At 36.8% G+C, this 1,100,292-nt stretch overlaps 148 protein-coding genes, 14 long non-coding RNA genes and 5 other non-coding genes across 271 annotated transcripts in view; 82 read left to right on the top strand and 85 right to left on the bottom strand.

The window, feature by feature from the left end:
* Positions 1-8,381, bottom strand: part of LOC145732157 (uncharacterized) — a 32,601-nt gene extending 24,220 nt beyond the window's left edge. For all 3 annotated transcript variants that reach the window (XM_081984251.1, XM_081984253.1, XM_081984254.1), the window contains exon 1: positions 8,246-8,381. In XM_081984251.1, coding sequence (XP_081840377.1) covers positions 8,246-8,285 — 40 coding nt within the window. In that variant the 5' untranslated portion in view covers positions 8,286-8,381. The remainder of the gene's footprint in view (positions 1-8,245) is intronic.
* Positions 8,382-8,810: 429 nt separating this feature from the next.
* Positions 8,811-17,621, top strand: LOC145732193 (uncharacterized). The gene is made up of 3 exons (XR_014178953.1): positions 8,811-8,935; positions 14,092-14,213; positions 16,457-17,621. It is a non-coding gene; the product is annotated as an uncharacterized LOC145732193 (long non-coding RNA).
* On the top strand, positions 17,321-25,725 carry scny (ubiquitin specific peptidase 36). The gene is made up of 7 exons (XM_081984151.1): positions 17,321-17,461; positions 17,528-17,791; positions 18,071-18,315; positions 19,723-20,311; positions 22,515-23,285; positions 24,864-25,170; positions 25,232-25,725. The coding sequence occupies exons 2-7, from the start codon at positions 17,568-17,570 to the stop codon at positions 25,367-25,369; spliced, it is 2,274 nt and encodes a 757-aa protein (XP_081840277.1). The 5' UTR covers positions 17,321-17,461; positions 17,528-17,567; the 3' UTR covers positions 25,370-25,725.
* Positions 25,726-28,253: 2,528 nt separating this feature from the next.
* Positions 28,254-34,176, bottom strand: LOC145732195 (uncharacterized). The gene is made up of 5 exons (XR_014178957.1): positions 34,095-34,176; positions 33,905-33,986; positions 33,602-33,845; positions 32,968-33,105; positions 28,254-29,737 (listed from the first exon to the last, which is right to left on the bottom strand). It is a non-coding gene; the product is annotated as an uncharacterized LOC145732195 (long non-coding RNA).
* Positions 28,933-30,885, top strand: Aplip1 (JNK-interacting protein Aplip1). 2 transcript variants are annotated; one of them, XM_081984218.1, is made up of 9 exons: positions 28,933-29,074; positions 29,129-29,223; positions 29,278-29,391; positions 29,453-29,579; positions 29,645-29,874; positions 29,928-30,044; positions 30,094-30,260; positions 30,316-30,491; positions 30,546-30,885. In XM_081984218.1, exons 1-9 carry the CDS (start codon positions 28,995-28,997, stop codon positions 30,616-30,618), a joined length of 1,179 nt encoding a protein of 392 aa, XP_081840344.1. In that variant the 5' UTR covers positions 28,933-28,994; the 3' UTR covers positions 30,619-30,885. The 2 variants fall into 2 exon arrangements, with proteins under 2 accessions (XP_081840344.1, XP_081840343.1); XM_081984217.1 differs by having other exon boundaries at positions 29,630-29,874.
* Positions 31,030-31,867, top strand: LOC145732164 (enoyl-CoA delta isomerase 2-like). The gene is made up of 2 exons (XM_081984264.1): positions 31,030-31,333; positions 31,386-31,867. Exons 1-2 carry the CDS (start codon positions 31,042-31,044, stop codon positions 31,847-31,849), a joined length of 756 nt encoding a protein of 251 aa, XP_081840390.1. The 5' UTR covers positions 31,030-31,041; the 3' UTR covers positions 31,850-31,867.
* LOC145732167 (uncharacterized) lies at positions 31,874-34,722 on the top strand. Of its 2 annotated transcripts, none has more exons than XM_081984268.1 (5): positions 31,874-32,274; positions 32,342-32,462; positions 32,517-32,640; positions 32,690-32,865; positions 34,492-34,722. In XM_081984268.1, the coding sequence occupies exons 1-5, from the start codon at positions 32,178-32,180 to the stop codon at positions 34,670-34,672; spliced, it is 699 nt and encodes a 232-aa protein (XP_081840394.1). In that variant the 5' UTR covers positions 31,874-32,177; the 3' UTR covers positions 34,673-34,722. The 2 variants fall into 2 exon arrangements, with proteins under 2 accessions (XP_081840394.1, XP_081840393.1); XM_081984267.1 differs by having other exon boundaries at positions 31,883-32,274; positions 32,333-32,462.
* Positions 34,718-36,286, bottom strand: LOC145732179 (uncharacterized). Its single transcript, XM_081984287.1, has 3 exons — positions 36,119-36,286; positions 35,720-35,831; positions 34,718-35,296 (listed from the first exon to the last, which is right to left on the bottom strand). Exon 3 carries the CDS (start codon positions 35,286-35,288, stop codon positions 34,758-34,760), a length of 531 nt encoding a protein of 176 aa, XP_081840413.1. The 5' UTR covers positions 35,289-35,296; positions 35,720-35,831; positions 36,119-36,286; the 3' UTR covers positions 34,718-34,757.
* On the top strand, positions 35,931-36,677 carry LOC145732189 (uncharacterized). Its single transcript, XM_081984299.1, has 3 exons — positions 35,931-36,064; positions 36,137-36,276; positions 36,325-36,677. The coding sequence occupies exons 2-3, from the start codon at positions 36,262-36,264 to the stop codon at positions 36,616-36,618; spliced, it is 309 nt and encodes a 102-aa protein (XP_081840425.1). The 5' UTR covers positions 35,931-36,064; positions 36,137-36,261; the 3' UTR covers positions 36,619-36,677.
* A 173-nt stretch (positions 36,678-36,850) lies between these two features.
* Positions 36,851-37,413, top strand: LOC145732197 (uncharacterized). The gene is made up of 2 exons (XR_014178958.1): positions 36,851-37,078; positions 37,132-37,413. It is a non-coding gene; the product is annotated as an uncharacterized LOC145732197 (long non-coding RNA).
* A 762-nt stretch (positions 37,414-38,175) lies between these two features.
* On the bottom strand, positions 38,176-43,205 carry Tgs1 (Trimethylguanosine synthase 1). Its single transcript, XM_081984163.1, has 9 exons — positions 43,007-43,205; positions 40,430-40,499; positions 40,257-40,368; positions 39,528-40,203; positions 39,382-39,477; positions 38,955-39,331; positions 38,776-38,907; positions 38,429-38,727; positions 38,176-38,380 (listed from the first exon to the last, which is right to left on the bottom strand). Exons 1-9 carry the CDS (start codon positions 43,105-43,107, stop codon positions 38,273-38,275), a joined length of 1,971 nt encoding a protein of 656 aa, XP_081840289.1. The 5' UTR covers positions 43,108-43,205; the 3' UTR covers positions 38,176-38,272.
* On the bottom strand, positions 41,020-42,852 carry gwl (serine/threonine-protein kinase greatwall). Its single transcript, XM_081984179.1, has one exon. The coding sequence runs from the start codon at positions 42,758-42,760 to the stop codon at positions 41,096-41,098; it is 1,665 nt and encodes a 554-aa protein (XP_081840305.1). The 5' UTR covers positions 42,761-42,852; the 3' UTR covers positions 41,020-41,095.
* Positions 43,206-43,312: 107 nt separating the features above from the next.
* On the top strand, positions 43,313-44,621 carry LOC145732147 (retinol dehydrogenase 11-like). Its single transcript, XM_081984234.1, has 4 exons — positions 43,313-43,704; positions 43,755-44,145; positions 44,197-44,321; positions 44,375-44,621. The coding sequence occupies exons 1-4, from the start codon at positions 43,429-43,431 to the stop codon at positions 44,570-44,572; spliced, it is 990 nt and encodes a 329-aa protein (XP_081840360.1). The 5' UTR covers positions 43,313-43,428; the 3' UTR covers positions 44,573-44,621.
* A 137-nt stretch (positions 44,622-44,758) lies between these two features.
* Positions 44,759-50,115, top strand: LOC145732103 (phosphatidylinositol-binding clathrin assembly protein LAP-like). Of its 3 annotated transcripts, none has more exons than XM_081984167.1 (14): positions 44,759-45,201; positions 46,396-46,538; positions 46,907-46,982; positions 47,400-47,420; positions 47,491-47,593; positions 47,658-47,866; positions 47,928-48,034; positions 48,086-48,207; positions 48,265-48,442; positions 48,489-48,714; positions 48,770-48,850; positions 49,057-49,264; positions 49,318-49,513; positions 49,566-50,115. In XM_081984167.1, exons 1-14 carry the CDS (start codon positions 45,060-45,062, stop codon positions 49,626-49,628), a joined length of 1,875 nt encoding a protein of 624 aa, XP_081840293.1. In that variant the 5' UTR covers positions 44,759-45,059; the 3' UTR covers positions 49,629-50,115. The 3 variants fall into 3 exon arrangements, with proteins under 3 accessions (XP_081840293.1, XP_081840294.1, XP_081840295.1); XM_081984169.1 differs by lacking the exon at positions 44,759-45,201 and adding an exon at positions 45,985-46,207; XM_081984168.1 differs by lacking the exon at positions 47,400-47,420.
* A 270-nt stretch (positions 50,116-50,385) lies between these two features.
* LOC145732159 (splicing factor YJU2) lies at positions 50,386-51,471 on the top strand. Its single transcript, XM_081984258.1, has one exon. It carries the CDS (start codon positions 50,611-50,613, stop codon positions 51,442-51,444), a length of 834 nt encoding a protein of 277 aa, XP_081840384.1. The 5' UTR covers positions 50,386-50,610; the 3' UTR covers positions 51,445-51,471.
* GatB (glutamyl-tRNA(Gln) amidotransferase subunit B, mitochondrial) lies at positions 51,441-53,458 on the bottom strand. 2 transcript variants are annotated; one of them, XM_081984184.1, is made up of 7 exons: positions 53,299-53,458; positions 52,860-53,241; positions 52,612-52,807; positions 52,098-52,513; positions 51,912-52,045; positions 51,738-51,861; positions 51,441-51,689 (listed from the first exon to the last, which is right to left on the bottom strand). In XM_081984184.1, exons 1-7 carry the CDS (start codon positions 53,367-53,369, stop codon positions 51,459-51,461), a joined length of 1,554 nt encoding a protein of 517 aa, XP_081840310.1. In that variant the 5' UTR covers positions 53,370-53,458; the 3' UTR covers positions 51,441-51,458. The 2 variants fall into 2 exon arrangements, with proteins under 2 accessions (XP_081840310.1, XP_081840309.1); XM_081984183.1 differs by having other exon boundaries at positions 52,860-53,253; positions 53,299-53,445.
* Positions 53,459-53,738: 280 nt separating this feature from the next.
* UbcE2M (NEDD8-conjugating enzyme UbcE2M) lies at positions 53,739-54,601 on the top strand. Its single transcript, XM_081984286.1, has 3 exons — positions 53,739-53,976; positions 54,038-54,132; positions 54,192-54,601. Exons 1-3 carry the CDS (start codon positions 53,871-53,873, stop codon positions 54,537-54,539), a joined length of 549 nt encoding a protein of 182 aa, XP_081840412.1. The 5' UTR covers positions 53,739-53,870; the 3' UTR covers positions 54,540-54,601.
* A 71-nt stretch (positions 54,602-54,672) lies between these two features.
* Positions 54,673-55,437, bottom strand: mRpS6 (mitochondrial ribosomal protein S6). The gene is made up of 3 exons (XM_081984293.1): positions 55,277-55,437; positions 55,085-55,224; positions 54,673-55,035 (listed from the first exon to the last, which is right to left on the bottom strand). The coding sequence occupies exons 1-3, from the start codon at positions 55,319-55,321 to the stop codon at positions 54,777-54,779; spliced, it is 444 nt and encodes a 147-aa protein (XP_081840419.1). The 5' UTR covers positions 55,322-55,437; the 3' UTR covers positions 54,673-54,776.
* Positions 55,438-55,679: 242 nt separating this feature from the next.
* On the top strand, positions 55,680-58,418 carry LOC145732123 (TOM1-like protein 2). Of its 2 annotated transcripts, XM_081984195.1 has the most exons (10): positions 55,680-55,838; positions 56,089-56,336; positions 56,386-56,589; positions 56,637-56,849; positions 56,951-57,075; positions 57,132-57,298; positions 57,351-57,447; positions 57,498-57,576; positions 57,786-57,836; positions 57,914-58,418. In XM_081984195.1, exons 1-10 carry the CDS (start codon positions 55,772-55,774, stop codon positions 58,079-58,081), a joined length of 1,419 nt encoding a protein of 472 aa, XP_081840321.1. In that variant the 5' UTR covers positions 55,680-55,771; the 3' UTR covers positions 58,082-58,418. The 2 variants fall into 2 exon arrangements, with proteins under 2 accessions (XP_081840321.1, XP_081840322.1); XM_081984196.1 differs by lacking the exon at positions 57,786-57,836.
* A 369-nt stretch (positions 58,419-58,787) lies between these two features.
* Positions 58,788-60,712, bottom strand: LOC145732127 (dehydrogenase/reductase SDR family member 7). Of its 3 annotated transcripts, none has more exons than XM_081984203.1 (9): positions 60,468-60,712; positions 60,241-60,404; positions 59,924-60,073; positions 59,730-59,867; positions 59,466-59,680; positions 59,287-59,406; positions 59,061-59,227; positions 58,907-59,009; positions 58,788-58,855 (listed from the first exon to the last, which is right to left on the bottom strand). In XM_081984203.1, the coding sequence occupies exons 1-8, from the start codon at positions 60,695-60,697 to the stop codon at positions 58,925-58,927; spliced, it is 1,269 nt and encodes a 422-aa protein (XP_081840329.1). In that variant the 5' UTR covers positions 60,698-60,712; the 3' UTR covers positions 58,788-58,855; positions 58,907-58,924. The 3 variants fall into 3 exon arrangements, with proteins under 3 accessions (XP_081840329.1, XP_081840330.1, XP_081840328.1); XM_081984204.1 differs by having other exon boundaries at positions 58,940-59,009; XM_081984202.1 differs by having other exon boundaries at positions 58,788-59,009.
* On the top strand, positions 60,238-61,419 carry LOC145732181 (pre-rRNA-processing protein TSR2 homolog). 2 transcript variants are annotated; one of them, XM_081984290.1, is made up of 4 exons: positions 60,238-60,378; positions 60,820-60,941; positions 60,992-61,175; positions 61,223-61,419. In XM_081984290.1, exons 2-4 carry the CDS (start codon positions 60,840-60,842, stop codon positions 61,402-61,404), a joined length of 468 nt encoding a protein of 155 aa, XP_081840416.1. In that variant the 5' UTR covers positions 60,238-60,378; positions 60,820-60,839; the 3' UTR covers positions 61,405-61,419. The 2 variants fall into 2 exon arrangements, with proteins under 2 accessions (XP_081840416.1, XP_081840417.1); XM_081984291.1 differs by lacking the exon at positions 60,238-60,378 and adding an exon at positions 60,749-60,767.
* On the bottom strand, positions 61,408-62,917 carry HtrA2 (HTRA2-related serine protease). Its single transcript, XM_081984219.1, has 6 exons — positions 62,574-62,917; positions 62,401-62,527; positions 62,156-62,348; positions 61,935-62,099; positions 61,656-61,878; positions 61,408-61,601 (listed from the first exon to the last, which is right to left on the bottom strand). The coding sequence occupies exons 1-6, from the start codon at positions 62,855-62,857 to the stop codon at positions 61,430-61,432; spliced, it is 1,164 nt and encodes a 387-aa protein (XP_081840345.1). The 5' UTR covers positions 62,858-62,917; the 3' UTR covers positions 61,408-61,429.
* A 37-nt stretch (positions 62,918-62,954) lies between these two features.
* Xpd (general transcription and DNA repair factor IIH helicase subunit Xpd) lies at positions 62,955-65,771 on the top strand. Its single transcript, XM_081984150.1, has 9 exons — positions 62,955-63,055; positions 63,107-63,206; positions 63,254-63,963; positions 64,015-64,506; positions 64,556-64,727; positions 64,775-64,873; positions 64,923-65,102; positions 65,150-65,536; positions 65,588-65,771. Exons 1-9 carry the CDS (start codon positions 63,051-63,053, stop codon positions 65,726-65,728), a joined length of 2,286 nt encoding a protein of 761 aa, XP_081840276.1. The 5' UTR covers positions 62,955-63,050; the 3' UTR covers positions 65,729-65,771.
* A 415-nt stretch (positions 65,772-66,186) lies between these two features.
* Positions 66,187-69,423, bottom strand: LOC145732118 (motile sperm domain-containing protein 2-like). 2 transcript variants are annotated; one of them, XM_081984190.1, is made up of 10 exons: positions 69,174-69,423; positions 68,976-69,119; positions 68,740-68,917; positions 68,354-68,517; positions 68,093-68,295; positions 67,577-67,643; positions 67,408-67,529; positions 67,156-67,353; positions 66,854-67,100; positions 66,187-66,797 (listed from the first exon to the last, which is right to left on the bottom strand). In XM_081984190.1, the coding sequence occupies exons 1-10, from the start codon at positions 69,256-69,258 to the stop codon at positions 66,721-66,723; spliced, it is 1,485 nt and encodes a 494-aa protein (XP_081840316.1). In that variant the 5' UTR covers positions 69,259-69,423; the 3' UTR covers positions 66,187-66,720. The 2 variants fall into 2 exon arrangements, with proteins under 2 accessions (XP_081840316.1, XP_081840317.1); XM_081984191.1 differs by having other exon boundaries at positions 67,408-67,526; positions 69,174-69,421.
* Positions 69,424-69,461: 38 nt separating this feature from the next.
* Positions 69,462-78,111, top strand: Prp4k (Pre-mRNA processing factor 4 kinase). 3 transcript variants are annotated; one of them, XR_014178950.1, is made up of 12 exons: positions 69,462-69,614; positions 69,667-70,311; positions 71,003-71,444; positions 71,498-71,755; positions 71,804-71,892; positions 73,522-73,668; positions 73,723-73,991; positions 74,051-74,427; positions 76,635-76,846; positions 77,100-77,177; positions 77,345-77,410; positions 77,467-78,111. XR_014178950.1 is itself a non-coding variant. In XM_081984146.1 (9 exons), exons 1-9 carry the CDS (start codon positions 69,607-69,609, stop codon positions 76,836-76,838), a joined length of 2,439 nt encoding a protein of 812 aa, XP_081840272.1. In that variant the 5' UTR covers positions 69,462-69,606; the 3' UTR covers positions 76,839-77,029. The 3 variants fall into 3 exon arrangements, 1 of the variants encoding a protein (XP_081840272.1); XR_014178949.1 differs by having other exon boundaries at positions 77,345-78,111; XM_081984146.1 differs by lacking the exons at positions 77,100-77,177; positions 77,345-77,410; positions 77,467-78,111 and having other exon boundaries at positions 76,635-77,029.
* LOC145732160 (inositol monophosphatase 1) lies at positions 78,104-79,331 on the bottom strand. The gene is made up of 4 exons (XM_081984259.1): positions 79,163-79,331; positions 78,608-79,110; positions 78,395-78,554; positions 78,104-78,344 (listed from the first exon to the last, which is right to left on the bottom strand). The coding sequence occupies exons 1-4, from the start codon at positions 79,220-79,222 to the stop codon at positions 78,246-78,248; spliced, it is 822 nt and encodes a 273-aa protein (XP_081840385.1). The 5' UTR covers positions 79,223-79,331; the 3' UTR covers positions 78,104-78,245.
* Positions 79,332-79,478: 147 nt separating this feature from the next.
* On the top strand, positions 79,479-81,747 carry Tbce (Tubulin-binding cofactor E). Of its 2 annotated transcripts, none has more exons than XM_081984181.1 (7): positions 79,479-79,779; positions 79,834-80,056; positions 80,107-80,310; positions 80,363-80,542; positions 80,597-80,993; positions 81,047-81,350; positions 81,399-81,747. In XM_081984181.1, the coding sequence occupies exons 2-7, from the start codon at positions 79,857-79,859 to the stop codon at positions 81,698-81,700; spliced, it is 1,587 nt and encodes a 528-aa protein (XP_081840307.1). In that variant the 5' UTR covers positions 79,479-79,779; positions 79,834-79,856; the 3' UTR covers positions 81,701-81,747. The 2 variants fall into 2 exon arrangements, with proteins under 2 accessions (XP_081840307.1, XP_081840308.1); XM_081984182.1 differs by having other exon boundaries at positions 79,479-79,781; positions 79,824-80,056.
* A 27-nt stretch (positions 81,748-81,774) lies between these two features.
* TRNAI-AAU (transfer RNA isoleucine (anticodon AAU)) lies at positions 81,775-81,848 on the bottom strand. Its single transcript has one exon. It is a non-coding gene; the product is annotated as a tRNA-Ile (tRNA).
* A 269-nt stretch (positions 81,849-82,117) lies between these two features.
* LOC145732163 (uncharacterized) lies at positions 82,118-83,733 on the top strand. 2 transcript variants are annotated; one of them, XM_081984262.1, is made up of 5 exons: positions 82,122-82,402; positions 82,718-82,777; positions 82,833-83,051; positions 83,107-83,378; positions 83,456-83,733. In XM_081984262.1, the coding sequence occupies exons 1-5, from the start codon at positions 82,223-82,225 to the stop codon at positions 83,478-83,480; spliced, it is 756 nt and encodes a 251-aa protein (XP_081840388.1). In that variant the 5' UTR covers positions 82,122-82,222; the 3' UTR covers positions 83,481-83,733. The 2 variants fall into 2 exon arrangements, with proteins under 2 accessions (XP_081840389.1, XP_081840388.1); XM_081984263.1 differs by lacking the exon at positions 82,718-82,777 and having other exon boundaries at positions 82,118-82,402.
* A 215-nt stretch (positions 83,734-83,948) lies between these two features.
* Positions 83,949-96,593, top strand: LOC145732106 (replication protein A 70 kDa DNA-binding subunit-like). Its single transcript, XM_081984174.1, has 10 exons — positions 83,949-84,000; positions 94,187-94,291; positions 94,341-94,861; positions 94,914-95,076; positions 95,136-95,340; positions 95,397-95,509; positions 95,554-95,829; positions 95,878-96,090; positions 96,144-96,338; positions 96,391-96,593. Exons 2-10 carry the CDS (start codon positions 94,259-94,261, stop codon positions 96,499-96,501), a joined length of 1,830 nt encoding a protein of 609 aa, XP_081840300.1. The 5' UTR covers positions 83,949-84,000; positions 94,187-94,258; the 3' UTR covers positions 96,502-96,593.
* Positions 84,010-86,227, bottom strand: LOC145732104 (pentatricopeptide repeat-containing protein 1, mitochondrial). The gene is made up of 3 exons (XM_081984170.1): positions 84,761-86,227; positions 84,549-84,709; positions 84,010-84,497 (listed from the first exon to the last, which is right to left on the bottom strand). The coding sequence occupies exons 1-3, from the start codon at positions 86,066-86,068 to the stop codon at positions 84,095-84,097; spliced, it is 1,872 nt and encodes a 623-aa protein (XP_081840296.1). The 5' UTR covers positions 86,069-86,227; the 3' UTR covers positions 84,010-84,094.
* LOC145732166 (endoglucanase-like) lies at positions 86,256-87,231 on the bottom strand. The gene is made up of 3 exons (XM_081984266.1): positions 87,089-87,231; positions 86,738-87,037; positions 86,256-86,686 (listed from the first exon to the last, which is right to left on the bottom strand). The coding sequence occupies exons 1-3, from the start codon at positions 87,117-87,119 to the stop codon at positions 86,295-86,297; spliced, it is 723 nt and encodes a 240-aa protein (XP_081840392.1). The 5' UTR covers positions 87,120-87,231; the 3' UTR covers positions 86,256-86,294.
* LOC145732090 (A disintegrin and metalloproteinase with thrombospondin motifs 12-like) lies at positions 87,392-90,705 on the top strand. The gene is made up of 15 exons (XM_081984143.1): positions 87,392-87,586; positions 87,636-87,994; positions 88,050-88,260; positions 88,324-88,460; positions 88,512-88,723; positions 88,775-88,918; positions 88,969-89,118; positions 89,171-89,286; positions 89,337-89,488; positions 89,542-89,751; positions 89,814-89,922; positions 89,990-90,114; positions 90,170-90,290; positions 90,350-90,476; positions 90,531-90,705. Exons 1-15 carry the CDS (start codon positions 87,463-87,465, stop codon positions 90,703-90,705), a joined length of 2,472 nt encoding a protein of 823 aa, XP_081840269.1. The 5' UTR covers positions 87,392-87,462.
* Positions 90,756-91,887, top strand: LOC145732154 (uncharacterized). Its single transcript, XM_081984244.1, has 4 exons — positions 90,756-91,042; positions 91,097-91,356; positions 91,413-91,576; positions 91,630-91,887. Exons 1-4 carry the CDS (start codon positions 90,756-90,758, stop codon positions 91,819-91,821), a joined length of 903 nt encoding a protein of 300 aa, XP_081840370.1. The 3' UTR covers positions 91,822-91,887.
* Positions 92,006-92,666, bottom strand: LOC145732184 (uncharacterized). Its single transcript, XM_081984294.1, has 3 exons — positions 92,525-92,666; positions 92,322-92,473; positions 92,006-92,268 (listed from the first exon to the last, which is right to left on the bottom strand). The coding sequence occupies exons 1-3, from the start codon at positions 92,588-92,590 to the stop codon at positions 92,046-92,048; spliced, it is 441 nt and encodes a 146-aa protein (XP_081840420.1). The 5' UTR covers positions 92,591-92,666; the 3' UTR covers positions 92,006-92,045.
* LOC145732143 (transcription termination factor 3, mitochondrial-like) lies at positions 92,674-93,896 on the bottom strand. Its single transcript, XM_081984226.1, has 3 exons — positions 93,313-93,896; positions 93,045-93,259; positions 92,674-92,990 (listed from the first exon to the last, which is right to left on the bottom strand). Exons 1-3 carry the CDS (start codon positions 93,843-93,845, stop codon positions 92,713-92,715), a joined length of 1,026 nt encoding a protein of 341 aa, XP_081840352.1. The 5' UTR covers positions 93,846-93,896; the 3' UTR covers positions 92,674-92,712.
* Positions 96,594-98,029: 1,436 nt separating the features above from the next.
* On the top strand, positions 98,030-100,065 carry LOC145732119 (sialin-like). The gene is made up of 6 exons (XM_081984192.1): positions 98,030-98,313; positions 98,371-98,542; positions 98,592-99,258; positions 99,315-99,591; positions 99,643-99,769; positions 99,827-100,065. Exons 1-6 carry the CDS (start codon positions 98,282-98,284, stop codon positions 100,010-100,012), a joined length of 1,461 nt encoding a protein of 486 aa, XP_081840318.1. The 5' UTR covers positions 98,030-98,281; the 3' UTR covers positions 100,013-100,065.
* Positions 100,066-100,621: 556 nt separating this feature from the next.
* On the top strand, positions 100,622-103,122 carry capt (adenylyl cyclase-associated protein 1). Its single transcript, XM_081984206.1, has 3 exons — positions 100,622-101,307; positions 101,358-101,507; positions 102,130-103,122. Exons 1-3 carry the CDS (start codon positions 100,857-100,859, stop codon positions 102,786-102,788), a joined length of 1,260 nt encoding a protein of 419 aa, XP_081840332.1. The 5' UTR covers positions 100,622-100,856; the 3' UTR covers positions 102,789-103,122.
* A 74-nt stretch (positions 103,123-103,196) lies between these two features.
* Positions 103,197-104,381, bottom strand: ND-24 (NADH dehydrogenase ubiquinone). Its single transcript, XM_081984265.1, has 6 exons — positions 104,220-104,381; positions 104,020-104,148; positions 103,779-103,966; positions 103,522-103,729; positions 103,393-103,469; positions 103,197-103,344 (listed from the first exon to the last, which is right to left on the bottom strand). Exons 1-6 carry the CDS (start codon positions 104,253-104,255, stop codon positions 103,251-103,253), a joined length of 732 nt encoding a protein of 243 aa, XP_081840391.1. The 5' UTR covers positions 104,256-104,381; the 3' UTR covers positions 103,197-103,250.
* Positions 104,382-104,843: 462 nt separating this feature from the next.
* Positions 104,844-105,792, top strand: Cox11 (Cytochrome c oxidase copper chaperone COX11). Its single transcript, XM_081984269.1, has 3 exons — positions 104,844-105,322; positions 105,375-105,542; positions 105,596-105,792. The coding sequence occupies exons 1-3, from the start codon at positions 104,945-104,947 to the stop codon at positions 105,740-105,742; spliced, it is 693 nt and encodes a 230-aa protein (XP_081840395.1). The 5' UTR covers positions 104,844-104,944; the 3' UTR covers positions 105,743-105,792.
* On the bottom strand, positions 105,775-107,847 carry LOC145732117 (tektin-3-like). Its single transcript, XM_081984189.1, has 8 exons — positions 107,688-107,847; positions 107,480-107,634; positions 107,174-107,425; positions 106,635-107,126; positions 106,455-106,581; positions 106,309-106,404; positions 106,103-106,257; positions 105,775-106,051 (listed from the first exon to the last, which is right to left on the bottom strand). The coding sequence occupies exons 1-8, from the start codon at positions 107,715-107,717 to the stop codon at positions 105,841-105,843; spliced, it is 1,518 nt and encodes a 505-aa protein (XP_081840315.1). The 5' UTR covers positions 107,718-107,847; the 3' UTR covers positions 105,775-105,840.
* A 28-nt stretch (positions 107,848-107,875) lies between these two features.
* On the top strand, positions 107,876-109,376 carry Nubp1 (NUBP iron-sulfur cluster assembly factor 1). Of its 2 annotated transcripts, none has more exons than XM_081984236.1 (6): positions 107,876-108,038; positions 108,087-108,210; positions 108,263-108,377; positions 108,552-108,653; positions 108,709-109,252; positions 109,312-109,376. In XM_081984236.1, exons 1-6 carry the CDS (start codon positions 107,999-108,001, stop codon positions 109,332-109,334), a joined length of 948 nt encoding a protein of 315 aa, XP_081840362.1. In that variant the 5' UTR covers positions 107,876-107,998; the 3' UTR covers positions 109,335-109,376. The 2 variants fall into 2 exon arrangements, with proteins under 2 accessions (XP_081840362.1, XP_081840363.1); XM_081984237.1 differs by having other exon boundaries at positions 107,889-108,026.
* Positions 109,346-110,397, bottom strand: LOC145732162 (U6 snRNA phosphodiesterase 1). Its single transcript, XM_081984261.1, has 5 exons — positions 110,234-110,397; positions 110,043-110,176; positions 109,814-109,994; positions 109,603-109,762; positions 109,346-109,554 (listed from the first exon to the last, which is right to left on the bottom strand). Exons 1-5 carry the CDS (start codon positions 110,371-110,373, stop codon positions 109,363-109,365), a joined length of 807 nt encoding a protein of 268 aa, XP_081840387.1. The 5' UTR covers positions 110,374-110,397; the 3' UTR covers positions 109,346-109,362.
* A 40-nt stretch (positions 110,398-110,437) lies between these two features.
* Positions 110,438-111,887, bottom strand: LOC145732152 (2-oxoglutarate and iron-dependent oxygenase domain-containing protein 3-like). The gene is made up of 6 exons (XM_081984240.1): positions 111,641-111,887; positions 111,294-111,586; positions 111,090-111,240; positions 110,887-111,031; positions 110,662-110,838; positions 110,438-110,605 (listed from the first exon to the last, which is right to left on the bottom strand). The coding sequence occupies exons 1-6, from the start codon at positions 111,724-111,726 to the stop codon at positions 110,516-110,518; spliced, it is 942 nt and encodes a 313-aa protein (XP_081840366.1). The 5' UTR covers positions 111,727-111,887; the 3' UTR covers positions 110,438-110,515.
* An 88-nt stretch (positions 111,888-111,975) lies between these two features.
* On the top strand, positions 111,976-113,346 carry tex (THO complex 3 homolog tex). The gene is made up of 5 exons (XM_081984235.1): positions 111,976-112,303; positions 112,354-112,715; positions 112,764-112,925; positions 112,976-113,061; positions 113,111-113,346. The coding sequence occupies exons 1-5, from the start codon at positions 112,118-112,120 to the stop codon at positions 113,281-113,283; spliced, it is 969 nt and encodes a 322-aa protein (XP_081840361.1). The 5' UTR covers positions 111,976-112,117; the 3' UTR covers positions 113,284-113,346.
* A 103-nt stretch (positions 113,347-113,449) lies between these two features.
* On the top strand, positions 113,450-115,609 carry LOC145732110 (uncharacterized). Its single transcript, XM_081984178.1, is given in 8 exon segments — positions 113,450-114,176; positions 114,225-114,561; positions 114,614-114,741; positions 114,796-114,840; positions 114,842-114,955; positions 115,006-115,113; positions 115,169-115,408; positions 115,460-115,609. Coding segments are annotated over 8 exon segments (1,674 nt in total). The 5' UTR covers positions 113,450-113,588; the 3' UTR covers positions 115,574-115,609.
* Positions 115,610-115,799: 190 nt separating this feature from the next.
* LOC145732161 (ubiquitin-conjugating enzyme E2 J1-like) lies at positions 115,800-117,130 on the top strand. Its single transcript, XM_081984260.1, has 5 exons — positions 115,800-115,959; positions 116,027-116,232; positions 116,284-116,655; positions 116,705-116,829; positions 116,886-117,130. Exons 1-5 carry the CDS (start codon positions 115,923-115,925, stop codon positions 116,965-116,967), a joined length of 822 nt encoding a protein of 273 aa, XP_081840386.1. The 5' UTR covers positions 115,800-115,922; the 3' UTR covers positions 116,968-117,130.
* A 725-nt stretch (positions 117,131-117,855) lies between these two features.
* Positions 117,856-119,590, top strand: CSN3 (COP9 signalosome subunit 3). Of its 2 annotated transcripts, none has more exons than XM_081984201.1 (6): positions 117,856-118,010; positions 118,065-118,307; positions 118,363-118,799; positions 118,855-119,160; positions 119,208-119,378; positions 119,428-119,590. In XM_081984201.1, the coding sequence occupies exons 1-6, from the start codon at positions 117,956-117,958 to the stop codon at positions 119,503-119,505; spliced, it is 1,290 nt and encodes a 429-aa protein (XP_081840327.1). In that variant the 5' UTR covers positions 117,856-117,955; the 3' UTR covers positions 119,506-119,590. The 2 variants fall into 2 exon arrangements, with proteins under 2 accessions (XP_081840327.1, XP_081840326.1); XM_081984200.1 differs by having other exon boundaries at positions 118,849-119,160.
* Positions 119,591-120,821: 1,231 nt separating this feature from the next.
* Positions 120,822-125,906, bottom strand: Sugb (Sugar baby transporter). The gene is made up of 8 exons (XM_081984176.1): positions 125,591-125,906; positions 125,124-125,294; positions 124,885-125,066; positions 124,448-124,829; positions 124,205-124,392; positions 121,960-122,421; positions 121,733-121,901; positions 120,822-121,499 (listed from the first exon to the last, which is right to left on the bottom strand). The coding sequence occupies exons 1-8, from the start codon at positions 125,658-125,660 to the stop codon at positions 121,399-121,401; spliced, it is 1,725 nt and encodes a 574-aa protein (XP_081840302.1). The 5' UTR covers positions 125,661-125,906; the 3' UTR covers positions 120,822-121,398.
* A 298-nt stretch (positions 125,907-126,204) lies between these two features.
* LOC145732173 (nicotinamide riboside kinase 1) lies at positions 126,205-127,100 on the top strand. The gene has a single exon (XM_081984282.1). The coding sequence runs from the start codon at positions 126,418-126,420 to the stop codon at positions 127,045-127,047; it is 630 nt and encodes a 209-aa protein (XP_081840408.1). The 5' UTR covers positions 126,205-126,417; the 3' UTR covers positions 127,048-127,100.
* Positions 127,101-127,347: 247 nt separating this feature from the next.
* LOC145732139 (zinc finger CCCH domain-containing protein 15 homolog) lies at positions 127,348-128,977 on the top strand. The gene is made up of 5 exons (XM_081984220.1): positions 127,348-127,566; positions 127,625-127,823; positions 127,878-128,119; positions 128,175-128,672; positions 128,723-128,977. The coding sequence occupies exons 1-5, from the start codon at positions 127,489-127,491 to the stop codon at positions 128,864-128,866; spliced, it is 1,161 nt and encodes a 386-aa protein (XP_081840346.1). The 5' UTR covers positions 127,348-127,488; the 3' UTR covers positions 128,867-128,977.
* A 109-nt stretch (positions 128,978-129,086) lies between these two features.
* Positions 129,087-130,529, top strand: LOC145732130 (RNA-binding region-containing protein 3-like). Its single transcript, XM_081984205.1, has one exon. The coding sequence runs from the start codon at positions 129,196-129,198 to the stop codon at positions 130,462-130,464; it is 1,269 nt and encodes a 422-aa protein (XP_081840331.1). The 5' UTR covers positions 129,087-129,195; the 3' UTR covers positions 130,465-130,529.
* LOC145732153 (hatching enzyme 1.2-like) lies at positions 130,461-135,346 on the bottom strand. Of its 2 annotated transcripts, none has more exons than XM_081984243.1 (6): positions 135,137-135,346; positions 131,525-131,654; positions 131,279-131,470; positions 131,070-131,216; positions 130,838-131,017; positions 130,461-130,783 (listed from the first exon to the last, which is right to left on the bottom strand). In XM_081984243.1, exons 2-6 carry the CDS (start codon positions 131,640-131,642, stop codon positions 130,509-130,511), a joined length of 912 nt encoding a protein of 303 aa, XP_081840369.1. In that variant the 5' UTR covers positions 131,643-131,654; positions 135,137-135,346; the 3' UTR covers positions 130,461-130,508. The 2 variants fall into 2 exon arrangements, with proteins under 2 accessions (XP_081840369.1, XP_081840367.1); XM_081984241.1 differs by having other exon boundaries at positions 131,525-131,818; positions 135,137-135,345.
* A 504-nt stretch (positions 135,347-135,850) lies between these two features.
* LOC145731942 (uncharacterized) lies at positions 135,851-145,345 on the bottom strand. The gene is made up of 12 exons (XM_081983935.1): positions 145,083-145,345; positions 143,356-143,955; positions 143,184-143,301; positions 142,465-143,128; positions 142,150-142,308; positions 141,869-142,085; positions 140,374-141,147; positions 140,202-140,319; positions 139,881-140,141; positions 137,707-138,097; positions 137,167-137,653; positions 135,851-137,118 (listed from the first exon to the last, which is right to left on the bottom strand). Exons 1-12 carry the CDS (start codon positions 145,221-145,223, stop codon positions 136,945-136,947), a joined length of 4,104 nt encoding a protein of 1,367 aa, XP_081840061.1. The 5' UTR covers positions 145,224-145,345; the 3' UTR covers positions 135,851-136,944.
* A 43-nt stretch (positions 145,346-145,388) lies between these two features.
* LOC145732116 (uncharacterized) lies at positions 145,389-148,686 on the top strand. Of its 3 annotated transcripts, none has more exons than XM_081984188.1 (4): positions 145,389-145,800; positions 145,935-146,066; positions 146,672-146,857; positions 146,909-148,686. In XM_081984188.1, the coding sequence occupies exons 1-4, from the start codon at positions 145,545-145,547 to the stop codon at positions 147,796-147,798; spliced, it is 1,464 nt and encodes a 487-aa protein (XP_081840314.1). In that variant the 5' UTR covers positions 145,389-145,544; the 3' UTR covers positions 147,799-148,686. The 3 variants fall into 3 exon arrangements, with proteins under 3 accessions (XP_081840314.1, XP_081840313.1, XP_081840312.1); XM_081984187.1 differs by having other exon boundaries at positions 145,389-145,881; positions 146,672-146,851; XM_081984186.1 differs by having other exon boundaries at positions 145,389-145,881.
* Positions 146,421-146,493, bottom strand: TRNAT-UGU (transfer RNA threonine (anticodon UGU)). The gene has a single exon. It is a non-coding gene; the product is annotated as a tRNA-Thr (tRNA).
* Positions 148,687-148,902: 216 nt separating the features above from the next.
* On the top strand, positions 148,903-149,666 carry LOC145732175 (uncharacterized). The gene is made up of 3 exons (XM_081984284.1): positions 148,903-149,039; positions 149,096-149,217; positions 149,267-149,666. The coding sequence occupies exons 1-3, from the start codon at positions 148,908-148,910 to the stop codon at positions 149,586-149,588; spliced, it is 576 nt and encodes a 191-aa protein (XP_081840410.1). The 5' UTR covers positions 148,903-148,907; the 3' UTR covers positions 149,589-149,666.
* parvin (beta-parvin) lies at positions 149,572-151,124 on the bottom strand. Its single transcript, XM_081984224.1, has 5 exons — positions 150,945-151,124; positions 150,776-150,865; positions 150,151-150,725; positions 149,853-150,096; positions 149,572-149,794 (listed from the first exon to the last, which is right to left on the bottom strand). The coding sequence occupies exons 1-5, from the start codon at positions 151,054-151,056 to the stop codon at positions 149,718-149,720; spliced, it is 1,098 nt and encodes a 365-aa protein (XP_081840350.1). The 5' UTR covers positions 151,057-151,124; the 3' UTR covers positions 149,572-149,717.
* A 149-nt stretch (positions 151,125-151,273) lies between these two features.
* LOC145732155 (nitric oxide synthase-interacting protein homolog) lies at positions 151,274-152,585 on the top strand. The gene is made up of 3 exons (XM_081984245.1): positions 151,274-151,547; positions 151,600-152,115; positions 152,169-152,585. The coding sequence occupies exons 1-3, from the start codon at positions 151,372-151,374 to the stop codon at positions 152,347-152,349; spliced, it is 873 nt and encodes a 290-aa protein (XP_081840371.1). The 5' UTR covers positions 151,274-151,371; the 3' UTR covers positions 152,350-152,585.
* A 355-nt stretch (positions 152,586-152,940) lies between these two features.
* LOC145732132 (uncharacterized) lies at positions 152,941-155,681 on the bottom strand. Of its 4 annotated transcripts, none has more exons than XM_081984207.1 (9): positions 155,541-155,681; positions 154,855-154,936; positions 154,728-154,783; positions 154,428-154,675; positions 154,204-154,375; positions 153,976-154,148; positions 153,751-153,928; positions 153,300-153,688; positions 152,941-153,252 (listed from the first exon to the last, which is right to left on the bottom strand). In XM_081984207.1, the coding sequence occupies exons 4-9, from the start codon at positions 154,644-154,646 to the stop codon at positions 153,136-153,138; spliced, it is 1,248 nt and encodes a 415-aa protein (XP_081840333.1). In that variant the 5' UTR covers positions 154,647-154,675; positions 154,728-154,783; positions 154,855-154,936; positions 155,541-155,681; the 3' UTR covers positions 152,941-153,135. The 4 variants fall into 4 exon arrangements, with proteins under 4 accessions (XP_081840333.1, XP_081840337.1, XP_081840336.1 ...); XM_081984211.1 differs by having other exon boundaries at positions 152,941-153,246; XM_081984210.1 differs by lacking the exon at positions 154,855-154,936 and having other exon boundaries at positions 155,541-155,636.
* A 258-nt stretch (positions 155,682-155,939) lies between these two features.
* On the bottom strand, positions 155,940-158,740 carry LOC145732205 (uncharacterized). Its single transcript, XR_014178969.1, has 2 exons — positions 156,358-158,740; positions 155,940-156,241 (listed from the first exon to the last, which is right to left on the bottom strand). It is a non-coding gene; the product is annotated as an uncharacterized LOC145732205 (long non-coding RNA).
* Positions 158,741-160,107: 1,367 nt separating this feature from the next.
* Positions 160,108-194,519, top strand: LOC145732098 (uncharacterized). The gene is given in 13 exon segments (XM_081984160.1): positions 160,108-160,269; positions 160,737-160,912; positions 160,915-161,145; positions 161,148-161,415; positions 161,776-162,002; positions 163,529-163,618; positions 191,515-191,802; positions 191,856-191,969; positions 192,028-192,138; positions 192,186-192,287; positions 193,179-193,301; positions 193,350-193,448; positions 193,504-194,519. Coding segments are annotated over 12 exon segments (2,094 nt in total). The 5' UTR covers positions 160,108-160,269; positions 160,737-160,749; the 3' UTR covers positions 193,782-194,519.
* LOC145732203 (uncharacterized) lies at positions 176,454-177,095 on the bottom strand. Its single transcript, XR_014178968.1, has 2 exons — positions 176,653-177,095; positions 176,454-176,605 (listed from the first exon to the last, which is right to left on the bottom strand). It is a non-coding gene; the product is annotated as an uncharacterized LOC145732203 (long non-coding RNA).
* LOC145732190 (longitudinals lacking protein, isoforms A/B/D/L-like) lies at positions 186,230-186,974 on the top strand. 2 transcript variants are annotated; one of them, XM_081984301.1, is made up of 3 exons: positions 186,230-186,370; positions 186,424-186,555; positions 186,613-186,974. In XM_081984301.1, exons 2-3 carry the CDS (start codon positions 186,482-186,484, stop codon positions 186,836-186,838), a joined length of 300 nt encoding a protein of 99 aa, XP_081840427.1. In that variant the 5' UTR covers positions 186,230-186,370; positions 186,424-186,481; the 3' UTR covers positions 186,839-186,974. The 2 variants fall into 2 exon arrangements, with proteins under 2 accessions (XP_081840427.1, XP_081840428.1); XM_081984302.1 differs by having other exon boundaries at positions 186,237-186,370; positions 186,441-186,555.
* Positions 194,520-196,208: 1,689 nt separating the features above from the next.
* On the bottom strand, positions 196,209-196,705 carry LOC145732202 (uncharacterized). The gene is made up of 2 exons (XR_014178967.1): positions 196,566-196,705; positions 196,209-196,509 (listed from the first exon to the last, which is right to left on the bottom strand). It is a non-coding gene; the product is annotated as an uncharacterized LOC145732202 (long non-coding RNA).
* A 23,248-nt stretch (positions 196,706-219,953) lies between these two features.
* Positions 219,954-221,584, top strand: LOC145732185 (uncharacterized). The gene is made up of 3 exons (XM_081984295.1): positions 219,954-221,062; positions 221,121-221,363; positions 221,445-221,584. Exons 1-2 carry the CDS (start codon positions 220,867-220,869, stop codon positions 221,354-221,356), a joined length of 432 nt encoding a protein of 143 aa, XP_081840421.1. The 5' UTR covers positions 219,954-220,866; the 3' UTR covers positions 221,357-221,363; positions 221,445-221,584.
* Positions 221,585-262,317: 40,733 nt separating this feature from the next.
* On the top strand, positions 262,318-267,621 carry LOC145732192 (longitudinals lacking protein, isoforms A/B/D/L-like). The gene is made up of 5 exons (XM_081984303.1): positions 262,318-264,539; positions 264,590-264,892; positions 266,339-266,492; positions 266,545-266,718; positions 266,782-267,621. Exons 4-5 carry the CDS (start codon positions 266,558-266,560, stop codon positions 266,912-266,914), a joined length of 294 nt encoding a protein of 97 aa, XP_081840429.1. The 5' UTR covers positions 262,318-264,539; positions 264,590-264,892; positions 266,339-266,492; positions 266,545-266,557; the 3' UTR covers positions 266,915-267,621.
* Positions 267,622-268,749: 1,128 nt separating this feature from the next.
* On the top strand, positions 268,750-276,943 carry LOC145732200 (uncharacterized). Of its 3 annotated transcripts, XR_014178964.1 has the most exons (5): positions 268,750-270,173; positions 270,222-272,242; positions 272,378-273,066; positions 273,176-274,056; positions 274,139-276,943. It is a non-coding gene; the product is annotated as an uncharacterized LOC145732200 (long non-coding RNA). The 3 variants fall into 3 exon arrangements; XR_014178963.1 differs by lacking the exon at positions 268,750-270,173 and having other exon boundaries at positions 272,152-272,293; XR_014178962.1 differs by lacking the exons at positions 268,750-270,173; positions 270,222-272,242 and having other exon boundaries at positions 272,300-273,066.
* A 97-nt stretch (positions 276,944-277,040) lies between these two features.
* On the top strand, positions 277,041-284,368 carry LOC145732199 (uncharacterized). Its single transcript, XR_014178960.1, has 2 exons — positions 277,041-277,903; positions 281,273-284,368. It is a non-coding gene; the product is annotated as an uncharacterized LOC145732199 (long non-coding RNA).
* Positions 284,369-284,399: 31 nt separating this feature from the next.
* Positions 284,400-284,942, top strand: LOC145731941 (zinc finger and BTB domain-containing protein 41-like). Its single transcript, XM_081983934.1, has 2 exons — positions 284,400-284,643; positions 284,746-284,942. The coding sequence occupies exons 1-2, from the start codon at positions 284,400-284,402 to the stop codon at positions 284,940-284,942; spliced, it is 441 nt and encodes a 146-aa protein (XP_081840060.1).
* Positions 284,943-286,964: 2,022 nt separating this feature from the next.
* Positions 286,965-292,497, top strand: LOC145732135 (uncharacterized). Its single transcript, XM_081984216.1, has 8 exons — positions 286,965-289,397; positions 289,459-289,560; positions 289,922-290,167; positions 290,220-290,345; positions 290,396-290,503; positions 291,836-291,952; positions 292,006-292,122; positions 292,177-292,497. The coding sequence occupies exons 1-8, from the start codon at positions 289,166-289,168 to the stop codon at positions 292,326-292,328; spliced, it is 1,200 nt and encodes a 399-aa protein (XP_081840342.1). The 5' UTR covers positions 286,965-289,165; the 3' UTR covers positions 292,329-292,497.
* A 146-nt stretch (positions 292,498-292,643) lies between these two features.
* Positions 292,644-298,613, top strand: LOC145732186 (uncharacterized). Of its 2 annotated transcripts, none has more exons than XM_081984297.1 (2): positions 292,644-294,638; positions 294,701-298,613. In XM_081984297.1, the coding sequence occupies exons 1-2, from the start codon at positions 294,482-294,484 to the stop codon at positions 294,934-294,936; spliced, it is 393 nt and encodes a 130-aa protein (XP_081840423.1). In that variant the 5' UTR covers positions 292,644-294,481; the 3' UTR covers positions 294,937-298,613. The 2 variants fall into 2 exon arrangements, with proteins under 2 accessions (XP_081840423.1, XP_081840422.1); XM_081984296.1 differs by having other exon boundaries at positions 294,698-298,613.
* A 1,886-nt stretch (positions 298,614-300,499) lies between these two features.
* LOC145732198 (uncharacterized) lies at positions 300,500-307,783 on the top strand. The gene is made up of 4 exons (XR_014178959.1): positions 300,500-301,038; positions 301,879-302,106; positions 302,166-307,505; positions 307,584-307,783. It is a non-coding gene; the product is annotated as an uncharacterized LOC145732198 (long non-coding RNA).
* A 5,884-nt stretch (positions 307,784-313,667) lies between these two features.
* LOC145732194 (longitudinals lacking protein, isoforms A/B/D/L-like) lies at positions 313,668-332,269 on the top strand. 4 transcript variants are annotated; one of them, XR_014178955.1, is made up of 6 exons: positions 313,668-315,491; positions 315,580-317,758; positions 317,815-319,189; positions 320,774-324,206; positions 324,436-328,637; positions 328,697-332,269. XR_014178955.1 is itself a non-coding variant. In XM_081984304.1 (5 exons), exon 5 carries the CDS (start codon positions 328,699-328,701, stop codon positions 328,945-328,947), a length of 249 nt encoding a protein of 82 aa, XP_081840430.1. In that variant the 5' UTR covers positions 313,668-317,758; positions 317,815-319,189; positions 320,774-324,206; positions 324,436-328,637; positions 328,697-328,698; the 3' UTR covers positions 328,948-332,269. The 4 variants fall into 4 exon arrangements, 1 of the variants encoding a protein (XP_081840430.1); XR_014178956.1 differs by having other exon boundaries at positions 313,668-316,030; positions 316,153-317,758; XR_014178954.1 differs by having other exon boundaries at positions 313,668-317,749.
* A 2,802-nt stretch (positions 332,270-335,071) lies between these two features.
* On the top strand, positions 335,072-348,665 carry LOC145732201 (uncharacterized). 2 transcript variants are annotated; one of them, XR_014178966.1, is made up of 4 exons: positions 335,072-337,257; positions 337,317-337,363; positions 337,425-340,231; positions 340,289-348,665. It is a non-coding gene; the product is annotated as an uncharacterized LOC145732201 (long non-coding RNA). The 2 variants fall into 2 exon arrangements; XR_014178965.1 differs by having other exon boundaries at positions 335,079-337,257; positions 337,425-348,665.
* A 494-nt stretch (positions 348,666-349,159) lies between these two features.
* Positions 349,160-353,446, top strand: LOC145732191 (uncharacterized). The gene is made up of 3 exons (XR_014178952.1): positions 349,160-350,864; positions 352,786-352,914; positions 352,968-353,446. It is a non-coding gene; the product is annotated as an uncharacterized LOC145732191 (long non-coding RNA).
* On the bottom strand, positions 353,418-355,280 carry LOC145732125 (venom serine carboxypeptidase-like). The gene is made up of 5 exons (XM_081984199.1): positions 354,896-355,280; positions 354,691-354,842; positions 354,393-354,639; positions 354,201-354,344; positions 353,418-354,144 (listed from the first exon to the last, which is right to left on the bottom strand). The coding sequence occupies exons 1-5, from the start codon at positions 355,188-355,190 to the stop codon at positions 353,609-353,611; spliced, it is 1,374 nt and encodes a 457-aa protein (XP_081840325.1). The 5' UTR covers positions 355,191-355,280; the 3' UTR covers positions 353,418-353,608.
* A 403-nt stretch (positions 355,281-355,683) lies between these two features.
* Positions 355,684-356,689, bottom strand: ppl (glycine cleavage system H protein, mitochondrial). Its single transcript, XM_081984288.1, has 5 exons — positions 356,352-356,689; positions 356,218-356,297; positions 356,098-356,161; positions 355,908-356,039; positions 355,684-355,853 (listed from the first exon to the last, which is right to left on the bottom strand). Exons 1-5 carry the CDS (start codon positions 356,446-356,448, stop codon positions 355,753-355,755), a joined length of 474 nt encoding a protein of 157 aa, XP_081840414.1. The 5' UTR covers positions 356,449-356,689; the 3' UTR covers positions 355,684-355,752.
* Positions 356,690-356,901: 212 nt separating this feature from the next.
* On the top strand, positions 356,902-359,578 carry LOC145732133 (uncharacterized). Of its 2 annotated transcripts, none has more exons than XM_081984213.1 (5): positions 356,902-357,178; positions 357,493-357,744; positions 357,796-358,460; positions 358,514-358,720; positions 358,939-359,578. In XM_081984213.1, exons 2-5 carry the CDS (start codon positions 357,509-357,511, stop codon positions 359,049-359,051), a joined length of 1,221 nt encoding a protein of 406 aa, XP_081840339.1. In that variant the 5' UTR covers positions 356,902-357,178; positions 357,493-357,508; the 3' UTR covers positions 359,052-359,578. The 2 variants fall into 2 exon arrangements, with proteins under 2 accessions (XP_081840339.1, XP_081840338.1); XM_081984212.1 differs by having other exon boundaries at positions 356,908-357,178; positions 358,508-358,720.
* Positions 359,579-359,706: 128 nt separating this feature from the next.
* On the bottom strand, positions 359,707-362,015 carry LOC145732109 (glycosyltransferase 25 family member). Its single transcript, XM_081984177.1, has 8 exons — positions 361,695-362,015; positions 361,519-361,640; positions 361,083-361,458; positions 360,643-361,029; positions 360,465-360,591; positions 360,291-360,415; positions 360,084-360,240; positions 359,707-360,032 (listed from the first exon to the last, which is right to left on the bottom strand). Exons 1-8 carry the CDS (start codon positions 361,871-361,873, stop codon positions 359,823-359,825), a joined length of 1,683 nt encoding a protein of 560 aa, XP_081840303.1. The 5' UTR covers positions 361,874-362,015; the 3' UTR covers positions 359,707-359,822.
* A 133-nt stretch (positions 362,016-362,148) lies between these two features.
* Positions 362,149-364,604, bottom strand: mtDNA-helicase (mitochondrial DNA helicase). Of its 2 annotated transcripts, none has more exons than XM_081984171.1 (6): positions 364,265-364,604; positions 364,001-364,212; positions 363,376-363,948; positions 363,171-363,320; positions 362,659-363,035; positions 362,149-362,611 (listed from the first exon to the last, which is right to left on the bottom strand). In XM_081984171.1, exons 1-6 carry the CDS (start codon positions 364,509-364,511, stop codon positions 362,320-362,322), a joined length of 1,851 nt encoding a protein of 616 aa, XP_081840297.1. In that variant the 5' UTR covers positions 364,512-364,604; the 3' UTR covers positions 362,149-362,319. The 2 variants fall into 2 exon arrangements, with proteins under 2 accessions (XP_081840297.1, XP_081840298.1); XM_081984172.1 differs by having other exon boundaries at positions 362,463-362,606.
* A 417-nt stretch (positions 364,605-365,021) lies between these two features.
* On the top strand, positions 365,022-381,035 carry LOC145732144 (SIN3-HDAC complex-associated factor). Of its 4 annotated transcripts, XM_081984228.1 has the most exons (8): positions 376,044-376,142; positions 377,119-377,146; positions 377,886-377,994; positions 378,054-378,207; positions 379,964-380,076; positions 380,137-380,226; positions 380,285-380,443; positions 380,501-381,035. In XM_081984228.1, the coding sequence occupies exons 3-8, from the start codon at positions 377,921-377,923 to the stop codon at positions 380,901-380,903; spliced, it is 993 nt and encodes a 330-aa protein (XP_081840354.1). In that variant the 5' UTR covers positions 376,044-376,142; positions 377,119-377,146; positions 377,886-377,920; the 3' UTR covers positions 380,904-381,035. The 4 variants fall into 4 exon arrangements, with proteins under 4 accessions (XP_081840357.1, XP_081840353.1, XP_081840354.1 ...); XM_081984231.1 differs by lacking the exons at positions 376,044-376,142; positions 377,119-377,146 and adding an exon at positions 365,022-365,051; XM_081984227.1 differs by lacking the exon at positions 377,119-377,146 and having other exon boundaries at positions 375,987-376,142.
* Positions 366,045-368,109, bottom strand: LOC145732120 (cytosolic non-specific dipeptidase-like). Its single transcript, XM_081984193.1, has 7 exons — positions 367,845-368,109; positions 367,109-367,789; positions 366,810-367,057; positions 366,579-366,751; positions 366,469-366,532; positions 366,229-366,416; positions 366,045-366,174 (listed from the first exon to the last, which is right to left on the bottom strand). Exons 1-7 carry the CDS (start codon positions 367,877-367,879, stop codon positions 366,130-366,132), a joined length of 1,434 nt encoding a protein of 477 aa, XP_081840319.1. The 5' UTR covers positions 367,880-368,109; the 3' UTR covers positions 366,045-366,129.
* On the bottom strand, positions 367,910-370,212 carry LOC145732134 (odorant receptor 10-like). Of its 2 annotated transcripts, XM_081984215.1 has the most exons (8): positions 369,859-370,212; positions 369,441-369,800; positions 369,181-369,387; positions 368,920-369,128; positions 368,741-368,840; positions 368,586-368,690; positions 368,375-368,530; positions 367,910-368,309 (listed from the first exon to the last, which is right to left on the bottom strand). In XM_081984215.1, the coding sequence occupies exons 1-8, from the start codon at positions 369,862-369,864 to the stop codon at positions 368,259-368,261; spliced, it is 1,194 nt and encodes a 397-aa protein (XP_081840341.1). In that variant the 5' UTR covers positions 369,865-370,212; the 3' UTR covers positions 367,910-368,258. The 2 variants fall into 2 exon arrangements, with proteins under 2 accessions (XP_081840341.1, XP_081840340.1); XM_081984214.1 differs by having other exon boundaries at positions 367,910-368,530.
* Noc1 (Nucleolar complex protein 1) lies at positions 370,334-374,158 on the bottom strand. The gene is made up of 10 exons (XM_081984142.1): positions 373,890-374,158; positions 373,642-373,827; positions 373,293-373,576; positions 372,533-372,814; positions 372,282-372,478; positions 371,596-372,231; positions 371,371-371,541; positions 370,821-371,146; positions 370,566-370,769; positions 370,334-370,505 (listed from the first exon to the last, which is right to left on the bottom strand). The coding sequence occupies exons 1-10, from the start codon at positions 374,086-374,088 to the stop codon at positions 370,375-370,377; spliced, it is 2,616 nt and encodes an 871-aa protein (XP_081840268.1). The 5' UTR covers positions 374,089-374,158; the 3' UTR covers positions 370,334-370,374.
* Rab21 (RAS oncogene family member Rab21) lies at positions 374,241-375,449 on the bottom strand. Its single transcript, XM_081984281.1, has 4 exons — positions 375,179-375,449; positions 374,976-375,123; positions 374,764-374,902; positions 374,241-374,714 (listed from the first exon to the last, which is right to left on the bottom strand). Exons 1-4 carry the CDS (start codon positions 375,308-375,310, stop codon positions 374,480-374,482), a joined length of 654 nt encoding a protein of 217 aa, XP_081840407.1. The 5' UTR covers positions 375,311-375,449; the 3' UTR covers positions 374,241-374,479.
* Positions 381,036-387,692: 6,657 nt separating the features above from the next.
* Positions 387,693-404,114, bottom strand: CngA (Cyclic nucleotide-gated ion channel subunit A). Of its 4 annotated transcripts, none has more exons than XM_081984156.1 (12): positions 403,894-404,114; positions 399,706-399,993; positions 398,147-398,377; positions 395,442-395,604; positions 392,478-392,813; positions 390,851-391,051; positions 390,450-390,576; positions 388,890-389,076; positions 388,695-388,838; positions 388,514-388,645; positions 388,088-388,314; positions 387,693-388,038 (listed from the first exon to the last, which is right to left on the bottom strand). In XM_081984156.1, the coding sequence occupies exons 2-12, from the start codon at positions 399,961-399,963 to the stop codon at positions 387,906-387,908; spliced, it is 2,139 nt and encodes a 712-aa protein (XP_081840282.1). In that variant the 5' UTR covers positions 399,964-399,993; positions 403,894-404,114; the 3' UTR covers positions 387,693-387,905. The 4 variants fall into 4 exon arrangements, with proteins under 4 accessions (XP_081840282.1, XP_081840283.1, XP_081840284.1 ...); XM_081984157.1 differs by lacking the exon at positions 403,894-404,114 and adding an exon at positions 400,276-400,425; XM_081984158.1 differs by lacking the exon at positions 403,894-404,114 and adding an exon at positions 400,060-400,173.
* Positions 404,115-404,263: 149 nt separating this feature from the next.
* LOC145732169 (lipopolysaccharide-induced tumor necrosis factor-alpha factor-like) lies at positions 404,264-405,344 on the bottom strand. The gene is made up of 5 exons (XM_081984270.1): positions 405,209-405,344; positions 404,954-405,144; positions 404,846-404,906; positions 404,581-404,796; positions 404,264-404,525 (listed from the first exon to the last, which is right to left on the bottom strand). The coding sequence occupies exons 2-5, from the start codon at positions 405,122-405,124 to the stop codon at positions 404,287-404,289; spliced, it is 687 nt and encodes a 228-aa protein (XP_081840396.1). The 5' UTR covers positions 405,125-405,144; positions 405,209-405,344; the 3' UTR covers positions 404,264-404,286.
* Positions 405,345-405,480: 136 nt separating this feature from the next.
* Polr1F (RNA polymerase I subunit F) lies at positions 405,481-417,259 on the top strand. 4 transcript variants are annotated; one of them, XM_081984248.1, is made up of 7 exons: positions 405,481-405,777; positions 405,829-405,971; positions 406,026-406,221; positions 406,277-406,443; positions 416,261-416,326; positions 416,828-416,909; positions 416,962-417,259. In XM_081984248.1, the coding sequence occupies exons 1-6, from the start codon at positions 405,575-405,577 to the stop codon at positions 416,905-416,907; spliced, it is 855 nt and encodes a 284-aa protein (XP_081840374.1). In that variant the 5' UTR covers positions 405,481-405,574; the 3' UTR covers positions 416,908-416,909; positions 416,962-417,259. The 4 variants fall into 4 exon arrangements, 3 of the variants coding, with proteins under 3 accessions (XP_081840374.1, XP_081840376.1, XP_081840375.1); XR_014178951.1 differs by lacking the exons at positions 416,828-416,909; positions 416,962-417,259 and adding an exon at positions 413,091-413,270 and having other exon boundaries at positions 405,483-405,777; positions 416,261-416,311; XM_081984250.1 differs by lacking the exons at positions 416,261-416,326; positions 416,828-416,909; positions 416,962-417,259 and adding an exon at positions 406,852-407,367 and having other exon boundaries at positions 405,483-405,777.
* On the bottom strand, positions 407,470-438,751 carry Awh (LIM/homeobox protein arrowhead). The gene is made up of 15 exons (XM_081984232.1): positions 438,547-438,751; positions 418,132-418,313; positions 411,953-412,170; positions 411,659-411,898; positions 411,491-411,595; positions 409,995-411,032; positions 409,676-409,723; positions 409,478-409,498; positions 409,274-409,307; positions 409,016-409,096; positions 408,608-408,822; positions 408,383-408,425; positions 408,126-408,179; positions 407,902-407,947; positions 407,470-407,723 (listed from the first exon to the last, which is right to left on the bottom strand). The coding sequence occupies exons 1-6, from the start codon at positions 438,727-438,729 to the stop codon at positions 410,971-410,973; spliced, it is 990 nt and encodes a 329-aa protein (XP_081840358.1). The 5' UTR covers positions 438,730-438,751; the 3' UTR covers positions 407,470-407,723; positions 407,902-407,947; positions 408,126-408,179; positions 408,383-408,425; positions 408,608-408,822; positions 409,016-409,096; positions 409,274-409,307; positions 409,478-409,498; positions 409,676-409,723; positions 409,995-410,970.
* Positions 419,097-558,826, top strand: LOC145732170 (DNA-3-methyladenine glycosylase-like). 9 transcript variants are annotated; one of them, XM_081984276.1, is made up of 5 exons: positions 419,097-419,147; positions 419,207-419,297; positions 550,435-550,672; positions 554,911-555,083; positions 555,134-555,485. In XM_081984276.1, exons 3-5 carry the CDS (start codon positions 550,482-550,484, stop codon positions 555,436-555,438), a joined length of 669 nt encoding a protein of 222 aa, XP_081840402.1. In that variant the 5' UTR covers positions 419,097-419,147; positions 419,207-419,297; positions 550,435-550,481; the 3' UTR covers positions 555,439-555,485. The 9 variants fall into 9 exon arrangements, with proteins under 9 accessions (XP_081840402.1, XP_081840401.1, XP_081840399.1 ...); XM_081984275.1 differs by lacking the exons at positions 419,097-419,147; positions 419,207-419,297 and adding exons at positions 420,422-420,922; positions 420,982-421,029; XM_081984273.1 differs by lacking the exons at positions 419,097-419,147; positions 419,207-419,297 and adding exons at positions 421,633-421,785; positions 421,845-421,892.
* Positions 450,735-454,322, bottom strand: LOC145732066 (phosphatidylserine lipase ABHD16A). Its single transcript, XM_081984102.1, has 10 exons — positions 454,158-454,322; positions 454,047-454,100; positions 453,683-453,993; positions 453,487-453,629; positions 453,183-453,436; positions 452,541-452,705; positions 452,296-452,480; positions 452,110-452,243; positions 451,036-451,181; positions 450,735-450,976 (listed from the first exon to the last, which is right to left on the bottom strand). The coding sequence occupies exons 1-10, from the start codon at positions 454,230-454,232 to the stop codon at positions 450,866-450,868; spliced, it is 1,578 nt and encodes a 525-aa protein (XP_081840228.1). The 5' UTR covers positions 454,233-454,322; the 3' UTR covers positions 450,735-450,865.
* ckn (CRK like proto-oncogene, adaptor protein) lies at positions 454,454-501,139 on the bottom strand. 10 transcript variants are annotated; one of them, XM_081984093.1, is made up of 12 exons: positions 499,936-500,285; positions 462,464-462,860; positions 459,396-459,572; positions 458,388-458,575; positions 457,780-458,001; positions 457,516-457,728; positions 457,223-457,459; positions 456,605-456,769; positions 456,267-456,521; positions 455,779-456,207; positions 455,536-455,726; positions 454,454-455,293 (listed from the first exon to the last, which is right to left on the bottom strand). In XM_081984093.1, exons 2-12 carry the CDS (start codon positions 462,825-462,827, stop codon positions 455,194-455,196), a joined length of 2,541 nt encoding a protein of 846 aa, XP_081840219.1. In that variant the 5' UTR covers positions 462,828-462,860; positions 499,936-500,285; the 3' UTR covers positions 454,454-455,193. The 10 variants fall into 10 exon arrangements, with proteins under 10 accessions (XP_081840219.1, XP_081840218.1, XP_081840217.1 ...); XM_081984092.1 differs by lacking the exon at positions 499,936-500,285 and adding an exon at positions 465,970-466,115; XM_081984091.1 differs by lacking the exon at positions 499,936-500,285 and adding an exon at positions 465,958-466,101.
* LOC145731940 (uncharacterized) lies at positions 502,420-508,027 on the bottom strand. The gene is made up of 13 exons (XM_081983933.1): positions 507,802-508,027; positions 507,487-507,751; positions 507,134-507,434; positions 506,839-507,077; positions 506,487-506,788; positions 506,303-506,309; positions 506,160-506,198; positions 504,906-505,175; positions 504,638-504,846; positions 503,813-504,249; positions 503,476-503,750; positions 503,313-503,428; positions 502,420-503,144 (listed from the first exon to the last, which is right to left on the bottom strand). The coding sequence occupies exons 1-13, from the start codon at positions 508,005-508,007 to the stop codon at positions 502,952-502,954; spliced, it is 2,859 nt and encodes a 952-aa protein (XP_081840059.1). The 5' UTR covers positions 508,008-508,027; the 3' UTR covers positions 502,420-502,951.
* Ccn (cellular communication network factor protein Ccn) lies at positions 508,803-547,346 on the bottom strand. Of its 2 annotated transcripts, none has more exons than XM_081984104.1 (8): positions 547,185-547,346; positions 522,860-522,983; positions 514,643-514,823; positions 514,500-514,591; positions 511,170-511,296; positions 510,900-511,093; positions 510,407-510,581; positions 508,803-509,515 (listed from the first exon to the last, which is right to left on the bottom strand). In XM_081984104.1, exons 2-8 carry the CDS (start codon positions 522,968-522,970, stop codon positions 509,283-509,285), a joined length of 1,113 nt encoding a protein of 370 aa, XP_081840230.1. In that variant the 5' UTR covers positions 522,971-522,983; positions 547,185-547,346; the 3' UTR covers positions 508,803-509,282. The 2 variants fall into 2 exon arrangements, with proteins under 2 accessions (XP_081840230.1, XP_081840229.1); XM_081984103.1 differs by having other exon boundaries at positions 510,900-511,096; positions 547,185-547,345.
* On the top strand, positions 550,746-553,758 carry Sply (Sphingosine-1-phosphate lyase). The gene is made up of 5 exons (XM_081984180.1): positions 550,746-551,116; positions 551,173-551,493; positions 552,323-552,492; positions 552,549-552,723; positions 552,776-553,758. Exons 1-5 carry the CDS (start codon positions 550,942-550,944, stop codon positions 553,591-553,593), a joined length of 1,659 nt encoding a protein of 552 aa, XP_081840306.1. The 5' UTR covers positions 550,746-550,941; the 3' UTR covers positions 553,594-553,758.
* LOC145732146 (uncharacterized) lies at positions 555,435-556,652 on the bottom strand. Its single transcript, XM_081984233.1, has 4 exons — positions 556,511-556,652; positions 556,395-556,454; positions 556,096-556,337; positions 555,435-556,042 (listed from the first exon to the last, which is right to left on the bottom strand). The coding sequence occupies exons 1-4, from the start codon at positions 556,607-556,609 to the stop codon at positions 555,454-555,456; spliced, it is 990 nt and encodes a 329-aa protein (XP_081840359.1). The 5' UTR covers positions 556,610-556,652; the 3' UTR covers positions 555,435-555,453.
* RpL18 (ribosomal protein L18) lies at positions 556,889-558,164 on the bottom strand. The gene is made up of 4 exons (XM_081984285.1): positions 558,090-558,164; positions 557,873-557,959; positions 557,560-557,818; positions 556,889-557,166 (listed from the first exon to the last, which is right to left on the bottom strand). The coding sequence occupies exons 1-4, from the start codon at positions 558,090-558,092 to the stop codon at positions 556,949-556,951; spliced, it is 567 nt and encodes a 188-aa protein (XP_081840411.1). The 5' UTR covers positions 558,093-558,164; the 3' UTR covers positions 556,889-556,948.
* LOC145732091 (dynein regulatory complex subunit 11) lies at positions 558,707-564,789 on the top strand. 2 transcript variants are annotated; one of them, XM_081984144.1, is made up of 17 exons: positions 558,707-559,089; positions 559,141-559,329; positions 559,386-559,527; positions 559,705-559,839; positions 559,894-560,041; positions 560,108-560,238; positions 560,288-560,462; positions 560,514-560,676; positions 560,727-560,890; positions 560,946-561,054; positions 561,176-561,314; positions 561,478-561,699; positions 562,075-562,201; positions 562,261-562,358; positions 562,438-562,562; positions 562,709-562,863; positions 564,650-564,789. In XM_081984144.1, the coding sequence occupies exons 1-16, from the start codon at positions 558,844-558,846 to the stop codon at positions 562,835-562,837; spliced, it is 2,442 nt and encodes an 813-aa protein (XP_081840270.1). In that variant the 5' UTR covers positions 558,707-558,843; the 3' UTR covers positions 562,838-562,863; positions 564,650-564,789. The 2 variants fall into 2 exon arrangements, with proteins under 2 accessions (XP_081840270.1, XP_081840271.1); XM_081984145.1 differs by lacking the exons at positions 562,709-562,863; positions 564,650-564,789 and having other exon boundaries at positions 562,248-562,358.
* Positions 563,297-564,469, bottom strand: LOC145732182 (mitochondrial import receptor subunit TOM20 homolog). The gene is made up of 3 exons (XM_081984292.1): positions 564,263-564,469; positions 563,905-564,113; positions 563,297-563,850 (listed from the first exon to the last, which is right to left on the bottom strand). The coding sequence occupies exons 1-3, from the start codon at positions 564,387-564,389 to the stop codon at positions 563,725-563,727; spliced, it is 462 nt and encodes a 153-aa protein (XP_081840418.1). The 5' UTR covers positions 564,390-564,469; the 3' UTR covers positions 563,297-563,724.
* Uvrag (UV-resistance associated gene) lies at positions 564,535-570,734 on the top strand. Of its 2 annotated transcripts, none has more exons than XM_081984148.1 (11): positions 564,535-564,903; positions 565,783-566,404; positions 566,696-566,938; positions 566,997-567,233; positions 567,496-567,661; positions 567,715-567,924; positions 567,972-568,081; positions 568,264-568,440; positions 568,494-568,589; positions 569,980-570,237; positions 570,461-570,734. In XM_081984148.1, exons 1-11 carry the CDS (start codon positions 564,799-564,801, stop codon positions 570,619-570,621), a joined length of 2,385 nt encoding a protein of 794 aa, XP_081840274.1. In that variant the 5' UTR covers positions 564,535-564,798; the 3' UTR covers positions 570,622-570,734. The 2 variants fall into 2 exon arrangements, with proteins under 2 accessions (XP_081840274.1, XP_081840275.1); XM_081984149.1 differs by having other exon boundaries at positions 564,537-564,903; positions 567,736-567,924.
* Positions 570,735-570,996: 262 nt separating this feature from the next.
* LOC145732151 (tubulin polyglutamylase complex subunit 2) lies at positions 570,997-572,583 on the bottom strand. 2 transcript variants are annotated; one of them, XM_081984239.1, is made up of 4 exons: positions 572,442-572,583; positions 571,871-572,002; positions 571,542-571,818; positions 570,997-571,488 (listed from the first exon to the last, which is right to left on the bottom strand). In XM_081984239.1, the coding sequence occupies exons 2-4, from the start codon at positions 571,996-571,998 to the stop codon at positions 571,003-571,005; spliced, it is 891 nt and encodes a 296-aa protein (XP_081840365.1). In that variant the 5' UTR covers positions 571,999-572,002; positions 572,442-572,583; the 3' UTR covers positions 570,997-571,002. The 2 variants fall into 2 exon arrangements, with proteins under 2 accessions (XP_081840365.1, XP_081840364.1); XM_081984238.1 differs by lacking the exon at positions 572,442-572,583 and having other exon boundaries at positions 571,871-572,116.
* Positions 572,584-572,743: 160 nt separating this feature from the next.
* Spred (Sprouty-related protein with EVH-1 domain) lies at positions 572,744-596,032 on the top strand. Of its 2 annotated transcripts, none has more exons than XM_081984223.1 (8): positions 572,744-572,886; positions 583,291-583,483; positions 584,086-584,254; positions 584,697-584,767; positions 584,823-584,964; positions 589,041-589,249; positions 589,311-589,468; positions 591,320-596,032. In XM_081984223.1, the coding sequence occupies exons 1-8, from the start codon at positions 572,867-572,869 to the stop codon at positions 591,495-591,497; spliced, it is 1,140 nt and encodes a 379-aa protein (XP_081840349.1). In that variant the 5' UTR covers positions 572,744-572,866; the 3' UTR covers positions 591,498-596,032. The 2 variants fall into 2 exon arrangements, with proteins under 2 accessions (XP_081840349.1, XP_081840348.1); XM_081984222.1 differs by lacking the exon at positions 572,744-572,886 and adding an exon at positions 582,001-582,260.
* Positions 596,033-599,190: 3,158 nt separating this feature from the next.
* On the bottom strand, positions 599,191-604,265 carry Arp2 (Actin-related protein 2). 3 transcript variants are annotated; one of them, XM_081983109.1, is made up of 9 exons: positions 604,046-604,265; positions 603,636-603,746; positions 603,450-603,464; positions 603,013-603,033; positions 601,257-601,415; positions 600,601-600,729; positions 600,359-600,547; positions 599,952-600,176; positions 599,191-599,742 (listed from the first exon to the last, which is right to left on the bottom strand). In XM_081983109.1, the coding sequence occupies exons 1-9, from the start codon at positions 604,091-604,093 to the stop codon at positions 599,419-599,421; spliced, it is 1,221 nt and encodes a 406-aa protein (XP_081839235.1). In that variant the 5' UTR covers positions 604,094-604,265; the 3' UTR covers positions 599,191-599,418. The 3 variants fall into 3 exon arrangements, with proteins under 3 accessions (XP_081839235.1, XP_081839236.1, XP_081839237.1); XM_081983110.1 differs by lacking the exon at positions 603,013-603,033; XM_081983111.1 differs by lacking the exons at positions 603,013-603,033; positions 603,450-603,464 and having other exon boundaries at positions 604,046-604,264.
* A 318-nt stretch (positions 604,266-604,583) lies between these two features.
* On the top strand, positions 604,584-611,390 carry LOC145731366 (DDB1- and CUL4-associated factor 11). 3 transcript variants are annotated; one of them, XM_081983108.1, is made up of 13 exons: positions 604,585-604,793; positions 604,845-604,982; positions 606,062-606,266; positions 606,318-606,414; positions 606,473-606,574; positions 606,628-606,790; positions 606,845-606,991; positions 607,051-607,232; positions 609,790-609,940; positions 609,998-610,186; positions 610,246-610,398; positions 610,835-610,941; positions 610,989-611,390. In XM_081983108.1, the coding sequence occupies exons 3-13, from the start codon at positions 606,094-606,096 to the stop codon at positions 611,145-611,147; spliced, it is 1,623 nt and encodes a 540-aa protein (XP_081839234.1). In that variant the 5' UTR covers positions 604,585-604,793; positions 604,845-604,982; positions 606,062-606,093; the 3' UTR covers positions 611,148-611,390. The 3 variants fall into 3 exon arrangements, with proteins under 3 accessions (XP_081839232.1, XP_081839233.1, XP_081839234.1); XM_081983106.1 differs by having other exon boundaries at positions 604,584-604,793; positions 606,062-606,414; XM_081983107.1 differs by lacking the exon at positions 604,845-604,982 and having other exon boundaries at positions 604,584-604,793; positions 606,062-606,414.
* Positions 611,391-611,496: 106 nt separating this feature from the next.
* On the top strand, positions 611,497-622,635 carry LOC145731368 (retinaldehyde-binding protein 1-like). 3 transcript variants are annotated; one of them, XM_081983114.1, is made up of 7 exons: positions 611,497-611,638; positions 620,598-620,848; positions 621,040-621,199; positions 621,360-621,421; positions 621,537-621,730; positions 621,913-622,029; positions 622,117-622,635. In XM_081983114.1, the coding sequence occupies exons 2-7, from the start codon at positions 620,626-620,628 to the stop codon at positions 622,366-622,368; spliced, it is 1,008 nt and encodes a 335-aa protein (XP_081839240.1). In that variant the 5' UTR covers positions 611,497-611,638; positions 620,598-620,625; the 3' UTR covers positions 622,369-622,635. The 3 variants fall into 3 exon arrangements, with proteins under 3 accessions (XP_081839240.1, XP_081839239.1, XP_081839241.1); XM_081983113.1 differs by lacking the exon at positions 611,497-611,638 and adding an exon at positions 611,878-611,933; XM_081983115.1 differs by lacking the exon at positions 611,497-611,638 and adding an exon at positions 615,374-615,528.
* A 2,158-nt stretch (positions 622,636-624,793) lies between these two features.
* LOC145731843 (uncharacterized) lies at positions 624,794-627,415 on the top strand. The gene is made up of 4 exons (XM_081983830.1): positions 624,794-625,043; positions 625,100-625,303; positions 626,369-626,707; positions 626,760-627,415. Exons 1-4 carry the CDS (start codon positions 624,959-624,961, stop codon positions 626,960-626,962), a joined length of 831 nt encoding a protein of 276 aa, XP_081839956.1. The 5' UTR covers positions 624,794-624,958; the 3' UTR covers positions 626,963-627,415.
* Positions 627,416-627,960: 545 nt separating this feature from the next.
* Positions 627,961-671,423, top strand: LOC145732158 (uncharacterized). 2 transcript variants are annotated; one of them, XM_081984257.1, is made up of 9 exons: positions 627,961-628,117; positions 636,504-636,602; positions 660,757-660,868; positions 670,064-670,149; positions 670,202-670,297; positions 670,353-670,415; positions 670,472-670,555; positions 670,819-671,161; positions 671,215-671,423. In XM_081984257.1, exons 2-8 carry the CDS (start codon positions 636,522-636,524, stop codon positions 671,128-671,130), a joined length of 834 nt encoding a protein of 277 aa, XP_081840383.1. In that variant the 5' UTR covers positions 627,961-628,117; positions 636,504-636,521; the 3' UTR covers positions 671,131-671,161; positions 671,215-671,423. The 2 variants fall into 2 exon arrangements, with proteins under 2 accessions (XP_081840383.1, XP_081840382.1); XM_081984256.1 differs by having other exon boundaries at positions 627,962-628,117; positions 670,819-671,423.
* Positions 671,424-672,447: 1,024 nt separating this feature from the next.
* DUBAI (Deubiquitinating apoptotic inhibitor) lies at positions 672,448-679,859 on the bottom strand. Of its 2 annotated transcripts, none has more exons than XM_081984161.1 (6): positions 679,618-679,859; positions 677,638-677,786; positions 677,204-677,416; positions 676,279-677,151; positions 673,747-674,004; positions 672,448-673,223 (listed from the first exon to the last, which is right to left on the bottom strand). In XM_081984161.1, the coding sequence occupies exons 2-6, from the start codon at positions 677,777-677,779 to the stop codon at positions 672,694-672,696; spliced, it is 2,016 nt and encodes a 671-aa protein (XP_081840287.1). In that variant the 5' UTR covers positions 677,780-677,786; positions 679,618-679,859; the 3' UTR covers positions 672,448-672,693. The 2 variants fall into 2 exon arrangements, with proteins under 2 accessions (XP_081840287.1, XP_081840288.1); XM_081984162.1 differs by lacking the exon at positions 679,618-679,859 and adding an exon at positions 679,375-679,529.
* A 273-nt stretch (positions 679,860-680,132) lies between these two features.
* LOC145732188 (LITAF domain-containing protein) lies at positions 680,133-684,847 on the bottom strand. Its single transcript, XM_081984298.1, has 3 exons — positions 684,281-684,847; positions 681,898-682,057; positions 680,133-680,567 (listed from the first exon to the last, which is right to left on the bottom strand). Exons 1-3 carry the CDS (start codon positions 684,396-684,398, stop codon positions 680,462-680,464), a joined length of 384 nt encoding a protein of 127 aa, XP_081840424.1. The 5' UTR covers positions 684,399-684,847; the 3' UTR covers positions 680,133-680,461.
* Positions 684,848-686,756: 1,909 nt separating this feature from the next.
* LOC145732174 (SOSS complex subunit B homolog) lies at positions 686,757-695,970 on the bottom strand. Its single transcript, XM_081984283.1, has 2 exons — positions 695,814-695,970; positions 686,757-688,195 (listed from the first exon to the last, which is right to left on the bottom strand). The coding sequence occupies exon 2, from the start codon at positions 688,163-688,165 to the stop codon at positions 687,539-687,541; it is 627 nt and encodes a 208-aa protein (XP_081840409.1). The 5' UTR covers positions 688,166-688,195; positions 695,814-695,970; the 3' UTR covers positions 686,757-687,538.
* Positions 689,174-691,659, top strand: LOC145732124 (juvenile hormone epoxide hydrolase 1-like). Its single transcript, XM_081984198.1, has 7 exons — positions 689,174-689,813; positions 689,865-690,056; positions 690,110-690,254; positions 690,314-690,469; positions 690,521-690,769; positions 691,106-691,340; positions 691,398-691,659. The coding sequence occupies exons 1-7, from the start codon at positions 689,637-689,639 to the stop codon at positions 691,621-691,623; spliced, it is 1,380 nt and encodes a 459-aa protein (XP_081840324.1). The 5' UTR covers positions 689,174-689,636; the 3' UTR covers positions 691,624-691,659.
* Positions 695,971-696,135: 165 nt separating the features above from the next.
* Positions 696,136-706,094, top strand: LOC145731939 (uncharacterized). Its single transcript, XM_081983932.1, has 14 exons — positions 696,136-696,425; positions 698,163-698,475; positions 698,546-698,927; positions 698,983-699,164; positions 699,302-699,663; positions 699,791-700,051; positions 700,145-700,287; positions 700,964-701,069; positions 702,206-702,527; positions 702,586-702,958; positions 703,216-703,388; positions 703,672-704,039; positions 704,117-704,380; positions 705,595-706,094. The coding sequence occupies exons 1-14, from the start codon at positions 696,334-696,336 to the stop codon at positions 705,836-705,838; spliced, it is 3,585 nt and encodes a 1,194-aa protein (XP_081840058.1). The 5' UTR covers positions 696,136-696,333; the 3' UTR covers positions 705,839-706,094.
* A 104-nt stretch (positions 706,095-706,198) lies between these two features.
* On the bottom strand, positions 706,199-709,028 carry PIG-Z (phosphatidylinositol glycan anchor biosynthesis class Z). The gene is given in 4 exon segments (XM_081984165.1): positions 706,199-707,176; positions 707,730-708,076; positions 708,078-708,670; positions 708,727-709,028. Coding segments are annotated over 4 exon segments (1,953 nt in total). The 5' UTR covers positions 708,866-709,028; the 3' UTR covers positions 706,199-706,302.
* Positions 709,029-710,435: 1,407 nt separating this feature from the next.
* Positions 710,436-712,355, bottom strand: LOC145731610 (juvenile hormone epoxide hydrolase 2-like). Of its 2 annotated transcripts, XM_081983467.1 has the most exons (7): positions 712,031-712,355; positions 711,782-711,973; positions 711,543-711,687; positions 711,333-711,488; positions 711,029-711,277; positions 710,742-710,976; positions 710,436-710,690 (listed from the first exon to the last, which is right to left on the bottom strand). In XM_081983467.1, the coding sequence occupies exons 1-7, from the start codon at positions 712,214-712,216 to the stop codon at positions 710,468-710,470; spliced, it is 1,386 nt and encodes a 461-aa protein (XP_081839593.1). In that variant the 5' UTR covers positions 712,217-712,355; the 3' UTR covers positions 710,436-710,467. The 2 variants fall into 2 exon arrangements, with proteins under 2 accessions (XP_081839593.1, XP_081839592.1); XM_081983466.1 differs by having other exon boundaries at positions 711,333-711,687.
* Positions 712,356-712,486: 131 nt separating this feature from the next.
* Positions 712,487-714,565, bottom strand: LOC145731611 (juvenile hormone epoxide hydrolase 2-like). Its single transcript, XM_081983468.1, has 7 exons — positions 714,208-714,565; positions 713,957-714,148; positions 713,654-713,798; positions 713,440-713,595; positions 713,141-713,389; positions 712,856-713,090; positions 712,487-712,800 (listed from the first exon to the last, which is right to left on the bottom strand). The coding sequence occupies exons 1-7, from the start codon at positions 714,391-714,393 to the stop codon at positions 712,599-712,601; spliced, it is 1,365 nt and encodes a 454-aa protein (XP_081839594.1). The 5' UTR covers positions 714,394-714,565; the 3' UTR covers positions 712,487-712,598.
* A 1,047-nt stretch (positions 714,566-715,612) lies between these two features.
* Positions 715,613-785,938, bottom strand: Nmdar2 (glutamate ionotropic receptor NMDA type subunit 2). Of its 3 annotated transcripts, XM_081983381.1 has the most exons (19): positions 785,660-785,938; positions 783,283-783,712; positions 782,913-783,230; positions 755,732-755,993; positions 754,570-754,663; positions 753,589-753,829; positions 746,865-746,923; positions 745,620-745,883; positions 741,888-742,117; positions 729,434-729,680; positions 725,554-725,766; positions 723,781-724,000; positions 720,568-720,824; positions 720,352-720,513; positions 720,093-720,297; positions 719,876-720,044; positions 719,613-719,669; positions 717,776-717,859; positions 715,613-717,717 (listed from the first exon to the last, which is right to left on the bottom strand). In XM_081983381.1, exons 2-19 carry the CDS (start codon positions 783,392-783,394, stop codon positions 717,675-717,677), a joined length of 3,237 nt encoding a protein of 1,078 aa, XP_081839507.1. In that variant the 5' UTR covers positions 783,395-783,712; positions 785,660-785,938; the 3' UTR covers positions 715,613-717,674. The 3 variants fall into 3 exon arrangements, with proteins under 3 accessions (XP_081839507.1, XP_081839508.1, XP_081839509.1); XM_081983382.1 differs by lacking the exon at positions 719,613-719,669; XM_081983383.1 differs by lacking the exons at positions 782,913-783,230; positions 783,283-783,712; positions 785,660-785,938 and adding an exon at positions 764,508-765,385.
* Positions 778,777-781,000, top strand: LOC145732038 (uncharacterized). The gene is made up of 3 exons (XR_014178929.1): positions 778,777-779,049; positions 779,098-779,284; positions 780,711-781,000. It is a non-coding gene; the product is annotated as an uncharacterized LOC145732038 (long non-coding RNA).
* Positions 785,939-788,554: 2,616 nt separating the features above from the next.
* On the bottom strand, positions 788,555-793,789 carry Cpsf5 (cleavage and polyadenylation specificity factor subunit 5). Its single transcript, XM_081983531.1, has 6 exons — positions 793,438-793,789; positions 793,097-793,361; positions 790,821-790,986; positions 789,106-789,220; positions 788,980-789,050; positions 788,555-788,925 (listed from the first exon to the last, which is right to left on the bottom strand). Exons 1-5 carry the CDS (start codon positions 793,614-793,616, stop codon positions 789,029-789,031), a joined length of 747 nt encoding a protein of 248 aa, XP_081839657.1. The 5' UTR covers positions 793,617-793,789; the 3' UTR covers positions 788,555-788,925; positions 788,980-789,028.
* A 505-nt stretch (positions 793,790-794,294) lies between these two features.
* On the bottom strand, positions 794,295-795,093 carry Alr (Evr1_Alr domain-containing protein Alr). Its single transcript, XM_081983472.1, has 3 exons — positions 794,819-795,093; positions 794,551-794,762; positions 794,295-794,499 (listed from the first exon to the last, which is right to left on the bottom strand). The coding sequence occupies exons 1-3, from the start codon at positions 794,957-794,959 to the stop codon at positions 794,337-794,339; spliced, it is 516 nt and encodes a 171-aa protein (XP_081839598.1). The 5' UTR covers positions 794,960-795,093; the 3' UTR covers positions 794,295-794,336.
* Positions 795,094-795,362: 269 nt separating this feature from the next.
* On the top strand, positions 795,363-797,613 carry cactin (cactin, spliceosome C complex subunit). The gene has a single exon (XM_081983471.1). It carries the CDS (start codon positions 795,484-795,486, stop codon positions 797,551-797,553), a length of 2,070 nt encoding a protein of 689 aa, XP_081839597.1. The 5' UTR covers positions 795,363-795,483; the 3' UTR covers positions 797,554-797,613.
* Positions 797,614-798,479: 866 nt separating this feature from the next.
* Positions 798,480-802,322, bottom strand: LOC145731679 (BTB/POZ domain-containing protein 9). 2 transcript variants are annotated; one of them, XM_081983566.1, is made up of 8 exons: positions 801,811-802,322; positions 801,238-801,352; positions 801,016-801,181; positions 799,719-799,852; positions 799,511-799,670; positions 799,125-799,453; positions 798,867-799,045; positions 798,480-798,811 (listed from the first exon to the last, which is right to left on the bottom strand). In XM_081983566.1, the coding sequence occupies exons 1-8, from the start codon at positions 801,993-801,995 to the stop codon at positions 798,589-798,591; spliced, it is 1,491 nt and encodes a 496-aa protein (XP_081839692.1). In that variant the 5' UTR covers positions 801,996-802,322; the 3' UTR covers positions 798,480-798,588. The 2 variants fall into 2 exon arrangements, with proteins under 2 accessions (XP_081839692.1, XP_081839691.1); XM_081983565.1 differs by having other exon boundaries at positions 801,238-801,394; positions 801,811-802,314.
* SmE (Small ribonucleoprotein particle protein SmE) lies at positions 799,879-800,329 on the bottom strand. Its single transcript, XM_081983567.1, has one exon. It carries the CDS (start codon positions 800,236-800,238, stop codon positions 799,948-799,950), a length of 291 nt encoding a protein of 96 aa, XP_081839693.1. The 5' UTR covers positions 800,239-800,329; the 3' UTR covers positions 799,879-799,947.
* On the bottom strand, positions 800,726-800,797 carry TRNAG-UCC (transfer RNA glycine (anticodon UCC)). Its single transcript has one exon. It is a non-coding gene; the product is annotated as a tRNA-Gly (tRNA).
* A 188-nt stretch (positions 802,323-802,510) lies between the features above and the next one.
* Positions 802,511-802,582, top strand: TRNAH-GUG (transfer RNA histidin (anticodon GUG)). The gene has a single exon. It is a non-coding gene; the product is annotated as a tRNA-His (tRNA).
* A 312-nt stretch (positions 802,583-802,894) lies between these two features.
* On the top strand, positions 802,895-802,968 carry TRNAN-GUU (transfer RNA asparagine (anticodon GUU)). The gene has a single exon. It is a non-coding gene; the product is annotated as a tRNA-Asn (tRNA).
* Positions 802,969-804,428: 1,460 nt separating this feature from the next.
* LOC145731845 (uncharacterized) lies at positions 804,429-805,207 on the bottom strand. The gene is made up of 4 exons (XM_081983832.1): positions 805,116-805,207; positions 804,904-805,062; positions 804,702-804,854; positions 804,429-804,647 (listed from the first exon to the last, which is right to left on the bottom strand). Exons 1-4 carry the CDS (start codon positions 805,158-805,160, stop codon positions 804,492-804,494), a joined length of 513 nt encoding a protein of 170 aa, XP_081839958.1. The 5' UTR covers positions 805,161-805,207; the 3' UTR covers positions 804,429-804,491.
* A 2,677-nt stretch (positions 805,208-807,884) lies between these two features.
* Positions 807,885-808,742, bottom strand: LOC145731779 (uncharacterized). The gene is made up of 4 exons (XM_081983742.1): positions 808,605-808,742; positions 808,368-808,553; positions 808,147-808,311; positions 807,885-808,084 (listed from the first exon to the last, which is right to left on the bottom strand). The coding sequence occupies exons 1-4, from the start codon at positions 808,656-808,658 to the stop codon at positions 807,935-807,937; spliced, it is 555 nt and encodes a 184-aa protein (XP_081839868.1). The 5' UTR covers positions 808,659-808,742; the 3' UTR covers positions 807,885-807,934.
* A 16-nt stretch (positions 808,743-808,758) lies between these two features.
* On the top strand, positions 808,759-809,855 carry LOC145731778 (uncharacterized). The gene is made up of 4 exons (XM_081983741.1): positions 808,759-808,889; positions 809,156-809,308; positions 809,434-809,595; positions 809,647-809,855. The coding sequence occupies exons 1-4, from the start codon at positions 808,806-808,808 to the stop codon at positions 809,806-809,808; spliced, it is 561 nt and encodes a 186-aa protein (XP_081839867.1). The 5' UTR covers positions 808,759-808,805; the 3' UTR covers positions 809,809-809,855.
* Positions 809,856-812,263: 2,408 nt separating this feature from the next.
* Positions 812,264-895,355, top strand: fz2 (frizzled 2). 6 transcript variants are annotated; one of them, XM_081983660.1, is made up of 6 exons: positions 812,264-812,425; positions 828,827-828,945; positions 853,620-853,645; positions 885,926-885,999; positions 891,253-891,964; positions 892,277-895,355. In XM_081983660.1, the coding sequence occupies exons 5-6, from the start codon at positions 891,369-891,371 to the stop codon at positions 893,511-893,513; spliced, it is 1,833 nt and encodes a 610-aa protein (XP_081839786.1). In that variant the 5' UTR covers positions 812,264-812,425; positions 828,827-828,945; positions 853,620-853,645; positions 885,926-885,999; positions 891,253-891,368; the 3' UTR covers positions 893,514-895,355. The 6 variants fall into 6 exon arrangements, with proteins under 6 accessions (XP_081839786.1, XP_081839785.1, XP_081839788.1 ...); XM_081983659.1 differs by lacking the exon at positions 812,264-812,425 and adding an exon at positions 820,171-820,828; XM_081983662.1 differs by lacking the exons at positions 812,264-812,425; positions 885,926-885,999 and adding an exon at positions 820,171-820,828.
* LOC145731740 (uncharacterized) lies at positions 815,945-818,418 on the bottom strand. Its single transcript, XM_081983669.1, has 2 exons — positions 818,230-818,418; positions 815,945-817,219 (listed from the first exon to the last, which is right to left on the bottom strand). Exons 1-2 carry the CDS (start codon positions 818,389-818,391, stop codon positions 815,981-815,983), a joined length of 1,401 nt encoding a protein of 466 aa, XP_081839795.1. The 5' UTR covers positions 818,392-818,418; the 3' UTR covers positions 815,945-815,980.
* LOC145731938 (uncharacterized) lies at positions 878,728-882,294 on the bottom strand. Its single transcript, XM_081983931.1, has one exon. The coding sequence runs from the start codon at positions 882,292-882,294 to the stop codon at positions 878,728-878,730; it is 3,567 nt and encodes a 1,188-aa protein (XP_081840057.1).
* A 9,848-nt stretch (positions 895,356-905,203) lies between the features above and the next one.
* On the top strand, positions 905,204-909,087 carry LOC145731745 (oxysterol-binding protein-related protein 11). Of its 2 annotated transcripts, none has more exons than XM_081983675.1 (4): positions 905,204-905,304; positions 905,461-905,666; positions 905,726-905,855; positions 908,498-909,087. In XM_081983675.1, exons 1-4 carry the CDS (start codon positions 905,281-905,283, stop codon positions 908,780-908,782), a joined length of 645 nt encoding a protein of 214 aa, XP_081839801.1. In that variant the 5' UTR covers positions 905,204-905,280; the 3' UTR covers positions 908,783-909,087. The 2 variants fall into 2 exon arrangements, with proteins under 2 accessions (XP_081839801.1, XP_081839802.1); XM_081983676.1 differs by having other exon boundaries at positions 905,267-905,402.
* A 162-nt stretch (positions 909,088-909,249) lies between these two features.
* On the bottom strand, positions 909,250-910,316 carry snf (U1 small nuclear ribonucleoprotein A snf). The gene is made up of 5 exons (XM_081983677.1): positions 910,163-910,316; positions 909,864-910,100; positions 909,645-909,776; positions 909,480-909,589; positions 909,250-909,424 (listed from the first exon to the last, which is right to left on the bottom strand). The coding sequence occupies exons 2-5, from the start codon at positions 910,098-910,100 to the stop codon at positions 909,265-909,267; spliced, it is 639 nt and encodes a 212-aa protein (XP_081839803.1). The 5' UTR covers positions 910,163-910,316; the 3' UTR covers positions 909,250-909,264.
* Positions 910,317-910,421: 105 nt separating this feature from the next.
* LOC145731742 (splicing factor C9orf78) lies at positions 910,422-911,645 on the bottom strand. The gene is made up of 5 exons (XM_081983671.1): positions 911,418-911,645; positions 911,264-911,369; positions 910,907-911,208; positions 910,655-910,851; positions 910,422-910,598 (listed from the first exon to the last, which is right to left on the bottom strand). The coding sequence occupies exons 1-5, from the start codon at positions 911,537-911,539 to the stop codon at positions 910,465-910,467; spliced, it is 861 nt and encodes a 286-aa protein (XP_081839797.1). The 5' UTR covers positions 911,540-911,645; the 3' UTR covers positions 910,422-910,464.
* A 341-nt stretch (positions 911,646-911,986) lies between these two features.
* On the bottom strand, positions 911,987-919,917 carry LOC145731737 (uncharacterized). Its single transcript, XM_081983664.1, has 10 exons — positions 919,348-919,917; positions 919,184-919,292; positions 916,658-916,798; positions 916,522-916,596; positions 916,352-916,468; positions 916,180-916,293; positions 913,336-913,490; positions 913,144-913,286; positions 912,940-913,092; positions 911,987-912,887 (listed from the first exon to the last, which is right to left on the bottom strand). Exons 1-10 carry the CDS (start codon positions 919,686-919,688, stop codon positions 912,712-912,714), a joined length of 1,524 nt encoding a protein of 507 aa, XP_081839790.1. The 5' UTR covers positions 919,689-919,917; the 3' UTR covers positions 911,987-912,711.
* A 144-nt stretch (positions 919,918-920,061) lies between these two features.
* fab1 (1-phosphatidylinositol 3-phosphate 5-kinase fab1) lies at positions 920,062-928,770 on the top strand. Of its 2 annotated transcripts, none has more exons than XM_081983649.1 (21): positions 920,062-920,464; positions 920,519-920,708; positions 921,775-922,024; positions 922,077-922,283; positions 922,337-922,551; positions 922,601-922,819; positions 922,923-923,111; positions 923,205-923,440; positions 923,501-923,768; positions 923,826-924,517; positions 924,734-925,026; positions 925,079-925,227; positions 925,306-925,462; positions 925,514-925,856; positions 925,908-926,000; positions 926,128-926,323; positions 926,710-926,879; positions 926,935-927,230; positions 927,282-927,853; positions 927,906-928,067; positions 928,389-928,770. In XM_081983649.1, exons 1-21 carry the CDS (start codon positions 920,165-920,167, stop codon positions 928,592-928,594), a joined length of 5,403 nt encoding a protein of 1,800 aa, XP_081839775.1. In that variant the 5' UTR covers positions 920,062-920,164; the 3' UTR covers positions 928,595-928,770. The 2 variants fall into 2 exon arrangements, with proteins under 2 accessions (XP_081839775.1, XP_081839774.1); XM_081983648.1 differs by having other exon boundaries at positions 925,073-925,227.
* On the bottom strand, positions 928,704-933,393 carry LOC145731735 (solute carrier family 53 member 1). The gene is made up of 11 exons (XM_081983656.1): positions 932,943-933,393; positions 931,618-931,852; positions 931,399-931,556; positions 931,107-931,250; positions 930,939-931,056; positions 930,495-930,865; positions 930,125-930,272; positions 929,871-930,065; positions 929,472-929,641; positions 929,283-929,419; positions 928,704-929,231 (listed from the first exon to the last, which is right to left on the bottom strand). Exons 1-11 carry the CDS (start codon positions 933,009-933,011, stop codon positions 928,970-928,972), a joined length of 2,007 nt encoding a protein of 668 aa, XP_081839782.1. The 5' UTR covers positions 933,012-933,393; the 3' UTR covers positions 928,704-928,969.
* Positions 933,394-933,579: 186 nt separating this feature from the next.
* Positions 933,580-934,927, top strand: sun (ATP synthase subunit epsilon stunted). Of its 3 annotated transcripts, XM_081983678.1 has the most exons (4): positions 933,580-933,743; positions 933,866-933,996; positions 934,348-934,370; positions 934,781-934,927. In XM_081983678.1, the coding sequence occupies exons 1-3, from the start codon at positions 933,715-933,717 to the stop codon at positions 934,359-934,361; spliced, it is 174 nt and encodes a 57-aa protein (XP_081839804.1). In that variant the 5' UTR covers positions 933,580-933,714; the 3' UTR covers positions 934,362-934,370; positions 934,781-934,927. The 3 variants fall into 3 exon arrangements, with proteins under 3 accessions (XP_081839804.1, XP_081839805.1, XP_081839806.1); XM_081983679.1 differs by lacking the exon at positions 934,348-934,370; XM_081983680.1 differs by lacking the exons at positions 934,348-934,370; positions 934,781-934,927 and having other exon boundaries at positions 933,866-934,004.
* Positions 934,928-935,178: 251 nt separating this feature from the next.
* Positions 935,179-937,298, bottom strand: Mvd (mevalonate diphosphate decarboxylase). Its single transcript, XM_081983670.1, has 6 exons — positions 937,095-937,298; positions 936,962-937,032; positions 936,320-936,434; positions 935,636-936,249; positions 935,418-935,582; positions 935,179-935,360 (listed from the first exon to the last, which is right to left on the bottom strand). Exons 1-6 carry the CDS (start codon positions 937,150-937,152, stop codon positions 935,223-935,225), a joined length of 1,161 nt encoding a protein of 386 aa, XP_081839796.1. The 5' UTR covers positions 937,153-937,298; the 3' UTR covers positions 935,179-935,222.
* A 95-nt stretch (positions 937,299-937,393) lies between these two features.
* Positions 937,394-938,972, bottom strand: Snx16 (sorting nexin 16). Its single transcript, XM_081983672.1, has 6 exons — positions 938,579-938,972; positions 938,338-938,527; positions 938,150-938,289; positions 937,928-938,096; positions 937,739-937,875; positions 937,394-937,684 (listed from the first exon to the last, which is right to left on the bottom strand). Exons 1-6 carry the CDS (start codon positions 938,707-938,709, stop codon positions 937,636-937,638), a joined length of 816 nt encoding a protein of 271 aa, XP_081839798.1. The 5' UTR covers positions 938,710-938,972; the 3' UTR covers positions 937,394-937,635.
* A 1,158-nt stretch (positions 938,973-940,130) lies between these two features.
* On the bottom strand, positions 940,131-942,490 carry LOC145731739 (putative cytochrome P450 4aa1). Of its 2 annotated transcripts, none has more exons than XM_081983667.1 (8): positions 942,056-942,490; positions 941,598-941,792; positions 941,364-941,543; positions 941,131-941,309; positions 940,940-941,074; positions 940,624-940,858; positions 940,391-940,570; positions 940,131-940,340 (listed from the first exon to the last, which is right to left on the bottom strand). In XM_081983667.1, exons 1-8 carry the CDS (start codon positions 942,201-942,203, stop codon positions 940,165-940,167), a joined length of 1,428 nt encoding a protein of 475 aa, XP_081839793.1. In that variant the 5' UTR covers positions 942,204-942,490; the 3' UTR covers positions 940,131-940,164. The 2 variants fall into 2 exon arrangements, with proteins under 2 accessions (XP_081839793.1, XP_081839794.1); XM_081983668.1 differs by having other exon boundaries at positions 941,131-941,303.
* A 144-nt stretch (positions 942,491-942,634) lies between these two features.
* Positions 942,635-949,028, bottom strand: LOC145731733 (ZZ-type zinc finger-containing protein 3-like). 6 transcript variants are annotated; one of them, XM_081983655.1, is made up of 7 exons: positions 948,682-949,028; positions 947,338-947,454; positions 947,162-947,289; positions 946,887-947,103; positions 946,686-946,833; positions 946,476-946,633; positions 946,123-946,427 (listed from the first exon to the last, which is right to left on the bottom strand). In XM_081983655.1, the coding sequence occupies exons 1-7, from the start codon at positions 948,826-948,828 to the stop codon at positions 946,158-946,160; spliced, it is 1,185 nt and encodes a 394-aa protein (XP_081839781.1). In that variant the 5' UTR covers positions 948,829-949,028; the 3' UTR covers positions 946,123-946,157. The 6 variants fall into 6 exon arrangements, with proteins under 6 accessions (XP_081839780.1, XP_081839777.1, XP_081839778.1 ...); XM_081983654.1 differs by lacking the exons at positions 946,123-946,427; positions 946,476-946,633; positions 946,686-946,833; ... (2 more) ...; positions 947,338-947,454; positions 948,682-949,028 and adding exons at positions 942,635-942,947; positions 942,999-944,626; positions 944,681-944,951; positions 945,131-945,518; positions 945,573-945,874; XM_081983651.1 differs by lacking the exons at positions 946,123-946,427; positions 946,476-946,633; positions 946,686-946,833; ... (1 more) ...; positions 947,162-947,289; positions 947,338-947,454 and adding exons at positions 942,635-944,626; positions 944,681-944,951; positions 945,131-945,518 and having other exon boundaries at positions 948,682-948,822.
* A 154-nt stretch (positions 949,029-949,182) lies between these two features.
* On the bottom strand, positions 949,183-950,700 carry LOC145731744 (syntaxin-7-like). Its single transcript, XM_081983673.1, has 5 exons — positions 950,549-950,700; positions 950,352-950,492; positions 949,979-950,299; positions 949,794-949,921; positions 949,183-949,741 (listed from the first exon to the last, which is right to left on the bottom strand). The coding sequence occupies exons 2-5, from the start codon at positions 950,449-950,451 to the stop codon at positions 949,493-949,495; spliced, it is 798 nt and encodes a 265-aa protein (XP_081839799.1). The 5' UTR covers positions 950,452-950,492; positions 950,549-950,700; the 3' UTR covers positions 949,183-949,492.
* An 820-nt stretch (positions 950,701-951,520) lies between these two features.
* On the bottom strand, positions 951,521-955,690 carry LOC145731738 (myrosinase 1-like). Its single transcript, XM_081983665.1, has 9 exons — positions 955,672-955,690; positions 954,786-954,855; positions 954,401-954,734; positions 953,999-954,344; positions 953,851-953,945; positions 952,272-952,441; positions 951,948-952,218; positions 951,789-951,892; positions 951,521-951,734 (listed from the first exon to the last, which is right to left on the bottom strand). Exons 2-9 carry the CDS (start codon positions 954,833-954,835, stop codon positions 951,614-951,616), a joined length of 1,491 nt encoding a protein of 496 aa, XP_081839791.1. The 5' UTR covers positions 954,836-954,855; positions 955,672-955,690; the 3' UTR covers positions 951,521-951,613.
* A 1,855-nt stretch (positions 955,691-957,545) lies between these two features.
* Pka-R1 (protein kinase, cAMP-dependent, regulatory subunit type 1) lies at positions 957,546-985,991 on the bottom strand. 3 transcript variants are annotated; one of them, XM_081983640.1, is made up of 6 exons: positions 985,687-985,991; positions 961,849-962,004; positions 959,144-959,344; positions 958,953-959,086; positions 958,296-958,673; positions 957,546-958,237 (listed from the first exon to the last, which is right to left on the bottom strand). In XM_081983640.1, the coding sequence occupies exons 1-6, from the start codon at positions 985,849-985,851 to the stop codon at positions 958,153-958,155; spliced, it is 1,119 nt and encodes a 372-aa protein (XP_081839766.1). In that variant the 5' UTR covers positions 985,852-985,991; the 3' UTR covers positions 957,546-958,152. The 3 variants fall into 3 exon arrangements, with proteins under 3 accessions (XP_081839766.1, XP_081839768.1, XP_081839767.1); XM_081983642.1 differs by lacking the exon at positions 985,687-985,991 and adding an exon at positions 969,238-969,378; XM_081983641.1 differs by lacking the exon at positions 985,687-985,991 and adding an exon at positions 965,413-965,661.
* Positions 974,287-983,634, top strand: LOC145731729 (uncharacterized). The gene is made up of 6 exons (XM_081983645.1): positions 974,287-974,478; positions 979,941-980,165; positions 980,218-980,344; positions 980,396-980,560; positions 981,823-982,069; positions 982,121-983,634. Exons 1-6 carry the CDS (start codon positions 974,325-974,327, stop codon positions 982,274-982,276), a joined length of 1,074 nt encoding a protein of 357 aa, XP_081839771.1. The 5' UTR covers positions 974,287-974,324; the 3' UTR covers positions 982,277-983,634.
* A 735-nt stretch (positions 985,992-986,726) lies between the features above and the next one.
* On the top strand, positions 986,727-990,832 carry LOC145731937 (uncharacterized). Its single transcript, XM_081983930.1, has 13 exons — positions 986,727-987,147; positions 987,205-987,374; positions 987,429-987,570; positions 988,045-988,335; positions 988,392-988,476; positions 988,530-988,743; positions 988,787-988,810; positions 989,172-989,604; positions 989,657-989,826; positions 989,882-990,023; positions 990,114-990,404; positions 990,454-990,538; positions 990,590-990,832. Exons 1-13 carry the CDS (start codon positions 986,776-986,778, stop codon positions 990,793-990,795), a joined length of 2,625 nt encoding a protein of 874 aa, XP_081840056.1. The 5' UTR covers positions 986,727-986,775; the 3' UTR covers positions 990,796-990,832.
* A 78-nt stretch (positions 990,833-990,910) lies between these two features.
* LOC145731722 (uncharacterized) lies at positions 990,911-994,181 on the bottom strand. 3 transcript variants are annotated; one of them, XM_081983634.1, is made up of 11 exons: positions 994,022-994,181; positions 993,604-993,965; positions 993,361-993,538; positions 993,039-993,316; positions 992,852-992,984; positions 992,176-992,795; positions 991,878-992,112; positions 991,726-991,821; positions 991,533-991,673; positions 991,422-991,483; positions 990,911-991,168 (listed from the first exon to the last, which is right to left on the bottom strand). In XM_081983634.1, exons 2-11 carry the CDS (start codon positions 993,933-993,935, stop codon positions 991,153-991,155), a joined length of 2,091 nt encoding a protein of 696 aa, XP_081839760.1. In that variant the 5' UTR covers positions 993,936-993,965; positions 994,022-994,181; the 3' UTR covers positions 990,911-991,152. The 3 variants fall into 3 exon arrangements, with proteins under 3 accessions (XP_081839760.1, XP_081839758.1, XP_081839759.1); XM_081983632.1 differs by having other exon boundaries at positions 991,878-992,124; positions 994,022-994,177; XM_081983633.1 differs by having other exon boundaries at positions 991,878-992,124; positions 993,039-993,307; positions 994,022-994,177.
* A 901-nt stretch (positions 994,182-995,082) lies between these two features.
* On the top strand, positions 995,083-996,023 carry LOC145731731 (uncharacterized). Its single transcript, XM_081983647.1, has 2 exons — positions 995,083-995,818; positions 995,879-996,023. The coding sequence occupies exons 1-2, from the start codon at positions 995,120-995,122 to the stop codon at positions 995,975-995,977; spliced, it is 798 nt and encodes a 265-aa protein (XP_081839773.1). The 5' UTR covers positions 995,083-995,119; the 3' UTR covers positions 995,978-996,023.
* Positions 995,997-998,231, top strand: LOC145731725 (heparanase-like). The gene is made up of 10 exons (XM_081983639.1): positions 995,997-996,136; positions 996,186-996,339; positions 996,392-996,525; positions 996,579-996,752; positions 996,954-997,179; positions 997,230-997,363; positions 997,416-997,594; positions 997,649-997,784; positions 997,847-997,958; positions 998,013-998,231. Exons 1-10 carry the CDS (start codon positions 996,121-996,123, stop codon positions 998,179-998,181), a joined length of 1,434 nt encoding a protein of 477 aa, XP_081839765.1. The 5' UTR covers positions 995,997-996,120; the 3' UTR covers positions 998,182-998,231.
* A 336-nt stretch (positions 998,232-998,567) lies between these two features.
* Positions 998,568-1,001,214, top strand: LOC145731724 (heparanase-like). Of its 2 annotated transcripts, none has more exons than XM_081983638.1 (10): positions 998,568-998,723; positions 998,787-998,940; positions 998,993-999,126; positions 999,170-999,343; positions 999,888-1,000,113; positions 1,000,162-1,000,295; positions 1,000,352-1,000,530; positions 1,000,588-1,000,717; positions 1,000,779-1,000,890; positions 1,000,943-1,001,214. In XM_081983638.1, exons 1-10 carry the CDS (start codon positions 998,711-998,713, stop codon positions 1,001,103-1,001,105), a joined length of 1,419 nt encoding a protein of 472 aa, XP_081839764.1. In that variant the 5' UTR covers positions 998,568-998,710; the 3' UTR covers positions 1,001,106-1,001,214. The 2 variants fall into 2 exon arrangements, with proteins under 2 accessions (XP_081839764.1, XP_081839763.1); XM_081983637.1 differs by having other exon boundaries at positions 998,696-998,744.
* Positions 1,001,215-1,006,142: 4,928 nt separating this feature from the next.
* Positions 1,006,143-1,012,471, top strand: LOC145731719 (putative RNA helicase armi). Its single transcript, XM_081983630.1, has 11 exons — positions 1,006,143-1,006,450; positions 1,006,510-1,006,871; positions 1,007,809-1,008,380; positions 1,008,432-1,008,594; positions 1,008,645-1,008,816; positions 1,008,961-1,009,477; positions 1,009,530-1,009,753; positions 1,009,811-1,009,975; positions 1,011,287-1,011,726; positions 1,011,776-1,012,024; positions 1,012,078-1,012,471. Exons 1-11 carry the CDS (start codon positions 1,006,156-1,006,158, stop codon positions 1,012,399-1,012,401), a joined length of 3,483 nt encoding a protein of 1,160 aa, XP_081839756.1. The 5' UTR covers positions 1,006,143-1,006,155; the 3' UTR covers positions 1,012,402-1,012,471.
* A 300-nt stretch (positions 1,012,472-1,012,771) lies between these two features.
* Positions 1,012,772-1,014,700, bottom strand: AQP (aquaporin). Its single transcript, XM_081983646.1, has 5 exons — positions 1,014,558-1,014,700; positions 1,014,308-1,014,501; positions 1,013,349-1,013,541; positions 1,013,067-1,013,287; positions 1,012,772-1,013,003 (listed from the first exon to the last, which is right to left on the bottom strand). Exons 1-5 carry the CDS (start codon positions 1,014,629-1,014,631, stop codon positions 1,012,792-1,012,794), a joined length of 894 nt encoding a protein of 297 aa, XP_081839772.1. The 5' UTR covers positions 1,014,632-1,014,700; the 3' UTR covers positions 1,012,772-1,012,791.
* A 116-nt stretch (positions 1,014,701-1,014,816) lies between these two features.
* Positions 1,014,817-1,015,931, bottom strand: LOC145731728 (EARP-interacting protein homolog). The gene has a single exon (XM_081983643.1). It carries the CDS (start codon positions 1,015,929-1,015,931, stop codon positions 1,014,843-1,014,845), a length of 1,089 nt encoding a protein of 362 aa, XP_081839769.1. The 3' UTR covers positions 1,014,817-1,014,842.
* Positions 1,015,932-1,016,900: 969 nt separating this feature from the next.
* Positions 1,016,901-1,021,707, top strand: GramD1B (GRAM domain containing 1B). Its single transcript, XM_081983636.1, has 4 exons — positions 1,016,901-1,017,087; positions 1,017,144-1,017,936; positions 1,019,791-1,020,065; positions 1,020,142-1,021,707. Exons 2-4 carry the CDS (start codon positions 1,017,187-1,017,189, stop codon positions 1,021,190-1,021,192), a joined length of 2,076 nt encoding a protein of 691 aa, XP_081839762.1. The 5' UTR covers positions 1,016,901-1,017,087; positions 1,017,144-1,017,186; the 3' UTR covers positions 1,021,193-1,021,707.
* Positions 1,021,708-1,021,937: 230 nt separating this feature from the next.
* Positions 1,021,938-1,026,941, bottom strand: LOC145731721 (tetratricopeptide repeat protein 27). The gene is made up of 7 exons (XM_081983631.1): positions 1,026,554-1,026,941; positions 1,026,151-1,026,496; positions 1,024,887-1,025,084; positions 1,024,335-1,024,834; positions 1,022,941-1,023,320; positions 1,022,492-1,022,883; positions 1,021,938-1,022,434 (listed from the first exon to the last, which is right to left on the bottom strand). Exons 1-7 carry the CDS (start codon positions 1,026,782-1,026,784, stop codon positions 1,022,058-1,022,060), a joined length of 2,424 nt encoding a protein of 807 aa, XP_081839757.1. The 5' UTR covers positions 1,026,785-1,026,941; the 3' UTR covers positions 1,021,938-1,022,057.
* A 206-nt stretch (positions 1,026,942-1,027,147) lies between these two features.
* On the top strand, positions 1,027,148-1,028,568 carry LOC145732285 (uncharacterized). Its single transcript, XM_081984439.1, has 2 exons — positions 1,027,148-1,028,096; positions 1,028,239-1,028,568. Exons 1-2 carry the CDS (start codon positions 1,027,315-1,027,317, stop codon positions 1,028,438-1,028,440), a joined length of 984 nt encoding a protein of 327 aa, XP_081840565.1. The 5' UTR covers positions 1,027,148-1,027,314; the 3' UTR covers positions 1,028,441-1,028,568.
* A 393-nt stretch (positions 1,028,569-1,028,961) lies between these two features.
* On the bottom strand, positions 1,028,962-1,035,824 carry Tsc1 (tuberous sclerosis 1 protein hamartin). Of its 2 annotated transcripts, XM_081984434.1 has the most exons (18): positions 1,035,526-1,035,824; positions 1,035,283-1,035,469; positions 1,034,243-1,034,360; positions 1,034,034-1,034,187; positions 1,033,868-1,033,983; positions 1,033,631-1,033,814; positions 1,033,502-1,033,575; positions 1,033,242-1,033,423; positions 1,032,592-1,032,746; positions 1,032,445-1,032,537; positions 1,032,138-1,032,353; positions 1,031,829-1,032,030; positions 1,031,584-1,031,772; positions 1,030,593-1,031,167; positions 1,030,175-1,030,300; positions 1,029,784-1,030,123; positions 1,029,341-1,029,729; positions 1,028,962-1,029,206 (listed from the first exon to the last, which is right to left on the bottom strand). In XM_081984434.1, exons 2-18 carry the CDS (start codon positions 1,035,380-1,035,382, stop codon positions 1,029,126-1,029,128), a joined length of 3,294 nt encoding a protein of 1,097 aa, XP_081840560.1. In that variant the 5' UTR covers positions 1,035,383-1,035,469; positions 1,035,526-1,035,824; the 3' UTR covers positions 1,028,962-1,029,125. The 2 variants fall into 2 exon arrangements, with proteins under 2 accessions (XP_081840560.1, XP_081840561.1); XM_081984435.1 differs by lacking the exon at positions 1,032,138-1,032,353.
* A 2,709-nt stretch (positions 1,035,825-1,038,533) lies between these two features.
* wnd (Mitogen-activated protein kinase kinase kinase 13 wallenda) lies at positions 1,038,534-1,047,754 on the top strand. 3 transcript variants are annotated; one of them, XM_081984436.1, is made up of 9 exons: positions 1,038,534-1,038,728; positions 1,041,475-1,041,602; positions 1,042,418-1,042,635; positions 1,044,465-1,044,652; positions 1,044,706-1,044,896; positions 1,045,135-1,045,948; positions 1,046,187-1,046,812; positions 1,046,875-1,046,904; positions 1,046,963-1,047,754. In XM_081984436.1, exons 2-9 carry the CDS (start codon positions 1,041,487-1,041,489, stop codon positions 1,047,237-1,047,239), a joined length of 2,460 nt encoding a protein of 819 aa, XP_081840562.1. In that variant the 5' UTR covers positions 1,038,534-1,038,728; positions 1,041,475-1,041,486; the 3' UTR covers positions 1,047,240-1,047,754. The 3 variants fall into 3 exon arrangements, with proteins under 3 accessions (XP_081840562.1, XP_081840564.1, XP_081840563.1); XM_081984438.1 differs by lacking the exon at positions 1,046,875-1,046,904 and having other exon boundaries at positions 1,038,556-1,038,728; XM_081984437.1 differs by lacking the exons at positions 1,038,534-1,038,728; positions 1,041,475-1,041,602 and adding an exon at positions 1,041,870-1,042,110.
* A 2,120-nt stretch (positions 1,047,755-1,049,874) lies between these two features.
* Vha26 (V-type proton ATPase subunit Vha26) lies at positions 1,049,875-1,051,140 on the top strand. 2 transcript variants are annotated; one of them, XM_081983372.1, is made up of 4 exons: positions 1,049,875-1,050,037; positions 1,050,146-1,050,321; positions 1,050,384-1,050,552; positions 1,050,604-1,051,140. In XM_081983372.1, the coding sequence occupies exons 1-4, from the start codon at positions 1,050,005-1,050,007 to the stop codon at positions 1,050,904-1,050,906; spliced, it is 681 nt and encodes a 226-aa protein (XP_081839498.1). In that variant the 5' UTR covers positions 1,049,875-1,050,004; the 3' UTR covers positions 1,050,907-1,051,140. The 2 variants fall into 2 exon arrangements, with proteins under 2 accessions (XP_081839498.1, XP_081839497.1); XM_081983371.1 differs by having other exon boundaries at positions 1,050,384-1,051,140.
* A 110-nt stretch (positions 1,051,141-1,051,250) lies between these two features.
* On the bottom strand, positions 1,051,251-1,055,014 carry LOC145731542 (N-acetylgalactosamine kinase-like). Its single transcript, XM_081983370.1, has 9 exons — positions 1,054,828-1,055,014; positions 1,054,573-1,054,708; positions 1,054,350-1,054,517; positions 1,054,094-1,054,298; positions 1,053,927-1,054,035; positions 1,052,048-1,052,205; positions 1,051,740-1,051,995; positions 1,051,542-1,051,686; positions 1,051,251-1,051,485 (listed from the first exon to the last, which is right to left on the bottom strand). Exons 2-9 carry the CDS (start codon positions 1,054,683-1,054,685, stop codon positions 1,051,269-1,051,271), a joined length of 1,371 nt encoding a protein of 456 aa, XP_081839496.1. The 5' UTR covers positions 1,054,686-1,054,708; positions 1,054,828-1,055,014; the 3' UTR covers positions 1,051,251-1,051,268.
* Positions 1,055,015-1,055,466: 452 nt separating this feature from the next.
* LOC145731551 (protein tolkin-like) lies at positions 1,055,467-1,061,155 on the bottom strand. Of its 2 annotated transcripts, XM_081983385.1 has the most exons (15): positions 1,060,289-1,061,138; positions 1,059,555-1,060,230; positions 1,059,361-1,059,499; positions 1,059,070-1,059,309; positions 1,058,834-1,059,012; positions 1,058,403-1,058,636; positions 1,058,127-1,058,348; positions 1,057,759-1,057,912; positions 1,057,443-1,057,709; positions 1,057,221-1,057,384; positions 1,056,813-1,057,169; positions 1,056,432-1,056,760; positions 1,056,222-1,056,377; positions 1,055,915-1,056,169; positions 1,055,467-1,055,859 (listed from the first exon to the last, which is right to left on the bottom strand). In XM_081983385.1, exons 2-15 carry the CDS (start codon positions 1,059,739-1,059,741, stop codon positions 1,055,713-1,055,715), a joined length of 3,030 nt encoding a protein of 1,009 aa, XP_081839511.1. In that variant the 5' UTR covers positions 1,059,742-1,060,230; positions 1,060,289-1,061,138; the 3' UTR covers positions 1,055,467-1,055,712. The 2 variants fall into 2 exon arrangements, with proteins under 2 accessions (XP_081839511.1, XP_081839510.1); XM_081983384.1 differs by having other exon boundaries at positions 1,059,070-1,059,499; positions 1,060,289-1,061,155.
* A 1,758-nt stretch (positions 1,061,156-1,062,913) lies between these two features.
* On the top strand, positions 1,062,914-1,063,640 carry LOC145731555 (uncharacterized). The gene is made up of 2 exons (XR_014178827.1): positions 1,062,914-1,063,196; positions 1,063,255-1,063,640. It is a non-coding gene; the product is annotated as an uncharacterized LOC145731555 (long non-coding RNA).
* A 1,564-nt stretch (positions 1,063,641-1,065,204) lies between these two features.
* On the bottom strand, positions 1,065,205-1,071,145 carry LOC145731554 (tyrosine-protein kinase Src64B-like). The gene is made up of 9 exons (XM_081983388.1): positions 1,071,010-1,071,145; positions 1,069,983-1,070,065; positions 1,069,788-1,069,933; positions 1,069,470-1,069,738; positions 1,069,296-1,069,404; positions 1,069,092-1,069,239; positions 1,068,620-1,068,810; positions 1,067,020-1,067,303; positions 1,065,205-1,066,963 (listed from the first exon to the last, which is right to left on the bottom strand). Exons 1-9 carry the CDS (start codon positions 1,071,029-1,071,031, stop codon positions 1,066,785-1,066,787), a joined length of 1,431 nt encoding a protein of 476 aa, XP_081839514.1. The 5' UTR covers positions 1,071,032-1,071,145; the 3' UTR covers positions 1,065,205-1,066,784.
* An 85-nt stretch (positions 1,071,146-1,071,230) lies between these two features.
* LOC145731553 (tyrosine-protein kinase Src64B-like) lies at positions 1,071,231-1,076,420 on the top strand. 2 transcript variants are annotated; one of them, XM_081983386.1, is made up of 10 exons: positions 1,071,231-1,071,356; positions 1,071,417-1,071,491; positions 1,072,432-1,072,514; positions 1,072,564-1,072,709; positions 1,072,759-1,073,027; positions 1,073,093-1,073,201; positions 1,073,258-1,073,405; positions 1,073,687-1,073,877; positions 1,075,252-1,075,541; positions 1,075,598-1,076,420. In XM_081983386.1, exons 1-10 carry the CDS (start codon positions 1,071,332-1,071,334, stop codon positions 1,075,771-1,075,773), a joined length of 1,512 nt encoding a protein of 503 aa, XP_081839512.1. In that variant the 5' UTR covers positions 1,071,231-1,071,331; the 3' UTR covers positions 1,075,774-1,076,420. The 2 variants fall into 2 exon arrangements, with proteins under 2 accessions (XP_081839512.1, XP_081839513.1); XM_081983387.1 differs by lacking the exon at positions 1,071,231-1,071,356 and having other exon boundaries at positions 1,071,396-1,071,491.
* A 2,439-nt stretch (positions 1,076,421-1,078,859) lies between these two features.
* Positions 1,078,860-1,079,533, bottom strand: LOC145732206 (uncharacterized). The gene is made up of 3 exons (XR_014178970.1): positions 1,079,336-1,079,533; positions 1,079,133-1,079,272; positions 1,078,860-1,079,070 (listed from the first exon to the last, which is right to left on the bottom strand). It is a non-coding gene; the product is annotated as an uncharacterized LOC145732206 (long non-coding RNA).
* Positions 1,079,534-1,100,292: the final 20,759 nt, after the last annotated feature.

The following is a 1,100,292-nucleotide window of genomic DNA, read 5'->3' as shown; positions in this document are numbered from 1 at the left end:
TTCTCTCTCAATTCCAAAATGGCCGTCGTAATGGTTTTCACGGTTACGAACACAAAACGGATTTTTCTTGCAGAGTGTACCGAATCTTCTTGACGCGATGGTGAAGGAGCCTCGAATCACAATCGAACCTGAAAAATCGTAGTTTTTCGCGATTTTCTCGTAAACGAAGCGTCGTACCGGAAAAATTCACGACTAAAAAAAGACTTGTTAGATTACCAGCTACACGGTGACCAAGTTTGACTGCGATCGCTCCAGTACTTTTGGAGATATTCGAGAAAAACGACCAAGCAAACAGTAAAATCACTTACGGGCGCCGCGAAGAATGCGGATGTTGTTCTCTGTTTTACCGTTTCGTCATCGGAATGCTTACCTGCAACAGACAAAGAGAGAAACATTAATTATGCGAAAATTATGATTAGAGATAGTAATTCGAGAATTAACAGAAAAATTCAATTCTTCGAAAATTGTTGCCCAGTTTTTGTTAATCAACCTCGAACTATTGTTTCCAGTCGTTTTTAAAGTGATTGCAGTAAAATTATCTTTCTCGAATTTTCTCGAATTGCAATATTTGCCAGAAAAATGGAAATTTTTTAAAATAATTGCTCAGATTCTTTCTCACACTGTCGTTTCCAAAGTAATTACAGTAAAATGAAAAATTAACTTTCTCGAATTTTCTCGAATTGCTTTAAACAAGTTCAAGTATGATTTAAAAAAAACTACATTACTGAATCTATTAGACTATGATTTTTCACCAATTTTGTCTCAATTTTACAAAAAAATATCTTTCTCGAATTTTCTCGAATTGTAATATTTGCCAGAAAAATTTAAGTTTTTTAAAATAATTGCTCAGATTCTTTCTCAGACTGTCGTTTCCAAAGTAATTACAGTAAAATTATCTTTCTCGAATTTCTTTAAACAAGTTCAGGTAGGATCTTAAAAAAATTAAATTACTGAATCTATTATTAGAGTAGCATCGACTATGATTTCCTAAGATTTTTAGCTGAATTTAAGAAAAGTTATCTTTCTCGAATCGCTCAAATGTCAACTTTTAAGATTTATTCCAGTGAATTTATTAATGGAGTTCCCTAAAATTAGGGTTTTTTAGCATTTTTGCGTTAAGGTATCTTTCTCGAATTTCGTGTCGGTTACGGATCGGCACAGTAAATCCTCTTAAGCGGTTTCGTTGCTTCCTCTTGGATCGCCTTCGAAGGCGTTCGACCCTAAAACCGAGTTGAACGACCCGGAGCGAGCAGGTTTACATCGAAAGTAAACGTTCCATCGGCGACTTTGGCCTTTTCTTGTGCGTACGACCTTCAATCGCAAAGGGCGACCGTTTTTCCCCCCCCTTTTTGACGTCACTGGTCTCCCCTATTGGTTGCCGGGGCAACCTTACGCACGTGGCAACAGTGCGTGACTGATTGACCCTCCTTTCCCCTCAAACGAGATTCAGCCCTCCTTCCCCTCCACTTTATCGGGACGAGAAAAGTTTTAATTGGAAAACGTGAATGTTTTATGGCCGGTAGCGCGACTAATCGGCCTTAATCGATTAATTAACTCGGCCGAGTGATTTAACGGCCGATTCGTCGATAAAACCGAGTTTTTCCTTACTTTTTGCCATGAAAACGAATCCGAGCGAGGCGAGAGCTTTAAAACAAGTAGTCAAAAAACTTTTGAAACCGAGTGGAAATCATGGTGTAAACCCGTCCAATAACATTACCAAACTGTTTAACCAACTTTTTGCAATTTACAAGCTTTTTTAAGAAATTCGAGAAAATTCGAGAAAGATAATTTTACTGTAATTACTTTGGAAAGGACAGTCTGAGAAAGAATCTGAGCAATTATTTTAAAAAATTTCACTTTTTCTGGCAAATATTGCAATTCGAGAAAGATAATTTTACTCCAAACGCAACGAAAACGTGCAAAAATTTTAGCTTGAAGCTACCCAACAATAATAGCAAGAGTTTGAAAGGTTATTTCGAGAATTCGAGAAAATTCGAGAAAGATAATTTCAATAAGTCTCATCGAAAATGACCAGGAATTTTGGTGTGAATCGGTTCAACGACAATTCTAAAGTTTTTAGATACATTTTGGTATTTTCTCGAAATTTTGAGAAAGATATTTTGGGTTTGAATGCTCCAATTTTAGGGCTTATTCAGGACTTCGTTACTCGATTGGCACACTTTGAAATCTCATTTTTCTAATTCTCGAAATTTCAGTGACAAATGCGTAAAACTATCTTTCTCGAAAATTCTCGAATCGTCAAAACAAGTAGATTAACTGTCAAAATGTTGGTAAAAAGTATTGAACTGTCATTGGGTGAGTGTACTCTAAACTATCCACAACTTTTCAGGCTGATTGTACAAATTATAGCTTTCTCGAAAGTTCTCGAACCGTTAAAACAAGCAGATTAACTGTAGAAATTTTGGTAAAAAGTGTTGAACTGTCATTGGGTGAGTGTACTCTAAATTATCCACAACTTTTCAAGCTGATTGTACTAATTATAGCTTTCTCGAAAATTCTCGAACCGTTAAAATAAGCAGATTAACTGTGAAATTTTGGTAAAACGTATTGAAATGTTATTGGGTGAGTGTACTCTAAACTGTCCACAAGTTTTCAACCAGATTGTATGGAAAATAGCTTTCTCGAATCGTTAAAACAAGCAGATTAATTGTACAAATTTTGGTAAAAAGTGTGGAACGGTCATTGGGTGAGTGTACTCTAAACTATCCACAACTTTTCAGGCTGATTGTACGAATTATAGCTTTCTCGAAAACTCTCGAACCGTCAAAACAAGCAGATTAACTGTAAAAATTTTGATAAAACGCGTTGAACGGTCATTGGGTGAGTGTACTCTAAACTATCCACAACTTTTCAAGCAGATTGTACAAATTATAGCTTTCTCGAAAATTCTCGAATCGTTAAAACTTTTGCACAATTTAGGTTTTTCGTCAAAAATTGTGTTTTTTTTCGATGTTTTTGACCTTTTAACGGGTTCCGGAACCGTTGCTACCGCTCTCATTAGACGAATTGGCTTGTCTGTTTGTTTTTCCCATTAAAACCAACGAGATAAGGTGTATCTTTCGGTCAATCGCGCGCGTTCTCGAATTAACGAGACGAAACGGTTTTATAACCCTTCTTTTTTCCTTGTTTACAAAGTGAGAGACAAAAAAAAAACCGACACTGACTGGCCTTTGACCTGTCGCGACAGGACCGTACTCGAAACGGTTCTGATTCGTCGCATTTTCCTACGGTCGCTGAATGGTTTTTAGGGCCGTTCCGGTCCTGTTTCGTTCGCTAAAATTGGGATATTATCTTGTTAGACTTCAGCAGTCGGTCTCGAGTGAAGATATACGTTTTTATGGGTTTTTAATTGTCCATTTGTATGCAGACCGCGTACCAGATTGGGAATGTGCAACTCGCCACCGGTACGTGACTAAAAGTCAGTTTTTACGCATTTTCTCGAAAATTCGAGAAAGCTAATTTTTATCCATTTTTGAGGATTAAATGGTTTTTGAAACGTACGTCATGGTTGCACATTCAATTTTTAAATTATTCACTGTTTTTCCTGACTTCTCGAATAAATTCGAGAAGGGTAATTTGATCGCAATTTCTCTAATTTAACAAGTGCTTTGACACAGTTTTTTGCAAATATCTCCTTGATAAGGGCCTTTAGGGAAAAAGTGCCGTAATACAATCTTGTAGAGAATGAAATTCCCTACAACTTTCCTTATTTCCACTTTTTTGATATTCTTTCAAATAACCGAGTTACGCTTGTTTGACTGTGTTTAGGGTCTTCTAAAGCACTTTTTTGTGCGTTGACACAGTTTTAAGGGAATTATTCCCTAAGGAGGCCCTTTAGGGAAAAAGTACCTTAATACAATCTTGTAGAGAATAAAATTACCTACAATTTTCCTTATTCACACTTTTTTGATATTTTTTCAAATAACTGATTTATACACTCGTTTTATTTTTTAAAACAGTTTTCATTGAATATCTCCCTTAAATGACCTTTTAGAGCAAAAGTACTTTAATTCAATTTTGTAGAGAATGAAATTCCCTACAACTTTCCTTATTTCCACTTTTTCGATATTTTTTTCAAATAACCGAGTTATGCTTGTTTGACTGTGTTTAGGGTCTTCTAAAGCACTTTTTTGTGCTTTGACACAGTTTTAAGGGAATTATTCCCTAAGGAGGCCCTTTAGGGAAAAAGTACCGTAATACAATCTTGTAGAGAATAAAATTCCCTACAACTTTCCTTATTTACACTTTTTGGATATTTTTTCAAATAACTGATTTATACACTCGTTTCACTTTTTAAAACAGTTTTCAGGGAATATCTCCCTTAAATGATCTTTTAAAGCAAAAGTACCTTAACGCAATCTTGAAGAGAATGAAATTCCCTACAACTTTCCTTATTTACACTTTTTTGATATTTTTTCAAATAACCGAGTTATGCTTGTTTGACTGTATTTAGGGTGTTTTAAAGCACTTTTTTGTGCTTTGACACAGTTTATCCCAAATATCTCCTTAAAAAGGCCCTTTAGGGAAAAAGTACCTTAATACAATCTTGTAGAGAATAAAATTCCCTACAACTTTCTTTATTTACACTTTTTGGATATTTTTTCAAATAACTGATTTATACACTCGTTTCACTTTTTAAAACAGTTTTCAGGGAATATCTCCCTTAAATGATCTTTTAAAGCAAAAGTACCTTAACGCAATCTTGAAGAGAATGAAATTCCCTACAACTTTCCTTATTTACACTTTTTTGATATTTTTTCAAATAACCGAGTTATGCTTGTTTGACTGTGTTTAGGGTGTTTTAAAGCACTTTTTTGTGCTTTGACACAGTTTATCCCAAATATCTCCTTAAAAAGGCCTTTTAGGGAAAAAGTGCCGTAATACAATCTTGTAGAGAATGAAATTCCTTACAAATATCCTTATTTACACTTTTTTGATATTTTTTCAAATAACTGAGTTATGCTTGTTTGACTGTGTTTAGGGTCTTTTAAAGCACTTTTTTGTGCTTTTAACACAGTTTTTAGGGAATTATTCCTTAAGAAGGCCCTTTAGGAAAAAAGTACCGTAATACAATCTTGTAGAGAATGAAATTACCTACAATTTTCCTTATTCACACTTTTTTGATATTTTTTCAAATAACCAAGTTACGCTTGTTTGACTGTGTTTAGGGTCTTCTAAAGCACTTTTTTGTGCTTTGATACAGTTTTTCCCAAATATCTCCTTAAAAAGGCCCTGTAGGGAAAAAGTACTTTGATACAATTTTGTAGAGAATAAAATTCCCTACAACATTCCTTATTTACACTTTTTTGATATTTTTTCAAATAACCGAGTTACGCTTGTTTGACTGTGTTTAAGGTGTTCTAAAGCACTTTTTTGTGCTTTAACACAGCTTTAAGGCAATATCTCCTTAAGGAGGCCCTTTAGGGCAAAAGTACCGTAATACAATCTTGTAGAGAATAAAATTCCCTACAACTTTCCTTATTTACATTTTTTTCATATTTCCTCAAATAACCGAGTTATGCTTGATTGAACTGGTTTAGGGTCTTTTGAAGCACTTTCAGTCAAATCTTTCACCCACTTTGAGAAAATTCAAAATGGCGTCCCAGTTTCAGTCATTTTTGTACTGTAGACACCCCCCCCCCCCAATCTATTTTGATTTTCGCGCTCGCCATCAAGTCTAGCCTCGATATAATCTATCGGCGCGACGTTGCCGTCTCTTCCCGATTTTCGGTAGTTTTGCGGAATTGACAGTAGGCGTGGCACGTACGTAACGTCGATTATATCATCGTAGAAACGAGACGAACGACTTGGCAACCGATCGACGGTACAGCCCGAGTAATTCGTGTTTACCTTTTGGCATCATTACTGCATTACTAATAGTGCCGCAAATAGATTTTTCGCCGTCTAAATCCGAACCGTTTGATTTCTAATTATAATTATTATTCCGAAGGATTGTTTTTTTGATGGTGTAAACGTGGCGCGCCAAAACAAGCCTGAAAATAATTTGAAGCGGGCTGTAGCGACCTTTAAGTGGCCGTGATCCGAATGTGCAATACGTCAATCGAAACAGCTTGAAGTGAACTACAATTGACCCAAAAATGGTGACTGTAGCTCTACCGCTTGCCGAGATATCGACTAGACAAGATTTCAGTTGGAAATTACTAGTTTTTTCACTTTTAACCGTCCTGTAGTGACCTTAAAGTACCACCAATGTCAAATTGCAATACAGTACCTGAAAGGGTTGTTATTTAGCTGTATTTGACATGAATTTCAAGGCTGTAGCCTAAAACCACTAGGAGATACCTTAGTCAAACCATTAAGTGATAATTTCAACGTGTTTCACGTTAGTTTGAAATACCTCAAAGTAAAAACTTATAAATGGGCTGTTATCCCTTAAAAACTGGAGGCTGTAGCCCTACTTAGTCTTGAGATTTCATTAAAATATTGTAATTGTTAGACTTTTTGTGCATTTTCCAACTTTGACCGTCCTGTAGTGACCTTGAAACACTTTTAATGTAAATTTGCAATATAGTGCCTCAAAGGGTTGTTATTTAGCTCTACTTGAGGAAACTTTCAAGGCTGTAGCCCAAAACCACTAGGAGATATCTCAGTCAAACCATTAATTGGTAATTTTAACTTTTTTAACAAACCACGTTTTTCGTAATCTTTGACTGTCCTGTAGTGACCTAAAGGTTCTTTTCAGGTTAGGTTGCAGTATATCAACGAAAAGGGCGTTAAAAGGACTACATTTTGGCGCAAAAATCACGGCTGTAGCCCTACGCGTTTTGCAAACATTCCGGTTTTTTTCAGCCCTTTATATCAACGTTGACCTACATTCTCTCCCTTTCCCCCACTTGCGTCAATTGAATCCCCTTTTAGGGCCCGGTCCCGGTGCGTAATCTTCCGGCCCTTGCTAAAACAAAGGGCTCGTTTCAGTTGCAAAAGCGCCGTTGCCACATTTCCAGGCGTCGATCGGCTTAATTTTTAAGTTTGAGCGTCCTGTAGGCATATTAAAGACAAAGTGATGGTAGATTCCAGTACGTCATTCGATAGGGCGTTAAATAAACTGTAGTTGAGCAAACATTCAAGGCTGTAGCTGTAAGCGTTTTCGAGTTATTTCAAAAAAACTACAACTCGGTTATTTAAGAGTTTTCTTAGTTTTTGCTGTTTTTTCGACTTTTGATCGTCCTGTAGGCCCTTCAAACGCATTTTGATGCTAGATTGTGATACATCACTGGAAAGGGCATTAAATAAGGAGTAATTGGGTAAAAAAATCAAGGCTGTAACTGCAAGCATTTTCGAGTTATTTAAAAAAAACTACAACTTAGCTATTTAAGAGTTTTCTTAGTTTTTGGTGTTTTTTGACTTTTGATCGTCCTGTAGGCCCCTAAAACGCATTTTGATGCTAGATTGCAATACATCACTGGAAAGGGCATTAAATCAGGTGTAGTTTGGTAAAAAAAATCAAGACTGTAGCTGTAAGCGTTTTCGAGTTATTTCAAAAAAACTGCTACTTGGTTATTTAAGAGTTTTCATAGTTTTTGGGGTTTTTTGACTTTTGACCGCTCTGTAGGCTCGTAAAACGCATTTTGATGCTAGATTGTAATACATCACTGGAAAGGGCATTAAATAAGGAGTAATTGGGTAAAAAAATCAAGGCTGTAGCTGTAAGCGTTTTCGAGTTATTTCAAAAAAACTACAACTTGGTTATTTAAGAGTTTTCTTAGTTTTACGTGTTTTTGGGGGCGGCTACAGCCCTTCTCCTCCCTCCCTAAGAGTGGTGGGGGGACATTTTTATAGTCCCCCGCCACATATCGATCCTAAAACCGACAGAGACTCGTTAAAAGGGAGAAAAGTCGGAGAATGCCGCTAAAAACGGATGAACTAAACAAAGGGACGCCAGGGATTTCCCTCTCTCTCCTCCTTTCCCCTATTTTCCTGTAGGAGGGGAAGGGTAATCACTGGCAGACTGCAAGAATTGAATCTAAAAAAATTGTTTTTTTTTAATTAATTCAATTTTAAAATTTGCCAACCAGTTTGCGAGTTTTCTGAAAATGCCGCCATTTTGAATTTTCTTGGATCCAGTGACAGCTGGAGCAAAAATGACAGCAGAATTGAATTCCCTGACCCCAAATTAGTCGAAAATGAGGTGCAACAAGATGGGGGTTGATTGAAGAAATTTCTGGTGTTTTCAGGCTAAAAGTGAGGTTATACTGGGACTTACATGAATCAGTATCCTGCGCATGCGCCGATGGCATGGACATTAAAGGATCGCTGGTGGCGCCATCCGAGTGGTCCGTACTAGTGAAATTCACGACACTATCAATCACAACACTATCACCACTGGTGACGTCACTATAATTAGTGAAGTGAGTCGTTTCGGTGACGGTCCGATAGGGGTCGTCGTCGTCGTCTTGTCTGGCCGACGCCGCAATTAAGCTACTTATATCACTTTTCCTTAGAACTAAACTGGAAGAGGTCGCTGTTTTGGAATAGTGTTGAAAAGGGGGCGCTGCCGTGCCACGGCCTACCGCTGTCAGAACGACGGCGACGTACAGCAAAATGGCGGCCAGCGAACGATCCTGGGGGGCTGTGGTCGTTGGTCTGACCAGCAACCCGGCATACAACAGTCAGTCTTAGTTTAGTGGCGCGGCCGCGAGAGGGCGCTGCTCCGTCTCGGGTCCAAGCTGGATGCGCAATCGTTTCGAGAACGTTCCCACTGACATGGCGGCGCTGACGCAAGGCGCCGCGACGGCGTTACCATCGCTCGGACGTTCTGATTGGTCGAAATGGCGGTCAGTGCGTTTACTGCGCGTACGTCAACTCGATACTGGCTGGTCCACTGCACCTGCAAAATGATTAAGTGTCACTGCTTTGTCGTCCGCCATTTTGACGATTTTGACAACTTTGACAGGTGACTAAAGATTTTTTTTGTTACAAATTTTTTTTTCCAAATAACTCAAAAACGGTAAGAAATACAGAAAAACTATAAGAGAGCAAAATTAGCAGAAAAACCCTTTAAGATCCAATGGAGCAACAGTTGCAACTCTTCCTAACCCGTACAACTATATACAGGGTGGGCAAATTTACCAACCATTTTTTTTGATAGTTAGGGACCACCCTGTATATTTTTTGTCACACCGTAAAAAAGGTGGGTTCTAAAGGGTTGTTTTAAGGGGTTGTAGTTTCCGGTACCTCAAATAATAACCGCGATATTTGAGGTTAAAATTTGACTTTTCTGATTTCAGGCAAAAAAGCGCCTCTAAAGCACCAGTTGTGGTTTCGGTAAATTTACTGGGAAATGGTAAGAGATAGGAGAAATTAGTAAGGGAGCAAAAATGTTCAGGACACTCTGTGCTACCCGGATTTTGAGGTGAACGTGGCAACGTCGCCCCCCCTTTTCCTGGTTTGTTTGTCTCGCGGTATTTTTAACCGGCGGCGTTGCCAAAAAAACTTGAGACCGGAGATTATTATTGCAAAAAAATGTCGACCGTCTGGTTCGGGTCGTACGTAATTTAATTGATTTTATGCGGTTTTCGGGGACGGGCAATTTGAATATTTGGCGCCTCTGCAACGTGTCGGGTCAGTGCCGTACCGAAGTGACGCGGCGCCCAATTTGGCAACGTCGCATTACGTTGTAATTCGCCGCCAATTTGATAAGAAAAATCTTAATGCACTCAAATCCAAGATGGCTTGTCTGCCACTTCTTTTCAGATTTTCCATTAAGTTTCCTTTCAAATTTTAAATTTAGCAAATCCAAAATGGTTGCTATGTCAGCCATTTTGTTTTTTTTTTTCAGATTCTGTCTCGAATTACCTTTCAAATGATGTGCCGCAACCCACAATTTGGATGTAATTTAAAGGTAAAATCTCATATTTAGCAAATCCAAAATGTCAGACAAAATGGTGGTTTAGGTCAGCCATTTTGTTTTTTTTTTTTTTCAAATTCTGCGTTAAATTTTCTTTCAAAATTCAAGGAGGCAGTAATTTAATTACAAAAAATTAAATTAGGCAAATTCGAAATGACGGACAAAATAGCCGCCATTTTGTTTTTTTTTTAAAACGTGTTATGATGAACAAAATGGTGGTTTTAGTCCTCCATCTTGATTTATCACTTGCAGCACATCATTTCAGAGGGTTTTCTAAGCTGTCAAACAATATGGTGTTTTTAGTCCGCCATTTTGATTTTTTTTGCAACTGCGGCCGCCATTTTGTTTTTTTTATTTAATTAAAGTATCACTTGCAGTACATTATTTTACAGGGTTTTTCAATCTGTCAAAGAAAATGGCCGTTTTCAGTCCGCCATCTTCATTTTTTTTGCAACTGCGGCCGCCATTTTGTTTTTTGTTTTTAATTAAATTATTACTTGCAGCACATCATTTTACAGGGTTTTTTAAGCTGTCAAACAAAATGGCGGTTTTAGTCCGCCATCTTGATTTTGTTTGCAACTATAGCCGCCATTTTGTTTTTTTTTATTGAATTAAATTATCACTTGCAGCACATCATTTTACAGGGTTTTTTAAGCTGTCAAACAAAATGGCGGTTTTAGCACGCCATTTTGTTTTTTTTTTAAAACTTGTTTTTCACCCATTTTTGCGCAATGAATTGTGTGTTGTGGCACATTGTTTTAAAGGAAATTTCAGGGAGATTCTATTATGATGAACAAAATGGCGATTTTCGAGGTATTTGCGCCGTATTTCAGACCACTTAGACTGTTTTAAGATACGACGACTCTTGTAAAGATAAAAAGAAAAATCGCGAGAAATACAATAGGAACGAAATGCCGGGACTATAACGTACGCGTTTATTTTTATCGAACGTGTTTAGGTACGACTTTCCAGCAGCCTTGACACCGTACCATTCATGATGTCCGTTCACTCTCGTTTACAATATGGCGACTAGAAGTGACTGAGACAGAACGATGGTTAAAAACCATGTGTCCGACAAAGAGAAAAACAACCACTTTTCTAGACTCTTTTTTCAAAAAATTGGTCTTGACCCCGGAAATCGAATAAGCGTAAGTACTTTTCTCTCCCCCAAAGTGATGCAACTTTGACGAGTCGTAATTCGGTTAGTTTACGAGATAAAAAATTCGTTCGCCCACCAATCAAAAGCCTGAAAACTCCTCTTTAAATTCACTCCTTACAGGTTTTTTCGTAACTTTTACAGCAAACGAGTTATTTAAATTTAAAGCCGCTAATGCACAAAAAATTTGCTAGACAGTTGAGTTGACAAATTTTTTTGTTTAGGAAGCTGAAAATTGCCAGACAAGTACTTCTGGATATTTTGTATGTTTGTACCAAAGATCACTCAGATTGCTCTAACCGTTCCCGAGTTATTTACGTTATGATATTTCTCCCGCAAGCGGGAGAAATATCATAAGTTGAATAACTCCGTTATTTTTCAAGTTGGAAGGTTGAAATTTTCAGGGTGTGTACTACTAGGCAGTCACTATGTTTGTACGAAAACCAAATAGCACAAGCAGTTTCCGAGTTATTGGGGGTTAAAATAGTTTATATTTAACTGAGAGAATTTTAGGTTTAGGAGCACTGAAACTAGACAAATTCCGGTTTTCTGAAACAAGTCAAGGTCGGGCAGGAATCTGCAATTTTAAGATAGTTTTGGCGGTTTTTCTTGATTGACGAGGGGGGAGAAAGAGCGTAATTAGCGTGGAATCCGGCGCTACTAACTGCGAATATTCCGCAAATACTGGCTCAAAAATAACCCGGGCACAGATCGCGTCATGTCGGCGGCAACAAACACCAGGCACGTCGATTCTGTACATTTTTGAGGTTAGGACACCCCTTTTTCGGGTTGAAGGGTGGGGGGGAAGGGAGAGCGGTGGCGCCCTCCCCTCCCCAATCAAAATGATAAGGGATGTACGTACATTCTTATTTCGGAACAGTCTGCTGATTAGTGAGGATAACCGCACTTGAACCGCACCAAAACCACAAACAACAACAACATCAACAAAGAAATTGTGCCGCTTCCCTCCTCCTTGGAATGGAGGCACGACGCGGGTGGATTGTTTGGTCACGTGACTACCACCGGATCCACCGTTTCGGATCAGGGTCGCGTCATCATCATGGAACCTTTTTCCGTTTCACGACGTCGATTGGTCGGGGCGCGGTTCCGTGCGGTTCTGATGGCCGCCGCGAACTGATTCTGTCGCGGTTGGCCGGGACGCAAAATCCCAGACCGGGACCCGAATCGAACGTTCGGTTCCTCTCGGTAGAGGCGTCGCGACGCTGTTGCCGCGTCCCGGTCGATTAGTGGAAAATCGGCCAGCCATCACGTGGTTAATACAAAAATGGCATCCCGACGCCATTTTGGAACGGTCCAATCGATCGCAAACCGACCGAACTGCAACGGTATCCAAGATGGCTGCTTTAAGACGCAAAAAATGACGTATCGCACGATCGGTTTACGTTCAAATTGAATATTTTCAAGATGGCGTCCGTCAACCATTTTGAATTCTCAAAAACATCTCTCTCACTCTCTTCCACTTAAAATGCTCTTTAAAACGAGGTCTCATTAGATATTTTAGTGTTAAACTAAACTATTTCCAAAATGGCGTCCGTCCGCCATTTTGAATTCTTAAAAAAATTTGTCACTATTTTTTTCTTTAAAAATTTCATTAAAACGAAGTTTCACTCGATATTTTAGTGTTTTTACTTGAATATTTCCAAGATGGCGTTCGTCCGCCATTTTGAATTTTAAAACAACTTTGTCACTCTTTTTTTCTTCAAAAATGTCATTAACACGAGGTCTCACTTGATATTTTAGTGTTTTTACTTGAATATGTTCAAAATGGCGTCTTTCCGCCATTTTGAATCCTTAAGGTAGTTCTGTCGTTCTTTTCCGGTCAGAAACTCGTTAAAATGAACTCCCACTCGATAATTTATTGATAAATTTGAGGATTTCCAAGATGGCGTCCGTCCGCCATTTTAAATTCCTAAATAAACAGATAACGTTAGGTTAGAGTGGGTATTAAAGCTTGATTCAAAGAATTTCAAGATGGCTTCCAATACTACGTTTTTTCGTGTCACAACTGTCATTAAAATCGTCAAAAAGTCGTTTACGTGAGGAAAGTGCTTTCAAAATGGAGTTTGATCCGCCATTTTGTGATTTTTTTCAAGATGGCTGTTATCCGCCATTTTGCTCAAAAATTGATTCGTAAAGTGTCTTTTTACGATTTCAAAATGGCGTTCGTTCTCTGGCAATTTTTGTGGTGGGGGACGACGCCATTTTGTTTACCATTTTTTTCAATATGGCTGTCATCTGCCATTTTGCTCAAAAATTAATTCGTAAAGTGTCTTTTTACGATTTCAAAATGGCGTTCGTTCTCTTGCAATTTTTGTGGTGGAGGACGACGCCATTTTGTTTACCAAATTTTCAAGATGGCTGCCATCCGCCATTTTGCACAAAAATTAATTCGTAAAGTGTCTTTTTACGATTTCAAAATGGCGTTCGTTCTCTTGCAATTTTTGTGGTTGTGGACGACGCCATTTTGTTTACCAAATTTTCAAGATGGCTGCCATCCGCCATTTTGCACAAAAATTAATTTGTAAAGTGTCTTTTTACGATTTCAAAATGGCGTTCGTTCTCTGGCAATTTTTGTGGTGGGGGACGACGCCATTTTGTTTACCAAATTTTCAAGATGGCTGCCATCCGCCATTTTGCACAAAAATTAATTTGTAAAGTGTCTTTTTACGATTTCAAAATGGCGTTCGTTCTCTGGCAATTTTTGTGGTGGGGGACGACGCCATTTTGTTTACCAAATTTTCAAGATGGCTGCCATCCGCCATTTTGCACAAAAATTAATTCGTAAAGTGTCTTTTTGCGATTTCAAAATGGCGTTCGTTCTCTGGCAATTTTTGTGGTGGGGGACGACGCCATTTTGTTTACCAAATTTTCAAGATGGCTGTCATCCGCCATTTTGCACGAAAACTAATTCAAGGTGCGTGTTTACGATTTCAAAATGGCGTTACTTGTCATTATGTATGTGAAAACAAAATGGCGTCCGGTAACCATCTTGTTTTTGGTCGATTGTAAATTTTGATTTTTCTAGGAAAACGTCGTCAAACTGGCAACGTTGGAGTGGATGTCGACTGCAAAAATCCGGCGGCCATTTAAGCTCGCGTAAAGGTCGCAGTAGGCAATGCCCTTTGGAGGAAGTCGAGGAAAAGAACCGTAAGCAACATGCGAAAGGCGTCACCGAACCATTAAATTGCACTTTTTACTTCCGCGGCCATATTGCCGCAATCCACGATGCTCATTGATCAACTGGCAACGTTGCAGTTTTCTCAGCAAAAATTGCAGAAAAAATCGCTCAAATCCCTTTGACCATTCTCGAGTTATTGATTTTCTTCTCCACTTTTCAAGAAGAAATGTTTGATATTGTGTAGCTCGGTCGTTTGAAGAGTTAGAAGAGTGAAATTTTTGAGGTTAAGTACTTCTAGTCAACCACCACGTACGTGCAAAAAATCATTAAAATCACCCGAATCGTTTTCAAGTTATCAGCTTTATTGAATAACTCGGCTGTTTTGGCAGTTAGAAGGATGAAATTTTCAGAGCAGGTACATCCACCATTTTGTCATTTAAATCGTGTTTGGTAAAGGTGATGTGTGGTTATAAATCCGTCGGACAAAGCCTCCTTTATGTAACCGTCTGCTCGCCGATATTACAACCCATTTATTCTAACGTGACGGGCGGAAAATCCCTCCCACCCCCGCCCGTTGCGCTCTAAAGGGATGCAATTACATCCCCAAAACTACAGGGTGGTTTCGGCCCTCCAGTTCACCACCTGTACACTCTTCGAAGACGACTTTTCAAACAAACCTTTTGCATAATGGATGTGACAGTCTCGACAAATCCAGTCTGGCTTTTTATCCTTTTTCAAGGGATTTATGTGCATGTCGGCTGAAATCCTTTATTGAAATTCCATTAACCAAACCTACGCACCATTTGCAAAAAAAAAAATGTTGTTTTAGCGCCCTCTGGTGGTTGTTGTTTGCAGCCAAACACGTGATTAGATGCCTTAGGTTAATCGTAATGTGTGTATCAAAAATCAGCCCAATCGCTCTTACCGTTTCTGAGTTATGGCACTTATGATATTTCTCCCTTTCAAGGGAGAAATATCATAAGTGGAATAACTCCGTTAGTTTCCAACTTAGAAGGCTGAAACTTTCAGGGTAGGTTCCTGGGGATGTTATCCTACAACTGGACGTACATAAACAGTGTTTTGAATTCAGGAACACACTCTACCAGGACTTGTTTCAAAATCATCCTTCAAACAGAATTTAATCCCTAAAGTTCGTCGTTCCGTGATGGAAACTTCCAATCAAGTTACACGGCCCATAATCTGTTTTCTCCCTTAAAAAGGGAGAGGGGTGGAGAAATTTGACTGAAATCCTATTATAAAGCTCCCGCTAATCCATCCCCTGGTCTCGAATTAAAATTTATAGTTAGTCGCGTCCAAACAAGACGGAAATTTGATGTTTACCCGCCTCTCCAACCCCCTCCCCTTTCCCCACCTCCAGGGTGAAAGACAAACACAATCAGGGACGCGTTGTTGACACTGTCCGCCCCGGCTCGAGTGTTCCCGGTGATAAATTGCAGTAATGCATTCAATTCATCGGCGACGCGACGAGGTTTACAGGCGAAGGATGCAATTTCCGGCGATTATTCTCGTGAAAAGGGTTTTCTCCCTCCCCCCCAGTTTTTTTTGTACTCAACTACACTGTTATTTTCCCAGTTATCGGTCTGAAATTGTCAGTACACAACCACCTTACCACCATCTACCACTGTACCAAAAATCAGCAAAATCGCCCCAAGCGTTGTTAAGTTACAGGCTTTATGATATTTCTCCCACAAGTGGGAGAACTATCATAAGTTGAATAACTCTGTTGTTTTTGCAGTTATAAGGTTGAAATTTTGTAGCCAGTGAATTATTAGTATGTTGATACAGAAAATAACTGAGATTCTGAAGTTTTGCTTTGAAGTCTGAAAACTGAGTTAATTTATGATTTTGAGATCTGAAATTTTTAAAATGGAATCTTCTGGTTAATGCACTATTGCATACCAAATATCATCAAAATCGGCCCAAGCGTTCTTAAGTTACAGGCTTTATGATATTTCTCCCACCAGAGGGAGAACTATCATAAGTTGAATAACTCCGTTGTTTTTGCAGTTAGAGGGTTGAAATTTTCAGGACAGCTAGTTACAGTCAATATAAAGGGTATTCACTTAAAATTAAGACAGTTCGGCAAGTGCAACCACACTTTTCTACTCTAAAACAAAAAAACCAACTGAATCATTCAAATGGAACAAACTTAACCGACGGGAGAGTTTCGATCCGGGCAGTGACGTAGCGTCTAGACTGAACTATACCCCCTCCACCGCCCTTAAACTCCCCCTTTCCTCCCGTTTTGCAGGGTTCTTTGTCGGGTAGACGCCGCCCCTCCCCCCTGGAAAGCCGCCCACAGCGCCGTCGTCGTCGTGACGTCCGCCATTATGATTTACTCCGGAGATTCCGGGTTTTGCTTCGAAGAAGGGGGGGCAGGAGATGAATAGAGGCTCTTTGTCAAGACCGTTTTTCCGTCTTCCTCCCAAAAGGTGATCATTAAGGGTTTTATTCTAACTGTATCCGTGATTTTTGACTCCCTCGGGTTGCACGTATAATTTTATTATTTTCCCCTCTCTCCAGCACCTAGCACCCCAAAAATAACCTAAAAATTGAATTCCTTGGAAAATTTTAGCATAAAACGACATTTTACTCGACTAGTCTACCATAATTTTTTTTTAAATTTCGGTCAAGCAAAAAATGGTACCTCTAGTACCAAAACTGTTATTCCAACTTGGGTTTCTAATGTAATTTATCGGGAAAATTTTTATGTAAATGGCGTTAAGTTTAACGTACTTTTTTGTATTTAAAACTTAAAATTCGAGGATTTTAAAGTTTGCAACGTCAAACAAGAAAATTTCATGCTACGGCAACGTTGCACAAGTATTGGCAACATCCACTGTTAACCTGTCGCCTTAGACACTATTGACAGCTGTGAAGTGTGTCACAAGTGTTTCTCTCTCTCTCTCTCTGTTGCCCGGTAATCTCTAAGTCGGTGTGACAGAGATAGCAACTGATTGTAACTAACTCTTCGTCAAGCATCGGATCATTCGGATCGCTTGTTCCCGTAAGGTTTTTGGCCGTGTGCTGTCTGTGGTGTTTTTCCAGCTAAAAAAAACCGCAAAAATCCTCGTTTTAAGGTGTTTGTGTGGGGTGAGTGAGTGTTGGCGAAGCCCTAAAATGCGCCCGTCCTTCTAAACGGCCCGGACGAGTCGAATCGGAAGACCGCCGCAAAAACAAAACCCGGACGCTCCATTACACATAGCGGGGTCGGTCGCATACACACGATGTGGCAATAGCGCCGCATTAAACTTGCGTAAGTCGGGTTTTGAGGTTAACTGTGGAGGCTTACGGGCGACGTTGCCGCGTTTGGATCCGGTAGGTGCCCCCCAAAAATTGGTGTGATTTTCGGATTGCTCGCGATGAAAATGCCGGCGTCCACTATGGATTTGGTTGGGGCCGCTTTGAAATCCTCCTTGTCTAAGAATGAAGATGGCAGTTTGGACGCTCAATTGGCTGGGAGCACTAAAAAAGCCCTGCTGGGCACTGTAGAGTTTGAACCATCGGAAAACTATCAAATTTCAGTCCTGGATGGTTTAAAGTCTAAGTATATTGTGCTTAAGAGTCCGGAAAATACATCCACTAGGTATGAAACTGTTTAAATTGTCCTATTTTGTTGCAAAGCTTACACTACTAGTTTTGCTGTAGTAGTAGTTTTATGCAGTGCTTGCTTAAGTCACAACACACAGGAAAACCTAAATTCAAATCATTTTTGCAGTAATTTAAACTGGAAATTAAAATTAGGTTTTGTGTGTTCTTGTATCAAACATATGAGGACAAAGTAGCATTTTCATTGAAACATCCATGGTTGGTTGATATATCCCCCAGCTTTACACTACCGTAACTTAACCTAACCTTTTTCTAGTTCAAAAGTGTTGGAAGAACCGACAGGAGAGGATTCTCTCAAATTGGCCAAACAGGAACTGTACTCTTTGGACAAAATCCAACTGGGTTGGTCGCATACAAACGATTGGACGGTGGGCGCCGGCATGGTCAACATGGGCAACACTTGCTACCTCAACTCGACCCTTCAAGCCCTGTTTCATGTGCCTTCCTTGGTCAACTGGCTGGTCTCCGATAAGGAACACACTTCCGAATGTCTGGACACTGGTAAGTGACAGTTTGTGTTTTAATGTCAAATTAAACACAACTTTCAATGTAACTCCTCAAGTAAGCAACTATTTGCGATTTTCTAATTCAGGACAGTGGTAAATGGGTTTTGACAGTTAGCTGTCACGTGACCTAAGAAAAGTATAAAAGTGTTACTTAATGTCAGAAGTGGCAAATTTGGCTCCATGGTGCTGTAAACACAATTTACATTGCAATTTCTCAAAGAAACACATTTATTTGACATTTTATACTTTCAGGTCACTGGTGAGTGAGTTTTGACAGTTATGGCATTTGTCACGTGACACAAACAAAATATAAAAGTATTCTCTACCGTTCCAACTGTCAAATTTGGCTCAATTCAGCTGTACACACCACTTTCAGTGTACATCCTGAAATTAGCAACTATTTGAGATTTTATAACTCAGGACACTGGCAAACGCGTTTTGACAGTTAGGACATGTGTCACGTGACCTAAGAAGGGTACAAAAGTGTTACTTAATGTCAGAAATGTCAAATTAATGTCAGAAGTCGCAAATTTGGCTCCATGGAGCTGTAAACACAATTTACATTGCAATTTCTCAAAGATACACATTTATTTGACATTTTATACTTCTAGGTCACGGGTGAGTGAGTTTTGACAGTTATGACAGCTGTCACGTGACACAAACAAAGTATAAAAGTATTCTTTACTGTCCTAACTGTCAAATTTGGCTTAATTCAGCTGTAAACACAACTTTCAGAGTAATTCCTCAAATTAGCAACTATTTCTACTTTTATAGTTTCAGGTCACTTGGGACAGCTTTTCGACAATTATGACAGCTGTCACGTGACCTAAGAAAAGTATAAAAGTGTTACTTAGTGTCAGAAATGTCAAATTTGGCTTAATTCAGCTGTAAATACAACTTGTGTGTATTTACAGCTGTGTACATCCTGAAATTAGCAACTATTTGAGATTTTATAACTCAGGACACTGGCAAACGGGTTTTGACAGTTTCGACATCTGTCACGTGACCTAAGAAGGGTACAAAAGTGTTACTTAATGTCATAAATGTCAAATTAATGTCAGAAGTGGCAATTTTGGTTCCATGGAGCTGTAAACACAACTTGCAGTGCAATTCCTCAAAGAAGCACATTTATTTGTGATTTTATTCTTTCAGGTCACTGGTGAGTGAGTTTTGACAGTTGTGACAGCTGTCACGTGACGTATTAAAAGTGTTTTGTGAAAACTGTCAAATTTTGCTCCATGGAGCTGTCAAGACTACTTACAGTGTGACTTTTCCATGAAAACTTGTCATTTTGTAATTTCCAAATAGTCCTTTGATTTCTCCTAAAATTCTTTTGGTATTTTCTCTTGAAAAAAATGAATTTCTGTCCACTTTTCCTTGTTTAACCATGAATTTCCTTTAGGCATGTGTATCATCTGCGCAATGCGTAAAACGTTATTGGAGTCGCAACAACGAAACATCAGCTCGATCCGTCCAATCTTGATCTACAACAAACTACGACTGGTGTGTCGTAACTTGATTCCGGGACGACAAGAAGACGCGCACGAGTTTCTGCGCTACCTGGTGGAGGCGATGGAAAAGTCGTATTTGCAGCGGTACCGGAACCACTCCCAGTTCGATTCGAAAATGAAGGAAACGACGCCTCTAAACCAAATCCTGGGCGGGTACCTGCGATCGGCGGTGCGCTGTTTGAGGTGCGGTCACGTGAGCACCACTTTCCAGCACTTTCAGGATTTGTTGTTGGACATTCGCAAGGCGCAAACGCTGGAGGAGGCGCTGGAGTTGTATTTCAGTCGGGAGAAGTTGGACGACGAGAGTTATCACTGCGAGAGTTGTCAGAAAAAGGTGCAAGCGACTAAGCAATTTCAACTGGAAAGGGCTCCGATGGTGTTGTGCATTCAATTGAAACGGTTTTCGATCAGCAACAATAAAATCACTAAACACGTGGCGTTTAGGCAACGTTTGGATTTGACCAGGTATTCCAGGCAAAAGTAAGTATTCTCCCCCACGTGAGGCAATTAATGGTGACGTCAGATTCACTTATGTCTAAAGGCCTAACTAGCCAATTTCTTGTAAAAGTGATATTTTTAAACTCACGTGACCCTCTTTACTGTGCAAATGGCCACGTGACAATTTTCAATTATTTTAACGTCAAAACGACATCCTGAAGGTCACGTGACTGTTTTAGATGTCAAAATATAATTTGAAGAGTGACGTGACTCCTTATAATGTGCAAATGGTCACGTGACGATTTTCAATAATCAAATTTAATTTTTTAGTTCACGTGACTCTTTTTAACTTCAGAACGGATCTTAAAGGTCATGTGACTCTTTTAAAATTAAAAATGAATTTTATAATGTCACGTCACAGTTGTAAATGTCAAAATTAGTTATTAAAGGATCACGTCATAGTTTTTTAGTTTAAACTGATATTTTTAAAGACTCGCATTACTTTCTTTTTAGCGCAGATAGGCACGTGACCATTATCAATAATTTTCACGTAAAAACCGGTATCCTAAAGGTCACGTGATTGTTTTGGATTTCAAAAATATTATTTGAATAGTCACGTGACCGTTTTACAGTGAAAATTGTTATATGACGATTTTCTATAATCAAATATATTTTAAAAGGTCACGTGACTTTTTTTGATGCCTAAACGGAATCCGGCAGGTCACGTGATTGTAAATGGTAAAATACTGTTTAAAAGGTCACGTGACCGTTTTTCAGTTTGAACTGAGATTTTTTTAAATAACGTGACTTGTTTCAATGTGCAAATGGTCACGTGACGATTTTTAATAATCAAATTTAATTTTTTAGGTCACGTGAGTTTTAAGATTAAAAATGGAATTTATAATGTCACGTGACAGTTCTAAATGTCAAAATTAGTTATTGAAAAGATCACGTGATCGTTTTTCAGTCTAAACTGATCTTTCTAAAGACTCGCGTTATTTTCTTTTTAGCGCAAATAGCGGCACGTGACCATTTTCAATCGTTTTCACGTCAAAACCGGATTCTTAAAGGTCACGTGATTGTTTTAGGTGTCAAAATATTATTCGAATAGTCACGTGACTCTTTTAAGATTAAAAATGAAATTTATAATGTCACGTGACAGTTTTGAACGTCAAAATGTTATTTAAAGGATCACGTGCTCGTTTATTAGTTTAAACTGATATTTTTAAAGACACGTGACCCTCTTTACTGTACAAGTGACGATTTTCAATAATCAAATATATTTTATAAGGTCACGTGATTTTTTTTTTTAAGGTAAAAACAGAATCCGGACTGTCACGTGATTGTAAATGGTAAAATACTGTTTAAAATGTCACGTGACCGTTTTTTCAGTTTGAATTGAGATTTTTTAAATAACGTTACATTTTTCAATGTACAAATGGTCACGTGACTATTTTCAATAATCAAATTTAATTTTTTAGTTCACGTGACTCTTTTTAACTTCCAAACGGATCTTAAAGGTTACGTGACTCTTTTAAAATTAAAAATGGATTTTATCATGTCACGTGACAGTTTTAAATATCAAAATTAGTTATTTAAAGGATCACGTGACTGTTTTACAGTGATAACAGTCGCATGACGATTTCTAATAATCAAATTTAATTTTTATGTCACGTGACACTTTTTTATAACGTCAAAACGGATTCTAAAGGTCACGTGATTCTTTTAAATTTAAAAATGAAATTTATAATGTCACATGACAGTTTTGAACGTCAAAATGTTATTTAAAGGATCACGTGCTCGTTTTTTAGTTTAAACTGATATTTTTAAAGACACGTGACCCTCTTTACTGTGCAAGTGATGATTTTCAATAATCAAATATATTTTATAAGGTCACGTGATTTTTTTTTTTTAAGGTAAAAACAGAATCCGGACTGTCACGTGATTGTAAATGGTAAAATACTGTTTAAAGGGTCACGTGACCGTTTTTTCAGTTTGAGATTTTATTTTAAAAACGCGACTTTTAATGTGCAAATGGTCACGTGACGATTTTTAATCATTAAATTTAATTTTTAGTTCGCATGAATCTTTTTTTAACTTCAAAACAAATCCTGACGGTCACGTGATTGTTTTAATATTAAAATTGGATTTTCTAATGTCAAGTGACAGTTTTAAATGTCGAAATTAGTTTTTTAAAGGATCACGTGATCGTTTATAGCTTTAATAATGATGGTTTTTGTTACAGGCCTGGAATTCCTCTAGTTTACCGTCTGGTGGCGCTAGTGACGCACATGGGTCCGACCGTCGGTTGCGGTCATTACACGGCAGTGGCGCAAGCGCCCTCTGGCAACTTTTACCAATTCGACGACAGTATGGTGCGACCAATTTCCCATCAAACCGTCTTCAACACGAACGCTTACATTATGTTGTACGAGCTGGAAACAGCGCCCCCTAAACCGGCCACCGTCACTACTAAAAGTAAGGCGTCGAGCACCGTAACGGAAGCGGCGCCACTATCGCTGATGAAGCCAATGCCAAACGGTTTTCGAGGCAAAACCTCCTCCTTGGAACCAAAAGAGGTAGCGGCTCGAACACCGTTAGGATGCGGCTTTACGAGTGACAAAGTGTACGGCCCCGAGTTGCCACCAATCCGCGCCAACGCTACTTCAAGCCTGACCAATGGCAACAAAAGTCAAACGGTTAGTAGCACGTCGGTCAGAGCCGCCTTGACAGTTCCCGAACTGACCGATGACAGTAGTAGCAGCGAGTCGAGCGAAACGGAAGCGAAGAAAGCGCCCTCGCCAGAACCGGACAGCTCGACCAATGAACAGTTGGTGACGCCCACGAAAAAATCGCCGGAAGCCTCGCCCAGTTCGGCCGTGTCCAGTTTGTCCAGTCCCGAAGCGGACACCAGCAAAACGGCCACGTCACCATCCAAAAGTCTGGTACCGTACGAAACGGGAGATACTAGCGGCAGCGACGATTCGAATCATTCGGACCGGGACGGCCGTAATCGGTTAGTAGACGTTTTTTTTTCAAATTGTGGTTGTTTTAACTAAAAAAAAAAAGAGTCATGATTTTTAGGATATTATTTTGACGTTAAAATAGTTGAAAATTGTCACGTGGCCATTTACACAGTAAAGAGGGTCCACGTGTCTTTAAAAATATCAGTTTAAACTGAAAAACGAGCGTGATCCGTAAAATAACATTTTGACAGTCAAAACTGTCATGTGACATTATAAGTACCATTTTTAATTTTTTTTTTAAACAATCGGTCACGTGACCTTGTAAACAGTATTTTGTTATGTAGCCACGTCCGGATTCCGTATTGACATTAAAAAAGTCACGTGACCTCTTAAAATAGATTTTTGATTATTGAAAATCGTCACGTAACCATTTGCACATTATAAGAAGTCACGTGACTCTTCAAATAATATTTTCACATCTAAAACAATCACGTGACTTTAGGATTTCGTTTTGACGGTAAAATAATTAAAAATCGTCACGTGACCATTTGCACATTATAAGGAGTCACGTCACTCTTCAAATTATATTTTGACATCTAAAACAGTCACGTGACCTTCAGGATGTCGTTTTGACGGTAAAATAATTAAAAATCGTCACGTGGCCTTTTGCACAGTGTCTTTAAAAAGTATCAGTTTAAACTGGAAATCAAGCACGTGATTCTACAAATGACATTTAAAACTGTCATGTGACGTTATAAATTCCATTGTTAATCTTAAAAGTGTCGCGTGACCTTTAGGATTTTCAATTAAAACTGAAAAACGGTCACGTGACCCTTTAAACAATATTTCGCTATTTGTGACGTAACCTTCGGGATTCCGGTTTGGCATTAAAACAGAGTCAAGTGTATAAACTAATCACGTGACTATTCAAATAATATTTTTTACATTTAAAACAGTCACGTGACCATTAAGAATTCGTTTTAACGTTAAAATGACTGAAAATTGCCACGTGGCCATTTGCATTGTAAACAGTATCACGTGTCCTCTTAAAATATCTCAGTTTAAACTAAAAAACAAGCACGAGATCTTTTAAATAACATTTTGACAGTCAAAACTGTCACGTGACATTATATATTCCATTTTTAACCTTAAAATCTTCGGGATCCGTTTTGAAGTTAAAGAAGAGTCACTGGGACTAAAAATTACATTTGATTATTGAAAATAGTCACGTGACCATTTGCACAGTAAAGAGGGTCACGTGTCTTTGAAAATATCAGTTTAAACTGAAAAAGCAAACACGTGTCTCTTTAAATAACATTCTGACGTTTAAAACTGTCATGTCACAGTACAAATTCTATTTTTAATCTTAAAAAAGTCACGCAGTCTAAAAAATTAAATTTGATTATTGAAAATCGTCACGTGACCATTTGCCCACTAAAAAAAGTTATATAATTTTTAAAAAAATCTTAGTCAAACTGAAAAACAGTCACGTGACCCTTTAAAACAATATTTCGCCAATTACAGTCACGTGACCTTCAGGATTCTGTTTTGACGTTAAAAAAGAGTCACGTGACTGTTAACACGGTTGGCATACGTTATTTATTAATTTTTTGAATTTTTATTTTAAGGGAGGCGTTGTCCTCATCGACTGGTGGCGAATGGCAGGTATCGTCCACGACGGAATCGGTGTGGGAGGACAAGAAAACCAGTCACGTGGTGAACGAGTTGTTTAAAATGTCCACGTCGGGTTATACGGCGCCCGTGTCGACGTGGAACGGCACCAGGTCGCAACTGGACAAGGAAGTGCAACAAGAACGAAGAGAGGAGCGCAAGCGCCATCTGGCGGACAGTTCCGAGGACCAGGGCCGCGCCAAACACCCCAAAGTCACGTCCACTTTTAAGAGCAAGTCGAATCCCGGTTACAATCCGGTTCAGGTTAGATTAGCCGTCATTTTTTTTTTTATTTAAACTTTGTAACGTGTACGATCCACTTTAGGAGTACCACAACGGTGTGAACAAAAGCTGGAACAACGGCTATCACAACAATAAAGGAGGTTACTACCATGGCAACCGGCACAAACGCAATTTTCACTCGGCGAAAGGTTCACACAATAAAAACTACCGGTTTCGGTAAAAGTGGCCTTTGATTAGTGTAAATTGTCTGTAAATTGGAAATTTTAAGCGTCATTTTGGACGCTTTTTTCGGTCCGATTCAATTTTAAGGTCACCTTTTCTTCATAACCACCTTATTGTATATGTAAACATTTTAGTCTGCCTAATAATAAGTTTATTTCGTTCTTGTACAGAGTTCTGTTTTAGTTTTGGCGACGTTGCCGTTCCGTCTTATTTGGCAACGTCGTTTTAATGGTCTGTATATTAGCCAATTAAGTCCCGTTTTTATTTGCTCCAAACTGTTTAGATGTGCATGTGCGAATTTCATTTTTTATTGTAGTTTCTAAAACATCAAATACAGTTTTTTTTTTTCAATCACCGTGGTGTTTTATTTTTTTTATCCTGAAGAAAAAAATGGCTACTGAAATTGATCGCATTCGCCAATTGTCAAGAAATTTCCTTTACCTCATCTTTTCTTGACAATTGGTGAGTTAAGATTAACTGAAATTTACCTCATTGCGTTTCTGCTCTCCTGATTATATTCTCGATTTTCTGTAAAATTTGAATCTTGTATCAGGAGCACAGAAATAGCACAAGGTAAATTTAATATTTTTGGTGATTAACTAAAATTTACCTCATTGCGTTTCTGCTCTCCTGATCATATTACCCGATTTTCTGTAAAATTTGAATCTTGTATCAGGAACACAGAAATAGCACAAGGTAAATTTAATATTTTTGGTGATTAACTAAATTTTACCTCATTGCGTTTCTGCTCTCCTGATTATATTCTCGATTTTCTGTAAAATTTGAATCTTGTATCAGGAGCACAGAAATAGCACAAGGTAAATTTAATATTTTTGGTGATTAACTAAATTTTACCTCATTGCGTTTCTGCTCTCCTGATTATATTCTCGATTTTCTGTAAAATTTGAATCTTGTATCAGGAGCACAGAAATAGCACAAGGTAAATTTAATATTTTTGGTGATTAACTAAAATTTACCTCATTGCGTTTCTGCTCTCCTGATCATATTACCCGATTTTCTGTAAAATTTGAATCTTGTATCAGGAACACAGAAATAGCACAAGGTAAATTTAATATTTTTGGTGATTAACTAAATTTTACCTCATTGCGTTTCTGCTCTCCTGATTATATTCTCGATTTTCTGTAAAATTTGAATCTTGTATCAGGAGCACAGAAATAGCACAAGGTAAATTTAATATTTTTGGTGATTAACTAAATTTTACCTCATTGCGTTTCTGCTCTCCTGATTATATTCTCGATTTTCTGTAAAATTTGAATCTTGTATCAGGAGCACAGAAATAGCACAAGGTAAATTTAATATTTTTGGTGATTAACTAAATTTTACCTCATTGCGTTTCTGCTCTCCTGATTATATTCTCGATTTTCTGTAAAATTTGAATCTTGTATCAGGAGCACAGAAATAGCACAAGGTAAATTTAATATTTTTGGTGATTAACTAAATTTTACCTCATTGCGTTTCTGCTCTCCTGATTATATTCTCGATTTTCTGTAAAATTTGAATCTTGTATCAGGAGCACAGAAATAGCACAAGGTAAATTTAATATTTTTGGTGATTAACTAAATTTTACCTCATTGCGTTTCTGCTCTCCTGATTATATTCTCGATTTTCTGTAAAATTTGAATCTTGTATCAGGAGCACAGAAATAGCACAAGGTAAATTTAATATTTTTGGTGATTAACTAAATTTTACCTCATTGCGTTTCTGCTCTCCTGATTATATTCTCGATTTTCTGTAAAATTTGAATCTTGTATCAGGAGCACAGAAATAGCACAAGGTAAATTTAATATTTTTGGTGATTAACTAAATTTTACCTCATTGCGTTTCTGCTCTCCTGATTATATTCTCGATTTTCTGTAAAATTTGAATCTTGTATCAGGAGCACAGAAATAGCACAAGGTAAATTTAATATTTTTGGTGATTAACTAAATTTTACCTCATTGCGTTTCTGCTCTCCTGATTATATTCTCGATTTTCTGTAAAATTTGAATCTTGTATCAGGAGCACAGAAATAGCACAAGGTAAATTTAATATTTTTGGTGATTAACTAAATTTTACCTCATTGCGTTTCTGCTCTCCTGATTATATTCTCGATTTTCTGTAAAATTTGAATCTTGTATCAGGAGCACAGAAATAGCACAAGGTAAATTTAATATTTTTGGTGATTAACTAAAATTTACCTCATTGCGTTTCTGCTCTCCTGATCATATTACCCGATTTTCTGTAAAATTTGAATCTTGTATCAGGAACACAGAAATAGCACAAGGTAAATTTAATATTTTTGGTGATTAACTAAATTTTACCTCATTGCGTTTCTGCTCTCCTGATTATATTCTCGATTTTCTGTAAAATTTGAATCTTGTATCAGGAGCACAGAAATAGCACAAGGTAAATTTAATATTTTTGGTGATTAACTAAAATTTACCTCATTGCGTTTCTGCTCTCCTGATCATATTACCCGATTTTCTGTAAAATTTGAATCTTGTATCAGGAACACAGAAATAGCACAAGGTAAATTTAATATTTTTGGTGATTAACTAAATTTTACCTCATTGCGTTTCTGCTCTCCTGATTATATTCTCGATTTTCTGTAAAATTTGAATCTTGTATCAGGAGCACAGAAATAGCACAAGGTAAATTTAATATTTTTGGTGATTAACTAAATTTTACCTCATTGCGTTTCTGCTCTCCTGATTATATTCTCGATTTTCTGTAAAATTTGAATCTTGTATCAGGAACACAGAAATAGCACAAGGTAAATTTAATATTTTTGTTTATTGGTGATTAACTAAAATTTAACTCATCGTGTTTCTGCTCTCCTGATCATATTGTTACGATTTTCCCATGGGTTCACACAAAGTCAGTTTAACTCAACAATTAATAACTTTATTTACACCAAAATACTCCGTACAATAATTAACTCAGCTATTAAAAAAACACTACTATAATTCCACAACTCTTCCACTATTTAAACTTTACCGCGTTCCCAAATTCACTACTCCCGCGGTTGACACCGCGTCTTTTATATTCGCAAACCACGTTCTAGAATGACCGCGAAACGCTTCGCGGGTTGCCTTGAACATTAAAGAATCTTCCAGGTGATGCTTCCTAACTGTGGCCTACTTTAATACGGCGCATCGGTTTCATCCCGAAGCGAGCGCTCGTTAAGAAGTATCGAGTATAGTAGGCCCAAACCGTAACAATATTAACCGATTTTTCCCTTACTAGTGATGAGCACGATGTTCGGTTTTGGAACCTCCAAAACTCCCGCCCTAGCAGTCAGAAGCTGAATTCCAGGCAGGAAATGGAGTCCAGAGACTGGTGACAGTTTACCTAGAGCAGAAAACACCTGAAAAACTATCCAGAGGTATCAACAATCGCTAAAACTAGTCAATACAAGTTAATAACAGTTACACAAAAAATAATTTTAAAAGAAAAGTGAAATTAATCAATTAAGGACTTTGTCAGGAAAATTTGTAACCAACCCAAAGCGCACCCTTGCGGTGAAAAACATCACGGGGGTGGAAAGTATCGACCCAGTGGCGGAGCTGCGCTTCTGCATTTTGGGGCAAATCGATTGACGGAGGCCGAGGCAGGGCAAAAACATGGCGGACTTGGAGTTCGAACAGTTCGGCCATCAGAAATTCGGCAAAAATTACATCAACAACAGCTCGCCATTTTACTCGTAAGTGTCCGGTCAAACTGACAGCAAACCGAGTACAACCTTTTCATGTTTAAGACTGGTGCATCTCGATGAAGACTCGCCGCCGACGTCTCCCTCGCCTGAAAGCGAGCCCCACGACACTCCACCGCCCTTAACCAGGTCGCAAGCTGGTAATTTTTAATTTTTTACGTCACCCTGTATATTTTAACTGGTACTACCGGCAGCCAAGGACGAACCAAACGGTGTGGTGGAATGCTTTTCGAGGGGGGTGGTCGCGTCGCTGTGGAAGGGCGAACGACGACGAAGAAAATTACCAGAAATCCCCAAAAACAAAAAATGTTAGAATTTTGGTTTTGGTACCACCCTGTACATACTAAACTGGTGATTGTAATTTTTTAGCTTCCGTAGCTTGCGTGTACCAGCAGCAGACGCCCACCCTGGCGGATGAAATGGGTGGCAGCGCCCCCAGTTCTATTTTAGTGCTCAAGTGCGGTTATCTGTGGGATGACTCACCCGAATCAGACAGGTACTCAGAAGAGTAATTATTTAGTTTAACTTGATTGATGTTTAAATTAGATTTGACGCTGACAGTGGCCATTCCACTGCCCACTCCCCAACCGGAACAGACGGTCCTAAATCCATGTCTCCGCTAATGGGGAGTAGCCCCTCAATGGTGGGGGGCGCCTACAATGACGTAGAAATGTTAGAGGCCACTCACAGAGCTTTACACAAATTTCTACCCCGACATGAGGACGAAATCGATCTGGAAATCGGCGATCCTCTCTATGTACAAAAAGAGGCTGATGATTTGTGGTGCGAAGGTACTTTAACCTCAATTTAAATTAAAGGTAACTGTAAGGATGAGTGTGTTTAGGTGTCAATTTGAGGACTGGAAGAATGGGGATTTTCCCTTCAGCTTACGCTGTTGACAGTGATTTTAGCGATTGGGACTCCACCACCGAACACGGTAGACGAGAGAGGTACATTCTAGGTAAGTTGGTTGCCATTTTGTTTTGCAACGTTGCAAGCTTTTATTTTAGGTTACATGGGTTCAGTGGAAACTTTGGCGCACAAAGGCACATCAGTGGTGTGCCAGGCAGTTAGACGAGTAATCGGCAACGGTGCTTCCAGCGACCTTGAGGTGCAACCCTGCACCTTGGAGGTGTCCGATCAAGGTTTGAGGATGGTAGACCGACGGAAACGTGACGTAATAGAGTGAGTGCAACATTGCCAAACCGTTACGAATTACCGTTTTTCTACAGAAAAGCGAGCCTTGTATCGACTATTTTTACTCGCTGAAAAATGTGAGTTTTTGCGCTTTTCATCCACGTGATCATCGGTATTTGGGCTTTATCACCAAACACCCCACTTTACAAAGGTTCGCGTGTCACGTGTTTAGAGGACAGGATTCCACAAGGCCAGTGGCAGAGGCCGTAGGGTGGGTTTCCCCTAACCTTAAAAAAAAACAGTACAATTTTCATAACTCTTCTAGGAGGGCATTTCAACGTTTCTATCAAAAATTCATCGAGACTGCGTATCCGGTCGAGGATATTTACATAGAGTAATAACGTTATACTAATGCTTAAATAGATTTAAGGTTGCAATTTTGGTTTTCTGAAAAACTATCCAGTATTTGTAAAGTGCGAGCGGCGTAGAGAGTGCAATAAATTCGACGACAACTTATAAAAGTAGGGTTAGGAAATCGTTTCGATATTTTTGATACATACGCGACAGATCAGTTTGGAACTGTCCTCCGTTTATTTGTTTTCTCGTTTATTTGTACATAATTGACTCACTGCTGCAGGAAATACAAGCATTTCTCAATCTTCAAACGAGTTTTCTTTAAAAAACCCACTGCGTAACTCTACTCGTAATTGGTAAAGATACGTAAACGGTCGTGCAACCACTCCTACTTAACCTTAAAATGTCATTTTTGTGTGGGTCAGACACTTGGAATTTGACAGTTAAATAAATAATAGTAAATAAACATGGGTGTCAACAAAATGGCGGATGATTTTATTGTACTGACGTTGAGGGGGGGCGTCCGCAAAATTTTGCTTAACCGGCCCCAAAAAAGGAACGCTTTGAACACCCCGATGTACTTAAAACTGGCCGAAACCCTCAATAAGGATGCTCAAGACGATACGGTGGTAGTTACTATCATTACAGGGACTGGGGAGTTTTATTCGAGTGGCACTGACCTCACTGTGGAAGAATCTAACCGTGAGGCCCCTAAAAAGCTAGTGCAAGCATTGATTGATTACCCCAAACTGATTATAGGTTAGACCCAATTTTTTGCTATTAACTTGATGATTGAACTGTGCGATTGTAGCGGTTTTGAATGGACCTGCAATTGGGGTAGCTGCCACCACCTTAGCTTTGTGTGATATAGTTTACGCTTCAGAGAGGGCGTATATTTCCACCCCTTTTGTACGTTTAGGGCTGTGCGCTGAGGGCACGTCAAGCTACTTATTCCCCAGGTCGCTAGGTCGAAGTAAAGCCTCTGAATTGCTGTTTCTTAACAAACCAATGTCGGCTCAAGAAGCGCAACAAAGTGGCCTGATTGCTCGTGTTATCCCTCACCAGGACCTGGAGCAGTTCGTTGAGGGTCTGTACGTTTACGGCACTTTGCCGATTAACTCAGTGAAGGTCAGTAAAAAGTTGATTATGGACAACTTGAGGGATGTGTTGACTACAGTGAACAACCGGGAGTTTGAGGCTTTGGAGGAGTGTATAAATAGTGAAGAGTTTTTAGAGATTATTATGAAGTTTATGAGTAGTAAGAGCAAACTGTAATAAAAAAGTTTTAAGGAGGTTAAAGACATTTATTCCCCAACCCCCCCAACCTGTTGGAACTCAATAACACTCATCAAATAGTACAAGAGCGTGTAAAAAATTTAGTGTGAAATACCATGCAACAGTTGGTAGTTAGCTCCCGGACTAACCACCCATCAAATTTAATACCAACAGGGAATGGGGGGGTGAAAACCACCCTTTAAAAGCAAAAAGGTGACCGGCGGTCAGTCGGTAAGAAGGCGCGAGCGCGATTGCAACGTTAAAACAATCGATTCATTCGGAAATGTCACTTTAATAGTGAAAAGGCAGTGAAAATTTAGCAAAAAAAATGGGGTGCGCCAGTAGCGCTCCCTTGGTCGAACAGGGGAAACACCTGGTGGAAACAGTTAACGACACTGTGACAAAAAGTGAAAAAGCACTTCAAAGTAAGTTACATCTTGTTATACATACAATTTCCTGGCTACAGAGAATAACATAAAACAGATACTACAGAAACAGTCAAAGATGGCGTCCAAACTGTACTGAGTACAGCCGAAGAGTCTGTAGGCACTGTGGCCCATAAAATAGGGGAAACCTTTGCGTTTACCACAAAATCCACTGAGGACGTTCTGGAGTAAACTAAACAAACAACCAAATTTGCGTTGAAATTATTGAAAAACTGTTTCAGCGCCTCTAAGGAGGCCGTGTCTGAAGCCGAAACGGTGATCGTGTCCGAAACTGAACAAGCGCGGGAGGCGTTTCAGAGCGGAGCCGCGCCCTTTTTCGAAACCGTTCACTCTCTAGAGGAAGAGGTAAGTTTCAAAAACCCAAAAAATTGTCTGGAATAACAAGAAAATTAAGGTACAAACGGCTGTCGAAGACCCAGAAACCCCAATTAAGATGACTACAACTGGTGAGGTGCTGGAAGACTTGGAGGAGGACGGAAAAGATATGTTGGGGGAAACTGTGGAGGTTGCTCAGAGCAAAGTGGAGGAACTGGTGCAAGAAGAGGCGGAGGGGGTAGTCAAGGAGGAGGTGTAAGTGGGCTCTAGTAAGTTACTACACAGTTTAAGTTTAGCAGTGAGTTTAACGTTTAGGATGGTTTTTTTGGCATTTTTACTTAGTTAACTAAAACTTACCTTTTCACTGGTGTCACTTCCCTAAGTTAGTAGGTATTTTCTCGATTTTGAGGTAACTTTTCAAATCCCAGGGCGTTTCAATTATGCTGCTCAAACAGTTTAATCCATTTCTTCGACTAATTTGAAAGGATCACGCGTCTGTAAACTCCCAAATGTCCATTAAAACAAAAATACCAGGAAAACAATTTTAAACGTAAATAATTGATTTTGAGGTTAGGTTTAGGGACTGTCGGCTGTCATTATTTTACGGTTTGGCGACGATGCCAGTTTTAGCAATCTGACAAAGCACCGTTGTAGTAAGACAGAAACACATAGATGATAAGTAGGCCATGATTTTGCATCAGTGTTGTCAAACTGACTTATAATTATTTAGATAACTTTGTTATTAGAACATTCCATTTACTTTTATAACATATTTAGGAATAATCCAACAACAAAATTAGTTTTGTCCAGGGTATTGAATACTTACGGCGTTTGGCAACAGCGCGCTAAAAACATAGCCTACTTGATATTTTTTTCGTTTTCTGTCTTTCTCCCGCGCATGCAATTATCTACGTTTCTCTGTCCGTTACACGGTTTTCCTATGGTCGCTTTTGGATTTACCACACCTGTATACAATACAAAAATTCCCTACCTGTAACAGAATGGGCTGCATTAAGACTGTTTAAATGATTTTCAACACTGATTCCTCATTATTTCTCTCTTTCCCCACCTGAGTAGACCACAGGGACATTTGTACTCATTCTTGAAGTGTTTCTGACTCACTCACGAGCTCTTCAGTGTTTCTTCTAAGTCTTCTTCAGCTGGTTGAAGAGCACAGTCTTTGTGACCAACTAATGCACTACCTAAGCACGTTCTAGTGTTAAATAATACAAAAGCTGCAATGTTTTATAAACAACGAACAACTAACTTCTTTTGAGGTTATGTTGTCTACTACCGGCTTTTGGTTGTCGTCCGTCATTATTTTTTGGGGTTTCTGCGACGATGCCAGCGTTTGCACAAACAAATAGGCCCGGAAACTAAAATTGGAACAATTTAAACTCGTGTTAGTGTTAAATAATACAAAAGCTGCAATGTTTTATGAGCAACGAACAATTAACTTATTTTGAGGTTATGTTATCTACTACCGGCTTTTGGTTGTCGTCTGTCATTATTTTTGAGGTTTTTGCGACGTTGCCAGCGTTTGCACAAACAAAGCCTGGAAAATAAAATTGGAACAATTTAAACAAAAAAAAAGTGGATAATCGATAAAGAGTACAGGTTTGCGTGTGTGTGAAAGTTGATTTTGGAAGCTGATTACACATTTAACTAATAATGTGGTTTCGTGCCCCGAATTTTGCAGTTATATAAGTATTTGAATCAAGAGAACAAAACTTCCACAGTCTATTTCTAGATTCTTCATCGTCACGTCATAAATATTCATTGGATTGCCGCCTCCATTATGTGTACTGATTTGCATTTATGTTTTACCGCCCGGAGATCGTAGGGCTGCGATAAAAAGGGTCGTTTGTCATCATTTTGCAGGCGTACGACGTTGTGGGAGTCGGCCGCAGACGCCATTTTGCTTAAGAACGTCGTCAAGGTCGCCGAATCGCCGACGTCATCCAGACCGCGTTTTTTTTTCAAACCCCCTCCGGACCGACCCGACCTCGATCCCAGCGACAAAATGGAAAACGACATCGTTGTGGACAATATTGAATGCTAAAATAAGTGTGATTTATGTATATTATTTTCAAATAAAATTGTCACGTTATAGTAGTTTGTTTTATTTTACAATTTTATTAGTTAAATCAGTAAATCCGTCCGGTTACCACAGGTCTGCTTACTGAACTCTTTCTGAATAGCTTCTCAGTGTTATCGGCTTGAACCAGACCAACCCCTACAGAAGACCCCACCCCTTCACCCCCCACCAACGGTCGTTTAGACAAACTTTCCGACTCTTCCTTGTAAATGTGGAAACTCTCTTCTTCGGCGGGTAGACGCACCCCAGGCTGCGGTTGGTACCCAATAAGGGTGCGATCCACCACGGGGACGTAGTTCCTGCGTCTCGGTTGCACCTCGATCGGTCCCGTTGAAATCACCGTCGGCACGTGGTTCGAGCCCAAGTAGCCCAAAAAGTTGGGAAACGCTCCCCCGTAGTACGAGTGACCGCCCAGGGGCGGTTTGATCACGTTCACGTCTTTCTGGAAGGTTTTCTGGACGGTGGACGAGAATTCAGAGGCTGATTCCAGACCGTCACCCCTGAATCTGCCACCCCCGTAAGTAACGCCGCCCCGCACGGTGCTGACGGTCAGTAACGCGCAGACAAGGAAGAGCATCATGATCGATACTGAAGGCCGATAATGAAGAAGGATTTGTTTTTATTACTAATTTAGTTCCGGGTAATGTGTGTGCTTCCTAGTGGGTTAAACAAATAGTATACCAGGTGGATTTTTTTGGGTGCATCACCACAAAACCTCTACTAGTTTATTGCAAAAATCACCCTGTAACTTTGATATATAGGAAAGACCAAACGGTGAATTCCCCGACCGCCTTTAATCAATTAACCAGTTCGTCATTGTTTTTAGTTAATTAGTCACACGTGATCTGCTGCGATGCGTTTTTATTGTCATTATAATAATAATAATAATGAAATCATCAAAGTGATCCAATTTATGCAACTTTCCCACGGTCGCCGGCACCTTTGATCACAAAATCACACGCAAACAGCTGATAAATGAAAAAAAGGGTGGAGTATATGGTAAGGACGTACCTCAAATGGGCGGGGCCACTGCTCTAATTGGTGCCCGAGCGGTCAGGGCGTGGTTAATTGTACGACGAAGCGTAGGGGATCGAGTAGGCTGCGCTCAACACACCACAATTACCTGTAAATAAATTATGACATGTGACAGTTGAAGTGAAAGACTAAAAGTATGGAGCACTGGTGTGTGACGTTTTTGACAGCCATTTTAGGGCTGGTGCATGTAATATGTGTGTAAACCCAAATTATATCAATTCGATTTCATCAAACACACTTTCTTTTAAGTTCCATTCTGCATACAAATTATTGTGTTACACATTGTTTTGAGATTTTAGATCAAAATGCATTTAAACTTTCGTAAGTTAACTAACTATAACCTTGGTAGGTTGCAATCAAGCCTAAATTTCCTACCTGATTGGTTGATTTCAGGACCGTAATCCCAAATATAGGGACGACTTGAAAATCCAGTCACGTAATGATTTCACTTCTCTTTAGTATAAAAACTGTTTGGTACCACTAGGAACCATCAGTTTCTTCTTGCAGCACCTACAACAATGACTTTCCTAAAGGTAAATTGATTAACCATCTGTTCTGTGTATTAATGTGTGTGTGTGTAGATTGCAGCTGTGGTTGTCTTGGTTGCTCTGGCCAGGTACAGTAACGCCAGCGTGGGTATTCCGGTAGGACTAACGTACACCAGAGTGGCCCCGCCCAGCGTTCTGCCCTTTTCCGCCCAAGTGAGCACCTTTACCAAGAATTTGCACGTGTTTGACGCGCCCTACGCCGCCGGGGTGCTGCCAGGACCACCAGCCATCGTACAAAGGGCGGTTTTTCCCGCCCCTGTTGGACCTTTAGTACCCGCCCCCTTACTCCACTCCCATGGAGTTTTAGCACCCGCATTGTTAGGATAAGTTAGTTTGTGACTGATTTTTATGTAAATAATTTAATTATATACCTTGAAAATTACAAATAGTATAGTTACTCTCAGAATTAACCTTCCAGGTTTATCAAGCATGTATCGAGATCAATATTGGAATCAATTAGTAGTTTGAATGGCTAATTGTATAACTTTTAGCTGTTTATTATAATTAGCAGTGACGTGTGTTATACCCATTGAGTTAAATAATAGGGGGGCGCCACTGGAGCATTTTTTGCCCTTTCACACTGCGAAGGTGCCTGAAACAATAATTACTGCACTTAATTGGAAACAACCGAAAATTACGACTAATTAACTAATTTGAAAGTCCCTCATTAAGGGGTGGGAATTTAGTATAAAACGACACTGGTCAGCCCCAAACAGCATCAGTCATCTGCAAAACGTTTATCAATCAATAATCAACAAGTTTAATCAAAATGTTCAAACTCAGATTGGTAAGTATTGGATAGTGTGTGTGTATAGAGCAAATGTTATTTATTTTTGACAGTTTGTATTGGCTTTGGTGGTCGCCATGGTTGCTGTGAACGTCATGGAGGCGGACGCCTCCCCCGCCCCCAAGGAAAAGGCGGAATCCTACCAAAACGTCAACCTCAAAGCGGTTCACCCCACCAAAGTTGAGATCACCATCAAAAAGGAAGAGCCCAAGAAAAAGGAGGGTGGTAAATGAGTTTTTCCGCCTTCGCAGTTTTACACACGTCTACCAAGGATGAGCGACAGCCCAATGTTTTCTATTCTTTAATTATTTTTATTAAATTGAGTGTTTATTACATTTTTTTTTTTTTTGAAGTGTCAAGAAGAATTCTTGACAAAACTGATTTACTGTTGGGTCCAGTTTTCAACTTGCACTACCCCCAAAAAAAAATGACGGTTAGGTTAGAAATCAGCGTGAACTATACTGACGTAACATAGAAAATGTTTTGAGTATAACAAATTAAACGATTTGCACACAAGGGGAACATTCACCAAATGTCAAGAAAAAAACGCAAAATGTTCAACTATTTTTTGTCTTTCTTCACTTTCCCAGATTAACTGAAGTTGGTAAAACCATTTTTTATGACAGTTTTCAAGAAAAATTCAAATTAGCTTCAAACAAATTGCCTGCATAATGAAATTTGTCTTTAAAAAAAAAATGATATCATGTTTTATGGATTTCTGGTGGATTGAAGAAATGTCAGACAAAATGGCGTCCGTTAGGTTAGAAATCAGCGTGAACTATACTGATGTAACATAGAAAACGTTTTGAGTATGACAAATAAAACGATTTGCACGCAAGGGAACATTCACCAAATGTCAAGAAAAAAACTCAAAATGTTCAACTATTTTTTGTTTTTTTTAACTTTTCAAGATTAACTTTGGTTGGTAAAACCATTTTTCATGACAGTTCTCAAGAAAAACTAAAATTAGCTTCAAACAAATTGCCTGCATAATAAAATTTCTCTTTTTTTTTAATGGATTTCTGGAAATACGGAAATTTCTGGTGGATTAAAGAAATGTCAGACAAAATGGCGTCCATAACTGAATTGGGTCCTAATCGCATATCACAGCAGTGTATATTTGCTTTTACTTACGACCAACGTATTTTTAAGATTTTGACTTAAAAATAAGTTGCTATTACAATACTTTAAAAATTATTCCTTAATCAAACCGTTAAAATAGGCAGTAATGGATATTTGTCTCCCGTTGATAAAGTCCTGTTCGATTTCCACTTTTCCCCCCGGACCAGCCATTTCAACCAACTAAAAATCACCGTTATTATCAAAGATATTGCAACAAAGACAGCTTACCGTGGCAGTGTTGCTATTTTTAGGTAGAAAAGCGGCAACGTTGCCGGATATCCGCGAGGCGGCTGCAAACAGCGCGGAAAACCCGACCGGTTGCAACTGAGTTTCCAGATTGTACGTTTTCTGAGTGGCGTAGCTGACGCCCCCCCACGGCGGACTGAGAAACACCGCGTCCGCTTTTAGAGAGGGCGCCAGCTGCAGGAAATCGCCTAATATAAAGTCGATTTTCTCCGCCACCCCGTATACTTTGGCATTGTTTTTGGCCAGTTCGATTTTCTTCAAATCAATGTCGATTGCTATAACTGTTTAAATGGTTAAAAAAATAGAGTGGGGGGGTGTAAAAAACTTGCCTCTATCGCACACTAGAGCGAATTGAATTGTGTTGCCACCCGCACCGCAGAAAGCGTCCACAATAATTGAGCAGCGACATCTTTGGGCAGCGTGTTTAGCTATTATTTCTGGAGTGACAGAGTACCAACTCTCTGTAAAAGTAGGGTTAGAGTTGTTTGCTGTGATGTCATCATTTTACCTTCATCCAGTTGAATTCCCTCGTCAAACTTGCTAAACAGTGAAAACCTTCGCGACCAAAACTTTTTAATTCGATTGTTGGTCTCCATTTCCGGTGGGTAGGAAATCAATTTTTTTTTACGTTTCCGGCGTTTTTGAGGCTTCTCCTGTACAGGCTCTTTGTCTGTCCCACCTTCAGGTTCGACAGGATCACCTTCCTCGTCGAAACGAACGTGTTTAGGCTGCGTGCCAAATTTGAGCCGTTTGTTTTGACTGCCAATCTGACGCAGTTTGTACTCCACCTTGCCCCCCGTTAAAGTGTCCCCCGCATACTCCACTCCTATCAGATCCAGGGCGGCCTTGACCTGTTGTCTGATGGCGTTTGTGCCTCCGCGAGACCTACAAACCACTCGTAAAGACAGCTGTCAAATTGGGAATGAGTTACAAACTTTTTTTGCGCCGCCATTTTGGAGCCCGGACGTCTACCGAACGACGTAGGCAACCCCAAAGACGACATGACAGTCAAATCTCCCACATCAACTTCCCTGCAATATTTCCCTTTTTATGTTAAGTAGGGGGTGACTGTAACACTTACTTGTCAGACTCCATAGATAATCGTCGGAATTTCCCTTCCAAATCAGCACTAAAACACTCCCGTTCCTCCTCCTCACAATCTAAACTACTCTCCGACTTGGTGAGTCGTAGACCGGCCACCAAACCGTCTAAACTAGAACTAAACCCGCACTCTACAAGAGTTTCGGAACTGTCGGCTGTCACACCTAGAGCCGCGTCACTCACAAACTTATTGTACTGCTCCGAATACTCTTTTTCGTAGTTTTCCTTCCACAGCGAGTTCCAACCTTCTTGGTATTCCTCCTGACAGTCGGAACTTTCCGCGGTTCCCACCGAACTGACCGACGACAGGCTGTCGCTACTTTGGCTGCTGCTCAGCTCTAATGAACTGACTGTCATTCTAGTGACGTTGGTCATTGAATCGACGGTGCGCTTGGAACGGCCACTCGTGTACGAGCCACATCTCGAGTTGATTAGACGTTCAGCTTCGGTTTCGCAATCGACGCTAGGTGGCGACAGTTGGTTCCAGCCTTCCGAAATTTTCTCGTCACTAATCGACAAGAATCGTGACAGAATCGGTTTGGTGTTGTCCTCGTCAAAGGTGAATACCGGTTTGGAATCACTCTCTGCATTCAAATAGTCCGGATCGATGTATTCGCTGTATTTGTTTATCCACGATTCCCAAATGAGACGTTCACCTTTTAGGAAAGATTATTACTGGGTGGTGCCTTAGGAAACTGGGGAGTGTTACCGTTTTCTGCCCAGAATTTGCCCCATTTGTCCTCCAAGTCGTGCACCTGGTTATCTAAGCAGGCGGTGGCGCTGCTGTAGCTGCTTACGTCACTTTCCTCCTTGTCAACGTCCTAATATATAGACCAAACCGGAAACTGTCAAATATGTTTGAACTAGCGGTCTACTGCTTACCTCCTCCTCTTCAGTGCCACTGGATAAGTTAAGGTCACACTCTTCTACGTCTTTTTGACAGGGACGATTTCTGCAATTAACACATATTTGTAAATATTTAGAAACAGATGACTGCTATACATTATAATGCTTCAAAACATTAACCTTTCCATTACATTACTACGTCGCGTTAGTTTACTTTGATTTTTGCTATAACTACTGTAATGGCGTCCATTAAAAGAATACTCTAATAACGCCAAATGACATCTGTCAAAATTAATCAAAGCAGGGTTGCCAGATTAGGAGATTTCAGAAGAGAGTACACTAAAGGTTTGTATGTATCTTTAGAGTGCACAACAGTGTTCTAGGCTAGTTTTCTCAGTTCTAAGTGTGTTTTTCATAAAAACCTTGTCTTGACAAATAAAAGGAGGACTTTTGGGGTATGTTTTGCCATTGGAACGAACCTCCTAACTGTCACAGCAACTAGGTTAGAAGCTGTCAAATTGTAACATGTTTAAAAAGCTTGTCCATATGCCCTGCTCTAGTTCCAATCCCATATTTCGGTTATTTGTAATAACAGTGCTGTGAGATTCAGAAAAAAACAACAAAAATTTAGATAAACAACAACTTTATTGACGTTTCCTACACATTTACTGGTAGTATCACAGAAACTCCCCTCAGACAATGTTACAAGTCGAAACTGGACAAACTAAAGTTCAGTAACTCATTCCTGGCTTGAAAATAGGCGGTGTCAGTGAGATCGCAAGGTTCTGGCACAAAAGGGGGCGTAACATTCAATAAATTCGACCAATCAATGCCAGCAAAGGCTCCCATTTTTTTCAGTTCGCAGGCAGTGGGTCGCAATTCTGGATCGTGGGTGAGTAGTAGTTCTATAGCATCGACCACGCATTGAGATAGGGCTTCGTCCCCCGTGGGCCACTCAATATTACGGTCCAGAATGTTTTTGAACACTTGCTGGGGCGTTTCGTCGTTAAAGGGAGGAATCCCCGTTACAAACTCGTAGAAACACACGCCCAACGCCCACCAGTCCACTGCGTGGCTGTGTCCCTTCTGGAGTAACAGTTCGGGGGCCAAATAGTCTGGGGTGCCTAGAATACGTTGATCGGAACTCCAGTGGCCGCGTTTCACCGATTTCGGGGTGCGATAGGGAGTTATTGGGGTTTTGGGCGTAGCACCATCGTTCGATATAGGGCTAGAAGACTTGGCAGGGAGTTGAAATTTTAGTTTGTTCATTTTATCACTAGACACTGGAGTGGAAAAGGTGACCCCTTTTGGAGAAGTTTGATCCACTTTTAGAATCTCCATTTCGCCAGTTAGACCAGTGCGTAGATAGGCTTTTCTACTGCGATTAGGGCTGGGGCTGCGATATTTTCTTTTACGCTCCGTTTCCCGCCCTTTATAGTAGAGCCCCAGTCGACTTGGTATTTTACGACTTATCGGTGACGTATTGCAATTCTCTGCCATACTGTTACTCTCCGACACTTGCACACTTGATGTGCATGTGTAGTAGGAGGAGTTTTCCGAATTTTCACCGGGAGTGTAATTTTCTGCTGAAAGAAAGTGCACTCCAGACAAGCCAGTATGTGATTTACTCGAGTTAATAGTTTCTTTACCTAAAGTTGAAGTGCCACTGCTTTTAAGCATCGAAATCTCATCAGAATGTGACAAAGTCATGGAACTATTATTCAGGTTCAGACACTTGGAATTACCTGAACCAAAACTGAGGTGTGACGTCAAACTGAACAGCTGACCAGGGGTTCTGGTGCACAAATTCACGTTTGGAGTAAAATTTTCAAAATCGGTCATTTCCAAGTCCCGGTGAATGTGCACCTTTGACAAACCAAAATCAGTCAATTTTACATGTCCCTCTTTAGATAAAAGCATATTGTCTGGCTTAATGTCTCTGTGGATGATGTTGTGCTCGTGTAAATACTCCAAAGCCAGGGCTATCTCAGAGACGTAGAACGTAGCCATAGGCTCGTCAAAAAAGCCGTAAACGTTGAGCAGGGACTTTAAGTCTCCACCCACCATATACTCCATCACCAAATAAACAGACGAGGGTGTTTGCAGGGAATAGTAAAGTTGCACACAAAATGGGGACTTGGTGAGGGCTAAAGCGTTACGTTCGTTCACAACTTGGCACACCATGTTTTTGTTCACCATTTCCGTTTTTTTCATCACTTTAATCGCGTACACCGCGTCCATATTTGTCTTTTTAGCACCTAGAAACACTTTACCAAAAGCCCCTCTGCTTATCGGCTTTATAATGCAAAAATCTTCAATGTCAGGAGGCCTAACTCCTGTCACGTTTCCTTGCTGGCTGCTAGTCATCTTAGGGCTCTTTCACAACACAAACACTTTAAAAAAGCCCCATTTGTGACTTAAAAAAAAATAAAACAACCGTTTTTCTAATTCTAACCTAACCTAACCAAACTGACAGACGACAGTAATGGAAAAATCAATCACAACAAAGAGGGCACCACGAAACTACTAAAACCCAGTCACTCAGACTGTGACCTACATAGAGGATGGGCTGACCTACTAAAGTACAGTCTAACCTCTACTGTTAACACTTACTTTGCAAACGCCCTGCTGAAAATGCAAACGGTGTCCGCCGGATTGTTGGTATTCTGGAAATTGATGAGGGCGAGCACGTCCCGTTCAACGCTGGGCATCATCTAAACTGGGCGGTTTTAATTGATTTCGCCACCAAAACAAACTATAGACCGTCAGCCATGTTGTGTAGTCTACAGGGGGGGATTTTTGTTTGTGTAAGTTGGCTAAAGTGACTTATGTCACTGTCAGTGTAGTTACTGTCATCTGTCAAAACCCTGTTTAGTTGTTGTATATCCATCTCCCTTGAACAGCATGCATTAAACAGTGACAACTAACATCAATCAGAAGAGTGAGGTTATGATTGGGGTTTGATTTAAAAAAATCAATAACAATAAATCAAGGGGCAAAAAAACTGTATAGTCATATATTAATCAAGCTCCAGAATGATTTACCCTATTACCCTATACCTGGTGCCCACTTTACTGATTCTGGTGGCGGTTCGTAAATACCGCGAACGAAAATGGGGCCGGTGCACCAACAAAGTGAAACTGGACGGTAAAGTGGTGCTGATCACGGGGGCCAACTCCGGTATCGGCTTTGAAATTGCCAAAGAGTTGGCCTCGCGCAACGCTGTCGTTATTTTGGCTTGTCGCAGTCTGCAAAAAGCCTGCACCGCTGCTGAATTGATCAAAAAGAGTTTGATCAACAACCCCTCTTTGGTAGGTTTTTGATTGGTTTTAAGGTTTACGGTTCTAGGGGTCGTGTTTAGGTGCCAATGGAAGTGGATTTGGGGTGTTTAAAGTCTGTGAGTCAGTTTGCCCAGCTGGTTAGGAAGGAGTTTCGGAAAATTGATGTGTTGATTAACAATGCTGGAGTGGCCTACCCTAGGGCGCAGCGCCTTCAAACTGTTGACGGGTTTGAGATTCATTTTGGTGTAAACCACTTGGGACACTTTTATTTAACTGAGCTGTTACTGGATTTAGTGGAGCAGGCTAAAGGCCGCATTGTGGTGGTTGCCTCCTCTTTACATGAGAAAGGCAAAATAGATATGCAAGCTTTAAAGAACCTGGAATTTCCTGAGGGTGAAAACCTCTATGCAAATTCTAAACTTGCTAATGTTTACTTTGCTAGAGAGTTAGCTAAGCTCACTCAAAACCGAGGTACCATCACATTAAATTTAATTTAGTTTAAGTAAGAAAAAATGGTTGTAGGTATAAAAGTGTATGCAATTTGCCCTGGCTGGGTTTACACAGGCCTGTTCAGACACTCATTCAAATGGTACCACTTTATATTTATAGCACCAATTGCCTGGTTTTACATGCGCACACCCAAGCAGGTAGGTTACAATTGCTTAGCGAAAATTCAAACCTGAAAGTGTGATTGCCGTAGGGCTCAGAAACTGCAGTTTACTGCGCGACCGAACCAGCCCTGGAGAAGGAAACCGGACTGTTGTATCGCGACTGTAAGAAATACAAGAGCAGGACCGTGTTTTACGATAAGGTGGCCGTGGAGCTGTGGACGGAGTCCCGGGACATGATTTTAAACGTTGTTGGACCCGAAAACATGCCAGAATCTTTAATAGCTTAAATTAATAAATTGTTGTTTGTTTCAAATCAAAATACTGAATACTCCCTGGGATTATGACTGTTTCTTTTTAACGCATGTAGAGTAACAAGGATAGAAAGTAATTCATCTGACTTTGACAGTTACCATGTCATAGTTGTCATTCGAGTAGTTTGACGTTAAAAATGGGGCCCTTCTGAAAGGTTGTGGTTTATTTTAAACCTTTGCAATCAGTTCGTGGATCTAAACTTTTTTTTTATTGATATTTAAATTGTTTACTAATTAATTAACTGATCAAAGTGCTAGCAACCGACTCCCACCCTCATTCCCCCACTCCGACTTGAAAGTAAATTGCAAGGAGTTTTGACAGTGACAGTTACGTGTGCACCGCGGCTGTGGTGGGTAGTGCTTATTCGAACGCTTCGCGGTTCAGAAAAAAAGGGGCCGTTAAGCGGTGGCGAGCGTGTTAATTCGGCTTTTTTTGGGTTTGTGCTGTGAGGTTTAGTGGAAAATGGCAGGCAGACTGGCCGGACAGACTATAAACGATCGGTTGTTGGCCGCCAGGCACAGCATCGCCGGTCAAGGACTGGCCAAAGCCGTATGCAAAGCGACCACCGAAGAAATGATCGGACCGAAAAAGAAACATTTAGATTGTAAGTACCTCCGTACTGTTGTAAAGCGTTTGATATCGATACGGTTTGAGGGGCGGATTTTTTGCTTTTTGAGTGACGTTAAAAGTAACCGATAACAGAGATAATAAACAAATCATGCACACACATTGTTCTTGGTTTTTGTTTCTGGTTTTAAACCGGTTTGATTTGGGGCTGTCGTAAAAATAGGGCTTTAGAATGGTTTTGTATAAATAGGCGGCCCTGACACCGTTCCGGGTGACTTGGTACCGACCGACCTGACTGTCAAACACCTTGAGCCTTGGTGACAAGTCCCAGTAGATGGTGTGTAGGTACCATCAATTGGGTTCTTGAACTTTCAAGGTTGAATTCCGTTCATTCAGAGTGACACTTAAAGGAGAAGAATCGACACTTTCACCTTTTCCGTCTCAGATCGACGCAATTACAATAGGGCTGTCGTAACAGTCGACAACAAAACAACAAGGAAACGTGTATGCGTTATGTGGTTGCCATAACAGTGTCTTGCGTAATCCGGGGGGGGAAGCCTTTTTCAAACGAAATGGGAACGCGAGAGACGGGCCATGGGAAAATGCCGAGCGCCCAACCGACCGGAGAATGTCTGTAGCTGCCACGACCTTTCAATTTGTTTTAGGAAGTACTCCCAAATTCCCAGACACGGGTGATTCTTTACTGTGGGTCAAAGCATTTTATTCTGAACACGTAGATTTAGCCCATTCCTAGCAGGGTGGTTGATTCGTTTGACAGCTGTCAAAATGTCATTTGTCAAGTTTTATAGGAAAAAGTTTTTTTAGGGGTTAATTTCGAGTAGTTTTTTCAATAGTTTAGGGTGTGTGAACTGTGCAGGGTTTAATTTCAGTGTAAACAATATTCTGGTTTGGGTGGAAGTGATTTTTTCTGTGTTTTCTCCCTGCAAAAGAGATTTAACCTAACAAGATGGCCGCCGGTGTGGTTTCAAAGGTGTTTTTCACCCTTCTTGGATCAAGGACCTAAGACCACGCTAAACACTTTGGTAAGAGTGCATTTCACCCTTTTAGTAAGTCATTCGATACGATAGTAAAATTGTACTATCAGAACAGTCAAACAGGAAAATTACGCCCACTAAAGTATTGTTTACAAAGTGCTTTATCAAAACATTGTTTTAAATTAGCTTAATATTTTCTAGTTGGCTTTTTGCCATTAATTTTCGTGTAATTTCAGACTTGGTGCACTGCACGAACGAGCCGAACGTGTCCATCCCCCAGCTGGCCAATTTGCTGATCGAACGGTCGCAACACGGCAACTGGGTGGTGGTGTACAAAGCCCTGGTCACGTGCCACCACATGATGTGCTACGGCAACGAGGTGAGCGTTCAAAGTTCCATCAAACGAATGGCAGGTGGCTGCGACCGTGACCCCTTTCGGCGTGTTTGTAGAATTTTTTTTTTGGAACGCCCCCCAAACATCCGTTAAGTAAACCACACTTATCGGCTAGAACAGTAAACAAGTGTCTAGTTTGTTTATTGTAAAACGGTGTTTAACACAATTCCAAGTGAATACAGAAACACGAATGATTCAGCTTGGTTTTTCCTACTATGAAAAGTATCATTGGTTCCTCTAACACCTTAAAAAATGCTGTTTACTTAACATTTGGGTGCAATGTTGTCAGATCACAATTTTTAGGTTAAATCAAAATAAACCGCAACTAATGGGTTTTTTGCTTTTTTTTTTAGAGATTCACCCAGTTCCTAGCCTCCAACAATACAACCTTCCAATTGAGCAATTTCTCGGATAAAGGCGGCCTGCAAGGTGAGTCACCAAAATTGGGATATTTAACTTCTAACCTCGTTTCGCCTTACTACAGAGAGTCTCAAGCTATTTGAGCATTGAAATTGTACTAGGGAATGTCGCATCTATGTATGTGATGGTTGAGCATCAATGACTAGCCTACTATCGTTTTTCCTTAAAGCTGTCAACTGTCACTTATGCGTTTGAGCGTTTGACACTATTTAAATTTTTAGCTTCAGTGTAGGGTAGAAATCAAGCTTTTCTCCTATTTTCTCTCGTTATTTCCTTTAAGTGTCTAAAAAATGAGTAAGTTTCCAGCTTACCCATTTTTGACAAACCTGTAACCTCACTTTTAATGCTGTTAAATATGATTGTACTCTCTCTGTAAGGTGCTCTGTTATTTTCTGGTATCTAACAGTTGTGTATGTTTACGCTCAGGAATGTTAAACACCAAAACTGGTAAGTTTCTGTGTGTTTTGCTTGAGTGTGTAAGTTACTTTTTGTATATGTGACTAAATTCGTAATGCAGGCTATGAAATGTCACCGTTCATTCGGAAATACTCCAAGTACCTGAACGAGAAAGCGTTATCCTACCGATCTGTGGCGTTTGATTTTTGCAAAGTGAAACGAGGGTAAGTAAGACCAATCGTTGTTCGAAATGTTCAAAAATAAAACCCCGGTGATTGTGTCGAGTAGCAAAGAGGATGGGCTGTTGCGCACCATGAACGCCGAAAAACTCCTCAAAACCATCCCGGTGCTGCAGAATCAGCTGGGGGCGCTGTTGGAGTTTGATTGTTCCGCCAACGACCTCACCAACGGCATCATCAATATGTCTTTTATGCTGTTGTTCCGCGACTTGATTCGACTGTTTGCCTGTTACAACGACGCCATCATTAATTTATTAGGTAAAAGAGATGAGGATGATTTTAACGTGGTGGATACTGAACGATTGGTTTTTAAAACTAGAAAAGTACTTTGACATGAACAAGAAACAGTGCAAAGAGGCTCTGGACATTTACAAAAAGTTCCTGATCCGCATGGACAGTGTGGGGGAGTTTCTTAAAGTGGCAGAGGTGAGTTTGGTCTTCCAGTTTTTGGTTTTGTACAGTTTTCTTGCTTTCCAGAATGTGGGAATTGATAAGGGTGACATCCCAGATCTGACCAAAGCGCCTAGCAGTCTTTTGGAGGCTTTGGAACAGCACTACAATTATATGGAAGGTAAAAAGTCCACGTCTGGTTCTGCTAGGTAAGTGCTTACTTGTCAATGTTAGTAGCATTATTTCAACTATCTGACTGGTTTCAGTGCAAGTACCACCAATCAGAAAAACGTCAAATCGGCCGTGTCCGCCCTAAATTCTACTAGTAACGCGTTTGGCAACGTTGCATCAAGCGGTCGACTCGATTCAGTGGAGAACGGTATCGACGAGAGTCTAAAGCTGAAAGCTCTGGCCGAGGAAGAGGCGGCTATGAATCAGTTCAAGGTTAGACGGATTTGCCAGATTGACTTAATGTGACATTTAATGACAGTCGAAGGTTTCGTCCACCCCGTCGACAAACAATCCATTTTTGAGCGACACGCCCACTGAGACGCCGGTTGAACTGTTTGGGGCGCCGCAACCTGCGCGCGCTCCCGCCAAAGCTTCCGACGATTTGTTGCAGCTGGGCAATCCGTTCGTGGACGGTTTCGGGGGGCAAGTGCCCCCCGTTTTTACCGCGCAACAACAAACCAACGCTTGGGTGCTGAACGGAAACGGTAAGTCTGGTCAATAACGGGTATTTGAAGGTATAACCTCACTTTTTTCGAACAGGTTACGGCTCGACAGCGCCCCTTAATAGCTTCGTAACAGACAACAGCTTTGTGTCGGTGTTTGGCAACACTGTAGCTCCAGGTGAGTCTCTCCTTATACTAACTCATGTTGTCTTGTCTCTTTTTGTTGCACTAGAGGGTAATCCTAATTTCCTTAATCCTTTTATGTAATTTCGAGACCAGATTGACTACGTATCTACCGCGTTTCATTACACATCATTTTAGGCTAACCAGCTCATGTTTTAGTGTCTATTATCACTATTTCGAACTTATTTTCTCTGTATAAAGCATCATCGGGACCGTTCGATTCGTTGGGTGGCGTGCTACAGCCAATGAACAGCAACGGTGGCCTTGCGTCATCAAACACCACCACTAACAATAACCCGGTGAATGGCAACCAGCCAAACAACGGTAATTTGCTTACCGGCGATTTGGAGTCCAGTTTAGCGTCGCTGGCTGAGAATTTGACAATCAACGACAGGAAACAGACAATCAAGTATGTCTTGCTCAACTGTCTTAACGGTGGGTGTGTCTAAGTGGTGTTTTTAGAGGGGTGCAATGGAATTCACCTAAAAATAGCTCGAAACCAAGTTGGACGCCCCAACCAATGTCGGCCACGACAGGCGCCGGTTATAAACCAATGAACCAACAGGTGGGCGGGCCAGTACCGTTCAGTGCCAACTTTAATTTGAACGCCACGCCCACCGCCACGCCTCCCATGTTGTATCCGCAACTAATGCCCGCGGTAAGTTTGCAATGAGTACGTTTACTCCTGTTTACGTTGCGGCTAATTCCAGGCGGGGAAACCGATTCAACCGCAACCGAACAACATTAACAGTCAACACTTGTTGTTTAATTAGATACTTAGAAGAAGTGTACATATGTAAACGACTAAAAATACACCCCTACGGCTTATGGGATTTTGTGATATTTCCTGTTTTACCACCCTCCCTGCCTAGAAATTGAAAGGGAGGGTGACAAAAATATTTTTCTACCCGAGTGGATTTACACTTACATATCAATTTATACTTAAGCTTATCCTGGATGTTAACGACAATAATTAAGAAACACACGTAAACGCACACAATTTAGTGATCATTTTTGTTTGCCATATTACTGATTGGAAAAAAATCAGGTTAGAATCGAGACTGATGATAAAATGGCGTCTCCCTAAATCCAAAAGTAGTTTAAGAGTTTATTAAGTTCTATTTTATACACACTCACTCACCTTTTTTTAGGGTAGTATTTCAAGCATTTTTATTATTACTATTAGTGTTGCTTTTTTTTGTATAGTGGAAATTGTTATTTAAGTGTATATTTAATTAAATTTACTTAGTTTATTCAAAATTGTATTTTTTTTAGTACCCCTTGAAGCTCCCCCAGTACCCTTATAACATACCGAATTCCTTACATAGACCCTCCTTGACTGAGCAGAATTTCTTACATAACCCTTCATAATATATCTTTTCTTGTCTAACTTTACCTAAATCTGTAGTACAGAAAGAGAAAGCAATATACTTCAGCTTTTTTGACACTTCAGTTTTAGGTTATGATACTTTAAGGTTTTGCGGTGTTGACAGTTTTCTAAAACTCATTTACACGAACGCCCTACTCCAAGACAGACTTCTTAGGAGTTAAGAATTCCTTTGAGTTGGGACTGTGAGTAGGGGCAATGTCCTCTTAAAACGAATTAAGTCATGTGATCCAGAGAGCCAATTTAACAGCGAGTCAGGCGGCAACACTGTAACTCAAATGTCATAAAAGAAAAGTGAGGTTAACCTAAAGGGGAGAAAAAAACTAATAAAAACAAGGGCCCCAAAAAAGACAGTGTAAAGCCAAAACATGTCGGAACGTAAAGTATTAAACAAATATTACCCTCCGGATTTTGATCCGTCAAAGATTCCCCGCATGAAACTGCCCAAAAATCGTCAATACACTGTACGTCTAATGGCACCGTTTAATATGCGTTGCAAGACCTGCGGTGAGTACATTTACAAAGGAAAAAAGTTCAATGCGCGCAAAGAGGACGTGGAAAACGAAGATTACCTGGGTATTCGCATCTACCGTTTTTACATCAAGTGTACCAGGTGTCTGCAAGAGATTTCATTCAAAACGGACCCGAGGAATACGGACTATGAAATTGAGGCGGGGGCTACCAGGAATTTTATGGCGCTGAAACTGGCAGAAGAGCAAGCGCTCCGCGAAGAAGAAGAAGCGAAAGAGGAAGAGGCCAACAACCCTATGAAACTCTTGGAAAACCGCACAAAACAGTCTAAAAATGAAATCGAATTACTGGAGAGTCTGGAAGAGTTGAAAGACTTGAATAAACGGCAACAAGTTGTGGATTTCGACACTATGCTGTCAGCTTACGATTCTAATCTAACCCAGAGGGAACGTGAAGAAAGATTGAAGCAACTAGACGAGGAATATATTAAAACTGTTAAGTTTGGCGGTAAAAGAAAAATCGTGGTTGAAGAAGAAGTGGTAGGAGCAGATGAGGAGGTTAGTCAAGCTAGTGGTAGCACCAGCACAACCTGGAGTATCAGTGCAAACAAAAAACCTAAAACTTGCACCACAGTAGCCAAAAAACAGTTACAAGGACTGGTAAAAGTCAAGAGTGCTCCTGCATCCAGCTTATCCCTTTTAGGAGCTTATTCAGACAGTGACTCAAATTAGTTTTGATTAAAAATTTATTTCCTTAAACGTTGTGCTAACAATTCTTTTAAAATAACCTCACACTTTTTCATGTCGGCTCGCGTTTCTGACTTTTTGAACACAGCCCCCATGAATGCGGCAAACACTTTGGATTTCCCATCCAGGTACTGTTTCACCCCTTTTTCATTCTCGTCTAGCACTTGAGTGCAAAGTTCCCTTAGTTTTTGTTCATCAGTGATTTGTTGCCAGTTGTGGTCTTTCACTATCTGTTAAGTTTAGTTGATTTATGTTTTAAAATGGATGTTAGAACATACTTGGACAGGCGAGCGTTGCTCTCCTTGCAGAAAGAGTTTTAGCACTTGAGTGGCCACTCCTCTGTTGATACTTCCATTTTGCAGAAGCTCAATCAAGTCACCAATGTGACTAGGAGGGGTTGTTCTACAAATTTTTTTTTTATGTTTAAGTGAGTTTACTTTAGAGAGTCTTACATTTGCTCGGTATTCAGTTTTAATTCGTTGAGGAGTTTATTCAACTCATTTATTAGGAAATTGGCTAGAGTAGCTGGGTTGATGGTCCTGCCTAGCAAAGCACCTTCAAAGAGTTGCAGTGTGGTAAAATCATTCTACAAATACAGAGTATAGTAGACTTGGCAGCGTTGCATTTTCTTTACCCACCACTAAAATCACACATTGTTTATGAGACAGCCCGTGTTGTTCTCTAAGTCTAGTGCGGGTCTGTTCAGGCAACTCAGGAATTTTAACCTTAATCTCTTCCACACTAACTGAACCCCCAAAAACTGGACCAAGGGCCACATGCAAAGGGGGTAAATTAGGTTCAGGCATGTACCGATAGTCCTGTTGCACCTCTTTGTCTCTCATAGGCACTGTAGCTTTTTTCTCCTGGTTCCACGACCTGGTCTCATTCACCACAGTACCTTGACTCTCTTTAATTTCTATCTGCCTGGCTATTTCATACTTAATTGCCCCGGCCACCCCCCGAACTGAACCGATATTTTTAATTTCAGTTCTAGTGCCCAGGGCTTCACCCTCTCTGTGTATAGACACATTAGCGTCCACCCTCAAAGCCCCCTCTACAAAATGACATTTCCTGTCAATGTCAAAATTATCATGGTGAGTGAACAATCCAAACTGGACTGTTCAAATACAACCGAACTTGCGGTAAGTGTACCTTCCATTTTACATGAACATGTCCCAATTCGTTGCAGTATCGTTATGAGTTCTTTAATCAGGGCAGCAGCCTCCTCACCATCAACCAAATCAGGTTCAAACACTAATTCCATTAAAGGCACTCCGGCTCTGTTTAAATCCACCAAACTGCGGTCAGAGTCATGCAAACTCTTGCCACTGTCCTGCTCTAACTGGAGCTGAAAGCTCCCTAAACTCATCAAAATGAACACATTTGTAGAGCAATCTAACCTGTTTAATCCTCACTGAGCTTTTGTACGGCTCTTTATGCACCCCTGGGGTGTATGTGTAAAAGTCTAAACCCCCGTTTAGGGCTAAGGGGGCCCTCTGTTGGGTGATTTGGTATCCGGCCGGCATGTCGGCGTAAAAGTAATGCTTACGGTCAAAATAAGACACGGGACTGATCTGACAGTTTAACGATAGGGCTGTTAGGACCCCCGCCTCCACACAACCCCTATTTAGTACCGGTAAAGTGCCCGGGGTGGCTATGTCAAATAGGCTAGCGTTAGTGTTGATAGGGCTTGAAAATTTGGTGGAGGCACCCGAAAACAGTTTGCTTTCAGTGCTAATTTGCGCGTGCACCTCCAATCCTACCACACTTTTCCATTTTTTACTATTAAAAACCCTAAAATTTGTAAAATACTTTGCAAACAAAAAGTTGACAGTTTACCTGGATTCTTTCGAGTAGAACCGGCGCAAAATGTGGATGTGTTTGTTTATCAGTTGAGTTTTGAGGGGCATGGCCCCTTCTTTAAGATTTTTAAAGGTTTGAAACAAACTTAAATGAGAGGAATGTTTACTTAAAATAACTTTTGAGGTTATGTTACTGTTGGTGTCCTTGAAACTTACAAGGGAAATTACAATACAAGGTCACGTGACACTGATTAGGCGTATTGCAGAAAGAACACATGACAAGAATTTGAATTTGATAGAAAGCCATCTTAAATGTTGTGTTCATTTATTCCTCGCTTGACAATTGTAACATGACACTTCAATGTGTAGGATTAGCGCAATCACGTGATAACTGTCAGATTATGCTCCGATTAGAGAAAGGAGGAATAAAGGAACTTTAGCTAAAATCAAGGACGTCAAAATAGCCTCCAATCGATGATCTGTCAGTGCATTCCGTCACCCTATACCACAAAAGATTACCAAAAATAACAATTAAATAGGTATTTCCTATGGTTTCGCTCGATTTTTAGCGTATTTCGGCGCGTTTTTCCACCCCCTTCAGCTAATATAATGATTAAATTGTTCTCGTTGAAACAACAGAAAAAGGATGGAGAAGGGGCACATCGAGGCGCCAATCAGAAAAAAGCGTCCGCCGCCCAGCTGAGAATCACTAAAGGTGTTTTTTTTTTGTATCCGCCACTTTGGCCTGGGAACAAATTAACCGTGGGGATTTTTAGATATCAACGAGCTGAACCTGCCGAAAACTTGCAACACCGAATTCCCGGACCCCGACGATTTGTTGAACTTCAAACTGGTTATTTGCCCTGACGAGGTATTACTCTGAACCCCCTTTGATAGTCAACTGTCACTAACCAGTAAGTAATTTTTTAGGGTTTTTACAAAAGCGGTAGATTCGTGTTTAACTTCAAAGTGGGGCCTAACTATCCCCACGAGCCGCCCAAAGTCAAGTGCGAGACGCAAGTCTACCATCCAAACATTGATCAGCAAGGCAATGTGTGCCTGAACATTTTAAGGGAAGACTGGAAACCAGTTTTGACCATCAACAGCATCGTCTACGGTTTGCAGTATTTATTCTTGGAACCCAACGCTGAGGACCCATTAAACAAGGAGGCTGCCGAGGTTCTGACCAGCAACAGAAGGCTGTTTGAACAGAATGTACAGAAAGCTATCAGGGGGGGCTATGTGGGCAATGTCTACTTTGATAAATGTCTCAAGTGATGTTGCTGGATGGTTACTTATAATAATTCACAGCTTCTTATAAATAAATATAAGGACAAGTTTATCAGTACTTTTAATATTAGAAATAACAACTGCAATGCTCATGTGGAGGACTCTGACAAGTGATTAAAAATTTCCAGGCTCTATTATATTTTTAATTTAACTACTTACTTGTTACATATTCATATTGTTTGTATATCATAAGGTTAATTTTTTAAATAAACCTCTAAAACCACACTACTTCTGGAAAGGATAATAGTCCAGGTCTGCGTTGTATCTAAACTTGGGTTTCTCATGCCTTTTCGCCTTCGCCACCAGCTCCTGCACATCCTTTCTGTATGGTGGAGGGAGCAACTCCTCGTGCAGAGTGCACTCGACGTTTTTGGGCATATTTTTCTTGAAAATCCTTTTTCTCATCACGTCCACATCGCGACCGTACTCGTCCAGCAGTTGCTCAATACAGAGAGGGGGAGCGTTAAACTCAAACACAAAGTAACTAGAAGTTTCAAGCTCAACAGGGGCTACAGTGGTAAAAACTAATTTACCTGGCTTGGTGATGGACCGCATCGTGTGAACTAATTTTATAAGGCGTAGCACTAGTTCCTAGATTCTCTAGTTTCCTGATAAAACCCCCTCTTTGAAATATATGGTCGGAAACTCTGCGGAGCACCTCTTTGGTTTGGGGCTGCAATGTGGCCTTTTTAGCCCGTTTAGGGATTATTACTACCTGGACTTACCTTAGGCATAACTCGCAACAGCAACATTAATTCGTAAGTTATCATTTTGTTAGTTTTTTATGTAAAAATATTAGAGTTGGTTTAAGTTAGGTTAGGTTACTGACAACTTAAAGGTAGGTTATGTTGTGGTCTCTCTCTTAAGTTAGCGTGAAACGGTGTAGATAAAGATGAGTATAGTCCACAACTGAACCGCTGTGTTGCCATGTCACTAATTCGAAATAACTCAAATACCAAACACTAGAAAGCACTATGGATAACACTCACTACCCCAATACAAACTCCAAGCTGCACTAACCAAAATACAGTCACTTTAAGTCCTAGTTTTAGCTTAGTAAAACACTTTTAATTAAACACACTTGGCAACACGAACGCACGTGACCTATCAAAAATTTGACAGTTGTGACAGTAACGTCAAAACTATTTATTATTAATAACAAACAAAACACAATTTTTGCGTTTTAGTTTTTAAAGGAAAAATTGTGGTTTATTTCAAGAATGACTTCCTTCATACAGAACGCCCTGATAGGGAATCCCTTCTCCACCCTTGTAGGCGGTAAGATCGGTAAGTACCGCCCTTATTTAACCTGGCCAACGCCTTATTTAGGACTTCACAAACCGCCTACGTAAACGTATTTAAATTATTACACTAATTCCTTAAATAAACAATAAAGGCTTTGGACTGTTAAATGACAAAGGAGCACCCTTAAAAAAGCCCCAAAAGAAATTCATTAGAGCAACAAATTAGTCACACCACGCTCTACTAATTACTCGTATTGCATTTGAATACAAAACCTTGAACAAAACAATCACAGAACAGGCGACTGACCCCAGTTTGGCCTCGGAAAATTGGGCCCTAAACATGGAGATTTGCGACATTATCAACGAAACTGAGGAGGGCCCCAAAGACGCGATACGGGCGATCAAAAAGCGCCTGAGCCAGCACGCCGGCAAGAATTACACGGTAGTGATGTACACGCTGACCATTTTGGAAACTTGCGTGAAAAACTGCGGTAAACGCTTCCACCTGTTGGCGTGTAGCAAGGATTTTGTGCAGGAATTGGTAAGTCGGAAGAAATGTCCGTTAAAGTTTTGTAAATGTTGAGATTTAGGTTAAATTGTTGAGCCCTAAAAACGATCCTCCAACGGCAGTGCAAGAAAAAGTCCTCAGTTTGATTCAGAGCTGGGCTAGCGCGTTCCAAGCTGATCAGGACTTGCTAGGCGTCAATGTAGTCTACAAAGATCTGCTAGCAAAAGGGATTGAGTTTCCCGCAACTGACTTGGACACTTTAGCCCCTATACACACCCCCAGAAAGGTACTGTGAATAAAGTTGAAAAAACAAAAAGTTAAATGTGAGATTAGAGCGTGCACGCGTCTGAAGCTCCACAACCCTCGCCCTCAACCAGTCCGGTGCCGCCTTTGGAGTCCCCAACTGGGGGGGCGCTCACCCCTGAACAGAGGGCGAAGCTCCAATCGGAGCTGGATGTGGTGCAGAGCAACATGAACGTTTTGGGAGAGATGCTGAGTGAGGTTAAGCCCGGTCAGGAGGAGCGCGACGAATTGGAGCTATTACAGGTTTGAGGGGACACTCTGGCAACATTGCTTCATTTTGTCACTTTTTGACAAAGAAAGCAAGATTGCCAATTGGTCAGTAAACTCAACCACCACTTGTATAGGAGCTGCGCGGTGTATGTCAAAGCATGCAACACAGACTGGTGGAACTGATAAGTCGGATAACGAATGACGCACTAACTGAGGAACTTTTAAGGATTAACGACGATATGCATAACTTATTTTTAAGGTTAGTTACACCAACTCACTGGTAAAACACCAACCAGTAAAAACGACTCGAAACAGGTACAGTAGATGGGAAAAGAACAGGTTACCAAACGCCCCCTCAAGCGCTTCTGAGCTGGTAGCCAAAACCATTCCCCCCACTTCGGTGGTCAAACCTACATTGCGGAACGATGACAGTCTGATTGATTTGGATGACGATGACGTGGTTGACAGTATGAAAAAATTAGGTTAGGTGTTAACTCGGTTTGACGTTGACAGAAGTAATATGGAGGGTTGCAGGTTTAGGAGACGGGGTTTCGATCAACTCGAAAAAAAGTGATGAGTTTGATATGTTTGCGCAATCGCGCAACGCCACCTACGACAACACCAAAACAAGGTTGGAATCTTGTAATGGAGAATAATAATTGAATAATGGGAAACTTACAGGGGAAGCACCTACAAAGATAACTTGAACCCAGGCCAGGTGTCAGGAGGACTCAGTGCAGTGACGCAGCCAGCACCAGAGGTGAGTCCTGTCAGAATGACAGGTTGCTGCTTGATGCTTTATTTCTTTCAATTAAAGTCTACATGTGTTTGTGATTGGTCAAGCTGGACCAATTACACTCTCTCAATTAAAGTCATTGTTTTTAGCTTGATTATATATTGACTTGTTTAGTGATTTTTCCTGAGCTTTGTGTGTTTTATCTTTATGTGTCTTGTATGTATATGCTTTAGACTGAGGAAGACAGAGAACTGAAAGAAATGGCCAATTGGCTGGGCAGAACGGTAAGTTAGTAGTTCAGCTTTAGATGTGATGATTGAATTCTGAACACACTTGACAAGGAGAGAATGATATTTTACAGGGTGAAGTGGAGGAGTCTGTAACCTCAAGTGACTTTGAACGGTTCCTGGCTGAAAGGGCTGCAGCTGCTGACAGTTTACCCACAGTGACGGCCACTACAGGTTCGACCAATCCCAGCACATTAAAAAAAGACACCAAGAAGAAAGAGGAGGATTTGTTGGCTTTGTAAGACACCAAAGATTTTAGATAGTGGGGTGGGGGGCATTTTACCTGGATAAGTCCTAAAAAGTCATTCCTTTTTATATACTATATATATATATATAAAAATTCTAAAAGTGTATTATATTCAAGCTATTTTAACCTTATTTATTGACTGGCTAAATTATTATGTATAGACGTTATTTGAGTAAATAAGTGTTGGATAATTTTACTATAATGTACACATTTGGGGCCGTAAATTGTGAGGGGGGCTAGCGGAGCCCCGTGATATTGTTTTGTAACGTTGACATGTTAATTTAGTAACCCTGTCAGATTATTACACCATAAAAAATATCAAAAAAACCAAATTGCGTTTTTGTGATTAGACGCCAAACAAAATGGAAGTTAACTTACCTGAATCAACAAGGGAACCCCCGAAAGTATTCCATAACCAGTACAGCGACATTGGAGCCCCAAAAAGGCACCACACAACACTTTTAAGGTCAACTGAACGCGTTTTAAAATCATTTCCAATCCAACTGGAAACTGGAAATGCAAAGCAAAAAAAAAATGGAGAAAAGAACTGTCAAAATTCAAAATATTTTTCTCTCTCTCTAACAACGTGACATTGTTAGACAGAGAGGACAATTAAAATTCCAGTGACAGCTGTCACTTTTGGGCAAGGAGTGCGTTCCGTTTTAACACCGCACTAAGTGTAAATTACGCTCAAGCTCAAATTAATTAAAACAACGCTTTATTTAAATGGTTCCAACTCACAAACCAGTAGTGCAGTTCAGTTTTCCTTCTGAAATAAAATTCGGTTGTGCCTATATTACTTGAAAACGCAAACACGCACACAAAAAGACGAGCACATTCAAGCAACTCGTACCTCCTCGACTATCACCTCTTTGCTGTCCCTGAACTTGAACAATTTTTTCGGTCCGAGCATTTTAATTGCCCTGCAAAAGTTGGATTACCCTGTATAATCTGGGTAAAAGGGCTGTACTTACAGTTTTTGAATTAACGGAAAGTACACGCTAATATAAGTCATGGGAACCACTGGAAACAATCCAATCCATGCCTCCTCCACTTTATTAACAATGGCGACTGCGTTCAGGTGACCACACCGTTCAGCTGTCATTCTACGATCAGTTGGCTGAGTGCTTCCCTGGTATTTCTGTTAAAACAATTCACGTGAGTTACTTATTTATTATCAGGGAGGGTATTTAAATACACCTCTCCTGGTTTGTCGGTGAAAGCTTCCGCTAGGAAATTGGAGAAAACCGGGCCGGGGCACAACAGAGTCACGTGAATGTTCTGTTCCACTTTTTCGTTTCTTAAAGAGTTGAAGTAACCCTACAATTTTAAATGTCGAAAGTGTTAATTATTTGTTACACGTGACAAGCAACAAATACGTGAATTGCGTGCTTGGCTCCGGTGTAAGTGCCCGAGTAAGGTGCTCCAATCCTGCCAGCCAGGCTGGACACCACCACCACGTGACCCTCTCCCCTCTTGTTAAAGTGCTCCAAAGCCACCCTGGTCAAATTAACCACAGCAAACACGTCCAACTCGAACATTTGTCTGTCAACTGTTAAATCGATAGACTCCCACGTGGCACGCTGCGATCGCCCTATATACAATTTTGCAGGGTTGCCAGAATTAATAAACATCTAAACAACCTGCGTTGTTGACCAAAATATCCACGGTGCCAAAATGACGTACTGCGTGCTGAAAGTGGGTTTTATGCGACGTGACCTCCAAAACGTCCATTGGAATGACCAGCACGTCCTTGTCTTGCAATTGCCCGTTGGACAGTGCTGCGTACAAACGCTCCGGATTAACGGAGAGAAGATTTTAGACAAAAAGACCTAACCTATGCATTGCAGTTTGACTCGTTGTAGTTCCGCGTTTCGTCTGGCCGTTAGCACTAGCTTGGCACCGGCCTTGGCTAGGGCGTAGGCCGTGTGCTCCCCAATACCGCTTGAGGCCCCCGTTATAAACACCACTTTACCCTTCAACCGACCTGTGAAGTACAAATGCCGATGTCAAACAAAAAAGAAGAGAGCGAGTGATTCGCAGTATTGGCAACACCGCCCGATTTGACTGAATCTCATTTGTATTGTTTCCATACATTTACCGGTTCAAATGGTGGGTTATTTATAAGATAAGACAGTTATTAATACAACTTACGCGGTGACTTTCCAAATTTTTCTAGGAAGCCCATAAGCACGTCGCAATCAAACAGGGCGGTAGCCAGCAGGTAGAAACAGCTGTAGGCCAACATTCCGGCTCCCAGTAAAGCTAAAACCGGCATTTTGGCCCTCGGACGTAAGCTTTGAACCAATTCGACCTTCCTACACACAACGCAAAATTTAAGACTACCAATTCATTTACTTATGCGTTGTATTTGGGCTCACATTAATGATAAGGCTGGCTGTACAAAAAATAACTTTTGCTGATAAAAACAATGATCGTCAATATTAAGGCAGTGATTGCTATAGCACACAATGCAGTAGGGACGGGTTCGTTGGCCTATCTTACAAGTGGGGGACCAGGCAACGTTGCCAGACGTCCTCCATTTATAATATTTTTTAATAACCCTTGCAAATAGCAATAAAGACAGTAAATAATATTTGCTTGTGGCCATGTAAAAATACTAAAGCCAGTTAAAAAGTGACGTTACTGTCAAAACACTAAAAATGACATTTTAAGGTTATGTATGTTTTTTATTTAAAAATGCTTCACATTAATCACCTAAGGGTTGTTTAGAAGCAAAACACACCCGCAACATGGAAGAAGCGTTTACAAAAATCGTCTCACAAATCCTTAACAACTGGACCGCCTTAAAACTGGCCGTGGATCACTCAATGGGAGGCCCCCACAGTAAACAAGTGAGCCCAACTGTCTACACCCTGAACCATCCGCTTACAGCCCCTTTTAGGTCGCAATAGATTTCAAGGACTCTCTAGTGCAGTACTGCGTGTCCGAGCCCAATTTAGAGATCGAGGACATCCAAGATGAGATTGAAGACATGCTGGACCAGGATTTTAACACTGTCTGCGAGGATGGTTCTCCTAAGGAGATTTCACAGTTGCTGTACATGTTTCTAAAGCTGTTGAAAGAAGGTTGGTAGCATTCTGAGTGTTGAACTCGGTTTCAAATCGCTTTGCAGGTAAAACTGCAGAATGTGAAGTGGAATTTCTGAAATTGCCTTCAGTTAACTCAGACTGGTTAAGTGAGCAATCAAGACCTAACCAGATGGTGGATGAGAGTAGTTCTGATGAGTCTAGTGAAGATGAAGTTGCGATGGAGCAGGATGAGTGGACTGTGGTGAAAGGTCGGAGAAAAAAATAAAACTTTTTAAAACAACTTATAATTTTTAACCTAAATCCTCTGGGTGTATAGTTAATTCAAACGATTTCCCGTTTCTCTGCACCGACATGCGTAAGTTCTTTGATTTGGCCTGTCTTAACACCTCGTACACATCCTGAGCCCCTCTAATTGGTTTGCCATCTATATGAGTAACAATGTCTCCTCTTTGTATACCACCCCTTAAAAATGATTTTATCACAAAGTATGCTAGGAAATTTGGGTTACAAACTCACTGATGGGCTGGGGATCCTTCAATAACCTTCCACACTAAAACACCACCAGGAAAGTCTTGTGGAAGACCCTGTCTTTGAGTTAACCCCTCAATAATCTGTGGTGTTAAAGTAAACATTGTAATCCCCATGTAAAGTCTTTTAGGAGTATCTGAAGGTTTTTTAGGTCCTTTAGTTGTCTTCAAGAAAGCTTTCACATAGTCAATAGGGATGGCAAATGAAATTCCTACATTAATTTAGCTTACATTTTGCAGGACTTGCAGTTAGCAAATACTACAATACCTGGGGTTACCTTCATGCTGTTAACCCCTATAGCCTCCCCATCTAAATTAACCAAAGGCCCCCCTGAGTTACCAAAAGTGATAGCAGCATCAGTCTGTATGTATTCCATGTCTTTATCCCTAAGCCCTAACTCTTCAGAAGCCCTATGGGCTGAACTGACCACCCCTACAAGCTTGTTGTGGTATTAAAGCCCCAAATCACCTCGCAAGCTTTTAAACTACCTGTTGTTACAGTGTTACTCAATGCCAGTGGGCTTCCAATTGCAACAACAAACTCTCCAGGTTTTAGATCTGCTGAACTGCCCAAACGCATTATAGGCAAATTAGTGGCTGGAATTCTCACTGTAGCTAAGTCACTTTTTACATCAATATCCTCAACTACACCTTGAAACATACGACCATCCATAAGTTTTACCTGAGGGATGCTTTAAGTGTAGATGTGTTGTTAAAGAATGGTGAAAAGGTACCTCAACCCTTGCTGAAGGTTTGTTAGTGACCACATGCGCGTTTGTTACAATCAGACCATTCGATTCGATTATAAAGCCCGAACCGTTAGAAAGAGTTAAAGGCCGTCCTGTAAAGAAATCAACCCTCCTACCACCAATTTGGTTATTTCGGTTTTTACACCATAGAAACTCACCTTGAATCTTTAATCTCTATGTAAACCACCGCGGGAGCGGATTTCTCCACTACGTCCGCAATAAAGTTGAACTGTTCCCTGCGCCCCGCCAGGGGTTTAGTGTCTGAAATTGCATTTACCTGAGGCCACAACTGTAACCGGTCTTTAAGCATTTGGTAGGACAAGTAGGTGGAGGAAAACAACACTAAAGTCCTGAAAGCCGCAGATCGATTAGGGGACACAGTCCCCTTGAAATAAAACCTTGTCAGGGAGCTTTTCTGCAGTAATTTTCTTAACAGGGACATAATGTAATACCAAAGGGAGCTTGCCAATGCGAAGTAAGGTTATGTGTCAATTTAACCGTCAACCTCTATCTGTCTTTTTTTTAGTGAATGTCAGCTGTCAAATTTTCTTAAAAGTGAGGTTAAGGTTGTTGTTTTTGTTTACACCGGTGGTTTTTCTTAATTTTTAATGTAAAATAGCCCTTTCAGCAGCAAGATGCGGTTAGTTTAATTACTTTACTGGAAAACTAATAACTGTGGTGTTTTTTTTAGGTTAAGCGTGGATGGTTTGCTTGTATACTTTCCCTATGAGTACATCTACCCCGAGCAGTATGCCTACATGTGTGAGCTTAAAAAAGCCCTGGACGCTAAGGTAAACCCTTCCTAACTCAATTCACGTGGTTTACGTTAAAATTTTAGGGTCATTGCTTGCTGGAAATGCCCTCAGGCACTGGTAAAACAACCACTTTGCTCTCGCTGATTGTTGCTTACATGGTGGAACACCCCCATGATGTTCGCAAGCTTATTTACTGCTCCCGAACCGTTCCGGAGATTGAAAAGATCATGGAAGAGCTCAAGAAGCTTTTAGACTACTATGAGAAACAGGACGGTCAGTATCCAAGTCTTGTAGGTTTAGTGCTGAGCTCGCGCAAGAACATGTGTATCCACCCTCAAGTGAGTACAGAACGCGAGGGAAAAATCGTAGACGGGAAATGTCACAGTTTAACGGCATCCTACGTGCGCGAACGGCATAATATTGATGATACCACACCAGTGTGTCAGTATTATGAAGGCTTTGCCCTGGATGGAAAAGAGAGTAATTTACCTTATGGGGTTTATGGTTTGGATGAAATTAAGCAGTATGGTAGGGACAGAAATTGGTGTCCCTATTTTTTGGCGCGGTTTGCTATAATGCACGCAAATATTGTGGTGTACAGTTATCACTACTTGTTGGACCCCAAAATTGCTGATGTTGTGTCGAAAGAGTTGGCTAAGGAGAGTGTGGTAATTTTCGATGAGGCTCACAACATTGATAATGTTTGTATTGATTCAATGAGTGTTAAAATCCACCGGAGGACTATTGAGAGGGCCACAGCTAATATAGGCACTTTGGAGAAACATGTTTCAGAGTAAGTGTTTTTGTGTTTTTGAGTGAAGCATTAGTTAGGGTAATTTGTTAGAATGAGAGATGAGGACAGCAGAAAACTGAAAGAGGAATACCAAAGACTGGTTGAAGGATTGAGGGACGCAAGCGTGGCTCGCGATACCGATTTAATCCTATCAAATCCGGTCCTGCCCGATGAAATTTTACAGGAGGCTGTGCCCGGAAATATCCGAAATGCTGAACACTTTATCAGCTTCCTTAAACGGTTTGTGGAGTACCTAAAAACGCGGCTGAGAGTTCAACATGTGGTGCAAGAATCTCCCGTTGGTTTCCTGAAAGATGTGCAGCAAAAAGTGTGCATCGAAAGGAAACCGTTACGGTTCTGCGCGGAACGGCTGGCTTCGCTTTTGCGGACCTTGGAGATTACGGATATGACGGAATTTGGACCAATAACCTTGATAACCCACCTGGCTACATTGGTGTCCACCTACACCAAAGGGTTCACCATTATTGTGGAGCCTTTCGATGATAAAACCCCAACAGTGTCCAATCCAATACTGCATTTTAGGTTGTTTAAACTTTCTTACTTGACGGTTGAGTTAAGTGATTGGTTGTAGTTGTCTGGACTCTTCGATAGCGGTCAAACCGATTTTTGATCGGTTTCAAAGCGTCGTAATCACCTCGGGGACGTTGTCGCCTTTGGATATGTACCCCAAAATTTTGAATTTCCATCCTGTGGTGATGGCTTCGTTTACCATGACTTTAGCCCGGCCCTGTTTACTACCAATGGTGAGTGTGTGTGTGGTGTACGTGTTTGTTTTACCATCCTTGTCTAGATTGTATCTAAAGGCAACGATCAAGTGGCCATTTCCTCCAAGTTTGAGACGCGCGAGGACAACGCTGTTATACGTAATTACGGACAGCTTTTAGTGGAGGTAAGTCCTTCAGGTGTCTAGAAAAGTTTGATTTTTTGGCGTTACTTAGGTCGCTGCCAACGTCCCAGACGGTATTGTGTGCTTCTTCACCTCCTATTTGTACCTGGAATCCGTTGTTGCCGCTTGGTACGATCAGGGAGTAATCGACAGCTTGCAACGCTACAAGTTGCTGTTTATTGAGACACAAGACTCGGCCGAAACCAGTTTTGCCCTCATGTACTATATTAAGGTAGTACAGTGTAAACTTGACAACACTGTTTACATGAACGCCAACAGGCTTGCGAGTCAGGCAGGGGCGCCGTTCTACTGTCAGTGGCCCGTGGTAAAGTGTCGGAAGGCGTGGACTTTGACCATCATCTGGGCCGAGCCGTGTTGATGTTTGGCATTCCCTACGTGTACACTCAATCCAGGATACTGAAAGCGCGTCTCGACTATTTACGCGACCAATTCCAGATTAGAGAAAATGACTTTCTGACGTTTGACGCGATGAGGCACGCGGCGCAGTGCGTGGGCAGGGCCATACGCGGCAAAACCGACTACGGCATCATGATTTTCGCCGACAAACGATTTGCCAGGTCGGACAAACGGTCCAAGTTGCCTAAATGGATTCAGGCCCATTTGACCGACGGTTTGTGTAATTTGTCGACTGAGGAGGCCGTGCAGGTGGGTGTCGAGTCGATGGTGGGTGTGAGATCGATTTGTGCGGTGTTTCAGATTGCCAAAAGATGGTTGAGACAGATGGCGCAACCGTTCACTAGGGAGGACCAATTGGGCGTGTCTCTGCTCACTTTAGAGCAATTACAAGAAATGGAACGGAAAAAAACTCAGGAACAAGCCAACAAAGATGAAACATAGTTAGGTTTTTGTTTAAATGTTACAATATAGTATTTTTAACTTTTCTGATTTATGCAAACGCTACCCATGCAGACTAGAGCATTTAAAGTAAATATATGAGCCAAAAATCACTGAAAACTGCTACCAACTAGTCTAAAAGCAACTAAAACAATCTATCAACCAAAACACAAAGTAGAAACTTACCTTTTTCATGCTGGTTATACATTGCCAAGGCTGGAACATGATTCATTGTGCCCCAGTTAATTTTAACGCTACTTTACCGGATAATAACGTGATTTTCCACTGAAACCATATAAATACAACAATTTTTCAAGAAAAAACTGACGCGTACTAGCCCAGCCACCGCCATGATGAAAATTCCCACAAGTAAACAAAGTGACGTTTGACAGACGTCTGAGAATTGCAATGTTGCCAGCTCAGCAACTTTCCCAATAAAGACAGAGAAATGATACAACCTATAAACTCAACATTTCTGTATATCCTTACATTAAGTGTATTTTATACATTTTTAGTTTAATAGTAAACAACCGTGACATAACGGTCCGCGTACACACCACTCCACTTCCGTATAAAAAATACCCTAACCGAATTAGTATTGTTGATATAAATGCAACGTTGCTTAATTGGAATAGTTGGTTTTATTTTAAATTGCAGTGATTCAGAGGCGACGTTGCCACTTTACAACCTACAAGCTAATTAAACCCTGTACAGAATACAAAATAAAAAAATAGACTAGTACAAAATATAAAAGGTACAACAACAAAATGCCCAACTGAATGTATGTACAACTGATAGTTTTGTACAACCCCAATTTGTAGAAAAAATTGTGTACAAAATTAGTTGGGTTGTCATGAAAATATAAATTACTACTTATATACAAACTATCAGTTGTACTATCAGCGCAGCGCGTGCATAACAACATAAAAAATGCGATAAAGAGCGGCCAAAAACACGCGCTGCGCTTGCGTAGGCTCGGCCACGATTGGTTCAGGCTACGGCAGCGCCCCTTTCGGATCGCGACAGTAACCGTCACTGTCAATCTCGTTACGCGACCAAAAGTACAGCACACCTGCGATAATCGACAATGTTGCATTTTCAAATTTCCGTCATTTAGTACAAACTCACCTAATAACAGCAAAACCGCAAACTGGGCAATCTGAACTAGAAGTAGGGTGCGCAACGAACGGGTCAGCGCCACCTGGTTGTCGCGGATCTGCGCTACTGACGTTGTCAGTTTTGACAGCTGGTTGTCGCTGTCACTTTTGGTAGGCGAATGATAGGACGTGGCCAAGTTGCCGTTGCGCGTCATATCGCCACTTTGTACGCAACGTAACCGAGTTTGGTAGATTTTTCTATTGCCACCAGATGACGCCTATAATAATAATAATTAATTTGGAGAGAATGTTAGCAATATTGCAACCACTTACCTTCCATAGCTCGGATATATCAGAATTGGCCGTTTCACCCTCCTCCAGTACCAAACTCATGATAAGGAATTTGTCCTTGGACAGACCGCCCAATTGGAAACCCGGCAACAGTGTAACGGTCACCGTGTCCTTGGCGCCGGCTTTCAAACACCCCGTGCTCGGTTTGACCTTGAATTTTTCGGGGGAGGTTGTTTTCACCTTATTTTAAAAGAGGGTTCAATAAAGGAGTGGGGAGAATAGTGATAGATAAACCTTAAAAACCACCGAAGCTGTTGAATCGGTATTGTGCAGATCCACGGTACTAACCAGGTCCGTACCCTCCTTGAGGAAGGCGATGATGGCATTGGGGGTGACTTCCAGCGGGCCTCCATCTACTTTTGCGAATCAAAACAAGTTATTACTACAAGAACTATTAAATTACCTTCTTTGGAATTGGGGCTGACGATCGGCGATTTATCCGACATGGGCGATCCGTCTTGGAAATGGACCTGAAAAGAATGTGTGTATTTTGTATCGATTCGGAGATGCTGACATTTACGCGGATCTGCGCCCACGTGGACGCCGCAAAACGTTGCCAGCTCCTTCGTTTCGCCCAAAAAAACCCCCACGCTTAACGTTACAAACTGGGAATGAAGCTAAAATTAAGTTGACGTAGCAACGCCGCCTTACATTAGAAGCTACCAAAGTTTGTTTTGATAACCATCTGATAGGATATTTATAAATCCGGCAATGCTGTCTGTGTTGAGGTAAAATAGGACATATAAAAATTGAGTTTGTTTTACTTAAATTTAGTCCTAAACCCCATTTTGTGTTGTTTGTGTCAGTTTAGTTAATTGTGAGGCTATACTGAAAATCAAATAAAATTAACCCCCCAAAAAAGTTTAAAAAATAAACTTGGCAACAGTGCTCACTTTTGTGACATTCTAGAATAACTGACCTTTCGAACTGATGTGCCATTGCTTTCTGGTTCAGTTTTTTGTGGATTTTCGGAAACAAACCGGAATGCATAGTCGTTATCTCCACCCCAGCTTTTGAGGGCTTCATTTTTTGGCACGTAATTTAACACATCCTTCTTGGTGACCATTTTCAGTTTTTCAATGGCTTTTTCTGGTAGCCAGGTCTTGATTATTCGAAATGCGGCTGAAACCAATTTGTCATGCACAACCTGGCTGGATTCAATCAGTTTTAGCAAAATTACCACTCAAAACCCAAGCCATATCAAAAATTATAATATAATTCAAGAAATATGGATAATATTCCTTGAATAACCCAATCAGATATTTGATTAACTCCATATCCATATTACTAAGACTGCAACCTTCCATGTCAAAAAATAAACTGATTTGGTCACCTTTGGTCATTCTGTAAATTATTCAAAGTGAGGTTATGAGGAACTGTTAGCCTACTGTGCTTTTGGCCACAATCGTTTTCACCCTCCATGCAGGGAGCAGAGCTTTTTTGACGTCACAATGACGTAATTTGACAGTTGCTTAAATTACAGTTTTTCTAAATTACGTCATCGTGACGTCAAAAACGCTCTACTCGCTCCATGGAGCGTGAAAACGACTGCGGCATTAATCTAACCTTTCCATTCTTTCAAACCAGTAAATGACACATCTTTTCAACTCATCCATATCCACAGCACCTTTAGAGTGCATTTTACACTTGAAGACAAACAATGTTTTGCCATTAATATCTTTCCCATGGGGAAAAAAAGCCCCCTTAATTAACAACTCCATTTTTACGTTGTTTTCATTGATTTCTGCAAGCATCACACTACTAAGTTTCTACTGACTTTCGATAGTAAACCAAAATGTTACCATTGGCGCCCTGCTCTTTCCTCCACGTCAGGGCGGTCCACATCATGTTCAGAGTGGCTGTGACATCATTCTCACTGTGGGCGATAAAGCGTCTGAGCCAATGATCATCGGTTTTAAGGCGCGACAGGTCTTTAGGATGAATCGCTGTGAAAAACATCATGCAACCTGCAATCTAGGCGATAACAAGCAAAAACTTACAGTTGAGGCCCTTGTCCTCCACTTCCTTGAGGAAGGCCTCCCTAATTTCCTCCACTAAACCCTGAGGTACTGCCTCCACCGCCATCCTTACACAAACCTTGAGAAACACCTATTTCAACTGTAATTGGGTTTGGTTTAAGTGGTTTCAAAGTGCGAATAGGTAATTTATTATCTATATATGGGACCAGAAGGTTAAAAAGTGGATAAAAAAATCTTTTAAAATAAATATTAAAATATTTGTTGTATTATAACCTTAAATTTTGAATTTTGTTTTGACACTAGTGAGTAGTGACAAGACAACAGTCATTTGACATTGACACTTGACAGCGGCATTTTTCCTTTAGTAAAAAAAGTGAAAATAATTAAACCTTCCTGAAAATTGGAAAAAGAGCTATTATCGCGTTTTTCCAGGCAATTAAAATAGTGAAAAATCATGGAAAAGTAAGTTTCAACGTTTTATAGGATAAAGGCTGACCACCATTTTAAATTGCAGGGTGGAAAAACCAAAACGTAAACCCAGCAAGGATGAGGAAGTGGACCCCAAACCGAAGAAACACAAGAAAGAGCACAAACACAAACACGGCAAAAAGCACGGTGAGGAAAAAGTGGAAAAAACCAAAACAAAAAAACACAAAAAGCATAAGAAGCACAAACACAAAACCAAAGAGCCACTCAGCCCCGAACATTACACCCCCGAAAGGGTTGAACCGGAACAGCCAGTAGCAAACGGTAACAAGGTTGCGGACAAACCAAACAGCACTGAAATTGCCCAGGTGACTGAGTTTATCACCGAAGGCCTCACCCTGGCAAAACAAGCATCCTTGGAAGGGATTTCCTCAGAGGAAAACAGCGTGGACGTACCGGAATTGGATTGCGACTCTGACGCTATAGATATGAGCGTTATTGAGGCCGATATGGATTTGGAGGAGCTGATGAAGCAAAAAGAGCTGCTGCAAGCCAAATTGGCGGGGGTGCCGGACATGCATAAGGTAGTGGCTGAAAAAGTTGTCAGTAAAGTCAGTACTGTAGTGGCCCAGGAGATTATTAGTGTGCTAGATTCGGACGAAGAGCCTGAGAAGAAGAAAAGCAAGAAGGAGAGTGCTGCTGCTGCTAGAGAACGGATACGAGACAAAGACAGGTTAGTCAATGGTTTTTTTTCTGGTTTATTGAGAGTGCAGAAGGAATTTGAGGTGATCAAGTAAAATGTGGCCAGAATTGGGCTTTCAGACCTCATTTAGCAGTTGTTTACAATGCTTCCTTTCTTTAACACTCCATGGGCCCTGCTGAATGAATCTGAGGTCACAATGAGGTAATTTGGGAAAACCATTAGTTGACCAACTGTCAAATTACGTCATTGTGACGTCAAAACCGCTCTGCTTGCTCTATGGAGGTTGAAAACATATGCGGCACAAATGGCTTACTTATATAGAGCAATTTTTGGTTAATGCCCAACAATGATTTGGGGCTTTGTTGATTTTCAGACAAGGTGGGTTTTTTGTAGGTAAAATACATATATTTCTGTAATATTTGCAACACTGCTGATAGATAACAATTACAAATATGTTGTCATCTCTTTCTGCTTGAATAGTGATCTTTTTTCGATCCTTACGGATCAGTCCAAGGCATCCAATAACCCCAAATTATCAAATGTAAGAAACACCATAAATAATCGTTAATTCAATCCGCTTTGTTTGATCGCATTAACAGCCTAAGGTAGTCTGTGAAATTACATCATCTTGACGTCAAATCAATCTGCAGGCTTCATGGAGCTTCAAAAGAAACTGAACTATTGATGCCAAGTTGGGGTGTTTGAAGCTTTTTTTTTGTAGGAAAATTAAGGAGCTTTTAGAAAAAGACAGACAGCGTGAACGTGAACGCGAACGACAGAAACAGAAGGAAAGAGATAAGTTGAGGGAGAGTTCCAGGGAACGTAGAGTGTCGTCCTATGAGAGACTTCGCGATCGAGACGGGTACCATCGCGACTACCATCAAAAGTACGCTCGGGGTAGATTGGACGCGCGGGACCGTGACCGTAGACGCTCTTTGGGCGGCAAACAACAGTATCGAGACGGTCACAAACACCACGACAGACGACACCGAAAAGGCAAAGAGCAGGACAAGTACAAGGATTCGCTCAGTGAGGGCCAGATCAAAACCAAAGCGGAATCGTCGGATTCGGATGTGCAAATCGAATTGGACATCAACATTGAGGATGAAGATGAGGAGGCAATTATCGAGAAACGCAGGAAACAACGCGAGGAGTTACTCAAGGTTGGTTTAACTTATTTTCAAATTGAGAGTGTGGTAAAACTGTGTGGGCGCAGCGTTTGGGGGCTACTGAAGATTCCAACACCAATTCCTCACAACAGTCCAGCCCTCAAAACACTGACACTGTTGAAGTGCAGGAGGTTACCAATGGTAATAAAGTGCAAGAGAAGGAGGTGGTGGAGGATGAGTCTTTGACACCTCCTTTGCTCCCTAACATGCTCAAGCCCAAGGATAAGGGGGAGAAGGATAAAGTAAAGAATCAAACTGAGTGGGATATGTTTGCGGAACAGGATGTTTTTAAGGCCAGCACTAATGTAAGTGTGATTTCATGTTATTAAGGTGTAATAATATTTTTTTTTCAGTCTCCTAGTACTATAGTGAACACAAAAGGACGAGGAGCTGAAAATCCTTCACTCACTGATAATTGGGACGACGCTGAGGGTTACTACAGGTAAACTGGTACTTTTACTGTTCTCGCGGAGTGAGTTTACCCGTGCCTCACGAAGGCTACGTCATTTATACACCCACATATAATCATATGAATCAAATCAAGTTTTCGTCAACAAACCTGTTGTGTTCATATTATAGAAAAGGGCGTGTCTAAAGCTTCGTCACGTTTAAAATTTTGCCTATATTGTCAGTCAGAAAGTAGAGATCTTTGGCTGCAAATTTGCACTAAAACAACCTTATACCAAAGCAAATCAAAAATATCTTGACCGAAATAACATTTTTTATTTATGAGAAGTCTCCGTTTGGATCATAGAATTCCGTCTAAATTTGAAACCTAATTTATTTACCAAAATTCGCAGAGATGTATTACCAATATGTAGTATTTCTTTAACTTTAAGCTCTTGATTTAGGTTCTGGATGATTACATGTTTCTCTAAAATAAATACAACAAATTAAAACTTCAATAAGACATTCTGAGTGATGCTGTAGTATCTCATATCTCATTTTCAAGTTGCAATCCACTTATTTTATTTTAAATCCGCTGGAAAACATTTTAGACGCTTATTTTATTTTTTCTATGACTTTATTATTAATATGTTTGAAGACATTTTTATGAAAAATCTATAATGCAACCCAAAAATCTCAGTCTCTGGAAACAATGAAATGTTAATAGATGTTTCTTACAAAAGTAGATATATTTTACTATTATTAACATACTATCGTTGTACATATCATATAATGTATTTCGAACATCCATTTTAATGCTTTTTTAGATAAATCAGTGGTCTTGGCCCGTCGATAACGTCTCGATTTACGTTTTCTAGGTGAGGAAATCATAAGATTACTTGCTTGCTTTTTCCGAATCGAATAAACAGTTTTACGGGAAATTTTCAAAGCAGCTGCAACCTTCTAGTATCAAAAAAATACATCAGTAAGAAAATGTAAGGTCTTAAAATTTCTTATTTTCTTCCTGAACAGATGATAAAGCTTCTAAAGGTCCTCCATTGGTTTTTTCCAATTCAAAATATTCACAAAGGTTAAGAATTAACTGCTGGGCTTGTCTGTGGAGAATTTTTCCAGGCATTTTCTAAAAAAATACTGTAATAGTAAGTAATTCTGAATTTAGGAAAAACCAAATGGCTAAATAAAAACCATAATAGACACTCCCACTTTTTTTTCAAAACAGGTTAGTAATTGTGCCAATTTTGGTTAGATCGTGACAGCCGACATAAAAAAAAATAAAAATATTAATAATAATATTATGAAAGTACTTACAGAATGTTAAAAGCGTAGAAACAATAGCTCTTAAAAAAACTGTGGTGGTGTGGTAGATAGAAAACTTTATAAATGATTAGCAACACAAAGAAATGGAAAAAAATTAATAGTAAACAAATCAAATAAATTTTGATGGTTTTCAAACTGACAATGACTGAAATAGAAACGCTAATCAGTAAATGTTTTTTTTTGGAAGACATTCACTTTAAGATATTTACCCTTTCTGAAAGTGAACAATAGACAAGGATGAAGTCAATAATGCATGTCTACTTCTAAATCACAGGGAGATGACGCACGAGTAAACTTGTTCCGCGAGAACAGTAGTTGTGATTGGTTGTTAACTTTTGAAGTTTAGGGTGAGAGTGGGGGAGATCCTGGACACTCGATACATGGTGTACGGCTATACTGGCCAGGGCGTGTTCAGTAACGTGGTGAGGGCTAGAGACCAGGCACGCGGCAGCCAGGACGTAGCCGTTAAAATCATTAGAAACAATGAAATAATGTAGGTTTTCTATTAAAAAAAAAAAATCAAATTACTTGATTGAGTAAATTGCAGGCATAAAACTGGATTGAAGGAGCTGGACATTTTGAAAAAGCTCAACGACGCAGACCCGGACGATAAAATGCACTGTCTGCGACTCATCCGTCATTTTTTCCACAAACAGCACTTGTGCATGGTGTTTGAGCCGTTGGCCATGAATTTGCGAGAAGTGCTGAAAAAGTACGGCAAAAACGTCGGGCTGCACATCAAAGCGGTGCGCAGTTACACGCAACAGTTGTTGCTCGCCCTCAAACTGCTGAAGAAAACCGGAATCCTGCACGCCGGTACGTACTCTACCATTCTCTGTTTTTTGACTTGTTGTTTTGACATTTAATCTGCGCAGACATCAAACCGGACAACATTCTGGTGAACGAGACCAAGCTGGTGTTGAAGTTGTGCGATTTCGGATCGGCGTCGAAAATCAACGAGAACGAGATCACGCCCTATTTGGTGTCGCGATTTTATCGCGCCCCCGAAATCATTTTGGGGATACCCTACGACTACGCCATCGATATGTGGAGCGCCGCCTGCACCATCTACGAACTCTACGCCGGGCGTATTCTGTTTTCGGGCAAATCGAACAATCAAATGCTGAAATTCTTCATGGACCTGAAGGGAAAGTTTCCGAACAAGGTGATCAGACGGGGCGCGTTCAAGGAACAACACTTTGACGGCAACTGCAACTTTTTGTATCACGAGATCGACAAGGTCACCGAACGGGTGAGTTTACCTCCTTTCACGTTATGTTATTGTAGTGCTGACGTTTGTCAAAATGACGGTTTTCGCTTTGGCAAGCTTTACACCGGCCATTTGATTCAAATAAGTTTGAGGAACTTAAATTAAGGGAGGTTTAGACTGTGACTTTACAATACAACTGTATTCTACACAGTCTGAACCGCACTGGGGTTTAGACTGTGTAGAAGGTGTAGGGGGTTATTCATGAATCGACTTTAAGGTCAAATTGAACGAGGGTAAAGCTAAATTACACGTCAAATTTGTCATCAAATAATTTTACAGGGATGTACAATTTCCGGAAAATTAAATTTATGGAAATTTTTCTAGAAAATTCGAAAATATGAAAATTCTAAAATAATTCGTTTTTTACATTTTTAGGCAGTTGAGGTTAATTTTGAAAATAAAAAGTTTTCACTAGAAATTTCTTGACAATTTTAGTTTTTAATTTTTCAAGGGCAAATGGTACGTGCTACCAAAAAGAACCTGAAACGTTTCTGAGATATTGAGCAAAAACTGCAAAAGAACGAGAGTCAACTTTGACGTCCTCTAGCGACTAAACGGGACACTTTAGCCGTGCCCACTCAACGTCACGAAATAGCCCCGTTCATTAGCTTTCTTTTGTTATACGGTGGTTTTATACAGGGTGTTTCAAATAAGCGAGTTAACGTCGATTTTCTGGAAAAGTGCACGAAAATTTAATCTAAATTAGGGATTTTTTGGGCCTACTATATTAACGGCGACCATTTTGGATTTTCTTCAATCAAAGCGATTTTTTTAAACTTACTTGAACCTGGGGAATACAAATCTGACGTCCATTTTGCTCTAACTGGCACCTTTTCGGAAATCACGTTAAATTTATGTAAATTTTGACACTTTAGGGCGTGGCACCCTTGCAAAATTACATTTTGACAAATGACACTTTAAGTCATTTTTGTACTATTAACCTGAAGGTATTTAAGCAGTTGAGGTTAATTATGAAAATAAAAAATTTTCTGAAAAAAATCAGAAGGTCACCCTTGAAAATTCTTGACAATTCTAGTTTTTAATTTTTCAAGGTCAAACGATACGTGGTACCAAAGAAGTGTATAGAAGGTAAAAGTTACATACCCTCGAGGTGCATTTGTCACACACATTTCAGACATCTAACCTGAAACGATTCTGAGATATTGAGCAAAAACTGCATAAAGCGAGAGTCAACTTTGACGCTCTCTAGCGGCTAAACGGGACACTTTAGCCGTGCCCACTCAACGTCACGAGATAGCCCCGTTCTTTAGCTTTCTTTTGTTATACGGTGGTTTTATACAGTGTGTTTTAAATAAGTGCGTTATGGACGATTTTCTAGAAAAGCGCACCAAAATTTCGCTCAATTTGGGAATTTCTGCTTTCGAGGAGGGTGATCAAAGTAAGGCTGTTAGAGCAAAAACAATTGAATAACGTTACAAACATTTTACATCAAGTAAGCCTAGAATTTGACATGGATTTCAAAAGGAGTTGCAAGGATGTTAAAAATTCATTCGATCGCCCTATAAACTACTCCACTGTATTGACAGTAACTCGATTATTTTGACAATTATATAGGGTGGTTCAATATACCAATTTGTAGCCCTTGAAATTCTCTTTTGACCACCCTGTATAGCGTTTTTACCTAAAACGTCGAATAACTGAGTTATTTACTGTTTTCACTGAGTTGTTTGTTGTAACGTTTGATTTTGACAGTTTTCACTGTGACTGCCCATAACTTTGTTATTTTGACAGTTACAGGGTGGTTCGATATACCAATTTGTAGCCCTTGATATTGTCTTTTGATCACCCTGTATACCGCCATAATAACTGTTAAAATGTTTGACGGTCATATGACCAACCAGATATGAAAATACATTTGTTTTTGGAAACGTGCATAAAATTTCTTTAAATTTCATTTGAACGACTGTAAAAAGCTCAAAATGTTCGTCTTAAACTGCTCTGTCATCTCATTCTATCCACAACATGATTGGACATATACAGGGTGTTCACCCAGTTAAATTAAAATATTCCAAATCGGTGTAAGCCTGGTCCATTGGGTGCAGAAAGTCATTTTGCACATTTTATTTGTTATATTATGGTCAGCTTGTGATTGGTCAAAAAAAAAAACCAATCACAAACTACTACTTTTCAGAGATCACTCGACACATGTAGACTTTTTGGTCTTTCAGGAAAAAGTTGTGGTTATGTCGGTGGTGAAGGTAAACAGGGACCTGCAGACCGAACTGGTGGCCGGTCAGGCTTTGCCCGCCGACCAATTGAAGAAGGTGACCCAGCTGAAAGATCTGTTGGAGAAGGCTTTGTCCATCGATCCGGCCAAACGGATCAGTCTGAACAACGCGCTCACCCATCCCTTCATTCAAGACAAGATTTGATCCAGGAGGTAAAAAAAACCCAACACCCATCAGGATTTAGGTTTTTTTTCTTTTATTGAATTGGCAGTGGTCCCACCCTTTTTTTTATACAGGGTGGTTCATGTAAAATACGATAAGCGAAATTGAATGTTTTAAGTCGCAGACATCCTCTATATAAACTATATTGCAAATAAAAATTAGTGCAAAAAGGTCGCAAAGGTCAACTTATTTATCCCCGACACAGTGTAAGGTTGTGTTGATTAAATGTATTTTCTATTGCAGTTCACCAGGGCCGGTAAATAGAGGGCGTCGTCGGCGAAATGTCACTGTTGTCGCACGATTATGGGCTTTAATTTAAAGGTAGTTTAAAGGTGCTTGAAGCGCTTTTAAAGCTCCGTTTTTTAAAAAAAAAAGTAGCAACCGTAAAACACCCCCCACCACTCAATACAGTAAAGAGGGGGTGTTCTACGGCCTTTGTTTAAATCTAACCGGAGCCGCCATATTGATTTTGTGACTTTTTTTTTCAGAAAAATAGGGATTACATTGATACTAGAGGACGATGAGTGCGCTTTCTAAGGCGCGCTGGAGGCTAAGTATACAAAACCACCATCCTGTTGGGTTTTAACGTTTTGCTATTTTTCTATTTTAGGATGATGAGCTGTCAGTTCTGCGTATTTACGGTAAGTACGTTTCGAATACAAAATTACTGACGAATGTATAGTGTGTTAATATGGCCGACTGGGACGCCATTTTGTTTTATTTTAATATGAAAAAATCCAGTTATGCAAAATTATACCATCCCATGATATACAATGGGGACTGTGAAGCAGAGCTTTTTTGACGTCACGATGACGTAATTTGGAAAAACCATTAGTTGACCAACTGTCAATCTACGTCATTGTGACGTCAAAACCGCTCTGCTCTACGGAGGTTGCAAACGAATGCGGCACAAGTCGAAACGGATGTGACGTCATTTAGAAGTTGGTCAAATGACCACTTTTTCATAAAGGCAAAGTCAAATGACGTCATCACATTCATTTTGGCCCACAGTGTTTCTAGAATATAGGCTGCCCCTGTTAATCATATTGATTTTTACACATACAGCATAATGATTTATTGATTAAACGAGACCAGCCTGAATTTTTGACAGTTACCGTCGCCGCCATTTTCTTTTGTGCTTTAATCAAGTGCGCGTTTCCTTTAGTGTTTGTGCGTGTATTTGCTAAAATGAACTGAAAGTTTTGCAGTGTTTACACACAAAATGGTGATAAAATGAATAAAATTGGTGATCTTTTGACTTTCTTTTACTACACAACAACAGTAACAGCATTATATTATTAATCTTTCAAGTGACGTACACTTTCCTCATTGTTTCACACTAAACAAATACTGGTTAAATCCCAAGACAAGCATATTGGTAATTCCTCTCTAATCCCGTCCAGGATAGTGCTGAGTCAGTTCTCTGGACAGTTGTTCAGCTAACTGCTGGGTGCTGGCCCCCAACACTCTTTGTGACAGCCTGTCAACCTGGAATTGTACTTTGGAAAAGACTTCTAATATTCCTGGACAATCCTTACCTCACCCCCAGCAGGGTCAATAACCACTCCTCCTGCTTCCGTAATCAGTAACTCGCCAGCTGCAATGTCCCAAATGTGAATTCCAGTTTCAAAGTAGGCATCAGCAGCCCCACAGGCCACCATGGCCATATTTAGGGCGGCAGAACCCAACGCCCGAAGCCTATAAAATGGGATGATTAACCCAGATTTGTATTTACAGAAAAATAAGCTGACCCGTGAACTTGGGGCATCAACTTTTGCTGATTCTCCAGGATAATCCGGCGCCTTTCTGGATCGCGACTAGTGCCAAACTCCATCATAATTAAAGCGTCCCCCAGCTCGCTAGTCCCCGACACCGAAATTTTTTCCCCGTTCAAGTAGGCCCCCTTACCTTTCTGCGCCGTAAACAGCTGGTTCAGCATAGGGTTGTATACGATTCCAATCACTGGCAACTTGTCAATGAACAAAGCAATCGAAATACAAGAGTGAGGAAATGAGTGAACGAAATTCATGGTGCCATCAACAGGGTCGATAATCCATGTAGGGGCTTCGGTCAGTGTGCAACGGGCCCCACCCGCCACACTCTCCTCACCGATGAACTTATGGTCGGGGAAAGCTTTGGAGAGGCCCTCAATTAATAACCTTTCCACTTCCTGATCAGTTTCGGTAACGAAATCAATGGCCCCTGATTTAGTGTCGACTTTTTTGGTTCTGGAGGAGATGCGTCCTTTAATTAACTGCAAAAAGAGTGTAAATTGATTCAAGGGCTTAACAAAAGGGTTGGTTTACCTGGCCACAATTTTTGGTTAATTCCAGAACTACATTGTAGAATTCTTCAATGTTGGCCATTTTTTCGCTCACCCACTTCACTGTATTATAGTGGAATCCTACTAATTATTGCATGTTTTTGGAGTGTAATTAATATTGCTATTTGTCCTTGAGAGTGAGGTTATGGACTATTCCAAACTAATGTTCATCTAGAAGGCCATGGATTTTTTTTCTCTCTTTTTCCAATTCTGTTGTTCGGAGAGAGAGGGAACGAAAATTTCAAAGCTGTCTAGATGAATGTAGTTTTGTAATAGCCTATATGTATACAAAAAGGTGGTCCTTGTCGTTTCTTATAAGTGCGACAGAAACAGGACTAGTTTTCTTAGCTAAGTAGATGGTTTTAATTTGCTTTAAATAAACTGCAGTTACATAATTAATTAAATAATAAAAAAAGGCTAAACGTAAATTATTAGATATTTGTCGGGGCGCAACGTCAGACAAAGAAGGCGAAAGCTGTACGAGATAACCTAGAAAAAGACAGAAACAAACGTCAAAGTTACAATGACATTTTGAGCCAATTTCGAAAAACAACATCAAAGAAAAACTGTGATTTCCTATTTATTAATGTTCCAGCTAAGGTAAAAACCCTCAAAACTTGTGCTGTGGTGAGAAACTTTTTGGTTTCATTTCAGTTTAAGGTTCCTAACCTTATTGCATGAAAACCCCTAACATGGTGAGCAAAGACACCACAGAAGCTTTAGGGGGCCGCGTTGATTCAGGGGGGTACCGCGGTACAGTGCGTTACATTGGGTCCCTTCCAGGCTACCCAGGCAAGTGGTATGGAATTGAGTGGGACGACCCCAGCAGGGGCAAACACAATGGTAGTATTAATGGGGTGCAGTACTTTACCACCAAGTAAGTTTGCAGTGGAATTTTTTGAAACGTGATGCAGTAAGGGTTTGCAGACAGCCTACGGCGGGTTCTTTTGTACGGCGCGAGAAGCTTAACTTTGGTACCAGCTTGGTTGAGGCCATAACCAGCAAGTATGGCAAGAAAGAGAGTGAGGTTGAACGCAAGGTGCGACAGCAGGAGATTGACAACCTGCAGAAGAGCATTAAGGCACCGTTTATAGAGTTTGTTGGGTTTGACAAGGTTCAGACTAGACAAAGGTTGGGATTACTTTGCTTTGTTGTGTCAAGAGAGTTAATGGGGCAGTTTCAGTGACTTTCAGTCTCTTGAAGTGGTTAGTGTCCAATCAGGGCTTGTTAGCACTATTGGTGACCTAAGAAATTTGTTCCCTCAGTTGAGTCAGTTGGATTTGTCCAGGAATTTACTGACTTCATGGTCACAAATATTTGATATTTGCAGTCAGCTTGATAGCTTATATTGGCTGAATGTCAGGTGGGTTATTATTATTATTGAGACTAGATTCTATTTCAAGTTGCCTGGTTTCAGTGAGAATCAATTAGAATTTCCTGTGGAAGGTTTCAAGGGGACTTTCCCTAATGTGACAGTACTTGTGTGTGGTTTTATGCATTTAACTTGGAAGGACCTAAAGTGGCTTTCTCAGGTTTTTCCTAATATTAACGAATTAAGGGCTAATAACAATGACATAACTGATTTAACCACTGACACCCCAAATCACTTTAACAACCTTGAACTGTTGGACTTGGAAGGGAATATGATTGGCAGTTGGGAGGAAGTACTCAAATTGAGGCATATACCCACTTTACAAGAACTGTCCCTGGATAGTGTAGGTTTGGAAGTGGTAAACTTTCACACTGACGCCCCCAAAGTGGACTATTTCCACCATTTAACCAAGTTGTGCCTTAGTAATAATAATATCAAAGAGGTATTCAGGGAGGGTTGTAACCTGAAAGTGTTTATTGTGTGTTGGTTTTATAGTGGAGATCAGTTGGGGAACTAAACAGGCTTCCCAACTTGGAAGAATTGAGATTTATAAACAATCCAGTGCTAAACACCGAAGACCCGGACACAGCCATGGCTTTAGTAATAGCCAGAATTGCTTCATTAAAAAACTACAATGGTAGGCAACTTGTGGGGGAGTTTAGGGCTGGAGATGAGTTCAGAAGGGGGTGTGAGTACGATTATATGAAAAAATATGGCAGGCAGTGGCTCCAAGTCAAAAACACTCCCCAACAACTAGAATTTTTGCAAGAACACCACCGCTACCTGGATTTAATTAAATGTAACCTTTACATATAACTGATGCTTCTCCAGTAACATCTTGTTGTAGTGCATGGAGAACTGGAACCAGGGGAAGTCAAACTGAAGGGGAGCAACAAACTCCAAAACCACCTGATTACGTTAAATTTAAACCATAAAGACAGGACGGTTACCAAACGTGTAGGACCTGATATGATAGTGCAAAAGCTGCGCATTCTAGTTCGGCGCCTGTTTAAGCTCGACGGGGCCCCCGATCTGGTCTGTCGAACCGACGATGGTTTTGAGGTCCCACTAGATGATGACACTAAAGAGTTAGGCCACTTTAGTGTCAAAAATAACGACACCATATACGTTAAAAGTATTAATGCTTAGCTGATATTATTTAATATTTTTTACCTGCAATTGTTTTATTAATAAAAGTGCTTTAAAAAAAAAAAAAAAAGTAATGGCCCATGAGGGGATCGAACCCGCGACCTTCGCGTTATTAGCACGACGCTCTAACCAACTGAGCTAATGGGCCTCCTGGAGTACAGTGGCAAAAACTCTTTTACTTACCTCAACATGATTATGTTTTGAAAGCAGTGTTGCCACTACTAAAAATCTCTTGTGATTTAACAATTATCTGTTTCCACTAAAATTATGGTAATAAATTTGTGGGTCGTTTTAACTATACAAGATTTTGAAAAATTTTGTTTTTGGATAGTGGGTTTTTTTAGTTCACCAGAATAACAAATATACTGTATAAACTGGCAACGTTGTAAATTGGTACACAGTAAATGACAAGTGACGTGTAATATAGATAGCGTCCTTTCGCTTTGCATTTTGGAGTGAATTTAGCGTTTTTATCCGTGTTTGTGTTTTGTTTGCGATTTTTTCCTGAAAAAACTTGTGCAGATGAAACGGAAAAGGGGCCGTAGCTCGCAAAAAGCATCCGAAACCGAAAACGGTATCGTTCCGCAACAGAACGGTAATGCCGAGGATGAGGTTCTGAAAGAGTCCCCCAAGAAGAAACGTAAAAGTGGTGGGGCCAAAGGGAAGAAATCCAAGAAGAGTAACGAACTGGTGGAAACTGAGGTTAGTGGTTCAGTTTGTGTAACGGGGGGGCACTTTATTAAAGCCTCAAAGGTTGAGGCTTAGCTTTTCTGATTTTATAGTTCAAAAGGCTAGTTTCTTTAGTCAGGGTTGTCCATAATCTTTCCCAGAAAATCAGATATAAACAGCTAGTCATGTGACCAGGGTTTCATTCCTTTTGAGTGAATTTGACGTAATTTAACCAAAGGCTACTTTGGCCAACTGTCAAATTATGTCATTTTGAATTTCCCTGGAGCAAGATGGTGTCACATTTTCTGACAATTAGTCACATGACTTAGAACAAAATTAATTATTTAGGCGGGTACCTCAAAAGAAGATAGTGATCCACTAGCACAAGATGAGGATATGGAATATGAAGTAAGGCCAACCAATGGCAACCTTGCATGTTTTTTAACTGGTAATTTTTTTGTAGGTGGAGTCAATCCTGGAGGAGAAACGTATCAAAGGGGTGCGTCATTACCTGATCCGCTGGAAGGGCTACACGGAGGAAAGTGACACGTGGGAACCGGAAGACACATTGGACTGCGCCGACCTGATCAAGGAGTTCAAATCAAAAAACAAAAAGAAGAAAAAAGACCCCAAAGGGAAGAAGGGTGAGGGAGATGATTGGGATGAAAACCAGGAGTTTGTGGTTAGTTTCTTGGTTTAACCCACTTTCACATAGCTAGAGTTAGGATTACATTTAGGTGGACCGTATTCTGGACGTTTATTTTCACAAAAATGGAAAGCGGGACTTTCTGATTTCTTGGAAAGGATACCCGGCGTCGCAAAACTCTTGGGAACCCGAGGATAACATGGACTGTAAAGATCTGATTGCTAAATACATGGCCAAAGTGGAAAAAGCGAAACAGTACGACGATAAAGAGTTAAGGGCAAACCGGAAACGAGTTAATCGTTTAGATTTAGCTATGCATGTAAACGCCAGACGACTTAGCAAGAGACGAACAGGCAAAGAACGGTAAGTCAATTCTAGAGGAAAAACCAAACCAGATTAGCCTGATCTAGTATACTTCTCAACATTTTTTTGGATTTCAGGGTTCACTACTTTGATGATGAGTAAATAAGTACATTTATAAAACTGGACTGTACATGTGGTGTGTTAGTGACGTTTACACCTTCTTAAAGTATGTTGTTTTTCATTTTATACCCTGATTTGTCATGTTTTTATATTTGAATACTTTATTTGTATACAGAAAGAACTTATATTTTAGTTTATTACAATCACCCTTTCACTTGTAAGCATTAAACCTTTGAATGTATTATATTTATGTTGGTGAATATGTTTCTAAAGTAATAAATAGTACTTTTTTCTTTGATTTGGTTTAATTTGTGCCCATATCTCTGAACTTCAAAATGACTGCATCTGTTTGGTAACCTAACCACAAGCAGTGTGGCAACACCGCTCTTTCAACTTTCTGTCATCTGTCAGTTAAATTGCGGCGTCGGTTAGTGTTAACGTCAAACTTTTCGAAAAATCTTTTATTTTTAGTTAAATCCCATTGATTTTATTGATTTTTTTACAGAAATACCTTAGTTTCACCTCTTTACAGCCGCTAAATGGATTTTACTGCAAATAAATGGTAAGTTAATTCAAAGTTCTAATTGGGGCTTTCAGCCCCCCAACCTGTATTTTACATTTTATCACAGTCAAAACTTACAAACTAAAAGTCCATTTTAATGTTGTGAATATTTTTTGGATGTTTTCACTTTAAACCTAGACAATCTGCGCGGTTTGAACCGAGCCGACTCTTTAGCTTTGTAGTGTTCATTTTCACGATTTTCCTGTCTGAACTGTTGCCAAGGATGCGCTTGCTCCGACTCGTCAATTTGCACCTCAGTCAACCACGTCTTGTAACGCTCGTTGAACACTCTAAACTGTTCCACTTCTTTCTTACTCATTTCCTTGTTGTCGCGTTTCCAGCCGCATTTTTTCTTGAACGTTTTCAGTAGGTCCAGGAATTTCTGATCGACCGGCACTGCGTGTTCTAGGCACAGTTCCATAATATCGAACACGTACTTGAAGTTTGCCGTGAAGCAGGCTTGTTTTAGCATAGCCCCTAAAATTGCATTGTTCAACCTGGAATTATGTATTTTAAGGTTAAGTTTCCAGGGAATTGTAAGGTCTTACGTGTAGCCCACTGCGGTCATTTCTTTTAGTAGGGCCTGAGCTTGTTCTCCAGTTTGACAGCCGGTGGCCAGCACACCATAAGTCATCACGTTGGGACGCATTTTTAGTTGTTTCAGGGTTTTTAGCAATGCCTGGGCTCCTTCATAGTCACCTCTCCATGCCTTAAAAAAAAACCAGCTGAAAGCCTGTTTATTCTCAAATTTCTAACTTACTCGTTTTTTCATGAGAATATTGTAAAAATCCAAATCTGGCGTGACATTTAATTTGCGCAACCACACCAACACCTCTTTCTCAGCCGCCAAACTGTTTGGAATGCAGTCCAAAAGTAGGGTGAACGTTTTAATGTCTGGAGTACATTTGTACTGAGTCATTGTCTCCAAAAAGCCTTTACAACCTCCCAGCAGTATCAATCTATCTTCTGGGGCTTTTACCTCAGAAATTGCCATTACACTGCCTAGATGGGGCTTGACAGCCAGTAGGTTGGGTCTCTGATCCACATGGTGTGGTTCTAGTGCCACTTCTGAGTCTTCCAGCTTCAATGTGTCATTTTGATCAGGCTCTCCAAGCTGCAGTCTGTCACTACTCTCAATTAACTTCTTTATAACAGTTTCAGTGGCTTCTAAGTCTCCTAAACCACAATCCCTGACACATCTTAGTAACAAATTAAATGTGTACACATTGGGTTGGATGTGTTTTTGTACAAGCTTCCTCCATACAAGCAGGGAATGCCGAAAGCCTGCTTCTGTATCAGTGATGCAGCTTTGTAATAGAAAATTAACAGTATCATTGTTAACTGATAAACCGTTTTGCTGCATTTCATCCACCAAGGCAAAAGCCATTGATAGATCACCACACCGACCGAAAGCCTTAATCATTGCATTATAATTGGTATCATTAGGTTGATACCCTTTTTCGATCATTATATCATACAACTTTCTGGCACGTTCAAGCCCATCGGTGGTAGGCCAGGGGCTGTTTGAGCAAGCATTGAACAGAGCAGTGTAAGCTCCTGGATGCACTTTAATTCCGCGTTTTTTCATGTCATTATAAAGCATGAAAGCTTTTTTTGTGTATCCCACACGACCACAGGCCCCCAGCAGCAAGTTGTAAATGTAACCTTCTGGTTTCACTCTGTCTTGTTCCAGCATCCTCACCTCCAAAACATCAATAGCCTCTTTAATTCTACGTTGCTTTATAAAGCTTTTAATTATATCTGCATATTTCTGAGTGGATAAACGACTGCTAGGAGCTGGTTGCTCAGTAAAGTACCTTTCTTCCTCGATATCTCCTTCGTCGAGTTCCTCAGGCTCTGCAGTGGGGTCTCCGAATTGATCAGGGTTCAATTTAGCCCTGACTAGGAAGTCTTGTTCGCTTTCATTCGAAATGGGTTTGGGGTGGGTTTGAGGCTCCCGCCACTTTCTCTGTTGGTTGAATGTCCTGGTTAAGGTTAAGAAAGGGGCCGCCTGTGTCTGATTCAGGCATTTCCACGCCCAGTTTGTGCATAATTTCAATTTAAACATGTTTTTGGGGGTTTGTTTACAGTCTGAAGTAAAACATAACCTAAGTGCGCACGCTGACCAGTTAAATGGGAGTGGTTAATAGACCGGTTACGGTACTTTATCGTGTCAATAGTGATCCGTGTTTGTTTGTTTTTACAGTTTTTTCTGCTTTTTGACGTAATTTAGTTACTATAAGAGGAGGTAAAAATGATGTTGACAACTAATTTATTTAAACTTTTGTGTGCAATTATTCATCGTTACGCGTACATTTGGCGATGTTTTTCAGTTCGAGTGGACACTCGACCTGATAAAAAGTGACATTAGGATTGGCCACTCCCTCCATAAAGTCCCAACGCCATTCGCAACCCGTTTGGAGAGCGGTGGGGAGTTGGGAACACTCCTCCTTGGTGGACAGGCCCCCGTACTGTTCACCCCAACCGTGTTCGACGTCGGCGCCCCACTGTTTGTAGCATCCGTAGGGGTAGACTCCCACGCCCCCTCCGGGGATTTCAATGTCAAAGTGGTTCTCGCTCAAGGGATCCCCAGTGTTGGTGATCAACGCCACCAATGACTTTCCTTCTAGCTCGCCTTTGAAGTTCAGTATGAGACAGTGACAACACTGTGTCACGTCGTAACCACCTAGAATTATTGATTTTTAGTAGCCATACAGTGTGGACAGTGTCTCTTTACCGGAAAAGGAGGCGGCTACAAACCCGTAAGAGAGGGTGGAGTTAACGATCCAGGGTTGGTTGTTGTTGCAAGTGAAGGCGTCACCGCTACCGTCAGCGTCGCATCCTGATTGGACGGTGTCGTTAACGGGCGTGACTCCGTCAATGGCACAGGTTTGTACCGCTGTAGTTTGGTGGGTTTCGTAGCTCCATCCGCAGGAAGGTTTACAGCAATCCCAGTACCTGGTGGTGATACCATCACCGCTGATACCACCCTCCACCGGAATGATTTCGGGGGATTCTTCAGACCACACCGCTGCCACTGTTAATCCAAAATAAGCCACTTAAATTCAAACTAAAACCGTATACATACCAGTCAAGGCTAGTAAAATAACCAACTTCATTTTGAAACTAGTAAAAGCGACAAACAAAGTACTCGGAGCCTTAATTGTGGCATTTTATATATTAAGTGGACGGAAATCTTATCAAAGTAGCTGTTGAAGAGGTTCCTACTTCACTAAAGGATGTGGTTCCACTAAATTCAACCAAAAAAGACATTTGACAACTCAGCTTCTATCACAATTTAGTGGTAGAGCGTTTGTGCTTTTTCCTGACCAATGGTGATGCTTTTACACAATTTGGCAACCTCTTGAAGAGTTAAAACAAACAATGAGTACTTATTAACACTTTGTTTATACAGTCAGTTATCGGCTCTTGAAAGATTACGAAATTGCTCTAATTATACACATGATGGCTGGTAAATATTTTCATGTTAGTTACACACGTCACTGTCATTTGCAAATGTGGTCGTTTTCTGCAATTGTCTGGCTCATTTTTGGGGTGGTAGGTGCCCGAAAACACCCAGTTAACGGTAAGTCAGCCTGAAAAAACCTTCCAAATCCACGGGGGTGTTTTAAAAGGGCGTTACACGCGTCACATCGAGGATTACGAGTTGTCAGTACCTCACACGTTAACCCTGACCGGGGATTTTGTCTCCTTCACCCTCCCCACCTTCCACGAACCCCTATTTCACTCGCCGCGCACCAAAAGGTCCGTAAAAGACCCGGACGCTATTCATCTGGGGTTACACGCCAACAACAAGCATCTTCATGCCGTTTTGTGGCCCAACTATCCTCTGGTCTCCCCTGATGTCGTGATTGAAACGAAAAGAGACGGTGGGAGTGAGTTCCGTGAGGCTCCGGACCGGTTGTGTTACTACCGGGGGCGGATTAGGGGGGTGAGAGGTTCGAAGGTGGCTTTGAGCACTTGCGACGGTTTGGTAGGGGAATTTTAAAACCCTTTAGAGAGTTTATAATAAAAAAATCAAATAACAGGTGGGAGGGCTTACCTTAAAGGGCCGTCGATACTTCATAGAGCCCTTGGAGGATCACGAACCCAACGAGGAGGGACACCACCTGCACGTGGTCTACAGACGGGATACCCCCGAGGAGTTTGAGGATTTCGATTTTTTGTTTGCAGGCAAAGTGGCTGGGAGCGAGAAAAAGTGCCGCAACCCTAACAAAGCCCCTAGTGAGGAAGATGTTGGTATGGTGGTATTCCATCTCAGTTTTGTTTAACTAACTGAAAGGTTCGTCTAACTCCTATAAGGAGTTAGAGTGAAAAGGTTCACCAACGACTCCTACTCTGATCGTTACATTGAAACCATGGTGGTGTGTGATAAAAGGTTTCTGGAGTACCACCGTGATTTAAATCGGGAACGTTACATCTTGACAGTACTCAACATGGTGTGCACGTGTACTTTCTAGTCTAGCAACTGTCTGAGAGAAAGTTTGTAGGCCTCCGACTACGTCCACGACGCGTCCATTGGCCAGCAAATCGACCTGGTGCTAGTGCGTCTACTCTATTTGGAAAAGGAGGAGAAGGAGCTGGATTTAACAATCACCCACAACCCCAAAAAAACTTTGGAAAGTTTCTGCAAGTGGCAGGGCAAGTTCAATCCTTCAGAAGACAGTCTAGGACACGCCGATGTTTCTTTGTTGTTCACCAGGTCCTTTAGAGAGAGTAATTAAACCATTTACACACAAGGGTTTGTATTTAGGTTGGACATATGTCACGGTACTGACTGTGAGGTGGTAGGTCAAAGTTTTGTTGGTACACCCTGTAAGAAAGAGAGAAATTGCGGGTACTGTGAAGACAACGGTTTGGAGATGGGTCTAGTGGTCGCCCACCAAATTGGACACTTGCAAGTTTAAGACGAGTTTAGAACTCGTAGTAATTTGGACTTTATTGTAGGTTGGGGGCTCTGGACGATGACCCCAAGTTGTCTGGGTGTTTACCTGAAGACCCCACGGATGGTACACCCTATATTATGTCCCCCAACACCAACTTGTCCGCTGTGAGATGGTCGGAATGCAGCAAAAAGGCCGTAACTCAACTGTTTCAGTACGTACAACTGTTCTGCCGCTCTAAACAACTGAAGGGTGTGGTTTTACAGGCGTGGATTGGCTGAATGCTTAATGGACAGACCGGCCCCCACTCCTTATTCGTTTAAACCTGTCTTACCGGGCGTGGTCTACGATTGGAACTCCCAGTGCGAGTTTACAGTCCCCGGTTGGTCTCCCCTCTCCACTTGTCATATCTCTACTACTCTGATTGGTCAGGTTCAGAGCCTTGTCCCACTGAAGAGAGCAGGGCGAACGTGTGTCAAGAGCTGCGCTGCCTTAAACCACCCAAAGAGGGCGCGCAGGACAAGTTGGAGTGTTTTTCCTTAGGAAAACCACCGGCTGACGGCACCAAGTGTGATGAAAACATGGTAGAGTAAACACCAAAAAGGCAATATAACATGACATGTTAAATGAGTTGCAGTGGTGTTTCCAAGGGAAATGCGTGAAATCGGGACAGAGACCTGAAACGGTGGACGGTGATTGGGGCTCGTGGGGTCCGTGGTCACCGTGCACTAGATCTTGCGGGCGCGGAATCTCCTACGCCCTGAGGGAGTGCAACAATCCTTTGCCCGCCAATGGGGGACGCTACTGTGACGGCGATAAAATTCGTTACAAAATTTGCAATCCTGATGTAATAAACTTGGTCCACCCTGTAATTAGTAAAGCTCTAACCAAACTATAATAATCATATAGAACTGTCCGGACAACAGCACCTCATTCAGACAACAACAATGTGACAGCTACAACGACATCCTTGATGAAGAAGGCAAAAAACACCGATACAAGGCCTACTTAAATCCAGGTTTTTTAAAACAGAGAGGCGTGGCTTTGACGTATATTACAGGGACGTGGTTATTTACTTCTTGTAGACGCCGTTTGCGCGCTGTGGTGCACCAACGAGGAGGGTGAGAATACCCAGCTAAATCCGGTTGTTAGGGATGGGACCCGATGTAAACCCGGCCAGAAACATGTGTGTGTTAATGGGGAGTGTTGGGTAATCACCTTGTATAGTAATAGGTGAATAAGGTTTATGGTGAAAACGTTTGCAGAAAGTAGGTTGTGACAATATGCTCAACTCGGTGGCTGTTGAAGATGCCTGCGGAATTTGTAACGGAGATGGTACAGGGTGTAAGATTATCAAGGAGGTTTTTAGAGACCTGGGGGATAAAGGTTACTTTTATGAATTTTGAAGGTTATTTTGGTATTGATTTTTGGTTATAAACAAGCAGATTACACTGCAGTGACAGTGCTGCCCACTGGGGTGCGTAAAGTACAAATCGAAGAGCTGGCGCCCTCCCCCAACCTAATAGCAATCACAGACAAAACGGAGAAACACTTTTTCCTTAATGGAGATTAGTACAAGTGCAACTAGATCATTAATTTATGACAGTAATAACGGCAACATTGCAGCACTGAACAAAACGACGGAGTGTACGCATTCGGAAAGAAACTGGAAGGGGTGTACACCCACACTGCCCCCAACCAAGAAAAACTAACCATTAAAGGCCCCCTCAAAGAAGATTTAATTTTTAAAGTGCTCTTTTGGAGAAACGCAATCCTGGCTACCAGTACCAGTACGCGGTGATCGAAGACGACAACCCTGAGGAAGCCAAATTCCACTGGGAAGTTGGAGACATGGGCGGGTGTTCTGCGCGATGCGGGGGCGGCATCCAAACTGCCCGGCTGCACTGTTTTGAAGCTCGGGCGGGGAAAGTGAGCGACGGTTTCTGCGCCGAACTGCCCCGACCGGAAACGCCCTCGCAACACTGCAACGCCCACCCCTGCCCCACCAAATGGAGGGCGGGGAAATGGGGCGAATGCAACGCTTGCAAAGGCAAACCTGGTGTGAGGAAGCGTGGAGTGGAGTGCGTTGAAGAGAACCCCAACCCTGTAGGAGAGTTTATTCTTGTGGAGGATGATCGGTAGTTGCTCTCTATTACACTCCAATAGTGTGTGATATGAATTTTGGTTTGGAGGTGTCCAGACCCTCCTCCTGGTACCACAAAAGTGTGCACCTCGGAGAAACTGTGCAAAACCAAACGGTACATCCACTACATCCCTCACTCTCACCTGGGGGATGTGTGGGTTAAAATGCAGCCCAAACCAGCTCGACGAAGACACCCACGTCACAGCCGCAACACCACCGAGTCTGATGAAGCCACCACCACTGAAACCTCATCACCCATCACCTTACCGTTAGTCTGCAAAACTGACTCGCAAATGGCCAAAACTCACCGTAATACTCAGATCATATATAATATCTCCCTGACCACCACAAAAACCTTTGTGTAGGTACCACAACCTCCAAGTCCCACACCGACAAACTCAACAGCAATACCTCCTACGTTCTGGACCTGGAGCCAAACCAAACTCTGCTGGTTTACCCTTTGAAGAAAATTAAAAAAATTCCAGCCCCTTTAGAGGGGGACACAGATCCTGAAGATGTCCTGCTCAAGGTTTACACATAGTAAAATGGGTTAAACTGTTATTGTAGTTTGACTACTCACAGGACCTGGAGGAGGACAAAACTAAATCAAAGACGTACAAAGGAAAAGAGGCTGTCAAAGCCTTGAAAGAGCTAGTTAAAACCGGTAAGACCAGTGAAGAGAACCAGAAAAGCAAGAACATGGCTGCTACGGCTTTGTCCACTATTACCACCACCAACGTCACTACAACAACTGTCAAAAGTGACAAAACATAATTTGTTTGTCAATGTCAATTAATTTGAAGTTAATATAGCAGAGTGTTTGTGATTGGTCAAGAAAAAGTTTAGCTGTTACAGCACAAAAAGTGGCATCATTGCAATAGGTTTCAAATCTAACGGTCATTCCCTCTGTGCAAGATGGAAGAGAGTGGGAATATACCGCTTATCTCACTAAAAACAGTTATCACAGGAGACAGGTATATTAAACTAATCGCACAAACTTAAGGCTTGAAATTCTCCCGTCCGCTAACATTAACCGACGTATAATTGGCAATTTCAATAAAATACGTGGTGTAGATCAGGTCCCTGGATGACAAATCAGCGTCTCGATGTGTATCGGGCAGGTCGTAGCAGTTGGAGCATTTGAAATTGACCGCAGTCCCATCGGGGGTGAGTTGCACGTCGCAGCCCTGGCACTGAGCCAGCACGTGCGCTGGTGTGACCCTTTCAAAACCCTCGTTTGTACTAATTTCTGTACAGTTTCTACTGAAACTCACCCTTCGGGGATTTGAACTGGTCTTCCCGGTATTGGGGCGAATTCCGGACAAATCACGTATGGGTCGGACAGGCTCAAATCATCAGGATCTTCAGGGGGAAAAGGACAACGCCCGTATTCCGGTACTATATTGATAAAGTCCCGGCATACCACCTGGAGTTGATTCATTAAATATTTTCAATTTTCAACTTACACTCAAACCACCATGTTAGTATCATTGCTGGACATGTCAGTACTCATATCGTTTTCATCGCCGTAAGGAAATTTCATGTTGCATGGAGGCACATAGATTGGGCTACACTGAGGGCAGGCCTCAGTTAAAGTGAGCCCCAACAGCAGCAATAAAATTGACATTATACACACAACAAATTTAATGACATTTTAACCTAAATTTACAAAGTTTTCAGAAACAAATTATATTCATTTATGGTACTTTTTGCCACTTCAGTGGCAAAGTGAACATCGGAGCCTTTAACCAAATCCAGGAGACTAATGTAGTTTGGTTTAGTAGGGTCAAACTGGTCTCGTTTCAGTTTAACTAGAAACTGATGTCTTTGCTTCAGTTTCTTGTCTCGACACGTTAAAACCCCTAAATTTTTTAATATGCTTTCATGGGAAATTTTCATGACATTATGCACATAATCAAAGCTTTTTAGTATCCTGTCCTGAGCTGAAAAACAGCTTTTTACTTATAACTCACTCCAATCTAAACAGAAACCCATACTGTTCATGTATAATCCAGGTTTAACAAGTATAATCTCCTTTAAATCTTCTTGAGTAAAACCCATTTCTTCTTTCAGTACAAACATGCTGGTTTTAATGTGACTTTGACTGAAAGTAATCAGCTGGGGCTTTGCTAGAGCTACTTGACGGACTTGTTCTCCTGTTAGGTAAAATGTATACTGAAAATATCCTAATTTGGCATCAATATCCTGGGTGCTACAACACACTTTCAACCACACTCTAACACTACAAACTCACTATGTACTCACCTGTGAGTTAACCAGAAGGGATTTTTGCTTATAATCCTGGCCACCCCTTCATTATCAAATTTTTTAAACTTCAAATAGTTGATTCGCACCTCCAAGTCCTCCAAACTTTCTTTCAAAATGAGAGGATTTTTGGTAATAACTTGAGCCACATCCACCAGTTCTACCCCTAAATCGTTCAGAAACCTTATGTGATCTTTAATCAAGCCAAATTTGCACTGCAACAGAAATTTCATGGCTTCTGGCAATTTCTTTTCAATGTAGTGCAAATTGACCCCCAACTGAACCAGTTGCTGGATCAGCTCCGACTTGTTGGCGTAAGCGGCCACGTTGTACGTGGGCTTCAGGTAGGTTCCAACGTGCGAAATGTCTTCATCAAGGGGCTCAAGCACTGATTTTTGCGGTTTAGAGCCATCCACCACTTCTAAGCTGTTTGCTATGTTAGGCGTTGTGTCGTTTTGGTTCAGTGGGGCTACGTGAGACAGTCTCAGGTGTAGCAGTTTACTGAAAGACGTCTGCGGGACTCTTTTTAGCATATTGAAACAGAATTTTGTTTTGTTTTTAGTAGTGAAATGAAGAAAAACTAACCTCACTGTTTTGTTTTGAGGTTAAGGTGCGGCGTTGTCGCATTTTGGGGAGTTTTTTTACGGAAAGTCGGTATTTAAGAGAGTGAAAACTGAGATTTATTATCCTTAAAAGCTTTCAGTGCTTGAGGGTGTGCTATTTTGAAGTTGAAGGAGTGTTGGAAAGCATAAAAACCTCAAAAAAATGCTTTAAGCTTAGAACGTCACTTGGCAACATTGCATTTGACAGATATTATTAAGTTGAAAAGAGACAGCTAAATGAAACTAACCTCACTTTTTTGTTGTCTTGTCAGATCTGCCGCCAAAAATTGTGAGCCCCTTAAAAGGAATTTACAGAGTTGTGTCTTATCAAAATAGCGCTTAACATGTCTGTGGAACTGTCCAAAGGAGCCTTGGATGTAAGTTTGAGTGAATTGCATAGTTTTGAGGTTACACTTGTGATTCTAGGCTATAATGCGGGGCAACGACTATGTAGAGCCCATAATCCAAGTGATCACCACAAAAAAAATGAACACGGGCAGCGGTCAGCCGGATAAAGACCGGTACCGGATGTTCTTGTCGGATGGACAAACCAGCCTGTCTTTCGCCATGATGACGGCAGCCACTTACAACAAAGCAGGAGAAAGAGGCCTGCCCAGATTCAGCGTAATTAAAGTGCTTAAATACATTACAAGCGTTATCAACAACACTGAGGGCAAAGACAACCGAGTGCTGTTGATTGTGGACTTTGAACTGGTTAAAGATGGTGATGAGGTTGGTGAAAAACTGGGAGATCCAGTTCCCTTCTCTGAAGGCGCTCCTAAACCGGAACCGCCTAAACACAGAGAGCCAGAGGATAATAGAAGTGATGAACGTCCAAGTAAAATGCCCAGGTTGATAAACCAGGCAAATGTTAGCCAAAGTGTACAGCCAAGTTTTAGGGGTGAACTGACACATCCTATTAGCAGTTTAAGCCCCTATCAGAATAAGTAAGCAATTTGGGGGGGTTTGTGGATGTTTTTTGACTAAATTTTTGCTCAGGTGGGTGATTAAAGCTAGAGTTGTGAGCAAGGGGGATATACGCACTTGGAGTAATAGCAAAAGCTCTGGCCAGCTGTTTAGTATGGATTTGGCTGATGAGAGTGGGGAAATTCGGTGTACAGCTTTCGGGGAGATGGTGGACAAATATTATAATGTTATCCAGGTGATTTTGTGCAATTACAAACTATGCTGAGTATTCAAATTTCTGTTATTGGTTGTTAGGTTGATAAAGTGTACTACATCACTAAATGCATGCTAAAACCTGCAAACAAGAAATTTAACACCACAAACAATGATTATGAGATGACAATGACCAGCGAAACTGTTGTTGAGGAGTGTCTGGACGACAATATGCCTCAGCTTCAGACTCAATATAATTTTGTTCCAATCAGTAAGATTGCCCAGTTGGAACCAAATGAGTTCGTTGGTAGGTTTTTCGTTTATTTTTGTGGTTAGAAAGGAGTCTAACAGTTTGTTGTTTAGACATTATTGGAGTGGCAGTCTCAGTGAGTGAGGTACAGTCCCTAACAGCTAGAACAACGGGGCGCGAGCTTAAAAAACGGGAAATCCAACTTTTAGATCAATCCGGCGCCACTGTAAGTTTTGAAAACGTTTGAAAAGTTTAGTTGAGTGTTGTTAGGTGGCGTTGACTTTGTGGGGATCGCAAGCCGAGTCGTTTGATCGCACCGACAATCCCGTGATTGCCTTAAAAGGAGCAAGAGTGGGGGAGTTTGGTGGAGGGAAAAATTTGAGCACTATAGGACGCACCACAATGAAAATCGATCCGGACATGAAGGAGGCGCATCAATTGCAAGGTTGGTACGGTCAGGAGGGGGCTAACATCCAAACAACCGACTTGAGCGCTCGAACGGGTGGTGTGGGAGGGGGCAGCGCCCCCTGGATGTGCCTGAAAGAGGTGAGCGGATTAGTAGCTTGGCAATTGGGTACTCAAAAGCGTGGTTAGGTGGTTGATCGGAAGCTGGGCACTACAGACACGGTGAGAGGCGATTTCTTCCAATCCAAAGCAACGGTGTTGCTGTTTCGCACCGAGAACGCTCTGTACAAGGCTTGTCCTACTCCGGAATGCAACAAGAAGGTGATCGATCAAGATGGCACGTACCGATGCGAAAAATGCCAGAAAGACTTTGAGAACTTCAAGTATCGATTCATGTGCAGCGTACGTGTTTTAAGTGTTTTGACGTTTTTATTTGTCAAAATTTGCAAACACAGATGAACATAGGCGACTGGAGCGGCAACCAATGGGTGAGCATGTTCAACGATGAGGCGGAAAAAGTGTTGGGAATGACGGCGGACGAGGCAGGCCGATTGTCCGAACAGGACCAGGTCAGCTTTAGAGAAGCTTTACAAAACTGCCACTTTCAAGAGTATATTTTGAAATGTCGCGCCAAAATGGATAATTATCGGGTAAGTTTCGTTTTAGTTCGTTGTTTATGAGTGTAATTTTGTATGCGCGTAGGACGAGGAACGCCTTAAAATCGTGGCAGTACGCGCATCGCCCGTCAACCACGAGGAATACAACTCTTACTTGATTCGTAATATCAAACAGTTTGTCGTGAATGATAACTAAAAGTTTTTTCTATTCTTATTTCAATTTTTTTGAATGATTTATTTATTTTCTTTGTAGTTATTCCACATAAATTCTAAATGCTTTTTTTTAAACCTGATTTTGAATCACCTAATTAGACTAATTAAGTTGGTTGGCTTACAGTGTTTGACAGGATGTTTTTCTTGACAATGTTGACACTTCAGCTTGCTGCTTTTTTAACCAATCACAGAATCCTGTTATCGACGCAATTACTGCACAAAATGTGTCAAATAAGTATCACCCTGATTATTATAATGCGTTGTCAATGTTATAAAAAAACGAACCAAAATTGAAGAATATGATTTTACTTTCAAATCTAATGTCAGAACCACAGAAAACATTATAAATCTAGATTTCCATCTTAAATAGGAGGCCATGAAGACTTAAAATTTGGGGGAACCACTTCATTTTTTTCTAAAAATCACATGACCTCATGATTACAAAATTATACGCACGCCACGTGACCTTTGGATCATATCGTGTTTAGATCCGAAAGAAAACGACTAATTTCCTAGTTGTCACTGTGACATCTATTTTGAATTTAAAATTTGAATATCGTTCACTAAAGTGCTAAAAGGTATTAAATTAGAGTTCAAGTTTCATATTTGTGTTGTTCGTGAGTTTTGTGAGTGATTGAGGGTGTCAGATTATGAACCAAGAGCAGCAGCAAGTTTCCTAAGTTTCCTAGTCCCGAAAAAAACTCCAACTTATTTAAAGCTTATGAAAGTCTTGTTGGAAATGACTTATTGAATTACTCTTTTGTTGATAAATAACTTATTACCTATACAGTATAAAATAGCATCACAAACAGTATGTTGTAGTGTTATCTATAGTATTATTGAATTTGCGTTGGTAAAAGCATTATGGTACCACTTACTACTAATTTACTCTAGTACACACCTTTTTTTTTATCAAAACTTGATATTAATAATTAGAAAAACAATAAAACATTTTACATTTTATAGTGAAGAAACTTTGACGCCCTCTTGTGGCCAAACGGTGTGATCAATCAATTCACGTGGGGATATTTTTGGAAAGCTTGAAATCCGCTCTATCTTTTGTTTTCTATGACATTTTGACGTAACTTGTCAAATAAGGGAGTAAACTATTCTAGAGTTTTTATTGTTTTATGTAAACCAAAAATATAACCGGTCCCATGCAAAAGGCCCTCTCAAGAAATTATCATAATAGCCATGTCAAAACGTGACTTTAAACAGTTCCATTGACATGTAAATCTAGATTTATAATGTTTTGTATAGTCAGAACCGTGTTTGTTAACATTTAAATGGCATTTACAGCAAAGTCTGAGTGGTTTTTACTGTTTTAAGTACACTTTTGGGGTATTGGGAGTGAGGGAAGCTTAGTTTAAGCTTGTTTAGGAGACCCTAAGTTGAGGGTTTTATCTGATGTATTTTACTCGGCATTTGTGGATAAACTTTGTAAGTAATAATGGAGAATGGGGGCTTAGAAAATCCGAAAAACAGACGACAACATTGCGCACTATTGCCAACATATTTTAAGGATTTAAATTTCCGTATCTATGCAATGTTATTGTCTAACTAAAGTTATAATAATCAGGGTATACATTATTATGTATAATAAACTAAATCACGCATTTTATTAGACTGTATAACATAAATAGTTAAAGGTCATAAAGAAGCCGATTTATCACTCGATAAAAATTTAGATAACAGACACCCAGACAAATATACTTGCCATAAAATGATTTCTTTGCTTCGAATTAATTATTTAACTTACAAAAATGTCTTTAGACAGTGACGTTGCAGAAAAACCGTAAGCTTGTCTTTATTGTAGATTTTTTCAGTTAAATTCATTACAATTCGCTTGTAGAACACCTCCGTCCACATGGAAACTATGGACGCAACGACGTTACGTTCTAACATTTTTAGTTTTTTGCGGTTACTTCAATATTTACGCCCTTCGGGTTAATATGAGCATTGGAATTGTGGCCATGACGCAAAACCAAGTGGAAACCCTTGAAAACGGAACTGAAATTAGCTTAGTAAGTCACAGAGTAATTAATCTAGTGAAACCCACTTGATTTGCTTTAGGGGGCGGAGTTTACGTGGGACAACATCCGTCAGGGTTACATTCTAAGTTCGTTTTTCTACGGTTACCTGACCACCCAACTACTAGGGGGCGTGTTAGGTAAAAAGTGGGGTGGTAAACTGATTTTTGGCGGAGGCGTGGCTTCCACAGCTTTCATCACTCTGCTCAGTCCGTGGTTGGCCGAGTGGAACTACTATGCGCTTGTATTGGCGCGCGTGCTGATGGGCGTGTTCGAGGGCGTCACTTTTGCCAGTTTGTACACGATCTGGGCTAAATGGATCCCGCCCTCAGAACGGAGCAGAGTTACCACCCAAGCGAATTCGGGCAGTTATACTGGTGCGGTGTTTTCTATGGTGTTTTTTGCTTATTTGACCGAAACGGCTGGATGGCGCAGTATTTTTTGGTTTTCCGGGAGCTTGGGTTTGTTGTGGTTTGCTGCGTGGGCTTGGTGCGTCGCGGAAACGCCAGAACAAGACTCCAAAATCACTACCCACGAATTAGCATACATTAAAAGCTCGTTGAAGTCGGTTAGCGTGGTTAATCGTAAAGGGCCATCGCCTTGGCGAGGTCTTTTGACCTCCAAAGCCGTTTGGGCTTTAAATGTAGCGCTATTTTGTGAAACGTGGGGCTTCTACACCCTACTCACCTTACTTCCCAAGTACTTTAAAGGTTTGTATGACAACCAATGGCCTAACTTTCCTTAAGATGTGTGTTGCGTTGTATAGATGTGTTTGAGTTTGATATATCCAAGTCAGGGGTGCTGTCGGCGCTTCCTTATGTTGCCTTAGCCATTATGATGCAAATTAGCGGCCAATTAGCTGACCGTATAATCATGCGGGGCTGGTTGACAGTCACACAAACAAGAAAAACTTTTATGCTGCTTGGGTTTCTGTCTCAGGCTGGATTTATGATGGGGGCAGCCTTTTGGGGCGCAGCCGCTGGAACTGTATTCTGCTTAGTGATGGCTGTAGGCCTTGGCTCATTTGCTATAGCCACAATAAGGTACCCCACATTATTTCTGAGTGAACTATAGTAGGATTTGATTTGTAATAGTGTGAATGCTTTGGATGTGGCACCTTTACACTCAGGTTTGGTGTTTGGTATAGCCAATACATGGGGCACAGTGCCAGGGATTTTAAGCCCCATTATAGCTGGCTATGTTATATCCACTGACAATCCGGTAGGGAATGCTAATAACATTCAAGTGAACTGAGAGTAATATTGCAAAGTTTCTCAGACTGTTGAGCAATGGAGGATAGTGTTTTACATCACAGCAAGCCTGTACCTGTTTGGAGCTGTGTTTTACCTGGTTTTTGCCACTGGGTTGCGCCAGCCCTGGGACTACCCCCCTCAGGAGCCACAATTACAAACCATTAACACAAACAAAATGCACAAAGATGTAAAAAACCAGAGTGTTGATTAAAACTAAAGAAAATTATACTCAAAACTTAACAAACAACATTTAATACCCTTAAACTGACAATTTTTTTTATCTTACAAACTAAAATTATGTGGAACTTCAGTACATTTCAAGGGAGGGGCAGAATAATACATCTTTTAAAGAGCCTCAATGTAAGAACGTCTGCGAGCGTAGGCCCCCAGGCAGGCTAAAAGTCCCACGGCGGTTAGTGTGAGGATGATCAGCAATGCCATCGTGTCCCCAGAGTCAAACATGGTGGTTTTGCAAGGGTCCAGCAGCTCAAATTGTGGATTTTTCTTTGTTTTTATCCTAGATTGATAAAAACGCATGTATTGTAACCTCACTTATTTGTTTATTTTCCAGATGTCATTTTCCTGTCTAGATTTGACATATAGACGCGTTATGATCTAAACATCACATGATGGTCACGTGGCTTTTCACTCATAACGAATTTGGACCCCAAATCACAAACCCAAAGAAAACGGTTTATATGTAATTATTAATTTTTTTAAACTAAGCATTTTGTACAAACTAATTTTAAGCTGGGTGTGGGGTTTTTTTCTAATATTTTGATAATTGACATTAAGACATAACCTCAAATTTTTACTTGTTAAGCTGTCAGTGTCAAATCACAACACATCATTATCAAGCATCATCAAAATAATCCTCCCAAACCAAACAAGTTTTCCGCAATTAAAATCTGCAATCGGTGAAAAGTGACTCATCCAACAGTTATATCGGTTCATCGGCGCTTATCTCACCGTCTAGAACCCGGTTACAGTTACAGCCGGTTGTTCGTCATTTACAAGTGTTGGGCCGCTCCCTCTTAACAAATTTGAGTCCTACAATGAGCGTATTAGGATTTACGGATATAGTGCAGGGCCCCCTCGCCCAATACCTCAAAACCTCGCAGCTGATAGGCGGCGATGTGGCGGAGCATTCCAAACTGGTGCGGGCCGCCTTTGACGCCCAGTTGAAGTACATTCAACTGGCCTCTGACTGCTCCAAACCCACGGACACGGAAATTGTTAATCTGCTGAAACCGACCAGCGACCAGATCAGCGCCATCCAAAGCTACAGGGAGAAACACCGTTCTTCCTCTTTGTTCAATCATTTGTCGGCCGTGAGTGAGAGTATTGCCGCTCTGGGATGGGTCGCCATCAGTCCAGCCCCAGCTCCATATGTGAAGGAGATGAACGATGCAGGACAGTTTTACACTAACAGAGTGTTGAAAGAGTGGAAAGAGAAGGACAAAAACCATGTTGAGTGGGTCAAAGCTTGGGTACAGACCCTTACAGGTTTGATGTTGTACTTTAAGTTGGGCTAAGTAAAGTGGGTTTTTTTGTAGATTTGCAGGCCTTTGTTAAACAGTATCACACTACCGGATTGGTTTGGTCTGGTAAGGGGGCTGCAAAGGCTGCCGGTGTACCTCCACCACCACCACCTGGATGTCCTCCACCTCCTCCAGTAGTAGACTTTGATGCTGCAGGTGATGCAGGTATTTGGTTTTTTTTCTTGTTGTTGTTTTTTCCATGTAGGGTTTGTACAGTAGTGACTATTATTGTCACTAGTTAGTTGACAATCTAAATTCAGTCACCAAAAGTTCAAACAAGTATTAAAGCTTCCTTTGGTAGAAAAATTAAAGTAGGAAATAAATTTGTTTATTGGTTCTTCTATTTCTCTGATTTTAATGGTTAAAATACATACACAGGTGTGGAAAATCCAAAACTTTATAATAATAAAATAAATGATAATTTATGTCATATTAGCATAGCTAAGTAGGTAAAAGTCTATATTGGAGGAGTTTAGATAAGCTGGTGACAACATGACAATGCTGCGGCAAAATTCATGGCAAACTTAGTTTTTTGACTAACCTTCCATCTTTGTCTCCTACATTAATATTAACAATGTTTCTTTCACCTATATAATATGGAGGCCATAAAAAATAACAAAGGTGGTTATGGAGGAAATGTGACGTCACAATGACGTAATTTGGTAAAACCATAATTTAACAAATCATCAAATTACGTCATAGTGACGTCAAATTTGTTCTGTAGGCTTCATTTTGAAATTTTTCTAAAAATGACAGTAAAACCATCATGGACCTTGTATTATCTCAGGTTTGGATCGTTCCGCGCTTTTTGCCGAAATCAATCGAGGTGAGGACATCACCAAGAGCCTGAAACGTGTCACACCCGAAATGCAGACGCACAAGAACACGGCTCTAAGGGAAGGTCCGGCGCCCTTCAAGCCGCCAGTGGCAAAAAAACCGGTTTCGGCCGTCAAACCTCAATCCGTCGACAAACCGCCCGTGTTTAGTCACGAGGGGAAAAAATGGTTGATTGAATACCAGAAAAACCGCACCGACTTGGTGGTGGAGAATGCCGAAATGAACAACGTGGTGTACTTGTACAAGTGCGAGGGCACCACCGTACAGGTGAAGGGAAAAATCAACTCGATCACGATGGATTCCTGCAAGAAAACCTCGATCGTTTTCGAAAATTTGGTGTCGTGCATGGAGTTTATCAACTGTCAGTCGGTGCAAATGCAGGTGCTCGGGAAAGTCCCCACCATTTCCATTGACAAGACTGACGGATGTCAAGTGTACCTCAGCAAGGACTCCTTGGACGTGGAAATTATCAGCTCCAAGAGTTCGGAAATGAACGTGTTGGTGCCGAAAGGGGACGATTACGTGGAACACGCGGTGCCGGAACAATTCCGCACCAAAATCACCTCCAAACACACCCTCCACACTGAGATTGTCGAGAACAAAGGCTAAAATCACTAGGGACTAGGTCCCTTAGGTAAGGCAATATTTGGTGTTTTTTGATACTTGGCTAGGAGATTTTTCACTTTTAGACTGTTTTCGTAAAAAGTATTATACTCACAACGACATTCCTATAATGTTTTTGCATTTATATTGTGAAGTTTTTACAACACAACTATGATTTTATTTGGTTGACATAAAATTGTGCAGATGCAATTGGCGCATTAGTGAGGTAAACGCCATTTGCCTCTGATGCCCCTTTAAATGTGTGTAATCCTTAGTCTCTATATGATTATCATCATCATCATCCTAATTAAGAAATTTAATAAAAACATCTCTAAGCTTCCACTGGTCACATTTATTGATGTATTATTACCTTTGATGGATAATTTATTTGGACCAACTAAAAAAAAGTCTTAAAACTTTTGAACAAATTTTATTAAATTAACATAACTTTACAATCTGACTGAGATTTTACAAATCAGCCCTCACTCCAAATCCTGGGCCTGGTGGTTCGCCTTTTAGCGACGTAGGCTCTCCTAAAGGCTCTGCGGCAAACCTTCCACTTCTAAAACACACTTTAAATAGCTTTGAAACTTATTGATTTGACACTCACCTGGGTCCAGGTTTGGGCTTTTTCCCGGCCTTCAAATCATTCAAAATCTCTTCAGTGTCTTGAACTGTCAGGTCTTCCTATATAATTAAGCAGTTTAACCTACAAATTTACTTAACTAAGTTGACTTACATAGTAGTCATCATTGATTTGAATCATTGGGGCATTGACACAAGCCCCCAAACACTCCACTTCTGATATGGTAAACTGCATGTCTTTGCTAGTCTCCCCCACCCCAAGGTTGAGGTTCTTTTTAACCGCCTCCAGGACCTCATTTGAGCCCCTAAGCCAGCAAGGGGTGGTGGTGCAAACTTGGACATGATACTTACCAGTAGGTTTCCTTAAAACATTACTTATAGTTGTCATCTTTCAATAATTAACAAAGCAACCTCATAAACATGGTGTAAAAAGTGGCTACTTCATACACTCTCATTCGGGGCAAACTCAGAATTTCAGCCACATGATGCATAGCGGAAATAGGCAACCAACCGTGTTGTCTCTGGGCTAAGTCCAGTAAGGGGATCATGGCCGCCCTTTTGTGCCCCTCAGGGTATATAGCCAGGATGGCATCTGCCCTCTGGAGCGCCACAAACTTTATTAAAACAAACCTTCAACAGAGTGCCACCCTACCTTTTTGTTTTCTGCCGTAAACTCAAAGGGAAGGTCCGGGTTGTCTTCGGGGCTGTCCCGGTGCACGAACAGCGAGTCGTGCTGAGTGGCCGCGGTGGTCTGCAGGGTGCGCACCCCCAAAGAACGTCTCTAAAAATAAGAGACAAATAAAGTTACATAAGACTGTTTCTAACCTGAATTTTTGAGTTAATATACATTACCAGGCCATTGCCAATCGTTCTTAATGTGGGCAGCATGTTTATTGTGGAGCCCTTTTGGTGCTACGCCTTACTTTAAGGATGTTCTGTGGTTTGCAAAGATAATTGAAAAAAGTTAAAAACACAGCTGATTGTCAGATGTCATTTGTTTGACAATGACATTGCCATTATTATTTGCTCTCTTTGTCTGTCACGTTTGTACAAAAGAGACCGAAAAAACTAGTTGTTTGGATAACCGGTAGGTGCGCCCGTGTTTTCATTTTTTACCGTACTTTGTTTTAAATTAAAAGTGCGGTTTTATTTATTTATTGTGCTCTTTTCGGACTTAAATAGCTGTGCAATTTTGCGGAAGCCTCAAGGGTATAGTTTCCGGCTAGCAGCATTCAAGGTAGGTCAATTAAAGTTCACACTTTCTGGTTAGTTGGGTTTGTACGTTTTGCCTTAAATATTGGGGATTTTCAATCCCCTCAGCAACCAACAGATTGCATTGAGTGCCTAAATGCACTTAAAACTAGTAAAATGCGTTTTCTGTGTGAAAATTTACTGAAAAAACTAGTTTTGAGAAAATTCAAGTTTGTTAACATTCGCAGTGGGCGCTGATTTTCAACATTTGACATTTGATACAGTGTTGCCATATTTGACTCATAAACTACATAACCTCATTTTTACTTGCCTGCCTGGAAAAAACCAAAACAATGAAATTTAACTGAAAACCATCTCAAACGGGTATGTTCAAGTCGTTCCTAACCCTCCTGAGGCCTTTCAAACCCTCTCGGCTTCCACGGTCAGGCGACATTTGTAAAAAATGCGTCAGAGAGTACAGCAATCCAAGTCCTGGGGAAGCTCACAGAAAGCGAATACGGTCCACCCTCTACTATTTCACAGCGTTCGGTGTAGTAACAGTAGGGATGAGCTACGCGGCAGTGCCTCTTTACCGAATGTTCTGTCAGGCGTACAGTTATGGAGGCACCACAGCCCAGGGTCATGACAGTAGTAAAGTTGAGTCAATGAAACCCGAACAGAGCAGGCCTATAAAGGTTAGGTTTAACGCCGACAAGGCTGCTAACATGCGGTGGAGTTTTAAGCCCCAACAAAATGAAATCACTGTAAGTACTCCAAACTACTTGAAAAAGGGAGTTAAAATTAGTATGTTGAAAGGTGTACCCCGGTGAGACTGCACTGGCATTTTACACTGCAATGAACCCTACTGATCACAGTGTGATTGGTATTAGTACTTACAATGTGATTCCTTTTGAAGCTGGACAGTATTTTAATAAAATTCAGTGTTTTTGCTTTGAAGAGCAAATTTTAAACCCCCACGAACAGGTTAGTGCAACTCCCCACATCCAGACTGTTTAAGTAACACAAAACTCTTGTAGGTTGACATGCCTGTATTTTTCTATATTGACCCTGAATTTGCGGAGGATCCCTACCTGGAAAACTGCAAGGAAATCACTCTGTCCTATACATTTTTTGAGGCAAAACCAGGTTTTAAAGTGCCCATGCCCCAGTTTGCTAGCAGGTAGCCATTGTTGTTATTATTTAAAACAAAAAATAGTTAAAGTATCTAGAATGCTTTATTTCACTTGTAAATTTCATAATGGGTGCTACTACTAAAAGTTGTTTAGTATTTGATTGTGGCTGTAATAGGGAAGGAGCGACGCAGTCCCATGCATTTCTCCCTATCAATAAATAGGGAGTTGCATTTGCTGTGTAGGTCTTCTTCTAGGCTGGCCCTAGTTTTGAGTAGTTGCTGGTGTTGTGCTTCTGCCTCTTGCAGTTTTCTGTGCAAGAACTCAATGCTGTCCTGCAGATCTCTCACCTCGTTTACTAGCCTAAATAAATTGTGGTTTTAGTTTTTTCTTGACATTTTGAAGGAATACTACCGGTCCTGAGCGGTATCTCTGCATAGTTCAATGTCTTTCCGATGGGTGCGGGCCTCCAGTCTAGTTTGAGCCACTTTCATTGGGGCGCTCTTATCAATTATAGCCTTCTTCAGCAGTTCTATATTCTTCTCCAGGTCGAAAATCTCTTGTTGCACCTACAGAGTCGTTTAAAACTGTCACGTGTATAAAAGTGTGTTTTTGATTACTTTGTGCAGGTGATTCTGCAATTTGCTCTTGGTTTCCAGTTCCTCGGCCGCCCTACGAGCTAGGGAGTTGTTGGTGTTACTCCAGGCGTCCCAAACCTAAAACCTCACTGTTAAATACGGTAAATTGTCAAAGTGGTGCAAATGACCTCTTGGGCACAGGTGTTGATTAAATTTTCGATATCGGAGCGCATTTGGGCGGAGTGTCCTCGTTCCGACTGGGAACGTTGCACTATACGGTTGCTGTGCTCCGCCCAAGTTTGGGTGGTGCTCACCCTGTAAACACAACCTTGTACCTCCCTCACTTGTTTTAACCGTTAAAGCAATACGTTGGATCAAACTTTTCCACCCCTCCGTAGTAGTTGATGCCTTTGGAGAAGTTGTTGAGCTGGTGGCACACATTATCGATACCTAGAGCGCCTTCCTTGCTAGTGACGTCACTCTCCAGTTCGTGCTGCGCTGCTCGGTTGTTGCGCAGTTGATCCCCAACCTTAGAAGCTAGACACTTAAGCTTAGCTTGTGCGTTGCGATAAGTCTCTATTTCCCTGAGGAGGCTTTGTTCAGGACTGTCGTGCACCAGCTCAATTCCGGTGCGCTTCTCCCGGTGGTAGAGACACTCCTGGGCAATGTGTAGCGGGGCCTCAATGTCGTTCACGGCCTTATCGATGGCCCTTTTAGCGTCTTGGAGTAAACTGGTCTCGGTGAGAAGCCTCTCCAACTCGGTTCGGACCTCGTTGCGCCAAAACGTGGTGTCTGTAATGCGCTCCCCCAACCGTCTCCCCGACTCCCGTTGTCCTTGCGCAGTCTTCTCGTCTGTTTGCCTATACATTTCCATGTAACCTCTCTTAGTGCAACCTTTACTCAGTACCTCATAACTCTAATAAAATCCCCGCGGAGCCTCTCCGAGTAGTTACGGTTAGTGTCCGCCTCGTTAAAGTTCTTTAAATTGCTCTGAGTCCACTCCAACGGTGTGTAACGAGTGTATAGCGCAGCCCTAGCTGCGTGCGCAGGGTTTCGTTCAAACCCCGTGACCAGGTTAGGGAATTTCAATGGTTCGGTAGCCATCCCGTAGGGCGTGTAACACGGGTCGATCAGTGAGTTGGTAGCATGCTGATTGGGTCTAAACATCATCCCTCTAGTTAAAATCGAGGGGTTAAGGAGGGGTGGGGCTTACAAGGGTGTCACCTCCACAGTTTCGTAGCCCATAGTGGGGCGCCAGGGGTGCGGCCTGGGCGTTTGGTAGTACTGGCCGGTACGCGCGGGCATTGGAGGCCCCGCCACTTGTTCCATGCAGGGCGTGGCCGCAACCGTACTCCATGGCTGCAATTGCTGTAAAACATGATTAAATTTTGATTTAAAAAAATAATTTCGGTTGGTTTCACCGAGTAGAGGACCGTCTCCGTTTGGGGCATTCTTCAGCTTCATTCAATGCATGACAACCCGACACACTGACAAATTTATCCACAATACCTGTTATCGACAGATTTGTGATGTATCGATATCGATATTGTACGCACATTTGTAGTTGGTAGGTGAAATGTCAATTGACAGTAAAAAATGGTAATGGACGCCATTAAAAAAAAAAAACAAAATGGTCGATGACAAGTGACATGTTTATTGTTTACGTTTGCAAATTTAGTAAGAATAAAATACCGATTTCTGCAGTACAAAAAGTGTTTTTTAGTGCCTAAGCATGTCTAGTGATGTGGCAAAGCCCCAAGGTGCCCCCCAACGTAAGTTTTTAAGACTTCTGTTTCAATATGCTTGAGTGCACTATTTAGATTGTCCCGGCACTCAAAGTGAAGGTGCGGGCAAAGCCTCCGCGTGCGCTGGTTGCCCCAATCAGCAAATCTGCGCCACAGGGCCTAAAGGCCCTGACCCTGGCATAGCCTTAGTGAAAGAAAGGTTAGGTTTTTCAGCCCCACTAACAGAGGCCTTCAATTTTTGTGTTTTAAAGGCTTGAGAGTGTAAAGCACAAAATCCTAATCCTGTCTGGTAAAGGAGGAGTGGGTAAAAGCACAGTGACAGCTTTGCTCAGCAGGGCTTTGGCTGCCAGCGACAGTGAAAGAAATGTAAGTGACTCACCCTGTTGTAGCGGCTTCTTCGTTCTTTCTCATGCCCAAAAATCATCCTTCTTGTTCCCTGTACACTGCTTTGTGCCACTGATAATCTGAAACTGGTTCAAACCTACCAGTCTGTACCAGGCTGTGTAACCCAAATACTCTTTAGAAATCAATACTTTACAGGTGGCTGTGCTAGATATAGACATTTGTGGACCATCCCAGCCTAGAGTATTGGGGGTAGCTGATGAGCAAGTGCACCAATCAGGTTCTGGATGGTCCCCTGTTGTAAGTAAAAGACACTGATATTAAAAGCCCCTAATCCTAATGCTGTATAATATAGTATGTGGATGATAATTTGTCAGTAATGTCAATCGGTTTTCTGCTGGCATCACCGGATGATGCAATAATCTGGAGAGGCCCCAAAAAGAATGGAATGATCAGACAGTTTCTAAGTGAGGTGGATTGGGGCCAACTAGACTACTTGTTAATGGACACTCCTCCCGGCACGTCAGATGAACACCTGTCAGCTGTCACATACTTGTCCCAGGCAGGGCTGACGGGGGCTGTGGTGGTAACAACCCCTCAGGAAGTGGCCCTGCTTGATGTGCGTAAAGAAATTGATTTTTGCCGTAAAACCGGTATTGAGGTGCTGGGGGTGGTTGAAAACATGGCAGGATTTGTGTGTCCCGGCTGTCAAAAGTCGTCGCAAATTTTCAAAGCCACCACGGGGGGCGCTAGTAAAATGTGTGACCAATTGGGGGTTACATTTCTGGGTAGTTTACCTCTGGACCCTAAAGTAGCTAAATGTTGTGATGAAGGCAGGAATTTTTTTGATGAATTACCTGATTCCCCAGTGGTTAAGTCAGTACAGGAAGTTGTCCAAAGTAAGTTAGTTTCAACTAGTTTATGGGCTAGTGAGTTGAGTTAATTTTTGTTATTGCAGAGCTAGTGGAACGGTGTTCCTAAATAACACTTGGTGATAATAAAGGACTTTTTATTTTAAGCTAATATCAAACAGTTTAAATCCAACTTTACACCTAATCACTTCAGCTAAAATGTAAAAGTTTTCTTGTGAGTGTTGCTCCATGAGGAGCCTGAGTTTCTGGTTGAGCAGCTTCAAGTACCTTTCTAGCTCTTCCCTAGCATCTCCAAGGCACCAAGCAATACTCATGTGGAATGAGGGGTTCTGGAAAAGCACTCTATCTACCAGAACCAGTTTCAAAAACAAACTCACCTCATAAAAAGTTTCCAAGTCATACTCCTTTAAACACTGATCCAAGGCAGTAACCATAGACACCAAACTGTCCCTGCCAGTCCTTGTTTCAATCCCTATAAAGGTCCTGGTTCTCTCCTCATTACAATACACCTGAACACCATCAAAAAGCAGGAAAAACCTAAACAAACTACTTAGAAAACTTACTCCCATTAAGAGTTATTTTACCTACTTTCTGTAGGGTTTCAGCTTCCCTCTCACTTCCTCTACAAAGCTGTTGATCCAGTGGTACTTTAGAACTACAGTTTTGGTTAAACTTATATGCAAATCTTCCGTAATTTTAATTCCTAAAGTATCAGGTAGAATTTCCTGCATGTAAGCGTAAAGCTCACTTAGGGCTGGGGTGGCTTCAACTAAATAACTTTTGTAACTCCAGCGGATGAGTTTCAAAGGCTACTTACAAGGAATGTAGATAAATGAGGCCCAGTTGCCTCGTTCATGTGCAAAACTCCGTATTCGGCCCTCGTGCAATTCCGGGTTGGTAATTTCTTCTTCAGTTTGTTTGCTGGTTATGAACTGGTGGGGTAGTGGCAACCTGATTGTTTGTAGTAGTAATGTAAATTGTCAGGGGTGGTGTGTTTGTAGGGTTTACCTGGGTTCTTTAAGGCTAATTTTAGTGTCAGAGTCGTCTTTGAAACACCTTTTAGTGGACACGCGAGGACCGGGCACGTCATCGTCCGAGGATTCGCCCCCGTAATCGTTTAGTAGTTGCAGGGCACTGTTGGAAGACATTTTTATGTTTGTTTACGTTTTTCAGACTTTGTAACCTCAAAAGTTTGCTAATTGACAGACGACATTTGACAGATAATTACGGCGTCAGCCATTTTGGTTTTTTATTCACATTACAACCTATACACTACACATAAACATAATATTAGGAGTTTTTGCCGCTAGGATCTTTGATTTGCTTAGTCTGATCACATGTGAATGATATGGTTATGGCAAAGCGTTCTCCTTCAGTAACCTGATTAAATAAAAGACTCGTAATTGCACGTATTTACATAGCAAGTCCACACTGACCCTTTCAACAAAATGGGGGTTTTCAGCCCCTGAAGTAAACATGGACAGTCGCGCCTTACGGGGCTCTACCGTCACGTTACTGCGCTTGTCCACATAGACAAACCGGCCTCCTTGATAGTCCTTGGAGTAGTCATTGAGGTACAACAGTGAGGTGTAGTGGAATGACTCATAAGTATGCTACAATTTGAGTTAAACTTCAAGTGAATGCAAGGTGATTGGTCAAACCTTGTCAATGTGGACATGCCAGTACTCGTCATGTACAGTTTTAGGCTCTTTTGAGGTTAGTCTGGAGAAAAATGTTGGGTGAGTTAGGTAGAGTTTGCTTGAGTCTAGGCCAAAGGCTTCAGCAATGGCCGACTGGATTTTTTCTCTGTAAATTCAGTATTACAACCAAAAAATCTAAAAAAAAGTGAAAATCTCAGTCATACCTCACCCCTTTATAGACACTCAAATCAGTTGGGGTGATAAAATCACTTTTGCTAGTTTTATAGAAGTTTATAAAGTTTTCTCCATAAGACAAGGCACCAGAGTGTAAGTCCATAATTGTGGCACCCCCACTAGACCCAGCCAAGGACATTCCTTCAAACAATCACCATATAAAGTACCTCACAAACTTAAATTAGGCCCTGTACCCCTTTTTGCAAGCCACAACAACACATCAGCCTCATAATCAGTCACCACTCTGTCACTAACAAATCGGCCACATTTTTTTGGTACACAACCACTGTATTGCTTAATTTCATCCAAGTAAGTGTTGTCACAGTCCACTTGGTGCCCCCTAGCGTCATATGTCAAAGTGTACTTGGCCAGAGAGGTCTCTTTAGACCCTTTCGAAAAATACCACACATATATGAGCACACCTATGATGATTACCACCCTACTAAATATGCGCTGACCATTAAATTTGGGCAGAGGGCCATACTTTCTGTAAATTCTTTCAATGATTGACTGAATCAGTTTTAAGGTAATAAACACTTACAATGTTGGGGCCCCTTTTGAAGGGGAACCTTCGGAAGGTTCCTGTTTACGGTGCCCCGTTTTACGGGATCGCACCTCTTTACTCATTGTTATGCCCTCCCCCTAAAGGGCTAAAAAATCAATAGGATCCGCCCTAAACCTGTAGAGAGGCCGAAAGACACTGAAAGTAGTAGGAAAAAGTAAGGTAGCTCCGTAAGAACACAATTAGTAGGAAAAGGCCTTTAAAATGTGATTTTCAAGTGGAAAAACTAAAATTTTCATGAAAACAGATTGAGGTTATGGATTTTTAAAAATGGCAATTTTCAAGTAAGTCACGTGCTTTTCCATTCTTTGTCAACAATTCTACCACGTGATCACTGGGACAGCATAACATCTTTGTCTAACCTATAAGTGGATAGGGAAAGCGCCATAAAAAAGTGTGGTTAACTGTTAGAGCTCCAAAACAATTAGGTTCACACAAACAAGGGGCTGTTTAACTATGAAGGAGCACACTGACAAGATTGAGGAATTTCAGAAATACTTCAAAACCCACAACAAATCCAAAGAATACTTGGGTCACACCTCCAAAGTTCATTCGGTAGGATGGAGCTGCGACGGTAAGCGGCTAGCTTCTGGGTCTTTCGACAAGTGCGTCTGCATCTACACCCTGGATAGGGACAGACTGGTGGGTCCCATTGTTTTGGACTAATTTAAATTTACTTGCAACGTTCGTAGAACAAGGAAACAGTTTTCAAAGGGCACGGAGGCTCGGTGGACCAACTCTGCTGGCATCAGACTAACGCGGACCTACTCAGCACTGCCAGTGGCGACAAGTCGGTAAGACTGTGGGATGCTCGAGTGCAAAAGTGCGTGGCAACCATAAACACAAAAGGGGAGAACATAAATATTACTTGGTCACCCAATGGAAATGCTATTGCAGTAGGAAATAAAGAGGATTTGGTCACTTTTATTGATGCGCGTACACACAAAATTGAGGCTGAGGAACAGTTTCACTTTGAAGTGAATGAAATCAGTTGGAATAACACCAGTGACTTGTTCTTTTTAACTAATGGCCAGGGTTGCATTCATATATTAAGGTAAACAGTTTGTGACATTAGTTTAAGGGTTTCTAATTGTTAATTCAGTTACCCAGAACTAAAAAAGCAGCACATAATTAAGGCCCATCCTGGAACATGTATTTGTATTGAGTTTGACCCTACGGGGAAGTATTTTGCTACAGGCAGTGCTGATGCTTTGGTATCTTTGTGGGATATTAATGAGTTGGCTTGCCGCCGAGTGTTTACGCGGTAATTTTACCTCCTTTCACACTGACAAAAATTCAAATTCAAACTTTTAGGATGGATTGGCCAGTGAGGACCATTTCCTTCAGTCATGATGGGCAATTATTAGCCTCTGCCTCTGAGGACATGCTTATCGATATTGGTGAGGCTTTAGAGCTCAGTTCAACTGAGATTTTAAGTGCCGTTTCTAGGTTATGTGGAAACGGGGGATAAGATTGCTGATGTAAGTGTAGAGGCGGCGACTTTTACAGTGGCCTGGCACCCCTCACAGTACCTGTTAGCTTACGCCTGCGATGACAAGGACAGCTACGATAGAAAAAGGGACGCCGGTAGCCTTAAAGTGTGGGGATTTCCTTCAGACTGACTTTAAAAGTTTTCACTTTTGTATAATTTTTTAATAAAATTACAACCGCCATTTTGTATGGTAGTCACGTGTGTCAATAACGCATCTCAATAGAGCAGTCATGTGATACTTTCTGCTTGTCAAAACTGTCATTTCCGGGGTATGACACTTGACAGTACGATTGTTTTCTTTTTTGAATTCCACAATGTGTGTTGTTTGTTAATAAAGCCTTATTTTAAACTAACTGGAAAGACCAGACTGAATAACGTTTTATAATAAATTCGGGAAGGTTCTCACAATTTTTAAGGAATAAACCTAACCTCAAAATGGACCCAGAAGATGAACCCAACTCGTATTTGAAGTTTCTGAACGATACAGAAGCCCCCAACGCTTTTCTGCTGGAAAACAACGAAGTGGGACTGTTTTCAGTGGAGCCCATGTTCACTGAAATCGGCACAACCGACTGGCCGCAAGAGGGTTTTCCCCTGTTGCTCACCCAAGGTCTAATCACTGAGGGGGTTTTGGAGGAGCAGCCTGAACCTGGGGTGGTTGTACAAACACCCCTTGAAGTGACCGAGTTACCCGGGGAGCAGGAAAACACTCATTCAGTCCCTGAGACTGATACTCCTGTACAAGAAACACCTGCAGAACCAATAAATTTAATTGACCAACTGTTTTGCAGTGTAACTGCGCACAAATGCAAAGTGTGTTCGTATTTATGTGAAGAATTAACCGAAATTCAAGAACACTTAACAAGTAAGCATTCAGAGTACTTAATAAGTGACCCCCAGGAATCTGTCTTGTTGTCCAGGTGTAGTAAAGATGAACCCAATCAGGCTGTAGTGATTTACATTTGTAGTGAATGCAATGTGGTTTTCACCAATAAAAATGACTTGAAAACTCACATGATCCAAGTAAGTGGCCTCCTAAACTGTTTTTTAAATCTTAAAGTGGAATTTCAGACTCACAAACTTGAAACAGTCAGTCCAAGCCCTGAAACAACTAAGGAAGCCCAGATAGATGACAGCAATATAGGATTAGTGAAGAAACAAGAGAAAATACTCCAACAAGTCAAGTGTACAGTGAAGGGTTGTACTGCAGGTTTTCCCTCTGATGAGCTATGTGACAAGCACAAAAAACTTCACATAGCCAACACAAAAAGCATGTTCAAGTGTTCAGAATGTGATAAAACCTTCAAATTGTGGGACATAGCCAGAAGTCACATGCATAGCAATCACGGCATTGACTTTGGCATGATTGTGTGTCCCATGTGTAGCTTGTTTAAGAGTTATCGGGCGGGTGAGTGATTTTAGTGTTTCACCGGTAAATGGCTATAACTAACAGGGCGCAGTGCGCGTGATCAGACACATGATGACGCATTCGGATCAGAAGCCTTTTCTATGTCCCGATTGCGGTTTGGCGTTTAAACAGTTGGCGCAGCTCAAAAACCACGAAGTGGTTCATAAAATGCCTGATGATGTAAGTCATATTTGCACTCTTAGTTGTGTTATCATAACCTCAATTGGATTTAAGATGCCCTTGTGGGCTAAAGTCAAGAAATGTACGAAATGCGATCGTTTTTTTTGCTAACTCTAAAAGCCTCAAATCTCATGTGAAAACGGTTCACGAGAAAATCAGACCTTTTATATGCAATATTTGTGGTCATAAGAGTTCCCGCAAGGCGATGCTAGAGGTCAGCACTTTCTCTTCTAATCTCAAACACACTCCAACTGTCAATTTTAGCTGCACATGCGTCAACACACCGCCTCTAAGCCGCACAAGTGCGACCACTGTCCCTTCCGGACAGGCGATCCCAACAGTTTACGAAAGCACACAATGCGACATTTAGGGGTAACTTTCCATTATTTCAAAAAAAAAAGGGGTGACATTTGACACCTTATTTTAGGCAGTAAGCTACCAGTGTCCCTACTGCACATACTCCTGCATTCAATCCTCGTCCATTAAGAGCCATTTACGGAACAAGCACAAGGACAAAGAAGGCGTGTACCGGTGCAAGTTTTGCGCCTACACTACCATTAATGAGGCTTTTTTGGCAGCCCACCTGAAACTGCACCAGACCTCCAGTGACAGTGGTGGACGTGGCCAACAGGAGGGCGGAGCTTCTCAACAAGACCACCATCTTATGGTAAGTTTGTTTCTTGGGAAAATCATCAATTAAACAACTAAACACATTTAGACTGATGAGGAGACACAAAACTGCTTTTTAACCACCGAGCCGCAAATAGAAGAGACAGTGGACGAAGGGGGGATTACCATACCGGCTGGCTTGGAGATGCCATTAGTCACCTGACAAAATGCCCAATTAAAATAATTAACAGAATAATAATTGTGTGTTTAATTTAAATAATCCAAGAGTAGCAAACCAGATACAAATTTTCCCTCTAAAAGAAATCACCAAATTAAAATTCCCTATTTTTTAGAAAAAATCTCTTAATCTGGCAACCCTGTTTGTAGACTAACCAAAATGGCGTCAAAAAAGAAGACTGACAAAACAAAACCTAACTTCACGTTAGTTCGTAAACCTGACGTGTTGATGTTTACATCAGCCGTTCGGCTGTCAAAATTTCCGTGTTTTTTTGCGTTTAAAAGCCCCAAAACGTCAGAGACCCCCAGCCCTTACGGATTTCACTTCAAAAAACATGTCCCTTGAAAGCCAGTACAACCTTAGAAGTCCAGGTAAGCCCCCAATTCAATCACCACCACCACAACTTAGATAAGTTTGTTATCACCTTAAAAAAACTAGGTGTAAAGCGTTTAATGCGCGAAGCCCTGGAACTGGCCAAACCCACCGAGGAATACTACGCTAGTCCCTTGGATGATAACCTGTTTGAGTGGCATTTTACAGTCAAGGGCCCCTCAGACACTGAGTTTGAGGGTGGGTTCTACCATGGAAGGATTCTGTTACCTCCTCAATACCCTATGCAGCCCCCTAACATAATCCTCTTAACCGTAAGTGCGTTATCATCTCAGATAAAAAAAAAACAAACTTTATTGGTTTAGCCTAATGGACGGTTTGAAGTGAACAAAAAAATCTGTTTGTCAATATCGGGATACCATCCTGAAACTTGGCAACCCTCCTGGTCCATAAGAACGGCCCTTTTGGCCTTAATAGCCTTCATGCCTACTAAAGGTGTTGGTACCATAGGATCTTTGGATTACACTCCAGAGGAAAGGCAAATATTAGCAAGGAAGTCCAAAACATGGGAGTGCCCCACTTGCGGGCCCATTGCTGATAAATTACTGTCAGGACAGGGTGCTACTCCCAAATTAACCGAAGAAGAGTCCAGTATGCTGGAGAATATTGCCTTGAAAGCTGAAGAAGAGGTTGTGGAGAAAAAGGAGAATGCTGGAGAAGAGGGAGTTGCTTTAAAGGTAAAATGCTTAAAGTTAGTAAGTTGAGTGTTACTAACTGAATAGTAAGGGTGGAGCTGTGCCTTTTGATCCTAGTCAAATAGAACAGGATGGACTGAGGCAAAGGCCAGTGACACAAATACAGCAAGAGCTAACTGATGAAATTCTGGCGGCCAGCATTGAGAGGAGCAAAAGGTGAGTAATCCCTTTCAAAGCTTTTTCTATTTATTAATTAATTTTGTCCCCATTAGAGACAAATTCTGGACTACAGTTATTTACGTCATAGTCCTGCTGATTGTCCTTCTGATCATCCGACGAGTATTTTTCACTTAGTGCCCAGGATGTGTTATTGAAATGTATATAGTGTTCAGTATTTCAGAAAAAAATCAGAAATGAAGGCCTTATTGGGGCCTCAAGGTGCATATAAAATTGTGATTTGCCTTTGTTACTAATTTTATAATAAAAGTAATATATTTAATCATTATTTACAAACTTTCTTGGGACTTTTCTTATTGTTATAGAAAATTTTTAAAACTTGATTGCATCCGCCAGTTGTCAAGAAAATGTAAAATACTTCCTATCTTATTAGAAAATCCAACTCTTACAGAGAGGGTAGGTAACATTTTCATTCCTTCACTCCTGATAATATGCTCGATTTTCTGACAAAATTGTATTTTGTATTAAGAGCACAGAAGTAGCACCAGGAAAATTTAATATTCTTGACAATTGGTGAATTAAGTTTTACTAAAATGTATCTCATCCTGTTTCTGTTCTCCTTATTATTCTACTCAACCACGGTAACGTTATAGGAAAAAAAGGTTAAACCGTATTAAATAAGTCGGGGTTTCTTTGGGGATTAGGAAGGAAACTTACCCCTGCTAGAAGTTGCTCTTGGTTCACAATCTGGCACTGGGCCCGGCAAGCCGGGCGGTTTTCCTCATATAACTCACCAAACTCAGGAACAACACAAATATGCAACTTAAACATTACTTTTGATACTTTTTGTGGTAAATTCGGATAGCGCAAAATAACTCAAACAATTTTGAAATTTTAAATTCAAAATGGATGTCATAGTGACAACCAGTAATTAGTAGTTTTCTTTCGGACACAAAGGTCACGTGTCCTCTGTACAATTTTGTAATCATGGGCCACGTGATTTTTAGAAAGAAAGTAAAGTGGCTCCCTCCAGCGGCAGATTTTATCGAACTAGCTTCTGGTCAAATGTCAAATTTGACAGTTACCAGTAAAAAAGTAAACAACACCGCAAAAACTAAAAACCTCTGAAAACTCGAAGTATTCCGCTAAAACTGGGCCCCATACGATGGCGTCCGCCTTGGAACAGTTCGTAAACTCGGTTCGCAGCCAATCCAGTCACGGTAAGCCCCGCAAAATGACGAAAGTGAGGTTATGAAAAGCGTGCGCCCCCTCAGGTAGTTTTAGAGAGCTCTACGATGTGATAACCAAGTCTAGCGAAGCCCTGGTGAAAAACGTTCAGCACCTGGACAACGTGTTGGAGACGTTGGACGTGCAACAGCACTCTTTAGGGTGGCTGGCAGTGTTACTGGCCAAGTTCAGTAGCCCTAATGTGTCCCTGCCCGATAACCGGTTCATGCAAGCTCAGGAGTTTATACTGAACTGTAATGTGGAGCAAGTACGCAGCGCCCCTGATTTATGTGAGCCACAAAAAGGTTGTCACCTCATCAAATTTGGTTGAGTGAAGGGTTTTAGTTGCAGAGTTTAGTCATCTTTTTACCACCTATCTGGTTGAACAGAAAGCAGCCATTAAGGGTATAAGCCTGCTCAAACAGGCTATAATACGGCTGAAATATTTGTCTGAAAACCAGTTGACGTCGATTCATGCCGATTTGTGTCAGTTGTGTTTGGTGGCAAAGTGTTTCAAGCCTGCTTTGCAGATTCTGGATGTGGATATTGTCAGTATCAGTCAAGAGGTGACGGGGCCAGGGCTCAGCAACCCTCAATTTGACGCCAAATATTTCCTCCTCTACTACTACTACGGTGGCAAAATCTACTTGGCTTTGCGCAATCTGGACAGAGCCTTATACTTCTTTGAAGTGGCTCTAACCACTCCCGCTCATGCAGTGTCTCACATTATGCTGGAAGCATACAAAAAGTTCATCCTAGTCTCCTTACTGCTGCATGGCAAGGTATGAGTGTGTTTTGTAAAGGTAAAGTGTTACATAAAGTGTGGTTAAGGTACAGCAAATCCCTAAGTACTCCTCCAAAGTGGTTATACGTTTCATCAAGCCCCTGTCGCAACAGTACAACGATTTTGCCAACGCCTTCACCACTAACAACTCGAGCGAACTGAACACCATAATAACCAGACACCAGGAAGTGTTTACCAGAGACCACAACATGGGTTTGGTGAAACAAGTAGCCTCGGTGCTGTACAAGAAAAACATACAGAGACTGACAAAAACTTTTCTCACGCTCAGTTTGTCGGACGTGGCGAGCCGAGTGGGGTTGCCAGGGCCGGCGGACGCGGAAAAGCACATCCTAAACATGGTCAGTAACACAAAACTTGTAATTTTCTAGCTAACTTTGCTCGTTAGATCGAAAACGGTCAAATCTACGCCACCATCAACCAGAAAGACGGTATGGTGGTGTTCAGTGACGAGCCGGACAAGTACAGTGGACCGGGGGTGCTTAAGACGTTGGAAGAGGAACTGATGCTCACTATGGAGTTTAATAATAGAATTTTGGCGATGGATGAAGAAATTCAGGTTGGTTGGACATTAACAAGAGTTTTGAGTGACTTAGGGTAGTTTTCAGGTGAATCCGCAATTTGTGAAAAAGTCTGTAGGGATTCAGGAGGAGGAGCAGCCCTCAAAGAGCACTTACACCATGTAGAAGCGTTAAAGTGAGATTTTTTTCTTAGTGTTAAGTTCCGATTTGTATTTTTGATTTCTTTCTAATAAATTTTAATTTACAATAATTATTTTTCTAAAAATCTGCGAAAAGTCTCTAATTTTTTTACTTCTAAAGGAGTTTTCTGAAAAACGCCATTTGTTTTGGCTTTCTAGGTGCCTATTCTTGAAATGAGAGAAGGCAGTTATCAAGAGAAAAATGTCTAGAATGTGACAGAACAAACTGACAATGGCGGGTTTCTGTCACATTCTTCAGACATTTTTCTCTTGATAACTCACTTCCCTCGTTTCAAGAATACGCACCCTGCTTACTGCTTACCAGAATTAGGGCACCAGGGTGCGTATTCTTGAAATGAGAGAAAACAGTTATCAAGAGAAAAGTGTCCAGAATGTGACTGAAACCTGCTATTGTCAGCTTTTTCTGTTACATTCTATCAAAACTTCTCTAGCAAGTCCTGCTTCCTGCTTAAAGAATTAGGACACTAAAGTGCAAATTCTTGAAATGAGAGAAGGGAGTTATCAAAAGAAAAGTGTCCAGAATGTGACAGAAATCTGCCATAGTCAGCTTCTTCTGTCACATTCTATCAAAACAACACACACAGTCAAGAGAAATACATCGAAAATATGTGTGATTCCAGTGTTGCCACATCTACATGAAATCAGCGGTGACAACGGATTTTTGTTAGTAAATCCCAACATTTTTCGATTCTTCTAGTTGATCTGCTTAATTTTTGTTCTAAAAAGTCTCTAAGTTTTGTCGTTTTCGAGATATTTATCATAAAACATTGAAATTTTCAATATTTTGATACATTTACCTGCTACAGCTTTCCAAATTTTGAAAATTTCAATATTTAATGCTAAATATCTTGAAAAAATTCAGAGACAAACTTTCCAGAACGAAAATAGTCGAAATCAAGTAACAGAATCGAAATACGGTATCACTCACCCTCATTTGCGCCGTTGCTTCGTTCAGACTGTGACAATACAAGTGAAACAAAATCACAGTCTGAACACACATAAACTTAGACGGTGCAAATGGCGGTTAATACCATTTCCGAACAAAAATCCGTGGTTGTCACTGAATTAATGTAGATTTGGCAACACTGCACAAACATATTTTCGATGTGTTTCTTACAGCCCTTTTGGTGATACATTTTAGTTTCCCCAGGCAACAAGTACAGGGTGTCTCATTATAAACCCTCTTTAAGTTTTTTATGATTTTAGAAAAAAAAAAATGTTTATACAAAAGTTTGTTCTAGACACCCTCTACCAAACTTTAGGGACAAATAAATGCTAAGCGCAAATAAATAGTTATATTCGGATAAGACGATAAAAAAGGACGTTTTTACGTTGTTTTCCCTAAAAAAAAAAATTTCCTACCTACAACTACTAGTTAACTATCACAATAGTCAAAAAAACTACAACAGGAAGACTGACAACGCTGCGTCAGAACGTTCGAGAATGCATCAATCATGCTAGTAAATCTCCTAAATTTGCTGAGCCTGGATTATAAAGAAAACAATAACCCCAAAATCCCCCCTTAAAACCCAAAAACAATATAAAAATTTTACGACCGACAAATCTAACAATAAATTAATAAAAAGCGCGCAAATACTGGAACAATGATAAGATTATGTTAGCAGTAAAAAAACAACAGTAAGTGCTCATCAGACCATCGGAACAGACGTGGCAACAGTGTTTTTGTTGCTGCTAATTTTCTTACTTTAAAATCACAAAATTTGTCAATATAAACTGTTGAAGGTGTTGGTGTTTCATTTCCTGTCCACCATCACCCCCAAGCCTTTTACAGCCACATGTACTAAAGTGACAGTGACATGCGGTAGGGAAAGGTTAAAACTTGCCTTTTAGAGGTGCGCTACCTCGCTAAAAGTGGCAACAGCGTCGCCTCCTGCTTGTCATCCAGGTTCGTCTTTAGGGTGTGCTTTTTCTCCCCCACCACCACCGACGATTGAGGATCTGTTAACAATGAGGGTTAGAGGTTAGAATGATATCAAGTATTGAGTTAGTTTTGTATGGTATTTCACGTTTTTCATGACATTAAAGACAGATACATTTTGTTATCAAAAAACGTCAAAGTGCAATTTAAGTGTCAGTTTATTTAAAGTGATATGTTATAAAGGATTAAAATCAGCCCTCCTTAGTTAAAATGGCAGAAGATCCGGCCTTCTCAGGCACCTCCTCCTTATTACCTGCGGTTCCAAGTAGACACTGAATGATGACGTGTAGAACGCCAGCGCATAAGGCGGCAATTCCAAAATACCGGAAAGTCACCTGACCGCTGACGCGGTTCATGGCTTGACCGCCCAGTAAACTCCCCAAAGACACGCCCACTCCTTCAAAGATCGCCCCCACCATACCCTATACAAACCAATCACGATTGCTGAGGTGTCACTAACCAATTACAACCACCACTCACCTGCATGGTGGCTTCGGTGCCCGACGGGGCAATAATACTGGCGTAGGAGGCCATGCACGCGTAGCACACGCCATACGTCAAACCGTTGCTAAACTCGATCGGTATAAACCACCAGGGATCGTCAATGACCGAGTAGAGCAGGAAGCGCACGCCCAACGTGAACAGGACCAAAGTCATTGCGTTCACGTGACCGATCACCTTCAAAATTTTGCCGGACAAAAAGAAAAAGGGCAGCTCGCCGCCCAGACATTGCACGCCCATCAGGACGCCTTTGAGGGTTTGGATGCGGGCGTCGTTGCGCGCCTCCCCCAGGTCTTCCACCATCCAGAGGAAGAAGTTCCACATGAGACCGGTGCACATGCCTACCACGACGCACCACCCCAAGAAAATCAGGATGCGCACGTTCACCAGCAGTTTGCCCACATCTTTTACAATGTTGGTGGACACTTTGATTTGGTTGTACTGCACATAATTCCAAACAATTATTAGTACATTTGTAGTGATGGGTAATTTACTAGTAGAGTAAATATTTTACCAGGAAAATTTGACCGGTAAATTACGAATACTGTGTTTCTGGAAGTTCAAATTTTGACACCGCTTTTTTCCCTGACTGTACCAAATTTTGTAATGTTTTTTCAGGTTATTGGATAGGTAATTTAATGAGGATTCCGAAAATGTGCTTAAAACACTAATTTTCTCACTCCAAGTGGGTTTACAGGCGATTTTGTCCCTGACTGTCCTTTCACACTGTGTTTCTGGCAGTTCAAACTTTGACACCACTTTTCTCCCTGACTGTACCAAATTTTCTAATGTTTTTCACGTTATTGAATAGGAAACTTAATGAGGATTCCAAAAATGTTCTTAAAAACATGATTCGGTTACTCCAAGTGGGTTTTACAGGCGATTTTGTCCCTGGCTGTCCTTAACAGTATTCAAATTTCAGAGATTTCTAAATTTGTAGAACCAAACAGTTTTTCCTAAATAACTCAAAAACGGTGAAAGTTACAAAAATATTGCAAGAAATCAAAAATGTTTCTAATCAACTCCTTAACCCAACACTGTAAATTTACAAGACCGTTTTTACTTCCAGTATACAGGGTGTGCATGAAAAGTATGGTGATTGACTGTTCTTGGTCACCCTGCACGCAATTTTTCAGATAGAATATTTTGCTCAACACCACTGGAAAGAGGAGCTCAAGACGGTTAATTTGAGTGGTTCAACCTCCCTGATTTGTGACACCCGCTGCTTTGACCCTAAATTACTCATTTATTTGACAAGTTACGTCAAAATGTCATAGAAAACAAAAAATAGAGCGAATTTCAAGCTTTCTAAAAATATCCCCACACGAGTTGATTGATCACACCGTTTGGCCGCTAGAGAGCGTCAAATTTCCTTCACCAAAAAATCACAAATTTTTTGACACACGTTGATTTGACTTCAAATTACGCCCTTATTTGACAAGTTACGTCAAAATGTCATAGAAAACAAAAGATAGATCAGATTTCAAGCTTTCCAAAAATGTCCCCACATGAGTTGATTGATCAGACCGTTTGGCCGCTAGAGGGCGTTAAAGTTTCTTAACCAAAAAATCACATATTTTTTGACACACGTTGATTTGACTTCAAATTACGCCCTTATTTGACAAGTTACGTCAAAATGTCATAGAAAACAAAAGATAGATCAGATTTCAAGCCTTCCAAAAATGTCCCCACATGAGTTGATTGATCAGACCGTTTGGCCGCTAGAGGGCGTTAAAGTTTCTTCACCATAAAATCACATATTTTTTGACACCCACTGCTTTGACCGTAAATTACTCCCTTATTTGACAAGTTACGTCAAAATGTCATAGAAAACAAAAGATAGAGCAGATTTCAAGCTTTCCAAAAATATCATTTTTTTTTCTGATTCCAAAAATTTCCTCAAAATCACAGTTGTCATGAATAATCCAACTGACTAAACGTCACGATGGCATAATTTGACAGTTGGTTAATATATTGTTTTGTTAAACTACGTCATTGTGACGTCAAATTTGCTTTCAAATATCACAAATTACAATTCCATTATCTTCGAAACAGCTAAACTAAATGTCAACTTAATATACATTTTTGGAATCAGAAAAAAAAGCTCTATCAATTGACCATATTCCATTAAAAACTTCCACCTGCAAAAATAAAGTTGCTGAAAAAAATCTTAAAGCATAAATCTGCTGTCAAGAATCAATGACAGTTCAGCTCACAAACTCACCTTGAGTGTTGTGGAAACGCCAAAATCCAAAATAAAAAACGCAGCTGACAGGTAAAAACAAATGGCGTAGTCCACGTAAGGTTTTCCGACGCTGGCCACATCCACCACCACCCCAGACAAGAGAGTAAAAATACCCCATCCCAGAGCGCCCCAGCATCTTTGATGCCCGTAACGATTAGGCCGATCGCCTTTACCATAATGTCAGTGTAAAACTCAGTCAGAACAGAAAAAAAAACCACTTACCAAGCAATTCAAAACAAATGGCGTCCGCTATACTGACGTTGACGGCTTGCCCCACCCAACCCACTATCATCAACGCCAAAAACACCCAAAACTGGTAGGTAGTGTAGGCCTCTTCAGTGGTGACGCGATTGTCTTTAAGCAGCAAATTTACATCCTGATCGTCACAATCTAAGGTGCACGTTGACGTGACACTGCCACTAGTACACTGCGGAGCGAATTGACTATCCCCAATTTTGATTTGTTCCACCACAAAATTTGCTAAACCACCATAGAGAGTGGTTTGATTTAAGGGCACTAGGGCAGTAAAGTTGACAGGATTAGTGCAGTGGTGCCAATCTGTGCACAATACCTCCAAACTTTCATTGGACATAGAACATAAAAACTGAAATTTCACTGAATTAATTACTCCCCCCAACATGAAAGCAAATTAGAATCACCTGGCATTGGGTGACATCATCTTTAGCCTGTATAATCTCTAAGAAAGTTGATCTAATGGTCAAATCTGAAGGGTTACTGAAAACCACCTGACTGCCTGCACAACTAAAGTCAGCAGACACATACGAAGGCAGTTTAGGAGAGTAAAAAATGCTCAAAAAAGCTGCCGCTGTCAACAGTTGGGCTGCAATTACATCACCAGTTACCACTCCAGTTAAACAATTAACAGTTTTAAGCTTACTGAACAGAAAAATAAATTTTTGTAGGTGAAAACGATCAGCAATGGCACCAAAAAGGGGTTTTGCAATCATTCCACTCACAGGCAAAATAGTGTATATTTGGCCTACTACAGCACTATTAAACCCCAGTTGTCTTGCATAGGTTGACAGGTATGGGGTTACTGGGCCAGTTGCTGTAAAACATTAAAAAAACCATAGATAAACAACTATTGTAAAATCCTAGTCTATATAATAACTAATCAGACAATAAGCAATAAAAATACAGATTAAATTATTTCCTATTGATTGTCAATTTGTTTAGCCTTGAAGTGATTAAGATGCTGGATTTGTACGTTTAACTGCCAACTCTTCATAGGTAGTCCAAACACTTATCACCACACCATTAAACATTAAACTACATAATTAAGGTGATAGTGTAATCATAGCTTATGAAGTTTTACTACCACAAAAACAAGGTTTTAATACCTACCAGCATTCCATAAAAAATAATGGCCCTTCATAGGCACTAAAGCCTTGTTCACCTCAAGTTTCATCCTCATCGTAAAACGTTACCGGGCTGTTTTAAACAGGGGCTCTCCTAAACGCCGGCACTTAACCTCAAAATCGTTTTCAAAGGGCTCTAGTCCTTATGTAATTGTGCATAGCTCAATGGACGTGCTTAAGGAGGTCGGCGCGCACCTGGATGCCTGTCCGAATGCTTTGAAACACCAAACTAACACTAAATTTGTGATTACATTACTGATTGTGAAATGTTGATTTTAGGAGGTAATTGAATATTTCTGCCCTACTTCTGTCAATGTCAAGGTGACCGCCATGTTGGTTTTTTTTGCATTCTGAGATATGACAGAAAGTGTGGAAATGCGCTGTTGTCTAGTTGCTTACTCCAATTCCACATCACATTCCCCTCCAGCTGTTTCCACTTTAATAATTTTTTTAGCATTTTGCTTGAGAATTTTTGAATTACCAGTATACAAAGATTGGGATAGCTTTTTCTCGTAAAGTTATTAAAAAATGTCCAAATAATCCTTGAAATCACAGAAAAAAAAAGGGCAACACTGCATTTTCTGTGGTAGCGGCAAATTCAAAAAAACATAACCTCAACGCGTCCTTGGACGCGCCAGCTGATTATCCACTTACTTTACTACCATAATTCATTATTATCATTGCGTAAAATACACCAGAAAAAAATCTGCTCGTAATGTCGCGATAAGATCAAGTGGATAAACAAACCGTGAACTCAAGGTTCAACTGTAAAAGAGAATGTTTTCCTAAAAACGCTACAACGCTGCAGAGAACATGTCACGACAAGGGGGCACCGTGGTGGTGGGTATCAGTGGGGCGACGTGCAGCGGCAAAACCACCACAGCCCTACAATTGCACCGACTGTTGCCCCGAAGCCGGATATTCAGCCAGGACAACTATTTTCTGCCTGTGGATGATCCGAAGCATGTTTGGATACCAGAGCTCCAGCACATCAACTGGGACATTATCACCTCTTTGGATATGGACCGAATGACCAGGGACGTGCAACGTGAAGTGAATTGGCCTGAAATTCTACCAACTCTACAGTCTACAGTGGATGTGGAGGCCAAGTTCAAGGATGTTATATCAAGAATAGTGGAGAGTCAGTGTTCTATAGTGATTGTTGAGGGGTTTTGCATATTCAATTACAAGCCTCTGGCTGAATTGTGTCAGTTAAAGTACTACTTTACTTTGGACTATACTGAGTGCTTTAAAAGGCGCATTAGACGAGTGTATGAACCCCCTGATGTTCCAGGTTACTTTGAGAAGTGTGTATGGCCTGAACATTTAAAACAACTTGCTGAAGTTAAGCGTGAAGTCAGTGGAGTTAGGTTTTTTAATGAGAATAGCACCAGTGAGTTGGTGGCTATTTTAGGGGACATTGCTGAGGCAGTAGCCAAATAATGTGTACAGTTCTTGCCTTAATCTTTTGTACAAAATTAAAAAATTTAAGTTTATGAGTGTTTGCAGATTATGATACTTACCTTTACTACCCAGTAAAAGTAGAATTAGGCACAAAGTGCTAGGGGAGTGTTAGTCCTGTCTTAAAGGATTTCTACATAAAATACAAACTAGATTAGAGTAGATTAAAGTGTATTTGGACCTAATTGAAAAGGAGATAAGAGAATAACAATCTTCGTGTATTGTGGGTTGTGGTAGCTTCAGGGGTCAGAGCGTCTAGCCACAATCTGTCAAGAAGTGTCACTACTGTCAGTCTGTAATTACTGTCAGCAAAGCACAGTCCGTGTCGGCTTTTTCTACTAATTTCTAGTCTTTCCATGTGGAATATTTGGTGATTGTATCAACTAAAATTGAACTACTCGAATCGGAGCCCTAGTGACAAAAATGCCGCCCAAAAAAGCTGCGGGGGCCGCAGCCCCAAGCAAAAAAACTGAACAAAAAAAAAAAGAGAAAGTGATTGAGGTTGGAATCTTCCCCCCCAATATTTACAACCCCTTTTAGTGTACTAATCATCTTGTAGGACAAAACGTTCGGTTTGAAGAATAAAAAAGGTGCCAAACAGCAAAAATTCATTCAGCAGGTGGAAAAACAGGTAAAATCTGGGGGTGTGCATCCTTTGAAAGAGGTCACCAAGAAAACAGACAAGGAATTGAAACTGAAAGAGCAAAAGGAGCTGGCTTTGTTGTTTAAGCCTGTTCAATCCCAGAAGATTGAGAAAGGTGAGCTGACTTTAATTTAACTGCAAACCAGGTGAGAGTTATGTAAAAAAACAGGTGCGGACCCGAAGTCTATTGTGTGTGCCTTCTTCAAACAAGGACAGTGTGGCAAAGGGGATAGATGTAAGTTTTCTCATGATTTAACTATTGAACGTAAGGCGGAGAAGCGCTCTCTGTATGTGGATATGCGTGATGATGATGATGAGAATGACACCATGGAAAATTGGGATGAAGACAAACTTAAAGAAGTAATAGAGAAAAAACATGGAGCTGGAAGCAAAATGCCTACAACTGATATTGTACTCAAATCATTTATTTACCTTGAAACATGTCAGTACTATGGATTTGTTTTAGATTTGTAAACACTTTTTGGAGGCAGTGGAAAAATCTAAGTATGGCTGGTTCTGGCAGTGCCCCACTGGAGAAAGTTGTATTTACAGACACGCCCTACCACCGGGCTTTGTACTGAAGCGCGACAAAAAGGCTTTAGATAAAAAAGATGAAATCACTTTAGAAGAGTTGATTGAAAAAGAGAGAGCAGCTTTGGGCCCCACTCAAACTAAAGTGACTTTGGAAACTTTTTTGGCATGGAAAAAGCGGAAAATTCAGGAGAAAAAAGACGCCGCTAAAAAAGATGAGGACAAAAAACGCAGCGACTACAAAGCTGGAAGACAAGTGGGTCTATCCGGGAGGGAAATGTTCAGTTTCAACCCTGAAATGGCTGCCGAAAACGATCTTGAAGATGGTGATGAAGCCTTTGACTCCTCCCTATACCGCAACAATGATGAAGATGAAGACACAGTGGAGTATAAAGAGATTAATTTGGATATTTTGGGAAATGATGCCTCTGACGTGAGTATAGGAGTGAAAGTGATGGGTGGAGTTGGTTATTGGATTTTTAGGTGGATGGTACGGGCACAGTGGCTACAGAGGACAGGTTTCAAGCTTCAAGTAGCAATACAAACACTCAGGATGTCCCTATAAATGAAAATTTGTTCTTGGAAGAAGACCTGGATGCCTTGGAAGACTTGGAGCTAGATGATTAATTTTAACAGGTCTAGCACAGGCCAATCGGATAATTTATTTCCTTAATTATTATTAGATTGTTTTTAAGCTCCAACTTTATTTTTTAATTAGTGTAAATAAAAAATGTTATTTAGCTCTGTCTCATTTTAATTCATTCTGATAAAGGAAGATGGCGCAGTTTATCTCTGTCAAACTGTGATATGAGAGAAAGAGAGAAGGCAATATAAATAATTAGCTGTCAGCTGTGAAACTTTGACCTAACCTCAAACTTAACAAAAAGTAAACAACTAGTAAAGTAGTTTTAAAAAAGTGTGTTTTGTAGTGTTTTAAGACAGTTTCCGGGTCTAAAATGGTGTGTAAAGACACCCTAAGGATAAAGCACTTACCTAAAGAGCTGACAGACGCACAAAAAGAGGATTTTATCAAACATTTCGGCGCTTACAAAGTGAAAGTGATTACATCCAAAGCTAAAGCCAAATCGGTCGTGTACGCTAAGTTCGAGACCGAGGAAGTGGCTAAAAATGTAATGCTCAGACTGCACCAGATCGCTATTCTAAACTGCAGGCTGTGTGTCGAATACGCTGAGACTGATGTTCTGCAAGGCCAACCTGCCCCACAAAGAGCCGATGAGAAGACGGAAGGCCCTGACAAGCGTTTTTTCAAACATTTTATTAAAAGCGTCAACGCTTTTAATGAGAGCGTGGGGTTCTACCAACCACCTCCGCCCCACTTGAAATACAACTACCCTAAAGCAAACCGGGCTACAATCAACAATATTGCACACGCCCTGGCCACTGTACCGCGATTTTACACTCAAGTGTTGCATTTGATGAATAAAATGAATCTCCCGCCTCCGTTTGCAGTGCTCGAACCTGCACCTAGAGCTGTACAAGCTGTAACTCCAAAACCGGTAGAGAAACGCAAAAAATCGTCTTCAGAATCTGAGCTTGAAAGTGACGGGGAAAAACCACAGGAAGTTATACCCGAACGCAAAGTTTTGAAGAAAACTGCAGTAAAAAGACCAAAATTCCTACCAGTCAAACCGCAACCAGTAACATCGGTGCCAACTAGTAAACCTAGCAGTGAGGAGGTGTTTGAAAAAGTTGAAATGCAACAACCACCTAAAAAAATTGAAGTTAACGTGCAAACAGAAACTGTTCCACCACCTGTAGAAACTATTGCAGAACCAGTTATTGAGGCTGAACCACCTGAAAACCCACCCGAAACCCAACCACCACCCTCTCCAACCGAAGATGACTACCCGAAAATTTCATTGGAAGAACTACGCGCCAATCAGGTAACAGACCTAACAGTGATGCCAGTGTTCAAAAACTACAACTCTGGTGAACCTACCAACAAGTTGTACATTAAGAATTGCGCTAAAAGCGTTGTGGTGCACGATTTGGAGTATATATACAATCGGTACAGGGAAGATTTAGGGGGGAAACCCAGCGAGTTTAACATTAGGCTGATGCAAGAAGGACGAATGAAAGGACAGGCGTTTGTCACTTTGGACAGTGTGGAGCAGGCGCAAAAGGCTGTGAATGAAACTAACGGGTTTATATTAAAGGACAAACCTTTGGTGGTTGTGTTTGGTAAAGCTGGAAAGAAAAAGTGATTTTGTAGTCTTTATTGTGTAATATAATATATTTAAAATAAATACTACAGTCCTAGGAAATTGCAGATATTGTAGTACTTTCTTCTCATTTTAGGGTTGTCGAGACATTTGTACAGATCATTCAATTTGAGACAATCCCCTTTAGACATGGATTTGCGTTGTCCAATCTGCTTGTTTTGTACCATTTTAGGGGTAATGGTCGGTTTGCTTTTACTTTTACTGAAAAAATGTTTGCCATAGTGCATTATGGAATCGTAGTCGTATTCAAAGCTGTACGTGGTGTTCTCCAGGCTTTGTTTTTCAAAATTAGGCTTGAATTCTGCAAAAAAAAACTTTTAGGACAAATTCTTATAGTGGTCAGTACTAAACTCACGGGGAATAATGTTTTCCTCGTGGATTTTCACGAACTTATCCCGATCCCAACGGGATTGTTCGTGAAACACTCCCAGAGCGTGCATCAACTCGTGAATCGCCCTTCCTTCCACACCTAAACAGTTTGGTCCCGATTTGTCGGGTGGTTGCAGGCTCACTATTTGCGAACCTCCCAGTCTGCCTGAAATTGTTCCATTATATCTTCAGCCTGGCTAAAATGGTGCAAGACTTACCTACAAAAGACCAGCATCCTTTAGGGTACTGGATGGGCCAAATAAGCAGCCGATCCTTACTGTGACCGTCCCAGGGGACAAACCGGACGCACGTCATATAATTGATAGTCCTGATAGCCTTGACGATGGTTACGTGATCTGAAGGTTCTGGGAATCATCAAATTGTGTATTACCAATATTGCATTATTCCACTTAGTGTGTTTGGGTACCGTATAACGGACTAATAGTGTAGGGCACCAGTCTGTTTTCCCATAGTTTTTCCGGGAAAGCGTCCCACTTAATCCCCACTCTCCAGTAGTTGTAAAGGTCGTTGTTAAGGGCCATGTCTCCTTGGAATAATCCGGGCGTCATTTCTGGATCGGTTATGGTTGAATCCTCCTCAGTAACATTGTAGATTCGGACTTGAATTAACTTTTCTGGTTAGTAATTTTACGTGGGGTTCGGGTGGTACTTACAGTGATCGGGAAGGGGAGGGTTTATGACGTCCGGGACGAAGGGCATCACAAACCTGGGGGACCCAGTCGAAACCAAGACACTGAATACACTTAAAAGGAAGGACACTTTCGGTGGCATGCTTCTTGCGGCCTACTGACCAAAAGACTTTGATTTTCTTCTATGCGTGCATGGTGCTGGACCACCAGGTCCAACTGCATCCTCTTCAATTTTTTAGAAACATTCACAGGTACAATCCAGGTGGTAAATTTAGGTTTCAGTCACTTAGGAAACTTGCCAAACAAGGATGAAAAAACCTAGAATAGTGTGACCTACAAATTCTGATTGGTGCAGTTCATCTATACACTTGTAACAGTTTTGAATTATACTATACTTTCTCATTAAGGTTGTCACTGTGTTTTTTTTTATCTTTCAATAAATGCAAATATGTGAGATTTCTTATTTTTAGAGAGGAAATTACAGCTTATCTTTTCCACTAGGAGAAAATCACGTTTCTTTATGTCCACTTTGGAAAAAAATATTTTTAACAAATAGAAGTAAAATTTAAGGAGGATGTAGGGACACAATTAATAATGACTAGGATTTGGCCTAAAAAATCTTCTGGATTATTGTAAATCCAGTAAAAAAGGCGTGGCCAATCAAACCTCTTCCCATAACTGGCAGAGGACGTGATGTAACAATATAAATCTCGTTGTTATTGAAAGACCGGGACAAACTAAACAAACAGGAATCTGAAATTTGTAGGAAAAAACTCGAATTTCCCTTCAGCAGATATTTTCAAAATAAATAATTCGTGTATCCAGAGAGAGCGTTCTTGGACACGATCCAGGGCCGTTTTATAATATCCGATCTCGGAAAAGATGTGGATATACGAATTTAGCTGGCCAGAGATTCGGTTTCGACGTATTTATGTAATATATCGAGCATGGTGCGAGAGTGCGGGGGCGGGGAAATTCGCTTTTTGAAGATGTTTTCCTCCATGTGAAATACGGTCCCGAAATTAATTATCAACATGTCGTGCTAGTCCAGATGTTGCCGATAATTAGTGCCGCAGGTTGAGAAAAAATTACCGTGTTAACTAATTGGCCTTTCAACGGTTTTGTTTAATTAATGACTTTACTGTGGTAAAGTAATAGAGTATTCCGTCACCAACTGTCAAGAAATTAGTCATATTAATGCCATATAGAAAGTGTCCATTTTGGTCAAAAAAAAAGTTTTTTTGCCCAACCATAATATAATTCTTACAGGGACGGACTGGTACAACAGTCTGACAAAATTAACGCGTTAACTAATTGGCCTTTCAACGGTTTTGTTTAATTAATGACTTTACTGTGGTAAAGTAATAGGGTATTCCGTCACCAACTGTCAAGAAATTTTAGTCATATTAATGCCATATAGAAAGTGTCCATTTTGGTCAAAAAAAAGTTTTCTTGCCCAACCATAATATAATTCTTACAGGGACGGACTGGTAGAACAGTCTGAATACAGTAATAAAAGTTTAACTTACTTTCTTCACATTGACCGGTTTCGTTCTCAAAATCAATCATCAGGAGGATTAACACCCGTTTAACTAGCCTCTTTCTGTTTGCTGGCGTAAATCGAAAGTACCGGCAGCAAATTAGAAAAAGACAGGTCGACGAGGTCCTCGAAGAAGTCCTCCACGTGTGTGTGTGTGTGAAAAAGTAAAATATCCAACAAAAAAAGTGAATACCTACGTAAATAACTCGGGGGCGGCTATTTTTGATCCGATAGGCGGTATTTTTAGCTTGACTAACCCTAAATAAACTATGTCGTCCGAATTCTTTTGGGCGCTTTATTTTTAAGTCACTAAAATTCATTGATGGTGGAGGACTCTTTGATCCTAGGAGATTTGGACCGTTGCCATCGGCTTTTCCACGATTACTGTTGGTTTTCTGGAAAAGTAGCAGGTTTTCCCCTCTTTATTCCCTCCTACAGCGCCTTGAAAGCTACAACAGCTCTAAGAGCTTCATCTCTTTGGGGGTTCTCTGTAATGTAATTTTCTTGTTTCGTTTCAACCCCCACTGGTGAAGGCAAGTGCCCTCTGTAGTGAGAGTGTACACAGAGGGTGTTTTAGATAAAAAGTACTGAAAAACGCTGCAAATACAATACAGAAATTATTATATCCCATAATTAAGAATGTTCTAGATACACTTTATAGTAGAAAACATTGTGGCAAAATGGACGTGACGTCATTATTTGACAGTTTTAATATTTTACTCAGATTTTCCTGAATAATTCGTTTAGGCACACTTACTTACAAAGCTTAAGTCCATCTTTGTTTAAAGCATGGATGTGCATTAATAGTTCTTTCTTATTATATCATGTAAAATTTTGAAATTTCTAAATCTTGATTAGACATACACTGGCGCATTCACCATTAACTGCATTTGAACATTTCGCGCAGGTCGCATTAAAACACAGTAAACATCATTAAATTGGGTACTTTTTGGTACATTTTCTGTTTCGGTGATTTATAAATGGCCCGAACGTGTTTAACAACCGGACGAAACGCACGTTTTCGCGTCTACAATCGGCGGAAAAGTGGCTTTTCCATAACCGCCACACGGTATTGAAACGACCTCATTACGGTCGAGGTTTCGTTACGTTACGTCATCCTCAGCTTTCGTCACTTATACACATTACCAGGCTGTACGCACAATAATAATTATCGGATGATTCCTCTTGTTGCACCAGAGCGTGCAATGCATCAGACAAAGACAGCTTAATTTGTTATCGTTTTGCATTTTAGTTGCATATGTGTATTTTTAGGTGCGAAACATATATTTTATAATGTGACGCCATTTTGAATTTGCGATGATCTTAAATCATCGAGTATTGATTTTCTGGGTAAATGTGCAGGCTGTAAAGATAAAAGTTACGTAATCACTTTTAGCGATTACAGAGGCTGCTAATTGCCTGGTGTACATCAAGGTTTATCGATCCAAATGTATACACATCAGAGAGTGAAAATATTAATTTCTGCTTAAATTTCTTAGCTCAATGTCTTTTGGTAATATTTGAAAAAACTAAAAAAAGAAATGATGATGATTGCTTGGAAACGAAACTTTGAAACACTCTATGCATGCAATACCGAACAAATCCTGTTAAGATACTAAAAGCCCACAAAAAGTTGATAATGGAACAATATTATATAGGACGTCCAAAGTATGTTAGTATTCAGAATTGTTTACTTAAATGATTGCTCATTTACTGCCTTTTAGCAAATATTCAGCATCAAAAGTGTTGTTAATTTTTATTATTTGATAATATAATGCTTAATTGTACTTACAAATTGAAATTATGAATGCAACACTCTAGCTGTTGATGGCTTGTTTATCAAGGAAAATTTTGTTTAATTTTGCATACAAACGAACCAAATTACAGGTTGATAGTCTTTACCATGTTAATTTCCTGGACAACCAATCTATAGTGCTTATATCAGTAGTTTTAAACCGAAATACGTGCATTTCAAAAGTATTTACTTAATTTAGGCTGTAAATACAGAACTTTGATAATTATTAAATTTACAGAATAACTCTAAAATAATTATATATGTTTCCAAAAAATGGATAGAATTAAACTTGTTCACTCACCAAAATCAAATCAAACTTCTACTGGATACAAAACGAAACTCATCACCTAGAGGATATGGACCTCTAACACCAACTTGCTCAACTTTGGGCGTTCCGAAAGCAACTGACGCACGACGAGCTTCGACGCCGACAGGCCCCCACGTCGGCTTTTCCTAGAAAAAGTGGGGGACCTGGAGAACTTTTCACAACAGACTTGGTGGAGCTTTTCCAAGAGCGCGTTTCGATTGCGTGTCGTAGAACGAACTCGTTCGACTGCATACCGGTTGCGCTTTTGCAATAATCGAAAGGAAACTCGGACCGTGATTTTCCGTTTTCTACGCATACATTATTAATATGCAAATGGAAATTTGCGATATTTACGTAAATTAAGTCGGTAATACAGGAAACGTTTGGGGTTTTAGTGCTTAATTAGGCATACCCTTATCGCTGTTTAAAACCATTATTATTATTTATTCGAGGTGAATTTATTATCCATATCCTGGATATTAGTGTTAAAGCTGAATAATTTTTTTTCTACTCCTACACGGATATTGGTTAATATAACGCCGAATAGACTTTCCGCAACTGTGCGATATGAAAGAGACCAATCACAGCTAATCTTAAACGCAAACTTGTCATCATCACTGACAGTTGGCATCAAAACATTTTGGGTTTCAGTTAGTGTTCAATTAAAATATAACAGCATTAACTTTTGTGGGGTCAATAAAAAAATACTTCCCAAAAAGAAATAATATTTATTTGCAATCAACATAGAACTCTATCACAATAATTATTATATAGTCTAAAACCAGTAGTAAATGCACACCATCCTGTGTTATTAATAACAGTTTAGTTATTCCTCTTTTCGTCACATCAAGAGTGTAACATGACAAAAATGTCAAATTTAGGTCTGCCTGGTTTAGCGTGGAACGAATTTAAGCAAACCATAAACCGTTTAACACGTGACATAAACCTAAACCTACCAGCTTCTAGGATAACATATTAGTATTCTCTATCGCAGCCGAAGTGGCAGTGACGCAATAAGTGGTGACGTCAGATTGAAATTCACTACGTTCCGGTATAGAGCATTTTTGAAAAACTATTGTTTCCGCGGACATTTGGCAACATGGCATCAATGTGTTTTTAAGGTTAGCAAAGGACAGAAACATATTGATTGACAATTGACATTGACAGTGCCTCAGTTGTTTACCGATTTGACAAGACTCTTAAGTGCTAACTTCTTAATCAGACCTAAGAGGAGGAGCTTAAGCTCTGACGTGGCGTATGCCACCCTCGACCTAACCTAACTTGGCCTGGCTGAATACCCTAGTGGTGAAAGCCATAAAGTTAAAAAAAAAAAAAAAGACTCTTAAGCTTTTGATATTATTTTACTTGAATTGTGCAGGCTGGTGTTGGTAGTGATTGTGGACTGTGTAGACATTTTCGGTCACCGAAAATATGAAAAACACAGATACAACTCGCACAACATAATAACCTAATCGATAATAAGAAACTGTCAAAAAAACCGACATTATGAATTTTTAAATGCGGACAGCGCCAGCGCCGAATTTCCCCAATTGGCCTTTCAAGATAAGAGATACTCCCTCTGGTGATCAGTTGTGAAAACAGTTTCGGGCATTCCAGCTGTCATTTCTCCGTTTGTTTACATTGATTTTGCTTAGGAATCTGGCAGTGGTTTCATACATTTGAAGTGTCACTGTCACTAGCCCTGGGATAGATTTTATATATATTTTTGTTAATATTATCATATAATGCTAAACTGAAACCTAGTAATTCTAATATAAAAAAAATAACAAAATTAAGGAAAATTACTGAACTAGTTCGGCCACCACCCGATTAAGATCGTAGTTGTGACGGGCGAGAAGTGTGGCGTTCAAATCCCGATTCCAAAAGCCCATATCGGCCAAAGCCTGCAAATTCTGTTCCATCGGAGATATCGGATTGGTGCTCACCCAATGTCCGTTATCCCATCTGCCCGGCGACTGCGCAACAACCGGATTTAGCGCCGTTTGATTAGGGGAAACACTCACCTGTTGCGGCTTGATCATATTTATCACCGAACGGGCCGTGTTGATGGCGGACGAGGCTACGTTCACCGCTCCAGTCACCAAAGATTCGGGCAAAATGTGAACCTGTTCGGGGGACGCAGGCGTAGCGGCAGCGCGCTGTTCTTGTTGTACGAGCAACTCAGGCGACACGCGCTCCTCTGGTGGCGTTTGCTGGTAGTTAGCGACCGGTTCCATGAAGGGATTGGCGGGTTGTTCTTCGGACACCACCTCGTAGCCAGGATTGTCTTGAGGAAATACAAAGACACGATTCGGCCCGTTTACTTCCGAGAAACAAGATCCGGTAGCGGAACAGTGCGATATGTAGTTGCTGCTCGCCTCAAAATAGTGTTCTTCGGAAGTTTCGCGAGCGGCCGTGGTTAAATCCACTGCCTGTTGGGGTACTAACGGTTCCTGAAGAGTCTGAGTGACGGTGGAGGCCACAGAGGGCGTAGGCGATTCAGTGGTCTGACTACACAAATCCACTCAAATCAGAGTTGTCCCTGTATTAACAAAGAAACTTACTCGATAATGACGCCAATCGAATTGGCGGCGCTTGGAGACCGTTCCAATTCTTGGGCGGCCGTGACCACTTCCGACTTGAGGATATTCTTAGGAATGAGCACCTTCTGGCCATCCACGTGCACGTAAATGAACCCTTCCTTGACCTGATCGTCTTTGGGCACGGTGATTACCACGATATTGTCCAACTCCTCGTCCCGCAATTTGATTGAGTTACTCGACGTCTCCGCCACGCTGTTCTTGTCCTCGTTCCCATTACTGTCAGTGTCAATGTTGTCTTCTTTCTTTACCGCAGCACCCTCTGGAGTGTCTAGCATGAAACACTGCGGTACGGGAACGAGCACGTAATCGCCCTTCTCCTCGATTTTGGACCACGAATGGGTCTGCTCGGAGTCTGGACAAACCATACAAATTGCAAACACCGGTATAATAATTAATTAATTGGTATTTATACTTGATTCTAAGTTAATTCAGTCAAGATAAATAATTAGGAATTCAATTTAAAATTTAAATTTGCTAATATCCTGATTGGTTCACTTCGAAATCGACATGCCCAACCTCAGAGAGCAAATCAAATATAGCACAACCCGGCAACTACGCAAGAAGTTGACGCTTTAACATTCAACAAGTTTGTCATTAAAACATCCATTGACGTATAACACTTTACAAAAAATGATGTAAATAATCGTGTTATTCTTAAGATTGAACAAAAAGATGCACGAAAAAATTGGTGAAATTTAAAGCCCTCTAGCGGCCAAACCGTCCAATCCATCAATCCCAAAGAAAGATATTTTTAGAAAGCTCATTTTATTCGCTATCCATTGACGTATAAAACTCTACCAAAAATAGTGCAATTAAGCGAGTTTTTGAGGATTAAACTAAAGGAAACACAAACAAAAATTGGTCAATGTTGACACCCTGTAGTGGACAAACAGTACCCCTAAGACGTCAATGGAAAGCTCATTTCAATAGCTGTCCATCGACGTATAAAAGGTTACAAATAGGCGTGTTTTAAGGACTAATTTGACCCCGGAAAATTAGGAAAACACGATTACTTGACCTACTAGGTCTACCACGATGTAATGTAATTTTCGTAAGGGTCAAATTTGTGTGAAACACCGCCACTATCCTAATGGGTTTTGCGTTATATTGGCCACTTAGTGCAAGCGAAAATCGACCTTAATGATTTTACTTTTACAATTTTGCCAGGGCGCTACATTTAAGCAGGGTCGTACCTGCCCGATTCCAGAAAATTTTTTTAAAAGAAATAACAGTCAAGCCAAACGTTTAGAGCCCTCTGCCGGCCATATTTTTGGAAATGTTCATTTTATTTTCTATCCATATTATTTGACTATAAAGACAGTTTTGACTGATTTTGGCAGCTACTACTTTAACCTTAAATAATGAATTTTTGAAATAAGTAACTTAATACACAATCTCAAAGAATCAGACAAAGTAGTAAGAATAAAGAGGTTGTAACATTTGAAAAACTAGACATTCTTTCCTTTTTTAGAACTGATTTTTTGGGCCCATTGTTTGACCACCCTGTATCATATATTTTGGCACCCACTCTTAGAACAAATCTTTTGCAATCACCCTGCATATGGTCCACATTGGATCACGACATACACTGTGTCCGTAAAGTCACGCATAAATTCTATTAAAAATCATCAGAATTTGTTTTCTGGGACAACACTCGGACACGTCAATATTTATTTTTGATTACGATTTCTTTGATGATTAATGTATACAGGGTGAAGTTGACAGTTGTAACTTGTTTTTGGGTCACCCTGTGTACATGAATTTATTATCAAAAAAATCGCAATAAAAAATAAATATTGACGTGTCCGAGCGTTTTCCCAGAAATCCAATCCCTGATTTTTAATAAAATTACAGACACACTGTATAGTGTATAGTAGAAAATGAAATAACAAACTAGGAACGGTGATTTACCATAATTGGCTATTTAATTACCTAAGGCCCTTGATTTAAATAAACAAAATTAAAAAAGATGATTGACATTCGATTACAAACATTGAGTGCATCATGTGACCCTTAAAGTGTTTAGATCACGTGTTTTGAGTTGCAATTACACTGGGCTAGGCAATTTTAAATATTTTTAGTCTTCTCTAATAAAAAATGGAATAAAACATACAAGAGATTGAAATAATACTTACTCCAGCTACAATCAGAATCGTAATCAAACAAAAAGTTGCTCTGTTTGGGTGGTTTGGACTCGTTGTTGATTTGCTGTTTGTCCACGTTGCCGGATTGTTTGGATGTGTCATTTTCCCCTTCCGCCTCCGACTGAGTTTTGATAGAAGGTGAGGTTTCTTTAGAACTTAAACCGTCCACGGCCAGTTGCACTCCCAACCAATGTCCAAAACGACGTCCTTTATGCAGAAATTGCCAGTAGCATTCGTATTTTCCTACTTGCGCTGTAGAAAAAAATAATTTTTCAGTTTCTAGTGCATATATAAAGATGTGTAGGAACTTACTGGGAACTTGCAGACACACACTGATCACCCCTTGCTCTCCAGGCTTCAAATGAGGTACAGAAACGACTTTTTCGATCGGTACCAGTTTTTTAGAGCCCCAAGTGTATTGGAGTTGAGTCTAAACAAAATTACTATTAACTCCCTATATATTTGAGAAAAAACAATGACAAACCCAAGCATCCCAGGTCACCTGACCAGTATTCTTCACCTCCCATTGGTGGAGGTAAACTTCACCTCCGATCATATGAGGGCAGGAACCTGGCAAAGTAATCGGACGCGCGTCCATCTGAAGCTCTTCCTCCTTCATCTCTTTACCGGACTGTCCAGCTTCGCTGTCGCTCGATTTTGGTTCTGAATCGGACGTTTTGATTTTTTTTTGGATCTTGGGCAACGCCAAAAATTTCTCCCTACACTTGAGAGCTTTCTGTTCCAAAACCTCCAGTTTGCGCTCCAACTTATACGATCTGACTAAATCTTTAGGATTGACGGTAGAATCAGGTGTCAAGTGTTTACTGGTCAGTTTCTCCCGTTTGCAGCGTCCTTTAGATGAGGCAGCGGCCGCTTGAGGGGGCGCCTTGCTAAACTCAGCCATTACAACGTTCATAATCTCCTTCATTTGGTCGGCCACCTCCTTTTTGAGTTCGCTCTTCAATTGTACCACGGCCGTCTTAAACCATTCGGGTGGCTGATCAGAGAGGATCGCTTGCGATTTGAGGGCGCTGTCAATTTGCGTTTCGGCATCATTAGAATTCGAACGAGTTGCCTGATGATCAGGATGATCAAATAATTCCAAAAGCAGAGGAATTTCTTCTTTAGCACGGGCGTTACGCCTGAAAGTGTACAGCGCCACCTGGAACTCCACTTGCGAGTTAATTGAATAGTCTTTGCCGTTGTCCATAACCAGGGACAGGTTAAGAGGTTGTACTGGTAGGCCACAGTTCATTAGCTGCAAAAAATGGTACAAGTTATGTATGTATACAATTTTTTACTGAAAAATGGGGATTAAGATTTAAAGTGCCTATTTTCCCCCATAGTCTTTACTATTAGACACTCCAGCAAATCAGCAGTTTTCCCCATATGTCATTTTTCGAAGGGAAAACACAAGAAATGCTATCATTAGTCAAATACAGCTGATTGAATGTCTAGTTTGTAAAAAGGTAAAATTACCTTTTTGTAATATGGTACAAGTTAGTTTTTGAAGTTGATGTTGTGAAATTTTTCGGGCTGTCTAATTTAATTTTCTTATCATAAAATAAAACCTTCAAAGTTATTACTCTGTTGCTAATTACAACCCAACAAAAAGTGTGTTTTAATGGCCCTGTTTGCCCTTCCAAAAGTATCAATCAGCAGCTGTTTTTGACATTTTATTGGAGTGCCTAATTGTCGCTTGAAATCCTGAATTTACATTGTAAAGAAGTCAAATGTTGCACAACATTTCCTGATAAACAACACAAAGAAAAAACCCCCCAAAAACAATCAAGATTCAAGCACCGACGTGCCTTCCCACCGAACATCTGTACAATCGCACAAGGGCGGGGAAGCACGTAGGTCGATGCTTGACTCGGAAAATTGTTATGACAGGACTAGGAGCCCCTTTGGTGATTCTAATATGGCGTCCACAGTTTTTTTAATACGTTTTAATTGCGTTTTGAGGCAAAAAGACTCACCAATTCCTTCTTGAACACCTCTAAATCAACGGTGGTGTAGGGAGTGTCTTCCAAAATCACCAAACTGGGCAAGGGACGTTGGATTTTAGCACTCGATTTCCAGTACAGCCTGCACGCCATCTTCAAGTCTCTTTTCTTTAAACTCATGTTTAGGACTTCAGTAATACCGAAAATCACTTTAAACAAATTTAAAACGCGGACTGTGCAAACGTAATGTTTTTATTATGATTACCTGCTGGCTGTGTGAAAATTGTAAACGGAGCAGGCGCCGAATTTATTACGCAGTCAATGCAGAACTTTGCATTACTGCCCCATAGATGGCGCCACAATAACTTTCCGCGTTTGACGTTTTAAATAGAGGTATAAACATGTTCTGGATGACTGTAAGGAAAAAAGAAACGTCTAACACTATTTTATTCAACAAAATATTCCAGTTACAACTAAAATCGGTTATAAATGCATTTTATTCTATTCTTCTTGTGTTTATAGTACTTTACACTACTACATTTCCAAAGCAGAATTTACTAATTAGATTAATATTACATACATATTAGTAGCCTGCTAAGGAACCTATTAGTAAAACCTTACAATAAAGCTACCGAAGTAATTCCGCCACCGTTTGATTGATATCATTATTGTAACGGTCGAGTAAAGTGGAATTCAAATCGAAATTCCAAAAACCCATGGCGGCTAACGCTTGCAACTTTTGCTCCCTCAGAGACAACGTATTGGTAGTAATCCAGTTTTCATTACCGTTCCTGCCAGAAGACTGCACTCCAACCGGATTTATTGCTGTTTGTTCTTGTGGATTGTTGCTGTTTAACACATTTTCGCGCTCTTCTAACTGTTCTGTAAAAGGATTGGCCATCGTATTATTGTCGTGGAGCAATCCCAAATTCTGAGCGTCCATTTCTGACTGCACTTTGAAGTAAGGCGCATCGTGGTACTTCCTGAGGTCACGTGGGGATGTAGTTAAATCGACGGCCTGTTGAGGTATCAAACTTTGCTCTTCATCTCGCAACTTAATCGAGTTACTCCGTGAAGTTTTTTTAGGCTCAGTGGCATTGTTTCCAACGACTTTCGTTTCAGCAGCGCTCTCCGGAATGTCTTTTGTTTCGTAATCAATGATCATCTCAGAGTCGCTTTTGGGGGAACCATTCCATTCAAATCCGTCCACAATTACCTGCACCCCTAACGTCTGCCCGAAACGACGTCCTTTGTGCATAAACTGCCAGTAGCATAAGTATTGGCCGCGTTGTGCTATAAAGTATAGAAAATCCACATATACACTATTTGCATTGCAATCTTCACTTACTGGGTATTTTAAGGCACACGCTGACTACCCCTTCTTCGCCAGGTTTCAAAAACGGCACCGGAACCTTCATCTCCACCGGCAACAGTTTCTTCGAACCCCAAGAGTACTGCAGTTCAGTCTAAACAACACAATCAACCTTAATTACCCAATTAACCTATCCGAAGTGACAAACCGTAGAATCCCACGTGACTTGACCAGTGTTTTGCACCTCCCATTGATGCAAGTAGACCTCCCCACCCAGCATGTGAGGAAAAGACCTCTGTACATTGGTTGGTTGAGCGTCCATGTGATGCTCCTCCTTCGTGTTATTTCCTAGAGTTTCACTAGATTTGGTCTCCAAACTGCGTTCTTTCTGGCCTTCTTCTTTGTCTTGCAGCTCTATCGCCTCCAACTTGTGCGATTCCACAAAATGGCTGGCAATCGACTTCATTTCTGCCAAAATCTCGTTTTTTAGATCGACCTTCAATTCGTCAATGGCTGTTTTGAGCCACTCAGGTGGTGTTTCCGCGCTGTTGGAACAACTCGAGTGGGTATTGTTTTGAGGCGTGTCAAATTGGGTCTCCACATCGTTCGACTGGCGGACGGTCTTGAAATGGTAACGGTCAGAAACTCGTTCAAGAAGCAGCTCGATGACGTCTCCGGCACGTGCGCTGCGCCTAAATGTGTACAGCGCTATCTGGAAGTCCGCTTGAGAATGAATCGAGCACTCTTTGCCATTGTCTTTGATGTAGGATACGCGGATGTCTTCTCCAGGGTTGCCAGAATTTTTTAGCTGAAACAGTCAGTCAAGTCAAGAAGTCTCAGATATTAGGTCTGTTCGCAGAGACAATCCCTGACTCAGAAACAGTAAACACGAATTTTGGGGTCAGTGTTTACTAGAGTGAGAGTTTTCACACTCCATGGTGGGAGCAGAGCTTTTTTGACGTCACAATGACGCAATTTGACAATTGGTCAAAATATGGTTTTGCCAAATTACGTCAAAAACGCTCTGCTCGCTCCATGGAGTTTGAAAACGAATGCGGCCATTATAAATTCCATGTTTAATCTTAAAACAGTCACGTGACCATTTGTACCTTAAAATGAGTCACGTGACCCTTCAAATAATATTTTGTCATTTACAGTCACGTGATCTTCAGGATCCCTTTTGGCATTAAAAAAAAGAGTAAGTTTCTTCATTATTGAAAATCGTCACGTGACCTTTAGGATTTCGTTTTGACGTTAAAATAATTGAAAATTATTACGTGGCCAATTACGTGATACTTCAAATGACATTTAGAACTGTCATGTGACATTATAAATTCCATTTTTAATCTTACAAGAGTCACGTGACCTTCAGGATCTGTTCTGATGTTCAGTTTAGTCTATGGTTGAATGCTCACGTGACTATGACGTTTTCTGACTTGTGGCCACTGATTAGAAGATTCTCTCTGGGAACAGACCTATTAATTAGGAAAATTAATCAAATATAAGGCAAAACACAACTTGACAGGCGGATCATATGAATGACTTATGCCTGCTTCCAGAACACTTTCAAGATGATTTTAGCTACTTAAGCTATGTTGAGGTTTGAAGTTTGAATGTTACAGACCAGATGCAAAATAACACAGTCTAAACTAGACTTATATCTTAACTGTTCTTAAATGTTCATTCATTAGGGGAAAAACAGAACAAAAAGTCAGATTCAAGAACCGACGTAACTCGTCAAAGCTTATTTGTGCCTCCTCCACGCGATTGTAACGACGTACATCGGCACTTGATCCATCTCATTAATTAACATGGAATCCCTTTGTGATAAGACTGACAACCCTTAACAATATTATGGTTGGCCAGCCCTTAAAACAGGTGACATTTTCGTATAAAGTGAGCTAATTTAACGATTTAAAGCGAAAAGTCACTCACCAGGTAGTTTTTAAAAAGCTGGTAATGCATGGTAATGCCAGGAATGTCGTAGACGAAAACAAAAGATGAAGCCTCGCGTTTCGGATCGTGTTTCCAGCGTAGACTGTACATCATTTTCAGGTCGTTCTTGTCCAAGCTCATCTTGACCGGCTCGCTTCTACCTGATTACAAGAAAAATCACTTTAAACTCGATGAAAATATGGTGAAAAACACACTATAAAAATACGTAATGTTTTTATTTTGATCGGCAATGCCAAACAAACATCAGGTGGCGAGTTTCGACCAATGACAGCGTTGGAGCTGTTATATTACGGCTAGCGATTTATAGATGGCGCCACAATACAATCAATACAACTTGTAGAGGTATAAACATACACACGATGAACACAACAGGAACCACCATAGCATTTTTATAAAACTATCTTAAAAGTTATGTTATTAAATTAAAACTTGTGTGGTTGAATGCAAATGGGGTGGTTAGAAAGCTTGTACAGATCCATGAACAATTGGCGGGTCAATAACTGTGACAAGCAAGAGCGCATGCCAAAACCTGTTGAAAAAGATGCTGGCTGTAGCAGACAAGCAATGAGTGCTATGCAACGCGGAACCCTAATATCGGGGGGCTGGACCCGTGGAGGCACGTCCGAAGTGGTGCGTAGGGCTCATCCGGCCTCGGGGGCCCAATGGAACGTTCAAGTGGTGCGGGGCAAAGTGAATGGTAAATGTTTGTGGAACGCATGCAAAGCACTTAGTTTGGGGCTGTTGCTTATGGTGTTGGGGGCTGCCATGGCCACAATTGGTATTAACTTCCTCTTTCAGTCCAAATAGAGTCTAAAAAAATGACTTTTAAAGGGTATTACGCCGATCAGTTGTCTGTAGGCCAAGAGATTCGCGGCAATCACACGGTGGCTGTGAAAAACGAATCCAGGGGTTTCCATCTCAACAATTTGTCTTATGCCGGCCCTATTGTTATGGGCGTAGGTGGTAAGTCATTTATTTTTGCTTTACACCTCTATGGTTACAATATACAGAGTGTTACTGAATTATACTAGTAAAACACAGAAGAATTATTTCTAGTTTTCAAAATTTTGTGGTATAAACGCTGTATAGGCTGAATTTTAGTTAAAAACGTTAATATATACAAAAAATATCGTTATCGTTATATCGCTAAAAACCTGTAATAATATGATATAACAAACAGACCCTAAATCAGCGCTAACAAAATTGACTTTTATTTTTGTAACCACTCTGTATATAATAAAAACTCTTTTAAAGTAATAATACCAAAATGGAGAATTTTATAATTTTTCAAACCGGAAAAAAAAAAAAAAAAAGGATTGCCCCCAGTGAGAATTGAACTCACGACCCCTGGTTTACAAGACCAGTGCTCTAACCCCTGAGCTATGGAGGCTGCTGTATTGAACTGTCTATAAACCGGTATATATTTAGCGGTCCCTGAAATGTTATAAAAATTTTAAGAAAACTTGTTTGATAGAAAAATGTAGTGAATCAGGATCAAGACAGATATTGTCAAACTTATTGTTTTTCGTAGAAAGTTTCTTTAGGTTTAATAAATTGGATTTTGACAGGTTTTATAGTGGTGGCAGCATGCGTAATGACTTTCGAAGCCAGAGACTCGGCAGCCAAGGTAGTACCGGCCAGATTAAAGCTGAGTACCACAGGACCTCCACCCGGTATCTGCGGTCATAACCCCACCTTACGACCTGGAGGTCACGGATCTTTAAGAACTTCTGCTTCTCAAACTGCAAGTGTGTGTATGGCTTTAAAGTTTTTCTCTAGGTGCTTAACCTTAATATGCGGTTTAGCCAACCCAGGTGCAGCCACCCACCATCATCACCACGACCGACACAGCCTCACCCAGTCTTTTGTTCAGTTTTCCAGAGGACTGGCGTTGGAGTCAAAGACTTTTGGCCAGAAGAAGGGTCACCACGGGGCTTCGCCCAGCGGCACTCGAAGTAGCTCCTTGAAAGTTCCTCAAACTAGCATCAACCGAAGTCCTTCTGCTCCCGATCTGGTGAGGGACAAGCCACCAACTAAGGAACCATCACCAACCTCCATTTCCGCCAACTACGACATGATTCAAAAATCAACAGGTCACAATATTAAGTCTTCGAGGAGGACGTTTGCGACCTGCGCTCTGCTGAACCCCAGTCTACTACAGCGACACGCCCTCAGCGTGGACGAAACCCCAAACTATCGCAGCAACGACTCCCTACAACACGGTACCGGTTCTCAGGGTTCCATGGCGTTGGATCTGCACCTCGAGTCGGTCACTTTGAAAGTAAGGGACAAAAGGCGGAACCCCCTTAAACGCCAAAGAAAGATTGAGGAGGACGAGCATCACAAGCAAGACGGTTCGAGAAGAAACTCGCATTCGTGGTCCCCCAGATCGCCTAAATGTCACCACAAGCCTAGAAGAAGCTCCAACTCATCGGATTGTACTCATAGATCGTCGAGAAGCAGAAGAAGGGAGTCGCACAGCTGTCACCACGCCAGAGGGCATTTGGAACGCGCCATCAGCTCGGATTCAAGACTCACGGGGGCAATACCAAAGTGCTATCACTCGCACGAGCCATCGCGCAACAACTCCACCGAGCACGATCATCAACAGGAGGGTACCACCACGTCAGAAAGCGACATCAGGAGGCCGCACCAGGTTATGGTGCATTTTAGTCCTAATAACATGGAACGTTGATGATACTACCCACCCACAGTGGATAACGCAAGACATACACGAGACTGAGCTTTCTACTTATTTTCCTGTTAGAACACTGGTAAGCCAGTAGTTTCCTGCCAAAAAAATAGACGTTGCAACGCTGCTTGGAGGCAGCCTTATGAGTCTACAACTTCATTACAAGTTACATCACGTACTCATCATTCACGTATATTAGGCAGTGTTGCCACATATACTTGTCAATACAGCCGTCACGCACTGATAAACAAAACGACTGACCACTATATACAGGGACGCGCCAATATATGCTTATTTTGACGTCACTTAGGATTTTGTAAATAGATGGGATAAAATTTTGTAATAAAAATGAGAACAATAATTAATCTCATATGCCAGGAATGTGCCTGGAATATCGCTTCACATATCTGGCACATATCTGTCTGTGATATTTTTACTATAGAGGCAGTATAGTCCCCATTTTGAATAAAAAATTACAAATGAATGTATATAGGGCGGGTTCCTGCAAATATGTCTACCTTTTTCGACTTCTTTAATAATTAATTAATAGATAGGTCTATAAAAATGTATAACTAATATGATATATGTGTATAAGAGAATATTTAATGTCTCCCTCCCTCCCAACCACCACACCCATATATACTTTGTACAATACAATAATATATTTATAGAAATGAAATTTTACATGTTTTAGATGTGATGTTACTCGATATTAGATTAGGTTAAGTAATTTGAACAAATAATGCATCAATGATGTATATGGACAATATGTGTATATTCTTATTTGTCTGTTTTAATAACAGGATCACCATTATAATACAATATATTATACCCAAAACCCATATAAACAATTACAGTAACAAAATGGAATTTAAAACTGCATTTAAGGAACATCTATGTTATGTTATTTTAGTGTGCTATTTGAACTCCTATCAAATTCGCTAATACTACAAAATGAGCCAAAACTCGCCTCTCTAGCTCATCGCGTTACCGAGATATTGAATTTCAAAAAGTACATCTGCATACGTTTGGTGTATAAAACGTAAACACCGCCATTAAAAGTGACATTCTAGGCTTTCTAGTATAGAGGGCGGTGTGCATGGACAACTGACATGTATCATAAACCGCCATCTTATTTTGAATTATATATAACCTTAAAAACATTTTTTTGGCCCCAAATTATGATAATGGGGCCTACTTTGCAACTTTTAATCGGGCAAGACATGGACCGGATACTTCTTAAGGTATTTAAACCCCCCTACAAACTTTCAGTAACCTTATAAAGCCAAGGGTGCTTTAGATTGCGATTAACGCAGCCAGTCAAGGTCGTAGAGTATGGTTTTTGTCCTTACAACCCCTGGAAATGGTCCCCAAACAGATTGAGCCCCCGTGCAAGGATGTTTTGCAGCTAATTACTTTTATGTAAGTGTTCTGCATTCACTTTGCTGTTGTATTTTAAACTTTTTGGCAGTTATTTGAGGAGTTTCAAGGAATTAGTTAAGCAGCTTAACAATTGTCACACTTGGAGACTCCCACCCAATTTGCTGGTTGTCAAAGGTTTGGATGAGTATTGCCAAGGTTATGAACCCCCTGCAGGCTTAATGCAAGCTTCCACTGTAAGTGCTTTGCTGCAAAATTGTTTGCAAGTGTCAGGAACTGCCATAGTGACCACCAGCAGTGTGGGTGTCCCCCGTGTCCCCCAGTGTTTAAGAGATTTTTACGTTGATAGTGTTAAAATGGTTGATGAAACGGTACCAAAAGATGAAGAAATCATACTTTGTATACAAAACTAGTATATTTATTAGTTTGTAAATAAAACCTTAATAAACACTAAAAAAATATTACAAGTCACAAAGTTAGCACATTAAAAAGGCAATGTAAGTTACTACACAAGACACCACATAAAATCAGCACCTGGTTTCCTAAGGGATGGTTTTGTACCTCAAAAATAAATTGTAAAGCACCCTCAAAGTTGATTTCAAGTCCATATTGACTACATCTGCAAATTAATACAAATTGTACATTTAGAAAGTTATTGAATGCACAGAGTAACAGACCTTCAGGTCTAGCTTTGGGTTTTTTTAGTCCACACTCTTGCATCAGTTCAAAGGCAAAATTAACATTGTGCACTTTCTGTTCAAACTCTTGAGGAGTCAGATGAAAAGCATAGTGGGGCACAAAGAATCCTTCCAGCAGTCCCATGAGAATTACTAGATAAACCCCATCATGAAACTGGGTTTCCAGTTCAGTAACCTCAAAATTCATTTTGTTCAAGTGTTTATTCACAAAAGTGACCAAAGACTGAAAATTAACTAATTTAGCCAGAGTTTAGAATGGTTGCTACAATAGTGTTACCTTTTTGACAATCTGTAACTTATCAGGAGCATGATCAAATAAAGTGTCAAAAGCATCACGTTCACACCTCATTCCTACATCATCATACTCAGAGGTCAGTTTTTCCTTAACTCTTTGATGTACTAACTGGCCTTGTTTTTTCTTGACAACCACCACATCCACAAAAACATTTTCAGTTAAACGTACTGGAGGCCTAAAATGCCTGGCCAGAGCCACCAACAAATGTATAATGCAAACAATATTCTTGGTGTGGATAGCTTCAACACTCCATTTGTTATGCCTTTGTCTGCTCAGCCCTAAGACTTGATTAAAGTGTGCCAACACTACCCCCAATTTCTGTCTTTGGCCTTCTTCATTCTGAGTCACTTCTGGGACATCCAATTTGTCCCCTGTTAATTTTTCCAGTAACTTTTGCAACACCTGTCCATCATACAAATCCTCCATGAGGTTCTGCACAATGATTCTTTGGGAAGACAACTCATCATTGATCCATTCTATTAATAGCTCATTGAGTTCTTTAAACTTGGGGTCATTCAGTGAGTTTTTGTCTATTAAACTTCTTTCCTCATTTTCCTCTACAAACCCTCAGTTAAAAAGTTAAAAAGGTTTAGTGTGAAATTTTTACCCAAGTTGTAGTCTTCAGGAGCTCCAGAGAAGCTGGCAGGAAACCCAGGCGAATCAATAGCATATTTCCCTTCAGTTTGTACTTCTTGCACTAAAACAGAAAAAGTGGGTGGCACCACACCTTTTGGGGTAACAAACACCGCCTTATAAGGTGGTGACCCTGATTTTACCTTCTTTGGTGCGTTTCCTGCGCCCCAAAGTGCCCAACTTGTCCCAGATGGTTTCGTCTCGCGGTTTGGGCTCCACTATTGGTCTAGGGCTTATCGGCCTCAATGTCGACATTGCTTGATTTTGATAAAAACAACAATTTTTATCAGTCACCTACTTTATTGTTATTATTAGCTAATGTTTATTTTGGAGTGAATCATTAATCAATTATTTCTAACTGTCAATCTAGGGACTGGTTTTGTCTTTGTCTATTTAATTTGATTTGTATTGCAAGAGTGAGAGAGTAGGAAGATCAGTGTATGTCAACTGTCAACTTGTATTTTGACTTTTATTTAAGTGTCATCATCATAACCTCAATTTGATTTTTGATCAATTGTTAGTGTTTACAAACATATTTTTGCTTTTAAAACACAGTAATTTACATTAAATATGACAAGACACGCTCGTAATTGTACAGCAGGGGCCGTCTACACGTACCACGAAAAGAAAAAGGACGCCAAAGCCTCTGGATATGGCACCAACGCCCAAAGACTGGGCAAAGACTCTGTAAAAAACTTTGACTGTTGTTCCCTATCTCTACAGCCTTGTAATAATCCAGTGATCACGTAAGTTTCAATTTCACCTACGCACGACCCTCTGTTTAATAAAATTTTACAGAAAAGACGGCTATTTGTTTGACAAAGAAGTTATTTTGGAGTACATCATTGCTAAAAAGAATGAGTACAGCCGCAAGTTAAAACAGTATGAGAAACTTAAAAAGAAGGAGGAGGACGATTTGGCATTGGTTGCGGCTGGTGAAATGGAAACCAAAGTGAAAAACTTTCTCAAAAATGAGAATAACATAGTCAGCAAACCTTTAGATGGATTTAAATCTGAAGCTAGCACCTCCTCAATATCCAATATGGCTAATGGTAAAGACAAAGTGTTGCCAAGTTTCTGGTTACCAGGTCAAAGTCAACAAGCAGAAAAGTCAAAACTGGAGAAACCTGACCCTACCATATACTGCCCAGTTTCTGGCAAACCTTTAAAGGTGAAAGACTTGATTGATGTCAAATTCACCCCCATTAAGAGTGAAGGGGGCAAGTCAATTCACACTCAGGAGAATCGCTACATGTGTGCTGTTACTAGGGATGTTCTGAGTAACTCAGTACCCTGTGCCGTGTTGAAACCTACGTAAGTTTCACTTTTCCTCAGCTAAAACCAGTTTTGGTAAGTTGGTTTTTTAGGGGTGATGTGGTCACTTTGGAATGTGTCGAAAAGCTGATACGCAAGGACATGTTGCATCCATTAACTGGAAATCCTTTAAAGGAAAAGGATATAATTATTATGCAAAGAGGAGGGACTGGATATGCATTGACCAATCAGAGGCTAGAAGCTAAAAAGGAACGTCCAGCTTTACAAGCTTAATTTTTGTTTTAAGGTATTTATGAGTGGCCCCCATTTGTTTTCAAGCTCCATGGAGTTATTTGACGTCACTGGGAGGTGGACAAAACCATAATTTGTCAAATTACATCATTGTGACGTCAAAAAGGCTTCACTCTGCTTGAAAAGGAATGGGGCCAGTGTAAGCAAACAGCATAGGATGAATTTATGGTTTTATTTTACTTCTTAAAAAATAAATCGCCTTTGTTTTGTTCTGTCCAGTTTGTGTATGTTTATATTTTATAAAAAACGTTGGTATGGCAACAAGCCTTGAATACCTGGTTACCTGTTATCTAACCTAACTGTTACACTGTTAACAACAATAATAAAATTAAAAAAAATTCGAGCAAGACTAGAAATGCTACAAATCAGTATTTGTTGAGATAACTAAACATTTATTTGTAGCCCTTCCATGCCTTTGTAGAAATTATTCATTAGTTAACAAACAAACGAAAACAAAATAAACTAGCCTTGCCATTGTATACTTTTTGATATAAATACCTAATATAATTAATAATAATCATAACACAAATGGGAAGCCAGTGAATTTTGGCATCTAAAATCAATTTTGTCAAATTAAGCTACACTTTTTCTACTTTTATATTTAAATTAATAGTAACACAGCGCCACCACCTATATTTACGATTTGTTTGTGGTAAATATTGCACTTGTTTGATTTTTTGTTGTTGTCGAGGTGTGTCTGTGTGTATTGCCTGAATTTTTTGTAAAATGGGGTTAAAAACAGCCAAAGTCCATCATCGGGGCCGGATCTCAGCTATTTGGTTGGTTCTGGTACTGGATTGGTTGACCATTGCTATACTCCAGACCGGCGAATGGATGCACCTCCATGTGTTGTTGTTGCGGGTGTTGCTGGTTTTCCTGCTGGATCTGAATGTTTTGTTATTTTTTGTTTTGTTAATGCAACAAAAACTTACTTCAATATTGTCTGAGTCATATTTGATGCCTCGTTTAAATCGGCCGTATAGCGAGGAATAAGGCAAATTGTAATGGATGGCGGCTTGATTGATGGACATGTGACCCAGCCTTACGGCCTCCAAGGCCTCACCCATGGCGTCCTCGGACCATGGGGTCGGATTGGATCGGGACAGTTCGATACCTTCACGTTTGCATCGGCCGTAGAGCGTCCCGGTGGGGATGCCAAACTCCGTGGAGGCCTTCTGGACGGACGTTTGACCGGTTCGGATCGATTCCAAGGCTTTTTCAAGGTCTTCGGGCGTCCACGTGGTCGGTGCGGCGTTGAATGGTGCCGCCAGTCTTATTCCTTCTCGTCTCGCTATTTTGTATAAGGTGCTGCTGGGGATACCTGATTAAAAACACAACAAAGTCATGACTTGTAACCTTTTTGTGTAAAAATTGAGTTCTTACCGTACGCTTTGCTGGCTTTGTTTGCAGATATCGTACCGGTACGCAAAGCCTCTAAAGCGCTGTTCAGGTTTTCCTCGGTCCAGGACTTGGTGGGGCCTTCTTTTTTAGGGGTATCAATGCCTAGACGGTGCGCCCTTTGCCATAACGTTGTGGAGGGAATTCCATATGTGGCTGAGGCCTACAATTTACTAGTAAAATCCAGCTTTTCTGTAGTTAGGGTGGTACCTTGGTGAGGCTCATGTTGTGGTTCTTTAAAGCGTCTAGCGCCATGTCCATGTCCTCTTGCGTCCACGTTTTTGGTCCTCCCCCTGAATGACTTCGTCCACTTTGGTGCTCGTTGTGACCGTTCGTTTTACCCGCATTCGGGAGGTCACCACTGTCGTTGCTGTCATTCATGTCTACTCAACATAATTACTAAAAAGTGTAAGGTGTGTAGTTAGAGAGTACTCGTACCTAGTAATCGGTTATTAGGCAACAGTGGCGGCGTGTACTCGGAAGACATCAAACTAGTGTGATGGAGGTCTCTGACGTCCTCCAACGATCCCATGGAGTGATCACCGCTCATGTGAGACTCCATCTCCAACAAACTGTCCTGGTCGAAAGAGCGCAACGTTTCGAACTTAACCTAGAAACCATAATCAGACATTACACACCTTTAAGGTGTCACAGTTATTTACGTCAATTTGTTCCTTTTTGATTTCAACGCTCGTATATTTGGTGGTGGCGTCTGACAGGTCAGTACGGTGGATGGGAACGTTGGTTAGCATGGTGGCGCTGTGATCCATGTCCACGTGACCCACCGGTATGGCAGAGGGGGCGGGGGGTTCAGGCGGGAAATCGTCACTGTCAAAGTGGGAAAACATGGTCTGACCAGTCAATAGTCCATGGCTACTCATGTTTGTTAACGTTTTTGTGTAGTTTTAACCTACCAAACACTATAAGGTTAGAAAATAGTTGAGTGTTTTTTAGGTACCTACCTTAGTAAAGAGTTTAAAACTTCGAGACATCCATGCCAATTATTGTTTGTTTTAATCTAAAAACAGATAATAAGTTTAAGTACTCAGGAATGGGATGTTCAACAAAAACGCATTCACCACAACGTACCCTTTTATTAGTATCATCCAACAGGAGTTATTGTCTCAGGGGGTTGGAAGGGGAACGTGACTGAGGTAGTTAGATTCAAACACTGCAACAAGAAGAAAAATCATCCCTTAAAGGGCGCGCGTTACACCAGCAGTAATTTTAAGGGTTTGGGGGTGGGGGGGAGGCTTACGCAGCCGGGGCGATTCTGGAGGGAAAGTGAAGCTGGGCTGGACCAATCAATACGAGAGAAGGGGGGTTCAAGGACACCAGTCCCTTAGCGCTGTTGTCGTCCCGGTTTCCCCCCCAACACCGGTCGGCGTTTAAACGAAAGTTGAGGGGGTGCGGCAACGTTGCAATGGCAGGTGGTACTTATGGTGAACTTTCAAGGTTAACAGGGTACGGGTACCAGACAATAAAAGTTGCAGAGTGGTGTTGATAGTCAGGGAGCTTGAGTACTTTTGATGCGGAATGGTTTTCTGGTTGTGTGACCTTTCACCCAGTTTTCGGTCGTAAAAGTTTTTGGGTTTTTGTTTTGCTCCTCCATACATCCGATTCTCTTTCCTCCATTTATCCTTTAAAGAGTGTTCCGAGACCTTGCCCAGTTTACTTTTACTATCGCTTTTATGACTATACGTATAGCCCTTTCTCTGTCTCGCACTAACACTCCAATTTACTTTCAATGTGGTTTAACAAAAAGTGAAACTTACCCTTTGAACATGAACTGACTAAGGGTTTGGAAGTTTTTAAGGGCACACAAAACACTAATAAACAAATCACTCTATAATTTGGTGTACACGATGGAGTTATACACGAGTCCCCCAAAAACCGGCCTGGAGCCTACTGGGCGTGCGACGACCGGGGGGAGTAAATGAAAAGGGGGATAGAGAGATGCTGCGCTCCCCCCGAAAAGTGATAGATCGGTGGTCGAAGGGGGGCCGAAGAGGACGACGCGCACGCACTGTGAAAGCTACGACTTGCTTTTAATTGGGGCCTTTTTGCAGACGCCGAAGAGCCGTCCGCTCTTTTTCGATTGTCGACGTTGCCGATGTTAGGGTTTTGTTTTAGTGCCCGTATTGCCCAACCAGAGAGACTATACCACCTCAAAGTCTCAATAACTGATGATAGTCAACTTTATTCGTATAAATTTTAAGAACAAGTAAATACATAAGTTTATTATAAGGGAAAGTTTTCATTGAAGGGCTGAGGCAACTCAGCCAAGGCCCTTGAAGCGATAAAAATCAATTGCTGCCTCCAAACCGACTGTAGCAGTGTTGCCAATTGTACTACCACCAAAACACTCCAAAGTACCAAACGCTGTACATTTACAGCCCTTAGAACAATCATCGTAAGGCCTATATTTGCAGGATTGCTAGTAATTGTGTCCCTTTTCCTTCACTACTGGAACATGCTTGAACATGAAGGAAATACGTTGTAAGGTCTGGTTAACACAACCCTTCTGAGGATGACTCAAGTTTTGAAACGTTTTTTTTTATTGTGGACAAAGATTTCAAATTTTTTGCTTACCGGAAGTAGAGCGTATAGACGCCATTTTGAATGTGAACTATTACAAATTCAGGGTGTCCCACAGTGAATGGTGATCTGATGGATCGTTACCAAAAATCGATCGTTCTTAATAAGACTTTATGTCTATTTTACCGTTCCTGTATACAGGGTGTCTCGAAAAGTCTGTAGAAAATCGTATGACATATATTCCTGACATCAAAATAAGCAGATTTAAAGCAACTTACCTTATCCCGAATCCAAAAATTGCTCTGTTTTTGAGATACAGGGTGGTAAAGTTAAAAAATAAAAATCAATTTTTTTTTTTAAATGGTAATACGTTATTATTAATATTTAAAAAACTTTATCACCCTGTATCTGGAAAACGCTGCTTAAATCGGCTTATTTTGATGTCAGAATTTTGTACAGACCTTTTAGAGACACCCTGTATTATTATTGAAAATGCTATTAAAATTGCTTAAGCCTAAATTTTACAGAAATAAATACAAATAGTTCTGAAACTGGAAATTAAATAAAACAAAATTGCAGATTTCTATAATTTAACGAATTAGGCTTCTTGTGGTAAGATGGCAGCGCTAGCGTTACAGGAATCCGTCTGTCAAGGCAGTGGCATTGTTGCCAAGCGTTACGGACAGATGGTTGCCATAGTTCAAATTAGCTATCGCGTGCGTTGTACACCAGATGGCGCTACAAATTTTACTGTTAAATTTCCCACGACCTTGAACTTGATTCTTTAATTATGAATTAAACACTTTAAAGTTGCTTAAGTACGGAAAAATTGTTATGTAACCTCCTGGGCAAGGTTTAAACAAATTTGGGCTGAATTTTAAGTGGAATTCATAGTAAATAGCCTTTCTAAAACATTCTCGACATACAGTTATTCAAATTAGGACATTCTAAACTCGATTCTAGACAAGGACGGAATGCGAAGAAAGTAGGCAAAGAAACAGTACAACTTACGAAATTATCGACAGTACACGCAGCTGTTCTGTTTTACTCTCTTCCCCCCCCCTCATTTTCACAAATTTTAAGAAAACAGCTTGGAAAATGTTTAACCATTAAGACGACTGCGTTCTAGTATTTAACTAAACCAGCACTGGATTGGGAACGCAGTCAGAAGATTAATTCGTTTATTTAAAAATTTTTGAGGGCATTTTGGATCATTTCTGAAAAGCCATTTTTGATTATATCGAACTTCTATCCAAGTTACTATGGTAACGTTTGGGGGGGTACTGCCGCCCCTCGTGAGCTGAATCGATTTTGGCTGGCGGCCATGCGCCCATTTCAACTTCAACCCATTTATCAGCCCCCCTTTCGCCCACCCCCACACACTTTTTCACTAGGACATTATACACAAAATAGCTATTTTCTCTTCAAAACCCAACAAAAATGGTTAAAATGTGCAAGTAGCTTCTAAAGTATCCTCATTTTCAAACTTCTGGGAAAAGGCCTATAATAGACTCTTCCACGTCATAAATACCTCAAACTTTTACCTGCGAAAATGGGTTTGAAAACCTTTCTGTGACTTTCTGAGCGTTTTTAGTATTATAGTTCACATTTTACCAAATTTTTCTGGTACCAAACCGGAGTTTGAATTGAAAGTATGGCATACATCAAACTAGTACACAATGACGTAATCAAATGAAGTAGATTACTTTGATTTTTGCTATAGTTAGTCAAATAGAACGTTGACAGTATTATAGAGTCTCTGATGATTTTGTGTGTGATATTCCATTTTCAACATTTTTAGAAGTTGTCACCTTGGAACTAAATTAACACACATTTTTGATCTACTTAGTGATGGTTAAAATGTTAATTTTCCATTTTTGAAGCCACTGACCCTATCAGTAGCTTATTGGTTACAATTTTTCTAAACTAAGTCGTAAAAGCTTTGTTTTAAAAGTCAATAAACAAACAAAATTTGGAAAAAAAAAAACGGAAATTTGACTTATTGTCAATTTAAGTAAAAAAACTAGAAAATTGACCTGAGAAAATAATTTTGAGCTTAAAACTGACTTTTTAAGACAAACTTTTTAGCATTTTTTAAGTTAAGCAACGTTTTGCTAGGTTGTGTTTTCCAACCATCAGACCATCAGAAAATTGTTATTTGAAACTTCCAATACTGAACCAACGCCTCTCCCGCATAGAGCAAAAGGGTCCCCCCCTCACCCCCCTGCACTCTAAAAATAAACAAGGCGCAGCTGGCTCCCATCGGGGCCCCTTGACGATAAGAATTTCCCGGCCGGTTCTCAACCGACTTTAACGACCAACATTGAACCATCAAACCACCTAGAGTGGACTAAAAGCTGATGGTTTGTAGTCCGATCATTCAATGTCGAATCGTTGCTGCTCTAGAGGGTTACATATATGGTTGGTGCACCCTGCCAACCCTCAAATACCGCCCCTTAGTACCTGATGCGGTATTGATTTCTGGATTTGTCATACGATGAGTCATTACTGTGGGACTGCAAACCCTCCAGACTTGGATCTGTGTAACACAGATTTTGTTGAATGAGAAAAAAAATACCGTTACAATCACTATTAGTACGATTTAGAAAGTAGGTAAAGGCATAGAATATCTAGCTCGCCGACCCGGCTATACGAAATTACCATGATGAGTGAAAAGGCAAAACGGAAAAAAGCGGCCAGAAAAAGAAATCCGTTTCCAATATGCGGTGTGTGCCGGGGCACCGTTATTCTTTCGGGGTTTTTGACCGTTTTCCTCGGCTGTTTCCCATCATGCAAACGGCCCCGACCAGCAGCTAACTAGATAACGGGGAAATCTCGATAATTTGTCGTTATTCCCATTCGCATTGTTTGCCCAAACCAGAACTGGTCGGTTCCACTTTTATACCTTCATGGAAAACACACACTAGAGCTGTCACGTTTAATCATGCAAAATCAAAGATAGCGACCGATTGACAGTTGATGTTCTAAAACTGTAGAAATTTGAATATGACGGATCCAGGTGTTTGAGTGAGAAAGACAATGTCCGTCAAATTGACAGTTGACTAAAATTATAACAAAATTTCTATTATAGTATTTTTGAATGCAAAATTAGTGTAATTACTGTAATTTATCTGTTTCACGCTTGAAAACACCCATAGAGGTGTAAAAAAGATTGACACTGTCAAAATTGTTAATCTATCTCAACTTGACAATACATGTCAGATAGAGACAAACATACACCACAGTGCTGTCAAAAAGGCACGCAAGTTTTTTATTTAGTTTGACAGATTAGCGATATTTGACAGATTATTTTATAATAAATTATCCGAGTGCATAACAAAATTCTAGTGATAAACGAAGCCCCAAAGAAATGCTGATTGCATCGAAAATCGGAAGTTTGAGTGGCCGCGGACAAACAAAAACGAAGCGCAGAGCGAAAAAAAAAACCGGAGCAATCATGGAAAAAAAAGAGAGAAAAGATTTTTCACGGGAAACTCGACCTTACGTTTAGAACGTGAAGGCTCACCACACACAGAAATTCGTTGAGGATCAAATTCACGTCTTTCCTCTCGTCTCTCTCCCTCTATGCCCTCTCTTTTTCCCATTTTCACCGCTCCTCTCTCTTCATCTAGTTCTGGTGCCCGGCGGAGCCGGCGGTCGTTCCTTTGACGCGCCTGTTTTCTGAAGCTTGGCCGACTCGACAGTGAGCAGCGAAAGCTCGCGTTTTGATTGGCCAAACGACTGGCGTCGCTGCGCTGTTACACCGCGCGCAACGCCGTGACGTCACGCCAGTTCCGTGCAACACAACCGCCGGCTCCGTTTGGCACTAGAGCACGTCGGCCAGCCTCGTCGCTTTTAGTTCGAAGCCGCCTCATGAAGACTCAACACTAGAATTTAGTCATCTCTTTGAGAGTTGATACCTAAGTGAATTTATTGTGATATTTAGTGTTTAAGGTGCCAAATAAGGTAAATAATACACTTTAAACTTTAAATTCTAAACACAGGGATTGCAAATCAAGTGTGCTTTTACTGTGTTTTATCACTTGATTTTCTGGGCGGCGTGTTGATGTTTTTTTTATTTCGTTAGCCCAAAGCTTTTTTCTATTATCGGGAGAACCTTTCGGCTATCCGGATTTGGAAACACTTCATCCTGTTTTAATATTTTTAACATTGAAAAAGTGATTTTCCACGTTTTCCATAACTTTTCCGCCATCTTGTGGCGTTTCGGTCCGTGGTCCGATGACGTGTTTCCGCTTTGAGCCTGCGTCTCTCTTCACTCCTATTCACTTCAGTGAGTTAGAGAAAGAGAGTTGCTGTGAAACACCGCCCCCTTCCGGCAACTTCTCTTTACATTTACAAGCATCATGGCCGCCGTCTTATTAATTATCCTTCCTCGTTTGACTTTGTGTAATGTTTGGTGTTTTAATTTACAGTTATTAGAATAAAATGGACGACGATCAACAGTTCTGCCTCAGGTGGAATAACCACCAGTCCACTTTAGTAGCGGTATTCGACACATTACTCGAAAATGAAAAATTGGTGGACTGTACCCTGGCGGCGGAAGGAAAGTTTCTAAATGCACACAAAGTCGTCCTGTCCGCGTGTAGTCCTACTTTGAGGCGCTACTGTCTCGCCACTACGACAAACACCCGATCCTCATCCTAAAGGACGTGAAATTCCAAGAACTGAAAGCCATGATGGACTACATGTACCGGGGTGAGGTAAACATATCCCAAGATCAGCTGGGGGCCCTCCTCAAAGCGGCCGAGTCCCTACAAATCAAAGGTCTGAGCGACAACAAGAAGGAGGAGCCGGTAAAAAGGCCCGCACCAGCGGCCGTGCCCCCAAAAGCCCGCAAGGGGCGATACCAAAGGTCCAAGGTCTCACGATTGAACAAAGAAATCGGGACGAACGAGAAGGCTCAATGTCACCAGGTCCTCGAAAGAAGAAAAGGATGCGGCGTAAAAGCGAAGAGCTGGACAATCACCACGATGCCTCCAACTCCTCAGACGCCCAAAACATTCCCTCAGTAACTACACAACTACCTGTTAATATTAAGATTAACTCTGATGTGCCTGATACCATTGATACGAAACAGGAAATTATCACAAGGTAAGATTTTGAATTTTTTTGATTGTTTTATGGTGATTTAATCTTATTTGTTGTTTACAACCCAAATTGTACTTTTGTTTTATCAATTAGTGTCATGATATAGCCAAGTTAGGTCTTGAATCAATAGAACTCTTGTTCTTTTCTATTTTTAAATTTTATTTTACAAATGTGTACCATTTTTATCAAAATAGTGTATTCTAGAAGTGTCATTCTGTTGACCAATTTATTTATAACTTGAAAGAATATCTGAAAGAAAATACTTGTTCTACTAGTGTCGAAAGATTACATTTGAGAATGTTATAATTCTGACAACTTTGTCCTTGTCAAAACAAAACTAATCTGAGGTTATTCTTATAACAGGCATAAAGATGAAACCAGCAATCAACAGTCACAAGTTCCTATGGTAAAAGAAAAATTGGAAACACACACAGAACTGATGCTGGAACCGAAATCTGAATATGTTGATGAAATGAATGAGGACAGTATTGAGGACCTGACTTTGGATGATGACGACTTGAGCAATATGGAACAACAAATGGATGACGGAGCAGGACCCAGCCACGGTGGTGAAGGGACGTCGCAGCAAGGTAAGCACCCGTCAAAATCGTCTTTTAAAAACCAAGAAAAGTTTCTCTACTACAATGCCTGTTTGCGATTCTTGAAACACCCTCTCATGAAGCCAACTAAGTCCGAACCAAACCAAAGCTGATTTTTGGTTTTGTTCGCAGATTTGGATGGTTTCTACTACCGCGTCAGTGGTGGCGTTGATATCGCCAGTTTGGTCGCTAAATTACGAGGGAATTTCAGGAGTCGCAGACGGGGCTACTCTGACGAGGCCATTTATCACGCCCTGGATTCGATATTGAATTGCGGTGTGAGCGTTTCGCGAGCTTCGCAAAATTTTGGAATTAAACGTACCAGTTTACAGTTCTATCTGAAAAAGTTAAATATTAATATACGCGGCACTTGATAGGACAACACTTACTTTAGTTGCACATTGCACTGTTTAAATATAATTATATAAATGTATTTACAAGTTTATTTTTGTTAGACAAGTGACAAAACTGCTCTCAAAGCTTTTTAAAATCTAATGATAAAATCAAAGTAAACAGGGATGACTTATAATGTTTTGAAAGTGTCATTTGCTTTTTTGTCACATTCAAAACGTTTATCCCATTATACTTTGAGTTTTGTCATTGTGACAGACTTACTTGTAAGTGTCAAAGTTTTCCCAAAAAACAAAACACTTAAATCTACTTTGTTTTAACTGTTTTGTGTCTTTGGAAAACGTTAGTGACCTTCCAAGTTGGTTTTACATGGAACTGTCTCTATTTGTGTCAATCACAGCACTGTTAGTTTGTGATTGGTCAGGAATAAGCTGAAAACTGCTTTTTTTGACCAATCAGATCCACTGTGTTGTGATTCACACAAACATAATGCTTAGCAACATTTTACGTATACACCACCTGATTTTTTGTAATAATTTTGATGGAAAAATATCCTATTTCTGGTGAAATTAGAGTCAGGGTGATTTACAAAAAGTTTATATTTAAAAAAGAAAACATTTTTTTCCCAGAATCTAGGAAAACTTTGACACCTTTGACATTCACTTTTTGAGAAATTGTATATTTTATGAAAAAGTGTTTGCAAATTGTCCTAAAATGAGTATTCCCTCAGTATTTTTTAATGAACTTCTTGTATTAGTCTGTGTTATGACATTGACTTCTAATTCTTGTACAGGGTGTTAAATAATCAGAACAATCTGAATATTTAACACTCTGTCTAAGAATCTGTTAGCTGTGGTAATATGGTTTCTACCCTTAATCAAGTATTCATTGAAAAGTGTTGTGGTAATACACATTTTTCAAGATGTAAGCTGATTTTCTTGGTAAAGTGTATTTTCCCATAAAATGTAAACTTTCTTCAAAATTAGATGAATTTTCTTAGTTTCTTGAAAAGAATAAAATTTCTGACTGATCACAATCTAACAGTGTTGTGATTTACACAAATACTGCACTTCACTCACTTTGTCTGGCCTTAAACATTTGGAGAAACTTTTCTTAACCCTAAACTCAACCTCTCGGTTGCATAATAAATAAATAATCAATGATAGGATTCGGACATTGGCAAATGGGAAATCAATCACAAGACGAAGTATTTTTGGCGGCCCAAGAGGCAGTCGGCGCGCACAGGGACTCACAAGGTAAGATTTTTTTGTTTCAATTCTAATTCTGGTCCGACGCCGGTCTCGCAGAAGCCACCACGATTTTCTGAAAGTTTCTCTGTAATTTCCAAATTTATTGGACAGGCCCGTTGTTTCGGGGGAAACTCTTTTTTTCCCTCGGACCGGCGGTTGCGTTTTGTCCGGTAAACGTGACAACGAGGCCGATGCGAGACAGGTAACGGAACCGAAACGTTCGCACTATCGTAAGGCAGACCGTATCCGAGAATCCAGTCTCTGATTTTGATTTTCTTTTTTTATTAATTTACCTAGTTTGAACTTGTCCGCTTGTGTACAGTAACTTTGCTTTTATTTAACCTTGTTTGCTTGTAGTGTTGTTGGTAAAGGGTTATCCAAACTTATTGAGTATTTTACCCTCTTCTCCCTTAATAGTTATTGCCGCTGCTGTTACTTTCACCCCCCACTACTGTGGATTTTAAAAAATTTGTTAGGATTTGTAGTGGTTATGCAGTTAACCACACACTAGCCACAAAAGTTGTTATAACTGCTAACAACTTTATTTATACACTTTAGCGTCGTTATGCAGTTAACGACTTTTTGTTATTTAAAGTGAAGTAGCTGTGGGGGTGTGCATTTTGGTGATCATCCAAAAGGTAAGACAGGGAGAAAGGGAGAGGAAAATAGCCCAATTGCTTTAAACTATACCGAGTACTTAACCCCCCTCAAACTCTATTACTTTGTAGAGTGTTTGGGTTGGTTTTGTTAAAACATTAACTAAAATTGCGCAACAGGGCAATTTTTCTCAAAAACTATAACGATCGGAGATTGCCGACTCTCGGCGCGATTTGGATGTATTTTTTCTTTCTGTTATTGTTTTGCTGCCTCCTCATTATTTACGCGACAACATCCCGTGTCCCCATCGATTTGCCTTACGATTGCGATCGTCACTAGTTTGGGTTTTGTGTGTTTTTTTTTTTAATTTGACGAAGGATTTTTGGGAGGCTTAGCAAGCGATAGTGTATTGTTTCTGGTGTTGTTGTTCAGTCCCAGGTTTGAAGGGGCACAGTTATCGTTTGCCGGGTTTCTCCAAGCATCTGTTGGCCTTCTATCTCATTTTACTTTATTTTTGGTCTAACAACGTATCTATCATGTTGCATGCTTTTTACTGTGTACATTATTCTCCTGTCCTGTTTTGATTTTTTAAACTGTTTTGTACATTTTTTATACGGCGACATGGCTAGTGTTTAGTCTTGGCGCTTTTGGGTGTGGGAATGGGAACCTTGATTATACTTTTATAGTCAAGGCTTAATGTTAAATTAAACCATTGAGACATACAGTTTTGTGTGTCTCTCCAGAGTGAAGGAGGTGTAAGGCAAAGTTTTATTGCTTTACCCGCCAAATTGACATGTTTTACTCTACAGAGGAAGTTTGTAATTGCAAGGTTTCTCATTATTGCTTCAGTCAATACTTTCACTTACAAATTGGTTGAATCCACTTTTTTCTGCCATTTTGTGTTTGAATGTGTTGTCCACTATACCAAACGAATTGATTGACTGTAGATTTGATCTTTAATCTCACGTCAATTAATTCCAACTACTGGCAATGCATTAATTAATGTTTTGCCCACTCCAAGCGTCGAAACAAGGTGTAAGTAAGTAAGTAAACTTGGTAAATTTTTTCCTGGCATTTTAGTGGCAAACCGCCTGTAAAGCAAATGTTGTTGAGTGTGGCAAGTGAGTAGAGGGCCAACCTCTCCCTTTTCTCACTTCTAGTTTGGATGTCGTCACTGACATACTTCAGTCTTACTTGACTATCTTCCACTTTACTTACCAGTGTGAGGATTTTCCCTTAAGACTGACCAAATTGGAAGGGAATCGAGGAGTTGCAAAAAAAGGGCATTTGAGCAACTTTTGCTCAAATCTCTCAAAGGGGTGTGTGTGTGTAAGTTTGACTGAACTTGTTCTTGCAGAGGGTTTGCCATATAAGTGTCAACGGTGTGGTAGGGGCTACTCAGTCTCCTACACGTTAGAACGTCACTTGCGATACGAATGTGGCGTCAATCGCCAGTTTTCTTGCCATATTTGCTTTAAATTATTTACAAGAAAAGACATTATGAGAGTTCACATCAAAAAGAAACATGGGTAATCAGGGGAAGGGTGGGGGGGTGGTTGGGACATTAGGGGACCTTACCTGCACCAATTTCTTTCCTTGCCCCCTTTGGGTGTCCTTAATCTCCTACTCGCCCATGTCCTTTTGTGCCTGGAAGCCTTGGACGTCACCGAACCTGGATACTGCTGCCAGCCAACCACAGGAGGGACTGTACAGGACCTGATAACAATAGAAAGTGAGTTGATTTTATTTTTAAAAACTTTTACAAAAATACTTTCCAGCTACTTCCTGGAAAGTCAAATTTAATACACGGTCACCTCTTGCGTGACCAAAATTGCTTGTACAGAGTTGGACAAATTAATTTACACAACTTGCAGTCACATTGTACGTGATAACTTAATTTGGGACACTCTGAGGTGGAAAAAGCAAAAAAAATCTAATTCGATATTTTCTCTGGTTGTTACAGAAAGAAACCGTAGCGTTGCCAGTTTTCCAGTACCTGCCGCAACTAATTCAATCTTGAGTTGTGACCATTATACCAAAGAAAATAGAATTTAATAATTCTGACTTTTTTGTCGTTTCTGTTCTTTCACCTCTATTGTAAGTAAGGGGCGCTGCGCTAGCAAAACGTACTAGTGTATTAGAGTTTGTAATCTAGTGCTGTGCAGGGCCCTTTAAACGTCAAAAGTTGAAAAAAGCGAGACCGTGTACTAAAAAAAACAAACAAAACTATAACAACTGGTGCCCAGTACAGCAGAATCCTTTTTCCAGGCGAGGATGGCTCGTGGTACCTAAGAAAAATTGAGCAGGAGATTGGGTATCCATGCCAAAATTGCGGCAAGGTCTACAAGCACCGAGGAAACATGCGCAGACACGTGCAGTACGAGTGCGGTAAACCGGCCATGTTTCATGCTCCTATTGCGAACGAAAGTTTCATCAGCAGAGCAATTTAAAGCGGCATTTCGAAAATAGCACAAGTGTGACGGCACCAATGTCACTTTTCAAAATTCACCCTCGCCGCTCCCTACCACTCTACCCAAGTTCAGCAAAAGCATCACGGTTTACCGCACCAACAAACCACCCTCGTCAGTTATTTCCTACTAATTATTTTTTTCTCTTGGGAGGAAAGGTATTTGCATACAGAGTCGGGCAGTAGCTAATGACTAAGTAGTTAAGCTACTAACTTTGCTACAATTTGAGTAATTTGTAGTTACTTTTTCAATTAAGCTACATTTGAAGTAACTTCAGTTACTGAAGTTTGAATTACAATACAATAAAGTAGCTTCAGCTACAAGATTTTTTTCATATTCAAATATACTTGTATCCAATAAAGTAAATAAAACAAAACTATTTAAAAGATACACAGGGTGACTAATGAAATAGTTATGAACCAATTACGCCACCCCTAGGTCACCCTGTATTATGGACACTTAATAATAATTTGTTACGAAAAACTAGCTTCATTACTTTCGTAGCTTAACTACATTGTTCAGAAAGAAACTATCCAAGTTGCAGCTTCAAATGTAGCTAACTACTTTAGTTCAGTAGCTTGCCCATCTCTAATTGCATAGATGTTAAATCGTAGATAATAGTTCAAACCAAAGAAGAGTGCCATTTCACCCAAAAAATCTCTAAAAACCAAAGACTTTTTTAGTTACCAATCGAGTCAAAAAAACTAAAAATACATCTCCAAAACTCAACAAGTAGCAATTAAGTACTAAGTAGTGTTAAGTCTTGTGTATATACACTGGTGTGTAAAAAAAACTAATATAATCCCCATATGTACGGTCTCTGCTTTTTCTCTCACGTGGGTGGCTGTCCTTCGTCATCTGGTTAATAGCAAACTAAATTGGGTCACTCGGGTACCGACAGTTGCACAGGTTCCACAAGGGTTTAGGAGTGAGTACCACCCGAACCCTTTGAGAACCGTGTCACTGTTCTGGTGACTGTCTTTAATATACCTGTGGTTGAGAGAGTTCCAACGTGTAATCAGGTGGATTTAAAACAGCATCTCAGGTGCCCAAGTTGGTCTTAAGGTCACTCTGTATATTTTCACAATGAAAAAATATGCAGGAAGACCAATACGCAAAACAAAAAAGTAGTTCAACGTGTAATACCTCTCAACTTTACAAGGATTTTTTATTTGTTTTTTTTTTTTTAAAGCAATTTTTGGTTGATTTTTAGCTTCAAATGAGACAAAGGAGCACCACGTAACCTTTTTTTTCAAAAACATAACGTAAAGATGCCGGAATTAGACAGTTCTCATTAGAATATGCCGCAAGCTAAAGGATATAACGACACCCTGTATATGCGTGTAAAACAATAAAAGGGAACTTGATAAAAAAAGTGCTAAAATTCTAACCTCCACTACGACGTCGCAAGAGTTGCGACTTGCTAACCGCAGTTAACGAAAGACTGATGCTTGTTTATGAAAATTTTCACGTCAATTAATGGTACTGTGCTGAATTACATACAGTTTTGGATGTGCTGACCGCAGTTGAAGACGAATTCATTAAAAATATTGGTAAAAACCGATTGCAGTTAATTTTGTAAATTACAATGTGGCTTCATCAAACAGTGCATATACAAGGTGATTCTGTTATTATTTTTTCTAAATACAGGGTGTTTAAATTGTATTTTCTTATAATGATTTAACATAGCTATACAGGGGTGTCTCACGATGAAAAATATTAATTAATAACGGCTTGCTTATTTTAAATGGAACACTTTGTATATTGTATTTTTAATGCTTTTATCAGTGTCCTAGATCACACTTTACAATCCAAAAATGTCTTTTTTAAACGTCAATATAGGTGAGGATACATAAAAAATATTTTAAATAAGTTAAAAAATACAATAATATACAGTGTGTTTAATTTAAAATAAGTCATGAAATCGTATTAGTTGGATTAGGCATACTGATTTGAATGTATCATCAAATTTTCAAAACTTTTCTGTCGTAGGACACTGTATTATTGACACGCCTAGTTAGTGCTAAATTTTACGGTTTTTTTGGTTTTTATGATTTTTTTTCCTTTTAAACGTTGGGCGTAAATACGGTCCTAAAAATTGTCCTAAAACACCCTGTACAGATAACCGATAGAACCATCCAGGGTGCGTTTAAACGAGGGATGGGAGTCATCAAGGTTGGGGGCCTATTCTTGAAAGCAGGGAACGGAATTATCAAGTCAAGTGTTGATAGAATGTGACAGAAGAAGCTGACAATGGCGGGTTCCTGTCATATTCTACTTTTTCTTCTCTTCTGAATTTTGTCAGGGTCAATTTCTGAAGCCAGGTCAGTTGCTATTAAAGGGGAATAGGAACAACTAGTTGGGTTTACATTCAGGCTACGCTTTTCTAAGAGGCGTGATATTCTGATGATGAAAGATGATTTTCAATTCATTAAGGTCATTTCTATAGAAATTATCCTAAGAATTAACTTATCCGGAGGTGGAAGTACTGGTCATTCATCTCCTGTAAAGCATTTCGTTTAGGGCCGGTACTTTCACCTCCGAATAAATTTATTTTTAGGATAATTTCTATAGAAATGACGGAATTGGCCAATAACATCATCTGATTTCACGGTTTCCATAGATATTATCCTTAGAATGACGTTATTCTGAACTGAAAGTACTGGGCCTTAGTCGGATAGTTCATTTTAGTGATTTGTTACAATTGTGACTGTTTTTGCTCCAGCACAATTAATTTAATTATAATTAGATTACTTAATTCACTAAATATTGGATTTATTAAAAGTCTCTTCAAAAGTGCAATTTTTCGATCACAACAGGTAGAATAACGGTATCTGCCAACTAAATTTACGTAGTAAAATTGTTAAGTATGGTCTGGTTTTGGGATGCCCTAAACTTCTCGGGTACGGATAGTAATAAAACGAAATTGCACGTAAAAATACAAAGGCAGACAGAAAAACTACCCCGGGCCCGTTCTGGCGGCGTCTGCAACCTAGTAAATAAGGGGTGGCGGAGCGACCGTTTTAATCGATTTTCTACCTGAACACAATAGAGCCAGGGCGGCAGTCTGGCGGGATTTTCACTCCCCCCTTATTTGGTACTTTGACCCATGGTACGACAAAACGGAGGGTAAATTTCCACGGCAGTCCTGTTCTTAGTAACGTCGTTGGGTGCTTCTTGTGCGTGTTTGTGTTGTGAATTGTATCCTTTTTTCTGTCTGTATTTTGAGTAGTTTGCGAAAATTTAACCGTAGATTCGAGTAGCTTGCAAGTAGCATTTAGTGGATACTGAGTCGGGCATTCAACACATGGACATGTTTCAGCCGGAGAATCTGACGTGTTGGCACGAGGCCAGGAGAATCTTTTAGGCCCGCACGCTCTCCTGCAAAACTACTACAAATTTCTTAAGGTGAAAATGGAGGAGGGCATGACAAGTTTACGTCCTAATCCGTACGTGAATTACCTCAACGAACGCAAGACTGAGAATGTAATGACGCCGGCGCAACGTTACGAATGTAAAGTCTGCCAAAAAAGCTACAAAAACAAACGCCATCTATATCGGCACGAAAAGAAGAATGCGTAGGGGTGGAGCCTAAATTCAAATGTGACATATGCTTCAATATGTTCAGAAGGAAGTATCACTTGTCCAGGCATTTGTTTAATAGACACGGAGTGGATGTCAAGCTTGTCAAAAACGAACTAGACATTCATCCCCCTGCTACCGTTTAACTTGTACAATTTAGTGTGTTCAACCAGTGCCTTTGCAAAAACAACTTAATTACCATTGTTGCCAAAATGTATTTAGTAGGAGTAGTCAATAAAAATATTTTTGATACCAATCGCAGCACTTTGACACTCCTCCAAAAATTGGGCCGCGCCCACCTTTCCAGCTAATCCGCCTCGTTGTTTATAGATAGCGAAGCCGAAGACGTTATCAGACGATTGTTATTGCAAAAAGGCCCAATCAAAACCAAATCGTATCAGTGTACCAGGTGTTTGAAACACTACAAACACAAACACATCCTGAAAAGACACTTGGAGTTCGAATGTGGTCAGGAACCTCGGTTTCAGTGTTCCATCTGTAACCATCGTAGCAAAACGAAAGTACGACATGACCTTGCATATACGCACCAAACACATGCAAGAATAGCTTTTGTTAATACAGTTGCCCCGCCCATATTAGGCGGAGCTGGGGCGTGATTTACTTAAAATCACGCCACAAAGTTTGATTGAGGGTTATATTATTAAATTTGACTGAATTTTTGTTTTTTTTTGGCAAAAAATGATTGTTTCATTTAACCAAATTGAATATTCTAGAAATTTTGCATGTTTCATTAATAAAATAATTGTTTTTTTATTATTTAAATTGTTTTTTTTAAAAAAGCTGTCAGATGACTTATTAGTTGATTTGATTAGTGAAATTGACTGTTTTTTTTTTTAATAAAATTACCAAACTTGACTACTTTATTAACCAAAATTAACATTTTAGAATTTTTATTGTTAAAAATGATATTTTGTTATGTCAGATTTGACAGTTTGATTAATAAATTTGACTGCTTGCATTGACAAAATGAAACTGATCAAATTTTGACTATTCTGTTACTTAAATGTGCTGATCAAAACGGTACAGCCAGGTACATCAATAAAACACCATTTTTAGTTTCTACACCGAAGAGACTGACTAGTCGGCACTTTCCGAGTACAGTTTCTCAGAAAAAGGTCCGAAGATGCGTTGTTTGTAGTCAACAAAGGAAAAGACGACAATCCAGGTACATGTGCACAGAGTGCAACGTCGGACTGTGTATAAGCCCTTGTTTTGGAGTGTACCACACTGTAGAGCTGTATTGAGATTCGTGTTTACTGTAAGTATTTACCTTTAAGTACTAATAAAGCTGTACAGGGTACTGTTTAATCGAGTTTAAATGCAGAAATTGTGTATTTTCTTGGTCAAATCCAAATTTTGCTGAAATTCACGTTTTACTTGGTGAAATATTGATATTGAACATTATACTGACCAAACTATCTTAAACACAATTTAAATATTTTAAAACGAAACGTCGGTTTTATTTGCTAAAATTTTACTGACCAAAAGCTGGAATTATCAAGGTTTCAGTCAAATTTTTTGGTGAAACTTATTTAGAATATTATTTGTAATTTTTACCAATTAATTTTAGGTATTAAATCCCATTGAAATATGATAATTTAGTAACAAAACCAACAGATGTGAAGCTTAAATTTCATATTTCAAGTTGAAATTGTCGGTTTCATTCGTGAAATTGATTGAACTACTCATCTAAGTGACGAAATTTACTATTTTACTGGTAAAAACGATGAAATTGGTAGAAAATAACACTACGTAACCAAATTTGGGTAATGTTTGGTCCCATTGACAAAACGTGGAAACTGACCATTGAAAGCTCAGAAAATTGTGAGAAAATTGAGTGAGCAGACATTTCCGGTGTTTTTGTCAATGTGAGGTTCAAGGAACCTCAAAAGAAGCCAAATCACGAGTTTGGTTGGAATACCTAACCCATAATTGACTTAAATTAGGCCATTTTAAGCCAATTTTTACCCATTTGAAGGATTTTTTAGAATTTTTTTTAGGGACAAAGGAAGCTCCACATTAAATACAAAGGAATTGTTCGACACCAATGGGTTTGTCCAAAATATCAAAAATTTTGCTGAAAACATGGATTTTGACCGATTTTGGAATTTTTGCTATAATAAAGTTGCTTATTTTCAATAATTATTAGTTGACATCAAAAACAGGTGAAATAAGAAATAAAAATATTGCCAATTGTCTATTTTTTGACTTGAATCAAAAATTTGCAATTTTCTTGCAAATTTTACGTTTGCTGAGTAAAATGGGCAACATTACCATTTGTTATAACCAAAATCGTATGTGCATCTTTTTAGCTGAATTTAAGCCCAATGGTGTTGGGCAATTTTTTCTATTTACCATGGATTTTGTCCAGGCCCAGTCAAACAGTAAAAGTATTAAGTTATCTTAAAAAATACTCGAAAAAAACGATTACAACAGGTAAAAATTGGTCTAAAATTAGGACTGATTTAAGTAGATTATGGGTTAGGCAACCAAACAAACATTTTGAGTTGGCTTCTTCTTCCACACCGAAAATTTCTCATTCTCTCCGAAGAATTTTGGGCAAAAACTTAAAATGTGCCATTTTCCTATTTACCCTAGCTCCCAATGGCCGCTTCCCACTATTTGGAACCCAAGGCACCCTTTTAATCGATGGGACCAAACATCACCCAAGTTGAAATTAGAAAAGTACTGAATTTAACAATTTTTGCTTAAAAAACTTTGTTAATTAAATTATTTAGGTAATTAAATACTGAAATTTAGTCGTTTTAGTGTCTACAATCTTCAAAGTGCTACTGACTACTCAAAGATCGATATTTTTGGTGAAACTCCTTGAATTGGAAGGAGGAGGGGCGTGTACTGAACAAGGCCACGCCCACTTGGGGTTGGGTTTGATTAAGTCCACGCCCATTAAACACTGTATGCCTGTAATAACTAACTGTTTATTGTAGAAAATGGGACACATAGATAACAATTGACTAACACATTTAATTGGTCGAGTACTAACCTAATCTAACCTAAATGTGTGGTACGAAAAGTTTGGAATGAAAGTTGGGTGGTTTGCAGGAGAAAAGCGGTATCCCTGCTCAAATTGCCACAGGTCCTACACTCTAAAAAGGAATTTGAGGAGCCACCAAAAGGAAGAGTGTGGTGTGCCTCCTTCGTTTTACTGTTTGGTGTGTAATAGAGGATTTAAGAAGAAGCACCACCTGAACCGACACGTTTTGACTCACATGCCCAAAGATTCTAACCAGTCTTTTCCTCAAATTACTGAAGTATTTGGAGGTAGAGACTGCTTGTAACTATTAAAACGAATAATCAAACTAAAAATAGTGTTTTACTGTTCTGTTTAGCTTCTATAGTGCATCCGAAAGCTTTTTTTTAGTTGCGCGTGCATTTTTTGGCTTTTCATTTTTTTTTCTAGATCTAGCGAGAGTTTTTAGTAGATTTGCGGGTCCCCTTTGGTATTGTACGCCATCTGTGTTACAGGCATCGTGTTCTACGCCTCGGACTTCGAGGAGTACGGCACCCTTAAAGTCTTCAATCACGATCGGGTGCGTTACGGTTGTAGACGATGCAAAAAAACGTACCAGCAAAAAAAAACCTTGGGGCGCCATCTACGTTTCGATTGCGGCCAAAAACCCGCCTTCGTCTGTCAGATGTGCTCCAAGGCTTTCAAGCACGGTTACATACTGTTGAAGCACATGCGCAACACCCACGACATCTACATTCAGAAGTTGAGGCAGCGCCACGTTGTCTCGCCGGTGTTGCCAAAGAACGCCGAAATTCAGGTGGTCAAAACCGACAAGCGGAACGTGAGCTTCAAAATTGTCGAGTGCGCCACCGGGACGGAGTCGAAAAGCTCCGCCCCCGTCGAAACGGTCAAGAAGGAGGAGCCTGAGGGTGGGGACGCGGCCACGCCTCCCGTTCGCGTTCTTAACTTCGAACACGGTATATTTGGCAATGTCGACACAGAGTTACGATATTTCTGAGTACTTTGCATTCCAATTAATTTATTCCAAAGCATTTTTAACAGGTTAAGGTATTTATTCTAGCTTAGTCATGTACGGGGTGGCCCCAAAGAAAAAGTAGCGGTTGTACTTTTAAAGTCACTTTTGGAGACACCCTGTAGCGGGTGTCACTTTAATGCCGTCAAATATCTCTTAAACCGCATTTTGACAATATCCAAATAGTTCCTAATTCGTAAATTACAACAAAAGTGAGAATAGTTTGTGATCTGACGTTTTTCTTCTGTCACATCAAATTTAGCAGATTTAAGCGAATTTCTGGTGTAACTTATTTGGTTTTGTCGCGTAAGTGTCCTCTAGCGGTTAAAAAAAAAACAAATGACGGCCGTAAAGTGTGACACCCTGTATATATATTCTAGCCAGTTACCACACGTTAATACATTACCCGAATCTAGTCATTTGAACAGGATGTGAGTAAGTTTAAGTTTTTTTTTTTGAGGAATCTCGTAGAGGTACAAAGGGACCCAGTCCCCTCCCCCACTACCGCCCTTAAGGGTGTTAGTTAGCGCGTAAGTTGTTCTTTAAATACTCTTAATATTTAAGTCACTTAAAGCTTTTTCTAGCAAATCGTTTCTAAAGTTAGCATTTAAATGTCTGTATTTGCGTAAAGAATAAAAAATGTTGTGACATTTGGGAGGTTTCACTCTACGACCACCCCCCCTTAAGAAAACCGCTCTGACACCCATTCACTTTATGTTTTCAGCCAAAAAGTACTACTGTTTTTGCGGACGTTCTTACGGCACTAAAACCACATTGAACCGCCACAAAAAGTACGAGTGCGGTAAACCGCCCGAATTTCAATGTAACTTTTGCGAAGCAAGGATGAAACACCGATTTGACATTTTGAAACATATGCGAAAAGTGCATGGATTCTGGGCGGTCGTCTAACAGACCACGCCCACTTACACAAAACTATACTCATTTTTGTCAGCAAAATAAAAGACGCTTTTTTTGTACAAATTGTAGTTTTACTCGATCACTGTTAATTTGATAACACAAGATGCTCCTCCCACCTTCAGTCTAAATAGTGGGCGGAGCTATGTCCTGATTGGCTTCAGAGTGACACTCCCACTGCTAAACTGTAAATTTGTTAGTGAAACATTTTTTGGGAGTGGCTACTTAACGTCACTCCCAGTTTAGTGTAATTTTTATTTAGTTGTTTCTTCGACCAAACTAACCTAAGAAGTGTTTAACTTAATCTGAGAAAATGCTGCGTTAAGTTTGCTACACAAAGGGAGTATCCTATTTGAGACCACCGCAATATCGAGTTGTAGAGGGGCGGAGTTTCAAGTTACACCAAGTAAGAGTTATAACATGAATCTTGGAAGGTTGGAAAAATTGGCTAAAACTGGGAGAAAAACTTACACTTTCATGGACAAAGCAAAACTGGATGTTGCCTTTGTGTTAATGGCACTACACAAACAAGTTGTGGGCGTGTCTTACTTGGTCACGCCTACTAAATGGGGGCTGTCTTGAGTATCTTTGTGATAAGTGAATGTATCCTTGTAACAGTATTAATTAGTTGTATAGCAACAAAGAGTAGCGGTAGGCGTGTTTTACTTGGCCACGCCTACTAAGAAGAGTAATAAAAACCATTTTTTCAATATATTGTGTGTCATTTAATGTTCCTTTTTGTGTTTGCCGCTTAGTTGCTTGTTAATTTGACGTTTCGATTGCATTTTTTTGTTGTAGCCTTCGTTCGAGTTTTTTTGCGTGTTTTTTTTTTTTGGTTTGTGCATTTTGAGTGTGACGTAGGTATTCCGCCGCTTTCCCGCCCAGTTTCAAATCGCATTTTTAACTTAAAACGCGACACGATGTTGTAGTACGCGCCAAGGTGAGGGTGTCCCTGAGCAAGTCGCCCATCACCACGGTGTTCGCCTGTCCCAAGTGTGCGAAAATTTACCATCACAAGAAAACGCTGAGCCGCCATATTCGACAGGAATGCGGCATAGAGCCGGAACTTAAGTGCCCTCATTGTCCTTACAGGGCCCGAAGGGCTTACGTTCTCAACAACCACATTAAAGGGCACCAATATTTGTACAATTCCACTTGGGTCAAACAGGAAAAATCCACGGATAAAGTCTACGTGGAGGATAGCAGTAATAGTTTCAACAGTACTTATTAGAGGGACTTGTTATATTTTATTCACTCTAGTATAGTTAATCTGAAAGACTTAACCTGAAATCTGACTAGTCATTCTTGCCCAGTAACTTATTTATTTATTTATTTTAATTTATTTGTTTTTCTCTTTTTTATGTAGTGTTTTAGCCTATAAGGTCTCTCTCTCTTTTAAAGTGAAGCTTACCAGGGACGTCCCAAATTTTTTGGGTAAAAAAAAATTTGGGACACCCTTTATATCTAGAATATTATTTTGTTAATGTATATCACATAATATGTGTACACTAAAGATCTACTTAGAGACAAAAAACCACGTGTTGTTAAGGCTAGAGTTAAGGCAAAAAAAAAGTGTAAATAGGTGTGCTTTTTCAATTATTCAAATAAAGAACAACCCAGAAATTACTAGTTTTTAATTTTTACCACGCCCCTTGCTAAAACACGCCCTAAACTGACTCCCCCAAATTGTAGACCAAATCGATGTGCTATTCACCGACTTGGAAAACGACGCGGTGGCCGGTTGGACCATTCAAGTGATTTACCCGGACGAGACCAATCAGGACTTGGAGGAGGAGGCGCCTGTCGAAGAAGCCACGCCCACCAAACAGCCGGACCAATCGTACGCGTTTCGCTGTTCCAACTGTCTGAAAACGTACAACGCAAAGCGGAATTTGCAACGACACATGCGTACCGAGTGTGGAAAGGAACCACAGTTTGGTTGCACGTTTTGTGGGTATCGCAACTATCGCCGGAACGAACTTGTCAAACACGTCAAGAAACGTCACAGAATCGAAATGTTTAAAAGTCAAGACCCGGACTAGAGTTTCAGGGATTTTACTAAAAATATATTGATATTCAGTTGTTTTGTGTGGTTATTATGGTGACAGTTTTGTGCTAAAATTGTCAGAATTTACGAATATACTTAACGTCATATGTTTGCTTGTAGGTTGCTTCAACAATTGCTGAAGCAACATTTCCTTCTTTCTCCTTTACTTTGTGGTATTTTCATCCTTATTACACACATAACCTTCAACTATTTTTTTGCTTTTAGGTTATTATGGTGGCCACAACGACGTAACCTTCACTAGACGTCGTTACCCTTACGCCCAGCCCACTGACTACCAACGTAGGGCTTCTCCACCACCTCCAGTGGTCAAACGCCCTTCCATACTGAAACAGAGACGAGTCTCTGCCCCTCAAACCGTTGACCGAGCAAGCCAAGAGAGGCAAATGAAGACGGAACCTCCGAAACGCTCTTCCGGCTTGTTGACCGACAGTTTGTCTTGTATTTTCAGTCGTAGAAACGAACCACCCAAGAAGGTTGCTTATGAGGAGACCCAAGAGGTGACAGAACCTTTGGCAGACTGTCCAGAACCTCCCAGAATCTCCCAAGCCACTCCAGATATCCGAATGGAGGACTGGTTTGCTACCAAGCAGCGTATCCTAGGCAACGTGCAACCACCTGTAACAATACCAGTAGTGGAGGAGGCCAAGTGTCCCAGTCACACAGAGGTCGATCCTCACGGTTTCGACATTGAACCACCCTCAATTCTAACCTCCAACAAAAACGTCTCTCCTTACGTACCTTCGCACAGTCGCGAAAGAGACGAGTACGAAAAGTACAAATCTGAAAAACTGAAAAATGACACTCTGGCCCTACTCCACAAACGCCTCCAAACTGTCCAGGAAAATGACCCGCCCGAAGAAGAGGAGGTGGACTTGGAGAAGTACCACGTGGAACGCGAACAGTACCATCAGGGGTACAACTACTACCAAAACTATCCTCCCGAGTACTCGGAACCACCACCGCCAGAACCGGAACAATCAGCCCCTGAAGCGCCCGTAATAACTGGACAAGACACAGAACCACAATACTACCAACGAGAGTACGTCAAGTACGACAAAACCAACACGTTCAAGGAACCGGAACCGGTGTTGGGAGCGCAAAACATGTGCCACAAATGCTCTTTCCAGACCACCAATCCGAAAAAACTACGCGAACATTTAAAGTTTGTTCACGGCGAAACTGGCGCTGGGGAACTGTTCTCCCGCCGGGAACCACCCGAGGAACTCTTCACTCGCCGGAAGGTACCCGAGTTTAAACGCAGAAACACGACAGCAGGTCCCCAGGTGGTGAAGGTCATTTCCAGTGATGTGGTGGTACCGGCTAAGACTGTGGCGACCCAGGAGATGGGAGAGAGCGGTGTCATGGCCGCTTTGGAGTACTTTGAAACCAACAAGGACCAGCCCAAGAGGGTGAGGCCGTACCGGAGGAACCCAGACCAAATGGATAAGGAATGGGTTTAAAGGAGTTTTTGTACATTTAGGTGCTAATGTTAGGTTATAATGTGGTAGATCTGCAGTGTGTTCCATCATGTTGTCCAAATGGCGGTCCTTAACGTAGAACACACTGTAGTAATTTAGATATTAGAAGCTGTAAATGTAGCTGATTAAAAGTCTTTTTAAGGGTTGTAAAAGACATTTTCATCCCCCCCCTGTAAGGGAGAGTGAATTTTGAACAATCTTTCTGTAACCATGGTAATGTTTTAGGATCAAAAGGTAGAAACACCCGCAAACGCACTGGTGTGTTCGTATGTCCTCAGTGTGCGCGCACTTACAACCGCAACGACTCACTGCAGCGCCACCAACGATACGAATGCGGAAACTTACGACAGTTCCCCTGTCACTTTTGCTCGTGGATGAGCAAGCGCAGATCTCATCTATACGACCACATCCGCAACAACCATTCCAAATTAGCCGAAGGCTTCTTCAGGGACTTGGGCCTGAACAAACTGGCCGACAAATTACAATAAACTCCCTTTCCACACGACTTTCGTTTTCTTCCTTAAAACCTCACGTCATTTAGTTCAGTCAAACGGGAGGGGGTGTACAGTATAGTTTCACTTGGGTGACAATGGAAAGTAACCTTGAAAAATTTTAGCGCAAGACTTAAGAGTAGCCCGTCCTTGGGATCAGTGGCCCTCCAACTTAATGTTGCCCATGATGTTGATGCGGGAAAACCTGAAGAAGAGCATTTTTCAGAGCGTGGGCAGTTTAGATTTAACAAGCAAAACCCCCAGGTACCACTCACTAATTCAGTCACTCCCACTAGTGAATTTAGTACTTTCAGGCAACCGATTCCGCAACAAGAAAACGGTTCCGGGGGATTTGTGTGCGGCGACTGCGGTCGCACCTACAAACTGAAAAGCTCCCTCAGGAACCACCAGAAATGGGAGTGCGGCAAAGAACCGCAATTTCAATGTCCCTACTGTGTTTACAAAGCCAAACAGAAGATGCACATGGCTAGGCATATGGAGAGAATGCACCGGGACGTGGATTACTCAAATTTGATCAAGGGAGAACCAAAAACACCTCCTCTGGAGGGTACCAAGGACTATACAGTCAAGGACGCCGAATTGAAGGCGGACGAGGAAAATTCCTCATGATCGACCATATTTTTTGGTTGTTAAGTGCCTTTATGTGTATACGGTACAGTGAATGGTAGAACAACAGCAGAATTTCTGGAATGACCGTTGAAAATGACATATGACGTTTAGAGGAGATGTGGCAACGTTTTAACGTTTTTTGTCAGTCAAATTTCCGGAATTTTAAAGCGGCATACTTGATTTGATTAAACTCCTTTACCGTTTTCAAGATCTCCACACTTACATACAGTGTGTCCCAATTTAGAGAGTTTTGACAGGCAATTTTTGATGTCGTATTTCGATATCTTGTCAGTTTGCGGCGCCAGATGGCGTTTTTCAAATTTCGCCCATTTTGATAACTTCTTTGTCTATTATTAAAAAGTGAAACAAAAACATTTTTAAGGCACTTTTTTAATGTGATTCCAATGGCGTGCTTGCTTTTTTGCTAATTTCTTCCGTTTCCTAAAAAATGTATCTAACTTTATTATTTTATGACTACAATGCAAGTATGTCTATAGTTAATCTTAAAAATAACTGAGATATTATCCCCTTTTGTATTTGTTCAAGTTGGCTTTGACTCAGGTTTTGACGTCAGCTGTCAAAAATGACGTTTATTTATTTCTTGTTTTTCACTTGAATGCTTAAAATTACTTTATTTATTTATTTTCTACCGTTATTTTAAAAATTAGTACTTCAGTCGTTAGTTACTTAAATGTATCTAAATGGAAAAAATACCTGAAAAGTAATTTGTTATTTGGCCTATATCTGTTACTCTGTTATCTTCATATATTTCAGTTATTTGCACTTCGATATTTTTATAAACAAGTAAGTTGTGAAGAGTTTTCAAAATGGGCAAAAGCGCTCTCTAGCGCCGCAAACTGACAAGATATCGAAATACAGTTTTTGCCATTAATGTTTTGAAAAAATTGATCTTTAGACATATTTTAAATCTAATGGGGTTTTCCTGTCAAAACACACTAAATCAGGACACCCTGTACAAATTTGTTGCACCCTGTTTGGTCAAATCAAAACACAGTTTTAGTGTTTCCAGTCTGTGATTGGTCAAAACTATCACTCACTCTGACTGCGTTTACGTCGAGCAAATTGAATCCGCTTATTCAATCCGATCAAACCTCGATAGAAACAACGCTAAATATTAACAGGATTGAAACGCTGAATCTGATTAAAACGTCACTTTTTAAAATCTGACATTTGACAACTGACATTAACAAAGACAAGCGAATAAACCAAAACAACACCAATTTTTTGTTTTTCTTCTTTAGAAACGACTCATTTTAAATTTTAAAACGCTCAATTTATTCGTTTTGATTTGCTGTAGGGAAAACTGACAGCTGACTGCTGACATTTCTGCTGTGGTTCTACGTACCGTTCACTCTGTATATACAAAACAAGTTTACTCAATAAAAAACATTATGCCAACTTTAGGAAAAAATCCATATTTTTTGATACTTTATATACAATTTTTTACATAGTGAACCTACCGAAGATGTGATATTCAATATATTATATACATTTATGTTAGAGCCTTTAGTGCGGTCAAAGTTGGTGCTAGAGAGATTGATTTTTTTTTTTTTTTTTGACCATCCATTACGTATATAGCCGAGTTACCCGTGGCCTTATCTGTTAATTTCCTATTTTTTTTTTTAAGGTTAAGTTGTAAGTAAATATCCGGTAAAACGCTTTTGTGCGGTAGTTGTATACCGCCGCTTTGCCTTTCCTGCCCCCTTACCCCGCCAATGCTCAATTTTTTTTAGTTAGGTTAGGTTTGCAACAGAAAGTTGCATAGTTGCATGGGCTTGTCAGTGCAGTCCCAAAAACCACTAAAAACTGTCAAGTTTTTGAAGCAACGTAATTTGGCAAAACCATAATGTCAAAATACGTCATTGTGACGTCAAAAACGCTCAGTCCTCATTTGCAGTGTTGCCAAACATTTTCCAATTTCCTTCTGGTAAGCTAGTAATTTAAACAACAAAACTTGGGACAACCAGTATCTATGCAATTTTCTTGGCTTTTGTGTTAAAACGCGCTTCGTATAGTTAAGTTAAAAGCAAAAGGTGTAGGGTTGCTACTACCCCTTTCCCCCCCCCACCCGCCCGCTCCTACCTCACCCCCTCAAACTACAATAATACTCCAATTTTGTGATTTTTGTTTTTCTACCATGTCAAATTAGTGAGGTCTTGATATAGTTCCTGATAATATGAAATCAATACATAGTTACTATTTTAGTATATAATTATATATTTACATGGATGTATACAACCCCTCACTGGATTTGGGGGCGAAAACACTTCCATGTTTACGTTTAAGGAAAATTTAAGAAACGCGCTTTTAGTTGTTGACGAGTGTAATTCCATTTATTGTTCGGTTAGGGTAGTTTTTTTTTAATAATAAAATTGTTTGCTTATTAGGGGATGTTTTCTGTTTTCATCCTTTTTTCAAGCTCTATAACATAACCTAATTTTTTGGGGTTTTAGGTCGAAACAAATGCACCAAATGCGACCAGGAGAAAACTAGACAGTTCCACTGTCCTTTTTGCGAAAAAAGCTACTATCATCGCCAAAACCTGGACAGACACAAACGATACTACTGCAAAAGTATGGTTAGGGACCCCCCGGGACCATTCTAACCTCAAAATCCTTTCGCTTACGCTGTTTTGGGGGGCTTACGCTAACAGTTGTGTGTGTGTGTGCCTTTTTTATGGTTTTTAAGGTTAAGTTGTGACGTGATTTTAGGGCGCAAACGCAATTGGTGCGCCAAGTGCGGCAAAGCGTACGTGCACGCCAACAGTCTGTGGCGTCATCAAAAGTACGAGTGCCACAAGGAAAAATCGTTTTTCTGCGATTTTTGTCCTGCCGCTTTTTACCAAAAAACCCATCTGCAACGTCACGTGATCGGGCGCCATTTTTAACGACCACACTGTTGTCAATAAACAATCACAGTCATAGTACAGTAGTTTTATTCAAATTTTTTGTTATAACGAGCAGGACAATATTGACGGGCGTTATAGTAACGTCCGTTTATTTAAAAATTCAACTACTTTTTAATACTTAATTACTACTATATGTTAATTGGGACACCCTGTATATTATTACTCTATTTGAGTCTGCTAAGTTAGGTTTATTACTTTTTTTTGTTTCATTTAAACTTGAATATCTCGTTTATTTGACTTAACTTTGTATGTCAATGGATAGCCAGTGAAATGGGCTTTCCAATGATAACGCTTTATAGGTTGATAGTTTGAATTATTTGGCCACCAGAGGGCTTCAAAGTTGACCAATGTTTTCTGTTCAACTTTCATGCACTGTTTCATTTAAACCTGAATAACTCTCTTATTTGACTGACATGGTACAAACTTTTATATGTCAATGGAAAGCCAATGAAATGAGCTCTCAAAAAATATGGCTGCATGAGTTGACAGCTTGATTCGTTTGACCGCCAGAGGGCTCCAAAGTTGACTTTCATAAAACTCAACATGCATTGTTTGAACCTGAATAACTTTCTTATTTGACTGACATGGTATAAACTTTTATTTGCAAATGGATAGCTAGTGAAATGGTCTTTCCAAAAACATGGTTGCCAGCTTGAATCGTTTGGAATTCCAAGATGACGGCCAAAAATATAAAAAATCGAGTTTATACTTCTTTTCGACTAATTTGGGGTCGGGGAATCCATTACAAGTGTCAGTTTGACGTTAACTCAATTTTAAAATTTGTAATTTTAGATCAAAGAAGACATCCTTGCCCTTCGTGTAACAAAAGGTACAGCAGCAAAGCCAACATGAAACGACACGTAAATTATGAATGCGGCAAGGAAAGGAGCTTTTTCTGCGACTATTGCACGTACAGTTGCCATCAAAAGTGCACGCTAAAACGGCACATGTCGCACAAACACAACGCCCCAATGACCTATTAAAAACTGCGCACAAATCCGCTCTGTATGTGATTTTGTACAATCCAACACCGCCTGAAGGTGCCCAACTAATCGAAACGTTTCAATTGTAGCTAAACACGGCTACTCCTGTCCCAGGTGCGGCAAAGTATTCAAACACCAACCGAATCTTTGCCGACATCAACGGTTCGAATGCTACAAGGTGCGTTCGTTTAGTTGCCCCTATTGCGACTATGCAGCCTATCAGAAGAGCCATCTCAAGACCCACGTGATCAGACGTCATCAGGAGTTTTTCTACACGTTCGAGGCTCTGTTCGGCAATCACAAGGAGTTTTACTGAACATCAAACTGTCATTAATTGTTGCTGTGATAGTGATCGAGAAGTCCGAGAACTACAAATTTTGACAACCACGAGAAAAGTTTTTTTTTTCTTCCTGACTGTACCAAGTTTTGTAATGTTTTTTCATGTTATTGGATAGGAAATTTAATGAGGATTCCAAAAATGTGCTTAAAATAGTAATTTTCACACTCCAAGTGGGTTTTACAGGCGATTTTGTCCCTGACTGTCCTTTCAAACTGTCTTTCTGGCAGTTCAAAGTTTCACACCACTTTTCTCCCTGACTGTACCAAGTTTTGTAATGTTTTTTCATATTATTGGATAGGAAATTTAATGAGGATTCCAAAAATGTGCTTAAAATAGTAAATTTCTCACTCTAAGTGGATTTTACAGGCCATTTTGTTCCTGACTGTCCTTTCAAAGTGTCTTTCTGGCAGTTCAAAGTTTCACACCACTTTTCTCCCTGACTGTACCAAGTTTTGTAATGTTTTCCAGGTTATTGGATAGGAAATTTAATGAGGATTCCAAAAATGTGCTTAAAATAGTAATTTTCACACTCCAAGTGGGTTTTACAGGCGATTTTGTCCCTGACTGTCCTTTCAAACTGTCTTTCTGGCAGTTCAAACTTTGACACCACTTTTCTCTCTGACTGTACCAAGTTTTGTAATGTTTTTTCAGGTTATTGGATAGGAAATTTAATGAGGATTCCAAAAATGTGCTTAAAAACATGATTCGATTACTCCAAGTGGGTTTTACACGCGATTTTGTACCTGACTGTCCTTAACCGTATTCAAATTTCAATTTTACTGATTTGTAAATTTGTTGCACTAAACAGTTTTTCCTAAATAACTTAAAAACAGTGAAAGTTACCAAAAAATTGCAAGAGACCAAAAATGTTCTTATTCAACTCCTTAACCCAACACCGTAAATTTGAGGATCCGCCTTTGCTTCCAGTATACAGGGTGTGTATAAGAAGTATGGTGATTAACTATTTTTGGTCACCCTGTACGCAATTTTTTAGATAGATTTTTTTGCTCAACACCACTGGAAACAGGAGCTCAAGACGGTTAATTTGAGTGGTTCAACCTTCTTGAACTACTAAGAATAACAGAGTTACAGGGTGTTCAAATTTCAAACCACAATTTCAACTGATTTGATTGCATCAACCAGTTTTTGCTAAATATCTCAGAAACGGTGAAACTTACAAAAAAATTTAAAGAGACCCAAAATGTTCCTAATTATCTGCTCAACCCAACACCGTAAATTTCAAGAACCGTTTTTGCTTCCAGTATACAGGGTGTGCATGAAAAGTATGCTCATTGACTATTTTTGGTCACCCTATACGCAATTTTTCAGATAGATTATTTTGCTCAACCCCACTGAAAAGAGGAACTCAAGACGGTTAAATTGAGTGGTTCAACCTCCTTGAACTCCCAAAAATAACAGAGTTACAGAGTGTTCAAATTTCAAACCACAACTTCTACTGCTTTGAAAATGTGTTGCATTAAACTACTTTTTCCTAAATAACTCAGAAACGGTGAGAGCTACGAAAAATTTGAAAGAGAGGAAAAATGTTCGTAAAGAACTGCTAAACTAATCCCTGCAAGTTTCACAGTGCCGCTAGTATACAGGGGGTGCATGAAAAGTGCAGTAATTATTCGACAAGTTACAACATAAAAACAAAAGGGCGGACAAAGTTGAAACGCCAAAATGGCTAGTTACTATACTTTTTTTTTGATTTTTAGGGCCTAGAATCAAAATTCTCAAAGTCGAGGAGTTGAACGCCGACTTGGTGGCCAGTATCAAAAAAAAACTAGCCTCCACCCTCAAAACCTCTAAACCACCTGGAGGAAGCATTCTAATGGAACGTTTAAAGGCTACCAAAAAGGAACTAAACACTGTAAAAAGTCTTAAAAAATTGAGGTTGGAGTTAGGCATTTTCTTAAAACTCCTCCTCAAATTAGTGGTGTTTTAGAGTTAAACCCAAGGACCAATTGAGGTGCCCTTTATGTAAACTTCTTGTTGACAGCACCGTTTACGCCCTTCACGAGTTTACTTGTAAGGGCACAGGCAAAAAGTCCAAGTACGGTTGTATGAGCTGTAGTTTCACTCACTACAGCTTGGAGGAGCTACAAGTTCACGTGACCAAAGCGCACACCAAACAATAAACGTTCAATCACCGAAAAGTAGTTTTTCTGTACACTTAGATGGGGTAGGAAGTGTGTGAATATTAGATTATAGGAGACGGAGAGTAGACAGTGTAGATTCCAGAAAAATAGGTAAAAAATAGAGTAGCTGGCAACAACGTAGAGTAGACGTCAACTGACCATAGCCACTGACATGTTCCAGAAATTCTACGTTACTTGTACCTGCATCCGGGCAAAGAAAACATGACGACGAAAGAAAAGAAACGTCGCACTAAAATAGACAACCAGGAGAACACGGCGTTGTTCATTTGTCCCCGGTACACGTCACAACTCTTTTAGGTTAACGTTTGATGCTAATTCAATGCGAATTTTAGTTGCACCAAATCCTACCGACTGCGCCACTCGCTCACCCGTCACATTAAGTTCGAGTGCGGTCAAGAACCGCGCTACCCGTGCGATATGTGCTCCAGAAAGTTCAAGCACAAGTACGATCTTACCGTACACATGCGCGGTAAGCACAACCCTTTGAAGGAGGTGAACGGTAAAGCCAACCGCAGCGCCGACGATGCCGTCCTTATGATCGGCCATATTATGCCTTAATCACTATTTTTTTAGGTTAAATTTACTTTTTTTTCTATAACACTTTTTAGGTTAAGTTTTTTTTTACCAAGACTGCCTTGATTACCAAATAGACTTGCGTGTTACCACTTATAATAAAATTATTATTTGTCCAAAACCGCCATTTTGTTTGACGCCATTTTTTGTATCCTTATTTTTTCTAATCACTTTATGTCTGTCATTATAACAAAATGGCTGCTAATTCTGCCATTTTGTTAATATCTGGAGATTTCTTTATGTTTAACAAACAGGATTGTTTTAAACAATCTTAAATTACTATATTTTAACAATTTTTTTAGTAAAATGGTTGCATGAATGGTTTGGTTTATTTTACAGTGTTTGTCATAATTCAAGGTGGCTGTCTTTTCCGCCATTTTGATTTTGATTTTAAACATCCTTAAATTACAATTTTTTAACAATTTTTTTGTTAAAATGGTTGTACCAAAATGGTTTTATGACAGTTTTGTTCTTCTTAGGATTAACTACCTTAAATTGTCAGTTTTCAAAATATTTTTTTTGCAGGAAATATTGTCTTTTCCGCCATTTTGATTGTGCAACTCTTAAATTGCTGTTTTGACACATTTTTTGTTGAAAATCTTGCTTTGTTGGGGTTAACGTCATAATTCAAGATGGCTGTCTTTTTCGCCATTTTGATTTTTATTTTAAACTTCCTTAAATTACAATTTTTTAACAATATTTTGTTTGTTAAAATTGTTTTATGACAGTTTTGTTCTTCTTAGGATTAACTACCTTAAATTGTCAGTTTTCAAAATATTTTTTTTGCAGGAAATATTCCGCCATTTTGATTGTGCAACTCTTAAATTGCTGTTTTGACACATTTTCTGTTGAAAATGTTGCTTTGTGTATAAAATGTTCTTTGTTGGGGTTAACGTCATAATTCAAGATGGCTGTCTTTTCCGCCATTTTAATTTTTCCTTTGTTTAACTTCATAATTCAAGATGGCCGTTATTTTTCGCCATTTTGTGTGTATCAGCAGCAAAATTTGATAACCACTACACTTCAACGTTCATAACGATAATAATTCAAGATGGCGGTACATTATAATAGTACAAAATGGCGGTGAAGTTTTAAAATAACTGAAACATCAATTTTGATTTATACGAAGAATTTTTTGTCAAACCGCCATTTTGAATTTTACAGTACATCAACATGGGTAAAGTGTTAATTAAATTTTTTCCGTATTTTAGGTTCTCGAATCAAATGCATTGACTGCGGTCGTACCTACAAGAACCATGAAAGTCTACGGGTACACCGAAAACTTGATTGCACCAACAAAGTTCGTTACCAATGCCCACAATGCCATCACGTGTTCACCAGGAGCTACAACTTAAAGATGCACGTGATCGCCAAACACCACTCTATTAAACTGCCATTTTAAAGTATTTTATTTTTTGGGTTCCCTGGTACCCTGTTTTGTGTTTGTTTTTTTTTTGAATTTTCACCAATCAAGCTTCGAATGTATTGTAGATTTACTTCCAATCCGAGTGGGTTCCATTGTACCTAGAGACATTAGCACGCTGAAGAAGGCTTTGACCGGTACCGACAATTCCCTCAAAGTTTTTAAGGGGCCGAAACTGTACACCCCCAAATATCTTTGCGAGTGCGGCAAAGAGTTCAAAAGGAACCAATCGTTGAACAATCACCGGAACTTTGTGTGCGGCAAAGTCAAACAACGGTACTGTCCGATTTGTAAAAAATTCTTCTGGGCCCACCATCAACTCCTGGAGCACCAACGCGAGAACCACTCCTAAGAACCAATTTTGTTTTGTTGAATTAAATGGATTTTACTGTATATTTTCAATCACTCGAGGGTTGTTTCTTTGACCTGGCGTTGCTTGTACATAGTGTACGTATCACACCTTCTCCACACCCCCTGAAGTACTCTAATGGTACCAGTTTTGCTGCAGGTGTTCCTTTTTTGACTGCTACCAGGTTGCCCTACGTGTGCGACATCTGCGACACCAAGTTCTACACTAGAACTACCTTTATCAAGCACATGGAATACCATATCTTTATTCGGATCTATTCCAAGCTGAAAAAGGTGGGTGGTACCAGTTAGGTACCATTCTATTATACCTAAATGTGTACTTATGTTATTTAATACATCAATTATTATACCTATATATTTCATGTGAAATTGTTTACGCCATTTTGTGTATTTTTACTTCAATTCAACAAGATGGCGCTTAGGTGGTTGTTACCGCCATCTTGGATTCTACTACAGTGTTCTGGAATCAAAATGGCGATTTTTAGGACTGAAACTGTTTTTTGTTTTTTAGGGTTGCCTACTCTGTACTATTGCGCGTGCGGTAAAAGCTACAAACACAACCAATCACTGTACAAGCATAAAAAGTTTGAATGCGGTAAAACTGGAGCGTTTTGTTGTCGATTTTGCACCAGGAAATTCCATCACAAACACAGCTGTTTGAACCATGAAAGACTTAGACACCAGGTCACCTTTTAAATAAATGATATCCGCCATTTTGTGTGTGTGTGTGTTTTTTTTTTTTGATATACACAGGGTGTCTTCTTAATTAATAACCTAACCCGTTTAGCAAACTTACTAATGGACTTAGGTAGGTGGTGATGGGCTGCGTATTAATTGAACACCGCGTATAACTTGGGTTTTGCCTCGACTGTTCTAGACTTGGTACTGATGGGCGGCGATTACGTTTGTCAAGATGGCGTCTACAGTTGCGTGCGCTGCTCCAAACAGTACAAATTCAAAGGAAACATCCGGCGCCATCTTAAGTACGAATGCGGCAAAGCGGCCAACTTTTGCTGCCCTCTGTGCGACTTCAAGTGTAAACGTTTCGACTATTTGAAGTTCCATTTGAATTCGAAGAAACACGCCGACTGTAAAATACAACCGGTGCTGCTGTGAAGCGGCCAATAACCGAACTAAATTTTCAAAATAACGTGCATTCCATTAGTTTAACCTCGAATTTAGTATTATTTAAGTGGAAATTGTTGATCTGATGTTGTTATATACGAGGGTGAATGAAAAAATTGTCACAGTAAGTCTGATTTGATACTGCTTAGAGGTATCGTAACCACCAATTAAGCGCTTATAAGCAAAATGGTTGTAAGCACAATTGTAATTGGTCAAAAACAAAGCAGCGTTTAGTTTGTTACTTTTTTTGGCCAATCAACAACTAGTTATGCTAAAAATGTGTAATTGGTGTCTTTTTTGCATTCTTCCTCGGTATATGTGACGGATTCAGTACCTTTTGCGTTACTTATTTGTTATTGGAAATGTAGTTTGTAAGAGTAAACCAAGAGGAGAGTATCTTGTACCTTTCCGTCCATATTTGTTTAATCGTTTTCTTACTAATTTATGGTGAAAGGGTTTAGTTTTAAGGGTTTAATTTACGCTTTATATCATCAGCACATTCCAGCAGATTTTATTAGGTTTAAATAACCTATTTCTGTCGTTATCTCTCTTTGTTTTAAGTATAAATAGTATTATATTGTAGTTGTTTATTATTTGTTAAATCCGGGTATAATAAAGTTTGATACTATTTAGTGCTTATTAATTGCATCCTAACCTTAAAAATTTTATCCCTTTTAAAATTGAGTTTTTTTTTGCAGTTCCACCAGGATTTTCGTGCACTAAATGCGGTAAAATGTACAAAATCCGATACTATCTGCTCAGGCATATCAAGTACCGATGTGGCTTGTAAGTTGACTAAAAATTGCAACACTGTTTTGAACCAAAATGGCAACCCCGCTAGAATTCTAATAAAACTGTCGATTGTCTGAATATATATTTAAAAAAAAAAAAAAAAATCAAAATGGCGGCCATAAAAAAATTTACAAAATTATCATCCATATCTCTCTTTTCCGTTTTTCCCAATTTTCCGGAAAACTGAGAAATATAATTTAATTTGGAAACTGGAAATAAATTTCACATTTCTAACTCTATTTAACCGACTCTGTAGCTCTTACGGTTACCCAATACATGTAGAACCAATTTGGGACACACTGTATGTTTTTCAATCAAATATCCAGGGCCCTAAATCTTGAAAACAGAGAACAGAATTCTCAAGAATGTTGATAGAATGTGACAGAAGAAGCTGACAATTGCGGTTTCCTGTCACATTCTACAGACCTTTCTCTTCCCTCCTTTCACAGATTTTCACCGTTATTTTGAAACAAAATTACTTTAAAACACTTGTGTGATAACTCATTTGGGTCAACGAGTTAATAGAGAGAAATAATTGAGGAATCCAATGGGAATACCACTGGGTAGTACCGTAATGACGTTCAAATTGTTGTAGGTGAGTTGGGTTACAAGTGTCCTACGTGCGATCGATTTTACAAGCATCGTTCCTCGTTATACAACCATACAACGTACGAGTGCGGTAAAGACAAGAGCCTTCCATGCCCTGTGGAGGAGTGTCACTACATGACAAAGAGGAAGGGTAGCTTGAAGCACCACATGGAGACGGTGCACCAAGTGACCATGTTAGGAGGTCGTAGACGTTACAAATATTCCAAAATTATGTAAATTTGAATTGAAAATAAATTAGGTTATTGGGGTTTTGGTGTACTCAGTTGTTTCAGTTCAATGTTGGTGGCTTTTAGTGTTCTAGTTACTTCAAAGTGGTTTGAAACTGATTTTGAACTATTTTTAGACAAATTACCCTCAAGACCAAACTCAATTGAAGGGCAGTCAAGAAATGTTGACCCAGAGAAACTGTCCTATTTCAATGAGGGTTTGCAATTGACCTTAGTGGCTGACCATGATGATCTTGATGACGACATGATGGATATGAGCGAACTGGAACAGTCCATGGAGAGTTATGGGGACGCGGGAGCGTTGGATTCCGATATTTTTTGCGAAATTTGCAACACCGGGTTCCGTCACATGTCCTCGTTGCGGTACCACCGCAAACATCGCGTATGCCTCAAACCTAAACGCGGTAATACTAACCCAAATAAAACACACACAACCTCAAACTACTCACTTTCTTAGACGACACGGAACCCAAAGTGCACCAATGCGAAAAATGCGAAAAAGTCTTCGCCACAGGTAGCGGCTACAAGTACCACGTGAGACGAAGCGTGTGCGAACAGGAGTGCGAAAAAGGTTCCCCCCTTCCTACACACAAACACACTAATTTTAGTGTGTTTAACACTTTTTTCAGATGGTCCCAAAGTGTTTCAGTGTCCGTTGTGTATGAAAGTGTTCGCCACCAACACCGGCTTGACCTACCACGTCAAAAGGAAGGTGTGCGAACAGGTGCAAGAGGAAAAAGGTGAGTGTGGTACCAACTCGAGGTGGTACTGACCTAGAGTGTTGCAGAGGACGAGGTGATCCAGTGCGACATGTGCGAAACGGTGTTCAGGCATCGGACCTCGTTGCACTACCATCTCACTCACAATGTCTGCACCAAACCCAAAAAAGGTACCACTCAGTCTCACTCAGTACCTTTCTTAATTTGCCGAGTAACTCTATCGAGTACCACCTCTTTGTTTACCACCTTCTGTTATGTGGAAACTTAACCAAAAATTGTTTTTAAACCACTTTGATTAGTGTGGCAAAAATCAGTGTTATTGAGAAGGTAGTACCAGTGAAATTTTATTTTGAAAACCTTGAGGAGTACCACCTCATTTTCGACTAAATTTGAGTCCAAAAATTTTATGAAAACACGAAAAAAAAAATTCCCCACTCATTTAGTGAAAACAACATTGCTTCTTTAACGGTACTACCAAACAGAGGGTAGTACCTGTCTTAATTTGGCCAAACGTCAAGGAAACTCAAAATTTGAAAATTGTGTCAATTTTTTACCAGTACGGTAGTACCTCTGAGGAGTGACATATTTTGTTTTCAACTTCGTTAATTTATGATATTTCAAAGTGGTACCACCCGTTGTGAGTGGTTTTTGAAGAATTCTACAACCAGACTTTAGATCTGTCTCTCTTCGAGAGAGAATCAACGGTTTGGACTGTCATTGGGCTTGGTTTACTGGCTTTAGCTAAAAATTTCTTGCACGCGCATCTTTTCCACTCTGTATAGTACAGTGGCGGTGCATTTAAGTCAGATTTTTTCCTATCAACCAAAAGTCAATAAATTAAGCTCAATGACAGTTCAAACCGCATCAAAATCAGTCGTTTCGTTTAGAAATGGCAAGGTTTCAAAAATTACCCTAAAAAAGTTGAGGTGCAGTTTGGTTTTAAAAACCAAATTTTCAGGTTAGATTAGAAGCCATTTTTATCTAATTTAAGGTGAAAAAAAGGGTCAATTTGTAGAAATTTTGTGGCTGGAGTGGTACCACTGTAAACTAACCAATTTCAGAGGAAGTGGAGACGAAACCATTAAAATGCGACCAGTGCGACAAAATCTTTTCGACCACCACCGCTTTAGGGTACCACGTAAAGCACAACGTGTGCGCCCCTAAGGAACCCAAAGAACCCAAGGGTGAGTTGTGGGCAAACCCTTTTAAACAATACTTAAGGTAAACTTTAGAGGAAGTCAGGGAGTGCCATCTATGCCACGCCACTTTCAAACACTACAACTCGCTGCGGTACCACCTGGTGCATCAGGTGTGCCTCAGAGCGCAACAGGGTACGACCGCGTGATTTGTTTCATAAAATGACGGTAAAACTGACAAGGATTTTAGAGAAAGCGGAACCGAAAGTACTTCAATGCGAAAAGTGCGAGAGGGTGTTCACCAGCAACTCGTCCTTGGACTACCACATAAAACGGAAGGTGTGCGAACAGGTGAAACCGGTAATGGCCGGTCCACCCTACGTGTGCGACATCTGTAACACGTCGTTCGAACTGCGACAGACGTGGTACGCGCACGTGCAACGACAAGCGTGCAAAAAGTACCCGGAACGGTACATGAACCAAGACGCGGCCGACATGGAGGTTAGCGTCAAAATTGAGACCGACTAAAACTCCAAAAAAACTCAAAAGTGCAATACTAAGTTGCACGGGCATTTTTTTTTAAGTACCACATGGTACTTTGGGTGCGAGATAACGGAAAAACAACCTCAAATTTGAATTCCCTGACCGCGATTTAGTAGAAAACGATATCCTACAAGACCTAAATGACTCTAGAAGTACTGGGAAGATCTAGATGATCTACTGTCTACATTTTTTCAATCTGGTTCTTAGTTCCTAGATGGTTTTACAGTACAGTCCCCTAGATGATCATTAATTTGTTATAATGTTTTTTAGATGAACACCAACACAACCTGTACTCTTCTAGTTCTTGTTGGTCTTCTTCTGGATTTTTGTGTACCTGTACTAAAAACAGTGTCCCAGTTTCACAAAGTTCTATGACAATACAGATTATAAGTTTCTACAATCTTTTGCTTCTAATTCTAGAAACATTCTAGGTCTGCAAGGTTCTAGATTTAGATTCTCTAGATATATAGAAGATATGCAACTCGTTTTCGACTAAACCAGGTATCCGCAATTCATATCTGAGCTCAATTTTACGGTATCTCACACTCAAACCAACTTGGTACCATTGCCATATATTGTCTATACACCGATTGTTTATAAAATATTCATTTTATAGTTAGAGAGTTGATAAAGTAGTATATTTAAAATTGATAGATAGAAGGTGTTAGAATATACTATTACTATTATAAATCTAGTACATATACACGAATATATACACTAAAATAGTGTTTTTTACTTCTTGAAACCTTTTTTAATTTTTTTTAAAGTGTTTGTGCTAATTTTTTTTTTTTTTTTTTAGGTTAAGACTGAACTTGTGTGTTTTTGCTTGTGTGTTGTAGGTTTGAAGCATGGAGTGTATTTTTAGTGTTGTTTAAAGATTACAGTTCAAATGGGTTTTAGGGCGTCGCCCTAGATTGTCCCTATCCGTTTGCCATCAGTGCAGTAAAGTGTACAAGCACAAGCACACTTTAATGCGCCACTTACGCTACGAGTGCAATAAGAAACCGGCTTTCGCCTGCATTTACTGCACCTACGCGGCCAAACGAAAGTACATCCTGTTGGAACACGTCCGAGCGAGTCACAAGGAGGAATTTCCGAATTTTTCCAGTAACATCTACAAGTTTTTATATCCGGACGGCGACGTTGCCAAACCGTCCAACTAACTAAAATTTGTGTGTGTTTGAGTGTCAAAATATAGCAGCAGAAAAACCGCATTATTTTCGTTTGATTATTGTGGCTTCCAGTGTTGCCAAGTCAGAATATTTAATGGCGGTAGAACGATCAGTCAAAAAACGGTAGATTAAGACAAATTCATTTATTTTACTTTATTGTCTTTGTTTATTAATAATTGTTTTCTAAGTTTTGACATTAGTGACAAATATCACGTGGTTTTAAAGGATTATTTAGCTAGGCAGTCACGTGACCATTGTCAAAATCATAAATCTCTAAAACACTCTTTATATATCGAATACTGCAAGAAAACTTTTCTAAGCCCTGATTTTTGCAAATTTTGACAGTTTGACAGTTTTGACGTTAGTGGTAGTTGTAACGTGATTGTAGAACACTATTCACGTGACAATTGTCAAAAAAACTGTCACAAATTTCAAAAACACGTCTTATATCAAATACTGCAAGAAAACGTTTTTAATCCCTCATTTTTGCAACTTTAGTGCATAGTTTGACAGTTTTGACGTTAGTGACAGTGGTCACGTGATTGTAGAACACTATTTAGCACGACGGTCACGTGACAATTTTCAAAATAACTGTCATAAATCTCAAAAACACGTTTTATATCAAATACTGCACTAAAACGTTCGTAAACACTGATTTTTGCAACTTTAGAGCATAATTTGACAGTTTTGACGTTAGTGACAGTTGTCACGTGATTGTAGAACACTATTTAGCACGACGGTCACGTGACAATTTTCAAAATAACTGTCATAAATCTCAAAAACACGTTTTATATCAAATACTACAAGAAAACGTTTTTAAACCCTGATTTCTGCAACTTTAGAGCATAATTTGACAGTTTTGACGTTAGTGACAGTTGTCACGTGATTCTAGAACACTATTTAGCTATATGGTCACTGGACAATTGTCAAAATAACTGTCATAAATCTCAAAAACTCGTTTTATATCAAATACTACAAGAAAACTTTTTAAACCCTGATTTTTGCAACTTTAGAGCATAGTTTGACAGTTTTGACGTTAGTGACAGTGGTCACGTGATTGCAGAACACTATTTAGCTGGACGGTCACGTGACAATCGTCATAAATCTCAGAAAATCGTCTTTTGTTTCGAAAACTGTGTTAAAATGTAGTTCTTGCAAATTTTAGTCACAGACACTTTTGATATGTGAGTGACATACATCACGTGGTTTTAGAGGATAATTTGGAGTAAGAAAATGACTGTTTTAAGTGCATTTTTAGAATCCTCATTAAATTTCCTATTCAATAAACTGAAAAAGTAAACAAAAAGTTTCACAAACAACATAATAACAATGTAAAAACGGTAGATTATATATAAAAAACGGTAAAAGAAGCACAAAAACGGTAGACCTGGCAACATTGGTGGCTTCCTTTCTAACCCTTCCAACTAATTGATGCATCATTTTGTAGGTTACTACAGCTACCTGAACCTGTCCAAACTGAGGACGAGCAAATACAAAATGGACGATCGCGGGCGTTTTCCGTGCGGAAAGTGCGGCAACACCTACAAACAAAAAACCCACTTAATTCGGCACCTCAATTTTGAGTGCGGCATCGAACCGAAATTTGTCTGTTTTTGCGGAAAAAAATTCAAACAAAAGAGCAATTACAACACCCATTTTCGCACGGTACACCAGTATAACATGTTTGGTACCATCTAATCCTCTAAAATGATACAAAGCAAAGTTTATGGGTGGTACTACCTAGGTTTGTGTTACCACTACTGGTACTACGACAAATTGTCCCTAAATGACCGGGGTTGCCACACCTCATTAGTTTTAACGTTTTTTCTAACATCTACTGATTGAATAAAGTATTCGAAACTGTGATATTTTACGAATAAAGAGTGAACTGATTATGTGATTTTTGGGTCTTGTGGCATGCTTAACCGCCCTCCCTGACCGGATTTAGGCCCTATTGACATTGGGTTGAATTAGTTTTTAGGAACATGCACTTTGCTCAGGATCAGAATGGCCGTTTCATGTGTCCCAACTGCAATTCGTCGTACAAGCAAAAAGGACATTTGGTTCGTCATATTAAGTACGAATGTGGGGTGGAACCACAGTTTCAGTGTCAGGTGTGCTTCCGTAGGTTCCGACATAAGAGCAACCTTAAAGCCCACTATATTTTCCTGCATAAAGCCAGGACCTAAATGGGTTTACACCATTTATGGGGGTGTAAGTGCAAATTTGAAACTTCAGTGCCTTATTTCAGTTTAGATTCTAAGATTGTGTACTTTTTTGACTTATATACCGTATAATATAACAAATGATTTTGTATTTGAATAAAATTTAAACTTGTTAGTAAAAGTTTTTTCTGTGATTCTCAGGCGGGTAAGTATACTGTAGCTGTGTGTGTGTTTTGTGTTTTTGAGTGTGTCCTTTTAGGTTAATAAAACAAGTTTGCCCAGTTTTAGACGAGGAACTACGTCATCAGTGCCCCAACTGTCAAAGACGCTACAAATACTCCAAAGGCCTTCGAAGACATTTAAACGAGTGCGGAAGGGAAAAACAAATGAGTTGCCTGTTTTGTCCGCATCGCACGCATCGTAAAGAAAACCTGAGGATGCACGTTTTGATGAAACACGGCAACTATGAACACCGTTAAATCATCCACCAAAACGTCCTTAATATACACTTTTTTCGAAAACTTAGTTGTTTTGTGGTTAACTTGGGGGAAAAGGTGGGATATACAGGGTGTCCCACTGTACACTTATTTCAAGTCGTTCAAAATCGTGACAGTTTTCTGATTCATTTTTGCTTTTTTAAAATTTACAGTCTAATTCCTGCTTGTTTGAAGCCAATATGAATCACTATAATATTTGATTTTTTTGTCCACAACATTGCAATTTTTGAATGATTGTAACTTTTTTATTTGAACTTTTATTAATTTCTCTGAAATGCCATTAGAAAGAGGTTAAAAAATACTACAAAATGAGCCAAAATTGGACTCTCTAGCTCTTCATGTTACCGAGATATAGAATTTCAAAAAATAGTAAAAAAGGGTCCCAAAAAGTGCTGTTTTTGTAGGTATTTCACCTAATTTAAGGTACTTTGGTATAAATATGTTCTTTGCTGAGCATTGGAACCTTCCTGGAACAAAATAAAAAATTTGCCAAAATTGCACTTTTTACAAAAATGGCATTTTTTCAATTTTTGAATGATTGTAACTTTTTTATTTGAACTTTTATAAATTTCTCTAAAACGCCATTAGAAAGAGGATAAAAAATACTACAAAATGAGCCAAAATTGGCCTCTCTAGCTCTTCATGTTACCGAGATATAGAATTTCAAAAAGTAGTAAAAAAGGGTCCCAAAAAATGCTGTTTTTGTAGGTATTTCACCTAATTTAAGGTGCTTTGGTATAAATATGTCCTTTGCTGAGCATTGGAACCTTCCTGGAACAAAATAAAAAATTTGCCAAAATTGCACTTTTTACAAAAATGGCATTTTTTCAATTTTTGAATGATTGTAACTTTTTTATTTGAACTTTTATAAATTTCTCTAAAACGCCATTAGAAAGAGGATAAAAAATACTACAAAATGAGCCAAAATTGGCCTCTCTAGCTCTTCATGTTACCGAGATATAGAATTTCAAAAAGTAGTAAAAAAGGGTCCCAAAAAATGCTGTTTTTGTAGGTATTTCACCTAATTTAAGGTGCTTTGGTATAAATATGTCCTTTGCTGAGCATTGGAACCTTCCTGGAACAAAATAAAAAATTTGCCAAAATTGCACTTTTTACAAAAATGGCATTTTTTCATTTTTTGAATGATTGTAACTTTTTTATTTGAACTTTTATAAATTTCTCTAAAACGCCATTAGAAAGAGGATAAAAAATACGACAAAATGAGCCTAAACTGGACTCTCTAGCTCTTCATGTTACCGAGATATAGAATTTCAAAAAGTAGTAAAAAAAGGTCCCAATGCCAAAATTGCACTTTTTGCAAAAATGACATTTTTTCAAATTTTGAATGATTGTAACTTTTTTATTTGAACTTTTATAAATTTCTCTAAAACGCCATTAGAAAGAGGATAAAAAATACTACAAAATAAGCCAAAATTGACCTCTCTAGCTCTTCATGTTACCGAGATATAGAATTTCAAAAAGTAGTAAAAAAGGCTCCCAATGCCAAATTTGCACTTTTTGCAAAAATGACATTTTTTTTATTTTTGAATGATTGCAACTTTTTTGTTTCAACTCTTAGAGATAAGAGATACCTCAAACATCAGTGGAATAGACTATACTAATGATGCGTCACACGCAAACTGTTCTAAGAAATAAACTCTACAATTGGGGACTGTACTAGTGAAAACACAGCAAATAAAGTGTTAGTATTTTTTTGTTTTTTGTCGAGTTTTTCCGAAATATCTGCCTTTGGGAGGGTTTGACAGCTAAAACACCTTCTGACACGTTTGTAGAAAATCAAATTCTCTACAATTTAGTCCCTTTGGCATTTTTTCGAATTTTATCAAATAACCGGGATATACCGGATTGAAAGTGTCAAAGTCACACTACTATTTTATTGTTTTTTTACACTCATTCGGTGAGTCCTAGTAGACTTTGGGACACCCTGTAACCTGTACAGTACAATAGAAACTAATCCAAAACAAATGGTGGTGGACTTGTTCTTACAAAATGGCGGATTGACAATGAAGATGAGTTTTAGGCAGGAGAAGCCTCCAAGGACTGAATTGTCCGAAATGTGGCAACACCTTCACTCGAATCGACAATTTGAGGCGACACGTGAACTACATTTGCGGCATGAAACCTCAATTCAAGTGCAGCTACTGCGACTACGCCTCAAAACACAAATACGTCCTCGCTTTGCACATCAGAACCAAACATGGCAACGTCGAGATTCAACAGCATTTCCTCAGCCTGAATTGACCAATTGCAACTTTAAAAATATTTTTGTAATTTTTTTTATACTAGCCAATAAAGTAGTCAAAATCATTGGCGGCCATCTTGTTCAGGTGGAGGTGTAGTTGGCAACACTGCAACGCCGTCTGGGGGCTAAAACGTTGAAACTTTGTTGTAGAGCACGCATGCGTCAATTGCGGTCGAGTGTACCAGAACAAATCGTCACTGAAACGCCACCAGAGGCTCGAATGTGGGGTGGAACCCAGGTACCAGTGCCCCTGGTGCTTCCGAAGGTTCAAACACGAGCACCATTTAGAGCAGCACCGTAACGCTAAAATTAAGTGCACGGATATGAAGATGAAGACGCCATTTTTTAGCTGTTGATTTTTGAGGGTGAGACAAGAAAAATTTTTTGAGGTTCCTACAAAAAAGTGATTTTCCTTTAAAAGTAACAGTTTTTGAGTAAACTACCCTCAAAAAATAGTTTTTTCTCAAAAAAACCTCAAACCGACATTTTTAGTGTGATATTTTTTCAAGTTTTATCGTACTTAACTAGTTTTAGCCAATACTGTGACACACAGAATTTTTTTACTATCGAATATACATTTAAACCAAAATCCTCAATAAGCATGAAACCCTCCTCAAAAAAAAAAAAAATAATCCAACCCAAACTAACCTCAAACAATTTTTTTAGACTCGTACAAGCACACGTGCATTAAATGCCTGAAAACGTACAAGTACAAGTGGAATTTATTGAGGCACCTCAAATACGAATGCGGAGTGGCCCCTCAATTCACCTGCAAGCTGTGCAGTAAAGCTTTTACGCAAAAAAGCAGCCTCAAAAGTCACGTGGCTTACGTACACGGTTACCAATTGACGATCAAGTGATTCCAACCTCAAACGTGAAGGTTCTTAGTGCCATATTGTTGTTTTTTTAGTTTTTATTGTGTAATATGTAATCGAACAACCAAATATATAGGTATAGTAGGTGTCAAGGGTTGTAGTTTTTGTTTGAGGACTCTTAAAATTGTCGGCCATTTTATATATAAATTAACAAAATGGCCTACTAAACACACTGTCAGTTTGCAATTTTGTTAAATTAGGTTTCAAGGCGAAAAAAACGTAAATCAAGATGGCGGCTTATATACTAACCGCCATTTTGTTATTCTAGCGTGTTGAGCAGGTTTTGGCGTATTCAAAATGGCGTAATATTGTTCCGCCATTTTGGATTATTTTAAATCAGGCAAACTGTTGCTGGAAGTTTTACAAATGGAATTTTGTTCTGTTAGATAATTCCAGTTTTAAATAGACCGCCATTTTGGATAGTAGATAGAAAATACCACAAATTCAAAATGGCGGATTAATTAACGTGGTTTTGCAAATGGCGAAAAACCAAAATTTGGTGTAACTATCAAAATAATCGAGTAACTGTAGGTTGGAAATGGAATTGTGATCCGAACAGGCTTCAAGAGATACAAATTGACATATTACGTCACCATGTAACTGTCAAATACAAACCATTTTCACTTTTTTTTATTAAATAAATCAGTTATTTGGCATTTTCATTATGTAGGGTGATTAAAGTAGGAATTCAAAATCAGATCTAAAAATTGACATATTACATCACCTTGCAACAGTAGTAGTTGTAATTTGAAATTTGAACACCCTGTAACTCGGTTATTATTCTGAGTTCAAGGAGGTTAGAGAGACACCTCTTTTCAGTGGTGTTGAGCAAAATCTAAAAAATTGCGTACAGGGTGACCAAAAACTGTTAATCACCATACTTTTCATACACACACTGTATACTGGAAGCAAAAACGGGTTTTCAAATTTACGGTGTTGGGTTAGGGAGTTGATTAGGAACATTTTTGGTCTCTCGTATTTTTTTTTGTAATTCTCACTGTTTTTGAGTTATTTAAGAAAAACTGTTTTGTGTCACAAATTTACAAATCAGTTAAATTGTAATCGGAAGTTTGAATACGATTAAGGACAGTCACGGACAAAATAGCTTGTAAAACCCACTTGGAGTGACTGAATCATGTTTTTAAGCACATTTTTGGAATTCTCATTAAATTTCCTATCCAATGACATTAAGAAACTCTACAAAATCAGGTAAAATCAGGGAGAAAATTGGTGTCAAAGTATAAACTGTTTGAAAGAGGGTTTGAAAGTACAGTTAGGGACAAAATCGCGTGTAAAACCCACTTGGAGTGAGAAAATGACTGTTTTAAGCACATTTTTGGAATCCTCGTTAAATTTCCTATCCAATAACCAGAAAAAACGTAAAAAAATTTGGTACAGTCAGCGAGAAAAGCAGTGTCAAAGTTTAAACTGCCAGAAACACAGTTTGAAAGGACAGTCAGGGACAAAATTACTTGTAAAACCCACTTGGAATGAGAAAATGACTGTTTTAAGCACATTTTTGGAATCCTCGTTAAATTTCCTATCCAACGACATTAATAAACACTACAAAATAAGGTAAAATCAGGGAGAAAATTGGTGTCAAAGTATAAACTGTTTGAAAGAGGGTTTGAAAGTACAGTTAGGGACAAAATCGCGTGTAAAACCCACTTGGAGTGAGAAAATGACTGTGTTAAGCACATTTTTGGAATCCTCGTTAAATTTCCTATCCAATAACCAGAAAAAACGTAAAAAAATTTGGTACAGTCAGCGAGAAAAGCAGTGTCAAAGTTTAAACTGCCAAAAACACAGTTTGAAAGGACAGTCAGGGACAAAATCGTAAAACCCACTTGGAATGAGAGAATGACAGTTATAAGCACATTTTTGGAATCCTCGTTAAATTTCCTATCCAATAACCAGAAAAAACACTACAAAATTTGGTACATACACATTACGTCACCCTGTACGTCATACGTCACTCTGTAAAAGTCAAAGTAGTCGAGTTTTGAACTGTTAAAATGGAAACTGCTTTTTACTGTCAAATAACTCAGTTACTTGACATTTTTACTAAAAACGTTATATAATACCAAAATTTGGTGTATTCAACATTTTGACAGTTTTACTGTAGGTACTATAACTAAAACAAAATTCAAGATGGCCGAATCACATTTTCAGTGTAAATACAAATTGTCCGCCATTTTATAAATAAATTAACAAAATGGCCTACTAAACACACTGTCAATTTGCAATTGTGTTAAATTAGGTTTTAAGACGAAAAAAAGTAAATCAAGATGGCGGCTTAAATACTAACCGCCATTTTGTTATTTTAGACATTTCAGCAGGTTTTGGCGTATTTTCTAGTACAAGATGGCGTCCACTAGCTAAGCTTAAAAACTGCCGCAGTTTTGTCATTCAAAATGGCGTAATATTCTTCCGCCATTTTGGATTATTTTAAAATCAGTCAAACTGTGTTCTGTTAGATAATTCCAGTTTTATACCAGACCGCCATTTTGGATAGTAGATAGAAAATACCACAAATTCAAAATGGCGGATTAATTAACGTGGTTTTACTGTACTATGGCCGAATCACTTTTTCAGTGTAAATACAAACTGTACATAACCTTTTATAAGCAAGGTTGTGGTTCTAACGTGAATGTAGTGATTGGGAGCCTTAACGAATAAATTTCTGGGTGTTTTAGGGTACCTCAAGTCAATGGAACGGTACAGTTGCGCCTCCTGTCGGAAGGTTTATAAACATTTGACGTCGCTGAAGAAGCACATGAGATACGAGTGCAATCAAAAGGGCCAATTCAAGTGCGACATTTGTTTGCGATGTTTCACGCAAAAAAAGAGTTTGCAGTACCATTTGCTGGCCATACACAAGAATTTCTAACCTCACTTTAGTGTGTTAATTTAGGTGCTTGGATTATTTATTTATTTATTTTTGTACTCAACCGGGTTGGTTTATATTGTTTTTTAATATTATTTCAAAATTAGTTGGGTTTGTTTGTTGCCCTTTCTCACCTTTAAGCGTTTTTTTTTGAGAAAGTTACTAACCACGTGGTTTTTTTTAGGTTATCAGTGCGAAAAGTGTTTGCGCGTGCTCAAATTCAAGCACAACTTGTCCACGCACCAGAAAAACGACTGTCAGGCCAATAAGAAGAGTTTGACGTGCGAATTTTGCGGCCGGAAGTTTAATGGCGCCGGTTTTTTGCGACGTCACCAAGCCTCGCACTGTTGCGGCCTCTTTCGGGAGAATTCTTAAAGTTTGACAGTTTCCAATCCAAGTTTTCGATCCCCAAGTTACTCTAAATGTGCTGGCTCCATCTGGGAATGATATTACGTAACAATTTCTACAGGGTGGTCCTCCGGAAATTTTAAACAAAAAAAAATTTGTACCGAAAGTAGATACCAACTCGTTTATTTTAAATGAAACACCCCGTATATTATTTCTTTTTTCTACGACAATGTTTAGGTATACTTCATGTGTATAATGTCATTAAACTATCTGTCACCGTTTGTGAGATATTTTATCTGATATTTGACATTTTTTATTTCACAAACTCCATCAAGCGTGCTGGGTAACTTTGACGTTATTGATCAACTGTCAAATTTAGGTGTGTCCTACTTCCGTTATAACCCACCATTTTGAAATTATAAATATAATCGTTTGATTCCCGGAGGACAACCCTGTATAAGACACAACCACTCATTTTCCACTAAATCCAGTAGAGACAATCCGAATTTGCTTTTCTGTTGGTTCTCACTTATACAGGGTGGTTCGTTTTAATTTTTTAAAAACTTTGTGGCTTTTCACCATAATAAATTTAAAATTTTGTTAAAAAAAAACTAGTGCGTTTGATTCGTCCTAGAGGGCGCATGCTTCTGGGGTTCTCATTACCTTTCCTCGGCCGCCTCAAAAAAAACTCCTCAAAGTTCGTTCGGTTTTTAGGTGGGACCACTCTGATGCCGGACAAAAAGTTCAAATGCATGAAATGCGACAAATCGTACAAACACAAACCGAACTTGTACCGGCACTCAAAGTACGAATGCGACGGAGTACCGCGTTTCGTGTGCGAAATATGCGGAAAAGCGTACACTCAAAAAGTCACGTTGAAACAACACGTGGACTCGCTCCATTTGACCGCAGTGTTCAAGTTTGACAACATTTTTCGAGGTTACCGATCGAAAAGAGAGGATTACGACCCTTCCGGTGCCCTTTAAGGCCACCTTACCCCAGTGCCAGTTATAGTTACCCAGAGAATAGTACTTATGTTTTGTAAGGTTATGTGGTTGTTTATGGTATATTTTATTCGGTTTATTTAAGAGTTACCAAAGTTGTATTCGAGTTGCCTTAACCCTCTAACAATTATAATGTTTTAACTTATCCATGCAGTTTTACTTTACCAACAAGTGTGCTAATTTGACAGTTTGCAGTCTAACCTAACCTGTTTGATTTTGACAGCTACAAGGTATGTCAGACCACCCTATATAGTGTTTATGGTAAAAATGTCAAGTAACTGACTTTTTTCGTCAAAATGGTGTTCTTTGACACTCCAAAATTCGACTACTTTGACGGTTACATTAAAAACCTAACTAAACTTCACATGTTTCACTGTAATAGTTTAAAAAACGATTATTTTGACAGTTACTGGATGACTGAATATGCCAATTTGTAACCATTGAAATTCTCTTTTGACCACTCTATATAACGTTTTTAGTAAAAATGTCAAGTAACTCAGTTATTTGACAGTAAAAAGCAGTTTCCATTTTAACAGTTCAAAACTCGACTACTTTGACTTTTACAGAGTAACGTATGACGTACAGGGTGACGTAATATGTATGTACCAAATTTTGTATTGTTTTTTCAGGTTATTAGATAGGAAATTTAATGAGGATTCCAAAAATGTGCTTATAACTGTCATTCTCTCACTCCAAGTGGGTTTTACAAGCGATTTTGTCCCTGACTGTCCTTTCAAACTGTGTTTCTGGCAGTTTAAACTTTGACACTGCTTTTCTCGCTGACTGTACCAAATTTTTTAACGTTTTTTTCGGGTTATTCGTTAGGAAATTTAACGAGGATTCCAAAAATGTGATTGAAAACTGCCATTTTCTCACTCCAAGTGTGTTTTACACGCGATTTTGTCTCTGATTGTCCTTTCAAACTGTGTTTCTGGCAGTTTAAACTTTGACACTGCTTTTCTCGCTGACTGTACCAAATTTTTTAACGTTTTTTTTGGGTTATTGGTTAGGAAATTTAACAAGGATTCCAAAAATGTGCTTAAAACTGTCAATTTCTCACTCCAAGTGTATTTTACATGCGATTTTGTCCCTAACTGTACTTTCAAACCCTCTTTCAAACAGTTTATATTTTGACACCAATTTTCTCCCTGATTTTACCTTATTTTGTAGAGTTTCTTAATGTCATTGTATAGGCAATTTAATGAGGATTCCAAAAATGTGCTTAAAACAGTCATTTTCTCACTCCAAGTGGGTTTTACACGCGATTTTGTCCCTAACTGTACTTTCAAACCCTCTTTTCCAAAGAGACCAAAAATGTTCCTAATCAACTGCCTAACCCAACGCCGTAAATTTGAAAACCCGTTTTTGCTTCCAGTATACAGGGTTGAAATGAAAAGTATGGTGATTAACTGTTTTTGGTCACCCTTAACGCAATTTTTCAGATAGATTTTTTTGCTCACCACCACGGAAAAGAGCAGCTCAAGACGGTTAAATAAGAGGTTCAACCTCATTGAACTCCCACAAATAACCGAGTTACAGGGTGTTCAAACTACAACTACTACTGTTGCAGGGTGATGTAATATGTCAATTTTTAGTCCTGAATTTGAATTCCTACTTTAATCACCCTATATAATGAAAATGTCAAATAACTGAGTTATTTAATAAAAAAAAAGTGAAAATGGTTTGTATTTGACAGTTGGAACTGGGTTGCTTTGACAGTTACAGGGTGCTGCAATATATCAATTTGTAGCTCTGGAAATTCTATACAAAGCACCCTGTATCAATATTGTAAATTTCCAATAAACCATTTTGCGACATTTTAAAACAGCGTTGCCACATTGTACTCATAACCTCAAATTTTCAGACGGCGAGTGCGTGTACGCGTGCGTGAAATGCGACAAGGCCTTCAAAGTTTTGGGATCGTTGAAACGTCACGTGAAATACTATTGCGGCCGTAAACCGCCACCAATCACGGGCTACAACCGCATCGGCACCGATTTGTACCAGTGTTGCGCCTGCAAACGCATTTACAAGACGTTCAACACGCTGAAGCGCCATCTGGTGTACGAGTGCGGCAAACCTGCCACCATACAGTGTCCCGTGTTGAATTGCGGTTATAAAGCGAAAATTCGGGATCGAATGATGCAACATTGCCGGATGGTGCACAAAATGCACATTTAGTACTAACCCCCTGAAATTTGGGGTGGATTCGGTGCCTTTATGTACCCTCTGAGGGGGTTTGAGGGTGAATTTTATGATTTCACTGAAAAATTTTATGTAAACTGGGTGGCTGGGACGCCATTTTGAATTTCAACCTAAAAGTCAAAATGGCGTATAAAACGCCATTTTGAATTTTCAGTCAAAAAGTGCAAAACTTGTTATTTTGAAATCTCATAACTAAGTTTTGATTGCCATTTTGTCTAACTAAAATTCTTTGAAAAGTTGACGTTTTTTTGACAGTTGAGTGTCTGACAGTTGCGTTTGGCAACACTGTAATAATTGTATGAGTCATAGAACTCACCCTTTCTGTGTACATCAGTAGTTTAAGTGTGACGAATAAAAACCATTTTAGTACCTTGAGTAGGTCGTGTAGCGCATGTTTTCTTAGACTAACTGTCTGGTACCGCCTGGTAGAGTGGTACCACCTCGCCCACCCTTAACTAACCGTTTTTCTTAATTTTTAGACAATAAAGTACCACTGTCGCAGATCTTCAAACACATCAAATTCGTTGATAACGTGTGCACGGCGTGCGGCAAACAATTTAAACGGAAAGATCACGTGCAACGTCACTTTTTGGAACTGCACATGGCCAAAGAGAACCCAATCGGGTTCCCGTGCAGTAAATGCGAACGGAAGTTCAAACGAAAGTACCTGGTGGAGAACCACGAACGAATCTGTCTCGGTCAGGTCAATGGGATTCAGTGTTTCAAATGCGCCCAAACTTTCTATACCAAAGGCAAATGGGTGCAGCATATGAAACGCGCCCACAACTACGATATGGTGCCTGTTTAGTGCCTTTTTAATCGGTCCGGGTACCAGTTGAAATGTCATTTTCCCAAAAAAACTCAAAACGTGGCTTGAAATTCCCTTTAAAATGATATATCGGAACCTTGGAACACCACTCAAATTAACCAGAGTTACACGCTAAAACTTCAAAAAATCGCCAAGTATGACAACACTGTAAACTAATCAAGTTGCTTTAACATTTTTTTGAAACTAGTGATGGGTAAATTACAATTTCTGGAAGTTCAAACTTTGACACTGCTTTTCTCACTGACTGTACCAAATTTTGTAATGTTTTTTCAGGTTATTGGATAGGAAATTTAATGAGGATTCCAAAAATGTGCTTAAAACTGTAATTTTCTCACTCCAAGTGGGTTTTGCAGTCGATTTTGTCCCTGACTGTCCTGTCAAAATGTGTTTCTGGCAGTTCAAACTTTGACACTGCTTTTCTCGCTGACTGTACCAAATTTTTTAATGTTTTTCGGGTTATTGGATAGGAAATTTAATGAGGATTCCAAAAATGTGCTTAAAACTGTAATTTTCTCACTCCAAGTGTGTTTTACACGCGATTTTGTTCCTAACTGTACTTTCAAACCCTCTTTCAAACAGTTTATACTTTGACACCAATTTTCTTCCTGATTTTACCTTATTTTGTAGTGTTTATTAATGTCATTGGATAGGAAATTTAACGAGGATTCCAAAAATGTGCTTAAAACAGTCATTTTCTCACTCCAAGTGGGTTTTACAAGTGATTTTGTCCCTAACTGTACTTTCAAACCCTCTTTCAAACAGTTTATACTTTGACACCAATTTTCTCCCTGATTTTACCTTATTTTGTAGTGTTTATTAATGTCATTGGATAGGCAATTTAATGAGGATTCCAAAAATGTGCTTAAAACAGTCGTTTTCTCATTCCAAGTGGATTTTACAGGCGATTTTGTCCCTGACTGTCCTGTCAAAATGTGTTTCTGGCAGTTCAAATTTTGACACTGCTTTTCTCGCTGGCTGTACCAAATTTTTTAACGTTTTTTTGGGTTATTGGTTAGGAAATTTAACAAGGATTCCAAAAATGTGCTTAAAACTGTCATTTTTTCACTCCAAGTGTGTTTTACACGCGATTTTGTCCCTAACTGTACTTTCAAACCGACTCTCAAACAGTTTATACTTTTACACCAATTTTCTCCCTGATTTTACGTGATTTTGTAGTGTTTATTAATGCCATTGGATAGGAAATTTAATGAGGATTCCAAAAATTTGCTTAAAAACATGATTCAGTCACTCCAAGTGGGGTTTACAAGCTATTTTGTCCGTGACTATCCTTAATCGTATTCAAACTTCCGATTACAATTTAACTGATTTGTAAATTTGTGGCACAAAACAGTTTTTCTTACATAACTCAAAAACAGTAAAAGTTACAAAAAAATTTAAAGAGACCAAAAATGTTCCTAATGAACTCCCTAACCCAACACCGTAAATTTGAAAACCGGCTTTTTCTTCTAGTATACAGGGTGTGTATGAAAAGTATGGTGATTAACTGTTTTTGGTCACCCTATACGCAATTTTTCAGATACATTTTTTTGCTCCACACCACTGAAAAGAGGATCCCAAGACGGTTAAATTGAGTGGTTCAACCTCCTTGAACCCCCAAAAATAACCGAGTTACAGGGAGTTCAAAATGGCGGGTATTAATTCTGTTAAAGGACGTTAGTTATCATTTTAAAGGGAATTTCAAATGAAACTTATTAGTTTGGATTTTAAGAACGATTTGGAAATATTACGAACAAACTGATTTTAAAGACTTTTAGTGAAATGACATATTTCAACTTGTACTGTCAAAAGACCGGCCGCCTTTTTATATATACACTGTTTTTTACCTTTTAGACTATTTTTCTACTAATAAATACCTTTACATTTTTTTTGGGAGTTTCACTCGAATTTTCTAACCCCACCCTGATGGTGACGTCACTGTTTTGGTTACTATTTTCTACGAGTCACTGTTGCAGGGTTGCTGTTCGAGTTGCTCAAACCGCGCTTCATCTGCGCCATCTGTCGGAAGTCGTACAAACACAGCCGTCACTTGACCGCCCATTTAAAGTACGAGTGCGGTAAAGAGCCGGGATTTACGTGCGAATTCTGTGCGAAAAAGTTCCATTACAACTACACGTTAAACGCGCACAGGCGCAGCGTCCACCGAAACATGATTGGTGGGGAGTTTTAACTCAATTTTACCACTCAAGTGACGTAATTGGAAGTTACCACGCATACAGGGTGTTCTATTGTTTTTCGTATTAAGTAAAGTAGTGTTTGTTACCTGTAGTTTGTATTTTTTTGCTTTCCTAACTTTCTATTGGGTTCTTGCAGGTACCAATTGATTTTTTTTTGGTTTCAGATATATCAGTTTTTTGGCAGTACCAAGAAATTAAGATCGATCCGCTCAAGTACCAAGTGTTCATGTGACTTTTTCCGTTCAAATTGTTTGAAAAATTAATTAAATTTTAATTTTTTGCTGCGTTGCCAAATTGCTCTAGAACCCCCGCCATTTTGTTTTATTTTAAATTCGTCCCGGCTACTTGTACACTGAAATTAGGTGAAAATCCACCATTTTGAATTTTCTTAAAATTAATAAAATTGTTGAGTGAGATATTGTCCGCCATCTTAATTTTTTTACTGCTATACATTGCTTGGTTACTTGTCAAGATGGCAGTTGAAAACAAAACGATTTAATATTTTTCTCTGCACCACTGAAAAGAGGATCTCAAGACGGTTAAATTGAGTGGTCAAACCTCCTTGAACTCCCAAAAATAACCGAGTTACAGGGTGATCAAAATTCAAACCACAACTTCTACACTGATTTGTAAATTTGTTGCATTCAACTAGTTTTTCCTTAATAACTCAAAAACAGTGTAAGTTACAAAAAAATTGAAAGAGAGCAAAAATATTCCTAGCAAACTCCTTAACCCAGCACCGTAAATTTTAGGAACCGTTTTTGCTTCCAGTATACAGGGTGTGTATGAAAAGTATGGTGATTAACTATTTTTGGTCACCCTATACGCAATTTTTTACATAGATTTTTTTGCTCAACACCACTGAAAAGAGGATCTCAAGACGGTTAAATTGAGTGGTCAAACCTCCTTGAACTCCCAAAAATAACCGAATTACAGGGTGTTCAAATTTCAAACCACAACTACAATGATTTGTAAATTTGTTGCATTCAACTAGTTTTTCCTAAATAACTCAAAAACAGTGAAAGTTACAAAAAAATTTAAAGAGACCAAAAATATTCCTAATGAACTGCTTAACCCAACACCCTAAATTTTAGGAATCGTTTTTGCTTCCAGTATACAGGGTGCGTATGAAAAGTACGGTGATTAACCGTTTTTGGTCACCCTAACGCAATTTTCCTCCCGGCTACTTGTATACTAAATTAGGGAAAAATCGTTTTTTGTACATAACTTTACTAACCCTCCTCCGCGCCCTTAACCTAACTAATTTTAAATTTTTTTTAGGTAAAAGGTGTTTTATAACCGCTGACGAAGAGCTGACAAGACAAGTTATCGAATTGGTGGGCAGTGGTGTGTCGATAAGGAAAACGGCCACCATTATGCAAATATCGAAAAGTTCGGTGCACACCATTGTCAAGAAGTTTAGGGAGGCCTCTGGCGGCCATTTTCTGGTCAACGATCCGGTGCACAGATCGAAAAAACCGAAAAAACGAGGAACCAATCGATTTGGATCCCTTTTTTGAGCTGAAATACGATTATGTGCTCGACGAGACTTGCTAATCAACATCACGTGGTGCAATTGTTATTTTACTCTAATATTTTATAATATTTTAGGCCCCAAGTGGGTGTAGTTAATATCTATTTTTGTACTCGCAAATATACGATTCGTTTAAGCAATAAAGGGAATTCAGGATTTTTTTGGTTTCAACGTAAGGTCGAAATTTGTCTGAAACTTTTGTATTTAACGAACATTGCCGTTACAGACGCAAATAATGGTAAGCGATTTTGAACCTTACTTGCTGTTAAAATTGCATATTTTTTACCTACAAAAATCAACGAATATAAGGTCGAAATTAGCTTGAAACTTTCAGGCATTTTAATGGGGTATCTTGTTATAATCGAATTGAATGATAGGCAAATTTGGCTCTTATTTACATTTATACAATTTATATACAGTGCGTTTTTTTTAACGCGCAACATAGGATTTTACGTGTTAAATTTTTAAGCCCACGTTAGACCATGTTATTTTGGAACTACAAGTATAAAACTTGACGGGTGTGTCTTTAGTACCCTGAAGCTTAAGTAAGTCTACCAATTTGGTCTAAAAAGTGATTTAAAACTGGAAAAAATCATTTTTTTTCGAAAAGATTTTATCCTTTTATACTCCCTGTATGCATTGTTGTTTTTGATACTGGCAGGGCAGGTAGCAGGTAAAGTGACTTATTTTGACTGCATCACGACCCGACATCTTTTGAACGTCAAAAGGGAATTTTATGATTGTTTGGAATATACTGTTTGGCCTCAAACGGAGGTCAATTTGAACAATTCACTTAAAGTGATTGTTCAGTTAAAATACTTTTTTTGTTCTTAACTTTCTTGATATAAAGTTAATGATCACCCTGTTTTACTTTCTACGCCAAATTTTACCTGCTACCTGCCATGCCAGTATCAAAAACAACAAAGAACAACAATACATACAGGGAGTATGAAACGATAAAACCTTTTCGAAAAAAGATGATTTTTTGCAAGTTTTTTAACACTTTTTAGGCCGAATTGGTAAATTTACTTAAGCTTCAGGGTACGAAATAGCCACCCGTCAAGTTTTATACTTGTAGTTCCAAAATAACATGGTCTAACATGGGCTTAAAAATTTAACACGTGAAATCCTATGTTGCGCGTTAAAAAAAACGCACTGTATAGTTATTTTCCGTTGTATGTTTCTGTATTAAGTCAAATAAACAATTTTGAAATGTTTGACATAAAAGACAAATAAAGACCAAAATCGCTAATTAAGAATCATAATTATAACGGAAAATCTCATTAAAATAGTAAGAAATTTCATGCCAATTTCGACCTAAAATGTAATTTTCATTATTTTTTAAAGGAGTTTGCACTTGTTGGTGCTTCTGTGCGGTTTTTAGCAATTAGGCCTTAAAGGGGGCCATTAAGGAAAAAACTGCCCTCTACCACTTTTGTAGAGAATTAAATTTTCCACAATTTCCTTTCTAGTAAGTTTTGCGCTATCTTTACCCAGAAAGGAGATACGATCAGTTGAAACGTAGTTTTACAAGTTTCTATAAATTTACGGCACTAGTGAAGTAACTGTTGTAGGTTTACGGTACTTGTGCGTTTGCGGCCGCACTTACAGGCACAAGAGCGGCCTCTATCAGCACACGAAGCACGAGTGCGGCAAACACCCGGCTTACGCGTGCGCCCTCTGCGATTACAAGGCCTACTTCAAACACTGTCTAACCAAACACGTTAAAGTTAAGCATCCTGTCGAATAAAACGTGACCAATCGCAAGCCTTTACCCACCTTAACCTAACTGTGAATTTGTAGATTATCCGCACTACAGGTGCGCCGCCTGCGGCAACTTTTACAAACATCGCAGTTCGTTGACGAGCCACCAGAAGCACGAGTGCGGTAAAGCAAACAGTTTGGCGTGCGCGTATTGCGCGTACACGACGAAAACCAAATCGAATTTGGTGCGTCACGTGACCGTACGTCATCTTGGCAGGTGTCGCAAGATGGCGCAATAGTCGCTAGTCATTGTGTAAATAAAGGCGATTCCAAAAGCATTGGGGTTTTAGTATATTTTGATTTTTTTTTCAAAATTTTCATTAAGTTTCCTATCCAATGACATAAAAAACACCAGAAAATTGAGTACAGTAAGGGAGAAAAGTGGTGTCAAATTTAGAATTGCCAGAAAGACATTTTGTTAGGACAGTCAGGGACAAAATTGCTTGTAAAACCCACTTGGAGCGAGAAAATGACAGTTTTAAGCACATTTTTGGAATCCTCACTAAATTTCCTATCCAATGACATAAAAAAACATTAAAAAATCGAGTACAGTCAGGGATAAAAGCGGTGTCAAAATTTGAACTGTCAGAAACTCAATTTGAAAGGACAGTCAGGGACAAAATCGCTTGTAAACCCCACTTGGAGTGACCGAATCATGTTTCTAAGCACATTTTTGGAATCCTCACTAAATTTCCTATCCAATGACATAAAAAAACATTAAAAATCGAGTACAGTCAGGGATAAAAGCGGTGTCAAAGTTTGAACTGTCAGAAACTCAATTTGAAAGGACAGTCAGGGACAAAATCGCTTGTAAAACCCACTTGGAGTGGCCGAATCATGTTTCTAAGCACGTTTTTGGAATCCTCACTAAATTTCCTATCCAATGACATAAAAAAACATTAAAAATCGAGTACAGTCAGGGATAAAAGCGGTGTCAAAATTTGAACTGGCAGAAACTCAATTTGAAAGGACAGTCAGGGACAAAATCGCTTGTAAAACCCACTTGGAGTGACCGAATCATGTTTCTAAGCACATTTTTGGAATCCTCACTAAATTTCCTAACCAATGACATTAAAAAACCACCAGAAAATGGAGTACAGTTAGGGAGAAAAGCGGTGTCAAAGTTTGAACTGTCAGAAACTCAACTTGAAAGGACAGTCAGGGACAACATCGCCTGTCAAACCCACTTGGAGCGAGAAAATGACAGTTTTAAGCACATTTTTGGAATACTCACTAAATTTTCTGTCGAATGACATAACCTTACTTTTGTTTAAGGGCTGTAATGGCTAAAATAGCTGAAAATCAAAATATTTGAAAAATTCAAAATGGCGGACAGTTGACAATGACGCCATTTTGAACAAACAACCTAACAAAGTAGTCTTGTACAAATAAAAATTAAGATATTAGAACCAAATCCAACTTAACCTAACCTAAAAAAAAAAAATCAAAAAGTGGTTTTCAAATCTACAGGGTGCCCCACAACTAATCGAAGACTTTTTCCAGAACAATCGCTAACATTTTGTTGCTCCCAGTGTCCAAAACGTTACAAATACAAAATGAACCTAAACAAGCATTTACGCGACGAGTGCGGCGTGGAACCCAAGTACCAGTGCACCCAATGCGCGTACAGGGCGAAACAAAAGGGCACGCTCAAAAAACACCTCAAGCACAAACACGATCGCGTTTAGTTTTAATTTTGAGGTTGAAAACCAGCTGATTTGACCGTTTTTTTTTTACAGCACTAGTGTTTCTATTGACGGAGGAGGGACGGTACGCGTGCGTACGGTGCGGTTCGTCCTACAAAAACAAAAAACACTTAAAAAGTCACATTGCCTACGAATGCGGCGTGGAACGACGTTTCGTCTGTTTGGGCTGTCAGAAAAAGTTCAAACACCGCAAACACTTAAATCGACACTTGACAACCAGAGTGTGTCAACGGATTCCGTTGTTTTTGAAAAATGACAACCAATAAATAACCTCAAACAGTAAAATGTTTTTGATTCCTTTCAAAATACTTTGACAGCAACTTTAGTGTCAGTCAGTGTCAGTTTAGACATCTTGTGCACTTTATGTCCTACTTAGACAAACATTTTTTCCTCTTTGAATGATTGAACACTAAATAGACATTTTCAACACTGTATAGACATTGGAATTAACAAAGTTACACTGTCTAGACATTGAAGTGTCTAGAAAAGTACGCTGTCTAGTTCAAACACTTCTACATTATTTTGATATGATTGGAGATACTAATTAGACATTTTAAGTAAATCAACACTGGACATGTTTTACACAGAAAACTATTTATTCTTATGACTTTAGTTTCAGCATTAAAATTGACAGGAAATACTATTTGAACAATTAAGACATGCACTACAACACTAAATAGACATTTTCTACACTGTATAGACACTTGGAGCACTATCCAGACATGTATTCAAATTATGAAGTAAGGACATTTTGAACACTTTTGGATTAAATAAAGAGACACTGTGTAGACATTTATAAAAGTGTCTAGTTCAAACACTACTTTTGAATAACTAATTGAAATATTTTGCAGATTTCTTTTTAACCGACGATGGTAGGTTCGCGTGTAAAACATGCAAAGCCACCTACAAGAAGAAACAGTACCTGCGCAAACACCTCATCTACGACGAGTGCGGCAAACGTTTAATAAAACACTAGTGTAGTATATAGTAGGCTGTAGTGCATGCACCGTGTTGTCTGTCACATTTAGTTTTGAGGGTCAAAGTTTTAGGTTATCACGTGACCGAGGATGGGCGGTTTGCTTGCGGGCGTTGCCCCGCCACTTACAAGAGGAAACAGCATTTGAGGCGGCATTCGATGTACGAGTGCGGGGGCGGCAGACATTTTCAGTGTTTCAATTGTTTACAGTTTTTCAGACAAAAGGCCCACTTGGATAGGCATTTTGCCGCCCAAAAGTGTTTTAAGCACGTGATCAAACGCGATTGATGTTTATTGTTACTCTACCGTAATATAACCGTAAAAAGTAACTTTTTTGCGTCGTGCATTTCTAACCTCACTTTTTTTTGGGTTTTGACAGCCTATAACCTCACAATTTGTAGGTGTGGTTAGTCAGCTGTTTGGGTGTCCTCGATGTTTCCGCTACTACCGGCAAAAATACACTCTCAACCGTCATTTGAGGTACGAGTGCGGGGTGAAACCTCAATTCAAGTGTCAACTCTGTCACTACATGGGAAAACAGAAAATATCGGCCGTGATGCATATGATGACCGTCCACGGATTACCAAGAGAACAAATTCATTTGTAATAAACCCGAAAAAAATAAATTAAATTTTTTTTTGGGGGCGGCATTTTTTTTTTGGTGGTTTTTTTCAAATAATTGATTTATACACTCGTTTCATTTTATTTGGAAATGTAGAGAATTTCATTCTCTATATAAGTGGAAATAAGCATTTTTGCTCTACAGGGATGTTTAAGGGAGATACTAGCCAAAAACTGAAAATCTGCAATAATAAAGTTTGAAAACTCTTAACCCTCATCGCTCTAATTAACACAGTTCTTTTTCAACTTTAACTGCCTGTATCTTGGTTGTTTGTAAAGCTAGAAATAATCTAAAAAAAGCTTCTTATAGGAAATTGTACCCTCTACAAGATTGTATTTTACTTACAAGAAGCATTTTTAGTCTAAAACGACTTTTAAAGAAAATATTTGCCAAAAACCTCAAAAATGCAAGTACAAAGTTTGATAACTCGTAGCCCTCATCGCTTCCCATACCATAACGTTTCTCCAAACTTGACCCGCTCTATCTCCGTTGAGTGTAAAGCTACAAAAAATCTAAAAAAAGGTTCTTATTGGAAATTTTATTCTCTACAAGAACGCTAAGAAGCATTTTTGCTCTACAGGAACGTTTTAAAGAGATATTTGTCAAAAACCGAGAAACTGCATTTTTTAAATTCGTTTAACTCGATTATTTTGACAGGTATCGAGTTTTTGACAGATTGTAGCCCACAGTGTTCTATAAAACCTGTCAAATAACATGTTTTTGCGAAAAATTGCACAAAATTTGCTCGGATGTATTAGAACGTCACCATTTGTGCTACTCTCAATTTGACAGCCCATAACTCGGTTAATTTGACAGGTATCGAGATGATTTTTTTGACAGATTACAGCCCAGAGTGTCCTCTACCAACTGTCAAATGACATGTTTTTGCGAAAAGTGTCACCTAACTGAGTTATCGCACGAAATTTACTCGAATGCATTAGAACGTCACCATTTGTGCTACTCTCACTTTGACAGTCCATAACTCGGTTAATTTGACAGGTATCGAGTTGATTTTTTTGTCAGATTGTAGCGCACAGTATCCTCTAAAACCTGTAAAATAACATGTTTTTGCGAAAAGTGTTACCTGACTAAGATCATTGTGGCTTGAGATTGTAGCCCACAGCATCTTCTAGCAACTGTCAAATAAAATGTTTTTGGGGAATATTTCCCTTAAATGACCTTTTAGGGCAAAAGTGCCCTGATGCATTCTTGTAGAGAATATAATTCCCTACAACTTTGCTTTAATACACTTGAGTTTGAGATTTTTTTAAATAACCGAGTTATGCTCTCGTTTCTTTTTTTGAAACAGTTTTGAGGGTTGTTGCCTCAAAAGATGTGTCGTTTGTTTGTTTTTCGAAGACTGTTAACCTCAAAAATTAAAATAAGGACTTTTTTTGATGTTTTTGACCTTTTCCTCAAAACCTCCCATTACTAGTAGTAAATAGGAAACTTTGAATTTTACGATTGAGTTAAAATACCCTCAAATCATGTGTCGTACCTGGTTTACAAGTTACACCCTCAAAAAAACTGCACCTAAAAGAACTCCTCTTCGGAATGTAATTTTTTTGAGGTTTTGAGGGTTTTTCTATTTCCCGGGCGTTTTTCTAGGATAACTCGAAAACGGTTAGAGATACAAAGTTGGGAGTGGGGAGCAAAATTGCTTAACACACCTCAAAGATCACAAAGTGTGATAAAAGTGCTTTTGTCCAGTGGCGTCCCTAATGTTTAAACAATTAATGTGGAGTGTAATTTTTTTTTTGAGGAACTCATTTAACTCTCCTCGCAGAATGGTTGGAGTTTGACAAAATCGAGCTTCCTCCCTCTATGGCGCATCTCTACTTGAATCCATCTGGCAAACCTCAAAAATGGGAGGACTCCTCCAGGTCTGAAGGTTCCGGGGATGGTCAGTTCGCCTGCAGACATTGCGGCAAAAGGTCAGTCGTCGATGGCCTCATCCTCAAGGGGTACTCGAAGAAAGAGGGTTTCAGGTACCGTTGGAAGTCGACGATGCGACGTCACGAGCAAGTGGAGTGCGGAGGAAAAGAACCAACCTTTGGATGCCCTCAGTGCCCTTACAGGGCCAAACAGAAGGGCAACTTGGGGGTGCATATGCGCAAATACCACCAGAGGGCGGTTTTGACCAATAACAACTACAGCAGCATCAACCATAATTTGATTGGATGATTTTTTTGAGAAACAGTATTTTTTGAGTTTTTAGTCAGAATGTGATATTTTTTTTGTGTTATTCAAGTTTATTTTTATCAAGGATTGTTAAGTTTGGTTATGGTTTTATATAGAGTCTATCAGTTGGGTTAGGGTGACTTTTTTTTACCCATTTTGTGAAATTTTAACTAGAAAGGTTGAAAATAGCCTAGAAGTCAGTTAACTGGCCACACGTTTCGACTCATACTGGCCACTAATGTTACTCAGTGTGGGTTTTATTTAGTTTCGTAGTTCTGACTAAATGTTTGTAGTTTGTTTTACTATCCAGTAAGGTTGGATTTTATGGGTTTGTTTTGTAGCAGGCCGTGAGGGCTGTAAGTGCACGGGTTGTAAAACGATTTTACCAACCAAGTCACACTTGATAGTGCCGAAAGACGACACTTTCCGGTGCAAGCACGGCAATTGCGGTTTTGCCACTGATCGCAGGGAAGTGCTCATTATGCACATACTCAACCACGACGACCCTTCCTAAACCTTTTTCAACCCTCTCCGCAACTATTACAGGGTAGTACATATCCGACTGATTTTAATACCAAAATGACTGTCAAGATCTCAAAATAAAGCAACCAAACCAACTCGGAACTTTCACTCATCCTTTTGCGAATTTTCCTATTGGCCTTATACTGACACTCACTCATATTTTAGGGCGGATATTGGTGGATCAAGGCGACGAGTCGCGGCCATTTTCCTGCTCGCGTTGCGGCAAACCCTACAAATCCAAGAAGGCGATGAACACTCATTTGAGGTTCTCGTGCGAGAACAAAAGACAGTTTTTCTGCAGCGTATGTCCGGCTGCCTACTTTTACAGCCACCACCTCAAACGTCACATGCAACACCAACACTCCAAAGTGGTGGCCACTTATGGAGGTGCCACGCCCAAAAGGGCCGTCACCTAAAATTAATACTAAAATAACCAAAACAAATGTCTAGTCTATAAAAATAGTTTTTAACGTGTAATTCGTGTTTAGGAGTGCTTTTTCTCTCTCTCTCTCTCTCTAACGTCGTTTCTAGTCATTTGCGATGCCATATTTAGGTTAGGATTTTAGAGTGTAATATTACCGGAAAAAATGTATTTACTTCATATTAAAAGTGTGCAAAGAAAACGTGATGGTTTACTAATGGCCGTTGAGGTTACTCGCAATGGCCTTAAAGGCCACTCATCCATTGACCCTACTGACACACTCCAAGTTTCGATTTTATGTTTATTAGGACAAAATGAGCACAAACTCACACTGGCCAATAACTTTACTCATCAAAAATTGTTCAAAGGCAAGCAGTGACCTCCATTTCGACTGAGGGTAACTCTGTTATTTAAGGAGCTACAAAGAAGTGTAAAGAAAGAAAGTTGTAGGAAATTTAATCCTCTATAAGATTGTATTAAGGTGTTTTTGTTCTCAGGGGCCTCCTTAAGTAGTTTTAACAAGGCAAGAAGTGACAGGGTGCACCAAACTGCTTTTTTTAAACTAACTCCATTTCGACTGAGGGTAACTCCGTTATTTGAGGAGTTACAAAAAAAGTGTAAAGAAAGAAAGTTGTAGGAAATTTAATCCTCTACAAGATTGTATTAAGGTGTTTTTGTTCTCAGGGGCCTCCTTAAGCAGTTAACAAGGCTCCAGTCAAGTTTACTCACTAAAAAATTCGTTTTTTAATAATGAACCGTATTTAACCAACCATTCATATTAGCAAATTTGAAATTAACCCTTGAAATGTTTCAATGGCTACTAGTATCACTCATACTGGCCAGTAACTTTACTCAGTTACCTTAAACGTTGGTTAGAAACTTCCATTCATTTGTAAAGGTTACAATGAATGGGTGTTTTACTCTGATCTACATATTTGTACTCATAGTGGCCACAGACTTAACTCTGGCCGTTGATTTTACTCGTTCTGGCCATTACCGTTACTCACGGTCAAATATGCAGTTTGTTTTACTCTTGATTTTAGTTTTGCTGTTTGCTTTCGCATTGCATGATGATTTAGTTGCGCCAATTGCTCCTGCCGGTAAGTTTGCCGTAGCCGCCATCTAGCGGAAGGTTTATCCGGTTTGCGCGTGTTTCAGTCCATCGCTGCGATCGTTGCTCCAAATCGTACAAGAACAAATGCACCCTGTACAGACATAAGAAGCACGAATGCAACCAGAATCCGTATCAGTGTTTCTATTGCGGCAAGTACTACCGGCAAAAGTACGACCTCAAATTGCACGTGTACCGTGTACATCCCGAGAACGTACCCGAGTTCAATTTACTCTACAAGGACTTACATCACTTTAAAACCCCAGTTCCGATCAATATTTAATATACGAGTGAGTACAGAAAAATGAGTTTGCTTCCCTCCCCTCAGAAATTTGAGGGAAAACAACCCACTAAACTGCCTCAATCTTTAGGACCAAAACTGCAATGTCCAGGTTGTCCCAAAGTGTACTCATCCAAGTCAGCATTGGCATTCCATCAACGTATCGAGTGTCAGAAGGACAAAAAGTTTTGCTGTCTTTTTTGCAACTATCGAAGCAAACGAGGATACGACATTAAAATCCACAGTATGGCCAAACACCGCAACGAGTTGGCTCGAATCCACGGCCAAAAGTATTACTCACTCACTCACCTGTAACTCACCCAGTAAAGTTGTTTTTCACTCAATTACTTGAAAACACTCACAAACACCGAATAAAACCAAAGTTTTTTTTTTTGTAGATGTTATGATATCCGGTTACTCGTGTACCAAATGTGGCAAAATCTACTCGTACAAGAGTAGCCTGAAACGTCACCAGCGCTACGAATGCTACAAGGAGGGTAAAGAGATTTGCTACTTTTGTCACAAAGTCTTCAAGCATCGTCACAACAAAATGGCTCACATTGCCATCGTTCATTCGTAAATATTGCAATTTTTTTTTAACTAATAAAGCATTTTTAGTTATGTTCGCTTAGTGTCTTTTTTAATATACGCGAGTTGATCTACTGGCCAGTAGCAACAACTCACTCACCTGATTAGCGTAATGAAGGTTCAAACTGCATTCATTAGTGAGTTCTCTACTGGCCAATTTAGTTAGTGGCCATGTTTGTCACTCATACTGGCCAATACTCACTAAGTAAAACTGTTTTTTGGCAAGTTTGAACAATGTGTTTCCTCATTCATCATTAACTCATTTTATTCACTCACTCAGGCTTTGAAAATGAGTTTCTTTAGTGGCCACACTCAATACCATAATTTTCTCTCTACTAAAACTGACTTTTGTTAATTTGGGTAATGAGTGCTTTTAGTGGCCATACTCATTACTCATACTGGCCGATTTTTTAAGAAGTAAGAGGGTTTAAAAACTTTTTTGGACAATAACTCAAAAACTAGCAAAGATACAAAAAAATTACAAGAATCGAAAATTGTCCAGAATTCAATTTCTAATGTGACTACGTAAACCAAACGTTTCAACAAATTTGCGTATATACAGGGGGTACGCGAAATGTAAAGTGATTCAAGTTTTTGAGTCACCCTGTAGGTATTTTTTATGTAACAATTTTTCTGATTGGTCAACGTAAAAGAGGAGTTTGTGAGGGTTCTTTGGAGTGGTTTAAGCCCTCTGAAACTCAAAAAATAACCGAGATATTGAGGTTTAAAGTTTTAAGTTTTTCACTAGTAAGAATTGAAAAAAAAATGGCAGTAAAAACTATTTTCACTCATAACTCGAAAACTAGTAGAGATACAAAAAAATTACAAGAATCGAAAATTGTAGAGAATCAAATTTCCAATCTGCCTACGTAAACCGAACAGTTAAACAAATTCATGTATATACAGGGGGTAAGTAAAAACTAGAATGATTCAAGCTTTTGAGCCACCCTGTAGATATTTTTTATGTAACAATTTTTCTGATTGGACAGCGTTAAAGAGGAGTTTGTGGGGGTTCTTTTGAGTGGTTTAAGCCCTCTGAAACTCAGAAAATAACCGAGATATTGAGGTTTAAAGTTTTAAGTTTTTCACTAGCAAGAATTGAAAAAAAAAATGGCAGTAAAAACTATTTTGGTTTATAAGTCGAAAACCAGTAAAGATACAGAAAAAATACAAGAATCAAAAATTGTAGAGAATCAAATTTCCAATCTGCCCACGTAAACCAAAGAGTTAAACAAATTCATGTATATACAGGGGGTAAGTAAAAAGTAAAGTGGTTCAAATTTTTGCGTCACCCTGTATGTATTTTTTATGTAACAATTTTTCTGATTGGGCAGCGTTAAAGAGGAGTTGGGGGGGGTTCCTTTGAGTGGTTTAAGCCCTCTGAAACTCAAAAAATAACCGAGATATTGAGGTTTAAAGTTTTAAGTTTTTCACTAGCAAGAATTGAAAAAAAAATGGCAGTAAAAACTATTTTCACTCATAACTCGAAAACTAGTAGAGATACAGAAAAATTACAAGAATCGAAAATTGTAGAGAATCAAATTTCCAATCTGCCCAAGTAAACCAAACAGTGAAACAAATTCATATATATACAGGGGGTAAGTAAAAAGTAAAGTGGTTCAAGTTTTTGAGTCACGCTGTATGTATTTTTTATCCGATTAATTTTCTGATTGGACTACAGAATACAGAAAAGAGGAGGTTGCGGGGGTTCTTTTGAGTGGTTCAAACACCGTGAATCGCAAAAAATAACCGAGATATTGATATTTAAAATTTGACTATGAAGAAATTAGAAAAAAGAACAAGAAAAACTTTTTTGGCCCACAACTCAAAAAGTAGTAAAAATACAAAAAAAATTCAAGAATCAAAAATTGTGGAGAATCAAATTTCCAATCAACCTACATAAACGAAACAGTTCAACAAGTTTTGCGTATATACAGGGGGTAAGTAAAAAGTGAAGTGGTTCTAGTTTTTGAGTCACTCTGTATGTATTTTTTTAGCCATAATATTTCTGATTGGACGATTAAAAAGAGGAGTTTACGGGGGTTCTATTGAGTGGTGAACCGTCCTGAAATCCAAAAAATAACGGAGATATTAACGTTTGACTTTCTTGACTGTAAACAATTAAAGAATAGTCAAAGATGGTTTTAGCCAGCAACTGGAAAACAAGCAAAGATACAAAATTACCGGAAACAAAAATTGTTCAGAATTAAATTTACAATCGAAACAATTTCAAAACTCAGTCATATTACGTTACTAAAATTGCATTTTTTGATGTTTTTAAAGTGAAATTCGGTTGTAGATATGCAAAGATACCACTGCTATTCGTGTCAGCGTTCGTATAAAAACCGAAGCCATTTGTCCAGACATTTGAAGTTTGAATGCGGCAAAGAAAAGGGTTTTTCCTGTCCGTACTGTCAGTACAAAACTGCGCGCAAAGACACCCTTAAGGGTCACATAAACACCAGACACAGTGGACTGAGTTAAGGGTGGTTTTGATTAACTTCATTTTTTTTTTTTAGAATTGATGAAACGTGTTTTTATTAACAAACCGGAAGAGCAAACGTCCAAATGGTATTGCAGTCGTTGTAAGGTGAATTTTGACAAACGCGGTGGTCTGAGGACGCATAAACGACTCTATTGCATCGAAACTGTGTGTCCATTTTGTACTGTAAGGTTCAGGAACAAATTTTCATTTGATCGACATGTCAAAGAGGAACATCTCGGTTGATTTCAGTTTAATATACCTACTCTCTATTTGAATTGTTGTTTTACTTTGCATGCCTCACTTTCACACTTCATTTGGAAGGGTTTAACACAGTCTAACAAGGGACTCACTAAAACTTCCTTTTTCCCCCCCTTACCGCTTAATTTTTTGTTAAGTTTTTTCGGTCTTGAATAAAACCCCCGTCGTTTTTTTTTCCGTTTATTTTTAGTTGTACGCCCGTCCATTCCCGATTTTATCATGTACAAGTTCCAAGAGTTTATGTGCCGAAACTGTCACAAAACGTACGCGAAAAAGTCGACGATGGTGCGGCACATGAAGTACGAGTGCGGCAAACCGCCCCGATTCGGCTGCTCTCAATGCGGCTACCGTGGCTACCAGAAGACCCACGTGGAGCGCCATCTAGCCCGCAAACACGACATCCTGTACAAACCGGATATAAACAAAAATATCGTCTACTTTGACAGTTAAATGATTAAAACGGTTGTGAAGGCATGATTTCCGTTCAAAACCAAGTACTGGCCACAGATTTTACTCACAGTGTGCAGTCACACTCATTTTGGCCAATACAAACCACTCAGAAAGTAGTAAAAGCAAATCTTCATGTAGTAAAAGTATTTAATAACAGTTTTGCTTAGAGTGGCCTATTACTTGACTCAACCTTATTAAATCAGGTGGCCTTTGGTATTACTCAAGCAGGCCAAACAAGCCTTATTACTCATAGAGGCCTAACACTATACTCAACTACCAAAATTGGATATTACAATTATTTCAATGCAGAACTTCGTGGAGTTGTGTGTTTGAAAATCTTACTGGCCACATATTTAAAATGAAAGGTTTGGCCAATACAGTTTACTCAAAATGGCCCAACATTTTACTCAAAATTGTTACTTTACCCAAGTGTAAGTTTAAGTAAACAAGGTTCAAGTTTTTGAGTCACCATGTATGTATTTTTGAAGTAACAATTTTTCTGATTGGGCAGCGTAAAAGAGGAGTTTGCAAAGGTTCTTTTGAGGGGTTTAACTGCCTTGAAACTCAAAAAATAACCGAGATATTGACGTTTTTGACTGTGAAAAAATGAACACTCAAAACCCATTTATCTTACAACTCGAAAACTAGTAAAGATACAGAAAAAATGCAAAAATGTTGGATAATTCAATTTCCAATTTGCCTACGTAAACCAAATGGATCAACAAGTTTGTATATATACAGGGGGTACGCGAAAAGTAAAGTGGTTCAAACTTTTTAGTCACCCTGTATGTATTTGTTATCTGATTAATTTTCTAATTTGACTACAGAAAAGAGGAGGATGCGGGGGTTCTTTTGAGTGGTTTAACTCCCCTAAAACTAAAAAAATAACCGAGATATTGACGTTTAAAATTTGACGTTTTTGACTGTAAAAAAAATCAGAAAAAAGAACCCTCAAAACCTCATTTGCTTATAACTCAAAAACTAGTAAAGATACAGAAAAAATGCATGAATCGAAAATTTTGGGGAATCAAATTTCCAATCTGCCCACGGAAATCGAACAGGTCAATAAGTTCGCGTAAATACCGGGGGTACGCGAAAAGTAAAGTGGTTCAAACTTTTTAGTCACCCTGTATGTATTTTTTATCCGATTAATTTTCTGATTGGACTACAGAAAAGATGAGGTTGCGGGGGTTCTTTTGAGTGGTTTAACTCCCCTAAAACTAAAAAAATAACCGAGATATTGACGTTTAAAATTTGACGTTTTTAACTGTAAAAAAAATCAGAAAAAAGAACCCTCAAAACCTCATTTGCTTATAACTCAAAAACTAGTAAAGATACAGAAAAAATGCATGAATCGAAAATTTTGGAGAATTAAATTTCCAATGTCCCTACGTAAACCAAATGGTTCAACAAGTTTGTATATATACAGGGGGTACGCGAAAAGTAAAGTGGTTCAAGTTTTTTAGTCACCCAGTATGTATTTTTGAAGTAATACTTTTTCTGACTGCACAACGAAAAAGAAGAGTTTTTGGGTTTTTTTTTGAGTGGTTTAACCTTCCTCAAACCTAAAAAATAACCGAGATATTGATATTTAAAATTTGACGTTTTTGACTGCGAAGAAATTCTGATTTCTTCCGGAAAAACTTATTTGGCTTACTTATTTTAGTTACATTCAAAGTGTTTCTGAAGTGACCATAAGACTCTAAATAGCCAAACATTTAACTCACACTGGTCAATAGTATTTACTCAAAAAAATCAATTACTCAACATTGAAACTTTCCAAGTGGTCATATTTCTGACTTTCCAAAAAATGTCGAACATTTTACTCACAGCGGTTAAAAAAACGTTGTTAAATAATGATAAACCAGATTTGTTGTTTAATTATTTCACTCACACTGGCCTCAGCTACTGGTCAAATGATTTTACTCAGACTGGCCAAAACGAGTGTGACTGATTGGCCACTAATGGTTTTTAAAAGGAAATCGAAGCCAATTTTTCCGCTAGTGACCTTAAAAACTGTACAAGGATTTGTTGTTGTTTTTGTTTGTTTATTTAGAATATATATTTGATATATAGTATATTGTATATTGTTTATGGCGAGTGCGAGAGAGAGAGATGAGAGTTTTTTGTACTGTTAAAGACTGACGTTTTTTTCTGTTATTTCCAGGCCTTTTTATTTTATTTTTTTTTTGTTTAAATTACTACATAACCTTGTATATAATAGTGCATATTTGATATTTATTAATTTTAGTAGGACGTTAACATGGTGGGGTTAGGGTTGTATGTTAGTTGTTACACGCCTGAAAACTTTTTTTATTATCATTACTATTATTAATAATATAAATATTATTATTATTATTATTATTATTAAACCAGAAGGACGAGATTGTTATTATTTAAATAAATGAGTTTATTATTTACTACTTTTAGGGTTTTTTTTCCACCCCCTCCCCTCCTAAATAAAAACCAAAATGGCGGACTAATTGAGTGTTTTTTTTTTAGGTAATGGAAGGAACTTTTTCTGTCCTAATTGCTTTAAAGGTTACAGACATCAACAATCCTTGCACAGACACAGGAAATTCGAGTGTGGAAAGCAACCTCATTTTTACTGCACTTTTGAGGGATGCAATTTCAGGAGTAAAGTGAAATGTAACCTCAAACAACACATGTTCAGGCACCTCAAAGTGAAACACCTCCTCAATTAAAGCTTTTCCTATTCTTTCTTGTTTTTTTGTAGTTTTTAGGGTGCTTTCTGTAACTAACCTCCCAAACAGCAAAAACAACCCTTAACTAACCCCCCCCCACTTAATTTTAAGGTACCGTAGCCGACCACGATTACTGTAAACTGGACGAAATCTATGACGTCACCAATTTGGACCAATTAATGGACCTGGTCGGTACAACGCCCGCCAATAACAACAACGTGCCACCGAAAGAGTTCAACTGTCACTTTTGTCCGGAAAAGTATCGCAGCTTTGGCGCGTTGCAGCGCCATCTAAAGTTCGAATGTCACGTGGCTTTGACGTTTAAATGTCCGATCGAGTGTTGCCGGTACAAAGCGCGCATGGCCAGCGGCCTACTAAAGCACATCTCGGCCATGCATCCTTTCTATGACATTCAACAGTTTCAGCAGATTTTCTCTTAAATGTTCCTTTCAGCGTCCAAAGATAAAGTTTTCAGGGCATTATTTGGTATAAAATGGCGTCTAGACGCCATCTTGTCATTCTGACGCCTTGCAATTAGTTTTACTCACCCGATTACCTTTAAAACGATGTAAGACAATCCCTAGTTGCTGAAGACATTTGACTGTCATTTTTTTTTTCCAATATGGCGTCTCTCTCTGAAAGTCTGTTTTAAACTGTTCTAACCGCCATTTTGTTTTGAATCCATTTAAGCTCAAAATGGCTACTTGCCGCCATCTTGTCAATCTGGCTCTCTTCTATTACTTTTACTAACCTTCCTTCCGCCATCTTGTTTTTTCTTCAATATTGACTTTTTGTAACAATTACAGTTTTGGCCGCCATTTTGGCAAAACGACACTTGAAAAGTCAAAAATCTGAGTTACTACACTTTTTATGCACCCCCTGTAGCGGCACTGACAGTTCTTTCCGAATATTTATACTCTCTTTCAAATTTTTTAGTTTAACTAGTTTAATGCCACAAATTTTCAAATTAGTAGGAGTTTGAAATTTGAACACCCTGTAACTCGGTTATTTTTGAGAGTTTAACAAGGTTGAACCACTCAATTTAACCGTCTTGAGCTCCTCTTTCCAGTGGTGTTGAGCAAAAAAATCTATCTAAAAAATTGCGTATAGGGTGGCCAAAAACAGTTAATCACCATACTTTTCATACACACCCTGTATACTGGAAGCAAAAACGGTTCTTCAAATTTACGATGTTGGATTAAGCAGTTGATTAGGAACATTTTTGGTTTCTTTCAATTTTTTTGTAAGTTTTACTCTTTTTGAGTTATTTAAGAAAAACTGTTTGGTGCAACAAATTTACAAATCAGCTGAAATTTGAACATGGTTAAGGACACTCAGAGACAAAACCGCCTGTAAAACCCACTTGGAGTGACCAAATCATGTTTTTGAGCACATTTTTGGAATCCTCATGAAATTTCCTATCTAATGACATAAAAAAACATTACAAAATCAGGTAAAGTCTTGGACAAAAGTGGTGTTAAAATATAAACTGTCTGAAAGACGGTTTGAAAAGACAGTCAGGGACAAAATCGCCTGTAAAACCCACTTGGAGTGAAAAAATGACTGTTTTAGGCACATTTTTGGAATCCTCATTAAATTTCCTATCCATTAACCTGAAAAAACTCTACAAAAAAACTCTAAATTTCAATACAGCCTCATTTTTTCATGATTTGGTGACCAAATCATTGATAACCGTCCTGACCGCCATCTTGACAATATGGCGCTCTTACTTACTCAGTTTTTAGATTGGTGGCCATTTTGTAAATTCCTATATGGCGTCATTTAAACGATTTCATAATCAAAAAACCGGTTTTTAAGCTAAATAAGCCGTTAATTTAAAAAAAAATTGCTTTCCGTCATCATCATCATCATTCTCCATCTTGCCTTTTTCTCAATATGGCACAGTTGTCCGCCATTTTGTTTGGTGCTAATTTACGTCAATTTACACGGTTTCTACATAAAAAACAAAATGGCGTTAGGTTGCCCTCTTGGTTCATTTCAATCGCATCAACTATGACAGACAAGATGACCGTTTGTTTTTTACGTCCAGCAGGATTAAAACCTCATTTCACACAAAATGGCGATTCAAAGGGTCAATTTTTCGAAAAAACAAAATGGCGGCCCCAAAATGTTTACCAAAATGAGAGACGCATATTAGTTATCTTGTAAAATGGCGGAAAGACACAAAATGGCCACGGATGTGTTAATGACAAGCCTTACTAGGTAAAAGGCTCTGTTCTGCGAGCCTAGCAAATTCAATATGGCGGATTGAGACAAGATGGCGTCACAGACCACCATTTTGATTTAGGCTAGTGATACCTCGTTTTAAAAGTAATATCAGTTAGTATTAAGATTTGTTTCTCTATTCGTTGTTTTTCCAACCCCATGTTCGTTAGTTTTAGGGGTTGCTAGAGCAATCAAAGACTGTTAAGTCTGGTTAGGACCAAAGCGTTTTTACATTATACGACATATATTTTATTACCCATATTATATTTAGTACGTTGTTTAATCATATTTAACGTTGTTAATGACATTATATATTTGGAGTTGACATTAGTGGTGGTTTACCCCTCGTTCCCCTCCCAATCTTTGATAATTTGGTACTGATTGAGGTTATGTTTTAGCGGTACGTTACCAGTGTCAGGGTTGTAGCAAATCGTACACTCTGATCAAAAACCTGAGGAGGCACATGTCTGTCGAATGTCAAAAAGAGAAACGTTTCAAGTGCGACTTGTGTCAAAACAGTTACTACTACAGAACCGACTTGAGGAACCATTTGCATCGCGTCCATGACATCATACCGTTCAACTACACTCCCATTGGTCACTAGTTTCTTTTCCACCCTGTATATTTTTTAAGTAGTTTAACGAAATAAATGATATTTTAACTGGTTGTTTTTTGCTTTAAAAATGCTTAGTCGGGGGGGAATTGTAAGGGGGGGTAAAACCGCTAATTTAAAGGGTTTTTACCTCAATTTTAGGGTATTCCCGAAGGACTGCCCGAAAACTGTACAGTCGCAGACAGTTGGACTATTTGGAGGGACAATTTGAGGTTAGTGCGTACAAGACTTACGACGAAAGAGTGGAGATTGCCACCGTCCTGGGTTTGACCGAAAAACAAGTGCAAGTGTGGTTCAAAAACAGACGGAGCAGAGCCAAAAATGGCGGCAGTTGCGCCTACATGGGTGCCAAATAATCCCCTCAAAATTGTGAGGTTAACGTGCTAGTCAGCCCAGTGATGTCAAATATATTTTTTCTGTTAAAAATTTGTATTATTGTGTTTTACGTTGAAACAAGACCATAAAATGGCGGGTTGTGGCAGCAACAAAATGGCTGTCAGGTTAGTACAATCAGGGAGAAAAGCGGTGACAAAGTTTGAACTGCTAGAAACACAGTTTGAAAGGACAGTCAGGCACAAAATCGCCTGTAAAACCCACTTGCAGTAAAAAAATGACGGTTGTAAGCACATTTTTGAAATCCTCATTAAATTTCCTATCCAACAATCTGAATTAACACTATAAAATTTAGTACAGTCAGAGAGAAAAGCGGTGTCATCCACCAAAATCGCCTGTAAAACCCACTTGGAGTGAAAAAATTACTGTTCTCATTAAATTTCCTATCAAATGACCTGAAAAAAAAATTACAAATTTTGATAACACATAAAAAAAATGTTTTTTTACATATTGAAACACTTTTTTTTTTAAATAAACTACTACATAATGGCGGCCATCTTGAAATGTCAGTTGTCGGGTAATATTTTAAAGCAGATGTCACATATAGAGTCAAGAAAAAAAACAAAATGGCGTCCGTCAGCCATTTCGCTGACACTTCAAGCAAAATGGCTGACTCCCGCCATCTTGGATCTCTATTTAATACAGATATTAGAGTGAGTTAAAAAAATCAAAATGGCGAATTTCAGCCATCTTAGATTTGTGGTAAAATGGAATTTGTAGTTTTCGCGCTAAGCTGTAGATTCTTGTACTGAAACTGATGTATTATTTTAGATTTAGAACTGATTATACCAAAAATCGAGCTGGAGGTAAATCAACACAAATCGGTGCCTGTGACTAGTGGATTATTGCCCAAAAAATCGACAAAAAGGAAAAGAGGATCGTTTGAGTGCAGTAAATGCAGCAGGATTTACATCAGAAAGGATTCGTTGCAACGTCACCAAATGTACGAGTGCGACAAGGAACCACAATTCCCTTGTCCTTTTTGCCCTCAAAAGAGTAAACGACGCTCCCACCAGATTCGTCATATTACCCGACAACATCCCGAACAAGTAGGGATGTTACAGGAAAACAACCCTGAAACAAAACTCTTCTGATCTCAGTCTACTCGACAATACTCATGTGGCCTTAATAAAGCTTTTTCTAATACAAGTCACGTGTTTTAATCATCATTTTTTGGGGGCGCTTTGTACAGGTTACCTACGGAAGGTTAGGGTGGACGTGGCATGTTTTTTAGAGACACACCCCTCCCTGTATATATTAAACCGCCATTTTGACTGCATTTGTTTTAGTTCAAGACCTGCGCTTATTGAAACCGGTACCGCAATGGCCGCCCAATTTAATGTTACCCATGATGTTGTTAAGGGAAAATTTACAACAGAGCGTCTTCCAGAACCTCAATCCGGGACAAGGTCAGCCATTTTTCGATATGACGTCGGGAACGTTCGCCAAACCACCAAAAGGTACCAGTAGCAATTCAGGTACCGATCAGGACCACACACGTACAGTTTCAGGCAAAATCCCGGTCGATAACAATGGTAGTCACGTGTGCGCCGACTGTGGACGAATCTACAAGCTGCGCAGCTCGCTCAGAAATCATCAGAAATGGGAGTGCGGCAAAGAACCGCAATTCAAATGTCCGTTTTGCAGTTACAAAGCGAAACAAAAGATGCACATGTTGAGACACACTGAGCGCATGCACAAGGGCATGGATCTGTCCTGTATTAAGAGGGAGATGGGCGCGGAGGAGGAGGCGCCCCAAGTCGAAGAAGTCAAGGATTTGTCCTTGAAAGGGCAACAAAACGAGACGTCCAAGTGACCCACGTTGGTTTCACTTAGAGCCAGAGGGTTGTAAAGTGAAATCAAAGATGGCGGATCCACCATTTTGTTTTTGTTTTTTAACTCCCACCTCAAATTCCCTTTACAAGTATCGCAACCCGTGGTTGTTTAACTGAGAATAGAAAAAAATCTGAAATACAAAATGGCAGACTAGTGACGCCAATTTGTCTTTTCCTTCACAACAAGGTATTGCAATTAGTGGTTGATTTGCTGAAATTACCCAAAACCCATAATCTAAAATGGCAAACTGCTGCTGCCATTTTAGTTTTTCGTTTCTACGTCAAATTCACATCAAAATGAGAGAAAATAGCAAACAAATCTGAAATACAAAATGGCGGACAAGTGACGCCATTTTGTTTTTCAACTTTTACATCAAATTCTCTTGAAAAATGGCAAACTAGTTGGTTTACCGCAATTTACCGAAAATAGCAGGAAATTCTTAAATACAAAATGGCGGACTAGTTACGCCATTTTTTTTTTTATATTAATTTCCTTTAAAATAAATTGTACCGTAACTGGTAATTGAATCATTACAATGCCTCTAAACTACCACAAATTTTGTAAATTCAAAATGACGGTTTAATGTTGCCATTTTGTTTTTTTTTATTTTCTAAGTAATTCCTTTTTTTTTAGGTATTTTATAAGTTTTTTTTCCTTTTCAAAAGTTGGTTAATTCCAATTTGCTGAAACCAGAAAAAACGCACTGCGCAACGCCATTTTGTTTTCACCTAACCATTCGGGAATCCGCCATTTTGTTTTTTTTAACTGGTTTTATAACCCGATTTAGACGTCAATCGAAATGGCGTCTAGTCTACAGCCCGTCATCTTGAATTTCAAATAACTTCTTGTCATTAATTTGAAATAACATTTTTTGTATTTCTTTCAGTTCAATCAATCCGCCATTTTGGATTTTTATAAATATTGGAATATGGGTTTAAAAGAAGACATACAGCGTACAACGCACAAAATGAAACCACCCTCTTGCTGGTTTTAATACATCTAATATATTTCATAGTGAGTATGTATATCAGAAAAAGTACTCACTCAGGTTCAACAAAAAAAGGTGTGTAGTATTGATTTATCCTTATCTGTACCTGAACATATAAACATACTGTTGAAAAACAATATTTTGTTTTGTATATTTCTATACTCCCACTCAAAACAAAAATTCTAGTCTAATTAACTATCTATAGTTAAACCAGCTTTATAATTTTTAATCTGAGGAAAAATACAATGATCCAACATTTGTTGCTAAGAATTGGGGAAACCTCAGAAAAACCCAATTAGATCATAATAATACAGTTTTAACAATTCAAATCAACTGTTTAACTTAATTAATAATATAATTTTTTAACTTTAATAAACAAAACAAAAACTATAATCACAATGTGAACAAGCATAAATCAATCAGTTATATCAAAGTTTATCTTAAATTCATAATATTAAATTGAATTCATTTCTCAACTTTTGAAACTGTACTGCAGGAAGTGGCTTTGTAAATGGATCAGCTAGTTGTTTATCTGTAGAGATATATTTAAGCATTATTTCCTTTTGGGCTATTTTATCCCTAGAGAAATGATATTTTACATCAATATGTTTTGATCTTTTGTGATCTGTTGGATTATTTGCGATAGCAATGCATCCATTATTATCTTCAAAGATAATTATTGGATTTAAAATTTCCAACTTTATGCTGTTTAAAAGACTTTTCAACCAACAAGCTTCTTTAATTCCCTCATAAAGGGCCATATACTCAGCTTCAGTAGATGAAGTTGCTACTGAGTTTTGTCGCTTGGTATTCCAGCATATTGTATTTTGATCAAACAGTTTAAAGATATAGCCAGTGGTGCTTTTACGATCTAACTGATCATTTGCCCAATCAGCATCAACATATCCATATAAAATATTTTTAAAATCATTTCTTTTATATACTAGCTTTAAGTTTATTGATCCTTTAATATACCTTAATATTCGTTTAAGATTTTGCCACAGCTCTTTATTGTTTTTCGTTTGGTAACGACTTAAAATATTTACAGCCATACATAAATCTGGACGAGTACACAGCATTGCATACATCAAGCAACCTATAAGATTTTTACATGGTGCATCATAAAACTCATCTTTATTTAATGCTACATAATCTAACTTTGTTGGTAAAGGTGTATTTATTGGGTTACATTCAGTCATATTAAACTTACTTAAAACACCTTCAAGATAGTTAGTTTGATCTAAGGTAATTATGTTGTTTATTCTATTGACTCTTATCCCTAAAAACATTTTGATCTCTTCCAAGTCAGTCATTGAAAATTGCTTTTGTAAGTAATGTTTAAATTTGTTTAAAATATCAATTTTATAAGTCACAATTATGATATCGTCAACATAAAGCAATAGATAAATATTTTCAGAGATGTTTCCTTTATCTAAAATATATAAACATCTATCGACAGATGAACTTTCAAAACCAAGTTCTTTTATTAGAGTGTCAAAATGTTGGAACCAACAACGGGCTGCTTGCTTTAGTCCATAGAGCGCTTTATTTAATTTGCATACATGGTTTTCTTTTGCTTTAACACCTTCAGGTATCATCATATAAATTTCTTCATGGAGTTCGCCATTTAGAAAAGCGGTTTTTACGTCCATTTGGTGTATTAACAGGTTATACTGATTTGCAAAAGCCACAATTATTCTAAATGTTGTAATTCTAGCAACCGGTGCAAAAGTTTCAAAGTAGTCTAAATAATACTGTTGACTAAAACCTCTTGCTACCAGCCTTGCCTTATATCGTACAGAATTAGCATTTCGTTTTATTGCAAACACCCACTTACAACTGACAATATTTTTGTCATTTGGACGAGGTATTATTGTCCAAGTATTATTTTCAATTAGCGATTTATATTCATCATTTATCGCTTTCTCCCACTGATCTCTATCATCGCGGTTTTTTACTTCCGCATAGGATTGTGGTACATCGCCAATTACAGATTGAGCACTTATATAACAGTTGTTTAATATGCTGTCATTTTCATTATAAGAGACAATTGGTTTGCCTTTGAGTCGTGCACTTCTCCGTAAATTGGGTGTGTCCGGAAAAGAGTTCGTACTAATAGTTATGTCATCTGATTTTGAGACATCAAATTTATTAGCAACTTCTATTAAATCATTGCTTTCATCGACATTGATATGATTTTGTTTCTGTCTTTTGACAACTAAATCATTTAGATCAGAATCATTTTGTGAGGTAGGCCTTGAAGTTTTGAAATTTACTTCATCGACAATAATGTCACGAACTATAACAAAGTTGTTCGTTTCCACATTTAGTACCTTATAGCCACTAGGCGTATAGCCTACAAGAACACCTTTATATGACTTCTTGTCAAATTTATTCTTTCTGTTCTTGTCATGAACATAGACAGTAGACCCAAAAATTTTTAAATGGTCTAGCTTTGGCTTTTTATTGTGCCAAAGTTCAAAAGGAGTTTTATTTGAAGAAAGAGACTTAGTAGGTGTTAAATTCAGTAAATAAGCAGCAGTTAAAACTGCTTCACCCCATAACTCCTTACCTAATTCAGCTCCATGTATCATAGCACGGGCTTTCTCTGTTAAGGTTCGGTTCATGCGTTCAGCAACCGCATTTTGTTGAGGCGTATATGGTACGGTTAAGTGGTATTGAATGCCTTTTGTCCCACAAAATGATTTAAACTCGTTAGACAGATACTCTTTTCCATTGTCACAATATAAATATGCCAATTTTAAATTAAAGTGATTTTCACTCTTTGCCAAAAAATCTTGAAAGGTGTTAAATACTTCACTTTTGGTTTGAAGTAAATAAACAACAGTATAATGCGTAAACTCGTCAATAAATGTTACAAAATAATTTTTTTCATCAATGGTTGATGGTGTTATAGGGCCACATACATCAGTATGAACAATAAATAAAGGTCTTGTTACATGACTTCTATCTCGTGTTTTTGAAAAAGGCAATCGAAATTGTTTACCATAAATGCATGCTTCACAAAGTTTATCTGATGGGTTAATATGTTTAATTGGTTCCATATTTAAGAATAAATTATTTCTTTTTATTTCAAGAAATTTTAATTTATCAATATGACCCATTCTTGCATGCCATAACTGGTAAGTTGCATCTAATTCATTTTTGTCGTTAATAACTTGGTTACAGCTTATGTTATTTATAATGAAATCGACAACTATTAGATTTTGTTTTGACTTACCAGTAAGTAAAATAGCGCCATCCTTTCTTACTGTTACTTGTCCATTTTCACTAAACAGAATACTCATCCCGGCTTCCTGAATTCGTCGAACAGATAGTAAGTTGTACGGAATATCAGGTACATACAAAACATTTTCCAGTGTGCCAGAAACTCCCAGATTGGTAATGACGTTAATTGATCCTCGTTTCAAAGCACTAATGCTCTCATTTTTCTTTGCAATTGAAATCTTGAGAGGTACCGGCAAATCTACAACAGTGGAGAAGTAGTCTAAACTATTGACTAAGTGATCCGTTGCGCCGGAATCTAATAGAAATGTAACTTCCCTTGAATTAGTTCTGTTATTGAATTCAGAAAATGTAGTTGCAGCTCCAAAAACAAAGCTGCCACTAGTTCCGGCCGATAGGGTATTTTGAGCCACCCTTTGAGGACATTCATCCGGTACTTGTAACGTTTTCTTGTAGTAATAGCAATTTTTCTTCTCGTGGTTTCTTCTGCCACAATGATCACATTTCATGGATTTTGAATGGCCATCATATCCTCTTCTCTGATACTGAGTTTTAAAGGCTCTTGAAAATTTCTGCTGATGGGTTGATTTAAACTTCTTCCATTTTCCTTTGCTACCACCAGGTTTTTGATTTCTTTTTGTAGAGTCTGTACTTGATAGAAGCACTTTTCCACTGGTATCCATTTGTTCGTTATTAAGTTTTACTTCATAATCCAGCAAGCGAATTTTAACGAAACCTAGGCTTAAGTTTTCGTCCGACATTGTTTGAATTGCGGTGACCATCATTTCATTTAGCGAAGCTCCAGCTGCTTGTAGCTCAACTATCATTTCATCAAACAACATGAAGTGATTTGCTAAAGGGGTATCTCCACGATACTTGAAAGTTAGTAGCTTCTTTTCCATTGCTAGTTGTGTTGCTAAACTTTTCCGGTCATAGATAGAGTCCAATTTTTGAACTATTGCTTTTGCTGTTTCACTTTCAGTCGCAAAACTAAGCATTTGATCACTTAAATGTTCGATAATAATGCCTTTAGCAATACGCTCCGATTTCTTCCATTTTTCGGTAAGCACATCAGGTTCTTCATCGTCGAGAACATTTAATGCATTTTCTTCTGCTAGGAGGGCACGCACTCGAAATTTCCATACAGCATACTTTTCACCATTAAATGGTTTAATATTTCGCTTTGTCAACTTTTCACTCTCCATTTCAACTTCACAACACTAACTCACTACACCAGCGCGACTGGGCCCATAACCTATTGGAATATGGGTTTAAAAGAAGACATACAGCGTACAACGCACAAAATGAAACCACCCTCTTGCTGGTTTTAATACATCTAATATATTTCATAGTGAGTATGTATATCAGAAAAAGTACTCACTCAGGTTCAACAAAAAAAGGTGTGTAGTATTGATTTATCCTTATCTGTACCTGAACATATAAACATACTGTTGAAAAACAATATTTTGTTTTGTATATTTCTATAATAAACCTGACAAAAATCCTTGTAGCATATCATTTTAAAGAAAATTTTGCTCCGATTTTGGTAATGTCAAAATTACTTTTTTTGGCCACCATCTTGGATTTGAATTTACTGATCAACCCTTTCCTGGTTTCAACAAAGTATAGGGCTTGTGATACGTCATTTTGAAGGAAATTGTCTGCATTGTATGAAAAAAAAAAACAAAATGGTGCCTTCGACCCGCCATCTTGAATTTTACGACCTCAACAAAGTAAGGCTTGTGGCACATCATTTTAAAGGAAATTTTTGGTTCTTTACAACATGGCTTCACTTTACAACCCCCTCGTGCATTTTACATTGTTAACCTTTAGTTATTTAATTAGTATGGTATAGTAGTAGTCGTATTGCTCATTGGTGGTACTCGTGTACCAGTGCAGGTCGATAAGTACGATGTTCCTCAAACAATAATAATTCCAAGTGCCTTTTGGGAAAGAAGAAAACGAAATTTATTCGGGAAAAACGTGATATTTTTGGATTTGGATTTAATTATGGGCGAGAGAGAATTTTTTTGTTTATTTCCTCTAATAATATTATATTTGACTATTATTGTTTTGTATTTTATAATAATTTGTAATTTATAGGCGCTAGGTGTAGGGAAAGCTAGGTGTAAGCGGAAGTAATCCTATTTCCATCCCCCCTCCAAAGGAGGGGGATGGAACGACCTCATTCCATTGAAATACTCTTTAGATTTTAGTTAATTTTTTAGAGTTTACCATATTTTTATATAAATGTTGTGCATGGTTCCTAAGACGTGATTTTGAGAGCTATATTTTTCTATATTTGGATTGAAGGGAATGGGAGGGGAGTGTACTCCCCCCCTCCTTTTAGTTTTTACAGAGTAAGTTCTAATTTAAAGCGCTTTTTTACTATATTTACTGCCCTAATTTTTTTTTTGAGTATTACTCGCAGGATGACCTACCTCAAACAACCCTCCCCCAAACTCAAACACAACCCCCTCCGGACTTTATTTAATAACGCTTTTTTTATTTTATATAGGAAATATATTCGTTACTAATTAAATTTAACGTTTTTTCCTCTGGCTTCAACGTGTGTGTGTCTGAAAATCCAAGAAATATTCTGCCACTTTTTTTTAGGTTATGTCTGCGACGATTGTTCCATAACGTTTCAGCACAAACCAGGCACAAGAAGCATAATTTTCTCCCTGGCTGTACCAAATTTTGTAGTGTTTTTTTTAGGTTATAGGATAGGAAATTTAACGAGGATTCCAAAAATGTGCTTAAAACTGTAATTTTCCCACTCCAAGTAAGTTTTACAATCGATTTTGTCTTTGACTGTCCTGTCAAAATGTGTTTCTGGCAGTTCAAACTTTGACACCGCTTTTCTCCCTGACTGTTCCAAATTTTGAAGTGTTTTTTTAGGTTATAGGATAGGAAATTTAATGAGGATTCCAAAAATGTGCTTAAAGCTGTAATTGTCCCACTCCAAGTGAGTTTTACAATCGATTTTGTCTTTGACTGTCCTGTCAAAATGTGTTTCTGGCAGTTCAAACTTTGACACTGCTGTTCTCCCTCGCTGTACCAAATTTTGTAGTATTTTTTTGCGTTATTGAATAAGAAATTTAATGAGGATTCCAAAAATGTGCCTAAAGCAATCATTTTCTCACTCCAAGTGGGTTTTACAGGCGATTTTGTTTCGGACTGTGTTGTCAAAATGTGTTTCTGGCAGTTCAAACTTTGACATCACTTTTCTCCCTGACTGTACCAAATTTTGTAGAGTTATTTCATATCATTGGATAGGAAATTTAATGAGGATTTCAAAAATGTGGTTAAAACAGTCATTTTTTCACTCCAAGAGGGTTTTACAGGCGATTTTATCCCTGACTGTCAAGCTGTGTTCAAAAGTTGCAAAAATCAAGGTTAAGAAAAGTTTTCATGCAGTATTCGTTAACAAAACGTGTTTCTGAGATTTATGACAATTATTTTAACTGTGGTCACGTGACTACCTAGTTAAATTATCCTACAAAAACCACATGATATCTGTGACTAAAGTCAAAACTCTCAAAATTTACAAGATTTACAGTTTAACACCGTAACTCTGTTATTTTTGCGAGTTTGGGATGGTTGAACCACTCAAATTAACCGTCTTGAACCACTCTTTCCAGTGGTGTTGAGCGAAAAATTCTATTTGAACAATTGCGTACAGGGCGACCAAAAACATTCAGTTACCATACTTTTTATCTACACCCTGTATACTGGAAGCAAAAACGGTCCTGTAAATTTACGGTGTTGGGTTAAGTAGTTGATTAGGAACATTTTTGGTCCCTTGCAATTTTTTTGTAACTTTCATTGTTTTGGAGTTATTTAGGAAAAACTGGTTTCGTGCAACAAATTTACAAATCAGTGAAATTGTAACTTGAAATTTGAACCCGGTTAAAGACAGTCAGGGACAAAATCGCTTGTAAAACCCACTTGTAGTGACAGAATCATGTTTTTAAGAACATTTTTGGAATCCTCATTAAATTTACTATCCAATGACCTAAAAAAATACTACAAAATTTAGTACAGTCAGGGAGAAAAGTGGGGTCAAAATTTGAACTGCCAGAAAGACAGTTTGAAAGGACAGTCAGCGATAAAATCGCCTGTACAACCCACTTGGAGTGAAAAAATGAGTGTTTTAGGCACATTTTTTAAATCCTCATTAAATTTCCTATCCAATAACCAGAAAAAACACTACAAAGTTTGGTACAGTCAGGGAGAAAAGTGGTGTCAAAGTTTGAACTGCTAGAAAGACAGTTTGAAAGGACAGTCAGGGAGAAAATCGCTTGTAAAGCCCACTTGTAGTGACCAAATTATGTTTTTAAGCACATTTTTGTAATCCTCGTTAAATTTCCTATCCAACAATCTGAAAAAACACTACAAAATTTAGTACTGTCAGAAAGAAAAGTGGGATCAAAGTTTAAACTGCTAGAAAGACAGTTTGAAAGGACAGTCAGGCACAAAATCGCTTGTAAAACCCACTTGGAGTGAGAAAATTACAGTTTTAAGCATATTTTTGAAATCCTCATTAAATTTTCTATCTAATAACCAGAAAAAACACTACAAAATTTGGTATAGTCAAGGAGAAAAGTGGTGTCAAAGTTTGACCTACCAGAAAGACTTATTAAGAAGAAATATTTACTTTACTGGTAGTTTAATTACTACTTACAGGCAAAATGGCGTCCTATGTCGGCAAGATGGCGGATACCACTAAAAAAAATTGCAAAATACCAGTTATTGTGTCAAAATTCTTTGGCATGTCAATGTCCGCCATCTTGAATCCTCCCAAAGATACAAGATGGCTGATTCGTAACATCGTTGTCATTGTGGCAGTATTGTTAGAAAACTTGTGGATTAAACGTTAAATTTTCCCCTGACAACCCTTTAAAGTGATCGTGACTAAGTAATTTTCCCTTTTTTAGTGCCTTTGCGATGCCCTAACTGCTTTAAAGTGTACAAAAACGCAAAATGTTTAAGCGCTCACAAAGCACAGGATTGCGGCAAAGACAAAATGTTCGTGTGCTCTCATTGCAGGAAGGTATTCCGCAGAAAGGCTCACCTTAAGGCGCACATGCTCAGTCGTCATGGCGAGTTTACCTTTGAGGAAATCGTGTCCTTGAGAGACCAGATGAGGCTACCTCCAAAAGAAGAAATTCTACCGCCGCCATCTTGGCATCAACCCTCTGCTTCTTAGTTCAATTTGTTTATGTTTATTGAAGACTATTTTATTGTAGTGGTGTTTTAATATATTTGACAGACAAAATGGCGTCCTATGTTGGCAAGATGGCCGATAATGTCGGAGAAACGTATTTGCAAAATACTGGTTATTCTTTTAAATTTGTTTTCCCCGCCATCTTGAATCTTTGCAAGATTCAGTCGAATTTGTAAGCCGCCATTTTAAAAAAACAAAAATAACGGTTTTTACCGCCATTTTTTATTTTTTTTTGCAGTTTTCTCAAATAAACTAAAAATAGTACCCGTTTACTCAAATTGTTATTGTTGTAGTCAAACCTTTAGAGTGCAACACCTGTCACAAGAGGTACAAACTCAAAACCTCCCTCTACACTCATCAAAAATTTGAGTGCGGCAAAACCAAGTCTTTTAGCTGTTCACAGTGCGGCAAAGCATTTTGGCACAAACACAGCCTCAAACACCACCTCAACAAGCATTATTGACAACCTCAAAAAAATTGAGGTTCGGATGACCGAAGAGAAGCGTGTTAATAAACTTTTCCAGCTCAAAACCGTTTTTTGTATATTTTTTCCCTCACTCCCTTCCAACAACCTCAAAAAATTGACCAAAAAAATCCGTAGGTTTTGAACATCTCATTCTCCAAAAATTGACGAGCATTGAGGCTAAAGTCACGTGCCAGGAACGTTTGTTGAGGCGGTTGCACCATCTTTTGATGAAAACCACCCCCACCATGGAAGTTTCCCTTCCTGTGAGTGAATTTTACATGCTTCCTTTGAGGGGAGATCAGGATTTGGATGCGTTGGAGTATCTCCTCACTGATAAGACTCACTTTACTAATCTGGTAGGTATTTTAATGGTAAAATTACATTTAAAAGGAGTGAAACCTCAAAAATCAGAAAATTTTTAATTTTTTTTCTAACCGTTTCAAAAAAGTCTTAGAAATTTTATTAACTCTATTTTGACTGAGGATATCTTCGTTATTTAAGGAGCTACAATAAAGTGTAAATAAAGAAAGTTATAGGAAATTTCATCCTCTACAAGATTGTATTGAGGGGTTTTTGCTCTCAGGGGGTTACTTAAGCAGTTAACAAAGCAAGAAGTGACAGGGTGCACCAAACTGTTTTTTTTTAAACTAACTCTTCTTCTGCTCTTTTTTTAAATATTTTAGGCACTAATTTTTAGGCTATTGAACTGAGTCGTATAGGTGGCGACACCGCTCACGAACTAACCAAAAAAATTATGAATCGTCTCATGAGTGACGAGTTTGGACAGCTGTTCAGCTGGGAGGGGGGCAAGGGGAAACGAAGATTCGTAGATTTGACGCTCAGCAAACTGATTATCGGTAAGTTTCCCCTCCCTTCCCCTACATTTTTATTGATTGACAGTTTTGGTAGACGCTGTCAGACGTAACGGACGCACTCAAAACGCTTGCGAGGACGAAATCATCAAAAGAGTGAAAGCGTGGCTGGTCAAAGCCAAACACCGCGCTCTTAACCTCAAAAAAAAACTTGACACTCAATAAAAAAAAATTTTAAGGACCCTCTGACATTGCCCTCAAAATTTATTAAATCCATTTAATTGACATTTAATTGTATTTTTTTTTTCAACCTCAAAAATTTTTTTTTTGAGTGTCTCAAATTTAATTTTGGTTTTTTTTAGGGTTGGAGGGGTTTGCCTGCCCTACTTGTTCCAAAGTGTTCCAGAAGAAACGCTATTACGCCCGACACCAGTCCGAGTGCAACACGCAAGGCAAATTCCACTGCAAAATGTGCGATAAAAGGTTCAAGAGGCGGTACCGTTTCACCGGTCACGTGTGCAAGGTCCTACCGTGAAACTAACCTAAAAAATGCATTCCTGTACCCTAATTTAGTCGAAAATCAGGTACCACTCGCATTTTGAACCTCACTCAAAATTTTTTTTTTTTAGTTTGAGTGAAAAAAATTTTTGAGCTTCTCAAAAAATATTTCTGTTGCAATCATTGATTCTTGCTATAGAAACCGTACTTAAAAAATACAGATTTTTAATTTTTTCATTAATTCTTTTTTAAATTTTGACATTACTCACAGATATCACGTGGTTATAAAGGATAATATAGCTAGGCGGTCACGTGACCATTGTCAAAAATCATAAATCTCAAAACATTCTCACATATCGAATACTGCAGGAAAACGTTTCTAAATCCTGACTTTTGAGCATGGTTTGACAGTTTTGACGTTAGTGACAGTTGTCACGTGATTGTAGAACACTATTTAGCTAGAGGTCACGTGATAATTTTCAAAATAACTGTTATAAATGTCAAAAACACGTTTTACATCATATACTGGAAGAAAACGTTTCTAAACCCTGATTTTTGCAACTTTTGAGCATGGTGTGACAATTTTGACTTTAGTGACAGTTGTCACGTGCTTGTAGAACACTATTTAGCTAGACAGTCACGTGACAGTTGGCAAAATTAGTGGCATAATTCTCAGAAACACGTTTTATATCAAATACTGGAAGAAAACGTTTCTAAATCCTGATTTTTGCAACTTTTGAGCATGGTTTGACAATTTTGACATTAGTGACAGTTGTCACGTGATTTTAGAACACTATTTAGCTGGACAGTCACGTGACAGTTGGCAATATGACTATCATAATTCTCATAAACAGGTTTTACATCAAATACTGCAAGAAAACGTTTCTACACCCTGATTTTTGCAACTTTTGAGCGTGGTTTGACAATTTTGACATTAGTGACAGTTGTCACGTGATTGTAGAATACTGTTTAGCTAGACGGTCACGTGACAATTGTCAAAATAACTGTCATAATTCTCAGAAACATGTTTTGTTTCAAATACTGCAAGAAAACGTTTCTAAATCCTGATTTTTGCAACTTTTGAGCATGGTTTGACAGTTTTGACGTTAGTAACAGTTGTCACGTGATTGTAGAACATTATTTAGCTGGACAGTCACTTGACAGTTGGCAAAATTAGTGGCATAATTCTCAGAAACACGTTTTATATCAAATACTGGAAGAAAACGTCTCTAAACCCTGATTTTTGCAACTTTTGAGCATGGTTTGACAGATTTGACGTTAGTGACAGTTGTCACGTGATTGTAGAACACTATTTAGCTAGACGGTCACGTGATAATTGGCAACATAACTGTCATACATCTCAGAAACACGTTTTATATCAAATACTGCAAGAAAACGTTTCTACATCCTGATTTTTTCAACTTTTGAGCGTGGTTTGACAGTTTTGACGTTAATGACAGTTGTCACGTGATTGTAGAACACTATTTAGCTAGACAGTCACGTGACAGTTGGCAAAATAACTGTTAAATCTTAGAAAATCGTCTTGTTTCGAAAACTGTGTTAAAATGTAATTCTTGCAAATTCTAGTAAAATTTTGACAATAGTGACAGACATCACGTGGTTTTAGAGAATAATTCGGAGTAAAAAAATGAGTGTTTTAAGCGCATTTTTTAAACCCTTTTTAAATTTCCTATTCAACGGTACAACTGGCAACATTGCTTTCAAATTTTTGAGTGATACCTCACTTTCTACTAAATCTTTAAAGACTTTCCATTTACATGCTTGCTTGTTCAATATCTCCTGAAAACAGTGAAATACATTAAAAAAAAATTAAAAAGTGTCTTTATGTAGCCTCAAAAAAAAAACACAATTTTTGAGGGTGCTAAACTGCTTAACTATTTTTTTTTTAGCTAACACTCATCACTGCGAGACTTGCGGTAAGTCGTACAAGCATCGAACTCACTTAAGTCGCCATCGCAAATACGATTGCGGTAAAACAGCCAATTTCTTCTGTCCTTTTTGCACTTATCAGTGCAAGAGAAAGGATCACTTTAGACTTCACGTGATTCGCACCCATTCAGAAGAACATTATCGACAACTACCAGACAGTTCACTGTATCAGTCAATGCAATAAAAAAAAAACATAAAACTAGTTTTTAATTGAAATCACCTCAAATTTGAGGTTGGACTTTTACCTGATTTTGAGGTTTGTTTTAGATACGGACGGATTGAGATTTGCGTGCGACAAGTGTGGCAAAAGGTACAAACACTCTCCCTCCCTCTACAATCACAAACGGTTTGAGTGCGGAGTGGAACCTCAATTCAAGTGCGGCATCTGTCAGTACGTGGCCAAGAGGAAGCACGCCCTCAAAATGCATACACTCAAACACACCTTTTACCCCCATTAAACGTTCAGTGAAACAAAACGACTTTGAATACCTCCATTGGAATGCTATTTTGATTTAGTTCCACTTGTAACTCAAAAAAAAAAAAATGAATCAAACACTCAAAAATTTTTTTTTAGTGATTCCTACCGATGATGGACGATTCCTGTGCCGTAAGTGCGGCAAAAAGTACGTGGGCAAACAGCTGGTACTCAGTCACATACTTTTTGAGTGCGGCGTCCAACCGGTCATTCAGTGCCCTCTATGTCCCAGAAAGTGTAAGAGGAACGACGTCCTCCAAACTCACCTCAAAAACATCCACGGAATTCATTAAATGTGTAATAGTAGCGGTACTACACCCCCCTCTCCCTTTCTCAAGTCTGATTTATTTATTCTGCAATAAGGATTTTTTTTATTTATATTATTTAGTCCTGCTAGGGTTAAGTGCGTGTGAAACTAATCAATAAATGTGTAAATGTAGTTAGTTTGGTTCAGTACCACCCTTAACTTGGAATGGTGAGGTTTGGAGCGCAAAATCCACCTTTTTAATGAAATCCCCGACCTCAAATTAGTCGAAAATGACGTCCCACAAAAGATTTGAGGTAAATTTTTGAGACACTTCAATTAATTTAAGAGGTTAATTTTTGAAATACTCAAAAATTTTTGAAAGAATTTCTAAAGCAGGTTAAATTCAAATTAATTTTGACTGGGACTATTAAAACTGCCCTGGAATTTTATTTTTTTTTAGGTTGCATCTTTTTTTGAGGACAAAACAGACCATAAACTGTGCTTCTGGCAGTTCAAACTTTGACACCGCTTTTCTCCCTGACTGTACCAAATTTTGTAGTCTTTTTTTAGGTTATTGGATAGGAAATTTAATGGGGATTTCAAAAATGTGCTTAAAACTCTAATTTTCTCACTCCAAGTAGGTTCTACTGGCGATTTTGTCCCGGACTGTCTTGTCAAAATGTGTTTCTATCAGTTGAAACTTTTACATTTTTTTTCTCCCTGACTGTACCAAATTTTTTAGTGTTTTTTACGTTATTGGATGGGAAATTTAATGAGGATTCCAAAAATGTACTTAAAACTGTAATTTTCTCACTCCATGTGGGTTTTACAGACGATTTTGTCCCGGACTGTTTTGTCAAAATGTGTTTCTGGCAATTCAAACTTTGACGCCTCTTTTCTCCCTGACTGTACCAAATTTTGTAGTGTCTTTTCACGTTATTGGATGGGAAATTTAATGAGGATTCCAAAAATGTACTTAAAACTGTAATTTTCTCACTCCAAGTGGGTTTTACAGTCAATTTTGTCCCTGACTGTCTTGTCAAAATGTGTTTCTGGCAGTTTAAACTTTGACATATTTTTCTTCCTGACTGTAGCAAATTTTGTAGTGTCTTTTCACGTTATTGGATGGGAAATATAATAAGAATTCCAAAAATGTGCTTAAAACTATTATTTTCCCACTCCAAGTGGGTTTTACAGGCGATTTTGTCCTTGACTGTCCTGTCAAAATGTGTTCCTGGCAGTTCAAAGTTTGACATTGTTTTTATCCCTAATTATACCAAATTTTCTAATGTTTTTTCAGGTTATTGGATAGGAAATTTAATGAGGATTCCAAAAATGTGCTTAAAACAGTCGTTTTCCCACTCTAAGTGGATTTTACAGGCGATTTTTTCCTTGACTGTCCTTTCAAACTGTATTTCTGGCAATTCAAATTTTGACACCGTTTTTCCTCATGACTGTACCAAATTTTGTAGTGTCTTTTCACTTTATTGGATAGGAAATTTAATGAGGATTCCAAAAATGTGCTTAAAACTGTAATTTTTGCACTCCAAGTGAGTTTTACAGACGATTTTGTCTTTGACTGTTCTGTCAAAATGTGTTTCTGGCAATTCAAACTTTAACGCCTCTTTTCTCCCTGACTGCACCAAACTTTGTAGTGTTTTTTTAGGTTATCGGATAGGAAATTTAATGAGGATTCCAAAAATGTGCGTAGAACAGTAATTTTCTTCCTCCAAGTGGGTTTTACAGGCGATTTTGTCTCTGACTCTTCTTTCAAACTGTGTTTCTGTCAGTTCAAATTTTGACATTTTTTTTCTCCCTGACTGTACCAAATTTTGTAGTGTTTTTTAAAGTTATTAGATAGGAAATTTAATGAGGATTCCAAAAATGTGCTTTCCCACTCCAAGTGGGTTTTACAGACGATTTTATCCCGGACTGTCCTGTCAAAATGTGTTTCTGTCAATTAAAATTTTGACACCGTTTCTATCCCTGACTGTACCAAATTTTGTAGTACGTTTTTAGGTTACTGAATAGGAAATTTAATGAGGATTCCAAAAATGTGCTTAAAACAGTCATTTTCCCACTACAAGTGGGTTTTAGAGACAATTTTGTCCCGGACTGTCTTGTCAAAATGGGTTTCTGTCAATTAAAACTTTGACACCTCTTATCTAACTGACTGTACCAAATTTTGTAGTGTTTTTTAGGTTATTGGATAGGAAATTTTATGAAGATTCCAAAAATGGGCTTAAAACTGTAATTTTCTCACTCCAAGTGGGTTTTACAGTCAATTTTGTCCCTGACTGTCTTGTCAAAATGTGTTTCTGGCAGTTTAAACTTTGACATATTTTTCTTCCTGACTGTAGCAAATTTTGTAGTGTTTTTTCACGTTATTGGACGGGAAATATAATAAGAATTCCAAAAATGTGCTTAAAACTGTTATTTTCCCACTCCAAGTGGGTTTTACAGGCGATTTGGTCCTTGACTGTCCTGTCAAAATGTGTTCCTGGCAGTTCAAAGTTTGACATTGTTTTTATCCCTAATTATACCAAATTTTCTAATGTTTTTTCAGGTTATTGGATAGGAAATTTAATGAGGATTCCAAAAATGTGCTTAAAACAGTCGTTTTCCCACTCTAAGTGGATTTTACAGGCGATTTTTTCCTTGACTGTCCTTTCAAACTGTATTTCTGGCAATTCAAATTTTGACACCGTTTTTCCTCTTGACTGTACCAAATTTTGTAGTGTCTTTTCACTTTATTGGATAGGAAATTTAATGAGGATTCCAAAAATGTGCTTAAAACTGTAATTTTTGCACTCCAAGTGAGTTTTACAGACGATTTTGTCTTTGACTGTTCTGTCAAAATGTGTTTCTGGCAATTCAAACTTTAACGCCTCTTTTCTCCCTGACTGCACCAAACTTTGTAGTGTTTTTTTAGGTTATCGGATAGGAAATTTAATGAGGATTCCAAAAATGTGCGTAGAACAGTAATTTTCTTCCTCTAAGTGGGTTTTACAGGCGATTTTGTCTCTGACTCTTCTTTCAAACTGTGTTTCTGTCAGTTTAAATTTTGACATTTTTTTTCTCCCTGACTGTACCAAATTTTGTAGCGTTTTTTAAAGTTATTAGATAGAAAATTTAATGAGGATTCCAAAAATGTGCTTAAAACTGTAATTTTTGCACTCCAAGTGAGTTTTACAGACGATTTTGTCTTTGACTGTTCTGTCAAAATGTGTTTCTGGCAATTCAAACTTTAACGCCTCTTTTCTCCCTGACTGCACCAAACTTTGTAGTGTTTTTTTAGGTTATCGGGTAGGAAATTTAATGAGGATTCCAAAAATGTGCGTAGAACAGTAATTTACTTCCTCTAAGTGGGTTTTACAGGCGATTTTGTCTCTGACTCTTCTTTCAAACTGTGTTTCTGTCAGTTTAAATTTTGACATTTTTTTTCTCCCTGACTGTACCAAATTTTGTAGCGTTTTTTAAAGTTATTAGATAGAAAATTTAATGAGGATTCCAAAAATGTGCTTAAAACTGTAATTTTCCCACTCCAAGTGGGTTTTACAGACGATTTTATCCCGGACTGTCTTGTCAAAATGGGTTTCTGTCAATTAAAACTTTGACACCTCTTATCTAACTGACTGTACCAAATTTTGTAGTGTTTTTTAGGTTATTGGATAGGAAATTTTATGAAGATTCCAAAAATGGGCTTAAAACTGTAATTTTCTCACTCCAAGTGGGTTTTACAGGCGATTTTGTCCTGTCAAACTGTCTTTTTGGCATTTCAAACTTTGACACCATTTTTCCCCCTAACTGTACCAATTTTTGTAGTGTTTTTTCAGGTTATTGGATAGGAAATGTAATGAGGATTCCAAAAATATGTCCTGACCTCAAATTAGTCAAAAACTACATATTACAAGTGAAAACGTAGTTCTGGAGACCCTCAAAAATTTCTCAAAAAAATTGTTAAAGTCCCAGTCAAATTAATTTAAGATTTTTATTTTTTCTGACAAGTACTTTAAGGTTTCTTCTACACAAAGAAAAGAGTAACAATTTTTGAGGCACTCAATTTTTTTTTATTAATATAAGAGTTGTTGTACCTCGTTTTCGACTAAACTAACGAGGATTTCATTTTTGCTGTTATTTTTAAGTTACTTTGTTGTTTTAAGGAGAATTCTCAATTTTGAGGTGTTCCTCAATGTTGTTGAAGTTCGGGTTGATGTACCTCGTTTTCGACTAAACCGCGGACGGGGATTTCATTTCCGCCCACAATTTTACGCCACCTCAATTTTTTGAGGTGGTAACCTCAATTTTAACCTAAAACTAAGTACTTTTTTTGTAGCCAAATTCACGTGTCCGAAATGTTCCAAGGCCTACTCGCAAAAACGCAACCTGAAGCGCCATCTGGACTACGAGTGCGACAAGGCTCCTCGATTTTTCTGTCAGTACTGCGACTACGGTTGCTACCGATTGAACGTGTTCAATTTGCATTTGGCCCGTAAACACCAAGAATTGTTGATCCTGTAATGTGTTAGCGTTGTGCGCAGTTTACGCGCGTCCCTACAATAAATTTTGTCAACTCGACTGGTTGCTTAATTTTGTAGTTAAAAAAAAAAATAGTGTTTTTGAGTGAAATTTTGGTTTCAGATGGGTTTTACGTCACGGAAAACTGGTACTACTGCGCCCAGTGCCATAAACGGTGCTTGAACAGCAGCGCAGTCGGGTACCACATCAAGTACCGATGCACCAAACCCTAACCTTACAATTTGTTTGTTTTTAATAAAAGTAGTTTAATCCTGAATTTTTTCAGAATTTTTACTCTTGTAGTTTCTGAGATATTTACGCTAAAGCATATCTTGTAGTAAAAGGGAAAATTGATGAATCTACTAAATTTACATCTCACCTCAAAGTCACAATTTCCAAGCAATCTGGATGATTTTTTTGAGGGATTAAACCTTAATGTTTGTAGTTTATTCCTGAATTTTTTCAGAATTTTTGGCTCTTTCAGTTAGGGAGATATTGATCAAAATTGGTCTTGCTGCAAATAAGTTTAAAGTATGCTGCGCAATACACCCTTAATCAGTCCATCACGATTCACTTGTTTCTTGACACTTTCAACTGTCAAACGTCAATTTAATGACCGAATAAACGTCTTTTAAAGGTGTCGGATTGTTTTTTTATTCGTTACTCTCTGGACTGGTCCTTTTTTGCACTAACTGCACCGACTGCGCACGTTTGAACTGGTTTTCACGTGTGTTTTGTTTTTTTTTGTAGATGACGATTTTGCTTTAGCATTTCCGAGCTTCCCATTGGCCAATTACTATGTCAAGCACGACGATTGGTTCGTTTGCAAACAGTGCAACAAAAAGTACAAACATCGCACGTCAGTTTGGCGCCATATTAAGTGGGAGTGCAACAAAAAACCGCAATTTGCGTGCAACATTTGCGGCAAACGAGTGACGCAAAAAACCAGCCTGAAAGCGCACGTCGAAAACGTGCACGGACTGGTTTACGTCAGCGTCAACTACAAAATTTGACCGCTAGATGGCGCTGGCACTGTTTTAACGGTTTTTTTTTATTTTGAATTTTACTAGGTTTAAACGTGTATTAATGTTAAGTATTACTACTAATTTTACACCATAACTCCCTAGGGCATTAGAACACACTCTTTTTGATACCTATGCATATATACAGGGTGGTTTATATTTTCTAAACTGTGACAGATTTTTTAAAACACTAATCACACTACAAAACGACGCCATTTTGAACAATCGAGCCACGGTAAGGTCAATTACAAATCTTGATTACTGGACAATCAGCCGCCATTTTGTTTATTTTAGTGTTTTGTCAAGATTTCAATGATATTTTTGACGGCTGTCAATCTGACATTTGACAACCACTGTACCAAGTTTGACAGCTGTCCAGACCAAACAATTATTAATGTCCTTAATTAAGTAATTGCCAGTTTTTGCGTGCAGCTGAGTTAATTATTAATATCTCGGAAAGTACTGGATTAAGTAGGCTGAAATTTTTGACAAATGTCACTCTAACCTGTCACAGTAGCTGTGCGTCAAGTTTGACAGCTGTCACTTTTATACACTCTAAATTTTTCACGGTTTCCACTTTAACACCCTGTAACTCGGTTGTTTTGACAGTTACAGGGTGGTTCAATATATCAATTTGAAGCCCGTGAAACGCTCTTTTGACTAATTTTTGGTGGTGGAGGAGTTTTTAGTTCCTCGTTTGACAGGAACCCTTTAAAACTAAGATGGTGGGTGCAGTAATCCGCCAGAGAATTTGCGCAAAATGGCAGAATTTGTGTTAAATTGAAACTTTCTATAATTATTCCTGATTAGACAGCTACAAAATGACTGTACTAAAGTAACAAGATGGCGGGTGGTAACAAAATGGCGTCATACTGCGCCATCTTGCTTTAGGCTGCTGATACTTTTATGGTATAGCAATTCGGCCACCCTGTATATACATTTTATATTTTTTATATACTCTAACTCAATTTGTTACACACTTTTTACCACTCGAATATATTTTTTTACTCAATATGTTATTTCTCTCTCTATTTTCCCTCTACGAGTTGATTGATCATACCGTTTGGCCGCTAGAGGGCGTAAAATTTCCTCCACCACAAACTCGTTAACACTCGTTGGTTTGACCCTAATTTACTCCCTTATTTGAAAAGTTACGTCAAAATGTCATAAAAAACAATAGATAGTGCAGATTTCGAGCTTTCCAAAAATATCCCCCCATGAATTGATTGATCATGCCGTTTGGCCGCTAGAGGGCGTTAAAGTTGCTTCACCATAAAATGACGTAACTTTTTACACTTGCTGTTTTGACCCTAAATTACTCCCTTATTTGACAAGTTATGTCCAAATGTCATTGAAAACAAAAGATAGAGCAGATTTCAGGCTTTCCAAAAATATCCCCCCATGAATTGATTGATCATGCCGTTTGGCTGCTAAAGGGCGTCAAAGTTCCTTCACCACAAACTCGTTGACACTCATTGGTTTGACCCTAATTTACTCCCTTATTTGACAAGTTACGTCAAAATGTTATAGAAAACAAAAGATAGAGCAGATTTCAGGCTTTCCAAAAATATCCCCCCATGAGTTGATTGGTCATACCGTTTGGTCGCTAGAGGGCGTTAAAGTTGCTTCACACATAAACTTCTCGCGACAACCAACTGACATTCGCCATTTTGTAGGGTTAATGCCGGCGCCCTACCACAACTACCAACTGTTGATGAGCCCGTTCGAGTGTTCCACCTGCGGAAAATTCTACAAATACAAAACGAGCCTGAACAAGCACATCAAATACGAGTGCAACAAGGAACCGCTGTTTCTCTGTCCCATCTGTAAGAAACGGTTTTTCCAGAAAATCCACCTGAAAAAACACTTGCTGTCGTCGGTGCATCGTAAAAAACCCGCCGGAATGCCGCTAGATGGCGACAAATAACTTGTCAAAAATGACAGTTTTGACAGTCTCAGTCAGAAATTGACAAATCAAGCAATTCAATCCTTATCTTGTGATAGAAAAGACAATTTCAATGGATCGAATACCTTAAGTGCCAATAATGTTTTTTTTTCTATGTATTGCCTTTATATAAAGCTCTCTTTTATATGGTTAAATTTATATATATATAAATATACTATTTTTATACTATGTAGTTTAAGTTGGGTGACATATTATACAGAGTGCTTCAATTGCTGTAACTGTTGTAAGTTTCTCGAATTGGGTGCAAGTTACTGTCAAACTGACAGCTGACATGGATTCCTCGACCCCAAAACTCGTAACATTTACAAAACACATAGCAATTGGACCACTGTGTATACAGGGTGGTCTAGTTTTTAGTGTCAATCGGTTAGCCCATCAAGAAATAAGTTGACACGCATATTGTGTCATTTTTCTGAAAAACGTTTCATTTTTTTTTGTTTTTTTCACTGGATATTATTTAAAATTGTTCAAAAGGATTCAAATCTGGTCTGTCTCTGAAGCTAATTTAATAATGAAGAAGCTTGAAATGACATTTTTAAAACTATGGACAGTGTACAAACTGGCTTTCAGGCTTGACAAGTCAAAAAATTTGTGGAGACAGTCTTGAAACTGGTTTTCAGGTTAAAATAGCCTTAAAGCACTAAAAACAGTCCAGATTTTTAAAAAATGCTCTAATTTTTAACTTTGAAGTGTCTAGAAGTCAATTTAATAATGAAGAAGCTTAAAATGCCATTTTCAAGACTATGTACAGTGTACAAACTGGCTTTCAGGCCTGATAAGTCAAAAAAATTCTGAAGACAGTCTTGAAGCTTGATTTTTCAGGCTGAAAACAATTTTAATTCTAAAAATAGTCCAGAATTCTAAGAAAATGAAAAACAAAGTAAAAAAAAACTTGAAAAGTTAGTCTTCAAGTCAATTTTCATGAATCGAATGTCAATATTCTGTATTTAAGACTAAAATATCGAAATTTATCTTCAAATTATGAAAACCTACTTCAAATGCAAATTTTAAGCTTCTGAAGTCACTTTTCGTTGGTTTTTGGTGTCCAAGTCAATGTTCAAGGTTTAAATCTGTGAATTTGTAGTCAAAAATTAAAAAAAAAGTATTTTTTCATGTCTACAAGTCAGTTTATCTGAAAACTGGCTACAAAGACATTTTTCAAGCTTTATAAGTCAATTTTGTACCGTTTCCAAGAGAATTTTTAAGTTAGGTTAGTTATTTCAACTTGAACAAAGAAATTTAAAAAAAACTGTCATTTTTCAAAAATCTCCAGTGACGTACAAAATTTTAAAACGCCACTGGACTATTTTGACAAACGTCATTAACACAGTCACGTAATGAGTATTAATTTCATTTGACAGTTATGACACATGTCAACTTACTTTTTGACGGGCTATCGAATGGTGACATTTAAAACTGGACCACCCTGTAGAATTATTTTGATATTTTTAAAAAGTATATAAGCTTTAGTTACTACAAAAGTATATGTTTATTACATAAGTCACAGTTTTTTTTTTTGAATAACCTAACCTAACCTCGCTTATAGATTGATTTAAAAAAAATTTTTTTTTTTAGGGGCGGTACGACATAAGGGTAAGACACCCCCTTCAAGCCCTTTTAAGGGTTGTAATTACCAAGGATTGTAAGTTGCAGATTACTACATCGATCACGTGACAAAGTACTACGTGTGCGTCCAATGCGAGCGACGCTACAAATACAAAACCGGTTTCAACACGCACAAACGTTTCGAATGCGGCAAGCCTCCTCAGTTTTGTTGCCAGTACTGTCGTAAAACGTTTACCAGGAAGGGCAGCCTTAAGGTTCATTTATCGACCACCCATAACGTTGAATGGGAGTGATTTTTTTTGTCATTTCAATATACATTTTTAGGGGGTAGTTTTGTGGTTTACCTAACCTTCCTCCACTTTCTAATTTTAAGTCTAACATTTGACTGTTTCAGACTACACCAAAGTGGGCGATTTTTTCGTTTGTAAGGGTTGTAAAGCCCGTTTTCGCTACCAGAGGTCGTGGGCGCAACATTTCAAGCACGAGTGCGGTAAAAAACCCAAATTCATCTGTTACATCTGCAAACAACGGTTTACGCATCCAGGACATTTGCGGTACCATCTCAGTACCACTCATAACCTCAATTTTGATAAATCGATCGACTTGTCATTGTCGAAACATACACTTAATTTCGACTTGTTGTAACAGAATACACTCTACTCTAATAGTATGTTTGATTGTTTAAAGACAGTCAGGGACAAAATCGCCTGTAAAACCCACTTGTAGTGAGAAAATGACTGTTTTTGGAATCCTCATTAGATTTCCTATCCAATAATATTAAAAAATACTAAAAAATCAAATAAAGTCAGAGAGAAAAACGGTGTCAAATTTTGAACTGCCAGAAACTCAATTTGAATAGACAGTCAGCGACAAAATCGCTTTTAAAACCCACCTGGAATGAGAAAATGACTGTTTTAAGCACATTTTTGGAATCCTCGTTAAATTTCCTATCCAACAACCTGAAAAAACATTAAAAAATTTGGTAAAGTCAGCGAGAAAAGCAGTGTCAAAATTTGAACTGCCAAAAACACATTTTGACAGACAGTCAGGGACAAAATCGCCTGTAAAACCCACTTGTAGTGAGAAAATGACTGTTTTAAGCACATTTTTGGAATCCTCATTAAATTTCCTATCCAACAACCTGAAAAAACATTAAAAAATTTGGTAAAGTCAGCGAGAAATGCAGTGTCAAAATTTAAACTGCCAAAAACACATTTTGACAGACAGTCCGGGACAAAATCGCCTGTAAAACCCACTTGGAATGAGAAAATGACTGTTTTAAGCACATTTTTGGAATCCTCATTAAATTTCCTATCCAACAACCTGAAAAAACATTAAAAAATTTGGTAAAGTCAGCGAGAAAAGCAGTGTCAAAATTTGCACTGCTAGAAACACAGTTTGAAAAGACAGTCAACGACAAAATCGCCTGTAAAACCCACTTGTAGTGAGAAAATGACTGTTTTAAGCACATTTTTGGAATCCTCATTAAATTTCCTATCCAACAACCTGATAAACCTACACTTAAGTTCGACTTGTTGTAACAGAATACACTCTACTCTAATAGTATGTTTGATTGTTTAATTTTAACGGTACTACCACAATTTTTGGGGATTTTAAAATGGCATTAGAAAAAGGATAGAAAATACTACAAAATGAGCCAAAACTGGCCTTTCTAACTCTTCATGTTACCGAGATATTGAATTTTAAAAAATAGTAAAAAATACTGTTAATACCCCCCCATTCTTGAAATTTCATCATTCTTTGACTCTAGAAGCGAATTTGGTACTTTTGTTGGGTGGGGCCACACTCAGGCTTAACAGTGGTGCAAAACGATGTAGAACATTCGATTCTTTGATTCTAAATTAGTAGAAGGTAGGCAGGTAAAGGTAGTACCGTCAGGGTGGTACTACCTCGAATGTAAAGTGATTTTAAGGGTAGTTTTTAAGCTTTGATTGTTTTTAGGGAGGCATTACAGATGTGATAGGTGTCAAAAAGGTTACGACAAGTACCGTTCGTTTTACATGCACAAAAAGTACTACTGCGGCGAACGGAGGTTCAGTTGCACTTTCGAAGGGTGCGGGTACCGTAGTACCCTGAAAACGAACGTAAAACGTCATCACATCAAGTCGCACGGCTACGAAACGTTACATTTCTGGAAAGTGGCGCAATAAACTTGTTTTGTCCCGATTTTTGTGTCATTTCTCCCACTGCGTGCTACAGGGTGGCCCTAAAATAAGACTAACGCATATTCGTTCCGTAGGTAACCTGGTGTATCCGTGTTTTCAATGCGGACGCAGTTACAAAGCGAAACGATCGCTGTGGAGACATTTAAAGTACGAATGTCAGCGAAAACCAAAATTTCAATGTCCAATTTGCGACTACAGGGCGAAACAAAAATGCACGGTGGTCGCTCACGTGATGAGCCGTCATCCAAACGTCAAAACCAGCAAACCGGACATGTACCGCATGGTCAACGAAGTACTGCCCCATCCGTTGGAGAGCTTTCTAGAACTGTCCAGTTAAGGATGGTACCGGCAGTACCTAGTCAGTATTATTAGGTGTTAGTTGTGTCGATCGCAGTATTACAATGTAACGTGTTGTAGCCATTTTACAAACTAGTCATTATATATAATATTCTCCTGGTGTTTTTCTATCAATTTTCAGTGGTACCATCTGTTAGTTTAAGGAATTTTGAAAAACCAACCATACCATTGAACTGCTCGACTCTAAATTAGTCGAAAACGAGTGGTCACTCGCTGAGATGGTACCACCCGGTACTACCTATCCTTAAGGAGTTACAAGGCCAAAAAGTGACTGGAAGCACCAAACTAGTTTTTTTAAAAGTAACTCCATTTTGACTGAGCGTATTTTTGTTATTTAAGGAGCTACAAAAAAGTGTAAAGAATGAAAGTTGTAGAGAATTTCATTCTCTACAAGATTGTATTAAGTTATTTTTGCCCTTAAGGGCCTCCTTAAGGAGTTACAAGACCAAAAAGTGACTGGATGCACCAAACGGTTTCTTCTTAAATAACTGAGCGTAGCTGCGTTATTTAAGGAGCTACAAAAAAGTGTAAAGAACAAAAGTTGTAGGAAATTTCATCCTCTACAAGACTGTATTAAGGTTTTACCACTTGGTGGTACCAATTGGTAGTACCGTCACTCATTTCCGGCCAATTCTAGCGAAAAACTACAAATGTACAAACTGTGGCAAGGCGTACAAGGTGAAAACCTCTCTATGGAGACACGTAAACTGGGAATGTCAGAAACAGAGAAGGTTCCAGTGCCCTTATTGCAGCTACCAGGCGTACCAAACCACCCATTTGCAAAGCCACCTAAAAAGTCGGCACCACTTGGAACCAGTATCCTTCAAAGCGAAATTTTAACTGAAATAAACTACCCTAAAGCAACCCCTTTTAGGTTAAAATTTTAGTTTTAAGGGTTCGATTTACCCGAAACAGTTAACCGGCAGGGTTGTCCACAATTTTTTTAGGGGAGAAATTGTACGAGTGCAGCCAGTGTTCGAAAAAGTACAAACTGAAATCGTCCCTTTGGAGGCACACGAACTGGGAATGCCAAAAAGAACCCTTATTTGGGTGCGATTTTTGCCCTTACAGGGCCTACCAAAAAACCCACATTATTTCACATATCAAGCATCGACACAAAGTCACTTACGTTTAAGGGATGATTTCAATAAAATGGTTTTCAGGTTATGTTTTGTTGTGTTGTTACAGTTAAAACCACCCCAGTTGGTCAAAAGTCGAGTTTTTCACTAGTTTATTCTGGAATTTGGGAAAAGTAAAATTAAATGTTACCAGTAAGTTTACGGATCTAATTGGAATTTACTTGAAACTTCTAGATCTTAGTTTAGCAGTTCTTTACGAACATTCTTGCTTTCTTGCAATTTTTTTGTAACTTTCACCGTTTTCTAGTTATTCAGGAAAAACTTGTGGTTTGAAATTTGAACACCTTGTAACTCGGTTATTTTTGGGAGTTCAGGGTGGTTCAACCAGTTAAAAGAACCGTTTTGAGCTGCTCTTTCCAGTGGTGTTGAGCAAAAAATTCTATCTGAAAAATTGCGTACAGGGTGACCAAAAACAGTCAATCACCATACTTTTCATGCACACCCTGTATACTGGAAGCAAAATCGGCACTGCAAACTTACGGTGCTTAGTTAAGAAGTTGATTAGGAACATTTTTGGTCTCTTGTAAATTTTTCGTAACTTTTACCGTTTTCTAGTTATTTAGGAAAAAGTAGTTTGGTGAAATAAATTCACAAATTATTGAAATTGTGATCTAAAATTTGAACACAGTTTAAAGGACAGTCAGGGACAAAATCGCCTGTAAAACCCACTTGGTGTGAGAAAATGACTGTTTTAAGCACATTTTTGGAATCCTCATTAAATTTCCTATCCAATAACCTAAAAAAACATTAGAAAATTTGGTAAAGTCAGCGAGAAAAGCAGTATCAAAGTTTGAACTACCAGAAACACATTTTGACAGAACAGTCAAAGACAAAATCACCTGTAAAACCCACTTGTAGTGAGTAAATGACTGTTTTAAGCACATTTTTGGAATCCTTATTAGATTTCCTATCCAATAATATTAAAAAATACTAAAAAATCAAATAAAGTCAGAGAGAAAAACGGTGTCAAATTTTGAACTGCCAGAAACCCAATTTGAAAAGACAGTCAGGGACAAAATCGCTTGTAAAACCTACTTGGAATGAGAAAATGACTGTTTTAAGCACATTTTTGGAATCCTCATTAAATTTCCTAACCAATAACCTAAAAAAACATTAAAAAATTTGGTACAGTCAGCGAGAAAAGCAGTGTCAAAGTTTGAACTGCCAGAAACACATTTTGACAGGACAGATAGGGACAAAATCGCCAGTAAACCCCACTTGTAGTGAGAAAATTACAGTTTTAAGCACATTTTTGGAATCCTCATTAAATTTCCTATCCAATAACCTGAAAAAACATGAAAAAATTTGGTACAGTCAGCGCGAAAAGCAGTGTCAAAATGTACCGGTCAAATTTTCTTGTAAAGTAAAATATTTTCTTTACTAGTAATTTACTGTTGGGTTGTTCCACTATTTTTCCTCAAATTTAGACCAATCACAATTGAGGATATTGTCCGTTTTCAGCCAACTAGTACCATTGCCAGACGCGAAACGACACGAAAAATGGAAATGTCAGAAAGAACCACAATTCACCTGTCATCTGTGCGATCACAGAAATCGAACCTTTACAAAACACGTGATCAACAAACATCCCCCCACCACTCTAGCACTACTTTCTGTCATTTTTTTTTCTAGTCACCAACCATCGATGTATGCAGTGCCTGAAAGGATACAAGAACGTAGTCTCGCTCCATCGACATATCAAGTACGAATGCGAAAAGGAACCGCAATTTTGCTGTCCCCATTGTGACTACAAAGCCAAATTGAATTGTAATCTACTCAAACATTTGAGTCGACGTCACACTCTACATTAAAATAAAAAAAAAATAAAAATTGTCTGAAAATGTTTTACTTGACCGACAAATTGTTTGACCACCCTGTATAGTGTCAAGAAAAATGTTTAAAATGTCTAAAAACGTTGATAAGTTCTACAAATGTTGAAAACATCTAACTGAACTATTTAGTAGTAAAGTAGACACTTTCTACTGAAAAACACTCTATAACTCGATTATTTTGACAGTTACAGGGTGAGGCAATGTACCAATTTGTAGCCATTAAAAACAGGTTTTTTTAGTCACTTTTTTTGACTCACACTGTTTTTTTTTTTAGATTTGTCAGTGAGAATTGTGCAGGCGGGAAACGGCGACTACGTTTGTCCCGCGTGCTTTCGCACCTACAAGCACAAAACCTCCGTTTACACCCATTTGAGAAACGACTGCGGCAAACCGCCCAAATTCTACTGCGACATTTGCGACTTTTCCTGCAAATTTGAGCACGTGCTCGCCCGTCACAAGCTCACGCTGACTCACAAACGACGTCAACACCTGTCAAAAAACTAAACAGTTGTAATGTAGTTAGTAAATAAATTACAACCCTAAAACCTTATCAACTCTACTAATTTTCTCTTTCTCTCTCTCTCTTACTGGTGTGTACATAGGGAAATCATCTCTTTCTAACCGTTTTTTTAACTAAACCACCAAATTGTAGATGTTTTCCCATTGGAACAGCTCAAAGCAATGATGGGAACGCAGAATTTGTTTGCGTGTAAAACGTGCGGACGTGCTTACAAAAGGAAGAGTTCCCTCTACAATCACATGAGATGGGAGTGCGGTAAAGAGCCTCAATTCAAGTGCTCCTACTGCCCGTACAAAGGAAAGCAGAAAATTCACTTTATTATGCACGTAATGGCCAAACATAAGGAACACAAAGCGGATGTGCTCAACACTACTTGTACCAAGGAGGCCAAGTGATTTTCTTTTTTCACGCCATTTTGAAACTGTCTTGTCACCAGTGACAATTTACGGCAAAACGGACCGCGCCACTGGATTATGGTAGTCACTCCACAAAACATAACTGAGTTATTGAACCTAAAAGGGTAACTTGCATTTTGAGGTTTATTACACCCCCAAAAATCAAACTTGAATATTTCCGTTGTTTTTCAACCCTCAGGGAACTATCACCACTCAAAAAATTCATTTTGAACCCCTCTATTCAGTGGTGGTAACCAAAATGCGGTATATTAGACACATCATAGAGGGTGCTGCTTTCTACAACCTGGCAACCATGTTTAACCCTCTCAACTTTGACACACCCTTCGTAAAACTGTCAAATATTCAATTCAAGTTAGACCATGTTAAAAGGATCAATTTTGTGCTCTTGAGTTTTTGCGGAATTTTGCTCCATTTCAGAGATATTAACCTAAATAGTGTAGGGAGTTTTTTGAGGTAGTGAGTTTGACACACTTTAACCAGTCATTGTGAGTGTACTGTAAAAGCTAGACGGCTGAATTTTGCACCAAATTGTAGCTAGGAGTTTTCTCTTAATATGCCCTAATTACGTATTTTTTGCTAAAAATTCATTTAACCCAGATATTAAGCCTGAACTAAAACACTGTTTGCAAAGAGAGCTAATTTGGACACTTAAAAGTTGCCTTGCAGAACATTCAAACTTTGAATTGAAATATCTCGGTTATTTTTCAACTCTCAAGGAGCTACGACCACTCAAAAAACTCGTCTCGAGCCCCTCTATCCACAGGTGGTAACTAAAGTTCAGTATCTGAGACACATCATAGAGGGCGCTACTTTCTACGACCCGGTAACTATGTCCAGCAAAGTCACTTTTGAAACACCCCTCGTAGAAGCTTTAAACTTTCATCAAAGTTATACCATATAAAGGCGATTAGTTTTGTACTTTAGCGTTTTTGCGGAATTTTGTGTCATTTTGCAGATACTCCCATAATACTGTAGAGTGTTTTTTATGAAGTAAACATGCCAAATTTTGACAGATTATTGTGAGCTTGCGGTGAGAGCTAGACCGCTGAATTTTGCACCAAATTGTAGCTAGGGGTTTTCTCTTAATTTGGTCTAATTGCATATTTTTTGCTAAAAATTCACATAACCGAGATATTCAGCGTGAACCAAAGCACTGTTTGCAAAGAGGTCTAATTTGGACACTTAAAAGTTGCCTTGCAGAACATGCAAAATTTAAACTCTGATATTTAGGTTATTTTTCAACTCTCAGAGAGCTACGACCACTCAAAATAACCGGTTTTCACTTCTCTATCCAGCTATGCTGGTATAAAACAAATCCTAGAGGGCGCTGTCAAACACAATGGTGTGACTATTTCAAGGAGGTTGACTAAAGTAAGGTAAGAGGACACTGATTTGTCAATTGAATCAAAAGTGAGTGATTTTTGAGGTTAATTTCGATTAAATCGAGTGGTACGGTCCGTTTGTGTGTATCTACAAACCTGGTGGAGGTACCACCCCCTCCCAGGGGGGGTGGAAAAGTACTTGACTGATTCTTTTGTTAGTACAAACTTCGACTTTTTCTCTTATTTAGTTAAGGACGAGTATTTCGGTAGGGGTTTTAAGTTTAAGGGTGGGGTTATTATTTACAAGAGTATTGGCTTTAAGTCTGAGAAGCTTTATTTATTTTGTTATTTATTTACAATACTTATACATATACAACGCTTTAGAGGAGAATTTATTTTTATATAAACTTTTATATTTTATGTTATATTTTGATTATATACCTATATATTTATGTAAAAGTAGGCTGGTTTGTGCAATCTCCTCCCCCACTTTGAAAGGGCAATTTTTTTTAATTCCACTCGTTTGCAGGGTGGCCTAACTACCAGTGTCCCACCTGTCAAAAGGGTTACAAATTGAAAAGTTCCCTAAGGAACCATTTAGTGTTCGAGTGCGGTAAGAAACCGTGTCACGTGTGCCCTCAATGCTCTTACAAATCAAAAATTAAGTGTAACTTTGTCAGGCACATGCAACGTCACAAACATTGACCAATCACATTCTAAACTGTCAATAAATCCCCTCCCCTTCTTTTGGGGGGTGGAGGGGAAGTTTACTGCAGTTTTACTACTCTACCCCTCCATCCCCACCACTAACGCTTTACATTACATGTGTGTACATAAAACAACGAGGGCGGAGCTTTGTCACAACTTTGGTTAAGGGTAAATATGCTTAAATTAGGGGTATTTAAAAGGGTTTAGTTGTGTTTTAGTGTCAATTAGGCGCCCTAAAGGGCTTGGAACTGAACGGTGTGTATGCGGCAAGACCTACTACGAAAAAAAGAACCTACAACGTCATCAAAAGCTGCGTTGCGCCCTTTTGGGCTTAACCTCCTACAGTGACTATGACCTGGAAGATGGACCTCCCAATTTTGGTATTACCTTCATTGAAGGGGACTCCAAGTAGCTTTTAAGTAGAATGGGGGGGTGAATGGAGGGTTCAAGGGTTGTATCCAGTACCAAATAAATGATTTTGAAGCACTGACAACATTGTTGCCACTTCTCCCAATAAACCAGTAAGTGTCCTCCCAATAACCAAATAAGTACAGTCAAAGGGTTTTTCTGCAATAACTCGAATACCACTAAATTTACAAAAAAATGGTAAGAATAACTAATTGTTTAGAATTTGACATTTAATCAGAATACGTAAACTTCACATCTCACCAAGTTCGGAAATATACGGGGTCTGGGCAAAAAGTGTGTGGGTTAGAGTTTTTGCTTCACTCTGTACACATTTTATTAGTGAGAGTATTTTTAATTACACCACAAGAAAGAGGGGATTGAGAGAGTTGTTTTAAGTGGTTCAAACATTCTGAGACCCTAAAAATAACCGAGTTATTGACGTTTAAAATTTGACGTTTCTAAGTGAGACAAAAATCAACATAAGTCTAAATAAAGCGTCTTTAAAAAAAGTACCGTCAAAGCGTTTTTCGGCAATAACTCGAAAACCACTAAATTTACGAAAAAATGGTAAGAATAAAGAATTGTTTAGAATTTGACATTTAATCAGAATACGTAAACTTCACATCTCACCAAGGTGGGAAATATACGGGGGCTAAACAAAAAGTGTGTGGGTTGACACTTTTTGCCTCACTCTGTACACATTTTATTAGTGAGAGTATTTTTAAGTACACCACAAGAAAGAGGGGATTGAGAGGGTTATTTTGAGTGGTTCAAACATTCTGAGACCCTAAAAATAACCGAGTTATTGACGTTTAAAATTTGACGTTTCTAAGTGAGACAAAAATCAACATGTCTAAGTAAAGTGTCTTTAAAAAAAGTACCGTCAAAGCGTTTTTCGGCAATAACTCGAAAACCACTAAATTTACGAAAAAATGGTAAGAATAAAGAATTGTTTAGAATTAGACATTTAATCAGAATACGTAAACTTCACATCTCACAAAGTTCGGAAATATACGAGGGATGGACAAAAAGGGTGTGGGTTACAGTTTTTGCTTCACTCTGTACACATTTTATTAGTGAGCGTATTTTTAATTACACCACAAGAAAGGGGGTGTTGAGAGGGTTATTTTGAGTGGTTAAAACGTTCTGAGACCCTAAAAATAACCGAATTATTGACGTTTAAAATTTGACGTTTCTAAGTGAGACAAAAATCAACATAAGTCAGAGTAAAACGTTTTTCGGCAATAACTCCAAAACCACTAAATTTACGAAAAAAAGGTAAGAATAAAGAATTGTTTAGAATTAGACATTTAATCAGAATACGTAAACTTCACATCTCACAAAGTTCGGAAATATACGGGGGCTGGGCAAAAAGTGTGTGGGTTACAGTTTTTGCTTCACACTGTACACATTTTATTAGTGAGAGTATTTTTAATTACACCACAAGAAAGAGAGGATTGAGAGGGTTATTTTAAGTGGTTCAAACATTCTGAGACCCTAAAAATAACCGAGAAATTGACGTTTGAAAAAACCAAAATTAACCTCACAATTTTTTTTAGTCGAACCGTACAAATGTAAAAAATGCGGCAAACCGTACACCTACAAAAAACGTTTGTTGCACCATCAAAAGCACCAATGCGGCCAAAAGGCGGTATACCAATGCCCCGGCCCTAATTGCCCTTACGTCACAGAGCTACGCTCCACCCTTACCAGGTAACTTGGCCCCTAAGCAAGGCAAGTCACGCCCCCTTTTTTTGGGTTGCAGACACGTCAAACTGATGCACCTTCCCCTAGTGGGCGGTCTGTTGCAGAAACTGGGAAGTGGGCGGAGCGAATCCGGCCCCACTTATCCGTGCACCAATTGCTTGAAGGTATTCCTACACAAGGCGGCGCTTCAAGACCATCAAATGTACGAGTGTGGACAGGAGGCGCAGTACAGGTTGGAAGGGGGGAGGTGGAGTTTGTTTCGCTAAGGGGCGTGGCTTAATCTAGGGTGTTTTAGGTGCGGCAAAGAGGGTTGTTCCTACATCAGTCACTTTAAGGATAACGTGGCCAATCACATTAGACACAGCCATAAAGCTGACTATGACGAGGTTTATGCAAGATTTTTGCAACAAGTTAGGGACCTGATATGATTTTTTTATACAATAAACTGTTGCAGTTTTTTGAGTTTTTTTTGGCCTCGTGTACATATTAGGCTTAGGTGGTGGGGTGGTTTTGAAAAGTGGACAGTTACTAACCGGGGATTGTTTGTAGATTACCTGGACTTGCACTACATTGAAGTGCCAATACTGAGAAGGCCAAAAGGGCACGGAGATCATAAATGCGCCTGCGGCAAGACCTACTACGAAAAAAAGAACTTGGTGCGTCATCAGAGAGTCAATTGCGTCCTAAACACGGTACCTAGTAGGCGTCACCAGAAACAGAAATGACCCCGCCCCTTTTTACCCCCATATATTCTTTATGTACTATCTAACCAATGGAGTTCAATTATTATTTTTGTTATATCTTTAAAGTACTTATTTATGTTTATATTATTTACTATATTGTATAGTGGGAGTGGCGACAGGTTAACCACACCCACTTTACTTGCAGGGCGTGTCAATCTAACAACCACTCCCATTTAAAGGGTGTTTTGTTATTATTTATATATACACACATTTTAATAGGTGCATTAATTACTTTTAAATATTATGGTGAGAGCTGTAAGTACTTAAGTGGCCTTTAAACCAATCAAATTGCTCAAAACACCAGAACTATATTGTTTGTTACTATTTTCTAAATATTCTAACTATTATTACTGTTAGGTACTTAAAAATTAAATACATTTATATTTAAGGTTGTTGCTGTGGTATTTTTTTCAAAAATGTCAAATTTCAAACTGCAATATCTCTGTTGTTTTTGGGGACTCAGATTGGTTAAACCCCTCAAAAGAACCCTTGAAAATCCTTCTTTTACGCTATGCAAACAGCAGTTCAGTTGATCAAAAACTAGATATAGGGTGTCTGAAAAACTGAAACCACTTTACTTATTGCCTACCTCCTGTATGAACACGGTTTTCTTGAATTTTCAATTTTATGTGTGTCGATTAGAAATTTAATTTTGAACCATTTTTGACTCTTATTATTTTTTTGTAAATCCAATAGTTTTTGAGTTATTGACAAAAAACTTTTTGAATATACTTTTTCTTAATTTGTCAAAAACGTCAAATTTGAAACGTCAATAACTCGGTTATTTTTAGGATCTCAGAATGTTTGAATCACTCAAATTAACCCTCTCATTCCCCTCTTTCTTGTGATGTAATTAAAATCATAAAAAATAATAAAATGTGTACAGAGTGAAGCAAAAACTGCAACCCACACACTTTTTGTCCAGCCCCCGTATATTTCCCACTTTGGTGAGATGTGAAGTTTACGTATTCTGATTAAATGCCTAATTCTAAACAATTCTTTATTCTTACCTTTTTTTCGTAAATTTAGTGGTTTTCGAGTTATTGCCGAAAAACGCTTTAACGGTACTTTTTTTAAAGACGCTTTACTCAGACTTATGTTGATTTTTGTCTCACTTAGAAACGTCAAATTTCAAACGTCAATAACTCGGTTATTTTTAGGGTCTCAGAACGTTTGAACCACTTAAAATAACCCTCTCAATCCCCTCTTTCTTGTGGTGTAATTAAAAATACTCTCACTAATAAAATGTGTACGGAGTGAAGCAAAAACTGTAACCAACACTCTTTTTGCCCAGCTCCCGTATATTTCCGAACTTCGTTAGGTGTGAAGTTTACGTATTCTGATTAAATGTCTAATTCTAAACAATTCTTTATTCTTACCATTTTTTCGTAAATTTAGTGGTTTTCGAGTTATTGCCAAAAAACGCTTTTAGTGTACTTTTTTTAAAAACGCTTTACTCAGACTTATGTTGATTTTTGTCTCATTTAGAAACGTCAAATTTCAAACGTCAATAACTCGGTTATTTTTAGGGTCTCAGAACGTTTGAACCACTCAAAATAACCCTCTCAATCCCCTCTTTCTTGTGGTGTAATTAAAAATACTCTCACTAATAAAATGTGTACAGAGTGCAGCAAAAACTGTAACCAACACACTTTTTGCCCAGCTCCCGTATATTTCCGAACTTCGTTAGGTGTGAAGTTTGCGTATTCTGATTAAATGTCTAATTCTAAACAATTCTTTATTCTTACCATTTTTTCGTAAATTTAGTGGTTTTCGAGTTATTGCCAAAAAACGCTTTTAGTGTACTTTTTTTAAAAACGCTTTACTCAGATTTATGTTGATTTTTGTCTCATTTAGAAACGTCAAATTTCAAACGTCAATAACTCGGTTATTTTTAGGGTCTCAGAACGTTTGAACCACTCAAAATAACCCTCTCAATCCCCTCTTTCTTGTGGTGTAATTAAAAATACTCTCACTAATAAAATGTGTACAGAGTGAAGCAAAAACTGTAACCAACACACTTTTTGCCCAGCTCCCGTATATTTCCGAACTTCGTTAGGTGTGAAGTTTACGTATTCTGATTAAATGTCTAATTATAAACAATTCTTTATTCCTACAATTTTTTCGAAAACTTAGTGGTTTTCGAGTTATTTCCAAAAAACGCTTTTACGGTACTTTTTTGATTCGTGTACACTTAAAAATGTAAAAAATTTCAAACGTCAATAACTCAGTTATTTTTAGGGTCTCAGAACGTTTGAACCACTCAAAATAACCCTCTCAATCTCCTCTTTCTTGTGGTGTAATTAAAAATACTCTCAGTTGCAAAATGTGTACAGAGTGAGACAAAAACTGTGAGCACTTTTTGCCCACCCCTCGTACATTAACGACATTGTGTGAGTCATGAAATTTGCGTAGTTTAATTGAGAGTTTGAACAATTTTTGATTTGTGTGATTTTTTCGTATTTTTTGAGTTATTTATCAAAAAACTGTTTTCACTGCAAGTGAATCAAAATGGCGGTTGAAGACGCCATTTTGTTTGGACAAATTCAAGATCAGATCACAGTTAGGTGATTGTAGTGACTGAGTAATGTAAATTTATATAATTTTTGTCAAAATGGCGGTTGAACGCCATTTTGGATTTTTAAATACTTTTTCTTACATACAGGGGTAAGTGAATTAATATAGTTTGGTCTAATTGCAGATTTGCACCGGTGCACTAAGTGCAGTAGAACGTACAAGCACAAACGGAGTTTGAGGACACATTTGAGGGTGGAGTGCGGCAAACAGCCTCAATTTCAATGTCCACGGTGCGGCAAAACCAGCTACTACAAGCAGAGTCTTGCCAAACACATGTCAAAATGCTTCTCAGTTTGTTAACTAAATAAAATTTATTATTTTTGCTGTTAGAAGTGTAAAAATGTTGTTTTTGCACTGAAATTTTCAGGTTAGGTACTTAAAACCAATACGAACGTATACAGAAAGTTTGTTTTAGTGGTAATGTGCCCAAACAATTGCGGTCGAGGCTACAAAACCAAATATTCCCTCAAAGCCCATTTGAAAAGTCGTTGTGGAAAACTACCCTCGTTTCGCTGTCATTTATGTTCCCACGTGGCTTATCGAAAATATGACTTAAAGAAACACTTTACAAGTCAACATGAGTTTCAATAAAATTTCTTAAAAAAGTATTTAAACATTTTGTGATTTTTTTCCTTTTCCCACTTAAGCTACTAAAAGGTTGAGGGTTCTTTCGCACCTCTTCTGCATGATCTAACCTCAAATTTTGGGGGGGAGAAAGCTTCATCTGGGGGTTTGCCGCCATGTTTCAGAGCTGAGTCTGGACAATTTCTTCGTGCGCAACCAGGAGTGGTTCGTGTGCATCACGTGTCACAAAAAGTACAAGCATCGGACGTCGGTGTGGCGCCATATCAAGTTCGAGTGCAACAAAAAGCCGCAATTCAAGTGTCACGTGTGCGGCAAATGCGTCACCCAAAAAGCGACCTTGAAAACCCACTTGGAAAACGTCCACGGACTGCTTTATGTCAGCTCTAGGTGTCGCGTTTGATCCTCTTTTTACTTTATTACACTTTTTATTTTTAGAGAGAAAAAAGTATTTTTTTACTGGAATTTGTGGTTTTAATTTATGAACGCCCCTTGTTTTTTTTTAGAAATTACGTGTACTTAGAATTCAGGTGGGTTAAACCACTCGGATGATTTTACTTTTTGCCCACCCCCTGTATCCAGGTGATTTTTTTCAACTGTCAGGTTTAGTGAGGTCGATTGGAAATTTTATTTCTTAAATTTTTTGTCTTATTTAGTTTTTTTCTATCTTTGCAAGTTTTCAAGTTATAACCCCAAAACATTTAGTTTGTTGTTGATTTCATTTGTTCTCAGTCAAAAATGTCAAATTTCAAGCGTCAATATCTCGGTTATTTTTTGGGTTTCAGAAAGGCTAAACCACTTAAAAAAATCCTTGCCATCTCCTCTTTCTCGTCGTACAATCCAAAACTTGATTGCTTCAAAAATACATACAGGGTGACCTAAAAACTTGAACCACTTTACTTTCTGTTCACCCCCTGTATATACAGGAGCTTGTTGAACCGTTTGGTTTACGTGTGTGGATTGGAAATTTTATTCTAAACAATTTTTAATTCCTGTAATTTTTTTGTATCTTTGCTAGTTTTTGAGTTATGGTTTGTAAAAGTGTAGACTGTTCTTTTTTTAACTTGTTTTTAGTAAGTCAAATTGTAAACGTCAATATCTCGGTTATTTTTTGGGTTTCAGAGGGGTTTAACCACTCAAAAAAATCCCCGTAATCTCCTCTTTCCCTCCCTCTTTTGGATTGGAAATTTCATTCCAAACAATTTTTTATTTTTGTAATTTTTCTAGTTTCTTTGCTATTTTCTGAGTTATAAACGAAAAATTTTCTCTTTTTTTAATTTGCTCACAGTGGAAAAACGTCAATACCTCAATATCTCGGTTATTTTTTCGATTTTAAAGAAGTTAAAACCACTCAAAAAAATCCTCGAAAACTCCCCTTTCCCCTGATATAACTCAAACAACTCTCAGCGATAAAGCAAGTACAGGGTGAGGTAAAAACCGTGAGCTCGCGTACTTTTTGACTACCCCCCGTATGTTCGTGGCCTTGAAGAGCTGTCAAAGTTACCTAACTCCATACTGGCAACGATTTTAAACATTTTGTGTTTTATCAATTTTTTTCGTATTTCTTACCGTTTCCGAGTTATTAGCTAACAACTCGTTGTCATGCACGTTTGGTTGTTGGTGTAAATTTAGAAATGTCAAATTTGAAATGTCAATATTTCGGTTATTTTTTGAGTTTCGGGGATGTTGAACCAGTCGAAAGAACCCCCACAAACTCCCCTTTTCCCCGGTATAATCGAAAATATTCTCAAGGACAGAATAACATACAGGGTGAGGCAAAAACTGTGAGCTCTTATACATCATAACTGTGAAAACACACTCCATGAAGCTATAAAGCGTAAATGGTGGTTTACAGTGAGTATTAAAGCAACATTGAATTAGTGACAAACGTCAACGCTTCTTGAGGTAATTTTGACAGTTAATTTTGACAGAACACTGTTTGGTCATATTTTGTGTTTCCGAAATACTAAATAGACGTTGTTTTGTTAGCAGATTGGGCGGCCTGCCCTAACCAATGCGGTAAACGTTACAAATACAAACAAAACCTGGACAAACATGTTCGTTACGAGTGCGGTGTTGCTCCGCGATTTAAGTGCCACTGGTGTAGCTACGCGGGGAAACAAAAGAGCCATCTACAGTCACATTTGGCCAGAATCCATCGACAAACACTGGACTAACCTCAAATAAACACCGTTACGATTCTGCTGCTTGTTTCACTCCACCCACCCCTTTGTTGACTAAAAACCTGTACTGACAAGTGATTTTTAGGTTATGTGGTGACCTGTCCAAATTGCGGACACGGCTACAAACACAGAGCCTCCCTGTACAACCATTTGACCTACGAGTGTGGTGTCGAGGCCAGATTTCAGTGTATTTTGTGCGACAAGAGGTGCAAACGGAAAATGCACATTATCTACCATTTGGGGCGACGCCATCACGTGTCCAGGAAAAATATCGTTTTTGTGGACAAAACACGTTATAGAATCATCCCAGCCAATTTAGCTTAACCAGGGAGTGACACTTTGGGCCAGTACGGTCCTGTCAGTCAAGTGTCTGACAGATGACATCTCGCCAACAAGTTTTGGAATTACAAGTTTTTTGGATTTGGATTCAAGCGGATTTAGACCATAATGTCGTAATAAAACACCTTACTTTTTTCTATAGTAAATAAATAAATTGTAAGTCATTTGAGGTGGTTTTTTTCCTCCTCACGCTTCCATTATTTTTGTTGTAAAAACGAGTCAAAAACCACCCTCTAACGGGGGGTTAACGTCATTTTCCTTTCAGACATTGACGAAAAATGCGTTCTCAATTCGGACGGACGATATGCGTGCAAACGTTGCCATAACTCCTACACTCAAATGACGAATTTGAGGAGGCACCTCAAATACGAGTGCGGCATTCCACCTCAATTCGACTGTCCGATTTGCGGCAAAAAGTTTGTGTACAAATTCCGAATGAGGCAACACTTGATGATGTCCCATGGAGGTTTCAGTTCCCTCTAAAGAACCTCAATAAATTATTTAGTTGTTGAACGTAGTTTGATTTTGAGTTACGAAAAAAGTGTAGTTTTTGACTAATTTGGGGATGGTTAATCCAGTTGTCACTTTTACAGCAAGTTACTCAAACTGGGTGACAGTTACTGTTAATTTGACTTCAGAAATGGATTCCCCATCCTCATGTTAGTCGAAAAGGAGATACAACAACCTGTCAAAGTGACATTTTTCAGCAGTAAATTTGAACACAACCGAATGCCCTAAATGCCACAAGGAGTACAAAAATCCCAACACGATGAAGGCCCACTACTACCAGGATTGCGGCAAAAACTACAATTGTCCTCAATGCGACTACGTGTGCAAGAGGAAGTACTCACTGAAGAAACACCATTACTGGAAACACTCTCAGCCTTGAAACTAACCGGGTGTGGTTTTTTTTCCAGGTTTGGACTTTCGTTTTCAATGTCCCAACTGTCCGAAAAACTACAAACACCTGCACCACCTCAAAAGCCACCTCAAATATGAGTGCAACAAGAAACCTCAATTTGAGTGTCCAGTTTGTTCGAAACGGTTCCACTATCAGTTTATGCTCAATTCGCACGTGAAACAGACCAGCTGTCGCCTCAAATTGGGAGTGTTTTGTCAGACTTTTATGCCCCAATAAACTCGCTGGTAGAGTATCACGTGACTTTCACTCCCACAACCACCCTCACTCCCCCCTAGCCTCCGATTTACTAAAAGTCTTGGGTTGTAGGTAGTCTGGCCTACTTGAAAGTGCGCTCTCTCTACCAACCGAGTCAGGTTCGTTTCCTCGAAAAGGAGTACCTCCGGAACCAGTACATTAGTGTGGAACAGAGATCGAGCATTGCCAAAGTATTGGGACTGACAGAGAGGCAAGTGCAGGTTTGGTTCCAAAATCGACGCAGACGAGGCACACCAAAAGCTTGTACAAACGATGAAGGCTGAAATATACCATTGAAACTTGTTATTGCTTTTTGAACCAATGTTGCCAGGTTTACCGTTAGAACGGTATATCTACCGTTTTTGTTGCTCTTCTCCTGTTTGTTGAATATAATCTACCATTTCTACAATCACGTGACAACTGTCACTAACGTCAAAACTGTCAAACCATACTCAAAAGTTGCAAAAATCAAGGTTTAGGAACTTTTTCTTGCAGTATTTGATTTGAAACCTGTTTTTGAGATTTGTGACAGTTATTTTGCCAATTGTCACGTGACCGTTTAGCTAAATAGTGTTCTACAATCACGTGACAACTGCCACTAACGTCAAAACTGTCAAACCATGCTCAAAAGTTGCAAAAATCAGAGTTTAAAAACGTTTTCTTGAAGTATTTGATTTGGAACGGTTTTTGAGATTTATGACAGTTATTTTGACAATTATCACGTGACCGTCTAGCTAAATAGTCTTTTGAAACCACGTGACAACTGTCACTAACGTCAAAATTGTCAAACCATGCGCAAAAGTTGCAAAAATCAGGGTTTAGAAACGTTTTCTTGTAGTATTTGATTTGAAACGTGTTTCTGAGATTTATGACAGTTATTTTGCCAATTGTCACGTAACCGTCTAACTAAATAGTGTTCTACAATCACGTGACAACTGTCACTAACGTCAAAACTGTCAAACCATGCTCTAAAGTTGCAAAAATCAGGATTTAAAAACGTTTTCTTGCAGTATTTGATATAAAACATGTCTCCGAGAGTTATGGCAGTTATTTTAACAATTATCACGTGACCGTCTAACTAAATAGTGTTCTACAATCACGTGACACCTGTCATTAACGTCAAAACTGTCAAACCATACTCAAAAGCTACAAAAATCAGGGTTTAGGAACGTTTTCTTGCAGTATTTGGTATAAAACGTGTTTCTGAGATTTGTGACAGTATTTTTCCAAATGTCACGTGACCGTCTAGCTAAATAGTCTTCTACAATCACGTGACGACTGTCACTAACGTCAAAACTGTCAAACCATGCTCTAAAGTTACCAAAATCAGAGTTTAGAAACATTTTCTTACAGTATTTGATATGAAACGTGTTTCTGAGATTTATGATAGTGATTTTGTCAATTGTCACGTGACCGTCTAGCTAAATAGTCTTCTGAAATCACGTGACAACTGTCACTAACGTCAAAACTGTCGAACCATGCACAAAAGTTGCAAAAATCAGGATTTAAAAACGTTTTCTTGCAGTATTTGATATAAAACGTGTTCCTAACTTAACCTAACCTCAATCATCCACTTTACTCCTCAAAAAAAAAAAATTCTATCTCAACATTTTTTTTGTTTTGTAGAGACATTCAATTGTCATCAGTGCAGCAAAACCTACATCCGCCTCAATCATTTGAGGAGGCATTTGAGGTTCGAGTGTCACATGGAACCGCAATTTGCCTGCATTTTTTGCGGTCGAAAGTTCCATCAGCGTTGCAACTTGAAAGTGCACATCATGCGACGTCACCCCACCACTCCTCCCCGTTGTTTTTGAGGTGTTTTCTGTTTTTTGAGGGTGTCCGTTTGTTTTAGGAGTGAGATGCGAGTGCGGGCGCAACTTTAAAGACCTCAAAAACTGTAGAGTGCACCGGATGAAGGGGTGCGGCAACCCTCCCACTTTTTACTGTCCCTACGAAGAGTGCGGCTACAAGTTTACCGAATCGATGTTTTTGAGGATTCACCTTACTGGATTTCATTTAGCCACACAAATGTAGTCACCATTAAAAAAATTTTTTGAGTGATTTTTTTTTGTTTCTAAAATTTTGAGTGAAGTAGGAGTTTTTGAGTTATTGTACAAAGGTAAGTATTTTTTTAGTGTTATTGCCATGATTGCGGTGTAATGTTACATCCACAATTTTAAGGTCCCTCAAAAAAAAAAAACTCAAAAATTTTTTAGGTGGTTTACTGTACTGTCCTACATGCAACAGGGTGTTTCACTCAAAAGGAACGTTAGGCAGACACCAAAAATTAGAATGTCAAAAGGAAAAACTGCAACGTTGCCACGTCTGCCCTTATCGTTCCCATCAAAAATCTAACCTGCAACGTCACATCAGAACCGTTCACGGTTCCACTAAATACAATTTTAGCTAAAATTGCGTTTTTCTAATCGCAACTAAACCTCAAAAACCCCTCAAACCGCTAAAATTCCGTTACTTTTCAGGTTTCAAGCACAAGTGTGACCTGTGCGGCAAAAGCTACAAAAGTAAAAACACTCTAAGAACCCACAAGTACCAGGACTGTAAAAAGATGAAAATACGGTGTCAGTACTGCAACGTGGAGTTTGGGAGGAAATGGGATTTGAGGAAGCACATGAGATCGAAACACAACATTTCAGAAGTTTCCGATTGATTTAGTTTTAATTGCCTCAATTTGAATTTTTGAGTTGTCTCAAAAATTATTTCAGGCAGACTCTAAATTTTCACTTTTATTAACTTATTAAGTTTATTTTGCACTATTTTTTTTAAAAATAATTTAATTATTTTTTTAACCCTCACAAAATTTTTGAGTAGGTACTAATTGTAAGGAACATTAAGGTAATAAACGACTGGAATTTTTAAGGTTGCTAAACTTTTTGAGGTTGTAAGGTTTTGACTAGCAAATTTATTTCGTTAGAATTGTGAGTGCCTCAAAATTTTTTTTTTCTGAGTGTACTCAAAATAGTTGTACTGAGTGACTGAGTTGAGGTTCTTCCAGGTAAACCGTACGGGTGTGAGTGCGGTAGGAGATACAAAAATTCAGACGGTCTTAGTCGACATAGACGTGAGTGTGGGAAAGAGAAGAGACTAGTTTGTGCTGCGTGCAACTATCGCTGTCATCGGCGCGACAATATGCGCAGACACATGCTTTTGGTGCACAAATGGGATTTGGATTCATTGGAATTGATAAAAAATAAAATGATTGACTAGATTTTGAGTTTTTTTTTTGAGGATTTAAAAAAAATTTTGAGATACTTCAAGTTGATGATTTTTAGGTCGACGATACTATTGCGCTTGCGGAAAAAGCTACAAGAACCCAGAAAGTTTGTGCAGACATAAAAAAGAGTGCGGGAGCGAAAAGAGGCTACAATGCCCTTACTGTCCTCACAGGTCTCACAGGAGGGATAACCTCAAACGACACGTGCAATTACACTTTGACAAATAACAGACTGATTTTTTGAGTAGTAAAAATTTTTACTTTTACTCATGAGCTTTGTGTGCTTTCAAACCCTCAAACTCAAAAATTTTTATCCCAAACTTTCAACTTGTAGACAGCAACAATAACCCTCCAACGGGGCCACTCAATTTGGAGTTTACCCTCAAATCTTCCGACCAAAAAACGTACGAATGTAACGAGTGCGGTAAGAAATACATGAACCTGGTTTCCCTCACCAGACACAAAAAGTACGAGTGCCAGAAACCTCCCAGATTTGCTTGTCACATGTGCTCCTTCAGGACTCGCTATCAATTTACTTTGAGGGCGCATTTGGTTCGTTTACATAATGTTATCATCGAGAATAGTGCCATACAGTTTTGAGGGTGAGGGTCAAATAAAGTTGTTGTTAATTTTTCTAGTTTTATTTACCTCAAAAATTTTGAGTAACTTTTGTATTTATCAACTGAGACCCAATGAGTGGCACCTCATTTCAGGCTACTTTGTTCCAATTGATTTGTTTTTCTCAAAATCGACTAAACTCAAAATTTTAATTTCTCTCAAAAACCTCAAAAAATAAGCTTTCTGTGTGACATTTTTCAATATGGCGTTGATACTGGTTTATCCAGTAAAATCAGTATAAAAAGTACCAAACGTATTTTATAGTTTTATGAGTGGAATTTTGACAGAAATGACATTTTGTCAGTTACAGATCTGTCCTAAACTTGGAAACTGTCAAATCTAATCCTATGGAGGTACAAAACAACGAAACATACTTGAACAATAACAAAATCAGTTTGACTTTGGTTGTATGCATTTTATACCTTTATCAGTAAATTTTTGACATTTATGACATTTGGTTGAGTGTTTTTGATTTAATTTTAGTCTATTTTTAAATATGACAACCGTCAAAATCCTCTCCATAAAGCTGTAAAACCACGAAACAGTCTTGAAATCCATTAAAAACAGTACTAAACGTATTTTGTAGCTTTATGGGTGGAATTTTCTGCTGCTACGTTCCTGGATTGTCTTATACGGACCAGTCATTTTTTTCCTCTTAAAGTAACAATATTTTCCTACAAAACCTTTTTTGAAACGTGTCTCTATCTTGTCAAAATTTTGAGTTATAAATTTTCAAAGTTTGATTGTGCTTTCACTGAGTTTGGTGGTCATTAGACACAAAGTGACATTTTCTGCTGCTACGTCCCTGGATTAACCTGTACGCTACTGATTTTTTTTTTCTCTCAAAGCCACAATATTTTCCTACAAAACCTTTTTTGAAACGTGTCTCTATCTTGTCAAAATTTTGAGTTATAAATTTTCAAGATTTGATTGTGCTTTTACTGAGTTTGGTGGTCATTAGACACAAAGTGACATTTTCTGCTGCTACGTCCCTGGATTAACCTGTACGCTACTGATTTTTTTTTTCTCTCAAAGCCACAATATTTTCCTACAAAACCTTTATTGAAACTTATCTCTATCTTGTCAAAATTTTGAGTTATAAATTTTCAAAGTTTGATTGTCTTTTTACTGAGTTTGGTAGTCATCAGACACAAACTGACATTTTTTGTTGTTACGGTCCTGGATTGTCTTGTACGGACCAGTCATTTCTTTCCTCTTAAAGTAACAATATTTTCCTACAAAACCTTTTTTGAAACGTGTTTCTATCTTGTCACAATTTTGAGTTTTAAATTTTCAAAGTTACATTGTGCTGTCACTGTGTTTGGTGGTTTTCGGACACAAAGTGACATTTTCTGCTGCTACGTCCCTGGATTAACCTGTACGCTCCTGATATTTCTTTCCTCTTAAAGCAACAATATTTTCCTACAAAACCTTTTTTGAAACTTGTCTCTATCTTGTCAAAATTTTGAGTTATAAATTTTCAAAGTTTGATTGTGCTTTTACTGAGTTTGGTGGTCATTAGACACAAAGTGACATTTTCTGCTGCTACGTCCCTGGATTAACCTGTACGCTCCAGATATATTTTTTCTCTCAAAGCCACAATATTTTCCTACAAAACCTTTTTTGAAACGTGTCTCTATCTTGTCAAAATTTTGAGTTTTAAGTTTTCAAAGTTTGATTGTGCTTTTACTGAGTTTGATGGTCATTAGACACAAAGTGACATTTTCTGCTGCTACGTCCCTGGATTAACCTGTACGCTCCAGATTTTTTTTTTCTCTCAAAGCCACAATATTTTCCTACAGAACCTTTTTTGAAACTTGTCTCTATCTTGTCAAAATTTTGAGTTATAAATTTTCAAAGTTTGATTGTGCTTTTACTGAGTTTGGTGGTCATTAGACACAAAGTGACATTTTCTGCTGCTACGTCCCTGGATTAACCTGTACGCTCCAGATATTTTTTTTTTCTCTCAAAGCCACAATATTTTACTACAAAACCTTTTTTGAAACGTGTCTCTATCTTGTCAAAATTTTGAGTTTTAAGTTTTCAAAATTTGATTGTGCTTTTACTGAGTTTGATGGTCATTAGACACAAAGTGACATTTTCTGCTGCTACGTCCCTGGATTAACCTGTACGCTCCTGATATTTTTTTTCTCTCAAAGCCACAATATTTTCCTACAGAACCTTTTTTGAAACTTGTCTCTATCTTGTCAAAATTTTGAGTTATAAATTTTCAAAGTTTGATTGTGCTTTTACTGAGTTTGGTGGTCATTAGACACAAAGTGACATTTTCTGCTGCTACGTCCCTAGATTAACCTGTACGCTCCAGATATTTTTTTTTCTCTCAAAGCCACAATATTTTACTACAAAACCTTTTTTGAAACGTGTCTCTATCTTGTCAAAATTTTGAGTTATGAATTTTCAAAGTTACATTGTGCTGTCACTGTGTTTGGTGGTGATTGGACACAAAGTGACATTTTCTGCTGCTACTGTCCTGGAGTACCTTGTACTCACTAGTCATTTTTTTTCTCTCAAAGTCACTATAATTTCCTGCAAAACCTTTTTTGAAACGTGTCTCTATCTTGTCAAAATTTTGAGTTGTAATTTTTCAAAGTTTGATTGTGCTTTTACTGAGTTTGATGGTCATTGGACACAAACTGACATTCTCTGTTGCTACGTCCCTGGATTAACCTGTTCTGTCCTGATATATTTTTTCTCTTAAAGCCACAATATTTTCCTACAAAACCTTTTTTGAAACGTGTCTCTATCTTGTCAAAATTTTGAGTTATAAATTTTCAAAGTTAATATTAGTATTAGTTTGACTTTGGTTGAATGCATTTTATACCTTTATCAGTACATTTTTGACATTTATGACATTTGATTAAGTGTTTCTGATTAATTTTAGACAATTTTTATATAATGACAACCGTCAAAATCCTCTCCATAAAGTAAAACCAAAAAACAGTCTTGAAATCCAGTAAAATCAGTATAAACAGTACCAAACGTATTGTATAGCTTTACGAGTGGAATTTTGACAGATGACATTTAGTTGTCAATTGCAGCGTTGTCCAAAACCTTGAAACTGTCAAATTCGGGTTTGGATCAGGGGAGGTTTTGAGTTTAACTTAAGCTAACTTGTTAGTAAACATGTTTTACTGATTTATCGAGTAGGTTAGGTTAGGTTAGTGCAATTTTTTAGAAGACCTCAAAAATTTACTCAAGATAAAACAATGAAGCGGCACGTCATTTAAGGGTAGTTTTTCCCAAGGAATTCAGTGCCGCACACGGTTTTAAACTATTTCTACTTTTTTCCATTTTTCATTCATGTTTATACAGGGTGTGTTGTGGTATTTTAGACACTAACCGTCGACATCAGTGCGTCAAGTGCCTCAAAACGTACAGACACTACTCCTCCCTGTACAATCACGTGACTTTTGAATGCGGCAAGGAAAAGTCGTTTGCGTGTCACTTGTGCGCGTTCAAAACGCGCAGACGGGAAAACCTCAAAGCACATTTGAAAAATCGTCACCAAATTGTCACGAAATAAATATTTTTCTTATTATTAGTGGTTTTGCTGTATTGGGTTACCCCCTCCCTGCCCTTCCTTTAAAGTGTTTGTTGATTGGTTGATTTTTTTCTAGTGTTGCGCTGTTCTAAATGTTCTCGAAAATACCGCACCCATCACTCTCTAAAACGTCACTTAAAGTACGAGTGCGGGAGAGAGAAGGAGAATCAGTGCTGGTACTGTTCGTACAGTACAAAACAAAAGTATAACGTAATGTTGCACGTGCGCAAACTCCATCCGGAGTCAATGGAGGAGTACGCCAACTGGTACTATTCGCGCAAGACCAAACAACGACTCGTCCAATTTTTCGCCAAGACCTAAGACCTAGTGACTTGTGTGTGTAGTACCTTCCCCACTCCCGTAGTAATAGTGAAAGAAAATCCCTCAAAAATTTAACTCCAAACAATTCTAGATCGTTCTGGAACGTTCTATCAAGACTATCGAATCACAGAGAACGGACGTTACGGTTGTCGTAAGTGCATCTCCAGCTACAAAAACCTCAACAATTTGAGGAGGCACATGAGGTTTGAGTGCGACAAGGAGCCGGCGTTTGCGTGCAAAGTGTGCGACAAACGATTCACTTACAAGTACATTCTGGTTAGACATATGGCCACCCATTCTTTTTAGGTTAAGTTAGGTTAGGTTGAGTGCCATTGTATTGTCAATAAACAGTTCCTCCATGTTTTTTTCTTTTATTAAATTGACACGCCACTGGTTATTTTCATTAAAATACACTCAAACGTGTCTCTACCTTGTCAAAATTTTGAGTTATGAATTTTCAGTTACATAGTGCTGTCACTGTGTTTGGTGGTGATTGGACACAAAGTGACATTTTCTGCTGCTACGGTCCTGGATTATCTTGTACTCACTAGTATTTTTTTTCTTTCAAAGTCAATATAATTTCCTACAAAACCTTTTTTGAAACGTGTCTCTATCTTGTCAAAATTTTGAGTTTTAAATGTTCAAAGTTTGATTGTGCTATTACTGTGTTTGGTGGTTATCGGACACAAACTGACATTTTTTGCTGCTACGGTCCTGGATTGTCTTGTACGGACCAGTCATTTTTTTCCTCTTAAAGTCACAATATTTTCCTACAAAACCTTTTTTGAAACGTGTCTTTATCTTGTCAAAATTTTGAGTTATAAATTTTCAAAGTTTGATTGTGCTTTTACTGAGTTTGATGGTCATTAGACACAAACTGACATTTTTTGCTGCTACGGTCCTGGATTGTCTTGTACGGACCAGTCATTTTTTTCCTCTTAAAGTCACAATATTTTCCTACAAAACCTTTTTTGAAACGTGTCTTTATCTTGTCAAAATTTTGAGTTATAAATTTTCAAAGTTTGATTGTGCTTTTACTGAGTTTGATGGTCATTAGACACAAACTGACATTTTTTGCTGCTACGGTCCTGGATTGTCTTGTACGGACCAGTCATTTTTTTCCTCTTAAAGTCACAATATTTTCCTACAAAACCTTTTTTGAAACGTGTCTTTATCTTGTCAAAATTTTGAGTTATAAATTTTCAAAGTTTGATTGTGCTTTTACTGAGTTTGATGGTCATTAGACACAAAGTGACATTTTCTGGTGCTACGTCCCTGGATTAACCTATACGCTCCTGATATATTTCTTCTCTCAATGCCATAATATTTTCCTACAAAACCTTTTTTGAAGCGTGTCTCTATCTTGTCAAAATTTAGAGTTTTAAATTTGCAAAATTTGATTGTGCTTTTACTGAATTTGGTGGTCATCAGACACAAACTGACATTTTTTGTTGTTACGGTCCTGGATTGTCTTGTACGGACCAGTCATTTCTTTCCTCTTAAAGTCACAATATTTTCCTACAAAAGCTTTTTTGAAACGTGTCTCTATCTTGTCAAAATTTTGAGTTGTAAATTTTCAAAGTTTGATTGTGCTTTTAATGAGTTTGGTGGTCATCAGACACAAACTGACATTTTTTGTTGTTACGGTCCTGGATTGTCTTGTACGGACCAGTCATTTTTTTCCTCTTAAAGTCACAATATTTTCCTACAAAACCTTTTTTGAAACGTGTCTCTATCTTGTCAAAATTTTGAGTTATGAATTTTCAAAGTTACATTGTGCTGTCACTGTGTTTGGTGGTGATTGCACACAAAGTGACATTTTCTGCTGCTACGGTCCTGGATTATCTTGTACTCACTAGTATTTTTTTTTCTCTCAAAGTCACTATAATTTCCTACAAAACCTTTTTTGAAACGTGTCTCTATCTTGTCACAATTTTGAGTTTTAAATTTTCAAAGTTTGATTGTGCTTTTACTGAGTTTGATGGTCATTAGACACAAAGTGACATTTTTTGGTGCTACGTCCCTGGATTAACCTGTACGCTCCTGATATATTTCTTCTCTCAATGCCACAATATTTTCCTACAAAACCTTTTTTGAAACGTGTCTCTACCTTGTCAAAATTTTGAGTTATGAATTTTCAAAATTTGACTGACTAACCTGTACGCCCCTGATTTTTTTTTTCTTCTTTTTTTGAAATTTTTTGTCAAATCTTGTCAAATTTTTTAGTTATATTAAAGATTTTGTCGTCATTAAACACTAAAAATAACCACTAATTTTTTTTTAGTTTTTAGAATTTTTCTGTAATTGTCAATTTTTTTAATTTTTGAATTTTTGTTAGGTTGGCTGTCCTGCACTTCCTGCCCCAAGTCGTACAGCAGTACCGCTTCACTAAAGTACCACCAAAGGTACGAGTGCGGTCGAAAAGCCAATTTTCAGTGCTTACAGTGTGGCTACATCTCCAAACGAAGGTACCACATGAAAACCCACTTGATGAAGAAGCATCACGTGATCAACGATGCAATTTACTTCAAGGAACTGTGAATTCATTAAACTGATATTTTGACCAGTTTTTTTTTTTTTTTTTGGGTTGGGATTTGATGACGCCCGAAACGTCGAAACGTGTGTCATCGGGTGTGGTTGTTTTAGTACCGTCCACGGTGAGGTACCAATGTCCCAGCTGTCATAAATCCTACACGCTAATCAAGAATCTGAAACGTCACATGTCAATCGAATGTCAAAAAGAGAAACGGTTCCGGTGCGGGTACTGCCTGAACAGTTACTACTACCGAACCGATTTGAGGAACCACATGCATCGAGTCCATGACGTCATCATTGACGTCAGCAATTTCCCCTACAAATAAACTGAACAATCTGTCAATTTTGTTTTTTTTTTACAATCCTCCTCCAAACCTCAAAAACAATGTTCTAACCTCAAAATTTTAGGTAAACACGTATGTCCCAAGTGTGGCAAAAAGTACGTGCAATTCTCGTCCATGGAGCGCCATCTACGACGCACTTGCGGCAAAGTCAGGTGGTACTCGTGCATGTTCGAGTACTGCCCGTACAAAAGCAACAGGAAGGAAAACACCAAAAGACATATGGCGGCCATACACGGGGTGACCAATGCCGTCATAGAGTAACATTAAATCGGTCTGGGGTAGTTTTTGCTGTTTTTGTTTTCTGTTCTCCTAAAAACCCTCATAACTCGGTCAGTTTTGCAAATACACCAAATCCAACTGCTCCAATGAGTTCCCTGGAAAAAACTACTCCTAAATGATGTGTCGCTTGAGGTGGTTTTTTCAAAAAATAACCAAGTTACCTCAATTTTGAGGTTGTGTATTTGTCACCGTAGAGCGGACGTCTTACCGTCATTTTATGCTGAAATTTTCCGGGGAACACGCTAATGTGATCGGTTTTTTGATATCTCTCAAACTAGCTGAGTGACACCCTTAATTTAGTCGAAAAAGAAAAAAAACACCAAAAACTCAAAAACGGTAAGAGAGATCTCAAAAAATCAGATTAATCTGACTAAAAACATGGCAGTGGTAGTCCAAATAGTCAAACTTTGCCATAACGCACATTCTAAACCACATAGAATAGTGATTTCTTCAGGAAAAACAGTTTAGAATGTAAGATACATGTACAAAACAAATCAACTTAATCAGACCTCAAATAGTCCTGTAATAACACTAATTATCCAACAATTTTTTGAATAAGACCAATAACTGTCCGCAAAGGCCAAAAATGCCATAACTCACATTCTAAACCACTTAGACTGGTGATTTTTGCAGGAAAAGTTGGTTAGAATGTAATGAATGTGTCCAGAAAAAAAAAATCATAAATCGGACGTAAAACAGGGCCGTAATAGCACCAAAGACACAACTGTTGTTCAGATTAGAATATTATTGTCCGCGTACGGCAAAATTGTAACAACTCACATTCTAAACTACTTACAGGGGTGATTTTTGTAAGGGTAGGTAGGTAAGAATGTAATGTATGTGTCCAGAAAAAAAAATCGAAAAATCGGACGTAAAACAGGGCCGTAATAGCACCAAAGACACAACTGTTGTTTAGATTAGAATATTATTGTCCGCGTACGACAAAATTGAAATAACTCACATTCTAAACTACTTACAGAGGTGATTGTTGTAAGGGTAGGTAGGTGAGAATGTAATGTATGTGTCCAGAAAAAAAAAAACATAAATCGGACGTAAAACAGGGCTGTAATAGCACCAAAGACACAACTGTTGTTCAGATTAGAATATTATTGTCCGCGTACCGCAAAATTGAAATAACTCACATTCTAAACTACTTACAGGGGTGATTTTTGTAAGGGTAGGTAGGTAAGAATGTAATGTATGTGTCCAGAAAAAAAAAAACCATAAATCGGACGTAAAACAGGGCTGTAATAGCACCAAAGACACAACTGTTGTTCAGATTAGAATATTATTGTCCGCGTACCGCAAAATTGAAATAACTCACATTCTAAACTACTTACAGGGGTGATTTTTGTAAGGGTAGGTAGGTAAGAATGTAATGTATGTGGCCAGAAAAAAAAATCATAAATCGGACGTAAAACAGGGCCGTAATAGCACCAAAGACGACACAACTATTGTTCAGATTAGAATATTATTGTCCGCGTACGGCAAAATTGTAATAACTCACATTCTAAACTACTTACAGAGGTGATTGTTGTAAGGGTAGGTAGGTGAGAATGTAATGTATGTGTCCAGAAAAAAAAAACCATAAATCGGACGTAAAACAGGGCTGTAATAGCACCAAAGACACAACTGTTGTTCAGATTAGAATATTATTGTCCGCGTACCGCAAAATTGAAATAACTCACATTCTAAACTACTTACAGGGGTGATTTTTGTAAGGGTAGGTAGGTAAGAATGTAATGTATGTGTCCAGAAAAAAAAATCATAAATCGGACGTAAAACAGGGCCGTAATAACACCAAAGACACCACTGTTGTTCAGATTAGAATATTATTGTCCGCGTACGGCAAAATTGAAATAACTCACATTCTAAACTACTTACAGAGGTGATTTTTGTAAGGGTAGGTAGGTAAGAATGTAATGTATGTGTCCAGAAAAAAAAATCATAAATCGGACGTAAAACAGGGCCGTAATAGCACCAAAGACGACACAACTATTGTTCAGATTAGAATATTATTGTCCGCGTACGGCAAAATTGTAATAACTCACATTCTAAACTACTTACAGAGGTGATTGTTGTAAGGGTAGGTAGGTGAGAATGTAATGTATGTGTCCAGAAAAAAAAAACCATAAATCGGACGTAAAACAGGGCTGTAATAGCACCAAAGACACAACTGTTGTTCAGATTAGAATATTATTGTCCGCGTACCGCAAAATTGAAATAACTCACATTCTAAACTACTTACAGGGGTGATTTTTGTAAGGGTAGGTAGGTAAGAATGTAATGTATGTGTCCAGAAAAAAAAATCATAAATCGGACGTAAAACAGGGCCGTAATAACACCAAAGACACCACTGTTGTTCAGATTAGAATATTATTGTCCGCGTACGGCAAAATTGAAATAACTCACATTCTAAACTACTTACAGAGGTGATTTTTGTAAGGGTAGGTAGGTGAGAATGTCAGGTTCGTATAGACAAAAAAATCAAGTTGATCGGACAGCAACCAAGGTTGTAGTGGCACGAAACGTCCAATCAAGGTTTGATTAAGCTAGAAAGTCGGCGGCATACGTCAAAATTGAAATAACTCACATTCTAAACTACTGAAAAACGGTATTTTTCTAGGGAAGATAGCTAGGAATGTAAGGTTAATCTACGAAAAATGTTTTGGGCTAACAGTGAAGAGAACCCAAGTGATTTGGAACCCTCATCTATCTTGGAACATTCTGAACAAACTTGATCACTTTACAGGTCGATGGTTTTGCTTCAAGTGCAACAGATCGTACAAACACAAATACAATCTGAAACGTCACGCCGAATTTGAATGTGACGTGGAACCACAGTACCATTGCACCCAATGCGGTGCCCAGTTTCGTCACAAGCACAGCCTACGTCGACATGTGTACAATGCCAATCATCAACCGTGATTGACTAATAAAAAATTGAAAACTATTCGTTTCTCTGTCTAACGCCAAATTATTTGATTGTGCCTCTCTCTCTCTGTGTCGTTGTGACTGAAAGGTAATTTGTGACAGTTATTGTAGGGCATCGGCAACCCTGCGAACGTTGCGGCAAAACGTACAAGAACCGCAACAGTTTATGGTTCCATATGCAGTACGATTGCAACAAGGACAGAAGATATCAATGTTGCTTCTGTAGCATCACCTACAAGAGAAGCTACGATGCCAAACTTCACGTACGCGCCAAACACCCTGAACATTTCAATCCAATGGAACGTCAATACCAATTGATTCAATAAATGTTCAACTCCTAACCCTAGTTTTTTTCTAACTGTCAAATTACAGCTCAACTGTCAAAATTTTGACTCGCACTCACTAAATATGTTTAAGTGAGCTTTGACGCCCTCTAGAGGCCCAACCATTCAACCTATCAAACTATGTTGTAATATTTTTGGAAAGCCCGTTTCATCGGCTATCCATTGACGTATAAAAGTTAATACGAAAAGTTGGAAATAAGGTCGAAAATTGCTTCCGATCAATCAACTAATTAATACAATTTGCCATAAGAATTTTATTTTGGTTGCAAAGGAATATGATTTAATGCAGCATTTTCAATTTTTTTTTTGATAAACTCACTTTTTAGAACCGTTTCACAGATGCTCTAGATGTCCTAGAACCTACAAAAACAAATGCACTTTAAGCAGACATTTACGGTACGAGTGCGGTAAAGTGCCGCAGTTTAAATGTCACGTGTGCGGTAAACGGTTCCATCAAAAATCCAATCTGACCATCCACCTAAAGGGGTGCACCAACAGGGTGTCCAGAAAAAGCGGTTTTATAGCAAATACACTGTTTAATCACTAACTGGCAGTTTGGATGTTTGAACTCCTCCAGGACCGGCTTTGAGGCGCTTTCTTAAACGGTACCGTTTTGTAGGGTTCCCGTGTATGGGGTGCGGTAAAAGTTACCGTTACCGCAGTACTTTAAGAACGCACCAGAAGCTTGAATGCGGTAAAGAACCTCAAAACGCTTGTCATTTATGCAATTACCGTTGCTACCAGCCTGGCAACCTCAAACGCCACCTGTTACTCAAACACGAATTCCTCACACTCCAATAAAGCACTTTTCAACGATTTTGGGTGTTTTTTCTGCTAACCTAACCTAACCTGAAAAAAAGTGACGTCACAAAACTAACACCCCTCCCCCCACTCTTTTTTCTAGGTCATCAGAAGGTTGTCAACCCTATGGCATTCAGAAAACCACCTGGTACAGACCAGTACTACTCTGATGACGACATCTATCCGAATTTGAGTGAAATGCTCGATTTGACGGTGGTGGAGGATGTGCCTTCTTCGACCAATTTTAGCTTCGGAGATGCTTTGTCGTTCTTTTGCTCCAGGTGCAATAAGGGATTCAAGAACCTCGAGACGTTAAGGTACCACGAGAAGAACGAAAAGTGCACGAAAACACGAAAAGGTACTTTTAGTTAGAATATGACTTATCAGAGTTCCGTTTTTGAGATATTGTAATGTTACAGAACCAACCAGGCACTACAAGTGCAACAAGTGCAATAAAGCTTTCAACACTGTCACCGGGTACCAGTACCACATGAGGAACCTGGTCTGTCAGCACACTCGAGGTTAGTTATCGCAAATTAGAAGAAAACGGTCAATTTACACCAACTCCTTTAACCTCAAATAACTTTTTCACTCAACATATTTTGTACTTAGTTTTATACGTCCATGGATAGCTGATGAAATGAGCTTTCCATAGACGTGCACAAGTTAGTAGGTTAGTGTTACTGTTTGGTTGCTAGAGGGCGTCAAAGTTGCACTACAAACTTTTTGTGTACCAACTCATTTAAACTCTGTTATCTGCAATACTTTGATACGTCTTTGGATAGCCAATGAAATAAGCTTTCCATTGAGGTATAAATACAATAACCGCCATTTTGTTTTCTGTCAAAATTACATTATAAACTATTTTTTTGGTCCAAACAGAGGAAGGTAAAATCCACAAGTGTCCCCAGTGTCATAAAATCTTCTCCACCGTCACTGGGTTGAACTACCATCAAAAGAAGCAGGTTTGCACCCAGGTGGCCGCCGCCCACGAGTTCCACCCATCGTTAACCGCCAAAATGGGGGAAGGCGAGAAGCTAGAGTGCACCACGTGCAAAGCCACCTTCAAACAACGCGCCTCCATGTTGTACCATCTCAGCCATAACGTGTGCACGAAACCGAAAAAAGGTAAGTCGGCGCCGCCATCTTGCAGCTGTCAAAATGACGCGCATTTTCGCAGAGGCCACGCCTTCAAAAGACGTGCGATGTCCGATTTGCGATAAAGCTTTCTCCGCCATGATTTCATTGACGTACCATTTGAAGAACAACGTGTGCACCAGAGAGCCCAAACCCAAGGAACCCAAAGGTGAGGTACCACTGTTACATCACGGTCATTTGTTTAAATGTTATTTTCAGACCCTTTAGAACAAACCAACGAGTGTCATCTGTGCAATACTAGTTTTAAAACGGTACACTCGTTGAAGTATCATTTGGATCATGCAGTTTGTCTCAAACCTAAAACGGGTAAGTGGCGCCATCTTAAAAAAAAAAAACGCCATTTTGAATTTATATAAATCAGCAGTGTTGCCAAGTCAAAATATTTAATAGCAGTAGATTAATCGGTCAAAAAACAAACAAACAATTTACATAAGAAAAACTAGCTTTACCTATTTTACATTTGACAGATATCACGTGGCTTTAGAAGATAATTTAGCTAGGCAGTCACGTGACAATAATAGTCAAAATATCTGTTATAAATCTCAGAAACACGTTTTATATCAAATACTACAAGAAAACTTTTCTAAATCCTGATTTTTCCACCTTTTAGCACAGTTTGACGTTAGTGACAATTAACACGTGGTTTTAGTACACTATTTAGATAAACGGTCACGTGATAATTGTTAAAATAACTGTCATAAATCTAAGAAACACGTCTCGTTTCGTTAATTGTGTTAAACTCTATTTCTTGCAGATTCTAGACAAATTTGGTTTTAGAGGATAATTTAGGCAGTCACGTGACCCACAGAGAATGACAATTTGTTTTAAGCACATTTTTGGAATCCTCGTTAGATTTCCTATTCAATAACCTGAAAAAACACTACAAAATTTGGTACAGTCAGGTAGAAAAACGGTGTCAAAGTCTGAACTGTCAAATTTTGACTTCAAACACGGTTTGAAAAGACAGTCAGGGACAAAATCACTTGTAAAACCCAGTTGGAGTGAGAAAATGACAGTTCTAAGCACATTTTCGGAATTCTTATTAAATTTCCTATTCAATAACATAAAAAAAACTATGAAATTTTGGTACAGTAAGGGAGAAAAGCGGTGTCAAAGTTTGAACTGACAAAAACACAGTTTGAAGGGACAGTCAAGGACAAAATTGCCTGTAAAACCCACTTGGGGTGAGAAAATGACAGTTTTAAGCACATTTTCGGAATCCTTATTAAATTTCCTATCCAATAACATAAAAAAAAACTACGAGATTGGGTACAGTCAGGGAGAAAAGCGGTGTCAAAGTTTGAACTGACATAAACACAGTTTCAAAAGACAGTCAATGACAAAATCGCTGCTAAAACCCACTTGAAATAAGAAAAAAACTGTTTTAAGCACATTTTCGGAATCCTTATTAAATTTCCTATTCAATAACATAAAAAAAACTACGAAATTTTGTACAGTCAGGGAGAAAAGCGGTGTCAAAGTTTGAACTGAAAACAGTAGATTGAATAACAAAATAAAAACAGGAAAACGCTAGAAAAACCACAAAAACAATAGACCTGGCAACATTGTAAATTAGTACTTTGTTACACCCCAGTTTAAAGTAGAATCCAACTTCTAATTGGTTTTTATGCGTTTTAGTTAAACCAGAACCGAAAATCTTGCAATGTAACAAGTGCAACAAAGTATTTACCGGACCGACCGGCTTGGAATACCACGTTAAAAAAAAGGTGTGCGAGCAGATCAAACCACCATCTGGTAAACACCCTTTACCACCCACTCGACCGCTTAACCACACTTTTTGATTACAGAACTAAAATCGGAGGTATCCCTAAAATGCGACAAGTGCAATAAAGTTTTTCGCGGTATCACCGGCTTGGAATACCACCAGAAACGTAGGGTGTGCGAACAACAAGCCAGGCAACCGGGTAAGTACCGGACAAGACCACAAGATGGTGTTTAAACGATGTTTTGGTCGTTAGGTACGCCATTTTGTTGTGACGTATGCAATTCCACGTTTAGTTCGAAGCAATCGTGGCACGAGCACGTCACAACTTGCCATTTTCCTGACAAGTACCTGGTGGAGGAGGTGGATTTGGTGGAATTGGTGAAAATTGAGGTGGACTCCAACTAAGTTTGTGTTTTTCGTCTACAGAGGCGCTATTATGTTTTGACTCAGTATACCCAGCAGCATTTATTCCTATATTAGTTCTACACCCTTTTTATGATAATATTTGTTTGTGTATTATACAGACACATGTTGTGTATGTGTGCCACTAATATTAAATTTTACTTGAAAATTGTTTCAGAGTGTTGTAAACCAACTCATAATACACATTTTTCTATCGTGACTAATTAAAAACAAACTTTTCTTTTAGGGCCTTACAAGTGTCCTACTTGCGGACAAGGTTACAAATATGTGACGTCATTGAGGAACCATCGGAGGTACGAGTGTGGGCAGGCACCCAGATTTACTTGCGACTATTGTGGCTACGCCTGCAAGTTGAAGGGCAACCTCAAAAAACATATGCAACGTTGCCACATCAGGCAAATGAAATGAGTGTGCTTTCTTAGGCTCACCCTGTACAGTAATAATCCAAATTCAAATGTTTGGCTTGTACGGTGAAATAGAAACGAAAATTGGGGATTTCTCGAGTGGTTTCAGATTTCTGAGGCTTGAAAAGTCACGGAGATATTCAAGTCTAAAGTTTCAACTGAACAATATGGATTTTTTTGAGGGATGTAAAATTTTCGGAAAATTAAAGTCAACTTTGACGCCCTCTAGCGGCTAAACGGGGCAACATAGCCGGGCCCGCTCAACGTCACGTGATAGCCCCATTCATTAGCTTTCTTTTGTTATACGGTGTGTTTATACAGGGTGTTTCAAATAAGCGAGTTATGGACAATTTTCTGGAAAAGTGCACGAAAATGTAATCTAAATTAGGGATTTTTTGGACCTACTATACTAACGCCCACAATTTTGGATTTTCCTTAATCAAAGTGATTTTTTTAACTAAATTGAACCTGGGGAACACAAATCTGACGTCCATTTTGCTCTAACTGGCACCTTTTCGGAGATGACCGAAATTATGTCAATTTTGACACTTTAGGGCGTGGCACCCTTGCAAAATGACATTTTGACAAATGACACTTTACGTCATTTTTTGTACTATTAATCTGAAGGTATTTAAGCAGTTGAGATCAATTTTGAAAAAAAAAAAATTTTTTCAAAATCAGAAGGTATCAATCACCCTTGAAAATTCTTGACAATTCTAGTTTTTAATTTTTCAAGGTCAAACGGTGCATGGTACCAAAAAAGTGTATAGAAGCTAAAAGTTGCATCCCGTCAAGGTGCATTTTTCATAAAAATTTCAGATCTCTAACCTGAAACGTTTCTGAGATTTTGAGCAAAAACTGCAAATAACGATAATCAACTTTGACGCTCTCTAGCGGCTAAACGGGGCAACATAGCCGTGCCCGCTCAACGTCACGTGATAGCCCCATTCATTAGCTTTCTTTTGTTATACGGTGTGTTTATACAGGGTGTTTCAAATAAGCGAGTTATGGACAGTTTTCTGGAAAACTGCACGAACATTTAATCTAAATTAGGGATTTTTTGGGCTACTACATATGTATACTAACGGCGACCATTTTGGATTTTACTCAATCAAAGTGATTTTTTTAACTAACTTGGGGAACATAAATCTGACTTTTGGTGGAATTTTTTAAAACTTGAATATCTCCGTAACTTGTTGAGATACGGAAAAATCCAACCCATCTAGTTAGGACTGTATTGCTAGCTTGAAATAAACGTATTTAACCTGTTTTAAGTGTGTTTTGAGTGTTGGACACTTTTTGGTTCACTTGCTAATCAGTTTGGTGTTAATTTTAGATCAAAAACAGTCCAAATTCCCTTGTCCCACTTGCGCAAGGGTGTACTGTAAGAAGAATTCGTTAACCAGACATTTAAAGTACGAGTGTTTTAAAGAACCGCAATTTCGTTGCGAATTGTGTTCTTACGCGTCCAAGTTGAGGTCCCCTTTGAAAAAACACTACATGACTAAGCATAAAGTGGTGAAAAACACTGAAGAGTTCCAGTAGTTTCAAATAAAATTTTTAGTGTTTTAAGTGTTTGTTTTCAACCAGTTTCCTTAAAACATACTAACCTGCTCACTCTAGTTTGGTTTACTTGCACTTGTATAACGAAAACACTTTCCAGGTGTCTCAATTCAGTGCACGTTGTGTGGTGCAGTGTTTAAGCACGTGGTGTCTTTGAGGTACCACATAATGAACCAGGTGTGCACCAGGCCACGTCGAAGCGAAGGCAAGGAACTTAAGTGTCTGAAGTGCGGCAAAGAGTTCAAAGGAATCACCGCAAGAGACTATCACATTAAAAGGAAAGTGTGCGAACAAGCTTCCCCTAGGAGACGCTCCAAGGCAGTGGGTAAGGCCCTTAAGGGACTGAAAATAAGTGGTTAGTTGACCAATTCCAATGTTTTTCAGCAGGACCTCCTTATTCGTGCAAATGGTGCAATACTTTGTTCAATGTCAAACAAACTTGTTACGTACACATGGCCAGGAAGGCCTGCATTCGTTTCCCTGACAAGTACGCTCTTAAAAATAAGGGCAACCACTCTATTTTAGGTAACTTGGAGGTCACTCTGTATGAGGGTGATAGTGGTACGGTAAAACTACCCTCCGATGAGGGGGTGAACGAGGAGGAACAACCCCAATCGGAGTAATTACCGCAAGGGTTTAGTGTAATAGTTTAATAGGTTTTAATATAGTAATTTGGTGGTTGGTTTGACAGCGCCCTCTAGGATTTGTTTTACACAAACCGTTGTTTTAACTAACATGACTGTATAGAGGAGTGAAAATCGGTTATTTTGAGTGGTCGTAGTTTCCTGAGGGTTGAAAAGTAACCGAGATATTTCAATTCAAACTTTGAATGTTCTGCATGGCAATTTTTAAGTGTCCAAATTAGCACCCTGTTGCAAACAGTGCTTTGGTTCAGGCTTAATATCTGGGTTATATGAATTTTTAGAAAAAAATAGGTTATTAAAGCAAATTAAGAGAAAACCCCTAGCTACAATTTGGTGCAAAATTGACCGGTCTAACTCTCACGGCAAGCTCACAATGAACTGTCAAAACTTGACATGTTTACTTCCTAAAAAACACCCTACAGTAGGATACGGCATATCGACAAAATAACGCAAAATTCCGCAAAAACGCAAGAGTACAAAACTAATCGTCTTAGTATGGTATAACTTTGCTGAAAGTTTGAAACATCTACGAGGGGTGTGTCGAAAGTGAGGGCGTTGATCATGGTTGCCGGGTAGTACAAAGTAGCGCCCTCTATGATGTGTCTCAGATACTAAACTTTAGTTACCACCTGTGGATAGAGGGGCTCGAGACGAGTTTTGTGAGTGGTCGTAGTTTCCTGAGGGTTGAAAAGTAACCGAGATATTTCAATTCAAACTTTGAATGTTCTGCATGGCAATTTTTAAGTGTCCAAATTAGCACCTGTTGCAAACAGTGCTTTGGTTCAGGCTGAATATCTGGGTTATATGAATTTTTAGCAAAAAGTGTGTTATTAGAACAAATTAAGAGAAAACCCCTAGGCACAATTTGGTGCAAAATTCAGTAGTCTAGCTTTCACAGTAAACTCACAATGACTGGTCAAAGTATGGCAAGCTCACTTCCTCAAAAAACTCCCTACACTATTTTGGTTAAGATCTTTAAAACGCAGCAATAGTTCCGCAAAAACTCAAACGTACAAAATTGTTCCTCTTAACACGGTCTAACTTTACCTAAAGTTTGGCACTTGTACGAGGGGTGTGTCAAAGTTGAGGGGGTTGAAAATGGTTACCAGATTGTAGAAAGCAGAACGTTTTATGATGTGTGTCTAATATAACAATGCAAGTTGCCCTTCCAGGCTTTGTTATTTCAAATTTCTACCACAAACCCATAATTTTGTACACAAACTGGCTGTCAGATTTGACATTTAAAAAAAAAACAAACCAACCACCATTTAATTGAAATACCAAGACTGCGATTGCAGCATTTAGTTTAAGCGTGTAGTGTTCAAGCCAGTATATTGTGTGGCATGTTTAAGGGTTGTTTCAGCCCGTTTAAGTTAACCTGTGGTTAGTGCCTTAATTGTACGTGTAGTATATAACGTGCCTTTTTTTAGTGTTTTAGAGTTTAGTAGGCGTGTACTTAAGGAACAAAGTTTTTCACTAGTAATTTTGTGTTTTTTTCTTAATTATTGTTTTTTTTTATGGTTTAGCTGCGTATGTATACTGATAATATTTTTCTTTTAGGTAACTACTAGATTTGTTTTCAATACTTTTGACTTCAAAAAGACATTTTTTAGCACAACAAATGTTGTTCACTTGCAAGTGTGGTAAACGTTACAAGCACCGACAGTCGTTGTATCGACATCGTAGATTAGAATGCAGTACCAATGCCACAAAAATTTTTAGGTACCCTCAATGGCACCCCAAGTAATAACCAATAAAAACTTTTTTTTTGCTTTTTTGTTATTTTTTTTTGTATATAATCAGTATTAAGTAGTGACTTAACCTTTAGGAGTAGCCTCTTCGAAATCTTTTTCTAACCAGGTATGTGGTGACGGGCACCCCCCAAAAAAACCGACTCCTTCACAGAGTTTTAGTTGTATTTCTAGACGGCGACCTCCTGGGGGACTACGTGTGTCAAGATGGCGTCTACAGCTGCGTGCGTTGCTCCAAACAGTACAAATTCAAAGGGAACATTCGGCGCCATCTTAAGTACGAGTGCGGCAAAACGGCCAACTTTTGCTGTCCCCTGTGCGACTTCAAGTGTAAACGTTTCGATTACTTGAAATTCCATTTAAATTCAAAGAAACACGCCGATTTCAAGCTACAACCGGTGCTGATGTAGTCTTGAATTGAAAAAGCATTTTTTATCCGTCCTAATGTTAATAAGTTAGAGTTAAAACGGTGTTGGGGTTTGTTTTTGGGTTTGTATAATAAAGTATTATATAGAAGTTAGTGTTTTGTGAAAATAAAAAATTACAAAATATGTAGACGGTTTTCAAGTGTCAAAATTTTCTAAGTTTGACAGCTCCTAACTTAGTTATTATGACAGTTAGAAGGTTCATTCAAACACTCAAATGTACCTACAAGTATTTTCTTCATTTTACCTACTTAAGAATTTTTAGCTAAAATCACAAATAAGTGAGATATTCGGTCTGGAAGGGACTAGTGCACTCATACATGCCGTAAAGTCCATACTTAACTGAAACAGCAGTGACCTAAAAATTCAAACTTGAATATCTCCGTTATTTTTGGACGTACAGGGGCCGTAAACCTCTTAAAAGAACCGGGTTGATCTCCTCTTTTTAGCCATATCAACCAAATTTAAGACATTCTCTAGTAATATACAGGGTGTCACTTTATATGGTGGTCAAAAATAATTTTTCACTCCCTTAATTTTTTTAAAACCATCTCTGACTTTTTGGCCCTTCCTCAATTACTTACACTCCTTGGGGGTGATTTTGGTCCCTTTCAGTTTTAGTCGATTTCTATACCGTGTCCGAGTTATTCCACAAAATGTAACTAGGTTAATTTATGTAAGAAAAAATGTCTTGACTTTGACAGCTCCTAACTCAGTTATTATGACAGTTAGGAGGTTCGTTCAAACACTCAAATATAGCTGGAGATATTTTCTTTGTTTTACCTACTTATGAATTTTTAGCTAAAATCACAAATAAGTGCGATATTCGGTCTGGAAGACACAAGTGCACTCACACATGCCGTAAAGACCATACTTAGCTGAAACAGCAAAGTGACCTAAAAATTCAAACTTGATTATCTCCGTTATTTTTCGTCCTACAGGGACCGTAAACCTCTTAAAAGAACCGGCTTGAACCCCTCTTTCAAACCGTATTATATATATACCGTATTGAATTACATACAGGGTGCTCAAATTTTGCAGGTTACTTTTTCTTGTCCGTACTGTACTTACCTTTGCAAACGAAAGGACAACCTGAAAAAGCACGTTACTTTAATACACAAACTGAAAATATAAATACGGAAAATGACGTTTTAGTTGAGTTCAAACAGCCTTTAAGGCTCCCAAACTGACTTTAACATTTTTTAGATGCAAAAGGCTATTCTTGCCCGACCTGCGGGCGATTTTACAAACATCGTTCCTCCCTGTACAATCACACGACGTACGAGTGTGGCAAAGCGAAAAAATTTGCCTGCAACTTTGACAGTTGCCCGTATCGTACCCACAGGAAAGGGAGTCTTAAGCATCACATGATCACGGTGCACCAGGTGGTACTGCCGCCAGAAAGACGTCGTTACAAGTACTCGAAGATTATGTAAAAGTTATTTTAATCAAGTGCTTATTAAATATATTATGATTTTTAGTTTGAGAGTTTTTTTGTCACTAATAAACTGAAAAAGAAAATTCTTATTACGACTCTGTCTATTAATGACCGTTAATTCAAACTGGAAATAGTTCAGTCATTTGCCGTTTAAAACTAAACAATGTTTTGTCAATCAATTTGTCTACAATTGCACAAAGCAGTGAGTACTAATTTGTGATTGGTCAAAATTTGTTTGACCAAGATTTTTGGTATATACAGAGTGTTTCCATGCACTAAATCAACTGTATGAATCGTCAACACCCTGTATATAGAATATTTTAAACTGACTAACTAACCGTCACTTTTAGATTTTGAGTACGTTTGCAACTTGTGCGGACGCGTCTACAAGAACAAATACTCGTTATCGAGACACAAAAGGTTGGAATGCGGGGTGGAACCCAAGTACCAGTGCCCTTGGTGCTTCAGAAAATTCAAGCACGAGCACCATTTGGAGCAGCACCGTAACGCTAAAGTTAGTTGCATGGGGGCGCCACGCAACCAAACGTCCTAAACCACTCAGTATTTATGATTTTAATGTGATTTTTAATAAAACGTGAATTGTTGAATTAGTCAGTAAAACTTCTTTTGGGAGAGTATGCAAAGGGTCATGACAGACAGATGACAGTTTTTGGTCGATTTCTAAACTGTTTCCGAGTTATTCCACACAATGTAACTAGGTTAATTTATGTAAGAAAAAATGTCTTGACTTTGACAGCTCCTAACTGAGTTATTATGACAGTTAGGAGACTCGTTCAAGCACTGAAATATAGCTGCAAACATTTTCTTTATTTTGCCTGCTTACGAATTTTTAGCTAAAATCACAAATAAGTGAGATATTCGGTCTGGAAAGTACTAGTGGACTCGTACATGCGGTAAAGTCCATACTTAGCTGAAACAGCAAAGTGACCTAAAATTTCAAACTTGAATATCTCCGTTATTTTTTGACGTACAGGGGCCGTAAACCTCTTAAAAGAACCGGGTTGAACTTCTCTTTTTAGTCATATCAACCAAATTTAGGACATTTTCGAGTGATATACAGGGCGCCACTTTATATGGTGGTCAAAAGCAATTTTTCACTCTCTTAATTTTTTTTTTTTAAATTTGTGACTTTTTGACCTCTTTACCATTACACACATCCCTTGGGTGTAATTTTAGTGCCTTTCAGTTTTAGTCGATTTCTAAACTGTTTCCGAGTTATTCCACACAATGTAACTAGGTTAATTTAGGTAAGGAAAAATGTCTAACTTTGACAGCTCCTAACTTAGTTATTATGACAGTTAGTAGACTCGTTCAAGCACTGAAATATAGCTGCAAACATTTTCTTTATTTCACCTGCTTACGAATTTTTAGCTAAAATCGCAAATAAGTGAGATATTCGGTCTGGAAGGTACTAGTGGACTCGTACATGCGGTAAAGTCCATACTTAGCTGAAACAGCAAAGTGACCTAAAAATTCAAACTTGAATATCTCCGTTATTTTTGGACGTACAGGGGCCGTAAACCTCTTAAAAAAACCGACTTAAACCCCTCTTTCAAACCGTATAAACAAAAAACTTTCAAATTACATACAGGGTGCTCTAATTTACGATTTTCCGAAATTAACCTAATTGTATACACAAAGTTTAACTTATTAACTTACAATCCTCTAGGTAAAATGGTTTTTAAATGTGGCAGCTGCAAAAGACCCTACAAAACCCTTGCGACCCTACGCAAACATTTGAGGATGGAGTGCACTAAAAGGGCCTTGCACCCTTGCGATTTTTGCGACAAGGGCTATCCGGAAAAACGCCTTTTGGAGTTGCACTACTTTGAAATACACAGTGACGTTATGCAAACCCTTTAAAACTTTTAATAAAGATTTTTGTTTGTTTTTTTTTTTGGTGTGACCTTGTTACAAAAGTGAGGTTAAATAGGAATAACGTGAGGGTGGTTTTAGATGCGGATTTCCATATGGACGGTCAGATATTCATTTGTAACGATTGCGACAAACGTTTCGTGTACAAGAGGAACTTTAGACAGCACAAACGGTACCGTTGCCGTATGCCGCCCCAATTTACGTGCCGCCAATGTGACCGCCGTTTCACCAGCAACGCCTACTTGAAGTATCACATTTTTAGCAAACACAAAGGACCAGAAAACCTAACCTCAAACTAGCTGACAATAAACTGTTTTTGTATAACTTGGAATTTGTTTTTGCCGCCTCCTCCGCCGCCATTTTGAACCCGCCACTGACTTAGTGGAGTTTTCCAGGTTCGGACTACTACGTGGACGACAATGGTTACTACAATTGTTTGAAATGCGACCAACAGAGGCGCTACAAGCGCAAAGGGGGTTTGTTGCAACATCAACGTTACGAGTGCGGTAAACTACCCCAATTCAAGTGTCCCTACTGTTCCAAGACGTGTTCGCAGAAAAATAATTTGGTGGTACACATGCGTATTCATAACCGAAGCAATTTTGTCCTGGTCTAAGATCAATAATGCACGAATAAACTGTCAGATTTGGTGTAGTTTAACTTTAGGTTTCAAAATCTCGAAACTGGTTAGAGTCACGACATTTTTACAAGAGCTAGAAAGGAAAAACTGAAACCACCCCCTTAAAATTCAACCCCCTGACGTTAATAATTTAGATATTGTAAAATGACTCCGTCCATAACAAAGAGGAGCTAATTCCCGATTTATCAAGGGGCTTACGCCCCCTGAGGATGGAAAACTAAGGGAGTTATTCTGTAATTAAAGTTTCACCCTTTCAAAATTAGTAAGTTAATCACATTAGTGGAAATAACTTTTAACGGACTGAATTTACGAAATTTTTTCACGAGAACATTTTTGTTCCTTACAAATTTCTGGTTCTACGCTGAAAATTTCACCCCTTTAACTCATCATCCCTTAGGAGTTAGGAGGGAAAAACTGAAACCACCCCCTTAAAATTCAACCCCCTGACATTAATAATTTAGGTATTGTAAAATGACTACGTTTGTTAGAAAAAGGAGCTAATTCCCGATTTATCAAGGGGTTTAACCTTCCTGAGAGTTAAAAACTAGGGGAGTTAATCAAATTTAAAGTTTTCACCTTGTCAAAACTTCCAAAGTACTTTTTAGGTATGTAGTTCAGTTTTTTTTAAATAACTCTAAAACGGTTAGAGTTGTGAAGTTTTTGCAAAAGAGCAAAATTAAAGCCACTCTGTTTAGTACAATGTCAAAATTTGACAATCGTAACTTATTTACAAGGTTTACAAAGACTAGTTTTTAATTTATTTAATTTTAGTTGGGGATGGAGAATTCACGTGCGAGTTATGCAACAAGAAATACACGAAAAAAAGCTCTTTCTACATCCACACAAGGTACGATTGCGGTCAAAAGGCTACGTTGACTTGCACATTCCAGGAATGCAGGAAACTGTTAAACCGACGTAGCAGCATGAAGCGCCATCTGTTGAACACGCACCACGTATCGAGCACCCAATGGGAGTCCTACGTTTTGGAGTATTCTTAGAGTGATTTAGCTGAAGGGAGATTGGTAGATTAAAAAAAATCTGAAAAAATGGCTTTTTAGGACCACCTCACGTCTGCACCAAGTGTGGTAAACAGTACCTGAAACGAAACTCTCTACTCAGTCACGTGAAGAGGTTTTGCGGAGTGGAACCGCGCTATTCGTGCCCTTACTGCCCTTTGAAGTCACCCTTGAAGGGCAACATCACGAGGCACATAAAGTTAAAGCATCGATTTTTTTAGAGTTACAGTTAAATAAAATGTTTTTTATAATTCTTTCGGTTTTTGATGCAGCCTTTGTGTGATACTAAAAGGGTGAAATGTTAGGGGGCTGCAACCCTTAAAATTTCATTCCCTAACAACATTTTGGTTACTACCACTGAAAAGCCTAGTTCAAGCCGGTTAATTTGAGTGGTTGTAGCTCACTGAGACTTGAAAAATAACAAAGTTACAGCAGTTTGAAATTTTGTGTGTTTTGTTGTGGGTTTTAAAGTGCTGGATTTGGCAGGGTTTTTTTTGCATTGAGTGCTTCTAACCTAAATAACTCACTTATTTGTTCTTTGACCGGAAAATGTGCGGTTAGACAAAGTGAAGTACACACTCTGAGCTATCAAACGCTCTAGAGAAAACTGTGATAGCTGTACAGATGGAGTTATACAGGGCGGTCAAACTTGAACAGTTTTCGCTTGTTTAAATGACAACTTTCTGTTTTTGTTAATAGGGCCCCAACTAGACCAGATAGCAAAAAGTTACAGGAGGGCAAACTTTAATGGTCTGCCAATCTGAACACATTCAGACAATGTTAGTAGTGAGGGGTGAATTTTACAAGGGGTTGCAACCCTTAAACTTTCATCCCTTTTTCAAACAACATTTTGGTTACCAATGTTGAAAAGCCTAGTTCAATCCAGTTAATTTAAGTGGTTATAGCTCACTGAAACTTGAAAAATAACAAAGTTACAGAAGTTTGAAATTTTGTGTGTTTTGTTGTGGGTTTTAAAGTGCTGGATTTGGCAGGGTTTTGTGCATTGAGTGCTTCTAACCTAAATAACTCACTTAATTGTTATCTGATCTGAAAATGTGCGGAGAGAAAACTGTGATAGCTGTACAGATGGCGTTATACAGGGCGGTCAAAGTTGAATAATTTTCTCTTGCTTAAATGACCAGAGGGCTTAATCTGAACATATTGAGAAAATGTTAGTAGTGTGGAGTGAATTTTACAAGGGGTTGCAACCCTTAAAATTTCAATCCCTTTTATAGAGAGTTATTTTTTTGCAGCAGGGTGTAGTTTTACGTGTTTGCGCTGCTCGAAAGTGTACAAGTGGAAACAAGCTTTGAATCGACATCAAAAATATGAATGCGGAAAAAATCCTCAATTTCACTGTCTGCAATGCTCGTACACGACTAAAGTGAAAGGAAACCTGAAGAGGCACGTCCTGAACATACATTCGAAACTTTGAGACTCAATAAATACGTCACCACCTTTTATGAGTTTGTTTACACCCGTTTCGTTCTACCAGCGTTTTTGTAGTCAATTCCGTCATATCAAGCAAGATTTTTCACAATTTAATTTGTTCTAGATGGGCTCTTTGTTTGCCCTAAATGCTACAGGTACTACAGGCAAAAATGCACCCTTAATCGCCATCTTAAGTACGAATGCGGGGTGGCACCGCAATTTAAATGTCTCGTGTGCAACTACGTGGGAAAACAAAAAGCGACAGCCATCAGTCACATGGTCAACGTGCACGGACTGCGCAGAAACCAAATACGTTTATAATGTGTGTGTTTGAATAAACGTGTTGTGTAGTGTCAGTTTAATTTTACTCTGTAACAACGAGTAGTGTTTAGAGCAGTCCAAGACGGTTAAAATGAGTGGTTGTAGCTCCCGGAGCGATGAAAAATAAGGAAGTTATTGCAGTTTGAAGTTTTACTTCAGTTTGGTGGCGTTTTAAAGTACGGTTTTCCGACCACCGTTACGGACATCAATGACTTTAAACTAAAATTCCTGCTTTAGCAGCGATTATAGCAAAAAATGTGTAATATGGTTATTTAAAGGGCACTTTCTGGCCTTTCGAATGGTGTAAAAAGAGTTCAGCCAACTGTCATAACAACAGAGTAAACAGCTGTCAAAGTTTACTAATTTTGGCTTGTGTATAAGTCACTAGAAGTTTAAATTGAATTGAGCCTAAAATAGGCAAAAAACGGGAAAATCACAAGAGAGCAATTTGGTTCAGTTGTTTGAGCGGAATTCAGTTGGTTATTCAGATGGTCAAGGGATGGTTTTAAGGGGGTGAAAGGGGGTTGCATCCCCCTAAAACAACCCCCCCAAAATTTTTTATTTCAGAACTGAAAAGGCCAGTTTACGACGATTAATTTGAGTGGTCGTGGATCTCTGAACGTTAAAAAATTACGGAGATATTGTAGTTTGAAATTTAGAGCGTTTTTGAACTAGTCAAATTCGGTTACTTTGAAGTGAACGGTGAGCTTTCAACCTGAATATCTCCGTTATTTGCAGATTTAGCGTAAAATGCGAAATAAAGACAAATAAAGCAAACATTCCAAGCTTTCTAGTGACCTATTAAAAGTTTGAGTTAACTGTCACAACAACTGAGTAAATAGCTGTCAAAGTTAAAAACATTTGGTCTCTAGCATTTCATTAAAATTTTCCAATTAAATCACGGCTTTACTAAGCAAAATTTTGGAAAATCTTTAGGGATAACATTTGTTTAGTTTTTTGAGTGGAATTCAGCCTGGTGACTCGGGTGGCCGAGAGTGGTTGTGGGGGTGGTAGGGGGTTACACCTCCCTACTAATACTACCCTCACCCTTTTTAGTGTGTAGGTAATTAAATTTTTGATGTCATGGCAGTAAAGTGCAGTTTCCTGCGGTTAATTTGAGTGGTTGTAGCTCCCTGAGGGATGAAAAATAATGGAGTTATGAGAGTTTTAAATTTGAAGGTGTTTTAGTGGCAAATCAAACTTTTTAAATTTGACTACTTTCAGGTGCATCACCAGCTTTCAGCCTGAGTAACTCCGTTATACGTAATTTGAACGTAGAATATGTCAGAAAACAGTGTGTAGTGCACATTTCAAGCTTTCGCATGATGTATTAAAAGTTTAGGTAGCTGTCATAATAATGGAGTAAACAACTGTCAGAAAGTTAAAACTTTTTTGGCATTTTTATCAGCAGTTTGAGTTATTAAATTGTGAGCAAACTAAGCAAAATCTCGCAAAATCACAAGAGACCAAAACTGTTCAGTTTGCTTAGTGGAATTGAACGTGCTACTCTAACAGGTTAAAGGGTGGTTTTTGGGGGTTGCAACCCCTCTGTTGTTAAAGTTTGAATTTTCAAGTTTGGGAAATTATTGCTTTTTTTACAAAAAAATGTTTAACGAAGTAAACATTTTGGACTATCCGATGGTATAGCAAATTAACTTAACTGTCACACAGCTGTCAAAAAATTGACATTTAATTTTTTTTTAGGGTTGTTTCCTTGTCACAACTGTAGTAAAACGTACCGGCATCGAGAGTCGCGCAGCAAACATATGCGTTTCGAGTGCGGCGTGGAAAAACAATTCAAATGCACCCGTTGTCCGTATACGGGACGTCAAAAGGCCCACCTGATCAGTCACATGATGCGTATCCACGATTTGTTGCCGGAAAACGTCACACCCCTAAAACTCCACCGTCTCCTTTAAAATCATTTTGTGCGTTTACAACGACAAAAGTTTTCCAGATTGGTATTGCGTGACTCAGTCCGGTATGGGTGTAAACGTTGCTACTTGATTCTGAACAATTTGAGGCTACATTTACACTACAAATTCAACCAAACAGATGATGACTCGCTGCAGCCCATTTTACTAGTTTAAATTTGAGAATATTATATAAAGAGTACAAGAGAAAATAAGTTTTTTTCCTCAAAAAAAAAAAACCTCAATTTTCTCGGTAGATTGAGGAGTTAACTACCCTGATATGATGTGACAAACTACAAAGTTGAGGATTTACTCCTTTACACCTCAAAGGAGCTAATTTTAATTTTGAAATTGTAGACACAGTGGAGTGCTTGACTTGTAGCAGATCGTACAAAAACAAAAACAGTTTGTACTACCATCAAAAGTACGAATGCAACAAACCCAACACCCTCAAATGTACATTCTGCGACTATACCAGCAAGAGGAAGAGCAACATGAAGACTCACTGTAGAGCAAAACACTCAAACTTAATGCTGGAGTCCTCCCAGTACTACGTCAAACTGATTGAACCTGCGGACTTTTTCTATCCTTAACCAAAAATAAACTTCAAAAAATTTTTCAGTGGTTTTTTTGCTTTGTTCGCTCCTAAAATCCCTCAAACCACTCCAGTAGTACCATTTACGGTTTTTTAGATATGGAACGGGTACCGCACGCGTACTGTGACCAGTGCGGCAAACAGTTTAAAAACAGCAACACTTTGAGGGCTCACACGTCGCTAGACTGCCTCAAAGCGACTCTGTTTCACTGTAACCAGTGCGATTTCAAGACGAAACGAAAATTCAACCTGAAGATGCACTACGCGTCGAAACACGGTGTTATTTTACCGGCAACATCCAAGTAGCCGGAGTACAATCGAGTGCCTTACGAATGTGACTTATTTTCTAGTGACAATAAAGTTTACCCTCAAATTTGAGTGACTTTGTTACAACAGACAGTTTTAGCTTCAAAAAGTGGATTAGAACCTCAAAATTGAGTGTGGAGACTGTGTGTTACACCGTTTTTCTCCATGACTGTACCAAATTTTATAGTGTTTTTTTAGGTTATTTGGATAGGAAATTTAATGAGGATTCCAAAAATGTGCTTAAAACAGTCATTTTCTCACTCCAGCTGGGTTTTACAAGGGATTTTGTCCCTGACTGTCTTTTCAAACTATGTTTCTGGCACTTCAAATTTTGACACCGCATTTCTCCCTGACTGTGCCAAATTTTCTAGTGTTTTTTAGGTTATTGGATAAGAAATTTAATGAGGATTCCAAAAATGTGCTTAAAGCTACGTTTTCCTCCACGGTCGCCAGTCGTCAGCGACCGCGACTCGGTAGCGACGATTGATTCGTTCACGATTTTCGCTCCGGCTTCTGTTTTCCTCTAGATTTAATTCGCTGGCGAATTTTGCTTCGTGTTGTAATTCTCATCGGAGTTGAAACGTTAAACGGAGTTAAAATGAACCTGTCTAAAACAAGGTCTTTACTTTTATTGTTGGACAGTTATCAGGATGATGATATATTAGTACTGTCCTTAGTGCATGATCGGGAAAGAAGAGAACAAGTTTTACCAATGTTTAAGAAGCGAAAAGAAGAAGGATTTCATTCTTTATTCTGGGATCATATAATTCTGGGTTATTACTGATCAGATGAACAAGCTGTTCATCCTTTTCAATGGTAAATCCATCCATTTCTGGATAAAACTTTATGAAACTAAATTTAAATTCGCGGCGACTAACGACTGTACTGCTCTAGGGCGAGACAAGCGACTGGCGACCAACGACTAGCGACGATTCGCTGGTAGCAGCGACCCGCGAATTTGTAGGAAAACAGTTGTACTTAAATTACATTAATCCAGGTCTAGCGAATTGGTAGCAGCTACCGTGTCGCGGTCGCTGACGACTGGCGACCGTGGAGGAAAACGTAGCTTAAAACAGTCATTTTCTCACTACAACTGGGTTTTACAAGCGATTTTGTTCCTGACTGTCTTTTCGAACTGTGTTTCTAGCAGTTCAAATTTTGACACCGCATTTCTTCTTGACTTTACCAGATTTTGTAGTGTTTTTTATGTCATTAGATAGGAAATTTAATAAGGATTTCAAAAATGTGCTTAAAACAGTCAATTTCTCACTCCAACTGGGTTTTACAAGCGATTTTGTCCCTGAATGTCTTTTCAAACTATGTTTCTGGCAGTTCAAATTTTGACACCGCATTTCTTCTTGACTTTACCAGATTTTGTAGTGTTTTTTATGTCATTAGATAGGAAATTTAATAAGGATTTCAAAAATGTGCTTAAAACAGTCAATTTCTCACTCCAACTGGGTTTTACAAGCGATTTTGTCCCTGAATGTCTTTTCAAACTATGTTTCTGGCAGTTCAAATTTTGACACCGCATTTCTTCTTGACTTTACCAGATTTTGTAGTGTTTTTTATGTCATTAGATAGGAAATTTAAAGAGGATTTCAAAAATGTGCTTAAAACAGTCAATTTCTCACTCCAACTGGGTTTTACAAGCGATTTTGTCCCTGACTGTCTTTTCAAACTATGTTTCTGGCAGTTCAAATTTTGACACCGCATTTCTCCCTAACTGTACCAAATTTTGTAGTGTTTTTTAGGTTATTGGATAGGAAATTTAATGAGGATTCCAAAAATGCGCTTAAAACAGTCATTTTCTCATTCCAACTGGTTTTTACAAGCGATTTTTTCCCTGACTGTCTTTTCAAACTATGTTTCTGGCAGTTCAAATTTTGACACCGCATTTCTTCTGGACTTTAACAGATTTTGTAGTGTTTTTTATGTCATTAGATAGGAAATTTAAAGAGGATTTCAAAAATGTGCTTAAAACAGTCAATTTCTCACTCCAACTGGGTTTTACAAGCGATTTTGTCCCTGACTGTCTTTTCAAACTATGTTTCTGGCAGTTCAAATTTTGACACCGCATTTCTCCCTAACTGTACCAAATTTTGTAGTGTTTTTTAGGTTATTGGATAGGAAATTTAATGAGGATTCCAAAAATATGCTTGTTTTTTGTAAAGTTAACTTCATTAAACGACACATCGTTTGAGGTTAGAATTTTCCAAAAAACTCGAATCTGTCGTTAGTTTTCAAATATCTTGGAAACTGAGCGTGTTACTTTTACGGTGTTGCCACACTCATCAAGCGTTTTTATTTTTAGATTTCTATTTCAACTGTAAGGTTTGCAACCGTCATTTACGCTACGAGTGCGGTAAACCGTCTCAATTTCACTGCGTGGTGTGCTGTAAACGTATATCCATGAAATGGAACCTAAAAATGCATTCATCCGCATCTCACTACTAACCCAGCCTAACTGCTTGTTAACGTTAATTTATTAACACTAATTTGAGTGTGATAATTGGAGATTTTTTTAGGTAGTACAGGGGCGTGCTGTCCCAATTGCAAAAAATGGTACAAAAACTCAAAAACAATGACCGCCCATTTGTATCAGGATTGCGGCAAAGAGAAGAAGTACTCGTGTTCGTTTTGTTCGATGAGTTTCAAGAGAAGGCACAATTTGAAAACGCACATTTTTCGACGACATTTTGATCCTTCCTCAAAACCTCAAAAATTATCCGAATCAATGTAGCATCGAAATAAATACGTTACAAAACGTTTTTGAGTGTCTCTGTTCTACTCACTGAGGAGTTTGATACTGTTACATAATTTGAGGTACCACCGCATGTTTTAGGGGTGTCTTGTGAGGGATGTTGGAGGGTGTTCAAGAACCGTAACTCACTTTCCGTCCATTTATCAAGGGATTGCGGAAAGGGCAAATGGTTTGAGTGTCGAGTGTGTTCTAGGCCTTTTAGACGGAAAGAACATTTGAAGAACCACACCCTTAGGGTGCACAAAGATTGATATTGTAACGTTGCTAATAAAAAAAAGTTGCCTAGTAACCTCACGAAACACGTGACCAAATTTCACGTTGGTATCTTTAACCGTTTTTGAGTTATAAGAGTGAACACACCAACACCAAAAAACAAAACTGTCTGAATTTTTTTCTTCAAAACGGTAGGTTTTAGAAAAAAATTTGTTTTTTTATAAAAGTTGCCTATTGGTTTAAAGAATCACGTGACCAATTTTTGTTTTTGTGGCTTTAACCGTTTTTGAGTTATGGGCGTGAACACATATCTGCAAACTATCCTTGCCCACCTACCCAAGAAACAAAACTGTCTGAATTTTTTTCTTGAAAACGGTAGGTTTTAGAAAAAAATTTGTTTATTTATAAAAGTTGCCTATTGGTTTAAGGAATCACGTGACCGATTTTTGTTTTTGTGGCTTTAACCGTTTTTGAGTTATAGGTGCTAACATACCTACAAGCTATTAATTCCTACATGACCAAGAAACCAAATTTCCTCAATATTTTTCTCAAAAACGGTGCGTTTTATAAAAAAAATTGTTTCTTCATAAAAGTTGCCTATTGGTCTAAGCAACCATGTGGCAAAGTTTGTTTTGTGTATCTCTCTCTCTCACACTCAAACGTGAGGTAGTGGATGCCTGGCACTTCACTTACGCAGATGCAGTAGTTTTTGTAAATTTTCTCAGAAACGGTGGGTCCGATCAAAAAACTTGTTTCTTCATAAAACGTGCCTACTGATCCCAGCTGTCACGTGACGTGAATTTCATTCCTCTATCTGTAACCGTTCCGGAGATATGACTAAATTAATTCCGTGTGTTTCAGATGAGTCCAGAATTTATTATTGCAATTGTGGCAAAAGCTACAAATGCAAAGCTTCGTACAAACGTCACTACCAGTACGAGTGCGGTAAACGCAAATACTATAACTGCGACTACTGCGACGCCAAGTTTACGCAGAAACAAAGCGTCAAACGGCATCAGCTCAACGTACACAGTTTGACGGCGGAAAAGTAACGACACGCCCATTTCAGGGCGGGGCTTGCGGGGGAGGATCTTCTCGGCGCAAGCCTATTGGTCGGAACTATCACGTGACTTTGTTTTATTCCAAACAACAGGATCTAAGTGGTGTGTCAAAAACGAGAAATAAATAATCAATTTAACTCTTGTCTTCTTAAAAAATTCTAAATGGTGGACATACACTGGGTGTTGTATTTAAGATTTATAGTTTTAAACCATTCAAAATGGCGCTGACGGAGGCTGATCAGAAAATTCAGTTGTTGTTGGTGTGAACTGTCACGTGACCAAATATCACTCCTCTTTACTAGTTGGTTTATGTTAATGTGACGTTTTTTTTTGTGGTTAGTTAAGCGCCATTTTGGCCATAAATATGTAAAGTAATTTTTTTTTCTAGGTGGAGGGGTACGTGGAGAATCAGTATTGAAACATTTCCGGGGTGAAAATGGCTGTTTGAAATTTGTCAAGGAGAAACGATTTAAATGTCCCGAACAGGGTTGTCTCTACGTGGGCAAAAAACCCGAACACCTAAAATTGCACATTAGCAACGGACATCACAAGAACTGGGCCGACTACTTTATTCCTGACGTTTTCCATTAATTTATTATTTGTACTTAATTAATATAACCTCACATTCCTTTAGTACTATAGTTTACTTGTCCTCCAGCAGAGTTTCAATGACGTCAGTTGAGTGGTTTGTTTTTTAGGTTATGTTCACGCTTGCGTCACGTGCAAGAAACGTTTCAAGCATCGCGGTACGTTGCGCAGACATGTCAAGTACTATTGTGGTAGACGTCCCCCCCGCGTGACCGGCTACAACCAATCAGAGGGTGGCTACGAGTGTCAGCGGTGCGGTAAAACGTACCGCAAGTTCTGCACGATGCGACGTCATTTAGTGCACGAGTGCGGTAAAGAACCGTCCATTGAATGTCCGGTGTTTGAGTGCAATTACAAAGCCAAGTTCAACAGTCGTATAACGCAACATTGCCGGATGGTGCATAAAATTGAAATTTGATTAAATGTTTTCCTAGTGCGTTTTGTTTTTGTGGTGGTGGTGGCAACACTGTAACAAATCCTGCTGTACAGTTCTAATAACAACCCGACCAAACCATTTTAGTTTTTTTAAATCATTTTAGAGTATCTCGGGCTGCAGTATATTGAAGTGCCGGTCCTGAGGAGGCCCAAAGGCCTGGGGGAGCATCGTTGTCCTTGCGGCAAAACGTACTACCAAAAAAAGAACCTAATCAGACACCAGAGACTTAATTGCGTACTTAATGGGGGCTCCAAGGAGGTCAACAACAAGTAACTACCTCAAGAAACGGCAACACTGCCTTATTGCCAAAATCACCTAGTAGGCGGAATTTAGAGTTGGCCACGCCCTCAATGAGAAACTTTTATGGTTTGTTCAGGGTGTAACCAACCTCTAAACACTTCAACGAGACCATAGGTGTGGCTTTTATAGTTGACTCCACCCTCTTTTGTGGCCACGCCTCTTCAATTCCGCCTACTAAGTTTTATATTGTTTTATAGTACTTAAGGGTGAAACGAATAGTGCAATTTTTGTTATTTATACATGAAGGGTGTTTCAAGTAATTTTTAAGAACGGTTGGGAGTTTATTTTATTTTTTTGTTATATACTGTAAGTACATATAATTATATACAGGCTGATTCCAAAGTTGGGGCTTTCCTTTCACCTGCGAATAGGGCTTCAAAAAATAAGGTTCAAGGTTAAATAAATTTTTTTCGAAATGTGAACAATAACGAAGATACAGGGTGTCAAAGTTTTACTAAAAAAACGAAAATGAAAAATAACTTTAACTTAATTTTAACTAACTGACAGGTTATTTCCTATCAACACACATTAACAAATTTTTTTTTTAATTTTCTAACTTTTTTCATTTTTTAGATATTTCAATTCGAAAATTGTGTCACTTTTTGTGAGTTTGCAGCGTTGTTGCCAGGTTTGAAGCCTTGTGAAGCTGTAATTTGCACTCCAATCTAGATTTTTTATATATCATTAGAAAGAGGATGAAAAATGTTACAAAATGTTGGTTGAGCGAATTTTCTAGCTTCTTCAGTTTTTGAGAAATTTCAATTCGAAAATTGTGTCACTTTCTGTGAGTTTGCAGCGTTGTTGCCAGGTTTGAAGCCTTGTGACGCTGTAGTTTGTTGTTCTCCAATCTAGATTTTCTATATATCGTTGAAAAGATGCTATAAAATATCGATAGTATACACTCTGTATCTTCGTTATTGTTCATATTTCAAAAAAGCTTCAAACGAAAAAAAAACCTATTTTTTGAAGCCCTATTCGCAGGTGAACGGAAAGCCCCAACTTTGGAATCACCCTGTATATAACATTGTTAACGTGGTGACAGAACAGGGTTGATATAATTACACATTAATTCCAAAGCAAATTTATATTCTTATTAAACTGATTAAAAGAGGAATATATAGTTTATTTGACTTTAATTTGAGTTTTGTTTGGTTGAATATTTCAGTAACCGGAAGAGCTATCCACGTCATTTTCGATGTGAATTATTAGTAATTTAGTGCTAAATGGCACACCCAAAGTGCACTTTGTCTACTTTGGTTTTTCTCTCTGAAAAATTTAAAAAATAACTAAATTTTCATGATTTTCAGGACGTTTACGTTACATTTGCACCGCCTGTGGTAAAAGTTACACCATCAAAAACAACTTGAGAAGACATCAAAGAGTTGAATGCGGCAAGGAAAAAACTATGGTGTGCTACATATGTGAGCATCGATTTTACTACAAACAGGAACTGGACGCCCATACCAGGACAAAACACAACATTCTCTATAAATCTAGTTGGTTTTGAAGAAAAAAGAGTGTCAAAAAAAATTAATAAAAACCTACTTTGACTGCAGAATTGTTAAGTCACGCCTACAAATCTAAAAAAACTAAACTTAACCCAATTTTTTTTTTAGGAGTGTCCCACGTACTGCAAGATTTGGGCCAGAAAGTCCATAGGCGTTGTACAGAATGTTACAAAATGCTCAGCAAGGAAATGGGAAGGGCTTTTGCCCAAGCCAGATGTCCGAAAACGCGATTTCAGTGCACCGGTTGCGTGCGAAGCTACTGTCCGCCATGTTTTGTTAAATGTCACTGAAACTTGTTACTATTTTAGTAGAACGCACCAAATATATTGTTTACACAGTTTTTTGTTTGATTTTAAGTGTTAAGACACGCCTTCTAGGTGTTCCTAGTTTGTGATTGGTCCCATTTTGATGTTAGCGCAAGAGGATTTATGTAAGCCACGCCTTTGTACGCCAACCCACTGCTTAAGGGGCGTGCTTTTTTATCACCCCTCCTACTGACTGATTTTAGTGTGTAACTATAAGGAAATACGATCCTGTAGTTTGATGGACAAAAAAAACTACAGGGTGGACTTAGCCAAATTTTGTCCCATCTTTGACTAATAATATCGTGTTTTTTTTGCAGTTAACCCTTTCCAATGTCCCCAGTGCGAGAAACGCTACAAGTACAAAATAGCGTTAAACGCGCATTTACGCTACGAGTGCGGTAAAGAGCCGCAATTTGAGTGCAACATTTGCGGCGTGAAGTTCAAACTGAAAGGAAACATGAAGAAGCATTACGCTCGCGTACATCGTCAATGCCTACCCTAACCTTACTTTAACGATTTCCTACCATTTTAAGGTTAAGTTGCTAAGTGTTTTTCTGGTTTCTTTTAGAAACTGGGGTAAAGTGTCCAAACTGCCACAAAGTGTACAGAAACGAGCTGACCATGAAAAGTCATTTGTACCAGGAGTGCGGCAAACAGTACTTTTGTCATTTGTGCAACTATATCTGTCGCAGACGCTATTGTTTTAAACGTCACTACCTGCTAAAACATCAGTGCGCCATGCCTCAGTAAAGTTTCAGTTAGTTTAATGGTGTTTTATTTTATCAAGCTCCACCCACTGAACTGTAACCCCGCCCTGGAGGCGTGACTTAATGTTACGCGACTTAATGTTATACGACTTAATGTCACGCCTCCAGGGCCTGATGATGGTTTTTTTCAGGTTTACAATGTCCCAAATGTGGTAAACGCTACGAGAAACGCAGTTCCTTACTATTTCACGCCACAAGAGATTGCGGCGCTAAACGACTGTACTGTGACGTCACAGATTGCAACTACTCAACCACCAGATCGCACAATTTAAAACGTCATCGAATGTCAATTCATAAATTGTTTAATTAACATTTTTCAAGTTTTTGTGTGTTTGTTGTATGTTTGTGAACAACCTAACGTCAATTTGTATTAAATTGCAGGTGCGTACAAGTGCGATCGGTGCTTTAAAGTGTACAAACGACCGGACAGTGTGCGCAGACACCAGAAGATTGAGTGCGGCCAGTTGCCTAAATTTCCATGCTCACAATGTGAGCGCAAGTTCAAGTACAAATACGCTCTAGAATCTCATTTAAAATGTCACAGAGATAACAAATAGATTTGTTTGTTAAACCACGCTTTGTTTTTTAACACGCCCATGATGAGCTGTTATTGGCCGTGCCTCCACCAATCATCATTTTTAGGGCTGACTTGCGGCAAATCCTACAGGAAACTCATTGAGGGTGCACAAAAACAAACCAAAGGCGTGGTTCTGTGACGTGTGCACCGCCTCAAGCGCCATCCAGCGGTGTATCAATAAACTCCATTTAATACAGTTTGTTTTAGAATCAGTTTTTTTGTTTGACTCCTTTGTTTTATGACAGAAATACTCCCCCAAATATTGCTCCGCCCACAAGCAAATGTAGGGGGCGTGTACTTGACCAAGCATACTGCAACCTGATTGGGTACGTTTGAGCCACTAAAATCTACTTGATGCTTTTTTGCACAAGTTTTAAAACCTGATTGGTGCTAAAATGAATAGAAACCTGTAGGGGGCGTGACTAATGTGGTCCTCCTTCTCTTGAATCCTTTAGCTCCTCCTTTGAGTTTGCAAGGGGTGTGGTCAACCTTTCTGTCAACTGATTGGTCAGCTGTTAAGTCCATAATGTTCTCTAAAGTGAAACCAGTGATACTTGGGACAGCTTTTTGGCATTTTCTTATCTGAACCAAATGAGGAGTTGCATGGCCAGTGTGATTGCTCCGCCTACCGGTCTTGTTGACCATCAATCAAAATTATTTTTACAAAATTCATTTTCAGGATTGTTCTACGAGTGTAACACGTGCCATCGAACCTACAAAAGCAAAAAGAGTTTAAGCAGACACGCAAAATACGAATGCGGTCAAAATCCGCAGTTTAACTGCGCCATCTGTGGACGAAAGTTTCATCAAAAAGCCAACATGGTCAGCCATTACGGACGTTGTAGAACTGCCTCGTACTAACCACGCCCCCTTTTCAAAGCTTACTACTAAAACCCCGCCCATTTTGTGGGCGTTTTTAAGTAAACCACGCCCAATTGTTTCAGATACGTTCGCTTGTCATCAGTGCGGCAAAACGTATGCCAAGTACAACACTTTGTACTGTCATTTGAGGCGGTACTGCATGAAGGAACCCACTTTTCACTGTCAATACGCCGAGTGTACGTACAAGGCGCACACTGAGTACAATTTGAGGAGGCACAACGCAATCAAACACTGTTGGAATAGTAGTTAATGAGATAATAAAACTTTTGACAGGTTTTTGTGTTTTATTTGTAGCATCTTCAGGAAAATTCGCCCGAAACTTTCGAGTAATTTTTCATTTTTGTAGGGGTGGACGAGAATTGTTTGTGGAGCCCGGACGGGAGGTTCGCGTGCAAAAAGTGCCAAAACTCGTACACGAAAATCACAAACTTGCGACGCCATCTGAAGTACGAATGCGGCATTCCACCGCAGTTCGTATGTCCGATCTGTCAAAAAACGTTTGTGTACAAATTCAGGATGAAACAGCACTGTTCCTTGGTGCACGGCAAAACTGTTTTGTAAATGAAAAATATAGTCATTGTTGTGATTTTTTTTGTTGATTAAGATTCAACACCCCAAGGTGGTTAATTTTGCTTTTATACATTTTTGTCATATTTGGTTCCGTTCTGGAATTATTCAACTCAACGTAAAGTGGACGTTTGGAAGAGCGGAAAATATCTCATTTTGACTGCTTGTTACTCAGTTGCTGTGGCAGCTACCTCAATTTTCTCTAGACGTTTGGATAGCCCAGAAAGTGCACTTTATTTCTTTATATAACGTTTTTTAGCCTAGAACAGCAAGTAAAGCCGTTATTTCAGCTAAAAGCAAAAGCTGCACCTAAACACCCTTAAATCCAGCACTTTGACTGCTTTCCAAAGATGCTTAAACTTTAAGTTTAAATATTTCGGTTAAAATTTAACTCTCAGAGTGCTACAACCACTCAAATTAACCGTTAGAAACCCGTCTTTTTACCGGTTGGGAGGAAAATGTGCTTAAACTACCCCTAAAAAAAACCGTGGGGGGGTATTTTTAACTTCCGTTTAGAAGAGTTAAAAGTTTTCAACTTTGACACTACGTAACTCGGTTATTATAACAGCTATGTTACTTAAAAAAAAACCAGATGGTAGGGCAGACTGTTTTCTATGTTTTGTTATTCAACCTAGTTTGGTGTAGGTTTAATGGTTAAGCTGGAATTTGACTAGTGCACTGGCTAGACGCCCTAATCCCGGACTTAGCAAGGCGCGCCAGAGGCTCTAAACTTGAAACTTTAATATCTCTGTTATTTTTTGACTCTCAGAGAGCTACGACCACTCAAATTAATCGTCGTAAATTCCTCTTTACAATGATCATAACGAAAATTTGGTTTGCTGTGGCTAAATTCAAAAATTCTGGTTTTAGGATTATTGCCCCGCGACTCTCTCGACTACAAGACAACCATCGAGTATCTGGAAGAAATCTACCAAAAGAACCGTTACCTCACCAACATCCAGAAGAAAACCATTTCAGTGGAGGTGGGAATGAGTCCGAAACAAATCCAGTACTGGTTCCAAAACAGGCGTAAACGTGGCAAACCCAAGATACTCACTTTACAATGAACGCACACCAATTGTCTTTTTATTTGTTGTGTCTGTGTGTTTTCGGCGCCATCTGGTGATCGTTGATGATAATTTTGACGTTTGTTTTAGCCAAACACGTGTGTCCGCAATGCGCCAAAGCGTACAAGAGACTGGACAGTCTGAGGCGCCATCTGCGGGTGGAATGCTACAAAACGGGACGGTATTCGTGCACCAAATGCGGTAAAATCTTCAAACACCGGTTCAATCTCAACAACCACGCCCGAATTTGTTTCTAGAATATATTTTGACAGTTGACAGTTTGGTTTCAATGCTCCCCTAAAACCCCGATTATCGAAAACTGTTTTGGTTTTACTGTTCAAAAAAAACGACTTTTGCAGCTTACCCCCACGTGTGCTCTGGATGCTCTAAAGTCTACAAACACAGAGCATCATTGAGGAATCATATGTTGTATGAGTGTGGAAAAGAGAAGGCGTTTCGGTGTCCTCAATGCAGCTGCGCATTTCATCGTAAGGATAGCATGAGGCGCCATCTGGCGACAATTCATGATATCCACGTGAGCAATAAGGATATTACAACGTAATTTTGTATTTAATAAAGTTATTTTGGTGGAATTTGCTTTTTGCTTATTTGGGCGACACTCACGAGTTTAGGCGACATAGTTACTCATAAAGGAGTAAAGAGGTTTTAAACTATATTTTACAATGAGTATTATTTTCAAGCATAATTTACAGTTTACTTAGTACTCTTCTGAGCGAAACTCGTGAGTTAAATTGGTCGACAAACTGCCTGAGATGCTTTAATGTTAGTCATTATTTACAGCAAGAGGCAGTGATGTTTATTAAAACTTTACGAGATAATACTCATGTGGGCGATACTCATTTACTGTAATTTCCCTCGTTTGAGCGTTACTCGTGAGTAAGCAAACTGCGGGTTGTGACACCTCATTTTAGACTAAATCGAGGTGGCAAAACTCAAAAAAATTACTTTCTGTTGATTTTCATTTTTTTTTTTTCAGTGACTGAAAAAGGTCTGTCACAGTGTCCTTCTTGCTCCAGAGTGTACCAAACCCCAACCACTCTAAAACGTCACCAAAAATACGAATGCGGCAAAGAGAAGAATAATAAATGCTGGTACTGTTCGTACCGTGCCAAGCAAAAGTACAACGTGGTACTGCACGTGAAAAAAGTCCATCCCGGGTACTACCAAGAGTATACCGCGTGGTACTTTAAGCGCAAAAATTAATCTTTTTTGTAAATGTTTTTTTGTCACAGTCTAAACGGTTTCCAGGAAAATACGAGTGCCTAAAATGCGGAAAATCGTACCGGCAACGGTACAATCTGACGCAGCACTGTCGCTATGAATGTGACGTGGAGCCGCAGTTTCAGTGTCACTTGTGCCTGTACAAAGGTCGACGCAGGACACATTTGAAAGCTCACATTCTAAGGAAACACGCCAATAAACTGTGAAGAAAACTTGAATGACTGTGAGTTTTCTTTCAAGACCATTCTAGGCAAAAACGCACGTTCTAAACTACATTAAACAGTGATTTTTCCTTGAATGGTAGTTATGACTGTAATACTCTTGCACAAAAAAATTTCAAAGAAGAAACAGAGCTGAAGTAGCTCAAAATTCTCATAATAAACTATGAAATATGCAACTTTTCATTAACACTTGAAGAAAATTGTTCTGAACTGAGATTCCTCTTCAAGGCCAAGTGTGACAGTTTTGACGTTAATGACAGTTGTCACGTGCTCCTAGACTATCATTTATTTTGCCAGACAAGTGACCATTATCAAAAAAAATCATCGTGGAGCTGTGTCGTTTCAACTAATGCAAGAGAACTGTTCAAAGCTGTGGTTCGTACCGCTTGTGAGTAAGGTTTGACAGTTTTGACGTTAATGACAGTTGACACGTGATTCTAGAAGACTATTTATGGAGACAGTCACGTGACAATTGTCATGAGGCACAAGAACATTCCTTATTTTGATTATTGCAAGAAAGGTGTCTTCATCCATGATTTGTCTCGCTTTTGGGTAAGGTTTGACAGTTTTGACGTTAATTACAGTTGTCACGTGCTCCTAGATCGTCATTGGTTTTATCAGACACGTGACCACTGTCAAAAAAAAGTCATTGTGGAGCTAAACACCTGTTTCGTTTCAACTAATGCAAAACAACTCTTCAAAGCTGTGATTCGTTCCGCTTATGAATAAGGTTTGACAGTTTTGACGTGAATGACAGTTGACACGTGATTCTAGAACACTATTTACTGAGACAGTCACGTGACAACTGTCTTGATAACTGTCATAAGGCGCAAGAACATTCCATATTTTGATTATTGCAATAAAGGTGTCTTCATCCATGATTTGTCTAGCTTTTGGGTAAAGTTTGACAGTTTTGACGTTAATTACAGTTGTCACGTGCTCCTAGATCGTCATTGATTTTACCAGACACGTGACCACTGTCAAAAAAATCAAAGTGGAGCTAAACGCTTGTATCGTTTCCACTCATGCAATAAAACTCTTCAAAGCTGTGATTCGTACCGCTTGTGAATAAGGTTTGACAGTTTTGACGTTAATGACAGTTGACACTTGATTCTAGAAGACTATTTACTGAGACAGTCACGTGACAACTGTCATGAGGCGCAAGAACATTCCTTATTTTGATTATTGCAATAAAGGTGTCTTCATCCATGATTTGTCTAGCTTTTGGGTAAGGTTTGACAGTTTTGACGTTAATGACAGTTGGCATGTGATTCTAGCACTTTATTTACTTCGATAGTCACGTGCCAACTGTCAGAATAACTGTCAAGAAGAGCAAAATTATTCCTTATTTCGATTATTGTGAAGAAAATCGTGTTTTTTTCCTTTGGTAGGTAAAATTTGACAATTTTGACGTTAAAGGCAGTTCTTTTTGATGTTTGCAGGGATGGTAGTTAATAATGTAATATACTTGAATATAAAAAAAATCAACCTGATTGAATGCAGGGGCGTACTGAGCTCCAAAACCTCCACTACAACTTTTAAACTTTTTTGTAAAAAAACAAATTACATTCTAAACGATTTTTCAGGAATGCACATGTGCTATAAGTGCGGCAAACGTTACAGACAAAGGTACAACCTAAACCAGCATTGTCGCTATGAATGTGACGTGGAACCGCAATTCAAGTGCCAACTGTGCGTTTACAAGACTAGACGTAAGAACAACTTGAAAGCGCACATTCTAAGGAAACACCACAATAAAGAGTAACAAGAAATGCTGGAATCTGATTGGCTATCCCCACTCTTTCCCTAACTGTCACAAAAAATGGCTGCGTTTACACCTGATTTGCTTTTGCAGCGTTATTCAAGTGTCCCAAATGTGCTAAACCGTACAAACACCCTAAATCAGTGAAAAACCATTTGAGAAACGAATGTGGAGTGGAACCAAGGTTCCAGTGTCTCTTATGCCTGAGGAAATTCACTCAAAAAAAGTCACTAATTCATCATCAGGCTCACATTCACCAACAATAAAGAGACCTAAAAAACCAAGAGTTTTCTTCCTTCCACCTTGTAATGTAGTGTTTGGTTAAGTACTGCCTGATTGGTTGGAATAAGCAAAAATTGTCTACTTTTAGATCTGCCCGGGTACCGTCTGACGGAGAACGGACGTTTCGGCTGCCACAAGTGCATCTCCAGCTACAAGAACCTCAACAATTTGAGGAGACACATGAAGTTTGAGTGCAACAAGGAGCCGGCTTTTGAGTGTAAACTGTGCCGGAAACGGTTCACTTACAAGTACATGCTGGTCAAACATTTGGCCACCCATCATGGGGTGCAGGTGGTCACGTGCAACTAGCCACCATTATTACCATTATTGTAGTTAGTTTAGCCGCTTTCGTTGCCATATTACCTTGTAGAATAAAATTGAATGTTTTTTGTGTGAGTTTGGTTGTTTTGGCGAAAATTTGACCTAAATCCGGTCCTGATAAAGTTACAGGGTGGAAAGGTGTACGTGTAGAAAAAATCACGTGGATCGGATTTCATACAGGACCGTAACTGCCTCAAATGTCCATTGAAAACAAACGTTGTCATTTGACAGGTGAACGATGTTTTTCAAACAGGGCCGTAATAGGCAAAATTGTGAAAAAAATCATTTAAATTTCTTTGACTGCGTTTACACTCTAATAAAGTCTAACCTTTTTAGGTCGTCGTAAGTCGCGTCGTTTCATCTGTCCGGACTGTCAAAGTGCTTTCACTCGCATGGACAATCTGCGCCGCCACTGGAAATCGATTTGCGGTAAAGCGCAGCGCACCGTTGCCTACTTGTGCAGCGTGTGTCAGACGCGTTTCATGCAAATGCAACAGCTCAAACGTCACGTGATGGACGTGCATCTCAAAATGGCGGTCGGTGACGTCACCGTGGTAGATGTCAATTAAAGTTCCAATCGTTTTGTACCAAATAAAAATCAATGGTTTGTCGCTTGTGTTTTGGCTGGTTTCAATTTCGTTTAACAAATTTTCAACTAAAACATGGATATCTCAGGAACGTTATTTTTAGTGTGAATTGCACACAATTCAGTGTAGAATATAATCCCCAAATTGCATTAACCTCACTTTACTCCTTTCTGGTTTTCACAGGGTTTAAAGTGACAAATGTATATTTTTGACATCAAGCATGTTTTTGCTCAAAATGAGATATCTCAACAACCAGAAGAGGTAAAAACGCCATTTTCAGTGTGAATTGCACACAATTCAGTGTAAAATATAATCCCCAAATTTCATTAACCTCACTTTACTCCTTACCGGTTTTCACAGGGTTTAAAGTGGCAAACTGCATATTTTTAGTAATAAGCATATTTTTACTCAAAATAAGATATCTCAACAACCAGAAGAGGTAGGAACGCCATTTTTAGTGTAAATTGATGACAATTCAGTGTAGAATGTAATCCCCAAATTTAATTAACCTCACTTTACTCTTTACCGGTTTTGACAGGGTTTAAAGTGACAAAGGTATATTTTTGACATCAAGCATGTTTTTGCTCAAAATAAGATATCTCAACAACCAGAAGAGTTAGGAACGCCATTTTTAGTGTGAATTGCACACAATTCAGTGTAAAATATAATCCCCAAATTGCATTAACCTCACTTTACTCCTTTCTGGTTTTCACAGGGTTTAAAGTGTCAAATTGTATATTTTCAGCATCAAGCATGTTTCTGCTCAAAATGGGATATCTCAGCAACCGCTAAAAGTATCAACGTTGTTTTTGTAGTGAAATATTAAAGATTAAAGGTAGAATGTTCTACCAAAATTCCATAATATTCCAATAAACATTCACTGGTTTTTCATAGGGTCGAAATTTACTTTTGACAATTTACAAACGTTTTCACTAAAAGTTAAATATCTCCACAACCAGAAGAGTTAGGGACGTCATTTTAAATGTGAATTATTCAGAAATTAGTGCTGAATGATCTGCTCAAAGTTGACTTAGCTGACTCACAGACTTCATATGTTTTCATAGGCGCAAACTTTTTTAGATTACAGTTTTGAGTGCACTCAATGTGGCAAACGTTACAAACACAAAACCTCCCTCACCAAGCACATTAAGTACGACTGCGGGGTGGAAAAGCAATTTCGATGTCCTCACTGCGTTTACGCGGGAAAACGCAAGTCGCACCTCAACAGCCATTTGAAGAACGTTCATTAGTTTCTAGACTTTTTGAGGTTTCTGGAGGTGTTCAGGGAGGATAACAAAGTGATTATTTGTTGTAGACTTGAACAAAAAGCACGTGTGCCATCACTGCGGTCGCCGTTACCTCTACAAAGGCAGTTTAATGAAACACCTCCAGGTGGAGGAGAAGAAGGTGGAATTCAAGTGCACCAGGTGTGGCAGATGTTTCACCCAGAAGAAAAGCCTCAAATATCACTTGGACAATTCAGTGTGTTTTATCAACGTCAATAAAGACACAATATGACTTCCTTTAGTTTTGTCACAGCATGTCACAATCTCTCTCTGGTCATAACTTTTCTCGTGATTTTGAGTTTTTTTTAGGGCTGATCTGCGTGTGCGCCCGCCATTTTGAGTGTCCAGAAGCGTTGCGTGACCACAAAAGAACGTGTCCGGAGATTTTGAGTATTTTCAAATGTCTCAGACCGTCCAAACAGACTAGATGTCCGCAATTTGTTTAACGTGCCATTAGAAAACATCTTAAACCAGTAGAAGACTTATTAGTTTAGGACGTTCTTCGTTAGTGCCTGAAAGTAGCATGCTTAATAAAGTTGTAAAATAGGAAATTGATTGTTTAAAACCCTTGTGAAAACCCACAAAAACTGAAGTGATTTAAATGATTTTTAGGTATGTTATTCAGCACTACATTCTGAACAATTCACATCAAAAATCACCTTGATAGCACTTTTGGTTTTGGAAATATTCAAACTTTTGTAAATAACACAGTTTGAGCAATTCTAAACTTTGTTCTTTATGAAAACCCACAAAACTTAGCAGTGATTTAAATGATTTTCAGGTATGTTATTCAGCACTACATTCTGAACAATTCACATCAAAAATCACCTTCATAGCTCCTCTAGTTATTGAGATATTCAAACTTTAGTAGAAAGTAACGTTTCCTTAAAAGATAACAAACTTTAAATAAAAATTCTTGTGAAAAAATGTTGTTTGACATAACAAATTCACAAACAAAATGGCGACCCAACAAAAATCAAAATAATCACTTGCCTTAACCTTACTTTTAGTGCCACCGTTGATGTGTCCGGATTGCGGCAAAGCGTACAGGACGGCCAATTCTCTCTACGTGCATCGGTCACGTGACTGCACCAATCGCAAAGTTTTTATGTGTGTCACGTGCCGGAAAAAGCTGAAACGCAAAGAGTACCTGAAACGTCACCTGATGACGAGCAGGATCTGCGCAGTAGACGCCATCTTGGAAAATTGTTTCGAACAAATATCCGGTTGATGTTGTTTTCTGTTTTAATTAAAGTGTTTTTGTTGTGATTTTGAAGTTTGTGTGTGTGTTTTTTTTAAGTGGAATATCTCAGCAACCAGAAGAGATATCGGCGCCATTTTTAGTGTGAATTGTTAAGAATTCAGTCTAGAATAACATATCTTAAAATCACGTGACTCACTCTAGCCTTTACTGGGGTTTCATAGGCTCAAAGTAAGACAATGCATAATTTTTACTAAAAAACACGGTTTTACTTAAATTGGAATATCTCAGCAACCAAAAAAGATATCGACGCCATTTTTAGTGTGAATTGTTAAGAATTTACTCTAGAAGAACATATCTAAAAAATCACGTGACTCACTCTAGCCTTTACTGGGTTTTCATAGGCTCAAAGTAAGACAATGCATAATTTTTCCTAAAAAACACTGTTTTACTTAAATTGGAATATCTCAGCAACCAAAAAAGATATCGACGCCATTTTTAGTGTGAATTATTAAGAATTTAGTCTAGATTAACATATCTAAAAAATCACGTGACTCACTCTAGCCTTTACTGGGTTTTCATAGGCTCAAACTAAGACAATGCATAATTTTTCCTAAAAAACGTTGTTTTACTTAAATTGGAATATCTCAGCAACCAAAAAAGATATCGACGCCATTTTTAGTGTGAATTATTAAGAATTTAATCTAGAATAACATATCTAAAAAATCACGTGACTCAATCTAGCCTTTACTGGGTTTTCATAGGCTCAAAGTAAAACCATGCATAATTTTTACTAAAAAACACGGTTTTACTTAAATTGGAATATCTCAGCAACTAAAAAAGATATCGACGCCATTTTTAGTGTGAATTGTTAAGAATTTAGTATAGAATAAAATATCTAAAAAATCACGTGACTCGCTCTAGCCTTTACTGGGTTTTCATAGGCTCAAAGTAACATAAACTGTTAATTTTGATTGGAAATTAAATTTTTACAAACATTCGCATATCTGAGCAACCAGAAACGCTATCGACGCCATTTTTTGACTGTTTCACTTGAAATTGAATCAGTAGGAATCTGTTTTAGGTTTCGACCACTATATGGCGCTGTTGGAAGGGCGCAGTCGCAGACGTTGCGCCAATTGCTACAACAAACTGAGCGCGCAATCTGGACGGAGTTATGCGCAGAAAAAATGCCCCAACACGCGGTTCAAGTGTCCAGGCTGTGCCAGGCACTTGTGTCAGCCATGTTTTTTTGAGTTGCACTGCGGCATTCAGCCTGGAAACTTAACTAGTACCGGTCAAGAATGAATGAAGAAATGTGATTTTTTTTAGTTTGATGTGGTGTTTTTGATTGTAAAATTTGATTTTTTTTTTAGATCTGAACAAGGCGTTTGGCTGTCAGGGATGTAGTAAACGGTTTACTTACAAGGGTAATTTGACCTATCATTTCAAGTATAAATGCAATAAACCACCACAGTTTTGCTGTTACGTGTGCGACAAACGATTTACCACAAATTCGTATTTGAGAACCCATTTAAGTCGTTCTCATAATGTTTCTTCATAAATAAAAAATTGAAATTTGACAGAAAATTTTGTTTTTCTTTTTTTAATTTTTTAAACAACACCGAGAAAGATATTGACTCCATTTTTAGTGTGAATTATCCACAATTTAGTGGTAAACCACCTATCCAAATTTCATTAAGCTCACTTTACTACAAAAAGTCGTACAAAACAATGAAAAGTTTGTTTCTTTGTAGGATTCTACGAAGATTCCGAGGGATACTTTGTATGTAAAAAATGCACAAAAAAGTACAAATACAAGAAGAATTTGAGGGCTCATCAAAAGTACGAATGCGGCATGCCCAATCAGTTTGTTTGCAACTTGTGCGGCAAATCGTTTCGGCAAAATTGGACTTTAAAGGATCATCTGATGTCCGCTCACAATTTTCTACCAGCTACCAAGAAGGTTACCGTGTTTCTTCCCATATCGCAATAAATACAATTCGTGTTTGTGTTGGTTGTGCACAGCCTTTTGTATTAAAGTGAGGTTAATGACGTTTGGATGTTATTTCCTGAGATATTGAACAAAAAATGAGTGTCAAGTTTGACTCCCTCTAGCGGCTTAACGGGGCAACTTAGCCGTGCCCGCTCAATGTCACGTGATAGCCCCATTAATTAGCTTTCTTTTGTTATACGGTGGTTTTATACAGGGCGTTTCAAATAAGCGAGTTATGAACGATTTCCTGGAAAAGTGCCCAGAAATTTAGTTTAAATTGGAGATTTTTTGCGCCTACTATACTAACGGCGACCATTTTGGATTTTGCACAATCAAAGTGACTTTTTTAACTAATTTCAACCTGGGGAACACAAATCTGACCTCCATTTTGCTCTAACTGGCACCGTTTCGGAGATGACCTTGAAATTATGTCAATTTTAACACTTTTTAGGGCGTGGCTCCCTTGCAAAATGACGGATTTTGACAAATGACACTTTACGTCATTTTTGTACTATTAATCTGAAGGTATTTAGGCAGTTGACGTTAATTTTGAAAATAAAAAATTTTCTAAAAAAAAATCAGAAGATATCACCCTTGAAATTTCTTGACAATTCTAGTTTTTAAATTTTCAAGGCCAAACGGTGCGTGGTACCAAAAAAGTGTATAGAAGGTAAAAGTTGCATCCCGTCAAGATGCATTTTTCATAAAAATTTCAGACCTCTAACCTGAAACGTTTCTGAGATTTTGAGCAAAAACTGTAAAAAACGAGTGTCAACTTTGACTGCCTCTAGCGGCTTAACGGGGTAACTTAGCCGTGCCCGCTCAACGTCACGTGATAGCCCCATTAATTAGCTTTCTTTTGTTATACGGTGGTTTTATACAGGGCGTTCAAATAAACGAGTTATGGACGATTTTCTGGAAAAGTGCACCAAAATTTCGCTTAAATTGGGAATTCCTGCTTTCGAGAAGGGTGGTCAAAGTAAGGCTGCTAGAGCAAAAACAATTAATATCGATACAAACATTTTACATCAAATAGACCTAGAATTTGACGTAGATTCCAAAAATCGAATAAAAAAATGGTCATCTCATTTGAAAAATTTTAACTTTGGTTTGTTGCTCAAATTTGGGACACCCTGTATACTGATGGATTATTTAGGAATAAAGTAGACGCAAATATCTACAAGATTCATATTTGGAAATTTTTTGATAAAATGAAAATTAAACAAGTTACAAGAAGATGTTAAAAATTCAATCAATCACCCTGTAAACTACTCATACATTGTATTGTCAATAACTCGGTTGTTTTGACAATTACAGGGTGATTCAATATACCAATTTGTAGCCCTTGAAATTCACTTTTGACCACCCTGTATAGTGTTTTTTCCTAAAATGTCGAATAACTGAGTTATTTACTGTTAAAACTGAGTTGAGCACCAATCACGATTGGAATGCAAGAATTTTTCACTACTGTGAAGTGAATAATACTTTGCACAGCCCTTTATAGAAAAGTGAGGTTAATGATTTTTGGATATATTTTACCTTAATAAATTCTCGTTAATTCACAGCAAAAATAACGTTAACAACTCATTTAGTTTCTGAGATATCAACATGTTTTGATGTAGCTGCTTCTAGCCAATTTATACTAGTTTTCGTTGTAGCTTTCACCTGTCATTGCGGTAAAAGCTATCGTTACGTCGGTGGTTTGAAGGAACACCAAAAATGGTCTTGCGGTCAGGACAAAAAAACGTGGAAATGTCCAGTTTGTCCATATTCCTGCCGATGGAAATCGAATTTAAACTCGCACATGAAACGGAAACATTCTGAAGAAAAATGAAGGTGTGGGCGACCGTTTTATTTAAAAGGGCGACCGTCTTAAAATCATGTCAAGACAGGACTGGTTGTTTTCGTAAACGGGCGACCGTTTTATTTAGTCGAGAAGACTTCATTGTAAATATTTGTACATATCCGGTGGTTGAGGCTTTACTAAATCTTCCAGGCTCCGGTACTAACTTGAGGTACTTAAAAAATTGAGGGAATTAGTGGAAAATTCACTCAAAAAACGTGTTTTTGCTAGAAATGTTCACGATGGACCAGATCAACGCGATGATGGGACAGCAAAGTATGTTCGCGTGTAAAGAGTGCGGACGCTCGTACAAAAGGAAGAGTTCCCTCTACAATCACATGAGATGGGAGTGCGGTAAAGAGCCTCAATTCAAATGCTCTTACTGTCCGTACAAAGGAAAACAGAAGATTCACTTTATTATGCACGTAATGGCCAGGCACAAGGAACACAAAGCTGAAGTTTTGAGTGGTGCCTACAAATGATTGATCATCAATTTCATCAATAATTTATTCACTGCCTATAATTTATTTCTATTATTGTTTAATCAGTGTTTATTGTACCTGACTGTTAAGGGGTTTCGGGGAGTTACTACACAAAGAAAAAGGGCGACCGTTTTATTTTTTGCAGTAACAGCTTTGTAATTGACTGCAAAGCCACTTCCCCATACTTTACAATAATTTTAAAGCTTTTATGATTGTTTTTTTGGCAAAGGGCGACCGTTTTATTTGGAGGGCGACTGTCTTAAAATCAACCGAAAATACTTCTAGGCTAGAAAATTAATTTTATAACTTTTCCAAAAAAACTATGAATGTCCTAAAAGTGACATAAAATACTTCTGCAGTATCAAAGGAAACTAAAAAAATCATTTTTTAATTGGTGTATAATTTTGCAAACAGGGTGACACTTTTACCTAAAGAGCGACTGTCTTATTATTATCCAAAAAAAATCTTTTTTATGAAACGACAACCCTGAAATTGACTGTTGATACTTCTACGCCCTCTCACTTAAAAAGGGCGACTCTTTTATTTTAAAGGCAACTGTCTTATTGAAAGGTCTTAAAATTGACTGAAAATACTAATGGGACATATGATTTAATGACAAATTTTGTTTTAATGTTTTGTGGTTGTTTTTGTAAAAAGGGCGACCGTTTTATGCATAGAACGATAGCGTTGAAATTAACTGAAAATTATTTTAAAGTTTAAAACAAAATGAGCCTGACTCTTTTTACTGACTGACTTGGGGGGGAAAATACTCCTATGGTAACTTTGACTCTCTTTAGCGTCTAAACGGGACAACCTAGTCGTGCCCGCTCAACGTCACGTGATAGCCCCATTCATTAGCTTTCTTTTGTTATACGGTGGTTTTATACAGGGTGTTTCAAATAAGGGAGTTATGTACCATTTTGTGGAAGAGTGCACGGAAATTTAGTCTAAATTGGGGATTTTTTGCGCCTACTATACTAACGGCCACCATTTTGGATTTTGCTTAATCCAAGTGACTTTTTTAACTAACTTCAACCTGGGGAACACAAATTTGACGTCCATTTTGCTCTAACTGGCACCGTTCCGGAAATGACCTTAAAATTATGTCAATTTTAACACTTTTTAGGGCGTGGTACCCTTGCAAAACGACATTTTGAGAAATGACACTTAACGCCATTTTTGTAATATTAATCTGAAGGTATTTAGGTGGTTGAAGTTTATTTTGAAAATAAAAAATTTTCTGAAAAAAATCCAATGTCCACCCTTGAAATTTCTTGACAATTCTAGTTTATAATTTTTCAAGATCAAACGGTGCATGGTACCAAAAAAATGTATAGAAGGTAAAAGTTACATCCCGTCAAGGTGCATGTTTCATAAAAATTTCAGACCTCTAACCTGAAACGTTTCTGAGATTTTGAGGAAAAACTGCAAATAACGAGAGTCAACTTTGACGCCCTTTAGCGGCTAAACGGGGCAACTTAGCCGTGTCCACTCAAAGTCACGTGATAGCCCCATTAATTAGTTTCCTTTTGTTATACGGTGGTTTTATACATGGTGTTTCAAATAAGCGAGTTATAGACGATTTTCTGGAAAAGTGCACCAAAATGTCAAAGTAGTGTCACAGGGTGGTCAATGTAAGGCTGCTAGAGCAAAAACAATTAATATCGATACAAACATTTTACATCAAATAGGCCTACAATTTGACGTAGATGCCAAAAATCAGATAAAAAATTGGTCATCCCATTTGAAAAATTATAAGTATGGTTTGTTGCTGAAATTTGGGACACCTTGTATACTGATTTGGTCATTTTTTGATAAAATGAAAATTAAACAAGTTCAAAAAAATTCAAAGAATCACCCTGTAAACTACTCGTACATTGTATTGTCAATAACTCGGTTATTTTGACAATTACAGGGTGGTTCAATATACTAATTTGTAGCCCTTGAAATTCTCTTTTGACCACCCTGTGTTGTACTCCTAATTAACCAAAAAAAAATGTTGTTGTTTTTGCAAAAAGGGCGACCGTTTTATTTTGGGACAACAGCCTTGTTTTTTGAAAATTGGGCGACCATTTTACTTCAAAAACTGATTTTTAGTTATAGAACATTTTAACAATTTATAAAATTAACTGAGACAACTGTATTTTTCTCTTTTGAGTATAAAAAATTGATTAGGTTGTTTTGGTTGGTTTAAGGGCGACCTGTTTATTTTATTGACCTTTTGTTCTTTGACCCTTTTGTACGGTTTTAATAAAACTAAAAATTAATTTACTATCAAAGTTTGTATACAACAGTTACGTGACTGTAAAATTTTAATGTTGCCGCCCTTTTTCTTATTGTACAAACGAAACACCCATTTTTCATTAAATTATTTTTTTAGGTTATGTTTTTGGTTAGGATGTTGTTTTGGTTGCGGTTATATTTTTTTATACTTTTTGGTAACGATTAATTAAAAATACAAATTACACTGGGTGGTTTTTGTTTTTAGTAAAAAAATACTTGAAAAGTGGGAGTGGCACTGTGTTAACCTAACTTTTTCCAGAACGCTTCAAGTGCGAACAATGCCACAAAGCGTACAAGAACGTCAACACATTGAGAGCGCATTTGACGTTCGATTGCGGCGTTGCCAAGTTGCACAACTGTCACTTGTGCCCGTTCAGTTGCAAGAGGAAATTCAGTCTCAGGCGACACCTGAAAGGACTGCACAATTTCAATTAGTTTCGGTACTAACTAAGGGCAATTTTAGCCTCAGTACGGCCCTGGATCTGTCCAAAGTGCGGTAAAAGTTACGGCCTGAAATCGACTCTGTACAATCATCAAAACGAGTGCGGTAAAGAGCCACAGTACGCGTGCTCAGTCACTTTGTGCCCGTACAAAACGAAGAGGAAGGGGAATTTGGAGAGACACATGAAGGACAGGCACGGACTCGATTACAATTTACACAAAAAAATGTTTAAACTTATGTAATATAATTTTGACTGGATTAAGGGTGGTTTTGATTGTTTTCAGCTTTTATTTCCCACCCCCCCTAGTAGTACTACTAACTAATTTAAACAACAGTTTCAGGGCCGAACAAACGGTTCGTTTGTGAAGTTTGCAGTCGTAGCTACAAGTACAAGTACCATTTGAACAGCCACCAAAGGTACGAATGCAACAAGGAACCCAGTTTTGAGTGTCCGGTCTGTTTGAAAAAGTTTTACTTTCAATTCCTGCTCAATACGCATGTCAAGCAAACGTTGTGTCGAAAATGGCTGACGACACTTAATAGCTCAATACCACATTAAATTATGTCTTAAACCAATAAAGTAACCTTAAAAACTTGGTTGTGAGTGTTTAAACCAGCCCAAACATGTTGGAAATTTGTTTGGAACATTCCAGACATTTTCCTTAAGTCAAACAATATTGCTATAAAGGTAAAGTGCCAAATAAATCCTCAAGATGGCTTTTTCCATTATTCTGAATCTGGCACATTCCAGGCATGTTGCAGACATATTCATTTTAATCACTGTAATGCTAAAAATGTAAAGCTTGCATAACAAATCCTCATGAATGCTACTTTTCAGTCTTCTGAATGTTTCTGGTACATTCTAGATACATTCAAGGCATATATCAACATCTCAGTGGCCGGAATGTACAGGAAAACTGCCAGACATACAGTGTGTCCATAAAGTATGGAATAAATTCGATTAAAATTCAGCGAATTAATTAGTTGAAAAATATAACATGTTTTATTGAAAATAGTGTTCGATAATAATAAAAAAACTAGTAAAAACGGGAATTAAAAAATTAAATTAAAAAAAAAATCCTAATTTGAGCAAAATTTTTGTGCACTTTTTCCAATTTTTTTTTATAACTTTTGACAGTTGACGACCAAAAGTCAATCACTGTGAAAAGATAGCTCAGATCGTAGGCTTTCCAAAAATATGCTCATTTAAGTTAATCGGTTGCACCGTTTGGCCGCTAGAGAGCGTCAAAGTCAAGCTTCACAAACCTTCAAAGTAATTTAACCACTTTTGCTTTAACCTAAAATAACTCAGTTATTTTAACAGTTACGACAAAAGGTCACTGAAGCTAAAATACAGTCCAGACTAAAGGCTTTTCAACGGTGTGTTTAAAAAAGGTCATTGGCGTGATAGTTTGACCGCTAGATGGCGTCAAAGTCAAGCTTTTTGACAATTTTTGCTTTTTACACAGTTTTTCAGATATTTCCGGGAAACTAAAAATTGTTTTTTAACTTTTTTGGGACACCCTGTATTCAGCCGCTAATCTGAGACACCCTGACATCCATTTTGCCCTAACTGCGACAGTTTTGGGGATGACTTGAAAATTACCTCAATTTTAACACTTTTTAGGGCGTGGCACTCTTGCAAAATGACTTTTTGACAAATGACACCTTACGTTAATTTTGTACTATTAACCTGAAGGTATTTAGGCAGTTGACGTTAATTTTGAAAATAAAAAATTTTCTGAAAGAATCAGGAGGTTGATATTTAGGAGGACCCTTAATATTTCTTGACAATTCTAGTTTTTAATTTTTCAAGGTCAAACGGTGCATGGTACCAAAAAAGCGCATAGAAGATAAAAGTTGCATCCCTTCGAGATGCTATTGTGATAAAATTTTCAGACCTCTTACTTGAAGCGTTCCTGAGATATGGAGCAAAAACTGCAAAACACGGGAGTCATTTTTGACGCCCTCTAACGCCTAAACGGAGCAACTTAGCCGTGCCCGCTCAACGTCACGTGATAGCCCCATTTATTAGTTTTCTTTTCTTATACGGTGGTTTTATACAGGGCGTTTCAAATAAGCGAGTTATGGACGATTTTCTGGAAAAGTGCACGGAAATTTAGTCTAAATAGGGGATTTTTTGCGCCTACTATACTAACGGCGACCATTTTGGATTTTGCTCAATCAAAATGACTTTTTTAACTAATTTCAATCTGGGGAACACAAATCTGACATCCATTTTGCTCTAACTGCGACGGTTTTGGGGATGACCTGGAAATTATGTCAATTTTAACTTTTTTTAGGGCGTGGCACTCTTGCAAAATGACTTTTTGACAAATGACACCTTACGTCAATTTTGTACTATTAACCTGAAGGTATTTAGGCAGTTGACGTTAATTTTAAAAATTAAAAAAAAATTTCTAAACAAATTCAACGGTTACCACCCTTTACATTTTTTGACAATTTCAGTTTTTAATTTTTGAAGGACAAACGGTACCTGGTACTAAAAAAGCGCATAGAAGATTAAAGTTGCATCCCCTCGAGGTGCGTTTGTGATAAAATTTTCAGACCTCTTACTTAAAGCGTTCCTGAGATATTTAGTAAAAACTACAAAAAACGAAAGTCAACTTTGACGCCCTCTAGCGACCAAACCGCGAAACTTAGCCGTGTTCGCTCAACGTCACGTGAGACCACCGTTTATTATCTTTCTTTTGTTATATGGCTCATATATACAGGATGGTTCAAATAAGCGAGTTATGGACAATTTTCTGTAAAAGTGTACGAAAATTTCGCACAAATTAGGAATTTCTGTTAGTATCGATACAGACATTTTACATCAAGTAGGCTTAGAATTTGACTATTAGATTCCAAAAATCAAAATAAAATTGGTCATCTCATTTAAAAAATTATAACTTCGGTTTGTTACTCAAATTTGAGACACCCTGTATATCTAATTTTTTTCTCAAAAAATGCGTAATAATAACATCCGAGCATTTTTCTGAAAGATAATTCCCTGAATTTTAATCGAATTTATGGACACACTGTATAAAATTGTGTGTGGAATGTTTGTGGAATATTCCTGGCACATTCCGGGTACATTCAAAGTCTTCCAACTGTGGCTAACTGTGTTTGTTGTAGTAAAAACATTACTGGGATATGTGCAAATCATATGTTAGGAATGTTTTTTGAACTTTGGTTGTTTCAGCGTGGGCTGCGCAAAAGTACCAGTGCAAAAATTGTCTAAAATGGTACGCGAACAAGGGAAATTTGTCCAGGCATTTGAAGTATGAGTGTGGAAAACCAAAATGTTTCTCTTGTGACTACTGCAACTTTAAGGCTCACAGACGTGAAACTCTCAAAGTTCACTTGTTAAAAAAGCATCAATAAAAAATTTTACTTAAACTGGTTTGTTTTGTTTCTTCCATGTGCGTGGCATATTCCTGGAATATGCTTTAGAGAACATTCCATAAATATTAATAGAATATTATTCTACAGGGGTTCTATACAGGGTGTTTCAAATAAGTGAGTTATGAATGATTTTCTGGAAAAGTGCACAAAAATTTAATCTAAATTAGAGATTTCTTGGTCTATTGACAGTTACAGGATGGTTCAATATACCAATTTGTAACCTTTGAAATTGTCTTTTGAACACCCTGTATACCATATATACTGGAAATGTCACGCTACCGACTTCATGTGCAAAACAGTGCATAATCGTCCAAAGAATGTTAGTAGGTGTTTGGTATGAACACTCGTTCACTGAGTGGTAATAATGAATTTTGTGACGTTTCATTAAACTGACATTCGCTATTTTTTCCAGGTTACTACGTGTGCGGTACGTGCGCAAAATCGTACAAGGTTGCCAGATCGTTGTGGCGCCACCAAAAGTACGAGTGCCAGCAGGAACCCAAATTTTACTGTTCCCATTGTCCGTACAAGGCAAAACACAAATCGAGCGTGATGAAGCACACGTGGGCGGTACACGGCAACGTTGTACGACTCTAACACGTGACCATTGTTGTAGGTGGGTACCAGTGCGTCACGTGCCACAAACGGTACAAGTTGGGCAGATCGTTGTGGCGTCACCAGAAATACGAATGTCAACAGGAACCTCAGTTTCATTGCTTGCTGTGCAGCTACAGGGCGAAACAAAAATCCAGTTTGGTCAAACATACAATGACAGTGCATGGTACTCGAACCTAAAAACCGGTACCATCTGATTCTAGCTACTTTGTAACCGCTTTTTTTTTAGGTATAATTAAATTAATGTGTGTAAAGTGACGTTTCGTTCCCCCTCCCATTTTGGTGGTGGTACCCCCTCTGGTGTTGCTTAAATCTAACACAGTTTTAGGTCCGTACATGTGTCACGCGTGTCACAAATCGTACAAACAATCGCAATCGTTGTGGCGTCACAAAAAGTACGAATGTCAACAGGAACCCACATTTCGATGCACCCAATGCCACTACGTGGGCAAACAAAAGTGTAATCTGCTCCGCCATTTACGCACCCATAAAGAGCCTTCAACAATTTAGGTGTTGGTGTTTTAATAAGACCCGCTGCGGATTTTCATCTGTCAAACCTGCACTTTGACAGCTATCGCTACAATTTTTTCAGCAAATTAAATGTGGGGCTTGCAGTTTGTCCCTGATTTTTTCACAATTTTTACTCCTCCAGTTTTGGAGATATTTCAACCTATAAACAACCCTCTTGGCAAAATCGCACAACTCACATTCTAAACCATTTGATACCTTCGTTTTTAGTGTGAAGGTAGTTAAGACTGTACAGAACTTGTAGCAAAAAAAATCCAACCTAAGTAGCAGACTAAAAATGCAGAAAGTTACAAATAGTGGTTGAGAAAGGCAAATTCAAATACAAACATTCTAAACGCTCTAAATTTATGATTTTAAGTGTGAGGGTAGTTAGGACTGTAAATATATGGTACCCAAAAAAAATCAGGTCCGTAAAATTTACTGCAGAACCGTATTAAAAAAATTTAGACACATGAACTTAGAAAAATGCGAATAGCGTTGGAAACAGTGTCCAGGAACGACAAAACTTACATAACTCACATTCTAAACGATTTAGAAACTTGATTTTTTGTGTGAAGGCTGTTTAGAGTGTACAGTAAATTAAATCAACTTGATACAGGACCGTAGCAGACCTAAAAATGCAAAAAGTTACAAATAGTGGTTGAGAAAGGCAAATTCATCTTTACTCACATTCTAAACGCTCTAAATTTATAATTTTTGCTTTGAGGGTTGTTAATACTGTGCAGAACTTGTATGTAAGTCAGGGTCGTCGCACTAAGTACAGAACCGTAGCAGGACGAGAATGGTTAATGTTTTACGAGAATTTTCTTTTTGAGACAAAGAGTTTTTGTTGTAGACGAACGACAGTTTGAGTGTCCCAAGTGTCAAAAAAAGTACAAAAGAAAGTTTCATTTGACCGAGCATCAGCGGTACCAATGCGGCATCAAACCACAGTTTGAATGCCACTTGTGTTTGAAATGGTTCAGCAGAAAGTCCAATTTGAAGTATCATCAGCTGAGAATCCATAATTTACGTCAGTAGTAAAGTGATTTTCAGTCAGTTTTGTTGTTTTTGTTCCATTTTTTGTTTGTTAATTTTTTTTTTTTTTTTTTAGGTTGTCCTCTCTATGATTTTTTTGAGTTTCCTCCTCATCCCTCTCAAGTGAGTATTTGTTGTTTTTGTTTTTATTAAAAATAAATCAACTTAACCCTATTTTTTGAAGGTCACGTGATTTTCTACGCTAACGATTTCGACCACTACCGATCACTGAAAGTGTTCAACCACGAACGGGTGCGCTACGGTTGCGTCAAATGTCAAAAAACCTACCGGCAGAAAAAAACGTTGGGGCGCCATCTACGTTTCGATTGCGGCCAAAAACCGTCATTCACCTGTCAAATGTGCGCCAAACAGTTCAAACACGGTTACATACTGTTGAAGCACATGCGCAACACGCACGCCATCTACATCCAGAAACTGCGACAACGCGCTTCTAGAACATTTTAAAAATTTTACCACAAAAATTTTTTCAGTCAAGTTCCGGTGCTAGTGCGGTAAGGGGTATCAGACCAACGGTGCCCTAACCAGGCACAAAAAGTACGAGTGCGGTAAAATCTATATAAATCTAAATCTTTAATTAGTTCACAAATGTTATTACATACAAAATTAAGGGAATATTATAGAAACAATTTTGACACCGCTTTTTTCTCTGACTGTACCAAATTTTGTAGTGTTTTTTTAGGTTATTGGATAGGAATTTTAATGAGGATTCCAAAAATGTGGTTAAAACAGTCATTTTCTCACTCCAACTGTGTTTTACAAGGGATTTTGTCCCTGACTGTCTTTTCAAACTATGTTTCTGGCAGTTCAAATTTTGACACCGCATTTCTCCCTGACTGTACCAAATTATGTAGTGTTTTTTAGGTTATTGGATAAGAAATTTAATGAGGATTTCAAAAATGTGCTTAAAACAGTAATTTTCTCACTCCAAGTGGGTTTTAGATATGATTTTGTCCCTGACTGTCTTTTCAAACTATGTTTCTGACAGTTCAAATTTTGACACCGCTTTTTTCCCTGACTGTACCAAATTTTGTAGTGTTTTTTTAGGTTATTGGATAAGAAATTTAATGAGGATTCCAAAAATGTGCTTAAAACAGTAATTTTCTCACTCCAAGTGGGTTTTAGATATGATTTTGTCCCTGACTGTCTTTTCAAACTGTGTTTCTGGCAGTTCAAATTTTGACACCGCTTTTTTCCCTGACTGTACCAAATTTTGTAGTGTTTTTTTAGGTTATTGGATAGGAAATTTAATGAGTATTCCAAAAATGTGCTTAAAAAAGTCATTTTCTCACTCCAACTGGGTTTTACAAGCGATTTTGTCCCTGACTGTCTTTTCAAACTATGATTCTGGCAGTTCATATTTTGACACCACTTTACTTCCTAACTGTACCAAATTTTGTAGTGTTTTTTATGTCATTCTTTGCACATGCCTGGAATATTCCCTGAATAATTATGCTGTTAAATTATTAGGTAAATTTGAATTGAAATATCTCAGAAACTGTACATTTTTTGTTTTGCAATATTTAAGTCACTGTGTAGCTTTTGACAAGCGGAATCGACTGAAATAATAATATACACGGTGTCCTATTTAAAGTAATTGAGTTTGGTGTGATAGCAATTTTAGTGGCATTTTTTCTGGACGTTAACACCCTAAATGTCTCAGAAACTGTATTGCATTATTTAGGTTACTGTGTAAGCTCTTGACAACGAGAATCGATTGGTCTAATAATATACAACGTGTCCTATTTAAAATTTTTTTGGTTTTTAGATAAGCAGTACAAATGCGAACAGTGCGGTAAAGGATACAAAAACCGAGCCCATTTGGGCAGACACCAAAAGTACGAGTGCGGTAAACTGCCTGGTTTCTTCTGCTCCATGTGCCCCTACAAGTCAAAAAGGAAAGATAACCTCAAAACTCATTTTTACTACGTCCACTCAAAACAATACACAAATACCACTTAAAGGATGTTTTTTTGATAGGGCTGCAACCAGTCATACAAAATGTCTGTTATTAAGTGTGTTTTCTACCCTAACAACCCTCAATTTAACCCTTCCAAAACTTGGATTTTGATTTTTTTTTTAATTGTAGGTTTAAAGAAGATTTTCCAATGTCCAAACTGTTGCAACTTTTTCACCAGACAGGACAACTTACAAAGACACATGAAACTGATTTGCGGCAACACGACCCGTCCGTACTCGTGTGACGTGTGCCTCAAAACTTTTAAACTCAAGCACCACCTAAAAAATCACATTTTAGGGGTGCACCATTTGAATTTGGTCGAAAAATAAATTTTTCCACCTTCCCCCTTTGTTTTGTCAATTCCCGGTTGCATGCCCACTCAAAAAAAGAAAATCTCTCCAAATCCACTTTACAGTGAAATTGTTTTTAGCTCACCATCGATTTCTCTGTCCCAACTGCATGAAAGTGTACTCGTACAAGTACAACCTGAACCGCCATCTCAAGTACGAGTGCGGCAACATGAAACCGTTCAGATGTTCGATATGCGAGAAACGGTTTACTCAAAAAAGTACTTTGGTCAATCACACCTGGAACGTACACCATATCAACGCCAAACTAAACCAGAAATTTTGAGTTTTTTTGCTGATTTTTTGAATAAAGTTAGTTTTTTAAACTTTTGATTTGGAAATTGCCCTCAAAAGGCGATAATTCTGTAGTTTTTGGTGCTTTTTTCAGGGTTGAAACTTCTATAATTTCGAACATTTTAGGCAACTTTTTCTGTCCGAACTGCAACAAACCGTACGTGAAATTACAGTCGCTGCAAAAGCACATTAAAGTGGATTGCGGCAAATCGAAACGGTTTACGTGCGCTTTTGAGTTTTGCGCTTACCGTAGCAACCGTAAGGAGAACACTAAACGACACATGGCACTAGTGCACGGAGTGTTGGAGAAAAACACTACCAAAACGTAAATGAGACAAAAATAAATGTTATCCGAAGCGTAGTTGTTTTGAGGTGTTTGAGGGGATTGAGTTGGTTTTTAGGAGGATCTACTAATTTAACGATTTGTAGGTGGAAAACTGAAATGTCCAAAGTGTCAGAAGGAGTTCAATACCGCTTCGGCCAAATCGCAGCACATTAAGTACAAGTGTGGCATGTTGCCTACTTTTGAGTGTCGATTGTGTTTTATTAAGTTTTTCTACAAGTCAAACATGCACAAACACTTTAAGAAGTTCCACACTAAATTAAACGATTAGACGATTCAAACTTGCTTCTTTTTAAGTCGAATAATTTGATTGTTTTTAGGTACAAAACTCAAAAAGGCTCTCAGATAATGAACCTCAATATATTGAGGCTTGAGAACTTGATGTTTAACTGTTTTAGTGTAAAATAGTAACTTTCTCAGAGACTTCAATAAGATTGTTGAGTTAAATCAACCTCAAAAGGGTGACCGTTATCTTGAAGTCAATCTAACTCGGTTATTTTCTTAAGCTAGGAATTTTTCGGATTTGTAGCTTCTGACCTTTATTGATTTTTAGATTATCCTCACCACGAAAAAGAGTATCCCGGATATCGGCTAACTGCTAACGGACGTTACGGCTGTCACAAGTGCATCTCCAGTTACAAAAACCTCAACAATTTGAGGCGTCATCTACGGTTTGAGTGCGACAAAGAGCCGGCGTTTGTGTGCGAGGTGTGCGACCGACGTTTCACTTATAAGTACATCCTTGTCAGGCACATGACCACCCATAATGTGTAGGAGAGAGAAAACGAGACAGAAGTCAGTCTAGTCTAGTATGTGTGTAGTTTAGTTAGCTCTTTCTGGAGGGCAGTATTAGGAAACTAGTGCCATATTATCACCTTAATGTGTGTGTGTAGAAATTTTAGTGCAATAAAGCTTTCTGACTGTGTTTTTTTATCTTATTTAAGTAAAGTGTAATAATTTCGTTTTTTTTAATGTTTAAGATATTAAAAAAATCCAAAACTCACTAGAATTAGTACAGTCAATTCAAAGTTATTAAGCTTTCTTTACTAGGTTTGGTGTGTCATTTTAAAGAGGATTGACACGTGCATAGCCACCCTTGATTTTTTTGTAAACTGTGGAAATGGATCAGTTTAGGCCAACTGAACATTTTTGCTCCTTTGCGATTTATTGATATTTGCCACCGTTGTGGAGTTATTGCAGTAAACTGTATAAGCTTGTCAAGAGAAGAAAATTGTCCCACTTTGACAGCTCCATACCGCGACACTATGACAGCTACAAAGGTGATTTTTTTACCAAAATATACCTCAGAGAGTCTGGTTTATTTTTTATTATTTACACTTTTCTGGTAAAATCACAGGTAAACGAGTTAGAACAGTTGGAAGGTGGGAGTACACAAAACAAAGTCCTTATTTGGGTATTTACAAAAGTGTCACCCACTTCCAAAATTTCAAACTGCATTATCTCCGGTAATTTTGAACTCTCAGAGAGCTACAACCACTCAAATTAACTGTATCACGGCACTCTATATGACCCTACCACACTCAAACGTATAACCTAAGAGTCTTATACAGGGTGGTCAAATTTCTAATACGAGCTGTTTACGGTTTGGTTTGTAAAAATGAAACTCTGAAGACAGACACTTAAAACTCGTTAAATTGACAATTTTATGTATTTCTCCCGAAACCGGAATGGCGTTTAAACAAATTTTATGCAGGGTGTGTCAGAGGTTAAAGGGTGTTGAAGAACATGCATAGCCACCTTTGATTTTTGTGTAAACTGTGGAAATGGGTCAATTTGGGCAAACTGAACATTTTTGCTCCTTTGTGTTTTATTGATATTTGCCACCGTTGTAAAGTTATTGCAATAAACTGAATAGGCTTGTCAAGGGAAGAAAAATGTCCCACTTTGACAGCTCCGTACCACGACACTATGACAGCTACAAAGGTGAGTTTTTTACCAAAATATACCTTAGAGAGTCTAGGTTATTTTTTCCTATTTACACTTTTCTGCTAAAATCACAGGTAAACGAGTTAGAACAGTTAGAAAGTGAGAGTGCACAAAACAAAGCCTTATTTGGGTATTTACAAAAGTGTCACCCACCTCCAAAATTTCAAACTGCAATATCTCCGGTAATTTTTAACTCTCAGAAGGCTACGACCACTCAAATTAACCGTCTCAAGGCACTTTATATGACCCTATAACACTCAAACTCATAACTTAAAAGCCTTATACAGGGTGGTCAAATTTCTAATAAAAGCTGTTTACGGTTTGGTTTGTAAAAATTAAAGTTTGAAGACAGACACTTAAAACTCGTTAAATTGACAATTTTATGTATTTCCCCCGGAACCGGAATGACGTTTAAACAAATTTTATACAGGGTGTGTCAGGTTATAGGGTGTTGACACTTGCATAGCCACCCTTGATTTTTTTGTAAACTGTGGAAATGGGTCAATTTGGGCAAACTGAACATTTTTGCTCCTTTGTGTTTTATTGATATTTGCCACGGTTGTGGAGTTATTGCAGTAAACTGAATCGGCTTGTCAAAAGAAGAAAATTGTCCTACTTTGACAGCTCCGTACCAGTACACTATGACAGCTACAAAGGTGATTTTTTTACCGAAATGTACCTTAGAGAGTCTAGGTTATTTTTTCTTATTTACACTTTTCTGCTAAAATCACAGGTAAACGAGTTAGAACAGTTGGAAGGTGGGAGTGCACAAAACAAAGCCTTATTTGGGTATTTACAAAAGTGTCACCCACCTCCAAAATGTCAAACTGCAATATCTCCGGTAGTTTTCAACTCTCAGAGAGCTACGACCACTCAAATTAACCGTCTCAAGGCACTTTATATCACCCTACCACACTCAAACTCATAAAGTAAAAGTCTTATACAGGGTGGTCAAATTTCTAATAAGAGCTGTTTACGGTTTTGTTTGTAAAGATGAAATTTTGAAAACAGACACTTAAAACTCGTTAAATTCACAATTTTAAGGCTGCATTTCCCCCTGAACCGGAATGGCGTTTAAACAAATTTTATACAGGGTGTGTCAGGTTAAAGAGTGTTGAAGAACATGCATAGCCACCTTTGATTTTTGTGTAAACTGTGGAAATGGGTCAGTTTGGACAAACTGAACATTTTTGCTCCTTTGCGATTTATTGATACCTATTTGCCACCGTTGTGGAATTATTGCAATAAACTAAATCGGCTTGTCAAGGAAAGAAAATTGTCCTACTTTGACAGCTCCGTACCACAACACTATGACAGCTATAAAGATGATTTTTTTACCAAAATGTACCTTAGAGAGTCTAGATTATTTCTTCTTATTTACACTTTTCTGGTAAAATCAGAGGTAAACGAGTTAGAACAGATGGAAGGTGGGAGTGCACAAAACAAAGCCTTATTTGGGTATTTACAAAAGTGTCACCCACCTCCAAAATTTCAAACTGCATTATCTCCAGTAGTTTTTAACTTTCAGAGAGCTACGACCACTTAAATTAACCGTCTCAAGGCACTCTATATGACCCTAGCACACTCAAACCCATAACGTAAAAGTCTTATACAGGGTGGTCAAATTTCTAATAAGAGCTGTTTACGATTTGGTTTGTAAAAATGAAATTTTGAAGACAGACACTTAAAACTCGTTAAATTGACAATTTTATGTATTTTCCCCGGAACCGGAATGACGTTTAAACAAATTTTATACAGGGTGTGTCAGATTTTAGGGTGTTGACACTTGCATAGCCACCCTTGATTTTTTTGTAAACCGTGGAAATGGGTCAGTTTGGACAAACTGAACATTTTTGCTCCTCTGCGATTTATTGATATTTGCCACCGTTGTGGAGTTATTGCAATAAACTAAATCGGCTTGTCAAGGAAAGAAAATTGTCCTACTTTGACAGCTCCGTACCAGTACACTATGTCAGCTACAAAGGTGAGGTTTTTACCAAAATGTACCTCAAAGAGTCTAGTTTATTTTTTCTTATTTACACTTTTTTGTTAAAATCACAGGTAAACGAGTTAGAACAATTAGAAAGTGGGAGTGCACAAAACAAAGCCTTATTTGGGTATTTACAAAATTGTCACCCACCTCCAAAACTTCAAACTGCATTATCTCCGGTAATTTTTAACCCTCAGAGAGCTACGACCACTCAAATTAACCGTCTCAACGCACTTTATATGACCACCCCAGTATCAAACTCACAACTTAAGATCCTTATACAGGGTGGTCAAACTTGTGTTAAAATTAACTTGTAATTTTCAGCTAACTACAACTGCGCAAAATGCCGTAAAGCATACCGCTCAACCACTGCGTTGCGCAGACACGAAAAATACGATTGCGGTCAGGTGAAAAAGTTTCAATGTGCGTGTGCCGAATGCAACTACCGCGCCTACCAAAAAGTCCACGTGATACGTCACAATGCCAATGTCCACTTTGTGTCAGTGCGCGGTTCGAGGCCGCAAGAGGGCGTTGATTACTTGTTAATTCCCCAAAATGACGTAGAAAAGCACTAGTGTCTGAATAATAAATTTTTTGCATATTATGTTCCATGCATGATTTTTGAATGTGTTTCTGGCATATTCGCGGCATTGAACGTTTACTAAATTTTTTGTTTTAGGTAATAAAACCTTTACCTGCCCATATTGCACCTATGCCGGCTATTTCAACTACTATTTAAAGATGCACGTGGCAGTCAAACACGAGGAATTCTACGATTATTGGTTAAATGAGGAGTGGCCAAAACTGATTAAACGCATTAAGTAAAATCCCTTGTACTTTTGATTAAACTAGTTCAAATACTCTCTTTAGTTGTTTCACTACCTCCCACCATTTCTAGTTGTACAGAACTTAAATAAGGGTCAAGGGTTTTAGACTAAACCAGTTATTTAACGTTGTGGTTGTGTGTGATAGTTGAGTTTTTTTTTTTAGGAACAATCAAAACGGAGAAAACGGGGGTAAAAGAGAGAGTGTGCCCGAAATGTGGCAACAGTTTTACACGCACCGACAATCTGCGCAGACACATGAAGTACATTTGCGGCATGAAACCGCAATTTAAGTGCAGTTACTGCGCTTACGCAACTAAACACAAGTACGTGCTGGCCGCCCACATCAAAAACAAACATCTGGACATGTTGCAGACGTTTGAACATTTTCTGAGCAGCGATTGACGTTGGAGAAGGGGTGTGAGGGTTATTTGGGGTTAGGTTAAGTTTAGGGGGTGTTCGATGGTATCAAATCGGGGTAACTGTAGTTCTAAAATTTTGACAGATTTTCATTAGCTTACTATGACAGCTACCTAAAGTGTTTAAGCGTCATTCAAAAGCTTGAAATGTGCACTTTTAATTGTCTTCTTACACATTTTACGCTACTTTGTCTAGTTTAGACTCAATTCAACTTAAATCCCTAGTGACAAATACAAAAGCCAAATTTAGTAAACTTTGACAGCTGTTTACTCTGTTGTTATGGCAGTTGGCTGGACTGTTTTTACACCATTTGAAAGCCCAGAAAGTGCCTTTTAAATAACTATATTACACATTTTTGTCTAAAATCAGTGGTAAGGCTGGAATTTAGGGTTAAAGTCATTGATGTCCGTTACGGTGGCTAGAAAACCGTACTTTAAAACTCCACCTTATTGGCTTGAAATTTCAAACTGCAATAACTCCCTTATTTTTCATCCCTCAGGGAGCTACGACCACTCAAATTAACTGTCTGAATCTCTACTCTGCGCTAGTGTAAACATGTTTCGATCTGGTACCATCATCAGAATATACACCCTTATTGTTTATAATATAGATGTAAGTCTAATACTTATTATATTTTTATACTTTGTAATAAATTGATTATTTTTTATAACAGAAAATCTCCTTTTTGCCTTTAAAATAAAACTGTGTGCGATTTAAGAGTTTTTCTGCATTTTTTAGCTTGTTTCGAGTGTCCCAGTTGCAAGAAGCGTTACGACAAAAAAGACTCGCTGTACACACACCGGAAGTACGATTGCGGTGACCGGAAGTTTTGCTGTAATTTTCCCGGATGCACTTTTCGGGCTAAACGAAAGCACGACGTCAAACGTCACGTGATGATCCGGCATGACGTTGAGCAGTTTGAGGAGCGCATGATTGAGCGTGTTGCTCGACTCTAATTTAGATTTTGTTTGGCTTGTTTAAACTGTAACTGAATTTGGTTTATTATTCTAGCAGGTTACCGGTGCCCGAAATGCGCCAAAATGTACAAAAACTACCCAACATTGTGGCGCCATCTGACGTACGAATGCGGCAACCGTAAGCAGTTTCGATGTTTGTACTGTGAACGTGCCGTTGCTCAGCGCTACGACATTAAGAAGCACGTGCGCTGCTGTCATCCGGAGAAAATCAATGAATTCGATGTAATTTACAGGGATTCGTACTATCGTAAAAATCCAGTCAAATCAATAAACACTTTTCAGTATTTGTAACGTTTCGCTCTTTCCCAGTACCCCAGAAACGTTGAAAGAACCCTACACTAACCTAAAATTTTGAAGGTTTCATGTGCGAGCAGTGCGGCAAATCGTACCAACAGCAACGGAACCTGTGGCGCCACCAGAAGGTCGAGTGTCAAAAATCGAAATCGTTTGTTTGCTCCTACTGCCCCTACTCGAGTTACTACAAGTACCACCTGAAAAGTCACATGAAAGTGCAACACGGTTATCAATAAAACTTTGTTAGTGGCATGACAGAGTTTTCTTGACACTTTAGTGCAAAAACAAAATCACTTTGAAAGTGGTAGTAACTTTGGTACTTGCAGGGTACCAGCACCAATGTCCCACCTGTCACAAATCGTACAAACACCATTGTTCGTTGTTGTTTCACCAGAAAAACCAGTGCGGGGTTAAAAAGGCTTTTGGGTGTCCATGGTGCCCGTCCAAGTACAATTTAAGGAAGAACCTGAAAAGTCACGTGAAACGTGAACATTCTGATCGCTACCACTCAGATTGACTTCTTCAACTAAAATTGTCATATATTGAGGTTAATAAAGATTTATTAGAAATTTGGCAACCCTGTATAGGGTTTTTACAGTATGAGTTTGAGAGGCGTATGGTTGGATAGTGTGTTTTCAGGCGATTAATTTGAGTGGTCGAGGCTCTCTGAAAGTTGAAAACTACCGGAGATATTGCAGTTTGAAATTTTTGAGTTTGGTGACACTTTTGAAATTATCCAAATAAGTGCTTTGTTTTGTGCACTCTCACCTTCCAACTGTTTTAACTCGTTTACCTGTGATTTTAGCAGAAAAGTGTAAATAATAAAAAATAAACTAGACTCTTTGAGGTACATTTTGGTAAAAAAATCACCTTTATAGCTGTCATAGTGTTGTGGTACGGAGCTGTCAAACTGCAACAATTTTCTTCCCTTGACAAGCCGGTTCAGTTTACTGCAATAACTCCACAACGGTGGCAAATATCAACAAATCGCAAGGGAGCAAAAATGTTTAGTTTGCCCAAACTAACCCTTTTAGACAGTTTACAAAAAAATCAAGGTCAACACCCTTTAACCTAACACACCCTGTATAAATTTGTTTTAACGTTATTCCGGTTCAGTGGGAAATACAGCCTTAAAATTGTTAATTTAACGAGTTTTAAGTGTATGTCTTCAAACTTTCATTTTTACAAACTAAAGCGTAAACAGCTTTTATTAGAAATTTAACTACCCTGTATAAGGTTTTTAATTTATGAGTTTGAGTGTAGCAGGGTCATATAGAGCGTCTTGAGATGGTTAATTTGAGTGGTCGTAGCTCTCTGAGAGTTGAAAACTACCGGAGATATTGCAGTTTTAAATTTTTGAGTTTGGTGACCCTTTTGTAACTACCCAAATAAGAGCTTTGTTTGGTGCACTCTCACCTTCCAACTGTTCTAACTCGTTTACCTGTGATTTTAGCAGAAAAGTGTAAATAAGACAAAATAAACTACACTCTCTGAGCTACATTTTGGTAAAAAAATCACTTTTGTAGCTGTCATAGTGTACTAGTACGGAGCGGTCAAATTAAGACAACTCTACTTTCATTAACAAGCCCATTCGTTTTTACTGCAATAACTGCGCAACGGTGGACAATTTCAAAAAATTACAAAAGTGCAAAAATGTTTACTTTGACCATACTGACCCATACAAATGGTTTGAAAGTTTTTTGTATCTTCAGTTTTTTTTTGTGTGTGACTTTATGGAATTTTTTGTAGCAGAAATTTACAAGTGCGAATGCGGCAAAGCGTACAGCAAAGAACGCTCCTTGTACCTGCACAAACATTTGGATTGCGGCAAAAAACTGTTGAGGTGCACCAATGACGACTGCGACGCCACCTTTAAGCGAAAACACTCACTAAAAAATCACCTGATCGCTGTTCATCAGATTGACGTCACCAGAGTGCCAGGATTTCGACCGCGAAAGCCTTAAATAGTTGTTTAGCTAGAAACTTATTATTAAAAAAATGTTTTACTGTGTCTCGTGATGACTTAAACCCCTGAAACAAACTGTTTAAATGTGAGACCCTAAGTAATTTATGTCGACAATCAGGGGTTGAATTAAAGTGCAAATTTCTCTGTGATAAGTAGTTCAAAAGCACCTAATTAGGGGCCAAACCAGAACAATGCAAATGCAATATTCAAGTTTTCTTTTTACAATCTCTAACAGGGTTTTTTAAGCAATTTTGGCCCCTAGTTAAGTAGAAATTTAATTAGGGGTGCCCCCTAATTATAATTAATCAGTTTGGACATTAAACTAAATTGTTTTAGCAAGGAATCAGTTCGAATGCGCATACTGCACGAAATCGTACACGAGAAAAGCAAATCTGCGCAGACATCAACGTATCGAATGCGGCCAATCAAAACGGTTGCGATGTTGCCACTGTGACAGCCGTTTCTACTACAAACAAAAATTACAGGCGCACCTGCGCAGTAAACATCCCGAAGTGTTGTAGTTAGTTGTTTCAGTTTTGCCTGCTGATTTTTTTTTTAGTTTGCCTGCATTCTTGTGTACGTGGAAGAGTATTTGATTGATTTGAGGTTTTTGGGGTGGATTGTAGGGGAGGAAGGGCGACCAATCAAGAGGGGCGATCTGTCAGTGTGCCATCAGTGTCAGAGAGTGTACAAACACCGGCACACCCTAAACAGGCATTTACGCTACGAGTGCAACAAGAAACCGGCATTTTCCTGTATTTACTGCAACTACGCGGCCCGAAGAAAGTACATTCTGTTGGAACATGTCCGGGGTAGCCACAAGGAGGAGTTTGACAACTTTTCCCAAAACATTTACAAGTTTCTGTACAGCGATGTGGACTCGGCGGCCAAAGAGTAAACAACCATTTTGTGAAATTTCTAAAGTTAGAACAGTATTAGTGTAATAACAGTGTTTGTGTTCGTTCAGTCAATGTTTGTGGCCAGTATACTTGTCCAAAAGTCAAACACTACAGTGTTTCACTAATAAAACAAGCCCAGTAATAGTGATATGATTAAAAATTAATGAACTAGACAAGAATGACGATAAGCTTTATGTCAGCCAAAGCGGATGTGACAGTCTTTCTGATGGTCATGTGACGTTGTTGTCAAAACTTGTGGCCATCTTTGTCTAACATTGTTATTATAAGTTCTGTCTGTCAAACGTACATTTGTCGACTGTGTGCTATTATAATTGTATCTATTTGTTAATGATGTTTTGTAGCTGAATGTTTGCATCGTTGTCCGCAATGCGGAAAAGGGTACCGTCACGTGGCTTCCTTAAACAAACACGTAAAATTTGAGTGCAAAGAACCGACGTTTCAGTGTCCGTTGTGTCCTCATCGGTCCAAACTGAAAGCGAACATGAAGCGCCATCTAAAGTTTATGCATTCCTCCCAAACTGACGTGCAATAATACAATTTGACTGCGTAAACTTGTAGTTTGATTTGGCAACGTTGCAAGTAAACCGTTATTGAGGTTATGTGTGTTGTAGCTATGTACGTGTGTTCCGTCTGTATGAAATCGTACCGCCATTCTACGTCACTGCACAAACACCAAAAGTACGAGTGCGGCAAGGAACCGGCTTTTCAGTGTCCTTCCTGTCCTTGCAAGTTCAAACTGAAAGGAAATATGAAAGCTCACATTAAGCGTCGACATTGAATTCGGCTAATTAGCTTTATTAATTATCAATGTGTTTGATAGTGTTTTAGAGTAAAAATATACCGTATCCTACCAAAAACGTCACTGTCACGTGAACAGACCTGTCAAAGCTGAGAACGGTCTGTCAATAAGTTTTTTTGTAGATTATAAATGGGAATTTCGGCACAATTGTAACGTGTGCGGACGCAAGTATAAACATGCGCGAAACTTGGAGAGGCACAAAAAGTTTGAATGTACCAGGGTGAAAACGTTCGGGTGTCCTTACTGCGATTACCAGGGATTTCAAAAAGTTCACGTAAACGCTCACATGGTCCGTCGTCATGGTTACGTCCAGAGCAACAATAAATTATTTCAATAAGGGGGTGTTCTTTTTTTTTGATTCACCCTTACCCCTTTGATGACGTCATGCACAGTAGGGATGTTTTACATGTTTTGTTGTTTTTCCAGGTGGTTCCATCTACTGTTCCTTGTGTGGAGCCGTTTTCAGGCACGTGGTTTCTTTGCGGTACCACGTGTTGAACAATGTGTGTACGAGACCTCGACGAGGTAAGTTGTATTTTTGGTACCACCAGTACCAAGTAAAAGATGTATTTTGGTGTCAATGTTTACAATATCTGTCTCATTTTAACTCATTCTGTATTTCGCCTAAATACAGACACCATTAGAGTGGCACCCAAAAAGGGCTTCCTAATGTATTTCGGCAGCTTTATAGTTGTAGGTAAACTTTAGAGATGGCGCTAATACAGCTCGTCATTGCAGACATAGTTGCCAACTTTTGCAATATTTTTCATAATCCGTTTTCTCTTTCTATCCCATCTGGATTGCGTAAGAAACGTCACAATGACTTTTTCAAATAAATTTGACTTAATTTACTCGCATTTTGAACACAAAAGAAAATAAGAAGTTCTGGTTTGAGGTATCGATAATAAACATTTTTATTTATTTCAACAGACGTGACTCTTTTTTAACGTCAAAAACAGAATCCTGAAAGTCACGTGACCGTTTTTTTTAAATTTTAAACTGTTACACTGAATCACGTATCTAGTTGTAAGATTAAAATGTCATTTTTAACGTCACGTGACAGTTTCTAAATTAATGGCGGATTGCACCAACGTAATTAAGGGTATCTTTTAGGGTTCACCTAGGCTAAGTTGTCATTTGTCACAGTTAAATTAAAACCTATAGTCTAGGGTGTCCTTAAATATGTTGGTGCAATCAGTCCTTAGACTAATATTTTTAAACTCGCGAGACTCTTCTTTTAACGTCAAAACAAATCCTAAAGGTCACGTGACTCTTTTAAGATTAAAAATGGAATTTATAATGTCACATGACAGTTTTAAATGTCATTTAAAGGATCACGTAATCGTTTTTCAGTTTAAACTGATATTTTTGAAAGACACATGACCCTCTTTACAGTGCAAATGACCACGTGACGATTTTCAATTATTTTAACGTCAAAACGAAATCCTGAAGGTGACGTGACTGTCTTCGATGTCAAAATATTATTTGAAGAGTCACGTGACTCCTTAAAATGTGCAAATGGTCACGTGACAATTGTCACTAATGAAATATATATTTAAAGGTCACATGATACTTTTTTAATTCCAAAACGGAATCCTGAAGGTCACGTGACTGAATTTCAATCTGACGTTACCATTTATTGCGTCACTGCCACTTCTGCTGGGATAAAGAGTAGTAGAAAAATTTAAGTTTAGAAATATTTAAGTAAATTTGTGGAAAAAAATAAATAAATAATATAAATTTGTGCCAGAGGCCTCTGGCAATTCAAAATGGCTGTCAGAGGCCTCTGGCACGTTAAAAACAATTCATAGTAAGCTTAAGAAGGTTTCAGAGGCCTCTGGCAATTCAAAATGGCTGTCAGAAGCCTCTGGCACGTTAAAAACAATTCATAGTAAGCTTAAGAAGGTTTCAGAGGCCTCTGGCAATACAAAATGGCTGTCAGAAGCCTCTGGCACGTTAAAAACAATTCATAGTAAGCTTAAGAAGGTTTCAGAGGCCTCTGGCAATACAAAATGGCTGCTAGAGGCTTCTGGCACGTTAAAAACAATTCATAGTAAGCTTAAGAAGGTTTCAGAGGCCTCTGGCAATTCAAAATGGCTGTCAGAGGCCTCTGGCACGTTAAAAACAATTCATAGTAAGCTTAAGAAGGTTTCAGAGGCCTCTGGCAATTCAAAATGGCTGTCAGAGGCCTCTCGCACGTTAAAAACAATTCATAGTAAGCTTAAGAAGGTTTCAGAGGCCTCTGGCAATACAAAATGGCTGCTAGAAGCTTCTGGCACGTTAAAACAATTCATAGTAACTTAAGAAGGTTTCAGAGGCCTCTGGCAATAGAAAATGGCTGCTAGAGGCTTCTGGCACGTTATAAGGCTCACTGAAACTACAGTTGGCACTACCAACCTAAATCACTAGGTGTGGTAGTACCTGGTAACTGAACCTAACTTTCCAGGTGAACCAAAAGAGTTAAAATGTCCGACGTGCGAGAAACAATTCAAAAGCGTCACCGCAATGGATTACCACGTGAAACGGAAGGTGTGCGAGCAGGTGAACCCCCGCAGGCGTTCCTCCAAATCGAGTGGTAAGTAGTACTGTCACTGCTACGTTGCCATTTAATGTTTCGTTAATATTTAGCGGGTCCGCCCTATTCGTGCGATTGGTGCGACACCCAATTCAATATGAAACAAACGTGTTACGTGCACATGTCGAGGAAGGCGTGCATCAAATTCCCCGACAAGTACGGCCTGAAAGTGAACAAAACGCAGGCGATTCTTGACAGTTTAGAGGTGACCATCAACGAGGAGAATAACGGGGTGACTGATGACGGCAAGGCCGAAACGTCGAGTCACTCTGACTAAGCGCAGCTCTGGTATTTTTTTAGGTTAGAGGTCACTATGTAACATCTCTCAGTATTTTTTTTTACACCCTTATTTTTTTAAATTTTAGTTAGGATAAGTTTTAACCGTCTCTCTTTCTCCCCTTGTCTCTGTTTTACTTGTAGGCTAGGTTAGACGTATTTAAACTATATATTTAGTGCCTAAACGTAGGTTGTATTTTTACTAAATGCGAACAAAGTGTAGTCTATAGGGTGCGAATAAATTTAATGTAAATTAGTGGTTATACATTTTTGAGACACCATAGATCCACCATCTATCAAGATTATAAATAAATTATTTTTAAACCGTTTAGTATTCAAACTTTGTATAAGGAAAAAGTGCTGTAAAACTGCAGTGTAGAAACAATAACGCTAAGTTATCACCACATGTAATTCACACTCATAATGATGAAAATGACTGGTTTCTAACGAATCTATACAACATATCGTACGCCCATTTGGGTTGGTCTTTGGGTACCATATGACCTGCGTCCCTGACCATCAACTCCACCAGATTGCCGCCGGTTCTCACGTAACCAGCTACGTCATTGTCCACGTACCAAACCAATCTGGAAGAAGCGTCCAATTCGCTAGCCCCGGTGTAGTTTAACGTCTTCAAATAGTCTAAAGCCATTGGGTAGCCGCAGATCACATCAACCTGACCAGTGTAGATCAGAACGCGGTAATGCTCCAGCAGTTCCTCCAACCAGGGAGCGATACTCTGGGCGATGTCTTCCTCCAAAGCGGTGGCTGCCCCTTTATCTCCAAATACTGTGTCACCAACGTGGAGGGCTATTCTGTATTCCTCGGTAGTGAGAAGTTGCGCCCAATAGCTTGTGTCGTAGTTTTTGATGTAGTTGTACAAGTTCACTTTTGAGGCACTGAGTAGCATGGAGTAGATCTCGTCCACGTGATTTTGACCCTCCACCCATTGTTCTGTGTATAACAAAGTGTGATGAGATTAAGTTCTTACATTTTGAGTTGGTATATACCAGCTTGGAAAGCTTCAATAGCCAAGTCTCTTTTTTGGTCGATGAACCCTTTAATCCTTTCGCTTACCAATCCGGCGTTGTACAAGAAAGGGCCATAGTTAATCTGGTTGATTGGGTCAGTCCAACCATCCCCAATTAAAATACCTAGAAAAAGGTATTGACCACTTAAAAAGCTTCGCATATTTGACTTACCTTGGAGATTAAGCTTGAGCTCCGCTGTTGGATTGTAATTTAAAATGGCGTGGCCAATGGCAGGCAAGTATTTGCCGGCGTACGATTCGCCACTAATAAAAAACGAGTTGTTTTGCAACTTGGGAAATAACTGGAAGAACTGCGTGAGCACGACAACCATGTCCTCCCCCACTTTGGTTTCGTTTTGAGCAAAACCATCATTAGTTGTGCTAAAACCCACGCCCACTGGTTGATCCACAAAGATTACCTAAATCACAAATTAAGCTCAACCTACTTTTGAAACTCTAATAATACTTACTGAATGATTTCTGTGCCACGAATATTCTCTTAATGAAATCGTGTCGTCTGAATTGACAATAAAAGGACCATTTTCCTCAAACAAACCGGTCAAACTGGAAGCCCCAGGCCCGCCATTAAGCCACAGTACTACCGGATCTTCATCTGGGTTATCTGAAACATTTCCCCCTAATTCTAATCTGACTTTCCTTTTGGTTTATTCATACCTGCTGAAGGGAAAAACCAAAAATAAATATTCGAATCGAACGCTTCATCCACCGTAAAGTAGGCTGAATAGCTGACCACCCCTTGAAAGGCAACGGAGTTGACAAGAGCGGCCTCCTGGGCCTCTTCAATTCGGCCTTCTTTAAGGAGAGGCGTTAAAATGAGACGCTCCCCCACGTCTGCACCTACCGGAGCATTCAAAAGAGTTTCGGTGTCTTGGTACAATTTTTTTAAGAGGTGTGCTTCACTGTGATTAATCAGGAAAAGTATTGATAGAAGTACTGAACAGTACTGCATTGTACACTCCCTGAAATTGTCGTTAAAGCTTTGAAATAAGTCAAACCCTATCAATTTCTGAAACAGTTGAAATAATTAATGTAAGAATGAATGTGTGTAGCAATTCTTTATATAAATTTTTGAGGTGTTTTATCAGTAAACGTTGATTTAAGCACTCAAATTTAGCCGCTTATCTGTCTGTATGTGAAGTGTTATACCGCATAAAGTGGGTTAAACAGTACAAAAAAACGCAGTTGTTTACGGTTTACTGATTGGTTCTGTATAGGGAAAAAAAACTGCTAAATAAATACTATTTTCTCTCAACCAATTACATAAGTATAGGTACAAGAAGTGATTGTACTTCTGTTTCAATTACAAAGAAGGCAGACAGTATTTTCAATCAAATTAGTCCCAAAAATTTCAGATAAATGCCCAAAATTCGTGTCCGAGATAAATGTTACAGGTCAAACTGTGATAACCCCCCTTTCACGTTAACTAACAATAAAACAGACAATTTGAACAATAACTTAAATAGCTTTTATTTTGCATAACATATTTAATAAACTACTTAGAGCCTAATCGTTTAGTGATCCTCTTGAGTTTTGAGGTACTCCTTGTATTTTGCTTCCTCCATAAGACCTTGCAATTCGCCAGTGTTGCTCAATTCAAGCTTGAATAACCAACCTAAAAACAATGACGTCATTCCTAGTGGAAAAACAACTCTGCTGGAGGTCTCACCCTTATCATAGCAGGATGTGTTGATTAGAGACGGTGTTTCTTCCACTTGCACGTTTTTTTCAATGATTTTACCACTAACAGGGCTGTAGATTTCACTGGCTGCCTTCACACTTTCCAGAGCACCGCATTCATCTGCTCAAGACTAATTTTAAGAATAAATGTTGTTGGGCCTTTTTGAGGCTTTTTTTACCTTTCTGTTTTACTTGCACTCCTACGTCTGGCAATTGGGCATACACCACGTCCCCTAAAGCCTCCTGTAATTTTATTTAGTTCACATTTGAAAATAATTAGATTGTTAATGAAGGGCTACCTGAGCATAGTCTGAGATTCCCACAGTGCCGATTTTGCCATCGACTAGCACCCATTCGTGTTTGTCAGTGAACAACCTGTCTAAAAAAACCAAAATAAGTGCCCTGAAAGCCTTAAAAGAGAAAGAGTTAGTACCTGCAAGTAGTCTTGGGGATGTGTGAACAAAACGGGGTTCTGTGCGAAGCACCCCTTGCAAAATGCGACTACACAATAAGCGTGGGGCTAACGCCATTCTCGATTCACTAAGAGTACACTAGAAAAAAACGTGGGGGCCTGCACTAGGCCTGTAACATTCCGATGTTATCACTCGGGCTGAGAGTCTGCGTCGCAGTCAGGCTAATTGGTCAGCGTCCAGTGACCGATCTAATAATGAGGTTTTCGCACTCGCACTAAATTTGTACTGAGAAAACGATAAGGAAAAGAAATTCTAATTTAATTGACCCGGTCAAGAATCAATGCAATTAGTGAGGTTAGAAAATTAATAATTTTGACTTTTGACAATGTCTTTGAGATTGGCAGCATCACTGCGGTGTTGCCAAAGCTATTTAGGCCACACATTTCCACACTTTGTAGTCCGCTGCACCATTACCAATTTTTTTTCCGCCTCTGTAGCTAGACTAGGCTGGACAGTGAATCTATTTTCCTAAACATTAAAGCGTAACCGATGATGAGAGAAATAAAAATAGTAATAAATGGTTGATGTGGCAACGTGGCAAGCGGTCGCAGCATCGGCCATTTTAGGTGCTTGTTGTGTTTCTCTGAAGCTTTGAGCTTCCAGAGTTTTACCGAATAGTGTTACCCCCTTGTAAACTGCCCCTAGAAGAAGTCATTTACCTGCTGCCAAAAGAGCCCTGTCACGTGGGGCTCCCACTCTGTATATGTATTCTGAGGGGGTTTAGTTGATAGGGGCGCAGCCTCCACTCTGTAACCATGCCACTGTGCAAGTCTTGAAGAACACCAGGGTGAGTTGCTAATTGCTACCGAGTGTTTTGGAGTCACTTTATTAAGGTCACTATTATCTGAAAATTTAGTTTTTGAGATTATTTCTCACATTGGGGTGGTTTTTAGTGTTGGGTGTAGGTACTAGATAATGTAATGCTCTAGCAAATGAATTAAAAAAATTGAATGCCAAAAGTAAAATCTTGTGGGACCCTACTATGTCATATTTTAACAGCAACACATTTCATTTATTCACATTTGCTCCACACTGCATGATTTCTCTTTGCTTGACTCTGATTTGACTAAAAAAAAAACTACTACAACTATCGTAATAAAGGGCTTAAAGTGGCATTATGGACCTGGCTGAAACTATGAAGAATGTCCTAGCCAAGGGGTTGCAGCAGGCTTCTGTGACTGATTTACCAGGAGGAGGGATGGGTTTTCCTGGCGCTGGTTATGTCACTGAAAAGCTCTACATGCTCCTGCAACTCTACCTGCAGAACAAAGGCTGGAACCCTTCTGTGGAGCTGTTGCAATGTTTCACAGAACTTAAAGAGTCCTCAATGTTGCCGAGCGCCACCTATTTACAGTAAGTTGTACTTTTGTGTGCTTGTAAGGTATTTAAGGGTTGTTAACATAGAATGATGGCGTCACGGGTCACTTTGGACTCTCAAGGACGTTTGATATTGAGGGAAAATGGTAAAATAATTCTTCCGTTCGAGCATTTCGCCAACGCCGTAATGTTGAAACACATGAACGGCCCGCACGGTCTTCACCTGGGGGTGGAAGCTACTGTAAGGGCAGTCATGGAAAGTTACACCATTGGTAGGGAAAACTTTGGCATGGAGAAGGAATTTATAATTGAAGTGGTGCAAAACTGCCCAAATCCGGCTTGCCGCTACTACAAAAACCAGATGGAGCTCACACAGAAGACGCTACAGCACCTCGCCCCTAGTTATTTAGGCGAGCGCAGCACTTCAGGGGGGCGCCTAGGTTCCGCAGTAGATTTGAGCGACACGAAAAGTCAATTAATGGAACGCCCCAAATCGGTGGCGCCCTCTCAGCAGGAAATCACAGCCGCTTTGCTACAACAACAGAGTCGGGTAATCGCCCAACAGAATCTTGATAAAATCAACGCCAATTTGGAGAAACAACGTCAGCAACTCCATCTACAACAACAAATGGACTTGGCCGCGAAACGGGAGCAACAGAAGCAGCAAGAGGCGCAGAAACAACACTTTGAGCTGCCCCTAATGGATCACAAGTTGACCGACTTTCTGCGAGCCAATATCGAGAATCTTGAAGGTTGTTTGAGAAATTGTCCAAAAGGTTTGGTAATAAAACGTGTTTAGGCCTAGGAGCTTCCAATAAAGACCTTCTGGCGCTTCATAACGGGGCTTGGACTGCTCCCGGCCCTAGCGAAGATAAACGGCTGTCTGAGGGTGGACAGGACAAGATTGTGAGGGCTTTTGGGGAGGTGATGAAGAATATGCAACGTATGAAGACTTATGTGAGGCCTGCTATGTGCAAACCTTACGGGAAGCAATCGGAGGCTTTACAAAAGAGTAAGAATCGGTTTTTTCGAAAGAATCGTTTTATTTGTTATTTTATTATTGTTACACATGATGAGTCTCCGATTGGTTGAGTCCTTGAGAGCCCTACTTTGAGGCTTTCGGACCGTGAATCTAGCGATTTAACTTTGATCTTATCTGATTCTTTTAAACTCTCCCCATTAATCAGTGCTCCAAATTTGTTTTGTTTGTAAATGGAAGCTTTGTTGCAGCCCTAATGGACACAATCCAGCTAATCCAATCACTGCGCAGCTTTCTGCCCCCACCCCACATCCAGGTAAGTTCCTGGAAGAACGAGGACAAGCACCGTTACGACGATAACTAATAAGGGCAATTGGATGTTGCCAAATGTTTTTGGTAAGGCAACTATATAGCTAATTTAAGGCTTTTTTCTTCAGTATTTTTTTTGGATTTGTTGTGACCGGGGAAGTATTAATTTTCTGTCTTTATGTGATACATATACTTGTTTTTAGTACTTATTTCAAGGGGGCTCAGTCTTCTTAAGCTCTGAGTGTTTTATATTTAAGGGTAACTTGTAGCAATACCGTTTCTAATTAACGGCTCTCTATTATGTGTAAGAGTTTTTATTTAATCTCAAAAATCTAGTCAAAATGTTGATCAAAATTGGAAGAAATTGAAATTTTTGCTGTGATATTTAGAAGTTCTGATTTGTTTTTATTTATTTTTTTTTTTTGAGGGAATGTGGCCTAATTTAAAGCTTTTCTTGCCAATTAATGATACTCCCAAAGGGAGTTTTATAAATAAGCTTTACTTTTGAATGTACTCTTTACTTGATATGGTGGTAAATCTTTTTTGTGCAATCTTATTATAATAAAAAAAACTTGAATTGGTTGCCTTTATTCTAAAATATAACCACCAAAATTCCAATAACCAAAGTAGTAGGCTATTTTATAAAAAAAAACTCCCAAATTCCACATTTTAAAATCTGTTACGTAAAATTGAAATAAAACAACGTTAAATGCTTGAAAAAGAGTAAGTTTAGTTTAGTCAGTGAGTCTTAACTTAATAAGGCACAAATATGGCAAATTAGTATCAAAATATGGCACAATAAACATCACACATCTTTGGTTTGCGCTCACAGATCTTCTTTTACTATAATAGTCTCTGGTATCACCAAAGAGTCTTCAGTGTCACTCACATAGCCCTTCTCTCCTGTATAATGAGTGGGGTAGACAAGTAAAGGGGCTGCAGATAAGGCAATAAGGTCCCGTTTGGGGTAGTATCCCTTCCAGTTGTCTCTAGGGTGTTTATCAAACAGTATGGGCAAGTACTCGTCAACTGGTACCTACGCAACTTTGTACATTTTGTCTGGTTTGAGGGTAGGTAACTAACTTACTAGTTTGGTGAGAGGTTGAGCATCCAGTAGCTTGTTGGCACCGGATAAACTGAGCGCATAGCCCAACGTCCAGTAAGAGTAGCCAGCCTCCACTAAATATTGAGCACCTTTCAGGTAGGGCTCGTCGTTTTCTTGTAAACGCTTGCGCCCAAAATAGCTACAAATTTGGTTTTTGATGCTAATAGTTTTTTAAGGGTTGTAACTTACACTAAATCCCAAGTGTCCAGTTGTAACACCTCGGACATTACGGTTTCAACTCGGTACCGAAAGTAGGTTTCGAATCTTATGTCGTCTTCCAGGACAAGTACCTTTTTGTACCGGTTTTCTAGTGTCTGAGTTACTAAAAATTTTCAATTTGTCTGGAAGTGTCTGTCTACTCACCTTCTTCCAGATTTTGTAGTGGCTTAGAAAACACCCAATTTCCCCCAACTTCATTGGTCTTTTATGATAGGGATCCTTGAAGTCTGGCATAAACTTTAGCTCTTGCAACACTGTATCATTCAACTGCCTGTCCAGTCCCCCCTTTAGAGCTTTAACAACATTAACCTCTAATACTTACTGTCCGTCAATTGCCTCAACAGTTTCCACCTCCAACCCTAACTCCTCAAAACACTGCAACATCCTCCTCAGCCTATCTGGTCTCCTTTTAAGGTTAATCATGAAAATTTTGTCAAATCCCATGGTGTCTTTTTGAGGTTTAGTGATGTACTGTTGTAAGTTGTTGTTAACTTTGAGTGATTCTCCCAGTTCATTGAGGACTTCCAGTTTGACATTTAGCAGATGTTCCAGGTCGTGGCTGAGCTGCTCACCTTGCTCCAAGGGCACAGTTATATAGCCAAAAACCTCCTCATTGCAAATGTGTAATGGTATGTTGTTCAGTTTGGCTGACAGAGCAAACACAATAATATCATCCAGAGGACCTGGGTAGGCTTGCAGTTTCTCAGGTCTGCAAATTCTGAATTGAAACCAACTTCAAACTAAAAAGTGTTTTAGGTGAACCTGTAGGTTAGTGAGTCTGATTGGGCCAATCTCAAGTCCACTAAAACGCAACTATGCACCATGGGAACGTCAAAACAACTGACGTTCTGCCTGCTCAGAATCGGTTTGTACCCGTCGGTTCTGAGGTAGTAGTACTCTTCGGACATTCCGTGCCAGAAATTTGAGTACAACCCCTCAGAAAGTAGCATAGGAGCGACTATCGGCAAGTTTTTGCTAATTAAATAGAGTAAAGTGTCTGGATTGGTTAGGAACACGTCCGCGTCCAGGGACCAGTAGTAGTCAGCCCATTTTTGTCTGGCATAATCCAAAGAAGAGTCTCTTAGTTGCATGACATGTTTGAAACGGTTTGGAGACCATTCTGAGGATCCTTGTTCATCTAAATTCAGTTAAATTTTACTACTTCTAGAGAACTATTATGAATCATCCTTTTTGGTACCTGAAAATCCTTGAATTCCATCATGAAACTCGGTAAAAATTGAATGGTACTGGTCTTTAACTGACTCAATCCAGGTTTTTAAGATTTGAATGCTCTGGTCCAGATTATGGTCACTGCGGATCCTGCAAAGCTTTTTTAGTGTACTTGTGGCTTTCAAAAGGTCTTGTGAAACTTACCACAATGATATGCGGTTTTTAGGGTAGTTTAAAGCCTCGAAATGGCTGAGGAAGTAAGGTAAGGTGTGCTGTTTATTCCTAACTAGAATTGAGGCCAAAACCGTAGGCGGTTTATAAGCGAAGCACAACACCTCGGATGTAAACGTAAGAAATAATGTGAAAAAAACCGCGTGGGCCATTGCTTTTCCTCTTCACAATGGTTTAATTGACGATTTAGGGCATTTTTCAAGGGTTTTTTTAAACCAAAAGTTAAAGGGTTTGTTTACGTGTGTATCTTAACCTTAAAGCTGGTTTCTTTGGGTCTTCTTTTTTTAACTGAACTGTCAATCTTCGATTACAAACGCGTTATGATCCAAAAGTCACGTGACCTTCGTGTAATTTTGCAACCTTCGTACCATGTGATTTTTGGATCCGAAATCATATCCATACAGCAGTTAAACAAAAAACAAACCAATACCCAATACCATTTTTTAACTATAAAAAAATATATTTTATAAAGATATAATAATAAAAAAAATGGCACAAATTCAGTAACACATTTGCACTTGAACAAAACAGTAAAAACTGTTCTTTTTAAAAAAATAATCAATCAATACTCATTAGTAGCATTTGAGTAAATACAAAGTTAATTACTATTCTTATTATCATTATTATTATTGATCACAGTAGTTTGGTTTTTGTCCTGATTAGTTTCTTTGGATTTCTTTTGAGAGTAACTGAGTGCGTTTTTATTGAAATCCAACGCCATCATTCCTAAGTCACCCCCGTAACGATTTTTGGCTACCTGCAAATATTTTTTCCCCCGTACAGAAGTCAGTCTTTTGTCCTGGATTAGTAGCACGTTGTCGGCCTCTTGCGAGGCTTTGGCCCCTCCGAATATTGAGCTCACGCTCAAATCCTCGTTATCCCTCTCTTTCCTGTTGTTAAGTTGTCAAAATTTTTTTATAAGGTTATGTAGTTTTACCTGGGATGTATAATGAGCGTCACGTGGCAATTTCGTTTGGACGCGAACGTTCTAAAAGCGGCAATGATGGCGTCCTGTTTCCAGAACCGGTCCATGTGACGGTGCTCATCGGTCGTGCCCATCATGAACTGGACGTTGTCGATGATCACGTGACCGATGTCGTGGACGTAGGACGCGTGCTCAACCGCGTCCATCACCACTTTGAGACTCTGCTGGCCGTGAAACGTCATAAAGTAGATGGGGAACTTCTCGAAAGCGTTGGCGGCTTTCTCGAACTTGTCCAGGTTTTCTTCCAAGGAAAACCCCGCCATTTGTTGGAGCATCGTTTTTGCCAGTCGCACATTTCTGATCTCGAAACTGCCCCACAAAGTGTTCACCTGTACTTGGTCAGGATATTTCGTTCAGTTGAGCAACCACCATTTACCAACAAACTGGCATTTGAGATTTTAATGACAACTTGATGGCGTCGCTAGAGTCCGCCATTTTGTTCATAACCAAAAAAACTGACTTACCCCTTGCATGGCTAAATCCAGGGAATATTCGCTCATAAAGGTGGTTTTGCCGCTACCAGTGGGTCCAGTTAAAACAGTCAACTCTCCCCTCCTATGTCCTAACAGTATCTTGTTTAACGTAGGAAATCTTTTCCATTTAACACCTTGCACCTGTCACAGAACAGTTTTAATTCCTATACAGAAACCTGTTTTATTGGCATCAAACCTTATCAACGTTAAGCAGATCCGACCAAACTTCGCTCCTTAAACTACTAAAAGTGGTAATACTTTGATGCCAAACAACATGAGCGCCATTTATCACAGCTTTAAAGTCCTGCTCAGGCTGTAGGTGTGGCAAAGGCTCATTAGGGCGCACCACTGCACACCGTTTCTCTCCTAGTTTTTTGCAAAAGTGTTTAGTAGAGTCCCAAGCTTTATTATCACTACCTAACCACAGTACGAGTTTCTTGAACCTCTCTAAACTGGGAAGAACATACTGAGACAGGGTCTTTACCCCATCAGGAAGGCACACTAGGTTGAAGGGAGGATTGGAGTCTAACAGGACTAGAAAATCGGCTATAGTGGGAACTAGGACGGTGGTTATTCGCGTTCTAGGCGAGCGCCCCGTTAACAGTCCCCCACATTGAATAGTTGGTATGAGATTCTCTTGTTTTGTGTTGCAATGCAGGGATCTGTACCCTACTAGATTGTTGTCCACATTCTCTAGAGGGAAGTACAGTTGTGTGCTTTGTTTGTTGGTGCGGATGTCCAGGCCTTCAAGGCTGCTAAGCTTGACTATCTATAGTTAGTTAGGTTAGGTTTGCTGTTGAGACACAGGAAAAGGGTCTTACAGGTAATTTAAATTTCTCCAATATGCTGCGCACTTCTTCCTCAGTCAGCAAACGTAACTCACGTGTACTCTGTTTAATTTCATCCACATCCCGCATGAGGCTGCTAGATTGATCTTTGAACAGCTCACCTTGTTTGGTCTTTGACAAACTTAGACATCCAGTAAGTTGGTCCCACTCGCCAGTCTGCTTGCAGTAGCTGCACATGTACATCCCTACATACTTCACTAATTAAAATCCAAACCCTATTAAGCTGGCAGCACTTACCAGTAGTTTTGTTGATGTACAGCCTTGCTTTAGTGTTAGACTTACTTTGTTTACACATCAAACACTTGACCGCAAAGCAGGTGAAACCCTCTTCCACGCTGAACCCGTTCATAGTCAAGGTTTTTTTTATGGAGGCCGCTGTGACGCCAGGTACCTTCCCCAAGGCAATATCATTGTACTGGCGGCCGTACAGTTTGATTTTGGGCTGTTTTAACACAATTCTGTACACGATTTTCAAGAGATTCATAATGGGGACACTGGTGAAACGACATTTAAGTTTAACGGCCCCAAAACCGGCAAGAAAACGGTACCCCAATGTGTGTTTGTAACCTAACCTAAGAAAAATGCGGTAATAAAATGTAAATAGAAGCGAACATAGCCGTGGTTGTCAGTTGTCATTTTCTTTGATTAGTGCTTTGGTGCGGCGTTGCCAGGATGTTATTGAGTTGCGCATTATTTTTTTTGGTTTGTAACAGTAATTAATTAATTATCATGTACCACAATGAATGTCACAGTCTAGTCTAGTCATAGTTTGCTAGTTAATACTGTTAAAAGCTAGTATTAGCACTGAACAGTTCTGCTGTTGGGGTTCTGTCAAAACATCTGAAGCAGCCATTTTGAAAATCACTGTTGTCATATAGTTGTAATGTCATTAGGGCATAAGTCAAATTTAAATTTTTAAATTGTTGAGTGCAAACTGTGGTATTTTACAAAGTTTTTGTCATAGACAACCTAATGTTAGGTTTTTGTAGCAAAAATAGTGTAGAGAACGCCTGTGGGTAAGAGGGTAAGCCTTTATTAGTAGTGTTAGTAGTGTCATTTGACGTTTATTGCATAGTTATCAATTGTACCATTTCATAGTGATTTTTTGGAAAAATGGTATCTATTTATTATATTCTAACAAAAAAAACTAAACTAACAAAACAAGTACAAGAAAATCCAACACCACCATGCGTCTTCCTCTTCCTCAGCTTGGATGGTAGTGGTCAACTCCGTGGTTGTGGTAATCGTCGAACAACTGACATTACCTCCATTTTCGTCGCAAACCGTTCCCGATTCGCACGTTTGATAGTTTCCTGAGTAAATGTAGATACCCAGTAACCCCACGCATTTCCTGTACGTGGTATCGTTAACGCAATGCACCCCATTATCTCCGCACGAGTTGGCTGGTTCTGTGATTGAGGTGGTGGGGGCTGTGGTTGTGGTCGTGACGGTGAGGCAAGCGTCCTCTCCGTCCTCTTCGTCGCAGGCGGTGCCCGTTGCGCACTCCTCATAGTCGCCATACTTTACCCACCAAAGAAAATAGCTGCACGTCTGGTAAGTGGTGGTGTTGACGCAGTGGATGCCTTTGGAACCGCAATCGTCATCAGCCCTAGTGAGGGTCACTAGCACTAAGAGGGCGATCCAACGTATTGTTAAAGACATTTCGCACGTTTGTGTTCACGAGAATATTTTTTTGGTTCTGACTAGTCATTTTTCGACTTTGCTTGGTTATATTGTTGTAAATCTGTGTGCAAATATTTTTGATACGTCACACGTTTTCTTTCTAAAAGGTGTGCTAGTTTTCAAGGTTTTACATTTTTATGTGAATTGTCAAATAGTGATTGCAATCGAGCGTGATATTTGCTTTATTTAACTGATTAAACTGCATTTTTTAGTGTAATAGCTCCAGAAGGATTTTTAGAAGAGTGAAAACCGTAAAAATCCTTTTTGGTGCACATTAACACAACAAAAATATTAGCAACATGGCTGTTCTGTGTTGTCAAGTGAAAGAGCACTGTTTATCATTGTTCAACGTTTATATTTATTAATTTCTATTAATCGAAAAATATAATATAACACACTAGGTATAATGTCAATCATAGTTAAAGCTGGGATACTTCGTAAAGATAGGCTCCAAGCAGCTTCGTCTGCAAATAAAACGGTAAAAACCCTTTTTTTGGGACAGTTTAGTCAAAAATCACCCCTTCAATGTAGTTGCGTATGTCGATTTTTTCATTTTGAGAGTGAGCCCCATCGTTACCACATCCAACCGGTAGTAAAATTACGTTTTTTCCGGTAGCTTTCTGCAGCACTAAGGTGACGGGAATGGAGCCCCCTTCCCTGGTCAGATCGGGCTCTACTCCATACACATGTTTCGTTGCCTTAATACCTATAAAGTAGAATTGATAAAAAATTGAAAAAATTCACTAGTACTATTATACCTGCGGTATAATGGGGGTGGAATGGATCCTCCATCCAAGGTGAACCAGAATGAGCCAAGTACACCTAAAAAACCACCATAAAACACTGTCTGACAGTATGTGAAAGTTACCTTCATGTCATTGGGGCTTCCGTACTTCTTCCATTGCTCATTGACATAGTCCACCACGTATTTTCCCACTTGTTCAGGTTGCTGATTGGGCACCAGCCGAATAGAAAACTTGCCAATAACCTTTCTGGGAATGACAGTTTTCTGGCCTGGTTCACTGAATGCCCCCTCAATACCTAGAAATATAGAGCTTTTATTTTTCGCCAGGTTTAGTGATAGTAAAAGTGGTTCCACCGTGAATTGAAAGTGATGGGAATCTCCAGCGATACATCAGGATCTTCTCTTTGTTCTCATTGTGCAACAGTCGATTGGCTCCAATGTCTTGTTTGTACTCGCTGACTTTAAAGTAAATTTTTTCGTACAATTTCTCTTCTGCCGGCGTTAAGGGAGCCACTTCATTGTCGATTCCTGTTACCTGGATGACCCCATCCTTGTCTTGTAGTGTGCTCAGTATATGGACTAGATCATTCATTGCTTCATATCTGTATTGTAATGTGAGTTTAGTTTTTAAAGGAGGTTTGAAAGAGTCTTACACAGTGCCTCCATAGACTCCACTATGTAAATCTTTAGCAGCACACTGGATTTCAATGTGGAAGTAGCACAATCCTCTTAAACCATAAGTGATACAAGGCTTTTCAGTTCCCAGCCAGTAGTTGTCGGAGATGCATACAAAATCAGTGCCTTTGAGAAACTTGTCAGTTTCACTGTAAAGCAAAGGATCCAACCCTACACTGCCTGACTCCTCCATGCCCTCAAAGACAAACTTGAGGTTTACAGGCACTTCCACCCCAACAGCTTTGTAAGCCTGCAAAGCGTGAATCCACCCCAAAACGGGTCCTTTATCATCAGACGCTCCACGTCCAAACAATTTTCCATCCTTTTCGGTTAAAACGAACGGTTCAGTGTCCCATCCGTCTTCTTTTAAAGCAGGTTGAACGTCCAAATGACCGTAAACCAGGACAGTCTTTTTGCGGGGATCAGTCCCCAAATTGCCCAGCAGCACTGGTGGGAGGGGTATGGTGCTGCCATCCGGGAGGGTTTGAGTGCCAATGTCGCGGAGCTCTACACTAGCACCAAGGGCTTGCAGTTTAGCCGATGCCCATTCCAGCATTTTGCGGATGTCTTGACGGTTTTGGGGCCATGCCGACACTGATTTGATGGCGACTGACTCTTTGAGGTTTTCTATGTACTGGAGCTTATTTTCATCGATTTTCCTATGGATTTTTTTTTGTTGTATAGTGTGGTAAGGTTAGTAGGGCATTGACTTACTTGAAAAGCTTCTTCAAAGGTTCTGGTAGGGACATCTTGAAGTGGATATTAACACAAACGTGATATGTGGAGAAACTGGGCTTTTATTTATACGGGCGCATAAACCACAAAAGATTTGATAATTTATAGCCCTCCCTTGATAACAAAAATTCCTTTTTATCAGTTCGGTTAAATATACCGGTAATCTCCTAAAGAGTATTGAAAACAAATTTTGTTTATTGTGGTTTAGATTGAGTATCAGTTAAATCTAGCTTAGGTTTTAGGTTATATGTGTATAACACTTAAATCACCGCACTTAATGCAAAACAGACTATAGTTACTAATAATGATGTTTTACAATGTTGCCAAAGGCGACACAAAGTATTTAAGTCAGTACAAACAAGTATTGGATAAACAGTTAGTGCAATGCTTTTTTTAGTTGTTTCGGACTACCACGGTCAAGTAGGTGTAGGTGGCTTTCAGGATCTGTAGCAAAACCCACCAAAATGACGAACAACTTTGTTAATATTAAAGTAAAAAGTAAACAGTACCGCTACAATGGATTGGACTGACATCAGACCAAAGCCTCCAATTTTGTAGTAAAGGGGCCGTTGCCCGCGCATCATGACAGTCAACAGCGCCATCTTCAGGTTGGTGGGCTGCTCGTACCAGTCGCTTTCCCACACAGACACCCCGACCTTCTCGCTCTGAAATTTGACAAGTGACAGCTCGGTCGTGATTTGAGAGATCGCCTGGTACAACCTCTGTCATAACCTCGTTGGCGGTGTAATAGTAGAGGAACAACCGAAAAAGCATTCCAATAAAGAACCCACCAATGAATCCAAACTGGCCTAGGTTCATGTCGCTCTAAAAAAATGTCGTGACAGATGGGCTTAGGTTACAGTTTATTAGGTTACCGGAGAGGTTTGGATAAAAATTGAGGCAATCTGCACGGAACTTTGGAGAAACTCAAAAATGGCAAACGTTCCCATTGAATCGTTGTAAAACTTCACGTAGCTTAAAGAAAAAACTTATATTACTTAAGTCACTACAGTTGGCAGTTACATCATTGTATTGATAACATCATCAACCATACCTAATAATTTGTTGGTGTTGTCTAATAACATTTTTAAACTCCTCCAAACTGTCATCGTTTCGCGTTAGCGTTGTTATATTTTTAATGTAGTAGTGCAACTTTTTTAGTTGACCAATCGGATAACCGAGCATGTTGAACATGAACATGTCAACATAGGCCACGTGCCAGGCTCCTAAAGCGGCGAAGTAAATTTGTATAATGTAGGCAGCCTTAAAACCCTCAATTACACTTTTGAAGAAGATTTGTTTAGTCTGATTTTACCCAGTAGTGGGTGTTCTTATTGAAAGGCACCCAAGCAGACATAATCAGAGGCCTGTCAATGATTGTGGTGTTGCCAATATGCACAATTTCCCCTTTTTCAAAGGGAGCTAAAGCGCACTTTGATGACGCTATCATAGTGATAGCCACAGCGTACAAGTGTGACAACTTGCGCATCGTCTTGATACTCTTTCTTTCCAAGTTGAAGCTCTGCAACAATTTGAAGAAAATTCTACAATAAGACATCGCAACAGCGCTTTTACCGTTTGGTCTTCAATACTGGCAGGGTTTTTCTCTGCGTGCATCACTTGTTCAATGATTTTCAACAAATTGGGGCCCACGCGCATCACCGTCGCCCTCAAGGCGCTACAAGTGAACGCCAACGTCAGACAAATGTTGGAGCAAATCGCGTCCATTTTGAGCACATCACCGTTGAGCATGATGATCAGTTCAACGTACGCCGTGATGATAAAAATGACGAAAGAACCGTAGATAAAGTATGAGTAATAACGGTACGTTTGCTGCAACACCTGGTTGTCCTGGAACATGAATTTCCATGGGAACAGACCAATTGTCGAGCTGTAGATGGCCGTTATTTTAAAATTTTCTATATCCGGATAGACCTATACAAATAGTGGGAGATATCATATAAAACGTCAAAAATGTCAATGTTTTACTTACCCTCATGTTGAAACAAACTTGTAACTACGACACTAATGTTTGTTAACACAATTTATATACATACTAGGATTAGGGGTTGCCTCTCTGTGATTGGTCAACTGCTTCAAGCTCGGGCCAATCACAGTTCATGTAGAGACGTGAGGGCGTTGTTGCATGAGCTTGAGGTAAATGACAGTCAATTTTTTTTTACGTATGAATTTTTCACGTTCAAATCCCAATTTTTTGTCGCGTTTTTCATTATTTATTTTTAACGTTTGCAAAACCCAAACTGATTCGATGCTAATTCGAAATTTATGAATCGTGAGACGTTGCCATTGCAGGAACTCCTGAATTATTACTTACCACCCTGGGAATTAGCCCTTATTGTTGTTGAAATAGTAAAATCCTTAGGAAATTGCGATTTTTTGCTTTTTTTTAAGCTTTCAAACTGAGTATGTGTGTTTGGCTAGGCTGACAGACTGGTAAAGAACAAAAATTCAATTTTTAAGAGTTTATTTACATTATACTAGCTACAGACTAGTTTTTCTTGAGTTTTTTCTTTTTTGTAGGACCTCCTTTGCCCTTAAATGGCCTTTTTCCAGTGACCGCTCTGTTAAACCCTTTAATCCAACGGTCCCGATTGGCCTCCCAGTTCAATTGTTTCAAATCTAAAGTCATCAAACAGTAGCTTCAGAATCCATTCAACCTAACCTCAATTCAAAACTTACTGGCTTTGTCTTTATTCGACACTGCGCTGGAAGTTCCTCCCTTTCCTCCTGAAGTGCCTTCCTCATCCAAAAGGGCGGCAAACTCTTCGGCCGCAGCGAAAACGGACGAATTGTCTTTCTTCTTCTTTTTACCGGCACTCGGGGCCTCATCATCAGACAGGAACTCCAATTCGTCATCTTCGTCACTCAATCCGTCTATCAAGTCTGCAAAACAACATAAATATCTGGTTTGCTAATTTTTTAAATATTTCAAACCTAAATCTTCTTCAGTAGCCTCTAAAGCACCTTCTTCCTCATCGTCACTAAATGGAGGTTCTTCATCGTCCAGTCCGTCCTCCTCCTCTTCTTCTTCCTCCTCATCTTCATCATCATTAGATGTCCGGCGTTTTTTCTTGCTACCCTCAACTTTTTTGAGGCTATCGCCAATCTCGCCCATGTAGTCCAGCTCCTCTTCGTCGTTGTCCAAGCCGGACATTTTATTGAGCATTTCTTCGAATTCTTCGCTCTGCACTGACTCCAAGTCACTTTCTTCATCCTCCTCTTTCAGATTGGAACGGTGTTGGTACTTTTTCTGTAGGTATCTTAACAGGAAAATTAGTTTATCACAAATCTGTGTTTCTTGGAAAAAGTTTTAAAGTGTCCACCACAAAACCAACAACTTTGATTCAAAAACCATGGAGGTAAACAGAAAAATAAGTCGCAACTTCATAATTGTTCACTTATTATTGAGCTTTTTTTGATTTTTGATGGATAATTTTAATTTTTCACTCCCTGCAGATGGTTAATTAGTCAGTGAAATACTTACGAGTAAACAAAGAGTTCGTCGACTGGTATATTCTGTTCCATTTCGTTCAAGTAACCCCTAGACGTGACTGCCATAGTTTTAACCCCTTTAGCCCTGTAGAATTTCCGTTTACCAAACGTTGGATGGGCTCCTCCCTTCTCTTCTAGCGCTTTGGGGTTTTTGAATACAAACCTTAAAACATCCTACAGTAAAAACCTTTTAGTTTTGCGGTTGGGAGAGCCGTACCTGTCTAGAAATCGAATCAAAGTGAAGTCCTTAAGAGGATCTCCTGTATACTCGATTCGTTTGCCTTGGAGAATGTGCCCCGCCCATAAAGCCACAGTGGGATGAAAGTGGTTGGTCAAGTATGTAAGTTCTGTGTAGCTGGAATATTCCCCACCTCCGTAAAGAGGGTTGCGCACCAACGGGTTGTATTTGAGTGGTTTTTTTGGAGGTTTTACGTCGATTTGTTCACAGTGAACCCAACTGGATCCTTTAAAGTTGATTTCATCTAGGTTAGGTTTCTCCTCTGATTCATCTTCTGGCGGTGGCATGTCCTCTTCAGTTTTCTCCTCTTTGATGTCGTAGTACTTGTCTTCACCATCTTCAAAGCGGTCCAGATCCCCAACCAGTTCTAACAAGCTCAAGGCTTGCAGTCCGGGTCTTTTAGAGAGCAACTGGGAGAGGAGGTACAAAATACCGCAGGCGAAAGGAGGTTGGACGTTTAAGGCCACTTGAAGCAGTCTTTTCATAAACATTTTAACTCTGTCAAGTTGAGTGTCTTTTTGCAGGGATTTGTATAACAGGGACAACAACATGGCTTGATGAGTTGTGGTTAAAAGTTTAGGATCTCCTAGTTTTCGGTACAAAGCTGCGTAGTACCTAAAATGCTATAATTAGTTAAGAAAAAGTAGAAAGTTGCTGTTTCAAACCTGTCCGCCATTTTTTCTCCAGTCACATGGTAAAGTAACATCAATACTTGCAAAGCTATGTTAAAACTAGCCAAGTGCACTAAACGATACAAAGTATCCACGTGACTTGACATGTCTTCAAATTCCAGCTTGGCGTAAGGATAGGCGCGGTTAATACCCATTAAAAGAGCGGACATCATTCTACTGTCCACCTCCCCCTGTCTCCCCCCAAAATTATTCTACAGACCTAATTTCAACCCACTCAACTTTACCTTCTTGACGCAAGCCTTAAAAAAAGCCAAATACACGTCAATCAGCTTTTTGGCCACCGCCGGAGCCTCATGACTCAAATAGAACTGACTGAGAAAACACAAACAGTAGTACTGAGCCCTGGTACTGACGTTGGGTCGAAAAATCAGCTTTTCCACTTCTTTGAGAACCACTTCCTGCATGTTGGGGTGTTTGAACAGCAACTGAGTGAGACAGTAAATTGCTTTTGAGGCTACTTTCTGTGAGGGGTCACCAAGTTTGTTGATTATGTTGGCCAGAAGATTCTGAAATTTGTATCTCATCAAATTGGAGAAACAAGAAACTTAAGAAAGGGGTGGTTAAGTTTAGTTAGGAATTAAGTTGATTAGCCAACAAAAACTTTATTTTTTACAAACATCTACAGAATGTTATTAGAAAAACAGACATAATTCAATCCAGCATTTTCCTGATCAGGTGGAGGACGTTTCTGTGCTACAAATACCTCTTTCTTGCTACCAGGACTCAATTTGCCTTGAATCAGTCTTCCACTGGAGCAGGGCAGCCCTAAATTGCTCCCCACTGACTCAAATGAGGCTGTTTGCTTCATTTTTTCAATTACAATCACTTTCTTTGTTCTGCTAGTTTCAGACTGACTTGGTAGTAATTTACTTTTTGAGGGGCGCGTGTATGTGATTAGGATCCGTTTGGAGGCCCAAGGAGAGGAGGGACGTGAATTTGGTTGTGATGACATTGTCACATTTGACTAACTTAACCTAGCCTAACCTTTTCTTGCTCTGGATTGCCACACAGCAGTTTAAACATGGCAGTTATGGCTTTTTCCTTGTTGCTTTCCACGGTGTCTTGGGCTGCGCGGTTTAGCGCCAGCACAAATGCGGTAAAGACTTCTTTGAGCTGGTCTTCAAAGTACCAGTAACTCAGGATTTTACGTCGTTTGATTGCATTGCCTGAACTCATTTCTTGCAATGCTGATAAGGGTTTAGTGTGGAATGGGGCAAGTTTCTGGTTTGGTTTCAGTAAATCAGAGAGAAATAGCTCTGTTAATGTCTCTGTGATAAAAACAAACACATATAACTTTACTTTTAAGTTTTGTTTGTTCAGTTTGTTGGCTTACCCATAACACTGAAACACTCCTTTTTCTTGCCTACTTTTACCATGTTAACCAAATTGCGTAGAGTCTCCAAGTTGCACACAGGATTATCCTGTATACTAACAGTGTGGGCAGCAATTTTGTCTGATACAGTTCCCTTATTCATCACAGTTTTCATCCATTGATAATTGGAGTTGGTTTTAGATTTTTCTACAAAATTTCCGCATGCAATTTAGCGGAGCCCTATATTACAACAAAAATCGATCACTTACTGATATTGTAGTTGGCCACTTCGGCGTCATGGCACTTTTTCGCCTCCTCTTTCAGTTCGATTAGGATCTGTTCAGTTACGGTGCTAAACTTTTGGGGCTCTTGCAGGTCTTCTTCGTACCATTTGGCGGTTTCTTGATAATTGTCGTCCAGCTGGTCATCTTGGGGTTCTTTGTCCCCTTTTGTCTTAGCAAATTTCATGTTTTATAGGTCTAACAAGGAAGTTTAGCAGCATGTAAACATCAACATGAGGATTATTTGAGGTTAGGGTTAACTTTTTCTTCTCTACAAAATAACTTGTTTGACAGTTGACAGTGAGTTGATCACGTGACGTGATAAATAAAATCAACAAACTTGGAAAATTTGATGTAATTATGTTATTTATAATTATTTGTTTAGAGTTAATCGCACACTGGTTCCGTATCACAATAAATATACATACTTAATGTATCCTCCTATGTTAATATTATAATATTATGTACAAAGAAATGTACTAAAATTAACTAGAGACCTAGGAAATAATACTTAACAAACATTGCACTGGGAATTGATGAGTTTGTAATGGCTGCATTATTGCACAAGGATTGCTAATTTAGGCTCCACTTGATCCGCAACATCCTCGTGAGGCTACCGGCGTTTCGGGTTCGTCCTCGGTAACAATCAACATATTTCTCCTGGTCGAATTCTGTCTGGATAGACTACCATTGGCCTCTTTCTCGTTGTGTTTAGCTAGCATTTGTTTGGAGAGGCTGAGGAACATTTCTTCGACGCCTTCATTTAGTTTGGCGGAGGTCAGGTGGTGCGTTGCACCTACTTTTATCGCGTAGCTGAAAGAGTACAAGTTATCAATGAATTCAACCATGGAAGAAAACTCACTCTTCTGCCTCTTCAACAGTCACATGACGTTCACGCTCCAGGTCAATTTTATTGCCTACAATGGCCAGGCATACGTCTTTTCCAAGCATTTTTCGTAGCTCTTTTACCCACGTTTTGACTTTTTGAAAGGAATCCTGATCTGAGGTGATTAATTTTTTTTAAATAATAACTTTTAACTTTAAGGTTATGTTTGAGGAACAATATAAACCTACCTGTGATATCATACACTAGCACAGCTCCATTAGATGACCGATAGTAAATAGGACCAAGTGCATGAAACTTTTCTTGGCCTGCAGTGTCCCATATAGCCAAGGTGAGTCGTTTGCCATCAATATTAATTTTTTTATTCAAAAAAGACGCCTGAAACATCCCTCTTACACTTAAAGCCCCCAAACTAAGGAATTCGACAACTCACTTGAACAGTGGAAATGTGTTTGTTGTTGAACTTGTCTTCGACGTAGCGAAGCACTAAACTGGTTTTTCCCACGCAACCCTCGCCCAGTAGGACCACTTTGAAACTTAAGACTCCGCTGGAGATGTTTGCCATCGTTACTTTTTCCTAAACAAACGTTTAAAACTGGATTTTATAACCTGGAACTGGAAAAGTTTATCATTATTGGATTTATGTGTTGTTCCTTGTTGAGTTGTTGACGTTCGGTCAGCTGTTGGGCACTTATGGAAACTGATACACTCTGTTTATCTGTCCTTGTTTTACTTTTAGGGAGCGACAAAGATAACCCTTAAAGTTCTGAGCATTGCGACTTCCCTCCTTAAACAGGTTAATTATTGGGGGTGGAACCACGTGATCTGTTACTGTGTGGGCGTAGTATGGTCACGTGACCGCAAGTTTGGACTATGAGAAACTGGAATTAACAGAATTATTGTGTATTCTAAGAGAGGACAATAGCTTTACATGCAGCTGTTACTTTAAAGATTTTCTGACTATTTATAGAAACAAACCAAATTATTGCTAAAAATAACTGAAAAAGCGTTTAAAGTATTCGCCAGCGTTCTGTCACTTGTCCTGACGACGCTAATCGGTGGATTGTTTTTGTTTAGACGTTTTTATCTCCCATTTCACATTTTATGGGCTGTGAGGCTTTAAATTAAACCGCAAAACTTATTAAAATTATTTATTCTTGTTTTAAAGTAGGTTTAAAGTGGATTAAAAAAGTTTATAGAAAAACTTCAGGGACAATTTGAATTTTTTGACAGTGGACAGACATGCTCGGTGTCGGTTGCGCAGTAAGTCAGTGATTTGTGTAAATGTCCGTCATCTGTGCAGGTTTATTGTGTATGTGTAGGTGCGGATTTGCAAGCTTTTTGCAAGAAAATACGTGTTTTTACACTTTGACTGTATTGAAATCCAGCGTCTAAGGGTAAGTACCAGCTTTGTGGCTAAGTGTCATTGCATTTTACCCCGTAGTTCACTTAGAATAGCCGTAAACGTGCTGGCGTCAGTTAGGTAGACGGCCCAAGCGAACCGCTTCACAAACACCGATTATACCATTAAATGTGATTGAATTTTAGTAAAATCCTAATTACAACCCTCCAGTTTGTGCAAACACCAGCTCAAAACCATCCTCCAGACCTTACTAGTGACTGCAATTTTTAAAAGTCACTCAAGAATATTCAAACATTTTGTATATGGCCAGCCATTGACCATGTCACAATCTTCAGGCGGCACGTAGTCACAACTTTCACTAGTTGCACGTGCATTTCCTACTTTACGTGAAAACTTTCAAGGTTTTTTAGTAGCACAGTCCAGGGGCCTCCAAGGTCTCCCTCAAGGGGGGGTTGGCCTCTTTACCCCCCACGCCATTGACCTCAAAAATGTGCGACCTCACTTTTGTTCAATGCTTTTAGAAAGTGCTTTATTTTTAGGTGCTAATTAGGGGAAAACTTTGATGTCACCATTAGTAATGTGTGGAGTTAGGCCCCCTCGGCAGAATGTTGCTCATGTTAACAGAGTAAAATGCATTTAAAGTGTGTACTTGTAGCTTGTAGACCAGTTTGTTTTGATGACCTCAATTACCTAAAGACCAGCTGGTTTCAGGTTTACAAAGCAGTATGGCCTCTAACTTAAGCCATATAATTTGGTTTTAACTTTTTATTTGTTGGAAGTCCACTTTTCATAAGTTATTGTAGTTTGTGATTTTTTGACTAATCACAAAGTACCTACTGTATTGAGATTTATGCAAATACTGCACATGTGGATTTTGTCATTGTTTTAGTTTTTTTAGTAAACTATTTTTAAGAAGTTTTCTATATAATCTACATCTTTCTTTGTTTACTCCTTGAAAACTTTCACAAGTCTCAAGGCATTTGTTTTTTAATTTAGACATGTTCTTCCAGGATGTTTAGAGGCAGCCACCTCCTCCAGGTCAGTAGCTGTTGCTTAGGATGTGTAAACCTGTGTTGGACAGTGTTAGTCCACCAAATCTCATGGTTACAACAGAACTGGAGATTTACCGTCTTGGTCTCAAAATAGCTTGAATTATTTACTTTTTAAAAGACAAAAATTGTTTTGGATTGTGTAGGTGTTCTGCAGCTGGTGTGCCTACGTGCGATCAAACGCGTCGTAAAGCGCACCATCAGGTCGACGACCTGGTGCAATTGACTGAACGCTTTTAGGGTGAGCAACCCTTACTGCACACCATTTTGGTTTTTAAGTCAACACAATGGGTTTGTTGTGTTGTCCAAAACAACCTATTTTTGTCTCAATCTTATCTGGGTTGTAACAATGACGTAGTCTCTGTTTGTTTTGCAGTTGTTTTTAAATTCGTCCAAAGCCTAGGTCATGTTTACTGTATTGCCTGCACTTAATTACGCTGATAATCAGTACTGTTTATGGTGCTGATAAGTGGGCCTGCCCATTTACCAAACCTGAGTTCCAGTGACTTGTTTGTTTGTATTCCGAATCAGTGGGGTTAAGGAACAACCTTGAAACTGAGAGTTAATTGCTCCACCTGGTGGTACCGTTTAATACGGATTTATTTTTAGCATGCCTTTAAGGTGTGGTGGGTACCACCTAAAAGTGGATCAATGACTTTGCCTTGGTTTGACTCTGAGTGTGATAGAATTAATCACTGACTGATTTGTAATTAAGTAAATTGTTCCAGACTACTTCTAGAAAGAATCCAATACTGTCTGCAACATGTTTTCTTTCCATAGACCGAAAGTATACCGGTCACCTACAGGGTGTTGCATCTGCAAGGCTAAATCTAGCAGGTACTAACCCTCTCGCCCTCCGGCAATAAAGCTCTAAACTTATGAATGTTTGCAATCAGTTCCAGGTTTACGGACAGTAAAAAATACGAGGAGGACTTTCTCGAATGTTTCAAGCTGGCAACACCGCGCCAGGGCGAGATTTGCAACGCGTGCGTGTTGCTGGTCAAACGCTGGAAAAAGCTACCGGCCGGCTCTGATCGAAATTGGCGTCACGTGAGTATTTTTTTCGTTTTTAAATTAGACCCGTTATTTTGAATGTGATATCCAATAGTGGAAAACAAAATAAATGGTGGTGACGTCACTGAAAAATATCCACTATTAAGCTGAGTTTACATAACTGCGTTTTGCGTCACTTATTTCATATTGGTTGAAGCAAAATTTGAAAATGACAGCCCACAAGCTGAAAATTTTATTTACTGTTGACCAATAGGAAATAAGTGCCGCAAAACGCAGTTATGAGAACTCAGCCACTTTGACAAACTGTCATCTAACCTGATTCTTCAAATCGGGGAACGTAATTTTCTAGAGAAGTGTTGGATAGAATGTGACAGAAGCAGCTGAGAATGGCAGGTTCCTGTTACTTCTACAGACCTTTCTCTTGATAACTCCCTTCCCTCGTTTCAAGAATACGCACCCTGAACGGTTTTAGACTCTTTGGATCAATGAGCAATAAATAAATAACAAAATTGTTGTTGATAAATCATTCATGTAAGGCAATATCTTTGCATTGCATATTGATAACCCACTTAATGAAACAAAATTCAATTTAGTCCTAAATTTAGTGTTTTAAAATCAATTTGACACAACTTAACTTGGACACATTGGTAAAATTGCCCTGATAACGTCCAAAGTAACCCAGTCTACACCATTTCCAAATGTAGTTCAGAAAAGGCCAAGTGAGATTCAGAAAAGATCAATTTAAATTCAGAAACCATCAAATGAAATTCAGAACATTGAAAGACAGTTCTATAAAATACATTATCTGTGGATAGAATTACCAAATCTGAAACTCCAAGCCACAAATTAATATACTTTATAATACAATGAATGTTATGAAAAAAATAACACAATTTAGGTTAAAAATTAAACTGAATTGTAACTTTCTGAATTGCAATTAACAATTTCTGAATTCCAAATGACTATTCTGAATTACAGTTAGAAATGGTGGGTACAACAGAGCGCACTCTTTCTGTTCGCCTAAGCATGCATAGAGTAGAGTGTTGTTTCTGAACGAATTCCAGCTGATTTGGACAGAAGTACATTTTTGTCAGGGCAAACTACTCCATACAAAACAGTCCATACTACTCCATACAAATGAGGCTTTCTTAGAGATTTATTTATCATAAATTTAAAGTTTTTGAAATTTATAAGAAGAATATGCACGGTTTTGGTTGTGTGATTAAGTGTAGAAGTAGAGGAGACAGGGACAATTTGGGGTTTTCCTCATTCCACCTGTATTAACCCCAAAACAATATTGAGGAAAATTTACTGGATTGATGCTAACGTTCGTATTATCCAGTTCAAATGGATCTACACTGTTAACAGTGAGTGATTAATAATCCAAATAGTTGATTACAAAATTTTTTAGTCGACTGTACTAATTGTCAAACCGAAATCATTACCCTTGACAATGACAGTGACAGTTAGTGCTGTCGGTAGTGGTGAATGTCAACTAAATAATGTGCATCTATTTCTCTCTGTTTAAAACAAATAAAGAAGGACCAAAAATGTCATATTTATCAATGTCAATACAAAGTGGTCCTAAATACTGAACGCACCCCTCATTTCCACTGCTACTTTGAGCCGGTGTACTGTTTAAAACAAGTGACAGACTAGAAGGAGGGCGCTGGTGACCGCATTATGCCACCCAGCTCTTGTCATTCTTAACATCAAAATTGTGGATTTTGGTCAAAAAAAAATTGAAATGTTGCGAATCGCTAAAATGCAACTGTGGCATCCCAATCAACAGGTGGTGGACGCTCGAGCCGGCCCCGGCATGAAATCGCTGACCAAGTTCAAGACCAAAAATCGCAAAAACGAGACGAAAACCGGCAGCAAAAAGGTGAAACCGCACTTTGACAGGTCAGTATGTGCCCCTAATCCCAGTACAGTTGATGCTAAACCGACTCAAACTGGTTTTAGGGAGTACAGTCCGGGTTTGTCGGATAAAAGTGACGGTCCCGAAGACGTGGACATTGCCGACATGGATTGCTTATCCGAAGACGGGCCAAGGTGAGTTGATTTGAAGGTAAAAGGGTGTGGTTTTTATGGTTTAATTTGGTGAGTGCAGTATGGGGTCTTCGAGGAACGCCAGTCCAGGTGTCAGTGATACGGAAGACAACGTGGAGCATCCAAAAGGCACGAATCGTAGAAGGAAGCTGAAACCGAGAAGACGAGATCCGGAACGATTCATTCATGGCGGTTTCATTGACATGGACTATTGGAAAAAGTGAGTTTTTACCACTTTAACATTAATTTTTTCACTTTTACAAAAAAAATTTCACAGAAAAACTATATGCTGTGGTACGGTGTTTCACGGCCGTCACAATGAAATTATGGTGGTGCGTGATTTGCTGAAACCGTGCGCGGCTCGTTTAGCTTTGCAGCACAAAGCGGCAACGTCGACGCCAGTGGCTGTCGTTGCCACACCCACTACAGCCGTTACCAAGACAGTGTACAGCGACAACAGTTCCGATTCCGGCTACGATGACAGCTCGAATCAAGCCATGTCGCCGGATGCGCAGGAAAAAGTAGCTACGCAAGCCCCGGCCAATCAAATCGTCGATCTGGTGTGTCACGAGACGATTTTCGGGGCGGACCACGATGACGTCGAAGAGGATATTGCTAATAACGTGAGTTTAAGTCTGGTCAGTAGGCAGGACAGTTACGCGATGGTCGTACAGAATTAATGGATAGTGTTTTTTTTTTTTGCCTGAATTATTGTTGTTGTTAGTTGATTTTTCCGACTTTTGGGCCGTCGCGCGTTTGATAATTGCGGTTTATGCTATTCTTATGCGTATAATAAATGGAAACGAATTGAACGCGCTTTCTGGTAAGGATAGTATAAATATGTGTTCTCGTACCGACAGTACAAAATAACTTAAGGAAACCTCAGCGGCCTCTGGCCTAACATTTCACTTCCCTACAATCATTGTCGAATGAAATGTTACGTCACATCGTAAAAGGTTTTTTGACGACTGACGGCTGTCCCGTTCTAAGCGACAGTCGTATTAATAATAATTATTGACACTAAGAAATTCGCGTGTTTTAAGCGAGTTGGGTCCAAAAGTGTTCCTGGCTTTTAACTAAGTAAATGTAAAAATGACTTAAAATTATTTAACCAACGAGTGTATTAATGAAAGCGATTAATAATCGAAATAACATAATTGAGATTATTAATAGCCAATTAATATAAGAGTTGGTTACAACATTTTTCCGTCGACTGTAGTCTATAAGAGGGGTAGATCGCCGTGGTATTTTGGTGTACACACTCGAGGTATTATGAGGCACTTTCCCATTATTACAAAGCATTTTGAGGCATTTGAGAAAAAAAGCAAAGCAAATCAAAAATATCTTGACCAAAATAACATTTTTTATTTTTGAGAAGTCTCCATTTGGATGATAGAATTCCGTCTAAATTTGAAACCTAATTTATTTACCAAAATTCGCAGAGATGTATCACCAATATGTAGTATTTCTTTAACTTTAAGCTCTTGATTTAGGTTCTGGATGATTACATGTTTCTCTAAAATAAATACAACGAATTAAAAATTCAATAAGACATTCTGAGTGATGCTGTAGTATCTCATATCTGATTTTCAGGTTGCAATCCACTTATTTTATTTTAAACCCCCTGGAAAACATTTTAGAGGCTTATTTTATTTTTTCTATGACTTTATTATTAATATGTTTCAAGAAATTTGTATGAAAAATCTATAATGCAACCCAAAAATCTCAGTCTCTGGAAACAATGAAATGTTAATAGATGTTTCTTACAAAAGTAGATATATTTTACTATTATTAACACACTATCGTTGTACATATCATATAATGTATTTCGAACATCCATTTTAATGCTTTTTTAGATAAATCAGTGGTCTTGGCCCGTCGATAACGTCTCGATTTACGTTTTCTAGGTGAGTAAATCATAAGATTACTTGCTTGCTTTTTCCGAATCGAATAAACAGTTTTGCGGGAAATTTTCAAAGCAGCTACAACCTTCTAGTATCAAAAAAAATACATTAGTAAGAATATGTAAGGTCTTAAAATTTCTTATTTTCTTCCTGAACAGATGATAAAGCTTCTAAAGGTCCTCCATTGGTTTTTTCCAATTCAAAATATTCACAAAGGTTAAGAATTAACTGCTGGGCTTGTCTATGGAGAATTTTTCCAGGCATTTTCTAAAAAAATACTGTAATAGTAAGTAATTCCGAATTTACGAAAAACCAAATGGCTAAATAAAAACAGTTTTACGGCGTTATTACTATGAGGTATTTTAATAGAGGCATTGTTAGGTATTTTGAATGCAAAAAGACATTTTGGTGTACAAAAAATTATCAGCGGTCTACCCCTCGATAATAAACGTTTATTATCCTAAGAAGTTTGAAAAAAACTAATTATTGTCAGTTGTATAAGCAACACGGCAAACCGAAATCATAGGCAACCTTGACGATGACAGTGACAGTTCTGTCGGTAGTGGCAAATGTCAAATAATGTGCATCTATTTCTCTCTGTTTAATGCAAAAATAAAGAAGAATGGAACTATACTATGAGCGTATATGGTTGCCTATGATCAAGGATATTAAACAGTACAGGATTGCTCGATCGGCCGATTTTGTTTCCCGGCGGCGAATGAATTCTGACGTCACAGTGGGCCTTCGGGTGCACAATACGCTAAATATTCGCCCGAGATGGTATGTACGAGATCATATTCGTGAATGATCGACTGCAATCGCGCATCGCGCAAAACAATCGCGCAAACGCGAGAGACCCATGGTGACGTAAAAATCGTCACCGGCCCGAGCCGATACCGGCAAGATTGCGCTTATGGGATTAAGCACTCCTGTACTGTTTACCGTCCTTGGCCTATGATAAAATCGTGTATTAATGTACAACAATTGAAAAAACGCTGTTAATCACCGCCTACTACTAGAAAACCTAAAAGGTGATTGTCAAATATTCCAATATGGCGAGAAATAGTGGTGACAGTTTGTATTGTGGAAATTGAGTTTTTTGTGGATTAGATGAATTTTTACGGTTTAAAATCAAGACTTCTGTCTGTTCATAAGTTTTTCAAGTCACATTTTAACAACAATTCGGGAAAAAGGCCGACCGTGTCAGTTTTGTACTTTACAAAAAACCGGATCTAACTTAACAGTGGTTGAACACTTTGAAGTGGGATGATTTTACTCCAACAGTATACTCAATGGTAAGTACCAGTGCTTTCTAGTACAGTAAACTTATTAGGTACTTGTTACATGCACAGGTATGTGAGTTACATTTTAAAGTATCCTTCATTGTGAGAGCAACAAAAATAATTTTGCATGAATGTTCTTGGTAATAACATAAGAACCATTTACCAGTTTTGCTTACTTAGTTTCAAGGATTTACAAATTTTCTTACATTGAACAGTGTTTAAACTAGTTTGCTGTGTGTTGTACTTTCCAGGACAAATGTTCTAACCAATTTGTTTAGGCTGGACTTAATTGTGTATAAAAAGCTCTATCTATACATATCTGGATCAGGAATGAACCTTTTTTTAACAATCAACTACACGAAATAATAAAAAAAATACATATTTCTTACTGCATTTGAATACGTTTGTGTATAAAATGAAAACCGCTAACGCTGTCATTAAAAGTGACATTTTAGGCTTTCTAGTATAGAGGGCGGTGTGTTAAAATACATGGTCGACGGAAAATTTAGTTTAATTCTTGGTATGCGTCTTCCCTGTTCAGGAGTCACTACAAGAATTTGCAAGTGGAAATTCTACTTGTGTAGTGACTCCTGAAACAAGTGATTGTCAGGGGTGCAGTTTCTTCTGCTGGTAATGAAGGACAGTCCATTCCTGCTTTCCTGCATACTCAGTCATTTTTGCAAGTGTCCGAAGAAAATTAAAAACCCGTTGCACCTGAGAAATCTCCTTCACACGGGGAAAATAACGATTTTAAAATGCAGTCCTCCAACATTATTGGACTACCTGTGAATAGGCTGCTCTATCATTCAAAGGAGGTGTAGATACCATCATCTTGTTATTTAGTTTATTTAAAAGCTAGAAGGAGCGAATGAAGAAGCCTGACATACGCAAACGAAATCACTAAATTTTGATTTATCAGTTTGAGTGACATTGGCGTAAGTGTCGGATCTAAACGCCTTATGATCTAAAAATCATATGACACCACAATTTTCGACATTCGATCACTGTTGCCAACCTAATTCACATTCACTCCTCCTAGTTTTTAAATAAACTATATTATTGGAGATAAAGGAAAATTATTTTTCTGATTGTCTGTCTTCAATAATTGAGCAGCATAAAGCCCGGTTCTCATAAACGAATATTTCTGTAAAAAATATTCGTGAAATTCAACGTTTGTCGGGAATCGTTGGATTGATTTCAACTTTTTACGAATTTCGGGATTTTTGCACGTACAATGCCAATTTTTGTAGGTTATGTGACTATGGCACTATATTTCTCAATATTTCCGAAATATTTCACTGTCAATATTGTCAAATCTTCCACCTTGACTTGCATTATTTGTAATTTTGACTGGAGAGTATTTCCAATGATTTTTCTAACCTAGAACTGATGTTCACTTTTCTGCTAGTGGATGTAGATAGTTTCACTTGCTTTTTAATGTTATCAGGACATTGGCCACAAAAATACAGGGTGGTCCAGTTTTAAATGTCAATAATTCACCAATCCATAGCCAATTAAAAAATAAGTTGACATTCATTATGTCATTTTCCTGAAAAGTGATTCCTAAGGAAAATACAGCCCTTTAAATTTCTGTTTAAAAAATTGGTTTTTTGTCATAACTGTCAGACCGTTGGAGCAATATTGATCAAATTTGGAACAAGCACTTTATTACACGTTATTACGGTCAAAGACCCAAAACTAACCCAACCCAACTTAAAAATTGTCTTGGAAACGGAAAATTCACTTAAGAAGTTTAAAAAATATTATTGTAGCCAGTTTTCATAGTTTCCAGACAAACTGAAAGACTTTAGTTTTGAAAATTGAGTTTGTAACCAGTTTTCATGCAAATCGAGAGACTTTAATACTGAAAATTGACTTGTAAACATAAAAACTACTTTTTCAAGAATTTGTTACAACAAATTCATACATTTAAACCTTAAAAATTGACTTGAACCCCAAAATGTGACTGAACTAATGAAAAGTGACATCAGAAGCTTAAAATTTGCATTTAAAGTAAGTTTTCATAATTTGAAGACAAATTTCAATATTTTAGTCTTGAAAATAGTCTTAGATGCAGGAAATTAACATTAGATTCATGAAAATTGTCTTGAAAACTAATTTTTCGTGCTTTTTACTTTGTTTTTAATTTTCTTCGAATTCTGGACTATTTTTAGTGTTTCAAAACTGCTTTCAGCTTGGAAAATCGAGTTTCAAGACTATCTTCACCAAGTTATTGACATAGCAAACTTAAAAAATAATTTTTACATTCTTCATAGACTTAAAATGGCATTCCAAGCTTTGTCACTATTAAATCGACTTCTAGACACCTCTGTGCTAAAAATTCGGGTATTTCTTAATAAACTAGACTGTTTTTAGTGTTTTAAGGCTGTTTTCAGTGCCTCAAATCGAGTTTCAAAACTATCTTTACAAAGTTTTTGACTTATCAGGCCTAAAAGCCAGTTTGTCCACTGACCATAATCTTGAAAATGTTATTTCAAGCTTCTTCACTATTAAATTGACTTCTACACTCAAAGGTGCAATAAATTGTAGCATCTCTAAGAAATTCAGACTGTTTTTAGTGCTTTTTAAGACTGAAAAATCGAGTTTAAGACTATTTCCAAAAGTCAAGTTTATTCAGTAATAAAACTAAAAAATTTTGGTACCAAATGCTACAATATTAGTCTTGAGAACTAATTTTTAGAAATAAAATAGTCCGAAAATTTAATTTACTTCTAGACTTGTTGTTCAGAACAGAAAATTGAGTTGTACACCAATTAAAGTCATGAAAATATACTTTTGGACTCTTTAGTCCTAGTAAAGTCAGTTCTAGCATTAAAAGGCAACTTTTATATTATTTTTAGTAGTAAAAAATGAGTTTCATGCACAATACAATCTTTGTCTTGATTTCCGGACTTTTTTTAGTTCTTAAATGCCAGTTTCAGACACTCAACCAAGATGGCAGTCTGAGAAAGCGAATCATAAGACCATTCCTAGTAGTAAAAAAGTTTTTAGACTATTCAGTACAAATTTGGACTTTCACAAGTCTTGGATGTTCAGTTTTAAACCATAAAACGATTTTTTAAATTGAAATTTGGAGGACTGCATCTTCCTTAGGAAACGTTTTTCAGAAAAATAACTATTATGTCAAAACAATATTTTTCCTCGGTGTTGCCAATAGTTGCGTTTTGTTCCCTATTTTCCTACAATATTTTGGTTCAATTTTAACTTGAAGGTTACAGGATTCATATTTTCATAGATAGTTTAGTATTACAAAACTTAAAAAACTACAAAAAATAATATTCGTTTATGAGAACCAGACTTAACCCTCACACAACTGTCATATCTGACAAGTCACTGCCATTAAATTACGTAAAGATCAAGACCGGTCCTGGTTGTCTGAGCAACCATTGGTGGTGTTCAGGCAGCGTGCAATAGTCTCCCCATCCCTTACCCCCCTCCCCGTAAAACTAAGTATAGACTGCAAGACTTGACTAGTCGTTTTATGAATACCCTATTTAATTGTGTAGTGTGGAATCTCGGAAGATTTATAGGTAAATATTTGAAAATGAGAGGGATTTACGGCAATATACCGTTTCTGTCATTGTTTGATCTCAGCCGCTCCGAAGAGACGCGAAAGTATTTTAAATTAACGTCACAAATCACAAAACATTTAACAACAATTATTGAGATATTATTTTGTATTCATTGTGTAATTATTGCAAATTTCTTTATCGTACTAGGTTAAATGAGTAGATTTAGTCGTATATAGTAATTTATAATATATTTACACAAATATGTTTTATTTATTTTGATAATGGCAACACTGTCCAATTCCTGACTGTTATTGTTCTCATTGTATTGGCTCTCTGACGTTGGAGGGCGTGGCAGGGAACGATCACGCCCCTTTCTGTTCGAGTGGGGCGTGGCCGTTCCTGCTAGTGAGTTTATCCGATTGGTGGTGTGGCTGAAAGGAAAGCTTAGATTGTAAGGAAATTGTTGTAATTGATTTAATTCGAAAGAAATTCCAGGAGAGATACCTTTTTATATTTGAGAATTTTGATTATTTTATTGCGGCGACGACGCCTATTTGAATAAACGAGGTTTTTCCAATTTTTGTCTGATTTTCCTCTAGTAAAATGAACTATTAAAGTTTTATTAACAAATTTATTTAATTATTAAACTGGTAATTTTATAGCCTATATTTTTCGGACAGTATACAAAAATAAACGCGTATTCCAATCTGGTTTATAGTTTTTCCCCCCCATCTATAAAAGAGAACTGGTTTGTTTGATTGAAACTTTTTTAAAAATATATATAAGCCGTATTTACAATATAATATAATATAATATATATACTCTGGCTTCTGTATCACGCTGTCTTTAAGGCTGCCGTAGGCGGTAGTTCTAGAACCGGCTAGAGTGAGTCGTGTGTTGTAAACTGTGAAAAGAAACCGGCAACGTGGCTTCCATAGTTGGGTCAACCGATATGTATGTTTCTACATGGTTTTATGGCGTGGCGCCAAATCTGACGCAAAGTCTTGTCGACGAATTTCGTAAGAGCGTAAACGCTTGCGCACCGCGGGCACTGTCAAACTTTCCGATATGTTATCTTCTCGTTCCCGTTCCGATCTGTGAAAAAGTCAGTTATTACGGAAAAAAGATAAATTACAATAGTAACCTGGCTTCAATCCGACTTAATCGTTGTTTCAATTTCGCCTGACTGGCTGCAAACTCGGCCAACAATCGGGCAAGTCTAGCCTGAATTGTTTCCACGCTTCCTTCCAACTTTTTGAGACTATCTTCCATAGAGTGTTGGGTGGCTTTGGCCCGTTTGAACACGTCCTCGTCAAGGAGGCCGTCTTTACGCAAAAGCTGGCAACCGCGCTCGATTAATGTCGCTTTAGCCTGCAAAAGACATTTATGGAGTTTGGTTTGTGAAAAGCACTGAGAGGCCTGCCTGGGGATGACTTTCCTGGGCAGAAAAAAAACCCCTGGAAAATTGCCCCATAAAGGGAGCAGAAGCCAATTTCCCCCCTGTTAGTTGGGGGGTTCATGAAGGAAGGAAAGACACTTAACTTGCGCTTGAACACTCTGGAGAACTCACCTCAGGGTAGTCGGCCAAAGCCACCAAGAGATCATCTTTAGCCAAACAAAATAAGTCCGAATACCCCAAAGAACGTACGTTCGCCGTACGTCGATTTCCTGTTCGGTTTCCGGCAATATCCAACACGCTAACCTACAACTTTAAGAGTCGGTTTAAGAAACAACAAATGGATTTGTGGTACCTCCCCAAAGACACTGCCAGCACCCAAAGTAGCCAACACGGTACAACCATCATCGGCTACTACTTGCAACCGTCCTCGTTTCACGATGTACATCTCCTTGCCCACGTCCCCTTTCCTGCATATGTAATCACCGGGAGAGAATACCTACAACAATTTTCACGGAAAAAGCACAATCAAAGAGACGGGGAAACAAACCTGGAGGCGAAGCTTCAGGACTAAAGCTTCGAGCAGGCCGGGTTCGCAATCCTGGAAAATGCGCACCTTCCTCAACGTGTCCAGGTGCACTCTGATCGCTATTTCCGCTTTCAATTTGTCCGGTAACGCGGACAAGACACGCTCCTCGTCTAGGGCTCCACTTTCTTGCCACGTGTACGCAAACCACCTTGAGAAACACACAAAAATAGTCCGTATTTCTAGGAATTTTATTGCTTTTTCGTAAAAATAATAAAAGCAACCAACCTTTGACATCTAAATGTGTACGATTTACGCAAAAACATGTCATTTGACAGATTTTTTTTGCTTTTTTTGTGCTTATTTGCTGCTATTTTTTGTTTGGTTTTTAAGTTGAATAAACTAACTTACAATTGCAATAGCTATATTGAGATATTGAAAGCTTCTGAGAGACAAAAATATACCAATTATCTGTTTCAAAATGGATAAGTGTCAATTTACAAATGTAAACTGACCAAATGCTTCGAAGTAGTCTAAAAACATTCCAAAACACTATAGAAACTTCAAAATGCCTTGCAAAATTGTTCCTAATGGATCACTAAACCAAACTACGTAACGTTTGAACTTCAATACAGTTACCTGTATACAGGGTGTGCACAAAATTGTTAGTGGATCATTATTTTTGCTCATCCTATACACAATTTTTTGCTCCACACCCCTGAAAAGAGCAGTTCAAGACGATTTGTTTGAGTGGTTGAACCACCCTGAACTCCCAAAAATAACCAAGTTACAGGGTGTTAAAGTATTGAACTAATTTTCGGTAAAAAGTGCATCAAAGTAGTTTTTGGAAAATATCTCGAAAACGGATAGAATTACAAAAAAAACACTATAGAAACTCCAAAATGCTTCTCAAGCAGTCGAAAGTCTTCCAAATGATCTTCAACTAGTCTAAAAGCTTTTAAAACAGTTTCAAAGTTTCTAGAACCGTCTACAAGGTTTCAAATGCCTTAAAAGCAGTCCAGAACCTTCAATGCTCCTAAAGTAGTCTAAAAAGATTTCAAAACACTGCAGAAACACCAAAATGCTTCTAAAACAGTCGGAAGCCTTTCAAAACAATGTAGAAGCTTCCAAAAGCTTTTAGAACAGTCTAAAAGGTTCCAAATGCTCTTCAACTAGTCCAGATGCTCCCAAAAGATAACAAAACAGTCTAAACGCTTCAAAAAAAATCCAGAACCGTCTAAGAATTTCCAAATGCCTCTAAAGCATTCCAGAACCTTTAATATGCTCTTTAAACTGTCCAAAAACCTTCCAAATGTCAAAAATCTTTCGTATGCTTCTAAAACAGTTTAAAAACTTTAAAAAAATTCTAAAACTCAAAAAAGTAAAAATATTTGCATTTTACAGATTTTTATGCTTTTTTTCACGATTATAGTGCTTTTTAATCCGGACTCTAGCTGATCAAATTTTTAAAAACGATAGAAGGTGTCACGACGAATTCACTTAAAAGTAGGCAGCGTTGCCGTTTTTCTTCCATCAAAAATGCTCTTAAACGACAATATAAATCTCTTTCTCTGGAATACAAACCGGATAACGCGAGCCTCCAACTCTCTGCCCACTTTCCGAAATGCCATGTACTGTTTGACGCCGTCCATCCGATTCTGAAAATCGACTCTAGCCACGTTCATGTTGGAAATCATCGATCCGATGTTGCCTGAAATGTACAAAAATTTCAATGCCTCCCTCGTATTGTGCTAAAGTGCACCAAATACAGTAAACATCAGCCCCGATTGCCGTCGCGACAAATTAAAAACATCTCAAATAACTGATGCACTTGATTAGATCGCGTCCGATCCAAATTTCCACGCAGGAAATTATGTTTAAACCGGCAACACAGCTTGATGGTTCACTCAAAAAATATTTTGATCAGCCGTAAGTTTTTTGTTTTTTTAAGAGGAGGTTTTCATATTACATGTTGCCAAACTTACCGACAATAGTGGCGAAAATTAGGACTCCGGCCAGAAAGTCGGCGACAACGAACAGGTATTCGGCGTTGTTTTCCGGAACTGGAGTTTCTCCAATTGTGGTAAGGGTCAAAGTGGACCAGTAAAAACTGTAAATGTACTGGCGGGCCAGGGTAGAATTTTTCGCTCCGTCCAAATTGTACACCCAGTTGTCCGTGCCAAAACCTGTACCATCAAAAACAACGATCAAAAAGTGGTTCTCTGACTGAATTCATTAACTAAGGTTCTGTTTAGGTCTGTTGTAAGGCTAGAAACTTCTCCAAATTTGTCAAGAAAAAAAATGGTAAAAGGTGTCTTGAAAATAAGGATTTTTTTTCAAGAAAATAAAGAAAATTTAATTTATAGAAAAGGTACATTTTTGTAGGGATGTCAAGTGTTTACCATTATAGTTAGTTTTAGTAGGATTGTATGTAGTAGAAAATTAATAGTATTACTTGATGAACTTCAAAGGAGGTGAAAAAGGTGGTACGTGGAGGTAGAAGGTGGGAAAAAAGGTTTTTTTTTGTTTTTGGTTGTTGATTGTCAAGAGAGACTTTTAATGAGAGCTGGAAAGTCAGTTTTCTAAAAAATTCGGCAAAAATCAGACTATTGAAGATCAGGGGATCTTAGAAAGCTGTTTCCTTCCGGAACGGAAGTTACTGAGTGTAATACCGAGTGCTACCAGCAGATTGTGATAGAGGACCTATTCCAGAAGTGGTTAAATCGATAACCGAGGAGACCTCCCGGCTGTTACCGAGATACAGCCTTTGCAGTTAAAAATCCACCTCAACGGAAAAGAAGAAGATTGGTCAACTGACGGTTTATTTTGGACAATTTGGACTCTTTGACGAAGAGTATTAGTTGTAAGTAGTTTGTAATTTTTTGTATTAAAGACATTTGTAGTTTCAATGATATATTTAGAAACAGGATTTTTAGGTAGAAAGTAAGTTAGATAGGTTTAGTTATTTACCTTAAAAATAACTTGGCATCCCTATAATAGAATTTTTATTCAAGCTTATTTATTTAAATTTCCTTTATTTACTAGATTATTAGAATGAATGGTCAGGGCGAATCTGATGCCAGTTATGACGATATTATCATGCAACTAGGAAGTGAGGGAGATTTGAGTAAATCTCATCTTCAGGATGATAATAATCATGACAAGGGAAAAGAAAAACTTGGCTGAAGCTCTGAAGAGGCTGGTGGTGTCTGTCTCCAAGTTTGTACTTTCCCCAGTAATTCAGACATTTGGACCGAAACCTTTAAAGAGGCTGGAAGGGCGTTGTTTGGTTAGCAGATTTTTGAAAACAGCTTACGTTTGAGCTATTTTCTAAAAAGAAGAAGTTCAGGGAGTTTGTCCTGATCAAGACAGCAAAGGAGGATCCGACACACAGGCAAAGAAAAGATCTACCAGAGGTGATCTGTTCTGATGATCGGAACTGTTGACTGTGGGTACCCATAAAGATTTCAAGTTTCGCTTCTGGCAAGTAGAATATTATTAGTTTTAAGTTTTGTAAATAAGTTAGAAGATTGTCTAGTCTGCTTTATTTTGAATCGTAACGGTTTAGAAATTTAGTCCTTTGGATTCTGGATCGTAGACGAGTCGACTTACCGATTGCGTAACTAATGGCAAAGTACAAGCAAGCGTTCCAATGGATTAGCACGAGAATGGCGAGCACCACTTTACAAATTCGAAACACGTTCGGGTAGTTTGTGTCGGTTTCGGTCCGCTCGAACCACTCCCACAGGCGTGGCAACTTGAACAGCCGATTGAGACGCACTATAACGCTGCACGGCACGCGTTCCGCGCAATCGTACGGCGCCCACCACACGTACGCCAAATCGGTTGGCAACACCGCGAGCACGTCCGTTTTCCAGGATTTCGATTGGAGATAGTGGGCGCGCAACTTGGACGGATCCGTCACCAGTAGTCCTTGTTCCAAGTAACCTAAAAATTGTTGTTTTTTTTTTGACTCATGAGTTTATTTAAGCTAAGTTGCAATTTGCATGTGATGATTCAGGTTGCAAAAGTCACAGTCGAAACAAGACTTAACTAAGTCAGCTTAAAAGTACGTTGGTGCAATCGGCCATCACTGACGTGGAGTTTACAGAAATGCTGCACATGTAGATTGAACTTAAATAATGTAAGAATTACAAGACTAACCTAACCTACAATGATGACGGTTTACAATAGTATATTATGTCACTAGGCGTAGCGTAAATAGCATATTATACCATTTTATTTTCAAGCCGGTGTATGGATTTGGAATGTTTTGACCGGTAAACCCCATTTCTTCGGGCAGTTAGGACAAAGCAACGAAAAATGTCTAAAAGCTCGATTTTTGGGAAAGGATTTTAATGGTAAAACTCTTGTTTCGAAATTTTGTCAATCCGCAGAGCTAGAAAGCATTTTTCGTACCAGGATTCATGGTGGTTCATGTTTTTAAAAAAAAAATGAGACATCATCAGTGAAAAAAAACAGTAAATTCGAAACGCTTAACCGTAATCACGGATGAAAGCGGTAGATGGCGCCTAGACAGCCATGATGCGCCCTCTGTTGGACAAATTTGGAAATGGCTTCGAGAGAAAATTACTTTATGCTTAATTGAAAATTTTCCTTGATAGGGAAAATAACTGTCAAACTTGTCATTGTTATTGTCACAATTTAAGACATCTAAATTTATTTTTAATTTTTAAAAATATATAATAATCTGTTTTAATTGAACAGATGTTCTATATGTTTTCCCTTTTGGACAACACATTCCCGGTATAAAAGCTTCAATCTTTCGGTAGCGTGACATTTCTACTATATATGGTATACAGGGTGATCAAAAGAGAATTTCAAGGACTACAAATTGGTATATTGAACTACCCTAACTGTCAGAATAACAGTTATAGGCTGTCACAGTAAAAAACTGTCAAAATCTTTACAACAAACAACTCAGTTATTCCACGTTTTATGTAAAAACGCTATACAGGGTGGTCAAAACAGAATTTCAAGGGCTACAATTTGGTATATTGAACCACCCTATAATTGTCAAAATAACCGAGTCATTGTCAATACAATGGAGTAGTTATTTGCATATACTTTATTCCTAGATAATCCATCAGTATATAGGGTGTCCCAAATCTGAGAAACACACCAAACTTATAATTTTTTAAAATGTTTGTATCGATATTCAATTGTTTTTGCTCTAACAGCCTTCTTTGACCACTCTCCTCAGCAGAAATTCATAATTTGAACGAAATTTTTGTGCACTTTTCCAGAAAATCGTCTATAACTCACTTATTTGAAACATCCTGTATAAAACCACCGTATAACAAAAGAAAGCTAATGAACGGGGCTATGAGCACGTGACGTTGAGCAGACACGGCTAAGTTGCCCCGTTTAGCCGCTAGAGGGCGTCAAAGTTGACTCTCGTTTTTTTGCAGTTTTTGCTCAATATCTCAGGAACGTTTCAGGTTAGAGGTCTGAAATTTTTACCACAAATGCACCTCGATGGGATGCAACTTTTACCGTCTATACACTTCTTGGTACCATGCACCGTTTGACCTTGAAAAATCAAAAACTAGAATTGTCAAGAACTCAACTCAACAAAGTTTTCAGTTACACTTGTGGTTAACTAAATAACTAAACATAATTTTACACCAATTTTGTTGGACCCACCTTCACAAATACTTCGCAGAATACGAGTACCATTCATTTTGGCAAAACCCTCCAGTAATTGTCAAAGTACCCCAAGGTTCACGCAGTTTATAAGAAACGCTGGTATTTGACCGTTTTTTTAGTGGAAAAGGAGTAATTATTTGGATTTTTTAGGTCATGGTGGTGGTACCACACTTTCAGTGGCGTAATTACAATCTTCACGACCACTCCCCACTAATAAACTAGATTATACTAAGTCTACATGTGCAGCATTTGCGTAAATCTCAACACTCTGTGTGGTAGTTTGTGGTAGGTCAAATCCACTCACAAACTAGGAACACGCTCCTAACCATAAAGGTTACAACTGTTAATAAATTTCAGTTACTATTTATAATGGCTTTTTTTTCACGTTAAAAGTGTAGGTTGTATTGTAGTAGCATTAAGAAAATGATCGGGAAAAGAGGGAATTAATCAAGCGCCAATTCAATTAAGTCGTTTCGAGGATAGCGTGCCGGGGGTTGTTTGTCCGCAAATATCGCTTAACCAGGGCAAATAGACTCTAATTAAAGCCCATTTGCTTTTTCCCAGAGACGAGCCTCGTAACTCTTATTGGCTTTGACGCTTATGGGACTCTCTATACCCCCCTTCCCTTATCCCGTGTATAATGACGCACCGGTTAAACTAATATTTGAGCTACTCCACCGATTATTCTTTCTCCTTGTAGAAAAAAGGAGCGTTTAACGGCAAAAAAACACCTAACGGTAATTCTCTTAAAGCGTCGACAAACAGCGGCGGACGACCCTTTGTTTGCCGGGATAATTTTTATCCCCGGGAACACGCAGTTGACTTTATTGAATTATGGCCAATCGGGCAGAAAAAATGTTTTAAGACAAGTTTGTTATTTAGACTGAAAATTAGGTAAAACCTCACCTTCGTGTGCATGTATCGCAGTGTCCAAAATGTAGATGGTGTCACATAAATAGTCCAGCGTCCACCAGAGGGCGGGCACGCTGTTGTTTAACTCCCAGAATACGGCCCTGCCCAAAACGAAGATGACGTTGTAGAGAACTGCCAGCGATACCACCATAAGCCACTGAAATTAATTGTTTTTAAAGTTTCGTACTAGCATACTCCAAAAAAATGTCAAAAACCACTAATTGACCTTTATTAGTTGCTTTTGACAGTTCGTTGGAGTGTCCCAAACAGATTAAGGCCCTAACTTGGTATTCTAAACTGTTTAAAACGAGTTGCATGCTCAACGTATTTACACCTCCGGCCGAATTTAAATTAGTTTAGACTGTTCCAAAACGAATTAAAATCACCCGTATGGCCCAAATTGGGTAGGTGTAGCCTCATTTTGTATGGATTTTCTAAAGAGATAATTGTTTACAGTGAAAAACCATCTGAAAAGCGACCGTTTTAAAAAGTGATCTAAATTCACATTTTCTATCAAACAAAATCTTTAAATATTGTCTTTATTTAACAATACATATCACAAATTGTTATGGCTAGACAATTTTCTTCTAAATGCACTGAAATAAATCGATTACTAATCAAAAAAGCATTACTTAAACGTCATTCTGCTCATCGAATTTAAAATCCGATTGCTAATCGATTTGTTCTTATGAACGTGGTCATTGTTAATAATTGGTCTGTCACTCTTTACTCCTTACCTATTATTATCATCAAAATTTTAATTTAAAATTAAAACTTTATTGAGGGGTTTGCCCGTATCTGTACTGAGTATATTTTTCTATTAATCTTCAAAAGGGGAAGCTTGTATAGCTAGATGTGTGCTGTCAATTGCACTAATTATCCCAAGAAATTCACTGTTTTTCTTAAATTTTTGTTTTACTGTATTTTGTGCTTCTGTTGTCGGAAATTGTATGCTATATGATTAACGATTACAGATGTGACTTGTTTTAAATTCTTGGAGAGAGTCTGTCATACACTTCTAATAACTTCCTTGAGCCACTAAGTGTAAAGTTGGTAGGACTCTGTGAACTTTGCAAATTGCAACTGTATTCTTAAATGTGGAGATGTTCCATCAACTATATTACCGCGATAATCGGTATACACCATTGACATACATCTTGGAATATTTCTGCAGTCAATATGAATGGATTTTCCTGTATCTCTCAAAAACCTCCTTACTCGCAAGTTAAGAAAATGTATGATGCAAAATAAAATCAAATGTGTAGGTACTTCTAATGAAATACTAGATTCCTCATCGTCGATTTCATTTAAAATAGGTAACTATCCAAATTTTACAGGAAAATCCTCTGAAAAATCAATAGTAACAAGTTGTTATGCGATTTTGGTTGTAACAATCAAAATTATAACACATTTAACAACAGTAGGTGGTCACAATAGTAGCACTTCTTGTTAAGTAAAAATAAGACTAAATTAACAATATTGAAAAGTTAATAATGATTACAATAGTAAGTTGGTTAGTATCGTTTTTACATTGTCACATGACAATGTGTCAAATTACGGACGTGGACTTATTTCTAAACGTGGCCCCAAACATTCCATCTCGCTTGGACAAAACAAAATTATAAGAAATATACCTCTTTGACGTGGTGCAATGATATCCTCAAAAGAGCCTCAAAACACTTGAAAAAACAGTCAAAAGCCCGCAATAAACAAAGCGCGCTGGTCTCCATCACCGTAAATCTACCTACTATGAAAACATCCCGGCCGGATTTATTAAACGCCAATCAAACTGAATTTGTTGGCAAACAAGGAAGCCAATAATCAACCGCTGATAAGCCGGAATTAACACGAGTGTATAGGTACACATTAGGGCTGATTAAACGGGCGAAGGGAAAGAGACGTACCAAGAACCTAAATCGAATTTGAAAAGGGTTTAGCCGTGAAATATGTAAATTAGCGTCCGACCGTTCGTGTTAAGGGCAAACACCGGATCCGGACCATCTATTCCTCTCCCTCTCCATCCCACCAGTTCTGGAAGTGTATATAGGACGCATTACTCAATGTGTCACGTCACGACCTCCCATTTATAATCTCGGGCTGTATGATGGGTCTTCTTCTCTCTCCCTGCAGTTCCCTCGCACCCCCTTTGTATGTGTATGTAAGCCAAGAGAGATTAAATTTTATTTAGCAAAAAATCGTCCCACGTTCCTGGCTCCGCTTTGATACAGAAACTTTCCAGGCTTGGACAGGGCTTTAGTAGCACCGAAATTCCGCGCCAGCGAGATATTTAATCAATTTCCCTGGAAAATTCCTTTTTTAGAGTGTAACGGCAACGTTGTTTTTGCTCACACAAAAACGAAGATGGTGGGTTATTTTTGAAGAAAGGTGCAGATTAGTGCTATAATTGAAACGCACTGACTTTATTGGATTCAAAATGGCGTCCCTATTTCCGTTTTCACCAAACTCCCCCCGCATGCCGATTAACCGACAATAGGGTCATGAATTGCGGTCGTTTTCACTTTACGGCCCCCCCGTAAAAATCCCCAAAGTTACGACCCGGAACGGCACCTAAACCCGTAAATTATCCGCCCTTGTTCTTCCCATCTAACACACCCAAATAGAATGACGTTGACGTTTTAGTCCACCATATTGAATTATACAACTCACATAACACATAAGTGACAAACTGAGTGACTTACTTTATAGTAAATGGGCAGGGCCGGATCGAACACAACACGGTAGCCCCAGCACCCCCTGGTGGTGACATCGGGCACATCCTGGTCCTCTTGGTGGCTCTTGTCAACGAACCAATCAGGGGCGGTGGTGCCACGTCTGGAAAACCGCCTGAAACGTACCGCAGCCTGGAGCGAGGCCGCCACCTGCCTCAAGCGACCTCTGACGGCTGACAAGATGCGACGTTGCGTGTTGTCCTGCGAACCAAAAAAAGTGCGGTTAGGGTTGGCCGAAACGAGGGCGTAAACGCACCCTATTGTGTGGCACTTCGGTGATGCGAATTTTGACGTGCACCATGTTCGAGCGGGCATGTTTACACCGACTGTTGCGTTTCGGGACGATCGGTTAATTAACGCGACCAAAAATGGCGCGCGAACGCCATTAAGGAAGCCATTAAAAATTAGATATTCGTGAGGCGACCGGTTTTAATGTCGTTATTATTATTATTACCCCCCCGGGGGATCTCAAAACAGCTTTAAAATCATTTTTCATTTGGATGGCTCCCTCATCCCTCTCCCACTTTCTGATTACCGTCGGAATAAATTTGAAATATATTTAAATCATCCGTTGGTCGTATTTTTTCTCGCATGACAGCCATCCCAGCTAAATAATTCCCCGTTTTATAAAATGGGATAAACGAGGAGAGAGAGGATAGCGAAGATAATTACGAAACACGCTTTTGGCTAACTTTTAAGATCTTTTTGGTCTTTAAAATATAAGCACTTTGAATTTTGACAGTTTTAGTGTTAAGTTGTCTACATTTGCAGCATTCACATAACTAGCAGCACACTGGGTAGTTTGTGATGGAACAGCCATAAATTATGCCTTTTGCAATACAGTTGAAGGATTTTCATACTTAACTGACATGTAATTTAACGCTTTGACCGTCAATATCCCAGAAATGTGTTGCCAAAACAAACAGTCGTAAACTGCATTTACCGTCACCCACGTTACCCGGATGAAATGTAGAATGGAAATCAGTTTCGGTTTTCTCCTATAAGGAACAAGATTTATAGTTTATTTAGTCACTGAGGCAATAATGTAATATCTATTCCAAGAAGCTGGAGGGAGACAAATAAATCCAGAAAAATGTGCTTTTTTAAGTTATGAAACTTCCATTATAAAGCTGAAGGAGACTGAAAAACCTGGAAGGTCAAATTGGCTTTCTTTCTGTCTAATCTGCATTCCGTATTCAATTAAGCAGAAAGCCTTCCTCCTCTACCCCCCTAGCCCCATTCAAATAAGTTTTTTTTAGTTTTCCGCTCAAACTGGAGCAAATTCCAAACCGAAAAGTCGATGATAAATCGGCGTTGTCAACCTCAAAAGAAGCAGAGGATTATCAATCAGCTGTTTCAAGGTTGAAATTGCCATGCACGATTAATAAACTGTGCAAGTCCGACCCTGAATTCACCGCCAAAATTGAAAAAAAAAAACTTGCAACCCGATCCACGGGAGGCACTTAAAACACCAATTAACCGCAAACGTGCCTCAAATTTATCTGAATACATTATACACGCTCACCCACCTGATTATCCAGGGTCGTCTCCGACAAACTGTGCCCACTGTACGGCGTTTGCACCCGCACCTCGGCCAGTACGTCCCTGGATCCATCCCTAGACAGGGTCGGATCGAAGCCACGTGGTTTACGACGCGCCTTAAACGAATTGAGTCCGTCCCTGCACGGTCCCGGATCCCCACAACTGTTCCCCGTTTGCACCGTGAACACTGAACCGGTCCTGTTGCTCACGTTACCCCTTGCGGCAGCCATAACATAGCTCCACATTGCATTTACAATGCATCGCAGACTGTCTCACTGCAACGAAAAAACCAGTTAGATGATTGGTTAGTTTAACCCTGAAAAAGATTCTGATTGGTTCACCACTTGTTGATGGAGGCGGGGCTAAATAAAGTCACGCCCACTTAACCACAAAGTGTCACAGAGGCGTATCATTTGATTTCCAATAAAGTGTTTATTTAAAATTCAGTACTAATATGAATTTGAAGATAATAAAATGCCGCAAGCTCTGCACCGATGTTTCGTCCTGAGCAGCTTCCTCAGACACACTGGACACAAGAAAAACGCAAGCAAACGTACTAGGCAACGTGATAAAGACAGGTGATCGCTGCTGATGGTCATTATGGTGGGGGCGGGGGTGATGCAATTGGGACAAGTGACGATTTTTTCTTCGTTGCGTAGTTGCCACATTTTTACGTTTAGTTGGACCACAAACAATTTTGACTGAATTTTTTTGCAGTGTAAGTTGAAAGGTGACACGACTAAGGTTAGAACTTAACCAATTTAAATTCAACCGACATGAATGCCCTTGTGATTGGTTGTTAAGTTACTAAATCACGCCCACATAGGAGGCGTGTCTTTCCAGCTTGATTGGTCACGCCCACTAGTTTTAAAAGCACCTTGTAAATAAAACGAAACCAACCAACACGTGTTTCTATGAGTTTGATCCGATCTTGTCAACTTTGGACCCTCTAAAACCGGGGATAATCGCTTTTCCATCCAGTTCGGACGATCAATTTTCGTTTGAAAGCTTTTTGTTTGTTCCCTTTTGGTTCTTGCGGCTTTTCGGCTGACCGCAATCTCGAATTACGTTGTCAGATTTGCATGGACCACGGCAACATCGCTTTTACTTTCCAAATTAAATAACTCAGGAGGTATAAAAATTGTCTTTGTCCCGGAAATAAGTTTGACTTCCAAGACTGTAATTTATTTTGTCCTTTGTCGGTACAAATTGCGCTTGCTTTTCCAGCAAAGTAAATCCAGATTTGGTCAGACTTTTATTTTGCGCCAAGACGTGACAAATACATGTCGCGCTGTGGTAAGACATACGATTAATTTAAGAGAAAAGGAGGGGTGAAATGTGTCCCTTACAATTTTGTTTACAGTTAAGTTTCAGCCCGAAAGGGTTGATAGAACTTTGTGATCCCAGAGGTTTCCAAATTAATACTCATCAACGTGGTGAAAGTGACAATTTCCGTATAAATTATCGGTTTTGGCTTTGTTTTGCGTCGGTTCTAAGGAATAACCGAATTCATTAATCATCCGGTGTGGATTCAATTTGAAACTCGAATGGTCACAAAATCGATAACCGAAGATAAACCGGATCAAATCTCCAACTATAAATTCCCCTATTATCTAAAATTGACCAGTTTTCTGAAACAAACACAAATATATTGTTAATCAAAATCGAGTAGCAAAATTCTGTAATTTTGTTGATAGTACCAGATAATAGGCTGAAAGACAAAAATTAGCAAAAAGCCTGTACAAACCTATCCCAAACCATAAGTTGACCACGTGACCCAAGAAAGTGGAGAGGTCGATCCATTCTCTTTCCATAACTAATGTCAAGTGTCAAATAATACTATAGTCTGTTCAGTGACTTCTGACTTGCGTCACAATCATCAGCAAAGAACATATGTCGGTGATTAAATGTGATACTGATGACCAACTAATCAATTAAACAATAGAACACTTAAGAAGTCTATAGAACTAGCAATTTGCCATTTAAAACAGTTACGGGAAGATTTAAGACACTTTTTAGAAGGTTCTCAGTAGCATTTAGAGGTCTCTGTTTTCAAAATTGTTCTAGAGACCTCTGGAACTTTTGAAAAGGTTTTTCAATAGAATTTAAAGATCTCCGACATTTGCCAAATAGTTTTAGTGATTTCTGATGGTTTAAGACACTTTTGGAGGGATTGGACATTTTAACAAATTCTCAGTAGTATCTAGATGTCTATAGAACTTTCAAAATGATTCCTAGAGGCCTCTGGCAATTTAAAACAATTCTAGAAAGTTTTAAAACACTTGTAGAAAACCCTCTAGCATTTTTAAGAAGGTTCTCAGTAGCATTTTGAGGTCCTTGACACTTTCAAAATTGTTCTAGAGACCTTTGGAACTTTTGAAAAGGTTTTCAATAGCATTTAAAGGTTTCAGACATTTGCAAAATAGTTCTAGTGATTTGTGGCAATTTAAAACAGTTACGAGATGGTCTAAGACACTTTTAGAGGTCCAGGCACATTTTAACAGGTTCCCAATAGTATCTAGAGGTCCATAGAACTTTCAAAATGATTCTTAGAGACCTCTGGCAATTTAAAACACTTCTAGAAAGTTTTAAAACACTTGTAGAACTCTCTAGTATTTTTAAGAATGTTCTCAGTAGCATTTAGTGATTTTGGACACAAAACTGCTCTGTTTAATTACAGAACTGATAAAAGAGTCAAAATAACCAAACTTATTGAACAGCCAAACTGACAATAACTGGTACCATCATGTTATCAAACCGTCAGAAGAGCTTATTACTATTTTACTTTAATACTATCGTATATAAATTCGTAATTTACAAAACCTTTAATAAAATTTGCTTGTATGAATAAATTACATAATTTCACCTTCACTATTTTGCCAAAAAAACGTCTAAACTACCTCGTATAACGTTAAAATTTGAAATAGGGGACGGAAATTGTGGAGGAGGATAGAAAAACTTAATGGAAGCCTGTCGAGAAGAAACGGAACAAAGAATAATAAACGTAAACGGGGATTTTATTAAAATGACGTACAATTACACTGGCAACGCCACGCTCGTTTTGATTCGCTCGGGTAATTTGTTGTTTAAGTAGAAAATGCAATTTGTATGGCAATTTTTCTAGCTCGGGAGCGGGGAGGAAAGTCAACGCCTCCTTCCGGAGGCACAAACAACAGATAATTTCACACCCTGAACGTAAATTACGCTCTTTTCTGGTTTAATTGAAATCACCACATTAAAATTAAGTGACACTTGTTTCGCTGACCAATCAGAAAAGCAGTATTTTTAAGTGCATTTTCCCGTTAAAATTGCATTTTTAACGAGCGGCGTGAGGGCATTTCTGTGTTTCTCTGAACTTTCTAAACATCCGGAAAGTTGTTTTCGAACACGAGGAAGACCCGTAAGAATACGGAGGAGGTGGGTGGAGGGGGAGCGAGACAAGTACATCTCCCAATTCGTATTGGAGAGAACGTCAGGAAAAGCGAAAATTTCCATTTTTATATCCGAAAACATCAAAAGTCGATTGATGTTTTGTAGGGATTTGGATTTGTTTGACCTTTTTGAATTCAAATTTTGCCATCATTAATAGGTTACTAATAATTTTTTTTTTTAGTTGTAACGTCATTCTAATGTTGTTCCATTTTCACTATACACTATTTTTCAAATGGAAATTTCCGAGTCGTTACTGATAGTAGTGTTTAACCCTAAGGGCTGTGCAAATAAATCAAGGAGCTGTTGTATATGTGTCAATCACTCTAACTATATCCGGAGTGAAGGCGGAAGGGGTGAGGAAGGAGAGGGAACGAACGATAAGGATATTGGCACTTTAATTAACACAGCAACGCGAATAATCCCGATGGGAATTGATTGGTGCTTTTTTCTGGTTATTACAACGCAAATTGAAGTAGTTGTAATATACCTATACATTATATACAGGGTGTATCAAGGGCAATCTTTATAAGTCTGTCTGTACATTTGGTAGACTGAAAAATCATCTTCAGAGGGATTTATTAGTTCTCTGGTAATTTTTCATTCTAATCCACACAATTGTTTTGTCCAGACGTATTTAAAGAAAAAGTCAAAGTGTAAAATGTCCCCCTCACATACTTTTGCAAACACTTTCCCCACTTTAACAAAATTAAATTCCGCAGACATATTAAAGGAGAAATACTCACCCAACTGGCATCGACTGAACCAAAAATCACCCTGAAACTGGCACAATTTTGAACCCCCAAAAACCACTCGCACAATTTCAGAAACTCTCGTAACTGGAGAGCGGAAAGTTTCGACGTCGGGAGGTAAAAGTGTAACCGCCTCCGTCGGCGGCGCCGTGTTACTGAACGGACGGCGGCGTCTCTGCCAAAAAGGCGCCGCGACGCTGCTTGGATGCGATGCTCCCCCTCACCCCACCTAAACAAGAACAGGACAAAAGTTATTAGTTGTGTACGAGGGACTTTCGAACAGAATACAAATAACATTTGAAATGACTGAATTTACAGCACTCTCGGTGACGTCATTTGATTGATTTACAGAAAGTAACTATGCTACAACCAGTACAGTTTTATTGCTTAGCATGGTCTGTACACTCCTAAATAATAGTGACAGGTGGGACAAAAATGGTAGGTGTTCCTACAGGATTTCAAACAGAAGGGAATGAGACAACAGGGCCAACACAGACACACGCACAGTATCACCGATATTACGTAGGCCAATTGTGACCTTTGAGTGTGAATGTCCGACACCACAATCATCCTGCATCGGGGACAAGACACGTAAAGTGGATCAGGGCCCAAGGAGTATGAATCAGCTGAAAAGTTAGAGTTAACTAGGAATGTGCTATCTTACTTTTAGATGTAACCTACTAGATATATTGCTAGGATGATTGGCCCATCCATGGACTTCTGCGTAAGATGGAGGCGGTTGTCTTGGTATAAAAGGAGTGGAATCAAACTTAGTCAAGGGGGAACCACCCAGTTTTAAAACGGTGGAGTAGGAAGGGGGAACGCTACTCTGACACTTCCTAGCGCATCTAGCTAAACTTTCGTGATGGTGCAATGCACCAGTTGAGTTCACCAAGCCTGCAAACTATGCCTATAATAAAATACTAAAAAATTGTGGATGGGCAACCTAGAATTGGAAAGTCTGATCTGGAACTACGCAGGTTTGGCTGGGACACAACCAAACGTTCCTACAATCAAAATACAGAAAAATATTTTAAAAAAATTAAAATGGAACCTCATCTTGGCTGTACGCGTCTTCAAGAGCATTAGGGCGTACATAGATCACTTGGGGCTCTCCAGAGGTAGTAGGATGCCCCACACTCTCCAAAGAATTGGACACGTTCTCTTCACCGGATACGCTTTCATTACTTTTCATGACCACTGTCACATTTCCAACATTTTTCATACATTAACCAAACCCCCAAACTGTGTGAAAGACATGAAATTAACCTTTTTGGTTAAACGGATTATTGATAGACAAAAGACTTACTTTATACCAGTTGAAACCCTTTAAGTTTGCATTCTGTTGAGGCCTAAAAGACAAAATCAAATATCACAGTTATCACACACAAAAATCATTATAAACCCGGAAAAACAAGGAAAACAGTGAAGCAAGGTACAAAATTACAAAACGACCGCCATTAAAAACTAACTAAAAAATTTAAGAAATCTCAAGCGATCACGTGACACATGCATACATTAAAAGTATAGACATCACGTGCTATTTACACTCACCTCATAACCTCAATCGTTTCCTAAACAACACGGTACTAATACATAACCTCACTTTTTATGTTGTATTTTTCAAAAAGTGGTATTTAGTTTTTTGAGTTTTCTATAGATAAAAAGGGGCTCAATGTCCAAAACTCAGAAAGGGGGTAGCGTCAACTACCATAAATTTGACCGGAACTATTTGAACGAGCTTGTCACTCGACCGGGCAGTGGGGTAACCAAGGAGGAGTTTGACTATCATTTGGCCCTGCACCCCGCTCAACTCAACAACTTTGCCCACTCTGTTAAAGACGAACTGAGGAAAAAAATAGCTTGCTACGATGCAACGTAAGTTTGAACCTTTTGAAAAAGTGTGATTTGTTTTAATTTGTTAATTAGTTTCAAAGGCATTTTATTGGGGTTTGAGCAGTTGAGACTGTTGTCACAATTGGGAAGAATTGGGCTGGACAATTGTTACATTCACTTGGATGTGCGAGCCTCTTTTTTTGTTTTCAGACCTGAAATAGGGATGAGTTTGAAAGGTTTGTTGTCTTTATAAAAGTAACAATTTTCGGTTATTTTTAATAACATTTCAGGAATTGTAACCCAAAAAACTGAAAACCATGTGGGGTGTTTAGTGTACCACACTTTTCACGTTTCCATACCTAACCCTGTGGATAACTCTGACAAAACATGGTTGGGGTATGATGCAGCACCCACCAATACTGTGGAGTTTAAAATTACATTTGTAGATCTAAATGGGCGTTTGCCCTACATTAGAGGAGAACTACTGTAAATAAATTCACTTTCACACTTGGCTAAGGTTAGTAATTAATGTGTTTTTAAGGTCAATACTTCTCAGCTCAGAGGAGACACCAAAAATGAAGAGTAAGAAGATAAAAAGGGCCAAAAAATCTGAGGATTTAGAGGTGTCACTTGAGAGTCTAGACTTGAATGTGTTGTTTTCAAATGGTGATGTCAATTTTGATCAAGTAGCAGAAACTGATACCCCAGGTAAAGTTAAAAGAAAAAAATCCAAGTCTTTCAGTTTAGATGAGTTTAAACTAGAAGCAGACAGCGACCTTGAAAAAATTTTAAAATAGCATAATTTTTACAGTTTACTTTAAATTAAATATAAGCTGGAATTTGTGTAAACCTAAAATCCCAAAGTCAATACCAATTTAAAAAATGTATACATTTTTTAAAGTAGGGACATCAAATACCATATTAAAAGAAAACAAAAGTGGTTAGTAAATAAATCCTAGCATCCATCGTGACGTCACGACCTTTTGTGGGACATATCTAAAGGCCGTTTTAGACTATCCAATTTTTTATACAAGATCTTAAACAATATACCCAAACAAACTTGCAGCAAATCTTGGTTCCTATCAAAATTTATACTGTTTTACATTTACATTACAGCCTGAACCAAGATATGATCCTATATTGGATGCAATTCGACAGAAAAATGACTTCTTTATGTCATTAGTGTCATTCGCAATGACATTTGCAGAAAAAATTATGAGGTTTGATTTGAAATTATTTGTTTATTTGTGTAGTTTACTTACTGTTTTTAATTAATTAAAAAAGTCATGGATGATCTAAATCAAATGAGTTTCATACTCCTGTTTGCTTTAGTAAGTGCTCCTGCCCTTACTGTGTGCTGTTCTCTACTCCTCTCATAATGTGGAGGTAAAATCAAACTGAATTTTATTGAAGGTAAGGAAATTGTTTGTTTTCTGTTTGAGGGGCCTAGAAATTGGCTGAAAGATAGAACCAGTTCTATTTTTCGTCCACTTTTCAATCCTAATTTACTGTACCTATGACACTATCCAATTTACCTTGGACAGAAAATTGTTCGAAATCAATTGAATAGTCCAAAACAGCCTTAAGGTCTAGCAAATCGCGACCTAAGATGTATTTTAGTGTCAGTGTTTACATTGTCTGTCTCATTTTAACTAATTCTGCTAAAACAAGAAGGCCAATGTTACTACAGCTTAAGACTTGGTTTACCTTCTGAGGTATTAATTAAACAAACAATTAGATCTCAAAAATATTTATTCAGAAAGTTTGTACAGGAGGGGGCACTTCTAGTGTAGAGTCACCCTGTAACAACACACTAAATTAAATAAAAGTGTCACACCAAAGTGCTGTCAGATTGACAGTGTAACAAGTATCAGTGAAATAGTGACATCACTAGGCAATCATAGCGTATATTATTGTTGCATCATATTTAGTCCTTAGTACAGCAGAAGTTGGCTTTTACCTCTCTACTCACCTAACTATCCAGTAACCTGGAATTAAAACAGAAATTTCAGTAAATGTGCACAATGAAGGAGGTTAAGTAACATTTTTACTAGAAAAATCAGTGAGGGCAAGTGGTTTTCATGGTACAGCTCAAAATAGCGTATACAAAGTTGAATCATCATTTGAAATGTAACTATTTAGAATTAGCTTTAGATGGAAACTCACCTTGTTAGCAGCTGCAAGTTGTTTTCCTCTTTGAATGTAGTGAAACCTGCAACAAAACACTCAGCATAAATAACTTATTTAGATACTGTTATTAAGTTGTAGGTGAAAGAACAATCAGTAACTAAGTTCTCATCAAAACTATTTATGACAGGGATAACTAGTTCATTTTAAGCATCATGTTTACATTTTATAAATTGAGAAAAAGAGTTGTAGATGTTACTGACCTTTGAAATGGTTGTAGGAACCTCTAAATAGTCATTGTGTCCTGTTTGAGGGTGCTGAAACAATAGGAAAATATCAGTTAAATTACTGGTTAAATTTCAAAAACTTTTTTAAGTTGTAAATGAAAAAAAATCAGTGAAAAATGCAGCCATACATTCTAATCACTCTGTAAAGTCAGACGGTAATTTTTTTCATCATTTAAAACTAAATTTAAAATTAAATTAACTAGGTACAGTAAAAGTTATATTAAGACACTTACCACTGACAGTAAATTCCTGGTAACCTCACATCTGCCAGTACTACTGCAAAAAAAAGAAAAAATTAGTCAAACTGAATTAAGTCTTATATCATGAAAATTGACAACATTATATAATCAGTGCAAAAATTGCAGCCAAAATTCCTAATCACCAAAAATCAGACGGTAATTTTTATCATCACGTTTACAACAATAACATATCCTTTAAAATGAGTAATCAATCTTTACCTTCATATTGATGCTCCTCAAGTCCAGCTGCAACAAATCCCACCTTAGTCTGGTTCATTTTAACTGGTTGAAAGACTCAACCACTCAACAAGTCAGAACATAAGTAATCATTGATAATATACACTCAGATTGACTAGGGCATATGATTAGGGTCATCATTGAGTGTTTTAATTGAGTCCATAACCTTTTAAAAGAGACTTACCCCACGCATAAACCTGTAAAGAAAAGAAATATTAGTTTAGTTAGGTTCAGACTCAATTAGTTTAGATTTAAATGACTTAGATAACTATCAGGTTAAAAGTTGTCAACAAGTTAACTTCAGACATATGCTTGTCTATCAAAAACATCATGTTTTAGTTAATATTTAGGGTAAAGGTGTACACAAATACTGCTCATGTTCATACTTACTTTTAGTTGATGCTATAGATTATCTAGACAACTGAGGTAGTCAAGCCCCTCATGGATGATGTTATGCGACAGATTATTTACCTGTAAAATAAAGCTGGAATTAATAAGTGTCTTACAAATTTACAATTTTGAGTGTTAGCTGCACACAAATCAGGGTTAGTGTTCTCATCATTTTTTAAAAATATGACAGGGATAACTAAAATAACATCATGTTTGAATTATCAGTTGAAAAAACAAGATTTAAACTCTTAAACTTACCTTGAAGAGATGGGTGCCCTTAGAATTTTCCACACTGCAAAAAAACCATAAATATGAGTATCAGTCAGGTAATAAAGCACCGTAACCTAACAGGCCAACAATCAGTCAAATTTGTGTCCACAAGTTAGATTTCAGGTTTCAAATGTCTTAAGCATCATTTTCACTCTGGTTATGTTAACCAGAAGTGTGGTGGTGTGTACTTACTTTGGAGAAGTGATCCAAAACCTGAAACAATCAGTGAACTTTAAAAAAAACGTGGTATGTTAGGAAAAAGAAAAAAGTTAGGTTAGAGTTCTTCAGAGGAAATTTATCAACTTGGTTTTGTTCAGACATATGCTTGTCTATTAAAATCATCATGTTTAGCAGTTTTACTTAGTTGAGTGAAAAAGAGTGTAAACTCACCTAAATGATTGCAGTACATCTTGAAGGTTATTGTGCATGGTGTGGCACCTGAAAGTAACAAAAAAAAAAACATTAAACACTCACTAAACTTGATAGTTCGAGCACCAAAACAGTCGGCAACACACTAAAATCAGTATTTTCCGATAGATTGAAATCAGTGTTCAAATCATCCGAACGAGTTTTCTCATCATTTTCACTGTTTTAACTTTTACCCAAGAAAATTTCACTTCCCGTTCGTTAAATAGAGTGTTTAGAAGAGCTTTAGCCCTTTTATAACCATAAAACCCTTAGGATGCCCTTAAAATTTCCAGAAACTTACCTCGTAAAATAGTCGACCGTCTTGTAGATTGCCGCTTCTCAAAATAGAACGAATTTAAATGTCAAACGTCTGAAGTCAACTCGGTGTCGTTGCCGGCTGTCACTGGATCTGATAGATTATATAGGTTATCTTTGTCGGTTAGAGGATGTAAGACAAGAACAACTAGAGTGAGGGGTGCGTTCCGAATTTGGAGATGAATGTCACGTGGTTTGACGACGCGTTCTTTAAACTAGTTTTTTTAACTAAAATTTGTAAAATTGAATGGATTGAAAATGTGTGACTCAATCAAAGTCAATATTATCAAACTACTAGAAATATAAAAATGTCGTTTTTAATAGAAAAGGCAAAGCAATTTGTGTTGTTTGCATAACTAGATAGGTTATGATGGTCGTTTGTTTTATTTATTTCTGATTTCTTTTGATCCATTTGAATTTTTTTTCTTGACTGACGACTTTTGAATCTTTAGAATCTATGAAAAAACTAACAAGCAGTCTTCCAGATATCTAAGCAAATTGAGAATAACAGATAACTTATCTAGCTAATAACTATTAACTTATCTGCCAAACAGCACTATTACTAAGAATAAATCTTAAGGGTTATTCAAGACTTGGTCAAGAGAAATTCATAGTCCAACGCATTAAATAATAGACTTTTATTAAGTAAATTCCTTAAATCTACTAACAATAATAAATACCACATACAACTTGTGTGATATATTATAATAATATATAAACAGATTCCTATTGTTGACTTGATTTGATTATACAAAAATTTGAAATAAATATGAATATTAAAAAAAACATCTGCGGATCTATAGTAGAAAACAATATCAGTAATTAATATGCAAGAAAGTGGAGGTTTACACTGTACAATTTCTGTCTTATCAACGGAGATATGATATAAGAGACTATTTTACAAGTTAACACAGGTTTTCTTCTTTTTCTTCTTCTATTGGGAGTTCTTCCCACCTAGGACACTAAACTTCGCTTTGCATGCAGTGCAACGTGGACTCTTGGGACAAATCGTCTAAGGCAGAATCTGTAAATTACACCATATTGTCAATGTTGTTAGCGTTTTCAGGACAGAATGGTGCATGATTACTGTTTCGTTCTTCATTTTATTTGCCAAAATGTGATTATACTTAATTTGTAAACGGGAAAATCGGGGTTTGTAGATAAGACAGTTGGAAAAAAGTTGATTATTATTATTATTATCTAATAATAATAATAACAAAGTATAAAACTTTCATTCCAGTATAGTCAATTGGATGCGAGAAATGATCGATAGTTGTTGTGCAACATCTAGTGACATCTGTACTTAACTCTTTGAGAATCTTGGAAACGCCATTTGTACTTTCTAACTTATAGAGTTGAGTACAGATGTCACCAGATGTTGTACAACCACTATAATAACAAAGCGCATTTTTTCAGTAGATCTTCAAAACGGTTAGAGATTAGAGATACAGATTTGTATACACTCTATTTACCATGACTTACCAGGTTGAGAAAATATGCCATTTTTGTTCTGTTGCTGAAACGAGTACGTCAAATGGAGGTTGATGTGTCGGCTATAACCGTTCTCGTCCCGACTTGACCCATGCACTAGAAATATAACCTCACTTAGGACACTTTACAAAAATGAGCTCATTTCGAGCGAAAACTCACGTTGACTTTTACTTTTGCCAGTGTGCATATGCTTTTTCTGTCTCGCTCGCGAGTTTTGGAACCACACCTGCGTCACTCGTTTACTCAGTCCCGTGATTTGCGCTATTCGTTCCAAATCCTGCCCGTCCGGGTTCGAATCCAGCTGAAAATTCGCTTGCAACACCTGCAACTGTTCCTCGGTGAAGGTGGTTCGGACGCGTTTTGCTTTGTTTTTGTGGTATCCGTCCACGTCACAACCATCTATATTTGTAAACGTTCTAGTTAAGGTGGAATGAGGTAAAATTTAAAGTTTACCATCTGATGAGGTGGTGCCGCCATCTAACGTTTCCAAATAGTGCGCCTTGCAAAGTACACGATCTTCGTGGAGCGCAAACTCCTCTCCCGTGCTAAGTTGACGGTGACAAGCGGCGCACGCAAAACACGCCAAATGGTACACGTGATCGCGTGCTTTGCGCACCCAATCGCTGGATGAGATGCCTCGTAGACACACCGAACACTTGGCACCAAAACTCCTAAAAAAAAACACTATTAAATATTGACAACTAATGTCAAATAATCGAGTACATTCGTATAGAAGCAGTTTATATATTGGCCTTGACATTAAACTGCCCTAATAAAATAAATAAAAAAAGAGACATGGAACTAGGTCCGTAAATCTCGGAGGCCTACACGCAATCGGTGGTTGTATCTTTTAATGAGCGGTCTAATTTAGAAGTTTTTTTATTCCGTCCGGACATGACAGTCCGGCCACCGGTTACACCGAACTTCAATTTGGAACGCCGTGCTGCCGTACCAAAACACTAAAATACGCGCTTTTTCGCCCCTGTTTTAATTAACGCGCGCCCATCGTGGGCGTCCTTAATTGGGTACTACCACGGATCGCCCTCGGTCGTGTAATCCGGTCGATACCTTTCCGAATTTTGGTCACATTTATGTTTGTATTGTTTTAAAACTTGATAATTACCTGGTAGTTGATTTTTCAATATTTCGTATACAGGTTGTCCGTTTTACAAGCCTCACCATGGGTTGTTTGAAGAGATACAAGAAAGTTTAAATTGGGGCAAATTAGAGCAAGTAGTAGTCGATTCAAATTTAAAAATTCTTAGTACTTCCGGAGATATTCGAAAAAACTGAAATTTTGGAAACTAGTTTTTATTTTTTTACTAATTTATTTGATAATACAGGGTCAGCCATCCAAACCATTCATTAGAAGTTTATTAGGATCCAATATTAATAGAAATTTTGTAATTAAAAGAAATTTGATGAGTTGTATGTTGTTACGAGGGCATTATGAAAAATAACGCACTAGGGCATTATTTCTTAGATTATTGACCTTAATAGGTTTCATTATTGATGAAATAATAGAACATTATCAGGTTTAATAATTATTAACTTGTTGTTTTCTGTGTTCTGTAGTTGTGTTCTTTTTTAGATTCTCTGAAGACGGGGGTAGATTATCCACCGAAACGTCAGCTTTTTTAGGTATCAAGACCGAGCCTAAATCAGTGGTCAGTTATTGTCAACTTAGTTGAAAATAGTGCGAATTTCCATTTTCCCAACAAACCTTTTTTGTATGGTGAGGCCGTAAACCCAATTAGCAACGAAGAAATGAGTAAGTATCTCGTTAATCAACTCAGGGGGGATATTTTTGGAAAGCTGCTCTATCTGTTGTTTTCTATGACATTTTGACGTAACTTGTCAAATAAGGGAGTAATTTAGGGTCAAAACAGCGGGTGTCAAAAAATATGTGATTTTATGGTGAAGGAAATTTGACGCCCTCTAGCGGCCAAATGGTGTGAGCAATCCACCCATGTGGAGATATTTTTGGAAAGCTTAAAATCTGCTCTATCTTTTGTTTTCTATGATATTTTGACGTAATGGTAGGTGTGGATGGTGACAGATGTACTGCGACCTGATTAGATCTATTGTACCCCATCTTCTTCTGCTATCTCAAGGTTTCCTTGTTAAAAACAGCCTCTCAAGATTTAGTTCCTTTTGGAATTTCAGGAGCTTGAGTGGGTCTGTTCGAGGTATTTCTTCCACAGCCAGCTTAATCCCAGTGTGTTTAATCTTCTGTGGCGTACAGCATAACACTCCAGCAAGATGTGGTAGGGTGTTTCTGGTTCTTCTCCGCAAAACTTGCAGGTACTGTCCTCTTCCAGGCCTAGCTTCCTTAGATGTTCTCTGAGTCGACAATGACCCGTTAATGCCTTGAGACTAATTTTGCTGAGGTTAATCAGTGTCTTTGATCTTGCGCGGTTAAAATTGCCGAAGAGATTGACCTGCCTCAGTCCTGGAAGTCTTTGCCAGTGCGTTGCTATCAGTTCTTCTTCAGCTTTATTAAATACTTCCTGGACATATGCTCTTCCGCAGAATGGTTCTGGCCCGATCAGTGGCGCTGATGCTCCTTTTCGTGCCAGAATATCTGCTTGTTCGTTACCCTCTACTCTGACGTGCCCCGGAACCCAGAGGGGGGTTACCTTGTTGTTTCTTCCTAGATCATTGATGTTAGATGAGCTCAACGCTTTGATGGCTGCTTGGCTATTGGAAAGGATCGCAATTTCCTTGTTCCGGAATTACCTGTCGAGGTTAAACTGAATACACACCTTTCTGAAGGAAAAATGCTAGGGAACTGGGCCATGGGTTTGGAGTATTTGGTCCGAGGCCAGTAGACTCCTGCTCCAGTCTCTTCGGGAGTTTTAGATCCGTCCGTATACCATATTATGGTATCTTTTCCCAATGTTTGAATGGATTCTCCGCTCCAATCTCTCTTGGTGCTCAGTTCCGTTCGAAATTGTTTTTCGAAACTAAATTTCCTGATGATTTCGTCGACAGTAGGCAGTGAGTCCAATATCCAACCTGAGATGTGCTTCCCAAGTAGTTCTTCTCACTCGAGAAGGTCGAGAATTACCTCTAGTGCTGCCGTGGAGGTATTTTGACGTAACTTGTCAAATAAATAAAATATCCCTCCATGACCAATTTTGAAAAATCAAATGACTACCAGGTAATCAAGTTTTAGTAGTTTTGATTTGACTATTAGTTTGTACAATTTTCTTTTTAAATATAATCCCATGCTCTAATCAACTTTTAGGTATGTTTTTCATAAACTGAAATTACGTAAACGTATTGAATTTTCATGATTGAATAGGATCATTAGAGTACTGGATTGGTCACTATTAATAATTAAAGATGTGGTCATTGTTGCCTATATATCTATAACGTATGCACGATTAAGCGACGGGAATGTTCAGTTTACCACACACACACTCGTGAAGGGGCATTGTTGGACTATGACGTGGCAGGTTCCGATCGTTTTTTTCATTTGTCATTTCGTGTAGACAACGCCGGAGTGACATTTCGACTGCATCATCATTATCGAAAGATTATTCAGCTTTTCCAGGGTCGTGTCGGTTTTTCGGCCGCGTGAAAGTCCCGACCTAACTCCGGGCGATTCTGTATATGAAACTATGCCTAACTGGCCGCATAAAATGATTGATTACGTCTCCGCGATGCGTGAAAAAGGAAAAAATCAGTCTAGTAGATGGCGCGATTGTTCTTGTGAACAAACACACATACATTTTGAGAAAGGGGACTTGATTTGAACGGGAAAAAAAATCCCGGCCGTCTCGATTCCGGCCGAGTCATCGTGTTCTGCAACAAATGTTGAACGGTCAAAGGAGATCCGACAGTCAGATACCGATACGCTTTTGTTTTAGCTAAATATCTCGTAATCGAACCGAGAGGACCGCGATATGCGATCCTATCATAACATTTTGTATTTTTTCTTTCGATTCGAAGAATCAAGACAGGCGGAACATCAGGGGGACCTTCGCCACCATCCTCGACGTTCATATACACACAATCATAATGTAAAGTTTACGGTACGTCATGCGAACCTCTTTAACACATCAATCTCCCGGCCACTTTCAAGGTAAAGATGCGCATAAATGAGGTTTTGGTCTATGCTGGCCTTGTAGATGACTTTCTCCACTGTACTCGCACAAAAAAAAACAAAACAAATCAACTTACAAAATAGATAGATACTATACTTGTAGAAGCTACCCACAGGCAAAATCAAAGTTTGTAAAACTGGCCATAAGAAAACCATGTACCTGACAGAGAAACATATAGATAATTCCATAAGAGAGACAAAGATAAAAAATCTAGTAGGCACAAAATTTTGTTATTATACAATTTGTTGTTAACAGTAAATGAGTACTATACTATTTGGTCTGGTTTCTATATTTATTTTTGAATAAAATGAATTACGTTTAGCTGTTTAACATATTCGAATTACTGTTGCGTTGCGATAGCTCTCTAATGACTTAATTTTCATCTGTCAAAATAAATTCTAACCTTAAACCTCAAAATCAAACAAAAAAATAGACCATTTCGAGGTGACGTCACAAACGTCAAACGTAAGTCAGCCATATTGCCGGGGGGGCATACAGATCCACTAGCTAAATGTAAACCATAGAAATTTTCGATTGAGTTCAGAAGATTGTAGAAAAATGCCGTCGTTTTGTTTAGTCGTGCGTTGTGGTTAAATAAAATATTGTTTTAATTTTAGTGTATTGTGTCAGTTTTGTTTGGTTTTTTTAGGCGAACCAGCCAAATTGGAAGATAAGGACAATCCTGACTGGGTTCCTTCTGTAAATATGGGATATACCAGGTGTCCAAGAGCACCCTGGACATAGGAGATTAACATGGGAAAACGGTTTTGATTTATTTGCGCCTGTACGGTTGATTTGATTGAAAAATCGTAATAATGAAAGTTGTAGTACCTATCACGGACTAGTTTTCTGTATTTTTTTCAGATCTCTAACTTGAGCCCTTTCGTCGTAAAACACGAACAAAAATGAGAAAATTTTAACTTTTTACCTGCACTGTATAGGCGGTTGCCGGGCAACGGGTAAACAGATCATTGTTGCTGGTACGGTTGCTCGACAACCGCTTATACAGTGCAGGTAAAAAGTTAAAATTTTCTCATTTTTGTTCGTGTTTTACGCCGAAAGGGCTCAAGTTAGACATCTGAAAAAAATACAGAAAACTAGTCCGTGATAGGTACTACAAGTTTCATTAATACGATTTTTCCATCAAATCAACCATACAGGCGCAAATAAATCAAAACCGTTTTCCCATGTTAATCTCCTATGTGGACACCTGGTATATTATTACCAAAACCCAAAATCTACAAAGTGTATAGCGGCATGTTCAATCAGTTAAGCGTTAAACAAAACGTCTCATAATAGTAAGTTTTTGTACAAAAGTTATAATTTATCTGTAATAAGACCTTTATATAGGAAGATGAGCATGAAGGTGAGAGAGCACGTTAGCTATGAACATGGACAGGGAACTCACTGCAGGTCCATCTACAGAAGTATCTGTATCTTACTTGGAACAACTTCAACAAATTGATGACAATAGTCAACTGAAAAGTGAACAAAATGCTGTGTATAAATTGTCTATCAGAAGATTTTAATTTTGCAAATCAAAAAATTATACATTGCAAGAAAAACTAAAATCGTCTGGCTTGTCAGAAGAGTCATTTAAAGATAATGATTCAAAAACATTATATTTTACAGGCTTTCCAAAAGCACAGATGATGTTTTTAGTTTTTAACAGTGTCTCTCAAACAAGGAGATCACAAATAACAATGAAAATCAATACAGCTAAATTCAGTTGTCTGCCCCCCCGGCAATATGGCTGCCGTCGAAAGCCAGTGTCAAAACCAGGTGACTCAAAATGATCTATGGCCTTTAGGGAACGTCAAATTTTTGATTTTACGTTTTAACTTTTTGTGAGGTTAATAATGGACCTAACTTTTAATACTCTTTATTGTGGCATTGTCAGTTTTTTATTCTGACGTTTCGTCTTTGCGGAACCATCATCAACTTCCAACTTTTTTTTAAATACGGTCCTGATGTTTTTATGTTAGATTCTCAAAGCCCTTTTCATTCTGTATTCAATGATGTATGACACTTTATGGTTTCGTTTAGTTTTACACTGTTTTTTAAAAAACAGTTCACTTTTTTCAAAAAATCGAGACGTTCTCTAAAGGTCATTTCTAAGTCACATACTAAGGCTTCGATTACGCAACTTTCGTTCCATTTAACCAAATCTGTATCTCTAACCGTTTCCAAGATCTCCATATAGTGGCCCTCCTTATCCTGGACACACTGTATACACACAAATAGGACTATATTTTATTAGGAACTACAAGTTGTCATGATTAGGAATATTCCAATCACAAAATTAGCAAGTAATCTAAGTCAGAAAAGCGTTTGGCAACATTGCAGCAAAACTTTCGCCTATTTGTACTTTGTTTGGATTGTCCATCTTTGTCTCGCTCATTAGTGTTCGTTACATGGTTTTACCAAACCTGTATACGTGATTCTGGCTCTTAACGTTTTAAGGGGACATTTAATAATAATAATAATACTAATACAAAAGCTTATTAACTTGTTACTTACTTGGCATAGTCGGCTTTACAATAAATCGCTCTATCTCGAATAAAACAAGATGGCTGCTTGTCTAGTTGCAATTGACATATGCAACATCGCAAACATCTAACGTGCCAGGTTCTGCCCGAAACTTCCAGCAGGAATTTGTCGCTGATGGGATCGCCGCAGGCGGAACACAGCCGATATTCAGTCTGCAACGGATCAAAAAAATAAAAATGGCCGCTCAATCTGCTTGAATAAAAATGTTATTTTGACTCGCAATCACCTGTCCCCGATCTGGGGTCGGACGTCACGCGGACCGGACTTGACACCTTTTAATTACAAACGCGCGTCTTAATAGAGGTACGAATACGATCCGACGGCCGATAGGCCCCCACATCGGGGGCCCCCTTTTGTTTCGGGCCGCCACCAATGGACGGACCCCCGCGAATACCGGCCCGAGAACCGATAATTTTATTACGGCGGTCAGCGTTGGCCAATTATGGCACAGCGCCGTCTTTTGTTTCTCGATGGTACCGATGGTGCTGGTTCTCAATCGCTCTTTTTTTTGCTTGTTCCGTCTTCGTTCGGCTCTAATTAAGTCTTCCACAACAGCAAAATTGCTACTAAATGTTAAGGGTTAACGCAAGAGTGATCAATAAAAACTCTATCATTACCAAAGAAAATATTACTTTTAATACTTGAATTAAATTTAAATAGCTTAACTAGATAGTAAATAAAAGAATTTGTGAGAAAATCAATGTGATAACTATACTGTGGTTGTCCTCCATACCGTGCTTAAGTAATACGGAACACCATCCGCTTTTACTACGGAACGTACTCCAGCCTGACATTTGACATTTAAAATTTCTTCTCCCACTCCATAACAACTTTTTTGATATTTGATTAGTTAGAGTGTTTTTATTAATTTTTCAACAAATATTAATTAAAATCTTGTTTATTTAACTGGTGTTTGTATAAATTGAGTTGAGTGTAGTGTACAAACGGAGAAGTGTAACCTGAAGCCTGAAGCAGGAGTTTAAAGAGTGAGCAAAACTAGTTGAAGTTGCTCTCACGTTATTTTGAATGTTACAACTGTTTTTAGGACTTTCTGGGGCTTTTATAACGTCCCTCAAGAGCTAAAAACCATCTGGAGGGGCAAAACTCTTTGAGTAAGCTTTGTTTGGAACCTTCAGGTAAGTTTAGTTTTAGCATCTTTTCTGAGTGGTTGTTTTAAAGCTGCAAAACTCGGTCAAGCAGTTTTTTGTTTAATAATGCATTTACGCTATGCTATTAAGGTCCTAGGCGGAGCCCTAAGTTGTTAGTATTCGCACTGGATTTTAATAGAACAAAATATCAACTTGGGACCACGCCCAATTGTTGTTATATTTTTTAACTTCTGATAAAAGCTTTTTCTGTGCATAAATACGCCACTGTATAGTGTATGCTTTGGATTTTGGTCCATCTGAATCGTGTAACAGGGATATTATCCACTTTTATCACCTAATTTGGGTACTAAATGTTAAGGGTTAACGCAAGAGTGATTAATAAAAACTTAACTCTCGTAAACTATTATTACCAAAGAAAATTACTTTTAATACTTGAATTAAATTTAAATAGCTTAACTAGATAGTAAATAAAAGAATTTGTTAGAAAATCAATGTAATAACTATACTGTGGTTGTCCTCCATACGGTGCTTAAGTAATACGGAACACCATCCGCTTTTGCTACACTTCGGAACGTACTCCAGCCTGACATTTGACATTTAAAATTTCTTCTCCCACTCCATAACAACTTTTTTGATATTTGATTAGTTTGTTAGAGTGTTTTTATTAATTTTTCAACAAATATTAATTAAAATCTTGTTTATTTAACTGGTGTTTGTATAAATTGAGTTGAGTGTAGTGTACAAACGGAGAAGTGTAACCTGAAGCCTGAAGCAGGAGTTTAAAGAGTGAGCAAAACTAGTTGAAGTTGCTCTCACGTTATTTTGAATGTTAAAACTGTTTTTAGGAATCTCTGGGGCTTTTATAACGTCCCTCAAGTGTTTGGAACCTTCAGGTAAGTTTAGTTTTGGCATCTTTTCTGAGTGGTTGTTTTAAAGCTGCAAAACTCGGTCAAGCAGTTTTTTGTTTAATAATGCATTTACGCTATGCTATTAAGGTCCTAGGCGGAGCCCTAAGTTGTTAGTATTCGCACTGGATTTTAATAGAACAAAATATCAACTTGGGACCACGCCCAATTGTTGTTATATTTTTTAACTTCTGATAAAAGCTTTTTCTGTGCATAAATACGCCACTGTATAGTGTATGCTTTGGATTTTGGTCCATCTGAATCGTGTAACAGGGATATTATCCACTTTTATCACCTAATTTGGGTACTAAATGTTAAGGGTTAACGCAAGAGTGATTAATAAAAACTTAACTCTCGTAAACTATTATTACCAAAGAAAATTACTTTTAATACTTGAATTAAATTTAAATAGCTTAACTAGATAGTAAATAAAAGAATTTGTTAGAAAATCAATGTAATAACTATACTGTGGTTGTCCTCCATACGGTGCTTAAGTAATACGGAACACCATCCGCTTTTGCTACACTTCGGAACGTACTCCAGCCTGACATTTGACATTTAAAATTTCTTCTCCCACTCCATAACAACTTTTTTGATATTTGATTAGTTTGTTAGAGTGTTTTTATTAATTTTTCAACAAATATTAATTAAAATCTTGTTTATTTAACTGGTGTTTGTATAAATTGAGTTGAGTGTAGTGTACAAACGGAGAAGTGTAACCTGAAGCCTGAAGCAGGAGTTTAAAGAGTGAGCAAAACTAGTTGAAGTTGCTCTCACGTTATTTTGAATGTTAAAACTGTTTTTAGGAATCTCTGGGGCTTTTATAACGTCCCTCAAGTGTTTGGAACCTTCAGGTAAGTTTAGTTTTGGCATGTTTTCTGAGTGGTTGTTTTAAAGCTGCAAAACTCGGTCAAGCAGTTTTTTGTTTAATAATGCATTTACGGTATGTTAGTAAGGTCCTAGGGGCCTTAAGTTGTTAGTATTCGCACTGGATTTTAATAGAACAAAATATCAACTTGGGACCACGCCCAATTGTTGTTATATTTTTTAACTTCTGATAAAAGCTTTTTCTGTGCATAAATACGCCACTGTATAATGTATGCTTTGGGTTTTGGTCCATCTGAATCGTGTAACAGGGATATTATCCACTTTTATTACCTAATTTGGGTACTAAATGTTAAGGGTTAACGCAAGAGTGATTAATAAAAACTTAACTCTCGTAAACTATTATTACCAAAGAAAATTACTTTTAATACTTGAATTAAATTTAAATAGCTTAACTAGATAATAAATAAAAGAATTTGTTAGAAAATCAATGTAATAACTATACTGTGGTTGTCCTCCATACGGTGCTTAAGTAATACGGAACACCATCCGCTTTTGCTACACTTCGGAAGGTACTCCAGCCTGACATTTGACGTTTAAAATTTCTTCTCCCACTCCATAACAACTTTTTTGATATTTGATTAGTTTGTTAGAGTGTTTTTATTAATTTTTCAACAAATATTAATTAAAATCTTGTTTATTTAACTGGTGTTTGTATAAAATGAGTTGAGTGTAGTGTACAAATGGAGAAGTGTAACCTGAAGCCTGAAGCAGGAGTTTAAAAAGTGAGCAAAACTATTTGAAGTTGCTCTCACGTTATTTTGAATGTTAAAACTGTTTTTAGGAATCTCTGGGGCTTTTGTAACGTCCCTCAAGTGTTTGGAACCTTCAGGTAAGTTTAGTTTTGGCATGTTTTCTGAGTGGTTGTTTAAAGCTGCACAACTCGGTCAAGCAGTTTTTTGTTTAATAATGCATTTACGGTATGTTAGTAAGGTCCTAGGGGCCCTAAGTTGTTAGTATTCGCACTGGATTTTAATAGAACAAAATATCAACTTGGGACCACGCCCAATTTTTGTTATATTTTTTAATTTCTGATTAAACCTTTTTCTGTGCATAAATACGCCACTGTAAAGTGTATGCTTTGGATTTTTGGTCCATCTGAATCGTGTAATAGGAGTATTATCCACTTTTATCACCTAATTTGAGTATTTGGTAAGGTAGGGATATTCCATTCTGACATTTGACATTGTATTGACCGTTGATCAGAAAAGTTTAAATGGAATGGTAATGTAATAGTGTTCCGTTTGGGGAGCTACGATTACTCTCAGACAATTTAAAAGTGTAGCTGGTTTTATTTAATAATTTTTTGTGGTTCTATTATATTTTTTTTTTAGTGTATAGAAGCAAGTTTTGCCCTGGTTTCGAATTTCAATAATCATCGATACCGCTCTATACACAATCGTATATAGAGGAACAGTTAATGCTTCACACGTAATATGCATATATGGTAATTCAGCGGTCTCGGGGGGCCCCCCCGCGGTTCGGGTACGCGGTGGGCGCGATTTGTAATCCTTTTCGGATCGGATCTGAGCCGGCTCTAATCCGATCGTATTTCACTCTGCACACTCCCTGAATTATAATGTAAGGGGCACTTAGCGGTTTAGCCGTCGCTAATAGTCCTTCTCGTATTTTGTCGTCCTCTACCATATTTTTTCCAGTTCCACGTTCATCATAATATCCCAGAGTTAAGCCAATACTCCAATTGTTAAAATTAACCATCACAGGTGAAGTCAATTCACTAGACTGATAAGTCAAAGGTCGCATACCGCGTGACGTGTGTGTGTGGTACCATCGTCAAAAGAACGTTTTTTTTCCGACAGGGTACCGCGAAGGTACCCACGTACCCCGCGGGCCTTTACGAATAATACTCTTAATCATGACGGGGTCCCGATAAAATCGCCATTGTGCCATCGGCTTGATTGATTATCGACACTTTTTGTCGCTCTATCACAATATTTACACATCGGATTTTTCTAGCTTTGCCGCCATCTTCGTTTTTTAGGTAACTGTCACAAATTATCACAGTTAGCAAGTTGCATCTGTCAAAAACAAATTAAGTTACTATTATACATTTTTTTTTCGTTTAAAACCCTTCACCCTTTTGTTAACAAAACCTCAATTGAACCAACTGTCAAATTACGTCATCGTGACGTCAATCTGCTCGTATAATTAATTTGAGAACAGCCATGAAACATGCCACTGTACATCTGACAGCTCAACGCTGATTATATTGTTGTAAACATTTCAAATTGACAGTGACATCAAATAATATAATTTTGACAAAGTTTCAAAATAACGTCACTTTTAGCGAAAGAACTACACGTTTGTTTGCTTTATTTTCAAAGTGTTCTCTAACAAATACATTTTATTGGACAGTTTAATATAGATATGTAAACCCAAACAAATTCGATAATACAATTTTGGGGTTTTTAATTGAAAGGCCAGTCTTTTCGGCTTGCAAAAACCCTCTAAAATCCACTTAACACTCGTAAACCGATTTGCTTCTCTTTAAAATCAGCTTATGTCGTATCGGTTTAGGGCATTGTTCGGAAAACACCTTTTTTTGAAAGTCAAGGGCCGCTTGTCATCTATATATTATTCCCTCGACCAGCTACCATAAGGGCTTTTGTGTCCTTTTTCCAGTTAATAAATAATATAGACTTGACGGGGAATTGTCCAAGTTGTTTTTACTGGTAAATTTCTTCCTAATCTCATCATGCTCGAACATCGAGTTGTTGATGATGGTTATGTTTTTCGAAACGTTGGTCCACAATAGAAACGAAAACAACGAGGGCCTGAGAACGGTTAAGGCTTGACTTATACACATCCAACATGTGCCTTGTCCTACCCATAATAATTGATTCAAGTAGATAAATCGAAGTCATTACAAGGAAAAAGGCCGGTAGGAATGTCCGCTGGATACCATCGTTGGGTCCCGAGGCGACCATTTATCAAAATACATTTATATTGTATTTGTACAATAATATTATACACAACACCTGTCATTCACCGGACCTGTGACTTATAGACTTTATTATGCCGGCCGCTGTTGAGCCCGTTATCTACCTCTCGCTTTTCGCTATCTCTCTCCAACACACAAAATATTTCACTTAAGAATAATTCTTGAATGTATTTATACGAGGTGGCCAAAATACTTTAGATGCCTTGACCAAACAGATAGAGTTGTTGGAATAAAGGAAATATTGCACAAATTTTTAAAGTTAGGAACCAAGTTGTGACATTCGGTGTTGCCAAGTCAAAATATTTACTGACGGTAGAATAATCAGTCAAAAAAACGGTAGATCAAAAAAAAAATGCCAGTTTGCTATATTAACCATACAAAAATACAGATTTTCATTGTTTCAATACGTCTCGTTTCGAAAACTGTGATTTTTGCATATTCTAGGCCAATTGTGACATTAGTGACAGATATCACGTGGTTTCAGAGGATAATTCAGCGAAGCTTCGAGTAAGAAAATGTTTTAAGCACATTTTTAGAATTTCTAAATAAAAACAGTACAGAATTTACAGTACAGTCAGGGAGAAACTTGAACAGCCAAAAACACAGTTTGTAGAGACAGTCAGGTAAAAAATCCTGTGTAAAACCCACTTGGAGTGAGACATTTACTAATTTAAGCACAATTTTGGAATTCTCATTAAATTTCCAATTCACTAACCTGAAAAAACACTACAAAATTTGGTATAGTCAGGAAGAAAAGCGGGGTCAAAATTTGAACTGCCAAAACACAGTTTGAAAGAATAATGAGGGACAAAATCGCCAGTAAAACCTACTTGGAGTGAGAAAATGACTGTTTTAAGCACATTTTTAGAATCCTCATTAAATTCCTTATTTGAAAACACTATATAATTTGGTATAGTCAGGGAGAAAAGTGGTGTGAAAGTTTGAACTGTCTAGAACACAATTTGTAAATACAGTCAGGTACAAAATCGTGTGTAAAACCCACTTAGAGTGAGAAAGCTACTGATTTAAGTACATTTTTGGAATCTTCATTAAATTTCCTATTCAATAACCTAAAAAAACACTACAAAATTTGGTACAGTCAGGAAGAAAAGTGTTGTCAAAGTTTCACTGCCAAAAACACAGTTTGTAGAGACAGTCAGGTAAAAAATCGTGTGTAAAACCCACTTAGAGTGAGAAAGCTACTGTTTTAAGCACGTTTTTAAAATCTTCATTAAATTGCCTATTCAATAACCTAAAAAACCACTACAAAATTTGGTAGTCAGGAAGAAAAGTGGTGTCAAAGTCTAAACACACAGTCAACTGCCAAAACACTGTTTGTAGCGACAGTCAGGTACCAAAATCGTGTGTAAAACCCACTTGGAGTGATAAAATGACTGTTTTAAGCACATTTTTAGAATCCTCATTAAATTTCTTATTCGATAGTTTAAAAAAACACTACAAAATTTGGTACAGTCAGGGAGAAAAGTGGTGTCAAAGCTTGACCTGCCAAAAACACAGTTTGTAGATACAGTCAGGTACAAAATCGTGTGTAAAACCCACTTAGAGTGAGAAAGCTACTGATTTAAGCACATTTTTGAAATCCTCATTAAATTTCCTATTCAATAACCTAAAAAAACACTAAAAAATTTGGTACAGTCAGGGAGAAAAGCGGTGTCAAAGTTTGAACTGCCAAAAATACAGTTTGTAAGAACAGTCAGGGACAAAATCGCCTATAAAACCCACTTGGATTTAGAAAATTACTGTTTTAAGCACATTTTTAGAATCCTCATTAAATTTCCTATTCGATAGTTTTAAAAAACACTACAAAATTTGGTACAGTCAGGGAAAAAAGTGGTGTCAAAGTTTGACCTGCCAAAAACACAGTTTGTAGATACAGTCAGGTACAAAATCGTGTGTAAAACCCACTTAGACTGAGAAAGCTACTGATTTAAGCACATTTTTGAAATCCTCATTAAATTTCCTATTCGATGGCCTGAAAAAACAATACAAAATTTGGTATAGTCAGGAAGAAAAGCGGTGTCAAAGTTTGAACTGCCAAAAACACAGTTTATAGAGACAGTCAGGTAAAAAATCCTGTGTAAAACCCACTTGGAGTGAGACATTTACTAATTTAAGCACATTTTTGGAATTCTCATTAAATTTCCTATTCAATAACCTAAAAAACCACTACAAAATTTGATATAGTCAGGCAGAAAAGCGGTGTCAAAGTTTGAACTGCCAAAAACATAGTTTATAGAGACACAGGTAAAAAATCCTGTGTAAAACCCACTTGGAGTGAGACATTTACTAATTTAAGCACATTTTTAGAATCCTCATTAAATTTCCTATTCAATAACCTAAAAAAATAATACAAAATTTGATACAGTCAGGGAGAAAAGTGGTGTCAAAATTTCAACTGCCAAAACACAGTCAGAAACGAAAACGCTGGTGAAACTCTCTTGTAGGAAGAAAATGATTGTTTTAAGCACATTTTCAGATTTCTCATTAATTTTGCTTGAAAAAAAAAACAGTACAAAGTGTTAAAAACTGTAAAAAAACAGGAGAACGGTAGAACAACCACAAAAACGGTAGACGTGACAACATTGGTGACATTTGACGGTGTGAACCGTCACCTGCCAAGTGAAACAGATGCGGCGTTGCCAGGAACGTATTAAGTAACCGTAAATCGGCATTTCGCACCATTTTAGTATTAACCGTATCAGATTCGGCTTTTATGAGGGACTTAATGAATTTAGCACCTTTCTGCGTCATAAATTCGCTAATTAAGTGCGGGTTAATGGGCGTTTTATGTAAATTTCCGGCCGTATTCTGTTTTAACAGTGACGATTTAAAACACCCAAAAAGGATACGGTTCTGTTAGTTTGGTAGGCGCGCGCGTCGTCAAAAGTGCAAAAAGCCACAAATCACACGCACAAAAGACCCAAGGAATCTATAAAAACGACCCCTAACGACCGGTGGGCAGTTGCGGCACAAAACCGCGTAAATTCTCCGGCTTTCTTCGTTCCTTTTTTCTTTCCCAGGCCCAGACACGTAAACTAGCCCAATACAATGCAAAAGGCAATGATGAACAGTTTAGGATTGTCCACGTGCTCGTTCTTGAGCCGAGACGAATTGCGCCCCCACGTTGAGAGGGGGCGTCTTAATGGGACCCGGTTACGCGCCCTCCAGCTCCATTATAACTGATTTTGTTTGATTTACACGCGAAACTGTTGATATAGTCACTGTCGGAGATTTTTATGGAGGTTTGGCAACTGATCTTGAAACTTGTCGGCTCCAGTGTTGCCACAGAGAATTTCGAATTCATAAAAAATTTACCAAATCTTGAATGAGGTAAAGACGTTGAATGTGACGTGAAGACAAAAACATCAAGAATGACGTGCGGAATTTTATCGTATACAGCGAAGGCGGCACCCACAACAATAAGGACCGTTCTTCACCCAAACTCGACTCGGATGGTGTTATTTAAATAAACAGGGTCGAGTTGAACCTCGAACTGGGTTCCCATCAGAAAAACGGAACCAAAAACAAACGCGCGCGGTCAAAAAGCCCATCTGGGCCCTCTAAGCCCTACAAAGAATGCCCATTCTTCAAAACCACTGACAGCGATTTTCATTGTGGTGTACCCACATTTTTTGATGGGTTTATTTGACGTCCTGATGATGTCGTCGCAGTCTGAAACGTTTTGCAGTTTAACGTGTACCCGCACTGGTTCAATTACGAATGCAAAAAGAGCTGAAAAAGTGACGCGGAGCGCTAACGAGCCCTTTGATACGCAAAAAAAACCCTCAGGCCCCGCTCAATTTGATTGGGCGTGGTTCGTTTTCTCCCTCTCCTACCCCTACTTCGGACTGTTTGACATGAAAATGAGTTACACGCCGTTTCGCATATTTAAAAGCGCCGGCTGAAACTTGATCTGACGCTGATTGTCGTCCGATTTTCTTTTGTTTCGCTTTTTGTCCTCTCCTTTCCAAATTAAGCCGAATTTTGACGTCATGTTGTCATATTTTTAAACCCAGTTTAACGAAACAGAAACACATCATACAAGCTGTGGTCTAAAATGACAGATAGTCAATTATGTCATTTTTACATCAAAACCATCATTTAACAAAATTTTTTGTTTTTTGGTTGTTTTGTTTCTGTGGTTAGGTTAGGTTAGGTTAGGTTATCTATCAAATCTAAAGACTTTCAAAACTAGATTCTTCCCAAAGCTAGAAAAGGTTCTAGATTATTCTGAAATGTCCTAGAATGTTCTGTCTAAAAGGTTTTAAAAAAAATCAAGGCTCCTCAACCAACCCTCCTCAAATCAACCGTAAAATTAAATTATTGGTAAGCGTTGGATTCCAATTTGCAGTTATTAGTGATGAGTTAAGGCCGCCATTTTCCTTCCGCTTCCATGACAGTCACGTGACTTTAGCGGACATTTTTGACACCTATCAAGTGTCATAAATGTCAAAGTGATATCCTGTCAAAAATGTCCGCTAACGTCACGTGACCGTCATGGAAGCAAGGAAAATGATTGTTGACCGCAAACGTCGTTTTGGTAACCATTAATTACCGTTTACGATATTTAGATTAGTTTGACACTAACGACGTTTCGATCTGTCAAATTTTTTCAGGTGTCAATTTTTTTAACTATCAAATTTGACAGCTTCTATCGCCACGTTTGTACCTCCAGACTAGGTTAAATGTTTGTGTTGAATTTGCTTTACTCACCTAAAACCTAGCCTAGTTTCACTGACACCTGTCAAATGTCATAGTTGTTGTATTACGCCAGTTATTTAAAAAAATCACTTTTTAAAATTGATACATTGAACTGTCAAAATAACCGAATTAATGAAGGTTAAAGTAGTAGTTGTCAAATTTAGTCAAAACTGTCTTTACTGTCACACACAGAACACTTTGTATAGACTTTTATACGTCAATGGATAGGAAATAAAATAGGCTTTCAAAAAATATGGCCGCCTGTGTTGATAGGTTGCTTCGTTTGGCCGCCAGAGGGCTCCAAAGCTAACTAAAGGTTTTCCTTGACTGTTACCGCTCTAAGATTTTTTTTAAATCGGGCTGATACGGTCCTGATATTTGGCACAAACCTAGCACAATGATTGCCAAATCTAGAGTAGTAGCAAAATGTAGAAATACAATCGATTTTCGCTTGCACTAACTGGCCAACATAAGGCAAAACCCATTAGGGTAGTGGCGGTGTTTCAGGCAAATTTGAACCTTACGAAAATTGTCATTTGCAAAAACAGTTGAATGAAATGTCCTAGCATTACGTCGTGGTAGATCTAGTAAGTCACGTGACCGTGTTTTCCTAATTTTCTATTGGAGTTTCAAGATAAGAGATACTTTGGTGATCAGTTATGAAAACAGTTTTGGGCATTCCAGCTGTCATTTCTCCGTTTGTTTACGTTGATTTTGGCATATTTTGGTTAGGAATTTAGCACAGGGTTCATAAATATGAAATGACGGTGTCATATTATTTATAATGTTAGGTTAGGAACGAGTTGCCCGATTTTAGTTCAAATGGCGCTGCGATCTTAACTTGAAACGCCAATAGTCAAATTAGCCTATAACGAGTCAAAAAATGTTTGTGGTGCATCCCGTCACTAAACCGTAAATAACACACGTCTATTTGTAGCACTTTGTATATACTTTTATATGTCAATGAAATGAGGTTTCCATTGACGTATAAAAGTCGATTGGTTAGCCGTTTGCTTGCTAGAGGGCGTCAACGTTGGCCAATTTTGTTTAATTCTCAAAAACTCGCGTAATTGCACTTTCTTTGGTAGATTTTACGTCAAAGGACAGCCAATGAGCTTTCTAAAAATATCCCTATTTCGGTTGACAGGTTAGACCGTTTGGCCGCTAGAAAACGTCAAATTTGACCAACTGTTTTATCACTTTTGCATCCTCAAAAACTCGCTTAATTGCACTACTTTTGGTAAAGTTTTATACGTCAATGGATAACCAATGAAATGAGCTTTCTAAAAATACCCCAACTGGGGTTAATAGGTTGGATGGTTTGGCCACTAGAGGGCGTCAAAGTTGACTCAATTTTCCATAACTTTTTTTTTTTTTCATTAAAATTATCAAACTTTATTTATGTATACTAATTTAATGCTCAGTAATGCCTACTTATTCTTAGTAATGCTGCCAATTCCCACAGTTTGTACACTATAATGCCCCAGTGGTTTACCCCTCGGGAACAACCCGCTTTCGTGATTCAACAACAAATGACGTCACATTGGAAGTGACCTTTTATGTTCCATAAAACTGTTTCGTCACTAAAAAAAGTTAAAACAGGGGTTTTCGTTTAAAATGAGCATTTTGCATCTACCCTGGTACCGGACACCAATCTATTCCACGAGTTTAACAAAATCCCAACTAAAAATCAAGACAAAACCGCGTCTAATCCTTAAAACTATTATCTAGGGCGTGTCGCAATCCGAAAACGTAGAGTGACACCAGAATCAAAGAGGTCATACATATTTATGATATAGAACGCAAGTTCACGGCGAGCTATAGTAAAACAAAAGGACAAGCTTAAAAAAATTTACAAACAATAATGGCTCGGGCGCCTACAACAGTAATTTTGACACCGAATACGATTTGTTCCGGAAATTCGATCGTGTGTGGGGAAACCGACATGCTGATGACAATATAGAGTAGATATGACGTTGAAAGTTCCAAATATAATTTGACCCTCAGTTGCACTGTAGCAGTTTAAACGAAGCTTACTGAATTTGAGAAGCTAAAGCCCAGTTGTACAACATTGGTTCAACTTTAGAACCTGGTTCAAGTCAGAAACGTCACTTTGACAGCAATGCAATTCATATGGAAAAGTTTAAGTACCAGTTGCAGTTCAACTGAATTAGTCTTTGAACTGCGATTGTACAACCGGACCTTACTGATCATAGTATAAACTTCAGCTTGGCTTAAATTGAGTAACTAAATTACTTATGAAAGACGGTTCTGCAAAGATTTCTGACAAGGCAATCAAGGCTTCTGGCTATTTTAAACGATTTTTCAAAGGTTTTGGACAATGGGCCTATCCCATATATCACAAATTTTTGTTTTTATGACTGGATTCGAAAGAATAGGGTTAAAAAACTAATTTTTCATATTCTTGAAGACAAAATCTTGCATTAGGTTAAATTTGTCCGTTAAATTTAAAAGATCTGTTTTGGCGCGCGTGTGACGTACGTAATTCTGGGCGATTTTATTGGCCTGTTTCACGCCATTTGTTTCACTTCTTGTCGCTGATTGGTTGATAGTGTAGTACGTCACCGGCGGCGGGCGTTTTAAACTTGAGATTAATGTAGTTTTTTAACCTCATTTTTCTTCTATTTATACTTAATATTTTTGAAAACATAAAAATACGGGTATAATATTTTCAATCCGTGTTTGTAAATATGAAATAAAAATTGTGGGACAGGCCCATTGAAGACCATTTTAAACAATTTTTAGGAAGTTTACGATAGTATTTAGAGGCTTTCTGTTCGTTTTGACCGATTTTTCTATAGAGAGAAGGGTAGAGCACTTGTAGAGTACTCTGACAGTACTACATGCCGCTGTCAAAGTATTAATAAATTTACAGGATAGCTGTTGGGCAATATCTAGTGATATTTGTATACTCAACTCTATGAGTTAGAGTGTACAAATGGCGTTCCCAAATATGTTACTATGCTAACTTGGTTACTATGACAGAAATTTCGTTTAAACGTCAAAATGTAGCTCGTAATTTTGGCTTTCTTTCACCTTAATAAAATTTTCTGTCAAAAATTACAAATAACCGAAATATTTGACATAAAATACCACAGTGCAAACTGTACTACAAATATTGAAGGTATAACAATTTGACAGCCCTTAACTTGGTTGCTAGGACAGCTAGAAGGTTCGTTCAAACGTCTAAATGTAGCTACTGATTTTGGCTTTCTTTCATCTAAATACAGTTTTCTGTAAAAAATTAAAATAACCGAAATATTTGACGTAAAATACAACAGTGTAAACTGTACTAGAAATATTGAAGGTGTCACAATTTGACAGCCCCTAACTTGATTACTATGACAGCTAGAAGGTTCGTTCAAACGTCTAAATGTAGCTCCTAATTTTGGCTTTCTTTCACCTAAATACAATTTTCTGTCAAAAATTACAAATAACCGTGATATTTGACATTAAATACAACAATGTAAACTGTATTAGAAATATTGAAGGTGTCACACTTTGACAGGCCCTAACTTGGTTACTATGACAGTTAGAAATTTCGTTTAAACATCAAAATGTAGCACGTGATTTTGGCATTTTTTTACCTGAATACAATTTTCTGTCAAAAGGCACAAATAACCGAGATATTTGACATGAACTACAACAGTGTAAACTGTACTAGAAATATTGAATGTGTCACAATTCGACAGGTCCTAACTGGGTTTCTGTGACAGTTACGAGGTTCGTTTAAACGTCAAAATGTAACTCGTAATTTTGGCTTTCTTTTACCTAAATACAACTTTCTGTAAAAACTACAAATAACCGAGATATTTGACATGAAATACAACAGTGTAAACTAAACATAAGCTTTGATTCTATTCTTAATTCTTTACCTAAAATCGAATTTCGTTTTATAAACTAGGCTTTAGTCAAAAGTTTTAACTGATGGGAAGTAAGTAAAAAACAAATTTTCAAACATCAGCTGTCAAAGTAAGAGGGCAGGTGCATGGTTGCCAGCTTGTCGTAAACATATTCTAATAGAAATTTGCTGGGATTCTTGTGTGCGTTACGTGAAAGATTCGTATACAGGATATATTGTAAAGGGAGGGTCGGAATAAAAGCGGACGTCAATGGGGGAAGGACGATCTCTGAGGTTTACTACCTCCGTTAATATGATAAATATACACTCACACCCTTGTAAAGTCAAATATGTTTCGAGTGCAAAATAATAGAGTGGGCCGACACAATGGGTGTCATGTCGGGACGATGTAACGTGCGTCTCGCCTTGTAAACCACCGTGTATCACGTCCCCCTGCCGTTTTATGGTCGACCGCAATTCAGGGGGGCCCTTTTTGCGGCCCTTACGCGTCATTACGCATTAACGGATTTTTGTTCTTCGTCGCCATATTTTTTTCTGTTTTCTTTGTTAGTGTAAAATTTTGAATTAGCTTGTAACTCCTCCTGAATTTTTCCATTGCGTTGTTAGTCCACGGTGGATTATCCTGTCATCATCTAATCAGGAATCTGAACAAGTTTTCGCTTATAGAATCTCATAGACTGATCCATTGCTTGATGCCAAACTAGGTTGTACCTAGAAATGGCCCATGGTAATTTTCTTCACAAAGTATTTACGAAAAACAGTAATTTATCGAGAATATTCTTTCACTTAGAATTTTTAATATTTCTGCTTCTTTTTATTTGTCAGTTGTAACTAATTGTGGTCTTCAAATTTAATTTGCACAAATAATTGCAAAACAGCATATTATTTCGTGGAATACATTTTGATTAAAAATATATTAACAAACCATCGATCAATACGTTTAACATTTGATATAAATAATATTGCTTACAAATTTCATGTACAGGGTGCTGCATTTTCGATGGTTTTACGGGGAACAGAGAAAACGGTAATAGATAGAAAAAAAGTAGCATACATGGTCTGATCTCTTTTTCTGAGCTGAGATGACTGGCGAAGAGTGGGCTGCGCAAACTTCTTTTGTTTCAAAGATACGGGGGGCTTTTGAAAATTGGTCATTCTGGAACCTCCTCTGTATTTCAGTTGCTCTTAAAGTTATCAAAAAAGGAAAAACGGTTTCCGGTAGAAGTTTTGACGTAGAATCCAATGGCGTAGTCAGTTTTTTTATTACGTTTAGTTTCTGACATTTGACACTAAATTATATTTTTTTAAATGGAACACCCTATATATTTTTAGTTAATTTAATTCTGTTGATTTTTACCTTTTCAACGGTGTATTAAAACATATAAGCTTGTAAACGTTAATCTTAGTAATTAGAAAAAAAGCGTTTCCTTAACAAAGAAGTACTAAATAATATGTATAAAAATACCCACAGTCGAAACAAAATTTGGCTATGTTCTTATTAACTTGTTACATGTCGTTTATAAACAGTTTTTTCTTCAACTTCCACCTTAAAAATAGTAGAAAATAGAAATAGCCACTTTTCTTATTAAAGTGACGGTAGAACTGTTTGTAACTTAGATTTTTAATAAGATTTATTTAAAATATTTAATTTTCTGATGTGTTAGTTTATATGATTTCCGATTTTGTTTGGTATTTTAGATATTGGCCTTTTTTTAGCTTAGCAAAGGTCTTTTTTTAAAATAACAGGATTAACCTCTACAAACTTATATGTTGTAATACACCGTTGAAAAGGTAAAAATCAACAGAATTAAATGACGTAAAAATATATAGGATGTTCTATTTAAAAAAATGTAACTTACTGTCATATATCAGAAACTAAACGGAATAGAAAAAAACTGACGACGCCATTGGATTCTACATGAATACTTCTACCGTGAACTGTTCTTCCTTTTTTGATAACTTTAAGAGCAACTGAAATACTGAAGAGGTACAAAAATTACCAATTTTCGAAAACCCCCCGTATCTTTGAAACAAAAGAAGTTTGCGCCGCCCACTTTTCGCCAGTCATCTCAGCTCAGAAAAAGAGATCTCGTATGCTACTTTTTTTCTATCTATTACCGTTTTCTCTGTACCTCGTAAAACCATCGAAAATGCAGCACCCTGTACAGGGTGCGTAAATGATCGAGTAAAGTTTATTATCTCATTAGTTTCGAAAAATACAAAAAAGTTTTAGAAAATATTAGGATGCATAGTTTAAAATTACTTTTGAATATACAGCGTAACAGATAAAGTATTAGTTTTTACTATAATGGAAAATTGTAAGTAGAATACTCACATTTGGTGCAAACGTTCTACAGTGACGACAAAAAAGATTTATCCAAGTAAACTTGAGTTAGATGCTACAGGACGTTCAATTTTTTAAAACATATTTTGAGGTTGAATTTGAACACCCTGTGCATTATTCTTTTTTTCTTTTATGAAACACTTTTTTTATTAAGTATATCATATACTTGTGTTGCCAATCTAAGTAAGTTAGTTAAAAAATTATTATTACTTATTTCCAAAAGCGTATATTAAAATGATTTTAGTGAATAGATATAGAGTGCTTCTTAGAATTTGTACTTTTCTTCAAAACTGCATAGCGTTTTGATTTCTGAAAATACATTTTTTGCGTACAACCCAGTAGTGTAAATAGTTTTTTTTTAATGGAACACCCTGTATATTATTTCATTTTTGAAAAGATCCTAAAATTTCCATTCTAATGACATAAAACACTTGATATTTGAAAATTTTGTCCACTTTGCCGAACTGAACTAGCTATATGAAGTATAATAACTGGAATTCGCAGATTAGTTGTATTTTTTGACCAATTACAAGTTGTAGTTACAGCTTCATAAGGTTAGCTTTCGCAGGTGTGACATAACAGATACTTTGATATGTTTTTTACGTCACGTGACAGATGTCAAAAATTACACACAGCTGTGACGCCAAATTACCAATCCAAAATTATTTTACCTCTTAGGAGGATAGAGCCAAATTTGACAGTTGTGACTTTAAATGACGTAATAATGGTAATGGTAGGTGTGGATGTGACAGATGTACTGCGACCTGATTAGATCTATTGTACCCCATCTTCTTCTGCTATCTCAAGGTTTCCTTGTTCATAGCACTTCCTCAAGATTTAGTTCCTTTAGGAATTTCAGGATCTTGAGTGGGTGTCTGTTCGAGGTATTTCTTCCACAGCCAGCTGGGGTAATCCCAGTGTGTTTAATCTTCTGTGGCGTACAGAATAACACTGCACCTTCTCTAATGTTTTTCTTGTTGTGGCAAGTTCGGTTTTTCTGTGCCACACTACTGCGCCTATGTCATCATAGGTCTCACTATCATGGTATACATCCGTCGCAGTATTGATGGGTTACAACCCCACGTCTTTCCCACGCAATGTTCCTGCACACCATCAGTGATGACCTTGCCTTGTTGGCAATCGTTTCTACCATATACACCATCTTCTGAAGTGACGTAAGTATCAAAGTGTTTTTTAATGTCAGAATTAACAATTTTTTTTAATTCTAAGCAAAATATCAAACTATTTCTTAACGTTCTGTTAAATTTGGCTGCATGGAGCTGTAAAGACCACTTACAGTAGTGTAATTCTTCCAAGAATTTCTACTTTTAGCTAGTCAAATATTCAAAAATCACCTTATCTTAATGGTTTTATTATTTTATTTTTCTTTATTGGGGTCCTTTGAAGTAGGTAAATTTTTACAAATGTTTCTAGGTAAAACCCTAGAAACTAAGGTAGTCATAAACTTATTAGGTAGGAAGGCAATAAAGTTAGTACGTTATGGTATAGATTTTAGGTGTAATGCGAAGTTCAACTGGGAAACGCTGTCAATTTGAGAATTTTTGTTCATAAATAAATTCTAATTGGAAATCAACTGTGACGAAAAATTATGGCAATATCCGGTACCGGAATGGAGAATGGTCTATACAAGGTTGATCTTAACTAGACAAAAAGAACCAAAACAGGCTTTTTTTGAATATCGTATACGCGGTCGATAAATCACCTCGAGTCTCGACCACGAAATTTATAAAAGGCATTGTAAGAACAAAGTCGTATATAGTCGAATTTAAAAAATCTTATGAGAGATATTAATAAATAATAAAAATATACTATAAAGTCGCGCCGACGGTCCCGAAATGGTGCTTTTTGATAAATGGCCCTTTCGGAATTCCTCACCTTTGTTCGGAAGCCAGTTTTTCGGTTTGTCGCGGCCCGAGTCCGTTCACTTTTTTTCCTCATTTTATTTTGGTTTCGTTAAGGTGCGATGTTGAATTATGGGCGGTTTTTTTAATTGCTCCTCAGTAAAAAATCGGAAAATTTGTACTGTTAATGGCAAGTGCATTGCTAAAAGTATACAAATGACATACACAACAACTCAAAATTAAAATTAGAAAATAGGAATCAGGTTAGGATTTCAGAAACATAAACGTCATACTAATAATAATGACCATTCTACACTTTGACTATATTTTTTCTTTATGCACTTCTTGATGTACCTTCATCGGTATAATAATTATATTTGCTACTCCCACTGTAAGAGATGAACAAACTAAACAGGCAGTTAATTGACAACAATTGTCAAACGTCTAAAATGGCTCTCCCTTATTGGTTACTTGTATTAAGGTGGCAAAACTTTAGAGCTAAAACTAACAGCTAGATAGGTTTTGCTCTACTATTAATTCCGCAGTATGCATACATTAAGTTAAAGAACTTTAGAAGTACACATACCTTACCCTTGCTATAACCATAAAGTGTGTGTGAGTGATACTTTATCATAACCGTTAATATGACATCAATTTTTGATGGTAAACCTATTAGACACTCCAATGAAATGTCAGAAACTGCTGATTTAAACTTTTGGAAGGGCCATTAAAACACATTTTCTAGTGAATACATAGAGTTTTAGCTTAAATTTTGCAATTTTCTAATGACTTTCAGTTGATATTTCATAAAATGCCTGCCAAATTCGTAAGAAAGCGTGTTTTAATGGCCGTGTTTGCCCTTCCAAAAGTTTGAATCAGCTGTACGTGACATTTTATTGGAGTGCCTAATAATAGTTTGTATCTTTTAAAAATATTGGCAGCCATTCTGCATAATAATTGTGTTACTTTTGGATGGACGTTTAAGTAAATAACGCACATCTTGTTTAACTGGTTTGAGCCAAAAAACGTGCAGTACAAAACAAAACCAGTTTGACTTTTAGATTTCTAAGTCAATTGACATTTGTCAAGTTCTACAGTTTAAGACGTCTTGACAGTATAGGTACAGTTCTTTTGGTATTTGACATTGAAACTGTGTAGTTTTATATGTTTACAGTTTACAGTGACATTTCTATAGTAAATTCTAACTACCATTTTACTAATTTCAGCTAAAATTTGATATTGTTTGTGGTTAGACATATATGACGTCACTCTAATTTAGTTTGAGCTTTTGTATAGATGAAATTTGAAGCTTCCAAAAAAGAAGTAATAGAAATGGATTTATATGGTTTTTAATGCAGTTTAGATATTTTGAACTAACTCAGGGTTTAGTTATTGCGTAGAGGCCTCCACAACTAGAAATTATTACACTTTTGAGGTACCACCAAAACGTCAATATCTCGAACACAGATGAATACAGAGATAGGTTATGATACATGAAACATGCTTTGAAATCGTTAGGAGAATCTAAAAATTTTGAATCCATTGAGGCATTTTCTCAACGATATTATACAGGGTGTCCCATCAGGAACTACCTATAAGAGACAACGTTAACTCACTGAAACTTTTCCTAGACGTCTTCAGAATATAAACATTTTTGTACTATAACTGATGCATTTGCAACGCGACGTTTTGCCGCTTGAGCCATCTTCATACCTTCATTTCTCGCTCCTCCAAGCTGTCCACGTAACAGTCCTTTGTCTTCGCATGCACCTCCATAACTTTAACTAGATTTCGGCAAATAACCACAACCGCACAATATATCCGTCGCGCAGCGTCCCAAATTTCGAATTTGCTTCGACCATCAGCAGGACCAACAACGTCACAACCAAGACGCATTCAAACGACTGGCTTAAAAACTGGCCGCGCCCAAGCCTTCTCCTTTCATCTGTCCTCTGACAGCTGCTGTGATTGGTCGCGTTTCCCTAATAAGACCTAGTGATAGGCGGAGGGTGCGCGCATGCTCCGCCCCCTTTTAGCAAGCTCGTCGATTGTTTTTGTTTGTTTTTTTTTTTCATCTGGGCCCAGTAATTCGGTTTGTATGGATTTTACGATCGTCCCGAGGGGTCCGAAACGGGGGTAAGGGGAAAGTGTTGCTGAAGCGTAAAGGTGTTTTTCAGCGAGAGGGTTTATGCGATACAGCAAGTTGTTATATACGTTGTACCTGTCTCGCATTTTGAACTAAAACCTTTAAAATAGAAATCTGTATTAAATTCCCTTTAAAATGACGTATGACATGACCCTATTGTCATTAAAACCACAGTGCAGATGATACAAAATGGCGTCCATGCTAACCATCATCTTTTATTATTGATTTGCTGCTTGAAACATTGAAAAACTTTGTTGCATTTTTTGTCAATAAAATGTTTCTAAAAGCACCAAGCTGTAGATTTTGTGCTAAAATACAAAATAAAACACAGTAAAAAGCAGATGTGTGATTTTTTGACACAAAATGTCCAGAAATGGTCGTTTCACGTAGATGAATGTAAGCAATTTGGCTGGTTTTTTATTATTCAAAAAATCGTTCTGCTTGATATTGAAATAGAATTGTCCAAAACTTTCAATGCAAACAAAAAAGTCATGCGTTGACAATTGATTATATAGGGTGGTCCAAATTGATTGTAGGATAATTCAAGAGTGGAAAGGTGATAGCCCACACTTTTTCCTAAGAAAAGTTTGTCTTGACATTTCTCTTCATCTTGCATAGTTTTTCAGATACAGTCATTTTTATACACTCGTGTGTAAATACAAAAATAGGCTTCTGTTCGGAATATTACAAATTTTCAAATTGTCACTTCAAAAGTTTTTATTGGTTAGGAATTAGAATAAAAAAGCTGTTTTTTGAGGCACATATTTTAGGGTTTGCTAGCTCAGGAATCACATGACTATTTTGTAGGCTTTTTTACCACCTTGTTTAGTGTTTGCTATAGTGCCTGTCCCTATAGTGTGGCTGTATGAGCTTAAAGTGTCTTTAAAGCTAGAAGTTTTATTATTTTAGTAGAATATAATATAAGATATCATACTAAAATTGTCGACTTGTTAATTTTGGGGAGGCCATCTTGATTGGTATTTGCAACCTACGCGGATAGCCATGGATCAAGGTCTGGCCGGAACGGAGGCCGACCGCGGTATACAAAGCAAACTTTAATTGACATTATTTATGACGGAACGGTGGCAGAATGGTATTATTTCACTAGTGAATTTTAATTGCGGCCCGAAGGGCCCCGTAAATAAGACTTGTTCGCGTCCGGTCGGTTATTGTTTATGCCTCTTTGGGGTCCGCCTCAAGACTCTTATTTACGAGCCGGCATAACTGGACGAAAGAGCCCCGAGGAGGCCGCTAGGACAGCGAAAAAATCACGTGACAATAATATAAGGACGCGGAGCGAAAAAAATCTGTTTCTCACGCAAAATCCCAAGCCCTCAAGGTAAAAAAGGGAGAGAACAGGGGCGTTAATTCAAAAGCAAATACGCGCTAACAGATACATTGAGTCGTCACTAATCCGTGTGTCATAGCGGTATCGAGCACATTCGTGGTTAATGTGACGTTTCCGGTCACGTGGCCACCGTTTTTCAGTTTTTGACTCGGACGACGTCCGTCCCACTGATTCGGTCATTGTTGCTCGACAAGTCACGTTTTGCGACTTAAATTTACCCTCAATGTCGTTTCAACGAAGTGCAAGATGGTTGCTGTCATGTCATTTTTGAAAATCAAAAGTTTACATCACAATCAAAAAATTTCAAAATTATATACTCTGATCCATGACTTCTGACTGTTACGTCACATCCCTTATCTCATTTCATTAGCTAGTGTCAGTTTGACGATTCAACTAATGTCAGATTTATCAGTTTTGACCAAAAGACCTCTAAATGCTACTGAGCCCTCTACAACTGTCTTAAACTCTCTTAGAACTCTTGAAAATTTGCTAGAAGCTTCTAGGACTATATTGAGAGTTCCATAAATCTTTAAAAGCTATTGAGAACCTTCAAAAAAGTGCCAGAGGCCTCTCCAAGTATCTTAAACCTTTCCAGAGTTGTTTTAAATTGTCAGAGGCTTTTAGGTTCATTTTGAAAATTTCCTTAACAACAAACCTTAAAACTATTGCCTGAAACTGCCTTAAACTATTTTAAATTACCAGAGCTCTCCAGAGATGTTAAACCTTCCATGAATTGTTTAATATTTAGTATACAAGCATTGATTGAGTGCTCACATATAATTTATGGTAGTCCCTGCCTTAAGTTATAACCTAAAACTATAATCATTTTGACAATCAATCCATATTACCCACATTTAATCACCGACATACGGTTTTTGTTACTGAACAGAGTAGGGAGAACCATTAAAAATCAATGGGCTAGATTAGACAAAGATGGCAACAAACTTTCTAAGTGACATGTGTCGTTCTTATCGAAACGGATGTGACGTACGGACTAAACTTCCTATACAGGGTGGTCCACCAGGAACCGGTGTGATTCATTATGGGAAAACCGTAAGGAGAATGATTCTGAAAATTTGGTGGTATACCAACAAAGTACCAACTTGCTTCGTTTAAAATGGAACATCCTGTATATTATTATATTTTTAGATTCTGCTAACGATTTCAAGTATGTTCTATGTATGATAACTTATATCTATTTGCAACGGTTTTCGAGATATTGATGTTCATAGGTCTTAATCAGATACAAATAGAGCAAAACGGTTTGCATGTTCCTATCTTAACTTTTTGAGATCTATCACCCTGTAGCATTTTTAAAGTTTGACAGATCACAAATTTTTAAGAGTAGAAAAATTGACACATGCCAAACTTTGCTAAGCCATTTTGCTCTAATTCCTTCTGCTTAGGAACTATATGACATTCCAAAAGGAGAATTTTCTAAAATTGCCAGAGGCCTCTACAAGTGTCTTAAATCTTCCCAGAATCTTCTAAAATTGCCAGAGGCCTCTACAAGTGTCTTAAAACTTCTCAGAATCTTCTAAAATTGCCAGAGGCCTCTACAAGTCTCTTAAACCTTCCCAGAATCTTCTAAACGTCATTTTTCGTACGTCAATATCTCGAAAACCGTTATCATTCCGTATTCATTCACATGTTTTCATGAAAACTTGAAATCGTTAGCAAAATCTAAAAATGTAATAATATACCTACAGGGTGCTCCATTTAAAATAGTGACGTATACAAACGTGAAAATATTTTAGGTGTGGAGGCCCTAACCCAAATACTAAACCCTGAAATGTTCAAAAAGTTATCTTTTACAGTTTTCGAAATATCGACCGCGTTAGTTCCTGGTGGGACATCCTGTATTTATGCAAAATACTTATTTAACTAAACTGCTCATCAAAAGGAATGGGACAGCAAAACTTTTGGTAATTTTTGAGCGGCTGTTTCTTTAAATTGATGCACTCGATTTTAAATAATTTGTTTAGGATTAAAAGGTATCTTCTTCTTCTTTCTGATGACCTAAATAATCTTTTTGAAAGTTTTCACGGATCCGAGTATACAGGGTGTGACTAAGGTGTAGTCAAAAAATGAGAAATTTGATGTATTTCAAAAATAACCTTACTCAAGCCTTGTGGTCAATATCTTTAGACATTTTCGCCATTTTGGTGATTAAGGACCCTTTACAATTTTTAATGCAAAATTTCAAAAATTGGGTAATTTTTACTTTTTTTGTTTTTAATTTAACAATTTTTTTAAATTTTTGGTGGGAAAAGAAAGGGATTTGCAAGGTTACACCTAAAAGTACCCAATTTAAGCTTAATCTGCTTCATACAGGGTGACCCAAATAAAACTTTGAAAACAATTTCGCTGTCCCATTCTTTTTGACGAGCAGTTTATTTTACTAGAATTTTGTATTGTTGTGTCTTCTTAATTATGAAAAAATTCTCTTGAACTATCAAAGTAAATAGAAAATACATTTAAAGTACAAAAATCATCAATTAATCGTCTTGCGGTCCGTTACAACTCGAACGAGATAAATTAGCTCATCAATCTTGAAAATAATCTGTTCGTTGTACTTATGCATAATATAGAAAGTTGTTAAATTGATGTACGGCCCACTCAAAAATGTCAGATTTGTTGATTGTTTCTTCGTTCCGACTAGTCAGTCAACAATTACTCCCTAATCGAACTAAAAGTTCAAACAAAAAGGGTCGCGCGAGGGAGCCCTTTTTGGTCACAATTACAATCCGACGAACATGTGTAAGGCCGTGTAATTGTAATCCGCGTAAAAGGATCAGAAATCCTTTTTGCACATCTGTCGTTCCCGCAGATCTTACCATTCTTACCCGGTGCATATAACTTTCGGGATTTTTCCACCCTCGCAACCTGCTTAAGCCAGTAGATGATTAATACAACGGACTCGAAGAAAATACTTTGGGGGCGTTACCTGCTTGTTTTTTATGAGCTACAGTCTCAACGGGACACTGATAATTGCTTTTTAATTTCGATTCTCAATCTGATCCTATACAGTTTGTCTAGGCTGGTAAAAGTATACAGCAAATCAAAGTAATTTAGAATGACGTCGCAGTAGAGAAAAGTTTACTTTATTGTCTAGAGAATCCAAAATAGAGCTCTTTTCTTTTAAACTCTATTAATATGAACTGATGGTTTGAGTAGTATTGTTGTCTTAAATAAATTATTGGTTTTTAATGTTATATTTACAAAAAAGTAGAATTAAATTGTAAGTATATGATAGCCCTTTTAAAAATAATTAAGAAGTACCCTGAAGAAGCCTAAATAAAACTGGCAAATCGTTGGCAAGTTTAGTACTGGTTTTCTACTAAACCTAAATCCAATTTCCACACAAATTGTCTTCACAATTATTTACCTTGACAATATTTTTAATAATTTTTTAAATATTCCGGTTGGATATGAACAAAATTTTAGAAGAGCTGTCCAAAAAATGTAAAATCCCAACACATCATCTTCATTCAGTTATAGTGCATCATACATTGACATACTGTAAACGTCACATTCAAAACATTTACTTTTCTGTTTTCCGAATTGTTCTGTTTTATTTTTTAAATATTTTGCCATATTGATGCAAGTTTTACCTTCCTATCCGACTCTAGGTAATCTAATTACTTTTGGAACCCTCGTCCCGAATTCAAAAACACAAAAGATACATTAATATTACAAATATATCTCCGAGCAACGAAATCACACAAAACCTAACGAAGCCCCCCTTTTCAACACAAAACGAAAGGGGTGGTGGGGATGGGGATTTGGAATATTTGGGGTGGGGGGGCTGGGGCTAAAGAGTCGTGCTGAATACGAATGTGCACCCCGATAATCCAGTTATCCGAACCCCCCGTAGTTTTGTCTGTACATGTGATACGATCACTGTAAAATATACTGTCGGAATTTTTTTCTTTTGACTTTTTTTCTAATAATTGTATACGAGGGGGTTCGTGAAAGATCAATCATCATCGTTTCGGTCACGGTTTTGGGCATAACCAATCGTTTAACCCCTGGTATGGATCAATCATCGATATAGTCTGAAACAAACAATCGTTTCTCTGGTATTATTTTGAACCGTTGACTACACCATCAGCGCTCAAAGGGGTTGGGGAGAGGGAGAGGAATTCCCGTAGAAAACTAGACTGATGTCGAGTTTAAGGGAAATCTGATTCCCGATTTGTGACGTTGCCATAGCAACGCCCTGACAACGCCCAACCGGATTACGCGGGGACAGTTTCCCCCCTATCTTCAAACAAGGGGGGAAACTTTGAAAAATAATTGCCACGGAGGATTTCACGAGGTTCCGGCTCGGATATACCTGGATGGGAGGCACGCCTACGTTCATCCCTCCCCCTCACCTCACTTTTATTCCTTCATAATAAGTTCTCGACTACCCACGCTTTTACTGTTCTACGTTCTTATTATACAATGTAAATAAGACCGGGGGGATGATAAATCAGCGCAACCGTAAACCAAATAAAACATGAAACAGGTAGTTAAATTGCTTTCAACTACTTTTTTCATCCAAGCTGATTTACGGCCAGAAACGCCCATCTCTCGGTAATTTTTTCAGTAGGTACGCTGTCGTAAATTAGGTCCCCTTATAATATATGTAAAGAAGTATTGACGCCAAGATAGATAAAAAGTACATGAAACACTTCGATTTATCTATAAAACCACGGACGTCATTTTGAATTTCCTCTACAACTAACACAAAATAGAATGAGTAAACTATACGAACTAAGCAATCATCTCCAAGTTAGTCATTCTCAATGTCAAATTTTTAAAAAATAAAAAGAAGAAAACTTTTCTCAATTAATATCTGCTCAAAATTTGTAGAGTGACAATGTCTCAGAAACCGTTATTGTGAAGATTGTTAGGACTGTATATTTTGAGATTTGTACACTTTTTTACCAGTTGTGATGGAAATTCATTTTCAAGAACAAGGATTTGTGAAAAAATTTAGATATTAGGAACACTATTAGACTATTAGATACCTAAAATTGCATACACCGGCAAAATTAGAGGAACGGTCAAAATTTAGACTTAGTTTAACATCAATTTCCTCTTCAATCCTCTGCTCGATTGGTGTCCAATTCTTCTCATGCGCAGTGACCATATGTCTCCGATACCTAAAATCCTCGAGCTTCATCAGGGTCGTCATCTCTGGTCGCGAAGACTGGGGGAGAAAGGGGAATCTTGTTGCTTTACTGACGGATCCAGAACGAACAACATGTCACTGTCTTCCAGGCAAAAGTATTTGCAATCTTGTCCTGCGGGCAATCTTGTCCAGTCTCCTAATTGGACAGAATATTAATATCTGCTCAGATAGCAGGGCCAGCCATCCAAGCACTCAGTGCCGAGAAGGTAAGCTCCCGGGTGGTGCTGGAATATAAAACAATCCTCGAAACACTCTCGTTGGAAAATAACATCCGCCTCATCTGTGTGCCAGGACATTCTGATGTTCCTGGCAATGGAGGAGGCCGACCGGTTGGCTAGATTGGGCGCACAAGTGACGCCCATCGGTCCTGAACCGTTTGCTGGGATCTCAAAGAGTACGGCTACACGCTCCATGGGGGCTTTGGAAACTCATAGGTGACCCCAGTGCTCTGAAAACTAAACAACTACTAAGATTCGACAGAAGCAATTTAAGAACGGTGACAGGCTTATTGACCGGTCATTGTCACCTTAGACGACATCAGTCTTTGATGGGTGTTGCTGAGGATCCTGAATGTAGCGGATGCTTAGAAGATGAAGAAACTTCGGGACATGTCCTGCCTTCTCTTACTGGGACAGCCAATGCTGTTGCCCAGGGACTTATGCCCCAGCAACCTGGTGGCTTTTATAAAGGACACTGGCTTGCTGTAGCTCCCTTACTGGCGGGACGTGACGGGCCCATATAGGAGGCCTATACGTTTTTTAAGGGCAGGACCCCTCCGCGTCACACACTCACTCACTCCTTCGCTCGATTTTGATCATCTTTTTTTATGAATTGTAGTTTGATTCTTCATGAATACATCTGTCTTATTACGGCTTTGAAATGGTTTATGCAATATACAGGGACGAAAAGGAAGTAAGGAACTTTCTGTGCTTTTTAAGACACCTTGTGGAAAGAACAACTAAGAATTGAAAACAGTTTATAACATCAAATTGTAACCCGTTATTTTCTGAACATTTTGCTTTTTTATTCCCTCGGATATCTCAATTATTAAAGAAAATACAGGGTTTCGAAGAAAATGTGGATATTGATCTTATTTTTCCACACCTTTTAGAGGTAATCTATTGCCATGATTTCCTAATCAAATTTGCTATACGTCATTGGTTCTTGTCAAGCGAAAGTAAAGAACATTCTCATCATTTTGATTCTTAAAAATCCAAGATGGGTGATATGGCTTCTACTGATTGTTGCGTTGATTGAAATTGGTACAAGTTACAGCGATGTTGATGACATGTTAGGAAAATGAAAATCGGCGCTATATCATAATGTAAGACGTTGGAACTAAGAAGCGAACTGGAAGAAGAACAAATGCTCGGACCATTAGAAGAAGACTTAAGGAAGTTGGTTTAGAGGCGTATAGAACCAAGAAAGCTCTATTACTCCAGCGACGTCATCGTGTGGCCAGCCTAGGCTTTGCTAAGGAAATTGGGAAAATGATCAGTGGGCAAATGTTTTGTTCACAGATGAGGGTTGATTTTGTGTTAATTCCATCGACGACAGGGAAAGGTTATATCGCCTCCAAGGAGAACAAGATGAACAATTTAATTTTACTCCCACTATGGTGGAGGCTCAGTGATGGTCTTGGGTGGAATATGCTTAGTGGTGGTTATTAATGGAGCTTTAAATGCAGATGGATACATTCGCTATGTTCTGCAAGAGGAGGTCGTACCATTCACCCCCCATATCGGAGAAAACCTTTTGCTAATTCCCTCACAAGGCCCGTTGGGTCTCCGACTTTTTGAATGTCGTCGGAATAAGAACCATGGCGTGGCCGGCATGTTCTCCAGACATTAATCCGATTGAACATATCTGGGACATGTTAGGTAGACGATTAAGGTCCATAACTCGTGTAGTTCAAAATCCCGAACAAGCAGCAGCTGCTCTGGTTGAGATTTGGGACAATCTGCCTCAAGACATGATTGATAATGTCATCAGAAGCATGAGGAGACGGATGGCTGCCGTGATAAGGAGGGTACACGCGTTACTAAAACAATTTTGAAAATGTTTTTGCTCTACAGGTCTATATTCGATCAAATTTACTTAAAAAGGTTACAATTTGACACCACTTTAATGTTCTTCCGGGGTCCTTCACAACAACGGTGCAATATTTACCAATATTTTAAGTATTTTTTTTTTCATTAAAACTAATAATTTGAGATAAATCATCTAGATGCAGTGAAAAATTTACGATGGGGACGATCATAATAAATAAGAACGGTCTAGAATCTGGCGTAGACGAAGAAATTGATTAAGATTTCACCGGTCCCTAGAGGAGCCCTAATTAGCATTTTAACGAAGCGGCGACCCCGATAATAGCCTGTTAAACAAACATGGGAAACGTGTGGAAGATATAAACTATAGGACTAATTTCAGAGTTTTTTTTTCATTTATTAATAATAATCGAAACGGCCTTTCGTTTCGGGTTTTACAGTTAGGATTTGATATATGTCTAATGGGGTTTTCGCCCTCGGCAAACAGTTTTCATTTTAATTGAGAACACAGTGGAGTAGAATTTTCCCCAACTTTGTAGCGAGGAGAAAGAGGAAAAAATGTAATCATTTGGGGATGGGGAGTGGAGTAGGTAATTGGACGTAACTTTAAAAAAAGAACAGACGCGCAAACCGACAAAAGCCCCGGAACTCGCCGACCGGAAAAACTGATCAGCAATTTAAATTTAGACCACTCATTTCGTCCCTCCACTCCCCACTCTCCGCCCTTTTTGGGCTCTTTTTTTTGTCCCGGTGAAACGGGGGCCAAGATATGTAATAATTTAATTACGTCGGCAATCCAAACCCCCGGTAATCACATAACCATATCAATTGATGCCTAATAACATCCTTCGTTGTCGCTATTGCGAGATAATCACCCTGTGAGGGTGGTTTTACAGGGCCGAATTCAGCAGTTTTCACACAAGTTAGTTTTCTCTTAATATAAATCACTCTTGTTTCTGCTTTGTCAGTTAGTATGCGAAAACCAAATGGGTGTGTTAAAATTTCTAAAAAAAAAACGAGTGCTACTCTGTATAAAGGGCGCCGATCGTCAATTGCCGATGCATTGTACCCAAGGGGGCGCAAATTACGCCCCCTTTTGCGTGCGTGGCGGGGTCGCGGCCGTGTTGTGACAGTCTTGATTCCTGTAATTTGCTTATCGGGCTCTATTCAATGTCCCCCTCTAGGACTGGACACGAAAATCGTTCCCTCTCCTCATCGATAAGAGATGAATATAGAAGGTTGTTATCAAAAGATAACTAATAATAATGCAACAAACGCTGTCAAGCGGTTTTTTTTTATTGCTTTGATTGTGATCAGCTGCTCCTATTCCATGATTATATAGGGCTTCATTAAAAAATGCAGAATATTTACCTCTAACAAGTGCGGAAAATGGTACTTTTCTGCACGAGACTGCAGTTGACTGTAGTTCAGGCATGCTAACTTAAGTTAAATAAAATAATTTATTATTCATTTAATGTAAATTAATCTTGCATTGATGAAAAATTAATACCGCACTAGTGTGAAAAAGTACTCCTTCCCTCACTCATTACATACAGAAGAGATAGAGTAGTGCAGTTTTCACACCACGATAGATAATCAGATTCTTTAGGGAATAGACAATAGAAAGCAATATCATTGCATTTGATTTTTTCGAGATATTTAGGATAAAAGAGTAAATTTTGGAAAAACTGCCTCTACAGGAAAGACCGAAAATTAAATTGAGTATACCCTCCTTATCAAGTATGTATCCATCTGCATTTAAAGCTCCATTAACAACCACCAACTCTGTTGGTGCCCCTAAGCATATTCCACCCCAGACCATCACTGAGCCTCCACCATAGTGGGAGTAAAATTAAATTGTTCATTTTGTTCTCCTCGGCATTTCCCTAGCAAAGCCTAGTCTGGCCACACGATGACATGGAGTAATGGAGCTTTCTTGGTTCTATAGGCCTTCAAACCAACTTTCTTAAGCCTTCTGCTAATGGTCTTCTTAGTTCTAACGTCTTACATTACGATATATTGTAGATTTTGATTTTCCTAACATGTCATCAACATCGTTGTAACTTATACCAATTTCAATCAACGCTACAGCCACATCAGTAGAAACCATATCACCCATGTTAAGAATCAAAATGATGAATGTTCTTGACTTTCGCTTGACAAGAACCAATGACGTATAGCAAATTTGATTAGGAAATCATGGCAATAGATTACCTCTAAAACAGGTGTGGAAAAATAAGATCAACATCCACATTTCCTTCGAAACCCTGTATTTTCTTTAATAATTGAGATATCAGAGGGAATAAAAAAGGGAAATGTTGAGAAAATAACGGGCTACAATTTGATGTTATAAACTGTTTTCAATTCTCAGTTGTTCTCTCCACAGGGTGTCTCAAAAAGCACAGAAAATTCCTTACTTTCTTTTCGCTCCTGGACATAAAGAGAAAATCGTGCAAAAAAATACACTTTTTTGTCCTTTTTTTAGTTGTTATTTGTTTGTTCTGTCTAAGTTGTTTTAAGTCCTTCTTTGCACAGGAGTTTCGACGACAAAAAGATTAGAATGGTACAAAAAAGTCGGTTTAGCTTGTGAAGCGAGAGTGGAATATCTTAGGTTTGGTAACTACCCGGAGGGGCGGCCCTTAAGTGGATTATCTTGTGCCGAGCCGGTGCAGCCGTCCCGAAAACGAAGTTACAAAGGACAAACGCTCCTGCGAGTTCCCTTTTCACGCCCGATCGCACCGGCCGGACGATTCCTGCTGTGTTGCACCAATTCGATTACCGTTTCAGGAATTGTCACTGTTTGTGCTGCCTAATTGCACCGACACCCCCCCAAAGATTTCTAGTTTTGCATTATTGGATCTCGCATCCAGCTTCTGTTTCTCTTCTCCGTGTTTTTTTGCAAGATTTTTAATCAATAGGCGCCAAATCGTGTAGGCAAACATGCCAATTCGAAATCCGTATCTTTTAAGGCGAAATTCGATAAAAGACGCCTCCACCCTTACCGCTTTTTGTTTGACGAGGTGAAACTCTTGGAGTTTGTAAAACAAACGAAAGTAGTTGGTAAAGCTGATGAAAATACGCGGAATAAGTTTCTGCCTTGTTTCAGACAGAAAGTAACGATAACGAAATTGGATAATTTAACTAAGATTAAAATAAAGAGGTACAAATAACGTCACGTAAGTGTAAAAACTATATATTAACCTTTCAACTTTAAAAATCAAAAAATAAATAATGACTATTAAAGCCTAATTTTAACCACCATTTTACTGCCATAAACGGTAATAATATACAGAGCGTTGATAAATATTTTAAGTAAAAACAAAATCAGATTCGACACTGACGTCCCAGGGTGTCGTAAACATGTCCCAGGGCAACGACACGCAATGGGTGGCTTTAAAGTCTTTCATGTATTTTTTTGCCTGCAACAAATGTTTGCCAAAGTTTCACACAAAAATCGGGAAGCCCCCCCCCAACCTACCAGAAATAGTGCCATTTGATTCTTTTCACCGATACCGAATTCCTCCCCAATTTTCATTGGGTACGACTTGGAATACTCGGAAATGTACGACTGCAGCAATGATAAGCAGACACTGTCATCTACTGAGTACTTCTCCAACACCCTCTCTGAAATATTAGTAAGAAAACCAAATATCCTCTACTGTTATCAATAGAGTCCGGATTAAAAAGCACTAAATTAATAAGCCAAATTATTTTCCTCAAAAAAGGTTAAAAAACTGTAAAATGCAAATATTTTTATTTTTTTTGAGTGAAACTTTTAAACTGCTTTAGAAGCATACGAAAGATTTTAGACATTTGGAAGGTTTCTGGGGACAGTTTAAAAAGCATATTAAAGGTTTTGGAATGCTTTAGAGGCATTTGGGAATTCCTAGACGGTTCTAGAGTTTTTTTGAAGCTTTTAGACTGTTCTAAAAACTTTTGGAAGCTTCTAGATTGTTTTGAAAGGCTTCCGACTGTTTTAGAAGCATTTTGGTGTTTCTGCACTGTTTTGAAATCTTTTTAGACTACTTTAGGAACATTGAAGGTTCTGGACTGCTTTTAAGGCATTTGAAACCTTGTAGACGGTTCTAGAAACTTTTAAACTGTTTTAAAAGCTTCTAGACTAGTTGAAGATCATTTGGAAGCCTTTAAAGCGTTCTAAAAGCTTTTGGAAACTTCTAGACTGTTTTGGAAGACTTTCGACTGCTTGAGAAGCATTTTGGAGTTTCTATAGTTTTTTTTTTTTGTAATTCTAACCGTTTTCGAGATATTTTCCAAAAACTACTTTGATGCACTTTTTACCGAAAATTAGTTCAATACTTTAACACCCTGTAGCTTTTGTTATTTTTGGGTGGTTCAACCACTCAAACAAATCGTCTTGAACTGCTCTTTTCAGTGGTGTAGAGCAAAAAAGAAGAAAGTAGCAAAAAAATCTGTCAAATGACGTTCTTTTTGCGTAAATCATTCACATTAGATGTCAAAGGTTGGTTGCTTTATTATTTTTACGAAAAAGCAAAATTCCTAGAAATCCGGACTCTAGTTATCAAGAACTAACCTTGATTAGTTCCTGTGACTGCCAGGTACTCTCTTAAAATCTGCACCTGAATATCTTCAAACACACATGGGTACCGATACCTAAGAATTTTAATTAGTAGGTCGTTACCCCTGTTTGAAGCTAAATTTCCCTGCCTAAAATAAACCATTAACCACTCAGGATGACAAAAAAAATTTAAAAACTCACTCTAAACAAATAACCTCATCTTTAGTACGCCTAATCAATAACAGAGGGCCGGGATACTTTACAAGCTGTTCGAAAATGTTTAAATCCACATAATGCCGAATTGCAATCTTCACCACTTTTCCCCACCATCCCGGCATATGACTCATAGCTAGAGGCAGTATATCATCAAAGGTGGCGTCGATTACCTTTTAGTTAACCCCCTCAATTAGTTTTTTGTTTTTTTTTTAATGAACTAAATAACATACGACAGCTTTGATGTCCGGATATGTCATCGCTGCCCATGACACGCTATATCCTCCAATACTCCAACCAAACAAGATAATATCTTGCGGTTTGAATCCCAATTTGTTGATAGCAAATTGGATGACTGCATCCATTGCGTTCTGTTCTTGAGGTGGGTACGGCATTCCCTTTAATTAAACGTACTGTCAAATGATGTCTAGGTTATGTTTTAAGTGTGATTTGCTCAAATACTTTATAGTTATACAGTGTGTCCCAAATTGGTTCTACATGTGTTGGGATCTCTGTAACCGTAAGAGCTACAGAGTCGGTTAGGTTAGGTTAGGGAAAAACTTTAGAGAATTTTATGTAAAACTTATTTCCGGTCTCCAAATTAAATTATCTTTCTCCGTTTTCCGGAAAATTATTATTAATCATTATTAATGTTGTTAGGTGCTGGTCCATATTACATGTGGCGCATGCGCTCTCTGACTTTTCAACCAAGATTGTTTTATCGGCCACCTTTTTCGAACAAAACTAACGATATACTACTTTAATGTATTGCTTTAAGATTAATTTCAGTCAGTTATTTAATTTACTCTTCACAAATTTTATATTTCAGTAATATAGTCATCTGAATACTATTTTACAATCTAAGTGGTACTTACAGTGCTGCCCCCAAAACCAGGATGGTTCCACCCCAAAACAGAGTACCCAGCCTCAATTGGGGTGACCATTGTGCCAATCTCATAGAATCCCGCATTTCCCTCACAACAAATCACCAAAGTGTCCCCATTTGAATGAGTGTGCCGGCGATCAACCACCATTGTATCTACACTATTGCCATCTACGCTTTTTAGTTTGAACCTTTCTCCCGCATACAAATCGATCAATCTTGTACGGCCTTGAATTAGGCCGTTTTCTGTAAATTGTAGGGTTGCTAAACCAGTATTGAAGGGTGTAAGTTAGTACCTAAAACCATTTGTAACAGTCCTACAGTGCCAGGATATATCATCCTAATACCAAAAGTATGCACCGCAAAGTAGGCTAGAACTTGGAAAGGTAATGAAAATAGTGAACATTCCTCCACTGCTCTTTTAGTGGTTTTTCTAGACCTAATCAACCCCCAAAACAGTTTAGAGCTGATTGAATATAAGGCACCACTCACAATTTGTTGCTGCCACTCAAATCATACTCCACAGGCCAAGCAGTGAAGTCAAAGTCATATTTCATCAACTCCCTTTTGTGCTGCCCCACATTATTCTTAGCTTGCTGCAGTACATCCAGAAACTTCATATAGGTAGGATTTCCTACTCTGCTAACTCCTCTGAAGCAAAAAGACACAATCAAAATGGCTCCCACGCCGGCCACAAACTTCATAATCAATGCCAAGCCTTGAGGCTCAAAGTAGCCACGATTATAGAGCACTACCCCCCAAATTGGACTGGCATAAACACCAATCTTCCACATCATGTATATCTATAAAATTTAACTTTGAAATACAGAAAAATTGGCCCTAAAGGGAGGCTTACAGAGCTGATGACCTGATCGCTCCATTTCTCTAAAGTGTGGGGCTCGTACGACCTCTACGAAACAGTTAAACGGTTCAAGATTATTACAGTTTGGAGATTGGGAACACAAACCTCTCCCGATGCCCCGTAAATTTGAATTAGCCGGGGGCTAAAAATGCAGTTCCACGCCGACCTAAAACACGACATTTCTTTGACTGTAAAAGTTTTTTGAGCCCTGGTTTTGGGGGGCAAACGTAAATATACAACAACCACAATTTCAAGTGTCAAATCAAATTATCGAAATTGAGGTTAGGTTAATAACGTTACAATTGACGTATATGACAGCTGAATTTAGTCTGGATGCGTTCCGTTTTTAGTTCCTTTTAACCGTGGTTTTTAATATAAAATTTACAGTGAAACTACAAGCATTTTATTATACAAGGTACTTTATTCAATCTATGTCGTAACAATTAAAATATATTTATATAAATGTTTAAATATATATAGGCGCAAATAAACTGAAATCCATCAATTATTATCAATAATAATTATTAAAATGGTCGCCGTCCCCGCTAGCGGCGCCATAACAACTATAATATATAATAATAATAAGAATTAATCGATAATAAAAGTTAATAAGGAAAAAACGTGTTGCTACGAAATAATAACAATATTAAAAACGGTTCGGCCGCTATTATTACCACAAAAAAACTATGGCACACGCTTAAGTAAGTTGTTCAATAAATAACAAAACAGGGGCCGGTTATAAGTTTTTTTTAACTGTGGCGCCCTCTATCATTTTTCGGAAATCACGCGGGTACCAGTTACAAAACAGGTGACTGTGCGGGCATTTTTATACAAATCGATCTAATTAGCTACGCTCTTATTTAATAATATGTACACATATTTTAGAAATTTCAGTGGAAAACTCCTATAGGCTAACTAAAAAAAAACAACATAACCCCCTTGTTTGGGTGTATTCGAGAGGTTATTTTGGCATTTTCTCCTCCCCATCCCTCCCTTACACGCACTCATTTAAGGAAAACACACGTGGCTTATATAGGACATGCCTCTCTCCCAGTCACTCCACCAATATTGCGACGTAAACAACACCCTGTTTCTGTATCTACATATATCTATCTAACTCGCATCCGCTCTCATCAGTCTTCTATTGCTGTCTCTTTTCCTCCTCCAACATGGCGTCCAACTCGTCCGTGAGATTTGCGAGCATGTTACCGATGTCGTTCAGGACGTCGGCCGGTTCCGATCTGAAATGAAATGACGATTATTCTTTTGTTTTTTCCAGTTACACGTTTAGGTTAAATGTTACTTTGTAAGTCAGTCTTTGAGTTGACAGTTAACACAACAATCCATTGTTTTTTTAGTAGTCTATTCTGATTTCACACATGCAATTGTTCATTTGTTTTCTTTACATTCTATTGTACTGGACATATAAACTTTTGTTTCTTTTAATCTGGTTTAACCATCATACAAAAATGTTATTACTTACCTACTGCGCTGACTCGTGGTAGACGTCTGGCTCCGGCCCTGGCTCGGAGTAGGGGACGGATGGGCGGGCAAACCCGCTGGGCGTGGCTTGGGCGAGGAAAACTCGCTTTGACGCGCAGCCGCCCTCGTTCGGATCGTTCCCGCATTTTCATTGGCGAACGGCAACGAATCCGATTCGGCACTGGAGCTCGACTGCAATTATTAGTTTGTTTATAACTCCACAGAGCAAATCTGAGCCACTAACCTTAAAACTGGCATCAGATCCGTTTCGATGTTGCAACGCCAACGTTTTGATCAGTTCTTGCTCTTCAGCGCCCCAGCTCTGCGACGAGTTTAATTTGCAATGGGGCGGTGTGCTGGGAGCAGGAGGGGGCGGTAATGGTAAATCACCTCCGCTGTCCAGTGATATACTGAGACTGTCACTACTGGGGTAAGCGGGCAGGGGCAACGGGCTGGACGTTTGCACGTGGTGGATCTCCACCGTGGTGGTGGTTTCGTCTTGGCACTCGCTGTCCCGTCTCTTGGGTGGATTGGGCGGTATCTTTTTACCCATCATCGGACTACCACCGTACTGAATGTAACCTCCAGGCAACGGGGCCTTTGTGTATTGTGGGTTGCCGTACTTTTCCGGATTGAATTGTGGTTTTTCAAAGTCGGGGAATGTTTCTCGCGCCTTTTAACGTGAAATATTCAAGAAACTTAGCCCATGTAAAGAATTGTTTTTTATCTTACCTTGGCAGTGATTTTGGCGATTTGCCGTGGTCGAATAATTCCACGGGGTCGGGGCAATGTGCCTCCACCTTCATAAAACAGTCCGGTTTCATTGGTGGGCGTGATATCGCCATCGTCGTACGACCTAGGCCGCCACCCTACCTGCGGTTGGTTGTAGTGAAACGTGGTGTGGGTGTTTTCGGTCGAAAACGTGTGATGTGTCCTCTCCGTGGGGTCTTCGAGCGATTCCAGTGACTTACCCCGTCCTGTTCTTATCTGTAATAATCTCGATGTTACCTTCTCCACATCAAATGCATCTCCAACATGCCGAATATAAAAAAATAAAAAGGACAAAGTACCTTGATGGGGACGGTGCAATAGACGGAATGGGGGTAGGCGGGGCCAATTGACGTGGACATCTGTCGGGTCTGGTCGATCTCCCAAGGCTGGTGAAACGATCGAAAGGTGCTGTGGACCTGGGGCACCGTGCCAGGGGAATCCAGGAGGGCGTGCACCAACACGTCCTTGCGTACACAAACATGCACAGCGTAAGCATTGAGGTGGTTTTTGTGATTTGAGTGAGTGGGGTCAATTACAGAAATTTTTGGTTCGGTAAATGCATTCCTTTTGTTTTAAATATTAGGTATATTTCCGAACAGTACAATGTGTCGAGTTTGAGCGCCATCTACACTCTATGGACCGTAAATTACTTTGATTTTTCAATATCCATCCTACCATTTTGCTGACAGCAATCATACATTTTTGCACTTTGCAAGTTACGAAACCAGTTAAATGTTATAGTTTTAAGTGTAATGATGATAGGATGTGAAAAAAGTCGTTCTACAAGTAGTCGACATGCTTTCTCAAACAAAACACTAATAGACCAGACCAGTGACTTATAATATGTGGATGATGAGGGGGCGGTTTCTAACGTCAAGCACTATAATCTGACAAGGTGACGCCCGCGCAACACTCACCTGTGTGGCGTACAACCGATTTGAATCTGCGCCAATCCGTTTGCCGGCCTTTACGTCTTTGATCCGCTTAATGGCCAGCATGATTTTCTTCTGGTGACCCAATTTGACGATTCCAAACTCCTCTAGGTCTTCCCACGTCAGTTGCGTAACGTCATCGATCGTCTGGTAGCCCTGCTCGACGAAGGCCTGCAGGTATTCGTCCAGTCGCAGGATACTCAACCACTCTTCCAGCGACCCCTGTTAGATTTTTCCGTAACTATAATTGGAAATTTTGTAACACAGTATCAACCTACAGGCACAAATTCGGGCAGGTTGTCGGGCACCTGCAACTGTGCAATCTCCGCCTTGAGCTTTTTACGATGATTGGGTTTTTTGATTCCAATGGCAGTTAAGTCCTCGGGAGTCATACGACCAATAGTAGGCAAGTCGTACCCGGCCGAGATAAATAGGGGAAAATATTCCTCGAATTGCAAATCCACCAGCCATGTGTGGATAATTTCTTGATCCTGTAAGACAATGTGTGTTAACTGGTAAGTGAGATTAAAAACACCACTTACCGGAACTCCTTGAAGGATCATGCGTTCGATACGGCCCTGATCAGAGCCGATCGAACAGGAACTGAGCGAGCACCTCGGACTATTTGATGATCCTATAGTACTCCTTCCGGCGGTACTCAGGGGATGATAGGAAGCACGTCCGCTGTCCAGAGAGGCGGTACTGTGCCGTGAACCGGATCCGGCGCTGCCACTCGAAGACCCAGGGCTATCTCTTCCAGGCGACTAAAAACGTATTAACCTTATTATATCCCACATAACCACAAAAGAAAAACGATTATTGGTGAGCTAAAGGCGAGTTTGGTGACTTTAAAGCTGGATTTATAAATCGACACAACACAAGCACAAGCATAGAAATTTAAAACATGAGACATACAAGTCAATATGTATGGTAAATAAGAATCCTTTTTTGTTGACTATATTCAACATAAATTATTGATTAATTTGCTTCACAGAGAGATTTGTGTCTTTTAATTTAATCTTCTTCCATCACCATCCTCCACTTCACTCCATTCTACTTCACTTTATCCACTTTCTTTCGTCAATTTTGTTGTTATTGTCTGTAATGCGGTGATTGTTCTGGTGTGAAACTATAAAACCAGCGTAAGTACCTGCGTCATGTCGATCCCTTGATCTTCTTGAAGGCTGAGCTGGTGGTGATAGTACACGGCTGCTTTGTGGGTGAGTACTGCCCCCAGGGGCGGCTGTCCCGGAAAGGTAAAAGTGGCAGTCGAATAAATGGGCCCCGGCGACTTTCCAGTACTGCCGCTAACAGTGCTTCCATAGTCTGAATGATCATCTAGAATGTAAATACGAAAAAAAAAAACCATTAGATTGATCGCGGAGACTGAACCCTGTAATCTAGAGGTGAAAATCACCAGGCCACAAATCGGGCCGTCGAGTCGGAGCAAATTACGACCCGTAGATTACAGGGTGATACTGCTCCCCGTTGGCAATGGACACCAGATAGGGATCGGTTGCACTTTGCCAGCGTGGAGAGAAAAAAATGGTGGCCGTTACGTACACACATAAGTTGCGCAACACCGCAGCCATTTTTCATGACATTCTTTACGTCCTTCGAAAGCAAAACAGAAAAAAAGGCCGCGATCTCGGCCCTATAAGGCTCGAGCCGGTTTCCATTCTCGGCCTTGCCGATCGCACAGAATTTTTATGGTGGAATCTCGATATCGACAAAGAACATACGTACACGTACAAAAGAAATTAGAAAGAGATGGATGCTTCTAAACGTATAATAGGGCAAAAAAGCGCCGACCTCTAGCTTGAAACAAGACGAGTTTGTGTCTGTCCGTGACAGGCCTGATGATGGATGCATTTTCAGTAAACTTGGCTGAGGGTTGCCGTTTCCTGATGATGGATTAACGTGACGTTCCGGCCAATAAAAAGTACTTGACAAACAAGTGAAAACTGTCCAAGTTGCCACCATCTGGGCCAGATTTAAAGCCGTTGGAAATTTTTGGTTCTTTGTTTAATTGCGACCGCGTAAATCGTGTGCACTTTACAATACCGATGCAAACTGGTTCCGTGTGTCGATCTCCATATTGGGACTTTGGGCCGAAGTGGTTCTCATCGTTCCACTTATGTTTTAAGCTGGTACTTACCACGTGGTACTCCGGGAGGGTCGTTGGGTGCCAGGAACCCGCCACTGCCATCCTCTGAACTTCCGTATCCGGCGCTGCCAAAGGAACTGCCCGAGTGGCGAAACTCGTGCGGTACGGCGGGCGGTGCTACTTTTTTGGCGGTCGCCGCCGGCTTAGGCGGCCTGGACATGCCGCCCACTGAAACACAAAAAAAAAAAACAAATTATCAACTGAAATTGTTTATTCCATGCTTGAGCTTCTAACATTATTATTGTAAACTGTAATACCTTCTATTCTGAAAGTTTGAATTTAGATGTGTTTGGTGGGTGTTTACTACAAATCAATAATAATTGCATTACGAAATCGATTGATTGGGTGGATTATGAATGAAACCAGGTCGTCCCACACTTACTATGTCGCTTGTAGGTTAAAAGGGGTTTGATTAGCGCTTGTTTAATTAAGTCTGGAGCTAAGGAAATGAGTGTAAACAGTGCACCTGGGTCGGTTTACACCGCCTACGTGAACCCGACAGGCGCCTGGTTTTTTTTTTTCACACATACACGTAGAAAGCGAATATTGCCGGCCGTAACTTAATTAAGTACAAGCCCGGTTTGTTACCCAAGCAAAATTGCTTATTCAGATTTTTTTCGCTGTTTGTTTTTAAAATAAATTAACACATTTCCCAGCCTACTCGAATGGCTACATTATGAATGAAACACAATAAAATATTACAAAAGAGATAAAATTCCTTCTGGCAGGACGAAGGCGGCCAAGTAGGCCGCACCGAGCCTTGCCGCGGCCTACTCGCCACCTTGACAGGCGCTTATGTCAATAACGAACATATGGCCGGGTTACAACAACGTACGCCACTGACTCTACTGGCCAGTGGCGCCCCATCTTCACTGATGATCAAATCTGAATAACATCTGTTGTTGATTGAACGTGATTGAACGACCGCAAGGTCGCGATGCAGCTTCCTCGAAACACACACACTGCTTGACGCAATACCTAGGAAACAAGCCTCAGGAGAATCAAGGGGGGAGCGGAGCCCTAACACATGTTTCCCAAGTTTACGTGTATATATCGAACCGATGATGACTGAAGCTGAACCAAAACAGTGGCGTACGGTTTATAGAGGGTAATTCAAATTCAACCCTCACCATTGGAATCTCGGAAACTATAAGAGTAGATAGTAGAGAGAATAGGGGGAAAGTTGAGGAATTTAAAGCTGAACCAAATGCGGTTTTAAAAATTTTGATTTTCCGAGTACTTTTGAGGTTTTTGTTTTTATTCATTTCTAACCTTATTTAAAGAAATCCGAAAACTAAAAGCATCTATTCATTTACCACTTTCTATTTTGTCATGTCATTAATTAGCAAAAAAATTTTCAGTTTGATTGGCTAAAGACTAAGGTAACAGTAGACTCAGTAGTTGGATGGTGCCAACTGACCAGAAACCAATACACTTGGCAAGAAGGTTTTAAAAAAATTCTCAATCCTAAAGTACTTAACTTAACTGAGTGTTTTCACATGTCATTTCTAGCTACACTATCTGGTAATTACCAAGAAAATTTTCAGTTTGATTAGCTAAAAACTAAGGTAACAGTAGGCTCAGTAGTTGGTTGGTGCCAAGTGACCAGAAACCAATACACTTGCCAGGAAGGTTTTCAAAAAATTCTCAAACCTAAAGTACTTCACTTAATTGAGCGTTTTCACCTGTCATTTATAGCTACACTATCTGGTAATTACCAAGAAAATTTTCAGTTTGATTGGTTAGAAACTAAGGTCACAGTAGGCTCAGTAGTTGGTTGGTGCCAACTGACCAGAAACCACTACACTTGCCAGGAAGGTTTTCAAAAAATTCTCAATCCTAAAGTACTTAACTTAACAGAGTGTTTTCACATGTCATTTGTAGCAAAACTATCTGGTAATTAGCAAGAAAATTTTCAGTTTGATTGGTTAGAAACTAAGCTCCCAGCAGGCTCAGTAGTTGGTTGGTGCCAAGTGAGCACAAACCAACTCACTTGCCAGAAAGAAAAATTGGTACAAAAATGGCAAAACTTGATTATTGATTTGACACATCATACGATTGTAGGCAGCTAATGAATGGAGCTATCACGTGACGTTGAACAAGCACTCTAAGTTGCTTAGTTTGCCCGCTAGAGGACGTCAAACTTGATTAGCTTTTTTCGAACATTTTTCTAAATATCTCGAAAACGATATGACCGATTTCAACAATTTTGTGTAGGTATACGCTTTCTACCACTTTGGGAGCATTTACCCTAAAATTATTAAGTTTTTATCAGCATATTTAAGCTTGTTATTCGATCGAACAGCCATACTTGGTAGAGAGAACGAAAGCCAGAAAAATTCCGTAACAGAAGTCGACGTGCAGGGACCGTCTGTCGTGGGAAACCAATTCGTCCGACTTGAATAAATATGTGCACAGTTTGCACAAAGTCTTGGGTACGTTTACCAGGAATTCGAGTAGTGTCATGACGGGGATCTAGTTGCCCCGGTGCGTGACTTTGCATCATTTATTACTCTTTCGTAAAATACATAAATATGGAATTTGCGGACGAAGTTGTCGTAAATCTTCATTTGGAATTGGAAAGCTTTTTTTAGGTATTGGTCACGAGACTTGCTCAAAGACGTACTGTTTGTAAAAGTTGCAGTCAGTCAAACCTCAACTCGATTAAGTTAGTTTTTGTTTCAATTGAATGAAATCGAAACTTCGATGGACCACTTTGCCTCAAATTCCTCCGAAATAAATCCACTTTTATGACGCGTATTAACTCTGTCAAGAGGGTTAAAGTGGTTCCTTACTTTTTCCATCAAGATTATTTAAGGGCCACGTGACTTTGGCTTTAAAGCCAACTTTTGCGAATTACTCGAGCCGGCTCGGATGTTTTCTAATTAAATGTTGACGACGACAATCCCGTTTCCTGCTGCTAATGTGTCTCGCGATTTGTATGTTTTATTTATGGCTTGTGCCCCACATCAGCTAAAATTATATGAATCAAAGTTATTTAATTTTCTGAGATTTGAAGATAAATTGTTAGACACAACTTGGCAACACATCTCACTTACAATTGAGCAGATTCTTCCAGCTACCGCTGAGCGCTCGCATATACCGGCTAATAGACATGGAAAGTGGATCGTCCATTCCTTTCTGATCCAAGTGACCCTCGGAGTGACAGCGGATCAATCCGGGCCGACCGGCGCCACGGCCTCGATTCAACGAGTTTGTATGCGAAATTCTGCGCATACGTTTACGCTGTGCCTGGCTCGGCTCCACACAGACGTCGTCCGAAGGATCACGGAAACTTAAATAAGTCGACGACAACTGCGGCTGGCATGACGATTGCTTTTTGCGCGCCGACGACGACATGGTTGCCAGCAACGATTTTTTGTTGGGTGGCAATGGAGGTGGACGAAAACACATTGTTGCCATTTTCCGTTAAGTGAAAGTCATTTGATGAGGGCGCTGCAATTTGATTTGATGTCAGTCAGTTAGAATGAGGTGTCATTTATTAGAAAGACATGTAACATCACAAGATAATATACGACGCATTTGAGGTTCATTATCTTGGAAACAGCTAAACCGAACGAAATTACTTTTTTTGTACGCCTCCAAAAGATTTACTGTAGAAGTGTCTAATCCACCTTGTCAGCTTAAATATTCAAAAATCCTTTTGTCTGTCAAGAAAAAAGAAATTTTCCGCGCGATTTCTTTAATCATGGCGGTATTTCAATTCTTTTGTACCGTTCACAGTATCATCCCCTGAAAAGTTTCTGAGGCGCCATTAGATAATCAAGTAATCCGTTGTCTGAGACATGTACCGGGTGACCCAATAAGATTGTTCCTCGACCATATCTCGGGAACCGTTTGTCGTATGATTTTGGGGTAAACAATTTTTTAGGTAAATCGGCCATGAAGAATAGCCGGAAAATATTTTCAAGTTTTAAAAATGACCACCAGAGGCCGTAACTGCAATCTTAAATTTTTAAATTGCATTTTCTATAAATTTTGCACAATAAACTAGAGTTTTTTTTCCTCATTTTTAAAGCAAACCAATTTATCTATCATTTTTGTAAAAAATAAATTTCTGTTATTTCAAAAACAAAGATGGCGTGAGGTGTTCAATTGTTTTTGCAATAACCTGCTTTAACTTCTTAACGGTTTGACCAATTTTAACAAATTCGGTATTGTTGAAAAGAGCATTTCTTGGGCAATAGGAACCAACCAAAATATAGTTAATTTAGTTGAATCTTTCTGAGCCAGGGGGCTACTTTTGACACCAAAACTCAAATTCCAAAAAAAAAAAAATTAAAAAAAAAACAAATGGAATGATGTGACTTTTTCTTTATGAAAAAGTAGCCAAATAACATCCAAATAGGCTAGTGAAAACCGTTTTTCAAATTCTCGTTCCTAACCTGAATAAAAAATATTGAAACTCACACCTCAGCAGTTCAAGTTAAATACAGAGCAGATTGGTTAATCAACGGCAACCACTACGATCCCCAAAGTATTAGGAACATTTCCGAAGAAGTGACCAACAGCTGGTCACGTGCGCAGAAGAACGCCACAAACTAGTCACTGCCAGCCTAAACTTCTACAAAACAGCTGAACAAGTTTGTTCTGTTTTGGATAGTTTGGAGCGCGAGTACAGACGTGATGAAGACCACCTCCATTTCGCAGCTAATCAACAAACACCAAGAACAAAAGGAGGCCTTCCTCAAAGCTTGCACTCTAGCACGAGGAACTGCTGAAACTTTTCTGAAATACACAACGCGCAGCCTGCATTTCTATAACTTCACCAACACAGGCAGCAATCACGAGTCCAGGAAAATAAAGTGTTGGAACACTGGACGCAGCGTAAAAAACCTCTGGATCAGTGCCAGCAGTTCGTTTTGTTGGAACGTTCGGCCAAACAAGCTATTGAATGGATTCATGATACTGGAGAATGCTACTTGACCACCCACGCCACCAATTTGGGAAACAACATCGAAGAGACTGAGAGCTTGTTAAGGGAACACAACGAGTTCAAAGGAACTGCCAAAGAAACTAGAGAAAGGGTGAAACTTTTGATCCAGTTGGCTGACAGTTTGGTTGAAAAGGGCCATGCCCATGATAGCGCTATCAAGCAATGGGTGGCTGCTGTAGATAATCGCTACAAAGACTTTAGCTCACGAATCCAAGTGGAGGAAGAGTGCAAAATTGGATCAGGAATCCAAGTGGAGGAAGAGTGCGAAAAGAAGGAAATATGTATCGATCGTAATTCGGATCCAAGTTTGGAGGCAAAAATCAAGGACGCCACCTCCAAAGACCTGAAGGTGTTGAACGAGGAGCAGAGGCGCTCGGCCAGAAGGAAAGAGTTCATCATGGCCGAGCAGCTTCAGACTGAACGGACTTATGTCAAGGACCTGGAGATATGCATGTTTCTTATACGAGACTCGAAACGCTAATGGAGTTCCTACTGTTCTTCAAGTAAGTTTTGTAGTTTTTTTACATTAGTCAATACAATGTTTCTTCCTTTGTATAACCACATAGGATGATAAACTGGATCTTCTTACCTTTACTCTTTTTGCTCTTGTCAAATTCAAAATATTGAGAAAATGAGATATGGTCGAGGAACAGTCTTATTGGGTCACCCGGTACATCCAACTGATTTAGTAGTTTTTTCTCTCTCGGCAACATGGCCGCGCGTTGAGTCGTTTCGGATGATGATCGCGTTATGGCGATAAGCCGCATGATTGATGAAATGTTTCTCGAATAGTGCTCGCTCATTAGGGCTTCCGTGTTGTTAGATGGCGAGAATATTATATAGGCCCGAGCGGCGCTAATAATTATTATGTCAGATCCATTAGTGACCTTTTATCTTCAATACGCCAGTGGAATACTGACGAAGATGTGCGGCCATTTTGAGATATTACACTCAATTTTTTTGACCCTAATCTGAAAATCCTAAACGTTATACATATTTTAGGTACCACTTCAGAACCAAAATAATAAAAACTTGATAAAACTTTAAATTGTTCTAGTGGGTGTTTAAATGAAATAAAAACTCTGGTTTGGGTGGTCCTTGGTACTTTCGGTCGCGGGATAACAATAGAAAAATGAAAAATTCACAGCACGTCTGACGGTTAATGGCCGCCATTGTCTCCTCGAGATGCATGGTCACGTGCGTTCTTAGAAGACACATATCGAATTTGCATCGAAAAGAACTTGAACTTGTTGGTTAAGACCCTTAAAAAGGTCACCCAAAGTCAACTATATGAGAGTGGAATTATCCAAACCCTAATAAGTTGGTTAATTGATCTCTGTACCGATTGTATATTATTTATTACGTTTTCGGATAATGAGACTTAACCTAAAAAATAAAATTTCTGGTACTTTAGGCAGAATTCAAGATGGTAGAGCGTATATAACTGTAGGCCGATCGGTCGCGGTTTTTCCAATGAATAAATTAACACAACTGGCCGATCCCGTCTCGTAAATCTTGCGGTTTTATTACCGCCACGCATTTGCATTTACGAACGGCCTGCGATGTTACATGACCCTTAATTCACCAGACACCAACCCCAAAACACACCCGATGACGTCACGATGGTACCACCGCGAGATTTGATTCGCTGAACGCGCGACCGGACACAGTTTACACGGACAAAGGTAAACGCGAACTGCAACCAGTACCGAAGGCAGTACCGCATGCACTCGGTGTAGGTTTTATTATGGGCCTACGCAAGCCGTTTCAGGCCGGACTCGCCCACCTGCGGCAGGAAAGTTCGGTTGCGCTGCGCGGCCCTGCAAAACCTCCCGTTTCAACACCGGCAACGTGAATATTAATCCAGGCAAAACAAACATCAGGTTATCGGTCGTGATGGGGCCTTATCAGCGCTTGTTTGCCTTGCGTTTACCATTAAACGGTCGTCTTGCTCGATTTTACTTCAAAGACCTCTTATTTGAAACACCAGAAATTCACAAAAAATTTTATACTTGATGCTAAACTTACAAAATGTAAGGTAATTTTCTGAAAATTTCAGCTTTGTAGCTTGAAAAACAAACGAGTTATGGCCATTAAGATAATGAGGGATAATACCATCTCATTTTCCTAAAAGTTATATTTCGAGAACAGCTGCAAACCAAGTGATTTTTGATGTGATAATCCTGAAAATTTTTAAAAAAGTTATGAAGATACAGTTTTGGGTAATGAATCATCTGGTTTCAAATCCACTTTTGAAAAAAAATTAGTTTGTTTTGCTAATGAATTCACTCTCTGCTCCTCTACAAAAATAACAGAACAAAACCCCTTAAATCCAACCTAAATTTGTATTTAAAATATAAAGTTGGTTTCGAAAGTAGACAAATCCACATGGCGCTAAAATCAAATTCCGCAAAATCCATATTGATTAATACGATCGCCCTTTAAGAACCATTTACCTGTAATACAAATGCAGAAACTTAATTTTTGATCAATAATGGAGTGCATTGTTATTGTTTTGTTTTACTGTCATTTTCTTAATTGCAATTTGAATAATATTGCTGTGTTTCGGTAAGAAATGTAGTAAAAAACCACCCTTCCCTCCATTCTTTTGAACCCGAAAAATTTTAAAATGCTTTTTTTGTGATTATTTCACCTAATTAGAAAAAAGATAAAAAATACTACAAAATGATCCAAAACTGGCCTCTCCAGCATTGACCATGATGTAACAAGTGTTATGGAAGAATACCGTGGTAAATTTCCAAAGTCTGTCGCTCCGAAAGTAGCTTGAAACGTACTTTGCAAAAGAACAAAAAGTAAATGCACATTTAGCAAGAAAAAAAGCAAAAAGAAAAGAAATCCGATGCTATTTCAGAAGACAAGATTCAAGACGAAACAGCAAATGAATATAATTTTTGTGAATATTCTAATGATGTTCCAGATATTATATTGTAAATTAAATTCCGAGTTATATTGTTCTTTCAAAACTGTTCTGTTCAAAACTTTTAACTATTGTGTTCTTAAATATTTGATTACATTTAAAAATGTATTCAGAAATGTAGAGATTCCTTATTCAGTACAAATTCTCATCATCTTCTAACTTTCAAAACCCTGCAAATCCATAAGTCAATATCATTACAGCACTTTTAGAAGAATCAAGTTGTTTTTTGTTCAAACTAAACTATGCTGTAGATATGGCAAAAAAAACATCCACGACAATCGTTTAGAACAGCTTTAAAGAGTTTTTGTGAATTTTCCTACATTTGATCTAAATGGATTTGAAACCAGAGGATTCATGTAACAGTGAAATCTTAACTTTCTGGGTAATAAGAGCAAGAGACAAAAAAGTACCTCATTACTCCAAAGTCACTATCTCCGAAACTCTTAGAGTTGTTAAGCTGATTTTTTTGTACATAGGGAAACTACTATGTCGTAAAATTGTAGGTAAAATTCAAAATGGGGTCCAGAGGCTTAGTCAGCAATGTTGCAACACAACAGAACACGATAAACTAGGTCACGGAAGTCGTTACTAACGCCATAACAACAACAAGCCGCTTAAGTTTACAGGTCCGGAGATATATCGATACATCTATAGGAGACAGGTATAGTAAACAAAGAGTTGTAGATTAAAAGATGAGTGGGTTTACCACTTTGGTGACAACGCCAGTAACTTTCCCGTTTCAATCCGTTTTGCTGTCCAATTAGTTAATTCCTTTCAAACAACGTTTATGGTCCGGTAGAATTTTCGGAGATGAATAGAACAGGGATGTTAAACTGCTGGAAAATGGCAGACTGCGGCCGATGTAAACGCGGTCAAGCTGCCCACATGCTTGTTTCGCCCATGTGGGCATAAAAGATACGGTAAGGCACGTGCACATGGGCGTTTTGGTCATTGTTACGATTCCGACTGGTAGAAAATTGGTGGCATTCTTATGCTAATATCGCACGAAATTATTAATTTCTACGCTCAATTGTTTCAACCAGGTGCAACTTTGAAATTATGTATACGACAAGTCGAGAGGAACGCCTTAAGTGTGGAATTTTTTCCTCATGGTAGTTATCACAATAATTAAAGTCACCTAACCTAAAAAAACATTGAAGCGTATACCAAATTGGACTAATAGTTTCCGAGATATCTGACTTCACTGAAAGTGTATTAAACCACTGCCGGCTTGTCAACTGTCAAAGAGCTTTAAAGACAACTTACACACCTGTAAACCTGCCTATGATGCTATACAAATTTCAAAATAAAGTGGAAGAAGCGTACTTTTTCTAAAGCAATTTTAATTTGTTGAGTAAACATAAAATAGTCAAAATCAAAATTAAATTTATTTTTATTATATGGTTTTTAAAAAGACCCCAACTTTTATAATTCCAATCTTATCTGATCCAATTTACGTTGAAATTTGTGTAAGAACAATAACTAAATATAAGTGAAAACAAAACTCAGAGTGGATCTCCACAAAATATATATTTTGTATGTATACTCTGAGTTTTGTTTTTACTTACACTCACTACTCCACTGTGAGCATATGAACTACTACTTTTTGAATAACTAAATATGAATAAAAGTAATAAGAAACGTTAGTATTTAGTCATGGCACCATTTTGTTGTAAAACTTTCTGTAATCTGATGAGACTATTCCCAGTTTCTAATTAAATCAGGATTTTCTATCAATTCAGTCTAAGTTTCTTGAAGATACTGTGTGGGTAGGTCTAAAGTTTGCCTTGTAAATTTTTTTGTCATTAGACCTTGTTTTCTATTATATTTATGTGGGTCTTTGAGGGTAACAACAAAGTTTCAATTTGGTTTTCATGGAACCATACTTTATGCAGTATGGACCAGACAGCAAAAGTGCTGAAAGATAAAATTACGTCAGGAAAACAACACCGGATAACATAAGGTTTTCAAGAAGGTTTCTAAAATTCTCTTCTCTCATTTATTACCCAGAATACCCATCCCAAGCCATGCCCATACGATTAATGAAAACCTTCCAGATTTTTCTGAATTACTATCATAATTTTCATCATATTTGGTATTTTCAGGCTGGTAAACCCTGACATGTCCATTAAATAATGACTGAAAGACTTTTTCGTCTGTAAAAATTACCCTTCCCCAGTCTTCTCCTAGAAAATTATTTGGGCTTGCTTATGCTTGTTACTTAGAATATAATTTTTTGGCAGCCACACAATTTTTGAGATCCAATTCCTTCAATCTTCGACAGGCTATACTTCGTGTAGGCGAAATGGCTTTTCTTGCAACTTCAAAGGGATTTTCTTCTAAATAATGTATCAATTGATTATTTTTTTGGGTTTGTGTTGTAGCTCTTTTTTCTGCTCCAATGTTCCCTCAGTTTGCCATCGAGTTTTTACCTTTTGAATTGTATTGTTGTTAACATTCATTAAGTGAGCAATGGCTCTTATACTGAGACCATCCACCAAATGGGCAATAATTTGGGCTCTTTGTGACAATGTCAGGAAGAAATCTAAAAACAAATTCATAGACTAGTCTAAAACGCTTGTCTTTATGAACACAACTGTACATATGTGTGGTATAGAACAGACGAGGCTATTGATCAACAAAGGAAAACATAAACGACAAACATATGTGTTTAGGATATAGAGGGGGAAAAAAGGTTCTCATCCTCGGTCGCAAACAGTTTTGGCACAAAGTAAACATCCTGGTGTCGCAAATCTAACCTAAATTTATTTACCGCTCGTAAAAACAAAGTTTGGTAAAAGTAATAGCAGACGCCACTGTCACCTAATTCAGACACGGTAATAATTATTAAATTTTGAATAATAATTGTGAAGATGCTGTGTTGGAAACAATGAAACTCGTATTGAGACGAGACTATAAGGTTATTGTTTATGATGGGCGCCACTGGTCGGGACCACGCCCACCCCTTTTGTGCCAAATAATTTATTCAGGTCTGGTTGGGTCGAACCGTGTCATTACGGCCCTTTTTTTTGTAAGTTGTTTCACCCTGTATCAGTGTGCGTAGGTTGCACACGTGTATGGACCACCAAAGTTTTTCCGTCCTCGCCACTGGTCAAAATATGCTTAAAACGACAATCAACAACGTGAAGATCGTAGGTTTGCTTAACCTTTACCAATCTAATCGTTGTGGCGCCAACACTTTCCACTCCGGTATCATTAATTCTAACCTTTTATTATTGCATTGCGTTCGTTTGTTACAGCTAATTTGATCGTAAACGTACTCGATGGCCTACGCTTCTATCACTTTAAGTGGTGACAATTAAGCTAATTACGAAATTTTAATGGTCTAGTCATCTGTGTACTGAAACCGAACTGGTCCAGACACCATCAGTGACGTTGCTAGGTATGAAAATTTTAAAGTTATACATGAGAAGCCTGTATAAGTCACCACGAGGGGTAGACTGCTGATTTTTGTACACCAAAATGCCTTTAAAATACCACGCAATGCTGCTATTTTTGCGCAAAATGCCTTAAAACTGCCTAAAATTGCCTTGAAATACATTTAAACTTTGGAAAATGGTAAATTCAATGTAGACAGTTATAAAAACTTAAATTGCAAAATACAAGTTACGTGACGTTGATAATGCAATTTTGAGCTTGCAACACTGTCAAAACCAACTGACACCTGTCAAAAACAGTCACGTGACTTTAAAATGTAATTTAAACGTTGATCATTTGGTAAATTAAATTTAGACAGTTGTAAAAACTGAAATTGCAAAAAACACGTTACGTGACGTTGATAATGCAATTCTGCATGTTCTTGGAACACGATAAAGGCCAGCTGACATCTGTCAAAATTAATCACGTGACCTTTAAAATGTGGTTTAAAATTTAAAAATTTGGTAAATTAAATTTAGACTATTTTGGACAGTTGTAAAAGCTGAAATTGCAAGAGACACATCACGTGACTTTGATTATGCCATTTTAGAGCTTGTACAACTATAAAAGCCAGTTGACACCTGTCAAAAACCGTCCCAGGGCTTTTAAAATGTAGTTTAAACGTTGAGAATTTAGTAAATTAAATTTAGACAGTTGTAAAATATGAAATTGTTAAGAGACAGGTTACGTGACATTGATAATGCACTTTTGAGCCTGCAACACTGTAAAAGCCAGTTGACACCTGTCTAAAAGAGTCACGTGACCTTAGAAATGTAGTTTAAACTTTGAAAAATTGGTAGAATATTATAATAATTTGTAATGAATATTGTTTCAACTCAATATCATGTAACAAAGATTTTACCGTAATAATTACATGTGCCTATGCTGTTCTGTTCAATTTTCAGTCAATTTTGTAATATTGATACACTGTATTGGCTACTGCAATGTGTTTCTTAAAATATCGCAAAATTCTCTCAAAATTTCAATGAAAATACCACAAACCATTTTGAAATATACAGACAATGCCTCAAAATACTCTCAAATGCATTAAAAATACCTCAAAATGCTTCGTAATAATGGGAAAGTGCCTCATAATACACCATGTGTACACCTTCATAAAAAGAGAGAAAATATTAGAAATCAATGAGTTAGATAAGGATGGTAAGAAAGTTCGTAAGGGACATGTGTCAGTCTACCAAAACGGATATCAACCATATTTCGGTAAAAAATACGAATATTCGTGAAATCTTAGGTTTGCCGGAAATCGTTGAATTGATTTCAACTTTTTACCAACTTAGGGATTTTTGCACACACAATGACACAATTCGTGTGACATCAACATCATGGACCAAAATTATAATTATTACTATTTGCCATCTACATCAAGGAATTTTTAATTGTTATTGTGCCTTTTAGAACTCAATTACTATGTGAATGTGATAAAACATCGATTAAAAAAAAAGAGAGAAATTGGAAAACGTTGAATATGGGTAGGGAAGATTTTTTAACTTAAGACCAGACCAAGAAGCTTTAAGGACAGCTTAGATAAGTTTAGTTTTGACTGGGTTATTTTGTACCTGATCTGTCACATTCAAATCTCAACAAGTTAGCATCAGTTGCTCTTAAAATCGACTTGGAACTGTCCAAGAAAACAGGCATAAATAAAAACCAAGAACAATAATATTCAGATGGACCTCAGACGTTCAAATGGTGCCAATTATCGGTTTTTGTGGTTAGAATTTTTTAAAAAATGTGTGAGCTACGAGAACTAGATTATTTGAATGACTTATGACATCTGTCACTTTCCTGTCACTAACCAAGCTTAATGAGGAAGTGACATGTGTGTGTTGTGTCATGTGACCAACTCTGTTTTGAATTAGTTTTTTTATTCTATTTTGTGGTTTCGCTCTTTTTTGTCCGGCCGGAGCCAGGAGGTCTTCATCGGGGGCCATGGTTCTTGAGAGTTAATGTTAACTTCGGGTGTCCCTCAGGGCTCTGTTCTTGGACCTTTGCTGTTCTTGATATACATCACTGATATTGTTTCGCTCCCTATTAACGGACAATTCACTGTTTTCGCTGATGACGCGATCATTGACTGCCTTACTGTCATTAAATATCAGTAAGACCAAGATCCTACATTTTGGATGCTCATTGCAGGAGATTTTTGTTGAGGGTGAGCCATTGTGCGCCCCTGGAATGAACAAGTTTCTTGGTCTTATTATTGACGACTCGCTTCGATTCGCTGAGCATGTGGACGGTCTGTGCTCTAGACTGGCAATCTTTGGCAATCTGGATTACCATGTAGCTAGGAGTGCATACTATGCACTGATTGACTGCCATCTCCGCTACGGCATAGCTTTCTGGGGAGTTTGTTCTCGAAGCCGCTTCAATTCAGTGTTTCTCCTGCAGAAGCGAGCATTGAGGTGCTTGTGTCGTGTTGGATACAGGGCCTCATGTAGACCCCTCTTCATTGAACATGGTATCCTCACCTTATGCTGCATTTTCATCTTAGAGACGATTTGTCTTGTCCGAGGGCTTCGGCTCGGTGACTCGCAATAGATTCGTTTTGAGGCTTCCCATTCCTCACACGGAGAAGATTAAGTAGTCGCTTATTTACGGTGGCAAGAGACTTTTCAATAACCTTCCTCTCCACGTGAGAGGCCAGCCATCTGCGCATGGATTTAGGAGTGAGGCTGAGAGGTTTTTGCTTGACTATTCTCTGGACGAATTCTACTCCAGTTCTTAAGGCGCCTTGTTCTGCCCTAAATTGACCAAGCAGCACTGTTTGTGTTTTTGATCCTCTTTCTCCTCTCTTATACAGAGTAACTGCCTTTTTGTTTTGTTTTTATTTTAATAATTGTAAGGTGTAATTATGTGTTATTCATATTGTATGTGTACTGTAATAATTATGTATGTTCTTTTTTTGCTGTTTTTGTATGTGTTTTCAGGGCTTTGCCAATTGATTGATTTGATTGTTTTTCTGCTTTTTTGTGAATGATTCGGTTAACTTCGATAATACTCACTTTTTTTCTATTTAGACCGATGCGGTTTTTGACAAAACATTCTAAATTTGAGAAGCAAATTTAAGCCAGAATCAAAATAATAGACTCAATTCTATGAATTTGGCCTTGTTTTTTGAAAGAGAAACTCTTTTTGACCAGCCCTTAATTCCCAATTCAACCGTTTAGTATCTTGCTTATTCAGACCCACCCACTAAACTTTTGTGCCTTTTGGAAAGAATTCGCCTGGCAGGTAGAAAAGTGGCGTTTATAGTGCAGTGGCGTAGGTTTATGAATTTCTCAAGTGGAACTTGATCGCCCACCCAAAAATTTCCACTAGACGTGCCTAGATACAGAGCCAATGTACGCCATTCTTTTTTTTTCTGTTATTTATCAGCAAAACGCTAATGGATTATCGACCCGATTCGAGCAATAATAATTACTACCGTGGGGAATTTTCAAGAGTTCCAGTGGCGCGCCCAGTTTGAATTTCGCAAATGTGCGGCGCCACTGAAACTCGTTCGGTCTACGTTATCTAACCGCGAGCGAAATCGACAAACAACTCACGCAAATCGAAAAATCCCCCCCGTCTGATTAATTATCGGCAAGTTTTATCCGACAGGTGTCTCCGCTGGCGATTTGTCACTTTAATCCCCTAAACCAATTGAGTTGTGATGGCCTTACCGACAGCCTGATTTAGACCTGTTTGATCTTCAAATTTTCTTCAACAAATTTTGACCATTATCATTTAAGATAATTATTTATCTTATCGTTTACAACTTTTCCAGTTTATTACAGTCTAAATGACGTACTAAATGAACAATTTACGAGATATCTGATATACGATAAGGCACCTCCCATTATCTTATTTCATGCAAATTAGAGTTTCATATATCATACCAACTAACCTCACCAAAGTGGATCGTTATCAAAGTTTGTTTCATAACTCAACAACGGTAAAAGATACAATACAACCAAAATTGAGCAGGAAGGTCTCTAGAATCTACTCCAACAAACCTCTTTGACGTCGATACGACCGTTGTGCCACATTCAAAAGCGTCCCATCTTCCTCGCCAGCCAGCATATTTCCCTTCCTGTGGTATGAGGCGCAATCGGAAAATAACTGAACTTTAAACAAATTTTCTTTGAACGTTACGGACATTCGGTACTGCGATTTAGTCCTCCAAAAATACACTAAAAACGAGACACGACAACGAAAAGGGCGAACTGCAAGAAACGAGGCCAGGCAGACGACTATCGGTCAACAAAGCCGTTTTCTTCGTATTTTGGAGTTAAATCTATTTTAGAGTACAGTGGCGCTACCTTAATCTTTTACGACTCACTTACCGGACTAGAGGTTTATTGATGTTGTAGTCTGTTACAGGTACTCACCTGAAAAAAGACAAATCATGATAAAACACTTTGTAGTTTTCGTTTGAGTAGAAAATGTTTGGTATTTACAATTCAACATGCAAATTTTCACTTTAATAGTCTTTTCCAAAATCTTGCGATAATTGCGCTGGCTATTTGCCTAAACATTTCAAAAGAAGATGAAGGATAGGAATGAAGGATTTCAATTTGATTTATAGAAGTAAGTTTTGGAATATCTTAAGGTAACCATCACCTTACGTGAGTGGCTTATTACGTCAGCATTAAGTTGATGATGGTTCTGCAAAATCGAAACGTCGGAATTAAAAACTGACAAAGCCAGTTTAAAGAGCATTAACGGGGTCTGTAGAAAAGTGTGCTTAGTTTTGACCTAGGCATAATCTTAAATCATCACATCAGAAAAAAAATAATTTGTAAAATCAAAAAATTCAAAATTATCTCAAAAAATGAAAAATAAAATGATATTTTCTAAAAATCATTTTATTAAGATTACTTTTCTCCTATTTAACAAGTTCTAGTATTTTAATACCTGAACTCATCTGTATTTAACGTCTCAATGCAGATGAATTTTCTCTATCTGGTTGGGAGATCCTGCAGTATTATTATACATATAAAAACACATTTAGTGAGATTCAGTGGCGTATCTAAAGTAATAAATGCATCTAACAACAACATTTCCAACACAAATTGTGGTTGTGGTATAATACTGGTGGGTACTTCCTTGACGTTGTGCAATCAAGATGACGGCTTCAGGCATTATTATAACCAGGTATAATCGCCGCAACCAGTCGTACTTAAAACAGTCAGAACGTGGCCTGCCGGCAAGGACTTAGAGTGCAATAAACTCATCAAAACTATTAACTTTGCGGGTTTAAAATAGCGGAAAAGGGGATGAAATCCCATTCTAAAGATTTGAGTTTTAAAGCTTTGAAATTTCTTTCCCCTTCTTGAAATTCGGTCGCTTTAAAAACCGTAAAACTAATTTACCGCTTCCTTATTGTCAACGTAATAAGAAGCAATTTGTATACGGCGGCCGGTTGTTATTTTTGTATACCGAAAGTAGAAGAAGAAAGTGAAATTCCCGTTCTGGAGCGGCCGCCAAGACACGTTGACAGATGTTTCTCTCGTACCTTTAATATCCGGTTTAGGTCCGATCTAATTAAACTCATTCCACAACGGTAATTAAACTAGAAATAGTCAGACGAAAGGTCACTGATTGATTTTCCCAATTGCTCTCAATTTTTAAATTTCTACGGGGGGGGAGAGAACATGACAACTGAAATCGCCTCGGGGGCTCTTTTCGTCTAGACGCCTTTTGTCATTATGATTTGTTTGCGGAAATTTCTCGATTTTTCCTCCCCAAGCAATTTTTTGAATCTAATCCGGGAACAACGGCCACGTTTATCTGTCCGATAACGATAATAATAGACATCAAGTCGTTAAGATGAGGTTCAAGGAAGCGCGAATCAATAAAATCGACAATAACAACATTTCCCATTCGATACTAATTCAATAAGACTCCTCAAGTTATAATATATTCCATAATAGAGCTCTAAAATCACGTAATAGAGCTCGTCTGAGCCAATTAAAACTTGAACTTGGAAACGCTGAAAAAGTCCAGTCATTTTTAGAGAAATTACTTTGTGAAGTGCTAGTAATTTGATGAGAAATTATTAACTTTCCAAAAAGTTCCATTTTTACATGCTACAGACAATTTTTGATGTTGTTTTAAATCTTATTAATAGTTTTTATAGCCCAGTCAATGAAAAGGTATAGAAGGAATTGTTTGGACTAGTTACAACATATCAAAAGTCCCCACCCATAACCCTTGAGCCAGAGGGGAGGGAGGGTTTTGAAAGTCTCACTTTCCTGTTTTTTGTTTATATCTCGAAAACTGTGTATTCTATCAACATGACCACCACACAAAATAAAACCTTGTTACGGATATCTTTGTTATTTATGGAAAATAATCTACACAGCAAATTTCAATGCCGTAATCCCTAGATTTTTGAAATTACTAACTGAAATTGTGTTTCAAGCATATCTTGTCAGCATTTCTTGTCAGTTTTACGGACTTTCAACTGGAACAACACAGGAATGTTGGTAATCACTTAAAGAATTTCATAGCAGACGCGCAGTAGAGATGAAAATCACAGTCGTAGTCAACGATAACACTAATTATTGTTATTAAAAGCAACAGCAGAATTTATACAAGGAACAATTTAGAGAAGGTCACGCTTTCTTTTATAATTACCGCTCTCCGGCACAATATAATCGATAAGACAGGAAAACATTAACGAGAATACGAGGAAAAGGTTGTCCATGATTGCCATTTACAAATTAACACTTATCACACAAAGGGGTGGCAGGAGGGGAGGGTGAATGACAAATCGCACCCCAAAAACCTTAGGATGACAGCCGTCATCCATAACGTCTGCATTACTTGTGACGTCTCTATAAATAACAACAAAACATTTCCCCTACCCCCCTACCACGGAAGGAATTCGTAATAATGCCCTTTTATCCTTGAGGGGCGAGGGGGGAACAAAAACCAGGAGACGGCTCTATTTATCATAAACAGACGAGGGTCACGACTTGGAGAATGTATTTCCTTTCCACCCCACACTTTATCCAGAAACGATGATAAAATACAAACTTTAAAGCAGAAATTGTAAAAAATCCATTCATTTGCTAAAGTCCAAACCAGGGCAAATCACAGTTCAGTGGTTTTCTCTATATGTGATCCAGCAAAAGTTATTTCTGACATGTTTCATAAAATTTTAATTGAAAAATTACCACTGGCGTATTGTCACAGCCAAAAAACTAATTAAATTAGAGGGTTCTCGAGTTCTTTTTCGGTTTAAGCCAATGCAAATTAGTCAATTAATTACGACATCTGCGCCAGACAGAGTTTCGATATTGTCACGATCGAAACTACCCTTCGTTTTGAGTGGTTAGGTGGGGGGAGGATTATTAATTGCCGATTATCCCGACGCGAGCGGTTTTAATCGAAATCGTTGTGTGTGAGCCAGCTCTACTGTACCTGACCGTGGTAATTAAGAGGGTTGGCAACCTCGCTTTTTAGAAAAAAAATAGTAACCCCTCCCCCAAGCCCGTTAAGGGGTGCAGAAAATTAGAAATTTAAATTCAATTCTCGTTTGTGGCCAGAGCGAGATTAGGGGATACTTTCTTAAAAACCAGCTAATCCGTTAATATAATTCGATTGTTTTTTTTTACGGTTTTGAAATGTCAGATTCCTCTGGAATATTAAACGTTGCCAGAATTCACGTTACGACACTACATTCAGTATTATATTCATGTTTTACAGTCTTTGTCTAATAAATACTCTAAATTCAATATTATGGATTTCTACCAAGTAAACAACTTCAAATTTCAAGCTTAAAAATTCCTTGATGAGGCATTTTAAAAATTCAATTTGCAGTACAAAAAGTGGTGCAGACAACGTTGCCAAACCCATTTAATTGACCTCTAACAAGACACCCCACCCGTTTTCAATTGACCTTAATGGTTCTCCCTAATTCTGGGTGTGTTTAATGATCGGAACGGTCGCAAGGCGCTCGATTCTCACTGTCAAAATTCAAAATGGCCGCTCTTCGCTAATTTAAATTCTTCAAGACAGTGAAACTCAATGGCAGCTCGTAAATCGTCCACCCTCTTACTAATAAAGTTGATAGGAGCCCGTAAAAATTGCTGCCAGTTTCACTTAGCTGGAGGAAGATAAAAACTTATTAGCGACACCGTTTGCACTAACCTCCCCTGCTCCACGTTCCCCTTCTTTCGCGATTGGTAGCGGGCCCTGCACTAAAAGTCGCTAAATTACTTATTAAATTCGCTGCTTCCCGTTCGGGCACACTCTCACATGGTGTAAATTAAAATCCAAAGAGGGTAGGGAAAGGGCACGCATATTTTAATTTGACAGAAGGGGTAAACCAGGATGACGTCACAGTAGAAAAACATTTAATTAAAATGTGGAAAACTTGAAGAAATTTAGCAACGCTGTAAATGGTCTCAAATAGCAAGTATGTGTGGTAGAGAAGAATTAAGTTGTAGCAGCGTCAGGAATGACCAAAAATTTCAAACAAAAACTGGTGAAGGAAGAGCGGAAGAACGTGATGTTTAAACGAGATTGAGTTGGCTTATAGGGTACTTGCATTGAAAACCGATATCAAAAGCAGTACGTCCACATGAAGGACGACTATTTTAGAAACAACTTACTAAAATTTCGGTTAAATTTAACAAAAAGGTTTGAAATGAAAAAAGAAGATCGAAAACAATCATAACCTTAAATAGCTGATTCAAGTGTTTTCTGATTGGTGTGATGTCAGACGTTGCCAAACTGTTTTAGTACAAAATGATAGCATTCTATCCATCCGTCTTTCTTAGTACAATAAACAATTTTTCTGACAGACGACTCATTGACTTTGATTCTTAGATTTACTGATATTGTTGTTGGATAATATATTTTTTTGAAAATTGAGACCGCAGCTGATTAGCTCCCTAAACAATGTACTAAGATTTGTAGTAATGCACAATTTTGTGTACAACTAAGTACCCCATTGTCCAGAACCTGAAAAGACTAATCAATAAATGAAGAGAGATATGACGGGTCCAAACGAGATTCTAACATACCAACTAACATACTCTGGTTATGGATGTTTTATCATATCAATTGTTACAATACTAGCTTAAATACTCAGGTAATAGGAAGATTAAGGAGATCTGTAATTAAATAATGAAGCAATTAACTACCTGACTATCTACCGGTTGTTAGAAAGTCAGAAATCTGTATTTTTCTCGTTATGTTGGTCAATTCCAGCAAAAAAAAAGCGGGGTGAAATAATAAATGGAAATGCCGTGTAATCCTTCGTGTTTTCGCGCTCGGACAACGAAAACCGCGCAGTCATGCGACCCCATTTCCACAAGAGGGGAAAGGGATGATCAGCACGCGATGTCCGCATCAATTTTTGTTAAGTCCGCACCCCGCCCAACTCTATATACGTTACTTATTAAGCTCGTTATAACTAAACCATCCCCTCTTTCCACTTTACTCAAAGTAGCACAATTCCCCCTGCTGTTTCGACATCGTTATGATATTCAAAGAACGTTCTGGATGGCTGGGTGCGGGGGCGGAGGGGGCTGTCGATCCATATACACGTACACACATAAGGATAGAGATGATATCCTCCTTCAAAAATGGAAAAATCCCCGTTTTAGCATCGTGCACAATTTATCCAGACTCACGAAGGTACTTCAATAGCAAAAAAGAGGAGCTTTTTAATCTGACGAGTAGCTTCATTCAAACAGATATTAATTTTCTGGGGGGTGGTTGCAGAGGGATGAAAAGATGGGGAAACGCGGTGACGAATGATAGAGACGTCCCCTCTGTGAAAAAAAAAATGAGAAAAGTATGTCGTTTGTTAAGGACGACATAGTTGGTTCTCTGACTTCATTTTGTAGATTTTCATAAATAACAAGTTGTTATCTCAGCTTCTAAGTATTTGAACTGATTTACTTGTTCTACAATTTTCTGGTCAATCTCCAGTTTGCATCTTGTTGGGTCTATTCATGATACGAGATATTTGGTTTTGTCTGTATTATAGACCATATTTAATTGTTTTGCTGATTGATTAAAGGAGTGAAGTAAACTCTGAAGGTCGTCTTCAGAATCCGCAATGAGCACCGCATCGTCTGCGTAGCAGACAACATTGAAGTAAGTGTTCTCCATTTTGTATCCTGCTCTTTTAGGTAGATCTCCGACAATTTTTACCTTATTCCTGTGCGCATTTGCACTTCTTCAGTTAATCAGGATAGATGTCCAGAACAATGAACAAAGCGGAACAAAGTCCTAGTGAAGGCTTCGAGGATGCTGTTGAGAAGCGTTATTCCACGATAATTGTCCGGGATTGTTTGCTGCTTTTCTATTCATTTGGTACTTTTTGTTCTATTATGAGGTTTCTGAAAAGAGTTAATATTTCTTTTTGTAGGTTGTCTCCCCTTGTATTTTAACATTTCATTTGTTATCTCGTCGGGTACTGGGCTTTTTCGATGTCTGTCAATTCTATCTCATTGTCTTCTTCTTCGTGTTCTTCCATTAGTAGTTGTTCAATTCCCTCATTTTCTTTGATTTTATTGGTCTGCATAGTGTGCTATCTTTCTCTGGCGTCTGTACATAAATCTCTCCATCTCTTTGGTGAATCTTTTCCAGTATTCTTCTATCTCTCTGATTGTAGCATTTATTCTGTTTCGTTCTGTTTTATATGGATTCCAGTTTTCTTGGTTTCTGTTGCGTAAATACTTTATGTGTGCTTTCTTCTTGTGTTCTGATAGTTCCTTTAGCTAAACAAGCTTTATACAACAAACCACTGACTAAAGAACAGCTACGTGATTGACTAAAGTCTTCTTTCAACACGACACTTCAAAGATACACAAAAATACATTGTAAAACTCACTCAAGATTACTGAAAAAAACTGGAAAAAAAATGTTTCATTCATCTTTAAACTGCACAATATAATCATAAAAATAACTGAAACGTTTTAGAAGAGCCCAATTACAAAGAAAAACAGCGTGTCTAGTCTCTAAAGCTTAAATCGTGCTCTGATTGACGTTAATTAACACGTCGCAGGGCTGTCGACAAGGAAAAAGGCCGATGGGAAAAGACATAAGGGTCCCTCCCTCCCTTCCCCCCATCTACCTCGATTGTCTTCCACACAAATTAATGGATTCTCCAGGCGCGCGCCCAAGATTGAGCATTGTTCAGGTGACTAAGATTTATTTTAACGTCCCTTCCCCCCCGCATCCTTTGGGATTGTCAGTCGGATTGCGGGAGGAGGAACCCCCACTTTCCCTCCTCCTCTGCCCGCTAAATTTTAGTCGGCCGGAATTCTTCCGACACTTTTTGGGACTTTCTTAGTTCGGTGCGTGACCGAAATCCCAATGGTCAATCGTTCCCCCCAAATTGGTTTTGCCTTTTGATTGATCCGCACGTTTTCATTCAATCCGCTACCTGTTGTTGTTGTTACGTCCATCCATCCCGATTACGTGTCGATACTATCAATTCATTGTCTCCCCTCTCATGTATTTTGTTTTTGTTTCTTACAACCATTTGGTGATGTGGATTAGGCTAGAAAAAATCATCCTAACCTAACACCTTCAGTAACCAAGTCTTACTTATTTTTGCACGTTGCAATTTTCTACCTTAGAACCGAACATTGTGTATACAAGTTTAAAGCAGGTTCTGAACGAATAGACGGGAGCAGAAAATCGAGGTAATAAAATAGGTCGATAAACGGCACTTTCCCCGCAGTTTCTTACAGCTGAAGCGGGAGAGAGAGGAGAAAAACAGATTCATATCTACTTTGATAGCGGGACCCGGTTATATCGAGTATAGCGTGATTTAGAGGGATTTTCCACGCACATATTCACTATAAAAAGGAACGTGGATAGCTTTTTAGCATATGGACTATTCAAGACAGGAAATATGAGGGTTTTTTTATAGGCGAGAGAGTGGAAAATCCATTTTTCCGATAAGTGTACCGGAATTACGTTCCGATACCAGGCCCCTAAGTGAATCCCTAAAATTAGTATTATAAATTTAAATTTGAACGACTTTACTAAAGTCCAAAACTTTCAGTTAAGAATAACTTTATTCTAAGGATAATTTCTATAGAAATCGTGTTATCAGACCATTATATCCTTAACAATAAATTTATCCGGAGGTGAAAGTATTGGTTCTAAGTGTATTTGAGTTAAATATTTCTGGAACAGGAATATTGTGTTTGTACTTCTGAAACAATTTTAATTTACACATCAGGACACGTTTTCTTCTTGGTTTTAGTGTTTCGTCGTGTTAAACAAGATTTGTTCTAAGAGTGGGTGAAGAAAAACGTCAAAATATGTGGTACAGTGTGGTCAAACATAAGCTCAAAATATTCTTATAATTTTATCTGATTTTATATTTAAAATTGAAGTTTATTTGTTGTTTAAAAATAAATTTTCCTTTAAATTGATAATCGTTAAATTCAGTGAAAACTCTCTTACCGTATCGTTTGGCCGATAGAGAGCGTTAAAGTTGGCTAATTTTCTATAACTTGTTTGGTGCATGATTTTGACTTTGTCTTATAACGTCACACCAATTTTGCTTGACTTTCACTATACTAATGGACAAAGACAAAATGTTAACTCATGGTTTTTCTTTCTACACAGGGTTAACCACCAAACCGTTCATTAAAAGTTTATCAAATTTTAATAGAAATTTGAATTTTTTTCTGTCATTTCTGGTTTTACCGGAAGTTGATGTCAACTTGCGTATTTTCTATTGGAACACCCAGTGTATGTTATTGTATTTTTGAATGGTCCTATCGATTTCAAATATCATATTTCATTCTGGTTAGGAGTTATGACACTTGAAAACTGTTGTAGATAAATATAGGTGATGATACATGAAAAATATTTGAAATCGATAGGACTATTCAAAAATACAATAATATACAGGGTGTTCCAATTAAAATAAGCTCATTGGAAAAATAAATGAAACATTTTGAAGCCGCTGGCAATTTTAAACAATTCTTATACAAGAATTAAACTACTCATTAGATTTCTCTGGCAGGTTCAAAATGGTCTTAAAAATCTCTGACAATTTAAAACAAGTGGGAAGGCTTAAGACAGTTGTAGAGGGTTCTTTTCAGAAAGTTCTCAGTAGTATTTAGAGGTATTTGGCGAATTCAAAACGGTCATAGAGGCTTCTGACAATTTAAAACAAGCCTGGGAAGGCTTAAGACTTTTGAAAAGTCTCTGGAACTTTTTAGAAGGTTCGCAATAGCATTTAGAGGTTTATGAAACTTTTAAAATGGTCCTAGAGGCCTCTGGCAATTTAAAACAGTTCTGGGAAGTGACAGACAGTTGTACAGGCTCTGGAACTTTTCAGGAAGTTCTCAGAAGCATTTAAAGACCTTTGCCACATTCAAAACGGTCCTAGAGACCTCAATTTAAAACAAGTCTAGAAAGTAAGTGAAAACAAAACTCAGAGTCGTTCTCCACAAAATATCTCTCACTCACAAACTCATTAAATTTCTTTTAATTCTAGATCTTCTATTAATATTGGATTCTAATAAACTTTTAATGAACGATTTGGGTGGTTAACCCGGTATATCAAAACTTTTTACTAAAACGGCGGCAAGAAATCACGTCACAATTTACAGGATGAAAAAAAATTATTTGTTTACTCAATCCACATGTGGCAGTTTGTTTTCGCTCTCACGTCCCTGAAAACGATGCCGGCCGCAGCATCTGGCGAAAAAAAACGTCAACCTCGCTCGGTTGCTCTTCTTCGTCGTTTTCAATTTCCACCACGCGCCCCGTTTTCAATGAAGAAACGATTAAATCGCCCAACGTATTGACAGTTTTAATTGCGGCAACTGTGCCGGCTCGACGAGGAATTTAAAATGGAACATCTGCGGAACATTCGTGTTTAGTTTTTACTGTCAGCCTATAAATAAAACAACCACGGCCCACCGCTACTACCGACTGCTTTCATATATTCAATTTATATCGCTTCCGTGTTTACCCTGTATAATCGGGGAAAATGACTTTCTGAGGTAAAATCGGCGGAGAGGAAAAAAAACCATAAAAACTTACAACCCGGTTTAGATTTACGTTCCTCCGATCTCAGTTTATGGTTTAATTCTTGTTTTATTTCTTTATTTACGACCAAGAAGACCACCAGAAAAAGCAGCCATTTTGATTTTTTTTTTGATATTATGACAGTCCAGCAAAGTGGTTTTGGTATCTAAACTTGATTCCACCCTGTATAATACTGAACGGGGGTTCCCATCAATCAAAATTCACTCCCGCTGGTTTTTTTTTCCTGTCCCTCATCAATCTGATCAGGACAACTGTGGTGTATGTAAATTTGGGGCACACGTACAAAACAGCTTTTTTTCTTTTAGGCCTGACATAATAATAATTATTGTATTAGTCCGGACTGTAAAAGGTAGATCTCTCCCTTTTCTCCATTAAGATAAAGTCCAAGGGTCTGATTTAATTTGCCATTTTCCCGTTTAAAAGCCCAACGGTGGCGGGACAGGGGGGGAAGGTTTCGTTTGCGGAATTAAGGCCGTTTTAGTAGCTCTGAATTATTCATCAGCTTTCCACGACCAATCAGTGTAAATTAACTTGAACTCGGCCGTTTTATTAATCGAATTCATGTACGAGTAAGGAGGGAAAAAAATAGCGGATTCTGAAGTTAAGCTTTGAAACAAACTATTTAGTTGCACTACAATCAAATTCCACATACTAGGACAAACTTGGCATAATTGTAGTAGGTATACCAAAATTCAAACAAAATTGCTATCACATCACATAAAAGTCAAGTTGGTTGTAATGAGCAATGTTGTCAGACTTATATAGTTTCCAACAAATGTCATTGCTGTGTTTCTGTCACAGGTTTAAAAGTACTGGCAATTTTTAAGTTTCTGGTTATCAAAAGTAGTACTTGGTACTACAACTGGAACGAAAAGACGTCAGGTTATCAACCTCACCGTTATGATTTATGCTCGTTTCCAATTACCACGCCGTGTACTCGAACTTTGTATCCGACGCCCGAAGACGACAAATAATGGCGCTGTACCCAATGTGGTACTGCCGTTCTACTCCTGTTCTCGTAAGATCGGATTAATATGCAACTTGACCGGTGGTACCAACAACCTACACTAACCAATTGATTGTAGGTAATAATAGAAAGGAGAGCAAAATGCCCAAAAAAATTGATCTGTCAAATGATCGATCGGTGATGCAGAGTCAACGCCCCGAAACAATCGTGGAGATTTCTGACCCCGATCCGGAGAGTAGGTAGTACCAGCAAAACACGGTCGTACACTTTCGAGATAAATATACGATGTAGAAGAAAACTAGGTACTGACCATGTTTGGCTAACAAGACCATTTCGATATTCTCCGCCAGCTTGACTGTATAGAATAACACTAGCACATAACACCAAAAAAAATAAAAGTAACGTGGGTAGTACCGCACCACCAAACCACTTAATCCAAGTTTATCATCCAGTTGGCGTGATCGATAAGCGATTTTTCTTTTTCCGAGTGCGAAACTGCAAGTAAACAAAGGACGCGACCGGCGTTGTACGTCGTGGTACCACCGTCGACTGTCAACTGGTTTATATAGTTCTTCGGCCGTGGTCGGATGTCTTAGAGACACGAAACGAATCGGGCACTGTTTTAAGCGACGTTGCCACTAACACTGAACTTATATTATGTTGACATATCTAGAATGGCGTCGCTGTCTAATCAAAAAATCGATAACAAAAACTGGATTAACCGAAGCAAATTCACGTCCGTGACCCAATAAATACGATTCAGATCAATTGCTGGTACCACTATAAAATGAAACGTATATACAGGGTGATATCTTAAAAAAATACTAAATGGACACGAACAAGTGATGTAATTTATGCAAATGCTACACATCTGGCCCTAGATTCTTGAATCGATCAAGAGTTATCAAAAGAAAGGAACACATAATTTGACAGAAACCTGCTTTCGTCAACCAGTTCTGTCACATTCTATCGGAAATTCTACTCCCTGCGTTCAAGAATTAGGACCCTGAAGGAGTGAGCTCAACAGAAACTCTTCCCAGAACTCTCAAGCCAATAATTTTAATAATACTTAAAGTCAACTTTCTGCACTTAACTATACAGAATGTCCGAATTTACGCCGTTTTTTTTTACTTTTAAAGTCCAAGGCATTTTATATTACATTCATCATCATAAATATAAAAACAAGGCCAAAGGCCAGCTAGATTAAATGCTGCGAAACACTCAGCAACCGGCTGACAAAGTTAATAAAATAATTCATACAAAACACTGGATTTGTCTTGTTGAAATTGCTCCTAAATTTCCGAAATATACAGGGTGACATTAGTGAAAACTTGACTGACGTGAATTCAAAAGCCTGAAACTGAAAATATAGTTTAAATGGGACACAATATATGTTTTTAGGTTAGGTTAGTGCTGTACAAAACAGTTTGATATTTATTTGTGATTAAAGTAGACTTTAATCTTCTGGATGGATTGTTTGAAAAGTGACATCACTGCGTTCAAAGTTTAATAATATCAAAAATTTTAAATGGAACACTCTATATGTTCGAAAGGAAGGAAATGACAAACAGTCTTCTCCACAATACTTTATTATGACCTTAGATGGTAAGGTCTGCTCAACAAGTTTCGGTCACATAAATGACCATCTTCAGGACCTTAAATCGGTCGATCAATGTGACTACTGTCTTTTTACAAAGGGAGAGACAGAGAGACCCATGTTATAACGAATTAGTGACTATAACATAGTTAAGTAGGTGAACAAAGCTCATTATGGAGAAAAAACTAACTATAGCACATTAAATTAAAATTAAAACTTAAACTAGACCCATTTTGGGCTGGGTGAGACCCTAGGGGGAAAAAAAGGATCCTAAAACTCGTGCACCATCCACTGAAGAGGCGATCAAACAGGAAACCACACCTACTTAACTATGTTATAGTCACTAATTCGTTATAACATGGGTCTCTCTGTCTCTCCCTTTGTAAAAAGACAGTAGTCACATTGATCGACCGATTTAAGCTCCTGAAGATGGTCATTTATGTGACCGAAACTTGTTGAGCAGACCTTACCATCTAAGGTCATAATAAAGTATTGTGGAGAAGACTGTTTGTCATTTCCTTCCTTTCGTACTCTTGCGACTCCACTGAAAGAATATGGACTACTACTTCTTACCCTATATGTTATTTCATCTGATTCAGCTTTTTCAGACCTACACAATTATTCTAAATGTGTGTGTGTTTCCTGTATATGTAATCCAAAATGTTGAATCCAAAAATGACCACAAAATTTTAAATTTTATTTATTTTTTTTTCTTTTATTTCTTAATATTTTATCTTAGTTTGTTGTAGAATTGTAAAACATGTCTTATATTCTACCCTCATTTGTTTATGACTAAGATTCCAGAGTTATAATTCTCTTCCTCTCTATAATTTTATCAATATACAAGGTAAGTCTAAAAACAAATTTCGAAAAATTATTAAAATTTTTATTTTTTTTTGTAAAAATATTCTCAGAATTTCGAGCACATTCCGAAAATAGTTAAATATACTGGATGATCCATTAGAAAAAACACCATTATTGGCTGTAGCTCTTCTATTTGAAGGTTAGGAATATTTTGGTACTAATTTTTTGATTCAACTTTTTAAACTACATCAAATGGCTATGTCAGTTTCTTTAATTACATACAGGGAAGCCCAAAAAGATAGGTTGGTCAGTCCCCAGTGAAAGACCCTGTACAGTTTTTGAGATCAAACTTAGACTTAACCTCTTGAAGCTGGGAAAAGTGACAAAAGTTAAAAAAAGTTCATTTAAGACTCAAAATTCAGACTGTGAATTCGTTTGTTACATTCTGAACTACACTTAAGCTCAGCTTAACTTAGTGGTGCAAATAAGGGGAAACTAAAGACTTTCCTGCTTTTTATGTAGAAAAGAAAGAAAGAAGAAAATTGGCTTTATTCGAGGGGGGGTTGTGCGTGAATCCCGCAGTTAAGGGAAATTGAAAAAAGACTGTTCAAACCAGTGGCGTACCCCTGAAAATCGTATCAAAAAAGTGACAAAAACAGTTGGGGGGGCGGCACTGTATTGGAAAGAAACTGGACTCCCTTTCTGCTCCAATGGAAGAAAAATGCCACGGTTAAATGTAGCAGAACAAAAACAGCGTCGTAAAATTTATACGGACATTTCCGGTCGTGATGGAAATTTATTTCTGTGTTTTATGGTTAACAGTCCACCATTTTTGGTTTAATTGACTGTCAAATTTTAACAAATCTGTATTGGCTTTGAAGTTCACACGTGAAGTATTTGCACCAATTACAAATTACCCATATGACATTTTTGTGTTTCTACAAGGCTAAAACCAAATTGCACTTGACTTAACCATTTGAAGAAGTTGAAATAAATGATTTTCAATTTAAATAGTGCGGTTTTTCTCGTGTTTACGATCGAAACCGACACGAAACAAATGCTTGCCCGCCAAAAAAACCAACGAGTCCCATTAGGCCCGAAGGTGTTTTCACAGGAAACGTAAACGAAGCCATCGATCTAAATTAGGGGGAAAACAGATCGCGCTTATTTCAAAAGGAAACCCCGGTAAAAATAGAGCCCTAATTAATTTTCAGCCTGCGAACAGCTGTCCTTTTTACATCACCGTGAATAGTTTAGTAGATGAAAGCAAAAACGGCGACGCTGTCACAATTATTGTGACAGATGACATCCTGTAATGTCTGTCAAACACTGTTTGTATGTAGTTTGTGATTGGTCAAAAAAAGCAGCAAGCTGAAAGCTGCTTTTTTGACTAATCACAAACTATGTGTATAATCAGTCACTTATAAACCTAAACAAATGAATTGCATTTTAAGCTGTTTTAGAGTGAACGGATGGGGTCGTAAGACGTAAACTAATAAGTTTCTCTATTAAAATCACACCGTCATCAGTTCATATTTCATAACGCCCTTTTGGTGTAAGGCGAAAAAAAGGAAACTTTCCGACCGGGAATTAAACGATAAAAAGAGCAGAACTTGTGTGTGTGAGAGCCTGCAAGGGACATTAGCCGGGAATTAGGGACCCTTGAAAGTCCCTCCACTTTGGCGGTCGAGTCATTAAGCCGCTGACGCTTACGACCTCGCCAGAAACCATGACTGGAAAGGGAGGAAAGTGTAGTTTTTTTTTTTATTAAATAACCCGTGGAAATATTGTTGGTGTATTTGCTCGACGAGCGTCAGAAATCCCGCTTTACGAGTCGTCGAGATAAGACGACGCTTAAGCAAACAGGGGACTCGCTCGGGTGCATTTTAAAGCTAAAAAGCAATGGAGAGAGGTGTTTGGGGGGAGAGGAGATAAAACGTATGTTTGCCCGGATTTAAAGATAAACCCAGAGCCGGCTGGCTTAACGAAGCTAAGGACGCGCAGGCCACGCTCCACGAAACCGCTCCCCCAGGTGCGTCAACTCCTCGGTCTGGTTTTTTTTTAGTTTCCGCCCCGGAATCTTAACGACACCCGGGAATCGTAAACGAAAGGTCGCGAATGCATTTTGCCTGCATAATCACCCCTCCAGTCCCTTGAGCTAGGAACTCGAGTGTCCTATAAAGAAACCGCGACAGGGGGTTGTTGAGTTTTTTTTTTGTTTTCCAAGAGTTCTTGGAGAAAAAAACCGATATTTTAATGTAAAAAGACAGCTAAATGGAACACCCTATACATTATTACATAATACTACTTTAAATTATACTCAGGTACAGGGTGGTTGATTAAAATTTGACTACCCTCTTAACTCATTATACGCTCATATATAAAATGCCAAGAGAATTGGATTTTAAGCAGAAAGTTGTGTCCGAAAATGCCTTGTTACCGAGAATTGTAGTGAAAATGTACAGAATGATACTTTTTTCTGTATTACAAAAACGTTTGGGAAAATAAAATGGGGATTCACCCCCCTGAAAAAGTATCACCCTGTATATTTTCACTACAATGTGTACATTGTAATTGTGGAGGATCCTAAACAGTAGTGTATGTAATATAAACTTTATCACCCTGTATCTCGGTAACAACACATTTTCGGACACAACTTTCTGCTTAAAATCCAATTCTCTAGGCATGGCATAGGATTGGCCGTTTAACACTGACTCACCCTGTATACTTATATTGTCTACTTTATTTTTAGGTAGTTCAACAATATACCGGTTGTCCCAAATTTGAGTAACAAACCATACTTCATCATTCGTTATTTGGATTGTACCTCTACTGGATGTGAAGAAGTGTCTGGATGGTTATTCAAATTTGGAACACACGATACAATAATGCCTAACCTAAAAATAAAGTAGACTAAGTATCTGCAAAACTAATGGAGTTAAAGGGGTGGTCAAAATTCGCATACACGGTGGTAAAAAAATGTATTGACCCCAAAGTAACTTTTGACAGTTTTCAAGTTAACTTCTCGGATGATATACCAGTGACATATTTCCAACTCTATCCTGCATTATCGGTGAATGTCCGTTAAGAGAAGACGGCGCTACCGTTAACGCAAAGTGACAGACGCATAATTGGTACCGGCGCCATATTTTTCCATCGAGATGGTACCGAGAAAGCGTGACGGGCGGTTTGCAGTTTGCCGTACCCATCAAAGGTACCATTGCGCGAGGCTTTTGCGATTTATTCGTCGCGACAAGCCGATTTGAGTGTCACATTACGTTTACAAGCTCAATCGATTTGATTGGTAGCCTATTAGGTATCACGTGGTTTTGTTGAAATTTTTTAGATGGCTCCTTATTCATAAGTAAACTGGTTGTGGAACATACGATATTACAAGTTACTTTTGGAATACCTACTCCTCCCTCTCCTCGACCCAGTAGATGGTAGTTTGTGATTGGTCAAAAAAAGCAGCTTTCAGGCCTTTTCTTGACCAATCACAAACAACAATGTGAACTTATCATTACTGAATTATTTCCAATTAAGCAAAAATTGTACAGGGTGGTATAGGAATGATAATGAGGTCGTTCCAAGTTACTATTTACATAATATTATAATTTACGGATTGAAAACGCATTCGACTTGATTTATGGTAGCGCTAAACGCAATTAAAGTTAAAACGACAGTGATAAATCCGAAGCTGCTTGCGATAAATCCATCTCATTACCGTTGTCGGTAAAAGGGTTAGGAAAAATACGCAACGTCCACTTCGATCATGTTATTATAAATAATCGAACGGTTGCCACACACATACACCACCCACGCCATCTTGCGGTCGAATTGTGACGGAACAAGATGGCGGTGCTAAACCGGAAGGTTCGATATATTTAGGAGAGAAAAAATAGTAATTTCGACATTCCACAAGATTTCAGCCGAAACAAGGGCCTGACAAGGGATTCCATCCTTTTTACCCTCAAACGTCGTTGGGGCCATATGAAATGCTGAGAGATTCGGTTCAACTGACAGACCTAACTTAAAAGAATGTCATTTTTACTAGGACAAGGCTCATACAGACAGAAGGACGCCATTTTTTTAATTTAACATTGATTATTGGCGTTTCAAGATAAGAGATACTCCCTCTGGTGATCAGTTTTGAAAACAATTTCGGACATGCCAGCTGTCATTTCTCTGTTTGTTTACGTTGATTTTGGTTAGGAATTTAGCAAACATGAAGTGACAGTGTCATATTATTTATAATGTTAGGTTAGGAACGTGTTGCCCGATTTTAGTTCAACTGGCGTTGCGATATTAACTTAAAACCCCAATAGTGTAACTGTCCAGGAAGGGAATCAACATTGCTGGAAAAGTTTCCGTTTACCATCATTTGTCATTTTTACCTGTCAGTTCTAGTTATCTGGTCAGTCTAATGCAAAACTAGTAGACTTGTATTCTAATCGATCGAATGTAATTGAAGCAATAGGTCAATACACCAGTTTTGCAGTAACTTAAAGTAATGCAAATGTCTGTCATGACACCAAATGTCAATGTCAAATACGTCATATAACCACAAACGTAGTGGAAATACGAAAATTCCCAAATTTGCCCAACTCTATGTAAACTTATCAAATTGCATATGATTGGCTTTTGCCGTGTTTTTAGCAAATGGTTCCTGTGTGCGTCATTTTGTTTTACTTTTAAAATGGCGGCAATTTGTCTGCGTCATTTCACGGCCAACAAAATTACGGGTACGTTACGTGCCCGGAATCAGTTTACATCGGACAAAATCGTCTGAAACTAAGAATTAGGGCAGCTGGCACGTGCCTAAATGGCAGCTGTTTGGAAATTTTCGGGTTTCGATCGAGGTACTCCTTAATTATATACGTATATCGAGGGGTGTCAGATTGCGATTTACATCTTTGCTGCCAGATGGCGTACAGGTGTGCGCTTGTGGCTACGTAGCCAGCTCTCGTTAGTTTACTGCCAAAAATCTTTTAATTGAGGAAGAGATCGCAGAAACTGCAAGGGACGATGCAATCTCGGCAGCTTGTAAGGGTTAAATTAAGTCGCTAAACAGTGGTTTGTTCGATGAAAACCATTTAAACTGTCCCTACATTTTACGATAAGGCAGAACGCGTGCTCGACCAGAATCTTATGAATATACCGTAAACTTTAATGCTTTTTAGTCACGCGATTTGTTTGTTGATGGTGCGCCACTGTAGGTTTCAGTAATTTTTTCTTTAAAATGTCACTTTTTTTTGTGATACGCCTCTGATAATTTTTTGTGAAACGTCTGCCCACATTTATGGGGAGTGGCGCCCTCTCTAGCCATTAAAAAAAAACTGAACAATAGTCGCGCTGTCACGGCAGAAAATTGAACGATCACTTTCGATTGTTTTCTCCGTTGATCCTAAAACAATTTGCATATTAAAATCATCAAAAGCAGTGGTAAAAATGTACAAATTTAATTGGCCAAGGTTTTCACAAATAATGTTCATGACAACCTTTGCTTTGAACGTTTCGTTTTTCCCTTAAAAGGGCGGTCTATACACAGTTGCCCTTTGATGTTTTGGCTGCCTTAAGGCCCATGTTTAATTTAGTTGTGTCTGTTGATTTTTTGTTCCTTTTTTAAAAGCCGTGTTAGAACAGGAAGACTTTGCTTACAAAATTTAAATTGCTGTCAATAACATTTAGTCATCATTACTACAATATATTGTTACGGTTTGGGCCTACTATGCTCGATACTTCTGATCGAGCACTCGATTCGGGATGGAATCGAGTTCTCGGAGTGGAATCAGACAAATATCGAAATTGTTTAAAAACATGCTCTCTGTCGGTCATTTTAAATTTTTCTAGCCTACAAATTTGTTACCCTTTTGATTTCTGACCATGGTTTAGCCACCATTTTGTCTTTTGTGTCTAATCTGGCTGTATGGTAGTTTCTATAAACTTGCAAATTCCAACTTGACTCATTTTGACAATAAAACCGACCTGAATAAACAAAGATAAAGGAGCAAAAAGGCAAAATCTGGCCCCCAAAATTATAAATTAAATTATTCCATTTTGCGGTCGTCGGGTTAACTAAAACCTGGGGGAAATTAAAAGTGTATTACCAGACGGCGCACCCTTTTGCCAGTTTATTTTTCCATCTTTTGTAGCAAGTTTGTAATTTTTAATAAACGACTTTTTGCTGTTTGAAAGTTGGCAAAATGGCGTCCGCGTGCATGGAAAACTGGGTTAAGAGCGTTCTTCTTCTCACGATGCAAAAATCGAGACGATAAATCACTTTTAAAGCTGCTTGCGGATGGTCATGTAAATTGATATTCGGCCATCGTGTCACGACTTTCTTCATCATTACTAATTTCCGACCAACAAGTCTGCTCTCCCCAGCCCCTTCTTGCAAAGTGCTGGGGAATGGAGAGGGATGGAAATAAATAAGATTTTCCGCACGATGTCTCCCGCAGGAAAGTTTAACCTACGCTTAAATTATTTCCGGGGGGCAAAGTTCGAATTTGCGCGATGGCCCAGAAATTCCGATAAGACACCCTCCAACAAACTCACCTTCGAGGAGAAACGCTACAAGTGGCAACATCGCCGCAAAATGCCATTCAATGCCGTTAAAATTAATTTCCGCCATTTTTAGCCGCTCGCGGAAATATGTTCTCAGAGTGCCAAATAAGGCCCTAAGCGAGTACCGTAAACCTGCGATACTTGATAGAAAACTGCATTTTTGCCTTTTCCGTACGTTGACCGCGTGCCTCGCGTATTTCTAAGAACACCCTGTAAGTAGCTCTACAAATAGAACTGAAATTTTTCTGTTAACCAAGTTTTTCCTATTTAAAACCCCTTGAACGTCATTATACCCAATCTTTAGGTAAATACCATTGAACAAGCCGTAATGGTACCGATATGAGTAGAACTAAACTTCCCATGCATTACACGTCTGAAAAGTTTCATAAATATCTCAAAACTGGCCAGAATTACACGAAAACAATAATCTTTCTAGTAGCGGACTTGGTAAGAATTCAATTTATCACATTGAAAGTACCTAAAAACTGCAGTATGGACAACTTAAACAATTTTCTGGTACTTGGACAGGTGTTTGCACTCGCGCTTGTATGTAAATTACACAGAAGGCTTTAATAAATTCGGTCTCCTCGTCACAGGTGGTGCAAACAACAATTCGTAACGGTACCAATGTCGGGTACTGCCCAACAGCCGCCATGTCATTTCGTCTAATCTCTTTATCGTCAAAACGACGACTTAATGTAGTACACATCTGAAAACTTATATGTGAAACTCCTATATAACAAACCGGTTAGTTAGGACCATACAGAAGTATCATCCTCAGGAGGCTAAAGGAGCAAGAAGAGGACCTGCACGTCATCCCTGACGAGCAATTTGGATTCCGGAGGACACTATATTAACGGAACTCCAAGTCCTGAGGATAACCGAGTACATCACGGAAGAGTTCAACAGGAAAGAAGCGGCAGAAGCCCTCCTGATCCAATACCTGCAAGAGGAGACCACAGCATTGGAGAAATGGAAGATCGACCTAAACGTGGAAAAAACGCAGGCTTTCAAAAGAATACCAAAGATGAGGATAGAAGGCAACGTCAGGTTAAAAGACATGGACATGGACGAGTGGAGCAACGAGGCGACCTACCTTGGGGTTAAGATGGACAAAAAAACTCAGGTGGGGAAGCCACATAGAATACGCCAGACAGAAAGCCAGAGCGACCAGAGCAAAACTGTACCCCAATGACAAGCAGGACATCAAAGTTAGCACAAGCTCATCAAGTCGGTTCTTCAAGTCGGAGCTAGAAGCACACCACAAACCCCCTCGATGTTTCAAATAAACGAAAATTCAGGACCAACCAGCCAAGAAGAAGACCACAATTTCCCTCGGGTGGCAAGAATTTTATTCTCAAAATCTGGATTGAACCTTTCCGCAGTTATCCCGGTGCTAACTGGGCCCTGACTGCACTCCTGGCACTTTCCCCCGCTTTGCCTACGCAAAAGGGGTAAAACCATCCCCCACTCACCAGACCCTAACTCCCCAAAACTTTAGGAGGTAAAAACAGAGGGACGAAAGCCGGCTGTTTGGACATCCTATAGGGACCATACCCACTGCAGCGCTGTAGTCAGTAGGTTCACCTAACTTTTCAACAATTTGTTAACATTACCGTTATACAGGGTGATATTCAGGGACGTAGGGAGGTTAATTGTCATCGTTTTAGGAAAGTAACAGGCGTTGAAATTTGTATCGTTTATAGGTTACGCATGATTTCCCTAAGGACCTACATTACCTACAGTAATTTGTCTTTGATTGAGAAGGGTTACAGTAGCGTGACTTAACTGGCAAAAATCAACTGTTTCAGTACATCAAACGTGCACACACACGTCCCCAAAATCTCATAAATTATTCCAGAATTTCCCCGCTTCGGTCTAGTTTAAAATTCGGTCCACGTCTCTCTCTACCTAGCAAAGTAAAATTTTAAATGTCGTTTTAAACGTCTAGGCCACCTGTCCCAGTCACTTTCCTGATGATGGTTTTTCTTTTTTTTTGGGACAGAAACCCCGACCGGTTACGACGACAATTAACCTTGAGCCTACCGGATAAGTTTATCGGCTGCGTCTATTACAATTTATTGACGCAATTCGATAAGTCCGGTAAAAACAATATACAAATTTGCATACCGGCTAGACTGGACTATAGGTCTGTTCGCAGAGGCAATTCCTGACTGGTTTCCAACTCAGAAACAGTAAATGTCAAGTTTCATTGGTTGAATGCTCACGTGACTATGACGTTTTCTGACTTGTGGGCAATAGGTGTATCTATTTATCTGATTACTAGTTGGAGGACCTTGTAGGTCTTCAGTGAGCCAGTCTAATAAGCCAATTGCTTTAGTTGCTAATACTCAAGCATATGAAATTTTCTACATAGATGACCGCCAGCATTGACTTGATTTTTCTTTAAAATAATCTAAAACACGACTAACTGACATGTCCTTTGCTCTGCATTGGAACCGTCCTAGCTCTCTCTCTAGCTGTCCATGTTACTGATATACGGAATTTCAAAAAGTACTTAAAAAGCATGTAGTAGCCGGTTTTATGTTTAAATTCTTTATTAAAACCGAGATTTAAACTAAATAGAACTACTACCACAAATTAACAACAACAAAACATTTCTCCACGACATTAACCACCGCCCTCTATACTAGAAAGCCTAAAATGTCACTTTTAATGGCGGCGTTAGCGGTTTTCGTTTTATACACAAACGTATGCAGATGCAGTAAGAAATATGTATTTTTTTTTAATTTCGTGTAGTTGATTGCAAGTTGTGAATAAAAAATCAAAAAAAGGTTCATTCCTGATCCAGATATGTATAGATAGAGCTTTTTATACACAATCGAGTCCAGCCTAAACAAATTGGTTAGAACATTTGTCCTGGAAAGTACAACACACAGCAAACTAGTTTAAACACTGTTCAATGTAAGAAAATCTGTAAATCCTTGAAACTAGGTAAGCAAAATTGGTAAATGGTTCTTAAGTTATTACCAAGAACATTCATTCAAAATTATTTTTGTTGCTCTCACAATGAAGGATGTTTTAAAATATAACTCACATACCTGTGCATGTAACAAATACCTAATAAATTTACTGTACTAGAAAGCACTTGTACCTACCATTGAGTATAGTGTTGGAGTAAAATCATCCCACTTCAAAGTGTTCCACCACTGTTGAGTTAGATCCGGTTTATTGTAAAGTAAAAAACTGACACTGTTGGACTTTTTCCTGAATTGCTGTTACAATGTGGCTTGAAAAACTTATTAACGGCAGCAAACAAAAATAACTTCAAGTATTGATTTTAAACCGTAAAAATTCATCTAGTCCTCAAAAAACTGAATTTCTACAATACGAACTGTCACCACTATTCCCGCCATATTGGAATTTTTGACAAGCACCTTCTTCTAGTATAGTAGGCGGTGCATTAACCACCAAACTGTCAACTGTCTCTGTCTTCTGCCAAATTATGTTATGCATGATGATGCCATGACGAAATGGAGTTGGATGTTCGTTTATTTTTAGATAATTTTGCGGTTCTTGTCGAATTCCTCACCTGCATACGTGTCAATTGTGTAAAAGGTTAACTCCGGCAGTAATAACCATTAAAATCGAAACGTGTTGAAAGATATAAATGAAGGATCACGTCCAGAAACGGGGTCTTCCACACAATTTGCATACCGATAATGATAGCTTTTAGGTTAGGCCGAGATCGGTCGCGGTCCATAAATCAAAAAAAGGAAGAAGAAAACGTCGTTGTTGTTTCTCCTGATGATGCATTATTATCGATTGCGACGTTGCACCGTTTTAATCGGTTTACGAGTGTATATCAATTATCGCACTCGGTGTAAAAAAAAATGGCGTCTCAAGTTCGGTTAATCCATTTGCAAAACTTTCACCCGGAGTATAATGATAACGACTCAAAGTTGGTAAATACGAATTTAATTCGGTTAGGGGCATGAAGGGGGTGGAGGGGAAATGGTTCGCGTCCCAGGCGGCTTACGGCGTGACAAATTATTGAAATACCCCCGATACGAGCAGAGAGTGTCGTCCGGACAGAATTTATCATTTTTGCCTCGCCGCTGAGCGTTGAATAATGCGAGGGGAGCCCCAAATGACTGACATAAATCTTGCCCGAATGCGTTCGGCCCACCACACAAACATCCCGACTTAATGACGTATTATTCAGTCCAAAGTTGTAGATACGTCCAGGATAGTATAAACACTGAATTCCTTTTCAAATTCCCTGTTAAATGATATAAAACACGGTAAGAGTCCACATATGCAGCATTTGCTTAAATTACACCATTCTTCCACTCTAGTTTGTGATTGACAAAATTTTTGAACAATTATAGTTTTGCCAGATTACGTAATTGTGACGTCAAAAAAGCTCTGCGCGCTCCATGGAGTTTAAAAACAAATACGGCCTTTATAACCTTCATTCTTGGACATGGCCTTTCTTCCATTGCAGTTTTCTCCTTCTTTTATTTAAATTCGTTAACTTCATTTTTCTGCTGTCATTGTCAGATGACTGTCAGTCAGTTTGATTTTACTATTTTGTTTACATTTTGTTTTAAATGGTATACCTAATATCATGCTCTAATCAACTTTTACGTGTAGCACAACTTGCTAATTTTTTTTTTTAGCAATCTCAAACTATCCACCATGCTTTCCTACTATTTCTAGTATTCCTATCATTTCACTGTTTTTTATGTTACAAACCACAAGATTATTCCTGGAATCTGTACACCTAAATGGCAAAAGCTTGAAAGTGGCCCGATATCAAAGTGAAATCTTTACGTGCGGTCACAAGAAACGATTATTATTATTATTAGAAAATCCAAACTAGACAAATCGGTGGTACCGTAAGTGGTACGGCAGCGCTCTCGTATAAATGGACTTTTTTTTTTGGTGGATGAAGAAATTGAGAAAACCGCCAATGAAGCGGATCGGTTAGTTGCAATCCGTGCAAAATGGTACCACAAACTGAGGTGGTACCAAACCGGTACTGTATAGCAATCAGTTTTTTTAAGGATCGTTCAAATTAACACACGTTCGAAAAACACATTTTAAGCTTAATATGTGCTGTCATTTGTCAATTTTGACAGTGACAACCATAGTGTAAACAACGCGTATGTTACGTAACTATGCTTGTTTTACTGAGGCAATTTTGACAGTTCCAGTCAAATATCATATTTGATATCAAACAAGTTTTCTCACCACTTATTTTCCTCATCGTTGCATGGACCTCAAACTGCTTGACAAGACCACAAAATTCACTCACTTATTCAACATCTCAGCACCAATAGACAATCACCAAGTAAACAAAAACACGATAAGCGCTAACGTCACCGCTATTCTTAATGAATGATCAAACAATCACAAATCCGGACGTCCTGGTGGGTCAACCGGTACATTGTACACTCGACAATTGGCGGAAAAGACGGTCGCAACCCTCACGTAAACTTCGCAGGGTTGAAATCGACGAAAAACGACCCTAAACACACCCCGGAACGAGCAAAGACCGAATGTTGTGTAGTGAACGTTGAACCGCTATCGGAAAGGATTTTACAGTGCGACGTTGCCGACTTTACACCTTTGTTTAACAGTAGTTGCTAGTGACATTTGTCGTGTTACAAACCTAAACTGGTAACCCACATTAGATCACAAAAGCTGACAGAGGGCCAGAAGTTTGAAAGGGAGTTGAAGGTGCCAGTGTTTCTGGGATCGAAAAAAATGTTTTTTTGACCAAACTGACAACGTCGCTTGTCATTATTCGAGACAGCGCGGTGATCACGCTGTAGGGATTCAAGGCCTACTATAGAACAACTATCGGAAGGTCGAATTGTTATTAGCAAATACCGGGTGTGTCCGTAAATCGTCAAGATAACAAACCTTAGTTTGTTCTAAGAAAGATTAATTCGATTGGAGCCAACTGACACTGACAGTTGGCCACAGCATTCTTGATAAAGTTACCAACTGTCAAAAAAATGATGTCACCTACGTTTTTCCTGCCTAGCTGTTACTTTACTTTCCAAAATAAAACTAGAATGTTTCAGCAAGAAGCCCCCCTTTTCAGGGTGCAACTCTCACTTTTATAATCACTCAAAAATGGTACTTACCTAAGGATTGCTAACCTCAAAACCGAATCATCTTGTATCCGCACTCTGCTTATGCACTAATCATTCTTTTTGATGGTGGTAACACAATAATTATAAAAAGTCCACTACTATCACAATAATAATAGTATAAAGTGCATTTTTTCGGAAATTGTGAGTGAGTGTGTGCGTGTGTGAGTGCGGAGGGGTCAATCGCCTCTAAATTCACTAAACCGCACTGTACTTTTTCTCCGTCTTCCTCGGAAACAAAAAGGACACTGACCAACTCTTAAGGTCAAAATTCTAAAACTAGATTGGCAAATAAAAAAAAAAAGAAATTTCGTAAGACTCGCGTTTTTTAATAATACACTTTTCGGCAAAAGAAGGTTGGAATTCCGTGTCTGTCAGACTGTAATATTGATTACTGTGTTAGTAGTTGCGCGGTGGGTGAGGGGTGACGTTCGGGACGGAAGCGTCGCGACGCCAATTTTTCCTTTGCTGGCCACGAGCCAGTGCTAGATTTTCGTCTTTAATGGGTGTTTTTTTTAGAGATTTGATTTTTAACAGAACTAAAGTCTTTCTGATAACAGTCAATTTGACTGGTGAAAGCTGATTTCTGCTCAGTAAGGATTTTTTAAATTTGCAGGCGTAGTTGTGGAGTAAGTATGATTAAATGACAAACCTTATTGAGCACAAATCAGCTTTTACCAGTCAAATTGACTGCCCCCTTTTTAGCTTACCGGAAAAACACACATAAACATAACCCAACTATTCTATTCCGCTTTAAACTGTTGTAGGATCGTATTTTTGTCCTTCTCGCAACTGCGTCAAACTGTTTTTATCTTTGTTTAACAGTTGTTCCACACGAATCAATAGCGGTGGTGTCTATACTGTTCCTTTCGACGATTAGTTGTCAAAATCTTAAATGAGTAAAAATACGGTCTACCAGTTATCTCCCAAATAAACGTAGATACAACCGTTGTTATTGGTTTTTGCCAAGTTTGCCCTTTACGTTTACAATATAAAATATAAATACCTCAAAGAAGTTGTGGCAACTGTGCAAACCACCGATTTCATTTGCAGCTGACAGCAGTGACAGTGACAGTCCGGAGAAAAATATAAACATAACCTACAATTCTTAAAAAAAATAGTAATAGAGATCTTTATATTTTAAATACCTTAATTCTCTACTAATTTGACTATTTAGATAGGTTATCAATGAATCATATAATGGTTTTTATACTGAGAAACGAAAATAGTAAGTGTACCAACAAAAACCAGAATCAACCCTGCAAATCAAAATTTTTGTAGTTTTCTGTAAACTGTGCCACAACCACATATATGGGGGCTAAGCAGACAAAATGACTGTAGAATGAGTAAGTTACATACAAGCTGAAATTACAACCAAGTCACAATCAAACTGACCAGAATGTTACTAGTGAAGGTTAGTTTATTAACGTTAAATTACTTATGTACACCATGGGGTTTATTGTTTAAACAATGATCTTCAAGCAAGTTTCTTGTCAGACTACTATGAGTGACTTTTTTGACAAAAAGCAACCATATTTTACACTTTGAGGTAAGGGGTCCAAGAGATTTCAAAAACTTCACAGAGAATATGATATTTATTGTTTGTTCAATTGTAACACTCAAAGCCATATTCCCCTAGTTAAATAGGGGATTCAGGAAGGAATTGTAACACCCAATTGAATGGTCAAGTAATCAGTGCTGAAGAACAATTAACTAATGGGGACTTAATTACAGTTGGAAGCCTTGATCACACCTTAGAGTAAGTACTAGAAAGTATTAACCTTAGCAGATATTTTTAGGTCTATGACATATCATATGACTACTACTTTATGAACCAGCAAGAAGAAATATGTAAAAATTCTGCCCTCAGACCCATGGCTTAAACTAAAGTGTATATTTTTTTTGGTAATTTTTATTAAGAAAAATATTGATTACAACAATACTGACAGTTTTGTCTACAGATTAATACCTTCTCATATGTAAAATGTTCTAAAATCCTAGAGCAGTAGTAGTGTGCAACACCTGGTGACATCTGTATGTAACTGTTGCACACGATTAAACTATCAGTATGACATTTCCAAGAAAATTTTATAATTAAAACTGATTAATTATACTAGACTAACAGAGGCCGGAATTTTATCCATTTCTTCTATAAATTGATTCCATTTAGTATGCCATTTGTGTAAAGCAAATTCTTTTTCCTTCTCGCTCATTGCACTGTACGTTATTGAGTTTAGAGCCAGCTGTTTTAAGACTTTCAGTCCGTCTCTCTCCCAAGTCATTGACATAAATGTTACGTACCTGGAAATTGGATTAATGTTGGTTAATTTAACAACACAAAAGTAGAAATAGAGTATAGAAATATAGGTAATTGCGTAAATCACAGCACTGTTCCTAACTCACTCAAATATCGCAGATGTGGACTCAAACTCGGTTTTAAAATGGGAGTTAATGAAAAAACTAACTTACCAATCATAACTCAAACCAGTGGCGTTCCAAACTGAGGGATCATCATTACACACAACCACTGGATAACTTTGAGATAACAAGACAGTGGCGGGATGACTCCTTGGATCGCTATTTAACTAAAGCAATTTGTTAGAACATTTCCATCTTGTAACTTCCCAAATACCTTTAAAACTTGATTGGAAATTGGACACAACTCCACTGCGATTCTTTTATTTCGTCCTATTTCCATTAATTTCGGATGCTTTGCCAAAGCAAATCCATGCCCAATCCTGGAGGAGTTTAACAAAATGGCGTCCACTAAATTCAAGTCAGTGCGTCCGTATTGGTTGGTTTCCCCAGCGTGGAAAAAGAAGTTTAGGTCTTTGGACACGTCTTGGAGAGTCTGGTGAAAGTCCACGAGGTTATGGCCGTCATCCTCTAATCCCACAAAATCAAACCCTGTAACACCAATATAGTTACATAAAAAAGCATTTTCTATAATTAGAAATCAGACATCAGACCTGCCACAAAATCACAGTACAAGTGCTTATATTTTAGTAGTTCATCCAAACCAGTCTTAAGGGTGCTATTATCCACTCCCCTGTATATACTGTGGATATATTTCACCCCCAAAAAATCAGGATAGTCTTTTTTGAATTCTTCCACAGTGTCCATAAGAATTTTCAGGAAATCTCCAGGGTCGTAAGTCGTCCCGTTCAACTCGTATAAAGGCATGAAAGTGCCTCGAAGTTCCGTGTAGAAGACGTTATCTTTGTATAGTTCCAGAAGCAACTGATAGATATATTTTTCGAAGAAGGGCCTGTAAGCCACCAAATCGTACAGAGTGGAGAAGGTGTTTTTGAATTTGATCCAAATGTCTTCTTTGTTTAAGGACGTTGCAGATGTGGGAAGAGCCAAATGATCGCGTAGAAACTGGTCGAAGTTTGAAGATTCTTTTCTGAAAGAGATTGACGATTTTTAAGGTTTTTAATAGTATTTAGAAGACGTTTTTAGGATAATTGTAGAGGGTTTTGGCAACTGCTTTTGAGATTTTCAGTAATAGTCGCTTTTGGCATTACTAAAATGAGGAGACTTGTAGACACTTTTGACAACTGGTCCAGAAGCATTTAGAGACTTCTGGCAACTCTTATTAGATTCTGAGATACTGCAAGAAGCTTCTGGCAACTGTTTGTAAAGTTTTTAAAGTTTGAGTAGTATTTAAAAGCATCTGTCATTACCAAAATGATTCTAGAAACTTTTGGCAATTTTGAAAAATGTCTGAAATGCTTCAGGAAAACAAGGTGGCCTAAATTTAGGGAACCTGGTAATTATTAAAAAACATTTACCGGTAATCTTTAAGACTTTTCCATGTACAGTTAGCGTCATCTTTAGGATCTTTCAGCACTCTAAGTTTGAATATATTTAAACTGTTGTAGCATCCGTATACGTTATCATTGTAGGTGAAGTTGTTGATAACGTAATCAACATTAGCTCCAGCCAACATATGGGTGTGTAAAGAAGCGCCTTTGGGTACTTTTTTAATAAACTGATAGACCTAAAAATGGATTAGTGCGTTAAGTTGTACTTTACATTACACTTTTTTTGTGTGAGTACCTGCGAATTGTCAATATCCTGTTTAGCTTCTAGGAAGTTTCTGGCTGGCAAAAACATGGAAGACTGCTCCAACTCCACCATTTTCAGTTTGACTAAATATTCATTTACCCTCAGTTCTGCGTCAGTTAAATTTAATTCATCACCCATAAACCATCGTTGTTCTTCCTGTATAATATTTTGCCTGTATTTCATATAATCGTCACTTTGGCACATATTGACCGCGACAAACAGCACTAATAGATTCACCTGTAAAAGTATACGAAACATTGATCAGATACCTGCTTTTAAAGGGGACAACTGTATTTCACTGAAATGAAAAGGATTCTGCGTGTTTGTTGGTTTGTTCTGAAACTTGAACCAAATTGGAACTCCGGGGTTCCCCTAAAATATTCTGTCTTTTACCGACTGTGTTCAGTGTTGGTTTTCGAATTGGCAAAGGCGACCAGTGGAACCCAAAGCCATTGACCTATAAAAGTTGTAAAGGCTACTAAGATCTTTGATAGGATTTTAAAAATATTTGAATCTGTGCGTTTTTGTTTCTATTGTAATAAACGCTTAATCTTATTTATATTAGTCAATTAATATGGATGATGATTTCGGTACATTGCGCAATATTACTTTTAAGATAAAATTTGTTAGTTTCAGTGAATGTAGAAGTTAACAACATTTCTGGTAAATATAATAGTGAATGAATGCCAAAATATAATGTAAACACTAAATCAAACGTATAGAGGGTGACGTCACGAATATACTTTTTAACAATATGTACGGGTAATAAAGGTACAGTTTTCATTTACAGCCCACCGTCATATACTTATTAGGCCACCCGGTACAACCGTCAACAAACAAGATTGTTCCAGTTTATCAATATTTGCTTTGATGCGTAAATTATTGGCTGATATCAAAGTACAGGGTGATTGAGAAAAATTCCTCCTTACAATTTGAAGGTCTAAGCTGTCCATGGAAGTATGAAATTGTATGGTGACATAATGGGAGAAAACCATTTATCATTTTAGATAAAGAGCAACAATCACAAAGTGAACTTGACCCTGAAAGCAACATACAAATCTATTATCATTTCTGCAATTAATAAATTGAATTTCTTTAAGGAAATATGAGGTAAGACAGTCAAGGAAAACAAAAAAATATTTTTCAGTCATTCTATTATAAAACATTACTAAGAAATTAAGTGCGTAACTGAATAACATCGTAATTAGGTTTTCTTAATAATACGGTCCTGTGTTTTAAATTTACCTGACCGTCTGCAAAAGGACTTTCCAGATCCGTAATTGCCTGAATTCACAAAATATTACCTGAAATTTGTTTTCAATGTGGGTCATATAATTGCATTAACCGCTCCGATTAATTTGCGTTTATAATGTGAGTCAATGCCGTACCGGTGACCTAGAAGGATCACATGCACAACACCAAATTGTTTATTAGAGCATCACATTTTTTTATCTTATTTCCAAAGTTGCATTGTAATAAAGCGGTTATGCTAACTTTATAGTTTTTATTTTTAAATTATATTTAATATGACACATTCAAATTTATTACTAATAGACTGCTTAAGACGCAGACCACTCATTATCGGTTAGAACCACATTAAGAAAGTTTTTCCATTGTTTTTCCCATCCATCTAACGCTTTCTCTTTCTGTACATCGTCCATACTACTAAACCGTATTGAATTGAGGGCCAACTGCTTCAGCAGCCTCAAATCTGCATGTCTACTGGCCATGGCCATAAAGGTCACATACCAATCATAGCTAAGGCCTTTGGCTTCCCAGAAACTCGGGTCATCTGGAGTAATCACCACCGGGTAATCATTGGCTATCAAGTAATTAGCTGGGTGATTCCTAAGGTCACCAACCAACCCTAGAACCTTTAAACAAATGTCAGTAAGTGGACAAATATGCTATTATGTAAAAGTACCTGATTGGAGATAGGGCAAATTTCAAGTGCAATGTTTCTCTCTTTGACCATCTTTAGTACTTCAGGTTGTTTCAAAATGGCGTAGGCGTGTCCTATCCTGGTGGCATTTAACAGTACAGCGTCAATGAGGTTTTCATCGGTAATGGCACCATTCCATAAGGTCTCACCAGCATGTAGAAACAGTTTGGTGAGATTGGACATTTTGAGGAGTTCTGGTAGGAAGTGTTTCAGTGGCGGACCTGAAATTTGTGTTAATTTGCTATACAAAAAAAAAACATTTGAAAATAATACTCACCAATATCTTCTTGTCCTACTAAGTCAAATCCAGCAATAAAATCTGGGTATTTACCGGTCAAATGTACCATAAGCTGTCTAAACTCCTCAACGACAGTACTATTAACAAACCTTTTAGGAGCTAAAATAAACTTTACCCCCCAGAAATCAGGGTAGTCTTTCATGAATTCCATGATGGTTTCCTGCCACACTTTCATGGTCTCCTCTTTATCATAGGTAGTACCATCCAGGTCGTATAATTTTGGTAAAGTACTTCTGAACTCCAGATACCTTATGTTATCTTCGTAAAGCTCTTTCAAAGCCTATTAATTGATATAGTAATAAGTTTGCATAATCAAAATCCAAACAACTTACTTGATAGAAATAGTCTTTAAAAACTGGACGATAAGTCACAAGTGGTTTTACGGAATTGAAAATAGTTTGAAAAGCCTTCCAAACTGAGTTAATATCATTATCCACGCCATTTTTAAGCAGAGTAAATTGTTGTCTGAGCCTAAAGTCAAAGCTCTTATCACTTTCTCTGAGTAGTTTGATTGGAGTCCACAAATTCCCTGGAGCTTCCTGAGAAAACTTGAGAGAAATCCTCCCATCTTCAGACTGCATAGCAAACAAATTGTCCCTGATACTATTTAATGTAGCACTTTCTTAGGGAGTTCCCACACAACTTACCTGTAAGTGATGTTAGTTAAAATGTAGTCGGTGGACACTAGGGCAGAAAAATGGGCGTGCAAAACCCCACCCTTAGGTAACTGCCGGATTATTCTAAATAACTTAGACTGTTCTATGTATGGTTTGGAAGTGAAAAAGTGCTGGGCAGCCCAGAACTTAGTAGGGTCTTTAAAACCTTCATCCAGCTCCAAGTTCTTCCAGTGCATCAGAATTGAGTTTACTTTGATTTCTGAGTCATCCAAGATCAGATGACCACCAATTGAGTCTTTTTGAGTTTGGTTCAGAAGCACGTTTCTTTGCTTATGGTAGTTTTCTAATGAATTTTCTGGTGGAAGACTCTTAGAAAACACTGGTGAAACACTTATTAGTAAAAGTATTAGCTGCATTGTTGATTGACTGACAAACTGCGAATGAAATTGGTATACTTTTCTTACTGGAGATTATGCGGAAAGTTATTGTAGCGTAAAACCAGTGGTGGGTTTTACAAACCTACCCTAGCGCAAAGCAAATCAATTTTGGTTAAGCACGTCTATGGTTTTTGCATAAAACCTTCTAGTAAGTTCCAAATTTCAGTCAATGTAGTTTATAGTAAGAAAACAAAGCGTGGAAATTTGGTTTTTTTACAATAATCGCTTAAGTGTGATTTTACTCGCTTGTTAAACTATTAAGTCAGTTAATGGGTTTCTCAATGAAATGACCTGTGGCTAAAAATTCTAGAATAATCCATTGATCAATCAACTGTGTAGATGAAATTTCAAAGAGTCAATGAATGCATAAGGTCAATAACTGAATTTGGGAAACTTTAAGGTGGAGCTCCTGATGAACCAATCCTGTCAAAACTACGTACATTACAACACACTTCTATTTTACCCTGATTTTTTGAATTAAGTCAAGTTTTAGAAAACGCCAAAATACAAGAACTTTTTGCACCCTCTGTTGGCATTCTATACTAATAAAAGACACAGTAATATGTTATACAGAGTGTTGAGAAAAATTGCTGGTTAGTGATAAAACCTTTATTAGCAGTCCGAAACTTTACAACAGTGTTATGATGTCTTTGTTATAATATTATATACAAGTGTTTTTAGTGATTTACAAGATTGATAGTTATAATAATAATAATAATAATACAAACACTTACTTACGCTACTTATTAGCATTGATACACACATTAACATTGTTGGATGTTCAAAGCAAATGTATGCATCACCTGCTACATTAACCCAATTTTACATATAGGCACTATTATCATAAATTAAAACTTATCCACTATTTAATTAACTAAATGCTAAATTATTAATAATTTACAAAGTACACTTTGGTATATCCCCTATAAAACTATATGATGATCTGTTTGAAATGTTTCAACCTCGGGTTTCCCAACCGAAAAAAGTGATATTGAACTCGCCTAAAAGTGGACCCAAATACTTGATATTACATCGTTGCAGGATATTAATTATACAGAGTGTTTTCAAAAAAATTTAAGTCCGATGAACGCGGTGCAGGACGATGTCAGCGTCCACGGTACTGTTTGTAGAAGCTGTAGGCGAGGTGTGTTCACACCGACACTTTAGCACCCATTGCACCAGGACAGTGATCAGACGGGAGTCATCGGAGTCATAGGTGGGGGGGAAGGAGTCACCCCAAAAGTCTGCACCAGGTTCCAGGTATTCAGGCAACAACTCCACAGAGTTGTCTGAGGCAGAACCAGGTCCTGAAAATTTGTTTTGTTAGGATAGTTTAGAACATTTATGGTAAGACTTGTGTCAATCAAAGCACTGTTGGTCGTTTGTGATTGGTCAAGTAATTAATTGTTTAACACACTGTGCTGTAATTTACGCAAGTAATGCACATGTGGATTAAAACGTCCGTTATTTTGAGTGATAACCATTACCAAAAAATCCAAAAATAATGTAGATATTAACACAAAACAGATAGAACTTGTTATCTAAAAAAAAAATTAGGAAATTGACACTAAACTCAAACGAAGAAGAGAAGGTTGTAAACTTGATCATTTTTTAAATAAATCACGTGATTGACTTAAAACTGACAGGAAATTTGAACCAACTATAGAACCGTGCCAATCCTGTCAATTTGTCTATTGCCCAACGTTGTTAGTTTCTAATGAGAAAGAGAGTAAAACAAAGTGTATACATTTCTGGCTACCGAATGGTGTATAATACAATGCAGATAGCTGTCATAATGACTGATTAATTAACTAATTCATACACCCTGTACATTTGGTGTTAGCTTTAGTGATTTACACATAAGCCCTTGATTTGGCTTCTGTTTCAATTTAGAATGAATTCAAGCTTTTTTATGGTGTTTGTCCGGAAAATTTAGGGCTCCATTATTCCATGTGCTTTTTTATCCATTAGGGCCGACCGAGGACAATATTGGACGTTCGCAAATAAATAGGGAAGGGATTGATGGCTCCAAAACTATGACGGGCTAACGTCGAAGCTATAATGGGCTTTTTTTTGACAGGAAGCGGTGATTTGTACGCTTTGCAAGAGATTAAATGGTCCCGGGACAGAAATAAATTTCCATGTCCCAGTTAATTCGTAAATATTTGATTTTGTTTCGGTCGGTTTCGTATATTTACCTTCGCAGATGAAATCGACGTTTACGGTGGTGCTTAGGGTCGGTCTACAGTCCATCCCTGGAATTGGACAGATTCCGCAATATTTTGGACGGAATCGTTTTCTGCTTCTGCAAGGGCCGAACTTGAGAAAAACGGGCTCACTTAGACGATGAGTTGCTTTACATTCGTGCCCTTTCTGAAACATTTTCACACTTTATTTTTGCATTTTTCTAAGGCGTACTAAGTAAAGTTTTCTGGATTTTTCTTCAGCTCTATCAAAGCAAAACAACGTGCATTAATCCTACTAAATTAAATCCTCTCACTGCCTGAACGACCCTCTAAAACCCCCTCAATTGCATTTCGGACGTCGAGTACAATTTCACACGTGAACAACCATCGAAATAACTGTTACAGTGGTGTAATTTCCTTGAAATCGCACACTGAAACTCTTATCTTGACCTCAATACGACTTAACTGGGGGGTAAACAACCCTTAAGGTTTTGTAAAGACTTACCCTAAGATGATGATATTTTCTATGGGTGATGATATAGTCCTTGTCCTGGCATCGTCTGGTCTGACATATCCGAGTTTCGGTGTCCGGTGAACATTTAGCGTTCAGATTGGATTTTCTGGTGGATAATCCAGAGCCACAATCGCTGGAACAGCTCGACCATCTGGAGAACGATGGTTGGCAGGATGGAGGTTGCTCTGCTAAAAGTTAGCCAGACTAATAATTAAATCTGCTGGTCGTGGTGTTGGGAGTGAAAGGAGGTTAAGTTATTACCTGTTCTGCTGTCGCACATCCATTCTCTGCAGCATTGTCCTGTCACGTCCACTAATCGGGGATGTTGGCATTCCCTGGGGGAGATGTGTTCCTGGGGACATAAGGAGGAACATCCGTATGTTCCATTCTGAAAATTTACACTAATGAAACCCCCTGTATATTTTCATTTACAATATCTTTTTGGTAAATTTTGCTATGTGACAATTTTATTGTAATCTCTTACCCACCCTGTATATTTTAAAAAAGTGTTTAAATTCTAGTTTAGCACAATAAAGATTGATTGCAAGCAAACTTGAACTTTAACGACATTGTTTTTTTAATATGAATTTCAACGGAGCACTATTGTCCATGGAGCTATAATATAATAAGGGAAACCGACAAAATAAAGCAAAAATTCTGATTAAAATTCGTGTTGAAATTTGAAGCCGGTTCGTGGCCGCAACAGGGAAACTTTCCGCATACATTTGGCCTTTTGTGTATGCGTCCGTTTACCGAATCTGCCCCGAAAAGTTTCTGATCCCTGACAGGAAAGGTGCTATTTACTTTTAGTCTGGAAAACGGGAATTTTCCCCCTTTTTTTTTGTTATTCATTTACGGTAGTCAATCAAAAACTTTTAAGTTAGATAGTTGCTGAAAATATACCATAATTAGCACAGACTAATCCTAGATGTCGTTAGGTATTGATTCCTCTCTGTTACTTTGTCACTTTTATGGTATAATCTGTAAAAACGTGGACCTCTAAGATCCAGCGAGATTCACCACCACAACGGAAAGGATGAAGCAGCGCAGTGAAGATATTCCAAAAGAAGGAAGGTGGCGCTAGAAGCACCCCACAAACACCCCCAATACCAGTTATTGGATAACTGGTAATTATTAATAGAGCCTTTCCGCAGTTATCCCGGTGCTAACTGGACTCTGAGTGCACTCCTCGCACTTTGCCTACGCAAATTTGGACATCCTATAATTTGCTAGGACCACCAGAGATGGACGAGCTGACGAAGAAGCTGTCAGCGGGGGCATCCTTTTCCCAGGACAGAAGACAACTTTAGAAACATTCCGAAAGGGAAAATTCCTGGACTTGCAACGACTTCCTCTTGGGGAGGGTAAGAAGCAGTAGTCGTGCTTGACCCATCTATCTGAGGCCGCATTCCCTGCCAAATAAGAATATTGGCGCGTGGTGCAATCCAATGATGTACAAGAAACTTTTCTTTGTGTAAATTATCTTCTTCTAGTTCAAAAACCACCAGGTACAGATGCAGGAAATTGGAGCAATAGTCACATACAACAATCAGTTCGATCGCGTAAGTTTGGAAGAGAAAATGTGCAAATAAAGTTTTGCTGGTTTGATTTTCGGTTCTCCCGAGATGCCTGTGGGGAAAGTTCGGCAATTTCCAAATTCCCCCGGGATATGGGAAACAAACATTCTCGCGTTATTGTTTCAAATAGTTTATTATTCATTGGACGTCTCGGTTATCGATTTATTGATTTAAACCACAAACAATTACCACACAGTAATTGCAATTTTTCAAATCAACGTTTTACAACTCCATGAAACTCTAAACGTTTCGTATCAAAAATCTTTAGAATAAGTGACATTACCCCATAAGTTCCTCGAAACTGACGATAAATTTTCGCGAGAAAGAGGGAGAACTTCCAAGCATCAAACCCGAAGGTGGAAGTCGCCCAGCTTGAATAAGTTTCCCGTTCATAAAACTTTCTTGAAACGCTTTAAATTGCTGTAGTCGAATAGGACAAGTCAATTTTCGAACTTTTTGAGAGCGCAATATCCAAACCCGGGACCGTGTTTAACAAAACGGAATTTCTTGATTAAGATTAGTTCTTTAAAGTGTTCGCGAACTAGTAAAATGCGCTGACCGCTTTTGTTAGGAAACTTTCCCGAAGTTGTCCGAACAGTTCTAAATCGTCAGTTTAATGATCTAAGTTGGAAACATTAAGTTTTGATGTCCAGATCTGTTTGAATGGTCAGATCATGTCGATACCATTTGAAATGTAAGAAAAATCAGTTTATACCTCCACGAATAAAAAGTTTGACAACTGTGACAGACGGAATCACTCCATAACTATTAAAATTAGCTTTTTTTGTGCGTTTTATACCTCTATTATCCTAATTTTGACATTTGCTTGATTTGTTTAGTCTTTATCGAAGTTTAACTAAACTGGCGTTTAAATTTGTGAAACATATGCAGTACAGTGTTTTTTAATAACTTATCGTGTATTTTTCCAGTTTTTTTTTTTGCGCACATTATACAAATAAAAGTCAAACAAGCATCAGTTTATTTAAGTTCGTCGCGTAGGACGAGGCCCTTTTTATCCCAGCTTGTTTTAAAAGTCAAATTTAATGGGAAAACTTCGGATATGCTGCCACTTTTGTATAGACATAAATGTTCCGGCCCTTTTTTTCCATAAAAATGTATTCGTTCCGCACAATTCCGGTTTATAAACTTTAGAAATTTGGTTGTTTTTCAGCTGTACAGTGGTTTTTGGAGGATAATTTAGCTGGCAGTAAAGTGATCAATGTCAAAATAACTGTCAGAAACACGTTTTGTATCGAATACTGCAAGATCACTTTTCTAAACCCCGATTTTTGCAACCTTTGATCACATCTTGACAAATTGATAGTAAGGGAAAATTGCTTGTCAAACCCACTTGGAGTGAGAAAATTACAGTTTTAAGCACATTTTTGAAATCCTCACTAAATTTTCTATCCAATAACCTAAAAAACCTGAAAAACACTACAAAATTTGATACAGTCAGGGAGAAAAGCAATGCCAAAGTTTGAACTGCCAGAAACACAGTTCGAAAGGATAGTAAAGGACAAAATCACCTGTAAAACCCACTTGGAGTGGGAAAATGACAGTTTTAAGCACATTTTTGAAATCCTCATTAAATTTCCTATTCAATAACGTGAAAAACGCTACAAAATTTGATACAGTCAGAGAGAAAAGCAATGCCAAAGTTTGAACTGCCAGAAACACAGTTCGAAAGGACTGTCAGGGACAAAATCGCCTGTAAAACCCACTTGGTGTTAAAAATTGGCTGTTTTAAGTATATTTTTTGAAATTTTTGTTAATTTTCCTATTCAATAACATGAAAAACATTACAAAATTTGGTACAGTCAGGGAGAAAAGCGGTGTTAAAATTTGCTTACTGCCAGAAACACAGTTATGTTAAATTTACCAGTAACTTACCGGTCAAATTTTCCTGGTAAGGTAAAAATATGTACAGGGTGTCTCAACGAAAGATATATTAGTTTAGTTACACCGTGATTCAAGAAAGTGGCAATTCTAACGTAATACTAACACAACTTACTTGACAAACACATTGAGTACGACAATCCAAATTAAAAGTCTCACCATGCTCGTACGTTCTGTTGTACACCACACAAGGTACACCTGAAGATTCTGAAAACATAAAAAATGATTGAATTGAAGACAGGAAAAACAGGGTTTTACCTCGGCAAACTCCATCGCTGTCCCCATGTCTATAACGACAAACAAGCCCTTTAAGCAAGTCGCAAGGGCTTTCTTCAGTACAAGGTTCACCCAATTGGCGAGGGCAAGGGCCACAATCCGTACATTCCCCAGCTATCGGAGGGCAGCTGCAAGGATTTGGACAAGGATAGATTGTGTCGTCCTGCAACAATGGTTTATATTGTATTTCATTCAACACGATGTACAAAATAAGAACAGAATTACTAATAACCGTCCTAAAAAAGATTTTGCACATTTTAAGGGTGATTATCCTCAAAATGGCCCTCTTCACCTTAATCAATAACCTGCAACAAGGCGATGAAAACTTTTTAAATTATAACTTCCAGGATTACATCGATTTATTACCTGAAGCCGCATGATTATCACCAAATCACTTAACAAGCAAAAACTCATTTCAACTTTTGCGACCCTTAAGAACTTTTCCATAAATATTAAGTGGTTGTTAGAGGGCGACAATACAGATTTTTTCTGGAATATTTAAATAAAGATTTCCACCCCTTTTGTGTCCGATTAATTGAATTTTTAAGTACTATCGGAGCTTTATTAAAGAGATTTCGCCGTTAAAACGCGACGAAAATTTAGAGGACAAAACAACAAAAAGACCGTATTGTTGCGCGTCCTTCGAAATCGCAATTAAGTCCGGACTAATTAAAATTAATTACCGGGACGTGCTGAATGAAGTTGGAGAAGACCTTCGGCGCCCTGTTGTGAGGTGTTTAAGGGGCATTTTCAAATTAACTTTTCGTTTTATCGATAAAGATGTGAGTTTGCATACTTATGGAAACTTTCACCAAACTGGCACTGATAAAGATTAATTAAAACCCTTAAAGATAACTGGAAAATTCTTAAAGTAATCTTTTTTCAGTCTGCAGATGATAAAGAGGGCTTAATAAAGTTCGACTCATTATAAAACTGATCAATTAGTGCTTAAAAACCTTTAGGATACTTTTAATTATATTTCCTGAAAACTGTGCATTAAATCTCATTTTATACAATTCCTTTTTAGTGATTTCAACTCATTTAATTTAGATTTGTTTACGGTTAACTCTATTAATACAAAGATATAATCAAAATTTGGATCAAAACTCTTTTTTGAAGCTTTTCCAACTTGTACAGACAACTTTCTGATCGAATTGCGTGAAACTGACAAGCTCTGGATGTTTTATTCAAGAATCGAAAATTTGAATTTGTCTCCATTCAGGAAGAAATGCGGAATTTTATTTCCGAATTTTATCCGATATCGCTAACGAATTTGCGGATTATGTTTAAGCATATTTAGTTTTAGGGTTTGAGTCAGCTTTCCAGGCAAATTTAATAATGGTATTGTTACAGGGGTTTTGCAATTGCAATTACTCGGAACGATTCGGATGCAATTACCAATTACTCTGAAGCTTTTATTGTAATTAAGTTACCAGTTACATGCAGTAGTAAAACTGTAATGTATTTACATTTGACTTCAATAATTTAATTATTTTCTACGCAATAAACAAAAAAGGCTGAAATTTGTATTTCACTTGAAAATTTGTAATTGAATTTATTTTTGCGTAATAATTTTAAAAATGCTAAAGCTCTAACTGAATTTATAAACTATGCGCTCCATTTAAGTTCTCAGATTGGATAGAGCACACTTCACCTGGAAACAGATAGGAAACTTTCTCGTTCAGAGCGCTAACAAGCTTAGGACCGTAACAATGCGAAACTGCACAATAAAACCGATTTCGGTTCATCAAACGAAATGATCTGTTTCAATGTTCTGCAAATATCCAATTTAAAATCCACTTGGCTCTGTCATTTTTTGGTCTGCACAGTTTTTCCTTTTTTGACCTATTTTTTACTTCAATCGAACCACTGTAATTTAACAGTAAGTAGGACTTATTTGAATAAAAAAATATTTGGATTTTACGTCAAATTCTACACCATTTCTAACCGTAATTCAGAAAGAATCAAGTATAATTCAGAATAGTTATTTCAAATTCAGAAAAAGTCAAGGGTAATTTAGAATAGTTAATTGCAATTCAGAAAATTTACTCAAATATAATTAACAAAAATTAAACAAAATCACTTTTCAAAATAATATGAATTTTTAAAAATATAGTATAATCTGGTTTAATTGAACAGATGTTCTCCCTTCTGGACAACACTACTATATGTGGTATATAGGATGATCAAAAGACAATTTCAAGGGCTACAAATTGGTATATTGAACCACCCTGTAACTGTCAAAATAACAGAGTCATGGGCTGTCACAGTAAAAACTGTCAAAATCAAACTTTACAACAAACAACTCAGTTAAAACAGTAAATAAGTTAGTTATTCGACGTTTTAGAAAAAAACACTATACAAAGTGGTCAAAAGACAAGTTCAAGGGCTACAAATTGGTATATATAATTGTGAAAATAACCGAGTTATTGACAATACAATGGGGTAGTTTACAGGGTGATTCAATGAATTTTTAACACCCTTGTAACTTGTTTAAGTTTCATTTTATAAAAAGAAATACCAAATATGAATTTTGTAGATATTTGCGTCTACTTTATTCCTTATCTATCAGTATACAGGGCGTCCCAAATTTGAGCAACAAACCAAACTTATAATTTCTTATTTGCACTTTTTCAGAAAATCGTTCATAACTCGCTTATTTGAAACACCCTGTATAAAACCACCGTATAACAAAAGAAAGCTAATGAACGGGGCTACCACGTGACATTAAGCAGGCACGGCTAAGTTACCCCGTTTAGCCGCTAGAAGGCGTCAAAGTTGACTCTCGTTTTTTGCAGTTTTTGCTCAATATCTCAAAAACTTTGCAGGTTAGAGGTCTGAAATTGTTACCACAAATACACCTCGATGTATGCAATTTTTACCTTCTACACACTTTTCTGGTACCATGTACCGTTTGGCATTGGAAAATTAATTTTTTTTTATTTAATAATACAAAAATGTAAAAATCCAATCCAGTCCAAAAATTTTATTTTCCGGAGTTAATTTTTCAATTTTTTAAAGGTAACTTTTTTATTTAATCTCCGATCAATTTTACTAAATCGTCATTAGAAAAAGGTAAAATGAAAATCTCACTTTTCATCAAAAAGTACTTAAAACTTTTAGCAAAGCAAATTCTCTGGGAAACGCTAATTACCAAGCATTTAATGTAGTGTAGTTTGCAGCAGCAAATAATGTCAACAAGCTTAGTATCCAGCTTATTTTACTGTGTAATTGAGATTTCAGTTGCACATTTTATTAAAATAAGGTTATTAGAAGTTCAGATAATTGAGATAAATTACTTAGGATCGTTAGTTTCACTTGGGAATACTTTTATTTTAAGGATAATTTCTGTGGAAACCTTGAAATCAGACACCACTATTAATCAATTCTGTTATTTCTATGGAAATTATCCGGAAGTGAAAGCACCGGCCCTTAAAGCAACTTTAGGTTTACAGTACAACATACCTTTAAAGCGTTTCGTCAGCACTGAAAAGCAAAGCTGGGATTTGGCAAAAGATCTGTTCCCTTCTAAATCCTTTTAGGGCGATTTCCTTAGGGAACAGACAACAAGAAAATGCCTACTTTGTCCTAAGTCCCACGCAAATACGCGACAATACCCCCAAAACTCAACTTACGCCCTTATCTTCCACAGTTAAGTTATTGTCGACAAGTGTAAATTTACTTTAAGGTTCGTTTGCTCTTGAATTACTGGAGAAAAAATTATTTTGATACAAAAGCCACGGTTTGTTGCAATTAAATCACCCCCGGGAAGTGGCGTAATCGATTTTCAACCCCCCCGTTTGTTTAGTTCGGAACCTTTGTTTCGTTAATGGCCGTCCGCAAAAATTAATTGCCAAAAACTACGCCATTGGGGTTGTTTTTTTACTACAAACAACTCCAAAAGGTTAAAGGGGATGATTCTTCATTAACACTTTAGGGTGGTTGTTACACAATTTTGAATGACTTTAGGGTTTGGGTGTTTCTCACAAATTTAATAGGAAGAAAGATGTAGTTAGTGAATAATGTCTTTAAAATTATTATTGTTGTCAACCTGAGTAAGAAAGAACTTTGAAGAGTCTAAAGTTTCATTTAGAAAAGAAGAAACATGACCTCTGGAGAATTGCTTGGAACTTTGTGACAAAACGTATAGAATGAATACGTTGGTGGAAATAATCCATCAAACGATTGGAAAGCATCTATTTCAAACACAAAAAAATGGAACTACTTGGATGAAGCAAAACTGCGTAGACAACAAATTTGAGCAGTGTCTTAGTTGAAAAATGACAGAACAGTTTCATCAAGCTTCCTCTGAAGGACAAGAATATTAGATGATGGAATATGAGAGAGGATGACAGAAACCAACTATCTAAGGATTGTACCTCACAAAGTTACTCCAACCAAAAATAGCTTTGAAGTAAACTGAAGAAGATTTCTCTGTAAGTTAGAAAATAAGTTTACAAACAAGTATCATAAATATTTTCTTACTCGGTTTTGCGATCGCTTGCACAAAAGTGAGTTGCACCCATTAAAAGTTACGGCTTAATTTGAAATCCCGCTCTATTATCTGAAGTGGAATTCACTTCCGGCTAAGCCATCCGGAACTCTCAGTCGGAGGTTTAGTGCATAATGGAAAACTGGCTACACTTCTAAGACGCTGAGAAATTTGTTTGCACAAGGGAAAACTTTCTTAATAAGACGTTTCGCGGATTGGTTTCCATTAAGGTTAGTTGTTAAAGACCATTTACCGAGGTAAAAGTCACCATAACTTAAAATTATCAGCTTTTCTTAGTGTCAAATGTTTTTTAGAATTATCAGTTTGTTAATTATTTTAACTTTTTTATTTCAACTCTTATAGATTTCACTAAAACTCCATCAGAAAAAGTATAAAAAAATCTACAAAACGAGCAAAAAATTGGCCTCTCTAGTTATTCATGTTACCGAGATATTAAATTTCAAAATGTAGTAAAAAACCACCCCTAATACTATACTAATACCTAATACACTAAAACGCTATTAGAAAAAGTATAAATATACAGGGTGGTCCAGTTTTAAGTGTCAATAATTCACCAATCCATAACCAATTAAAAAATAAGTTGACATTCATTATGTCATTTTCCTGAAAAGTGCTTCTTAAAGAAAATACAGTCCTTCAAATTTCATTTTAAAAAATCGTTTTATAGTTTAAAACTGAACATTCAAGACTTGTGAAAGTCCAAATTTGTACTGAATAGTCTAAAAACTTTTTTATACTACGAATGGTCTTATGATTCGCTTTCTCAGACTGCTATCCTGGTTGAGTGTCTGAAACTGGCATTCAAGAACTAAAAAAAGTCCAGAAATCAAGACAAAGATTGTATTGTGCATGAAACTCATTTTTTATTACTAAAAATAATATAAAAGTTGACTTTTAATGCTAGAACGGACCTTACTAGGACTAAAGAGAGTCCAAAAGTATATTTTCAAGACTTTAATTGGTGTACAACTCAATTTTCTTCAACTTTCAACAAGTCAAGAAGTAAATTAAACTTTCGGACTATTTTATTTCTAAAAATTAGTTCTCAAGACTATTATTGTAGCATTTGGTACCAAAATTTTTTACTTTTATTACTGAAGAAACTTGACTTTTAGAAATAGTCTTAAACTCGATTTTTCAGTCTTAAAAAGCACTAAAAACAGTCTGAATTTCTTAGAGGTGCTACAATTTATTGCACCTATGAGTGTAGAAGTCAATTTAATAGTGAAGAAGCTTGAAATAACATTTTCAAGATTATGGTCAGTGGACAAACTGGTTTTTAGGCCTGATAAGTCAAAAACTTTGTAAAGATAGTCTTGAAACTCGATTTGAGGCACTGAAAACAGCTTTAAAACACTAAAAACAGTCTAGTTTATTAAGAAATACCCGAATTTTTAGCACTGAGGTGTCTAGAAGTCGATGTAATAGTGACAAAGCTTGGAATACCATTTTAAGTCTATGAAGAATGTAAAAATTGTTTTTTAAGTTTGCTATGTCAATAACTTGGTGAAGATAGTCTTGAAACTCGATTTTCCAAGCTGAAAGCAGTTTTGAAGCACTAAAAATAGTCCAGAATTCGAAGAAAATTAAAAGCAAAGTAAAAAGCACGAAAAGTTCGTTTTCAAGACAATTTACATGAATCTAATGTCAATGTCCTGCATCTAAAACTATTTTCAAGACTAAAATATTGAAATTTGTCTTCAAATTATGAAAACTTACTTCAAATGCAAATTTTAAGCTTCTGATGTCACTTTTCATTAGTTCAGTCACATTTTGGGGTTCAAGTCAATTTTTAAGGTTTAAATGTATGAATTTGTAGTAACAAATTGTTGAAAAAGTAGTTTTTATGTCTACAAGTCAATTTTCAGTATTAAAGTCTCTCGATTTGCATGAAAAGTCAATTTTCAAAACTAAAGTCTTTCAGTTTGTCTGGAAACTATGAAAACTGGCTACAATAATGTTTTTTAAACTTCTTAAGTGAATTTTCCGTTTCCAAGACAATTTTTAAATTGGGTTAGGTTAGTTTTGGGTCTTTGACCGTAATAACGTGTAATAAAGTGGTTGTTCCAAATTTGATCAATATTGCTCCAACGGTCTGACAGTTATGACATGATTTTTTAAACAGAAATTTGAAGGACTGTATTTTCCTTAGAAAGCACTTTTCAAGAAAATGACATAATGAATGTCAACTTATTTTTTAATTGGCTATGGATTGGTGAATTATTGACATTTAAAACTGGACCACCCTGTATAATCTTATAAACTTCTATCTTCACGGGCAGTGGCAGTTCACTTTTCCCGAACCACCCTGTACATTGATGTGTTACGTCCAAAACACACCAATATACAGGGTGAGCTAGTACTCTAGCAGAACTCTGGCGTATGATAGAGTTGTTCATTTAAAGATACATATCGACAAGCAAGGGTTCTCGACACCCTGTAGCTTAAATGGAAGACTATTAAAATGATACAGGGTGTCAAATATTTTCAATACTTATTCAGGAAAAACTTATTTCCGGTTTTAGGTAGTTTAGTAGTATTAACAAAAAACTGAAATTCTGACGACAAACTAAGCATTTTTGTTTTGCAACATACCCTTTTCTGCTAACATACGTAAACCAATCAACTTGTAGTCCTTCACAGTCTAATAATTTTTAGAGCAAACACTGACGACTCCCTTATTTACTAGAGCCAAACAAACCGGGATAGAGCACGGAAAAAATTCGAATTGTGTCACATATTTAGAATCATCGAGTTTGTTTGGATTTGTGTGTGTTTTACCCACGCGTTATTCAGATAAAACTGTATTTAAGCTGAAAACGCTTTGTGTCGCGTAAACTCGTTATAACCTCTTTTTTAGTGTTTTAATAAAGGTGCTTTTAAAATAGCTGCAGCAGTTGGAAACCATTTCCAGCTGCATTCAAAACGAATTTGCTTCGGGAGGGGTGAACTTGGATGCTAATGAAGGCGAGCAACCTGTGGAAAATTCGATGGCGCAGTCGTTATATTAAACAGACTGAAAAACTGAAAGATTTCCACAAAAATGCAAAATAAAGAGCATGCAAAGTCCAATAACGACTTCGTCGGGATTTTATCAGCGGTTTGATTTTTTGCTCTATTTTTTTTAGAGGCGGTTCCAGATTTTTATTAATAATACGTTCGGTAAGGTTGCAGTCAGCATTTTAAAGTATTGGAAATGCTTAAGTAAATTTTGACATGAAAAATACTACAGTGTTCTTCTAAATCGTCATTTTCAGCTTAATAAAATTGAGACAAGAAAGTGTCGTATAACCCAAAAGCGTTTTAACAACGTTCCTTATTTAAAGCGAGTCATTTCTTTCAAAATTACATTAATCGCACACAATTTATCTTGAAGACACCGCCCTTTGTGTCGGATGATAGCGTTTCGAATAACCAGCTTTTAAACTGCTCCGAGGCCCTTTTTATTTTTCTATGGCTGTTAAATTCGACTATTACTCGCATTGTTGGATAATATATGAGGCTAAAGCCAAGTTTCTAGTTAAAGGACATCAAGCTAAATTGGTTTGACGTCACAGTTTTGATGACTTTTAGGAAACTTTGAAAATGGTTGAATAAATGCAATAAATCGTTCAAACATTACAAATTGTAAACACTCTGTAGATTCCAATTCGAAATCGGTTAAATTCCAATTCAATTTCACTTACGTTAGCATCGAAAACAATCGAATCCGCAACGTCCCTCTTCCTGGGGTTTAGGCCCGAAGCTATCGTAGCGATGCTCAGAAATCCTATGAGGATGATTGATCCGCACACCATTACTGTCGAATACCTGGAAATAAAGCCTAAATTCAATACAATCGCTATTTACGTAACCAGAGTGCAGGAATAAAAATTGTTAAAGCAATTTTAGGCAAAATGGCCTAAATAGCAACATTGCAAACATTTAGTACTAAATTAGCAATATGGTCGTTTTGGCAACTCTGCAGGTGTGTTGCCAGAAAATTAGGAATACTTTGACAACGCAAAATAAACTTTTCCGAATCAGTAACATAAAACTTAACGTAACGTAGAATAACGTTTCGTTACTGTACTCGTCAGTTTATTGAGAAAAGTGTCAGTTTTAATGTAAAAAGCACAAAATTTGAACAAAACAAATAGTTTGGGTTTATACAAGAAAACTTGGGCAATCCGCTTAGTTTCGGTTTGAAATTTAATAATCTCGGAAACGGAATGAGCTGTCCAATCCATTTTGATTTACGTTATCCGAGTTTCGTAAACGAATTGAAATTATATTTTAACGTTGCTCCGCTACTCGTGTAATTAGATTTTCGTGTTGTTATCGCTGCTATTACAAAGCTGAAGTGTTGATTAAGTAACAGAACATCAAAATTTTATTAGACTACTTAAAATTTTGGGAAAAACTGTCTTTTATTAGCTATTTAACACACGAGTCTAGAAAGTAATAAAATAAGTTTGAAAATAATGAAAATTACGGTTTTTTTTTCTTTGAGATTGAGATGATATTTTTCTGAGAATTTCAGTATTTGGTGCTTTTATATTAGACTTTAAAAACTGACAATGGTGTAAAGGGTTATTTTAGTATACTTACACTCAACATACAAACATTTTTGTGTATGTGTGTGTGTGTAACAATTGTTTAATAATGATTGGTAATTGAACTAAATGAAGTGGGAAATAATACAAAGGAGGATTGATTTCCAAATTACCATTCAGGCAAAGTTGATCACAAAATACCTTCAAATATGCAAAAGGGAATTCCATTAAGTAACGACCGCAGTTATGAAAATATTTGAACAAATTATTAATCACGTCCAAACGAAACTGAATCAACTGGATCGAATTTCGATGAAAATTTAATTACTCAGGATTTAAAATCGCATCATTTTAATTGGTTTTCTAGCAAATATTCACAAGATAGCCCAACACGCTAACTAATTGCTTTTGTTCGAATTTGGACGCTATTTTTCCCAGTTGGAATAACGTTGTTCTGGCCGACGTTTGCTCGATTATCGACCACTGTTTGGCTGATTAGATTTTGATTATATGGCAACTTCTGGGTGGAATTAATAGCTCAAGTTTTCACGTGGTTTCCATTAATTTCTTTCCCCCCCTCGTTCTGTTTTTCGTTTTCGTTAACCAGATGTGCAGGCAAAAATAAAAGAGACTAAGAGACTGCAAGTACAAGCAATCCATAGAGTAATAGATGACCATTGTTTTTCCAGACTGTTAGCCTACAAATAGGGATGTTTACCGATTATTTGTTGACCCTACAAAAACTTGAAAGGAAAAACCATCATTATCGATTTAAAATCAATTTTAATTTGTCTTGTTCCACCTTCTTTTAGCTTGTTCTATTTATTCTTCTGCTAGATTTTCTTGGTTTCTCTCTATTGCTTCTTTGCATAACAAGATTTCCCTTTTCTACCTTCGTATAAAGATTTTTTGTAGAATAATTCAAATTTAATTTGTGATACTGTCACGTGACCTGAAAAGTCACTATCATCACGTGATGTTCAAGAAGCTTGAAGAAATTTCACACTGATTATCACGTCCATTTTCGTAGCTTTTGTGCTGTCACGTGACCAAAAATTTGATTTTCAATTTGATGATTAACTCACTTTATCACTAAACGTAAATATATAGAAACGCAATTTAAAAATAGAATTTATTTATAGTTATTAGTATTGTGTATAATTTCTCTACAGGGTTATATATGAAATGTGCTGAAATGGCTGATTTGCCAATTTTTGGAGAAATACCACTGAAAGTCTAGTTTCATGGCTTTAAACTGGTTATTTTTAAACCCTAAAGCATTTTCTTTAGTTAAAACTACTAGTTTAAGTGGCTGAAAACCTTTAAAACACCATTTTTCAATGGAAGTATTGAATTGTTTTTCCCCTGCGATTCAGGGGTTGCAAACCTGAAATTTGCTGTAAATTGTAGTTATAACATAGTTTTCTTAAACCTCACTCAGACTGTAATAAACCACAATTGAAAGCAAGGAAAGTGCCTTAAATGAAACAATTTCAACAAATTTCAGGCTGAAATTTGCTGTAACGGCATCAAAGATCGGTTATTTCCTTCTTGGTTGGAAGATTTCAATTTTGCAATATTTGACAGGCGATATTGAGAAAAAAAGTAATCAATTACCTTGATTTGATATTCAATCTTGGAGCAATGAATTTTGATTGCTCCTTTGAAATTCCATCCGTCTAGGAACATCAAAAATATATAGGGGAAGAAAAAATCCGCCTAGTTTGCATAGTACCCATCCCGAAGGGTTTCAAAACGCTCCATCTTTTTAAACGACCCATTCCGTTGTGCAAATCTTCCAGATTTCTATTATTTTGGGTATATATTACTACCACGGCTTCGGGAATATCGCGTTTCCGGATATAAAATCCCATTTCTTAGGTGTGTTTCAACGGAAAATTGCCGAGTCTATCGCTTTGCAAATTGTTTCTGCCACTTTTTTTTTATTGGGCGGAATTCATTAACGAAAAATTGAATGTTTCTGTTCGATAGCGACCGCAGGATATTGCCTCTGGAACTATGGATCCTGTCGAATTTAGCCTCGGTTTTCAAAAAATCCCTACAACTCGGAAGCCCTGTGGCGTTTGAAAATCATTAAACACCGCGAGAAAAAAAGTTTTTTTTAGTTTTTTCAAACCTAAATAAATTTTCCCTGCTTTGCTTTGCCACCGATATTTTATGATATCAAAAGCATGCCAACGACAGTTAATGAGTTATTAACTTGCGTAATGAATAATCGTTTGTGATTTAGGGGTTTCGCTGTTATTACGCAATTTTGGAGTTGAACGCATTTGTTAGACTCCGGTTACTATGCCAGATTATTCTCCATAACAAGACCTGCACGAGATGTTATCTGATCCATAGCGGTTTACTCTGCAGGAGTGCATCTGATAGCTGAAATTAACTAGGAAACTATAATTGTTCAATTAATTGATCTAGTTGTTAGCTGATATAAGTTTCAGAGTTGTGTTCTATATTTTCAAAGAGGTTGTATTTTAAATAGTTTACTATATTATCTAACAAACGAAAGTTTTAGTTTATTTAAAGAAGCTTGAAATTTTTTGACAGTTTTAAGTAGTATTTGAAGACTTCTGCCAATTTCTAAACGATTCTAGAAGCCTCTGGTAATTCTTGGAAGGTTTCCAGTAGAATTTAGAATGCTCAGGTAATTTCATTATGATTCTAGAAACCTCTAGCAATTTGAAGGACGTTTAAAGTAGTATTTGGAGGTTTTTGTCATTTTCAGGAAGATTCTAGAGGTTTTTGAGAATTTTTACAAATTCTTAAAATGCTTAAGACACTTTCGGCAATTTTTGGCAGGTTTGCAGCAGTAGTTAGAGGCATCTGGCAATTTTAAATGATTCCTGGAAGGTTTAGAAGATTTATTGAGGCTTCTAGTAATTATTCTGGTTTGGTAGGATTTAGAGGACTCTGACAATTCTTGAAAGAGTTCCAGTAGAATTTAGAATGCTCTGGTAACTTCAATGTGATTCTAAAGGCACCTGGCAAAGGTTTAAGTAGTATTTGGAGGCTTCCACCATTTTCACAATAATTCTAGAGGCCTTTGGCAAAAAAAGAGTTTTGGTAGGTTTGGTAAACGTCTGTTTATCCATAACTAAACCAAAATGAGACATAACTTCAAACTTTTTTTAAAATATTGACTATATCAAATGATGAGAGAAAACAATTTGGACAACATTGGTCCTTCGACTCTATTTTAGACTAAATTGCAACATTTAGTCATTTTCTGTATTGACAATTTTATAATGCTTTTTAACTAAATTTTCTAAACTTTTCACTGGTAAACACATTTTCCTTAAACTAGAACAAAGTAAAACGCTGAGTTAAACTGAAAGTTAGTCATTACCCAAACGAATGTTATCATTCGAACCATAAACAACCGACTCATTCGCCATTCCCCAGGTAATTTAGCCAGTTTGTATCTAATTTCAGTCGGCGCCGAACAAGATAGTTAAGGTACTTAGGCTGAGGTTCGGCAACAAAACGGAAACTTCGTGTATTGTTTGGTTTCAACTGGAGAAACACTGGTTACCGGCTCGTAAATCTTTAGGAGAAGGCAATTTAGCCGTTGTTTTATTTCCTGACGCCATTAGGATTCCGTTGGGCCCCTTCATTACGAAAACAATAAAAAGTCATTATGGCGTATGTATTAAAATGACTTTTTGTTGGTTTAGACGCTGATTTATAGACTAAACTACACAGAAATAAGGAAATAATACAGTTTATATCATACAGTAAAAAAAAAGTAGTAATTTGGGAAATTGTTAGAATACTCCCAGCCCTGATCGGTCTAATTTATATTTAACTTCATAACAGTAATTCCTTTTTTTTTAAACATTTTACAGGTTTTTACCTAAAAAAACCCAGAACATCCTTATATACTGCAAGATATACGTCTGGGGTACAATAAAGCAAACGGTTTTATATGCCAGTCTAGGAGCGGAATATATGATTTTAAACCATATTTTGTGCGAATCTCTGCATTCTTTTGTGTTACAAATTCCGATTTTCTACTGAAACTACATAATCTTAAAGACGACGAATGCTAATGCGGAATTTACGGCCGACAGCATTTTATGTTGGTTGTAAAAGTGTGAAGGTTTTATGTTTACTTGACATGGAGTGATTATGGCATTACCAGACTTAATAGAGGTTAAACACACTTTTGCATTTTTTAAGAGAACCCATAAATGTTATCTATGTTAAGCAATCGTTTAATAAAGTTCATTGTGTGTTCTGGTTGACAGAATTTTGTGTTTGCTAAGATAGATTAACAATAGATTGCTGTAAATACCGAGAAAGTTTAATTGAAAATCTATTTAGCATAATAAACCGGCCCTAAAAGGTCTCCCCCAAGAGTTTCGACCTAAATTTGGCCAAATATTGATTACTCGACATTCTATAGAAAGTTAGCGTTACAAAAGCTCCATCAATCGGAACTAAGGCTACGGACAGGTGATTTGGAAGGGGGAATTGATAGTACAATACTTCCAGTTACTCCAGAATTGAGCCCTAAAAGATTTCTTAGACAAACGAGTAACCTTTGCTCTAACCTTCTACAAAACATTGATTGATTTTACGCTGACCAATTAAAACACAAAATATCAAATTGCCAAAATTACAACCCTAAATCAATTTTAATATAGTAATAAATTGCAAATCGATCAAATACCTCAGATTAATTGCAAGTTTATTTTAGAGTAATGAAACGTCCTATTTAAAAGCCCAGTTTTGACCTCTATTGCGGCAAATATTGATCCACTGCTATTCCTAGAAGTTTGTATTGTTAAAACCCTCCACAACCAGAGAATTACTTTCTTAGGAAATTAAAACCTTAATAACCCACATAATACTGCCGCTTCAAACGACTTTTTAATTAGAATTGCTTGGAGACAGCAACTTGATAAGGTTTAACGCTCAGCTAAACTCGATTAAAACCGTTAATATGAGGTGCTCCAAGCAATTTGCTACATAATTGCAAGGAATGACTTTAATAAGGTATCGTTATTGCCGATTGGAATTGCATTAGAAGCTAAACCCTTATTAACTGCTTAACAATGCATTAAAGGGTTAATTATAGGTGGAATTACTACTATTTTCTAAACTACTGTAAACAAAACGGGGAATCCTTAGTTCATGATCCTAAACTGCAGCAAAGTGGTTAAAGTGGGATTTTGGGCAAACTGTGCATTTGCATTAGTTTAAGGGTCAGTAACGTGTAACTCGAGACAATTCAAAAACTCCTAACCCTCATCCATCTAATATTTGAACTGGATTACACCGTAACAAGGAAAAAATATGAAGTTCTGATATTAATAGAGTCGTAACGGTACCCTAAAGACCCATTTTGGCAAATTTAGCCCTAAAACCGTCCCATAAATTGCGACAAAGACGAATTTGAATAGAGACTGAGACGCCGGAGCCCCTTTTTTCGGTTCAATGAGCGAGAGCGTGCACATAAATTTAAAATCGGCAAGTTCCTCAATATACTAAAGGGTTCATCCCTCGGGATGTATACAATTCGTGCAATAGAACTTGATAAAGTGACAATTTGAATGCGAAGAACTGGTAAAGGCGACAACAAGGAAATACGTCTCGATTTAGCTCGAAACTGTTGAAGAAACCATCTGCTGCCAATTATTCCCCGCCCTGGCCTTTTGTGTTTAAGGCCCTTTTTCTGCTGGTAAATTACGGTGACAGGAAGTTCCTTGTAGGTCCTGCAAAAAGTCTTTTTATCGTACGTCAAAGTTTTCGTGTAAAACGAAAGCAATTTAAGTTCGATCGCGTTAAAAGAGTCGATATCGTGCTGTTTTTTTCTTTCCTGATTGGCCCACTGGGGGCACGTGTTAATATCAGAAGGGCAAAATGTTTCACGAGTCGTTATTTTTGTCAATCCTTAAGTTTTGCTTGAAAAGTTATCTCTGGAAATTAAACAATTTACAGACTTAGTCAGAAACAGCAACTTTTACGAATATAAATGAGCCATTTGGTGTTAATTGGGCATTGTTATCTCTGAAATTAATTAACTGTATTGCGGTTTCGAAGCTGTTTACAGTTAATTATTATTATGAAAATTGTAAAGCTCTGACTAAGCATAATTAATGTTTAACTATATCCACTGTACTAACCCTCAAAGTGTACACAAATTTCACACAATAATACGATCATTTGTGATGCTTTTTTTGACGAGGAAAATTATAGAGGGTATTAGAGACAAACAAACCTCCCAATAATTTTTTGCTTTATCTTTCAGATGAAATTTTTTAGTGTTTTACTGAAAATAACTACAAAGCGTAGCCACAAAAGCCATTTAAAAAATAAATTAAACCTTCCAGATTTGTCTTCTTGACATTGCAGAATATCATAAATTGTGTGTACATGCACAAGAAAGTTAGGAACAAACACGACTTTTTATTTTTGTGAGGCCAGACGTCCATGACATTAAAACAGAAGTCTGGTTTGGTTTTATTTAAGGATTCCGTCCTTTTTGGGTTCACTGATTCCATCCGCAGAAATTTAATTACGTTTTGTCTGGGGACGTCTTCCAGGAAAAGGCAATTATTTGGGGATTAGGGTTGCCCTTGGGTGGTTTCCCTCAGGATTCCATATCATACATAATCAGTCTGTTAACTTTTAAACTCGAAAACCGACTTTTTAACCTTAAAGGCGAGAAAACAATGCAGCCTTTAACCTAGACTACAGACGTTCCGTAATTACTCACCGGAATGACAATAAGACTGGGAGATTATGGCAGCTTTGTTCGACTTGATACGAAACGTGCTTTCTTGAAATATGGAAATCTGAAATCCGCCAGCTGGAACCATTAGCATAATAATATGCAGTCTGTCATTGATTGACAGCACTTTGCCAGACAAAGAACTAGTTTTATTACGGTGGAATACGTTGATTCATGATAGTGCAAAATGGCTTTATAACGCGTACATCAAGAGAGAGTGTTACACTTAAAGTGGCTGCATTAAAGAGAGACAAATCGTATTTTTATGACCCAAAGGAAGAGCAATAATCGTAATTTTCGTATCAGTAACACTTATTTCCATTTAAATAGCAAACACACTCAGAGTGATGAAGGCGGGGAGTTTTGTAATAAAATGTTTTTGAGCATATTTCTCTGATGCTCAGTTTGTGCAATATTTTGTTCCAAATTTTTCACAATCTTTCCGGATACGTTCGGTGGCATAACCAGCAAAAAGCATCCTCCGCACCTATTCGAATTTAAATGGAAAGCTCCGGGTGAAAATATCTGTGACATTATATGTCCCAAGTGATCGTACATCTCCCTATTGAATGGAATAGGGAATTCATGACGTTCTCGGTTATACTATCTCATAAATAATTCCGCTCCGTTTTATCGCTTTTCATTTTTGCTGTTAAAACGCAATCTTTGAGAGGATAAGTAAGGTGTATACGATAAATCAAAGCAAATTAGGAGGGAAGTACATCAACCAAAATAAGTTGAATTTTCTAGGAAAAATAGTTAGGACAATAAACAACTAAAAACTTAGACATATTTTATGTGTTATGTTGCACCTTTTTATTCCCTCTACCTTATTGATTTTATGATAAAACGGTATAAATAACCACAGTCAAGGCATCCGTCGATCTATATATTACATGCACGGGGGTTAACTTAACTTTTGCAGCTAAACAGTGCCTTTGAGGTCGAATTGGTTACCAAAAGAAGTGTAACATTGATAGGGAGCGTTGCAATGGCGAAACCTAATTCAATTTCGGTTCCGAACTAAAAATTAGATAAACCTTTTATAAAAGTTTCCTCTAAACTCGCTTCGGACGTCTTTTGGGTTAATGGAATTAATTTGGAAACAGGATTATTTAACGAAGGGTCCATTAAACTCCTTGCCAAATGGAGTCGGTTTACTGTTAAATAATGTAACCAATTTTCACTCAAAAAAATGACAATTTTCTACACCTAAACGTGAAAAAAAAAAGTGGAATATATCAAAATACTCGGTTATCTTCCTTTTTTCATTAAAAATCCTTCTCGAACAAAATATGGGAATTCATTGGTATTCCATAAACAATGCCCCGCGGTATTTTGTTTTTGTTGGGAGCTCCAGCTCTAAATAAAATGCCGTTCTTACAGTTTCTCGGACACAAAAAGAAGCTTTTCTATCTCCACTGGAATTCGTCAAATATTTTCGTTTGGTTTTTTATTATTCTCCGTATTTTCCGACGAAATAGTAGAGAGTTTTTATAGCCTTGGAGTTTAATTTGGAACAGTTCTACTATATAATTTTCCTGATAATGGGATTTCTTATTTCTTTTCAAGGATTAAAACTTTGTGATTCCTGAGTATGAATAAAAAATGATTTTTCATTCCACTTTGACAGTTTTACTGTGAAGTTGTAAAGGAAACTAATGTAGGTTTTGAAATATTCATTACTTTTGTCGGGTCTTGGAATGATTATAGGTTTGAGAAACCTAACCTAAAATTACAGCTTGTTATTCTTTGTTGCAGGTTTTGAATCGTCAAAGCTCGTAAAATTATAGGCTTTTTGTTTAAGGCACTCTTATAGATAATAATTTACGATTTTTTAAAAAAACTAACCGGAAAAGTAACACTTCCAGTATAGTAAATATGAAAACCATCAAGTATGATGAAAATGTAAATTGGATTTATCAAACAGGATGTTTACAAATGTCCTAAATCTACCATATTTTTCAAATTTTTCCGAAACTTTTAAAATCATTTCGAAAATGCGTAAAACCGTCCAAAAATTGGTAGAAGCTTCTACAAAAGTCCAAAACGTTCTAAGAATTTCTTGAAATTGTTTCATTTGTTACAACTCTTAATTACTAATTAAAACCTCTCAAACAATACCAAAAGGCTTTACAAGTGTTTTGAATCTTACAAACATGTTTTAGAACTACTGGATGCTACTGAAAAATTTCCGGAGGTTTCTACAAGAGTCCTGAATCTTACAAAGTTATTTTAAAGTTACCAGAAGTATTTAAAATTATTTTTAAGTCTCTAAATACTCCTAATGTAATAAAAAAAAACAAAATCAGAAGCTTTAAAATACAAAACCTTCAATCTTTAACCTTCCAAGAATTTTCTAAAGATGTCGTAGGTTACTATAAGCATTTTGAAAATGCCAAAAACTTCTAAATAGTACTGAAAACCGCCCAAATATTTATCAGAGACCACTACAAGTGTCGTTTCATTTTTTTTACAATTTTTTACAAGTGTCTTAAACTTCAAAGATTTTTTTAAAATTAGCATAAGTCTAATCAAACCTTTTGGACTGAAAACGTTTTAAAACTGCTAAAGACTGCTACAAATGTCCTTAAACTTTTTGTCAGAGACATCTAAAATCATTTTGAAAGTGCCAAAGAACTCTAAATAGAAAATTGTGTAATGACATCTGATAGCAAAGAAATGTGTGACTCGATCAAAGTGAATATTATGACAACAAACTAGAAATATAAAAATGTGATTTTTAATATAAAAAAAACAAAGCAATCTCTATTGTTTCCATAACTTAATAGGTTATGATGGTCGTTTGTTTATAGTCAGTAAATAATGGAAAACAATTTTATTTGTGATTTCTTTCAATTTTAGAGATTTATCCATTTCAGTTATTTTTTTGTTAGTATATTCAAATATTTCTGAAGCTAGAGAGACTAATTACCAAACTTTGTCTTAAATCCTATTTAAAGGGCTTAATGAGATGCACTTATAACAGACTTAAGAGCCAACAAACTAGAAATATAAAAATATGATTTTTAATTAAAAAAACTAAGCAATCTCTATTGTTTACATAACTTGATAGGTTATGATGGTCGTTTGTTTATAGTCAGTAAATAATGGAAAACGATTTTATTTGTGATTTCTTTCCATTTTAGGGATTTATCCATTTCAGTTCTTTTCTTTATCATGGATGACTTTTGATTGTTAGTATATTCAAATATTTTTGAAGCTAGAGAGACTAATTACCAAACTTTGTCTTAAATCCTATTTAAAGGGCTTAATGAGATGCAATTATAATAAACTTAAGGGCAATCTCATTCGATATTTCGCCCTCTAGAAAGCGGCAAACCAAAACAAGTGGTAATAATTATGAATCGGCTCGAGTTTCTCGAGCCGATTCATAATTATCTCGGAAACGGTCGTAAAGCAAAAACTGACGAAAGTACGACGTAAGCACGTTAAAAGATTATTCTTTGGGGAGTTATTTTAACACGTTCTGACGTCGAGAACGCTAATCGATATCTAAAAGCTGATAAACATGATTTTCTGCTGTCTCAAGTGTATTTTTGCTTGTATGCTGAAAGTTATACTAAATGACTTTGAACAACATTTTACCTTAGAAACTGCATTTCAACAGTAAAGTTTAAATCTCCAAATTAAATGCTAACTTACCTAGGAGAATATGCAAACTAAACCTTTCTAGCTAACATGGCTGATACAGACGAAAAGTGTACGTAACTTTGTTGTTTTTTGAAACAAAAAACTTTTATTTAAACCGTTGATGCTAATTGGGAAAGTTAGTTGAAACCTGGATATTAAAATTCATGAACGGATGCAGACAATAGAAGCTGCTTCTGGAAAAGTCACAAACTGACGTTAAAAAGAATGAATTTAAATACTTAAGTCCCGGGAAATAGATAATAAAAAAATGAGTGCTTGAAGACGACAATATGATGAAAATCACTTAAATTTGTATTATTTTGACAAAGGAGAATCTAAACATACAGGAATAACTTTTCAGGTCATAAAACCTACTTTTAGACGGTTTTTCTCATCAACACCGTCACGTTAATATAAAGGAACTTCTTTCAAAGTTGCGGCGAAAACAATAAGCAACAAACCGGGAAACACAGCCGGAATAAAAGAACGAGAATATTGAAGTTTGCTTAGAGTAGAATATTTACTAACTCATCCGTACACGACTAGGCATTTCGCATGAAGGAAGCTGCAAGGAATGCTCTTCTATGCCCCAGGCAGCCATTTTTTAAAGTGGTTTTCTCGGTTTTCTGCAACTGTAACCGGTATTTATTGAGTTAGATAGCTCCAAGATATTGCGGTTTAGGGATTCGGAGAAAACACCACAAAAAAGTTGTTTAAATTAAACGAGTATACAACTTATTATTATTACAACTTTTATTCGAACTGTAAAAACAAGGTAAATACAGGTAAAATTTAACAATTTTTATCTAAATTGAACAACTAACTACACCCTGTATGTTTTCCCGGAAACTTAATATTCAAATTAATTGCTTAAACTCGTGTCAAGCCCGAAATGAGGCCCTCAGGAAAAACTGTTTCGCCATCAAGTGACTTGGATATTTTAGAGCTTAATTTACCACGCCTTTGGTATGTTTTTTGGAGCCCTTTTGTGTGTTGTTCCTAAACTAAAACTCGAACAAAGTAACAAATGTTCAAGGAAACTCACTTAAAGTTTCCTGTAAAACTAACAGAAAGGGCGAAAACTGTACATTAAGTTGGTCCATTACATGCTCGAGGGTTGTGATTGAGAGGTCGTGATTAGAGCTCCTGTAACAGTTTAAACTGTATTATACTCAATTTGTGGTTATATTCTTTCTATAAAATTTCACGTTTTTTGGTCAAAGCTGAAAGCTAAAAATAAAACAGAAACATTTGTGCAGTTCAAGTATAGAGAAAGTCAAACTAAATGACGTTATGCATGTCAATAGTCTGCAAAAAATACCATTCTTCTGATACATCTAAAATGTTCCGTGGCCGATAATCCTGCACTTTTTCCCGTTATTGTTTGCAATTTTTAATTAAATGCATCCCTAAACGAATCCTAAAGTCTCCCATTTATTTCCGGAGATTATTCGGATAGAGTCATTAAACGTAAATTGCGAGAATATTTCATTTTTAGCTTTTAACGCTTAGCGGTACGCCAAGAAACTGAATTGGACGCTTTGATAATGCAAATATGGATTAGGCTCTCGTTTTACCACTAAGCAATTATTACAATTATACACGTTGTTTTTGGGATAGTTTATAAGCACTTTCTATAGGAAATAACGGTTAAATAGTATATTATGTTACTAGGAGTAGTAAGAGGCGATTATTGTGCTGAGCTCAGAAGATTGTGTTCAGACAACTGAGCGAAGTTTAACACAGTTTCCAAAACAAAACGTGTTTCTGAAATTTATTACAATCATTTTGACAGTAGTCACATGACCGTTCAGCTAAATAGTGTTATAGAAACAGTTAACAACTGTCACTAACGTCAAAACTGTCAAGCTGTGATCAAAAGTTACAAAAATCCAGGTTTAGCAAAGTTTTCTTGTAATATTCGATATAAAACGTGTTTCTGAGATTTGTGACAGTGGTCACGTGACTGCCTAGCTAAATTATCTTCCAAAAACCACGTGATTAATGTCACTGTCAAAACTCTCAATATTTACCTAGAATTTGCAAGAACTACAGTTTTCTTACAGTTTTCAAAACAAAACTTGTTTCCGAGATTTATGACAGTTATTTTGACAGTGGTCACGTGATTGTCTAGCTAAATTATCTTCCAAAAACCACGTGATAATTGTCACTGTCAAAATTTACATAGAATTTGCAAGAACTACAGTTTAACATAGTTTTCAAAACAAAACGTGTTTCCGAGATTTATAACAGTTATTTTAACGGTGGTCACGTGATTGTCTAGCTAAATAGTGTCCTAGAACCAGATAACAACTGTCGCTAACGTCAAAATTGTCAAACTGTGATCAAAAGTTACAAAAATCCGGCTTTAGAAAAGTTTTCTTGCAGTATTCGATATAAAACGTGTTTCTGACATTTATGACAGTGTTCACGTGACTGCCTAGTTAAATTATATTATTTATGATAATTTAAACACGAGATAACAAAGAGTAGTGACAAAAAGCTAAAAATGCAATTTTTTTGAAACTTTTCTGGATTTTGTATACTTTTTTTTTTCCATATAGCCACACATAATTTTTATTTAAACACACGAACTGTCAAAGTTAGAATAGTCAAACTTGGTCACGTGACTGGTTAGGTCAATAGGCAACTTTTCCAAGTTAAAAATTTCAAAATTCAAAATGGCCAGTTTGTGACATATTGACAGTAAAATTACAGCTCAGTTTATAAGTCACGAACTGTCAAAGTTGTACAACCATTTTTTTTTCAGGCGATTTTCACTTCAAATTGCAAAATATCGACAGATTTATTGTGACAACCACAACCTCATTTCCTTCGCCAAAACCTCAATAAACTCAAAATGTCAATGTCACACAAACCGCATGCGTCAAAAATGACAATATTGACATTATTTACTTACTAGTACAACAATGAAAATTCATTATTGTACTAGTGACATAATGTAGTCTTTCTACGCTGGCAGTTCACGTTAATAATAAGCATATTTTAGACCGCTTGAAAAAAAAACAATCTTTTTTTGTAAATCACAGCATTGTTGGTAGAGTAGTTTGTGATTGGTCAAACAAAAGCAGTAAGCTAAATGCTGCTTTTTTGACCAATCACTGTCCACACATTCCTAAACAGCATTTAAAATGTCATAATTGTCAAAGTTGTTTGTTGTAGTATTAGTAACCTATAATTAGTGTTAATGTACCACTTTTCGTAGCTACATACAACGTTATATTTACGTATTATGTGTTAAGTTATGCTTACGGTTAACAATAATTTTAATTTGATTTTAGAGGGTAGTTTCAAGGGGGTGACATTAATAACTTAGAATTCTTTTTGGATAAGCGGTTACCAAATTTTCTCCACTCAAATTACCAGTATTTTCAGGCAGTTTGACTGAAAAGGGTGTTTGCATTTAAGGGCGCGATGTTGCAAAATTTGCGGTTTGATTGATTTGGGGGGTTGACGAAGGTTGTCTGATGGATTTTCTTCGAGGTGAGACTAGTTTCTATTTTAATATTATCAATCAATCAAGTAAATCTGCAGAAACTTTCTGGATTGAATTTTAATTGCTTTTCCAGTCAGGGTTGCATTCAAATTTCCAGAAAACTTCAATTAATCTCTAATATCTCGTTTGAACGAACCAATTCCAGGAAATTGGAATTAACTTAGCGACAAGGAATTGGAAAGAGATTACCGTTAAAGGATTAAAGAAAGATTTTATTAAAACGTTTTTAGCTTTTATTAAAATAAAGCTAAAATTAATTTAGTCAAGATGTTACAGGGAAATAAACTTGAAAGCTAAATGTAATGAAAAATCATTCTAAACACAACTTCTAAGCTAAAGCTGGTTAATATGGACGCATAATGAGATGAGAGAACACTTTCAATTAGTTTCTGTTTTGAAGAAGTTATAAAATTTAAGTGTAGAATGGAAGATACTCAGAAGATTTGTATTAAATGGGAACTCATTGGTCACGTATGTTAAAGAAAATTCTTCAGTGAAACACAACTACTCTTGCACTAGTTGATAAACTTGTTTCTTTACACTAAAAACCATCTTTTTTTGAATAGAAATGTATGGAAAATGCCAACAGCCTAAATTTATTAAATAGCCGAATAGGTCATAAGAAAATGGATTTAGGAAGGAACGTCACTAAGAAGAAACGAGAAGAAAATTTATCGGTGGAGAATAGAGAAGGTTGGCAGGTTTTTTCTGGAGTTATTCCCGAGTGTTTGGGGCTTTCTTTGTTCGTCTGTGTTTATTTCGTCAAAATAGGAACGTGCCCTAAGCAACTTTTAAATTGTCAGCCCCGGTAGATTCACTGAAAATAAAATGTATTTATGTTTTATCGCAGATTACAAGATTGGGTGAAGTTACTCATGTTACGTTCGCCATTCTGTATTGTAATATACAGTGGGATTGGTGATATTACGACCTTTTTTCAAACTATGGCAACAATGCAAATTTGTACAGCTGTAACGTTATTCTAATTTACTTTGATTTTCCGTATAGTTACTTTCCTAGTAGAGGGTTAAACTTAACCGTTCAAGGCAATCCAATCTCAAGCAACGATCGTTGTAGATCCATCCTTGATTCGTACGTTTCGTAAAGCACAAGAGAACTAGTAAATTTCACCGTTCTTTTCATCTTCCGGCTAGAGCAGCTACAAAACAAATTCTCCAGCAAGTATTTACTTCCTCTCTCTCGACCTTTTCTGTAATTAAGTGTTCCAATACTTTGTTTCACACTCTAGTTGAAAATTGGCTGTAAATTCGATAAAGGTTGTTCAATATAGTAAAAAGCAATCAAGCTAAGAAGCGTCCAAGACATTACATTTTTAATAGTTAGGATAAGTGATTGTTTTCTTTTTATGTTATTCAGTTTTTAGTGTTTTATTACTCCTTCGACAGCCACAGGAAATAAAGAGAATTCTTGGGGCTACACAGTGATCAAAACTACAACTCTGTAACTGTCAAAATAGTCAAGTTATGAGCTGTTAAAAACCTGACATCCCTTTTGGGGTTTTCAATGCAATAACAACATTCTAATAGATTGTTTAAAGGGAATTTTAAGGGCTACACAGTGGTTAAAACTAGAACTCTGTAACTATTAAGACTACTAAGTTATTAGCTGCCAAAAAGTCTGACACCTTTTTGGTGTATTCAATGCAATAACTCCCTAACTGTTCCTATTTACTGTATCACTTTAGTCGGGATTTGAAGAGAACTTGAAGTGATACACAGTGGTCCAAACTACACTTCTGTAACTATCAAAATAACCAAGTTATGAGCTGCCAAACCTAACACTAAAAAACCTGATATCGCTTTTGTATTTTCAATGCAATAATTCCCTAATTGGTACCATTTACTACAACATTCTAATAGGTTGTTTAAAGGGAATTTTAAGGAGTACACAGTGGTTAAAACTAGAACTCTGTAACTTTCAAAACTACAAGTTATGAGCTGCCAAAAAGTGACACTACTAATTTGACACCACTTCGGTGTATTCAATGCAATTACTCCCTAACTGTTCCTGTTTACTGTAGCACTTTAGTCGGGATTTGAAGAGAAGTTGAAGTGATACACAGTGGTCAAAACTACACCTCTGTAACTATCAAAATAACCAAGTTATGAGCTGCCAAACCTAACACTATTAACCTGATATCACTTTTGTGATTTCAATGCAATAATTCCCTAATTGGTACCATTTACTACAACATTCTAATAGGCTGTTTAAAGGAAATTTTAAGGGCTACACAGTAGTCCAAACTAGAATTATGTAACTATCAAAATAACCAAGTTACGTGCTGTCAAAGCTGACACTACTAATTGTCCCTCAAAACAAAACTCAGTAATAAGGTCCAAATTAGTTTCAAATTAATTGTAATTGCAACGGCAAATTCCATTATTTAGATAAGTGTTTTCATGCCTTTTTCGACCAGAAATACATCCAATTTTGTAAGGAGACTTCTTTTACAAAGTCTCATTGTAGATGGAGTAATTTATTTGGAACTACGTCACATTTGCAGTGCAACAGATACCTATTTGTAACTAAGACCCAGCAATTAGCGGTAAGTGGTCGCAGCTAAATAACTTAGATCTGCATCGAGGTCCGTTGCAGATCTAATTTATCTCTAGAATTGTCTGGAAGAGGTAAATCCCCCAAGGTGTTAAAATAAATATACGTGTGCAGTACAAGCTTTACGTCATTGGTTTCGAAATTTATCGCTCTAGTGTTGTAAAGCACGCAACTGACAGCAGTTTTATTAAGGTGACTGATTAATGATTTTGATTACTTACTTCACGAGTTTTTGGCTAATTAACAGCAGAACATTCGGTTGCTTTAATTATTTCTAGGTTAAGAGGTAAAATTTAGCTCGTTCACTTGTGTTCATAAATTTAAACTGTAAACAGACTTACGGACCTGTTATTAACATCCAAATTTGCTGAAAAACAAAAATACTACTGATGAGTTGAACCACAGCACAAAAAATAGTCAAATAGTCAAACTTGTGAGACATCCTGTATATCTGTGTGCAGCTTGACAAGAAAAATGCTGTACAACAAGCGATAGTTCTGGAAGCAAATCGCTCGGTATAATTCGCCCATATAAATGCAAATTTATTCAAACCGAATTAAGATACCTCAAAACGTTCCCTAAACATGGTGATTTAATATTTGTCCTAATGGGGCAGATTCATGTTCTACCTGGGATTCAAGTGGGGAAGGTTGTAAAACGACGAAGCTTTTGCCTAATGCGATTTAAAACCAGGTTGAATTAATTCTTTTACTTAAAAGCGCCGAAATTTAATCAGAGTTGTCTGTCCTAAATACTTTTATAGGATTATTTGAATGTTCAACAGTACGCATTTAATTAACTGATCTTGTATTTCCAAAGTTTGCAATATCCTCATGTACATCATTTTTTGGGGGAGTCTGAAATCAATTTGTTATTCCGAAATGGGCACTTTTTCCTGTCAGACAATAGAAACACCTTCGTGTAGGATCAAATATAACCCCCACGTACAGGTTACATAAATTTCAACGCCTTATTGACTGATATATGGTTCAACTTGGTAGGACGTATTAAAGTTTAGACTGTTCGTTTCACATTTAATACCGCAATGATTCCCACCTAGTCGTTAATTCCACCCTTAGGGGCCTTAAATTATCTAAATAAACGTTGAAATTACGTTAGCATATTACTGTTGTTGTCAACTCTAATTACCGTTAATTACGCTGATTAAAAGCTGGAAATTTACAAAATTGGAATGGTGACTAGTTAATTATATTAGGTGTGGATGGTGGGTGGTAAAAGGGTTTTCTGTATTTTATTAAGACAAATGACGCTGACTAAGCAACATATTAAGTTGCTATATGGTGGAAAAACCGTAATCTTTCCATCGGATTTATTTTTCATTCAGCCAAGTCGCACGGAAATTTTCCAAGGGAATTATGTAGCGTTGCTTCCAGATACAAGGTAACCTGGAGAGGTGTTAATGTGCATAATCCACAATTAGGACGACGTATCATCAGGCCAATTAGTAGCTTCAAAATAGTGTGTCAATTAGTCTGTGAAAATCAATCCAAATTAGTATTACGTCATAATTGATTTTTACTGTGGTGAAGAAACTTTTGTCAACTTAAATTAAATGAATCAACCTGCAGATTATTGCATTAAAGGAAGAATTGAAAGAAGAGAAGAAAAACCGCCAGAAATTCTTTTTAAAAGAAGAAGGAATTATGGTTTTAAAAAGCTTTAGAGCCCTGACTGTAGACTAAATAAAACTTATCCCAATGTGGTTTGATAGTCCATTGTTAGCCCAATCTTCACCTCTATTGCACAAACATCTAACTTCTTCCTATCCTTTTTGGAGTAATTTTTCTCTGCAATGCACTATGTCCAGTACGGCATTATGCGGCGTATTGGACATTCTGGCATCACAATGGGCCTGTCCCACAATTTTTTTTTATATCATAACTACAAAGACGGATTGAAAATATTATACCCGTATTTTTTTGTTTTCAAAAATATTAAGTCTAAATAGAAAAAAAATGATGATAAAAACTACATTAATCTCATGTTTAAAACGCCCGCCGCCGGTGACGTACTACACTATCAACCAATCAGCGACAAGAAGTGAAACAGATGGCGTGCAACAGCCAATAAAATCGCCCAGAATTACGTACGTCACATGCGCGCCAAAACAGATCTTTTAAATTTAATGGACAAATTCAAACTAATGTAGGAACATTTACGACCATAATTTTTTCTTCAAGAATATGAAAAATTAGTTTTTTGATACTATTCTTTCGATTCCAGTCATTAAAACAAAAATTTATGATATGTGGGATAGGCCCATTATTTGTTCTAAGCACTTGCTAGCGGAACAACTGACATTAAATATTCTAGAATTTTTGATATCAACGAAATAGTAAAAAACGAACTATTTTACCCATAAGGGCCCAAGAATTTACATCTACTTAGACTTATCCATGGTATGTTCTGTTACATTATTCTAAAATTGAAAGTACCTTTTCTGAAATCCATCATACGGATTCAAAGATTTAACTTTCTAAACTACATTTGTAAATTGTTTGATTTTTTTTATGATTAGTTGATATCCCAATTTAAAAATTGTCTCCCCTACATTGGGGTTTACTTAATTTTCGTTGAAATTTGTCGGTAAAAGCTGAAAGCGTCGACTTTTTTTAATTACGGATAACTCTGTTAAATCTGACGCTTTGACTATATCACCGTATGAATTAAGGTTGACTACGTTAGTTGACAATTTATGCTTCCGTAACTTTTAAAAAGGAAACCGAAGCGGAAACGCGGTACACGTTCGCTACTTTTATTTCACTTTTTTTTTAAACGTATACCTCCTATTATAATTCCGGCTCGAGACCATCTAGAAAGTTGCATTTAATCAACTTTCCGCATATTTTATATTTGCGTTCAGGTAGCGGCAACCTCGGGAGGCAAAACGCCACTCTTATACAGTGTGTCCCAAATTGATTTTACATCTAATACTAGTTGATGATATGTTATTGTATGTACGTTATCATATTTTTTTCTCTTTATTTAGATAATTTACAACCCTTTTGATAGCAACTTTACAAAATCTTACTTAAATCAAATCTAAAGATAATCGCACACTTTTTTGTTTTTCTTGTTTTAAAATACCAGCCAAATTCAAAATGGAATCAATAAATATGACATTTTTTTTTGCGATTTTGTACGTTATAAAAATTAGTAGAAAAAAGCGTACTGATTGTCATTTGTCTTTTTCATAATGGCGGCGACATTTTCCATTTTCCGAACTATAACAAAACTTTTTCTGCCCTTAAGAAACTTAAATAATACCATCAACAAATACTTTCGCGCTTTCCAAAAATGTAAAAATTCAAGATGGCGGCCATAGGAATTTCCATCCATATCTCGGAATCTGTTCTACGTAAAAAAATGCCTTAATTATGTCTTAGTTTCAAAACTCTCTTTGGCTTTGTTAAAGAGCTGTAAGCAATTGTTTAAAATGCAGCCTCTGACGTTTCTCCAAAAACGAAGAAAAATAATTTAATTTGGAAACCGGAAATAAGTTCCACATAAAATTTTCTAAAACTTTCCCCGTTTAACCGACTCACTGTATAATTTGGGACACACTGTATACTTCCCTGTACTGTTTATTTCTCAGCGAACCGATATTTTCTTGCTGCGCCAAGTAATAAAACCGGAAAAACTCCGGGAAAATGATAGCATTTTGAGAGGTAATAAATTTAGGTCTTTTGAAGTGGCTTCCTGTTGCGTTATTTATTGACCGGTGTTAGACTAGACAGTTCTCAAATTTTCTATTTATATACGTCATAAATACGTAATAACAAAGAGTATTTAACAATATAGAGCGATAAAGGCGCGGAGTTTTGTAATAACTACCATCATAGTAATCACAGTGTTTTTCGATTTTTGCTACAACACCCAAAATGCATTATGATCTTGTCCTGTTTATATAATAGTATATTACGTAAGTAGTGCTGTAAGTAGCTTTTACGCACGATATGACAAAAGTTGTGTGTGTAATTCCATGAGTGCGTAAAATGCCTTAGAGCACGTGTTACTCATAATTTTAACATATTAACATCATATTTGTACTAATCATAGGAATTATGCTACTAAAGAAAAAATAACAATGTAATTAAAAAAATTCACAAGAACATGTAATTTAATTGTTAGTGTTGTTCTTAAAATAATGATTTATGGTGATGTTACAGTTATTAAGAACAAATGGCGTATAATGCTTGTTGAGACTTAGGCAAGTGTGACATTATTGCTATTATACACCTCAGTTGAATTATTATTAGTATATTTTCTCCAGCATTAGAACAGTCAGTTTTATAATATACCTATATCCAATAGCAAACAACAACTGTGCGTAAAGAGGGTCATTGCATAACGGTAAAAGATTAGAAACTGACTATTCTGAGTAGAGTGAGCAGTCTATTTAACTCCCTATCAGTGTAATTAATTTTTAATGTTGTTCTTTTAATCCAGTCATTAATGTAACAGGAAATAACAATTTTGATTATCTAGCCTTCTTGTAATTCAATTAACTTACACTAGTGTAGTTTGCTTTTTTATTAAATTCCTCCAGTAGAACACTGTGATGGAGTGACAAACAATTCAGGATGAAAGAGTACTGTTACAAATTATTAAATTTTCAACAAGTTGCAGACCTCCAAATGTCTAGGGTAGTTTGCTTCTGGAACAATTTTGCTGGAAAACTCAAAAAATAAATACAATAATTGAAAAATCATTTTTGTATTTAAAGCCAAAAAACTACATTTTTTAAATGTGACTGTAAATTTTTAGGTCATTTGATTGTGATTAACAAAGGCTAAGGTGCTGTATAAAAATTGTACTGTTTCTGAGAAACAAAATGTGTAAAAAGTTATATTATTTGATAAAATAATGACATAAACAAAATTCTAAATTGTTACTTAATCGATCTGACTGAAAAATCAATAAAAGAACAACCACTTCTATTTTAATCCGGTTACATCACAATTCTATAAGGCCAAACCATTAAGGAACGAATTTTCCATTAAACCCTGTTACATTGTGTGCTCAGTTCATTTTTCCCCCTGTTTAACAAATATGACCTGGTACAAAGTGCCTCACCTTAAAAACCCCGACAGAACACTATCCCCAAAGGATGAAGAAGCGTTTTAAGGCTGATTATTCAGCAGAAGTGGCACAATTATTAGATAATTCCCAACCCACATCACTTTAAATTATAATAACCTTAACGGACACAATGCCCATTTGAATATTATTTATATTTGCATCTCCAGGAGCTTTTTTGGCTTTAATCCTCTCGTCTGATTAGGTTTTCCAGCCGGGGATTCAGCGCTTTTTGCCTGTTGTCATTGAAATTTGTTTGCACCGCAAAAACAACCTTCGGTCCTTTAAGGGTTGGTCTTTTTGCCCTCGAAAACCAGTTGAATAATTAATATCCTAAGAAGGGTAATTACCGAGGTAGGGCGACATTATTGCTGCATGTTTAGGCACTAATTAGATAACGCAAAAGGTTTATGTCGGTTTAATTAAGCAGGTGAGGGACGATCGCAAACTTTGGTGTGTTAGAAACACAAACAGTTATAACGTTACCAAACCTAAAAAGGGATGAAAGTCATGTCATATTTCATGTTTCAAAAAGTTGCTTTGTTACATATAGAGCAAAGCGTTGAGTTTAAAAGGGTCGTCTTTGTATTGTTTTGAGTATTTGGTTGCTGGTTGTGGGTGGATACAACTGTTGTACACAAGAATATTTTAGTTACGATAAAGGGATAAGTCAGTTAATAGTTTAAGAGGCATTTCAACGCAACCAACGCAAAGAGCTTTCTAACAATGTTTTTTTCATTTGTTGGATTTTTAGTATGTCCTATTCATTTATTTGTTTTAAAACTGAATTTCAAAGTTGTGGTTAAGGAAATTGAATAACTTGTACCGAAATGAGTATAATAATACAAAATTTCTATTTTATTTTAGGTACTCGGTCTAAGCTAAGGTGTATGTGGTGTAACCACAGTCAAAATAGTCCTTGTCAATTAAGGGAAATCCTTCTTTTTTTAGAAATGTAAAAATAATAGTGTGCCCTAACAAATTTGGTAGGACAAAACTGTAAGAATTTAACTGAGTTTACATCTATGCATAAAAATTTGTTCAACCTCAATTAAGCACCTTTACACCTGATGATCATGTAAACATCTCAACTATAAACTAGGTTTACGACTGTAGCTCTGATCAGGTTAAAATTTAAGTTTGGCTCAGCTTACAGCCTTCACTTTCAAAACGATTTACCCTCATTAGACAAGTCTTAAACTCAGACATTTGAAACGAGGTAAATCTAGTCACTGATACTGATTAGGTATTAAATCACTTTGAATTAGTTTACGCTATTTATTTTGAAAGTTACAAAACTCGCGACCCTAATCACTCTGAATATGTTACAGAAACTGCTGAAATGCACCTGTCAATGGTTATTTTCGGTGTAAATCTCGATAATCCGCGTTAAAAATTCAGGAAAGGTGGGTTGACAGGACAACCGTTCAATATTCCCTAGACACAGAAAGACATCAATCCGTGTGAAATCGAGAGAGCATAAAGCTGCCGACATGATAAAAATTTCGTATCTCGGTCTGGCTAAACCGTTTATTGAAGCAAAAGAAAGATTTAATAAATTGTCCTTTTTTTCTATAGATAGTCTAACACACACAGCAACTAATCCAATTTCCTGATAACCGCGTGTATTTATTTATAAGGAATTAGAACGGGAACGTCCTAAAGAATAAAATATGAGATTAGATTCATCAACGACAAAGAAAAAGGTCTAAAGAATTTTCGTTAAGCCTTGTTTCATTCTTCTCCCTGTCCCGATCGTAAAATGAATAGTTCCAGGGTGGTTTTTTCTCCCCTGGTAGACCACTTTACTTGCCAGACTTGACTAATGGTTTTAAGTGACTTCCCAATTTTACGATTGAATAAAAAACACTCACCTGATAAGTTTAAATTCCAGTCAACAAAAACACTTTCATACCGGAAAATTCGGTTGTGAGCACGTGTGCAGCTTTTCAAGGATCGCGATCGTGTGGATTCGGTTTTTTGGACACGAAATTGGACGTTTTCCCGCAACGTTCGTAAACGGACTGCAAGCAGTGCAAGAATTGCTTTAAAGGGTGAAAATTGTCTCGGTCTTACGCATGAGCCTTGCTAAGTTAATATTATCAATAATAAATTGGTTTCTACATTGTTTTCAATTGATATGCTGCTTTGTACCTAGTCTAGAAAAATTTTGTTATTAGTTAAAAGTGTCTTACTGAAAGTTTTAAGTTTTGAAAATGGTAAAATTTTCGAAATTCAAGGATTCTAATAGTTTTTTGAGCTTTTTGAGACAAAACATATTAATCACCCTGTATTCCGATTTTTTTCAACAAAATGTCACTGGAACCCCAAAAAACAAAATGGCACTAAATGAGTGTCTACTCAGACACCACCACCAAGGAACATTCAAATCGTCTAGGGTAGGTATATTAAAAGGAAAAGTTGTAGAGAATTTTATTTTTCTAATAATACAAAGAAATATTAATTTGGATAAACCAGTCTAAGTTTACACCTTTTTTTAAACCACTTGAAATTATGTGTTACCAACAAAGCAAAATGTCCTACCGTTCTCCTATTTTTTGTATATAATCTACCATTTTTAATTACGCTATTGCCATTATGTTGGTTGTGAAACTTTTTATATACTTTTTCAGTTTATTGAATAGGAAATTTAATAAGGATTCTAAAAATGCGCTTAAAACAGTCATTTTCTTACTCCAAATTATTATCTAAAACATGTGATGTCTGTCACTATTGTCACAATATGTATCAATTTTACTAGAATTTGCAAGAATTATTTTTTAACACAGTTTTCGAGACAAGACGATTTTCTAAGATGTGACAGTTATTTTGACAATCGTCAATTCATAGTCTAGCTAAAAAGTTTCTGAAATCACGTGACAACTGTCAATAACGTCAAAACTGTCAAACTATGCTCTAAAGTTGCAAACATCAGAGTTTAGAAACGTTTTCTTAAAGTATTTGATATAAAACATGTTTCTGAGAATTATGACAGTTATTTTGCTAATTGTCACGTGACCGTCTAGCTAAATAGTATTCTACAATCGCGTGACAACTGTCACTAACGTCAAAACTGTCAAACCATGCTCAAAAGTTGCAAAAATCATGATTTAAAAACGTTTTTTGCAGTATTTGATATAAAACGTGTTTCTGAAAATTATAACAGTTATTTTGCCAATTGTCACGTGACCGTCTAGCTAAATAGTGTTTTACAATCACATGACAACTGTCACTAACGTCAAAACTGTCAAACCATGCTCTAAATTGCAAAAATAAGGGTTTAGAAACGTTTTCTTGCAGTATCTGATATTAAACCTGTTTCTGTTTCTTTTTTCTTGCAGTATTTCATATAAAACGTGTTTCTGAGAATTATGACAGTTATTTTACCAATTGTCACGTGATCGTCTAGCTAAATAGTGTTCTACAATCACGTGACAACTGTCACGAACGTCAAAACTGTCAAACCATGCTCTAAAGTTGCAAAATTGAGGGTTTAGAATTGTTTTCTTGCAGTATTCGATATAAAGAGTGTGTTTTTGAGATTTATGATTTTTGACAATTGTCACGTGACTGCCTAGCTAAATTATCCTTTAAAACCACGTGATATCTGTCACTAATGTCAAAATTTAGAAAACAATTATTAATGAAAAAATGAAAAATCTGTATTTTTGAACTATTAAAAGACCCTGTATAATAATGTAAAATGAATGAATTTGTTTTCATCTACCGTTTTTTGACTGATTATTCTACTGTCATTAAATATTTTGTCTTGGCAACACTGACCCCAAGATAAATTACAGGAAACGTTAATAAAACATGCCGAAAAAGTGTAAAAGTGCGAAATATGTAACAAAAATAGGAAATTAAAAATTCCTGAAACGTCTTAAACGAACGCCTTGTCCAAATAAAATATTTCCTTATTTCCTAATGCTACTAGAATCCGGATTTGAGAAAAATTTAATTTTCTCTGGCTTTAAAGCCTGTTTAATAAAGGGGGAAGTCAGTAAAAAACTTTCACCTTCTCCCTCTTCGAGTTTCTTATTTGTCATTAATTGTTTTTTTGTTGGTTTGACCGAGACTTCCAGCACCAAAGATAACAAGATTAATGATTAGGCTTATCGCATATGTATTTGTTTTAGTTAGAGACCGAAATGAACGCAAATGGTAATTAAGGGGTGGAACAAATTTTACCATGATAAACTGCCAAGCAGCAGAAGCCTTTGAACTGCGGTAATCAACAACGTAGAGAGAAATCGAAGAGTTTATTATTAATTAACCGATCCAAACAGTGGATTTAATCGATATATTGATCATCAATGGACGATCGACGGCAAAGGTAAGGAAAAAACGATCGAAAACAATCTAATTTCTCCCATAAACGTAACACGTGTTAGAAGGAGCTAATCCATCTGAAAATTCAGTGTGTGTCTGTGTGGTATTGTGGTAACTAATTTGCAGGTGCCTAGTTTAAAACGATTTCCATGTATCACTAGCAAACTCCGACACCTTTGTACATAAACCCTAGAACCGGGAAATTTAAGCTTGGGAAAGGTATCTGATAATATCCATTCAGCTCTCGCTTACGGTTCCGTATTTGAGAATGTGTTGCGCAGGAATTTCCATATAATTAACCCTCGAGGTTTCGTCAATATTTGTTTCCTGGAAGGTTTTAGGAATATTTTGCCAGGTCCGCATCTAACCAAATCTTAGATTATTGTAAGTTGGATTAGCATTTTGTGTATGAAAGTATCGTTTAAGTAATACAAGCCATTTATAAAGCACACACAAGTACTGCACAGAGTAGAAAGTGATATTTTGTAAGGTTTTTCCATAATGGAACTTAAAGTTTACAGTGTTTTCACTAAAAGTTGAAAACTAGGTATACTTTGAAACGAGCTGTTAGGCCTTACAATCTTACAAAACCAAAATACAACACTAATTTCAAATTTCCAAGATGATTGAAAATTCGGAACGCGTGACAAACTTTGAAAACGGAACACTGTCCTACCATATTGTGATTTTTGACAGACGACACCCAAAGTGTAAACAATAAACATAAACAACCATTTTTGTTTTCAAACCTTTTTTTAATGTTAATTAATAACTGTTGTTAATTACTTTCAGTGTGGAATTGAAGCTAGTAACCATAAGCTTCCTAAAACAAGAAAACAATGAACCAAATCTCTTCAATCAGGTTGCTTAAAGAAGATTTCGACAAGGAGTGCAAAGTGATGGCTTTGTACTTCTTGGGGAAGTTATTGGTAAGAAAACTGGACGATGGCACCATCCTGACAGGTCGAATCGTGGAAACTGAATGTTATTTAGGCAACGAGGACAAGGCTTCACAGTCCTACAACGGCAGGTAAGCAAATAATTATTTAATAGTGTATTCAAACCTTCCCGCGTTTGTGGTTAGGTTAGTTGCCTATAAACTCACTTCAAAGGTCATGTAAACAAAGGATTATTTGTTGGTTAAGTTCCACCACCAAATAAAGTAAAATGTATAAAATAAATAACATTAAAACAAGGCTACCTCATTAAAAACACTCCAAAATCTTTAATCTTATCTCATTCTTAAGTATTTAATTGTGTATAATCTGTGAGTCAATAATCTGAGCTCCTTGTGAAAAAATGGAGGTAGTAAAAAGCCCCCTAAAATACATTACAAACTGTATTGATGTGGCCTTTGAAGGCAAAGAACCCTGGAAAATAGTCACCATCACAACTGGTTCAGTTTTATTAGTTGTGTGGCTGTACGATTTTGTGGATCGCGATGAAAGTGTTGCAACTAGAACCAAAAGAACTGGTATGTAATGATTCAATCAATCAAACCTTTTACCGTCACTGTTAAGTTTGCTTCAGTGTTCAGGTTGGCGAAGAAAATACCAGCAATTAGGAGGAAAGTGGATGAAGAACTGGGAACTATTAGTAAATCATTTGAAGAAGATATCACCAATAAAACTGGGAAGTTGCAGTACTTGAAGCAACTACCCTCTAAAGGGTTGTCAAACAATGAAATTCTCAATACTTTGAGAATAAATTTGGCTCTGGGTGAAGAAGGGTGGAAAACTGGTTATGCTTCAGGAGCAGTGTATGTGCATGATGAAAATCTTCAGGCCTTGACAGCAGATGCTTTCAAATTGTCATCTTACACCAATCCATTGCATCCTGATTTGTTTCCTGGTAAAATCATAATTCTAAATGCTATGTATAGGTTGTGCAGTTTAAATTTGCTGCAGTGATAAGTTTATAAACCCTTTCAACTTAGTACAAGAGGCATATTACATATCTAGTCACCATCAATGCTTTTGTCTATCAAAACCTTTTTTGCAATCACTGCTATGTGATGTCTCACTGACTGCTGGTCATGGTTTTATTTATAAAATTTGATTTTTGTACAATAATTTTGCTTTAAATTCAATATATGTGCCACTCACCTAGTGTGAGTGGCACATGACATTTGTCTTGTTGACTCACAACAAACTTTCTTGTATGTATTTCCATCAAATGAAATTTGCATTTAATTTATTGATTTCAGAGTGGTTAGTATGAGTGTATCAAATAACAAGAACAAGTATTTTTTTTATTTAAATAGAGTCACTCTTAAAATATGACAGTTACATTATTATAATATTCAATGCCATTTGATAGAACAGAATGGAAGGTATCAAGCCTATTTTGTTGACATTTTTAGAAATAACTATATTTTTATCAATATCAGTTTGGTCAATACATTTTCTTATTGCTTTTCTGATAACTAACTATTATAAAATGAGGATTTTTCCAATTTATAGCACATTTTTACCTGTTACCAAATTAATAAATTTAGTCTCTGAAAAGCAATTAAGATTAAGAAAATCTACTTAGTTTTATTCAAATTTAAACATCTTCTGAAAATATCACATGACTTTTGTATTAGATATTGGCTCTCCCAAGTTTGAATGGAAATGACTATTTATTCCATCCACATTCTTAGTAAACTTCAGGATTGTAGTATAAGCACCCATTTTAGGTGTATGTAAAATGGAAGCTGAAGTGGTTAGGATACTTTGTACCTTATTTCATGGGGATCGTAATTCTTGCGGTACCATGACGACCGGTGGTACCGAATCGATAATGATGGCGTGCAAAGCTTACAGGGATTACGCACGTGAAACTCGCGGAATCCGAAGACCTGAAATGGTTTGTCCAGTCAATTTTAGTTTTTTTTTATGCCTGGTATGTGAGGGATTTCGTAGGTACTGCCAATGACAGCTCACTCAGGTTTTGACAAGGCTGGCCTGTACTTGAATATTAGATTAAGGCACGTGCCTCTCGATCCTTACACTTGTCAAGTTGATTTGAAGGCAATGAGAAGGGCAATTAACCGTAATACGGTTATGTTGGTTGGGTCTGCTCCCAATTTTCCTTATGGTAAGTGTTTTGGTAGTTTGGTTAAGTTTAATTCTTCACCATGACATTTCAGGCACAATTGATGACATAACAGAAATATCCAACTTGGGGCTGAAATACAATATTCCCGTTCACGTAGACTCGTGTCTCGGCGGTCTTCTGACCGTTTTTATGGATCGGGCAGGGTATCCACCCCCAGTAACCGATTTTCGCCTGAAAGGAGTGACTAGCATTTCCGCTGACACTCACAAATATGGTTTTGCCCCTAAAGGCACCTCAGTAATCATGTACAGAGACCGTAAATACCGTAACCACCAATACACGGTGACCACGGATTGGGTGGGTGGAGTTTACGGCTCTCCCACCGTAAACGGAAGTAGATCGGGTGGTAATATTGCCACCTGTTGGGCTACTTTGCTCTACCACGGTTTGGATGGATACGTCCAAGCGACTAAAGAAATTATCTACACAGCCCGATTTATCGAAAAAGGTTTAAGACGTATGAAAGGGATTTACATATTTGGACAACCTGGTACTAGTGTGGTAGCGGTTGGTAGCCACGATTTTGACATATACCGCCTCTCCGACGCCTTGCATAACTGTGGTTGGCACTTAAACGTGTTGCAATACCCACCCGGACTACATATTTGCGTTACTCTGATGCACACAAAACCAGGGCTGGCTCAAAAGTTTCTAGATGACGTCAAAACATCTTTAACTGAGATTTTAAAAGATCCTTCTATACCGGTCGAAGGTAAAATGGCGCTTTACGGAACTGCGCAGAAGTTACCAGACCGATCAATTGTGGAGGATATAACACGGTGCTTTTTGGATTCCACTTACTTTATACCGAATCTTCCTGAAAATTTAAACGAGGACAACTCATCCTAACTTGTATGTGGAATTAAATGGAGTGCCATAAAATTAAAGCTGTCTAATAAAGGTTTTTATTGTTGAATTTTGTAGAGGATATAGGCGTATGTTGAATATTTTTTACACACTTTTTTCCAATTTCAAATCAAATTTGTAGTAAACATATAATATGTCAATTTAAAAGAGTTTTTCTTCTATTTACTACCCTAAAAACTCAACTCAACCTCAACGTGAGGGCAAACACGCACAAATTGTATATTCACCTACATTTTGTGCATTTATGGTAGTATTTGGGTAGCCTAGTGCTTCACGCATGTTTGTTGACGTTTTCTTTGTCTTCTAAAAGGATTGTTGTCAAACAATTTATAAAAGGTCCAAATGCGAGTAACTAAACGAGTAACATTTTTAAAACCTCGCCATTTTGAGACGAATTAACAGATTTTAATGCGGTTTGGACTGTCATTGGGCTTGGTTTATTGGCTTTTTACTGATGTAAAAAACTTTTGCTTTAATGCACTCTAACTGCCTTATACAGGGTGTGAAAGAAGTGTGTGCAAAAAAGTGATATTTTCAAGTAGTCCACAATTGACCAATAATTTTTTTTGGTTTTGTTTTAACATTGGGAAGTGTTATTTAGGTCAATATCTCGGGACGTTTTTGGGCGTTTCCCAATTAACGTCCCATGTCTCAAAAAATATTGATTTCTCCGAAAAAGACTACATTACAATGGTCAAGCTCGAATTACGTTATAGCAGCAGCTTTTTATGTGTCATTTTAGTTGGATGTAGATCCAATACTGTCTGTTACATAATTTTTAAAACAACCTTATGACCAATAAGACCATACAGGGTGGCTAGAGACAATCAATGTGGGACAAGAACGTGAGCAAAAAAAGAAAAGTACAAAATTACAGTCACTTTACTAATAAATATTTTTAACTTTTTTCTTACATAGTAACTTGTTTACACACACAGGATGTTAATTGAAGAACGGCCAAAAACGTCGCGAGATATTGACCTAAGCAACACTTTCTTATGTTAAAACAAACCCAAAAAAAAAATTGATCAACTTTGAAGTAGTCCCCCTTCAAAGGTTCACTTTTCTGCACGCCCTTCTTTTCCACCCTGTATAGTACAGTGACGGTGCATTTAAGTCAGAGTTTTTTCCATCAACCAAAATCCTATAAATTAAGCTCAGTGATAGTTCAAACCGCATCAAAATCTGTAGTTTCATTTAGAAATGGTGGCGCGCTGTTTATTTAGGAAGTTTGAGAATTCGGAATTGTGGAAATTTCTGAATTTTGGAAAACCGTTTTCAGAGTTCTTTTTGTTTAAGACGAACCCCTCGAAACGAACCCATGTACATGCCAGCAGGCACCTGTTACGTCTACCAAACATACGGAATGTACTACTGTTTCAATATATCAAGCAAAGAATCAGGCGCTGCGGTACTGTTAAGAGCCTTAGAACCTCTGAAAGGTCTTGACACTATGAAGCAGTTTAGAAACAGTGAGTGTCAGATACCTCCTCATACTTACCTTCAGGAAAAATTTTTTTAGTAAAAAACGATAAACAAAAAGACAACCCACATTTCTTGTGTAATGGACCTTCAAAGTTGTGCATCGCCATGGATGTGCTGAAAGATAATTGCAACAAACTTGATTTATGTGATAATGAAATGTTGTGGATTGAAGATGATCCTGAGTTCAATTTGGAAGAGTATAAAGTAGTAAAAACGGCACGTGTTGGTATTGACCGTGTTGATCCTGAATGGGCTTTGAAACCTTTAAGGTTCTACCTTTTGGGTCATCCATGTGTGAGCAAAAGGAACAAACAGGCTGAGAAAGAACTCATCAACAGTTAATTTGTAAGTAATTTATTATTTACTTGAAGTAAACTGAGCTATTTTTGTTACAACTCGTTTATATGCATCACTGTTGTGTATTGTTTCAATAACATTTAAAGACATGTTGCGTGTGCTTGCCTGCAAGTACAAAACAGAGTCTGCCAGGTGTTCTATGTGTTTTTGGTAATCAGGAGGAAATTTACTCAGAATTGCTTGGTAATATTGGTTAATTATAGGGATTGCAGGTTGGTACACTGGAGGGTATTTCAATGCAAACAGAAACCATAAAACTAAAGACACTAAAGTGACAAATAACAAAAATTTTACAAAAAGTGATCCACCTGAACTGGAAGGTTTTCTTCCTTTTTTATCCTCTTTACTTTTAGTTTTCTTTTTATCTCCTTCTAGTTTGAGCTCTTTATCAACAACAGGATTTTCCTTATTGTTTCCAACTTTATTATTTGCTTTTGCTTTTTTATTTTTCTTTTTTTCTTCCTGCTTCTTTTGCTGGTTGCTCTCTAACTGTTTTTGCCGTTCATTCCGTCTATTTTCAACTTCATTATCTACTTCTGCCTGCAATTGTCTGAAGAACTTAACAACTTCTCTAGCACATTGCTGACAACTACAAAACCAACCCTCACTTAATAATTTATATGTGTACTATAGTGAACTTACCCCTTGTTGTCCACGCAAGGTCCGGCCACTTTAGCAACAGCAGGAACTAAAGGATTGTCCTTCAGATCTAGGAACCTTAGAGCAGTCAATTGACTGAAACTCAAAGGCAGCCTTTCCAAGTTGTTGCGATATAAATCCAAATATTTTAGTTTGGACAGATTGCCAAAATCCTCAGGCAGTTCTTTAAGCTGGTTGTTGCTCAAATCCAGCTTGGTTAAGAATGTTAAAGTGGTGAAGGTGCTCTAAAATTAGTTTTGTATAAATACAACTACTCTAGGGTTAATTATCATAATATATACCGGTAAGGAAGTTAGACGGTTGTTGGACAGATCCAAGCTGACTGTTTTTCTTAAAGCGGCCTGAAATTGTCTAGTTTTATTTAAAAAAACAATGTTCAACAGCTGTGAGAACTTACGATTTCTTTCACAGGAACTTCGTCCAAATCGGACATGCTCAAGTCAATTTCCCCATCGGAAAACCGGTCTTTGACGTTAATTTTCGCTTTCTGCACCATTGTGAAACTACTTTAATTTAGAAAATTTAGGAATTTGGTTCAGAAAAAGGCCAAACACTTCCAGCAGTGATTCCAGGATTCCACGTCAAACGTTTGTTTTTTTTAAATAAAAATGTCAGTGTCATCTGTCAAATTGCAAAGCAACGTCAAAAAAATGCTTGTTGCCAATAATGTGTAAAATTTAAAAGTACAACACCCACTGTTGCCAGTTGTACATAGTAAATCAGAGCTAGCACAAGATGTGAAAGACAGTTGGGAAAAAGAACAAAAACACACAAGTATAGAACAGATTCCAGTAATTCTGTATTACAACTTATGAAATATACAAAAAAAGTAAGTTTACTTTTTGTAACCGCATGAACGCCTGCGCCCACGAGCCCTCTCAAACTTGCGGCCCTTAGAGCGCACCAAAGGCTTGGCGTGGCTGTGGGGCACACCAGGAGCGAGCCCAAAGTGTTTGTGAGCCTCCCTGGCGTTACGACGCCCTTGCAACAACACAGTCTTGGAGCCTGTGGGGGCTCTCAAAGCCAGCTGATCAAAAGTGATCACTTCTCCTCCTGTAATATAAATCAACCTCTCAGACATTTGATTAGAGTTAAACTCAAAAAAGGCTTTTGATTGGGAGTGTTCAGAATTACGTCCACTTATAAAGACAGCATGTTTTCATAAAGAAAATCTGAATAAAGATTCATCATTAATGTCATTAACTTTATAATCAAGAATAGGGAAATTTGCCCTAGAAAATAGATTATTTCTGTATTTAGTGGTAATGTTAGAAATATCCCAAAAAACCATTGCTTAATGGTCATCATGGGGCAAATGTGTTTTTGCTAATTTGCTACATATCTAGTCTACTCAAATTGATTTCATTCAACGGATTTTACAGTATTGATTATTGACCTACTGAAAATTACCACATGGAATAAAATAGACAAATACTTTGTACTAACCTGCTTTCAAAATCCTAGCCCTAGCAGAGTCAGTAACCTTCAAGGCACAGACAGTCAATTTTGGAATCTCAAAGATCCTTGAATCATCAGTCACAGTGCCTACAACAACGGCAGTAAGCCCCTCACGACCTGGTTTTTTCATATGCCTGGCCAACCTGGCAACAGAAATTGGGGGTCTGTTGATTCTGCTCATAAACAGCCGTTTCAACACAATTTTGTTAAACTTGGCATCAGTACGACGGGCCAAGTAACGGTAAAGCTAAAAATTACGTTTTTCTTACTAAATGAAAGTAGTTTGATTGAGGAGACTTACCTTAACCAAAAGACGTAAATATACATCCTGACTTTTGGGGGCCGTTCGCCGAACCTTGCGGTCGTATTTGTGATTTATGTCGATACCCTGAAATAAGAAACTCACAATATAAACACCGTTTCGTTGAAGACATTCTGTAGTTTAGCTTAAAACTGTTTAATTTCAGTTTTAAGTTAAGATTATTGAAATATTTTTAAGTTTTTCGCTAAGAACTCACCATGTTAGGGAAGTATCAAAACCGAAGAGGATGCTTGGCGATGGTGGTGCCAGCTTGTTTACATTTTTCCAACTGAAGGCGGTGTTGCCAGTTTACAGTCCGGCTGTCACAGTATCTCTTCCTCTTCCCAAACATATTAACATAATAGACTATTTTCAGCTTAGCGATGTAGGTCTGCGGTGTCTGGTTTACATCTTCAAAGAAATTTTAAATGCCACTGTAATAAAAACTGTTATTAGTCAATTATGATTAATATAGTGAGCAGCTAATTAAATTATACAGGGATAAATCAACCAATTTGGCAACACACCATATTGGTTTCATTCGTTTGTCAGCAATGTCAACTGTCACTGTTTTCTCGGAATCTACTAGAGATGGTCTGCTGGTGATAACTCACTAGTGATGGGTTTTAACATTTTCGATTTTTGCGCTTGCCAATTTATTATCATTACTTACTACTTAACTTATTTCTTTAAAGCAAAATGCTTGAGACGCCTTTCTTAAGGGTTGTGTCATGTAACCAAAAATAAAATCTGAATATATCTAAAGTGGTCTTAATAAATAAAATATACACTTGCAATGTATTTAGTAAAATTTTATGTTTTTTTTTAGGGCTTTATAGCAACCACTATAGGTATAATTTCCTTTCCTGAAAGATATATCGATTAAACTGACAATAAAAGGGTTGCTATGCACAACTTGAAAGCTCTATTCGCATTAGTATTGCGGGGTCAGTATAATCAAAACACCAACGATGTCCCATCAATACTATGATCGCGAATTAACTAAAATCCAAGACTACTTGACTACAACCCTAAACAGCGAACCATCCCAAGTTGACAGACGTGAACACAGACAGCTACTAGCTACATTATACCTGCGCTACATAGTGATAGCTAACAAGCTGTCAGCTTGCGTGGATCAGATGGTGCAGCCTCAGAAACGGTTGCTGCTCAGAAAATTGCTGGAGGCCACTTTGGGCAGGATTTTGGAGCTTAAAGTTTGTACAGTGCGTTCATAACTATGATCATAGCAAACGTGAACATTGCAGGCTGATTTAGTTGAAGCTGATCTTACTGAATGGACCCACTGCGGTGACATTTTGGAACTGCTAAACCTTACTCCTCCCGAGGCTGAACTGCGCATTCCTAGTTGTTTTCGAGAGGATAGGGCGGAGGAAATTATCTATAAAAAAACGTTAATTACAGAGGTGTTAGATAAGTTGGGGTTCACTGATAAGGTATCAAATATACCCCACTAAAAGCACACCGTTTGATTGTTGCGATTAAATTTGAGGTGGAAGAAAAGCGACCAATGACAGAACAACAAGCTATTTTGATTCTGCAAACCCATGAGAGAGCTAGACAGGGCAGGCTTCGGGCTCAATTTATGAAGGAGATTCGCAGTATGAAGGAGAAAACCAAATCAACAGGAGCCGGTATTGAACTGCATAGCGTTTTAAATTAGTCAAATAATAGTTCTTCTTCTATTCAAAGTTTATTTTGCCGCTCTGTATCTCAAAAATTATAGTGGAGCGAAAATTTCTCCTGAAAAAAATTCAGTTTTTGATACAAAACTCTTTTTAAGAACTCTCTGGTATAAATTAACGTTTCAGTTGAAGGTGATGGTGAAGACGACAAAGTACAAGGTCTCACTTTATCTGCTGCCTTGAAGATACAAAAAATTTGGAGAGGTTTTATGGCCAGGAGAGCTACAAGAAGACGTAAGCTACAGGAAATGCTTCTCATAGGTATGTAAAGGTTTTGGATAGGCTAAGCAATAATTTTAAATTATAATGTGACAGGTATGATACCCCCACCAAAGAAGAAAAACGCAGACCTGGAGAAAGACATCCAAAACCAAGAAAGAAGAAAGCATCTACAAAGAGAACGCATGAAAGAGTATGAAGTTGAAGTGAAGGCTGTAAGGAAACGGATTGAAAAGACTCAAAGGTGCTTCCTAATCCATTTTTAAAGAATAGTAAAATAAGGAAAACTTTGACTATTTTTCTTTATTAGAGGGCCTGTCATGGAGCAACTAAGCGACCAAGTCAGAGGTTGGTTGCATGAGTACAAAGCTCAAACTGGAAGAATTCCAGAATATACCGGATCAGAGAGAAGTGCTTCCAGGCTTTTACTCAGCAGACAAGGTTTGTTAGTAGAATTTTTGAGGTACACCCATGTATAAAGACTGATTAGGTACAGAAAGTGAGACCAGTAAGTCAACTCCGGCCTCCTCGAAAGACTCCAAGTCCAAGCAGAAAGACAAAACGGCTAAAAGTCCAAAAGAAAGCAAAGCTGTAGAGAGTGAAGAAGAACAGGAAGGAAGATCTAGAGCTTTGGCATCATCGTTTCTGCCAGAATTAAATATCAGGCAAGTATAAATTAGCTAACATGGTGTAGTCAAATTAATCAAACTTTGTAGAAAAGAGGAATATGATGAAATGTGGAGACATAAGGACGAATCAACCAATCCAATGCAGTATCATTACAAGGACCTCATCGAACATGAACAGATGACTGAAATGGAAAACGAACTCCGAAAAGTCGTTGATGAAATGATGAAAACTGAACTCCTGTTACTTCAGGTACTTTTTTCACTTTACCTCGTATAGCTGACCAGAATTAACATATTTAGGAAGCCTACGACAAAGACAGAGGTCACAAAGGAAAGAAAAAGTCAAGCAAGAAAGCCAGGAAATCCGGCAAGAAAGGCAAGAAGAAGAAGGAGAAAGACTTGACACCGGATAGAACTACTGAGTCGCTTTTTGAAGAGTTAGTGGCCAATGGGATTATCAAAAAGTAGGTATTAAAATCATTTTCTTCAAGTAAATGCAGTACAAGTATTATTAATTAGGTATCCAGAAGTTTGGATGAAGGACTTTATAGGAGAACGGTCGTTTTCCCATCCGGTACCCCACAATAAAGGTCAGGAACCCCGTTATGATTTAGGTGATATACGACAAGTATGTATTACGAATTAAAACGTGTACAAGGTGTGTCTATTTTTATTTTGTTAACAAATTTTTAAGTATTTTACTGTTTATTAACATACTCTATACCATAATACGTTTCTCTTTTCAAAAGGTTTTAACTGAATATTGCGTTCTTCCTTTATTGACCGATCGTCTACATCAAGCCACTCTACACATAAAGTCAATACTTTTAGCTGGGCCTAAAGGCTCAGGCAAAGATATGTTGGTTCACGCTGTATGCAACGAGATTGGTAAAAAACTATTTAAAGAATGATTTTTGGTTTACGATCCTCGGTTTGATAGTATGTAGTAGCTTTTTATGATTCGCTTGTACGCTGTTTTCCCAACTCCTAAAAAAAGAAAAAGCTACTATACATACTATTTAAAGCATTTTTTTAAATTATTTTTTCTCAGGTGCAGTCTTATTCGACCTGACCCCGGCCAACATAGTGGGCAAATATCCAGGCAAGTCTGGATTAATCATGCTTATCCATTTGGTGGTCAAAGTGTCCAGATTGTTGCAACCCTCCGTCATCTACATGGACAACGCGGAACGTCCTTTTGTTAAAAAGATTCCCAAAACTGATAAAAGCGATCCTAAACGATTGAAAAAGGATTTGCCTAAGATTGTTAAAAGTTAGTTTGATTTGTCATACTTATATATAGCTATACAGGGTGATCATAAATTTCTAGGTGAAACTGTTATATTTTAAATCAAATAATTGTTACACCCTGTTGGTAGGTGCGAGTAGATTGAATTGGGAATACTATTTTTTTTGCCGCACCTACACTACAGGGTGTTTCTATGTAAGAAATAAATGAACCTCCTTGTTTGTTTTCAATCTGTACACTTTTTCTATGACAGGAGATTTTTGCGCTTATATTGTTTCTTTATACAGAGTCCATCTTAAACTTTTTTGTGACTGACTAATTTTAAAACTTTTTAGTAAAACAATAACAATCACACCTAATATAGCGTAAAAAGATTTCACAAAATACCAACTTACATAGATTTCAGTCCAGAAGACAGGGTAGTGCTGATTGGAGTCTCCGACAATCCTTGGGAGAGCGACCAGAAGCTTCTTCAGCAAGTTTATCAGAAGTTTTTGTTCATTCCCAGGCCCAATTATAGTTCCAGGTCCGTTCTTACGTAATATTTACATTATCAATAAGTAAAAAATCAGTTTATTTGTAAAGGTATTACTTGTGGACGACCCTTTTAAATCAGTATATGGCGGCCAGTTGGAAATTTGATACTAGCGTTATGAGCAAAATTTCAGATGGATACACTGTAGGTGAGTTATTTCAGTAAATATACAGGGTGACCTAAAATAGATGTTTACATGGTTATACTCTAAAAATTGTTATATACAGGGTCGATCGCTGCTACAGTCAAAGAAGTGATTACAGTGAAAAGAATGTTACAACTGAGAATCCACCCATTAAGTCCTTTGGAACTTGTCAATGCCTTATGCAAAAGAACCCCTGTATATAAAGAGGTAAGGTAAACACTGAGGTATTCAGTGTCAAAGAGAGTTTATAATTAAATTCTTAAAAACATAAATACAGGACGTTTAGTTTAGACGATTTTAAGAGTTCTAATACTATTAATTAAATGATCAAACACTATTCAACATTCATACAGGAAGAAGAAGCATTTGCTGCTTGGTGGTCCAAAGTTCCCATAGCGAGAAGACGAGCGAGGGCGGTAGAATTGTTATTGGAAGAAGAAGCTGAAATGATGGCCAAACAGGCCAATGCGAAAAAAAAATAGGACCGGATCCATGTGGAATTTATAATGTAAGTTCACACAAATTGCTATGATTAGGTTAATTGACTAAAATAACTGCTAAATGCATTGAAAATGTGTTAGAAAATTGATTTTTTCTGCCTTTATAACCGCTCTCATGCGGAATTTTGTTAAGATTGTAAATTTACGTTGTAGGACTTGGCACAGTTACACTATTGTATCTTTAGTTTTTACTGCCTTAGGGTACATGCACAAATAACAGTCAAAACTACAATTGGTTTCAAAAATAATGACTGTCACACTTTATATTTGTCTGTAGAGAAAAATCTAGTTACTCATACAAATTTTGCTATTCTGTATAATCCGCGGAAAGATACGGTGTTTGAAAAATCAAATAAAACGTTTGGCAACCTTGTAAAACTGTAAATATTTGGTAATCATCTAAAGGACAAATAATAAACACTGTAAAAAAAAACTGACAAATTAAAGAAACTTTTTATTTACAAGAAACACAGAAATATGGTATAAAAACAACTTATTAATATTGCTAAGTCAATGATAGTTTCCCTTTATTTTATATTTTTTTGAAAATACACTCTGAATAACAGCATTTTTAGGTACTCGGTGGTTATATTAAATTCAGGAACACTACACATGATTCTAGCATGACTCTCATAAAAACTGATGGAAAACCTTTTTAATGCTACTAAATAATAAAAACCAAGCACTGCAAGTGGTTATATACACAATATATAACACACAGTTAACATTTAGATGGTGAAGTAAACTGAAAGGTCTCCCCCAGTTTAGAATCTTGGAGACAAACATCTTAAGTAATTTATTACCAAACATAAATATTCCATCATTTTTTCACTAAAAAAAAAGAACCTCTAGCCAATTCAGGCAACTAACTACTCTACGTCATCCTCTTGAAGAGAAGCATTGTTGCTTTGTGCTTTCATCAACCTGGGGGCCACTGCAGGCAGTCTTTTAATCAACAAATGGAACACTTCTGGTTGTAAAGTTTGTTGAAGAACCTAACAAAACAACGATTAGAACTTGAATTTTGAATAGTTTTAACATAAATTTACCTGCAACAAATCATTGGGCTGTCCACAAACTGCAACAGCATTACCCAAATGGTCAACACCATTTTCAAGATCACCAGCGGCGAGCAGTTCCTCTCCGAGCTGGATTTCCTGCAGGAAAAATCGCTGCACTGCTTCGTGGTCCTTCATGTCTGGGAACACGGTCTTGCAGCGTTTACCCGAAGTGGCGGCGGCTTTTCTGGCCCTGCGCCCTACAAACACATTCCAATGTTGGTTACATAAATTTTTCCTTTCAGTACTTTGGACTAAGAGCTTTTAACTGTGTTTCAGCAAAACAAAGAGGTTTTTGCATAGAAATTGCTTAAAAAAGGGGGCTGAAGTCACATAACCTACAACTTACTTTCGCGCAGTTTCTTTTTGAAGTCAGGGTCATCGTGGCGTTTTTTGTCAAAGTAAATGCAGTATCCGATGAAGAGGGTGGCGCTAACGCCCGCACACAGTCCCAAAACGGTCCTGGGGGAGACCATTTCACTTTTTTTCGAGATTTTTTGAGTATTTTACAAAAACCTCCCGTCCATGACACACCACGCAAAATGCCAAGCAAAATGTCAGAAGTCAGAAATAAACATCAAATATTCTGTCATCTGTCTAAATTACTTTTTACCCATCAATGTCAAAATAATCTTATTGTTTATAAAATGTTTTGAAGTTTGCATAAAAAGTTTCAGATAAAAATTTAAATAACTACTAATTTACCGTATAATCAGTGATTAGTGGTTGTTAACAGTTTTAGACAAAGTTTGATAATATTGGAGGTGGTTCCCAAAGTTCGTATACATTACAACAACACTGACAAACCCGGAAAGGGGCCAAAGCCCTAAAGCATTGTGTTATGCTTTATAATCCCGCATTGGTGCCTTCTTTTCCTATTCTACTATGGATGCAACTGAAGATTTACCCGAAACAATGAATTTTACTGCCTCAGAGTTTGCCCTAGGTAGACAACGATGTAAGAAGTGGGTATGTCTTATAACCCAACAAGTAAGTCTTATTTTAAAAAATAAGTTGTATTTAAGTGTGCTATGGTTTTTGACTTCTATACCACATAAATTTTGCTTGTTATTTAGGTAGTTAAAATTTTGTCTACATGTATAACTGCTTGACCAGTGGAGACCCTGATGATGATCTCATAATATAAGCTATAGTCATGCATTTGTTATAATTTAAGCTATAAATGCAGTTTCTGTCTTTGTTTATCTGAAAATAGGTCTGTTCCTAGACTGCATTAATAAGCAGAAAAATATGGTAAGCAAATGTCAGATGACCTCATGAGCATTCAACCAATCAGAAGCTAAATATTATTTTGATTTTTAATATAAAAAAAAGTAAAAAAATAATGTGAGATTATACAGAAGTCTTTCTAGTTAAGTAGTTTTATTATGCTGGTTTCAATGTTTCTTCTTACTTTAGTGGTTAATACTCAAGACTATGTCCATATAAATGTTCTTCTAATTAAATAAATAGCCACAATACTAAATGAGTCGGTTTATTTCATCGCCAGTGAGAAGACTCATTGCTGCTAATACAGCAACCATCCAGGTAACTTGTTTTTTATATAAAAATGTTTTATTTTAATTAATTTTGTTTGTGACATTATCTTAATTTTACTGGATTTTTGGTATATTAAAAATATCCTTTTATTTTGGTGCAAATCAGTAGTTAGGTATTTCATAATACTTTGTCAGGTGATTTGTCTGTATTGGCCTTCTAAAGATATTATTATAAGCAGCATAAGAATAACAACCACATTACAGCCTTGTGATTAAGTAAGCTTCTTTAATGAATCTTGCAAGTTAATTATTTTTGTATATTTCTAAGTTTGTTAGGTATTAGTATTTCAGAAATGTGAATTGATTCTAGTTAAGACTACGCCACATCTACCAAATCTATGCATACAACATTCCTGAAGATACAAGCGCCAGTTACTACTTTACCCTCCACAACACTCCAATGTCTTCGCCGTTTTATACCAGTGAAATGGTGACTGGTAAAAACCCCAAATGGAGCGATCTCACCTTCAACAGTTCTATCAAAACCCACATGTCGTCTGTGGTAGTTCGAATATGGAAATCCACCCCAAAAAAGGGGGATGAAATCCTGTTAACCTGGGGCGTAAATTTTACGGGGCTGGTCTATCTGGGGAACAAAATCACCGATTTACAGCCCAAATATTTCAAGGCAAATACTGTGATATTTTTTATGCAGGGTGTTTATTTTACTAGTCATGATTATCTGAGGGGTGATTTGGATAAGCCTTTGCCGTTTCAAAGCAATTTAAATTTAGTGGAAACCGAGCGTAACGACTCGGTTTTGTATAAACGAATAGCTGTGAAAGCTTCAAAAGGTGAAGTAGCAGTTAGTTATAAACTGGAAAAGTTGCGGAGGTTACAGCAGTTACAAAGGGAAATTAAAGCCAAGAAAAAGGAGGTGGGACATATTAAAGAACGAATCAGACAGGCTAGTGAACCAGAATGTGATTTAGGTAGTTTGTGTTATTATATTACACAAGGTGTCTTAAATGAACTGCTTTGATTCAAAAATTGTAAAGATCATTTCAGAGAATGGCGTTATTAGACAACAGAATGTGTTCAAACTTCTGGAAGGATTTTTTGACTCTTTAAGAACCATTTTATGCACTCTGCCAACTGTATCAGACTGCTCCCTCTCTCTCTTTTATTACTAAATAATCCCGATACTTTTTTTCAAATTAATCTGAGTTGCTCATTATAAGACACTTTGTATTGAGTCACCATTTAATGTAAAACGTTCTTAGGTGATCTATCTGCATCAAATGTAGGTTTTGGTCAACAGTTACTAACTATGAATTCCTTAAACAAAATGTTGCATGAGAAACCCACTAGAGAGGAACGGGAAGCAATGACTAAAATAAGTAAAAACATAGAATACTGCAAGTTTAAACTGAGACTTCTGCATGAGCAAAACGATAAAGCGAATGCCAATTTGAGAAGACTGAAACAGCAAGAAGTGAAATTGTTAGAAGATAATGAGGAACGAAGTACGTTTTGACTTTCCTGCTAGTGAGTGTCAGCAAAATTTTGTTTTTCTTGTGATAGATACCATTTTGATGTCGCGGTATCATGTGCTAAGCAAGGAATCTCAATATTGGGAAGATTATAAGCAGAGTTTGTCTAGGCTGAAGGAGTACTTGTTGACTGTTAGTGAACAGTTGTGGATAAGACAGCATGAGCTGCTGAAGGAGTTGTTGTTTATTTATCCGGTAGATAAGTTACCAAATGAGAATAAGTACACCATGTTGGCGATACATTTGCCTGACTCTGATTTGCTTTTAGGTAAGTTTGTTACGGTTTTTTATGTGTTTGAACGTGTTATTAAGACCAGTCAAACTTGAGTATTGTCTTTTTTGACAGCTTGCTACTCAGATTACAAAAACAAACTTTTTCTCATATGGTAGCACACTGATTAACCTGTTAGATAATTGCCTTATTTCCAAACAATTTTTTTATGAATATGAGTTACCTGACTTTTCTTCTGAGGTTTCTGACATTCTGACAAGTAGCAAACCACAGTTTCCCTATTAACCGATTCTTTCAGACTATAACGACGCCAGCGTTTCAGTAGTTCTGGGCTACATCTGTCACGTATTAGTAATGTCCTCCATATTCCTCCAAGTTCCTCTGCGCCACCCGATGAAACATCTCGGTTCCCGTTCAGTGATCTTCGATCAGGTCTACCCGGACATCCCAGACAAGGAACGAGAGTACGTATTTTTTCGATCTCCACGATGAGACGATAATAATAGCAGCAGGTTAGCGTTTTATTGGGCAATTTTAGATTTCCCCTCTACACCAAAGGACGTGATCGGGCGCATTTTAATTACGCTGTGTTTCTTCTGAATAAAAACATCAGCCAATTGAGATGGTATTTGCACCGTAGAGTGACGGTCGATATGCGGGAAACATTGAAACATTTACGAAACTTTTTGTTGGGGGATGAAGTCGGTGAAATTGGACATGTGGCCGGGTAAGAACAATTTTTATGCAATTTTCCGATAAGTGAATTTTTTGTAGTGTTAGGCCAATTACGGCGGGCGTGTCAACCAGTACTTTAACAGCTGACAGTGCCAAACTCTTCAGTCCGTCCCTTTCAAGCGTATCCAGCTCAAACGATCCACACTTAGGTAACAGTTAATTGTGACCGTTTTGCTTGTTATTTTGTTTTTTTCCTTTAATATATTGTTTGTTGTCTTGTATTAGTTTTTTTGCTGTGTTTTTGTTGGAGCGCGACTACGCAACTGATCCTGGTGGACTAATGTGTGTTAACTTTCAGATCTCGTGCTGTTTTAAACGTTGACTTTTTCAGACAGAAATCGCGAGGAGAAGAAGAAGTTTTTTGGATCCAGTAGTAGAAAAGAGAGGAGAAGGGAGAGGAATTCAAGAGGTTCGAGCGAAGTCTTGGCCTTGCCGGAAGCCTATTTGAACAAGCAGATCAGCAAAGATTTGTTTCACAGATGCGCGTCAGGAGGTTACAATTTTGAAGGTTTGAAAGCTTCATTTTTACTGTATTTGTAACTATTTTGGATTTGTGGACAGGTGTGGAAACAAGTGTGATTAAAGTGAGACAAGGTGTGGAGGACTACCGAGCTAATCAGGATTCGCTTTCAGCCCGTTCAGACTCAATAGAAGAAGGTGAGTGGGTTTTTTCTAATAAAAATCACGTTTGAAAAATATTTTAATTTTTATTTGCTGTTCTAAAGTGAACCAATTTTATTTCAAAAAGGATAACTGATTTCCTGATAATAATAAACATCCGTAAATCAAATCAAACAAAATGCCAATCTGCCAGCTTATGACAATTAAACCACTGCATGTCTGCAAATCAGTCAAAAACTCAGTGACATTGCTCTGTAAATGACATTTATGGCGGGTTGCACTGATGTATTTAAGTGCTACTTAAGTTAATTTGTAATTTGACTGTGACATTTTGCATAATAACAATGACAATACAAAATGAGAAGTAATTCAATAAACCTGAATTAGTCGTCGACAGGCAGACAGTAATAGGAATCTGAACATTAGTAGCACATTGATAAGATTAATATTAATGACAGTTAAGTCACAAATGGTATTTTTTGACAAAATCGTCTGAATAAAACAATATCAAAACACTGAGGGTTTGTAAATCACTCAAAAGCAATAGTTGACATTTCTTGTATGTAAAATATCTGTGGAACTATACCCTGATTATTATAACTTTAGTTGCACGTCATAACAAAGGTGATTCTATTGCCAACCGAACTTACTGGGCAATAACACTGCATAGATACGGAAACTTAAATTACAAGCCTTAAAATATGTTGACAATAGTGCGCAATGTTGTCGTCTGTTTTTCGATTTTCTTGCTACCGACCTGTGGTCATTAAACGGTAACTTTGGACAAACAACATTTCAACAACCTGCCACGTAGCTGTCTGTTATGCCAAAACCGTTGATTACTAACTCCAAACAACTTTATTCTATTAGATTTATGTGCGAAGCTGACATCTATAGTTAGATCTAAAAATGTGTCTGCAGTACTAAAGCTAAGTATTACCATTTACTAGCATGAGTAAGCTTATTCAACCGATAAAAAACATTGAATTGTTAAGCGCCTACCTGAAAATCTACGCAAACAAACATGTCTCCATTATTGCTCAAAGTTTATCCACAAATGCCGAGTAAAACAAATCAGATCACAAAACCCTCAACTTAGGGTCTCCTAAACACGCTTAAACTAAGCTTCCCTCACTCTCATTACCCCAAAAGGTTAATTAAAACTGTAAAAACCACTCAGACCTTCTGTAAATGCAATTCAAAATGTAAAGAAACACGGTTCGGACATTAGATGTCAAATTTGAAAGTAAAATCATATTCTTCTTCTACATTCATATTCTATTTCGGTTCGTTTTTTATAACTTTAACAACGCCGCCCATTTTCACCTTGAGGACGTGCAACTAAAATTATAATAATCAGGGTATAGATAAAGTGTTTCAATTGAACTTTTAAGCTGCAAAGCTGAATGATTTAACTCTTTGACAGGCACTGATCCTTTGGATCCTTTAGCCAGTCCAATTGATCCAGGACCAACTAAATCAATAGACATAAATAGAGATAATCGCAATCGAGTGGATCAAGCTCGAGTCAGTAGATCAGTGGATTCCTACATCCATAACGAGTTTTTTTCCAATGAACTTGATAAATCGACTGAAATGGGGAGCAACGCTTCCTGCGACCGTTTAAGCGATATGGAAGTCCAAGTGGGTGAACAACGAAAGCTTATGGAACAGTTAATAGCCGGTAAGTGTCTTTTTATACGGAAAATCATACTAAATTAGGATGACGTCAAGAAACAGTCAACGGGGTCAAACGTTTGTGACGTGTTTTTAAGGCTGTGATGTCACTCTAGTTTATTTTGATTAGACTTTTATGCGCCGCTAACTGGAATGAAACAATTTGAGAGACATATTTTACTCAAAAATTACACTTTGTACGTGTTATTTAATATGACACTTCGTTGTAGCAAGTGACTCTACCATGCTATCGTCCAGTGAGCTGGTCTTCCCGCAGGAATGTCTGCGTATGTCTCTGCAGGACGTTTCTAATCCTTTGAGCGAGCGCACCGACCGTTTACTGTCCACCAATCAATCGTTTAAATTGGTTAGGCATAGACCAGCCGATTAATAACGTTTTTTTTAAATCTCGTTATGACGTGATAACGATGTTATTAGTGCAATTATTATTTATTTTGTGCGTACGAGTTATTTAAAGACTATAAAGTAGCGTTGCAAATTTGAGTGTTTACGATTTTATTCCGGATATCCCATGCTTCTTACAAATAGAATATACAGGAGGTGATTATTTCAAAACTTACGGGTCAATTTATTGCGTAATGGTAGGTCGTTTATTGTCAACCCTTCAGTCAACTTGAAGAGGAGAAATAATTTGAAATAATAAGAATTTAACCCAGCAAAAGATCTTATTTGGTCTTGAATTTGGACTGAAAGGCTGCCAAATACACGTTATAATTGCAATGACTGTTTGAAAAAACCATACAAAGACAAGTTAATAATTTTTTTTATTTTTACAACTCATAGCCCTCCTGGGCATACCTTTAGCTTTGACAGGTTTTTCCTTATTACCAGCCTTATTGTTCTCTAGCTGTTTGGGATTGTTTTGCACCCGTTCTAACTGCGCCGGTAAATTGGAACAGTTTTGCACAGTAGAAAATATGCCAGGGTCTATTTTGTTCAGTCGTTCACTTGGAGGTTTGTAAACTTCCACCAAATTTCGGTCTTCTGAGAGCACACCAGGTGCCAAGAGGTTAAACATTTCTCTAGTCCATTCTGGGATACCTTCTTTAGCAAATGCGTATTGCCAACAAGGTATTCCTAAGTGTGCCAGGCACATACGAAAATAAGTGGTGAAATCTTCTGCCAGGTAAGTAAAGTGCATTTGACCACTGTAAAACCATATCGTGGGAGCGGAGTAGGTGGTTGGATATACTACGACTACTTTGGATTGTTCGTCCACGTTGGCCAGCTCAAACACCTGCAGTTAGTAGATAATAGAATAGGAAGTTTTATTGTAGATAAAGTTACCACCTTACTATCCCGGGATAAAGTCAAAGTGAAACTTTTCCCGACCTTCTGCACTTGAGCCGTGTTCTTAGTTTCGTACCCGTAAGTTCTTGTAAGTTCCCCGAGGGGATTGATCTGAATTAACCCTTCTCTTGCATCTTTCTCCTCTTCTGACACGCTGCGGAAGTCGTAAGAAAACTCATACGTAAACAAAAATCCATCAGTGGAGGAGTAAAATGAGCGTAAGTCTTCGGGTAGAATTACTCCGTTGTTGTGCTCCCAAGCCCTAATATCTGCCTGCCTGCAGACCTTTTATGCGTTACTGTAAATCACTTTGCTATTACTTAGCTCACCTAACACCGGAAAGCCTTTTTAGAGTCAACTTGGATACACAAGGGTTTTTCTCCAACACCTTAGAGACGCCCAGCAGAAGGTTCTCGTAGAAGGAATCTTCGGAGACTTTGTCCACCATAAAACCCATTTTTCTGCCAAACGCAAGCGGTGTTAAAGTGGTTTTTAAGGGGTTAATCTTGAACATTTTGATACACTTTTTAAAAGAATTTTGGCAGTTATGTCAAAAATACAATAACCAATAAATTTAATAGATCTGGTGAATTAAGAGAATTCTCTTCTAAGTGAAGATGATTTTAGTACAATTTTATTTTTAAATTTTATCATTTTTGTTTTTTATCCACATTAGTCAAACTGTGACTGTGACTTTAGATTGGTCAAAAGGCAATTTAAACTTAAAACAGCTTCAAAGAGAGAATTTAAAGGGCTTTAATCTGGGTGCGTATTCTCTAAACGAGGGAAAGGAGTTATCAAATGGTTATCAAGAGAAATGTTAGTTAAAATTGTAGAAAGTTATTCATTTAACTTTCCTGAGTTAATTTTTCATTAACATCTTGTGTTTTGAATATATACCTGTAATTGTAGAGTACTTCTAGGTTACAAATTTAGTTTACACTTATTTTAAAGCACCTTAGTTTCAATTTAAACACACACAAACAGGAAATAGTAAAATAAACATATATCGACAAAACTTGCCAAACATCCCATTAACCTATATTCGCATGTACTTTTATACCTCCAAGGTGCAATCAATACACGCGGATTGGCGCCACACGAATTCAAACCCCGCCTTGCGATTGGTGCATGCGCTCCCCCACTCGAACTGTCATCAATGTCATCGCGAGGCCGTTTTTGACAGTGACAGCGGAACAGCAAAACTTTTTTCAATGGTGGTGGTGTGTTGATCTTTGCGTTTCAATCGGTTTGATGTTGTGCAAAAATGTGGGTTTTCTTCAAAAAACTGACGCCGAACATTAGAGATTTTCCAGCTACCAACCATGACCGAGAGAACTGAAGAGTAAGTATTCATTTTAAGGTCGATATTGTGGCCGGAAAGGCGGTGGGTGCAACACCCTTTTTCTCGGGGTTGGTTGGTTTGGCCCAGACCAAGTCACGGGGAAAGTACACCTCCCTTTCGCGTTCACGTCGATCGAGGCTCATTTTTGGTGAATGAAACTCGCCCGGCATTCATGTTGGCCGCTAGCAAGTCAAAGCTCGCATTTTCATTGAAAATTTTTGAAAAGTTTTAAATCCACCCAAACTGGACTGGGATGGTCGGGTCTGGTTCGTTTCCGTCCCGTAAACACCGGAAACGCAGCATAATTGGGTGTTTAATTGTTTATACACTGAACCGGGCCGGATTTAATGCTTGTTCTATTTCAGGCTATTTGCCAGTTGATTCATGTAAAACGTCTGTGCGGCAATCAATGAAATATCCATTCATGAATTTCTTAGTTTATTCCTGAATAAAAATCGTTCTGGTTCGTCCCTCACCTTGTAGTTAATTTCTGTTGATTCTAGGACGCCCACACGTTTTTTTTATGAATGTCCTTATGTAAGGTGGGATTTTGGGTTTCTTCATTTAATAGATGCCAGATGTGTAGGTAATTTTTAGTTTAGTTCTAAGAAATTTCATTAACCATTATCCAAATAGGTTTTCCTGTTTAAATCAATTCTTGAAATAGCTACCTATGCTATGATTCTATTTTACATTTATACAGGTAGGAGGTAGGTATTTATTTGTACTGTGATTTTACTAGCACTTCTATCCCAACCCTATTGCAGAAAGTTTTTCAATATTTGTTGCCACTAATTTTAATTAAACCTCTTTAATCGCAAATTGTAAAAGTATTTATATTTTTCCTAGGAAAGTAAAATTTTATACCTTAGTAAGATTTTTTATGGTAACTATCAACTGGAATTCAGAAATATGAGTGAATAGTAGTATTAGACTTTACATGGTGCACATCATGATGATTTCAATGAAGCTATTTGATGGTTTGTTACATTTATTTTTTAATTGTGATGTTGATAAAATTCAGTCTCAAATGAAAATATTTTGATAGCAGACTTAACAAATATGGCAAAAAAGCCAAATGGGGAAGTACTTTTGAACTAATTTGAAAAAAGTACTGAAAATATGTGTTTTCTGTACATTTGGTGGATGCACAATTCTAATCAATACCCTGGCAATAGGGAAAACACAGAATTCTGCTTTTGAAGAGATACTGGCTCTACACACTAGAGGGCGCTTTAATGCCCCTAAGGGCTTGTGTCTAACTTTCCCAATTAAGCTTTGTTTTGACTGTGGCTGTTTAAATGTAAAAAATTACAGTCAAAACCACACTTTTTTAGTTTTTTTGTTATTTCTATAATAACTATGGTTTTGGCAACACTTATCTCCTATCCACAATGGCTTCACAGCCAGCTATTTAATGGACAATTATTTTGCCACATCAAGACACTTGTTACATTTTTGATAAATAATTTGTTCAATCTGTGAACTGAATGCATTCACCAATTGTCAAGAAAGACTCAATGAGGGGGCTCTTACCATATTAGCAACTGTAAAGTTGTTAAGCATTATTAATTTTTATTTTTCTGTACTGTAACTGTAGCATTTTCTTGTGTTTTTATTTATTTTGAAAGTTATGTCAATTCAGATCAAAAAACAAAAAGTACGTCTTTATGGCACCTTTACAAGCTTACAAAATGGTGTTTAGGAACATCAGTTTCTACATTTTTTTTAAATAAATCGAAAAAATTACATATTGAATTAGATTAGTACTTATTACCAATAAACAAGTGAAATTGGTTTTTACTCATGAATACTGATTTAAAATAAAAAAAGTTAAAATAATTACTTAAAAATTAGTAGCCTAAACGTTTTTTGTTCAACAGGTCTGTCTAAAGGGCGTGTAATCAATCAATACTACACAGCCTCCCCCTTGTCAAATTTATAACTTTCTGCCTCCCTTTACATCTCCTATATTTGACAGTGACTTATGCTTCCCAAAACTTATTCCACTCGTGCAGTAAACACCTTTTTACCTTAAGCCAACTTTCAAAATATAGGGCAAGCCCGTGTTGTGTAAACAATCTCGGCTCTCAAAAATCATCCTGTTTGCAGTCGCCCTCTGTATCTAAATTTAGTCTTGCATCGTCCTGGGCGACCTATATTTCCCTTCAATGGGGTTGATGCCCTCCAGCGAGGCCATTCATACGCAGAAGTAGGTCAGAGCGAGCCCCCCGCTTTGCTCCCCCATCTCCTTTGCACGGGGTAGAGTGCGGCTCATTGGGGATTGAGCTTTGGCGCAAAAATGAGCCGCTCCGTTATTTTCCGCTTACCTGAGCTTGACTTTGTTGCCCTTCCGGCTTTTGCCACATATTTTTATAAATCCCATTCAGTAATTGATAAATAAATTCGCGCTCCCAGGACGGGATATATCTGCAAGGATAAACAAATTTTCGAATTGAAATTTAAATGGAAAAACCGGGCAGGTGGAAAAATAGTTTGCCGACAAATCGAAACGCGCATTCTATTTTTAGATCGGCTACCCCCGGCGAGGCCTACTTTTCCTCCAAACTAGTCCAGATTAGGTTAAGAGGGGGGGTGGGCTGTGTCAGCCGGTGTTCCTGATGACGTCAGACACTTTGGGGTGGAAATGGAAGGGGTTTTGCATTAAACCAAAAAGTTGGGCAAAACTGGGGCATTTCCTGGGAGGGGTGGGGTGATGCGGAAATGTGCATCTTGCATTTTGTGAATCTGGTTAAGGGGGGGATGTTTCCGGGTCGAAGACCTGAGCTAGCTGCTTTAAATAATCATTGAGGTTAGTTCACCATTCATGGACTTTTTTACAATTACTTTTACTTTTTATTTGGACTTATTATGTCTATTTTGAAAAATAATCACCTCCATTCACCTATAGTCCTCCTAGGAGGAGTAAAGCAAGTTGTTTGATTTTTGGTATATTTGAAGAAACTAACTGGTTGAACATTGAAGAAACCAACCAAAAGAGTTTTACTCAAAAAGTACTTTTGACCTTCATGGTCAGGAACTATCATCAGAAAAGCACTTATTTATAGAATTTCTGGTCGCAAAATCGGGATATCTTGGTGGATGCGTGAAGGTAAAACTAACCCTATTTATTGACAATTCAAGGTAGAATATACTTTACGTATGGTTCTTTACTGGAATTAAGGCATTCTTTTCGCGACTGAACGTACTGAGATTATGGATTTCCTTCTTTACCAAATTGATGCAAATTGAGGTAGATGACGATATCTGGTATAACACTCAATCTTGCTCACAGAATTTTGAATAACTTGTAGGAAAGTTTGTTTGACAGTTTTACAAACTGATCCTTGTGGTTTTCATTGAGCCGGAAATTAACAGTTCATCAAACGTCATAAATTGTCTCAGAATCAGTATTCTGATATTTATCATCTTAATTTAAAATACATCCCGTATAGCTACACAAAAATAGACTCCACCTCCGTTTTAACGATATTGGCAATCTTAATGTAGTTCAATCTTATTTGATCAATTCGCGCCCTCGCAAATCGGATCGACTTCCGGATTGAGAAACTTTTTTTATAATTTGTATCAAAATAAGCTTCAACTTTGTCAATAACATTTCCCCGAATCCACCCCCGAACAATCCCGTGTCTTCGGGCTTTGGAGCTGACGAAGAGAACAAATTCTCCCCTCCCCCGTGTCGATTCATGCATAGGTCCCATTCATGCACAGCGCCCGATTCACTTCCACCAAGCTCCCGATATAACCTAAAAATAGCCTGTCGACCTTATTTTCTAGCTCGCCCGGTATTAGCCTGACCTAGTTCCGCATACCCGCAGAGGGTATCACCCTTTTGGGGGGAGTCATTCATAGGCCGAAGTAGGTTAGATGCGCATTGCGACGTTGCCGGTCTGTTTAGGCGTTGTTTTCATTAATGAAACTGTCATGAATCGATAGGGTGGGGGGTGTAAACATTGCCTCTGTGTATAGAAGGGCCAGGAAGCTGGAATAGATTATTTAAAATAAAATGGTTTTTATGGTTGGATGAGTCCTGAATTGGGGCGATAGTGTCCCAATTCAATTCCCTTTAGAATTGCATTCTCATTTGGAATACAACTTTGTTCATTGTATAGTTTAATGAATATGGTTAGAATATTTGAATTATCAACCCCACAGAATTACCTGTTTCTGTTTGGGATGGTTTACATATTATAAGATCTTTGAGAAACAAACTGAAACTGTCATATGTTCCATCCTTTAATTTTTCTTTTAAAATTGCTTTTCCTTGGCGCACTATCATCAATTTTGTGTCTTAGGAGACCTGCAAGTCAATTTTCAAGTTTTTAAACTAAAATGTTGTGTTTATGTCCATTTTTAGTTAGAAATGTTGTCACTTTACTCAAATAATCAAACTCTGGTGTTGCTCATCATGGTAATGTTTGTTCAATTACGGTCCTGGTTATCGACCTTAACTGAACAGTTTTGTGAGCACAAATCAATCTGAGGTGAATGGGACACTAGAAGTTTCCAGGTCAAACATTGAGCAGGTCTGGAGTAGTAAATATTTGAAACGATACTTTTTGCAAAGACCAGGTTAAAGTTTACTTAGGTCCTGGATGTGTCTTGAAAGTCATGTTTTTGTAGGTTCAAGTCAATTTAAGCTTGAAGATGACCTGTTGTAACTACAATTTTTGACAATCGCACGCCCTGTACATTTCAAATGCGTCAATAAAGTACAGGGTGTCCCATATAAGTAACTACCACAATTTGACGTTTTACGCAAGTTCAGTAATTATTTTTTTCAACTGGGATTAATACAGTTCTACTTAAGTAAGGTCAGAATATAGTGTCACGTGACTACTTATTATAACATCCTTTTACATAAACTTCGACCCATTCATCTTCTTTTCCTCATACATTGATAAAAATCAAGAATCGGTTCAACTGCAAACCAGAATGAAAACGTCAATAAACAGACCACGTGGCTCGACGGGTATATAAAGCGCGGGGGAGTGACGTCAAAAATATTACAGAATGAATTTTATATGCGAACGATCAGAGAGTCTATTCGCGTCCTTGTCGGGCACGTGCCAACCGCCACGGGCTAGACAGAGAACTGATTTTCGTTAAGGGTTGTTGTACAGCGCGGGTGCGATTGGTAGGAGGTGGGGCCTCATGTTCAGTTTATTCGAATGGTAATAATTGCATTACTATGTTGTCAAGTTTAATTGAGACTTTCCGAGATTTAGAAACGCAGAAGGTGTGACACGGATGGTTTAGCTTCATTCATCATCAGAGAGAGTTGTTATGGCTACGTCTCTGAATTTATCAGATACCATAAAATATTTTTTTCTAGAGATGTTGACACAAAACACTGTTTACAGATAATATTGTTGAAAGCATTTAATGAAGAAAACGCTGAAGATGTCATTATGATGCTACTCTGCAAAGAATTCCAAAATGTAGAAGCCACACCAAAATGTGACATCTTCTTAAGAACGGAAGGAATTCGTGGATGAGAAAACTTAAGTTTTTCGAACAGTACTACTGCAAAACAAAAATGAATTGAATATGTAAACTTGGGACACTTGAAACGCCTAAATTCTTCTGAAGATGCCTTTCCAAGGACTAAAACACACTGAAGATGGTTCTTCAGGGACTGAAGGTGTCAAGAAGAACTGTGAATAGTTCGTAGAAGATAGTGTAATGATAGTTTTGACGAATTTAATAAAGCCTTTGTTGGAACATTAGATTATTTAAAAAGTTGATAATAATTTCCCATTGGAAAGCAACTTTATAGTGATTCGTATTGACTGGTAACAAGTTTGGGGTGGCACCACGCCACCCGTGCTTCTAATAATAAACACACGTTTATGTGAAGTTTGAGATACAAAAGGAAGTTTACAAATTTCAGCAACGTGGCACGCAAATAAGTTGCTGAAAGTGACGTCACGAAAATTAAAGAAGCCACCCCTCGGCGCGACACTTCCGGTAAGGTTGAGTGGATAAATCCCCCCAGAGTATTAAATGTTTCTTTCACCCGTATAAGCAGCCGTATTTATTTATTTCCTCTCGAAATACACCGGGGGAGGCAAACAACGCGAAAACATGGCGTTTTCCCGGTATTGGAAGAAAGGCGAAACGCAGGGCGTCAAAATCGGGATTATAAATTAAAGGGTGAACGAAAGCAAATTCAAAACTCCGTTTACCTTCGTAAAGACTTCTAATTTTGGACGCTTTTGAAAAGAAACAAAAGTACTGGCGGAAATCGTCTCATTGGCCGAAACAGTTTACTTTGCCGGGCACGTGAAAATTTGAGGGATTTTAAGTCGCGAGGGGCAGAAACGAGAAAACCCTTAAAAGTTCAACCAATTCGTTAACTTTGAAACTTTCCTTCTAGTCTAATAAGACTTCTGTAAACTCATTGCACCAGACTTTAGTAATTTTCAAATAGCAGGTAAATACAGAGTGATTCAAAAACATAAATTCGCAAGGTTTACTTCCTTAATGTTGCATATGATAGTTTAATGTGTGTTTTTGTGTCATATCGTGTATGTAATTTATGCACCTATTTTATGTTGATCTAAGTATCTAGAACGACGGAGATACAGAGTAAAACATCTAGAAGATTGTGTGAAATATACATTTCAAAAATTCAGGTTTTAATATATTCCTGTCGTTTTTAGTACATTTGGTTGTAGTGTTCCTAGCAGTACAACCCTGATTTTTTTCCGGGTTAAGACAACGAAGATACTGGGTGGAACGTCTAGATGATCGTATATGTCATTGAAAGAAGTTTTCTTAATGGAGAAATCTTTTAAAAGCTTGCCAACAGTTCACTCTTGTGCTACTCTGTAGACATTCACAGTCCTTGAGAAATTGGTAAATGGGAATATATTATAAAGGAATATTGGGTAGAAATTTTGTCAAACTCATAAGAGAGAAGTAATGGTAAGTCCACATGTGTAGTATTTAGGTAAGTCAGTTCGTTCGTAGTTTTTGACCAGTTACTACCTAAACTACCTAAGTCTATGTTTCTTCTACTTCTGGCTGAGATTACGGTGTCATCCGCATATGCCACCGGCCACTCTGGTGTAAACTTACCAGAGTTCAGAATCATATTACATGGTACATGATGAACAGGACAAAAAAGTGTTTTAATTGTTAATCAGTTTAGAGAAGATGATGGAGAAGAAAAGCTGATATGAAACCAGAAAGTACAACTAGACAGATTTTTTTTTTTGAGAACAAAATAAGGAAAAAAATGCGTCATCGTGTGACGTTATAACCAATCCGTGACGTCAGCGAGTATCCTTTCCACGTTATTGTTCCAAGCTATCAAAGTGGAAACTTTGACACGGGCAATTAGTCGTCTACTTTCCGGCCTTATTCGTTTTGGTGACGCTTTTACGGACCCAATACAGAGGTAGAGCCGGTTAATTTAATAAAATTCGTTGAATGCGTCATCCAGTACGGTTTTTAGACTACATTTTCATGTTGTGTGATTCAATTCCCTTAAGTCCTTCAGGGTATCTGGCCCCACGCTTTCCACCAAAAGGTCATTTTTTAAATCACACTTGCAAAGTAAATTCTTCCACTCGGATATCATATCGATAATGTGCAATTTTAAGATCGTTAATCGCTAGTGGTAGATTAGCGTTATATTTAGATATCAGACGGTCGTAAAAGCGTTCACGTCTAGCTTTGACCTTTCAGGATAAGCACCTATGACGTCTTCATCGCCATTATGAATACAAAGGTTCTTTACACCTCTAAAAACAAGCAAATCGTTAATCTCCATCGCGTTCGGTGGCGCCCACGCGATCACCAAGGAATCGTCCTCGAATCTTTTTAACTGTTTACCGTCCTGTACTGGTTGGTAATGGATTGTGGATGTGGCATTTAAACGGGCCGAAATGACGTATTCAAAGTTTCGGGTTACTCCCCAATAATTTGATGGATCCCTTGTTGTTCTCCCTAAAATACGACATAGGGTACACGGAAATGAACGTCAAATAATTCGGTTTAGTGTTTACATTGAATTCATCAGTCGTTTGCTGGAATTTCAACTTGGTAAACAATTTGCCTCATTTTCTTTACCAGGAATCACAAATTAAGTCAAATTACGGTTTTATTGCGTGAGGGTGTTCTTGTCAAAACTTGCCAGAAAAACAAGGTTTCCTGTTCACATTTGATCTGTACACTTGGCGTCGATGATCAGTTTGTTTGTTGGCAATTGAATGATAACTTTGAAACTGAAACACTCAGGGTTGTTTAAATCCCAATTTGTCAGTAATTTCAGTTTACGAATCTTCTTGACAAATTATTTGTGAATTGAAAAATCTGAGAACTTTATGTCACAAATCTGTTCAAATATAAATAATAACCGTGTCAGGTTTTCAGTCAGAAAAAGCTTTGTTGCCAGTGAACCCTTTCGTATTGGGTTTTCTGTCAAATTTGTTTGACATTTTTAATACGACTATTTAGGGTGACCAAAACAGCATTTTCGAAGCTACAAACTAACTTCTAACGTCTTTCACCCTGTTTCCATTACATTAAAGAGCACAGTTCTGGAAAAGTTGCTAATCCTGCCAAACTGAATTTATTAAAGAAAATAACGTTACTTTATAACTTCAAATTTGAGTCACATTTGATGACGTAGTCGTTATTTACTTTGGTTTGGACTTTACTCAGAAAAGGCAATTTCCTAAATTCCCACTCAATTAAACGGTTTTAACACGTGTACCTCAAACATTTTTAATTGCTTCCGCAAACTAATTTTTTCCCGTTTTCGAGTGTTTTGAAAGGGGCGGTCACGCGCCGCCCAAAATATACTGCACCCGACTGCAAAAACAAAGTTCGAACATTTGGTGGCAAACCCGTTCACTGAACCCAGCATCACCCAGTTACCTAAATTTTCTCACCCCCCTCCCTTTCTCTCTTTTCTCGTCTCCCTCCTCCAAACCCCCCATTTACCCCAAGCTGCCGCGACCAATGGGTGGCGTATCAGTGATGACGTCAATGAAGTGCTCCCCTAAAGATCGTCACTGATTCCAACGTGCATTTCGTTTCTAGTTTGCCACTGAGAGCTTTAGCGGTCGGTCGGTCTTAAAGTTTGGAAAAATTACCGAAAAGTTGTTTAATTGTCTAGTTTCCTAAAAAAATTTGAGGGTGATATAACCTAAGAGTGAACTGTTTTCGATTTTGAGGTGGCATTCCCGGAGGGGTGTTACGAAATCAGGGGGTGTTTAGGGGCGCGGGAGGGTTTCAAAAATTTGTAAGTTGGAGAATCAAGACTCCTCGTCCGACTCCGAACCAGTCGCGGAGGCAGCGATGAAAATCCAGACTAACGTTCAAACTCACGGTCCTGTATAGTAAGTTTTTAGAAAAAATCATTTTATAGGTGTAAAAGTCAGTTTCTTGTTTATAAAAATTGATGTAAACAGTCTGGGCCAGGATTAATCAGGAACCGCTAAAATATTTTAATTTTTGTTTTGTCAAAAAAAACTCCAATAAGAAGAATATGTTAAACATTAGCTAAATTGCATTCACCACTATTTATTAACTTAAAACCAGTAAAGTAAAAACTGAATAATAACAAAATGCTGTTTATACAAATTATGAGTGGATACATTGTATTTAAACATACAGGGTGTAGATGAGTGGGAATCTTGGAAACAGTACCAGTTACAGAGTTGCTCAAACAGATCAACATCAAACATTCAAAATATGTCTTAACATTCCAGATAAATTAAAAAGAATTGTTTGCAAAGCACTAAATCATGACATTAACTTTTTTCTAAATATGTGATTAACTGTTTTTTTAGACTTAATTTTGTTTAGAAAGATTTTGATATACAACAGTAAATAACCAAACCAATAGCCATAAAAATACCATACATTTTTAGTTTTTTTACATTTTATTCTAAAGACAACAGTTAGTGAGATATTTACAATAAAAGAAATTGCAAAGATTCAGTAGTTTTGAAATAATTTCTTTGAAGATATCTTAGATTTTGGGTATACATTTGGAATGGGCAGTAAATGGCGAAAATTTTTCTAAATTTTTTAAACCCAATGAAATTCAAGTATCTACTGTTTAAACTGAAATTAAAAATTTCACTACAAAATTTATTTTTTCTGGAAATGTGTTTCCTTATTTCTCTTAGAATGTAGAAACGTGCAGAAACAGTAAAATTTCTTCATGATCCACCATGTATACTAGTTGATGGGGAAGAACATTATTTTTACAGAAATTGCTATGTATAACGTGACAAAAGGTGTCAAAGTGTGCTTTAGTTAAAACAAGTTTGCTTTCATTGGTTCAGTTCTCACGTGACTAAATTTTCTGACAAAAAATGTAATTGGAGACAATCTGAAACTAAAGAAATTTTTTTTTTGTAGTGGCAATCACTTGGTGCGCGTTCGCGCTCAGGTAATGTCCCGGGACGATTCCTCAGGAGGTTGGGTACCGCTTGAGGGCGGTGGACTGAGCGACGTTTCTGTGCGACGGCGCCCCAACGCTCAGGGGGCTGGGCCCCCCGACAAACCGAAGCACGACTACCTCATCTATGGCAAAAGGATTAGCGATAATTCGGTATGCATCGTTTTGTTTTGGTTATTTTAGATTAGGGTGGTTAAAGTTATCAAAAGTGTTGTTAAGAAGTGTTTTAAGAATGAAGGCAGAATCTAAGAATTATTTTGGAATTGTCAAAGATCTGTGGATTTTTCTGAAACCGTTCGAGCATATCTTAAAAATGCCAGAGGCCTCTAAATACTATTGTAAACTTTAAGAACTAAGTTCCACTAGAAAACAACTTGTAGTTGAATTATTAAGACTCTTAAGGTCACTTTAAGAAGTTTGTGACCCTTAAGAGGGAAAACTAAGATGTGTACATACTGACACTGTATAGTGTCGGCACAAATTGTCTAGACTAAATAGCAGAATCAAAAAGTAACATTGTCAAACGAAAATACGTGGTTATCACTGATTTAATGTAGATGTGGCTTAGACGCTAATCCTTTAAAGAGTTTTAATAAAAGTTGTCATTGAAACCACTGATTCAAAGCTACCATTCAAGATCTTCTAAGAAAGTTAAATAACGTGCAAAAATTTGGTTGTCAGACATTTTTACGGGATTGAAACCATTTGATTTGTATTGTGATAATATTATGGTTAATGACTATGTTAAATTTCAGGTTGTACTTAGTTGTACAATAAAGAAAGACTTTGAATACAATAAAGTGATGCCCACCTTCCACCATTGGCGGACCGGCTCAAAACGGTTTGGACTGACGTTTCAAGCAGCCGCCGATGCGCGCGCTTTTGACAAAGGTGTCCGAACGGCCATCGAAGACTTATTGGACGGTAAGTGGGGTTCCACAAAACTTAGGATTACACACACTAACCTAACGCTCAATGAATGTAGTCATTGTGGCCCTAACTTAAGTCACTAGTAAATAATCTTATTTGCTCTATCTGTCTTTTTTCATTGCTTTCCTTACTACGGGATTTCTACATGGTAAGTAACATTGTACTTCTAAAGAACGTTTCACACGTTAATTGCGCTAGTCGGGATAATTGGCTAGTTTAATTGCGAAAAAGGTGCCGAAAAACTGTTACGCTTCTAGTCATTGTACATATTTAACAAAAGACAATGTGTCACCGGTTCTCAGGATCATTTAATAAGCGTGTAAGGTTGTGACGCATCGCCGCAACCGCACATGTCTTAATTTGTTGTGCGTTCTAATTAAAAACCCTCAGCAGATGCGAAACAACAAAACTAATTTTCCTTTCAATTTTCATCAAGGTTTCACCAATACTTCGCCCTCAATGTCTCTACCAAAATGTCCTCAAGAAACTGACGATGACGTATTCATGGTAAGTTTCCTATCGACTCACAGGAATTGTGGTTGGAATGTCTGGTATGTTACAGACCCTGGACTTGCCTCGAGATCCAAAAGATTCGAGAAGCAGTACGGATTCGAATAGTAGCGGGAAGAGTGGATCGGCGGACCCTTTGAAAACTAGCAGGATAGCGTACCCTGTAAGGGAAAAGGGTGCAGAACCACCAAAAAGTAAGAACCGTTTATTAGATGTTTACAGCTGTGGAAAGTTTACAATTATTTTGTTGTTGTCACATGCTTCAACTGACACATGTGTCATCTATGTTGCATTGATTCTCTCCTCTTAACATTGGACATTATGGACAATTTTCTCGTCGTACTTTTCAATGTTACAAACGCCAACGAAAACTGCATTCACGTCATAGATGATCATTACGTCATAGATAAACAATGCCGCCAAACTTGCTAAAATAGGTTATTTGTCAAATGACAGTATTTGAGTTGGTTTAACAAAATTTCATTTCGTTTATTAGCTAGTTAAGGACACCCTTAGCTTTCTCATAACTTTAGAAGAAATATGCCCCTTTATTTCACTCATTATTATATCCCAAATTGCAGTAAGTATGGCTTGGCATCTACAAGTGCGTTTGCTCCTCTCTCCTCCGTTAAATTGTGCTGACAGGACGTAAACAGACCTTGGACAACCAAAACCTGTATGATTTTGTGATGTTACTTAAGGCCAATGTATTATAGTTGTAGGTGACACTGACAAAACAACAATATGTCACCTGCTATGAAAACAAACTTAATTTTTGTTGACAACGTTGTAAAAATTAGCTACGTACGTTTACACCCATTAGAGTAATATAGAAATAATACTGTTCAATAATACGATAAACCAAATGCCATTCAGTAAAGTAAATTACAATTTACTTTATAATTACATTCAGTAGACTTTCTGTTCTTCTTTGCATATTATACGGTCAAAGTAATTTGTTTCGTTTTAATAAAATGCGAGAGAAACCTAGTCACTCAAATCTTAAAAATTACATCATCCGTGACGTGAATGCAGTTTTCCTTGGCGTTTCCTTTAATAAAGTAATGAAGTAGATATGGTTCCCTGCAATCTGTTTGGTAATAAGTCACATACCATTATAAGAGGGAATAACACAAATGACTGTTATAAAGAGTGTAATACCCCAGTTAACAAAATTACCTTTCAAGACGTTTAAACTACGTGGCAAAATGACATATGACGTTATTAAACTTTAACTTAACCGCCGAATGTCACAACAATAGTGACGTAAATTGGTTCGTAATAAAACGTTGATGACCGTATTCGTTTTCACGCCCCATGGAGCGAGCAGAGCGTTTTTGACGTAACAATGACGTATTTTGACAGTTGGTCAAATTATAGTTTGTAACGAAGTTACTATTTTTTTGTTAATATGTAGTGTTAGATTTAAGAAAACAATGCGCAGCCTCACACGCTTAAGGTACAATGCGTCTTCGCGACAGAATGGTGAACGCACCGTCGCGATTGATAAAGGTTCAGCGCGCAGCCGCGGTAGCGTAAACGAAGCAACATCGCGCCGTCGCGACTCGCGAGCTGGTAAACAGGTGATGCGCCGCGCGCTACATTGTTCAGTTCATCTGGGAGTTCGGTTCATCCCGGACCACTACCGACCGACGCTTCAGCCAGCTGAACGGTAAATCTTATCGTTCCTGGGGGCAAGCTTGAAGGTGTAGAGCTCGAATCAGATGAGAAAAGGCCACCGCATCATCAATGACGCAGTTTTTAAAACTATTTCTTTCTCCTTCTACAGTTGCCGTCGCATTAGATATAATCAGAGGCGTCCTATTAAAATATTCCCGAAAATATATTGTTAAGCGGCCAAAAAGCACCTTGGCAACGTAGTACGGTTTTTACTTGGACACAATTAAAACAGATGCGGCAGCGGCCAGGGACATTTGGACCTTTTTATATGCTTTTACTAGCCGGCACTCTAAACGGTGTTGCCAAGTTTAAAAAAATGTAGTGGCGGACAGGGAGACTTAGGGGGTTAGGTTAGGTTCCGTTTTAGTCTGGTGTTTTGGTTGTATTGTTGATGGTCGCAGTTGAAGTTCACATAGTGTTATGAATAAAAAACGTTATTTTGTCAAAATGTCTTTCAAAAAGGTTGGAAAGAAAGGAAGAGAATCATATACAGCCAAGGCCGTGAAATCGTCAGTAACGTCTTACAATTTATGAAGAAAGAAGCAGAAGGAGTTTCCATTCCTTTGAAAAACTTGTTGTCTTTTATTTTCTTTATTAAAAACGACGAAAATGTTTCATTTTACTGATAAAATAATAGCACGCCACTGACTGGCTGCAACAACTTGGAAAGTAACGAGAGCAGCAATATTTAAAGCGAGACGTACAGAGATCGTGACATCATCGTTTGATGACGCCTGTGGCCTTTTCTTAGCTGATTCGAGCTCTAGGTATTTCGGAATCGTTTCCTTCGGACCGCCAGTACAGGATGTTATAACACTGCTGGTTAACTTCGAGGGCCACGACTCCGAAAACCTCTCGGCGATTTGAGTTGTTTCCTCTGGACTGCCAGTACCGGATGTTATAACACTGCTGGTCAACTCCGGAGGCTACAATCTCACTATCGCCTAGGTATTTCCGAACCGTTTCCTTCGGACCGCCGGTACTGGATGTTATAACACTGCCGGTTAACTTCGAAGGCTATGGCTCCGAAATCCTGTAACCAGACCTGATCTCACCCAGGTCTTTCCGAACTGATTTCCTTCGGACTGTCAGCTCCGGCCGTTTTTAGCCCCCAACTGGTCAACTCCGAGGGCTGACCGTTTGAAAGCTGTTACCGATTCTCTGACCCCGTCTGTACCCCCAGAGCACAGTTTTCATACCGTCCGAATCTGTCATGCATACCGTAACCGTCTGTTTACCGTTTCGAAACCGTCTTAGTTCTCCGTACCGTTTCCCGTTCTGAACACTAGGTTATGTTGTCCGTTTGTTTTCCGTTTCAAAGTTACCGTATTGATTTAGTTAGGATCTCCAGGTCCGACTGTACCGTTTATTAATATGAACACGAGGCTGTGTTGTTCTCTGTTTGTTCATTTGTGCTAGAGTTTTAAGTAAGGATATGAATGTTTGTTATTTTTCATGGTTAACACGACTTGTTTAATTTTGCTGACTACCCCGTGTTTCCTTATTTTTGTCCCACTCCCTTCATCCATTCACAGATAAACGTGAACTCTGTCTTCGACTGTGTAAAAGCTCCCCAGGTATACGAAGCGAGTTCCTTAGTTACGCTTCTCCAAATAAAACTAAGGTGGCGCCCGAGTTTCAAAGCACCTACCCCTAGGTGTGGCAAAAACCGTACCAGGACCGGTACGTAAAGGAGGCGTTACAAGTTTTGCCAAATTACGTCATCGTGGCGTCAAAAACGTTATGCTCCATGGAGCTTGAACACTAATGACTCAATGAGTCACCAATAACAACCACACAGGGCAAATGTATTTTGGGTCTAAATAATCTTTCTCTAGCTTTCGGAATACATTTTTTAATGGTTTGTTATTTGTTCTCACTGATATTGAGATTAATTAAGTTTCTGTCAAAGGTGTAAAAATCTAGTTACAAAGGTAAAAGGTCGCAGGTAATTGGTTGGTTTTGACAACAAAAGACAATCGGGAAGAATGTAGGGAGTTTTTTATTTACGAGATTTATTTTTTTTAGACAGCAGTGTATATCTAAAAAAAATATCACATGACATATGACAAAATATGTTAGTAGAATTTTCGCCTTTGAATCTATAAAGAAAAAAATATATAATTTTTTTTACGGTCACAAAAGTGCTTGTGCGCAATTTTTAAAACACTCAGTATAGGATAACCTGTTAACTATACAACTCAACACGGAGTGATGAAAGCAAATACCAGAAACACGTGTTATTGAGACACGTTTTGAAAGAATTGCTAGAGTTTTGTTTATTAGGTTAGACTTTAATGCAATTATTATTATTTTTTATTATTATACTTCACTAATGAATTCCACTAGATGAACCAGCTTGTTGCTTTTATTTGTTTAATTGTACTATTATTCGCTTTTTTGAATATTTTATAGAACTATATTGAATGGGAAGTTTAGAAATGACACTGTAGACTTCTAATAGACCCAGCAATTTTAAATATTCTGGTTAAGATCCATATCAATTGTAAGTTAACAGTTGATGGTTCGAAAATTATTTCTGAAACGTAAGTCCTGTACAGACATTTAAACTCTTATCTTTGTTTTGTAGCTGGTTCAGAGTACGTGACGCTGCAGGCGCGACACGAGTACTTCTACGTGGACAATCCGCTCAGCCAGCAGCCGCCACTGCCGCCCACGTGGGAGTCTCCGACGACGCTGAAAAAGACGTCGCCGCCGCCCCCGCCTCAGCCACTGTCCGAAGTGTTCAAACCCATAGTTAAGCGACCGCAACATTTCATTTGTCGACACTGTAATGAAGTACGTCGCATTTTTATTTTTTTCTTGGGTTGGTTCTAATGTGTGGTGTTTTTGCGTGTAGCCGTTCACCCGAGACCAAAACACTCGAGGTTCCTGTAAATACGCCCCCGACACCGTGAGGTCGATCGTTCATTGGTTGTCGTGCCTTCCTCTGGTCAACTGTTCAATGTACCATTGCGCGGCCGATTCTGAAGGGGATTTTCAACGGAATCCTTGCAGGTGAGTCTTTTATTCTTTATCATTAGTATCCAAAGCAACATAACAGATATGAAACGCAAATGATGACTTTAGGTCTGTTTGTAGAGGCAATTTCAAACTGGTTTCTAACTGAAAATCGGAAATTGTTGGCTTTTATTGGTTGAATGCTCACGTGACATTGACATTTTAAGGATAATGGCCAATAGCTGGATTATTAGTTGGAGATTCGTTCTGCGAAAAGTTAATTAAATCAGTGTTAGTGTACAGGGTGGCCTAGTTTGCTTGTTTTTATACAGAAACTCGTTAAACCTTTTTCCCAGTGTGGCTCGTAATAAAAGAACAATTTTAGTTATGAATTAAGTTTAATACACAGGTTGGTTCACGGTGATGCTATATTAGAAGTATCTAGAAAACAACTCAATATTTTTCACTCAAATTTAGAGTGTAGGCTAGGTTGAGCCTAAACTCGCTTTCTAAAATATTTTGGACTTAATCTCATTCTTGAATTCCTCGCAAAAAGGCTAGTAATTAATGTTAGTACTTCCCTTTACCTATCTTGCATCGTTTCTTAGATATTTTATAAAAATGGTGAATTTGTCACAGAAACAGTGGTCTAAACTTTAATTAAATTCTTAAGTCCTGAAAGGTTTGCTGATGTGACCTTTTGTCCTCAGTTAGGCAATACTACATGGTTGAAAAGCCCAGAGACAGAAAATGAAAAAAACCTTCAGAGTGGTCAATATTTACTTTTTAGTCGGACAGATAAAAAACTGCAAAAAGTCCTTTTTTTTAAATGGATCCATCGGTGTTTTATGGTTTGTAATAAAAGAACATTAAATTTAGAACAAATCCACGTATACATTTCCTATACCTAACTTTAACCGTTTCTGACTTATCAACAGTTTTTCCTTAAAGGGCGCATTCAATCATAATCCATACTAATCTGAATACGGACACTTGCTTGGTCATAATGACTACTCCATAACTACAACATGTTGTGACAGATATTTGTCAAATTCAACACTGGTTCAAACTCAGTACAAGCAGGTGTCCGTATTCAGATTAGTATGGAGTACGATTTTATACGCACTTTAAGGGAAACCTGTTGATAAGTCAGAAACGGTTGATGTTAGGAGGAAGAGTATACACAGAATTGTTCTAAATTTATGGGTATGTGCTTTTATTACAAACCATAATACAATGGTTTGTCCACCAACCAAATTGACCACCCTGTAGGTTTTTTCATTTTCAGTCTTTGAACTTTTCAACCATGTGGTATTGTCTAACTGAGAACAAAAGGTCCCATAATTTGGGAATTTAATTAATGTTTAGATTACCGTTTTGCTGACAAAATTACCATTTTTATGAAATATCTAAGGTGCAAGATAGGCAATGAATAAAAAAATATAGCAGGAAGGAGCAATAGCAATCAAAGAGGGGGACAAAAATCGTTCAATATGGCGGCCGTAAACTGTCAGAAAATAGGCGATAATCAATCTGCTGTTGCCCACTATTCACAGATCCACTTGTCAAAAATAATTCAACTAATTTAAGTTTGCAAAAATTAACCTTTAACGGACCGAAAAGCAAAACAAACAAAAACAACAAATCTTTGCGGTTTTTAGCTAACTTCACATACCACTAAATATAAACCAAACTGTTTTACGACTAACTTCGGAAGTTTCATTTAATTGCGCAGTAGGCGAATGTGGGGGGCAAAGATGGCGACTTTTTGCTCGAAAGAATAATCTTTAATACAATCCACTTTGTCAATCGGATTAACAGCCTACGATATAAACGTAGTCTATATGACAGTTGACAAGCAGCCTTGCACTATTATACAATTTGTATTATATTATTTATGATTTGCAGATGTCAAGGCGAGGACGAGCCGTCAGACGTGTGCGCGCGCCGCTGGGTCGGTCTCACCCTACTCTCCATCATAGTGCCCTGCATTTGGTTCTACCCACCCCTAAAATTGTGCCACAGTTGCGGGGTGCGGTGCGGCATGTGGGGCGGTAAACACAAAGCCACCACCGACGGCGCATGACCGTGGGAGAGCGAACTAAGCACCGAATTTAGTTTCGTGTAAATTAAAATCGCTCCAAATAGAGACTGGATGGTGGTTTCGGCCACGGTTTCTTACGGAAAGGGGGTGAGTTTACCCATGTCTTCGATATAGGGTGGTCGACAGAAACCAGTCCCACCCCGGTATACGTGTAGCGTCGTTTTAGTTCAATTAGACCAAAGCACTCGCAGGTTTTTTTTTTAGTAACTTCGCTGATGACAATTTTACTGCCATTTTTTTTTAAGTTTTAAGCTTCTCAGTTAGTTTTTACTTTTTGTATAGTTTTTTATTTTCTCACTTTTTGTTTTAAAATCGTTTAAGGCGTGGATGCGGCTATTGTATTTTTTACTGCTCGTTTTTTTATTGTTAGCTTTATAAGGTTGTTTTGATACTAATGTGGTCTAATTCGACTGAATGTTGGTCATTTTGCGGTAGGTAACAAGTAGTTTTCCAATTGGCTTTTTAATATCCAAAGCCAAAATAATTAATATAATCAAGAAGGACGATGAATTTGGTTAAAAAAAATCAAGGTTCCTTTTTTTGTTTGTTTAAAAATGCATTTCAATGCGTACAGGGTGCGCAGCAAAATTCTGTTTTTAAACTTGACGGCCCTACAATGTCGTCCAAATACACGAGATAAGGGAAAAGTAAAGTTTTTGAGACACTCTGTATTTGTTTTTTGACCAACTGAACTGCTGTTTATATAGCGTAAAAACAGGGATTTTAAGGGTTCTTTTGAAGGGTTTAACCACTCTTATACCCCAAAAACAAACGACATACTGCCATTTAAAATTTCCCTTTTTTTGTGGACAAATAATACTCAAAAAGTGTTTTGCTATTTTCTGATGTTTGACTGTGAGCAGTTTAGTTTGATTGCCCCTTATTTCAGACAGTAAAACAAAAATACCAGCTGGTATCAACAAAAAAAAGTGTAATCGTTATCGTTAAATTGTATTGTTATTTGCAAAGTCATCTTAAACAAATTGAAGATGACCTGGAGAGTGACCATACTTTAATTGACCATACAATCTATACAAAGTATGATGGTTAGTTTACATTTGCGGAAATCTTGGTATGGTTTGTTCCGGTATAGTTTGTGATTGATCAGCAAGCTGAAAGCTGCTTTTCTTGTCCAATCAGAAACTACTCACTGTACTAAGATTTGCGCAAATGCTGCGCGCATGTAGGTTTAGCATCAAATAGGTTGACGTCACTTTAAATCGACTTTCATGGAATTTTTTTTTGTGCCAGATTGTTTTTAACGTGCCAGAGGCCTCTGGCAGCCATTTTGAATTGCCAGAGGCCTCTGAAACCTTCTTAAGCTTACTAAAACTGTTTTTAACGTGCCAGAGGGCTCTGGCAGCCATTTTGAATTGCCAGAGGCCTCTGAAACCTTCTTAAGCTCACTATGAATTGTTTTTAACGTGCCAGAAGCCTCTAGCAGCCATTTTGTATTGCCAGAGGCCTCTGAAACCTTCTTAAGCTTACTAAAACTGTTTTTAACGTGCTAGAGGCCTCTAGTAGCCATTTTGTATTGCCAGAGGCCTCTGAAACCTTCTTAAGCTTACTATGAATTGTTTTTAACGTGCCAGAGGCCTCTAGCAGCCATTTTGTATTGCCAGAGGCCTCTGAAACCTTCTCAAACTTATTAAAACTGTTTTTAAGGTGCCAGAGGCCTCTGACGTTGGTTGCTGTCATTTATGTAACGTCATCCTAATTTAGTGTGATTTCCTGTATAGTTCAGACACAAGAACCAGCTGGTATTTTCAACATAAACCACCAGTCAGATGTCCTGCCATCTTTATTGGACACTACACAAAAAATCAAATTTTTTTTAAAATCCAATTTTCTGCCACTATTAGCAACTCACCAACTGTCAAACCAACGTTACTGCAGACAAGTTGTGTTGAAATTTTCTGACGTCCCTCTAATTTAATTTGGTTTCCTCTATATTTCAGGCACAAGAACAAAAAATCACTCCTGTTGATATTTTAAAACAAAAGCGAATAACTTCAGGTCAAATTGTTGCTTTGTTTTGGTTATTTGCAAAGTTGTCTTTTAAGCCTATAAAACAACTCATCGTCCTTCTCTCTCTTGTATTCAATAGTTGAGACAAAACATACTTGTTACCTTGAAACTCTCTTATGAAAAATAATTAATTACTAAGATAATTATTAGAACTTACCTTGGAAGCTTCAACAGGCTAATATTTATTGATTTAACGTTTTTTTTTCTCTATATATAAACGACTGTGATTTTAATGTTAAGAATTAATAATACAGTAGTTCGGTTTTGTTGCCAAAAAAACAAAAAAAGGTTCGCGTATAGTTCCGTTCGAATTATCCGCAAGCACGATTATTGATGAGTTTTTCGTTCCTTAATTGGGACAGAATGTGGTTTTAACAATGTGTTTCACTTTTTTTTTTTGTACAGGGTGAGCCAAAAATGGCCTACTGTGGCTAGGCGACAGTTGGTCAAATTATGGTTTTGCCAAATTACGTCATTGTGACGTCAAACACCATCTTAAATTAATTCGACATAAGACAATATTTTTGGTTATGTCCAAACTGTCTACAGAGTGTTCCCAAGTTTTTTCGGACTAGACGATGGAAAATATTTGGTTAGATAGCTGTATTTGTCAGATACAGAGAAGACAAATAAGAAGAAGAGAAAAAGAAACAAAAGGCAAAGTCTCAAAATAGATTTGCTACCATTTCAAGTAAATTGAGACGGTTGTCTACTGTCCGTGCAGATTATTATATTTTTGCCAGAAATACCTTTTTTGGTTAATTCTTTCGTGGAGATTGAGATACCAGCCAGTTCCGTTTGAACCACGCTGGTATTTTTCCCATTCCCCACTTAATCCTTAGGCTTAGTGACCTAGAGTAAACTCCACATCCTGAGCCGTCTGTGTAACCTGTAAACCGCATTAAAATCAGTTGATTCGTTTCAGAATGGCGTAGTTTTAAAAATGACCCAAAAACATCACTGTCGTTATATAAAGAATAAAATTTGGGACACCCTATATATTGGCTAAATGGAGCAGATCTTTTTATCAGTTTATTTACCGAAAAAAACCTAATTACCATAGTAGTTTTTGGTCGCCACTTTGGGCCACCCTGTACACTGCCTACTGTACTGTAGTGAAACGAAATAAAAAAAAAAGTAATAAACTTGTATAGAAAAGTGTCCTGAACGTCTTAATGGGACACTGAATGTTAGTGCTCAACTCGTAGTAGTGTTTTTGGTTGTGAACTATACAGAGTGGATCACGAATTATGCAAATTTAGCTGCTGCTTACATTTTATTTTAATAAGAAAATTTGTTGTGTCAAAATATTTTCACATTCCTTAAAGAAGTACTGAAGCTATGTTGTCAAATCAGGCTTAAAATGACAACATTGCTAAAGTAGAAAATGTACAGTACATACATGACTTCTTACAGCAAATTTTTAGTTAAATATTTACTTAAAAGAATAAAAGTAAGAATGTTCTATTTTAAAATTAGCTTCTAAGGTTGCTCTGTAAAACTTTCGGGGGGGCAAAGAGTGAAAGTAAAATAGAAACAATATACTCGGTGTTCCCATTAAATTAAAGAGTTTGGTATACAGCTAAATTTAAAAAACTCTGCTTCTTACATTTTTGTCCATAATAAATCGTGGTCCACCCTGTATTTTATTTTGGTCACCGTTTAATTGCCTCTCTAACATTGATTTACGCCAAAAAAAATGTTAATCCAATTCATGAGAAGTTTTCATACTCAGTAAATTTGTACTAATTAAGACTTGGAGGAAATTGTGTGTTTGAAATGTACAGGATGCTTCAATTATCAAGCATTTTAGGTTATGGTTGAAGCACCTTTTACTGCTAAAGTGAGACACAAATTTCCAGTTTAGTTTTTTTGGTATAATATCGACAATACTTGCTTACTAAAAACGGTATAAGGTCTGGTCATCAACCTTTTTAAAGGACGAATCCCCTTAACCAGAAAAAACAAACAAAACTATATCATAGATTATATTAAACATGAAAAATGTTTTATATCATAGATCTGTACTGAGAGATTGTATATAATTTACGTCATAGAGTTTAAGCAAAATAACTCACTCCCGGCTTGGATGTTTTTTCGTTGTACACACACTGCGTCTTGATATAACCTAAAAATGTTTAGGAAGGTGCTTGAAAAAAGTGATTTTTTACTTCTTTAAATGTATTCTAAAAGCCAGTTATTGTTTTTCAAGGCAATACGAACGTTAATTAGGTTTATTGCATTGAAATGTTTTTCGAATTTTAACCAGACATTTTCCTAACACCCAGTAACATTGTTTAACAAAAATGCGTGTGTTCTTTGATATAGGTCGTCTCCGAACTGTTTGGCTTTTCTATATTGTGAGAAATTCCATTTTTTGCACATATACAAATCGATTAGGAACTGTCAGATATATTATGTCATAATAATAAATGTTAACTTGTAATTTCAAATTTGTAAATAAGAATAAATGTTTAATACAAAATAAATCACGAATTTTTTTATACTCCTGATAATTAATCACGCTCCTGGTAAAAGAACAATTTTACAAAACCAAAATGTTAAAAGACGGAATTAGAAGAGCTCAAAGAGGTAAACTTTTCCTATTCCTGATACTCAATATTTACTTCCTGATTTTTAAGCTCTTAGTGGAAAAGATAACTTTTACAGAAAAATTAAACTTTGTATTAGGAGAGCAGAAACCTCAAAGAGGTAAACTTTTCCTACTCCTGATACTCAATATTTACTTCCTGATTTTTTAAGCTCTTAGTGGAAAAGATAACTTTTACAGAAAAATTAAACTTTGTATTAGGAGAGCAGAAACCTCAAAGAGGTAAACTTTTCCTACTCCTGATACTCAATATTTACTTCCTGATTTTTTAAGCTCTTAGTGGAAAAGATAACTTTTACAGAAAAATTAAACTTTGTATTAGGAGAGCAGAAACCTCAAAGAGGTAAACTTTTTCTACTCCTGATACTCAATATTTACTTCCTGATTTTTTAAGCTCTTAGTGGAAAAGATAACTTTTACAGAAAAATTAAACTTTGTATTAGGAGAGCAGAAACCTCAAAGAGGTAAACTTTTTCTACTCCTGATACTCAATATTTACTTCCTGATTTTTTAAGCTCTTAGTGGAAAAGATGCTTTTACAGAAAAATTAAACTTTGTATTAGGAGAGCAGAAACCTCAAAGAGGTAAACTTTCCTATTCCTGATACTCAATATTTACTTCCTGATTTTTTAAGCTCTTAGTGGAAAAGATAACTTTTACAGAAAAATTAAACTTTGTATTAGGAGAGCAGAAGCTCAAAGAGGTAAACTTTTCCTATTCCTGATGCTCAATATTTACTTCCTGATTTTTTAAGCTCTTAGTGGAAAAGATGCTTTTACAGAAAAAAATAACTTTGTATTAGGAGAGCAGAACCTCAAAGAGGTAAACTTTTCCTATTCCTGATACTCAATATTTACTTCCTGATTTTTAAGCTCTTAGTGGAAAAGATAACTTTTACAGAAAAATTAAACTTTGTATTAGGAGAGCAGAAACCTCAAAGAGGTAAACTTTCCTATTCCTGATACTCAATATTTACTTCCTGATTTTTTAAGCTCTTAGTGGAAAAGATAACTTTTACAGAAAAATTAAACTTTGTATTAGGAGAGCAGAAGCTCAAAGAGGTAAACTTTTCCTATTCCTGATGCTCAATATTTACTTCCTGATTTTTTAAGCTCTTAGTGGAAAAGATGCTTTTACAGAAAAAAATAACTTTGTATTAGGAGAGCAGAACCTCAAAGAGGTAAACTTTTCCTATTCCTGATACTCAATATTTACTTCCTGATTTTTAAGCTCTTAGTGGAAAAGATAACTTTTACAGAAAAATTAAACTTTGTATTAGGAGAGCAGAAACCTCAAAGAGGTAAACTTTTCCTACTCCTGATACTCAATATTTACTTCCCGATTTTTTAAGCTCTTAGTGGAAAAGATGCTTTTACAGAAAAATTAAACTTTGTATTAGGAGAGCAGAAACCTCAAAGAGGTAAACGTTTCCTACTCCTGATACTCAATATTTACTTCCTGATTTTTTAAGCTCTTAGTGGAAAAGATAACTTTTACAGAAAAATTAAACTTTGTATTAGGAGAGCAGAACCTCAAAGAGGTAAACTTTTCCTATTCCTGATACTCAATATTTACTTCCTGATTTTTAAGCTCTTACTGGAAAAGATAACTTTTACAGAAAAATTAAACTTTGTATTAGGAGAGCAGAACCTCAAAGAGGTAAACTTTTCCTATTCCTGATACTCAATATTTACTTCCTGATTTTTAAGCTCTTACTGGAAAAGATAACTTTTACAGAAAAATTAAACTTTGTATTAGGAGAGCAGAAGCTCAAAGAGGTAAGTAAACTTTTCCTACTCCTGATACTCAATTTACTTCCTGATTTTTTAAGCTCTTAGTGGAAAAGATGCTTTTACAGAAAAATTAAACTTTGTATTAGGAGAGCAGAAACCTCAAAGAGGTAAACTTTTCCTACTCCTGATACTCAATATTTACTTCCCGATTTTTTAAGCTCTTAGTGGAAAAGATAACTTTTACAGAAAAATTAAACTTTGTATTAGGAGAGCAGAAACCTCAAAGAGGTAAACTTTTCCTACTCCTGATACTCAATATTTACTTCCCGATTTTTTAAGCTCTTAGTGGAAAAGATGCTTTTACAGAAAAATTAAACTTTGTATTAGGAGAGCAGAAACCTCAAAGAGGTAAACTTTCCTATTCCTGATACTCAATATTTACTTCCTGATTTTTTAAGCTCTTAGTGGAAAAGATAACTTTTACAGAAAAATTAAACTTTGTATTAGGAGAGCAGAAACCTTAAAGAGGTAAACTTTCCTATTCCTGATACTCAATATTTACTTCCTGATTTTTTAAGCTCTTAGTGGAAAAGATGCTTTTACAGAAAAATTAAACTTTGTATTAGGAGAGCAGAAACCTCAAAGAGGTAAACTTTCCTATTCCTGATACTCAATATTTACTTCCTGATTTTTTAAGCTCTTAGTGGAAAAGATAACTTTTACAGAAAAATTAAACTTTGTATTAGGAGAGCAGAAACCTTAAAGAGGTAAACTTTCCTATTCCTGATACTCAATATTTACTTCCTGATTTTTTAAGCTCTTAGTGGAAAAGATGCTTTTACAGAAAAATTAAACTTTGTATTAGGAGAGCAGAAACCTCAAAGAGGTAAACTTTTCTTACTCCTGATACTCAATATTTACTTCCTGATTTTTAAGCTCTTAGTGGAAAAGATAACTTTTACAGAAAAATTAAACTTTGTATTAGGAGAGCAGAAACCTTAAAGAGGTAAACTTTCCTATTCCTGATACTCAATATTTACTTCCTGATTTTTTAAGCTCTTAGTGGAAAAGATAACTTTTACAGAAAAATTAAACTTTGTATTAGGAGAGCAGAAACCTCAAAGAGGTAAACTTTTCCTACTCCTGATACTCAAACTTTTCTTCCTGCTTTCACCATTTGCCAGGAAAAAATGTCTTAACTTCCTGTCGTTTCTATGCTGCTGATAATCAATACTTACCTCCTGTTTTGGTAGAGGATAGTCCACAACTGCGACTTGTATTAGGAAAGTAGAAATAAAAAGTCTTTAAAAGCGGAATGTTTTTATTATCATTTATTCCAACTATTTTAACAAATACTGTGTTGATTTTAGTACCCGGGTGATTGTTTATTAACCTAAGGTACAATTGACAAAATCAAATTTAAAAATAATGTCACTGAAGTAAAGTTTTGAGGTGTCACCAACAAAATTCTTCTTAACAGATTATATATAAATATACAGTAAATTTAAAAAAAAATACAAATATAAAACAGTTACCCAGCTCTATTTCCTAGTTTCTTCAATATCTTCAGGCCCTGCTCTTCGTACTCTTTCCGCGACAACCAAAACTCGTCTCGGTCTTTCATCACCTCAGCGAGGACAGCCCCTCCTATAAACACCATGTCTTTCCTTCTGGGCGGGTCTTCGATGCGGATTTTGAATTTGGTCAATTTTTCCGTGTCGTTTTTCAGCACCCTTTCCAAGTAAAGTTGCTTAATTTCGCGTTCCAGCCGCGACGGCAATCCTGGATACATTGTGGAACCTCCAGATAGGACGATGTGTTTGTAGAGTTCCGGCCTCATGTCGATATCGGCAGCCTATATGAAGCAAAACGATTCCAAGTAGCATTTTTGATTGTAAGAAGTTGAGAAGCTTTGAAAAACCCTACAAAGCAATTTTAAAAACCGGATTTTATAGCCGCTAGAAGTTTTACGCAAGATTTTGGAATAACCTAACAGTACCGAATAAGAACCAACCAAGAAATTACAGAATTATACAAGGATCTGAAATTTGATGTGTTACTAACCTGAATCGTATTGAAGATGAGCTCAGCAATGCCCTGTCCCTCAACGTTGATTAAATGGGGCTGAAACAAAGCCTCAGGGGCTTCAAATCTCTCTCCGCCCACTTTAATGACCCGCCCATCGGGCAGCGTGTACGGTTCCACCAAAACGGTGGTTTCTAAAGCCAGTCTTTGTTCAGTTTCAATGTCGTAACCTATGTAACACAGCTTTTCTTTCATCATTCGCACCTGTAAATTCTGGACACTTAGTATTTCCTAGAGATGTTTATAAAAAACTTTGATAGTGTATTATCAAGCTTTTAAGCTGTACAGGGTGTCTAATATACATAGCTTTACGATGTTTTTACTGTCACTAAGAAATGTTTCCCTTAATAAGAGTAAATTAGAACACCCTGTAAAGTACTAGGTACCGTTTCAAAATCAGCAGAATGATTAAATGCGTAACCCCTCAACAAGAGGAGCTTAATCAGATATCTGGTGATGTCACGTCCGGCAATATCCAAACGTCTGGTTAGGTGAGGTAGGGCGTACTCTTCGTACACTGGACAAATGTGAGTGACACCATCCCCCGAGTCCACCACAACTCCTGAAAGTAACCCCTAAAACCTCACGTTAATTACCCTCCGCATTTTTGACACAATTACAAACTCACTTGGGCATACAGGGTGAGTACAGCCTGGATTGCAACGTACGCTCCAGCAAAACCATACTTTTCAAACATGACCTCGATCATTTTCTCTCGATTTTTAGTGGGGTTCATTGGGGGCTCAGTCAAAAGTATCTAAGCAAAGGTGACCAGTTAATGAGGGTTGTACCATTTAAAATAAGTAAGTTTACATCTACTTAAAACTGGAAGTGACAGAAAGATAAAAATATTTTTAAAATATCGCAGGCAAAATCAGATTTATCTTAATTCCAACATTTCAAATTCCTCTATACTCAGTCTACAACTTTGTGGTGACAATATTTCACACTTGCAGTTATTAAAATACCACACTACACCATTTTTAACTGTAATTCAGAATAGTCATTTGAATTTCAGAAAGAGTCAAGGGTAATTTAGAATATTTAATTGTAATTCAGAAAATGCCAAGAGAAAATCCGGATAGGCAACTGTAATTCAGAAAGTATTATACCTAAGTGGGCTTTTACACCAAAGTAGCAAGCAAAGTACGACATGCTGCCTGGAAGCAGAAAGCATGCTACTTATTTTAAAACATATGCAAATTAATGTTCTCTTTCCAATGGTCGGTCAAAAATTAGTCTACAACTTCACTAGTAACATAAAAAACAAATTGAGACAAACACCTTTGTGTTTCTGGGATCCAAGTTCATTTTTTGAGGACCGAAAGTGTAGTCCCAGACGTGGCACATGTCCTCCCAGTTCCTCACAATACCGTTCTCCATGGGGTAGTTCACCTCCAAAAGCGACCTCAACGCTGACGCTTCATCACCCACCATTAAGTCCTAAAGAGGTTACATTACATTGAAAACACAACACTCAGTATCTATCTGTTTGTAGTGACGTTAATTTAAGGAAAAATACACAAAAACGTGTTTTAGTTTGCACATTCAATCAGTTGTTAACCAGTTTCAGTAAGATACTACATAATTCAATGGAAGAGTGTTAAAACGAACCTGGTCAAAAATTTGTAATACTTTAGAAAATATATAAAGCAGAATGTGTGGAATTCCACTTCTGTCCAATCTAACTCAGTTATTTGACAGTTTTACTATATAACTGTACAGGGTGCTGCATTTTCGATGGTTTTACGGGGTACAGAGAAAACGGTAATAGATAGAAAAAAAGTAGCATTCGTGTCCCGATCTCTTTTTCCGAGCTGAGATGACTGGCGAAGAGTGGGCTGCGCAAACTTCTTTTGTTTCAAAGATACGGGGGGTTTTTGAAAATTGGTCATTTTGGAACATCCTCTGTATTTCATTTGCTATTAAAGTTATCAAAAAAGGAAAAACGGTTTCCGGTAGAAGTTTTGACGTAGAATCCAATGGCGTAGTCAGTTTTTTTCTATTACGTTTAGTTTCTGACATATGACACTAAGTTATATTTTTTTAAATGGAACACCCTATATATTTTTAGTTCATTTAATTCTGTTTATTTTTACCTTTTCAACGGTGTATTACAACATATAAGTTTGTAGAGGTTAATCTTGTTATTTTAAAAAAAGGACCTTTGCTAAGCTAAAAAAAGGCCAATATCTAAAATACCAAACAAAATCGGAAATCATATAAGCTAACACATCAGAAAATTAAATATTTTTAATAAATCTTATTAAAAATCTAAGTTACAAACAGTTCTATCGTCACTTTAATAAGAAAAGTGGCCATTTCTATTTTCTTCTATTTTTAAGGTAGAAGTTAAAAAAACTGTTTATAAACGACATGTAACATGTTAATATGAATATAGCCAAATTTGGTTCGACTGTGGGTATTTTTATACATATTATTTAGCACTTTTTTATTAAGAAAACGCTTTTTTTCTAATTACGAAGATTAACGTTTACAAACTTATATGTTTTAATACACTGTTGAAATAGTAAAAATCAACAGAATTAAATGACCTAAAAATATATAGGGTGTTCCATTAAAAAAAATATAACTTAGTGTCATATGTCAGAAACTAAACGTAATAGAAAAAAACTGACTACGCCATTGGATTCTACGTCAAAACTTCTACCGGAAACCGTCTTTCCTTTTTTGATAACTTTAATAGCAAATGAAATACAGAGGAGGTTCCAAAATGACCAATTTTCAAAAACCCCCCGTATCTTTGAAACAAAAGAAGTTTGCGCAGCCCACTCTTCGCCAGTCATCTCAGCTCAGAAAATGAGATCGAAACACGTATGCTACTTTTTTTCTATCTATTACCGTTTTCTCTGTACCCCGTAAAACCATCGAAAATGCAGCACCCTGTACAGTATGATCAAGAAAAGATCTTAACACTCTTTAAAACTAAAGAACTAAAACTAAGCACTAGTTGACATCTGGATTATTATTATTACAGGCGTGTTAGAAAAAGATAACATGTGGTAACCTGATTACTTACAGGAAGGGTACTAGGAACTTCCTGCATGCATGTAAAATTACAAAGACATCAATTAGATTAAAGGCTAAAATGTGCAAAGTTGCAATGGTTGGTTTGTGAATGTTGTAAACTTATAAACAAAATTATAGTAAAACTATGACTAAGAATTTCTGAGCAAAATAAATTTGAATATCACAGCACTGTTTGTAATTGGTCCTAAGAAAAAGCAGCAAGCTAAGATCTGCTTGCTGACCAATCACAAAATTTTAATGTTGTGATTGGCTGTATAAAGTAAATCAAATCATTATTAATAAAGTGAATTCAACACTACTGGTGTGTTAGATAAAACCATTTAGTATAGAAAACTCGCACATAACAACAAGGCTGCAAAAGCTTATTGTGGTTAAAAAAAATGCTATTAAAAACACTAAAAACAGAACAGTCAACAACCAACTTACTTCCACATGTAATCCCTAAAATGAACAAAATATGATACAATAATCCTCCACCATGTATTAACACACCAAAAGTATCATGGAGAACTATTTCAAATTATTCAATAAACAAAATTAATGCTACTTCTTTTAATTTCTCCATGATAATGTCAAAGTGTACTTTTCCAGGATTTTTTCATGGATACTTACCTTAACTTCAATATCACCTATTTTGTTCACTGCCCTAATAATTGGCCTGCCAACCATTGATGGAAAAATATGAGCTGGGAAATTGGAGCCAGCATAGCCACACTTGACAAACTGGAAAAAAATACCCAAAAAGATTAGTAATTTATTAATAATTAGGTTTGACAGGGTTTTGGCTAATAAGGTTGTGTCAATGTATCACAGAATAAATAATAATTTCTGAATCTGGTCCCCTTTGTAAACAGATACAAACAGGGCTGGAATACAAAAGCTTGCAGTTTAAAAACTTATTAACACTTGAAATAAACTATGTCTAGATTGACTGCTTGTCCGTATTTAAAGCCCCTAATAATAAGATTGCCTTTGTATGTCTCATTTTTGATAAGAAATTAACAAAAAAATGATCTACTTACACCGGTACCATTATCACAAACAATCACTTTTCTACCTTCACTATCCATTTTGCACTAAATTTCCCTATACATTCAACAACGATATACTAAAATTACATTAAATTCCGACCGTAAATGATTCATCCAGTCGATTTTCCAAGTAAAAATTGGGTTTTAAAGATTGTTAAAGCCTCAATACCACACCTAGAGAAATAGGTTTAGATGACGTTCACTTTGACTTTGACATGTTTTGAATTTGGATGTCACTGTCAAGCCGAATGACAATTGACAGACTTAGTACAAACAAAATGCTATTAACCTATAAAGTTGTTAGTCAACAGTAGTTTGAAGTAAACGGAAAAGAAAAAGACGGTTAAAAATAGTACGCAGTCAACCCAACTAACAGAAGAATCCAAACTACAGTAAAGTTTCACTTTCAAAAGTCTTTTTATAGAAAATATTATTTATTTCGATCTTCGAACTTTAAACATTACATTGATACGTTAATGGTTCAAATCTGAAAAACTGACAGTCGACTGTTCCTTGGCACTGACCCACTGACAGTTGTCAAAACATCACCGTGTGCAAAACAGCTGTAGAAAATGAGATTTTATATTGTATTTTTCTATTAATTTTGTTTGTTTAAAGTCGATATAATTAGCAGAAATTGTGAATGATTCGTGTAACCATAAGCTTAAAGTGATTCTTCCAGGTTTACATCGTACGAAATAAGCAAAAGAGAATATATTAGAAGTGCACTAAATATTTGGTAGGTAGAACAAGGTGGAACTTGCAATGTTATTTATTTATATATTTACAGTGTTAACAATCATTATTTGGCTGATACTGAGCAGCATACGTGAATTCTTATCATCCTATTTATCCATATTGATCTTGTGCCAGCTTTTAACACCTTGGACACTTTGTGTTAACTATCTAGTTCACTAGGCCATTTAAGGTAAAATTCTAGTTTATCAGGGAATTAGAGGCTGAATAAATACATTGGTTTTACTAAACTAGTGGTGACATTGTATATTTGCAATATGTTGTAATTCCATCCAGCTCAATTTCACCGAGATGGCAAAGTAAATATTACCATGTTAATACAAAGCTTGATGCAAGTAAATATAAGCAAATCAATGTTTTTCTTTTTGTTTATGTAGAAGGAACGATTTGTCATTAACCATGAAACATGAGTAAAATTATCTAAAATTATACTTCTCATATAGATAGTTTAGGTTTCAGATTTCAGGTAGTAAGTAAATAACTGAACTTTCTGTGATTTTCAAAGTTTTAGCTAAGTGTGTAGGAAAATATGTTTGAATCTGCAAATCCTGTTTACTAAATGAAAACTAAAGTTTATAAAATTCTGGTCAATGTATTTGGCAACTTAATTAATTTGTTAAGCAAAATTGTTTAAAATTGAATGTAGAATTTGGTTTCCTGACTTCAAGAGTTATCAGGGACAAACAAACCTACATGATCCTTCAATTTGGTATTTTCTGTATACATTGGACTAGAAATAATCAAGTGAGCAGTATGATGTTGAAGAGAACCCAAAGAAGATCATTTTTAGTGTATTATTTTAATATCACCAATAATTTCCATCTCCCAAATACAATTACAATCAAAGCCCACTTTTGGAATAGGATAGATAGTAAAACTATTCAATCATCTATAACCATGTAAAACCATTTGATCATTATGCTACAGATATGTTTATTGAAATTTCACACACTTAATGACGATTAATCACAAGAAAATAAAATATTTAACTAGAAACTATTATAAAATCTAAGAAAATAGTTTCTGTTTACAATAAACTATATCAATTGATTATAGAGAAAATACAATTGTGATATATGGTCAATTTGCTGCAATCAAAGAAGGTCTTTGAGCTAAAATATGTAATTTTCAATGTGACTTTCTCTCTTCAGTCAAGTTTCAGTACAATATTCAAAACCGTATTATTACTAGAAAACTTAATACTTAAACTACACTGTATTACAACTTAGGATATCTCTTTTTCAATTATAGCTTCATAGGTTTGCTAAAAAACCTAAACTTTTATGGGTGCAATAAACTCCCGTAGAATGCTAGTAACCATGAACGACTACCAAAGAGATGATGAAGACTCCACATCTAGAATTGAGGATACTTCAGATGACTCTGACACTATGGATTCAGACTCGGATTACGCGGGAGAACACTTTGTTGCTATGCTACGTAACTTAATAACCAGGTACAATTTACCTGGTAGCTTGCAGCATGAAATAACTTTTGGGGATTACAGCGGTCAACTATTATTACAAAACGGTGAAGACGATGATGATTATCCTTCAACGAGACGGCCTAGAATTAAAGTTAAACCTAATACTTCTATTTTAGATGTGGGTTTCTGATTGATTTTCGTGTATTTAAGTTTTTATTTTTGTTTTTGTTTTACAGAAAAGTGAGTTTTCAGTTATAACAAAACAAGCGAGTGGACTGTTGGATCAGTCAGGCCTGGCGGCATCAAATAATGTGGCGACTTTGTTACGCAACAGAGAGGTGTGTAGGTTTTTTGGTTAAGTTGACAAACTTTGAGACAGACAATTTTTCAGAGGGGGGTATTTAAGCACAGTAACTTTTTACACGGTGTTAGATGTAAATTAAGCAATCAATATGTACCAAATGAAATGGTAGAAACTCTGGATGATACGAGTGGTAAAGTTTTCTGTGGAATTTTTTCGCCTGACGGCAACACTTTTCTAACCGCATCACAAGGTAGCCACCGCACAACTTTTCTAGGGTTTCAGTTAAAAAATACCAAACTTTCAGATCGTCACATTAAGTTATACAACTCAAAAGACTGTTCCTATAAAATGGTTAAAAATGTCAAAGCCCGCGACGTGGGCTGGAGTATAATCGATGTGGCGTTTAATCCGGATGGTGATCAATTTGTATATTCGACTTGGTCTTCTAGTTGTAAGTAAATTGTGTGGTATTTTTATTGTGTGTGTGTGTCTAACTTTGAATTTATATAGTGCACATGTGTCCAGTATACGGCAGTTCTGATCACCAGGAACCTTTAAGTTTACTTAATACAGGTAGAAGGTTTTGTGTGTTTTCTGTTGTGTTTTCTTCAGATGGTAGGGAGCTGGTGTGTGGTGCCAATGATGGGTGTCTATATGTGTATGATATTGAGAGGAAGAAACGAACTTTCAAAGTGAGTTTTTGTTGTATTTAACCGAAATTATTTGTAAAACTTCAGTTGGACTGTGAGTTCAGTGATTCTTTTGCCAAAGGGTCATAGTTAATAACAATAACAGAAAAAGTGTTTTCTACTTTAACTTATGGTAACTTTTACATCCGTTAACTAGCACATTTATTCAAACTGTAAGGACAGATAGATATGACAAAAGTGACCAATAGCAGCGCCTGATTTCACGGTTTCTATAAAAATTATGTCTAGAATAAAATTAATCTAAAGTGAAACTACTAAACTTGATTTTATGAAAATTGTGAAAAATGCTTTTCCTTAACACAAAATGTCTCCTTTACAACAGAAATACATCATATTCATCATACTCATATTCATTAACAAGATCTACCCATTAGATCCACTACCCATTTATATAAAAAGTTCTAGTTAACTGAAGATTTCTTGATATTTCAGATATATTGATTGTCCTTTTATGAATATAACTTGTCAGTCAGTTATTGTATTAACATTGTTGCCACTGCTGTTATACCTACATATTTTATGTTAATACAGAGTGGTCCAGTTTTAAATGTCAATAATTCACCATTCAATGGGCCATCAAATAATAAGTGGACATTTCTGAAAATACAGTCTTGTTAGCAAACAAAATGGATTGTTTGCTAACAGACCGTTGGAGCAATTTTGTTTAAATTTGGAACAAGTACTTATGAAATGAATACTCGTTATGTGATGTGAATGACGTATGTCCAAATTGTTTAGTGGTTAGTGTTGATACAGGAGGACAATGGTCTTCATTTACCCACTCTATTTTCTAGGCTCACTGGATATTATTAAAAAATTACAGTTTTTTTAATTTCCTTGTTCAATTTGGAGAAAGAAGTATCTCTAAAATTCTGTTTGCGGGATAATCAGGTTATTACGTTTTAAAATTCAAAAAAATGAGATACAACAAAAAAATAGTAAAAAAAAACAGGATATTTGGATGAATTTTTACTATTGTTTAGTTTTTTAGACTATAAGTAGTGCCAAAGTTATCATTCAAGACTTTTGTTGTAGTTTCAAGAAATTTGTACTGATTAGTCTAAAAACTTGTTATTTACCACTAAAAATAATCTTATAATCCGTTTTTTAAGACTGCAATCCATTGTCAAGTGTTTGAAATTGGGTTTCAGCAATAAAAAGTTTCGGAAATCAAGACAAAGATTTTTGCGTATATAACTCATTTTTTACTAAATACTCAAAATAGTCTGTTGACTTTTAATGCTAGAAATGACTTTACTAAGACTAAAGATAGTCCAAAAGTTTTTTTTCCGCACTTTAATTGATATACAACTCAATTTTCTAGACTGAAACAAGTCTAGAATTCAATTAAACCCTGGAAACTGTCCAAATTCATTTCTTAAAATTACTTTTTAAGTCGAATGGTTATTAATCGTCAGTAATTTATTACTGAAGAGTCTGAAACTTGACGTTTACTATTATAAATAGTCTTAAACTCGATTTTTCAGTCTTAAAGCAATAAAAACAGTTCGAATTTCTTAGAAATGCTCCAATTTTTTGAATCGAAGGAGCTTGAAGTGACATTTTCAAGACTATGGACAGTATACAAACTGGCTTTCAGGCCTGATAAGTCAAAAACTGTGTGAAGATCAATTTTTCAGGTTGAAAACAGCCTTAAAGCACTAAAAATAGTCTAGATTTTTAGGAAATGCTCAAATTTTTAGCACTGATGTGTCTAGAAGTCAATTTAATAGTGACCAAGGTTGAAATGACATTTTAAAGCGTATAGAAAATTTAAAAATCGTTTTTTAAAGTCTTCTATGTCTACTAAGCAGTTTTAAAGCACTAAAAATAGCCAAGAGTTTTAAGAAAATGAAAAGCAAATTTATTTTCAAGACTAAAATATTGAAATTTGGTTTCATATTATGAAAACTTACTTCAAATGCAAATTTTAAGCTTCTGATGTCACTTTTCATTGGTTCAGAGTAACTTTTTTGGTGTCCAAGTCAATTTTCAAGGATTAAATGTGTAAGTTTTTAGTCCAGAATAGTTTTTCATGTCTACAAGTCAATTTTCAATACTAAAGTCTTTTAATTTATATGAAAACTGTGACGACTGACTACAAAGACACTTTTTAAGCCTCTCAAGTCAATTTTCTAGACTAAAGTATTCAATTTGTTCGGAAACTATGAAAACTGGCTACAAAGACATTTTTTAAGCTTCGGTTGAGTTGGGTTGGTGGAAATTTCAATGGATGGAAATATGAAGGACTGTATTTTCCTTAGAAAAACATGTCAACTTATTTTTTTGATGGGCTATCGAATAGTGAATTATTGACATTAAAAACTGGACCACCCTGTATTAATACTAGAAGTCTTGAAGAGACATTTTTAACTACAGAAAAGTAGAAATGTTGCCTATTCATTGTAAGAATACATCAAAATTACTGTTTAACCACAAAATCTAAACTAAAGCAGAGGAAACCACTACTTTTGCCTTGTTAAACTTTGGTTTGAGAAGTAACATTTGGCATCAGTATTACTTCTTGCATGTTCTTCAGATTGTAGGGCACGAATATGACGTGAATAGAGTGTTATTCGCCGACAATACGTCACAGATAATCTACAGTGGCGGCGATGACGGTCTGGTTAAAGTGTGGGATCGCCGGACTCTCGACGACCGAAATGCCAAACCTGTGGGTCTTTTAGCGGGTCAGTTAATAATTCCATCTGAATAACCTGTCACAGTAATTCTGAATTCTGAGACAGGTCACATGGACGGTATCACGTACATCGATTCGAGGGGAGACGGCCGGTATCTGATAAGTAACAGTAAAGACCAGTCAATCAAATTGTGGGACGTGAGGGTGTTTTCTGATGAGGCTGCAGCCAATGAGTCGCTAAAAGCGGTCAGAAATCAGCCGTGGGATTATCGTTGGCAGGGCGTACCGAAAGAATGTAAGTTGATAGAATTATTACAGCTAAATAATCCACATACAATGAACCACTTGTTTTAGTGTATCAGGACCACAAACTAGAAGGAGACACCTCTATCATGACGTATCGGGGTCACGTGGTTTCGAAAACTCTTATACGAGCCAGGTTTTCACCGGCAGAAACCACCGGACAAAGATTTATTTATACAGGATGTGGTTATGGTCGAGTTGTCAGTAAGTATTCTTTTGTTTAGTCTTTCTAGATTTCTGGCGTATTCTGTTGGTAAGTTAACTGCAAATGAACTAGTCTATGTTCTGAAGCAGTACGGCAATACACTAAGTAACAATTACTACTAAAAATACTCCAAAAAAAACATTTTGATGTTTACACATTTTTTCATTCAAATGTAAAAGTAGCATTACAGTTGAATTTGGCTCATCATTTCATCAATACCGTATGAAATTATTATTTTCAGTATTAAGTGAATATAATACTAATTCTGTCAATTTCAGTAAGAAAACTAGTAGGTTTTACTTTAACAGCCAAATTTAGGTATCAAAAATAAAAATTTTATAATTTTTAACTAAAACGAGTCAATTTCAATATTTCATAGTTTCAAAAGTGGAATTTTTAAGTTTAGCATCTTGAATTTAAATAACTTTTTTCTAGTATACGATTCTCTAACCGGCAAAATTGTAAAACAGAAAAAAGGTCACATGGGTTGCGTCCGGGACGTATCCTGGCATCCTACCAGAAACGAAATTTTAACTTCTTCGGTAGGTCGTATGGGTTCGTTTGTTCCTGGCTAATTCAACCATTTTAGTGGGATGGTTTGGTGGGTAAATGGGAGTACTCCAAGACCAGGGAGTTAATGGACAAACAGGTGAAAAAAGAGGAGAGAAAACCGGTGAGGAGGAGCGCCAGATTGGCCGCGTTGAGGCAAAGAGCACAAACCGAGCCGTCGGATTCAGTAGATAATTAAATCTACCTTACATTTTCCTGACATTTTTATTAAAATGGGGCGGTTGTCCTCAATTTAGTTATGAGTGTAGCGAGTTTGAGTTCTGGCATTTTAATATCCAATTTTGCTAGTGATTATTTTTAAAAAAAATGCCTCTTGGGACACTTTTCCATCGAACGGATTAATAATTATCTAATTGAGGTACTCATTATTTGTGATGTAATTACTTATTGCCAATTAATAATAAATATTTTGTTACTTAAATTTTATGTTTTAATTAATTACTTCTGTCCGTTACTGTAATTAATGGATCAATTAAACCCTAACATTAAACATAATTTTGTATTGCCAGCATAGATCACAACACCGATAGTGGCTTTTGTTGTTTTAAACGTTTATTATGCTATTAATACATTTTATTTTTGCATAAAATAGCAAACAATTCCAAAGTGTACTTACAGTTTTGCAGTGCAACTTTATAAGCTCAGCAAGTTATCCAATTACTATCGAAGGTAAGTAAAACTTTGTAAATATTTTGTAGAAAACATGTTTTCCATTTTATTTACCTTAAGTCTCTGAACCCTTCAGGTTAAATAAAGAGGAGAAACAGTTGCTATTTTCAGAAACTTTTAATAGAACAATCCTTGATATATAATGATGTTATTTTAATGGTCTAGTTTGAAAGATCCTTTCAAATTTAAAACTTAAATAGCACTAGGAAACGATGCAGTTATAGTATAGTTTAATTCAATTTAATAGTGTAGTTATGGCTAAAATTGAACTATTATTGTGTGCTGCTGTTAAAAGGTAAAAGTTGGCCAATTTTGCATTAGATTAAGTAAAAAAGGTTAGTTTTATTTCTTATTAGAATGAAATGAATTAATAGCAATTTCAATTTAAAGATTCAATTTGGTTGTGTTAGATTGATTGCAAATTTGGTGTTTGTTTATAGATACACTTCTCTGAACTGATTATTTTGAAGGTGAATTGAATTTGAAAATTGTCCTTTTATCTATATCGCCCAGTATATGCTGAATCTGTAGAAAATTCCATCGACTGCACCAGATACCAACGTAAATGTTCAACTGACTGACTGAAATAGTAATGTTAGAGGTTGGTTTTTTCCTGAAGTATCTTCTAACGGATATTAGCTGTAAACTGCATTAAAGCGCCAAAAGACTTTTATATAACTTTAACTAGTTTTATTGAAGCTATTTTTGAAAATAGCAAAATGCTTCATCATCTACAAGAAAAATGTCAAAGAAAAAGATAAACTAAAAACTAATTGGAAAGTAGAATGTAATACCAGGTACAAAGAAATCTGGATTTGAGGTATGGTAATGGTAGGACAAAAAGAGAAGATAGATTGCGTGATTGGGAAACTAAATAAGGATGATAAAATAGGTACTTAATTGAATAGAAACGTTTGTTACTGGTATACAGTGAGTTAGATTTAGATGATTTCCTGCAAATTTGGTGACAAAAATTCTAGGTAAGATTGTTTATGAATGTATTGACTATCTCCTTTATTTTTGGACGTACAGGGGCAGTAAACCTCTTAAAAGAACCGGGTTGAACTTTTCTTTTTAGCCATATCAACCAAATTTAGGACATTTTCGTGTGATATACAGGGTGCCACTTAGGCACTATATTATATAGTGGTCAAAAGCAATTTTTCACTCTCTTAATTTTTTTAAACCCATATGTGACTTTTAGTCCTGTTTACAGTTACATACATCCCTTGGGAGTGATTTTAGTTCCTGTCCGTTTTAGTCCATTTCTATACCGTTTCCGAGTTATTCCACACAATGCAACTAGGTTAATTTAGGTAAGAAAAAATGTCTAACTTTGACAGCTTCTAACTCAGTTATTATGACAGTTAGAAAGTTAGTTCAAACACTCAAATGTAGCTGCAAATATTTTCTTTATTTTGCCTACTTACGAAGTTTTAGCTAAAATCACAAATAAGTAAGATATTCGGTCTGGAAGGCACTAGTGCACTCACACATGCCCTAAAGTCCATACTTAGCTGAAACAGCAAAGTGACCTAACAATTCAAAGTTAAATATCTCCGTTATTTTTGGACGTACAGGGGCCGTAAACGTCTTAAAAGAACCAGGTTGAACTTCTCTTTTTGGCCATATCAACAAAATTTTGGACATTTTCGTGTGATATACAGGGTGCACACTTAATATAGTGGTCAAAAGCAATTTTTCACTCTCTTAATTTTCTTAAACACATATGTGACTTTTTGTCCTGTTTACAGTTACATACATCCCTTGGGAGTGATTTTAGTCCCTCTCAGTTTTAGTCGATTTCTATACCGTTTCCGAGTTATTCCACACAATGTAACTAGGTTAATTTAGGTAAGGAAAAATGTCTAACTTTGACAACTCGTAACTCAGTTATTATAACAGTTAGAAGGTTCGTTCGAACACTCCAATATAGCTGCAATATAGCTTTTTATTTTACCTACTTACGAATTTTTAGCTAAAATCACAAATAAGTAAGATATTCGCTCTGGAAGGGACTAATACACTCACACATGCCCTAAAGTCCATACTTAGCTGAAACAGCAAAGTGACCTGATAATTCAAACTTGAATATCTCCGTTATTTTTTGACGTACAGGGGCCGTAAACCTCTTAAAAGAACCGGGTTGAACTTTTCTTTTGAGCCATATCAACCAAATTTCAGACATTTTCGTGTGATATACAGGGTGCTACTTAATATAGTGGTCAAAAGCAATTTTTCACTCTCTTAATTTTCTTAAACACATATGTGACTTTTTGTCCTGTTTACAGTTACATACATCCCTTGGGAGTGATTTTAGTCCCTCTCAGTTTTAGTCGATTTCTATACCGTTTCCGAGTTATTCCACACAATGTAACTAGGTTAATTTAGGTAAGGAAAAATGTCTAACTTTGACCACTCGTAACTCAGTTATTATAACAGTTAGAAGGTTCGTTCGAACACTCAAATATAGCTGCAATATAGCTTTTTATTTTACCTACTTACGAATTTTTAGCTAAAATCACAAATAAGTAAGATATTCGCTCTGGAAGGGACTAATACACTCACACATGCCCTAAAGTCCATACTTAGCTGAAACAGCAAAGTGACCTGATAATTCAAACTTGAATATCTCCGTTATTTTTTGACGTACAGGGGCCGTAAACCTCTTAAAAGAACCGACTTGAACCCCTCTTTCAAACCGTGTACACCTAACTTTTGAATTACATACAGGGTGCTCAAATTTGTGCGCACTGCTTTTTGTGATTAATTTAGAGGGTTTTTGCAGGTTACAGGCAACTCCGGTACTTTTTCTTGTCCGTACTGTACTTACCTTTGCAAAAGAAAGGACAACCTGAAAAAGCAAGTTACTTTAATACACAAACTGAAAATATAAATACGGAAAATGACGTGTGCAACTTTGACAATTGCCTGTATATTAAGTATTAAGCAACACATGATCACGGTGCACCAGGTGGTACTACTATAGGTAGTTACGAATGTTATTCTGCCTGGATATGGGTGAAAAATTGGGTCAAAATAACAATCAAAGCCAATGGATCATTTTACAAGACAGAAAAGTAAAAACTGGAGATCAAGGTATGTAAGGATGCGTAGATACTGTCACTGGAGAAATTCAGTGTTCAGAAAAAAGATTCTAAAAGCTGTGTACGAGCAAGTATTTGCTGATGTTAAAATTATGCTGGTGATAGAATGAAAAAAACAGAAGAAAACGTGTGATAAAGAAGAATAAGAAGTACATGGTGTAAAAAAAGAGACATTTGGAAGACTGTGGAAAGAAATATGCGATTCAGTGGAAAAAATGAAATGCAGGGAACTGAATAAGATGAAGAAAACATTGACAGTATGAAGAAGGCATAAGAATATAAATTTACCTGAAGTTCAAGCTGATGATCTTTATAGGAGAATTTGTCATGGAATTCATTCTTTCTTAATCTTTATCAATATTATTTTATGGTATTGATAGAATCTTAAGTCAGCTGAACGAGGGAATCTTTAAATCTACTGAAAAACATCAGTCAATCAGTACCTAACTGATTCGTTCTTTCTTGATACCCCCAAATGATTCCAAGGTTAATTTCCCCAACAATGTTTATGTAAATTACTGTTATGATATAATCCTTATGTGTCTGTTCTCGATGTTTAATCTTTCGCAAGTTGCTCGCCTGGCCGAATTTGTGGGGGTACCTAACTGAAATAGGGAGAGACATTCTTTTTTTGAACCTATTGTGTGTGTACCAAGACGGCGTGTCGGTACCACATTAGTACCTCGCGATCTATTATCAATATCACACATAGTGCAAAAAGTAAACATTTTGCTTTTTTTTAGATTTATTGAAGACTATTGGCTTTTTAATTGTTTTACACTGGTAAGTTGAGTTTGTTAGATTTTTAGTATTATATTCTTTCATAAAAATGTTTTGTAACAAACATTCCAGAAAAACTGGGTTTGGGAAAACAAGAGTGTTATTTATCAAAATACTTATTTAAAATTATGTGACTTGAAAAATAAACTTTCTCAAAAAATTACAGTTATTTTAAGTTGACACAACTTGATTAATAGTAAAAAACACTGTTACAAAAAACAATTATTAATCTAAATTTAATTACTTTTTCTGTATAATTTTCATATCCGATAAAACAGTGACTTTATAAAAGCGGAGCTTTTTAGTAAAATAACCATTTTCCGCTGTTTCATCAGCAATTAGTAGGCAAATCACGTACCTAGTTTTTAATGGAACTTCTGCTTTTATAATGTCTGTAAGATTCCGCAAAATATTCACTAAAGGATCACTGCAAGTTTATTTCTAATATTCCATCAAATTAGCCAATTTCCTTTTTAGCGGTACTTAATCCGATTTTAATGGTTAACCATCGACATATAAAGATACTAATCACTGGGTTATATTATAAAAAAGGTTTTGCGTCTGCAATGTGTCTCAGTTATGTAACTAATAATTTTCAGTATACGGACCCGGAACACGTGTATCATTATATCCAATATTGTTGTTGCAACATTTGTAATACCGCTAAATCAAAGTAAGTGGTATGTTGCTATTGCGACAACCTGTTAACTGATATTATTAATTTTTGCTTTACTTTAATTATTAATTATTGTTCTTCAATCAATCAATCTTTATCAAGAAAAAGGAATATTGGACAGTATTTCCTAAACAAAGCATCTATTAAGTTTCACCCTGTATGGAGAGAAAAATTTAAAAAACCAGTATATTGACGAATAACACTAGTAATTCTTTAACACTTGTGGTTCTTCATTGTTTTTGTAGTTGGTTTCTTAATTAGCAAATAGCTTAACTGTCATATAACATTTCAAAACATCTTTACAATCAAGCACAATCTACCAAAACAAAGCACATAGAGAAATTAATCTTCGAAGATTATATAATTTCGATTAAGCAACATTACTAAACCAAAAATCTCGGTTTAACGTCCTACTTTCATTCAAGGACGAACATGTTTTCCTGTCGACAGTTTACTATAAACATGTTTTCAATTGCGACGCAACTAACACTCTATACAACAAAGTTCACAGACATTGTCGAAATAACATGTTTTAACCAGTCAAGGCGATTAAAATGTAATTATCAATTTTTTTTTATGGAGAGGTTTGATGATCTTTCTTGTCGAAGATTTCATAATAATGTTGTTGGGTTAATTCAAGCAAATTTGAGTACAATGGGTTCTGTTCTTACGATTTACTCAGTAAATATGCTTATTAATGGGTGTAAGTGATGTCGAAATGGTATAGTTTAGTCACGAATATTTTTTCCTTTGTTATGTAAACGTTGAAAGTTTATATGGATTTCCTTTCTTGTTAAGACGTTGTACTTTATTACTTTGTAAAAGTAGGAGCGTAAAAGCTTACTTAACCAAAATTCAAGCCGTCTGATGGCAAAGGGAAACTAAATTTAGTAGGTATCTGAAAAGTGCTCTGGCATTGAATGGTTTCAGGTTTAGCTAAAGGCACTAAAATAAGCTTTTCTACAGCATTTGTAAAATTTTATAAAATGTCAAATTAGAGTACGAAATTAAAAAATATTGATATACAGTATTTGTAGGTACCTATAAAGCAAACCACTGTTGGTCATAATCTACCTAATCTACAGGTGCATCATTTGTGTAAAATTACAGTACTTTTTGTACTCTATAAGTCTATTTAACGTCTTTGACTTCAGATCCACACTTTTCGATATTAAAAGCCTTCCAAAAGGTGGAAAGTACTAACTTTCCTCATGGGTGAAACACTTAGCTTAACAGTATTTTCTTTTGCAAAACATACATTTTCCATTACAGTTAAGTTGAAAAGATATGTAACATCTACTCAATCTTTCTTTGAAAAAAAACTGTTGGCATAACATCCGGCATTTGGTTGAATCTCAAAAATGTGCAAGATCACGTCGTTATACAATACCGAGTGTTGAGCAAGTAGGTTTGTAGAAACCAAAACTTCACCTACATTCCGTAATAACCAACCTTGACATTGCCTTCGACCACTTTCACTAGGTTAATGGCCAGTTTGTTATACCAACACGTACCAGCGACTTATTAAGTATCCATTTCCTTATTACTGTTATTTTAGACGGTTTTTAATTAGGAAAGTAATGCCAATTAGTTATAGTTTTATGTATTAAGCATCGGTTTTTGCTGGGTGGGAAGAATCATTTGAGACAAACTATCTCAGTTTATTGTAAAATTGCTAAAATGTGACCCAATTTTTGTACTGGAAAATTTACATACAGGATCTAACAAAACAGAGCGTTTCCCAGACTTCCTATAATACCATAAACATGTTTCCCATTTAAAAAAACTATTTTCAAGGTATTATGACCGTTTCGCATTTATATTATACCTTCTCAGGTTGTGCGGCTTTTAGATATCCCTTTTACTACCCCAATAACATATATTTTGTTGGCTTTACCCGAACACGGGCTTATTCATTAGGGCTCCTCATATTTCAGCTCGAGTTCTTGCTTAGCTATATGTTGCTATGTACACATTGTTAAATCACTAACCCCCGTTTTCCTAACAAGAAGTAAACATCCTACACTGTGTTATCTATGTGCGGTTTGTTTATTTTTGGTTTTTGCCAAAAACATTAATATATACTAACGTCACGTTTTTGCAAAATGTCCAATTCTAACCTAGTAAATTTGGATATACTTAAGAGTCCGGATTAAAAAGCACTATAATCGTGAAAAAAAGCTTTAAAAAAGCACAAAACTCATTCAGAAATGCAACATTTTTAACTTTTTCTTGAGTTCAACTTCTAGAAATTTTTTAACTGCTTGAGAAGCCTTTGGAAGGTTTTTGGACAGTTTAAAGAGAATTTGGAAATTCTTAGACAATGGGCCTATCCCACATATCATAAATTTTTGTTTTAATGACTGGAATCGAAAGAATAGGATCAAAAAACTAATTTTTCATATTCTTGAAGAAAAAATTATGGTCGTAAATGTTCCTACATTAGTTTGAATTTGTCCATTAAATTTAAAAGATTGTTTTGGCGCGCATGTGACGTACGTAATTCTGGGCGATTTTATTGGCTGTTGCACGCCAACTGTTTCACTTCTTGTCGCTGATTGGTTGATAGTGTAGTACGTCACCGGCGGCGGGCGTTTAAAACATGAGATTAATGTAGTTTTTATCATCATTTTTTTTCTATTTAGACTTAATATTTTTGAAAACAAAAAAATACGGGTATAATATTTTCAATCCGTCTTTGTAGTTATGAAATAAAAAAAAATTGTGGGACAGGCCCATTCTAGAAATTTTTGGAAGCTTCTAGACTGTTTTAATATCCTTTGGAAGCTTCTAAACTAGTTGAAGAACATTTGGAATCATTTAGACTGTTCTAAAAGCTTTTGGAAACTTTAAGACCGTTTCGGCAGGCTTCCGACTGCTTGGAAAGCATTTTGGAGTTCCCGAAGTGTTTTAAAACACTTTTTAAGTACTTGAGGAGCATTTGGAAGGTTTTTGGACAGTTTAAAGAGCAGATTGAAAGTTCTAGAATGCTTTAGGGGCATTTGGATACTCTTAGATAATTCTAGACATTGTTGGAAGCTTCTAGACTGTTTTAATATCTTTTGGGAGCTTCTAAACTAGTTGTAAAGCATTTGGAATCATTTAGACTGTTCTAAAAGCTTCTGGAAACTTTAAGCCCGTTTCGGCAGGCTTCCGACTGCTTGAAAAGCATTTTGGAGTTCCCGAAGTGTTTTAAAACACTTTTTAAGTACTTGAGGAGCATTTGGAAGCTTTTTGGACAGTTTAAAGAGCAGATTGAAGGTTCTGGAATGCTTTAGAGGCATTTGGAAACTCTTAGACGGTTCTAGAATTTTTTGAGAGGCTCTAGACTAGTTGAAGTTTATTTGAAAGCCTTTAGAGTGTTCTAAAAGCCTCTAGACTGTTTTGAAAGGCTTTCGACTGTTTGAGAAGCATTTTTGAGTTTCTTTCGTGTTTTAAAACCGTTTTAGACTACTTTAAGAGCATTTGGAAGGTGTTGGGACAGTTTAAAGTGCCTTGAAGTTTCTGGACTGCTTTTAAGGCATTTGAAACTTTGTAAACGTTTCTAGAAACTTTTGGAAGGTGTTAAACTGCCCTAGAAGTATACGGAAGCTTTTAGACGGTCTTGAAATCTTTTGAGAGCTTCTAAATAAATTTAAAAGCATTTGGAAGCTTCTAGACTGCTTTATAAGCTTTTGCAAGGCATTTTAGAGCTTTTATAGTGTTTTGGAATCTTTTTTTAGACTACTTCAGGAAGATTTGGAAATTTGTTGGTCAGTTTAAATTTGTAAATTAATACTTACCCATTTTGCAACAGATAATTGGTATGTTTTTATCATTCAGAAGCCTTCAATATCTCGATATAGCAAAAGTCATTATTACCACTTAGGGCCCAATGGCCCACTGTGCGACGTTACAGAACCAATAAGATTAGTTATTAGTTTAGTTTATTTTAAAAAACTTGAAAAGCTTGTTTTGTCAAAAACTAGTTAAACCATACAAAAGTAGCAATGAATAAGCACAAAAAAAAAGAAAAAAACAAAAAAAGCGGTAAAAAAGTCTTCTAGAAATCCGGACTCTACTTATAAGTTTTAATCACTTTGCTAAATGCCTCAATTGACGTGGAATACCTGGTATTTGCGTATAATATCCAAAATAATGAAAAACCAAAATATACAGTCAACCAAATGTTTCATACCAAACTCAATTCTGAAAATAGCCTCAATCACGAAATGCTTTGTGACAAAAATACAGGGTGTTCATTTAAAAAAACTCAAACTTGTGTGTAATGTCAGAGACAATACAGAGTGAAACAGTATTATGACTAAGTACTTAGTCAAACATAACTTTAACAGTGACACATTTACCATGTTTCCAGTTTGTTTCTTTAAATTTCCTCTCGTTTGTGTTCTTATAGAAACATTTTACTATTCCTGGACTGCATCATGTCGACCCAACTAATAATGTCAAATTTACATTATGCTCACACCGAAAAAAACCAAAACTACGCCAATGATTCCATAGCAAATCAGGGAGAATTATCCAAGAAAGAACTGTTTAAAGTAGCCGAAGAAGAACTCCGAGAAACGGAAAATTCGAGAAAAGAATGTTTGCGCCAACTCAAACACTGGATAGAGCAAAACGACGACATTCGCAACTGTATTATGGGTAAGTTGGCACAAAAACCGTCCATTAGGGAATTTTATAAGGGTAGTTGACACAATTCTCCGGTTAACCCCTGGCATCCATCACTTTAATAATAGATTTAGTGTGGCGACAGTTAATTTTATCCCTAAGAGGGAGACTTAATTTAGGAAGCCACTGACCATTCAACCGATAGTGAAATCAAACTGTTTCAGATGATATTTTTCTATTGCGATTCCTGAGAGTGAAGAAATTTAGCATTCCTATGGCGCAGCAGACTTTATTAAAATATCTCAACTACAGGAGGAGGTTTCCGCTTATTTTTGACAATTTGGATTATAACGACTGTAAAATCAGTGAATTGTTAACTAACGGGTTAGTGGATTATGGTGAGTCTACATGTGCTGCAGGTTTGTGATTGGTCAAAAAAAGCAGCTGCTTTTTTAACCAATCACACCAACAGAGTGCTGGGATGTAGCACATGTGGACTATTACAGTAGCTTTAACCTAAAAATTAAACTTTGTATTATTTTAGGTACATTTTGGTAAGCCCTCTAAGGGACAATCAAGGACGCAGAGTGATAATTTACGATGTTAGTAAGTAGTAGATTTCTGTTTTTTTTGTTGATTTGGAATTGTGGTATAATCAGTTGCTCAGGTTTCATCAACATTCATCAGACATAAAATAATAATACATTTTGACTTATTTTAGGTAAATTTGATGCCAAAAAATATACAGGAATGGACTTAGCCAAAGCCCACGCAATTACATACGAAACATTGTTGACCGAAGAAGAAACTCAAATTTTAGGAGTAACTCATGTGGCTGATATAGGGGGCGTTAACGCCTCATTTGCCACTTTGTTCTCCGTAACCGATTTCGGTTATCTAATTAAATGGGGAGAAGTAAGTTTGTTTTCAAATTACCTATCGAACTGTAACGGTTCAATAACGTTCGTTACCTTCCAAAAAACAAATTACGTCAGTTAATATGTTAGTAAACTCTGGTTGTTTATACACGAAATGTACTATAAATATTAAGTTTAAACTTGAGTAGTTCAGTTCATTTAAAATGTCCGCACTTACAGCAATCTTACCCGATGAGACACAAGGAAATCCATTTCCTCAACATGCCGCCAGCCCTTAAGTACATTTACGATTTTGCCAAGTCTAACATGAGCCAGAAGTTAAAAGAACGTATTATGGTAAGTATACAGGGTGAATACAAAATTTTTTAATAAAACCCAGGGATGTAACGGCATTAGAAGATAATGTTATATTTTTCTGAAAAGGTTCACAATTCAATTGATTCCTTGTTCAAAAAAATGGATTCCCGCTGTTTGCCTAAGGAAATGGGCGGGGAAGTCCCCATTAAAGACATGATCACTTCATGGCACCAGAATCTGGATGAAAAACGGAAACGAGTAATGTCTGTAGGAGACGTGGAACTACTGAGTGACCGAGGCATTATTTGCTCCAAAAACTCTTCAAGGCAAAGCTGTGACACTTTAGTAGGAAGTTTCAGAAAGTTGGAGGTGGATTAGGATCAGTTCCTACACTTACTATAGTTTTATCAATAGGAATTATTTCGTTTTAAGGATTACCACTGGCATCATCACATTATACAGTTTTACCACATAGAAAGCACGTTTTGTGGGGTAATTTTATGTTTAAGGGATTGTAAAAATTGTATTTGTTAAGATTTGGTTTAGTATTGTTAGTGTACTGTAAAGTCTATGAAAGTCATAGTTTCTGCATGTATTAAATATAACAATGTTATAAAATAAATACTATTTTTTTATGGAACATAACTTTTACTTAAATATTATATGGTAATTATTAATGTTACACTAGTTAGAACCTTTTCTGTTTCACTCCAATTTAATGAATCAATCAAAGATGGAGGTTGGTGTGACTGCTGCGTTGGCCCACGCGCTTATGCTTCTTAACGGTGTTGTCAAGTCAAAATATTTCAAACAAAAAAGAAAGTTCATTTTTCATTATTATTGATCGAAAAATAATGCGAATTTGCTGTATAAACCAAAAATACAGATTTCAATTTTTTCATCTTTAGTTCACCGTTTTCTAAGTTTTAACATTTGTGACAAATACCACGTGGTTATAGAAGATTTTAGCTAGGCGGTCACGTGACAACAGTAAAAAATATCTATCATAAAATCTCAGAAACATGTTTTATATCAAATACTTGTCTAAACCTTGATTTTACCACCTTTTAGCACAGTTTGATGTTAGTGACAGTTATCACGTGGTTTAGAACACTATTTAGCTAAACGGTCACGTGATAATTGTTGAATAACTGTCATAAATCTAAGAAACACGTCTCATTTCGGAAACTGTTAAAAAATACTGTTTTAAGCACATTTTTGGAATTCTCATTACATTTCCGATTCAATAACCCGAAAAAACACTGCAAAATTTGGTACAGTCAGGTAAAAAAGCGGTGTCAAAGTTTGAATTGCCAAATATTGACTTCAAACACTGTTTGAAAAGACAGTCAAGGATAAAATCACCTGTGAACGCACTTGGAGTGAGAAAATGACTATTTTAAGCACATTTTTGGAATCGTCGTTAAATTTCCTATTCAATAACCTAAAAAAAACCTACAAAATTTAGTACAGTCAAAAAGAAAAGCGTGTCAAAGTTTGAACTGCCAGAAACATAGTTTGAAAGGACAAATTTGCTGGCAAAACCCACTTGGAATAAGAAAATGACTGTTTTAAGCACATTTTCGGAATCCTCATTAAATTTCCTATATGATAGCTTGAAAAAACACTACAAAATTTGGTACAATCAGGGAGAAAAGCAGTGTCAAAGTTTGAACTGCCAGAAACACAGTTTGAAAGGACAAAATCGCTTGTAAAACCCCCTTGTAATGACAAAAAGTTTGTATTAAGCACATTTTCTGAATTCTCATTAAATTACCAATCCAATAACCTGAAAGAACACTACGAGATTCGGTACAGTCAAGGAGAATAGCGGTGTCAAAGTTTGAACTGACAGAAATATATTTTGAAAGGACAGTCAGGGACAAAATCGCTGGTAAAACCCACTTGTAATAAGAAAATGGCTGTTTTAAGCACATTTTTGGAATCCACATTACATTTCCTATCCAATAACCTGAAAAAATCATGACACACACGTGTCAAAGTTAGAGCTGCCAAAAACACAGTTTGAAAAGACAGTCAAGGACAAAATTGCTGGTAAAACCTACTTGGATTGAGAAAAAGGCAGTTTTAAGCAAAATTTCGGAATTCTCATTAAATTTCTTATCCAATAACCTGAAAAAACCAGTACAATCAGGGAGAAAAGCGGTGTTTAAGTTTGAACTGCCAGAAACACAGTTTGAAGAGACAGTCAGGGACAAAATCGCCTGTAAATCCTACTTGGATTGAGAAAATGACAGTTTTAAGCACATTTTTGAAATTCTCATTAAATTTCCTATTCAAAAACCTACACAATTTAGTATAGTCAACAAGAAAAGCGTGTCAAAGTTTGAACTGGCAGAAACATAGTTTTGAAAGACAGTCAATGACAAAATCGCCTCTAAAACTCACTTGGAGTGAGAAAATGACAGTTTTAAGCACATTTTTGAAATCCTCATTAAATTTCCTATCCATTAACCTAAAAATCACTACAAAATAAAACATGTGGATTTGGCAATTTGCAGTATATAAAACATCCACTTAACGCGATATAAAATGTTTGTATTTGTGCTATTCTGCCCTTATGGTAATATTAAATTAAACATACGTTTTCTTACACTGAAACAAGACTAACTGAATAAGGAACTGTTTTTAAGTATAGACAACAATCAACTAAACTGTTCGGTTAAGTTAACTATCATCTAGACTGACCCTGCCTAAACCCAAGTGGCCCAAACAACAAACAAACTGTCCAAACAAAAAAAAGAGTAATATTTTGAATGCGCATTTAATTTTTATCGGACAAATTCCTAGGTACATATTACTGAAATTAATGTTTTGTGTACCTAGTGGTGCGATAAATTTGTAGCAATCAGCAATATCGGCTGGGAAAATAAATACTAGAAGATTTAATGTGTGTCTAGGTGTCTGCCATTCTTAGTTTGGTCAGTTAGTGTTAACAGCAACTACCATGTCGAAGGATAGATTTGAACTGCGAATGGGCTCCCCTAAAAATAACATTGGAAGACTTAGCAGTTATCAGAGTATTTATCCAGGTACGTTGAAATGTCGGTTACTGATCCATTCATTGTAATTTTTTTTTGAAAAACAGTAGGTAGAGAGAGAGAATGTTGCAACAAATGCCCCAGTTGTATCCAAATCCGGAATAATGAAACTTACGAAGCTACTCCTTTGTTGATTAGAGCTAAATCGCCAGCTTGGGACACTAAGTGTTACGATAGAAGTTTAGTTGCTGTGTTTATAATGCTTCTTATTTTTGGGACTGGAGTTGGAGTTTACTTACTTTTACTTCAAAGTGAGTACCCAAACATTGTTTTATTTATTGCAATCCACAATTTATCAGGGCTAAAAATTTCTACAGATATGATTCATTAAAAAAAAATTGCATTTTTTGCAAAAATGGCATTTTTCCAATTTTTGAATGATTGTAACTTTTTTTATTTGAACTCTTATAGATTTGGCTAAAACGCCATTAGAAAAAGGGTAAAAATACAACAAAATGTGCCAAAACTGGCCTCTCTAGCTCTTCATGTTATCGATATATTGAATTTTCAACAATTTCAACCAAAAAAATTGAAAATACCTATCACATGACCATTTAATAAAAATAACTTAGTGTAAACACGTGACGCTTCTAAGTACTGATGGTTTGTTGCACCAACATATGTCACAGTAATTGTTAAACAAAGTTTATGGCTGATCCAGAATTAACATCATCTTTGGTCAATAACATTAAGTTATTATACAACTGAGCAACTGTTTATACATATTTAGGCGTAAAATCCATGCTTTCTGTGTTTGTAAACCTTTTTTCCACTTTATAAAGCACGAATTCTATTCATTCGCAAAATTATGTAACATGAACAAAAATCAAATTTATTTGGTTTATATAACAACTAGAGCTATTTTTTGATGTTTAATTGAAGCCTAAAATACGACTCATTTATCGTGAAATACCCTGTATACAAACTTATTGATTGAGCTTCGAAGATAATGATTGAACTGGTTTAGAGCAGTTAGAAGATGAACTTTGCTCGACCATTCAGGTTACGAAATTAGTAAGTTTAATTTCTCTTATCTACGTAAAAACAAGCTGGTCCTCAGAACAAACCCAGACAATATTGACATTTTTTGATAATAGTTATTTCCGGCGCTTATTCATAATTTTGCAAAAAGTCATTAACTTAGCTAGATAGCCTAGGAATTTCTTCAAATATTTCAGTTTGTTGAAAACTAGTATCAGATTTTGGGTTAGTTATGTTTTTTTATGAACCTATAGTAAAGGTATTACAAGGTGAACGTTAGAGCAGTAAGCAGACTACACTACTAATCATAATCTAAATGAAGTTACCCATTTTAGATGAAGGTACCATCATCGAAGAGTTTGACTTTGTCTCTAGAGAAACCTGGGGAGTCAACAGCACCTTCCTCCAAGACGTCCCACCCTTAATCCTTCCAGTACCAAAAATCCTTTTATTAGAGCTGATCAGCAACTGTACAGACCCTTCTGACCACTGCTTAGAATACGCAGAGTTCAAGGAAAACCACAAAGAGAAAATGAGAATTTTCAACGGTCAAGTACTCTACAGCTTCTACCAGGATAAAAAAGGACGAATTTTCGAGGGTAGAGGAGCTAACGTTCAGTCTGATTGCGGACAACCTGGAGGGTGTGGAAATATTCTAACTATAGGAATGTTAGGTTGGTTGTGATTTTTGTTGTAAGGGTGGTGGTGCAACAGTTCAAATTATAGGTGAAAGAGATATGGTTTTGACTGATCGTCGATCTGGAAAACTCCAGGCCTTTCTCGATTATGCCATAACCGAAGAGGTTCTGGAACCCTGCTACGAAATCCTAGTCAGCCACACTTCGGCCAGATATTTCGATGATTTGGCTTTGAGTTTGGCGGCAAAGAACAGAAGAAACCCGGAATGCAAATACTACTACTCCCGATAAAATCCTGCACACTGAAATAATTAACGACAGCAACTTAATCATAAAAAGCCCAGAAGGGTCTGAATTTAATCAGAGTCCCTAAAGTGTGTAGCCGCGCAAAAAGTGGACAGAATTATTCATCCGGCTTGGCAGCGACGTCCAGACTTTCCTGCGACATTCTATATAAACATATTCTGGCAGGTCCTGAGGGAGTTACACCCCGTCATTCTTAATCCAACTAAAACGTAAGCAGTGTTGCAACACTGTCAATATTTTCGTTAAGGTTATGTTTTAATTTCGTTTTAATGAGTTATAATTAAATACATAAACCAACCATTTTCTGTGTTATTTTAGTTGTAAAACATAAATTTGATGTTTTGTGTCAATGTTACCTTCCTACAATTATTTTTTTGTTTGTTTGTTTGTTCAAACCAAAATTACCATGAATAATTTAATATAATCAATTATCAGGAGTGTTTTACAATAATTATTGAACAGAACCTAACTCACATAGAGGGTATTTCAAGACGAACCACGAATTCTCCATTCCAGTATATATTTGGAAAGGAAAATTGGAAAAAGTTTTATTCTCGACAGCAATTGTTTAATGTACTTTTTTCCTAAAAGGTCACCTAACGGAGATATTTGCTAAAAACGACCCTTCATGCCCCAAAGTGCTTAATTCTAAATTCCTGCTAAGTTATTTGGAAAGATAGTAGGAAATTTTATGCTCTAGAAAAATATTCAAAATACACAGGAAGGAAAACATGTTGGCGTTTATTTTTTATCCACTTTCCACCCTTTTTAAGTATCCTACCATTAATTCAACCCTGTACACAGTTTTAGTTCATTTTTTCTTAAAACCAATCATCTGACAGACACAAGATCACTAATTTCAGCTTTGAACTCTCAGTGACCATAAAAATCTTATAAAACTAGAGATTTTAGGGGCAAACTGGCAACGGGGGCGCCCTTATCGCACAGTTTCAAGCGAAATATTCAGCAACATGTTCGGTCGGTTTCAGTTTTCAGTCTTCAAGAAGACTCCGCATCCAGAGCGCCAGCCTGGATTGGTTCGAGCGAGCGGCAAAAAGTTTCGAATTTTCGCCGGAAAACTTTCCAGTTTTGTGGAAAATCGTTGTTTCAATGGCTGAACGCATGTCAATTTCCATTAAAGTAAGTCAAAGCGAATGCTCTAAATGTGTAATTTTCATTGATTTTCTTTTGGTTTGTTTAAATATAACTTTAAAAATACATGAAGGAAAATTTGGATTGGACTCCAAGTTAGCCAGACATAGTGTCACTTTACCTCTTCTGATTTTCCTGTTTATTTATGTTGTTTTTTTTTGTATATTATACCCAACACATATTCAGTCAGAATAAAGTTTATTTTACTGGAAAATCGATTAACTAGAGTATTTTACTCCAATCAATTTGAGACGGGAAGATTACGGATCCCTCAACTTTCCAGACTTTCAAAAAGCTTTCCAGTTTACAAAAAAGTTTTAACGGCGGAACATTTTCCAGGTTTTAGGGGTTGCATACGGTCACGATAGAGTAAAATTTCCATTTAAATTCAGGGACAATATTCGACATTTAGAGAGCACTTTATCCGGAGAAATTCAAACTGCTTTTTGCTGGCATTTCGACAAAACAGTAGTCATTTTCTTTGCTTCGCGGCTTTGGCGTGCATGCCTAAAATGGTAAAAATGCACCTGGAATAGTAATATAATGATGCAAGAATACCATTCCACGTCTAGAAAATGTTTTTTTTTTTATAAATTTAAGTATAGTAAACTTGATAAGTGCTTAAATGACTCTCTAAGAAACAAAGCAATATTTCTCTAATCTATTATAGTGCAGATACTATATAATGAAATATCTAAATTTTTGACTTATTGGAAATTTGTAAATGCAGCTAAAAGAAACTTTTTAGAGAGTAAAAAGTTTGGTTAGTTCTTAATTAACTCAAAAAAGTCTTATAAAACTGTTACCAACTTTGTTATCCTTTACGAATATATGTTAAAAATCAAAGTAAAACCTGATGACGTGTGTCTCTGACTCAAAACATTTACTTAATTTCTATACGTCATCCCATTTTACCTTGATTTACGCTGTAGAAACTGCATTAGCCTCCAAGCTGGATTTCCATGTTTCCAAGTGTAACCAAACAAAAAGAGTAGCTACTAAATCAGCTAGGCAAAAGACAACATGGAGATTTACGCTAGATAGGAGAGAGAGAAACGGGGTTGTCTTTGATATTCCGTATATTGAAATCCCATTGGAATTGCCGCCCTTTTAGACATTCTAACGGACAAAGATTCAATTTTTATGTTGGTAACAACGAAAAAACTGAGAAAACTTGTTTTGTTCTTAATAAAAGAGATGGAAGATGATTATTTAGATTTAGAGTGGCTGACTGGCAATTTGAAATAGTTTGTGATTGGTCAAGAAAAAGCAGCAAGCTGAAAGCTGATTTTTTTGACCAATCACAAACTACCTACTGTAGCTTATTTAGAAACTGCTAATCATTTCTTAAATTAACCAACAATTTTGTTTTTGTGGGTGTTAATACAAAACGATTTAAATAACTGAAACTTAATCGGATTACAATAAGCAGATTCATTAGAACAATTAACAGCAAATTATTAAATACAGCATACAAACATGCTTATTATTAAATGCAGTAATCCTATCCGCCCATACCCGATAACCAAACAAATATTGAGTCAATGTCAGTAAAATTAACTATTTGCTGGGCGCTTTGATTAGATGATGATGTTATCAGCCAGATTTGGATAGGACTAACTAGGCAATCCAATTATGGGCAAAGATACGAAGAGCCACAAAAATAGAGAGAAAGAGAGGATGTCGAAGATTTAAACTGACTTTGATCGTTCCATTTTACGGTTTTTAAATTGATGCTAGCGAGAATGACAGGAACGTGAAAAATCTCACTTTTAATTAGTTTCAATCTGAATTTAAAACAATTTTTTTTCCTTGTGAGTTTGTACTAATAATCATCATCTTTTTAATAAAACTATTAATTATATTAATTGGATAAATCCGCTTACATTCTAGAAATATCCCAGTTTCCAGTATGGATCCGGAACTCTAAATATTTTATCCCAATGACACCGTAATTTATTGATTTTATCCTTTACCAAATATATAAACAGAGAGGATCGTTGTATTAAACTTAAATCAACAACATCCGGATTTGAACAGTGCATTGGTTAAATTGGATCCTACGTACATTTTTAGTTTCATTTGGTTTTGAGCAATTTATACTCTATTCATAAATGTGGAAATGTGAACTTTGAACTTTTGTACGTAATATAGGGGAAAACAATGTAAATTCTGGCAAATGTAACGTCAAACTATCTTGCTTTAGTGCACATTCCAGGCATATGCGCTGCCTATTTTATATTAAAAACTTCAACCCTAATGCACTATTCCAATTATTATTATTACAGCAGTGGTAAACAACAAACTTTCCATAATGTGGTTTATACGAAGAGCCTTTTCAGTGAAATTAGCGATGCTCAATAAACAAAATGTATTTGTTTTAGGGGAGATTGAACGTGATTGTAATAATTAACGTAATGTTTGGGGTAAAATGGGTTTAGATTGTTATTTTAGAGCTCGATTTCGTCGTTTTTTCTTCAATTTTGGCTAAATCTGAGAAATTTGTGAAAAGTGCTTTAATCTGTAAAAATAAATGCTAGATAATTTTTAATTTCTAGTGAATAAAGATACAGAATAATAACTAATTAAATCACTCAATTCTGAAGTAAAATGTCGGAAAATAACCAGTTAATTAAAAAGATAATTTTTTTTTTAATTTAAATTATTACTAATTATGTTAATTAACTATGCATTTTTTTTGGTATAGAATATTTCATTTTTAAAAAAATAATGGAAAAACAGCAGGGCAATTTTCCATTATTTATGTGACCAAATTTGTTTGTTTTATCGAATGGACAAATAGGACTTTTAAATTGAAAGCCAGATTTGTTTTCCTATCAGTCATGAATAAGCTCTATCGATTTACAACTGTTTTTTAAAGAGATTCTTCACTTAAACGAATATTAAACTGAAGGCTAACATCACTTTACGTCGGTTTGATGTAAAATTATGCGATTGATTTTATGGATATTGTAATTTTGTGTATATTTTTTAATTGTCAATCAACAGATTAACATAAACTAGATAAGAAGGTTAAAAGAGCTTCTTAATTAATTTCTGAGCAATTTTCTGCTCAAAAAATTGTTTTTGGGGCCTATATTATCGGTTTAAAGGTTTTTTTTAACATCAATACAGATCATCGGAATGCGAACGTAAATAATAATTTTAATTGAGACATATATCCTTCATCGGATCCAAAAATATCCTTTTTTACAGCAGATAAGCGTATTCGATGCGTCAATGTAAATATTTTATCCGAATGAGAGTGTAATTTATTGATCCTGCTTTTAGCAGTATTGAGCTTTAAACCAACAAAACTCGTATTAAGGCCTCCTATTGTTTAAACCAGACTAATTTACATAAAATTCCAGCTTGATTAGGTTGAGAGAAATTTATTCTATACAATCATATAAAATTCTGAAAAAATAAACTTTGAATATCCGGTCGATTGTTAACCATCATTATCTGTTTGAAACCTTCACATTTCAGTTACGTGTAAAAAAAAAACAGGAGTTTTTTTCCTATTCCAATTACTTTTAATGCAGAGGGGAAAACGCTTCCAGAGCGTGAATACAGCAAGGTTTTTCCGGTAAAAACACCACTCAGTAAATATGACGTATTTGTTTTCAGAATGGTTGAATTAGAAAGTGAATTTAATGGTTTTTACTGGAAATAAATTGAGTTTTAAACTTGAAGTTTAAGATGCTGAAATAAGTTTTAAACATAATAGTTACCAAGAACTTCAACTCAAAAATTTGAAAACCCATTAACCCCTAGCATTACAACTTAAACTATGTTTAATCGACTACAATTTGAAATTCGGCACATGTAGTATAAACTGATTGGCAGACAATAGATACCAATATAATGTGGGATTTGTATAGTGTAACACGCATGTCGCAGAGTAATCCAGTTACACCATACACGATAATTACATTTGCATCAATTGTATATGGGACGCATTAATGGAAAATACCAACGAAAAATGGGAGGCTTAGGACAAAACTCCCACGTACATGCATTTGAAGCCAATCACTTGAACAAATTGCTGTGACATATCTCGCAACTTCCAATTCATCCCATATAGATAACAAATGGGAGACTGTTCGATTAGTAGGGGTGTTATTATTCCGCGTCTGTTTTAGACATCTGTTCGCATAATTGCGGAATTTATTCGTTTTGTTGGGGGGGTAGGATGGGAGGCTTTATTGCTTTTTAATTGAATTCCTTCGCAATTAGAGCTTTCCTTGGGACCCGGAAAATGAAGTTTGGTTTATTGTTGGGCTCTGAGATGGTGTTACAAGTCAAAAATTTGTTTAGTAAAGTTAGATTTGGCTAAAGTGTCCAAAATCATTAAATAGCAATCTTTGATGTTTAGTTGGTCGACATGATATTTTTTTTTGTCACCTTAAAAGAATAAAAGGTCGTCCCTCGTTTGCCTAAAAAGTTCTTTGTGAAAACAGATAACAAAGGATAGAGGGGCGCATCCACGACCTTTCCTATCAAACAATCCCAAGTAAATTTGGATCCTATGCTCTTTGACTGGAGAAAATTCGGTCAAAAGCTAAAAAACCCTTGATGGTAATCCAATATTCCAGTCGGAACTTTTGCACATATTTAATTAGTAAATAAAGAAGTGTCTAGTGTATGCAAACTAGGTGCAGAAGTTTTCAAGTCGGACAACCGTGACTCATTACACTTTCAAACAACCTGTATAAGTGAAGGAAAGTTTGAAATTTATGTTCGACGAAAACGATTTTTCTTGTTGCGGAAAAATCCACGTTTGCACATTGCCTTTTGCTTCGACATGCTGAATTCCCTTAACTGTATAGATCGTTCCTCTATTAAGGGATTAGCTCTCTAAAGTTTCCTGGAAGTTGGATGAGTTAAAACGAACAGTGGATAAAAGTTTAATGGGTATTAAAAGCTCATCTTGATTGGTTTTTGTCTTATTTTACTGAAATCTAAGTTAGTTAAATTAAATAGCAGGTATAGATGCGGATATAAACTATCGATTAAGACTAAAAGTGTGTTAGAGGTTGATTTGTTAGGGATTTGAGACACCCAACTGTCATCAATTACGTACTTTTACTGTTAATACCTGAAACAACCTGTACTCAAGACTTTTGACACAGATTTTGGTAAAAAACCCTTCAGCAACCTAGTTAAACAAACTTTTAGCCTAATAAAATGTTATCTGATTCAAGATACTTGAAGGGAATAACAAGTGCAGATGGGGAAGTCAACTATCGTTTAACCTCATGGAGAAAGTAACCGAAAGAAAGGATGTAAGGGTCTAGAAGAGCCCTTCCAGGGATAAACTCATTACTTAGACAAAGGGAGCCTAAACAAGCTAATCTTTAGGGTCCTAAAGAAGTGTTTGGCACAAAAGCGTGTAAATTCAAGTACCCAAACTATTAACATAATATGTAAATAAATAAGTATAGACTAGCAGAGTGTTTTAAGTGACAATTAAATATACAATTTGAGTATTGTTTTGATGACATTGCTAACTAATTTTTGATATTTAATCCTTCTGTCTTAACACTTTTCCGGAAAATAGAATTATCCCTAACATTTTATCTATGTAATGTCAACAGCAGCTTTCGCTGAATTATCATTTATTACTATTTGTTTTTGTTATGAAACATAAACAAAAACATTATGTTCTCTTGAAAGTTTGGTATCTATTTTGTTATCTACCTAGCTTTCATTACGAGCATTCTGGATATTTCCCACAATGCATTCTATTGGACGTGCAAATGTAGCATCGCATAAAGCATACATATTTTTGCCATATTTGGCGAGTATACGGGACATGTGTAGGTTCAATTCCAGTGAATTACCAAACCGTGATAGTCACGAACTGTGACCAGTTTGTCTATTATGTGGCTTTGAGGTTTAAAGGTAATGAAATACGAACAAAAAACATTTTTTTAACACACTCATTACATACTATAATTTGAATTTCACAAGCCTAAACATAAGTCAAGAAAACTTATACTACTTATTTCAAGAAGTTAAATTATGTTTTAATTGTTGATGAGCTAATTCTAAACATTGCAGATAGTAATTGAATGTAAGAGCCACTGAAATTTTTAGTAATGTTAATTTTATTATAATAATTTGCGAAACAGTCACACTTTTTCGAATTCTAACCTAATTTTCAAACAAACTAGTGGTAAAGATCAATTAAATCTTTTTACAATAACAATAATTCTTTCACGCCTATGTTTATTGTAATTGGACCTTCTTGAGAATATTCTTTTCGACTAAATTGGCCATTTAAACGACCAAATCTCGATAATCTACCGTTTTTAAAAATGACATTTCAGTAGCTTAGATTTACTAGAATTGCCTTTCTGATAATGTTTCAAGAATGTTCTAAAAACATTTTAAAATATCCATAGGTGATTCTTGTGTGGTTTCCACCTTTCTGGTTTTGCGCTCATTATTATTATACAGGGTATACCAAATGTTTCAAAACGGTCTACCTTTTTCCACAAGGTGAAAGCTACAAATATGGAATTTTGAAATATCACGTTAAAGTCTATCTTTTGATGGTCGAACATCCACCACCATTTTTTTTAATGAGTCGGTTATGTTGTTAATCAATTTTTACGTTCTACCAAAATTCCTATAATCAGCAGTTCAGGTTAAACAAAGTTTTATCCAGCCAAGTTAAATAGAGAATAAAAGACAACGAGTACTCTTGATGGTAAGATATGATGTCAGTAGATCCAAATACAAAAAATATTTAATAAAACATTCCCCGATCGAAAACTCATCTCACTATCTACCGTATACATTTCTCATCCCTAATCTACCTTGTAATTTGACTTTATCAGGTATTTTAGTTAACAATTAAACTTGCTGATCCCAGGAAATTTGAAAGAACATTATCAAATTAGGGGAATGGAAGACAATAGGATTACTAAAATTGCGAGAGACGGAAGACCACACTCTAGAAGACCACCAGGCAGACCACCAAAGAAGTGGAGGGATAGCTGATTGTCGATGTCGCAAGAAACTCCTTAAAGCTGGAAAAACAGGATGAAAGCCTATTTCAAGACGAAGAAGAAAAAAATTTATTAAAATCATTACCGATCCATTTAAAAAAAAGGTGGTGGATGTAGCTGGTCTGAAGATCTAAAAATTCGAAATAAGCATCAAGAGATAGATTTTTTTATCCAAAATTTGGAATATTCTGTACATACCAATTGCATAACTGACACATTACTCTAAAAACTAACCATTGATCTCCATTAAATCATGTGTCCCTAATTCTCAAGTCTTTTATTTGCGAAACGTTCCACAATACGTAACAAATCAAAAAAGGGTCGATTCAGAAAATCCTTCGTGGGTGCTTTATCTCAATTTTCCCTCAAATAAAAACTTGTTGCTCAGAAGTTTGTGCATACAATCAGGTAAACATAAATCCCGGTATCGAGACTGTCGAATAAATAAAACGCCGATTAACCAGACGTTTCTCGTTTAAAACTAAATTGCTTATGAACCGCGAAGTTCCATGGCCTTTTCCTTAAAATTAATTGAAGTTGCCAACTTTTTAGCCGGCAACCTACATCCAATTTATCTTTTTCGTCCCGGACAGCCGGTCAAAGGCTTTTAAATTGATTACAAAGGCGACTTTTCGTTTTAGTTTCCAAGGGAAATGACAAGGGAGGTGCGGAAGTAGATAGAAAGTTTTTCCTGCCGAATTAATAAGATGAGTTTCACACACAAAAGGATAAAGCAAAATAAACAAGGAATTTTTATACACCATAAAACGTGTGATTGATTTTGTATAAAAGTGACGTAAAGTGAAGTAAACGTTCAGTTTCGCATTGGCTTAAGTGAAAATACCCTGCGGGAAAACATTGAAAATCGATCACGCTTATCCGTGATTGACAGGCAGAGAAAACAACTCTGACTCTTAATTTAATAATTGTATTTACTAAGCGAATAAAACAAACTGAAATTTGAGCACATAATTGTTCAATTCCAAAATTTACTTCTTATATTAGTGGGTTTTTTCTTTTATTTGCAACTTAAGGGTTATAAACCGTAACAACTAGAAAGTACATTTAAACCAACAAAACCCTAAAACTTATTCCATTTACTGCTTTCTGGGGAAACTTCCACAAACTAATCCAGGAAATTTTCCTTTTTCCAAGATTAATTGGCCTGCATTAGAAGTCGTATTAACTTTAGTAGAAACCATCTGATACCTGGATTTTTTCGCGGCACTGGTGATGTATAGCTTTCGTAAACTTTATACAGATTTAATTCCAAAAGGGAAGGTAAAATATCGGTGCTTTCAGTGGCTTTACCCCAACAAATTCGCGATAAGTAACAATGATGTTTTGTGTTGCAGGAAATTCCGGTCGTGTAAATGAAGATGACTATTTTACACTCTTGTTGCTGTTGGAATTCGGTTCGGAAGGGAAGTATTGCCTGCGGGATTTATACAGGGGTAAGTTCATCTAGTTTATTGTAAATTTGGTTTCAGAGTGAAGCCAAAGCTTTCAAAATACTGCTTGAAGTTTTTTAAACTGCATTTGTCCAGTAATTTTTTTACTGTTATAATTGGACTTCGAGTTAAGCTAAATCACAACCCATTATGAGTATTATGCACCAGCTAGCTGGCGCTAGACTAATCTTGAGGATTTATAAGCCTGCACCTGGTGCTAATCAGGTTGAAATACCAAGAAAGGGTAATTTAATACCTCATTTCCGTATAAATTCATTACAAAACATAGCATCTGCTCTACAAGTCTGGAAAACAATGATAAAAGCCCGACATACCTCGACTCAATTTTCTCATTCAATAAACGGCAAGAAAGGAAATTCCAGCACAACAAACAACACCGGAGAAGAACGGTATTTTGTAATACCTCCGTGATCGACATCAGTGGAACTGTAATCCGAGAATCTTTTATACGTTTATTGGATTTTAGACTTCGGACAAAACGAGAAAATATAAGCAAAAAACTGTCGTTCAATCGGTAATTCAATAAAGAGCCACGTAATACCTTTACAGGAAAATGCAAAGGGCGCTTTCTCGAACGCAAATTGTTGGAAAATGGCTTGGACGCAAAGCAGGTAACTATGTGGAATATTAAGAGCGCTCCTTTGAAATTAACGAGGCTCTATGCCCTCATGACCCTAAATTGCTATTGTGAAACGTTAATTTGATGAAACCAAATTGTCAGTTGCTCACGTGAGTAATTATTGCTATTTATAAAGAGTTTTGTTCAAGATAAGAAACCCGTTTTAAAGACTTTTTGGAGCATAGTTGCAAAACAGTACATTATTAAAAAAATAGAACAAAAAGCTTCATAATTTGGTATACATTATCTAAAATTCGTTTCGCACAAAGGTGTTTCCAAGATTACCAAAAACTGAATTAAGAAGATAGCTTTTACAGTCGCTAAAACCGCAAAAATAAAGGAGATACAAAATTTTTGAAATTTTGTTGCATTTCCAGTAAAAAAGTCGAATATCTCGGAAAGGGTTAGAATTCTGCTAGCAACCAAAAAAATTCAAAATAACTTTCTACACTATTCAATCACTCAATACTTGAAAACTGCGTGACAAAACCTAAAAATTTCCCTAAATTAAGAACGTTTAGAAAAATGGTAATTTTGTTGTTCATTTAGTTATTTACTTGAATAGCATTACGTATTTTGCATGCAAAAACTACTATTTCGTAAGAGTTTCAATTGCAATTTCAGTGAGTTCATTTCCGTTTACTACCCAAAGTCTTACATAATGTAAACGTTATTTACGTTTATCTCTTAGTTTACATCCGTTTTATTACCGATACCGTAAAGTTTTTACAGTTTTCCTGTCGATTTCCACCCTCATCGGTGACGCATAAAAGTTCTCCACTTAACAGGTCAATTGGATTTCCACTAGACAGTAATGAACCAGATTTACTCAAAAAGGGTGATTTTAGACGTTCCATTGATTTGAAACACCTTGAGAGTTTAATTAAAAAGGGCATTTTAAGCTTTTAAAACAACACGATTTTCTTGAGTATATTATTACATTTGACAGGGAGCAGTTAATATAAAAACATAAATTCACCAAAAAACTCGTCAATCTTAATTAATTCCACTCTAGAAAGTTTTTTCCTTGTATTTATAGGCGAAAACCCTTTCTGACCGATAAAATGAAAACACCTGTAAGGAGCTTTTGCCAGAGGCTTAAAACCACTCTACTCTGTAAATCCTTTTCAGCTGAGAACATTGTCTAAACCTCAATAACTCCCTAAAACGGTTCAGTTAGGTGAAAAAAAACACCACAATGCCCGTACATAGATGGGGAAGTTGGTCGCTAGAAATGGATATTCCAGTCACGTTCTATTCATGTGGGAGCTTATAAATGTAAACTTTTTTCCATTGGAGAATTACAGTGGAGGAATATAAGCCACATTTGCTGTGGAAAAGTTGAAACTGGATAAAAGTTAATTACAATTTCTACTATTAAATATGCCAGTTCTCGCTGGATTAACCAAAAGTTTTCATTAAAGCTAAAAAGTTTCAAGAGTAATCTAAAAATTGTGGTTTGCTAACTGGAAAAACAACATTAAATTGATATTATTGGGAGAGAACCTCATTAAAAATTTCGAATCAGTAGAAGAATTAAGAGTAATTAATGCTGCTTCAGGCAATCAACTAGACAAACTTAACAATCCGGACAATTGATCAAAGATTGAACAGACTAATTCTCAGTAAAAAACGAAAACTATTCACAAATTACGTAAGGGGTTAACAAGGTCAATTGCAGGATATATCATATTTCTTCTTGACATAACCTATGAGTGTATGACTGGCGATTCTTCATAACGAAAATACTAAGCCAGATAAAAAGCTCGAACGTCAAGCTTTCTGACCTCAATCAAATAAATGAAAACATGTCACCGTCCCTGGAGAAAAATAACGTGAAAGCTCTCTTCAGGCGATCCGTAAATCCCTCCATTGTCCTCCTCGGATATGTAAGTACAGGTCAACGAAAAATGGCCTCTATTCAACTTTTATTAGCGGCCAATTTAAATTTCACGAATGTTACATAAAGTTGAATACAAAAATGATCTTCGACAAGTAGTTCAGTTAAAATTGCTTTTGTCTGGCAAAAAAAGTTGAAAATTAGCGGTAGTTTTGTGGAAAAGCTGGGGGGCGGAAGTTACCGAGAATTCACGGTGTTTTGTGCGAAAAAAGTCAATAAATGCATTAACTGGGTTACAAAAAGAACAGCCTTTTTTGTGTAAGTGCATTTTGCAGTCCCATGAGGAAAAACATTATTTTCGAACTATTTCTGCAGTATTGTTCGGTATTGTGGTAATTTTAGTATAGTACCAGATTATATAAACTGATAAGACGTTAGATACATTAACCCAATAATTGACAAAGGTTTTCCATTGGGCTCAAGGCGTTTACGAATAATGAGGTTTTTTAGTAAAAAGTGCTGCAAACCCAATTTATATGCAAATTCGTCCTCGATGGAAAATATTTAATCATCCCCGGTATAGCCCAAAGTGGTCTTCCACCGGGAATTTTAAAGGTGCTAGTCTAGTTTTAATTGCTGATGCTAAAATATGTCCGCATACTAAAACCAAGTATCGAAAAATCGTAAATCACACAGAAATTATACCGGACTAAAATAACTTTATTAAATAAATCAGTTAGTGGATATTGGTTGGACGTGCGAAAACAGACACGTTTCACAACAAAGAACTCGTCTATTATTTCAAATGTTTGGTTTGGCTTTATCGACAAATTGGTTGGAAAATTGTTGCGTGAATTTTTTTTTAAAAAACATGATCAAAATGCATTTTTAGCCACCCTATGAGTGACAGACAGTTTGCAAAAATAATTCATAGATAATACTAAAACTTTGACATTTATTAAGCAATTATTGTAGAAAACATTTAGTTTGCATAACTCGTAAAATTATGACACACATTTATTCATTAAAAGCCCGAAATTTAAATCGCATCAAAAACAAACCTTACATAATAACATTGTACTTCAATCCGGAGTTTAATTAATTTCCACACCAACTGGGTTATTGACTTTACGATTTTAGGTTAATTTGATTCAGTTTGCAAAGTCAACACCTGCAGATGAAGGGGTAAGTTATGAACACCACACAACTGCGTAACATGATAAGTTAAAAATTCAAAATTTTAATTAGCATAATGATATTTTCATAGAGAGTAAATTTCTCACGTTTTCTACATAACCAAGATGGTTATGACACACATTTTACATAAAACAGTGCGTACAACGACATTTGTAATAATAAAATCACAAAACGTGACAAACCTTTAGCAGGAACGTGACGACTGCGTTGAATTTTCGATTAGAGTTACCACATTTTTTGGTTGTATTTAAATCCCTTACTCAAATATGATTTGTGTGAAACTACGAATATTTTATGTGTATGTTTTGATTAGTATCTATTTAACTATTAAATATAAATTATTTTTTACGGTATTGTGACAACATTTAAAACACCTCTGCTGTTTGGAATTAATTAACTTTCTTACCTACCAATGTGGATTTCCTTGACAATTTTAGGTTAATACAATTAATTTAGGGAAGGGGCGAAGAGGAAGGAACGTAACACCACAAAATTGCAAAATAACTAATTATTTCAGTGTTTAATTCCCGAGATATGAACATAATTGATTTTCATTAAATCCAGCCGACAAGAAACTGGATCTCGATAATGTGGGGTAGTTAAATAGGAAACTTTATTGCAACAATATCGTTCCACTAAACGACTAAAATGAAAACAGTTTTCTAAGTCAAGATTGGTTAATTTGCGGGATGATTATCGTTTTTTTACGGTTTCTAACCGATTAATCTGGATGTTAAGGAAACTTGCTACATCTAGTTGGACAATATAGGTGTAAGTCTGTATTTTCTCCGACTCAATCACTAAGCCACCCCCATTACAACATAATTGGAAAGGTTGAGCCATTGTAGTAAAAACGACCACATATTCGAAACGTCTACTTTTAACGCGTTCCCTTCCAATAGAATTTCATTGTAGGAATATTGATCTGGTTTAGGGGGTTTATTAAGGGAATATTAACGAGTTGGTTTAATTCGACATCTGAAAATACCTTCCGGTTTAGACGTAAAGTTCTAAAACGTCTAATTAACGAACCCAACTACGATACTTAATAACCCATCTTTATGATTATAGCATTAAGGTAATTTATACTGTTTTGATAAATGTGTCAGTTTAATGAACCGATTAAGACTCAAAATTGTATAGTCTCAATGATTTAACAGGTTTTTAAATTTCTAAAACTGTTTTTCTTCGAACTTCTAAAAAAATTAAAACTTGAACAATTTACTAAACCTCTTTTTTTGGAACATTAACTGTATAAAATGTTTGGACAAATTCTACTAAAACTGAACCACAACGAGTACAAAATCAAAAATACTGTTTTTTTTTTGTCTGTTTTTTTCACATTTTTCGGATTTTGATTGCATTCTACGTGGTGTAAACAAAATGTCCTTCCTATGTTCCAGATTAGATACCAGTAATATGTCAAGAAAAAGATTTGTAAAAATAATGACTCAAATAATTATAAATTTTTCAGATAATTATAATAAAATCAGAGAAACTTGCTTAAGTTACTACAACACTGCATTTTGCACTTTTAATTACATCCCAACATTTCACCCTGTATTTTCTCAAGTTTAGGGATGAAACCTGCAAATATTTGCTAGTATCCTCTCTTTGTTCTTAACAAATTGTAAGCAGTAATTTGAACAATATGTTTAACTTGTTTGTGCCTTCAAAACGCTTTTTTAGCTTTCACCCTGTATTTCCTTCAAATTTTCTGTCACAAATACCACATTTCAGGTAAATTAACGCACCTCCATAATGCGTTAACTTCATTAACTTTTCAGTGTTTATTCTGCCTGGATAAACACTACGTGATTGCTTTCAATTAAAGCAATCACTCGACCACGATATTGTCCCTGTCCTTGTAACCTGCATTACCTCAAATTACCTTTTTAATGTTGACAATAATTTAGGTGAAAAATTTAGGTAAATTACCACAAAAACTCCGGATTGATATACGAACAGCTCTTAGTCGAGATAGGGTTCTCGTCTCTGGAATTTATTCCTGGAGCTTAGAAAGACGTTATTACCTCCGCCCGGCAATTGAATCATCCAGACGGAGATAGTAATGTCGCTAATATCGTTAAATACGTATTTAAGACGAGAAAACGCCTTTAATGTTAGTCGACTGTGAGATTGAAATGCTATTCGGGGAAGCGTTAAGTTGTATTTTCAGTTTTGTAGACAAATTAACTGCAATTATATTGCTTCTCTCAAAATGACTTGCTGTCGGAATTGCGTCGTAACTAAAGTAGATTGCTGTGTCGTTTTGTTACGACTACTTACGTATCACTTTTGAATAAATAAAAATCGTACCCATACGGATAACTGACTTGTTCCGTAATTCTTGTACTTACGACACACATTTGCTCGTATTTTATACCTTTAAAACGAAATAAAATACGACAAGCAAAAAAATATTACAGTACACGTGCAGAGCACGTAAGCAAGAAATCAAGATGGTTATTCCTCCTGAGTAAATAATATCTCATACTTGTTATATAAGATCACTCGAGAGAACACACACTATCACAACAAGAGAATATGGCAAAACTCATGGATTACAGCAAGGCTTTTGATTGTGTCAACTGGAGACGACTTTGGGATGTTCTGTCGCAGATGGGGACTCAATAACATAACACTACTGAAGGTGGATGGAAGAACCTGTGAACCTTTAAACTTTCAACCCTTATTGTTTAACGAATATGGAGAATATATCATAAAGAAAGCCTTGGACGGCTGAGAAGAAGGAGTTGTCATAGGTGGCAGAAGGATGGATAATTTCCACTATGCTGATGACACCACACTTATCGCCAAAGATGAGCAGGAAATGTCGAGTCTTATTGAGCGAGTGAGCTTGGAGTTCGGTCTACAATTGAACCGTCAGAAAACGAAACTTATGTTAATAGATCGCACGCACAGCATGGAAGAAATGCCTAATATTAAAGATGTCGAGAACGTGGAGGAAATAACTTATCTAGGTGCCCATATCAGCAGAAATGGCGGATCAAGTCAAGAAATCAGAAGGATAGCTCTTGCCAAAACGGCCATGACCAAACTCAAAAAAATTTTGGAAAGATCGGCATATAACAACCACAACAAAGTGCAAATTAGTAAACACCCTCGTTTTTCCAACAGCAGAATCCTGGACCTTAAAAGCCACAGACATCGCCAAGTTGGATGCGTTTGAGATGTGGATCTGAAGAAGACTACTGAGGATTCCCTGAACAGACCGCAGAACTAACGTATCCACACTCGAAGAACTTAACATCCAAGTCAGATTGTCAAATAAAATCAAACAACTGATTCTCAAGTATTTTGGACATGTCAGCAGGAGGAATGATGACAATCTCGAAAAACTTATGGTCCAAGGGAAGGTGGAGGGAACACGACCTAGAGGACTTTCTCCAAAACGATGGCTGGACCAGGTGAAGCAGTTTACAGGAAAATCTTTCCAAGACAGCATTAGAAGCACGTCAAATAGAGAGGAATGGAGGAAAACTGCTAAAAACACAACATGAGACTAACATAGGATCACGACGCTTCAAACATGAATCTAACGACTGGAGAGAGAGAGAGTTATATAAGAAGTTCCAAGAAGAGCATCCTGGGATTGGTTCTAAGATTTATTAACTGACAAGAATACTCTATATTAAGTCACTGATGTGTGCGTTTTAGTGTTTAATATCATATCTCATTTCCTAAAAAGAACAGTCTAACCTCTTATACCCTTTCCTGAAATATTTCCAGAAACACCTTCCATTCAAGGAGAAATAATTCGTCTGAAAGGGTCAGAGAAACACAGCAATTTTTTGTTGCTTTTTCACCCTTCAGGCAGTAATTTCGACTGAGTAGGGTTTGATCCGAAAGTCTTAACTAACAATCCCTTGTTTTTATTCCATAACCAGGCGATTTTGAAATTGCTGGAATTTTTTCTACTGAATCAAAGGCCGTTTGGTCCCCGACTAATTGCCACTCGTGTAACTGAAAACCTTCCAAAAATAGCCGTTCAACGAGTGGAAGGCCATTAAAGCAAAAAAATACGACCGACAAAAGAAATTATCGTTTACACTCGCCCTTCAGCTTCGATACAACGTTATCGTTGTGCCCTTTTGGATGTTACAATCAGTGTTTGATCTAAATTGTTAGCGATAACAACTCGTATATAAAATGAGAAAAATGGCATAAAGAGTACAAACTTTGTCAAAAAATAAATATAAATATTCAACACTATTAAAACTGCTATAAAGAATTGTGTGTTTTCTTATAATTGAAAATTCCTGTGTATGATTTCTTATAAGCATACAAATTTGTGACTGTATACTTCATATAATAATAACAATTATTTTATAATAGTAATAATATTTCGAACCGTGAATTTACCATATTTTTGCTTCTATATCAAGCCAAATAAATGGCTTAACGTAATTCTGCATTACTGTCATTGTATTTTACCATTATTACGTTCAGTTGGTAATTCAACAAATTTAGTAATCTCATAGAGGACTAAATTATATTAATTGCACTGTGACGTTAATAATTAATTAACTTAATTATACACGTCAATATTATCCAATCAGCTAGTTTATTACTATTTTCACTGATTCTTTAAGAAGTGCAGTGACATTTCTATAAATATTGTAATTTGCAGACTAAAACACCCCCTCATCAAACATTGCTTGTTCGAACTCGAATATCTACTCACGTAAAATAAAATTTAAAGTAATCAATGTCTCTGACGAGTTTGGGTTCAGTGAATCCGAAAATAATTTCATTCGACATCAAAGCGAACGAATTTATTTTCCAGATTTACCTGCTCGTCGTATAATAGGAATGTTGCGAAATTACCGCTTTTGAGGTGCTTACAGTTACTGGAAAATGACTTTCCTGAGATATTTAGGTATTTTTAAATATTCTAACCTGACATCAAACAAGTAAATAAATGGCAATCGTATCCTATTTAAATTATAACTGATAAAGTTATTTTCTTCTTCTGTCATAACTTAGTGAATTAAGCTGGTAATGACTCAAAGTAAACGTCGCAAAAAAAGTGGGTAAAATATTGCTTTAATTACGCCATTGTTGTTTGCCAGGAATTAAAGAAGAAGTTTCTTTTAAAATCTTTTGTTTGCGCTTTGTCACTTCCACCTAATGTGTTTTGCAATTTATTATGTTGCATACAAAGCAAATCAAAATTTGATTGAATTTTAATTAACGGCACGTTTTAACAGTAGTACACTATTTTTATTTTACTTTATAAACTGGTTCGGATTTGGCTTACGAAAAAATACTCGAAACTTGGGAATAAAAGCCCACATAACGTAGCACAGCCGTAGTTCTGGCACGTTTGCAATAATGCTGGAAAAGTTGCCAGAATACGTAATACGCAGATGAATACAGGGAATGGGGAAATGACGAAAACCGGAAATTAATTCCGCACAGGTGGTTTAGTCGCATCAGGAGTAAACAATTCGGAAAGATCCTTTATGTCCTGTGGGTTTTGTTGTACCGTATAATATCAACAACATCACGATCATAAATTTGTCTTGCATGAATAATTATCATGGTAGTGTTAATAGATATGTGAACATACATTAGAAGGTAAGTAATTGCAGTAACTTTTGATAAAGCTCAAACAAAGTCTGGACTAATTAACCAGAACCAACCCTTCACAACGTTATGGGCCATTCACACAACTGACAAGAACTAATTACAGTAACCTGGTAGAGATGACCTATCGTTTCAATTTGTCGCCCTAATAATCGCGTTCAATTTTGATAATTATAATAAATGACAGTGTCCAAAGATAATATGTGCTGCTTTAAGCCCTGCGAGCCAGTTGTGTGTATAATTAGAGGTAATTTTGAATGGACCCTATTAAAACGGAGCAGCAAATTAAAGTTGAAAACTGTCACACATTTCCAGTGTTAGAAACTGAATTTGCCTCGGACCCGTCACTCCATTCATATCCATATTCCTTGAATTTTGATTAGGGTTTTGCCCTTTTTGTCGAGCTGTCGCCTGTAGTCGGTTTAGACGTTTTATTTGTAGATTTTGAAGAAAAATGTATGAACTAGGCCAATATTTTTATTCAAGTTCAATATGCTGATTCTGCATATTTTTAGATAGTAATTTGCTTTAAACAGATTAAAATTGCAAAAACCTCACTTTAAAGATATTACCCTATATCTGTTGTTCTAGCTTTTTTGTCCCTGAGATTTGAGTTTAAATTTTGGTCTTATTTTCAGAGTAAACAGTCACGTTCTGACAATTATTATAAGATACATTAGTCGTGCCTGGAATTACTAAGTAAACAGAGCCTCCAAACTAAAATGTCTTTTTGATGGTGTTTATTGATTCTTATCTGGATATTCTTCAAAAATTACTAAAAAATCTGTAGATTATCAAAAGTTAAAGATACATGACATAATACCAAATAATCCAAAACTATTCAAAATTTTTCCAAATTATCAAATGTTGGACAGGGTGGCCTAATTTGCTTGTTTTTATATGGAAAATGTTGACATAGTTCATAACTTAAGAAATAGTGAATCTATGAAAGTAATATTAACATAATGGTGTAATTACAAGCTATTTTCACAAAACTCGCATAATAACGAAGCTACAGTGACTTGTCCAAAATGTCAAAAATTTGACAATTACAAGACAACAAAAGCCGATAGCAAAATTCTGTTTTCGGCTTGATTTTTAAATTTCTTAGTTCTAGCAGTTTCCATATAAAAACAAGCAAATTAGGCCACCCTGTTTCGCTTATTTTTAAAGATACAGGCTTTGATTTTCGATGGCATTTTTTCGTTCGTCAGCAGAATTTTCATAATCCATTTAATTTCTAAGATGCAGAGGGAAATTGAAAAATATCACTTTTAAGATACCTCCCGAACATCAGATATATTTAACCATTTGACGTAGTTTGAAATTACGTGAACTGTCACACTAGGCAAATGTCAAAATTTACTTAGTTTTACATAAAGCCAAAGATTTTTAGGAAGAAATTTCTTAAGTTGTCAAAGCTAATGTTGACACTTTGCGACCTAGTCTACGGTCACGTGACCACTGTCAGAGTTTTCAAAGCAGGCTCAATAGAACTTAAAATCAAAAAACACAGCTTGCAAGAAAATTTGGCATGTATGAGTCACGTGTCCATTACCATACTTAAAAATTTAAAAAAAAATATTACTAAATTATTCTGTTATCACGTCTTGTCTTCTACTATTGGCACTTTCCTTGTCGTTGCACTCTTTTCTAATGATAAAGGTATATTTCCACCAAAACAACTCTGTCTCATCGATTTTCCTAGCACGTCAAGGTAATAACTGATACATCCAATACCTAAGCATATAATATTTTCCGACAAAATCTGATGCGGGAGTTGCTAGACGACAACAATGGAAAGCGCCGTAAAATCTAAGAGACCGTTTAAAAGGCGCTGTTCCCGGAAATTTGCAATTTAAATGGGATTTTGCTCTTTGATTTTTCATATTTAACGTATATTACGCTTTTAAACTATATAGGTTACATCATTGTGTTTGTTTGCCTATTACAATACCACGTAAAACTTGAATTAATTTAAATAACAGACTTCATGAGCAAAATATTTGAGAAATTTAACCCGCCAGATTGTTACAGCATGAGACATGCACTGGAAGTTTGCGACGTTACACTGTAACTTAAGGAAGTTGTATGTACCGTAATGGGTTTTTCCTTTGGAACTCGGTAATGCAAGTCGCTTGGGATGGAAAACCATTTCCACGCAGTGGAAACTAAATTGGATAAGACTTTAAACCGACAAGACGTCTTAGGGAAAAGTTGATTATGTTATATCGGTTTTGTCGAAGACACTTTCAGCATTTATTGGATCCGAACCTTCTGCTTTGAAATCCATAGAATCAATCAAATCTAGGTGCATCCAAGTAATGAATTTGAGTGTTGTTTATACACTGGAAGGGTACATTACCCTCTGGAAATAAAAACATGTGATTTTAATTCAAAAATGAATCAGAATGTTTCCAATCAGTCCAATTCAGAGAAATTCAATTTACTTTAAGTTTTTCTCACCGTTTACGTCCTCTTTAATTAAACAATTTATAAAATTAATGAAAATCAGAGTTACATTTTGCTAATTACTCCAATTTATTTGAAAATGTTTTGTTTGCATGAAATTGGTTGTTCCGGATAATGGCTTTTATACAGTCGGCTGCGTTTTACTCAAATTTGTTGTTGTAAATATTTAAAAGCTTATTTAGGGAAACCTTGGGGAATATGCCATTTTCATACTCGTATAATCCATGTTAAAACTAATTATTTCACTAAATTTGTTTCGTCAGTCACGTAATCCGAAACTATATCAAAAATGCTTACAATTAAACAACAGGTTGCCCTTAATAAACCATCGAAAGTAATTAGGGTGGATAGTTAAATAAAATAGTCGAATTACTAACTGAAAACTTACTCAACAATTTGTGGTAGTAGTTTCAAAGCAAACATCAAGATTTTTGGTCTTTAACTTGAAGCCCTTATTTCCACATCAAACTAATAAAACTTTACTTTCGTCCCGGCTGTCCTTCAAGACAAACCCATTTCCGAGACTATAACAAGTGCCATCAGGGAGATTTCTCTATTAAAGTAAAAAGGTCAACAAGAGCATTGTTAACTCCGTAATGGCAAATTAACTTTTAATTTGCAGACATTATTTGAAGTTTCTGGTCGTATTCGCTCGTTAGCCGGTACCCTTAAAGGCCACTAATCCCATCTGGCTGCCAACTAACAGCAAAGAATATCTCCCATTGGTGCATCAATTTCTCTTTAGAAACTTTAACGGGGCATATGTGAAGTAGAAAATTAAATAAACTATCATGGCTCAGACGTTGGGCTAATAAAATCGAGGGTAATTGCGTTTTGTAAAGCCCCTTTCTGGGTTTATTGAGGCAAGAAACAGTTTGAGACGCAAGTTTGAGTAGTTTAAACTCCTTTGATGCATCCGAACTTACACAATTTGCTACTATCATTAACGAAAACAATAAAACTTAACGCTTCTTCTTCTTTATTGTTGTCAAAATTAGTTAGACAGGACACAAATTGTTAATAATCAAATTCTTGACAAGACAAGAACTGAAAGTTGTAGAAAACTTTTTTCCAAAATTATGTCTAAAAAAACTGAAAGTTTGGCAACGTTGCACTACTTCTCAATTCGGTTAACTTTTGCTGTCAAATTGAGAACTGAAACTGACACCAATATTCACTTTGATGGTGACTTTTTCAGTCCAACTTGACACTGAAAAAGTCACCATCAAAGTGAATAATTTGCATTAATCTTTAACTGAAAAAGTAACATTTTGGCAACGTGGCACTATTTTTCATAAAGTGTTTTTGACGTAACTGACGTCACGTGTATTTTGAGCCAAACTTTACGAGTTATTATGCCAAATTTCAAAGATGGAATTGCACTGGTTGACACCTTTTGCTTTAACTTCTAATAACTCGGTTATTTGACAAGTTACATCAAAAATGCACTAAACACAAAAGATAGCCAAGACACTGACGTTTCCAAAAATATGCCTACATGAGATTATAACTTTTTCAGTTTGGCCGCCAGAGGGCGTCAAAGTTTAATAAACAGTCGTTTTGTAATATCTTTAAAACTTATTTTTAGTTAGCAAGTTGAAATTATGGTATAAGTAATTTAATGTGTGATCTTCTTTGATAGGTTTTAATCAATTTTGCCGTAAATTGCCATTATTAGTTTTATGGCACAAAACTGTAAAGATTAGTAAATTTCCAAGAAATTTTTCTAAAAATTTAAAAAATTTTTCAAAAGTATTAAAACTGTTCTCAAAAAACAATTTAACGTCAAAACGACAAAGTAAATTCATAATTTTAGGAAAATTGTCAGTTTGACAACGCCGCACTAAATATTACCAGTTTTTTTGCAAAAAAATCACAAAGTGAAGGTAAAAAACTGTAAAATATCACAGCTTTCTTGACAAAGTGTTAATATTTTTGAAGGAAGAAATGAACATTTTGATTTTTGTTATCTACGAATTATACAGGGTGTTGGGTAAACATGCGAAAAAATTCCAATATTTGGCTTTGTAATGATTTGGGAAGATACAGAGTGAACAAGAATTGCAAAAACCATCCAATGGCAAGAAATATGTTTGTTTTAACAAAAATGGTCGATTGGGCAACATTGCAATGATTTCATACTAATTAAAAAAATGATCAGTTTGACAACACTGTAAGAATATGATTATTGTTTGTTTTAATGAAAATGATCAATTTGGAAACATTGCAATAATTCTGTATTAAACTAGAAACATTGTCAATTAGCACAGTTCAGCCCACTTTAATTAAAATTCATGTTCTTGATTAATTTTTAATTTAAATCTCTGCTCAATCTTAAACTAGTGCTTTCTAAATATTTAATTTACACGATCGATAATTTAAATAGAAATACTCGGGTGAAAACGATGTTAATGTGCACTAATTCATTGGACGTCTCGTTAGTTAAAGTTGCAAATACAATTTAAGGTACGACACTTGGCATGAATATTAATTTATTCTTGAAAGTGCAACAGCTACGCTATATTATTTAGTTTCACAACGTTCTTATTGTTTCTGAACTATTTAAAAGCGTTTAATTTACTGCTCCTGACAAGTCATGTACACAAGAGACAACCAAATTGGAAGTTCTGTCAAGAAAAGTCACAAAAAGTGCTGAAACACCTGGTATATGACATGTAAGAGCAAAATTAACCTTGTCAAGATCAGAGTCGATAGTTGGATTACTTTAATTTAAAAATGCTGTTCAATTACTTAATTGAACTACTAAAATTGAATCACTTTTCAAAAACACTAAAAGTAATTGATTTTTCAATTACTAAACAATAGTAGTTAGTGATTGATACTACTCTTGAATTATATTAATTATATTTGTAAGTATCAATAATTATACCCTAACCCTGTAAGTCCTTAAAAAGCAATTTGTGAAAAGAAAAATTGTAGCTAATTTAATTTTCTACCAAAACTTTAGAGACATTTTGAGAGAAATTGTTAAGGGACAAAAATTGTAGGGACTTTAAATTTCTATGAAAACCTATAAGGGACGTTTTGCTATCAAGGTCGTCAGAAAATAATTATTTTTTGTAGACTAAGGTAAGACATTTGACAAATATTATTTATGACACGGTTTTATTATAAATTTACAAAGTTTTCAGAGAGATTTTCACGTATATGTTACTATTTGAAAATACAGTGAAAGACTTGACCCACTAAACCGATTTAATTCAGTTAAAAGCTTCTGGACCATTAGAAAGTAAAAAATAATGTTAACATTGCCAGTTCATAGAAGGCTCTAAGGGCCCTTTTAACGGCTACAAAAGGCACATAAAAATAAAAATCCAATACTCTTTTAAAGCCTCTCAGATCAGCAGTTCAGGTTTCAAGGGTCTATCAATAAATCGATTTTGACCTTTATGCTATATGGAGCATCATTGACAATATAACTAACTGCAAAACTATGTTTTGTAGTAATTTTGACAGTAACGATGATGCTAAACCATTAAACTTTTCCACTTTTTCCTCTCAATATTTCTAAATAATCACAAAACCAATCATCAACGTGGGAGGACCCCGACAAACCCGGAATATTACATTAACGTTTTATGCTGGATCATAATATGCGATGCATTGAGGGCGTTGGGGCACTAATGGCCCATGGGAGTGCTCTCCTCTTAACTCAATATTAAAACTAAATAGAGAAGGAAAAGGAAAAAACCGCAACTGAATCGATGTGAGTAAGTCTTAAACCGTTGTACCGCAGTTGTCATAACATAACACAGAAAGGTTCTCGCTAATGGCTAAAATGACGCTTTCTGTCTGGTCGTAACAAGTAGAAAGTAAAGCAAGTCGGGAGTTTAGGCCCTTTAGGGATTAATTCCTTGGTTGCTATGTTAAGGCGAGGAAACCAAGCGTACTGTGGGGAATTCATTGAAACCTATTTGGATTAGCATTCGCTTTATTCAATCGACTTAATTACCTCGTGTCGTCTTCAGTAGTAAGCGATTGGATGTTTATGTTAAACTGTCAGTACACCTGTTAAACTCATTTGTGTTTATCATTATTAGTTGGAGAAAACACTGAAAACGACAACATTGATCATGCATACACCAAATTACTTTGAATGAAACTATACATACAGGGTAATTCAATAAAAACAAAAAATCAAAATTTCAGATTTTTGCTTTTTCTGAACTTTGCCCCAATTTAAACTGTATTTCTTATACTTTCTGAGATCTAAATGGTGAGGGTTGAATTTGAATTACCCTGTATAGCAATAGAGTGTAATATTGTTGGAAAAGCAATATGGGGTTTCTGACCCTTATCTCCTAACTTAAGAACAAGTAGTTAAAATAGGTCAATATTGTCTAAAACGTAATTTTAACCAGGTTGATGAACAAGGGCTTCCAGTTTATCAATAACGCATTCTTGCCAGCTTTCCAACCAATAAATTCCGACTGCAGACTAGCAGAATACGAAATGTAGGTCTGAGCCGATTTGAGGTTATTAGGTTATTCTGCCATGCTAAATTTACACCAAATTAACATACTTTTTGACAATTTTACCACTAAAATTAAGACAAAACCAGAATATTTAGTTAAAAGCAATTTAGAGACTTAATGGGTTCGAATTTAAGGATTGTATTCAACTGTAATCTTTCTCATTTTGCCTTAATGGCACTGATTCGAAGTTAACTTTAGAGATTTCGATCCAATTAGAGCTATAGAGCCATCGCAAATTCCATGTTTAATCTAAACATCCAACATTAAATTTCTGCCTGAACTGGTAATATATAGCGATAATACCTCCAGCTGTACTATAAGATTTGATTTACGAAAAAAAAAACTTCCTAAACTTAAATAAAGAAAGTTGTTGTTCAAATCAAGCTGTTATTACAGTGAACATCTCCACAAAATGTAAATCATCTTCCTAGTTTAGTATTGTACTTCCTGGAGGTGTACAAGTTAATAAATGTACTTCCAAAGTAGCCGCACTATAGAACTGCAACTGAATATTAAACCAACTTAGGCAAATATGCAGAGCTCGATCTTTGGAGTTGAAACTTTACTCAACCGGTTGGTTGCAATGTAATTGAGTTGCCGACAAAAACTTTTTGAGTAAAAAAAAACCTTCACAGGGAGATGTTCCCCAAATATTCGTTTTTCAAGGTAAACAAGTCTCTTAGCAATTGTTCGAAATATGGGGCAAGTAAATACTTGCCGAGTGTCTCTTTACGTTCCGGAAAAGCGTCTTGCAAAAGGGATGTCGCTATACAGTGTCTCATAAAACGTTATTTACACGCAGCAGGAGTATATTGTAGCAAAGTTGTTTGCCACTTCGAATTGCTATTTTACGGTAATTGCTGCATAGTTTTTGGGCAGTTCTAACCTAAATTTATAGGTTTTGGTGATAAAATGTGCATAACATGTGTAGAACTTTTTAAACATACAGACTACAATTTTGACTGCGGAAGTAAGGGCTACACCAAGCTTTAAATTTTCTAGAATAGTTTATTAGAAGCTTACACAAGTTTTAAGCTTTTGAAGTGACGAACTTTGAACAATTGTTTTGGTCGTCAAAGCTTGTAACTTAAATACTGCAGAGTTGGTTTGTGAAAATCAGTTTTTGGCATGTTGTTTGAGTAGGGCGAGTAATAGACACGTTAGTTTCCAGAATAGAAATGAAGCAATATTGGTTTACCGAATTTAGTAAGGTTCTATTTAAATTTAGTATATTACCCCAACCTTAAAAAATTGCTGCTCAACTTAGTAAATTAATTATTACTGAAATTCCCAATTTACGGATGTCGTTTAAAAAATATCAACAATTTATGTCTCATTTTTTAAAGACCAAATTGATAAACCTAAAACTGACTGCACTCTAAGTACAAATAAAAGTGTCTTGTCTTTATACTGTCTTTGATAATAAGGGAAATTATCAAAAAAGAATATTTTTGTATAATTTTAAGTCAAGCAATGTCAGAGTAAATCTCCAACTAGTCAGAGAAATAGATACATCCATTTACCGCAAGTCAGAAAACGTCATAGTCACGTGAGCATTCAACCAATACAACTTGACATTTACTGTTTTTGAGTTGGAAACCAATTAGGGATTGCCTCTGCGAACAGACCTGTAAACACTACATTCAGAGCGATGTAGGACAAGAGTTTCCTAAAACAAATAATAATTAATTAACAAGATATTATGGACACTTTGTTCTTGAAGTAGCTAATTAAACAATTTGATTACTTAAGTATCCGTCCAGTTTAATTAGCAGTATTAGACTTGAGAAATATTTATTTTATCGCACAATGTAGTAAAGTAAAGTATGTATTCCTATTTTAGGTACAGTGACAGTATCAAGTTAGTCTCTGCAGCTCTAATCATAAAATTGTCTTCTAATTTAAAGACACAATACAACATATGTAAAATTCACTTTCAATCATTAACTGTAATTTTAATAAACAACTAAGAAGTTCTCTGTTATTAACCTTTGACTATCAAATTAATCACAATTATCCCAAACACATTAAATTCAACATCAGCACAATTGGGTTAACCTATATTCGTATTTATATACGAATGTTGGTAAGTGAAATTATTAGCGGTATATACCGTTATAAATTCAGAATGTTTGTTTGCTGATTGATTGCTGAGAACGTTCATTATCCAATTATAACTTTGTGAGTTAGATGATAACTGTTATTGCTTGGTGATAAAGTTATTTTTAACTTGGGATTTCTGTGGGATGGGAGTTGCATGACCCAGGTTACTGTTATTTCAAAAAAACATAGAGTGTGTCAAAAAAGGGTGTTTTCATTTTTTCAGTTAGAAGATTAATGGGAGTTTCGTAACCTATAAAGTATCTCAATTTTTGTTCGGCTGTAATATCTCATTTTTGAGATCTCAATTCGTTTTAGGGCTATGGGATGCACGCAACTTTATACCTCCACGAGGCGAAGAATCAATAATTGTTGCAGGTCCACTGTATCGACTAGAAAATGATAAATGATAGATCCAACACGTACAAAAGGGCTTCGCCTTAATACCGCGATAAGGAACTGTGTTGATGAAACCTCATAAATATCGAAATTGAGTCAATATCTCATCCCTTTTGGTCGTGATTTTTCTGGTTTCTGTTTATCTTTAACCCACCGACACTCAGTTATTTATTACGCCCTTTTGCACTACGTGACTTCCATAAACTCCCAGCAGATTGAGTTTGTAGAAATAACCATATAAGTAGGGAGGTGGTTAAAATCGGTTTGAGCTTGATAAATCACTCTCTTGCAAAAACAATTGCTCGATGTGTATTTTCTTGGAAAACTTCCGCAGCTCTTTTGCTGCTTATCGAGCTGATCATTATTAAATGTAGATTTGGCCGGAACTCGACAAGAAAACATTAATCCCCAAATGCTGTTGTGTAGTAGCCATTAGGCTGTCGTCTCACTGGGTTGCCAACAATTTCTTTTCGTAACGCGACAAAGTGCGTTTTTGTTCCCATGATTGATGTTTTATCTTGTTTGAAAAGACGGCAAAATCAACAACAAAAAAATCAGCGAAGTATCAACCAGTTTTATGGCGTTTCCATCGCATTAAACAAGTGTATTAATTAACTTTAAGCCGACTGATGAAAATTTGTTATAAGTAAGAAAACTGCGGACCACTTGAGGTCTTGGCTTGATTAATATTTGCCAAACCCTTGTATAATGGGTGAGTGGAAGGAATCAAGAAATATTATGCTACGTGCCTTTGAAAAATTAATTAGCCAAGTGTATATGCCGAGAAGTTGGTAATTAATAAAGTTAAGTTAAGAATTTTATTTTTAACCTGTAAGTTAATTAGTTTTGGCCCGCTTTGTGATTTATGTAGGTGAAGGCAAACAAGTGAAATTCAGCTGAGACGAGGAGTTATGTGTTAAAGGTTAGTTAGTAGACAAACTGTGGGTTTCTGGGTCCTGGATTTTTTGTATACAGAAATCAAGCAAATTCACACATTTTAGAAGTAATTTAAACAATGTAAAAAGAAAAGAACAAACAAAAATAATTACAGTAAGGATTTCGATACTGAACAATAACTCACCAAGTCCACTCACCTCAAAATAACAAACCTAGGTCAGACAAAGCTGATTTCGCATTGTTTCTTATGCGTCCCCTATTAACCAGACAAATACCCCTTCAAGCCAGTTCGATATATCAAAGCCGAGCCCTAAAACGGGGGTGCAGTGCACTTTATAGCCGAAAGGGTAACCGAAACGAATTTCTGCAAATCTATCGAATAATGCATAAGCCGCCCGTCTGGATTTATCGCCCGGATTTGACAGACGGTATAAATCTCAGGTGTAGTTTTCGTATTTTCGGTAATTGTTTGCAGTTTTGCCCGCAAATTTATGGATTCGCGTCACCTTCGATGATTTATGCGTGTGATTTTGGAATAGAATCGGTTAAACGTCGTAGACGTGAAAGTATTTGTCACGGTGGCCTACTGACAGAAAAATTTGACGAAAAAAACTGGATTATTAAGGAAAAGTAGATTTTATTGAATAACAGAAAAGATGAAGAAGCGTCACACTAACTCAAAGAAGTTATTGAAAAAATGCAATCTTCCACGAATTCAGAGAAGGTTTAAATAAAATGTCTACCATTTTGTTTATGTTAGAATTTTTGAACTTTTTTATTTATAGTACACTATAATAAAGTTTTTCTGTTGTGCAATTAGTCAAGAGTTTCATACACGCTAACAGCTGGCTTTTTCTGGGTTAGGTTGTAAAAAATGGCGGTAAAATAAATGACGCTTTTACAAAAAATGACAGCAACCATTAATTATCATTTTCAAACAAATAAAGTCCTGGATTTTAGAGTATTGTTTTTAAATGGATCTCAATTAAATACGTGCTGATACATTTAATCCAATTAGAAATTTGTTCAATAGTAAATGAGTAATTGCATTGACACCTGAGAAGACTTAACTTAAAATTGGTTCTTTAGTTTCTAATAAAAAGCTGTTTAGAAATCTTGATGTTCTTGAAATATGTAAAACACTCTGAAGATGATTATGCAGCAATTAAATAACATTTAAACAGGCCTCGAAGAAAAACAATGTCGACAAGACCTGGCGAACTTGAAAAATTATATTTTAAATTCTCCTTTTTGTTTGGCACTTTTGGAATATGAAGAAGTATCTAAATATTACTTGCAATCCCAACGAAAAATCACCCAGAAAACTTTCAAGTTTATAGAAGCTCCTAATGATAATAATAATGGTGTTTATTTAGCATGTACCAATATGCACCCCATTGCTCGATTTTGCACAATCTGGATCTAATCTATCTTAAAACCAGGTAGACCGTACAAAAGAGCAGAACAAAACTTGAGATGAGGGGCCGCAATACAGTTATACAATAACATAAGTCTGGTCTCCATAGACAATTGTCTTCCTACTCTAGAAATGTAGCCCACCTTCTTTGAAAATTTTCGAGTTATATAATCAGCGTGGGCATACAACTTAAGTTCGGAATCAAAAATTACTCCCAGATACTTTATTTGACTTTCGCACTCAATCCTGGTGCCATTCATAATTACATCGAGCTGCTCCAAGGAGACGTTTCTCAACCTACTTTTTCTCCCAAACAGACAAAACTTTGACTTGAGTGGATTGACACTAAGCTTATTTTCACATAAATATATTTTCCAAATCGTTGTTTACGTTCGTCTGCATAAAAGTCAAGTTACTCCCAGATATGTAAATCATTGTATCATCTGCGAACAGCTCGATGCAACACCGATCCACAGCCCCAACTTTGTCATTGACATAAAGCAAGAACCTGTAGATGTTTTGTCGTGATTATCTACGATTTCAAATAAATACTGAAAAAAATCGTCTCAAAGTTAATAAAAACGATCTTCAGGAGCCCAAAGTCATTGGAACATGCAAACGAATTTGTATTTTTCTCGATTTTCTCGGTTTTTCACATTCACCCCTCTAGGCACAAATAAGTTACAAAGTTAAAAAATCTTTAACTTGAAAAACTTCAGTCTGATCCATCTTAATAATTTCTACTATCTTTTTTTGCAGTAAATATTCTCTTTATATTTACTTTAAAAAGATATGTCAAATCAATGAACTTAAGACACATTTTTTTGAATTTAGCTCTACCTTTATCAAAACAAAAAAAAATCCGAAAACCATAAGCCAATCACTTGTCACATACTTGATTCTACCGAACAAAAATCTGACATGAAAACGGATGAAAAGGTTAACGGAAAATTATATCTGCAAGGGATGCTCACGCCCAATCTAATTCCATTGGAAAAGGATTCACTCGCTTGGGCGTTAATCCTTTTAAGTAGTTATGGGTTTGCAGGAAATGGAAATCTATTTACCCCCTTTTCCCGAGTAGATGAAATAATTTATTTCGTAAACAGAACTCGGATTTTAATCTCGCCGACAGCTTTTAAATGCTTAGGAAAAGCAATTGTGACGGTTTGTTTCGGCACACAATTCCCAGGGAAGTACTTGGGAGAAATGGGAATGTTTTTGGTTAGAAATTTTGTGAGGATCGATCGTTTCTCACATTTACCCTACACTATAAATTTAATAATACTAAGGGGCTTAATTTTTTTCGGTCCTGAAATAAATCAGACACAGACCGCGTTCCTTAATAATTTTTTTTGCTACAAAGTGATATATTGTGGCAGCACGAAGAAATAATAATGTTATTTTTCTTCCTCGAAGGGAATGAATTTAGATTAGGCTTTGTACTCGGGAAATATATATTAAACATATCAGACAAGAAACAAGGGCTGAATATATTAGCCTTTAAAAATATTACTCTAAACGTATTAAGCTGTGGAACAGTAAAATAGACAGTGCATTAAAATTTCTAGGTTGAAAAAATAGTCCAACAGGAAAAACTTTCAGGAATGCATCTTTTTAATGGATTTATTCAAAAAAAGGTAGTAAAACTTTTCCTCCTTTGGAATTTTAATATCATAAACTCAAACTTTTTGTTTTTATAATTTGAAGCATTCTTTTTTATCTGAATTATTACGAAAGTCGTAACTGAATTTGTAATAAATGTAGAATTTAAAAAAGGAATGTTAGAGTAAGATGGTTTATTGGGTGGTTCATGTAAATTAATATCTTTTACCTACGACCTCAGTGTAAATAGGCGCACAATTTTAAGATCGGCCACAAACTATTGCTCTAATGCTGGGAAAAATTGATTTTGTTTACATTTCTTCTTTTATCAGAGTATATCAGATGGAGATCATCGCCTAATGCATTGTTCATACAGTTTTAAGTAACTACTAACCACTTCGTCTAGAATATTATCTGCTATAGCAAACACATCAAGTAATATTACTGAAAGTTTTCCCTTTCTTCTTAATAATTGTAAGGTCACCATAAATAATTATTTTAAGAACAACACCAATAATTATTTAATTAACATGATTTGTGATTTTTTTTTATTACATTATTTTCTTCTTTAGTGGCATAATATCTATGATTAGTACAAATATGATGTCAATACGTTGAAAATATACTTTTTTTAATAAAAAGTTACTCTGAATTTTATGAATTGCGAAAACAGGACTTTCCATTTGGTCGTAGGTAAAGTATAGTACGTCACACGTGCTCTAAGACATTTTACGCACTCATGAAATTGCACACTCGCCGCTACGCGGCTTAGTGCGTAACTTTTTCCATATCGTGCGTAAAATGCTTCTTACAGCACTAGTTACGTAATATACTATTATTATACGGCAGTGGTGGGGAGATCCAAAGTGAAAATTTTAGGCAATTAGCAATACATTCTTCTACTCTTCTCTTGAAAATTTGACCAAATTATAGCTGAATAATTTGGTCTTAATATTCAATTATTTTAACTGGTTTCTTAATTATAGACATTTATTGTATGTGATTTTTTATAGTAATTTAGGGTAATTATTCTTCTTGCGCTGACGTGTTTAGCCATTAATCTTAAAAAAAATTTCAAACTCAAAAAAAAACACAAACCATTAAATATACGTTTATTTTCCATACACAAAAAGCCTTTTGAAACCTTTCAGGTCAGTGCAAGATAATTCATAAAACCCGTCTGCACGTGAGGTATTTTTCCAACCGATTTTTAAACCAGATAAACCAACCGACATTTTCTTGCTCTGTTGGCCCTTTTCATTCCAACCGAAAGTTTTCGGCCGGTATTATTTAACTAAAATAAAAATCCATTTTTCTCCTCGCTTTACTTCATTTTTAACCGCTCGCAGATAAAATCGCTTATCTGCCAGAGAGAATCCCGCATAAAGTAACAGTTAATTCGCTTTTTCCGTCTCTAAATTTGTCGCTCGGTTAACCCTAATTTTGGTTATGAATTCAAAGGATTTCTGTTTTTTTTTCAGATCTATTACACGCTGAATGCTGCTCAATCATCGTTTTTGCTTCACGAGGAAATCAGCTTTCTGAGGAACATCTCGAATAGTTCACCAATTGATCACGATATCACCACAGAGAGTAAGTTTGTAAACGTACTCAATAATAGCACTCAATAATATACTAGAATAACTTACTTACTTCCTAACCTTTGGTGATTGATTACACTATTTCATCTGCAAGCTAAATCATTTTTTATAACTCATATATGCAATTTCGAAAAAAAGTCGAATATCTCGAAAACGGTTAGAAATGAGTAAATTTAGCAACACAAATAAAATATGTTCAAAACTACTTTTTCTGGCCAAGCAATACTCTCTGATGTAAAATGGTTTTTATTCACAAACAGGGTGGGTTAATTTTTGACTTCTTTACATCCGGATTCTGGAACATGTTATATTTCTAGCAAATAATTACTTTTCTGTTTATTTCGCTCCTCTAATCCAGATTAAAAATGGATTGGATTTAACCATAATCCATAACAGGTGACAGTTTATTTCCTATGATTTTAGAGGATTAGGATTGTACCTAAATTCTATTTTAATCCAAACAACATAACCAACAATTATCAATCAATTTACTTTTTGAGGTAAGAATTTTGGAATTAATTTACTTTCATAGTTGTGCATAGAGCAAGCATGCACAACCCCACCAATATCAAAACTTTCAATATTATGTCATTTTAATAGCCGAAGTTAGACCCAACTAAAATTAATCAAAATTTTGGATGTTTACTTCACAGTTTGGATTAAGAAATCATAATTCAATCCTCCTAATTTGGAGGAAGAAACCTAACCTAACTTGCAGTAAAAAATTGGAAAAACCAGGATTCTTGCTAGTGCAGCAGAAAATTGACTAATGAACTTTCTGGTCGGTTTTTCCTAGTCAAAACGAAAAGATCGCTGAATCGAAAATATAACTTAAATCTGACCTAGCTAATGATCCGTTAAGACTTTCGACACCGACTCGCTCCAGTAATTAATTAATTAACATCACCTCTTGGCAGGATCCAAATTGGGAATTTTACGATAGTTTCGATCAAATCGATAAAACCAAAACTGAGCTAAATCATCCCCATTTTGAAAAAACTTAACGGACAATTTAAAATTGCGCCATCAAAACACGCTCGCTTGTAAGCTAAAATGTTTGTGAAAAGATGTTTGCGTCTTTAGAGCCGGTAAAATTGACGTGCCCCAATAAAACTTTTGAACGACTTTTTAAAAGTTGTTTTAAAATCCAATAAAAACTTTATGGACGTCTATAACCCTTTCGTTGCTCGAAAATATTAATTAACTCCATGTAGTTTCGCGAGAAGCCTTTTAGGGCACTGCTAATGCTAATGTTAGTTAATAAATCACAACTTTAATGATTTTAGAGGAATTGAAAAAAAAAACAACATAAATAACTTAAAGTATTTTCACCTGCATAATGATTCGAGCAAAAACTATAATAGATAGCAATCTATAAAAACAAAACTAAAATGTTCGCTTTTAGTTCCTTCTCCAGGGAAATTAACTTGCAGTACGTTTTCCCTCATTACCATAGTGAAAGAATATTAGTTGTATGGACTATACAAAATGCTGGCAAAGTTAATTAAAAACCACCTTAAAAGGACGTTTGCTCAGTTGTCCCTTGGTAAATTATGTTTTCAACTCTTTAGCTAGGCACTTTATAAACTCTGTTGTATTTTTTTATGTTAATTAGACTTGATGATGATTGCAAACATTATTAGTTCAACAATGCAACGGCATGAATTGAAAAGAGGAAAAAAAATTAAAAACTGTAAATTAAAATGCCTCATTAATTAGACATCAAATCGATTATATTGCTCTGATTGGATCTCTTTCTTTTAAGACTAAAAACTAAAAGCTTGTAACTGGGTGATCTAAATTCAATCAAAAACCAACAATTATTGGTGTGTATACCAAAAATTAAATCAAAAATAGAATATCAATCAAATATTCTTTTAAAAAATCCTCTATTTGCCAGAGGCTTTACAAATAATTTTCAAATCTTTTAATACTGCCAGATGCCTCTAGAATAAGTTTAAAAATGTTACAGATCGCCATATAAAGGTACCAAAAGCCCCTAAAATAAATTTTAAAATGCCAGATATCTCCTTCAAAGAAACTGTTAGTATTGCCAGAAGCTTCTAAATACCTTGTAAACTTCTAGTATCAATTATAAATTACTAAAAACTCATTCAAGAATTTTTCAATATTTTCAGAGGCTTTTAGGATCACTATTCAAATCTCAAAGGCCTCTGAACTGTAAAAAACTATGATAGACAACATTTTCAAATGTTTAACAGGAAAATACGTAAACATGGAATGTTTGCAATTTAATTTTAATTGAAATTGAAAACTGTGTCCAATTCAGGTGGAATTGCTGTTATTGCTTGAATTCCAACTTTTTTATAAACTATCTGATAGACTGAATAATGAGGTAAATAATTGTTATTTATCTAAATTTAATTAGTGGTTAGAGTAATGAGGAAAATAATCACGATTAACAATTGTTTCTTTTAACTAAAGCTATTTGAACTGGTTTTCAATACAAAATTTCTAGATTTCAAGAATCTTTAGACCTTCTTGAGAATACAGTTAAACCTGATTAACCTTCCAGGTAATATATAACTTGCTGGTAATCACATTATAACTTGCTCCCTATACAAATCGATAAACCTCCAATCAGGGACTCAAACAGCAAGCGATTTCGGTAATCCGTTCCGTCTAAGAGGACCCAAAATGCCTTGAATAGCGTTGACCCTACTTGTCGAAGGATTTGCTGTTGAACGTGTATTCAACTATGCCACATTCAAGACCAATTTACTGAACGGTACACGGTTAAACCGGTGTAGAGGAAATTAGGAGCTGTCGAGTGGGTAATCCGACCCATGTCTCAATGGATTTAAAGAAAAATACCAAATGTTATTACCTTAATTAGATGAAGAATAATGAGGTGAAGTAGAATTGGAATTTTGAATATTAAATAATCAAGTAACAAATTATTAAGAAACTCTCAGCCCTCATCGATCTATTTAATTCCGTAATATTGAAACTTAAATTAGCTACCTAGCCAAAGTTTCTGGTTTAATTAGATTTTAGTAAAATTTACAGTAACTTTCTGACTAGCCTGCATTTGCATGTCAGTGCATAAATAAGTTTGCACAAAGTTTATAGCTCCGGCTTCAAACCTAAATTTCCTGAAAAAGCTCCACTCAAATTCTGTCTCCCAAATCCACATTTAGCTAATTACTTTCTTCCCACTCAAAACGGGCAGTTACTTTTTCCATTTGTAAACTTGGGGCACTTTATAATTTCTTCCTAGATTGACCAAAAATCGACAAATTTCTGAAATCGATTTCCTTCTACAACAAAAGTGCACTCTTTGCTTTGTTGGAATAAACAAGAAACGTGGCTTCTTGCAATTGCAATTGAACTTTTGCCTTGGATAGCACTGAAATCTCTTTGGAGAGCACTTTTAATTAATGAACTAGTTCAGTGCAAACGAAACGAAATAAATTATTATTATATAAGATATTATTTAAGAAGATAAGCATTTTATAATTGTGAAAGTTTCTTATTGGATGAGTTTGCAGTGGAATAAATTGTACAATAATAACTACGTTAAATAAAATCTGAGTTTTGTCTATTCACCTTGGTATCGAAAAACTGAAAAGATTTTATTTTTACTGAATCTTTATTGTGAGAAAATCAATTTCAGGAAAACTTTTTCTAACTCAAATACCGAATCTACTTTCTTGTAACTATTTAACACAGTTTGTAACTGCGACAAAGTTACACAGATTAAAGGAAATTGTATTTTAAAGTTGAAAGTTGGTCAATTCGTAACTTGCTTACTTTGGGTTAAAAGTATAAAGCTATTAAAAGTTGCGTTCTAGTTTTGCTTAAAATTAAACGTACTGCAATTATGATAATTAATGTAAATTTTATAACTAATAACTATCTATTAAATTCAGATTTAGGACATGTTAAAACATGCTTATAATGACAATATCAAGGGCGTTACAAAAAATGTAATTTAGCAATTATTTGCATTGAAAAACTTGCACGTGTATGTACTGCTAATTGGAAATTATGGAAAAATTTCTGGCTTGAACTTACATATCAGTGTATAAACAAGATTAAATCTCTGGCAAATTTCAAACCTCAGTTCACCAAATAAAAACCGCACTCAAATTAATTTCTGCCCCTCTGTTTGTCCTTTAAAATTCGTCCGACCACATTTAGCTAATTACATCCTTCCACCCGAAAGGGACAGCTAATTTTCTAAATTGTAGCCGTCTGCAATTTAAAAATCCATTTGTAAAGTCAGGGTGCCATTATTATTCTGACCCTAGTTCCGCTTTGTTCCCATACATAAACAACAAATTCCTGATGAACTAGAAATTCGGAAAATTCTTGAAGAAAGCACACTTTCACAACGAAGTGAATTCTTTCTGTTGCATTTCCGCTCCAGTCTGCTTTGGCTTTACCTCGAATCGTATTGTTAACGTTTTCGGAGTTCAACTTTAATTAATAGACAACTTACAATGCTAGAAGATAATTAAAGTGTTCGCTTCAGCGAACTAAACTCTTTACACACTTCAGTCGGATATAAGAATGAAAGTTTCGTTCGTGCACGGAAAGTCTTAACAAAAGTATAGAAAATTGAGGTGTTTAAGCGTATTATCTAGACAACATAAAACCGGATCGATAATAATTTATTTCCTATCAGTTTGACGGACGGTATAAAACCGGAAACCCGGTTTATGCGGATTAGATAATACAGGGTCCGTCAATCATAATCGTGTCGACGACCACAGCAGTCGTCGGTCCCCTGTATTGGTTTCTTTTTTTTTGTTATTTTCCAACTGGCAATACGGACCTCTCTTATAATTGAAAACAGATATCGGTTTCCCCCTAACAATTCTAGGAATCGTAAAAATGCCTCTCATTTTTTCTTCGCCATTGAAAGCAATGTTGTGGTTTTATGGGATGTTAAGGAATTGGAAGTAAAAATAAGAAGGGAGTGTAAAAAAATATTGGATATAGCAAAATGGTGGTAACATGGCAAAGAGTGGTTCTAGAAAACTGCATAGTAGTTTGTGTTTGCACTGAGATTTACGCAAATACTCCACATGTGGACTTCCATTAGAGTACAAATGGTATTTCTAAATATGGAATTTGTTTCAAAATTTATCAGAAAACTTACATAGGAATTATTTTAAGTAAATCAATAGTAGTACGGCTCGATGACTCGTAAAGAATGTTAAATACAAAAGTTTTAGAGAACATTGAGATGCTTGAGATGATTGAAAAATTACTTTTGAATATACAAGGTGGTTCATAAAGGAGTGGCCGATAAAATATTAGTTTTTTTTTTAAATGAAACCCCCTATTTTTTAACACATTTTTAAATTCTCTATGAAATTTTAAAACTTTTTTGTTATTTGTCTTTCAATTTTTTCACAAAAATATTACTTTTTACTATGATGAGAAATTATCTGTATCGTCATTGTTTCTATAAGTAGAACTCATATTTGGTGCGAATATTCTATAGGGACGACAAAAAAGATGTATCCAAATAAAGTTGCGTTAGATGCTAAAATGCGGGGTTCAATTTTTTAAAATATACTTTGACTAATTTAACTTAAGAAATCTCGACTTTATTGAATGGAACACCCTGTGTATTATTTTTTATTAAGTATGTTAATTTTAATAGTCTGCGATTTATTTACATTTTTTTACTTTTACCTTTGTTTTTTGTTATTTTAAATAAAATTAAATCAACTGAAACATTGTCTGAACTGAAAAACAAACATTTTAAATCGTTGTAATTCACGTAGAAAAGAAATTATCTATAGTTTTTTCTAAAAAAAAAAATATATTACTAGAATTCACTTTTATATGCGCTTTTGGAAAAACAGACAAAAATAAGTAATAATAATTTTTTAACTAACTTACTTATTTTACATGTCAAAGTTTGACAACACCTCCATATTTGGTTTGTCCTAAGCAATTTAATTATAAACTTAGTTAAGTTAAGATAACAAAAACGAAGGTAAAAATTAAAAAAGTATAAATTAATCGTAAACTATTAGAAAGTGTTTCATAAACGCTATCAAAAAAAAAAGAATAATGTCCGGTTTATACCTCTAAATTAAAAAAATAAATTTATTTATTTATTAATTAAATGAAAATTAAGGTGGTTAATTTGGAGATATAAACTGGGCATACTGCACAGGGTGTATGCAAGTTAATATGGATAAATCTATTTTGTCGTCCCTGTAGAATTTTCACACCAAATATGAGTTCTCTACCTTTAGAAACAGTGGCAATACAGACAAGTTTCCATCATGGTAAAAACTAATATTTTTCTGGAAAAATTGAAATAACAGAAACTATTAGGTTTACGAAATATGACAGTATAAACAAAAAAGTTTTAAAATTTCATAGAGAGTCTAAAAATGTGTTAAAAATAGGAGGTTTTATTTAAAAAACTGTTATTTTATTTGCCATGCCTTTATGAACCACAATTTTAAACTATTCTCTACACTTTTCTTATTTAATTTTTTTGTATTTTTTGAATCTAATGAGATAATGAACTTTATCGTGTACTCGCACCCTGTACCTCTACAGAGTGGAACGTTAGACACTTAACTGTATGTAAAATTGTTCTTAAGTGGATTCCTCTACGAGCAACACAAAAATTACAAAAAGCATCTTATTCTCAAAATAAAATTTTAAATATGATAAAAAAAAACATTTTTTTTCAAGCGGTATAAAATAAGTCTATTGCGTACCTGTACTGCCGGCGTAGAAAGGCTATTTCATATCCTAGGAGGTAAAAAATATGTCCAGAACTTGATCCAGGCTAAAAGCGTTGCATTTAGAAAAAAGCAGATGAAATTAATGCAACACTTACTTTCCTTTGATTGGCTTGGCTCTGCAATACAATCCTTTCATGTTCTTATTCTGAAATACAGTTTTCCTGAAGGTGTCAGGGCTAAATTTGTGATCAAATTCAAAATATAAACAATAAAGTTCAATAAACAAACGGACTGACACAAAAAGACAAAAACTGATTGACACAACACGGCTAATACGATAACAACACGAAGCTATTTCCAAAATTGTCTAACAGAGGGCGTATCATGGCTGTCTAGCGTCATCTGTCGATTACGGTTACGCGCTCCGAATTTACACGGAACGCGGTTCTTGAAAATAGGCTTTCAAAAATGTTATCGGCCATTTGCTCTGGTTTTCTGACTTCAAATCTCCGTTGTTCTATGAGAATGATATTTTTTCAGTAACCGTTATATATGTATATTTACCAGTCCGAATTAATCGGTTAACCTGGCTAGGAAACGATACACATCCTATGTTTAGAGCTCGAATCAGCTAAGAAAAGGCCACAGGCGTCATCAAACGATGATGTCACGATCTCTGTACGTCTCGCTTTAAATATTGCTGCTCTCGTTACTTTCCAAGTTGTTGCAGCCAGTCAGTGGCGTGCTATTATTTTATCAGTAAAATGAAACATTTTCGTCGTTTTTAATAAAGAAAATAAAAGATAACAAGTTTTTCAAAGGAATGGAAACTCCTTCTGCTTCTTTCTTCATAAATTGTAAGACGTTACTGACGATTTCACGGCCTTGGCTGTATATGATAACACCTTTCTTTCCAACCTTTTTGAAAGACATTTTGACAAAATAACGTTTTTTATTCATAACACTATGTGAACTTCAACTGCGACCATCAACAATACAACCAAAACACCAGACTAAAACGGAACCTAACCTAACCCCCTAAGTCTCCCTGTCCGCCACTACATTTTTTTAAACTTGGCAACACCGTTTAGAGTGCCGGCTAGTAAAAGCATATAAAAAGGTCCAAATGTCCCTGGCCGCTGCCGCATCTGTTTTAATTGTGTCCAAGTAAAAACCGTACTACGTTGCCAAGTGGCTTTTTGACCGCTTAAGAATTTATTTTCGGGAATATTTTAATAGGACGCCTCTGATTATATCTAATGCGACGGCAACTGTAGAAGGAGAAAGAAATAGTTTTAAAAACTGCGTCATTGATGATGCGGTGGCCTTTTCTCATCTGATTCGAGCTCTACCTTATTACGCTTTCACGTGGACTTCGATTTTCAACTTGAAACGTATCGCACGTCTGTTTCGTGGGCGCCATTTTTGTCGCTAAGAAACCACGTTTCTTGAAACGGTGTTCAGAGAAATTTGGAGTTGAAGACCGAATTCCGCAGCCGGTCGAGTGGAAATGTGGGGCCTCTAAGTGGAAACGTGGATTCCTAAAGGTCTACGGGGAATTGTCTTGTGCGGTGCACTTCCAGGAGGCGGAAAGGGTGAAAACCTAGGTCAAGACCACGTGGATGTGACAGTGACGGTTATAGTTTCCACGAGGAATGACTATATTTTTCACTCGGATCGTGCCTTTAAGGCGATTTTTAGTCCTATTTATGCAAGCGGGAGAGATGAGAGTTTCTCAGACGCACGCAAGTGCCTCTTCCGCGGATCTTTCGTAATCGTGAATCGCGTAATCGCGTTATTTAATCTGGCTGAACGTCTCACTGACGAGTGGCCATCGTAACCACAACACACACACACACGCTTTCACGTGTCATCTGTCAAAAATCGTGATGTCCATGGCACACTAATTCAAAATTCAAACCCCTTGTATTAATACTACTAATTGCGTTGTTGTATTGTCAAATAAAGTTTCAGTGAAGCCGTAAAGCGACCTAAATCACATCGCCTCTTTCTACGCCTAATAAAATAATATACTATATTGTTGCAAAGCGAACTTTTGATTATTAGTTAGGATTTCTTTAGTTATTTGTTGTTACCCCTGTATGTTACGTTGCTTTGTTTACGTTCTACATTCTTTAGTCTGTGTTCTAGAAAATCCTGGCTCCGTTGCTTATATAGAGAGAGATTTATGTTATAGCTTAATGAGTGTGAGAGAGAAAGTCAATTTCATGAATATTTGGGAATTTTCTAGAAACCATGGAAGCCTATATAAGCAGCTGAACCAGGCCTGGTTAGTTAGTTGTTGAGTTGATAGTTGTAGTGAAGTCGAAGTTGTCAGATTACGAGGTTAAGTGTCAGTGTCAGTTTATTGTTTGTAAACAATATACAGTGTTGTACAAGAAGTGTGTCATTAAGGAGTACGACGGTACAATATTTATAAAAAAGTTTAAATAAAAAGTGATGAACCATTTACAGTAATTAATAAACCGTTTTTCTTACAGCTTCCGCAGTGTTCTCAGCCCTCATATTCGCATTTTCCTCCTGTGGAGTGATCACCTCCCTCTTACTGTTAATTGGAATTTACAAGGTAGTTGCGTAATACTTTACATAACCTAATTTAACTGAAATGTAATTTACAGGATCTAAAGTATCTTCTAGTACCCTGGATATTCAACATGACCTTTTTCACCATCATTGACGTGATTTTCATTATGCATGGACTGATTGTTCATGCGGTAAATAATTTTTAGTTCTTCTTCTTCTCTCTTCTAATGTTTCTACATGTTTCAGCTTCAGTGGAATCCTTCAGTAGCCATTTTAGTTACCTTGGATTTTTTCCTTAATACGTTGAACGTAAGTTTTGCTGGTAATATCAAAGTAAATCTCTTTAAAAAACTGATTTGGTTTAGTTATATGCCTTACTATGTGTGATATCCCAATACCAAGAATACAAAGCGGGGAGAGGAAGAGCGATCGACGACGAATTAATACGCGTAAGTTTTGCCTTAACCTTTCCTCGTCCTTCTTTGACCCGAATATTGAAAAGTCTTCCTGATTCAGAAATCGAATTCTAAAGATAAACGTGCCGGGAATGCGTACACAGAATTTCCTCAAAATTATTTCAATGGAAGTTTTACCGGAAGCTTTTAGTTCTTGATTGGCAAGTCAGCTGCAACGCGGTGAATAATATAGCTCATCAAAAACTGCTTTTGCTAATTTGTGGATCTTGAAAATAACTAAAAATTCCTTCAACTAGGTCCCAAACATCCAGTACAGTACTACGCAACCTACAGCGACCAGTTACTTAAGCTCGCACAACCGCAAACCAATCATGTACTTGGAAAAAGCCACACCAACCCATTCACCGACGGGATTGGGTCCGAACGGATTGGACGTGCCGCCACTGGCCAATCGGGGGCCTCGTAAATCTGTCAAATTCGGTGACAGTTCGGAAATGACAATGTCCCCACCACCCTGGATGGAGCACAAGTCCAGTCCCAACAAAGGAGCCGACACTGCTCCCCTCATCGACACTGGGAGGGAAAGAGGGGGGACCGTAAACGTATGAGGACCGGTGTTGGAAACAGCGTTGTGATATGGTAACAAAAAGTTATGGTTCATGGATATAGTGTAATATAGCGGAGGATTACAGGAAGTGTACAGAAAGTACGAAAATTGTCCGAACCTTCTGTTTGGCTCAAAAAAACATGAGCAATATTAGAGTTGAACAGAATGTAGGTAGTGTAAGTTAACACTTTTTTAAAAACGTCTAAAGGTTTTGTAAAAAATCACTTTTACACAGGGTTTTGTAATTTTTTGTACTTATATTACTATAAACATAAATTTGGTGTTTAGTACTTAATATGCATGACACACCAATTCACATAACTCGTCTGACTATGACGGGCATTTTAATTTTTTGTGATCCTTCAAGTTTGAGAACTTAACATTTAATGTTTATGTTACATTTTCTACTAACTCAATGTAAACCGTTTCTGCCAAACTGTAAAATAAATGTGATACCCAATTTGTAGTTGTTAGTTTAATTTATTTCCACTTGTGCAAAGAAATCCCAGAAAGTGATTAGAGCTCTACAGTAACGTATTAGAAATAGTTATTTGCGCAACTAGGGAGGAAAGTGTAACTTTTGCTCCCGCTAACAATTCGAAACCCGACGCGAAGTTTCAAAGTTCAATGGTGCAAAAAGCAGTTTACTCCAGTTACGCATCTAATTTTTTCTACGACCAATGCATTGTTTTATGAAAAAAAGCAGCAGTTAAATACTATGTTAATACTGGCTGAAAAAGAAGGTTAAATTTATGTTTTTTAATTTGTCAAGAAAGTGACAAACTGTCTTTAGAAAGTGTGACTTTTACTGGTGGCACTTTTCATCCCTAGGGAGGAAAGTACTTTCAGTCTCTCTGGGTGTGCATTCTTGAAATGGAGTAATGAAGAGAAAAGTCTGTAGAATGTGACAGGAACCCATCATTGTCAGTTTTTTATGTCACATTCTATCAACATTTCTCTTGAGAATTCCGTTCCCTGCTTTCAAGAATTAGGGCACTGGTGGCTCCCTGGTGGTTTCACTCCCTGGGTAGTTAAAGTGATACTTTCATCTCTCAAATTAGGGAGGACAATTTTATTTTCTATAGTGGTCGTAGAAAAAATACACTTGGACACAAACAAACAGGTGGTCACATGCAATCATTTCGGATTGTAAGCAAAGCGGACACGTGACCAATTGTTAAATCTGTCGCACTCTTCAAAGTCCAAAACGAACGTACTGTAGCGTAATTACCTAAAAGTTAAATAAAATCTCAATATATGAATCAAGTAGAAAAACTTGTAAGCAGTTTAAGTTACTTGAGGGACATAAATAGAGGAATAAAAAACAACAACATTTATTTAATTTTAAGTAATAAGTAATTAAATATACATTAACTTTCTTAAACGTTATATTAAAAAATAAACACCGAAAAGTTGCTGCAGTCTCACCGATATTTAAGAATAAAAAATTTCATTTTTTTTTTACAAAAAAAAATTACCTCGAACTATCAAACAGCCGATACCAATCCAAAGACTTTTCAGTCTCTCCACTCTATATTTACAACGAAAAGCAACCAAACCGGATTCAACAAACGAACATATTTCCGGGGGTGTTATTAAATCCGCCGCCGCCACATCCCGGGGGCGGGGGATCGTCCTTCTTCTGTTTGTTACTAGGCGCCCTTGGCACTCTGTCATTTTCCGTCTGGTCTTTGATTACTGCGCTTTTTAAGGCGGTTGAAAGCCCGTCAAAAGGCAAACTTTCCGGCTCCACCAGGTCCTCTCGAGCATAAAACAGAATGTATGCTGTTTCTGGAGGTTTGAGTAAGTGCAGGCTCTGTTCTGTTGTCTTACACACGGCGCTGTCATTAAACTTATACCAACTGGTGGAGTCTTTGGCAAAAGTGTAGTAATGACCGGAATCCACGCTGGTGCCGTAGTGCACTACGGCTGCGTACAAGTCGAAAAAGATGCCATCCAGGCATATTCGATTGTCCAGGTTGACGCTCTGTAAGAGCTTGGTCCGTGTTTGGGACGCGGGATCGTACCGGAAGTGTTTTAGCGTCAGCACCAAGTGACTTGGAGCGGTCACAATTTTTGTAATTCGTTCACCATCTAAAAGAGGTTTAGGTGTCACAGTTGTATCAAAGTGTACAGTATTAAGTTAAACTTTAAGTAAAAATGCACCTTTAAATTTATAAAATGTTACAAAAGGTTAGTTTTTTTGGGTGTAATCCAACTCCCATAACCAGGTGAATAATATACCTACTAATTGCCAGGTGTCGTTTACACAGCAATGACCCCGCAAAGTACTATCTTTACACTAACATAAAACAAATTTTAGTTAGTCTTTCTGTAAATAAAAGTTTCCTACTAAACTAGATCAATTTCATAACTCTTGTGAAATAAATCTGATGGCTGGCCAATATTAGCAATGTCAATAACTGCCAAAAAACAACTTACTATGTTCAATTTATAGACACTGAGTATTTAAAAATGTTTGGAATTTTTTGCTAGCAGATAAAACCCACCAAACCTACCATAAAACCAAACCTTTCATAATTACAAAAAAAAATCGGTATTAGATTGCTTTTAGCTGAAAAAAACTCACACAAAACTGTAAAGACACTAAACTTACCGGTCAATCGATTACAGACGTCACACCGGTACTGATTGTCGCCGCACAGTTTTTCCGCCTCCAAAAAGTACCCCAACAAATCCTGAACGCTCTGATTGTCCGAATTAGGCGGAAACGACAGCTGCAACTCTCTGAAGTTGTCTTCTCGCTCGCTCTTGGTGCCGCACTCGCCGCAATGCGACTCCGTCATCGTTTTACCTCCAAACGTGTTTTGAACGACAGTCTGCGTTTGGTCAACGGAACATGCTCCCAAGTCCGCTATGGAATTAACAAACAACTGGCTACACAAAACAACTTTGTTGCGTTAGTTATGTTTGATTTTTTAAACTAGTAAGCGCCAAAAAAACGCCTTATTTCGAACAAGTCTAATGTCCGGTTTCTGAACATCAAGCTCTATCGGTTCAATAGTTATGGGTCCCATATATTTATTTATTCAATAACTTTAATTGGGTTTCCCACCTATAAAATTGTGGAACTGATACGAATCGGACAGATATTTTTTTAGTTGGTATGCCGAAAACAATATGGTCGCCCAATATCATTGACAATTTCCATGACTTCTTCATTAGAAGAAGAGGAAACACTGAAACATCTATTTGATAACGAATTAACAAGACAGAAACAACAAATTAATAGGACTTAAAAAGTTAATTGAAGGTTCGTGGCCGTCTGTCATGCATCACTACTTGTGGATAAGAATTCCGAAAATGTGCTTAAAACTGTCATTTTCTCACCCCAAGTGGGTTTTACTAGCAATTTTGTCCTTTCAAACTGTGTTTCTGTCAGTTCAAACTTTGACACCGCTTTTCTCCCTGACTGTACCAAATTTCATAGTTTTTTTTTATGTTATTGAATAGGAAATTTAATAAGAATTCCGAAAATGTGCTTAAAACTGTCATTTTCTCACTCCAAGTGGGTTTTACAGGCAATTTTGTCCTTGACTGTCCTTTCAAACTGTGTTTCTGTCAGTTCAAACTTTGACACCGCTTTTCTCCCTGACTGTACCAAATTTCATAGTTTTTTTTATGTTATTGAATAGGAAATTTAATAAGAATTCCGAAAATGTGCTTAAAACTGTCATTTTCTCACTCCAAGTGGGTTTTACAGGCAATTTTGTCCTTGACTGTCCTTTCAAACTGTGTTTCTGTCAGTTCAAACTTTGACACCGCTTTTCTCCCTGACTGTACCAAATTTTATAGTTTTTTTTATGTTATTGAATAGGAAATTTAATAAGGATTCCGAAAATGTGCTTAAAACAGTCTTTTTCTTATTTCAAGTGGGTTTTAGCAGCGATTTTGTCATTGACTGTCCTTTCAAACTGTGTTTCTGTCAGTTCAAACTTTGACACCGCTTTTCGCCCTTACTGTACCAAATTTCGTAGTTTTTTTTTTATGTTATTGGATAGGAAATTTAATAAGGATTCCGAAAATGTGCTTAAAACAGTCTTTTTCTTATTTCAAGTGGGTTTTAGCAGCGATTTTGTCATTGACTGTCCTTTCAAACTGTGTTTCTGTCAGTTCAAACTTTGACACCGCTTTTCTCCCTGACTGTACCCAATCTCGTAGTTTTTTTATGTTATTGGATAGGAAATTTAATAAGGATTCCAAAAATGTGCTTAGAACCGTCATTTTCTCACTCCAAGTGGGTTTTACAGGCAATTTTATCCCTGACTGCCTTTTCAAACCGTGTTTCAAGTCAAAATTTGACAGTTCAGACTTTGACACCGTTTTTCTACCTGACTGTACCAAATTTTGTAGTGTTTTTTCGGGTTATTGAATAGGAAATCTAATGAGGATTCCAAAAATGTGCTTAAAACAGATTGTCATTCCCTGTGGGTCACGTGACGACTGCCTAAATTATCCTCTAGAACCAAATTTGTCTAGAATCTGCAAGAATTAAAGTTTAACACAGTTGTCGAAACAGATATCAGATCATCAGATATCTGGGTGCGTATTCTTGAAATGAGGGAAGGCAGTTATGAAGAGAAAACTCTGTAGAATGTGACGGGAACCGGCCTTTGTCAGCTTCTTTTGTCACATTCTATCAACCCTTCTCTTGAGAATTCCGTTCCCTGCTTTCAAGAATTAGGCTACAGGTCATTTTAGCTGAGATATCTTTTCCATAACTAAAAGACAACTTTTCCACACAAGTGAGACAATTTATCGAATCGATATTCTTATATGAAAGATATTCGTTCAGAAACCGGACATAGACATTTTCTACCATAAATGGTAATATTGGTACTAAATTTCTTTAGTTTAAATAGTTAGTTTGGACGATTTAGATTTAAATTTTGTCACCCTGTAGGTCTTTAGAAGGCTCAGTATTACTCCTAAATTTGGCATACTTTGCAGAACAGATTCCATTACAAAAACGTTTAACCTCTTAAAAATACTTATTATTATAAAGTTTCAATTACCCCCTACAGGGTGACCAATAATACAACAGAAACGTGATTGCAAGCAGTAAAAACAATTTTTGACGCTTACTGGAAATTAATTGAAAATGTTAATTAAATGCAAAAAAACTTACCAGCAGAGTCTCCACTGCCACCACTCACACTCTTCTCCTGCTCATGCAACGTATCCAACAAATACCCCAAAAATTCAGAACTATCATGTTGCTGTCCCATCAGAAAACCAGGCGGTCGTAGCAACGTTAAAATATCCCTGGGCGACAAACACATCTTGTTCGAGTGCTCTAACAACGCAAACAACACCTGCAGCTTGGAAAACAGTGCAGGCAATCCGACACCCTGATGGCACAGCACCATGTTCCGAAACGTTTTGGTCATGTACAACGCTTGCAGCACGCTGTTCATGTAGCAGGTGTTGCCCAAGTTGTACAGGCCGACTTTATCTTGCGCGGAGCGCACCATCAGCGTCAAAGGACCGTTGGAGGACCATCCCTGGCAATTCAAAGGCGTTGGCAAGTTGATGGAGATTCTGACCGAGGTTAGAGCACGCCTGAGGGGCTCGTACAGTTCGTCGTGGCCAACAAAATGATCCATTAGGGCCGTGAACAAATTGACCAGTTTTAGCAAATACGGCTGGCTCAGTTCGTCCTTACTGAGCATTTTGATGACGTGAGGAGCGTGAGGAACGATTTTGTGGAAGGCCTCGGAGCTGCGCTGCATGCGTGTCAGCATGTGGTGGACTACAGGGAAGACACTTCGACGACTTGTTAGTAGAATGAGAAGTTTGAACAGCGGTTCAATGGTAGCTAAAGTTACTTCAACTAGGATGTCATAGTACTGTTCCTGTTCCAGACCCTTCATAAAGGCTAAAACTAGTGGACCAAGATTGTCGGTCCATGTCCACTTGCTCAACCAACTGCAGAGTGTGTGAAGGGCGCGTTCCAGGTTCTGTTCCGGGTAACCAGCATCCAGGATAAATTTAACCGCCGCTAGAATGATCGATTAAAAAAAAACGGACCGTAACGAACGTTGTCCACGTACCTGGTAGTAGTTCAGGGCCAATCAGTTGCAAGACAATGGACATAACAGGACTGGGAGACTTGTCAGGGTTGGAGATTTCATCGTACAAAGCCTTCAAGGTGACGAAAATCACTTGTTCGTTGCCGTTGGCTTTAAGCAAGATGCTCTGGACGCTTTTGATGTCCTCGATGATTTTCATGTAGGTGGCCGTGTCGGTCGGTACTGCTACCATACCTAATGAATCAGATAATAAGCTTAAAATGCTAGAAACCAACAATTTGTTAGCTTACAAAGTAATCGATGTTAGCATGTCTGAATAATGATGTAGTACGTCAACGAGACACTTTTGAAGTTTAAGTTTTGACACTTGTTTTTAAAGCTAGTCTGGTAATTAAATCAAAGCATTCTGACTAAATGCTCGTTCTTAGAACAAGCATAAGGGAAGAAATACATACCGAGACCGGCCACAATTTGCGCGTATACATTAGTTTGAGTGGTGTCCTGGGTTTGTATGTCCTGCAGCACCCTCAGAATTATTTGCAGTACTTCTGGCGTAGGCGGCACCGGCCCCACCACACTTTTTTGTTTGACTGCCATGTTTTATCTGAATAAAAAAACACAATAATTATCAATTATCATGAACATTATATAATGTGTAATAATAATGAAAGATGAAATAGTAAATATGCAGGATAGAAGGGATCTTAAAATTAGTGGGAAGAATATGTTGACTGTCTCTTTTACAAGCCAAAGAGTGACAAGACAAAATCACTTACAGTTTCAAGTTTCAATAGAACATTCTAAAGATGGTTTTTAACATTGTAATTTCCTAAGGAGTTAGTAATTTAGAGAAGGCTAATTACTAAAGTATCTATAAAACACGTTGTATAAAGGATTATATGTATCTCTTTTATAATACGGTTTTGGTCATGTTAACAAAGAAACCAATTTAATAATAATAATAGTGATTTTCTCTTTTTTGTACTGAAGTGTTTATAACATTTTTTAAAATTTCTTTTAAGTACAGAACTGTTACAGTCTTGATTTTAAGGTTAATCCTCGGGTTAATCTAAGAATGACAGAACTATGGATCTAATAATAATTAGTAGAGAATAAAAATAAAATGCTTAGAATCTGTAATACAAACACTGGAAGTTGCCCATACTACTTGCAGTTTGAGTAATAAATGTATGAATCACAACTCCCCTATCTCTGTGTGACAGATAATAAACATGAACAGATTCAGTAAACTGGTTTCAATTTCAAATAACAAAACAGTTAAGAAGCCTGTGCTTTACATGTCATGTAAAAACAATAAACATTTTTGTTTCTGCTAAATACATCTTTTTGTTTGATTACACTAACAAAAACTGGAAACCTAATTTTGTCACTACTTTTATGAACAACATGGAAAGTTTCTTAATTAACATTCTTCCTTCATGTCAAAGCTACAATTTCTCTATGAGATATGATTACTCTCATTATAAATATCAGATATCTCAAAAGAATTAGTTTTTGTAAGAAATCTTGCCGAACACAATATTACAACTTATCTGCATTAACAATCCTACACAAGGCTTATTGACAACCACCTAAAAGAGTAGCACTTAAGCACCAACATTAAGTAGGCAAAGTTTTGAAATTCTGATGGCCATACCTAAGTCAGTAAGTTTATTCTAAATACATAAAAAGTAGGGTTTCCTAACAACAACTTGTACAAACAGGCATTATTCAACTAGTGTTTTTTAATATTGGTACTGCAGTTTTTTCGAGGAGTTTTTCTTAATCTTCTCCACTTTTATTGTGACTATTTTGCTAGTACTTCAGCTAATTTACAAAAAGTAATTTGTATATAGTTTATCATCAAGTTAGTCCTCTTGAGTAAAACCATTTTGTTAAAAATAAATATCCCAGGAAATAACCCTGTATGTACATTGCTGACAAAATTTTGGCTAGACTTGCACCCATATAGAAACTGCCTTTAAAATGTCCAAATTTTATATACCTCTTCAAAAGTGGTACATATGAGTTAGGCCTGAATTGAAGAGTAGTGAAAAACAACATTAACACAATTTGAAGGTTGATGAAACAGAACCTTACCTACATAAAAAAGAAAACAGTATTAAAATACTTCTAGTTTGAGGTATCCATTCCTGATTAATTTTCTTAATAAACTTATCAGTACAACTTACAGTTTAGGCGGATTACTGGATTAGTCCCTTGTTGTCTTTATGCTTAAAACTTGCTACAAAAGAGCACCTGAACCCTGTTTGTGACAAAATCAAACAGTAAACCAACAATTGGATTAAGGCAAGTATAAAGCACTCAATCTAAGTTATGAGTGAACAGTGCTTTGTTGCAAGCTAAAAATAGTAGAGTGCAAGTCTACCACACAATTTTTAGCAATAAATTATTAATATTTTGGAGGTACCTACCTTCCAAGTGTAACCTTTTATGTCAGATCAATGTCATGTCGCAGTAATGCTTCGAAACACTTGGAATTCTGTTCGGGCACTATATAGGAAGCCCACTTTTCGTATTCACTGGAAAATTTGGGCGAAATATTTTCGTTCGCAGTGGAAAAACGCCTGAAAACTGTTGAAATCTTCTCAGTTGCTTTGTATAATGAAAGGGACAATTTTTTTATTTTTGATTTTTGACATTGACAGTTGACAGGTGATTGGTTTGGGGAACGTCAGTTGTGTCGTGTGGAAGTGCTAGGGATGGGCATCAATGCTGGGTACATATTGATATGAGTACGGAGTATTTAATCACAAGCCGTTAAAAGTTTGAGAATGAGATTCCTTTTGGAGGATATTCAAACCCGGTGGTGGCGCAAAAGTAAGAATGTAAGCTTTAGAGAAAAACCACGTATTGTTGGTTCTATGGATGTAATACTCCAAGTTGTGCTACCAGTCTAACTCATGTGATTCAGTTAAAACACATAAACTTTGGTGAATAATTTTTTGGTTTATTAAAGTAATTAAAGACAGTGAATAATTCAAAATTATATACATACATTCTCCCTATTTAAATAACATAACTAATCTAATTATTATATTACTAGTTTGTTACTAATGGAGTTACTAACAACCTAAAATTACATTTGTATTGACTTGGACATAGATAACCGGCTATAATGAAAATGTATAGGCAGAATACGTTTACGTTTAATAATATGTTAATTATAAACATAGTTGCGTGTCGTCACTATACACAGGGTGATGTTAAAAAAAAAGATGTAAAGTTTGTATTACTGCAAAGCGGTCGATTTGGTTTTCATTTTTTGTATGTTCCCAGGTAGGAATCGCAGTTAGGGCAGGTGTGGTTGACATCCATGCATTGTTCCATGCAGCAGGGTATCAAACAACAACCGCAGAAACATCTGAAAAAAATACAGTTTACATAATCAAGAAATAAGTTTATCAAGAAATTAACAACAAAAATTAGGGAAATCTCATGGGTTCGTTAAAAATTAAAAAACCGTGCATATCCCGCCAATTAAATGTAATTAATTGGCTTTTAAGCCAAACGATTGCAAATTCTTAAAAACATGGAAACGCATTTTATTATACTATACAACCCAGTTAACACAACACCGAGGCTATTTTTAATGCAATCCGCCCTTGATTTTGCCAATAACACATTTCGATCTGCTCGAAATTCAATTTCGGGCAATTAAAGACGAATTAAAGCAAACAATATGAAGCAAATGTAGTATAAACAATTTCCTGTTCAAATTTAGATACATAGTGAAGTATAGTAAACCATTCCATTTCCAGGTGCAACAATTTGCTGATTTTACATAATGGAACATGGTATAGATTTTGTTTTTTTTTATTGTTCTTTTAAGTATAAGCAACTTTCCTGTCATCCAGGAGACATCATCAATGAAGTGTTTTTCTTTATAAGTTGAATATTCTTCAAGAATCAATTGAGAACTCTCAATTCTAGAAAAGACTCTCTAAAATACTGCTTGAAGAATAGTAGACTTGGTTTGATGAAGATTTTGGGATTCTTAAGTGGATGAGCAAGATCATAAAGAGCATGGAATAATAGCAACTTTCTATGGGTCTACGAGAACCCTAAAAAACTGCCTGGTAAATTAAATATGTGTTACATACACGGTGAAGATCTGCACTAGACCTTAAGAAAAATAGGAAGCTATCCAAAAGATCTAGAGTACTTTAAACAGCTCGTAAATTGAACAACTTAAGATCTGTCTGGAAAATAGATCTTAATTGCTGATTAAATTCAAAATTCAAGAAACTCTGCTAAGAAGAAATTATCTGAATTACCCGAAGTAAGACTGAAGAAAATGATTCTATACAGATGACGTTGAATACGAGAACCCATTATTGCACTGAACTGTAATTTCCTTTGGGCGAAAACAACTTAATTTGAACGATCACTCATAAAAACCTATAATAATCATTATTGCAATGCATCACCGATACCAATTAATTCAAACATCGTTAGTCGGTAATAGAATAATAAAATATCAATTTTAAAATTATTTATACCATCCATTATGATGAATCAATTTGTTGTGCATATCAAATCAAGTCCAATAAAGGCAAAGTGACTTAACAAAGATCACAGAAGCGCAATTACGGTTTGACCTCTTAGGATGTTTGACTTTAAGAACATTAATCCTTTACTTGGTTGTTATAGAATACTAATAATTTGGAATGTTGTGTAATTGAGAATCTTACCCGATTAAGCATAGAATTGCACTGGCAATATATGCTTTTATTCCAGGTTTCGATTTGGTGCTAGTGTCGATTTCTGCTCCGCAATGTGGACATACCATATGAGTTGGGTTAGGTCCAACTACTGGCACTATGGTAGTCAGTATCTCAGGGTCCTTTCTCACTGCAAAAAACATTAAATTTGATTAACGTGCTTGGAAATGCGTCAATTTCCACACCAATGACTCATCATACAATTCATTCATTCAGAAAGCTTTTCCACTTTACGGTGCCATGTGCCAACAATTCCCTTGCCAAAATCCGATTGATCAGGTAAAATGTTGACATTTCCAAGGGCGTAAGCGCCTCGTTTACTACACTAAAAACAGCCGTTTGCAATCTAAAAGCTTTTTTGCGACCTTTCAATCTTCATTATATACGCTTTCAGGAGGAAATTGGGTCATCATGCAATTTACTGACTGCGAAACCCATTGACTCACTTTGGGTGATGAAAATTCACATATTTACGTATAAATTTACTTAATTAGATGCAAAAACTAAACAACAACATTCCATCTGAATTTACCTAGTTGCAAGAAATGATGTAATAAACCATGTATGCACTTTCTCCTATGGTTTGTAAAGTGAAAGCAAAATAGTGAAATTTCTATCATCATCCTAAACATATCTATAATGTGTTGTTTTAGGAGATAATCTTATTTATGGCCTGTTTGGCAAAACCCTTAAACAACATGATCAATGCAGACATAGCTTAAATTGACATATAGCAAGCCAATGGCACTTGACTTTTACGTCATGGTGTGGGCTGTGGTATTGAATTTTTTCATGTCGTGGATTACTTCAGCATATGTTACTTCCTTCTTTTTCTATCAGAAATTCACATCACACATTGCCAAGTGAATTTTTTGCGTAACGCAACCATAGAATGGAAAAGAACAATAGATAGTGCATCATCCATTGTAAAAGCAATGAATATCAGATAGAATGATATAATATGCTGGAAGAGACAGCAGTTTTGATGATTAATATGTATTTTGTACTAGATATTTATATTATAAGAGAAGAAGGTATAGACACAAGTTCAAAATCTCATTGATGGTCCTTTGATGCATCTCTGCTCTATACCAGGTACCACAACGACCATTGGAAAAAACATTAGAACTCAAAGAAAAAATTTGAAGATTCCGTTTAGGATCTACCACATAATCTAGCAAACACAAAAACGTTTTGTTCTACTTCACTGATGATGTGATGAGCTTACAAACATAACTTTTCTGTAGGTTGGAAATCTCTAAAATGCAAAAAATCTAATAGAACACAATTTTAGGAAAGTAAAGCAAACCAGTTCTTTGAAAATTCTCTCTACTGATGAAGATTGTCGTGAAAGATGTTTCTTCAGTAAACATAGAGCAGCCAGGTAGCATTGAGTACAAAATCCAGTAAGTTTGGTCACACCAATTTGATAATATATCACAGAAGTAAATATAGAGCTTTTAAGGAGAGTATAATGGGATAGAATATCCGTATGTTTTCTAGGACATCAACTCCATTTGATAGGCAGATTTGAAAGCCATTATGGTCAACAAGGATTGTGCTCTAATGAACAAGAAATATTCCTTCGTACAGAACATGGATTCAGATTACCTGGTTGCGTAAGAATATCATATTCCACATATTCCCTCTACTACCATAACAACTATATTAGCCAGACAACAATATTTGCCTAAATATACATTCAACTACAACAAACAACAGCTTCCTAATGGGTGCGTTTACTGATTAGCGCCAACATCAACATTATAACAGTAGAAGTCTAATGCGCGGTTTAAAATTAGAAAATCGAAATCCTTTTCCCATCAAAGCGATTAACATCCGAAAATAGATGAGAAACCACATTATAGTAAAGTGACCGACCCATCTGGCCTTCGCTTTTATACGATTTTAATGACGACAGATGCCTTTTAACACTTCTTTTATGCAGGGAGAACCCTGAATGTTTTCACATCTGGTAAGGTTCCTACATATGTAAAAGAAACCGGAAATATCGGTTCTTGTCCGCGAAACGCTCATTAGTTAACAATTTAAATAGCTTCATTTACGTGTGTGTTAACAACATTATGAAATGGAATGGCCTGTGCGCTCTCCAAACTTAAATTCTATTAACTTATAAGTGCTGAATTAGGTAGTTTAACAAATCAAGTATTTTTTTCAATAATTAGCACATGGTCTTTACTACAATTACTGTAATCAATCAAATATGGCAATTGACGTCAATTTGTGCAAATTTTCTTATTAGGGTGGAGACATATAAGGTCGAGATCCGTAATAGTGGCAAAGTGCATTTTTTGTTTTTCGATGCATATATTTTTTTTTTAAATATACTTACGGTGATATGTGGGAATGTATGGAGCAGTTGGAGGGACTCCTCCAACAGCTTGGGCATAACTAGGAGGAGCGGCTGGGGGAGGTCCATACGGGGGTGGCACGTCGTAACCTTTACTCATTTTTTATGTAAACTTTTCAGTTGGACACAAAAACGTCACACACCAAAAAAGACGCGCACCAGCTTCCTTCACAAATTCGCCTACGCTCCGTAGCGCAAAAACAAAACGGCTTCGATATATAAGCGCGGTAACGTAGTCACAAAACTAATGAACAGGCGAGAGCATTCGGTGGCCGATCGGCGCTTATTTCACGTTCTAAATCAGTTAGGCCGAGGTCAAACTTTTCATCTGAGCCGACAGTAAAAACAAAACACTCTGTATAGTGCCTGAATGGGCGCGGACAAGACGCTATTAAACACTGCCAGTCTTATATAATTCTAAGCTGACGTCCTCTAATGCGACACAACTTGAAGGTGTTTAGAAAAGATACAGAGTCGCTAGGTGTTAAGTTGGGAGAGCGCGGTGGTCACACGAAGCAACGGTACTTGTAGTCCGCACAGTATGTGTTTGTGCTCTTAAAATAGGAATTCCGTAATACCGAAGCAGTACGTCAATACACATATGTCATACAAGTAAGTAGTTATAGATAGTATCGTACTGTTAAAACGCAAGACTGAAACCACATGTGTACAAGCCAACGTCCAGTGCACTGCTACAGAATTTTGTTCATTCTTACAATTTCTTTATTGTTACTTCACTCTGCATCATTAAACACAGTAAATAACTTCCCTCTTTTAATGCATTCTATTTCTTTTTCAGGTCTTTTATAATCCGAAGAATCGTCATTGGTCTATATATTCATTAACAAATACCTAAGTAATTGCGTAATAACTTTTAAATGGTAACATATTTTTTAGCCGCGGTAGTAAAGTTCCTTATGTAGCAAACCGGATATTTGTCTTTACAGGACGAGACGAGTAAATTCTAAGACGAGTTAGTTGAAGAAGCAATGGAAAGTAAATTTTCGACTATGGAGGTTTTTAGAACATTGTGCCACTGTTTTGCCTTATTTGACGCATCTACTAGAGTTGATTGGTACCTATAATTGCTAATGTTGTCTAAACTGGCAAGGGCCAGTCAGTAGGCTAGACCTCTTTCACCTGTTGACAAACCTGTCATAAATGTCTTATGTAACAGTCTTATAACTCTGAAAATAGTTCCTTTAAGCTAAAACAGGCTGAACAAACTGTTCTGGGAGTTACCGTTTACTCAACATCAATATGAATACTTTATGACCAGTTATTCCTTTATGGTTATTACATATGCTCTATTCCTGTGAGACAGTCTTTCCAGTCTTTATCTAGACAGGACTGTTTCGTTAATGGCAATCATGGCAACACTACTTGTCATGAAAGATTTTGATTTTACTCTCCTGTTATATCAAAATTGTCAACCGTAGGAGCCCACAAGCCAAAATTATAGTCAAGTCTTGTGTGTCCCAATCAAGTAAGTATATGGCAATAATTTTAATGGGAGGCAGTAAAACTTATGTGTTCATCCTCACACACTCTCTTTGTATTCTTTCCATACGGTTCAGGCAAAACCTGGTAAACTGAAGGGACTGATAAAATAGAAACTGAACGTTAGTACATAATGACCAGCAGAAATAGATATTAACATCTTTATATGTCCAAAAATGAGAACAGAATAAGAGTAGGTACTCGGTTGTAACCCAGGGCAGGGCCAAAACCATAAAATACAATACTGAAGGTTGGATTTGTTGTTGCATTGGGCACTGACCCAGATAAATGTATATGAATGAAATTACTATGCGCTTCTCTACCTATAGCAAGCGTCTTACAGGAATTTTGGTTATTACTCTACTCAATTCAAGCAATAGCATTTCCTGTAAGCTGACTCTTAAGGTAGATAACATTTGTTTTTTGGCTTATTTCTTCATCTGGAGAGACATGTTTCCATTCTTCTCCCCCGGGCTTCTTCTAAAGCTTCTAGTCCCCTTTCATCTCCTTCAGAGCTAAAATATGACTACGGGACCAGCGTAGTCATGGTCTTATCACGGCGTCTGTACCATGTCTGCATTGGAAAAATGAGCATTTCTTCACATATTTCATAGAACCATTATTATAATTAATAATAGAACAAAGCAGTGAAACCAGTAGTTTTTCTGTAGTGCGATTTAGATCCAGTTAGCTTCATTTAATAGTTCTAATTAAATTTGTGTTAGTCTCACTACAAAACAAAAACTCTATTTTAGTTGTTATGAACTAATGCAAGTTGACCTAACATTGTTCATTATAGTACAAATATGTAGGCAACCAAATTTACCATCCAAACACAAAGGATATTCAGGATTCACCATATGATCAACACAACAGCGCATTGCTTAGCCTAAATGTACTACTTTAAATTTAAAGGTTTTTATGGAAAAATATAAAATTTGATTATAAAGCTTTAAAATTTGGAAGAACCATTTTTATTTGTTAGAATACTTAAAACTAAGGTTGAAAACAAAGTATTTTTGGCCATAATTTTGTCTGAAAAAATGTGATGTCTTAGAAACATAACTTCTAATAAGCTTATAACAATTTTGAGTCATAAAGTAAAAATGTTAGTAAAATACATTACAAATAATAATCCTAAACACCTTAACTCTAGGTCAAGTCTCACAGTTTAAGACAATTGGTGTTGTAGCTTCTTAGAGAATTACTTTTAAAGCTTCTTAATTATTAATCAGCAATTTCAGACCTATATGAACAGTTTCAATGTATTAAAATACTTGTAAAAGTCAAGTAAACATGAATGATGTTCCATATTATTAGAAGTGTATACATACAGGATGTCACTATTTTTGTTTGTAATTATTTTTAACAAAATTTACTTGGAGATTAATATACTTTCACCAAAAACAATCTAAAAACACCCTGTAAAGCTCTGGTATGTTGTTTCCTGCATTTTATTATATATTATATCAAAATTACCCTGTAAAGCACTCAGAATGAGCATAAAGTAGCAAAAAGGACACTTTTGAAGAAAGTATTATATTAACCTCTAAGTTGTTTCAAGGATTCAAGGTACTAATTAACTGAATATTTTTGTGAACTTGACTTCACAACAATAACATTCTTTACAGTCAATAACTACCATGTATACAAAGTATATTTATTAATTTAGAAGCAAAGTGAGTTCAACTTACCACAGTTTTTCTTTGAAAACAATTTTTGACTCAACCTATACCTTATCTAAGTCCTAGAATGTCTACTCCTATGCTGCCCACCCCTTAAACCTCTTTGTCTCTTTGCATCATTTGCACTGTTACTTGATCCAGCTGCACTACTTGTAGATCTTGAAACATTATTAGAACTAATAGTCTTGCTACCACTAAGTACATTATTATGTTGTGTCACAGGAGCAGTGGTGACAGGTGCAACAGGCCCCACTCTCCCAGCTCCATTATTAGTCCCATTGTTCAAAGCCAAATTGTTTTGTTGTGGAATAGGTGGTCCTCCTTGTGGCAGTTGTGTGAACAAATTAGGCTCAGAGACATTGTGCTGCTCATTAAAGATCATGCAAAACTCCCCAATTTTCTGTATGTCACCTGCTTTTGATGTGTACAGTGTGAGGCAGTTGCGCCATATATTCAGGTAACCTTTAGTGAGCCGGACAATGTCTCCTGGCATCAAGTACTGGCCAGCTTCGTCCCAAACTGTTGTGTTGATGCAGGCTGTAGCGTCGGCCACTTTGAAGCTCCTCACTTCACGGTTTTCTTTTGTGTAGGTCAAGGGACCTACCTCGAGAACTATGAAGACAACGTTGACATTTTTCAGGCCCGGACGCAAATCTTTTATTTGGATATTGTTGGTGTCCATGGTGGGGCCCCTTTTAAGGATGATCCTAACCTATAAAAACGAATTTGTATAACTTGAATTCCTTTCCTGTTCGTTTAAAAATAAACTTTAATGCGTCACGTGACCATACTAGCCTGTAGCTAATCAAAGTCATATGATTATACTGATTCTGACAGTGTAAGCGTTTTGACATTTCCCATTATAATACTAGTAGTGATGTCTGTCCTTATCGATTTTCGCAGTCGATTTCAGACCCACAAAAGAAGAGAGAACATCGCGCTTCTCGTTGGTTCCTGGAAGTTTCCTGATGGTCAAAATCAGTGTGGACTCTTTTTCTAGTAAATGGAAGGTTTCTGGCTTTTCTCTGAAATAGTATCCAGTATCCAGTACTACAATCTCAAACAAACAGATCGCGTCTGCAATCTGCATATCATATTCCTGGGAGAGCTTTTCTCCTATCCAGCGCTCCTTCTATATCTACAAAAGTGTCTAGAGCAGGGTCCATGTCCTCTATGGACCATGAGAGTAGCTTATTTAGCTTATTAAGCTAAGCAGCAATATTCCTGCTTGATATTAACGGTCAACTAAAGGGGGAAAGCCTGTATTAAGACGTTGTCCCTGATGTACCTATCCAACTATCGACAAAAGCCTTTTCAGGGATTTAAGCTTTAAGACAAGAGGCTTATTTGGTCTGTATGACTTAGTGGTGTGATCCAAAGTAGGTATCTTCTTTTGGGAAATAATGTAATGTCTCCATAATAATTTTATCGCAGGCTCTATCTATTAACTAGCTATTATTATTATCCTTGCGTCATTGTTATAGATAAACAAAACTATTCAATTAATGTGTGGATCATATAAATATAGCTTAGTTTTATAAATAGCTATGTTCTTAGATTCAATATTTGTGTCCCAAACCACTGCTCTAATTTCGTTTTCCTTCATATCTACTGTGTAAGTACTGTCTAAGTGTTCTCAAAATTGGTGGCTGATGAAATTTGTTAATAATTAATTACTGTTGACCCTTAGAAGCATAAATCCTGCATATCATTTAAAAAACTATTAGATAATAGACTGTAGTAACAATAAAGTAATTACAGCTCTCTGGTATATGCATTCAAAGTGAGATAACTCGTATTAGTTAACATTGTAGTCAGCGGCGCAACGTACACTTTTAATGTATTTTTTTATTTTATACTGTTTCTTTATTTATTTTACCCTAATTTGCTTTTACTGAATAACGCAAGGTTATAACAGTCACCGCAAAGTCAAGGGTTCAAAAATTAGATTTTTATCAGTAAGTACACTTAATTAAGTGGTACCCGCCACTGATTTCCAATTTAAACAATCATGTCAAGAGGGTATAATCATTGAGAAAAACTACCACGTGGGCAATTTATAAACATTCCTAATGTAACAACAGTGACCGGCTTAAATTTAATAGTTCAAATTACATCTATCCGTTTTATAGTTAGGTACAGCTTAAATCAAGATGAGTTTAGTTTTAAAAATTGTGCTTATCATTACATCAGTAATTGTTACCTATTTATATGTACGACTAACGTCCATTCCTAATTTACCTGTGCTTGAGGAAAAATGGTGGGGTCCAGGACTCCCTCAGAAAGACGACCCCACCATTAGACCTTTCAAAATCGATGTACCAAAAGAGGTATTAAACTTTCTTTACTCTAGAACGAAACTTGTAGCAAAACTATTTCAGGTCATCAAAGACCTTCACAGACGTTTGGATACAGCCCTGCCATTCCAACCTCCTTTAGATGGTGTAAACCAACACTATGGGATGAACACCAATTTGCTGAAAACCATAGTGGAGTACTGGAGACACCAGTATAACTGGACCGAAAGACAAGCTTTCTTCAATCAGTTTCCCCACTTTAAAACCAAAATTCAGGTAGTAATTTGAAACTTAATTCTAACTAAAGAGTAAATAATTCTTAATTGCAGGGAATTGACATTCATTTTCTGCACGTCAAACCCAAAAATGTCCCTAAAGGGGTGGAGGTGGTTCCAATTCTGCTGGTGCATGGATGGCCTGGATCGGTCAGAGAGTTTTACGAAATGATTCCCATACTGATTACACCCCAAAAAGGTCCAATTCAAATATTTTCAAAGTTTAGAAAATGCATTAACTGAACACTAATTTTTCAGATAGAAATTTTGTCTTTGAGGTGGTAGTACCATCATTGCCAGGTTATGGTTTTTCCGACGGTGCCGCCCGTCCAGGTATGAACCCCGCCCGAATCGCCCAGATCTTCAACACTCTAATGCAGAGGTTAAACTTCAAGCGCTACTACATTCAAGGAGGTACATCACACCCATCTCTTTAACAATCCATTCTATTCAGTTCCTTTCTAGGTGATTGGGGTTCTTCCATAACTCACGATATTGCTTTGTTCTACCCGAATAGCGTGATCGGTATCCATAGAAACTGGTGTTTTGTCCAAAACATCTTTAGGTGGAAAGTCATAGCTGGAGCGATTTTTCCCTCTTTGTTCGTTACGGAAAAAGAAGCTAAACTGTTTTATCCTTTGACTGATAAATTTGCTGATTTGTTGCTGGAATCTGGTTATTTTCATCTTCACGCTACCAAGCCTGATACAGTAGGTAAGTAGTATTCCCCTTTTTTAGTATTAAATCAAATAAGAATATTTCTTAGAAAAAAATAGATTGTTTCAACTTTGAGCCTCAGTCCAATTTTACTGCCAGTAGAGAGAATTGGAAAAAATATTGAAGAAAACTTACGTATGGGACATAAAATCTTTCCTTGAAAATCCAAGAATCCAAAAATGGAACAAACCCCATCTGTTGAAGAAGTTATCAAAAAGACCAAGGGCACTTATTGGATTATGTAAAATCTTTTAGATGACTTCCCTGTCAAATAACTTTCTAGTTTTTCCTATCCCTAGTGTAAATATTGTTTTTAATAATATCTCTCTGTAGGTGTGGCAGAAAGAGATAGCGCAGTAGGAATGGCAGCATACATTCTAGAAAAATTCCCTACCTGGACTAACCCAGCCTGGAACGACCTTCCTGACGCCGGCCTGACTAAACACTTTACCATGGATCAACTTCTGGATAACCTGATGGTGTACTGGGTGACCAGGTCCTTTACCACAGCGGCCAGACTGTATTCTGAAGGGTTTGGCTTAGCCTATCAATCCTTAAAACTGGACGAGTACGTATGGTTTTGATACAATCTGAAATTATGTTAATTTTGAGTGACTGTTAACAGTATTCCAATTGAAGTGCCAGCTGGATGCAATAGGTTTGACAAAGAGATAGTGTTTTATCCCGAATGGTTGTTAAGAGAACAGCATAAGCAGTTGGTACACCTTACAGATCATGAAGGTGGCCATTTTGCTGCTTTTGAAGTCCCGGAGGTTCTGGGAAATGATGTTGTTGAGTTTGTGGGAAAGGTTAGAAGTTTAGGACTGGATGTTTCACATAAAGAATTGTAGCGAATTTTTGTGTAATATATTGTTTTTTTTATGTTTTTTTGTCTAAAATTTTTAGTGTTTTTTATAAAAAAACAAAATTCCTTGGAACGGAGAAGTAAACCGTGTATTGGTTTCCTTCTTTAAAATATTGAAGACAAACCTATGGATATTAGGTGTAAATGACTGGATTTACATCGTGACAATTTAATTTTAGAATGTTTGAAGCTGTTTTAGGATGATCGTAGTAAATTCAGTGGCTGTTAAATCTTCTCTGAATCAGCTGGTATACTCTTAGATTCTTAAATAAAATTACTTAATAATCCACGAAAACTATTGAAGTGTAACAATGTAAACGTGATTAATTATCACAAAACATGTAGTAAATGTTACTTAATAATCGAGATAATTAGAAATGTATTATCTTTAAATAATATAAATCGTCTCTTCCAAATCGTTTTATGATGACAGCTGTAAACTGAGTCATATATTCATTTGAATTTGTTTTGTTTATGAATGAGCATGTTTACTTCATCGTCATGACTCTAATGAATAGTCCAGGCCAAAATGTTGGGGTTTGAAGAACATTTTGTTCAATAATGAATCAAGCAAAATCGGGTTAAACCATCACAAATTGCGTTTACGCCGTTAGGCTTAACATATCTCTTAACATATCTTTAAAAGTCCTTTAAAAAAGGAAAATTTAAGGTTTAATACAAATTTTTGAGCTTAATTAATAAAAACAATCTTAAGCAGTGTTGTAATTAACTGAGATTACTACGTCATAAGTGGTTGTTAAAGTTTCGGGTTTGAGTGTAAATGTTGCTTGATCTCTTGGAGTGTTAACAAAAAGACTCTCTTTTAAAGTATTCAATACATACTACATAAAAAAAAATCCAAAAACTTAAGTACAGAACGTAACTTAAAAATCCAAAAACCCAGTGTCTGAAAGACTGAAATGTTTAGCTGTTTATGGTAAAACCGTCACGTGACGTTAAATCTAAGTTAAAGTTTAAAAATCTCACAAATTGGGGAAAAGCTCATAAAGGGAAGATGACATTTTGGTCCATTTTTGGTTATTTTGAAAAACAAAAAAAATGATTGTGAGAAATGGCGTTGGAATGTATTTTTAATTTTTGGATTACACCTCAGTCACGCCCTGTATACTCGGATCCGTAAAAACTTTAAAAAAAGTTATTTAGGTTACCAGAAAGAGGAAGAAAATACCTTTAAATCCTCAAAAGAATTATTAAAATCGAGTGAATCAATTTGAAGAAACAGCCGCTCAAACATGGCCAAAAATTTTGCTGACCCATTCTTTTTGACGAGCAGTTTATTTGATCTTTTTCAAAAGTGCTTTAAAATATAAGACCCTTGAACTTGGACTACAGTACTATTAGAAAAATGCAAAATTCTTTAGCAACCAGGGTGTAGAAAATTTTGAGGAGTTTTATGTGAAACCTAATAGAAAGTGAATAATAATATCAAAATCATTAAAATAGATATTTTAAATGTTGTCAAAAAATGTTTAAATCTAATATGGCGTCAATATAGCGAATTACCAATTTGTCATCCATATCTGGGAAGCTAATGATGATTTCCTAAATTCTACCTAGAAAAGTGCTCTACACAAATGTTGAATGCAGTCTCTCAAGTTTTCAGGAAAATTACAACCAGGAATAAGTTTATCATAAAATCCTCTAAAATTTAGTAAGATACATACATAATGATGTATAAACATTTTGGGATACACTAGCAGGCTCTAATTCAAAGAACATTGGTAAGGCAGGTAGGAAAAATGAACAATTTTTAGGTTTTGGGCAACGCCAAGACATTCGTTTTGTTCACTGTTCACTGACTCATAGCTTCAAACCATTATACAGGGTGGTTCAAAATTACAAACTTATACGCCATGTAGGAAATGCACGAAGGAGGAAAATATTCTGTAAACATATCCCGTGGAATCAATGGCGTTTGAGATATAGGACGTTAAAGTTAAAAACTTATTCTAGTCTACAGAACATTTGTTTGTATATTTTTGTAATTTCTACATGTCCTACAAATTTTCACACGTTAGAAAATGCTGTAATTAACTATTACAGTAAAATTAAGTCAAAAATGAGATGATTTTTAATTTTCTAGCAAATAATTCGCAAACAGTAGGTAGAAAAAATTAATATTTTAGGTTTTCGGGTATTTGTGCCCAAGTTTGTCCTTTGTGAGTTTATCCCTGCGTGTATTGAAAACATTATCTGATAAAAGATAAATCCCGTAATTTTAGCAATTTTTAATATCTGTTTTTGGATAAAGCATCTAAAAAGACATTGTTTATCTCTCTCTATAGCAGATAATATTTTTTTCTTAAAAAAAAACGCCTTAAATATAATAACACCCTTTGAACTTGGACTACATTACCCTTAGCAATTGCAGATATCTTTACCTACTTTCACAAGGTGAATGGCAACTTACGGTCACAGGGCAGGTACAAAATTGGTGGTAAAAACCACCCCTCTTTGCCTCTGCGCTTCCAAAATATATTTCTTGAAACAGGCTATACAGTATACAGTCATTTCAATTGAACCACCAGTCAGTTTGCGTTCTACTTCAGTGAGAATCGTTCGTGAAGTAAAGAAAAATGGATATAGGTTTTCGGCTATCCCGAGATGATCGTTTCATTTTCTGTACACTGAGCCACGTGTTCAAATATTTATCAGCGAGAGATTTAGTAAATTGTTCCTTAGTTTGTCCTTTGTGGAAATGGATTGCGCAAGATCCATTGTTGTGGAAAAACGTGAAAACCGTGTATGGATGTCAAAAACATTTACTCGACGTGTTTAAGTGCCACAGTGGTGATACAACGGAACTGATGATAGAAGGCATATACGGGAAAAATCGATATGTCGAAATATTGGGTTCGCATGATATAACTACAGTGAAAAAAATCGCATTGACTTATTGTCATTTTGATGCAGTAGAAGTGATAGCACGAGCCAAGCCTGATGTGGTGGAAATGCATTTGCAATTTATGGATGAGTTTTTGAGAGGCCCTAAAGTGCTAACAAAACTGGGCTTATTCAGCAAATTGACGCACCTGGAAATTGTAGAATTTTCACCAAATCGTTGCCTTGAAAATGCGGACTTTCTCAAAAGTTTATACAAACTGAAACACTTAGCTTTGTGGACGAATTGTGAGAAACAAGTGTGGTACGATGTTGCTGAACAGAGCACGTTACAGTCCTTAAACTTGTATGCAGGTGATACAAACTGTATTGAAGTTTTGTTTGCTGAAGAACGTATTTTAAAAATTACAGAGTTAAAACGTCTCCAAATTACTAATACGCAATATCAGTTATACGCCAGAGAATATTTCCTGAAAAGAGACCCATTACCTTTTAAAATGATCAGAGACCATTACACGTACACAGTAAGGAAGCCCCCTTACGACTGCTACTATGCATATCAAAATATAACAATTTTAAAAGTGTTAGCTGAACTCGGAGAACGTATACTGAATTTCACCTGGTACATTGAAGACTCACCAGATAGAATGATGAGTGTTCCCCGACGCGAGTACTTCGAACTACTCAGAGAAGAAGATGTTATGGAAATTTCAGACTGGCATATTCAGTATGCTAAAGGAATGGAGTCAGTTTCGATAAGAAGCCTTACAGAAGTAGTAGAAGATTTGCTGTGGGAAGCAACAGTGATAATAAAACATATAAATCAACTAGAAGAGGTGAAACCAAAGTGCATGATGTGTGATAATTCTAAAAATGTTCCCTACAGGAAGTTTTTTTCTCAGTTTTTCAAAACATTCTCTTAGTGAAGAACATTGCATGTCGTTTAAAAAATGTGTACATTTGTATATTATCATTATTTTATAAAACGAAATAGATATTATATTTTGTAAAAAGTTGAAAAATTAATAAATAAAATAAAACTGACAATTAAAAAAAAATCGTCTTTTAAGCAGTTGAGGAAACTAGCTTAGCAAACAAACCCATCAAACCAAATTCAAGTTTATCCTACTAAATATTCTTGTAAATCCCTGAAGATGTTTTTAATGAAATTCTAAGTGGTTTATGCCACACAGCTCCTTTATTGACCGAAAAAACTGTACGAATCCTTCACCTTAGAGAAAAAAACCCGTTTAATCAGTTTCATACAAGTTATTTTACTTATTTTCCTATTTTGACTAAAACAGAATAACTTACCAGAAAATCACCATTTATGCAGGGTTTCCCCTGTCGAAAAATAACTTTTCTTGTGTTTGCACTAAAATTTCCAGCAATTATATTGAAGTAAGGTTGCTGAGTAGAACTTTATTCTTACTTTATGCTAAGGACTCAGAAATTAATAAATATTTAGTTCTTTTTTAATCTGTTTTAGTTTTTATTTTTAGTTGTTTCGTTTATGAAATCGTTTAAGAGTGGAGATGCTGGTCATGTGACACAACCACAGGTTGCGAATACTGTTATCACGTGGTGGACAATATTGTCCTTTGTCAAAATAGAGTTTGTGGGATGTTCGTAATAATAAGTAGGGTTAGGTGTTACAAATAGGTTAAGTTTGAAGACTTGTACCTGTAGATTGAATTTTGAATTTCGAACTTAACATTTTAAGGATAAAAATTGTTTTTCTTGTACATTGTGGAGTATTTTTCTAAATAATTTCACCACACAAACTCTAGTAATAAAAATTACGGAATAAAGTGAAGGTTCTGTTCTCGAAAACATGGCAGAAAACGTGGAAAAAAGCTTGGAAGAATTGGGCAAGTATATGGTTTTGCTGAAAGAAGTGGACCTATTTACCAGTTCTGAGATCAGGTAGGTTATCCAGTTTGAACATCGGATCATTTAAATGAATATAAACCCGGCATATAAGTTGTGGGTATTTTTTTAAGGTTATTTGTTATTGTTTTTTTTAATGACCTACTGCTTTAGAATTGTGAGGTTCACCCACAAAACATGGTTCACCTTCTTAAAGGTGATGGTTGGGTTTATATTCATTTAAGATTTAACATTTAAGACCTATCATCTAAGAAGTTAGAAATTAAAAGTGAGGTTAACCTATAAGATATGGGGCTCCTGTTTATTTAAGTATCATGTAAGAAGTGACCTTAAAAAGGTTATATTTTAATTAAGATGTAAGAAGTAAGGATTCTTACATGAAAATCGTATTACACATGTGTTCAAAGCTATCAAATGTCAACTATGGTAATCACCTGTGTTTGAAAGGTTTTCTAATTGGTCACATGTGTTTCTTTACTTCTTAAATGAGTATAAAAGCACTTAAAAATCATAAATGACAAATCTTACAGGAATATAAACCCACCTTGATTCTTGTTGATTGAATTAATCTGATCTGAAAAGTACTGAAGGCACAACAGACCTACAGATACACACACACATAAAAATGCATGATTCCTATCATTTATGCTTCTTGGTGGGCCAGAATGTGGAAACTCTATCAAAACTTTTAAGTCTAACACTTAACAGTTATAAAAAGCTTATGTACCTATAATATCTCAATCTGTAATTTTTTTATTATTAACTGACCTACTAACAGTTAAAAATCATAACAAAAATATTCATATATGAACAACTGATGATCAGTTGGACCATGAACATGATGAAGCTAAGCTTTGTTTGGACTGTGACATTTTGCCCCTGACCTGACACATTCCCCAATCACAACATAGCTTAAAAAATGTTAGTGCAATCAGTCCAAAGCTTCTATTAATCTAAAACAACACATTCTAATTAGAACTATTTTTGATAGTAATATTTTCCAAGTGTATAGTTCACTTGTTCTCATAAAAATAAAATTTTCTTCAATCAGGACATAAGAATAACCCCAAAAACAACTGTAAACTGATTTTTTTATGTACTTAAAGTCAAGTAAAGTAAATGTAAATAAGGGTAATTGTAAATGCTGTTATATTCCTGTTGAAAATGATCATTAAAGAAAACGCTGGGATTTTTGTTTTGACTTAACCTTATTGATCCAATACTGCAGTCAGTAAGGTCCTCAGTAAATAGTAAGTCGGTGTTTTCATTCTCTATGGAGCCAGCAAAGCAAATGTGACCTAATTTGGCAAATAACCATATGTTTACCAAATCTCAAATTTCAATGAGACATAGCATTTGCCCTACTCGCTCCATGCAGTGTATAAACGAATACGTATTAGTTAAAACTTTACAAACATTTACAGTTGGTTTAAAGACGCATTTCATGGGAAATTGTAAACAGTGTCAATCTGTGGTGCCAACGCATTAAAAAACTTAAGAAAAAAACAAAAATTGTGATATTTGAGTTTACCTAACTATCTAATGACATACTAAAAATGCAATAAATTACGGTACTATGCAGAGTAACTGCATTTTTTGCTTGAAATATAAGAAAAAGTATACCCCTTAAAATAAACAAGTAGGCCAATATCGTTTTCATATACCCCACTTGACCATATAGGTATCATCTGCTTTCATAATCTATCATTGTAGAAGGATAATAATGTGCCAAATATATTTGTAGTTTTTTCATTTTCGTAAATCCGGTTTCAGCCGACTAATGAAAAAAATACGGCTCTACGAAAGTCAATTGGTTGGTGGTACCCAATTGCTGGAAAACTACCGGAAAGTTATTGAACTGGAAATTGGCTTGGTTAAAGAAATCAAGCGTCGAAAACGAGAAAAGAAAGTGTCTACTGCTCTTACCGGCGAGTACTACTTCGTAAACAAAGTGATGGCTCATTACCAGAAAGGACTAAAGTATTTTCCTGACAACTACGAGTTCATTTTGCAATACTTTAATTTCATCAAGCTGTTTCCAGAACATCAGAATGTTGCTAGGTTGTTGGTTAAGGATTTGTTAGCCGTAAGTGCCGCTTTTATTATGTCGTTTTTGTTCTCATTGTATACTAATGTGGTAATTGCGGTGGTTCTAGACTTTTGGTGGCAAAAAACCCGAGGTGTATCGAAAAGCAGCCTCCTTTTATTTCAACACGGACATGCAAGCGGAAGCGCGAAAAGTTCTACTCACTGGTCAGAGCAAATTTCCTGAGGACATTGATATTTATCTGGACCTGATTGAACTAGAATTTAGGAGCAAAACTAAAGCTGACGTAGGCGAAAGACTAAAAAAATATATCGATTTTGTTGCGGAAAACAAACTACCCCGCAAGTTCATAGAAGAGACGATTCTAGTGATCAACTACCAGTTAAACGTAAAACCCGAGTTAAGATCGGTAGCCGAATATGCTCTTGATAAGTTACTTTCAATTTATAAGGACGACGTCGAGAGTTATGTGTTTGCTGCCAATTGGGAAGGTAAAACAGTTGTCAAATAGTAAATGGTGTTAGGTACATTTTTATGACTTTACAGCTGAACAATCGGAGATACAAACCGAGGAGCAACAATATACTGTAAAGGCAATCACTAGGGGAATCAAACGATTGAAGCAAGGAATATTGGCATTACCCGCTCATAAAAAACCGGAGATATTAAAATGTTACATTGATTTCACTAAGAAAGCCGCAGAAGGTTCTAAAACCAACCCTAAACTGGTAAGTGTGTTAGTAAATTATTTATTGGGTTCAGAAGAACTGTTAATAAAAGTTGAACTTATTTATTTGTATGTTTAGTTAATTGTCCTGAAGATGTCAGATAAAATATGGTTAAACTCAAACTTATGTTTTTGCAGAAAGGATTTTTATTCAAAGCTCTAGAAGAAGCGCAACAAGCGAAAGTTCAACTATCTGAAGAACATTTCATTGAATGGTTGGGCTGTCACAAAACCAACTCAGAAATTGTGTTAGCCAAACTGGAAGAAGCTGTGCACGTGTATCCTACCTCCGATTTGGTGAGGGTCATGTATTTAAAATACCTGATCCTGACCGAAAATTGGGCAAAAGCATCCGACGAGTTTAACAAAGCATTGGACGCATTAGGCAGCAATACACTGCGAGTTTGGGATGTTTATTTGGCTGAACTTACCGTGAAAAACCGCATGGAGGAGGTAAAAGCTTTGTTTGAGAGGAGCATTAAGGATCCTAATGTTGCAGAGTAAGTAACTTCCTTTTTGTCAGTACAGGTTATACAGTCAAAGATTTACCAAGTATGCGTATTTGAATACTTATTGTTTTACTTATGCTGCAATTGAGTAAGTGATCAAACTTAGCATTTGGTTTAGGGTAATGAAGGCGAAATACTGTGTATGGACGTTCGTAAATTTTGATCTAAAACAAGCTCGCGATTTGTACTTCAAACTGGCAACTACCCCACCGTTTAGCAACGAATTGCATCAGGAAATGTATCGGATAGAACGAAATAGCAACGTGGAAGTAGACAGTAAAGATTCGATGAGCAGAGTATTGTACTTGTGGCAGGAGCAGTTTGGCACTGTTGACAACGACGTCTACCTACATCAAGTAGAAGTACTTCGCGAGCAAGGGTAAGTCGTGTTTGAAAAAAACTTCCTACATTGTCATGTCCTACATTCTTTAATAAAAACTCCTTACAAAGACATAATAAACGTTTTTCGTAGGGCTCCTGATTGCAATACTAAAGTCTCGGAAGTATATCGACAAGCTGTGACCAAACTTGAAGATCCCGAAGCAGTGGCCGCATTCAAGACCAGTTTCGAATCAATTTATGACAAGTTCTGGAAGCCACCAATGCCTGATGATTCCTAAGCTTTAAGCTATTATTTGTACAATAATTTCCACCTTATCTACCTTGATTTTAAGAAGACTGATTTTATGATATGTGAGCTTTTTAAAATTTATTTTGTAAAAATTAGTTATGCTGTTTTAGTTGTAATGGTGAATTTACTAGAATGTAAAAGTTATTCAGATAGGTATGATGAACCTTTGTAAAGTGTAAAGTAAGTATAATTGTTTGTTATTAAAAAATAAAGGAATATCACGAAAAATATTAGAATATTTTTAAGAAGCAGGATATTTAGGGATAACAGTTTAGGTTGCCAAATTAAATTTTTGAAAATAATTTTTGCCTTATGCGCTTATGCTAGGCATCTAGTAATTATAGGATAATTCTGTTGCCGTAGCTGGTCACGTGACGCAACCTAAGAGTGCGCTTATCATTATCACGTGATAAATATTAGATTGTCAAAAGAAGAATTCGAAAACAATAAATTGGGTTAGGGTAGTAGGATAATGAAGGTTAGATTTGTGTTATTGCTTTTTATGTTTAGTTTTTTTTCATTCACAGAACACATTTGCAGGCAAAAAGTTGAGTTGCAAGTGTGGATTCAAAGACGCCACCTATATATCCTCTTTTAAGGCTGAAAATTGGCTGTTTTGTGCATTGTGAACCATTTTTCTAAATTAATTCAACCTGGAAGACATGGCAGAAAATGTGGAGAAAAACCAAGAGAAAAACTTGGAAGATCTGACCAAATATATGAATTTGCTGCAAGAACTGGGCATATTTAGCAGTGCTGAGAGCAAGTAAGTGAACCAGTTTGCATAGGTGATTGTTTAAGTTGTTGGTATTATCCTATTTTATTTTAATGGCTATTTTCTGTTCTTTGAATTACACAAACTGCTCCAGAATGGTAAAGTTATTTCATAAAAAAGTTGTAGTCCAAAAATCCTCACTGCCATGCCTAAATTGTACCTTTAATTAAGGAGAGCTTAGGTAAGCTTGACTTCAGTAATTTAAAAATGTCTTCAGCCTTTCCCCAGAGTCTCCAACAAAAACATAAAGAATTTAAATTTTAATTTGTAACACATTAGAATGCTGTCTCATTTATTTTACAATAATATAGGTAATATAGTTTTTTTGTCATATTCCCTATGTGATTTCATTTCAGAGCCCTTTATCTATATTTATTATAAATAATTAGGGACACAGATAGTCTAGATCCAATTGATTTAATATAAATAATTAGGGTAACTCCAAATCCTAAAATTGTATGTCTCTTGAGGGTGCCTATCCTCTAGCTCCTTAAACAACTTTGGGAGGGGCTAATTGAATGCTGTTCCTATAACACTTAATGAAAAGGTTGTAATTATTTGTGGTCCAGGGATACCCTCCTAAAAAGCTGATTTTAGGACCACTCCCAAAAAGTCAGCCACATCAAAGAAGAGTATTAAACTCTCTATACTGTGGCTTTAGTTTTTTTTGTTGCAGAAGTGCACTAATTTTTGTATTACTGTAGAAGTGTACTATTTTTGTAACTACCTGCAGAGTCTACATAGTACTTAGTATCAATAATTAAAGGGCCATGATGAAGCAATTTCTATTAAAAGAATTTAAGGAATTACAATAAATCTGTTGAAAACAAAAAATGGGTAAACAAAGCCGAAATAGTACCCTCTTCTACTTTTTCAAACAAGTTAGAAAATAAATGCGTATAATATGGGATAAACAATAATAATAGTAATACTAAATATCAAAGTACTTACTTATTGGCTCTATAAGTGAGTATTAACAGAAACTTAAAAAACCGATAGTAAACAAATCAAATTAATTGTACTTACACTTTCTAAAAGTTAAGGATAGATCATTGATGACGCACGGGTAAACTGGCTCCCGAAAAACTGTATGCTTACATCATATTAATCAAATTTTCATTTTTCAGTCGATTAACAGAAAGAATAAATCAGTGTGAAAGGCAACTGGAACTGGTGGCCGGTGGTACTCAATTGATGGAAAACTACCAGCAAACTATTGAACTAGAAATAGGCCTGATCAAAGAAATCAAGCGTCGCAAACGAGAAAAGGATGTGTCTGGCGCTTTGACCGGCGAGTGCTACTTCATACAGAAAGTCATAGGTCATTATCAGAAAGGGTTAAAGTATTTTCCTGATAATTTTGACTTTCATTTGCAATTCTTTAATTTTATCAAACTATTTCCCAATCATGAAAATGTTACCGACTGGTTGATCAAGGATTTGTTAGCTGTAAGTGTAGTATGTTTTTTGTGTCATTCAATCTTTAATTAGATTGGGGTAATTCTAGGCTTTTGGTGGCACAAAGCCTGAGGTGTTTCGAAAAGTAGCTTCTTATTATTTCTACTGCAACAAGCACGAGGAGGCTCGAAAAATTCTACTTTCTGGCCAGAGTAAATATCCGAAAGAGGTGGATATTTATCTGGATTTGCTAGAATTAGAACTTCGATGCACAAATAAAACTGGCTTGAGCGAACGACTGAAGCGATTCATTGATTTCATAGGGGAGAATAAAATAGGTCGCAGATTTATGGAAGAGACGATTCTAATGATCACCACTCAGTTAAACTTGAGAAATATAGCCGAATATGGTCTTGATAAGTTACTTTCAACTTATGAAGAAGTGGACAGTTATATGTTTGCTGCTAATTGGGAACTGAAAGGTAAAGTGAAATAGCTAAGTGTTAGTTATTTCAAACTTTCAAAACACCCTAAATTGTGTTATGTAAATTAAATTAATTGATAGCCAAATATCACAGTCATTTATTGTAAAGGTTCTAAGTAAACGCCAGAGGCAAGGGTAATGGTTAATCTGATTAAATATTTGGGTAAATCATAGTAACCTATTGCACATGTAGACTTGTAGGCAGAAGTGATGACATGACATGGTAAACAAACAACCTTTTCTACAAATTTACAGCAGATCAATCGCAGTCAAAAACAGAGGGCCAAAAATACAGTGTGGAAGCAGTGGATAAAGCTGTTAAACGGGTGAAGCAAGGAATTTTTGCATTACCCACAGACAAAAAACCCGAAATGTGGAAAAGCTACATTAATTTTATGAAGAAAATTTCGGAAACCGACCCTAAACTGGTAAGTGCGTGGATATTGCAGGACCTGTTGATCTAAGAGTTGTTAAAATTAGTATTTTATGAGTTGAAACCGGATATATTTTAAATTGCCAGTCTGTTTTGTGGTTTCAAACTAAATCCTTCTTATTTAATCTTTCATTTCTAATCATAGGAACATTTGCTTTCTTTAAATGTGGCTGTGGCATAATAGTGATTTTAAAAAATTGCGTTATTCATATTAAAAACTTGAAAGCTGCTTGTATGATTTGAGACTCTCCATTGATTTTCAAACGAAATTTTTACAGAAAAGTTTCCTGGCCAGAACACTACAAGAAGCGGAAAATTCTAGAATAAAACTGTCGGAAGAACATTTTTTCGATTGTCTTGCCTGCCACAAAAGTAACCGGGGTATTGTGTTGGCGAAACTGGAAAAAGCTATTCATGTATATCCGGATTCCGATTTGGTGAGAATAATGTACTTAAAATACCTGTTGATGGCCGGGCATCGGGCAAGAGCAGCCGTTGAATTCAACAAAGCTTTGGAGGCACTAGGCAGCAATACGCTGCGAGTTTGGGAGGTTTATTTAGCAGCAATTACCGTCCAAGCCAAACCGGACGAGGTGTTGGCTTTGTTTGAGAGAGGCATTAAAGATCGTAATCCTAATGTTTCAGCGTAAGTAACTAAAGGAAAACAAATCTCGTATTTTACTTGAGGTAGATATTTGTACTAAATGTGTGCCTGTGATCTAGGGCAATGAAGGCGAAATATTGCGTATGGACTGGCGTAACTACAGGTTTGGAAAAAGCGCGCGAGTTATACTTCAAACTGGCGACTACCCAACCGTATAGCAACGAGTTGCATCGGGAAATGGTGCAGATGGAGCGAGTTAAGTGCGCACCACCAACACCGGAAGATATGGAGATAATGAACCGCATTTTATCCTTGTGGCAGCTACAATTTGGCAACGTTGAAAAGGACGTCTACCTACATCGGTTGGAAATACTTCGGGAGCTGTAAGTAATGTTTTTATAAACATACAACTTTTTACAAAGTGACACATTTAAATTAACAAGGCTGTTGTTTATCTCTGTGTTACTAGGCTGTATTTTTTTAACATTAAATTTGAGGGGCAAAGAAAACTTCTTCAATGAAGATTAAATGTTTAAATAAAAATAAAAACCACTAATAAGGCATGGAGTAGGTAGTACCTAACCATATTATAATAATGATATAAAAAAAACCTTATTTTCAAATTTTCAGAGTTCCAAAGTCCAAACTATAATATCTCCACAAATAGTTCATGATTTTGGTAGATTTATTAATTGGTCAAAAATACTCTTATCAATAAAAATTAAAAATAAATAATTTTACAAATAAAAAGTTATCTTTAGAAGCAGAAGGAATCCTGTCTGCAGGATCTAAATTTTCAGTTTCACTTGAATAATATTAAGAATAGAGTCAAGATGTCATTCAAACTTCAAGCACTGAAGATGATCAGAATGATTTGACAGCTAATCTAATCAATAGTATAACTAACCATGTTAAATTTAGAAATCGACCTGACTCAAATACGGCAAATGAATAATAAACTATATAAAAAAGGGGCTTCTGTAAAAATTACCTTAATAATAATGCCGAAATTGTTGTGATTCTTAGCGTTATCAGATTCGGTGTAATAACATAGTTACACCGTTTCTTGCACCGTTTCTTAGATATTTCATAAAAATGGTAAATTTGTCAGCAAAACGGTGCAAGATAGGTAAAGGGAAGTATTAATATAAATTACTAGCCTTCTTGCGAGGAATTCAAAAATGAGATTAGAAACAGGGTGTTCCATTAGAAAATCAAAAGTTGGTATTCTTTCCGACTGACCTGGCAACAGGCAATATTTTGGAAAGAGAGTTTGGACCCAACCTAGGCTACCCTCCAGATTGCAGTGAAAAATATTGAGTTGTTCTCTAGATACTTCTAATATACCATCACCGTGAATGCAAGTTTCCTAACAGTTGATATGTTTTGGCATTTTTCAGAGACTGAGTCTGATTTACCTACTAATTTTTAAGTTGTTCTCTATGCTCCTAAGCAAAAACTGTAAATAAAATTTAAAGACGTTTTCTTTGTCTCTTACCGGCTACACTTTCATCATAATAAATTAGATTTTATTGCTGAACTTTCATTCGGACGATATACTACTATCTGATTGATTGACCAACCTTTTTTTGCACAGCGGATGTTGCGACCGTAATGCGGTCGAAAAAGTACAAAAGCAAGCTGTGGCCAAACTCAAAGATCCTGCTGCATTGGCCGAATTTCAATCCAGCTTCGAATCTTACCAAAATCTCAGTAAATCCCTCAACCGCTCACGAGAATCGCTGTCCAAACATGTGGATCCTGGGAGTTCTATGAATCCTGATCCTGATAGTCCATCACTGACTGTCGATAAGGAGTTTTTAGTATTGATTGAGGATTAAGAGTTTTAACCTATCACTTGTTCCGCATTTCTATTTATTTTGACTTTAAGAACACTGTATAGCGTCGTATTATGTTGTTTCAAGGGTGGTCCCTTTGTCATCTTTTTGGTGGAAGAGAGTATTAAAAATGTTATAATTGCCAAATTATTCAACGAGCTGCGTAATTTTTTATGTGTGTGAAACGTTTACTGATATATGAGGTACAATCCTTTTTTAAGTAAGATGTAGTAAATAAACTGTTATTTAAAAAACCGAATTCTTTTCGTTTTCCTTGTAGTGCGGCAAAGTGATGTGATCACTTTTAAGACTCTTAAGCCTTAAAATATTTCTTTGTGAATTAGCAATAAAATTGAGATAAAAAAAAATATCACACAAATTTATTAAATTAAAATTATCCATCTGGTCGCGTTACAGACCATTTTAAACGGAATGTCAACAATGCAACACTAATACTGAAAACGATCTTAATTACCACCCATACCAAAGTCAAGCTCGTATAACCTAAGCTCGCATAGTTCACTAATTTTCTTAACATAATCCCAAAGCGGCAATACATTACAGTTTTTATAGAAAATAAACGTTGGATTGAAGCAGTAGCGGGTAAAATCTGGTAAGGCTTCAGTGCTCACATGCGGCCAAAAACTGTCCAATTTAGACATTCCAACACCGACTTCCTGTAAAACCAGCTCGGCCTGTTCTAAACGGCTACTCGTGACCAACAAGTAACTTTTTTCTCGACTATATGACGGTTTCAAACCACTTTGAACCAGCAACCTTTTAGCCTCAAACACACTTTTCAATCTATTAATAACTCCAATCAAATCTTTGGACCCTTCCTCGTACAGAAACACTCGTTGTTTGACCGAGTACTTCTGCTGGCGATTCGAGTACAATTCTCCCGGGGCTTTTTGCAAGAAAAACGACTGAGGCATCGAGTACATGTGACTCGTAACTATATGAATTTCCGTATTGGTCGGAGTGTACTTGAGGTCTTTTTGCAGGAAATTTACAGCGTTGAAAACACCTCCTTGGTGTACAAACCCATAGAAACCTTGCATGATTACATTGGCCGCAAGCCAGACTTTCAGTAGATCGTTGGTTTTCTTTTTGTGGTCCTGTATGGATGTAGCCTCGGCCGTTTTGACTACAGTCGAGTTCGATTGGGGAAGGATTTGTTCGCTGTGTAGGTAAACAAGAGGAACTAGAATGGGAATGAGAAATCGGGGTTCTTGATGAGGGAAAATGGAAAGAATTAGCACGGGACTTATGAAAGACATGGTCATGAGCATTTTTATGCTTTTAATGGAAGGGAGGAGTTGAAGTTTTCTTCTGAAGCACCTGAAATAGTTATGACAGATTAGGTTTTGTTAATTAGAAAATGTTAGACTAAAACTAACTCCATGTTTGACAAAAAACACAACAATATTGCAAGATAGAAATGTTTTGTACTGAGTCGGAGGTAACCTAATGGAGTAAGTGAGAACAAGACACATTCATCAATAAGTATTTTAATAAAACTAGATTATTATTTCTTTGATCTCTAAATGATTTCATATTAAACAAATTGAAAGACTGTATCAAATTCAGTGATATAGGCGTTGTAATTATAATACAGTAATTAAAATATATGACGTAAATAAACTGGTGGTCATTTTCACATAACAAATAAATTATTATACTTAAGAAAATTTAATGCACAATTTTTTTAATTTATATTACTTTCAAAGGTTAACCAATCAGAAAGCATGTAAGAAAGGCAGTTAAGTAAAAGTCACTTGCACAACTTATTAAGCCACCCTGAACAAAATTTGTATATAAACTATAAAATTAACCCAACTCTCACTTACAGAAAAAAATGCACAAGCAACAAAAATAATAAAATACAACTTACCAGTAAAAATATTTTCCAAGAGTAAACAAAGCTACACAACCCAATGCATTGAAGAGTAATGGAATATTAACCAGTAAATGTAGCCACCTAGGGTGCAACCCATGTTTTTGTAAATTAGAAGTGTCCAAGTTATATTTCAAAAAATTTAAAGGGGTGACCACAAAATTGTCTATGGAAACGTGCAACACACCAATTTCACCCCAAGTCAAGTAACCATAGAAAAATGAGTCTACTAAAACATTGACAATGATTGCTGGTATACAACATAGAGCAAAAAACAGTATCCTAGTGTGAAACTGAGTTACAGACACTCTCTTTTCACCCACACCCCTGTAAATCCAGAAAAAAAACCGGCATGATAGCGTAACCAATAAAAGTTGGACGGTTAAACAGCCCAAACACTGTTAAACTTGCTATAACCAGACAGTTTCTATAATTATCAGACACTAGGTAAAGTTTCAGTTTGTGGAATTTAGCTTTTTCAGTAACTGTAGTGCTTTTATCATACCTGTACTTAATATATTCTTGTTTACGCACCAGCTCATTAGAAAATGTCTGACTTTCACATACAAAATACAACATTACAGCAAACAGTATTAGTTCAGTTGTATTAGAAAATGTGCGTGTTCCATATGTTAGGGTTACATAAGAAGTACCCAAGACAAACAGTCTCGACTTGTACTTTTCATTGTTGTTAACGCAAATCCGCTTCAAGCAAAAATCAATAACAAATGAGAATATTGTCACAAGTAGTCTAGGCACCACTAATAAAAAGTAAGGTGTAACTACATTTACTGATAAATATTCAATTGCAAGTGGATTAATGTTGCGTAGCAATACGTAGCTCAATCCAGTCGTAAAATATGGAATGGTAATTCCGCGAATAGGGAGGGTGGTGTTAAACTCCCAAGGAGGACTGTGTTCCACATGAAATATTCTACCTATATAATTCAGCATTTTACAGTGTCAGCAGGGTTAAAATATATTAAGAGGTTACCTGCTAGGACTTCGACGGACTGAAAGTACTCGTCAGGGTGAATGTAGCCGCTTTGAGGCAACAACACCAGAAAAACTCGAAGAGCACCCAAACAGTAAAGTTGCCAGTCAATGTTGTGCGTTTTTCGGCGTTTGGTCATTTTAGGTTTGAGTACGGACGAATATTTGCATTTCGTCCGGGTCTTAGGAGGATTTTTAAACAGGGAAAATACAAATTTCTTCAGTTTTCCTGCTTTTTCTACTGTACAAACAGGAAAAACTCTGTAAAGATCAATAGTAAGGTTATGTTTGTATTTGTTTACAATTTTGCTGTTAATTTTGACTTTTGACAGTCAATCTATAGATAATGACATAGCAATACGCGACTAGATAGGATATGCAACTATGGTTTACGCGTCGCTTGTATTTATTATATTTTCGATTCTTCAGCATTTCGTTGTAAAATCACTCAATTAAATTGAGTAACAATGCCCAAGTGCTGATAAATTGCAAATTAAAAACCACAAACATGAATTTCTTTATAACATAAAAAATACGAAAAAACAAAGCATATACAGGGTGGACCATAAGTAATGGGACATAGAGCTACAGCATATTTCTGACATCAAAATAATACGATTTAGCTGAATTGTCCTATACCGAAAGTTAATATTAAGAAAGATACAGGGTGTGAAAGTTGAAATTTTATTTTAGCTTTTTTGTCATATCTTCACGGTCTTTTGATATAAATTACTGCAAGTTGGTATAAAGGGGTTTTGGCAGGCGTAAAATACGATGCTTTCATTTGTTTTGTAGTAGCTGATAGGGGGCGCTAGCGGTAACCATCTCCGTCCCTTCAAGAGGCTCAAACTTTTTTTTACGGAACTGAAATGGCCATATGACTTCAAAATATGATTCTAAGATGTTTTCTACGTAAAAAAGGTATACGTGTTGTAAGTCTTAAAAGTCGACCGTTTTCGAGTTATTTAATCTTTTATTATTGCATGCATTTACATGTACAGCAGATTTTAATTACAATTTTTTTTTAAATTCTAAGTAGGATTTGATACAAAAACAAAAAGGGCGTTCATAACAACTAGCTTTATTTTAAAGTTTACAAACATTTTTTAAACGGTCAAATTTACATACAGAAACTGTTATGTGTGTAACTTAAGGGTATACAGCACATATCGTATTAACATACGACAATGCATGCAATAATAAAACATTAAATAACTCGAAAACAGTCAACTTTTAAGACTTACAACAAGTATACCTTTTTTACATAGAAAACATCTTAGAATCATGTTTTGAGAGCATATGGGCGTTTCAGTTCCGTAAAAAAAAGTTAGAGTCTCTTGAAGGAACGGATATGGTTGCAGCTAGCGCCCCCTATCAGCTACTACAAAACAAATGAAAGCATCGTATTTAACGCCTGCCAAAACCCCTTTATACCAACTTTCAGTAATTTATATCAAACGACCGTGAAGATATGATAAAAAAACAAAAATAAAATTTCAACTTTCACACCCTGTATCTTTCTTAATATTAATTTTCGGTATAGAACAATTTCGCTAAATCGTATTATTTTGATGTCAGGAATATGCTGTAGCTCTATGTCCCATTACTTATGGTCCACCCTGTATAAATCAGAAAAGGCCCAAAAAACGTTATATAACAAGACAAGTTCAAAGTTCTTCTAGTTCAAAGTTCTTTTCCACAGATAACCAGTTTAGTAAACAACTTTTATTACATTTTAAACGTTACAGTTCATTGGTTGGTGTAGTTAAAGCTTTAACTTTCTCTGCAAAGTCCAGAATATCATTGCCCAATATCTCGGGCACCTCAAGAGCAGCAAAATGGCCAGCATCATCATAATCGGTTAAGTGGATTAAGTTGGTATGGATTTCCCTCAGGAAAAGTTCGGGAGCGTACACCAGCTCGTTTTCAAACCGGTTACATCCTGAAGGTACCAAAACCTTTCGACTGCGAATAAGATAAATTAATGAAGTAACTTTATTGAAAACTCATTTTTACTTGTTTAGTTTCCAAGATCTATAAGGTTCGCTGTTCTGTTCGGAATAGATCCGCACTGCTGTTGTAATAGATCTGGACACCCAGTAAATCATTAGATTATCCAGAAGAGAGTCCAAACTGAACTTTTTGGTCAGATTACCGTCTAGGAAATCTTTGTAAGCAGGATTGGTGCAGGTGACAAATTTCTCCAGGATGTATGCAGCTAAACCAGCGGGACTTTCTCTGAGGGCCACCCCTTTTAAAACACTTTTTCAAAATCGTATTTGCATTAATTATACATTACTCACCAACGGTGTCAGGTGTAGTTGCCTGAATGTGGTAATATCCAGATTCCAGTAATAGAAAACTAATTGCTTTTCCCAATGGGTAAAGTTTTTTTATCTCCTTCTCAGTGAAGAATAAGGAAGGAAGAAGAGCGCCTACGTAGGTTTTCCAATGCTGAAGATTTTCAGTGTAGCACCAATTCCTGTGTAAGGCTAAGACGTTGCTAGGATACAATATGGCCATATCACGTGATATAATAGACCCCCAATCGCCTGATTCGTGGAAATTCTATTAATTACTTTTCTTCGAAGATGATGTGTAACTCACCTCCTTGTAGATAATATTGCTCAAAACCCAGCCTCTTCATTAGGGTGTTTAAGATTTGCCCCATTTCGGCAGAGTTCAGGCCAGGCTTGGATGCTCCTTCAGAAAATCCAAATCCAGGCAAAGAAGGAGCAATCACTTGAAATACAATATTTCTTCCTAACAATTTTAAATCTATATGTAGAGTAGGAAGTTTTTTATTGTATATCCCACCTTTCTGAGGAGTAGTTAAAATAGGTATGATTTCGTAAAACTCCCTAACAGACCCTGGCCAGCCATGCAGTAACATTAGGGGTAACACTTGAACCCCATCAGGCACTTTTTGGGGTTTGGCATGTATAAAGTGAATCTTCAAACCCTGCAGTTTTATTAATAAAATTAATTTTAACTTTATCTCCTGTATTTCCACTATTTTCTGGTTTGTATTTTAATGAATTTGAATATAAATATACCTGAATGTTTGTGGTAAAGTGAGGCTTCTCGTTTAAAAGTTCTTGTCTTGCTGTCCAATTGTACTGATTTTTCCAGTAATCGACCACAGTAGCCAGAAGCTTGGTGTTGGTGCCGTAGTGTTGATTCACCCCTTCCAAAGGGGGTTGAAAGGGCAAAGTATGCTTGAGTCGTCTTTTTAGGTCTTGTATAACCTTTCATTAATTTTTAGTTGAATTTCCAGGATCAAAGTGAATTATTTGTGTAATTACCTCCCTTGAAACGTCAATTTTAAATGGGATGATGGTTGTTTCTTGTTTATGGGCCAAACCTGGTCCCCACCATTTTTCTTCCAAGACTGGTAATGGAGCTACTTTATTCAGTTTTAAGTAAATACTAGCTATTAAAATTGCCAGCGGTAGTATGACCAGTACAAACAGTTTAGTAAAAACACCCATGATCACTGAAAATCGACTGTTTTTTTAAGTAAACTCAGCTGTAAAGCAAAGTTCCACAAAAGTTGTTATCTAAAAAACTAAATTTTTGCTCACTGGGGTTATCTGGTTATTATACAGGTTAAGGTTACGACTTTAGGTTCGTACAAAATTATGTTTGTATTTGTTATTATTTTTAAGGAGGAGACGACCAAGCTTCGCAAAATAACATAACTGAAAAGATTATTTTCAAACAGAAACAGCAGAATGGTTGTCCCATATTATTTCCATTCATATTGTTTGTTTAGTTTTATTCTTTATATACATGGTGTAAGGATGCTATAAATAAGCGTCGAGACATAATGACAGATTAAAATGTAATATACAGAGGTTCTTTGGTTGTTGTCTATAAAGCGCGAACTTTCTCCACAAAATCCAGAATATCATTGGCCAATATCTCGGGAAGTTCAAGAGCTGCAAAATGACCCCCATCATCATAATCCGTCAGATGAATCAAATTGACGTGAGATTCCCTTAGAAAAGTTTCAGGAACGTAGATCACTTCGTGTTCAAATCGATTACATCCAGCAGGAACTATAACTTTATGGCTGCAAGTAGAATTAAGTTAATTGTGTAGTGGTGCTGAAAATTCTGCTTTGTCACCTGCTGAGTTTCCAAGATCTGTAAGGTTGGCTGTACTCTTCAGCGTAAAGCCGCACCGCTGTGGTAAAAGACCTGGACACCCAGTAAATCATCAGATTATCCAAAAGAGCGTCCATGTTGAACTTGCTGGTCAAATTACCATCTGGCAAGTCTATGTAAGCAGGATTGGTTCCTCCGATAAATTTCTCCAGGATGTAGGAGGCCAAACCTGCAGGACTATCCCTAAGGGCAACACCTGTACCTTTCTCATTTTAAAATAGTCTTATTGGTAATTAGATTACTCACCAACAGTGTCGGGCTTAGTGGCCTGTATGTGGAAATATCCAGTCGCTAGGATTAGATGGCTGAAAGCTTTGCTCAATGGGTACATTTTCTCAGTTTCTTTTTCGGTGAAAAACAAAGAAGGAAAGAGTGCTCCAACGTAGGTCTTCCAATGCGCCAAATTTTCAGTGAAACACCAATTTCTGTGTAAAGCTAAGACGTTGTTGGGATAGAATAGGGCCATGTCACGTGATATAATAGCTCCCCAATCACCTAGTCAATCAAATTTACAGTTTTGACTTTATATAAGTAATGCGACTCACCTCCTTGTAGATAATACTTCTCAAACCCTAACCTTTTCATGAGGGTATTAAAAATCTGACCAATTTCAGCGGTGTTCAAACCAGGCTTGGAAGCCCCTTCCGAAAATCCGTATCCGGGCAAAGAAGGAGCAATCACCTCAAACACAAAGTCTCTACCTATTTTTAAATTCTCTAGAGTAAGCAAAGCGTGACAGTTTAAGCAGATTGTACGTACCTTTTTGTGGAGTAGTTAAAATAGGAATTATTTCGTAAAACTCCCTAACAGATCCTGGCCAACCATGTAGCATCATTAGGGGTAATACTTCAACCCCCTGGGGGACTTTTTGTGGTTTGGCATGAATAAAGTGGATCTTCAAACCCTATGAAACGATTATTAAAGTATTATAGAAACGGTATAGTTTCACCAAATTGTTTAGAAAATGCTATTTGAACTGATTCTATTAGATTGAGAGATAAATAACATAAGCAGGGTGTTACTGAAAAACTTTTACATAATTTTCGAGAAACTGTAATTTACCTGAATGTTTGTTGTAAACTGAGGTAGTTGGTTCAGAAACGGTTGCCTTGCAGTCCAGTCGTACTGATTTTTCCAGTAATCAATCACAGTAGCCAGAAATTCTGTGTTTGTGCCGTAATGTTGATTCACCCCCTCCAAAGGCGGTTGGAATGGCAACGTGTCCCTTAAGCGTCTTTTTAAGTCTTGTATCACCTTTTATTAATTTTCAATTAGGAATTTATAAGCAAAATTAAATATTGTTGTATAGTTACCCCATCTGAGATGTCAATTTTGAAAGGGGTGACTGCGGTGTCTTGTTTTTGGGCCAAACCAGGTCCCCACCATTTTTCCTCCAAAACAGGTAGCGAAGGTACTGCATTTAGTTTCACGTAAATACTGGCTACTAAAATGGCTAGTGGTGCTATGACCAGTAGAGACAACTTGGTAAAAGCCCCCATAATCCCTAAGAATCCACTGTTGACTGACTTTATTACGGTGTAGATCAGTATTTGTAATAAGATAAAAAATTTGAAAAATCCACTAGTCTGTTATCACTTATACGCACAAAATCGATTACTTAATTTGGTTTACGTGAAAATAATACTGTCTGAAGTTCAAGTTTTCAAACACATTGTTGATATCACTAGTAATCTCGTTTTGCGTAGTAACCAGATAACAATAAATTTACACCTCTAAATATTTATAAAATAACTTCCTGTTTACTCGGATTTTTAGGACGGTTTTAAACGTTCTATGCTAATTACTGTAAAATTGTGTTAGTAAATATCCAATAATCCAATAAGCAAACATTTCAGTTTTACTATCAACAAATACTATTCATATAATTATTATTGTTTGAGGAGTTTCATTAAAATGACAAATTTATTCAATTACAATGGTATATTATCTAAATTGCAAAATGCAACGAGCTACGGATACCAAAATGCTAATATAGTATTGTTGACCCTGTATATCAAAGCGTCCAGACTCTGAATGAATAAATGGACTTATGACCTGGATGAAACGAAGTTTGTAAAAACCTTTTGAAGAAGATGATTTGGTCCATGAAATACTTTCTAAAGATATTTTTGTCTTTTTAACACTCACGCAAACGTCAAGAAGATTTGTAGGCATTTAAGATAAGTGGATGTCTCAGAAAAAAGTGTTGAAACATGTATGTATTTACTTCTGTCATAAGATTGAGAAATAAAGAAAAAATAGTTAAATGTTTAGTTTTTAAGATTTGTCAGTTTCTCTGTTGGTCCCAAATTTACTTTAAGAAGTTTTCACGTTTTAGTTCTCAAAGATTTTTTCGTTGCACACTTAGTGAAAATGTGTGTAATTTCTTATCAAAACTACTTTTTCTTGGTTTATGAGATATGTAGTAACTACCTCTGTACTGCTTCTTCACCAAGTTCTTCCAGTTCTACTTCAGAGATTTTCCAGCCTCTAGATCACCCTCGAATTTTTAAGGTAAGGAGTAAACATTTTTGGGTGAAGAAGCTAAAGTGTCTCAAGATGATAAACTAATATTTATAGTGAGTTACAGACATCAAATTTTAAATTATTCTCATCATCATCATCATCATCATTTCATTTTGACAATCAACTGGGAACATAATTTTCTTGAAAAAAAAAATTACTCCATGCATCTGTTTCTAGATAAAATAAAACAAATTGTTATTAAGAAGTTACATCAATAATTTATTTTAATGAAATATAATATGGGTTACATATAGTCAACATTGATTCCATGTCACTAAAGTTATTGACTGGTTTTTTTAAATATATATAATTTATTGCATTTATTTACAAATCCATATCGCAGTGTAGTGTAGTTTCAACCAGTTTGCACTAATCGTAAAATATAATAATAATTGTGATGGGTTTATGTGCGTAATTTGTGCCATATTCTATTTTTCTTTGATTTTTGTCTAAATTTCTTTGGGTTGTGGACGGTTGTAACAACAAACTTTACTCCATATTATCAAAACGAATATGGCACGTGACATTATACAGGTACCAAAACTGTTTTGTTCTTATGGTGGTATATATACAGGGTGATATTATCAGTAAATTAAACACCAATTAGGCTGCTTCACACCATTCTTATTAAGTACAAAAACCATGCTTTATCAAAAGAGCAATAAATTCAATCCGCCTGATTTTATTAGGCCTTAAACACACACAATGGCACGTTTATGAAACACACCCCGTATAGGAGCAGCATTTTAATTATTATATTTATTTCATATTACGTAAAATCAGTCTGGCCAAACAATATCCAATTTCCTCTTATATGTCTATTTACATAATAAAAAGTGGAGAGGTTGGGGGGGCAAAGTGTGGAACAACAATTAATTAAATGAAAGGAACTTTGCTTAAAATCCACAAAGTGATAAAACATCAACAGTAATAACAGCAACAACAATATAGCAACAACATTTTTTTGCGCTTCGCGGCGTTGTACGGAGAAAATGGTAAACTTGGCAACATTTGATTTTTTTTTGCAAATGTGACCAGTTTAATTAGTGAGTTTTTAAAGCTATAAGTGGCCTGGTAGGGATTGTATACCTACCCCCCCCTTCATTTTACTATACTTTTCTAAATTTTCAGTAGTATTATCAGGAAATTATTAAAACTAAACTAAATTGGAATGTCACAAATTTCAAGAACAAAATGCGTTGTTGTTGTGGTTTTCTTGAAAACAATACACACTACTAAATAATACAAAAAGTAAAAATACAGGGAACATATAGAAATGTTCTAAAGTGCTTAAACAAGTTTGCTAGGATTCTAAATTCGACTAGGGCTGTTTATATTAGTTCAAACTTGATTGAACTTGCTGATATAATGTTGGAAAATGACTAGAAATATTAAAAACTGTCTAAAACAATTGCTATTTGTATAATTTTGGTTAAGATAGGTGTTAGAAGTCCAAATAATTTTGAAAAGTGCATAGGTATGTTCAAAAATGTTTATTAACTTTTCGGACAACAATTTTCATGAAATACCACTGCAAATACTTTTTAACTTGTCCATCCTGGCCAATAAAAAGGTTTCTCCGTATAACGCCTACGACTTATAATAGTTTATATTAACAAGTATATTATTCCGCCTATCTAAGTTTAGTAATTATGCTTATTCGACAAACATATAGTGTGTTATATTCTACATTGATGGTAGACGTGACAACCCAACAATAATTCTGCTTGTACGACAGAATGGCGGCGCTGCCACTCCTACCCATTTAAATACCATATAAATAATTAAAATCTATCTACACCTTATAAATGTTTGATAAATTCTTTTTTTGGTTTTGCGACCGTTGAGTAATGAGGAACCCATGACTGTGACGCCATGGATAATGGCGTCACAGTCGACGAAGTCACAGTTAATATATATCTATTTTTTTAAAATTATTAAATGCACCTGATCATAAGAGTCCATTTTTATGTAAGTCGAAATTATACACGTTTCAAATTTCATAAATATATATAATATTTTAAAATGGAGCTTTTTGTATTTTGAGTTTGAGCCGATTACTTGTGAGCACGCTCAAAATCTGAGTGGATTTACGTAAATCGTTTGAATTGTCCCTGACGCTTTCTAATCTTCCTATTCCTTCTTATGCTCTACTAAACTAGATAGTCAAATATTTGGTGTTGAGATTTTGAAACTGTTCTTTGGTGTTTAAGATGTAAATGATCTCTTCCATTTCCTCTGGGTCTGCTTGACATCACAGCACTGTTTCCATTTCTGCTATTTCTGTAGTGGTCGGTCTGGATTTTGGGTAAACTTACCTTAATTAATTGTTTAACAGATTGGTAAGATACTTACCCGTTCAGGTCTGAGTTGCTACCAATATCAACTGGCTCTATGCTGCGCAAACGTGCTTTTGCTTGCTCTCCAGACACCACAATACTACAAAATGTATGAAAAAGTAAAAAAGTGTTTTTAAGACAATGTAGGAGTTATATTGGATTGTTTAACTTGCATACAAGCTAATGTGTGCCTCAATTTTCCTTTTTTCAAGTACATACAGCATTTGCGTGATATTGCTACATTATTCGTAGTTTGTGATTGATCAAAGCAGCAATCGCTGTTTTTTGATCAATCACCACTGTACTGTGAGTTAAACAAATTCTGCACATAATAAAATAAAATCACATTTGAAATTTCCTGATTTAGCCAGCTCAAACTGGCCGTAAAGTACAGCCAAAGGCAATTTCGCAGCCATTTAAAACCGGAACCCTCAATCCGTCTAAAGATCGCAAAACCGTCCGGCCTGAAACGAAATCCAATTTGGTCCGATTAGATTTTTATCCTGCAGGATGATCGGGTAACATCGCGATGAAGTCGGAATCAAGTTATTGTGTCTATTATATCTCCGCAGTCGAGTTATTGGATCGCATTAGACCTTCGACAAAACGAAATCTAATTTTCTTACGTGAATTTGTGTAATTTTTGATGATTTAAATTGTGAACCTTTTGTGATAATAGTAAAAAGTGAAACAACCCCAAATTTTTATGAACTAGACAGCATTTGTTTAATACTATATACAGTGTGTCTCAAATTGGTTCTACATGTATTGGGATCTCGGTAACCGTAAGAGCTACAAGGTCGGTAAATAGGGAAAGTTTTATAAAATTTGATGTAAAACTTATTTCCGGTTTTGAAGTGAAATTATATTTCTCCGTTTTAAGGAAAATTGGGAAAACGTCAGAGGCTGTATTTTAAAAACAATTTCTTAGCCAAAGATGGTTGTCTCTTCGATAATTTAATTTGGAAACCGGAAATAAGTTTCACATAAAATTCTCTAAAACTTTCCCCATTTAACCGACTCTGTAGCTTTTACGTTTACCGACATCCCAATACATGTAGAAACCAATTTAAGACACACTGTATGTGATAATAGTCTAGACCAGAAAGGATTTCAAGAATATTCTTATTTCTGGAGAATTCTAAGAAAGAAGAAATACAAATTTTACAAGCAGTCAACAAAAATGAGTAAATTCTTATTTGTTTCAGTAACGAATCTACTATTCTATAATTTTGCTAGTAAACACCATCCACGTGTTTCAAAACGGTTCAAAAATCAAAATTTGACCATTTTTAGAAGAAAATGTAACAGAGAAACTGTATTTAGATTTAAATACTACTAAATTACAATGTAAAACGTAAAGAATAACAAAATTTAAGGAATATTCTAGGATTATTGACATACACAGGCATGCTTTCTATTAATCTACTGGTAGGCGTCTACAATAAAGTTTTGAATAGTGCACTTTGCAAACATGTCCCAAAAAGCTTGAATAATTTACATTGAGGCGCAGAATTTTAAAACTATTTACACTCTACCAAGTTTGTAAAGAACGTCGCAGCTGTGAGGCTTTTGCCTGTTTGAAGTGGTAACTCAAATAGAATCAATCTGAAGAAATTTAATATTACCGATTTGAGGTGCGTTTAAAGATAAGCGATTTTAAAGTGTCTCAAAACTTTAACCTGGTATTTCCTATACCATATCTTTTAAAATAAAATATAATGCTTTTCATTTAATTTTTCGGGCGTTACTACATTATATTAACAACGGTCGCTATTTAAACAAAAGCACTTTTCTTGCTAGGACACTAAATGCATGCACAGACTAGATTTACACGTAAGTCTCGGACTTACTCAGGTGACTTGGACGAGCTGAGACAGGACTTGATGCAACTGGTGTTACGACGACGCCTACCCATTCAAGACATAATAAAAACGTTAAGTAAACAGGTCAGTGGGTTGAACACAGAAAACTAGACGGGTAAGCAGAGGCTGGTGATTGTTGGGCAGCCAATATAGCGATAGTAAAAGCAATATTCAAACATGCAAACTTGTATGTACAAAAACTTATTTTTCATGTTTTTAGTTTTTTTTTTGGCATAAAGCAAAAGACTTACCGTTTGCAGGGTGGTGGTTTAATTCCATGCATGTCCATTTCTTTTTCCAGCTGTTTAACTCTCATCTGAGCCACATCAAGCTCTCTTTTAACTTTCCACAAGTGTGTGTCGCATATTGGATCACGACATCTGTGATTCCTTATGATATCTTGAGCTTCGTACACTGCACCTGCGTCAAAACACTTTTAGGTTAGCTCGTACATTTAAAGTGACTCACCCCTGAAAGACAAACTTTTCCCCATGGAGAGGCTGATTAGAGCGCAACATCCTCCTCTATCCGATTTGGCTAGGTGTTTCCTAATGTACTTGAAGTAGAGATGTTCTAGGAAGAGCAGTAGAGCAGCAATGAGAATGCCGGACATTAGTAGCAGAAAAGCTGAAAGAAACTGCTCTAACGCTAAAGGGTCCGAGCTTTTGTGTTCCTATAATAATGTACTGATAAGTCAGAATTAAGTACTGGAGATAAACAGGAGTACCTGTTTCCCCGGTCTGCAAGCCCCAGTCATCCAGTATCTCCTTAATCTTTCTAAATCCCCATTCTCTCTAAAATCCAACAGTCTCTGATTGAACATTTTTAAATACTTTGAGTTCCTAGGGAAGGCCAATCCGTAGCCAGTCATAGCGTACCAGGAACCCACCTAAATCAAGCAGAATCTTCAAACTAAACTTTTTACAAAATAAACAAAATTTACAGTCAATAATCTACAATCTTCATCCTGTGAAGTTAGGTAATCCAGGACAGTGCCATCGTAGATAAAAGCGTCCATATCCCCAGACAGGACAGCTTCGACGCCTTTTGTCACGGTGGTTTTGTTGAACTGTTTCATGTAGGCGTGCATTTCTTTGAAGTATTTGGAGATAGTGGAGTCAGTGTGCGACCATGGGATTGTACCAAATTTAACAGAAGGTTTGTGAGAGAATGGTCTGCAGAGTCTATGGTCGTCTATACCTGGAAAAAGATTGGTTTTCAGTGGGGAAAATGCACTTGGAACTAAGCTTAGGAAATCAAGTTTCTACAACTGACGATGATCTGTAAGAAGCTAGTTTAACTAACTAATTTTACATAAATTTGTCTTACATTCACAGATATTTTGGTTAAAGGTGAAAAGAAAAGTTGTGAAAGAAACTGAATTATTGTTTGCAACATTTATCTAACTTTGATCTAAATTCAAACATTACATATCAAAATTTAGATAAATTGAGAAAGAAAAATGAAAAACACTGTAAATTTGTAATTGTATTGATATTACTATATATTGTTGCCAAAGTGTCAAAGAAAAACTAAAAGAATCAAATGGTTTCGCTGATGTTACAGCCTTCATATAGAACACACAGTTGCCAGATCTAAAATTGTCTTGCCAGAAGTCCCTAAATGTATTTTAAAACTGTCAGATGCTTCTAAAAATCAGTATTGTTAGATGTCTTAAAATTATTCTAAATTTGCCAGAAGCCCCTAAATACAACTGAAAACCTCTCAAAGCTCCACAAACGTCTAAAACATTTCAAGATTTTTAAAAATAGCAAGAAGGTTCTACTAGTATCTTAAATTCCAAGAGTTTTCCAAAACTGCCTGAAGTCTCCAGAATGCCTTTTGAACTGCCAGAAGCTCCTAAATACTACTGAAACCCTTCCAAAATTTGCCAGAGGCCTCTACTAAGTGTTTTAAACCTTTTAAGAGTTTTCTAAAACTGCCAGAAGAATTTAGAATAATTTTGAAACTGTCAGAAGTTACTAAATACTAGTGAAAACTTCTAAAAAATTATCAGAAACACCCACTAGTGTCTTAAACTTTTTATAAGTTTTCTAAAACTGTCAGAAGCCCCTAAAGACTATGAAAACCTCTCAAAATTTGCCAGAAAACTTTACAAGCGTCTAAAGTATTTGAAGTTTCTTTTTAAAATAGCCAGAAGCCTCTATTAGTGTCTCAAACTTTCTAAGAGTTTTCTGAAACTGCCAGACCCTTATTAATACTACTGAAAACCTGCCAAATTTCCAGAGGCCTCTACAAAGTGTTTTAAACCTTCTAAGAGTTTTCTAAAACTGTCAGAAGTCTTTAGAATAATTTAGAAACTGTCAGAAGTTACTAAATACTACCAAAAATAATAGTAAAAATTGGAATCACTTTGGAAATGGCAAATGAGATAAAAGCTAAGATTGGCATTAATGTCTATTTAAATCTGACAACAGCGCTCATTGCTGCCAATCTAACAAAACGTTAAAGCGTGATTTCAAACCAAAGTCATTAATTACTAAATTAATGACGTTTTCCCTAATTTAGTTTTACTTTGCGCACATATGTTTTATTAACTCTGAATTATTGTTACGACTTTCGTTTTTGATTTAAAAGGAATTACATAGTTAAATTTTTAATGTATCAAATACTCGTAGAATGCCAAATGATCGATCTATAAGAATTAATTTAAATTAAGAAAGACATTCTATTAACGTTACTGTTGAATGAATTTCTATGTGCAGTAAATTTTCCGTAAATGGTCTCCTTCCTCAATTTAATAGCGCTTTTGCATATAAAGAATGGGAAAGATCACGGCTATTATGTAATTCTGGAAAACAAACTATAACTCACTCATACAGTTTAAAATCATTTAATTAGATTTGCTGATCGACTTGCAAAATAGAATAATTAACAGTGAGCAAGCTGCTCTTCATTGTTCCTTAACCGCATGTGGCGGCTTAAAGCAGGAAATCTCAATTATTGCAGCAAACATTGTCAGATAACCCCAGCTCCGCCCAAATAAATTGATAGTACAAAGAGGTCCCGACTTCATTTATATGCGAACAATAGAGCAAGACCGGCCCAGGCTGGCAATTTCTCAAAACAAAACTTTAGCCCGGAATTTACGACCGAGTGGAAACGGATTGTGCAGCTCTAAAATAGAGTCGCTCTTAGCGGAATGAATTTTTAATCCAAATCCGGGTAATAGCTTGCATAATGCGGTTTAAAATTGTTAAAACGGCGGCCCGGAAAGATAAGCGATTATCGGAAAGTTCCGACAAAGGAAAACCAGTTTTCTTTCAAACGTGTGGTTCTTTACAGCTCTCGAGGGATCTAATCCGTATAAAGCCTGGACACGGTAAATCGACCGATAATTTCAAAATTACGAGCGTGTTTGTCATTTATTTTGCTGTACTGACCGACCAATATTTTATAAATAATGCCTGCGGCAAACATTTGTGCTGTATTTAACCCGAAAACGAACGGTTCTGCTGATTTATTTACTTAAACTTAATATGGACGGATATTTTAGGTATTTAAAGGGACTTGTTTGGTTTTATTTTCTCAAATTAACCGAGACGGTTATTAACATTATCAGAGCGATGTGGGTCAAGAGTTTTCTAACTTAATGGATTCTATTTAACCTAGTTTTGCTCTTCTTTGGGAGCTTAATCACATCCAATGAAAGTACAACTGACAAAAATAAAAATAAAAATTAGCAGAATTAAGGATTGAATTAATAGGCAAATTTTTGGGTCTTCCAGACAATTTGGTAGCTTTTTGACTTTCTCTTCTAACAAGTGGGTAAAAATTTAAGTTTAAATTTAATATTACAAAATGTTTGGTTGAATCATTTATCATTTAACCTTTTTTACTTTATCCCACTTAAGAGCCATTCAAAAAGGAGTCAAATGAAAAAATATAACCCCGAAAAGCCGAATGTATGATGTTGTTGAAAAAAACGTATCGGAAATGGCTTAGTTCGAAGCAACCAAGCCGAAAATATATCGTTCGACGACAAAAAGAGCCAAATAAAAATATCTCGATTCATACAGAGGAAATGTGTCGCTTTTTTACGATCGGACGTAACATTCTATTCGCGAAAATGACGGCCGTAAAACCGATAAAAAGGCTTTGACGTTCCCCAATAAATTTAGGATTTTTTTCTTACCGGTAAACTCGAAGAATTCCTCTCTAGTGATCATAAAGGCGGCCAAATTAGCGGTGTAGATGGCCAAAAATACTACCGCAAACATGGCCCAGACGTTGGTCATGAACCTGGAGGTAAATCCTCTGGGTGAGTCCACGTGCACTGCAGCTTGGAATAGAACAGCCCACACCAACCAATAGGTACGAAACAAAGAAAAACGATGAGCGTTAGATGACACACCCTGTAAAAATTCAGTTTTATATTAATTTAAATCCGGTAGAGGTTATAGAGGATAACACAGAATAACTAGTTTGATTTCAACTAGTGATTCTAGGTTGTGCTTTTGCTTTTTCTTGACCAATCACAAACTATGAATCGTGCAGTATTTTACGCAAATAGTTAAAAACAAAAATATTCAATTTATTCTTGTTGTGTATTAAAAAGTGCATTTTTACGCACACAAATGAATTAACCAAAATATTTGTAGGGTAAGCCATAAAATGCAGTAATTATGACAAGGGTTGCAACAAAATTGCGACTATAAATCTTCAGAAATGTGCTAATTAGTCATTTCGTCAATACCACACAAACAGTTGAATGGTTCATTCATTCAGATGTATTGCAAAATGTTTTGGGATGGAACAAATGACTTAATTTACGTTATTTTTGTAAGAATAATGATAAAACAACACTTTGACAACAATGCAAACTTTAGTGTCTGTTAATTAATATACACAGCAATGACACAACAATTTATAACACTGTCTGTGTTACAAATTCTACTTCTTGTTCGAAATCACTATTAATCAACTGCATCCTGAGATTAACCAAAACTATTAGCCGAAACTCGATTAAATATCTCAGAGGCCATTAGATTATCAATCCGTCTACAGTCATAACCTCAAAACGCATTTACGCGTTATGAATCCCGACCTATACGTGAAAACAAATTGCCTGCCAAACCGAAACTGCTGCGATTATCCCTGGATAAATTTGCTTAAACTTTAATTAAATTACTTCCTCGTCCTCGTCAGCAGCCGTACACGAATTAGGGATGGTAATAACGTCTTTGTTGCTGGGTACACGTTTTTAGAGATGGAAGCTATTGACTGTTTAATAGTAATCACATACAGCAGGTGTTACACGGTTGATTAAAACCGACATGTGACATATTAAATGAACAGGAAGGGAGTTGTAACAGGTTATCTGCAAAGTTTCAGAATAAATCCCAAGGAGTTTAAATGGGGTTAGGAGACAAAGACAAACACTCAAAACGACCAATTCAATTACAGATGAACCTTTCATTTTAAGTTAAATTGGTTGGGAGAGGCTTCGTGCTATGTTTAGGATGCAATCGATTAAAACTCCAATTTAAGTTGTATTTCTAGGCAATCAGAAACCATTTGTAGGGGTAATTTTTGTAAAAAAACTGTGAGATAAAATTCACCAAAATCCCAGAATTAAGAATATATCAATGCAAATAATAAATATTCTCTTTTCCATATCTCAAAATCGTAAATAGTTTTGGTTGTCTTCTGGCAACCATTTACTGCTTTGTTACACAAACTTTAATCAGTTAAAGCCCCCGCTGAAAGTTAAACAAACAAACCGACGGTTTAAGAGTTTTACCCTCGTTAGCACCTCAAATATTAACTATAAACTTGTGTCCCGTAGCAGAAGGTTGGCAAATTCAATTAAAAGTTGTGCAATGGAGATCTGCATATAACTCCGTGCCAGGTAATTCGATAAACGTGTCAAGCATGTTTATTTGTCAAGTTCGGATCTGATTCTTACGTTATTGAAAGCCAGTTTCATGTTAAAACCACTTGGTGAAAGCCATTCAAAGAGGAAAATGGTAAATGTGGCTGCGTGGATGGCTACTATCCCCACCAGCATCCAAGAAGCTGCGTCAAATGGTTCCAGAAAGGCTGTGGGAGAGATGATTCCTGTTCTTTTTGCTACCACGACAGCTATTCCAGTTTCCATAAATGGCACGCTGAAGTCAACCTAGAAAAAGTTTTCTGTTTAAAGGATTTAGTGTCAATTCAGCTTTATAACAGTCAAAGTAACTTAAATTGTAAATTTGCAAAAGACAATTGTAGAAGTAAATTAGAAGTACAAGTTGATTTCTATTATTTACATTTTAGTAATTTAACTGTAACATTGATGTGGAAACTTGCCAAAAAATAATGGCTACCTCACGTTTTCCCTACGCTCGCGTTAAGTAACCTAAAAATATTTCGAGCAAAAGAAAAAAAATATAACTCGTTCCGGGAAAAATTGCTTTTCTACAGCAAGCTTGGAATTTCACGCCTCCGTTCTTTACTTGTCGAAAATCGGGTTGCTCTCTGCAATATTTATCTAAGAATTTCGTTGCATTTTAAGCTTGGAAGATCGGAATTTAATGCCGGCGTCGAATTTTATCCCTCACATTGCCCAGATTAGGAGCAGCTTTTCGCCTCCGCTAATCCGCATAAAAAACAAGCGGGATTTCTCAAGTAGAGTGAAAAAACCGGTTAATTAATCGGCCACAAAATAATTAACGTGGAAATAATTATGGAAAACCCTTGCAGGCAATGTAGAACTTTCCCTTTTGACCGTTGCTGTCCACAACCAAAATGGGGAAATGTGAGTAAAAGAGGGAAAATTAGATTAATTTGCTTTTTCGTTAACGCAACACTTGGGCTGCTTATTATTTTTTTTTTCAGTAAATTTAATTTAGGGTTCAGATTAAAAAAAAATATATATTTATCCACTAGAGTGTACTTAGTTCACCCTGTAATAAAAAATGGGTTTTTTCAATCATTCACATTTTGTTATTGTAAAAAACATTTTCAGCTTTTTTTAGTTTTTACATCCTGTATTAATAGTGAAATTGTTTTTTTTGTTATCAACAAACTTTACTGTCTAATTTTGGTGAGTAAACACAGAAAAACAAATTTAAACTCTCGTATGAAGTTCTGTAATTTGGCAGTTACAGAAAAACATTCTAAACCTTTCTTTTGAAACGAATTTGGAAGTTACGGACCTCATTTCAAGAAATTGCTGGCAGAATTTAAGTAATCTGTCAAACATTTTAAGTTTTTAATAAAAATCGCAATCTTGAGTGAAACACCACGAAGTATGTAAGATAAAGATAGCAATACTCGTTTTATTCCTGTCATTGATATGAAATGCCAAACAGTATTTCAAATATATCTCGAGCTCTAAAGCAGTTTGAATCTGCACCTACGGATTCAAATTGTCACAATCACGTGTGTTGCTTTTACAATTTGAGTTTTTCTGCTTAAATGTAATTAACAGACTTGTCAAGGTTAAAGATGACATTTTCCTAGTCACGTGACTGTTTTTGACAAGTCTCCACTAAGCTTTACAGTGTTGCCAGCTGCGAATTTAAATTGTCACTATCAGAAGACAAGTTTTTACAATTTCAGTTTTCCCAACTGTTTAAAAGTAATTTACAGACTTGTCAAGGTTAAAGATGACATTTTTCTGGTCACGTGACTGTTGTTGACAAACTTTAACTTAACTTTACAGTGTTGCCAGTTGCGAATTTAAATTGCCACGATCACGTGCTGAAAATTTGAACTGCAGACTTTGTTGTTCTATTCTGCTTGCTCCTCAGTTTAGTTGATTTTATAATTAACTAAGTTAATAATTAGTCAATTAAGTTTAATCTTTGATCTGTAATTTTTTAGTCACAGCTTCTAAATTGACCCTAAAACGACAATTTCCTTTTCGTGCAAACATCACAATTACTCTAAGTCATCTAAACTTTCCTCCAATAATTGGCCAGGTTTTTCCAAGTAAACTCAAGCTAATTTGAAACGTATATTTGCTTTGAATTTAAAAAAAGGGTAATTTTTGACTTAATTGCTTAAATCAACTTCTTAAGGCGCATTCAGCATCGTTCGGTTTTAATTAGCACTTAGTTTTGTTTTAAATGGTGCTAAATCGTAATCTTGGCCACGAAGGTCAAAAACATTGAACAAAGACACTAACTTAATAAACCCAGACACGGGGGAACCGTACATTTTGTAAATTCTTACATATTTTCTGCCGAATTTCCCGACAAATATTGAAAAATTCCCTCGGGATATCTGTAAAATACGTCCACTTTCAGTATGGCTATAATTTCAAAACAATTTCCACTCCAGTTTTATTGCCAGGTCATCAATTTGTACAAAGCTGTAACAACTTGATTAAAACGGTTTTCTTTGTTCTTTGAAAGTTCTTATTTTAATCGCTTACCTATTAACTTAAAACGCAATTATTATACTACAGCTTCCTTAATTGCGCTCTTAATTACACTTTCCGGTAAACTATTTCATTTCGTTTTATGTCGGGCAGAAAAGTCTTTCTCTTAGTAATTTGCTAATAGAAATAATTTGAATAGAGATTGTATTTATGTTTGAATGGTTTTCTTTAAATAATGTGTTTGGATTCAGAGTGATGAGGGACGCGAGTTTATACAACAAACAAATTATAATTTTTTTATTTTTTTGACTTTATATCCCAACCAAATTGTACTCGAAACTTGATCTCATAAATTGTATGTAAAAGTAACGTAAACGTCGAACGGTACTTTTCGTCGCGATTCAGGCAAAAAACACCAAAACTCCATTTTCCTTTTTAGGAAAAGTGTCGTAATTTTTGGTCCGTTCTAAACCCGCAAAAGTTACACAAGAAAATACGCTGACGTTTGGTCTTTATTCGGCTTATTTAGGAGGCAGTAATCTCATTTAACTGCTGCTGGAGGTGTTGTTCATGACCGTCGCAAAGTTTGATCGTTTGTTCATATACTCTGGTTTTGTCGTAAAGTTTTGGTTGCTTTATTTCTGCTCTTGACCAAAGAAAGTGTAAAAGCTCAAACTTTAGTAACATTGCACAAAGTGACCTGAATCAAACACTAATTCTTTTCTACCTCACGATTCTGAAATACCACCCGAGATTTACACGTTCCAGAAACAAAGAAACATCCTCGAATGCACGAAAAATGCGCTGTTTGAATTGTCGAGGCACACACAAATCCTGTGGAATTCTTGTTCAACGTTTAGCACCCGGATTCACAGAACCGAAACGAATTTCCCTTTTATTTGATTTGACGACAATGCAGGAAGCGATGAAAGACTCCCGATAGAAATTTTATATGCGAGAACCTTTCAGGTGTTATCACTGAAACTTGTTTCACAAAAAGTTGCGGTCAATAACACGATATAACAAAATGTGGCATTGAATATTCTAGATTAGTAGAGAAATCTAGTTTACACGACTGAACGTTATTTTTAATTAAACTTTGAAATTTGTTTAATTTAATTTTACGCCTCGTAGCGTTATTTTCAAATCAAATAATTTCTACTGCAATTAAATGTGTAGATATCTCCTCAATCAAAATATTTCAGATGCAATATTTTTTTTGAACTATTATTGTTTTGGTTTAATTAGAGATACCAATCAGGAGAATAAAGTCAATAAAATATACCAGGAATTTCTAATCAATCAAAAATATAGTTTTCAGTTTTATGGCTTAAAAATTATTACAACAAACCCTTAACTAATACAAGAAATAACTTATTTCTTATACTACAGGGTAGCACAAAATTGGTGCTTCGGAATCCAACATTGTACTCTAATTTGGGATATCCTGTTAATAGAAAACCATAAAAATCCTTACCACAGCCTCTCTTTCAGCGTTAATAGTCAAAGAAGTGAGCACCATGTCAGTTTTGCGATTCACCAAGTCTGCAATGAGGCCGTTCCATTTACCGTTGATATTGGTGCCCCACTTGCCATCCTCCACTCGCACCAGCTCGTAAGTGAAGCCGAGTTCTTCGGAAAACTTCTGCAAAAGGTCAATGCAGAATCCGGAGCAGCATTGATAGTAACTGCCATTGCGATGTGCTTCAGATGGATCCAAAACTCTGAAAAGTAATATTTCTAAACTGAGTATAAATAAGTTAACAGTTTTTCAATTAAGTTGGTTATAAAACACAACAAAACAACAACTGACAGTTATAAAACTACTCTTGTTGCTTGAATTCAGTAAAATAACCGTGAAAAGAAGACACCAAAATTCAATTTATCATCCCGAGAAAAACTTCTTAAATTGACTTCTTCAAACTTTTGTATTGTGTATTATATCTTTTTAAAGATATATTAACTAAGCTTAAGTCTGTAAAGAAACTTTCCCTAAGGGAATCGTTCAAATAATAACGAAACTTTGTCCATTTAGAGCTCTAACTTATCAATCAAATGAATAGAGAACACGAAATACGTTCAATTGATCTTAATTTGCACTAGATAATTTGATTGTTAGTCTCCAGTCTCTAAGTTTTTCACAAAAATTCCACTGTTTTTTTCACTGACTATTTGAAAAAAATTAAATACCAAAACATCAAATTGCCCATAAACTTCACACAATATCATTGTTTGTTCAATCAGTTTTTGCACGATTTTGTACCATAAAATAAAACTTTTTGTTACATGTAAATGCGTGAATGATATTCCCAGCTTTTAAAAGGATTTACCTAGTTTAATAAATGAAAATTTGTGATACATTTTACTGGATTTTGGGTACAAAACCTTGCTGTGTTAAGCGTGGATTCAATCAGTATTATGCTAATATTATATTAATTATTTTGATAGCAGTTTGTGATCTCATTAAAATGGCATTGATTGATACAAAACGACATTTTTATGATAAGTTGCAAAGGCATTTCCGTACACCTTAACACAGTGGGCAACTTTCAGCTTGTTGAATCTGTGTCATCTTCCCAACTTATTTATGTTCACAACAATCTTCAATACTCGGTTAAAAAAGTTCTAAAGCTAAATTCTATGTATATTCTTGGTTAACCTGGAACTTAAAAATATTCTAGACGCATTACAAAAAGGACAGTTTCGGAACTTGAAGCTAAAAGTTACCAAAAACTGCAAACAAGTTTTGAATGTTGAGTTGTTGCGGACACTTTTTTGCCCTTATATTGAACACAAGAGTTTTATTATGGTCACAACAGGGTGTGGCAAATTAAAATTTTCTTCCATGGATATTCTTGAAAAGCATTGAAACCGTCTCGAGTTCGGTTTATGACAAATTAGAAGTCTGGAAATTAATTACCAAACTTGGCTCATTATTTTAGCTCCTCAAATAAATTTCCTCTTAACCAAACTTGCTGACGCACTTTACAAACTTCAATTAATGCGGAAGTCGATCATTTTGAAGAAGGTTAACAATTATTAGAAATTTTAGGTACTTTTAGGCTGTTGCCACCATTGAAATTCCAAATAATAACTAAACACTGTTGCGAATAATAATATGCATTTGGGAACAGATGTTTTATGGTTGCGGCACAAAAGTTAGAACAGTATTTCATAAACAACGTGATGTAAAACTTACACAGCGACCCGAATAACGATGCCTGGAAGGGGAAAAGTTCAGCCCAAAGAAATTCATCTTGGCAACTTGGGTCAAAAATATTCAGAGCACAAACGTGCTCTATCGTAGCTGAGCTGCGCCAGATATTCGAGTTATCTTTGTGATGCTCTAGCAAGAAGTTAACCACCATGCAAACAATTTGGATCCGTCGAAAGCTTTTACATTAAAATATGCATACAAAAGTAACAAAAAAAAATTTCAGTGTAACTGGGACTGAAACGGGATTAATTTAAAAAGTTTAGCCAGTTTTGGAAAGATAACTTTCTCATAAATAACGTCGGCGCAAAACCGATCCGGTTTTATCTAAAGCCTCATTTTTTTTAGGGTTATCGCGCTTTTGTTTTACTTTTTAATGCTTGTTTTAGGGGGATGGTTAATAGCAATGTTGCCACGTTGACGCTAATTCAGTCAGTTAACAATTTATTGATTTTGATAGTCCTGAAATCAGTGTTGCCAAGTCAAAATATTTAATAGCGGTAGATTAATCGGTCAATAAACAATTTACATAAGAAAAACAAAATTTATTTTATATTATTATATAGGATGTTTTTTAAATGATTGCGAAAAATTTTAATCATCTACATTAAAAAATAATTCCAATTTGCTGTATAAACTATATACTTCAAAATTACAAAGTTTTAACATTCGTGACAGATATCACGTGGTTTTATTACACTATTTAGCTAAACGGTCACGTGATAATTGTTAAAATAACTGTCATAAATCTAAGAAACACGTCTCGTTTAACAACTGTGTTTAAACTTTAATTCTTGCAGATTCTGGACAAATTTGGTTTTAGATGATAATTTAGGCAGTCACGTGACCTTTACTTCAAAATTACAAAGTTTCAACATTCGTGACAGATATCACGTGGTTTTATTACACTATTTAGCTAAACGGTCACGTGATAATTGTTAAAATTACTGTCATAAATCTAAGAAACACGTCTCGTTTAACAACTGTGTTTAAACTTTAATTCTTGCAGATTCTGGACAAATTTGGTTTTAGATGATAATTTAGGCAGTCACGTGACCTTTACTTCAAAATTACAAAGTTTCAACATTCGTGACAGATATCACGTGGTTTTAGTACACTATTTAGCTAAACGGTCACGTGATAATTGTTAAAATAACTGTCATAAATCTAAGAAACACGTCTCGTTTCGACCACTGTGTTAAACTTTAATTCTTGCAGATTCTAGACAAATTTGGTTTTAAAGGATAATTTAGGCAGTCACGTGACCCACAGAAAATCACAATCTGTTTTAAGCACATTTTTGAAATCCTCGATAGATTTCCTATTCAATAACCCAAAAAAACATTACAAAATTTGGTACAGTCAGGTAGAAAAGCGGTGTCAAAGTCTGAACTGCCAAATTTTGACTTCAAACACTGTTTGAAAAGATAGTCAGGGATAAAATTGCCTGTAAAACCCACTTGGAGTGAGAAAATGACAGTTCAATGAATGACGGACTTTTTTGGAATTCTCATTAAATTTCCTACAGCATACAAAAATTAGTACAGTCAAAAATAAAAGCTTGTCAAAGTTTGAATTGCCAGAAACATAAGCCGCATTCGTTTTCAAGCTCCATGGAGCGAGCAGAGCGTTTTTGACGTCACGATGACGTAATATGGCAAAACCGTAATTTGCCTAACTGTCAAATTACGTCATTGTGACGTCAAAAAAGCTCTGCTCCCTCTATGGAGCGTGAAAACCAATGCGGCCATAGTTTGAAAGGACAGTCAAGGACAAAATCGCTGGTAAAACCCACTTGAAATAAGAAAAATACTGTTTTAAGTACATTTTCGGAATTTTTATTAAATTTCCTACCCAATAACATACAAAAAACTACCAGATTTGGTACAGTCAGGAAGAAAAGCGGTGTCAAAGTTTGAACTGATAAAAACACAGTTTAAACGGACAGTCAAAGGACAAAATCGCTGGTAAAACCCACTTGAAATAAGAAAAATACTGTTTTGAACACATTTTTCGAATCTTCATTAAATTTCCTATCCAATAACCTAAAAAACCATTCCAAAATTTAGTATAATCAGGGAGAAAAGCGGTGTCAAAATTTGAACTGCCTGTTAAAAACGGTGGATTGAATACAAAATACATAAAAATATATATAATTTTTTTAGTTTGATATTTTCAGAAAGTTAGACAATTTGTAATATTTCCAGCATTCACTCTTATGAAATGTGAGGTATTTTAACAATACTATACGATTACTATAAAACTCTTTCAGAGAACAGTTTCAACCTTGTGCGCCCCAACATTAGCCACGTCTGCTCTCCTATAATCGGATTTATATAACAATTGCATTTTGCTCTAGGACTTTGTTCAATGTGCCCCGTTATGTATTCTCCTATAAAATAGAGCGCGTTTCCCGAGAGGGTTTTTCGAAATTTCTTCAGTTTAGTTTTCCATACGAAAATCCAGTGAAATAAATTCTAGAAACCGTACTTATAGCTGTAAGGTAGTATAAAACATAAAGCAGTTTTATTTACTGATGAATCGAATTAAATATCTAACCTACTGCATAACTAAAAAAAATGAATAAAAACAGTAATTTAATCAATAACGACTTTCAGCTAAACTATTAAATTCTTCTGTTTACACAGGTGAAAGAAAATATTCAGTTACAGAGAGGAGTTGAAATGAAAATAGCAATTCCTCTTTATTGGAATTTCACTGACATCAAGTGAAATTTGAGAATATTTCAACTGGAACACTTTTCGATTTATTGTGTTCCGAGTTTTTGTATTGCACGATCAAAATTGAATTTGAAATTTTTCTGTCCAGAATAAGTGCATCTCTTTGTTCTCATTTCACTTTTTGGCAAAAAGTTATCCTCGTTTATTCTTCTAGTAGTATTTGTCTACAAACTGGTTACAATTCTGTTATTTCTCTCATTTATAGTAATATATTCCTTTCCCATTCTCCTAGAATATTCATAATGTTTTTTTTTTAGTTTTACATACAAAATATGTACGATAAGTGGCAAATGTTGGTCTGTCAAATATTACTGTTTGAGGATAGATTTTAAATATGCTAAATTGCTAAAAACAATAAACTTGATTGGTTTGAAAATATATTAAAAAAAGAAACAATTTTTCTAAAACACACATTTGACATAAAAATAAAGCTTGACATTAATACTAAACCACTAACAACTTTAAGTTAGTAGTAATTTGATATGCAAGAAACATACTGTATAAAAAGCGTTTGAATTAATTTAGTAGTTAAAAAAATATTAAACAATTTAAGTAATCACTAATCGAAATTACGTGATTACTGCTAAATAACCGGTTAATTGGTCACGTGCTGAATCTAAATCAAAACAAACTTTGCAGGGATAGCAATACCCCGTTATTTAGCCGCACAACTGGTTTCGGATAAAATCGAATTTTCTTGTTTAACTAGCAATTTAACCGGTTTAAAATTTACTCAGTACACACAAGTCAGAAAAAACTGTGGAAGTGAACCGAATTTCAAGCTTCACTGTCACCATCAATTTGGCGTCTGGAAACTTTTCCAATATCATCTTTTCCAAAAATAGTTTGCACAGAACTTTTCACTGCTGAAAACTACAAGTTTAATAAAATTGCCGTCGTACAAATGTCATAGAAAATATAAATTGTAGTTTATTATACTGGATAATAAATGTTTATGGCCTAAAATCCTTTTTCGGTTTTTTTACCCTTTCCCGCACGAAAATGTACAGAATAAACATCCATTTCAAGAGGGATGTTTCTCGAAGGGCATTATCAATCTTAGAGCCATACAATGACGTGCACTTCAAAGTTTGGAATGACAAATTTGTTGCTTTAGCAGGACAATTGTAAAAAGATTTCGAAGGTTTATCTGATGTGCGTGTGTAATTAAAATACCCCAGTAGAATAGTAATTAAAGCTAGACCTTAATTACAGTATTAGGGTTAATAGGGTATAGTTGTATTTAGGGGGCTGTTAGGTAAATGGTAATGGAAGTAGTGCAGTAAATCTAGTTCGTTTCCTCTTAGGGGTATTTTCGTAATTAGTTGAAATGTGCAGCTTTATGTCTCTGTTGAGCAGTTTCAATTAGACCAAATTTGGTGTTAAAAATTTAAATAAAATAATAAACAAAATCAAAGTATATATTATAATTATGTTTACATAAGCGAATTGCTGGTAAATAATAAAATGAGTAAAGCTCCCAGTTATTGTATAAAGTCCAATGTTCCATCATTATTTTGGTTGTTTGTCTATAGGAGAACTTTATATTGAATTTATGACGATAAATTGCCACAGAGTGTATTTCATAATTTTCGTGTATATGATGGTCTTTTGAAACTCTCGTGTTGGCAAACTTTATAATTTAATTTCCAGCGATTTTTCCCGGTAATCTATAACTAAGTTTGTAAGAAGTGGTTAATTAAGTTGTTTTTCAACGATATATTTAGAACCAGGTTGTGTTTTCTGAGATTAAAGTTTTTGAAAGTTATTGATATAAAAAGATATTGAATTTACTAACCCAAAAAAATTATTTAACCTTAGAATTGAATAACTTTGTTAAAATTAGCTGTTGTAAAAACTAAATATTAGGTTAGTAAACGCGAGATAAATGCAGCTATTTCAATTAAGTCTGTTAAAACAAAGACTCACCTTCAGCAAAGTTGCTTCATATGCATAAATATTTACACGAGAATAATTACGTACAAATATAATTGCTTCAATATGGAAAATTAGTAAAAAATAGTTCAGGTTATTCAGCAAAACATGTGCTTCTTTTTCCATGTGCAGACCAGTCACTATTCCTTTTAAATCCTTCTAGGATATTCCAAAACTTGACAAAATCCTAAAAATCGTAATATTTATTTAATCAGCAGCAGATGTATTCAAACTTATATATATTTACAATTTTAACAACTATTTACTTTAGAAAAGTAGCTTAAAATGAAACAAATTATCCATTTTTGCTTGCCCTTTTTCTATGTTATTTATTACTTTTAAAATCTTCTGTATTGCCTATTTTTTGGCATTTTTTATTCTAGAATTGTTTTGTTAATTAATTGAGCTGAAGTAATAGAAAACCATTCTGAAAAAGTCATTCAAAGCTTGTTAATAGTACTTTTTTTACTTTGCTGCAAGCCTTGATACTGATACTTTGTTCTTCCTATACATTTCAATTTATTGATTGAAGAACTTAAATAAAAATTAAGAATTTTAGATTAAAGTTGTAATAGCTCAATTCCTACAGAATATCTAAATTTTTTCTAGGTCTGTTATAATTATCTCAAAAACGCAACGATCCAATTAGTTTCAAAGGGATGATTGTTCTTTGAGTCCTGCATAATTTAACTTCCCCCTGGAATAGTAAATTTGAGACAGGACTAGGATTATACAGATTTAATTGGAGATAACTGGAGTTTGTCATGTTTGATTGTCTAAATTTTAAATGATGTGGTATTTCAGTCTTGTTGGGTTAATTAACAGTTGATGAGAAGCACGAACAATTCCAGCTCCTACTGAATTTAGTTAATACGTGAATTTTTAAGGTAAGTTAGAACAGTTTGAATTTACTTTCCCTGTCCAAAGTTCTTGAAAAGCTCAGAAAAGCATTTCATATTTAATTTTTGAAACTTTTTACGACATTTTTAAATAAAATCCTGGAAAATATCAAACAAGATAATACGCGAAACAAACACAGTAATCCAATACTCAAGTATATTTTTAGCTTTTAAAGTAAAAGGAACCTACTTTAGTCCTTTATTAAGACGATATTCGAGATGCTTTCACGACACAGTTTTAAACCTGAAAAAGTCCGGAAGGACCCATTTATTCTGGAGAAGGCTTTCTCCAAGCTACGCCATCAATCAGCCGGACTGTGGCAACGAGTCTTAAAGCTTTGAATGTATGGCACATCCAGAACAAAAAAATTCAGGTTTAAAGTAGAATTTTAATTAACCAAGAACCTCTTTCAAAATTTCATTAATTAAACAACAAGGAGCTATCTTCTATTAAATCTTGTATAATCGTTGGATTAAGTATTCCGAGGGGGGAGTTTAATTATGCAAGACTCACAGAGCAAATAATTCCTTTTATAAAATGCCTTTCATGAGGGTATTCGTATAGTTTTCAGTTCCTAGTGAGCTTCGAAGTTTTCGGTTTTAGTTGCTTACTAAAGTTCAATTTTTCTGTTGTTTTTGTCAGCAACTTCTCGGTAACTGGGAAACTTCCGGATAAAAACTTTCCCCTTCCGGTGCATAAAAACTATTGCGCGATATCAGCAACGCGATTCTTAAATATTTTGCGCATTATAACTTTACAATGAAACTCTCAAGAGAGTTGCTGAAATTGTCACATAATGGATGTCAGTTGGAGAGAATTTTGCATGCAGATTGATAGTATAGAATTGTCGCTTCTCGTGCCTCTAGAAGTAATTTAGAAATGTGCAAAATGTTAACTTAGAGTGCAAATTGGGAAAGTTGGTAAAGTGGTTCTATTTAGGCTAGAACTTGGAAAATCAATTTATAAATTAACATAAAAGTTTTACAGATGCTAATATATTTTCATAGTAACATAAAATAAAAACATTGAAATAAATTCAACCTTAAATACAGTCCCCATCAAACCCAACAACAGAGTTTTATTGTATGAAGTAAGGCTTCTAACAAAATGACCGTCATATGCACTGAAATTATGTCTAGCATGTGCCTCATTTCTATTTTCATGTCAAATTTCCTGTGGTGGATCGTTTTAAATTGAACGTTATATTACACAGGGTTATTTGTCGTACGACAGAATTTTTACTACTATGAATTTGTTTAGGGATAAAGTAGTTCTTGAGCTATAAAATGTGGCTTCAAATAATTTGAATTTTTCTCCTTTAAATAATAAACTACAGTTTCTATTCTGTTGAAGGGTTTCATATCTGTCATAGTTAATCAGAAAAAAAAAATGATAGAGAGGATATTTAATAGTGTTTCATTCTTCTGTATTTAAATTTATGTCAGCACAGTGTAGTATTACACACGTGAAATTTTAATAATTAATAATTTAAAACGAGTCTCTACAAAAATCACCAATCAAAAGTCACTTTACTCGTTCGAACATTTCCATTGCGATAGAATATCTACCAGATCCCGTTAAGTCGAGTTGAAATTACAAATCGATGAGCGACAGGCAATTTATAAAGGATTTACCTGTGAAACTGGAAACAGGTGCGGAAAAAGAAGTGAAATTTCATTATTTTCCTGCCGGGACTTAATTCGGAAAGCGTTAAGTCTTTGGAGAGCACATTTTCGTGCAGTCGAGCGATAAAATTATCTTACCGTCTAGACGATGACACTGTAGAATATTACGTAACGTCCGGGAAAAGTTTCGAATATACAAGTGACGAGTTTCCCGTAAACTTTGGGGAAACCACAAGGCATTTTCCGGTGACGGGAACTATCGGGGTGTCACCGGGAAAGTTGTTTTTGCAAGTGCCGAAACTCGGATTTTCCGATAACTTAGCAGGGAACGTATACAGGAAGTTCGTCCTGTAGTGGATAGTTTACAAGGAATTGCAATTAGAGGACCTTTATGTTAAAACTCTAGTGTAAGAATGTTTACTTAAGAATCAATCTTTGAGTTTTGAAAGACAAATGACAAACCACAAACATTGCTAAAATTTTCCCAAATCCTGTAGAATTGGCTTATCATGAGGATTTCCTCTAGAGAATTTTATTACAGTTAAAGAATTAACGTTGTTGAATTTAAATTAACGTTGAACCTAGTTAAAAGATGAAAAGCGGTTTGCCTAAGTGACAAACAAATTTCTAGAAACCTCAAGTTTATTACCGCAAACTCCCAAGTCCAGACCCAATTAGTCGGTTAATCCTCACAGAAGAAACGAGTTCCCAGGATGAATATTCATTAGATTGCATTCTTAGAACTATCGTTGAATGTACCGACTACGAGGCGATTAAATTAAAACCAGAAAAATTTGTGAGAGCGAACAAAAACAAAACAGCACCCGGGACGTCCCTTTATAGCCAGTCAGGTAGTTTCTGCTGGAGTTTATGCGAATGGAAGGCTTATCTGGTGGAGTTTGGACGTTTTTGGTGATGGATGTGATTGTGGCTTACATTTTGCCGGCTGTTGAAAGGCTTCAGCCCTGAATAACAACTGTAGTGGAAGTTTAAATAATAGATTACCATTAATAACTAATTTAACCTACTTAACCTAAGTCAAGTAAATCACAGCACAGTGGGTAGTTTGCAATTGGTCAAGAAAAAGCAGAAAACTTATTGTTTATTATGCTTTTTTATCTACAAAACAAAAACTATTCTCTGGTGTGAATTTATTTAAATTCACGTAAATTTAATATTATATGTGCCGTTGATTAAATTTTGACTCAATTAATCACGAACTTTAATAATTAGTTTCATATTTATAACACTTTTTGGCGTTAAATTAAATATCGCTCAATGTGGACATATTTTGTATAAAGTGCTTTAAAATACACGTAGAAATTATACTAAAATCTATTTTAGCTAAGTGGTTTATGTGAAAATATACACAGTGTCTCAAAAAATACAATTTAATAAAATTAGATTTACTAGATTAGAGAAAAGTGGTTTGAGAAAGAAATTAAACTAAATACTAATTTATCAAAATGTTGCAGTCCATTGCACCATTTTTATGAAAAATTTAAGTTTTTATAATTTAGAAAATAAATCAGACAGACAGTCCGTTCTATAAAAACTTTCTTAGCAGACTGTTAAGTAAAAAAAAATCAAAATAAACCTCATATTTAAGAAACTTTTTAAAAACACAATAAGTTTAACAAAGCGACAGTCATGAAGATTTAGTTGTGTTGGAACTGATTTATAACTTGGTAATATACGACTGCAATTTTATTAAATTCTCCAACGTTTAAGTGCAAATGATTTTTCCAGGGTGGCAACTTTTCCAATTTTGCGGAAATGCACAATAAAACGTTAATATTTTCAATTTTTCTTGGTTATGGTAGTTTAGATTAAATGTGTGGTGGCGTGTGATATTATTATACAGCGATAAAATAAAACAAAAAACGCATTTTCTGTCATACATTTAATTAATCTACATATTCGCCTGTAAGATTATACATTAAGAAATTATAATTTGCGTTAAAAGCCAGTCTCTTAAGAAACTGAATAGAAATGTTGGTTTGTCAGGTATATTTTCACGATGAATTCAGTTGGAATTTGCTGGTTTAGAACAACACTAAAGTATATTGCTTTTTCTCCATTGTGTATAAGAAGCCCGAATGTGTATTTTGTTTAAAAATAACACTAAAGGAAGAACGTGGTACGTGCTGGTCAATTTAAGTGCACTTACTCTCTTTAGTATGTTTTCCAAATTATGTGCATGATTCTAAATTATTCAAATAATATGCAATATTGAAACCACTTGTTCAAACACCTACATTACAATCCAGGTAAATACAATATATTTTCATACACAGCCATAAACATTTCAGTTGTGCTAGTCGTAATTCATAACTCGATAATATACGACCAGTATTTTATTAAAATTCCGCTTCAGTACAGATTGTTTTTCCACTTTTTCAATTTCACGCTATCTTCCACACTTTGCTAAATTATTTCGAGAAATACAAATACAATAATTCTACTAGACCAATCTGCATATAGAATAATCCTTGAAGAGGTCCAATCTCGTACATTTTAATAAGGCTTAAATGTTGGTAAAATAAAAGAGAGATGCTATGTTAAAGGTTGTACACAAAATCCTACTAGACATATACTACAGTAGATTTCTCGAATGTATAAAATAGCAGAATTACTCAACAATAAATCTTTGAAAAGTCTAATATAACCCAAGCAGAACTCATTATGTACTTCTGGAAAGTTTCTCTATTATTCTTGTTAACTAAGGTAATTTCGTGCCTATGTTGCTTTGAGCTGTGTGTGATTTTATATCATACAAGTTTTGTATAAAAAACGTAACGTACTGTTTTTATTATATTGGTTCTGATCTTATATTCTTTATGGGTGACACAAACATCGATATTTTGATTTATAAGACTTTAAGTTTATATTCATCCTCCGAGTAGAATATATTTAAAACCATGAAGCTAATTTACCCACTTAAAATTAACAAATTATCAGTGAATAGATTGAATGAGAAAATATTTATTTGAAAAGCTGGTATAAATACCACTAAATCCAGAATCATTATTCATGTAATTATGCTACTAAGCGTTTTACTACTTTAGAGTAATTTATCATGCTTTAATAAGCTTGTTGTATATAGAATAATAGTATATCATAATCAGTTTTGCCTAAAAATATCATAACAAATCGGAGCAGGCAATGGTCATAATTTTATTGCGAGTTTTAGTAAATTTCTCGTCTTTTACCTAAATTGTCATGGACACAAGGATTTAAATTAATCTGGAAAGTATAATTTTGCTAAATCCGGTAAGTTGATAGCTTTAATTAGATCCGTTACTTTACATTTTAAATTAAGGGTTTTAATGAAGTTTTATCTTGTCTATTCTTCATTCCGCTACATTTTTCCCCGCAAAGCGGCAATTGTAAGAATAATCTAATTTTCTGTAGGGAATTGGTTATGTATGCATTACATTTACTGCATTAAAGTTTTTGTTGAAAATTAACTAGTATTTCATAAATGTTTGTTACTTTGAAGAATATTAAACTTACTCTGTTATGGCTTCATCGCTAGCGACTCGACACAAAACACCACGATCCATGGAACATTTTCCAGTAACTGGATCTGGCGGTGCCAATTTAATATAAGGGGGCTCTTCCAGAAAAGTGATTTTCAAGTGAAACTTCTCCGGCACACCTTGAGGGGGCGTGTGGCTGTTTCCAGGCCACACAATATCTTTAATATCCAGTCCTTCTTTTTGCCAGGATTTCCAAACACCAATCTGCAACAATAGAACGGTTTAACGCAAGTGGTATTAGGGATCTAATAAGAAATGTGGCAAGTTAGTCATTACATTAAATCGGGCGTTATAAGCGGCAGTTTATCAAACGAGAACACGAAATGAAGCTGTTGCATGTTGATCACGAACGATTAACCGATTAGGTCGGTCCTGAATCACATAATGACGCAAGAAACTCCTCAGAAGCTAGTTACTTTCCATAAGTTTAAACTCGATAATTTCCAGCTATCGAGGAATTAAATTTCTCTCTTGGTACAGCTAAAACTTGGGAAGTTCCTAAGATGGTAATTACGTTGTATTAGTTACCCATTCTATACCCAAAGTCAGAACGACGTCACAAATATCAAAAGTTTACACCAACCTAAACTACAAAAATGTAATTGTTTTAAGGCTGTGACATCATCTTAAGTTTGATATACAGGGTGTCTCTAAAAGGTCTGTACAAAATCCTATAACATGTTTTTAAAGTAACTTACCTTAGTCCGAAATTGCTCCCTCTTTGAAATACAGGATGGAAAAGTTAAAAAATAAAAATCTATTTTTTTTTTTAATTTATTGTTCATTTTGTAGAATATTACTTTCCGATCACTTCACAATAACTTCCAATCTATTTTTATTTTTTAACTCTACAACCCTGTATCTCGAAAACGGAGCAATTTCGGACTGAGGTAAACAAAAATCGGCTTAGTTTGATATCAGGAATATGTCATAGGATTTTGTACAGACCTTTTCGAGACACCCTGTAAACTTGCAAGTATACAGGTTACTATTTAAAGAAGAATAAACCATATACGACGAGGAGTGTTAGAAAGATTTTAAATATTTAGTTTTAAACTTGATTGACAAATTCTGTTATTAAGAGTCCAAGCAAACGTAGTCAAAAATACTGTTTTTTGCTGTAAAGCGTGATTTTGACACCCTCCAACAGCCAAACGAACAAAAGTAGAGATAACAGAGTTATCAATGCTCAAAGCAGAAGCAATCAAACTAATTATAACAGAATGAGCTTAAAAACGTCCATTTTACTTACAAAAAGCAAGTTTAAAGTGGAATTAACTTCAAAAGATGCTTCTTCAAGTTAGCTTTGATCTGTTTTCATTAGTAAAACACTTTATCGTCAGACTTTAAACTCTCCTTCAACGATTTTAAACTGATGGCGTCGTAAGCTATACATATCCCTAATTTAAAACGTCAGACGTAAATAAGCTGGTATTAACCTTATCCAGTGCTTTTAGAGACCGTAAAACGGTTAAAAGCTGATAATAAAGTCCATCCTTTTTGTCGTAAAATTTGTGGAAAAGGTACTGTTAATGGAGACAATCAAACTAAATGTCCCTATACTTATTTAAGTATTGTCTGACCTCTAACTTATCAGGAATTGAGTATTTTTATCTGCTTATGGATGTTGGTCCAAGTCACTCAAACAAAAATGTGAAAGAGCCGTGAAACTCTCTCAAAAGAAAAAGTTAATGAACCAAAAGAGTAAGATCAAAGAGAAAGGAACCGTGTCCTTTAAACTGCTACATCAAAAAAGTTACTATCACACCCTTTTTTGTGCCACAAATTGAATCAGTTTCTGTTTTCTAACTGAAAAAGCACAGGATCCTAATTTATTTAGTTTGAAAACTCACTTAATCAACGGTCAAAGCTACTAGACAGTAATCCCTCGCTGCATTTTCCCTTTTCAGCTTTTTATGTTTATTAGCTTGAAACTTTTTATTTTTTCGCCTTCGGATAACGGAAAAATTCAATTTATTGAAGTTTCAATTATCGTTGGGAAGTTCTCCCTATAATCAACGAATCCAATTTAGGTTTGGATTGAAGTTTTGACGCTATTTAGTATGAGTCTTCTTTCAACATTTGTAATATAAATGAAATAAAACAAAACTTTTTCAGAGAATTAACTTAGGATGTCAAGAAATTTGTCCAAATTGCATGACCGACAATTTTTAAAAGCAAAATTTACTTAGAATTCCATCTACCGCAACTTTCCGACATTTTGTTAGTTTTGTCCGGAGTTTCGGAGTGTTTTAATTTAAATTAAATCACACCGGTCTAGTGAAAAGTTTTGCTTTTACATTAAAATGCAAAATTACTTACAAAGATGTAATAGTAGTTGAAAGTGCTGTGTCACGTTGCGCTCTATTATCGTCAATGTTAGTGAACTTTTAAGCCTGTTAATTTACCAAGTAACTTTGCAACTTCTAAAGGATCTACACTTGATCGTTGACTAGAAGTGCTAAAGTTTAAGCAGTTGCGTGCCAAAATTCACGACATGTAATTCCTGTACTTAACATAAACAAACAATGTTACTTGACGCTAAATAGCATTAAATACTTAAATCCTTTAAAGGTGTCAGCACCTAACAAGAAAATTGCCAACCTTAGCAAGTGTAAACGAATATAAACCATCCAGAAGCGCAAACATGAAAGCTTGAAATAATCTAAATTACGATTTACGGTTCGAAAGGCGGGCGGGTGGAAGATGACAAATGCCGCCCCCCGAAGACGCCTTTGCTAACACATTGTCGGGCTGTCGCCGCCAAAAACTCCGCACAAACTAATGGAGCTTAAATATTAAAATATGACCTCAATAATGCACGCCTCACCAATTTAAGTTTCGCTTGTTCAGCCTAAAGTACTTTGGATACATGAATCGCCTTCTTAATTGGTATTTACAGCCTTTGAAGCTGTTTGTAAGTAATGACACTCTGTTGTATTATTTTAGGTTTTGTCGGCAAATTATCGAACAAAGTTTGAATAATTTTACGGTAGAAGAAAATACTAAATTGCCAAACAAAAAGTTAAAGAATCTCAGTCATCAAACAATAAATTAGCATTTTTTTGTTGGTGAAATTGATTGTTACCAAAACAAATCTCCAACGTATTCTGAGATATCAACCAAGTAACAAATAAGAAACACAGTGGCTTTCCCATTTTGTTTGTTTAGTACGAACCTGATTATGAATTTCAGATCAAAACTGTGTTAAGTTATTATTATAAAACCATTTGACTAAACAATTCTTCATGAACACATTTTTTTTTAATAGTTGCACGTAGTTTTCTTGTTATTCAACATACTTTTAGCAAAACTTTTGTTAGTAACCATTATTGGATAATAGGATTAAACTGAAATATTGTATTAGTTGTTTATGCAAATTGCTTTTCAATCCACCGGTTGTTTTTCTTTTTTAATTAAACTGATTAAATGGATGTATATGTTATTTCAGTTAGTTTCAGTGAGATAAATTATAAATTTTATAGAGCTTATATGTGTACTAAATTTGTTTGTCACATTATAAAACGATATTATCTTTAGTGGACAGAAATAAACATTTAGAACAATTTTAGTGATCAGAAATCTAATAAAGTGAACTAAATTTATAGGGAGTGTCCTAACATAAAATTACAGGTTTTTATACAAAATTTAGTTAAATTTAGCCACCAATGTCAGTCAAATTCCGGAATTACGGAATGATACTTACCTCCTCCCAAATGAGTTGTTTACTCACTCTGGGTCGAAGATTCATGATCTTTAATTCGGCAGCTTTCAGCACACCATCTTGGGTGAATTCGAGGTTAGGTCTTCCTTGTTCGGCTTCAACGCTGACATTCCGCAAATACTTGAAAAAACGGTCTCCTGTGTCCCAACGAGCCGCTCCCTCATCCTCACAACTCAAATGAGTGGTCAATGAACGGTATTTGTTGAGTGGATCTGCTAGGAAATCTTCAACGCCGTAAGCGTAAACCTTAAAAAGAATGTTAATATAATTTAAAATGATTCATTTTAGTACGTTATTAATTTGTTTAAAATTGCTATTTTTGTAATTTTGTATTACAAAAATATTAGAATACTATATTTTAAGTTTGTAATAGGATACTTTAAAGCCAGAACAGGCAATAACAGAAAGTTGTCTTCACTTCTCTCTTCTTCACTAAATCAAAATTTCCAGGAAATCCCAAAGTTTCTTAAGGCAATCAGACTTTTTTGAAAATTTCTGCACAATTACTCTGATAAATAATTTCTTCTATTCTTCTTTTCTGACGCTGCTATAAATTAAATTTTCTTTAACATAAGTTTGGTTTTCAAAATAAATTAGTCAGCCAATTTCCTTATAATACATAACTTGTTGGTGTATGATAGTCACTTTAGTACAACCATCTCAATAAATACAACGAATTCTTCCGCTCTTCTTTCCTGATGCTAATTGAACTTAATTCTTCTTCAAACTATTTCAAGTCGTTTCGTTCACAAAAATTACTTAAATTTGTAAAATAAACTTTGCCTACTTTTCTTAAGATATCTAAGCACGTTTAAGCTAAATATTGCTTTGTCTGGGACATTTTTTCACATAATTTGTCACAGTCGAAACAACATCTAACACTCTCAAATCCTTTTTAAATTCTGATTAAAATTAAATTTTGTGTAATTAAAAAAATATAATTTTCTGAAATGTAATACCCACTAAAAATATTCAGTATATTTTAGTCTCACCCTGTAAGTCCTCCTTCAGTGTCAATTACAAAATTTTATACTGAACCTCCTGTAAGTTTGAAGTTTTTTTCCATTAAACTGACAGATTAATGGCACTAGTTCAGCCAGTTAAATCCAATTTACGTTACCGGATAATACACACACATACAGGATTTACAATTCGCTTGAAGTGCCAAATTAAATTTACGATCTCCCGATTGGCTGTTAACTCACCATGTCCGTGTAATATACTTACTTTAATAGCGGCAGCAATTTCGTTCACCAAACTACTGCTGGACGTGTCAAAGTGTACACCTGAAAAAGTAATCAATTTTCGCAAAAAATACATCAAAAAAATTAGCAAAATATAAAAGAGCATGGCTTAAATAACCACGACAGCCCTATTCAGGGCCTATTTTGCAAGAGCCCTTTTAATGACCTTTACGGAACGGAGCGCTTTAATTCTATAGACATTTTTCAGGATAACGAATTGCTTTCCCACCAAGAAAAAAGTGCTTCATATTCGAAAGAGTGCTGCTGAAAAGCTTTATTATTAATGGGAGTGATCATTATTAGATGCGCAAGATTGTATACAAGGCGGAAGTAGACATTTGAAATCTAATTTGATTCATTAATTACGAGAAAAATGTTGTTTACGTACATCAGAGGGCTGAAAGAAGAAGTTTGTGCCCTTCTGTCAAAGTTTGATGTCTGTTTATTAGTCCTTCTGTTGAGCCAAATTTCTGAATTGTTCATTTTTATGTAAATTAAATGAGTTTAAAAATCGACATTCAAATGATTTGACCGTGCTTTTGAATACGATTATAACAGTTTTTCTCAGGTATTAACAAAAGGTTGTTAAGTTACTAAACGTTCTGACCTATCCCCTTTGTCACAATATTCACCTAAAAACAAGAAAGAATTGTCAAACTATGTAAATGTTCAAATGGGCTATCATTTTATAATACCACTCATTATAACAATAAATGCATTCTGCACAGCGATGAGGGACGTGAGTTTTATAATTTTCGTAATATCAAGCAGCAAACTTTAAAAATGTATATTCAATTGTTCTGAATTTATTAATTATGTGAAAACACTTCTAAAATTGTGTATAAATGCACTGTCAAGTGTACAGAGACAGATTAAACTTGATTTATTACCATTCAATCAAATCTACTATCTAAAACTCGTTTTTTAGTTATATCTCGCACTGCACGTCATCAATCATTATAAAATACTATCAATTTTTGAAAATTCAAACGTCTGACAGACTGGGACGTATTGAAATTGCCGATCCAGGAAATTGGAAACTTGAGTAAATTACTGTGAACATTCGTAGCTGCTAAATAATGTTTCCCCAATCGTTTGTCCAAAAAGCAATTCGTCGCGACTTTTTATCGTTTGTTGCTTAAAGTTTCCGTTTCAGCATTTAATTTCATTAAAAAAGCGGAGCCAGTTCACTTTTATCTTGTAATTGGGAGTCATTTTAAGACGACTTCATTTTTAATTGCTTTCTTGTTGACGTGAATAAGCGAGTAAATTAAAATTTTCGTGCATTTTAGTTTAATGTCTTGTGTGTCATTTCAAGCAATTGTTTTTTACTTTTACATCAAAAGAAATCAATAGTGGATGGGACACATCTAGATTTTTAATTAAAGCAGAAAAATTGTCGATGAAACGTTTTTCCTACATCTTTTTTTCGCAGGCAACCTCAACACGTCCATCAAACTCGCTCAATTTTCTGGTTGTCGTTTCCACGTCTTGCAAACATATTAGGCCGTGCAAATTTTCAATTTGTATTTCACAAAAATTAATATTCTGACCTTTTTTGTTCCGAGTAATAACTTGGTAAAAATAGATTTTGATTTGTGGATACATTTGACTGTTTTTTTTTGTAGTTTATTTCAGACGTCAGCAGTACGTTGACACAATACCTTGGTTTGTTTGTATTCCCACTGTACCATCGTCAGAAAATCAAGTTTGTACGTGCAAGCATTCGAGTTGTTAATTTAATGTTTTGTTTAGCTTATCAGTGTATGCAGCGTACAAGTGTTGGGTAATGGCGAGGCAGTTTCGTTTATGCGGTTAATTGGAAGTTTATTGTTGTCGTTTCGAATATATCCTTGAATTTAATCGAAGTAATGTGAAGTAATTAATGCGAGTGCACTTCCTTTTAGCTAATTTTGGTGAAACGAGACGCTAACTAGGTATATGACACACTTGAAGTTTAATCTGCATTTGAGAGATTGTAATAAACTCTAGATACTAGATTCTACACTAAAATGTAGTGAGAGCTAAAGTTGTAAAACACAACAAATTTCTATATAAAATTTATTGTGAATAAAAACCTTAATTCAGCCTGGTTAAGATAAAACAGACTCCACAATAACCACTGAATTCCCCTTAAAACATTTTTCAAATTAATGTTACTATTTTTCACCCTTCTTCTTTGTGTTCTGCGGAAACGTACGTAATTATCAAGATAAACTAATTGGTTGCTGTACTAGGAAAATTCCAGAATTTTCCCTAAACATTTACACGTGTTCGATTAAATTGAATCGATAGCAGCATCTAGTAACACTGTTTATTGTCTCACATTAGTCTGCATTGTTAGAAACGCTTTATCAATATCCAGTCGGTACGTCCAAATCGAATCGGTTGCGGCAGGTATTTGCTGCGAGCAAACCATCCTCTAAGGCGAAAATCTGATCCTGGATTAGCATAATCGTGTAACGGATATTCCTGGCTGCGAACCGACACAGTAAAATCAACAACAGATGTTCAAACAGTCTCTGGCAATAGATTTAGAGACAATATCTACCCAAAATATGATGGTAAAAGTTACTTAAATTCATATAGTATTTGATCATATACCAGTCAATTTTTTCTTGCTATGGTTTACAACTGATTTTAAAAAGATTACACAGATTTTGAGGCGATGATTAATAATCTCGAACTCAGAAGCCAGTTAACCTTGTTCCTCATCAATCACCAAGTCTTAATAAGACGTGAGCGACACTTTACTTTGGAGACAAGCCTTCACCTTTACGTAATTTAGGTCAGAAGGGCAGCAACGCTTTCTGACGGTAGTTAAATTATCTTTATTATAGTTTCTTTCCTGAAATACTGTTTTAAATATTTCATTATTAATGCACATTAAGACCTCTCCATATGAGTAAAACTAAGTAGTACAAAACAATGTTTGATTCATTCTTATATATTAACAAACCTGGTTAAAATTAAAATATAGCTTTTATGATAATAACCAATGCTGTATTTCTAGATAGCAGTTCTCAATTCCCAGTTAGAATAGATCGTATTACCGTCAAAGCTCAATTTCCTGTTGGTTAATTTAAAGTTTAGTTCCCTTTGTCTCAGTTTGCCATATTTGGCCACAATTCTCTTAGTTTCGATAAATTCCTGTATAGCTATTATAAACCGATTTAAGTTATAGAGATCTAATGCAGTTGCGATGTTACCACCTTAAACTAGTTTTGCATTTAAAGCTGAAAATTGATGTAATAATGTAATTTAAAACTTTTACTGAAACTTTCCAGTCAACTTTCCTAATTTAGTACTTCAGAACTAATAACTACATTAACGACGTGGTAGAAAAAAGAAACATCAGGCTTATTTCGGGCTATATTGCAATAGAGCAGTGCGGTACAAGGGTATTAAATTAGTTTTCATGTAGCAAAACGACGAATCTGAAGGAAACCAGGACACGTGGAACGCGAAACAAGACGAAAGCGGAGAAAAACACAAAAAGGTTGGAAATTTATACGTCTTCGCACGTAATATGAAAATTATTCTACTCGACAGAAAAAAATATGGAATAAAACGTTGTTCTTGTATTTCCAGTTATGATATTCACTTCACTATAATACTGTGGCTTGTAATCAACTTTTTATACATATATTAATTATTTAAACATTTGTGGATTAAGAGTTACAATTTCTTTCTTTCTTTCTACTCTTGTACAGCTAAGCTATACCATTGCATTTGATTTTTTCGAGATATTTAAGATAAAAGTGCAATTTTTGTAAAAACGCCCTCTATCAAAAAGACCGAAAACTAAATGGAACATTGTTTTGGGACACTCTAAAGGACAGAAAATGCTCTTTAAAATGCCGCAAAAACGAAGTTTCTACGATTAGCTGTTTTCGAGATATTTCATTTTTTTCAAAGCAAACTTTGGACTATTCCCTTCCCTTTATTTGAAGAGATAGAAAAAAAGTTAAATAGGAAAACTCTTCGTAGAGAATAGAGGATTACTTTTATGACAATTTTACTATACCTTTCCATTTAAATTTTCAGAGTTTTTGGACATTTTTCATTTTAGTGGTTTCGATAGTCCCCTAGTGGTGGATTTAGAAAACTGAAAATTATTTCCAGCATTTTCCCTTAGCTACATTTACTAATAAAAAAATGTTTTCGTAGACATACTATGTATAGTTTTCGAGAAACCCTATATTGGGACACCCTGTACAATAATAACCTTTTCTGATGTTGGTCAGTCAATTAAAAGCAGAGTTAGAAGACTACACACCTGTCACAACTGTCAAACATGGAATCTTAAGGATGTAATAGTTATTTAACTAGCAAGTGCGGAAAGTGGTACTTTCCCGCACGAGACTGCCCTTGCCTAAGTTGGGCAAGGGCGGGAAAGACGCTTTTCGCATGTGTTAGGTACAACATTTTTCTTGCGAGTACCATTTTTCATTAAATTGAACGAAAATGTATAGTAAAATTACTAAAATGAAAGCCTCTGTTTGCAAAGATGATCAAAAGTGTATTCTTAATTGAGAAATCAAATATACAGTTATGGTTTTTTGATTTAAATGTTTTTTTTTTTTTTTGAAAAATGAAATGAATGCGGAAAATTAACTTTACCGCACTAGTGTGACTAATTTTTTCTTTGCTTAAACATCTCATAAAAAGGTTGATGAAAATGAGTATTTTCGCTCTACACATAAAAACTTCAAAATTGCAGGTTTATTATTCATTTATTGTAAATTAATCTTGCAATGCAGCAAAGTACTCCTTGCCGCACTCAAATGTGTGCGGAAAAGTGCACTTTACCTAACCCGAGTAGGAAAAGTGCATTTTTTCACTGAGAATCGCTTGAAGTGCATATCCAAGGCTAGAAGATCATTTTAAGCTTCTATGGCCTGATTTTGAGAGTTTAGACTTTGGACGGTCAATTTAGAGCTGAATCAGAAATCGATTCATGGAGATATAAAGTGGATTATTTATCGAAACCCAAAATGGGCAAAAAATGTAATAAAATAGACTTTTTGGCATAAACTACTTTATGCTGACTGTTGAATGATTAATATCTTCTAAATCCTCTTATAACTTCCAAAACACTTCAGCAACTTTGTTGGTTAGGTTTTTCAATTAAACTTTCCTCTGACCAGAGAGTTTGTTCATCAAAAGTTTAACTATTCCCATAGGGAATAAGTTTTAGAATAAAACAATAAAGTAGCAAAATTATTCATGGGAGTCCGTTTTATAATATGTGCATTTAATTATGAGATAACCTTGCTTAAATGCTCGAGTATATTTACTGTGTGGTGTAATATATAAAGGCCAAACATCTAAAGCAGTTAAAAGAGGAAAGATATAGTACCCAAGTGCTGCAACAGATATTACACTCAAGGAAAATTTATAACGTCCACAATATGGCGAATATTAAGATATACTGTTTGAAGCTGTGGGACTCGTACATACATGGAAAAGTTTTAGATTGTTTTAGCTGACAAATTCATTTTCTAATAGTTTTTGCGACGAGAAAATTAAAATTTTACGTTAATATTACAACTCTAAATACGAAAAAAGTTCAAAAAACTACACAACTGAAAAGCACTGGTAATATAGTCTAGAGTTGCTCAAGTAATTGCTTTCTACACTTTTTGTAGCACAGCCAAACTTGCCTGATTTTCCAGTTCAACCCTTGAGGAAGCTAACTTTTGATAAACGAGTTTTCTGGTCAGCGCTAGACTTTCCCAAAACTTAAATGACATTGGTTTGGGATTTTCACACTCTGGTGGATATTAAGAAGTTTGTCGCAGCGAAGGATTTTGTACTATAGTTGCAGTTAAAGCTAAAATCTCCTATTCAAATAGTTTGATCAAATAACTAGATTTCACTTTCAATTTAATAAAACTTACTTTTCAAAGTAGAGTTTAATTTAAATGCAAATATTCCAAAAGTCTTCAAACATTTTCAGCTTTTTAACATGAGTTTTTAGCTGAAAGCTTCTTCTCTACTGCTTTTTTGGCTATTCACAACTTTTCTGTTTGCAATAAAATATAGAGTACATTCAGCAGAATGCTGCACGTTACAAGTGAAGTTAGCATATAAAATGACATACCGTCACTTTAGAAAATGAATTTTCTACGATTTACTCTTCGTAGAGCACTTTACCTCAAAATTCAGCCGCTTTCTACTTTATTTAAAGCGTGCGTTTTATGTATTTCGGTTGTAACGTGTTAAGGCCAATACGATCTTCCTAATAATTTTTTATTCATCGGATCTTATAGCCGAGTAAACACGCGATCGCCTCCCAAGCAAAAACCAATTGTGTTGGAGGGTTTTATTGTTCGCCCAACTTTATTGGGTTTTATATAAAAAAAAGAACCTTGCCCGGAGAGGAGTAAATACGCCACAGCTGGAACAAAAGTGGAATTGGGTAGAATCAGAGTTTGCGAGCGGAATAATGGAGCCAACAAGTTTTGCTGGAATTTTTAAAATAAGTACAAACCGTAAAACTCAATTTTTTGCGGATTGGAATTTTAATGAGTGTTTTGCAAACTTTGTCACGAATTTTTGTGCTGTTGGGATGACCTTACATAAAAAATCAAGGATGTTGTTGATTTTCTTGAGGGGTTATGATGTTAACTTTGTTTTTTCTCTTTTTGTAACCTAAATCAGGTTAGTTTTCGACAAAATCAACTGAATTGAAAGTGACTTACCCAACATTCCAACCGGAAACTGGTAAGGCGCCTGAACAGCCGTTTCGATAACACTTTGCGTCACTACCCAGACATAATTTTCCCCCGTCAGATGCAAATCGGTCGCAGCCGACAAAATATCAATGGCCTCTTCTTTGGTGCAGTACAAGAGCATTACCCTGGCCTCGGAATTGACGAGGGCGGCTAAATCCCCTTTGTTTGCAACCAGAACGGCGTTAAGGATCGTAAATTTGAAACGATCCTGAAACAAATTATAGTTTCTTACCGCTTATTTTGCGCAGTTTTAGAGTCGTTTTTAACCGAAGAATTGCGTTTCTGTTAGCCTGAAGGGCGGTTCCAAAAGACTTTAAAATGATTATCTTTTCTCCAGTTCGTCAGGTTTTTTTGGAGGGTTCTCGGAAATAGAGCTATTTAGATGCGATTGGAAACATCATTGTCTGGCGGATTCTGGTTACAGCTGAATAGGTAATTTAGCAGAACGTCAATGTTTTCTTTCGACAGAAATACATTTCAACCATTCTAAGTAAAGAATGAATTTTTACAGGATTAACAACTTAAAAGATTCTGATAACAAGTTCGTGGCAAATCCACTTAAAATTCAACTCATTCAACTTGATTCAGTCTCTCAATTAATAAAACTAGATTTATGTGAAATCCCGAGATTTTTCCATTTCCATAAAACACCGGCTTGAAGATGAAATATACAGGGTAGTTAAACTTCTCCTGAAAAATAAATGTGGGAAAACCCCCCATATTATTGTTGTACCAAACACTTTTCCCACAAAAGAGCCAAATTGAATGCTTTCACACTCTCTCTTTTTCGAGTTTTCTTTAAATATTTACATCTAAATTACTTCGTTTCCCACATCTCAGACGTTGTTAAACATACAAAAAAGGGGGGACAGATCGAAGGTAGTATTATCCGTAACAAAATAAACTTGAATTAGATTTACTGTTGATTTTGTTTTGAAGAAAGTTTACCTGCATCGCTGACACTCTTTCCCTCACTGCTTGAATAAAGTCGTCATGGCCAGCAATCAAACTTGTTACGACAGAAAACTGATGCCATTTGTACCTGAAACAATTTAATAATTACAGAAGTTTCCAGTGTTCAATTTCAATTTTCTTTAATGACAAAAACTGCATTTGTTTTGGTTAAAAGAGTTTTGTAAAAAAGAGCCCAAAATTTGTCATACAATTCTGTAAATTTTTGTTTAGTTAGTCCTCCTATTTTCGTACTTTCTGGGACCACTTTCTGTCCTTACTTGGCAAATAACTTTTTACAAAATTTATAGAGACATTGTAGTAATATCCCTAGTCAAACACCCGGCTCATTTCTGTAACAACGGCCTCGTTACGAAAGATAATTTGACCGGATGGAAGATAAGATTGTCGTCGCGTTACGGTGTTGGTTTTGTCGCCGTCAAATTGATGGAAGGTTTCCAATTGTCCGCAGGGCGATGAAATTTCGGGGATTGTTTGACCCGGATGATTAATATCGGAGCGTAATCTGAGATGGTGATAACCAAGTAAATGGGGAAAGTCGTTTGTTTTTGCTTGTTCCATCCCTGGCTCAAAGATCGGATGACTGCGACATTGTTTAGTTGGATTTGATAAGGAAAAACTTTACTTCAGTTTGGTTTAGTGTTACAAAATGATTACACAAACAGTTTTTTGAGATAAGGGCTGAGAGTCTCACAATAATTATCTTTCTCTATTGTAAAAGCATTTGCTACTTCTGACTGTAAGGAAATATTTATGTTTTTAAGACACTTATATGGATATATAGATTTTCCTCTAAACTTTAAAAAACAAACTGCAGATATAATTATCTAACGACCAGGAAAAGTTTTGTCAAAGTGCCCAGTCGACAATGAAATCCTTTCTGTAATAATAATCTTTTGTTGGAAATAGTCGGGAAAAGCGAACTGTGATTCTAACGAGACACTTCAATTTAGTTGGGTCGACCGAAAAGCCAAATCATCAAATACTGGGACGTATTGTCTCCGAACAACACAAAGAAACCACTCTAAATTGATCTTTTTTTTCGAGAAAGTGGCCGTTGTATCCGAACAAATTGTGCACGTTTTTTTGGATCAATGAACAAAAATGTGTGTCGTAAACTATGAAATTGTGCACTTACCGCTCCAAGATGCTCAACATGGCGGCTGTTTGGTGTTCCAAAGAAGGAGCCAGTTGTAATTGTAACGAAGACTGAGAAGCTCGACGTTCCAAACCGGAATTATCAGCATTCCATGCTATCACTGGGATTCCCAAGTATCCAGCCAGTTGCAAGAAATACTGTGCGGAAGCTGTGCTTCTGCCATATTGTTCATAGTTCATTAAGTAGAGAATGGAGGAGACGTTAAAGTTGAGAAACTCCTTGCATAATGATTTGAGAATGGCTGAAAACATAAATTTATTACTTTAAAGGTAATAACAGTTATAATTATAGTTAGGTAAAGGCAGTATGGTAAGTCTACAAGTGTAGTATTTGCGTAAATCTCATTATTGTTTGTGGTTTGTGATTGGTTTCATTCAAGAAAAATATTAAAGTGTTCCTTAATATCAGAACTGTAAAACTAGCTGTAAGAACTATTTATAGTGTGTTTCCTCCAAGAAGTACATCTACTTGGCATTTTATAATTTTTAAATTACATTGTTTGTTGTGCGTTTATTAGCCTGATGTTTTATCATTATTCTCTAAAAACTCCTTAAATTCTTTTGGCATTTTCTCCAAAAATATGTTTTTAAGAGTTTTTTATCTGTAGATACATTCGACAAAATTATGTATGGGAGACGTTTAAAAACCTAATTTTATAATATAACTCACTTTTTGCGATCAAATTGGTCAGAAATGGGTCCTGTACAGTGAATCTTACAACTTTATACCTAGACTGGGTAAATTTTGACGTTTGTGACAATTGTCAAACAAAAACTAGAACACTATTTACTTAGACAGTAATGTTATAACTGTCAAGAAGCTGAAAAACACGACTTTTTTTGACTCGAATACTGCATGAAACTTATTTTGAATTAGAATTTTGCCAGATTCATGCGCACACTAGGTAAAGTTTGACAGTTTTGTCGTTTGCGACAACTGTCACATTGAACTAGAATACCAACTATTTAAACAGTCACGTGACAACTATCAAAATAATGGTCAGAAATCTGAAAACCACGTCTTGCCTTATTGCAAGACAAGTGACCTATACTGTGATTTTTACAACTTTATACATAGACTGGGTAAAGTTTGACAGTTTTGACGTTTGTGACAACTGTCAGAAAAAACTAGAATACTATTTAATTAGAGAGTCATGTTATACATTTTAAACTAGAATTTTTGCAGATTCTTGCTCTTTATACTCGATCAAAACTTTATATTTTTGTATAAAATAATGATTAAAAAAAAGTAAAATAATCAGGGAGACCCTAAAGTAAATATGCTAGGCATTATCGCTTCCAATATTCCCTTGATAACAGATTCAATTGTAAACCTGTCCATGCTCATAAAATAACCCTGACGAAGGACGATCAACTTAAACAATGGTCTTTTTTGGTCCTTCGAGCCCTTAATAGTTGCCAAGCCAAAGAAATCTCAACAGATTTACCCCGTCTTTTCAGCGAACACAAAAATATATCCCCATAAACCCAGCTCGTACAAGAAAGACACTAAAGTCTTTTTTCGGTAAAAATGTAATTTTTCAAACCCCATCCAATTTAATAAATTTCTGTTCGTAACTAATTATGTCTGGACATGAGAGTGGAAAACTGATGGTTAGCTCTGTCTAGTGATTTTTTTTGGCTCGCAGGAATAATGGAATCGAATTTTGATGTCGGTCAAGCAAACAATACCAAATTAGGGGAAACGGGTGCAATTTTGCGGCAGCAACGATAAAAGGCGCACGATATACTCCAATAAATTCGGATTGACGTTTTTGGGTGTGATGGACGGTGATGGCTGTTCCAATTAGTATCCTGTTCAATGGAATTTGTCTGGTTTAGTTGAGGAGGACAAGGAAAGCCAGACTCAGTAATTTTTCTGTCAAGCAAAAAGTGTTTCCTGCTGGTAATTTGGAGTTCAAAATAAATAATTCGTTTACACAAAAAACTAGTAAACGTAAAATTACTAAGACTTGTTGCGTCGTCCACGATCGTAAAGCATTTTAATGGAAACTGTCGCCAACATAAAATTCCATTGTAATTTCGTCGCTACAAAAAAAGGCAAAAACGCAAATGGGCCCGGCAAACCGGAGACCAAAAATTACATTTGAATAATAGCCGACCGTAACGGAAAAAGGACGGGTCAAGTCTGCGGCTTTGACGCATTATTAGGATTCCTCAGCAAGTTAAGGGTCATACCTTGGCACATTTCAGCCTGGAGGTAACAAAAGGGCACCGTAAAAAGTTAAGTCGTTTGCCTCATTCAGCTGCGGGGAAGCCAATAATATATGCATGAGCTTCTGAAAGTTCTGTTGAAGTTGTGCTATTCTTTGGAGTCGCTTGCACAATGTGATTTAAATCATGTTTTATTGAGTTTTTAGTGAAAATTGTGTATTCTGACAGTCACAGAAAAAACCATTGAAATTAACTTATTCATTGGTGATCATTATCTAAATCATAACTTGATTATATTTAAGAAAATGTGTTACCTAATCCAAGAGACCATTTTTAGGTCTTCTCCATGGTTCTAAACGGAAAAATTGTAACTTCAACTAAATCTATTTAGAGAGTCATTTTACTTCGAATGTCTTTATTACTTTTTGTTTCTTGAACTTCATCTTCATTATCATCATCTTTTAAGTCTTCCACAAATTTGCCAAATTAAGCATCATCAACAACATTATCTTCATCTGAGAGAGTGTGTTTCAACCTTCCTGGTGAAAGTTAGTTTATGTTTCTTCCAATGAGTTTTTCCATTTCAATTTTTTTTCAGTTTTCCATTTCAGTTCAGTGAATTGCAAAGCGTTTGCAAAATTCGAAAACTAGAATAATAATTAATCTGTTCTCTAAAGTTTCATTAAATAAGCCACCAACAATAGTCACACATTTAAATGCCAGAATAAACCAAAAAAAAAAATCAGAAATTAATACTTACAAGAAGGTCAAAGAAATGTGAAGTGCATTTTATTATGGACTTAAATAAAAGTATCATACACTTGAAGAAGATGTTAGATAATATTAAATCTACATGGAATTTCCTATAAATGGTCTCTCGGTGTAACATCCTGTATAGAAGAAATCTCTAAAATCAGTGAAGTATTTCAGATTTTACATTATCAGGTTCAATATTTTTTATAAGTTTTCTGTGTTTTGTCATTTTTCTAAATTCTTGGACGGTGGTAGATTTTCCACCAAAACTTTACAAGGTTTTCTAGGCAGCAACTTATTTGAAAATTGTGCCAAATTCCACTTTCCTGTGGTGATGAACCAAAGAAAGTTATAAAATAGAACGTTTATTGCTTCAGGTACCGATAACAAAATAAAACTTATTTCCGGCATTAAACTGTAAGATGCTCCTGAATACACTGAGCATATAAACAATTTAAACCGATACTTTCCGAAGGCTATTTCCTAAAAAGCGCATCCGGCTCTCTCCAGAACTATTTTCCCGGCCATATCATTATATCCGGCATCCCGGGAGTCCCGAATCCCATTGTTTTCCGACTGTTGCGATGGGACTTTAATATTTCACACTTCTTATTGCCCGACTTTGTGTTTTTCAAGAATTTTGCAACTGATGCTAAATATAATCCCTACTCCATTTTCCGGTACAATGCAATTCCATTATTGTCAAGAAGCTCACCAACAAATTTGTTTACGTGAGGATTTTACACTTCAACTATTTGCAGTATTTAACTTGAGGAACTCCAGTTATGCATCAGTTGGAATGCTGAAGCAACTACACGCGATTTCAGTTAATATCGATTATTTCCTAGTCCCGTCAGAATCCTTGAAGGCCTTTGTCATTTATCCAGTTATACGACTGAAGCACGTCCGAACTAATCTAACAATCTCCTACATTAACGTGACGAAACTGACTATATCTCTTTGTCTTTCAGTAATTTATTTGGCACCGAAGACAGACAGTTCCATAATTAAAAGTGAACTGGATCGGGAGATGTCCTGAATAATGATTCAGCCTCGAAGAGGACCGCCACTAAACAAAAAAACTTTAGAAGGTTAATATAATACTTTGCTTGCAGCTAAAACTGAAAATGCTGCACGCTTTAAAGCGCACTATGTAAATGTTTAAAGTTTAGTCTGAGTGCAAATACGCTGAGCTTTTGGCTAAAGAACGGAAATTTATATGAGCGCCAGATATTTAGTGAAATTTACATTGTTATAAAATTCCTTCCCCACGTCGCTGTACAGACAAAGCTTAATAAGCTGTAATGTTGCCACATGTTTTAGTCAGTTTACTGCTATTTTCCATATAAATAAAATTTTCAAATTGTGTTCTATAACTAGTGAACTAATATTTCTATGTTGTTATAACTTAAATATGAGTATAAATGGTTATACATTATTTAAAAAAATCAATTGTTGTTGTACACTTAATTATGTGCATTTCCCAAGATCTTTTACATGAGACAACTAAAAGTAATGAAACTACAAAATTGACAGACAAATGCTGTGAATAAACTTTACTAATGAAGATTATAGGGAGGACCAAAACTGATTTGGGTTGCAAATTAATTGGTCGGAATGTTAAGCTGATTTAAGCTTAGAATACAGACTGGCAGTAAATTTCCCGATAAACGATTCAAGGATTTGCTTACTTACGTTGTTTCTATTATGCTGGCAGTGTATCTTAGTTTAGTTAAAAAGTGCATTTAAATAGGAAAATAGTTTTTTAGCAGCGGTTGTACAATTTAATTAAAAACAAAATTTAATTTACGGTCCAGAAGTGGAAAGCTGGCACAAACAATGCACTACAGACCTGACCGGATGTCCTTGATTATTAACCAGGACATAAATTGTTGTCTTTTCCAAATTGAGCCAACCAGTTACACTAGTTCTGGCAAATATACAGAAATAAATTTTACATCGGTGTAAATTTACCGTGTTGTTGCTATTTTCCATTTTCAACTTTATTTTGGTTATTTTTGTTGGTTGGTCAGTTTGATACTATTTCGAAAAACATTCCCTGTTCTACTATCGAAAAATCCACTAGAGAGATGTGAGAAGTGTCTCAAAATTAACAATTTCTGTAAAAACCATAATATTTAAACTTGGGCTAAATAATTACGTCCTGTTGTAGTATTTTCTTAATTAACAAAAACTGCTTTTCCTATATATTGTAACTGTTTCAGACTTCAGGTTATCATCTTATTTTTAACAAACCAATTAATTATAATTAGCATCGTCCCTTTGTCTATTTTTTTCATTTTGGTTTCCAAGCAAACTTTCTGTGTCTCTTCCTATACAACAATAGCATCTGCAGTAAGAAAATTTATCACGTTGACATTTAATTAAAAGAAAAATCTAATTTAAACCTGTCGCTGCGAACAACCAGGACGTCCGCGCGATTATTAACAGTTTGCATGAAATTTTTGTCTGCACGTTTATAGGACAAGCAAGCGTGTGTTTTGGTAATTTAATTGTCAGCAATGTTTGTATTATTTAGTGGATTTAACGCAAGAAAACATGTAGAGTATTGTTGGATTGAATAAATAAACCAACAAAAGTCTAAAAAATGGGGAAAACTTGAGAGAACAACAAGTTTTGTTTCTGTCCCCTTTCCACCTGAATCATTTTAGCTTAACATCTACTTTTGGTAATCGTCGAACACGTCAAGCCTGGAATTACCGAGAAGGAAAATCTTTTTGAAGGAAATTCCATTTTCTACCAGTTTGGCTTGTATTTTTGCTCTCTAAATGGATCTTTTGTAGGTAAATTGTCTGTCATCATCAAACGTTTGTGTGTGATGTGTGACGTGAAAATTTCATCTACCAAAGGAATCTATTCTTTAGATTTGGAGAATTTGCATACATACTCCAATACTGAATTACTGTCACTTAGAAGGGACGTAAACTATGTCAAGTGTAAGATAGTCAATCAAGCTAACAATACACTCAATACAGAGTGAAAGAGAAAAATTCGACGTTAACGAGCTATAAGTGACAAATACTAAGACAGCATAATGTTACCGTTGTTGTTCAATAAAATGGAAATGTTTTCCTTTTTTCCATGAATCATTAACATTTTCCCAGCTCGTATATTATGGCTTAGTTAAGACTAATGGTCCATAAAGGACTAAATCTCTTGCTCTAATCCAATGTAATCATCCATATATCCTAATTAGGATAGTTATGCAAAACAAATACCTCACTTTAGACTGCTACGAGAGTTGACAACCATAAAAATGGCTCCACTAACTAGAACCAGTTCACTAAATAATCGATTTTATTTAGTTGTTTAACCGTTTTGCAGTTACTCTCGAATTCCCCTCGGTCTGGTTTTATTTTCTTCCTGATTGGCCCGAAGATTTATTACCAGACCAACCAGCTTCGCAAAGCCACAGTTAATTCCAAAAAACGCAATTTTCCATTAAATTCTTTTTCTACTTATCGATGGTGCGGTAGTTTTGATTAATTGTTTAGTGCAGGCAATAACTGGATTTCTGCCCCATTTTTATTCCATCAAATCATAGAAAACCAACCATTGTAATGGAAACGCATCTCATACATGCATAATCCAAATATGATTGGCTTATCTCTAACGTCGTTATTTATTCGTGTCGCAAACAGGTTTTCCGTATACATAATATATATTTCAACTGCTACATCTATGTTTATAAAATCGATATTGAATTCACGTACAGGAAACTGCAACTTCGTATCGGTCCTTTTGCTTCGATGATTGACATCGTAGAGACTGTACTGAACATTGAATTGCTATTTCCTCTGATGACGTTTTGACGAATTTTCATTACTTTTCCTTTGACAGACCGAAAACAATGCATACTAGGATAGATGGATCAAATTCTGCAAACCATTATTAATGATGCTTTTTTGTTCATAAAGATGCCCATAGAAGATCAAAATTATATTTCAAAAAAGGCTGGATAGTAACTAAGAACTTCCTCTAAATATCAAAGGTATTTGTTGTGTGTTTGTATATGTTTTACTAGCCAAAAATGTAACAAAATTTCCAAACTTTGTCAATATAATTTTTTCCCAAGATTAGTATTTCTCACAGAGTAAATATCTCAGAAGCTAGACTTTTAGTAATGACCCTAAATGGAATGACCCTAAAGTATACAAGGTGTCCCATTCAAAATCATAGAGATATGTGCTTTTGAACGTAATGACTACACTTGCAGTGAATTTTCCTGTAGACGCTAGGGATAACTTTGATTGTAAATATCTCAAATACTGTAAACTTTTAGTACAGCAGGTCATTGCCTGTAAATAGTGTTGGTAGTGTTGGTAAAACTGACATGAAATAAAGTCTTCAAAGATAAACATATTACCATAAGAAATTATACAAAACTGGATAGGGAGCAAAGTGAGCCTTCCTAACAAAAAAAAAAATTACTTTTGACATTGTTTCATCATGTTTTACTACTAATGCAAGCTTTCAAGTAAATCAACATTCCACATGGAATACTAGTGTAGAAAGTAAATAACATAGAGGAAAATCACGGAAATTACTACATTGTCTCTCAAAAGCAATTAAAATTATGTAACTACTAAGGGAACAATTACGAGTGAAGGAGTTGCCAACATAACAGAGTTATTCTGCTTTAATTCCGGATGCGAAAAGGCTTTTCCGTACAATAGATAGGAGTTTAGGTTAGTCAAAAGATTACTTCCGGTAAAACAGGAAGTGCAAACATTTTAGTTGATCAAGTTTTGTCAAACAAATGTCAAATTTTTAGTTTTCTTTGTGTGACCCTGTATAAATATAATTAACGTCCTACTCTAAACACTACAGGCAAGCCAGACAACTTGTTTTTTTTTTATTTTAAGAGTGTTTTAGTGATTTAGATTTGAACACCTTGTATTTTACAAGATAACTATACACAGTGGCCCAAACAGTGAACACATTCCTAAATCGCATAAATCTGATATCAAAATTGACGCCTTGTGAAAATCTTGACACATTTTGATTATTTTAAACGGAACACAAAGAACAGTATTTAGTATTACAATTAGGGCCGGTATTTCCATCTGCTAATAAACTTTCTTGTAAATATATTAGATGAATACAACGAATTTTTATTTGATACATCAAGTAGCTAATATAGGGATAATAGGAACTAATAAATATGAAACATATGGGAATCTCTTTACAAGAAGGATCTAAGTATATTTGTTTACTTACAGGAAGTTAAATTGCATATACATAACCGTTTTATAAAATTTATAAGTTTTCTAAATTGATTGGTTGGTTTGGTTTTTTTTATTGTATTGAATTTGCATACAAATTTGTACAATAATAAAGTAATTTAAAGACCATTTTTAAAATATATTGGAGAAGGTTTGTGAGAATGGATGTCAATCCTCTTTCAGTTTTATAGTAATTTCTCCTCTTCTTCTTAATCAGACTAATCTGACAATGACAAAACCTCTTTTTTAATACCAATTCACCAATAAACTTGCCTTGAAATACGGATACGACTTATTCAACAAATCTCTGGGATACATTTTAGTGACCAAATAGTTATTAGCTACTTTATAAGACGGACCCAGAAACACCTAATCATAATCTACTATTGCTGAACTTTCTTGCTTCTTATTTCCATTTTATGGTAAGCCACAGATTCCAATGGAATGACATCTTTTTGAATTTCAATCCATCAAATAACAATACGACAAATTTGCAATGAAATAGGGACTCAACTTATTTGAAAATTAATTTTTGAGGTGATCAAATAGTTATTAGGTTATAGGCAAACAAACATGACTTACCAGTAGGACTGGGCGTTAGCGTCATCATAATCATATGGACATTTTTCTGGCTGAAATTCCGCTCTTTGACCCAACCGAGGGCCCTAACGCGGCCTTTGTGGAGCCCCGCCACTGCGCTGTTAATCGCGCGATTATATTCCCGAGCCCCGAAATTCGTATACGGTAAAATCACACCGATATTGAGCTGTTCTTTTCCCTTGTATAGTTGGGTGGCGTTTTTGTATCGATGACTTTGATGATGACCTTTGGGCGAAAACATGTTGAAACCAGCACAAAAAGTCGAAAACCATAGAAAGAGCGAGAGCAAGACTAGCAGAGGCCGGTTCATGGCTGAGGGCGTTTGCGAGTGGCATAGTTTTGAGGTCCGGTCACTTTGAGGTTATCGTGCTGGGCACATGCTGTTATGTAAACATTACATTAGGGTTAGCTTTGTTGCGTAAGTTAGGTTAGAGTAAGGGGGTCAAGGTTCCTGCTCAAAGTTTTTCAGAAACTCTTAACCCTAAGTTTACATGGCATTACCGCTGTTAAACTTGTTGCTAAACGGGATTTTTTATTTTGTACGGGTGAGTTTACACGTGATCCTCTCGAAACATCGATCGGCTTATCTCGAACATATTGTTTGCGATCGGCCATGCTGCATATCCGCGTCTTCGGCAGGAATCTTACAACCACAATCCCGACGGATAACCTAACCGCAAAAACATCACTCGCCTGCAGCCAATCTCGGCTAAACGGAACATCTCAACATCAATCAACACTAGATAACCGGGAAGACGAGGGATAAAAACGGAAAAACAAAAAAAGCACCACGACAGGAACTTAACCGCGATTTTTTCAGGTTTTAAGGTACGCAGCCCGGACCCTTCGAAAACGTGGGGGATATCTTTTTCAGTCGAGATAGACATACAGCCACCGCCCCAGCTGATAGGACGAGGGCGACAGAAATAGGAAAACACTCGTGTGAGACGGAAATGGGGTCCCCGGTTGCCCGGGTAACACGGGATCGGGTACGGGAACTGGGAAAAGACGCTCTCCTGTCTGCTGGCGTGGCAGGACAATCCGATGTTGTCGGCTCGATTAATAATTAAGCTGACATCCGGTGGTAACTTGTTGGTCATTTTATTACGAAAAATTCCTTTAAAAAGCATTTAACCCTCACAAAAATCCTTTGAAATTAATTACCACACAGTACTAAACATAATTAGAAAATTCACAGCCCATATCGGTCTATAATGTTACCAGTTGTTTGTTATGTACTATGCAGAATGTTTTTATTATTTTAATACAAGAAATACCTTTAAAAGTCATTTAAAAACCAGTGAAAATACTTGGAAATAGTGTCTATTATGCAACAAAGCGAAATATCCTTTGAAATTTATTACCACACAGGTTGAAACAACGTACTAAACTTAATTAGAAAATTCACAGCCCATATCGGTCTATAATTTTACCAGTTGTTTGTTATGTAGTATGCAGATTATTATTTTAATACAAGAAATATCTTTAAAAGTCATTTAACAACCAGTGAAAATACTTGGAAATAGTGTCTATTATGCAACAAAGCGAAATATCCTTTGAAATTAATTACCACACAGGTTGAAACAACGTACTAAACTTAATTAGAAAATTCACAGCCCATATCGGTCTATAATGTTACCAGTTGTTTGTTATGTAGTATGCAGAATGTCTTTATTATTTTAATACAAGAAATACCTTTAAAAGTCATTTAAAAACCAGTCAAAATACTTGGAATTTGAGAGAGCAAGAAAAGCTAACAGAAGAAGCAATTTAAGTGTTTTTTTTAAATTAATTGTCACAAAATGTATGTTAAGTTATGGCTAAAACTAAAAATTGAAAACTGTGGTGCGCAAGTCAGTTTATTCCAACCAAACTCAAAATGTCACTAATATAGACTGCTCGTCAAAAAAAATGTCCATTCATGGTCTAACGCCATATCTCGCAAAAAAATTTTTCAAAATAATCTTAATCGAGTTTTGTGGTCAATATCTCTAGACGTTTTCGCCAGTTTGGCGATTAAGGGCCTAAACTATTTCAAAAATAGGGTTTCAAACTAACTGTCTGGCTTTCAAAACTAACAGTCTTGATAAAGCCAATCGAGTTATTATCTGAACTCTTTAAAGCGAAACATAAAAAGAGCAAAAAGATTTCTACAAAGTACTCTCAACATAATTCTAGCATAGTTCAGTAAACAGCCGCCAGAAAAAGTGATAAGGGTTAAGAGCTCCTGAAATATGTCAAATTTAATTTTAAAGGTTTGCCTAGAAACGAAATCTACTTAGTAGGGTCGACTGGCTCTTGTAACCCTTCCTACTTGAATTATCTAGTCATAGTGAATTTAAATTCAACCAAACTGGAATTCATCGTAAGATTACAACTTGTAAGTTTTATTTTATTTAGCATTTCAACTACCTGATTATTGTTTGTGCTATCAATTTTAAACGCACAGTAAATTGAATAGAAATATAATTTCAGTTTTAAAATGAAAGGAATTTTTACTAAACAAATTTTACATTTAAGTCAAAATAAAAAGGAATAAAATTCTAAGGGTTTATGTATACTTTAAGTAACTTCTTGTTAAACAAGTTATCAGGTGCTAAAGTTATTTCAATTCCAATAGTTCAAGAGAGTATTTCCAAAGAATATTATTGAGCTATAAAGAGAGCTATATTTAATGCATAATGTAAATTTTTAAATAATTTTACTATGACAAGTATTTAATATTGTACCGTCGTACTCCTTAATGACACACTTCTTGTACAACACTGTATATTGTTTACAAACAATAAACTGACACTGACACTTAACCTCGTAATCTGACAACTTCGACTTCACTACAACCATCAACTCAACAACTAACTAACCAGGCCTGGTTCAGCTGCTTATATAGGCTTCCATGGTTTCTAGAAAGTTCCCAAATATTCATGAAATTGACTTTCTCTCTCACACTCATTAAGCTATAACATAAATCTCTCTCTATATAAGCAACGGAGCCAGGATTTTCTAGAACACAGACAAAAGAATGTAGAACGTAAACAAAGCAACGTAACATACAGGGGTAACAACAAATAACTAAAGAAATCCTAACTAATAATCAAAAGTTCGCTTCGCAACAATATTGTCAAATTTATTGAACGAGCTTAAATTTAAAAAATACGAGCTTAAATATCTGGAAGATTTTTGACATTTTTGCATAACATGATTTGGTTCAAAAAAAAAATCAATTTTTCCTTTTTTTTATTTTATTTTCAAAAATTGTACAGAAAAATTAAAAATCAACAGTTTTTTTGGTTCTTAAAGTACGTCCAAGGAACCTCTATCCAACACCAAAGTTTCATCCAGATCAGCCATTTCTTTCCCCAATTTCTAGCTGCCCAGAAGAGTATAAAGAAACCAAAAATTGGCTAAAAGTCATCGATTTTGTACTGTATAATTAATAAGTATTTCAAATGAAAAAAGTACATTTTTTTTTCAATTTTTTGAGAAATTTGCATTTTAATGACAAAATAGGGATTTTTAGATAACATGATTTCGGTCGAATATTCCCTATTTGAATATGGCTATAACAAAAAATGGGTAAAATTACAACATAGCCAAAAATGGCTGTTAAGTTGTTACTAATTTTTTATTACACAATACAATTTCTTTACTTTAAAGCCTATAAAACTTAATACAACAACATACATACAACTTAATAAACAAAACAGTACATTGCCTGGTATAATTTGTACATTCTAGGATATCGAACTGCTCTTTAAAGTTCAAAGTCCTAATCACTTCCCTTGTAAAAGAAAACAAAAGGTCTTAAGCTTTAACTAGAACAGCATAAACAGCTCCAGACATGTCACTATAGAACTTTATATGAAAAGCACGTGTGCATTTCTGTTTTGCTGCAATATGCACAATGGTGGCGTCGTTCTCGTTTCAATCACCCTTTTGAGTGCATTCGAACCCGTACAACACAATTAACCCACCTCGAACCGTTGAACTTAAGCACTAAAAACATTCCTGCGGTTAACTGCAACCGGTTAACGATCAAAGGGGTGGAAAGATGCACGACCATTCCGAAAACCCAACATACGGTTGGTTATACGGCCCTTAGGCTGGATTTACTGTCCGTTGTTGTGTAATTGTCCGGTAATTACAAAAGGAATTTCATCTCTCTTTAATTATAGTGAAGAACTACCTTAGTTCTACCAAATTTAACTGGATAGTTGCACTCTAGGCATTCAAATAGTTTCAAGCCATTTCAAATAAAAATATGTTACTCTAAGGATAAAACTTTAATTGTCTCAACCTCCATTAAACTTTACAAGTGTAATAATTTGAGAAGTTTAGGTAGTAACTTTTGAGCAAGTTCACGTAATCATCAAAGTTTTCAACCTTCATTAACGTGTACCATACCAGGAATCGTACAAATTTAATATACCTAACACAAGATTTAAATTTCAGGAAGAAATAGCAATCACCGCTCCGGGCTGGATATAATAATTCGATTTAGCGACACTCAAAATCATGTTTCCCCCTTACAAGACGGGTGTAAATTGAATTTTCGTCGAGGCAATGTTTGACTGAAAGCTGTAAATCTACAGCAGTTGTAAAAACAAATTTGTTCTAAATAATCTCAGAGTAGCTGTGACCACGTCCAATTTAGACCACAAAATCATTCTTCATTGTAGAAATATCTATTTGCTTTGGAACCTATTTCCTAGGCAAATAAATTGGAAATGTTATTCTACCTCAGGATGAACTGTCGAAGAGTCTGGATTTCTGATTAAACCAGACAATCTCATTTATTCGTGTTCAAATTTCGTTTATTGGAAATGTGAGTTTTAGATTTAACTGCTTTTCTTTTTGTTTTTTGAGCGCTTTGTATATGTACAATAATATTGATGTTAGCACGAAATGAAAGAGAAGTTCAAGACAAACAATTTGAGTTTTTTACAGTCGCTGAAATCCCAAAAATGGGCCAAAAACTGGCAAAGCGTTTGTTAGTTTCAAATTTAACATCCTGTATATGCTCAATAATGTTATTCAAACCTCTACTCAAAAAATACGTGTTTAAGCTAAATTTAAGGTTTTTTTAAAACTTTTACTGTGCAACAGACTTGTATACATACGTTCTAATACAAACAAATTTACCATGAAAACATTTTTCTGAAACTTTTCTAATTTGGTAAACATTTTCCTTTATTTCAGTTTAATGCACAATACGTTCCCACACACTCCCATTTAAGTAAAAAACAATTACACCTCGAACTTTTCCAGTTACACTGCAGCAAAACATTTCCGAGGATCGTTTGTCTTGTTAGTGAGACTTAGCACTGTCACGTTTTCAATTTGTCCCCGAAGCTGTTTTTGCCTTATTCGCCAAATATGTGAGTGAGTGATAATGCGATTTGACTGGGAAAAACAATGAAAGTCGCTCGTTTAATCCCTACAAAGCGGTCAAATCATAAATCAACAAAAATCCCCCATTCCACTGCCAAGATGTATTTATGACATCAACTAGTCTGGGGTTAGTTATTCATTCTCTTTTCGGTTTGTTCTTTTTGATTTGTTGGTTGCCTTTTTCGTTATTTCGAGAAAGGATGACATTTTTAATTAAGATTTACACCTGAGGGCGGTGTTTACGTTCTGCGGAATGAAATTAACGTTCCTTCGGTTCTATGGTAAATGGTAACTCACAGTTGATTTGCGGATATTACAGAAATCCGGCTTTATGTTGAAATTTAGTTTTTAATCTAGCTTGATTAAAAATTTTAAGGTGAATAAGGCCAGTTAGACAACAAGTTTTGCAATAACTGTTTGTCAAAAAATACTTTTAACAAAACAGATACAATTTAAATTTAATTGTTAAAACTGTCAAATTTTAAGAATTAGAATCTGGTCCTGTTGTTTTTTATTTGAGGATGTAACCAGTTATATACTATTTGCAAAACTCGATACTTAATCAATCGTTGCAAATTTTGCATTTATTCACTTTAAGATTTCTAATCAAGATAGATTAAAAATTTATAGTTTTCCAATTTTATTCTTTTTTTCATTTTTAAATAATTATTATGATTTGTACTTTTAATCAGTTTTGTTTTCTTTTTTTAATAGCTGGGTGATAAAACCGTAACCTTTTTATTAATTAAAAACCTGTTTTTGATTTGCATCAATTTTCAGGTAAGTATTTTCTTCCTAAACCAATTTGCTTGAGTGGTTTCAAATTAGGTTACACAAGCGAATAAAGTCCAGTTTTTCCAATTACCAACCAAATTTACTACTTCGAACTCCATTTCGTAACTTAAAAGCGTTTGTTCAGTGTAAATCAACCCTAAATTAAACGTCTTTCAATTCGATCGAAACTGTATCCAATCTAGTCACGAACTTTTTAGCTAGTTGGCGGTTTTGAATTTAAAATTGTCAAGATAATCAATGACAAAGTTAGTTGTAACTAATGTATTTAGTAGACTAACAGTGTTCACCACATCTTTCTGAAAATATCAAAACCCTTTTTCATGTTTTATCACAATAACGTACCTTCATTAAACCATAACCTTTTCATTAATTAAAAATGTATCTCTTATCTTGAGTATCAGTCTTTGATTCATCTTGTTCTTATCCAGTTTTGGTAGGCAAAGTGCTTTTAAATTACTTTACAAAAGGAAATAATGTCTCTAATTACTAACTTAAATTTATACTGTATTTTTTACTGTTCAGTGTTAATTAAACTTTTCAAGTAGCTTAAAGTTGGGTTTAATTATGGGTTTAATTATATACTGTAAACATTTTTTTAAAAGTCAAACTTGACTACTCTACTTCTATTTATTCTAAATTTTCTTCTTGACACCACCACTTGGTCTATCCTATTCTACTTTCATTCTTAGTTTCGTGCTTAAAACAATATAATCCTGAGCTTTCACATCATCAATCACCCTAAACAACTTCCATGAATTAAAAACCTCTCGGAAACAAAAAGATTTTATAACAAAACAAATCTCTACAGACGTAAGTAACCTTGCAACAATTAAAACACACAAACATTTTTTAAAGATGAAAATTGAAAGAATTTGAGACAGATTCTTTAAAGTATCTTGCAGATTTTAGTATTTTGGAATTTCTGGTCCATGGAAAATATCCATAAATTAATGATTATTTGTCTATTTGACTATATACTGGATATGGAAGAAAAGATCTGAATTTCACTTAAAAACTTTACATTTTCTGAGTGACACATAACTGGAAAATATTAAAATAGGCAAGATACTTTATCTAGAATGAGAGAAAAAGATAAATCTTGACTTTTTGTCTTTGCTTTTTGACTGTGTTTTGGAAACAGAGTAATGGATGTTTATGGTAAAGTTGTCAACAAACAGTTTGAACAACCAAATCTGATGTTTGTGTGATCATTCATATTTAATAGAATAGGAAATATGTTCAAAGTTCCTAAATTGCGTTTTAAGCTGTTTTTTTAATAACCCAAAAACGCTCCACACTTTTTTCGTTAAAATAGCGTGTTTAATTGCTGAGCATTCGTTTATTTAGTCAGTTTACGTATTAACTTTTGAATATTTCAAATACAACACTGTTTTTACGTAAAATGCTTTTAATCGTGTGATTTTCCAATTTATTTAGTGGTACACACAACAGTCCCTGACTGGACCATCAGGAAACCAAAATACTCTCTACGCATCCGAAGCATTAACGGTCCATTTGTCCTAATTAAAGTATTCTCCAGAGGGTCCAAATGCGATTCCCTTCGTGGGTCATTAAACGAAATTATAAAATTTTTTTTTCGTTTCACTCTCACGGTATTACCGGAACAGGATCCGTTTTAAGCGTCGACTAATTAAAAGGAATATCTATGCTTTATTGCTTCGAATTTGGAGGGGTTGGAGCATGACAAATTGCCAGCCTCGAAACAAATTATTACGCATTAACATTATTCGAGTTGGTTTTGTGTCTAGGAAGGAGATACTATTTAAATAAGGGCTTGTTAGGGATGTTTTGCTGCAGCGTCGATGTTCTTTGTTTGGTGACCTACTTTCCACTTTCACCGGGGTTGTATCTGTGCACCGATTATGCTGTAAAATGCCACTTTCTTTGCTCATTTAAAGGTAACAGTAAAGCAAAAGCGTTTTGAAACAAAACGACAATAGCCCTAATTGCATTGTCAGGCATCGACAATAGGTTACTCTAGTCAGGCGAGAGCGAGAAACTTTGTTTTATAACTGTTTCTTGCTTGTCGAACAAAGTTGGTGAGAATTTAATCGGAATTGTCTGATACTCGAAGTTTTTCCACAAATCACTTTTTCTAAGAAACAACATTTAATTTTGTTTTTTATTGTTGTTGCAATGTCACTACTCAGACTTTGTAATCTTGATGATTCCTAAACTTATTGTAATGGTTTGCCAATTAATTTTACGACACTGTGCAGTACTTAAGAATATAAAAAGCGTTGTTGTACTAATTTGCGATTTATCTTGCTTTGAACCGGTTTTGAGTTACCCTCCTTAACGCTCATTTTGTTTAAGTGCCCTTAAATTACTTAAAAACAAAATATGAGCACAACGTTTACTTTCTCGAGTTGTATTTCCTGTTAGAGGCGCTTGTACAATGTAAACTAACTATTAATTAAACGCGTCTTTTCGAGTAATTGCGTTTCAAAAGGGCCCTAGAATTGTATCGGAGAAGATACGACCGGTTGTTTGATGCTAAATACGGAAATGTTGCACAGGAAAGTTTATGAGGGTGAAAGTGATTTTTATAAAGTGCTTAAGTTGCTTTCTAGTTCTATCACTTGTTTGTAATAATTTCGGAACACATTAACTATATTTATCAAATAGTTGTAATTTTTGCAATATTCCTTGACGTAAAAGTAAATCATCAGGTAACTTTAAAATTAAATCATTCTAATATTGTCTTCAGGAGATTTTAGTAAATTTTGTTGCTTTTTTTTTGTACACATCTTAACTGGGAGAAGTTAACTATTCTGAAGTTATTGACACTAAACTATACACACATAGGTCCTTTGGTATAAATATGTCCTTAGAATGAGGGGTGGGTGTTTAAAGTGCTTTTTTGGTACTTATTTTACCTAATTTAAGGTCCTTTGGTATAAATATGCCCTTTACTGTGCATTGGAACCCTCCTGGAGTAAAATAAAAAATTGCCAAAATTGCACTTTTAGCAAAAATGATATTTTTTCAATTTTTGAATAATTGCAACTTGTTTATTTATTTTTAAAAAAGAAAGTAAGAAAGAGTGAAGAAAGTAATATTCTTCTTTCAACTCTTTACACGTAAATAACTACGTTTAACTATGTTTTAATCTCCAGAGGAGAAACTAACAGAAATATATTCTGAATCATAAGTTTCAAATATTCTTAGTCTCCTAATATACTGCTGTTTGAGTTTAATAACTTAATTTAGGGAGCTGTCTAAGTCTTTGATTTATTATATCTTTCAGAAGGGTATTTCTACATTTGGTGTGTGATCATACTAAATTTATTACCAGAATTATTTCTCGAACAATTTTTAGGCCGTTTAATACCCTACAAATGGCTCAAACAAATTTTAAATTAAGTTAAACAATTTTAGAATTATTTAGTTTTCAATAATCGCAATACTTACTACTAGTATAACTGTTATTTTTCTACCACCTATATTTGAAAATAACATAATATAATTCCCGGTTTACGTGCCAAAAGCATTCATTTATGGGTTGGTTAAATCAAAACCAGACTGGGACTAATCACGGTAATGTCCGGTGTATGCAAAACGTTTGCACTGTCCTTTATAATGAGTTTCCTGCTGGACAAGGGTCCATTCTAATCAGCGCACCCTTGGGAACCAGTAAATAGGAACAAGTTGTGTTAGTTTGTTGTTAGATGAATTTTGATGTATACTACAATAGCTTAGTTAGTACACAGTTGAAATTTGAGTATAAAATAATACAACGTTCACTGAATCTAAAAAATGGTTTGTTCCACTGGCATTATTAAATCACTTAAAAATAATGATAGTTTAATATAATAATATCGTACTACGATTAGTAATTAACAAATATCCCAGCAGTAATGTAATAATTTATCGAGTTTTAAATTCTGTTTAATAATCACAGTTAGAATACTTCACATTTCACATTTTGCGGCTATTTTATACCATTTTTTGTGCATCCATTCGCAATGAAATAAACACGCAAATAATTGTACAGCCAATATTGCTAGAAATATAGTTATTGAAACAAAATTTTGTCAAACTAAAAATTGCTACACTGGCAATTTATCATGGAATGTTCGTATGGTAAAAATGGGACATGGATTTAAATTTCAACAATTTCCTCAATTTTAAAAAAAATTGATTAATAAAAGTAAGGTTATAAAAAATTGTAACAACTTTTATTTCTGTCAAACTTGTGCTCTTCCTTATCTGTGTATTCAAATAACATCACGAAAATTGTTAAAATACATTTTAGTTCCAACTGATATCATTACTTACCTAAATTAACATTACAGTTTAGGCCATTAGACACCAGTTTCAGATCAATTGTTATAAGAATTCGACTCTAAAACTGCTTTTGGCAGAATTCTTGTAAACACTAAAATATGCTTTTAAATATTATTAGTATTAGAAATATTTTTCTCATCAAGAGTATTTCTCACTATTTCACCCAAAAAATAAATAACCCAATGTCCGTAAAAAATCTAATGCATAAAACACAATATGGAAACTGATATTCTGATACTAAAAGAACCATCCACGTCCCTACATAATCCTTTCCATCTGGCCTTTCTGAAACCCAATATCAGGACTGTGAAAACGAAATTTGGGCTGACTTTTAAATTAAATTTAAGCCAAATCGATGACATTTTTCCGGAAAACTTTGTGAATCCTAAAAAATGTAATACTTTCGTCTAGAATCAGGGTGTATTCAGCTGAATTTTAATTTAAACTAACCGTTTCGTGGTAACTTATCGTTAAAGTGTTATTCTTTAAACCTTCCAGAAAGCTTTTCCTTTTCGTGGTATTAAAAAAAGGGATGGGAAAGTAAATCCGAGGCTTTCACAAACCACTTTGGTGCCGTCGTTTAACGCATAAACGCAATTTTGAAAAACGGCCCTAATCCCATTTCCCGTTTAGGGTCGGACAACTCGTTTTTACCATTCCAAATTTAGACATAAACACCTACTTTTTTCCAGATTTGAACGTGTTTGATTGACGTTTCACACACACCCCTGTAATTTTTACGCCAGCTAATAACTTTTTCATATTACAGACTTATAATCGTGAGTAATGAGAAAACTTCCCAACGTTGTAATTTCTATTGCTGCTTTTAAAATTGCCCCTTTTCTGATGCTTATTAACTCGACTTGGAAACTTTTTATTACCGTCCATGTTTGGAAGTTTTGACTTTTGGAAAATTATGAAGCGATTCAGGGAGCGAGTTTTATAACTCGCTTTAACACGGTTTTATGGAAAAGTAACTTGTTTGGTAGCGTATATTTCTTTCGTACAATTCGGCTTAGTGCTAAGCGGCTTAATAACAATCAAGAGCAAGTTGGTAAACATAAACAGAAAAAAAAACAAATATAAAGGTTTCACAGAAGAAAAACATAATCAAAATAACACTCAGAAATAGTCTGTTTGATTAAAAATGCTGTAAAAACATCAAAATGGCAGATTTAAGAACTTTGCAACAGTTAAATTTAGTTTTAACACATGGTTCATAACTTTCGAGATCATAATGTCAAAAGTTTAAGGTGGAAGGTAAAAAAACTACCAAAACACCTCTAGAAGTGTATTACTAATATGTTTAAATTAAATTAATTATTTTAAATGTTTAGTAACACTTGGAAATAACAAATGGTTGGTGGAAGTATTATAATGCTTAAATATTGTTGCTGACAAACTGAAAATTACTTTTAAAATATGCCGATTTGCCTTCATAACTTAAACCAATCAAACTTTCCTAGTTAAATTGTACTGGTTTAAAACCTTTTAAATTAAACCTAAAATAGGTAGTTTTAACGATAAAAACTGTCAACTTTGTATTAAAAAATTAGTTTTAGGCAGTATTTTACTTTGAAATGAAAAGGGCTAAACTTTAGTAAACAAAGCGTTTGATCAAATCTCAGCTCTAAAAGTTTTAATTAATAAATTCCACTTTGAACAAGAAGATATTCAACTCGAACTAAGTTGATTTTAGTTTGGTGCAACCAATCACGTAGAAGAAGTGAAGGCGTGCATATTAAATGAACCTAGAATGCGGAGAAGAAATATGAAATTTTCTCTAGGTTAAACGAAAATTTAAATAATACGCATCCTTGTTTCCTGATCAAATATTCCAATTTGTTTGCGCGAAAAATTGCGAATCCTGAACTTCCCGTTACCGAACATTTTAATCATAATTCGATGATAAACGTGCGGACGGGATTGCTTTTTGAATAAACAAGTAATTTCATTTGAATTTTGATGTTTCCTTTATCGGTGTGTTGTTTCAATTTTACAATCAAAATTGCAAAGAACTCGTTTGTGCGCTTCCAATGTAATGTTTTTAGGGATTTAGGAAAAAAATAGCAAGCAGTTAAATGGACCGCAAAAAGTACACCGCATAAATTTGCGGTTAGGTTATCTATGCAAAAATGGGGCTATTTTGTTTCCTGAAATGTCAGCTTTAAAGATAAATGTTACGTTTACTATGACCTAAATTAAAAGGTTTGTTAACTCGTTTTAGAGCGATGTGGGTTAGGAGTTTTCTAAAAAAATCACTACTTAGTTTGCATGTGCGGCATTTGTGTAAATTACACTACTGATTGCAATCAAAACAAAGCAACAAGCTGAAAGTTGATTAATTTATAGATTCTTAACCTCTGAGTAGAGAATAAAAATTCGAAGCTTTCTCGAGCTGTTCAAAGTCAATAACGACAATCCAAAAAACGGTTGTCGACAGACTTATTGGCCCTTTTTAGCCTCCAGACACTTGTGGGAAAAGCAAACAGAGATACCTGTTTGAACTGCAAGAAAGTGAAAGCACGTGTTGGAGTGGTACATTGAATATTTTGCTTGATTTTGTTAAAAAGTGTATAGTATTCAACAAGCAATGAAATTTTTAACTTATGTCGCTTGAAAAGAAAATCATACTTCCATCAATTATGATGAATTTCTTATAATACTGATTTGGGTTGTTATTATTTACTGAAAATTATGTATTTTTAGTTATAATATATCACCAACAAAGGCTTCTTATTTTATCAAACTCGTTCAATTAGCATTTATTACTTTGTTTTGTGCTTGTTAATCAAACAAACATTTCAATTTAGTATATTAATTGGTACATTTACTGAAGCGATCCCACAGACCTACTCATAACCGATTTCCTTAATTAAATTGACCCTTGTCCAGACAAAGCCTTATTAAATAAGACAAGCTTAGAAGCAATGTCTATTCTAGACAGTTATAAATTTGGATACTTGGAATATTGATTTGGTTGGTCCCTAAACGAGCAACAGTAAAATTGAATTTGTTAAAAAGCACTTGTTTTTGTCACACAGCTTCAGTTCGGCTCTAAATAGTTTAATATTCAGGCAGTATTGTGGAAAAAACAAAATTTGTTTGAATTTTCGCTTTTTACGAATGGATATACAATTAGCAGTGGACTGCATGACAAAAAAGAGCGCGGAATAAACACAATCACCCAAATTTCCATTTGAACATGCTGGAAAAGCCAAAGTTGAATAAATATTGATTTCAGGATCCGTTTAAATTGTACCAGCCATTTTAGTATAAAAGAAATAGCAGGATTTGTGACACAATTTTTGTTACAACAAACTTTTATATTGAAAATGTAATGTAATGCATTTTTATTTAGTAGTATAATAATTGAATTGATACTGATAATCCTTGAGGCTAGTAAATAATGACTGAATTATTCATTAAAATTAGAATCAAACTGGAAAGCCACGAGTTTAATAACTGTATTATTGAAATTTTGCACTTAAAATGGGAATTATAATGCCTGGAAGTTAAATGTTATTTACAATTTCCATTGTAGAATTTCCATGGATATAGAAGTTAAAATAACCATTAAGAATTAGTGCCTATCCTAACCTAATTTTGCATCGTCATTAAAAAAAACCAAGAAATTATTCTATTCTAAGATTAATGGTAAATGTAATTTCAACCTGAATTTGATAGAACGCCGATTTAGTGGAAAATTGAATGACAGTTTATTTTAATACATCAATCAAATACATAATGAACCCTCAAAATGTAAATTATTCCAATTGAAATTCTATTAATTTACCGTTTTCCAAAGCTTAATTGAAGGCTGGTAAGCTATTTAATAACCGAAACTGTTTGTGTTTTGCTCTAGCTGGAACTCTAGCGGTAAAATATTCAAACTACGGTATTTGTAATTTATGCAACATCAGGAATGGGACGTTAACCAAACGATTCAGGCCTGGAAAGTCCGTAAACTATTATAAAGTTACCGAAAGTATTTTGTTGTTTTAACTGCTGAAATGATTGAGTTAAGGTAAAAAAGTCTACCTCCATTAGCTCCCTTTACCCCTAATCTGTTTAGTTGCGGTATGAAAGAATATCCAGAACGACAGCAGATTTATTTTCGGTTCAGCAACATCAAAAGCATTTCAAGACGTTATCTGGCTCGCCTGGATATGAAGGCTTTTAAAAGCATTTTACACTTTTCCTAGCCGACACACAAGCTTTTATAAGCACCCTTCTATTCAGGGTGCAATGGGGCTTTTAAGGTGCGGTATTAAATTACAGTTTAGTAAAGATCGTTTCCCGGATTGATATAGAATACCGGTAAATGTCTGGCTTTTGTTCAATTCTGGCGTAAAATCCGTATACGCGGAGAAAGCATCCAGAAATCCAGTCGCTTATATTGTTCCGAAATGTATTGAAGCCAATATTTGTTTAACTTTGTATCAACTCATAATAAGCCGATGTTGAACTTTGTTTTGTTTGCACACAACTCAATTTTTGTTTTGGGCTTTGCTTAGGATTGTAAATCTTGACTGTATTAAGCTAAATTTTATATTACAAAATACGTCACGACTATACTTCGACTCATTCAGCTTTTCCTGGAAAATTTTGACAGTTGTGACGAATATGACAGATGTCACGTGATACTGAAAAAATATGTTCATAGTTATGTCACAACTATCAAAATAATGGTAATTAATTGGACTTGGATTTAATTGGACTGTACTATTACTCATTGTACTTTCCAAAGCAAAATTTGATAGTTTTGACGTAGATGTGAGATCTGAATTATCACAGAGTAGTAAGAATATATTTATGAGAAAATGCGAAGACAATTTAGTCAAATTTTGGTCATAAAGCTATAAAATGTATTCTCTTTCTATCATTGTAAGTAAACTGACTAAATTTTGACATTTTGATTTTCCCGAAGCACACATTCACAATTTTGAAGTATAGTACAGTAATCACGTGTTATTTAAACAACATTTACATAGACAATCACGTAACCATTGTTAAGTTAATAGTAAAAAAGCTATAAGACGTATTTTGGCATTGAAACAGCACTCCATCAGTTTTACAGTTCAAACTTTGACTGCTGTTGACAAATGTCTAAATGTCAAAACTGTCCACTGTAAGTAAACTGACTCTACTATTACTCAATTTGACAGTTTTAAGGCATCTGACAATTATCACGAATTACTAAGAGTATTTTAACTATTGCGCCCCAACGTTGTTATGTAACACAGGAAGTCATAAAACTATATAATTTATTTTGTTTGTACTCTTTCAAGTAAACAGGACTATATTTTAATTATTTGACCTATCCAAAGCACACATTTACAGTTTTTAAGTGTATCACAGTTGTCACGTGATATTCAAACACTATTTATATAGACAGTCGCGTGACAATTTTGGCTTTATTTACATTTATTACTGTGACTATAGGATCGATTTTTGCTCACTTACTTAATACCGCTAGAATACAAATTTGTTTTAAACCAATTTTGATATTTAAAAGTATTTTGGTGTATTCATACGTCGGGTGCAACTCTAATTATTGTTGCTGGCAAAAGTAGTTTTTACTAGTATAATAAGCATTTTTATGCTTCTTTCATGAGTGGAGGGGCTAAAAAGGGTCATACTAAGATCATATTATCCTTTGCATTAACTAGAATATTTTATTTTCAGTGATGTTCAACTGCCACAACAGTAACCCAAATCTGTAATCAGCATCACGACAGATTAGTACACATAAGCCTGGATTTGTAATTATACTTTCAACTGCATTAGGTGCAGGTAATAGACATCAAAAGTAGTAATTAACAAAGACTAGCTGTTGCATGTACAGAAACCGAATATTTAATCGGAAACTAACCAAATACAGAACGAAATAGTAGAAGCGAACGGGGACCAAACCGAATAAGCTCCTGTTAATTTCAGTGTGAATTTGCCTAGAATATCCTAGTTTATACATTCCGAAAAAAAAATCAGTTCAACCGATGAAAGGATCATCAGTTTGTTTGAAACAAAGTGCAAATTCCCTTTTGGATTGTCACGTCCTTCTCTGGAAACTGCTTTTGTAGCAGAACATTATTACCTCAAACAAAACCCAATTTTTGATTGTATCCTAAAGTTTCTTTGAAGTGTCTCTTTAAATAAAAAAAGAGAAATTAACAAACTCTATTTAAGGATGTAAATATCGAGGGAAATTCTACGCTCAAATCTGATCAGTATGCATAAAGTCCCTCAATTAGTTCTTGCTGTCCCTGCTTTGAGCTTTATTACCAATTCCCTTTATGACCTTCGAGATTTTATCTCAGTAGTTGGGATCGAGTTTGCCAGTAAAACTTTCGATTGGGGAACTTTATCGGATTTCCTTTTATACACTGAAAATCAAACCAAAGTAAGATGACGTCGTAGTCGCGAAAATTTGCGTTTATTGCTAAAAAGTGAACTGAGAGTCTGGGACGTCATCCTAATTTTATTTGATTTTTGGTATAGTTTGTCTTGTGGTAAGAACCAGCAAATTTTACTACTTCGACAACAAACACGTTTAATTTAATTATTATGGTAATATCTTTCAATGGCACGGTGGTAATTAACCACTATAATTAGCTGGCATTGTGATGGAATTTAATTTGCGCTAAACAGTAGATCGGGCACACTAAACCGGAATCTAATTAAAGCAATACCACGCTGGTATTACATGTGTCCCGCAACTTACAACGATTCAGTGTCAGTTTATTGTAAATTGCTTAAATCCCTTTCAATTTACATTGTCTCAGTTTCATCCCCCAGAATTCGGCAACTTTTCAAATTTACATTCATCAAATCTGCCCCATTTCTCCATCGTCAACTGTTTCGCATAAGGCCATATTCAGATAATATTTAAAAGGGAGAAAATTCCATGCCGTCTGATAACTCATTAATATGTATGAGGCTTAATATGGCCGCCGGTGCGGTAAATTGCTTTTTTTTTGAGGTTAAAGAGTTCAGCGGAAATCAGTGACACTGCTGTTCGTAATTTGCCCGAAAAGTTTTCTTGTTGTATGTTTTCTTTATTAGATTGTTTTCACTTAATTGTCAAGCTTTTTGTTATAATTTGATATGAAATGATGATTTGTCATCCCTGTCGTTCTACCTTTGTTCTTTATGAGAGTTTTGAAGTCACGTGTACTGCGGCTTTTCGTAAAATCATGTGACGACTCAACATATATGTGTCAATTAAACGAAAACTTTATTTTGGGGAAAATTTAGTTATCAGCCATAGCAATATCAGTATTTTAAATAAAGAAAATTATACACCACTGCTTTTTCTCAAAAAAAAAAATGTTCTACAATTCCTGCTGGTCTGTCTTCAAACTTTCATTTATACAAACCAAACCGTAAACAGCTCTTATTAGAAATTTGACCACCCTGTATAAGACTCTTTAAGTTATGAGTTTGAGTGTAGTAAGGTCATATTGAGTGCCTTGAGACGGTTAATTTGAGTGGTCGTAGCTTTATGAGAGTTGAAAACTACCGGAGATGCAGTTTGAAATTTTTGCGGTGGGTTACACTTTTGTAAATGCCCAAATAAAGACTTTGTTTTGTGCACTCCTACCTTCCAACTGTTCTAACTCGTTTACCTGGGATTTTAGCAGAAAAGTGTAAAAAAGAAAAAATAAACTAGACTTTCTGAGGTACATTTTGGTAAAAAAATAATTTTTGTAGCTGTCTTAGTGTAGTGGTACGAAGCTGTCAAAGTAGGACAATTTTCTTCCCTTGACAAGCCGATTTAGTGCCAACATTAATGACGAGCAGTTGTTACAGAGTGTTCAGTTTTTAGTGAGTGTTTTAATAAAATGTTTTACTTTTGACAACTTTTGGATGTATTAATTTAACACTCACCTGTAGGACTTGGAGTCATCTGTTTCATAACGATGTGCACTTGAATGTCGTGGGTCTTAAAGAGCTTCAGTTTACGAGCAATCAAACTTTTAGTGGTTGTAATAGCTTTAGTGTATTCCCGCACTCCGAATGACTTATACGGCACCACGATACCGATATTTAAGGGAGTTATCCTTTTGTTACCGTCCGATGAAGAGGACGTCGGTGGATAAAGATGGTCCTCTTCAGGTGGAACTGTGGACGTGGTGGTTGACCGCAAAATTCGAGCGTTGCTTCCTAATTTAATACCGCTTGATCTAGCCGAGGTATTGTTACGACCTTTAATACAAACGTTATTAATATAGTAAATCAAGCTATTGCCACAAAATACCTGATTTCTCTCCAATTCTCAAGCCGCTGCCTCTTTGTGTCTCTTTCCAAGCAGGCCCTCCACTAACCACAGAGGCCACCAATAGGTTAAAAGCGAACATCGTCAACTTCATGGCAGCCCACTTTAGCTTCCAGAGGGAGTTTAAACTTTTTTTAGGCCTTTACGACCTTAAACCACTAAATTCGATGTATGTTACACGGAGGACCGGAAAGTTACGACCGCCCGTATGTTTTATCATGTAAATAGATCAACAACTCCGTATCGCTGAAGTTGATATTTGACCCAGCGGTTAACATGGCCGTCGGTATTATTTACGAAAGCTCTAAAGGGAGAACAAGCGAAAAAAGTCAGAAGTTTGGTGGTTTTTTGGTATAATTTAAACCCTTTGGTTAATTTGGTAAAGTTGGAGGTCGCATTGTTTCCAGTAAACCTGAAAGTAAATTCAAATGTTATTAAATATTAAAAAAAAATTAAATATTGAAATAAATACAAAATTAATTAAACAGCTATTTAGAAATGACAGATGCCTCTAAAAACTTCCATTTGTCATGAAGCAATTAAAAATGCTAGTAAATAGCGTGATACATTCAAATTCAACACCAAAACTATCGTAACTAGTAACTGTAACATTTAATACCTATTGATGCTGATAGGTTAATATTTTATGAAACTTACTACTAATTTTTAATTGTTTTATTAATTTTACTTGTATACACGTTATATTAATTTAATATTACGTCAATGTATTTTATCTTTTAATTGGCAATCAGTATCATAATAAGATAAAGCCAGTACATTGTCAAATTTTGATTGATGTTCATCCGTGCTAGGCATTACAAACTTGGTTTCCAAATTTCTACAATCCTCTGTTATGTAAAAGTTAAATTTAAATAGGGACATTTAAAAAAGTTTTAACGATAACCCGAAAAGTCCGGATCCAAACTTTTTTAGTAAAGTGGCAATCAGATTCCATTAAATTATGCGGTCCTGGATTAAAACTTTTTTAACTGATATTTCGGTCGTTGATCGTGACTCGTCTGCTTTAGATTTGTTAAACTGTAAACTGGTAATATCAGAAATTTTTAGACCATATAATGGAATTCCGCGAAATTCATAAACTTTGCTAACGAAGTTGATTTCATTAGGAGTTGAGTATAAACTTCATAATAGATTTATGTTCACCTCTTGAACACAACATTATTAGAATAATGCATTGCAGGAACGTAGAAGTTTATTCGTTTTCTAGTGGTTAACGTGAAGATTATGGGAATTTGGTGTTAATAGTTATTTATGATATAAACGTTTAAAACGCAACTTTACGGCATGTAGGAAGTAGTAAAAAGTTTAATAATTCTACTGCTAGAATTGCTTGTTGCCTGCTGTTTAAACTGCTGAATTTTAGAAAAACGCTTTTTTGAAGCACTAGTGCCTTAAAATGCTATTTTTACTTCAGTAGCGTGTTAAAGTCCTTTTGTAGAAAAATCTAGTTAAACTAGTGTGCTTATTTAAACCTTTCTAAATAACTCCTCTAACTTATATTATTTTTTGTGCTAATCATTTAGGGTAATTTCTGCTACCAAAATGTGTTAGTTTTAAAAATATGAAAATAGTATATTTTTATATTGCTGAGACGATTCCATTCATTTCTATATTTTATTAAAAAACAACTTAAAAAATACTTTAGAGGAAATAAGTTTCAAGCAGTTTATTAAACGTGCTGAACTCACAATCCAATTTTAATTTTAATTTGGTAGTAACCAAGAATTTTGAACAAAAATGTAAAAATAGAGCTGCAAACCTTTTAAGTTAAGTGGCATTATAAATTCATTAAACTATCCGGTTTTCAATTAAAACTTTCCAGTGACAAGGTTTAACGAATTTGCTCGTCTATTGCTAATTATCTACTCTCTGTGTAAAAGCAAATCAATTGAAACCCCATCAATTACACACTAAAATAGAATTAGCAGAAAAAGTACTCTCATTGGATAATATGCTAAAAAGCTGCTAAAACTGGTTTCTAACGTAATCTATCATCTTATAAAATATGTTACGAAAACATTAAGCAAGTAAACTGTGCAATTGTGTAATGGAAACATTCTTTGATATATCAGTGGAGGTGTAATTCTGTACAACTGACCAAAATAAACCAACATAGTCAACAAAAAACAAAACATTTCACAGTGATGTGGGTAGAGAGTTTTCTAATTGATAAAGTATTTTTACTCGTGGCTCTGACTAAAATAAGATGACCATCATCTTCTATTAAATTCAGTTTAAAAACTTGCTAATTTTGCTGTACAAATCTGTTTTACATCAAAAACTTTTCCAAGTTACAAACAAAACTAAAACTATTACAATTTTTTTACAAAAAACTTACTTAAAGTGTTAATCTGTGTTCGTTGTCCTGAAAATTCACTTGCATTACGTAACACTGTACAAACTGCACTTTAATCACACTGACATTTTCAAATTTTACATTTTAAAAAAATTCAGTGGTACCGGAACCATTAACCTTGCTTTTAACCTTGAAGCGTCGCGTTTAAGTCGGAAACGCGTATACAAAGTGGGAGTGCCGGCAAAGTGTCGCGAACGCGTCGAGAAACGACCGTTTCCTGTCCCAACGACGCCAAAGGAACGCTGAAAACTACTGAAAACAGTTGGTAGAAACTGGCCAGGAAATTCCGCATAAAGAGAGAGACGAACGGGACGCCCTGTACGCAGGATGCATGCGCGACAAGGAGTTAAGATGAATTTGTTGCTCTTTTTTTGTCTGTCGTCTAGCGATATGGACTTTGTCAGAATTTGGTCCAAAAATTTATGGGCATCATTAAGAGATATTGACAAATGAGCACTTATATGGACATTTTTCAATTGGACGTTTTTCCAGCATTGAATTAATTTTGTTAGTAGTCATCACAAGACTTTTTAGTAAAATTAAGAGATATTTTAGAAACTGAACCAGCTCCAAGAACTTTGAAAGTCAGTTAAAATCAAATAAGTTATAAATAACTCAGACATAGAAAACGTAGGGTCCTAATTAACCATTTACAGGTAATTAAAAGTATCATAAAATTAAACTAAGTTACTAATTAAAACTGTGAAACTTCCAGCATTAATCAATTTTTGGTAATTCGGATTTGGATTCGTAACTTTTTTTGCACGTCCAGGATTAGAATACCATTATTAACCCTGACGTAAAGCTAAGCCAGAAGCTGGAGATAATTAACTTTGGTTCCAATAAAAAAATTATTCTTTAAAATTCCTGCTTAGAAAACTAATAAAAATTATTTAATTACGAGCATTTTCACCAGTTAGCAATAAATTAAATAATTGGAAAAATGTTTTTTAGTACAATGTTACATTTTTTCAGACCTGATTAATAAGCATTTTAGTAAGTTAACAGTGTATCCCTTCTAGTAATATATCAAGCGTAATATGGAGACTGAGTTGTCACTCCCAAGTGAGATGATCAATTTATCAATACAGGCTCAAAAACTGTATATTATTTTCCTTGACAAGAAACTATATCCCCAGTTAAATCAATTAGTCAGAAAGATGATAAATTGCTGAAATTCGTTTGGGAAATAAAGAACACACGCATTTTAGGGATATTATACCCTTGATAACTAAATAAAACTCGTGTACAACGCTCATAAAACTGCCCAGAAAGTTGAAACGATTTGTCAAGAAAAAACGTTTCCTGTACTTGCAATTTTTAGCGTTTTGGGCCATTTAAGGGCCCCAAATCGTCTATAAATCACACCGGAGGCCGACCGTGCAAAAACGCAATCGTAAATAAAAATACTTTTGACCCTTGACTTTTTTTAAATTTATTGTTATTAAATTCCTGTATAGATTAAGTAGTCGTTTTAATAAAATTACCAAATAACCGGGGCACTGTTTGCCTATTCCGGATGGATCCCAAAAGCCATTAGGCTGGTAAATGGGGAAAAGGCTGAATTACTTTAACTTGATCGTCTGACTTAGTTTTGCTATTATCGCCCCTGAATGCAATAGAGTTGGGCTTCTAGTGAATAAATCTGCCTTTTCTAGAAAGAGGATCGTGTTTAATCTTTATCAAATCACAAAGTTATTGGATTCATAAGTGTAAAGTTAAAAATCATTCTTTAAAAACTATCATTTTTTCTACAAACATTTAGACAGTTAATCCATAATACTGTTATTAACAACCTTCGTACAACAAAAAAAAACTCTTTTTTCCGTATTCTGGCGTCAGCATCAATCACCTCAAATTCAATATTTTCTTTCCCGTGTTTTTTGCCTGTGGGCAGAACAAAGAAACTATTATTCATTTAATATCAGAGGCATGCAGGGACTTTTTTTGTTGTCTTCATATTTATATTCGTAAAAATTTATCCAAGTACGTTTGTATTGGAATGGAAGGTAACGTGAGCACCTGTATAGAATACTATATTAGTTTGTTTAGGTATCGATTTTGTTCTTAGATTTTTGAGCGGAAAGCGAATTATTTATAATTCACTAGTGCTGCTGTTGTTATTAACAAAAAATATTTAGAATTAATTTTGCGTAAAAATAGCTGTTATAAGCAGTGTTCAATTAATAGGAGCCTTTTCTTCTGATAATATAAGAAGATCTCAATTTTAAATGGTCAAACTTTCCTATTGAGAAACTTTCTAAAAATATGTAATTACTTTTTTTAATTTCCTAGAAACCGTTTTGAGATAGTACAATTAAAATTTTCTTTGATGATCTCTCATACAAAAAAAAGTCGAGGTGTTAATACAAATTTCTCCAATAAAGCTTTTTTAAATTACTAACTAAAGCAAGTTTTCTGACTGTAAAGGTAAAATAATAAATGTCTTTTTCCATTTTCAGCTTCAAAAATATGAATGTAAAAACAGTGTTTTGGTATTTCTGAAACAATCTATTCACGTCAAATGTAATAATCTTGACAAAGGGTCAGTCCATGTAATACATACCATTGAGCTTGAAGAAACCTAGTCTAAGTTGAAATGTTGCCCTTTAGATAGGGAATTTTTAAAGGTTAAAAACGTGGGGCAAGATATAGAAAACTTAGTAATGGGTCCCCGAAATAAAAACAGTAAAACAGTGCATACTTGGATTTGATTTCAATCGCAAAAGCGCTATTTGATCTGTATTCTTCGGCTTATAAAATTTATACTGCAATTGTAGAACAATTTTCAAATTCTTGAACTGTGGAGACTAATTCAATTAAAATTAGAATGGGAAAACTCTATAAATAATTGAAGGGTTAACAAAGACAAGCAAAAGGTGTTAATATTAATTTTATTTATATACAGAAATACATAAAAAATTGACTTAAACAATTAATAAGCCATAAATAGATTTGAAACTTAGTCAAAAATGTTTTACAATTTATTACAGGTTGGAATAACTAAAATCAATGCTTTTCTTGTTTGTAGACACACTCATTTACACTTTAATTGTTTTAATGTAAACGAAATAAATAATTCGAACTGTGCACAAAAAATCAACACTTATTACTATACTAATGAAATTATGTTAATGCAGCAACACTGTCTCATCACTAATAAGAAAATAATTTGTTTTGTAGTTCCTTGTTTTTCGAACACTACTAAAACTAGTGTCTGATCGTCGTGGGAAAAGGATATCTCCATCCTAAATGATATAGAAAAACCTAAGTAATAACCAAGGATTAGTGAAATAACTTACGTCACGTCAATTTGCCTTAATTTGTACTGAGGAAGTATTCTCAGAGAGATCACATGTAAATAAACTCGAACCTGTAATAGAAAGTGGTCATTTCTCTGATTTTTCTGACATTTGGTAATATCTTACCTGCAAAGCGCTTGTGGTAAGGAAGATATTATCGGTCCATACCCTTGGGAGTTATCGTACAGCTCAAACAAAGGAGCGGCCACTAATTTGTAGTTTTTCGGTACGGCAAAAAGAGCTAAAAAAGCAAATCCGCATTAGCCCAATCAGTTTCACTGTATTGTTTAAAGTGGTAAAAGGACAAATTACAGGAAACTTAAATGCGCTATTAACATGTGTGAAAATAAAATGTACAAAAATAATCGGAGGGTTCAAAAACAATGTGGCGTCTTAACAATCTACTAAGAAGTCTAAATTCATATAAAATCATAAAAAATTTGCTCTTAAACCACGTAGATAAATTTAAATCAGAAAACGCTTTGCTTGTGTATTACAAGACATATTTATGGGTACACGATTACCTAAGCAACATTCGTGTAATTTAACGCGTACATACACATTTCAACGACAAATGTTTTTCAGTTAAAATTTTAAGCGGATTATGCACGAAAAAGTATGTACAATACGAACTTAATACATTGTTGTAACTATAACGATCAAGGTAGTATTTTGTGCTACTTCGTATGACAAATATGCGATATGAACAATATTTGACAACAACAAAAATTTTCTAATTTAATCAGGAACGAACCAATTCACATGGTTTACTGAGCAACCCTTAAAAATTCTTCAAAACCGTTGGTTTAAGGGTTGTTCAGTCAAAAAAATACTGTACAAAGTGTGCCACAAAACTTCTAACAGCCTATTAGTTTATTTAGATTTTTAGCTAAAAGTTGAAAAGAAATAAGGAAAATGTTTGTTTCATGTATCATAATCTATTTTTAAATTGTTTTTTCTTCTTAAGGTTCAAATAGCATGCTTGCAGTCACGTGACCATATTTAATGTCAAAATAGCATCCTTAAAATTACAATACCATTTATAGGATTAAAAAGGTCATGTAATTGTTTTCAATTGTTAAATTCAGTTACTACCCTCATGAGCCCATTTTCAAACTCACTTAATGTAGGAAGCAATTGTTCAAAAACTTTTCTATTTTAATTTATACTTTTAATTACGCAAATTTTTAGCTTAGGCGTGGTCCTTAAATTTTTTTTTACAGCAGTGCTTAGCTTGTTTTAATGTTTTTCAGGTGTCTGTATGTTGAATAAGTTTATTTAAAAACAAATCATTAAGTTGGCATGACTATATTCAGGAAAAAGTATAGAAATGCAATGGAGTTTGGGATGGAGCACCCATGTTTACAGTTCAAGTTGAGTGCTTTTTTCTTCCCCAAAACAGTGATACATATAGAAAGCCACTCTAGTTGGCGGTTAAGTCATTAAAGATTTTAACTAAACATTTTATTTAAAAAAGTTACCTGAACTATTTCTACAATATGTGGATGGTTATACAGATTAAAATCCCGTTTTCACAGAATTTTAACAGACTTAGAAAGGCATAGAAATTAATGGAAGTTTGGTGGCACACTATAATGATACTCATCAGTAACAGAACCTGGACGATCAAAGTATCATCCTAAACAATTAAAGCGAATGGCATTTTGACGACAAAACACCTCTTTGATTGTAACTGTACACTGTTTTTTAAGTAAATAAAAAAACATATATTCATCGGCAAAATACCAAACGCTAGGAGCTAATACATTCTTCTCGGTTTCGATCGGCCACGAAAACCTTACATACAAAAGTAACTACAATATGTGTCAAAAATACGATACCCTTTTCTTGTAGTTGGACCAAAAACAAACGTTTATGTTCCTTGGGTTTGGTGATATGCGGCGGAATGTACGGATATTGAGGCGGCTCGAAATTCGGACGCCACCAGTTTCCAATAATATCTTCGACGTGCCACTCTTGTTTAACGCCGTCCAGACGACCGAGGGTCTGTAACATGTCACACAAAAAAGGGCGGAACCGTCAATTTTTTTGCTTGATTACATTCTTCTAAAGTTGTACATAAAGCGCACACGATTCGTTGAGTACGCCTCTTAAATAAATACACATAAAGTTAACAATAACGATGACCAAACTTAAAAATCAACATTTGTAGTAAAGCATCTGATCAACAATGTACAATGGAAACTACAATTTTCTAAAAAAAATTGGCAGTTATATCAGATTTTTTTAAATAGTTTCTACTAAAACATTTTATGGTAGACCAGTATAAAATTTTCATGTGAGCCTATTTTAACAGGTTTGTACAAAAGTCAACATATTAAAAAAATCATTGGAAACAGCTGTCACAGTTGCTGTTTCTAACAATTTTATTTGGATACCTAATGTCACAAACTTACTAGAAACTCTTCAAAAACTAGAGTAAATAATAATATGTGTTTTTTTAGGTAACAAAAAGAAAATCAATTATTCCAATAGTGCTTTTACAAACAATGAAATATATGATGCTACCTTCAAATAATTTTTTCCTTTTTAAAAGTTTGTTCATTGAGCATATGTGTGCAGATACTTTTCAGTAGGTAAAATGATGCGTAAATGACACTTAAACTCAACCTACTATACAAGGTCTAAAAATAAAAGGTTAAAATTAACAGGTGAAACAAATGGACAGGTTTGTGTCAAAACAACTTTGCAATAATTAATTCTTTCAAATGCATTATTAATTGGTTTTCTACAACTTTTCTGTAGATGGACTTTTTTTAAAACAATTTAATATGCTTATCAGTAAAGTAACCACATTTTAGTGTAACTGTTGATTATTATACAGTCAAAATAAGAGAACTGTAATTAATTGCAATACAAGAGTATCATGAACTTTTTAAAATAAGTGAGTATTTAAAAGACTAAAAACATTAATTTAAAGGCCCTAATTTTAAAAGAAATTATTTATAATAGCTATTATTAGACCAAAATATGTACATTGCAAGAAAAAATAACATAATTACAAAATAAGCACCAACATTTGTTTGTGTAGATTATTAGAACTATGTTCAATATTTTTGAAAATAAATAAGGTATTAAACATCTAATACTTCTAGATTTGAAATATAGGCGCCTACCTTGTTCAAGTACCCTATCGGATTATTTTTTTAACAAAGTAATCACTGACACAGCTACTTCAAATAGCCGCATTACACAACTTTGAGATACATACAAAATTTATATGGGTATAAATAATATTTATATTAAAACTCTGTTATGAATGTAAATAAACCTTTCAATGCACATGCATTATCATAAAAGAATTTTAGTTAAGAATACACAAAACATAACCAAATGCTTATTTAAACATTTCCTCTCTATTACCATTCTGTTTACAGCACTTATTTATCTCATTATAAGCAATTGCTTAGTGCAAGACTTGGAATTATTACAGATTTTACTTCTTTGGTATACAATTTGAAACAATGTGTTCATGGACAAGTCATACCATTTTTAATGTCATATCTTGATTTGAAATTGCTAAAAAAGTATTTTTCATTATTACACCATATCCCTAGGCTACAAGTCAAATGTAAAAATAATTTTTAAGTTAAGCTTAAATTGCTCCTTACAAGAATTACTTATTATTTGTATTTGTTTTCTTGGTTCACAAAGCCCCTTACCATACCTAGTATATTAATCTCCATTATGCCAAAATGTTGATTTTTTACTGGTAACAAATTTTCATAGCACAAGCAGTCCAATTTTAAACTTTAACCAAATGTGACACTTAAAAGTTACACCTTGAAAACAAAGGCTAATGTTAAACAGCCAACAACAATCTCATAGTATTAAAAATACATAAAAAAGTAATCAAAGAGTTTAAATACAATAAACTTATTGAGACAAAAAGATAATTACATACCTTTTAGGAATAGTTCAAAAACATGTTTGAAGTATACAAAATATTGGTACATGATGCTTATTCATATAAAAGAGATTATCGCAGTAATTAAGAACTTGAAAATCTGATTACCAATAAAAACACATTACATAGAAAATATAAATTACAGTAAATTTCTTTTTAATAAAGCCAATTTGGCAAAAGAGTAGTTACCTCAGTCAAAAGCCTCTTGAGTCCTTCCACTTCATCTTCACCAGGGTTCAGCTCACCCCCAGGCAGTTTAAAAAAAGTGGTGCCTAACTGTAGGAGCAGCACATGAGGCAGACCGTGCTCATGCACCAAAAGCACTCCTTCAACACTCCGTCTCATGCCAATCTTTTCAAACTCATCTCTCATCCTTTGAAACCTAGCTGGTACTGAGGGATCTCTTTCAAAAAGGGGTTCTTTTGTACCAAAAATGTAGTTTGTCAATGGATACCTAAACATTTTATAATAATACAAAATTGTATTGAAATCACTTTGTCTCCTAGCCCTAATCTTAAGATATAACTTACAATTTGATTATCCGATTAATGGAGGCTGTTGTAGGAGTGAATTTATTTTCCGAAACAGTGCTGGTAGGTGTAGAATTTTGGGAATTTCTCCTGGGCCAACCTGTGCCACCGGGACTGGCCATGTTATTCTGTTGCTGTTGCAAATGCTGTGCTTTGACTTGAGACGAATTCATGGCCATTATGTACCTATACGGTCACTTAAAATGATCTAAAATCGAGAAAACACTGGGAATTTGCAAAATCCCTTTGTTTGCGTTTGCTTTTCTTTAGTTTTAAACCGATTTAACCAAAACAAAATTGGGAAAAAGCTGAGACGCTGACCGGAAAACGGGATCAATAAACACAGAAGACAGAACTGACAGAAGACAGAAACACATTAAGCGACGTTGCCAAGTTGAAAAAATTCTTATTACATTACAATTTATAATTGCCAATTTTCAATGCAAGCAAAATTGGTAAAAATATCAGATACCAAAACTATTCATCAGTCCAAAATAGATAAAAAACAAAAGGCAGAAATGTCGGTTTCAATTGTTCTGTTAATAGTTAATAAATTTTTAAAGAAATTTACCCAACTGCTAGGAATTTAATTAAATGTTATTTGGCAGCATCGCTTATTTCCCATTTCACGTTTTGTCACTTACGTCAACGTCACACATGAACCACTTTAGCCAACATCACTTTACTTTTGATAATGCTATTACCAACTGTAGTGAGTGAATACCCAGTCACCAAATTTTAAATGTTTAATTTGGCAATTCTCTATTAGTTTCCTTCGACTAATGCACGTTTAACCCAGTGATCATCAAATTTACTAGGTAGATAGGATAAAGTAAGAGGGTAACAGAAAAACAAGCTTCAAAAATTAAAATTGGTCTATTTACTACTAAAGATGTAAACTAATCACAGGAACCATCCAACCAACCGTCCCGCCACCGTTCGTTCACTTTAGAGCAGTCAAACACCTCTTTCCCAACTTTAACATTGACCTTATTGTGTAGCCGGCACAGCCACTGGCTTAACTCATCCTGTGACTCCACTTTGGGAGGGTCAATCTTTAACCTAAAAGATTCAGTGAGAACAAATCACTAAATAAAAACAATCAGCACTGACTCTTCTCTTAGATCCTCAGCACAGTGCTGACATGGGTAAAACTTTGAGAATACATTAAAAAAAGTCTTCATGTCGCACTTTTCAGTTTGGGAAGGTTTCTCTGGGAACTTAGCTGCCATGGTGTGCAACAAACCCCAAGATTGGTTACCCAGCTCATCTTTGTCAAGGGGACAATCTGTTCTCCTTGGTTTAAGGTTCTCTTCTTCACGATCCTAGCATTATTATTCAACATTGCAAATTTGTTGTTAATTTTACTGAATTAACTTACCTGGTTTTGGTTTTCTGAAGCCGCCGTTATAGAGTTTCCATTCTTGTCCTTCTTGGTTTTTCTGGTCGATTTTACGTAGTCCGAAAAACTAGAACATGACCGACATTGCTCGTTGTCTAACGGTGTTGGACGTCTGTTCATAGCCTCCAGCTAGGCATATTAAACAGAGGAAATGCTGAAATTTATGAATGGTTTCTGGAAACCAGGTGAAAATGAGGAAACTTGTCAATTTTGATGTTATGGTGTGACTTCTCTGGTTCTGTTTCTAACCTCAATTTAGTCAATTTTACCTGTTCCAGTGTTGCAAAAAGATATGTCTTTTTCTGTGTCCACAACAAAAGTGAGATGGAACATGTCTTTCTTTTCATAAATTTATTGATTGTAGCATTGAAAACACAAAAACAGATAAGCAAAGAAGATAGAGAACAACTTTTAATTTTTAGTTTAGATTTTATTGATTTATCAGTCCCATCTCTAGTTTTTTAAGTATGGCAACGTCGGTCGGACTCGCCTGTCGTTGACATTTCACGGTTGCACGACTACGTCAATTCAAAACATAACCTCAAATAAATCCCATAAGAAGTTTCTTACTATTACATACAATTCTATTTTGTTTATGTTTAGTTATAATTGTAAGTTCCTTTTTGTTCAAAATACACTAGGAAATGCCGAAACATCGTATAGATGAGGGAGAATCCAAATCCCGTCATCGACGTAGATCACCATCGCCGGAACGTCGAGGAACAAAAAGCAACAGTAAACGTTCCCACAAAAAGCAAAGCCCTTCACCTTCGCCCCCTAGGAAAAGCTACAGACGTAAGCATTCCTCAAAGCGTTCTTCCTCGTCTAGTAGTTCAAGTAGTAGCAGTTCAAGCAGCAGCTCAAGCTCAAGTTCTGGGCAGTCAATAAAACTACTGCAGAAATTGGAAAAGGAAAGGTTGCGCGCGATTGAAGAGCGAAAACGTCAGAAGGAGTTGCTAAAAGCTAGCGAAACCGCGGAAGAAAAACGATTGAGACGTTTGAAGAAGAAAGAAGAAAAAGAACGTAAGCGGAAAGAGCGCATGGGCTGGGACAATGAGTATTTGCATTACACTAACAGTGATAACCCTTTTGGGGATGGTAACCTACTTTCCACTTTTGTTTGGACTAAAAAACTGGCCAAGGAAGGGCTTACCAATGCTAGTAGGGAGGAACTGGAAGCAAGAAATCGTTTTAAGCAGGAAGAAAACAAAAGAGAACTGGAAAAGGTGAAAAAAAGGCGGTTGGAGCGCGAATTGGAAAGACAGAGACGTGAAGACGAAACTCAGCTGCTGCAACGCAGCAAAGAGGCTGCACAGTTTGAAGAGTGGGAAAGGCAAGAAGATCAATTTCATTTGGAGCAAGCTAGGCTCAGAAGTCACATTAGAATTCAAGATGGCCGTGCAAAACCAATTGATTTGCTGGCAAAGTATATTAGTGCAGAAGAGGAAGTTGATGCAGTTGAAATGCATGAACCTTACACTTACTTAAATGGATTGCAAATCAAGGACTTGGAAGACTTAGTGGAGGATATTAAAGTCTACAAAGAACTTGAAAGAGGCAAAAACTTGGACTATTGGAATGACATTACAATTATAGTGGAAGATGAGTTACACAAGCTGAGGAAATTGCAAAGAGACCAGGATTTTGACACTGGAGTTGGAAGGAGAGAAGGAATCAACCAGGCTGTAGCTCAAGATGTTACTGCAGTCTTTAAAGGCAAAACTGCAGCCCAATTGGCTGCTTTGCAAAAACAAATAGAGAGCAAGATCAACAGTAAATCAGATGGTATTGATATAGGGTATTGGGAGTCACTGTTGTCACAATTAAAAGCCCATATGGCCAGAGCCAGGTTAAGAGACAGGCATCAGGAGAGTTTAAGGCGCAAACTACAAGTTTTAAAAGCTGAACAAGCTGCCACAGTACCAGAAACAGCTGATGAAACCAGCAAACACTCTGTTGAAAGTGTAGAAAGCAAAGAAGACTCACAAGCAGGGCCATCAAGAGAAGTGACTGAAGACAGTCAGAGTGAAGAGGAAGTAAATGAAGAAGCGGCAAATGACATGCTCAATGAGTGCTTTACAGCATATCAAGCAGGCAGCTACAGCCCTAACTTGCTCACTGCTGATGAAATTGAACCTGGCACAATAGTAGTAACTGAAGAAGATGATCTGAATCGGTTAGAATTTGCCAGGCTTCAAGTAACTGATAAAGGCAAGAAAGTGGAAAATGTGATCACCAAAGAAGAACTGCTACTGCAAAAAGAAGCGCGTAAAGGCATGGGTGAGGATGAAGCACAATTTAGTGTTGAACAAACACTGGACAGTCAAATTTATTTGTGGTCTGACAAATACAGACCCAGAAAACCGCGCTACTTTAATCGGGTTCACACTGGTTTCGAGTGGAACAAGTACAATCAAACTCACTACGACATGGACAATCCCCCACCCAAAATCGTGCAAGGTTACAAGTTTAACATCTTTTACCCAGATTTGATCGACAAAAATTGCACTCCCGAATACTTTTTGACGGCCTGTCCAGAAAATCGGGAATTTGCCATACTCAAATTTCATGCAGGACCTCCTTACGAAGATATCGCTTTTAAAATTGTAAATAGAGAGTGGGAGTACTCTTATAAGCGCGGATTTAGATGTCAGTTTCATAACAATATCTTTCAATTGTGGTTTCATTTCAAACGCTACAGATATAGGAGATAGATTATCTATAAATTGTATTGGTATTTTAAGTCAAAAAATAAATATTTTATTTATTTGAAATTATGAGTTTTTGTGACCTTGTTAAGACAAATTAAGTTGTTTTTTTCTTGCTTATCTCTAAAAAACACAAATGGAGGCATCAGAGTTAAGGGTGAAATCATCAATAATATCGGTTATGCTGATGACATCGTCTTGTTATCGGACAGTATAGAGGGGCTACAAGAGTTGTTAGACAGGGTCAACCAAACTAGAGAGGAGTACGGGCTGAACTTAATTGTCAATAAGACCAAATATATGGTGATTAGTAAAAATCCAGTCCAACCAGGTAACGTGTATATAAACAATAAGCCAGTTGAGAGGAAGGCAAAGTTCACTTATCTCGGCTGCACGTTGAACGGGGGACTGGGAACACTCACAGGAGATAAAACATAGAATTGAAATAGCGAGAAGTACATCTATGCAGATGAGACCGCTCCTGTCAGGTCGAGACCTGAATCTGGCTCTAAAGAAGAGAATAATCATGTGTTATGATAGTGAGGTATACCTATACTCCACTCTTCTGTACGGTGTGGAGGCTTGGACGCTATGGAAAAAAAGCTGCAAGCTTTTGAAGTGTGGATTTTTAGAAGAATTATTAGAATCTCTTGGATAGAAAGAATTACAAACGAAGAAGTATTCCCAAGAATGGGATGTGAGCCTGAAATCATGCTTACTGTGAAGCGTAGAAAATTAGAGTATTTTGGCCATATCATGAGAAATAACAAATGCAGAATTCAAAGTTGATGGCCGTGGAGGGCCTGGAAGAAGAATTTCATGGCTGGCTAACCTGCGAAAATAGTTTGAAGCAACGTCCGTAATCGGACAGGGCAATAGAAGAAGAAGATAAAAATAGGGCAAAACTTTTGAATTAAAAATAAAACAAGAACTACCAGAACACTTTAAGATGGTTGTGTTTGTGCTTTATTTATCTTTCTCTTCTTTATATTTTTCCTTTATTTTTTTTGTAGCTATAACATTCATTTATATTAATAATTATTACTGATATCTATCAGACTTTGAGAATTTCCCAGTAGTACAACTACTTAAGGGAGTATACACTTCATAGTCTGCCACAGCAAAATTGTAGTCTCCCATCAATATGGAACAGGAAGCGCCATCTCCATCATAAGTGTGAGGAAGATTAGAGTAGCTGTCCATGTTGCTGTTACAGCTACTTGAGATCAAAAAGTCGGCGCCGGCCCCAAAGATTGGTCCAGAACTGTAAAAAATGTAACAGTAAATATAATGGAACAAGTTTCTTAGCACCAACTTACTCAGGGTGATAGCAAATGGCAAAAGGCTTCTTCACCAAATGAAATTGGGTGGGAGGCAAGTCTTGGTGATTATACAGAGTGAACAAAAACGCACGATCTGCCGCTATGTAGCGACTTTTGCCAGGAGGCCTGGCCCATGCTGCATCTGTAAAACCTCCGCAAATATCGCCCCTTACACCCTAAAATATTAATTATATTACATTAATCCAACATTATTATTAAGTAATTTTCTCAAAACAAATAAAACTCTTAACTTACTAGTGCTATAACATAAATGGGGGCAATTCCATCACAATGTCTGTGAAAAGCTGAAGCTAAGTACCCATGGCTACTAGCTCTGTAGATGAGCCTCCAGGCTTGCTTGGGATGCCCAAACCATGCATTTAGGATCCTTTGATAGTGGCTCTTGTCTTGACCAATAATCAGGGACCCTGAAAACAAATGGGGGGACACACGAGGTCTCAGTCTCTGATCTTCAGATGATTCAGAATATTTGCTTGGCAATGCTGCATGGCGGTATCTTTCTAAACTGAGCTCCATTGGGACTGCTCCTGTAGGTTCCACTTCTTCAGCAAATACTTGGGAATCTGTGTGTTTATTTAAAATAATTATAGAAAAGCTTCAGTTGTAGGGGTTTAATTTACCTATTAACAACAATCTGACATGGTTGATTACATAGGAGAGTTGCTGACAGACTCTGGCTCTTTCTTCTTCAGTCCAGTGTGCTGTAGGTTGTGTAACTCCAGCTTGGTACTTGGCCCAATTCAGCACAGCCCTCCAGACATCTTCCTCTTCCATGCATAACTAAGTTCATTAATAGTAAGCAGAAAAATACAGTTTGAAAGCACTTACATAATCTGATGAGATCAATTTGATAATAGCTTCCTTTGGGAGTGAAAGGAATGAATTAGTCCTCACACACTCACCAGCATTTTCCCCAATGTAACTCACACATCTCTCAATAAATCCTGCAGTTGCTTTGCTACCTGTAGAACCAATAAAACACACAATGTACAAAAAAGTTGTTTATTGAACTGAAATCTTAATAAAATAGAGCTTAAATCTAAGAATCTTTTAGCCGTTAGTTGTCTCCACCACCATCAGGCTTCACCATCTGTATCAAAGTAATATTATCCCCTTTCAACATGATCCTTCCCAGTTGTCTGCGATTTTTGGTCTTTACGTAGTACTCCTCGGCGTCGTCCAGCACCAAATTCATGTACTCATCAAAACCGACGATGTGCCCCTCGATCCGTAGCCTCACGTTCTCGTACAGCCAAACTTGAACCCGCGATCGGTTTTGCAGGTATCGAAATATCAGGTTAATGGGTTGCACCATCACCTTTTGCACTTTTTGTGGTTTGTATGCCATTTTTTGAGGGTTTTTTGCAGCAAATTAAATAAAAGTAAATCAGACGCTTTACCGCTTTATTGATGCAAATAAAGTGAGGTTAGATTTTGATTAACAAGCGTCATTGACAAGAGACACGGATGTCATGTCAGTTAAAAATAAACAGCCATGTTGCCAACTGTACTAGCACGTCTACCAGTTGCCAGATATTATTTTTAATTTAAAATTTTATTTTTAATTTAAATGTGAATGTACTTTTTTAATTATAAGTTATTGAAAGTGATTGATAATGTGAATTATCAATATAACCATATAAGTTTGCAAACTAAGCTAGGATTTTGATCTTATAGGAAAAAAACAATACATAATTTTTCTATAAGTAGATATTGGAGAAAACAAATCAATATTTTCATGTTTTTGTAAATACAGACTAATCCACTGTAAACAAAAATATAATATTGTACAAGGAAGAAGATTATCAAGAAAAAAAATAAAAAAAAAAAGATTATGCGATGGCCGGGAATCGAACCCGGATCAACTGCTTGGAAGGCAACTATGCTGACCATTACACCACCATCGCACTTATAAAACATTGTGGAAAGTTCGTTCTTAACCAACATGTGCTTTGAAAACTTAAAATCAACAATTTCTTGTAATAACCATAATATTTTTAAATATGCCACTAGCATTTAATTTAATAATTATTTATTAAAAAATACTATGTTTAATTCAAATACTAATATTCCTACGCGCAAATAATTCAATTTAAAATGTTAAAGTGTATTGTTGGTTGCATACCTGTAGAACGATCCTGAATGTCCATAGCAGTGGCCAAGAAAGTACAAGCGGACGGTACAGAAAGAGTGGATGTGACGTGGTCTTCGCAGGCATTTCTCAGTTCGTCCACCCCTAGTTCCTGTGCTAAAGCCATCATTTCAAAAACTCCACTATCCTGCAGCAAAATCTTTACCCCGCAAAACTTAAATTTTTGTCTTTATATTTTTTATTCAAGAAATCTACCTTTCCCGTGTAAACGTAAAGCAGAAATTGCTTAAAAGTATCTGATGGCACCTGGGGAAGACGAATAGGCGTCGGGGTGCCTGGGGCAGCCGGTGACACCGTGCATCCAGGTATCCTGCAAATTTCACCTCTTTTGGCGGCCTGGAAGCTTTTGCACCTGAATTGACAAGAAGGAATAATGAACGCACGCAACGGGCACAAAGGAGCACTCGTCCCGAAACGGGAAAGGAAAGATCAAAGTGAAAAAATAGCCAATTTTGCATTAAAACCAAGTGTGCTCCAGGTTGTCTGTAATTAGCCTCATTGCACAAGACAAGAGGTCCTAGAAAACAGAAAGCAATATCGCAAAGTAGGCACACAAAGCGTAATATGGACGCTTTGATGTTGTGCCAATGAATATAGGATGCATGTTTATGATGAAGCAACAGTTCAAAGTTTTAGTTGGTTATTATGTTGATAATGTCTGAAGCAAAAAAATTATACTCATAAAGCTTGCCTAAATGAGGTACAAAAACCGTTGAAATAATCTCTTTAAAAAGATTTTTTTTTCATCTATTTCTATTTAGTAATTACCTGGCCATTAGAATCACCCTATGGGCATATACCCTGTCCTCGTCTCTTCCTAGCAGAAAAACAATGTCCGCCGAGTCCGTATCTTCAGAAAGGCGCTGCAGGTCATCCAGGAGGCGGGGAACCCCTGCCAAAGCCTTGTCAGCGTGTAGGCCTGGGGTGTTATGTCCCCCCACCCTCGAACCCATATCAGTACCCGGCACAACAGTTATTTAACAACAAAAATATATAACGAAACAAGTAAAATCGTTCAGATAATACCGCAATGTACCAAGAAAACAACCAAACGGCTCCCAGGTAAACCAAAGATGAAGAAAAAGAGGTTCGAGAAGAGGCTGATCATGGTTCTAGTTAGGACGTACTTCTTGGAGTGTTTCAGAGTTTTTGTGTGTAAATTCTGTAGGACGTACCGGCAGGGATTGATTCAGGAGAACTTAATCAGTCCGAAAAAACGAAGAAATAGCCTGGAGCTAGTTTACATTGGCTCCGGCGTTGCCACATTTTTGAAGCACCCGCTTGACTGTATTTGATTTGTTTTGGCTGTAAAATAAAATAATAAAAATGCACAAATTACTAATTTAGTAACAAAAACACAGCTACAAATACTTTCATACAAAATTTAAAAAAATATAGCGTGACTACGTGTGATTTTGTACCTCCATTTATATACATAGTTAGCGCTCTGGTTACGTATGTCTCGATAGCCGTGATCGTCTAGTGGTTAGGACCCTACGTTGTGGCCGTAGTAACCCAGGTTCGAATCCTGGTCACGGCAGTGTCAAACACTGTCACGGTGGGACTACTTTTTTATTTTTTTTTATTGAATTTATACAGTAAGGAAAATGTTTAAAAAATGTAAAAAAATTACATTTTTTAAGTTCAATAAAGTTGAAAAAACACAATTTCTATAGTAGAAAAGAGAAAGTAATTTTGTTGTTATTTAAAAAGTATACGCAATTATGTGTCTTTTTAATTGCATTACGTTTAACAATGATAGTTAGAAGAAATAATATTTCTTTAAATAATTAGCATGGATTAAACGCAAAAGGTTTAAGTTGTGTACGTCCCTAAGACCTGAGTTAACATCGCCTCCGTGGCGCAATTGGCTAGCGCGTTCGGCTGTTAACCGAAAGGTTGGTGGTTCGAGCCCACCCGGGGGCGTAAATTTTTTTATTTATTTTTTGTGTTAAAAATTTGTTTTGTGTTCTCCTTACTATTATAATTTTTTTGTTATACAGGGTATTTAAAATTAAAAAGATTCCCTAAATCTCAAAATGGGTAGCAATCGAAAATCTTCAAATAAAAGAAAATTGCTAGAGGAAACGCCAACAAAAATTGCATTCACGTCATCGATGATGTAATTTTAAGATTTGAGTGACTACGTTTCTCTCGCTTGCAACAGTGATTCAGTGAACTTTTTTTTACTAAAGATAATGAAAACTAACAATTGAATATTTTGGTTTATAATATATTTAGTAAGCCTTTAGCAAATTATAAAAGAAATTTTCTGCAAAACCCAAATTGCAAATATATTTGCTATAATTTTAGTAGCCAATAATTTGAATGAACAGACTAAAACTACCTTCATGTTTTCAGTCTGCCATTTGTATTTACAACAAATCCTGCAACTATAAACCACAAAGTCTACAGGCCACATAATAAATCCCTATTAAAATGGATGTGCGGGAATTGGGATATGCTATACTCCCGCCACCCCGCCATCCTCTCTGGGGGAATGTCGTCATTGTGGAGATGTATTTCATATTCAAATACGCGTTTTGGGGGAAGATCGTACGGCGTGATAAAGCCTTTTCAATTGGCGAAAGCTTTGTTCGATGTACGGCTTTTCAGAAAGTTTATACCGAAATTGCCACTACAACAAACTGGGACGTTTCCTACAATATTGTATGTTTGAGTCCGTGTTGTCTGTTTTACTTTTAACTTTAAAACTAGCTAGATTGTATTCAGTGTTATATCCACAGCCAGTAGATACTGATAATAGAACATTTTTTAGTGTTTGAATCATTTTGTCAGTAGATTTGCAGTTGTTTTAGATATAATATGTATAAGGCCATCGACCACCATCTTGTCCACAAATGTAACGTTGTAAAGGAGAAAAGTTCAAAGGACAGTGCTCCGAAAGGAAATCGAACTCCCGCAGGGTAAATAAATTGGCAATCAACATCTCTTAAACAGCCCTTTAGGCCGCCTTTCGGTTTTCCCCCCGCTAACTCTGCACCTAGCGGCTTCCTTTGACGTTGGGGGTGGATGGTCCCCTTTTCCCCACCGGTAAAAGGTCTGTCGCAATTTCGATTCGAGTCCGGGGGTGCCGCTTTCCGAGCAAAAGTGTTTCCAATTTCTCTCTGTTCCGCGGAACGCCAAATTGCTTTTCGACTTTTAACTTTTTCCTATACGCTTTACCGGTATTTATTGCTCGATGATTGATTCTCCACCATACAAGAACTATAGTAAAGGGGAGAGGAGATACCAAAGTGTCCAGCAGCATCCAATGCGTAACCGCAGCCAAATTGAACATGTAACGCCGTAACCGCATCCAGGCTAATGTCGTTACGGGCTGCGCCCTTTTGAGTCCTGTCGCAATGGCTGAACGAGCAATTTACATCAATAAAACTAATTTAGGGGTGGACTAATTGAATTTTGTATGTATTACTAATATGATACAATCAGTCGTGAGACATGGTGTAGATCACTCGGCAAAGTATGTGGTGATTTTCTTGAAGAAGATGTAGACGGTGTTTTACCAAAGAGCTGATGCCTCTTACAGTGTTGAACACAACATACTGGCCACTAACTGGATATTTGTTCAGATGATAAGTACCCTACATAATAATCACATCATTCAATCATTAGTTATCAAATTTTATAACACATACTTCTCTTATAGGACAGTCACTAGGAAAAGAGGTTTCATCAGCCAAATTTTGATATGGTAATGACTTTACCAAGGATCTGCATACTGACCGCTCTCCTTTATACAGAGTCTTCCATTCTTGGTCATACTCGTCCCATATGGATGCTTCATATTGCTGAAAAGTTACCATCAGATAATAGAAGTGACTTTGGTAAGATAATTACAATTTCTGCATTATAATCAATATCCATAGGCAAAACAAGTCGTCCAGATAACTCTTGATCAGATAACTGTCCTTGAAACAAATCTGCGCTAAAGTCACCTAACTCAGAGTCACTTTCTGGGCAACACTTAGAAATGTTTTGGATTGTAACATAAAAACCCTGAAAAGAGTTAGATTTCAATGTGCCATTTTATTAGTTACTTAATAACCTACCAAACTTGTTTGGCTGCACATCAGAAAAAAAATCCAAACTTTCATGTTATCTCTCTAGTCGTGACTGTATTTTAAACTCATTTCAATGGCAATAAGTACCAAGCAAAGGGAAAAACCATGTTGATGAGATGATTTCTTCCGGTCTGGGGCAACAAAAAAAATCTAAACATCACGCAATATTCCTTCTGAAGCGTCATCGTGTGTGTTTATGAAAGAGGCACGTCGAAATCCGGACAAAATACACAGAAAACGCATCCAATAACCGACAATATTGGACCCCCTTTGGAATAACAAAACGGTATTATTTCCCGCGATCACCCCCCAAATTGGCAATATTGGGGTATTAGTCATAGTTTAGCAAGTTTGCTCGTAGGGTGAGGGCTCATCAATCGTTTCGGGAGCTAAGATCAACCCAGATTCTTCGAGTACAGCAATTGTCCCATTTGTTGAGAGAACGTTTATTGAGATGCCAAAAAATTAATTAAACCGTAAATTCATGTAATTAGTAAGTTTTTATTGCTATGGCTGGTAAAACCCATTGCATTTAGATTGCATCGATCCAATGACACTTATTAGGTGTCCGCAATGTTAATAAAAATTCAGTAATCACATTACTTTGCAGACGATAAAATCTCTTTATGCATGAGAATTTGTACAGGGTATTGCAATTTAGTGACTTTGTGCAATTTTTGGTAATATTTGAAATGGGGCTTTAAATAGTCTTTTTATGTGCTGATTTCAAATTTGAATTTTAATGCTAGGATGGATGGTATCTTAGGCATAAAATATCATTAATTTTGCTAAATTTAAAGTCACCAATTGTCTTGGAAACGGTAAAAATTGAATTAATTTGAAATTTCATAGTTTCAGTTCTTCAGTTCTGAAAATTGACTTAGAAACCAGTATTTACTTTGAAACTGTGAAAATTGTCTTAAGAGGCTTAAAAGCTGTCTTTATTGTAGTCAGTCGTCATAGCTTTTAGATAAATTGAAAAGCTTTAGAGAAAATTGATTTGTAGACAAGAAATACTTTCTCTAGAATTTTTTAGTACAAATTCACACATTTAAACCTTGAAAATTGACTATGAACCAATGAAAAGTGACATCAAAAGCTTAAAATTGAATTTGAAGTACGTTTTCATAATTTGAAAACACATTTCAATATTTTAGTCTTGAAAACAGTCTTAAATACACGATATTGACATTAGATTCTTACAAATTGACTTGAAGAGTAATTTTTCAAGTTTTTTTACTTTGCTTTTCATTTTCTCAGAACTTTGGACTATTTTTAGGGCCCTAAAACTGCTTTCAATTTGAAAAATCGAGTTTCAAGGCTGGCTTCACCAAGTTTTTGACATAGCAGACTTAAAAAACAATTTTTACATTTTCCATAAGCTTAAAAACGCCATTTCAAGCTTAGTCACTATTAAATTGACTTCTAGACACTTCGGGGTTAAAAAATCGAGCATTTCTTAAAAATCTTGACTTATCAGGCCTGAAAGCCAGTTCGTACACTGTCCATAGTCTTGAAAATATCATTTCAAGCTTCTTGACTATTAAATTGACTTCTACCCTTGGACTGTTATCAGTGTTTAATAGAATTCTAGACTGGTTTTAATCCAGAAAATTGAGTTGTGTGTAAATCCAGAAAGTCGAATAGTCTTTAGGACTCTCTTTAGTCTCAGTAAATTCATTTCTAGCCTTAAAAGTCAACTTTTAGACTATTTTTAGTAGTAAAAACTGAGTTTTATGCACAACAATCTTTGTCTTGATTTCCGAACTGTTTTTAGTGCTTGAAATCCAGTTTCAGACACAAAATATTCCTTGGAGTAAATAACAAGTTTTTAGACTATTCAATACAAATTTGAACTCTCACAAGTCCTGAATGATCAGTTTTACACTACTATAGTCTAAAAAATTAAACGCCAGTAAAAATTAGTCCAAAAATCCTGTTTTTTGACTATATTTTCAGTGTCAAAAATTAATTCGTAAATTTCACAAATGTCCAGATTTTCATTCTTTTGAACCATTTTAAAGTAAAATATACAATATCCCAAGTAGACATTTTTGTCAATTTTGAATAATATCCAGTGAGCGTAGAACGGTTTTCTTAGTTTTTTCAGGAAAATAGCATAATGCATGTCAACTTATTTTTTGATGGGCTATCGAATGGTGAATTATTGACACTTAAAACTGGACCACCCTGTATTACTAAGATTATGTGTGCTCACTTTAATAACATTGTGACACAGTAATTTAAGCATGGTGTGAGTAAATTAAACAAACTCATAAAGATTCTTCTCTAATAACTCAAGAGGCAGGCTTGTTCTATGTACATGAGAAAGTAACCTAAATATCCGAGACATGTTTGCGACCTATCGAGAGATTAATCGCTTTGAAATTAAACCAAGCTCAGTTATAATTCTCATTGTTATTTGTTTTTACTCGTCACAGGGACGACGTATTTATGTCTTGAGTGTGTTCTATTAGCGGCGAGAATCAAAAGATGCTGTGGGAATTTTAGTGGATAAGTGGTTGAAATTACACCCTTTTGGGGAAGGGACCAAAGGTTACGATATTTTTGTTAATTTGTTTCAAGTGATTGAGGAAAAATGTCAAAGCAGCACAGTTCGTAGTCCAATCACAAACTACCCACTGTATGACAAAGAATAGCCCAAAGAGAGAGGAATATTCCTGGATATTTGCAATATCCTCCAACTTCAATAGACTTTAACAACAATAATTTCACACACAAATAAAACACGTGATGTTGTATTGCCAGAAAAATTCAATTTAATAGCTAAAAATCCACGAGACATTTCATTCATCGCTAATCTCTATGTTTACAATGCCACATAAACAACAATTTCCGTCTCTAAAAAGCTTTAAAGTTCCTCTAATTTCTCCGTAAACTGGCGGTACTTGGACGTCATCCTTCATGACTTCATAATCATTCAATGTGAACACGCTCTTTAATAATTAAAACGAGATTACAGCAATGGTAAATGTTGGAAAGTGGTGGGAAAACTTACACCACGAGCGTTACATTTTCCATCTGGTCTTGGTTGCGCCATATTGATTATCTTCTCCCAACCCTTGGTAGCGTACTTATCTAAAGCGTCACACATTACACCATCTTCATTGTAATAGTTTTCTTGGTATTGGTCACCATCGTATTTGTCGATAACCAAAGTATACTGAAAAATATACATAAGTCTCAAAAGTTCCTCACCTGTATTTATGGCTAACTTACATTAACGTTTTCATCCAACGCAGTGTCCTGAAGATCAATTTGAAAATCAATTTTCTTGTAGCCGTCTTCATCAGCGTTTTTCAGGGTGAAATTCCAGGGAATAACTACGCAATCATCTTCGCATTTGTCCACATTAAGAACCTTGAATTTGGCATTTGCCATGGCGAAGAAATGGCTCTGTGGGATCTAAAACCATCTGGTGCCACAATTTTGTAGAATTTCCCCAAGAATACATACCAAAGCACAGATTAACGCACACACCACCAAACCAAACTCCTTGTAGACAGGCATTTTGTTAGTTCAGTGCGTTTTTGCCTAGAACAGGAGGTTTTTATTGAATCAATTGCGTGTCAAAAAAACAAGTGAACATCAAAACAAGCGTGACCGGAAATCAGTTTTCTTCCGGTATTCATATCCGTTCTATAAAAAGGTCAGTTTATGAGAAGATTCCAGAGTTTGGTAACAACCATGACCATTATTGCAGTGCTAGTAATATTGTCAGTGACGTCAGTCCTAGCTCAGGTAATTAATAGCAATAGTGGAAAGCCTGAACAAATTCTTGATTCGGTTAAGACAGTTCAAGTTAACAGCAACCATGAAAGAGGTTTTTTTCTCTTAATAACGTTAATTTTGTTAGTAACAACCTCTGTTTTTAATAAACTACACTGCAACATGTTGCTATGTCTTGTGATTATTAAGTTTGGCCCCATTTTGAAAATCTTTTCAGTCTGATGCTCTTTAGAGGTTATAGAATTGATTCAAATCAAATCTATTGTTTTAATTTGCAGGACTACATCGTAGATCCGCTTTCAGTGAAAAAATGTGAGACGTCAAGTGGCTCTGATGATGTCGATTTTGATCTTGAGCTGGAAAGTAAGGACGGTGCAAAATACTTACAGATGAAAGTTAAATTGAACCGAACTGTAAACGATCAATGTACGGTAAGGCAATTAGAAGTGTTTTCGGGAGAATTTCAAAATCAAACTGCACTGTCATAGCAATTCTCTATACCATCATCATAAATTCAATGAGAAAATTATTAATGTCGGAAAAATATATTTTTTAGTTTCGAACAACTACAGATATTAAAGCTGGTTCCGATTTTACCCATTACATGGACGCAGACGGTTCAGCATGCGAATCCATTAGTAACATGATGGAACCAGCTTGGAAACGTTTGAAAGAGGAGCTGGACCCTCCACTTAAAAAAGACTGCGAATTCAAAGCTGTAATGTAAAGTTGCATTGAATTAAGTAGGTTCACTCAGCATCCTTTATAGGGAACTTACACTCTGACCGACTACCAGGTTAATAGAGAGGAGGTAGACGAGCCCATACCAGCAGAAGGCTACTTTCGCACCAAAACCTATTTGACCTGCGAAGGGATTGAGATTGCCTGCTTGGAAACTGAATTCGTTGTTTCTGAAGTGGATTCTGAATAAATCAAAACGTTTATTGAATTTAATAAAGTGATGTTTCGTATGTTTCACCTGGACGGTTTCAGACTGTGTAAACTGACCCGGGTGGGAGTTTTAACACTCCCTTACACATCCCCCCTTCCCTAGAAAAAGACCGTAATTCGAGCTGCTGTTTTGCCGTCAGTATATATCTCGAAACCGCATAAAGCTGTCAATAGAGCCGCATAAACCACTTAAATGGTAAACTGTGGCCTCCCGATTTACAAGACCTGGTACCATGTGCTTTATTTCCGAGCCGACGTACAGCTTCCACCTATTTACTTAAGCGAGATTTAAGGTTTCCTAGTTGTCTAGCAAAATGGCGGTTGTAAGTCTCCATGTCGACTTTTTTCCAAATAAACGCAGTCAACCGATCAGTGGCGTGCTTATGTTAACACACCGCGTTAATAAGATCATACAAGAAAAAGTTTTTAGTGTTTTAACACCAATGAAAGTAAAGACAAAGAGGTAATTTAACATGGCTAATTGACTACTGGTAGCACCTACTTTGGAGGTCTTTGAAGTTGTCTTGGAAATACTAGAGGTCTTTAATATTACTGAATATTTTTGATATTATCAGTAGCTTCTTGTGTCATTATGAAAATGGCAGAAGCTACTAAATTCTATTCTAAAAAAATGAAATATTGCCAGAAAATTCTAGAAAGTGTTAGATTAGAGAGACCTACAGAATCGTTTTGGAAATGCTAGAGGTGTCTAAATACTGCTAAAAACCTCCCAAAATTTTCAGAAGGCTCTAAATGTTCCAAACCTTAGAGGCTTTTGGAATCATTTTTGAAAATGCCAAAGTAGTAGTAGATTGTAATGGTAGGTGTTGAAAACCCGAATTGGATGACGTAATTTTTGGGTGTCCATTACAAGGTGTCCCATTTGAACCTATTTGAAAAGTGCACTTTTTGGCTTTTGAACGCAACGACATTCGGTTTGGTGCAATACAATATGATTCTTCTAGCAAACAAAGATAATGTTTACATGGGATTTTATTCATTTTCTTTAAAAAAAGGAATAATTAAACCAGGTTGTCCGGAAAGTCCACCAAGACTTGATGGTTCTTTAGCTAAAATAAGTATGACAAGTCTCTATAACACTAGTTTGTTGGTAACTTGGTAGGTACACATCTTACTTAGGATCATTTCTATTATTGCTTCAATAGTTGACTTCCTTAATTCCTTAACGCTAAGTGGTTGAATTGATCCTTGTTGACATCTACCTAATAAATAATTTAGAATATTTTATTTATTTATTTATTTTCTGCTTGTTGATGTGTATATGGTTTCAAAAAATAAAAAAGCGTTTAAAACTGGTATTGGTCGCACTGTTAATAGTATATTACGTAACTAGTCTTGTAAGAGACATTTTATGCACGATATGGAAAAAGTGTTATTCCATGAGTGCGTAAAATGCCTTAAAGCACGTGTAACGTACTATAGTTTACCTACGACCAAGTGTAAAGTCCTGGATTTCGCAACTCAAAAATATATTTTTAACACATTAACATCATATTTGTACTAATCATAGGAATTATGCTACTAAAGAAAAAATAATAATGAAATAAAAAAATTTCTCAAAACATGTTATCTAATAATTGTTACTGTTGTTCTTAAAATAATGATTTATGGTGATATTACAGTTATTAAGAACAAATGGCGTATCTGTTCTATTGCTTGCTAAGGCAAGTGTCACATTATTGCTATTATACACCTCAGTTGAATTATTATTATTATTAAAAGTAATACTTTTGGTAGCATTACTTGATGTGATTGCTATTGCAGATGATATTCTAGACGAACCGGAATTTATACTTAAAACTGTATCAACAATACACTACGCGATGATCTCCATCTAATATACTTTGATCAAGCAAGGAATGGAATCGAAATCAATTTTTGCGTAAAAACAACTGTGCGTAAACAGGGTCATTACGTAACGGAAAACTATGCGTAATTAGCTATTTACACTGATGTCGTAGGTAAAAGATTTTAAGTGACCGTGTAGTCACAATTTTTGACTTTTTCAACAAAATAAAAAAAAAACAGTCAACTCGAACTTTTTCTTGTTAAGTTAAGAGACTGTTGCAGTCCAAGTGTAAGGTTTCTATTCAGGGGCAAGGTTTGTCTGGACGACAGTGAAATACACGACGTATCGATCTCTTGGCGTCGCGGCGCAACATAATTTGGTGCATAGTTGCCGCGACGCCTGTGCTATCCTTTTCCACACGATTTTATTTTACTTTCTTCTTTATAAAACTCGAAAAAAACTGAACTTTGTTATAGTTGGCTTTGTGGTTTTATTGTATTTTGTTGTGATTGTCCACCGAGTTTTTGCTAAGTGAGATACGATTAAAATGGTTGTAAAATTGACAACAATGTAGCGTCGTCGCCATTTGCTTTGTTTACGGCGGCGTTTAGTGTCCCCAGTTTTTCGGACGGGGCTTTAGCGCGTTGATTTTTGCGTCTTTACGTGAAAGAATCGGTTTTTTAATAAAAAAAACTTAAAACCTCTTTACACACGTTACTAATTAGTGAAGTTTTAAATTGTGTATTTGCTGTGTTTTGGAGGTTATGGTGTGAAGCCGGTTTTTAGGGTAAGTGTGTACAGACAATGCCTGAAGATGCGCCGGTGGACGAAACGTCCACCGGCATAAATCACTAATAAGGGGTGAAAATGAGCGTTTTGCGTGCATGACTTTAATGGAGGTGTCGTTAATAAAATATTAAGTTTCTATTAAAGCCCGGCCAATCGATACTAATGCGGTCCCGAAAGAAAATTCGGCGGGGGCGAAAGCGAGAGTTTACGCACTACATCCCCCAACTAAATTTCCAGAAAATAAAAAACAATTGACGTTTACTCTTTTAAATGATTTTCTGAGTTTCAAAGGGTGGTTGGTTCTTGATTTATTTATCCAAAAAAGAAAAGCGACCTAAACGCATTGAATGCGACCAGGAAAACTTTCGAAAAATTCGCTCACGTTCGCGCGTCGCTGAATTGTTAAAGGCCCGAGGAATTTTTCCTTGTCCCTGCGGTTTTCCCGAAAACGGAATGGCTAATGGCCGTGCCGTTGACAAACGGGTCTCGATCTTTTAATATTCTCTTTTTCTGCGGTTTTATTTTCTTCCAGAAGGCGGGATTGTGCCGACCTCACCCCTTGAATTTTAATACAAACCTAAATAAACATTTTTTTTTAAATCAGTTTACCCTGACAGCGAAACATTCAATCATCAAGGAAATCTTGAAGAGTCTTCACCACTTCAAATATTATAGTCATTTTATTTAAAATTATGCTGAATCAGACTGTTTGTTCAGTAAGATTTTATTAAAATAAGTTGGATTGCAGTCGGACATTCAAATGATTATTCACATGCTCAAAATGCCTCAAAACTGTCTAAACTGCCTCATATTACCTTGAAATACCTCGAAATGCCTTTAAATTATTTAAACTGCCTCAGAATGCCTTCAAATGTTTACCTATACATTTGTGGCATTCTTAAATTCAGTTATAAGGCCCCTGGTATTGAAACAATGATAAACCTTGATGAAATACACCCTTAACATTTTTTTTTTGGTCACGTGGGAATTTTTAGGTCAGATTAATTAAGTAGCATGTCTGCTTTTACAATTTGTGCATGACATTTTGTCAAAATGTCATAAAGATTAAGATAAAAAAATGACTTCTTCAGGTTACCTGATTGCTTTTCCAAATTTTGAAGACCCAAAAGCTTAAAATTATAATTTTTTTAAAGTCACGTGACAGTTTTTAGGTTAGGTTAGGTGACAACGTAAAAGTTTTGCCAAATTTTTGACAACTGATTTGACCTTGTGCCGAAAGCTTAAAATTGATTTTCTAAGGTTAGGTGACTGTTTTTCAAATTCTAATAAACAAAAATATTTTTTGTACGGTTGTCTGAAATTACGAGTTATATTTTGCCGTTTAAACGAATCTTCTAACTGTCATAGTAACCAAGTTAGCACGTGTCAAATAAAGACACCTATAATTTAAAAGAAACAGTTGACAAATTAAATATATAGTATTTTAAATTTAGACAGTGGTAAAATTGTAAAAACTACGTCACGTGACTTTGATAATTCAATTTTTGAGTTTGCAACATTGTAAAGAGTAGTTGACATTGTCAAAAACAGTCACGTGACCTTCAAAACGCAGTTTAAACTTGGGAATATTGATAAATAAAATTTAGACAGTTGTAAAAAATTAAATTGTAAAGTACACGTCACGTGACGTTGATAATACAATTTTGAGCTTGCACCACTGTAAAGGCCAGTTGATATCTGTCAAAAACAGTCACGTGACCTTAAAAATGTAGTTTAAATGTTGAAAAATTTGTAAATTATTATAATAATTTGTAATGAATATATTGTTTCTACTTAATATCATGTAACAGAGTTTACTATAATAATTACATGTGCGGTCAATTTTGTTATATTGATACACTATATTGTCTACTGCTTGGTCTACTACAATGTATTCCTTAAAATATCGCAAAATTTCTTTTATTTAGTCTTTATTTCGCTCAAAATTCCAATAAAAATATCGCAAAACTTTATGAAATATACAGTCAATGCCTCAAAGTTCTATGAAATGCATTATAAATACTCTAAAAATACCTCAAAATGCTTTGTATTACTGGCAAAGTGCCTCATAATACCTCGTGTATCTACCCCTCGAGAAAAGAGGTTAAATCTTGACTAAAAAATGCATTTTAGTTATTATCATTATCGTTTCAAAATACACTACAGTGTACAATTATTCTTCCCAGGTTTTTTTGATCAGCCTGTATATAACAAACCAGTATTATCGTTGGGACACTCTGTATTTTTGTAAGAAGCTTTTCTATACAGGGAGTACAAGATACAAACCATATCCAAAGTTGCACCTTTGATATAACCCAGAAAGTGGAAGTTGTAATATTTATTTGGTTTTCTAGTTCAACTCTTGCAATTGCACAATATTTACCATTTATAACATAGACCTATTATGAATTATTATCTACCAAAATACAGCATAGGAGTAAATAATTGAAAACTAATTTTCATTGTTAATTTCTTATATCCAAGGTTCATCTGGATTATTTTGATGCAAAATACTAAACGAACTCATGTGCATTTTGGACACTCTGTATTTGTGTAGAAAGCTTGTTTATAAAGGGTGTACAAAGGACAAACCAAATGAACCTAAGATGGATGGGATACAAGAAGTCAAAATTGGAATATTTATTTGATTCTCTCGTTCTCGATATTTACCAAAAGTTTATACTCTTGTAGATTATTTATCAAATTGGGAGAATGAATTTTAACTTTTCCAATACTCACATACATGACAGGAAGCAAAAATATCGAAACAATAATTGGATTTCGAGTGGTTTCAGAACAACTCCGCCCCGATAGGGCTCCGGGGGTAAATTGAATTCGGACGGTCCATTATAGAAATAATATTCGAGGGGGTGATAAAAATTACAGACTGGATATTTTCACGAGGGGACCGTTAAACACAATGACAACTTCATCTCTTGTGTTGATTTGATAGGGTTCAGATTTTGCGTTTGCTAGCAAAAAATTGTAACACCCAAAACCTCCCTCTCCCTCAAAGTTCCTCGTGCTGTCAGTCAATTAAAATGCATTGGCAGTCAAACCTCGTAAGGGGGGAAAAATTGGCAATTTGGTTCTCGTTTATGTGTCTGTTCAATGTGCAAATCTTAACTCACTTTGAGCAAAGACTAAAAGAAAATTTCAGATCGAAACTGATAAAATCCCCCCTTTGCTTTGGCCCTCCGGCCGCACAATACCGTAATTGCCATATAGCCTCTTTTGGGGTCTTGGGGTCTCTTTGGGACCTGTCGGGGAGCGCATCCGGAATAACTTATTAGAAAATCCTACCTCCTAGGGACTTTCCCAAATTTTACCAGTCGAGGGGATGCAGTTACTTTTCCTTCTTTAAGAAATCAACTTTGGGTGCAATTCTAGTTATAACTTATACACTCGTAGAGGAAGAAAGAAATCTAAGTACTATACAGTGTGTCAAGAATAGAAACTTGACATACAGGTTGTGTCACAAATGTATGCAGCATAACACATTACGTCTATAGGCCTCTTACAACTCAGAAAAGGTTATATTACAATAACTAGGCTAATTTACAATTATTAAGGCACTATACCAAGCCGCTAGAAAACTTCCAATAATGATATTTAACATACTAGATATTGTAAAACTTCCATTATTAATATCAGACTGTACCATTGCTGCAGGAAGGTGCTCAGTGATTTCCTCTATCACAGAAAGTTTTGGAGTTTTACACAAACTGCTCAAACTGAAGTTCTGCACGCAGTGACTGCAATCTACCATTCCCTTTACTTGCATCAAAGACACTTGACACTCTCTGTCATATCCAAGACAAACATTGTCATATTCCTCGTCCAGTACCATTTCGTAGAATGTTTCCAAGAAGCTGTTTGTAAAAGAAAACAGCCATTTTACGTTGTCACAATCACAAGCAATGTGATTTCTGCTGAACATCATCTGAGTGGGTACGTTTTCGTAAGAGATGTAATCAGGATGGAGACTTCCAAAGTCCATGCGGCTGACCACGTTGTTGCTGAAGTCGTAAATGAATTTCAGTTTGCCAAAGTTGGTGCCCAAACCCTGGATTAAACCTGGGCTGAGCTTCTCCAGAGCCCCACTTTTCATATGCTCAAAATGATTGTCTAGAATAAAAGTATTCATAGCCAACATCGCTAAACCTTGTGGTTCCACCAGCTCAACGTAGTTGTTAACAAAATAAAAATCTTCCAGAGAACCATTGATACCGCTGCTAGCGATTTCTTGAAAGTGGATCCCAGCGAACACACCACTTCTGCCGAACACTTGAACTCCTAGTGGTTCCACCATTTTCACGGTACAATTCCTCATCTCAAACCCACCATTCAAGCCTAAATTCAACCGAATGGAGGACGTTTGCAACCTGTTAACCTGCACATTAACCCAACTGAAATTATTAAACTGCTTCATCCCAACGAAAGCGTTCGATTGCACCACATCTATAGTGACATTCTTCAAGTACAAATTCTGAAAGTCCAGAGAAGCAGCGTAGCATCCGCTGCTCTGGTACGGTTTTTCCATCTGGTTGAAAGTGCCCGTGGGAATAAAGTCCACGCGGGAAACGTTCTCCATAGTTACAGTGGGTGGTAACATCGAGGTGAATCCGAGTCGAAGAAACGTCAAAACTCCAATATTGACCACCTCCAGTTTTTGGACAGGCCGCACTTCTGAGGAACATCTCGTGGATAGAGTTAGGAAGTCGCAGTTTTGGATTTTTAAGTTTTCGATGTTGGATGGGGCTTGGAATTGATTGATGAATAGAGCCACATCCTGAAAAAACAAATTTTACGCTAGTTATTGCAACAAATACATGATGTTTCGTAATTAGGATTAAAGAAGCAGCATAGTATGTTTATGCTTGGTCAAAGAAAAATTTACAAAATAGAGTCCACCTTTAATTCAATATCTGTTAAACTAGGGGAATTGTCTGTTAAAATGGCAATAAATCATTCATTTTTAGTTACGTTATTAAATAATTAAGGAAAGTCATTTTAACATTTTTTATTTTTTTAGGTTACTGTTTAAACTTTATTGAAACATTTTTTTCAGCTCTAAGTTGTATAACGTTGCCCTAATTCAAACTACATTTTTTCAAATAACCTTGTATACACAATACACCCTGTACACAATTGAGAGAGAGAATATACATTATTACTTTTCATGAAATGACAATTTCTAGATGCTTCCTCTTGTTCTAGAATATTTGTTGCTAATTCTTGTCTCCAGAACTAGGAACAATAATTTCAGTATTAAAACAGTACAAATTAAAAACAAATAGATAAATAAATAATAATAAATAAAAACCTCCCCAATAAGCACATCTTGAGCCAACCTGTTTCCTGTCAAATAATTTTTATGTAACTTTTCCAAAGTATAACAAACACCTTGTTTGCCTGCATGCTGTCAATATGGCAAAAATAAAAACGAAACGTGATACAGGTTTTCTCAATCTATTACATTGTTACGTCAGTCCATTTTACTTTGATTTTCGCCATATTCACGGTAAAAATGTGAAATTCACGTTTCTCTCTGTAATTCGTTTTCGTTGTAAATTCAAGGTAATACAGTTCATTATTGCATAAACATCTACTTTTCTGCATTAACAACACTCGTCTAACTTTAATGTGTTTATTGTTAGTTAAATGTGAAGTAATTAATCATCGTTTTTACAATTATTACTGAAATATCAACTGTTCTGCAATTCACTTTGATCTTCGAACTTCGAACACAGAAATATACTAAGGGGTTATAGAGATGAGAGCAAAAAAAAAACTACTTACAGAAGTTCCATTTTGACAGGTGTAGATTATGTTCTGCTTCTTGTTAGCATTGGTGATGCAAGTAAAACCTTTTTGGCCGCATTTAGAAAAATACACCCTAACTAGCCCTTCGGTGAATCCCAAACAAGTTAGCAGGAAAATGACGGTTTGCAGTGGACCCATTTGGACTTATAACAAAGATACTTAAAACTGTGAAAACAAACCACAATGAACAGCTCTTTATCGGAATGAAATAGAGATGTGCGTGCAAAACGTGATTGCCTAACAAAGTTTACAAATCTCAGCTCTAGTATTGAGAGAACAATAAAAGGAAGTCGGTTATCTGGTGCCAGGTCTTTCCAAATCCAGTTTTTTTGATAACTGTTTTGTCCCTGAAAGTGCATGTGTTCTGGTCCCCAACTGGCGAAGACACGTTTACGATGAGCTGGTTCATTCGAGCGACAGGAAACGACCGTTTACCTATCAGCGGGGATTGCAATTTCTCCAAACCGCCTCCGTAATTCGATATTTCGTAGTCTAGGACCTGAAGATTAATGCTTTCGGATGACATACAGTGCGTTTTTTTTAACGCGCAACATAGGATTTCACGTGTTAAATTTTTAAGCCCATGTTAGACCATGTTATTTTGGAACTACAAGTATAAAACTTGACGGGTGGCTGTTTTGTACCCTGAAGCTTAAGTAAGTTTACTAATTCGGCCTAAAAAGTGTTAAAAAGCTTGCAAAAAATAATCTTTTTTCGAAAAGGTTTTATCGTTTCATACTCCCTGTATGCATTGTTGTTCTTTGTTGTTTTTGATACTGGCACGGCAGGTAGCAGGTAAAATTTGGCGTAGAAAGTAAAACAGGGTGATCATTAACTTTATATCAAGAAAGTTAAGAACAAAAGAAGTATTTTTTTATAAGTGAATTGTTCAAAGTGCCCTCCGTTTGAAGCCAAACAGTATTCCAAACAATCATAAAATGTCCTTTTGACGTTCAAAAGATGTCGGGTCGTGATGCAGTCAAAATATGTCACTTTACCTGCTACCTGCCCTGCCAGTATAAAAACAACAAGGAACAACAATGCATACAGGGAGTATTGAACGATAAAATCTTTTCGAAAAAAAATGATTTTTTTTCCAGTTTTTAATCATTTTTTAGACCAAATTGGTAGACTTACTTAAGCTTCAGGGTACTAAAGACACACCCGTCAAGTTATAGACTTGCAGTTCCAAAATAAAATGGTCTAACATGGGCTTAAAAATTTAACACGTAAAATCCTATGTTGCGCGTTAAAAAAAACGCACTGTATTTGCGACCCAGTACGGGAAAGTATGTGTTAAGTAATAAAACTCGTAAGTACGATAGAAAATTCCTGCAGGTCATCGACGCAACCCCTATCGGGCTTGCCAGAAGGCCATCAATCACTGGACCGTCCGTTTTCCACCCCCCTTTCCCGTCCTTTCCTGCAACTACCCGTACAAACCTGGATTAATGCACGATCGTCCTCTGGGGAGCACCACGTAACTGGATTTAGCTTTCCATGCTTCGGTTGTGGTTTAACGATCCTAAAACTACGTTACGATGACAAAGTTTACGTGATTACGCAGCCATTTTGGAGATTACTGCCATTTTGTTGGGTTGATCTTTTGCCGAAGTATAACTTGGTCATACATTGCTGGGTATTTTTTACACCTTGAAAGCTACAGAATTTGTGAGAAATCAATATTTCTGTTGGAACAGAGTAGATAATCGAATCGATTTTGTCTCAAATCAATATGATGAAGTTGAAGGACATGATTTTTTGTTTCTAAGCTGATTCTAATACAAATATGGCTTACTGATATTGAAGAAGATGAGGAATTTTTTTCTCTCAAATCGATTTGTTTACGTAACCTTATAATTGTGAAAGGAAGATCCCTCATACACAATTACTTTACAGGACTAAAGATATTTGAGTGCTCTAAGTTTATCTTCTTTATTTCAATATTTGATACTTCCAAGACTATAAAATTTCCTAGTATATCATAAAATGTGCTCTTGTGGAAGTTGAGGATCAAAATCTTCTTCCTTCAAAAGATGGTTCATACGGTGGTATCTCGCTTGAACAGTTTTGACAAAAGAGTTTGAAGTTTTTTGTTGCCAAAATAAATCGACGGCGTCTTCGTCACGACGCCGGCCGTCGTTTTCCCGAGTGCGCGACGCACCAGCTTATCTCCCAAACTGTATACACATTTTATCAACATCGTAAGGGAAATCTAGCGGTTCAGTCGCACCGTGATCGTGGGCAAACCGTTTTTATCGCGCTTTTTTTTAAAGGTATTTTAATCGATAATGCCGCCCATCGAATTTGACAAGTGACTGACGGATCGCCGCCATCCAACTGGTCGGTCAGGGTGGTCGCCCGCCTTCGAACTTTGGCGGCGTCGGCGTCGATTTTTGGTGGTTTGCTCGCTCATTTTTTTGGTTTGGAAGAATGTTTCGGTGACTTAGTGCAGGCATTTGATACAGACTGCTCGCAGGCCGTATAACGTTGAAAATAACCCGTTCGGCAGGAAATAAAACGCGAGGAAACGGCTCGGTAACCAGCTAGTTTGGGGATTATTATTGTCGATACGGTGAGTGTTATCTTATCGCACGCAGCTACCGATCCGAGGTATTCCTTTACACAAACAGGTATAACGATAGGAGCGGATGATTGATTTGATTTTGTTGTTGATAGAGCGTCTCTGTGACAGCTCCAAGAGGTTCTCGAACGTTATTTAGTTCACTTTCCATTAACCGTTTCCACTTTTGATTGTTTCCCTATCTAACTCTCTAAGTCAAAGTCAAGTTTCAAAAAAATAAACTCATTTTACAATGATTTTCAGAGAGAGAGAGATTTTACATACTCAGGTGGAAAGTGTTTGATTTCTCTCGAGAAATTAGGTAGTTGAACTTTATCTCGAGACAGAAATTAAACTTTCCACCGTGGTTTGTATACTATTTTATTTTCAACCATTTATCAAAATCTCATCGAACTTTTAATAAATCATTCAGTTGAAATATTGATTGCTAATAGTCTCTAACAATAAGGTAGTAACTTTTCCACACTAGTGCGGTATTTTATTTTTCAAAAAAAAAACATTTAAATCGAAAAACTGTAAATGTTTATTTGATTTCTCAATTAAGAATACACTTTTAATCATCTTTGCAAAGAGAGGCTTTCATTTGAGTAATTGTGCTATACATTTTTGTTCAATTTAATAAAAATTGTTACTCGTAGGAAAAATTACGTTCACACATGCAGAAAGCGTCTTTCCCCCCCCTTTAACTGCAAAGCTGCAGTCTCGTGCGGGAAAGTACCACTTTCCGCACTTGTTAGGTAACTAACTATTTTGTAACCTCATTTTCATTTTTTATAATGCTATTTTTGACAACATGTGCAGCATTTACGTAAAATTCAATACAGTGAGTAGTTTGTAATTTTTTCTTGTCCAATCACAAACTACGAGCAATGCTTTGATTTACGCAAATACTGCACTTGTAGACTTGATACGACCAAATTTTTGACTATATTTTTAATTCATAGTTTTGACAGTTCTCAAGCAATTGTACAGATTACAAACATTTTCTTTTCTGACAGGCAAATAACAAATTTTGTTGACACTCCTGATAATATCTGGAAAATGTATTAGCTCCCATTACCGTGTAGGGGAGGCCAAAACATGCTGATGTCACTCCGAATGTATAGCAAAAGAAAACACCCTAAAGAATTGAATCACATTTTTCCATTAGGACCCTAAATGGATTTAAGTACAAGTTTAAACTGAAATTTCACATTTTAGTGTTAGACACCATGGAAAAACTGGGTGTAAAGTATACATATCCGAGGCTATACGTAAGCCCTAAACATTGACGACGGCCGTTATCTAATCTTCGGCTGCCTGTGCAAATAAAACGCTACTTTTATTGTGTATATTTATAATGTCGTGTCGATACAGCGTCCTTCAATATAATTTACAACATTTTATTACAAAATAACACAGCTACCGTGATTTACTTTTATGATTTATACATATCGATCAATGGGTATTTATTATCGTCATTGATTGATAACCATCAACGCTAGGTCAATAGTTACTCGATGATAAGCGACCATCTTTTCCATTTTGTTGGGGAAACAACGGCACCGAAGCGACTACCCCACGTCCCGTCTTCCAACCCCTGTATGTTTTAGGAAGATTATTAAAATCGCGAGCAAAGAACTTAAACTCGAGCCCCATTGTTGAGCTGTCGCCCCCGGGGGAAGCGCGCTTTGCATCTCAATGCGGCCGTTCGGGGCCAACAATTCCGAACTTATCTTTTCGAGGAAACTTGAGGGAATTTTGGGGTTCGAAACGTGTCAGAGATGTCTACAATTAAGATGCACCTAAAAACAGAGTATTTGGGTTTTTGGATGAGTGGAAAAGTGTTTTAAATTGATTTTTTAGAAAAGACGGTTTCAGCTGTTTGCACATCATGCTAAAATCAGGATTATTTAGATCAGAAAAGTACCCTTTTCATAAAAAAAACACAGTGAAAAAGAGGAGTCATCAGCGAAAAAGACCGCATTGTCCTCGGGGCGCATCTGGTGCGAAAATGTCATAAGCCCCCATAAATAAAAGTCTATCGTTAAAGAGCGCACACACACAAGATGGCCATCCATCAAGCTGATGAGAAAACCCTTCTTTTTTCCGCGTTGGCGCCGCATTTTCCCGCAGGATAAAATATTGCGGACGACGGCCCATTCATGCCCATTTGGGCGTCTCTAAATTCACGGTTATCAATTTTTCAGTATCAGCTTCAGCACGGGCGGACACGTCATTAGTCCTGACAATTTCGATAAAATAAAACGAATCCTGTTACAAATGCGGCATCATTATTAATGGAAAAATATTGTTTCAAATTGTACATTTTCAAAATAATTCTAAACGTTTTGAAACTCCAGTGTTTTAGTTTTTTTTTCAAACAGTATTTTCCCTCATACAGTCAGTCTTTGTTTCAATCATTGTTCAAGTATTCCAATACTATTTTATAACGGTTGATGGTTGATGTGATTATTTACAAGTTTTAAGTTTTTACTATATGAATGTAATGAGGCCAGTGGAAGAAGTAAAAACTACATAAAATATAGAAGAAACAAATACAGACTTAAAAAAAAGTACAGACAATCTTGTGATTAATCTAAGAAGACTAAAAAAGGTGTTAAGTTCACTTAGATGAGTTAAAAATGTCTATTTTTTTTCCACACAAAAACCAATTACAATGAAGTTATAAGCAAAGACATAAAAAAATAATCTTGTTTTTTAATCTAAGATTAACTTAACTGAATATAAATTGAATGCTAGCTAAGTCTTAATCCCAAAGTAAACAAACAGCACCGAAAGCACGATTTGCTTATCAAGAAGACTTTGCACCTTTAACAGATGAAGCATATTCTTGTAAGACACCAATAATGATGACTTACAGGGTGAGTTTTCATGAAGAAGAATTTCTTGATATTCGTTAATGATTGTTTATGAACTAATTGACAGCATAGTCTAGATCTTGTTGAGGAGCAGTAGAATCTGCCTCTAAAACGATCTTTTTAAGGAGTTTTTGCAAATATTTATTGAAGAAGGCAACAACATTTTAGGAAAAACCCTTTAAAACCAATTTTCTAGTAGTTAGTGATTTACTCTGTTAAAGACTAACATGTGCGAAACTGACATCCAGCTACCTTTTATTTTTTATGGCGTGAGAGCAAGAATTACTAAAAACACACAGATTAGAGACACCTGGCGACAAAACCATGTTGCTGTTCGGTTAAAGAACTGACCATTTTCCACATTGCTCAATTGGTTCCAATTTTACAGACTTTTTACTAAAACTACGACGTCTGTGGCTGGATCAAACTAAAATCCCAATATCAAATGTACAAATTAAGTTAAACTGCCATGAATTACAATTTCAAGGTGTATTAGACTTTAAGAAAGCCTTTGACAAATTAATGAAACCAATGACACTTCCCAGGAAATACGAATCAAAAGTCAATAAGCTGATGAGGTGTTATGTACTGTCCCAGACCATGGTGATTGAATTTGAAATTCACAAATTAGTCACACAGAGCATTTACAATGAGAGCAACTGAAAACTGAAAGTGCTTTGATAAAAATAAGAGGACTTGGAAGTGTCATGTGTATGTAATGAGAAGAAACTAACACCAAATACTTACAAGTTATTATGGATCTGTAGAAGGAAGAAATTAGAATGGAATGGAGAGAAGTAAATATTCTGAATGTCATCATTTTGTCTTGGAGTTAACCTTATTGTTTATTATAAAGGTTGAGTTTTTGATTTGTTCATGACAACCATCAAGTACAGCATTGGTTTGTAATAATAGTTTTCAAGTCATATCATTATATTTTACAGTAGGAAATAGGTTCTCTATCTTTTGATAACTGTTTTAGTTACCTTAAACCATATAAGAGGTAAAGGATCATTACTGGAATAATGAATTGCAGAGAGAGTGTTATCAATGTTAATGACGTGTGAATGTGTTTTTTGAAACATGTGGAAACGTTCAATCTCGCAATCCCTTTACTTCTCAGTAGAAGACTGATGGCTGACTACGAACGATTAGGATCTAATGGGGCGTAGACACCTAATTATGCATGGTAAGGAGAAGTTCATAAGTTTGAGCATAATTAGCAAAAAACGACGTTTCTCCGACTCTGCCTGCTTCTGGTTATCGTTCTACGGGCAGCTGCCGCCTTACGAAAACCATTTATAAACAGTTTTAGATGTGAAACGTTCATTTGTCATTTCGGGGAGTGCGTTTTAGATTAGCATAATTAATCGTCTGGGCGTATAAAGCCTGTTAGGAAAAAATACTAACGCTCCGTCTGCTGTTTCTATACGTACGTACCATTTCAGTGTTAATATCCGGAATGGTGATTAAATTCACGAACCAATCGGAAACGGTTTTCAGTTCCGGCAAGGGCGTTCATTGAAAACCAGAAATATGATTTTTATTCTGGAAAAATCGCTCGACCGAGAATCGACGATAAAGCACAAAGCGCCGTGACGCGAACCGGAAATGAAAAAAATTGCTGGAAAGAAGGAAAAAATCAAGCATCTGTTGCCAATTGAATCGGTTTTTAACGCGCTTCTCCGTAAACTAGAATTAAAATTTGAAGGCCCGAAAAGTGCGAAGTGGTCCGCACAAAAGGGCGTCAAAGCTGTCGGCTAAGGGGAATGTGGGGAGCTCCCCATTCAGTGAAACCGTCGTGACTGGAATGCTATCATTTTTGGAGATGTTTTGTGCATATTAAACTGTCCCCTACAAAAGAAATCCTCAAATCCCCACCGGTAGGTATGTAAACCTTAAGTGACTACCCGAGGGTCGGGCCACGCCTGTGGAAATACAATTTTCAATAAAGTCCTAAAAATCCTTTTAAAATACATCATGTAGAATTTTAGATGATGGAAGTACTAACAAAATGCTCGTTTTACCTTGCTGAATTCAGTATAATGTGAAGAAGTTAGCTTACCTACCATTCCGTCAAATGGAGGCCTTCATGTTCATCCCTTTCATTTTGTAATTTATTTAAGATTATATGTAATGATTGTTAATGATTTACTAAAGACTTTTTCGTGCTGTAGAAAAGTTTAATTTGCAAGAGAAGAAACAAAGCTACAGAAAAAAAATCAATGGACAAGCAACCAACAACATTAGATATGCCGACGACGCAGTAATTATAGCAAATAACAATGAAGAGCTACAAATATTTTGTATGCAAAACAAATACATAGCAAGTGAACAATATGGACTCTCCCTGAATTTATCAAAAACAAAACATATGATTATTAGCAAAAGTCAGCATCCTCCAGTGCGCCTAACGATAAATGGTGATTAGATAGATCAGGTGGAAACGAACCACAGTTAACGCGAAATGGGATCAGGCATCAGAAATACGATCATGGATAGAAAGGCTGCGTTTAACAACATGAAAGAAGATATTTCTCTAACTAAAATTAAGGCTAGTCAGGTGCTACATATTATCTGTTTTGTTCTATGGTGTAGAGGCTTGGACCTCTGGAACCTTCGGCGTATTTTGAAAATATCCTGGACGGAACACATCACCCACATGGAAGTCATGCAGAGACTAGGGAAAGAGAAGCAAGTCGTCTTTACAGTAAAAAAACGGAAGCTGGAGTATTATGGCCACATACTAAGACATGAAAAATACCGTCTTCTACAGTTGGTTGCCCAGGGCAAGGTGGATAGCAGGAGAGGACCAGGGAGGAGACGACATTGGTTGCACAACCTACGCCAGTGGTTTGGATTGTCATCTGTTGACCTGTTTAGAAGCGCAGTAAACAAGATGTTAATAGCCAACGTCCTCAACGGATAAGGCAATGAGAGAAGAAGACATCCTACTGTACTAGATCACATAAGTTGTCTTTACCCACAACATCCTCTATGGAAAATATCACAGTAAAATGGGATAACATACCAACAGAAAAGCTTTTTGCTTGTATTAGAACTTCTTTTCCAACTTCCCGTCCATAATTTGTTATTAATCTGATTAACTTTAAAAGCAGTGAGACGTATAAAAAAAATTTGAACTGAGAGTGACCTAGAATGTGCTGTAATCAATATAGATCGCCTAATTCAATTTCGCTTCCAGGGCAAATTTACCATTTTTTCCGACAAAACGGAGCGGAAATTGTAAATGCTTCCTTCGCAAAGGAGGCACTCAATCCATCACGGAGGCCGTCGTAAATGCGCCCCTCAGGGCTTCGGAAAGCCTTCGCGCCACATCAGGAAAATAAAATTTTCCTTTCGCGATAATAATAAAAAAAGCAGGAAAATACCGAGTGATGGAATGGAACAAAGACAGAGAAATGAGTGACAGAGAAGGAATTTAAAGGGGGGTATCGAGCCCGACGACCTTATTGCCAACGAAAACAGAAAAGCAATTAAAGCAGTCTTACGATCACAAATTGCCACAGATAGACAAATATTTGTTCAGTGGGGCCCACCGCGTTAACAAGCGTCTTATGGCGAAAACATTTTACAAGAAACACGATAGACGAGAGCAAATTAAACACTCGAGCGACACAGTCTGGAAAGCTGCTCGGCTGCTGCTTTTCAAGCTCTCGAGTGCCCCTGTTTGGTTGCAAAATATGGCGTCGATTATGGGAATCTGATTCCGCTTATTTTCACGTTTTTAATGTATGCACCGAGCGTTCTCTGCCTCTTCATGCTAACACGGTGTCCCATTTAGGATGCGACATAATTAACACCGCGACAATCCTTCAAAATTGCTAGTAACCTCGAAAAAAGTTCACCACTCAAGATGCCAAATTGTCTATGTTTCAAGCTAACAATACTTTTGTAAAAATAGCCAATTTGCACCACAATGAAGTGAAGAGTTGCAATAGACTAAGAACTTGAAAGTGTTATTCATTAAAACGTGCAAACGCAATATCGAGAGTGATTGAGTGTGCAGAGGTGTCATGCAAATTAGGTGGGAATTATACATATTAGAGTGTTTGCAGTGGCATTGCCTCTTGCAGAAAATGTGGGACTTACAGCAAATAACTATTGAAAAGAAGGTAGAAGAGTTTAAGAGTGAAGTGCTGCAACTTAATAGTTCTTTTCTACCAGAAAATAAAGTGTATAGAGTTAATGCAATAATAGTTATTTAACGTCAAGTTTTTCCTTGTTTTCCACTGGTAAAGTCTGTAAAAACCAAAGTTCATTCTTACATTTCTGTCCTGTAGGATATTTTATTAAGACTGATGTATGCATAATCAGAAGCACCAGACAAATTGTTGAACTGATAGTGCCAGAGGCACTAAATTACAGCGGGTCTGTTTTAAAATATCAACAATAACGAAACAAATTAACAATATTTCTCTACTAGACTAGAATAAGGAATTCACTTAGCATTACTTTCAGAAACACAGACAAATTTTCTGATAAAAACTTTGCATAAACCTGTTAAGTTTATCAAATTGTGTAAGAATATTGGCCATATTCTTTAATCGTCTTATCATAATTCTCTATGTATGTAATCAACAAGAATAAACACTTTTGAAAAGATTGAATAGATAGTTGCTAGACTTTCTGAAACTCGTTTAGTTTATCATTGACATTTTCAGCTGGTCCAGACAGTTTGGTCCATCATTGGAAGATAAGAGAATGCAATTGCAACCAAATTCAAGAGTATTAGAAACATGGATATGATGTTCAATACAAGAAAAGACCTTCTTGCAAAGAACAAGGCAAGTTTTTCCTTGTCTTACTATACTGTTCTACCCAACTATTCTAATGTTTTTAACATGCGTTATCAAATTTGTAAAAGAAAGTTTTGTGCTGAGTTCCTGGTCGTACTAAATCAACTTTAAGTTTACCGAATGTTCCTTATATTGTACTAAATACGATTTAATGAAAGTCGTTACCATTCTTATTAGGTTTATAGCTTTGAAGCAAACCAACAATAAACTGTGCTTTTCTTACGATTTATATAAACAATACACTCACGAACGATCAAGTTTCTGTTATATTAAGTAACGTAACCATAATGTTATGACTTTTGTTCCAGATTGTTTGGACGATGTGAACGGGGCTTTGGAACGACGTTCTGGCAATTCACGTCGGAATCTCAAAAAGAGGAAATCTGCGGGCGGCCGACAAAAAAGGACGGAAACGTCGAAAATAAAGGTGAGTTAAAGACAGTTTATAATTAGACGTCGGTTAAGCTGCTGGAGAAGGGGCTTAACAAATCGTTCCATGTCGCGAGGTAAATTATACGCCGTAATTAATACGCCTTTTTTCTGGAAGCATTTTGGTTAAGGAGGAACGCCGCTACATAAGCACTTTCCCCGCCTCGAAAAGCGTTTTTCTTCGGCTTGTGGCTTTCGATGTGGTGAGAATGGAATCTTTGTTGCTTGGCGACGTTCCCGCGCCTCATTTCTCGCTGCCACCGGGATTTTTTCAAAGGAAAATTAAAAGGTCAACGTTTCCCGCACGGTGACGTTTTTCTCGTAATTCTGTTAGCGACTCGATAAAAGTCATTTATTCGACGGAATTTCAAATGGGACTCTTCTGGCCTCGCCATCTGGTCGGAAAAGGAAAAGGACACTTCACACCAGGTTGTTTTACTAACGGCTGATCGACCACTCGAACGCCGTTGCTTGCTTTCCAATCGACGTTTATTTAACCAACGTCGACCACCTTAACTATTATTGTTATTGGCTGATGAAGAGCGTCAGCTTGTTTTAATAAAAGAAAAATTAAAACCAATTTACGCAAATTGGTTATGAGCAGCTAATAAGCGCGGAAAATAATGTGATTACTTAAATATAAGATTCATTAGACACTCATTATCGCACAAGACCAAGTTTGCACAACGATGAGTTTTGTAATGGATGTGTATGACATGATCATTATAAGTAGTGCTCTTATTGAAATTTAAAAAAAAATAATGCACGTCTTTTGTACTGTTTACATTGCATTTAAAACAGTTATGACCAGTCTGATTCTGAAAATAGTAGTGAGAACAGTGAACAAGTGTCCATTAGTGAAGATATTAGAAATAAGGGGAGCTGTATTTGACAGTTACCCTTTTTTTCCTGAAAGTGATATTTAAACGATCTTCATGAGTTAAGGTGATTCTTCCCAGATATTTAGTTTAGTTGAAAATTTCTATACAAAAATAAGAGATCCTAACCAAAGGACTAATTAACTAAAAATCCTTTTTTACTCAGACGACAGGGGCTAAACATTGTCCCTCTAGGTGAACAAAAACAAATTCAAATGCGTCTGGACTGGCGACAAAGATACCATCAAAACAAAAGATAATCCCATCGGGTTGACAGTGACGGAACGAGCATGACGTCGGAATTGAGATAAATTAGTGGGCGCTAGCCTGGAATGCTTGAATGCATTTGCACAGCGGTAGACCTACAAAGCAAAAATTTCATCGACTTCCCCTGTTTAGAGGCAGAAAAGGTATTGACGGCCAGCACGTACACACGATTTGATCACTCTTGACTATAGAATTACTGTCATATAACGCTTTATATCAAATCACAGTTTCAGAAATGATATGTCAGTATTTGTTTAAAAAACAACAACAGCTTTAAATCAGTCCTTTAATAAGACTTCGTTGGCCGACGAAGAAATGCCTTTTGTCCACTAATAACCCGTGAAAACGCCTATGATCATTGCGAAAAGATTTGCCGTGACTGGACGAATTTTTCTATACGTTTACGAGCTGGCCTCGTGCCACACACCAAAAGTAGGACAGCGTGCATGTTAATGTTCTACAGTTAACGGTAATGCCATTTAATGAACAGCGCCCTCTGGGTCTAAATTTTCTGTTAAATGACAGAAAAATAAATATAGCGCTAAATTACCTTTCACGAGTGATCAATCAAAAGACTATCATAAAAGTTATTCCATCCTAAAATGCTTAATGAATTTATTAGTTTTAATTTTTGATAAAAAGTCAAAAATGTAATTCTACTGTAGTTAGACGTTTCAAGATTCGTACTGCAACAACTCCGGTCTTCTTCTAATTACAGAGGTAATTTTTACTAGAGCCTGTATAGTTTTTCTTCTTAGATCCACTGAGAAGTAATCTTTAAATGTTCTTTAGTTTCTCTAGGTCTACTATAAAGATATTAGCTTAAGTTTTGTTTTCCCCATGACACGTTATACCTAAGTCCAATTGGCCAGATAAGATGCCAACATTCACAGTAAAATGGAGCTCTAGTTTGAACTTTGCTATAAATTTTTTCCAGTATTCCATTTTCTTTGTCACCTATTAGGTCAAATGAAAAATTAAGTTTCTATTTCTCCAAAGTAGTTTGGGTCCCCAAGTCCTCTCACATAGAAAATTATCTTCAAGAAGTTTGATGTCTGGTTTTGTTCATGTGCAGTTTAATTGAAAAGGTTGTTAGTATGTTTGTGGTTTTCTGTATCTGTTCGTCTTACCATTCCTTTTAGAGACCAACCATAGAACGTAAATCTAGACCAATAGAAAAGTCTCCAGGTCAGTTAGATTAAATGAAAATTCCTTCCCAGAAAGTTAGTAGCCGTTTTGTTTTAACCTTCTCCTTGTCTGTTTTACATTCTCCAAACCAACAAGGAATTCTTCCTCAGACTAGTTTAAGTCATTATTAATTAACTAAAACTTTTTCGTTCGCCATTCATGTCAACTTGGAAAACCACCATTAAAAGTTGTATACATTTTTTTAATTTGTCTTGATCTGTTCTAATCTAAACTGTTCTAATGTCTTAAATCGATTAGTTTAGGTAAAAGCTCCCCTTTAGGACTTTCTCTTTAATCTTCAAAGTTTTGTAAAGATTTTGGATGTCTTCAAATTTGTTCATGTCTTGCAAATGCACTGTTTCTTGAGAAAATGTTATTCAAAAGGTTTGTTGTAAGTTGTTCTCAGTTTTTTGGCAACCTCTTTTAATGTAAAAAAATTGTTGTTTTATACAAAAACATCCCCACGAGAGTGGTTAAAACAGACAAGCTGTATAAAGAATCTTATTACTTTTATGTTTCATAAGATTTTACTCACATACAGGATTTAAACGATAACGATTGTATGGTTGTAGCAGATCATTTCAGCTTTCAAGACTTATAGGAATATTGCGTGCAACGTAAACGATGAGATATAAAATTCAAATTGCACGTTCAGATGCTAATTTTTTGCACTATAACGACAAAACAATATCGAGTGGGTGCCCTAATCGCAAAACGACTTATCGAACATTCCGGCGTGTGGGTGAACAATCGCAACGCAAACATTCGATTACAAAACTCCGTCTCGTAATAATTAAACCCAAGAATCGGAACCTGAAAAAGCCTGTTTACTTTAATCGAGGGGCCACCACCACAAAGAACAATCGCCGCCATTCTGACGGGCTGTCTAAAGTGACAGGCGGACCTCCTTAACACGGTACGTAATCGTTATGCAGATGACACCGCAGTTTTCGTTTAACCAGGGTGGCACTCTCTGGCTTGTTCAGAGTTTTGTTGGTCTCAGGTCGGTACCAATACGGTCCTGTGCTATTTGCTTGACCTACCTTTTATTAAATCACACTTCAAGCTCTGTGTATCTTTTTTTTTTTCGATTCGAAGGAGCGGTTGTATTTAAATCGAAGCTATTTGAACACTCCTACGTCTCAAAAGCAGGTACCCTCTGAACCTGACACGCACCTGAAAACCACCTTTGTTCCCGTCTAAAATTTCTCACTCCCCGTCCTTAATATATTACGTTTTTAAAGGCGTAAAATTTCGAAACAGGATCCTTATTTATGATGACGTCGAATTTATCTTGATGGGGAAACCGAGGGCGTCGGTAGGTTTATGGAGACCACTTGCGTTTAATGGGAATGGGGGAGCCAAGGATATCGATGTCAGTTTTGGGAAGAAACGTTTTTCAAACTACCTGATTTACCAGTGTAACACTATCATATGACAAGTAACGAATTTTTAAATAGTCATTTTCAGCATTTTGTGCTATTTTTTACCTTAAGTTATAGTTTCCAAGATGAGTTTCAGCAACCATTACTTTGTTTTGTTTTCTTTAGTATACCCTTGTAGTCAATATTGACACAGAACAAGAAGATCAGTTTTTTTCACACAAGCATTCAGGAAAAGTGGATATTTAAAAGGAACATATAACTGTGCCAAGTACATGATCCACTAATTTCCTGTTATAATTGTCAGTAGTCTGGAGGCCAAAGACCATAATTACCCATCTTTGCTAAGTTTAGTGTTTCAAAATAGGTATGTCCAAACTGTTAAAAAAAACTATACAGGGTGTCCAAAAAGTATGGAATGTTGCAAATATCTCGAAAACTACAAATGTTATTATTATTTTTTTTATATTGTTTTATTAAATACAAACATGAGAGTGAAATGAGGTTTGAAAGTATACAGGGTCAGTCACAAAATATATGAACTTTCTTAATTCAAACAGGAAAAAATGATAACAATTTAACATCATAATGACGTTATAGCTATTATTGTTACTCCTACCATTGTTATAGGTAAACCTTTCAAAAATATAAATTTTGAACAATTAAATAGGCAAATACATAGGAACTTACTTACTCGAATTTTTTTACATCATTTTCTCAAATAAAGTTATGAAATCGTGTAAAAGACTTTATGAGTACTCTTAAAATCCGAAGTAATATACTGGGTGTTAGGTTTGAATTAAGAAATTAAGAAAGACCCTGTATACTTACAAACCTTATTTCACCTTCACGTCATGCTCTTTTATTGACTTGTACATACATAATACAATGGTTTTGCACTAAACATGCCAATAATATAAGAAATTTTGGATTTTAAGTAAATTCAATTATCAATTAATTCAATGTCAATTTGAATACTTCTTATTCTGTGGTAAACTCATAATACATGTCGTGTGAATAAGAGCCTTAAGGGGGGCTTCTCGTTATTTCACGCACGTGTCAATAAAACACTTAAGCTAATTAGAAAATTGCATTGGAGCGCAAATCAGGGATCGCGTGACCAACGGCCGTTCCCTTAACTTTCCACGTATTCGAACCACACTTCCACGTATATCCGCTTTTTTTTATTAAAAATAAAACCGCATACTATTCGGGGCTCTTTGAGTGGGTGAGGGATTAAGTAGGTAAGCTACGCCCCCCAATTAGAGCCGACGACAACGACTTAATCGTAGGTTATCAAAGCTGAACCAACACAACCTAATTTCAGTAATTATTAAGGCGGTGTAAAATATTGACCCAGGCAAGCCCAGCAATTCAGATGGTGTTTGATGTTTGCCGCCATGCGGGTTTACTAAGCCCGGCTGTCACTGTCAACTGTCAGTTGTCATTTGCATGAAACTTTAAGGTGAGTCTCCAAAGGAATTTTCCGGAACCGCAAAGCGGTTCGATACCATAAAAACGGTGCTTCACGCGCTTTAAAGACCAACGTAAATATTGAGATTAATATATTAGCTGCGTGTTTACAACGCCGCCATCTTTTAATAAACCGACGAAAACTTTATGGGACATCGCCTTTGCGCTCGCTAAATTATTGTTACCTAAATAAACCAATTTATTATTTGAAATTATTACAATAAATATTAGGAGCGCGTAAATATTTAAAAATACTTCTTTAGACGAGAGCGGTCGGTTATTTTCGACTTGGCGGGTTTTTTAATCGCCAGAAATAAACACAACAAGATACATCCCCCGTGAGAAAAAAGGCGCCAAACGAAAAAAAAAAAGCAAATGGCGGAACCAACATGGCCGAAACGCAAACAAATCATCGTCGAAGCCATAACAAATTAACTGCCCCATTTAACCGGTAATTAAAAATAAATTTGTTCTGTCCGTACGAGCCGTTTATTGATGTTTGTTTGATTTTGTTACGACATAAACCTAATGATACAAGTCTGTTTTTGTCTCGTAAACCGCAAACGTATTTCTAGCAATACCACCTAGCTTTATCACCTCTCTGTCATAATATTGATGAGATCAATTTTCTACGACTGTTTAATAATGTGCTTATTATTCACTAGTTATAAATAATAATAATAATATGCTTTATTGCCAACCATGTCCTAATAAGGACCAAGCAACGTTACAGCAAGCGGGTGGGTCTAACATGACACTACCCAATACAAAACTTAATAACCACAGTCCAAATAACATAACATAAGAATATGAGAAGATATTATATGAATTAACAAGACCAAAAAAAAACATTAAAAACTTGGATTAACTGTCAAACTTAAATAAATTAAAAAATTGCTGATATTATTATATTCATGCTAGACTCAATTGGCAGCCTTCTATATGCTTTAATCGCCATATAGTAAGTATCTCTCTCATAAAAAGTAGTTCTGTGTAAGGGTAGGCTTAACTGGGCTCCCCATCTGGTTGCCACGTTGGAATCATTCGCATGCATGTCATTGTTACTTCAGAACAAGTGAAAGTTTGTTTTTTTACAAACATGACCAATGACATGAAATATAAAGATGGCACCAAAAGGACCTCAAATTGCTCAAACAATGGCCTACACGAGGACATAGGGTGTGCACGAAATATGCATCGTAAAATCTTTTTCTGAATCTTAAAATTATCACAGGCCCCCACAGAAGACACCCAGAAAATAATTCCATACTGGATCTGACCAAAATAGAACATGCGGGGTACATCCATATGGACAATCAACCTCCTGACCAGCCCACAGAGGCGAGATAATTTTCTGGAAAGTTGGGAAATGTGTTGTACCCAGGTCAATGCTGAATCAATGTGCAGCCCAAGAAACTTTACTCACTGTTGAAAGCGATCTGCCACACTCTCTAACCAACATTGACTCAGTGGCATGTGAGGTTTTGGCAAACTGCATCAAATTGGTTTTAGAGAAGTTAAACTTCAAATTGTGGAGACGACACCACTCCTGCATGATGTGAACCGCTTGCCCGATATTGAGAGCTCCTGATGTTGAACCTGAATATAGTTAACAACACCTATTACCTACCCGTGAGTAAAGAGACATTCTTCACCAATGTTACTCAAAGGTTATAGCTATCATTACATGCTCGTTGAATAATATACTATTTATTTGTCTTTCTGGTATTATTGTGGTTTCAAGCTAATTTAATAGTGTAAATGGATGATAAGTAAAATAGTTCAATAAGGGTCTGTCACGTCAAAACTTTGATAGTTAATTTGTACTTACGTATTCGTATTCAGTTAAACAAGTCAAAACCACTTTGTCACCTAAAAATTTTGTATTTTCTGAAATAGTAGTGCTATTGAGACCCCTTTCACCATAAATTACAATAATTTTAAGCAGAAAAAAATCATTGAGCTCACTAGATTTCTTCATCAAGGTTTCATATAGCCAAACTATTAAACTTTACAATTTGTAGTTAGAAAACACGTTTTAAGTTAAATTGGGATATTTCAGCAACCAGTAGAGTTATCGACGCCTTTTTTGATGTCAATTATAAAAAATACAATGCAGAATAACATACACTACTGGTGTTCACTGATGAAACATACTTTAATCAAATCAATTCAATATTGATGACCATAACTTTTATCTGAAAATAAGCTGATTACTCACTCTTTATAAGTTTATTGCCTTTGTTCATCATAACGATTCTATTGATTTTCTGTGACTTTTAGGTCCATTAGTGCTATTTACAAGCTGCAAGATTAGCTAATTTATATGCAATAAACTTTATTGTTTAACGTAATTTTATTATTAGTAGTAAGTACAATGACTACCATGCTTTATGAATCTCATATCAGACAACAATAAAATACTTATTTGTACTGTATGCTTATTATTTTTTTAATAATTAACAAGATTGATAATGCTTCAACATGAAAGTGACTTTCGGACGAAACTCGTTTCTAAAATTACCTCTGTATTGTATTTTAATTCAAATATCTAATAAAATAACTGACTGATTTTAATACGTATGTCATATAAAATTCATTGGAAGCGTATATGCATGGACTGCGCTGTTCGCGGCCAATTTAGCGTCTAAAAGGCCAGAAAAATGAAACGTAGCGTCGCGTTGATATGTCGATGGTAGACGGGCCTTTGATCCGATTAATAGTGTTTGGCGCTAACTGTTGAATTATTTGATGGAGGTTTCTGCTAAAATAAACCGATTAGGAAAACGCAAATATTGCCGCGAGATAAAAGAGCCAGTGCGGAAACTGAATGAGTGAGAAGCTTTGAAGACCAGTAGGAATTTAGGAAATATTATGTTGATTGATTGATTTGACATCCAACGTGACAATGCACTGCATGTTGATTGTTGACTCTCTGTAGCTGTGATTATTCAAAATACAAAAAGGTTCTGGTCCTGTAAAGGGAGTTGTGGCACTCCTTTCAGCCATAATATTAAATTTGAGAGTTTTTAGTTATTGGCTAGAACATCTAGTTGTGTTCCCTTGAGTCTTGACTCATCCGCATAACTATTGCTGGTTCCTGATCAAATAACAAAAAAGTCTGCTTTCTAATGATATTGGCCTCCACTCCTTCCAGATCTAAATCTTTTAGTACACTTGGAAGGTGTACAATCCCTCAAATTGATAGAGGCCCTCCCACATCGGCCTACCGACCCGATGCTTAAAACAAATTGATTTAATAACCGGGTGGACCGGCTTCGTGCACCTACATGGTGGCGTACCTGACACCCTGAAGATTTATGGGTCTATTCAAAACGTAAACAAGGGAAAACGGGCGATTAATGAATGCTGCGTTCCTGACTTTTTGCTCTGGTGCAACGTTAAACCCAGCAGGATACCCGAGTGGGTTAAAATTCTTACAGTTGGTGTTAGGAGGGCGCAGCCTTTGTGTCTAACAATCACTAGCTGAGCGATTAGAATAAACGGAAATCGAATGGAGGGCGAAAATCGGGAACGTGGCAAACCCAATGGGATGCTGAGAACCAGACAGAGATTGATGGGTCCTCGTCGTTTAATATTAAATCGTCAGTGCCGCGCCAGCATTAGGAATGCCTTTTATTGATTGGACTGTCCGGTTTAGATGGCGCTTCGTCTTTATAAATGGCATTCTCGCTTACCTTCAAATATCACCTCTGAACTCGACACCAACTCGTGACGTAATTGAAATATGGCCGTTTCGTGACGGTGTTCGACTCTCTCTGAAACAAAAAAAGCTGAAAAAACGTATGGCAACGTTCAACAAATGGAAAATCATAGTAAACTAGAATGACGTCAAGGTTTGAGAAACCGTGAATAATAAAATATTAACAATTGTTTGTTATCACCACATTCATTCCATCAACTTGATTGTGAAAAACTCTTCATATGTGTGACGTGGCCCTAATTTAGTTTGATTTTCCCTATATGGACAGTAATTATTAACTCTTTGATACCAGAGCAATTATTATATTGTGTAAACTCATTAAGAAATAAAGTTATTACAATGTTTATGGCGCCTAAAAGATGCTATTATAATTCAATTTAGTAGGTTAGGTCAGATCTTATTATGTTGTAATATTAATAAATATGATTGAGAGTATTCGATTTATAGCTTTATGGATCAGATCATAACTGTCAAATTACTGGCTTTACAGTTATAAAGTATGAAGCATAGTTTATCGGTTAAGTCCAGAGGTGAACAATTTACGTAAATAATAGCATTGCTCATAGTTTGTGATTGATTTAAAAAAAGCAGGCAGCTGAAAGCTGCATTTTTGACCAATCACAAACTGCCCACTCTGCTGAGTTTTACGCAAATGTTACCCGCAAAATTCTAATTTAGTGCCTAAAGACCCGAATTAGGGCTATAATCAAGCAAGTATTTAGAAGTTTTTAGAACATCTTGATAATATTCTCTTGAAATAGTTTGTTTAAATGCTAGTTTCATTATCATTTGAACATTAGAATCAAGTAACATTTTACTTTTCCCTAATTTTTTAGTGGTTCTAATCTAGTATCCTAGTACATTGCTTTGTAAAGTGGTTCACAGTTATGATAATTAATAAACTGATACTATCTAAAAATGTCCAACATATAGAATTAGCAATTTGATATTTTTGGTTGAATGTTTTAATTTACTTTGGAATAAAAAGTGACAAAGGTCTCTTCTACTCCATTATCTCTATCAGCAGGTTGAGGTTAGAAAATGTCATAACTCCCACTTGTAAAGTGTGTATAAACTCCCTTAGATTCGTATCGGGAGATGGCGGAGGCCACTAAAATAGATTCCTAACGGTTCCATTGTCGAGTTCATCAGCCCGGCCAACAAAAGACGATCAATAACGCTATTCAAACAATTAAGCGAAGAAAAGTGTCAGCTGTCAATTGATGAAGCAATCGAAACTTTAGACCTCACTGGTTATTTGTTGCGACGAGGACATGTCATCATCAATCATTGTTTTGAATGTTCGAATGCGGTTATTATTCCGAAACGATAATAGAATTTTATAATTCAGACGGGTACGCTGCTACTGACGATCCATCATCCTGGAACTTTTCAGGGTTCGTGACGGGAGAAAAAGGGTTTTTTTGTCCTTAAAAGATATTTTAAGTCGGATGCAAATTAAGGCTCGCAAAACGAAATACGCAGTTCGATTAAGCGACTGTATATTTACAAAGCCCGAGGAGTTAATCGGATGGGTTGAATGAGAAAAAAACCCGGCCGAGCAGACAGAAACGCAATTACGGAGCGGTTAATGAATTAAAAAAAAAATAATGCGAAGAGATTAAAAAGTGGAAAACTGTCGCGCGTCAGTCAGGATTTAAGCCTAATGTGAAGGTATTAATTTTAAAGGACCGGTCCCAATCACCTATAGTGTCGGATTTAGTATGTTCTTTCAACAAAATCGGATTAAATCACCCTGTAAACGGTTTTAAATCATTAATATGGTCTTATAAAGGATATTATTTTTATGTTTTTAAAACTGTGTATGTTAATCATTTCGTAGTCACAGCAACTATAAATTTCTATGTAACGATTCAAGATAATATACATTATTATTGTAATCCTGTACATTGGGATGTTTCTACTGCCTGCTGCTTATTTCTCCAATACATCAAGTAATTGGTTAGTGTATACTTTCATGACAATGTTATAAATAAAGTTATGAACAAAAGTTCGTCCATTTTTAGCTGCAAATTGAGCACAAATTCGATTCTAACTAACCTCCAACTAAACACTTACTTTTATTGTTATTTCTTCTCTTAAATTCAAAATCTAGTTGCCATTTTAAATGAGGTTTTACCTTTGAATTTATCCACTAAATTTAAGATATCGATACCTCAGTTCTAAAGTCGAAAATGACAAAAACAGTACTATCTTTTATACAAATTACAATATTTACAATTTTGAAATTGCTGGAAAGTTATATTAGAAACGTCATGACTGTAATAACTCAAATTAGTAATGATTAATTTTCAGTTTATTGATTTGCGGAATGACGTTTATGGGGTCCTAATTTATACAGGGTGTATATTGCTAAATAATTTGGTAAAAAAAAATCAAAAAATTTTTATTACATCCGGAGATACCGACAAAATCCAAAAAACTAAATTTTTTTGAAAAATTTCAATTTTCAGACATTTTCAATTTTTAAAAGTCAAAATTTGACTTTTTCGGGTTTTGTGTAGTGTTTGTTTGTGTAGATTATCTTCGGATGTATTGAAAATTTTTTAAATTTTTTGTTCCTTTATTATTTAGCAATAAAATGCGCAACTTTGCCTCCATTTAACTAAAGCTCTATCCACTTTAGTTTCTGACTAGCAACACCCTGTATACCTCCTTCTTAAATTTTTTTTTAAGAAGGAGGTATACTCCTGTCCTATATGAAGATTATCACAGTTTTTGGGTAACCAGGTCATATTATAAGTTTTTAGGTTTACACTTTTTCTAAGAAATGTTCTATTCTTGAAAAATCTCAATTTACTTAGTCAGAAGTAAAATTTGCGTTATTATTCCATTCGTTTACGATATGGGTTCAAAATGCACAAAAGCATAAAAATCAAAATTTATTTTTATGGCGTTTACATATTCTTGGCCGGTTTCGAGTCGTTTAAAATGCCCGGTTCTGGGAACGACCAGTCTATATTTGTCGCGACTTTATTGTAATTTGCATTTGTGGTGCTGTTTATGGATTCGAAAAATGTAAATTAAGTCGTTACCAAGCCCGAGACGACGTCGTTGTTGCTCTCATCAAAAACGCACAAAAACTAAAGAAAATTGTGATTACGTAAGCTTTTTCAATATGGTCACGTCAAAACGTATCTAGTTTACGAGGTCTAGCCGATAATCGATGGCAGTACAAGAACACGGATTTATCATTCGTTTCTTTCACCCCATTCCCGTATCAATTGTTGTTGTTTATAGCTGTTTTTTGGTCCATATTTCACTGATAATACTTATTAAATAATTTACTGAGTTATTGCCTTGTTTTGTGTCACAGGAAACAGCAAAAAAAACCTTCAGCTAAACAGTTCAATGATTAATTCCTTTAACTGTTTGAAGTGAAGAAATTTTTGCAACAATAAAATGTACCGCCAATATAAAAATAAATGGATGCTTTTGATTTCACTTTGGAGACGTAGCAAAGCAAACAAAGAGCCATTAGGAAACCATTAAGTTATCATCGAGGACCCTTAACTCATTTTTTGATAACAAAAGAGCATTGCAGCACTCAAACTTAACTTTCTGCTGCAATCATTTATGGATTTTGTTACACAGGGTGATTCACTCTATTAAAATTTCTGAAGTATTTTTAGTGCCCATATTTTGTAACACTAACATTTCTATGATTGTTTGAATCTATGAATAGTTTAAATTGTGCACATTATTATGTGGGAAAAAACTACCTTAAGTAAAAAAAAATCATAATACTAGAATTTAAGCTTTTTTTGGAAAAAACTAGAGAAGCAGAGTAAATGTATAGAAATGATCTGTTGTAGAAGACCGAATGATCCTAGTAGAATGGAAAGAGTTTGAAATAACAAGAAAGACGTCCATTTCTCTAGTTTTCTGCTTTTTGGTGTCATTGGTTTGTTGTCATAATTACCTTGATGGTAGAGGTGGGTAATCTGGTTTCCACCATGTTGTACAAAATTTTCTCTATTGCGTATTGTTGTAAAGCGACCATTTTTGCATTACATTACATTTTTAATTTAGTACAAAGCTTCCTGTTCTGAAAAAATGGGAGGGTTGGGTTGGTTTGGGTTAGGACGATTAGAGTAACAGTATTTTGTTGAAGAAAGTCTAAGTTTTTTTACAAAACAAACGAAAATTTGGTAAATTATCAATTGGTCACAAGTTGTGTGTGAATAATAGTAAATTGATCTTAAGTAGGGTACAACATTGTCACCTATAATTATTCTCGGGTTAAGCGTTGTTTTGACTGTAAATCACTATGTAAATAACGTCACAGACTAAACAATGGCCAACTTCAGCTTGGGTTAAGTACTGCCATGCAAATGGGGGTCAATGGAAGTACCCATTTAGAAAAAGTCCTTAGCAATCTTGAACCACACATAAGATTTTGTCGTTAATAACTAATGACAGTTTACGGGTTAATTATACTAATTGTAACGGTGTGGTAAATAATACGTATTATCGCACAGCTACATTGAATCAACTTAGAAAAAATTCCACACACGTGTTACTATAACAGTATCATTATTATTCCGCAACAGGATTAACAAACATGACCTTAAAACTATAATTGGAACGTCACTGAGTCTGGTACCAGAAATATTCAGAAAAGTATATTGTTCGGCCCTGAACGGAGCAATCTCTACTAACAATAACTCCCCGGTCGCCATTACCATATAATCGTTGCACGGGATCTAAATTTGAAAAAGAAATTACGATATTTCCATAACAAACCGCGCGTCCGTATGCTGATTACATGCATCCCACTTTCTTTTGGGAAAACACACACGGTATAACCCACAGAAGCCACTTCCGGTGTTACATGTTACGTAATTTGGTTGGTTTTTGAGATGCTAGGTGACCTCCCTGTTTACCAGATTTGTATTGCTCTGAAAAAGCTGGTTTTCCAGTTTATGGTGCTTATATCTAATAGAATTGAGTCTAATCGATCAAGTTAGTTCCCGTGAGCAGCATTTCTGTAAATCTCAGCCCAGTGGGTAATTTGTGATTATGTCACAAACCCCAAACAGTGGTAATTTACTCAAATCTAAATTTTCTTTTCACAAGAATGTTAAAATTGGTGGACATAGTCTTTTAACAAAACAACTAAACAGAAATTAATTCCATCATTGAGATTGAAGCCTATTTACTTTTACAAACAGCGCCGCACCAGGGGGGCGCTGGCAGCGTCTTGTACCGGCATGATGAATCGCTTTTTTTCTATCTTAACCCTTTTTGTATTTGTTTGGTCTTTTGAGCCCCGAGTAGTATTAAATTAAAAACGTCCGAGCAAGAACAGCCTGATTTTTCCATTTGTGACGTTGACGGACTAAAACGAGCCGAACGTGTGCGTATAAGTTGCAATGTGGTACGTCAAGTGAGAATTGTTCTAGATGGGCCCCACACGTGGGAGGAACGAAAGCGGATACCCACCTTCATTAAGTGCAATATTATCGGTTACGGAAGGGTGAATACCATCAACCTATTAAGTTAGTAACGCAAGTTTTACTTTTAAGGTCCTAGCCGTAGTCAATTTGTTTATGATTCAAAATGATACTTGAAGCTTGAACAGAAAAGGTTGTTTCAATGCCACTGTGTTACTTTGTGACATCACTTCTTTGACCAAAAACATATTTTCAACATGCAAAACCGTTTGAGATGCTTTGGAATACGCTGAAACATTCGAACTTTACCTGGAGGAAGCATAAACACCTCTGCTGGATTTCGTAAAGACTTGGAACATGAAAACCTTCTGCAGATAATATTACACCAACTTGATAACATCAAAAAGGGCAAACTTCACTAAACAAGATTGGACTTGCAACGTGTTGAACATTTTGAAGATAAATCTCTGGAGATGATTTTACGTGGAGATAGACCAGGAAAAATATCCTGAAGATCATCAAATCACTGAATAATGAAGGAATGTGAGGAAAATCTTTTGAAGAAAATGTTAAACTTGCTGAAGATAACTGTAACAACTACAAAATAGTAAAATTTTGTAGGAAGGATGTAAAGATGAGTTGTCAAGACTGAAGAGGATATTGGAGGCTGGCTTGGAAAACACCAAAATATGAAGAATTTCTTGAGGATTTCAAGAAGATCTGGGACACATAGACGACATTAACTTTTACTAAGCCTTGATATTGAAAATGATGTCAGTAGACTTGGAAAACATTGTTTAGACGTTTTGCCACAATTTTATTTGGTATCATCTGAGCCTGAGTAAGTCAGTACCTTTTCTCCTACTTAAGCTAGCATACCTACAGAAAAAGGAGCCTTTAGAAAGTATTTTGCTTATTCAAACCACTGAATCTCTCACGACTAATATCTCATCTGACTAAGCTCAAAAAAATGAAAATTTGATTTAAAATCTTGGGAATGCTGGAATATTTATACTTTTTGAAGGTTTACTAGAGAAGACCTCCTGTGAAGACTGGACACGTTGAAACATTCAGAGGATGACTTTGCAGTAAATTCCAACAAAAAATATGTATGATACAAAAACATGTTAGAGTAAAGAATTTAATGGCTGTAAACTTGGATGGCATTTTGTTGAGTATCAGCCTGGTGCAGCTGATTTGAATAACAAAATTTGTCATTGAACAGAACTGCTAAACAACAAATAGCTGCATTAAAAGATACATGCTGTTTTTATAATCTGTAGTGGTTTGATCAATTACTAATGCAGGAAAGAGACTCATTATACAAGCTGAATCAGATGATAAAGACTGTCATATTTTTTTTCAGGTCCAAATATAACAACAAACCACAAAGAATATGATAAAGTTTGCCATAACCACTTTAGGGCAGAGATGTGTAGGCAGGAATGTGTACTATTGCCGCTATTATTTAATCTTTATTGGGAAGAAGTCATTCAGAGAGCACTGAAAGAAACAACAACGAGAGTAAAAGTTCAAGGAATACCTATTAACCATATCCACTATGCAGACGACACCATATTTATTGCTGAAACAATACAAGACTTACAGAGCTTGGTTGATCAAATCAAAAACCATTGCAAAATCAGTTCAGTAACAGGAAAAGGTAAGTACAAATACTTGTGGAAGGGTCTGAGATGTGGTCATATAGAAGGATATTAAGATTAAGTTGGGTAACCTGGTAAGAAACGAGGAAGTACTGGGAAGAATAACAAAGGAAAAGGAAATACAAATTGAACACAACTAAAATGAGAAAGCTGCCATGTGATGAAGGGAGATAAAGGGAAAAAGTAGCAGATGAAGAGAAACTGTGTAGTTCCATAGAGTTGTTTAGCTAACCTTCTCAAGCAAATAGCGGTAACTTATTCAAAAATGAATTCTTGAAATGACAAATACATGAGTTTTTATAGGTGTACATCCACTTTTAGACAATATTTTGTACTTTTTTAAGGTGTAACTGTTAAATTTAATACGTCGATGGTCGGCTATACACCGGCGGGCGTCTACGCTGATATACGATCCGGTGGAGTCGTGTGTGGGGACATTAGTCATATCGCGATAATGCAAAGTAATCGCGAAACCGTGACGGGCCTTAATTTACAACTTTTTGCAGTGCCATTTAAGCAGTTGCTGTCACTGGGGTCCCCTTTGGAAAACTAGCTGGATAAACGGCACCCACGAACCCCCTTTCCCCAAGTATTTGCTTTTAAACACCCAACGCCCCTTAGCAAAGTTGCATCGTTAGCGAGTTTTCACTTTATTTCCTAAACTTATTAACTGAATTATAAAACCGAGAGGGCTGCATTTAATTGGGTTGCATGACAATTAGTCTGACAGTAACGAGGTCTGCAAGACTAGTCCCAAATGGTGAAACAGAGATAATCATTTTGTTGATAGATTTGAGTATCATCGGCATATTGATGTAAATTGAGAGGAAGCAGCACATCTCTACTACTTGGGGGAAATTCAGAAAAAGTGATGAGAAGTTTTTGACACCAAGAACAACAGATTTCCGTATGGTCAGAGTAATTTTCATTTAAGGCGTGATGAAAGGGTGGGTCACAACCTAATGGTTGCGAAAAACCTCTTTCCCAGGAACTTTGTCTCGCTAAATAATAATTTCCAGTACGTGCAAATCGAGCGTGTAAAGCGGACGAAAGTTTTTAATGTTGCTTGACACACGTAGGCATGTTTTGACTAGAAGAAAATCGACAGGAAAATCACGTTTCGTAAGGAAATACGTTGAACAAAATGATCACATTTTGACCTTTTTCGCCTTAAAAATAAAATAAAAAATAAGTATCACGGGTGGTCGCCTTAATTATTCATGTTATGATTTCTCGTTGACATTCCAACGATATTATCTACCTGTTATCCACTAACAACCTTGTGACGCAACACAGTCCCACGCCACTGGTTTAAAGATGCCTGGAACGTAGTTTGGGACAAAAGGCGTTAATTTCCAATTTTAATTGGACGGCATTATCGGAACGTGACCGAGACCCACCGAAAACACTCCATCAGACGCTTTGGTTGATTAAATAATTAATAATTAGCGGCGAACAGCTACGGAATTAATTGGATCCCTTGTTTTTCTTTAATTACGACCCTTAAGTTGATTTGTGCTTCTTTTGGAAACGGGGTAAAATGCGATTACCTCACAAAGTTTCACGGAAAACATCACTTCAGTCCAGAGTTTGAAGACAAAATAATCAAGAAATTTACATTAAACAGTTAAATTAAAAATATTATAAATTAAAAGTGTAATAATACAGCTGAATAATATTTCACTTTTTACCATAAGTGCTTTATTTATAAACTTTATTCTTTGCTTTGTTTCTAAAACTGGAAAATATGATTTATATACAAAACAAATGTATATAATGACTCAACACTACTCTATTTTACAATGAGATTATTTTAATTATCAGTGTTAGCACTCTAGTTTTTTTTTCTTTTTAAGTAGATTATTGTAATAATTAATACGTATTTTTCTTATTACGAGTGAATTTTTTACTATTTGAAGTACTGCAATTGTAATTTTTAGCTTGTAGTCAAGTGTTAACAGATATTAAAATAAGATTTTACCTGATAATAACTAAATTTGCAATGATATCTAGGTGCGGTGTACTTGACGTCTACCCAACCACCAATTTGTCGGTTCTCAAAGTCGCGGTTAGCTTGTGGAAATGAGATTTTCTCACGGAAATAACCGACTGTAAAATAATACAATTAATGCATCGACATAAAAACCCACAAAAGCAGCTCGGTCTGACTTGAGACGACATTTGCTAAGGCCATTAAAACGTCCGATTTTAAATTACGGCATCCACATGGGAATGCCATAAAACCCGAAATTGGGTCAGGTTCTTTGTGTAAATCTGGATCTAGGATAAAGGATAATTGGGGTGCAATATCAATTCCAGGATTTTTTTCTCTCCTTTTGATTGGTTGATGTCAATATATTGTAGAACTAAACACAACACAGTATCTCCAGATTATGAGCAGTTTGTAGATCCTCAGGTAACCATTTAGTCAGTTAGTCCCTAAATCTCTATTAATCCCTATAGTCCAACAATTGACCATTTAGTCAAGTTATGGACATATCATTTTAATCCAAAACAGAACTAAATCACGTTTTTTAGTTTTTCTGCAAGACAGGTTAATAAGTTGATCTCGTATACCTTTTTAGTTGCTGAAATGGATTCTGCACTGGGACTCCGTGTGATATAAGTAGAGTAGAATACTATTTATCGACTATATTCTAGGTGTCGGACATTCTATACACAGCTAGAAAGCTAAAACATGGCTAGAATTAGAGACCTTTAAAGAGGTGCCAAATTCACGCGATGTTGTGGCTTCCTACCGGTTTGAGCACAAAAAGCCCAATACCAAGAATATGGTGGACAAATAGAATTCTACTCTACCTACATTACACGGAGTCCCAGTACTGATCTATTCATGCATATTTGGGACAAAAGTCACGAAAACTTTGAACTAGATCGAGCAAATGCCATCACTTAAACATCTTGTTGCAATGATTGTTTCTTGGAAATCAATCAGAGTGATCTTAGTCAAAATTAAGATGATGGTTACACTCATGGTATGTGTTCTCCAGCTTAAAAATTATACTTGTTTTTGCCCTGTAACTGTAGATGTAGTTGTTGAAAATGTTTAGGCCGCCACTGGAAATAAATTAAGTAATTAGAATAAATTATAAAAATCTAATTTATAAACTTCTCTCCCACACGTCACTGGACATGCAACACTAACATAAAACGAACATTTTATGAATGACTGTCGACAGTTTTTTCTTCTTCTGTGAAAAACCAGATAATCATCGAATAGACGTCTTTTGATGCATAAACATATTACACACGGACCAGGGAGAATGACAAAAATTATGTCCAGCAGTGGCCATAACCGCCTCTGTCCGGCCATAAAACATCTACCAGGGACGTGCGCGGTCGTTTCTCCGAAAATTCGCGTCTCACGCTGCGATTCCCGCAGCGCCCTCTAAATTTATGCTGTCTTTCGCGATTTTCGCCAACCGACTTTTTTACTCAATCGACGGAACGGCCCTGCGCCTGCAATAATATTAATCGCAAATATGCTAATCGAAGGGGCATGTAAATTCAGCGACAAATAACGTCTTGAAGCTTTTTTACGACGCGATCGTCACTTATTTACGGCCCAGTTTAAAATGCAAATGGCCGCGCCATGTTGTTTTAACGGCTGTTACACCCTTTCCAGGCACATTCGCGGCCTGTTACGTCTGTCATATACGCCAACGTCACTCTCATAGTCTCAGAGATTGAAGGCGAGCGCCACTGCTTTCAACTATTTTAAGGAAGACGGCCGTAACTCACGATCCAATTAAAAATATGATTTATTATTTAGCGTTATAAGCCCGCATTTGCGTTCGTCCGCTCTTTTTTCGTTCTGTTGTTTTTAAGTGCTTTTGTCACGGCCAAAGTGAGATAAATTATCCGGGACCGTCTTCGGTCGGTTTAATTGCGGAAAACGAGCGTGTCAGGTGAGGTTTATGGACCTGGCCGCGGATGAATCATAATAATCTCGTTCCTGTTTCGTAACACCTTTCTTAAAGCCCTAGCTCCGCGATTTATTGTTTTGCGGCACGAGTGCAGCTGTCCAGGTTTTTTAGCCAATAAAATGATTGATATGCGTCTACAATTTGCACATTTTTACCCTGCTGGGTGGGATAACCGTTTGTAAAATGACAGAGAAGCATTACCCACATCAAATAGCTTAAAGAACGTAACCTGGCACGTTCATTGACACCCGCGGGATATGCCGTCATAGGACAATTGCGAATATAGGCACTAAATTTTGGAAGTGTCACCTCAAGAACGCACATCAATATTTTGGTGTGTATTTGAGCTATTAAAATGAAATTTATATCAAAATGATTCATTTGATCTGCTTAAGCCACATTGACGTGATATGCCGAAATAGTTATTTTCCTAACAAGTGCGGAAAACGATAGTTTTCCGCACGCGATTGCAGGCCAAGCAGTCGAGTGTGGATGGAAAAGATGCTTTCTAAAGTGTTGCGGAAAAAACTTTTTGCGCCCTCATATTATTTTTGTTTGTACTAGTACGGAAAAGACTTTCTGCACTAACATCCTTGCGAAAAAGTATCAAATCCTGCACGCAAGTAGAAACATATTTTTTGATACATATTTTCACGGTCAGTCATTTGGAAGATTCAAGTTCAGAGTGTGATTTTCTTTACAGTGCATGCTATTGAACATTCACAGTCTAAGCTTAAACCTTTAAAATGTCCGTTGGTACATACGGGCAATAGTGAATGGAAACCTTTAAGTTTCTAACACCTTATTCTTATTATATGATTGTCATTCAAATATTGTGATGGTTGATCTCTTAAATATGATTCAGTTGGCAACTGGACACAATAGCAATTGTGGTTTATCTTGCTTTAAACTAACTTTAATTCTTACAGTGGACTGAGTCTATACTATGGACACAATAACTTTAATAAAACTCACTACACTATCCGTAAATCCCTTCATTCTCTCAGTGACCAACTTATAGTTTTGAATGACTTGAACAGTGAACTGAAGCTGTATAAGGAGACGAACCAAATTCAGCGTCCAATGTGGTCCCAACAGACGTAGAATGGCTTAAAAGTAACAAATATGCATACTAGAACAACAGCGGAATCGATCTATGCCGGTTTTGAGACGAAATAATACAATTTGGCACAGATTGACCACGAACGAGCCATATTCAACGTCCAATGTGGTCCCAACAGACGTAGAATTGCTCAAAACTAAGTACTAAGTTGGCGAGTTTCCAGTGGGATGAAGCACTTATATTAGTCATATTTTCCTGTAAATAGCGCACATTGTAGCTTTTTTGCCAAACTGTGTGAATCCGTGAATTCTAAGTTTGAAATCACTGCCTGTTAACTAATCAAACCATTTCTATTTCATTTTGCAATCCCTACAGCCAATCTGGCAATAGTACCAGCAACAAACAGTAGTCAACAAGACAGTATAACCGCATATAATAGGTCTGTTCGTAGAGGCAATTTCAAACTGGTTTCCAACTGAAAATTGCTGGCTTTTATTAGTTGAATGCTCACGTGACATTGACATTTTAAGGGTAATGGCCAATAGCTGGACATATTCCTCTGATTATTAGTTGGAGAAAATATCCAATTAGTAATCAGAGAAATAGTTACATCCATTGGCCACAAGTCAGAAAATGTCATAGTCACGTGAGAATGGGCCTATCCCACATATCATAAATTTTTGTTTTAATGACTGGAATCGAAAGAATAGGATCAAAAAACTAATTTTTCATATTCTTGAAGAAAAAAATATGGTCGTAAATGTTCCTACATTAGTTTGAATTTGTCCATTAAATTTAAAAGATCGTTTTGGCGCGCATGTGACGTACGTAATTCTGGGCGATTTTATTGGCTGTTGCACGCCAACTGTTTCACTTCTTGTCGCTGATTGGTTGATAGTGTAGTACGTCACCGGCGGTCGGTCGTTTTAAACATGAGATTAATGTAGTTTTTATCATCATTTTTTTTCTATTTAGACTTAATATTTTTCAAAACAAAAAAATACGGGTATAATATTTTCAATCCGTCTTTGTAGTTATGGAATAAAAAAAAATTGTGGGACAGGCCCATTCAACCAATGAAACTTGACATTTACTGGTTCTGAGTTGGAAACCAGTCAGGGATTGCCTCTGCGAACAGACCTAATAGCAATTCTAACTATTTACATAAACTTGTCACTTCTATGTAAATTACACTAATGTAATCATTCCATATTTCAGTTAGTGGTTATCAAATTGTTGTATAATAGTTTATGTCTAACTGGTTAGAGGCTGTATTTTGTGTTAAATTGTATAGATTCTCAGGCTTCCAATCTCATCTGCGGCATTAATCAATTTAGTAATATTGGCAATTTTCCGGCACACCCACCACTGACCTGTTCGTCGCAGTATAAGCGTTTCACAGTTCGTTAGCGTGAGCCATAACTCATTCCGATTAAACCACCCATTTATATCTAACGTCAGGAAATATCAAAATTGCTTAACCGTACTTATGGGTACGACCGCGTCCCTTATTGTTGCTTACCATGTGCACAGCTGGATAGCTAATTTTTTTTCTACGTGAGTCCGCCTCTGGCTTTCCGTTCGCCGGAAAACTAACTACCCCACGTTTTCCGCGGAATTTCTAATAATCCAAGCCCGATTTCCTGCTGGCAAAGTTAATAATAACCGAATATCATACTATTGTTGGGTATTTAGTATTCGGCGGGCGGAAATCTTGTTGGTACGTCTTTAAATAACTCTTGTAAGCAAACACCTTTTATAATGAAGCGTGACGTGAATGTGCAAGGACCGGCCGTAAATCACTCACACAATTCGATTTATCGTCTGAATTTACGATACCCGACAGGCCATGAGATTTTTTTTGGTTTTGTTGGTTGGCTATTGTGTATTCATCGCCAAATAGTACGAGCCTTAGATGCCAAACTGTAAGTGAGCAAACCTTTACTAGAAAATGTCACTGCGCAAATCACAATACTGTAGTTTGTGATTGGTGAAGAAAAATCAGCAAACTGAAAACTGCTTAAGTAAAACACGATAAATACTCGATTGAATAATCCTTAAAACTAAATCCGCTTTGTCGATCGAATTAACAGTCTACGATATAAACGTAGTCAATTGAGTTAAAAAATGCGAAAATTTAAATGATGATTCTGTGGAGAATTCTTCTTCTCTTGAAGACACATTGCAAAAGACTTTACAGAAAGCATTTCCATTTCAATCTTAAAAAACACCAAATTTAAGACCACACACACTGTTGGCTTATTGACGTTTCTCTTAGTGAGTAAAATTGTTTATGTGAGTAAAATTGTCCAAACCTATTTTATCATTTTTTTTAACAATATTTTTGTAGATCTTAACTAAAAAAAAAATTATAAATATTTATATAAACAAAGAGCTTAGCATAGCTTGTTCGGCCTTTGAACTTTCCATTAATATTCCTACTGGATAAATGGTATAATGTAGTATTTTTGTTATTATTAGCAAATTAGCAACTTTTTTACAGCAGGCCCTTATAAGATTCACTTTTCATTAATTCATGAAGAATCTTGTTATTTTTTTTTTCTTCTCTGCTCTCTTCTTTCTTTTTATGAATAATCTTCTCTTGGTCCTTTGAGTTTATTATATTTGCTTCACTCTAAAATTATTCTGGATGATGAGTATAATTGTCTCTCTTTTTAGTTCTCTGATCTTAAAATTTTTTTGCATTTTTTGTAACCAGAGTTCTGGTGGTTAACAGGAACTTGGATCTTTCTTCTTTAAGTCTGACTGGGGTCACACTGTAATTATTTAAAAAAAACATTTTTTTGGTATAAATTTGAGTAGAAATCCCGAGAATAAACTTGACCTAAATTTAAAAACACCACTAACAAGTGAGTTAATCAGTGTTTTAATTCTTCGAGTCACAACTTCCAAATTTGATCGACCGAAAAAATCGCCTTAACTTCTTCAAAAGCTTTTAAAACCCAAACATAACCGGCGATTAAAAATGTTAATCCACGACAACTAGAAACCAATTTCTCGGACAAGGACTTATTTGGTGAGTGGCATTTTATCGCGGGATTAGTCACAGCAAGCGCATTAGCCGTAAAAGCTTACATAACCTCAAATTAGTAACAGAAATGTGCGACGTTGTCTAATTTCCGATGCAACAAACATGATTAATTAACAGAAATGAATCAGTTACGCAATCAGGCTCGGTATGTGTGTAAACACAACTATTTTCTATCTAATTAAGTCAAATGTCGATAAATCAACGTTTGAATTACAAATTGGCGACTTGAATGTTTCAATATAGTATCCTTGACGAGTTGTTTGGCGCCATGTCCACCTTTTTTTCTGCTTCGGATTAAAACGCTCATAATTCCATGTCGCCGTACTTGTTTACTTATTTTCTTGGCTTGCAATGAGCACGAAAAAAAAAACTGGAAAAAATATCGCGAATGTTATTGTTGGAAAGTTTACAGGCTATTTCCGCTGCCAGTTTGGTCCTTTACGGCCGTCCAACTGAGCATAAAGCCTCGAACGCGTCCAACCGTAACTAAATACTCCATAAATAATAGTGCAGTAAAGCAAACGTGCCTCCTGGTCTTCCAGATTTGAACTCGATTGATTTCACTTCGCCCCCGTTTAAGACCCATGTACTAATGAAAGTTTTGTTTTCATTTTCAGATTGCATTACCAGCTTGAAAGTGACGGTAAGTGTTAGTATAGTTCTGGATAGCAACTATAACAGATATATAAGTTTGTCATCTGTCAAACATGTGTAGTGTTTGCGTAAATCATAGTTTGTGATTGGTAACACACACAATTGGTTAAACGCAGCTTTCAGCTTGCTGCTTTTTTTGACCAATCACACCGTCCCACAATTACAGTTTCTTAAATGCTTTATTGAAAGCTTATTTTATTTTCTGAATATTTAAGGCAAATAATATTGAATGCAATATGTATAACTTTGTTTGTGGCCAAATTGAGATATAATAATAGTCCAGGTACATAGTAAAAATGTAAAAATTATTGAAATGTGTATCACTGAATCAAATCAATATTTTTAGTTACTTTAAAGACATTTTTAGAGTTTTGTAGAAGTTCAATAGAAAGAGTTTCACCATTTCCATTTGCCCAACAAAGGAATGCCTTTAGTTTAGTTCCTACAAAGTTTCAGCATTTAATGAAGTTTCGGACATTTATAAGAAAAGTTTTAGATTCTTTAGGACGGGTAAGGCATCCAGGATTTTTTTGGTCTAAATAAAAGCCGATTAAACAAACCAATTGCTCTTCAGCTCTAAGTGTAGTTCTTATGAAATAAGCCAATTTTATGGTTTTTACATCAGACTGCCTTAACGATAATATACAGCTCTTTCAGTCCGTAACACATGTTGCCCATCATTACCGACAATTTACGGTGGTGGTTTCCTTTAAAAAGCCATAAATTTCAATAAAATCACCTTAGGTGGCCGCCCCCAGCATTTTTCTCGGTTTTGAAAGTTTGCAAACAATTGATTGTGACTAGTCAAGGTCCCATTCTAAGGGCCTGACCCTCGCAGGGACGTACTTTATTGAAATGTTTTTCCCTCGTGATAAAAGCTGACGTTTGTTTTTGTTGCCGACTCTGGAAACTTTGTTCAAGTTGCGCACACACAGGGAGGTTTTATTTATTGGGAAAGTTTCACTCATTTGTACGGGACCACCCCTAGGAGAGGGCGATGTGAGGTCTTTCTGTATAATTTAGAGCTACTGAGAAACAACACTAGTTTTGCAGTTCGAACAAGTCTTATTAAGGGATTTAGTATTAACTTACTACTGGAAATATGGGAGATAACATGATGGTTGAACTTACTTACTTACTTTTACCAGAAATTGTTTGATTATTCATTAATTTTTATGTTATTTTTTTGATCAGACAACCGTGGTAAAAGTGCAAACTTTACAGACATCGTTTGAGTAAAATAATTGTAATACTGAGACATCTTTGCAAGTTTGCTTCTCCTTTTTTGTCATTATTCGCCATCAAAGAAGACAGGAGGAGCCCCCGGACTGAATTAAACCGTAATTCAAGCACTCAAAGCGTCCCTCTTCTGTAATTGGATCAACCGTTCCGGCTTTGTGAAAGAAATTTTTGTTCTCTATTGTACCTCAACTGTCCTACAATTGTATCAAATTTACTCTTAAAAGACGAACAAATCGCGGCTTTGCTTAGTCGGTAGGTAAATATGCGACGATAATTACGGATGCTGTTTACACGGATTAATCAAGGCGGTAAATATCAACGGAGGCTGGAAGCATACAAATACTGGGAGCACTTTGAGTCGTCCATGTGTTTCGTGTCGCGAGTCGGGTCGAGTCGATCTAAGGGCACTTAAATCCGAAAAATCTAATAAAATAGTCGTAAATGTCGCGTTTTACTATCGTGGCGTCTACTTCGCACTTTCCACTTTCCACCCGTTGCTAGCTAGATCGAAGGCAAAACACTTTTCGACGTTTACGACCTCGTAAATTAAAGTTTTACGGGTTCGCGGACAAAGCTTTTCACAATTCCCTGTATTGGACTCGGGTAAGTTTAATTAAGCACGGACTGATTTTTTTCTACAATAGTACAGGAGAAAACCAGAAATTTTAACTATTACATTGGATGTTTTTAAATAACATTTATGTTTCACCTGTAGGTTATGAATACATAATACCTTGGAAACGGTGTAGGTTATAGTGTTCATAACAACCTGAGGGAATTATAAGCGGGCGTTATCATAATGCCCTGAAACCTTTTTTAATATTAGCAATGGTTTCGTTAGCTCTGGCTGCATTTTCTTTTATATTTTCTAAAATTTCGTCCAACTTTTGCCATTTTCACTGACTGACAGAACTATCAAAGTCACATCATTCAGGTAAAATACTTTTTTAACTGTAACAAAAAATAGGCATTTAAAAACAAGGAATATACTGCCAAAGAGCGGCATTGTCATTAAACCTTGGTTTATTTAGTGATGATCGTTTTCTTCCTGTGCACTGAACTTGGAGTTCAAACACTAGTGCAGAACAAAAAAAAATCGTGTTTTAATTCTAAATCACAAGTTACGATGTTTATGTGAGTGGTATATACAACATATGGTCCAGCCAGTCAGTATTTCATGCTTATTCTGCTAAAACTGTATTAGTAAATTAATATACATAATGGTAAGTTAACATGTGTATCATCTGCGTAAATGACAAAACAGTAGAATGTTTATGATTGGTCAAGAAAAAGCAGCAAGCTAAAAGTTGCTTTTTTTGACCAATCACAAACTACATCAAACATACTGCTGTGGTTTACTCAAATCAAAATAAAATAAAAACAAAGATTTCTAATTTACAGCTTGTTAACATAAAGTGGATAATTCATCCAAAAACCGCTCATCAATTTTAATTTTAAATGACCAGATTAGATTTACCACATTTATAATCATAATACAAGCTTGGATGAGGCAAATGAATAAAACATTTAGCTGTAAACGAATGTTATTGGCAAGATTTTGGGTGTCTGAAAGTAAATGATATTAATGCTGTTGTCTGATTTTTTTTTCTTAGAAAACGTTTGATCCGTTACTGACCAGTTTTATTAGCCAGTCGACAAGATCGTGGCCTTAATTATGCAAACAACGGCGTCGAATTTCTTGCTTCAACATATAAACAACATCGATATGCAAAAAGAATTGTTTTTTTTCTGCTCTTATGATTGAACCCTGACACTTCCATATCGTACTACGTTCAACCATATTTATCAATTCATAACACAGCAACTACATTCCTTGCCCCACTGTCTAGAATGGTACGTGTTGCAATAAAATTACAATTAAGGATCATTTAAACATCAACTTTCCATTCGGATATTTTGACTCCAAGATGGAATAATCAGTCGAAAAAAAAAACAATCGACTGCTTAAGATGAAAAGATAAGAGAGTCTTTTATGAAAAACGACCGTGTTGGGACAGCCTGTGTGTGTGTGTACGTGGGATTATTTCGACTGTCACTCCAAGAGGAAAAAGTGACTGTCCGTTTCCTTTATCTCGAGATCTCTTTATTGCTTTGGGTTACCTGAATATGGGGGACCGTCATATAACCAGTTGAATACTCAGACCTATATCTGAATCCTGGTAGAAAAGCTTGGGTAGTACCGCTCTTAGTATACATAATATTTTTACTATACGGTTTACAAGGTTGTTTCTGGCTGCTTGTCAGACTGCATTTAATAACTAACCTGTATTAATTTTCAAATTCGGTGAAATAGTAATTTGAGCACCATTGGTATAAATAAACCCTAGCTAGAAAAGTCCATGATGTCATCACATTAATAGTTCAATGTGAATATAACAGAAAGTTTGCAGATGATACAACAATAATGACAGACAGTATAGAAGACCTGCGTGTATTGTTTTAGATAACATTAATAAGGAAAGCAAAAAAATGGGACTAACATTGATTACACCAGAACAGAATAGAAATAACCTGGAAAAGATTTGTCAGATTCAGGTCAATGTTCAGAAATTTAGATTAAGGTTTCTAGAATGTTATGTATGGTCTCAGCAGTTATATGAAGTAGAAACTTGGATGTTACGATTGCTATCCATAAGAAGACTGAACTGGATGCATTTGAAATGTGGCTCTACTTAGTGATAGAATAATCAGGGATATGAAGGAACCCAGTACGCCACTGAAAGCAGGTATACGGAATCCGGGACCAGTATTTTGACTTTTGTCACTTCTGGGTACAATCGGAGCTTTATTGTTGAATTTATGGCGTGCACATTGATTTCAAGGTTGGTGAATTTGCCTTTAAATCCGGTCGATTTACCGGCGATTAATTGGCAACAATCTCGCAAACGACATCACACAGCAGGAAAACGAGAAAAGCAATAAAGAAAATTAAGTTGTTATTGTGGCCGTCGCTTAAACCTAATTACGCGCGGTGTCAATAATTGCCATTTCTGCTGTTTACGTCGTTTACGGGAATGGCGAAACATTCTCACTTTTATTGCTTCCCTCCAACCGCAATTTCACGATCTTACAAAGGTAAAAAAACCTTAATACCTAGTAAAATCACTTATTAAAATTTCAACAATTAAATGGGCATTGTTACAGTTTAAGAGATTCCAACACGTCACTAATGGGGAATTGTGACTGCTAAAGTACCGGAAACCCAACGACAAAAGATTAAATTCTCGAAACGAAAAGCTCGATGCTGAATAGAGACTTTGGGCCAAATGTTGTGACTTGGGGCCTTTTTCTGCCCGCCTCCCTTGACATTTGATTGACAGCGAGCAAATACGTCTGTCTCTTTCTTTCGGGCACCCGGGAGACTATTTATTTAGATAAGTAGTACCTACTTTTAAATTTTGTTTAGATAAGACCGTCCGGCCATATTTTTTGAAATATAATGACTAACGAGATTCATAATTGTACCACATTAAGATTGTACGACTGTTGGTTTATGTCGTGTAATTTGATTATTCAGGTCAAGATGAAAATCTGTGTTTTCATTTGATTGATTGGAACTAATTTTGTGGATTGCCCAGTCTTCAAGTTGCTCCCCCTGTACAGCTAGAAAGGTAAAATAGGTTTGTATACTGAGTGAAAATTTGTGACTAGATGTGCTATAGTTTGAAACAATTGGAATTTAGTTACCTCATTCCTACTTTTGATTTTTTTTGCTTTTGACTTTGTTCCCATTTTACTGTCTTCTCATTAATGTTTTACTAGATGTACTCTAGAGCTGGTCCAAGCTGCATTTTTCCAAACTTCTTCATGGATTCTTTGCTCCCTATTCCCAACAAAGCCATTTCTCCAAATTCTAACCTTCCAGGCAAGGTTTTTGTCATCACAACATCTGGTAAGTCATTTCGTTGCAATTAGTACGCAAATCCTGTTTTGTCATTATCATTATTTAACTGAAATCTGTTGTTGTGTATAAGATCCAGACACAAAAGAAAAATTGATTGAACGCATGCTCTCCAAAAACTTTTTCCTGGTTTGCCAATTATTTGGATTGATGTTCCAAGTACTTGTTTCCAAAAGTATAGTCACAGTTATAATGGCTCTCATGTAAAATATGCACAACCTCCAAGACTCTAGGAGAGATAGAACAAAGTTTTGCTGACAAATAGTAAAGTAGTCAATTCTTGACATTGTCCCGATCGACAGAGCTCTAATGAAAACAGTGAATGGGATTTTTAAGAGAAGTGTCCTTAGAATGTGCCAAATTAGGTTGACTGTCACATTCTGAAAAACTTTCCCTCTTTCCAAGAATACGGCCTCTGCAGTGAAACAACAACATTTTCCCAACAAGGGCAGAATTTGTGTATTTTTTCTATGTTTTGTTGCTATTTAATTACGTTTATAATAACTTGGTACAAAATCAGCGTGGTACAGATTTCAACTCAAAATATAATTCTTTATCAAAGCTTTTAGTGTTCGTATCCAATTTTGGGACTCCTTGTAAACTTTCTTTTTTCTAATTTTTTTCTGACACCTTTTATTACAGTTTCAAACCAAAATTCAAAAGTTAACTTCTTAAAAGTGGAGTAATGCCTTAATTAGAAACTACCTGAAATTCTGGGACAACAAAAGACCCTTAAACCTTCGGACAACTTGCCCAGCTGCTGCCAAACTAATTTAGGGCTAGTAAATCGTAAATTTTTTTTGACGTGTCCATAAACCTGTTCTTCATGCTTACATTCTCATAAATTCCCGTCAAAAAATTTGCATTGCTTTAAACGAGGAAAATCGAGATTTTTCCAACATGGAATAATTAAACAACAATATTTGTTCGAGCAATTTTAACCTGATATGTCAAAATAAGCGTTAACAACTAAAACACACACCGGGACCAGACGGTATGGTGTGTTTGTTTATTTTATAATTCATACGACCCCTGCCAAACCAGCTAGAGAAACAGTCTGATAAAAATTACCACAACTATACAGGATGTTAGTATAAGTTGTGCTCGTTTTAAATGTTTGTGGAAAAATTTGTATTTTAGGCGTGTTTCTATAGCGATTGTTACCAGCGTCACACTCTACATTCGGTACTGCCCAAGTGTGGTTTCATTCAGATTTAGTTTCGTGGAAACATTAAAAAGCGGACGGAAAACGTATGCAGGGACACGGTAACAAATAATTAGCATCGAAATATCATAATCAGTTTAGTGGCGCTGATTATCATTACAATGAGGACCTACGCGATCGATCAGCCTGTCGAAACGGAATATAAATGAGCGTGGTGTACTGGGTTCCACGCCTGTTTAGTTTGCTTTAGCCGCATTCCTTGCCGTTTAAACATGTTTAGTTATGGGTTCTCTAAAAAAAAAATTAAACCAAAGACACACGGACAAATAGAGTACGACTTGGCAAATATGGTACTAGATATTCGACGCCTAGAACCTGGAGTTTTAGGGTCTCCTGACAGCGAAGATAAACAACAATTAGTAAATAAATATTGTGTGATAAATGATAAACAATTGTAATCTACGAAAGGACTAGTCTAGACTAGGTAGGATCTTTTGCAGGCGCCCTAAACTTTAACATAAACCAGATGGGGGTGGTTGTCTAAATATGAGATAAAACTGTCTGCAGTCATTTTTCAAAGTTATTCAGAATTAATAACTCATTAAGGCCCTGTTGTACAATCACAGTTCAAAGACCGGTTCAGGTAAACTGCGACTGGTAGTTAAACTTTATCATATGAAATGCATTGCTGTCAAAGTGACGTTCCTGACTTGAACCAGGTTTAAAGATTGAACCACTGTTGTACAACTGGACCTAAAAGTCATTTTTGCTTACCGTTAGTTGAATGCCAAATTTAACCGAATAAACAACCAAAATTCCTCTTTTAAATGACTGACTTTTTTCCAGATGAAAGACTCAGCCTTTATGTTTACAGATCCTTCACTGACATGAAATCTTTTATTATACAGTATGTCCCAATGTCTGTCATACTTGTAATCAGAATGTAAAAAGTCTAAAAGTTATTTTGTTTACCATATACAGGGTGGTCCAGTTTTAAATGTCAATAATTCACCAATCCATAGACAATTAAAAAATAAGTTGACATTCATTATGTCATTTTCCTGAAAAGTGCTTCCTAAAGAAAATACAGTCCTTCAAATTTCTGTTTAAAAAATCGTTTTTTTTGTCATAACTGTCAGACCGTTGGAGCAATATTGATCAAATTTGGAAAAAGCACTTTATTACACGTTATTACGGTCAAAGACCCAAAACTAACCTAACCCAACTTAAAAATTGTCTTGGAAACGGAAAATTCACTTAAGAAGTTTAAAAAATATTATTGTAGCCAGTTTTCATAGTTTCCAGACAAACTGAAAGACTTTAGTTTTGAAAATTGACTTAAAAAAGATACAAATTTCAGAAGCTTAAAAATTGTGTTTGTAACCAGTTTTCATGCAAATCGAGAGACTAATACTGAAAATTGACTTGTAGACATAAAAACTACTTTTTCAAGAATTTTTTACAACAAATTCATACATTTAAACCTTAAAAATTGACTTGAACCCAAAAATGTGACTGAACTAATGAAAAGTGACATCAGAAGCTTAAAATTTGCATTTGAAGTAAGTTTTCATAATTTAAGACAAATTTCAATATTTTAGTCTTGAAAATAGTCTTAGATGCAGGACATTGACATTAGATTCATGAAAATTGTCTTGAAAACGAACTTTTCGTGCTTTTTACTTTGCTTTTCATTTTCTTCGAATTCTGGACTATTTTTAGTGCTTCAAAACTGCTTTCAGCTTGGAAAATCGAGTTTCAAGACTATCTTCACCAAGTTATTGACATAGCAAACTTAAAAAACAATTTTTACATTCTTCATAGACTTAAAATGGCATTCCAAGCTTTGTCACTATTAAATCGACTTCTAGACACCTCAGTGCTAAAAATTCGGGTATTTCTTAATAAACTAGACTGTTTTTAGTGTTTTAAGGCTGTTTTCAGTGCCTCAAATCGAGTTTCAAGACTATCTTTACAAAGTTTTTGACTTATCAGGCCTAAAACCCAGTTTGTCCACTGACCATAATCTTGAAAATGTTATTTCAAGCTTCTTCACTATTAAATTGACTTCTACATTCATAACGGCAAAAAATTGTAGCATCTCTAAAAAAATCAGACTATTTTTAGTGCTTTTTAAGACTGAAAAATCGAGTTTAAGACTATTTCCAAAGGTCAAGTTTCTTGTTATTCCACACAATGTAACTAGGTTAATTTAGGTAAGGAAAAATGCCCAACTTTGACAGCTCCTAACTCAGTTATTATGACAGTTAGAGAGTTCGTTCAAACACTCAAATATAGCTGCAAATATTTTCTTTATTTTACCTTCTTACGAATTTTTAGCTAAAATTTCAAATAACTTAGACATTTATCCTGAAAGGGCCTAGTGCACCCATACATGCCGTAAAGTCCATATTTAGCTAAAACAGCAAAGTGATTTAAAAATTTAAATTTGAATATCTCCTTTATTTTTTGCCACAAAGGGGGCGTAAACCTCTTAAAAGAACCGGGTTGATCTGCTCTTTTTAGACATATCAATCAAATTTATGACATTTTTGAGTGATATACAGGGTGCCACTTTATATAGTAGTCAAAATCAATTTTTTACTCTCTCAATTTTTGTTCTGTTTACAGTTATCTCTTGGAGGTGATTTTAGTGCCTTTCACCATCAAAATTTTATATTCCACAATATTCTACTGCAAACTAAAACTCAAAATATGCTAAAGTTGACGAGATTTTGGCAGTGTTTACGTTTTTGCCTCTCCTCATCATAATGAGTCAAAAACTTATTAAACTCCAAAATCTTTTCAAAAGTCAAAGCATATTTTGAAAGTCAAAGGGTTTATTTGAAGCTTCAGGTACCAGAAATAAACCAGCTCGTTTTATGTTCTCAAACTGTACCATAAATTACCAGAAAAGTACAAATTATAATAGGAGGTCGTAAAAAGCTACCTGAGCATGATTTGTAGCTAGAAAGTGTTTAAGTGGTAACATGGTGTAATAATGTTATTTAATAAACTCATCCAACACTCGTGTCTCTTGTTCTTAATTTGGCTTTTTCGATGATTGTTTTACATTTTTCAAACTGAATAATACAAACCATTAGGACAATGCTCTGTATTCTGAGATAAAAATGAAGCAAAAGGTGACACTGTCCTTTTAATACCACAGGATTTCAACTTAATAAAATATGATAATGTATTTATTACTCTCCGGTATTAACAGATAAGACGACGTTGTTGGTTATTTCTTATTGCATGCTTGTCAATAGCACTATATTTAATTTATAATAATGGAATTCTGAATACAATGAAACTGTGAGTCTGACATTCCTATTAAAATTTACTGTAAACTAACTGCACAATAACTTTTGTTTCAACTTGTTAGCAAGCTGAAACAGAGTTATTAAGTAAAGTTTATCAAAAAAAATTCTCTACTCTACTTAAGGCTTATGTACATTAAATGTTGCTGAACTCAACTTTTTCATGCTTTTCGGGGTGAAAAAGTCGAGGGGATCTAAATCGTGAGATCTTGCAAACCATTTTACTTAGGTTCAGACAGATTATAGCAAAATTTGAATTAACCTAGAGACATCCTATATTTGTCAAACCAAATTAATAAACGATAAAATTCATCTTATTTGCTCGCTTATTTGTACATAATTAGATCAGTAACGATATTTTGAAACTAATTTCCTTTATGTAAGAATTGACTTTGGGTGTATTACGTATACGTAGTTTTGCGTGGCGTTTACGACAGATTTTGATGCAGTTTGGACTATCATTGAGCCTAACTTATTGGCTTTTGGTCGATGGAAAAAACTCTGACTTAAATACACCGCCACTGTACTATACAGGGTGGAAAAGAAGAGCGTGCAAAAAAGTGAAATTTTCAAGTAATAACCCAATTTATCAATAATTTTTTTTTGAGTTTGTTTTAACATAAGAAAGTGTTACTTAATCAATGAGAAGTTACATGTAAGTTCTATATTATGTGTTGCATAATTTTAAGTCAACTTCCTTGACCGATCGAACAATACAGGGTGTTTAAACTGTCGCTGGACACCCTGTAAGGTCTTAGCAAATATGGGGCTTGTCCTGAAAAGTACTCAGATAATGTTGATCATACAAACCAGCTAATATCGCTTAATTCAAGATTGAACAGTGTTATATCCATTTTTCGAAAAAATCGATATTTCTTCGGACATACGACGTTAAAAGTAAGAAACTCCCAAAAACGTCCCGAGATAATATCCTAGACAACAAGTTACTATGTAAGGAAAAAGTTAAAATTATTTATTAGTAAAGTGGCTGTAGTTTAATACTTTTCTTTTTTGGACACGTTTTTGTCCCATTTTGATTGTCCAAGCTCAATGACAGTCCAAACCGCAATAAAATCTGTTGATTAATGGTGCCAACTCAATTCCAGCAAAGGTATACTAAACGCCACGCAAAACTACGTCTACGTCATAGATGATATAGACAAAGTCAAACATTTGAATTAAATGACCAGGTGTTGCAGTGAACTGTAAGCGCTATTGCCAAGTTTATATAGCTTTGACACTTAATTGTGGTCCTCTAGCGTTTTCTCTTAAGTGATTGTTTAAAAAAATGATTTTGACATGTTTTTATACATAAATTACGATATAATACTTGAGAAACGATAAAAAAAAATGAAGATGACAGATAAACCATGTGACATGTCAAATTACGTCACTGTGCTGTCAAACTTGGTATAATTGCTTCATACTTTACTACACTAGTTGACAAGTGTTTTTTTGAGTGTTTTTTTAAATGGGCGGCACAAACCCTGTCTTCCCTAACGACCTTTGGCTAAAATCCTCACGCACCACCACTGGCACTCCGCTAATCCGAACCGAACCGACCAATCCCGAATTCCTCGCTTCGCTTTCTCGAATTTCAGCAGCCAAGCAAGCCAGTTCGAGCGCAGCTTTCTCGTGGGTTAGTCGAGTTCGAGTTTCGGTTAAATGCGAGTTCGAGTGGGCGCTCCTGTTCGATCCGGTGCAGCATAAACAACATATTCGGGAATAATTCAATCAGTACGGTAGCCGGGCCTGTGCGGCCGCGTAAATATTTACACTAGTGAATTTATCGACTGTGGAATGAATGAATTATAGAGCTCCCGTGTGTTTCTACTGTGCCGATTTTAGTCTCAAAAAAAACCCATCAGGATTTAGCGGTGTTTTACCTCTGTTTCTGTTCATTTTCTTCTCCCGTCTTCAACGTCTGCGAGGTAAGATGATCTACACGTAAATACTGCGGGAATGTGTTTTGTCATCGCGGATTCGTAAATAGGCGAATTAACGTAAATCTGCTACCGCATTTAGCTTTGCATAAACAAGCGATATTGACTCTGGTATTAATTTGTCGCTAATCTGGTTGTAAAGCAATGTACCGGGTTTATTTCTGGAATTTCATTCATATCAAGTTCGAGGTTAAAACTCCTCATAATGATCTTTCCTTCTTAAATATGTATTTCAGCTAATAAAGCCAAATCATTGATTTCATTTCCTGATGAAGGCGACATAACGTTTATTGAAAACGCACATAATATTTAAAATAGAAGATTAAACAAAAAACTTAATGATTATGGCATAATCCAAACAAATGTTATTACAAAAACAATAAACGTATATCATTCATAATTTGTTCGAGTATGACACTCCAATATTTTTTGTCTTTAATTGATTGTCCAACACTTTTTGAGCAAGTTAGTTTATACTTAGCAATGGTAAACATTTTAGGATCAAAATTATGAAATCGTCTGAAGTAGAGTATGAACCATCTTAATACAATATTTCAAAATTTGTTCAAAGTTTTAGTAGCCAAAGGGAGAGCGGTTCAGTTCAGATATCATATCGCCACAGACCAAATAACTACCACCATACACTAACAAATGTCTTACTTTCCCTAAATGATAAACAATAATGGACTTTAGCAATGTGTCTAGACTTGCCTAAGGCTTTTGACAATGTTGACCATGATGCTGATACTGATGAAGCTGTCAGTAGTAAGATTCAAGAGGTGATTATGATGGAGTAATGGGGAGTAACAGTTTTGTTCATAGAGTACCACATACAGTGCGTTTTTTTTAACGCGCAACATAGGATTTCACGTGTTAAATTTTTAAGCCCATGTTAGACCATGTTATTTTGGAACTACAATTATAAAACTTGACGGGTGGCTGTTTCGTACCCTGAAGCTTAAGTAAGTTTACCAATTCGGCCTAAAAAGTGTTAAAAAGCTTGCAAAAAATCATCTTTTTTCGAAAAGGTTTTATCGTTTCATACTCCCTGTATGCTTTGTTGTTCTTTGTTGTTTTTGATACTGGTACGGCAGGTAGCAGGTAAAATTTGGCGTAGAAAGTAAAACAGGGTGATCATTAACTTTATATCAAGAAAGTTAAGAACAAAAGAAGTGTTTTTATAAGTGAATTGTTCAAAGTGACCTCCGTTTGAAGCCAAACAGTATTCCAAACAATCATAAAATACCCTTTTGACGTTCAAAAGATGTCGGGTCGTGATGCAGTCAAAATATGTCACTTTTCCTGCTACCTGCCCTGCCAGTATAAAAACAACAAGGAACAACAATGCATACAGGGAGTATGGAACGATTAAATCTTTTCGAAAAAAAATGATTTTTTTTCCAGTTTTTAATCACTTTTTAGACCAAATTGGTAGACTTACTTAAGCTTCAGGGTACTAAAGACACACCCGTCAAGTTATAGACTTGCAGTTCCAAAATAAAATGGTCTAACATGGGCTTAAAAATTTAACACGTAAAATCCTATGTTGCGCGTTAAAAAAAACGCACTGTATATTCCATAGGGATATGTTTTGCCACCAGTTTTATTCATTTTATATACTGGAGGTTGCCAATGAGCAAACTTTCTATATGCTGATGGTACCACTATAATTCTGAATGACAACTTCTTTGAATTATCTCTTAAGTAAGACTGTTACTATCATTGACCAGTATGTAATATTTGTGTGATGTGTGAAAACTGAAAGAGGTTGTTCACATTCAGAGTGAGCAAAACACTAACTGTTTTCTGTAAATTTCAATTTGAATTATTAATTATTATAAAATATAGTTTTCTTGATATTATGATTTATCTTCTTATTAGATGGTTATCTGTTAAGATAAATTTTTTATGGCCATTTGCTTTGATAGTATACATTTGGTTCAATTTTCGTTTTGTACGTTGTAATCTGATATTCCATGAAATTGTAAATCTATTATTTTTATAATGTTGAATTTTTGTGTGATTTTGTTGAGAAATAAATGATCAGAAGAATTATAACCTGTCATATTTAAAAACGTCAAAATTGAACAGTTTTCTAGGTATAGGTATGGAATAGAACAAAATGGTTTGACTGTAGTTATCTTATTTATTTTTGTTTGTGTTTCTGTTCTTAAAGTTTTGTGGTGGATTTACAGTTTTAAGTTATGCTAAGCATCATTAATAAACTAGTAATATATAGAATGGATTAAAGATAAAGACAATGAAGTAGAACTAAATTTGTGTTAAGCATTTCATGAGACTGTCGTCAAACTAATCTTATTCAAATTCCACCCAAGATCGTCCACTTCATATTGGATTATCATCCTGATGGCGAGACCGTGACTTGTTGATTAATATATCCATCGGGAGCCGAAATTCCTCGAAGTCCGGTCCTGAATTCCAAATGTAAAAACGTAGACATTATCGTTCGAAGTTTAAATTTGTACGTGCACACGTCCTTATCAAAAGGGAACATCTCCATTTCCATATATCGCGCGGTAGCGACACAATATAACCGCTGCTAAAGGGATTAGCTACTGAAAGATTGAATTTAAAACTTGATCGATGACGGTCGACAATTCGATATAAATCCCAAAAACAATATTGATAACTCGATTGATAATATTGCGAAAAATCTCGAATCAACAAATGACGACCGCTTGCTGGTCGTAGTGACGATACTAATACACATACACGAAAAGCTAAACAATATTTGAATTATATAAAAAAAATCCAACATAAACAACAACAAAAAAGTTGCATTAGAAACGAATTGAAAATTGTAATAAAAAATTTTTGGCTTAGTTTTAAGTTTTTAACTAAATGAAGGATAACAAAAATCGTTATTTTTTGCTTAATTTTGACTTGGTGTCTTGAAGACTTGGATTTATTATAATTTTCGAAAACCATAACCTAAGTGACTAAAGTCAAAACAATATAAAAACAGTCATTATTAATGCGAAAACAGTACTCTGTGAATTCTCAGTAAAGAAATCAATCAAGAATGCGCAAACAGTCAGAGATAATGCATGAATATTTAATTAAAATTACTAAATTTACTAGGTCACTGTTTAGGTTATCAAGAAAGGTTAATTATGTTATTATACAGCAACTGATTGTCTCATGTTATTTTAATGCATTACTGAGAAACAGTTGAGTTACACTTAGATTGTTCTGTGGCTTATTTATAATGTTCTTAAGAGTTTTAAAGTTAAAAAGCTATTATTTTGTTGTAAAAGCAGACTGTGATCATGTCAGGTTCAGGTGGTTCTCACCATATTCAAATCTTTTAAGTTTTGATTGTTTTACTAATTCACAAAAAAAAGTTAGCCATTCAGAGAAGTTGTGTTTCAATTTACTTTAATCATAAAATTTAAAAGAAAATTTGCTAATTTGTTCTAAACTAGATAAACCTTATCTAACCTCGAATAAATTCCTAATTAAAACCGATATAACAGGAATACACTGCAAGCAAAACAAATTATCTGAACAAGAATGAATGAGCACTGCTAAAGCGAATTAAAATTTGAATAAACAAATTGGCTGTTACCAAGCAAACTAAATTGAGTAAAACTGAAGTCATAGAGGTAAAAATGAGTAATTTGATGTACCCTACACCAGATAGTTTCAGTTGGCGCATCTAACTAATTTCTTCCTAAAAACTTTCACTGAAAACCTTAAAAAAGTAAGAATACCACAATTATCAAGATGGTCCAAGCATAATTTATGTTGAATATACTGTAACAAAGGGTATCAAGATTGATTAATAATTCGATGCCAATCAATACTGAAATTAAATCGCTAATTGGCAGAGGCCTTGACGATCTGAGATAATATCTTCGCATTGCATCCCAATCTGTTTGGTTGAGAAATACCTGAGAAGACAACCACCTAATGGAATTTTTGCTATTTTTGGTTAATTTCTGCTGTATTTTGGTTAACTTCGTGTTTTTTTTTGCATTTTAGACAAAACAACACTTTTAAATTCCCCAGGTTAGGGAGACAATGAAATTGGAGAACATTTTTTTTATCTCCAGAACATTTGACTTGTTCATGATATCCAGTAGACTTAAAGGCAAAGTTGATTATTCTTAATTTACTGGATCAATGATCAACAACAAATTTAATGTATTTTTTATTGCTTTTTAACATGTAAACTGAAGGATGAATATAAATCTACTCATTGAATTCAACAATAAACCTTGAACTTAGTGTTGCAAATTAATGAATTGGCTTCCACGTGTACCATACATGACCATACATTAGTATAAAGTGAATCATTACTAATTTAATTTACTTTTCCCCAATACTTTATCAATAAGATCATTTTTTGGCAAGTAAAATTTCTAATTTTGCATTAATGGATGACGTTTTTGCTCTAATAATAGTAACTATCAGTAATCATGTTTTATTATTACACAATTAGTTAATAGCAGGTCTAAATCATAAAAAAGTCCCACACTACAAGCTACTATTTTCATATAACAGGGGGGACATAAAATACTGTGATTTACGAAGAACCAAGCCGATAAATTCGAACGGGTGGCAGTCATAACGCCTTCGTTAAGTAATATATTCATGTCTAAATTGAGTTTGCTCTTTGCTCGACTTAATAACCGAGCCAGAGACGCGCCTTTGTGTGATTTTTTTTTGTGTAAACACGGCCTTAGATTTGGAGTAATTTGCGTCTTGTGGCTAACCACCATGGACCGTATAATAGGATAATGTCTTCATGGTTTGTTTATTCTCTCAAGCTGGAAGCTGCTTGTTTGACCATTCACAAACCATTCACAAAATACGCACATGGTGGACTTACCAACATCGCAAATTTTTGATGATTTAGTTGTAACAACAATATGCAAAAAACCAATCTGAATCCAGACAAATCATTTGCAAACTGAACAGGCAGGTAGCAAAGGCTTAACAGCCCCTTAAGGTGTGTTTACACTGCACGGGAAACGAAGCGGCCCCCGGGGGCCCTGGGCGAACGACCCTCGTTAACTTTTGGTACGGTCAACTGGCGCGTTCTTTGCGGTCGGTTTTTTAGGGGATCTTACCTGAACAGGTGTTGTTGTTTTCGTTTCAGTTCACCGGGCTGCTCAAATATGATTAGAAATTGGTTTCGAACGGGTTCAGGATTGATTCTTTATGTTTCCTTTGATTGGCAACTAATCAGACAATTATGGTATAATTGGTTGGTTAGAATTGGCAGCACAATGATTATTTCAAGAGAGTTTCGTGCTCCTTGTTGGTTCAACTTTATCGTAAACCATCTTTTTTGTTTACTGCCTTTAATCCAGTCAGTGAAGGTTTCCTAATCTTTACAAAAGAAGGGGCCCTTAAAGATATGACAGATTTATGAAAAAGGTTAGTTGCAAATCTTCAGTCAGCTAAATGGTTGATACTAAAAGGTTCATGGCTATTAACCGAAACTACTATTGGAGTTAATGCTAGGAAATCTGCATGGTCTCTCTGCCTCTCAAGAATCAGTCAAATACATCAAAATATTCCTTTCTATAATAAACATCCTTCAAATAAGAGACTATAAAGCTGGTGCATCCATATATTAAACCATCTAAAGAATTCCTTCAGAAATCTTGTTAATAAAATTAACTGGGGCGTTAAGGAGACAATTAAAACCGACAGGCCTTCTCACACGTTTAGGACCTGGAGCAGGTATTTCCAAAGAGTGACAAAATCCATTATACGGGGGCGAGACATGAAAAGCTCCGGGATCGCTTTTATATTGAACCTGGGGGTACAAAAGAGAGATTACCCGGCCAGCTGCTGTGGAAATAAGCGGCGTTTAATCTCTTTTTAAGGTAAAAAAGAAAACCGTCCGCCTGATGATGCCGCTCAGTTCAAAAATCTGACGAAAGATTCGAATTACGCGTTTTTACGGTCCTTTGTCGGATCATCGGGTATATCAAACATTGCAGTGGAAGAAATCCAGCACTAATCGTGCCTATTTAACGTGGGATTAACGTTTCTACTGTTCCGTGCCGTAGCTGGTTTAAATAGGCAAATAGCTGAAAAACGCTCCCGCTTAGTCGTAAAACGCCGTTTTAATTGCCGTAGAAATGTGTGCGCGACCAATATTTGAACTGGGTAAATATCGTAAAACAAATTGGAAGTTCAACTATCCCGTTTAAAAAACCTCGACAACGGATTAATCCGCTTTTAATTTCGTTGCCAGCGTACAGTGAAAATCAAACAAAATTGGGATTAACGAAAAATCGAGCTGCAACCCACATTTTTGGAAAAAAAAACTCCTGAATACAGTTAAGACTCGAAAGCTACAATATCTGGGACATATAGTGCGCAATGAAAGCCGATATGTCCTTTTACAGAAGATCCTCCAAGGCAAAGTATATGGAGCTAGTGGGCATAAGGACAATATCGTGGTTGAAAAATTTAAGAACGTGGTTCAACCATTCAACCACTCAGCTGTTCCGCGCTGCTGTTAACAATGTTCGAATAGCTAACATGATAGCCAACATCCGGAACGGATAGGCACTCTAAGAAGAAGTAGTAGAGAAAATTTGAGTTACAGTACAGGGTGATGCAGTACTAAGCGTAAACTTTGCAGTAATTTTTTAGCTTTTGTATGCTCTTCCACCAAATTGAATCTTATGAGCAAATCTAATTCAGCAACCTTACCCGTTTAGGTCCCATTAACAAATTACAAGTGGTGGGTAATTTAGGTAAAGCGGAGGTGATAAGTGCATTAGCCGTGTTTTTGTTGCGTAGATCCACTTCCGGTGACAGTGAATAATTGAATTTGCCTTGAGGAAGACGTGACCAGAATGAGACGAGGAAAACGTACGCTCATTTTTTAAACAGATTTTTCCTTCTTTCAGCGCTTGTTTTTTTGGACTTTTGGATAAAGCCTGTCAGATCCACCTTGTTTCCAAGTGCTATGTTTACATCAATTCTTGTTAAGCTTACACCGTTTTTGTCAGCTTCCTGGTAAGGAACTTGAGACATGGTCAGCTGGACACAGACTGAATAATTGTTTGTACCACGGCAGCATAAAGTGGAATTTCATTGGTCGTCGAGAAATTAGTATTGCATACCCACGTATTTAACAAAACAAGCGAGAGTCTAATGACACACGAGTATAAATCAACCAGGGACCGGTGTTTTTTTCTTCACGAATAAGGCGTTACACCGCAATGCATAATAAGAAGTATTTAAGGGAAAGGACACTTTGAGAGACACTTAATTTCTTTGATTTATCGACTCGCCCACCTCCGGGTGAGTATTAAAAACTTGGTGCCATAAATCTACTCCTGGACCACTCTATTCTCCAATTAATCTTCTCGCATCTGTTAGACTAAGAATCGCGATATTCCAGCTTTAAAGAACCATATCGATTTCAGCTCGAAGCCTCATAGTCTGGGAACTTTCAGAACTTTGTAAGTATCCTCGGTATGGTCGTTCGAAGTAATGTAACACTCGGGTAAAAGACTTATAGGTGTGCATTATTTATCTTCGGTGCTCATCGTTTAAATGTATTAGCAAACGCCGGCGGGTGCCGTTCTTCAACCGGCATCGTAAATTTACAACTTTCAGAATTAAACGAAGCACGTGAAAAAAATCGAAGCTCCCCGTGAGTTATCGCCTTGGGGAGAAGCGTTTATAATTTTAACCGTTAATCATCTAGCCGGTACATCAGATTATTGGATTTCTCCAAGAAGCGAGAAACAATCACGTGGAACTAGATCTGGAGTAATAGGTCGTGTTTGGGTTGTGTCAGTCTGTTAAGTTTTTACTAGAACCACAGGCTGAAATATGCCAACAATTAAAACTTCAAAAATTGACTGATAGTACCAATTGCACACCAGCTACCACAATACAGAAACTGGTTCTGTGGCCTTTAAAAAGGAAATCAACTATATTAGATGAGCCTGCTTAAATAAAAATTCTCGGACGATTTGCTGAAAATTCGTCATTGTTCTTCTGTCAAGAAACCAATTAAACGTATTAAAATGACACAAATTTCATCCATAAAAAAATTCAATTTTTTCAAGAATGAAGATGATACAGATTGTGAAGTGATGGAACCTTACTATGCCTAAACGTTTGCTTCAGTGATGAATACACATTTAAATGGTTCAATACACCTAATTGTAGAATTTGGAACGGCTCAAACCCTCACACAACGAGGGAAGGAAACACTTAATTACTACAAAAATTGAATATTTGGGGGTTTGTTGTGCTCGGAATCTTTGTTTACTGACGGTTCTAATTCTATTAGAACTATTAATAATTCATGAACTAGAGAATCAGCAGAAGAAAAATGGCAAATTACAACTTAGGTAATGATTGGATAACACTTAATCAGGAACAATTGAAGAGTTAAGGCATTATCGATGAATGTTGTGCATTTCTCAGGAAAGTTTTCGAGGGAATTGCTTGTCAAAACAGTGTTTTTTGCAGCACCTTATGTAGTACTACTTATCATTAAGTTAGGTTAATAACAGTTTGGCTGTTACCAAGTGAACAGTTGTCTTTCTACTTCTTTTCGCTTTGTGGTATAAGAGAAGTCCATGATCTCTCACTGGAGGAAGGACTATAACGCAAAATTACTTTATCCCAGTTTTCAGGAAGGGAGGAGGAAGGTCTTTAAAAGGAAAGGTGTGGTGTTGTTGCCAAATCAGGATCTTCTTTTTCTACATAGAAGAGACCAGGGAACAAAATGGAAGAGACACACTTTTGTTGGTTTTCTTCTTTGGTATTTTATTGTATAACTTCAGAAAGGTTTACTTAACGTAATTTCCGTCAGTTTCAACTTCTGGTACTAACCTAACCAAATAGATGGCAAATTCATACTAATCTGCTCTACGACCGAGTAACAAAAAAAAAGTGACATGGATCTATATTTGTAGAAAACGCCGGCCAAAGTCTTTCAACCTGGCGATAACGCAAATTCTCATCACGCCTGCCAATAATACAAATCTGAACTTCCTCGAACGTCCCGATAAGTAGACCAATGGGTCTCGGAATAGATGCAGAAAACCGTTGGCACGTCGCAGAATCGGCCTTATATGACGTATAACTACGTCGTTAACGTAGACGAGAGCCTTATATAGAGACGAAGAGACGTGCACGTTTGATATAACACCACGACTAGATTCTGGTTGTTTTTCGCGATTCGAAACGGATTTGTAGTTTTTCCCCCCTTGGTCGATTCATCATTTTGACAACCCTTTTATGTGTATGAAATTCAACGTTCGCTTCAAAGTTGAATTTTAAATTTCCTAGAGCCGATACGATTTTTCATTTTAATAGTGCCTTTCATATCTAGCTGGGGAATAAGTCAACAACTACCGGGCTTAACATCCATTGGCGTACTTTTATATATTTTATTTTCCTGGACAACCTGGATTAATTCCTGCCAGCCTACATGCAAACTCACTCAACTTTCAAACAATACAACTCTGAATAACCAAGCACCAGTACAAAAACTTGTATAGTTCTCGATAAATTCGGGTAAAAACCCCCCGTAGGGGCAAACCGCTTCGCCAATGGCCTAACCTATGGCGTGCGTTGTCGGTCCCGGTAAACAAAGCCAAGATCTCGCTCTGACATTTTGATTGATCACGGTGCATTGTGTCGGGGCTTTACTTTCTTTCCTATTACTTTTGGGGTGGAAGCGGGACGGGGAAAAGCCGTTCAATGCGACAGAACGTACACCTTAATTAACCGCCCCCCAAGTGTATGTAATCCCCTTAACCTAAGTCGAGGTTCTGGATTAATATCCAGTCTGGACTAATCATTTTTCAATCAAGAAATCTAATAGATTCTTTGGGTCACTTGTATGTATTCTAGTTCTAATAAGATAATCCAGGAGATGATGGGCATTATGTTTTCAGTACCTGCAGAAAGTATTAGCCAAAGAAAATGTTTATCAGGTCCATCGTTTACCATTCAACCAAAGCAGAAATATGGCAAATATGTATTTTCATTTGTACAGTTAATGTGATTCATCTCGTTTTTCGTGGATGTTGAAGATTTAAGTTTTGTTCTTCACTTTTTGACTGAAAAAATCCGAATTTTGAATTATTACAGCTTTAACGCTCAAAATATCTCCTTCATTGGCCAATAAAGTCCATTGACAAATATGTGTACAACATGTTGGATACACTTATAAAATTTTGAAAGTTAATTTCAAATAAACTTGCGAAAGATCCTGGTCTATCCGTTTTGGTGTCTCCAATATCTTCTTTCTTCTATAAATTCATCAATATATTCGGTTCAGCTCTTCTTCATTCCTCAAGATTGTAACAATCCCCATCATAAATGTACGAATGTCTTCTAGTGCTGTATCATTAACAATTTACCTCTTTTCAGTGCACGAAAATCAACACTAACTCTGCATTTTCAGTTTTTTTTCAGACTCTAATCTTTGTCGTTTCATCCATAATGTATCTTGACAATTTCGTCTTAAGTTTTTGACTTTTACACTTTGATTTTCAATTTGATATAGTCTTTAAGTTAACACTTTTTGATTTTTTTTGAGACCATGCTTTACTGGACTAGTTTACACTAAATTCTAATAATTACTAGGTATCCAAACCCTATTAAAGATCACTAATCATTATAACCACATAAATAAATCATCATAACTTTAAAAGTGATTGTAAGCCAATTATCTTTAAAGTGGTATCATATTTCTTAAGCGAAAGTGGGCAAGTTACCATTTTGATGATGATTGGACACACACATGCAGTAGTGCGTAATTTACCTAATAATACAGGACCAAAACATGACATTTCAATAGATCGACAGTAAATCATTTGAAAGGAAATTGTTGGAGAAACTTGTTTAGTAATAGGTCAATAAAAGTAGTTGTCAAAATATTTAATTTCAAATTAACCTACATTTTTAGTTTAATAAGTCAAAAACAAGATGGTAGACGTGTAGAGTTTTTGATGTTAAAAGCTGTCATTTTTATGTGAAAGTCTTGATAAACAAAATAAAAAATTGAATTCATCTTTTTTTAAGTAACACCCTCTATATTACTACATTCTTCATATTAATAAAAGGCGTTTTGATATCATCGTGGGAAGCAAAGGGGAAAATAAAAATGCATATTTTACATACAACATAGAAGATAATTAGCAAATTCGACTGGTTTTTTCTTCTAATTCTCCTTCTAGCCTAAGACTAATTAGCAGTCATTTTTGTTGGAAGAATGTTTGTATTTAGTTTTTCACGGAAGGTTGTCACCAGTTTTTCAACTATGTAAAACCAGGTTTCTTTTGAGTTGATGTCAATCAATGTATTTCTTTTAATTTGAAAAAGTTTAAAGTTGATCTACTCTTTGGTTTGGTAAGAAAATTTATCTTGGTTTGTCAAACTTTAAGTTAGTTTGGTTTGTTCAGCATTGAGTAACCCTATTTAAATGTTTTTGGCTCTTTCATGTGGTTTTCGTAGTGAAACTATTTAGTCTTTGATCTGTTGCTTTACAGGCCCCACTTTGATCCTAAGTATATCTTGTTACCTACTTTCGTTTATAAAAAACAGTCAAACGAACGAAACTGGGACGTTCAAAAACTGTATTTCTTGTTCATAAAAGTCAAGAAGACTGAATTATCCAAGTTTGGTTTTTACAACTATTTTGGCAGCTTTTAACGTGGTTTTTCGTCATTCAAACTTCCAAATATAGCCCAAAATTTTGATTTTATTTTGTCTGGATAAAGTCTTTTTGGAAAAATCATAATCAAACCTGTCGTTTATGTAACTTCTTTTTTCTTTCCAATTTCTTATACTGTCTCTCCCTCACAGTTTTTATTCCTTTCTACTCTGAATTTGTGTGTCTTTTGGAACATATGAATGGTTGACAGATTTGGTTGCTTAAACGGTTTTAGTAAATTGGTTTAAACGTCAAAATGTAGCCCTAAATCTCTACTTTCTTATTTCTTAACATAATTTTCCTGTCCAGTTCAGGAAATTCGACATTCTGTGTAGTAGTTTTTTATTAACGCATTAGTATTATTCTGAAATTTTCTTTTTTTTTGTTTTTCGGTTATCATGTTTGTTACAGCAGATTCTGTATCAATCTTGTTGCTTTCCTTCATATTTGATCTCTCAGAAATTCACAAAAATTTCACATGTTAGAAAAAAACACATCCCAGGTCGTGCGTAAGTGAATTCCGTAGTTAAAAATAGCGGGACACGCATATTTTTAGTATCATTAACCCGGGCCCCGGTCATAATATTAATCGTTTAATGTCAGTGTCCGTAAACATATCGTTGCCGAGGGAAAACCGGCGGTTAACTACCGGGCGCAAGCCGGGCCTAACGCCGTCCCATTTAATATAAATCAACTAAATAACTTAATAACGCGAACGATAACGATCTCGCAGTTTTCATCGACTTGACCCATCAAGATTCCGCCAACTTACCGACTCTAGTACAGACCTACGTCGCGTTGGTACTGCCTAGTTGCGGTACCGCGACGTACGCGTGTTCTGGGTTCCTGGTTGCACCAGGTAGAGTCATCAATAATTTATCGTGTTAAGCAGCTGCCCGGGGTACTTCAATGGGCCGTTCCGTCATTCTTGCAATTCTCTGCCGTGCCTTTAACCAGATAAGTACCACTTTTTATCTCGGTTACGTCGGACCGCACATGTGTCCGCTCCCGTGACGGTATTTCGATCCGGGAAAGTATTACGTCGTCATTTTTTCAGACATTTTTAGCCAAACATACACAAAGTCCGGTCATATGCAAAAGGGGCCACTTTACTGTTAAGTGGACGCCGACAAAGCGTTATCTAGCACCAGCATCAATCGTGCGGTGCATATTTAAAGATAGGGGACCTTTCTGTGTGTGTTTTTGACCCGGACTGGCCTGCTGGCCCACCCGAAGCAGATCCATTCGTTTTTTTTCCAAAATGCACATGTTTGCAATCAAATTAGATGTTGCGTGTACACTGAATCGCCTGCTGCCTATTCGGATCTCAGTCCATTTGTTTTTTTTATTATTAAGCTCAACGGCATTCCAATCAGGTACTGCTATGCGAATAAAAACACTACTGTGGACTTCGCGAACACAAACCACCGGTTTGAGGCAAATAAAACTCCACTATTTAAATTTAACGAGGAAAATTACTAAATTCTTTTATTTTTCTGCAACCTCTACTTTTTTCCGCCAAAAAGACACATTATTTTTTTTAGGTTCTCTACCAGTCTGGTTTACACACATGCACTGTCAAATGTCGATCTTTCAATAATGACGTCTTGCCCGATACACACTATACTTTACAAACAGAGTGCGTTCCGAATTGAGGTTAATTATTATTGTAAGTGCGCGACATTCTCCCACCTGAGAAACTTTTGTCAACATAAAAGTTTCTCACAACATAAAAGCAAACTTATAAAATTTCCCCTTTTTTTTTCCAACAAAACAAGTCTACAAAAATAAACCTTATTCTAATCTAATAATCTAGACGGCGTCTTTATTAGCCTACCACTCCGCGAAGTTTTCGTTTCGGGTACTCTGCTTTTCACATCACTCCCGCTTTTCGCGAACACCGATTCACTATTTTCACAGTAGTCTTGGGCATCTTCGGCAGCGCCTTCAGCCGGAGTATTCTCGAACTCATCTGTAGCATCCACTTCTAAAGGAAACACTCTCTGGATTGGACGCAGAACATGACCTCCAGAAGTCGCCAGTCGGACTAGTCTAACACGACCATCTCCTCCCGGTAACAATTCAGTGACCCGTCCAAGCGGCCAATTTAGTCGTTTACTACCATCACTGCCAATGAGGACGACCTCCCCGATCTTCACAGGGCGTGACAATTGGTGTTTGTTATATATCACTCGTAATTGTCCCAGATATTCGCTTCGAAATCTCATTCGCAAAGCATCTCTCAGAGTTTGTAACCGCACCACTCTTCGCTGTAATGGTAGCTTTGGACACAATGTTGTGGGACTCACCAAACCAATAGGGTCAAAAATCCGTTGAGTGTGGGATAATATGAGTCTTCTAGTTATCGTCAGATCCTCGGGTATGTCTACCTCCTTCAAGCTGTTCCTCAAGGACAGAGTGTCTCGATTCAAGTTCCAAGTAAGACCCAAAACATTAATGTCTAACTGATTCTTGTTCATCCTAGGACTTTTACTACAAGATTTCTCCCACCCTGTAAGTTCAAACTTACCCTTGAGCATGATTTCAAAAGATTCCTTAACAAATGACTCCACTGATGCTTCATCTGGCAAACTTGTAACGCAATTATCCACATAGAAACAACCATTAAGTTTATCCAAAGTATTCATTTGATAAGGCCATTCTGAAGAAGCTATTTTTTCCTTGGTTAGCTCAAGATGGTGTCTTATTGTCGCCGCAAGAAGAAACGGGCTGCAGTTAACGCCAAACACCACCCGTCGATGTCGGTAGATAATCTCCTCTTCTTTGCTGTTGATCCACAAAAACCTGAGAAAATCCCGATCTGCTTCATTTACTGCTATTTGAAGAAACGCCTTTTTAATATCAGATATTACTCCAATTCGGTACTTTCTGAACCCAATCAAAACATCAGGTATAATCTCTATCAAATTGGGGCCCTTTTCCAAACATTGATTTAAAGAAGGGCACTGACCTTGTCTTGCACCAGCGTCAAAAACTGGCCGGATCTTGGTAGTCGCTGAACTTTCTCGTACAACTGGTCTGTGGGGCAAGTAGTGACTATATGTTGTTACATTTCCCTTGGGTACTCGCTCAATAATTCCAGCTTCTTCCCATTCCAGTAATACGCCGTTATATAGTTCATACAAATCCATTGAGTTCAGCTTTCTCAAAGTGGATGTCAAACGTTTCTGAGCAACTAACAGATTACTGGGAAGTACAGGATGCCCCTCCAGCCATGGTAGTCTTACTTCATAGCGGCCTTCACTGTCCACTTTTACTGTCTCATTGAAAAAAATCTCTGCTGAAATTTCCAATTCCCTTCTACTTTTGTCTCTGCTGGGTTCAGTTATGCCTAATATATCCAACTCCCACAAATTGGCAATAACTTGATCATTAAGATACAAATTTATGGTTGAAGTAGCCAGATGGTCCTTCCAATACTCATTTTGCAATTTGCCCATCAAAGTCCACCCAAGTAGTGTTTCTACAGCCACCAGTCCACAGTCAAGTAGATGTTTCCTTCCAGTAATTAAGTAACCTGCCGCATCTGCCCCTATCATTACCTCAATGGCAGAATTTTCCGCAGTATCTGCAAGCTCTATGCCTAGGCTATGCAACTCATCAATCCAGAGTCCTGGAGGTACAGGAATCACTTCATTGCATATGGTAGGTTGGCTCAAAACTTCTAATTTGCATCTATGACCCTTGTATACTAGTTCTACCTCAAAACGACTGTGGGTCTGTTCCACTAAACGACCTCCAAATAAACAGTGCAGTATTTTATGTCGAGATAATTCAACTAACTTTAATTTTTGAACAGTAGACTGCAAAACATAAGAACGTTGCGATCCTGTGTCTATTAGAGCACGAACACTACAGGAACCATTAGGGGCAGCCATCTCAACGCGTAAAGTTTGCATAAAAACTCGAGAAGCAATACCAAGGCTAACACAGTTAGTTGCTACCAAATCTTCCTGGTGAATTGAGTGTTGAGCTTCAATAGGTTGTTCACTGGCAGTTGGTGTATTCCTATTTGATTTTATCTCAGGACACATCAAAGTGACATGACTCTTTTCACACACCAAACATTTTACATGACCTCTACACTTTCTAGCTTGATGTCCTTTCCTTAAACAAGAGAAACATGCTCTTTTATCATTAACAATTTGCTTCTTTTTCTCTAAAGGTAATTTTGTTGCCTTGAAACAATTTACACTTTCATGACCACCTTCACAAAAGAGACACTTAACAACTGTAGTATTATTAAGCAAGTCAGCTGCAGTTGATGGATATTCTAGTGACACCTTTTTCCTCCGTTCTACATGGCCACCTGGAGTATCCGAGCGATTTCCTACACTACATAGTCCAAAACCTTCAGCAGCAAGACTGATTCGTTGCTCATTTTGTACTTCACTTTGCAAAAATGTCATTAAAGCTTTAAGTCGACTTTCTAAGCTGTTGTTACAACCACTTGGTACACTATTAGAATTTTCTTCATATTCCTCATTTTCTTTCAAATGTCCCACAGTGCTACGTTGCCATACTCTTAGTAATTCCTCAGGAAGACAAGATTCAATTAATGGGTAAAGAATGGCAGCATACTTATCAGCTGTAATTCCTAAAGTTTGAAGTGACCTTAACTGAGTTTCGAGACTATCATAAAGGTTAAACAACTCAATTTTTGTCTTGGCTAGGGCGTTGTTTAAAATTAACTTCAATAGTTCCCTGACATATACTTCAATTTGTAGGTCTTCCCTACCAAACCTACTTCTTAAACTATCTACAATTTGTACATAATTTACTCCTATAGCAGGAAAACTTTCAACAACTCGCCTAGCCCTACTACCTGGCACAGTAGACTGAATAAGATATTCGATCTTGTCAGCAGGGTCCATCTCAATATCTTCATGGATTTTCTTAAATTGTGCCCAAAAGGAAAGCCAATCTTTTATGTTTCCATCAAACTTTTTAAATTGTATTACAGGCAATTTAAACTTCCTCTTACCTGTAATAGCAGCAACGGAACTAGCACTTTCATTTAAGTCATCAATTTGATGACTGTCCACTTTACGTAGCTTCAAATAGCACAATTCAAGGGTTTTTGCACGTTTTAAGTATGTATCACACATGTCTTTCTCTTTAATTAAGTCCTCTTCTTCAACATCACACACTAACATAGCTTCAAATATCTCGGCGTCTTTCACCTGCAGTTCTGCTAACTTCCCAGTTAATAACTCCTGCAACACTTGTGCCTTCTGTAACTGGTCTTCAGTTGGCTCTGCTAATACAGTCTCTAACTCTGTACAGCACCTTGTAAAGGATGCCCGAAGAACTTTACGGCCTTTTTTCTTGATTTCGAGATCCATCTTTCCACAGACTGTAACTTTACACAAATGAAATCTCCCTAAACTTTGGACCTGAAGTCTCCAACACAATAGTCAATTTTCCCCGTCCTGTCACGGTCGCCAAATGTGGACTTCGCGAACACAAACCACCGGTTTGAGGCAAATAAAACTCCACTATTTAAATTTAACGAGGAAAATTACTAAATTCTTTTATTTTTCTGCAACCTCTACTTTTTTCCGCCAAAAAGACACATTATTTTTTTTAGGTTCTCTACCAGTCTGGTTTACACACATGCACTGTCAAATGTCGATCTTTCAATAATGACGTCTTGCCCGATACACACTATACTTTACAAACAGAGTGCGTTCCGAATTGAGGTTAATTATTATTGTAAGTGCGCGACAACTACAAAGTGTGAAACACGGAAGTACTATTATTGGGTTAACGGCTTGAGGAATTGTTTTCAAAATTATCCAAGAAGTATACACAAATTATTTGATTTCCAAACATGGACAGAATAACCACATTACTTGTTAACATTAATCAGCATGTGTATTAGGGAACTTTTTTAGCTACTACATCTAAATTGGTTCAGATTTTAGTTCATAGAGTTTCAATAGAAGAAAGTGCAGTGCAGAAAGCAGTTTACTACCAGAGTTGCGCATCTAATGTTTGTTGTTGTCAATTTGTCAAGAAAGTGACAAACTGTCTTTAGACAGTGTGGCTTTTACTGGTGGCACTTTTCCTCCCTAGAGAGATATTTTCATCTTTCAAATGAGGGAGGAAAATTTAATTTTCTATAGGGGTCTAAACCGTGGATAATTTAGCGTTTTTTTCCACTATTAACCATATTTTTGATGGTCCTTTTATTGAAAATTTAAAAATTTAAGATAACAACATGAAGAGACAACCTAATTTATCTATCAAGTCAAGTATATTTTATGTCAGATGACTTAATGGACATTATTATTTACCTAGGTTAATAATATTTCCTTTTTTGTCGTGTTTGTGCCAGACTAGAACTAGAGATTAGACTCTATTTTTGACCTAGGTCAACAATGACCAATTTCTCAAGTTACTAATGTTTTTTTTATTTAAAATAACTCTAGGAAAGCCATTTCCTAGCTCTTTTTGTAAGATAGTTTAAGGTTGTAAAATCACGTTGAAAGCCCCTTCAAAGCGTTTTTCGCAGTGTACTTTTAGAAATTCATAAATTTTAAATTTAGCTCTACGCTGATGACACAGCATTAAACAAGTTTCAGTGCAACCAACCAATTAACATAACAACTTCATTCAACTCGTCTGTCAAATAAACTAGTTCTAATTATAATAAATTGAATTACTACCTAGTATTACGTGCTTATACTTTATTAAAAGCTAGTCGAATAATTAAGGTGTGTCATTTGGATTTTGAATTGGTTAACAGAGTACCAACGTTTAAGAATCAAAATTAAATTTTTGTGACTAAAAAATGTTTGCATTCTTTACTTTATAAATAAGTACATTTCAACTAAAAACACGCAGGTACCGTCTCTGAGCCCCTAGGAGATCGACTATCACCAGTCTACCATCAGACTCCATAAAACAGACCCCGGGACAGCATGACGGGGGTCCACCAGGTTGCATTTATAAGTCACCAGCAGTGACACCGGCGTCACGACTTAAAGCGCGAAGGGGGCTCAACTTCTTCCCCGACTTTATTGCCCAATAAACTGACCGATAATCGGTTCCCCTTTAAGTTCATTTTCATAACTTTCAGTTCAAATTTACTCTCAGAGTCCTTTGTTTTCAAAGGGTTGTAAATATCAAAGGGACGCAGGGGAAACAAAACTGTTACTTGAGCGTTTATTTAATTAGTCTGGCTGGTTTAAGTCTGTGAAGGCCTATACCACATTCTCTTAATTTTGAAATTTGTGCTATCAACCCTCTGGCCTGTCTGGGCTTTCAGTTTTCCCAAATAGTAAAGACACCTTTGGGTTGATTAAATAGTAGATAAGCGAGGCAACGGAGGATAAGCAAAACAAAGTTGTTTTTGATTTATTGATATAGCATTGATTGATCACCCAGATAAGGGAGACAGGCCTTATCAGGGGGCCGGTGTGGAAATATTGGGATCGGGGCCTCGATCATTGAGTTTTGTACAAATAAGAGCGTTTTTCATTTATTTCCTGCCTGGTCTGGGACGATTGATTGCCTACTTGATTAACTCGGGACAGATTTTTCAACTGACATCTTTTATTAAAATCAACGTGATAATACGCTATCATGACAAACACGATTAGGCAAAACGACGATGAACTCTGACGAAGAGAAGTATTGGACACCAGAACCTTATATGATAGCAAGATGGAGAACCATTAATTAGTAGTCTATCCAGATATTTTGTATGTTTGTAGTCCGATCTCAAAAATCTGGTACGGGTAACACTTTATTCAGTTTGGTTGGATGGTTCAAATCGTCTTCTTTGCTGCCTTTGGAAGACAGTTGGTGATTTTGTCACGCTGTGCTATGGATAACTCTGAAGGTCCATACGTTTCCTTAATAGACTAGTAACTTCCCTCAAAGTAACATTTTTTTTCTAAGAAAATCTATAGAAAATAAAAAAATGAGTTGTAGTGCTTTAAGCTGGTAAAATTAAGATCAACAAAAACAAAATCAAGTGGATTTAAGTCGGGCGGACGCGGAGGCCAAAACGTACCGAGTTTATGATGAAGGGGAAATAATTCAGCGTAGAAAAACAACTTAATCGGTGCGTTAACGTGTGTATATTGAATAAATAATCATCGCCACAAAACCAAATGTTGCCATTAGCCGTTGTTTGAAAATATACAATGCTTCCCCTGTCGTATCTCGGGTTACGACGGCATAAAACACGTGTAAACCAAAACACGTACGCACAAACACAGACTCGTTAAAATTTTTACCGTTTCCTCTTGTAGTAAATATTTTCTAAATCGGATTTCGAAGCCGGGGGCGCGTCATCGATCCGCCCCGTATAAGTCAATCGGCCGCTATTATAACATTCAAACAAACAATTATGAAGGTTAAACAAAAGTCCTAACCGAGTCGTTCACACCTCTAAATCACGGCAGTAATGAGCTGTTGTGTAAACAACGACCGATCAAATAAGAAAAAAAGAACACGAGACTGGAAAAATCTCCTCGGGATGGGTTATCTGGTGGTTCAGTGGCGTCCACCCAAACATTTCGTACAAAAAACGAATTGAATATATATTCAAATGAACTTGGACCAGTCTGACAAAGAATTATTTAGTTGGAAAGAGATGGGAGTGGTTGAGGTGAGACTATACAATACTCAAGAGGTCGACCGTTGTTTTACTAACAAGCCAGTGGCGTAACTAGTTACAAAAAGGTTACAATTTCTATACTTCTTGTGTAACTTAGCAGACTGACAACCCAGCCAACTTTAAAGCATTTTCTTCCAAGTAATTCTAATACAGTTGACCCTCCCCCTAAATCAATCTTAACATTGAAAGATGAAATGTGTCGTTAAAAAGCTTTTAAGATGTGCTTCAACCCTCCTTGTTTCGTACCCCATTTAATGAGGGGTGAAAAGACATTTATTGACATGATTAAAAAGTCGTTTTCTTTCTAGGTATTAGAGTGTCTCAAAAAAATATTTTTGTTTCAGGAGTTCAGTGTGAACAGCTCGAAGGACCAAATGTGCCAACAACACAGTTAACTAATCGATTATAATTAAGAAAGGTAAGAATTTAGTTTCATTACAAATTGTTAAAAAAAGTGCTTGGTTTTCTGATTTAAATGACTGAATGATGAATTTTAGGTGAGAATTTGCTGAATTATTAATTAGAGATGATGATTGGTCTTACCCAAAACGCATGTTGTTAAATTTAATACATTAGTATGCTGTAAAATCTTAAAAGTAAAATAAATAAAATAGGATAGGTATCTTGTTTTTAATTTTATGTCCAATAAAAGGGTTTCTTCCAGCAGAAAACCCAAATTTTTCAACAACATCAGGAGTTTTCATGGTAATCATAATGGATTTCATTAAATTTACACAGAATTTCTATTTAAAACACGTACCTATCTCTGTATGCAGTACTGTATGCTAGTGCTGCACGTTATTTGAATCAGAAAACAAAGCACTTTCAAAATCTGCCTTGATGATGGCTGACAAAAACTGAAACGTCGGATTTCAAATGTGACAATGTCAGGTTTGAAAAGAAAAAAGTTGCAATGACAAAGTGTGAATAAATTTAAATTATCTCATCAAATAAGCTTACACAAACGTTTTTCTGAAATTTCGTATTTTTTCAGATATGGAAGTAATCGGATTTTTTAAATGTTAAAACGGCATAAGATTGAACTTGCCTTCATTTAACCAAGGTTGTATCTTCTATCTCTAGGTTCTATCTCTACTTGGTCACGAATTTGTGGCACCCTGTATACTAAATGTTTTCCAAAATTTAAACTAGTTATTAGTTTTTGTGATATCCTAGGACTCTTCTGAACAGTTTTTAGATTAATTTTAACACAAAATGTACTTTCATTTTTTTGTTGTTGTTAGTATATATCGAGGTGTAAGGTCTGACGATGACTTGCTTGTACAAGTCAATACTGATTGTCTTTTATGATAAATAATTTGATTATTTGACATTTTTACTATATATCCTGTACAAGGTGGTCAAAAGTGAATTTAAAAAGATATCAATATTTATTTTTTTTCTCTTGAAGTAGGAATTATTCGTTGGACTTCGCTGAATAGATTAGATTGTAAAATTGATACTAACACAAGCTCAAGATAAAGTTTGACAAAACAAAAAAGTATGACAAACGAGTTTTGACACAGAAACAAGAATTTCCAGATCTTTTACTAATTTAACAGTCCAACTGTATTCATCAATCAGTCAATCTTTCCTGTTGAATAACAAAACACGAGTGCCTTGGCTTGTTCCATCTATTCGAAGACATTCCCAACCTTCAAAAGTATATTTTTTTTATCAAGGTTGGTGGAAATTATTGCTATCTCGCTAATGAAGTGTAACATGTTATTTCAATTGATTAACAGGTGTATAATAATTCAGTTAACTGCGCAGTTCTAAATAGTTTGCTTAAATTTTGTAATTCATGTGAAGAATCATTGATGAAACTCTATGAATCTCTTTAGAAGATATTGCTTTGAGTTACTCCCACCACTTGGAAAGACCCTGTATATTTATATACTGGAGGATACTTTAAATATCAATCAGCTTGTGTACTACTTGTGGAGGAATATATTTAGGGCAACATTTTAGTGTAACTGACATCTGCCAATGTTGTAATTTTGTGATTTTTTTAGGAGTTGTTTTGTTAACCAAGTAAAAGGTAAAATTACACTTTAGTAAACCAATACCACCGTACGATAATAAAACAGAACAAAAGCAAAAACATGAAGATCACGCTTTTATAGACTAGCTGGGGCACAAGTCACCCACACACGCTAGTCGATATCTGTCATCTCGAAAGAATATTCTGCGAAAAGAACAACAAGCTGGAAAATAAGAAAAAAGACACGCCCACGATCTGGTACTGCACGACAACGTTTTACGGGTTTTGTCTTCGATTCCGTACAACTGGTACCATCATAGGAGTTTTCGTGCGTCCCGCAAAAAGACAAAGCGAATCGAGTGATTTGAAATCCGACATGCCCGGGAGGACAAGTCGAAAACTCTTCGAAAATCGTGCCTGTCACTTACCGAGGGGCCCATAAAATTTATCTTTGTTTATTTTGTCCCCCGTAACCATCCCGGCCGCGATCCACCTATCTGCGACTACCATCTTTCGTTAGCCGGTCGAACACATACGGTATTAGGTCCGAGGTCTTGTCCGAGATAAATTAGTGCTGATTTCTCCTCCTCGACCATGGTAGTCGATTTTTTCGGGTTTCGTTTAATTAATTTTAACGAGAATCAAGTTTAGAGGGCGTATTTAGTTTAAGGAGGGGAAACACGTGACTGTCAGCCACCGCCAGCTTACTTCCTTAAAACTAATAGGACCGATTTCCGTCCTGAATACCCCTACAGAACAGGATGAAGAAGAGAGATTCAAGATATTTCCTTATGGTTCATTCTAGACCTATAATGAAAACCAAGCAAAATTGAAATGACGTCAAAACTGTTCAAAATGGTCAGTCACTTTAATTTAAACAGATTTGTCAAGAAACTATACTAAAAAACACTTAATGACCATAGTTGATGGTATCTGTCGAATTTCATAAATAAAAACGATCACTTTGAATTCATTAGATTCATGTAGTTTAACAGGCGTCATTTTTAAGGGTTGTTTAATTTAAGCATTAAAGTCATAATCTAAACTGACACCGTGAAATTGAGTGTCAATACCAATTTACAGAACTTGCTATAATACAAAAGAGAATTGTTAATTGCCAAAAACCGGGAATTCAAACATTGATTATGGGTCATAAGAGAAGTACATGACATTTTCTTCGTTTCTTTTCATTGTAATAACAAAACTTTTGCAAATTTGTGACGTCAATTCAAATTTGTTTGAGTTTCAGTCTAGGTCTGACACTGGGAATTTGTCCTGTTGCACGTGGGTGGTTAAAATCCAATTTAAGTTTGTCACCCTGATAAATGAGAAACGATAATCTCCGATTTGTTAGGGGCGCAGCCCCTTTTAATTTCGCTTCGAGTGCCACTCGAGACCTCTCAAGACTTCGGGCTACTTTTTTTTTTTTGATCCGTCAAAAGTCATGAAAAGAGAAAGGATCGGCACGCACTCGCAATTATAAACTACCATACATGGGACCGCTATTATTATACTAGTTACGCCCGAAGTCGGCATTTCCTATTCCAAACCCATCGGATTGTTTGATTTATATGCCTTTTGTAGGACCGACGACTTTCTCCCAAAAACTATGCACATATTGTACGCTCACGAACGTGTGATTACATGTCGTGCAGTCATTTTGCGGCCAATTAGAGGGAGCAAACCTGCCCGTCCCTTGTCGTTCCTAAGGGCGAATACGAAACAAAAAGTAACTCTGGTTCATTTCCTCGTCGGCGACTTCAAAAAAAAAAAAGAAGTTTTTCACTAGAGCTCAGCGCCCGGAAAAGTACGAAACAGTCCGTGAAAAGGAATCGGGGAAAACCTATTTTGCCGTGTGAATGCCTCATTTCGTTGCCTTGTTTCTAATTTATGATTTGTTCCCTTCGGCTCCGTTGCCAACTACATGACAATCGCACGCAAGATTGTGAGTACAACTTGAATTGGGGTAAATCCTTACCCCAAGATTTACTAATCAGAAGTTGATTAATCAATGTAAAGAGAATTTACAACACTCAGTGACATCTATATTTAATTAAAAGTAAAAGTCCTCATTCGATCTTCAGATTGTCAAAATTAACATTTACTCTCCTACATCCTTTGATCTGTTGTTTTTAAGTTTTAAGCAAAGGATAAATCTAATCAGTAGATGGACCATTTTCTGTACAACATTGACTGAATTTGCAACTTCTGTATGATCTTTCCCCCCTTGATTTTCAAACTATACCTTCAAAATGACAGAGATTAACATTCAACATGATATAATCATCATCTGGCTTGGCAAATCAACTGGATCCTCCTGATCGCCAACTAAAAAAACTAGAAAAACAGCAGCATTTCTAATAAATGTTCCAACCATGTTTGTCACTTTGAAGGTGGAAAAGGGTGGGCGGGACACGGCCAAGTTATGCTTGTGTAAAGTGTATCAGCATTTTGCTAGGGCTGGGCCCCGGGATTTTATTGTTACGGCCGCCTCTGCGTCGCACTCGATAATCGTGTCCGTAAATTTTTACCGCAACATTTAAATGCAAAGATACACAACCCCGGTTTCGATTTGAAAACCAGTTTGTGACCGATTCAAATGGACTTCGATGGAATGATGGGCGGTGTACGTTTTCGTACGCTTAACGGTATTTGTTCGATCCCTTCCTTTATATTAAGCCCCCTCAAGATGTATGTTGACGTTTAAGTGTGACAAAATGTAATTGAACTAAAAAGAAGAGAACAATTTGAATTGCAAAACTAACCTGGTTTCCTTTAGTTATCGTGCATTTCCTAATAATTGATTTGAGAACTTTACACTATCATTATTGAAATCTTCGTCATGGTCTAAACTTTGATGAGGAAAAGTAATATTGTCATTATCAACAACCCACAAGTGAATGGTCACTTAATGAATCTTTATTGGTTTCACAGCTTTTATGATACTTGTAGTTGAATCATTATCACTTTTTTTATTTCTACCATTAGAATCCTTAGAAGATGTCTGCTATATCTTATTGCATGCTTAAATGTCACTAATCCACCTAACCTTAAATGGCGGAACTAACATAGTTTTCTTTGCATATCATTATTTATTCTATTATTAAACAAGCTTTGGATATCAAGGTTTCACAATAACTCCATACTTCAAGTTATGGTAAAAAGATAATATGTTGTCATTTGGTTTTGTACCATCAAAAATAGAAAATTTGGAAAGTGACATATTACACCCTCTTTCATTTATTTGAGAAACCTTTGCAATAATTATCCCTATTTCAAGTATAGTACTACTCTTCTATATTTTTCCCATAGAAATTTTGTCTGATAAATTCATTTTGGATAGGGCCCGGTTTCTAACTAAACAACTTACTGAAACTTTTTCTTAATTTTTGTATCTCGTAACGTTAAAAATGAAAATGGTAAACGATCCCTACTCAGATATCTGATTTGCGTGCCGTGGGCACGTTAGCAAATGTCCGCTCATTCATTCCGGATCTCGTTAACGCGAGAGGCAATTTCGTGCCGTGTACTGCACGAAATTTATTGATTCCTCTCGCTGAAAAACTGTAGGTAGTCTCGAGAATATCTCGTAGAATCCGCGGTTGCATTTATCATCAAGAGCCGAAAAGCGCGCGTTTAAACCGATTTTTAATATTTATCATCATTAACCGACTCTTTTGGTTCCAGATTGCCATGCAGCGATACCGCCAGAAGTCTGAACGCGTTTTCCGTCTAGGGAAATACGTCTTCAGATAGAAGTTTGCTGTTTATAGAAGCCAGCTCGACAACCATTTGAGAAGACAATGGCAACTGTAGCTTTGACGTTATTGGCTGCCGCGCTGCTAGCGCCCCCTAGTTCCTCTTCCGTCATTTCTTCCTCCTTGGACTCGGATGAAAAATGCGAAGAAATCACCATACCCATGTGCATGGGGATTGGGTACAATATGACCCGAATGCCCAACGAACTGAATCACGAATCTCAAGACGAAGCCGGCCTGGAAGTGCACCAGTTCTGGCCTCTGGTGGAAATCAAATGTTCCTCAGATCTTAAGTTCTTCCTTTGCTCCATGTACGCCCCGATTTGCTTGCCCGAGTACTCAAAACCACTACCACCCTGCCGGGACCTATGCCGAAGGGCTAGAGAAGGCTGCGAACCCATCATGACTCAGTATGGTTTCCAATGGCCGGAACGCATGGAATGCGAACAGTTTCCCATACAAGGTGGGGAAGTTTTGTGTATGGACCAGCCGACACATAACACGTCGTCTTCGTCGTCCTCATCCACTCCAAAACAGACGAACAAGAAGACGTTGAAGCCGTGCAAACCCGGTTCAAAAAACTGCGAAAATCCCCAGGGAGGCACAGGAAGAACAAAAGGAAACGCACCCACAGAGTGCAGGTTGGTATTCTTTTTTTATGTAAAGAAAGAGAGAAAGACGAATAGTCAGAATTGTATGATATTCAAAGTTTCAAGAAATTACACAGACAGTCACAAGTTTTAACATCATGAAACTGTTTGATGATGCCTAATAACAAATCGCAAGACACTTAATAAAGAGTATGACTCAAGACGTTAGTATCTGTTTTCCGTTTGCAACACTTCTTCTTTCTCTCTTTGTTTTTGCCTTTTTTCGTCATTTTACACAGTATCTACAATAACTAATATGGGACGTAGGGAATGGTTAAACTAAATGGGTTTTTGTTGTTTTAGGTGCCATTGTCAACAACCACTAGTCTCCCTGGGGTCCGAAATGAGTCTAGCGCCGTTCAACAACCGAAACGTCGCCGGCGTCCCAAATTGTGCATTCCCATGCAAGGAACCATTCTTCACCCCGGAGGAGAAGGAGTTCGCGTCAATTTGGATAAGTCTATGGTCCGGACTCTGCGCCGCTTCTACGCTAATGACACTTATCACATTTTTCATCGAAACGGAAAGGTTCAAGTACCCTGAGAGACCGATAGTTTTCCTGTCAGCCTGCTACTTTCTGGTGTCGGTGGGGTATTTAGTGCGCGTGGGGTCAGGACATGACGCAGTGGCGTGTGAGGGCGCAATGGTGCGATATTCTTCCACAGGACCCAGTTTGTGCACGTTGGTGTTCCTGCTCGTGTACTTTTTTGGGATGGCCTCCTCAATTTGGTGGGTCATCTTGTCGTTGACGTGGTTCCTGGCTGCAGGACTTAAATGGGGGAACGAAGCAATTGCTAGTTATGCGCAGTGTTTCCATGTGGCAGCTTGGTTGATCCCAACTCTCCAGACTCTAGGTGTTCTGTTAAGTGGAGCTGTAGATGGAGATCCAGTGTCAGGAATCTGTTACGTTGGCAACATGAACACTGACCATTTGCAGACGTTTGTGCTAGGTCCCTTGGTGATCTACCTGATTTTGGGAACCAGCTTCCTCCTAGCTGGATTTGTATCATTGTTTAGAATCCGCAACGTGATTAAGAAGCAAGGAGGCACTGGAGCTGTTTCCAAAGCAGACAAACTCGAGAAACTCATGATTAGAATTGGAATCTTCAGTGTTTTGTACACGGTGCCTGCCACCATCGTGATTGGATGCCACCTCTACGAAAACGCTTTCCATGCCGAGTGGCTCAAGGCTCTGGCGTGTTCATGCTTCAATTCCGCCAAAGCCAAACCCTTATACTCCGTCTTAATGCTCAAATATTTTATGGCCCTAGCTGTGGGCATCACTAGTGGAGTCTGGATCTGGTCTGGAAAGACTTTGGACTCGTGGAGAAGGCTTTGGAAGCGACTCTTTGGACGACCTGACCTTTCCGGAGCCAACGCTGCGTTGATCAAAAACAGGGGCAAACCCCCACCTCCTCAATACTTGATCGCCGGACCTGGAAGTGCTTCTCTTCTAGGACCAACGGGCAGCGTTGCTTCGGCCAGTCAGCACCATTTGCACCATCACGTGTTGAAGCAGCCGCCCTTAAGTCACGTATGACAAGTAGGCGACGGGTCCGCCCCGGTCGTGGTCAATCACGCGCCAGCGCCCTCTACGGGACAGTCGTTGAGCAACTACGGGCCTATTTGAGTGATCGGGTGCGGGCGGCAGTCGGCCGTCACTGCTCTCTAGTCGATTCGGGTGCCATCTTGCGGGGACACTTTTTTAGGTTAGGTTTGCCGGCTGCGGCGGATTCGGAACATTTTTGTACATGCTATACGAAATGGACTGGTTTAAGTTTAATTTTAATTTATTTATTCGCGATACTGTGTCACAGTGGCGTTTCAAGTGATTCTTTTGTAGATTTAGGTAGCGGTTTGTAGTGAAGACTGATTTCACGGATTGTATTTGTGACACTCTAAAGTTCTGCATCTAGGCGCATATTTTTATGAGCATAGGTTAGAGCTCCTAAATAGGTACCCATGAAAGTAGCACAGCTTTCGATTAAGATTGGCTTAATTGTTGAGCTCCTGTCATGTGACCACAGTGTACTTCCTGAATATAACAGTCACGTGGTAAGCTTAGTAACGTTTCTTTGTCCAGATCATCATTCACACACATTTCAACTGGTGTTTTGTTCAACTAAACATTTTGACCGTAAGTGTACCTTCAATGATGTCATCATCTTTTTTTCTGAGACACACTATTACAAGTTTAGTGTTTTGTATATTATCGAAAAAATTCAGCCAAAGTCTGGAGGCATGTTATAATTAGTCGACAAAGAACTGGCAAGAGAATTATGGATCCCAGGACTTTGGAGTGTCAAGTTGTGCATACCTCGAGCACCGTGAAATTTTGTCGCTCGTGTTAGTTTAAATGTAATTTGTACAGTAAATAAAACAAGAGTTTACGCTGGTGATGTTCGACTATGCCACTTTATAGAGAAGTAATCACAGGTTGATGCCATCCGCTTAAACCTGATTGCTTGTTCTAGCGGCTTTGAGGATCTAATGAAGACTCTAAAAAAGCCCTCGCTGGCGTAAACTCCGCGTTATTTAAACTAAACTATTTCCAACAAACGCGCCTGAAAAATAAACAGTAGTAGAGTAAACTGCGGGTGATTTATAGAGGGAGCCCCCTGAAATCCGTATACAGGGTGGCCCTTGTAACATCACGCCCTTTCTAGGGTTCTTGTACAAAAAAAAACGTAATCGGAACGTGATTAATAATATACGTAATTAAAGTCTAAGATGTACATTTTCTGTTAGGTAAGCGACGTACGTGATTAGAAAAGGTTTTGAGGGGGGACCACCTTGAGTCTTAGAGAAAAAGTTTATATGTTGTACTGAGCATGTACGTGTCAGTGATATTCAGACTTAAAACAAAAACTAATTTAAAAATAATAATAATATATTTCATAACAATTTCCAAATAATTATTATTTATAGAGTTTTATATAATAATAATAAATTATTAATCATTTTTGTACTTAGCTGTCTATTTAACCCTAGCTGTCCTCCTACCAGGCCGTCCCAAATAAAAGTCTCGTTTTCCTCTTTTTTTTATAACATTTTGAGACGTCCTGGTACATTGTCGTTCTGTATATATATTTTTTGTACTCTCCCGGTATACTTGCGCACTTAGTGCTCCCATGGACATATCACACTAATAATTTGGTTCATAGAGACAGGTGATTTCGTTTTAATAGCGAACAGCACAAAAAGAAGATTTTAGTTTTGTATTGTATATTTTTATAAATACGTTGTACAGTTTTCCTTTTTTTTATACCCCCAGACAAGTAATGTGTGTACAGTAGGCTTAGCGGTTAAATGTAATACTGTATGTATGCTTTAAAAAAAAAACGTATACGATTTCAATAAATATTTTACTGTTTTAAAACTATTTTGTTGGTTTTCTTTAAATACCTGTCAAATCCCGAAAGTAACGGTTTATGTATGGTAAGTAATTATATTAAACGAAAAATGGTAAGTTTCTGGTATTAGGAGCCAAGCACAGCTCCTCCTGTCATTTTTGTGCTTTTGGTAATACAAAAACCGAGTTTTGTATAAGGAGAGCAGAAAAGCAGTAAGGAAAATTTCAGTTGCTCTTGATAGTTCAGTCACCATTCGCCAAGAGAAATTATATCTTATCTCACTTATGTGCTCCTGGTAGAAGAATACAAATTTTGCGGAGAGTATTAGGAGAGCAGAATGAACAAGAAGATAAATTTGTAGTCACTCCTGATAGTCAATCCTCCTGTTACGTTTAAAGCTCTAATAGAAAACTGATTCGATTCGATTATTATATTAGGGGTGCAGAAACATAAAAAGGTAGGATCTATCTGACACTTATACTTCTTGGTTAACTTACCTGATCTAACGTATTTCACCTAACTATTCACACTTGACAATATATTGTCGCGTTTGCTTTGTAAAAGGTGTGGAAAATAAATAAAAGAAGCCCAAAATGTACAAATATCTTTCTTTATGATCCTTCAACACCGAGTTTTGTATAAGGAGAGCAGAAAAGCAGTAAGGAAAATTTCAGTTGCTCTTGATAGTTCAGTCACCATTCGCCAAGAGAAATTTATTTATCTTCTCTCACTTTTGTGCTCCTGGTAGAAGAATACAAATTTTGCGGAGAGTATTAGGAGAGCAGAACGAACAAGAAGATAAATTTGTAGTTACTCCTGATAGTCAAACCTCCTGTTATGTTTAAAGCTCTAATAGAAAACTGATTGCATTAGATTATTGGGTTTTGATTCGATTCGATTATTATATTAGGGGTGCAGAAACAGAAAAAGGTAGGATCTAGCTGACACTTATACCTTCTTGGTCAACTTACCTGATGTAACGTATTTCACCTAACTATTTACACTTGACAATATATTGTCGCGTTTGCTTTGTAAAAGGTGTGGAAAATAAAAGAAGCCCAAAATGTACAAATAACTTTCTTTATGATCTTTCAACACTCTTCAACTTTATCCTAGCTAGTCGTAGACGTGCAGAGGATCTGATACGGCTTGGGGGTGGCTTTCTGAGTTCTGGGATTTCTTTCGGAAGGACAGGACTATTAATGAACTAGAAGATTTAAGTAATCATTGTGAAGAATTCTTAAGAGATGTTTCAAAGAGCGTATGCCACAATCCGTCCCTGTAGCAAACTCTTGACATAGCTGTGTTTAATATCGACGATCGACGAATGTAAAAAATGTATATATTCTAATCGAGCTTGACATGTTAATCTCGCTTTGACTGATGGGACATTGTTTAGGCTTTTTATCAGATTTATTTTCCGAACACGTAACACCAAATTCGATAGGAAAACGTTAAAAATAAGCGTCGTTTTTATTTAGTCCCAGTTTGGTTCGATTCGATAACATGTTCGATAACGGAAAGGTCCAAATCACGAAATTTCGGCTTTTCAAGTACCCAGCCCGGATTAGGATTTACTCTATTTGTCATCTTTAAAGATATTTCATTAAATCACAATGCAAGAGGATTAATCAAGCGTTCACGTATCTCGAATGTCAAAGTTTCCATTGAAATGTCGTTTGATTGGGTTATTACATATTATATGTAAAAGTTATCACAATTATTGGGTTGATTGATCTTAATGCGGCAAGATGAATTTCTATTTAATAATTAGTCAAACCTAATCAAAAACTTTAATCTTTTTACTAGAATTATGGTTACACACGTTTCTGTCCATATTTTGTTTGGATCTAGTCTAGCATGACTTAACTCTAACCTTCAAATTTTTAACATTCAGGATGGTCCATATTGAATGTAGAATTATTCAATGGTGTACAATCAATTTGGACCACCCTTGTATTAGGAAGAAACCTTAATGGTGTGAAAAGTACAAAGTTCGATTTACTGATTTTTGCTGTACTCTTTTGAACTTTCTCTCAAGTATACAGTGAAAAAACAATAAGCCAAGATGGGGCATTTTCCGGAAGCTTATACTCTAAACCACATTGTTGCTTCCGGAAGCTTATCACATACAAGAGCACCTCATTATTGGTAAGATTTATTAACAACAGTGAATGTGCTCCTCCTATTAGTTGAATGAAATGCAATATTCTCTCTATTTTAGCAACAAAACCATGAAATTTGAGTTAGATCCATATCATCAGAACAATGTAAAAAGAAACTCGTTTCTGATAAGTCTTACAGATACAAATAAACGCGGGTGAAATCTAAAACCGACCCTGTATAAACAACAACCTCATCACTCATATAACATCATCAAACCGGAGTTTGTCAAAGATAAGGAGACCATCGCCTACAATACCACGTAAACGTCGAAACGCACTATCCAATTAATGAGACCAATCGGAGACGCACCCGGTATATTATATACTTATACACAAACTATACATATACGATCGGGAATCACGTTTTCACATCGATGCACCGACTCAATCAGCACAGCTCATTAGACCTTCGTCACCCAAAGCAATCGGGAATTAGGGAGAGGAAGTAGGGGCAGAGTCGCGACAGATGGAGCAGCCACATACGTTCGGGAACGGGGCTTAATTGTCCCGACGATTTTTGGGGATTGGTCAATTTGTTTGGGTCCTCAGTTCAAAAAAGAGATTCTCCCACATATTAAATATAAAACTAACTGTATAAAATTCTATGCCGATGATGTGTAGGTTATAGTGTTAATCCTATTTAAAAACTTTAATTTTCAGTAAGATCCAAGAAACTAAAAGCAAATTCAGTAGGAGCTAAGTCCGGCTGACAAGGAGACTATCACGAAACTTCGCTCGGATTAAGATTGTAAATTAGCCACACATCTAGGCCCTAAGGTCCTAATTAATATTTATATCTTCCGAACTAAGCCTATTAGCCTAAAAATGAACAGTCATGCCGAAGGAGAGAAAGTACACCATACACGGTCCGAGTATAAACACAAAGAATTTTTCTGAATAAAAAGGAACAAGACGGGATTTTGCGATTGTCCCCGCCTATCCCCGTCGGCCATTAAGATCCCACGAAATGTTTATATTATAAATAAAATCCCGAGTGGATGAGCGAGAGAGCCGAGCTCCGCATAAACCATTTTCTGTTTATTTGGCTTATATGCCTGTTTTGAATGGTTTATGTTTTTGTTTTCGTGTTTTACGTCTTGTTTCTTGTCTATTACTTTTGCCAGTCGCCGGCAGCCGGTTTGTTTGTTTTAGGCGATTTAATGGGATCGAATTTCAACAAGTGGTACCGTATGACATGAAACAGAGAAACGTCGAATCGCAAACTCGTCATTGACTGTCATGGTTACACTCAACAGCTTCCCCAGATCCATATTAATTTAATTCCATTAATCAGCACCTTAACCCCAAACTTCAAAAATAATTTGGATAAGTTATAATTAACAAAACTGAATTTCTGTAGTAATTTAGACAAATTTGTGTTTCCATTATGTGTTTAATACTCTCAAATGCCTTTGAAGTTGTAGTGCAAATATGAAAATAACTACGATCTTTGGAATATTACCATGTTGGGTCCAGGTCGACTAAAGGTATCAGGAAGGTAAAAGGGTGGCAGTCGTCAAGTGAAAAGTCAGTTGTATTTTAGTTCTGTTGTTAAATAAAGTGATTACCTGTATTGATCCTGTATTATCGACAATCAAACCCATCATTTGGCGCACGATATTCTGCAAGCTCTTCTTGAAGGCCAGCTGGAACTGCTACGCTATTTCAAGAAGACTCATAATGGAACTCAACCAACAAGGTAACCGTTACCTTAGACGATTTTTCTAAACGCCTTCGTATACGTTCACTTATGATGCTGATCTCACATTTGAAAAGTGGTATCAACGTCACTCAATGACTTTTAAAGAAGCTAAATCGAGGCAACAAACAAAAACATAGACGCTGTTCTGGATGAAGCCAATCTACGTGGAGATCTATTTGAATTTGACAAACTGACGCTGGAGAAGTTCAAATTATTATTTGCAGCTCTATCCATGCGTGATACATTTAACCATTCCATGCAATCATTCTCAAAGAATGTGATTCCGCCGATCTGAAGAGCACATGCTGACAAGCTCACCAACGTTCGGGTAGGATCTTCATCAACTGCTGCTCCTACTGTTGATTTCAATGTAATCCAACGCCCGACAAGAAAGTTTCAGCCAACAAGAGGGAAGAAGAAGACCAATGCAAGTGTCAGGGTTATGGAGCAACAACTCACAGAGGGAATTGTCCATTCCACAATGCAACTTGTCATTCTTGTAACAAATCAAGACACATTTCACGCGTGTATCGGAGTAAGAAAACAATCCACATTAACAATTTCTGTGTTGATTCAAATGCTAGCAGACGCTATCATGATGTCTTCATTAACGGCATTCTAGTACGAATACAAGCTGACACTGGTACTGATGTACCTGTCATTGGCATCAACACCTGGAAAAAACTTGGCAAAGCAATCCTCCAAGACTGTGGAGGTGTGTTTTCGTCGCCAGTTTTGCTTACAACGAATGACTTCTAACTTTCCGATATATGTCATCGATGAAGCTTTGGAACCAAAACCGCGTAAATGGCACCATCATCAAGCTGAATGGAAACGCCATAGCTGAAGTTCAAGTCGAGAATCTGGAAACGTCAGACAAATGCTACTTCTGTATCCGATCTTCCTACCCTACAGGATTTGAATGTTTGTGATGATAATTCTGCAGACCTTCAACCGGAAAGAAGGCAAATTCAACAGGGGAGAGAATGTTGGCTTCAGGTCCACTAAAGGTATCAGGAAGGTAAAAGGTTAAGTGAAAAGTGAGTTGTATTTTCTTCTGTTCTGTTGTTAAATAAAGTGGTTACTGGGTTCCTGTATTATCGACAATCAAACCCATCATACCACAGCACTCTCAAACATTAATCCTTCTCCTAACTAAAGGACTGTAATGGAGTGTGTCCACCTAGAGGTCAACCAACATGCAATTATTGAGATGATTAGGAAAATTTGTGATGTAACGGATGTAAATTAGCTTTATTTGAACCTTTGTCAAGGGGGATCTATGGAAATTCTAAAACATTTTTAATTTAAATAAAAAACAAAATTTCTGGACAATAAAAACCCACTCAATATCAGAATATTAGGGTGCTGAGATCAGAAATGTGAGTCTGTGCTGTGGCACAACAAAAACGGTTTACCAAAATGAACCGAAGTGGGGTACAAGAGTATGAATAAGTACGACACAAGTGTAAATGTGGCAACTTAAAGACAACCATACAACAGACTGAAACGACACTCACACTGAATAAAAGAAATAAAAGAACATGATGAGCAGCCTATTCCACGCAGAAATAACAGCAATGCCGGCGTACAGGAGATCAAAATAAATTGGAAATAAGAATAAATAATACCTTAGTCAAACCAAATAACACATTTATCTGATTACAGTCCTGTACGCTTCTCAATCATTCGTCAAAGGGTGATTCTCATGCATTCAATGTCATTCTAAGGGCCACGCAGCTGCACGGGGACAATTAGCACGTGGCCTGTTTCCCTTCCTCCTCGCCATACGTATAAAGACCCTAACCCAGATTTTGGCAACGTTTTTCCAACTTTTTTTTCGATAACCACCGATACGATCTGGAAATTGGAAAATAAAAAGTCGGGGATGATTGAGCGACTCAAAGTCACTGACGGCAGCAGATTAATTTGGCGATAGTGGCAACAGCGCTCGGTCCCTTTTGTCCCAGTTTCAGCTTCAGCAAAGCGACACGACAACGTTATTAATGAATATTCAGCCGGTATCATTCATCATCCCTTAGTTTGCCATCATCCGTTCAACGTTATCTGTTCGGTTTTGCTGCTGATGGCGCCCCCTTTTACCAAAGCCTTTTTGGGGATGACGGCAATGTTGCATCAATGATTGACAGGCGAATGTCACTGTGTCTTTTTGTCTGTAGGCCACTATTTTATAACGGTTCAAGAACAAATTATTAGTGAAAATTTCTGGTTGTGAAACTAACCCTCCTCTCCTCATAGGTTCCATTCTCTTTATCAGTTTCTTGATCAGTTTTTCCTCACCTTTGTAAATGTTTAAACAGATTTAGGAGATATTAAAAATTAAAATTCGGTTCTGTTCTTTATATGCATCCATTATCCCCATCTAATCCTTAATAAAAGGGGGTGCGATTGTCACACAGGTTAAAAGGATAGAAATTTGAGGATATGGCACGCGTCCGCCACTATAGACACCAAGCACCGAATAATGTAGTGGGATGGAGGAAAACCGGTCAATAAAATTAAGCGAAACGATATTATTCAACGGGTTTTCCGAAAGATTTACGGTAGGGAGAGACACCAAGAGGAAAACAGAAACACGTTTTCGGAAAGCCGAAATCAAACAGGCCAAATCCCCGTTTCGTCGATCAAATCATGCTTTCGTGACCGGGAATATTTCAAATTTGGGCTGTTTTCAAATAACTCAATTGGTATATTAAATTTTCAGAATGGAAAAACATTACTGAAGCCTTAAAAACGTGTCGTACAAAGGCTCGGAAATTTCACGGCAGTTGGTAGTGTGCACGGATTGGGTTACGCCGCCACGGTTGCCAACCTCCAATAGGTGACATATGCAACACGAGGCTCGAATGTCACGGCATAAACCAGAAAACGAGTCTGTCAAGAAAAATGATACTTTATTTGATCAAAAGGACTTGTGCATAAGTCAATGAAATGTGTACTTTATACCTTCAGCGTAGCCTGACTTGATTTCATGTTATTAACAGACAAGAAGAAACAAGTCTGTCACAGGGAATGTTGCCAGGTCTACCATTAAAACGATATATCTACCGTTTTTGTAGTTCTTCTACCGTTCTCCTGTTTTTTGTATAGTATAATCTACCGTTTTTAATTACGTTATTGCCATTATGTTGGTTGTGAAACTTTTTATATACTTTTTCAGTTTATTGAATAGGAATATTAATAAGGATTCTAAAAACGCGCTTAAAACAGTCATTTTCTTACTCCAAATTATTCTCTAAAACCACGTGATGTCTGTCACTATTGTCAGAATTGTCAAAATTTTACTAGAATTTGCAAGAATTAGATTTTAACTCAGTTTTTGAAACAAGACGATTTTCTGAGATTTAACAGTTATTTTGACAATTTTCACTTCATAGTTTAGCTAAATAGTCTTCTGAAATCACGTGACAACTGTCAATAACGTCAAAACTATCAAACCATGCTCAAAAGTTGCAAAAATCAGGGTTTAGAATAGTTTTCTTGCAATATTTGATATGAAACGTGTTTCTGAGATTTATGACACTTATTTTGCCAATTTTCACGTGACCGTCTAACTAAATAGTGTTCTACAATCATGTGACAACTGTCACTAACGTCAAAACTGTCAAACAATGCTTTAAAGTTGCAAAAATCAGGGTTTAGAAACGTTTTCTTGCAGTATTTGATATAAAACGTGTTTCTGAGAATTACGACAGTTATTTTGAAATCTGTCACGTGACCGTCTAGCTAAATAGTGTTATACAATCACGTGACAACTGTCACTAACATCAAAACTGTCAAACCATGCTATAAGGATGCAAAAATCAGAATTTAGAAACGTTTTCTTGCAGTATTCGATATAACTAAAGAGTGTTTTTGAGATTTAAGATTTTTGACAATGGTCACGTGACTGCCTAGCTAAATTATCCTTTAAAACCACGTGATATCTGTCACAAATATCAAAACTTAAAAAACAATTATTAATGAAAAAATGAAAAATTTGTATTTTTGAAGTACGGTTTTTATAGCAAGAATCAATGATTAATATTTTGGACAACTATTATAAGACTCTGTATAAAAATGTAAAATGTATTAATTTGTTTTGATCTACCGTTTTTTGACTGATTATTCTACCGCCTTAAATTAATAATTAAATATTTTGACTTGGCAACACTGGTCACAGGTAAGTTTAGATGTATAGTATTTACATAAATCACACCACTGTTTGTACTATAATTTGTGATTGGTCAAAAAAAAAGCAGCAAGCTGTACTAATTTGGTTACTATGACAGCTAGAAGGATTGTTCACATGTCGAAATGTAGCTCGTAATTTTACCTTTCTTTTACTTGTATACAATTTTCTTTCAAAAATCACAAATAACCGAGATATTTTACATGAAATGCAACAGTGTAACTGTAGTAGAAATATTGAAGGTGCTACAATAGGACAGCTCCTAACTTGGTTCTTGTGACAGTTAGGAGGTTTATTTAAACACCAAAATTTTAGCATTCTTTTACCTGAATCTAATATTCTATCAAAAATTAGAAATAACCCAGAGAGAGAGAAGATATTTGACATGAAATACAACAGTGTAACTGTACTAGAAATATGAAAGGTGTCACAATTTGACTAATTTTGACCGCAAAACCATACTTAACCTCATTAGATAAAGATAATTAAGATTTCTCCTGGAATAAAAACGCAATCACTCGTGAGAATACCAAATGGTTTTAATATAAAGGAAACTCGTCTAATTCAACGCACGGCTGCAACTCCCGCCAACTTTTCGTAAACTATCAAACTCCATTACAAAGTCTAATGTGCCGAAATGTTGTTTCGATTAAGGCGACTTAATCCAGGCAGAGGAAATTGAAATTAATGAGTTAATTTAAAGTTTCGATTCTGTTCCCTTCAATGAATACACACAGAAAATACAATAATATCGATAAAACCAACCGTCTTGTTGGCAGATTGTTTAAACAGTCGTAGACCAATAGGTATTAAAAGATAAACTAATCCATCTTATTAAATGTTTGTTAACTGACATGTGTAAGTCAATAACAGTGATTACCCGTCGGTGATTATTTGCTTAGGCGATACGGTGAACAAAAGCGTTTTTCATTCATATTCTGCGATTTCACATACACCTGGATACAGCTCGTTATTTTCTCTCCTGTACCATAAAAAAGAAACGGTTATAATGAGAAATAATAAACAATAATATATTTAAATGAACCCAATTGAAGTCTTAATTATTGTAATCAGCCTGGCGTCTGTTAGTCCTGAGGATGTCGATAAATATACTAAATAAAACGCGTATTTAAATGCGCTAATCAATTTTCTACATTGTACATTTCGTATTCGGAACGAGCGTTCTTATATAAGTGATAATTAATTTGCGGTGCTGCGACTGCCAATGAGATAATTAAAATTTTCGACAAGGATGGCGTTTACGGCAAACGTGACTTCAGTGTAGAACCGCAATTTCTAATAAACGTTTTTGTTTAAATAATTGCACATATAGGTATAAAGAAACTAGAAAATTGAATTAATATTGATGAAGCATGTGTTGTGTTATACATATTAATTGAAGAAAACCGTTATTTGAAACAAGTTTTTAATTTATAGATAAAATATAATTATTATTGTTATTAAGTTTAAAGACTTTATAACCTCCAACCACATTTTCTGTTTAATTAATTAAAAACGAAACAGTGCTGGAAGCGCTATCTGCTGACAGTTTGATACAAAGCAACTTACCTTAACAACCAAATGTTATGTTTTCATCTAAATCAGTATATTCTTTACTCGTCTAGTACTCCTGTAGGTTTAGCCAATATGTCTCAAACTTGTATTAACTAATCCAAGAAATATTTAATTCATTACAGGTAAACGGTGCTATTAAAATTAATTTCCAGCTCGTAAAACAGATTTCTTGCTGCGCACCAACTAACCAGCGCTAAACTACATTAGAGGGCGCCACTAAACCACTGTAATTTTTAATATGCTATCTTTGTCGCTCTGGTGCTCAAACAAACTCCAGCTTTTTTTTTACATTTTTACTAAATATTAATTTGACAGCTCGAATGACGCACAACAAGAACATTGAGGTTAGAAAGCTCAATTTTTAGTTTCTACTATTAAACGGCCTTAATCACCCTAAAAACCCTTAAACACGGTGCAAGACAACCCCAATGAACGTCCTAAAGTAGCCCCCCTAATGTCCTTTTAAGCTATAGCGAAACCATCAACATTTCTTGTTGCAGTCTGCAATGGACCTTCACACCAAACAGAGAAAGTTTGAGGGCCAATTGTACAAATACACCAATGTAGTGAAGGGCTGGCAGCATCGCTACTTTTTGGTGGACTCCAACGCCGGCCTGCTCCACTACTATGTGTGTGAAGGTGAGAAACCTGAAGGGGCAGTTCCTCGAGCTTCTTTACATCTTGCTGGAGCTGTAATATGTCCCAGGTACTAGTTTTAAAATACAAATTGCGTTTGACATGTAGCTAATTGTATTGTGGGGTTAGTGAAGAGGATTCAAGGACCTTTACGGTCAACTGTGCTTCTGGTGATATGCTGAAACTGAGAGCAGCTGATGCCAAGGCGCGACAGGAGTGGGTTAATGGCTTGAGGGCTGTTGCTGAGTCTCATACTAAGGTAAGTTAATTTGTTTGAGTGTTGATATTTGTCTATCAAGTAAACAATTATTTAGTACAAATAATCTTGCATTATGTTGATATTAAGTTAGCATTAACAGCAGCAGTGTTAGTTATTACTTGGTTAACAAGAAGGTTGAGTATTATATGTAAGTGGAAGACACTACACATGAAGCATTAACATTTACATTAACAAATAAGGGAGCCTACATATACTGTATTTGTGTAGCACTAGCTGATGCAAAACACTATTTTCAAGTGGTTTCAAGCCAAATAATATTCTACTTACTCACTGACAATTTTGCAATAAATTTCACACTCACTTTTGAATTTTCAGTTAAAATTCTATGCTCAAACCTTTTTTAGACTATTTAAAATCTCGAAAAGGCTTATCCAAGTCTCAAACCCTCTTCTAAATTTTATTGGTTTAGTTGAAACATTTCTTATGTTAAAAAATGTGATTTAGTAATCTTGTGGTCTATTTTAACTCTGCTATTTTCAAATAGGATACAAAATATTTATAAATTCTCATTAACAAAGTTGCCATTAATTCCTGTCTGACAATAAAACAATCCTGCTAAATATAGTTGGCCTATCATCCTTTGTGGTTTTCAGGCCAGTCCCACTCCTCTGTTCCGCGTTTTATACCAGGACATTTCAAAAGCTTTTAAAACTGTACTTAATGAACGGCAACTTTGCTCAATGGTAAGGCTTCAGAAAATTTATTAAGCACCGTTGCCGCCTCTGCGGATTTTTACAAACTTGTTCAAAGTGACTACTTATTAATATACCCAGTCTGAAAAAGAACGTTTTCACATCAAAGCACAGCAAGTGAAAAGAAGTTGCCAGGACGTAATAAACAATAATATTAGATCGCCAACGTCCTCGACGCGTTATACAACCTGAACCACTTGTATATCTGCTGAAACCTGGCGTTTTGTTTGTGGGACTTAAATAACAGTTTTATCAGTTAATAAAGCAGTCAATTATGTGAAAGTGGCGTTTTCGGTGACAGTTTCACACTTTACGGGGAAAAATGAAACTTAAAAGGCGCTTGAGCTTGATCTTAGGGGATCACCATAAACACTCAAGCAAGTCCAGCAAAGAGGTTCGTTTTTTTCTGTACTACATAACAGTATAGGTAATGAACAGGTGACCGATTTATCAGTTTCGCTTTTGTTTAAGATAAGAAAGGTTTATACAAACGTTTTCCACCTGTGTGTGTAGTGTTTGTTGATTGAAGCTTTGAATATGAAGCCTAATAAGACACCTTTAGGGTTTAGTTCATTGTTTAAATTTCGTTTAAAATCCAAAAGTAAACAGGTAACTTTCACTTATTATTAGAGTATACCTTACTGAGTAAGACATCTCTTTTGTTAGATGGAGAACATTGCGAGTTATATTTAGTGTATTATCTAAGAAGAAAAAGTATCCATCATAATAAAATATCTATATTATCATCAAGCTAAACATAATATTTGTATGAGTCAGTAATTACGGTTAGTTAACTTAATAAGAGAGTGTAACTCTAAGCAGGTCTGAAACGTAGTCATCTAGTTAAGGAAATGAGCATTAATTGTTAATAATTAATTTTGAATAGGTTACGTTAATGTAACTTGGTCTTATTGGAAATGGGAGTTTTAGTGTAGGCTCTTAATAAAACTGGGGGCAAATATGGGATTTAATTATGTTAAGTCATAATCATAATATTGTTTCAGATATAATGTCCGAAATTGTATTTTACAAGTTTATCCAACAGCACTTGTATGCATAATCATTTCACTGTCTAATTATAATAATTTTAATAGTAGAATTCCATCCTCTGCCTTCCTGTTTTGATTGATAAAATTATTATAATATTGTAAAATAGATAAAAAACGTCGACCACAAAAGTTGTTAAAGCAAACAATATCTTGCCATGCATCATTTATCTACTTTATTGTTCAATTTATTCAAACCGCTGTGATCACTCTACTGAATAGCTTTTATACACAGATTAAAGCATTTAATTTAATTTACTTTGTCTTACCGTTTTGATAGATACTGGCTCTTTGAGTAGCTTATACTTTCTATATTTAAGTGACAAATTCGAACAGAGGGTCCGAGTTTTCTAGTCAACAGGTCCTGAGAAGAACCGTTAGCTTTGTCTGTTCTGCTCTTGAAGGTAATTTAGAAAGTGAGTGAAATGTGTCTTATGGTCAGGAGATCCTAAGATTATAGGAAAGATAAAGTGTGGAAGATGAGTTCAACCTTACAAACGCATGGACTGCACAACAAAACACTAACATGCCGTGCATCACCCACAAGCCACCTGGTTTCGATTTACCACGTAAAACATGGTCCATGCTTAACAGAATCAGAACTCAATAACATGGCAGATGTGCATACTCTTTACATAAATGAAAGAAGAATGTACCATACGACCATATAATGGTAGACCAGAAGACTTCCTGATGGCGACCCCAACGTCGATAGACTAGATGTTCGTTTGTAACCTTTGAAAATACGTTTTATACTATTTTATGTTCTATATTGTATTGCAATTCTATATTCTAGTAATGTTTTACATTTTTAAAGTTCTCTTTTAATGTGTTTAATAGCCATATGATAAATTAATAAATAATTAGGTTGTTTAAATTTCAGACAATATCAGCAAACAGTCCTTCTCTGCCCCCTAAAGAGCACCTGGCAGTCTTGGACGCGTTGGGATGTGTAAGGGCACAACTCCACCAAACAGAACAAGCGGACAGTGCCCTCTGCAGAGCAATCGAATCTGCCGGCGGAAAATTCTTTATTGACCATAACCTGCTCCTGCTTAAAGCTACATCGGCAGCCAGCTTGCACTGTCTCAATCAATGTTTGAACATCCTCCAGAGGAACCAACATTCCCAGCAGGGCCGAACAGGGTTTGTGATAGATGACGATTAATATTGCCTGGGTCGGGATGGGGTTTTCAGCTGTTGTCTTCGGGTGTTGCGCCATATCAGGCTTTAGGATGTAGTTTAAGTGTCCAAATATGTAGGTTTTAACGGACTTTTTGTACCCCTAACAGGATGAATAAGTTGGCGCGGTTTACTCACATGTCTGTTGTTAAGAAACTGGCTTTAAAGAAGTGGAATACATTGTGACTGACTGTTTATTAGTGTTCCAGCCATTGGGAACAAGGTTGTTTCTATTGTACATAATTTATTGTCTATATATTAATGTTTTGTAATACATTTAATTTACAAGTCTTCCTAGTGCAGTTTTATATTTTTCAGCTCTGTCAGAGGTATAAATGCAAAGCTCATAGAACTGAAATTATTTTCTTCAAAATAACAAGATAAAAAAGACCACTTTAGATGTTTTGTACCACAGGTCACTAACATTTTTAACAGGGATTTACAAACAAATAATATTGCTTAAACTATTTATTTCTTTGCAAATGAAATCTTCATAGCATGTGTTGGTGTTATTTTAAAGCCTTGTAAAGCATCCTTGGCTGATGCAGATTGAAGTTCATTTTCAAACTCAACAAAGGCAATATCATGCCGGTTGGGCACCAAACGCACCTCTTTAAAACCAGGGAACCTATAAATGTTGTTTGTTATTTTCTTGGAATTGATTATGCAAATAAATAACTTACTGGTTGAAAAGCATGGACAACATCATTTCACTAGTTTCTTCTGGGAGATTGGTCAAGAACAGAATTTGGTTAGGAGGCTGTTCAGCATTAGCTGCTACTCTATTGGGGTCCTAAAAGATAACCAAAGTTAACTAAGTAAGCTTAGAATTTGAAGTCAAAACCAACTTTGCTCTTCTTTTTCTTTCTGGGAGCTTCTTCATCACGGTTTGTGGGTGGTTTCACCTTCTTAGGTCTCTCTTGGAAGGTACCTTTCATCTTAGCAATGACATCTGAGTCAGTTTTAGAATACTGAATTCTCTGTAAAGCAAACAGTTTAAATGTGCCTGGTGCAATGCACATCCGATTGTGTTAACTAAAGCTCAACCATCTACTCCCGGTACTTACCATAGGTTTGTCATAAAAAGGAAAGCCCTGCATGGACCTAAGGGCGTTGGTTGAACTCTGGATTTCCTTGAAAATTACAAAGGCTTGTCCCCGCATTTTTAACGTTTTTAAGGCCACGATATCGATAATTTGGCCGAATTGCGAGAAAATTGCGTAAAGAGACTTTTTCAGCTCATCCTTTTTGATTTTTTCATTCAGGTTGTTGATGTAAATCGTGTTGTTTGGTCGGATATCCATCTAAACCAGAAAGTTAGGTTGGAAACGGCCGGTTATTGTTTGGTCGCCCCTGCTGTACTTACCCTTACTTATTTGATAAAAAACGATATTTACGAATACTGCTTATCGTAAAATTAAGTTATTAAGTCTAAATTGTGAGATTGTTAACCGAATACACTTATTTGAACTAAACAATGCAGATTCGAAATGCAAATGGCGGAAACAGCGTCGAATGTCGAAAACATGCAAACAATGACATCTGTCTAGTGTCTACTGTCTGATTTAATGCGACGTTGTCAGATCTACATTAGTTGGTAAAAATGTTAAATAGAAAAACACTAAAAATATTTACAAATATAATTACAATAAATTAGTAATGTGTAAATTAACGTCGAAACTGCTTCTTAAATCTCTCAAAATGATAATCATCAGTGGCTTTCTCATCTTTCTTTTTTGGTTTAGTATTAACAGCCTCAACTTTGGCTTTTTTCTTTGTGACCTCATTTTGGTCCACATTAACTGCAACCCCAAAAAGACAACTTAATAGTGCCTTTATTAATTGGTAACCTACTTACATCTGTTTTGCTGTATAAAATTAACTGCCATATTAGTAGGAACAAACTGAGATGGACCATCTTTCTTGTTCTGCTTCTCCCATAACAGTCTCAATTTTGCCTCCTCAGTGGCCTCAATATTGCGAATTTTAGCCTCAATTCCCAAATCAACCTCTGGTATTCCACTCAACATTTGATTGGACAACATTTCTTCTGATCTGTTTTTCAAACATTTTTTAAGAAAATTAACTAGCAACTGAAACAAAATGTAACCTCTTGGCTGATGATCCTCTTAAATGTTCAGGAACAGCCCTCAAAGCAGCCTCTTCAGGACTTAAATAACTATTCTTCTTGGATGATGCCTCAGGCTCTTCCTTGTCACTTTTTCCTTTCCGTTTCGACAATTCCACTTCAATAAACTTCATCATCTCCTCATCTTCATCTCTTTTATTAGTTTCAACAGAAAACTGAGTTCCTATCCCAGTATCATAAGCATCATCCACTTGTTTGACTTTACCAGCTTTCAGTGCTTGCATATTGATCATACCTCCTGCCTCAACTTTAAATGGGTCTTTCTACGATTATAATTAAATGTTTTGGGGGCACAAAGTAAAGAAACTTTAAACTAACCTCACTTTCAGATGAAACTTTGGTACCTAAGGCAAGCCCTATTATGCTTACTCCATGGGGTCGTTTTCTTAGGTTTTGGAGTTCTCTCATTTCAAGTAACTTATTGCTGGAAGTTGAAAGTGAATACAGTTTTTATTAGGGTTGGTTTTGTTACCTTATTTCCGCAGTCTCTTCTTCCTCCTCACTCTCATCTGTTTTCATTTTTTGGCGTAGATTTCTGCGTTTTTTAGGTTTGAAAGTGATTTTTGTTTCTCGTGAGTCCTCAGTTTCACTCATATTTTTGAGTTATGTTGTTTATTTTCTTTGGAACAGATTTAACAAGCTTTTTAAAATTAAAACCAAAACAAACAAAACTTTTTTTGACAATTGGCAGTACTACTGACTTTGAGTGACTTAATAAATAAAATGACAGTTAGGTAGTAGGGATGAGGCTTTTGTAAAACTTGTGTTCCATTGCTATTTTATTTATTTAACATTTATAATTTTTTAATGCAGGTTTCAGTTTACAATGGAAAAATTACTTTACTTTTCAATTTTTTTTTAAGGATTTAAGGTCAGGAGACAAGTGTTGAGCAAACTGTAAAAGCAACAGTCGAATTGACTTGCCTGCTTGAACTATAAAGAAAGGTCAAATTGATTCATGTGTATCCAATTTAGCTGTTTAATTCCATAATAAATATAGTAATTAAAAGAAAGTTTGCTGTCAGTAATAAAAAATCGATATACTGAAAACTCTTTATTATCGATAAACCGTGATAACAATCACTATAAAATGTTAACAACGTGATGGAATGTACCGAGTAAAACTATTAAATTATTCGAACCCTAGCAGCTGAAAACGATGATCGATAACAGTTTAACTACCTTCCTAATTGACACTTATTACAGTGAAAATAATGAGAAAGGAGGGACAAATTAGAGAATTAAAGTTAAGTACACGCCATAAGGGTTATTTAAAAAAATAAAATTAAGATTTAAAGTAATTGCTTGTAGACGGAGCAATTTAAATACTCTGAAATACTGTCGAAACAATAATAAAGGATCAAATCCTAAATGTCGAATTGCGAAAGGATTTAAAGGCAAGATTATTAATAGTCTAACTATTCATATTATTTTGGCATACTAGGTTCGGCAAAATTGCGTTTAGGTTCTTTCCTTTCGCCTACAACATCTACTTTTTATGATCTAGCTACAATATATCAACAGACAATATCCAATTTGGCTAGTATTAACTTTTTAGTGTTTTATTAATAACTTATTTAGGGTGTTTTGTATGCAACACAGTTTTGTTTAAGTCAGTCAACTGGAACTTTTAAAACACCCACACATATTTAAAAAAACAAATTTTCAGTAACAATTTTCTTCAAGTGAAGAAACTTAGACAGTGCCACCAGACTAGAAAAGTCCATCAAGCCGCCGCAGTAAAAACAAATCAATCAAAAGCCTTACTACTTTTTAATCCTACGGATAATCTTCCGAAACGAGGCAGTCCACTTGGTGCGCGTCAATTTGGCACATTCCTGCTCGTCCAAAGCGCCGTTCGGGCTGAACTTATCCTTGGGCGTGGTCGCGTTGCTCTTGTACTCGCAAAGGTCTGAGGAGAACCCGGAATCGCTGCCGAACCCTAAACCCCGCCCACTGAACCACTTTCAAAAACCTTATGATGTTTGGTGTACCTCTAAAACTATTCCGGTTCTCTTGACTGTAAGCGTCCAGTTGGTCCTCCTTGTCTCGGAGGTAACTCGAAGAAGAGTCAGAAACATCATCCATATAGGACATGGACAGTTCAGCAAAAGGCACGCTAAGAGACGAACACTCGCTCTCAACACCTGCAAAACACGTTTTTTTCTACCAGAAAATTTGTGGTTTAGAAAGTAAACCTGAAGGACAAGAAGTGTCGGCAACAGGACAGAACCACTCCGATAGGCTCTCACCTTCGCCGCAGTGCATGGGGGACCTGGGTGGTTTTATCATGTTGCGCATTTCCAAGAAAGGAGTCTGCAAGCACCCGAACAGTTTACGACTGAAAACAAGTCATTTTATATGTTGCCAAGTAATAAAGTAAATCGTACTTGTGTCGAGAAGGGGTAATCCTTTTGTAAGACGCTTTAGCGTATGCACAGACCGAACATTTCTTTTGTTTACAATTGGCCAGGTGTTCTACCGCCTTTTGGAACTGAGAAGCCAAGGTGGAACCCTGAAATTCCGATGATTTTACATCTACAACCTGAAAAGAAAACTCTATGTTGCGCTCAAATGTTATTAGTTAGTTAGTTTATAGTATATTGCGAAAAAAATAGAAAATCATGCAACAATTTTACTAAAACTATGTAAACATCAAGTAAATACACAGAAAAATTGTGCAATAACTTTACAAATTATTATCTAATCATAAGTACCTGCACCTTATTGATTGATTTGTATTTAGCAGGACAGGAAATTAATTTGGGGAACATTAAGCTCATCAAAAGTAATATCCAGTTCAGCTGCACTAATCCTGATACACCGGCAAGTTTCATATGCGTATACACAGGGTGACCTATTTTGACAGAAAGATTATAGCAATCCACCCCAAACAATCTCATTTTTAGCAAGCATACACAACCAAGTTTGTTATTAGTGTCATCAATACTTTAACCCCACAAGTGGTTATTATTATCAAGAGCTGTCCAGCCATTTTTAAGATCTTTGCCTCATGTCAAGATACTGTTATGAAACTTTATTTATATCTTTCCAGGCAATTGCAAGTACTTACAGATAAAATAAGTTCTAAAATTTTATTGCATTTAAACGCAGCAAAGATAATATGTTGCAACACAACCAGTGTATGTGCTTGCTTTAGAAGTAATCCAGTATACGTTTGCTAATGTATATGGTGCAATTATAGCAGATCAAAGCCAATCTATTTATAAAGTGGTACTAAGAACTAAGACGGAAAGATAACGGATTCGCCCCATTGGCCCCGATTACTTCAATAACAACAATCGTTAAATGGCCGATTTTGGCATTTCCTCGCTTATTCCGCACGCGGATATGTTAAAATCCGATCTCGAAATCGGAACGACTACGGGTGAAAGCGTAATTAAAGCGTCGATTTTTTTGAGCTTCTCGTTTTTAACTAGAACGTCCACTTCGGCAATAGTATCCTTAAAATTGAACACGGTAGTAAACAAGCCGGACTTGCTTCCTTATATCTGCAAACTAATAAAGTTTTATAGCTTGAATTTACGTTCAATAAATTAAAAGTGGTTCGCCTACCTTAGGCTATAAATAATATAAAGGAACCGTTTTGTTGTTTAGAGACACATGATTTGTGTGAAGAAATTGAAACAGGACTTGTTTTTATATGTTGGATCATCAGAGTCTTAATAATAAAAGTAAACATGATGATCATAATTTCTGGTCCTAGACTTGGGTCTTGCAATGCAGATCCATCAATGCAGATACTTCAATATTGTTTAGCAAAAGTTGGAAAGAGATTGTACCAATTTGACACTGTAGTCCATGATTCAAGTCACTGTAAAACTTTTGATGGCATCCTTGTACCTAAAGTGATTGTGATAGATGGAGTCTTATGCCTTAACTACTAAAAATTTATCTGTTTCAAAATGAAATTGGTCCACTTTGAATTACTTTGAAAAGCTGTCCCAGAAATTAAATTCGGAAAATACTGAGAAACTCCCCTTTGTGATGTTAAAGGTAAAAACAGTTAATTTTGATTGGAGCATGTATGTAACTATCCTTGAATGTCTGTCAATAACAATAGTGAATATAAATAATTTAAATTACTTTAATTTCTATGGAATAAATTATGAGGTCATATGTAAATTTAATCGGGTTTGTAAAAAACCATCCTTATTTCATTGGCATTGTAGGTAAATTCGGTAAATTCAGTCTAGGTATCCTTTGTCATTATGCACCAGACTCTAAATCTTAAATTAAACGCGCATCTGGCAAGACAAGCATAAATCTTACAATAAAGCAAACCTAAAACAAGAACCAAACACTTTAATGGTACTTGAGTTAAAGAAAAAAACCAACACACAGTTACGTTACAACTAAGAATAGAAATGAAGGCAACCTCGTTAAAATTCCGTCTTTAAACGGTGGTTTAGCGTGGCAATTTTACCACTAAACAGAAGCCGACTAGCAATACGAAATGGCGTGAAACAATCTTGGTGGAAAGGAAAAGAAATTTCGAAGATCCCAAAAGGAGAAAACCATAAAAAATCAACGATTTGAAGCTTCACACGAAAGCCGTTGTTACGCGTCGACCAGAAAACAATGAGTTGTTTAAGTTTGAAAAATATGTTAATTTGCGGAATTCAAAAGAGAAACATATACTGAACAAAAACACAATGGAGTGTGTTATGTACCAGCCGAGAGCTATATGCAGTTCGTGGTTTTTTGGTTAGTCAAGTGTAAATCCTCTCTCGGTGAAGAGTTTCTAGAATTTCATCGACCTCGCTTACTTCCGCCGTTTATGTAACCCATGATTCGAATGCACCCAGGGGCCGGTGAAAGATGCACGTTTGCAACCGGCCTTAACTATTTATCACCGTTATTCTTATACTAACAGGCAAAAAACACTTTTGCAGCTACTAAGCCGTGAAAACAATGACCACACTAAACCAATTACCATATAAATTAGCCAGCTGTGGTATGCGCGATATTAAGTCATCAATAGAAAAGAATCAATACAAAAAGCCCTCAAGAAATCAGTTAACCCGTACTGATTCACGTACGATCAACGAGACAAGAATATATCAAAAAGCCTGTTCAACCATCATGCCCGATTTGCATTCCGAACATTTATTTATCAGTCACGTTTTATGATCAAATTGTAGGTTAATGACAACATGCTACTAAACTAAAGAGCTAAATGTCGCAACTGGTATTACGTGGGTGAAACTTACCCGTCTTTCTGCTGCAGGAAATTCCGAGGCGCAGGTTGGGTTCCTCCTGACCCGCGAACCGAAAGGAACCAATCCCTTCCGTTCCGCTTCCAATTCCTCTTTCAATTTATCGTTCTGCAAAACAAATTATTGAACTAATCCGAACGGTTTACAGTGAGAAGCAATAACCCACCTCTCGCTCCAAATACTCTTTTTCTGTTTTGATTCTAGTTAAATGATGAACCACTTCTTGTCGCGCTCTTTCTAGTTTCCGTCTATTATATTCAGACTCTTTAGCTTGTTCTTGAAGCTGCAACAAAAATGCAATTAACCACACACAAAGCCACACAAATTAGTCCTTACCAGTCTTAAAGTTTGGTTACGTTCCTTCTCAATTAACGCTTTTTGTTCTAGCAGTTTCTCTTTTTCCGCCCTCAACTAGAATATCAATAATTTACATAGGAAATTTACATACAATGCATCAGTATAAACCAAATACCTTGTCGCATTGCTCTTCAAGGTAGATGACACGTTCCAAGTTGATGAAAACCTCGTCTTCTTTCTCCCTCAACAGGCACTCGTTTGATTCCAGTCTTTTGGCAATTTCCTCTCTTTGTTGAATAAGATCATCTCTTTCAGTCTGTTGTTCAAAAAAAGTAAAATAAATAAATTCTGCTTCCCAGGCTCCAAACAAAGATGTGAAAATGAGTGGATTAAAACAATACCACCGTCCTTGACATTGTTTAGACAAGATGTGGTTGTCTTTTAGGTATTATTGAGTTTCAGGTTTTTTTATGATTTACAACAAAAGGAGCAACCATTTAGATGGTTTTAAACCAAACAAAGAGTGTGATGTGAAAGAGAACATTATGTCATATTATTGATCAGTAATTTTAACAACATCAAATTTGGGACACTCTGAATATTATTAATGTGAGTTAAACATTATACAAAGCACTTTCTCATGAACATCAAATAAACATTTAATGCGTAAGTAATCACGTAAACACACAATTGGTTTATTTGACTTGACAATGTATTCTGAAACTCAAACAACTCTCTAATTATAATTAATATTATAAACAGTTATATTTATTAAGTATTAGGTACTAAAAATTAAAATCGGTTTTTTCACATATTTGTAAAAAAATTATTAATTATTAGTCACTACAGACATTGATATGATGTCAGACAGATAATAAATAAAGAAAACCTATTGTTTTACTGGAAGGATTAACAGGAGAATCATATAAATGTCCTTATAGGTATTTGAAATTCCAGCAGGTATAGCAACTGTTACCCCTGAATGTAATTTTTGTTACGAATTGAAATTAAAGTAATAATTGTTAATCAAACTAAATAAGTAAAAAACAATAATATGCCCCTAACTGTGGCTAATAACTTGAAAGTACTTAGAAACCTCAAAATAATCAATTAATCAATCAAATTATGATTTATTGTCCTACAGTTGATATGGCTGGAGTAAAATATTGTCATTAAAGTCAGTATAGGTATACCTAACGTTGTTTCAGATATCAGGTACAATAAATATCCATATACCCTCTTAAAAAGTGAAATAATCCGCCATTCAACAAACATTTAGCTATTTTGACACTTTTCAATTCAAACCAGAGCAGCTGTTATGTTTTATTATTATTAAATATTCTACATTGACCTTTGGCCAGCTTAGTAAGCATGTGATAAAGTGCTTCAATCATTCAGGTTTATTTTTTAAAAATAGTCCACCATAATCATATTTTTAGCAGTTTCAGTCAATAAACATTAGGATGAATAATATAATATTTATATTAATCTGGAATTTTTTCAATGATCTAGAAAAGACAAAACTGGAAGCATCCCTGTTAGGTTAGTTACCATCATCAAATTACATACTAAATAAATATCTTGCAACATAATGATTATAATCATTCATTATTTTAAACTAAAGTAGACAAATTCAAAGCCCATTTAAATCAACGTAACCATTAAACAATAATGTTTTTGTGTGAACATAAAGAGCACTGACAAAGTGTTAAAATGGTCTGGATCAAATCAAGTGCATCTTTGTTCACTAATTTAAGTTAATTTAAAAGTGAATGGGTCTATAATTCCTCTTGCAAACAATCTAAAATGTCTGTATAGAATAGCTATAAAGTTCACATAGATTTTGTTGTATTGACATTGGAAAAAAAATAAATTATTTATAAAAAAACATGTTAAAATGCACTTTTTAGAATTTGAGGTATTAAAAATATTACTTTAAGACAACCTGCTTAAAAAGAAAGACTACACCCTTGATTGAATAAGTCTTATAAAGCATACTCTCCTTCTTCCAGCTCTATTAGGTATAAGAACTTAATCTTTGTTCAGCTTCAATGTAAATTAATGAAAAAATTATCTTGCTTTTAAGTGCTTCATTATTTTAGATAATCCAATGGTTTGGTGAACCTTAAAATTATAAAATTGTTCTCCCACATGACAGGATGGTGATAAAAGCATTATCAGATTGAAAATATCTGATAAACATTATCAAATACATAAACTATTGCCAGTAATATGAGCATAAAATAACTACTAAACATCAAAATGTTTTACCTCAAGAAATCTGTAAAATATTAAATTTCAACCAAACTGATTCACATGATTTGCACAATCTTATTTTAACTTTTTGGCAAACACTACGTAGTCCATCACAAAAAAATCATAAATAACATGTTGAAATAGTTTACCTATATATATAAAAAAAAAACAAGGTTGATTAAATGTATTGATTGAATTTAGCTCTTCTACTGACCAGTAAACATAGCAGTAAATGTAGGGAAAAAACCACTTACATAAACTAAACTAGAACATTTTTATGTGCATGACAAATAACATGAATTTTGCATTGAATTACCTTGATATGTTCTCCACTTACACAACTACTGAATATATAAATTTTAAGTTCCAATTATTGTAAAATACAAACTTGAAAACTCCAAATACTTAGAAAAAAGACAATTTCAAATACTACTAAGTTTCTTACCTTGACTTCATGATATTTTTCCTCTAAGTAGTAGGCAATATTCCTTGCTTCCTCATACTTCTGAGACAAATGCAAATACTTGTCATAATGTTTTTTGAAAAGGACAAACCTGAACCAAAGCATCAGGACTTAAATTTGTATAAAAACTCAAGTCACCAACTTACCTGTAAAAGTCATTTTCACTGACTATATCCCTAATGCTATCCTCAGGATCAACACGGTCATAAACTGAAGCACGCTTGTTCCGATACTTGGGTATCAACAAGTCGGGCTTATCTAAAAAGTCCTCTTTCGTCGGTGACCCGCATCCAGTGTCCAGCAAGTTTTCTGAGTGCCCATGATGGATCTCCTCAGTTACAGGGATGTCAACCGGGTTTTGTAGCACCAACTCGTCACTTTTGCTCGAACTAAGGTCGCTGTAGAAATCAATATTTTTACTCGCCCTGTACGTGTCCAGGAGGGCTCGAGGGAAGGTATCCCCACGGGAAATTATTAATTCGGTCATTGTGCACTTTTGTCAGCTGACGGGGCCACGTAACATAACTGTACCCGGCTGAGTCCTGCTTTCGAAAGTCGTCCCAACGCCGAAAAAATACGCTGAATAACGCGTCACTTTCTTAAAACGGAGTCTGATCACTTTAAAAACCGCTGAAACCGCACGTAAGCCTCTTATCTCGAGGTGCAAACCTTTAATAAACAAATTATTACAAGGATGTCACGGTGACAGCCCCAAGTGTCAAGCTGCAAAAGTAGTAGGCAACCAGCGCCCTCTAAAGACACTAAACTGACAAACCACAGCAAAATGTCAGTTAGATATGTTTTTATCCTTGTTTAATGTACAAGAGCAAAAAGACCCATAATATTGAATGCGACTGACAGCTGGCATTATTTTGTAAACAAAAACACTACCATACAAAACAAAAGTTATTAAAACTGCAATTTAAGCAAATATTTTCATTAAAATGTTGTAGAACTAGCAAAATGAGTAAAAACTTGCAGTCCCCGACTAAACTGACGGAGTTCGCTCCTTTACAGCCAGAAGAAAAGCCTCAAACTGTGAGCCACTTTATAACCAAACTGTTTAAACTGACCAGAAATGAAGAGACCAGCACCTCAGAAACAGCAAATGCTACCCAAGACGCAGCCCCAGTTTGGGCTAACGACATAACCGAAACCTCTAGCAATACCGTGCCTAACATTTATCCAGTTGACATTAATGAGGGAAGGAGTTTACCCAATGTTCTGAAGCGGATAAGCAACTTACTGGCTCTTAAGTCCAATGTATTTAAATCATTACATTTTTGAGTCTAAAAGTTACAGTCTAACCGTTTGTAGAATTTGCAAGATTATGCTGACACAGAGTTGAAACAATACTGGATGCCTGATTCAGTGAGTAAAGAATGTTACCAATGTTCAGAGAAGTTTACAACTTTTAGGAGGAGGCATCACTGCAGAGTTTGTGGTCAGATATTTTGTTCTCATTGTTGCAATCAACAAATTCCTGGAAAAATATTTGGTTGTACAGGTGAGGGTACAGTTAGAAAGTTAAGAACATTTTGTTGTGGGTAGTAGAAGGTTTTTTCTGTTTGAACTGAACAATCCACATTTCTGGTTGCAGAAGTAGAATGTTGATTTATTATATGGGAACAACTGAAGATCAACAAAATACTTTTGATAGTAATTATAAATTTCTGGTGGACTGTTATTACACCTTACTTTTGGTTAATAAAAATAAAAGATAGCAAAATAACACCCCTAGTCACTGCCACAAAACTATAATGATGTTTTCAGCCTTGTTTAGAACACAGGTCATTGTCTAAAAAGACACATATGAAGGCAAGTAAATAGTTACGTTACAAGCCAAATCAACAAATAGTTAATTTAAATAAATAAAGTAAAATACTTAGTTGTAGCTATAGCATCTCAGAAGGATATTACTTCTTACATACTCTGGGGAGAAATTGCAATACCCTCAGTATGCCACATAATTTTAGGAAATCCTCATATATGGTGAAATGAATGCTGATGTAATTGCTGTATAAAAATGAATGATCTGGGTACTTGAACAAGAGTAATTAAGACCTTTTAATAATATAAGCATAGTAATAGTGGGAGATATGGTAATTTTAAACCTCTATAGCTCTTCATCTTTCAATGTCTAGTTCCAAATTGAGGTAAAGTAAAAGAAGTTTAAAGTGTTGGGAGAAGTCTACTAATAAATGTTAATGTGTATTTGAGCTTTTTTTTATTATTTAATGTTTAGATGTACCAGTAATGTATTTTGAAAGAATTAACAGAAACTTAATGCAAGAAATACCATAAATCATAATACTTCTACAACAATATAGTTTTTTGTTTGTTAGATCTAAATTTGAATAGACAGATATATCTGGAACAGAGTTGGATGTCATGACATAATTGTCAATTACAGTGGTTTGCTTTATATTGCAAAATGCCATTATGCTCTGATTAAACCAATTGCAACAATTTCTTATAAAACCAGTAATTGGTCAAATACTTTTGTTGTTCTATAAAACTAAATTTTTACTTGTTGACTAAGCAGAGTATAATGCAATAATACTAATTTGCAGGTGATTTACGCGTTTGCACTTACTGCAGTAAAGTAGTTTTGTCATATCTGCAATCTTCAAACTTTGGAGCAAATTTATCCACAGACTTAAAAGCTTTACAAGAAGATTTGTCTAATAAGTTTAGAGATATTAGCGGACTTTTGTCCAGTGAGGCATCACCTAGTTCGGCTCATGGCACATCTGGAGATTCTGACAGTCTGAAAAGAAAAATATCAGTGGGTTATCAGGAAGAAACTTTTGCCTCAGACAGGTATGTGTTCTGATTATTTTTATTTATACCTCCAGTATAAGATTGTGTATAGTTCTACTGTGTCATATTTAACAACTGAGGAAAAATGCAAGGCTTTACAAAACTCCGTGTCGTTGCGCAATTTGTTTGAAGAGATCTGCAAACCAACTACTGGAATTAATTTTACGTCGTACAAATTCAGGCTAAGGACTTACTCACACTGCTTTTTGGGGTCAGAATTGGTAGACTGGTTAATTTGTCAACAAAAAGCCAAAACAAGGTTGTTTGTCTGCTATTTTAATAGTTTAGTATACATTTGGGTGGTTTTTAAAGAGTTCAGGCCACCGCTTTGGCTCAAGCTCTACTAGAGGGTATTTACATTGAGGCCTTTACTGAATCTAATAGTTTTGTTGACGGTTACGTGCGCTACCGTAAAGGCAACTTGTTTTCGCCAAACGTTTCTCAACAATCTGGTAATAAATTGGATTTGTGCACTCAAGAAGAACCCAGTTGGGTGCAGCAAATTCCTTATGAGTTTAATCATTCCGGTGAGTTTGTGTACTGTTTGTAAGTAGATGTGCGAGAATGTGTTTGCAGACTGGGACAATGAACAAATATCACCAAATATGCCTGCTCTTGCCTCAAACTCTTACAAGCTAGACCTCAATGTGGGAGCTAGCAGTGTGTACCTGTCAAGGCCTTTGGAGTCTCCACAGCTTTGCGAAGAGGAGGGGGAAGTAATACAACAGTTTGAGAGTATGGAAGAGTCTGAGGTTGTTAGACCTTCAGAGCAACGCGAGCTAGCACCGGAATCTGGTGAGCTTTTTAAACATTTCTGTTTTATTGTTGCCCCAAAGTACTGAATCAATTGGATATGGATTAATTTTTTAACTTAAACTACTTAACGTTGTGTTTATAGGTTGGTTCAATGCGTCCATTCTTCGAGAGGAAAATGGTGAAAAAGAAGCGTACGAATTGCTGACTGAAACTTATCAGCAGCATGAGCAGAGCCTGTTAAAACAACTGTTATGCGCCAAAGGACTACCACCTTCTTGGGGTGATATTTTAACACCGTTAATACGTGACGTCATTTGTGTCATTCGACCAGGTATACCTACTCAAGTTGTGAACTTTAATGACTTTCTTTTTTGTGAAGAAACTTAACAGTATTACCGGTTGTTAATTATTACTTAAATTCAAGATAAAAATCACGACGCAATTCAGTTGGACGTGCGCAACTATGTGCAAATCAAGAAGCTACCGGGGGGCGCCAAAACGGACACATTCGTGGCAAACGGAATTGTCTGTAGTAAAAATGTGGCCCATAAAGACATGTCCGTGGATATAGATAATCCTAGAATTCTACTGTTGGAGTGCTCTATTGTTTATCAGCGGACGGAAGGACGGCTAATGTCTTTGGAACCTGTCATGATGCAGGTAATAAATAATTTTACCGTTGTACAGGGACAAATTAGACTTTTTCTTTTAACAAAATAGGAACAGGAGTATCTACGTCACGTAGTGGCTCGTATAGCAGCCTTGCGTCCTGACTTGGTGCTGGTGCAAAAGAGTGTATCCAGGTTAGCGCAAGATATGCTGCGCGAGCACAATATTACTCTGGTGCACAATGCGAAGCGCACCGTTTTAGAACGACTATCCAAATGTACTGAAGCGGATATTGTGGGCGCTGTAGACGCCCATATTGGACGACCCAAATTAGGTTCTTGCAAGAGATTTTATTTACGCAGATTTGCTACAGAGAATGGTTATTAAACTGTGCAATTGCTGGAAACTTGTAATAGTTGAATAACCATTTTTGTAGGGCGTGCTAAGACTTTGATGTGTTTTGAGGGATTAACCTGTCCTCATTTGGGCGCCACTGTACTTTTACGGGGCGCTTCTATTCCAGAACTGGTTAAAGTCAAGCAAGTGGCTTTTTTCCTCATATTTACGGCTTATAATTGGCGCTTGGAGAAGTCTTTTTTAATGGATGAGTTTGCTATGCCGCCCAACTCTAGAATTGCATTTCTTGATGATAGTCGTGAAGGTTCTCCGCAGTCTCTTGAACCGCCTATACAAGAAAACCTAACAAAAGTAGAAAAGAAACCGACACCTAAAGTGCCTGAACCATTCACGGACCCTCTGCAATCAACCGAATCTAAAAAAATCGTGGCACTGTCTGTGGATGATAACTCAGATCCATTGCAGTCCACAATATCTGAACAAGGACAGGAATGTACAGGAGAAACGTTAACAGTGGCCGATTTGCCGTTCTCCAATCGGTTTAAAAAACATCTGGATGACACTATTTTGTGTATTTCTCCTTACGTGATCCTGCCGATGCCTTATCTGGAAACCGACGGAGGCAGACGTTGTAAACTGAGACGATTCTTCTTCAAGGATATGTATTATAGTGCACAGTTTGATGAAGCTGGAGGTTCGAAACAGAAACGCAAAGCTCAAGCGGTAGATCCTAATTATTTGTTCGAAAATCCGAACTCAACCGGAAAATCAGTAAGTCAAGCTAGTACGCTTTGTTTTGGTTCTGTGAGTAGCTGTAAAAATGAGTGAAAGATTGATATCTTGCTTTTACCATGCCAATCATAAATAATTCTTGAGTTTTACTCACTATACTATTGGATTGGTCTTCAAATCTGATACAGTTACAACGATTTAATACATATTATGAGTTACAAACGATTACAATACACATGAAGACTTATTTTGTAGAAAACTGCATCGTTACATCCGTTCCTCACTGCAAAAATAACAAACGCGGATGATAATCGTGTGCAGAACATGCTGGCGCATTACAGAGCATGCGGCGGGCAATTTCCCAAAAAAGAAATCCTAGACGTAGCCAACGATATTACAAACGTCCAAAGTGTGGAACCAACTTTATCTATAGCGGAACGTAGTCTCCCTGACGTTCTGGACCCTATGAACCACCAAAGACTTGCAGTATTGTTCTACAGTTTCAGTCACGAATCCAGTAATGCACCGGCCTTTTGCGTTAATCCTTGGTAGTTTTATGTGGCTTTTTGGAATATTGTCGTTAGAGGATATAAGTTTTAGGGTGGTTTACATGGATTTTTATGGCAAAAACGACATTCCCTTGGGCTGTTTCTTGGAGCGTTACTGTTTCCGGCCTACGTACGCCTGCCCATCGAAAACTTGTGTTACTCCTATGGTCAAGCATATTAGGAGATTCGTTCACAATACTGGTTGGTTTTATTATCACACAATTATTTAGATAAATTCAGCTCAAAAGCAGACTACTGTGGCATTTCTGGTTTTTTCAGGCAGTGTAACAGTATCATTGAACCACTTTGAAAATGAATACGCCGAAGAAGACATCGTAATGTGGAGCTGGTGCACTAAGTGCACCGCCGTCTCCCCCGTAGTCCCTTTATCAGCTGATTCGTGGTCTTATTCTTTTGCTAAATATTTGGAATTGAGGTTTGATTAGTCCTAACAGACTTTCCAACTTCACCAACTAAATAAATTCAGATTCCACGGTGAGATATTCAGCCGGCGCGGTCTGAACGCCTGCAGGCACAGTTTACACCACGACCACTACCACTACTTCGGCTACAAAAGCTACGTGGCTTCTTTCAAGTATTCTCCAATCAACATTTGGGAGATTTGGCTTCCCCCGCCTGTTATCGAGCTGGTAGGGGAGCCTGGAGACCGCGATGGATTGATTGAGGAGGCCAAATGGTTGGCGCAGAAGGGTTACGATCTGTTTGTTATTATTGCGGATAAAGCTGCGGCAATATGCGGAGAAGAGCTAGAAGGGATGGGCAATATACGTCAACTAATAGCTAAGGATCAAACCTCGTTTAAGTTGAAGGTGGTTTGTTTTTAAAGTTTTTATTTCAGTTGACCTGGGTGGGAGTTTTAGGTGGAGGAAGTGCAGTTGAAGTTAACGTCACCAACTGTGGAAAATAAAGAGTTTAGCCGTGAATGTTTGGTTCAATCTTACTGGAAAATTAAGGTAAAATAGATTAACTAACAGAACCGAAATATCGTGAGCCTTATTGTATTTTAAACCCTTAAATATCCGGACTGAATTTACATTAAATACAGAGTCTACCGGACATTCTTGCATTTTAACATTTTAGGATAGCGTCACTAGAATTAAAGCGTCCCTTGTCGAGCTAGTGGACACGTGGAACGCCCATTTAGTGGATGCCATACGAAAATCTGATAAAAAGAAGGAAAAACCTGCCGCTCCAGAAGTTGAAAGTCCCGCAAGTGAGACGATTGAGCGTGGAATATTGGAGGCGCAAAAAGACTTGACTGAAATAGAAAATTCTGGTAAGTACACATACTCAACTGCTAAATTTGTGAAGTTTTATGGAGTTTTTATTGTTGAGCTATGTTGACCCTTTCTCTTTCAACGAAAAAAGGTATTGTGAGCTTTTCTTATTATTTATAGAAATCAAGGACTGCAAGGTGTTTGACATTTTGAATAACTTACACTTGGTCAATATTTTGATTAACATTTTTTTATTGAGTCTAGATTTAGTGAATATTTTTCCTGTAGAAACCGCATTAAGTAACAAAAAAAAGAATACAACACACTTTTCTACAATATTATGTTTTCTAAACCCTCACAAATAAAACTTGTTAAAGCAACTTGAGTTAGGAAATTTCTGGGTGACCTACAAACTTAGTGCTAATTTAATGCATGAAATTATTAGCTGAAACTTCTGATGATGCCTCCCACAAACACCAATCGGATACTACATCCTCAGGCACTCACGTAGAGGAAAGCATCGACAGCAGAAAAGAGACGTTCAAAAAAGAGAAATCTGTTAAAAATATTTTGGATAAATTGCTTCCGTCGTCCGGTCAAACAAATCCAATTCAGGTGATCGAGTCATTCAATAACGTACAAATTTTTGGAAAACTTACTGGTATTTTAGGGGGTTTTTCCTCCCGAAGAGCATTACGATTTGTCTATCGGTGTGTACGGTTCCATTCCAGTATTCGAAAATGAGCCAAGCTCTATAGTGGCATACGCTCTTAATTCTCTGGATTACAAAGAGCTAACAAGTAAAAAAAGTTTGACGGGCGAACAAACGCCCAGTCCTTCAGCCAAAAGGAAAAATCATTCGGAGAAAATTGACGACGATAAAGGTGGTTTGTTGGGCTTTCTGCGCACCAAAGATTCAAAAACTGACAGCGGACATACTCAATCAAGTTCCAGTGTCGAATGTCCGTAAGTAACTTTTTTTGTGCTTAAACCGTTTTTTGTAACGCTTTTTTTTAGGGAGGTTGACTTAATTCCTGATAAAACCGACGACGCAAAGAAAAGCAAAAATGGTATAAACATAGATATCCAATTTCACAGCGGCAGTTGCGATTTCTTTTGCTGCATCTACCAAGCTGAAAAGTTTGCAAATCTTCGTAGCTCCGTAGTGTCTGGCGGCGAGGAGAGCTACGTTAGATCGTTAAGCCGATCAAAACATTGGAAGGCTGTTGGTGGCAAATCCGGCTCGAATTTCGCTAAAACCCACGATGACCGGTTCATTCTCAAGGAAATGCCTAAAGCGGAAGTGGATATGTTTCTTGAAACATCGTCAAACTATTTCAGCTACATGCAAAAATGCCAGGGCACACAACAGCCAACGTTATTAGCCAAAATTGTCGGTGTTTACAAGACCATTTACAAAAACTCTACCAATGAATCGCAACGAAGCTACGTGCTAGTAATGGAGAATTTGTTTTACGGACGTGAAATTTCCCAAAAGTTTGACTTGAAAGGATCAATGAGAAACCGGTTGGTAGTTCCGGATGATCGAGACGGAGAAATTGTTTTACTGGACGAAAATTTGTTAAAAAGTTGGTTTACATGTTACAGATTTGACCGGAAATATGGTACGGTTTGTTTCAGTGACCTGTGACAATCCGATGTATCTCTTACCACACTCCAAAGAGGTGCTAATGGCCGCCATTCATAATGACACTGACTTTTTGTCTTCGCAGGCGGTTATGGACTATTCATTGTTAGTTGGGTTGGATGCTACAACCAAAGAACTTGTTTTAGGTATTATAGGTAAGTCTGGCTCAAATAATTTCATGTTAATTATCTACCGTTCTGGTAAAATCTTTTAAAGACTAAATTTAACTATTAAAGTATTATTGCAATACTCAGCAAAACTTGAAAGAAACAGTAGAAGGGTTAGGATACAGAAAATTTCAGTACCTACTTATTTAATTAAGTTAGTAATACCAAATAGTAAATAATTTAACAAAGCATGTCAGTAAGACAATAAACTGAACCTAAAAGTTACGTTGTCCGTTTTGGTTGATATCGTCTATTATGCAGTTGATTTACCAAACTGAAAGCATGTGCAAGTTATCAAATTTCTGTCAGATTATTTGCGGATATTTACGTGGGAAAAACGTCTGGAGAACATGGTAAAAAGGACTGGAATTCTCGGAGGAAAGGGCAACTTACCCACCATCATTTCTCCGGAAGAGTACCAGAAACGCTTTATTGATGCGATGCCCAAATATTTTCTTGAAGTCCCCGACCACTACGCCGGGATGGGGAAAGGACTGGACATAGCCCGGTGTTAGTTTAACCTATGTGAGTAGTAAAAAGTACTGTGATAGCCGGTTTGAATACTTGAAATTCAACTGGTGGTATATGGAACTTTTATGAATCAAAGTAAAATTTTACTACGTGTTTTTCCTTAAAAACTTTATTTTAAAACTTATTGTACGTTTATAATTATTAAATATTTACCTAACTAGATCATTCGACTTAATGGAAGGTCGGCACTAATTATTAAGTACCTGATTAAGTAATGGAATAATGTACAGGGTTTAAAACTAGAGGAAATACAAGTAAGTAATGGCAAAACCGCTTGTTTAGTCTGAATATCATCTTTAGTATATTCTGAGGAATTATTTTTGTCTTTCATGTATTTGAAAAAAATGTTATTTAAACTGTTAACCTTGTATTCCCGAAAATGGTATATTTTTAAAATTAACAATGGTAGTATCAGGCAGTAGAGGCATTTTATCCTCCTTCTTCTTCACGATTTTGTTCTTTTTGCCGCGATGCGCCACACCATCTTCATCGTCCATCATTCGCATAATTTGGATTTGATCGGAAGAATCTATGGGCGCCACAGAAATATCTCGGACCGCTCTGAACTTACCGCAATTGTTCAGGTGCTCGTTCTCCAATCGGAAAAAGTTCCACACAAACCTAAAATTCCAATTTGATCAACTTTGTACAACCAAGTTTTGTGGCTTATACCTTCGGAACACTTCTAAAGGAGAAGTGATTGACGTCATCATATCAGAGCTGACGTATTTGTACTCGGTGAGGTAGATGCTAATGCTCCAAGTGAATCGGAGCACAAAGTCTTCGATTATGGCAAAATAGTAGAAGAACTACGATATTTACAGTTACAATTAGGTGGACGGTGGATCAGTAAGCACTTACAGTGGAAGAATACACGATTTCTTCTCTTAAAAATGTATTTTCGCCTGCGTTTTTGTCCAACAGACCCCAATCCATTTTAATGTCCCACACGTAGGCGTAAGTCGAACTAATCAACTGGGCCAGGATCCACATAATATAGTATGGATTATCTAATACTGAAGTGTAATCGTCTGGAAAATTAAGTTACTCTTTACCATCTAGTTTTCTTATGGTTTGAGAACTGAGTTACGCGCAGGAACTAATATTTTTGGACGTAGAACACTGTTTTGGACGTTGTGATTGGTCAAGGAAAAGCAGCAAGCTGAAAACTGCTTTTCTTGACCAATCACAAATTACCCACTATGCTGAGAAGAAATTTAGGAGCATTGCCTTTATAAGATTAACCCTTCACGTTCATACCTTTATAGTAGCTTTTAAGGGTACCAAAAATCACTACAAAGAACGTGGTAGAATACTTTCCGGCGTTCACCAAATGCGGAAACGCCTCCCTAGAGTCATAGTACCGCCTCAGACATTGAGCGAAACGGATCCAGGCCGGAATACAATTCACCAGCGGCCTTATAGTGAAGTTCTTCTCCATGCAGGAACTGGTATCTGTAAGACATTATATTTTCTCAAATCTAATTAACATTTTTGTGTCAATTTGATAGTACCTCCAGCTTCTAGCCAGTTTCCATTTGTCAAGTAGAAACAAGTCAGAAACTGAATGTCGAGAAGACCGTTAACCAGACTGTTTAGTTGATCAGCCAGCCAGAAATCGGCAAAGCCTACGTGGAAAAATGGTGCTGCAATCATTCGACCCTACAAAACGAAAAAAGTTTAAACAATAGATAGTTGCTCTTTTTAAACATTTTGAAAACAATGAAGCTAAGAAGTTTTATCAAATCTGAATAAAATTAGAGCTTTTTTTGTACCAAATTTAATGAGAATTAAAAAAAGAAGGCTTACAAGTTACACTTCCTCACTTGGCTGGCTAAATGGAAATTTTTAAGTCACACTAAACCTACTAAAACTCATACTTACGCAAAGGCGTAAAAACCAGAATCTCGCTTCGTGTCGGAACATTTTGAGCGGATTAAGTAGGAACCCTGCCATGATTAGAACCAAACCCAAAGGATTAACGTACGAGGGAATGCTCAAAGGTTCGCTGTACAAGAAACTGAGCAAGCTAAGTGCCCAAACCACTCCAAAAATCGCGGCCAGCTCCATAAGATGCTGCTCCGACAGGTGATTACGAGGGTCTAGTTCGAAGATTAGTACGTGGTTTACACCAGAAGAGCGCCATCCGTAGATGTTCACTCCGATGAGAAATATAAATTCAATCAGCATAAGGGGACCGCGGTACATTCGGAAGGCCACTTTCAAGTTGTCACCGGTGCTTTCGTGGAATATTGCTGGAAAAAAGAATTATTTAATTGGTCACCGACTCTACAGGTAAGTAATATTTATGTACTTGTGTTTATATACCTGATAGAACAACAGCCACTAGAAGAACAATAAAACTTCCAGAAAACAATCCTACTTTAAAAGTTGTCCATGGAGATTGTTGTTCTCCAAGAGGCGGCACTCGTAACCGCTTCATCGCCTGAAAAACAACATTTTTGGTTTGGTGGCAAGTAATTGGAACCTAGTCACCTTTTGTCTGTCGCCTCCCTCTAATTCTTGGGTGACCAAACTTTCGGTCTCGTTGATCAAATGATCGATGTCTTTGTTGGTGTTGAAGTGCGATGTTTCCACGTGCTCCTCTCTCCATCTTGCTCCTAAATCTGTGCTTAACAGCTAAACGGACGAGTTAGTTTATGTAAATCTTAAGGTGGATTATCTAATACATTAGTATATACTAGCGTATAAAGTAAAAATAAGAACAGTTATTTTAATACTTTCATACGGTAGTACTAACGTCTTTAATTGCAGATAATCATTATACCTTATCGTGCTTTTTTAGTATCTTTCTAAACCCGGTATTGTTGAGAGTTTGATAGTTCTGCAACAGAATAAGACTGAGATAAAACTCGCTGAAAGCCAACTTAAGATCTTGCAGCTTCCTCGTAGGAACTTTTCGCCTCTCTCGATTTTTGTGTGAACCTTTTTAAACGGTGTTAAAATTAGAGTCATTTATAATAGTATATTGAGATTGTATCGGAACCTGATGTTCGTAGACTGTTCAGTGAATCTTTCAGTTCGCTAGTTAGAGTGGCAAACTTTCGGGTAGCTTCCGCCAACTTTTCGGCGTAGAACGTGTTAATCTTCTTCAGTTCCTGGTCGCAATAGTGGAAAAATTGCTCGTCGAAATTGGCAAAGTGTTTCCGCAACTCTTCGGCGTCTGTGGTTTCTGCAGACGGCGCCTCCTCCACCGTTTGGTAGAGCATCTGCTTCATTTCCTGCAAACATTTGACTTTTTTTAATTTGTTTAATGGGATACAATATAAAAAGTTTTATTCAAGTTGTTAATTGGTACACAGTGGTTCTAATAAAACTGTTTGCTCTGGGTTAACAGTATCAGTAAATATGTCTTGTTTTAATTCAAGTACAACGCGGTGTTAAAATGAAAGTAAACTAGGATTGTGGTTGTTGTGACGTTTTTCATTAGCAGACATAATATAAATTGTATTATTTCCCATATGCTTGTTGAAAGTCAATCAAGGGGAATGACAAACATGTTTGGAAAAACTGGTCTAATAAAATTTATATGAATAATTATGCTTACAAATATACATGTAATAAGTTATCAAGACTTATTCATAAAAATGCCTGTTACTACTAAACTTGTTTTTTGTCTCCTATAGTTTATTTAAACTAAAATGTCAATAGGTATAAGTATGCCTGAAATTTTATTAAGGGTCGGTACTTTCACCGGATAAATTTATCCTTAGAATAATTTCTACAGAAATGAGGGAATTCTATGGAAATTATCTTTGGAATAAAATTATTCTGAAGTGTGAAAGTACTACCCTTAAGAAAATTCAGTTTTTGTCACTTTTTGAGTGATACAATCAATTTCCAAACACCCTGTATAATAACGAAAAATAGGTTTCAACAAGGAAGAAGGAAAATAAAAAAAAAATTTACATATAGGTTCTCTCCTAACTCTTTTCCTACTGGAATAGTAATAAGTAGTAATATCATTAAGGCAAATGTTATTAGAAATTATTATGGGGGTTCCAAAAATGCAAAATAATACAAGTTTAAAAATTCTAAAGTAAGAACAAAAAGACCGAAATATAGATTTAAATTTAAATTAATTTCAAATATCAGCAAAGCTATATAGTCTTGGTGTCCTGTTAAATTCCGAACGCAGCCTCATTACTTGTCATAATAATCAGGACCAATAATAATCCAGAAAACCAATCATGTGATAAAGCCCTAACCTAATTCTAAATCAGCTGTTTTGTTGATTGTTTTCTAATACTATTACAAATTTGCTAATTCAGAGAAATGATTAGCAAATAAATCAAAATATGGTACACGTACCTCGTAATTGATGTATTGTTTCCTCCATTCTGGAGTGATATGGGCCGATAAATGTTCAGCGAATTTCATCTTCGTTCTTCATCCAAACTGCTCCGAACCCACCAAGGTTAAAGATCTAGCACGGGATCTTTTATTGAACTGATTTTAAGAAATGATCACTTGAAACCGTATTCGATTGTTTGTTCGGCATCCGGCGTTCCCCGTGTGTTCACCAGTACTGGGTATAATAAATAGTGCAAACAACGAAACTGCTTGTTTGAAGCACTAGCCGCTTATCATTTCTCCTCGATGATAATAAATCTATTTTAGTTGGGTTAGGAACAACAGCCCATTGTGTTAATATGGTTTACATTCTTAATTTATTGGTTGTGTGTTTGATTTTGCAATTTTGCACTACCATTTAGCATTAGCAGTTTCAGTTAGGTATTACAAGTCTAGTTTTCTGTAAACTGTAATTTATGTCGATTATCATGGATCATGACCATCAGTCATAATTTATAATATAACAATATAAATTATAAAAGCAGAAAGAAAACAAGAATGAAAAATTCAAATTTTAGGATCAAAGCACTGAATTGTAGTTGTGGAACACACTGTAATTATGACAACATACCCTACTGTCAATTTAGGTTGACTTGACAGAGGACAGTTTGGTTCTAATCTAAACAGCACTGAGCACCCTGCACAGCAGTCACCACTAATTACTAGAAAAAACCAAAAAGGGGCTTAATTTAAGCTTTAAAAAACCAATTCTCTCAACAACAAAGTTACAATGAGTGCCTGGAGACAAGCCGGACTAAAGTAAGTGAAACAACAGCTTATAAACAACCGAGTTTGTGAGGCGATTACATAAGACTTATCCAGCATTTTTGGGCCCATCTGTAGAGACTGTTACGTGTCGTTGAAGTTGCTTTCTGTTACAGCTACATCAACTACTCAAACATTGCTGCCCGAGTGCTGCGCCAAGCTCTTAAATCTGATTTGAGAGTTGAGGCTACTAAGCGAGACACCTCTGCAGTTAAAATCACCAAATGGGAAGATGGAAAGCCAATCAGTAAGTAGCTTTTTGTTTGTTTTAAAGGAGGAGAGGAGGCAAAATAAGTCAATAAGTGTAGTAAGAGTACATCTCTATTAATAATTTAAGGGCTCCATCTAAAGTTAAAGTACAAATTTGAATTATAATCTGTATCCTAATCAAAGTTCTATAAGTAAATCATGGTTGGGTCTCTCACAATTTTATGAGATAACCTGTACTTAGGTATCTTACCTACGATTATTGCAAGATTTAAAAAAAAATTAGGTGGGGGTGGTGGTGTATTATACCTTAAATATTAGGTTGAATTACTGGCACACCTATATGTATGACTGCTGGGAAACTTTTCTCTATCATTAATTTGACTTTCAGATGCAAGGGAGTAAAGGGATTATGTAAGTGGAGGGTTGAACTTGAATGTTGAGTTTTTTTGTAGTGTGACCTAACAACCTGTTTATAAAATATAACAAACAATTTTTCAAATACTCAAATTATGTAGTAGTAGATTGTCTTTTCTTAACTGTGGATTTGCTTCTTTAGCATGAAGCAGTGATTTTCTGTGTGATGTTCAGTAAATAAGTCCAAAATATTTTTTATTAAAATTTTCTGAAAACTGAACATTTTCTACATATTATTGTGAAAGTCTTGGTTAAAATTGTCTAGTAAACTAAACTAAGCATTTGACTGAAAAAGCTTTACTAAGATAATATACATGGCTTGGCAACTTTGGTGTTTTATACTAACATCTTATAATTTGTATTGGAGTGTGAAAAAATGCTGATTGAATGTTGTTTTTTTTTTGCAGAAACCTCTGGATAATAACATAACACCTTCACTGAGTGGTAGTTGATTTAAGAACTTAAGTTCCAATGTTGTTGTCATTTTAAGTGTATGGTAAGAAGTAAAAACTAGCTTATGTAACAAAATTGTTTATTAAAATAATGTAAACCAACATGACAACAGTCTAGAACTATATTCTAATCAATGCCCTTCCCAAAACAATACTTCTTTAAGTATACTACAGTTTTATTTGGGGTTACCAGTAAAAAAATAAGAATTTTTGTGAAAAAAAAGCATGTGCCCTAGGATTTCTAAAATTTGATTATTTTTCAAATTTCCAAAAAAATTATTTAGTAATGTTTCATCTTGTAATTTTAGCTGAAAATTCCAAGTCAGGTAATGTTTAAATAAAACAATTAATAATTCCAACAAACACCAAACCATTTCTCTAATAAAAATATAATATATTATTTTTGGGGCATGCCGTTATTACTCAATAAGTGATCGTTGTCCAATATCCGCGGTCCATTGCCTACTTTAGTGTAAATTATATATTTTAGCATTCCTGGATCGTTGGGAATCACATTAATTTCTTCAATAAGGCTCTGAAAATATTAGTTGTTGGTTTTAGTAATAACTTAAAATAAAGTAATTTTAAGTACCTTTTTGCAAGGTTTTGGTGATAGTGGAAGTCCTCTGAAGTACTCGACAGTTTCCGCTCCTGTAGGTTTAGGAAAAACGTAGTTCACTAGGCTAATAAATTCGTCAACTTCAGACTCCAGTAAGTAGACGCAAGCGTTTGGACCAGCGTCGAATGTGTAGGCCACCTAAACAAAGCCTCATATAAAGTCATACACAAAAGTGGTTTAAAATTACAAACCTTGACACCTTTTTTCAGTTCGTTGTAAGCGTGAATCATATTGACAATAGCTTGCGAGGTGTCATTCATATAAACGCAAGGAGGAAATGTATCTAAACAGACTGCGTGCATCTGATTTGAATCCTTCATGGTAATCTCACCGAAAGTCGTAAAATCCCTGTTTATTATGGCTTTGGTCAAAGCGTCCACTCTTCTAGGCACTATTACTTCTGCTCTGTGCTTAATCAAGTCTGATGTGTCCACACTTAGTTTCATTCCCGAGGTCGAACTGTATTTCTTGCGGCTGTCATTAACCACAAGGATTAGAGCTCGCATTTGCGGCCAGTGATCCGCCGGAACAATCTGTTTGGCTATGGAGTCTTCCCCAGTGGGAGATACACCTTTGTACCACCGCACCCAACCGCCGTAAATACTTCGACAGGCACTCCCAGATCCTTGCCTTGCTATGTCCGATATTTCCTCTTCAATTCCGTAGAGTTTAGAAAGAGCGTATACTAGACAGGCGTAGCCTGCAGCTGATGAGGCCAATCCGGCCGCGGTGGGAAAATTGTTTTTCGAGCAGATGGAAAGATTCCAGTTAATGTGGGGTAGAGATGGGTCAGCACGTTTCTTGACTAAATATTAAGATGAAAGAGTATTAGAGTACTGATTGAGGGACGTCAGATGAAGAGAACCATCACTTACTAATATTTAGGCATCGAACTAGCCGGGGATTGTCAAAATCCTGTTCCTTGCCGTTTAGCCAAAATTTACTCTGTTTTAATGTCGGGGCTGCCACGATTGTAGTTTTGGCGCACATCTAAATTAAAGCATACAAGAATACTCTTAATATTTATACATATAATCCAAAAAATAGAAAATCTTTTAAGTGTCTTGACATTCATCCTTACACCATTCATTAAAACCATATTTAATACTGTTAACGTTGGATACGTCCCCAAGAAATCTAATGGACTAAGGAAGAACTATTAACCTAATCCATGCATTGGTTTGTATTATCCAAATATTCATTTATGGTTGAGTTAAAGTGCTGAGGAAATCCACTTATGATTCAGAATATTTAAAAGCATAGCAAGTTTTGACATTCAATGTATGACCCATGTGCACACTTATCATTGAAGTCGTTAAGGGTTTACGTATTCAATTGACTTGAAGCACCGATAACAATTCAATAGCGGAGCGCACGTGTAAAGTAGCCTAATTTACACAATTGGTTTCTTTTGGAACCGCGCAAAGTTGGAAGATAGGAATCGCCTGTTAACAATAAGTAAAAAGAATACATTTTGCACCCAGAATGACCCTTAAAACTGTTTAATTTATACTTACGGTGTCGGTACTTAAACTGGCGCTTATGGAATCATTGATGGGAAGAATTAGGTCTTCGTCTCTCTTACCCCCTATTAAAAGTAGCGTTTTTCATATGCAGATAGATTAAAATGTAGCAGAGTTTAGTACTTACAGTATTTAATTACGGCAATATTTACAGGGGCTACACACGTAACGCGTTCAACTTTCATTGTTGAAAATCGGTTATCAACTTAATTGAGAAATTTTACAGTTATACAGTTTGAAACTTTCACGTCACAACACTTTTACCGCATCAACTGCAATGGGAAATTTAACCCAATGTACTGTATTTATATTATATTATCCTGTCAGAAACATATGGGAGCCAAAACAAAGCGCTGCGCCCTCTATGGCACCAATATCAAACTAATTCCCTTGCATAACAGATTGCTTTTACTGTGATAAGATTGATTTAAATATGTAAAATATAATTTTTATTATAAGCACTCCTCCTGTCCTCCTTACAGCCACCTTATTTGTTGATTTAATAAACAGTAGTAATTGAGTAAAAAAATAATTAGACCTCTAATATCACTGGTTTTAAGGTTGCATAGTACTGGAAAATTACTTAAAATATAAAATATGGACAATACTGCATTAAACAACAAAACAATAACTAACAAAATAAATAAATTTGTCTTTTAATAAAACAATCACATAGCTGGTGCTTCTTTGGTGCCTTCACAACTGTCCCCAGGTTGCCTTGAAAAAATCTCTTAAAGCAACACAACCTACAAAATTCTTGGATTGACTTACCCAAGGCTCTTTTTAAGATTTTCATTTTCATTGAACAGTTCCTGCACTTTATGCTCCAAGCTGTCAATTATACCATCCTTCTCCCTTAGTTGCTGCCTTAAATCTGTGATGGTGTCTTCAAGAGCTTCAAACATAGCCTACAATTCCACAATTACCGAATTTGCCAAGAAAAGCACAATAATAACAAACCCTAGATTCTTCATTGCTGTCTGAGTGAACTGGAGGTTCATTCAGACAGAAAAAATCCTGGATTTCTTTGCATATAAGTAGATCAGGTTGCTGCAAAATGGCATTAACCAAAGTTTGCAGTCCATTGATTCTCTCCTCCAGAAAAATTGGATCAAAGTTGTTTTTCAACCTAAGTTCAGTAAATGTAACACAAGTTGATGATGACAATATAAAGCAACTAACCATCTTTTTCTAGGCAAGTGTTTGAAAACTTGTGGAAATTTACCCTTAAACCTATTGCACAAACGAACAAAGTCAGTGTACCTCCTAAAGACATACCAACAGTCTCCATTGATTTTGTTTTCAATTCTCAATTTGTACACCTGTAGGCTTGATTTTAGTTAAATAGTAAGAAATTGATAATGCCTTACCGTAAACCTAGCCCTCTCCTCCATAATTTCATACCCAACTATGGGTATCTGAATGGGGTTCATAATATCACTCTGAGTAAAAGAAATATTGTCTAGATTGGATGTATTGTCATTATTATCTGAATTAATACTGTGAGCTAGAATGGTCACATTGGAAGCAGTAGAGCTGTCCAAGTCATAGTTCTTATACCTGTACAGACAATGAAATATAATTAATTCTTGAGGTTGTTGAGGTCATTACCTGAAGGGCCCCCCTGACAGGTACTCATCAGAGTCAGTGGACACAGCTTCTTCAGCGGCGTCGCACTGATAATTCCCATTTGCAAGATTCTGGGCTCTAGCGGCCTCTACGTTGGTTTCGTGGTTATCCATAATGGTGAGGAGCCCCCTTTTTTTATGTTGACCACAGGTGAAAAATAATAAAAGCACGGACTTGCACGCCCCAATAACCGTGGCAAATCGGCATGTAGGCGAATCAGTCTATCAGTTCATCGTGTCCGACAAGGTGAAATTTAGGTTGCGATGAGTGGAAATGTTAAATTTCATATAAATAATGGAGAAAACAGTAAAATTGAAAACAAATCATCAATTATTTACTATTTGACACTGACAGATAAGTATTCAACTACAGCTGACTGGCAGAATTGGAAAGACATGACAGATGACAATAATTTTGCAGTTTGTTTCTATCACGTGACGTGTTATATCTACCACGTGGTATGGATTAGATGTTTCCATTTGTTGTATCATTCAGAGTCACGTTTTTAATTTTAATATATACAGCGTGTTTCATAAATATTGGTATGTATGCAGTAATAATTATTTCTTAGCTATAATGGCTATATGCACCGCCTACTATACTAGAAAGCCTAGAAGGTGCTTGTCAAAAATTCCAATATGGCGGGAATAGTGGTGACAGTTTGTATTGTGGAAATTGAGTTTTTTGAAGATTAGATGTTATTTTTTACGGTTGAAAATCAAAACTTGAGGTTATTTGCGTAAGTTATTTTTGTTTGCTGTCGTTCATAAGTTTTTCAAGCCACATTGTAACAGCAGTTCAGGAAAAAGCCCAACCGTGTCAGTTTTTTACTTTACAAAAAACCGGATCTAACTCAACAGTGGCGGAACACTTTGAAGTGGAATGATTTTACTCCAACACTCTACTCAATGGTAAGTACCAGTGCTTTCTAGTACAGTAAACTTATTATGTACTTGTTACATGCACAGGTATGTGAGTTACATTTTAAAGCATCCCTCATTGTGAGAGCAAAAAAAATAATTTTGAATTAATGTTCTTGGTAATAACATAGAACCATTTACCAGTTTTGCTTACCTAGTTTCAAGGATTTACAGATTTTCTTACTTTGAACAGTGTTTAAACTAGTTTGCTGTTTGTTGTACTTTCCAGGACAAATGTTCTAACCAATTTGTTTAGGCTGGACTTGATTGTGTATAAAAAAGCTCTATCTATACATATCTGGATCAGAAATGAACCTTTTTTTGATTTTTCACTCACAACTTGCAATCAACTACACGAAACAATTAAAAAAAACATATTTCTTACTGCATCTGCATACGTTTGTGTATAAAACAAAAACAGCTAACGCCGCCATTAAAAGTGACATTTTAGGCTTTCTTGTATAGAGGGCGGTGCTATATGTCGAAAAACTCTTCTCATGATAACTTATTGATAAGTATGCCCCTTCCTACAGTTAAATTTCTACAAATATAATATCTACCATCCTTTTATAAAATCAAGAAAAAAATAAGGATTTAATGGGGGTACAAACTAGTTGGTTATTTGAAATGTTTATTTATTTTAATTGATCAATCCACGTACCGTTGATTTCTAGGTTGAATTTTCAACCTAACTCCTCCTTGCGCTCTCAAAGTAACTCGATAAGCTAACTCTAGTCGGTCATCTTTACTCTCCAAAGCTACTCTATAGCTTCTCAGTATGTGAACTAATATAACTTTCATCTCCATGTAGGCAAATTTAAAACCTGTAATGAATACATTGAAATGATGACATCAAAGTATTGAGTAAACCCACCGATACAGTTACGCGGTCCTAAACTAAAAGGCAGAAAAGCGTAAGGATGCATATTTCTCAAATTATCTGCGGAAAATCGATCCGGATCGAACTTCATAGGGTCGGGGAAGTACCGAGGCAAACGATGAGTCGCAAAAGGAGACACAAAAATGTTGGTCCCGCAAGGAATTGTGAAGCCATCTTTAAATATAAACATGTTTGAGGAGCTGTAAGTTTCTGCAGAATTCCTATACCAAGTTTAACGTCTGAGGTGAGCACCCGAGCTATTAAAGGTATACTGGGAACCATTCTTAAAGTCTCTTTAATACACTGCTCCAAATAGACCAGGCGCTTGAGTTGGTCTATTCCGATCACGTCTCCATCATTGAGAATATCAATGATTTCCTGATGAGCTTTGGATTGTACTTCCTGGTGTTTGGCCAAGTGGTACAGACAAAAAGCTACGGCAGCTCCTACAGTGTCTTGACCCTAAAATATGCCTTGTTAAAATCAATATCTAGTAGTTCCGTGAACTAAAACGGTATCCCTCTGTAAACAAAATTTACATACAGCTAACATAAAAGTAACAGCTTCATTGAGAACATCTTTCTCCGACAATTCCCCTAGTTGGTGGAGCTCTATCAGTTTGTCCAGAAGACAACATTCACCTTCAAGGATGTTCTGTTGCACTTTTTGATCAAACACCTATTAGTAATTCAGTTTTTTTGCAAAAATTCTTGATTTTCAAGGTGTTCAAGTACTTTTTTCACGTAACCATGTAAATCGTCGTACTGTCTCGCCTCCTCCTTGGACATTTGTGAGTATTGGAAGATTTGATCGAACAACAACCAAGGTTTGAGGATGCGTCTAATTAGCAGCAGTTCTCCCCTTCTGAATGGTGTTTCAATCTCCGCAACTCCGTTTACACCCAATACTGTCCCTAAAAAATATTTTCAGTACGACTTACAGAGTTAAATAAGTTAGATAATCTCACTAAGAAGAACCTTTAAAACGCACTGGTTGATAAGGGTGGTGATTCGCACTGTTGCCGGTTTGTTAGGCAACTTTTGACACATTTCTTTAGATATTTCAGAGAAAACTTCCAGATGGTTTGATATGTGGTTGTTATGGAATAAGGGCTGTATTAGCCTGCGGTGTTTTCGCCATTTTGCTCCTGAAACAATTTGTACATAAATGCTTGTGCAAGCTTAAAAACTATAAGACGAACCTTTACTAGTCACCAAACCGTCACCGATGAAAGTATGCATCACACTGTAGAAAAAATTTTTCTCCGACACCCTGGCATTTCCTAGTATAATTTTCAAGTGCTCTGGCTCGTAAATCAGTATAAACGGGACCAAAAACACCCAAATACGACACAAAGGAGTGTAGCAAGAAACTTGAGTGGCAATTTTCTGTAAGACTGCACAAACTTTTATATTACACTTCTATAGGGTGTCCAATTTTAAAAGAAGATGTTTAAATTGAGGTTGCTGTATGTCCTATTTCATTCTGTTACAATGAATCTGAGTATAAACTTTTCTGAAGTGTTTTATGCCTATTGATCTTAAATTTCAACCTCTTTTAGCTTAAAGCAAAGCCATTATTGAAACCACCCACACTTTTATGTATTTGCAATGAGCAGAGCTTTGTCTGTTAAAATTGGCACCCTGTATAAAAACTCACCCTTAGAATTAGCTACAGTGAAAGCGTTTCCAATGATTGGATGAGCTGGTGGCCCTGGGAGTCCTACGGCTAACCGCACAGCTTTCAAATAGTTAATCAGACTCTTGAGAGCTGAGTAAAGATGGTAGAACCACTTAGGATAAACCATGTTTATACCGTCAGCTTTAAGAGCTAATAAAGTACCAACATGAAACAATCTTGAGGCAAAAATTATATGATGAAGGCCAATTGGAACGTGCTTTTGATGTTTTATGGTTTTTGCTGTTATTTTGAGTTTAGTTCCGCCTAATGTTGAGGCGCAAATAATAAGGTAATTTAGACTGTTTAAGATTCTGATCGGAATTTAAAGTTTCCGATGTAAACGTTTAATGCGCAAATGTTATTTATTACACATACAAAGAGCCTATTTATGGTTTAATTTTTTTTACTGTAAAATATAAGGTGGCACAAGTCTCTTTAGTAAAAATTTTAATATTGCAACAGAATGAGCATACCAAAAAGGAAAAAAAACAAAAAAATTAATAATTCAGTAGTGTTTCAATGGAAACTAAAAAGTGGTAGAGGTAATTCAAAATACAGTTTAAGCATTAACTAGCACAAGATTTCTGATATATTGTTCAATTAATTTCCTCCTAATACCAAGATCCAATTCTCCTAAATTACAAAATATGTATAGTAAAATAAGTATAGTTTTTACAATAAAAAGTGTTCGTTGGCACATCTGCATTAATCATCTAAGGTCGCTTTTTAATATGTGTCTCCTTTAAGTTCTTATGCTCACTATTAATCTCCCTAATAATATATTTATACAAAGTATAGAGAACATTTTCAGTTTGTGTTTTGTCCTCTCGTACTCTCCTTATCCACGCTAAGTTATCATCATCATGCACGTCTAAATATGAGAAATATAAAGTATTAAAGGTAGCAAGGAGTTTACGTTTACCAGCCGTAAAGAGCGTGGTGCTGTAAATGTTCTTCAACCAAAATGCACGTCTATTACCGAGTCCCAAAATTTTCTCCATACTTGTTAGAAATGCCTCGATGCGGTTTATAAACCTTATCATCTCTACTTGTCGTTGCAATTTGCCGTTTTTCTGTATTACGTCCATGTCAGTCACAATTAAACCTACCAGCAAGTTATTAAGAATGATGGTCATGCAAAAAATAAAAACCGCAACGATAATTCGTCCGAAAACCGGAAAATCAGGTACTGAATTGACATCTCCGTCGTATTGTCCTATAAAATAGATCAAAGTCTCAAACAATCGCAGTGAAATCGTCCCCAATGCATCCACCAGTCCTTCACTTTGGTTTTGAGGAGGTAGCAAAATAAAGAAACACAAAGCAAACGAGACAAACTGGATAAAGTAGAACGCGGCATATTCCAGAAAGTATTTGGTCGAGTTAAAGATGATCATATACTTAGTGAATTTGGGCAACTGCCCTAAAGTCATCAAGAATACGCAGGATGACAGCAAAAGAGCTACGACCATAGTATGTTGATTTTGTCCGAATACATTTACCATGCTACACCCAATGGCTACAATTTCTAGATAGTTGGACAGGTCGTAACAATAGCGCCTCCGGTACAGTAGCAGCTGTATAATTTCTTTAAACGCCTGCACCATAAGAAATGTAATAAAAATTCCTTTGAATGCCGCACTAGGACGATGAATTTGTAAACTAAGCACGTAACAGTAGAGAGACAGCAGGAAGAACGCGTATAAAACTAAATTGATGTAGAAGTACTTATTGGTGCGTAACCACTTACAATTAACAAAGTAAATCAGCATTGGATGGTTAAGAAGCTCTTTCTTCTTGAAGTCATGACACAACGTATGCAAAGTTTCGGTCTCTGAGTAGGCTTCTTCATCATCAATCACAAAACTGTCACAGAATACTAAATCATCATCTAGACAGTTATCCAAATGCATTTTCAAACTCTCATACGACACTTTTTGCAGTCTAGCTGTTTTGCCTACGTTGTCAGTTAAAGTAGCACCCATATTTAACAGCTGACCAACATTTTCCTTATATTTATCACTAGAATTGCTGGGGTTTAAGTACAAATCTATGATTTTATTTAGAACATCCCGCCGGTCCTCATCGATTTCATTCACTCCAAATGCTTCCAATTTACTCACAAGCAAGTGCACTACGTGTCTAGCGTTACAGTTCTGATTAAAGTAAGATTCGTCAACCTGTTTTAACTGGTCAATTAAATGTGTTTCGGTAATTTGGTTAGAATGGTGTTCCAATAGAAGGGCCAAAAATGGATAGTAGCCGAGTTTTACGGAAAGTTGGTAGACGTTTAGTCCGAGTATTTCATTTTTTTTCAGAATTTTAGCACCGTTGTCCAGTAGATGCTCGACGCTTCTGCCAAAACCTTGAGAACAAAAAAACTCCAACATCGGACTGTTCATTAAGTCGAAATCCTTCTCTGTGGAGTGTTGTGTTGTCGAAGCGTTTTTCTGATGGTAGCTAAGATAGCCTTTAAGCAGGCATAATTCTAGCATAGTAAATCCACCGTCTGTTGCGTCCACATATTGCTGGATGTTCTCGTTGTTATACCTGAATGGCAAGTTGAAAGGCAAACATCTACTAAACTACTCTGACTAAACTAACCTTAAAAACGTTTCCTCATTGCCACTTTTCAAGTATGTGAACAAAGTTTGGACAGGATCGACAGACAGGGTAGTGGTTTGGTTTATCAAGTCGAGGTGGATTTCCTTCTCGTTCAGTAAATCCCTAGGAGATTTATTGTGGGAAGTTTTGCAGGTGTCCAGGTCAATTTCAGGTCTCTTCAGCAAGAGTTTGATCACCCCCAACTGACGATATCTGATGGCTAGCAACAACGGCGTATCGTTCCATATGTTGTTGTGATTGATGTTCACACCTTCAATCAAAAATGTAATTAAAGTAGTTTCCATTATTTTGAGGCTATTAAAGTTTTTTCTATTTATTTTTTGATTGAATGCAACTAACAAATTTTAAAGAAGATTAGTTCACAGAGTTATACTTTTGTATTTCCCCATTCCGACTATTCAGGGTACATTTTCTGATTCATAACCTTACCAGCATCAATCAGAATACGAGCACACTCTACAATTTCGGGCTTTTCCTTGGCGATGACGTGGCAGATACGGCTTTTCCATCCATTGGACAGTTGGACATCGAACGAAATCGTTTGTCTACCGTAGCTCAATAATACGTGCAACGGGTTTTCAGAGAATAGAGTCAAAACGTTGAGTGCATCAAGACGGTTCTCTTCTTTTAGCGTGTCTACAATGGCGTTCAGCTTTTCGTTGTTTAGTTGGTAGGCTGCATAATGCACCGGCTCCCAGTAGTACCAGGTGGGTGTGTTGGACCTGTTAGAACTGAAGAATTGATCGTCTTTGGAACTGTGGTTTAAGGTATTTGAGAGAAGTATTCCGCTTTCCGGATCCATGGCAGTTCATGTTTCCTAAAAATCTCTATGTGTGTTATTTATGACATTCCCACAAAGTTGTATATTTACTGTTAACTCTTGTTAATTATTTACTCTGCAATAGTACTTCATGCAAACATCGTTCAGTTGCCACTTATTGAAAAATAATTTATTGTCAGTGTTATCAAGAACCCACATTGGTTAGTTAGAACACAAATTTCGTTAAAATTAGCATTTGATTGCTTAAACATATACTTTCAACTAAAAATAATTAACATTGCCTTGAAAGCAAAAGTGTAATAAAACTACGAGATGTTTAGTTACAGGGACACCTACTAACTGATAAGTCAAATAAATGTATTACACATGATTATATCAAACTAAGTATGTTAACCTGCTAACATAATCTTATCAGTTTTTGTGGGTGATTGTCCAACGACGTATTTAAAGTACCTGATTTAAATTGAAGAGGGTACTGCTTTTGATGTACGTTATGATTATCTGGAAGTACAAAAAGTGTCATAATGCTGATTGTGTTTCTAAAGATTAATGAAATTGAATTTATCGAAGGTTTGACGTATTTGTTGCAAATGCAAGCTGTGGATGGGATCACTCATTTTAAAAATGCAAATGACAAAGATTGAAAAAAACTAAACTATGTTTATTGCAAAAAAATTAATCCGAACAATCTCCGTTATTGTCGCTTTCATCGATCTTTTCCATTAACTCCTCCTCAATCTGCTTATCATACGCTTGCACTGTTTCTCCTAGCATAAGCCCAGTCTCCGACTCTCCTTCGTAGCAAGCGAGCCAATGCTCCAGAGGATGGGGAGTTTCGGTGTACAGCTGCGCAACAACGCAATCTGTGCAAAAATCTACCGATTCGGGACAAGTGGTACAATGCCACCTGGTGCCCAATAATGGTGTTTCGTCGCAATAGTCGCACTAAAACCCACTATTTAAAATACTGTTTGGCCAACTTGTACTTTATACCTTAAAACCGACGTGCGTAAACGGTACGTAACCCTCAGCCTCCTCGAAATCTTTCACTTCCCGCACTCGTTTGAGGAGTTTTAAGTGAAGCTGCGCAGAACTTTCTGAAGGGTCTTGTTCAGAAGATTGGTGATAGTCAGTCCTCAGTAGGTAGTTATCTACAATGCCTTTAATGTTTATGTAATTAATAAGTTTGAAAAATGTTCAGACCTTGTGAGGGTGAGTCACAAGTTTCACTACTTGGACCGGGAATACTATCCAAATTATCCATTTGAACTGGGACACTTAACCCCGGGAAAAAAGTCGTTGGTTTAAGGAGGTAGTGATTGTGGCGCTGGTGCTTGTGCTGGGCGTATTTCTGCAACTTTGTCCTGTCACGCTAGCAATTCTTTTAAACCAAACCAAGCCCACCTTGTATTTTTCCGCCGACTTAGGAATCCGACCTGGTATAGGTAAACCAGCTTTATAAAGCTTCAAGAAGTACTTTTGTACTCTACTAGAGACCTGTTGTACTGTGCGGTTGCCCAGCGCTTTGGCGATTTTATGGAAGCGTCTCATTTCCACCGGTTCTGGTGGATAGAATTTCAGTAGTTCTTCCAAACGTCTCTGTTCCTCGGGAGTCCATGCTCTGTGGGATAAGCTCCCAGTGAAAGTTCTGAATGACAACACTTGATAATCAGTCATACCTGTTTTGCGGTATAGTCGTAACTTTAAGATCCGGAGTTTTGTCTTCTTGCGGACCATCGGAGTAAATTTCTAACAATTGATTTTCGGGCACTTTAACTTTGTACTTTTTAAAGTCTATTACTGGTAACTGTAAATTTACTCTGTAATAAACACAATAGAAGGTGACATAAACTACCTTAGGTAACTCATATAAGGGTGGAACGCCCAAGTCGATACCATTACGGATTTTGTTAAAAGTTTCCAATGGGTCCTTTAGGGCTTCCACGCGTAGTTCAGCTACTGTTTTATAATCCTAATAGACTTACAGTATTACTAAATGATCTAAATCAATCAAGTTATGGGGGGGCCAAATTAATAGGCTTTTGCAAAAGCAGTAAAGAAGTATACCAGTTTCAATCTAGTTACACAATTCACAGTTTTTGATCAACAGTTTTGTTTTAAACTGTCCACATCTTAGTGGGTTGAAATTTCGAACGTTTTTTAGAACTAAACATGCAGTTACACATTAAACCTCTTATACAAAATGAGTTACAAGAAATAATTGTCCAGGGTAGATATACAATTCCAAAAATTAAGGGTCAAAGACAGGCCAAAGAATTTTTAAAGGTTCATTACCTCAACAGGCCAGGGCCTATTAAATAGGCATTTTAGCCTAATGGGAGGGTAAGAGAACAACAAATGAATTTCAGGCACCACAAAAATCTAAAATGGCAAAATAACACTTCACAGCCTTACAACTGAAGGTCAATTATGGTTACTACAATTTTATAGATTTTCTTTTGGACTTGATTGTTTTTAACAATAATGTGAGCCCTATAAGTCACATACTTGTATTCAGAAACAATAATGTACTCAAGGAGTTCTTAAAGGGAAAAAGGTATACATTTAATTCTATAGGAATAGTGTAAGGAGTAGTATGTAACTATTCAGTATGTTATGTGTATGCTAAAAGTATAAAATCAAATCTGAGAATATGGCAACTTAGCAAGTTTATTGAGTCACTCAGCTAAAATATTTTTAAGATGATGGAACTTGTTACACATTGAAGTCTTGTCTAAAGTGATCACCTACCAACTTGCTCACCAGGTTTATTATTTTAAATAAAACACATTGTAGATTTTTACTTCTTGCGTTTTTCACATACTAAATAATACATTTACATTTGCACTGATTAAGAAGATGGTTTTTGTCTTATTGCTATTTTATTTCTAATTACCTATAACCAACAAATGCAAATACTCTAATATTGTACTTAGCTAGCATTAGTAGACATTTTACCTTATTGCAAAAACCTGCTCCCTAAGCAAACATGTAAAACAGGCCAAATGGGCAGTTTTTCATTCTGACAGTGTATTTAACTAGGTTAATCACCAAGAGTACTGGTATTTCTTTCAACTAAAATCCAATTACCCACCACAAAATAATACGTGAATAACAATCAAAATTACATTATTATAAAACCACCAATTTGGCAAACCCTGTACACACTCGAGTTATATTAGTACAAAAGCCAACTTACTTTCAAGGCTTTCTCCCGTTGAGCAGTAAGAATAACAATAGTCTTAAGGACCTCACAATAATCTTCGTTACCCCTTAAAGCCAAGTGATCGGTTTCAAAGTTAAACAGGTCGTTTTCAACATCCAAAGGGGCTGTATGGTCTTCCATTGTTTTTGAATGCTACAGTTTCAAATTCAGTAAGGTCTCATTGTTAGCATGCTCTTTAGGTTTTGTGGTGACAGTTAAATAAAATAAACTTTTATGTATAAAAAGGATAATAAAGAAATTAATTAAAATTTAAAAGAAAATAAATTTTCACCAAACACAACACAAGTTTGAGGTTAGTTTTGTTTTCATTTTTACACTTTTTGATATTTGACAGATTTGCGGTCATAGATGAAGCAGTAACTAGACGTGATACGTATAACTAAATAGTTTTTCCAAAATGTTTTGTTTTATCTGTTAAATTTCTATAAGACTGTGTTTTCTTTCCGTTGATATTCAAAGAAAAATATTACACCATTAGAAATGAAGGAATATTATTATTTACATACACAACTTATTCTATATATTTAAAATTGAATTCAAACTGTTTTTAAACTTACAAATCAGCAAACTGAGTACACAATAACTATAAACAATACTTATCAGGTTTATCATAATAAAGAGTCTTGGTCCAAATAACTACAAAGAAAATAACTGAATATAAAAACTAACATAAATGAAATTAGGCCTTTCATAAAAAAAACCATAACAATAAATAATTTAAACCACCATAACAGGATTAAACATCTAAGCCAACTATATATATTTTTGTATCAATGAGAACTATTTAAGAAGACCTCCAAATAATAATCATAATAATCACAGCCAAAATTAAACCCACAATTCCAAATATTATAACTTTCCTCCTCCTAATGCGGTCCTTATAAGAGCTGGCTTCTCTCAATTGTTGAGCACCCTGGCGAACACTTTCAGTAGTATGCTCTACTGATGCTTCTATACTGTCAATTACTTCACCCTGTTCATGCACTAACTGTCCCAGTTCTTTGAAGATTTGATTTACATCACTGATATCCCTCTGAGTTAAAGTTTAGTGAAAATTGAGTACATTATTTAAACTTAACACTCACCTCAAGCTCTCTAACTGCTCTTTCTTGCTCCTCTAACTGTCTTAAATCAGCTTCTTCCTGCAATTGCTTCTGATGCTGAGCAGCACTGTCTTGCAGCTCAATCAGCTGTTGGTCTTTCTTGTAACCAGCTAAAATTGGTGTTAGTTCTTAGTGACTAAAATAATGCTAAAAGAACACTAACATACATAAAACAGGCTGGTCGCCATAAACTTGTTCTCTAGTTTTTTTTATTTGTTCTTTTTCCTTCTGTGCAGTGCTTCTCTGTACTTGCTGAAACATGTTCAATGTGGACGTAAATTCGTCTTGTAGCCGTTCGCGTTGCATTTTGCGCTGTCGCTGTTCAGAAGGTGACAAGGAAGGTGGAATGTTGTTCAAATCTTTGATGTACCCACTAGTGTCTTTGACTAGTTGTTGAGTGTAGTGCTGGACGTCGTGGAGCTTTGTACGAAGATCAGGAGAGTCTTGGTGGCCCCCAATCTGGTTGACCATCCTTTGCATGTTGGAGACTGCAACACTTGTGTAAAACAGCAATTTTAAGTGGTAGAACAGCAAAATTACCATATTGAGAGATTTTCTGGATGCTGGACGCAATGGTTTGGCACAGCTTCTCGAAATCCTGCTCGCCCCTATTTTGGTTACCGTTTTGATAGGTTTCCATTGTTGCTGGGTGTGTTTGTTACACTGAAGGACAAGAGAGTACTGCAATTTAACAGTCAATTAACGCTGTGGGTAAAGCGCGCAATTGCGATTCTTACCTTAAAACATTAAATATAAAACGGTGCGTAGTTAGTTTAGACGATTCAACAAATGTATTTGTTGAAAATGGTTGTTAAAATCGATAAGATAACTTGAGTCATACCACAAGAAAACACAACAAGCTTGACAGCTTTTAAGTTTGACAATCAGCTGATTTGTGTTCATCAAACAGCAATTAATTGTCAATAATGTCACTGTAAATGACATTGACCAGAATAAAGCAATGAGAATACTAGTGGTTAGAGGGGATATAGAGACAGAAAATTATGATTAACCAGAGTCTGGATTAACAGTCTTGAATAGTGTGGATGCCTTAAAAAGTGATTTGAGACTGTATTTTTATTTATTTGTTATTAACCATCATCAACATGGTACTGCTCACTCACATCTTTCTTTGTGGGAATCATCTAAACTTTTGTGGGACTTCTCCGGCTTTCTGGAGAGTTTGAATAGCGTGACCTTCTAAATGCTTTACGCTTTCGTCTAATTTCCTTTGCACTTCTTCCACAAAATCTTTTGGAAATGCCCCGTCGTTTAGTTTCGCAAAGCCCGAAGGGTCCATAAAGCACTCAGATGGCTGCAATGCACCTAATCAAACTGCCATTTCCTTAAATGATTCAACACTATCTCATTTTCATTATTGTGCATCTTAAATCCTTGAGAACATAAGTCGTCCAAGAGCAAGCATTCCTTACCTTCTTCCATGGACCTACTTCTGTATGCAGGGTTATGCCCTAAAAAGTAACTGAACATTGTACTTTAACTGGAAACGCTATAAAGTCAATAAAGAGTACCATTTGGTAATGCCCTTTTTGGAAGGCCGCTTTTGATTTTATTTAACTATCAGCACGACTTGCTGATCGCGCACCAACAAAAATAACATATGAGGACAATGCTATAAAGACGTATCTCAAGGCAGCGAAACACTGTGTGCAATCAATGCACTAGAAACTAATAAAGTAAATTAAACATTTTCCATATCTAGGTATATTAAAGATGTGTACAAAGATAATAAAATCACTTAATTCTACTCAGTTTTTTGTTAAGATACTAATATATGCAGATTATTCTTCAATTGTTATATGCCTGTCTTTAATGACTTTCTGGTACCAGTAGTAGGATTCTTTAGGGGTCCTAGTGCGTTCTTCGCTCTGAAAGTCCACCGACACTATGCCAAATTTAGATCTGGAAAGAATCCGGTTGTTTCAACGTGAAATTTGAACTACAAGAAAAACTTACGTGTAACCGCTGCTCCACTCAAAATTATCTAAAAGACTCCATGTAGTGTATCCAGTAACGTTAATACCTTCATCAATGGCATCCAGAATAACCGATAAATGGAGCTGTAAAACTCACTCTAATACTCTTTTCTAATGTTCACAAGTGTCAACTACTTACACCAAGATACTCGATCCTGTCTGTGTCGTTTAATGTAGATCCATCTTCAGACCAGCCATTTTCAGTAATGATAATCTCGGGATGATTGTAGTTTTCGTGGACGTAACGCAACAAGGCCAAGAAGCCTTCAGGGTGTTCTTTCAACCACGTGGAACCGCTGCTACCTTTCCAGGTTTCGTTTATTTCGCTAGTGAAGCCTTCATCGTAGAGGTAGTTGGCGACACCTAGTGTGGCGGTGTCGTCGCGTCTTCTGGTCATCGTGGTAGTGTAACTGGGTTATATTTGCTATTAAATTGTGTAGGGATATTATAAGTAGAAACTCACTAATTAATTCCGACCCAGTCGAATGTGCCTTTAATGTATTCAACTTCCTCCTCAGTGAATTGGGGGAGTCGGGACTGGGACCGACCTTCTGCTAAACTTCTGGAAGCCACTCGGGAGATTACTTCAGCCGGCCAATTTCCCACAATCATTGGATGAACCCACATTCCAAACTGTAATTTTTGTATTCTGAGTGATGTTTTATTTATTGGTCATTTTTTGCCTAATTATGAAATAACCCGAACCAACTTATATTAAATTATGTTTTACGAGCTAGAATAGTAATTGAAAAATCACTGAAAATAACATTCTGAGGACCTTGAGAGACAAGTTGAAAATGCTAAGAAACTTTAAAGATGAAAGTTTCACTGGTTATTGCCAACTTAAAAATCATTTGATACTAAAATTGTGATAAACTAAATTTGTGAAGAACCTACAGTGGCTATAATTATGGTACTTTTAATGTGATTTTAATTTTGCAAATTAGTTGAAAAACCTTTTTAGGAACCTAATAAGAGACTTGAATTAGCAGAAGACTTTGAAGCCCGAAAAAAAAACTTTTGAGGAACCCACTAAAACTCTCTGGAAATCAATCGCATATATTTCATGCATTTTGCGCAACTAGGGAGGAAAGTGGAACTTTTGCTCCCGCGAACAATTTTTCTTGTTCAACGGTGCAAAAAAGCAGTTTCCTCCAGAGTTGCGCATCTACGACCAATGCTATGTTTTATGAAAAAAAGCTCATGTGTTAATTCCCTTGCTGGAAAAGAAGGTTAAAGATGTGTTTGTTAATTTGTCAAGAAAGTGACAAACTTCTTTAGAAAGTGTGACTTTTCCTCCCTAGGGAGAAAAGTACTCTCAGCCTCTCTGTGGCACTCCCTAAGTAAGAGTAAAATTTTATTTTCTATAAGGGTAGTAGAAAAACGAATTAATTATTCTGGCACTCCCTCTCTCACGCAATACAGGATGGTTGGTTTTATTTTGCAATAATAAATTTAAAAAAAGTTACTCAGAAAAATAATACTCTTGAGTTCTGGATAATATTTGCAAATAAAACATTCTGAAAAACAACCTCTTGTAGATCTTTTGTTCAAAAAGTGATAATGAGTAGTGCGGAACAAACAAAGCAGTGCTGAGATAATTCTCAAGTGTATAACAAACATCTCTTCAAAGTGCTTTAACGTACGTACGTTTCTCAGATTTTTTTTCAATAACAATCAATATATTTAGTGATGATAATTATTATGCATAAATGATGTCAATAAGTTAGTACGATGATAATAAAACAAAGTGGGTGGAGAGATCTCTGACACTTTGATTTGTATAAAGTATACAGATTTTTAAGTAAATACCAATATTGTTCGTAGTTTGTCATTGGTAAAAAAATAGCAGCAAGCTGAAAGATGCTTTTTTTGACCAACCACCAACTGCATTAGTCTGTATGAGCAGCATTTGGTCAAAGAAAAGCCGCTGCTTTTTCTTGACCAATCACAAACTACGTACAGTAATCTGATTAACGCAAATTCTGCACGTGTGGCATCATGATCACTTTTGACACTTGATATGTATTAAAGCTACTTACTCTAAACAACATAGCTAATTTTTGTGCCTCCACATCTTCCTCACTGTTAGTAGCTGGCTCATACCATGGACTCACCAGTGCCATAGATACTTTGCCTAAACATTTCACTCAGTTATAACAATTTTTGTTCAATTGCAAAACACGGTACCTTGTTGTTGTTCTTTGAACTCGTCTTGGTATATGTGATAGGCCAAAGCGTGAGCTTTGACGTTAGTATAGGCGCACAAATACAAGCCTTCTTCTACCAGGTTGTAGCCAGGTGGGAATTGAAAACCCGGATAACCAGCGTAGCCAAAGTAGCAAGTACTCTGAGGTTCATTAATGGTCACCCAGTACTTGACGTATTCGCCAAATAATTGGTAACACAAACGGGCATAGTCACCAAAATAGTCAACCAGACCCGGATTGGTCCATCCTCCTAATTCTTCGAAATAGATTGGAAGATCCCAGTGGTATAAGGTTACGATTGGTTCAATGTTGTTCTCCTTGAGTAGCTATGTAAACCAGTATAACTACTCCACCCTGCTATAACTTTTTCTGGGTAACATACCTTCAACAAATTCAGGTAGTAGTCTACTCCAGGTTGGTTCACATTTTGCACAGTCCCATTAGGCAAAATCCTGGGCCAGGAAATGGAAAACCGGTAAAACTGGGCACCTAATTCCTTAAGCAACGCCACATCTTCTTTGTATTTATGATAGGAATCGCAAGCTATATCTCCATTGCTGTAGTCCAAAACTTTGTCAGGGTGTTCGTGCAAATAATCATCCCACACGTTCGGACCTTTTCCATCTGCGTCCCAACCACCTTCGATTTGGTAGGAAGAAGTGGCCGCCCCAAATTTGAAATCATCAGGAAAGATTTTGCCACTTAGTTCAAAAGCCCTTGAAAAAAGATTTTTTAAAAAGGATTTAGTTAGGAAGAGCTAGGCTTACCTTAAGGTGGACACCACCAGGAAAAACACGCTTAAGTATCTCAACAGCATGGCAAACAAGAGTGACCGCACTAGTGATTGTTCAAACAAAATATATACTCGGATAAGTGATGTACTTAGAAAATGGAATGTGTGATACAGTTTTATTGAAGTGTTGTGAAGTGTTTTTAACTACCTACATAACAATTTTGCTAATAATTGTTTATTAAAAAAACTGTATAAAATGTATCAGATATTGTTTTTACTTAGATTTATACGACACGTGGAAATACCTTTACAGTAAGTCCACATGTGTAGTATTTGCATAAATCACAGCACAGTGGGTAGTTTGTGATTGGTCAAGATAAGCTGAAAGCTGCTTAGTCCACTCCGACCCATTGGTTGGTTCTTTGTAATAAGATAAGGCTTTGGTTTTAAATCAGCAGAACATGTTATTAAATAAATACAGTAGATTTGTAATATTTTTAATGGCACACCCTTTTTATACTTTTTTGATTCTTCTGATGATGATGTATGCTTCGAATACTAGTTAGTTCGCTAAAAAGTATTAAGGTAATCTGTTGCACTGATGGTGTGACGTTTGTATGGACAGGAAGAATTTGCGAGTACAAATTTAATTACAAAAGTAAAATAAAAACAGTTGAGAGCAAAGGAAAAAAAACTAAAATTTCAAAGAGTATAATCAAAATGTGATTGTTTGTTATATTTTAAAATTTTGTTGGAAACTGGTCATAAACTTCAGAATAAGTAAAAAAGTGGTCAATGAAAGAAAAACAGTACGTTTTTAAGTGCATAAGAAGCAAAATTTATACAGGGTGACTGATAAAAACAAAATAACCATTAAATATCACAGTTTACTTAAAAGAGTAACAGTTTTAATTACTTACCTTATTACTTTTGAGTTAAGTGGCTTCTATCTGAATGTGTGTGCTTCTTCAACACTTGTCGCGATACTTATATAAAGTAAAACGAGCGGAAAGGCGGGTCGCAATCAAACTTGCACGATTAAAGAATGCAAAAAAAAAATTGTTGCGATAAGCTCAAAAAATAGAGGAAATGGGGTTATCGACCGGTAATCCGCAACAAATAAGTTAGAACATTTCTCTTAAACAAAGACAGGGTTTTCCATGATTTTAGTTAGAAGAATTGGATAAAAACACACTAATTAATCAATGTGAAAGCTTAACACAGTTATGTTTATCTTTAGTGTTGTATATGCTATCCTTTTTTGTATAATTTATCTAGTATTTTTAGTGAATAATAGTGGTACTATTCTTTACTACAGTAGAACTTGCGGCCCAGTACATCTGTCAACCAATCAAGTTAATCTAGTTTTTATATTTAAATAAATGAACGTCATTATGGTGCATTTTTGCTGTTAAAGCAAATCCCATTGCATGAGCAAACGGTCTGTTTTAAGCCAATATGAACCATATTTGAGTTTTTGTGCACACAACAATACTATAGTATGTTGGTATTTACGGCAGAGCTCATCTGCTTCTGATGAACCGATCTGATCGAAACTCCTCACATTAGTAAAATCACTTGGTTTTTGGGTCATGTTTGGTCCCATCAACAAAAAGTGTTTTTTTGGTACCAAATAGTGGGAAACGACCATGGCATAAGCTCAGGAAAATCGCACTTTTTAAGTTTTTGCTGAAATTTTAGCAGTGAGCAGAAACTTTCGGTATTTTTGTCAATGTGAGGTTCTAGGATGGTCAGGGAATCTCAAAAGAAGCTAACCCACGATTTTGGTTGGAATACCTAACCCATACAATCTACTTAAATTAGGCCATTTTAAGTCAATTTTACCCATTTGAAAGATTTAAAAAAAAAAAATTTAAGATATCTTAAAATGTTTATTTCTGATCGGATATTAAATAGAAAAGAATTGCTCTACACCAATGGGGTGGCTAAAACATCAAAAATTATCGTAAATTTAGCTAAAAACATGGACTTTTACCGATTTTGAAATTCTTGAATATATTCCATGTTGTCTATTTTCAATAACTTATAGTTTACATCAACAAAAGGAGAAACAAAGAATTAAGAAATTGCTCCACAGAACCACTAATAATATTACGTTTACAGGCAATTTTTTGACTTAAATAAAAAATTTGCAATTTTCTTGTAGATTTTACGTTTGCTGAATGTTATTCATTAACCTGAATTGTGTTTACTCTTGCAAAATTGGAAACATTGCAATTTGTTATAACAAAAATCGCAAAATCTATAAAAATCGTATGTGCATGTTTTTAGCTGAATTTACGATAGTTTTTGATATTCTAGCCAAGCCCATTGCTGTTGGACAATTTTTTTCGATTTAGTATGGACCTTTCTCTGCCCTTTTGACAGAAAAAATACAATTATTAAGTTATCTTAAAAAAATATCGAAGAAACGAATACAATAGGTAAAAATTGACCTAAAATGGACTAACTTAAGTAGGTTATGGGTTAGGTATCCAATCAAAATCTTGGGTTAGGTTTTAAGGTCTTCTGTCCCTCCTAGAACCTCACATTAACCAAAACACCGAAAATTTCTTCTTCACGCTAAAATATAGGGTACATTTTGGCAAAAACTTAAAAAGTGCCATTTTCCGAGTTTATTCCAATTTTCCAAGAGCTCCCAATGCCCGCTTCCCACTATTTGGAACCTAAAAAAACACTTTTAGTCGATGAGACCAAAGATGACCCAAATATTGTTATGTTTTGATTATTGATTATTACTGTGAGCAATTTTACGGTTTAATAAAACAAACAATGGAAGAATAAAATGGATTTATTAGAATCAACTTAAAGTTTTACCAAACAAAACAACGAATAAAGACTTCACTCACTTTTCTATCTAAAAGTTTCCAATTTGGCCGTGACACCCACAAATGACAAGCTAAATCTAGCGGTTTTTAACCGTTTTTTTTAAGAATTAAGCTAAGTGACGTTAGTCGATTATATGCATAATATATACAATGAAACTTTCGGCAATAGGATTACTTTACCGCACATGGCCGCATTAGAATGTCGACCATTTTATGACTGACCTCCAAACGCGGCCATTTTCGATTCCAACAATTGCCGACCAGCAATCAATAATAAATAATAGAAATCCTCTAATCAGTTTAACAATATAATTGTTGCATAGTAAACAAGAAGACGTTATTTAGCAATTTGGCCGAGTGGTTTAAATAGATCAGTCCTTTTTGGTGTCGCCCTGTATGTGTATTTAATAGGTTATGCCTAACTATAATAGTTTGTCCCCCTACAAAAATATACACTAGTCTCCCTCCCACTCAGAAGTAGCGTCAGTCGAATGTTTGCGTTTCGACTTTTGTACAAAATATACGAGGGCGTTCCAAATAGAACTGCGTTCGTTAAACAGACAAGGACACAAAACTGTTGTACTGCGAGATATTCCTCTTTAAAATGTCGGCGCATGGTCCTAGCACCCTCTCAAACCTGCGTAGTACCATATAATATAGCAAAACAAGAAAAAGAGACAAGTGATACTACTCACCTAGCTCTATCAAGTTTAACGCATTTCAGAGGGCCACAAGCTACAACAGTAGCAGCCCGAGGCCTGTCCAGCAACAGCGCAATCTCTCCAAAGTAATCACTGGGACCCAAACGGCCAACTTCACGCGGTTCTTCATTCTCCGCCCTCTTTTGTTTAACAACAGCAGAACCTTCAGCTATAATGTAAAAATCGTCACCAGGCTCCCCCTGGCGCACAATCGTCTCTCCATCCTCAAAACTAACTGGTTCCAAAGCGTCCGCCACGGTTAACCGCTCCCATTTGTCCAAGTTCTCCAAAATGGACACTCTGGACAGGAACTCTTCGTACATTTTACGCTTGCGTATCGTTGAACCCATCAAAATTCTTCGATAGGAGTCGCTAAGAATACACAACAACAAGTTGATTATTAGATGATGTTAAAATTAGTGATGTGTGATTAAAATTTGCATTCCATATATACTTTAAAGGCATTCTTCAAATTTTTTCTTCTACACTAAGATTATGGTGTAGAAAATTGACAGAAAGAACAGCCGAGGAGCAAATACATTCGCAACAAATGAAATCCACCAAATTACTTCAAACTTAGTGCAGGATTAACATTTTTGAAGCTTCAAACACGGCTTTTTAATTATTATTTCTACCAGAATTAATCTTTACCGGTCGATTCCCCACAATTTAACATCGGTCTTAGCCTTCACTGTAGCAGCCCTGGGAGTGCCGTAGATCAGTGCCAATTCACCAAAACTGCCTCCTTCTCCGATGGTCACCATCAGCTCGTTGTTCACGTACACCTAAAAATAACACGTTTCCTCAAGTTTGTTCACAACATTTAGTACTAGAGCCAGTACCTCCACTTCACCCTGGTCGATAACGTAGAAGTTGTCACCCTCGTCGCCTTGCTGAATGATAACCTCCCCGGGCAGGAACGTAACCGGAAACATAGCATCGAATATGTCGGAACGTTCATTTTCATCCAGGTGAGAGAACAGGACGTTCTTTGCGATGGCTTTGGATAGGGCCGCCATCGTTTTGTAGTCTTTGGGCACCACCTGATGTTTAATTTTAACAATTAGAAAGTTAAATTCACTTTACACCAACTGTGGACGTGGTTCAACCACTGCAGTATGTATGTATCCAGTTACACTGAACCTTTGAAAGCGCTTGTTGTCAGTAAAATAACACTCCAGGACATTGAGGAATCCCAGAAACTCCTTACTCAATTTTCTGCTAACAAAAACTGACTTGGTAGGAAGATTTCAAGGTTTTCTAATCAAATTTGGAGCTCCTCAATGAGTTTTCTACTTCACAATGATAAAACCGAACAAAAACTACAAAAATGTACTTAAAACAGTCTACTAAAGTGAAAATTGCCTTAGTACCTACATTTCAATCAAATTCAACACTCTTAGGTGAATTTCTTAGTTCAAAATTAGGAATTTAAAATAAAAATACAAAAATTGGCTTAAAATGATCAATTTTCTTCTCAGAAAAGTTAGAATTAATCATCACAGAGACTATTAATTCAATAGTGTATTTCTTGGTGACTGTCTGTGATACCTTCTGGTATAAAATCACTAGACAATTTTTTTCTACGGTTGTTAAGTGCTTTCAGATGTTTTCTTCAGACGAATCGACTGGATTTAGCACCAAAACTCTTGTGGCTCTTGAGGTTTTGACATAATTTTGCATGATACTTTGAAAAGCTTTTTTTTTATTTTCCTAAGCATTTACATACAAATTTGGTGTATTTCAGTTGATTTGTGTCTGAAAAAAGAAGCTAATAATTAAAGTATAAACTTCTAGTAGTTTTTAGATTTAGATTCCATATCAAAGCCAATTTCAGCTTTTGGGGCCCACGTGTTTCAATACCAACTGTCAAATACAAATTGATGAATGTTTATCCATCTTTTACCTGGTCAACACAGCAAAAAAAGACAAGGTAACAAACGTGTAATAAAATGCCGATAATCACCTGGGTTTTAATTACCCACGGGTAATGGCTATTAAGAACGGACATAAGCGGATCGACTATTAACAATAATGGGACGATTAGCGACCAAACGAGGATTTTGGACCTTGTCGCTAACGTTAGAGAGCTGAAAAAACAATCGATTGCCCATTATAATAGTCCGTGAAGAAAAAAAAACGAACGGAGAGGGGGCGGACTTGCAAATGAGCCCGTTTTTGACGCCTTTCGGATTTAGAAAATTACCGAGTAATTATGACGCTGCGGTAGTAAACGTCGTCATAAAATATTCCCTTAACAAGACTAATAATGTCAGTTGTTTTTTTTTATCCAAGCTAGCAAAGTATGATGGATGTGCGGTTTATAGGTTAAAAGTACCATTCACCATTCCTGTAGTTGTAACGTAACTCATCAGTCCGAAGAGTTTCAGAAATCTTCTCTTTGCTCCAACTTGTGTCTGTCCCAAAAACGTGATATTTGACTCTTTACAGTGCCTTGTGAAGAAAAGTTTAATCCTTTTTAGTTGGTTGTCTTGGTCCAATCTGTATACCAAATGGTTCTTCATCATCAGCCTCATTTCTTTACTGGATAATAAAGTGGATAACTTTCAGACTATAAGTTAAATAATATGCTTCAACATATCATATGTATTTATTATACCTATTTACAACATAAAAGTTAACAAATCAAATTAAAGTTTCCTAAATATTTCAAAAATCGCTTATTACTTTTTAACCGATCTGAATTACCACAACATTAATTACCATGACTGTTTAAGTGCTTACGTCTTCAAATTTTTGATATTTACATATTTCCACCGTTCTTGAGTAATATTTAATTTCCTCTGGTCACTAATACTCGGAGATATTTACCAATACCAACACGATAAATAAAAAGTTTAAAAATGTACTAAAACATGCTTGTTAATGTCAATCAAACAATTAGTTTTGCTTGTGTAAAAATTGGTAATTTTATAAAAGAACCTTGCCATTTAACAAAAACAGCAGATAACAAACTTGGTACACCTTTTGCAATGTGTGGCTAAATGTCAGAGCATTAGAAAAATAGTTTTTAACAATTTGAATTTGCTAGTTTATTTACAAAAAAGAAGGTTTTTCTGGTAATTTAAAGGAAAATGCGTAAATAAATTCAAATCGACGGTTTTGCCGCGTACCTATATGACGTAGACGACTTTCAGCAGTTTTATTGGCCTGTCTGATGGTTGACAGCATCTTTCGATCAGCTGATTTATAACCTCAAAGTCAGATCACTGGACAAAAAGCAGTTTGATATCAATTTGACATAATGTCTTTAGTCTAGTGTTATTCATCATCGCACCTAATTGGTTCAAAACCGTCTACGTCATATCTAGCAGGCGTTTTAAATGTTACTATGAAATTTCAATCTTTTTATTTAATTCTTGTTATGTTAGACTTAGTATTTTGAAAAATAAAAAAAATATGTGGAATGAGCCCATTGATAAGTCTACAGAAAAGCAGCTTTCAGCTTGCTGCTTTTTCTGGACCAATCACAAACTAACCACTGTGGTGACATTGCTGACACTTACGCATAAAAGTGGAAATTTACCTTTTTGACATAACTAGTGGCATCTTCCTCGCTTACAGGTTCGGCGGATATACCTCCTCTCCTTCTAACTGGTCCTTGGGCATGCGTGGGTAACGGCGACAAGTCTTCGGTGTCTTCTGGTGACTGCGCCTGGTTTTTAGCGTCGAGCGCTTGTTCCTGTGATAAAGAAATTATTAAATTAGTACATGCGACAACGGTTGGAAAAGCACGCAACAAGTAATGCGGGGCAGCATTCAAAGGGGCTATTTTTAGCCTCCACCCTGGGATTAAATTACCGGGGAAGGGGGCATTTTAATTGAGTTATCGCCCCCCCAAAGTCCAGTGGAGCGTGCGAGAGCCGCATATAGGAACAAAAGGGATTTTTAAAGTGTTTTGGATAGGAACGTCATAGAATCTACATTGAACGGAAATTGGTGAAGGTTTGTTTTCTGATAGAATTTATACATCAAAGTCAGCCCCCTAACTAAACACCTGTTTATAGGGGCCTTGAAAACACAAACACACTGAGGTGCGCCGATATTTTGCTAGTGGGTGGAAAACTCGTTACCGGGAATTAAAAGAGGCGGGATACCGGCCAATTTTTTAATTTCCTTAATGCTTGTCGTCTTCACATGCCGTCCTAATCGAATTTCCTTCTCAATTTCCCAGCAGGGGCTTTTTAAAATACGTCCAAAAATAACTATGGGGACTAACATGCCAACCGCCGCGAACGCAATATTAAAATACCAACTGAAATAACGTGCCCTCTTGTTATTTTAGCATTCATAATGAAATCTTTATCGTCTTGGAACATGTTTGTTACTGTGTAAATATGGAAAAAATAGCTATTTAAGACGCAAGTGTACGGTAATGATTATGATGGAGTGCTAGATAGTTTTTCCAATGAACTAAAACTGAGAATTACTTCAAAAGAGATATTTATATCACAGATAAACAAACAAGACCAATTTTAAACCGAACTACTATATTAAAACTAAATATTTGAAATCAGTTTAGTAACCAAACAGATCCATTCAAAACTTTCCAAAATGTCCAAAAATAATTACAAATTCACATGTGCATTATTTGTGCAAATCACTCCTAGTTTGTGATTATTAAAGTTAAAATAACCGTTTTCTTTTTATAAAACAGTATACTTACAAATTAATCAATTGGAAGCTCTGGATTATGCTAAAATAGAAACAATATTTGCTCTAAACTTTACGACACTTAAAATTAACTTTAACAAAAGATTGCTTTAATTTTAGCAAATTTATTACCTCTTGTTATAAGTATGTAACGTCTGCTTATGTAATTAAAATGAAATAGTATAAACCACCTGTTAATTGATTTATTCGGGATGACTGTGGAAGAGCATACCTAAATTGTTCCAGGCATCCAGGAATATGCTTAAATTCGGGAAATATAATAAGGATTTGTTTTGATGTTTTTCAGGACGTTTTAAGCCTCATACACAAATTGGCATTCCACACTGTACTGCAGTTTTCACATAACGATACATAATCTGATTGCTTATGTAATAAGTAATAGGAAGCTATACCATTACATTTGATTTTTTCGAGATATCTAAGATAAAAGTGCAATTTTTGTAAAAACGCCCTCTATCAAAAAGACCGAAAACTAAATGGAACATTGTTTTGGGACATTCTACATGACAGAAAATGCTCTTTAAAATGGCGCTTTTTCGGGATATTTCATTTCTTGTAAAGCCAACTTTGGACTACTCCCACCACTTTATTTGAAGAAATAATATAAGTTAAATAGGAAAATTCTTTGTAGAGAATAGGGGATTACTTTTATGATTACCTTTCCATTTAAATTGTAATTGAGTTTTTGGACATTTTTTATTATAGTGATATCGAAACGCCCCTTAGCGGTTGATTTAAAAAGCTGAAAATGATTTCCAGCATCTCTTGGTCACATTTACTTATAAAAAAATGTTCCTAGCCATACTAGGTATAGTTTTCGAGAAACAGCCGCGTGCACGTTTTGTTGGGACACCCTGTACAAGTGGCTCCTTCTAAACTGTATAGTAAAAATCAAATCCGGGTTACTTACCGTACAAACTATAGACCTCCTAGCCCTTAGCTGAGTGTTGACATAACCAAAATTGACTTTTTGACACTCCGTACAGGGTGTCCGGATTTAGTGTGTTTTAACAGAAAAACCACATTTTGATGAGCTAGATTTTTGAAAACGGATTAATAGCAAAAACCCTATTTCGATATCTTGTCAGTTTGCGGCGCTAGAGGGCGTTTTTCGCCCATTTTGAAAACTTCACAACTTTTTTGTTTATTAAAATATCAGAGTGAAACACAAACATTCTTAAGTCACTTTTTCGATGTGATTCCAGTGGCGTTCTTAGTTTTTTGCTACTGCCTTCCGTTATGAGAGAAGTTTTAAGATTTTAATAAACAAAAAAGTTTTGAAGAGTTTTCAAAATGGGCGAAGTTCGAAAAACGCCTTCTAGCTCCGCAAACTGACAAGATATCGAAATACGGTTTTTACCATTAATATTTTCTCAAAAATCGACCTCTAGACATGTATACTAGTTTCTTCCTATCTAGACGGAAAATTGGCTTTTCCTGTCGAAACACTCTAAATCCAGACAACCTTGTATATCTCCGACTATTAAACTAAACAGCTATTTCAATAACCCAGATATTCAAATACACTATAAATTGCAAATTTCCATGCTGCCTGAAACATCAAATAATAATAATAATACAAGTGTTGTCACAGCAATGCAGTAGCTATTTTTGTAATATTATTACTTAATGAGTTTTTCCTTGTTTTCCAGTGAAAACAAACCATAAAAAGCAAGAATAATTCCACTATTATGTATTATGTAAAAAATAGAAAATTGAAAAGGTAAACTCGACATAAGTTGCTACCGCCTACAACGCCAATGACATTGAAAATGATATTGTGATGATGTTATTCCCGCACTTCAAGCTCATTAATCCCTCTGACGTTATATGACCCTAATTTAGCTACTGTCAACAAAGCTGATCACTAGTGCATTATTGAGTGATCATAGACAGGTGTAATTTAATTAAGAATATAAATCAGTTGATCCATATACTAGCAGATACAGTAATGCTAAGGATTAGTGTGTTTTTTTCTTTGATTTTTTTGGTTTTACCTGAAACCGGTACTATAAAACCTGAGAAGATTAAAAACTGTCAGAACTTTTATATCACAGAACGAGCGTCATTGAGAAAGTTCCTACACCTGCGTTCATCAATCTCATCTCGTCGAAATTATTTTTAAATGTGTCGTTTAGCAATTTTTAGCAGGAACAAACTTGATATTTTGGCAACACCCGCACGTGTGCCCATTTGTGCTTTTTTTTTAAATAATGTCATTTGGTTTGCCTTTGGAAGGAAATTATATAAACGATACAAAAGAAAAAATAGCATACAACGAGTTTTGGCCGCAATCCAATTGGGCTTAGATTCAATCAGGTTTCACTTAACTTTACCCGCAATTTTTCCCGACCTTTACGTGCTTTCTCGTTATTGACCTTTTTTAGCGAGGCACTTAATTAAAAACACTAAATACCTGCAGCTGCTGATAGTAGAAGTAATAGTATTGCTGTTGCTGCTGCTGCTGCTGAAGGCTCAGTCCGCTGAAGGCATTGCTCAAATTCATAGTAAAACTATTGACACAGATGAGTTACATTCTAAACTTTGCTGCTGAACAATCAGGAATCTGCTAATCGCCGCTAAAATTTACACGCACACTAACGTCATCTACGTAACGCGAACAATAAATAATAAAAACTATATCTCAATAAAGCACAGGCGAATTAAACTAAACACGCGGTCTGTGCGCTCCTTTTTGACCGATAACGTCGACTCGCCTCTTCTCTGTCTAACTTGTCTCGATACCAAACGATATTCTTATCTTTTTATTATCTTTTAAGATTTTTCATTGTAAATGTCGCAAACGTAACACACACCGTGACGCAAACTATAATCCATTCACCTGACAGACTATTCGCCATTTTTAATACACTCCAAGAGTGGATCGTTTTGTCATCTTTCAACTAATCGCCTCAACGTAACTCATAATATCATCAATTGAGGATTTGAAAATCGCATAAAAAATTATATACTGGGTGTCAGTTAAAACTATACAAATACAAATTGTGCGTTGCAACTGCCATCTGTTAGCTATTTAGTCTAAAAGGAATAGAGATAAGTGTAGGACATATTTATCTAGAAAACTCGTTGTTTTCTGTAGAATTCAAATATGTAATAATAATATATCGATAATTCATTAGATTCAACCAATAGAAGTCAACAAGTTTCATTTTACTTTCTGACTATTGTTAATAACCATTGTTAAGTCCCGTTCAAATAGCGTTTAGTTTCAAAGTAAATTTGTTCTTATTGACATACATTTTGGAAAATTTAACTCTCAATTTTGGGAGAACAGAAACATGTACTAGTTAACCACTAGTTTTAACTGAACTGTGTAAAACATATGATATATAGGGGGATAGTCTTTATTTTCTACGCTCACTGGATATTATTCAAAATTGACAAAAATGTCTACTTAGGTTATTGTATTTTTTACTTTAAAATGGTTCAAAAGGATTCAAATCTGGTCATCTGTGAGGTTTTCGAGTTAATTTGTAACCGGATTGTTGGACTAATGTTTACTGGCGTTCAATTTTTTAGACTATAAATAGTGTAAAACTGATCATTCAGTTCAAACTTTTTTTTATTCAATTAAACACTGGTTACAGTCCAAATTTTTGATCAAGACTTATATTGTAGCATTTAATGCAAAAATTGTTTAATTTTATCAACGAAGAGTATCTGAAACTTAATTTTTACTATAAAAAATACTTAAAATTCGATTTTTCAGTCTTAAAGCACAGTGAAGCACCTAGAAGTCAATTTAACACTAACAAAGCGTAAAATGGCATGTTTAAGCGTATGGAAAATGTAAAAATAGTTTTTTAAGTCTGCTATGTCAAAAACTTGATGAAGATAACCCTGAAACTCGATTTTCCAAGATGAAAGCAGTTTTAAAGCCCTAAAAATAGTCCAGAGTAAAATATTGAAATGTATTTTCAAATTATGAAAATTTACTTCAAATGCAAATTTTAAGCTTTTGATGTCACTTTTCATTGGTTCAGAGTAAATTTACTGGTTAATAAGTCAATTTTCAAAACTAAAGTCTTTTAATTGGTCCGGAAACTATGAAAACTGGCTACAAAGACATTTTTTAAGCTTCTTAGGTCAATTTTCACCGTTTTCAAGACAATTCTTAAGTTGGGTTGGGTTGGTTTTGGGTCTTTGAACGTAATAACTCAATTATCTAGTAAACAAAGTTTCAAATCAGAATTTTATAAAAGATACTTATTTTGTTAAATTGAACAAGTAAAGTAAAAAAATTGAAATTTTTGAAAAATATCCAGTGACGTAGAGAATAAGGTAGAAAAATTAACAGACTGAGACAGTTTCGACAAACGTCATTAACATCACCTAATGAGTATTAATTTCATATGTATTTGTTCCAAATTTGATTAAAATTGCTCCAGCTGTTTGACAGTTATGACAAGAAACCGATTTTATAAACTGAACTTTTATGGACTGTATTTTCCTTGAGAAGCATTTTTTATGAAAATGACATCATGTATGTTAACTTATTTTTTGATGGGCTATCGAATGGTGAATTATTGACATTTAAAACTGGACCACCCTGTACATAGGCCTATTTTTTTACGGTCATCTCCTGCCAAGTTATTTGAATCCATTATATACAAATATGTTTATAGTTTTGTACACAACAAAATCAGTGTACACCAGCATGTCAGAAAATCTACACCTACAAATTTGTGTAATATTACTCAATACATTGCTGAAAATTTGGATAACAAATGGCAGGTCGATGTGATTTACACTGATTTTACAAAAACCTTTGATAAGGTGTCACATTCTATCCTGTTGTACAAATTGAAGAACGAATTTGGCTTTCATGGGAATTTGGTAACATTTTTTCACTCATATTTAATATTGGTGAGGTTACAACTTGGTGAGGTTACAAATTGTAGAGTATTGATGTTTGCTGCAACTTAACTAAATTACATAAATGGACTTAATATTAATATTAATGTTAGCAAGTGTCCTTCAGTTTTTTAAAAAAATGAGCCTAATAAACTTCACCTACAAAATAGAGACGAAACACCGATGGCTCAAGTTTTAGAGATGCGGGATCTGGGAGTGACTTTTGATTCTCAGTTAACATTTAGCTCTCATATGCACGAAATAACAAATAAATCGTTAAAAATGTATGGCTTTATAGTAAGGAACAGTAAATTATTTCATATGTAAGACCAATATTAGAATATTGTTCAATTATATGGAGTCCATCAATGATAAATACACCATCGAAAGAGAACAAAATAGATTCTTAAAATATTATAACGAAACTGGTAGGTTTGAAATTTTCCCAAATGTTATGGAAATACACAATTTTAAACCTCCCTAGAAAATCGTAGAAAAATCCCATTCATTTTCTTCCTGTATAAACTGATAAACAATTTTATAAGTGATTCTGAAAATCAGGATAATATTGATATATTTAGTGTAGGCTTGAATTCATTTAAAAGAAGAACAAATGAATTCATTTAATTTAATTAGTTTAAATTACTAGTAGGTATAGATAGACAGTAGTTAAAACAAATGTAGATTTTTCTTTTTCCTACTCTGTAATTAGATATTTATATCTGTAGAGTTTGTAGTAAATAAATAAATTAATAAAACGAGCTTTTAAATACCCTTCGGGCGAGTTAGTTTATCATTACTGCGAGTTATAAGGTAAATCTTCAAATAAAATTTTGATTCTCATCACTCTTGTTACCTATCATTTTCAGTTGGTCGGTTCAATTTTCGTCAATAATAGAAGGCATTTTTAACCAATATTAAAAGGCCGATACACACCACGCGAAAACGATTTATCACGCCATTGAAGCCATCTAACTGACAGCAAAATCATTACCGTCCCACTATTTTTATGAAAAAATAAATAAATAAACAAACAAAATTGCGATTCGCCTACGGCGAATTTCCTGCAAGAGTCACCTTAATAATTGTAATCGCCAAAACACGGAAACAATCACTATACGATAATGGCTGTAACATCGTGCAAGAATTCAATTGTTTCGTGTAAATAGTCTGATTAAGCAAATGAAGCACGATGGAGCGCCCCTGACAAAGTAAATCCTTATTCCACAAAAAAAAAAAAATGGGGAGACAGTTCAAAAATAGACACTGGAGGCCTGGAAAGGTCTCATAAATGTTTGATTCCCTAAGGAGTTCAAATGGGGGGTGAAAGTTTCCAAACTACCCCCATCACATTTACACAGTTTACCTGAGGCATTTTATCTTGATTACTGCAAGCACACCATTCAAATCAGCTTCAAGATATTTTTTTCCTAACTTTCAAACTGTTTCTCTATAATTGAGTTTTGTTGGCTCGGTTTTCGGACGAGTTTATAAATATAAAAAAAAGTTAAGCGGACGATAGACGCGTGCTTGACCCGAAGCGTTTTGCGCCAAAGTCCCGACTGCCGTGCCCGCCGCCGCCAAACTGCTGCCCAGGCGGCGGAGAAAGTGCTTGGAATTGTTTCTTTCCTTCTTGTTTTTGCAATTTGTGTGGGCTCTTTACGTTTAAGTGGGCTGAACAAACCAAAATCGACAACCAACAATGAAAAAAAAGTAAAGTTTAAGCAAACGCCAAATGAAGCTACAAAGTTTTAGTTGTCAAACAGTTATCTTCAGTTAGAACTACAGAACGCTTTATAGATGCCTTGTGTTCTCTATATCAGTCTATAAGCTGGAAAATGGGTATAAAAATGTTTAGAAGATATGTGAAGGTGTATGTGTGTGGTTGTAAAAGATGTAACATGTAATATAAAAAATGTTATTGATCGAAATACAGAATAGAAACCGGATCGGATTATCTGGATCTTACCAACTTATTAGTCTAACTAAATGCTTAGGCAATCATTATGGTATAATCAAAATAGGATATTAAAATCTCCTTATCATCAGGGGGTAATTTTTTCCATTTTTTGTTATTGCTATAAAAATAATCTCATTATCAACTATTTCTGAGAAGATTATCTTTCAGTTCTTATCGCAGATATTAAATGGCAATTCTTGGCATTATAGAAAAGGCATATGACTCTAGTGACCAAAACAATGCAAAGATTCCAATTATATAACGTTCTACTGTCATCCATCATTTGACTTGATTATGTCTTTTCTGCATCATATAATTTGCTATGACCTAGATAATTTATAGTGGATCGTAAATAGTCCAACAATATACAATGATTCTGGCAATTAAATGCAAAACATTTTCCTCCAATCAAGGGAACTTTTCTACAATTCTAAATATTAACTTCTGGACGTAAAATTCTTGGACAATCATAACATTGAAGACAAAGTTTGCTCATAATTGTCTAAGAACAATTTGATCAACATCGATGAGCTTCAGCAGGTTCTGACTATTAACTCCTTATAACTTAATGAAGGCATGTTACTGATAATGACTGCTAAAATAAATAAAAAAGATATTGATGATTGTCTACCATTCGTTTGTATCAAAAGCTAAAGTGAGCAGGACATTTGAAATTTGCCTAATGCAGTCATCATTCATTTCATATTGTTTGTTGTGTCAAATCCATGATGTTAATGTGCCCAAATTACTGCCTGTGTGAAATTGATGTTTTATTTTCCTGGTTTTTTCATAAATAAGGAAAAAGTTATTTTTTCATTTCGACTTTGGTGATATCTGAATATGGATCTTCATCTTTTCCTGTGCATTAAAAAGAGGAATTGGAGGAAACTGGTCACTATCGATGTTCCATTCTAGAAGAAACAAATCGTTTGATTTTAGTGATTGTACATCAAAACTACATACACCTATACTGTCCCCTAGTAAAAACCAAACTTCTTCATTAATTCAGGCTAAATAATTGAGACAAAAATAAACAACCTATAATTTTAGAAAATAAATACTATTATAAGACCATAAGGGCCATTTCCCACGCAGAAATAATTCAAACCACCTGAATCAACCATTTTAATTAATATATTGTAACTGTCACTGGGCCATAAGGCCCATTAACAAATAAACGAACCTCATCATGTATTCATTCACAGTTTGATGAGTATTGTAGCAGGTGCGCGAGCGCCATCTAAATTCAACTGCAAGAAATACGGACAGCAATGAGCAAGATTGCTACACTAAGCAGTGTTGCCAACAAGTGATTTCATATCGCACGGAAGTACCAAAATATGCTAAAAATCGGAATTCATCAACTTAATAGAAGATTCTACAAAAAGAGATGAGGTGGCAACCTCTTTTTCTGTTTTATGGCATGAAGTTCATTGAAATCATCTTTTCTGCGCTATTTTTATGCAACTACTTCGAAACCTTAATGCGACCATTTACATTCACTGTGGTCGAACAGAGCATGCATTAGAAACAACTATGCGAATGAACTAAATATTAGCATCATTTTCCACTTTTAATGTTTTTATAATGTCAAAGGCTACTTTACAGGCATAGATCACAGAATATTTAGTATACTGAATATCTCCGATTTTCAGATACTGGATATGAGTAGCCTGGGTAAAAATAGTTTGACGTGAGTGAGTGTTTATGGGTACACGATGACGTAACCGCCAACTACAATGGCTTATTCTATACAATGTTCTACTCACCAACAATACTTATTTACGATAATAGAACTATGTAGGTACTACCTACACTTGAGACTTTTACAAAGTACATAATTCAAGTAGATAAACCCTAAACTTGAATATCAAAAACGGCAAAATGGAGTCGTCGTATGATTTATATTGCGCCGATTGCGAAAGCCTTATTAGTTTTAAAACGACGATATCAAACGAAATCCTTACTGATAGTGTAAAAGGCTTTATTGTGTATTAAGATGATAATTTAATCTGCATTACACATATTAGTTTAGAGACTTTTCATTAATATATTGCAAAAATGTTGATTGACGTTTCATTGTCTCAAAAAGTAAATGTTTTGCAGTAATTGTAGCTGTAAATAATAATGATCCACAGTATTTATATTCCTTGAAACCATTAATAAAGATGGTTTCAAATAGTTGTCTTTAAGTGTTCTGTCTTGGGTCATTACATAATAGCGTACTTAGCTTAACAATTCTACCTGGCTGACATTGGTTAAACCTCTGGCATTTCTAAATGCCTCTAAAGTTGAGAATTTACAGTTATCCTCAAAACAGCGAATTTCTGTTTGTGGAACAACAGAAATCGGAAATGCCTTTTTGATTTTTAAAATTAACATTTTTACATAAACTATGCCTATTGCAACGGTAAGGTATGTGTACTGACAAAGATTAGATACATCACAAATTAATGTATTGTTCATACTTGTGTACTGCGGAATTAATAACTTAATAGTACTGCAAAACTTATCTAGCTTTCAGCTTTTACTCTTACTAGGGGCGATTGCTTCATCCACCGTGTTTTACTTTACAACTGCGGCTTTGAATAGGTTGGAGAACGTGACGCCGATCCATTCTCGTAAGTTTCTCAGCCAGGATATTCTTCTCCTTCCAACAGACCTCCTTCCCACGATCTTTCCCTGGATTATGAGCTGCAGAATCTCATACCTTTGACCTCTCATAACATGTCCGAGGTATTGCAGTTTTCATCATTTCATGTAGGATCTCCACGCCCTTCTCCGTGTATAACCATATCTCAAAGGCGTCCACACCATACAGGAGGACCGGGGGAATACATAGCATTTAAGCATACGAGTTCTTAGGTCCAGGCTCAGATCGCTACTACAGAGCAGCTTCTTCATCCTCATGAAGGAAGCAAGGGCCGATCTTTATCTAAACAATAGTCCACAGAACAGTTGACTTTTGTCCCCAAGTAGTTATAGTTCTCGACTTTGTCTAGCTTTTCGCCTTCCTCATACAAATCGTCATTTGGCACTTCAGTTTTGGTAACAATCATGTATTTGGTCTTCTTAACGTTGAGTGTTCTGATACCATATTCTCGACGATATTCAACATATTTTGAAGGTCGGACTTGTTTTCGGCGAGAAGTGCTGTATCCTCCGCATAGCGCAAATTGTTAACTTGTATTCCACCTTCTTCATTTTCGTGGGCTTTGGTGAACATTTCCTATAAATACAGGTTGAAGAAGAGTGGCGAAAGAACACCACCTTGTCTGACTTTCCACTGCCATAGTTCGGATTGGACGCGGACAGACGCACTTTGGTTTAAATACTCACACAGGTTCACAATTATTTGTATGTCTCTTTTGTCGAGGTTTTTTTGTTTCAGAGCTTCTATTAGTTGTTTGTGTCTCACTTTATCAAATGCTTTGTTATAGTCAATAAAGCAGGTAGACCTTTTGGTTGACGTCAAGATTTTGTAGTCGAACAAGGCTTTCCTCGTGCCACTTCCGTTTCTAAACCTAAACTGAGTATCGGCGATATTTTCTTCCAGCTTCTTATAAATTTTACGGTGGATGACTTTGAAGATCTTTAGTGTGTGGCTCATTAGGCTGATATGGTGTATTTCTTGGCATTCTGCTTCTTAGAAATAGCGACAAACTTAGACCGAAGCCTTTTCTGGTATTATTCCAGTTTCATAGATCTTATTAAACAGGATTGTCACAGGAACTTAAGCACATCTGCTGGTAAATCGTCAGGACCAGGAGTTTTCCCATCGTTTGCTGACTTTATTGCTACTTCCACTTCTTCTTCCAGTTCCCGTCCAGTTTCATTTCGTGACGTTATTTCTTCTCTTTATACGGTTGCTACGTGTTGAATGTTGCGTTGTTCTTGGACCATTTGATTACAACTATGGGTGGGTTTTTGGGTCGTGGACCAAAAATAAAACACAGATTAAACGTATTTTTTCGACGTATCAAGGCTGGTCTCTTCATGAAAAAAAATTTTCAAGCAACAAAATCCAGTCCGGAGTGCAGATCAGAGACGTCCACAGTACACAGTTTTCCTGATGAAGAGGCCAGTCAGCCTTGAAATACATACGATCAATCTGTGTTTTATTTATGGACCACAATCCAAGAACCCACCCATAAATCTACTCTTTGGTCATTAAAAAGGTTTAAATGTATTTCTCTCATAGGGTTTAATATCCAACACAACATTTCCTCCTTCCTCCACCAGAATGTATGATTGTTGCTTCCGATCAGTTCCAGTAAACTCTTTTATCTTTTAGCTCTCTTCCTTAGGTTGGCGGCATCTGTATTTGATAATTGACACTTTGGAGAAAAGTATCGTGGAGAAAATGGGAGAATGGCTCGAGTTGGCAACAACGCAAAAGCCTCGCGCTGTAATGTTCGTATCGGCGATCGTCATTTGTCGCGTTTTCGCAGTCAATCAGTAGCGCTACGTGAGTGCGGTTTACAACATCAAATATGGCGTCGGTCGAGGAACAATCGGTCTCTGTCCCGCCGTCGGAACCAAAAGGCATTCCCAAATCGAAACGGAAACTACAAAAACACCTGCGCAGCGCCGGTTTGGCGTACGTGTCCAGGACGGGCAAACTGATACCCGCTAAAAAAGTGTCAGGTAAGTTTTCCGCCCCGAAAACCCGTGCCGTAAAAACGGTGTGCGAAAATCTAGATAGTGCCCTAGCAACAGGCGGTGTGAGTCATCGCGATGTGCCCGATTTTTTCGCCACGTAGGCCCTATTCCAGATTGTCGTGAGGCCACTCTGGATGATCCGCGGGCTAATCAAAACAAAACAAGGCGTGCTAACCTCACTTCTTGGAATCGCTGCACTTGTAGAGCGGAATATCAGCAGCGAAGGAAAAAATCGGCCGACCTTAGTATCTAGGTCACACGGTCGCAACGGCCTTGTAACGCGCTCGAGGCGCACGTGGAAAACAGGTTTCTGTGGCGTTGTTTTAGAGCCGTTTTTCCACGGAAAACGAGTCATTCGATAATCGTACGGACGTCGATGATTAGATGCTCGTGCGAGTTATTGCGAACGCGGAACGGCCGTTTTTCTTTTGTTTTGTTTCACTCAATTGCGTCAGCTGATCAGCAGGATTTCCCGCTCGCATCTATTCTGTTTCCCACTTTTGGTTGTTTTGTTAGTTGTGCGTCCGTTTAAGCTAGATAAAGGCGTCAAAGGTCCGTGACGTCAGGGAAAAAATATGAAAGCCCGGACCATCAAGGCCTTCTCGAAATCGGCGGTCGGGCGGTAATTGTTGCCCGTCGATCGTCGTTTGTTTTTCAGGTTTCGATGGGGCCAAAGGCGATTTCTCGACGGCGCAAAAGCGGCCACGACGGCTCAAGGCGATTATTTTGAAATCGCTCGAGAGAACTTACGACGCACTTTGCTGCTAGAATTTTTTTTGGTCAGGCCTTTTTTTGAATTTGACACTCAGCCTTGTAACTTTCAACGCGCATAAATTTCAAATCTGACATTCAACTAATCAGCTGATAATCATTCAAGGTTGATAGAGGGAAAAAAAGGTCCGATTTAGCGTACACGTTAATATCGGCGGTCTGCGACGACTCTCCAATCGTTAGAAAAGGCGATAATGTAAAAACAAATGACGGTGCGCCTCGTGACGTCAGCGAGTGGTTTGAGGGCCGATCCGCTCGTGTGGAATTTTCGGTTTTATCGGGCCGAATTGCGCCGTCGTTGTTCATTTGTTTTAATATTTCATTTGCGTCGACGGCGCCATTTTGACTTCTCGACCAAAATCAAATAGTGACCAAACCTTGTTTCTTACCCACAAACGTGAGTAATACACGCTAAACATTGAAATGTTCCAACCAAATCAAAATCAAAACGACCAGTGTTGCCAATATTTCAAAATTTACATTATATGTTTATTAGTCCTCAATCTCAAACTGCGATAGGCGTTTTGGAAAATGCATTTTATCAGCAAAAAAATGACTGAAGGTCTAATTTTACAACTATAGTATTATCAAGAATTATTACTTGAACACTAATATGTTTGTTAGAAATCGAACATTCATTAGTGACTTAATGCAGATTAAATGTTTTGCATAGAAAGTGATGTCATGTTGTCAATTCAACCAATTAATGTGTAGGTAATAGTGGTAGTAGGGTGTAATAGTGCTTCAGGTTCACCCTGTAAAAACCTAAAGCATAAAGCAATTATAACAACATTAAATGCCCATTTTTAGCTGTTTTCTAAAAGAAAAAAACGACATTTCATTTTTGGCGCGCCATTATTCCGTCTTTCTTTAACCGATCGCTGTCAAAAAAATGTCATTCAAAAGACCAAACATTTGTATGCAAAAAGTCCTATAATAGCAAAAGAAAATATGAACATTATCACTGTATCTATCTAAACCATACATATGACTTGATGTTTCCAACATAACATGCTAACTTATTTACACTTTTAAAAAAACAACTAATCAAACCCTTTTTTAAAACAAATGTGCAGGAATAATGCTAGAAAATGTTGAAACAAATCAATGGACCAGACAAACCACAGTCAATGAATTAATAAAAAAATGGTCATAAGCTGGTAAAACTCCTGTTCGACCACTTTAAGTCTTTAAATTAACATTTTGACGGGACAATTCTGGCTACAAACCTGGTAATGGCAAACTCTGTTTCCTTTGGAAAAATTAAAGAAGGTAAAGAAAAAACAGTGTGTCCAGGATAAGGAGGGCCACTATGGGGATCTTGGAAATGGTTAGAGTATATAACAGTCCTATTGCGACATTTTAAAACCTTTTGCAACCTTTTTGGACCTCCTGCAACATATTTGGGAATTCTGGAATGTTCTTAGACCCTTTGCAATATCTCTAAATGTTTTTAAAGACTTTCAGACCTTTGGCTACATTTTGATACTTTCTGCAACATTTCTGAACCTTTTTGCAACAATTTTTAGCGTTTTTGAAGACTTGCAGACTTTGAAGAACTTTATTTATAATTAGCCTAGCTTTTCGAAAAATGCTTAAATTATGTTGCAAAGTATTGACAGATGTTACAACTGCAAAATGGTCAGGAAATTAGTAGTAAACTATTTGAAGACAATTTTAAAGTCAAAAGCATTAGCTAACATGTCTAGAATTTTTTGCAATATTTCTAGGCGTATTTGAAGAACATTTTTAGAGATTCTGGAACATTTTTATGACTTTTTAAGAATTTTTAGATGTTTAGTTTTAGGTCTTTTGTCGATCTTGTGTTTTGTTTCAGACTTTTTCTACAATCTTTAGGTCGGTAAATTTAACACCTACTATAACATTTTTAGACGTTTTTGAAAATACTTAAATCTTTTTCAACATATCTAGGCTTTTTTAAGGATTTCTATACCTTTTCGAACATTCTTGAAGTTTCTAAAACATTTCCAAGCCCTTGTAAAGGTTTTTAGATCTTTTGCAAATAATTAAATGCCGTCATTGTTTTTTAATATCAAATTCTGAAAGCCCTTTTCATTCCAAATTCAATGATGTATGATACTTAACGGTTTAAATGGGTTGGTAATTGTTTAGGTTATTTAAATAGTTATTATTAAAAATATAATAAATAATAATAAAAAAGTTTTCTCCAATTCCAAAGAAAAAAGAAAAAAAAAGTATTATACATTAATGAATTTCTGGGACTTTCAAAATCTAACACAAAAACATCAGGACCATATTTAAAAAAATGAAGTTTATGATGGTTTTGCCAATACAAAACGTCGGAATGAAAAACTGATAATGCCATTTAAAATAGCTTTAAAAGTTGCTGTGGAGAAGTGTCATTCGTCGTTTTGGTCTAGGTCCAATATTAACGTCAAAAACAAATAAAACGTAAAACCAAAAAATTCAATTTTTTCAAAATATCTCAAAAACTGAAAGAAAAGTATATCTTTTCTTCTTCAATTTAACCAAATCTGTATCTCCAACCGTTTTCAAGATTCCCATAGTGGCCGTCCTTATCCTGGACACACTGTATACATCATAACATAAAAAGTAACTTTTAATAACTTTGAATTCGTTCGACTAATTTTTCTCTCAGATTGGCTCATAACCATACAATTTATAAAACAGCTTAAACAATTCAAACATACCTTAGTAAAATGTTGATAACCCAACACAATACAGGGCGTTAATAGTAAGATATTCTTATCAAGCAATAATTCAGTTTGATTAGATTAGGCCTGGTTGTTTCGTTCTCTTTGGTAAGGTTATAAAAATACTAAAAGCCATTTTGGATTATTTAAGATAAGTCCACATGTGCAGCATTTGCGACAAATTCAGCACAGAGAGTAGTTTATGATTGGGCAAATATTATTCAACAAAACATGCTGCGATATGAACTAAATATTTGTATAGGGGCTATTATTCCCAAGAAGATGGTAATGAAAATTGAATTATCTGGGATGCTCAAAATGCAGCTATATGGTTACAGAAACCTAACAGACAATAACGTCTACTCTGATTGTGACAACAAAGCTTTTTTAACAGATTCAATATTATTTATAGAAGTTTAGTTTAAGCCTAAGCTGTGCAACCGGTCCTTAGACGTTCACTTTGCAGTACATCTGTAATTGAATAATAATTACCCTTGTAATTACCAGATGATTCAGAGGTTATTTCCTAGTAACGTCCTGAAGGGCATCTTTTAGTAGAATTACCTTAACTGCTTATCATACAAATAATTAAAATAACAGTGCATCTTTCCTAGTCAATTCAAAAATATTTTGAATTACCCAGTAATTCACAAAGTACGAACAGATTTTAGTCACATAATAGATATTAAAATTATTACAATAACCAGTTTTCACTTTTATTACTTGTCCGTACTTCTCTTATTAATTTAAATTGTCTTGTATAAGTCACGAAGGACTTTAAAGTTGCATGATAATTACATTTGCCACAATGACACGGTTTTGCCTTTAAAATTTACATAAAGTCTGTTATCAGACCGCTGTTTTGCATTCAAAGGGCGATGAGTGTTGTGTGTTAGTAGTGCTATTGTAATTGAATGTTATCTATCTTTAGCAGAAACTTCATCATCAGCGTGAAATGTAGTATTGTCACTACAACGGGAAAACTATTGATCTTTTCAGACGATAAACTGCTGACAAGTTGTAACAACCTTCACGAAGTCCTTACACTTTTTGTTGGGACAGTTCAAGCAAGTTTGTTTGTTTAAAAAATCACGTGTGGAGCGATTCCATGGAACGTTTTGGCTCAGTTTAGGACGAGGTACACTCGTTGCCTTAGCCCGATTAACAGAAATAATAACAACAATTTGCGTGTGTACGTTAGAAAAAGGTGCAACGGTCAAATCAGCGCAAAACACGAACGACTTTGAAAAATTGTTTATTTAACATCGCCGTTGAAATATGTTATTGATACATCGACTAGGGGATTAACAAAAACGCCGCACCCCTTTCAACTCTGACCAAACGGGCGCTGTTTGCGGTGGAAAATGAGGTCATTAGGTCTCTGAATAATTAAAAAATGCTTAAGGTCGTTTTTTTCCTTTCCAAAATGGCCGCCGCCGTCGGATCGCGGACGTGGGTTTTCCCCACTTTGGGACCCGTTTAGCGAGCCATCGTCGATTTCGATTGGGTACTGTTGGAAACGCGAAAAGCGGCCTTGAAGTGACTTTTAGGTACGTTGCACACCTAGATCGATCGTAATGCCCGTTTTTAGCGCTCATCAAGCTAGAGTACGACCGTCACGACCTCCGGATCTAAGTCCGTGCGATGAGTAATAAGGGATTGCATCGTAAACCGCACGGATAACATTATGTTTTTGTTACCATCTTAATGACAGTAACGTCCCTCTCATTCTTCACGCCTACTACGCATCGCTGCCACTAAACTAATAGATTTTGCGGGAAAAAAAATCTTATAGTTTTGGTAGGATAGCTTTCACCTTGGCCTGGCGACGACTGGCTTACGTACCAGTACCATTCGGCATTGATCTAAATTAGACAAAGGCCTTTTTCTGCGTGCCCGGACTATCTGGTAACGTCACACCGTTACGCAACTAGCAACCAGTGGCGGACGTCCTCACCAAATTATCTCTCAAATTTTAAGATGAACTATGCCAATGCCCTCACAAATGCGACGAGCTGGTCTCGCTGGAGGCCCGACAAAAACTCTTCGAACACTTTTACGGCTTGGGAGAGGCTGACGCGCAGAACCAGTTCCTCAGAACCAACATGGACCTGAGAGCCAGGCTCAACGTGCCTGAAACCACTGGCAGTGGCCGCCCTCCCAGGAGAATCACCTGCAAATACTTGGTGCCTTTGATGGATGAGAGTAAGTTAGTAATACTTTTGCCAATATTGAAATTACAACCCAAATTATACAGATCGGACTGTTGAGGTGTGCCAGAAAGCTTTTGTAAGTGCCTTTGTGATAACGACCAAACGAGTGAGGCTGCAACGGGAAAAGCTGATAGCCAGCTTGGGACTGAACAGTTACCGTAGTCACAATAGGTTTGTACTCTAAAACATGAACGTCTGTTGACTAAACGTAAATGTTTTTAGGAGTAAAAAAGACAAGGAAACCTTACAGCAACAGATGTTTGCCAGCTTGGACTCAAACGACAACAACAATGATAGCCTCACTCTCAACAATAACACCATCACTTTGACATCTTTGAAGTCCAAGTATAACCTGCCAGATAACTTAAGCCTCACGACTATATCAAGGTAAGTTATCACTCAATTTAATGATCCTCTTCCCTCAAGGTTTAAATTTCTAATCAGATATAAGTATTGCAAAATTGTCATTTAGTGGGAGTCAATAAGGTTGGACTAAAATGTTTCAAGTTCCTAAATGCCCCTACAAACATCTTTAGAGAGTCTGTGACTCTTTATTTTTGTTAAATAAATCTATGCCACAATTTTCCTCCTTCTAATCAAACTATATTTTTCTATTCCCACTTAACAACCACAGTGTGAAACTTAATGGCGATATTTTTTGTTTTGGCTATACTGGAATTACTCTAATACACAAAGGAAAATACTCTAACTTTTCTATGTAAATCACAACTAAATGTAGCCAAAAACAAGGTTTAAAACATTTAGAAACTATATTAACATCAAACCTACAAAGAAATTATGCTGCCTTTTCACCAAATGACAGTCTACAATAACAGAAACCTAACCTTCCAACTTTCAAATAACTGAAATATCTCGTAATAGCATTATTAAAGACATTTAGTATCAGAAACCTTGAACCAGCTAGAAAATAGCCAATGAAAATGTAAGATTTCAGCCTGAAGACCATAAATTTTGAAACGTTTTTCCTCAATGGCAAGGTCTAACCACGATAACAGAAAAAAAATGGTTTGCAAGGTTGCTGAATATACAAGAAGTGTAAATTTACACTCGGTATTGTTAATAGTTTTGAACTTTTATCCGTTATGTCAGATTGCTGGTTGACTAGGATGCAATCGTTTTTTTGACTGTGGTATTTACCGGTGTTTTGTGTTCCGGTGAATGATTTCTTTGTTGTATTCTACTAAAGCAAGAAAATCGCATCAAAAAGGGACAACTGAGTGCTTTTTTTAAAAAGTAAATAAGTTTGTTTTGTGTTTTGATTCTGAATTTGTTTGCATGTGATTAAATAACTAAATCAGTAAACGGCCTACTACCAGAACACTTTATTAAGACAATAATTAAAGATTGAGAGCGCATTATTAACCATTCTAAAGGCAATTCAAATAAGTCAGTTTGTGACCCTAATTTCTGGATTGCCTTTTAAATGTTAAGACAAAATGTTTCTTGTTTATTACATACATGAACCAGAGTATTAACTTAAACCTAGTATTTTGGATATTTTAGAAAATACCAACCAACCTTCATTCATTACTTTAGGTTGTCTTGTCTTCTTCATTTATTCTCACCAATTTCTTCCTCTTACAAACGACAGCAAATAACAAAAAGAGCAAAACGAAAACCTTTTTCAGTGCCTCTCAAAACGGAAACTCCTCGCCTAAACAGCACCAGGACAAATCAGGGGGATACCAATCGCCTGAATTGAACTCGGCTAAGAAACTGGCAAGCATGCTGGGCAAAAAGTCATTGGAACAGCTACGCGAGCTGAACATCACCCTTGAAAGGGACTCGTCCACCAGCTGTTCTGAAGATGACGGTCCCACCTTAAAACAACCGCCTTTGAAAAGATTGAAGAAGCAGAAGGATCCCACTGATGGGGTAAGTTTGGTTACTACTTAAGTTTAGTGTAATGAAACATAAAACTTTTAGTCGGATAATCCCTTGCTGCCTTTTGGATTAGTGATTCCCGATGGAGTAACCATAGCGCCAGTGATGGGCCCCGATCACGATCGGGACATCGCCATAGTGAATAATTTCTTTAATAATCAGCTGTGGAAGCCCGAATACATCGGGGCCTACTCGTGATAGCGCTAGGACTCTCACTTACTCGGTCCAAATCGACTCACGAGTTCGATTAGGGTTAAGCGTCTTAGAGATTTGGGGTGGGTTAGTTGTTTTGTTCGGGATACTTTAAGTATTGTTTCGTCCGTTTAAGGAAAGTGCACTTATTTAGATAGTCATTTTTATATTATTGCTGTATATGTCAGTGTGTAACTGTGGCCTTGGGAGGTTTTTCCCCAAACTAGTGGAGCCTTGTAAGAGCACGGTGTCTACTCAAAAGTTACCTGTATGCTAGTGAAATGCACTCGTACTACTTAAAAGCAAAAAAAAAGATGAATATTTACCTATATTATACAACTATTTTTGTACATATCCAAGTTTTGTAAATAATTTACAAACGAATTTTTGAAAGGGAGAACACTCCCTCAATAGAAATCTTGTCAGTAAAAGATAACCAAAGACAGTCGGGCCCTTAGGAAACACAAGTTTACTCGTAATTACCGTAAAATTGTGATATCAGACCTTATTATGTTAATTTGTTAAATGTTTCATAGTTTTGTTTTTTTCCTTGCATTGACTGTTTCATCATCATATTCGCAGGACTTCAGGCTTGTCCAAAAATATGAAAAAAAGTTGTCCATTGTTGTACCACTTATCTGATTAAATCTGCTGATTTAATCTGTTAAATGGTAGATTTTAAAGGTACAGGGTATTGAAATTGCAAATTGTTTTCATTTTAGAGGGCATGTTAATAGAAATTTAATATTTTTGAACAAGCTATCATGTCCTGAAGTCTTGCGCATATATAATGAAACATCCTGTATATTTCTTTTTTTAACCCTAAAATTATTCTGTATATAACCGAGGGTTTTAATCCCTTAGCGTTGTTAAAGTTTTACTAAAATATATTATGTTGTTTCTGTTACAGATTGTATTGTATATTATATATTTAACTTATTTGTTGGAGCCCCCTTTAAAAGTGTACTTATGTGAGGTTTGGAACTCCCCCCAACAGGACCAAATCCACCTTTATAACCAGTACAAATCAAAGCCTGGGGGGAACTCCGGCCGTTAACGTGTAACTGTGATTGTGATACTATTCATGTAATATCCAATTTCTCTTGTATAGAAAACTACTTGTCTAAATAACCCAACCAAGTACTTAGCTACTCTACATGGCAAAACCAACAATGCAGTTATGTTAGATAGTAAATTTGAAAATTAGGCGTATTTTTTGTTCATCGTATTTTTGTGAAATATTATAGTTTATACAAATAAAATATTATTCAAGCAGAAATACACTTTATAAGTTTAACAGATTCAGATGTATTTTATGATATACTTAATGTTTGTTTTTCCAATAAAAGTCAATTCTCTTTTGATGTTATTGACTATCATTTACTCATACTTATGTCCTAATTATTTACTAAGACTGAATGGAAATAGTTTGGAAGAACAACAGGATAAAATGAAATAACTGGAAAATCAGACTAATGTACATAATGGTAATAAATAAATTTTTGATTCAGTGTACTCACAAGCCATTAAGTTACCACCTGAACACAATAGAAATATTGACAAAAGGCAAACGACAATGTTGCAGTACTAAGAAAAAAAATTCAAGTACCTGTGCTATGCAATTTGCAAGCCCTTAACCTTATCAAGAAATTTCAAAACGCTAAGTGCATAGGACAAATAATTCATCAAACAAAGAAGAAGTTCAAAGAGTGGCACAACAAAACAACCTACTTATAATCAGTTTGATACAGTCACTCACAGATAAAACTACAAAATATTGGCGTGGAAATATTCTATTGTAACAATTGAAGCATTTTATTAAATACTTTCATTTATTGATTTTTTTGTCTAAACGTGTAGGTCATCATAATAATGCATGATAATAAAGGGTTATGGATAATCAAAAGTTACTTCCAAATTGTCCCAGTTTGTGCAGGGAGAAATTTTCCTTAACTTAACTTATTTTGTTGAAGTCAGATATTCAAAGTAACTCATTTGAGATTGGAACCAGAAAGTGGTTAATTCACCTGCTCACCCTTCATTTTATGGGCAAAATTGCTCATCTCCAAAATAAAGCTTATGTGAAGGTCTTACTAAACTTAGGGAGAAATTGAGAAATTTGGTTCAACTGAGACAAATATACAAATTAGTACAAATATAAAAACAGATTTAAAATCCTGAGGAAGAAAAGGTGAATGTTGAAAATAACTTATTTGGGTTTGTCTTAATGTCAGATAATTTTGCACTCATATTTGATTTTCTAGCACTAAATTAACCTGAGAGACTCAATTGATTATATGTTTATACCTACTAGATGATACAATTATACATATTATAACTGATGATGATGATTTTTCCTATATGTAGAACCAAAAGGGACACTTTTTTGCATTTAAATGTTTTTACTAGGCATAGTCAGTAGTCTGTTAAGACATTTTTTTCTTTGGAGGGGATATTTAGAAAAAATCCTGTCATACAGGAGGTCAAACATTTTACAAATTCACAAAATTTTTCAACCACATCTAGTGTATTAAAAAAAAAGATCAGTTGTATTTGGAATCTAATGACACTCAGTATTTACTTACCCCAGTGATCTGTAGGGACATTACACTCCCCCAAAAACACCACACTTTGATAATTCTTGTACTGGGAAGGGACAACACTTGACCCTGTTTCTCTTTTAACCCTGATAGGAAATAAAAAAAAAGATGTGCGCTTAGTTGCCGCCTACCCCAAGGAAATCAATTATCAATGAGATTTAGGGCATTCCAAAAGGAAGGGAAAATTCTAATCAAATATGAGGAGCGGCAACGCCGCCCGGTTACTGGGGCAACCTGGGGTAAGGTTGGGTTACAGATGATGTCAGAGGGATACAGGGGAGATGCTGGAGTTCTGGAGCAAGGATACAGGGGTGGATAACCCAGATTTTTTATTTATTATGGAATTATTCTATTTTAATATCAATAAAGCTGAGCACTTAGTTAAAAAATAATGGGTTTGGATAACGATTACAAAAAAAACACTTTGTAAAATTAAACATAATTATGAACTAAACTAATTTGGTAGTATTTAGAGTCAGTTAGTCATAAATACTACATTCTTTGTTGCTTTTGTTTAGAACAAGTGATTTAAGGGGTTGAGTATAAATAAACAGTTGGTCAAACTGAAGCCACAATGTGAGGATGTGTATATGGCCCTAAATTACCTACTAAATTTGCTGTTAGTTAGCTCTTGTAAATACTTAAACCACCTGCAGTAATGTAAAGAAAACCTGCTTTAAACAAAGTCACGCAAGGCTGTGGCTGGTAAACATTGTTTTATACATAAGAGAAACTAAAGTTTGCAGCTTTTTGTTGCAGGTTTAAGCACCACAAATTAACTAATTATGCCGAAAACTAAAACGTTTCTGCACTTACCCGTTCCAGTTTCTGGAAGTGTTCCCGTAGGAAAGCGATAGGATTCTCGGGACGGTTTACACAAAGCTGGACTATGCAGTCCTTCAGAATTTGCTGAATGTTATGGTGTTGTACGTAGTTTTCGCACTCGCGAAGCGCCTGCTCCTCGTCCATATTGGTGGCCATGGTGATCGCGACGGAATAAACTGGCGAGAGCACCAAAAATATAAGGAATTTGTTGGAATTTACAGAATTTTGGGCCTTTTTTGGGGCTCCCAGTTTATTTTAGGTTCGAGGGGAAACAGATTTTGACAGGTTGACACTCACTTGCCAATCGACAGCAGTTGAAGTGACAGAAAAAAACCATTGATTTGAAAAGTTCATGATCGTAGACATGACAAATTGTAACTAGATTGGTAACGTATTTTTTTAAGACTACAATCTCTGCTACAATGATCTCTGACAATGGTTAATCTTGTAATTAGGTTTAATAAAAACTTGAACTTAATAATTGAACATTTTACTCTTACCATTTCACTCTTACCATAAACCTCCTTTGGTATCATCATAAAAACCCTCCTCTGTTAGCTTTGAAAATAAAATTTTCAAATAAAGAGATAAAATTATTTATTTATAATTTATAACAGTCACAAATTAGCTTGCCACGTGGTATCTTTCGGCTTGATATCAAAGATACTGCAGCAATTATTTAGGATTATCAGACTAAATAAGATTGTCTTCCCTTCCGTTAAAACTGACGCTTTTATTGACGAATAATCGATGGCTTACCTAACTGATGAGTCTACTATCTCATCCTAACTAATAAACCCATCGTTACACCTAAGAATTTACTTTAATACACTCTATTAACCGGCAATAATTATAGAAGACAGTGATAAGTTCCTAACAAAAACATCATATAGAAGCTGACAGATTTGATTAATTTTTCATTAATAATCCCCCATTTCAAATTTTGGGGTGTTGTTAGATTTGGAGATCTTAATGAAAAAATACGACCCTGATATCCAAAGTACGTGATCATTATTAAGTAAACTTCTCTCCTAAACTGCTCACTGTCTGGTAGATACTCTAGCAACATCACTAGACAAAATGTTTAAGTGGGTGCTAGTTGTGGTCCTCTTGGGACTTGCTACAGCTAAAGTGAGCTATCGCGGTTACAAAGTTTACAAAATCTTTCCAAAAGATGCTGCAGCAGTAAAAGCTTTGGTAGAATTGGATAACGCCGCTAATGAACTCTCCAGGTATCAATTCTGGCATGGAGCTACCAAAGTGGGTCAACAAGCTGAACTTATGGTCGCTCCCGAGTTGCAAGAACAATTTGTGGACATTCTCAGTCAGATCAATGCTGATGTGGAAATTATGATGAACGATGTACAGGACGTGATCGATAAGGAGAACCCTTGGGCCAGAACTGATGGACCTAATCCAGTTAACTGGACTGTGTACAACACTTTGGATGAGGTTTGTTAGGGTACCATTTAGTAGTAATATACCAGCAGTATCACATTTACAATACAGATTAATGAGTGGTTGGAAGCGTTGGCCGTGGAGTTTCCAGGAACTGTAGAGATTCTAAAACCTGGAAAATCACACTTGGGACGTGACATTGTAGGTATCAAGCTGGATTTTTCACCTGATGTTGAAAAGGAGGTGGTTTTCATGGAGTCAAACATACACGCCAGAGAATGGTCTGAAAGATCCTGAATTTTCAACGAGACATTTTAAACGAATATTGATTGTAGGATCACTTCAGCCACCACAACCTGGATTTTGGATCAGTTTCTACGCAGCGACGACTCGAATGTGACCAGCTTGGCTCAGAAATACACTTGGTATTTCTTCCCAGTGATGAATCCAGATGGATTTGCCTACAGCCATGAAGAGGTACGTTCTCATGCAACATCCTCAATTTTCGCGCGATTTCCGATTTTTTTTCACCCTATTTCTATCCTACATTATCTATTCCTCGTTCTCCTCCACCTAGCGTCCCTACCTAATTGGTTGCAGTCTTGAATTCCCTCATTTCATCGCCCGTCCTATTCCAAGATCTATACTTATTTGCATACAGAACTAACCATACTACTCACTTCCTCTGTCAATCTGTGCTAAGTACAAACCGTGAGCAACTGTCATAAAGCACTTTGCAGTTCTCCTTATTCTTTTGCCTAATTTCTAGAACCTCTCCGCTAAAGCTATTTTGCTCGTCCTCGTTTCTCCCTTCATATTTTCACTCTGACTTCTGTGTCACTTAGACCCCCTAGAACTCATACTCTCGTTGACTGTCCCCCTGCCTCTATCTTCGTCCATAAATTTACATTAAAACTTCTGGAACACTTTTCATGTGGAATAAAAAATTAGAACCGAATGTGGCGTAAAACCAGGACCCGTTACAACATTATCTGCTACGGTGCTGACCCCAACAGGAACTGGGGATACCAGTGGATGAACGGGGGCGCGTCTCAGAATCCCTGCTCTGACATCTACGCTGGTCCTGAACCCTTTTCTGAACCATCCGTTAAAGTGATGAAGGAATTTATTGAAGGCATCACTAGCAACATGGTGGCCTACTTGGACTTCCACTCTTTCTCACAGATGTTATTGCTACCTTTCGGACACACCACAGATCCTTTGGCTAACTACGCCGAAATGGTTGGTATTTGTTTTCCAGTTATTATGAATTAACTGGAACGTGTATCATTATGTAGATGGAGATTGCTGAAGTAGCAATGAGGGAACTGGAAGAGGTGCACGGTACTTCTTACGTCTGGGGAAATATTGCTGAAACTATCTGTAAGTCGTTTTCAGCTTAATATCCGAGTAAATGTAAATAAAATTGTTAACAGACATAGCCGCTGGAAGCAGCATGGACTGGGTAAAAGGAGTATTCAACATTCCCATAGCATACACTTATGAACTAAGAGACAAGGGTGATTACGGTTTTATTTTACCTGCTGATCAAATCATACCCAATGCCGAAGAGACTTTAGTTTCAGTTTTAGCTATCTTTAGAGAGTATGAAGCCCGTCATTCGTCAGTTGAAGAAGAGGACAGTAAATAGTAAATTGGAAATAAAAAAGAGGTTTCATTTATTGGTAATTAGTTTCAATTCACCTTCTTTGAATAAGTTAGTAATAACCAGCAAAATGTTACACTTAATCAACGAAAATTGCTGTTTGTATATTAAATACTAAATGCGTCAGATAGTCTAAATTTTATAACGGTCACAAATTATCTGGCCACAACACCTGGGCTTGTTTATTATCAGCAGTACTGCAGTAATTACTTGGGATTATATTATCATTGTATCTAGAAATAATATCACCCAGTGACAGCCACTGAAAAGACAGTGGCAAAAACAATATAGAACCAGACATATTAGAGCACAATTTTTTTCTTTAATAATTCCTTATCAAATTTATTGAAGGGACAATATTTAATTAGGACTTAACAAAAAATAAAACCTTGATAGGATTAAACCATTAAATAAGCAAACTCATCTTTGAATCCGCACATTGTCCACTTGCCTCATCACTAGACAAAATAATGTTTAAGTGGGTGCTGCTTGTAGCCCTATTATTAGGGTTTGCCACAGCCAAAGTGAACTACCGCAGTTACAAAGTCTACAAAATCTTTCCTAAAGACGATGACGCAGTAGAAGCTTTAGTGGACCTGGAAAATGCCTCCAACGATTTGTCCAGGTACCAATTCTGGCGTGGATCGACTAAAGTGGGTCAAGAAGCTGACCTTATGGTAGCTCCTGAACTGCAAGAACAGTTTGAAGATTTCTTAGCTGAGATCAATGCTGATGTAGAAATCATGATGGAAGATGTACAGGATGTGATTGATAAAGAGAATGCATGGGCCAGAAGTGATGGACCCAATCCGGTGAACTGGACTGTGTACAACACCTTGGATGAGGTTTGTTAAAGTATTAGTGAATACACAACTGTTTCATGTACTCATAATACAGATTAACGATTGGTTGCAAGCGTTGGCCGTGGAGTTTCCAGGAACTGTAGAGATTCTAAAACCTGGAAAATCACACTTGGGACGGGACATTGTAGGTATCAAGCTGGATTTTTCACCTGATGTTGAAAAGCAGGTGGTTTTCATGGAGTCAAACATTCACGCCAGAGAATGGTCAGGAAAATTCTGAACTTTCAACAAAACATTTTTTTAAGAATATTGATTTTAGGATCACTTCAGCCACCACAACCTGGATTTTGGATCAGTTTCTCCGCAGTGAAAACTCGAACGTAACCAGCTTGGCTCAGAAATACACGTGGTACTTCTTTCCAGTTATGAATCCAGATGGATTTGCCTACAGTCATGACGGGGTAAGTTTTTGTAGTATTCACTGATTTTGAAAAAGTTTACTAATAAAATAAATTAGTAATTTTGTATTAAAACTAACGTTCCAATAATAGGACAGAATGTGGCGTAAAACCAGAACCCGTTACAACATTATCTGCTACGGTGCTGACCCCAACAGGAACTGGGCGTACCAGTGGATGAATGGAGGTGCATCGCAGAACCCTTGCTCAAACATCTACGCAGGTCCTGAACCTTTTTCGGAACCATCCGTTAGAGTGATGAAGGAATTCATTGAAGGCATCACTGACAACATGGTGGCCTACTTGGACTTCCACTCTTTCTCTCAAATGTTATTGCTACCTTTTGGACACACCAGAGATCCCTTGGCTAACTACGACGAAATGGTTGGTATTTGCTTTCTAATAAGTATTATTTAAAGTTGTGGTTTTTTAGATGGAAATCTCTGGGATAGCAATGAGGGAGTTGGAAGCGGTTCACGGTACTTCTTACGTCTGGGGAAATATTGCTGAAATTATTTGTAAGTCTTTTTCAACTTAACCAAGTGATTATGAAATGAAACTTTTAACAGACATTGCTGCGGGAAGTAGCATGGATTGGGTCAAAGGAGTATTCAACGTTCCCATAGCAGTCACTTACGAATTAAGAGACAGGGGTCGATTTGGTTTTCTTTTACCTGCTGACCAGATAATACCCAATGCCGAAGAGACTTTAGTTTCAATTCTGGCAATTTTTAGAGAGTATGAGGCACGTCATCCAACAGGAATAGAACAGTGAAAAGTAAATTGTAAATAAAGTTGATTGCAAAAATGTTTTTCATTGTCTAATACTCTAAATAATAATAATAAGACCACAAGATGAGTTATGAGGCAAAGAACAACAAACAAACCTCCCATTTTACCCCTTTTATTTTATTTTGTTAACGTACAATAATTCAAATTTCTATGGTTAATTTACTCTAAGTACATAATTAACTTTCGTACAGTTAAACATACATACTACGACTTATCTAATCTACATAAACTGTTTAGTATACTATAGAATTTTAATTTCAATATTATAATACGTCTTATAAATTCACTCCATCAATCAGTCATATGGGGAAGCCTCCCCCTCTTTCTCCCATAAATCCATCTACTTGACTATCAATCTGAAAGGGCACAAAATTAAAGCGTCGAAATCAACCGTTCAATTGACAATTAGTGCAACTAAACAGCAGGTGTATAAGGCACAGTAGGTTAATGCTGCACATGATTATGACTCCAAAAGTGATATCAGCTAGTACTACCTTGGAACTACCAAATCTGGAGAGAAGGAGGGCAGCGTATAACAAAAAACACCTTTTGTGCCTTTCAGTCTTTAATATATTCGATCCGTTGATTACAGTGTGTGTGATAACTCACCTCAGTATTGAGTTGTTTTCATCCACTGGAGAGAACACTCCAGAAAGAGGACGCGGTTGTTGCTGTTAATTAAAAGTATTATTTTGTCACTACCTATAAAGTGTAAAGTACCTTGTCAGTTTGAGTGGCAGCGTTACTGGTGTGTTCCAAAAACTTGGAGTTATCCAAGGAAGTTTGAGTGCTTCTAGTTGCCAAATCCTCCACTTGTTGCCGTAAACTCACGACTGCTTTTTCCTTATCTTCCAGTTGACCCTTCAATTAATGTGATGAACAATTGCAAATATGATCCTATAAAAAGACTTACTTGCAGAAATAACACTTGCCTTCTCAAGTCAGCTAATTCTAGTTTAAATTCGTTACTGTTGTTGTTGCCTTCTCCTAACCTGCCTTCTGTCTCGGACTATTATATTACATATACAATTACTATTGATATGGTAAGGAAGGGAAACAACTTACATCGTTCAAAACTCTCTTCAAAGTCAGCAGCATTGTTTTAATGGAGATGATATCCTGCTGCACTGCAGAGTGATTGGATTTAGTCAGCAGTAAGGTTTCAGAAGCAGGATCATACGCCATTGAGTGGTATCCAAAAGTGTTAAAGTTTATTTTGGGGCTTCTACAATCTGGCGAACCCCTTCTGCTCGGCTTGTTTCTACTTGGAGAAGCCACGCTAGCGTTGGACAGAGAGTTCCTTGGAGTGGAGCTGTACTAAAACATTAAATCCCTTGAACTCAACCTGCTGATTCGATATTACCTCTTTAGGAAGTTATTTCTTCTGACTGGAAACGGCGACTGTTCGACGTCATTATCAAAATCAAGCATCAAATCCTCGCTCCCAATGCTTTCACACGCAGACAAACTCTCCAAACTCCCCATTAAATTGGAGTTTCTCAGTCTGGGTTTTCTACACGGACTAATCGAACGACGTCGGTGAGTATCTTCGAACACCAACTCTGGCTGGTCAGCAATTTCATCATCAATGAGAAAGTCCTCCTTGTTGTCATCGGACAAAGACAAAGAGAGCGAAACATGGACTGGAGATCCAGACGGTGATGGTGTGGGTTTTTCGTTTATTTCTTTAGAATCAGAGTTGTCTTTCTTTTTTGGTAGATCGACTTCTCCGTCGGAAGAGCTGAACAGACTTTCTACTGGTGACAGAATCTCGTCGTCCAGCAAACCTGATGTATTGTTGTTGGTGGCTACTGCGGTAAATTTAGGGTCTTCTTCGGAGAGGGTCAAGTGCATACTCTCCTTCAAACTGTCAATCATGTCCAAAGACCCACGTGGAACTAGTTTGTTATCTGGAGGAGAAGAATGTTTGGGACTCAAGTTTAGGCTGATGTCTTCTGCCATGGCTTCGCCACCACTTATCATCTAAAAAAAATTCCAAAATTGCTTTATTCAAGTTGGAAGATATTGTTTTAACTTACCCAGTCTTGTTCAGTACTTCCTTGAGGACTTCCACAATCAGCCAAAAAACCCTTAGACTTCAGATAGTTTCCAGGAGAGCAACTTTGCAAGAACCTGTTTCTGTTATCCCTTGTCTCCTTCACTTTATGAGAGCTGTGGAAAGCAATATTTTAATATAAAAATTATCACAGTGATGTAGCAACTCACTCAAAGACTGAAGGTAGCTCAGGTAATGGTGGGGGTGAGTAAGCGCCACTAAAACTATCACTGTTCTGCAGTCGGTCCAATACACTCACATCCTCACGGTTGACCTCCAAGTCACCAGGTGTGAGGTTGACTGAGGCCTCCTCGTGCTTCCTCCATATTCGAGCCGAACGTTTGTTGTTGTTTGCTATAGTTTTGGCGGTTTTTGTTTCGATCACCCGTACTGGTTCTGGTTGTGGCAGTCTGGTGGTTTGAAGGGTAAATCTACCAGGCTGCAAACCCTAAATGAAGTCAATTGATATCCGTTAAAAATTGGATTACTTACATGGTGTGTTGTTTTGTTGTCAGTTTTGCTAATTTCGGAAGATTCAATCAACTGAGTTCGGGTTATTATTGTGACGTTTCTGGTCAACGTTCTGCAGAGCGCTGGTTCGGTTTCGGGACTGTTGGAGTTTCTGTCGTTCAGTCTAGGGGTGTTTTGGTGACTGTTATAAGTTGTCATTCTGTAAGAAACGCCCCAATTAACTACATTTTACATACACTTTTGTTTTTAAATCAGTGTAAATACCTTGTTGGAGTTTTTGGTGTAATACTGACAGCCGGCTTTTGTGTGTTTCCTTTGATACCCTCCGTCTCCTTGTTGCCATTAGGGTCCCAAGCTACTGCCGCTCCACCAGCTGTCATAGGGGTGGGTCGTTTTTTAAACCCAAACGACATGGCAACTCCTTTGGTTGTGGTGGCTTTTTGGTGTGCTTTTTTGCCGCCTCCTTCAGCCATCGGATACACCTTATTGTGGTCTTCTTTTTTTGTTAAATCACTCTTTTTCTTCTTGTTTCTAGACAAGATCTTCTTAACGCTCAACTTGCCTGACTTAGCGTCGTTCGAGTTGCATTGCCCCATTAATTCGTCTAGACTTTTCGGCTCCAGTACCTGAAACTTGTTGTATATGAAAGGCTTACGGAAGCTATGGTCAATTCAAAACTTACCAGCAACAATCTCACACCAACTTTGGGAAATACTCGGGCACATAATGTAATTATCCGGTTTTTACAAGAGACACGACACTACGCGTTTGGTAAATTTCTTTTCGTGAAGAAAACATCGGCAGGACACTCCGCGCACACGATCGATGTCCTGGCAGATCAATAAAGCAAAAAGACGGCGTCGCGACGTCCTGGACGACGCGACACTAGGAAAACCAATGTCAATGTCGAGTGCGTCATTGGAAATTTTGGCTTTTTGCCAAATAATTCTTAAGTTGTAAAACTACGCATACCAAATTCATCGCGCCTAGAAGATCTTGCAAAAATCTTTCTTTTTTTGAGTGATCAGAGAAAGAAAATAAGGAAGACACATTTGAAAGGTTCTAGAACTAAACATTACAATAACATGAAAAACTCTGCTTTTTTGGTAACTAGCATACATCAAAATTTATCAAAATCTCTTAAAAAATATGTCAAGAAGATGAAGAACCTGGGAATAGGATTTTTTCTTCAAACTATTAAACTCCACAAAATATACGTACAGAATCATTTTACTATAAAATTAATCACGTAACCCCTGTGAAGTTAAAGTTAAACGTAAGATTCTAGTTCAATTGTCTGGTCTCTTTCTATGCATATATAAACCAGTTTACTACTTTAAAATGATCAAAGAATACTCCCTTTCTGTCGTAAAATTGGCTTAAATAACGCTGTAAGCCTTTTTACTGTCTTGGAAGTATCAATAAATAATGTTTTAAACAACTAAATATAGTTAGAAGCATTCCTACTGTCTTCACACTCAGAAATGATAGTATAGTATAGGAAACCTTCTTTTATTGTCTTCAGATAGTCAAAATTGAGGTTGTAAGCATATTAAGAAGAGAAATGCCACCAGGAATGTTTCCTGTGCTTCTTTTACACAAAAACACAAATGAGCTGTTTCAATTTGGTCCAGAACATAAAAAAAGTTGATTGAATACTTTATTACCACCCCTTGTAAATCAGAAATCAAATAACCTTGTAACCAGTAAACAGATAAGTTACAGATAACACTTTGACCTTTCAAGTTACAGACAAAGTAGTTTCAAATTTGTTTAAGCCATGAAGACATTAAAAGCTACAGCTATCCTCCTGGTGGTGGTTTTAACGGCTACAGAAACTCTACAGGCTTGCAGCTCGACTGTAGCTCTAACCACTTGCACATGGGACACTAATTTACCTCTTCGATTGAACAGCTACAAGCCTTACCTTACAATTTCAAGAGGTAACCTGGATCGTATCCCTTCCAGAGCTTTTACACTACTACCAGAAGTAACCATTCTTCGACTTAGTGGCAACAAAATCAAAACAGTGGAACCAGAATCATTTAAAGGTTTGAACTTAAAGCAACTTTACTTGAACGACAACCAGTTGTCTCAAGTGGGGAGAAGCGACTTCAAAGAGTTGGACAGCTTGGAGAAATTGGACTTAAGCCTTAACAAAATTACCACCATTGATGCTAAAGCATTCGAGAAGTTAAGCCACTTGGTGGAGTTGAATTTAGCATTCAACTCGCTGACGAAGGTGCCAACTGCTGTAAATTCTCTAGTAAGTTTAAAAGTTTTAAGGTTGGACAACAACCAGATTGCTACTGTGAGTGCTGGTGACTTTGCCCGTTTAAGTCATCTAGAGCAGTTGCTACTAAACGATAACAAAATCAGTAGAATTGAATCTGGAGGTTTTGAAGGCTTAACCAGTTTGAAACAAATTGACTTACGCTCAAACTATTTAACCGAACTTAACGTTCAAGAGCTTAAAACAGTAAGAAGCTTAAAATCGATCAATTTAGGCATCAATAACTTTAAGTGTACAACATTACAGACTTTAGTAGATGAGTTTAAAAAGAGTAACATTGAAGTTGTGAAGGGTTTCAACAGAAATCAAAGTTATGTGAATGGAATTCGATGTCAGGTGGTGTAGATAAGTAGCGGAAGTATGAATTGGAAATTAAACATATTTTAAAGTGCATTGTTGTTTTTTTACTAATGCTTTATCTTATCTGTGATTTAATTATCCTGTATAAATAGTAGACAGTTTGCAAGAGTTGGCATATTGTCAATAAGATGGCGGCAATTGATGGTAAGTGTGTCCAAACAAAAATAAACTTTTCCTTAATATTTGCTTTTAGTTTTAATCTTGTTGGCTTTGGTGCCTTTGGCGCACTGCCTCACTTTCACTCTAAACCCATCTGATCCACTGCTTTTTGAGGTAAACGAAAAATTCCTCAGTGTAGCTCTGGATTGCAGCAACATCGAAGGGAGATTCTCCGATTTCAATTTAACGTTAGCGACTTAACTTTCTTTTACAACTTTTTTTCAATGAAAAAACTTTCAGGGATCCCTATCTCACCAAGCTGGTGAATCATTTGGCTCCCATGTATTTTAGAGTAGGTGGCACCTATGCTGATCGTATAGTTTTTTCCCAAAGCGAAAACGTCGGTCTTGGAGAGTCGGATATAACTTTTTTAGGTAAGTTACAACAATTTCAACATTATCTGGTGGTAAAACATTAATGTTTCTAGCTTCCGATTACTTGAAAGTGCACCAGTTTACACAAAATGCTGGGGTCAGACTGATTTTTGATTTAAACTCTCTACTGAGAAACGAGGATGGTAGTTGGAACTCTGAAAATGCTGAAGAAATGATCAAGTTTTCTAGTGATAATGGATTGGAACTGGATTGGGAGTTAGGAAACGGTAGGTATGCATATTTGTTAGTGCGAGTAATTTCTAATTTAAGAAATATCTCTATAATATCTATCTAATCTATAAGTCTAGTCTATACTCCTTGTACTCCTTTGTGTATTATCTGTCAGCTGTATGATATTTTAAAGTATTTCCTGTGTAAGAACCACTACAGTTTTTATTATGATTTTCTACTAATTACAATAAACGTAGAACCGGATCTCTACAGCAGCATCTACAGCACTTCTGTAGACGCCTCTCAGCTGGCTGAAGACTATCACAGTTTACGCACCATTCTCAACAAATATGAGATATATCAATCGTCTTTTCTGATTGGAAATGACATGTTTGATGTTGGTGGCAGTGAGAGTAATCAAAATTACTTGGGGACTTTCCTTCGAGGAGCTGCAGATGTTGTAGACGCCGTGACATGGCATCAGTAAGAGTTACTCCTAGTTTTGTGATCTTATAACATCAATGTGGTTGTAGATATTACTTCGCCGGAAGGGACGCCACTGAAGAACTTTTCCTCAGCCCCAGCACTTTTAACTATCTCGCTCAAAGAGCTAATGTGGTAAAAAAGGTTGTGGCGGAGAATGGAAAGGGCAATAAAATCTGGATGGGTAAGTATTTACTCATCAGAACAATAAAACGAGTAACACTGACAAAAAACAGGAGAAACTTCTTCAGCCTACAATGGCGGGGCCGCCAACATGTCCAATCGATTCATTGGAACTTTCTTGTGGCTGGACAAGTTGGGCTTGGGAGCCACCCTGGGTATTGACGCCATTATCAGGCAAACCATATTTCACGACAACTATGCCCTTATTGATAATGACTACATACCCAATCCAGTAAGCTTGAAATTCGCAAAAATAACTATAAACTCAATCATATGATGTTTGCAGGACTGGTGGGTGAGCGTGCTGTACAAGAAACTTGTAGGAACCAAGGTTTTGGAACTATCTAACGATGGTACCACAGACAATACTGTCAGATTGTATGCTCATTGTGCCAAGACACAAGGAAGTAATAATGTGGTTGGTAAGTTAGTCCAATCCTACTCAACCTAAATTATAAAAAAGTCGTTTGATTGGTTGTTCTAGTATTTGGTTTCAATGCGGCCAGTGAAGCTACTAGAGTAACTTTGTCTGGATTTAAATCTGATAGCAACGTGCAATCTTACGAGGTGACACCAGAAACTGATTTGTATTCTCAGTAAGTTTGAACCTTTTTCTTATTGACTGAAATAATCTAAGTGGCTTTATTTAGGTATGTTAAACTTAACGGAGAAGTGCTGGAAGTGTCTATTGATGGAGAACTGCCTGATATAACCGCAAAAACCATAGAGAACACAGGAAGTTTTATTTTGCCCGGATATTCCCTCCAGTTTTGGGTGTTTCAAGATACCGATATTGAAATTTGTTCTAGTACTTTGTAAATTTTTGATGTTTAGATTAATATAAAACAAAGTGTTTGTTTTTTATTGTGCTTTTTTGTTTTTTATTTAATCTATTACTCTATAAATTCCCATAACAATAACATACCACAACTCATACCATAGTTTTTTCTAAATGGTCAAATATTAAAAGTTTATAGTATAAAAAGCCATCTGCAACTTTTGTGGGTTGGTTCTGGAAAAACGTATCAATACATCCTTCATTTCCATTCTAATGACATTGTTTTTCAATAATTGAGTTGCTATGTATTGATTAATATACATAAACATACACATAACATGTAAAGTGTTAATAAGTGTTTGATACGAGTGGGAAATTTTAAGTGCATCAACCACTAAGCATATGACACACAAATGAATAGTTAATAAACATTCTCCTAGAGTAGTGTGTTGTTGTTCTCTGTGTAAACACGATTTTAAACAAGTATTTTATCTAATCTTGTACGAGCAAGCAATAGTTATTCAATAAATAAATTGTAAACACTTTGCTAAAGTCTTTAAACTTAACAAAATGGCTAAAGTTGGTAAGCTGCTTGTGAGAAATGGTAATCCATAAAATATATTACTATTAAATAACTTTTTTTCAGTTTTTCTTTTCTTGATTTTGGTGCCTTTGGTGCACTGTCTGACTTTCACAGTAAATCCGCAAGATCCACAGCTTTTTGAAGTGAACGAAAGGTTCTTAAGCGTAGCCTTGGACAGTAGCAGCATTGACAATAGATTTTCCGAGTTCAACTTAACGTCAGTAGCTTATTAATTTTTTACCAAATATAGCTGATATAACAGTTTTCAGAAATCCGTACTTAAATAAATTGGTAGCGCATTTGACTCCCATGTACTTTAGAATTGGTGGTACTTACGCCGATCGTATAGTTTTTACTGAAACCGATGGAGTTGGTCTACGAGAGTCTGATATGACATTCTTTGGTGAGTTTTGAAGTTTTGGGGAATTTCCTCATGGTGTGTTTAGCATCAGATTATTTGAAAGTGTACCAGTTTACTCAAAACGCTGGCGTTAGGCTGCTCTACGACTTGAACTCTTTACTCAGAAATGAGGATGGTAGTTGGAACTCAGAAAATGCAGAGGAAATGATCAAATTTTCTAATGATAATCACATGGAACTGGATTGGGAATTGGGAAACGGTAGGTTACTTATTGTTTTCTTTTCAAACAAGCCTGTTATTTTTAATTAAGTTAAGACAAGTAACAATTTGTGCACAAATGTGGGGAAATTGCGTGAAAGTATTTATAATATTGTTATTGAAATTTTGGTTTATTTAGGGTGAGACTATGTAAGTACTATTATAAAAACAACATAAAAGCAAACCAGACTATGTGTTGTATAGTCAGTGATATACAGAGAAGAAACCCTGAAATATTCACAGTGATGGTGAAACTGAAGTTTAGATTGTGATTGTAGAAAAGCAGTTTGTCAAAAACTTAATCAAAAACTCCTGTACTATTTAAATTGATGAAGGGTAGGAGTTTTCAAATCACATCATACATTCACTTTATTCTTGCTTTAACGTGATATTCGTGTATTATTGCAATTTTTTATTCTGAATTGCTTTCGTTTCCTTTTTGTTTGTTCTTTTCGTGTGTTTCGAAATGTAATTCAATTTTAAATGCAAAAATCTAAACTAAAGCTTTTTGCAACTTAGTTAAACATTGATTGATTTACAAACAGAACCGGATCTCTACACCTACATCTACAGCACTACTGTAGACGCCTCTCAACTGGCAGAAGACTACCACTCTTTGCGCTCCATTCTCAATAAATACGAAGCCTATCAATCTTCTCATTTAGTTGGGATTGACATGTTTGATGTTGGTGGCAGTCAAACCAACCAAGATTACTTGGAAACTTTTCTACAAGGAGCTGCTGATGTTGTGGATGCTGTTACCTGGCATCAGTAGGTTTGATTATTTTTTCTCTAATTTTTATGGCATTAAGAGTGTAGATACTACTTTGCTGGAAGAGACGCTACTGAAGAGATATTCCTCAGTCCAAGCACTTTCAACTACCTAGCTCAAAGAATTAATGTTGTTAATAATGTTGTGGCAAAGTCAGGACAGAACAACAAAGTGTGGATGGGTTTGTTTCAGTTACTTACTAATTTTAAGACTTTATAAGGAAATAATTTAAAACAGGGGAGACTTCTTCAGCTTACAATGGGGGAGCGGCTAACATGTCCGACCGATTCATTGCAACCTTTTTGTGGCTGGACAAATTAGGATTGGGGGCTACACTAGGAATGGATGTTATTATTAGACAAACCATATTCGATGGCAATTATGGTCTCCTTGACGAGAATTACATTCCCAATCCTGTAAAGATATTACCTCTGTCCTCAAATGAAATTTAAATACAATTAATTTTTGCACAGGACTGGTGGGTCAGCGTGTTGTATAAGAAACTTGTAGGAACCAAAGTATTGTCATTGTCCAACGATGGTACAACCAACAATACTATCAGATTGTATGCACACTGTTCCAAGACAACAAACAATATTGTTGGTGAGTAGCTTGACAATTACCAACAGCCATAAAACTTGTTGTAATAATTATTATTGTGCAGTATTTGGTTTCAACTTGGAGGAAGAAACTGCCACAGTGACGCTCAGTGGATTTGAAGCTAGCAGCAAGGTGCAAGCTTATGAGCTGACTGCAGAAAATGATTTGTACTCTCAGTAAGTTTTGACGCAAGTTACTCAATACTTGCAAAATGATGCATAATTATAGAAATGTGAAACTGAATGGAATTGTGCTGACAGTGTCCAGTGATGGAGAACTACCTGACTTAAAGGCTAAATCAATAGAAAATACAGGGAGTTTTACCTTGCCCGGATACGCCATTGAGTTCTGGGTGTTTGAAGATACTAATGTTGAAGTTTGCACTAGTTAAAAGCCTAGAAACTGTTACTTGTATGAGATAGATTTCTTATTGTATACAAACATGAATAAATATTCAGATTTAATGTTTTAATTCAACAGTAAAATGAAACAAGTCGAAATGCTCCTTTGTTTCGGTGAGAGGCAGTCAAAAGCCTTGACCAAATCACAGAATAGGGCCCCAGCAAAAAAGACTTCTAATATCAAAAAATGATACAATAGTGGATTTAATATGAATTTGTGATTAAGACGTCATTCTCAGTTTGTTTGATTTTCAGTATACCCTGCAGTGCAGAGACACCTGATATTTTATTTGGCTTCACTTTGCAACCGTTACATACCGCTTCCATGTTCTCAAATCAGTTCATTGGTTATAACCTAACCTTCTAAAACTAACCTAACCTAACTTTTACAATGTCAACAAAACAAGATGTTTATAAACTATTGTGGCGACACTGTCAGCAGTGTCAGCCGGCAAGAAGCAAAAAGAAGAATAGGACGCAAGGACCTGACTTCAGGGCGATGACGAGACACTTTAACTCAGGATTACAACACAAGATGGACGATTCTTGCTCAATGCTTACGTTTTTCGATCTCAATCATTTTCTAGTTAGTTCCTACAAAAATCTGTTATATTTGATTCTACATTGAATTCGAAGGGATTCAATAAAGTGGAGTGTTAAGTTGGTGAAGATTATTATTTTCCTTCTCCTTCTATGACACCCTTCATTGGTGACCCCGACACAAAAGAATCTACAAGCCAGAGTCAGACTTACTTTTTGGACGTTCTAGAACGCTGAACCATTCGAAAACTCACAACTCTCGCACCACAATGGCTACGGAACAACAAGGTACTTCATCATCTCTATCACCTTCAGTTGCAGCACCAGCTCCTACCCACATGGTAGAGAGAGTATCCTTAAAAGTACCACCTTTTTGGCCAAACGAACCGGCACTATGGTTTGCTCAGTTAGACAGTCAGTTTGCTATTAGTGGTATTGTGAATGACAACACCAAATATAATATTGTTGTGGCTAACCTAGACTTTAACCAAGTCCAACTCGTGCGTGACTTAATAGCACAACCTCCTACTGCCAATCAATATGGAACTATTAAGCAGGAACTCATACAGAGACTATCCGCTTCTCAACACCAAAAAATCCACCAGCTTCTTCAACAGGAAGAAATGGGTGATCGAAAGCCATCCGAGTACCTCAGGAAGCTGCAGAGTTTAGCACCAACTTCCCTTCCAGAGGACTTTCTCAGAACATTATGGACTGGAAGACTTCCCCAGCAGATTCAGACAATTCTAACCACTCAGGAAGGTATGTCACTAGACAACTTAGCCAAATTAGCTGACAAAATTCATGAGGTATGTACACCATCTTTAGCTTGTACAGTTTCTAGTGTAGATTCTGATATACACAAACAATTGGCTGAAATTGTTAAGCGTCTGGACAGATTGGAGACCAAAAGTTGTTGTCATAGACAACCACGCTCCAGATCTAGGACATCAGAGAGAACGACAACCAACAGGGCCTCGAACCAAAGTACTCTTTGCTATTATCATTCCAGATTCGGTGATAAAGCAAAAAAATGTAATAGCCCATGTTCTTTCACTATCTCGGAAAACTCAAGGGGGGAGAACCAGTAGCGGCGGGTTTTCTACCCTCCTCAAACCCGCGCCGCTTATTTGTGACTGACAATTCATCAAAAATTCGTTTTTTAGTGGACACCGGCGCCGAGGTTTCCATTTTTCCATACACTTTGCTTAAAGAAAGGCGTCCTCGCTCCAATTACCAGCTTTTGGCAGCCAACAACTCAGAAATTTCGACCTACGGACAGCGTACTTTCACCTTGGACTTTGGACTTCGCAGAAGCTTTCGTTGGACATTTCTTGTGGCCGATGTTTCACATCCAATTTTGGGAATCGACTTTTTATCTTTTTACAACATTATTGTAGATAGCAGAAAGCTCGCAATCTTTGACAGGACAACTGGCCTATCAACCATTGGAAATAATGCCAATTCTTACGGTCCTTTCATTCAAACTATGATTGTCCTTACAGAGTACCACAAACTTCTCAAAAATTTTCCATCACTTACCCAGCCACGCAACCAACACTCCAAAGCCAAACACAACACTGTTCATACCATTATAACTACCCCTGGCCCACCTGCATCAGCTCGCCCTAGACGTTTGGCACCTGACAGACTTGTCATCGCCAAAGAGGAGTTTCAATCCATGTTGGAACAAGGAATCATCCGCCCATCAAAAAGTAGCTGGTCCTCACCTTTGCATCTTGTTCCCAAAAAGGACACTTCTTGGAGACCGTGTGGAGACTATCGAGCTCTTAATGCTCGTACCGTTCACGATTCTTATCCGATCCCCAACATCAAGGACTTTACTCATGGATTGGCCAACAAGAAACTATTTTCCACCCTGGATTTGGTTCGCGCTTACAATCAAATACCGATTGCTGCTGATGATATACATAAGACTGCAGTGACAACACCGTTTGGTCTGTACGAATTTGTGTACATGTCCTTCGGGCTCAGAAACGCTGCTCAAACATTTCAGAGGTTTATGGATGAAATTTTCCGTGACTTGGATTTCTGTTTTGTCTACATTGACGACATCCTTGTTGCCTCTGAGTCAGCCGATCAACATTTAGAACATTTACGTATGGTATTCGAACGTTTATGCCAATATGGAATTTTAATAAATTCGTCAAAATGTGTTTTTGGCCAAAATAAAGTTCTTTTCTTAGGTCATGAAGTTTCGGCAGAGGGCATCAAACCAACAGACGAGAAGTTTTCTGCTATACGGAATTTTACCAAGCCCAACAACACTCAGCAACTTCGACGGTTTCTTGGGATGTTAAATTTCTACCGTTCATTCATTCCCAAGGCTGCTGAGCTTCAAGCACCATTACATGACTTACTTAAAGGTAAGCAGAAAAAACAGCAACCAATAACTTGGACTGATGTTGCAGTGAAGGCATTTGAGAGCTGTAAGGAAATCCTCGCTGAAGCCACCTTTTTGTCACATCCCTTACCTTCTGCTCAACTCATTCTGTCTACAGATGCGTCGGATTTTGCTGTAGGAGCCTCCTTACAACAAAAGAACAATGATCAACTTCAACCATTGGCTTTTTTCTCTCAGAAGTTAAATACTGCTCAGGCTAAGTATAGTGCTTATGACAGAGAACTGTTCGCCATTTATGCTGCTATTAAACACTTTCGATTCATGTTAGAAGGCCGCAGATTTACTGTTTTTACTGACCACAAACCAATCACTTTTGCTTTCTATCAAAAAAGTGACAAGTGCACTCCTAGACAGTTTCGATATTTAGATTTCATTGCACAATTTACCACTGACATTCGCCATGTTCAAGGTTCAGACAACATAGTAGCAGACTACCTTTCCAGACCTGAAATCTCGAGTATTGAAGATATTCAGATTAATTACCAAGCAATAGCTGCAGATCAGACTGACGACGCAGAACTAAACCAGCTGCTTACTGACTCCAGTTTAAATCTTCAACAGATTCAAATCCCAGGCACTGATGTTCAACTTTACTGTGATGTTTTTGAAAATAAATTTCGTCCTTATATCCCAGAAAAACATCGACTTAGTATTTTCAGAAAGCTTCATGGAATTTCTCACCCCGGTGTTAAGGCAACCATCAAGCTTCTGACCAGTCGTTTCGTATGGAGAAACATCAAGAAAGAAGTAGCCCTTTGGAGTAGGCAATGCCTCAACTGTCAACGCTCCAAAATCAACCGACATACTAAGACAGCTCACCAGAAAATTTCTATGCCTGACTACAGATTTGACCATGTCCACATCGACATAGTTGGACCATTGCCATCGTCCAGTGATTTTCGTTATGTGTTAACAATGATGGATCGTTTCACTAGATGGCCCGAAGCAGTTCCAATTAAAGACATGTCAGCAACCACCATTGCATCCACCTTTATTTCTACTTGGATATCGCGTTTTGGTGTACCCAGCAAGATTACTTCGGATAGAGGGAGACAATTTGAATCAAGCTTGTTCAAAGAACTTTCCAGATTCTTGGGTATTCTGCACATCAAAACAACATCATATCATCCTCAAGCAAATGGTTTTATTGAACGTTTTCATAGGACCCTTAAAGCAAGCCTCATTGCAGCCAAGTCGGATCGTTGGACTGAAGTTTTACCAATAACCTTATTGGGTCTTCGAAACATTTTCAAAGAGGACATTGATTGTTCACCAGCTGAGCTTGTTTATGGAACCACTCTTAAACTACCAGGAGAATTTCTAAATTCATCCACTGAACCAGCCAACGAAAATGAGTTGGTCAGCAAACTCAGAGCAACAATGTTAGAACTTCAACCTAGACCAGCATCTGATCATAGCAAGATTAAAACTTTTATCTCCAAGGACCTTTCAAGTTGTTCCCATGTTTTTGTGCGAAATAATGCAGTAAAACCACCTTTGACAGCGCCTTACTCTGGACCCCATCGTGTTATCTCCAGAAGTGACAAGTTCTTCAAGATTGACCTTGGCAATCGTAGTGACAACATCACAATAGACCGCCTAAAGCCCGCCTATCTGCCAGATGATTTCCAGATCCAGTCCGAACATTCGTATGCGCGCCTTGAAGAAGTTCGAAAATCTCCCGCAACGTTGCCAGCTAAGACAAGGAAAACAGTTCGTTTCGCGACTTTGTCGCTGGACGGGGGGTACTGTGGCGACACTGTCAGCAGTGTCAGCCGGCAAGAAGCAAAAAGAAGAATAGGACGCAAGGACCTGACTTCAGGGCGATGACGAGACACTTTAACTCAGGATTACAACACAAGATGGACGATTCTTGCTCAATGCTTACGTTTTTCGATCTCAATCATTTTCTAGTTAGTTCCTACAAAAATCTGTTATATTTGATTCTACATTGAATTCGAAGGGATTCAATAAAGTGGAGTGTTAAGTTGGTGAAGATTATTATTTTCCTTCTCCTTCTATGACACCCTTCACTATAAACTAAATTATTATTTCCTATAAAGTAAAATAACACAATGTTAAGCTACGTTTTATCATTTTTCCGTTCTCCGGAAGTTGAATTATCTTTAGAGGATGCTACCAGTATATTAACAGTAACCCAAGAGCAGGAAACTCAAACACTAGAAGAAGATACTAAACCAGTAACTGGATTCAAAAGCGAATACAACTTTGCTACTAAAATTGGTGATATAACCGGAACCAACGGTTCGGCTTTTATCATTGACTCTCTGTATGAATTCACTCCTGAAGATGAGCTCCTAAAGTTCCAAATTGGAGACAGAGTCTCCTACCAAAAACTAGTGTCTGAAGGTACTAAATTCCTCAATTAGAGTTACTAACTAAAACCTAACTAAACTATACACATACAGGCAAAATTGAAATCTACAATGTTATTGTAATAAACCACAATGACTGGGATGTGGAACTCCAAAGAGACTCCATAGCATCAACTAGGGTAATGGTGTGTAAAGTTGACAAAAGGGAGAGAAGATACTTGTATCTGACTCCTGGCGATATTAAAGTAAACTTAGACAAGGTGTCAATTGAATACCTACCCCAAGTTGGTGACTGGTTGGAAATTGAAGTAAACTATGAAGTAAATGAGCATGCTATCGATTTGAGTGGGGATGTTATTGAGGTGCTGAAATTAGCACCTGTGAGGCCACACATTGAATCTGGAAAAATCACTTCTTGGGATTCTGCAGAGTACTGTGGAACTATAAATAAAAAGGTAAGTAATTTTAATTATGATTGTTTTTGTAAGTTGACATCATCATCTCTGTTGACTCAATCTTAGGTGTTTTCTAAATTTTTTTAATGCTGAGAAAGGTCATTTTATTATTATAACTTATCAATATTTCAAAAATGTTCTTTCAGGAGTCTACAATACAGCAAATGATTTATGATTTAATATAAAATATTTATCACTTAACCTAACCAACCGACAAAAATGTATATAATCACACCTCATACTGCTTATTTTTGTCATTTTTTTTTTGGTTTTCAATAAAAAACAATTTTTACCTCTAGATTAGGACTGTTATTCTGTACTAGGTACAGTATTTTAATTAGTTCTAGTGGTTTTAGATTAATATCTACAAGTGGATAATTCCAGTGATACAAGGTGTTAAATACTGTTTTTACGTTTTCAATTTTTGTATTTCTTCAAAATTTGACTAATTACTGAAAGTCTGATTTAAATTTTATTTTAAAATCTAGAGGGTGTCCCTTGTAATGTACTCAGTGTAAGCCTAGTTCTAAAATAACTGCCACTAAACACTAAAATAAGAAAAAACAATTTAAAATACTGTGACAAAGACTTAAGAGTTAATATTTTTTTCTACCACAATACATTTGTTTTGTTGTGATTTTGTAATAGACAATTTTTAAATTAATTTTATTCCCAATTAGGTTTTTGTACATTAGTCTAGATTCTTTTAAATTGGGAAGTCATCTTTAGAGACATTTGTTGTCTTTTTGAGGCTCCAAGATGGTCTCAGACCTGCTTAAACCCCTAATTCATTAAAAGTTTCCTTTTCAGTCTACTATAAACATCTGCCTAATAATTTCTAAATTGATTTTATTCTTTATTTTATCTATCTTCTATGCATAAAAGTCATTAGGTACAGTGCTAGAACTGTTGTGTGAATCCACACTTTTTGTTTAAGATATTCTTCAATAAAGACTCCTTAAGCTGCGGATATGTACCTGCAGTAGGTGACCAAGCTGTAGCTGAAATTATCGAATCAGACCAAGGAACTTGCCGTTGGCGAGCATTGAAAGTCCTTCCTGAAGTGGTTAGTTTTAAATTTAAAACATTAAGTTTGAATACAAAAGTCGAAGAAAACCACCCAGGCTTGGACGTATCTGACTGTCACCTGCAATTCGACAAGCTGGGAGAAGTGAAAAATTTCACTCTGTGTTTGAGCAATAAGTCCAACCAAAATTTCGAGTTTGTTGCTGTTAAATATCTTCAATACTCGCAAGTGTCGATTGCCAAAGATTTTACGGAATCTCAATTAATATTACCGGGGGATGTTTTAAAATTAGAGTTAAGCTGCAGCCCTAGAACTATGGGGACATCAAATGAGTTTCTGGAACTGGTTTTTAATGGGTTTTCCGTGGGAAAGTGTGTGAATATTAGTGTTTCTCCAAGCGTTAATGGTTTTGATTACTATCAAAAACCCAAACATAGTATAAACTACCAAAATGCCTGCAATGGAAACAAACAAGTTGTTAGGTAGGTTCTCGTTTTGGTAGTATATGATTAAACTACTGATGAAATGTGTAGGGGTCAAAAGCAGGGAAACCCAAGGTTTCAAGCAGTCCGATTACCTGATTACCCAGTACCAAAAAGGCTTCTTGACCTAGTTTTGAAATACCCAGATGAGCGAGATAAATTCAATTTAATTGAGGAACTAAAAGTGGCTAAACGAAGTTTATTTACCAATCTGGTAAATCTATTGATTGCACAAGCAAACAGGATTTAAACAACCTCTTTTAGACTTCCATGAATTATGAAGAAAAGTTTCACACCCTTCTTCATTTGGACGAAATATCCGGTTTACTGCATATCAGGCAGTACGACCAGGATCGCACTTGTTTTATACCAAATAGAGAATTTCTCATGTTGGAAGTTGAAAATTTAGCTGAAAGACGACCCAGTATAGTGTTAGGTGAGTTTGTTTTGTTTGCTTGTAGTCTTACTATTAAGTGGTATTACATAATCTTATACACGGTAAACGTAGCTGTCCAAAAGATACCAAATTGTTATTCACGTTATTTTACTTTGATTTTCGCCATAATAATATATTTTTCAGGAGATAGAATCATGGCAAGCGACCCTTTAGGTCAAAGCAACGAAGAGTATGAAGGAAACGTATTCAAAGTGGGCTCCAAACACGTTTACCTGAAATTCTCTTGTATGTTTCATGGCATGTACAGGGGTGAAGACTATTCAGTCCGAGTCATTCCAGGTCGGTCCGCCTATAAAAGACAGCATCACGCTGTCTATTTAGTGGCTAGAAACTTGGGAAAAGAGTGGTTGTTTCCCACTAAAGTGGTGGAGAAGCCCCCTCAAGTTAATTTCGTGTACAGTCCGTACAAATCTAAAGTTTTGAGTAGTCCTGTAGAACGTGTTACGAGTCCAGACTCGCCCAGGCAACTCACGGCTCCTGAACTAATTAAGAAAGCTCGAGAAGCAAAACGAAAGGCTGAACGAGAGAGATTAAATCGCAGCAAGCAGGAAGACAGTGACGGTTCAATTTCTAGTATTGATAGCAGTTCAGTGAGTTCGGAGGTTGAAAACTCGGAAACAAAGGCACTCAAATTGGATTGGTACACTTGAACTCACCGGATAACTTTGTAAAGTTATAAAATCACTTTTTAGGTACAACACTAAATTGAATTGCAAGCAAAAGGACGCGGTGGTTAACATACTCAAAGGGGTAGCAAAGCCTCTACCTTACGTGATTTTTGGACCTCCCGGCACAGGCAAAACTGTCACTGTTATAGAGAGTATTCTGCAAATTGTCCGCATGATTCCTGGCTGTCGCGTTTTAGTGGCGGCTCCTTCAAACAGCGCAGCTGATTTGATTGCCCTACGACTAATCGGTAAAGTAGGCCTAAAATGTAATCGTAGAAGTGTGTTTGAGGTGTTTTATATTTTAGATTCTGGGGTTCTGAAACCGGGACAGTTGGTGCGCTTAGTTTCTGTCAATTATGCGCTCAGCGAAAACATTCCTCCTGCGCTGGTTCCTTACTGCGCTACTGGTAGTACCGCTAAGGAAGGTACTGGCGATGAGATGAGTTTGACACGAAACGGCATGGCTTTGGGTAAGTGTTTTAAATGCAGTTTGTTAAGTTGCATGAAACTTTTAGTTGTTTATTTTGGTGTGCGGTGCATTTATTAATACTTTGTTTTTAACAGTAAAACTGTATTTTGATCTTAATTTATTACTATGATGGAATGTTAAGACTCTCGGGACTGGGTATTTCCAAAGATTTCCTTTCTTGAACCGTTGGATGACACAATTCTAGTGATTTGTCTAATAATTGCGAAATGATGTCATCGAAACTGTCTTGTGCGTGTTAATTTTTGATTAATCCATTCTTTCAAATAAAAACTACAAAAAATAGATCCTAGGGATGCTAAGTTATTTTATAAATGGAGAAATAACTAAACCTAAAACAAAACTAACTTAACTACTGTACTACAGTAACTCTTCCATTCAGAAACTAACAGGGTAATTGTTTGGCGCTCAATGTTTACATACATGACTACTACTACTACTAAATGAATAGATCGGATACCAGAAACGTTTTTGTAGATATATGAACTATTGTCTATATTAGCTTAATTACTTACTGTCTCTGACACGTTTACGGAATTAGTCCAAGAAACCAAACGTCTAAAGATTACGTGGCGTGTCGCACTATGGCTCCTACTTCAGGTTTTCTGGACGCCGCTCACATCATCGGGGTATCAGTATTGTTTTGAACAGCAACAATTAGCTTAGTCTCTAACTCTTCAAAGATGAAATCTGTTGGACAGCTTTGCAGCGTTCCCAACTAGTTTGCTTAAGCAGCAACAAATGTTTCCAATTGGTAGCGGATTGAGACTGCTCAATGTAGATTACACCTTCTTTAGCATTAGTCCTCGAACAACGAATGACAGGGCGAAAATTATCGTATTTCTGGCTAGCTTTTTACACAAGGTAAATCAACTGTTAAGTTGCTATTCTTCTATCAGTCCGCAACTTTAGCTTCGCAAGAAAATCAGATATAATGTCTGACAATTCTCTATCCTCTACCTGAATATCCCTCGCATCCGTTATAAATTTGCGCAAAAAAGAAAAAGAAAATAAATCTTAAAAACAATTTTTAAGACAGGAAGACTTGAATATTTTGCTCGTTTATTGTTTTGAAGCCTGGCTATAGGAGGCCAGACCTAACTTCAATAATTTTGTGGTAATCGACCGTTTTTTTTGTAGAATTAGAGCTTCTGATAAGCCACTCAAACTGTAATAAAAACTATAATTGTCAACATAATATTCATAATGATTTGTCATTTAAAATCATACATATCTCATCTTTTTATCACAGTGGCTTATCAGCTATACTTTGATTACTATATTTTCCCATCAGACTGTAGCAGATCAGTATTAGGACGCCATAAAATCACCGTATCCACGTGCTCATCTACGGGAGTATTACATTCTATGGGTTTTCCCAGAGGCCACTTTTCTCACATATTTGTCGACGAAGCGGGCCAAGCCTCCGAGCCAGAGGTAATGATTCCCGTTTCTTTTCTCGACAAATACGATGGTCAGATCGTGTTGGCCGGGGATCCAATGCAATTGGGTCCAGTAGTAATATCGCGCGTGGCATCAGATTGTGGACTCAACGAATCGTTTCTGGAACGTTTAATCGGGAGATTTCCTTACGTGAGAGACCCCGACGGGTTTCCGGAAAGTGAGGGTTATGACCCCCGTCTGGTCACCAAACTGCTGTACAATTACCGCAGTTTGAAACCAATTTTAAACCTCTTTAGTTCAATGTTTTATCACGGGGAGTTAATTGCAACGGTGAGTTTTTTACGAGTTTAGGAGGTCGAAGACTGCTATGGTGTCGTAGATCTCAGATATAGATAGCCAAGAGGCTCGGATTCTTAATGTAATGAAAGAGATTTTACCGTCTACCACCACTGGAGTAGTTCCTGCTGTGGTGTTTCACGGTGTGAACGGGGAAAACTTCCAAACCGCCGACTCACCATCTTGGTACAATCCTCACGAGGCCGCCCAAGTATTTTATTACGTTAACGAGTGCCTGAGATTAGGTCTTAAGTCTGAAAATATCGGAATTATTACTCCTTACACCAAACAGGTATTTATTTTACTCTACTTAAACTGCACGGAAAAACTAAAACCCAAAAACAGGTGCGTGAAATTCGACAGCTACTGCGAGAGGCTGAATTTGATCTTCCTAAAGTGGGAACAGTAGAAGATTTTCAAGGACGAGAATTTGACGTAGTACTGCTGTCAACAGTAAGATCGTCCAGTCACCAGGTTGCTTCCGATTTGCAACACAGTCTCGGTTTCGTCTCCAGTCCACGTAGGCTTAACGTTGCCATATCTCGCCCCAAAGTATTGCTTGTAATTATCGGCAATCCTGCTCTGTTGTGTCACGATGTTCATTGGCGTACCGTAATACAGTATTGTATGGAGCACGGAGCTTATACTGGCTGTGCTTTCAGTTCCTAGTGTGTCTTTACAGATTTGACGTTATGTGATGTGAAATGCATACAAATAAAATACACTTTTTTTTAAAAAATGGTTTATTTGGATTTGTTTTCAATAATTTACAGCATTTTATTTTACGAATAGAACATAAGTTTGTTTTAGCTAATAGTTATATACAGAGTGTCAAGAAAATGGAAGGGACACATACGGGAATCTCAAAACGACGGTAAAGGAGACAAAATTATTCGGACTTTTAAACTTTATCTCCATTAACCCAACGCTGTGTCTATTCGTACAATATTTACGGTCAACTTTGTAGGTATCTGTGGTACTACTAGGCTACTTAATGTAATTTGCATTTGCATTTGCCAACTGTTAATGCAATAATCAATCACATATGGTACGGCATTATTATTCGTCTTTTCGTTCGTTGTCGACTTTATGTTCTCCTTTAAGGTATCTTTGTACAGCATTCGATTCGTAAACTATACAAGATAATAGAGCTCCAGTACAGGATCCTACCCAGTACGTGACAATGTGTTCTAAATGAGTGTTACCGACGCATCCAAATTTCAGAGAAGTCGCCAAAGCGGGGTTGAAGTAGCCTCCAGAAAGGTTAAATGCTGTTTTCATCATAAAATCACTTTAAAACGTATTTGTTTAAAGATTTACCTTATAAAACTTACCCAAAACTACCATAGTGGTTGCAAAAGCGGCGTCAACCACTCCACAAAACCTGAAAGATTTCTCGGCTAAGATTTTGGAGACCACCCTGCAGAGACAGGTAAAGGCGCATTCTACAATAGCTCCTATAACCATATCGACTTGTAGATCAGCTGAACACTCCTCATAGGCTTTGTCTTTGTGAGTTTCTGCTAGTTCCATGGCCCACAGTAGCTGCACATACCTGTTATTTTTTTTGGAATATAAAGTTTTCAGCGGAATGAAGGTAATTGTAAGTATCTAACCTAAAGGTAAAAATAGCAGCAAGCAGTTGAACACCAACAATGTTCAGCGCCGACTTCCAAGTTCGAGTGCCTGCGAAAGCTTCTTCCATAGGACAATAGGGACAAGCGGTTGCATCTCCCCATTTCGATGACCACCATATTGTGAGTAGTAGCAGGAATAGAGCGTACGCTCCTACTCCCCAATTGTCTGCAACTGAAAGCGAAGGTATTCAGTTCTCTCACAGGATTCACCAAAGTACCTACTCTTAATGTGAGTTTGAGCATTTGATTGAACCAATGATGTTAGCTGGTAAGAGTGTTTTTTAATATTTTTGCCATTGATATTTACAAACAAATTTATATACAAGCGAGGACTTTGTTACGGTCAAAGCTCAGTGAGTTTTGTCAAGTGATACGTTTTGAAATTTAAACAATTCGACAGGAAGAATTTAAGTCTTATTTAAACCCCATTAATCAAAAGGTTATTAAGACAATATATTTTCTAAAGCAATCTTTTCCTATCTGCAAAATATTAATATTTTGATATCCTGTAAAATAATAATTACGGTTAAGACAACGGTTACGGCCAAACAAAAATAAGGAATGCACCAAAAGAAAAGCCTAATCTTTACTTGAGTTGAGGAAACAAAGGGAAAATGTGTGTAAGGGAAAGAAATACAAGAAAGTTAGTATACCATATTTATCAAATGAATCATCACATGTCTGAACGTTGATATAGTGAAATAAATCTCTTGGCATCCCTAACATCAACAATAAATTACTAAATAGCAGGATTTATCCTTGTGGAAAGTCCAATTAATTGCAACTGGTTCTACAGTTCAATTTATAGATCATTTCAACTAATAATTGATACACTTTTTCCTCATAGTCGTGCGAAAATAGCAAATACAACATTCTTTGCAAACATCAGCCACTCAAATCCTCATTGTATTAAAATTTTAATCCATAATGAAACCTACCAATAATTAATTCGAAGCAAGCCGCGCACAACTCTAAAGTGGCCACAAACTCCAACAGAAGCTGTCTAGCCTGCGATTCGCTCTTAGTAAAAATGTTAACCAGTTTACGCAGCTGTTCGGCCAGATAGAGCGTGAGCAGGATGAAAATAACTGATAGAGCAAGGGGATGCAGTCCAAAAATGTTGTCCTTCTTGCTGAAAGCTATCAATCAACTAGGCTGTTTGGGATGGACAAACAGGCACTTACGTACTTATGTCCTAAAACGCCTGCATTTCGTAAAACGCGCGCTAGCACTTTGGGAAAGGGTGTCGGTGCCTGTTTCATAATTACCGCGATTTAATACAGTCATTAAATGTAAAAAGGCGAAACACAATCCGACAGGTTTTCGGCGAGTTATTTGCATACTGCCTTAAGCCTGGACATAGTAGAACCTGGCTATTAATAGCGCGCATCATAGTAATCTATTAATACACCAGAAAAGCTGTTTTCAGGTCTGTAAAATTAGTGAATCAGAGAAATAGCAAAAAGTTTACTCTCACAGCATTATTTGATACTTTAATGATTTCTTAACTCTAGATATTAGTAAACGACCGTCGTAACTTAAAGAAGCAAACACCCAAGGATCTGCTGGTGACCATTCAGCACAGTACACACTGTCTTCATGTTCACACCACTGTAAAGGTCCATCCTCTAATGGTTTAACCTCATTTGACACATCTACATTACTGCTTTCTGAACTGACTTTGGCAGCACTGGAAACCAAGACTCTAGCATCTGAACTAGCTGTCAACAGCAACTGATCATGGAAGTAATTAAACCGTACACACCACACCCAGTGTGAGTGTTCATTTCTAGAGTAAACTGGTCCTGAAGGCTGCCGGAAATCCCAAATCTTCATAAATCCATCATCCCCACATGTTGCCACATGATACTGCTTATTCATATTGAAATCCAAGTCTCTCACTAACTGGTTATGAGCTCCATCAATTTGCCAAGCCACTTCACTACTTCTAATGTCATAGGTTTTTATGTGAGTCTCAGTGGCAGTAGTAAACTGATTGCAACCTTGATGAGGGTACCATTTTCCAGTGGTAAACTTTGGACTGTGTTTAGCTTCTAGTTGAAAAGTCTGCACAGCTTTACCTTGATGGTCTGACACATCCCACAGAACTACAGTGCTGTCAATAACTGAAGCCACTTTAGTGGGGTCAGTCTGGTGGAACTCAGTGGTTTTAATTTCACTGCCATGCTCAGATGTATCAAACTTGGTAACCACCTCAAGATTCTCAGTGGTGTCCGGGTTTTCCGAATCAGGGAGCTTCAGAATGGCAGTTTTAAAGCTGCAACTACTCTCACTAGCCACAACATTGTAGCAAGTAGACAATTTTGACTGGTCCAAAGGACTGGCAGTAATTTTCCAGATTTCTCCTTCTGAGTGGTGGAAAACGGTGGTTTTGACTGTAGACAGTTCCTCGTTAAAATCCACGAAATGGATTTGGTTGTTTGTCTGTTTTAGGGACTGAGTACCTATGAAAAACCGGATGTTTTCAGTTTCGGCCAGTTGGGGTGCTAAGGCCCTCGCCTGGAATTCCAGGCCGTAAATCACTGAATTTTTGTTGGTCATTATGACATTAAAGAATTAATAATTAATGAGCAATATGGTAATAAAACTATTAACACCAAAAAGTGGGGTAAATACACTGAACAAATAAACAAACAAAACAACAAGCCGAAATAAGGTTATGTTCTGATTAGTGTAGTTCTGTCAAATCTTTTAAAGACACTTGAACATTTTTGGCAACACAGCGTCTGTTTTTGTTTTTATAGAAAAACTGTGAGTTCGATCTTCAACTTGAAACGTATCGCACGTCTGTTTCGTGGGCGCCATTTTTTTGTCGCTAAGAAACCACGTTTCTTGAAACGGTGTTCAGAGAAATTTGAAGTTGACGACCGAATTCCGCAGCCGATCGAGTGGAAATGTGGGGCCTCTAAGTGGAAAAGTCGATTCCTAAAGGTCTACGGGGAATTGTCTTGTGCGGTGCACTTCCAGGAGGCGGAAAGGGTGAAAACCTAGGTCAAGACCACGTGGATGTGACAGTGACGGTTATAGTTTCCACGAGGAATGACTATATTTTTCACTCGGATCGTGCCTTTAAGGCGATTTTTAGTCCTATTTATGCAAGCGGGAGAGATGAGAGTTTCTCAGACGCACGCAAGTGCCTCTTCCGCGGATCTTTCGTAATCGTGAATCGCGTAATCGCGTTATTTAATCTGGCTGAACGTCTCACTGACGAGTGGCCATCGTAACCACAACACACACATAGAAAAACTGTATAAAATTTTTGTGAAAGTTGAATTTTGTGGTTTTTTTAATTTAAGCTTGTTTGTTAAGATTTTTTTATTGTAATTTTGGCCACGTCCTATGATTAAATTTGTTGACGTAATAATGAGGTTTCTCTTTTCAGCGTTGCCCATGTTGCCAAGTCGTACTACACTTTCAAACTGTCTGAATAGGGTACGTTTATAAGCGGCTTAGAAGCTTACTAAGCGCTTCTAAGCAGGCTATAGGTTGAATGTGACTGCTTACTATGATTCAAAGCCGCTGATGTTGGTTAAACGTAACGATTTGCTCATTACTAGTCAATAGTCATGTCATTACATCACACCTGTCATGTAATCATCAAGCTTTGTTTTTTTTTCGAATAGAAATCAAAACAGTTTCCTGGCTTGCGCCAGTACATTCCGTCAATAAATTAAATAAAGAATAGTTCGGTCATAAAGTTAGTAAATTTCACTCAGGAATCAATTTATCGACGCTTATCTTATCTTGGCCCAGATAAACAAACCATGAGGCCGGGCTTAAACCAAGGATCCTCAGTATGACGTCGCTGTCTTCCCCGAACCTAAATGAAAATATAACGAATAACGAACCCAAACCACCTCCGAGCCCTTCGTCAAGTCCCCGGGGCAGTCCGAGGCCAAGCCCTCAGCCCGAACCGCGGCAAGACCATTCCAAAGTCGAACAGCCCACTTCAACAAACACCAAAGAACAGCTTGGATTCAAGCATGAGGGCTCTCCTTCAAGTCAGGAAAGTTCGACAAGCCGTTTGAGCAGTGCCAGCAGCCCTGACCCTTCGCCCCAAAGCGATTTGCGTACAGACAGCTCCTTGAATCTTAAAGACAAAAAGGACAGTCGCATTAAGAAAAAGTCTTCATGGTTTAATTCTTTATATCCCACTTACAAGAGCAGGTCTGAAGACTTTAAAAAGTTGTTTGGCGACGTTCCTGGGGATGAGAGGCTGATTGTAGATTATTCTTGTGCTTTACAGAAGGAGATTTTAGTTCAGGGGAGGTTATATGTTACACAGAATTATTTGTGTTTTTATGCTAATATCTTTGGCTGGGAGACTAATTTAACCTTGAAATGGAAGGACGTTGCTGCTATTACCAAGGAGAAGACTGCTCTAGTTATACCCAATGCTGTGTTAATATGCACCAAATCCGAGAAGTGTTTTTTCACTACTTTTGCACAGAGGGACAAGACTTATTTGATGCTGTTTCGGATATGGCAGAATGCTTTGATGGATCAACCTATGTCCCAACAAGAAATGTGGGCTTTTGTTCATCAGGTAATTTGTTTAATCTTGATTTTTGCTGCTTACTTTAGATTAAGCTTTATTAAACTTTACTTTGTCTCATATCATGTTTTATGTTTATTTTCTCTATTTCTATGAGCACACAATTTTGAAGAATCTTAGTCAGATTCTTGGTAAATTTTATAAATAATATACAAGTTATTCATGGAATGGTTGAATTTTCAATTTGAGATATTTTTGGCAATAAATATGTGTATTTTCTTGGAAAATGCCCCAAAATGTGTCAGTATCAAAATGTGAGTAAGTGTTAATGTGGTTAAATGTGTTTTTCTTTCCCATATACATTTCCTTAATATCAAAGCCTGTTCCACTAAAATCTTTTAAATAATCTTTTTTATGCAAATCCCAGTACAAACTCTAATCAATCTGAAGCCTCAGCCGTCTCATTAAAATATTCTAATTTCCTAGACTATAAGAAAACTTATAGGAAGGTAAGCTAGAAGATAATGAAAGTTAATTACATTCCCAGGTCTTTCTCTATTTTGAGAGACAAACAGGACAGATAGAATGCAGAATCTGAAGCAGAATTCAGAATTGGCATTCTAAGATTTTTCTGCAATGTTCACTGTCAAGTTAAGCATCTGACTTGATTTCTTTCAGTTTTTGAACAATTCCTTATTGCACTTTTTTAGACAAAAAATAAGAGTGGCAACAAGATCAATATTTTCATTTAATGGGACATAAATTCAAAATCCATTTCACAATAATTGTAGAATCTATAGGATGAGTAATAATTGAAGTGCTCATCCTTAATACCATAAAGGTTTATTTTGATCAAACATTAAATTGAATTAATGGGTGATTATAGAACAATGATCCTATACACAAAAACCTTGTTAATTCGCATGTAATTGTTAATGCAGTGGTCGTTAATCGAATTAAGCAGCAAACATAAACTGGTGGATTGGTTTGCTTACTCCTATTTGCGTAATGACTTCCAGTTTCTACTGTTTTCATTTTTTTTCCTTATAATTAAGTTTATGTCTGACTTCATTTTGCAATAAAAGCTTCTCTACTAATTAGTAGTTTAGTATGTTGTTATCGTCGTATTTAACAAGGCGATCAAGTGCTTTTTCATTGAATGACAATCTATGATCCGTTTTTTTAGATAAGGGAATTCTTCTTGGTGATTTCTTTATAAGAACTACCAGAAATTATGAAACTCTCACCCTAAACCCTGTTATTGTATAGTTTTATACCAGTCAAACGAGAAAATAAATGCATTTCCTAGATTGGACAAAGGAGCTTCTGAATAAGCAAAAGAAAACCCTGGAAATTGCTTGCAAAGAAGTGTACTTTGTTTATACCATAATCCTCTAGCCTTACCCTAAATCTCCCTCACCTATTAGTCTTAACATACAAATAAAAGTAAATAGGTCTTCTTAACAGGTTTGCACTATTTTCAATGAAATGAATATTGATAAGATTGTTATTATCAAACAATTTGGTGGAACATCTTTTCCATAGCAGTTTAACAAGTCAAATAAACCAAAAATTAAATTGTAAGAAAACTTTATACTGAAGCTCATTTAAAAAAAAAATTTGATGAATTTATAACTTTGAAGTCAAAACAGATAACAGTTTAATTCTGCTGTTACAGGACACTCTCCTTATCAATTAATGATATCTTAAATGATACTTTCACACCGTTGGTAGATAACATTTTGTTTTATTGCTACTATTACTGATAATCTAGCCTCCTGAAATGTTTGAATTGAAATATTTAACGAAATCTCATTGTAATAGTGCATCATGCTTACTGTCATTCATTATAAAATGACACACATCTTGTGGTAACAAGTTTGAGTTTTTAGCATGCATTTTTAGTGTTATGGCAGTGAATTGGGTCTAACAAGCGACGACGAGGACTATATTTCACCTAACCAAGACGAGGAGAAGCTTTCCTCTCGCTTGTCCGTGGAATCCTTCAGCGAGGTGGAGCCTATTTCAGTGCTGGAATCGGTTTTGGATCACATCGTTGGTGGCAAAGACAAAATGGACGACTCCAACATGTCTTCAAGTGTCACTAGCAGTTCGCCTCCAAATGAAGGGCGACAGCCACGAACTGAAAATTCTGATTCAGAAAGCGACCGACCAATCAGGTAAGTTTGTTTTCTATCAATGATCCACAATGGACTACCATCAGTGGTTAAAACAGTCAATTACACCGTTTTCCAGCATGACAGTAGGCGATTTGGAAGCCCCTGAGTGTACTTCACCCCACGAAGGTCGTTTACTTTTAGATCAAGTGTATCCAATACACATCGATCAACTTTTCACTTTGCTTTTTACTTCTTCAAAATTCTACTTGGACTTTCACGCGTCTCGAAAAACTTCAGATTTAACTCAAACACCTTGGACACACAATCCGCTTGACAACAGCAAAAGTCGTGTAGTCAATCTGACCATGTCGTTAGGACAAACAATGGGTCCGAAAACCTGCCAAGTGACTGAGAGACACACGATGCTGCCATGCAGCAAGTCTGGCAGTTTGTACGCGGTGGATGTGGAAACTGTCAACGCTGGAGTACCTTATGCTGACAGTTTTTACGTCACCGCTCATTATTGCTTGAAAAAGGTGTCGGAGACTCACAGCTCGATCCACGTTACCGGTGTACTAAAGTTCAAAAAGAACGTCTGGGGCTTGGTGAAAGGGATGATCGAGCGGAATGTTTGGTCAGGTCTGGAAGACTTTTTTTCTAAACTGAAAGATGCCCTACAAACCGAAGGGGAAGATAATATACCCGAACAAAGACGCAAGTCTCGTAGAAGACGAAGAATGAGTTCCATGCCCCGCTACAGCATTGAAGACGTTCGATTGAATGCTTCCAGGAAGAAAACCCACTCCCCTGGAGGACTTTTCACCACAGACGTTTGCACTATCATAGTGCTGGTGGTGCTTCTCATTCTCCTCATCCTCAACGTCTTACTGTATTATAAATTATGGTCATTGGAGGAAACTTCGCCCTCTCTGAAGCTAATGGACCTGGCTAATTTAAAAAATTCCCCTAAAAGTCACGAGGAATGGATCGACTTGTTACAAAAGCAGGAATCAATGCGTAGCATCGAGGCGCAAAAATGGCAAGACACTTTAAATCACGTGGTTGGACTCTTGAGGAACGCCGAAGCCGCACTGCAACAGCTTCAACGCTCTATTCATCCAGATTATATGAGTAAAGTGGTTGAGGCTATTCAGAAAGATGGCGTTGATAAGGAAGCGGAGCTTTAACTTTTTGAAAGCGCTTTTTTTAGTGGTTTTGTTGTACTTTCTGGTGTCTATCTAGGGCGGTTATGGTTGGTACAAAACTTCGTAGCAAGTACGCCCTTAAGGCTGTCGTCAAATTTATGAAGTTTCAATATTGTGATATGATTTACATCTTAAGTAAATTACCCTGTCTTTTAGTCTATGAAAATTCCCCGAACTATCTAGTATTACGGTGTTAGTCTTATTTTAAGGTAGGGAGTTCATAGAGAGTGATCACGTAGTTCAATTCTAGGTAATTTTTTACGGTATTCGATTTTAGACTTTATTTTACGCACCAAATGAGTATTTGTTAATTGGCTAAAGGTTATAGTTTTAAAATATTTATTGAATTTTAAAATTGAATAAGGGAATCTATTGAAATTTTTTCCTCGATTATTAAGCTGTTAAAAGGTTGTTGGTGTTATTGTCTCAACATTTTTATCCTACAAATTGGCTGTTTATATTTTACTTATTAGTGAATATATTTTTTTTCAAAACCAGTTTTCGTCTTTTTGTGTGTATTTCGAGAACAAAGCACTTGCGGACACTTGTTTTCTTGAACTTTTTGCTTGATTTTGCCAGGAGAATCTCCCTTAGGCTTTTGTCACAACAGCGCTTTTTCACATTTTTTGTCAAAAGCGGATTCATACATGATATCTTTTCTCCTCTGTAAGCAACATGTTACCAATATGATCGTCGAGGAAAAAATAAAACTCATAAAACACCAGTATAGTATTAGTATTTATATTAACAACTTAATAAAAATTTGCCTTTCAAGCCCTCAAACTGTGCATTTCCACCAAAAAAATAAAATCACATTCGCACTCAAAAACAGGCAATCGAGCAGAAATCACTTATTATTTGGATTAGCGCTGTTGATTTTCTTAGCGATAGCGTCCAACAGTTCCACTAAACGATCAATGGACTCTCTAGTATCGGGCAAGCCTTGTTGACGGATCGCCGAAATGGCGCTCGTCAAGTTCAGCTTAATTGAGTGCAATACAATAATGTTGCACGCTATTTCGGGCGTTAGCCATAAATCGCTCAACTCGAAACAGATGTAGAGTATCTGATTGCAGATCTTCAGATCTTTCACCCATTGACTGTTTTTAGTGTAGGCGTGATAGGCTTTTTGGTAGCGCTGCACTTTAAGGGTGGCTGTGGGTGCCAGTTTGGCGTACAGCTCCCACACGTGACCTTCAGATGGATGGATTGATACAATTCGTCCTAAAACACACAGAATGACAACAAATTATAGCTAGTTATTTGAAAAAGGGAAGTTACCAAGCAATTCTCGGGTTTTTTGCAAAAATCTCGCTGCAGGAAGTCCCTCGCAGTCGATAGTGTCATCCAGGACGTCACATACCAACTCTCCAAGCACAGGAACGTTCAAGTACTTCTCTTTTAAATCCAGCAAACGATGGTAAGAGCGGATGACGTCATTGTACATTGAAATATCCGAACTGACCACCAAAAAGTTTTCCCAGACTTTCCAGTTTTCAAAATTACACTTCAAGGCTTCTTGTAAGGCTTGGTAGGCGCTACGTTTGTTGCCAATCTTTAAATACGCTTGCGCTAGATTGTTCCAAGCTTCAAATCCGTCCGGTTCTAATGTGGTGTACCGTTTGTAGGCCGTGGCCGACACTTGCCAGTTTTCAGTCTGGTGAGCTGCATACCTACCAAATTACCTCATATAACACTCATTCCTCTCTCTCTAACTCAATATTAATTACCCTAAACGAAACCAGATATTAGCTTGTAGTGGATTAATAGAGACGCTCTTCTCAAAATGTGGAATACACTGCGTATATTTCTTTCTATTATAAAAGAAATTTCCCCAATGTCTTTGGACTCTATGACTTCGTCTCCTCGATAACTCCCAAGCCTTTTCGTAGCAAGAAACGTCGTCTGTGGCATCTCCTAACAGACACCACAATTTGACGGTAGGCTTTTTCTCTAATTGTTGGGCGATTACTTCCGCCGCTTTATGTCTCAATTTCAGGATGGTATAGCAGACAATCACTTCCTCCCAAAGTTGAAGTTTTAAATATAAATCCAAAGCGTTTTTGGGTAGACCGATGTTGAGCAGCAGGTCGGCGTACTGAACAGTCACCTTATGGAGAACAACGCATTAGGCCTACTAAGTATGTCTTCCTATTTTAAAGTTGGACACAAGAGGAAACAGGCTAATTTTGCGATTAAAAAGAATAGTATAGTAAAATATTGAAATTTATGTTTTTTTGTAAGTTAGCAATTTGGCTTAAAAAATAATTCCAAATACTGAGAACTGGCTCAAAATGACGATTTTCAAGAAGGTGCCAAACCTGAACTAAAGCAACTTCCTGTATCAAAATATTGCTAATTTTTAGTACAATAAAATTTTAAGGTAAAGTGTTTGCTGCAAAACTAAATTTGCTGCAAAACTTAAAAATCTCTAAACAGGAGAGCTTCAGCTTCTCATATCAGTGCGTCCTGCCAGAGGGGACACAGTATACCCGAAAATTATGTGCATTTTTCCATTGAAAAAATGAGGAGAAAACCCTAATTAAGTACAAAACTAGGCTTATTTCTTAGGCATGTAGCTTCCATATGAACTTAATTTGTTTTTCCACTTGTAAATACACTTATCTCAATTCCAAGTTATTTAGCTTTGCCGCTTTTCTTCTTAATTGCAATGTTGCTTTATTTGTCACATTAATACAAAAAAACATTTTGGTGTACTTGAACACAGTATGAAATAAAACGTTTTACGATACTCTTCGGTGAAATGCAATTAAAGTACTACTTCCCTAAACATCTAGACTTGTACTTTGTAACCACTTGTAACGTAAATTACTATTGAAGTACTTCAACAGTAGGCAAAGGTAACCAATTGACCTAAATAAATTACGGTTTCTCATATCATTGCTGCTGTTATTATTATAAATAAGATAATTGGTAACGTTAATAATAAGCTGTGACCTCGGAAATATGAATTAAAGTCATTTCGTTGATGATTTGAACAGCAAATCACTGTAATGATAAATCTACATGGGCAGCATTTGGGTAAATCTCAGCACTGTGAGATTTATGCAAATACGGAATATGTGGACTGATAAATATACATATAAAGTAAACTTAAACATACCTTCCACATAGCAGGTAGTCCGGTCCCAAATACATCGTTAAACCTATCAAAAGCTTCGGGTTGTTCTTTGGCAAAAGCTCCAAAAACTTCTTCACATTGCCTTAAGGCGCGTTCAATAGTTCGCCTGTTCTTTGACTCGGCCTGACACCTCAACAGCAAAGCTACTACTTTAACGCAAAATGTGTTCTTTTGCGCCAGTACCAGCTCAATGAAGGTCAACAACTCTTCATTTTGGAGCTCGTCCGCCGGTTTTGCTATCATCATTTCCTGGACTATGGTTAAAAACAACTTCTGAGCTAAATTTGGTAACACGAGGTTGTCGTCGTTAACATTTTTGGACAGTAAAACGTTGTCCAACCGGACTTCATCGTTCAAGGGTAGGTTTTTAGGTAGGACTGACTCGTCGGTCGTCAGAATCGAATCAGCTTCCAAGGTTGGTGATCCAGCACAAGTGTCTGAAGATTTTTCTGAGTTTTCGTCGCCAGATTCTATTTTTTCATCTGAAATTCCACCATTGCTAAAACCGTCTAACCAAATAGCAATCTAAATTACCATTTAAATTGACTTTTAGTGCCAACTGGGCGATTTCTTTCTCCTGGTATTTGGTTCTTTTGCCCAGTACGCCCACATAATCGTATTTTAAATTCAACAACTTTGTGGCCAAGTTTATGTGCTCTCGCGCTTTTGATACATGTCTGAATAGCAAGTATAACTGTGCTACTTCAATGTCCAGAGCAACTTTAACTATTTCTATTTATAGAAAAGAAAACACATTAATTCAGAAGAGCCTTAAGAGTAAGGAAATTTATATTTTTTGTATTTGAGACCAAAGACCAAAAAACATGGAAAAAAATAAAATCAAATAGGTAAGATCATAAATTATTGTAAGCAAAGTAAATACATACAATAGGATAAGGTTAATAAAACACTGTAAAAGACCAATTACAACATAAGAAAATGTCAATCAGCATAAAATTCAACATTAAAAGATAAACAAAAGGCAGTAAGAAACTTTTTGAGAACTTGTTTTTACTAGGAGAAATCCAGCTCCAAATCAATTAAAATTGTTTATTTTGATTTTCAACAGTAGTTCTATGATTAGTTCTGCAAATTTACAGCAGAATATTAGATTTGTATATTAGGAAAACTATATTTGAATGTACCTACTTTATTAGTGCCAGAACTTCCTCATCAGTTTGTGTGTGTTTAAAGGTTGGCTTTATTACAATTTTACTAATTTTAGTGAGGAAATACTTTTACATGAAAATAGGTATAAGTAAATAATTACATACTTAAGGTAACACTTATTAAAACTGTCTTAAAAGAAGTTTTGTGAGAATTATAAAAGTTTAGTCTGCAAACCCATCAAAGGGGCTTCCTTACTGCTATAAAAATATGAGGGGAAGAGGGAGTAAAAAATTGCATTTATGGTATTATGTGGGTCTGATTCAAACCACTACCTGGGTCTTTTAAGCCAAGACTATCCACTGTTATTCTCTATGGGTAGCCTGGTAAATCAGTGATTTAGGGGGAGAGAGTGAATTTATATTGTATTCTGTAAACTTTGGTATTATCAACTAAAAGATTAACTGCCTGAAATGAATAACACACCCCTTTTTAAGAAAAACAGGTGCAAGGCTAGGTAGATATAGAAGATCCCATGTACAAGCAATAAATATTTTAAAAGTAGCATGTTTACAGTAGATAAATATAAAAGCACATTCTGATCAAACCAAATTAAATTTATATCCAATCAACTAAATGAATAATCATTACCTCTTTAATAATTATTATAAACAAAGACTTAAAAACATACCTTTCAAACTGCAATTGACCTGTAACAGCTTATAAAGTCTATCAGCATCTGAAAGAAGAGCAGGACTGAGCTCATCCAATACTTGCTGATGCAAATATAATGCCCTCCAATACCACCAAATGTTAACTACGCTGTTTACAATACACCACTCAAAAATGATCTTAGCTGTAACCAGCAACTGTGGACACTGTGTTTTACAATTGATTTCCTCAGTATTGTAACTGAGCATTTTATTAAAATCTTGTCCTTGGAACAGTTCAGATTTCATAAAGTGGACTACTTTTTCTGAAGGATGGGGACCAGTGAAGTTGGCTTGGGTGAATGTGATCAAACAAGCCATTCCAAACTACAATTCCAATCGGAGTTAGTGTTGCTAATACAAGAAAATAGGTGTAAACCTTACTTTGAATATTTCAGCTCGCTCTTGGTCATTTTTGGAGTTGAGTTTGGTTTTTAGGCTGGTAATATCGTACTGATCTTCTAGAAATAGTTTCCATATTTCCTCGTCGAGTACTAAATGTCCCAAGTCTTCAAATTGCTGCCGCAAAGCATCCCGTGCCGCGTCCCGCTCATTCTCGGCAGCTACTTTGGGCACTAGCAGGTACTCTTCTAATAAACTCGTTATATCCTCCATACCGTCACAGTCTTACTGTATTGTTAAAATTGTAACATTCACGTAATTCACATGCATTCCGACGCGTTAAATGGGTGAAAAAATTTATAATTATTTCTTTATCAAACAATAAAACAGCAAACTTTCCACACACGATGACCAGTAGTTTGAGGTTATTTTCAAATGTCATACGTTTTTTACTGATCGGACCACTATAACCCTCATCTAAGGATTCTCACGTGACACTTATTTTCTCAACTAAAATATAATCACGTGATACCCAGTACCATTTACAAATTTTGATAAGCTCAAATGTCTAATATTTGACATATATAACAAATAATGAAACAATTTTTTCATCTCTATTGCACATCGTACTAGAAAGAAACAGGAACAGGAAATGTTTGTTTACTTTTGATTTGACCTAACCTCAAAGACATAATTCCTTAATTTATTATCTTATTTATTTTAAATGTATTAGTAATTTTACAAATAATGGTCTATATTGACTAAACCACTCTAAACTAACATATCAGGCGAGATATGGCTTCATGTTTAGGCGTTTCCTGAATACACGTTTAATTATCCCACAGCTCCAAATGGCCCACATTAAGACGTTTGCATTTATAGATCTTGAAACCACAGGCCTGCCATGCTACGACAACAACACCACCAAAATAACCGAATTAACGGTAATTACAGTGCAAACCAAGCATCTACTTTTGGGAGTGATACCACGGGTTCAGAATAAACTGAGCCTATGCTTCAGCCCACGTAAGTTAATCTCCTTTGAGAGTGAAAAGCTGACTGGACTGTCCAATGAGGCTTTGGAGCACTCGGCCCCGTTTAGTGCAAACACAGTAAAGTTGCTTGTTAACTTTTTGGAACACAGCCCCAAACCTATCTGCCTTGTGGCACATAATGGTAATCGTTTTGATTACCCTATATTAAGAACTCAAATTGAAAAGACTGGCTGTCAGTTGCCTGAAGACATTTTGTGTATTGATTCTCTGAATGCCTTTCGTTCATTGCATGCTCAGGAACAAGCTCAAGTTGAAGAAGTAGTTACTAACTCAATTCCATTAGAGTTTCAAGATGGGTTTGATGAAATACTATGCAAAGCCTTTGATGAGTATGAGTGCAGTGGTAATACCAGAATTAATGTGTCAGGAGATCAAGGGGTAAAACGGGCTTTGGAGGTACAGAAAATTAATGAAACCACTCCTAAAAAGGCATCTAAGGATAATTTGGAAGATTGTAAGTCCAGGAATGAAACTACACCAAAACCAAAGAAAGTGAAGGTACCAGCATCAAAGAGGCAACTCAATTATGGGTAAGTTAAAAGATTAGAGTTATTTGATTTCAGTTAAATATGTCTTACCATAACAACATTTATTCCTAACTAAAAATGTGTGTGTTGAATATTCTAATGTAATAGATTATCACTACTTACTTATAGAAAGAGTTTGTTCTAGACTGAGTTTCAAGCTTGTGGATGTTTTTGAAAGACTAACCAACCAGAAAGCAGGAAGCGCCCACCAAGCTGAAGCTGACGTCATTATGTTGGTTGTATGTGCTGCCACCTTGGGAGAAAAATTCATCAATTGGGCAGATGAAAATTCAAAGAAATTTAGTGATATTCCTCAAATGGACCCAATGAGGAAAATAGGAACATGACTGTTCTGTTGTTTTTTCTCTGTGTTGACCTCAATTTTATCTCTTTTTTATTTATTACATTATATATTTTATAGGCACCTGTTTCAATTGAGATGAAATAAATTTTAGAGACACATTTAGAGCACAAATGTACATTTGATCTACTTCACTGAAAACCTTATAAAAAAAATAGTAATTCTAGGTGAAAGCTCAAAATCTTGAAATTTGCATAAATTTGAAGACATAAAAAAAAATACGTCAATGCCCAAGAATAAAGCTGAGCAATAATCGTATTGTGGCATTATAGATCTTTCTGTAAAAAAAATCAGTGTAATAAAATGTAATGAAAGATATTAATTATACTTTGTCACATTGTCAACTTCTGTTTAATGCTCTAGACAATTAATATGGAGTTTTTCCAGTTTTTGGTTTTATTTATGAAAACCTTCTTTATTGTCTAGTTTTGGCATTTTACTTTTATTTACCCTATAACTTAAGTTATAGTACATAATTTATTGGTAGCAGGAAATTTGGATCAAAAATGAAATAGAAAATGGCTTTTTATTTTTTCTTCAGTTTACATATTTGTTTGTGTAAGTAAGACACATCATTCAACATCAGTATTTTTAATGCTTACAATACTATTCAATAGATTCTTTACAATAGTTATAATAGCGGTAAATTTAATAATAGCAGTATTGAAAAATCAGTCGTTTTTGCCTTGATTGGTCGGCTCGTCAGTGGCGCAAGCCCCAGTTTTGGAACTTCCCTCCTGGTCCACATTCATCTACAAAGACATCAATATATTCTAATATAGTCGTGGCAACACTAAGATTGATAGGAAATGATAAGAAATAAGATTGAGTTTTTGTTCATCAACACACCATCACTCATACAGTTAACAATAGTTCAAAAACTCACCTGCAAACTTCGTGCTTCGTGCATGATGGCGCTACCATCAGACGAAGCCAAGGAAGCAGAAAGAGGTGAGGTAGCGGTGGGTGTGGTCCGAACCTCGTGACAACTCGAGGTGTCAGGCGAGTTCGTACGCCGACGCGCCACCTCGCCCTCAAACTTCATGCGCAACTCCAAGATTCGTTCCTCCAAACTGCGATTGATGGCCAACTGTAAGTTGTACTTGCTCTCGACAGCTTCCATCATCACCGCGTGTTCTTCGCTAATTGTTGTGAGAGCTCGTTTCTGAGACACAAACAATTCGTCTTTAGCGGCTAAAGAGTGTTCTAGGTCAGCTATGCGAGCGCGGTAAGCTTCCATAGTGACCGACTTTGCGTTGATCTGCCGTTGCAAACCTAAAATTTGTAACATTTAAGCCTGTTTGCAATTAATTTGGGAAGATTTGTTACTTTTCAGTTCTTCCCGGTAGGCTTCAGAGATTTGACGCATCTCTTCGTCAGTTTGGCCCCTGGAAGTTAGTTGCTCAAGTCGATCGCGGAGTTTGGTATTTAGTTCGCCCGCAAGCAACAGCTCCCGGTTGGCTTGTTGCAGATTTTCTTTGTACTTTTCTCCGGCCATTGCTTGATCTTTGGCTATTTTTCCTTCTGCTAAAGCGTCCATAAGTACCGCCTCGGCCTCTTGGCGTTCTTTGTCAATACTATTGTACTTTATCTTGTAACTGGCCATTTCCGCTTGCAGTTTGCTGGCAGTGTCCTTCAAGGTGATATTCTCCTCGATGAGTCTTTTACACTGTAACTTTGTATTATTGACGGGTCAGGTTATTAAATTAAAACGACTGACCTTCTCTTCCAAGCAAACTTCGGTCTGTTCCATAATACGTCGTTCCTCAGCCACCTCTCTCCTGCATATGTCAACTTGAAGACGTAACTCGTCGATTTCTTTTTGTTCTAGCTGCACTTGATCTCTCTGCAACCCAATTTTGGTATCATTTAACAAGAAGTAACATACAAGTATGTGTACTTCAGAAGTTACCACCCCTACCTTTCCTTACTTAAGTCATAAATAATATTTTATAAAAATGTTAAATGGAAGTATAGTTTTCCAATCTAACTTATGAATCACAGGGTCATTAATCAGCTTGATTCACTACACAATAGAATTTACTTACTTTAGGCAACGTGGTGCTTGCTTGATAGATATCAAAAAGTAGAAGTGGTAAATTTCGAAGTAATCATAAAAAAAACAAAATTTAACTAACCAGTGCCGAGTTATGCTCTTCAAGGAGTCTGATATTTTTCGCGTTTGATAGCAAAGTCCTGTTTTTATAGGCGTGCGTTTCTCTACGATGCCGTTCAAACAGTAACTGCTGTTGAAGCAACTTTACTTGGTCCTGGATCAGCTGTACTTGGTCTTTGGAGTTTTGGTTTTCAGCCGCCGCGCAACCCTCCACGTACTTGTCCAACAGATCATACAACGAAGGTCGGTTTGGCTCGATCGTACGGTGAAGAGCGGTCCCGGGAGTTGGTATCTTTGCGGTCGTCTTCACCTCGGTCAAGTCATCCCGCAATGATGGAAAAATCAACAAAAACAAGTGTTCGTAAGGCATCGGCCAAAACACCTCGGTTTGGGTGGCCGAGTGAATCGTGGGCGGTTTCGAAATGAGAGCACTGCTGGCGGCCACCCCGTTTGAGTGGTCTTCGGACACGATCTCCTCGTCTGTTTCGTAGAAAGGTTTTTTGTTGCAATCTTTTGGTAAAGAGGCGTGGAGGCTTTTCTTCATATCTGGGCAGGAGTTTGCCCGACGAACGGTGGAAGTTTCCAAAGAGCCAAAGCCTAAATCATTTTGCCATAAAGTCTAACTTACTCAGTGTTCTTTGCTAAATATTCACCAATAGACATACTGAAAATATTATTGTACTATCGGATTTTCCAAAAGTCCAAAATCATAAGAGAGCCATTACTACGTTTTTTACAAAAAATAATATCACGTACCAAAAAAAAAACTAAATTACTTGCACAATCAGAATAAGGTCAATTTTCTATAAAGCTCTAAACTTTTTGAATATCTTTCCCATTACTTTTGAAATTTTGGGGGAGTTTTAATACTTAATAGTTTAGTTACAATCTTCCGTGTCAAATAACGCCAGTTACACGTTTTTTGTAAACCGTCAAAAATACTTATACATAATCAAACAATAATGACAAAAACTTAAGGCATAACTGAGCACTAATAGCAGCAAAAAACTCACCATTTCCAGGACTGCTCCCTGTAGAGGTTTCACCATGATCAATTTCTGGGTTGCATTGACTGTGGTAGCGAAACCGTCGAATACGATTCTTAAAACTGTTGATGGACTTTGAGTTTGGCATGTGCAAACCGCCCGCTGCACAAGGAGAACCATGCTCAGTCTCTTGCTCTTCGCCGTTTTTGTCTGAGGCTGAAAACCACTAAAGTGCACTATTTTCTGGCATGGCCTATCAAAAATGGACGTACAATCTTCGGAATCCGGTAAAACGCTGTCGCACTGTCTAGCCACACATTTTTTGGTCGCTTCCGAGTGGCTGGCGGTCACCGAGATTGAAGAAACCTCTTCGTCCTCCTGGCTCACAGGAGATTCGGGTCGTTGACGTGGCGGTTCCGAGCTGATTATTTTCAAAGGACTCGACGGTGGAGGTTTGCTTTGCAATTCGCTTCCCTGGATTATGATTTAGTTTAAAAGGCGCATAATGTGAAAAAATCAAACACGCAGAAAAAAAAAACAAACTGGAAGATGAATGAAATGATGGCGCTACCCCTTCTTACCTGACGTTCCAGAGCCAACCGATGTGCCAAGTTCTGACTGAGATTGGAACTGCTTGGCGCCGGGAAAACAAACAGCGAGGCATCCTTACGAAGCGGAGATGAGGGCACGCTATTGGTGGGAGTGCCACTGATGATACCAGGAACGGATCGAAACGACGTTAAAGCGCGCGCTACGTTTGATCTACTGGGTTGAGGCGCAGGAGATTCTGTAAAGTCCTGGGAAAGCGTCGTTGCGCGAATGATGCGAATGATACAAACAAAACACACAAACACAGCCAAAACCAAACACCCAAAACTCGTGACTTACCCGGACGGGAGTGGTTTCAGGTGTAGCTTCGATGGCGGCCTCGGGTGGCGATCCTTCTTGAGATATTGGGAAAAACGAGCGGCTGGTCGCGTTCTAACGAAATCAGTCGTTAGCACTAAATCAAAATGACAGATAACAACAAACAACCTGGATCTGTACAGGGGTCACTCTTGCAGGTTCCCTAAATCTTCCATCTTTCACTTGATAAAACTGGCTGGGGGAGAAAAATGTAGGATTGAAACTGGTCGGTTGAGAGAAAAATGACGCCAATTCTTTGATGTTTTGTTGTTGATATGTAAATTCTACGAAATAAATAAAAACTATTTATGTTTTAACCCTACATTATTTTTTGTTGCAGTCGTTTACCCAAAAATTTTAGTGTAACCCCAAATTACATCATTTTTTTTAAATGATTGTCTGGAAGCCCAGTTATTACTTTAAGAGTTATGAAAGATTCTTCAGGAGATAAGTGTGACATCAGAGAGAATATCTTACTTGTACAAGTAAAGTAAAAAGTCCTGAAATTAACACAACTTAATACAACTATTAACTTTAGTCTTCCATGTTTGTCGGTCCATTGTTTCAGTTAGCTGGGTTTGTAATATTTTGGAGGTAAACAGGCCAAGTAATTTTTTTGGTAAAAATGTGATACAAGCACAATACAGTCACTTTCTAGAGAATCAATCAAACTGGAGGAACAGTAACTTAGTACTCAGAAATAAACAATTGATAAGATATCATAAACTTCACTTGCAAACAAAATGACTGTGTTTTATTATAGTAAATGATAGTCTCACCACTGGGCAAACCGCTCCCCATACTACTAGTCGTACCGCTTCCCACCGTCGAGTTCATAGTGCCTGAACGGGATCGAAACTCCATTGTATTCTGACAGCTCTCGTGAGAACATCTGTCCGTTATATCTAAGCTAAGACGTTCACATTCCACGATAACATCGTGTGGTGCTTTTCTGATCCATCTAGAAATATATTAAATAGGCATTTCAACAATTAGTGCTTACAGAAACGTTTTAGAACGGAAATTGAAAATCACTTACCGCTCTGTGGTAATTTCGCTCTCTTTCGAGGTCGTCACTAAACAAGGATGCATTTTTACTGTGTCTATCATAGGCTGAAAACGACCCAAAAATTAAACTAAACATTTCAGCAACTGAAAAAATAAGCACCTTTATGGTATGACAAAATATTGGGTCATTCTTATCTTTAAAATGAGTGCGTAGAAATAAAAGAAAATTGCATGGATACATTCCATACAGCCTCAAAAAGAGTGCATACAGCGCCACCTGTAAGTGAATAATTTGATCTTCTCCAACTTGGCCTGACACACTTGAATTCCAACCGGCCAGTCGTCTGTAAATTCACTTGTTTTAGAAACAAAAACAAACCAACACAAGTGAACTTACAAAAATATATTGAAGATATCGTCTAGGTAATATTGTCCAATGTGGGCGGGAAATCTGGGTAACAGCACTATGAGTAGCAATAAAGCACTTACTAAAGACAGCAATTCAGTTTCCGTCTATAACTTGTTATGTCAGTAAAATAATTTTCAACATAAAACGTTCTTACATTTAAAAGCTTTAAAATTTGTTTGAAAAGCGGATGATCCGGCAGTGAAATCAACCAAGAAGTAGTCTGACTACATGCTATGTAACCGAGCAGCGTCAATGCCTGAACACGTGTATTGAGATCATTCTTGGGGTTCTTGATGGTGTCGTACATCCTTAAATATTAACTAGTACAACTAGAGCCTTATATAAAAAAAAAAATGTATTTACCGGTCAAAAAGGTGAAACTGATGGGGGTGGCGCAATGACAGGATCATTTCCATGCCCCTGATCGAGTTTGTGTTCATAAAGTAGTCATATAAACCATTTATGAGCCAAGGATCGGAAACTAAAAGTGTATGATTATGTATTACTCACACTCACTCACAGCAGTTTATTAGTAATTGAATATTACAAATATTTCGGAAGAATTTGCTAAGATACTAAATACTAAAACTTAAGCAGGTTTTACACCGCACTTTTTTGTGTAAAACCTGCTTTATATTACCAGGTTAATGCTAATGCAAAATGCATATCAATCTTACCTATTACCTAATTGAAAAGAAGTCTTTTATGGTCTTAATATTGATAAAACCTGTGTTATTTACACAACACTGACATATTTGGTTAGTTGATTATGACAGGTAAAATGTCACAGACATTATGCTAAGTCCACATTTTCGTAAATTGCGCATTGTTCATAGTTTATGATTGGTCAAGAAAAAGTAACAAACTTAAAGCTGCTGTTTTTTAACCAATCACATACTATCAACAGTGTTGTGATTCCCAAGAAATATTTTGATCTCATAGTCATTTTGTAGGTTTTATTCATAAAATGACAATGTCATTGTTTTTTGATTGCCATGAAAATTTTTTTCCTTCTCAGCCTCTAAGAGCCAGAGATAAAGTGTATGATTGTTAACCATCTTTCCTCACCAAGTATGTTGTTTCAAGTTTTAAAATTATTTTTAATTTATTATAGGCTAACCTCTTGTATTCCTAAAGCCTCAAATTAAACTTAAACATATGTTTACCACAGTTTTATAAAAGAGCTACTCTGCTCTAGAAACCAATGTGTCAGATAGATATAATTCAGTTATAAATATTGTGTGTAAGTAAAAAAAAACGCCATCTATTAACTGATTGTTTAGTTATACTAAATATGTAATCAGTTACCAACAGGGGGTGCTTTTTTTACTTCCATTCTCTACTAAACTTAAATAATCTGAAAACTTTTCAGGTTTGTTGTCCTGAAGAAAGTTCATACCCACCCTTTGCAAACTGTTCTCGAATTGTCTGCTTCAATCTTTCTACCACCTCTTTATCATTGGACTCCAGTTGTTCATGAAAATTTTCTTGGTGGTGCGCCATTTTAGCCTAGAGCAGTGTAGTGTGAGCAGGAATTTAGTGAGCATTTAACATCAAGCAACAAGGTTTTACTGGGGTGTCATTTTGTTGCTGTAAAGAACAAGACAATCAGAAATGCAGATATACTGTACATTTCAGCTACTTACCTTGTGGGAATGCTGTAGAAATGAGATCAATCCACGGAAAAAAACTAAGTAAACAAGCGGCTAAAGGAAAGGTAAAATGTCGCTGCTACACTCCAAAAAGGCAGACAAAAGGGGTACCATACAAAGTGATGAACTGGAAGATGGATATGTGTTTCCGGCGTTGCTATTTCGAGAACATTGAACTTGTTCTTGTGCACGCTCTCTCCTGTGAGAGAAATGGCCTCACATGAAGAAATAAATGGAGAATTACCAAGTCAAAAAACAGGGAAAAAGTATGGCTACTGCACCCGGACCCGGACGATATCTGTCAAAAATTTCTACGAAAACAGCTGATCATCTTTACAGCACAAGCTGATGATCGAAGATACAGTTATCCTTGTTAGCTTCATGCTTTAAGACGGAGAGAAAAAGTTTTGCTTACGCGGACTTGCTGCCATCTGTTGCTCAACTACAAATATTTCTAAATAATGAAGTTCACCATCTTAGGCAACCCAAAATACACAAAGAACAAGAAAATAGTAGCATAAAAACTATAGGAAAAGGTAAAATTAATGTTTTCAATATAAAATAACGTATCAAACCACTAGAAAAGACAGTAATTAAACGAGTTTGTACAAATTAAAACGATTTTTCAGGACTACAAATTCAACAGTTAGCCAAATCTCGGAAACAGGAAGAGTTGAATCAAGAGAGTGATAAAAAATATTCGCATTGTGTAGGGGAGTGAGAACTATTTTGATTTATAAATACCCAGATTCCTAAAATTATTATTTAAGTAATGTTTAATTATAAACTTGTGAAGGAGCAATAAGAGGTTTATAAAGAGAGGGCTTAAGCCTCCTTTGGTTCTTCTAAATTCTAAACAATAAACTGCCCCTAGATAGTATAGTTGTTTGAGCTAACAAGAATTATGAAATAATTGTTTTAACAGTCTTATTACCATATGTTCTCGTTTGTGATGTCCTCTCTATTTTACCCTCTAAGTAATGGTTTGTTTGATATTTGCTTCTCTCTGAAATGTAAACATATCTTGGTTATTTAAGAGTTAACATGTTATGTTGTAACGTTTTTTTTTTTTTTTGAGTGTCTTCATCCAAAAAGGTATTTTTACCTTCATGTTCAACTCAGCATCATTACATGAAATTTTGGCCTATGACTTAATGGTGCTGCTTCTACAAAAACTAATAGTAATTAAATATACACATAGAACTGTTCCAGGAGTTGTTTGTCTGGATTAAGCCACATAAAATTGATATTCTCTCCCCTTGTTTGTAATCGGATGAGCCGATTCCAGGAATTCCCGGGACGATCTGGGGAGAAGGTCAAGGGCCAATCAATTTCCCTTTGGCCTATTCTTCGAATGTTGTTACGTCATTTTTGTGATTTACTAGTTTTATTATCGATTTCACATTGCTAGAGACAGATTTATTGGGGTATAGAAACCTGTCTTTACCTGGTTTCGGGCAAATGTAAGAGCGGTATAGTTAAAACTAAGTGTGTGCACCTGCTATACGTATACAAAAGAAACGTGGTGACTCATCGGGCCCTTCAGGGTAATCTGCCACCTACCTTGCGTTTTGTGCTTTCTTGAACAGCGGCGACAGGTTATTTACTGATTGGTTTTTGTTCCTACAGGGTGACCCTACTTTTTAAAAAATAAAACCCAGAAAGTTATCAAGTCGAGAAGACTACCCTATATATAGTCACTTAGGATTAGTTAAAGGAAGTGTTGAAAATGGTGTCCTTAGAAAATGCGAAAAATACAATATTAGGATACAGAAATAGTCTAATTTAAGTCTGGAGACTTGGTGAACACTTTGTTCAGTCATCATAAGAACTACTACGAGGCCCACAAGACAAAACAGAAATATATTACCTAAAATAATAAAATAATCATGACTAAGGGTTGGACCTTTTGGACGGTAGGCGCTCTGGCCAGAGGATCTGGACAACATCTCCCCCAGAAAAGTAATCCGGTTCCTTGAGAAGCTGGTCATTCTGAGTGCACCAATTGTCCACTCACCCAGTACATAAGACATTTTTGATGGACCTTTTTGTAATAGTATTAATTAAAACAGAGACTTTTTTCATCAGGTTAAAAAGATTTGTTTCACTGCTTTTGCCCACCCTGTATTTGAACATATCCTGGTTTTTAGCAAGTTTCCAGTGTTTCACCTGCCTTAACTAACCGTCTAGTGTGTTTGAACTACATAACTTGTTTTGTGATTTACTATATTGGCCGCCCTGTATGGTTAACACGTTTTTCTAATGTCCAAAAGTCTATATTCACGGCAACCATCACATATTTAGAGAGTCTATTTTTAACGGCCAGGTAGAATATCGGGTACCTGTTTCAGAGGAAGTGAGTTGTACCCAAACAAACAGAGGGCAAAGGTACGGCTTGCCTGGGTACCACACTAGTACATCCGCACCAATACCCAAACCTGAAGTAGCATTCAGTTTTTTTTCGTGAATCAGAAATTCCAACAACTGAACGTTGCAATTTACTGTTTTCATTTATTGATATGCTATATTTTTATATAATCATGACAAGGTGCAAAAATGGTGCTGATAGTCTTCAGCACTGTTACTTATGATCAAACAAAAGCCAACCGATCCATCTTCAAAGGCGCGTGTTTGTTCCCCCCCTATACCTATCTCTTTCTAGTGCACTGGCCTGTTGGAGAAACAAAAGACAATTATGTGGACTGCCTTATTAATTTCAGACACCTGAGATAGTGTACGCTCAAAATGCACCCTCTCACCCCTCAAAAGAAATGACGGTGAACCAAAAACGCCACCAAATAACCATGCTGGTATAATGGTTCTTCTGCGCTGGATGACCGCGGCCATCATGGTACGCAAAGAGAAGGGACGCCGTTAACTCTCTCAGTTATCGAGCGGATTCGTGGAGGACGGGGCGCCATTTTGCGTTGCGCGTTAGTCTTGTGTTTTTCCACCCCCGTATCACCACCCTTACTAGTTTCGTGGCCGTCTTCGATCCGAAGACTTTCGGCTTTCGTCCCAATTTTCCCGTGGGTGTACTATGGCATGGTACCGTTGCGCTTTTATGGTACGAAAATATGTGCGTGTTGTCGTGAAAGTGTGTTTTGGTGCTCTCGTTTCTGCTAACTTGGATTTTAATTTGTAATTGGTTGTAATTATTGTTGTTGGAGTGCGCAGCAGGATTTTTCTATTAAAAAGTAGGTTTTTTTGTGACTTTTACGGAAAATGGTGCCAGTTTCTGGTACCTGTTCAGTCTCGGTGCGCTAACACTAATCACCAATAGCGATCAGTATGAACCGGCCAATTAACTTGATTGGCACCTGGGTTGCATAAGTTGTCTTGTGCAATTATCTAGTTTAGTTAGTTGGAGACTATATAAAAAATGGTACAATCTAATCAGTTTTGTAGTGTAGTCTTGGAGATATCAGGGACAAGTACACAACATGTATTTATATTTAGCAATTTGCAGAATATTTTTTTCTTGTCATAAACATGTAAATTTAAATCCATACAGTTTTTGCAAGGTGTACCATATTGACACCATTGAATGAGTGTTACTTATATAAACATACATATAATTGGAATACTACTTATAGTTACTAGATGAATGCACATGTTATAATGCTTACTTCTTCAAGAGATCTTCCCTGACTACCTATGTTATTAAGGGATAGCCCTCCTTTGTTTTAACACGTTTCTAAAAAATATACTTCACAAAAATTATTATTCTTGATGTTAACTGTGTAACATGTAATGCTATTCTCTTTAAAAACGAAGCAAATTGGCAGCTAGAGTGGTCAGGAAAATATTTATTTTTGTAAAAAACATGAATGAAAGAAGACAGTCAATTGATAAAAGAGGAAGAGGCAAAAGTGTTAGGGCAAAAGCTTTGGAAACCCAAATAATGAGAATTCTTCAGGATTTATATTCAGGATTCAAGACTGCATTATTAATTTTGGTTTGCTGACATTCCGCAAATAATACAGGAAGAACATCAATAAGATTTCTTCTCATTGCAATTAATGTCTGTGAAACACTAATTTCATCAAATGCAAATGATCCAGACCATATGACTACAATAAGAACAAATTCGATACTGTAAAAAAGATGTTTGAATTACCGTAATTAACCTTCTTATTGGGACCATTCCAGATGCTTAATAGTGTAAAAGCTTTTGGAACTTCTTTAAAATTAATTCATACCAAATATAGAAAGAATAGAACTACTTGTTCTATAAGAGCAGATTTAATGGAACAGGCAGATTTGTATCGAGAGCTTGGCCACCCAGATCCCCTGACTTCTCCCCAATTGAATTTATTTTCTGGAGTTATTTGAAATTACAGCAACGTTCCAATACCAAATAATAATAAATTAAATTAGAACAACCCTGCTGGTAATATGTATGAAATATTACAATGTTAGTAAATGGTATACGTGCATCTCCTGATGATGTAGTCTGACACTCTATTGTTTCTATAGTCTAAAAGTTTGTCAAATAACGAAATCGTAATTGCAGTCATTGACAGAACGTAATAACTTGGATATATGCTATTATAACAGATTTTGTTAGTAAATTATATACATTATTGAAAACATATTTAAACATCATATCTTCTAAAGGATTCACATCACAAAGGATCAATAGCATAAAAAATTGTCCTACTAAAGAATTTCTGATACAAGATTCAAAATTAGCAATTTAACGCATAAAATCGTAACTAAGACGGCCGATATTACTTTTTTCGCGTCAAGGATACAAAAATTTGGTTCTGTTCACGTTTGTGAACCGTTTCTAGAACCGGTTTGGAGCCCTTGTATAATATGGGCCAAGTGCAGTGTTGTTTACTGATTTTTAAAGATCGCAACACACCATCAGTTTACAGAAATGATCACAATACAAAAATGTCTTGAGTGTTTGGGTCAGTAAATGGAGATTATTTCTTGGATACACGCCGAAGAACTGTACCATCCCTTAAACCAAACAAACAAACAAATCAGTTTCCGGAGAGGAAAACAAGTGTATGTTTATTTACCAAAGGACTATTAAGTTGGTACAACTGTTTACAAACACCCAATTAGTATGGCCACTCTGTCATTAACTGTTCATAAATATATCTGTTAATTCGCAACAAGACCTGAATTTTTGACCATTTATCTTATTTTGCTTTCTTCTTGTTTGTCACTTGTCAGGCAGGTAAAAGGTTTTCTTTTCATTGAGAGTCGGCTTATCTTTGGATTACAGCAATTTTTTGTGCTGTAAATTCCAGGTAAAAAGGTTCTTTTCAGTCTTGTCCTTTCTAATTCAAAAGGATCATGAATAAACGATAAAGCACTTTCGTTTACCAATTTCTAAACTTCTTATTGAATAAGAAGAAGAAATTGAAGAGAATGAATAAGAGGAAACCAGGGAAACCTTATTTTTATTACTTTAATTTAAAAGAAAATCCACTGACTTCAAAGATAATGATCATCTTGTTCTGGGTTCCAGGGTTTTCCCACATTTACAAATACAAGCTTAAATTAAACGAAAAACACTCTGACTGTCACTGATTAGGTTACAAGCAGGAAAAAAGGATATATGGGGTGTCTAAAATCCTAGGACATAATCCTGACATCAAAATAAGCCAATTTAAAGCAAACTTACCTTTGTCCGAAATTGGTATCATAAGTTTTTTCAGAAACTAGGGTAATCAGCCAAACAAATGCTCTACATAAAATATATTTTTTTGTAATGTTGTTTTGGAGATTCAAAAATTCTCTGTCAATTGTACTGTCGTAATACCTAGTAATTATTAGACTTTTCCTTTCTGATTTAGAATTTAAATTTTGCGTTACATTATAATTTTATATCCTTTTAGATCTGATGATGGCTTCCATCAAAACCGGCTGTTAATCTGTTAAATTCGAATATAGATCAAATTTGACAAAAGACTGATATTTCAGGTGCGGCAATAAATGCATACGCCCGAAGGAACATTGGAACGGGGAAACTCCCTGTCGCCCACTAGAGAATCATTTTGCGACGTTTCGGACCTTCCTCGGGGTCAAGACGAGTGCGACCTGGCGGAAAGGTGAGTTTTTGAACCTTCTCGAAGAAGTTCCGCTTCGAAGCAGGCGACTTCCTGCACATTTAATTAAAGCCCTCATGTCGTGGGAAAAGTCTGCCCTATTATGGACGTGCATACGACGTACCTAATTTTAAATGTTACCGACTCCAAATATTTAAACAATAAAATATTTCGCGTCTGAAACGCGTTTATCTCTGTTTTTACCTTGTGACTTAGATAACGGTACTCTCGACCAATCGTAGACCAGCTAATCGATCTCCTGTTATTGAACTGAACACAACATTCAAACGACAAAGCAGGCAGTTCTCTCGGTACTCGGTACGGATGAGGTGACGATTTCGAAAGAGACAGTACGTGCTGTTTATGGCTTCTTTGAGGTTTACTTGTAAAAAAGTGTTCAGTGAACAGTTATAATGGGAATAGTCAAGCTGAAAATGGGGGTTCAACACAGCAACACCAATAAGCAGGTGGCCTGCACCGTTTTCACTATTGAAAATTTTCGCCAAGACAGGTCGGTTGCAGACGAACAAAAACCATCAATTGGTCCCCTTGACCCATAAGTCTTCCGTATAATAATTAAATTCTGTATGCACCCTTCGTGTTTCGCCAGCCCCCTTTCACAATTGCATGCCCATTTTCGTTCTTTGACTCCTACGTAATTTCTGACGTCAGAATCCGGTAATTTCGATATCAATAGGTGTATCGAACAGCCTTGGCGTACATACACTATAAAACTTCTTATCAGTATGTTTACTCGAGTTAACGGCCTGTCTTTTGGAGGTGCAAGGACACCAGATTGATGTCTGGTTTGGTTTCAGTTTGACCGAGAGATTGGAGGGAGACCTCAACCACTTGCAAAGATTCACCGAGACCAGTATTGGAAATCTACCATCGATAATTCAGGACAGTTCACCGGACACACCCCAACCAAACGCCTACGATTTGAAACAGGGTTGGATGAACGGAATTTTCGGTTGTCTACGGCCCGTTCTCAGTATAATAGGCAAAGGGGTTCAGGATAATAAAAATGGTCAAGGTAAGTACCTTTTGGTCAAATATGTTATGTGGAGGATTAGGGTAGATTTTTGTACCTGAGTAAATTAGCCATAACTTGCCAAATCATTTTGACTGAAAATACTTCTGTTTTTTAAAAACAAGATCAAATACAGAGTGTTTCAGTAAGTCCTGGGCAATCAGAAACATGTCAAATTAGTTTAAATTACAATCCGACATTATCTTATTTTACGGAAATATATACAAAAACATGATGACACAACAATGCAATAGACAGGTACACGGTTTTGAATGTGACGTTTACTTCTTTGTTTGTCACATTCAAAACCTGTCTATTACATGTTGCGACATCCTATTTTTGTATAAATTTTCCTATACTTACTTACGTCATTAAGCTTTTTTCTCTTAAAACTGGGACACTCTGTGTAATAAATAATAATATTCTCAAGACACAATTTAATAGAATCACTTTGGAGTAAACCTAGTTACCCTCAACATCTATACAGGTGTGTTCTGATTAATTATCTAAATTCATCGTTTAGCATAGCTATGACACCTAACCGCAAATGACTATATTTACACCAGCAAAACTGTAAATTGATTAATTATAAATGATTAAGAGAAACGTATCCAAATTATTGACTTACGCCACTGGCTTCTGACTGCAAAATAAAATTTAGTTAAGAATAAAATCTTATTTGCCTAGTACTACAAGTGATAAAACATTGAAGTTCTTAAATAAATTTAATAACTGGTTGTTAATCTATATGATGTTATTAAGAATTTCATTCAACAACAGTATAGATGTTTTCACCAATTTTACTAGATTCTTAAAAATATTGATATCTATACGTTTAATAATGCAAAACAACAATAGAGCTTTCCAGTTTTTTGGTGGTAAAAAGTAATTATAATTAGTTAGGTATGCCTATAGTTTTGCAAATACATTCTAATATAAAATCTAGTGTATTAAAATACTGCGAGTACGCCTCTGTGGTCAGGGTAAGCAGTAATATCAAAAATACTTGATTTTGCAATAATAATTATATCTAAATTTAGTAAAGGAAATTTACTAGATTTTTATGATCTGACAGTGTTAATTCTAAAGTCTTGATAGCTACCCACTGGTTTTGATTGGTAAAAAAAGCAGCTTTCAGTTTCAGAACAAACTACGAACAATGCTGTGTTTAGTTGTGTATAGTCTATGTTTACATGCAAATGTTATAATATAAAATTCCATAATGACAAGGTAATCTGCAGTACACTGAGTTACTACGAAATACACAATTCTTCTGAACCTTGACTCTTGCAAGTTTTAAACTGCGAGATTAGTTATCAGGATTAAGAAAAATCCTAGACAAAAACACTGCAGATCAGGGACATGACATCATTATCAGGATTAGTGGGCCTTTTACATTTTAATTGATGAAAACACGTCTCAAAGTGTTTATTTGATAGACTATCAGTAAAATCCTAACAATTCAGCAAAAACGATAAAGGTTACACAAAAACGTAATTCACACAAAAGCAGGTATAGATTATGTAACTAAAACAGTGCAATGTCCAAAACACACTCATTTAAACCAAAAGAAGTAACCAACCTAAGCTGACATTATGGAACTAAGCTGGAAAGTACATTAGATAAATTTTATTCAAAATTTCATGGAGCTATTTCTTCCCATGAGTTGAATTATTGTTCTTGGTTGGTTATGTCTGTCACTGTACAGGCCTCATCTTGTATTTGGTTAATCAAATGACACAACCTCATGGTGAAAGATTTGATAGATTGCAGAGCACTAAAAAAAATTTTAGTCTCTTATCTGTGACCAGACACAATCTTTATCATTTCAGATGATTGGGAAATCCCTTTCGAGAAAATCACCGACCTGCAATTTATCAGCTCCGGTGGACAAGGAGCCGTATTCTCCGGTTATCTCAACAACACCCTGGTGGCTATTAAGAAGGTGTCGGAGCTCAAAGACACTGACATTGCAAACTTAAGAAAGCTGAACCATCCCAACATAGTACAATTCAAAGGGGTAATTATACCAGGTATGACTGATAGTGTGATTATTAACGAGAATTAATCCAGGTGTGCACTCAGGAGCCATGTTTTTGCATCGTGATGGAGTTTTGCCCTTACGGGTCATTATTTTATTTGCTCAAAAATCAGAAGAACGTCGTGACTATTAATCGAGTGGTCAGTTGGGCTAAACAAATATCCAGCGGAATGCATTACTTGCATATGCACAAGATCATTCATCGTGACTTGAAAAGTCCCAAGTAAGTGTATTTATGGTAATGTTTTTCTACGTAATTTCGTGTTAGGCTATTCTGTTATCAGTTTACACAATATCAGTTTAATCGCCTTCACGGTAACATAATTCACATTGTTGGGATTTAAAGCTTGCTATAAACAAAATTGTTGATTTTGATTGTTCAGACATATTGGAAATTTAATCTTTTTTAAGACAATGGTTGACTCACTATTATCAAATTGACTGATTATCTATATTTACAGCGTTTTGATTGGAGACGATGAAGTGATAAAAATAAGCGATTTTGGAACTTCAAGAACGTGGAATGGAGTGAGTGAAAAGATGACATTTGCTGGCACAGTAGCCTGGATGGCCCCTGAAGCTCTACAAGAACTAGCCTGCAACGAAAAAATAGATGTGTGGGCTTTTGGAGTGGTATTATGGGAACTCCTGACCTGCGAAGTTCCCTACGATGGTATGGAACAAAACGCCATCATGTATTCGGTGGGTTCAGGCAAATTAAAACCTCCCATACCATCCACATGTCCGGACGGCTTCAAACTCATCCTGCAAATGTGTTGGAAACATAACCCCCGAGAACGGCCAAGCTTTAAACTTATATGCAACCATCTGGAGATTGCCGCAGTTGAAATTTTAGCCAAGTTCAAAGACGATCAGTTCTTTAAAACCCAACAAACCTGGAAAGCGGAAATTAAGAGCCAGATAACGCAGTTTGTAGAGCAGCAGCAGAAACATAAGATCGAGATTCATTTAAAGGAAGAGCAGTTGATCAAACGAAGAGAGATGGAAATTAAGCACATATTGGACATTAAAGAGTTGTACGACCGAAAGTTGGAGCAAGTGAATCAGTTGGTAGCGGAATTGACGGGCATGATGCAGAGGGAGCGTGCGAAGAGCGCCGGTGTGCTGCAACTGGAACGAAAAAGTGATCGACGGAGGAGATTTTTGAACTGGAAGAAGGTGGACAGGCGGAGAACGGGGAACGCAACTGGAAACCAAAGCACCACACCGACTAGTCCTGATCGTAGTCTTACAAGCCCAGAAACTCCAGAAAATGTAAGTAGATATTAGTTTCCCTGTCCAGCATTATCCAAATTTATGCTTATGCTGGTGCTTATACTGTTCGTTCCATTACTGAGCCAGTTCACTCAACATTAACAAGCACCAGAATTTAAAATTAATCCTAAGGATGCCTCTGCAAATACCCTCCCGATTGGTGTTTTACCTGTGTAATTTCTATTTTACATTTAGTAATGTAAAAGTTTTAGTAACTTACAGCATTTTTAACTTGCAGGCTGATACCAAACCGTCTCTCTACATAACTTTAAACCCAACAAATGATTCAGTGACTACGCAAACGACGACTGGTGGTTCCTATCGAAAACGTCATCGTAGAACTGGTTCTGGTTCACCTCGTAGTTCTGGGTTTGGTTCGAGAGCGTCCAGCTGTCGTGCGTCCGTTGTAGTGGACGCCGAGACTCAAACGGACTGCATGGACGTGAGCGAAAACGATCTGAGCAGTCCGACCGCCACTACTACACCCTCCTACAACAAGAAACCTCAAAGGGTTATTCTGCAGCAATTCGAAGACCCTGAAGGCGTCAATGGAAACGCCGTGAGACTCCACTATTTGGTGCAGCACGGGTTTGCGCAAACTGACTCTCGACCGGATAGTCCGATGGATTTAGAAGACAAAGTAAATCGGAACATTGATACTCCGGAAGTATCTGGGGAAGAAAACCTGGAGGCTATTACTAGGAAAGTGTCCGCCATCACCACCTACGATAATGGAAATGTGTCGGACAATTTGGTATTTCGGCAGATTACACATGATCGAGACAGTACGGAGGACGCAGCCAATGAGGATAGTTTTACTGATGAAGAAGGGGAGATTTACGATCCTTCTTTAAGGCGACGCAGGTGAGTCCTTTACTAGCTTAACATTGAAGTTAAATTTATACGATATTGTTTACTGTAAATAGCAAACTTTCATTAATAATGGAACAAACAAGGTAAAGGGGTGGGGTTCGTGTAAAACATAATAAATTAAATCGAATTAAACAATTTCAGCTTGGCACGAAGACCAATTTGTCCAGGCCGTCGACTCAAAAGGTACAACATCCATCGTCTGGACCAGCGGGAGCCTCCTTCAGACGAAGGAAATACGTCAGAGTACTCGGTCTCACCTTCAAGTAAATCGAGTACCCTCGAATCAAACTGTGGAGGACCTCGATTGTCCCCTATAGTACCTCGAACTCATGCGAAACGACCTACCTCAGACACATCCGACTCTGATTCTGAGGAAAATACAACCGCTTCGGTGGTGACGCAAATTGGTGTCCTTTAGGAACACCTCAACTTGGTGTACAAGCGTGAATGTGATTTTTATTTTAAACTTTTCTAGGAGTCGTACAACTCCTTCCAGTCCTGCCAAGTAGCATATACGGTGAAGATGTTTGCAATAATAAATCCGACACGTCATGGCAATTTTTTTTATTTAAACTGGTTTGAGATTATATAAATACATAACCATGCCTTATGTATAGTAAAAATGAATCTCTTAATAGAGCTCAAAAGAAATTATTCTTGTATCGAAACCGGTCGGTTTGAATGTGAATTTTAGAGATTTTTTGGTTTATGTGATCATATGTATGTATTATTACCGTAACATTCCGTCTATGCGATACGCTTTAATGTTTACTTACGTGTATTATTTGCAATAGGGGCGAAAGGTGTCGATTTTTCAGGACACCGATTGTCAGGGGCAGTGTTTTGTTGAGTACCCATTTTTGTATACTTAAATAGGTTTAGTAATTATACCAACTGATATTTGGTTGTGTCAAATATACTCGGTTAAACGAATTCGTAAATTTTATTTCAGTTTTATTTATTACAGAAATAATAACGTGAGCAAATTGTATTTAAGTGCCCAGTAGGTTTAACAGTCAACGATTGATTTTTCTTAATGCAATTCATTTACTTCTCTATTCTACTTTTAAATATCTTGCTTCCATATAAGTGTCTTTTACCCCTACACAGCTATAGATACCCATGCAATAATCCACCAAAATCTTAGAATACTAATGGATAAACCAAATTTCATCAATCATCATCATCAATTTCTTGCTGGCCACCAATTATTAATGGTCTGACGTTTAAAAAGAATACTTCTGTGTGTTGTTTCTTTGTTCACCAAACTGTTTTAGCTTTCTCTAGCTCTAGTCAGTTCTTTAAGAGTATCAATATGATCTAGTGCAAGTCTAAGACTCCACTAAATAAATTTCGAGTACTTGACTATCTGTAGCTCTCAGAGTTGTTTGTACTTTAGAGCTAATATTTATCTTTACTGCAAAATTACAACTTTTGCTTGGAAGAGGAGAAAAAGAGATGCGTTTCATCTCTAAGAGTAAAGTCATGGTTTGTCATTGCTAATTGCTAGCTCAAAAATTTCAAAATTTTAGTTTTTGACCCATTTGCCTACAAAACAACTCTCTTTTAATAAGTTTAAAGTTTGGTTTAATTTTTCTATTGTCTAAAGAACAAATATGTCTGCCTGTTATTAGTTTAGGAAGGTCGATCCTGTTCTATGTTTAGGTATTATATCTGCATTATAGTAAAAGATGTAGCATTGCTCATGCTTAGGTAATAGACAGGAGGTTTTAGTTTTTTATAAGCGATCAAGGGGGAAAATGTCATCACTGAATGAGGCATATTCTGTGGACAACATTGTTTAACTTCTGTTTTAGACTTCAGACATAATACAGTGCGTTTTTTTTAACGCGCAACATAGGATTTTACGTGTTAAATTTTTAAGCCCATGTTAGACCATGTTATTCTGGAACTACAAGTATAAAACTTGACGGTTGTGTCTTTAGTACCCTGAAGCTTAAGTAAGTCTACCAATTTGGTCTAAAAAGTGATTAAAAACTGAAAAAAAATCATTTTTTTTCGAAAAGATTTTATCGTTTCATACTCCCTGTATGCATTGTTGTTTTTGATACTGGCAGGGCAGGTAGCAGGTAAAGTGACATATTTTGACTGCATCACGACCCGACATCTTTTGAACGTCAAAAGGGCATTTTATGATTGTTTGGAATACTGTTTGGCTTCAAACGGAGGTCACTTTGAACAATTCACTTATAAAAATACTTATTTTGTTCTTAATTTTCTTGATATAAAGTTAATGATCACCCTGTTTTACTTTCTACGCCAAATTTTACCTGCTACCTGCCGTGCCAGTATCAAAAACAACAAAGAACAATAATCCATACAGGGAGTATGAAACGATAAAATCTTTTCGAAAAAAGATGATTTTTTGCAAGTTTTTTAACACTTTTTAGGCCGAATTGGTAAACTTACTTAAGCTTCAGGGTACGAAATAGCCACCCGTCAAGTTTTATACTTGTAGTTCCAAAATAACATGGTCTAACATGGGCTTAAAAATTTAACACGTAAAATCCTATGTTGCGCGTTAAAAAAAACGCACTGTATAATATATTTCTGGTATTTGAAAATTAAATCATGGCAAAAAAACGTCAAATTGCTTTTCAAAAACGGATATTTAACTGGAAATAATTTACACAGTTTACAGTTTCATATTTCCTTTCATTGAGTGCTCTCCTGACAAGTCTGCATGACTCTTATGGAGACACAGCCCTACAGGTATAACGGTTGTGGGTTAAAAACGAGGTTAGGTTTTGGTACAAAAACCAAGAGTTGTTTCTCGTTAATTATATTTAATAAAAGGAAACTTTATTAATTACAACAAATGGATAGCTACTCGTACAATAATACTATCGATAATAAAAAAACCTGCTTAAATTGAATAATGTTAACAAATAGATTAGAAGAATAATGTTAATTTCAGCCGCGATAGCGCTGTAGTCTTACATAATTTGTAATCATGCGCAAATTCTGACAGAAGACATCGTGTCACTCAAGTCACATGATTTTTGACATTTAAACGTCACCTGGTTTGATCATATGATCAATCATTCAATTAAAACATCCCAGTTTTCCAGATCCCTCAATCAGCTAGGCGTAGTCGTTCGGGTACCCTAAACTTGTTAATTTTTTCTTCGACAACCAAGAAACTTTTAAAACACCATCACCATGGCTCTCAGCGACGCCGACGTGCAAAAACAGGCAAGTCTCAATCCATTGTTTTACCATCTAATTGGATTTTTGGTGAAATCACTTCATAACCCCTTAAAACAACCCCCAAAAACTAAGTCCACATCTTATTTAATGTAGATCAAGCATATGATGGCTTTCATTGAACAAGAGGCCAATGAAAAAGCGGAAGAAATCGATGCTAAAGCCGAGGAGGAATTCAACATTGAAAAGGGCCGTCTGGTGCAGCAGCAAAGGCTCAAGATCATGGAATACTACGAAAAGAAGGAGAAACAAGTGGAGCTGCAAAAGAAAATGTACATACATTAACCTTAGTCATGTGACTTTTCTTGATCTGGTTTTTCTTGCTTTAATCTAGTCAGTCATCGAATATGCTGAACCAGGCCCGTTTGAAGGTGCTTAAAGTTAGGGAGGACCACGTCAGAGCTGTTTTGGAAGAGGCGCGTAAGCGTTTGGGCAAGGTAACTCAAGACCAAGGTCGTTACGCTCAAATTTTGGAGTCTCTCATCTTGCAAGGATTATACCAAGTAAGTTTTCTATTACATCAAAGAGTGAAAAGTAACACGGAAATTTTCCAGCTGTTCGAACCTAACATCACTGTTAAAGTGAGACCTCAAGACAGGGATTTGATCAAGTCAGTCCTGCCTACTGTAGCCACAAAATACCGCGACGTAACTGGTAGGGATGTAAATTTGACCATTTCTGATGACTCTCATCTGTCCCAAGAAACTACTGGAGGCATTGAACTTTTTGCCAGACAGAACAAGATTAAAGTGGCAAACACTCTTGAGGCTAGACTTGAATTAATTTCCCAGCAACTCATTCCTCAAATTCGTAACGCTTTGTTCGGACGTAACACTAACCGTAAATTCACTGACTAGATTGCTTTATAAGCAAATATATGTTAGCTGTTTAGCATAGTTGTGCCCTATTTGTGCACAAATCACTGGATTTGGCGTTTTCTCTGTGTATGTGTATATATAAAACAATTTTTTGAATTCCATTACAATTAATTCCTTCTAAGAAGTATTATATTTCAAACGTTATTTTTTAGGTTGTCATGGTTATATCATCAGAATGTTTTACTTGTTACCAATAAAATTATATTCAACTTATTTGGAGTTTGTTGTGTTTAAAAATTACAGGATTTAATGTGGTATTATCCGCCATAAAACAAAATAATGTTCTTTTTTAAAAAAGTAAAAGAAAATCAATCTTCTGATAATTTCAATATAAAAACAATTTATTGCAAATAAACACAAGCGCCACCTTCCGGAGCTGTCGGAAATACTACGGACTGAAAATTATCAGTAACTCCCAAAGGTTTGTAAAAGTTCTCCACTAAAAAATCAACAAATTTGCCCACGTTTTCAGGGGCTACTAAAGATACGGTACAACCGCCCCAGCCCGCTCCTGTCAGTCTAGTACCCAAAGTAAAATCTTTGGCCAATTCCACAATTCTGTAAATTTACTTTCTTTGTACCTAACTTAGTTTTAAATGCATGAAATAGAGTACCTGTCCAGTTGCGGATGGCTGCATTCGTATAAGTCTTTAAGACTTTGATGACTTTCACTCATCAACCTCCCCAAAGTCACTAGAGCATCCTCACCACCAGAGGGATTATTGCAAGTTTTATAAAATTGCAACACTCGATTTGCTTCTGAAATTATTGAATTAAAAAAATATTGCGGCTACTAACTGTATAGCTACAACCATTAAAAACGTGTAAAGCTCTTTGATACAACTTGAATTTCTGAATGTTTTTAGTGTTTGGCGTTAAAGACACTTCTTCCAGTTGATTAGAAGTTGTTTCCAACTCGCTAATCACTTCATCCTTAGTATAAGAAGTTTCTTTTAAAACTGACTTGGTCAAAGTTAAAATTTCGTCCAGAGTCAAACCTAAAGCTTTCTGGACTTCCCCCAAACGTTTAATTTTAGTCCAGTCCAGACCTTGTTTCTTGGCAATTATCTGAAGCGCAAAAGCTCCAACAAAGCCATAATTTCGGAGAAAATAGACTTACTTGAGCTGCCAGTCTACATTCCACCACTCGGCGATTAAAATCTCCAGTGGCAGCTTTATTAAGACTGCTCAAACTATGGGCAATTACAAACACAGCTCCATTTGGCAGCTTTATATCAGTTGATCGTAGTGGTTCAAATTCGATAAGTTTTGCGCTACCTACAATATATTTGTGATTCAAATATTTTATACAAGTTATGACATGTAACAATCAGATAAAACCAATAATTAATTGTTTTATTATCTCCTAATGGTGCTAAAACGCGTTTAGAAGAATGAAAAGTATCGAAAAAACTAATGCGTTATTTAAAATGGTAATGAGTAGTAGATTTCTAGATATTTTGCTTTTTTTAAATAATAAAAGGAACCAACCTTTGACATCTAATGTGAACGATTTATGCAAAAATACGTCATTTAACAGATTTTGTTCATGCTTTTTTCCTTTTTTTGTGCTTATTTACTGCTATTTTTGTATGGTTTAACTAGTTTTTAACAAACTTTTAAGTTTTTAGAAATAAACTAAACTAATAACTGCTTTGACAAAAAAACGCAGGAGTTTTGACGTAATCTTATTGGTTCTGTAACGTCGCACAGTAGGTCATTGGGCCCTAAGTGGTAATGACTTTTGCTTTTTTGAGATATTGAAGGCTTCTAAACAACAAAAACATGCTGCAAAATGTATAAGTATCAATTTACACATTTAAACCGACCGAAAAATTTCCGAATGCTCCTGAAGTAGTCTAAAAAAACCTAAAAACATTCTAAAACAGTATAGAAGATCTAAAATGCCTTGCAAAAGCTTACAAAGCAGCCTAGAAGCGTTCAAAAGCTTTCCAATTTATCTAAAAGCTCTTAAAAAATTTCAAGACAGTCTAAAAGCTTCCGTATACTTCTAGAGCAGTTTAACAGCTTCCAAAAGTTTCTAAAACCGTCTACAAGGTTTCAAATGCCTTAAAGGCAGTCCAGAACCTTCAAGACTCTTTAAACTGTCCAAACACCTTTCAAATGCTCCTAAAGTAGTCTAAAACGGTTTTAAAACACTACAGAAACTCCAAAATGCTTCTAAAGCAGTCTAAAGCTTTCCAAATAGTCTTCACCTAGTCTAGAAGCCCTCAAAAAATTTCAAAGCAGTCTTAAAGCTTCCGTATATTTCTAGAGCAGTTTAAAAGCTTTCAAAAGTTCAAAGTAAAATGTCTTAAAAGCAGTCAGAAACTTCAATGCTCCTAAAGTAGTCTAAAAAGATTTCAAAACACTACAGAAACTCCAAACTGCTTCTAAAGCAGTCGAAATTTTTTGAAAACATATCTTTATTAAAAAGGCAATTTCCATTTAAAAGCTTCTAATTTTTTCCACCCTGTACATAAATTTAGAAAAACACTCAAATGTAAACCAACTCTATTTCTAATAAAATTGTGATTAACTTAACAACTTGCCTGAATCATAACCAAATAAATATTTCACAAAAAAAGGTACAATGCTCAGTCAGTGAGAGATCATTATGGGTGAAAGTGATATATAATTAGTAGCTTAAATTACCCATGGCCAGTGACTTGCAAACTTTTTTTAAATTACTTATTGGCGCCTACAAAATGTTTGTTTATTTCTCTTTTAAACGGATTGACAGTTATTAAAACTTCATAGGAAGTCAATAGTATGAAAAGCATATCACAATAATTACCAACATGCGTTTTTTGCTGGTGATTGTGTGTTGTGAACAGAGAGTACCATAAACTAATAAAACAGACAAGCTTATAAAACACTGACAATCAAAAGTGCAACTTTATGATGCAACTGTGCAATAAGTTCATACCTTAATTATTTTTAAAGTAAAACAACTGATGTCATAATCACAGAAGCATTTACAGTGACTTATACTGTACCTTTGCAAGCTAAAAAAGCAATAGCTTGATCCATGCCACCACCTTCTGTGCCAATATACCTCTCAGATTTTGCACACAAGTTGGCCAGCTCTTCTTTAGTCTGTGACAACTACTTAAACCTTCCCATATTACTCACACTCTCATTTAAAACATTCATATTTACTTACGTGAAAAGCATGTGCTGCTGCTAGTGCTGCAGCACTTACTAGGGCACTACTGCTGGATAGTCCAGCACTTTGAGGTACTGTACCACTAACAACCACTTGCAGTCCTTTGATTTTGTGTAAATCAGCCTCCAGGTGATCTATAATGCCTTTTAACCCACACAGAAAGTATTGATACCATTCAGGAGCAGTGCTCTTTAATGATATCCTGTTGAATCATGTCCTTAATTAAGATATTTTAATAAAACCTTCTCACAACCTTATGGAATCTATGTCACCTTCATAAGGTTGGTACTTAATGTCAATATTATGTATAAGAAGCTTCTTAGTGTCACAAGTGGCTACTGCTAGTAGAATGTCTTGCTTAAGAGCCATAGGACATACACCATACCCACAGTAATCTATGTGTTCCCCAATTAAGTTGACCCTTTAAAAGGCTTGGATTTAGTACCATTTTATTGTCATTAAAGCAAAAGACTTACCTGCCTGGTACCCTAATAAAAAATTCAGGTTTTTTCTTAAAAATCTCATTAAACCTTTCAACAAGCAAGTCACTTCTAGGGCTGGATGGTAAGGCTAATACTTCCACTTGCATTTTTAAACGGTTATTTCCGCAACCTAAATAACAAACCACTAGAATGGTGATATTGTTGTTTATCACTTTATCAGAATTGTAAAATCTTATTACAGTCTATCAAGGCAAAAAAATAAAGATTATCTGACATATCCCTACTTACTAAATTGACTCCTTTATCACCTAAAATGAATTGACACCTTGAAGTCACATATGTAGCCGATTGTTAATGGTTGGTAGTTTCTTATCGCTGGTCTCAATTCATACATAATTTAAGCAAAATCCACTTGCTACGTATCAAAAATAACGGCAAAATCCAACCTGATTTTGTTTGTTTACAAATACAAACAACTTAACCTACAAATAATACCAAAAATAAACGGTCTACTGTCAGTGTCATCGTCAGCTGATTGATGGTCGACGTAGGACAAACATAGAGTTACTTAAAATTATGTGTTTTTCTTTATTTATTATACCGAACTGCTAATTTACCCTCTATGATTTATAAGCCATTTTAAGACCTTATAAGCTCCAGATGATGGGTGTTTATACACTCGAATGTCGAGTGTCCCTCTTTAATTAGAGGTTGAATAAACTGGTTGAGAAGGCTTTGTGTTTCCTTTTCATTAATTTAAAAGTAAAAAAAATCTGTTGAAAACTCAACCTACAGAGACAAGCTCTGTGGTATTTTTTAAATGATCTGGTAGTACAAGACAAAATGGTACAACCGTACAACTAACTATTTGTCAATATGTGTAAACTACCAAATTTCTTGAAGTGAGTAAAAATAACACACACACACTTATCAATAAAATTATTTACTATCCTATTTTTAGCGGATACCTACATTAAGTTTAATGTAAATTAAACCACTTAACCACTAAGTATTTACAAAAATATAGTACAATAAACTGTGATAAAAAGACAAACACGGTTTTCTAGAATTAACTGCTCCACTGTATAGTCAGGACAGACTAAAGACCATCAATATCACAAAAATTCTAATAAGTCATCGGCATATTGGCTACAAAATGTAAAAAAAACATGATCATTCCAGAGGATCGTCGTATTCTTCCACGCTGTCAAGTGTCTCAACTAATTGGTATTCTAGTATGAATCCCCGGTCAGTTATCCGATCGTCAGTCCTAAATTTGATGACCAAACCCTCTTCCGTTGAAGTTAATTCGGCCCCAGTCTGAAAACAATTTAGAACTGAAATTTTTTGTTATTAAAAATAAATTGGATCTTACTTTGTTGCCGCAGAACTTTCCTAAACTGGAGGGGTAGTTGTTGTGCAAACCATCAATCACTTCAATAAAGTCGTAGCCGCACTCCTCCTCTAGTTCTAGCTCAAACTCCTTGAAGATGAGTTTAACGTTAAAACCGTCACCTCCTATCAAAAACCAGTCACACGACCTCATGGCTGGGTAACTAGAGTTACCATAAGAAGGGTGGGAGTAGATTTGACGCTTCTCAGTGGTGGCTTGTAGTATACCACCGCAAAGCTATTTTCATGTTAAAGTTACTTAGGCACAACAAGTTGAATTAATGACTTACCGTATAATATGTGGCTAAGAAGCCTTTTTTGTGCACGTTCACATCAGACTTGAATGTCATGTACAGTTGGTTTTCCGTAGAGTCTATCGGTTGAGGAACCTCAGCCCCACAATATCTACCTGCTTCGTGAGCCTTAGAGGAATCACCGTCATATATCTGTAGAAACTTCAAAATCAATACAATACCAGAGGTTGATAAGTACTTACAGACCTGCACTGAATCATGGTAACACTCAGGATGACTCTCTAAATTGAAAATCAGAAAAACTAAACGGATACGATGGCCTGGTGATGTTTTTATAAGCCACGCGCAATCCTTGGAAGCTGGATAGTGTTTGGGGTAATTAGGGCTGCTAATGTACCCCACCAGTAATGGTGTGTCTAATGTGGTGAAGATTTCGTGGACGCAATCGCCAACGATGCAACTCTTTTGATTCTCGTGCAGGGTAAATCCTGTCCGACAAGAACATTGGAAACCACCTAAAGTGTTGGTGCAGTCGTGTTCACAACCTCCGTTCCTCGTTGCACATTCATCCAGATCTAATTTGTAAGTAAAGCTTTATTTGTCAACACTATAAAAAAATATTCCAACCTGTATAGTACACCGCTGCAAACCCAGTTTGTTGTACACTGTCATCTGACCCGAAAGTAACCCGTAAGAAGTTGCTTTCCGAAGAAATGATCGAAGGTTTTTTGGTGCCACAAAATGAGCCATGTTGTTTATATTTTCCGTTGCTCAATACACTGGATATGTTTACATGGTCGTACTCGCACAATTGATTGTCGTAGTTGTTTCCTTCAATATCAAAATGGGTAAAGTTGAAGAAAATCACGTGTTGAAGTGGAGCTTCAATAGTCCAGGCACAACGCTTCTTTGGAGGATAAAGTTCCGGGAACGAAGGGGAGGTGACTGTGCCGTTTGGTGTTCTGAATGTCCCTCCACAAGCATCTAAACCAACCAACCACTAAGTTGGTGCAATTTTTTCCCTGAAGCACTTACCAACACAACTTTTTTTGTCAGAATGTAGTTCAAATCCAGGATTGCAGCCGCACTGGAAACTTCCTAAAGTGTTGATGCACAACTGTTCGCATCCGTGATCTAGTGTCTCGCACTCATTGAATTCGGCATAAACTTTGGCGGAGAAACCTCCTCGTTGTTTGTTCCTTACCCATCCCCAAAATTAGCCCTTTGAACGCCTACATTTAATCTACCAACACATACTTATCACTGAAAAATCTCACAGTAAGTTCGTTGCTATTGCTGACCACAGGTTCAGGAACCAGTGTACCGCACAATTTTTGCAAAATCGTAGAATTCACGGTCAGACCGCTGTGAATTGAAACAAAGTCGTAGCTACAATCGACGTGATGTTCTAGGTCAAAAGTGAGAAACTTGATGGCAACTTGGAATCCCTTTTTCACCGATATTGTCCAAATGCATTCTTTGTTAGGGTAGTAGTCGTCCGGATAGTTAGGAGATGCTAAATATCTTTATTATTTGATTAGTTGTAGTTAAGGGAATTTTAGAACACACTTACCCTATCGAGTCAATGTGTAGATCACCACCACATACTACTTGGAAGTTGGCGGTAAATCCTTTGTGCTCTGTAGTACGGCTTGCTGAATAGCGCACCAGCATTCGATTGGAATCGGATTTGAGGCTGATAGCGCTACTAGATCCACAAAACCTGCCTGGGAAAGTGTATTTGAGCTTATACTAAACATGGTAAAGGATTATTAGTACTTTTAAAGCATTCTAAAGTTAAATTCGAAATAAAAATTAAATTTGGAGAATTTGGAATCCAAATTGCAAGCTTCAATGCAAGATAGTGTTAAAGTCTAATTACAAATTTCTGGCAAATTTTTGGTTGTATGGTATCTCTCTCTCTTTTCTTACTCTACTTACCCATAAGTCTAGAATATGGCGAATATCCATCCCTTACTTCCAAATAGTCCACACTACAATTTGTGGTCTGAAGTATATCCATCGTTTGAATGTCGAGTATCACTTTTTCACCAGGAGTTGCAGTAATACGCCACTCGCACGTCACTAACTCTGAAGACGTAATTAAATCCAAAACCGGTGAAGAAAATGTGCCAATTTTACTCTGGAACGTTCTGCCACATTCTGAAAGACATCTCTTAAACTATTTAAACTACCATTTGACAACCTAAAACTTACTAGGGCAATTATACAGGATGAGAGTCTGTTCGATATCTCCGTCACTAAGTCCAATTCTCTGACCAATTTCAGGTACTTTGTTTCCTGTAGGAACGCCGATCGGCTGAATAGTGTCCAGGAACCCGTTAATGGAATAAGTATTTCTAGCGTAGTGCATTATGGAACTGTAATCGTATTTCAATCCTAGTGATGTTACTTGGTCGATGGAGAGTTTGTTAAAGTTTGTTTGTTGACCTGCAAGTAGGGTAAATTATTAGTTTGGTAACTTATTTTGTTATGTTTGTAAAAAATAACTTATTTTTCCTGTTAAATGCAGCAAAAAAGCTGTACTTGCTGTACTGTACTTGATTGTACCTTTAAACTCTTTGGTTTTTGGCTGTTCAACGCTACCTTGCAACGTTTCAAATTAACAAACTTAGAAGTCAACCTACCGTCCATGATATTTTCTTCAAAAACTTGCACGTACTTGTCTCGATCAGGACGAGTGTGCTCGTGGTAGTACCCAATAGCGTGACCAATTTCATGGACAATTATTCCGAACTTGGCGCAATTTTCCCCGATGCTAAGTGCCTGAGCACCAATACCGCGTTTCCCCACAAAAGAACAGCACCTGCAATTAATCCTAGTTAGTACCGCCTCTTTACCTATGAAAGTACCACAAACACACCCACAAGGCCTTTCAGTAAAAAAGACATAATCCGCGTGTTCGGTTTGGTTCCTTTCAACAAACCGTAAACAAGTGTGGTTCTCCCAATGACGCATAGCTTGCCTCGCTAAAGCTTTTCGATATGAACCCCACGACTCATCGATTTCGTATGGTACTATCCCAAAATCCCAGAGTCTTTCCTTGACTGTAGTGGCAGCTGCTCTTTTCTGCACTCTATGGTTGGATTGAGGCTCCGACTGCCTACAAGTATTTACCACTGAAATTGTGTTACCAAAAGTATAGAATACCCACCAAATTCTTTTTTTCTCCAGGATTTTTTTAGCGCTGACTGACCACGCGTTGTGTTTTTCCTGGTCATTTTCCGTATCTCTTGATATATACCGTTTCCTTGGTTCATCCAGAGTTATGGCAATATCATCCAAGAAAACATCTTCAAATAACCAACTTTAGTTCAAGAAGGGACAAAAAAATTGGAAAGCACTCACCAGCTTTACAAGGGTTTAGTCCACTGTCATTGGATACCTTTTTAGGAAAATTGATGGTGAGAAGCTCGTCAATGGAGAACTGATGATGGTGATCGAGTTTCGTGGTGACGTTAGGGGTATTCTGTACCGGGGAGCTGAGTACCATACAGTGGTACAAACACAAAACAAACGCCACTGGACTGAACATGGCCGTGCCGCTTAATCTGCACTTATCTCACTGTTGATGTGCGCCAATTAGTTATTAACGATAACGGGTACCAATACAGGGCTTCGGCAAAAAGTACCCACAATCTAAAGTTAAAAAGACGGAGCAACAAATTGATTATTGTTTGTTTATATCGTCGTCTGTGTAATCTAAATCACTTAGGCGAGTTATGATTGCAGCGAAAATGGTGACCTCTTCGCCGGTTATTAGACTAACAATTGGATTAATATTGATTTCTCGGAATTTTTTTTTGTGTTGAGATAATTTGAACCAGATGTGTTTTAACTTTTGACGCAATTCGGTAAATCGCTGCCCTGGTATTTCTGGTAGAGACCAGCTGACTAGAGAACCAATTTTTCCGCGTTTGCTTCTCTCTAATTGAACACAGAGACCGACTGAACAGATGTGTTTTCTGACCTTTAACTTCAGGATATCTTAATCGGCTCTAATTGGGACTCGCGGACAATTTATCTAGGGTAAAAACAGAACCTTAACTATGTTTTTTTTGACCAAAAATTACTTTTTTTACCACAAACAAATTGTACGGTTGAAGTGGTTCAAAGTGGTATGAACTGCTACTTATCAGAGTTATGAAGTAGTTTCGACCCTGCTACTCAGTGACCTGGCAGAAAATCCCAAAAACCATCTAAAAGTCTTACTAGTGATAAGTATGTTATGTACAAATCACAGTTAGTTTATATAATTGGCACACGGTCAAGCATAAGCTTTTATCTTCTTTGAAAACTTATTAAACTTTATCACTTTGTTTACGCGCTTTTGAGAACTTTTCCCCGAAAATCACATGTTTTTCCTTTAATATCAAAACTGCACATATCCGCGGAACCGCACTGCACTGGCTATTATTTTTTTTATCTAGTAAAAAAACACAAACTATAACGTTTTTTGAGCTGAGTGTCGTGACGATTGGAACCAAACTGTCTGGGTTCGTCTAGAAACAGCCGATAAGCTGGTCTCAACTATAACTTGGGAATTACTGTTTTACCTTTAGTTGGGTACGTGTACCGCTCTAGGAATTGAAAGGTTTCCGAAATAATAGCGAAAAGGTGTAGCACCTGCACCTGGGTACCCGTAGTGCAATAAATAATAATTTAGTTTTATTGGCTCATCTTTGAGACATTTTTAGTTTACTACCTGTGCTTTTATGGCCATTTTTGTCACTATTTTAAATGGATTCTTCACACTTTCATATATCTAGTAAACTAAGCTGATTTTTGGATATACAAGAGTTATGCCACAAAAACCTTTATTTTTGTATTTTGTTTTAGCTTTTTGCTTCAAATTACAAGCTGTGTTGTTGTCTTTTGTTTGAAGTTAATATTTTTGTACACTTTTTTCATAAATCGATCAGACGCAACTAAAAAAAGAAAAAAAAAAGAGTTTTTAATTTATTAAGTTACTTTATTGTTTCTAGCATACTTAGTAACATCTATTGTGACGAATCTTAATCACAGAAAATATACATTTTTGAATGGTTTTTACATTTAAAACACAGATTTCTGCCTACTACAGGATTCTTTATTGAAAACGGCTGCGTTTACCCCATAGACAATCCATCCTTGCTGGTCTGTTTACCTATTCTGTAAACAGATGGCGCCTCAAATACTACAAAAGAGTAAACCTTATTTCTTTAATAGTTCCAACTTTAGGAATACCGTCATAAAATTCTCTCTGAAATTAGTATACTAAACTTTTAATGTTTTTTAATTAAGAACAGAACTGTTGTTTGGATTTTATTTATTAAATTTATGCAACATAAATAATAATTTGTATAAAATTATAACATTATACACTTATTAGGTGTTTTTTCGGGGGTAATATCCCTAGTATATATTCCTGTGGAAAAATTAAATGCACGAGGGATATTTGGTAAGATTATTTCCTGAGTTAAATAAACATTTTATTTTAATTAAAACAATAAGAACAATAATTAATAAGAACAATAACTTTCAAGCTAGAAAGGGTAAAACACTATTCTTTATGTTGCTGTGAGGAGTGTGACAGCTATGTTGACAGTTGTTAAGTGATTTTTCCACTTAAAATTTACATTTGTTATACTAATTCTTGATAGCGATTGGTCAAAATTGATAGGAAGGAAATATTCAGACCTAAAAAGCAGGTGTTAAACAAGAAAGAAGCAATCATTGTAAAGGTTTCAAGTTAGGATCTATTGAAAACTGATGGTATAGTTGCAACAACAAGAAAGGCAATAAACTCAATTTTTTTGGGGATTTCATCTTTTGTATTGTTCCAATCGATATTATTAATTTGCTAGAAGGGTGTTCCAGATTTCTGATCAGGTCTGTTTTCTTTTTCCTTTTTTGAGATACAAAGTTGACATGGAAATATTGGTTTTTTGTCACAGCTCTTGCAGAATTTGAGATAATCTACTAAAATTGAAACATTTCTGAAGAGAACAAATATGAAATTACTAAAATGCATGCAAGTGTTTAGACATCAAAATCTGTCTAGTAGTGGATTTAAGTCCTATATGATGATGCTTACGCTAAGTCTACATGTGCATATTGTTGACCAATCAATACTGCACATGTGGACTTGTACTATTTGTACACTTTTGTTATCTTTTCTGAGTCACCAAAATTACAGTCGTTTAGTGAATGTGTGGTTATTAATAGCTTGTACGTAGCAATTCTATAAAACTTTTGTCCGTATATTTCCTGTAAAGATAAATCGGGATCCGGAACTGGAATGGCAATGTCGTCCGACGGGACGCATTAAAAACTTCCATAACTCAAAAAGTAACTTCCTGGACGTCGAATGACACTTGTTAGGACGAGCCGCAAATGGGCACTTCCGGTTTTAAAACGGTCCCCCACCACCGGAAACGAGCGCGTCCCGGAAACCGCGTTAATGGCAAGAAATGGAAAATTCGGCGTCGTTTCTCCAATTTATGGGCGTCGATCCGATGAGCCGTGACGGTCCTGAAAAATTTGTGGAGAGCGCACGCAAAGGCAAGAAACGACTGATTACGTTAACAATGCCACCTAATTATTGACATTTTATGAAACGAGTCCGTCTTTTATCTATAGGATTTCCGGTTGTTAATTGCCGCAATTATACAAACAGAAGTAGACTGAAATTGCTTGGATTATCTTTACTTTTCATATTTCGCGTTTTCTGCTAAAAGCCAGCGCCCGGTCTTGTCTACCTTTAATGACTGTCAAGGCAGATGTTTCCTGCCACTGTTATCGGTTTTCTGTTAATGACAAACTCTTGTTTTTTTTTTTTGTTAAAAATACATCCAAATTCACTGAAAACAGACTAACAGCCGTTTAAGAAGTTGACGGTGCAAAGGGCTGTAAAGATGCGCAAAACAGCTGAATATCTTACAAGTTACGACTCACTGCGCAAACAACAATCATCCAAATTACTAGAAGCAAAGTGGCGCGATATAATATGTAAGTTTGCACAATAGGTCGATTTAATAGAAACCATTCAACAGATGTCCTCCCCCAGCAAAAAATAAGAGGCCGTGATTGACGTGTTTTCCCAAAAGGGCGCCCCCGGACCCTGTATGGAGCTGTCACCGGTGACAGGTTAAGTAAAAGGTTGTGTTCGACGACAGTGAATAGGAAAGGCGCCGAAGCAAAAAGGATTTTGCATTCGGGCATGTTGACGTGTGTATTGAATTATGTCACGCGGTGTGACGTACATGTGTTGAGAATGTACGCGTGTGTGTTACCAATCGATGGGGGCGAAAGGGCCATTTTTTTGACACTTTCCGAGGCTTTTACACCAAATTTCAATGTTAAAAGTTAAGTAAGTCATGATAAAAACGGCAATCAAGGATGGTTCCACATCATACCAAAAATCAAACAAAATTACACTCTACAAGAATGGAACATATTATTTAATGCAGTGAAAATTCCCAACTGACTAATAATTAAAAAAAGTTATTTTCCGTTTGTCTTGCGGAACACAGACCAATCATAATTGATGTCCACCATCATATACTTACTTGGTTTCTTCAATAGCTTTGTGATTCTTAGTTGGGGTTTCTAAGGTACTAGATTAATATAATCATTTCAACATGCTAAATCAGTAATGCATCATTTTGTTGAAATGGATTTTGGTCAAGTAAAGAAGATTTCTTTGACATTTATCCAAAATAATCCAAACTTGTTTCTAGAAGCTTTGGTCTATAACTTTGAACATAAACATCAGAAACTCTCAAAAGAGGAATTTTTGAACTATTAAAACAAAAAGGCTATTCTAGCCCCTTACAATGTTATGAATAACGGCTATTCCCTAAAGTGCTTGCACATACACGGCTAATCCATTTTTTTTTAAAAGGAGAGGGAGAAGAACACCCTTTATGGGACGTGGAGTTGATTAAGCAAGTCCCTCTCGTGTTTTTACATGTAAATTAATTGGGGCCGGTGTCGAAACGCGATATACTCCTCTATGAATAATTTTCCTTTTTTCACTCCCTCTCTGCCCCACTATTCACTTCTTTCTGTTAGTGTGTAGTTTAAAAGGACATAATCCCGTAGGAAAATTGAAAAGAGCATGTCGCTTTCGCTCCCCCAAATCTGGCCTTAACCGGCCGGATTAACGGTCTAAGTTGATTTATTTGGCTAATATTAAGTGAAAGCCCGTATACGCCCCTGCTTCAGCGAATTAACTCGTGCTTACTAGCCTTTTAATCATAATTGGATAACCCTCAGATAACTTCCAGATTACTTTAAAGTTAGAGCTAAAACAGCTGCGCTCGCAAGCAGGGGACGGATACTCCCTCAAATTCCATTGCGTTTTGTCAGGAGTAGTATTTAGTTTAAAATGTATTTTATTTACAACAAAAAAATAATTTTTCTTAATTCAAAACGTAATTATTTTCATTCAAATATCGCTTAATCCATCAAGATTAAAACCCTTAATTGGTTGCAAAAAAAAAACATTTTTTTTATTACTAATGACATAAAGAAAATGGCCCCATTTGCTCCGGCAAATTTACATTAACGTCTGATTTGGCCATCGGAGGACTGGTTGCTTAATAATGGGGCATTTTGGACGACCGGCCCGTTATCTTGTCCATTTGTTTGCTTAAAAAGTAGTGTTGACGTGGGTAAGGGTATCGACACAAATTATACAAAAATACGATTTTTTAAATTGACAAAATAAATGTGAAATTCAATCAACGACTAAATTGAACTGCTAAGAAGGTTTTTCAATGTTGGAAAACACTACTACGTGCAAAAAGTAGATCTTTTTGCACACAAGTGAAAGTAGAAAAAAGGACTTTTTGCGTAAAATTAACATAGTGCAAGAAAACTTTTAATCATTCAAAAAAGTGTACTTTTTTGCACTCTACACGTGTCTTGGCTCCCTCTAGCACCCCCCTCTTTTGTCATGTCACTGTGTTCAATATTCGGGATATAACAGGATAAATAATTTCAAAACGATAGTCAATCAAAATTTGTTCACAATTCAATTAAATGTAACACCGTATCACATTATTAAGCACAGTATAGGTATTTTCAAGTTTCTTACTGCTTATATGTACATATAGTAGCTCTTTTCATTTTAAAATAACTGGTGGAGACAATAATTTCTTTCTAGCTATCTCAGAAAATCTCATTTCAAAGTTTTAATTTCTATACATTGGCCTTAAGCAGTCTAACAAAATCATGAAAGTTTCAAGTTTTGGTTGTCCAAGATCTGTTTAGGTACTGTCCGCAGAATTTTACAAAAGAGAAGCCAGTTCAAATACTATCATTTGACAAATAACCTGTTTTAGCAAAATGTCTCTTACCTCAACAAGTTTGTCAGACGTAACTGTTACAGAACAGAATACACAGCGATTAATTAATATAAATAGTATATACTTTCAAAATTTGGTTGTATACGAATGAGGTTGGGTAGATCTAAGTATGTTTGGATGGAACTCACTGTATATTTTTTGGAGTCCCCTATATGTACAACAGAAACTTAGCTAACACAAAAACGGGGTATACATTCCTCTACTTAAAATAGACACATATTTTGCTAGAGTCAATGCTGATTAATAATAACATAGTATAGAAAAATATTATAAGACATTATTCTAATGTGGAGAATATAATATAATACAATAAGTACGTGTATACAGTGTGTCCCATTTAAAAAAGAACACAGGTTATACTAAAACTTAAAATCAGAGATAAGTTCTGAAAATTCTGTCAAAATTACTACGTTAAGTTAAATCGTTGTTTAATTTATTTTTCTTATACAACATTGGTTGAAGAACACTTTTAAAGCCATTTTAAAAATGCAGAAAATCCATTAATTTTACCAAAGTTGTACTTATTACCGTTGTTTCCAAAAACGTCATGTAATTAGTCTTATCTTGGACACTCTGTATGTCTGGACTCGATTTATTGATCGGATAAACGCTAGTACCCTAAAATACCCACCGATATACTGTAATTCTACTACAGCTATTGACAAGGCCGAAGCAATAAACAATAATAAGAAAACTTAAAAAACAAACTAAAGTCTAGTCAAGTACTATTACAAGAGATAAAGCTTTAGTGAGAGGCACAAATTAAAATATCCGTCAGTTTTTCCATAATAGGTGTACAAATGTTTGTACTCCTTAAGGCGAAAGAATTTAGAAAACGTTGCTGAACTTTTTCGTTGTAATTCTTGTGAAATTAATACCAGGTGACAAATCTAAGTTATGATTAAAAGTTAAATAATGTAATAATACGTAACAAGCCAACCAAAACGTTTGTCAAGCAAGTTGCAAACTGTAGCTCTATAGCCTAGTTTCAAATTACCTGAAACGCAACTAAATGATAATTAGCATACATCAATCTAATATTGTCCAAGCAAGTCAACTATTAAAATTCAACTTACAGCAGACTAATTACTACTATAGTTTGTAATATCACATCACTAAGTACGACAGCATTGTCTGGAATAGAATAAACTGAGAACGTTATTATCATTATTTTAAACAAGCCATACATGTCCATTGGACAGCCAAGTGAAAAAAAAACCTTACATTAAGAAAAGCTATTGAAAGTTATTTTATTTTCTTCGTATGAAGAAGAAATTTGTTTAGATAACATCGCACGCAATTCACTAAAACTAGGCCTGTTTTCCGGATCGCCAGACCAGCACTTCAACGCTATTTCGTAGACGTCATTTGGTACACAAGAGGGCTGTATCATACGGTATCCGGCTAATTCAGGACAACAAATTGCCATTAGGTCACCGGTCGTTACGTCACAAACTTACCCAAAAGACGGCTTGTTAAAACATCTCTGTCGATATAAGCGCTCAACTCCATATAGGGTCTCATACCATAAGAAAATACCTCCATGAGCAGGATCCCATAGGACCAAACATCCGATTTAATGGTGAATTTCTGAGTTTGGAACGCTAGTGGATCAGTCCATTTGTAAGCAACTTTCGATTTGGCGGAAATGTATTCCTCTGATGTCAGAAAGCGAGACAACCCAAAATCACCAATTTTGGCTTGGTTATCTTCTGATATCATTATGTTTCGAGCGGCCAAATCTCTGTAAAATAAGGTCAAATCAGGTAAAATATATAATTACTATATCTATTATATGGTATTGCATTGTGAAATTATTTCTTCTTCTTCTTCTTCATTTACCAACTCCATATCGGAGATTGCTATCATCCTTACTTTGGAAACTGCAGTTTTGAATAGGTTGGAGGACGTAGATTATGAGTTGCCGAATCTCATACCTTTGACCTCTCATAACGTGTCCGAGATTTTGCAACTTTCTCTTTTGAATTCATGTAGGATCCCCACGCCCTTCTCCGTTCTTCTTAGGATCTCTACGTTTGTAACATGTTCCGTCCATGGTATTCTCAACACCCTATGGTATGTCCACATCTTGAAGGTTTCCAATTTTCTCTTGCAATATACGTTCAAGGTCCAAGCTTCGACACCATACAGAAGGACCGAGAATACATAGCATTTGAGCATACGAGTTCTTAGGTCCAGGATCGCGACTGCAGAGCAGTTTCTTGATACTCATAATGCACGCTAAATGCGAATCTTAATTTCTAAACAATAGTCCACAGAACAGTTAACACTTGTCCCCAAGTAGTCAACTCTTTCCAGCTTTTCGCCTGAGTAACAATCATGTATTTGGTCTTCTTAACGTTGAGTGTTACACCATATTCTCAACTAGATGTGATGACGTTATTCAACATATTTTGAAGGTCGGACATGTTTTCGGCGAAAAGTACTGTATCGTCAATGTAAAGCGCAAATTGTTTAGTGGAAAGCCGTTACCTTACCTTCTTCACTTTCGATGGCTTTGGTGGATATTTCCTCTGAATACAGGTTGATGAGGAGTGGCGAAAGAACACAACCTTGTCTGACTCCTTTATTTCTAGTACATGTAATATACTGATTGATTTAAAATAATGGAAAATCATGCAAGTAGAGAAAACAACAACAAACTAGAACTAACAGAAATCAGAGAAAACCTATGTTGCTAAGGTTTGAAGACTGCAGAAGAAAACGCTTTAAATTTGAATATACAGGTAAAAACAAAGATGGATAATTGACAGGTGTCAGACTTGGTGAACAGATGTGACGTCATTGAACAGTTCCACACGATCACTTTATCAAAAAACTGGATTAATTTAAAGAGTAAACGGTATCGTCAGTAAAGTTTAACGAAGAGACCCACAAGTTTAAAAGCTGAATTTGGTGTTATCTACCAGAGACGATAATGGCAAAATAGGGCTTGTAGCAGTAATGTAACTTTCCATCCTCTCCACTACCAAGACCATTAGCGTCTACTAATAACTACTTAACCTAGTTGAATCATAGTTTATCTTTGAACGAATTTACCTGTGAATTAATTTTTTACTTTCCAAATATTCCATGCCCTCGGCCACTTGTCTGGCTATGGATACCAACGCGAGATTGTCTAATGTCTGCCCTAAATCCTTTCTCAGTACAGTGAGCAAATCCCCTTTGTTCATATACTCCTGGACCAGATAGAAGGGCTTAGCAACCGAGCACACTCCGTATAATTGAACCTAAAAAGTTTCGAGAACATAAATTGCAAGAAAATCAACGCATTTCTTTCAGTTTGAGCGCCAAGCCACCATTAAAAATGAATCTGTGATTTATTGTGAGTGTTGGAAGGCGTGTCAAGTCACATTCCTGGAATTCAGGAGTCACGACTCTCAAGAGACGTTTTGATAAAATATGACACAAGAATCTGGAAATGGCGAGTTTCTGTCACATTTTGCTACTTCTTACTCTTAGATTTTTGAACTGGGAATTCTGAAACTTGTTCAATACTTTGTAGACTTACCAGTTTGTCGTGACGTAACTGTCTCATGTTAAACGCTTCCGAATAGAACTCTTCTGCGTCGCTCACGTCTTTTAATTCTTTCACGGCTATTGGGATAGTATCGTCGCAAAAGCCGAAGTAGACAAAGCCTGAGTTTCCTTTGCCCAATCTTAAATGGTAAGCCAATATCCAGTTCACTTTACAAACCATAATTTTTAAACTTACTGCTTCACTAATTTAATTCTTCTTCGAGAAATTTCCCATACTTCTTCTGATCGCGAACTGATTGTGTGGAGCGGAGGCTTGGGTTTTATGCAAGGCTCAGTTAACCAATCTGACAAAACAGTTTAGTCAATCCAAAGACAGAACAGACTCCATAAGAATCAAAATTGAACTTACGACAATTAGTATTTATTAAATCATCCAGAGATCTGAAAATCTGCCCTAAACCGTGGTACTGGAAAGAAACTGGATCTACTTCAATTCTGTAGTGTCTTACTTCATAATCATTATAAACACTATTTTCTGTGTGGCATTTAACCGAAAGGCAATAACCATTAGGTATTTGATCGGTCAAACGAATTAAATAAGTACCAACAGGTTGCTTAAATTCGTGGTTCAAAAGCTGAACCTGTGTCTCCCATCGACTCATTTCACCAAAAAACCATCTGGAAAGAATGAGTTAAACAGAACAGAGCGCTGCACAGAAACACTCACGGTTTGGCAAACAAGCTGTTTTCAGCAGCGACAAAATTACTAGGAACAAAACCTTGTTGTTTAGTTTCGACATTTTCCACTTTTATCCAATCTTTCCTGCTTTTGTCGATTACGAGCAGTCTGTCGTTTTGGTTTATGGTCAAGTCCTAAATATTTAATATTTTGAGAGCGTAAAAACTAACGAAAACATCATACATTTTCGTCTACTGATTGAAAGTTACATATGGCTACCATAATTTCGTCGTGATGTCCCTTAGTGCCGTCTGGATTGCATGTTTCTAAACAAAAAAATCCATTTTATGGTAAGTTTGTTACAATACCTAAAGTACTAGCCTAGAATTTCAATGGTTTTACTCAGGTTGGGAATTATAGCATGAAATAAGTACAACCAACACACTGTTAAATACGCTTTGACCGATTTGTCAAATTTATATTCGCAGAGCAGCAACTGTGTATACTAAGTGTTTTTTTTTTAATATTCTACATACAATTGAACAATTTAACCACAATAAGACAGCTTCAAAGCAGTATTGAACTTACGTAGTCAATTTTGACATCTGAAAAGAAAAAGAATGCTTCAAGACACTAAAGAATACTTTTAATACCATATTTTGACAATACAAAGGCTTTGAGACAGTAGTAAGTCATTTTTGACAAATCAGAGAGAATACGAAAGCTTCAAGAAAGAAAGAAAAACTTCAATTATCAAATTTATATAACCTGAAGAGAGAGGAACATTTTGCGCATAAAATTTGAGAATCTACAGACAGGAAGACTAGTTCAAGACAGTAACGAGACGTACAAACTCAATTTTGACTATCTCCAGACCCTGAAAAAGCTTTATGACAGTCATAATGATTGGCAGGACTTTGACAATCTAAAAACTGTAGTAGAGTAGTAGTAGTAGAGATAATAGTGAAGCTTTGACAATCAGTTTCAAATATTCTCAAGACAGTTGACAGCTTTAAAACAATCATAACGTTAAGAAAGTCAATTTTGACATTCAATTTGCAATATTGCCATTTGTAGATTGATTTTGACATCCAACAACTTAGCCTGAGAAATTTAACAGGAACATAAAAAAACCTCATCTTAAATTTATTAGTTTTGTTAGGTACTTCTATTGTTTTATCACGTTATCTTCAAATCAATCAAAATATTCTGAATAAACTGAGCAAACTACCAAATGTTCTGTGTATGTATAAGAAAAATAAATACATACCCCTTGAACTGCAGCAACCCATGACTATTGGGTAAAATTGGCTTGACTTATACTCTAACCAAGTTTTGCAAATAACTACACATACAAAGGACGTTACAAAACCGAATTAGCCGCAAATTAATTATTAAAACTTACATAAATAATTCAAGATTAAATGCATAAACCACCAAGTAATACGTAAGTTGATAAGTTTTAATCGAGAATATAAATCCATAATTAAATCAGACACTTGGGAAAAAGTATGTTAATTGAGTGCTAGTATGACAACTAGGGGAAAATATATTTATAAAATCGTGCAAAAAAGTGTACTTTTATATTTTTAATGCATTTAATCTTGCATTATTTATGTAAGTTTTAATAATTAATTTGCGGCTAATTCCGTTTTGTAACGTCCTTTGTATGTGTAGTTATTTGCAAAACTTGGTTAGAGTATAAGTCAAGCCAATTTTACCCAATAGTCATGGGTTGCTGCAGTTCAAGGGGTATGTATTTATTTTTCTTATACATACACAGAACATTTGGTAGTTTGCTCAGTTTATTCAGAATATTTTGATTGATTTGAAGATAACGTGATTAAACAATAGAAGTACCTAACAAAACTAATAAATTTAAGATGAGGTTTTTTTATGTTCCTGTTAAATTTCTCAGGCTAAGTTGTTGGATGTCAAAATCAATCTACAAATGGCAATATTGCAAATTGAATGTCAAAATTGACTTTCTTAACGTTATGATTGTTTTAAAGCTGTCAACTGTCTTGAGAATATTTGAAACTGATTGTCAAAGCTTCACTATTATCTCTACTACTACTACTCTACTACAGTTTTTAGATTGTCAAAGTCCTGCCAAGCATTATGACTGTCATAAAGCTTTTTCAGGGTCTGGAGGTAGTCAAAATTGAGTTTGTACGTCTCGTTACTGTCTTGAACTAGTCTTCCTGACTGTAGATTCTCAAATTTTATGCGCAAAATGTTCCTCTCTCTTCAGATTGTATAAATTTGATAATTGAAGTTTTTTTTGCTTTCTTGAAGCTTTCGTATTCTCTCTGATTTGTCAAAAATGACTTAGTACTGTCTCAAAGCCTTTGTATTGTCAAAATATGGTATTAAAAGTATTCTTTAGTGTCTTGAAGCATTCTTTTTCTTTTCAGATGTCAAAATTGACTACGTAAGTTCAATACTGCTTTGAAGCTGTCTTATTGTGGTTAAATTGTTCAATTGTATGTAGAATATTAAAAAAAAAACACTTAGTATACACAGTTGCTGCTCTGCGAATATAAATTTGACAAATCGGTCAAAGCGTATTTAACAGTGTGTTGGTTGTACTTATTTCATGCTATAACTCCCAACCTGAGTAAAACCATTTAAATTCTAGGCTAGTACTTTAGGTATTGTAACTTACCATAAAATGAATTTTTTTGTTTAGAAACATGCAATCCATACGGCACTAAGAGACATCACGACGAAATTATGGTAGCCATATGTAACTTTCAATCAGTAGACGAAAATGTATGATGTTTTCGTTAGTTTTTACGCTCTCAAAATATTAAATATTTAGGACTTGACCATAAACCAAAACGACAGACTGCTCGTAATCGACAAAAGCAGGAAAGATTGGATAAAAGTGGAAAATGTCGAAACTAAACAACAAGGTTTTGTTCCTAGTAATTTTGTCGCTGCTGAAAACAGCTTGTTTGCCAAACCGTGAGTGTTTCTGTGCAGCGCTCTGTTCTGTTTAACTCATTCTTTCCAGATGGTTTTTTGGTGAAATGAGTCGATGGGAGACACAGGTTCAGCTTTTGAACAACGAATTTAAGCAACCTGTTGGTACTTATTTAATTAGTTTGACCGATCAAATACCTAATGGTTATTGCCTTTCGGTTAAATGCCACACAGAAAATAGTGTTTATAATGATTATGATGTAGGACACTACAGAATTGAAGTAGATCCAGTTTCTTTCCAGTACCACGGTTTAGGGCAGATTTTCAGATCTCTGGATGATTTAATAAATACTAATTGTCGTAAGTTCAATTTTGATTCTTATGGAGTCTGTTCTGTCTTTGGGTTGACTAAACTGTTTTGTCAGATTGGTTAACTGAGCCTTGCATAAAACCCAAGCCCCCGCTCCACACAATCAGTTCGCGATCAAATGAAATATGGGAAATTTCTCGAAAAAGTATTAAATTAGTGAAGCAGTAAGTTTAAAAATTATGGTTTGTAAAGTGAACTGGATATTGGCTTACCATTTAAGATTGGGCAAAGGAAACTCAGGCTTTGTCTACTTCGGCTTTTGCGACGATACTATCCCAATAGCCGTGAAAGAATTAAAAGACGTGAGCGACGCAGAAGAGTTCTATTCGGAAGCGTTTAACATGAGACAGTTACGTCACGACAAACTGGTAAGTCTACAAAGTATTGAACAAGTTTCAGAATTCCCAGTTCAAAAATCTAAGAGTAAGAAGTAGCAAAATGTGACAGAAACTCGCCATTTCCACATTCTTGTGTCATATTTTATCAAAACGTCTCTTGAAAGACCTGACTCCTGAATTCCAGGAATGTGACTTGACACGCCTTCCAACACTCACAATAAATCACAGATTCATTTTTAATGGTGGCTTGGGGCTCAAACTGAAAGAAATGCGTTGATTTTCTTGCAATTTATGTTCTCGAAACTTTTTAGGTTCAATTATACGGAGTGTGCTCGGTTAAGAGGCCCTTCTATCTTGTCCAGGAGTATATGAACAAAGGGGATTTGCTCACTGTACTGAGAAAGGATTTAGGGCAGACATTAGACAATCTGGCGTTGGTATCCATAGCCAGTCAAGTGGCCGAGGGCATGGAATATTTGGAAAGTAAAAAATTCATTCACAGGTAAATTCGTTCAAAGATAAACTATGATTCAACTAGGTTAAGTAGTTATTAGTAGACGCTAATGGTCTTGGTAGTGGAGAGGATGGAAAGTTACATTACTGCTACAAGCCCTATTTTGCCAGGATCGTCTCTGGTGGATAACCCCAAATTCAGCTTTTAAACTTGTGGGTCTCTTCGTTAAACTTTACTGACGATACCGTTTACTCTTTAAATTAATCCAGTTTTTTGATAAAGTGATCGTGTGGAACTGTTCAATGACGTCACATCTGTTCACCCAGTCTGACACCTGTCAATTATCCATCTTTGTTTTTACCTGTATATTCAAATTTAAAGCGTTTTCTTCTGCAGTCTTCAAACCTTAACAACTTTTTAGTTTTTCTCTGATTTCTGATAGTTCTAGTTTGTTGTTGTTTTCTCTTGCATGATTTCCATTATTTTAAATTAATCATTATATTACGTGCACTAGAAATAAAGCAGGCAGACAAGGTTGTGTTCTTTCGCCACTCCTCATCAACCTGTATTCAGAGGAAATATCCACCAAAGCCCTCGAAAATGAAGAAGGTAAGGTAACGGCTTTCCACTAAACAATTTGCACTTTACATTGACGATACAGTACTTTTCGCCGAAAACATGTCCGACCTTCAAAATATGTTGAATAACTTCATCACATCTAGTTGAGAATATGGTGTAACACTCAACGTTAAGAAGACCAAATACATGATTGTTACTAAAACTGAAGTACCAGATGGGGATCTGTATGTGAAAGGCGAAAAGCTGGAAAGAGTTGACTACTTGGGGACAAGTGTCGTCAACTGTTCTGTGGACTATTGTTTAAAAATTAAGATTCGCATTTAGCGTGCATTATGAGTATCAAGAAACTGCTCTGCAGTCGCGATCCTGGACCTAAGAACTCGTATGCTCAAATGCTATGTATTCTCGGTCCTTCTGTATGGTGTCGAAGCTTGGACCTTGAACGTATATTGCAAGAGAAAATTGGAAACCTTCAAGATGTGGACATACCATAGAGTGTTGAGAATACCATAAACGGAACATGTTACAAACGTAGAGGTCCTAAGAAGAACGGAGAAGGGCGTGGGGATCCTACATGAATTAAAAAGAGAAAGTTGCAATATCTCGGACACGTGTTGAGAGGTCAAAGGTATGAGATTCTGCAACTCATAATCTACGTCCTCCAACCTATTCAAAACTGCAGTTTCCAAAGTAAGGAGATAACAATCTCCTCCAAAGTAAGGAAGATAACAATCTCCGATATGGAGATAGTAATGAAGAAGAACAAGAAATAATTTCACAATGCAATACTATATAATAGATATAGTAATTATTTATTTTACCTGATTTGACCTTATTTTACAGAGATTTGGCCGCTCGAAACATAATGATATCAGAAGATAACCAAGCCAAAATTGGTGCTTTTGGGTTGTCTCGCTTTCTGACATCAGAGGAATACATTTCCGCCAAATTTCCGCCGAAAGTTGCTTACAAATGGACTGATCCACTAGCGTTCCAAACTCAGAAATTCACCATTAAATCGGATGTTTGGTCCTATGGGATCCTGCTCATGGAGGTATTTTCTTATGGTATGAGACCCTATATGGAGTTGAGCGCTTATATCGACGGAGATGTTTTAACAAGCCGTCTTTTGGGTAAGTTTGTGACGTAACGACCGGTGACCTAATAGCAATTTGTTGTCCTGAATTAGCCGGATACCGTATGATACAGCCTTCTTGTGTACCAAATGACATCTACGAAATAGCGTTGAAGTGCTGGTCTGCCGTTCCGGAAAACAGGCCTAGTTTTAGTGAATTGCGTGCGATGTTATATAAACAAATTTCTTCTTTATACGAAGAAAAAATAGCTTTCAATAGCTTTTTTTAATGTAAGGTTTTTTTTTCACTTGGCTGTCCAATGGACATGTATGGCTTGTTTAAAATAATGATAATAACGTTCTCAGTTTATTCTATTCCAGACAATGCTGTTGTACTTAGTGATGTGATATTACAAACTATAGTAGTAATTAGTCTGCTGTAAGTTGAATTTTAATAGTTGACTTGCTTGGACATTATTAGATTGATGTATGCTAATTATCATGTAGTTGCTTTTCAGGTAATTTGAAACTAGGCTATAGAGCTAGTTTGCAACTTGCTTGACAAACGTTTTGGTTGGCTTGTTACGTATTATTACATTATTTAACTTTTAATCATAACTTAGATTTGTCACCTGGTATTAATTTCACAAGAATTACAACGAAAAAGTTCAGCAACGTTTTCTAAATTCTTACGCCTTAAGGAGTACAAACATTTGTACACCTATTATGGAAAAACTGACGGATATTTTAATTTGTGCCTCTCACTAAAGCTTTATCTCTTGTGATAGTACTTGACTAGACTTAAGTTTGTTTTTTAAGTTTTCTTATTATTGTTTATTGCTTCGGCTTTATCAATAGCTATAGTAGAATTACAGTATATCGGTGTGTATTTTAGGGTACTAGCGTTTATTCGATCAACAAATCGAATTCAGACTTACTATACAGAGTGTCCAAGATGAGATTAATTACATGACGATTTTGGAAACGGTAATAAGTACAACTTTGGTAAAATTAATGGATTTTCTGCATTTTTAAAATGGCTAAGTGTTCTTCAACCAATGTTGTATAAGAAAAATAAATTAAACAACGATTTAACTTAACGTAGTAATTTTGACAGAATTTTCAGTACTTATTTCTGATTTTAAGTTTTAGTTTAACCATCTGTGTTCTTTTTTAAATGGGACACCCTGTATACACGTACTTATTGTATATGCGAATTCTCCACATTAGAATAATGCCTTATAATATTTTTCTAGTCTACTATAATGTTATTATTAATCAGCATTGACTCTAGCAAAATATGTGTCTATTTTAAGTAGAGGAATGTATACCCCGTTTTTGTGTTAGTTAAGTTTCTGTTGTAAATATAGGGGACTCCAAAAAATATACAGTGAGTTCCATCCAAACATACTTAGATCTATATACAACCAAATTTTCAAAGTATATACTACTTATATTAATTATTCGCTGTGTATTCTGTTCTGTAACAGTTACGTCTGACAAACATGTAGCCAAATGTAGCCAAAATTCTCAACATTTGTGAGGTAAGAGACATTCTGCTAAAACAGGTTATTTGTCAAATGTTAGTATTTGAGCTAGTTTCTCTTCTGTAAAATTGTGCTGACAGTACATAAACAAATCTTGGACAACCAAAACTTGAAACTTTCATGATTTTGTTAGACTGCTTAAGGCCAATGTACAGAAATTAAAACTTTGAAATGAGATTTTCTGAGATAGCTAGAAAGAAATTATTGTCTCCACCAGTTATTTTAAAATGAAAAGAGCTACTATAAGCAGTAAGAAACTTGAAAATACCTATACTGTGCTTAATAATGTGATACGGTGTTACATTTAATTAAACTGTGAACAAATTTTGATTGACTGTCGTTTTGAAATTATTTATCCTGTTATATCCCGAATATTGAACACAGTGACATGACAAAAGAGGGGGGTGCTAGAGGGAGCCAAGACACGTGTAGAGGTGCCGATACGAGCAGGATTACACGGAAAATACATTAGAATCCGCCCCCCTCAGACTCCTTCAGGACTTTCCCTGTAGGTGCTGCGCTTTAAGTGCGTGAACAAATTCGGTGATCTTACATTTGAAGCCTACTATGGTAACCTCCAATTTGATACCCTAATCCGGTTACTATGAACAAAAAAACGGTGAATCTGAAAGAGACCACCTAATTCAGAATCACTTGAGTCGCGTAATAGCAACACCGGTCAGTTCGTCCAACTTTTTTGTAAAACGTTTCGCCAGCAAAAACTCGTTTACATCCTGCCACCCAATTAGTTTGACAAGCGACTACAATATTATGCCGTAAGTCAACTGGACTCAGCTTGAAACTTTCTTTTAACAAACTTAGAGCGCCAATGGCACTCAGGCATCAAACCACTTCTGAGTATGCATCGTTACAACTTTAAAACACGATTTGAGTGCTTGCACAATACACGGGCCGGAGTGTTTCACAAACTTATCCTTCGAGACATTACACTTTAACTAAGGCCTCGTCTACATGCACTCTACGTTTTTACGCGAACAGATGCTCGTGTTCTCATCGACGGAAGTTTCCGCCCGTTTTTGTTGCAACTAGCTTTGTCATATAAAATAAATCAAATAAAATTAGAAGGAGGTTTCAAAAGTTTGTGTTCAACAGATGAAGGCTTGCTCTGCTCCACAACTTTCAATGGTTTACTGGCATGTGCAGTCACTATGGCAGAAATTTAAAAGTAGTGCCTCTATTTCACTATTTCATCCAGCATATCCTCCAAATTTAGCCCCCAAAAACTATTATCTATTTCCAAACCTGTAGAGGTGAATATTATTATACTTCATCACATGTAAAATTCTAAAGACAAAATGTACTAATACAAATTATTTGAATACATCGTTATGATGCTAAAATGTTAAGTCATTCTATAGTATGGCAACAGTGGAAATTTTTCTCACCTTGCGACATCATCCTAATTATGTTTGGTGTTCGGTATAGCTGGCATTAAAATTTTTGTAGGTCCAGTTACGAGTGTTGAAAATTTTGAGCCAAAAAGAATTAAAGAAACCAATCTAATAAATATTGAACACGTACGAATACGGCATGAAGAAACATGTCACGTTGACGTGTCTCATGCAGTCGGTTGTTAAGTGAAAAGTCGTCAGACCACCCAACAACAATGTTTCCATGTCGGGAAAGTTGGAATTATTCATTCACCTTGTTAGTCAGAGTCCATATGGACAGAAGTTTGGTAACTCCTTATTTATTAATAAACTCACAACAGATGGTGGTACCTTGATAAATGTTTCAAACCCACTGACTAAACCCCAACAAAAAGTATGGACGTGCCTTAAGCAGGGCTCCAAATCACCAATTAATGATTGATTTAATTGGATTTCAAGTTTAATTTAAAGTGTTTAAAGTACATTCTGGACATTTTGTTCGTTTTTCAATGGACGGCGGCTTCTTTTCATCATCTCGGCGATTGATACAAATTTATTCAGCGCCTTCGGTTGTTGTCTTTAATTTATCTTGCTCATCCATCCGCAGACGTACACGTACGACGTTTGATCGATTTCGGTCTAACGGTACCTAAAAAATCAGTTTTCAAGCTAAAAAAATGTTCTAGGTAAATAAATCATCACCTAAATGACCTCAACAAACACTGTTGTTTCTAAAGATGTCCCTCAAACACATAGGTTCTGGGGACGTTATTTGTCTTCCTGGTGATGTTTTCGCTTTTGGTTCCTTCTTTTCTTATTACGACTATTGAGCTGACTATCAAATATTAAATCTGTGAATAAATAGTAGGAAATTTTAAGTTTGGAAGATCTGAAATTTCTATTTTACTCATTACTCATCTCGTTTACTCATTCTAGGCCCACTTCAACGTATTGTGAACTGTTGCTTAAGTTATGACATTGATCAGCCCTTAAAGGAGAACCACTTGTGCCACAAGTCTGTGTGATGAGGATCTCTCTTGTACAGGGAAATTCAAATTAGATAATAAAAAGACATAACAAAAAAAAATTGATGTTGACTGCCGACAGACGAAACGTCAAAGAGAATGTTTATTCGGTTTTGGGATATCTCTTCAAATAAGGTTAGAAATAAATACAAACAAAAAATCAAAATTTCAGTTTTTTTCGGATATCTCCGGAAGTACTAGGAAAATCGAAATTTTTAAGACGGTATTTGGTTTAACTTTAAATTGAGCAACTTTGCCCCAATTTAAACTTTTTCGTATATATTTTCCAAGATTTCAATGGTGAGGGTCGAATTTGAATTACCCTGTATATTTGTAGTATTTCGAGGTTTACCTTAGAAGTCTGGTCAGAGCTGCATAACGTGATGGTTAGCTTAAACTTCCCGAAGAAATCTAGTTTACTCATGACTCTCAACTTAGTCATTAATGCTTCTGAGAAAGACAAAATCTATGAATTCACTATAATCTCAAAGTTATAATACATTCTCTATCCAAAACAGCCAATGATTGTACTGAATAATATTAAGAAGTAAATACCAAAACAAAGCGAACTTTATATGAAATCTTCATACTGGGTAAGAAAAGTAAAAATTTAAGATTTCATGAAAGAACACCTATCTTAAATATTGGTACAATCACATCTCCTCATGTCCAAGGCTCTTCATATTAAATCAGAAACACGTTTGTGCACATTGAATCATTAGGGCGTTATAAACAAACATAATCCATTGTCGACGTAAAAGATTTAGACGGTCTATTATATGGCAACAACTTTCTATAGAAATCCGCTTTACCAGTGCGGTTCAAAGGCAAATTTAAAATTATAGCTGGAGAAGTTTTGCCTGCTCAACTCACGGTTATAACTTATACAGCGGGGCCGACAATGGTACGGCGAAGACGAGAATACGAATTTCGATAATAAATTTATTAGTATACTTGTATTTACAGAGCTTTGAGAACTGGATTTTCATTAACACGGAAGGGGGTTTCGGGCTTTTCAATTTGTTTTTGTTCCGAGTTTTCGGCGCCTCTAACTTTTAAGAGGATTAGCGGAACGGGAAGCGGGGCTGAAGGGGTTAAGGCGAGAATGGTGTTCTGATGGTTGGTAGACCGAACAAAAGCCGGTCGATCTGAGGGCAACGAAAAAACAATCGCCACCTAAAGTGATGAATGCGCGGCATCCGCAGAAACAAAATTATTTTTAGTCGGCAACCAAGAGACAAAAGACCAAACCGTCGATTGTTATTTTACGTCGTGTTTCAAATGGCCACCTTAGATACGTGATACCATCTAAAGACCAGTTTTTCGACGGTTTGGTTCGCGGTTCGTAAATTCTCGTCTCGATTCCCGGCCTTATTAATTAGGGAGGTTTTTTCTCGCGGACACTGCATCCCGTGCACAAAAGATTAATAATAAACAACGCTTTTCGGGGTTGAAATACATTAGAAGGCCCCGGGGGCGACAAATGAACCCTCGCGGCCGCGTGGCGCTGAGTAAACTGGCCGCCCCTTTTCACTGCCATATTCATTACGGTCACGTGGCCCGTTTGACACTTTGCTGTTTTGTTTCGCCAACGCACTCTTCCATTATTATAAGCCTATGCACTTGTTCGGAATTTACCGAACGCCCTAGTTTACTATGGAAAGTAATACGACACGTGTGCGCGTGAAAAGTTCAAGTCATGACGTCTAATGCGGTTTCGTTATGGGGAAGTTATTACACCCCTCAATGTAATCCTGTATTAGAAATGTGTAAGTGTTTCAATTTGCGTAAAGTAGAAAACCTCACATCCACAAAAAAATTCTCTAAGTCTCTAAGAATTGTCTCAATGTATCGACCACAAGTTCTGACACCTAAAAACGTGTTTAAAGATTGCTTCAACGAATGTTAAAGCTAGTTACCAATTTATAAAAACCTAAATATGACTTTATGCTTAAAACTTAGTTACTAAATTTAGGGTGGTATTTATGTAAAATTTCAATAAATTGGTTAAACGTTTATTAAATTGGTTAAGAGTTTTTTCAATTCGTCTCTATTGTGAATTTTAATTTTGCAAACTTTATTTTCAACCTTTACCATCAGATAGTTTCGAGTATAGTCTTTTCACGAACTTTCTAGATCCATAAATTTTTTTTTCAGACATATTTTGATTGATTTATTAAAAGTAAACCATTGTCAGACATAAGTAAAGCATAATTATTATCATTATTTGGTAAATGTATAAAACCAACAGTTATTTTAGGAGATTTTTAGTAAGAAGGGAGAATTCTAGCAAAGTTCATCCTCTACAACATTGCTACAGTGCACTTTTTCCCTAAAGAGTCATCCTAGGGAGATATTTGACAGAAACCGTCTTTAAGACACAAATGTGCTTTAACCTAATTAGTTTTACGTTCAACCAATCACAGCTCCATTATTTGGAAGTTATCAAAAAAGCGTAAGAAGGGAAAATTGTAGGAAAATTCATCCTCTACAACATTGCTACAGTGCACTTTTTCCAAGTTACAAAAGTAAAGCATTTCAAATCCTAAAATCAGAAGATTCTAGGGAGGGAGGTTTTCTGAGCCTGAGAGATACAAATTTAACTGAATCACACTGCAGATTTGAAAATCACGGGGATTCAGGGTTGAAAAGAAATTAAGAATTCTTAAAATTAGACTTTCAATAGTATTTCCTTCAGAATTTCTAAGACTTTTCAGCAAAGAATTTCAGTGGAAATGTAGTGGTTTCAAGGTTTTCTGAGCTTGAAAAACACAAAATTAACTGTATCATAATTTAGATCTGAAAATCAGAGGGGTTTAGTTTCGAAAACAATTTAGGAATCCTTAAAATTAGATTTTCAGTAGTATTTCCTTCAGAATTTCTAAAACTGTCCTCTATACAAAAGAAGTTTAATGGAAATGTTGTGGTTTTAAGGTTTTCATGTCCTGAAAATCACAGATCAGAGTGTTTTAGGGTTGAAAACAGTTTGAGCTTTCACACATTTTCTCAAATTAAGCTTTCTAGCGTTTAATTTTATTGGAAATATCATGGTTTCAAGATTTTCAGGTTCGGAAAAATACAAGTTTGACTGAAAAACATTTCAGACCTTAAAATCGGAGGGGCTTTTTTCTAAAGGAGATGCTAGACTGATTACAGTTAAATGCTTGACTTTCATTTTTACACATTCTTCTACTCTTCTCTTCAAAATTCTGGAAAATTAACCATCACAATCTTAATAACACATTATTCTTTTCTTGAAAATTTTAAGCACAGCTAGCACACTTTCTTGACAAGATGTAATTCTGCTTGATGATGATTTGTTGGTACATGTGAAACATGTTTCTGTACTTATTATGTGCATACGATTGAAAAAGAAGAAATTGTCTTCCAGTTCTGCCTCATTCCAGATAGGTATTCCTCATTCGCTGAATTTAAGTTGGTAGGTCATTTCCTATGCACTCTTTGTTCCGATAATTCTGTCAGGCTCATAACATCAAGTTCAAGAAGACAAAATATTGTTAGAAACTAATAATTTTTAGATTTAGTCTAATCCAAGTTGTTCTTCCTTCATAATATTGCTTGTTTGTAAACTGCTTTTTTAAAAAAAATTTTTACAGAACAACACTTGGTTATCCAGGATTCTTATAAAAAGAAAAACTGATTTCATTGTTCGTTAGAATTTAACATAATAATGAATACTTACTTCATGCTCTTCCCAAGTCCAATTTCATTTGCAATTTCAATATCAGAGTTTTCTGACTTTCAAATTACGGAGCGAGTAATTTGGAATTTTCTTTATCAAATGCTCCAAACTTCATAAAAGTTGCTGTCCTTTAAGAATAGTAAAATCACTTTTATTTGACTGTATTCGTTTGGTTGTACAAGTAGGCTTTTAAGGGCTTAAGGAAAAGGAAGGATGCAAGAAATTTTTTCACCCCTGGTGTAATAAATAGCTTTTGGGTATTTGAAAGGAAGCTTTTGAATTAAAACACTTTAAAATTCTGTTGGAGACACTTTGAGGATATTAATATCGTATACACGATTAACCACACATCCTTTGTTCGACGTTACCAGTATAGTAGGTCTCACCCTGAACGCTTCTCGATCCGGTCAATTATACAGGATGATTTAATACCTGAAATTGGCGCATAATAGGCCCTATTTACAGGCCAATATACCTCTCAGTTCCGACAGCCGCGTTTTGCCGTGAAATATCGCCTTTTCGGCCCGGTGTCGATGTTTTGCATGTGTACTGGAAAAAAAAAAACGACTCTAGGCTTGGAAGGAGCGAGGTCCAATTCGATACATCATCAAAATGGGGCTATTATTTCGAGTTAACGTCATACTAAAGGGTGGCCTAATCCTATCGAGGGTGGAAATCGCTGGGAAAGTAAATAGAGCGGCTTCAAAAATCATCCCGGCGCGTAATAAGTCGACGTCCAACGGTTAATCTTCGGGATAGTTTAACTTTCGGATAACGCGTTGTAACGCGCTCGACGGACCGAGCGAAAAACCGAATTTTGACGTTGACTGATGGATCGGCATCGCAAAAAAGTTTTCCATTGAAAAACTAACGGGAGTTGGTGAGGGAGGGAAAAAAAGAGGAATTAATACGGTGTCGGGTCAACAAGCTAAGCAGGCCCCGAGGCGATATTAAAAAGTTGCGAGCTGTATTAAAAACTTTTTAAAATACATGTAAATTCCATAATATAGGAGGGCGTTAATAAAGTTTACAACCCCGCTTCGACCTCAGGTTTGTGACAGAGGCGGCGCTCTTTTAGATTTATCACCCTTTAATTACCCCCCACCTGGATATCTTTTAACAAGTTGTTGCTACCCTCGATTAATAAGTAAAAGACAATTATTCATGCATCATTATTATTTTTGTGTACTCAACAGGACTCCACTGGTTGTCCCTAAATACTCAACGAACTTTTAGCACAAAAATGCAAAAGCGATTAGAGTGCTATGGGCATTTTTTTATTTGCAATTCTGTGTACTTTTTAAGCGTAAATTTTGACTCTATGCTTTGGCTTCTTTTCTTCATGATTCTCCTTTTTAAAACAAACCATCAAGTGCCTCAGACAATCCAAGCTTTTCGTTAAAATACCCTGCTAAAGTTTGATGGCAGGTCATTTTGATATTTCCAAGATGACTTACACAGGAAGAATACCCAGAAAAACTGATTTTTCTTTTTTCTGCAAAAAAGTGTGTTTGGAAAACATGAAAATAAAACTTGAACGAAGTGTAAGAGCCAGAAAAGTACTACACTTCTTGGAGGAAAATTGGGTTAATGTTGATGATATAAAATTAGAGCACAAAAGGTACATTTAGGCTGAATTGCTTTAGAATTTCAATGGATCCTAAACAAACCTTGATCTGTTTTTTCTACAGATTAATATCTTTGGCATTTATGTCATTTTAGTTTTACCTGATTTTTGGTAATATAACAAAAACTTGATCAATTAATTCAAGATGGTTTCTCTTTAAAAACAACCACGTAATTAAATCGCCTCCATTTTGGAATTGCATTTTAAATACGAACGAATAAATGTAATTCATTTATAAGAACAGGTGTACAAATATTTTAATAAAAGAAACATCGACCGACGATTGTTTAACCAGGTCTGGTTGGTCGTGAGCCGGAAATGCGCATCGCGGACGCCCTGTATAATATCTGATGGTAGGTCAGTCGACTGCAAAAAAATTTGAGATTTTCTCGGCGATTAACATTTTCATAAATTACTTTTCACACTAGTTATTGTGTACTTGGTCTGGTGCGCGAATATTGTAGTTGTTGTTCAACTAATTGCATATACAGGGTGTGCGCGGAATAGGAGACAGTTAAATACATCCGGCTGGGCGAAAGAAAAACGAAACCCACAATTTTAAATGAAAAACGATCATTTTATTCAAATCCTATTTACATTAAACGACAAGTAAACACGGTAATAACCGATTTAAATTGTAAATTGACGGTTAGCGCCTTATTTTCTCGTAACGTATCATTACCGGGTCGTTTTCAATTTGGCCGAGATATTTTTTGTATATAAAATATAATGCGGACAGATTGGGTCCGATCGGGGATGAACGGCTCATTAATAATGTATAGTTTGGTACTTAAGTGCAATTACATCGGTACGACTGCGGGTACCGCTGCTGGGATCCAATATAAGTTCGATAAGGGGATTAATTTTTGCTTTAAATTACGACAGGACTTTTTTTTGTTGAAACTGCCGGTATGCTAATTAGGGGAACGTCTAGAGGAAGCAACATTGCCGGCCTCGACTTCAATTCGTCGTTTAATGAAGTGAAGACATTGATAAAAGGGCTGTTTCAAGGGATGGAAACTCTTTAATTCAATTTCTAATGGAAAAAACTGACAATGTTGTCAGATTGACCAGTTTCCTTTGGAGTTAGATCATCCAGTTTAGTACATTTTTAATGCCAGATAGTTTCAGTCAATTATCAGATAGCTTTTAACAATGCCAGATAGTTTGTGTCAATTGTAAGATAGTTTATGGTTTATGGCAATGCCAGATTGTTTTTAGCAATCCTAGATAGCTTCTGATATTACCAGGTTCTGTTCTAGAATTTATCTGATAATTGCCAAAAACTATCTGGCGACAGATAGACAAATAAACAACAATTTACTTTGCTTCTTAGAGCCACCGTAGGTTTAAAGGTTAAGTTAAATAAACTTCGATTCTGCTGATTTTTATTGGTGAAGGAAAGTTAACCAGTTCCAGTTATAATTTGAGTATCTAGCTCAGAGATTTCTTAAAAAAATGGTGTTTCTCTTAAATGTAGTACTTGTAGAAACTTGTGGCAGTATACAATATGAGTCAAAATCATTACTATAGTACAGCCAAAAACCCAATTGTTTGTGCACCAGTTTCTAGTCGTCGACAATGTCCAGATAAAACCTTCAAAAGAATATAAAAAACGTTTTTCAATCAGTACATTAAAGAGTATTAAGAAAAATGCAAACCAATCTTAAGCGGTCAAAAGACCAGAAAGAAACAGCTTTTAGTTGTCTGCGACATTTCTTTCGAAGGAAAAACGCTAAAGATTTGCCTAAACATATTTGTTTTGCGAACCGACCAAACATCTTAGTACAGCTTGTCTCAAAATTGGCAACATTGCGAATCGAAGACAACTTTTTTAATCAGTTGATCCGGGGAGATTAAATCCTTCGATAAGGACCGATGTTAATGGAATTACTATCTGTGTTTTAATTTTGGGACTTCGGCGGGGCTTAAAGGGGCTTAATTAAAAACTTCTTCCCGGAAAACTTTTCTTTCTGGCAAAACCCCGACGTCGGCTTTTCACCCGCCTTGGGGTGCTTTTTTCCGTTTTAGGCTGGACAAGCCTCAGCCCTCTTAAAAGGGTTAAAACTTTCTCACTTGCAGGAATTGAGTCACTAGTGTTGCGTAGGGGGTTTCAAACCCTTAAAACCCATCTCATTACCATTGATTATGAAACATCAAAAAAACATTGTTAGTTGTTCTGAAAAGAAGGCTTTTTTAGCCCCATCCAGGATAACAATACGTGCTCCAGCTTGCCCTCGTTACTGACGGCTTCGTAACAACGACTCTCCTCGCTTCCTGGTTGGTTTTGTTCGAGAAAAGAACTGCCCCGGGCTAGTTTCGACGAGATAAACCTGCTACGTAATAAATCCGAGTACGACGAGTGTTTGACTAGTGGGAAACCTTTTTTTATTAAGTAAGTGACGCTATCTGGGACGATGATCGATTGCCTCGGTTGCATATGTCCCTGGGGATGTTTGTTGTATGTTGATCACGTGCCTGGACCTTTATTTCTAGTATTACTGTCTAGATAACTAGACCCTGTGTTTTCCTGGCAACTGACAATAATTTGTCGTATAAAAATTAACTTGCCATATGTCCGGATTAATTCAATATAAGCGGATAATAAAAACACTGATTTCTCTGAATAAACAAATAACAATATTTGAATATTATTAATATATTGATTGACTAATTCCTACTTTTTGGATATCTGTTTTTATTACAATTTTGAATCACTGTATTACGGAAAACTAAAAATGAATACTCTTACACTTTGTCAAGTCCTTGATAACATTACCTTATTCTTAAGGGATATAAATTTGTTTTGCAAGTGCCTCCATGTGTGTCCAATTTAGTATTACCTATAAACAGTTGAAGTGGTAAACACATTAGCACCTTACAGCAAGGTTTTCCTTATCTTTATTATTGTTGAATAAATTTCCAACAGTAATCGGATTTCTTTGAGTTAAGCTTTGGTTATCAACATACTGTTAATTTTGCTGGTAATTGCAATGTAATTAATTTAGGTATTTTAAAATTCTTTTAAGCCAATCTCTCTGTATTTTATTTTCTTGGTTAAAATAGTACTTAAAAAATTAATGGTTGAAGAGTTGTTTTTTTCTGAATTCTAAATTTTCCAATAGATTTTGGTCATTGTATGGAAGTTTCAAAAATTGCCTAGGTAATAGAACAAAGAATTTCATATTTCCAAGTTCTTCAAAAGTTCGAAAAACACCTCTGAAAAAAACTCCTAATCTCTATTAAGTTACATAGGTAGTACCCCAACTAGTAACTCATTATGAATGACACGTTTGAAAGGTGACTAGAATCTAAGGTTACATTGTAAAGTTGTTTATTAGCGATGCGTTTAAGCATGATAGAGACGTTTCTTCAATTATCATCCTTGAAATAACAAATAAAATTATTTTATTTATATAATTTTCCTTCAAGTGATATCTCTTCACAGAAGATTGGCTATCAGTATGACTATTTTCACTTTTGATGCTGCAACTAAATCGAACTGCAAATGTACCATTTTTTTCAGGTTATTAACCAGGAAATGGAACCATTTTCTTCTGCTTCTTTTCCCCTGTATCTTTCCCTGCATATAATATTCTGCAACAATACATATTGCTCTCCCCTCATCACGTGATCCAGATATTACAGCTTCCTTATTTTAATTGTGTTCACCTTTTTCATTCTTTCTAGTACTTCTTTATATTAACTTATTCTTGTTTAAGATCCATCTATATGACCACATCTCAAATGCTTCCAATCGTATAACTTCTCGTTATCCTTCTGGTATGTTACAATAGATGGCAACAAACTGAACAAAATTGCCGGAAGCTCTCCTATAATTAAACTTGGAGTTAAATAAGTTCTCGCTTACTTACTAAGGGCCTGTCGGCTAATTACCTACAACACATCGGGGTAATTGCAGCCTTTCAATATGCCACTCGCACACATTGGTACGGCGGTTGCCAACAACACCTTTACACCGTTTAAATTGGCTTAAACTAGGCCCTAATTATGGTATCAAACATCTTGATTTCGTGCAGGCTGAACCCTTTACAGTACAGAAAAGAAACGCGATGATTAGTGAGGCTGCTTTGCATCGGACGTGCTACGGTCCAAACTATGCGCAGAATTTTGATCACAAATAAGAAAACTGCTCGGAAATTCTTACTAAGTGGGAAGAATTCAAAACTGCAGAGCGATTCGCGTAAATCTCGGACAACAACGGTCTCGCGGATATGTTTCGTTGTAAGCACAGCTTGGTTGCATACAGGGTGACTAGTTAGCGGCCGTATCTCTCCCATAAAAGACCACGTAAACTCACATCACTCTGTATATCAAGTCGTATTGTACTCGGAAAGCGAGAGTAAGACGTAACCACACTCCTACTACAGAACGCAGATTTCACGATACCGGACCGCGGGAATGCTGCCTGCTTCTTAAAGCTTGGCACTCTCGCACGCCAGATTTATGTCCGGTTGATAAGCAATCTGCAATGGACAATGTAAATTACAAGGTATTCCCGGTGTAAATATGGTTTCCGAACAAAATATTTTCTGGTTTATTGGTATTTATAGTGCCGTGAAAGGTATTTTTAAATTGGGAGTGAAATATGCCAAGCAAATGTGAACGTTGAGCACAAAAAGCCGTGGGATTGCAGGTGCACTTGTAACTAAGCCTTTATTAACCCTAGGACGAGATACACTTACAAAAAGGTCCAATCCTGATATGTTTTCTCAACGACACAAAGCCAGGACACAATACTTTAAGGCTTTATCTTTTTCGAGATACCACCAGGTTCCATTATATTTTTATCGACTTACATAAGACCTTTAAGCTTTTTAAGGGCTTTTCTACATGAATACACAAGTTTTTTAAGAATTGATAATCAAGGAAGGCAAGGTGGAAAAGATGCCGGTGTTACTCAATGGCGTTCGTCTTAAAAAGATTCAGAAGGATTGATTTTACCCATCTTCGTATGATTTGTATTGTTAGCTGTTTTCAAAATGCTAGGTTAATCAGGTGAGTAGTACGAGAGAAAAAAGTCACTGTAATTGTCTCATTTGTTTTGAGAAATCTGTATAAAATGTTTACAGACAACCAGGCCAAATTTGTAATTAGTTGTCAATCATCATCATCAAAGCTTCTCATCAAATGAAAAGAAAACTACAAAACCTGCATAACCATAAGGTGCTGCAACAATCTGTTCAGTGGAAGTTGATTTTGCAACCGAGCTTTCCAAAGTTCTTCTGCTAAATTTTCGATTTTTGACTTGGAATCTCTTCTGCTTTGATTAGAACCGAACCAAATTGCTAAATATTTCCTGATTAAAGTGTGACGACTGCTTGAGGACAAAATATCTCACATGTTGACCATAAAATTGAGTTGTACAACCTCTGGCAAGGAACACTTATGAAAATTGTACCAGCACTCTTATGCAAAGTCTCACTTTAAGTGTTCTGTCCTACAGTGATTGACATGCACTAACTAGGTAACGGGTTGAAACAATAATTGATATTTATTAGTTTTGTAACGATTTTTAGAGGTAGAAGTCAGATTTATTTCGTATCAAGTTATATTTTAGTATAACTTCGCACGCCTCTGTACCAGAACGTAAAGTTTGTAATTCAATAGCGAATCCTTAGAACATCGAGGGTATTTTGTTGACGGGCTGACCCACAAACCAAGACATGGGTTTCCCGTGTTTGCCATTATCCGCGCCCATGCACAAAACTAAACCCTATTGACTTTTGATCCGCGTTGACAAGCAATCACAAAAAGCGCAATGACAGGCCCTAGTTAAGACATTCCTCCTGGGTATTTTTTCGCTTTCGATTGTGTACGGGGGAAGAATGGAAAAACGTTAAAAACCCTGTAAAAGGCAAATTTCGTAGTTAATCTCCCTAACACAAGCCCCGTTTCCATTCCACCTGCCTTTTAACAAAAGCCGCCATTACTCTTCCGCTCTCAAATCTCGTTCGTATTCAACTGTTTTCGATTCCGGACGGCTTTGGCTTTCCCGACGTTCGAATGTTTCTCGGGAAGTGATCCTAGTTCTGTCTTTGTCGGGGGCGGCAAGAGTGACAGAGAGGAAAGAGGGATTTTCGAGGAAATCGGGAAGGCCGAGGACAAAGCGGCGGCACGGGATTTGTTGGCGCCCGTGTCGAACAAATGACTGCAGAAAAGTTGATCAAGGCAGCCTCGGGGGCGGTCGATACAGTCAACTGTTTGCGGAATCGTCGATTTTCTGCCGGAGTCTATTTTTTCATCCCCCTCCCCAACCCTCCGCCACGGTTTTGGTTACTCCTCGTTTTTTACTGCCCCCTTTTGTTTTAATGTTTCAGTGTATCTACCATTATTGTAGGAATTATTAAATTAATTTGAGGTAAAAAATATTCGAACGGGAATACGGGAATAATGGACCGCGCTACAAAATATTCCTATTGTTTGGGGAATTTATTAAATACCGCGTTCAACAATAAATAAATAGCGGATATTAAAACGCGTAGCTGGTTATGAATATTTTACTTTTAAATTAGAGCTTCTCGTCAGTTCGGGACTGAACAGTGAACTTTATTAAATTAAGTAATTTTCCATATTTTCCCTGTTTTTCCATTATTCATATTTTAAAAATGTACGGCGTTTGTTGCTGAAAATATTCTGCCTGGAAATAGAAATCCGTTTTTCCCAAAGGCTCTACTCGTCTAGCGTTCCATTTCGTGATATTTTTCTGAAATGCAACTCTTTTCTAAAATGAAACATTTTCCGCAGTAGCCACAATTAGGAATTTATTTTTTAGAATAAAAATTCCCTATGGGATGGATTTATTTATAATTTTTGAAATACAATCTAATCTGTGCTGTAAAAATTATAATAATTTTACTATCAACTCAACTAAAACGCCATTAGAAATAAACCGAAACTGGCCTCTCTAGCTCTGCATGTTACCGAGATATTGAATTTCAAAAAGTAGTAAAAAAAACCCTAATTCCTCCCATTCTTTAAATTTCTTGTGTTTAAAGTGTTTTTTTTTGTACTTATTTTACCTAATTTAAGGTTCTTTGGTATAAATATGCCCTTTACTGTGCACTAGAACCCTCTTGGAGCAAAATAAAAAATTTCCAAAATTGCACCTTTTGCAAAAACGGCATTTTTTCAATTTTTGAATCATTGTAACTTTTTTATTTGTGTAACTCTTATAGATTTCCCTAAAACAACTCGACCACTATTTGAAAACAATTGCGTTAAGTATCTTTAAATAAACTCCTCTAGCAGTGAAATTAATGGATAATAACTTCTTCTTCTTCTTTCTTTCTAATATGGGTGTCCATATAGGTAGGCTAATGCCTATTTTGTCCTCTTCGGACGTTGATGTCCAGCACTCTTTCCAGCGTTTTGGAGGTCTGCCTGTAATCCATTCTGTTTACGTGTTTATTCCAGTATTTTCTTCTTTGTCTTACACACCTTCCTACGTCGTGTATCTTTAGGACAATAACAAAAAATTAAGAAAAACTGAGAGTAAGGAACAAAAGTCTTAATGACTGCATTACAATTGAAAACAGAATAGAATAGATTTAAGGCTATTTGTGTGTAGATTTTGTCTTGCTGTGACAGAACAAAATCAAGAGGAATTAAGTCGGGTAAACGAGGAGGCCGTTCAGGAAAACTGGAGGTACATTAAGTAACTTGAATTTGTATTATTATGTTCATACTGTATTGAACCAAAATAAATTGAAAACGTACGACCCGACCACCAAGACGGAATCTCAACAACATGATGAGGCGCCCTAGGGGCAATTTTTGCCGTTATTGGACACTAGTTAACAAGGCTTAAAAGCTTATCGCGATCCATTCAGAAATCAATTTTCTCATCATGAAAATCCCTATTTACTGCCTTATTACTTTCCGCAATTTTACATTAAAGAGAGTTGCATTAAAGGCTTAAAACGGTAAATGGTTTGCGGTTATTATATCTTCGTATCTACAGGGGCACTCTAAAATGTTTGACTCAAGATCTTTTGAATTGATTGATTGAAAAATATTTTGAATGTTATAAAACTTTGTGACGATAAAGAAAGTCTAATCAATGGTCAAGTCAAAGCTCTTGAATTACATCCCAGAATAGTGACTGATTGAATTGAATTAAACTCTTTTATCCTTAGAGGCTCTATCAACTATTCTACAAAAACAATTTCTAGTGAAAAACAGGCAATAAATCAATGAAATCAATGAGACTGGCACTAGATTTGCAATGTTTGAAAAAGATCTATAAGGTGCTAGGAAAGAATGATAGAAAAATGCAGAAACCAGTGAACATCAACAATTTGTTAATAAAAGTGTATGTGATCATCTTGTGTTTCGTTGAAATGATCATATTCATCACTTACAAGTAAAATCCAAGACAAGTATTAATTTTTCTCGGGAGATAAACTTGAATGATGTTCCACCTAGAAAGTGACGATGGTATTAGTGTAAGTGGTACCTCTGGTTCTTCTAAAACCACCCTGGTAACTAGAACAGCATTAAAGATAATTTCGATGGCAAACGTTCCCGGGTATTTGTGTTCGGCATTATTACGACAAGGGTTTAGACTGTGCGGTAACGAGCGCGTTTAAACGTGATTAAATTAATTCTGGGCGCAGCGCAGGGACGTAATGGCGGAGGGCGCTATTTAAGCAAAATACCAGTAATTTCGCGGGGGCAAAAATAAACAAACTCGAACTAAAATAAAGCTATAAAATTAAATTAGATTGGATATCTCGGTTGGACGGGGCCCCGATTATGCGGGGCCGCGTTTATCTTTCCTCCGTTCGCAATTTACAGCTAATTTTCTGGCTTTTTGAACGCGATTATTATGTGGAAACAAATTCTGTGCAAACACTACGTTCTTGATTTTTTTTTAGTAGTATTAATGAAAGTTAACTTATTCTAAAGACACATAGAATGGTGGTTAGTTAGTTAATCAACTGGTTTAATAAAATACCGGATACACGCGCTGGTATGGTAAATCAATCGGATGATGGCTATTACCTGGAATTAAAAACGAAAAAAAAAATACTTGATGAAACACATAACCAATCATTCAAATTAAGTTCCTATAATCTGTAAGTGTAGTTCCACACAAAAAGAAAAATTTAATATGTAAAAGAAATTTTTAGAAATCTTGTTCATTTGACTATTATATTACGTAGTATAGAGGTACAATACAAAGAAAAAAGTCCTCTTTTCGCAAATATGATAGTAAATCATTTCTCGACGCATGAATCGTTCAATATCAACCGCCCTTTGAATTATACCGACTGTTTTGCAAGTTCAACAAAATTCGTCCTCCCCCAAAGGCACCCTTTAAGGGATTTAGCAAAATCCCTTGTAGGGATTGATTTGGTGCAACGTACACGAGTTGTCCGCTATTTTTTCCGCGACGTCGCACCTTAATTTTTCGTTTGTCGCTTCGCTTCAAACTTGGCATGCTTCATAGAATCGTTATCCGCTTTAGGAAAGCGTCGCCGAAAATTTAGTTTTACTGCCGGGGAAAATTCGAAACTTAATTCCGATTAAAGAATTAAAATTTCAAATTTCCGATTCGAATCGCGAGACGAGCGCGATTTGTCTAAATGGCGGTGTAAAAACTTTTAGACAGTTGAAAATTTCGAGACGACCGATGTAGAATCTCCATTAAAATCCGCGGGAATTAACCAAATCCAATTAAAAATTGAGTGCTTTTTCGTTTCGAGCGCAGTTTCCCCCCGGGGGATCTTTCGCGCCATTTTAATATTTCGTAATTAAGCTAGTTTCCAAACAGTTTTACCGATTTGAATTTTTTAAAAACCTGCCCGCTATTTTGGGCCTCGCGGGCTTTTTTTGTCACAGAATGTGTCACCGGATTTTAAAATTACAAAATTTGGATATGTTGGGGGACTATACTGGAGTAGGCGACGTCATCGGTACACATGTCAAAATCACACGTAACATTAAAAACACAAACACTTGTGACGGCCTCCCCTCCTGTAAACAATAGAACATCGGGCCCTCTATCGGAGACATAAATAATAATCAGCAGCAGATCCCATGTCTATTTGCCATTCCCACGTCGGCCCTTTTGTGTCTTTCTGACCGCACGCTTATGACCGTTAAATATGTCATAAATCCGATTCATATGGTAATCCTGCTGTCGAACTTTTCGCCTGCTATTATTACTATAAAGGGGCGACCAACAGTTTCTATACGCTTTTAATCTTAATACATTTTTTGTACCAACTTTACACACACAGTTTAACACGCTTTCCTTTGTACTAGACTCTTTGAGTTTTAGTCAGTCTAATCTAGAAACCTTCCATAGAATCGTAGTGTTTACATGTCACAAGGAAGTCACAATATTGTGGTCCTAAGATTTAAGAAACTAAATTTTTTAATTCCCGTCACAATTCCAAATACTTTTTCTGAAGTTTGCATTAGTATATCATGTTTATTATTCCACTGTTTTTGAAAGAAAATCAACTAAAAAAAATACCACTTGTTACTGTGATAAAACATTTCGAAGTCTGAACTGAGTTAAAATACGACAAAACATGACTCGAGCCAACCACCTGCGTTACGCGGACGATACACTGTTAACCGTACCAGAGATACCAGAAATATGGAGCAGACTGTGTTGTTAGCAATACATTAATAACCAACACTGGGAAATGTGAAAGGACAATATGGCAAGATTAACGCCTACCAAGCCAAAGAAAACATGGAAAGACAAATCTTTCATCAAAACTACAAAACTCAGTCGAGTTGAAGCTCTTGTCTTCTTCATTGAACCTACGCAGCGGAAACTTGGAGAGAAAAACAAAATAGAGGCTTTCCGAAGGTAGGACAGAACTCCAAACCAACGAATTCCATATTACAAGAAATTGGTTCACGTACAAACTGCTAACCAGAATAAACCGCCTGTGGTACCTACATTGGGCGTATAGCTAGAAGATCAGTAACAATGGAACGACTAATCATAGAACTAGATGGGTAGACCAAACAAAACCTTTAATAAATATGAGACTCAAAGATAAGCAAGCATGGAATCAATTGCTGAATCAGATATGAATGGTGTCACTACATCTTTTGGAGAATAATGGAAAGAGAAGGAGGAGAGTCAAAAAATCAGTTTGTGGGACGTGCAGAAAGATCTTCATTACTTGGGCTTCTAATTTCGAAGGTTATTAGCTGGATTTACTGTGCTGTTTTACCCATCTTTACATAATCATTGTTTGATAGTGTAGTATTGAGAATATCATTCATTATCATGAAAGGAGCCATGAACCTTCTTATTGACCGGTCTTTGTCACCTAAGAGTGTTTGATGAGAATTGCTAAGGATCCTGAGTGGACTCTCTCAGGTGGGAAAAAACTTTCTGGAATGGCCAATCCTGTTCCCCAGAAACGTAAAAGAATTATGTCGTAGCTGTCTTATGGCCTTTATAACAGAAACTAGGTTGCTGTAGCTTCTATACTTACTCTCAGACGCATCAGTGTTTCAGAACAAGAGTTCCATGCGTTTGCTGACATAATGAAGACCACTAGACCCACTAGAATTTGATTTTACCACTCCAGACACTAGAAGACCAGTCTAGATATTGCAGACTGATCTGACTGAAGAAGTCGGTGGGACTGTTCATTATTTTTGTGATGATTGCCTTGCATCTACTGACAAACTCCTAAAATTACTAAATAAACTTGAAAGTATCCACAGTGTGGGAGTTTCCCTTAACGTGCAAATAAAAACCGCAGTTATTGCCCCGACTGTATAAACAAAGCCACCGAGGGGTCACATAAATATCTACTTATGAGTGTCCCTCGCGCATTACTCCTGACAGATATGATGGATTTTCGCCTAAGAATGATTTATACGGATTTGCGAGTTTCAGGAATTGGCTTTTATCGCCGCGATGATTCATGAAGCCGGCCGTTTTTCTTTCTTCCACCCCCAAATCGGACCGCAATTTCCATTATTGTTGTTGTTTTCGGTGGTGTTAACGGCGATTTCGACGTGACGTCAATCCCGAACAGGCAAAAACCGATGTTATGAAAATTTATAAAAGTAAAACAAGCTATTAGTTATAATTATGTTGCATGGCCCTGGGATCTTGATAAAAGGCGGTTTGAAATTTTGCTGTTTAGTAAGTTATGGCATCAGATTATGCTGATGATTTACATTTTTGCCAGAGCCGTATTATACAGTTCATTACTTGGAGTTTTAGTATTTTCACATTGTCTGGAAAATTGAAAATTTTTAGTAAATTAGACAACCTGTAGCAAAAATTGTTTACATTCTGCAGAAGAGATGGTGAGCAACACCTTCCCAGCATAGACAATGCAATATTCGATGATGAATGAACATAATTGCTTAAGTAATAGAATACTATGTTTACTAACAACGAAAGCACACTTTGAAGTCAATCATATCTACTCCTGACAGGTGACACTTTAGCTTAGGTTGCAAGAGAAGAAGAATAATACCAATAAGCAAGATAATACGTGGACCATTATGGATCCATTACACAAAAGAAAGGGATGTTACCTACTGAAGAAATGGTTTCTAATAATTCTTCTATCACTTTTAATAATTTTCTTTCATTACCTTTTACATTTTGCATTAAATTCTGTCAGAAGACTTAATAAATTCACTAAACTTTGTGTACTTGGTCTGATTAAGCAACACGTCTGAAATGGTTAATTTTCGTGGTAAAGAAAACAATGATGGGGAAACAGGAAAATCTCTTAAAATTCCAATATAAAGACTCTTCTTGTTCTTCTGCATGTAAGTTAGATTTTTCTGATATTTACATAGAATTTTGGTTTAGGTAGTTCATAAAGCCACTACGGCCCTGTTAAGAGGGGCGATTCCAAAGTCACGCAACTTCAGCGCCGGCAAAATTATCATAACCTATGTTTATGGATGTTTTTAAAATATGTATCTCCACTGTTACTTACTGAGTTTGTAGTGGCATTCGGACCTACATTGGAAACTTCCGTGCTGTTCTGATAACACTCTAACCCCACGTTAAAATTATATTTAACGTTTTTTCTTCTGGTTGAGTATACAACTGCGTATAAATAAAACCACGTGAAACGATAACAAAACTGTGTTCGTATAAAGGGAGCATCAAAACAAGCCATAACCCCTCGGAACGTAAATGGATTCCTAAATTAACCGAATAACTCGGTTTGGGGACATACGGCAGTTACTCGGCTGATTGATTTTTATGCGGGGTCTGTGTGCATTAAATGGCGATTCCTCTCCTATTTAGTTCTCGTTTTATCGAATTGAATCTGTACCCGATGCGAGTGTTCCGCATTATGGGGCCCACTTAAATAAATTGCTTGCATTTCGGTTTAATGGCCAGCTTTTTCCCAAACGCCCATTTTCTAGTCTAGTATACAGTGTGGAATACGTTTTCACACCGACAATGTCATGTAATGTAGTTTTTTCATTGGAAAATAAACCAAAAACGTACCTACAGTTGTGGGAAGTTAACGCTACAAAAATTGGCTATGAACATTTATTAATATCTGACTGAGAAAGGATAATGCTCAGCTTAAGATGATCGATTCATTTTGAGTCATCTGCCATAAACATTCATACAGTCAAAAATGAAAAATTCTAAAGTTTTTACCATTGGAACTTCTCGAAATCTTCTGTAGGATCTTTCGTAACCCAATTTGATGTTCTCAGAAGATCTCATATGTTTGCCCTTCATTGAAGTTAACATCTTCAGTGGATTCTAGATATTCAGAGTCTGGTGTGCTTTGATAAGTCTATAGTATCCTATAATAGAATATTTATTGTGTATAGTTATTAGTAGACTTTGTATCTTCGTGCTTCATAAGATTTTAAGTGCAAGTTGTGGTTCACACTCTTCTTTACTGTATTTGTAAATCTTCCTGATTCTCTGAGTTATTTCGATTTAGTCACAATTCAACAAAGACCATATTTTTATTCACACTCCAGAAGCCGACATCTCCGCAATATCGATTTCCAGTCGAGGCGGCATTGTAACTATTAGTTATACAGCGCCCCGCTTGACGTCCTGGATCTTCCCGAACACGGTGTCGACAACCATCATCAATCATCTTCAGGGCGAAACGGTGCCTCCCACGAGCTCTCCCCCCCGCGACACCCACCTTCATCCCCTCAACGAAACCGCCCCCCAGACGCGGGGAAAGCGTTTTCGACTATTGTTATATTGTCTTAATAAGGAGCGTAAAATTCCACTTGAGGGCTCGGTTAACTTAAGGCGTAAGTTATTAACATTTTCGGCAAACTGGGGGCCAGATGACGCCATCGTTACTGTGGCTATAAGATTTCGAACTTTCCAAACTCCGCCGAAGAGTCGAAGTCGTGTCGAAATTAAGTTGGAAGTTGCTTGCCGCGTCTTGTCACCGACTGGCGGCGTGATATTGCGGTTGATATTCAACCTTACATTTCTCCCTTGTTACTATTCCTTGAGTCTTTAAAGTGAAGATTATTTTAAAATTTCTCTTGTTTATATTATGTTTGTTCTAGTACTTAACCAAATTTATACGAAACATCAGTTGTGGTTTTCAAACATTATGGTTAAAGAGATGACTATGTCGAAAGAACTATGTTGGGGGAAAGCCTAAGGGATCATATATAGAACGAGGAAATTAGAAAAAGAAGAAAAGTAGATGATGTTATAGAGCACATCGCACGTCAGGAATGGCGTTGGGTGGGGCATGTGCCACGACAAGACAATGACAGATGGACAATACAGTGGCTTCCAAGGCAACATAAAAGAAGTGCTGGTCGTCCACAGAAACGATGGATCGACGATATAAAAGAAATAGCGGGAAGAAAATGGCATCAGATGGCAATAAACCGATCCGAATGGAAGCAGCAAGGGGAGGACTATGTCCAGGAGTGGATGCAAAAGGGCTGCTGAAAGAAGGAGAAGAAGAAAGAGATGACAGATGTTTTTTGTCCCACGTTTAGTGTTCACCCACCATCGACACTGTCAGCAAATACATTTCTAAAGACATCTTCCAGAAACGGTCCTGGTAGGGTAACCTTATATAAACCAAAAATCCCTTAAAGAGCAAATGTGTAGTGAGTGGAAATATACAAAGTTTCTGAAGGTAAGGAACCGACCAATTAGGAGAAACTTTTTGAACAAACTATTAAGAAGCAAGCTTTGTAAAACCTACTAAAGAGAGATACCGACCATTTCTGGAGGGCTGAAATATTAAGTTTGATTTGGACAAGACAAATTTTGAAAAACTTTTAGACACTGTTTCTTGTGAAACATCATCACATCAGGATCTTTTAGTGTTACCTGATTTAAGAATTTTTGCCCTAAATCGACATGTCAATTTTACGCATCAGCAAGGCTAATCCGAACAGCAAATATTATTTTTCTTTCACCCCCTAAGAACCACTTTAAAGTGAGAGTCGGACAGTTCAAACGAGAGCACTGTTTGCTAAGAACCGAGCATAAACACACCTGGTACAACCCATATCACT

This window comes from Ips typographus, linkage group LG7 (genome assembly GCF_016097725.1).
Source record: "Ips typographus isolate SLU linkage group LG7, UJ_Ityp_2.0, whole genome shotgun sequence".
In the NCBI taxonomy this organism is placed as follows: Eukaryota; Metazoa; Arthropoda; class Insecta; order Coleoptera; family Curculionidae; genus Ips; species Ips typographus.
This window is presented reverse-complemented; position numbering and strand designations above follow the sequence as displayed.

Bases quoted from the DNA above. Each gene is read 5' to 3' on its own strand.
- LOC145732103 (XM_081984167.1), top strand. From the start codon at position 45,060: ATGGCAGGCAGACTGGCCGGACAGACTATAAACGATCGGTTGTTGGCC. The intron at 46,539-46,906 runs GTGAGCGTTCAA...TTTTTTTTTTAG, and splicing joins TGATGTGCTACGGCAACGAG to AGATTCACCCAGTTCCTAGC. The intron at 48,715-48,769 runs GTAAGTCTGGTC...TTTTTCGAACAG, and splicing joins TTGGGTGCTGAACGGAAACG to GTTACGGCTCGACAGCGCCC.
- LOC145732167 (XM_081984267.1), top strand. From the start codon at position 32,178: ATGGGGTGCGCCAGTAGCGCTCCCTTGGTCGAACAGGGGAAACACCTG. The intron at 32,463-32,516 runs GTAAACTAAACA...AAACTGTTTCAG, and splicing joins TCCACTGAGGACGTTCTGGA to CGCCTCTAAGGAGGCCGTGT. The intron at 32,866-34,491 runs GTAAGTGGGCTC...ATCATTTTGCAG, and splicing joins GGGGTAGTCAAGGAGGAGGT to GCGTACGACGTTGTGGGAGT.
- LOC145731554 (XM_081983388.1), bottom strand. From the start codon at position 1,071,031: ATGGGTTGCTGCAGTTCAAGGG. The intron at 1,069,405-1,069,469 runs GTAAGTTCAATT...CTGTTTTGTCAG, and splicing joins TTTAATAAATACTAATTGTC to ATTGGTTAACTGAGCCTTGC. The intron at 1,069,240-1,069,295 runs GTAAGTTTAAAA...TTACCATTTAAG, and splicing joins AGAATTAAATTAGTGAAGCA to ATTGGGCAAAGGAAACTCAG.
- LOC145732151 (XM_081984238.1), bottom strand. From the start codon at position 572,055: ATGTTCAAGATTAACCCCTTAAAAACCACTTTAACACCGCTTGCGTTT. The intron at 571,819-571,870 runs GTGAGCTAAGTA...AAAGGTCTGCAG, and splicing joins AAAAGGCTTTCCGGTGTTAG to GCAGGCAGATATTAGGGCTT. The intron at 571,489-571,541 runs GTGGTAACTTTA...TACTAACTGCAG, and splicing joins CTTTATCCCGGGATAGTAAG to GTGTTTGAGCTGGCCAACGT.
- LOC145732133 (XM_081984212.1), top strand. From the start codon at position 357,509: ATGGACCTGGCTGAAACTATGAAGAATGTCCTAGCCAAGGGGTTGCAG. The intron at 357,745-357,795 runs GTAAGTTGTACT...TTGTTAACATAG, and splicing joins CCGAGCGCCACCTATTTACA to AATGATGGCGTCACGGGTCA. The intron at 358,721-358,938 runs GTAAGAATCGGT...GCTTTGTTGCAG, and splicing joins ATCGGAGGCTTTACAAAAGA to CCCTAATGGACACAATCCAG.
- LOC145732184 (XM_081984294.1), bottom strand. From the start codon at position 92,590: ATGAAATTTCCTTACGGCGATGAAAACGATATGAGTACTGACATGTCC. The intron at 92,474-92,524 runs GTGGTTTGAGTG...AATCAACTCCAG, and splicing joins CCAGCAATGATACTAACATG to GTGGTATGCCGGGACTTTAT. The intron at 92,269-92,321 runs GTGAGTTTCAGT...GGGTTTTGAAAG, and splicing joins CCAGTTCAAATCCCCGAAGG to GGTCACACCAGCGCACGTGC.
- LOC145731843 (XM_081983830.1), top strand. From the start codon at position 624,959: ATGTCGAAGGATAGATTTGAACTGCGAATGGGCTCCCCTAAAAATAAC. The intron at 625,304-626,368 runs GTGAGTACCCAA...TACCCATTTTAG, and splicing joins TTACTTACTTTTACTTCAAA to ATGAAGGTACCATCATCGAA. The intron at 626,708-626,759 runs GTTGGTTGTGAT...TTCAAATTATAG, and splicing joins TCTAACTATAGGAATGTTAG to GTGAAAGAGATATGGTTTTG.
- LOC145731739 (XM_081983667.1), bottom strand. From the start codon at position 942,203: ATGGTTTATCCTAAGTGGTTCTACCATCTTTACTCAGCTCTCAAGAGT. The intron at 940,859-940,939 runs GTATGTAAATTT...GGCATATTTTAG, and splicing joins CTGTTACTTTTATGTTAGCT to GGTCAAGACACTGTAGGAGC. The intron at 940,571-940,623 runs GTATAGGAATTC...TTATATTTAAAG, and splicing joins CACCTCAGACGTTAAACTTG to ATGGCTTCACAATTCCTTGC.
- LOC145732066 (XM_081984102.1), bottom strand. From the start codon at position 454,232: ATGTCGTGTTTTAGGTCGGCGTGGAACTGCATTTTTAGCCCCCGGCTA. The intron at 454,101-454,157 runs GTTTGTGTTCCC...ACTGTTTCGTAG, and splicing joins TTTACGGGGCATCGGGAGAG to AGGTCGTACGAGCCCCACAC. The intron at 453,437-453,486 runs GTACTAACTTAC...TACAATTTACAG, and splicing joins ACTGTTACAAATGGTTTTAG to AAAACGGCCTAATTCAAGGC.
- fz2 (XM_081983660.1), top strand. From the start codon at position 891,369: ATGGCAACTGTAGCTTTGACGTTATTGGCTGCCGCGCTGCTAGCGCCC. The intron at 891,965-892,276 runs GTTGGTATTCTT...TTGTTGTTTTAG, and splicing joins AACGCACCCACAGAGTGCAG to GTGCCATTGTCAACAACCAC.
- Sugb (XM_081984176.1), bottom strand. From the start codon at position 125,660: ATGAGGATGAAACTTGAGGTGAACAAGGCTTTAGTGCCTATGAAGGGC. The intron at 125,295-125,590 runs GTAGGTATTAAA...AATGTTTTACAG, and splicing joins TTATTTTTTATGGAATGCTG to CAACTGGCCCAGTAACCCCA. The intron at 124,830-124,884 runs GTGATTCTAATT...GTGAAATTTCAG, and splicing joins ATGATGTCACCCAATGCCAG to TTTTTATGTTCTATGTCCAA.
- LOC145732124 (XM_081984198.1), top strand. From the start codon at position 689,637: ATGAGTTTAGTTTTAAAAATTGTGCTTATCATTACATCAGTAATTGTT. The intron at 690,255-690,313 runs GTCCAATTCAAA...CTAATTTTTCAG, and splicing joins ACTGATTACACCCCAAAAAG to ATAGAAATTTTGTCTTTGAG. The intron at 691,341-691,397 runs GTACGTATGGTT...GACTGTTAACAG, and splicing joins CAATCCTTAAAACTGGACGA to TATTCCAATTGAAGTGCCAG.
- LOC145731366 (XM_081983107.1), top strand. From the start codon at position 606,094: ATGGGTGCAATAAACTCCCGTAGAATGCTAGTAACCATGAACGACTAC. The intron at 606,415-606,472 runs GTGGGTTTCTGA...TTTGTTTTACAG, and splicing joins CTAATACTTCTATTTTAGAT to AAAAGTGAGTTTTCAGTTAT. The intron at 606,575-606,627 runs GTGTGTAGGTTT...ACAATTTTTCAG, and splicing joins CTTTGTTACGCAACAGAGAG to AGGGGGGTATTTAAGCACAG.
- LOC145732179 (XM_081984287.1), bottom strand. From the start codon at position 35,288: ATGATGCTCTTCCTTGTCTGCGCGTTACTGACCGTCAGCACCGTGCGG.
- LOC145732143 (XM_081984226.1), bottom strand. From the start codon at position 93,845: ATGCTAAAAAGAGTCCCGCAGACGTCTTTCAGTAAACTGCTACACCTG. The intron at 93,260-93,312 runs GTGAGTACATAG...AGTGTGTTGTAG, and splicing joins CCCTTCTGGTTAACTCACAG to CACCCAGGATATTGATGCCA. The intron at 92,991-93,044 runs GTATGGGTTTCT...GCTGTTTTTCAG, and splicing joins ACCTGGATTATACATGAACA to CTCAGGACAGGATACTAAAA.
- tex (XM_081984235.1), top strand. From the start codon at position 112,118: ATGAAGGAGCACACTGACAAGATTGAGGAATTTCAGAAATACTTCAAA. The intron at 112,716-112,763 runs GTAAACAGTTTG...TTGTTAATTCAG, and splicing joins GGTTGCATTCATATATTAAG to TTACCCAGAACTAAAAAAGC. The intron at 113,062-113,110 runs GTGAGGCTTTAG...TGCCGTTTCTAG, and splicing joins GGACATGCTTATCGATATTG to GTTATGTGGAAACGGGGGAT.
- SmE (XM_081983567.1), bottom strand. From the start codon at position 800,238: ATGGCATACAAACCACAAAAAGTGCAAAAGGTGATGGTGCAACCCATT.
- LOC145732155 (XM_081984245.1), top strand. From the start codon at position 151,372: ATGACAAGACACGCTCGTAATTGTACAGCAGGGGCCGTCTACACGTAC. The intron at 151,548-151,599 runs GTAAGTTTCAAT...AAAATTTTACAG, and splicing joins TGTAATAATCCAGTGATCAC to AAAAGACGGCTATTTGTTTG. The intron at 152,116-152,168 runs GTAAGTTTCACT...TTGGTTTTTTAG, and splicing joins TGTGCCGTGTTGAAACCTAC to GGGTGATGTGGTCACTTTGG.
- LOC145731745 (XM_081983675.1), top strand. From the start codon at position 905,281: ATGACGCACAACAAGAACATTGAG. The intron at 905,305-905,460 runs GTTAGAAAGCTC...TTCTTGTTGCAG, and splicing joins CGCACAACAAGAACATTGAG to TCTGCAATGGACCTTCACAC. The intron at 905,667-905,725 runs GTACTAGTTTTA...TTGTGGGGTTAG, and splicing joins GGAGCTGTAATATGTCCCAG to TGAAGAGGATTCAAGGACCT.
- LOC145732153 (XM_081984243.1), bottom strand. From the start codon at position 131,642: ATGCCACCGAAAGTGTCCTTCCTTTTAAGTGTATTCAGTGTCTTGGTT. The intron at 131,471-131,524 runs GTAAGTACCACC...AGTTAATTCAAG, and splicing joins CCCTCCCCTTCCCGATCACT to TCCGAATCTACAATGTTACT. The intron at 130,784-130,837 runs GTGAGTTTAGTA...TTTTTTTTGCAG, and splicing joins CGAGGAAAACATTATTCCCC to AATTCAAGCCTAATTTTGAA.
- LOC145732147 (XM_081984234.1), top strand. From the start codon at position 43,429: ATGATTTACCCTATTACCCTATACCTGGTGCCCACTTTACTGATTCTG. The intron at 44,146-44,196 runs GTACCATCACAT...AAATGGTTGTAG, and splicing joins TAAGCTCACTCAAAACCGAG to GTATAAAAGTGTATGCAATT. The intron at 44,322-44,374 runs GTAGGTTACAAT...TGATTGCCGTAG, and splicing joins ACATGCGCACACCCAAGCAG to GGCTCAGAAACTGCAGTTTA.
- LOC145731719 (XM_081983630.1), top strand. From the start codon at position 1,006,156: ATGTTAAGCTACGTTTTATCATTTTTCCGTTCTCCGGAAGTTGAATTA. The intron at 1,008,381-1,008,431 runs GTAGGTTCTCGT...TGAAATGTGTAG, and splicing joins GGAAACAAACAAGTTGTTAG to GGGTCAAAAGCAGGGAAACC. The intron at 1,008,595-1,008,644 runs GTAAATCTATTG...AACCTCTTTTAG, and splicing joins GAAGTTTATTTACCAATCTG to ACTTCCATGAATTATGAAGA.
- AQP (XM_081983646.1), bottom strand. From the start codon at position 1,014,631: ATGAAACAGGCACCGACACCCTTTCCCAAAGTGCTAGCGCGCGTTTTA. The intron at 1,014,502-1,014,557 runs GTACGTAAGTGC...GATAGCTTTCAG, and splicing joins GCAGGCGTTTTAGGACATAA to CAAGAAGGACAACATTTTTG. The intron at 1,013,004-1,013,066 runs GTAAGTTTTATA...TGATGAAAACAG, and splicing joins AACCACTATGGTAGTTTTGG to CATTTAACCTTTCTGGAGGC.
- LOC145732188 (XM_081984298.1), bottom strand. From the start codon at position 684,398: ATGAGTAAAGGTTACGACGTGCCACCCCCGTATGGACCTCCCCCAGCC. The intron at 682,058-684,280 runs GTAAGTATATTT...TGTTTTTTGCAG, and splicing joins ATACATTCCCACATATCACC to TGAGAAAGGACCCTGAGATA. The intron at 680,568-681,897 runs GTAAGATTCTCA...TATTTTTTTCAG, and splicing joins GCAATTCTATGCTTAATCGG to ATGTTTCTGCGGTTGTTGTT.
- LOC145732166 (XM_081984266.1), bottom strand. From the start codon at position 87,119: ATGAAGTTGGTTATTTTACTAGCCTTGACTG. The intron at 87,038-87,088 runs GTATGTATACGG...TTGGATTAACAG, and splicing joins TATTTTACTAGCCTTGACTG to TGGCAGCGGTGTGGTCTGAA. The intron at 86,687-86,737 runs GTAAAGAGACAC...CAATAATTCTAG, and splicing joins TGTAGCCGCCTCCTTTTCCG to GTGGTTACGACGTGACACAG.
- LOC145732125 (XM_081984199.1), bottom strand. From the start codon at position 355,190: ATGCAGTACTGTTCAGTACTTCTATCAATACTTTTCCTGATTAATCAC. The intron at 354,843-354,895 runs GTATGAATAAAC...GAAATGTTTCAG, and splicing joins TTGGTTTTTCCCTTCAGCAG to ATAACCCAGATGAAGATCCG. The intron at 354,640-354,690 runs GTAAGTATTATT...TTTGTGATTTAG, and splicing joins CGTGGCACAGAAATCATTCA to GTAATCTTTGTGGATCAACC.
- LOC145732186 (XM_081984296.1), top strand. From the start codon at position 294,482: ATGAACCAGGTGTGCACCAGGCCACGTCGAAGCGAAGGCAAGGAACTT. The intron at 294,639-294,697 runs GTAAGGCCCTTA...AATGTTTTTCAG, and splicing joins GAGACGCTCCAAGGCAGTGG to CAGGACCTCCTTATTCGTGC.
- Pka-R1 (XM_081983640.1), bottom strand. From the start codon at position 985,851: ATGGCCACCAATATGGACGAGGAGCAGGCGCTTCGCGAGTGCGAAAAC. The intron at 962,005-985,686 runs GTAAGTGCAGAA...TCTTTATCACAG, and splicing joins ACTTCCAGAAACTGGAACGG to GAACAAGCGCTCGACGCTAA. The intron at 959,087-959,143 runs GTACTGGCTCTA...TGTTATTTTTAG, and splicing joins TCGACCAGGGTGAAGTGGAG to GTGTACGTGAACAACGAGCT.
- LOC145731722 (XM_081983632.1), bottom strand. From the start codon at position 993,935: ATGGGGCAATGCAACTCGAACGACGCTAAGTCAGGCAAGTTGAGCGTT. The intron at 993,539-993,603 runs GTATTTACACTG...CGTTTCTTACAG, and splicing joins ACACCAAAAACTCCAACAAG to AATGACAACTTATAACAGTC. The intron at 992,796-992,851 runs GTAAGTTAAAAC...AATTTTTTTTAG, and splicing joins GAAGTACTGAACAAGACTGG to ATGATAAGTGGTGGCGAAGC.
- LOC145732116 (XM_081984186.1), top strand. From the start codon at position 145,545: ATGCAAATGGGGTGGTTAGAAAGCTTGTACAGATCCATGAACAATTGG. The intron at 145,882-145,934 runs GTATTAACTTCC...TGACTTTTAAAG, and splicing joins GGCTGCCATGGCCACAATTG to GGTATTACGCCGATCAGTTG. The intron at 146,067-146,671 runs GTAAGTCATTTA...GGATTTTGACAG, and splicing joins TATTGTTATGGGCGTAGGTG to GTTTTATAGTGGTGGCAGCA.
- LOC145731542 (XM_081983370.1), bottom strand. From the start codon at position 1,054,685: ATGCAAGTGGAAGTATTAGCCTTACCATCCAGCCCTAGAAGTGACTTG. The intron at 1,052,206-1,053,926 runs GTACAGTATAAG...AATATATTGTAG, and splicing joins TGCTTTTTTAGCTTGCAAAG to GTAGCGCAAAACTTATCGAA. The intron at 1,051,486-1,051,541 runs GTACTCTATTTC...GTAAATTTACAG, and splicing joins AGCCATCCGCAACTGGACAG to AATTGTGGAATTGGCCAAAG.
- LOC145732161 (XM_081984260.1), top strand. From the start codon at position 115,923: ATGTCCCTTGAAAGCCAGTACAACCTTAGAAGTCCAG. The intron at 115,960-116,026 runs GTAAGCCCCCAA...TAAAAAAACTAG, and splicing joins GTACAACCTTAGAAGTCCAG to GTGTAAAGCGTTTAATGCGC. The intron at 116,656-116,704 runs GTAAAATGCTTA...CTGAATAGTAAG, and splicing joins AAGAGGGAGTTGCTTTAAAG to GGTGGAGCTGTGCCTTTTGA.
- Arp2 (XM_081983109.1), bottom strand. From the start codon at position 604,093: ATGGATAGTGAAGGTAGAAAAGTGATTGTTTGTGATAATGGTACCGGT. The intron at 601,416-603,012 runs GTAAGTAATCAG...TAACCTCTTTAG, and splicing joins AAGTTCCTAGTACCCTTCCT to GACTTAATGGTGGGTGATGA. The intron at 600,730-601,256 runs GTGTTTGTCTCA...ACCTTTGCTTAG, and splicing joins TGGATCCCAGAAACACAAAG to ATACTTTTGACTGAGCCCCC.
- LOC145732109 (XM_081984177.1), bottom strand. From the start codon at position 361,873: ATGGCCCACGCGGTTTTTTTCACATTATTTCTTACGTTTACATCCGAG. The intron at 361,459-361,518 runs GTACCAAAAAGG...AACTGAATTTAG, and splicing joins TGGAATTCAAGGATTTTCAG to ATGAACAAGGATCCTCAGAA. The intron at 360,241-360,290 runs GTAAGTTACAAC...CCAAATTTGTAG, and splicing joins CTGGACACTTGGGATTTAGT to CTATTTTGGGCGCAAGCGTT.
- Awh (XM_081984232.1), bottom strand. From the start codon at position 438,729: ATGCGTCTTGGTTGTGACGTTGTTGGTCCTGCTGATGGTCGAAGCAAA. The intron at 411,899-411,952 runs GTAAACTTTAAA...TTACAAATATAG, and splicing joins CGGCACCACCTCATCAGATG to ATGGTTGTGACGTGGACGGA. The intron at 411,033-411,490 runs GTAAGTCATGGT...TGTAATTTACAG, and splicing joins TGGCATATTTTCTCAACCTG to ATTCTGCCTTAGACGATTTG.
- LOC145732174 (XM_081984283.1), bottom strand. From the start codon at position 688,165: ATGGACACCAACAATATCCAAATAAAAGATTTGCGTCCGGGCCTGAAA.
- LOC145732146 (XM_081984233.1), bottom strand. From the start codon at position 556,609: ATGGTGCAGAAAGCGAAAATTAACGTCAAAGACCGGTTTTCCGATGGG. The intron at 556,455-556,510 runs GTAAGTTCTCAC...AGACAATTTCAG, and splicing joins AAGTTCCTGTGAAAGAAATC to GCCGCTTTAAGAAAAACAGT. The intron at 556,338-556,394 runs GTATATATTATG...AACTAATTTTAG, and splicing joins ACCGTCTAACTTCCTTACCG to AGCACCTTCACCACTTTAAC.
- LOC145731733 (XM_081983651.1), bottom strand. From the start codon at position 945,503: ATGGATCCGGAAAGCGGAATACTTCTCTCAAATACCTTAAACCACAGT. The intron at 944,952-945,130 runs GTAAGGTTATGA...TTTTGATTGAAG, and splicing joins TCGTATTCTGATTGATGCTG to GTGTGAACATCAATCACAAC. The intron at 944,627-944,680 runs GTTAGTTTAGTC...CTTGCCATTCAG, and splicing joins AATGAGGAAACGTTTTTAAG to GTATAACAACGAGAACATCC.
- LOC145731611 (XM_081983468.1), bottom strand. From the start codon at position 714,393: ATGGGGGCTTTTACCAAGTTGTCTCTACTGGTCATAGCACCACTAGCC. The intron at 714,149-714,207 runs GTAACTATACAA...AATTAATAAAAG, and splicing joins AAATTGACATCTCAGATGGG to GTGATACAAGACTTAAAAAG. The intron at 713,799-713,956 runs GTAAATTACAGT...ATCGTTTCATAG, and splicing joins AGTTTACAACAAACATTCAG to GGTTTGAAGATCCACTTTAT.
- LOC145732160 (XM_081984259.1), bottom strand. From the start codon at position 79,222: ATGGCCAACATTGAAGAATTCTACAATGTAGTTCTGGAATTAACCAAA. The intron at 79,111-79,162 runs GTAAACCAACCC...CTCTTTTTGCAG, and splicing joins TAACCAAAAATTGTGGCCAG to TTAATTAAAGGACGCATCTC. The intron at 78,345-78,394 runs GTAAGGATTGTC...GTACAATTCCAG, and splicing joins TTGACCCTGCTGGGGGTGAG to GTTGACAGGCTGTCACAAAG.
- LOC145732159 (XM_081984258.1), top strand. From the start codon at position 50,611: ATGTCGGAACGTAAAGTATTAAACAAATATTACCCTCCGGATTTTGAT.
- Vha26 (XM_081983371.1), top strand. From the start codon at position 1,050,005: ATGGCTCTCAGCGACGCCGACGTGCAAAAACAG. The intron at 1,050,038-1,050,145 runs GCAAGTCTCAAT...TATTTAATGTAG, and splicing joins ACGCCGACGTGCAAAAACAG to ATCAAGCATATGATGGCTTT. The intron at 1,050,322-1,050,383 runs GTACATACATTA...GCTTTAATCTAG, and splicing joins GTGGAGCTGCAAAAGAAAAT to TCAGTCATCGAATATGCTGA.
- LOC145732162 (XM_081984261.1), bottom strand. From the start codon at position 110,373: ATGTCTTCCAACAGTGCCCTGCAACTACTAAACGATTACGGGGGCGAA. The intron at 110,177-110,233 runs GTAAACCCTACA...ACAAACAATCAG, and splicing joins ATTAGCCTTAAAGAACCCAG to GTTGCCACTACCCCACCAGT. The intron at 109,555-109,602 runs GTGAGTTTGTTT...GTGCTTTTCCAG, and splicing joins ACTTGGAAACTTTTTATGAG to AACCCCTCATTCCACATGAG.
- Ccn (XM_081984103.1), bottom strand. From the start codon at position 522,970: ATGGTGTGCGGATCAATCATCCTCATAGGATTTCTGAGCATCGCTACG. The intron at 511,297-514,499 runs GTAAGTTGTGTT...GTAAATTTTCAG, and splicing joins GTACTCAATGTGTTTGTCAA to AATGGAACATACGGATGTTC. The intron at 509,516-510,406 runs GTAAATATACGA...ACAAATTTTCAG, and splicing joins CGTCGATTTCATCTGCGAAG to GACCTGGTTCTGCCTCAGAC.
- LOC145732134 (XM_081984214.1), bottom strand. The intron at 369,388-369,440 runs GTAAAAGCGCTG...AAATTGTTGCAG, and splicing joins CCAGTATTGAAGACCAAACG to AGCTTCAACTTGGAAAGAAA. The intron at 368,531-368,585 runs GTTGTACCAGGC...GTCAAATTTCAG, and splicing joins CCAACGAGGTTATGACAGAG to AGCGAGAAGGTCGGGGTGTC.
- GramD1B (XM_081983636.1), top strand. From the start codon at position 1,017,187: ATGACGTCGCTGTCTTCCCCGAACCTAAATGAAAATATAACGAATAAC. The intron at 1,017,937-1,019,790 runs GTAATTTGTTTA...ATGCATTTTTAG, and splicing joins TGTGGGCTTTTGTTCATCAG to TGTTATGGCAGTGAATTGGG. The intron at 1,020,066-1,020,141 runs GTAAGTTTGTTT...ACCGTTTTCCAG, and splicing joins GAAAGCGACCGACCAATCAG to CATGACAGTAGGCGATTTGG.
- LOC145731721 (XM_081983631.1), bottom strand. From the start codon at position 1,026,784: ATGGAGGATATAACGAGTTTATTAGAAGAGTACCTGCTAGTGCCCAAA. The intron at 1,025,085-1,026,150 runs GTATGTTTTTAA...TTCTATAAATAG, and splicing joins GGTCAATTGCAGTTTGAAAG to AAATAGTTAAAGTTGCTCTG. The intron at 1,022,884-1,022,940 runs GTAATTAATATT...GTAATTTGGTAG, and splicing joins AATATCTGGTTTCGTTTAGG to GTATGCAGCTCACCAGACTG.
- Nmdar2 (XM_081983381.1), bottom strand. From the start codon at position 783,394: ATGAAGTTGACGATGTTCGCTTTTAACCTATTGGTGGCCTCTGTGGTT. The intron at 742,118-745,619 runs GTAAGTATCATT...CTATTGTTGCAG, and splicing joins AACAACTCATTTGGGAGGAG to ATTGGTGTTTGGAAATCCTG. The intron at 717,860-719,612 runs GTAAGTCCGAGA...TACATTTTGTAG, and splicing joins AGCTCGTCCAAGTCACCTGA to TATTGTGGTGTCTGGAGAGC.
- LOC145732154 (XM_081984244.1), top strand. From the start codon at position 90,756: ATGGGCGGGTGTTCTGCGCGATGCGGGGGCGGCATCCAAACTGCCCGG. The intron at 91,043-91,096 runs GTAGTTGCTCTC...TTTGGTTTGGAG, and splicing joins ATTCTTGTGGAGGATGATCG to GTGTCCAGACCCTCCTCCTG. The intron at 91,357-91,412 runs GTAATACTCAGA...ACCTTTGTGTAG, and splicing joins GCAAATGGCCAAAACTCACC to GTACCACAACCTCCAAGTCC.
- cactin (XM_081983471.1), top strand. From the start codon at position 795,484: ATGCCGAAACATCGTATAGATGAGGGAGAATCCAAATCCCGTCATCGA.
- Tbce (XM_081984181.1), top strand. From the start codon at position 79,857: ATGAAAACCCCTAACATGGTGAGCAAAGACACCACAGAAGCTTTAGGG. The intron at 80,057-80,106 runs GTAAGTTTGCAG...AAGGGTTTGCAG, and splicing joins GTGCAGTACTTTACCACCAA to ACAGCCTACGGCGGGTTCTT. The intron at 80,543-80,596 runs GTGGGTTATTAT...GCCTGGTTTCAG, and splicing joins TTATATTGGCTGAATGTCAG to TGAGAATCAATTAGAATTTC.
- Alr (XM_081983472.1), bottom strand. From the start codon at position 794,959: ATGAACAGACGTCCAACACCGTTAGACAACGAGCAATGTCGGTCATGT. The intron at 794,763-794,818 runs GTAAGTTAATTC...TAATAATGCTAG, and splicing joins CTTCAGAAAACCAAAACCAG to GATCGTGAAGAAGAGAACCT. The intron at 794,500-794,550 runs GTCAGTGCTGAT...TGAATCTTTTAG, and splicing joins GCTGAGGATCTAAGAGAAGA to GTTAAAGATTGACCCTCCCA.
- LOC145732182 (XM_081984292.1), bottom strand. From the start codon at position 564,389: ATGGTCTCCCCCAGGACCGTTTTGGGACTGTGTGCGGGCGTTAGCGCC. The intron at 564,114-564,262 runs GTAAGTTGTAGG...ATGTGTTTGTAG, and splicing joins CAAAAAGAAACTGCGCGAAA to GGCGCAGGGCCAGAAAAGCC. The intron at 563,851-563,904 runs GTAAATTTATGT...TTGTTTTGTTAG, and splicing joins AGCCCAATGATTTGTTGCAG to GTTCTTCAACAAACTTTACA.
- LOC145731939 (XM_081983932.1), top strand. From the start codon at position 696,334: ATGGCAGAAAACGTGGAAAAAAGCTTGGAAGAATTGGGCAAGTATATG. The intron at 698,928-698,982 runs GTAAAACAGTTG...ATGACTTTACAG, and splicing joins GTTTGCTGCCAATTGGGAAG to CTGAACAATCGGAGATACAA. The intron at 703,389-703,671 runs GTAAGTGCGTGG...AAATTTTTACAG, and splicing joins CGGAAACCGACCCTAAACTG to AAAAGTTTCCTGGCCAGAAC.
- LOC145731551 (XM_081983384.1), bottom strand. From the start codon at position 1,059,741: ATGTTCAGTCCAGTGGCGTTTGTTTTGTGTTTGTACCACTGTATGGTA. The intron at 1,057,913-1,058,126 runs GTAAGTAGAGTA...ACACTTTCCCAG, and splicing joins GCCATATTCTAGACTTATGG to GCAGGTTTTGTGGATCTAGT. The intron at 1,056,378-1,056,431 runs GTCTGTAAGTAC...AAGTTTCTACAG, and splicing joins GTTACCATGATTCAGTGCAG to ATATATGACGGTGATTCCTC.
- scny (XM_081984151.1), top strand. From the start codon at position 17,568: ATGAAAATGCCGGCGTCCACTATGGATTTGGTTGGGGCCGCTTTGAAA. The intron at 20,312-22,514 runs GTAAGTATTCTC...TTTTTGTTACAG, and splicing joins ACCAGGTATTCCAGGCAAAA to GCCTGGAATTCCTCTAGTTT. The intron at 25,171-25,231 runs GTTAGATTAGCC...GATCCACTTTAG, and splicing joins CCGGTTACAATCCGGTTCAG to GAGTACCACAACGGTGTGAA.
- Snx16 (XM_081983672.1), bottom strand. From the start codon at position 938,709: ATGGATAACCACGAAACCAACGTAGAGGCCGCTAGAGCCCAGAATCTT. The intron at 938,528-938,578 runs GTAATGACCTCA...TTGTCTGTACAG, and splicing joins CTGTCAGGGGGGCCCTTCAG to GTATAAGAACTATGACTTGG. The intron at 937,685-937,738 runs GTAAGTCAATCC...GATTTTTTCAAG, and splicing joins AATCTTAAAAAGAGCCTTGG to GCAACCTGGGGACAGTTGTG.
- ppl (XM_081984288.1), bottom strand. From the start codon at position 356,448: ATGGCGTTAGCCCCACGCTTATTGTGTAGTCGCATTTTGCAAGGGGTG. The intron at 356,298-356,351 runs GTACTAACTCTT...TGGTTTTTTTAG, and splicing joins ATCCCCAAGACTACTTGCAG to ACAGGTTGTTCACTGACAAA. The intron at 356,040-356,097 runs GTAAAAAAAGCC...AGTCTTGAGCAG, and splicing joins AGTGCAAGTAAAACAGAAAG to ATGAATGCGGTGCTCTGGAA.
- RpL18 (XM_081984285.1), bottom strand. The intron at 557,819-557,872 runs GTAAGTCTCCTC...CGTAATTTTTAG, and splicing joins ATTTACGTCTTTTGGTTAAG to CTTTACCGTTACTTGGCCCG. The intron at 557,167-557,559 runs GTTAGTACAAAG...TTTATATTACAG, and splicing joins GGCTAGGATTTTGAAAGCAG to GAGGAGAAGTGATCACTTTT.
- gwl (XM_081984179.1), bottom strand. From the start codon at position 42,760: ATGACTAGCAGCCAGCAAGGAAACGTGACAGGAGTTAGGCCTCCTGAC.
- Mvd (XM_081983670.1), bottom strand. From the start codon at position 937,152: ATGAAAGTTGAACGCGTTACGTGTGTAGCCCCTGTAAATATTGCCGTA. The intron at 935,583-935,635 runs GTTTGTAATTTT...GGCTTTGTTTAG, and splicing joins AACTGAAAAAAGGTGTCAAG to GTGGCCTACACATTCGACGC. The intron at 935,361-935,417 runs GTACTTAAAATT...TAATATTTTCAG, and splicing joins CACCAAAACCTTGCAAAAAG to AGCCTTATTGAAGAAATTAA.
- UbcE2M (XM_081984286.1), top strand. From the start codon at position 53,871: ATGATTAAATTGTTCTCGTTGAAACAACAGAAAAAGGATGGAGAAGGG. The intron at 53,977-54,037 runs GTGTTTTTTTTT...GGGGATTTTTAG, and splicing joins CCAGCTGAGAATCACTAAAG to ATATCAACGAGCTGAACCTG. The intron at 54,133-54,191 runs GTATTACTCTGA...GTAATTTTTTAG, and splicing joins TGGTTATTTGCCCTGACGAG to GGTTTTTACAAAAGCGGTAG.
- mtDNA-helicase (XM_081984171.1), bottom strand. From the start codon at position 364,511: ATGAATCTCTTGAAAATCGTGTACAGAATTGTGTTAAAACAGCCCAAA. The intron at 364,213-364,264 runs GTAAGTGCTGCC...TGAAGTATGTAG, and splicing joins GTACATCAACAAAACTACTG to GGATGTACATGTGCAGCTAC. The intron at 363,949-364,000 runs GTAAGACCCTTT...AACTAACTATAG, and splicing joins TGGAGAAATTTAAATTACCT to ATAGTCAAGCTTAGCAGCCT.
- parvin (XM_081984224.1), bottom strand. From the start codon at position 151,056: ATGTCGACATTGAGGCCGATAAGCCCTAGACCAATAGTGGAGCCCAAA. The intron at 150,866-150,944 runs GTAAAATCAGGG...TTTCTGTTTTAG, and splicing joins CAGGAAACGCACCAAAGAAG to TGCAAGAAGTACAAACTGAA. The intron at 149,795-149,852 runs GTCTGTTACTCT...ATTAATTTGCAG, and splicing joins ACCCAAAGCTAGACCTGAAG to ATGTAGTCAATATGGACTTG.
- LOC145732119 (XM_081984192.1), top strand. From the start codon at position 98,282: ATGTCTTTAGACAGTGACGTTGCAGAAAAACC. The intron at 98,314-98,370 runs GTAAGCTTGTCT...ATTCGCTTGTAG, and splicing joins AGTGACGTTGCAGAAAAACC to AACACCTCCGTCCACATGGA. The intron at 98,543-98,591 runs GTAAGTCACAGA...GATTTGCTTTAG, and splicing joins ACGGAACTGAAATTAGCTTA to GGGGCGGAGTTTACGTGGGA.
- LOC145731942 (XM_081983935.1), bottom strand. From the start codon at position 145,223: ATGAGCTTGGACAAGAACGACCTGAAAATGATGTACAGTCTACGCTGG. The intron at 143,129-143,183 runs GTAAGTGAAGAT...TATACTTTATAG, and splicing joins CGTGTGCCTTAAAATACCCA to CACAACGCGGCCAATACTTA. The intron at 141,148-141,868 runs GTGAGTCTTTTT...CATTTTTTGCAG, and splicing joins AGGTGTTCAAGAAGGAATTG to CTAATGAACTGTGGCCTACC.
- mRpS6 (XM_081984293.1), bottom strand. From the start codon at position 55,321: ATGATAACTTACGAATTAATGTTGCTGTTGCGAGTTATGCCTAAG. The intron at 55,225-55,276 runs GTAAGTCCAGGT...GCCACATTGCAG, and splicing joins TGTTGCGAGTTATGCCTAAG to CCCCAAACCAAAGAGGTGCT. The intron at 55,036-55,084 runs GTAAATTAGTTT...TGAAACTTCTAG, and splicing joins GCGGTCCATCACCAAGCCAG to TTACTTTGTGTTTGAGTTTA.
- CngA (XM_081984156.1), bottom strand. From the start codon at position 399,963: ATGTGGAGCTATGTTATGGCTGCCGCAAGGGGTAACGTGAGCAACAGG. The intron at 392,814-395,441 runs GTGAGGTTTTAC...AACAATTTTTAG, and splicing joins TGCGATACATGCACACGAAG to GTTACTTGGAACAAGGACTA. The intron at 388,039-388,087 runs GTTACTATTGTA...ACTTTTTCACAG, and splicing joins TTAAGTCGGATTGAAGCCAG to ATCGGAACGGGAACGAGAAG.
- Cpsf5 (XM_081983531.1), bottom strand. From the start codon at position 793,616: ATGGCCATGAATTCGTCTCAAGTCAAAGCACAGCATTTGCAACAGCAA. The intron at 793,362-793,437 runs GTAAGTTATATC...TAAAATGTTTAG, and splicing joins ATTAATCGGATAATCAAATT to GTATCCATTGACAAACTACA. The intron at 790,987-793,096 runs GTAACTACTCTT...GACATGTTACAG, and splicing joins TCAAGAGGCTTTTGACTGAG to ACCCTCGGTCGTCTGGACGG.
- LOC145732170 (XM_081984272.1), top strand. From the start codon at position 550,482: ATGAACCAAATCTCTTCAATCAGGTTGCTTAAAGAAGATTTCGACAAG. The intron at 550,673-554,910 runs GTAAGCAAATAA...TTTTTGTTTAAG, and splicing joins TCACAGTCCTACAACGGCAG to ACGAACCCCTCGAAACGAAC. The intron at 555,084-555,133 runs GTGAGTGTCAGA...AAATTTTTTTAG, and splicing joins TATGAAGCAGTTTAGAAACA to TAAAAAACGATAAACAAAAA.
- LOC145731725 (XM_081983639.1), top strand. The intron at 996,753-996,953 runs GTAGGTATGCAT...CAATAAACGTAG, and splicing joins GGATTGGGAGTTAGGAAACG to AACCGGATCTCTACAGCAGC. The intron at 997,180-997,229 runs GTAAGAGTTACT...ATGTGGTTGTAG, and splicing joins GACGCCGTGACATGGCATCA to ATATTACTTCGCCGGAAGGG.
- LOC145731553 (XM_081983386.1), top strand. From the start codon at position 1,071,332: ATGCATTTAATCTTGCATTATTTAT. The intron at 1,071,492-1,072,431 runs GTATGTATTTAT...TTTTTTGTTTAG, and splicing joins GGGTTGCTGCAGTTCAAGGG to AAACATGCAATCCATACGGC. The intron at 1,073,878-1,075,251 runs GTAAATTCGTTC...CTTATTTTACAG, and splicing joins AGTAAAAAATTCATTCACAG to AGATTTGGCCGCTCGAAACA.
- GatB (XM_081984183.1), bottom strand. From the start codon at position 53,369: ATGCCCCTCAAAACTCAACTGATAAACAAACACATCCACATTTTGCGC. The intron at 53,254-53,298 runs GTAAACTGTCAA...TACAAATTTTAG, and splicing joins TTCTACTCGAAAGAATCCAG to GGTTTTTAATAGTAAAAAAT. The intron at 51,690-51,737 runs GTATGTTCTAAC...TAAACTTAACAG, and splicing joins AGCAACGCTCGCCTGTCCAA to ATAGTGAAAGACCACAACTG.
- LOC145731779 (XM_081983742.1), bottom strand. From the start codon at position 808,658: ATGCCTGTCTACAAGGAGTTTGGTTTGGTGGTGTGTGCGTTAATCTGT. The intron at 808,554-808,604 runs GTATGTATTCTT...AGATGGTTTTAG, and splicing joins GTGCGTTAATCTGTGCTTTG to ATCCCACAGAGCCATTTCTT. The intron at 808,085-808,146 runs GTAAGTTTTCCC...TAATTATTAAAG, and splicing joins GAAAATGTAACGCTCGTGGT to AGCGTGTTCACATTGAATGA.
- Sply (XM_081984180.1), top strand. From the start codon at position 550,942: ATGGAGGTAGTAAAAAGCCCCCTAAAATACATTACAAACTGTATTGAT. The intron at 551,494-552,322 runs GTAAAATCATAA...CACCCATTTTAG, and splicing joins GCATCCTGATTTGTTTCCTG to GTGTATGTAAAATGGAAGCT. The intron at 552,724-552,775 runs GTAAGTGTTTTG...ATGACATTTCAG, and splicing joins TGCTCCCAATTTTCCTTATG to GCACAATTGATGACATAACA.
- LOC145731738 (XM_081983665.1), bottom strand. From the start codon at position 954,835: ATGCTGTTGAGATACTTAAGCGTGTTTTTCCTGGTGGTGTCCACCTTA. The intron at 951,893-951,947 runs GTAAGTAGTTGA...TGAGTTTTACAG, and splicing joins ACAGGATCGAGTATCTTGGT to CTCCATTTATCGGTTATTCT. The intron at 951,735-951,788 runs GTAAGTTTTTCT...GATTCTTTCCAG, and splicing joins GAGTGGAGCAGCGGTTACAC to ATCTAAATTTGGCATAGTGT.
- LOC145731728 (XM_081983643.1), bottom strand. From the start codon at position 1,015,931: ATGACCAACAAAAATTCAGTGATTTACGGCCTGGAATTCCAGGCGAGG.
- LOC145731845 (XM_081983832.1), bottom strand. From the start codon at position 805,160: ATGAAAGTTTGGATTTTTTTTCTGATGTGCAGCCAAACAAGTTTG. The intron at 804,855-804,903 runs GTAATTATCTTA...GTAACTTTTCAG, and splicing joins TTGATTATAATGCAGAAATT to CAATATGAAGCATCCATATG. The intron at 804,648-804,701 runs GTATGTGTTATA...ATTATTATGTAG, and splicing joins GTGACTGTCCTATAAGAGAA to GGTACTTATCATCTGAACAA.
- LOC145731368 (XM_081983113.1), top strand. From the start codon at position 611,893: ATGGCTAAAATTGAACTATTATTGTGTGCTGCTGTTAAAAG. The intron at 611,934-620,597 runs GTAAAAGTTGGC...GTGTTCTTATAG, and splicing joins TTGTGTGCTGCTGTTAAAAG to AAACATTTTACTATTCCTGG. The intron at 621,731-621,912 runs GTAAGTTTGTTT...CCGCACTTACAG, and splicing joins ATCTAATTAAATGGGGAGAA to CAATCTTACCCGATGAGACA.
- Tsc1 (XM_081984434.1), bottom strand. From the start codon at position 1,035,382: ATGGCGCACCACCAAGAAAATTTTCATGAACAACTGGAGTCCAATGAT. The intron at 1,033,424-1,033,501 runs GTAAGTGATTTT...ATATATTTCTAG, and splicing joins AGCGAAATTACCACAGAGCG to ATGGATCAGAAAAGCACCAC. The intron at 1,029,730-1,029,783 runs GTAACAAATCTT...TACAAATTTTAG, and splicing joins CTACCGGGAAGAACTGAAAA to GTTTGCAACGGCAGATCAAC.
- LOC145732118 (XM_081984190.1), bottom strand. From the start codon at position 69,258: ATGGCGGTGGAGGCAGTACCTCAGGGTTTAGTGGAGGAAATTAGGGAG. The intron at 68,518-68,739 runs GTTAGATTAATG...AATAATTTACAG, and splicing joins TGGTTTGAAAGAATGGAAAG to AATGACCAAAGGTGACCAAA. The intron at 66,798-66,853 runs GTGAGTTTGTAC...CGATTATCGCAG, and splicing joins TGCGGTTTTGCTGTTATTAG to GTGTGCTGTACTTTTGGTCG.
- LOC145732185 (XM_081984295.1), top strand. From the start codon at position 220,867: ATGAATGGGTGTTTTACTCTGATCTACATATTTGTACTCATAGTGGCC. The intron at 221,063-221,120 runs GTAAGTTTGCCG...CGCGTGTTTCAG, and splicing joins TGCGCCAATTGCTCCTGCCG to TCCATCGCTGCGATCGTTGC.
- LOC145732152 (XM_081984240.1), bottom strand. From the start codon at position 111,726: ATGAGTAAAGAGGTGCGATCCCGTAAAACGGGGCACCGTAAACAGGAA. The intron at 111,241-111,293 runs GTACAGGGCCTA...GATTGTTTGAAG, and splicing joins GTTGTGGCTTGCAAAAAGGG to GAATGTCCTTGGCTGGGTCT. The intron at 110,839-110,886 runs GTTTGACCAATC...CTCAAATTGTAG, and splicing joins GGCATGTCCACATTGACAAG to CATACTTATGAGTCATTCCA.
- LOC145732117 (XM_081984189.1), bottom strand. From the start codon at position 107,717: ATGCCCCAAACGGAGACGGTCCTCTACTCG. The intron at 106,405-106,454 runs GTCATTTGCACC...GTGAGGTTTTAG, and splicing joins TCAACACCTGTGCCCAAGAG to GTTTGGGACGCCTGGAGTAA. The intron at 106,258-106,308 runs GTAATCAAAAAC...ACGACTCTGTAG, and splicing joins TGCAGAATCACCTGCACAAA to GTGCAACAAGAGATTTTCGA.
- fab1 (XM_081983648.1), top strand. From the start codon at position 920,165: ATGAGTAAAAACTTGCAGTCCCCGACTAAACTGACGGAGTTCGCTCCT. The intron at 926,880-926,934 runs GTGATCGAGTCA...CTGGTATTTTAG, and splicing joins GTCAAACAAATCCAATTCAG to GGGGTTTTTCCTCCCGAAGA. The intron at 927,231-927,281 runs GTAAGTAACTTT...GCTTTTTTTTAG, and splicing joins AGTTCCAGTGTCGAATGTCC to GGAGGTTGACTTAATTCCTG.
- LOC145732285 (XM_081984439.1), top strand. From the start codon at position 1,027,315: ATGTTTAGGCGTTTCCTGAATACACGTTTAATTATCCCACAGCTCCAA. The intron at 1,028,097-1,028,238 runs GTAAGTTAAAAG...AGTTTGTTCTAG, and splicing joins AAGAGGCAACTCAATTATGG to ACTGAGTTTCAAGCTTGTGG.
- LOC145731941 (XM_081983934.1), top strand. From the start codon at position 284,400: ATGACGCCCGAAACGTCGAAACGTGTGTCATCGGGTGTGGTTGTTTTA. The intron at 284,644-284,745 runs GCAATTTCCCCT...TCAAAATTTTAG, and splicing joins TGACGTCATCATTGACGTCA to GTAAACACGTATGTCCCAAG.
- capt (XM_081984206.1), top strand. From the start codon at position 100,857: ATGAGCGTATTAGGATTTACGGATATAGTGCAGGGCCCCCTCGCCCAA. The intron at 101,308-101,357 runs GTTTGATGTTGT...GTTTTTTTGTAG, and splicing joins TTGGGTACAGACCCTTACAG to ATTTGCAGGCCTTTGTTAAA. The intron at 101,508-102,129 runs GTATTTGGTTTT...GTATTATCTCAG, and splicing joins TGATGCTGCAGGTGATGCAG to GTTTGGATCGTTCCGCGCTT.
- LOC145732194 (XM_081984304.1), top strand. From the start codon at position 328,699: ATGTTCACGATGGACCAGATCAACGCGATGATGGGACAGCAAAGTATG.
- LOC145732192 (XM_081984303.1), top strand. From the start codon at position 266,558: ATGCACCTTCCCCTAGTGGGCGGTCTGTTGCAGAAACTGGGAAGTGGG. The intron at 266,719-266,781 runs GTTGGAAGGGGG...AGGGTGTTTTAG, and splicing joins GGACAGGAGGCGCAGTACAG to GTGCGGCAAAGAGGGTTGTT.
- Aplip1 (XM_081984217.1), top strand. From the start codon at position 28,995: ATGGCGGACTTGGAGTTCGAACAGTTCGGCCATCAGAAATTCGGCAAA. The intron at 30,045-30,093 runs GTAAGTTGGTTG...CTTTTATTTTAG, and splicing joins ACGAGAGAGGTACATTCTAG to GTTACATGGGTTCAGTGGAA. The intron at 30,492-30,545 runs GTGGGTTTCCCC...TAACTCTTCTAG, and splicing joins CCAGTGGCAGAGGCCGTAGG to GAGGGCATTTCAACGTTTCT.
- LOC145732130 (XM_081984205.1), top strand. From the start codon at position 129,196: ATGGTGTGTAAAGACACCCTAAGGATAAAGCACTTACCTAAAGAGCTG.
- LOC145732135 (XM_081984216.1), top strand. From the start codon at position 289,166: ATGGCATTCAGAAAACCACCTGGTACAGACCAGTACTACTCTGATGAC. The intron at 290,346-290,395 runs GTGAGGTACCAC...TGTTATTTTCAG, and splicing joins CAAACCCAAGGAACCCAAAG to ACCCTTTAGAACAAACCAAC. The intron at 291,953-292,005 runs GTAAACACCCTT...TTTTGATTACAG, and splicing joins GCAGATCAAACCACCATCTG to AACTAAAATCGGAGGTATCC.
- Uvrag (XM_081984148.1), top strand. From the start codon at position 564,799: ATGGATGCAACTGAAGATTTACCCGAAACAATGAATTTTACTGCCTCA. The intron at 568,082-568,263 runs GTAACAGTTAAT...TGACTTTTTCAG, and splicing joins CTCAAACGATCCACACTTAG to ACAGAAATCGCGAGGAGAAG. The intron at 568,590-569,979 runs GTGAGTGGGTTT...ACTCTTTGACAG, and splicing joins TTCAGACTCAATAGAAGAAG to GCACTGATCCTTTGGATCCT.
- snf (XM_081983677.1), bottom strand. From the start codon at position 910,100: ATGGATATCCGACCAAACAACACGATTTACATCAACAACCTGAATGAA. The intron at 909,777-909,863 runs GTAAGTACCGGG...TTTGCTTTACAG, and splicing joins CTTTTTATGACAAACCTATG to AGAATTCAGTATTCTAAAAC. The intron at 909,425-909,479 runs GTAAGTTATTTA...CAACATTTATAG, and splicing joins TTGTCCATGCTTTTCAACCA to GTTCCCTGGTTTTAAAGAGG.
- LOC145732164 (XM_081984264.1), top strand. From the start codon at position 31,042: ATGGGTGTCAACAAAATGGCGGATGATTTTATTGTACTGACGTTGAGG. The intron at 31,334-31,385 runs GTTAGACCCAAT...GTGCGATTGTAG, and splicing joins TTACCCCAAACTGATTATAG to CGGTTTTGAATGGACCTGCA.
- LOC145731735 (XM_081983656.1), bottom strand. From the start codon at position 933,011: ATGAAATTCGCTGAACATTTATCGGCCCATATCACTCCAGAATGGAGG. The intron at 929,420-929,471 runs GTAAGTGCTTAC...TAAATATCGTAG, and splicing joins AAATCGTGTATTCTTCCACT to TTCTTCTACTATTTTGCCAT. The intron at 929,232-929,282 runs GTATAAGCCACA...TTGGAATTTTAG, and splicing joins CCTTTAGAAGTGTTCCGAAG to GTTTGTGTGGAACTTTTTCC.
- LOC145732158 (XM_081984257.1), top strand. From the start codon at position 636,522: ATGAAGATGACTATTTTACACTCTTGTTGCTGTTGGAATTCGGTTCGG. The intron at 636,603-660,756 runs GTAAGTTCATCT...TTTTTTTTTCAG, and splicing joins CCTGCGGGATTTATACAGGG to ATCTATTACACGCTGAATGC. The intron at 670,298-670,352 runs GTAAATAATTTT...TACATGTTTCAG, and splicing joins ATGGACTGATTGTTCATGCG to CTTCAGTGGAATCCTTCAGT.
- LOC145732123 (XM_081984195.1), top strand. From the start codon at position 55,772: ATGACTTCCTTCATACAGAACGCCCTGATAGGGAATCCCTTCTCCACC. The intron at 56,850-56,950 runs GTTTGAGGGGAC...CCACTTGTATAG, and splicing joins ACGAATTGGAGCTATTACAG to GAGCTGCGCGGTGTATGTCA. The intron at 57,076-57,131 runs GTTAGTTACACC...GACTCGAAACAG, and splicing joins ATGCATAACTTATTTTTAAG to GTACAGTAGATGGGAAAAGA.
- sun (XM_081983679.1), top strand. From the start codon at position 933,715: ATGAGTGCCTGGAGACAAGCCGGACTAAA. The intron at 933,744-933,865 runs GTAAGTGAAACA...TTTCTGTTACAG, and splicing joins TGGAGACAAGCCGGACTAAA to CTACATCAACTACTCAAACA.
- LOC145732091 (XM_081984144.1), top strand. From the start codon at position 558,844: ATGTCCCATCAATACTATGATCGCGAATTAACTAAAATCCAAGACTAC. The intron at 560,239-560,287 runs GTTTGTTAGTAG...AAGACTGATTAG, and splicing joins GCTTTTACTCAGCAGACAAG to GTACAGAAAGTGAGACCAGT. The intron at 560,463-560,513 runs GCAAGTATAAAT...CAAACTTTGTAG, and splicing joins CTGCCAGAATTAAATATCAG to AAAAGAGGAATATGATGAAA.
- Prp4k (XM_081984146.1), top strand. The intron at 73,992-74,050 runs GTACGTACTCTA...TAATCTGCGCAG, and splicing joins AACCGGAATCCTGCACGCCG to ACATCAAACCGGACAACATT. The intron at 74,428-76,634 runs GTGAGTTTACCT...TTGGTCTTTCAG, and splicing joins TCGACAAGGTCACCGAACGG to GAAAAAGTTGTGGTTATGTC.
- Noc1 (XM_081984142.1), bottom strand. From the start codon at position 374,088: ATGAAATTTGCTAAGACAAAAGGGGACAAAGAACCCCAAGATGACCAG. The intron at 371,147-371,370 runs GTAAGTATTTCA...TTTCCTGTTAAG, and splicing joins GACGAACTCTTTGTTTACTC to ATACCTACAGAAAAAGTACC. The intron at 370,506-370,565 runs GTAAGTTTTGAA...TGATGACTTTAG, and splicing joins GTCGAATAAAGACAAAGCCA to ATTTGAAACAATTGAACTGG.
- LOC145731744 (XM_081983673.1), bottom strand. From the start codon at position 950,451: ATGGAAACCTATCAAAACGGTAACCAAAATAGGGGCGAGCAGGATTTC. The intron at 949,922-949,978 runs GTATGTTAGTGT...CACCAATTTTAG, and splicing joins TGGCGACCAGCCTGTTTTAT to CTGGTTACAAGAAAGACCAA. The intron at 949,742-949,793 runs GTGAGTGTTAAG...ACTTTAACTCAG, and splicing joins GAGCAGTTAGAGAGCTTGAG to AGGGATATCAGTGATGTAAA.
- LOC145732090 (XM_081984143.1), top strand. From the start codon at position 87,463: ATGATGGCTGGTAAATATTTTCATGTTAGTTACACACGTCACTGTCAT. The intron at 88,919-88,968 runs GCAAGTTTAAGA...ACTTTATTGTAG, and splicing joins GCCCACCAAATTGGACACTT to GTTGGGGGCTCTGGACGATG. The intron at 90,115-90,169 runs GTAATCACCTTG...AAACGTTTGCAG, and splicing joins GTGTTAATGGGGAGTGTTGG to AAAGTAGGTTGTGACAATAT.
- LOC145731724 (XM_081983637.1), top strand. From the start codon at position 998,711: ATGGCTAAAGTTGGTAAGCTGCTTGTGAGAAATG. The intron at 998,745-998,786 runs GTAATCCATAAA...ACTTTTTTTCAG, and splicing joins TAAGCTGCTTGTGAGAAATG to TTTTTCTTTTCTTGATTTTG. The intron at 1,000,531-1,000,587 runs GTAAAGATATTA...ATTTTTGCACAG, and splicing joins AGAATTACATTCCCAATCCT to GACTGGTGGGTCAGCGTGTT.
- wnd (XM_081984436.1), top strand. From the start codon at position 1,041,487: ATGCATACGCCCGAAGGAACATTGGAACGGGGAAACTCCCTGTCGCCC. The intron at 1,041,603-1,042,417 runs GTGAGTTTTTGA...GTTTGGTTTCAG, and splicing joins GAGTGCGACCTGGCGGAAAG to TTTGACCGAGAGATTGGAGG. The intron at 1,046,813-1,046,874 runs GTGAGTCCTTTA...TACTGTAAATAG, and splicing joins CCTTCTTTAAGGCGACGCAG to CAAACTTTCATTAATAATGG.
- Nubp1 (XM_081984236.1), top strand. From the start codon at position 107,999: ATGTCTAGTGATGTGGCAAAGCCCCAAGGTGCCCCCCAAC. The intron at 108,211-108,262 runs GTTAGGTTTTTC...TGTGTTTTAAAG, and splicing joins ATAGCCTTAGTGAAAGAAAG to GCTTGAGAGTGTAAAGCACA. The intron at 108,378-108,551 runs GTAAGTGACTCA...AATACTTTACAG, and splicing joins CCAGCGACAGTGAAAGAAAT to GTGGCTGTGCTAGATATAGA.
- LOC145731740 (XM_081983669.1), bottom strand. From the start codon at position 818,391: ATGGGTCCACTGCAAACCGTCATTTTCCTGCTAACTTGTTTGGGATTC. The intron at 817,220-818,229 runs GTAAGTAGTTTT...TTGTTTTTTCAG, and splicing joins CCTGTCAAAATGGAACTTCT to GATGTGGCTCTATTCATCAA.
- LOC145732175 (XM_081984284.1), top strand. From the start codon at position 148,908: ATGTATCATAAACCGCCATCTTATTTTGAATTATATATAACCTTAAAA. The intron at 149,040-149,095 runs GTATTTAAACCC...AGGGTGCTTTAG, and splicing joins TGGACCGGATACTTCTTAAG to ATTGCGATTAACGCAGCCAG. The intron at 149,218-149,266 runs GTAAGTGTTCTG...ACTTTTTGGCAG, and splicing joins TTGCAGCTAATTACTTTTAT to TTATTTGAGGAGTTTCAAGG.
- LOC145732132 (XM_081984207.1), bottom strand. From the start codon at position 154,646: ATGAGTAGCCATGGACTATTGACTGGTCAGACCATGTTTTCCCACTTT. The intron at 154,149-154,203 runs GTACGAGTACTC...TATGTTGAGTAG, and splicing joins GCCTAATAACCGATTACTAG to ACATGAATGACAGCAACGAC. The intron at 153,253-153,299 runs GTAAGTTTTTGT...CAAAACATTCAG, and splicing joins ATGACTCAGACAATATTGAA to ATCCAGCAGGAAAACCAGCA.
- LOC145731938 (XM_081983931.1), bottom strand. From the start codon at position 882,294: ATGGATCTCGAAATCAAGAAAAAAGGCCGTAAAGTTCTTCGGGCATCC.
- LOC145731737 (XM_081983664.1), bottom strand. From the start codon at position 919,688: ATGACCGAATTAATAATTTCCCGTGGGGATACCTTCCCTCGAGCCCTC. The intron at 916,597-916,657 runs GTATTTGGTTTA...TTGATATTCTAG, and splicing joins TTGAAGAGCAATGCGACAAG to TTGAGGGCGGAAAAAGAGAA. The intron at 912,888-912,939 runs GTACACCAAACA...GGCGGGGTTTAG, and splicing joins GAACCGGAATAGTTTTAGAG to GGTTCGGCAGCGATTCCGGG.
- Rab21 (XM_081984281.1), bottom strand. From the start codon at position 375,310: ATGGCAAACATCTCCAGCGGAGTCTTAAGTTTCAAAGTGGTCCTACTG. The intron at 375,124-375,178 runs GTGAGTTGTCGA...GGGATGTTTCAG, and splicing joins AACACATTTCCACTGTTCAA to GCGTCTTTTTTGAATAAAAA. The intron at 374,715-374,763 runs GTGAGTTTTCTT...GTACTCTTTCAG, and splicing joins ACTGTTGAAGAGGCAGAAGA to CTACGCGATAAAAGTAGGTG.
- LOC145732139 (XM_081984220.1), top strand. From the start codon at position 127,489: ATGCCGCCCAAAAAAGCTGCGGGGGCCGCAGCCCCAAGCAAAAAAACT. The intron at 127,567-127,624 runs GTTGGAATCTTC...ATCATCTTGTAG, and splicing joins AAAAAGAGAAAGTGATTGAG to GACAAAACGTTCGGTTTGAA. The intron at 128,120-128,174 runs GTACTCAAATCA...GATTTGTTTTAG, and splicing joins AAATGCCTACAACTGATATT to ATTTGTAAACACTTTTTGGA.
- Spred (XM_081984222.1), top strand. From the start codon at position 582,220: ATGAAAATCCAGACTAACGTTCAAACTCACGGTCCTGTATA. The intron at 583,484-584,085 runs GTATGCATCGTT...GTTAAATTTCAG, and splicing joins AAAGGATTAGCGATAATTCG to GTTGTACTTAGTTGTACAAT. The intron at 589,250-589,310 runs GTACGTCGCATT...TTTTGCGTGTAG, and splicing joins TTTGTCGACACTGTAATGAA to CCGTTCACCCGAGACCAAAA.
- LOC145732144 (XM_081984231.1), top strand. From the start codon at position 377,921: ATGTTTTCTTTCCATAGACCGAAAGTATACCGGTCACCTACAGGGTGT. The intron at 378,208-379,963 runs GTGAGTATTTTT...CCCAATCAACAG, and splicing joins CTGATCGAAATTGGCGTCAC to GTGGTGGACGCTCGAGCCGG. The intron at 380,077-380,136 runs GTCAGTATGTGC...AACTGGTTTTAG, and splicing joins GTGAAACCGCACTTTGACAG to GGAGTACAGTCCGGGTTTGT.
- CSN3 (XM_081984200.1), top strand. From the start codon at position 117,956: ATGGCGTCCGCCTTGGAACAGTTCGTAAACTCGGTTCGCAGCCAATCC. The intron at 118,800-118,848 runs GTATGAGTGTGT...AGTGTGGTTAAG, and splicing joins CCTTACTGCTGCATGGCAAG to GTACAGCAAATCCCTAAGTA. The intron at 119,161-119,207 runs GTCAGTAACACA...TTTGCTCGTTAG, and splicing joins AAAAGCACATCCTAAACATG to ATCGAAAACGGTCAAATCTA.
- LOC145732120 (XM_081984193.1), bottom strand. From the start codon at position 367,879: ATGTCCCTACCAGAACCTTTGAAGAAGCTTTTCAA. The intron at 367,058-367,108 runs GTAAGACTCTTT...ATTACAATACAG, and splicing joins GGAGTCTATGGAGGCACTGT to ATATGAAGCAATGAATGATC. The intron at 366,175-366,228 runs GTGATTTTTGAC...TTTTATTTGCAG, and splicing joins TACGCAACTACATTGAAGGG to ACGAAGCTGCTTGGAGCCTA.
- LOC145732106 (XM_081984174.1), top strand. From the start codon at position 94,259: ATGTCTGTGGAACTGTCCAAAGGAGCCTTGGAT. The intron at 94,862-94,913 runs GTAAGCAATTTG...ATTTTTGCTCAG, and splicing joins TTAAGCCCCTATCAGAATAA to GTGGGTGATTAAAGCTAGAG. The intron at 95,077-95,135 runs GTGATTTTGTGC...ATTGGTTGTTAG, and splicing joins AATATTATAATGTTATCCAG to GTTGATAAAGTGTACTACAT.
- ND-24 (XM_081984265.1), bottom strand. From the start codon at position 104,255: ATGCTGCCCACATTAAGAACGATTGGCAATGGCCTG. The intron at 104,149-104,219 runs GTAATGTATATT...TCTTATTTTTAG, and splicing joins GAACGATTGGCAATGGCCTG to AGACGTTCTTTGGGGGTGCG. The intron at 103,730-103,778 runs GTTGCTTTGTTA...TAATGTTTTAAG, and splicing joins TTTTACACCATGTTTATGAG to GAAACCTACTGGTAAGTATC.
- LOC145732127 (XM_081984202.1), bottom strand. From the start codon at position 60,697: ATGGCCACAAGCAAATATTATTTACTGTCTTTATTGCTATTTGCAAGG. The intron at 60,074-60,240 runs GTAAGTTGTATT...TGTACTTCACAG, and splicing joins AAAATTTGGAAAGTCACCGC to GTCGGTTGAAGGGTAAAGTG. The intron at 59,407-59,465 runs GTATTTGTTGCT...TTAAAATTGTAG, and splicing joins GAGCCAAGCACGCAATTCAC to GGTTACTTCAACTCTTTAAG.
- Polr1F (XM_081984248.1), top strand. From the start codon at position 405,575: ATGTCCAAAACTCAGAAAGGGGGTAGCGTCAACTACCATAAATTTGAC. The intron at 406,222-406,276 runs GTAAATAAATTC...TGTGTTTTTAAG, and splicing joins TACATTAGAGGAGAACTACT to GTCAATACTTCTCAGCTCAG. The intron at 406,444-416,260 runs GTAAAGTTAAAA...TGGTTTTTTTAG, and splicing joins AGCAGAAACTGATACCCCAG to GCGAACCAGCCAAATTGGAA.
- ckn (XM_081984093.1), bottom strand. From the start codon at position 462,827: ATGGCAACAATGTGTTTTCGTCCACCTCCATTGCCACCCAACAAAAAA. The intron at 458,576-459,395 runs GTAAGTACCAGC...TTTACATTCTAG, and splicing joins CCCTCCCGGAGTACCACGTG to ATGATCATTCAGACTATGGA. The intron at 455,294-455,535 runs GTAAGTAATAAC...ATTTCATTTCAG, and splicing joins ACCACGAGTCAGCGCAGTAG to ATCGGAACCGGCCGACGTCC.
- DUBAI (XM_081984161.1), bottom strand. From the start codon at position 677,779: ATGGCAGTCAAACAAAAAAGTGTGGTGGGGCCGGTGCCGCCTACGCCA. The intron at 677,417-677,637 runs GTATGTATTTCT...CTGATTCATTAG, and splicing joins GCAAATTGTGGCCGGTCTCG to GTATGGTAGCAGTACCGACC. The intron at 673,224-673,746 runs GTAAGTTTAGTG...AACCTCTTTTAG, and splicing joins CGTCTGTAATCGATTGACCG to ATGGTGAACGAATTACAAAA.
- LOC145731937 (XM_081983930.1), top strand. From the start codon at position 986,776: ATGTTTAAGTGGGTGCTAGTTGTGGTCCTCTTGGGACTTGCTACAGCT. The intron at 988,744-988,786 runs GTAAATTGGAAA...ATTGGTAATTAG, and splicing joins GAAGAAGAGGACAGTAAATA to TTTCAATTCACCTTCTTTGA. The intron at 990,539-990,589 runs GTAAGTCTTTTT...AACTTTTAACAG, and splicing joins AAATATTGCTGAAATTATTT to ACATTGCTGCGGGAAGTAGC.
- LOC145731679 (XM_081983565.1), bottom strand. From the start codon at position 801,995: ATGGGTTCGAGGGTGGGGGGACATAACACCCCAGGCCTACACGCTGAC. The intron at 799,853-801,015 runs GTATGCAACCAA...TTGGTTCTACAG, and splicing joins CATTCAGGATCGTTCTACAG to GTAGCAAAGCAACTGCAGGA. The intron at 798,812-798,866 runs GTAAGTTGGTGC...CATTTTTTACAG, and splicing joins GCCATTTGCTATCACCCTGA to TTCTGGACCAATCTTTGGGG.
- LOC145732163 (XM_081984262.1), top strand. From the start codon at position 82,223: ATGAAACGGAAAAGGGGCCGTAGCTCGCAAAAAGCATCCGAAACCGAA. The intron at 82,403-82,717 runs GTTAGTGGTTCA...TTAATTATTTAG, and splicing joins ACGAACTGGTGGAAACTGAG to GCGGGTACCTCAAAAGAAGA. The intron at 83,052-83,106 runs GTTAGTTTCTTG...GATTACATTTAG, and splicing joins ATGAAAACCAGGAGTTTGTG to GTGGACCGTATTCTGGACGT.
- Cox11 (XM_081984269.1), top strand. From the start codon at position 104,945: ATGTTCAAGTCGTTCCTAACCCTCCTGAGGCCTTTCAAACCCTCTCGG. The intron at 105,323-105,374 runs GTAAGTACTCCA...GTATGTTGAAAG, and splicing joins CCCAACAAAATGAAATCACT to GTGTACCCCGGTGAGACTGC. The intron at 105,543-105,595 runs GTTAGTGCAACT...AAACTCTTGTAG, and splicing joins TTTTAAACCCCCACGAACAG to GTTGACATGCCTGTATTTTT.
- LOC145731731 (XM_081983647.1), top strand. From the start codon at position 995,120: ATGAAGACATTAAAAGCTACAGCTATCCTCCTGGTGGTGGTTTTAACG. The intron at 995,819-995,878 runs GTAAGAAGCTTA...ACAACATTACAG, and splicing joins ACGTTCAAGAGCTTAAAACA to ACTTTAGTAGATGAGTTTAA.
- LOC145731729 (XM_081983645.1), top strand. From the start codon at position 974,325: ATGGCGTCGGTCGAGGAACAATCGGTCTCTGTCCCGCCGTCGGAACCA. The intron at 980,345-980,395 runs GTTTGTACTCTA...AAATGTTTTTAG, and splicing joins AGTTACCGTAGTCACAATAG to GAGTAAAAAAGACAAGGAAA. The intron at 982,070-982,120 runs GTAAGTTTGGTT...TAAAACTTTTAG, and splicing joins AGAAGGATCCCACTGATGGG to TCGGATAATCCCTTGCTGCC.
- LOC145731940 (XM_081983933.1), bottom strand. From the start codon at position 508,007: ATGCACTGGAAGAACTTGGAGCTGGATGAAGGTTTTAAAGACCCTACT. The intron at 506,789-506,838 runs GTACTTTTACAT...ATTTGTTTAAAG, and splicing joins TTTGCCCTATCTCCAATCAG to GTTCTAGGGTTGGTTGGTGA. The intron at 504,250-504,637 runs GTAAATGTTTTT...AATCTCTTTCAG, and splicing joins AAAAGTCTTAAAGATTACCG to AAAAGAATCTTCAAACTTCG.
- Xpd (XM_081984150.1), top strand. The intron at 64,507-64,555 runs GTTGTTTAAACT...GATTGGTTGTAG, and splicing joins AATCCAATACTGCATTTTAG to TTGTCTGGACTCTTCGATAG. The intron at 64,728-64,774 runs GTGAGTGTGTGT...ATCCTTGTCTAG, and splicing joins GGCCCTGTTTACTACCAATG to ATTGTATCTAAAGGCAACGA.
- LOC145731610 (XM_081983466.1), bottom strand. From the start codon at position 712,216: ATGGGTGTTTTTACTAAACTGTTTGTACTGGTCATACTACCGCTGGCA. The intron at 710,977-711,028 runs GTGAGTAATGTA...GTGTTTTAAAAG, and splicing joins AACTACACCTGACACCGTTG to GGGTGGCCCTCAGAGAAAGT. The intron at 710,691-710,741 runs GTAAAAATGAGT...TCTTATTCGCAG, and splicing joins AGATCTTGGAAACTAAACAA to TCGAAAGGTTTTGGTACCTT.
- LOC145732190 (XM_081984301.1), top strand. From the start codon at position 186,482: ATGACGACGAAAGAAAAGAAACGTCGCACTAAAATAGACAACCAGGAG. The intron at 186,556-186,612 runs GTACACGTCACA...TGCGAATTTTAG, and splicing joins GCGTTGTTCATTTGTCCCCG to TTGCACCAAATCCTACCGAC.
- Tgs1 (XM_081984163.1), bottom strand. From the start codon at position 43,107: ATGATGCCCAGCGTTGAACGGGACGTGCTCGCCCTCATCAATTTCCAG. The intron at 40,500-43,006 runs GTAAGTGTTAAC...TGTTAATTGCAG, and splicing joins TTCAGCAGGGCGTTTGCAAA to AAATCGTCCCTGTCAAAAAG. The intron at 38,381-38,428 runs GTAAGCTGTCTT...GGTGATTTTTAG, and splicing joins AAAATAGCAACACTGCCACG to TTGGTTGAAATGGCTGGTCC.
- LOC145732169 (XM_081984270.1), bottom strand. From the start codon at position 405,124: ATGAAAAATGTTGGAAATGTGACAGTGGTCATGAAAAGTAATGAAAGC. The intron at 404,907-404,953 runs GTTCCATTTTAA...TTTTGATTGTAG, and splicing joins ACGCGTACAGCCAAGATGAG to GAACGTTTGGTTGTGTCCCA. The intron at 404,526-404,580 runs GTAGGTTACATC...CTAACTTTTCAG, and splicing joins TCATCCTAGCAATATATCTA to CTGATTCATACTCCTTGGGC.
- LOC145732181 (XM_081984290.1), top strand. From the start codon at position 60,840: ATGGAAGAAGCGTTTACAAAAATCGTCTCACAAATCCTTAACAACTGG. The intron at 60,942-60,991 runs GTGAGCCCAACT...AGCCCCTTTTAG, and splicing joins GAGGCCCCCACAGTAAACAA to GTCGCAATAGATTTCAAGGA. The intron at 61,176-61,222 runs GTTGGTAGCATT...ATCGCTTTGCAG, and splicing joins TCTAAAGCTGTTGAAAGAAG to GTAAAACTGCAGAATGTGAA.
- LOC145732104 (XM_081984170.1), bottom strand. From the start codon at position 86,068: ATGTTTAAATTGAAATTATGCACAAACTGGGCGTGGAAATGCCTGAAT. The intron at 84,710-84,760 runs GTAAGTTAGAAA...TTTTTTTTTAAG, and splicing joins ATATTCTCATGAAAAAACGA to GCATGGAGAGGTGACTATGA. The intron at 84,498-84,548 runs GTAAGACCTTAC...ACATAATTCCAG, and splicing joins ATGACCGCAGTGGGCTACAC to GTTGAACAATGCAATTTTAG.
- LOC145731742 (XM_081983671.1), bottom strand. From the start codon at position 911,539: ATGAGTGAAACTGAGGACTCACGAGAAACAAAAATCACTTTCAAACCT. The intron at 911,370-911,417 runs GTAACAAAACCA...TTCAACTTCCAG, and splicing joins GAAGAGACTGCGGAAATAAG to CAATAAGTTACTTGAAATGA. The intron at 910,599-910,654 runs GTAAGTAGGTTA...TTGGGGTTGCAG, and splicing joins TTTTATACAGCAAAACAGAT to TTAATGTGGACCAAAATGAG.
- LOC145732173 (XM_081984282.1), top strand. From the start codon at position 126,418: ATGTCACGACAAGGGGGCACCGTGGTGGTGGGTATCAGTGGGGCGACG.
- LOC145731778 (XM_081983741.1), top strand. From the start codon at position 808,806: ATGAGAAGATTCCAGAGTTTGGTAACAACCATGACCATTATTGCAGTG. The intron at 808,890-809,155 runs GTAATTAATAGC...TTTAATTTGCAG, and splicing joins TGACGTCAGTCCTAGCTCAG to GACTACATCGTAGATCCGCT. The intron at 809,309-809,433 runs GTAAGGCAATTA...TATATTTTTTAG, and splicing joins CTGTAAACGATCAATGTACG to TTTCGAACAACTACAGATAT.
- HtrA2 (XM_081984219.1), bottom strand. From the start codon at position 62,857: ATGTCCCTGTTAAGAAAATTACTGCAGAAAAGCTCCCTGACAAGGTTT. The intron at 62,528-62,573 runs GTGAGTTTCTAT...AATTGGTGGTAG, and splicing joins ATAGAGATTAAAGATTCAAG to GAGGGTTGATTTCTTTACAG. The intron at 62,100-62,155 runs GTAGTTTAAAAG...ACAAGCTTGTAG, and splicing joins GAGTAACACTGTAACAACAG to GGGTGGTCAGTTCAGCCCAT.